Here is a 1,153,433-nt window from a genome sequence, read left to right on the forward strand (position 1 = left end):
GACCCCCCCATCTCTAAAATAATGAATAAATAAATAAATAAATAATTTTGATTATTTCTAGTATTAAAAGGCTCTGCCTTACAGTATTAAAGTACTGTTTATAAAGAAGTTAAGGGAATGACTTATACTTTTTTTGAATACTTTCCCATATTGTGTATGCAGGAATTTTCGCATTTCACAACTAAAAGTATTTTACCTTCCTGTTTGCCTTTCTTAATGTTAGCTTTTAAAAATACTGTTTTATTGTTTGCTCTTAAGCCTTTGTTCTTAAAATTTTACTCTCAGACATTTATTTTAAGGGGAATTGCAAGGGATATAGTATAGTGCTAAAACTTGTTATTTTGGAGTTAGAAAGACAGAGTTGAAATTCTTACTTTACCATTTTCGAGCTGTGTAGTCTCAGACAAGTTACCTAATGTCTTTGTGCCTTAGCTTCCCTGGTGTACAGTAGAGAAAATGATGCCCAACTCATAAAGCTGGTGGATTTACTAAATGAGGCAAAATATCTAAAGTATTTAGTAAAGTGTGTAACATGGAAAGCTCAAATATGTGATGGCAGATATAGGTATTATCCTTTTTCTCACCCTTTTGAACCAAAATAGTCTGTAAGACAATAACATTATGAGTAGTTTTGAAGATCAATTATTTTTATTATTTTTAATAGATAAATAATAATTATATGTATATTTGTGGTATAAAATGGGATGTTTTGATACATGTATACAATGCAAAATGATTAAGTTAAGCTAATTAACATAGTCATCACCTCACTTATTTTTTATGGTAAGACATTTGAAATTTACTCTCTTAGCAATTTAAAAATACACAGTATGTTATTCATAGCTATAGTCACAATGCTGTGAAATGGATCTCAAAAACTTTTACCTCTTGGGAACACTTATTCTATTTGATGGAAGAAAGTACTGTTCATTAAAAAAAAATCAAACTTATTCCTCCTAATCGAAACTTTGTATCCTTTGAATACATCTTCCCATTCCCTTCTCTTCAAGCACCAGCCTCTGGTAACCACCCTTCTACTCTCTATGGCTATGAGTTTGACTTTTTCAGATTCTACATATAAATAAGATCATGTGGTATTTGAAGACAAACTCCTCTTGAAATATCAAGGAACAGCCTCATTGAACTTTCCTCTTACAGGAGATTGTCTCCTTGTATTTGCTGAAGAATCACTAGAGCTGGGATGAGAGAGTGAGGAATGACCTTGATATGGTTTGGCTGTGTGCCCACCCAAATCTCATCTTGAATTGTAGCTCCCAGAATTCCCATGTTGTGAGAGGGACCTGGTGTGAGATAATTGAATCATACAAATCATCATTGTAGATAATCCCATATTGTTCTTGTGGTAGTGAAAAAGTCTCACGAGATCTGGTTGTTTTAGAGGGGTTTCCCTTTTCACTTGACTCTCATATTCTCTCTTGTTTGCCACCATGTAAGATGTGCCTTTCACCTTCTGCCATGATTGTGAGGCCTCCCCAGCCAAGTGGAATTGTGAATCCATTAAACCTCTTTTCTTTATAAGTTGCCCAGTCTTGGGTATGTCTTTATCGGCAGCTTGAAAATGGATGAATATGACCTACACCCAAGCCTTCCCTTCTACTTTCCTTCTCCAGTGGCTGCTGTCTCCTCTCCCAGGATTAAGGAATGGAGTTGCCAGCTCATCCTAGGGGAAGCCCTGCTACTGCAGGATATCCAGTAGCCTGAGCTGACTCATCCATTTCTGAAGCTGCCCATGGTTCCTTTCCAGAGCCACCTGGTGTGCAAAATCCACCTATGCACCATGGCATCCAGGCTGAGAGAAGGGCACTTCTCTATCACCGCACATGTGAGTAGAATTTGGTAGCATTCGTACAGAGCCGGTGAAAAACTCAGGACTATTGCAAAAAATTTGAGGGTATTAAAATATGCATCTGACAGTCCCCCCTGACTTTTCACTCCATCTCCCCCTCATGTACCCTAATAATTGTGAGACAGAAAACAGTCTCTGAAGTCATGGAACTAGAAATCTGACTGGGGGTTAGGAGAGATAAGGCGTATACCCATGAAAAGGGAAATAGCTTAACAAGCATTAAATAACAGTACTCTCTTTATTTAACAAGAAGAGCTTATAGTCTAGAAGGGAAGACAGGAAGAAAACAGGAGTTAAAGTAGAAAGGTTAAGTCTTTGGTAACAATTATGTAGGTATTTAGGTGATGACAATATCAGGGAAGTGACGTGACAGTACAGAATATGAGCTCAATAGGAAAGAGATCTATCATTACCTGTACTTCAGGAGAGAGCGCGACTGCTGTGGCTGTACTAGGCAGGGAAGGCTTGAGATAGGCCTTGCAGGATAAACACAGCTTATGTAGACCAAGGGGAGGATATCCCTCTGCTCACTGCTGATTCTCCAGCCTGACGTGTGAGGCAGAGCAGGCGCCAGCAGATGGAGGTAAGATGGTTTTCAGAGGAAGCCTGGAATGGAACTGAGGGAGCTGTTGGTAGAGCTGCACGCTAGGTCAGGAGGCCTGGTTTCAGTCTTGGACCTGATATTAACTACTCTGATGGTTTGTGTTAAGTCTCCTCACTTCTTTGGGTCTCTCTTTCTCATTTTAAAAATGAGCAGGTTGGGCTAAGTGATCCACAAATCCCTTTTCCGGGTCATATCTATGATTTTATTATTTCCTCACCTGGAGCATACAGATAATTCAATGAAGATTTAAAAGGCTTGTCAAAATTTGGAAAATATTATTTCTTTTCACTTCAGAGCAAGCAATGTGGGAGAATATAAAATAGCCTCTGAATTTTATTGTATTAGGTATTTCTTTGCACTAGGAAATTTGTATTTTAATGAATTGGAAATGTTTCACTGGCATTTCTTCCTACTCATTATGTATTTCAGAAGGGACATTTCTCCCCGACATATCACTTGGTCTTTTGTGGTTGTTTTTGTGTTCTAAGGAGCCAGTCATTAATTATGCTTCTCCACAGACTTGGAGAAATACCTCCAAGGATCTGCCACTTGGGTGGAATTTTCTCAATCTGGTCTACACCATGACAGAAACACTGTTCTTTAGACTTCTCAACTCAAGGACTTTCTTTCAGTTTTGAAAAGGTTATGTGTCATATGCCAGAGACTACTAAGGGCTGGAGATTGTCTTGGCTACTCATATGAAAATATATTGTAGTTGCAGTGGTGGAACTGAAATTATAGTTTTTGAATAAGAATAAATGCAGGAAGGAATTCTATCCTTTTATCAGAGCATTTTCCTTCAGGAGTATAAAAGACTATATCTACACAGAATCAAATAAAGTGAAGATTTGTCCATTATACAACTATTCTGATCTTTGTAGATAACCAGAATGCTGGAAGCCAAAATGTTGAAAATCTTTCATATGGTTTTATTACTGGAATATCCAGATGGGTTGCTTGCATTGATTAGATTCCATAGGAAATGAATAAAACTCTACTTCCTGTTTTGTATGATAATTATAAAGTGAGTGACGTGACTTCCTTCTCCAGTTCAGATGAACGTAGGATAACATTTTCTTTAAGTGTTAGTAAAAAGGCCATTTTTCCTTCTACCCAGGCTGTCTTTCACTTTCTCTTTTCCTGCAGTTCTGCAGGCTTGAGAATGGTGGTGCTACTGTCCCATTCTTGTTTTCCTGTTGAAAAAAGATTTAGGGCTTTCACTTCTCTGGATCATTAATAGCATTTACAGCAAGGTAAAGGAAGAAGAAAGCACCATTCAATACCATGAATCACGGAACAAGCTGATGACTTACGAAGGTCAGGGAAGGACCTGCCAGCATCTTTTCAATTCATGTGTGCAGGCATTCCACAGATTACTAAGTGCACTGTCACTTTTACAGGGAAGTGTCAGATATTAGCCTCAGCTAAGGAGGCAGAAGCTCATTGTAGCAGATTGATCTTTGGAGACAAATCTGTGCTTATCTAATTCATTTCAGAAAGCTCTCCAATATTCCAAAAAGCACAAATCAGGTCAAGGAAAATGTGAATTGACTCTGAAGGAAAAGCACAAAGAGAGTAGAGCTTTACAAGTGAAAGGAGTGGTGAGGTTTCTGTATCCCCAAAACATAGGAGTAAAGGAGCTTATGGGTGTTTTGTAGGCATAAGTGTAGAAGCATTACAGAGAGAGACTAAGAGCCCGTACCTATGCCTGCACAGGCCAAATGTGCCTCGGGTGGCCCTAAGCAGAAAACAAAGTTACCATTTCTCCCTTTTAAGGGCTTGCCATTGCATCATCAGTTGGGCCTGGCTCTCTTTCCTCCTCCTTTCTGAGGCTTGAGGGAGAGGAAAGTCCTTCCTGCCTGGGGCGCCCAGAGCTGTCACTTTGGCTCTGGTTCAGTGAAACCTGGCCATTGACAGGACAGATGGCTATGGCAGCAGCCCATCCCATCAGCCCTAGAAGCCCTGTTTCTATTCAGATCATGTTCTCAAGTGATCTTTAGCGGATCCATGCTTAAGCATAGAAACAGAAAGCTTTGGCCAGCTTCTAGTTCCCATTAGCTTGTCTCTGAGACACCATGCTTAGTTGTGTGTGTATCTGAATTGAGGCAGTCAGTGATGTACTAGGGCTGAAATAGTAATAATAATAACAATTCTGACAGCTTTGAAGGTAGACCCTCCTGCTCATTTTAAATCACAGGCGCTGTTCTCTGCTTAGCTCTATGGAGCAATAAAAAGAAAAAAATACAAAAAGGCAGGCTGGGGAGAAGTGTGTTGCTCCTGTGTGGGGGCGGGATCATCTGAGGAGTGTTTCCAGGGAACTCTGGCAGGAGGGTTCTTGTTCATGAAGGATTTCCCCGGCACTGCGCTGTGGCAGGATAACAGATGGGCTTCTCTGTATTACAGAAGGGAAAATACCTTTTGTCTTCGCCAATGCCCTTCACTGCAGGCAAGCAAATAGGAGGGCCTTGTAAGCACCACTTCTGCTCCTCGATGCAGCCTCTGTCATGAGCCATCAGATTTTTCTCTGTAAGAATAGAAAGTCTTTTCACAGTATTCTCCTCCTGAAAGCTGTCAGCCATGAAGAGTGCCATGTCCTTGTTTAGAGACGCAGCTTCTGGAATGCTTGAGTGAAAAGCCAAAGGCATTTCATTTCTGAGGTTGTCAAAAATATTCACAGTCTTCCTGCTTGTGCCGAGGATGCTGACCTCATTCTCTCCAGATTTGTACCATATGTGGAGACTGGAGACTCCAGGACATAGGATTACAGTTTGGAAAGGTCTCCCTTGTTGGAATGGACTCAGCACACTTAGGATAAAGCTTAAGGAAAACTCAGCCACTCATGCAATTTTGTAAAGGAGTCTGTACCTTTGCTTGCAATTTTATAATTGTCTTGATTTCTTTTATTTGTAACCTTACACACCATTTGCCAGAAAAATTCAATAAAACGGAACAACGAGGAATTCTTACTATGACTTGGTGAGTTTAGTTTCCCAATTTTAGAGGGGAGAAACTGAGACGCAGAAAAGCTTAAGTTCTCTGAAGAGGCCAAACCAAGAGCAATTGATTAGTCTATTTCAGAAAATGCAGAAGCTGCTTTGTTTTCCAGCACATTATGAACTTATGGGGAGCATGGGCCTGCCTTTGCCTTCATTTCCAGTGTACCTCTAGCTTGGTGGCAGGGTGGTGCCTTTCTCCCCACTTGTTGATGGCTCTTGATCTGTTCTCCTGAGTAGACTAGGGAGGAATTCAAGCTGAACCTGGTTATTTATAGTGCAGAATTTAGGCTTAGAAGTGTATAATATATACACAACTTCTGTAGCTGCTCTCTTTCTCTATGAGTTGATTATCCTTTTATACCTACCAGCCTTTCCTCCTCTGGATCTTTCTCCCCTTCCTGTTCTTTTTCTTCCTCTCCCTCCTGCTCTTTCTTTTATTGTCTTATTGTGGGAACAGGGGACTATTTACAATTCACCTATGGGCTTATAAACCGACAAATGACCTACTGCTGTTGTTATTTCTGAGATAGATGTTTTGGGGAATCTGGCCAAAAGATGCTAGGCTGGATACTTAAACTACCTAATCATGAGTCTTCAAACGTATGTGGAAAGTATTTGGTCTTGAAACAGGTGATAAAACAGTTTCCCAGTGTAATCCTTTGTTACTCATGATTTTATGTGTTTGTGCTTTTGTCAACATTGGGCAAAACATCTAATTATCTGTACTCTCCTATCCTGAATGCCACTTGGTGGCAAGGGTGCTCTCATTTTTGAATCCTCTCTGGTGTCTGGTAGACATATTGGTATTTCAGCTAATTTAATTTAATTCTTATAAAACATGTGTATGTATCAGAGAGCTGAGGGAAATGACTCATGTACAATTGGGAAGGGCAAAACCTTTCATTTATGGATTTCTAGCTGCTAAACTGTTGATTTAATATATTAATCTTTCCAGATACTTATAAACCAGATATAGAACTGAATCCAGGGAATAATTCCAAGATTCTGTTATTTCCAAAAAGCTGCCAGGAATATTTGGAGAACTTTTAAAAACACTTGGAAATTCATTAGCTTATGAAAGAAAATGTCCAGAAAAAATGTTTTATAAGGTTTTCGTTTAAATTTTATTGATTTTCATAAAGCTTAGATAGAAAAATAAATGTGTTTACTGCACAGATTTTTGCTGGGGACTGTGATAACAAAAAAAATGTTAGTTTTTTAAGAGGAACAAAACTAAGAATTAGTTTTCGTGAAATGTTGTCATTTGTTTGGAGTCTTTTGATGAAGTGGTGGACTTCTTTCTTTTTCCTAACCTCTCTAGTAGTCAAGATATTGAAGACTTTGAAGAGAGGCACAAACAATGATTCATAGCTGTTGTGATTTTATTATTATAATTTTTGTTTACTTAGCAGGAGATTTCTTTCTAGGAAGAGTTGTGTTGGTTGAGTGAATATGCTGATAAACTACTCTGACAAGAGTGTAAGACATCAAAAGCATGCTGAAGGACTGGCAGCTTTTTGTCAAATTAATGTTGAGAAGACAGGAGGTTTGGGTAACTACAGGGATTTGCTTTTGCTGACTAAAATTTGCAGACTTGGTGCCAGAACTGAGTTGCTTATGACAAAAGAGAGAATTTCGGAATAAAGGAGGGAAGGGTGATGAAGTGTTGAGTAACTACAGCAGAACTGAAGGAGGAGGAAAGCATTGTCTCATGGGGAGCTATTTTAAATAAAACTTGCTGCATGTTGTAAATTCTCTTTTTCCACCCCTCGTCTTCCCCTTCACCTCCTCTGTCTTCAATACAGTTTATATTACTCATAAATAAAATCAGTTTGTTTGGTTAGGGATGTGACAAAAGGCTGTGTGGCCTCAAGATGGGCTCATGAGCCCAGACTGCTTATGGGAGATGCGATGTATCTGAATATTGAAGGACATGAGTCTCCTCAATCCTCTCCCATCTGTTGAAGATCAGGAGAAAACACAAGTTTGATCTATTTAACGGACACATTGTTAGCTTGGACTCTCCAGAATACTCTTAATTTACTTAAACTTCTGCAGAGAAGATGTGGTAGGCTGGATAATGTCCGGCAAAGATATCAGATTCTAGCCCTTGGAGCCTAGAACTGTGGCCTTACATGAAAAAAGTGTCTTTGCAGCTGTGATTAACTTAAGGATCTTGGGGTGGGGGATTATCTTGGATTAACCAGGTGGGTCCTAAATGCTGTTGAATGTGTCCTTATAAAACAGAGCCAGAGAGAGAGATTACAGAGCCATAGAGAGAGACACAGATGAGAAGGTGATGTGAAGACAAGGCAGGGAGAGAGGCGAAGATGCTAGCCTTGAAGACTGAGGTGATGTAGCCATAAACCAAGCCTGCCAGCAGCCACCATAAGCTGGGAGAGGCAAGGACTGGATTCTCCCCTAGCGCCTCCGGAAGGAGCACAGATTTGCTGTTATTTTAATTTTGGCCCAGTGGTATTGATTTTGGACTTCTGGTCTCCAGAGCTGTGAGAGAATAAATATCTGCTGCTTAAAGCCACTGCATTTGTGGTAATTTGTTACCACAGCCAGACTTTTGTATTTTGATGGTTGGCTGGAGATTAGTGATTTTTGCAATTTTTAAAATATCTAAATGTTACACAACTCAGAATGGTGTCAATAATATTAATTACAAAGATTCAAACCTATACTATCTCACCAATTTGGTCTCTAAATTGATTGCAGATGGCTCTGTTCAGTTCAAATTTTTAGAAGAATAGATGTTAGTTGGAAGTGGCCCCCTTAGGGAAATGAAATGTGTGAAGGAAGTGGCAGGAGAAAAAGAATAAAGATTAACTGAAGGAGAATTTGAACTATACTACCTAGCTGTTTGATACTGAAAAACGGTAGTGGAAACCTGTTAACTCCATTGAAAATTAATCAATACTTGTTTCACTTGGGGTAAAGGTTCTCAGAATTCTTGGTGGGAAGAGCCATAACTACCAACCAGAACCTGCACTAGAGTGAATGCGTAGGCTGTAGTTCTCTTCCGTTCAGCTCAATATCACACTCACTGATTAAATACCTATGACATACTAGACGTTCTTCCAGGCACAGAGGATAAAAGATGGGTAACACAAGGTTCTATTTTTCAGAAATTCAAAAAAGAGTCACGTATTATGTCAATGTTAAGTTCTAAGTTTAGTGATTAAGGTGAAATAATATGAGGTAAAAATTACTCTTGAGAATTCCTGAGAGAGGTCTTATATTCAAAGTCAATACATCTTTCAATCCAATAGCATACCTTTTTCTTCCAGCATTGAATCAGGCAACTATTTCATTAGTTAAGCACGTGAATAAGTATTTGGTTTACATTTAGGGACCATGTTATAAACTGATGCTTTTTAACATTAAGGTCATCCCTGCTGAGATTTGCAGAAATGGAGACAGACTGAAAAAATAGAACAACCATGTATCTCATGTTCTGTTCACTTCTAGGGATCTACTCTGTGTGAATGATGGGTGGGACCTCCCTGCCACGTCTCTTATGATCTGTCTCTCCACTTTTTGTCAAGTATGTTGGGTGAATTTGAGTTAAGTGCTTTGTGATGAGACTACATTTATTGCCATTTTATTTGTGTATTCACTCAACATCTATAGACAGTTAGTAAGGTAGAACAGTAGGTATTGTTGAGAAAGTGGAAATGGATAGGATGTGAGTTCTGCTTTTAAGGAGATTACTGTTTAGTGGGGAGATAAGACATGTATGTATTTTAGTATATGACACATTGGAAGTTAAACATTGTCAACAGAATTCAGAAAAGGGAGATTATTTCTGGTGGGGGATGCAGGAAAGACTTCATAGGGGAAGTGGTATTCTAGTTGGATTTTATATAAAGGGTAGGAGTTGAAGTTGTAAATAATGATAGGAAATAACTTTCTATACAGAGATGAAGAGTAAGTAAAGCACCAATCACAGGTAATCTTCAGGTTTGTTTGGGTAATAACAGTTTAGAAAGAGAATAAGAAATGTCCACTTGTAGTCAAGGTAGATATCTTGGTTTGTTTGGACTGCTATAACAAAATACCATAGACTGAGTGGTTTATAAACAACAGCAATTATTTTTCTCACAGTGCTGGAGGCTAGGAAGTTCAAGATCAAGGCACTAGCAGATCAAGGTGCTAGCAGATTCAGTGTCTGGTGAGGGCTCACTTCCTGGTTCCTAGATGGTGACTTCCTACTGTGTCCTGGAACAAATCCCATTGACCAGGGCTCCACTCTCCTGAACTAATCACCTCCCTGTGGCCCTACTTCCTAATACCATCACCTTGGGAGTTAATATTTCAACATATAAGTTTTAGGGGACACAAATATTCAGTCTGTAGCAGTAAAGGACAAGGTTCACATTTCTGCCTGAAACAACAAATAAACATGACAAAATATCTAAAACAGTGATTATCAAGACAATGAACATCAGGCAGTGATGGAGAGTGATCCTTGAAGGACGAGAAACAAATGAGATTGTCTTCACAATTGTCTCAGCTCACTGCCTAGGAGAGTTTCTAGGCTGTAGTACGAAGAAATATACCCATGCTGAGCCTCACAGTCTCCCTAAGTTTAGGAGACAGAGCTGTGAGTTCAGGGAGGTTAAGAGGGGTAGAGTTCCCAGGGAAGTGCACTGGAATAGAGAGAATTGCACAGAGAAAAAACTGGAGCTCTGTAGAAATTATCCTAGGGTATACAACATAGTGCTGATCAGCACATGGTTGTGAGGAAAGAACCATCCTAAAGGACCAAAGGGAACAATAGTAAGGGCTCATGCTAGGCAGGCAATAGTGCCTATTTCCAACTGCCATGCTGGAAAACCTCATAAATCATGGAGCTTTGGGTCATTTTGCCCATAATAGGGCAAAATGAACTTCAGATCACATGTTGCTCTGGTTTGCCAAACAAAGTTTAATTTAGGAAAAGAATAAAAATGCTATGAGGAAACTTAACTACATCCCAGAATAAAGCTCAATAATATTTACAGAAATCCAAAAATGTTCAGCATCCAACAAAGTGAAGTTGACTCCTTGTCCTTTGTATTATCAGATGTGTCTCCTTCTTTCCTCTCCTCTGTCCAACTCAGAAAGGTTCTAGCTTAAAGGATCTGTGGGCACCTGCTCCAAGGAAGCCCCAGACTGATGTAAATAGCTTACTTTTAGAAATGGTGACATAGATGATTTCTGTTGTAGACACATTTCCTAGTTCATAAAACGGATTAACAGTCTCTTTATTTGTTCTTGGCTTCTACCACCATGCAGAATTTTATAAGAACTTGGCTCATGGAGGTGGTGTACTCTGATAATGATCCAGAAAGGAACATTTAATTTAGTAATTTATTGGTACTGGGGAAGAAAGATGCTCTGGTATAGCATTCTCATTTCCTTTTATTATTCCAATTTTACAAGCATGCAGACCATCTGTCTTCACAAGAAAAACTTAATGTAGAAGGCTGAACAATTATGAAGTAATGAAGATCTTGTAAAACAGCTATCAGTAAAGCACAAGAGAGGCAGCACTTGTAAAACTGGAATGAATATGAATCAGCAAAGCCTGCAGATGTGTGCTCTTCAATCCTAAGAATGCTGCTTAGCTAATTTATAGACTTCTTGGCAAAGTATTTTGAAAATATTATGGAAGAGAGAGCAGTTTGAGATATTTTTATATAGAATAGTTCTTGGCAGGTAGGCTCTGGTAAATCCAATTCCATTGATTGCGAAGACACTGGCAATTGACTATGAAGATGTTGAGATTAAAAAAAAGAGATAAGGAAGTATAGAACAGTGGTTAGAGCACAGATAACAAATAAATCCAAGCTGGTTTGAGTACTTGTACTGTTATTTGCTGTGTGATCTAGGCCAATTTATTTAATTTTGCTGAGCCTCAGTCTTCTCATCTGAAAAATGGAGACAATAGTCAGAATATTGTTGTTGTGAAGATTCAATGAGATATACTACACATAAAGCACTTATCCTGAGCCCTTTAATAAATGTTATCTAAGAATAATTATGAAAGGAAAAATCTTCAAGTCCACATTAATTGGTATTTTTGGATGGAATTAAAATAATAAAACATAAAGGGCTTCAATAGTGTCTCATGTAATTTCACTGACACTGCACAATCCAAATTTTCTTGGAACCTGTTACATGCACCATCATAAACAAACCAGAAGGGGTACGCTTGGAGAAAATGCTTTTCTTAAATCTTTTTTGCTTTGCTTTAAAATTTTTTCTTAAATTACATCCTAATGCTGGGTAGAGCAGGTGTATGGCCCATGCTGATAGCCTACTAGAGGTTTAGAAACTCTCAATGTTTCTTAGGGCTTTTCATCTAAGAGAAACATTTGGTTAAGACAGTGGTTCATCATGGGTGATGGACTGATTTTACAATTGTGATTCTAAGTCGGATCAAAACGATGAAAAAGTGATAACATGAAATTTAAACTGGACAAACAAACCTGGACTACTGCCACTACAAAGATTCATAATCTATGCTTTCATCAGAGATTACCGAAAAAAACAAATGGATTCAAGACTGGACATAAGGAGTAGCAGCCAGAGTATCAGATTTAAATGCCATGTGGCATGGAGGCATGTATGTTTTGCTTGGTTGGATCTCAATATGATTTTTGGAAGCTAGTGTAAAAACCCCTAAAAATAAGGCCAATTAAGTAATTGATGTGCCTGGTCATACTTTCTTTCCTGTGTAATATGAAATGACATAGGTGGAAGTTGAAGGAAGAAGATCCTTCCACATTTCCATATTTGTGATTTAAAAAAAAGTTCCAATGTGCTCACCTTAGAATGGAACTAAAAGTGACTACTTGGCACTTTGCTTCCAAAACTTTGCCTTGGCTGCAAAATGCTTCTGAGAAAAGCAATGAGACTATCTGGGGAATTAGAAAGGTTGCTTGAGAGAACCAATGAAAAGGATGATATATTTATAAGTTGCTAACAAAAGATTTATAACTTCTCAAAGTGAGGGGAAGACACAATTTATCACGCCAAGAACCAGAATGTAAGTATAGCATCCAAGAAGGAGTGTGGCTGAGGACAAGAGCCCTGGGAATGTATGAATTAGAGTAAGATGTGAACTTTTAGGTAACAGGACAGGTTTGGCCAGATGGGGTTTGTCAGCTATTTAGTGATCCAGAGATATTAGTTTTGTCAGAGAGAAGCAGGCAAAAGAGGAAGCTTGAGTTAACGTTCAGAGGCTGGGGTCAGAGAGATTTCAGGAGGGGAGGGCTGGGCGGTAGGTGATGCTGAGATAAAGAGCTACTCTGAAAGCAGAGGCGATTCATTCTCTGGGCCTGTTTATTACTTCCATCGATTGTGGAGGCTCTGAGCCCACTGATGTTAACTGGCTTATTTTTCTCTGCACCTAATAAGCCATCTGTGGTGAGATACTTTTAAGATCATGCAAATATTCTGCTCTTCATCAAAGTTTACTCCCCAAATGCAAATTAAGACTACCGTGAAATGTACTACTATGCACCCGTTAGAATGGCTAAAATTAAAAATACTAACAGTACCAAGAATGTAGAGCAACTAGAATTTCCATACATTACTGGGGAAATGTAAAATGGCATAGCCTCTTTGGAAAATATCTGGTGGTTTCTTATAAAGTTAAATATGCACTTCCCATATGACCTAGGAATTTACTCTTAGTTATTTACCCAAGATAAATGAGAGCGGACGACTTTCATTTCTGATACGAAGACTTGTGCACAAATGTACCTGGCAGCTTTAGTCATAATAGATTCAGACTGGAAACAACCCAAATGTCCATCAACAGGTGAGGATTTATGGTATACCCACGTCATGGAATATGACTCAGTAATAAAAAGGAACAATGTTCTGATACAACAGAATGGATGAGTATCAAATATGTTCTGCTCTGTTAGAGAAGCCAGACACAAAAGAATATATACTGTATGATTCCACTGATGTGAAATTCTAGAAAAAATAAAGCTAATATCTGGAGACAGAAAGCAGATCAGTGGCTGCCTGAGACTCAAGGTGGGGCTGGGGATTGGGGGAGTTGTTGACTGCAAAGCGGCAGGTGGGAATTTTTAGAGTAATGGAAATGTTTTAGGCCTTGATTTTAGTGATGGCTGCACAGGTGTATAAATTTGTCAAAACTCATCAAACTGTACACATTATGGTTCCATTTTATCATTTTTTGCCTCTATAAAGTTGGTAATTTCCTCCCTTTAGTTAGCATCCATTTATGATTCTTCCCTGAATGGCTATTTATAATTCCACAAGCTTCTACATAGGATTAGCAAGGCAGTTTGGCCAAGGGTATTTGAATACTACAATGTGTTTCTCAGAGATTTTCTTTTTGTTATTAAAAACAAACATCAGAGCTGGATGGGGGGGCTCATGCCTGTAATTGCAGCACTTTGGGAGGCTAAGGCAGTAGGATTGCTTGAGTCCAGGAGTTTGAGGTTACAGTTAGCTATGATTGCACCATTGCACTCCAGCCTGGGCAACAGATTTAGACCCTTTCTCAAAAGGAAAGGAAAGGGAAGTGAAGGGGAGGAGAGGGGAGGGGAGGGGAGGAGAGGGGAGGGGAGGGGAGGGGAGGTAAGGAACAAACATCAATGAGTTAAATTTATGGTATTACAGATGTTTAATCAGAATCCAGTGAATTGTGGCTTGGCTGGAAGATCTTCAGGCAAGACCCTATCAGAACTCAATAATGAGACAAAGATGAATTTTCCTAACATTTTAGTGCATTTATTACCCTATAGAGGCAAGAGGATGGCTGGTTTCTACAACAGAAAATAGATGAACCCCAACACATGGGGAGTCATTTAATACTAAACTAAAAGAATCCTGCAGAATATACTACAGGAAACATTGCTGGGAGATGAGGAGGGCTTCTCCAGCTCTACTTTTTATTATTGAATAAGAGGAAGACAGGGATGCCCATTAAATAATTGGAATGGCTGTCTCAGCTTGCATTTCCATTGTGAAATCAAATTTACAGAATGGAAACTTCATATAGTATTTTCTATGACTCATGCAACAACCACACTGAACACATTTTAATAGAAACTCATCATGATAATACTATTTTTTCTCTTTTTCTTTGCATTTCCCCAATTCTTATTTTTAATTTTGCAAGACAATGGATTTTACTGGTTTTGTAAAAAGGATATAAACTTTATAAGAAGTTTAAATAGTAAAGAAAAGGAAAGGAAATGGAATCACTCAAAGACTGTTCAGTTGCAAATAATGTTCTTAATATTTGGTGAACTTTATTCTAGAAGTATTTTAACAGGTATATTTAGAAAGGATAGATATACATTATTTATTTATTTATTATTTTTCTTTTTGAGACAAGATCTCACTCTGTCACCCAGGCTGGTGCAGTGGCGTGATCACGGCTCACTGCAGCCTCAACTTCCTGGGCTCAAGCAATCCTCCCACCTTAGCCTTCTGAGTAGCTGGGACTACAGGTGTGCACCACCATGCCTGGCTGATTTTTGTAATTTTTCTAGAGATAGGGTTTTACCATGTTGCCCAGACTGGTCTTGAACTCCTGACCTCAAGCAATCTGCCCATCTCGGCCTCCCAAAGTGCTGGGATTACAGGTATGAGCCACTGCGCCCTGCAGTTAGATAGAAATAATTTAGAAAATTGAGATCACGTGATACATGCTAGTTTATTTTTTATTTTTTTGCATGAAATCTAAATACTGTACAAGATACATGTCAGTTTAGGTCAAATATACCAAATAAAAGTTTTCTTGAGTTCACTTGACTTTACAAAAGAGATACTAAATTTAAACTGAAGGAATTGCAGAAATCCAGTAAATATTTTTTATACTGTAAGAGATCTTTTTTCCTGAGAGATCAGCTACAGTTAAGAAAAAAGATATAGAAAAATTACGATGTGAATGCGTGTGCCTGCCTATGTGTGTGTGTACATGCCTGTGGTGTGTATGACGTTGTTTGCATGTGTGTCCATTTTGCATGTGTGTTTATGTGCCAGTGCACATCTGTTTTCCTTTGTGTGCATGTGCATGTGTGTATGCAGGCGTGTGTGCAGGTGTGATTATTTGTAAAAATGACTCTTTGGAGCTGGAATTTTAAAAAATTTACATAAATTGCCAATGTCTATCTTGCTAGAGGAAGTCTTGAGTCAAAGTTTATTTCCCTTGGAAATCTGTAGACATCATTAGAATTTCTTTCTGATGATTGCTTTGAAGAAATCTGGGAGTAATCTGATTTTTTTCACTTTATATGACTTTATTGATGTAAATGTCTGTATGGTTTTGAAGTATATTTTGTGCTTAGTAACTTCATCGATATATATTTCAATGTTGATCATTTAGTCTTTTCTACAGCATATGACATAAACTTTTGAGTTGCAGATTCTAATCTTTTTTGATTTTAGGAAAAATACTAACATATATTTGATGTGTCAGTATTGACTTTGGTAGATAGTCTTGGTTATATTACAGGAGTTTTCTCCTATACTGTTTTACATGAAATTTTTATTTAAAATGACTATAGGGTTTAATAAATTTTTTTCTTTAATTTCATAGTGTCTTATATTGATAAATTTCCTAAAGAAACTGTCTTTGCATTCCTCTAAGAAAATACTAGTTGGTCATACTGTATTATTATTTCTATATACTGGTGGATTTAATTTGTTAATACCTTGTTTTAAGTTTTTGTAACTATATTAATAAGTGAAATTTGCATATGTTAATCAATACTGGTAGTGACATTGTAATAACTTTAAAAATAACTGTCCCTTCTTGAAATAGAGACACAAAAAACCCCTCAAAAAATCAATGAATCCGGGAGCTGGTTTTATGAAACGATCAACAAAATTGATAGACCGCTAGCAAGACTAATAAAGAAGAAAAGAGAGAAGAATCAAATAGATGCAATAAAAAAATGACAAAGGGGATGTCACCACCGATCCCACAGAAATACAAACTACCATCAGAGAATACTATAAACACCTCTACGCAAATAAAGTAGAAAATCTAGAAAAAATGGATAAATTCCTTGACACATACACCCTCCCAAGACTGAACCAGGAAGAAGTTGAATCTCTGAATAGACCAATAACAGGCTCTGAAATTAAGGCAATAATTAAAAGCTTACCAACCAAAAAAAGTCCAGGACCAGATGGATTCACAGCCGAATTCTACCAGAGGTACAAGGAGGAACTGGTACCATTACTTCAGAAACTATCCCAATCAATAGAAAAAGAGGGAATCCTTCCTAACTCATTTTATGAGGCCAGCATCATCCTGATACCAAAGCCTGGCACAGACACAACAAAAAAGGAGAATTTTAAAGCAATATCCTTGATGAACATTGACGCAAAAATCCTCAATAAAATACTGGCAAACCGATTCTAGCAGCACATCAAAAGGCGTATCCACCATGACCAAGTGGACTTCATCCCTGGGATGCAAGTCTGGTTCAATATATGCAAATCAATAAATGTAATCCAACATATAAACAGAACCAAAGACAAAAACCACATGATTATCTCAATAGATGTAGAAAAAGCCTTTGACAAAATTCAACAACCCTTCATGCTAAAAACTCTCAATAAATTAGGCATTGATGAGATGTATCTCAAAATAATAAGAGCTATCTATGACAAACCCACAGCCAATATCATACTGAATGGGCAAAAACTGGAAGCATTCCCTTAGAAAACGGGCACAAGACAGGGATGCCCTCTCTCACCACTCCTATTCAACATAGTGTTGGAAGTTCTGGCCAGGGCAATCAGGCAGGAGAAGGAAATAAAGGGTATTCAATTAGGAAAAGAGGAAGTCAAATTGTCCCTATTTGCAGATGACATGATTGTATACCTAGAAAACCCCATCGTCTCAGCCCAAAATTTTCTCAAGCTGATAAGCAACTTCAGCAAAGTCTCAGGATACAAAATCAATGTGCAAAAATCACAAGCGTTCTTATACACCAATAACAGACAAACAGAGAGCCAAATCATGAGTGAAATCCCATTCACAATTGCTTCAAAGAGAATAAAATACCTAGGAATCCAACTTACAAGGGATGTGAAGGACCTCTTCAAGGAGAAATACAAACCACTGCTCAATGAATTAAAAGAGGATACAAACAAATGGAAGAACATTCCATGCTCATGGGTAGGAAGAATCAATATCGTGAAAATGGCCATACTGCCCAAAGTAATTTATAGATTCAATGCCATCCCCATCAAGCTACCAATGACTTTCTTCACAGAATTGGAAAGAACTACTTTAAAGTTCATATGGAACCAAAAAAGAGCCCACATCACCAACTCAATCCTAAGCCAAAAGAACAAAGCTGGAGGCATCACGCTACCTGACTTCAAACTATACTACAAGGCTACAGTAACCAAAACAGCATGGTACTGGTACCAACACAGAGATATAGACCAATGGAACAGAACAGAATCCTCAGAAATAATGCCGCATATCTACAACTATCTGATCTTTGACAAACCTGACAAAAATAAGCAATGGGGAAAAGATTCCCTATTTAATAAATGGTGCTGGGAAAACTGGCTAGCCATATGTAGAAAGCTGAAACTTGATCCCTTCCTTACATGTTATACAAAAATTAATTCACGATGGATTAAAGACTTAAATATTAGACCTAAAACCATAAAAACCCTAGAAGAAAACCTAGGCAATACCATTCAGGGCATAGGCATGGGCAAGGACTTCATGTCTAAAACACCAAAAGCAATGGCAACAAAAGCCAAAATTGACAAATGGGATCTCATTAAACTAAAGAGCTTCTGCACAGCAAAAGAAACTACCATCAGAGTGAACAGGCAACCTACAGAATGGGAGAAAATTTTTGCAACCTACTCATCTGACAAAGGGTTAATATCCAGAATCCACAATGAACTCAAACAAATTTACAAGAAAAAAACAAACAACCCCATCAAAAAGTGGGCAAAGGATATGAACAGACACTTCTTAAAAGAAGACATTTATGCAGCCAAAAAACACATGAAAAAATGCTCATCTTCACTGGCCATCAGACAAATGCAAATCAAAACCACAATGAGATACCATCTCACACCAGTTAGAATGGCAATCATTAAAAAGTCAGGAAACAATAGGTGCTGGAGAGGATGTGGAGAAATAGGAACACTTTTACACTGTTGGTGGGACTGTAAACTAGTTCAACCATTGTGGAAGTTGGTGTGGCGATTCCTCAGGGATCTAGAACTAGAAATACCATTTGACCCAGCCATCCCATTACTGGGTATATACCCAAAGGATTATAAATCATGCTGCTATAAAGACACATACACACGTATGTTTATTGTGGCACTATTCACAATAGCAAAGACTTGGAACCAACCTAAATGTCTAACAACGATAGACTGGATTAAGAAAATGTGGCACATATACACCATGGAATACTATGCAGCCATAAAAAATGATGAGTTCATGTCCTTTGTAGGGACATGGATGAAACTGGAAACCATCATTCTCAGCAAACTATCGCAAGGACAAAAAACCAAACACCATGTGTTCTCACTCATAGGTGGGAGTTGAACAATGAGAACACATGGACATAGGAAGGGGAACATCACACACCGGGGACTGTTGTGGGGTGGGGGGAGGGGGAAAGGATAGCATTAGGAGATATACCTAATGCTAAATGATGAGTTAATGGGTGCAGCACACCAACATGGCACATGTATACATATGTAACAAACCTGCACATTGTGCACATGTACCCTAAAACTTAAAGTATAATAATAATAAAATTTAAAAAAAAGAAACTATAAATACATGAAAAAAAATAACTGTCCCTTCTTTACTGTGGTCTGAAATTATTATACTAAAAGCTTAATTATTATAGAAATGATCTGTTTTGTAAAGTTTTAACATACCTACAAAGCCCATCCAGAAACCTATGTAGGACAAGTGTCTTTTTAATATTGTAGATTTTAAAAATTGCTTTTAAAATACCTAGTATGTTTATTGGTCCTTTCAGATTTTCCACCTTTTCTTGAACCAATATTGGCCCCTTATATTGTGCTAGAAATTCATCTATTTCTTCCAGCTTTCCAAAAAATATTGATATAGAATTGCAGATGATATTCTCTTAGAAGTCTTTTAATCTCTTCTATACTTTATGTCACCCTTTTCATACCTAATATTGCTACCTTTTGTTTTTCCCTTTTTGTTAATCAGGATTCCCAGGGTTGATCTATTTTACCTTCCTTTTTAGGAGCATGTTTTATTTATTTATCATTTCTATTTGTATTTTCTCTTTCATTAAGTTTAGATTTTGGCTTAATTTCCTCCTACTTCTTTGCTTTCTTTTTGCTTATGTTATTTCTCTAACTTCAATGTATTATTTTACATATTAAAATTATACCTATTTTTAATACATTTTTTCTTATCTATTCTAGTCTCTCACTTGAATAATAAACAGAAGTTATGATTATGTTAGATATGGTTTATGTGTAGCTTTTCTTTGTAATATTTTTACTTTTGTCTTTTTTTTTCAAATTCTACAGGCTAAATTTTCATCCACTCATCATAACTCATAATTTCTCATTTGAACACCTGAATAATCTCTTTTGTGAGCTTTTAAAAAAGAATTAGTAAGCTTTCTGTATTTTTTAAGGCTATACATAACTATTTGGATTCTTTTAGCATTTCTTTTTCCTCTTTCAGTACCCCTTCCCCTATTTCCCTTTTTCTATGGTGTTGAAATGGGTCTCTATAGGAACATTCTTCATTTCTCCAGGATGTTGTTCATATCCTTAGATCTCAGCAATTAATGACACATTCAGTAGCAGGGTGCTTGATGGCTGTAAACTTATCTTTGAGGAAATCTGTATCCCATTCTAGGGATGGATGGGAGAGGGGTTTGCCCACTCCCTTGTCTCACTCAAGACTGCATAGGATTTTGCTGGTAAATGTTGGAGTTTTTAGTGAGTGAGTCTGTGGTCTTTCCCACTGAACCTCTAGAGAGCAATGGAAAAAGCAATTGAATGAGCTTTCACTGTTTCCTTTCTAGTGGAAATGCTGAAAAGAAAGTATTTGTGGGGAGAAGGGAGAGAAGCTTGAGATCTGCCAACCAGTTCATCAGTCCTTGAATTACTGAGAAATCTGGATTCACTGCAGAATAAAAAGACAGACCATTTATACTGGAAGAAAATAACTTATTGGGATAGATTTTGTTATACTTTGAAGTCTCTGAAAGCTATGGCCCAATTTATATTTATATTTTTGTCAGTTAAATATTTCTTCATATGATCAAGGTTGTGTTTATTCATCTTTGGCATCTGGCTCATTGCTTCTGCTAGTGGAGATTTAGTGGGTGACTTGCGTGATCTGTTTCAACATAAATAACTAAAAGTCCATATTTGTTTCCAGAGGTAAACAAGTTGAATTCTTCAACTGAGTAGCCTTGAGTAGCCACCGAGCTGCAGCAAAGTGAACACATAGCTGATCCCTGAGACCAAGTGGGAGGGGGGTGGGTGTGCTATTGTCACTCGGCTCCAAATCCACTTGTCTATACTCTGCTTCCTAATGCTGGGGCTGTGATTCTGCAAAAACATGTTTCTCTTTTGCCTGCTAGTTTTCTGTTAGGTCTGCTGATAGGAGGTGCTAGAGAAAAGACTAGAAGGCTGGAGGAGGGCTGTTCAGTTTGTTTCCTGTTGCTAACAGCATGGTCCTAGCAATGCCCCTTCATCTTAGCAGTGCGGTTGGTTCAAGTCTCCAGCTTTTATTTTCACATTCTCAGAACCAGCCTCATTGCATCCCCTCAGATGTAGCAGCACCAGCCAGGGAGCACTGAGGTCTGAGTTGTAAGAAGTAAACTTGGCGTTATTCATACACACATGACATGTATTTTAAGTAAAGTTTATCACAGTTTGAGTTCAATAATTTATCTTACATGGAAGTAAGTAGAAAACTCTAAAACAAGAATTACTTTAGTAAATATTAACGGAAAAGGGGGAAAGAGGGTTGTGGGTTTCTGATATTAACATTCCTCTCTTTGGAAGTTGTTCAGCTGGTTGTGGAACACACACAATCAACCCAAGCTTTTAATACATTTGTTTGCTGATAGCTGCTAACAACTGTACTGTTAGATTTCTTGGGTGATATTTTATTATACTATGAAACAAATGCAACATTATAGCTGAAAATGAGTACAACATACAGAGTGAGAGGAAGAGGTGGATCTAGATTCAGAAACAAAATGCTCATACAGCTAAAAAAATGAACAGCATCAGTAATTCCACAGGCCAACCTCTAGGTGGGAAATACCTGAATGAGGCACTAAGGTCCTTTAGGACCGCAAATCCTTCCCAGGAAGCATCTGGATAGCAGGGCCTTGCCTTTGAAGATAAAGCACTGGCCATCCTGTAACCCACATCCACGATGCCAGTGAGAGATCAGCAGAGGCACATAAACCTCAGTCCCTCATGTGCTTGGGAATTTACATTATTACTGTTATTTAAAAAATAGTTTAAGCATTATTCTTTACAAATCAATTCTTTTTTACATCTTTCTTTATGTGTGAATACGGCAAGTCCACAAACTTGGACTTTGCCTAGTGCTTTTCCCTAATGACTGGGTACAGCTTATAATCACAGTGACGTTTGTCAGATGACAGCTTAAGGTTTTTATGTAACTGGTGCATCTTGTTCTTCAGTATCTAGACTACTGTTGTGTTGAAGTGTTGCAACTTCAAAATTCTTCAGTTTTGTACATCAACAAACATAAGTATACATATATGTTTATTTAATAACCATTTGATGACTTTTCCAATTACCTTCCTTTCTTAATACATTACTATAATCTCACTTTCCCATAGGACATGGTATTTGCAGGATTCTTTAGAATAATTTCAATTTTATTTCTTTGTAAATTAAACGTGGTGAAATTGACTATAAAATGTTCACTTTAACAAAAAACATCCAAATTCAATCTATGCCATCATAGAAAGGACCATTCTGTGTTAGTTTCTTGGATCAACTTGAAGAGTACAAACTGACTGCCATCATTTGGCTAACTGGGTTATTTGTGTGGCTTATTCAGTGGTGTCAGTATATCAGCTTATCTCTAGGTCTTGCTCCATTTCAGAGCCTGGGGAGTGATACCTCTGTTTCTGCATACTGACTCATCTAAGTAGCTCAGGCCATGTGATTACACTTGACATTTTTGGAAGATATATTTTGACTAATCCCTGCTTGTGGAGAATGTCTTGCTTATATGGATTTATTTGTCAACTAATGCAACAAATATGGTCAATTACTGCCATGTGCCAGGCACTAGGTGTGGTTCTGAACAGCAGTCAACACTATAGATAGAACTCCTGTGCCCATGGAGCTAATATTCTAGTGGAGAGGGATAAACGAGAAAGTAGTAAAAAGCATACTAAAAAGATGAATGATAATTGTAATACGTGCTTGGAAGGAAAATAGGGTCATGTGATAAAAACTGTGTGAGGGCAAGAAGTGGTCTGGGACATCTCTTTGAAGAGGTGTCATTTGAGCTGATGCCTGAAAATAAGGAATCAGTCATGCTGAAAACCCTGAAGGAAGAATGCTCTCATGTAGGCTGAAGAAAGAGCAAGCACTAAGGCACGGAGGCAGGATAGGAGCTTGGGATGCTCTGACAACAGGAAGTAGGATAGGAAGGTGGAGTAGAGGGAGAACAGTAAATCACAGTAAATAATAAATGTGAAGATTGTTTAGAAAGATATTGAATGTTATCTGTGGTAACCGTGAGGTGAGAGCAAAGATACCGTCGAGCGAATGAGGCAGGGAACAATCCTTTTCATCTTATGATATAGAGCTAATATTTCGTTATATAATTCCTTATGTAATTTCTCAGGGTGAATAGGATCAAAATTTTATTTTCTTAGACTTCAGTTCTATCAAATGAGAGAAGGTGAGAATAACTTGAAATGTGGTAATTTAATGTTCCAAAATAATGTTGGTAAAACTGACTTTATCTTCTTAATTTCAAAACAACAAAAATTGTTCTATGAATACATTGAGAAATAAATGCCATTGAATTGATGATATTAAATGATATTTGGGGATATTCTGGAATGGTGAAATGGTGAAAACTTGACGTGGCACTTACTTAGTAGCTGGGTGACCTTGGACTTTAATTCTTCAATTTAGGGGAAAAAGTCACTCATTCGTATAAATATGCACAATACCTTCTATGTGGATAACCATTTTTTAAAGGCCCTTAGTGGAAGTTATATATGTCACCTTATTTCATAACTCATGAATATATATATATATATAAGATGGAGAGAAATAGTCTCTCTGTATTTCAGGAGGAGGAATTAAAGGATTTAGTGTCTTATTGACTTAACCAAGTTAAAGACACTATGGTAGACATAGATCTTATTGTATCAGCCCAATCTTATCAAACTTCAGTTTTATCACTAAATTTTAACTTACTTAATTATTTTAATGTGTGCAGAGATTTAGCTGATAAAAAATCCAGGTGAGAAATTAAAATTTTTGCTTTGTTTTAACCTTGATAACAAAGTTTAAATAATGACACTAGATGATTGCTATTTCTGAGGTACTTACTTTACTCAAAAACTTAATATTTTCTTTCTTAACAGGATAATTAGATTTGTAGATATAAAATATGAGATATCCTTTAGTCTACTCAAGTTCAAGTTTTTCCGTTTCTAGTTGTTGTCTTATGGGAAACTTGGTTTCCCAGTATGGCAACACCTCTTTCTGAAGTCAATGAAATCAAATGGTAACTTGACCTCCTGTTGGCTTGTCCATTCTGCTGTTGGCCTTTAAGAAACATCCCCACTGGCACTGCATAGCCTTCAGTGCCAGAGCCTTGCCTTACTCTGCGTAGATCTCTCTCTGTCTATGCTATTCCTCTCAACTCCTTTGGCTTCCCAACTGTGGCTTGTTTTATGAATGCATTCATAGTTATTCAGTGCCCTGTTACCTTGACAGATGCTCCAGTCTGCCACGCAGCTATGACTTGGCTTTGCTTCTACCATACTGTTACCACCTGCCCCAGCTCTCATCCTTTTCTTTCCTCAGATCTAATGGTAATCTCATGGCGGCTTCCAGTGATTGGGTAAAGGGAGCAGGAATTCTCAGTACAGTAGCAAAGCTAGTCATTCATTCATTAAGTACTTATATGTTCTTACCATATATTAAACATTCTGGGTCATTTAATGGCACATAAAACAAATATAGTCTTTGCTCTCCGAGAGCCTGTAGATAATTGGGAAACCATAAATTGAACAAGCACACAAGTAACATATATCATTACAAAGTACATGGGTGGGTAGAGGAGAGGATTACTCCAGAAGGCATAGCACAGATAACAGCCCTGAAGTGGGGTAGAATAAGACTTGGCCTACAACAAGGACAGAGGCCAAGAAAGTGTGCAATGGTGAGCAGGGGAGAGAGAGCTGTGTTGTGCTATAGATTGTCCCCTGTATCCATTTCACCTCACTGTCAGTGAAGAAAACATGGAGTCTGTAAGCAAGGAGGTAGTGAAGAAGGGCCAAGTACCCTGTCCAATATAGTGTGGCATTCTTGGTGAGCCCTTACCTGTGGCCCTACCATGCTTTTGTTTTTTTCTGTGTGTATGTGAGGCTTAACACAAATCTCCTCCATGGGTATGTCTGGTTTGTTTTGTACCTCAAGCACCAGTTCCGTCTCTCCACTGCCTTGTTTACCAGCTTGATAGCCCATTCTCCAAGTGTTGCTCTATCAGCGCAACCCACTTTCTAGAATTTCTTGGCTATGGCCTTGTTTTTCTAGACTCCTCCCACATATTTGTGTCTTTCTTCTCTAGCTTGGCACCCTCATGAGCTGCCCTCAGAAGAGTATCACTCTCCCTCTAGATTGCTTCAAATGGCATTTTGATTTGTCAGGAGAACCCTGACACTAACCTGACTCCAACTTTCCTGACATGTTACAAAGATAAACTCTATCTATCTATCTATGTATCATCTATCTATCTATCTTTTTTTCTATACATCCAGCTATCTGTCTCCTACTGAGAACTTAGGCAGGTTACTTAACCTGTCTGGGCCTCAATTCTGCCATCTATAAAAAAGTGATAATTGTCATACCTCACAAAGCTTTTAGAAGTCAGAAAAAAACATGTTATCTATTTAGTATATTGAAGGTACATGATAGGCATTTATTAAGGTATTTTTTTAAGGACTGGTCATTTTATAGGTTGTGTTTTGATTCCTACTTTCTTTGCTCAACCTATTTTTTTAAATAAGATTTAGTTAAAATAAGATTTTTATTTGTATTTTTTAAACTTTTATTTTAGGCTCGGGATAAATGTGCAGATTTGTTATATAGGTAAATTGAGTGTCATGAGGGTTTAGTGTACAGATTATTTCATCATCCAAGTGATAAGCATACCACCTGATAGGTAGTTTTTAAATCCTCACTATCTTCCTTCCCTCCATCTTCGAGTAGGCCACAGTGTCTATTGTTCCCTTCTTTGTGTCCATGTGTGCCCAATGTTTAGCTCCCACTTATAGGTAAGAATATGTGGTATTTGGTTTTCTATTTCTGTGTTTGCTTGCTTAGGACAATGGCCTCTAACTCCATACATGTTGGAGTTTCAAAGGACATTATCTCATTCTTTTTTATGGCTGTGTAGTATTCCCTGGTGTATATGTACCATATTTTCTTTATCTAGTCTACCACTGATGGGCATTTAGATTGATTCCATGTCTTTGCTATTGTGAATAGTGCTGCAGTGAACATTTGTGTGCATGTGTCCTTATGGTAGAGTAATTTATATTCCTTTGGGTATATGCCCAATAATGGGATTGTTGGGTTGAATGGCAGTTCTGTTTCTCAAGTTTCTTGAGAAATTGCCAAACTGCTTTCCAGGATGGCTGAAGTAATTTACATTCTCACCAGCAGTGTATAAGTGTTACCTTTTTCTCTGCAACCTTACCAGCATCTGTTTTTTTTTTTTTGACTTTTTAATACTAGCCATTCTGACTGGTATGAGATGGCATCTCATTGTGATTTTTATTTGCATTTCTCTGATTAGTGATGTTGAGTATTCTTTCACGGTTTTTTGGCCACTTGTACATCTTCTTTTGAATAGTGTCTGTTCAGGTCCTTTGCTCACTTTTTAATGTGGTTGTTTTTTGCTTGTTAATTTGTTTAAGTTCCTTATAGATTCTTAGTATTAGACCTTTGATGAATACATAGTTTGCAAATATTTTCTTCCATTCTGTAGGTTGTTTGTTCACTCTGTTAATAGTTTCTTTTGCTGTGCAGAAGCTCTTTAGTTTAATTAGGTTCCATTTGTCAATTTTTTGTTTTGTTGTATTTGCTTTTGGTGTCTTTATCATGAAATCTTTGTCAGGTCCTATGTCTAGAATGGTATTTTCTAGGTTATCTTCCAGGGTTTTTATAGTTTAGGTTTACATTTAAGTCTTCAATCCATCTGGAGTTGAATTTTGTATATAGTGTAAGGAAAGGGTCTAGTTTCAATCTTCTGCATGTGGTTATCAGTTATCCCAGCACCATGGGGAGTCCTTTCCCCATTGCTTCTTTATGTCAACCTTGTCAAAGGTCAGATGTCAACCAGCTATTTTAAAAGCCATATTTCCTTACTATAATTTGTATGACTGCCTTATACATTCCTTGACGTAATCTGTTTGTATATAGACAATAATTTGTATTATTGTTTCATTCTTTTAAAGGACAATTTTATATGATATTGATTTAGACCTATTCTGGAAAGTATTTTGTGACAGCAAGTTGTAGTTCACTAAGCACTCCAGCATTAAAATTGAACTGTTGTTCTCTATAGTATTACCTAGAAGAATTACAGGATGTGGTCCAAAATAACTAAACAAAATATGATTTACATTATATGTAGGTATAATTGAGGACTTATGGTTTATTCTTCAACACATAAATAGTTTGCAAGTCATCAGTTCTACCTTCACAGCAAGAAAAAAGCTACACACTGAAAATCAAAACATCATGAGAAAATTGAGGTCTCAGGATAAACTGCTACTGGATAAATTGGAGAGACAGGCAAGTGAAGATTGCGATTGGTTTTGCTAAAGCATAAGTCGCTGGAGCCAGTAGCTGGTAGGAACACTTAAACAGCAGCTTCAAGGAACTGCTAGAGGCTGTGTGTAGAATAGCCTGAGAATTTAAAACTGCAGCTTGTGTGGGTTTGTACCTTAAGCAGTCCTACCAGGTTCTCATGGCGAAAATCAGAGAAAAAAACCCCTGTGTTTGGGCAGGGGGTGAGGAAAAATAATTATTTGGGGATAAACCCAGAGCATTCTCTATTAACAAAGGCCTATCCAGAAGGAGAATACGTTCAGCAGAGTCTTATTTGATGTGGGGGAAGAAAAATTACCCAAAGTAAAAGCACCAGAACACAGGCTCACCAAAGCCTGAGACCTAACCACAGGAGAATAGAACGCTTTTCCTCCCTACATACTTTACTATCACATCAACAGGGCTCCTGGATAATAATGAGATTACAGCTGAATGTACTGCAAAGCTCAGACTCTAGTTAAGAAGAAGTTTTTAGAGAAAGCCAAAGACAACAGTAACATCAAAAACAAGGACACTAGAGAAAATTTTAGCCTCTGACACCTACAGCTATAGCAAACATGAAACAGCCTAACTCCTAGCCTGATAAACATAACACCTCACACTGAAGATCTACCCACCTTAGCTCCTATTACCAGATACCTTATGTACAACTTTCAACAGAAAAACTACAAATTATACTAAAAGGCCAGAAAAATCACAACCTGAAGAGAAAAAGCAAGTACTGGAACTAGACTCAGCTATGGCAGAACTTTTGGAATCATCAGATCATAAATTTAAAATAACTGTAATTAATATGCTAAAGAATTTAATGGAAAAAATAAACAACATGCAAGAACAGATGAACAATAAACTAAGAATCAAAAGGAAATGCCAAAATAAAAAACACTGTGACAAAAATGAAGAATGCTTTTGATGGGCTCATGAGCAGACTGGACATTCTGAGGAAAGAATAAATGAGATTGAAAATAATTCAGTAGAAACTTCCCAAACTGAAAAACAAACAGAAAAAAGAATGAAAAAATATGCAGGCTATCCAAGAACTATGGGACAATTACAAAAGGTTTAGCATAGGCATCATAGGAACACCAGAGGAAAAGAAAATGAGAAAGGAACAGAAAAAATATTTGAAGTAGTAGTAGCTGCGGATTTTCTAAAATTAATGACAGAAACCAAACCATACAGTCAGGAAGCTCAAGGAACAAGAAGAAGGACAAATCCTTAAAAAATGAAATCTATATCTGGACATTTTATATTTAGGTTGCAGAAAACCAAAGACAAAGAGAAAATTTTGAATGAGCCCTAGCGTATATGCAGAGGAACCTTATCTTTAGAGGAGCAAAGATATGAATTACATCAGATTTCTCCTCAGAAACTATGCAATGAAAATCAGGGAATGAAATATTTAAAGTGTTGAAAGAAAAAGCTATCAACCTAGAATTTTGTATCTAGTGAAATTATTCTTCACATGTGAAGGAGAAATCGAGGCTTTCTTGGACAAAAACTGAGGAAATGTGTCAGTAGTATACATGCCTTGCAAGAAATATCTAAATAAATTTTTTTGAAAAAAAGAAAATGATATAAGTCAGAAATGTGGATCTCTATAAAGAAATGAAGAGTTTTAGAGAGGGAATAAATGAAGGTAAAATAAAATCTTTATTTTTCTTAATCATATCTGAGCTAGTAGATAACTGTCCAAAATAATTATAGCAATAATGTATTGGGTAGGTATAGCTGATGGGTAAGGGAAAGAATGACAGCCATGTTACAAGGGATTGGAGGATGGAATTGTGAATACTCTGTTATAAGGTACCACCCATGCAGTAATATTTGAAAGTGAACTTAGGTTAGTTGCAAAAAAAAAAGTGTATAATGCAAACTCTTGGGCAACCACTAGAACCAAACCAAGCCAAACAAAAAAGAAAGAAAAAGCAGTAAACATAATTCAGATGATTTAATTTTATTTGATACTCATACATGAAAAGTAGTTTTAAATTTAAGCTTGAGCCCTTATAAGAGTGAGTCTACATTGGGCTGTGGGAATATGAGGCACCCAGCTTTGGAGGGCTGGGGTCTTGTCTGCACAATTCTCTTAGTGTGCTGTGCTGATGTCACTTAACCCAGCTGGGCTGTGTTTCCTCATTCACCCATACGGACACAGCATTACCTGCTTCACAGTGCTGTTGTCTGGCTTAAGTGAAATAACAGATATTTAAGGGTTTTGGAATTCTAGTACTCATTTCAATTCCCTTTTTCATTTTATAACCTTTTTTTAAAAAAAACCATTTTTTCAGGCAATGGAAAAACCTTAATAAATAAGCACTAAACTTTATAAGTGTGCTAAGCAAATGTTAGTTTTTACCCTTAGAAAGCTAAATATGGAAGCAATTTTAATGGAAGAAATGGAATATTTTGTCTGGAGGGTTTTTGCCATCCTTTACTCCCTGAGTTTTAGGTTATAAATATTAAGGGTCCTGTGGTCTAATATGCTACTTGTTGGCTTTACTTTAAAAGTGTTGCTTCTCATTTCCTCATGAAATACGTGATGAGAGTTCAAATGGGATCTAAAATATGTATTCACTGAGATTTCAAAGGTAAATTCTTCACTTCTCAAAGTGAATCGGTAATAACTATACTAGTTGTTTGGTTTGGTTTTGTTTCAACTGTTAATGGAAATAAAATCTTCCAAAGAGTACGTGTTAGTCATAAACACATAGTCATCCTACCCCGTTAGAAATGTACTTTGTTTCTTGATTATGGTGATGATATCACAAAGACATTTGGCTCCTTGCAGAGGATTCAAATTTGCATTTCCAAGCACTGACTATAAGCAGAAGGGACATTCATTGAGAAGTTCACAGACTACACCTAGAAGGCAGTGCATTGAGAGGGTGAAGGAGGACATGGTATGGTAGGTAGGTTAAACTTGCTGCTTATCTAGTCAGTTTTAAAGTCAGAGCTCATGCTGCCCGAAGCCATTACATTACTTTCATCTCTGTCTTTTCAGTGAAGAAAATTAGGTAGGGAATGACCTGGAGCAGGGCAGAGCTGCTCTGCTGTTGCTATCAGATGTGAGCACACAGAGAACTGCCAAAGGAGGAAAGTCTAGAGATACCAGGAGATGATGCCAGGTACTTTAGTCATAGTGTCAATGAAGGAATTTGATATTATATAAAGGAAATGTGTATATAAAGCTGGCCCCACTCAACACCAGGGGGTATTAAGGTATACTGAGCGAAATATTGTGAAGAATTGGGGAAAGTCTATGGCCAATCTCATGGCTTTGAACTCTCACAGAGTTCAAAATGAGCACAGATATGGAGTTTGTGAGAGTGAAAAGAGAGGGAAGATTTTAAATAATTCTATTTTGTAATTTTAAAGTTAAGAAGCTGTTGATGTTATTTTTAACTACACAGACACCTCATTTTATAAAATGCTAGTGTGACTGAATTAAGTCCATGGTTTTTCATATGGTTTTGTTTTGTTTTGAGATGGAGTCTCACTCTGTCACCCAGGCTGGAGTACACTGGCATGATTTTGGCTCACTGCAAGCTCCACCTCCTGGGTTCACACCATTCTCCTGCCTCAGCCTCCCACGTAGCTGGGACTACAGGCACCTGCCACCACACCTGGCTAATATTTTGTATTTTTAGTAGAGACAGGGTTCCACTGTGTTAGCTAGGGTGGCCTCCATATCCTGACCTCGTGATCCACCCGCCTCGGCCTCCCAAAGTGCTGGGATTACAGGTGTGAGCCACCGTGCCCAGCCAAGTCCATGGTTTTTAATGTTCAATGACTTAAAGTTATAGGCATTGATTATAGGATAAACTAACAGCCAGAGTCAGGTACTTAGGAAATAATTATAAAGCCCTTTTTAGGATAGTTTCTAAAATCAGTGCATGGAAACATGGTGTTCATGGGATGCACTCAACTTTTTGTTAACAGAGAAAGCATCCCATGTCATAAATGCAGATCTAAATGCTGGAGCATGGTGTAGTTAAAACTCTGCCCAAGGGCTGCAGGTCTGTAACGATTACAAAATCCTCTGGATCCACACCATGATCCTACATGCTAGCTTCCTGATAAGATAATCTCCACAGTTTTTAAAGCAGCCTCCCACACAACAGGAGAATTATCTGGACACAAGACGTAATCAGACTCAAGACATAGTCTCCTCTATTGACAATACATCAACTTCCAAGGTGCAGAGTTCTTCTCTAGGCTTCAATGACAAGATTCCTTTCTAGGGGCAAAGAGGAGTTCAAGGTCAGCTTATGTAGTTAGGCTCTTGTTGCTTCTTTACATCTGGATACTTGAAATATAAAATGGATTCAAGCAGCCAGTGGTGGGCAGCTGGTGCCTGTCCTCTTCCATGTGGTTTTCTCTTGGTGTGCTCTGATTCCGTGGGGAGGAGGGGGCAGCTTGCGCAGTGGCTTCTCTGGGGCTTTCCTTCTCACTCCTCCCAGGAAATCATAATACTTCTGTCAATTAAAGGTAGTTTCAAAACCTCCTTAAAACCTATTCTGCTATTTTTTTTTTTTTCACCAAGACCCGAATAACCTCAAGTTGTCAAGCTGGCCAATGATTTGTCATCCTCCTCTCATAATGTCTTCTTGCTTTCCTGTTTCTCCTCTTATTTTAATCTCTTGTCAAAACTCAGGTCTGCCAATCAATTCCTCTTGAACTTATTCTGTCAGTCAGCTTTCTTCTTTAGTCTGGATGAAATCTAATTTGTGTTTGAATGTACATCTTGTAGAACTTGTATTTTTATACCCTCCTCACTATTCTATTATAAACCAGATCTTGGAAAAGCCAATTATCTATACCTACTCAGTTTTCTATATACAGCCTAAATTAATATGAACCAATATGCTGAATCATAATTGTTTTAAAAAAAATGATGTATCAGTAGTTTGATGGAATATTTTCTTCCATCATGCCAGTTCAGGCTTCTAATGAAGGTTTGGATTTATTTTTCCTGAACTGTAGTCTACAGCCTTAATTACAAGTGATTGCTGTATCATTTTCTTTCGCCTTGCTTGTGGCAGAGTGATGTTTGCTGTCTGCAGCAGTAAAATCACAGGGGAATTTTTCTCTGCTTTGAACAGCAGCAAGATTAGGAAAGGAACCCACATGCTTCCCATATTTCAGGAAAAAGGAAGAGGGACATTTTACCAGACCAAGTTTTTATATCAACATTGGTACAGTGTTCATTATAAAGAATTTTTGTAGTATTTTAAAGTTATTTTCTTTCTCAAATAATGTTAGAGAATATATCACGCACTCAGGAAGCTGCCCTCTGTCTTCTCTGGCTTTATGAGCTGTGTTGGTTGCTCAGCTGTTCCCAACAACAGGTGATCACTCTCAGGTGATTTTAACAACATTCCCTTGCATATAAAGTCTTCGGTGGCATGGGAAATTGGCAACTAAGAGACTATTTGTGGCTTAACCTTTCTGGTCATAGAGTGGAAAGAGCAAAAGACTGAGAAGGTAGGAAATGGAGTCTTTTATTACACCTGTCACTAAAAAACTGTGTGACCTTGGGCAAGGCATTCAGCTTTTTTTGAGCCACGGGTTTCATATCTGTAAGAGATTCAGAATTCTCTAGAATTCCAAAATTGTTATGACATTCATTAGAAAGGGTTGATTTTGTTCTTCAGATCGTGTACGGAGGATCTGTTGTTGAGTAGAGAACTTTAAAATGGCCTCATCTACTTTCCAATAGAAATGGCTTTCTAAATATATACTGCCCAAATTTTGGTGAACTCTTTCTCTGTGTCAGACTGCTCCATTCTTTAAATCTTATTGAGAATGAAATTTATTTCTTAATAAGTGCAATGTCTAAACAGTATTTAAATATTACCACATTGCTTTCAGCCTCTATCTCAAGTGGAGGGTTTCAATGCTCCCAGCCTGTAGCTCGGCCTCTACAGGCGATTTTCTGATTATGGATCCTGGTGGTCTCTTTTTATGATCTTTTCTGGGCATGAGAAGGCAGAATTGGTAGTTTAAAGTAGAAGTCTGTTTCCCTTCCCCTGCACTTAAACCCTTTAGGCAAACACCATCCAAGACAGCCTTTATTGACAAGCAAGGGAATTCACCTCTCTCAAAATAGAGTAAGGGGAAAAATACTCACTAGGGCAATAATTTCAAAATTTTTTTTCTCACATATTCAGTAAAAGAATTATAAACATTTATGTAACTCCTTTCCCACCAACATTTTTAAGTTGGTAACTCTTTTCTTTGATCTATTTATATAGTTGAAAAGAATTAGAATTTCTGGTGCACTGTAAATGTTACATTGCTCTCTTAAATCTTTTTAGTGAAATCTAAATGCCTTGGAGATTTGATACTCTTCTTACAAGATATATAAGAATTTTTCTTGTAAAGAAATTTTATATCACTCCATTTTTTTTCTCAGACTTGTGTTTTTATTTCATTTCCTTCAGAAAACTTTATCCCAATGTAATGTATTTTATGCTTTTATTGGTCACTCAACTACACGTCTCTGCAATAAAAATATTTATATAATATTAAATTGTTATTATAGTTTGCTCTTGCCATGATATTGTTTTTAAATGATTAAAAATACACTCTTCTGGACTGAGTTACTGTGATATTTGTCTCTACATAATTAATCAAAATAGAATATATGTTTAACAATTTTGATGAGTGACTTTAAACATAAAAGGTAAAATATTTTTAAGAAAATTTATCTCCTAATAAAATGAATGGGACCTTTTTGTTCAGTTAGTTTATGAATCCATAGACAAATACTGCTCATTACTAGAATAAAATAGGGCTATCACTTTTATTTATATTTTTATTTTCTCTATATAAGCCTCAAAATCCATGTTTTCATAAATAACTATGTAGGAATGAAAAGAGTTTTGTTATAGCAATGACACTGAATTTTTGAACTCCTAAATTATGAATCCAAATTACATAGTTATATATTATCAATAATCATTTTTAATAACATATCAGCTGATAACCTGGTTAGGTCCTCCTTCCACTTCGTTGAATTAAGGGAATGGAAAACCACCTAATTTCCCAGTGTTTTTGTTATTGAGCCTTTAGAGCTTTCCTCTCGGAGCTTCTGTTTCAGAGCTCTGGGGTCTCCAGGACTAAGTGATTATGATGCATTCTTTTAAATGTAAATTTGATCATATCACACACTTGACATCCTTAAGCTTCTCAGTGTCCCTTTAAAGTGTGTGCTCAGACCAACAGTTCTAGCTTCACCTGGGAACTTGTTAGAAATGCAAGTTATCAGCCAGGCGAGGTGGCTCACGCCTGTAATCCCAGCACTTTGGGAGGCTGAGCCGGGTGGATCACGAGGTCAGGAGTTTGAGACCACCCTGGCTAACATGGTGAAACCCCGTCTCATCTAAAAATACAAAAAATTAGCCGTGCATGGTGGCAGGCGCCTGTAGTCCCAGCTACTCGGGAGGCTGAGGCAGGAGAATGGCGCGAACCCGGGAGGCGGAGCTTGCAGGGAGCCGAAATCGCGCCACTGCACTCCAGCCCTGGCAACAGAGCGAGACTCCGTCTCAAAAAAAAAAAAAAAAAAAAAGAAATGCAAGTTATCATAAACAATGCTACAGTGAACATGGGAGTGCAGCTATCTCTTTGACATACCTATTTCAACTTCTTTAGATATATACCCAGAAGTGGGATTGCTGAATCACATAGTAGTTCTATTTTCAAATTTTTGAATAACTTCTGTACTGTTTTCCGTGGTAGCTGTACTAATTTGCATGCCCACCAACAGTGTACCAGAGTTTTTTTCTCTACATCCTTACCAACATTTGTTATCTTTTGTTTTTCTGATAAAAGCCATACTTACAGGTGGGAGGTAATATCTCATTATGATTTTAATTTGCATTTCCCTGATGACTAGTGATGATGATCATCTTTTCATATACCTGCTGGCCATTTGTTTGTCTTCTTTTGAGAAATGTCTATTCAAGTCCTTTACCTATTTTTAAATTGAATTATTTGTTTTCTTGCTATTGAGTTATTTGAGCTTCTTATATATTTTGGACATTAACTGTCTGTGGGATGTATGATTTGCAAATATTTTCTCCCATTCCATAGGTTGTCTCTTCATTCTGTTGATTATTTCCCTAGCTGTGCAGAAGCTTTGTAGTTTGATAAAATCTAATTTATCTATTTTTGATTCTGTTGCCTGTGCTTTTGGGGTCATATCCAAGAAATATTTGCCCAGCCCCATATCAAGAAGTTTTTCCACTATATTTTCTTCTAGTAGTTTTATAGTTTGAAGTTTAGATTTAAGTCTTTAATCCATCCATTTTGAGTTGATTATGGTATATGAGGTGAGATAAAGGCCCAATTTCATTTTTATGCATGCAGATACTTAGTTTTCCCAGTGCTATTTATTAAAGAGACTGTCCTTTTCCTATTGTGTGATCTTGGCACACTTGTTGAAGAACAGCTGACTATAAATGTGTAGATTCATTTCTGGGCCCTCTATTTTGTTCCATTGATCTATGTGTCTGTTTTTGTGCCAGTATCATGCTGTTTTTGTTACTATAGCTTTGTAGTATAGTTTGTAGTCAGGTTGTGTGATACATCCAGATTTGTTCTTTTTGCTCAAAATTGTTTTGGCTATTTGGGATGTTTTGTGGTTCCATAAGAATTTTAGGATTGTTTTTTCTATTTCTGTAAAAAATGTCATTGGAATTTTGATAGCAGTTACATTGAAGCTATAGATCACTTTGAGTAGTATTCACAATAGCCAAGATACGAAACCAAACTAAGTGTCCATTAACGAATGAACAAATAAAGAAAAAGTAGTATCTGTACATAATGGAATGTTATTCAGCCTTATAAAATAAGGAAATCCTGTCATTTGTGGCAACACAGATGAACCTGGAGGACTTACTAAAATAATCCAAACACAGAAAAACAAATACTGCATGATCTCACTTGTATGTAGAATGTAAAATAATTAAACTGATAGAAACCCAGAGTAGAATAGCAGTTACCAGCGGCTGGGGTGGGGAATGGGAAGATGTTGATCAAGGGCACAAAGTTTCAGTTAGAAAGACTAAGCTCTGGAGATCTAGTGTACAACATGGTGACTATAATTAATAATAATATATAGTATAATAGAATATTGCTAAGGGACTTGATTTTAAAAGTTCTCTTTACAAAAATGGTAAGTATGTGAGGTGTAGAATGTTAATTAGTTTGATTTAATCATTGCATAATGTATACATACATCAAAACATCACATTATACACCATAAATATATGAAATTTATTATTTAATCAATTAAAAAATAAATAACTAGAGATGAAAATTATTTAGCTCAACCCCAGGTTTATTAAATCAGAATGTCTGGGAGTGGGACCCAGCAATTTGTGTTTAATAAGCCCTCGAGGTGATTCTAATGCACAGGTATGCCTGAGAACCACTGACTTTCAAGATAGAGTTCAAACTTGGGAACCGGATATATAAGAATTTTCCCTGTCTGAATGTTGCCAGTCTCCCTATGAATGAATTCATTACTTTAGTCATACCAATAGAGTATCCACTCTCCAGTCTCTCTTTTACAACAATAAGATTTTAGGTTTGTTACAAAATTATGCAAAGTCAGACTTTTTCCATGTTATTACAGTTTATTATACCCACTCTTCTAGTGGTTTTCAAACTATATTAAGAGTCTTTTGGAAAAACTGATTTTAAATGCAAATTCCTGAAGCCAGCTCCCGAGATTCTGATTAAGTCTGGGTGAAGCTCAGAAATGTATTTTAAAAACAACCACAGCTGGTTTCTGACTGAAGGCAAAACCACCACTCAGAATCACCACTTAAAACCAATGAAGGGTGGAGAAAATTTAGCTCCTCTTTCTTGATGACCACGTTGGCACCTCTGTGAGTTAGTTTAAGAGACAACATCTGTGTATCACTCTCTCCTTACGTAGACAAAATACTAAGCCTAAAAAGACATCCTTCAGTATTCTAACAATCTGTGAAAATGCATGGTTATTCAAGAATATTGTCTGAACTTTATTTTATATGCATTATCTTAAAGCAACAGGGGAAAACATGAAAAATACATTAAATGTCAAGTAAGGTAACGTCTAGTTTAAATTTTTTTTAAAGGTAAAAAAGGTCTTTCTATTAAACTGTGTGAGAATTAAGTTTAGGTAATTAGAATTGGTTCTTAAAGTCAACACTGGCTTGTTTTGGAAAGAAATCAATGAGGTTGTGGTAAGGATTAAAGCTCTTTATTTTTATTTTTGGCATATACACTTGTCCCAGCATGCCTTCTCCACTGAATTACCCTCTAATCTCAGTCAAAACGAATTATTCATGTAGGTCTATTTCTGAACTCTGTTCAATTGATCTATGTGCCAAATGTTTCCCAATGCCAAACTATCTTGATTAATGTAGCTTTTTCACAATTCAGATAGTGTAAGTCCTTCAACTGTGTGTGTTTGTGTGTTTTATTTTTCCAAAATTGTTTTGGCTATTCTAAGTCCTTTACATTTTACATACATTTTGGAATCAACTTTTAAATATTCACAAAAACAGCTTCCTGGGACCTGGATTGAAACTTTGAATCCACAGATCCATTTGTGGAGAATTGACCACTACGCTGAATCTTTCAATTCATGAACATAATATCTCTCTCCATTTATTTAGGTCTTTAAAATTTCTTACAAAAATCTTTGCTTTTTGGTATAAAGTTTTCATATATTTTGTTAAATTGAATCTCAACTATTTCTTGTTTAGTTTTTAAAAATGATCTTGCTTGTATTATAACCAGTATTTAAAAATTTTCCATTTTAAATCAATTTTTGCTCATGTATAGAAATACTATTGATTTTTTGTATTGGTTTAGCATCTTGTGACTTTGCTAAACTCCCATAATAGATGGACGGAAAGTTTTTATAGACTTGTTGGTATTTTCTATATGTCTTTATTTTTTCTTGCCTTATTACATTGACTGGAACCTCTAATACAATGTTAAATAGAAATAGTAAAAGCAGACATCATCTTCTTCCTGCTCTTAGGGAAAGCATGTTCAGTCTTTCACCATTAATTATGTTATTAACTGTAGTTTTTAAAAGTCAGTCTTTATGAAATAGAGGCAGTTCCTTTCTATTCCTAGTTTGCTGAGAGATTTTTTTACCACAATGGGTATAAAATTTTGCCAAATACTTTTTCTGCATCTATTGAGAGGTTTCCATTGGTTTTACATTGCATATATATTTTATATTGGTGTTGATGATCTAGCAGCTTTGTTCTGGTAGGAGAAATCACTTTCTGATATGAAGGGAAATTTTAAAAACTGAGCTATCATTTATGATCTAAAAAAAGACCTTTGTGTTACATAGTATTTCTCTCTGATATGCTTCATGGCTTTGAATTATTATAATAAACAGGTCAATTCTTGAGTTTTTTCTTTTATTTATGCTAATGCTTCGCATTAGGAATCAATGAGATTGGCTTATCTAAATTTAGTACTGGCATTCTTCTAGGCAAAGTAATGAACGGTAGTCTTTCTTTGCAGGAAAGGAAAAGAGAATTTATCTTGATTGAGAATTCGCTGTTCTCAGGTAGTCTCTTTGCATACAGTGTATCATTTAAATTTGTTCATACAACATACCTGGTATCTAAGAGACATCATTCAGTTTTCAAATGAGGAGGCACACTAAGAAATGTACTTACTCATACAATGAATCAAATTTATGCATTTTTTTAATTTTAAAAACAATGTTAAAACATGACACATTATTTGACAAATGAAGAATTGAATCCCTTGTCATCTCAGCACTCTTATGCAGTCACTATTTTTAGAAACTGATGTTGATTTTTCTGTCTAAACATCTACAGTACCAATATGCAGAGCCATTTTTAAGTGCTTATATATAATTTTTTAATACTTACCATTTAATTAAGTGTGTGTAGGGAAGAAGTGTAGGTAAAACATCTGGTACAATATGCACCAATAAATGACAGCTATCATTATCATTATTATTGCCATTTTGTGTCTTGATCATAATATGGTCTTCTCAAGGATGTAGACAATGTTCTCTACATCTTTTGTAATCTCCAATAGTAGTCATTGCAATGCTGAACACAAGGAGGTAAGGGTTGTTTTTTTGTTTTTTGAGACAGAGTCTTGCTCTGTCTCCCAGGCTGGAGTGCAGTGGCACAATCTTGGCTCACTGTAACCTCAGCCTCCCAGGTTCAAGCGATTCTCCTGCTTCAGCCTCCCACCACAACCGGCTAATATTTTGTATTTTTTTTTAGTAGAGACGGGGTTTTACCATGTTGGCCAGGCTGGTCTTGAACTCCTGACCTCAAATGATCCTCCTGCCTCGGCCTCCTAAAGTGCTGGGATTACAGGCGTGAGCCACTGCTCCCAGCCTGAGGTAAGGGTTTTAAGAAATACTTTTTGGCTCATTGGCTGGTTGATGAACTAGCCCAGGACCTTTGTTTGGCAGAGCAGGAGCACTATCTGTCCAGGCTTGGCATGAAGGAGAAATGAGAAAGACTGAAATACTCTGGTGATGGCAACAAACAGAATTTTGGAGCACATAATATTGCCTCTTGCTTAGAATATTTAGTTGCAGGACAGAGGAAATGCCCAGTTACTTGTAGGAACAGAGCATTATAGTTTGTGGCTTAGTGCAGAATATTGGGTGCATAATATATTCTAAAGGTTTAATTGACAATTTAAAAACATTCTCCATTTTAAAAACATCATTTAGAGATAAAAGAGAAAAGTACTTGTTAAAAAATCAGTTATTCTAGATTGTTATATTCTTCTTTCCTTACCTTTTCCAAAGTATTGATTCATTTATTAGCACTTTTGCAAATAAATTTAAAATACATTTAGTTCTTCCATGATTTTAATGGCTCTGTAAAATTTCCATTAAGATCAATGATAAACTACATGATGGATATTAGGATCAGTAGTCCAAAAAACGATTAGGTTCAGGGTCTAAGTATATCATATTATATGTTATGCAACCTCTTTAACATTTTGATTTTGGTAAAACCGTGGTTAATGATAAATATTATAAACATTTTTACTGGATACCTTGCACTGGAGGGAAAATGAGCTTATATGGGTAATGCAGCAGGCTGCAGAATGTATGCAGACAGAGTCGTGGAAATTATTCTGTTTCTTGTTTTCAGAAAATTTATGACCTTATCTCTTGAGCTTTTTATATCAGCTGAAAGAGACACCTCTCTTCCCTATCCTCTAAATTATTGTTCTAGTCCAGGCTAACTACCCCATTTCACATTTTCTCAGCTCTGGATCCTTTAAAAATATGTAAATTATTCTTAGCCTGGTGTTATATTTAATTTTGTGGCTATTTCATAGTACTTCCTAAGTTACTAGGCACAGGTAATAATAACTACAACCATACTTAATTGAGCACCTATGCCAGGTTTGATGTTCAATGTTTAATTCATCTTAAAACGGTTTTCAAGTGAACTTATTCCCATTTTATAAATGAGGACACTGAGGCTGAGAGACTTTAAATAACTTCCTCAAGCCAAGTGGTAGATGAAGAATTTGAACCCAGGCTTTAATGTGGCTACTCTCATTCAAGTATATTCATTTGAGTATATTTCAGATGAGATCTTGATGGTTCTCTGTGTTCTTGTATGTTAAATTAAAGTTGAACAATATAATTTCCAAGATTTTTCCATGTCTTGATAATTTATAAATTTTATGAATTCTAAGATTAATCACAATCTTGCAAAGAAATATGATTTTTGGCATCCATACTCTTGATTTAGATACACTCCATCCAGGTGGGTTATCTTTAAAACAAAAAGGGCTTTACTCACATGTGAATATGTATATATGTGTACATACAAACATAGGTAGTTGTGATATCTTCTTTAGTGTTCAGTATTTACAAGCTTAATGAAGATTTTAGAAATTGTGAGGTATAAAAACCCCTAGAAATATGCCACTAACAGGTTTCTTTGAAAATATAGAAAATGTTTTGATTATTGTTTGGTAATTGACATTACAGAGATTAGGTATTTTTCCCAAGTGGTTGAACAAATAGATGTACTGTCATTAATGATTAGTTCTATTAACTGGATTGATAGTCTTTTCTAAGGGCCCACATTTAAATACTCTAATTAAAAAAAACTAATTTATTTCAACAAATCACTATTAAGTGAATCTCAAGTTGTCTAGAATTTGTGTTAAATAGAATCACGAACTGTTGAGTTTACTTTGGTGGAGGAAGGCAGTGTATCCTGGGAACTGAAGACCTTATTAATTTTGAGAAGTAGGTTGGTGAGCAAAGCCACATTTAATCTGGAATAACTTCTGTAGTCAATGAAACAGAAAATACAAATCCTGTTTCTGAGGAAAGTATATTCAGTGATGACTCAGACGAATGCTGGGGCCTGATAAGAGGGCTCCTTCAGGTTTTTAATTGAAATGTGACTACAACAAGGAGTTGACAGAAATCATCTCTGATTTCCAGATAAATGCACAAATCCAATGTCATTGAAAGGCGATAAGACAGATTTCCAGAATAGGGATTTGAAAAGTTCCTCCCATCCTGCTTATTCTGAAATAGGGCACCTCCAATGCAACCTCATTTATCTGACAACCGAATTTGTAATGGGTATCCGGGTGTCTTTGGCAGTAAAGTGGGATTATTTCCATTTCCTCAGACTTTTTAAAGCCCCTTTTCTCCCTGTAGCTATATAAATGCAAAGTAATAAGATAATAATATCAATAGCTAGTATAAGGGCTTTCATGTTAGTTACTAGAGCAGAACACTCACCTCTAAGGTTGTTTGGTTTCCTGATGTGCTAAGCAATGTGTCTTTCTAAGCAAGATCGTAATATTGACAATCATCTCATATTTACCCATAACGCCTCAGGGCAGATGTTGCACAGCATGATATGTGCATGGGGAAGGAAGTAGAATGGGTGTCCCTACTACTTCATTCCCCAGAAATCAAGCTTCTTAAATTTGATGCAAATCAGAACTAAATGTTTGTGTAGTATAATGTCACCTCCTCTCTTCAGTGTGGCTTAAACATTTGTTCCTCTTCTGATCAGTCATTGTATGCAGGCTGCCCCAGAAAGGAGCCCCAGGTGAGGAGCTCTTTCCAGCTGAAGCAATTTCTGGAGAGAGTTGATAGTTGGGAGTTGTGAGCTACAGTGCTTCCTCAGAGGTTCCCATCCTTCAGCCCTGTGCCTTTGAGGATCTGGGGAGCACACCCTAGCGTTCAGTTCCCCATGTGATGGTGGTGCTCCAGAGCCATTATTTGGGCTGAGCCTCGAGATGGGAGCAGTAGGTGACAAGGATTTATTTTTTTTCCTGCAATTTTACAAGAAAAATCTGGAGGGACTTATATATACTAATGTGTTTCAGTCCTATCTTGAGGTAAAATGGTAGAGCTGCTTTTCTATGTTTCCTGAATGTCTGATTGCATATTGTCCTTTTATGACTTATAAGTCTAACACTGATGTTTGTTTTAACCTAGGTTTACCTGTATGAATACCTTGAGAAAATACAGACATTTGTCTTGGACATCCCTCCATCCCCAGGGATATTCTGAGGCCTTTATGAAGATACTTGGAAGATCCTAGAACAATTTCTCATAGATTTATCATTAAGCCATCTGCAGCAGAAACTCCTAAAGGAGTTTGTTGATTCTCAGGACCACTTCATCACTAAAATATAATGAGTGGCGGACCAATAGATACAGTTTCTAGGCCAGAGAATTGGCATTTAACAGATTTTCTGGGTGAATCCTATATGCAATAAAGTTTAAAAATATCAGGCCTAGAGAGATAATTATGTTCTTCAGGTATTCCTGGCTGGGCACAGTGACTCATGCCTATAATCCCAGGACTGTGGAAGGCTGAGATGGGAGCATCACTTGAGCCCAGGAGTGCAAGCCTGCAGTGAGCAGTGATTGCCACTGCATTCCAGCCTGGATGACAACAACAAAAAAAGATATTCATGAAATATGCACAATTAATACTGATGAAAGTGTTTTAGTCTACCCTTTCCAAGGGCCTAGACAATTTTTCATAGATCATGCAAACTTGGCTTTTTATCACTGACTTCTTTTTAAGGGTTTAGTAAGTAATTGTTTAAGTAAGTGAAGATATTAATTAGATGGTTTTATCTAAAGCATTTTTGAAACTTTGCTATCTTGAGCAAACTTGTAGTAAAATCTCCATCTTTAATTATTGAAATATTTGTGGAGGTGAACTGGGAAAATATCAAAGAAAACACACAGCAAAAATAATTCTACACCCTCCATTAAAATTTTCCCACTTATAGGGTTTCAAATTTTGTAACTGTAGACTAGTGACATGTGTCTCATCAAGAGTATAATGGTATAATATTTTTTAAATTACTTATTGTAAATATGCCAGATTGCACATTAGAATTGCATTTAGACAGCTGATTCCTTAAGTCATAGTCTCTAGAGGATGAATATTGGAGATCACTGCTTTTATCCTTGTGGAAGTCAAAATAAAATGTAGAGATGAATTTATAAATGTAACATTTTATTTGGGAAGAAAAAAATTGCCATTTGGGGCATACACTCAGGCTGGGTGGTCTTTAGTATGTCTGAAAAACAAAGAGGAGTTTGGAAGTTTTATAAAAAAGAGAAATATTACCTACTGTTTTTCCAGAAAGTTCATTGGCCTTAGTGAAGTGTTGAGGAGGTGGCAAGCTCTGATTGATGAGTGATAGCAGTGGGTAAAACTAGTCTTACAGGTAACTGCAGGTAGTTTCAGAAGCCATTAGATGGACACAACTGGTTTCAGGTTACAGCAAACAGTTTTTTTTTTTTTTGCAAGGAGGCTTGCAGAGGATTACATTCTTGGAGCAATGTTACCTGCCTTGAGTGCTCTTCCCCCGGCTTCTCGACTGTGTTTCAGTTGGGTATGACAAGAGTGACCCGATTTCTATCATCAACTTTCACAGCCTCGTTCTACCTGATTTACAAGATTTTGTCACGGTTGAGGAGCCATTTTAGTTAATTCTACCAATATACAAAGTTCATATGAGAACCTTTTCTAACAATGCTGAAAAATGTATCAGGGAGTTGGGTTCAAGCACAAAGATGGAAAAGTGCATTTATATTAGCCCTTCCATCTCTGTCAGTTTAAAATATTTCCATTTGGCAAAGAGATGATACAGGAGATAGAATTAAATTATTTAGGCAGATAGTGAGGGCAAAAGAGTCCTTGGCAGAACTTCCCTTCTAATAAAAAGCAGCCCAAGAAATCACTTTTTTTCTAACAAAGAACAGCCTGGAAGATCAGGCTTCAAACATAGATGAAGAAGCTGGAAGCTTGCACGCAGGGGTATGCCGGCAGCTGCACAGATATAAAGGGCTACCCGGGGGCTACCCGGGGCTAGGCATGTTCACCATGGAGGCTCCACCTTCCCTTTTTTGTTAGCACATGCACAGTAGGAAAGAGATAAGCAACATGGAGTAGTTCAGGCAGAGGACCCACCTGCATAATAAAAGACTGGGGGGGGCGCTGTCAGAGATTCAGATCCTCTGCAGATGTCACATCTGGTTCTAACCGGTTTTTCGTGCCCTATGTAGATCAGGTTCCGCCTTCCCACTAGCTGTCTATAAAAACCCTTACATGTCACCGCAGATTGGCAACCCATTTTTCCGGGACCTCTCTCTGTGGCACAGAGCTATTCTCTTTCTTTCGCCTATTACATTTCTGCTCTAAACTTCACCCTTTGTGTGTGTCCACGTCCTTGACCTCCATGACTGTGAGACCCAGAACCTCGGCTGTCACCCCTGACAACGAGGCTGCTTCATAGATGACTTTAATTCATTGTAAGCTTCAAAAATGGAGCATTTTCTACAGTTGTCACCATGATTTATACCATATAAAATTATTATTATTGTTTATTGTGACCAGACCTTCATGTATGGTAGGTTTGTCTTCGTTAACGGTTAAGGAACACATTTTAGATGAGTATTTGTCAAAGTTGGGCCAGAAAGGCTTTCTTTTTAAGAAAGTAATATAGTGCTTCTGAACCTTGCATTCCCATGAATTACAGAATTCATACAAATCCACGATTAGGTGCCTTTCTTGAATGCCACCATTCATTTGCTAACCTCTTATCCTTTGTCTCTATTTGCCAATATAATATCTACTCTTGGAGTCACAGAGTCTTAACTGTCCAGCTAGTTGATTATGTTTTCACTGTATAGTTTGTAGGGAGTATAGGATTACATAGCACAATTTTTTCTTGTAGGGTTTTGGAAACCCACTCTATATTTGGAGCTGCTCTGGGAAAAATTAAATCAATTTCACAGCACTTATTAATGAAATTATCAAGATTTTATAAGCTTCATGATTTTGGTTGCTATACTTTTGCCATTTTATTGCTTGGCATTACTTAGTTACAAGGGAAGATAAAAATGTTGAAATTTAAACCAATTATGAATGCTGGTTTAAAAAAACATGAAAAGCACTTACAAGGGTGGATTTAACATCATGACAAATTTTCTGTATATTAAAACTTTTGTGTTATCTCTGCCATTGATTATTGTGGGTGGAGTGCTGGCTACAGTAACTATTCAAAATCTTTAAAATATTGTGGGATCTATAGATCCTACAACTTCTCAAGTTCCACAGTTTTAACTTTATGTGATTTCTCACCTTACAATAAATTATGAGGGAGCCCTTTGGAAATGCTTTTTACTTTATTTAAATATTTAATCGACAAATAAAAATTGTATATGTTTATGGAGTATAGCATGATTTTTGATACATGTGTACATTGTGGAATGGCTAAATCAATCTAATTAACATAGCCACTACCTCATATACTTTTTTGTGTGTATGAGAACATTTAAAATCTACTCTCTTGGCAATTTTCAAGTATATAACACATTGTTTTTTTAAAACCGCTGTTAAGTGTATATTTCAGCAGCATTCAGTACATTCCCATCATTGTTTAACCATCATCACTATCCAGACATTTTTCACCATACCATACTGAAACTCTACCCATTAAACAATAACTCCCCATTTCGATCTCCCCTGCAACCCCTAGTAATCTCTTCTATTTTGTTCTATGAATTTGACCGTCTAGGCATTTCAGATAAGTGAAATCATATAGTATTTGTTTTTTTGCTTCTTGCTATTTCACTTAGCATAAGTTTTCAAGGTTGATCCACATCGTAGCACAATAGGTGTACAATACGTTATTAACTGTAGTCACTATTGTATACTGTAGATCTCAACTTATTCCTCATAACTGAAATTTGACCAATACCTCCCCAATTCTTGCCACTTCCCCCAAGTCCCAGGTGCCCACTGTCCTACTCTCAGCTGCTAGAAGTTCAACTTTTTAAATTCCCCATATAAGAAAGATTATGTAGCCTTTGTCTTTCTGTGCATTTGATTTTGAGAATTCAATGAATATTCACTGTTATTTCCTTTGCCCTTTGCTGCTGTTGAATATGTTTACTGGCCTCCATTATTAAAATAGAATTTATAGTGCTTAAAAATTAATATGACTATTATGATTTTTCTTTCTTTGATATTTTCTGCATGTAGAATATGACTTAAATTTGAATGTTGAAGCATGCTGAATTGGTTAATCACTATGAACCTATTAACCCACTGATTCAACAAATACTTGTTGAGCACTTAATATTGTATGCTTTGGGTACTTTAGGTATGCAAAGATGAAATATTAAAGGATGCAATACAGTGTGCAAAGGCAGAATAATAATCCATGTTGGGAGAAGTTATACCCCAGGGAAAAGAAGAATTTCCATGGAGAATGCCTCCTGCAAAGGCACAAAAGATAATGTAAATCTAAAAAGCAAAAGATCAAATGTAATGTAACAGGTAACGGAAAGAGAGGAAAGGGGAGATGATGGTGCCAGAGAAACAAATTGAGGATAATAGCTACATCACTTACAAACTAAACAATTAATTAAGAATGTGGGCAGGGTGCAGTGGCTCACACCTGTAATCCCAACACTTTGGGAGGCTAAGGCAGGTGGATCAGCTGAGGTCAGGGGTTCAAGGCCAGCCTGGCCAACATGGTGAAACCTTCTCTACAAAAAATGCAAAAGTTAGCCAGGCATGATGGCAAGTGCCTGTAATCCCAGCTACTCGGGAGGCTGAGGTGGGAGAATTGCTTTAACACAGGAGGCGGAGGTTGCAGTGAGCCGAGATTGTACCACTGCACTCCAGTCTGGGCAACAGAGCAAAACTCCATTGCCAAAAAAAAAAATAAATAAAAAACAAAAACAAAACAAACAACAACAACAACAACAACAAAAAACAAACAGAAAACAGTATGCAAAAGAAGAGAACTGATGTAGCAGAAAACAGTCATTATCAGGGAGGCCAGCTTTGAAAAATTGTGTAGTATTATATTAGTCCATTTTCACATCGCTACAAAGAAATATCAGAGATGGGATTTTTATTTGTAAAAATAAGTTTAATTGTCTCATGGTTCTGCAGGCTGTACAGGAAATATGATGCTGGCATCTGCTAGGCTTCTGTGGAGGCCTCAGGAAACTTACAGTCATGGCAAAGAGGGAGCAGGCACGTATGTCACATAGCAAGAGCAAGAGAGTGAGGGGAGAGGTGCTACACACTTTAAAATGATCAGATATCACAAGAACTCATTCATTTTCGTGAAGACCAAGAAAAGATAGTGCTAAACCATTGATGAAAAATCTGCCCCCGTGATTGAGTCACCGTCCACCAGTCCCACCTCCAACATTTGGGACTACATTTCAATATGAGATTTGGGTGGGGATACACATCCTAACTATATCAAGTATTGAAAATGAAAAGAAACAAAAAAAAAAGTTGCGGAATGCTGCAATAACAATCTCACATACGAAAAACTGTTCCTGAATCAAATAACAGACCAAATGGAAAAACAAACACTCAAAGATGTATTTGAATAAATCTTTTCTGAAATGAAGGAAGACTTGTATTATTGTATTGAGGTTTTTAATTTAATTTAAAATTTATCAGCATAGACAATATGGAGTTATTTATGTACCTGTTGCCTGTCAGTGCCCCAATGAATGATGTATATAGTCCAGACGTTATGTCAGAAGGATCTCACTCCAGAGGCATCTATTGCCAGTGCTTCAGCTAATCACAACTTGATTAACACCTGGAACTTTTCTAATTAGCATATTGAATGTCAGAAAAAGGTTTTCATGGAGCACTTAGTAGTTAATTAGTTAACATGTGGAAGGTTAAAAATGGGCTCTCATTAGTGAAATTAAAAATATTCAAGGTATGTGGGATGGTTAAAATATTTTAAAACACTCTACACTTAGGTGAACAGCATATAAGACTCTAGCAAGTCCTGTATTCTCTACCTTTGAGGATAACACACAAAGCTTTATCTGTAAACATTCCGGTGTTCAGGTATTGAAAGAAGATTCCTCATTGCCTGATGATAACCATATGGATAAAAGGATCCCATCTCTCAAATATTGTACTATCTTCTTTAAGTAAATTGTCTATGTGTGATTGGGTCACCTAAAAGTACAGAGCACTGGGACTTCATGTACTTCAAAAGACTGAAATGCTGACTGAAATGTTTTATGCTGGCTTGTTATTTAAACACTGTAAGTGTGGCCTGAACCTTACCTTTGTTAAAATCTGGTAGTGAGGTTGTAGGGGAATAGCTAATTATTGCTCACTCCAAATATGTGGGAGGCTACTGTTATATATCAAAATAGGCTAAAAATTGTCATGACAAACTTGACTTAGACCAACACACAACAATTTAAAACTATAAATTAAAAAGTTATATTCTATTCCAGAAAAAAATGATCCAGGATGATCAGCTTCTGAATGTGTCCTAATGAAATTGCTGAGCTACAAGAATAAATAATTCCTTGGGAATCTTGGAAAAAAAATCCAGAAGGCAATATATGAGAATGGCAATAGTCATGAGAAGAAAAAATGAAAGCAATGTCTGCAGAATTAAAAAAAAAAATAGAAAGATACAATACTTTTATACATGGTATAATACTTTTTAGTACAATATTTTTTATACTCAGCCAAGTTGTCATTTATGTAGAAATGAAACAGAAAGACATTCTTGTATATGCTAAGAATTCAGGGAGTAGTTACCGTAAGACTGGGGGGCAAAAAGCTTTATGATTTTTCTGGTGATCTAGAGAGGTATCAAAATAAGAATTATCTCAGAAAATGGAAAACCATTGTAGAAAAGGGTTGGTATTGGATATCAAATTTATTTAAATTTATACCTAGTACTAAACATCAGTTATAATGGTAGCAGAAATTAGTTTAAGTGTCATAAATATTGAAAGAAAGACTGCACAATGGGTTCGGACAAATATACCTGAAGTTTTTAATAAAAGTAACGTGCAAAGGACAAATTAAGAGATAATTATATTAAATAGAAAGAAAAAATTATATGATGAATACTTCTTACATATGTATAAATTAAATATTACAGAAAAAGCTATAAAAACAAAGCAGGCAGAAGTAGTAGACAGGAAATTGATGGGCACTGAAGTTGATTCCATATTTTACCTGTTGTGAATAGTACTGCAGTAAAAACAAGAATGCAGGTGTCTCGTTGGTACATTGATTGCCTTTCTTTTGGGTATATAGCCAATAGTAGAATTGCAGGATCATATGGTAATTCTATTTTTAGTTTTCTGAGGAACTACCATTCTGTTTTCCATAGTAGCTGTACTAATTTTCTTTTTCTTAAGATTTTTTTTTTTTTGGCCACAATCTCAAAATAACTACATTGTGTTTTTCTGTGTGCCAACTCCTGTCTAAGAGCTTTGCAATTATTAACTTACTTATTTCTTGCTATAATTATTTGAGTTAGGTTGTTCTTATTTTCTTTTTTTTTTGGTTTGCTTTTAATGTTGAACTTTTTTTTATTATACTTTAAGTTTTAGGGTACATGTGCACAATGTGCAGGTTTGTTACATATGTATACCTGTGCCATGTTGGTGTGCTGCACCCATTAACTCGTCATTTAGCATTAGGTATATCTCCTAATATTATCCCTCCCCACTCCCCCCACCCCACAACAGGCCCCAGTGTGTGATGTTCCCCTTCCTGTGTCCATGTGTTCTCATTGTTCAATTCCCACCTATGAGTGAGAACATGCAGTGTTTGGTTTTTTGTCCTTGCGATAGTTTGCTGAGAATGATGGTTTCCAGCTTCATCCATGTCCCTACAAAGGACATGAACTCATCGTTTTTTGTGGCTGCATAGTATTCCATGGTGTATATGTGCCACATTTTCTTAATCCAGTCTATCATTGTTGGACATTTGGGTTGGTTCCAAGTCTTTGCTATTGTGAATAGTGCCACAATAAACATACGTGTGCATGTGTCTTTATAGCAGCATGATTTATAATCCTTTGGGTATATACCCAGTAATGGGATGACTGGGTCAAATGGTATTTCTAGTTCTAGATCCCTGAGGAATCACCACACCGACTTCCACAATGGTTGAACTAGTTTACAGTCCCACCAAAAGTGTAAAAGTGTTCCTGTTTCTCCACATCCTCTCCAGCACTTGTTGTTTCCTGACTTTTTAATGATCGCCATTCTAACTGGTGTGAGATGGTATCTCATTGTGGTTTTGATTTGCATTTCTCTGATGGCCAGTGATGATGAGCATTTTTTCATGTGTTTTTTGGCTGCATAAATGTCTTCTTTTGAGAAGTGTCTGTTCATATCCTTTGCCCACTTTTTGATGGGGTTGTTTGTTTTTTTCTTGTAAATTTGTTTGAGTTCATTGTAGATTCTGGATATTAGCCCTTTGTCAGATGAGTAGGTTGCAAAAATTTTCTCCCATTCTGTAGGTTGCCTGTTCACTCTGATGGTAGTTTCTTTTGCTGTGCAGAAGCTCTTTAGTTTAATTAGATTCCATTTGTGAATTTTGGCTTTTGTTGCCATTGCTTTTGGTGTTTTAGACATGAAGCCCTTGCCCATGCCTATGTCCTGAATGGTATTGCCTAGGTTTTCTTCTAGGGTTTTTATGGGTTTAGGTCTTATGTTTAAGTCTTTAAGCCATCTTGAATTAATTTTTGTATAAAGTGTAAGGAAGGGGTGCTTTCCTTGTATAAGGTGTAAGGAAGTTTCAGCTTTCTGCATATGGCTCCATGCGGAGTCTCACTCTTTCACCCAGGCTGGAGTGCAGTGGCACGATCTCGGCTCACTGCAACCCTACCTCCTGGGTTCAAGTGATTCTCCTGCCTCAGCCTCCCGAGTAGTTGGGATTACAGGCACCCACCACCATGCTGGCTAATTTTTTGTGTTTTTAGTAGAGATGGGGCTTCACCATGTTAGCCAGGATGGTCTTGATCTCCTGACCTCGTGATCTGCCCACCTTGGTCTCCCAAAGTGCTAAGATTACAGGCGTGAGCCACCACACCCGGCCTTAGCTGTACTAATTTCCATTCCCACCGTGTATGAGGGTTCCCCTGATGGGAGCAAGCCCCCCCGGAAATCTGGCCATAAACTGGCCCCAAAACTGGCCATAAAGAAAATCTCTGCAGCACTGTAACATGTTCATAATGGCCCTAACGCCCAAGCTGGAAGGTTGTGGGTTTACGGGAATGAGGGCAAGGAACACTTGGCCCGCCAAGGGCGGAAAACTGCTTAAAGGCATTCTTAAGCCACAAACAATAGCGTGAGCAATCTGTGCCTTAAGGACATGCTCCTGCTGCAGTTAACTAGCCCAACCTTTTCCTTTAATTTGGTCCATCCCTTTGTTTCCCATAAGGGATACTTTTAGTTAATCGAATATCTATAGAAACAGTGCTAATGACTGGTTTGCTGTTAATAAATATGTGGGTAAATCTCTGTTCGGGACTCTCAGCTCTGAAGGCTGTGAGACCCCTGATTTCCCACTTCACACCTCTATATTTCTGTGTGTGTGTCTTTAATTCCTCTAGTGCCGCTAGGTTAGGGTCTGCCCTACCAAGCTGGTCTCGGCATTACCCTTTCTCTACATCCTTACAGCAACCATTTTCTCTTTTCAATAAAAGCCATTTTAACAGGAGTAAAATGGTACCTCATTGTAGTTTTGATTTACATTTTTCCGATGATTCATGCTATTGAGCTTTTTTTCAAATACCTGTTGGCCATTTGTATGTCTTCTTTGGAGAAATGTTTATTCAGATATTTGTTCATTTTTCAATGGGATTAAAATTTTTTTTTTGCTATTGAGTTGTTTGAGCTCCTTATATATTCTGGTTATTAATCCCTTGTCACCTGAGTTGTTTGGAAATATTTTCTTCCATTCTGTGGGTTGTCTCTTCACTTTATTGATTGTTTCCTTTGCTGTGCAGAAGTTTTTTTAGTTTCATATTATCCAATTTGCCCATTTTTACTTTGGTTGTTTGTGCTTTTGAGGTCTTACTCAAGAAATCTTTGCCCAGGCCAATGTCCTGGAATATTTTTCCAATGTTTCCTTTTAGTAGTTTCATGGTTTCAGGGCTTACATTTAAGTCCATAATCTTTTTTGATTTGATTGTTGTATATGATGAGAGATGAAGTCTAGTTTCATCCTTCTGCATATGATTATCCAATTTTTCCAGCACCATTAATTGAAAAGACTACCCTTTACCCTATTGTATGTTCTTGGCAACTTTGCCAAAAATGACACTTGCACTGCAAATGCCTGGATTTATATCTGAGTTCTCTTTGCTGTTCCATTGGTCTATATGTCTGTTTATATGCCAGTACCATGCTGATTTGGTTACTATAATTTTGTGGTATGTTTTGAAGTCAGGTAATGTAATGCCTCCAGCTTTGTTCCTTTTGCTTAGGATCACTTTGACTGTCCAAGGTCTTTTGTGATTCCATTTAAATTTTAGAATTTTTTTTCTATTTCTGTGAAGTATGTCATTGGTATTTTGATAGAGATTGCGTGGAATCTATACTATAGATTGCTTTGGGTAGTATAGACAGTATAAAAATATTCTTACAATTCATGGGCATGGAGTACCCTCTCATTTTTTGTGTCTTCTTCAGGTTCTTTCATCAGTGTTACGCAAATAAACTAGAAAATCTAGAAGAAATGGATAAATTCCTTGACACATACACCCTCCCAAGACTAAACCAGGAAGAAGTTGAATCTCTGAATAGACCAATAACAGGCTCTGAAATTGTGGCAATAATCAGTAGCTTACCAACCAAAAAGAGTCCAGGACCAAACCAAACACCGTATATTCTCACTCATAGGTGGGAATTGAACAATGAGGATACATGGACACAGGAAGGGGAACATCACACTCTGGGGACTGTTGTGGGGTGGGCGGAGAGGGGAGGGATAGCTTTAGGAGATATACCTAATGCTAATTGACGAGTAATGGGTGCAGCACACCAACATGGCACATGTATACGTACGTAACTAACCTGCACATTGTGCACATGTACCCAAAAACTTAAAGTATAATAATAATAAAAACATTTCACTTCTTTAAATGTATTCCTAGGTATTTTATATTCTTTATAGCTATTGCAAATGAGATAGCTTTCTTGACTTCTTTTTCGGATTGTTTGCTGTTGGCATATATAAATTCTACTAATGTATATTGATCTTGTATCCTGCAAATTTACTGAATTTGGTTATCAGTTCTAACAGTTTTTTTGGTGGAATCTTTTGTTTTTTCTAAATATAAAATCACATCATCCGTGAATAACGCCAGTCTGACTTCTTCCTTTCTAATGTGAGGAACTGTTATTTATTGCTCCTCCTTAATTGCTCTGTCCAGGACTTGCAGCATTATGTTGATTAAAAGTGGTGAAAGTGGGCATCCTTGTCTTGTTCCATATCTTACGGGAAAGGATTTCGATTTTTCCCCATTCAGTTCATTATTGGCTGTGGATTTGGCATATATGGTATTTATTATTTTGAGGTATCTTCTCTGTATACATAGTTTGTTCAGGGGTTTTTAAAATCATAAATGGATGGTAAATTTTGTCAGATGTTTTTCACCATCTATTGAGATCATCATATGGTTTCTGTTCTTGGTTCTGTTAATGTAATGTATCATGTTTATTGATTTGCATGTGTTGAACTATCCTTGCATCTCTGGAATCAATCCCATTTAATCATGGTGAATTATCTTTTTTATGTGTTATTGAATTTGGTTTGCTAGTATTTTGTTGAGGATTTTTGCATTTGTGTCCATCAGTGTTATGACCTGTAGTATTCTTTTTCTGTTGTGTCCTTGTCCGGTTTTGGAATCAGAATAATGCTGGACTTGTAGAATAAGTCTGGAAATATTCCCTCCTCTTCAATTTTTTTTGACAAGTTTGAGTAGAATTGGTGTTAGTTCCTCTAAATGTTACTAATGTTACTATTTGTCACTATCAATTCAGCAGTGAATTCCTCAGGTCCTGGGCTTTTCTTTGGTGGGAGAATTTTTATTATGGCTTTGATCTTGTTACTTGTTCAGGTTTTCTATTTATTCATGGTTCAATCTTGGTAGATTTTAAGTGTCCAAGAATTTATTTATTCTAGGTTTTCCAATTTGTTTGCACACAGTCTCTAGTTATTTTTTTGTATATCTAACAATTCTTAGTTGTCTTAGTTGTTATGTCTCCTTTTTTGTTTCTGAGTTTCTTTATTTGGGTCTTCTCCCATTTTTTTTAACTTAGTCTAGCTAAAGATTTGTTGATTTTATTTTTTCAAAAAATCATTTTTTGTTTCATCATTTGTATTTTTATGTAATTAAATTAATTAATTAATTAATTTATTATGTTTTGTAGAGATGGACTCCCACTTTCTTGCTCAGCCTGTTCTTGATCTCCTGGACTCAAGTGATCCTCCTGTCTCAGCCTCCCAAAGTGCTGGGATTACAGGCATGAGCCATTGCATGTGGCCCCTGTATTTTTTGTAGTCTCAATTTTATTATTTTTGCTCCAATCTTTATTATTTCTTTCCTTCTACTAATTTTGAATTTGGTTGTTCTTGTTTTTCTATTTCCTGAGAAGCATCATCGGGTTGCTTATTTGAGGTCTTCCTACTTTTCTGATGTAGGCATTTGTTTCTATAAACTTCCCTCTTTGGCTTGTATCCTATTGATTTTGGTGTGTTATATTTCCATTTTCATTTGTTTCAAGAAATTTTTAAATTTCCTTCTTAATTTTTTCAATGACCTATTGGTCATTCAGGAGCAAGTTGTTTAATTTCCATGTGTTTGTGTAGTTTCCAAGGTTCCTCTTGTTATTGATTTCTAGTTTTATTATATTGTGGTTAGAAAAGATACTTGATATAATTTCTAATTTTTAAAATTTGTTGATACTTGTTTTGTGGCCTAACATATAGTCTATGCTGGACAATGTCTCATGTGCTGATGAAAAGAATGTGTATTTTCAGGCCTGTATCGTTTTCATTGAAAAGTCTGATGCCAGACAAATTAGAGCTTCTTTATATGCTATTTGCTTCTTTTCTCTTGTTGCTTTTAGGATCCTCTCTTTGTCCTTCACTTTTAAGAGTTTAATTATTATGTACCTTGGGGTAGCCTTATTTGGATCAAATCTGTTTGGTTTTCTCTGACCTCCCTGTACCTGCATATTCATATGTTTTTCAAGTTTATAAAAGTTTTCTGTTATTTGAATAAGCTTCCTACCCTTGTTCTTGCTCAATTATCTCTTGCATACTAAGAATACTTAGGTTTGGTGTTTTGAAGTAATTTTCTATAAATTGTGGGTGATTTTCATTTCTTTTCCTTTTTTTCTTCTCCCCTGACTCTGCATTTTCAAATAGCCTGTCTTATAGCTCACTGATTCTGTTTTCTGCTTGATTTATTATGCTGTTGAGAGCCTCTAATGTATTTTCAGGTCAGCAAATGTATTTCTCAGTTCTAAGATTTCTGTTTGATTTTTAAAAATTATTTCAATTTCTTTGTTGAATTTCTCTGATAAGTTCCTGAATTGGCTTTCTGTGTTATCTTGGAGATCACCAAGTTTCCTTAAAACTACTATTTTAAATTACTGGTCAGAGAGCTTATATATTGCTGTGTCATTAGGATCAGTCACTAGTTCCTGGCTTTGTCTGTTTGGGAAGGTCATAGTTCTCAGTTTGTTGGTGTTTCTTGTGGATGTACATCTATGTCTTTATTTTGAAGGATTATTTATTCCAGTCTTTTGCTTCTGGCTTCTTTTGGTTTTCGTTAAGTATCTTCACTTAGAGATTCTTTGTGATTTATTTGCTGAATTTCTTTCTTTTCCCCCTGCTGCTTCTTTTCTTTTCTTTTTTTTCTTTTTTTCTTTTTTTTTTTTTTTTTGACAAAGTCTCCCTCTGTTGCCCAGGCTGGAGTGCAATGGTGTGATCTCAGATCACTGCAACCTCCACCTCCCGGGTTCAAGCAATTCTCCTGCCTCAGCCTCACAAATGGCTGGGATTACAGGCACCCGCCACCACAGCTAGCTAATTTTTTGTATTTTTAGTAGAGACGGGGTTTCACCATTTTGGCCAGGCTGGTCTTGAACTCCTGACCTCAGGTAATCCACCCACCTCGGCCCCCCAGAATGCTGGGATTACCAGCATGAGCTACTGTACCCAGTTCCTGCTGCTTCCTTTTGGGCACTAGATGGTGCCTTATGCCCAGGTTTGCCTCAACTCTATTAAAAGATCAGAGTGCTACCTGTCCCAAATGAGGGAGGTCCCAAAGGGGATATCTGGGCAGTGTGGGAAGGCTGGCTAGGGGTTTGTGCCCAGCGGACCCGTGGGACATACCTCCTATAGCACGGTGGTACTGAGCAGGTACTTTGATTTGGCAACTCCTTTGGTTGAGCTACAGTGCAGAGTTTCCAGGGCAGGGGAATGATATTCCAGCATCCCTCCATTGTCTCTGGCTGTTCTCAGAGATATTTCTCCTTTCAGGTACTCATGATGCTTCCAGTGGGTTGATGCAGGGACAGGTCTCCTGCTAGGGAACCCTAGATGGTCAGAAAGCTGGTTGTCCACCTCGACCTTATTTTTTCTAGTGTAGAAACCATGAGTTGAGGGAAATTTTCTGTGTGTTTCGTCCTGGGAAGATTGGGAGGAGGGGTGTCACATATATGGAAGTCGAATTTTTTTAGTATCTTCTCAGAGTTTTTTTCATTTTTCTGTGCCCACCAGGAACTGTCTCATCCTTATATTTGAGTTCCAGGATATTGCTAGTGGTAATCTTGGTGCTGTGTATTTGTTTCTGGTTTTCTGGGGTTGGGGGAGAGGAGGGAAGCCAGCTTGTTTCTTGGCCACCATTTTGGAAACAGAAACAATTTTTAAAACAAGGTGGAGAACTTGACCTACCATTTGTCAACACTGAAAGTAGAACATAGTGATTAAGGCAGTGTAATAAGATAAATAGGGCACTGAAAAGAATATAGAGTATAGAAACAGCTATATGCAAATATGAAAACTTGGTAGTCTATATGGCATTGCCGAATGATTCAAGAGATAATATTCAGACAATTGGCTACTTATGGGAAGAAAAGACCTATATCTTTATCTTACATGCTACCAATAAATAGATATATTTCAGATAGATTGAAGCCTAAATGAGTAAAAGAAAACAATACACATTTGTAAGAATATACAGGAGGATAATTTTATATCAAGTCAATTACTTTTTAACAAGATGCTAATATCATAAATTATGAAGAAAAAGATTAACATTTTTGGCTGTACTAAGAGTCAAATTTCTTACAACAAAGAAAATCACGAAGTGAAATTTTAAATTATTTGCTAAGGCTTATCATCCACAATATGTAAATAACTATTTTAAATGAAGAAAAAGACAATTCAGTAACGAAAGGGCAGTATAAGAAAGAGCAAATCCCCAAAAGACTGACTCAATGAATCATAAACCTATCAAAAATGCTTAACCTCACTACACTACTCTAGGGAATAGAAATTAAAACAACTAACAAATGTAATTTCACACATATTGAGTTGGCAAAAAATATGAAAATCATGACAAAACCTAATGTGAGTGATAGTATGAAGAAATAATTTGCTGACACTGCTGGTGGAAATGTAAATTGTTAAAATTGTTTTGATGAGGAATTTGTCGAAATCCAATGAAGTTAATATCTATACATCCTATAATGCAGCCATTCTTTGTTTAACTAAATGCCTCAAGAAAGATGGGTACATGTAACTACTGGATATTATAAGAATGTTTATTGCTATATTATTTGTAACAGCAAAAGAATTAGAAACTACTTAAATGTTTGTCAGTAGGATAAATAAATGGTCATATATTACAAGAGTGGAGCACTGAAATAAACAAACCACAGCTACTTGTATCGACATGGGTAAAACTCTAAAAATGTAGTACGGTATAAAAAGCAAGTTATTGGAGAATTATATTACTGTACTATTTACTTAAAGTTAAAAACCCCACATATAAAGGGTGTATAAATAATACTACATGTTTATGGATATACATATAAAGCAAAAATATAGAAACATGGACTGGAGGGATACATACAAACTTCAGTATAGTGATTAATTTTAGAAAGAGAAGAAATGGAATAGGGTAAGGGAGGGTTAATAGGCTTTAGATATGGCTTTTTTTCCAGCCAATTTTTTAAAAAGCTTTAAAAATCCCTAGCACTTTTGTCCCTTTACTAGAATTTGGGTGGTGGGTGTATGAATGTTTATTCTATTTTTTGTTTATGATGAAATACTTTTTTATCAGCTATTAAAACACATAAAAAAGAATAAATACTCTTGCAAATGTTGATATTACAGAATAATTACATGCTGAAGGAAATGTCCAAAGCATCTTTTTCTCCCAAAAAATATCAAACTGCCTCAACATTGTATATTAATGCTTTTCCTACTGAGTTGACGTGCCACCTATTTTGCATATTTTATTCTTATCTATATTCTCTATTTGTTTTATTGTTATCTTTGTTGCTATGCCAACATCACAATTTCAATGACTATAGGCTAATAGTATAGGTCGATTTTTGGTAGAAGAAGTCATGCCCTGTTCCCATCACTTTTCTTTTCAAAAATCTAACATTTCTTGCATACTTGCTTTGCCAGTTGACCTTTTAAAATAACTTCCCTATATTATCACCAATATACATGTACTGGAAGGAAGATTTTGATGGCAGACTTGAGTTTTTATATATAATTTTGGGAATTTTTTATTTTTACAATAATGAATTTTGTCACTTAGCAATCTTGTTCAGGCATGCTTAGATACATGTCTATTTAGGTTATGAGAGTTCAACTTTATGAGGTATTTTAATAACCCAATTTTGGCTTGTGAGATGTTTCTTCACATTTATGAAGAATAATTTGGATTTTGTGCATATAGAAAGTGCTTATCTTCCCTAAGTGGGAACTTCCCTCTGGTGATCTTCACAGATGTATTATTGGCACCTGTTGCGTTAACTTTTTCTCCCAAAGTGTTGGTGGCTTATTTTCGCCATGTGCATTTTTTTTTTATTGATCTCTTCTGTTTTTATTTTTATGCTTGAAGGTGGCAGGAAAGTACAAAAGGTAAACATTGAGTATCTTATGTATGCTTTGGTAACTACTGAAATAATTTTGTGCAGTTAATTTCAGTGTTAATTATACCTATTGGTTTATGAGAGTTTGCCTACAATAGATTTTTCAGAAATGAATAATTCTCCTAAGGTAGAGGAGGACTGTATATCTCTGCATTTTTGCATTTTTCATTACATATCATTCATTACATTTTATGAATATTCTTGCATAGATTTGTGCTGCATTTATTATTAGTTTATTTTTATCCCTTTTCATTTAAAACGTTTCTAGGGGCACCACAGTACAGCAGTTATGAATTTGGGCTTGAGTAAGATGGACCTGGGCCCAAATCAGCCTTGCCACTTTCTAACCATTGATAAGCACATTGTTTAATCTTTCCAAACCTTCTTTATCACATATGTAAGAAAAACCAACTTCCTACAGTTGTTGTGAGATTCATTGATTAAAATGGATATAAGACAGCAGAATGTCTGAAGAATAGTAACTATTTTACTCTCTTTGGCTGCTATAATAATATTATTATTTTGTTGATATTATTCCAGATTTAATTAAGAGGGAAAGACTGAAAATACAACCGAGGGGTAGGCAAATATTTGATAAAACAATTTTTTTAGGCTCTTTCAGGGAATAATGGGGTGAAAGAGTTATCCTTGAAAATAAAGAGGCATATATTTTCTTTTGAGGATGAAAGGAGGAGAACAAGATATGAGAAATAGGAAAAGGAAGAAGTCTAAATGTAAAGATAGTCATATCAGATAATGTTGATGTTCTTTCATTTTTCATCATGAAAGAAACAAGTAATCCACTAACAAAGAATGTGTAAGTGTGGAATTTGGGGAGCAAGTAGGTTCCTTTATTCATCCATCTGTCCATCCATCTATCCATCCATCCATCCATCCATCCATCCATCCATCCATTTGTTTACTCAATTTCTTATTCTTTGTAGCAACATGTTTTATATGTTTGTGTGGTAGATAAAGTATGAAGTGCTTTATATTATTGTATAATTAATATTTTGAAGCTTCAAACTATCCTTATGAAGTAGTTTTTTTTTTAAGGCTAGCTCAAATCAGGGATAACCCCTTTCTTTGTGCCATGACTACATTTTCGTTCTTATAAAATTATCAATGAAATGGAAGTTGCAGGACATCACATCCTAGGGAGAAATTTAAGAATTGTTCTATCACACCGTGTTAAATGTTATCACATCAGTTTCATCCCTCTGTTTGTAAAATGTCTTATTTTTTGTCTCTATTTCTGAAGAGATGAAAACTTTTCAGATTTTGGGAGGTTGAACACAGAAGCTTTTAATGGAAATTAGATATTGTGATTTAAAAGGGGGAAATGTTCTGACCCCACTTTATAATATCTCTTAAAGCAAAAATAATAGACAGTTGTTTGTTCAATTATTAATATTTTCTTATTTGAGCTAGATTCAATGGGCTGGTCACTCTTTGTTCTTTAGAAACTATGTAAAATAAGGATATAATACAGATTTGGCACATATGTTTCTCATTGAAACTTTGTATAATTACATGTTCTTTTTGTTTCAATAATGTGGAATTTATCTTTTAAGAAAGTTGTACCTAGGTCTTGGAGGTGACTTAAGGAAAATATCTCACTGTTGAAAACTTTAGATTTCATATTTTTCCAAAAGAGAATGGAAGCCATAGAAACAGGGGCTTTAGTCCTAGAAAGAGAATTTGATGAAGTGTCTTCCAGACCTGGCAGGAACTATTATCACCCACATTTAACAGGTGCTTGTAAATATTGCTTATTAATCATTTTTTCCTGCCCTGCCATCCTTTCTTCCTTTACCAGAAAAACAATAGCTTTAAATCAATTGTTCTTTCCTAAAGTGCCATCTTTCTATAACACCCATAAAATCCATATCAGCTCCACTTTACTGTTGTTGGCCTTATCCTCAGAGTCACAACACTCAGTGCAATGAATGGCAAGAAAGCCCAACTTCCTAAGTTAGCACTAGTACTATGGGTAGAAATGTCATCAAACAGCTACTGGGTCAACCAGCAGGGGAACTCTGGGTTCTACCAGTTCCTCTAACTGAGGTATAGAGATGTAGTAAAAGCTCATATGGTTAGCAATTTAGGTGCAGCTATGTAACTCCTGTTACTCTGCTCTTAAGCTTTCTCCTAAACTGCCAAGAGTTAATTTTTAATTAGTCCGGTCTTTGAAATTTTTATTTTGTGCCTACTCTGCGCTAGCTTCTTCAGGTAGGAAAATGGGGAAAGTAAATAATATTGAGTGTTTAACTTGGACTAGGGACTTTTTCTAAGTGTGGCAGCTGGGAAGTTGTCAACTAATCAGCAGTAAAACAATGTGGGTGACAGGAGAGAGTTACAAGATTCATGGGGATATAATGCAGGGTGTTTTCAGAGTGACCTTCGAAGAAAAGATGCCTCTAAAGAGCATATTGGAAAAATGTTACTGAGAAGCAGTCAAGCCTTTTGATAACATGAATTGGTGATGGACTGAGTAGAGTAATTTACTGACTTTCTTCATCAGTATTCCAAATCTGCAGAGGGAGAAAATAGAGGTTTCAACAGAGGCAAGGATAGGGCAGTTCTTGGCACCAAAGAAGAAGTAGTTGACTTACGAGGTTGCTATTCCTGCACACATGCCTACAGAAATGCAAGCAGACCATCTACAAAGCAAGTGGTCTGTGAAACTAACAGAATAAATGGATATTTTGTCTAAAATTTGTCGAGTCTTCCTGAGTTCTTACAATAGCTGACTATCCTTAAGTATTGGACTCTCAAGCAGACCATTTTGAAAGAGACCCCTTACCTTTTGTCAATTGGGAAAAAGATGTTCATTGGGCTATCAGCAAGGGTTTCAAGTTGGAATAGATGGTACGTTAATATTAGCATAATTAAGGAGGGTTTTAAAAAGAGGTATATTTACAAGATATGGCCAAGGGTAGGTAAATCACAAGGGATTTGCAATACTCTGAAGCTAGTTCCCACCTCTATGACTAAAAGAACAAGAGAAAGGAGTTGCCACCGGAATCACAAAAAGAGACTCATAGAGACAGGTCTACCTGGAGAAGAGTTATGACTTTCAGTTCTATCCCACAGAGAAGAACAAAAATGATTATCCCAACCTCACCTTCCTCTTTATATATTATCTTCTGCTGGGACTCTCTAAACCAAACCTGACTAGGAGCAAAGAGTAAGGGAGACCATTAACTCAGCCTTCTAGAGCAGAAAATGGGATGGAGAAGGGTGGAGAAAGGATATGAAGGGGCAAACAAAAGATATACAGTGCAAAAGCAGGACCTCTGGAATATTGCTTGAATAGTCTTTATGTTTTTGTTTGCCACCTCAGGCAGTTTACTTGAAAGGAAGTGCTCAAGCAGACAGATTGAAATCAAAGACCCAAGAAACCTCCTTGGTTGGGTCACCTTTTTAGAGCTTCTTTTGGAAGGCTGGAACAATCCTGACTCAACTCAGCTGGTGAAGAGAGATGGTCAGTGTGCTGACCTGTATGGGGCCAAAAGGGATGAAATCAAGTCAACCTTTTTGAAGAAAAAACAGTTAACATTATTGTTATGCGAAAACCCTTTGTTCAAATGAAATCTCACCTCAAGCTTCAGGTCTTCACACATGAAGGTGCAGCTGCTCTGGATGAAGTGTCTGTGGAATGAAGGGGAAGGGGAATATGGAAGCCTCCAAGAACTCTTGAACTCTTGGGCTAGAGCTCTGATGGCACAGTTTTGGAATAGCTGGTCTTTTTTAAAGGCTCTTTTCATGTACCGAGGGAAACCAAGACCTGGTGAGCAGAAGTGTATTGTCCACAGTCACCCAGGAAGCTAGTGGCCACTCTACTGCCAAAGCCAGGTCTCTTCACTCTTAGTCTCATTGTTCTTTCCATCTTCTCCTGGTGGGTATCATAGCCTGGACATTTTTTTCCTTAAATTGCAAATATTCTGTGTGCACAGGCTGTTTCCTCCAGAATATTCTTATGGTGCTGAGGCAGGAGAGCTGCCCATGCTATTTGCTCATAGACATCAAGGGTGCAAAAATCCCCTGCTTTCTTGAAGTTGTGGCACTCTATGTGGGTGGTTAATGTGGGCATGGCAGCCTTTGATGTGGTATCCTTTCAGTCTGATGTGGCTTATACTTGCCACATTTTTCCTCATAGTAATTCTCTTAATTGTGTTTTCCAAGTCCTGACTATGACATTAGCTATCATTTTGTCATCTTAATTTTTCAGATTTTGTCTTTCAGGAAGCTGCTTCTGCAATTTTCTGATGCTACTCCAGAGGGCTGGATGGAGCCCTGATAATGTAGGTGCACAGCCAGGCTCTGCCCACCCTAAGATTTAGTGGGTGGCCTCCTAAATGTAGTGGAGGTGGCTTCTCTGTATCCTCACACTTAGAAATAATTCTTTCAAAAATAAAACCTCTAAAGTTCAAACAAACCAAACTTTAAACAAACTGAGATATTTTTAGAGTGACACTTTTGTAGTAAATTCTTATAATTTTATATTGCATCGGCATCCATTTTGAATATAAGTTGAACTTCATACCAGAAGCAGGGCCTAGTGACTTTTGACAGTTTCCATTTCACCACCTTCTCCCAGTTTCTCCAGATGTCTGTTTTAGACAACTGCCTCCTTGTGACCACCCTCCATGGGACAGCTAGCTGCAACCTACTTGACTCGCTCCACTAACCCCTGTAACGCACATGGACTGTGCAGGTATGCCACAGTGGGCATCTCTGAGACACAGCGAGACCTCACAGAACTTGTGCCTGCTTGCTTTAAACCCACCAATTAGTGCTCCCCTTGGGAAACCTGCTTGGGTAGCACTCTGAACCTCAATAAAGACTTTGGTCCACAGACTTCTCTTACTCTGTCTCTCTGACTGTCCACCCACTGGTGGAGTGTGCATGTCCCAGATAGCTTCCACTTCCTGCTGGCTCTTCTCTCTGGGATCTGTAAGTAATAAACTGCTCCCGCTATTTCATGTGTTTTGTTGAATTGCTTCTTCTGTGTCTCAGCTGACTGACACACCAAACCCAACTTCTTTCCCCGTCAGGGCTCTCCTAGAGGATGGCTATCTTAGTAGAAGTAAACTAGACACAGATCAAATAACAGCCTCAGGGTGTCTGCCAGTATAATCAAGTTTCTTGTAAGAGAAACCTCAAGACCAAATTAGAGAAAAGAAATATAACAACTTTATAAAAACTAAATTCTATGATACAATTATTTATACTTTGTACCATCTTCAAGCCTCAAAAAGATTTTTATTGTTTAAAAAATATTTTATTTTTAAGATATACTTTATTGAGATAATAACTTAATAAGTAAAATATTTAAAAAGATAATTTCTTTGATTCAAAGTCTTTTATATTTTTGTGTCTGTAGTTGAAAAATAAAGCTAATAGGTTTCTTTCTTACCCATAGAATCTCTCTCAGCATTGTATTAATCCAGCCAGGTCTCTGTGCAAAGATGACATAAAAAAGTCATTCCTGTGATGCCCTCCTTCTCTAACTTCTAAAAAGGGAATCCTCCAGTGAATTTTAACTTCTTACTTTTTTTGTATTTCATCCTCTCTTCCCTAGGAAGAGAAATAAAGTGGCTAAGGTCATATTGCAGGTCATATTTCTAACGTTCTGCAATTCTGATGGTTCTTTGAAGAAAAGATCAGAGTGCTACTGAATATATAGCAGGAAGTCCTAACCTTCTTCAGAGGAAGCAAATTTTCAGGTGTGTCTTCAAAGACAAATAGGAGTTCTGTGGAAGATTGAAGAAGAGAGATGTATAGATGTGTAAAGAACAGTCCAGGTAGGGATCAGTATTTGTGAAGACACTTGTAAATCATCATAGAAAACAGTCACACATTCTCTCTGGTGCGGAACCAATTCCCTGGTTCTCAACATACTTTCTTCCTTTGGCCTCCCCCTTTCTTGCTTCCTTTATTCCTCTCTCTTCCTATTCCCATTTCTTCTGCAAGTTCCCGTTTCTCTGCTCACTTCTTAATGGCTGCTTATTCTCAGGGCTTTGTCCTTGGACCTATTTGTTCCTCAATTTAACTTGTAGATTTTGCTCTCCACTCCATGGATTTAATCACTATTTGCTAACTGTATATAGAGAGTTGGTTTTTTTTAGTATATAGATAATAATAATAATTAAATCCATAGTCTTATTTATTTATTTATTTATTTATTTATTTATTTATTTATTTGAGACGGAGTCTCGCTTAGTCGCCCAGGCTGGAGTGCAGTGACGCGATCTTGGCTCACTGTAAGCTCTGCCTCCCGGGTTCATGCCATTCTTCTGCCTCAGCCTCCTGAGTAGCTGGGACTACAGGCACCTGCCACCACGCCTGGCTAATTTTTTTTGTATTTTTAGTAGAGACGGGGTTTCACCATGTTAGCCAGGATGGTCTCGATCTCCTGACCTTGTGATCCACCCATCTCAGCCTCCCAGAGTGCTGGAATTACAGGCGTGAGCCACCACACCCAGCCAAATCCATAGTCTTCTAAGAATCATATCAAAGAAGTTTACTTTGTTGTCTGAAATCTTTTTTATCTTTTTGAAATGATATTATTGTAAATTTGTACACTGTGGTATTTTACCCATTTATTTACTTTTTCAACAAATATTTTTTGAGTGCTAGATGTCCAACACTGTGGTAGGTGCCAAGGATATAATAGTACAAGGGGACAGGAGGTTGAATAGCAAAGGGCATCTGACAGGCAATTAGTCAAGATGAACTAAATTGTGTTCTGGTGAAAAGTACAAATCCCGAAGTTTCAGTGACTTAATGCAACAAGGGTTGATTTCTCATTCACGCTATAGTCTTACAACTCCACCATCATAATCATAAAATCATTTGCTTTCAGCCACAAGAACAAGAGAGAGACCATGGAGAATTCCCACCTAGTTGTCACTACTTCAGATAAGGGTGATGTCATCGCTGCCAGGCAGCAGAGCACAGCTAGTCACAAAGCCCTATCCTTCAGCAAGAGAGGCTGGAAAAATGTGGAGGAGACATGGGGTGGCACCACTGTCTAGCCCACATCCAGTGCAGGGATCAGGAGCTACTTCTCTGAGAAAGAGGTATTTATTTTAAGCTAAGACATTAAGTAAGAGTGAGGCTAGCTGACTAAGGAACATGTGGAAAAGCATTTCAGGCAGAGGGAACTGCATGGGGAGACTGTGAGGGGAGAGAGACTGGCACATTTGAGGGATTGCAAGATGACCAGTGTGGCTTAATGGGTGGGGAAAACTCAGGTTAGAATATGGGCAGAAGCCAGATTGTTCAGGACCAGGTCAGGCAGGGAATGTTAAAGATTTTTGGTTGTCTATACTAAATGTATAGAAATTCACTTAGAAATTTTAAGCAAGGGCATGACATTGAGCCCTTTGTGTTTTAAATGATTACTCTGACTATAAAGTGAAGAATTTATTGGAGAAGATATAAATAGGTCTGGGAGACCAGTTAGGAGGTTTTTGGAAATCCAGGAGAGAGGTGATGGCAGCTGGGATAAACAAAGGAACAATGAAAGTGGAGAGAAATAGATGTGTTTGAATAATTTAGGAAATAGAACTAACAGACAAGGGAGGGATTGGATATGGAGGGTGTAGGAATCAGGGTATTGATAACACGATTTTTCCTGGAAGAGCAACTCCTGAGCTAGGAAATAGGAAGCACAACAAGTAGGTTTGTTCAGCGTAGGGGTGAGCAGTGGGGGAGTGAGCAATCATGTATTTAGTCTTAGAGCAAGAACTGGGGTTGCTTGTTCGATATCTAAATGGAGATGTTGATGAGTGAGTTAGATATATTTTATGGAGCTTCAAATAAAAGCCTGGACTGGAATGATACATTGTAACTCCTTGATTTATAGATAGTAATTGAAACCATAGAAGGGACTGGGAGTGCCTCAAGTAGAAGAAAAGACAGCTCACCACAGATCCTGAGAAAAAGAGGGAGAGGTTAGGAAGAGTTGGAGAAGTGAGCAAAAGATTGGGAGAAATAACTAGAGAGGGAAAAGGAAAACCCAAAGAGTGTAAGGTCATGCTGGAGAAGGGTCTTCCCTTATGCTTCGAATAAAGATTTTTTTGGTGAAGTTTGATGAGGCATCAAGTAAGATGAGGGCAGAAAATGTCATTAGATCAGGCCCATGAAGGTTTTCAATGACCTGAACAGAACAAGAGTAGCTTTGGTAGACAACTCTGTTATCGACTTTGAAGTTAACTTTCAGCTGTGTTTGGTTTAATTGCTCTGAGTAACTTCTCTAACAACTGGATTTTGTTAAAAAAAAAAAAACAAACTAAATGTTTTAAAAAGTTTTCTATAGAGCAGAACACTGACTAACAGAATGGAAATTTAACTGTTTCAGCACACAGCAGACTGGTACAACTGATATAGGTTTTCAAAGTTGAATTTGGTGAACAACATTTTTTTTTAAAGTTTAAAGATCAGTATGCCATTGGAACAACTGTGATATAAAAGTGGAACTGTGTATCTTCTTAGTATGTTTTCATTGGTGCTAAACAATTATTTCCAGTTTGCTTTTTATTCAAAATTAGAAAGTACAGAAAACCAGAGAGGCTAGAGCTATAGAAATTATCCAGGGGATGATTTAGAGAAATGGTTCTGTGAGGGAAAATTAATGATGCTGTCTAGCCTGTGAGAGAAAATGAGAAGGAGCACCCCATAATCTTTTAGTCAGGACTATAAGGAGGTACAGAGATAATGCTGACTAGTGGCTCTTCATATCATGGAGGGCCAAAGGGAAAGAATTGGGCTAGAATTTCTGTAAGAGATCAATGATTTGATAATAAGAGCCTTTTGAATGTAAATGATTAAAAAGCTGTAGAAGGTTATGAAGAGAAGTGGGAGATTTCCTATCTTACAACATACGTAGCAAAAGAGTTGGCAGTCATTTGGGATTCTGTCATTCTTAATGGGGTTTTCTGGGAATGGGAAGCCATCACACATCTTTCAGGGACCTCGCTGATAAGAGAAATAAGCCAGTGAGGCCCCTGAAAAGGGCAGCTGAGTGTTCCCCACCTTTTCCTCATAGTATTCCTCAGCCATGCCCTTATGATGTTTAAAGAACCAGAAGGACTTCCTGGTCTACTCTAAAACCTTTGGGAGGTCTGGGATTTGGCTGCTTTTGAGGCTTTACTTGTGTCCTATTTAGTGAAGTTAGTTAAAGATACACTGAATTGTATTAGGACCTTATCTTAAAAACCAACATATTTCCTTCTGTAAGAACCTCCCTAGTATACCCTGCTAATATACCTACCCTCCTTAATATCTTCAACTTTTCAAGCACTTTTGAGTGACCACTTCCCTTTACTATGCAAATAACAGTAATTTGAGCCTGCAGCTCATGTAAGCCTGGGAAATCTACTCCTGTTTCAATGATTTCTGAAGATCCCAGGGAATGCTCACATGTCTTCGTGCTTTGCTGGTTGCACCTCCCTTTGAACGACTGTGCTGAATGGGGCTCCGCTTGCCGTTTCTTTGGCTGCCTCCAGAAACCACCTCCATGTTATTGAGCTGCTTCCCTGCTGCCCTTCATGCTATGTATGGATACAGACCTTCCTTTAAATGTTACCCACTCAATGGACACAAAGTATTTTAAGCAGACTTTAGTAAGTTTTAGTGCAGCAAGGAGGAGAGGGACAGGTGACTTACACTGCAGAAAAAGAAAACAAACCTGGTTATAAACATTGCTTCTGAAGTCTATACATGCACAACATATGGGCCTCCTACTGACTCTTTCCTTCTTGACTCTGGCCTGCCACCATATTGCTGGAGGTCATTGATCTTCCCAGAATCCCCTTTCTCATTTCCACTTTCCTGAGTCAGGGCCCCAACCCTTTTCCTCACCACTTTTATGAGAACCAATAAACTTTTCACATTATTTTTGCAGAGTAATTTAAGTTTAGGCACTTGTTGACTTGACTCAATGCATAGCATGTGCTTTCTTTGCACAATGGCAAACAATTTTCTTTGCAAAGTTGAAGCACATTCAAGTTCTTTGTTTCGTATTTTTCATCAATAGGGCTCTGGCCTTTAAAATGACCTTATAATTTTGAGATGATAAGTCATTCTTACAGGCTTCTAAGGTCCCAAACAAAATTATTAAGCATATGCATGGTCAAAGTACTTGAACTTTCCTTTCCCAGAGTCTGTTGCTGCCAATTTCAGATAGTGGAAAATTTGTCTCTAAGAAAATATATGTGTGTGTGTGAACTCCCAGGGTTTAAATAAAGTCTATCCCCTTTACATTGATATTCTCAATATTGCATAATTTACCTTATAGTGGTACTTAGCAGAGGAGAATATGCAGACAGAAGCAAATTCATAGAAAGAATTTCTAGCAGAACTTGGGGAGAGGTTAAAGGGAGTGAACTTCACTCCCAATCTGCAACATCCATCAATCCTGAAGTCCTGTTAATGTTGCCTCTTTAATGTCTATCTGTTCTGCAGTTACCTGCTTAAAGTCAGTATGTGCTAGTTTTGTATTCCTAGCTCCTAACAAAGACTGATAAATAGAAGGTACTCCTCCAAAGGTTGTTGCATGACTGCATGGATGGAGGAATAAATGAGAAGGAACTAGTGATGCTGGAAATGTGAAGGTAGAATCCTAGGCAGGCAGGACCAGAGGAGTTGCCTTTTCCTCAGCAGAAAGCTGGAAGAGAGAAAGGAAAGTAAGTGTAGGGTCAAAAGAACATGATAAGATTGAAAAAGGTAAAATACAAAGCCTGTAATAGATTTTTACAGATCAGTTAGGCAGAGAAGGGGAAGTGTGACTTAAGTTGCTGTGTAAAGATAGAAGGTTTTTATTTATTTACAAGCTAATTTGAGCCATTGGCAGGGTGAGGGAATAAATAATAATCAGCACCATTGTTTATTAGACACTCACTTGTACCTAATTTAATACTAAGTGTGTCATGACCATGTTATTTAGTTTTTATATCAACTCTATATAGGTAGATTTATTTATCTTCATTTTATAATCAGAGAAATTGAGTCTTGGAGAAATTAATTAACTTGCCCAGGATTGCATGTAAAGTAAGGAGTCGGGATTTGAACTCAGATCTGTCTGACTCTAGATACTGACTCTTAGCCTCTGTGCTACTGTTGCATATAAATACTGATAATACATTGTATCTCCTTCATCTTAGTGTGGCTTGATTCTCATGTTTAGAAGGAGGAAACAGCAGGAAGGCAGGAGTGTAAGTTTAAAGAAAAATAAAAAATGCAGGAAGGACGGACTCTAGGCAGCCTCCACTTACTTCACAACTTTACCTAGAGTTGCTTTAATTATTCTGAGGAATAAGCTAAGTTTTAAAATGCTAACTGACACTAGGTAAACATTTAATTTTCTCCCAAATCTGTTTTGTAGTTGAAGGAGCTCTGGCTCTGAGAACAAACTAGTACTTTGTATAGATTTACAAAGCTAATACCTTAAAACTGGAGTCAACCCCAGACCTGTCAATCTCAAGACCATACTCTTGCCATAACTCCATAGCAACCCTTTGTGCAATAGCAAGCATTCATCATAGGTAGATTAATAATATTTTATAGTAAAAGAATCACATAGAGCTCAGGTAACTCAAATACTTCACTTGGTATTAAGAAAATGGGGTTTTAAAGAAGCAAATTGATGTGGCAGTGATCATACCAGTGGTCAGTGAAAACACTGCTTTTTGCTCAGCTTTCCTGGCTTTCATAATCTTTTTGCCACTAGAATTAACTGTCTTTTTAAATCTTAGATGCATTCTTTGACCAAGGTTAGATCCATATGTGTATACCAACAGAGCATGAGGGTGAGTCTGCTGTTTTCTTTGGGCAGCTCTCTTTTAGGGAAAGCGCTTCACAAATGTCTGTGCCTCGGGCTCTGATCCATTTTCTTTGGTGGTGCCCAGGTATGTAGAATTAGATATTAGTACTTGCTTGTTGGCTCTCTGTTAAAGCTTTTGAATGAAGTCTGCCTGTTAATTGTTTAAAAATGGGGCTAATTATTCTTCTTTCTGCAGCCACAGACTTCACAATGATGGTGTAATTGCATTCAAATATTGGACATGCACTATGTACTAAATATTTGAATTCACCGAAGCAAAGTGTGTGTCCCTGGGATAACGAATATCTTCTGAATTGTAAAATTCAGGGGTTTTATAAAGCAAAAGGAACACTGATGAAATTAAACTAACTTGGGAACAATAGGCTGCTTTTCAAGGTTAGTCTTCTGTGTCTAAATTATATATGTATTATTGTTCCTCACTTGCATGACCAATTATAGGGAAGTTCCTTATTGTGAGATGCGATAATTTTATATAATTGCAGCAGCTTCAGCAGTTTTGAAGGAGGTTTCCCTGGCAAAACATAGTCTCAGGGAAAACAAATTATGTTGATTTACTAGCAATTCTGCAAATGGGTTGTCTGGGGGAATCGGGGGAGTCTTTTTATGAAGCACAAAGAAACTGCTCACTATTTGACATTTTAAATTGCTTGCTCAGAATATGCAAAACTGCAGACATCTAATTGCATGTTGTCTCCTCTGAGGAGCCACTATTTTTATTTGGAGACTGTGTGATGATTAAGGGGGAGAAATGATATTCATTTTCCCAAGTCACAGAGGTCAGGGCAGGGGCTATAACATCCAGGAAAAAGCAAAGCACAGCAAATCGGTAGTGAATTCCTATTTAAAACTGCTCTAGTAGCTCCACGTTTTACTGAAATTAGATTATTTGAATGTTGTCACCACATGAGCAGCATGAGAAGGGAAGGCACTTGCCAACCTAAAAATGACAATGGCATTTCTCAGATGGCCAGTTGTGATGAGTCCCTGAAGCAGACCAGGGAGCTGCTCTCTTGACAAGTCACCTACATACTGTAGATGCCCACAGGAAGATGCAGAATGGCTAGGTCTTGTGGCTCCCAAGCATAAGAATGCTGTTTGTGCTAAAAATAAAAACGGAGGTATAAGGATGCGGGGCCATTGCGCGCGCTCTCTCTCTCTCTAACTAAATCTTTGAGAAAACTTGACTTTCTTCTGGGAATTTCTGAGCTGGGATTGTGGAGTACTTGTCATAAATTTGTGCTTTCTTTATTTCTTTAAACATAAACATGGCCAGGCTTTTTTTTTCTTTCTCTTTGCACTAAATGTTTTAAACTCTTTATGTGTGTCACTTATGTGGAACTTATGATACTTGCTGTTTTATCATACTTTTGTTTTATGCCAGGTTGCCAGGTGAGAAAATTATAGAAAGTAGAGTCATCATTTGAAATATCTTACATCTCCTGTCTTGCCTAGCATGGTGGTGCTTTTCATGCAGAAAGTTCGCAATAAACGTTGCTAAATGAATAAACAGATACATCTTGGACAACCTCTGGACTTTTTCTCCCCAGATGTTTCCCAGTGCCTATAGCATGTGTCGGGGGCATAAGCTCACAATTTCACTTCCTCCTAGATGTATTGGGTGATGGGCATGGAGACCTCTGCTTTGTTCCTTCCATCTCCTTACTGGTTTCTTCTCCCAGGACTTACAAAGTGAAGAGAAATGTCAAGGCTGTCTTCCAGACCTGGGGCTGTGTGCACAAAATTTTCTTATTTTTAAGTTCAGAAACTCAGTAAGAATTTTTTTTTTTCACTGCTCAGACAGTATAAACTATGTGTATTATATCTTTGGTGAGTTTTCTTAATGGGAAATGTAACTGCCCTCAGTTTCAAAGAATTAGGCCCCTTTTTCATGACCCTTTATTTATTTATTTTTTTCAGAAGAGTCTTGCTAGAACAATGAACTGTCTTTAGTTTTTCTGGAACTAATATTACTCTTTACCCCTAAAATTTTAAATATAGTGTGGCCATCATTGTTTTTGGCAATCTCTCCATGAGATAGATTTAAGGCTAATATTCAGAATGCCAATTTTCATTCATTTTTATTCTTAAGAAAATAGTCTTATATTTATAAATGAATCTTGTAATGAAATCACAACACTCTCAAATTCTACATGCAATCTGTGTGTACTCCTATTTGAGATCAGAGTCATTTTTACTTTAAATTCTAAAACAGAATTTTACTAAGTTTATGATAGTGCAGAAAGATCTCAATAAACATTGCTAAATGAATAAATGGATGTATTTATTGATTTCGATGTAGGAATAACTTGAACAATAGGCTATAGAGGTAGAGCTGAAGATCAGGCTGGGTAAACCTGCCACCAAAAAGAGGGAAATGAAGATAAAAGCTTAGGAAAGAAGAGAACTGAGGACTGAATAGAGAACAGGAGGTAGGATGATTATTTGTGGTAACTGATTCAGGCTGTGTGCTTAGGACAAATCAGGAATTTGCAGCAAGCGTAGGGTGTGTGATCTGAGAAAGGGGAGAAATTAGTTTGCCTATGTTAGATAACTCCTGAAGCATGCAGTTCCAATGGAACCTGGCATCCTGTCAGGTACATGGGTGTTAAAAATGGTCCAGAGTCATTGAAACTCTTCATTTTCCAAACATAAGCAACGGCTGAACACACTCTATTCTAATAATTTTATAAACTAAAGCACATAGAACTCCCCGAAAATAAATATTCATCCTTGAAGATGAGCTCATGTTTAAAAATTACAAATTACATAAGTGAGATCTAGCAGATGCAACAAATGGAATAATTAGTATTTTAAGATCTAAACATTTTTCCAATTTTTTTATTGTGTTAACATACACATAACATAAAATTTACATCTTAACTATATTTAAGTGTACAGTTCAGTGGTATTAAATACATTTATAATGTTTGTTGTGTAACCATCAACACCATCCGTCTCTATAACTTTCCATCTGATAAAATGAAACACTGTATTACCCTTTAAACAGTAACTCCCCATTTCCTCCTTGCCCCAACCTCTGGCCACCATCTTTCTACTGATTTTTGCTATGATTTTGATTACTATAAGTACCTCATGTGAGTGGAATCATACAGTATTTGTTTTTTGTGACTGACCTATTTCACTTGGCACAATGTCCTTAAGGCTTATCCATGTTGTAGCATATGTAAGAATTTCCTTCCTTTTTAAGATTAAATAAAATTCCATTGTGTGTAGATACTGCATTTTGCTTATCCATACATCTGTTGATGGACACTTATGTTGTTTCCACACTTTAGTATTGTGAATAATGGTATTTAAACATGGTTATACACATATTCCTTTGAGAGTCTGTTTTAAATATGGGGAGTATATACGCAGAAGAGGAACTACTGGATTATATGGTAACTCTGTTTTTAATTTTTTGAGGAACTTCCATACTGTTTTCTACAGCAGGTGTACCATTTTACATTCCCACCAAGAGTGTGCATGGGATTCAATTTCTCCACATCCTTGCCAACACTTGTTATTTTCTGTTTTCTTGATAGCAGCCATCCAGATAGGTGTCAGGTGGTATCTCATTGTAGTTTTGATTTGCATTTTCCTGATGATTAGTGATGTTGAGCAACTTTTCATGTGCTAATTGGCCATTTGTATACCTTCTTTAAAGAAATGTCTATTCAAGTCCTTTGCCCATTTTTGAATGGGGTTGCTATTGTTCTTTTTATAAATGTTTGATAGAATTCACCAGTGAAGCCATCTAATTCAGGGCTTTTCTTTGTTGGGAGATTTGTGATGAAGGAATCAATTACCTTACTAGTTATAGGTCTATCCAGATTTTCGATTTTTGTGATTTAGTCTTGGTAGGTTTTGCGTTTCTAGAAATTTACCCATTGTATTTAGGTTATACAATTTGTTGGTGTACAATTATTTATAGTACTCTTTGTAAATCCTTTATATTTCTGTAGACTTAGTAGTAATGTTTCCATTTCCCCATTTTCATTTTCTAATTTTAGTAATTTGAGTCTTTTCTCTTTTTTCTTGGTTAAACTAGCTAAAAATTTGTCAATTTTGTTGATCTTTATACAAAACCAACTTTTGATTGATTTTTCTGTGTTTTTTTAATTCCGTGTTTCATTTGTCTTTTGTCTAAATCTTTATTATTATTATGATTATTTAAATTTGTTTTGCTCTCCTTTTTCTAGTTTCTTCAGTTCTAAAGTAAGATTATTGATATGGTTTGGCTGTGTCCCCACCCAAATCTCATTTTGAATTGTAGTTTCCATAATCCTCATGTGTCATTGGAGTGACCCAGTAGGAGGTAATGTAACCATGGGGGTGGTTACTCTCATGCTGTTCTCAGGATAGTGAGTTCTCATGAGATCTGATGGTTTTATTATATAAGGGGTTTTCCCCCTTTTGCTCAGCACTTCTCCTTCCTGCTGCCATGTGAAGAAGGAGAGGTTTGCTTCCCCTTCCTCCATGATCGTAAGTCTCCTGAGGCTTCCCCAGTCCTGTGGAACTGTGAGCCAATTAAATCTCTTTCCAATATTAATTACCCAATAAATTGGTACCACAAAGAGTGGGGCGCTGCTGTAGAGGCCCAGAAATGTGGAGGTGACTTTGGAACCAGGTAACAGGCAGAGATTGGAGCCATTTCGAGGGCTCAGAAGAAGCAGGAAAATGTGGGAAAGTTTGCAACTTCCTAAAGACTTGTTAAATGGCTTTGACCAAAATGCTGATGGTGATATGGACAACAAAGTCCAGGTTGAGGTAGGCTCAGATGGAGATGAGGAACTTGTTGGGAACTGGAGTAAAGGTCACTCTTGCTATACAAAGTGACTGGTAGCATTTTACATCTGCCCTAGCGATCTGTGGAACTTTGAACTTGAGAGAGATGATTTAGGGTATCTGGTGGAAGAAATTTCTAAGCAGCAAAGTGTTCAAGAGTAAGCAGAGCATAAAAGTTTTGAAAATTTGCAGCCTGACAATGTGATAGAAAAGAAAACCCCATTTTCTGGGGAGAAATTCAAACTGGCTACAGAAATTTTCATATGTAATGAGGAGCCAAATGTTAATCACCAAGACAATGAAGAAACGTCTCCAGCGCATGTCAGAGACCTTCACAGCAGCCACTTCCATCACAGATCAGGAAGCCTAGGGGTTGAAAAGTGGTTTCCTGTGCCAGACTGAGAACCCCCTTGCTCTATGCAGCCTCGGGACATGGGGCCCTGCATTCTGGCTGCTTCAGCTCCAGCGTGGCTAAAAGGGGCCAACATACAGCTCAGACTGTTGCTTCAGAGTGTGCAAGCCCCAAGCCTTGGTAGCTTGCACCTGATGTTGAACTTGTGGATGCACAGAAGTTAAGAATTGAGGTTTGGGAGCCCCCGTCTAGATTACAGAGGATGTATGAAAACACCTGGATATCTAGGCAGAAGTTTGCTGCAGGGGTAGAGCCCTCATGGAAATCCTCTTCTAGGACAGTGCAGAAGGAAAATATGGTCAGAGCCCCCACACGGAGTACTCACTGAGACACTGCCTGGTAGAGCTCTGAGAAGAAGGCCACCATCCTTTGGATACCAGAATGGTAGATCCACTGACAGCTTGCACTGTGCACCTGGAAATCCACAGACACTCAATGCCAGTCCAAGAAATCAGCCAGGAGTGAGGCTGTACCCTGCAAAGCCACAGAGATGAAGCTGCCCAAGGCCATGGGATCCCACCTCTGGCATCAGCATGAGCTGTATGTGAGACATAGAGTTAAAAGAGATTATTTCGGAGATTTTAGATTTAAATACTGCCTCATTGGATTTTGGACTTGCATGGGACCTGTAGCCTCTTGTTTTGGCCAATTTCTCCTATTTGGAGTGGGTGTATTTACCCAATGCCTGAGCCCCCATTGTATCTAGGAAATAACTAACTCACTTTTGATTTTACAGGCTCATAGGTGGAAAGGACTTGACTTGTCTCAGATGAGACTTTGAACTTGGACTTTTGAGTTAATGCTGGAATGAGTTAAGACTTTGGGGGACTGTTGGAAGGGCATGATTGTGTTTTGAAATGTGAGGACATGAGATTTGTGGGGGGCCAGGGGAAGAATGGTATGGTTTGGCTGTGTCCCCATGCAAATCTCATCTCGAATTATGGTTCCCATAATCCCCACATATTGTGTGAGGGACCCAGTGGGAGGTAATTTCATCATTGGGGTGGTTACCCTCATGCTGTTCTTGTGTTAGTGTGTGAGTTGTGATGACATCTGATGGTGTTATTATACAAGGGGCTTTACCCCCTTTGCTCAGCACTTCTTCCGGCCGCCATATGAAGGACATGTTTGATTCCCCTTCTGCCATGATTGTAAGTTTCTTGATGCCTCCTCAGCCCTGCTGAACTGAGTCAATTAAACCTCTTTTATTTATAAATTACCCAGTCTCAGGCAGTTCTTTATAGCAGTATGACAACAGACTAATACAACTATTGATTTGAGATTGTTCTCATTTTATAAGTGTTCATAGCTATAAATTTCCCCCTTAGCACTACTTTTACTGTGTTTCATATTTGGTATGTTGTGTTTTCATTTTCATTTGTCTCTAACTACTTTCTAACTTCCATTGTGATATCCTGTTTGATCCATTGGTTCTTTAAGAGTGTGTTGTTTGATAGCCATAAATTTGTAAATTTTCCATTTTTTTTTCTGTCATTGATTTTGAACGTCATCCTGTTGTGGCTGAAGAATATACTTTGTATGATATCTATCTTTTCAAATCTATTGAGACTTAATTTGTGGCCTGACACATGATCCATCCTGGGACATGTCCCATGTACACTTGAGAAAAGTGTGTATTCTGTCATTATTGAATAGGTTGTTCTGTATATATCTGTCAGATCTAGTTAGTTTGTCATGTTATTTAAGTCCAATATGTCCTTATCTTCTGTCTGGTTATCTATTAAGAATGGGGTGATATGATTTGGCTCTGTGTCCCCACCCAAATCTCATCTCAAATTAGAATCCCCATGTGTTGAGGGAGGGACCTGTAATCCACATATGTCGAGGGAGGGAGGTGATTGAATCACAGGGGAAGTTTCCAACATGCAGTTCTAATAATAGTGAGTGAGTTCTCATGAGATCTGATGGTTTTATAAGTGTTTGGAAGTTCCTCCTTCTATCTCTTCCTCCTTCTATCTCTCTCTCCTGCTGCCTTATGAAGGTGCTTGCTTCCCCTTCATCTTCCACCATGACTGGAATTTTTCTGAGGCCTCCCCAGCCATGTGGAACTGTGAGTCAATTAAACAAAACTCTTTCCTATGTAAATAATCCTGTCTTGGGTATTTCTTCATAGCAGTATGAAAATGGACTAATACAGTAAATTGGTACCAGGAGTGGGGCAATAGTATAAAGATACTTGAAAATGTGGAAGCAGCTTTGGAACTGGGTAATGGGCAGAGGTTGGAATAGTTTGGAGGGCTCAGAAGAAGACAAGAAGATGTAGGAAAGTTTGGAGCTTCCTAGAGACTTGTTGAAATGGTTTTGTCCAAAGTGCTGATAGTGACATGGACAATGAATATCCTTCTTTGCCTCTTGTAATCTTTTTAAATTTAAAGTCTATTTTGTCTGATATTAGTATAGCTACCCTGCTTTCTTTCTTTCTTTCTTTCTTTCTTTCTTTCTTTCTTTCTTTCTTTCTTTCTTTCTTTCTTTCTTCCTTTCTTCCTTTCTTTCTTTCGACAGAGTCTTGCTCTGTCACCCAGGCTGAGGTGCAGTGGCATAATCTTGGCTCGCTGCAACCTCTGTTTCTCACATTCAGGCAATTCTCATGTCTCAGCCTCTCGAGTAGCTGGAATTACAAGCAAGTGCCAACATACCTGGCTAATTTTTGTATTTTTGGTAGAGATGGGGTTTGGCCAGGCTGGTCTCAAACTCCTGGCCTCAAGTAGGCCAGCCACCTTGGCCTCCCAAAGTGCTGGGATTACAGGTGTGAGCAACCATGCCCGGCCTTGCTTTCTTTTAAATATTATTAGCATGTGCTTTTTTTTAATCTTTGCATTTTCAACTTGTTTGCATCTTTGGATATAAAGTGAATCTTTTGTAGACAGCATGTAGTTGGATCCTCTATTTTTATCCATTCTGCTATTTGTCTTTTATTTATCTTTTGATTGCAGAGGTTAAGCCATTTACATTTTAAATAATTACTGATAAAATACTTACTTCTGTCATTCTGTTGTTTTTAATATGCTTTATAGTTTTTGTCCTTAATTTCCTGCATTGCTATCGTCTTTTGTGTTAAGTTGATTTTGTTTTTGTATTAAAATGTTTAAATTCTTTCTTATTTCCCTTTTTACATAATCTCTCACCATCTTTCTTTGCAGTTACCATGGATATTACATTTAACATCCTAAAGTTATAACACTCCAATTTAAATTTATCAGTTTAACTTCAATAACATACAGACTCTACTTCTTAATAGCTATGTTTCTACCCCTTTTAGTTGTTGATGTTACAAAATTAAATCCTTATACATATATATCCAAAGGCATAAACTAATAATTTTTTTAAGAGCATTAGTCTCTTAAATTACATGGAAAACAAAATGTGCATTACAAGCCAAAATTAAAATAACACTAGCTTTTAGACTAATAACTATTTTTAAAAAATGTATTAGTTTCTTAAATTATGGAGAAAACAAAAAATAGAGTTACAAACCATTGTTAAAATAATACTCACTTTTATAGTTGCTGGTGTATTTTTCTTTATTTCTTCATATGGCTTTGAATTGCTGTCTAGTGTCCTTTCATTTTGCCCTGCAAAATACCATTGAGCATTTATTGCAGAGCAGGTCTAGTGGTAATGAACTCCTTCAGCTTTTGTTTTTCTGGGGCAGTTTTAATTTCTCCCTGGCTTTTGAAGGACAGTGTTGCTGGATATAGGATTTTTGGTTGACAGGTTTTTGTTTGTTTTTGTTTTTTTTTCCTTTTAACACTGTGAACATATTGGCTCACTGCCTTCTGGTCTCCCAAGTTTCTGGTAAGAAATCTGCTAATTATCTTGTTAAGGATCCCTTGTATGTGATGAGTCACTTCTGTCTAGCTGCTTTCAGGACTCTCTGTCTTTGTCTTTCAAAAGTTTGATTATAATATATCTCAGTATGGCTCTCTTTGCATTCATCTTATTTAGAGTTTGTTAAGCTTCTTAAATGTTTATATGCATGCCTTCCATCAAACTTGGAAAGTTTTCAGCCATTATTTCTTCAAATAATAAGAAATATTATTTTTTCCCCATTTTCCCATTTCTCTCTTCTCCTTCTGGAATACCCAAAATGCATATGTTGTTTGGCTTGATGGTTTCCCACATGTTCTTTAGGTTTGTTCCCTTCCATTGTCCTATCTTCAGGTTTGCTGATTATTTCTTCTGACTGCTCAAATCTGCCTTTGAATCCCTCTAGTAAAATTTTTATTTGTTATTGTACTTTTCATCTTAGAATTTCTTTTTGGTTTCTTTTCAGATTTTTTATCTCTTTGTTGATATTTCCATTTTGTTTATACATAATTTTCTTGGCTTTCCCTGCATCTATCTTTAGTTACTGGAGCATCTTTAAGACAGTTATTTTAAAATCTTTGTCTAGTAGATCTACTATCATTTCTTTTTCAGGGACAATTTCTATCAATTTGCTTTTTCCCTTAAATGTGCCATACTTTCCTGTTTTTTTCTGTGCCTTGTAATGTTTGTTGAAACTGAGCAGTTAAATCTAATAATATAAAGTCATATTTTCCCCTCCTGTAAGGATTACTTTTCTCACTGTAGTTTTTGTTTATTTTTTGTTATTGTAGGCTATCCATATGCCAAAAATCAGCATGAGGTATAAATTAAGGTCTTCTTCGGTCTTTAATGAGTTTTCATCTTTCCCTGAGCATATACAGTTTTTAAATCTATAAATGCAAGTATTTTTGAATGTTCTAGTCTTTAATGTCTGGCTATGAAAAGTGGGAAAAGAGAAAAATAAAAGGAGGAAGGAAAAGGGCACTGGCCCTTTGTACCTCCTGGAAGTCACTTCAGCCAGAGTGGGAGGGGCTTACAACAATGTGAAAGGGAAGAAGCAGCAACAATGGCTGCCTACTTCTTTCTTTTTTTTCCCTCTGGTCAGAAGTAGCAATCAATGATGAGAACACAGATTCCCGATATTTATAGGACAGGATGCTTTTTGCCCACCGTGGCTCCCATAGGCTGTGTGCAAGCTGCTCCAAGAACATGTGCACAGCTGCCTGCTAAGGAACTAGGGATGGAGTTGCTACTGTGTAAAGAGCTGTAATTGATCTTAAAAATTTACTTTGGGTGGGCATGGTGACTCACGCCTGTAATCCCAGCATTTTGGGAGACTGAGGTTGGCAGATCATTTGAGGTCAGGAATTCGAGACTAGCCTGACCAACATGGTGAAACCCCATCTCTACTAAAAATAAAAAAATTAGTTGGCATGGTGGCACATCCCTGTAATCCCAGCTATTCAGGAGGCTGAGGCAGGACAATCACTTGAAAACAGGAGACAGAGGTTGCAGTGAGCCGAGATGGCGCCATTGCACTCCAGCCTGGGCAACAAGAGTGAAACTCCTTCTCAAAAAAAAAAAAAAATTGCTTTACTGTCTAAGCCTTCCCCTGAAAGTTTCAAGCGTTCAGTAGACTCCAGATTCCAAGATGGTTACACTAGACAGATTCTGACAGTGAAATTGTTGTTTTGCTGGGAAGACAGATCCCTGGTGCATTCTATCCTACCATTTTCCTAGAATACTCTCCTGAAACCAAACATTTTAAATTAGAAAGAATCTGTAATATGAGAATATTTAAAATTATTATAGAGATAAAAGAATAAGTAGAAAATAAAATGTAACAACAAAATAATGTGAAAAAGAGCAGAGCAGATTAGAAAAAAAGAACCAAATAGTCTTCTAGGAATGAAAAATGCAGTACTTCAAATTAACAGCATAAGAGATGGGTTAAATAGATGACTAGGTAGAGAAGAAGAGAGAATTTGTTGAACTCAATTATTGATTTAAGGAAAATTCCTAGGGTATCTGACAGATAAGATGGAAAGATTAAAGATCAGTTAATGGATAAAAGTGTTAGGATAAGCAGTATAACATATGCCATAAAGAGAATGGAGAAGAGGTAATATTTGAAGAAGTAATAATTTGTTATAAATGAAGATATATGTGGGTTTGCAGATTAAAGAAGCATCCCAATGTATTCCACATAGAATTTAAAAATCCAAAAAACCACTCCCTACTTGTTATCTAGTATTATCCTCTTTATCAGAAACCTCATATTTCTAACATATCCCTGGTATTATAAGTAATGTACTATGAATAAAATATGAACTAAAACAGACCCTATACTTGGGTAGTTCAGATTCATCATTATCATATTCACAATCTTCCTTAATGTTATCAGCAATAACATCTATCAAGGACAAGAAACTGAGCTAAGCATTTTGAGTGCATTACTTCATTTTCTATTGAACTCCTATTTTATAGTTTTGCTAGACCAAGTGGAAGACAGCATCCTATGTCTTCTTTTGAATAAAATAAGGGAACCAAAATTAATTTTTCCATAAAATTTTCTGTGTTTTCTGACATCCTAGGAGAATATCTTTTTTACAAATATGTTTATTGCAAGTCAAATAATAATTTGTAATGGATTATTTGTAATGGATGTACATTACATCTGTTTATTGCAAGTCAAATAATAATTTGTAATGGATTATTTGTAATAGGTGTACATTACATCCAATCTAGTAATGGATGATTATTACTAGATTAATTTGTTAATTCAGTAGACATTTATTGGTTGCCTACTCTATACTCTAAGGTATGTAAGCACTGTAATGTTTGAAGGCTGTACCACTTGTAGTTTGTGTGTACCAATACAACCTGACGTTTCGTGGCTCAAAATAATGTCTATCTACTCCTAATTCTGTGAGTTGGCAAGATATGTAATCTTGTAAATTGTCAAGATATATAATATGTAAATTGTCCCAACTTGGGACAGTTAATTCCTGCTCCACATTGTGATGGCTGGACTCACATATGAATTTGGACTTCAGGTGGGCTGTCTGGGATGGCTGGAACAGCAGAGACCTTATACTACATGCTCTTGTGTTCTTCACGAAGCCATCTGAACTTTTTCACATAGTGGTGGGAAAGTTCCCAGCAGCAAGAAAAGGTAAGCCCGAATGGGCAAGCACATTTCAAGCCTCTGTTGCATCACATTTGCTGATGTTATACTGGCCAAAGTGAGTCACATGGTCAAGCTCATAGTCTATGTGTATGTGGTTAGGGGGAGTAGCAGCTACCCAATGGTCATGGATGCAGGAAAACATGATTCACTGGGGTGTTTACTATAATGATTTACCTCAAGTATGATTAGAATTTTAACTGAAGTTCATGTCTTAATCAAAAATTATATGACAAAGAACATTTATGTCTCACTATCCCTTTAAAATTATAAGCCTCAGTCATTTTTTTAGATCATGATAGCCCATGTGATGTATTTACTAGGTAGATTTAGTTTCAATGGGTAGCCAACCTGAACTCTTCAGGTAAAAGCAGTCTTCCATGAAAATGACTTCTAAGAATCTGCCCATTTTATCTGGGTGAATGGGTCTCCTCCAGTCCCTCAATGTGCTCCTTTGGAGAGCTCGCCTGAGAGGCAGTGAATTATTACTTCTGCAGAAGGATCAAGTGATGAACCTTCCATTCATATCTCACTGCCACGGGCAAAGAATTTCTTGACCTCTTTAGAAGCTGGAAGAAAGATGATGCCCCCTAGTACTTTGGACAGTTCAGCCTGCAAAAATAGAATTAATCATTACTTTTAGGTCAACTCCTGAAACCGCTCCTTTATCATCATCCATCTTTTCCTAGAAGAGATTTTAAATTCCACTTTGTTAAAGAAAGAATACTGTTGCTCCTTTTTGTAAGGAGAGGGATAAGAGTTTTGAGAGGGCATTTTTTGAGGGGGAGGGTGGAGAGATTTTTAAACACCCACAGGTATAGTCGTGAAGGTCCTAAGGTTGTGAGGATTCTCGTGTCTTCAGAAAATTATCACTTGTACAGACTGTAGTGGACATTTGTTACCAACAATTATTGTTCCTTTACTTCTTCCCTACAATTCCAGATTTACATGTGGGAATTTATGTATTTTCTGGAAAGCTGGTTCTATCCCTGGCTTCAGAGCAAGAGCCTGAGACTGCAATCAGACAATCAGTGAATTTTTTTCTTCTTGCCTTAGTTCAGATGTGGGCAGGTAACCTAATCTAGTATAATTGAATTGAATTTGTAGGAATACAGGGGAAATTTTATTTCCCTTCCTGCAAGATGAGGAGGAAAAAGCCATCTTTCTCAGGACCACAAAAGGGGCCAGCCCTAGGTGAAGAAACCAAACCACAGGCGGAGCAGCAAGATGGGAAGAGATCAGGTCCAAGGTGACATCAGTGAGCTGCTGAATCAAACTTTACCTGAAGCAACTTTTCAGTTATATGAACCAATGAATTCCCTTTAAAAAAATCTAGTTAGACTATATTATGTGTAATCTAAAGCATCACTTTACATTTGCAAGGTCCAGAAAAGTTATAAACAGAACTAATAAACTCTTAAATAAATCTTGGGTTGACAAATATACTTTCATAGTGAAAAGTTAAAAGCTATGTGCAAAACAGCAGTTCATAAGAAATAACTATGGATAGTACAAATTCAAATTAATTTCTCATTTGCCAAAGACCATGATTTTTTCCAGGAAGGCTCATTGATCATGGCCACTGGCCTTGGACAGGAGGAAAGGAGGGGAAGGAATTTCTCTTTGCTTGTAGACTAGCCCATGCTCACTCCCAGACCCTCCTGGCTTTCTCTTCCTCCTTATGGGGGTAAAGACCCCTTTAACCCTCTCAAGGATTGACTGCATGCTCATCTATCCTCCTTTGATCCACCACCTGACTACCTTGTAAAGGTCCCTGTTGCAGCTTCAGGATTTTTTTTTCACCTTCCCAGTGCTACTCAGGTTACCACTTACCATAAATTGCCATCACCATTGCTACTCCCACTGGTATTAATCTTTTAAGTTCCTCAAAGAAACCTGAAGCTGGAAGGTCAGGCTTTCACATCCCCTCCAATCTATTGTCCATAGCCTGTCCTCCTTATCTTTCCATATTTTCTCTGTCCTAAGGCAGAGTCTCGTGTGAAAGCATGCAGACACTCCAGCATGTAGGTCCCAGCTTTATTCACACATGTTGCAGCAGCTGCCCTTTCCTGTTCCTTAGGCCAAAGAGTATACAGAGTGGTGGTTTCACAGAAAGCTGGATCGAAGGAGAGGTCCAAGCAGGACCTGGAATTGGAATTAGGATCATTTGAGCAGGAGTTTCAGAGACCCTGTACCCACAGGCATTATATAGAAGAGGAAGCACAGACTCCCCTTGGCTCCTGTCTCTGTGGGAAGGCATGTGGTTGAGGAAGATGAGTGGCCCTCTAAAGCACAGGGGCAAGCACAGGGGAGCTTCTTTTCTCTTCTCTTTTCTCTCCTCTTTTCTCTCCTCTCTCCTCCCTTCTCCTCCCCTCTCCTCCCCTCTCCTCTTCTTCCCTCCCCTCCCCTCTCCTCCCCTCTCCTCTTCTCCCCTCCCCTCCCCTCCCCTCCCCTCCCCTCCCCTCCCCTCCCCTCCCCTCCCCTCCCCTCCCCTCCTCTTCTCTTCTCTTCTCTTCTCTTCTCTTCTCTTCTCTTCTCTTCTCTTCTCTTCTCTTCTCTTCTCTTCTCTTCCTTTTTTAAAGTTCCAGGGTACATGTACAGGATGTGCAGGTCTGTTACATAGGTAAAGGTGTGCCATGGTGGTTTGCTGCACCTATCAACCCGTCACCTAGGTATTAAGTCCAGCATGCATTAGCTCTTTTCCCTAATGTTCTCACTGCCCCCACCTCCACCACCCTCCTGGACAAGCCCCAGTGAGTGCTGTTCCCCTCCCTGTGTCCATATGTTCACATTGCTCAGCTCCCACTTATGAGAACCTGCAGAGTTTTGTTCTCAGGTCTTAGAGGAATGCTAGTTTTAAGGTAAAATTTTGTGCACTACTCTTTTCCCTGTTACTCCAGTTTCCTTTTCGTTGCCCCCAGTTGTCTTTTTCCTCTTTGTTTTACCTTAGCAGTGTTTTTTCCTTTCTCCATGTCCCCTTGTCATTACTCTACTTTCCCTGCTTTTTTATACACCACAGATGGCTGGCTGCATATTCTCTTCCTTTTGGCCTTGCCAATGTGGGATTTCTAAAACAATTGATCATGTTTCATAGCATGTTCATAATAATCATTAAAATATCACTTTCCTTTACTCTCCATTCTACATGTAGCTGAGATAAATGCTATTTAACCTATGCCCCAGGAATTCAATCTAATTGCAATGCAGAGGGAGACATATAGCAGGTGTTCATTGCTGTGTTGTGTGCAATGGTGGGGAGGTGGAAGCAGTTTGAAAGTCTCTTACTGGCAGAATAGACAGCCAAATTGTGGTGGGTACACACCAGGGGATGCTATGCATTGTTTAAAAGTCATAGAATAGGCTGGATGTGGTGGCTCACACCTGTAATCCCAGCACTTTGGGAGGCCGAGGTGGGTGGATCACCTGAGGTCAGTGTTGGAGACCCGCCTGGCCAACACAGAGAAACCCCATCTCTACTAAAAAAATACAGAAATTAGCTGGATGTGGTGCATGCCTATAATCCTAGCTACTTGGGAGGCTGAAACATGAGAATCACTTGAACCCAGGAGGTGGAGGTTGCAGTGAGCTGACATTGTGCCACTGCACTCCAGCCTGGGTGACAGAGTGAGACTCTGTCTCAAAAAAAAAAAAAATTCATAGAATAGGTATACATATATCAACATGTATGGTTGTATAAAAGCATGTTGATGCATGACAAAAATTGCAAATGCATTAATACTGCTTATGTAAATAAAATCTCATTATAAAAACAATTTATGTTTTATAAAAACAAGAACAATAGAGAAACCTCATATGGATTTATGATAATATGCAATAGACTATAGCCATAATTAATTGAACTCTCAGCACTTGAAATACAAAAAAGAACATATTCTGTGGATGAGAATCTTCATGAGGTCATTGAATTCTTATGGCCTCAGCCTACCAGCCAGGGATGATAACTACAGTTTCTTGCTGAGTTCTCCTGAGGACTCCTGTGCCCTTGATCCTTCTCTACACCCTGGGTAAAGTCATAAGGGAAATGGGCAGGATTATACCCTGCTGACCAATCAACTAGCTCTTTCTTGAGGGCTCTGGGATGGCTTTGCCATCCTTGCCTAAAATACAAAGTCAACTTGTAGATCTCATTTCTGCAAAGTGTCGGGGCCTCAGGTCATTGGCCCAGAGAGTTCCTTTTCTCACTTACTGGTTTGAAAATGAAAATACAAGTTGCTTTGGGCTTCCTTTCTTCCTCTCTCTTTTTCACTTTAGCAGTTCCCACACTAAAATTAAATTAAAATGGAATGACAAATGGAACTAAAGTAGCAGACAACTGACATAGACCAGAGCTGAATTATGGTTTTGGTCAATAATTACCAAGGTTGGGTGGGTGAGAGTGTCCATTGAATTGTCAAGATAAAGACATTTCTATTTACTTCTTATCCTTAATTTTTAAATTTTCTGAATGTTTTATACTAAGGGTACAAGCTAAGGGATAGTTGGAGACTACTACTTTGAGATGACATTTGTTTTACTGAAACTTAGGATTTTGAAATAGTCATCAAGCACTGGTCTAGCATAGAAGAAAAACTCATAGTTTTCCACAAGCCGTTTGGGCATGATTTATACTTTTTTGGGAGGTTCGTGGGAAAGAGTTACCTACTTGCTCAAAAACATTTAATGATTTTGTTATTGTCTGACATGTCAACTCTTAGTCCCAGAACATTTTCCCTTGATTCTGTAACATTTCTCAACAAGGGTAGGGGGTGCTGTTGGAGCTTTGGGATGGATAATTCTCCCTAACATGGGACTTCCTAGGTATGGTAGGAGATTTCGCATCCCTGACCTTCACCCACAAAAAGTCAAGGGTGGTTACCCATTCACAGCCGTAACTCCAAATTCCCTTAAGCATTTCCTTAGGCCCCTGGAGAGGTCATTACCTTCCCCTTTAATAACAATTTATCCTGATGCTTTGCCTGCCTTTTCACAATCATCCATTCTTCCTGCACCTCTACTGTGATACCTTCCCTGACTGTACCAACCCACAAAGAGCTCTCCCTCCTATGAATGTCCAATATCATTTTCTTGGCACTAATATATTATCTTGTGGTATCTATCATATTGTTATTATATAATAAAATATGCACTATGATATAATGTGTATGTATTATATTCACATATTATGTTGTTATATGTTATCTATTAAGTTATTATTTAGTATATATATACTTTTTAAACTTTTATGTTTCTATATGTTTCTACTTTCCCAATTAATTTATAAGCTAGAATAACTGAGAGTTGGGGGAGGGGAAACAGAAGGCTTCCATGGTGTTTCCTGATCAATGCCTCCCTCTTAATGGCCTTCTAAAAAAGCTTAGATTCTAGGAAAGCTTGGAATAATTGGCCCCAAGCAATTTAGGAAGGACAGTCAAAATTTCACTGTGGATTGAAAACTTTACATTTAGGAACTTGAGTTTAGTTTTGAACAATTTTGATAGAGTGAACTTCAATAAATAATTGTTGGATAAATGAATTAAAAGTTGTAGCAACCAGCTAGTTTGGAATTTGATAAAAACAGCTTCCCTTCCTTGCTATGGTAATGGGAAAATTTCCATTTCTCCATGACAAGTAAATAAGAGTATTCTCTGCTATAATGTCTATTTTTTAACACTGAAAATCACCCAGGACTTTGGCAGCATTTTTACTAATACCAAAAGCTCTTTTTCCTAATTTGATAACTGAGGAAAAAGAAAGAGATAATTTAAATAAGTGTGGTTTCTTTTTTTTTCTTTCAGGAGCATCCTGGAGGAACTTGGCCTTGCTTTAAATGATCTTTCTACCACTTTATCCTTGTTACTTTGATTCTAACAGCCAATTAAATTTGTATGTGGAAAAAGTCTATGGAGAGCTTCTCCATAGAACAGAAATGCTAGGGAACATTTAATAAGTTGTCAGCACATAAATCATCAGAGATCAGGCCATGGCAGCTTGTTAAGCTTAAAGAAGAATCAGCAAGATTTACCGAGTAAAGAGACCCTCACACCTGTATTTGAGTTGATAAAAGTACGGCAACACAGGCCTAGGGTTCTGGTTCCAATTCCACCAGCCTCTGGGGTTGAGGTGACAGGCCAATGAGAGGGAGAAAGTGCCAGGTTGCTAGGAGGACCCAGTAATTTTCTGGGTTAGTTCCAAACAGTGAAGACATATCAAAAGTCATGTATTTTAAGAAGCTGGCCCTTGATACAGATAAAGTCTCTTTGTAGTGAACTCCACAATGCATTTAATTTGTTCTGTAAAAATAGATGCATCAATAGTAGAAATCATGCTAACAACCTGGGCCAACTGAGCTGAAACTGAACTGGCAGCAAAATTCTCTGCAGTGTGTGTATGGGTGCAAAATGGTTTGAATTCAGGAAGCAAGGTGGTGTCAGGTATGCTCCATTCCCAGTTCTGTCCTTTTCCAATCTGTCGCAGCCACACTGACTGCTTTGCTGTTTCTCAGTGTCCCAGCTATGCCTTTGCACTTTATATTTTCTCTGCCTTGATGTCATTTCCCCGGATAATCACATGGCTCACCCACTCGCTTCCTTCTGGTCTTTACTCAACACTTTTTCAGTGAGGCCATCCTGGGACACTCCATCTAAAATTGCCATTCTCTCTCCCATTACTCCCTATCCTTCTTCCCTGCTTTACTTGTCTCTTAAGCTCTTATGATTATTTAACAGATTATGTAATGTACTCATTAATCTTTTTTCTCCATCCTAGGTTCTAAAACACAGAATATTAGTTCTGTTAAGGGATGTTTTATCTGCTTTGTTCATTGCTATGTCCTCAGTACCTGGAGTTGGGCATGTAGTAAGTTCTTAATAAATACTAGTTGAAAGAGTTGAATGACTGGCCTCCTTAGGCCCGGGCAGCTTGACCGTGGCCCAGTTTTTGCTCCACAGGTCTGGAGCTCAGCCCCCACTCTCCAGTGACATCCCTTCACCAAGTCCATCTCCTGGGCTTTCTGCTCACCAGCCTTTCCTCTTTGAAGTAAGATGCATGCTCTTCGAGTCTTCAGCCTCTCTCACCTCTGTCTCAAGTCAGCACACAGCCTTTCAAAGAATTTTTGCTGCCAGTAACTATGTAGAAACAGATAGAGTTAGCTAAAATAACAAACAGTGGGGAAATTACCAGTTACAATGAATCTCACAAAGTACAATATTTTGTTTTCAGCAAAATTTAAAGGATCTAGGGTTGCATCTGGTTTTCTGTCTTCCTATATTTCCTAATTAAAAGAGTCTACAAAGGATCTTTGTCTTTTTAGCTGTATTGTCTTTCTACTTTCTTCTTGCCTGAAGTCCTCCAAAGTCAGCTTCCCATTATTCTCCATTCTGCACAGTCCCTGGAAAAGTCCTGATCATCTTGTTAGGTGAGAACACTAGGGGGAATCATCTCTGGGAAAACTCCAGCTGATGGTCTCCAGAGTGAAACCCACCTCCTCACCCCGCCCTTCTGCCTCATCTTGTCTGAGCCAGTGATTTGATTTTGAAGAATTTAGTTTACAAATGCACTCAAACTTATGGATGTGGCTGATTTCACAAGGATTTTTATGGCAGAGTTACTTGCAGTAGGAAAAATCTAGAAATAATCTAAATGTCCATCAGGAGGAACTTAATAAATTATGGTACATTACAGAATTCAGCAGGCCTGTTTAAAATGATTGGATACATTTTCAAGAAATATTTAAATATCTACTCTTGTATAGGTAGGGAATAGCTCTGGAAAGACAGCATGCTGGTTGGAGGGTGCTGAGGGGCTGTTAGTTCACTGTATACTTCTTTTATTCAGGTTTTCTTTTGTGTGCTTCAAGATCCTTTTGTAAATTTCTTAATAGTGGTTTGTACATGCTTTGTTGGGTTTACTTTTAAGTGCCTGACTTTTTTCTTCTATTGTGATTATTATTTTTTTCCTTTATCTTTTTGTATTGACACATTAGTATGTAAGAATGCATTGCATAAATTCGGTTGATCTTGAATTCAGTACCTTTGCTAAGCCCCATTCTTAGTTCCAATAGATTAATTCTAATGGAATACATGATTTTCTTATATCCAGATTCTCTTGAATTTTCTACATAGCCGATCATATTGTTTGTAAATGACAATTTAGTCTCTTGTTGTTCAATCGTTCTTTTTCTTTGCTACATATTTATTTTCTTTTCCATTCTTTGGTTGAATTAATCAAGTGTTCTATGTCCCCATTCCCATTCCCCTTTTTTTCCTTTGCTGGCTTGAAAATAGTTATCTCTAAGTTATTAACATGCATGCTTCATTATATAATTTCTAATATAATCTAAAGTTATTCTGCCACAAACAGTAGGAATTCAGAGGCAGTAGCAGAAGGAAGGGAACCTCCATCAAAGAGATAGGCTTTATAGAATAAAAGTAATTTGGCTTTTCCACATAGGTTCTTCAGCAGCATTTAGGAGAATCAAAGTCTCTACTCTGGGGGGAAGATATTGCTAAAAAGAGAACTGGTCAGTGTAAAAGTGCATCTGGACATACAGAAGGAAGCCAGAAAAACAAATAAAGCAACTAAGAGCTCAAATTCCATTTCCTCCAACTCTTCCAGCCACACTGGAATCCCCTTATTTCAATTCCTATTTCACTCAGGCTTACAGTTAAGCCCTTAATTGACTTCTCATTGTTTTTAATATATACATTTTTCTCTGGAGCTTCTTGAAATTAGGAAACCTGTTCTGAACCTCTGTAATGTTCAGGATACAAAATCAGAATCCGTGGAATCAGGCAGTGTATATCTTTCCTTTGAGAAGAGAACTGTGAAATGAAATCGTATGAGTCTTTTCTTATTTAGCTCCAGGTGGAAGCCAATTACAGATATTGAGGTTTGCAAGAAAAGCAATCACCTTGAGCCAAAATCACTGTGTATTCAGGTACTGTGCTTTAAGTTATCTTCATGTACTCTGATAAGAATGGTGAAGGTTAAAGGGTGTTTTTGACTTGGTGAGCTCAACTTGAATTGTATTAATTGATTAATTAGGCTGAAGAGGTCCTAGATAAGATTAAATTTGTCACTTATCAGAAGTTTGAGACTTTCTCCGTGGTGTTTTCCTGACATTCAATGCAAAGAACACTCTTAAGGTCAAACTGTTTTATTACAGCAACAAGGCTCTCTTAACTAGAGAATTGTAGCCCCTTAACCCCAAAGGTTGTCTTAAACCCAAAAGTTTGTAGAACATATTATAGAGCTTTACTTGAAATAATAAAATTTGTTTATTAGAAGGACTAGTATCATTTCATAAAACATAGATGTCATATTACACTTAAGCGGCAAATGAGCTCCCTCACTAGTTTTTTTTCTCTTTCCTTTCTTTATTCTCCTAATATATAAATATGTTCCATGAAAATCCGGGAGGAGAGAAATTAGTTCTGTTTGTTCTTCTCTCCTGCAGCTGCTAGTATTGAAATAAAGATGCCCCTGGCTGTTTCTGATCCAAATCCAACTCCAAGCTTTGTTTCTTCCAAATCCTCATGGTAGGCACATGGCAGGTGTTCAATTCATACCTGTTGATTGACTGAATTGAAATTGATTAACTCTCTTTAATACGGAACCTGGATACCGGCAGACATTTTCCTCTGGTGTTTTACATGAAAATGTGCCTGCCCCCTGCATTTGGAGTAATCATCACTGCTGGACACAAATTCTGAAGCATGTGGTGAGGATACAGTTTCTTGCTCCAGAATGTACACTGGGTAAGGTTCCATGGTTCTAATTAAACTCTCTTTCTTAAGTTTAAATTAAAGTGAATTAAATGCAAGGTAGTGACAAGCATTGAGGAGTTAATACCTTACGGGCTTTTTTTGTTGTTTTTAACGTGAAGTTTTAGACAATGATCTTATGAAAAAGAATGTCACTGAAACAGAGGCGGTTGCCACCTCTGCTCTTCAGATTCTTGTTTGTTTCCTTCGGGGTGACATTTGGTGTGGCTCAGAGTCATTGCTGTCAGCAGGATCCTCCAGGCAGCAGGGTATTGTTTGACTTGTTTGTCCACAAGCTATCCTATGCCCCCCTCAGACTGACAGCAAATATACTTCTAGCTGAATAACAAGTGGGGGGCAGGTGACAGGCTGACATTCTTCAGAATTTCTACAGTAACCAGTCAAGCTGCTGTGCCTTGGGCTCTGTTCAACCTGGAGCAAAACATTTAAGAAGACTACAGAAGCCCAGATCCTGGTCCAAATGTATCAGAAAAGCTTGATTTTAGGGCAGGCAGGCAGTTTAAAGATTCTGCCCCAAAGAAGTTGCTTTTGTGAATTGTGTATACAACAGTAGCCAATGTCCACTACCGAAATGGAAATGTGAAGAAATCAATTTGTTTCTGTTTAGAAAATCTCGTCTTTAGATTTTTAAAATTAAGCTGGGAAATAAAAGGTATACTTATTTTTTCAAGCACTAGATTGAATTAGAGGGTTAGGTTATAAACCTAAGGAAAGATAATTCATTGATTTGGAGGGAATTAAATAGAATTTATCAATTCCTTAAAATCATCTATGAAATCATTATATGAATCATAGATATGATTACTCATATATATGGTTTTGATGGAAGAGGGATGGATAAAGAAGGCACCAGGTGAAGGGAGTGTGCCACTGGTTAAGGGAGGAGCAGCTGGTGATTAACGACACCTGCCTTACGCTGCAGCCTGGGAATGCATTTGACCCTCAAGCAACATGGGTTTGAATGGCATGGGTCCACTTATACATGGATCTTTTTCAATAAATACAGTTGGCTGATGTGGAATACTGGCAGATTTTACATCTGCAAACAAACATGTATTGAAAATACAGTATTTCTCGTATGCAAATCCTGTGTATATGGAAGGCCAAATTTTTTATTCACAGTTTCTTTAGGGCCGACTGCCAGGACTTGAATATGCATCGGTTGCGGTATCTGCAGAGGGGAGAGCGTGTCCTGGAACCAACCCCTGGCAGATACTGAGGGATGACTGTGCTATCCATCACATGGGAGGTGACTAGCCTGTGTCTCTTCCATTTCTTGGTGTTCTTTGTAAATTTTGGGTGGAGAGACTATGCAGCAAGAAGGCTCTGAGAGGTTCTTGGCAGGCTGATGGAGGATCAGAGGGGCCCCAGGAGAGGCCCCACAAGAGAAAGAAAGGGAAAATCATTGGCAACATCATGTATCCAGCAGAACTTCTTTGGAGTGAACAATAGTTTTTGTTTTGTTTTGTTTTGTTTCAGTTTTCTTTTTGTAAAATGGGTTTGTTTAAACAATACAGCCAGGCACACTGGCTTGCACCTGTAATCCCAGCTACTTGGGAGGCTGAGGTAGGAAGACAGCTTGAACCCAGGGATTTGAGACCTGACTGGGTGACATAGTGAGAGTCCACCTCTACTAATAAAAAAAAAAAAAAAAGAAAAAAAGAAAAAAAATTTTAAGCAATCCAGAAAAGAGAAAAACTTTTTAAAAAAACTCTTTTAAAAGTCTTATCCAGATAAAAGCCCTGTTTATCATTTTAAAGGATGGGAGATATTAAAGCATGTTTATCTGCTGGGACTTATCCAGTTGAGGAGAAGAAATTGATGATTCAAGAAAGGGGCAATCTTTAGAACTTTGCCCTTGAGTAGGATGTGATCTAGTGTACAGCTGGAAGAGCTTGCTTGAGATAGGAGTGTGGCCAGTTTATCTGTAGAGGCAGGAAGTGTACTAGTCAGGGTCATGCTTATTAGATGCTGTAAAATAATCAATAGTTTATGTTTTGCCCATTTCACAGCCCAGTGGTCTTCAGGCAGCTCTCCTGGGCAGCACCCCTCCAAGTGGTGATTCCAGAACTAGGGCTTCTTCCATGGTATGCAGCTTCCATCCTGGAATCTTTGACTTCCAACCAAGGGAAGGGATAGAGAAACTCAAGAATCTCGAGGGAGATTTTAGGGGCCAGTTGTAAAAACCCTTGTGTTACTTTCCCTCACCTTCCTTTGGTTAATTTTAATGCCCTAACCCAAAGACAAGAAAGGCTGACAAATGCAGTTTTCCTGGGTGCTCAGAGAGGAAAGAGATAATTAATGGCCTTTAGCCAGCTTCTGTCACAGGAAGGAAGGCAGAACACATGGACGCAAATAATCTTTCATTAGTAGATATAGTTGTGGGAACATGTGGAAGTTCCCTTTATTTCTTAGATAAATGGGAAGCAAGGAGTGGAGAGGCAGGAGAGGTAAAGGTCTGAGAAAAGAAGGAATGGTGTAAAATGGTTACCTAAGAGGATGGAGAATAAACAGCTCAGGGAAGTGTAGTAGAATATCTCTGAGGGAACGGTAGTCAGGCACTGGGGGATTGGCTTATGGTTGCTGTTGATCAGTGGGGCCAATGGTGGAGAGACAGATGAAAACTGAAGCCTCCCAAGTACATATACACCTGTCTGTCACTCTGTCTGACAGATATGACCTTCAGAAAGTACTGCTCACTGCTGAATTTCTGCTTCCTAATTATCACACAAGTTCCTTTTTTGACCAACTCTAACCCAAAGCCCATGGGAGAGGAATTCTGGGAAATGTACTTCCTGGCCTTAGTCAAGGTAACAACAAAGCACAATCCAATATACTTGACTCTGTTTTTCACCAAAGCACCTTTCACTACCTGAAATATTATACATTTACTTTCTTTTTTAAAAAATGTTTATTATAGAATTTAACTTTATGAAGATAGCAATTTGCTTTGTCTTCTGCTGTTATCCCAAGCACTAAGAACAATGTCTGGCATATAAAGTATTTGTTGAATGAATGAATGAATGAGGTTTTTGGATATCCTTCTAGATGCCTTTCTATGTATATATACGCACATAACACATACACATAGATATAGGAATAAAATTTTACAAAATAAAATTATACTCTATACTTACAGCTCTGTAATATTTTTGTTTTTTCACTTATTGTAAAGTCATAGACATCTTAGTATTAACAATAACCACTGATCACTGTCACATTTAAAAATTGTTATAAAGAATTCCTTCATTTATGTAGCAAGCTAATTAGTTAATTACTAATGCAACTGTTAATAATCACATTACTGCAATTAATTGTTCCCTGACTGGTAAACATTGTGCTAGTCTGGCTGTAGATTAATAAGGCAGGCATGATGAAAATGATAGAATGGTCTTGATTGAATTGTTTAAAATAAAACCAACACAGTATGACTTTTTCTTCAACATGATCTCAGATTCATTAATCTATGTGAACATGGCTTGGGCTTTTCCCTAGCCATCTAGGGAGAGTGCTCCTCTAGGGGTAACTTTGAGTTAGGGATGAGGGTGGATAGAATATGAGATATATGCCCCATAAGGTCTTTATTAAATGCTAGACTAGACAGATAAGATGGGATGACTTGTACTTACTGAGTGATATGGTCTAAGCCTCATGAGACTGAAAACTTGATGTGCTCAAACCCATAAAACCTCAGATTCCTATGTGCTTTATTCCTACAAATTTTCTTCATTCCCCCACTAAAAGGATATGAGAGGAATGAAACAATAAGAGATGGAGCTTATGTATGGTCTAAGTGTTTTAGAATAATCACTTGGAGCCCAGTTATACACAGGCTTAAATTGAGGAATTGATTATATAAGTGAGCTTACGGAGGAAACAGGCACAGTGCTCTGAATTTGAGAAGAGAAAGGGCAGAATCTCTATATTTATTATCAATACATCATGGACATCCCTCAAAATCGAGAATTTACAACCTCTACAGTGCATCCAAACCACCTATACCTCACCATAGACCAATTAAATCCAATGTCTGGGAAGGGAGCCCAGACACTGGCCTTTGCAAAATCTAAATAGAGAGAGCATGAAATTCACAAGTGGATGCATTTCTTCAATCTCAATCTGTGCTTTGAGTCAGAGAGTCTAGGGGCTGTGACTGCATGAGACAGGGGAGAGTTGGTTTTGAAATACGCAGTCAGATGGTGTCAGTGGCAGCTATAGCAGAAACCTGGCCAGAGCCTCATCATCAGTCACTAGTCAGGACCGGGGGTTGTTCTCACCTGACAAAGCTGAAGCCTGGAGGTTGAATTATGGAGAACAGGTTCCCACAGTGTGGTGTGCCTCTGGGCTGATTTTGGCCACCACTCACCTTGGCTTCGGTGATTCAGTCTCAGCTTACATGCTCTGCTTTCTGCACAGATGGCATCTGAGGCTTCAATTTGCAAACATTTCTAGCATATAATACATTATGTGGAGAGTACTTATTCCCTAGATGGAAGCCACTGACAGATCTTGTAATGAATTTACAGAAATATTAATATTTGCATGTTCTTCATATAAATATTGCCCTAAGGGTTTGTTTCATTTTGTTTTCCCTATTTGGGAAAAATATAGTGATATACAGTTTGAACCCATTTTAATAAAAAACTGAGATTATGAAAGTTAAAAACAATACTTAGTATGTTCATGAAAAAGACATGGAATGAAACATGCCAGTTGTTAACATTTGGCATCTTTGGGTGGGAAGTAAGGGTGAGATGGGAGAGGAGTAATTAGTTAAATTTTTTTGAATTGTGTTAATAGTCATGAAGAACAGATTCATTCTGTAATTTTATATTGTGAAAAAGGTTTTAACAATATAAAATTAAAGAGATTTCAATCTCTTGTGTTCAGTGCAAAACCTAAGTGAAAGGAGGGCTTCTTAAAGAAATTATGGAATCTTGCCACCTAAGTCACTCCAAAACCAGTGTTTGTTCATTCATTCCTTCATTCATTCAGCATCTATTAACTGAGTCACTCTCAGGTCCAGGTACTGTCCTGGCCTTGTTCTAGGTGCTGGTACAGCAGCACAAAGTGCAAAGTCTCTGCTTTCTTTTGTGGATGAGACAGATATTAAATAAATAATACTGGCTGGTAGTAAGTAGTAGCAATGAAGAAAGCTAAAGCAGAGTATAGGGACAGGGAAGGGGAATGTTGGTCAGTGCTGACGTCACTGAGAAGGCAACATTTCACTAGGTATTTTAATCAGGCAAAAGACCCAACCATGAAAGACTAGGGAAATGAAGTTCCAGGCAAAGGGAACAACATGTTCAAAGACTAGCAAGAAGGCAGGGTGGCTCAAAAGGAGAGGAGGGAGAGAAGGTCAGGAACTAGTCATGGTCCAGATGATAGAGGTCTGATTGTCTGGTGGTGAAAACTTGGGGTTTTATTCTGAAGGTAATGAGGGTCAGTTGTTGAGGCTTATAAGCAGAGAAGCAACATCATATGATTTACATTTTAAAGGGATTACTCCATATGTTGTGTGAATAGACCAGTTTGGGAAAAAAAGTAGAAGTCGGGTCAAATAGTAGTCTATTTTATTAGTCCAGACAAAAGACTCTAGGAGAACATTGACCTCTTAACTTTTTCTCCAATACTGCTGTTGCTTTTGTACTATTCTTTGTTGCCCTTGGACAAGAGGAAGACAAATCCAAAGGGAAGCCCCTCTGAGACCATAGGGGTGGACTGAATTGAAGGTATTGCAACTGAAATAGGTTGCCTAAAAGTCTGAGCCACTTGATCATGTAATTTATTCTTGCCTTTTGGACCTGCTCACGCCGGCTCACAATTAACTGTGTTACTTGTACCATGGAATGCTGCTGACCTTTTGACTCACTACCTCAGATAACATGAAGCTTACAATGGGAAGCTCAAGTTGTACAGCTAATGGTGTCCAGTGCTCTGTCACTGAGTCTCTGTTGGGGTCTGTTAGCTTTTCAGATGCTCTTTTTTGAATGGTGAATAGATCTCTGCTGTAAGGGCATGTCTGTGCTCTACAGTCCCAAGGTTTTATACTGCAACTATGCTACTGGGGCTTACCAGAGAGTATATAGTAACTCCATCAACCATAGGTATCTCTAAGACATTCATTTCTGTTGGATTATACAGTCCAAGAGTATAGAGCTGCTGTGTCGCAGCTTAGATCTGTTGCAGAATGTTCTTTTGATTTGGACTCTATAAGAAACTGATAGCCTATAGTCACCTGATCAATAAGTGGGAGCAGTTTTTCCAAGTTCAGCATATATTACCTCCCAAACCGTGAGCCTCAGTGCCATGCCTTTTTTTTTAATGGTAGGAGGCATAAGGTATGAAAATTTGTATTTTACTTTGTAGAGAATTCCCCAGGCCATGGAACCCTGAAAACTTTGCTGATGTGACAGTTTTCTGATGTAAGGTTTGTTGCCACTTCTCTGGCACGCATCTGTCTTAGAAGAGCATCTTGGGTACTTGTTACTTTCTGCTGTCAAGTCCAATTAGCATGATGTTGTCCATATAGTAAGCCAGCATGATGTATTGCCATGGATGGCTGTCAGGATGATTGAATTCCTTAAGGACTATACTTTGGAGGAGAATGGGAGAGTAAATATAGCCTTGAGCTAAGAAAGGGATTGTGGAGTGCTTTTCTGGCAGTATAGAGTTGATCTTCATACTTTTGGGGGATTAGATATGGACATCTTTAGGGGCAACATTATTCTACCTTTCACAACCTTAATCCAGAGGCTTCCTGCTAAGAGCATTCCATAGATAAGGACTCATTTACTCCCAGCAAATATTATTAGTCTGTCTACCAGGGAGAGGGTCAGCAACATGATTCTAAGCAGATTAGTCTGAGCCACTTGCCCTCTTTCCCTTTGGTGACTGGGAGAGAAATAGAGAATAGGGCAGGTCCCTTAACTCCTTCTTCCCTAGATCAATTAGCTTTACTTCATAGCAACCAGAAACTGTGGCTTAGTCATCATTTGTGGCATCTAACATCTTTTTATTACTTTCATTACTTCCATTCTATATGTGTCTGTTATATTTATTAACCTATCTGTCAGCTCTCCATTTATCCAGCCATCCCTTCATCCATTCATACATCTACATGAATTTACTCCTGTAAATTGTTTAGGACAAAAACCTTAGCTCAAATACTAAGCATAAATTATTCGTAAACCTGAGGAAATATCAACTGTAAAGACAGTGAGGACATAGTGCAGAGAAGATGAACAGGGAGAAGAGAGAGGTCAAGAACTCCTCCTGGGAGGAACTATGAAAGCTGGGACTGACAGCTTCTTGGCCATTACTTTGTAAGTCAAAATGCGCCTCAGGGAGGGGATGAAAGTGAGCCACCCAAGAAGGAGAGGTGCTCACCTCAGAATTCTCTGAGGAGCACACCCACTCCTCTACCACATTCCTATGGGCATGGAGAATCACTATTTGTAAGTCTCTAACTGATCATTTAAGAACCACTGAAACTGCGCTTTGCATTCTCTTTTTCTTTGTCTTTTTTTTTATTATTGCTGTTTTTTTTCAAGTTAAATATAGACGTCAGTGAGATGAAACAATCAACCTTTCTAGAAGCCTTTTCTCTACATTTTATTTTTGTTCTTTTGCCAATTTTCTTTGAGAAAAAACACTGTTTATTACCAAATAAATAATTTAAAAATTCAGTAAGGAATTTTGAAACAAAAACACTACATATTGGTTCCAATCTCCTTTAAAAGTTAATTTTAATTATGGAATATTTCAGACATACTGAAAAGTCAAAAAAAGTACATACCATATATCCATCACTAAGATTAAACAGATGTCAGACTGTTTCTGTATTTACTTCGTTTCTCTCTTTTATTTTTACTTTTTTGGAAATAAAGCATTACAGATGGATTGAAAACCTAATCTTATTTCCCTTTCTTCTCTTACTCTAGAAGTTTGTTTTTTTCTTTCTCACGCATGTGTTAATAATTTTATCATACATGTATGTATTCATGAATACTATCCTTTGGTTGCTTGCTTGCTTTCTGTATCTCATATCATGTTTTTGAAGTCTGTTCATGTTAACTCCTGCATCTGGCTTTTAAATTTTTATAGCTATATATTATAGAGTTTCAGTGTACACCTGAATTAGTTCCTTTGTTCTCTGGTTGACAGATGTTTAGATTTTTTCAGTTTTTTCTCCTATAAACAGTAGTGTGATGAACATAAATAGCCTCTTTCTTTGTGAATATTTGTGAAAAATTTCCTAATATAGACAATAGAAGTAGAATTTCTGGTTATTGTGGATCATTATACATACATTCGACTTTGCTCGATATTCTCCAATTCCTCTTCAAGGGGTTTCACCAATTTACACTCCATCCACAGAATAAAAGCATTCTTCTTATGAATCTGGTTATGGTGTAGTTTGTACTAATCCAGGTACAATGGTGAAATTGGCCAGATTTGTTAGCAGTCGCCACTTTTTGGGGAATTCTCGTTTCCTAGGCATCTCTACTTTTAAAGTGCCCAAAACATTCTGGGGATGATCTTTAAAAATTTCCTACTTTTAAAATATCAATCACTGGGTTTGCTTGACATTTCAATATTTTACTACTCTGATGGATGCAAATTGTATTTCATTTTGCTATTTTCATTCATTTTAATAGTTGCATAGGGCTTTTAATGCATAGAATTTCTCTATTAGTGAGGTTATTCTCTTTTAATACATTCGTTAGCCTTTTGGATTTTGTCTTCTGTGATTTCTCAGTTCTTATCCATTATACATTTTTCTCTTGGATCGTATTTATTATTAATGCCTTCTTACAGTCTGTGACTTGCCTTTTTGCTTTGTTTATTGTATTAACGTTTTAAATTTTAATGTTGTCAAATTAATAATTTTCTCTTATAGTTTTGACTTGTCTTTTATTTAAGAAATTAATTTTTACCCCGAAGTCATAAATATATTCTCCAGAATCTTAAAGATTAGCTTTTTATGTTTAGAACATTATGTGGAGTTAATTTTTATGCATAAGCTGGAGATCTACTTTTGTCTTTTGCTACATGGATTGCCAAAATCTTCAGCAACATTTATTGAATAGTGTATTTTTTTGCCATTTGATTTATAAATACCTACTCTCTCATGTACCATCTCCCATATGTATGTGGGCTCTCTGAGCCAATATCACATTGCTTAAATTAGTATATAGTCTCATAGTAAGTTGATATCTATAAAAAAATCCTCCTTTATTCTTTTTCTTAAAAATAGTCTGGGCATTCTTGGCCTACTGAGTGAGTTTGAGGATCTATTTGTCAAGTCTCCTTAAAAACTTTATTGCGATTTTGATTGAAATCATATTGAATATGTTAATAGATTTCCTAATTTTAGGTGACCCTTAAATTCTTGGGACAATCTTTGTTTCATCACATTGTATTATTATTTTTAGGTATTGCTGTATTCAATTCGCTAATGTTTCAGGTAGAATTTTTACTTGTGTCTTCACAAATAACGTTGCCTTTCTTTTTCTTTATTGTTCTTGCCTGATTTCTGTATTAAAGTAATAGCAGTCTCATTAAATGGGTTACAGAGATCATCCTCTTATTCTATTGTCTAGAACAGGGGTTGGCAAATTATGGCCAGCTCACCAAATCTGGTGTATTGACTATTTTGGTAAATAAAATTTTGTTGGAGGACAGTAATACCCATTTGTCTGTATACTGTCTATGGCTGCGTTTGTGCTACCACACAGAATTGCATGAACAATTGTATGTCCTATATGTGAAAACAAAGAAAATGGAGTAAACCCCAAATAAGTAGAAGGAACACAATAAAGTTGGCTTAAACTTTCAACAGCTTTCAACTGTTTCTGTAACTTAGTAGATTTTGCTTATAAAATTATCTGGTCCTAGTGTATGTATGTGTGTTGAGTAGATTTTTAACTGCAGTTTCAATTTGTTATGGTTTTATATCTGTTAGATATTCCATTTATCCTTGAAAGTATGGCTTTCAAAGTTGAAAGCCAAATAAAGCTAAATGATGTTGAAAGCCAAAGTTGATAAAATGCCAAAGAAAGAAAAAATAGCGAAAAGTAACAGAGTCAAATGCTACTGCTTGGAAAATATTAATTAAAAAAATTAACCCCTAGCAAGATCAAACACAAAAATTGGGGAAAAAGTAACATCACTAAAAATGGAAAATGGAACATAATTAATCCTACAGTCCAGGGATACGAAAATCACAATAGAATATAAATGATCGTATCCCAATCAAATTTTAAAACTTGGATAAAATAGACATTTTACTAAGAAAGTGAAGGTTACTGAAAGTATGTTTTGACTAAAGAATAAATAGAATATCTAATATCTAGTAGGTATAAAGTCATAACAAAATTGAAACTGTAGTTAAAAATCTACTCAACACTACATACATACACTAGGAACAGGTAATTTTGTGAGCAAGATCTCCCAAGTTTCAGAACAATTTTTTTTTTTTTTTAATGAGTTGGAGTCTCACTCTGTCACCCAGGCTGGAGTGCAGTGGCATGATCTCGGCTCACTGCAACCTCAGTATCCCAGGTTCAAGTGACTCTCCTGCCTCAGCCTCCCAAATAGCTGGGATTACAGGCACACGCCACCACACCTGACTGATTTTTTGTATTTTTAAAAATAGAGACAAGGTTTCACCGTGTTAGCCAGGATGGTGTTGATCTCCTGACCTCATGATCCTCCTGCCTTGGCCTCCCAAAGTGCTGGGATTACAGGTGTGAGCCACTGCACCTGGCCCCAGAAATAGTCTTATATAAAGCGTTATCATCTAGAGGTTGGTAAGCTGAGGCTATCATTGTCCTTTTTAAGATTATTAAATTCTAAGCTCAAAGCTTCTTGGACAGTATTGCTTGTATCAAATCAACTCCAAGCCTATGTGGGGCACAGCCTCAGGACTTCAACTTCTTATGGAGCCTTCCTCTTCTGTGCCCTACCAAAATTCAGGTTGAGATAGACTTATTGTCACTGCTCTGTGAGGGTGAGTAGATTCTTTCTAGTCCATCTTTTCACTGGGATTACAGGCCTTTCAAGAGGTGAATTCTAACACTCCACCTTGCTTAGGCTCAACGCTTATCTCTTGTCTCCCTTTTCTCTTGTTTCTGAGATATTCACCTTTCACCTCACTCAGAGCATCTGCTACATCACCTCAAACATATATTCTTTCTTTAGTTTTGGAAACTAGGAAATCACCACCATGAGTTGAATTGTGCCTCCCCAAACTCCGCAGTACATATGGTGAAGTCCTAATCCCCATTACCTCAGAATGGGATTGTATTTGGAGACAATGTCTTTAAAGAGATAACTATATAAAAGTGAGGTCATTAGGGTGGGCCCTGATTCAATGTGACTGGTGTCTTTATAAGAACAGGAAGTTTGGGCTGGGGGCAGTGGCTCATGCCTGTAATCCCAACACTTTGGGAGGCCGAGGCGGGCAGATCATGAGGTCAGATGGAGACCATCTTGGCCAACATGGTGAAACCCCGTCTCAACTAAAAATACAAAAATTAGCCAGTCGTGATGGTGCACACCTGTAATCTCAGCTACTCAGGAAGCTGAGGCAGGAGAATCGCTTGAACCTGGGAGGTGGAGGTTGCAGTGAGCAAAGATCGCACCACTGCACTCTAGCCTGGTGACAGAGTGAGACTCTGTCTCAAAAACAAAAACAAACAAACAAACCAAAAACAGGAAGTTTGGACACAGACATGTATAGAGGGAAGATGATGTGAAGACAGGGAGAAGATGGCCATCTACAAAATAAGGAGAGACCTCAGAAGAAACCATCCCTGCTGACACCTAGATCTTGGACTTCTAGACTCCAGAACTCTGACAGAGTAAATTTCTGTTGTTTAAGCCACTTGGTTGGTGGTATTTTGTTATAACAGCTCTAGCAAACTAATACAGCCACATTTTTTTTTCTTGTGAGGTCCATTTTATATTTAAAACCATATTTGATATATTCTACACAACATTTCTAACTGTTTGCAGCTAGAGGGTTTTCTGGTTAGCTGGAAAACATATTGTGGAAACCTAAGACTCAGACATATTTCAGACAGCCACATTGTGCCTTCTGGACTCTGCCAATCTTCATTAAAGGTATCACCTGGTGTTTAACCATGACTGCTAGACCAGAGATCAAGAGTCCCAGGTTTTTGTCACAACTTTTCATTAACTAGCTGAAAACTAATTAATTACTTCTTCTCAGCTTCAGGGATCTCATCTATAAAAGAGTGGCTTTCAGCTGGGCACGGTGGCTCATGCCTGTAATCCTAGCACTTTGGGAGGCCAAGGCGGGGGGGCGGGGGCAAATCACCTGAGGTCAGGAGTTCGAGACCAGCCTGGCCAACATGGCGAAACCCTGTCTCTACTAAAAATACAAAAATTAGCCAGGCATGGTGGCACATGCCTGTAATCCCAGCTACTTGGGAGGCTGAGTTGGACCTGGGAGGCAGAGGTTGCAGTGAGCCGAGATTGCATCACTGCCCTCCAGCCTGGGTGACAGAGAGACTCTGCCTCTTCAGGGCCCCCTCAGGAGCTGCAGAGATGTGAATGAGGTGAAGGCCATGCTGGTGGGTTCTGCACCCCCTGCCCACTTCAAGAAGCAGCCCCTTTTGTGTCTTTGCAATCTGAAAAATCTCTCATGTGGATGAAGCCTTGTGGGACTAAAACAACCTTAAACACACTTTTTAAAGACAATGTCTCAAGTTTCTGTACCATTGTCGTAGCTTGTTATTTTCCATCAGTGGCCTAAGGCCCCACCTTGCTCAGCTACCCCTCCTAGTGTGTTCCACCGTCTCTAGATAAAACAGAGAGAACCACACCCCTGCAGCCAAGGGATCTGGGGGTCTTTTCAGGAGTTGGTGGCAGAGCCTGACCCAGGACAGGAGCCTCCTGGTCTTCCACCCTGTCTTCTCAAGACAGGGCTTTGTCACAGCAGGGCATACACATGTGTGGGGCCATTATCTGTATGACATTTGTGAGCATAATACCCTGAACTTGCACAGAGCTTTTTTGTAAACTGTGGAAAGAATTACACTTACACTGATTCATTTAAAACACTGTCTGCCGTTTTGTCCTGTTACTTTCCTCCCATTTTCCTGCACTTGTGTCAGCTGACAGGACACCTGTCAACTGTTTAAGGGGTTGCTGTGAGAAAAATGCTGTCTGAGTACACTCAGGGAAGGGAGACTGCATAATAACACGTGATGGGCAGTCACCGTAGTCCGTATGTTTCTCATCACATCTGCAGCCATGACGTCTGCAAAGGACACTCATCACGCACCAAGGCCCAATCTGTAGCCCTTCTGTGTCCCTGAGCCCTGGGAGGCCCCTGTGGATCAGTATCTGACAGAGGTACAGGTGCAGACAGCCTGAAAGAAGCAAATTCTTATTTTACTGGATTTCCTCAGAACAAAGCCTTTTGGTATTTGCACAGTATCAAAAAAAAAAAAAAATCTCATGGGCCTCTTTTCAGTTTTGAACATAAAAAAAAAAAAAAAAAAAAAACCTAGTCTCTTTCCTTTAATACCAGCCTCAATCTCCTTTTAATTACCCTAATTTCTTCTTCAATAAATGCTCAGCACCTAATCGCCTTTGGCAATTTTCTCCTGGAGAGTTTCCTGTAATTTTTGCTTTCCTGCAGTTGTTTCACAATAGTTAGGGGGAAATGGTCCCTTATTTCTTTGTAGTGACATGGAGTTTGCCTCTCTCTATCAGAATACCAGGACCTGGTAAGAGTTTTGTCTAGGCCAGGCACAGTGGCTCACGCCTGTAATCCCAGCACTTTGGGAGCCTGAGGCGGGTGGATCAGGAGGTTGAGACCATCCTGGCTAACACAGTGAAACCCTGTCTCTACTAAAAATAAACAAAAATTAGCCAGCCATGGTGGTGGGTGCCTGTAGTCCCAGCTACTTGGGAGGCTGAGGCAGGAGAATGGCGTGAACCTGGGAGGCGGGGCTTGCAGTAAGCTGAGATCGTGCCACTGCACTCTAGCCTGGGCAACAAAGCGAGACAACATCTCAAAAAAAAAAAAGAGTTTTGTCTAATATTTTATATATATATAGCCTGATACATTTATGCCATGAGTTTACCTGGAGTCAGACTGCTGGATAACCATTACTTCATGCCTTATATCTACTCACCATTCATAGACATCACTTTTAAATGATTTTCCCCTTATTAAGAATCTGAATTAACTCAATAAGGTTCAGGAGTATCAAATAAAAATGTTTTGCATTTATTTCTAAATGTTTTTTAAATAATCTTTTCTGGAGTCTATGAAAACACAAGTAACATTAGCAATCATAGTCTTTATGGCATATTTCTTACGCTTTTTGGTAAAAGCACCTGAATTTTCATTTTGGGACCCATCTCTCCCCTATTCTCAATTCAGGTGGTTTAGGTGGAGTTGACTCTATCCTTGGCTGCAGAGGTGGAGAGAGAGCTCAGAAAAGGCCAGTGAGTGTGTTCTTTCTCCCTGGCCTCACCAGTTAGCTCAAAGATAGCTGCAAGATTCTTGCTCTAATTAAGAGAGAAATTTCTTCTCATACCTGAGTGTGAACCTGCGAGAATATAGCATCGAAGCTGCTAGCAGCCATCTTGCCACAAGTTCGAGCCTGCCAATGAAGCCAATGTAGAGTAGAGCTGAGCCAAGAAATGGGAAGAGACCAGGTCCTTGTGATAGATCAAACTCTGCCAGTTGTACTCCTGGACTTTTTAGTTACACAAGACAAGAAACAACTCTCCTCCTTCCCTCCCCGACACACACACACACACACACACACACACACACACACACACACTCTCTCACTGTATTGCTTTGTTAAGCCATTTCAATTTGAGTTTTCCCCGCCTGCAACTGCAAGATTCTAACCTCATCATTTGATAGACAAGGAAAGTCAAACTCAGAGAGAAGAAGTGACTTGGTCAAGAACATTGAGTGTGTAGATTGGTGAAAGAACCAGGACTAGAATCCAGGTCCTGACTCCGACCATAGTTTTTACCATGGTCTTAGCTGAGTGCACGTGTAAGTGGTTTTGGAAGCCAAAATAGATTGGAGACACTGGTAGAGGAATGGTGATAATTTAGTATATGGTTGGGGAACATTAAAAACGAGTTGTGAAAGTAACTATCAACTTATTAGGATGCTGAAGTCAAAATAGTGTTTTAGAAATAGATAAATAATCATCTAGATAAATCAGACTTGCACTAAAAATAGAACTGTAAGTACAAAGATAGTGGAAAAATACACAGGTTAGTTAATTCCAGCAGGTGTAGATATAAGTAAGAGAGTGTGATGATTAATACTGAGGTACAACTTGATTGGATTGAAGGATGCAAAGTATTGATCCCCTGGGTGTGTCTGTGAGGTTGCTGCCAAAGGAGATTAACATTTGAGTAAGTGTGCTGGGGAAGGCAGACCCACAGTTAATCTGGTGGGCACAGTCTAATCAGCTGCCAGCAAATGTAAAGGAGGCAGAATAAGCCTGAAGGAGCTAGACAGGCCTAATCTCCCAGCCTACATCTTTCTCCCCTGCTGGATGCTTCCTGCCATCAGACATCAGACTCCAAGTTCTTCAGTTTTTAGACTGAGACTGGCTTTCCTTGCTCCTCAGGCTTGCAGACAGCCTATTGTGGGTCTTTGTGATCATGTAAGGTAATACTTAATAAACTCCCCTTTATCTATCTATCTATCTATCTATCTATCTATCTATCTATCTATCTATCTATCTACCTATCCTATTAGTTCTGTTCCTCTAGAGAACCCTGACTAATACAGAGAGTAAGCATCTTGTTCTTTGCAACATATAAAACACAGGAAGCATAACATTTGCACATTTGGAAGTAGACTAGCTAGCATTATGATTGTCACCAAAGAAGTACTGCTGAATGCCAAATATGATCACAGAATTAGAAACACTGAAGAACCATCCCTCCCTAACAACCCTCCTCTCCCCAGTCTAACACACACACACACACACATACACCTGTACTAACACACATACAAGGAAGAAGAGATTATTTTTCAAGGGTACTCACTGGAAACCTGAATAGACTAAAAAGAGAAAACAAAGAAAGGAGATGGGGTTAATTCTATTTAAACATATAAACACCAACTATATAGAATTTATAAATTAAGCTAATTCTAAAAGTATAAAATATGTTTTATTATTCTACCTTGCTATGCAGGTAGAGTTAGGTTCAGAGTTAGAATTCTCACACTTTTAGGAGTTCCATGTCAGAATATAGCACCATAGGCCCCTAATCCCTGGGCCCTGGCTCCCTGGCTCCAGCATCCCTCACCTTGCCGCTCAGCCTGTGGCACATGCACCTTGCTATCTCATCCCCAGCTCTGTCTTACCTCAGGAGGGTCCTCTCACACACATGTGAACACCCAGCCTGTGTATCTAAGCTCTGTTTTCTAAACCCCTAGAAAGAGCCACCCTTGAACTGCCACTTGGACCTAGGGGAGTGCATCTGAAGGCATGGTTTCTCCTTAAAGTGACAGACCTGAGGAAGAAGTCTATGTAGTCCCTGGAAGCAGGTTGGGGGAGAAGTATTTCTGGATCTAGTACAAGAGGAATGTGGTCTAGAAGGAAGGAGGGCTCAGGCCTGGGGGTACCTCCCCTTGGCCCACAGTGTCTTAGTTCAGAGGAGAGGGACTTGACCAGAGTGTGGAGTCCCTCTTGCCTAAGCCTTAGGGTGGTGATGGCTTTGCCTCCTCTACTCCTCCACTACCTGTTTTTGCAAGTATTTGGTTCTTAGGGCAATAGGGAGCATTTAGCACTTGCCAACTGAAATTGTGGCAGTACCGACAGCCTGCTGTTATAACTGAACCTCTCTCCTATTTTTAAGGGCAACAAAAGGATATACTGGGATTGCAAGGGAGAGTGATATCTCTGATGCTTTCTGCTGCTTTTTGTTTGCTACAATCTCTTCTCCTTCTAAAATAGATATTTGTGGTTAAATCACTGGACTGGACACATCCTTCCAAGGTCTCCTTACTCTAACAGTGCCTCACCTAACTACCCCGAACATTGACTTCTTTTGGCTGCTCATCCTCACCTTGGAACTATTTTCTCACCCTTCCCTCATGCTCACCTCTCTGGTCTGCATTTTCTGTGGCCTTTGACTTCCTTTTGGCTGCTTTTGGAATAACCTTTGGATTGCAGCGGTAGCTGTGTTTTTCTTTGGATTGCATGCACTTCTACACTGTTCCACCACCTTATCATGCTCAGAGAATGATACTGGATATCACCCTGCAGTCCCCTGACTCCCACCCATGTCTGCCCTGGAAACCCCTACCCAGGTCCACTTTTCTAATTAGCCTTTAGCTTGGTTCAGTCTTCTTACTGGAGCATAAAATATGGATTTACAGATACAGACACATATGCACATAGAAAAGACATTAGGAGTCTTCTCCAAGACTATGTAAGCATTCTTTGGCCCAAATCTTATATTTGATAGAAGAGGATGTGATCCCCATTGAGACTGTGGTCACACAGTCCACTGGTGACATGGCTGGGACTGGTACCCAGGCCTTCTGAACCTTACTTCATGGTTCTTCCCATTCTGCCACAGAGACTCCCATCGTCCTATAGCAGATTTTCCCTCCGCTGCCACCTATATCATTACTGGAACTAACAAGGTATAAGAAAGCCCCTTTTAAGCACAGTATTTCTCTTTTTATTTTCTCTTAGCTCAGGTTTCTCCTATTCTATGTTTATCCTCATAGTATCTTCTAGTCTATGCATACTAAAACAGATCTGTGATTTGCTTCATATTTGATTCTCTTTCTTCTCAATTCCAACCTTCTGAGAACAAAAATATATAACTTAAAAATTTTAAATTTCAGAAGCTAGTCTGTGAGTCTAGGATGGACAACTTGGAGGGAAACCTAAGGTTTTCACTTCTCGGCCTCAGAAATTGGAAACATGGTGAAAAAGGTGAATAGATGTTTATTCCTCTAGGTCATTCACTGACAATTAATGCTAAGATCATCTAAGGCTAAGAATATTATTTGTGTACCTTTACCCAACATTGCAACACATACCAACACATATGTCCACACGCACACACATGAACTCAATAGAAATGACTTATAATCTTTTATTGAACAATCAAATCCTCTTTGCAAAGTAACATGTGTTCCAGGACTAGGAGCAATTCATAGCACACAGATAATAGTTTCTAATGAAATTCAATTCCTCCATGTGTGTTTACATGTTACAGTATTGGAAAGAGCACATGAAAACATCCTTAGTATTCAATGATTTTAATATGTAACTTCTTCAGATCAACCAATCAGAAAATAATGTTATCTTTGCTTCCTACATGGCTCAATTATAGTTGTTCACATTCCATGGACTTTATGAGATTTTTTTTCTGACCTTATGGGACTTACAGCCTGGTTCACTCATATCTCTGTGTCCTTTTCAGATACATAATAAGTATTGAACAAATAAAACCAGTAAACAAACACATGATAAATTCAACTAATAAACCTAGTAAATGAATCAGATGAACTATTTACAGCCAACGTTGTATATCAGTTGCTAAACTCATTAGTGAAGCAGTCAATGTAAACAGAATTAACGTAGTTTCCAAATTTAGATAGAGTGAGAATGGAAGAATTAAGACAGGCTAATTTTTTCTTTTATATTGTATAATTCTGAGAAAATTGGTTGAAAAACTGATGATCCTTATTTCAAAGCTTCTTGGTTACATTTGTGTAACCAAGACATAATTTGTATCTTGGTAGAATTTGATTAACTATCAGAAACATGAATGGATATGAAATCTGTCCTTGATATGGCATCTGTTTACTAGTAAATCTTTATGTTCTGCTGCTCTTACCAAAAGGAATCCTGCTATTTACTGTGCACCTGTGTTTTACATATATGTTTAAATTTAATCATCACAATGGCCCTACTGGGGGTCAGGGTAATTACTATTTTCATCTTTGATATATGGAAACTTCACTTTGGGTGGTTCAATTAGGCTGTGTTGGGTCACAGAACTAAAAGGTGCTAAAGGTCAGACTTGGAACTTGATCTGTCTTACTGCCAAGTGCATGCTTCATGCCAGTGCTACCTCTCTAAAAGGATGAAGTGAGTGATACCTTTAGGCAATAGTCTTATAACACTTCATTTACTTAACTTCCCTGTCAATAATTCAATTTCACTATAGAATCCTCTGTTGAGCCTTCCTTTGAAAAGAGAAAAAAAACCTGGGTATAAATTAGGTGTAATATTTCCTCTTCAGATAGCGTTCAAGTTCCTGGAAATGTTCTTTATACCAAAAAGTTTTCAGTAAAACCCACCTTTTGGAATGCTGAAGCTTTCTGAAAGGTCCACAGTAAAAAAAGAGATATTTAATAAAAATTTAATAAAAAGAGTCTTTAATAAAGACTCTGTCCTGAATTATTGGTCAAACAGTGACGCTTACATGCCTAACAATAAATATAGCTAATAATATTAATGATAATTATACCAGGCATCATACTTGGCATTTTATATGATAATAGCCATAGCAGCATTGTTTGAATACTTATTAGGTGAAGGATGCTATATTTTGCATAAATTATCTCCCATTCTGTTTTTTTTATAACTTTCTATGAGGTAGAAATGTTGTCTTCATTTTACATATGAAAAACTGATCTTCAGAGAGGTTAACTTGTCTAAGATCACATAGCTAGTTAGTAGCAGAGCCTAGTATTGATTTTCTGACTAAGTAGGTGATTTTTCTGAACTTGAACATAACAACTAGTAGACTGTGATTGTCTCCCAAAAGGGAATAGTCTTGTTGAATATTCTTTACTAGAGTGAAAGCTCATGGAATTAGTTCCCTCCCATATAGTTTCTTGGTTTTTTGTTTGTTTGTTTGTTTTGAGATGGAGTCTCGCTCTGTCACCCACGCTGGAGTGCAGTGGCCCAATGTCAGCTCACTGCAACCTCTGCCTCCTGGGTTCAAGTGATTCTTTTGCCTTAGCCTCCTGTGTTGCTGGGATTACAGGCTCACAACACCATACCCAGCTATTTTTTGTATTTTTTTCAGTAGAGATGGGGTTTCACCATGTTGGCAAGGCTGGTCTCAAACTCCTGACCTCAAGTGATCTGCCCACCTCTGCCTCCCAAAGTGCAGGGATTACAGATGTGAGCCACTGTGCCCGGCCCCTCCCGTATGGTTTCTGAACATGCTTCCTATGTGAAAAGCTCTATGCCTGCAAAGGACTTTGGAGGATATAGTCAGACACTGACTTCACTTTGGAAGAGATTGCAGCCTGCACAGCAGAGAATGGACAAGCACACCAGAGCCATTTTTCAATGTAGACAGGACTGTGTAGGGGACTGAGACAGATGCAATGGGAGTCCAAAGAAGGGTCTTACTCAACTTTGTATCTCTGTATTGGTCTGTTTCCATACTGCTATAAGGAACTACCTGAGAGTAGGTAATTTATGAAGAAAAGAGTTTTAATTGAATCACAGTTCCACTGGTTTGTACAGGAAGCATAGCTGGGAGGCCTCAGGAAACTTACAATCATGGCAGAAGGTGAAGGAGAGGTGAGCGTGTTCTTCATATGGCACTAGGAGTGAGCAGGGAAGTGTCAAAAAAAATTTTTTTTTTTTGATGGAGTCTCGCTCTGTCGCCCAGGGTGGAGTGCAGTGGCGCGATCTCGGCTCACTGCAACCTCCGCCTTCTGGGTTCAAGCAGTTCTCTGCCTCAGCCTTCTGAGTAGCTGGGATTACAGGTGCCCACCACCACCCCTGGCTAATTTTTTGTATTTTTAGTAGAGATGGAGTTTCACCATCTTGGCCAGGCTGGTCTTGAACTCCTGACCTCATGATCCATCTGCCTCGGGATTACAGGCATGAGCCACCACGCCCGGTCAGAAGTGTCATACACTTTCATACCATCAGATCTCATGAGAACTCACTAACATGAGAACAGCATGGGGGAAATCCGCCCTCATGATACAATCACCTCCCGCTAGGTCCCTCCCCCAACATTGAGAATTCTAATTCAGCATGAGATATGGTGGGGGCACAAAGCCAAACTCTATCAATCTCTCACCAGTATTTAGCAAAAAGAGAATTTTAAATATTTTTTGATGAGTAAAACGAAGTGGCAAAAGCTGCAAAAACTAGTATAAGATTCTTATTTTTCTGGATAAATGAAAGAATGCCAAAAGCTATCCAAACCAGTTTTCTTAAAACTAAAAAAAAAAAAAAAAAAAAAAAAAAAAAAGAGTGATTCTAAAAAAAGAAGGACAGGAAAAATAACTTAAAAAAGGAAGGAGAGAGGGATATAGAATGGCGAGGAAGGGCAATGGAGATAACAGCAATTGACTGCAGTTTTAGAAGCAACAAAGATAACAGAAAACAGTTAATGCTTATTTGCTTTCTGAAGAAAATATCTCAGTTGCTCTCTGAATGGCCTACTTTTCTGTGAACAGTAGGTGGAAGCCTCGTGTTTCCTTAAGTTACTCTAAAGCTTGACTGTAGCCTTTGAGAAAAGGCCAGGCTGTTTGGGAACTGGAAACTGTAGATTTTCACAAATTGCCCTACAATAGCCATTACTACTTTCTTTTTCCATTCAAGTAACAAGTATCCACTTAATTATACATAATTTTGTTCTCAATCCCCTATATTTCTAACGATTTTAAGAATGGTGATAAAGAGAGAATGAAGTTGAGTCTTCAGCTCTCTGCCCTAAGTTCTGGGAGAGGTAGGTAAAGACCATGTTGTAGCAGGTAAAGTTATCTTTCCACTTGGAATTTGAATTGACACAATTAAACCCACACATATGTGCATACATGTGTGTAAAATATATCTAAAATCTCTGTATATTTAACTCTCTATATCTACTTTATATACCAGGAGTTCCCAAGGCTTATTGATTTCTAGTTCCATAACACCCAAGTTACTACTATAAATTGTTTTGTCTATTTTTTCATAAAAAATTTCCATTTCTAAAAGCTAGAATTTTACACACTTCTCTGTACAAAAACTGCTTGCTAGTGATGTTCAGAAGATGGAAGATGGCCAGTCCCTATAATAGTTTCAGTGATGGATGTTTGCTCTTTGACTATGTATTTTATTGTGTTCTGCCTTGATTTCACATTGAAAAAAATTATTTTGTTGTTTAACTCTTTGCTGATATTAGCAGCATTTTCATGATGTGGCATTATTATTTGTGTTCCAAGATCTCTATATTGTGGTTAGTTTGGATGAGGGTGAGTGAATTTTCAAGTCCTTACCAGTTAAATCCCATTTTACCCTTTAAATACAAGTAGGGCAGCATGAAGGCAAATCTATAACGGTGTGGGCCCTGGAGCTTATAAAGATTGGCTCCCATTTTTAAGCAAATGTGTACAGAAATACCTTAATTTTGTAATTTACTAGAGCATATAATCATAAGAACATATTACAAAGGGTCTTCACTCTCAGAAGGGCTGGTGGAAGTGAGAACATAAGCTTCCTTAGCTTCATGGTTAAATTTGCCTCTGGTTAGCACTTATCACACTATCTTCAAAATACTTCTTTATATTTCTGTTGTTCTCACTTAACTCCACATCCTCAGGGCCAGAGGTCACGTCTTTTTAATCGGTGTATATCTAAGATGCATTTAAAAATGCTCATTAAACCCTTCAGATTGGTTTAATGAGGATTTTTTAAAGGCATCTTAGATATACACCAGGAAGAGGCAGTCTTGATATTCTCACACCTTGGCCTGCAGAAATAGGTCAAAGATCTTCAGTAATGTGAAGGAATCCTCACTCGTTAATCTCATGGCATTTCTTTCCTGACAACTTGAGTCATGATCTTTCACTGTGAGGCTTCGGGAGTAAACTTAACAGTGATTATTGTCATAGCAATAGTTAACAATAATGCAGAAGTCAATTGTAAGGATGCTTTCAGAGTAATTGTTATACATATAAAGAATAACTATGTCACTGGGCTTTTAGTTGACCTATGCTGATGAAACGGTTAGGAGGAGTAGAAAAGAAAGAAAAGAAGGACATTGTGAAGCAGGATCACTGTGCACTGGTTACCAACTTGTCTAAGCCCAGTGAGACAGAAAATACCCATGCACACAACAAATTGCATGAAATAGGTTTATTGCTTACAGATAGGCAGCAAGGGATAATGGAATCCTGGGATTTATTGCAAGCAGGTCTCAGGAAAGCTGCCTGGAGTGGATGGAGTCCCGAATGTGCATGCCTCACTTGCACCACAGATGAGGGACCCAGAAAGCAGCTCCCTCTGCATTTCATAGCCCAGGGTGATGTGACACATTGTGCTAAAATGTTAAAGGATAGCCTGTTTGTTCTAGGAGGGAATGGAACAGAGCACAGGCTGTTCCAGCCAGTCCCCACCATCTCAGGATGCTACATTCCCAGCACATTCTACAGTTCTTCTTGAGAAGTGCAAACGCGAAGTCCAGTGGGAGAGCAGGATTTGACTAAGGCCACTTGGAGAATTTTCCTGCAGAAGTGATTTACAAAGAGCGAGGTTTGCTTACATATAGGCACCTTTAACTAAAGTGAAAAACCCAATGGATCGCTAAAGACAAGAGCAACCATGTAGGTCAAAGCAGGTGTGCTGCAGCAGCTGCATATAAAGGGCTTCATTTTCCAGCATCTTTGGTAAGTTCATCTTACTTTCTGGGGGGTTAACCTAGGTCAAAAATCTGCAAAGTAAAAGAAATTTTTAACTTCAGAAAAATCATACTGGCTATATCCTGAGATTATAAGTACCCTAACCTTACCAGGTATACACATTTCTGCTCATTAATTTATCAATAAGTTATTGAGGGAAGCAGATGTGAGGCAAATCAAGAGCACTTGTCAACATTACTGAGCTATTTAAAAGAACTCTGAGAATGAAACTTCCTGAGAACATTTGGCAACACCATAGAAGGTGATGGGGTTCACAGAGCTTCTAGGTTCATGAATAAAAACCTACCTACGTGCTAGAAAAATGGTCTATCTCAAATCCATAGGGACAGAAGCTCCTGCATCCAGAATCCTTCCCACTCTTGCCCTAACTATCTCCCCATCTGGCTGTTAGTTTGTATCCTCGGTTCTGTGAGCCACTCTAGCCAATTAATGAATATGAGAAGGGGCTCATGGGAATCTCCAATTTGTAGGCAAGTCACACAGAAGTTGTGGGTAATGTGGGAACTTATTGTGATTGGAGTCTGAAGCAAGGGGCAGTCTTGTGGGATTAAGCTCTTAATCTCTGGGGTCTGTGCTAACTCTTGTTAGTGTCAGAATTGAACTGCATTGTAGGATCCCAACTGGTGTTGGAGAAAACTTGGTGGGAGAAAACAGCCTCACACATTTGGTGTCAGAAGTGAAATACTGAGGTTGTGTGAGAGATGAGGAAGGGAAAATGTTTTTATTGCACAGTTTGTTTAATTTCTTCCTATATAACAGTTAGGATCTATAACAGACTTTACAACCAATTAAACTCTAAAACATATCAGAATATATTTTGTTTCAAACTTTAACTAAAACTCAATTTTGCTGAGGAGCTTTTACAACATTTCAATATAAATACTTAATGGGAATCTTGCTCTTTATCCTTTATTGCAGAGTTAAGAATTCTTCCCTGAAATAAGGCCTTTCTGTTTACGATGATCATGGGTCTTTAGTACACACAGTAAAGCTTTTCAGTGTTGACCATAGAATACTAGAAAGTCATAATGCCTTCTTCAATAATGGATTGAATAGGCTGAAAGAACATAAGATTGATTGATTCTTTTTTTTTTTTTTTTTTTTTGAGACAGAGTCTTGCTCTTTCATCCAGCCTGGAGTGCAATGATGTGATCTCAGCTAACTACAACCTCCACCTCCCGGGTTCAAGCAATTCTCCCACCTCAGCCTTCAGAGTAGCTGGGATTATAGGCAAGCGCCACCACGTCTGGCTAATTTTTGTATTTTTGTAGAGATAAGGTTTTACCATGTTGGCCAGGCTGGTCTTGATGCGCCCGGCCTAAGATTGATTGGTTGTTAGTAACTTTACTGATTCTGTTTTAAATTGTCACCAACTAGCCCCCACAAATGCACATTTGGCTTTTTTGGCTTCTTTTTTTTTTTTCTTTTATACTGAGTCTCACTCTTGTCACCAAGGCTAGAATGCAGTGGTGCGATCTCAGCTCGCTGCAACCTCCGCCTCCTGGGTTCAAGGGATTCTCCTGCCTCAGCTTCCTCAGTAGCTGGGATTGCAGGCATCTGCCATCACACCCAGCTAATTTTTGTGCTTTTAGTAGAGACAGGGTTTTACCATGTTGGCCAGGCTGGTCTCGAACTCCTGACCTTAGGTGATCCACTTGTCTTAGCCTCCCAAAGTGCTGGGATTACAGGCGTGAGCCACCACGCCCGGCCACATTTGGCTTTTAAAACTCTGCTTGATTTTCCCATTTAACATTTATGAGAGAAATGAAAAATATACTAGATGAAGTGATCTTAAACTGTAAATACTCCTAAAGGCACGGGGTTAATAACTCTGTTTACTTGGGTATTTCTAATAAAGAAGACACATGCTCTCCTTCCAAATATAATTGTTATCTAATTGTGAGAGGTAAAATGCTGGGAAGAGCTCTATGCAGGAAACTCCTAACTCAGCACGTCTGGGTTGCCCAAAATCTGCACAATCCAAAGGAATGCATATCATTAGGACTGGCTCTTGGCCAGTATCTGGGATATGACCTTTAAGCCCTTGGAATATTCTGCCTGATAAGCATGTTTCCGTGTGCTGAGTCCTGGGTCATGTGATACCAGTTTGATCAGGTGAGTTATGCTCACAACATGATTAATGGTGGACACATATTTTTGCTCTGAGAGGCTTGAGTCAGAATAGCTGAGGTCAATCATGCAGGTGCTGCATGTCTATATAACTCACTCCCAGTAAAAAACATGGTCACCACAGCTTTAGTAAGATTTCGTGGTTGATAACACTTCACAAGGGTTGTCACAGGTAAGGGAGGAAAGACTTTCATTATACCCTATTAGGGTCTGTGTCTGGGTCTGAGAATTAAACTTATAGAAGACACATTAACAAGAGAAGCTTACAATTTTTTTGATGTTAATATTTTTATGTGTACATAGAGGCCTTCATATAAAAGAAATGAAAATTCAAAGAAGCGGATAGGCCTGGGAGCTTATATGCCATTTTATCAAAGAGCAATAAATTGTGGAGATGTGTAAATGAGGTTGAGCAAGAGGTGATAAATTGTGGGAAGGTGGCTAGGAAAACTAATGGAAATTATGGGGAAAACTAATGGAAGTTAAGGGTTAATTTAGTAGGTTTGTTTGTATACATTCATATCGGTATTGATTCCCCATCTCTCGTGATAGGGAGGACACATTTCTCATGGAAAATTTATGCACCGCTTTCAGGTATAAAGGGTGAGGCCACAGAGTCCTTCCTGAAGGAAATTGTTTAGCTTCTTCAAAATAATCAATATGGCTAAATGGCATATTTTGAGATGGCATAGTCTGATCCTCTTTATACACATTGTTGCTCATAGAATTGTGTTCACGTCAGTCCTTGGGAGGTGGCTGGCAAGATGGCTGAATAGGGAGAGCTCTGATCTGCAGCTCCTGGCGAGATGAACGCAGAAGGAGGGTGATTTCTGCATTTCCAACTGAGGTACCCAGCTCATCTCATTGGGACTGATTAGACAGTGGGTGCAGCCTACGGAGGGCGAGCCAAAGCAGGGTGGGGCATCGCCTTACCCGGGAAGTGCAAGGGGTCAGGGAAATCCCTCCCCGAGCCAACGGAAGCCATGAGGGACCATGCCTTGAGGAATGGTGCATTCCGGCCCAGTTACTATGGTCTTCCCAAAGTCTTCACAATCCGCAGACCAGGAGATTCCCTCGGGTACCTATACCACCAGGGCCCTGGGTTTCAAGCACAAAACTGGGCAGCCATTTGGACAGACACCAAGTTAGCTGCATGAGTTTTTTCTCATACCCCAGTGGTGCCTGGAATGCCAGTGAGACAGAACCATTCACTCCTCTGAAAAGGGGCCTGAAGCCAGGAGGTCAAATGGTCTAGCTCAGTGAATCCCACCCCCATGGAGCCCAGCAAGCTAAGATCAATTGGCTTGAAATTCTTGCTGCCAGCACAGCAGTCTGAAGTCAACCTGGGATGCTTGAGCTTGGTTAGGGGAGGGGTGTCTGCCATTACTGGGGCTTGAGTACGTGGTTTTACCCTCACAGTGTAAACAAAGCCACTGGGAAGTTTGAACTGGGCAGAGCCCACCACAGCTCTGCAAAGCCACTGTGGCCAGACTACCTCTCCAGATTCCTCCTCTCTGGGCAGAGCATCTCTGAAAGAAAGGCTGCAGCCCCAATAAGGGGCTTATAGATAAAATTCCCATCTCCCTGGGACAGAGCACCTGGGGGAAGGGGCGGCTGTGAGTGCAGCTTCAGCAAACTTAAACTTTCTTGCCTGCCAGCTCTGCAGAGAGCAGCAAATCTCCCAGCAGAGTGCCTGAACTCTGCTAAGGGACAGACTGCCTCCTCAAGTGAGGCCCTGACTCCCGTGCCTCCTGACTGGGAGATAACTCGAAGCAGGGGTCGACAGACACCTCATACAGGAGAGCTCTGGCTGGCATCTGGTGGGTGCCCCTCTGGTTTGAAGCTTCCAGAGGAAGGAACAGGCAGCAATCTTTGTTGTTCTGCAGCCTCTGCTGGTGATACCCAGGCAAACAGGGTCTGGAGCGGACTTCCAGCAAACTCCAGCAGACCTGCAGTAGAGTGGCCTGACTGTTAGAAGGGAAACTAACGAACAGAAAGGAATAGCATTAACATAAACAAAAAAAAATGTCCACACAAACACCCAATCCGAAGGTCACCAACATCAAAGACTAAAGGTAGATAAATCAACAAAGATGAGGAAAAACCAGTGCAAAAAGGCTGAAAATTCCAAAAACCAGAAAGCCTCTTCTCCTCCAAAGGATTACAACTCCTCACCAGCAAGGGAACAAAACTGGAAGGGGAATGAGTTTGACGAATTGACAGGAGTAGGCTTCAGAAGGTGGGTAATAACAAATTCCTCCAAGCTAAAGGAGCATGTTCTAACCCAATGCAAGGAAGCTAAGAACCTTGAGAAAAGATTAGATGAATTGCTAACTAGAATAACCAGTTTAGAGAAGAATATAAATGACCTGATGGAGCTGAGAAACACAGCATGAGAACTTCATGAAGCATACAGAAGGATCAATAGCCAAATCGATCAAGTGGAAGAAAGGATATCAGAGATTGAAGATCAACTTAATGAAGTAAAGCACGAAGAAAAGATTAGAGAAAAAAGAATGAAAAGGAATGAACAAAGCCTCCAAGAATTATGGGACTATGTGAAAAGACCAAATCTACATTTTCCCTACGATTGCCTATTTAATGAATGGTGTTGGGAAAACTGGTAGCCATATGCAGAAAGCTGAACCTGCATCCCTTCCTTACACCTTATACAAAAATTAACTCAAGATGGATTAAAGACTTAAATGTAAGACCTGAAACCATAAAAACCCTAGAAGAAAACCTAGGCAATACCATTCAGGACATAGGCATGCACAAAGAATTCATGACTAAAACACCAAAAGCAATGGCAACAAAAGCCAAAATTGACAAATGGGATCTAATTAAACTAAAGAGCTACTGCACAGCAAAAGAAACTATCATCAGAGTGAACAGAGAACCTACAGAATGGGAGAAAATTTTTGCAATCTATGATCTGACAAAGAGCTAATATCCAGAATCTACAAGGAACTTAAACAAATTTACGAGAAAAAATCAAACAGCCCCATCAGAAAGTAGACGAAGGATATGAACAGACACTTCTGAAAAGAAGACATTTATGCAGCCAACAAACATATATAAAAAAAAAGCTCATCATCACTGGTCATTAGAGAAATACAAATCAAAACCACAATGAGATACCATCTCACACCAGTTAGAATGGTGATCATTAAAAAGTCAGGAAACAACAGATGCTGGAGAGGAGGTGGAGAAACAGGAATGCTTCTATACTGTTGGTGGGAGTGTAAATTAGTTCAAACATTGTGGAAGACAGTGTGGTGATTCCTCAAGGATCTAGAACTAGAAATACCATTTGACCCAGCAATCCCATTCTACGATAAAGACACATGCCCATGTATGTTTATTGTGTCACTATTCACAATAGCAAAGACTTGGAACCAATTCAAATGTCCACCAATCATAGACTGGATAAAGAAAATGTGGCACATATACACCATGGAATACTTTGCAGCCATAAAAAAGGATGAGTTTGGGCTAGGCGCGGTGGCTCATGGCTGTAATCCCAACACTCTGGTATGACAAGGCAGGCTGATCACGAGGTCAGGAGTTTGAGACCACCCTGACCAACATGGTGAAACCCCGTCTGTACTAAAAATACAAAAATTAGCTGGGTGTGGTGATGTGCACCTGTAATCCCAACTACTCAGTAGGCTGAGGGAGGAGAATCACTTGAACCTGGGAGGCAGAGGTTGCAGTGAGCTGAGGTTGTATCAGTGCTCTCCAGCCTGGATGACAGAGTGAGAGTCCATCTCAAAAACAACCAACCAACCAACCAACGAACCAACCACCAAACAAACAAACAAACAAAAAAGAGTGTGTCCTTTGCAGGGACATGGATGAAGCTGGAAACCATTATTTTCAGCAAACTAACACAGGAACAGAAAACCAAACACCGCATGTTCTCACTCATAAGTGGGAGTTGAACAATGAGAACACATGGACACAGGGAGGGGAACATCACACACTGGGGCCTGTCGGGGGGTGGGGGGCTAGAGGAGGGCTAGCATGAAATACCTAATATAGATGACAGGTTGATGGGTACAGCAAACCACCATGGCATGTGTAAACCTATGTTACAAACCTGCATGTCCTGCACATGTATCCCGAACTTAAAGTGCAATAAAGAAAAAGAGGAGCTCAAAAAAAATGACATTTTGATTAGTCTTTAAATAAAGAAACATTAAAAAATGAATTGTGTTCATGTAACTCTCTAGGAGTGAAGGAGAGTGTGTCACACATTGCTGTATGGAGAATTGAGGCTGTCCTTCTGGAAGAGGACATATGGAAAATTGTGCCTGGTTTCTTATGGACATTGCTGCTTGTTCCTTTCCCTTGGCTAACTTTCAATCTGTATCTGTTTGCTGTAATAACCCAAAACCATGAGTATAACAGCATTTCTGAGTCCTGTTGTCTTTATAGCTAGTCATTGAGTCGAGGGTAGTCTTGTGGATCCCTGATAAATGTTCTAAAATTTAAAACAACACTAGAGTTTTGATCACATGTTGGTTGTCAGAAAAAAAATGTCAAAAAATTTACCAGGGCTTTTTGAAATGCCTAGATTTTCCATTTCTCAATGAAACTTGTTTGATCATGACTATTCCAGCTAATGGAGCAGTGTGATGTAGAGGAAGGAGCCACTGAGGGTATGTGGGGTGTTAGACTGGATCATCATTCTTCAAGGCGTGTTCCTTGGAATGCCTGGGAGGAGAGCAATTTTCTATTAAAATTTAATTCGCCTCCTTCCAAATATGGTTCCCTGGACGATTTAGCAAATAGCATTCCTTTTTTGGAGATTCAAAAAGCACATTAGCATTGAGGATTGCTACAGTAAAGAAATCTGCCTAACTTTGTTTTATCCAGTATTGCCTAAAATTATTGGACCACTGAAAACTCTCCATTTTGCTATTATTAAAAGAAAAGCAAACCCCTAACAACTTTTAACTACTCCTAGAAATAGTGTTCCATAAAAAAAATACTTTGGGAAAACTTGAACTTGATTTCTAAGACACCCTGCTGCTCTCACCCTTTATAATTTTTGAATTAAATTAACTTTAGGAAATAATCTATTCATACATAGTAATGTGTTTGACTCTGTACAGAAGAGGTCAAATAAAAGTGCATTTACTTTTTTTAAGACTTAAAGATATTAACAGAAAAATAACTAATATATGTGACAGCATTTACAACTAATGGCTGGTAATTATAGGCAGAAAAATAAATTCAGGTAATAAGCAAGATATTTGCAACATGTGCACAATTAGCAGGCAATGGGTTATTCTAGATAAGAAAGAATGAGAGAGTTCTAGTTGGATGTGTGGGGTGTCAGAGGAAATATTGAAAGTTAAGTGGGAGAGCCAGTGTAAGTGAGGAAACTGTGAGGGGTGATTAGGAAGTATCTTAAAGCAAAAATTCAACATTTATATTTTGTACTTTAAGAAGATGGTATGGTAGCCTTTGAAGTGAGATGTGAGGGCATTGCATTGGGCAAGAAGTATTTGAATCTGAGTAAAAATGTGTAGTGCTTAAAGAGGTAACTCAAAGGGGAAAATGTAATATTTCATTTAGGACCATCCTGTCCTGAGCTGGAAAATTAATTGTGGTTATAGAGGAAGAGATGGATGTGCACACGATGGGACAGATTGTGTGCGAAAAATCATTGATGAGGAGGAGTCAGAGATGACCAGGAGAGATCCACTGGGAAAAGACCCCACATTTCCTGATGTCAGCCAAGAGCCACCCTTTGAAGCAGGCCCTTCTAAACGAGTGCCATGTGCTACTAGCCTAACTTTTCCTGCAGAGGGTGTATAGGAGGTTATTTTCAATGCAGCTATCTGAGAGGAGAAAGTATGATGGAGTAAAACTAGAGTGATTCAAAGGGATGGGAGAGAAAGAGAGAGAGAGAAGACAAAGAAGGCAATTTTCTATTAAAATTTAATGGGGTGGCTGATGCTATTTGGCTGATTTTTAAAACTAGCAGCCCTTGATAGTTATGGAAGTTTTTTCTTATACCTTTTATAGTACAAGCCATGCACAAAGAGAGAATAAAAATAAAATTAGGCACTCTGAACATAGGAAACTTTGATTTCCTAGGAGTTCTCTGCTTTTAGAAGTATTTTTGAGGGGGTCATTTCCCTAGTACTGAGTAATTTTGGACTGGTTATCTGCCAAAATCAATTTTCTAGCTACTGTACTTCCGTAGTTACCTTTGCCAGACAGAAATAATTACCAGTTGCATTATACTTCCCAGCTTTTTTCCCTCTCTACTGAACACGTATGCCCTGTTATTTTTTCATGTCTATTGCCTGCTAGATTTAAGTTCTCTTGGGGCAAGGATTATGTCTGTCATTTTCATATTTTTGCCAGCACTTTGTAGCACAGTGTCCAACAATCAAAGGTATATTTAAACAGTGAGTTGAATGAAATTAAGACTGTTATATTGTGTATATTTTATAAAAATTAAAAATTCAATTCTTTATTATTATAGCAACCCAAAAGTTATTCAGTTTTCAATTTTTCCTTATAAGCCATTAGTATGTTTAACATCTGACAGAATTTTATGCATGGACAGGAATAGTTGCTATCACTAAGTTTATTAAAAATATTTTTCTTAATATTTAAACAATATTTAAACTCTAATCCATTTACACTCCCTAACTTTATTTATTTTATTTGTTTATTTTTTATTATTATACTTTAAGTTTTAGGGTACATGTGCACAATGTGCAGGTTTGTTACATATGCATATATGTGCCATGTTGGTATGCTGCATCCATTAACTCGTCATTTAACATTAGGTATATCTCCTAATGTTATCCCTCCCCCCTCCCTCCACCCCCCAACATTCCCCGGTGTATGATGTTCCCCTTCCTGTGTCCATGTGTTCTCATTGTTCAATTCCCACCTATGAGTGAGAACATGCGGTGTTTGGTTTTTTGTCCTTGCAATAGTTTACTGAGAATGATAGTTTCCAGCTTCATCCATGTCCCTACAAAGGACATGAACTCATCATTTTTTATGGCTGCATAGTATTCCATGGTGTATATGTGCCACATTTTCTTAATCCAGTCTATCATTGTTGGACATTTGGGTTGGTTCCAAGTCTTTGCTATTGTGAATAGTGCCGCCATAAACATATGTGTGCATGTGTCTTTATAGCAGCATGATTTATAATCCTTTGGGTATATACCCAGTAATGGGATGGCTAGGTCAAATGGTATTTCTAGTCCTAGAACGCTGAGGAATCACCACACCGACTTCCACAATGGTTGAACTAGTTTACAGTCCCACCAAAAGTGTAAAAGTGTTCCTATTTCTCCACATCCTCTCCAGCACCTATTGTTTCCTGACTTTTTAATGATTGCCATTCTAACTGGTGTGAGATGGTATCTCATTGTGGTTTTGATTTGCATTTGTCTGATGGCCAGTGATGATGAGCATTTTTTCATGTGTTTTTTGGCTGCATAAATGTCTTTTGAGAAGTGTCTGTTCATATCCTTCACCCACTTTTTGATGGGGTTGTTTGTTTTTTTCTTGCAAATTTGTTTGAGTTCATTGTAGATTCTGGATATTAGCCCTTTGTCAGATGAGTAGGTTGCAAAAATTTTCTCCCATTCTGTAGGTTGCCTGTTCACTCTGATGGTAGTTTCTTTTGCTGTGCAGAAGCTCTTTAGTTTAATTAGATCCCATTTGTCAATTTTGGCTTTTGTTGCCATTGCTTTTGGTGTTTTAGACATGAAGCCCTTGCCCATGCCTATGTCCTGAATGGTATTGCCTAGGTTTTCTTCTAGGGTTTTTATGGTTTTAGGTCTAACATTTAAGTCTTTAATCCATCTTGAATTAAGTTTTGTATAAGGTGTAAGGAAGGGATCCAGTTTCAGCTTTCTACATATGGCTAGCCAGTTTTCCCAGCACCGTTTATTAAATAGGGAATCCTTTCCCCATTGCTTGTTTTTCTCAGGTTTCTCAAAGATCAGATAGTTGTAGATATGCGGCATTATTTCTGAGGGCTCTGTTCTGTTCCCTTGGTCTATATCTGTGTTTTGGTACCAGTACCATGCTGTTTTGGTTACTGTAGCCTTGTAGTATAGTTTGAAGTCAGGTAGCGTGATGCCTCCAGCTTTGTTCTTTTGGCTTAGGATTGAATTGGCAATGCAGGCTCTTTTTTGGTTCCATATGAAGTTTAAAGTAGTTTTTTCCAATTCTGTGAAGAAAGTCATTGGTAGCTTGATGGGGATGGCATTGAATCTATAAATTACCTTGGGCAGTATGGCCATTTTCACGATATTGATTCTTCCTACCCATGAGCATGGAATGTTCTTCCATTTGTTTGTATCCTCTTTTAATTCATTGAGCAGTGGTTTGTATTTCTCCTTGAAGAGGTCCTTCACATCCCTTGTAAGTTGGATTCCTAGGTATTTTATTCTCTTTGAAGCAACTGTGAATGGGAGTTCACTCATGATTTGGCTCTCTGTTTGTCTGTTATTGGTATATAAGAATGCTTGTGATTTTTGCACATTCATTTTGTATCCTGAGACTGCTGAAGTTGCTTATCAGCTTAAGGAGATTTTGGGCTGAGATGATGGGGTTTTCTAAATATACAATCATGTCATCTGCAAACAGGGACAATTTGACTTCCTCTTTTCCTAATTGAATACCCTTTATTTCCTTCTCCTGCCTGATTGCCCTGGCCAGAACTTCCAACACTATGTTGAAAAGGAGTGGTGAGAGAGGGCATCCCTGTCTTGTGCCAGTTTTCAAAGGGAATGCTTCCAGTTTTTGTCCATTCAGTATGATATTGGCTGTGGGTTTGTCATAGATAGCTCTTATTATTTTGAGATACATCCCATCAATACCTAGTTTATTGAGAGTTTTTAGCATGAAGGGTTGTTGAATTTTGTCAAAGGCCTTTTCTGCATCTATTGAGATAATCATGTGGTTTTTGTCTTTGGTTCTGTTTATATGCTGGATTACATTTATTGATTTTCGTATGTTGAATCAGCCTTGCATCCCAGAGATGAAGCCCACTTGGTCATGGTGGATAAGCTTTTTGATGTGTTGCTGGATTCGGTTTGCCAGTATTTTATTGAGGATTTTTGCATCAATGTTCATCAAGGATATTCGTCTAAAATTCTCTTTTTTTGTTGTGTCTCTGCCAGGCTTTGGTATCAGGATGATGCTGGCCTCATAAAATGCGTTAGGGAGGATTCCCTCTTTTTCTATTGATTGGAATAGTTTCGGAAGGAATGTTACCAGCTCCTCCTTGTACCTCTGGTAGAATTCGGCTATGAATCCATCTAGTCCTGGACTTTTTTTGGTTGGTAAGCTATTAATTATTGCCTCAGTTTTAGAGCCTGTTATTGGTCTATTCAGAGATTCAACTTCTTCCTGGTTTAGTCTTGGGAGTGTGTATATCTCAAGGAATTTGTCAATTTCTTCTAGATTTTCTAGTTTATTTGCGTAGAGGTGTTTATAGTATTCTCTGATGGTAGTTTGTATTTCTTCGGGATCGGTGATGATATCCCCTTTATCATTTTTTATTGCATCTATTTGATTCTTCTGTCTTCTTTATTAGTCTTGCTAGCAGTCTATCAATTTTGCTGATCTTTTCAAAAAACCAGCTCCTGGATTCATTGATTTTTTGAAGGGTTTTTTGTTTCTCTATTTCCTTCAGTTCTGCTCTGATGTTAGTTATATCTTCCCTTCTGCTAGCTTTTGAATGTGTTTGCTCTTGCTTCTTTAGTTCTTTTAATTGTGATGTTAGGGTGTCAATTTTAGATCTTTCCTGCTTTCTCTTGTGGGCATTTAGTGCTATAAATTTCCCTCTACACACTGCTTTGAATGTGTCCCAGAGATTCTGGTATGTTGTGTCTTTGTTCTCATTGGTTTCAAAGAACATCTTTATTTCTGCCTTCATTTCGTTATGTACCCAATAGTCATTCAGGAGCAGGTTGTTCAGTTTCCATGTAGTTGAGCGGTTTTGAGTGAGTTTCTTAATCCTGAGTTCTAGTTTGATTGCATTGTGGTCTGAGAGACAGTTTGTTATAATTTCTATTCTTTTACATTTGCTGAGGAGTGCTTTATTTCCAACTCTGTGGTCAATTTTGTAATAGGTGTACACTCACTAACTTTATAAATCATATTGCCTTAGACCTTGAATACTGATCATAAAATTAGTCAAAAATTGCCTAAACACTTCAATAAAATTACAAGTCCCAGAGGTCAATTTCTCTTAAATGTTTTTTCACTTTAGAATACATATAATTATGGAAATAATTATTGAGGGTACAACCAAACCTACTCTTACAACTATTTTAAAATATCAACACTAAGGCACTGTGGGTGACTGACTTCTTTATTATTTGTATATCTATTCTCATAGCTAACATTACTTACAGTTAACTTATGTCTGACCTTGAGGAAAGCAGTATACTCTATGAGAGCTGAAGTTGCATTTTCTAGGTTGATGCTTGGCGGGACACAGGACCTGGTCATTACAGTCATTATTTAATCAAAATTCATAGAGTGGAAACCAGGTGCTAGATATAGCACTAATAAAGCAACAAACTGTAATTGGATTTAAAACAAACTTATCTTACAAAGGTTTCTTCTATCAGCATAATAAATGTAATATATAAAATATATGCTAAATATATATATTTATATGAATTATAAGTAAAAAACTTAAATTTTAAATTATTAGCATACATTTTATAATTTATCTTTTTGTTGTGCAATGCAGTTTTAAATAGCCTTTAACTTGTATGTAGCATTACTAAAATTACACAGTTTGTATTTTGCAGCTCAAACATGCATCTGTATACAAATAATTCTGACATTTGGATGAGGTTTTACAGTTTATGGAGAAGTTTCATGTATATTGCCTTGTATAAAAGCTAAGATATTAGGTACTATCACCATTATATAGATGATCCAACAGGGACTCAGATAATATATCACATGCTTACTGAATCTATCAAGATTATCTTTTTTTTTTTTTTTTTTTGAGATGGAGTCTCTCTATGTTGCCCAGGCTGGAGTGCAGTGGCACAATCTCGGCTCACTACAAGCTCTGCCTCCTGGGTTCATGCCATTCTCCTGCCTCAGCCTCCCAAGTAGCTGGGACTACAGGCGCCCGTCACCACGCCCAGCTAATTTTTTGTATTTTTAGTGGAGACGTGGTTTCACCACGTTAGCCAGGATGGTCTCGATCTCCTGACCTCGTGATCCACCCGCCTCGGCCTCCCAAAGTGCTGGGATTATAGGCGTGAGCCACCGTGCCCAGCCCAAGATTATCTTAAGATAATCTTTTTTATTTGTCCTATATTTCTATCTATTAAATTATATTGCTATTATAAATACTTTGAAATCTATAAGACTGCAGTCAGTTTTCATATCATTCATCACTTAATCAAATGATCTTTTCCTATGTGGTATCAGAAGGCTTTGGACTTTCTCTGATAAGGAGCAGTAGTGTAGTTTGTAAGGGTGCTGTGCACCCCAGTTTACAGCTCTTCCCGCTCACTAACTATAAAACCTTAAGTCGCTTAACTTGGGGATAATAATAGCATATAACTTAGAGAGTTTTCATGAGGATTACCTGAGGTACTACAAGTCAAGGACCTAAATCAATGCTTGGCTATAGGATGTAATCAGTGGAGGAAACAAGCTATTGTAATTCTTCTTCTTTGGGGGGCTTATTTTGTTGCTTATTAGCACTTGTATGGCAGAAGAAAGATTAGGAAAAAGAAATAGATTCAGTATTTGTTAACTTTCTTACTTTTCAGAAGTTTGGCAAAAGATTTCATTTGAGGACTGATTAAAATAAAAGAATATGATAATTTTTCAACAGTTTAAAACTGCATTTTATTGGCTGAAACTCCAAAGGCCAGTCAGTTTCATACATCTCAAAGTTCCTCATTGTACCCCTAGTTCGTCTGGTAGCTAACTTATCTCTCAAAAGTAGAAGCATTACCTCCTTTGGACCCTGAGTGGTAGAAAGATTACAAAGGGTATGTTAGTGAAAATCTCTCATCCCTGGGAAAGAAGTCAGCCTTTGGGTCCCAGGTTTAGATTGAATGGTTAAGTTGTCTCTTTGTGATTTGGGGGATTTAGAAAGAAACACAAGCCAAAAAGACAAAATATTCCTGAACCTAGAGCCATAAATCCTAAAATCCACCCTGAGAGATAGATTATTGCCTCAAAGCCTTGACTTTTATAATGCCGATAACCTGGGGAGCTGTGCCACTTTTAAATGGCTAATTTACCCTATAGTGCAATTAGTTTCTGAGCTTCTTTGGAGTTTACAGTGGGGAATGAGTTTATAGTGGGTAAGGACCCATAATAGGAGATGGACAGTGGAAGGGGAGCAGAAGACAAATTTTTACCCTGAGGGAAGATAGTCAATGTGGGGGAATGCTCACAGGGCCAGGACTCAGCACAGCTGGGTTCTGCTCTCATGCTGCCACCAAATAGTTGAACAGATTTGGGAGGCTGAAGAGCCAAGTCTTTGAGGAGCTGCCCTGCTCTGATATTCTCTGATTCCCTGTCATCACTGTGTCTTTATATTTAGGCTGGTCATTGCTATCACTTGGTCTTTAAATGAAGAAGAGATAGATCTGTATAGAGCACCCCTGACATAAGTGACTCTGTCTTAGGAAAAGACTCCATCTTACATTTCAAAGGCATCAAGCCAGCAGAGTCCAGATGTTCACCTAATCAATAGAGAAAATACGTAACCAGGTAAGAGTGTAGCCCCTTACTATCTCTCCTTATCAGAGGATTCAAGGGCCATAAAGTGAACAGGTCTTCACCAGGTGGACGTGGCCATCTCCATAGAGACCATCTTACTGTCCCTCATGATTAGCACCTGGCATCTGCTGCCAAAGGCTCTGTCCAAATCAAGGACACTTCCTTGCAAGATGCTGATGACCTTCCAGCTTAGCCCGAGACTCTCTCCTTGTCCACATCACCCTCCTCGGACTGGTTTGTTAGCCCGTTTCCTCTTGATGTTAAATGTTACTTTGATATGGAATGTTTAAGCTAAATATTTATATGTTGCTTAGGTAAACTACTATATATGGTTTGCGGTATTGACTGACCTGTGGAGTGGCTTCAGCCTGTGTACCCACAGCTCTGACTGCAAATTGAATAGATAGTACAAAGGAGAATTGCCGTCTTGGGAACTCCATGTAGCTTTTGGCTATTATGATTGAAATAGCATAAGTAAAAGTCTGACCTTGTGGAAGGACACAAACGTGCACGGATCTAGTTTATGTCTGACCTTGTGCAGCTCACAACAAGATCTCAAGAGAATACCATTTCAAATTTTCCTAAATATTTAGGTAAGTTACTTTGACATACCTAGTTTCTATTGATCTTAAAGTATAATCCTAAATTATGGCTTTATATTTACAGGACGATCTCTGGGCTGATGTTGGCTAACCCACAATTTCTAGTTTTACACTACTTCAGATGATCTCCAGTTTTTTCAGAGTATGTGTCTCTCAAAAATTCTGAAAACAAATATGATAATATTCAGTTTGGTGTTTTAAAATTAGTGTTATGTTAGTGATAACTAACTCCAGTTTCAGATGGGTCTTCAACTTGTTTTCTTCAGTCTCTGAAGAGCAGATATTGGTTGTTCTTGGATGTTCTCTTTGGTCTCATAGCTGTTTGAGGGCATTTTAAGGATGTGCCATGATATTTAATAGATGAAGAACGGATCTAGGACTTGTGGGTGGGTGAGACATTGCTCCCTCTGAGTGGTAAGTTGCTGATGCACTAGTGCAGATGGGCACAAGTGCACAGTGGACAACCAATTGTCTTGAGGCCTGTGGGTGGTTCTAAGAAGGTGCTTGTGTGAAGGCTTTGTGGTTGAGTGCTCAGGATTGGATGGGACATGGCTTTTGGTGCTGCTCACCAGCACTTCCTAGACAGTGCCCACTGTTGTGCTCAATACCAGGCAGGGAGGAGTTGGTACAGATATAAGACCTTGTATTCATCAGGGTTCTCCAGAAAGACAGAATCAATTGGATGCGTGTGTGTGTGTGTGTGTGTGTGTGTATATGATGTATATTGATTCTGTCAGTTAGATTATATATATACACACACACACATATATACATATACACATTTATATATGTGAATGAGAGGGGATTACATATATATATATATATATATATATATGAATGAGAAGGGAATTTATATATATAATTTGAATGAGGGGGGATTACATATATGTATGAATGAGAGAGGATTTATTAAAAGAATTGGCTCACGCGATAAGGGAGTCTGAATTCTAAGTGCCACGACAGGCTATCTGCAAGCTTAAGAACCAGAGAAGCCAATAGCATAGCTCAGCCCAAGTCAGAAGTCTGGAGAACCAACGAACTCCATGAACTCCATGGTGTAACTCTCAGTTTAAGGCTGAAGGCCAAGAGCCCTGGGAGGCCACTAGTACAAATCCTGAAGTCCAAAGGCTGATGAAGAACATGGAGGTTTTATGTCCAAGGACAAGAGAAGGGCATCTCACTCCAGAAGAAAGAAGAGAGAGCTATAGACAGAGAAAGAGAAAGAGAGGGAATTTGCTTTTCTGCCTTTTTGTTCTATTGGGGCCCCCAGCTCATTGAATGGTGTTCACCCACATTGAAGGTGGATCTTCCTCACTCAGTTCACTGACTCACACACCAGTCTCCTCTAAAAACACCCTCACAGACACACAAAGAAACAATACTTCACCAGCCATCTAAGCATGCCTCTATGCAGTCAAGTTGACACCTAAAATTAACCATCACAGGTCTGACAACACCTTTGCTTGGCCTTATTTCCCTGTCTTCCCAGGATTCTCCCTTCCTTCCGCTCACACTAATACCCTCCCCCAAAGTCTTCTTTATTTTGTCTCTGAAAACCTTTTATCTTTTCTTTAGAGTAGACCTTCATGCTCCATTAAAACTAGAGCTGAGATCATTAGTAACCGAAAACCTATTCCCTTTCCCCCTTTCTTGGAGGCAGAAATGACAGAGCACTTATGTTTCAGGCTCTCTTTCCCTGGGTTCAGTGCTCCCAATAGGGAAGGAAAAAGTAAGTACTCATATTAAAGTGTTTGAAATTCAAAATTTTGTTACTCACTACCTTAAGGAGTCATAAAAGGTGGGGAGAACTAATGGTTGTTAAAATATTTTAAATGTTGAGAAGTATTGCTCAAAGATCTACTTTATTCTTTTTGTAGTTCTGATATTTCTCTATACAAGCTAGGAGTGATTTCTATCTCCTAAGAACTGTCAGAAGAAAAAAGAGGCTGCATTCCTCAACTATCCAAAATGTATTACCTATATTTAGTTCAATAAACATTTTTAAGCCACGCTAAAGCTAGACTGTGCTGGAGAAATGAAAAATTCAGAGGTAAATAGGACATATTTTTTTTGTCCTGAAGAAGCTTAGTCTAGAAGACAAATTAGATTCTAAAGATAGTTGCAGCATGAAGAATATGGAACACAGGTGGGAAACATTACATCTTTGTGAATGAGAAAGGACTCCATGAAAGGAGGTGGCATCTGAAAGATTGAAGCACACATAAGATTTTGATAACTGGAGATTTCTGTTTCTACTTAGGAGATGCTGTGATTGTCTCCTCTATATTCATCCCATACACCTTCTATTCGGGTGATAACAGTGGAGTTTGAAGGGGATTGATCCTATCCTTGATCTCTCAATATGCTCTTATTGGGCCAACTTAGTGTAACCCTGTTCCCTTTTTAATTAATTCAGGTAACCCAGACTAAAATCATTTTGCTGGACCACAGATATCAGTTGAATTTGCATAAATCTCAGACATTTTTTGGAATTTCAGGACATTTATCCTGCATTACCTTTAGATGCTAGTTACTCTAATGTACTGCTGTAAAGCAGGAAGATATAGATGCTACACCTAACTGGGAAGCAAGCCTAAGGACAAAGCTGATAGACAGTAGAAAGAAAGGCAGAAAAATGAACCTTAGTACTCATCTAATACACATATGAAACTTGAAATACTTTAACATCTTTTGGTTAAATAAGTAGATAAATTTACTTAACTATTTAGGCCCATTCAAACTGGGATTTCTGTACTTGGAACTAAAAATATTGTAAATGATACAAAACAGGGAAGAGGTTGGTATTTCATAGTTTAGGTTCAAGAAACATTATAATAAACAAAGGCTAGGAGATGAGTTGTATCACAATTTGGCAGTACCAGGGTCAGGAATGGCAGACTAAATTTGAGAATTAGAATTATACAACTGAATAGAAATGTAAAGATCATTCATTTAGCACCTTCCTTTGTCATATGAGGAAAGGGAGGGTCAGAGATCCTGAATGACTTTTCTTGTGTAGGCAAGGTTGATCATAGAAGTCACCAATCTGTTTCCTGGACCCCATCTGCCTCCTCACTTGTTTATCATCAGTGTGCCCACATCCAGACCAGTCTGTCTGGTAGACTGGTAGCTCCTCCTCAATCTCCCACATTCTTTTTCATACTCAATTAGGACAGAGCTCATCATTTTTGCCCAAACATTTGCCCCTCCTTCTATGTTCTTCTTCAGTTGCTTAAGATAGAAATGTGCTTTTTTTCTTCTCGTCTAAACATTCTTCTTGTGTGATCCAGGCACATATCTTCCACTAACACCTATATCCTCATAACTACCAAATATACAGTCTGAAACCCATGATTTTAGAAGCTTGTGTACAACTTCCATTTTTCACTGGAAGGCCCCAGAAATGTATAGAACTGAACATATTCTAAATGCATTAACTACCTCCCCATTTGTAAAGAGCAATTATAGCAGACAAGTGGATCCACTTGACAGATATCTGGGATTCATTCTTAGTACCTTTTCTTTCTTAACTAACCTCTCCATTCCCATTATCCTGTTGATCAAAACAATCGCCTTTAAATTTTTAGAATCCGTTCCTTTTTCCCCACCCACAGACTTTGCCTTTATTCGGATCATAAACATTTTTTCCCTAAATTAGAAATAGAAGCAGTTGGTCACCTTGCTTCCAGTCTTGTGTTGCTTACAGTCTGTCCCTTCCACAACCATCAGAGATTTTCCTAAAGGGATATTTTAGGTAACACTGTAGTGGCTCTGGATACTGATTTTCTCTTCCCATAAGGGTGTTGTTTGCTTGGTCATTTGTTTATTTGTTTATGACTTGGCTGAAGTCTATTTCCCCTACAGTGCTTGCCCTCTAATGTTCCCGATCAGATTTTTTTCCCCTTGTTTTTATCTTTTGTCTTTTAATTTAATTTAATTTAATTTAGTTTAATTTTATTTTATTTTATTTTATTTATTTTTATCTTTTATTGTACCCAGGGCCCAGCATGAGCCTTTTATTTGTCAAAGGTTGTGTGTAAGTCCCTTTGACTAGGTGAGTTTTTAACCTTTCCTGGTGTGTGTGTCTTGCTGGTATACAATTCAGGGGATTTATGTTGGTTTTGTTTGTTTGTTTTGCACCCGTGGCTAGCCTGGAGATAGTAGCTTGGAGATTCCCCTTCTGATTGCCTTGAGAGGGCACAACTTGGAAATGCACACAGTCTTCCAGACCTGCCAAGAATGACTGTGCTGTTATTTTTAAGCCTGGCTTCCTAAGAGTTGCCCCAGGCAAGGTAACTTATTGTTTGATCACTATTTAGTCAGAAGTTGTGCATAAGCTCCTTATGCCAAAGAGAATTCCACCCAGTGTTGGTGGGTCTATGTGTGGCTTGGGATGTCTTTCCGGTCTGTCCCACCTGCCGTGACTCCTCTTGAGTAGGAGCAGCCCAGCACATATGCACTGCCTTTCTGACACCAAGAGTTAGCACCCAGCAGTGCTCTCCTGGCTTTCTCTTCATCCAGCTCTCTCCATTAAACTGGCCACTCTGCCATTTTGTTTGTATCCTGGAGCTACCATAATTGCTCTTCACCAAGTTCTCCATTGCTTCTGACAGTGCCTTTAGGCATGGAGCTTTCCACTTTTTGTTATGAATAAGTCAGCCAAGTCAGGCAGAGCTGCAGAGGTTTTTATTCTTAGGGCATTCCTTTCCCCCTGGGAGCAGAGTTCTGCCTTCCCAGAGTGACACTCTGCTCTTTGACTGGGTACTGGGAAGGAGGGTAGCCCCTGCTCTTCACAGCTTGCACCACCCCCACATGGAAGCTCTGTTTTACAGATGAATGCGAGTGTGGGTGATGGGGCCCAGCATTCTCTGTGTGTCATGACTGGACTAGAGCATCTGTCCTACAAGCTGGGGCTGGATGAGGGAGGAGATACCCCATCCTGTTGGACTGGAATAAAACTACAACACGGGGATCACGGTGAAGAAAAACACTAGCAGCCTTCTCCTTCCAGGCTAAAATCATGGCCACAGACTACTGGGAGCTGAGGGAAAGAACTCTGTCCCCACCCCTGTTTCCCCCATCTTCTTGGCTACATAAACAAGGAGAAGCTCTTTTAGAACATGGAACTGCTTGTGAGTGGAAATGAAGTGAGTCTTGGCTCAAATGTCACAGACTCACTGTTCTTACTGAGATAAAGTAGATTTTCTTGTATGAATGTTTCTGCATTTACCGTATGCCCTTAGGACATTTTCTAGAACCTCTAAAAGATTGAACTATATATATTTTTCAACAGTTAAACTGTCTTGCTGAGAATGAGCCCCCTCATCTTTGTACTTTATCATTCTGGATGTCCCATTCTTCATTTTTTAATATCCCCAGAGTCCTCAAAAAATGAAAGTAATCCAAGTATCTCTCAACTTCTGAGAGGCCCTGGTTGGCATTCTATAGGCACTCAATCCTTCCTCAAATTAATGAACAAGTAAATGGATGGAACTGATGGATTGTGTAAGAAGGATTGAAGGACAGTGAACAACTTTAGGAAGATGTTGCCACAGTTGAGTATATTGTGGTCTCTTCTTATGCTCATTTCTCCTCCTCCCTATTTTTAACCAGAGAATTTAGAAATTCAGGCAATTTAGGAATATTGAGTTTTCATAATCATATCTAGTGATCATAATCTCTGATCACTAGAAAGAGAGGTTCCTCTTCCCAAGGGGCAAGGGTTAGAAGGATGGGAATTGTACTGGTACCTCTGCCTCCCAACTCTTACCTCAGTTCATTGTTCACACGTCTGTCTCCCTAAGCTTTTTGTGTGCGGCAGCAATGACATTATCCGTGTATTCACAGCATTCCACCCTGTGTTCCCCAGAAAGCAACAGAGTTGGAACCATCAATGTAACGAAAGCAAGCCAAAACGCCCTCCTATTCGGGGCCTGTTCTGGGGTGGTGGGAGGGGGGAGGGATAGCATTAGGAGATATACCTAATGTTAAATGATGAGTTAATAGGTGCATCACACCAACATGGCACATATATATATGTAACAAACCTGCACATTGTGCACGTGTACCCTAAAACTTAAAGTATAATTTAAAAAAAAAAGAAAAAAAAAGTGACCCCAAAACACCCTCCTAAATCTGAAAACTACAATTCTTTGGGGGAGCTTAGTGCCTTTGTGGTGATATATTAACTCTGCCCTGGCAGAGATGAAGGGAAGGATGGATGTCAAAAGGGGCCCATTGAAGTTTACAAAAACGCCCTTTCAGAAAAATATATGGCTGGTCTGTACCTCTATTTAATATGGCTTGTCCCATGTCATGAGTATCCTTGATTGATGCAATGGGGAAAATGTGTGATTTACGAATCATTTCCACTAACAAGAACCGCCAAATTATCCTATGGCAGTCTGTTATAAGGCATAGCGAACCATTCATTTCCTCTTGATACCAGTCTTTGAAGTCGAGGGACATCCACATAGGATAAAATTAGACTGAAGTTACTGCTGAAAAACATTCAATACTTTTATCACTCCCACCCTGTCCCCTGCTAATTGCTTGCCATTGTTGCTTATGAATATTGGAGATTAAGAGTAAGTGGACAAGAGCCACATGTGTAAGTTACCTTTTATTTTTAGAATTAAAATGTTCCTTTTTCAGGACTGGGATATTTCACACTCTGTTATTTATTTCAGTTATTTACCTGGAAACCTGAGCCTGTTAGTTGCCCCTTTATATCTGTTCTCCCTCTTTTTCTTAGTACTGGCATTTCAGCTGGCTGTATGGCCACCTAGGGTTAAGACAATATTTCTTAGCCTCCTTGCACTAGGTAAGGCCATATGACTCAGTTTGGGCTAATGAGATGTAGGTAAAAGTATCACGTGTGACTTCTGGGAAATGTCCTGAAAGAGAGAAGCAGGCTCATCTATGTTCTTTTCTCTTTCCTGCTGCTGGAATGCCTTTTTTTTTTTTTTTTTTTTTTTTTTTTTAGGTGGAGTCTTGCTCTGTCGCCCAGGCTGGAGTGCAGTGGCGCAATCTCGGCTCACTGCAAGCTCTGCCTCCTGGGTGCACGCCATTCTCCTGCCTCAGCCTCCCAAGTAGCTGGGACTACAGGGGCCCATCACTATGCCCGGCTAATTTTTGTATTTTTAGCAGAGATGGGGTTTCACCGCATTAGCCAAGATGGTCTTGATCTCCTGACCTTGTGATCCGCCCACCTCTGCCTTCCAAAGTGCTAGGATTACAGGCGTGAGCCACTGCGCCCAGCTGGAATGACTTTATGATGGCTGGTTCTTAAAAAGTTACCTTAACACATGGTGGAATAAAAGTTATAGAATCCTTGGTCCCTGACAACTTTGTGGAACTGCTATAGAGCCCTGTGCTGCCCACCTCTGGGCATTTTAAATTTGGGAATAAAATTATGTTTTTAAACCAATATTGAATGCCCTTTACTTTTTATGCAGCAAGGGTCTAACACTAAGTGAATCTAATCTATACATCACCAAATCAATTTTCAGTTAGAAAGTGATAAGCTTAGTGTTAAGCTATGTTTGAAAAAGTACTATGCCTTTCTCTGATGAGTGTGGATAATCAATACTCACAACGACATACTTCCTTTTTAAAAAAAATTTCAGGTACAATTGAGATACAATTTATAACTGTACATACTTACATTATAAAATTTGTTAAAGTTTGACTTATGTAAACACCTGTGAAACCATAATCTCAATTAAGATAATAAATATATCCACCACACCCAAAGTTTCCTCCTGTTTCTTTGTAATATCTTCCTTCTGCCTCTTTCTGCTTCCTTGTTTCCATTCATACCCCACAACTCCAGGCAGGCAGTGATCTGCTTTCTGTCACTATAGATTATTGCTGAGTTATTTTTATTGCTGAGTAGTATTACACTGTAATAAGATATCACAATTTGTTCATTAAGTTGCTGATATAGGTTGTTTTCAGTTTTGGGGGTATTACAAGTAACGCTGATATGAACACTTAAGTACAAGTGTTTGTGAAAGCATCTGACTTTACTGCTCTTCAGTAAATAACCAGGAGTGGAATTATCTGGCCATTTGGTAGGTATATGCTTAACATTTTAACAGGAAGGGTGACACAAACAAAATGGCAGAGTAAGAGTATTCAACCCTCATCTTCTTATAGAAACATTGATTGTAAAAACCACTCACAGATGAGAGTAACTTTTTGTGAGTCTGAGAGTCCAGTGAAGAAAATCCAGCACCTCTTTGAAGCAAAAACCCAAGAATAAATGCATTGAAGAAGGTTAGAAGAACAGTTTCACATTACCTGTATCACACTTCCCCCAACCTGGCACAGCTCATTGCCAAGAGAGACCCCTCAAGCCTGCAATTTCTTCTATGGAGGAGAGTGAAAGCACAGTGAATGCTGGATTTCTATGACCATGAGGGACACTGCCCAAGAGGCATCTTTCTCACCTCATCCTGAACATGGAGGAATTTGGCTTGGTTAAATAGTCTGGAGGCAGCTAGGAGCAGGGAAAATGGGGGTTTTCATAGCAACTGGGGCGAGAAACTCAACAAAGAGCCGTGGTTTCTAGTAACTACCTCATGAACACTACCAAGAGGCAAGCTCTCTAACTTCACAGGACACATCATCTGTAGACACTTTCAACTAGCTCACATGTTCCCTCAGCACTCCATGTGCCCGCACCCCCACCTTGCCCTCACTGTGACTGGGGCCCTACATCCATTCCTACAGATGATGTGTGCAGACTTCTGCAGATCATGCACAGGCACATGCTGACAGCTGGCTCAACTCTGCTAGTTTGAGAGAAAGCCCTTAACCTTAATGACTTCAAGGGACTTCTCTGGGGAAAATAAATGGGGGACCATTAGTGCCCAGCCTGGCATTTCAAGATCAAGAGAAGGCATACAATACTAAGATTCCCCTTTCCCCAACTAAGAAGCAATAAAAGAAATGGAGCGGGTGCATCCATAGATAAGGTCTGTGAGATTCCCAGAATTCCTAATCAGTCAGACTGGTGTTTCACTCCCAAAGCCAGCCAGTAAAGACTGGAGGTGATCGTTTCTTCAAAAGTGAAGATAGTAGTGCAAGAATTCAAAGAACATGAAAAATCAAAGATATATGACACCTTTATCAAAGGAACACAAGTTTTTAGTAACCAACCCCAAAGAAATGGAGACCTACAAATATCCTGAAAAAATTTCAACACAGTTGTTTTAAGTTAGTTTACTGAGCTACAAGGAAACATGGGCAGACAAATAAATAAAATTAGGAAAACAATAACTGAGCCAGACAAGAATTCAACAAAGAAGTAGAAGTCATAAAGAAGAACCAAATAAAAATTTTGGAGTTAAAGAATACAATGAATAAAATGCAAACTTCAGTAGATCTTCAACGGCAGACTTGACCAAACAGAAGAATCTCTGAACTGGATGACAGGTTATTTGAAAGTATCTAGTCAGATGAGAAGAAAGAAAAAAGAATTAAAAAGAATGAAGAAAACTACTATGGTTTTACTGCAGCCGCCAAAAATCATGTGTTGGAAACTTAATCCCTAATACAAAAATGTTGGGAGATGGGACCTAAGGAGAGGTATTTACTTCATGAGGTCATTAGATTCACCCTCATGAATAGATTAGTGCTGATAATAAAAAATATTGAGGCTGTAAATTAAGTATTTCACTCTCTCTTGCTCATGTGATGCCTTTTACTATGTTATGACACAGCAAGAAGGCCCTCACAAGATGTAGCCCCTCAATCTTGGACTTCCCAGCCTCCAGTACTGTGAGCCAAATAAACTTCTGTTCATTATAAATTATCCAGTCTCAGGAATTATGTTATAGCAATGCAAAATGAACAAAGACAAAATCCTATGAGATTCATAGGAAATCATCAAGCAAAATTATATATGTATATGAGAATCCTAGAAGAAGAAGGAAGGAAGGGACACAAAGCTTATTTAAAAAAAAAATGGCTGAAAACTTCCCAAATCCTGGGAAAGATATGAGCATCTAGGTTCATGAAGTTCAAAGGTCCTGAAGCAGAATCTACCCAAAAAGATTACACAGAGACATATTATATCAAACTACCAAAAGTCAAAGAAAAATCATTTTGAAAGCAGCAAGAAAAAAGCAACTTGTCATATAAGAAATGCCTACAAGGCTATCAGTAGATTTTTCAGCAGAAAGCAGGCCGGAAGAGAGTGGGATGGTATATAGGAAGTGCAGAAAGGAAAAAGACATCCATCCAAAAATACTGTACCTGGAAAAGCTGTCCATCAGAAATGAAGGAGAGATAAACACTTCTCCATACAAACAGAAACTGAGGGAATTCATCACCACTAGACCTGCCTTACAAAATATTGTTGTTTAAGTTCAAATAAAAGAATGCTAATTAGTAACATAAAAGCAAATGAAAGTATAAAATGCACTGGTAAAGTAAATATGTATCAGGTTGAGGAAATTCCCTGCTCTGCTAGTTGGTTGAAAATTTTTAATCAGAAATGCATATTGGATTTTGTCACATTCTTTTTTTTTTTTTTTTTTTTTTGAGACAGATTTTCGCTCTGCTGCCCAGGCTAGAATGCAGTGGCGCGATCTCGACTCACTGCAAGCTCCGCCTCCCGGGTTCATGCCATTCTCCCGCCTCAGCCTTCCGAGTAGCTGAGACTACAGGCGCCCGCTGAGCGGGACTACAGCCGAGCGTGGGCTCGGCTAATTTTTTGTAGTTTTTAGTAAAGGTGGGGTTTCACCGTGTTAGTCAGGATGTTCTCGATCTCCTGACCTCGTGATCCGCCCACCTCGGCCTCCCAAAGTGCTGGGATTACAGGCGTGAGCCACCGCACCCGGCCAGATTTTGTCACATTCTGTATCTGCCTCTATGAGATGATCATTTGGCCTTTCTCCTTTGGCTTCTCAATTTGGTGAAATGTGTTATTTCTAAATGTTAAACCAACTTTGCATTGCTGGGACAAAATTCACCTTACCATGTTATATTATCCTTCTTACTAGTGAATTCAATTTGCTAAAATTTAATAAGAAATTTTGTTTTTTCTTTCATGAGCAATATTGGTTTATAATTTTCTTGTTTTGTAATGCCTTTAAGTATCAGAATAATTTTTGCTTTACAGCATGAGTAAGAATATATTCCCTTTTCTTTAGTATTCTGGAATCATTTGTAGAATCATTGCTATTTCTTTGTTAAGTATTTAATAGAATTTGCCAGTGATGCCATCTAAATGTGAAGATTTTTGTGTGGTGGAAAAGATTTTAAATAAAAATTCAACTTCTTTGATAAGATATAGAGCTATTGAAATTATCTATTTCTTTTTGGGTGAGCTTTGATATTTTGGGTCTTTCAAGAAATGTATGCATTTCATTTAAATAGTTAAATTCATTGGCATAAAATAATTAACATATTCTTATTATTTTCATGTCAGTAAAATCATAGTGATGTCGCATGTCTTATTTCTGATATTGATAATTTCTATTTTCTTCCATTTGTTTCATTTATTTTCTCAGTTGTTTTCTGTTTTTTGTTCATTGATTTCTACTCTAATCTTTATTATTTCTTTTCTTCTGCTTATTTTGTGTTTAATTTTCTCCTCTTTTTCTAATTTCTTAAGGTAGAAGCTGTGGTAATTTATTTGGTAATTCTCTTTTTTCTAATATAGATGTTTAGTGATATAAATTTTAGTACTGCTTTTGTGACATTCATTATTTTTGAAATGTGTTATTTTCATTTTGTTCAAAGCAACTAATAACTTCTTTTTTGATTTTATCTTTAACTCATAGATTATTTAGAAATGTGTTAGTTAATTTCTAATTATTTAGGGATTTCCCAAATACCTTTCTGTTGTTGATTTGTAACTTAATTCCACTGTGGTTCAAGAACTTACTGTGTATAATTTTAATCCTTTTAACTATATTGAGGATTGTTTTATTGCCCAGAATATAGTCTGTTTTTTGAAACTGTTCCATGTGCACTTGAAAAGACAGTATATTTTGATGTTTTGGGTGTTGTGTTCCATAAATGTCAGTTAGATCTAGTTGGCCAATAGTGTTGCTCAAACTTTCTATATCTTTACTAATTTTCTGTCTATTCGTTAGATCAATTATTGCAAAATGAATGTTGAAACCTGTAACTGTAATTTTGGTTTAATGTGTTTCTCTTTGTAGTTTTATACACTTTCCTTCATGCATTTTCCAGCATGAATATATAGGTGCATGAATATATAGGATTATTATACCTTTTTAATGTATTAACCCTTTTGCTATTACGAAATGAGCCTCTTTTTTCCTGGTAATTTTTTTTCTTGAAGCCTATTTTGCCTGATATTAATATAGACTTTATTATTTTGATGAGTGTTAGCATGATATATCATTTTTCTTGCTTTCATTTTTAACAAATTAGTGTCTTTTTTTTTTTTTTTTCTGGCAGAGTCTCCCTCTGTCGCCCAGGCTGGAGTGCAGTGGTGCGACCTCGGCTCACTGTAACCTCTGCCTCCCAGGTTCACGCCATTCTTCTGCCTCAGCCTCCCGAGTAGCTGGGACTACAGGCGCCCATCACCACGCCTGGCTAATTTTTTGTATTTTTAGTACAGACAGGGTTTCACCATGTTAGCCAGGATGATCTCGATCTCCTGACCTTGTGATCTGCCTGCCTCAGCCTCCCAAAGTGCTGAGATTACAGGCGTGAGCCACTGTGCCTGGCCAACAAATTAATGTCTTGTTCATTCTTCCAGCTTCATAAACATATGCAATATAATTACTGTTTCATTATTCTTATCTATTAAGGTTATCATTCTATAATTTCTAAATCAGCTTTGTTTCACTCCTTATTATAAGTTATATTTTCCTGCCTCTTTGCATGCATCATAATTTTTAAGTGGATGCCATACATTCTGAATCTTACTTTGTTAGGTGTTTGATACTTCTTATATTCTTATAAATACCATTGAACTTTGCTCTGTGATGCAGTTTGTTTAGGTGGAAACAGTTTGATCATTTTAGGTATTGCATTAAAACTTTGTTAGGTAGTATAAAAGCCACATTTAGTTTAGGGCAAATTTTACCCTGCTGCTAAGGCAAAACCCTTATGGGGTTATTCTACCTAATGACCCATGTATTAAGAGATTTTTCACTCTGGCTGATAGGAGCGGGAATTGTATATGTTCCCATTTCAGCTGCAGGGATTATTTCTACTCATTCTTCTAGGTGCTTTCTTTTCTGAACTTGGGTTGGTTCCTTACACAGTGCTTATCTGATCAGTGCTTAACTGAATACTCAAGAAAGACTGCAAATTTCTGGAGTCATCTGGCTATGCAGCTCTCTCCTCTCTGGTACTCTCCCCTGCAAGTTTGAACCAACTTGTCTCCTTGAACTCCTAACTTCATGTGAACTCAGGGAGACTACTAGGCTCTGCCTCCTCTCTCTCAGCAGGGTCCTTTAGGAAGAAAATGTTGAGACAGAGCTAGGATTACAAGAGACTTATTAGTAGATATAAACTGTGAAAGATAATAATGGAGAAACAGGAGAATTATAGTAAAGGTTTCAGACTGCATGAAGATATGACATCTAAAAAGGAAAGTGGAGTGGAAGCAGGATTGGGCAGTGAGAGCTTTAAACCACAAGACAGGTCTAATAAGGTTTCAACCATTCAGTCATGATCTGTAAAGCAAAGACTGCCTGTTAGAGGAGTCTCACACTTGAAGAAGTGGCCAGACCCGTTCTTTCTTTGTCTGGGTGCTACTTGGGAAGAACATGGTCTGGCTGAAAAGTTGAAGTGGAACCTGAAGATACTTAGAACTGTAAACTTTGGAGATAAATAAGCAAATTATTTTTCTAAGGGAGATCAAAACAGCATACCTCCACAACCACCATAGTTGCATTTTATTGAAGTAATTTTAGCTTCTCTTGGTGGAAAATGATCATTAAAACTAAATATCTACTTTGTTGTGTCATACCACACATTCTGTATTGATTAAACCAACAATTATCCAATAAGAATATATTGGGTGCTTGCTACATCCTTAACACTGTTCTAGGCAGTGGGAATATAGTGTTGAATATACATTGTACCTCCTCTCATGGAGCTTACATTCCACTGGGAATGTACTCAGTTGAGCCATGAAGTTTTGGCTTTAGGTATTATTCACCTAGCAAGGCATACATACTAAGCTTGAGCTTTCTGGGGACTTAAACCTACTCAGCAGAAGAGGTCTCTAGGCAGACTCCTAGGGAGTGTTAACAGCAAGCACACACTACTTCTTCCTCCCTCATTCTGCTGCTCCCAGCCTCAACTGAAGAGCTGCCTCTGAAAAAATGTTTAAGCTCACCCAAAACCGGGGCTTACCTTCCTGGATAGTGAAGGAAAGCATTCTGGCATTTACTAATGTAAGCTTGGCTTCCTCTGAGAATCTGTACTTCTGGTCTTGGAACAAAGCCTAGGTCCTGTTCCACAGGCTGTGACCTGGCTTCATAACAGGGTTCAAATGCCAGTATGTTCAGAGCTCAACTTGGGCTGAGGCTGCTCACATTCCCTGATAGGTATTCATTTTGTAATGTCAAGCTGCCAATGCTTTTAATTCCATTCCAAAAGGTAAAAATTTATCAATTTTATTTCCCTGGCCCAATTACACACAAAATCTGCGATTTAACAGAACTGTTCTCATTTGTTTAAAAAAGGAATACTGTGGGACTAACGAGGAATTGTAGGCAAGAAAAACTTATTAAAATGTGTAGCATGAATAAGTGCTTTGTAATTCAATATTGCTTTTAGTTTTCCAATTCATTTGCTATAAAGTAAGGTGTAAATAGAACTGGCCATTTGAGAGGACATAGTTCTTTAAGAATTGGAATCTATTTTTGAAAGCTAAACATGTAAGTCATTATGATAAAAATCAGCTTTTGAGGGACAGAATATTTTGAGATTAATTTCCACCGATAATAGCCAATCAAGTCTAACAGGTTTGTTCCTCTCTTCATGCTTTAAAACTTTTCTCTCTCACTCAGCCACTAACCTAGCTGGAAAGAGATGTCAGTGAATGATCAAAGCTGTACTAATGCAATTTTCTACCAACATTTAGTTTCATATCATTTAGGGGCAGAGGGAATATGGTTTTACAACATATGGGAGCTACAGATAATCTGGGCTCTGTGGAGACGCAGTGCTCTAAGATCCTGATCTTTGGCAGAATCGGGAATTGATGAGGGCCTGGGATATTCAGCTGGAAAGACCTCCACCCTGATCAGGTTATTCGCCTTCCACTCCTCCTCAAGCCCCAAGCAACAATGCAAACATTGATTGGCTTCTTTTGTACACAGGTTTTGGGCAATGCTGCCGAGTTGCAGTTTGGTATATAGAAGAAGACTGAGCCCCCCTGAATCTCAAACCTATGAAGAAATTTCAGTCACCATTCAAATTGCTGAGACAGAGGAATATATTTTCTGTCATCCAGACCTCTCTTTGTAGTTTGACATGATGTGTATTATTTTAGTGTATTTATTTATGAGGAAAACAGATTTCAGGGTTTTTAATAGGTCTTCAGCAGGAAGACAGCCTTTTATTATATCAATACAATAAAATGTAGCAAATTTTGGCAGCTCTATGAATGCCATTAGCCAGAGCACATGATAGAGAAATCCCGTGTGGTGTGGATGGGGTGGGGTGAGCGTGGAAGGTTTTACTGAAGATGAGATATTTTAAATAAGAGTTAGGCCATTGTTGGTGGGTGGTGAGAGAGTTTCAGGTAGAGGGAACACTCTGCTATGTTAAGTGATAGAAAGCATGATGTTTTTGAGGAGCTAAAAAACAACACGGCTGTGAATGAAGAGAATAGTGCAAGGTGAAGAAGCAAGGCAAAGCCAGAGAGGTAGGAAGCAGATCATACAGGATTTTTCAATCCAGATTAAGATTTTGGCTTGAATCTTTTCTTCCTCCCCATCCACCCCCACCCTTTGCAAAATATTTTCTTTAAATGATTCACCACTCTGAGCACTTGATATTTATTAAGTTATTTATTTCCCACAACAATCTAATGAGATAGATATTATTATCTGTCCCATTTTACAGTTAAGAAAACAGGTCAGGAAGGTTGAATAACTTATTCGGAGTCACATGGCTACTGAGCGGTGGAGGTGGGCTTTCAGTTTAGGTAGTATGCTTCCAAGAACAACAGGATGCAGTAAAGGATTTTAAGTAGAGGAGAGATGCCATCAGTTCCATTCTTAAAGAGATTTCTCTAGCCAAAATGTGGAGAAGGGATCTGGTAAGAGTAGGTGGACCAGTCAGGTGTGTATTGTAGTATTCTAGATAAGAGATGATGGTGCCAAGAGTGTGGATGTGACAGAGGATATGGAGAGATGAGTAATTAAGAGATTTTTTTTTTTTTTTTTGAGACAGAGTCTCGCTCTGTCGCCTAGGCTGGAGTGCAGTGGCGCGACCTCAGCTCACTGCAAGCTCCGCCTCTCGGGTTCTCACCATTCTCCTGCCTCAGCCTCCCAACTAGCTGGGACTACAGGCGCCTGCCACCACACCTGACTAATTTTTTTTGCATTTTTAGTAGAGACGGGGTTTCACCATGTTAGCCAGGATGCTCTCGATCTCCTGACCTCGTGATCCACCTGCCTCGGCCTCCCAAAGTGCCGGGATTACAGGCGTAATCCTCCTGTAGATAATATAGATATTAACTAAAGCCATTGAAGGAAATGAAGTTACTTAAAGAGAGTGTAGACTGAGAAGAGAAAAAGGTCAAGGACACAAGAATTGAGTGGAAAAGAAAAACAAAATCTATTTATACATTGGATAAATCCATAGGGTTGCCTTTTATACCACAATCTATTTTCTGAATTATGAAATACTGACTGCGATTTGTGAGAACCAGATTTATAATGAGAATTTAAATCTTGGATGCATGGCACCTTAAAAAGCAAATAGGTCCCAATGGTCCTTGCTGCGGTCATGCAACTGAATGCCTTGCATGTTGGTCTTATCTATGATGTTTCTTGTCGTTGCAGAATAAGGATTAATTGTATTCACTATTCTGGAGTAGCTATGGCTGATAAAGATTAATGATTAATGCCCCATATCACAAAGGACAGATTTTTTATTTGTTTGTTTTCCTTTCTCTTACATCAAAGGCTCCCTATTCTCTGGAAAATGTCTTCCATTCAAAATGTGAAATTTTGTATGTTGTGAAATACTGTATTTACTACATTTTAAAAAGTTTACTGTGTAAATATGGGCAAAATGCTTATTGTGTGCACACATGTAAATGTGTAGGAGGTTTGGGAAGCAGATGACAACAGATGGGGACATGCCCTGGCATATTAATCAGCACCATTCTGTACGGGCACTCACAGAGACTCGATAAATACTTTCAGATTTGATTAATAGATCGGAAGATATGATTCTTGTGTGTTCTACAATCACATTCACCATCCGTTCATTACTTCATTGGCCACCATTCATTGCTCCATTTAGTAAAAAATCTACCATGTTATAGACATTTCTCTTTTGAGTTTGACCAATGATCAAATATGATGTATGTATGACACACTTAAGCAGAAATAAATCTTGAATATGTTTAAATATACACTCACTTGTGTTGCTAAAATGATAAAGATTAACAGTTGGTAAAGCTATGGTACAAATACTTTTAAAAATTGTCAATATCTACTAAAGTTATATGCATTCCTTATGATGTATCTTTTCTGTTAGGTGTCAAAGGAAATGCATGCATATGTTCATCAGAATGTGTTCATATTAGCACTATTCATTGTAGCCATTGAAATGGAAAACTACCCCAATGGCTATCAATACTTGAAAGGATAAATGAAATATGACAATGAGAATGAACAACCTACACATATATAGACAATTATTTTTTGACAAAGATACTGCAAGATATTTCAATGAGGAAAGAACTGTCTTTTCAACAAATAGAGACATATCAACTAGATATTAGAAATTGGGTACTGGAAAATAATCTTATACAATTCCCCCAAAATAATTTGAGACTGATCATAGACCTAAACATAGAAACCAAAACCACAAAGCTACTAGAAGAAAAGAATAGGAAGATATGTTCATGCCCTTAGGAAAATTTTTCTTACCTAAGACGTGAAAGCACTAACCATAAAATAAATGGTAAATTGGATTTAAAACTATAGTCTTCTATCAAAAAATACTATGAAGAAAATTAAAAAATGAGTCAGACTGGGAGAAAATGTTCTCTCTACATATCGACAGAGGATTTAGATTCCTAAAATATAAAAACTCCTACAAATTAGAAATTTTAAATGCAAATAACCTAATTAAAAATGGGCAAGAGACTTCAACATTTTACAAAAGAAAACAAGTTCGTGAAAACGTACCCAACATTAATAATCATATTGGAAATGCACATTAAAACTACAGTGGGGTGCCACTTCACACCCGTTAGAATGGATACAGATAAAAAGACTGCTAACACAAAGTGCGGGAGGAAGTGAAACAATAAGAACTCTCATGCATTGTTGGCGGGAGTGCAAAATATACAACCACTTTGGAATACAGTTTGGCCATTTCTAATAAAAATTAAAAGTGCATTTCACTTCTTTCTATTTTTTGTAGAATTGGTCAGGGTCTCCACAATTATGCTAGACTGAAGTAATGATTATCATCCTTCTTGCCATGTTCTGGATCTTAAAGGGAAGCATCCAGAACTAATCCATTAAGTATAATTTTGATTGCATGTTTTTTGGATACAACATTTATCAATTTATTATATTTTTCCAGCTAAACATTTATTTATTACTTTTTGTTAAAACTTTTATTTTAGGTTCAGGGGTACATATGCAATTTTGTTATATAGGTAAACTCGTTTCACAGGGTTTTGATGTACAGATTATTTTGTCACCCATGTACTAAGCCTAGTACCCAACAGTTATTTTTTTAATCCTCTCCTTCTTCTCAACCTTCACCCTCAAGTAGGCCCCAGTATCTGTTGTTCCCCTTTTGTGTCTATGACTTCTCATTATTTAGCTCTCATTTATAAGTGAGAACATGTGGTATTTGGTTTTCTGCTTCTGTGTTAGTTTGCTAAGGTTAATGGCCTCCAGTTCCATTCATGTTCCCACAAAAGACATGATCTTGTTCTTTTTTATGGCTGTATAGTATTTCATGGTATATATGTACCACATTTTCTTTATCCAATCTGTCATTGATGAGCATTTAGGTTGATTCTATGTCTTAGCTATTGTGAATAGTGCTGCAATGAACACATGCATGCATGTATCTTTGTAATAGGATGATTTATATTCCTTTGGGTATATACCCAATAATGAGATTGCTGGGTCAAATGGTATTTCTGCCTCTAAGTCTTTGAGGAATTGTCACAATGTCTTCTACAACGTTTGAACTAATTTACATACCTACCAATAGTGTAAAAGTGTTCCTTCTTCTCTGTAACCTCACCAGTATCTGTTTTTTTTTTTTTTTTTTTTTTTGATTCTTTCATAATAGCCATTCTGGCTAGTGTGAGATGTTATCTCACTATGGTTTTGATTTGCATTTCTCTGATTATCAGTGATACTGAGCTATTCTTCATATGTTTGCTGGCCACATATAAGTCTTCTTTTGAAAAGTTTCTCTTCACGTCCTTTGCCCACTTTCTAATGGGGTTGTTTATCTTTTATTGTAAATTTGTTTAATTTCCTTATAGATGCTCGATATTGGACCTTTGTTAGATCAACAACTTAGGCAATAACACTCTGGACGTAGGAACAGGCAAAGATTTTATGACAAAGACACAAAAGCAATTGCAACAAAATCAAAAATTGACAAAGGGGATCTAATTAAACTTAAGAGCTTTGCACAACTAGAGAAACTATCAACAGAGTGAACAGACAACCTTCAGAATAGGAGAAAATATATGCGAAGGTGTTCCCTTCTTACCTTACTTTGCTGAGACTTAAAAAATTTTAAATTATTATGAGTACATAATAGTTGTACATATCTATGGGGTACATGTGACGTTTTGATACAAGCATACTGTGTATAATGATCAAATCAGGGTAATTGGGGTATCTATCAACCCAAGCTTTTATTATTTCTTTGTGTTAGGAGTATTTCAATTCCACTATTTTACTTCTTTTAAAATATACAATAAATTGTTGGTAACTATAGTCACCCTATTATGCTATCAACTCCTAGTACTAACTCATTCTAACTAATTGTATTTTTATACCCACTAACTATCCCTTCTTTATCCCCTGACTACCCTTTCACCTCTGATAACCATCATTCTGCTCTGTATCTCCATGAGTTCAATTTTTAAAGCTCTCACATAAGAGTGAGAACATGAGATATTTGCCTTTGGGCCTAGGTTATTTCACCTAATATAATGTCCTCAAGTTCTTTCTAAGTTGTTGCAAATGACAAGGTTTCAGTATTTTTTATGGCTGAATAGTATTCCATTGTGTATATGTACCACATTTTCTTTTTCATTCATCCATGGATGGACAGTTAGGTTGATTCCATATCTTGGCTATTGTGAGTAGTGCTGCCATAGACACGGGGGTGCAGATACTGCTTCAGTATATAATTTTCCTTTCTTTTGGATATATACCCAGAAGTGGTATTGTGGATCATATGGTAGTTCTATTTTTAGTTTTTTGAGGAATCTCCATAGCGGCTGTGCTAATTTATATTCCCACCAACTGTGTATGAGGGTTCCCCTTTCTCCACATCTTCACTAACATTTATTATTGCTTGTCCTTTGGATAAAAGCCATTTTAATTGGGGTGAGATGATATCTTATTATAGTTTTGACTTGCATTTCTCTGACAATTAGTGATGTTGAACATTTTTGCATACTGGGCCATTTTGTATATCTTCTTTTGTGAAATGTCTATTCAAGTCTTTTTCCCATTTTAAATTTGTGTTGTTTTCTTCCTACTGAGTTGTTTGGGCTCCTTCTGTATTCTAATTATTAATCTTTTGTCAGATGAGTGGTTTGCAAATATTTTCTCCCATTCTGTCAGTTGTTTCTTTACTTTGTCAATTGTTTCCTTTGCTATACAGAATTTTTTAGCTTGATGTGATCCCACTTATTCATTTTTGCTTTGCTTGCCTGTGTTTTTGAGGTTTTTCTCAAAAAATCTTTGCTTAGACCAATGTCTTGAAGTGTTTCCCCAAAGTTTTCTTTTAGTAGTTTCAGATCCTAGTTTTAAGTCTTCAATCCATTTTGATTTTATGTATGTATATGGTGAGATACATATCACACATATGTATATGGTGAGAAATAGGGATGTAGTTTTGTTCTTGTACAAATGGACATCCAGTTTTCCCAGCATCATTTTTTGAAGACTGTCCTTTCCCCATTGTATGTTCTTGGTATTTTGTCAAAAATAGGTTCACTATAAATGCACGGATTTATTTTCTGGGTTCTCTATTCTGCTTGATTTTTTTATATGTCTGTTTTTATGCTAGTACTATGCTGCTTTGGTTACTATAGCTTTGTAGTGTAATTTGAAGTGAGGTGGAGTGATGCCTCTGGTTTTGTTCTTTTGTCTCAGGATGGCTTTGGCTATTCTGGATCTTTGAAACTTTTCATCTTTGTTAAGGATCGAACACATTTTATCTAATACATATTCTAAATCAATAAAGTAGTTATAGGATTTTCTCCTCTTATCTACCAAAGTGGTGAAGTACACATAAAACTTTTCCTGAGTTCAACTCTGTTTGCACTCTTTGAATAAACCCAACTTGATCAGAATATATCACTATTTTAATTAAAAGTAAAATTCCATTTAGGTGGTTAATATTTTATTTATGATATTTGTATGCATATTCATAAGTAAAATATGAAAGGATTTGAAGGAAATTTGAAGGAAAAAACTGTTATTTGCAAATGATATTATTGTATACTGAGAACAACTAAAAAAATCAACATGAATTAAGTAGAGAGTTTGGCAGAGTTGCTGAATATAAGATCCTCCTATAGGCAATGTTTAAAAATTTATCCCCAAAATAACCATCTAGAAAATATATTGTATGTTATTCTATTTATAATGGCATGAAAACTATAAGCATATTGGAATTAACTTTTAAAAAAGCAACATCTCTATGTAGAAATTTAAAAACTCTAATAAAGAAACTAAAGGATGAAGAGGTATTCTGATAAGACAAATTAATATAAATGTCAATTTTTACCCAATGACTCTATAAATTCAAAACAATCCACTAAAAGTCCAAGTGGAGCTATTGAGAAGTCTGATAAACTTATTCTAAAATTTATATGCAAATTACCAAGTTAATGATTAGAAAGAAGAAAAACTATAAGGAGAAACTAGATATTCTTGCTACAAAGCCATAGCAATAAAATATTATTGTTGGTAAAGAAGAAACAGACCAACAAAAGAGAATATAGAATTCAGATTCAGAATACAGTTCCCAGGGCTGAAATCTTCTGGCCTGAGTCTCCGCCTTTCTGATTCTTCTTCCAGGAGCTGCTATTTTTTTCTGCACATCCCTGCTGTTCTCATGTGGTTTCCTAGGCTAGACTTCCTTCCACAGTATCTTTATGTCTGTTTCTAACCTTCTTTGCCTATGAGCTCTTGTTTGGTGATATCCATTAAGGTTTTGCTTCCTTACAATGGGCCTTAGAAAATGTCTGCCATTCATGTTAGCCTGGAGCTGCAACTCTCTAACCTTAATGCTTATATGATCTAAGGATCTGTGAGAGCTAGGGTAGAACACACCTCAAATTGTTCTTCGTAAAGACAAAGAAAGTGGGAGCATTTATCTACCAACCCAATCCATGATTGGATGAGGTACAATCCCCTCCTCTCCTCACTACATTTTTTGATCTGCCCCTTCTGTACTCTGAGGCAAACTGCCTCTGCCAGAGAAAGCCCTTAGGCAGAGAGTCAGAGATGCTTGCTGTAAAATTCTGTTGGCTAATATGGAAAGCCTTGGCACCAAAACATCTGCTATGGTACATTAGTGCCATCTTTTTTTTTCTCTTGTATTTGTACTCTAGAGAGCCTGGTAGAATCCTAGGGGTGAAGAAGCTGAATGAAATAATTATAGCTATATTTGGAGGGTGGTGTTCTATTCCTATTCCTCAGAACTCTCGGGAAATGAGTGGTGTTTGGGCTAATTGCCTCTAAGCTTCAACAATTCATGTTAAAAGTAGAATCTAGTTTTTCCTCATGGAAATATCTTATAATTGAGGACCATATACTCTAGAGGAGTGATCTCTTCCCTATTCTGAGGCTGAACTATTTATAATACTAAACCGTTGAGAAAACTCTTGCTTGTCTCCGCCTTTTAGAGATAAATTTCCTACCCAGTTGCTAGTATCTTTGTCCCACATGGAGAAAAGAAAAAGCACACTATTCTGACTTCTGAGAGAACCACCAGCCTCTTAGTCGCTCCCTTTGATCAGGATGAGTCCCTGAGTTTTCTCTTGGGAACCACTACCCAAGACAACAGCCCCATTTTGCAAGCAAACAACTTGGTGATAAAGCCCCAGCAGTTGTATCCAGTTGAAGGCAGGGCAAATAGTGGAAAAAACATTAGAGCCGGAAGAGCAGGATTGAAGACTCCACTTGGTCTCTTATTAGTTGTGTGATATCAGACATATAATCCCTCCCAGAGCATCAGTTTCCCCTTATATTTAAAATGCAGGTTAACCTAATTCACAGGGCCATTTTGAAAATTAAATGGAATAAAAATTAATAATATCTGTGAAAATATCCTGTAGACTGTCAATGCCAATGCCATAGAAAATGTTATTGGTACAATCATAAGAAAAAAATCTCTTCTTATAGGAAATAGATTTTACTTGTTCAGGGAGTTTATCAGTCATTGGTTTTGACCCTTTACAGGGAAATTGTGAGACATGCTAAATTGAATTTGGATTCAATGCATTACATGAGATCTTAGGGCCAGTAGTAGTCCAATTTGTATTATAAATGTACATTGGATTTTCAGGATTTTTAAAAAAATTCCTTGTCTCTTTAATTGCAGCCTCCTGTACTCTTCGTAAAATCATCATACAATTTTACATATACTATTTTTTAAAGTATTATGCTATTAGACCAAAAATACATTTAAGTGACAGGAAATCCTTATCAAGCCATCAAAAGCTGGAAAGTGATGCTTCAGAAAGTCCTTCACATGCAGGTTAAGTAAGAAATGCATTTCCAACCTGCCAAAGAGATGGAAACAGGCTGCACAGGGAACTCAGTTCATTCTGTGAATGGGTGGGCATAGCCGGGTCAGCAAACACAAAGGAGTAGGAGCAACCAGGACTTAAAAAGAAAGGGCCGTTGACTCTGGGAGCAGCAGTGGTATATTCTGATGTTAAAGATCTTCCTATAACTATGACCAAGAGATTCAGAAAAAAACATTTAGGGAAATGCTGGTAGAGAAGAGGAAAGCTCATTGATTCTTTGAATACATATTTGAGTATAATATGAATCAGGTAGGAATACAGGTTTTAGGCAAGGCATTTGTAGAGGAGGTGGGCCTTGCGGTATGTCTTGAAGATGGTGGGAATTGAAAAGGTCAAGGAGAGAGATGAGGGATTTAGAGGGAAGGGGGACGATGCACTAAAACTAGATTCCTGAGTGAGCATAGTGTGAAGACAAGGGGAATGGCCTTGGCAGAAGTTCAGGATGTTTGTTGAGGGTGATGGGAGATTGGATTGGTGTTGCTGTTTGCTTTCCTGGAAAGTAGACCCTGAGACAGAGATATGCATGCAAGACATTTACAGGTGAGTGCTCTTGGAATCAACATCTGTAGGGAAGTGAAGGCAGGAGGACTGGACAGAGAGAGAAGCTGGGCTGTAGCGTAGCTGCAACCAATCACCTCAGGAAGCTCTGAATTTAGGATGGCCCTGCAGAATTGCTGCACATCAGTTTTTCATTGTGTGGCTTGCCATGGCTATTAACAAGGTGTCTCTCTTCAGGTAAAGGCAAGTGCCTGGAGTGCGTACTCAGATGCCAGGTGTCAGCCTTCAATAGTCTCAACAGTATGAGAATAAACCCCTTAAAGGGTTGGTGGTAGTCAGGTGGTGTACTACAGTGCTCACTCCATTGGATAATTAGGATAACTTCAGATGTTAAGGAGTCTGGGGGCAGGGTTATGTATGATTAAGGTGAGGGAAGTGAGGTATTTTCCTCAGGCACAAAATTTAAGGGGAACTCCAAAAAAATTCAGTCATAAAGATAACTAACATTTTAATGCAATATTTTAAAAAACCAAAGTCAATGCAAAAACACTCAACGATGAACAAGATCTTAAATAAAGACTAGATCAGTAGTACTAATTTTTCCTTTGCCTCAGGCTCCAATATGGCTTGGCAGAACAACACCTGAAGGTTATAACATTTATTCTGCAGGAAACAGGAAACCATTGGAAGTTTTCCTCTTTTCATTTTCCTATAATAGCTATACTATTATAACATTAAATTTGTTTTAATTGCCAAAAAGTTTTTTACTTGAAATCTTACAAATAGGACTCTTGTTTGCAAGAGACAGGAAAACTAGTTACAACGGGCTTGGCCAATAACTACAGGTAATGTACTGACCTACACAGAATTCAGGCTCAGTTTGATCCAGTGGCTTAAGCAATACCTTTAGTGATCAGTTTCTCTCCATCATAAAGGTATTCATTCTTCTACTGGCTTTCTTCATTAAAAAAGATATGGACAGCATTCCTGAGTCTCTCATTCTCAATCAACCAAGTCCAGAGGAAAAGAAATTGCATTTCTTTCTCCAAAACCTCAGCAAAATTATCTGATTGGAATATAAATTCAACCATGAGTCTATCCCTGTGACCAGGTGAATGGGATGTGATGATTGGCTTATGCTAACAATGCATACTTCCCTACCTGTGAGAGAGGTCATTCTATACAACTGGGGTACTTCTACCAAAAAAAAAAAAAAAAAGATGGAGTTCTTTCTAGGGAGCTTACTGCACATGAACATACATTTCTCTGTTTCTGTTCAATCCATGTCCATACAAATACATGTGTAATTAAAGTGTTGCAATCATTTATTTAATAATACCATATAACACCTTTATTTTTAAAAACATTTAAGTAATATAAGAATACTATTAAAAGCAAGTAGGAGGGAATATAAAATACCCATTCCACTCACTCCTACTTCTCCTGTTCTCCAGGAGAAAATATTTTACTCCTCGGAGGTACCCTGTTTTTAAATTTATTTATAATTTGCTTTTTTAAAAAAATATACATCGTGCATATATTTGTTATTTATGTGTTTTCAAAAAAAGGTGGTATAATACATGTATCACATTTTTCTTCAACTTGCTTTAAAATTACACTTATTGTATACTTACTTTTACTTTTTAGTGACCAAAACTTGTATTTTTCACTTAGCAATATTCTTGAATATCGGTCAATATTAGTACCTACATGAGTTTTTTTTTTAAAGCTACTGCATGGTGTTCCATGGTATGGTTGATGTTTTCAGAATATTTAAGAAAACTCATTTGATAGATATTTAGTTTGTTTTCAGTTTTTTATTACTATAAATCATGATTCAATGAACATCATTGTATGTGTTTTTCTACACACAGGAGAATAATATCAAGCAAAGACAAATCTAGAAATTAAGAATTTTTTAAATAAATGGATTTGGTTCAAAAAAGAATCTTAATTCTACTTTTTTTCTCAAATAGATTATTAAATGCATCAATATTGATTGTTACAGTATATGCTTTTCCTAATAGTTTGAAATGGTAACTTTTCCATAAGTTATTTTTTCATATAAAATTGTGGCTGTTTCTAGATAGTCAAGATCATTAATCTATTTGTTTAACCTAGGATTAGTATTACAATACTTTACTCTGTCTACCTTTTAATATAGTTTATATCTGGTATAAAGCACAGATATATTTGAGTATAAAACATGCAATCTGTTATTATGTTTTCAGAATAGCTTCACAACTCTAGCTCAGTTAGCATTCCTTACAAATGTTAGAATCAGCTTGTCAAACTTCATGTAAAATCCTTCTGAGATGGCATTGATTTTAAGACTAATTTGGAGAAAATTATCATTTATTCAAGTCTTTTATGTACCTCAAAAAAACCTTATTCTTTTCTCTATAAAGACCTTGCATGTTGTTTATGATGCTTAATTCTAATTACATTATGGTTGTTTTTATTTTAAACAGGATAGTTTTCTTCTTATACATTTTTAATTGATTTTGCTAATGTAATGGACATTGATTTTAATAAGTGACCTTGTAACCACCTACTCTGCTAAACTCTTTTCTGATATAACCTATCATGTGGTTCCTCATTGCCTCTTCTTTAAGAGCTGGTATTCTCCAGTCTTCCTGGATGTTTCTAACCCTGTCGAGACACAGACCTTCTCCAAAATAATCTCTCATAGTCACTCGTCCCACCTGATGGCAAACACTATTCACCTAGTCCAACTGGTAATGAGGGAGAAATGTGGGGTGGCTTCTCACCAGGATAATCCTGCTGCAGCGCGCCAACTAGGCATTGTCAGTTGCCCTTGATCAATTGTCTTTTATTTTTTTCTCCAACATTTCTTGTCCATCAAGAGTTCTACTTATTTGTATACAGAATAATGTACGTGGTATAATCTATGGTACATGGTACAATGTATAATCTAGAACATTTATAGGGTGAGGAAATTTATATATAGAAATATAAATATAGAAATATAAATATAGAGGAGTGAGACTGTAGCAAATGTTGAAATAGAAGACCATTTTTCCCAAGTGAAGTTCCTTGCCATTTATTAAATCCTCCATCTTTTCATAAAGTATATTTTCTTTTCATAAAGTATATTTTCAAGTCTTACTGGCATTATGACTGAAATTTTTATATATGTAGATTAATTTAGATCGAACTTACATATTTTATTATTGTATTCCTAACTATGGACATGATATAGCTCACCATTTATTCATGTATTCTTTTATTTTCTTTAGTAAATTTTTACATCTGTCTTCATAAATTTCTCATACATTTCTTTCCTGGCTTAATCCTAGGTACTTTATTATTCATGTTTCAATGTGAATGAATTTTTTAAGAAAGACAACATTTTCTAATTGATTATTGCTATTATGTAGAAAGGCCATTATTTTTTTCCCATTCTCTTTTCTTTCTGTGGTTCATTTTCGATCATTCTGTTAAACTATTTTCAAATTTGCTGATTCTTCTTATGTTAGATACAATCTATTGTTAAACCTATTTTGAATCCTTAATTTCAGTATTATATTTTTTAGTTCTAGAATGTCCATCTTATTCAGCTAACTCCAGTATCTGGATTATCTATGAATTTGCTTTTATTGGCTATTTTTTCTCTTCGTATTTGTCCTATGGATTCTGTGTCTTGGCATGCTTAGTAATTTGTTATTGAATGCAGGACTTTGTTTATTGAAGAAAAAATGGTAGAGACATCAGATGACACCATTTTCCATCAATGTTCACCTTTTCCTCTGCCTGGAAAAGAGGCTATGGAGATGACTCCCTTGAATCAACTAGGGACTAAATCTGGGTCAAGCCTGAGCTGCAGTTTAGGGAAGACCTGGTCTACCTGTCTTTCCCCTTTCCAAGGCTGTGGCTCTTCTTGGCTTTCATTTGAGAATGTGGCAGTTATTTGTCTCAGGAATGAGAGACTGATGGGATCTGTATTCTACTTTTTAAAGGTTTTAGGTCTATCTCTTTTTTCCCTTCCTCCATGAAACTGCAAAATTTGACAAATATTCTAAGACTGTAAGACTAACACTGTATTTGAGGCCTCTAAAGTCTCCAGTTTTGTCACTCGGGCCCCATATAACTCTGCTACGGGCTGAACTTGGATTCTCACCCTTTATGTTAACCCAGATTAGCATATTCTCCCTACCAAAAAACAGTTTCCGCTCATTAATGCCAATTACTCCCTGCAGGGATTTTTAACTCTCTAGGAGTCTTGTACTTGTCAGGTATTTTTTTAAAGCACCAAGAGAACGCATAAAATTTCATTTTGCCTTTCAGAAATTTCCTTTTTTTTAAAGTCCTCCTGATCAGCACAACTTTGGAATTCAAACATTGAGAGGAAAATCATCTATGTGTTTAAAGCTTCTTAAGTTTACAATTTCATCTCTACTTCCCTGCATGAGGACCAAAAGCTCTGCTGGTTTCTCTGTCCCACATCAGTGGCCCTATGCTTGGGACAAGCCCAGATTCTCACCTCTAGTCACATTCAGGATAGGTCGCTACTCCCATTTGATCTTCAGTTCATCTCTGAGAGGTTCTCTTCCCACTAGAATTTTAGTTTCCATAGTTCCAATTGCTTTCAAAGGTTTGGATATTCTAACTACTTATTGTATCTTACCCAGAAGTAGAAATGTCAGGCCATTTATTTTTATAAGTTAACCATGATTATAGCACAGTGGTTTTATTACTGTGCCATTATATTCTCACATTGCCAAGGTTTCCCAGGATTGCTGCAATCTCAGGTTTTATAGGGAAACCAGACCTGTAGGAGTAAACTTGGGCTGGGAAGCTGGTCAATGTCCCTAAGTGTATTTCTATGGTTGGGGCTTGGCCCGTTAGAATTCCCTTTTGGCAGTAGATAAACTACTGGTCTTTTTATATAGTCACATTTTAATTCGTGAGCTTTCAGAACTAATTCATTTAGTGATCGCCAAATGTAGGTATTCATGTTTTAAGTGTGGTTGGGTGGTATATTTTCTGAGCCCTTGTGCACTTGAATTTTCTTTCTGTTGCCTTTATATATGAATGATCACATTGTTTGGTATCAAACTCCTGAATAACAAGCTCTTTTTCTCCACTGAAGGACTCTGGAGATAATGTTTCAAACTTTTCAGGTGTTTAATATTTCAGACATCACACTTTAGTTGTTTCTTCCCAGGTGGGTAGTCTGTTCTTTTCTTCCTAGACATTTTCCAAATGTTCTAACTGTTTATATCTTTTGGGTTCAGAATTTTTTTTTCAATTTTGGTTTTTTGGGTTTGGAGTAATATCTTACTTTTTAAATTAAAAATGTCGAGTTTGGCTGGATGCGGTGGCTCACTGCCTACAATCCTAGAGCTTTGGGTGGCTGAAGAGGAGGACTGTTTAAGGCCAGGAGTTCAAGACCAACCTCGGCAACAAAGTGAGACCTTGTCTCTACAAAAAAAAAAAAAAAGTTTTTAAATAGCTGGGTATGTTGGTGCATGCCACTTGTAGTGAGCCATGATCACGCTATTGCGCTTCAGACTGGGTGATAGAGCAAGACCCTCTCTCTCTCTTAAAAAAATACATGTTTACCACAAAATTTTTTTAGCATAAATTAATATAAAAAATTATAAAAGTGACCCCAAATTCCACCACCCTGAAGTAACAGGTGTTAATATCTGCTGATCACCATTTCAGACAGACTTAAAAATATATACAAATATGTAGATTAACAAATAAATATATGTAAAAATTTCATAAGAATAACATCATAATAAATGTTTTAATCATTATTATTATTATTTTTATTATTTTTGTGACGGAGTCTTGCTCTGTCGCCAGGCTGGAGTGCAGTGGCATGATCTTGGTTTGCAACCTCTGCCTCCCAGGTTCAAGCAATTCCCCTGCTTCAGCCTCCAGAGTAGCTGGGACTACAGGCATACATCATCATGCACGGCTAATTTTTTGTATTTTAGTAGAGACGGGGTTTCACCATGTTGGCCAGGATGGTCTCCAATCTCCTGACCTCGTGATCCGCCCGCCTCAGCCTCCCAAAATTCTGGGATTACAGGCGTGAGCCACTGCGCCTGGCCAATTTTTGTTTTTTTGAGATGGAGTTTCATTCTTGTAGCCTAGGCTGGAGTGCAATGGTGTTATCTCAGCTCACTGCAATCTCCACCTCCTGGGTTTAAGCAATTCTCCTGCCTCAGCCTCCCAAGTAGCTGGGATTACAGGTGCCCACCACCACGCCAGCTAATTTTTGTATTTTAAGTAGAGTCAGAGTTTTACCATGTTGGCCAGGCTGGTCTCGAACTCCTGACCTCATATGATCCACCTGCCTTGGTCTCCCAAATTGCTAGGATTACAGGTGTGAGCCACCTCGACTGGCCTAATTAAAATGTTTTAATAAAAAATTTTCAATTTTATTTTACTTGAACAGAAGAAAACTAAAGCAAAATCAAATAAATTATTGAACTTCACAGAGAAGTTCACTTATTCACTATAAGAGATATTTAGTTTTAACACATTGCTCTAATGTTAAGAAAAGAACATAATAAACACGTTTCTATTTTGGAAACTATTTATTGACTCCCAGCTATGAGCAATGAATTGATGAGCACACTTACACTTTCTTTTTCTGCACTTTCTTACACTTGTTTTCCTCCTACTTCGGCATTTGCCATTATATAATTTTATTTATTTAGCATTTGTAACATTTACAGGGCTTAAAAATTGTATTTATTTATTGAGACAAGGTCTCATTCTGCTGCCCACCTAGAGTACAGTGGTGCGATTATAGCTCACTACAGCCTCCACCTCCTGTGCTCAAGCCATCCTCCCAGCTCAGCTTCCCAAGGAGCTGGGACTACAGGCATGCACCACCACACCTGATTAATTTCTTTTATTTTTTGTAGAGACAGGGTCTCACTATGTTGGCCAGACTGGTCTCAAACTCCTGGCTTCAAGTGATCTGCCCACCTCACCCTCCTAAAGTGCTGGGATTACAGGTGTGAGCCACCCTGCCTGGCCTATTTTTAGTTTTTTTCTCCCACCATAACTCTCTCGGTCTTGGTTATCTGTTTAAATGGATTCAACGCTTTCCACCAGGCCATTTGCCACTACTTCTTTCTTGCTCTATACTTTATTTCTATTCTTTTCCTATTTGGTTGGATTTCATTATGGGGTATTTTCTCAAAAAAAGTTCTGGTGGGTGTTAGAGTCCTCAGATGTTTTCAAATCTGAGTGTGCCTTCCTGCTGCCTTTTTATTTGAGCTACAACTTGTCTGAGTGTTATATCATTGGCTTTCACTTGTTCCCCCTTAGTGATGTAAACCTGCTTCTAATATTCTGACATTAATTATTTCTGGGCACTGTGGAGAAACTAAGGCTGCCGTGATTTCTTATCCTTGTGGATAATTTGCTTTCTGGATAACTGGATAACTTTTTTATCATTAAGAAATCTTGTTATTGATCTACTTTAATTAAAAAGATATACCATTTTTATCTGCAGGTCCAGTTCTTCTGCCATTTCTGCGAAATTTTCCTGAATATTTCGGAATATTCTTGGCATCGCTTTTGAGGTCCTTAATTTAAAAGACCTTGATTATTTTTATGTTGTATGGTACTTGTCTTCCCTATGCCTCATTTCTTCTCTAACTTCATTTGTCTGTTTTTTTCTTCTACGTGCATTGTGACTATCTCAATGACATTAATTTGCTTTTCATCTCTATTATACTTTCCCCTATTTAAAATGAATAATTACACATGTAATAAATGGCAATCGTTCTTTATCACAGTTCTCAATTTATTGCCTTATTTCTACAATGCTCTTTTAAGTTTCATTCTACTACTAGATAGGCTTGTCTTTGAGCTCTTGTTTATTAAATTAAAGTCTTCCACAACACATTGCAAAAATATGCAAGAAATCTGTTTCAGTTGCTTGGGTTATATTTTTGTAGTTGCTGGGCTATTTATCTCTCTTTTACATGCCGTTTCTTTTACATTATTATCTGTTACAGTATATGTTTCAGTCAAGGTCCTGGCAGGAAACAGATGATATATTCAAACTGGGATATCTGAGGATAATTTAATACAGGACCTGTTCAGAAAGGCATAAGCAGGATTTGGGGATTTCTAAACCAACAAAAACTAGTGTGGTACTTCTGAGCCAGCGACAGCAGGGGGCCATTACCACCCAGAGGCCATGGTTGCTGGAACCCATAGAAGGCAACTACAGAGAAGGCTGCCAGAGAGAAGCCGTGGCCTTCTATAGAGAGACAAGCTTATCCATTGTGATATGGAAGGGAGAGAGCTGGGGAACAAATAACCAACTCAACTCCTTTCCTCTCATCTTTTGCAGGTGTCTTTCAATAGGAGACCAAAAGACAAATGTGCATAAAGGACCACCTTCTAGGGCATGGGGAATGAAGGAGAAGGATGGGAGAGGGTGGAGAGAAGGGCAATTGGGAGATACCCTGTACAAGGTACTCGCAGAGATGCCATGCCATGGCTTTGCCTGTTTATGTTTGAGTGATTCTGGCCAGATCTCCTTTATATGCTAACATGATGTGGATTAATTCTTCCTAGCATCCATGACACCTACTCTGAGTCTGTTTTCTCTTTCCCTCCACATTATAGTTTGAAAGTAGAGTGTTGCTTCTATTTTATTTTTCTGATGCCTGAGGTTATGGAAATATGGGATGAGTCCAGATTAGATATGTGATCTGGATTTTTCTCTCTCTTCTCTGATTTCCGTTAAGTTTTCTATTTCAATGCCCTGTCTACCAAACAAAGGAGTATATCTATTCCTAGCCTTTGACGTATTTCCCCAAGAGTTTTTTCCGCATCTATGACAAAATTTTTCCTTTCCTTTCCTTCAGTGAGGATATGATCTAATGAAATTTCATTTGTTTGTATTTTCTTAAAGCACTGAGCTCCTTCTTTACCTCAATTTAGCATCTTTGCAACTCATCCTATTGTATTTTCTCCTTGCCTCTTTGCTTCTTATGATTTTTCTTTATACGAGCAATAGCTTCTTGGGTCCTTTGAGAACACGTTTTCTAAAATAGCTGTCTATTTCTTGTAATAAGTAAATTCACTTATCCACTATTACCCTGAATCTTTAGGAAAATACTCCTTTACCCTTATATCTGCACGTATTTTCATATATTCAAAGCTTTTTGTCTTTTATTCAAGCAAGGCAGGAAACATCTAGACTACATCTTTGTCAAAAGACAAGGTATGTGGGATTTCCCTGGCTTTACTCATTGTCAGCTTGAGTACTCATCAAATCTCCTTGTCAAATGTATGGTTTAGAGGAGATATTGATGTGGACAGCATCCAGCCAAATTCCTAATGTTGAGCAGGCATTTGTTTAATGCATCTTGGCTATATTGAGGTGGGAGTTTCCCTTGCTCCCAATTCTTGGCTGTCTGACACTCAGAACAGATGCAATACATGAGATGCTATAATTATAGGGACAAACCACTGCCAGGGCCTGTTCTGCCAGGGAATTTCCATGCCCAAGTAGAGTCCCTCACTGTAGGGTCTACTCATCTCAGCTTATACTGCCATTGTCAGTGCATGACAACTATCCCCCTCCTCTCTTCATTCTTCCTCTGATTATTTTTTGCCTCTCAATAGATATAGAAAGATAGCAAAGAGGGACAGACAATGATCTGCCCACTTGAGTAACACAACTGAGGACTGACAGACCGTTTTTAGAAATTGTTTTCTGTGCTCGAGTCTCTGTGCTAGGAGTCTGTTGGCAGAGTAGAAGCACATCTTTTTATCTTCTCTAAGACAGTTGGCAACTCAAAATGGCTTTGTGAGTCTGGTTCTGACAGGTTTTTTTTTTTTTGTCAGAGTCTTACTCGGTCGCCCAGGCTGGAGTGCAGTGGCACAATCTCGGCTCACTACAACCTCTGTGTCCCGGGTTCAAGCGATTCTCTTCCCTCAGCTTCCTGAGTGGCTGGGATTACAGGCATGCACCACCACGCCCAGCTAATTTTTGCATTTTTAGTAGAGATGGGGTTTCACCATGTTGGTCAGGCTGGTCTCGAACTCATGATCTCATCACCCACCCACCTCAGCCTCCCAAAGTGCTGGGATTACAGGCGTGAGACACTGCATCTGGCCTTTCTTTTCTTTTTGTAAAAATAAATGTTATTGTGTCTATTAGAGGTTTAAAACATGATGTGTTGGGATATATATAGATAGTAAAATGGTTACTATAGTGAAGCAAATTGACATATCTATCATCTCACAAAGTTACTTTTTTGTGACAAGAGCAGTTAAAATGTATTCAAGAAAATTCCCAAATACAGTACAATTTTATTAATTATGGTTCTCATATTGTACATTAAATGTCTAGTCTTGTTCATCTTACATTTCTGCTACTTTGTGTCTACCACGTTTTATAGTTAATGGAAATTCCTCCTGGCTTCTGCAGTTGTTTTTAGTGACAGAATTTTTACCTTTTGGGCTCTTCATTGTGAGACATTGTAAGTCTATATTAGTGTGGCCACAACAATGCTATGTTCAACTGGGAGCCACGCTCTACTGGCCCTTGAAAATAATTATCATGAAAGAATGTGGACATAAGTATTCAATCATCCTTTCTTCATCTGATGAAATCTAAGAAACTTCCTACCCATCAACACACACTTTTCTTTGATGAGTTTGCTATCTTTATCTGAAATGGAAATTCCACAGGTGGTATGTAATTTGATTTAAGTTTGCTTCATATGTGAGTATAGAGGCCTTATTTACTATGTGCATGAACATTTTGAGTAGATTAAGTTTAATAATAAATTACTGCTGAGTGGCTGAATAAATCAGTAAAGAGGTTTGTGTACTAGCTGTGAAATTTCTTGCTTGGTTATTTGTCATAATGAGACTGAACTCCAGGTCTAGCCTCTCTTTTGTGTGACTGGTGGAAGATTCTATTAATTAACTGTGGGACTTCTGTGACCTTTCAGCAACCTACTGCTAACATACTTAAAATATATTGAGACTAGAAATACCAGCATGACCCGTTTGACAACACAGGTAAACAAATTAATTCTTTTTATTGGATTTTTCTACAGTAAACATAGCTAAATGTCACCAATATCTTTTCCTTCAGTAGCTAATTTATCATTTTATTTTTCTGATACTAAAAATGCAAATTTTTACTCTCTTTTTCCACATATTTCCATGTGTATGCCCATTCTTTCCTCTTGCCCAACATATAAACACAGCTACTCCCTTCAATCCTTCAAGTCTTACCTTCTCAATAAGGTTTAACAAAGTTATTAAAAATTGCAACCCAACCCTCATCTTGACCCTCTCAATCCCCCTTACAATGCTCTATCCTTGTTTTATGGAAATTGTCACCTTCTAATAAAATGTGATTTATATATTTATTATATTCCTTTTTATTGCATGTTCTACCCCACTACCCAATCTTGCTAAAATATAAATATCATAAAGGTGGGTTTCCTTTTCTGTCTTCTTCATCGATTTATCCTAAGCACCTAGAATAGTGCCTGGCATACAATAGATGCTAAGTGAATGTTTGTTGATGGATGGACAGACGGAAGGAAGGAAGGAAGGAAAGAAGGAAAGAAGGAAGGAAGGAAGGATGGATTTGTCCTTTTTCCTTTTTGAGCTCTTTTCTCAGCCTATGCTTTAGAGAGCTTTGCCTCCTCTGGAATTTTATCAGTCGTTTCCATCCCCCAACCTCTATAATTTTAACCATTGTGTTTTTCTCTTCTTTGGACCTCAAAAACAAACTTGAGTCTGTCTCATTACAAAAATGTGTATATGGAGCCTGCCTCCATTTTTAATGCTCTCTCTCACCTTCCTGACCCCATAGTCTTCTGGAAAGAATGCATCTGTTTTAAACTCTCTCCCCATTTCAGTGATTTGCCATCTGGTTTTTCTCTTGACCACAGAATTGAAATGGCTAATACAAACTATCAATGGTCTCCTTTTTGTCCTCATCCTATTTTATGTCTTTGTGCCTTTTGGGGTCACAGCTAACCTTACATCTTGAAAGTTTATTCCCATTGGTTCCTGATTTTTTTTGGTTTCCTTCCTGACTCACTGAGTACACTCGTTCTATCTCTGCTGTCGCAACTTCCTTTACCTTCCCCCTAACTTGCTGTGTTCTCCAGAACTTAGGCCTGGACTTCCCTACCTTCTCACTTTATACACTCCCTAGCCAGTTTCATCCACCCCCAATATTAGTTACCATTGATTTCATCAATCACCGCATTCCCCCTCCTGCCCCACATCACACCTGTTTTGCCAATTTACTATTATTTTCAACTTAGTGCTTAAAAGTACTTCAATAAAACATACCTAAAATGGATATCATTAATTGTTTAAATCCCTCTACACCCCAAACCTCATCCTTCCACTTCTACCACCACAGCTAATGACAATTCCATCTACATGCTTTTCTAAGCCAGAAGCATCGGCATCCTTAGTGACTCTTTCCTTGCAACTAAATTACTTACCAATTCTTGTCACTTGTAACATAAATTTATCTACACAATTAGTTCCTTTATCTCCACTTCAATCTCCCTATAGCTTGGTTTCCTATCATCCCTCATCTGGATTATTGCAATATTCCTGTAACTGATCTTAGTTTAGTTTCTTATTATCAATACCCAGTTAAATATACTCCTTACCCAATCCAACTAAAACCCTTCAAAACAACTTTATTCCAGCAAATGCTTATGAAGCACCAACTGTAGTCCTATCAGAAAGAAATAGTGATCCCTCCCCTTAGAGGATATGTGTTAGGAAGAGACACAGGTATAAATGGATCGAATGCAATCCAATAAGTGAATAAATACAATGCTACAGATATGACCAAAGTGAAATGAAGTTGGTTGGCTGAGTCACGTGTATCTGTCAGAATGGAGACCTAGGTTCTCTGGATTTGTAGTATGGTGCTTCCTCCATTGTGGCTTTCTTATCAACATTTCTTGCATGCCAGCTACTCTGTAGAAGACATTGCCCCTATGTTTTGGTGATGATGGATGGTATTTATTGAAACTCTTGCTTATTTTGACCCAGTGTTTGCGGATAATGAAGTTCAGACTAGGGTGGTGGCAAGAAGTGGTCAGATTTTTGATATATTTTGCAGGTAGAGCTAACAGGTTTTTGGTGATTAATTGGATATTGAAGTGTGAGACAAAGAGTGAATTTTAAAATGATGCCAAGATGTTGAACCTGAGTATCAGGAGAAACAGAGTTGTTGCTGATGGAGATGGGGAAGATCACAGGAGGAGCAAGTTTGGCAGCAAGGTGGAGATATGGTTGGAATCAAGAATTCACTTTATGATATGTAAAGTTTGAGACATCCATTTGTCATCCAAGTTGGAGATGGTAAGTGGGAGATATTGAGTTGATTATAACAGACTGGAGTTTAGGGAAGAAATCAGGGCTAGAGACATAAATGCATGACTTAATTATGTTCATGATATTTTAAGCTTCAGTATTAAAATGAGATCCTCTGGGATGGAAATGTAGAAAGAGGACAATTCTTAGGAATGACTCTCAAGGATTACAATCATTAGAGGTCAAGAAGCTAAGGAGAATCCAGTAAAGAAGACAGAGAAGGGACAGCTATTGAGGACAATGGGAACTAAGAGAGTATGACATCCCAGAGGACAAGAGAATATGTTTTAAGGAGGAGCCAGTGATCAGATGTGACAAATGCTATTGTTAGTTCAAGTAGGAAGAAGTCAATGAAAGTACCATTAAATTGAGCAACTGGAAAGTAATTAGTGACCTAAACAAGCAGTTTCAGAAGTGGATAGGAGAGAAAAAGCATAATTTGTGTAGGTTCAAGGGAGACTGAAAGGGAAGACTATTACCAACTCTTTTGAAAACTTCTGGTATAAAGAATATCTAAGAACTGGAGCAGTAGCTGGAGGAATTACAGAGTTTGGAGTGAAAAAGAAATGAGGCAGACAGAAAGGGGCCAACCTTAGGAGTCAGGTTCTTGAACTGGAAGTGAAGATGAGATCCAGTACCCAAGACAAGGGGTTGGCCTTATACAGGAGACAAGAACCTTGGAAGAACTGGTGAATGAAAGGCCTATAAAGTTGTAAAGTCGGGCCTTGACATGAAGGGCTTTGAATAATATTTTAAAAGTTTTGAGTTTATTTGAGCATGAGAATAATATGATTGGAGAAAGACATGGTTCTGACTGTGAACTGCCCTCATGCTAAAACTTAAAATATGCATAACTCACACTGTGCTGTTCCCTTCTTCCAAGTGACTCTCTTGCAGATTCTGTCTTTTTCATTTATTCTACTGTAGGTAGGTCATTTTGGCTTGCTTTGTGTTGTTTTTGCATTTTGTCCACAGCTTACGGTTGCTGTCTACAGAAAGATCAGGTACAATATGTGCTACCTGGCCATGTTAGAAGTAAAAGTTGAGTGTTTTATGTTCTTGGCAAAACATGCCAGTTGCATAAACTATTCCACCTCAACAACACAGTTTGCAGATCCTTTGGCATCCACTGTGGCCTTCCTCCAGATGCCAGTTGTGGGTGGCCCTCCCAAGTTGGGTGCTTTAATTAGACCATATTATCATAGTGGTATATTACACTTTCCAACCAGATAGTTTATCAGAAATGTTATAGTGCTCTTACAAGCAGACTAGAAATTGGAAGAAAGGATCTAAGTACTGACAATAAAGTTTTTTTTCTGTTTTCTTATCTCTAAGGTTGGCCTTGACTGTGATGCTTGATTACATTACTTTCAAGTTCCACAGCACTTGATGTGTCCCTTGATAACTATGTCACTTTGTGCACACATATTACATGATCAGTGATTCTCTATTAAATATAACATTCCTTAAATTCTGTTTCCTGGTTTCTCTCCATAATGACTAATAGGAATAAGCCATATATAGACCTAAATAATCAAATATCATTCCCTAAAAATCAATTTATATTTTCTCAGCTTGCTAAATCAATGTTAAATTAACCAAGCCATGGCATAGAAAATGAAAGCTGGATAATACCAAGCCACTGATTCATTCAAGACAAAGCTATTTGAATTCCTCTTTAAATGGAGACATTTTTGATGTTAGATATTCACATGATGGCTTGAAAATCATCTTGGTCAGTAGAAAGTCTTCCAAGCCCCTACATATTTAGCATACCTTGAATGTAAAGCATCAAGTCTGCATGGGTTTTAGACTAGACTTTCTAGGATGTAATGAGTAAAGAATTGATTGACTATTAACTGAGAACTCAAGGGAAAGATAAAAAAAGTTAGGCTCCTTATTAGATAGGACATTATTAGACAATATTGGGAACTTAAGAGCATTATCTTAATCTGTTAGGAAGTCAGTAGCATGCCTGAAACACCAATCAGATCTCAGATTCACAGTTCAGGACAAATAGAACCATTATTACTGTTTTCAGCTGAGCTTGTTGTGATTCATAATAGGGAACAGAATGGGAAGTGTGTCCTTCTACAGATATTAGCTCATTAAGTTAGTAACTCATTCCAAAACATGTATGTGGTATACTAAAATCAGTAAGATATGATCTATGACATTAAACAATTGAGATTTGGTAGGAATTGACAAAATATTACCCGAGGGGTACCATCAGTTGTCATAAGTAGCTCCTTAGCAGGATGCACAGGCTATAGTGAGCTATATAAGAGAAGGGGTCAATGTGTCTGGAGTGGCCGCCAGATAGATAGAGGTTCAGGGAGGGAGAGAATCAGAAAGTCCTGTGGCAGTTGAGATAAGCAGCTGTTTATCAGGCATAAATGGCAAGTAGGGCATTACAGGCATAAGGAGCTGTTAGAGCAGAGCCAGGATGGTATGTTATACATGGGCTTCTTTGAGGGCATATCAGTAGTTTGGGATGGATAGATTACCAGGGCCAAGAGAAGTGAGACAGGAGGCCACAGTAAGGATCATAGCAGGTGGAGTTATTTGAAGTGGGGAGGGCACAATCAGATTCAGGCTTTCAAACATCACTCTGACAGTTGAGTAAGACTATTCAAAGGGAAATATACCACAGATAATGAGTTCAGCTAAGAATCTTTTTCAGTGGTCTAGGGTTGCCAATGTCAGTTTAGGATCCACAGAATAAAATTCTCTAAGAAAAGGTTAGAAATTATGTAATTTATTATTTTCTTATTTTGTGATGGGTTTATTTCTAAATTTCCTAAAGAGATAATCATCTATATCATATATAAAGATGCTAGAGAAAAAATACATGACAACATTTCTTTGACCTTTCAGCGAACTATTTAAGGAACAGTGATGAGATCTTTCTTATTTTCTGGATACAACACGTAGCAATATACTTGAAACAGAGTGGGTTTACAAAAAGTAAACCTTCAATGTGCAAGCCTGATGTAATGGCAAAATCACCGTCACTACAAAGAATTTTTTTCCTCTGAGCCAATCTGGATTTTTTTCAGTATAACACCATTTCTATGTGTTTCTGCTTTTAGGACAGATAGTAGACTATTGTTTCTGTCTTTCTATAATTACGCTTGACAAACCTATAGATCAGCACCAGATAAATTGTTGGGAGAATTAATACTCTTTCTTTATGTTTTTGATCAAAAGCTTTTTATTTTCTGTCCTGTTAAACATTGCCTTTCACATTGTCAGCTCCTTCAGGGCAGGGACTAAATTTTACTCTAATTAAGATATAAACAATTCTTACCTTTGTCTAACACATGAAAGTTTCACAAAGTGCTTGCATTTAAAATTGTTTATTTAATCATAGCCACCATGCTAATTAAAAAGGCAAACTTTTTTTATGTTTTTTTAAAATTTTTTATTTTTATCTTATTTTATTATTATTATACTTTAAGTTTTAGGGTACATGTGCACAATGTGCAGGTTAGTTACATATGTATACATGTGCCATGCTGGTGTGCTGCACCCATTGACTCGTCATTTAGCATTAGGTATATCTCCTAATGCTATCCCTCCCCACTCCCCCCACCCCACAACAGGCCCCAGTGTGTGATGTTCCCCTTCCTGTGTCCATGTGTTCTCATTGTTCAATTCCCACCTATGAGTGAGAATATGCGGTGTTTGGTTTTTTGTCCTTGCGGTAGTTTACTGAGAATGATGATTTCCAATTTCATCCATGTCCCTACAAAGGACATGAACTCATCATTTTTTATGGCTGCATAGTATTCCATGGTGTATATGTGCCACATTTTCTTAATCCAGTCTATCATTGTTGGACATTTGGGTTGGTTCCAAGTCTTTGCTATTGTGAATAGTGCCACAATAAACATACGTGCGCATGTGTCTTTATAGCAGCATGATTTATAATCCTTTGGGTATATACCCAGTAATGGGATGGCTGGGTCAAATGGTATTTCAAGTTCTAGAACCCTGAGGAATCGCCACACTGACTTCCACAATGGTTGAATGAGTTTACAGTCCCACCAACAGTGTAAAAGTGTTCCTATTTCTCCACATCCTCTCCAGCACCTGTTGTTTTCTGACTTTTTAATGATCGCCATTCTAACTGGTGTGAGATGGTATCTCATTGTGGTTTTGATTTGCATTTCTCTGATGGCCAGTGATGATGAGCATTTTTTCTTGTGTTTTTTGGCTACATAAATGTCTTCTTTTGAGAAGTGACTGTTCATGTCCTTTGCCCACTTTTTGATGGGGTTGTTTGTTTTTTTCTTGTAAATTTGTTTGAGTTCATTGTAGATTCTGGATATTCGCCCTTTGTCAGATGAGTAGGTTGCGAAAATTTTCTCTCATTTTGTAGGTTGCCTGTTCACTCTGATGGTAGTTTCTTTTGCTGTGCAGAAGCTCTTTAGTTTAATTAGATCCCATTTGTCAATTTTGGCTTTTGTTGCCATTGCTTTTGGTGTTTTAGATATGAAGTCCTTGCCCATGTCTATGTCCTGAATGGTAATACCTAGGTTTTCTTCTAGGGTTTTTATGGTTTTAGGTCTAACGTTTAAGTCTTTAATCCATCTTGAATTAATTTTTGTATAAGGTGTAAGGAAGGGATCCAGTTTCAGCTTTCTACATATGGCTAGCCAGTTTTCCCAGCACCATTTATTAAATAGGGAATCCTTTCTTCATTTCTTGTTTTTGTCAGGTTTGTCAAAGATCAGATAGTTGTAGATATGCGGCATTATTTCTGAGGGCTCTGTTCTGTTCCATTGATCTATATCTCTGTGTTGGTACCAGTACCATGCTGTTTTGGTTACTGTAGCCTTGTAGTATAGTTTGAAGTCAGGTAGCGTGATGCCTCCAGCTTTGTTCTTTTAGCTTAGGATTGACTTGATGATGCGGGCTCTGTTTTGGTTCCATATGAAGTTTAAAGTAGTTTTTTCCAATTCTGTGAAGAAAGTCATTGGTAGCTTGATGGGGATGGCATTGAATCTATAAATTACCTTGGGCAGTATGGCCATTTTCACGATATTGATTCTTCCTACTTTTTTTTTAAAAATTTGCACATGAGAAAATACTTGCCCAGGGTCGTCCAGTAAGTAACCATCAAGGTCAAAGCTTGAATCAAGTCTTTTAATTTTTAATATGTTTTGGAACTAAGATTTACTGAGCATTTAACTGTGTGCCAGATGTTGGGCAAAACCTTCTACATGGACATATCCCACTGTGGGGGGCTGCTACTGGTATTAAAAGATGAAGGAAAGAAAGGTTAAGCACCTAAGCACACTGTCAATTTGGTATTCTTTTCATTATATCTGGGCACCACCTCTTTGAATATACCACAGAATTTATTCAATGCCTTGTACATACTTAGCCCTCAATAAATATTTTTGGCTGGATTAATGAATCTTAATATCTTAACATTTTCATATCCTTCTTTATTAACACTCTCTAAAATTTGATGGGGAACTGGTTAGGGTCTTGCTGAGCTAATCATACTGTCCTGTGGAATCAGGACACCATAGGACAGGCACTTTAATGGTTGAGAGCAGGCGTGCCTCTGCCACTTCCAATCATGTTTGAACTTGGCTTGCTTGTTTAACTTATCTGAGTTGTAGTTTCACAATTTGTAAGCAATGCAATGTGGCCCCTGTGTGCTCTAACCTCATCTCATCTTACTTTTTCCTCACGCACGGGCCTGTACCCTCACCAGACATCTTTTCTGCCCTCCAAAGAGTAAAATTTATTCCTGCTTCTAAGTCCTTGCTCTTGTTGAAATGCTCTTTATCCAGCTGTCCACAGTGCTGGCTCTTGCTTATCTTTAAGCTTTCAGCTCAAATGTCCTCTTCCTAGAGTGGTCTCTGTCCTCTCTAAAGTCTCCCACCTTCCGTCCCCACAGTCAATCTCTGTCTCAGAACTCTGTCTCATTTCTTTCTTGACCCTTATTATCATCAGAAATTATCTTGTTTTATTATTTACTTGTTTATTGTTTATTTCATGCCAACAGGATATAAGCTTCAAAATTCTGTCTGTTCTCAATATGGTCATTTTTCTGGAGGTAGGTTTTACAATTTTCATTTGAATCTCGAGGTGGTCTGTGTGTTCCAAAGGTAACACAAAAATTTCTTATTTGAATTCTGATAAATTATTCCTTTTATTCAAATAAATTCCTGAAGACTCAAGCATTTAGATATCTTGAAAAATGAAACCATAAAGATTTTAGAATTGCACTGCTCAATATGGTAGTAACTAGCCCCAAGAAGCTATTTACATACAAATTAATTAAAATTAAATAAAACTGGAAATTCATTTCCTCAGTTTTACCAACTACATTTCCAGTGCTCAATAACCCCTTAGGACTAGTGGCTACCAATTGGATAGTGCAGATATAGAATATTTCTATCACTGCAGAAAGGTCTATTGATCAGTGCTATTTTACAAGATAGCCTGGATATTTCTTTATAACCATATAAGGGAAACCCTCAAAAACAGATTACAAAACCAAGAAAGGAAAAACTTTGATAAATTTAGTTGTATAAAAACTAGGAACTTCAGAATAGCCAATGGTATCTTCAACAAAGTAAAACTAAATATAGAAGAGGTAAATGATTTGCAATATTTATGACATAAAAAGCTAAGTTTCTTAGGCTTATTAAAATTCATATAATTCAATGAGAAAAAACTTGATTGAAAATGTTAAAGTAAACAAAGTCAAATGTTCAAAAGAATATGAAAATAAATATTATCTCACTCTTAATTAAAAATATATAAGCCCAAACAATAATGTCGTGCCAGTTTTAGTGTATTAAATTAGCAAAAGTGAGGAGATTTGGTACTAGTGAAGGTATGAGAAGTTGCCCTATTTATTAAATATAATAGTGTATTTTCCAGAATAAAATTAGAACAAAATTGTTAAAAAGCAAGGAATTAGAGTATACCAACATTGTTTGCTACCCTTTTACAAAATGCACCCAATAGGTATCATGTTATGTATGTACTTCTATATCTTGTTTTACACTTCATATTAGATTTTTGAAAAATTTTCATATCAGCCCACAAATATCTAGTTCATTTTTGAATGTCGCTGTGGTATATCCTCATGTGCATGTGCATTAACTTATTTAACTCTTGGTGGTAGATATTTATCTTCTTTTGAATCCCCTGGGGTAGATCATGATTGGGCTACATCAGTCATGGTGGTTCCACTCGTGCATACCTTCCCACCCACTAGCCCAACACTTGGGTTAGGAGTAGGGATATGACACTGACAATAAGACATGAGAGAAAGTTAGGAGGTGGGATCCTAGTAAATATTTGCCTCTTTGATTAAAAGAGATAATAACAAGGAATGGCCTCTACCACTGGATATGTTAACACTATTACTATTGATAAATAATATGTTATATATTTGTGGAGTACGTGGGATATTTTGTTACTTACACAGAATGTGTAATGTAGTCACCAAGTCTGGGTATTTGGGGTGTTCATCACTTTGGGCATTTGTCATTTTATGTATTGGGAAAAATTCAAGTCTTCTCTTCTAGTTACTTGTGAATAGTGTTGCAATAAATGCACTAGTGCAGTTATCTCTTGGATATACTCATTTATTTTCTTTAGGATAGATACCCAGTAGTGGGATTGCTGGATCATATGTTAGTTCTGTTTTTATATTTTTGAGAAATCTTTATATTATTTTCCATAGTGGCTGTATTTGCATTCCCATCAACAATGTATAAGAGTTCCCTTTTTTCCACATCCTCACTAGTGTCTGTTATTTTTTGTCTCTTTAGTAATAGCCATTCTAACTGGGGTAAGATGATGTATCATTGTGGTTTTGATTTGCATTTACCAGATTATGAGTGATGTTGAGCATTTTTTCATTTACCTGCTGCCCATTTGCACGTCTTCTTTTGAGAACTGTCTGTCCATGTCCTTTGCCCACCTTTTATTGGGATTATTTGTGGGGGTTTTTTTTCATTGTTTTATTTTGTTTTATTGTTGAGTTCTTTGAATTCCTTGTATATTCTGGATATTAGTTCCTTGTCAGATGAATAGTTTGCAAATGTTTTCTCCTATTTAACAGATTGTCTCTTCACTCTTTTGTTTCCTTTGCTGTGCAGAAGCCTTTTAGTTTAATATATTCCCATTTGTCGATTTTTGTTTTAGTTGTCTGTGCTTTTGAGGTATTAGCCATAAAATCTTTGCCTAGACCAATGTTCTGAAGTGTTTTCTCTGTTTGCTTTTAGTAGTTTTATAGTTTTGAGTTTTACATTTAAATCTTTAATCCAGCTTGAATTCATTTTTCTATATGGTGAGAGACGACGGTCTAGTTTCACTCTTATGCATATTGCTATCTAATTTTCCCAGCACCATTTATTGAAGAGGATGTCCTTTCTCTAGTGGATGTTCTAGGCACTTTTGTAGAAAATAAGTTGGTTGTAAATATGTTGATTTATTTTTGGGTTCTCTATTCTTTTCCATTGGACAGAATACCAATACCAATGCTGTTTTGGTTATATAGCCCAGTAACATATTTTAAAGCCAGGCACTTTCATGCCTCTAGCTTTGTTTTTTTGGTCAAGATTGCGTTAGTTATTCTGACTTTTTTTGGTTCTATGTGAACTTTAGTATTGTTTTTCTATTTCTGTGAAAAAGGACATTGGTATTTTAATACAGATTTCATTGAATCTGTAAATTGCTTTGGGCAGTATGGTTATTTTAACAATATTAATTCATGAATATAAGATGTCTTCCCATTTGTTTGTGTACTCTTGAATTTCTTTCATCAATGATAAAACTAATTTTGATAGTAATTTAGGGGCCATGATAAAAACTAGCTTAAGGGCCAAGCTTATGTGCCAATGATGACAGAGTACAAACACAGAAAAATCCAGAATCTTTGATGATGTTGTTGAACACTTAATTAATTAGTCTTTGACCTATGATATTTTCTGGTTTCTTGTTATAGGAGACAGTTATCTGTATTTTTTAAGGCAATTTAATTGGAATCTTCTGCTCCTGGTAGCCAAGAGCATACTAATTTTCACAGCTGTTATATATGTAACATTTAAAAAACTTTTTATTTTTAAATAATTATGGACTCCAGGAAGTTGAAAAAATAGCACAGAGAGTCCTGTGTGCTCTTCACCCAACAATGATTATCTTGTATAACGGTAGTACAATATTGAAATCACAAAATTGACTTTGGTGCAATACTGATAACTAAACTACATATCTCATTCAGTTTTCATGATTTTTTATACATTCCTCTGTGAGTGTGTGCGTGTGTGTGTGTGTGTGTAATTTTATACAACTTTACGTCATGTACAGGTTTGTGTAGCCACTACCATAATCAAGATACAGAACTGCTCCTTCACTACAAGGAACTCTTCATGTCATTTTTTTATACTCCACCCATCCACCCTGACAACAACTAATATGTTCTTAGCCTCTGTAATTTTGTCATTTTGAGAATATTATATGAATGGAATCATATAGTATGCAACTTTTTGAGACCGGTTGTTTTCATTAAGCATGATGCACTTGAATACCATTCAGTTTGCTGCACATATAGTTTGTTTCTTTTTATTGCTGAGCAGTGTTCCATTTTATGGATGTACCAGAATTTGTTTAACCATTTATCCAAGGACATTTGGATTATTTCTAGTTTTTGCTATTGTGAATAAAGCTGCTATGAATCTTTATGTACAGGTGTGTGTCTGTGTGTGTGTATGTGTGTGTAAGTTTTCACTTCTCTGGGGTAAATGCCCAAGGTTGTTATTGCTGGGTCATATAGTAAGTACATCTTTCATTTTGTAAGAAATGGTCAAACAGTTTTCCAGAGTGGCTGTACCATTTTACATTCTACAATGTATAAGAATTCCAGTGGCTCACGCCTATAATCCCAGCATGTTGGAAGGCTGAGGTGAGTAGATCATTTGAGGTCAGGAGTTCAAGACCAGCCTGGCTGACATGGTGAAACCCCATTTCTACTAAAAATACAAAAATTAGCCAGGCATGGTGGTGGGTGCCTGTAATCCCAGCTACTCAGGAGGCTGAGGCAGGAGAATCGCTTGAGCCTGGGAGGCAGAGGTTTTGGTGAGCTGAAATCATGCCACTGCATTCCAGCCTGGGTGACAGAGTGAGACTCTATCTCAAAAAAAAATTATAATAATAATAATTCCAGTTTCTCTGCATTGTCACCAGCATTTTGAATTACACTAACATTTTTAAGCCATTCTGAGTGTGTAGTCATAGCTCAATAAAGCATTTTTAATTTTTTCAAAGGATACATAAAATATTATTAACAATGGTTATATTGGGGAAACAGTTTGGAAACGAGGGAAGGGTAGATGTTTTATTTTGTAGTTTTGTATTTTGTTTGGATATCGTTATGTGTATATATTAGTTGCATATATTATGTCTACAGGACATATATATGGGCCTTTGTTTTTTGTTTTATTTTCTTATTTGTTTTTAAGTCCATAATAAAAGTTTAACAATTCTGTTATTATAGAGTAGAAGTAAATGTCTGTATAGCTTTTTCTGTGTTGGTAACAGAACTAATGTCAAGAAAAAGCCGCAGACATCTAACAATGTTGGCTGTCCCGGTTTTACATTTTACTGTTTTGACACTTATTTACCTAAACTGAATATAACGTTTCCCTTGTGTCTACAAATTTGCCAGATTACATCCTGTTCTACACATGACTACATTTATATTCTTCTGAAGCCACACAAACAAAATATATTTTCCTGTTAAATGCCATGCTTAATAGCATTTTGGAATTTAATTGCTTGTCTTTTATACAACTGAGAGAGAATGCAAGCCTTGCCTTCCTTGAAGTGTATTTATTTATGCTACAATACAATTTTTACTCTCAATTTGATCTTTTAAGAGGATTGTTTGTACTTCATTGGTTTTTGAGTAAGGTCACACAGAGTAAATGTGTAAACACTGGTTATCTGCTGTCTGAATAATGAATCTCAGAAAGCCCTGCAAAACCTCTGCATTTATCAAGGACAGAAAAATTGCCTAATCAAGCAACATGCAAGGAGCAGAAATAGAATGAGGTAAGCCCCAACTGTACGTGTCAGGGAAAGTGCTTTCCGCTGGGCATAGTCATGCCAGCCACCCTCAAGGTCATCACCTTTTGCCCTAAATGGATTGATTGTGTGGTAAACTATTCTGATTGTTCACACATGTGGATGACCTTCAGGAAAAGAACAGCAGGGACACCTCTGTGGTAAAACATGTTGGATTTATTGATCATTGTAACAAGGAAGAACAGACACCATGGAGAGATATGAGATGTCTCAGTGACAGAATGTTAGTGAGAACCTGTTACAAGATTTGATCTTTAGTTGGGTGACTTGGGGAAGGGTTTAAGAAAGGTGAGCTTTTCTCTAAATTGGCCGTCAGAAAGCAGGGTCAATTCTCAATAGATCTTATTTATAAAGAGGGGAGACTAGAGCAAGGCTAAAGCTCTAACTGGTAAAGAAGTAGCCATCATTCATTTTAGCCGAAAGAGAGTGCTTGGTATTTTGTGAGTGGCACAGTGACTTTGCTTTTATATTGGCTTAGAAAAAATTATGTAGTTGCTCCATATTGTCTCATTCTACCCATGATATCAGAGTAACCTTGTTTGAGGTTGGTACTCTGTGAGACTGTTAATGTTCGGGAAAAGAATAACATTATCCAGCTGTCGGTGCCACCCACATCAGTTTCTGAATGTCAGCAGCTGCTCCTTTTTCGCTTTCTCCTGTGAGTGGAAAAAGTTGAAGCCACAATATCATAGATTGCTATATGGACCACAGCTTGGCATTTACTCATGTAGCTTTTAAATGTATTTCATTTATTTGCCATAGCTCTTTGACCTGGTTTTCAAGTATGTTGTCATTATTCCAAGGTTAAATGCTAACATAAAAACGCATGACTTTCCCATCATCCTAAAAGTCAAGCCCGTCTGATTCAGCTTTCTGCCTCCAGGCTAAGCTGCCCATAATGATTGTAAAAAATTGATGTCTTTTCTGCTTTTAATGATCTAGCTGAAAGGAAGAAAATTCTACTGTTGCCCTCAGAACTCCACAGCCTTCACTCTGACTTTGAAAATGTTTTTCTACTCGGTCCTCTATGGAGATGCTCTCTCTCCTGTATAATTGAACTAATTTCCTGGAGCAGGCTTTAGAACCAAGGACCCCAAACCAGAAGGCTTTAGGCTGAATCTGGCCAGCTGACCTGTTTTATTTTGTATGCATGGTGTTTTAAAAACAGGTGAAATTTTGGATCCGGGCGTTGTGGCTCACGCCTGTAATTCCAGCACTTTGGGAGGCCGAGGCGGGCAGATCACGAGGTCAGGAGATCGAGACCATCCTGGCTAAAACGGTGAAACCCTGTCTCTATGAAAAATACAAAAAATTACCCCGATGTGGTGGTGGGCACCCGTAGTTGCAGCTAATCGGGAGGCTGAGGCAGGAGAATGGCGTGAACCTAGGAGGCGGAGCTTGCAGTGAGCAGAGATCGCATCACTGCACTCCAGCCTGGGCCACAGAGCGAGACTCCGTCTCAAAAAAAAAAAAACAAAAAAAAAACCTGAAAATTTCATATAAAATTCATCATTTTGTCTTCCCTGAAGAATCAGAATATTTGGCCATACTGAGCAACCGTTGGGTTGGAGTTGAGTAATGACTATTCCTTTAGGTCATCCAAAGATTGCTATAGTCCCCTCCACAGCCTACTGCAGCACCACCCTATGCTACTCATTTGTGTTTTTGCCTGGGGTTTTATAGCGTTTGAGTTTTCAACACTGGCATAGACTTCTTTTCTCTGCTACTTGTATACATTTCTCAAACTGGGCTTTGGAGTATAGGAGGGTCTACAGTGTATATTCAATGTCATTCAATAAACATAATGGATAATCCCAGAGTGCTAATTGTGCATAGAGGTTTACAAAACATATTATTGTTACAATAAATCTTACACAAATATATTATGGAATGTAATGGAAAATAGATTAAAAATAAATCTAGAAATAAAAATAAAACTTGTCACTTCAGGCTATACCACGGTGAAGCCCATGGAGTAGTGACTGAAGTCTTTGCCATTGGAGTTACTTTGGTGGAAAAGTTATTGAACAGTGGTACTAATACAATAATCCCAAGTTAATCTTTTCCTATTTTTGTAAACTTTCAAGGTGTCAGAATTTTTGAAATGGAAAGAAATTTAAATATTAACTAATCTGTTCATTTCATTTTTATTGGGAATTTAAAAGACTGATCAATGAATAGTCAGTCTGGGCAGTGAAAGAATCCAGATTTCCAGATTGCTAGTCTTTTCCTATTCAATGTGTGTGTTGCTTAACATAATGGCAGAAGACTTACATACATATTACTAATGTGTATTATTATCTTTTTGGTTTGATCATTCTATTTGTTAATTATAGAATTATGGAGAACTTCTCAAAGAAATTCAAGTTTTCTTTGATGTAGTATGATAGTTTATATTAATGTATTATATAATTTGTATCAAATAAGACTCAAATAGAAGTTACTGGTCACACTAAGAACAAATTATTTGATTTTATATGTTGGCATCTTTGGATAGTTTTGGCCATGAAAATGCAACTATCTGAAGCATTATAGTTGCAGCAGAGAAAGAGAAAATATTACAATTTGAAATGAATCTTATTTACCAAATGTGACTTGCAATATTTTCCCCATCCTAGACAATATAATAAATATGTTTGTAGATCAAACTTCATGCATCTGGTCTAATAGAGTCATACTTTGACTTTTATCTTTGTTTTTCCCATTTGTTAATAGCCTGTTGAAACCTATTCTTGTTCTGTGATTGGTGAATAGTAAGAATACTTTCAGTTTTCATACCTACAGCTGAATGGTAATTGGTAAAATTTTGAACAAAATGATATTACAACAGAAAGAATTTGATAGATTATTAGAATTTATGGAAGCTGGTGATTGACTTGTAGAAGGCAGTTAACTGATCTCAGAGGAGCAACAATGTGTCATACTTGAAGAATTTATTTACTGGCAAATCTCCAAAAATGAATTACTTCTTTTCCAAATTTCTTTAGTTATTTATATCAACCACTATGATGGATCCTAATTACTTTAATTTGTTTTGAGAAAAAATAATAACTACTGTCAAAAACACATCATGCATAAAGAAGAATTCATAACATGCAACCTTGAAACTTATATATTCTTTATGACTATAGTATGCAGTATGATTACAGGCATAATTTTGCTTAAGGAATATTCAATGCTTGCTTTTTTATAAAGGCACTCATATCATTTTGGGTGGACAGTAGCTCTACATATTTATTTAATCCAACTATACAAATCAAGTGGTTGAATATTAGTAATTTCATATGGCTTAACTTCTCCAACTCTCCAATTGCCTTACCTGTCTTATATTTGTAGCACCTTAGGGACTCTCATATTCATCACATCCACAGACAAACTCATGATCTTCTCCAGACCTGGGGTTCCTGCCTTAGGAGATGTTACCACTGTCCATTCATCTTGGTAAGCTGAAAACCTGTACTCCATCTTTTATACCTCCTTTTTCCCTAATCTATCAGTATCAAAACATCACTGTGATCTTTTGATTGTTTTTCTCCATAATATCTTGATTACATGTACTTCTCTCCACCTTCAGTGCCAGAATTCTTAGTCATCTTTCACTGGAAATATTGAGAGCACTCCTACTGATCTCCTTGTACCAAACATGTCCCTTTTTGAAGGTGTTGGCCAGATTGCAGCCTGAGTAATATTTTCAAGCTCCAAATCTGATCATGTTTCACCATGCTCCATAAGCCCTGCTTAGAAACCTTCAATGACTCTCCAGTGTTTCTACAGTGAACCAAAGTTCTTTACCTGGCTTATGTGGCTAAGGCCAAGACTGGTAGCTGTCCAGTTAAAATCCATAGTTTCCTTTTCCATTACTGAAAGAATCTGTAGTATTGGATGTGGCAGTATAACTCACTTGCAGATAGGAGTGGCCGATGAGAGAAAGTTGGGATTGTTGAATGGGACTTGGAGAGAGCACTTTTAAAGAGGTTTAATTAGGCTGGGTGTGGTGGCTCATGCCTGTAATCCCAGTTAACTCAGGAGGTTGAGGTGGGGGAGTTGCTTTGAGCCCAGGAGTTCAAGACTGCAGTAAGTTATTATTACACCACTGTGCTCCAGCCTGGGCAGTGGGGTGAGACCATATCTCTATTTGGTTTTGGGTTTTTTTTTTTTTTTTCATAAAGAGGCTTAATTGACTGTGAGGCACATAATTTTGCTCTCACTCTTTTCTCTTTTCTGTTGTCTGGAATGAGTATGTGATGTTAGAGCTGCAGTAGCATTGTTGTGACTATGAGGAGGCCTTCAGAATAGAAGCCATACAATAATATGTTAGAGAAAATAAGCAAAGTCTGGATCCCTTGTGACTTAAGTCTCCCCAGAGTGCCTCTCTTCAGACTTCTTTATGTCGGGAAACACATATTAACCTGTTTATCTTTAAGCCCCCATTATTTGGTTTTTCTATTTTTCTATGAAGCTGAACTTACTCCTAATTGTTAAAATGACCCTGTGAAATTTGATCCCTATCTATTCTCTATGCCTCTAGCATTGCTTTCTATATCCTGCCATCGCAGCTTACTTTCATTTTCCCAGATCGGCGCGCACTGTATTTCTTGCTACTGCCAATCCTTTGTGTGAGCTGCTCTTTTGTTTGGTATACTCTATGCATATAACTTCACTCCCCTCCTTTACCACGTAAATCTCTTTTAATTTTTCAGAGGTCTTCAGTTTTAATATACTGGGAAAGCCTTTACCTTTTCACTAGCATATGTCAAACTCCTTGGAATAGCTCTCCTGGAACTGTGTTCCTTTTCTTTCCAAGGTTTGCCTCAACTTTTCTTAAGTGTTTGGAGATATTCTTTACATACAATAAAAATCACCCTTTTTATGTGGATAATTGGGTGACTTGTGTCAAATGTGTAACCACCACTAAATTCAAGATACATATTTGCATTACCACAAAAAGTGACTCATGCTCCTTTACAGTCCTTCTCCTCAGCCTTCAGACCCTGACAACCATCAATTTCTTTTTTTACATTTCCATATTGGTTTATTATAAAAGTGGATTTTTTTTCCCCAGGCTTACAAATGTATAACTGACAGATATTACATATATATATATATAAAAAATTGTACACCATATATATAGTGTACAACATGATGTTTTGATATATATGTATACATGTTGAAATGATTAAATAAAGCTAATTAACATATCAGTTACCGTACCATTTTTTTCTGGTGAGAACATGTAAGATCTACTTTTAGCAATTTTCAAGTATACAATACATTCTTGTTAACTATAGTTACCATGCTGTACAACAGATCTCCATAACTTATTCATCTTGTCTTACTGAAACTTTATACCTTTTAACCAACATCTCTCCATTCTCCTCCAGCCTCTGCTACCCTCTGCCCCTGGTGACTTCCATTCTCTTCTCTGCTTCTGTGAGTTCTACTTTTTTAGATTCCACATATAAGTGAGACCATGCAGTATCTGTCTTATTTCACTTAGAATAACGTCCTCTAGATTCATCCATGTTGTCACAAATCATAAGATTTCCTTCTTTTGAAGGCTGACTGGTAATCCATTGTTTATATACACCACATGTTCTTTATCCTTTCGCCCACCAGTGGCCGCTAAGCTAATTCTGTATCTTGGCTATTGTGGATAATGAATATAGGAGTGGAGATATCTCTTCAACATATTTATTTCATTTCTTTTGAATATATGCCCAGAAGTAGGATTGCTGAATGATATGGCAGTTCTGTTTTAAAATTTTTGAGGAGCCACTGTACTGTTTTCCATGATGGCTGTACCAATTTACTTTCCCACCAAAATCATACAAAGTTTCCCTTTTCTCCACATCCTCGCCAGCACTTGCCATCATTTGTCTTTTGTATGCAACCATTCTAACAGTAATTAGGTGCTACCTCATTATGGTTTTGATTTGTATTTCCCTGATTACTGATATTGATAATTTTTTATATATCCTTTGGCTACTTCTATATCTTCTTTTGAGGAAATGTTTATTCATGTCCGTTGACCATTTTCCAACTTATTTATTTTCTTGCTGTTGAGTTATTTCAGCTCCTTACATATTGTAGATATTAACCTGTTATGAGAAGTATGGTTTGCAAATATTTTCTCCCATTATGTAGATCATCTCTTCACTCTGTTTGTTTCCTTTGCTGTATAGAAGCTTTTTAGTTTGATGCAATCCCATTTGTCTATTTTTGCTTTTGTTGCCTGTGATTTTGAAGTCATATTTAAAATAATTGGGCAGGCGTGGTAGCTCATGCCTGTAATCCCAGCACTTTGGGAGGCTGAGACAGGTGGATCACTTGAGGTCAGGCATTTGAGAAAAGCCTGGCCAACATGACGAAACCCTATCTCTATTAAAAATACAAAAATTAGCTAGGTGTGGTGGCATGCACCTGTAGTTTCAGCTACTTGGGAGGCTTAGGCAGGAGAATTGCTTGAACCCAGGAGGCAGCAGTTGCAGTGAGCCGAGATTGCATCACCGCACTCCAGCCTGGGCGATAGAGCAAGACTGTGTCTCAAAAATAAAATAAAATAATAGCCTGACCAATGTCAAGATTTCCCTCTACGGTTTCTTCTAGTAGTTTTACAATTTCAGAGCTTACACTTAAGTTTTTAATCTATTGTAACTTAATTTTTGCAGATGGTGTGGGATAAGGGTCAAATTTCATCCTTCAGCAGGAAGATATCCAGTTTTTTCAACACCATTTATTGAAAAGACTATCTTTTCCACATTGTGTGCTCTTGGCACCTTTGTTGAAGATCAATTGACCATAAAATGAAGACTTATTTCTAGAATTTCAATCCTGTTCCATTCGTTGATGAGTCTGTTTTCACACCAGTGCCATTCTATTTTGATTACTATAGATTTGTAGTATATTTTGAAATCAGATACTATGTGCCTCCAGCTTTGCTCTTTTTGCTCAAGATCACTTTGGCTGTTCAGGGTCTTTGGTTGTTCCACATGAGTTTTTTTTTTTTAACTTCTGTGAAAAATTGATAACCATTCATTACCAATGGATTTTATTTCTATTCCTATGGTTTTGCTTTTTCCAGAATGTCATATAAGCAAACTATATAATATATAGCTTTTATTGGTCAACTTCTTTCTGTTAGCAAAATGGTTTTGAAATTTATTCATATTATGCATGTATCAGTAGCTCCTTCCTTTTTGCTTTGTAATGTTCCACCGTATGAGTATACCAGACATTTGGGTTGTTTCCAGGTTCTGCTTTGTTTTATAATAAAGCCGCTATAAACATTCACATACACATTTTTGCATTTTTTATGAACATAGGTTTTCATTTCTGTTGAATAAATGACTAGACAAAGAATTGCTGAATCATATGGTAAAGGCATATTTAACTTCATGGGAATCTACAAAACTGCTTTCAAAATGGGTTATACTAATATACCATTTTGCATTTCCATCAACAATGAATGTATGAGAGTTCCAATTCCTCTGCTCCCTCTCCATTAATTTGTATTATCAGTCTTTAATTTTAGCCATTTAAGCAAAGTGGTGGTAATGTTATGGTTTTAATTTGTATTTTCCTAATAAGTAATGATGTTGAGTATCTTTTCATGAGCTTATTGGCATTTATATACCTTCTTCGGTAAAGTGTGTGTTCAAATTTTCTACTTATTTATAAGGGATTGTTTGTTTTCTTATTACTGAATTGTAAGAGTTTCTGTTTTTTTAATATATTCTGGCTATGTATTTTAAAATCACTGTTTTACAGAGTTATTGTACTATTCCACATCTGTGACAGCAGTATATGAGAGTGCTAATTCCACTACATCCTCATCAACATTTTATATAGTCAGTCTTCTCAGTTTTAGACATTCTAATAGGAATATGTGTGTGTATTTCATTCCTTTTTTAGAGTAGCTTTTACAGAAAACTATTACAGAAAAATTGATAAAATGATACAGAGATTTTCCACATGTCCAGTTTCTCCTATTATTAACATCTTGCATTAGGTATGGTAAATTTCTTACAATCAATGAGTCAATATTAATATATAACCATTAACTAAAGTCCATATTTTGTTTAGATTTACTTAGTTTTTTTCCACATATTCTTTTTCTGTTCTAGGATCCCATCTGGAATACCACATTAAATTCAGTTGTCATGAATCCTTAGGTTCCTCTTGACTGTGAGATTCTTTTAATTGTGTTTAAATTTGTATTTCCCTAATGATTAGTGATGTTGAACATCTTTTCATGTGCTTATTTGCCATCTGTGTGTCTTTTGTAGTAAAGTGGTTTTTCAAATTTTGAGTCATTTATTACTGAATTTTTTAATTATTGAGTTTTGAGAGGATGACTATTTCATATATATATGAAATAATATGTCTGATAAGAGGCTTGTATCCACATATGTATACATATGTGTGTATATATATGCGTATATATATGTGTGTTTATATATGCGTATATATATATATATCTGAGACTTCTGGATATAAGCGTCTTATCAGACATTCTTTGAAAAGCTTTTAAAGCTTTTCTCTAAGCCAGTAGCTTATCTTTTCATTTTCTTTTTTAAAATTCATTAATTTTTTTATTGTACTTTAAATTCTTGGATACATGTGCAGAACATGCAGGTTTGTTTCATAGGTATACATGTGCCATGGTGGTTTGCTGCACCTATCAACCCGTCATCTAGGTTTTAAGCCCTGCATGCATTAGGTATTTGTCCTAATGCTCTCCCTCCCCTTCCTCCCAACCCCCTGACAGGCCCCAGTATGTGATGTTCCCCTCTCTGTGTCCAAGTGTTCTCATTGTTCAACTCCCACTTATGAGTGAAAACATGCGGTGTTTGGTTTTCTGTTCCTGTGTTAGTTTGCTGAGGATGATGGCTTCCAGCTTCATCCATGTCCTTGCAAAGGACATGAACTTATTTTTTATGGCTGCATAGTATTCCATGGTATATATGTGCCACATTTTCTTTATCCAGTCTATCATTGATGGTCATTTGGGTTGGTTCCAAGTCTTTGATATTGTAATAGTGCTGCATGTGTCTTTATAGTAGAATGATTTATGATCCTTTAGGTATACACCCAGTAATAGGATTGCTGGGTCAAATGGTATTTCTGGTTCTAGATCTTTGAGGTTCTAGATCCTTGAAGAATCCACACTGTCTTCCAGAATGGTTGAACTAATTTACACTCCCACCAACAGTTAAAAGCAGTCCTATTTCTCCCATTCTTGCCAGCATCTGTTGTTTTCAGACGTTTTAATGATCACCATTCTAACTGGCATGAGATGGTATCTCATTGTGGTTTTGATTTGCATTTCTCTAATGACCAGTGATGATGAGCTTTTTTTCATATGTTTGTTGGCCGCATAAGTGTCTTCTTTTGAGAAGTGTCTGTTCATATCCTTCACACACTTTGTGATGGGGTTGTTTTTGTCTTGTAAATTTGTTTAAGTTCCTTGTAGATTCTGGATATTAGACCTTTGTCATATGGGTGGCTTGCAAATATTTTCTCCCATTCTGCAGGTTTCCTGTTCACTCTGATGATAGTTTCTTTTCCTGTGCAGAAGCTCTTTAGTTTGATTAGATCTCATTTGTCAATTTTGGTTTGTGTTGCCATTGCTTTTGGTGTTTTAGTTATGAAGTCTTTGCCCATGCCTATGTCCTGAATCATATTGACTAAGTTTTCTTCTAGGGTTTTTATGGTTTTGGGTCTTATATTTAAGTCTTTAATCCATCTTGAGTTAATTTTTGTATAAGGTGTAAGGAAGGGGTCCAGTTTCAGTTTTCTGCACATGGCTAGCCAGTTTTCCCAGCACAGTTTCTTTTAAAGAGCAAAAGTTTGTAATATGAATGAGATTCAATTTATCAATCTTTTTTTCCTATGGTTCATGCATTTTGTGCCTTTCAAAAAAATCCTTGCCTAACTCAAGGTTAAAAACAATTTTCTCTCATGATTTTTCTGGAAGTTTCATCATTTTAGTTTTTATATTTAAGTCTTTGGAAGTTTATTAACCATAATCTATATAACAGTTTGAATTTCATATTTAATTCTATAAATGTTTTTCAAACCACTTTTACACCCACACGAGTGGAAGTTATATATATTAAATTCCTAGTGCCTCAATACTCTTTCTCTTGGATTCTTCTGTTAATGGATTACCTATGATATTGAAGGTTTTTCCTATGCCAGCATTAGCATTCAATTTCTTTTTGAAATATATAAATATTGTGTGTCAATCACAGGTGTCTGATAGTGAGCAATAGAAAACAACTCCGCTTCTTTAAGTAATTTATTGGGAGAATATGAGGGAGCTGAAGAAACAGTTTTCACATAGAAGGAAACAGTTAGTTCCAAAGTGTCTTGGAAGTATGAACTGCTCCATTGTCTTGCCCAGTCAATTCCGTTGCAATAAGTGACCTGAAATCATCTTGCTCTCAGGATTGAAGCAGGTGGAGGAGCATACCTTTTGTCGCTTGCCTTAAGATTCAAATTGGAGGTTAGAAGAAAGCTAAAAAATAAAAACTGTCAACTGACGTGGCTTGGTCATATGCCCACTCTGGCTAGGAAGCATACCTGAATCAACAGCCTCATAAGACTATAGACTATATTCAATGAATAAAGATCATTCCCTGAAAGAAGTTTTGGACACTAATACCTAAAGGTGGGATGGGAACTGGGAAGCCCCAGACTACAAAGTTCTTGATATACAGCCTATTGCCTTAAAACTCTCCTTTTGGCTCCTGTGTGTGCATGCTCGCATGTGTGTTTGTGTTTTCACTTCGATTTTGTAAGTGAAAAGCAAAATGATTTGTAAATAGGTACATCTGTCTAAATGATCAGCCTGGTCCATATTTGTCATGAAAAACCAACTGGCAGTTCAGTTTTAAGACAGACAACACACACTAGAAAAGGAAAGAACTGGGATCCGGGAAACCTATGCCAGTTCCATCTCTGGATATTAGCTATTTGTGGGATCTTGACAAGTCTTTTAATCTGTTTGAATCTAAGTTTCCTTAAGTATAGAACAAATTATCCAGCTACATTATATCTAAGTCCCTTTTTGCTCTAAAATTCTGTAATTCTAAGGATGCCATCTGTATAAATGTTATCTGTTCTTTTGTTAAGAACAGTACTTGTAATAAGAAAACTGAATACACAGAGAAATACATAAACACGTTGCCAGACAAAATACAGGTAACTCAACTACATTTTAAATTTCAGATACACAATAAACAAATTTCAGACATTCTAAAAATATTAGTTGTGTACATGTGAAATTCAAATTTAACTGGCTGCTCTGTATTTTTACTTGCTCAACTTGGCTACCTTAAGGCAGTCCATCAGATATAGCTTATACGCAGCGCACAGGGAAGGAATTCATAAGCAGGAAAAATTACACACAGGTTCTTGAAATAGCATTTTTACATGCTTCTTTGTTAATTGTACCTATAGCAGTTTTAGTATAATTTCTCAATTGAATTTACTAAATGAAATAACATTCTATATCTTGATTATAAGACTGTCTTAATTTGGTCCCTTTTAACAATGAATTTTAATTCAAGAAACAATTTCTCATTGAACTACATGAATGAATTTCCTAATTGTACCCATCATAGACAAGCTCATATTAGGCCTTCACCTGGGGCATATAAGTATTTTTCTAGGGAGCTTAATGGCTTGCTGGTTGAATGAGTATTTTTTGCCTTGTTGAGAATTGAGGTTTACTTTATCACTAAAACCCACTGGCTTTCTTAATCTCCTTTTTTTGTCCTCCTGTACCTATTAATCACACAGAACTGCTTATTCTTCATCATCTTGGCTTTGATGGATACTTCATGTAATAAGTCCCAACCTTCAGCACTGAGTAATTACTTGGGGACTCCTACTTATAAAAGTTCAATAACTATACAACAGCGATACTGTTGATATATGAGCTCTTTTTCTTTCTTGCTTTCTCAACTACATGTACCGAAATGACAGAATGTCTTTATTTTGCCTCTGTAATTTGCAATTGCTTATGTTAACTTTGACATCTAATGCATGGGAGCTAAATCTGAGCAAGGACTTCTGATTTGTAAGTCATAATCTAGGTGTTTGAAGGCATGCATGCTTTTAAAGCCAAAATTTAATTTGTTGACAGGAGTAAATTCTCGTTTGTTAAGGCTCTGAAGTGGTAAGTACATATAGTAATCTCCCTTAACAATCTATGGCTTTGCTGTCAGAAAATGTACCAGTTCAGATCCAAAGCAGTAAAATGAAAATACTGATTGACTGGCTGCTTAGAAAAAAGAAGGGAAACAAAAGACCATCACTTGAGTGCATTAGAACTCAATCCAAATGTAAATGAATTTTGTGATGGTGATGTGGAGAGGATATGAATCTTATAAAATAGACCTTCCTAGTGGTTTGGTAAGCAAATTGAAAATTCCACAGTTCCTTCACTAAATATATTTTTGAAAATCACAGCCAGGAGAAAATGTTGGGGGTTGCCTATTCATATATTTCCTGCACATATTTAGTCAAATAGATGTTTTATTTATCTAAACTTCTCAGTCTATGAAGAGCTTTTTTTTTTACATATTCTCCAGAGTCTTATTTTTTTCTCATGTATATAATATAGTAATTAAGTCTATTTTAAAAATGTTAACATCAAACTTTAATAAGCTTCTGTTTCTACTCCTATAAATTTAGTTTATATATTATTTTTGTTATGTTGATTTTTCTGGACACTTTTTTCATGCAGGACTAAAAGAAGGGAATAAGAACCTTATTTTTCACCCTTATTAAAGGCATATTGTTTCACGCCCTCCAAAATGATGTCACACCCTGGGTTTCCCTCCTAAGATTTCCATGAGTTAGTAGAATTTTTTCATGAAGTTTCCTGTCTCTCACTGTATGCCTCATCAATCAAAACTTACCTGATACCACGAGTCCGAGTCACTCAAAGTCTCACTAAGTAGCTAGTTAAAAGTTTATTCTTGAGTTTTTCAATTTCTTTTATCTCCACAGACATCTCCTTTCTTCAACTGACCTCATCTCTTGCTTGGACCACTGAAGCAGAAGCAGGCTTCTAGCAGCCTCTCTGTTGCCACCATCTTTCCTTTCCATCCATTCTCCAAAAAGCAACCTAAGCGATCATCCCAAGGCCCACAAGGCCCTGTATGAGCAACTTTTGCCTGCCTCTTCAACTACAAAGGTATAATTCCTGAAATATTAAAAAAATTTACAGTGAGTATGTGTCAACCATTTATTTAACTCATTAATTAGAAAACCCATGGGGTAACAAAGTTGATTTAAAGAAATACGTAAGACACAAATACATTTAAGATGAATAGAAAACTAAAAGCAAAGAAAGCAGGAATAAGAATGAAAAGTTAGTTAACCAAATGAAAATGTTGGTTATGTACTACAGAGAAATTTAAAATGTAGCCTTTGGGATTATCTGCTCTACTAACCAAAAACCAGTTTATCCATTTTCTATAAATTAATATCTAACTCTACAAAGATGTAAAATGCCTGGGCTTTAATTGATGGATAATGGTAAGTGAGTAACAGTCCCCAAGAATCAGATGATTCTTGGGCAGCTTGCTAGATCACGTCCTAGAGGACTGAGAACATCACAGTCTTCTTTATGCCTTATATTCTTAATTATCAAAACTCATAGCACTCTACCCTTTGGTCACCAGGGCTCTCACTACATTGCTCTCTTTTCCACTTCTTTAGGCTTTTATACTTATTACTCCCTGTGCCTGAAATGTTTACCGAATTTCTCAGATCAAACCTCTCAGGTAGTCCTTCTTTCAATAGCTTCTTTCAAGAGAGAGGGATTTAGCTATCCCATAGCTTATTATTTAGCTACCTCACCCCTTACCCACGGCTCATTCACCCTGTAGATCATCATCCTTTTTCTTTATTCTTCAGCAGTGTTCAAAATCTGCATGTATGTATATATATGTATTTATTTATTTTCTTACTAACATGTAAGCTATATGAGGCCAGAGCATCATCTCTCTGGTCATTAATGTATTTCCCTTCCAAGAAAAATTACTACTCATGGTAAGTGCTTGATAATTACATGTTAAATGAATGAATGTCTAAAGATTGTCATAGTACACTTTTTAAGAGTTTGAGATTTTATTCAAATTGTATCTGAATAAGGGCTGCCAATATATTTGTTCAAAGAAGGCATACCAGCATTTGATTTACTGGAAATAGAGGAGTTTCAATGCCTGACACATTATACCTCGAATGTCAGGGCTTCCCTTCAGGTCAGCATGGTCGAAGCCTGAAATCCTTCCTGAAAATATATTTCCAAAGATCTGATCTTACAATCAAAATCCCCTGTCCTTGACTATTTATGAGATCCCGTGTGGTACTGTCAGTTATCACAATGGCTTGCAGCCCTTGTTAAAGATGTAGGTTTCTTCCTTCCACCACCCTCAGGAACGATCCCTAGGCAGAGTGCACCTAGAGCTCAGGAATTTTCATTTGAAATAACAACTAGGGATTCTGACAGTGGCAGTCTATGGACCACATGTTGGGAAACACTGGTCTAGAAAACCCAAATTTCAAGTTGTCTGCCTGGATATTTGTATGTCATTTCAAGATTTGCAAAACATAAATCTGGAAAAACCTTTTTTTGGGAGACTGATTCCTAAGCACAACGTGCTGTAGTGATCTATCACACATTCTGATCAGGATCAATAAAGAATGCATAATTACTTAGACTAGGATGAAAGGTTTGCATAGTCTGCAAAGCTTAGGTAAGAGCTGCACTAGCAATGAAAGACTTTTAAAGTTCAAGGCTGCTTAAGGGACTTTGTCAACATCCTACTGATTTTTTAAATGAATTTCAGTATCTAATTTGAAGATATCAAGGCACTTCTGTAATAAATTTTGGTAAAACATGATAAAACCTGAAGAGTCTGTTATAAAGTTTCCTCTGTTTGCTGTTCATAACCTTGCCTCACGCAAGTTCAGATGGATAGATAACATCTGAATAACTCACAAGCCTTAGTGAGAATCTAGTTGCTCCTTATGACATTGTTGCTGAGAAAGAACACACAGGAAAATACATCACATACTCATGTCCCTGCTCCCACATAGACTGTGGGGTGTCTGACCTAGTGTAAAAGATGGAAATAAATAACTGCATGATCTCACTCAAGGATACTTTATTTTCAATTAGCAGTACCTAACACAAAATAAGAGGATGCAAAAGAAAAAAAATTAGTTTTACCTCTTACAACTATTGGACTAGACTAACCTGGAGTTAACTCTAACCCTAAAGCTAAAAGAAGGCATGGGGTGCTCAGAAGCAGGTGAAGAATCCTAAAGGAAAGTCTATGAGCATCTTCTACCTGAGAGGTGTTGGCCAATGAAAGACCCAACTTTCACTGTCTGATTCTCAATTCTTCTAAAAACTGTTGTTGGGGTAGCTGTTTTGGTTAGCTGATTAGTTGATTCAGAAAAACGATCATTCTAGTTTCGCTGAATTGGCTCGATGTTTCACCAAATGGGTAAATCTGGTAGATATTTTGGTGCCTAGGGACAAACTTCAAATATAAAGAAAGTTGTATGGCATAGTTGAAATGGGGCTAGACTAAGGTTTGGGATACCTAGATTATTGTCCTAGTTTTGATACTGACTAGATCTATAATTATTTTACTGTCAATTCATGTCTCTGGCCCAGAGTTTTATCATCTGTGCAATAATGACAAATGATCCCTGTGGCACTATAAGTTCACAAGTTGTTTTCATATGCACTAATTTATTTGATATACATAAAAATCCCAGAAAGAAATATGACATGCATAATTATTATTCCCCATGTTATAGATAAGAAAACTAGGGGTTCTGCTTCTGATTATAACTGAGTAGTTCCTACTAAAGTAACTCTTCTGCAAATAGAAAGTATACACTCTAAGCAAAATATTAAAAAAAACCCAGCTATCCAAAGGCACTAGGCGTTATCTCATAGCAAGCTGATCCTGGAAGAAGATGAACACTTGCATGACAGAAACAGCATAAGAGGAGTTTCCCACCTTTTATGGCTTTCAGCCTGAGGTGAGACTTCAGATTAATCAGGGGCAACAACTAAGACTCAAATAGAAGCCTATCATCTTACTGGCTTAAAGACAGAGTACAGATCCAGTACAACCATAGAAGCTGAAAAGTGAAGGAGAAAATCCTGGAAAAAGAAAGTTAGACAGGGAGAGCTCCAAATTCTGTGTCTGCCCAAATGTCTGGTAAATTCCAGAGTTATGCATGCATGAGACAGACTCTAAGCATTACAGCTTAGGCTAAAAAAACGGAACTGAATTTTCAGTTGTTGACCATTGCAAGGGAGACAGAGTTTGAAGATCGAGATTTGCCTAATTAACTGCCTGGTTAAAAAAGCAATGAAACAAAAATTTATAATCTTCAGAGTAATATAAGAGAATCTGTAGTCTTTTCATTGGATAATTTGCAATGCCCAAGACATAATCCTAAATTACTTTACACATGAAAAAACAGAAAATGTTATCCACAGGAGAAAAAGATTTTATAAATAAGGAAAGTAACATAAAGTCATGTAATTTAGCTAAGGTTTGATAGCTAGTGAAAACCAGTGCCAAACCTTGAAATCTGGTCTTCTAACTCTAAATCCCACTTTCTTTTCACTTCTTTAAATCTGTTCCATCTCTAAAATTTTATGTCAGTGTGATATATTTCTTCCAATTCAATAAAAATATCTTGCTCTGATTAAAGCTGGTCAAAAAAGTACTAATCATTAATACTGTTACCGTAAAAGCATATTTCAAAATACTCATTTTATGTGTTCTCCCCAAATTCTGTCCATTGTGTAACCATTTATCTTCTTTGCCTTGCTAATTGCAGTCCAGTTTTGTTCAGTCTGGGATATCATTCAACTAAATGCTGTACTAACTTTCCTAGCCTCCTATGCAGTTATGGGGTGCCATGTAGCCCAGTTCTAGAAATAAAGACATAAATAGAAATCGGTTATTTATGAAACTTTTACTGACACTGTTCTCACTCACTTACTGCATTGAAAATAGACATTACATCTGGTCTACAAAAGGAACAGTCTTTTAACCATGATGTAAAACACCTGGGTAGAGCTAGAATATAAAAGATTCTTAGTCTCTAATATCAAATCTAAGCATGTGAATCAATGACAGCAAATGCCTTCCTCTAGACTGTTTGTTATGTGAGGTAAACAAAACCTAATTTGCTTCATTGACTGTAATGAAGAATTCTGTTGCTTGCAGCCAGATACATTCCAAATTGACAACTTCATAAGACAGATAAAACATGTATGGTCTCCTGCTTGAATCCTTGAAAGTCACTGGTGGTTCCTTTGTACTATATAAATCTAAGTATTATCTGCTTTAAGATGAGCTGTAGCATTTCATGGGCAAAACCAGAAACATTATATTAAATGTTCATATATTTTATAAGACCTAGGTTTATTTTAGCAATGTTAAAATGTGTGTGTGTGGGCTTGGCAGGTAGGGGGAGTATTGCTTAAAATGACAATGAGCTACCACCACACACTAATTAGAATGTCTAAAAATTTTTTAAAACTTGGTAATACAAATTGCTATCAATAATGAAGACAACAGAAACTGTGATTCATTCCTGGTGGGAATGCAAAATGGTAGCACCACTTTAGAACACAGTTTTATAGTTTTTTATGATGCTAACCATACAGTCTTACTATACAATCTTGCAGTTGCACTCTTAGGTATACATCCAACTGATTTGAAAGCTATGTCTGCCCAAAAACCTGCATGTGAATGTTTATAGCAGCTTTTTTCCTAATCACCAAAAAGTGGAAGCAGCCAAGATGACCTTCAATGGGTAAATAAACTGATACATCCATACAATGGGATATTATCCAGTGATAAAAAGGAATGAGCTATTAGGCCACATAAAAACATAAATGAATATTAAATGCATGTGGCAAAGCAAAAGAAGCCAATCTGAAAAGGCTGCATACTATGTGACCCCATTTACAGAACCTTTTATCACAAAGTCTTTTTTTTTTTTTTTTTTTTGAGACAGAGTTTCACTGTTGATGCCCAGGCTGGAGTACAATGGCGTGGTCTCGGCTCACTGCAACCTCCACCTCCTGGGTACAAGCCATTCTCCTGCCTGAGCCTCCTGAGTAGTTGGGATTACAGGTACCTGCCACCACACCCAGCTAATTTTTTTTGTGTTTTTAGTAAAGATGATGTTTCACCATGTTGGCCAGGCTGGTCTCGAACTCCTGACCTCAGGTGATCCACCTACCTCGGCCTCCCAAAGTGCTGAGATTACAGGCACGAGCCACCGTGCCTGGCCCACAAAGTCAATTTTAATTTATACAAATTTAAAAAATAAATTAGGAGGTTGATGGATCCAGGGCAGAATGCTGAATGTGACAAAAGAACATAACTTTATTACAAATGTATGAAACTACCAGAGTAAGGAAGGTAGTGGGGAAAAGTGCTGACCCAAGTAATTGGAAATGAGTGGAGACTGTAAGACTAAAAGCAAAATAGATTGTATGTAAGAGCTGTATTCTACTTGATAAAGTTTTAATCCATGGTAGTACAGGTTAACAATTCTGAAACTCTTATAATGTATATTGGAATTGAACAAATAAGTAAACAGATGGCAAAGAGAGAGAGAGAGAGAGAGAGAGAGAGAGAGAGCCAGATAAACAAAGAATAAGCTACAATGATTCATGTAGCAATGGATTCCAAATATAAATATATATGGATACGTAAAGAAATTCCTATAGATGTATGTATATATACAAGTTAATGTGCACAAATATATTTTCTTTCTCTACCAGCTGATAGGGTCTCATGGCAAGAGCAAATCCAGCACCCATTTTTAGTTTTTAATACCATCTTCCTATGAATAGAAACAGAGCTCCATGGAGAAATGGCTAATTCTAGGTCTGAAGCAGCCAATATGTGTGATGGGCCTGGAACGTATTGTGGTGGCAAGTCCTCAAAAAATAAAATAAATTGATGGGGACATATCAAAGGGACCTCAGAGCAACTGAAGGAGCTCCCAGTGACCAAAGCTGGAATAATTTAAGAAACAAAATCAATGGCTTCAAGTCAGATTATAACCCAAATATAAAATATCTATGAGTTCATATTGATATAAGTAAATGGCTGAATGAATGAACAGAGGACAATAGACATATCTTCTATGTAGCTATTCCCCTCTCAGGGAGGTAAAGCAAATGTCCCACACATTGAGTAGGGGTTGCACAGAGTGACTTTCTTCTAAAATCGTACAGTATGTAAACGGGGAAAAAGAAATAACTCTATAGTGGAGAAATCTGGCAGTCACTACTCAGCAGAGTCATCCAGGTTAATATCATCAGTGAGAAGTCATGTTGATAGCATGCACCTTGATCAGAATGATGATCAGAGGTGATCAGAATGGTGCTTCACCTCTGTGCTCTTTTTCCTGAGAACCCATAGCTCCATTTTAATCATGACAAAAACATCAGACAAACCCAAGTTGAGAGACATTCTGCATAATTCCTAGCCAGTACTATTCAAAATTGTCAAGATGATCAAAAAAGTCTGATAAAAAAAGAAAATCTGAGAAACTGTCACAATCTAGAGGAGGCTAAGGAGACTTGTCAACTAAATGTAATATTGTATTCTGGATAGGATCCTGAAACAGAAAAAAAAATTAGGTAAAAACTAAGGAAACCAAATAATGTATGGACTTTAATTTAAAAGATCTATATGTTGGCTTACTAGTGACAAATGTCTTATACCAGTGCAAGATGTGGACAATAGTAGAAACTAGGTGTGGGGTATAGAGGAACAGTCTGTACAATCTTTAGAACTCTTTTGTAAATTCAAAAATATTCTAAAAAACGTTTATTTAAAAATGCATGTGTGTGGAGAGGGGAAGCACTTCTTAAAATCTAGGTAATACAGTGTTTAGGGTTTTGTTAGGTCCTGTTGTTTTGCTAAAGAGAAGTAGTTGGTTCAGAACTTGTTAAATGATCATCAGTCAGCACTTTAATATCTTATATCTTCTCAGGAAACTGTTTTTGTATTTCTTCCAATTTGTCACGTCAATAATCCCAAGAGCAGGACTAATTTGCCTTGTGTTCAGGTAGACAGAATTAGAAACATGATCAATGTGGTGGTTACTGAAATAAAACTTGACCTTTTCTCACAATCACAGACTTTTCTCTTGACTTGTGAGGAGATATTTCCCCAAGAAATAAAAGAACTTTTATACTTCATAAAATAAAAAGAGGAAATAGGCCAGGCGCAGTGGCTCACTGCTATAATCCCAGCACTTTGGGAGGCCGAGGCGGGTGGATCACGAAGTTAGGAGTTCAAGACCAGCTTGGCTAAGATGGTGAAAACCTGTCTCTACTAAAAATACAAAAATTAGCCAGGTGTGGTGGCAGGCCCCTGTAATCCCAGCTACTCGGGAAGCTGAGGTAGGAGAAGTGCCTGAACCTGGAGGGCAGATGTTGCAATGAACGGAGATCACACCACTGCACTCCAGCCTGGGCAACAAAGACTCTGTCTCAAAAAAAAAAAAAAAAAAAAAGTGGAAATAAAACTTTTAAATCATTTTAATAAAAAAATAAGCTATTGAATGCAATTCAGCATTTTAAAATGTTTGGAATTCAAGTAATCTTTGTAGCAAAATTGATAAAAGCAAAAATAAGAACTGAAAAGCATGCCAAAAATTGGGGAGATATAAATACTATAGCACCAAGCAGGGAATCTGCTTAATATGACGATGAATGCTCCAAAAGCCTGTATTTCTTCTACTTCTTTCCTCTTCCTTATAATTTCTTTCTTTTTCACCTCATGGTTTCCATTAGGAAGTAGTCTAATTTGAAGTCTAATACCTTAGCATCTAGTAGCGGTTTGCAAAATACAAAGTTAAGGTGGTAGGACACAAAAATGAGCTGTTTTACTTTGTGTTCATGCTTTTGGTAAGAGCACTACTGTAGAACCAGAGAGTTATTATAGAAAGTCTCAACTATTCCATATCTATTTGCTATCAAGACAGTGTTGTGTGCATACACATGCACATGCATGCACTTACACATGCACATGCCATACTGCAAACACACACACACCACACTGCTCATGTGTGTCAACAGGCTAGCTGCAGGTACTCAGTATGCTGAGGGCACAAAAGGGAATGGACAGTTGCATTTCATTCAGAGTCAGCTAAGTGGCGTATATAGGATACATTTATCAGATTTCTGTGCCAATTGTTTGCTGAGACTTTGAGAGAATAGAGCACATGACAGTTAAGTTTTAGTGTAAGAAAGTGTGATTGTTGTAAGCAGGCTTAGGGACCATAAGGAATTGCCCAAGAGGGAAATTCGGGGTATGAAGTTAGCATGAGAATCCCTGAATATTCAGGGGGCAGCAGTACAAGGCTTTATAACAAATGTCAACAAGTGAAAAGCAGACACTTAGAATTAAACGCCACAAAGGCAAACATTCCATTTTCCATTTTTTTTAAGAAAAACTTGAGGGTGGTCTTGTAGACAGAGTAACTGATTTCAAGACAAGAATAGGATATTTTACCTTCCTTTGTCTCATATATGGCACAGAGAAAATGCCATTGCACCAGTAGTCAAGGAGCTGCTTCTAGTTTCAGTTCTGCCTCTAGTTTAACTTGTAACCTTGGAGAAAGCATCTTAATATTCTGACCTTAGTTTTCATTTTTTAAATAAAGACATTAGACTAGATGCTCTGTAAGTCCCTTCGAAATCTACTTTTCTGAGGCTAGGAGGTTGATGTAACCATGTGATCAGATTTTTCAGATAGTTTCCCCAGAAAATTGGCACATGAAGAAAATGACTTTAGATATTCAGAATTCTGAATCTGCAAATAAATAGATACATTTTAACATTTTGTCATTCCTATGCCCATTTTCCTCTATTTTCTTGTTGTAAATACAAAGATTATTTTCCACCAAACTGTTTCTCTTTTTCTCCAGTTAGTACATAGCTTCCCCTTTCCTTCATTCTTTGCTCCTAGCCCCAGAAAATGGAGTTGACGCCAGTTAAGATATTTGCAGGTTTTAGTCCAGACTCCAAGGCTTGAGGGCTCCAAGCAGTGGGGGACATTCCTATTTCTAGTGGCTTGGACTTACTCTGCTTCCTATTCATTGCACATATATTATCCTCAGAAGATTTTTGGAAGATCCCTTATTGGTCTCTAGGCCAGTTTGACCCCTTGGAAATATTCAGGATCATGCATTCCAACTTCTTGGAAGTATTTTTACAGCTAAATTGTGCTTTTGACTCTGTGACACTTTGAGTTTAGAATCTAAGACTGTTTAAGTGAGTAAGTTATGCATGGGACATGTTTTCCAGTTTCACACTTCTGTGCAGATCCATGACCATGTCAGCAGTAATGTCCTTCCTGACTGTGTTGGGGGCTTCTGAGGACAGTGAGCAGCCTGGCAAGCTGTTGGTCTTTCTCTGCCTGTTGTCTGTCAGCCTTGTCGCTGGAACATGGATAAGCATTGACAGAAATATTCTTTTTCACGAGAAACAGCTATTCAAAAGAAGAGGGAGAGCATTTCTACACATCAGCCATTTCAGGGATTTTTCGATGACAGTTTGTTGAGTAGGATGTGGGTGATGTATTATATGAAGCTCATAACCACCAAGTTTTCAACTGACAAATTAACTAGAGGATTTTCTCAGTCATTAACTGCTTGACAGGTTGAGAGTGCAAACTGCTTTAGACTGATTTTTGCTGACAGACTCGTTAAGCTGTGACACATCATGTCTCTAATGTCTTCATTCTCGTATAAAATGTTCATGTAAAATCCATACAAATGAAATGGCTTTATATGAAGAAATAGTAATATTTCAGCAGTCAACTTAAAAAGTACCTTTTTTTATTTTGTATTTTTTTTTTTTTGAGACAGAGTCTCGCTCTGTCGCACCGGCTGGAGTGCAGTGGCGCGATCTCGGCTCACTGCAAGCTCTGTCTCCTGGGGGTCATGCCATTCTCCTGCCTCAGCCTCCCGAGTAGCTGGGACTACAGGTGCCCACCACCGCACCCGGCTAATTTTTTCTATTTTTAGTAGAGATGGGGTTTCACCATGTTAGCCAGGATGGTCTCGATCTCCTGACCTCATGATCTGTCCACCTTGGCCTCCCAAAGTGCTGGGATTACAGGCGTGAGCCACCACACCCGGCCAAAAACTACCTTTGTATATTACATATGGAATTATTTTAAAAACAAGGACAAGGAAATCTACTAATTAAGCAAAATATATCCCTCATTTCCATAAGGGCAAGCATGGAATTTTAAATGATAAAATCATTGAGAGACCAAAACCTGGTGATTGATCTCTATCATTTATACCCCACATCTAATGATTAGTGATCAAAAACAAAATTAGATAGCCTTTTAGTTTTCTTATTGTTTTTAAATTCTCTACAGACAATGCAACCCTTAGTGCCTGTACCTGAGAAGTCTTCTCTTACCCTTCTTCCTACCATTGGTATACCATGAGTCATGGAAGAGGCATAATTTTGAGAAATAGCATAATTAAGGTATACCCTTCTATTATAGGTATAATGGTTCCTAACACATTGTTTAACAAAGAACTCAATTTTGCAAAAGAAATAGTTGGAGTACCTCCTCCATTTTCAAGGATATCTTAGAGAAATCCATCTGTGTCAGTGAAGCTGATTGAGCTCCTCATCCCTGAGCTGTTTCTTGCCTTCACTGGCACACACCTTGACTCTCCACTATTTAACACAAATTTTTTCTCTTTTATCTACTGTCTATTTCTCTGGGCTTCAGGATTTCTTTGTCTCATACTCCTACTGTTTCCTTTCTTTGCCTGCATTTCCTCTAAGATAAGATAAGGATATAAACTCCTGCATGGCTAGAGACTTTGATTATTCGTTTGTACCCTCACTGCCTTAATTAGTAACAGACCATTACTGGGTTCCTATCACGTGGCTGTTGTAATGTTAGGCCCTTTATATTTATTATCTGTTAATTTTTTCAGTCATCAGAAAGAGCAGGCTTAATTATCCCAATTAAAGATTGAAAACCAAGATTCAGAGATTAAGAAACATTCTCAAAGTCAACCAACCAGTAGGAGCTTGGATTAGAATGCAGGTGGATGTGACTCCAGTGATCAATTTTTTAAGTTCAAGGATTTTGGTATCAGTTTTCTATGTAGTCTGATAATATGTAACATTATATATTATCAAGCATTTACTATGCTCTAGTCATGGTCTTATGTGTCTATTACATGTATATTATTCTACTTAATTCTCATAGCAATTGCCTGCCATAGGTATGAATACTTTGTTGAAGAAGTTAAGTGACTTTCCTATGGTCACACAGGCAGAAAGTGGCAATGCTTCAGAGCATTGCTCTGCAATCATGTGCCACAGGATGCTAAGTCTTGGGCCAGTATTCCAGAGTAAATTTCATGTACAAAACTAGACATGCTCATGTACAACACTGACTGCTGTCATCAATAAGGAATAAGAGACAAATGACAACTGCAAATTCATAAATCATGGTTTTAAAGAAAATTTGTCCTTTCTATTTTAGTTTGTTTCCAAAATGGCCCTAGCTCTATCCACAATGTGTTTATCAGGTGACTGGCTAGGTCTGGTTCATGAAGGGGTGAAAAAACAGGATTTTGTAATAGCCAAGTGCACTTGAATACCAAATGTGGGTTCTTCCAAGTCAGTCATTAGTTAATTGGTCTTTCCCTACCTAGTAATCTGGTCTAGTGTTTCCATCTACATTTAAATAACGCTACTTGTCCTGATGCTTTCAGTAGATGCTGCTATCCTATGATTATAAGGAAGCATTTATACATTTTTAAATAAATTGTACATTTGTAAAATTTTGAGTAAGAGGCTATAACTGTAGACATTGCAGCAAGAACAAATGCTTTTGGAAGCTAAATCTCATTGATTTAATGTAAAAGTGTTAAGAGATAGGCATAAGGAAAATAACATTCCATTCTAAAACATTCCAAAATCAAACGTGTTGAGTATGTTATCTGTGGGTTTCTTTGAACAACAATGTATTTTACAAAATAGAATTAAAATCCAAATTGACACATGTATTTCTTCATGAAGAAAATGCTTGGCACTACTCCACATTTTGCCCCAAATGTTATTTTTTTTAACTTGGCAGCTGAATAGTTTAAAATCTTTCTAGTCAAATTGGGCTAGTATTAAATTATGCATGGGCTTAACCAAACACAGTTCATGTGTATGATACTTTCTGTTAGTGGAGATCTGAATGGTGGGAAGCCTTCCAAAATGCTTAATCAGAGAGTAATCACCCACACTAAAAGATGCTGGAGTTGCACATGGTGGTAATGTTTCACACAGAGCTGCACAGGGCTGAGCTGCAAGTCATCACCACCCACACAGCTCATTCCAGCTCTGTTCATTGCTGCCCAGTCCATTTATGGGCAAGCCCTTCTCACGGCTCTTGGGAAGTAGTCACACACCATTGATTCTCACTACTGGAGATTCTCCTGGAATCCATCTAGACACATCTGGGTTCGAATCCTGACTCTAGTAGTTAGCAATTCTCAGCCCTTGAGCAAGTCATTTAGCCTCTCTGATCCAGTATCTTCCCCCATTAAGGGAAGACAAGAATACTTACATGATTATCGTAAAGATTAACTATTTAGCACAGTGCTGGATGAGTAGCACATGCTCAATAACATAGATGATATTATTGCCAACAGCAGAATTCCTATTTAATCCAAGGAGTTGCAATATTGTTCTATTATTAAATATCATTTGAGAAGAAGATTCCACACATTTCTGGGTAACTCATCTTCATTTTTAATTTATGTATACATTTGTTTTCTCCTGCCATATTAAAGATCTAATATGAATTATCATCATACCATGAGGAAACCTCAAAGGCTAATTCCTTATTATAAGTAAAACATTAAGGCATGCTCCATAAAAAAATCTTCAGATAGTTCTTAAATACCCACAAGCAATTCACTGAAGAGTTGGACTAACAATGTTCTCAGGATCTGGATGGTATGCCTGTGACATATAGAGCTGAAGAGGCATGTCACAAATAAACACAGTTGCCTAAGTACTGACTGTGTGTCAGTCCGTGCACCCAATAAACTAGGCACAAAAATATACTCGGCACGATTATCAAGGCTGCTGGGCTGGCTGGGAAATGTGTAACTAATGTTTAGATTGTAACAAATTTATTATTTTAGGTAATACTCACATCTAATCTTTCTTCTCCCTCTGTTTTTGGTAGCCCCTTCTATTTCCTCCTAGAGATTCCATCAGCCTCCTACTCTCAAGCTACTCAGGGCCTTGGAGAAATTTCCTTTAGGCTGTTCTTGTCCCCATGTATTAGCCTGCTATCATGCTGCTAATAAAGACATACCTGAGACTGGGTAATTTGTAAAGGAAAGAGGTTTAATTGACTCACAGTTCTGCAGGGCTGGGGAGACCTCAGCAAACTTACAATCATGGCAGAAGGGGAAACAAACACGTCTTACATGGTGACAAACAACAGGGCTTGTATAGGGGAACTCCCCTTTGTAAAACTATCAGAATTTGTGAGACTTATTCACTATCACAAGAACAGCATGGGAAAGACCCGCCCCCATGATTCAATTACCTCCCACCGGGTTCCTTCCTTAAAGGCAGGGTGGGACACTTCCATGAAACTGGCTGACAAATGCCTATGGATCTAAAACATTAGATTTAATTTCCAATGGTGAATTTCTAACTCTTCAGGAGACCAGGCAAACAGCCATTTATACTCTGATCCTAAGGAGAATCCATTCCTCCTTATAGATCCCCATAGATGTGGTACCACAAAGACTGCTTTTCCTTAGATACAAATGAAGGCCTAGATAAAGCTGATTAAAATGGACAAAGTATTTAAGACTCTTCTTGTCGAAAACCAATCAATTATTAAAGTTATCTTTCTCTGAGAATATTATGATGCTAAAGACTACCCATTTAGTAAAAATGCCTTAAAATTTGATTATTATGGTTGTTTCCAGCTATAGCTATATATCTCTCTGTAGAGAAGATAGAGAAGACTAAAGAAGAGAAACACTTGTCATTCTGGCACTGTAATTGGAATTTGAAGGACTAGGACTCCTGTACTTGGAGCCAAGAATAGTCTTAGTGTGTGAACTTGTAATTTTTTGTCTTATCCTTAGCTGGTATACTTGAGTGAAAATCTTGTTCAAGTAATGGACTCAGAGTTCTTGCCCTGTGCAATAGGAACTTTCCAGTTGGCAGAGCTCTTTAAGGAGAGTTATTTACTTTCCAGATCCCCTGTCGTTATCATGTGTTTTTGCCTACAATGTTCATCAAAAAAGCAAAACAAACCCACAAAACACTTGCACTATTTTATAAAGCTATAAAGCTGACAGATAGGAAAAGAGAAAGGCAAGGTTTAGAAATGTTCTAACTTAGTGACAATCAAACTTTTATACTCATAAACCCCCTAAAAGAATTTTTGAAAATATTCACACATTTTTTAGACATGTGAATATTTTTGTCATAAATTTTTGTCATAAGTTTAAATAAATACAGAGTATAATTTCCTATATGTTGCAAATATTGACATTTAAAAATAAAATATCATTCTTTTTATGTATCCAGTAGCATTTAAATGCTACAGACATTTCATACCCAACAACATCCTTTAAAATATACACGAACAAACTTTTTAACAATCAGACATTTTGCAATATCTGTATGTATCTTTGAAATTGGATTTCCATTCCATTTCCCACCTAGAATTTTATTCTAATATAGTATGACTTTATGTTTTAAAATCTTTTATTGATCACCTTCTCATACATTTCTGTAATTATGCACATACACAGTTAATTTTTCAATTTGTCATCATGAGGTTATAAGAATTAAAATGTTTTGCTTGATGAATGATCATTACAATCATTAATATATAATCAAAACAATATAGATGATATTATTACTAAGCAGAAAAAGTAAAATTTTGTTTTAAATATATCTCTTGAAACAAATGGAGTATGCTGTTTGTAGTTGTTGATTTATCCCTTGGTTTGGTGCCCTGGAGATTTGTACCCTTCACATAAGGTGCCATGTAAGATTCCTGACTAGTGTGGGTAGGCCTATTTCTTACAAAGTGGAAAAAGAGCTGTTGTGAAAGGTGGTGGGGAAGAAGAGGGACGACGAGTAAATTTTAGGAAAGAAAATACATAAAACACATGATATGTATCTTTGTAAAACTCTTCATGACTGCCTGCTACTTGGAAGGTCTTCGAGAACACACAGGGCTACTCGTATCTGCCAGTTTGAAGACCACTGCTCCTGTTCACAAAGACCTGCTCATTTTATAAAGGAGAACTTGAGGCCCAGAGAAATGAGCTAGGAAATGTGTTCAAGTTTCAAACAGTGAATAAGCAGCATGTCTGGGGCTCAAGTTGAAAGTCTGTAAGCATGTATCTCAGCATCCTTTATTCTATTCCACAAGAATAACATGGTCATTCTGACAGCAAGAGACCACTTACTTTTATCTTTGTGCTCATGCCCAGGTCTAGAATCACATTTTCACATTACCCAGGCAGTATTACTTGGAAACAAGATGATCTGACCGCTAGTTCTCTGCCATGATGTTCCATTGATCGTGTTATGGGATTTAATTTGTCTTCTGTTTTAGACCTTTGATCCTTTAGTCTCCAAATATTCTGAAACTGATGTTTTCCCTGCAAGAGCTGGTATTTCCTACCATTCTTACTTTTTTTATTTTTTAAAGGGAGGAGCATTTTCATACTAAAAAGCTCAACTATACTACTGCAGGCTACATGAAACTCTCAACCGGCCTGGACAATCTATCCTTCTGAAAAACTGCTAAATTGTAACCACTATTATAAAAATAAACCCCAAAACTGCACAACAGACTGAAACTGATTTGTGATTTTCCTGAAACTGATTTGTAACCTATCTGATATATTGTAAAAGTCACTTCTTTCCATCAAGCTACTATACTTACATTAATGCAACTGAAAACATCAGCTTTTACAACAGTTATTACAAACATTAAGTTTGCAATCAATAAACTCAGTTGGACCTTTTCCATGAACTTTTATCAGGCCAGATCTCTATCGTTTCTGTTTATGTAGCTAATTAAAGAAAAAACCCCAAAATTGCAAAGACCTTATTTCACATTTTTTCCTATTAAATTTTATATTATCTTCAGGGCACTGTGATACATATTCTATGATTTGGAGCTATTTATTGCTCGTGTTAATTTTCAGATATTGCATTTTATTTTACTAGTTAGATACTTTGGTGAATTTTCTGTTTTAAGAATTGGCTAAAATTAATGATTTTCATGTGCACTGAAAGGATGTTGACATGGACGTTAGAGGTCTGAGAAACACAGCCCTGATGCCTGCCTGCCCTAAAATAACATAGAAGAATATCATTTACCATGGTATCTTTAGGATGCTGAGATTTTCCCTGTCTGGAGTTTCAGAATAGCTTGTAACTTCAGGCAAACAGAGTTTCTTCCCATTTTTCTCAATATCACTTTGACTCCCTTTTAACATGGACTTAAAATTCCCAGAAATAATAGCTCCCTTCTTGGCTTTACCCTTCGTTTACTCCTTTTTGAGGAAATTGGAAGTGTAGCTGAATGCAGTTTAAGATTTTCCACCATTCTCTCTGGTGCAGAAGTTCTCAAAGTCCCTGACACTTTCATAGGGGGCTTGTGAGGCCAAACCTACTTTTATTAATATATTATCATTAATAATATTAAGATATTATTTGCCATTTTCACCATGCTGACATTTGCTCTGATGGTACAAAGAACTGAAGTAGCACCTGTGGTTTCCGTCATGCCATTCACTCATAGACAACATACCAGCTTCATTTGAGGTTTTTGATAAAGCAATAAAAATTATAAAGTATATTAAATTACAAGAAGAACACACTTTTTAATGACATTCTGTGTGACAACAATGAGAAAAACTCATGATATCGTTTGGCTGTGTCCCCACCCAAATCTCATCTTGAATTGTAGTTCCCATAATCCCCATGTGTTGTCAGAGGGACCTCCTGGGAGGTAGCTGAGTCAAGGGGGTCATTACCCCCATGCAGTCCTCCTGATAATGAGTTCTCACGAGATCTGATGGTTTTTATAAGCATATGGCATTTCCCCTGCTGGCACTCACTGTCTCTCCTGCCACCCTGTGAAGAGGTGCCTTCTGCCGTGATTGTAATTTTCCTGAGGCCTCCCCAGCCATGTGGAACTGAGTCAATTAAACCTCTTTTCTTTATAAATTACCTAGTCTCAAGTATTTCTTCATAGCAGTGTGAGAATGGACTAATACAACTCATAAAGCACTTGTGAGCAGGATGGTTGTCTGAAGAAAAAGCACTTGTGTGATTGCAATGCAAGCTGAATGAACTGCATTTTGCAAGAAACAACATTTTTATTTTAAAAGACACTGATATGCTAACTATGGCTATTAAGACTGTGATATTTAACAGATATTTTCATGAAAATAATTGAAGTGAGCCTGTCATGTTAAAAAAAAAAAACTGACAGCATAGATTGACAATTAGAAAACTGGAAATTTCAAGTGAAATTTAGAATTTTGGAAAACTGTGGTGTCACTCTAAGTTTGACAGCTTCCCAGTTTGTAAAGACTTTTCCGATGAGATCAGAGGTGATGATAATTATGTGATTTTTTTATAACGCTGAATGAAATGTGTCAATATTTAAAAGATCCGTGTAATTATTAAACTGTTATATTTTCAATGACCAAAGCATAATTTTATGAATTCATGGCTGCATAAAAAATTCTTTCAAACTGTGAGATTCACTAAAGAATTTTAATGAAACAAAGTACAAAATGCTCATTGATATGGGTTTAGATTCCAATTGCAACTATTATTTGAGAAACTAGCACTTGTTGAATTCTAATGTAGTATCAAAGAAGAATATCCGGAGTTGTCTGAAAAGATAATTAAAATACTACTTTCTTTTCCAACTACATATGTGTGAGAGGCCAAGTTTACTTTAGCTACTTCAATAAAAGTAGCATATTAAAACAAACTGAATGCAGAAGCAGACATAAGCATCCCAGTGCCTCCTATGAAGTTAAACATTATGTAGATTTACAAAATTGTAAAACAATGCCACTCTTCTTGCTAAATTTTTGGTTTGGGAAGTTATAGTTATTTTTATAAACACATGTTACTATGTAATGGGTTTATTGTAATTTTTTACTGAGTAATTAATGTTTTAAAAAGTCTGGTTTTAATGTTTAATATAGAAAACATGAATAAATAGAAGCCACTTAAACAAAAACTCTCTGGAGTCCTCCAATAATTTTTAAGAATGTGAAGAGATTTTGAGACCAAAATGTTTCACCATTTCAGCACACTGGTGCTCAGCCGTGATTCTAATGTGAGTCCATCTGCATATTAGAATCAGCTGAGACCTTTAAACAAGTCTCAAGCATGGGGCCTACCATCAGAAATTCTGCTTAATTGGTCTGGATTGTAGCCTGGATACAACGGCTTTAAAACTTGTTCTGATGAAGCTACTGAGTAGCCAAGATTGAGAGACACTTGAAATCACCTTTGCAAAAATTATAACAGTGAGAAAATTATAACGGTGCAAGAGATCTGATCTAACAAAGTCCATCTTGCCTTTAATCTCCAAACTGCCATTGGGCATTACTGTAAGTGGGCCAAGCTGACTATGGGATAAATTTATTTTATAGTCTAAATGATAATAACACTTCCCAAAACTAAGCCACCTTTATAAAACTAATAAAAGTCCACAAGTTTAGGATTATGAGTGGGACCTGAATCTGCTTAGAGACAGACATAGTTAAATAATTACCAGCCATTGTTCCAGAGGTCACAAGATCTATAACTTCCTCAATTACTTCCGTAATTAACAACACTATTGTGGAACCTAAGATTGGCCTTTTGAGATGCCTTTTCAGACTTTTGCATTTCTGATGACTAGATGACTTCACCCAGACCCATGACTCAAGACTCCACTGGTCCTGTGACCCCTACCCAAAAGTGCACTAGGGTCATTTTCCACACCCCTATGGCTACATCCCCAAGCAATCAGCAGCATTCATTCTGTAATCCCCTGCTTGCCAAACTATCTTTAAAACACCCTGTCCTCTGAATTTTCAGGGAGGCTGATTTGAGTAATAATAAAACTCTGGTCTCTTGTTTAGCTGGATCTGCATGTATTAAGCTCTTTAATGCAATTTCCCTGTCTTGATAAATTGGCTGTATCTGGGTAGGGGGCAAGATGAATCTGTCAGATGGTTACACAGTGACAGGGCTTGCATGCCAAATAATCACCTTAGGCATAAATACCTACATATTCACTAGAACACATTCCCAGCATCTCTGTGTCAGAGTATATCAATGGATGATAGCCTCTTTCCTATATGTTGGAAACTCTTGTTTTCTATTGTTCCTGAATAGGTATGTATTTTGTTTTTCTCCATTCTCCTTTACTTGGGGTGGTGTTTTTATAGACCATTCCACTTGTTTGCACTTTTTCCATTTATTTATATGTGCATTTATTTCACAAATACTTTAAAATGGGCTCTTTCTTTGGTCTGTTAACTAATAAAAGATATCTAAGAAGGTGCTTACAGGAACTGGAAGTTAACTTGGTTGTGTTGAGAAGCCTTATAGGAGGAGCTTTGACTAGAATAAAGGTTATTTATCCTGGAAGAATGGTAAATTCAGAGTACAGGAAAAATGACCAAGTTCTGTGCAGTGGCTAAGAATGGTTCATTTAAAGTTCTTATTCATCATAGATTTTGCCTAGGCTCTTAATGGCTACCTGAATTAGCATTCTAGTGTCTATCCTTTTTTCTGAAATGTGCTTTGGACACACTAACTTCTGTTTATTCAAAACATCTGCCATATGATGTCACTTCTGATATTTAGCTACCAACCAGACCAAGAGTAATACTATTCCTGCAAACACAGGTCTTGTTTCTCGATGAACAGCGCAGTTTTCCTTTCATCTTCAAAATTCCCAGAGCAAGGCTGGAGGAAGAGTGTTGCCTATGGCTCAGTCCTTTGTGATGTCTTGTACTGGCCACCAAGTGTCACTCTTGTTCTTTTTGCTATTGAAAAAATGTTCTTATAGACAAAGGGACACTGGGTCTCTGTTCCGGTTCTGTTATATAGCTTCTAGTTCCAGCTGGAGGCTTTTGCATTTTAGCCAGCTTTCTTGTGTGACACCGCTTTAGCAGCTTATAGCTGGTTGCTTGGATCCTGCTGTTTGGGTTAATGACATGAAGAAGAAAGAGCAATAGCACACTGATATGATGGATTTGAGTCTTTGTGCCCCACTCACCTGGTTGAGCTGGGTTGCCCAGCTTACTTCTTGTCTTGAAGAAATCACTTTGACAACTCTGTCTGCAAGTGATCATTCAGAGTAAATCACTATGGATTCCTGTTGATAGAAACAGAATGCTGGTTATTTATAACAGCAGAACCATATAATTTCAAAGGGGTAAAAAATGATTGTGAACTCAATTTTCTTATCAGTATAAGGCCAATTACAAAGCAAAATATAGAACATACTATTGAGAAATGAATGTATTGTCATAAGGAAACACATTTTCCCAGAATCTCAATAACAAGACCCTGCAGTGTGTAGCATTTCAGTTCTTCTTTTAAGTTTTAGCTTACAGATTTTGTTTAGCGGAAGGGGAGGGGGCATTGAGGGGGGAGTCAATGAAATTTGATGTTAATAAAACAGTTAATGTCCATGCAAATGCTAACTTGATATTCATCTGGGCCTGTTGGTGGGAATATGCTGTTGATGAACATGTGTACCAATTTTTCTAGAATGTGCCTTCCTAGTTCCATGGTCAGTAGATAGAAAGTGATATTTTGAGCCCCCAGTAACAAGTTAATCACACTGTAGTTTTTCACATCTATTCTCTGACATTCTGAAATTCATAAAGCAGGGTTGGAAGCCTCAGTATTGGATCTAATTTAATTTAACTTAATATAATCCAGGGCTGAGACTCAGTGATTAGATTTTGTGCTTACAACAATTCTGGTTCCTTAAAAGTTTATCTTTAGTGGAACAGGCTGGGATGAGTAAATTGGAAACTAAGAGTCTAGATAAAAGTAGGAAACTGGACTTATTGATGTTGCTTCCCCCAAATCCTACTCAATGTGCATTAATTGTTGATATATACACAGGCTCTTCTGGGTGCCACATGTGTCATGAAATGAACTTGGACTTTTGATTTTGATGGCTTTGGGATTTAACTTCTGGTTCTGGCACATATTAACCATATGACCTGGAGCAAGTAACTTTACCATTCCAAGTCTTAGATTCTGTAGCTCTAAAATGAGGAATAATAGCATTAATTTTCCAGGGTTATAATTTTTAAAATAATATATAAAGGGTGTTGGGTGCATAATAGGCACTCAATAAAAAGTATAAACAACTGCATGATGAAAAATGCTCTTTAGATTCTCTTCCGAAGTTTCCAAGAGCTGTATCCCCACCAAATAATAGTGAAAACAAAAAATGTTAAACTGTCTTGTTGTATAACTATTCTGTAGTCATTCAGTGAAATGAAAAAAGGTGGCTGTCCCCAAACAATAGTTGTTAGTTGATATACTAGCTTTCTATTGCAGCTGTAACAAATTATCACAAACTTAGTGGCTTAAAACACAGATTTATAGAAATTATAAGAGGATTTAAATTAAGTGGTTCCAAGAAACAGGTTATCAAACTGGCCTTTCCAGATGAAATTTGTCATACATTCAAAGGGTATGGTATAATCTCCTCATGGGGGTAAGGAGGGAAGGAACATGCAAACCATGGCCTGCTCTGGAATCATGGTTACTCGGATTATTAATAGTAGAATTGAATTAAATGAGAAGTGAAAATTAGTCACCAAAGCAACAAAGTGATTATAAAGATGATATAATCATCAGGCTTTTTATTATGGTCCTGAAGAGGCATATGCAGGGAAAACATGACATTAAGGGCCATGAACATCCAATAAAGAACACACATGGAGGACCCAAAGTTCTTCAAGTAAGCTTTGAAGAAATGCTTTGAGTAGATTTGACTAAGGACAAATCCTAGGGCTGATTGTCAGAGTTACAGAATGGAAGAGATCACCAAGTGTCTATACTAAGGTAAAGGCACTGGTGGGGAAGTAGTGGAATGCTGAGAAATAGGATAGAAACATATGAGCTGACCCAGATGTCCTAAATGTCCCTTAAATTATCTTTGCCTATGGAGGGAGCACCATTTCCCTATCGGAGGAAATAGTCCCTGCTGTAAAAGCTTTTCACCGACTGTACTTGAAGCACTAACATCCGAACAGGACCCATCCCTACCACCTCTGATTGCCTCCAGAGAAGTTACAATATTATATAACCCTAAGAGTGTTCAATAGAAGGCTTGCTCAGAGCAGAGATAACCTATAGATTAAAAATGTGTAAGACCTCAGCAATACATAGGGGCAAACTAAAGGCATTTAGGAAGCTTGTGGGGGTGAATTCTAAAGATTTTTGAATAAGGGGGATAGGATATGAGTCTCAAATAGGCCAAATTCATTGGTATGATGGACAACCGAGGAGTCAGGATTTGGTGTGTTGGTTCAAACACCTAGAAGTGATATTCATCATCTGTAGGATTGGCAAATCTAAGTATATTGGTCTAGATTTTTAAAAGTAGAAAAATGGGGGCAGCTGGCCAGATGGCCGAATAGGAACAGCTCCGGTCTGCAGCTCCCAGCTAGATCAACACTGAAAGCAGGTGATTTCTGTGCTTTTGACTGAGGTACCTGGTTCATCTCATTGGGACTGGTTGGACAGTGGGTGCAGCCCATGGAGGGCAAGCCAAAGCAGGGTGGGGCATTACCTCACCCAGGAAGCACAAGGGGTCAGGGAATTCTCTCCCCTATTCAAGGGAAACCGTGAGGGACTGTGCCATGAGGAATAGTGCACTTTGGCCCAGATACTGCACTTTTCCCATGGTCTTCGCAACCCACAGACCAGGAGATTCCCTCTGGTGCCTATTCACCCAGGGCCCTGAGTTTCATGCACAAAACTGTGCGGCCATTTGGGCAGACACCGCACTAGCTGCAGGAGTTTTTTTTCCATACTCCAGTGGTGCCTGGAATACCAGTGAGACAGAACCATCCACTCCCCTGGAAAGGGAGCTGAAGCAAGGGAGCCAAGTGGTCTAGCTCAGCAGATCTCACCCCCACAGAGTCAGCAAGCTAAGATCCACTGGCTTGAAATTCTCACTGCCAGCACAGCAGTCTGAGGTCGACCTGGGATGCTTGAGCCTGATGCGGGGAAGGGCATCCACCATTGCTGAGGCTTGAGTAGGCAGTTTTACCCTCACAGTGTAAAAAAAGCCGCCAGGAAGTTCGAACTGGGCGAAGCCCACCGCAGCTCAGCAAGGCTGCTATGTCCAGACTGCCTCTCTAGATTCCTGTTCTCTGGGCAGTCCATCTCTGAAAAAAAGGCAGCTGTCCCAGTCAGGGGCTTATAGATAAAACCCCCATCTCCCTAGGACAGAACACCTGGGTGAAGGGGTGGCTGTGGCCGCAGCTTCAGCAGACTTAAACATCCTGCCTGACGGCTCTGAAGAGAGCAGCGGATCTCCCAGCAAAGTGAGCTCTCCTAAGGGTGAGACTGCCTCCTCAAGTGGGTCCCTGACCCCCGTGTATCCTAACTGGGAGACATCTCCCAGTAGGGGCCAACAGACACCTCATACAGGAGAGCTCTGGCTGGCATCTGGTGGGTGCCCCTTTGGGACAAAGCTTCCAGAGGAAGGAACAGGCAGCAATCTTTGCTGTTCCGCACCCTCTGCTGGTGATACCCAGGCAAACAGGGTCTGGAGTGGACCTCCAGCAAACTCCAGCAGACATGCAGCTAGGGGCCTGACTGTAAGATGGAAAAATAACGAACAGAAAGGAATAGCATCAAAGTCAACAAAAAGGACATCCACTCAGAGACCTCATCTGAAGGTCACCAACATCAAAGAACAAAGGTAGATAAATCCACGAAGATGGGGAGAAACCAGCACAAAAAGGCTGAAAATTCAAAAAACCAGAATGCCTCTTCTCCTCTAAAGGATCACAGCTCCTCACCAGCAAGGGAACAAAGCTGGATGGAGAATGAGTTGGATGAATTGACAGAAGTAGGCTTCAGAAGGTAGGTAATAAAAAATTCCTCCGAGCTAAAGGAGCATGTTCTAACCCAATGCAGGAAGCTAAGAGCCTTGAAAAAAGGTTAGAAGAATGGCTAACTAGAATAACCAGTTTAGAAAAGAACATAAATGACCTGATGGAACTGAAAAACACAGTATGAGAATTTTGTGAAGCATACACAAATATCAATAGGCTAATCGATCAAGCAGAAGAAAGGATATCAGAGATTAAAGATCAAACTAACGAAATAAAATGTGAAGACAAGATTAGAGAAAAAAGAATAAAAAGGAACAAACAAAGCCTCCAAGAAATATGGGAATATGTGAAAAGACCAAATCTACATTTGATTGGTGCACCTGAAAGTGACAGGGAGAATGGAACCAAGCTGGAAAACATTCTTCAGGATATTATCCAGGAGAACGTCCCCAGTCTAGCAAGACAGGCCAACATTCAAATTCAGGAAATACAGAGAACACCACAAAGATACTCCTTGAGAAGAGCAATCCCAAGACACATAATCATCAGATTCACCAAGATTGAAATGAAGGAAAAAAATGTGAAGGGCAGCCAGAGAGAAAGGTTGGGTTTTCCACAAAGGGAAGCCCATCAGACTAATAGTAGATCTCTCTGCAGAAACCCTAGAAGCCAGAAGAAAGTGGGAAACAATATTCAACATTCTTAAAGAAAAGAATTTTCAACCCAGATTTTCATATCCAACCAAACTAAGTTTCATAAGCGAAGGAGAAATAAAATTCTTTACAGACAAGCAAATGCTGAGAGATTATGTCACCACGAGGCCTGCCTTACAAGAGCTCCTGAAGGAAGCACTAAACATGGAAATGAACAACATGTACCAGCCCCTGCAAAAACATACCAAATTGTAAAGACCATCAACACTATGAAGAAACTGCATCAACTAATGGGCAACATAACCAGCTAGCATCATAATGACAGGATCAAATTCACACATAAAAATATTAACCTTAAATGTAAACAAGCTAAATGCCCCAATTAAAAGACACAGACTGGCAAATTGGATAAAGAGTCAAGACCCATCGGTGTGCTGCATTCAGAGACACATCTCACGTGCAAAGACACACATAGGCTCAAAATAAAGGGATGGAGGAATATTTACTAAGCAAATGGAAAGCAAAAAAAAGCAGTGGTTCCAATCCTAGTCTCTGATAGTACAGACTTTAAACCAACAAAGATAAAAAGAGACAAAGAAGGCCATTACATAATGGTAAAGGGATCAATGCAACAAGAAGATCTAACTATCCTAAATATATATGTACCCAATACAGGAGTACCCAGATGCATAAAGCAGGTTCTTAGAATCCTACAAAGAGACTTAGACTCCCACAAAATAATAGTGGGAGACTTTAACACCCCACTGTTAATATTAGACAGATCAATGAGACAGAAAATTAACAAGGATATTCAGGACTTGAACTCAGCTCTGGACCAAGTGGACCTAATAGACATCTACAGAACTCTCCACCCCAAATCATCAGAATATACATTCTTCTCAGCATCTCATCACACTTATTCTAAAATTGACCACATAATTGGAAGTAAAATACTCCTTAGCAAATTCAAAAGAATGGAAATCATAACAAACAGTCTTTAAGACCACAGTGCAATCAAATTAGAACTCAGAATTAAGAAACTCACTTAGAAACGCACAATTACATGGAAACTGAACAACCTGCTCCTGAATGACTACTGGGTAACGAAATTAAGGCAGAAATAAAGATGTTCTTTGAAATCAATGAGAACAAAGACACAATGTACCAGAACCTCTGGGACACATTTAAAACAGTTTTTAGAGGGAAATTTATAACACTAAATGCCCACAAGAGAAAGCAGGAAAGATCTAAAATCGACACCCTAATATCAAAATTAAAGAACTAGAGAAGCAAGAGCAAACACATTCAAAAGCTAGCAGAAGACAAGAAATAACTAAGATCAGAGGAGAACTGAAGGAGATAGAGACATGAAAAACTCTTCCAAAAAAAAATCATTGAAACCAGGAGCTGTTTTTTTTAAAAGATCAACAAAATAGATCGATAGCAAGACTAATAAGAAAAGAGAGAAGAATCAAATAGATGCAATAAAAAATGATAAAGGGGCTATCACCACTGATCCCACAGAAATACAAACCACCATCAGAGAATACTATAAACATCTCTATGCAAATAAACTAGAAAATCTAGAAGAAATGGATAAATTCCTGGACACATAAACTCTCCCAAGTCTAAACCAGGAAGAAGTCGAATCCCTGAATAGATCAATTGGAAGTTCTGAAATTGAGTCAGTAATTAATAGCCTACCAAGCAAAAAAAATCCAGGACCAGATGGATTCACAGCCAAATTCTCCCAGAGGTACAAAGAAGAGCTGGTACCATTCCTTCTGAAACTATTCCAAACAATAGAAAAAGGGGGAATCATCCCTAAATGACTTTATGAGTTCAGCATCATCCTGATACCAAAACCTGGCAGAGACACAACAAAAAAAGAAAATTTCAGACCAATATCCCTGATGAACCTAGATGCAAAAATCCTCAATAAAATACTGGCAAACCGAATCCAGCAGCACATCAAAAAGCTTATCCACCACAATCAATTTGGTTTCATCCCTGGGATACAAGGCTGGTTCAACATACACAAATTAATAGATGTAATCCATCACATTAACAGAACCAATGACAAAAACCACATGATTATCTCAATAGATGCAGAAAAGACCTTCAACAAAATTCAACACCCCTTCATGCTAAAGACTCTCAATAAACTAGGTATCAATGGAACATATCTCAAAATAATAAAAGCTATTTATTACAAACCCACAGCCAATATCATACTGAATGGGCAAAAGCTGTAAGCATTCCCTTTGAAAACCAGCACATGACAAGGATGCCCTCTCTCACCACTCCTATTCAACATAGTGTTGGAAGTTCTGGCCAGGGCAATCAGGCAAGAAAAAGAAATAAGTGGTATTCAAATAGGAATAGAGGAAGTCAAATTGTCCCTGTTTGCAGATGACATGATTGTATATTTAGAAAAACCAGTCACTTCAGCCCAAAATCTTCTTAAGCTGATAAGCAACTTCAGCAAAGTCTCAGGATACAAAATCAATGTATTGCAAAAATCCAAGCATTCCTATACATCAATAACAGACAGAGAGCCAAATCATGAGTGAACTTCCATTTGCAATTGCTACAAAGAGAATAAAATACATAGGAATGCAACTTATAAGGGATATGAAGGACCTCTTCACAGAGAACTACAAACCACTGCTCAAGGAAATGACAAGACACAAATAAATGGAAAAACATTCCATGCTCATGGATAGGAAGAATCAATATTGTGAAAATGGCCATACTGTCCAAAGTAATTTATAGATTAAATGCTATCCCCATCAAGCTACCCTTGAGTTTCTTCACAGAATTGGAAAAAACTACTCATATGGAACCAAATAAGAGCCTGCATACCCAAGACAATCCTAAGTAAAAAGAACAAAGCTGGAGGCATCACGCTACCTGACTTCAAACTATACTACAAGGCTACAGTAACTGAAACAGCATGGTACTTGTACCAAAACAGATATATAGACCAGTGGAACATAACAGAGACCTCAGAAATAACACCACACATCTACAACCATCTAATCTTTGACAAACCTGACAAAAACAAGCAATGGGGAAAGGATTCCCTATTTAATGAATTGTGTTGGGAAAACTGGCTAGCCATATGCAGAAAGCTGAAACTGCACCCCTTTCTTACACCTTATACAAAAATTAACTCAAGAGGGCTTAAAGACTTAAACATAAGACCTAAAACCATAAAAACCCTAGAAGAAAACCTAGGCAATACCATTCAGGACATAGGTATGGGCAAAGTCTTCATGACTAAAACACCAAAAGCAATGGCAACAAAAGCCAAAATAGACAAATGGGATCTAATTAAACTAAAGGGCTTCTGCACAGCAAAAGAAACTATCATCAGAGTAAACAGGCAACCTACAGAATAGGAGAAAATTTTTGCAATCTATCCATCTTACAAAGGGAAATACTCAGAATCTACAGGGAACTTAAACAAATTTACAAGGAAAAAACAAACAACCCCATCAAAAAGTGGGCAAAGGATATGAACAGACACTTCTCAAAAGAAGGCAGTTATGTGGCCAACAAATATATGAAAAAAAGCTCATCATCACTGGTCCTTAGAGAAGTGCAAACCAAAACCACTGTGAGATACTATCTCACGCCAGTTAGAATGGTGATCATTAAAATGTCAGGAAACAACAGATGCTGGAGAGGATGTGGAGAAATAGGAATGCTTTTACACTGTTGGTGGGAGTGTAAATTAGTTCAACCATTGTGGAAGACAGTGTGGCCATTCCTCAAGGATCAAGAACGAGAAATCCCATTTTACCCAGCAATCCCATTACTGGGTACATATCCAAAGGATTAGAAATCATTCTAGTATAAAGACACATGCACATGAATGTTTATTGCAGCACTATTCACAATAGCAAAGATGGACCCAACCCAAATGCTCATCAGTGATAGACTGGATAAAGAAAATGTGGCATATATACACCATGGAATACTATGCATCCATAAAAAAGAATGAGTCCATGTCCCTTGCAGGGACATGGATGAAGCTGGAAGCCATCATTCTCAGGAAAGTAACACAAGAACAGAAAACCAAACACCGCGTGTTCTCACTGATAAGTGGGAATTGAACAGTGAGAACACATGGACACAGGGAGGAGAACATCAGATACTGGGATCTGTTGGGGGTTGGGGGGCTAGGGGAGGCATAGCATTAGAAGAATACCTAATGTAGATGACAGGTTGATGGGCTCAGCAAACCACCATGGCACGTGTATACCTGTGTAACAAAACTACAGGTTCTGCACATGTACCCCAGAACTTAAAGTATAACAATAATAATAATAATAATAATAATAATAATAATAATAATAATAATAAATATATGTATATATATAGGCAAAATAGAAAGAAAAACTTTCTATATCTTTAACTTAATTTTTAAAGAAGTATTTATAACAACACTTAAAGGTGAATTATTTAATGTTTTACTTATGAGAATGGGAAACAAATAAAGATATCCACTACCTCTTCCATTAAACATTGTACTGAAGTCCTAGCCAGTGAAAGAAGATAAGAAAAATAAATAAAAGTCAGAATTGGAAATAAAAAATATTTTATTATTATTTACAGATATGCTATTTTATGCCTCTGAGGGCCTTAGTAAATGTTGTTACTCTTACTAGGATGCCTTGTTAATGAAACATTAACTTGCTTCATCTTTCAAAAAAGAAAGTAGAAATATGGAAACTTCCTTGGCATACCATGGAGATGGGAGTCTGAAGAATTGGGGAAATAGGAATGTTGTAATTATCTATTATTTGCTTTGCCAATCTCCCTAACTTTACTCCCTGGGAGAACCTAGAGATGTTTCTTTCACCAAGTGATTAAGAAATCCATTGATCTTTGGCAATAAAAGAAAATGTTTACTTATAATATTTATAACTATAAAACTTTCTTCCTTAATCCTCTTGTACATTTTCAAATAGCATTTGTTAGAATGTTTATAAAACAAACTGTGAAAATGCTATTACAATGCATGAAAATTATTTGGAATACCAGACAGAGGCGACATGGCAAAACCCCACCTCTACTAAAAATACAAAAGTTAGCTGGGTGTGGTGGTGCACTCCTATAGTCCCAGCTACTTGGGAAGCTGAGGTGGGAGGATCACTTTAGCCTGGGAGGTCAAGGCTGCAGTGAGCCATGATCATGCCACTGTACTCTAGCCTGGGCCACAGAGTAAGACCCCACCTCAAAAAAAAAAAAAAAAAAAAAAAGAATACCAGACAGAACTAGATTTTGAACTGATGGTCTTAAGTTATAACATAAGACGTCTGCCTTTTGTAAAAATAAAATACCTTTATTACAATGCTAGCAAAAGCCACTTTTATTTAGATTTGTCCTGTACAAATCAAAAGAATGCTATAAAAGCTCTATTATTTTTATTTTATATAATAATACTTAATACTTGTATAGAAGTTTTACTTTCCAAAAGTATTTTAATATGTTGTTCATAAATTATGTCATATCTGTATTTTTAAGTGCATAAACATATGGGTATAATTTAACAAATACTCAATAAAAGACATTTTTGTGCAGCTGTCACCCAGGCCAAGTAATAGCATACTGCCAGCGTCCCAAGGCTCCCTGTTTACACCTAACTGATTATAATCATGTCATTGTCGCCAAAATTAACCAGTGTCTAAATTTCTTTGTGTTTCTTTGAAGTTTTGTTATCCATGTATGCAATTTTACACAGTATAATTTTTGTCTGATTTGGCACTGTTTTCAAAGTTTCTATTTTAAAAATGTCAAGCCATGAGAAAAGTTGTAAATGTAGTAAGTTAAGTGAAAAGGACATTTCTGGAACAATAAATTTAAATATGGACTGAGTATTAATATAAAGGAATTTTAATTTTTAAGTGCAATGATGTTATTTTGGCTAAGCAGGAAAATATTTATTTATTTATTTATTTTATTTTTTGAGACAGAGTCTGACTCTGTCGGCCAGGCTGTAGTGCAATGGCATGATCTCGGTTCACTGCAACCTCCATCTCCCGGGCTCAAGCAATTCTCCTGCCTCAGCCTCCTGAGTAGCTGGGATTATAGGCATGTGCCACAATGCCCAGCTAATTTTTATATCTTTAGTAGAGACTAAGTTTCACTATGTTGGCCAGGCTGGTCACAAACTCCTGACCTCAGGTACTCCGCCCCGCCTCAGCCTCCCAGAGTACTGGGATTACAGGTGTGAGCCCACCATGCCTGGCCAATATTTTTATTTCTTAAAGATATATATACTAAGGAATTTAGAGGTGTAATATCAAGATGTTATTGATTCACTTTAAAATATTTCAGCATAAATAAATAGAGTTTTAAAAATGCATACTGCACAAACCATAGTAGGAGAATAGAAGACTCTAGGGTAAGACATTTTCATCCCTTGCCAACTACTATATTTTACTTAAGAAACAGCTCTTGGGTTGCTGCTGGACCCTGGTAGAGACTAAATCAATGACTCTGGTCATCAAGTTAGTATGCAACCTCAACTGCCAGTCATACACTGGTGTTATTGAATCCATTGGACCATAAAATTGGACATGTCTAGCAACATTCCATTATAAAATGGAAGTTGAATATAGAGACCAGGTCTGAGCAGATATAAAAGGAAAAGTAAACTGCATGATCAGGTGGCTCCGATTCTTGTGCTACCTGCCCCTGATGCTTTACCGTCTCCTCCTCAATTCACATCTATGACACCATAACTGATTCCCTCTGGCCAGCCAAGGGACAGGGAAAAGCATGGGCCTAATTATAGGTCTTTCTGCCCCACATGCTAGGAAAAAACCACTATACTACAGTCTCACTGTTTGTGCTGGGGAAGGTGGGTATTGATGAAGGGAAATTATCCCAGTGGGCAGAACTTAGAATGGTGGGTTGAATTGTCCATTTTGTGTTAAAAGAGAGATGGCCTAAGGTGCAAATCTACGCTGACTTCTGGGCAGGGGCTAACACACTGACCTACTGCTCAATGACTAAGAAAGACAAATTGGAAAATTATTGACAAAGAGTTCTGGGGGAAACAGATTTAAATAATCCTCTCAGTATGGGCATGGAGTATGAAGATATCCACTTAATCTGTAAATGTGCGCCAGAGGGCATCCACTTTGGAGGAGACCCTTAATAATCAGGCAGACAAGGCAACTCATCCTCTTGATGTCAGTTTCTTTTCCCAGACACCCTGGAACATACTTAATGGATCCATGTACAAAATAACCATAGCAACTGGGAAAGAGGCTATGCACAGGCTCAAAAACATAGTCTTTTTTCTTGCCTGGGCTGATGTGGCTACTGTTGTGCTCAATGCTTAACCTTCTAAAAGCATAGGCTGATGCTGAGCCACGTGATGTACCATTTATCAAGAGTCAAGCTGGTCACCTAGTGGCAGATTAATTATATTTTATCTCTCCCATCTTGCCAAGTGTATCACTTTGTCCTTATATGGAAGATGCATATTTCACAAGGGATTTGCATTTTTTGCTCACGGTGTTCCTGATAGCACTATCATTTGTGGACTAACAGAATACCTTCTTTATTCATTCCCAACCTATCCCGTGCAACATCACCTCTGACCAGGAAACATATTTCATGTGAAAGAAGGTGAGGCAATGGACTGCTTCTCATTACATTCACTGGTATTACCCTACCACCCTATAGAAGCTGACTTAATGGGATGGTAGAGTGCCTGGTAGAGGCTCAGTTATGGTGCCAGCTAGGGTAGACCACCCTGAAGAACTGAGATGCTGTTCTGAAGGATGAGAGTTTTACCTTAAACTAACAGCTGCTATTTGGTGGTGTCACTGTATTCAGAATGCATGGGTTCGGGAAAGAGGGGAAAGTGAGAGCAACCCCTTCCACTATTATCCATAATAATTCACTTAAATTTTGTTGCTTTCAACGCTATGACTGTTAAGTCTGGAAGTCTTCATGCCCAAGTGTAGTAGTCTGTTTTCACACTGCTATAAAGAAATACCCAAGCCTGGGTCATTGATAAACAAAAGAGGTTTAATTTGACTCTTAGTTCTGCATGGCTGGGGAGACCTCAGACAATTTACAATCATGGTGGAAAGTGGAGGAGAAGTGAGCACCTTCTTCATAAAGCGGCAGGAGGGAGAGTGGGCGAAGGGGAAGTGCCACATTTTAAAGCATCAGATCTCATGAGAATTCACTATCACTAGAACAGCATGGGGGAAACCGCCTCTGTAATCCAATCACCTCCTACCATCTCTCTCCCTCGACATGTGGGGATTTTAATTAGAGATGAGATTTAGGTGGTAACACAGAGCCAAACCATATCACCAAGGGAAGAATGCTTCCACAAGGAAACAGTCCTCATTCTGATTCACTGAAAAATGGGCTTGTCTCGTGGCCATTTGGCGTTTTTCATGCTGATGAACCAATAAAGAGATGTTTCACTGTATGAGCTAGGGTAACTGATCTTAATTTCCAGGGGAAAATCGCATTTCTGCTACATAATAGGAGCAAAGAAGACCCCTCTATTTTGAACCTAAGAAAACAATTAGATTGTCTCTTATATTCCCTTGTCCAGTAGCATAGGTCAATGGAAAACTTTGGCAGCCCAATAAAGATGTGACCATTGAGTATACAATTTTTACTGGAATGAAGTTTTATATCTTTCCCTATAGAGAACTGTATCCAGCCAAGGTGGATATGTTGAGGGAAACATGAAGTAAGTGACAGAGAAAGGGAGTCATAATTACCAAGTTAGGTGTTGGCACTAACTGCATAGGTAGGAATTATAATTACTTATTTTTCCCTACCTCCACACTCTTATTTTATACAATTGACACTTATAATACTGATATTTAAGGTTTGATTTGTGAGTATGGCCAAATTAACATCACTTTGCCCTAATATGAGAGCTGAAGAACATGTGTGTCCCTTGTATTGAGGGCATAAATTTTTCAACCATTTGAAGAATAAAAATGGACTAAGAGGGGAAAAGGGATGGACCCTGCGGCTACCTGCCATCTACCACTTCAGCACTTTCTCCTTCTCCACACTTTGCTGTATCACAGGAAGCTGACCTACATGGATTATATTAAACAAACCATCTTAACCTCTGAAGTTTGGAACCTTAACTGGAGACTGGAGGAAGAGAGGAAAAGGAAGTTTATAACATTTATTCTCCTATCCCCTTCCCTACAGGAGGCAGCCTCTGGCTTCCTGGTTCTCTTTACTACTCCCAATAGTCATTTTGCATGACTGACTCCTTTTGAGTGCCGGTAATCTCTTCCTTCACTAGGGACCTATGCTTGGTAACAACGTCACTATTACTAATCCTGTGGTACTCCATATCTTTCATGTTTTCTCTACACCCCGCCCTTGTCTTGTAAATGGTCTTTTTTATGAATCTTCCTCAAATTATCCTAATTTAGTGCCATCAACTTCCTGCTGGTACTCTGATAGATACAATGGGTGATATTATAGCATATTTGTATGTTGATCAGAATGACTCTAGCACAGAGGGAAAGCTTGATGATGAGAAGAGGAAATAATACTTGAAAGAAAGAAGATCTTAAGTGGGTGAGTGGATGGGAAGCAGTGGCAGTTTTGGCTGTAGTGAGGAGCAGGGAAAACCCATCCATTGTTAATAAGAGAGAAGAAAGAGTATGGGTAGAGGTACAGGTAGCTTGATGGATTTGTTGTTAGGCAGGATATGAACATCGTTTTTTGGTTGTTTCCACTTTTTTGGTGAATGAGAAAAGTAAGTTCATTAGCAAAGACTTAAAAAAGCACTAACTATAAAGGAAAATGATAACTTGGACATCATTTAAATTAAGAATGTCTATTTGCTGTAGTTTGAATATGTCCCTTCCAAAATTCAAATGTTGCCAATATTAAGAGGTGGGGCCATTAAAAAGGTGATCAGTCTATGGGGGCTCCTCCTTCATGAATGGGAATGAGGTGTTCTTATAAAAGAGGATTCACACAGCATTCACCCCTTGTTGGCCTTCTGCCTTCTGCTATGTGAGGACGCAGAATTCCTTCTCTTTGGATGAACCATCTGAGAAGCAGAAAGCAAGCCTCACCAGATAACTGAGACTGGTGGCACCTTGATCTTGAATTTCCCAGCCTCCGGAACTGTGAGAAAATAAATTTCAGTTGTTATAAATTACCCAGCTTCAGATATTCTGTTTTAGCAAAACAAACAGGCTAAGACGTTGTTCACCAAAAGACACCATTGAGAGGGTGAAAAGATGTGGTTTAAACTGGGAGAAGAGATTTAAAATACATATAAACATTAAAGGATACATATTCAGGATATGTGAAGAACTACAAACAAGAAGGGGGAAAAACAGTCAAAAATAGGCAGAATACTTAAACTGGCACTTGACAAAAAGTACCCAAATGGCTAAACACATAGGGGAAAGTGCTCAATATCATTACTCATCAGAAAAATTCAAATTAAAAATCACATTGAAATACCACTACATTCAAATAATAATGATTAAAATTTAAAAGACTGATATTATAATAACAAGTATTGATGGGGAGTTGGACTTAACCCTGTGGGGTTTAACCAATTGAGTCTTACAGAGGGATAGAGGCAGGGGGATTGAGGCTATGTACCAAGAAGTGGTTTTAACAATCGTGTGGAATCTAAATAAGGACAGTGGGAAGTGAGTACATGAGGAGGACGTTGGACAGCTGAAAAGATCAGTGATGGGAACTCATGTGGTCAAAGAATTTTTGGCCTTAACTCATTGCTTACACATAGTATTAAAGAAACCTCTGTTTCCTCATCTTCCCTCTATGAATTGTACCTCAGGGAGACAGGGATATTATACCCAAAATTTTTAGAGTATATAAGAAGAGATATCCCAAAATGCTTTCTTGTCCTTGAGGATACTTTTTTCCCCCTTGAGCAGATGTGTGCCTTTTCTATGTCTGTTAATCAATGTAAACACAGCCTGAATCTTATTGTACAATTTTGTGTTTATATAAGTTACGGCATTAATTTCACAGGAAAACAGCTGTGCAGTAACTTCTTTTCCTGATGAAGTTGTGACAAGTTAACAGGAGGTGACTTTTGAAATGGGAAAACCATCTTTAGTACTCATTTTATATAAACATAAACATTCACCTAGTGTTAAAAAGTGAATGAATAATTTATATAATAAAGAAAGAGCTACTTTAATTATTGTTCTGAGGAGAGTCTCATGGTTGTTAGACAAGCTGCAAGGTTAACATACTGCCTTTTAAATTATTTCACCATTCAGCCAGGAAAATGGTTTTATGTGATGTTTTTCTTCTCCAATTACAATAAAGAATGAAAGATAGCCAATCTGACTCATAAATACGTAATGAACACTGACTAGAAAAGATGAGTCCAGTAACACCTCAAAGAGTAAATCAACTATAAACTACCCCCTCATTAATTTTTTGCACAGTAATATGCCATTGCTGTGAATTTGGGACAACATATAAAGACTCTCACTTTTTGTTAAATTTTAGATTCAGGGGGTATATGTACTTGTTTGTTTCATGGGTATATTGCATGCTGGTGGGGATTGAGCTTCCAGTGTTCCCATAACCCAAATAGTAAACATTGTACCCAATAAGCAATTTCTCACTCCCCACCTTCCTCCCGCCCTCCACCCTTTTTAAGTCCCCAGTGTCTACTATTTCCATATTTATGTCTATGTGTACCCATTGTTTAGCTCCCAATTATAAGTAAGAACATGCAGTATTTGGTTTTCCATTTGTCAATTAGTTAACTTAGAATAATGACCTCCAGCTCCATCCATGTTCTGCAAAGAACATGATTTAATTCTGCTTTATAGCTGCATAGTATTCCATGATGTATATATACTACATTTTCTTTATACAGTCAACCATTGATGGACACTTAGTTTGGTTCCATGACTTTGCTACTGTGAATAGTTCTGCACTGAACATATGCATGCAGGTGTTTCTTTAATATAATGATTTCTTTTACATTGGGTAAATATCCAGTATTAGGATTACTGGGTCGAATGGTAGTTCTATTTTGAGTTCTTTAAGAAATCTCCATACAGTTTTCTATAGAGACTAAAAAAATTTACATTCCCACCAACAATGTATAAGCAGTCCCTTTTCTCTGCATCCATGCCAACATCTGTTGTTTATTGACTTTTTGATAATAGACATTCTGACTGGTGTAAGATGATATCTTAATCTCATTGTGATTTTAATTTGCATTTATCTGATGATTAGTGATGTTGAGCATTTTTTCATGTGTTTGTTGACTGCTTGTATTTCTTCTTTTGAGAAATGTCTGCCCATGTCCTTTGCTCACCTTTTAATGGGGTTTTTTTTTCTTGTTGAGTTGTGTTCCTTGTAGATTCTGTATATTAGTCCTTTGTCAGAGGCATAATTTGCAAATATTTTCTCTCATTCTTTAGGTGGTCTGTCTGTTGGTTATCTCTTTTGCCGTACAGAAGCTTTTTAGTTTAATTAAGTCCTGTTGGTCTAGTTTTTGTTTTTGTTGCATTTGCTTTTGGAGTCTTCATCACAAATTCTTTGCCTAGGCCAATGTCCAGAAGAGTTTTTCCTAGGTTTTCTTCTAGGACTTGTATAGTTTCAGTTATTACTTTTAAGTCTTTAATCCATCTTGAGTTAGATTAAGTCTTTAATCCATCTCGAGTTTTTGTATATGATGAGAGATAGGGGTCAAATTTCATTCTTCCCCATATGGCTGGCCAATTTTCCCAGCACCATTTATTGCATAGGGAGTCTGTCCCCCATTATTTATTTTTGTTGACTTTGTTGAAGATCAGTTGGCTGTAGGTATCTGCCTTTGTGTCTGGGTTCCCTGTTATGTTCCATTGATCTATGTGTCTGTTTTTGTACAACTACTATGTATGCTGTTTTTGTTGCTATAGCCTCAGAGTATAGTTTGAAGTAAGGCAGTATGATGCCTCTGGATTTGCTCTTTTTGCTTGGTGTTGCTTTGGCTGTTCAGAGTCTTTTTGGGTTTTATGTGAATTTTAGAATAGTTTTTATCTAATTCTGTGAGAAATGACACTGGTAGTTTGATAGGAATAGTATCACATCTGTAGATTGCTTTAGGGGCAGTATGGCAATTTTAATGATATTCTTCCAGTCCATAACTATTTAATGTTTTTCAATTTGTTTTTGCTATCCACAATTTATTTCATTAAGGTTTTGTAGTTTCCTTGTAGAGCTCTTTCACCTCCTGGGTTAAATGTATTCTTAGATATTTTTGGTGGTGTGTGTCTATTGTAAATGGCATTAAGTTCTTGATTTGGTTCTCAGCTTGAATGTTATTGGCATATTGAAACGCTACTGAATTTTTTACATTGATTTCGCATCCTGAGACTACTGAATTCATTGATCAGGTTTAGAAGTCTTGCAGAGAGGTCTTTAGGGTTTTCTAGGTATGCAATTGTGTCATCAGCAAACAGAATTAATTTGACTTTCTCTTTTCTAATTTTGATGCTTTTTATTTCTTTCTCTTGCCTGATTGCTCTGGCTAGTACTTCCAGTACTATGTTGAATATGAGTGGTGACAGTTCCAGTTCTTAGGGGAAATGCTTTCAACTTTTCCCCCTTCATTATAGTGTTCGATGTGGGTTTGTCATACATCGCTCTATTCTGAGGAATGTTCTTTTGATTCCTAGTTTGTTGAGTGTTTTTGTTACAAAACAATATTGGATTTTATCAAACGCATTTCCTGCATTTATTGAGATGATTATATGGTTTTCGTTTTTAGTTCTGTTTATGTGATGAATCATGTTTATTGATTTGTGGATGTTGAAACATACTTGCATCCCTGGAATAAAACCCACTTGATCGTATGCTGTTGGATTTGGTTTGCTAGTATTTGTTGAGAATTTTGTATCTATGTTCATCAGGGATATTGGCCTGTAGTTTTCTTTTTTTGTTGTGTCCTTGCCTGATTTTGTTATCAGAGTGGTACTAGTTTCATAGAATGAGTTAGAGAGTACTCTCTCCTACTTACTTTTTTTGAATAGTTGCCATAAAATCGATATCAGCTCTTTTTTGTATGTCTGGCAAAATTTGGCTCTGAATCTGTCTGATCCTGTTTTTTTTTGTTGTTGTTGTTGGAAGTTTTTTTTATTATTTATTTGATTTCATTACTTGTTATTGGTCTGTTCACAATTTCTATTTCTTTCTGGCTCAATCTTGGGCGGTTACGTGTTTCCAGGAATTTATCCAGTTCCTTTAGGGTTTGTAGTTTGTGTGGGTAGAGATATTCATAGTAATCTCTGATAATCTTTTGTATTTCTGTGGTATCGGTGGTGATATCTCATTTCTCATTGTGCTTATTTGAATCATCTCTCATTTTTTCTTGGTTAACCGAGCTAACATTCTGTCAATTTTGCTTATCCTTTCAAAAAAACAATTTTTGTTTCATTAATACATTGTATCATTTTTTGGTCTCAATTTCATTTAGTTCTGCTCTAATCTTTGTAATTTATTTTCTTTGGCTAGCTTTGGATTTGGATTGTTCTTGTTTTTCTAGTTCCCTGAGGCTTGATATTAGGTTGTTAATTTAAGCATCTTTTTAATGCTATAAACTTCCGCTTTTCCAATTGGGAAATCCAATGTGGCATTTAATGCTATAAACTTTCCTCTTAGCACTACTTTTGCTCTATCCCAGAGGTTTTGGTGTGTTATGTCTCTATTTCCATTTTTTTGGTTTTTTTTTTAATTTTTGCCTTAGTTTTGTTGTTTACCCAAAGATCGCTCAGTAGCAAGTTGTTTAGCTTCCATGTATTTGTATAGCTTTAAGAGTTCTTCTTGGTATTGATTTCTAATTTTATTATACTGTGGTCTGAGAAAATACCCAATATGATTTTGATGTTTTGGAAGTATTGATATTTGCTTTATGTCCAAGCATATGGTTTATTTTGGTTAATGTTTCATGTGGAGGTGAGAAGAATGTACATTCTGTGGTTGTTGGTTAGAATGTTTTGTGAAGGTCTATGAGGTCCATTTAGTCTATACTCCAGTCTAAGTCCAGATAAGTCCAGAGTTTCTTTGTTGATTTTCTGCCTTGATGGTCTGTCTAGGTATGTCAGTGGGGTGTTGAAGTCCCACACCATTATTGTATTTATAGTAATATGTTTTCGTACATCTAGTAGTATTTGTTTTATGAATCTGGGTGTTCTGATGTTGACTGCATATATACATATATATTTAGAATAGCTTTGTCTTCTTGTTGCATTGAACTCTTTATCATTGTATAATGCCCATCTTTGTTGTGGTTGGTTTTTTTTTTTTTTTTTTTTTTTGCTGTTGTTGGTTTAAAATCTGTTTTATCCAATATGAAGATGGCTACTGTTGCTTGCTTTTGTTTTCCATTTGTGGAGTATAACTATTTTTTCATACTTTCAGAGTTGTTTCTCTGGTTCTTTCTCAGAGGAAGGAGAGATAAGCTATCTCTCCTTATTTTTTAATTTTGCTTTTATTTGGATGGGATTTTTCCCCATTGAGGAGGTGTCTATAATATACAATGTTGTGTAGGGTCCTTTGGCTTTTGTTCTGGGTGTTTTCAGTCACTAAGAGTCTTTCTACATTCCTTGGTTATAGCTAGCCTTTGCACGGTGGCTTTTCCAAAAGCTGGATGTAGTAGTGATGTGCTGGGTGTGTGAGCAGGTTCACTGCCTTCTGTGGGGCCAGAGTAGTGGAGTCTCAGGAAACTTATTTCATTCCCCAGTGCTGTATGCTCACGGAGCAAATGTCCTGCTGTGTCATTCAACCTTCAGGATAGTAGGTGATGTTTATGGGTAATAGCTGGCTACTGGCAATGTGGATACTTGATCCTTGTTTACTAGGAGAAGCTCTCTGTTGCCTCAGGCAGTAGGCTGATCTGTGGAATGCAGAGTTCCCTGAGCTGCCTGCTCAGCCCCAGAATGGGGAGCCAAGATGGGCATGGCTACACTGGGCAGGCCTGCCTACAAGTCCCCCAATGGCAGGCATAAGCACAAGCTCAGAGGGGATGTCCAGTGGGCGGCCACTGAGTGCCCAGAGGTGTGCCTCAGCATGGAGTTGACAAACCTCTGCTGTCCCAAGTTTTCTTCATGAGAAATGGAGACAGCCTAAACTTCTAATCTAGAAGAATGGCTGTTCCAAATACCTGGAGTCTAGGCATAATGCAGAGAGTATGCCACTGCACCAAGGTCTCTGCAAGAGAAGGGAGGGGCAGCTCAGGCTCCTATTCAGGTGAGTATGTACACCAAATGCCTGGGAATATACCCTGGTGAGGAGTGAGAGAACAACCACTGCAGCAATGTCTTTGTAGGGGATGAGAGGGGCAGCTCAGACTACTAGTCCAGGTGAGTGGGTATTTCAATTGCCTGGAAGTATATCCCCCAGCAAGGAGTGGAGTGACCCATGGTGAAACAATGTCTTTGCAGGAAAGTTGGGGGCAGCTCAGGCAACAAATCCTGAAAGAGGGAAGTACTAAATGCCTAAGAATATGCCCAGGTGTGGAGTGGAGGCAACACCACTACACCAAGATCTTGGGACAGGAAGAGTAGGGTGGCTCAGGCTGCTAATCCAGGTAAGGGTGAGTGCTCTGCATGCCTGGAGTATTACTTGGTCATAGAGTAGAGAGGACCCCTCTGTAGCACAATCTCAGGGGAGAAGGCTGGACACCCGATAATGATTATGCAGACAAGTTCCAGGTTGCAGAGCTGTCCCTGGCTGCAAGTCTTGCCACCCAAGAGAAACCATGGCTTCAGCAATTCTCCTCCCACTCTAGTCTTGTGATGGAAGAGAGCCCAATTCCAGCACCTACTTCGGGGGCATTTTCCATACTTGTTACTCAATTCTGGCTGTGGTGGCCCTTTCCCTGATCTAGAGCAAGCGCTCCAATCTCTGGGCCAAGGTTTAAATGCCCGTGCAGCTGTGCTGCCGGATTGCCAAACAATGGCAGACTTTGTGTGTGCCCAGATTAAAAATGGCATACTGCTCTCAGTCCTAGGTCTGGGAAGATGCCCATAGCTTTTCCTGGTGTCTTTCCTTCTCAGTATCTCCCAGCCTCTCCCCACGTTAGCTCCAGGGCTTGAGAGACAAGGTGCTCTCCGTTGGAGTGGGTTGCATGGATCTCTAGTGGAAGGGTGAGTCAAAGAGGAACACTCTCTGCCCCTCTCATATACAGGGGCTTCACTCACTTTCCTCAGCTGAATGCTGTCCCGGGGACTGCTTGCTCACCTTCTTCTGTCTGGGATCTGGGGTGTCTTTCTCTATTCCAGTGAATTCTTCTTTTCCTTCTTGAATTCAAGCTCACAGAGTTTATTATTATGCATTATTTCACTATTTCCATGTGGCTGAGGCATGCTAAAGCCTCAAATTTTCTATCCTGGAAAATTTTTTTATCTTAATAAAGGTTGGGAGGAAAAAGACAAACCACAGACCAGAAAAAAATATTTACAAACCTGATAAAGGACTTGTATGTAGAATATATAAATAACTCTTAAAGTGAATATTAAGAATATAAGCAACTCAACAAAAAAATAGACAAAAGATTTGAACAGCTACTTCACAGAAGAAGATATATGCATGGCAAAACAGTACATGTTCAACGTCACTAATCATTAGGGAAATAAAAATTTAAGCCACAGTGACTTGCCACGACATACTTATTTGAGTGGCTAAAATCAAAACGACTGAGCATAGCAAGTGATTGTGAGGATGTGGAGCAAGTGGAACATTTGTACATTTCTGAAGAGAATGTTATATGTACAATTGATCGGGAGGACTGTTTGACAGTTTCTTAAACAATTAAACATATACCTACCGTATGGTCTAGCTATTATCTTCCTACGTATTTACCCAAGAAAACTAAAAGCGTATATTCATGCAAAAACATGAACTTGAATGTTCATAGAAGCTTTATTATAATGGCCAAAAACTGTAAAAAAGTCATATATCCATCAACAAATTACTAGATAAACAATCTGTAGTATATGCATACAGTGGAATACTACTCAGCAGTAAAAAAAAGGATAAACTATGAATGCACACAATAACTTTAATACATTTCAAAATCATTAGTCTGAGTGCAGTGACCCAGACACCCTGTCCCTGCAAAATGATAGTACATAATGTGTGATTCCATTTACATAAAATTCTAGAAAACTCTAACCTATAATGGCAGAAAGCAGATCTGTTGTTGCCTGGAGATAGCAGAATGAGAGGGATTACAAAATGATGTGAGAAAATTTTTGGAAGTGCTGGATATGCACACCATCTTGATTGTGATGATAGATTCATAGGTGTATACATGTCAAAACACATCAAATTGTATACTTTAAATGTGTGCAGATTATTGTATATCAATTATACTTTGATGAAGCTATACAAATAAAACTGAAAAGAAAAAAGATAACTACCGTAAATATATTGACCCACATCTGAAAATTTTTCTCTTTCTATTTCTGTGTGTGTGTATGTGTCCTGTTTTGAAGTATAGATTAGGTGCAGGGCATCAGCCCTGAACCAGAACAAGGGATGAGAAACTGGGGAGAAGGCTTGCCTCTCCTGAAGGCTTGCAGCAAAGTCTGTCTGCAGATGCTGCTGTCTCCATAGTCACCTACTGTCATCTGTCTGCAGTTTTTCCCAAAGGGAGTCTTAAAACTTATGATTTGCATCACAAAATTTTTAGTGAGGGAAACTTTCTCCTTTGCTGTTGATTTTTGCTTCTTTTCAGTGGCAAGAAAAATGTAGTCTCATCCAAGATCTCTCCTAAATGCACAGTAGAGTCAAAAAAGGAAGGTTTCAGACTCAGGTACCCGGAATGCCATCTTTTCAGAAACCTTGCTTAGGATAGAACATTTTCTCTGTTTATCATCAGTTGGGCTGAGACATTAGTACAGTAGTCCCCACCACCCCGCCCTCCACAGTTTCAATTATCCACAGTCAACCAAGATCTAAAAATGATAAATAAAAAAATCCATAAATAAACAATTCCTAAGTTCTCAATTTTTCATTATTCTGAGTAGTGTGATGAGATCGAGTGCCTTCACACTCAGTCCCACTCAGAATGTGAATCATCCTTTTTGTCCACAGTATTCATCCTGTATAAGCTACCTGCCTGATTTTATTAACATCATCTGCTCCTGACATCCAACCATCGACATCGTCATGGCTCCATGATCCAGGGTCACCAGAAGCAGGTGATCTTCCTTCTGACCTATGGTCAGAAGGTCAATAGTAGCCTAATTCTACATCACAATGCCCAAGTCATTCAGCTCACTTTATCTCCTCATGTGGGCATTGTATCATCACAAGAAGAAAAATGAATATAGTACAATAAGACATTGTGAGAGAGAGAGACCACATTCAAATAACTTTTATCATAATATAATTGTTATAATTGTTGTATTTTATTATTAATTATTGTTGTCAATATCTTACTGTGCCTAACTTATAATTTAAACTTTATTGTAGTATGTATTATAGGAAAGAACATAGTTTATATAGGGTTTGATACTATCCATGGTTCAGCATCCAGTGGGGATCTTGGAATGCCTACCATTCCAATAATGGGGGATGACTAATATATTTGTTAAAATGTTTTCACTGTACTGCTCTAATTTAAGCTAAAACAACAAACTTGCTCTAGATCCTGACAGCATTTCTTCTTGAAACTCTACTTGCATACTTGACTCGACTTGGGGCCTGGTGCAAAAGTGGTAGATTTGACAGTGCCTGGAGAGGTCATAGGCAGAGAAATCCTGCCTATGGATTTCTCTTATGGAGCTGAGATAACTGGCTAGCCATAGGCAGAAGATTGAAACTGGACCCCTTCCTTACACCATATAAAAAATCAACTCAAGATAGATTAAAAACAAATGTAAAACAGAAAACAACTACAACCCTAGATGACAACCTAGGCAATACCATTCTGGACATAGGAACTGGCAACGATTCATGACGAAGACACCAAAAGCAATCACAACAAAGCAAAAATTGACAAATGGGATCTAATTAAACCTAAGAGCTTCTGCACAGCAAAAGAAACTATCAACAGAGTGAATAGACAACCTCCAGAATGGGAGAAAATATTTGCAAATTATGCCTCTGACAAAGGTCTAATATCCAGTATCTATAAGGAACTTAAACAGATTTACAAGAAAAAAAACAACCCCATTATAAAGTGGGCAAAGGACATGAACAGACACTTTTCAAAAGAAGACTTACATGCCACCAAAATGGAATGAACAAAAGCTTAATATCACTGATTAGAGAAATTCAATCAAATTCAAATCAAAACCACGATGAGATACCATATCATACCAGTCAGGATGGCTTTTATTAGAAAGAAAAAAAAAAGATACTGGTGAGGTTGTAGAAAAAATGAATGCTTGTATACTGTTCGTGGGAGTGTAAATTAGTTCAACTACTGTGGAAGACAGTGTGGCAATTCCTCAAAGAGCTAAAAACAGAACTATCATTCAATCCAGCAGTCCCATTGCTGGATATATACCCAAAGGAATATAAATAATTCTACCGTAAAGACACCTGCATGTGTATGTTCATTGCAGCACTATTCACAATAGCAAAGACATGGAATCAATCTAAATGCCCATCAGTGGTAAACTGGATAAAGAAAATGTGATACATATGCAGGATGGCATACTATGCAGCCATAAAAGAATGAGATTATGTCCTTTGCAGGAACATGGAAGGAACTGGAGGCCATTATCCTTAGCAAACTCATGCAAGAACAGAAAACCAAATACCGTATGTCCTCACTTATAAGAGAAAGCCAAATAATGAGAACACATGGACATAAAGAGGGGAACAGTGTACACTGGGGCCTACTTGAGGGTGGAGGGTATGAGGAGGGAGAGGATCAGAAAAAATAACTATTGGGTACTAGGCCTCGTACCTGGGCGATGAAATAATCTGTACAACAAACCCCCATGACTCACGTTTACCTATGTAACGAACGGGCACATCCTGCACATGTATCCCTGAACTTAAAATAAAAGTTTTTAAAAAATAAGAATAAAATTTGCCTCAAAATCAGATAAAATATATAACAAGTATTCTTAAATTTCCGTGTACATTATTATATTGTATAAAATGTTAATTCAAAGTCAGCTTGGCTTACTCTTATACTACAGCATAATAGATCTAGGAATAGCTCCAACATTTGAATTCAATTATCAAAATACAAGTTGACCAACAAGCTAATAAAATGTAACCTTGTCAAAGCAAATTCACTAAGTATAAAGTAAATAGCTTCCTTCTCTCTATTTTAATCAATTTGCAAGGACTACATTTTAGATAAAGCCATCATTAAATTATAAGTTAATAATATTTCATGTGTTAGAACAGCATGTGTTAATTTTATTGTAACCCTAATACTTTTCAAAATCAATCACTGCTTTCTAGAAAGTAAAATTTTCATATGGGCTAGCATTTGACTTTTGCAGAATGTCATTCTTCTGTGTTGTATGTCTCACACTTGCTGTGGGGGAGTAGTTGTTTCTTTTGATAAGGGGTGGATTTTTGTTTGTTTTATTTCACTGTCTATAAACTTTTGAGAGGAGGAATTAAATTGTGTGTTTATGACATGTTTATTACCTATTTGCTGGATAGATTCAGTATTTAAAATGAAACATACTGGCATCATAACTGTTTTTTCTTCTAGAGGTATGAATGGGTTTGATCTGCAAAAGTAGTAATAATTTTTAAGTATAGGACTATGAAAACAGAAACATGTTATTATTCTGAGGTTATGAAATAGAGCATAATGGTATTTATCTATTATGCTCAGTCATGCACCTCATTTTTAAAATGAATATTGAGAGCCTACCTTATCTAAGGTACTTCATTAGGTACTGGGGAAACATAGCAGTAAATAAGATAAGGAATCCCTAACCTCATAAAGTTTCTATTCTGTGAAGGAAGACAGGTAATGAACAAGTATTAACTATTGCCTCATGTACTTATTTTTTTGTGGTGAGAACACTTAAAATCTATTATCTTAGCAATTTTCAAATATGACCTATTAACTATAAGTCACCATGATTAACAATAGGTTTCTTGAATTCATTCTTCCCATCTAACTGAAATTTTGTGTCTTTTGATCGACATCTCCAAAACCCCTCTACCCTCCAGGTTCTTATAACCACTGTTTTACTCTTTGTTTACATGAGTTTGATTTTTTTAACACTCCATATGTAGAATATATAAATAACTCTTACAAATCAATAATAAGACAAATGGCCCAATATGAGTCAAAAATTTGAAAAGACACTTCACAAAAGAAGACGTAGAAATGTTGTTTCATGCCAATAAGCACATGAAACAATACTCAACATCTTTAGTCATCAAAGAAATGTAAATTAAATTCATGAGCTACCACTACATGCTAACTTGAATAGCAGAAATTAGAAGTCTGACAGCACCAAATATGGGTGAGTATGTGGAGCAACTGATACACTCATGTATTACTGGCGGAAAGGTAAAATGTGCAATAACATTGGAAAACTATCTGGCATTTTCTTATTAAGATAAACATATACATATTACATGGCCGAGCAATTCTACATCTAGATATTTATACAAGGGAAACAAAAACGTATGTCTACACAGAGACTTGTATGTGATTATTCATAACAGTTTTATTCCTAATAGCAAAAAAACTAGGCACAATCCAAATTTTCATCAATGTGTGAATGGGAAAACAAATCGTAGTATGTCAATAATATAGAATACTACCAATTAGCAAAAGACAAGAGGGTTTCGTGATACACGTAACAATATGAATAAGTTTTTAAAATATTTTCATAAGCTGGGCATGGTAGCTCAGGCCTGTAATCCCAGCACTTTGGGAGGCTGAGGCAGGCGGATCACCTGAGGTCGGGAGTTCAAGATCAGCCTGACCAACATGAAGAAACCCCGTCTCTACTAAAAATACAGGAAAAAAAAAAAAAATTAGCCGGATGTGGTGGCACATGCCTGTAATCCCAGCTACTTGGGAGGCTGAGGCAGGAGAATCACTTAAATCCGGGAGATGGAGGTTGCAGTGAGCCGAGATTGCGCCACTGCACTCCAGCCTGGGCAACAAGAGCGAAACTCCTTCTCAAAAAAAAAAAAAAAAATATATATATATATATCTATATATGTGTGTATATATATATATATGTATATATATGTGTATATATAGATATATATATACACATACACACACATATGTGTGTATATATAGATATATATATACATACACACATATGTGTGTGTGTATATACACATACACACATATGTGTATATATACATACATATACATACACATATGTATATACACATATATACACGTGTGTGTATATATACATACATATACATACACATATGTATATACACATATATACACGTGTGTGTATATATACATACATATACATACACATATGTATATACACATATATACACGTGTGTGTATATATACATACATATACATACACATATGTATATACACATATATACACGTGTGTGTATATATACACATATATACACGTGTGTGTATATTTATATTTTGAAAAACAAAAGAAAACAAGACACAAAAGAGTATATACTGTGTGCTTTTATTATATGAAATTCTAAAGTAAACATATCTAATTCTATAGTGACAGAAAGCAGATCCATTGTTAATGGAGTCCAGGGGTCAAGAGAGGTTGGAAAGGAGAACAAAGGAAACCCTTTGGGTTGATCAAAATGTTCTATATTTTGATTGGCTCATAGTTATGCGACTGTATATAGTTTTCAAAACTCATCAAACTGTATACTTAAAATATGTTAATTTGGCCGGGTTTGGTGGCTGAATCCCAGCACTATGGGAGGCTGAGGTGGGAGGATTGCTTGAGGTCAGGAGTTTGAGCACAGCCTGGAAAACATAGGGAGACCCTGTCTCAAAAACAAAAAAACAAACAAAAAAAGAAATAAAAATTAGCTGGGCATGGTGGTGTGTGCCTGTAGTCCTAGCTACTCAGGAGGCTGAAGTGCTGATTGCTTAAGCCTGAAAGTTTTAGGTTACAGTGAGCTACGATCATACCACTGTACTCCAGCCTGGTGACACAATGAGACACTGTCTTAAAAAAAAAAAAAAGAAAAAAAAAAAAAGGGCTGGGCACGGTGGCTCACGCCTGTAATCCCAGCACTTTGGGAGGCCGAGACGGGCGGATCACGAGGCCAGGAGACCAAGACCATCCTGGCTAACACAGTGAAACCCCGTCTCTACTAAAAATACAACAAAATTAGCCAGACGTGGTGGGGGGCGCCTGCAGTCCCAGCTACTAGGGAGGCTGAGGCAGGAGAATGGCGTGAACCTGGGAGGCAGAGCTTGCAGTGCCGAGATCGCGCCACTGCACTCCAACCTGGGAGACAGAATGAGACTCCGTGTCAAAAAAAAAAAAAAAAAAAAAAAATCAAATGTTATTTTTTTAAATTACAACTTAATAAAGTTGATTTATAAAAATATGGTCATTTGTCTCTTAAAGGCATACTCAAGTTTGTCTTTTATTCTTCCAGGTCAGGAAAAAGTTGGCTTTTAACTCTGCAAAACCCTGAATATTTTGGGCTCTCTTTACTTTTACTTGCCAGCCAGCCAATGCTTTTGTGAGCTCAACTCTTTTATATTGTACCTTGTGAAATACAGCCAAACATATAAGTATACCTGCTGCTAACATTGCTACTTGTTTATTGGGATGTAATTTCCCCTCCAGCGGTTTCTACAGACAACAGTGTTACCACATTTTGCCATTAGGTAACACGGACATTACGTTCATAGCTTCCATGATCGGTTTCCTCCTCATCCACAGAACAACCACGTAGGCCAATGCCACATATTTTAAGATTATATCATGGCATCATCCTACAGCTCATACCAAATTCTGTATTAATCAGGTTAGTCTGCGAACAATCTCAGGGTCTTAAAGTAGAAAATATATGTGTCCCACATTACATGTCCAAAATGAATCCACAGTAGGGCTTTTCTCATCATTGTCACTCAGGGACTCAGGGTGATAGAGGCCCCAGACATAGCTTCAAGGTGAGGAAGGGTTGGAAAGCTTCACACTGGCAAGGAGTTAGAAAAGTATGAAGAGAAGAATTTGTACTCCAGATTAGAGGAGATCTGGATATTTGTGCACTTCGATATTATTTTCCTTAAGAGCACAAGGTTAGACATTAAAATTAATTACTTCCTCCTAATCACTCAAAACCTGTAGCAACGCTGTAACCAGAGTGCCAACAAGAGTAATAACAACCCTAACATAAATTCTTGCACAGTTAAAAGGCATGAACAAATTATAAATATAAGCGTTATCTTGAAAACTAAAAAGGTAAACATGGCTCAACTGAGTTGGTATAAGGGAAAAGGGTTGAAGCTACTGAGTTTGAGAGACAGGAGCAAAATGCACTAGAGAGTCATGCAGAAAGCCCTTCCGAGAGAGACAAGACAAAATGCACACAAGAGCAAGTTTGGGGAGAATCATGCAAAAAGCCCTTCCAATAGACAACACTTGGCTAAACTCAACCCAATAATAATGCGGTTGAATGGCTTCTGTGCAGAGACATATTCCTCTGTGGCTTGCTGTATTCTGCTGTATTTTTATTTTCAAAATACCTGTACTTTGTTGTTAGCTGTTATTATTTGTGTAAAAGGTTAATGTGTTGGACAGAAAAAAACTATATATGAACAAATGTGATCTATATGGTACATTACTATCTCCTATTTACCAAACATGTACTTATTTATATTACAGAAATATGCATTATAGTGGAAAATTATATTAAACAGGAGAGCACGATGGTGACATAGAATCTATGGTCCATCGTTACTCTACTTTGAAGGAATCAGGGAAGGCTTTCTGGAGGAAGCAACTGAAACTAAGATTTGAGGTATTTTTCAAGGCCAAGCTGTTGCAAAGGACAAGAAGAAAGTATTTCAAATGGGAAGAAAATTTTGGAGAAATGTTCAGAGGCAAAAAGACAAAAAAGCAAAAAAAAAAAAAAAAAAAAAAAATCCAGTACTTTTTTTGGAAAAGCTAAAAGAAGTTCAGCATTTTTGGATGTGAGAAAGTGAATGGTGTGAGGTGAAATTAGAGAATTGGAAAAGGGTTGAATCATGAGGGGCTGTAGGCTATGTGGATTTTTTTTTTTTGGTAAAAGTGGAAGGAAGTGACAAGATAAAAATGGACTAAGATTGGATTATTACAGAGGCAAGAATGAGAGCAAGGAGACCAGTGAGAAGGTTATTGCAGCTGTCTAACAAAAAGTTGATCATGGCGTGGACCAAACTAATTATAGTGGGGTCAGGAGCAAACGGATTGAAGAGTTATCAAAGAGGTCAAACATGTAACGGTACCGTATGTTTGTGTGGAGTGAGGTGGGAATAGGCTGGTTGAAAAGTCAAGAATATAAGGTTACTTTTGGACCTGTTATGTCTAGAACATCAGAGGTGTGGTCCAGTTGATAGATACATGAGCTTGGATTTCAGAAAACCAGTATGGGCTGAGGCATAAATTCACAGTTATTAAAACCATGCAGTGAATATGAGAATTTAGAAGAGGCTATGCTACAATTAGAAACAGGGCTGGATATTCAGGGATGTTTATCTATATTGGCTGCTCCGTGGTTGAGTGCCAGGAAGAATAGGAGGCAATCAGCACTTTTCCTTTTCAGCCCCCAGGGGACCCAGGTTGACTAAGCTGCTTTCAGTGGTGTCTGTTGGGACTGTTCAAGACGCTGGGCTGCCATAAGTCTCTGAAAATTATAAATATGTATTATTATAGTCAGGTGCATGGGCTTAGCTTTACCACTTATTCATCATGAGAACTTGGGCAATTTCTCTGAGCCTCAGTTTACTTACATCTAAAATGAGTATAAGTATTATAATTAACACATTGAGTTACTGTGAGGATTCAAGTATTTAATACTTGAAAATGGCTTAAGACACTGTTTAAATAAATACACACTACTCTTCTTATCTTTAGGTTCAGCATGCACATAGAGGTAGAGGGCACAGAAAGACTAGGAGATAAGAAATATTGGAGGATGGAGTCTGTGTGCTGCTCTCTATAAACACAGGCAGGAAATAATAAGAGGTGGTGGGTACAATTCAAGTGTGCCCATTCTCCTTTTAAAGATATACAGCCACCTGCAATATGGTTCATTACCTCCAGGGCCAGACACTGTGCTGTGTGTGACACCCACAGTAACTTACCGAGTGAGTGAGTGAGTGAGAAACTCCCCTAAAAGTGATGCTTTCTTGGCATTTTCTTTAACATCTCTATAGATTACCATTCAGATTGGGAAATTGCAGTCCATGAATCAGTTCTTTTGAGTTGAAAGTAAAACAAATGTTTAACGAGACAGAATTTACTGTGCTGGATGTTGGCAGGACTTGAATCTCTAAGGCTGATGTTGTCCCACATACATACATAGGTAAAATACCTGCATTCTTCATTCATTTATTCATTCAGTCAATAAATATTTACCGAGAGCTTCCATTGTGCAGAGTATCACTCTAGATTCTTGAGATGTATCAATGATCCAAACAGGCAAAAATGCCAGTCCTCATGCAACCTATATTCCACATAATAAGGAAGGCATAGAGAAGGTGTGGATAATTCATGTAAAATAATTTGCATAGGTTTTCTGGAAACAAAATTCTCAATCTGACTGGTGAAATTTTTCATGAGTCTGTCTCTACTTTCTGACAAACTTTATTCCCATCCTGGTAAGCACCTCTTCTATGTATGTATGTCTAGTATGTCCTACATTCCCAGTTCATATATGCTTCAGAATTTTAAGTATGCTAGAAACCATCTGATCTAAACTTCTCATTTTATAGATATGAAAATTAAGACCTCCTCAAATTAAAGGAACGTGGTTTAAGGCTTCAGAGTGAGTGGCTGTGTTTGGCAAATATGTGATTACCTGTAACAGACTTCCCCTGAAAATTAGGTAAAAGGAAATACAAAAAATAATTCAGCCACTTTTTGTCTCACTGTAATGCAGGATGCTCTCACTCTTGAGTCTTCTAATATCTATTTATAACGTAATTCTATGTAGAAGACATAGTACTTAGAAATGAATTTTGTACAAGCAACATTAAACACAAACATAGCAGTGGCTTAAATTAGACAGAAATAGATTTCTCTGTCATGTGAAATAAATATGGAGACCGGCAGCTCAGGGGTGGTGTGGTAGCTCTGCAATCTTTAAGACACAGATCCTGGCAGTTCACCTCTCCACCACCCCTGGAGTGTGGCTATTGTCCTCATGTCCACCTTGGCTCCTCTAGCCACCATATCTGTATTCTAGATAGTAGGGTAATGGGAAGGGAGAATGGGGCAAAGGATATGTGCCACTGTACTGGTATGAGTCAGGGTAGATCTGAGAAGCAGATCCACAAGGAGGAAAAGAGTAAGGGTTTAGGGACTTGATCTTCCACAGTGGTTATATTATTTATATTCTGCTCTGTTGGTTCTTTGTATGGTGCTAGGCCTGAAGAGAGCAGGACAGGCTCTCTTCGTGGCCAGTGTTATAAGTCAATGTGGCTAGGCTGTAGTCCCCAGTCATTCAGTCAAACTCTAATTTAGACGTTTCTGTGAAAATATTTTGCAGGTATAATTAAAGTCTCTAATCAGTTTAAGGAAGGCTATCCTAGATGACCTGGGTGGGCCTGATTCAATCAGTTGAAAGACCTTAGACGTAGAACTGAGACTTTCTAGAAGCAGAAGGAATTCTACTTGACAGCAGCTTCAGCTCATGCCTGAGAGTCCCAGTCTAGCTTTCCTGACAGCCTGCCCTACAGATACCAGACTCGCCTCACCAACCCCGACAAGCACATAAGCAGATATACAGATATATATACCCAGTTAGCCCTCTATATCTGAATTTTGGGAAAAAATGAATGGTTGTATCTACTGAACATATACAGACTTTTATTTCTTGTCATTATTCCCTAAACAACACAGTATAACAACTATTTACATAGCATTTGCATCGTATTAGGTATTATAAGTAATCTAGGTATTATTTAAAGTATACAGAAGAATGTGCATAGGTTATATGCAAATGTTACTCCATTTTTTATAAGGGACTTGAGCATCGGTGGACTTTGGTATCCTGGGGGCATCCTGGAACCAATCCCTCATGGGTACTGAGAGATAACTGTATGTGTGTGCCCCCTCCTCGTTGTTTCTCTGGTGAAACCCTAAGTGATATAGACATGATAAGAGAGAGAATAATGAAACCCTGGAACCCATGAGGACAAAGACAAAGTAGAACCTGCATCAATCTCTACCTCCAAGCCTCCAACTTTGGTGATGCTGGTGACCTGTATGGGAAGTTACTGCTGTTGGTCACGGAGCTAACATGTACCTTGTCCAGGATTTGGAGAAGCTAAAGGAGGAGATTCAGCAGGAGTTGCTGCAAACCTGGCCTCTATCTCAAACTGACAAGGTGAGCCAGTAGATCTGTGATAAGGTCCATGAGCTGTAACAGCACCTGACTCTACACCAGCCCTCCTAGCATAAACATGGCTGCTGCTTTGCCTCTACCATCCAAGATTGTGTAAATTTCTTTTGTGGCCCATGCTAGCTCAGAACCATATGGGGAACATAATTCTGGTATGTATCATTCTAATTTAGTCAAGTTGACACAGTAAAAACCCACCACAGCCAGTATCTTTGGAGAGGTTTCTTGGAATCTTCCACATGACACTTTTATAGCCCATTAGCCTGAACTTAGTAACATAACCACACCTGGGAGCAAGGCTAAACATCAAGGGTTTTCTTCTAAAGAAGGTGAATATGGATCTTGGAGAAGATAACCAGGCCTCTCTGCCAGAGTATTACTATTTATAGAACCCAGTTCCTACCTTCTGGAGCTTAATTTTTTAGGAGGAGAAATAAGACACTGCACAAATCTGTACTGAGCTTTGAGTTTTCAGCTAACTAGAAATACTTGCCCTTCATAGTCCCTTGGAAAACTTCATGGAGTGTTTTTATGTTTAAAGAACTTTTCATATATGAAAGTGTTTTCCTCAGGACAGCAGTGAACCAGTGTAGGCGTGTGATTCTTCACCCTGGGTGTCAGAGTGTGTTTTATATGGATTAGCAGCAAGACTTTTTAAAGGCCTTCCAGGAGCTGTGTTTTTTCACTGCAAGAAGAAAATGCAGGGTCGATGGCCAGGGCCCTCCCTTATATACATGGAATGACTTGGGGAATCTCCTTTAATACAATGAAAAGGAAACTAATTTATAGCATGGATTTACACAGATAGAACAGATTTTATTACATATCCCTTTGTACAAATTCAACCAAATCAAATGCTCATATTTGTGCAGTAATAACATTTAATATTTACTGAGCTTTACCACAGGCCAGGCACTACTCAAAGTGATTTATGTAGATTACTGCCTTTAATTTCACAAGAAAGCCATGTGGTACTTACTATTACTGTCACAGGCCCTTAAGGGGGGTCATTTGACACCAGTGAGTCCTTTTCCGTCCCGGTGCTGTTCACACCAATAGAACAAGACCGGTTTGCGTGAAGTAGAGCAAAAACTTTATTTGTTGATCAAGGAATGGAGAAGGGCAGCTCAAGCTCAAAGCACCTTCCTAGGGGATGTGGTGAAGGGGGACTTCTAAGATCTCTTAGGGTATGAAGGTGGAGACTGCGGGCGAGCATTTCCGGAAAGATGCGGGGCCTTCGAGGGAGAAGTGGAGTGTGTGTAGTCTTCTTTCTTTTGCACTGGACCCTGTGTGTGCCTAGCAAAGTGCATCTCTTCCTCCACCTCCATCCCCTGCAGAGATTTTATAATGGTAGTGAAGGGAATATTCAGGTAGGGGTAGCACTGATGAGCTCAGTTCTCATCTTTTCATTTGGCTCATTCGTGGTTACTGGCGGTCAGCCTGCCCTTGGTTTCTGTAAGCAAGCACAGCTGCCAGCACAGGTTTATTTCAAAGGTTCTGGGGCTATTTAAAAGAATTGAGGTCATGTTGTTGTGATGTTACTATTATTCACATTTGATAGATAAGGAATTGAAGCACAGACAGTAAAGTAAATTGAACAAGATCACATAAACAGCCGGGATGAACTCAGGACATGGGCATCTCCTTGATGCACTCCCAGCGCCTGGCTGGTCCCTGAAAAGGCATGTTCAGTACTCTCTCTTTACTAGAGCAGGAAAGTGAATACAAGGGCAAAGTGCTTCAACAGCAAGGAACTAAACCAGAAGGGGTTTCTACTTAGCTCATAGATTACGAGAAAGTTCCGTTAATTGGAAGTCCCATTCTAGGATCATTCCGATTAAACGCAGTTAAATAAATAACTTCTCACTATATTGGAATCAACCCTAAAAGGAAAACTTGGAGACTTGAAAGGAGAGGATAGGGAAGGAGGGGCAGAGGTGGGTGGCTTAGCACCACCATTCAGACCTCCCTGAGTGCTCCTTTGGTGCTGTGCAAGCTTCCTTCCACAGTTATTAGAGCAGTGTGTTAGCTAAATGCTGCCAGGGCAGATGCTGTTTGTTCCTCTGTAGCTCCCAGAGCGCCTATGGGGGCTTTGCAAATCACAGAGGCTCAATACTGTTTCAGGAAGGAGTAATTGGAAGAAGGGGCTTGGGAGCAAGTTATCAGTTTAGAACCTTCCAGACTGGTACAGTGTGTTCCATTTAACACTCCAGGCAACAGAATTTGCTTTTTTCCTGTGTCACCAGGATCTACAGGGGCCGGGAACCCATAAGTGGCACATAACTAGCCTGTTGTCTTTGGGGGTTGGTGGAGGGTTTGATGCAGAGACCACCCAACTATGCTTTTTAAGCAAACAGCCAGACCTGAGACCCCTCCGTAAGAAGGTAATCAGATGGCAGAGGATATGATTTTTCATGGATCTTAAATTTGCTTCGTACCTCTTTTTTGCCATATGGCTGACAGGCAAAACCTTGGACAGGTTGAGTGTTGCATAAAATATGAAATGAGCCTGAAGCCAGTGAATCCATGGAGGATTGTTTTTCTTCTTTCGGGCATGTGATAACAAGGGGTCCCCTGTATAACAAACAGCCGGCCGGCATTCACCTCTTGTCTCAAAATCTTCTTGGCGCCCGTTTTTGTTTTTTCAACTTGGAAATGGAATATATGAAAGACAGACTGAACAGTGGCAATCAAAATCCAGAAGGCTGGAGACATTTCTGCCATTCACAGAATTTATGAAAATCCCTTGTCTGGAAGGCTCTTGGAGAGCTCAAAATGCTCGGCGCGGCTGGTGAGTTCCCTGCAGCAGCTGGAAGTGGAGCTATAAATAGAGCGGGGAGGGAAGCGCCCTCCTGAGGGGAGCGGGCGGGAGATTCCCGGCTCTCCCCTCCGCCGCCGCGGCGCGTTCTACGCCGGGGGAAGCCGGCTGGCGGGCGCGCGGCCTTAACCCGTGCGACGCCGGGCAGCTCCTGCGGCAGCCGGGGAGGGCGTGATGGAGACCACGCTGGAAATGGGAATCAAGGCACGTTTCTAACCTTGTACTGGAACGATACATAGTCTGCGATTTCTCTCCCTCCCTGTCTTTCCTCTGCAGCTCCCCCCGGTTAACACCCGAAATTCGGCCTTAGAATACACACACACGATGGAATTTGTTCCATATCTTTTTTTTTAACCTTCGATAGGCATAAATCCAAACCTAAAATTAAAATCATCCCCAAATTTGGTTTTGGGAATCATGTTGGTTTTCACCCTTGAGCGGCGTTCCCTCCCCAGTGCCGCATGCTGCTTAAGGACTGTTACTTTCTTGGGGAGGGAAGTATCAAATGGAAACGGTGTGTGTGTGCGCGCGCGCGTTTATTTTTGGCGCATGCACACCCCTCGGTAGCCTCAAGGTCGGCGATACCCTGAGCATTCGGGCCCCCGCCTGCAGGACTCGCTCCTGCCAGCCAAGGACTCAAGAAGGAGGGAGTCCCCAGTCCCGGCGGGGCGCCTGGGATTCGGTTCAATATTTAGCACAGTCAGTACCGAAGCAGGGGCAGCCAGGTGGGAGCTGGGCGCCCAAAAGTTGGACCCCAATCAGCAGCGAGTGGGCAGCGGGGGCCTGGCTCGCCCGCGCCCGCGCCCCGGAGCTCTCCGGCTGGCTCTCTGCTCCCCGAAGCTGGGGAGCCGGGGGCGCTCTCCCGGGCCGCAAGCAGGCACGGAATTTGACGCCCGAGAGGCAGATGGTCCTGGCTAGGACTCCTGATTCTTCTCAGATGGAAACAGTTTCTCCCGGTGAACCTGCCGGAATTCTCAGTGGACTCGATCTTCAGCTTTGTCCACTGGCGCATTTCACCAAGGCCGCATTTACCGCTTTGAGGCAAATTTGAGCTTCAAATGGAGCGGGACTCCTGGTTGCAGAACGAGGTAAGGTCGCGACTAAGGTGACATTGACTAGGGCCACAGATTTAATGGGGACCAGCCTCCCCTAGGGAGGATACTAAAGTGAAGTTTGCCTGGGCTTTCACTCCTCCCCTCCCTCTTGCTTACTTTTCTCCAGCACCCACTCATACCTTAAAAAGAAACATTCTCCTGGGTGGGTGACTCCCTTAGGCTATATTCAGCATTTGAGAGTTCTGCACTAGAGGCCATGTCACAGCGCGACCTGAAGTTCCCTATCCTCCCTTCCGTCTTCCATCCTTCCCCCCTTGTCCTCTTTCTCGGCTCTCCTCTTTTCCTTATCCAATCTTTTATTTATTTTGCCATCCCTCTTTGGAACTTCTTTTTCCTGTCTATGAAAATATGAACCAAATGAAGGGAGAGAGGGCAGAAGGTTGTGATTTTTCTGTGTAATGCTGAGGTTATAGGGTATATGGATTGATGGTTTATGAGTTATTGATTTGGTTTTGTTGAGCACCTACTCTGTGCTGCTGTTCAACTTCTTCAAGCTGGGGGTGACCAGACTGTTTTCTAGAAAATAAATTGCCCCAAGAACTTTGTCCTACCTCCTCTTCTTCTTTCTCTAGGGTGTGGGAATGCGCATCTGCAAGACCAGAGGATGCAGAGCTTGCAGGAAGGAGGAAACTCACTAGGTTCAGGTTGGTTTGGTGCCTTTATGCCCTCAAGCCATGGGTAGTTAAAACAAAAATCACACATAAATAATACTAACAACACATTTATTGAACACCTGCTGTGTTTGTGGTATTGTTCTAAGAACTTTACAAATACTAACTCATTTAAACCTCATAACTACCCCACAGAGTAAGGAGTACTATTATGTCTTTTTTACAGATGGGGTAACTCAGAAACAGATGATTAAGTAATTTATTCATAATCATACAGTTAGTAAGTGGGGGAACCGAGATTGAAGCTCAGCATCTGAGTCTAGAACAGAGCTCTTCATACATTACATATCTCTGTCACTCACATATTCATCCATTCCCTCTGTGCCAGGTGCTGTGCTAGGAGATGCAACAGTGGACAAGGCAACCAAGATCCTTGGAGCTTGTATTTCAGTTGAGGGAGACAGACTATGTATCAATAAACAAACTATATAATTTCAGGTAGTGGTAGATACTATAAAGAAAAGAGAACAGAGTAATGTGCTAGACTGGTTACCTTCATATGGTGAGTGGACAGGGAAGTTCTCTTGGTGGTAGTGACATTCAGACTGAGACCCTGAAGAACTGAGAAGAAAGACAAATAGCCAATGAATGTATGAAGTGATGGTTGTTACCTTTAGTAATCATGGAAATGCAAATTAAGTCCACATTGAGATATTCTTTTATATGCATTTGGTTGGCCCCAAATTAAAAAGTTTGGCAATATCAAGTGGTTGAAGAAGATGTGGGTCCAAAGGATGTTCAAACATTGCTGATGGGAGTATGAATCGTACAATGACTTTGGAAAACAGTTTGATGTTATATCCTAATTTCAACATTTGAACATGTGTGAACCAACAGTTCAACTTGCTTTTAGGTTTATACCTGTGAGAAACTTTTTACATGTTCGACAGAAGACATGCATGTGAATATGCTTAACAGCCTGGTTTCAATAATGAAAACCTGGAGGGACCACCAAGGCCTGGCACCTTGAGCTAGTGATGAATACAAGCTCAATAATAGCATAATATTAAAAACTACTAAAATAAAAACCCAACTAGGTAGGGGTGTGTGTGTGTGTGTATGTGTGTATGTCTGCAATAACGTTATATAAATGGGAAAGCAAGAGAATGATGAATATGAAATTTGTGATTTTGTGATTATGGTTACCTCAGATGGAGGAGAAACAGAGGCACCATATGGTTAGTTAGAGGCAAGTCAGTGACTGTGTTTTGGCAGGTCACAATTGAGTTTTGGCTGGTAAGGCCAGGTATGCTTGTTACGTTATTAAAAATAACGAGTAAATAACAAAGTATGACAGGGCATGCTTGGGCTAATGATGAAAGTGTATGGTGGACCACGTATTAAGATGAACTCAGTTCTATGTACTGTGGTCCTAAGTGGAAACAGGAAAGAAAGGAATGCAGACACTTTTGTCAGGGGGAGGGCTCTACCAGGAGAAAGAAGTTTGATGTTTTTAAGGAAGAGAAAAGCAGCCTAGAGTGACGCAGTGGGTCAGCAGATTAGAGAGGTGGACTGGGACCAGATCCTGCAGGGCTTTGCAGGTCAAGGTAAAGGGTGGAAAAGTTTTAAGCAGTGAAGAGATGTGATTGGGTTTAAGATTTTAAAAGACCATTGTGGAGCTGCGTGGAGACTGGACTATCGGAGGGGCATTTGGGAGGCCTCTGCAATGGTAGAGGAGAGAAGCTGATGGCAGGACGTGACTGTGTTTCTGCAGGTTACTTACTGCGCAGGAGACCAGCTCGGGGGGTCAAGTTGCTGAAATTCAGCCCATGTTCCTCTTGCCAGGAAATGTCCCAGTGCCAGGCTGTGAAAGCCTGGAGGAAGGGCATATTTTTCAAATTGCACAGAGAGCTCTGCAGGCCAGCAATAGCCTGTTGGTGCATCTGGGTGGTGGGCATAGACTTGAGGAGAAGTGGATAGATTCAGGACACAATTGAGGGCAGAATGGACAAGGTTTGGGTGATGGATTAGATATAAGGGTTATTAAGGGAAAGAGAGGAAACAAAAGAAATTCCTGGATTTTTATTTAACTGCAAGGATAGTGGTGCTGTGTACAAAGAAGAGAAAGAGCAGGGAAGATTCACGTTCAAAGAAATCATATTTTGGACATATCATATTATTTTTAAAATGCTATCATACAGCCAAGTACAAATGTCAGATAGTGAGACATGAGTATGAAGCTTGAGGGAGATTTTAGGGCAAGAGTCATAAATGTGGGAAGTATGAGCATATAGGTGATATAGTTCAAGTTCTCTACTTAGTTGTCATTGTCAGATTGTGAATTCCTTTGGGGCAGAGAAATTATGTGTTTTTTCCCCTAGCAAAGTATAAGGAATAATAGGTTATCAGTAAATATTTGTTGAATAGATGACAGAAGGATGCATAAACAAAGGGAAGGTGGGTAACTAGCCCAGGTTTCTGATGCTGCTGGTGTCTGAAGGCTGAGGCTGTGTTGTTTTCAATCCCTCTTTGGGCTGAGGCAAGTCTAATGGTAGTGCGAGCCCTTTACGAGACCCCAGAGCTACTCTGAGAAGCCAGAAATGGCAGGGACTAGACAGTGAAGACACAGGATGGCCAGGAGAGCCCCTGAAGGTCAAACAAGGAAGAGGAAAGAGTGTTGAGCCAGAAACAGGGTCACAACTAAGAATATGGCTGACCTCATGGGTGATGGGAGACAGTGAAATCATTGAGAGAAGATAGGACTGAAGTGGGTGAATGAAAGGATCAGGCTGTTGGTACAAGTGGAGCCATGAGATTTGGTTTAAAGGCCAGTGTATTGCAGACATTTTTGACAGTCACCAGGTAATTAGCTCGGCACTGGCCGAAACAGTCCCTAACAGCCCTAGCCCCACAGTACCTCAGGCTGTGTGTTGTCCCTTGTGAAATCTCATTTAGAAAATGGTTGCTAAGGCATTCCCATACCAGATATCACATCCCATCATGCTGCTATGAGTATGCAGCACTTAGCCTGCATGTGGGTTTCCAATACCTCTGCAATGCCCTCTTGGTACTGGGATTGGGCAGCTGGCCCTGCCCTGCTACATTTGGGCTTGGCATGGTTCTCCCATGCCACCACATCCCATGCCCTTGGGGACATTTATTTTGTCAGCCTCCACCCTCTCGTTGCAGTTCACATCTCTTTACTTATCTCTGTTCTTTCCTCAAATGGATCCCTTATGTCCCTTATTTACTGGTGTACCTTAGTGCCTGGCACAGTGCCTGACATACGGTGTGTGAGCAGCAATTGTGAAAGGGTGCAAGGAAGGAAGGAAGGGAGTGAGGGAAAATGAAGAATTTTTTTTGCTTGGCTTTGAGGTGATCAAGATGAGACCATCCCATTCTCACTAATGATAAAGTCACAAGGACCTCCCTTTCCTCAGACAGCTGAGTATGGCATTGCTTAACAATGTAGGCTTTGGGATATAATAGACCTGCAGTTCCATTCTGGCTCTACCATATGTGGCTTGGTTAGGTCACAATCTCTTAGAGACTATTTATTTATCTGTAAAATGTGGATAATAACAAAACCTACTGTATAGTGTAGTTGTGAGTTTTAAATAAGATAAGGATGTGAAGTTTCTAGTGTAGTGCCTGGCATGTAAGAAGGGCACAGTGGAAATTCAGCTATTATTATTTTCCAAGCCATTTAATTGTCAATGCTGTCTTTGTTGACCAACTTCAAGTAATGCTTCTAATTCTGAGAATTCAGCCTCCTTACTCAGTAGGGCCAGTGCTCTGGCAGTGGAGTAGTAGCCATTTTAGGCAGATGGGGAACTATTCCTGGGCACTTGGGCATTTGCTGTTCCATTTCTCACATTATGCTACATAGTATTCCATTGCACATAATTCATGGGCAGCTGGGAGTCTGAATAATAGTGAGGATTCAGAATTTATTCATTCAACATTCCATAAACAGTGATTGAATGTCTTACTATGCAAATGGGGATGCAGTGATGACTAAGACACAGTCTCTGCTTTCAAGGAAATCACAGTCTAGTTATTGGCCAGGGGGACAGACAAATAAACAGACAATTGCAAATACACATTCATGGGATCACTCCTAGTACCCCAACTCCAAGACGCTACCTCCCCACCCCCACTACTGCTGAGAAGAATGGTGTGAATATAGTAATATGGTGGTCCCTTGTATTTGCACATATATTTACAGTTTACAAATAATGTTTACTTTTAATTATTTCATTTGATTTTCACAACTTTATGAGATAGGTAGAGATACTACACCCATTTTATAAATGAAATCTAAGACTCCATTGAGCAGATGCCTCTATAACGAAGGCAAAAGTGTCTCATGCAGGACACTGCCATGATTTGTCCTTCCAGCCCTTTTGTACACTGTTCCCATTCAGGGATCTAGTTTGCCACCTTTGTGGGCATGGGGTTTGATTCTGTGAGTTCATTGCTTGGGTTTGATGGCCAAGTTTAGCTTCCCTGTTGGGACCTTTGTTTTCTGTAGATACATGGACAACTCTTGCATTCAGGTGGGTTTGTGCAACCATTCTGATCTCTGGGACTCAATTTTAGCACTGGCCTGGAGGCAAAGCCCAGGTGAGGACCATGATGGTTTCCCTGGGAAGAGGGATTGGTGATAGACATTAGGTTGATTGTCTATGCTTGTGCAACTGGGAAGTGGAGGATCTGGTAGAAGAACCTTCAGATAGCACAGTTTTACGAAGCTTGTCCAGTCAACTGGATGTTTTTCTTGACTAGAGAAAAAATACAGGAATCACTTTATCCTCCTTAAAAACTGAATGACTTATTTACATTTCCCCAAAGATGACCAACTGTAATTGGTCATTTATCAAATATTTAGACATCTTCTCATACAGAATACATCATTGATTAAAATTTGCTTATGGTTATTTATTTAAGATATATGGGTTCTTTTTTTTTTTTTATAAAATTTAGTCAAGGAAAGTAAACTTCACAGACTTGTCACGTAGTTATAATGTGGGAAAATGAGTTTGTTGCCCAGAACAACATGTATTTACCTAATCTACTTCTGTGTTTTTATCTTTGTGTAAGATACTATTACAGTAAGTATTTCTGCTGCCCACAGAATATCTGGGCAGGGCAGCGCAAAGACCTCCTGCCAGACATGCAGTGCAGCAAGAGGATGATTTTGGCTGTAGTGGTTCAGAAGTACTGAAAGAGCACCCTACCTCCACAGACCTGTTACCACAATAACTTTGATTATATTGTCTTATGTAGGAGAAAAATAGGTTTACTGATCATTTTCTTCGACTTTAAATATGAGGTTTGTGAAACACATGAGAAATAAGAGCCAAAGTTTATGAAAAGTGAGTTTTGAAGAGGGCCTTTTAATTTTCATTTGCTTCAGTGTACTAGGGATCAAGTTACATGTTAATTGACTGGTGAAGAAATCCTAGTAAGAAATTTGTCCTATATGCAGGGAGAACAGTCTGAATTAGCAAAAAGTCTCAATTACGGTGTGTGTGTTTTAATAAATATCTTTGTTTTACTTCCAATTCATGCGTTATTATACTTAAAAAGTGTTTTGCATTAGTCTCTTCTTTCATGTATAAGACCTCACATGTAGTTATTAACATCCATTGAATATAAACAGGTAAGTCCTTAAAAAAACCCTGTTTTTCTTTTAAGGCAGTTAAAATGTTAGGATACTAATTTGCTAGACAGAACTCTTCATTGCACTTAGGTAAACTTCATTCCAAGCTAATTCAAAAGAGCATGATTTCCAAATTACTGAAACCTGAATGATTTTTGCTATAAATTCCCATTAAAAATCAAGCATCCAGTCAAAGATAAAGCTTGATTTTCTGCTTAACTTTAAGGAAGAGTTTTTTCTTTCCATGTCAGAGAAAAATTTGCTCACTTGTATTGACAGTTTTAGTGTGTCCTGAAAGAGACAGGCCTTAGCAACTGCAGGCAGCTGTGCTCAGCTCCTCCCTCATTCCACACTCTAGCCCCTACTGTGGATGTAAAAAAGTTTCATGCAGCCCCTCAGACAAATGACTGACAAAAACTAAGCCCCAGATGATGATTATCATGTATGTGTCTGCAGCTGAGGCTGCTCTTTGACAGGGCATCTCTGGCCAGTCAGCATTGATTGACTCATCCTGCTATGCTTTTTATATGCCTGTTGCAATACAGAAATATGATTTTGCCATATGTGGGATAGTAGAGACAGAGGAAGATGAAAGCATGGCAGCCCAGATCAGTGCTTCTTAAATTCATGGTTTTCAAAACACAGATTTCTGGGTCCCACTCCCAGAGATTCTGACTCAGTGTCTAGAGAACCACCCCCCCTCCAAATTTCCATTTCTAACAAAGGCTCCCAGGTGATGCTGATGCTGCAAGTCTGTGGAACATACTTCAGGCAGCACTGGCCTAGATAGCTAATTTTGAGAAGACTCAGGTGAGGATAATGGAACTGCATTTCAGAAATAAAATTCATCAGAACATGACTAGTCCACCAGAGGGAGATAAGGCAATGCTAGGCTGACCAGCTGCACCAGTTTGACCCAGACCATCCTGATTTTAGCACTGAAAGTCTTGTGTCCTAGGAAACCACTCAGTCCCAGACAAACTGGAAAGTTGGTCACCCTAAAAGGCATACTAAGCTAGTTTACTATGGCAGCTTTAATGTAATTTAAAGTGATTGGTGTGTAGTCTAACTTTTAAACTCCTGGTGTGTTTTAAGACAAGCCATTGAGCATACTGTGAAATGACAGGTAACCACATGTAACAGAGGCAATGCCAGCTAGAGCCTTCAGTTTTTCTAAATCTCTTTTCTCACAACTTATGGTGGATCAGGGATTCCCAGACTTGTCCGCAGATTGGAATCACCTGGAGAGCTTAACGAAATGCTTGTGTTCTACTCCCAGAGATTGTGAATTAATTGGCTTGGGGAGTGGCCTGGATGCTTATAGTTTTAAAAAGATCCCCAGATGATTCTAACATGTAGACACATTTAGGAACCCCCATGGTACATAGTCTCCAAAGATGGCAGCTACTAGTGCCTCTCACTTTGTGCAGACACACTGTTCATCTCATCAAGAGGTAGGGTTTATTTCCCATCCCTTTGGGTCCTGCTGCTTTTGTGACTTGCTTTGAACAATAAAACTCAGTGAAAGTGACATTCTGAGGCTTCTGAGCCCAGGCCTTAAGAGGATGGTGGTTTTTGTGTCCTCCTGGGAAGCCAGTCTCCATGCTAGAGGGAGAACCATTCAAAGTCCACAGTGCTGTGAGGAAGCTCCAGCTAGCCTTGTGGGGAGAGCCACCATGTGAGACAGCATTGAGACATCAGATGTGTGAGGGAAGCTCTCTTAGACCTTCTATCCCAGCCCAGTCAGTAGCTAAATCTAACCCGGCGAGTGACCCCAGCTAATGCTACCAAGAGCAGAACTATGCAGGAAAGGTCTTTCTCCATTATTGACTTAGGTCATTTAGCTTTGGGTAGCATGTTATGGAACAATATATCACTGAAACACAAGTGGATTCCTTGCACTTCCTGGGGTAATATAAAGGGGGCATTTTGAAAGTTCCTGTAAAAACAAGGAATGTTTTATCATCTTCAGCTCAAAGTGGAAAGCCAAACTAACCCTGTGTTACTGTATATTAGAAGGGAAACATTGTTATTAATTTCATTAATAAAATTATTAGTGATAGTGAACAAAGATGTGGTAGCTTCAACAGTCTTTCCCTTGTATCATCCAGAGATCAGAGCCCAAGGCACAATGCTTAGGGTGCTGTTAGTTTTTGTGGGGCTGTTCAACCCCAGAGAATCAGGATGAACAAGACAAGATAAAATTTGATGTGATGTGATACCATGTATTCCCACACTGGCTACTGTTAAATAACAAGCTGGGATGGATACACTATGTCACACTACAAGTGAGTGGTGTCACTTGTAGCGTCACCTCTACCAGTGTCACTTGTAGAGTGACATAGTGTATGCACTTGATATTTGGATTGCGAAGAGGAACTATCCCTTGGAGTAGTTCATAGGAGAGAAGACAAAAGAGGAACTTAGCTTTCTAGCTCTCTCCTGTTTCATTTCCTATTGATGAAGTTTTACCCCATGGGAAGCTAACTCCACATCTGGCTTCTCAGTGGCTACTTGGAAATCCAGGCACCATGCCACACAATATGTTGTTTTACCCAAGTCCAAAAGTGGAAGGGCACCTATGTGTACATGAGGTGCTTACCAAGAGACACAGAAAAGAAGTTGAGGAATTCTGAGGTGAATGATTTTTTTGTGTGCTTTAAATTTATTTATTGGTTTTTGCTGAAACACTGTAGGTGTGCCTTATTTTGATACTGCTTTTATAAGCTACATTCTAAGGCTGAGAGAATCTCAGCCATATGCTTAGTATCAACATAAATGCAATATTAGTCTTGACTGGTCTTTTCCCTTCTGATAATCACACCAAACTAAACACTTTCTGTGGACATTTGCAAAAGTGATAAGTAGTAGATGAAAGCTCTGCTTTCATCTGCAGCTCCAAGGATTTGGTTCTTATTTTACTATTTTACAGAGCCAAGTCTTTCCTGGTATAGAGTGGAGTGTGCATGCTTTATATCTTCCAAAAAGAAGCAAGATACCAGTGAGTTGTTGCTAAGAGCTTTTAGCTATTCTCCTATGCAGGTTTTTTTTTTTTTTTTTTTTTTTTTTTTTTTTTTTTGCAATGGGGAAAACAATTTTGGTTGTATAAACATTATGCCATGTTTAGTTATTTCATGAGACTGGGTGGTTCCTAAATATCAGTGGCTTTATATGACTATCATTACATTTTGCAATCCAGTCTGAACCTGACTGTAGGAGTCATAATTTAAGAGAATCAAAAGTCTATTTAACATATTGGAAGATTTCCTGTTCAGAGCTTAATCTTTCTGGAAAAAAGTTGTTTGCATTGGTTTCTCAGCAATCAACTTGGGTTAGCTCGTGTAGCACAAAGGCCATGGGATAGGACCAGATGTATTCAGGATTTAAGCAATGGTGTCATAAAGAACTTTCTCTCTTTCTCTGTCTCTAATTTTATCCCCATCTCTTTGTCTTTCTTTTGTTTATGATGGCTTTGTTCTTAGGCACATTTTGCTCTTGTGGCTCCATGATAAAAACCAACAGATACAAGCTTTACCTCTTGGCATAGTTTTACTTTAGGCAAAACCCTAGGGTTGAGTTTAAATGGACAGGCCTAGAGTAAGTTGTCATTTGCAGATTTGGGAGGAATCTGAGAGCAATTCCCTTGGGGAAATTAAAAATGCTGTATCAGAAAAACGTGAATGAATGCCGGGATGGCAGTAACAACGGATACACACTACTGTGGGAAAGGGGCTCACCAGCTTCCAGCTGAAAGATTCAAGTGTTTTTCTTTTTTTTCTTTTCTTTTTTGAGACGAAATCTCGCTCTGTCTCTGTTGCCAGGCTGGAGTGCAGTGGCGTGATCTCGGCTCACTGCAACCTCTGCCTCCTGGGTTCAAGCGATCCTGCTGCCTCAGCCTCCCAAGTAGCTGGGACTACAGGCGCACGCCACCACGCCCAGCTAATTTTTGTGTGTTTTAGTAGAGATGGGGTTTCATCATGTTGGCCAGGATGGTCTCAATCTCTTGACCTCGTGGTCTGCCCACTTTGGCCTCCCAAAGTGCTGGGATTACAGGCGTGAGCCACCGTGCCTGGCTATGATTCAAGTTTTGAGATCTCACATGACTATCTGTAAATGGACCCAAGTTTCAGGGAGTAGACTCACATAACTGAGCTCAGGGAGACTGATATATAAACTGAATATCAATTTATTATTTCACAGTAAGGACATTCAAACAACTTCAGCTGCCAGTGTTGACAGAACAATTCATTTTCCCCACTTAGGTAAACCACAGGGAAAACCAGTCATAAGAAATGTGCTAAATGAAGATGGATCAGAAAAAAGAGAAGACAGTGTCATGGTCCACAGTAGGATCTGCCACAGGGACCAGATAATTGGGAATTTTTGGGCCAGAGCAATATTGTTCCTAGATGGCATATGGAGAGTCTCTGAAGTGTGAATGCTTTGAGCTTCCCTTTTGACCAGAATTTATCTAAGTGTGGCTCCAACCAGCTGCATTGAAATCACCTGGCAACCTGATAAAATGCAGATTTCTGGTCTCACCCCAGACTGGCTCAGTTGAAACTGATGAAATGAAGCTACATTTTCAACAAGCTTTCCTGGTTTTGTCTCTGTAGTATGAGATAATTCCTTTAAGCAAACCAAATCCCTTTGTCTATGCATCTTTAATCTAATGGGATATAAGTGATTCAATTTCTGTTTAAATTATTAAATATTTTGTTTTTAAATACCTATCATAGCTAAATTTGGTATTTTTATTCCTTTTAAGATTCTAGTCAGAATTATAAAATTATAACTTTGTGATTAGAAATTAATATAAATATAGAAAATTTGGAAGGAATGGAAATATGTGAGGGATTAGGCAAAAGCATCCATAAATTTGTGATGATTTGTTTTATCTTTGGTGTGTGTGTATTCATACCCCACTCCTCCCACAGGGGTCTGTGTATACTGTCGATAGAATTTGATTTCTGTTTCATTTGCTCCAATTTAATTTGAGAACAACTCTCTATATTGTTAGCCTTCACTTGCATAATATTAATGACTATTCTAAAATTTCCCATTCATACATATATAGAGTTTTACCCCCTCAGATCATTAATCAGACATATTATATGAAGTTTTTTTAGCAGTTTGGAAGAATGAGATGTTTACTTTAAAATAAAATGGAAGGAATCACCTGTTTATTTTACTAACAACTAATTTTTCCAGGAGGGAGGCTTTTAGATATGTTCCCAATAAGGGAATATTATAACAAAGTCGCAGAAGTCATGGTTGATGATTAATTACCACAAGACTGGTAAGTGCATTTAACCTCCTATAACTAGAGTAGTTTACAAGTTTAAGTGAAAAAATTAATTTCTACACCAAATATTCTAACAAATACTTTTCTATAACAGATATTCTTAGCCTCAAGGTTAGAGGTCAATAGTCCTTGGAACATAATTATTAAATAAATTTCTGAATATTTCATAAACTCATTTGCCCTGTTTAGAAAACAGACTTGGGCAGAAATTCAACTTTGAGCTTCTAAGGTATGGAAGAAATTTGGAGTTAATTGAAAATGTATGGCCACATACAAATTTTATGGCCACACATGGTCTGTAGTTGTACCAGCCCCTGTTTATTCACTATTTCAGATCAGCTTAGCCCTGTCTACACCTTGGCCTCACATTCACAGCCACAGCTGCCCAAGTGACAGTTTATACTGTTTCCATGGGTAAAAAGCTCAGGCTGCTCTCATGTTCTGGGGCATACATTTCAGAGTCCTCACACATAGCACTCACTGATAAGGTGACTTCTGCACCTGCTCCTATCTCTGCTGCAGAAGCTCTGCCTCTCCCAGTGCTTCCCAGAGGGTCCAGGGAAAATAATTCACAGTGTAGTGAACTTAATGCATCATGGAGTAGACATTGACCAAGGAAAGATAGGAGAGGAAGAGACAGTGGTCAAATTGCTTGCTTTTCTTTGCTTTTGCTTTTCTCTTTTCTCTCTTTTCCTTTCTTTTTCTTTTTCTTTTTCTTTTCTTTTGATGGAGTCTTTTTCTGTTGCCCAGGCTGGAGTGCAGTGGTGGGATCTCAGCTCACTGGAACCTCCACCATCCAGATTCAACCGATTCTCCTGCTTCAGCCTTCTGAGTAGCTGGGATTACAAGTGCCTGCCAACCACGCCTGGCTAATTTTTGTATTTTTAGTAGAGACGGGGTTTCACTACGTTGTACAGGCTGGCCTCGAACTCCTGACCCCAAGTGATCTGCCAGCCTCGGCCTCCCAATGTGCTGGGATTACAGGCGTGAGCCACCGCACCCTGCCAATTGCTTGCTTTTCTTCTTCCAACTATAGATGATGCCAAGATGTAGGAGTTTGTACAGTGTACCTGGTGATGGCCTGAGAAGACTGAGCAGCCAGCCCTGGCTTTGGGGAAGCGTTTGCCAGCTCACTTACTTACTCCTTATGTTTGCTCTCCTTCCCTGCCTGACTTAGTCTTGCTTTACTGGGATTATGTTCACTACCACCCTCCATCAGAAAAAAAATAGCATGCATCCTTTTGCCTCTCATTTTTTATGGTAATGGAGAACTAATGATTTTTCCCTCTTAAAGGCACTTGTGCCAGCAACATCTCCAGTTTTTTTAGTAAATACTGTTGAAGGCTTTAAGCCTTCAACTATAGATTTCTAAGCCTTTTAAACCATTTGGGGCTCAGGATATTTTTTTTTCTTGCTAATAAGATTATAAGGTAACCTTATTTTCCTTTTCTCTAAATTACTGTGGGTTTCCAGACTGGCCACATCTATCACCAGCAATATCTTTTTCCAGGTATAGGACGAAAGTCTCAAAGTTAATAAAGCTTGTTCTGAAAGGCCCGTTGACTACCTATGATTTTCCAGTCCTGCCTCTACAGGTCTTAAAATGCCTTTGGCTGTGGACTACTCTCAGCATCAAGCATGGCCACCTAATTCTCCTCTGCCCACCACAATGATCCCAATCCCAACACAACTGTCATCTCTTCCTTAGTTAATCTCAGCTAAAGGTTAGAGATGGAACAAAGGGAGTGCCGGTGATAATGCATGTCCCAGCTGTTGATGGGAATGCAAGGATACAGGTAAGAGGACATTTTATTACAACTGCACTGACTATCTGTAGAATTATTGAAGGTATAATATATGAATATATCTCACTTTTCTTATATGCATTCATTTCTGGGAAGACAGCTCAAACATTTTACATCGCATCCAGATACCTTTTATTTTCACTATGTTACTGCTGAAATGTGTGGAAAAGCAATCTGATTCAATCTTTTATCTTAACAGTGTGCACGACCATTGCTTTTCCCCTATCTTGTCTTGCTCTGATAGTTGAGAGCAACTGTCTCGACTGTCTCATCCCTGGACTAAAGTAATTGTCTCTTAACTGGTTTCTCTGCCAGTCTTGCCAGTTCCTCCTCTCTGAGGCCTATGTCCCTGGCTTCAGTCCTAACTCCCCAGGAGGGGGCAGGACCCCTGCTGCTCCCCAGCATTCTTTCACTGCCCAACTAGCATGTTTTTGATGTTTCAGCTACACTCCATTACTTAATATTTTTTCAACGAGCCATGCCTTTACCTGAGCTATTCTTTATCTTTGTTTTCCTCCATTGCATTAATGCGCATTATTCCTTCAAGAGCTAGTCCACACATCTCCTCTGAAAAAGCTTCCCGGGCTGTCTCTTCCAGAGACTAGTTAGCTGTCAGGCAAGGCCCCCACCAGTGAAGTTGGTGAACCCCTCACAGAGCGGGAGCTGGTTCTTGTTTTGCAGGTCCAGAAACGTGTGTTGCCAGTGCCCTCAGTGATTATCAGTATTCTCAGGACTGACATGAACTAATCAAACACATGGAGACAAAGGTTTAAGCCCTAATATTTTATCAATTTTATTTGTGAATTATAATTAAAAGGGAGTGTGGTACTACACATATGTGACACTGACTGAGACAGGTCTGAATGCTTCCTAGTGTGTAAAGGTGGGCAGGTTACCAGACCTCTCTAAACTTCAGTGTATTTATATGTAGAATTGTGGAAATTATACTTTTTTCTTACTGAGGAGTTTGAGGAATTAATGCCATTTTTAAGATTCCAGTCATTCACTTACTTCTTCACAATTTTCAACATATTCGTATATTACCTGAATAGTATTCTTTAAATTGGCTACTTTTTAATATTAGCTTCATGCAAAGCATGATTTTTGTGAAATCATAGGGTTTGATATGCTAGCCATATACATATGTATGCATGTGAAATATATATTATCTAAATAAAGATAATTAGTTGCCAACAGTAGAATCTACTCTGGCTAATTAAAGAAGGAAGAATTTTTATTAAAGGATGTTATATAATGGCTGTAATTTCTGAAAGGTCCAGAGAATCAGGCTTGGGTGCAATAATGCCGGAGGTGTGGCAGGTGAGAAGCACACAGCCAGGAAAATTCCCTAAACTACAGAGCTTGAGTAGCAGCACCATGGTAGCCCCATCACAGCTGCCTCAGAAGGGCCTTCAACTCCTAACCCTTGTGAGAAAATCTGAACTCCCACTCTTGGCTGTCAGATTACATTGTTCATTTTCACTTTGAAATTTTGTGAAGACATGCCTGTTTGAAAAAACTTAGGTCACATGCTTGTACCATAGATGCAGGAGATTCCAGGGAGTCCTGTTTGCATTTCCAACTTCTATAGTAAAGGAAGGCAACTACAAGGGGACTGAAATAACAGTTGAGTTGATATACAATATCATCTGCCACATACATTAAAATCAAATAAAAGTTCATTGATATATCACCTAAAATCTTCATATGTACAGAATATATGTATCACATTTTAGGAAAAAAGTGAATGAATGTATACATGGTACTGGATATGGAAAGCTCTCTCAATAGGGGGTGATATTTACATTATTGCAATTCTCTTTTTTCATTACAGTATCTTTTATGGGCAGTACACAAGGGATACCACTAAGTTCTTCTCATATTCACACTGATAAGGGACCATGTGCTATGGTTTGAATGTGTCCCCCAAAGTTCACATGTTGCAAACTTAATTGCCAATGCAACAGTGTTGGGAGGTGGGGCCTCATAAAAGATGATTAGGTCATGTAGGTGCTGCTTTAATGCTTGGACTGATGTTATTGTTGTGGGAGTGGATTAGTTATTGTGAGCATGGGTTGGTTATAAAAGCAAGGTCAAGGCTGGGCGTGGTGCCTCATGCCTGAAATCCCAGCACTTTGGGAGGCCAAGGTGGGTGGATCACCTGAGGTCGGGAGTTCAAGACCAGCCTGACCAACATGGAGAAACCACGTCTATACTAAAAATATAAAATTAGCTGGGCATGGTGGCGCATGCCTGTAGTCCCAGCTATTTGGGAGGCTGAGGCAGAAGAATTGCTGGAACCCAGGAGGCAGAGGTTGCGGTGAGCCAAGATCACGCCATTGCACTCCAGCCTGGGCAACAAGAGTAAAACTCCATCTAAAAAAAAAAAAAAGTAATGTCGATCCCTTCTTGCTTGTTCACCCTCACCCTCTTTTGCCCTTCCACCTTGATGATGAAGTGCAAAGACCCCTGCCAGACCCTGGGAAGTCCAAGAGCATAGTAATCCATAGTCACTATGCATTAGCTATGCATAAAATGGCAGGTAAGAGATAAAAATAGACGTTATTAGCATATAATTAATTTAACATGTTTGTAGTACTTTTAAGCAAAGTAAAAGTATTACTTTTAATGCTCTTGAACTTCCCAGCTTCCAGAACTGTGAGCCAAATAAATTTCTGTCCATTATAAATTACCTAGTCTGTAGTATTCTGTTATAGCAACACAGAACAGACTAAGACAGCACGTGAGGTAGAATGCACAGTGATAAAGCACAGGGACTTTGCAACTAAACCGCTTGGGTTCCAATCCTGGATCTACCACTAACTGGCCTTTTGGACTTGGGAATTTCTGTGGATTTCTCTGTGCCTCAGTTTATTCATTTGTAACATGGAGGTAACAGTATCTACTTTATAAGGTAGCTATGAATATTAACAAGTGAATATTTTAAAGTTTTTAAAAGTAACACTTTTCTTTTGCTTAAAAGTACTATAAACATGTTAAATTAATTATATGCTAATAACATCTATTTTTATCTCTTACCTGCCATTTTATGCATAGGTAATACATAGTGACTGTGGATTACTCTAAGTGATTTTTCTCTGGTCATTCATGAACAGGAGACAACTTTTGTTGTAGTTTATATGGATTGGCTCTGATATGCCGTATTTGTTATGTGAAATCAAAGATTGTTGTAATAACTTCTCTTCTCCCTTAGTCAGTGTTATCATCTTTGTGTTCTTCTGTTTTGTGTCCTGGGTGACATTGGTCTCACTGGAATATTCCCATCAGATGTGCCCTAGAGATTTAGACTGAGGAGTATAGCATTCCCTCTGATGCCGACCCACAGATAATCCTGTGGGATGTCTTTAAATAGCTTGATTGCATTGTTCATAATTCATTTTTAAAATTTCTTTACTTTTGAGTAACTTCTTACATGGCTGGCCTATTGATGTATTCACTCTTTTCCTCTAAATCTGTATTCTAGACTTTATCCCAATGTTCAATTAGCATGGACTTTATTGATGGCTCCTTGTTCATATTTTTGCTATTATAGCTTATTGTTGTAATAATCTTTTTAGAACCTGGTTCAGTGTGAATTCAAAAGAGTCATATCATTTACAGTTCTTCAGGCCTGAATGATGCCTAAATCTATGGCTTCTGCCTATGCTTACCTCCTCCTCTCCTCATCCCCACAGTCTCTTCTCTAGAAAATAAATACACATGTCAGCTTAACATCACATTTAAGACCATTCACTACTTACATTTGTCCTTGAGACTTTGAGAGCTGGTCCTAAGCTCAGTTCATTGTTGTGTTCCCATTGCCTAGTATAGTGCCTGATCCACAGCAGATGTTCAATAATTTTTGAAGTAAATTGAATGCTACTTACAAATAAAGCAATTTCAGGACAGAAGAGAACAATATTGAATATCTACCTCAAGTAATGGAGAATAAACTACGCTTAAAACTTGCTTTAGTAAACAACTAAAAAATAGACAAAATATGGTTCCCTCAGTTTTGTACACAGTGACATAGGGTTTCATTTAATATGTCTGGGTGCTAGGTATTGTTTTTCCCTTCAAGTTTCTCAAGATGGAACAGCTCTAATATCTACAACTTTCAGATTTTTTTCCTGGCATGTTGACTTACTGCCCTGGTTTTATTCTCTCTTCTTATTATGAAAACACTATTTTTGTTTTCTGTGAGGATCTAAGAAAGGCACTTTAAACTGATTATTCAGACTAGGTAAAATTCTCTTGCTCTGGGCATCTATGTTGATGGGATCTATCTTGAGAGTAGGTATGCTCTACCAAAGTATCTCTCTTGTTACCCATCACCATCGGTAGAACTAATTTCTTATGAATTTTAAAGGCCATGTTTGCGTGTGTGTGTGTGTGTGTGTGTGTGTGTGTGTGTGTGCGCGCGCGCGCCAGAGAGAAAGAGGGAAGATCTTTAAGGTAGCTTGTTAAAATGAATTCTTCCACAAGGAGACAAATACCATGAGTTGTTATTAAACAACAACAAAATCCCCCTCACTTATGCAGGCAAAGTAGAGGAAAACACCAAGAAGAATGCTCGAAAGAACAGATTAATCACTGCCAATAGTGGACCTTGCTCATTTCAGATTTATTCAGGACCAGCTTTTGTGGATTTTTAAAGAAAAGCACTAGGGGCAATGAGACTGACCTGTGTTCAGCCCCTCCACTCTGCTCCAACCCTGTGTGGTGAAGCAAGCTTCCTTTGAAGTGTTATCTAAGTGAGAGGCTGGTTCTGGGTAAGAGGAAATTGACTTAGAATTTTTTCCAACTGCCCAGAGAGATTAATATCCTTAGAAAGAGCTTGAAGACATTGTCAGAATTAAAAATAACTTAGTGACAATTTAACAATAGAAAGAAGAAAGTCAGTCCCTTTAAACCTTCTTCAGAGGAGTCAGGCTCTATGAAAATTAAAAGTGATCCAAGGGAAGTTGTTTAAAAGTGCACAATTCACTTTAGTTTTGAAAGTGAGTTGAAGTTCTGGAACTGCATTTCTTGTAAAAGTTATGGGTGTACATCCTGCTGAGCCACCAGACACAAGAAGGCAGGTTCATTCCCTTCTTCCCTTCTTCCTTCCCATCCCTGTGATATCCATACCCCTTAGCACTATGCCCAGGAGCCAGTTAATTTGTAAGAAATGTGTATTATGTGAATGATTGGTGAATGAATCTGGCATAAAGCTCAGTTTAATTGCCAAACACAGATTGGAGACTGGAAGAAATGGTGTTTCAGAGATATAAACATTTTAGCTGGCTGTGATTACTCATGAATTTCTTTAAGGTGTCATTGAGTGACTTGGCTGAAGGCAGGAGGAACAGCACAGAAGGTTGGGTTTTGGCAGGGCAAGAATAATACAAAAGATGCAGAAGCAAATCATCTGAGGAATTCCCTAAATTAGCATTTCTATGTATAATTTTGGAAGGAATCCGAAAGGTTAAATGAGGCTGATAATTTGCTAAAAAATTTCCAATTTCTCTTTGATCTGAAGACTCACAAATTTCATTTCTCATTGAAATTTTACTGTAAAATATGCTGCTGTGTAAAATGCAGGACTAAATTCACCTTATTTACTTGGCAATTGAACCTGGAAATAAAAATGTCATATTGGCAAGCAAAAATATGTATTTCTCTATATAGTACATTGTAAAGTTGGCCACAAATCCTTCCCACCCTTCCATTTGTATACTCACAACTGGCCATTATAAATCCTATTATCAAGAGGTAGGGCCCATGTCCTTATTCCTTGAATCTGGTTTGACCAGGTGACTTGCTTTTTAGCTAAGGGGGCATTAACAAATATGTCTCAAACAGTCTGGAAAAGTGCTTGCACGCTGGGGCTTGTCTTTTGCTATGCTGCAGACCCATGCTGCTACTTCTATGTTGAGAAGCCTGGACCAGCCTATTGGATGATGAAAGAATACCTGGCCCACCCAGCAGCCAGAAGCAGAGCCACTTAGCTCATCACAGATGTGTGATTGAGCCCTTGTGAGACCAACAAAGAAACACCTAGTTGTTCCCAGGCTAAATTGTGAGCCAAATAGTTGTTTTAAGTGTGTGTTCACTAGATTTAGAATAGTTTGTTACGCACCACTACTAATAGTTTGTTAGGCAGCAATAACTAATATGCCCTGATACTGCTGTGCAGGAATTCCGCTCTTCTTTAAATTCCTCCTCAATATTTCTTGAAGTCCCAGTTGGATATTGTGGATACTCTCTGAGGTGTAATACTCTTGGCCTCCACGCCTCACCTACCCTCCTCCTCTTTGGCTCAGAATTCCTGTGCTAATGGCATCTTTGGTAGTTGATGCCCAAAGGGGCAGGTGTGCTGCTGCTGGTACTAGAGATGACAGCCTTCTTGGTATCTACCAGAGATCCCCACACTGTGATGTATAATCCAACTCATTTTGGGATCTCTGCTATGCCCTAAGGATGGAATGAGAGAGATGTGTGTGGAGTGAGTAGAAAGAGGAATAATAACAAAAAGAGAATAGATGTGATTTGAGAGCCAGAGGGGCCTTAAACATCATGTATTTCAACTCTTCATTTTATAAAAGGATCCTTACACAAAAAACTTATGTCACTGGCCAAATCCCATGACATGAGTGTCAGATCTGGGATCAGAACAGAATCTCCTCACTCCAAATATAGCTCTTATTTCCATTTCATTTAAATCAGTTTTGTTTTTCCTAAGTCACATAAGATTTTCCAAAAGAAGAAGGTAGGTTTTCAAAGAACTTTTTTATTTTTTATTTTTCTATTTTTTGAGAGATGGAGGCTCGCTGTGTCACCCAGGCTGGAGTGCAGTGGTGCGATCTCGGCTTACTGCAACCTCAGCCTCCCAGGTTCAAGCGATTCTCCTGCCTCAGCCTCCTAAGTAGCTGGGAGTGCAGGCACGTGCCAACATGCCCGGCTAATTTTTTGTATTTTTAGTAGAGACGGGGTTTCACCGTGTTAGCCAGGATGGTCTTGAACTCCCAACCTCAGGTGATCCACCCACCTCGGCCTCCCAAAGTGATGGGATTACAGGCATGAGCCACCGCGCCCGGCCAAGAACTTTTTAATAGTGATAAATGAAAAGCCTAAGGTATGTTGAATTACCCTTAGAAAATAATTTGAATGTAATGGTAAAAAGGTGCCCATTTTCCCTTTTACATTTGTATCCCTCTATTTCAATGGCTGTTTCATTTGAGAAGTGCTGTGGAGATGGAGTTATCACTTGGCAGGCTCTGCAACGTTTGGAGACCTAAGCATTCTCTTCTCCCAGGCAACAGAGTTGTAAGCAGTTGGAATGGGACTTTCAGTGGAAACTTACACCAGTATCAGTGGGGGTCTGCATTAGCTCACATACTGCATAGGGAGCACACTAGGGGGAACCCCAAAACCACTCCAGCGTTACGAAGACCACATGTGGAAGTGTGGGTCAGTGGGGTACAGAGATGCCTAGGGTCTCTGGATCCTGTATTGTGAGGCCCTCTAGTAGGGGCATAGTGTAGGGGCAGTGGGGTATACAGGATATGGGACACCTGACAACACTGGGTGCTCACATACTAGTTTCAAAAGGTAAAGGACACTGCCCTGGGTCTTGAGGGGCTGCAGCTCTTCTCTCTTCTGCACATTCTAATCAGGTGGTAGATGGCCCTTTTGAAGCATTCCCTTCCTCCTTTCACACTTCAGTATGATATTATAATTGTCACTAGCATCATTTGGGGAATTGTGGACAAGTAGGGAACTGGAACTGCCTGAGGGAGGAGTACAGAACTGTGCTTTGCAGAAGGCCCCAAGAGCATTAGAGCAGTTACACTGAGGCACAGATAAAGCAGGTGTTTGAAAATTGGAGAACATTTCTCTGTCCCGTCTAGGGGAAAGCCTCATTGTGGCAGAGGATCAGAGAAGGGGGGTGGTGAAGACTTGCTCTTCTCCTTCTCACCTGCCCTCTTTGTGCAATTGAAAACAGACCAGGAGAGACTTTATTTAGTTAGACAAATGTATTTGTCTTAGGTGTATTTTTGAAATATTCCCAAGCTTTTCTTTCTGGGCATAGTCTTTGATTATGTTATTGGTTTAATAATGCTGTAAAAATATTACTTGAGGAAAACGATCAGTACAGTTATGTTGCAGATCTGAGGAGACTATCCATTGTGCAAATGTAGTGCAGAAAAATCAGGGAGGTCTAGTCATAACATTTCAATTTCAAGCTTCTGATGGGTATTAAAATGATTAAAATGGATTTAAAAATAATGAAAAGTACCTCGAGGGTGTCGTTTTAATTTAGGAAATCCAAATTGAGACTTGCATCAGTGATTTAAGGCAAATTAGAATACAGAACACATATGACCAACAAAGCAATGACCTTGATGGAAAATTGAGAATGAGAGGCTGTCTCATTCTTGTCCTGCTGACACATAAACTAGGGAGCTTTGTTTCTTGGCTTGATTTCCTGTTTACATCACTAATTCAGGGATTTGGTGTTTATTCAGCGCCTGTCTTGTGTCATCATCGAGTATGGCACCAGGAATATCAGAAGGGAAGGTACCATCCAGGATCCTTCCCTCACGCTCTGAGCCCTGATGAAGACAGATGATCAGCAGGGCACCAGAAGTGGAACCTTCTCTGAAACTGGAGCAGAAGGATAAATCAGTTCCTATGGGGGTGGGATTTCATAGAAGAGAAAGTAGTTTGAGTTGTTACAGCTGCTAAAAGGTGGAGATGGCTGTATGTCTCATAGGGGACAGCCTGAAGAATAAGGCTTAGAGGAATATTTGGAGACTGGTTTTGTTTCTGTTATGGATAAGATGTAGGTAGGTAGAAGGAGGCAGAAAATGAGGCAAGAAAATATAGAATTAGATCATACTGCCAGAGGTTTAGTATTCCAAATCAGGAATCTAAACTTGATACATCATATTCAATTACCTCTGCCTGCAGAGCACCTGCTGATATCATGTGCAGATGGGGTATTTACAACAATTATTAGCAAGAAAGAATGTGTCATCATTTTTTTTGTATGTGTCTATCAACCATATTCAGTTGGAAATTGAGTTGGAAGTTCCCTTTGTGGTGCAGGAGATTTGGGTTAGGACTTGCTTTTAATGACCCAAGTATATTGATTCTTTCCACTACCCTGAGCCTCAAATATACCCTAATTCCTAACAATCTTTGTAAAAACCTATACAGAGGCATTGACTCACAAATTTCCTGGGTAAAATCAAGGAAATTTTCTATTAAAAATAAAGTTAAGTTTGTTTCTGCTTCATCAATCCAGAGAAAGAGACTTTTAATGATTTTTGCAATTCAGACAATCTAGCAGAATTTTGAATGTATTCTAATAAAAACTTTGAATCCAAAGTTAGTCATTCAAAAACATAAGCAGGCAAGCAACAAATATAATATAGCATTATACGTCATGAAAAAAATAGACATCAGTTATTCTACTAGTGAGATATAAAATATAATCAGGATCAAGTTAAACTCTTTCTTAATTAAGCAACATAGCAGAGTAGAAATAGCATGAGCTTAAGGGTAGGGCAGACCTAGGCTCAAATGCTAGCTCTTCTCCTTTCTAGCTCTATGAGCCTTAGCTGTCTATTCACTCTCTAAGTCTCAATTACTCTAGGATAGATATAATAATGCCTAGTGTATAGGGTCATTCAGGAAGTGTTATTGTTCTTTTTTAATACAGTAGAACGTAGAACAATACTGCATGAAGACAAATGTCAGATTTGATTCTGCTTGCCTTGGTGTCTGGCACATAGTAGGCACTTAGTAAGTGTTTAGGAAGTGGAGGGAGTCTTAAAGATCATCTACTGTAGCAGTTCCCAAATGTTTCTTGCTGCAGCCATCAGCTTTAAGAGGAAAATCAATAAACAGTAGATACTTAATATGTGTGTGTGTGTGTGTGTGTGAGAGAGAGAGAGAGAGAGAGAGACAGAGAGACAGAGAAGGTGGGGATGGGGGAAAGAATAATAGGAACTTCATATGTAACTTAGATTGTCCTAGTCCACTCTGTCTCCTGTATGATTTTTTTATTCACTTTCAGCTGGCTTCCCTCTTACTCTCCTGAGTTTCATTACTTTGAATTTACCTATATGGAAGGACCTCTGGTGGATTCACATACACTTGCTATTGCTTGGAGATGATGTTAGTCCCTTGGAGCTTCTTTCCTGAAGTCTTGGGCAGAAAATGACTGGTGTCTCCTCCACACTCTTCTTCACAGTGCCAGACTCTAAGCATGAATATTCTACCGAATGGTTGTGGATGAGACATTTGAAAACTAGAATGAGAAAGCAACTTGCTCAAGGTCATGCATTTAATTAGCAGTAGAACTTATTGCACATTCCTGTTCTGATTTTGCTATCCAGGGAATCCTAGCTTTACAAAATGAGTTGGGAATTTTTTCTCTCTCATCCATGTTCTGAAAGAATTTGTTTGAGATCTGCTATGTATGTTTGTTAGAGTTTACCAGTGAAGCCTTCCGGGCCTGGAGATGTCTGCGTGGAAAGGTTTTTATTTATACATTTAATTTATTTGGTAGATATAGGGCTATTCATGTTATCTGTTTCTTTCCTGTAAGTTTTGAATTTTTCAAGGAATTTGCTCATTTTTTCTATTTTGACAAACTCGTTGATATATAATTATTTGTAATCTGATCATCTCAATTGATTTAGAAAAAGCATTTAATAACATTCAAAACCATTCCATGATAAAAACACTAAACATAGTAAGAATAGTAGGAACTATCTCAACATAATAAAAACCATATCAGAAAAACCAATAGTGAACATGATACTCAATAATGAAAGACTAAAAGCTTTTCCCTTATGATCAGGAACAAGGCAAGGAACTTGTTTTGCCACTTCTATTCAACATAGTATTTAAAGTTCTAGGTGGAGCCATTAGGCAATAAGAAGAAATAAAAGACATCCAAATAGGAAAAGAAGAAGTAAAATTATCTCTGTTCAGAGATGGTATGATCTTATACTTAGAAAACCCTAAAGATTCCGCACAAAACACTGTTAGAACTAAAAGGTGAATTCAGCAAAGTAGCAGGATACAAATTTATATACAAAAACCAGTTGAATTTCTGTATACTAATAATGAATAACCTGAAATGTACAATAGCATCAAAAAGTATAAAAAAACTTAGGAATTAAGAAGTAAGGTGAAAGACCTATACAATGAAAGTTACAAATTATGGTTGAAGAAATTAGACATAAGTAAATAGAAACATCTTATGCTCATGGATTAGAAGATAATATTAAGATGTCAGGTCTACCCCCCAAAATCTACAGATTCAATGCACTCCCTATTAAAATCCCAATGATGTGTTTTGCAGAAACAGAAAAACCCATCCTAAAATTTATATGGAATCTCAAGGCATCCCTAATAGCCAGAACAAAATTGAAAAGGAAAAAAATGGGAAGACTCATATTTTCTCATTTCAAGACTTATTACAAAGCTGTAGTAATCAAAACAGTGTAGTACTGGCATACAGACATACAGACCAATGGAATAGAATAGAGCCCAGAAATAAACCCTCCTAAATATGTTCAAATGATTTTTGACAAGACTGCTGGGACAATTCAATGGAGAAAGTGCTTTCAGCAAAAGATGCCGGAAAAGTTGTATATCCATATGCAAAAGAATGACGGTGGACCTGTATCTAACACCATATACAAAAATTAACTCAAAATGAATCAAAGACCTAAATGTAAGACCTAAAACTCTTAGAAGAAAACATTGCAAAAGCTTCACAACACTAGAATTGGCAGTGACTGCTTAGGTATGACACAAAAGGCACGGGCAACAAAAGAAAAAGTAAACAAATCAGATTTCATGAACATTTTAAGTTTGTGCTTCATAAGACAGCATCAATGGAGTAAAAGGACAACCCATAAAGTGGGAACAATTATTTGCCAATCTATTTCTAATAAAGGATTGATATCTAGACTATGTAGGGAACTCTTAAAATTCAACAAAAGCAAACTAATTTTAAAATGGGCAAAGGATTGAATAGACATTTCTCCAAAGAAGATATAAAAATGTCCAATATATATTCCAAAGAAGATATAAAAATGTCCAATATATATTCCAAAGAAGATATAAAAATGTCCAGTAAGCACGTGAAAAGATGCTCAAGGCGGGATACCTATAATCCCAGTACTTTGGGAGGCCAAGGCGGGAGGATCACTTCAGCCCAAGAGTTTGATACCAATCCTAGCATCATAGCAAGACTTAGGCCGGGCATGGTGGCATGTACCTGTAGTCCTAGCTACTCAGAGGCTGAAATTGGAGGATTACTTGAGCCCAGGAGGTCAAGGCCACAGTGAGCTTTGATTGTGCCACTACACTCCAGCCTGGGTGATAGAGTGAGACCGTATCTTTAAAAAAAAAAAAAAGAAAAAGATGCTGAACATTACTAGTCACTAGGGAAATGTGAATCAAAGATACAAGGGTATATTACCTGAAACCCATTAGGATGGCTACAATAAAACAAAACAAGTGTTGACATAGATGTTGAGAAATAGGAACTCTTCTGCAGTGTTGGTGGTGATGTAAATTGGTATACCTACTGTGGAAAATAGTATGGAAGTTCCTAAAATAATTAAAAACAGAATTACCACATGACCCAGCAATTCTACTTCTGGATATACGTCCAAAAGAAAGCAAGGTCTTGAAAAGTATGTTTATAACAGCATTATTCACAATAGCTAAAATGAGGAAGCAACCTAAGTAACCATCAGCAGATGAATGGGTAAACAAAATGTGTTATGTGCACACAATGGACTTAAAAAGGAATGAAATTCTGATATATGCTATAGCATGGATGAACCTTGAAGACATTATGCTAAGTGAAATAAGACAATCACAAAGTTGAATCCTATATGATTTCACTTATACAAGACACTTAAGATCGTCAAAATCATAGCCACAGAAAGTAGAATGGTGGTTGCCAGGAACTGGTGGAGAGAGAAATGAGGAATTATTTTTTAACAGGTATAAAGTTTGTTTTACACCATGAAGAGAAGTTATAGAGATGGATAGTGGTGATGGTTGCACAATATTATATCCATATTTATAGCATTGAACTTTATACTTAGGAATGGTTAAGATGGCAAATTTTGTCATATGTATTTTACCACAATATAAATCTAAAAAAATATTTGTAATATAGCCTTTATTGTCCATTTGATTCTGTAGGATCTGTATATAGTAATATATTGTAATATCTTCCTTTTTGTTCTTAGTCTATCTAGAGGTTTATTCTTTGAAAATTTTGATTTCATTACTTTTTCACCATTTTTTATTTTGTTGATTTTTGTATCTTTATTATACCTCCTTTCTACTTAATTCATGTTTCATTTGCCCTTCTAGCTTTTTAAGATAGAAGCTTAGATAATTGATTTTAGATACATGTTTTTTTCTTTCTTGAATAAGGGTTCAAAGCTGTAAATTTCCCCTCTAAATATGCGTTAGTTGAATCTCAAAAGTTTTGAAATTTTATGTTTTTATTTTCATATAATTCAGAATATTTTCTAATTTTCCTTATCATTTCCTTGTTAACCTGATTTTGGAAGTGGGTTTTTTAAAATTAAGACTATTTTGGAAAAATTTTAGGTTTACAGGAAATTCAGCAGATAATATGGAGTTCCCATGTACCTCGTCTCTCTCTTATTTATGGATTTCTCTGTTATTAACATCTTGCATGAAGTGGTTTGTTACAATTTATGAACCAGTATTGATACATATTGTTAACTAAAATACCTATTTTAAATTAGGGTGCACTCTGTGTTGTACAGTTCTATGGGTTTTGACAAAAGCATAATGTCATTAATCCACCCTTACGTTATTACAAATGATAGTTTCACTGCCCTAAAAATCCTCTGTGCTGAACCTAGTCATCCCTCTCTTCCCACTCCAAACCTCTGGAAACCACTTATCTTTTTACCATCTCTGTAGTACTGCTGTTTTTGAATGTTGGAATCGTAGTATGTGGCCTTTTCAGTCTGGGTTCTTTCACTTAGCAATATGCATTTAAAATTCCTCCATGTCTTTTCATGGCTCCATAGCTCACTTATTTTTATTGTTGTGTGAAATTCATTGTATGGATGTACCACAGTCTGCTTCTCTAGTCACTTTTTGAAGGATATCTTAGTTGCTTCGTCTTTTTGGCAAATATGAATAAAGCTGCTATTAACATTCATGTGAAGATTTTTGTTCAGACATATGCTTTCAAGTCATTTGGGTAGACATGTAGAAGCATGATTACTGTATGGTATAGCATGACTATGTTTAGCTTTGGAAAAAAACTGCCAAACTGTCTTCCAAGGTGGCTGTAACATCTTGTATTTACACCAACAATGAAGTTCTCATTGCTACACAGTCCCGCCAAAGTTTGATATTGTCCATTTTCAATTTTAGTGATTTTGATACATACGTTATGGTATTTCACTGTTGCTTTAATATGCAATTTCTTAATGCCATGTTGAGCTTTCTTTCAAGTGCTTATTTGCCATCTGTATAACTTCTTTGGTGAGGTATCTGTTCAGATCTTTTTCTTATTTTTAAATTGGGTTGCTTGTTTTCTTACCATTGAGTTTTAAGAGTTCTTTGTATATTTTCGATACAGGTACTTTGTCAGATATATTTGTAAATATTTTTCCCAATGTCACCTGTCTTTTAGTACTCTTAACAATGTCATTCACAGAGCAGATAATTTTAATTTTAATGAAGTGCTACTTATCAAATTTTTTGATCATGGATCATACTTTTGGTGTTTATCTAAAAAGTCATCACAGAACACAAGGCCACCTAGATTTTCTTCTATGTTTTCTTTGAGAAATTTTACGGTTTTTGGTTTTACAACTAGGTCTATGATTCAATTTTGAGTTAATTTTTATGAAAGGTACAAAACCTGTGTCTAGATTTGCTTTTTTGCATGTCCATTTGTTCTAGCACCATTTTTTAAAAGATTGTCTTCTCCTTTGAATTGCCTTTACTCCTTTGTCAGCAATCAATTGACTCTACTTGTGTGAACCTATTTCTGAACTTTATATTCTCTTCCATTGAGATATATATATATATTTTCTGTTCCATTGATTATATATAGAGACATATATATATATATATGTGTGTGTCTATTCTTTAGCTAGTACCGTGCTGTCTTGATTACTGTAGCTTTAGAGTAAGTTTTGAAGTCAGATAGTGTGTGTTCTTACACTTTCTTCTTCGTTTTAGCTAGTATTGTGCTAGCTTTTCTGGGTCTTTTCCCTTTCCATATAAACTTTAGCATCAGTTTATTGATTTCTACAAAGCAGCTTACTGGGATTTTGATTTTAATTGTATTGAATCTATGGGGCAAGTTGGGAATAACTGACATCTTAATAATAATGAGTCTCTCAATTAATTTATATCTTTAATTGCTCTCACTAGTTTCTGTAGTTTTCTCCATATAGATCCTTTACATATTTTGTTAGATTGATAGTTAAGTATTTCATTTTTTGGTGTTATTGCAAATGATATTGTGTTTTTAACTTTAGTTTCCAATTGCTCATTGATGGTATATCAGGAAAAAATTCACTTTTGTATATAACCTTATATCTACAACCTTAGTATAATTTCAGATTTTAAAAATTGATTTCCAAATAAATTCTGTTGTATAAAAAACACACTGTTTAATTTTAACTTTTTAAAATTTATTGAGACATGTTGATGATCAGCATAAAATCTAAGTTGGTAAATGTTTCGAGTGCACTTGAAAATAATTTTGAGTTATTATTTTGTAAATATCAATTAAGTCAATTGGGTAATTTTGGTTTTTTAAAAGTCTCCTTTATATTTACTAACTTTTGTCTTTGATTCCATCAGTTACTAAAAAAGAATTGTTGAAACCTCTAGTAATAGTTATTATGTTATCCGTTCCTTTTTTAAGTTCTGTTCATTTTGCTTTATATATTTTGAAGCACTGTCATTTGGTACATACACACTGAGGATTCTTATGAATTTTTGATGAATGGACTCTTTTTTCAGCATAAAATATCAGTCTTTATCCCTGCTAATATGGTTAGTCCTAAAGTCTATTTTGTCTGATATTAGTATAGCAACTACAGCTTTTCTTTGATTAAAATTTGCATTGCATATTCTTTCTTCCTTTTCTTTCTTTGTCTTGTTTGCCATCTCTCCCTTCCTTCCTGTTTATTTTTTAACCTTTTGCTATGTTTACATTTAACAGGCATTTCTTATAGACAGTATATAGCTGTGTGTTTGCTCATTCTAAAAATCTTTACCTTTTAACTGGGATGATTAGTCCAATCTGTTTATTTATTTACTCATTTATTCTGTTTTTCAGGTTTTATTTTAGATTTGGGGGTATATGTGCAGGTTTGTTACCTAGGTTTACTGTGTGATGCTGGGGTTTGGGGTATGAATGATCCTGTCACCCAGGGACTGAGCATAGTACCCAATAGTTATTTTTAAGTCCCTGTCTCACACGTTTCCTTGCCCATCTAGTAGTCCTCAGTGTCTGTTGTTGCCATTTTTATGTCCATGAGTATCCAATGTTTAGCTCCCACTTGTAAGTAAGAACATGTGGTATTTGGTTTTCTATTCCTGCATTAATTTGCTTAGGATAATGGCCTCTAGCTGCATCTATGTCACTGCAAAGGACGTAATCTAATTCTTTTTTATGGCAGGTAGTATCCCACGATGTGTAAGAACCACATTTTCTTTATCTTATCCACCACTGATGGGCCCCTAGGTTGATTCCATGTCTTTGCTATTGTGAATAGTATTCTGATGAACACACAAGTGAATGTGTCTTTTTGATAGAATGATTTGTTTTCTTTTGGATATATACCCAGTAATGGGATTGCTGGGACAAATGGTAGTTCAGTTTTAAGTTCTTTGAGAAATCTCCATACTGCTTTCCACAGTGGCTGAACTAATTTACATTCCCACAAACAGTGTATAAGTGTTCCCTTTTCTGTGCAGCCTCACCAGTATCTTTTGTTTTTTGACTTTTTAGTAGTAGCCATTTCTGATTGGTGTGAGATGGTATCTCATCGTGGTTCTGTTTTGCATTTCTCGGATGCTTAGGGATGAGGAGCGTTTTTTCATTTTTGTTGCCAACTTGTATGTTTCTTTGAGAAGTGCCTGTCCCTTTGCCCATTTTTAAATGGATTTATTTGTTTGTTCCTTATTGAGTTGTTTAAGTTCCTTGTAGATTCTGGATATTAGACCTTTGTTGGATGCATAGCTCATGACTATTTTCTCTCCCATTCTGTAGTTTTGTGTTTACTCTGTTGATAGTTTCTTTTGTGGTGCAGAAGCTTTTTAATTTAATTAGATCCCACTTGTCAATTTTTGTTTTTGTTGCAGTTGCTTTTGATGACTTAATTATGAATTCTTTCCCAAGGCTCATGTTCAGAATGGTGTTTACTAGGTTTTCTTCTAGGATTCTTATAGTTTGATGTCTTACATTTAAGTCTTTAATCCATCATGAGTTAATTTTTGTATATGGTAAAAGGTAGGGGTCCAGTTTTATTCTTCTGCATGTGGCTAGCCAGCTATATCGGCACCATTTATTGAATTAGGTAGTCCTTTCCCCCCTCTTATTTTTGTCACCTTTGTCAAAGATCAGATGGCTGTAGGTGTCATAGTTCATTCTTATTTATGTAATCTTTGATATGGTTGTGTTTATATCTACCACTTTACTTTCTAAAATCCATCTTATTTATTTTCTTTTCCTCTTTTTCTTTTTTTCTTGACTTCATTTGGATTAATTGAGTAAATTTAGTATTCCATTGTGTCTTCTCTCTTGGCTTATCAACTGCTTTGTTTTATTTTTTAGTGTTTGTTATAGAGATTTTAATATTATCTTTAACTTCTCACTGTCTACCTTTAAATAATTTTATATTACTTTTCATGTAAGAACCATACAAGAATATATTTCATTTTCCTCTCTAATTCCTTATGCTATTCTCAACTGTATATTTTATTTCTATGTGGGTTATAAATCTCATGTTTCTTAACATTGTTATTATTTTTTATAGTTTGCAGATTCTATCTGATATTTTTCTTTAGTAAGATCTTCCTTTAAACCATCTTTAGTGCGAATCTGCTGGCAGTGGGTTCTCTCAGCTTTTATTTTTTTCAGGAAAAGAATCATATTTCACCTTCATTTTTGAAGGATATTTTCACTGGATATAAAATATAGATTTATAGTTTTTCTCTTTCAGAATTTTACAAACAGACATTTATTGTTTTATGGCTGGCATTGCTTCTGAAATGATGTAGGGCTGTGATTCTTATCTTTGGTCTCCTAAAAGTAATATGTCTTGTTTCTCTGGGTGATATTAAGTTTTTTTCATCATTTATTCTCAAAAATCTCATTAAGATTATGATGTGCTTTGATAGTATTTTTGTGTGTGTTTATCCTGCTGTTTTTTTTTTGAGCTCATTTTTCTGCCCTAACTTTTCAGTTCTGTTCTTCTGGGACTCCAGTTACAGCTGTGTTAGAAATCACTGAAGCTCTGTCCATTTTTTTTCCTGCTTTTTTGTTCCTTTGAAAACACTTGATTAGTATCTATTGTTTTTCTTCCAGTATTCTTATAATTTCTTCTTCAATATCTAATCTGTTAAGCTCATCGAGTGTATTTTTATTTTTGTTTTTTGTTGTTATTTGTTTTGTTTTGTTTTTGAGATGGAGTCTCGCTCTGTCGCCCAGGCTGGAGTGCAGTGGTATAGTCTCAGCTCACTGCAACCTCTGCCTCCTGGGTTAAGAGGATTCTCTTGCCTCAGCCTCCCAAGTAGCTGAGATTCTAGGCGTCTGCCACCATTATCAGCTAATTTTTTGTATTTTTAGTAGAGGCAGGGTTTTACCATGTTGGTCAGACTGGTCTCGAACTCCTGACCTCAAGTGATCCACCCACTTTGTCCTCCAAAAGCGCTGAGATTACAGGCGTGAGCCACTGCGCCCAGCCACATTTTTTATTTTAAATATTGTAATATCAGTTTTAAAAAATTATTCTCACCATACTGAGTTTTTTAAATGTAATTCCTTAAACATATTTATAATAGATGCTTTAAAGTTTTTGTCTGTTAATTCTATCACCTGTCGTTTTGGAGCCTGTTTTTATTGACTGAAATTTCTGTCAGTTATCAGTGTAGTTTTCAGCTTCTTTTTATATCTTGTAACTTTTTATTGAATGCTAGATACTATAAATGGTGTGCTACCAAGTGTTTGGATTTTGTTGTCTTCCTTTAAAAATAGTTGAATTTTGTTCTGGCAATTAACTGCTCATGAATGAGCTTGATACTTTTGAGACTTAAGCTTTGTTTGGGTAGATCTAGAATAGCCATTATCACAGGGCTAGTTTACCTGTGAGATTCCAGTCCCGGCTTAGTCCTATTCCTAAGATAAATGTTCCAGATGTTGAGTGTGACGTCTTCAATCTGGCTCACCAGCACTGGAATGTCTCCCAACGCAGTGGGAGCGCCAGTTGTTCAGTGTACAAAAGCCTGGGTATTTTTAAATTCATAATTGTTCTTTGGCAGGCCTTGTGGAATCTCATCCTACTCATGTGTAGTTGGGTAGTCAGGCAAAAATTCAGGAGGAATCTTAAGCAAATTTATAGAATGCTTTTCTTGTAAATTCCAAATTGCCAATTCCAGCTGCCTGTGCCCCCATGAACTTAAATCTCTGTTTTCTTGGTTTAGAGAAATTGCTGTTTTCCTTTTGTATTTCTTCTCCATAGAATGGGGTCTGAAAATTGCTTTAGACCAAAAGCTGAGGCAACAATAATTTCAATTTTTATTTTAATCTGTAGCTTTTGTTTATAATGGCACATAATGTGGGTTAAACCATTCCTGATAAGAGAGAAGTAGAAGAATTTAAGACTGAGAAAAACTTCCAGAATTTTCTGATCTCCCTTTTATATACTTCAAGTACAAATCGAGGATCTGAGTATTTTACTTTGCTTAAAGTATTTCTTAATACTTTTATTGTTTTAGTAGATGTTTTACAATGTATTCTATGTGATGTGGGTGGTCTGGATATTTATTCTCATAGTTATGCCTCAAGAAAAGCTGGCAAGCTTGAATCAATGGATATCCCTTAATTAAATAAGAAAATATGAATTTCAGTGTGTGAACTATACTATACTGTCATTCCAGATATCTTTTTATATATTTAGAGCAAAGGCAATCGTATGGATTTTTAATGACCTAAAATTTAAAAGGTGGTATTTCTTATAGTTCTGTACAAGTCAGTAAGTCAGGAAAATCTCCAAGTAAAGCTTTACAGTGGCAAGAAGCCTTAAGGATGAGGAAGAAATTAGGATATACTGATTCTTTTAAGGTATCTTCTGTGGCACACTCAAGATAACATAGCAATGAGCTAAAACGTCCAGAAGAAAGAATTATAAGTACATTTAAAACCTAGGAGGAAAAGTGGTTTATTTCTTTGCAGAGAACAGACATAAATAATCATCTTAAATTGGAAGGCTGGACAAAATATTCACAGGTTTATGTGTTCTACAGGAAAGACTGAATTCATAACCATTACTATCTGTTTCTCTCTCCCTCACTCTTCCTCTCTTTCTCTCTTCCTCTCTCTCTCTCTCTATATATATATGTATGTATATATATACATATATATACCACATATATATGTGTATATGTGTATACATCATTGAATATAGATATGCTATATTTAAATTGAAGAAAGAACATTTGAATAGAGCTTTATGGCTTAAAATGTATTTTTCACTTTATTATTTTAATCCTCATTATACTATCCTGAGAAAGATATTGTAGCAATCTTCTGTGGAGACTTAGTACTTTTCCCTATTCCTGTTCTTCCAATACCAGTAGCCACCTTACAGTTTTCCGTTGGAGAATCTCTGCCCCCCACCCTTTTTTTAAAATCGAGACAGGGTCTCACTCTGTTGCCCAGACTGGACAGCCTCAACTCACTGCAGCCTTGACTTCCAGGGTTCAAGTGATCTGCCCACCTCAGCCTTCTGAGTGGCTGGGACTACAGGCATGTACCATGCCCGGCTAATTTTATTTTATTTTATTTTGTAGAGATGGGTTTTTGCCATGTTGCTCAGACTGATCTCAAACTCCTGTGTTCAAGTGATCTACCTGCCTTGGCCTTCCAATGTGCTGGGATTACAGGTGTGAACCACTGTGCCCAGCTGTGTGCCCTAGAGTTCCAGGAAGGCTGTTAATCACAGTCTCCTGCTATCCCCTGGCTATTTTCCCCTGGTGGTCAGTCAAAATTAACCACCCTCCCCTTCCACTTCAGTGGCTGGTTGAAAACCTGAATGTAATTCTGTTTGGCTCTATGAGAGCTCTCCTTGGCACTTTCCTACTGAAATCAATATGGGGAACATGTCCTCTTGCCTTAGGGGTTCTGTTACTAGATATATATAAATTCGGAGCTACCTGAAATATCCAAATTGATTAGAGTAGGAGAGAATGAGGTTAAGATCCTGAGTTCAGATGAAATGAAGAGATAAAAAATATTTCCCAGTGGGCTGAAGTCTTAGATCCAGCCATATTTAAGCTGTTTCATGAACAGATAAATTCCTTTTCCCTTAAGCTAATGAAAGATGGGTATTTTTCACTTGCAACCTATATTAGTCCATTTTCATACTGCTGTAAAGAACTGTTCAAGACTGAGTAATTTATAAAGGAAAGAGGATTAATTGATTCACAGTTCATTGTGGCTGGGAAACTTATAATCATAGTTGAAGGTAAAGGGGAAGCAAGGCACCTTCTTCACGAGGTGGCAGGAAGGAGAATGAACACAGGATAAACAACCAAATGCTTATAAAACCACCAGATCTCATGAGAACTCACTATAATGAGAACAGCAATGTGGAAAACTGCTTCCGTGATTCACTTACCTCCACCTGGTCTCTCCCTTGGCACATGGGGATTTTGGGGATTATGGGGATTATGATTCAAGATGAGATTTAGGTGGGGACACAAAGCCTAACCATATCATTCTGCCCCTGGCCCCTTCCAAATCTCATGTTTCTTTCACATTTTAAAACCAATCATGCCTTCCTAACAGTTTCCTAAAGTCTTAATTCATTCCAGCGTTAACCCAAAAGTCCAAGTCTATCTGAGACAAGGCAAGTCTCTTCTACCTAAGAGCCTGTAAAATCAAAAGCCAGTTAGTTACTTACAAGATATAATTGAGCGGGGGTGGGTACAGGCATTGGGTAAATGCTCCTGTTTCAGATTGGAGAAATTAGCCTTAACAAAGGGGCTACAGGTCCCATGAAAGTCTAAAATCTGGCTGGGTAGTCATTAAATCTTAAAGTTCCAAAATGATGTCCTTTGACTCCATGTCTCACATCCAGGTCATGCTGATACAAGAGGTGGGCTCCCATGGCCTTGGGCAGCTCAGCCCCTGTGGCTCTGAAGGGTACAGTTCCACTCCCAGCTGCTTTCACGGCCAGGCTGTTGTTGATTTTCTGTGGCTTTTCCAGGTACATGGTGCAAGCTGTCAATGGATCTGTCATTCTGGGATCTGGAGGACAGTGGCCCTCTTCTTCTCACAGATCTACTAGGCAGTGCCCCTGTGGGGACTTTCTGTGGGGGCTCTGACCCCACATTTTCCTTCTGCACCACCCTAGCAGAGTTTCTCCATGAGGGCTCCATCCCTGCATCACACTTCTGCCTGGACATCAGGCATTTCCTTACATCCTCTGAAATCTCAGCAGATGTTCCCAAACCTCAATTCTTGAATCCTTTGCACCCACAGGCCCAACACCACTTGTAAGCCACCAAGGCTTAGGGCTTGCCTGCTCTGAAGCAATGGCCTGAGCAGTAAGTTGGCCCCCTTTAGCCATGGCTGGGTTGCAGGACACCAAATCTCGAGACCGCACAAAGCAGCAAGGCCTTGGGCCTGGCCCATGAAACTATTTTTTCTTCCTGGGCCTCCAGGCTTGTGATTGGAAGGGCTGCCGTGAAGACCTCTGACATGCCTTAGAGACATTTTCTCCATTGTCTTGGTGATTAACATTTGGCTCCTTGTTACTTATGCAAATTTCTGCAGCTGCTTGAATTTCTCCCTAGAAAATGGGTTTTTCTTTTCTGTCACATTGTCAGGATGCAGATTTTCCAAGCTTTTATGCTCTCCTTTCCTTTTAAACATAAGTTCCAATTTCAGATCATCTCTCTCAAGTTCAACGTTGAACTCTCTCAAGTTCAAGTTCTCTCTCTGCTCAAGATCTCTAGGGCAGAGGCAAACTGCCACCAGTCTCTTTACTAAAGCATAGCAAGAGTGACCTTTGATTCAGTTCCCAATGAGTTCCTCACCTCCATCTGAGACCACCTCAGCCTGGACTTCATTGTCCATCTCACTATCAGCATTTTGGTCAAAACCATTCAACAAGTCTCTAGGAAGCTCCAAACTTTCCCACATCTTCCTGTCTTCTTCTGAGCCCTCCAAACTGTTCCAGCCTCTGCCTGTTATCCAGTTCCAAAGTTGTTTTCACATTTTCACATTTTTGGGTATGTTTTTAACAGTGCCCCACTCCCAGTACCAATTTACTGTATTACTCCATTTCCATACTGCTATAAAAAACTGCCCAAGTCTGGGTAATTTATAAAAGAAAGAGGTTTAATTAACTGACAGTTCAGCATGGCAGGGGAAGTCTCAGGAAACTTACATTCCTGGCGGAAGGTGAGGGGGAAACAAGGCACCTTCTTCATAAGGTGACAGGAAGGAGAATGAATGCAGGAGGAAATACCAAACTCTTATATAACCATTGACTCTTGTGAGAACTCACTTATTATCACAAGAACAGCATGTGGAAAACCACCCCCATGATCCAATTACCTCCACCTGGTCTCTCCCTTGACAAGTGGGGATTATAGGGATTGTAATTCAAGATGAGATTTGGGTGGGGACATAAAGCCTAACCATAGTACAACCTAAAGAATTTTCCCTGTTACAGATATTCTCACCTCAGTTTATAGGTGAAAAACTGAGACTCTGTAAGGTTAAGGAACCAATCTATGTATATATAGTGTGGGAGACTTGATTAAAACCTGTTCTCATTTCAGCTAAACATTCCACCTGCCAAGTAACATGCTACTTAAGAATAAATATATTTGTTTGTTTGGGTTGTTTTTTGTTTGCTTTTTTTGTTTTGCCTTATTTATGGGTGACCTTGTTTTTGTTTCCAAAGAGAGTTTGCTGTCTGACTGTGTAACTTTCCTGCTTGCACCCTAGCAGATGGATATCTGTGTAGCTGTTTTGTGACACTCTTTACCTGCCCTGCTCCCTCAAGGCCAGATTCTGTTTTTTTCAGGTCTTCAGCACAGAATAGATTATCTGTAGAACCACACTTACCCCACCAGACCTGAGCATTTTAAATCTGAAAATTGTTGAGAAGGATCCAAGCTGAGCATCTCAGCTTATACCATTGCAGAATCTTTCGAAAGACTCTGTAGTTGTCTAGTCAGGGTAGAAGAAAGGATTCTTCTTCTTTGTTTAAACATGTGTTGGCTGGCCTTCATGTCCCTAGACAGTGTCCTGCCATTCTGGAAGACCAAATGGCAGATAATTGGGCTTAGGATTTAGGGGAAAAACTACTTCCATGCTTTGTGAACAATAAGAAAAGAAAAGGAACAAGTAAAGTGATTTTTCAAAGGTTAAATACAGTAACACCTCCTGAATTTAGCTTTGCTGGAGACAGCTGCTTCATAAGTGAATTCCGAAGAAACACTTTAAGTACCAAAACCGGTTTATAAAAACCTATTTTGACAATTATAAGATTGAAATCCTTCTAAGATCTGTTGCATACTTCCCTGCTTTGCTCTCTGAATCAGAACTCTCCTAATGTCATCTATTTGCTTGGAAACTTAGGGTCCTCATTATTGACTATTTTTTGATGACCATACAATGGAGTACTCAATGCTTTCTTATAATTCAATCCTGCTTTTATATAATATTGGTTTTCTATTATATATTTTTATATGATAATTTTCTCTATCAACTGCTTTATCTTATGGCTGTTGTTCTTTACTACTGCTTTAAATATTGTCTTATTTTATATGCAATATGCATGAGGCCTGATTCCAGCCTGTCTTCTAGAGTAGAGAGTGAAGAATATGAAGCAGCTTCTTTTCTCTAACCACATCTGTTGTTTTTGGGGTATCTTTATAACAGTGTTGTTTTAAACTACTATGTTTGTGGTAATTTCATTTACATCTGTTGTCTCTAGGTGGGCCTGGACACAGAACATCACTGTGTTTCAGGGAGAGAGAGGAAGCAGAATTTGGCTAAATAAATACCTGCTTAATAATAATAACTATCATTTTGCTGAGCACTTGTGAGGTTTCTGGCACTGTGCCTTATCTCTTTTAAACTTCCCAACAAGGCTTAGAGGAAGATTTGCCAGGCATTGTGCTAAATGTTTAATTCATATTATCTCATTTAATGCTCAGACATCCCTATGAGCCTCAGGAGAAGAAGGTAACTTGGACTTAAAACGAAGGCAGATTATAACCTCATCTCACTGGATCCTGGGAGAGATTTGGCATCACAGTGGAATTACAAATTATATCATAAAAGGTTCCATTTAACAAGGTTGCCTGGAGTCACAGAGCAAATGGCAGAACCAAGATTCAATTCTGATTGTTCCAGGGAGCATGTTTTTAAGCACCATTCAGTTGGCCTTAATTTTCTTATTTGCATTTTCTACCTTGTTTCTCTGCTTAGTACAGCAGGCTTCCTCTAGGGCTTGGCCTACCTAACTCCTTTTAGCTCGTCTTTCCTAGGATGGGACTCCTCTCCCTGCTGTAGTCTACTTGCCTTAGACATATCTCCTTGTGTCCCCCAATAATTTTTTTTGACTTCCAAATTGGACTCCATATATGCACCTGCTGTATCCTTTGTACACTGTGCTGAGAATAGTCCAGTTGTCCAGGATATTTAAGTTTACATTTATATATGCCAGTCTGTCTTTTTTCAAGCATATCAGTATTACATTTATTTAAAAACAGGCTATGTCATCTATCTGGCCTATAGAAAATGCACCTATGGATCTATAGATCCTTTGCCATACCTTGAAGTCCCCTGGGGACTGAGTCCACAGGTTGAGATCACTGTCCAGGAGCAGTGTAACTTAATGTCAGAGAGCCAGGCTCAGCAGCAGTCAAATAGATTTGTATTCAAACTGTGATTCTCCAGCTCTCTAGGTTCTGTGATATTGGCTATGAATCTCAACTACTACCCAGCATGAGTACCTTTTCCTAAGGATTATTTTAACGTTTCAGTGAGATCAGGCATTTAAACTGCTTAACACATAATATCAAGACAGCAATCTATTCGTATATGGAGGCCATGGTTTGGAGGTTAAAGACAGTTAAAACAACTATACACTAACTTTGACCATGCTACACTGGATCCCTGGCTTATTTGGTAATACAATCTCAATTTACAAGTTCTATTACATAATACAATTGAAATAAGGACTTGCACTATCTAGATAGTGAAGAGACTTGAAACCAAGCTATATACTCATGACCTGTACATCACAGAGTCATTCCATGTGGTATCATTCTCCTCTCCTGTCTCTGTCAGGCGCTATGGTGCAGAATCCAGGCCTGGATTTGAAGTTCTTACTCACCTCCCACAGATGTGGGAAATCTCACTGTAGCCCCAGGAAGGTCCCTCTCTCCCTCGTGGTACTCCTCCTGTGTTCCACTCTTTCCTGCAGACTTTCTCTTCCCTGCATAACTTCTCTTCCCCACAGGCTTCATTTCTCACTGGAAAGTCCTGGAGACTCTGCCACAGAAACCCTGGTGATCTACCATCCTAATTGACAACCATGCAAACAAAGGAAAGATGGCTCAAGGAGACAGAGTATTCATCTGTAATCTTTTAGAGGATGGCCAGAATAATAGCTACTGTAACTAAACCTACCATATCCCACTTAATCTTTCCATTACTCCAGTGGAGCAAGTTCTGCTATTACCTCCCTTATATAGATGAGACACTGAGACTCAGAGACACCAGGTAACTGGCCCAGGGTTACCTAGCTAGTAAGTAAAGGAGCAGAGATTTGAACCCAGATCTATTCAACTCTGAACTCTAGGCAATTACACCTCTTTCCATAAATGTATCCTGAAAGTATTAGATCCAAATAGTAGACCTACTTGAATGGTTAGATTTGATAGACATTGTTCGGGAAATATGCTTTTTATGAAAGTTCTTTTTCTTGTAGGTGACATTACAAATTAATTATAGGTCCAATCTTAGTTTTCACATGATGGAAAGTAATCATGGTTGGGGAGGTATTTCCCACAGGGTCCAGTCAATTTCATTTTGTTCGGATTACAAACCCTCTGATCTGCAAGTTAGTTCCAGCATTTAAAAGGATAAAGACTGTTGTAATACCTGTGCAAATCCATTAGCACTGCTGGAGAACTGTCTCTGTGTCCTGTAGTTGATGGTCACTAGTGTCATGGGTATATGTTTAGCATTCATTCCTACCTCATGGATTATGGTGGATCTGAAGTAGCCTGAAGACAGTAGTAGGTTTCATTCACTATAGCTTGTTCCCCTGGCTGAGTGTCAAAATATTAAAATGCTGTCTCTCGCCACTTCCTGCCCAGTCCTGCCGCTATTGAAGGTAGCAGACAATTAAACATGAACGTCTCTTGTTTTCTTTTGCTCTTATTTTCTTCAGAGGGCAAACAAAGCATATAAAGTTCCCCATCCACTTAAAGTATTAGAGCACAGACTCTTTGATTAGAACTTCTATTCCATCTTAAGCTCTGAGAGTGGCCACTAGCTCCCCCTAGATTTATCAAGTGAGCTGCCATTGGTAAGCACCTTGTCCACCTCCTCCCTGGTACCTCCTCTGAATATTCTGCTAATTTGTCTCCAGTGTCCTAAGCTTCCTTCAGTCTCCTTTATTTGTTTCCTTTTGCTGCTGTGACAAATTACCACAAACATAGTAGTTTAAAACAACATGTTTATTTTCCTACAGTTCTGGAAGTCAAAAGTCTGAAATGAATTTTGCATGGCCGAAATTAAGGTGTCGGAAAGGCTGGTTCACTTCTGGAGGCTCTAGGGGATAATCCCTTCCCTTCTCTTTTCTAGTTTCTAGAGGCTGTGCTCCTTCCGTAGCTCATCATCTTTCTTTCCGCTTCTGTCATCACATGGCCTTCTTCTCTGTCTGACTTTCCTACATCCCTCTTTTAAGGACCCTTGTGATTTCATTTGATCTACCTGGATAATCTCTCCATCTCAAGGTTCTTCACTTAATCATATCTGCAAAGTCCCTTTTACCATGTAAGGGAACATTCACAGCTTCTGAGAATTAGGACTTGGATTCTTTAGGGACCATTGTTTGGTCTACCACAGGGGTCCCCACTGCTGGGCCACAGACTGGTACCAGTCTGTGGCCTGTTAGGAACCAGGCTGCATGGCAAAAAGTAAGTGGCAGGCAAGTGAGCATTACTGCCTGAGTTCTGCCTCCTGTCAGATCAGTGGTAGTATTAGATTCTCACAGGAACATGAACCCTATTGTGAACTGTGCATGTGAGGGATCTGGGTTGCAAGCTCCAGCTAATGCCTGATGATCTGAGGTGGAACAGATTCATCCTGAAACCATCCCCACTCCCCCCTGCACAATTCCCCCAACCATGTCCGTGAAAAAATTGTCTCCCACGAAACTGGTCCCTGGTACCAAAAAGGTTGGGGACCGCTGGTCTACCACACTTCTCTTTTATGGAGGATTGCCCAAAGAAAAAGAAAGGTTCTGTGATGTCATAGAATTAACATGAAACCTGTGGCACAGAGATTTGGCTCCAATCTTTTTTTCCCTCTTTTATTTGTATAAATTTATGGGGGTACCAGTGGCATTTGGTTACATACATAGTTTCCACAGGGGTGAATCTAGGGCTTTGGCTCCAGTCTAGAATCTGACATTATACTCACTGTCAGACTGGGAACCAAGTACTCCACATCCTTGAGAGAAGGCTTAATCCACAAATATCCCTCCCAGCTATAAAATTTGTATAACACAAAACATTTATTTATATTAAAATATAAATGACTTGAAGCAATTTTACCACATATTAGGCTTTTCTCCAAAGGATTGACTTTATTCTGAAAATAAATAATTCATCAAATTTGATGTGATAAGTGTTTTCTTTTGACAAAAAACGTACCCTGAACTACTGGAACCACACCACATAGGCAGCCAGGTTCTTCCTCCAGTATTAAGACCAGTCCAATTTGGGGCCAGTCACATACATAAATATGTAGGCCAAGGTTTCTCAGCGTGATTATATATATAATACAGATTATAGCAAGATTATAGCATTATAAAAAATCACCAATTGCTAGAACTGAAAAGCGTTACTCCCACTTCCTCTTTCCACCTCCTTTTTCATTTTGCACATAAGAAAACAAAAACTTGGAGGAGAAAAATTGCTTGACCAAGTCCTAGCAACTACATTGAGGAAAAGTTAAGACTATTATTAGAGTCTTTTTTATTTTTCTTGAAAAGACAGGATCTCACTCTGTTGCCCAGGGTGGAATGCATTGCTTATTCACAGGTGCAATCATAGCATACTATAGCCTGAAACTCTTGAGATCACGGGATCCTCCCTCCTCAGCCTCCCAGGTAGCTGGGACTACAGGCACATGCCACCATACCTGACTTAGAGTCTTTTCACTTCATATTTAGAGTTCATTGGCAATTGTGCTATTTATGATTTTGTTCTTGGAAAAATTTTTGGACCAGATTGCTTTTCTTCAGATATAGTAGCCCTACTTTTCAAAAAGTTTTAGTCAAAAAGACTGTCTATATAATGACCATAGGTATTACGTTTGAATTGATTTATATTTTTGACATTAGAGAGGTCCTCACACAAAAAGGTGTCTTTTAAATAATATATATAAAGAAAAGTTTTTATTTATAAAATATTAAATACATTATTCAAGTAAGTCTTTTGTACTTTTGTATGAACTCCATAGGATATGAGATGCTCAATGTATTTCTTCACAAATTACAATCTATCATGTTATAATATCTTATTCCTAATTTAAACATCTCTATAAATCTCAATCTTATAGATCAGAAATGAGTGAAATTAATTACAAGCAGTGGATGAAAACAGTAGAAAGGAATGAGACCTGAGTGTAATTTTAATGTAGATTTTATTTTGAGCCATATTAATGTTTTACGTATTCCAATAGGAGAAATAAATTTAAAAGGGTGAAGGAAAACCCCCAAGATTAAATGACCCAAAATATACAGCAAATTTATAAAATAACTACAAAGAAGAAAAAAATAGTAGTCCAGGTAGATTTTATAGATGGAGCTCTAGCTTTCTTCCCTTAGTGGAATATATTTTAAAAGTAAAATGAATCCCAAAGAAATATTAATTTGTTAAGTTTCTTGTTGGAATAGTATTGCTGGGTATGGGTGTAGTATTGCTGGATTTTGAGTATTATAGGATTAATCAAGGAACTAAGTATATTGTTCATGGAAACCAGTGTTCTCACTGCAGAGAATGCAGAAACAAACTACGAATGAAAAGAAGAGAGGAAGTATCCTCTTCTTGGGTGTATCAGTATGAATATATGTATCCATGTGGGTATGTGTGTGTTTATGAGTGTGTGTATGTATGTGCTCTGCCCATCTTAAGGGCCAAGAGGCAATGAGTCCCCAGTGACAAGGAGATCCCTGGAGCCCAGACTTTGATTTCTAAATGAAAGGAACTAAGGCTTCTTGGAGAAATTATGGATTCCGGGTCAGAGGAGAAGTATAAGCCAAGCCTAAACTATTTTATTAGGCCAGAAAATAAGACGTATTCAAAACCCGATATGGAGATGTCCATTTTGGCCAAAATTAGAAGGTTTGAACAGGAAAAGAATAGTGAAATAGTGGATTATAAAACATTTAGTTAAGAAGAATATAAGTCCATAGTTACATTACATTTTATATATAATTATTAATATATCAATATTGTAGATCTCTTTTCAAAATATTTATATAATATCCTTATTTTATATACAGACCTATGGATATACTTACATTAAGTGCTTTAATAACTTTATATTTTTCACTATTATTATAACTTTTATTTCTTATGGTTGGATATTAAAGCTCTGTCCATAAATTCTAAACTGAATATTATTTGGTACATGTTTACATTTTTTGGATATAATTTGCTTGGTAGTTTTTGTTTATACCCAGCTGTGGTCCACTTTTAAATCTTTGTGAGTAGTCATAGAATTTTAGAATTAGGAAAAATTTTAGAGAATATTTGGCTCAATAGTCATCCATCCCATAAATATGATTCAAACTTTTACATTTTAGGCACTGTCCTGCACAGGATTATATTGGTCCTGGTGCAGTAGGTGTAATCACATCTCTAGGTGGCGCCATTTACATAGTGGTTTATGCCAGTGGCACCATCTATGGTTTTCTTTTTTTTTTTTTTCTTTTTTTAAAATTATTATTATTATACTTAAGTTCTGGGATACATGTGCAGAACGTGCAGGTTTGTTACATAGGTATACATGTGCCATGGTGGTTTGCTGCACCCATCAACCTGTCGTCTGCAATTAGGTATTTCTCCTAATGCTGTCCCTCCCCTTACCCCCACCCCCTAACAGGTCCCAATGTGTGACGTTCAGCTCCTTGTGCCCAAATGGTCTCATTGTTCAACCCCCACTTATGAGTGAGAACATGTGGTGTTTGGTTTTCTGTTTCTGTGTTAGTTTGCTGAGAATGATGGTTTCCAGCTTCATCTATGTCCCTGAAGAAAACATGAACTCATCCTTTTTATGGCTGCGTAGTTTTCCGTGGTGTATATGTGCCACATTTTCTTTAACCAGTCTATCATTGATGGGCATTTGGGTTGGTTCCAAGTCTTTGCTATTGTGAGTAGTGCTGCAATAAAGATACGTGTGCATGTGTCTTTATAGTAGAATGATTTATAATCCTTTGTGGATATACCCAGTAATGGGATTGCTGGGTCAAATGGTATTTCGAGTTCTAGACCTTGAGGAATTGCCACACTGTCTTCCACAGTGGTTGAACTAATTTACACTCCCACCAACAGTGAAAAAGCATTCTTATTTCTCCACGTCCTTTCCAGCATCTGTTGTTTCCTGACTTTTTAATAATTGCCATTGTAACTGGCATGAGATGATATCTCATTGTGATTTTGATTTGCATTTCTCTAATGAACAGTGATGATGAGCTTTTTTTCATGTGTCTGTTGGCCACATAAATGTCTTCTTTTGAAAAGTGTCTGTTCATATCCTTCATCCACATTTTGATGGAGTTGTTTGTTTTTTTTTTCTTGTGAATTTGTTGAAGTTCTTTGTAGATTCTGGATATTAGCCCTTTGTCAGATGGATAGATTGCAAAAATTTTCTCCCATTCTATAGATTGCCTGTTCACTCTAATGATAGTTTCTTTTGCTGTGCAGAAGCTCTTTAGTTTAATTAGATCCCTTTTGTCAATTTTGGCTTTTGTTGCCATTGCTTTTGGTGTTTTAGTCATGAAGGCCTTGCCCATTCCTATGTCCTGAATGGTATTCCCTAGGTTTTCTTCTACGATTTTTATGGTTTTAGGTATTATGTTTAAATCTTTAATCCACTGTGAGTTAATTTTTGTATAAGGTGTAAGGGAGGGGTCCAGTTTCAGTTTTCTGCATATGGCCATCCAGTTTTCCCAACACCACTTATTAAATAGGGAATCCTTTCCCCATTGCTTGTTTTTGTCAAGTTTGTCAAAGATCAGATGGTTGTAGATGTGTGTTGTTATTTCTGAGGCCTCTGTTCTGTTCCATTGCTCTATATATCTGTTTTGGTACCAGTACCAAGCTGCTTTGGTTACTGTAGCCTTGTAGTGTAGTTTGAAGTCAGGTAGCGTGATGCCTCCAGCTTTGTTCTTTTTGCTTATGATTGTCTTGGCTATATGGGCTCTTTTTTGGTTTCATAGGAAATTTAAAGTAGTTTTTTCTAATTCTGTGAAGAAAGTCAATGGTAGCTTGATGGGAATAGCATTGAATCTATAGATTACTTTGGGCAGTATGGCCATTTTCACGATATTGATTCTTTCTATCCATGAGCATGGAATATTTTTCCATTTGTTTGTGTCCTCTCTTATTTCCTTGAACAGTGGTTTGTGGTTCTCCTTGAAGAGATCCTCTACATCCTTTGTTAATTGTATTCCTAGGTATTTTACTTTCTTTGTAGCAATTGTGAATGGGAGTACACTCATGATTTGGTTCTCTGTCTGTTATTCGTATATAGGAATGCTTGTGATTTTTGCAAATTGTATCCTGAGACGGCTGAAGTTGCTTATCGGCTTAAGAAGTTTTTGGGCTGAGATGATGGGGTTTTCTAAATATACAATCATGTCATCTGCAAACAGAGATAATTTGACTTCTTGTCTTCCTATTTGAATACTCTTTATTTCTTTCTCTTGCCTGATTACCCTGGCCAGAACTTCCAATACTATGTTGAGTAGGAGTGGTGAGAGAGGGCATCCTTGCCTTGTGCCTGTTTTCAAAGGAATGCTTCCAGCTTTTGCTCATTCAGTGTGATATTGGCTGTGGGTCTGTCATAAATAGCTCTTATTATTTTGAGGTACATTTTATCAATGCCTAGTTTATTGAGTGTTTTTAGCATGAAGGGGTGTTGAATTTTGTTGAAGGCCTTTTCTGCATGTATTGAGATAATTGTGTGGTGTTTGTCATTGTTTCTGTTTATGTGATGGATTACGTTTATTGATTTGCATATGTTGAATCAGCCTTGCATCCCAGGGATGAAGCTGACTTGATGCTGGTGGAAGAGCTTTTTAATGTGCTGCTGGATTCGGTTTGCCAATATTTTATTGAGGATTTTCGCATCTATGTTCATCAGGGATATTGGCCTGAGATTTTCTTTTTTTGTTGTGTCTTTGCCGGGTTTTGGTGTCAGGATGATGCTGGCCTCATAAAAAGAGTTAGGGAGGAGTCCCTCTTTTTCTATTGCTTGGAATAGTTTCAGAAGGAATGGTACCAGCTCCTCTTTTTAGCTCTGGGAGAATTTGGCTGTGAATCCGTTTGGTCCTACGCTTTTTTTGGTTAGTAGGCTATTAATTACTGCCTCAATTTCAGAACTTGTTATTGGTCTATTCAGGGATTTGACTTCTTTCTGGTTTAGTTTTGGGAGGGTTTATGTGTCCAGGAACTTATCCATTTCTTCTAGATTTTCTGGTTTATTTTCTAAGAGGTGTTTATAGTATTCTCTGATGGTAGTTTGTATTTCTTTGGGATCAGTGGTGATATCCCCTTTATCATTTTTTATTGTGTCTATTTGATTTTTGTCTCTTTTCTTCTTTATTAGTCTGGCTAGTGTTCTATCTATTTTGTTAATCTTTTCAAAAAACCTCCTGGATTCGTTCATTTTTTGAAGGGTCTTTCATGTCTCTATCAGTTCTGCTTTGATCTTAGTTATTTCTTGTCTTCTGCTAGGTTTTGAATTTGTCTTTGCTTTGTTAGTTCTTTTGGTGATGTTAGGGTGTTGATTTTAGAAGTGTCCCATATATGCTTTTCAAAGAACCAAGTGTAGCATGTTTGTTTGCAATACCCTGGTTCCTGGATATAAACTAGTTGACAAGACAAGTTCTAGACCTATGGAAACTTCTCATTATAGAAAAGAAAAAATACATGCAAATCAGCAAATATACAAGAATGATAAAAGCAACATGACTGGATGCTGTGGGAGTGCATGAGAGGGCCGCCTACCTCAGAATGGGGAGATGGAGGCACACTTCCTGAGAAAATAAGTTATATCTCTGCTGAGGTCTGAATGAAAAAGGCAGGCTCGGGGGAGGAAAGGAGGGGAAGAGAGATGGAGGAAAAATGTTTAGGCAGGGTTCATTGCAAGCTCTTGAAGATAAAGAGAGAGGATTGTGCTCAGGGAGTAGAAATAGTTGTGTCGCAGGAGCAAAGAGGCACAATGAAAAGCTGGAGGCCACAAGAGGTTAAGTGACTTTCCCAGTGTCACCTATTCTGTCTTCTCTTCTGATTCATTAATGAACGTGTTAAATTGCAACAGGTTCATTCATCACGAGTACAATTATATACCCCAGGAAATGTTCTGTCAAAAACTCTATTACAGCGTATTCTCTGATAAATCCTTACCCTAGACTGGAGCTTGGCAGTTCTCAGATGGCTGCAACTATTCCTGTTCATCTTTGCACACCCCGCAGAGCCTATTTGTTGCCTTGCACACAGATCATCTTCAGAGGTGTTTTGGTTGTTGAGATCCCCATCAATATAAATAACTGAACCATAAACAGTGATTTCAGGAAGATATTTGATCCTGATTTGAGGGTATCTTTATATTCAGAAGCTAAATGCAAAAACATTTTTAAAAAGCCAAGAGCAAAAGCTACAGCTTCTTTGATAGCATCCTGTTTGCAAGTCTCATTTGCTTCTGGTATTCTTCCTGTTAGTAGTCAATACAAGTCATCTGTAAGTCAAACAAAATTGAATTGATAAAATGATAAATTGACATGAGTCGATCTTAAGGGAGTCCTAAAAACATTAAGATGTGCTTTGCTTCCATTTATAACAATGTGTATACAATACTGCATTCATGTAATCAAATTATCTTATAATTTTATTTTGAAAAATCAAATATATTTCACATTATTTTGATGCCAAAATACCAGGGTAATTTGTTGCTAATGGATTATCATATTTGCTTTCTTCTTTTATTAGGTTCATGAAATTTTCAGGAATTAAAGTTAGTCCTGAGGAAAGTTCATGAATGTCTAATGCTGGACTGTGGTAAGTCCTCAGTCTTCAGCCATTTTTGTTTGGCAATAATATATATTTAGTTTATTTGTCTGGGTTGGTTAAAAGCAGAATTTGTAATTTCCATCAATATTATCATTTCTTGTTATACTTATTCTGAGATATTTCATATTATTTCTATAAAAAGTTCATTTATTACAGTTTTCTAATTTGTTATAGTCATAGTGTATTTATTCACCTTATGTTTTTCTTTTGAATTGATCATATGTTAGTAGTAACAAGTATATTATTAGTTGTAATATTTTCTCCCAACATTTTACTAATGAAAAATTTTAAATATTTTGGTAAATTGAAAGCATTTTGAAGTGAACATTTATGTACCCAAAATCTGGTTTCTACCATTAGCAGTCTACTTGTTAATCTTTTTCAGCTATTTTTTTTTTTTACTTAATTCTCTTGCCAAATTCTGTGTTTGAATTTTGTACTTTACTCATTCTATAGTTTGTGAATGTTTGGGCTGTTTTCAGTTTTTGTCTATTATGAAGCATTCTGTAATAAACACTCTTGTATAATTTTTGCTGTATATTTACATTCATTGCTATGGTATATATATCTAGGAGTGGAATTGCTTGCTTATAGGATTTATGCATATACAGATCTAGTATATATTGCGAAGGGTTTTCCAAAGTGGTTATATTAATTCCAAAGTGGTTGTATTATTTTAAAATCACAACAGTATATAAGAGTTATAGTTGCTCCGCATTCTCACTAATACTTGGTATTGTTATTCTTGTTTGTTTTTTTTAAAGCTATTTTAATAGATGGATATCATGTTTTGTTGTTGCTCTAATTTGGATATTCCTGGTGACTAATGGCACTGAGGATTTTCCAGTTGTTTTTTTTTTTTTTTTGGTCATTTGGATGTCTTTTTGTGTGTGTGTGTGAAATGCCTGCTGCATACTTTTACTCATTTAAAAATTAGATTGTCTGCTTTTTCTTATTAATTTGCATAATAACTTCATATATTCTGGGAGTCTTCTATCAGCTATATGTATTGAAAACCTCTGCCACTCAGTGGTTTGACTTCTTACTGTCTTAATAACTTTTTATGAACAGTTTTAATTTTTAATGAGGTCCAAGTTATCAACCTTTTTGTTTATGCTTGATGCTATTTCTGTCTTGTTTAAGAAATCTTTGGCAGTTACAAGGTCATGAAGATATTCTCCTATTCAATCTTTTACAAGCTTTATAATTTTACCTTTCACATTTAAGTCTTTAAGTCACATTAAGTCAATCCATCTGGAACTTATTTTTATGCATGAAGTCTAAGGGTCAAGGTTTTTAAAAAATTTTTCCTCTCATATGATTATCCAATTAATCACCACCATTCATTGAGAAAACTATTATTTCTCACTGCACTGTAGTAGCATCTTTGTTGTAAAGTAGGTAATCATACATGTTTGAGGCTACTTTAGAGTTCTCTATTTTGTTCCAACAGTCTATTTGTCTATTTTTGAGCCAGTACCATAGTGTTTTTTTTACTATATTTTTACAATAAGCTTGGTATCTGATAGTGTAACTCCTCCAAGTTTGTTCTCCCTTAAGATTGTATTTCCTAGTGTCCACTCTTTGTGTTATAATGTGCATTCTTTTTGAGATGGGGTCTGACTCCATTGCCCAGGCTGGAGTGCAATGGCACAATCATGGCTCGCTGCAGCCTCAACATCCTAGGCTCAAGTGATCCTTCTACCTCAGCCTCCTGAATAGCTGGGACTACAGCCATGCACAACCATGCCTGGCTAATTTTTTTTTTTTAATTTTTAAGTTATTTTGTAGAGACGAAGGTCTGTGTTGCCATGCTGTTCTTGAAATCCTGAGCTGAAGTGATCTTCCCATCTGGGCCTCCCAAAGTGTTGGCATTATAGGCATGCACCACCTCACGCAGGCATCATTTGCATTTTACAATGAGCCCATCAATTTCCACCATAAATAAAACAGCTAGAATTTTTATAGGAATTACATCAATTTTATCTATCTATCTGTAAATTTGGAATCAATTGACAACTTTACAACATTGAGTTTTCCAATTCTCAAATATACCATAATATAAACCTTCACTTGTATATATTTTTAATTTCTCTTGGTGACGTTTTGCCGCGTTCTTGGTTGCATTACTTTCATTGGATCTACTATAAGGTGTTTGATCAAATCTATTAGAAATGGTATTGTTTTGAAGCTTTGTTTTTTAACTTTGGTAGATAGGATATCTAATGTCCTTGCTAAAGATTAATTTGTATTTTATGTTATCTAAAAATAATGGTGGCTCTCTGTCTCTATTTTCTATCTTTATTTTCTTTTTTTGAAAGCCTCTCTAGGACAGTGTTGCATAGAACTGGTTTTGGTAGACCTTCTTATTTCATGTGTAATGACAAGAAAAAAGTTCGAAGGGAAGGATTTCTACATTTCAGTATAAAATATTTACTGTAGGTTTAAAAATTCTTTATCTTCACTTTATTAGATTATTCATAGTTTGTTGAAAATCTGTTTCCTCGTCATAAAATGGAAGACATTGTTAATTTTATCTAAAGAGTTGAATTTATATTTATAAAATTGTTCACAGTGTCTCTAGTCTTTTTTTAATTGAGGCACAATTTATGCATAGTGAATTATACAGCTCTTAAGTTTATATAATTTGGTAAGTTTTGCCCACATATTAAAAAGCACTATAAAGATTTAGAATATTTTCATTACTAAGAAATTCCCTTATGCCCTGTTCCAGTAAACCTCTAACACACATTTGACTTCTTTCACAGATTACATTAGTTTTTCCTTTTCCTGAACTTCAACAAAAAAGGAATAATACATCTGTATTTATTGGGAGGGGGATTCTGACTCCTTTGTCTCAACATAATATCTCTTAGAGTCATGCATGCTGTTGCATGTATCAGTAGTTTCTTGTCTTCTTATTGTTGAGTAATATGCCATTGAGTGAATAGGACAACATTTGTTTATCAATTCTGCTATCAATTGACAGTGGATTGTTTTCAGTTTGGGGCTTTTGTGGTTAAAGCTGCAATAAGCAATTATATAAAAGCCATTTTGTGGGCATATGTATTACTTTCTCTTGGGTAAACAGAAGTGGAACCATTGGGTCATAAGATAGATGTACATTTGAAGTTATAAAAATTTGCCAAAGAGTTTTCCAGAGTGGTTTATTTATTTTATATTTCCAGTATCAGTTTATGAGAGTTGCTGTTGCTTTACATTCTCACCAATTTGGTGTTGTGCCAAGCTAATCTTGGCAGAGATTAGCTCAGGATCTCTCAGAAGTCTCAAGGTGTCACTCAAGCTTGGAGTCTCATCAGATGCTCAAATGGGGAAGGATGTGTTTCCAAGCTTGTAGTCATTAGCAGGATTCAGGTCCTCATGGATTGTTGGACAGAGGGCCTCAGCTACTTGCTGGCAACTGTCTGAAGGCTGCTTTGAGTTATTTGCCATGTAGCTTTCTCTATAGGGCAGCTTTCTTCACCAAAGCCAGCAATGAAGAGAATCAGTCATTAAGGTCTGGCAGCAGGGTACAAGTTACCATCTTATGTAACATACTCAAGGAAGTAACATCTTAACAACTTTGCCTTATGCTCTTGGTTAGAAGGAAGTTGCAGGTCCTGCCAACACTCCAGGGGAGGGGATTGTACAAGGGCATGAATAACAGGATGTAGGGATAATTGGGGCCATCTTAGAGTTTGTCCACCTCAACTAGTTTCAGGGATGATTAAAACCCTTCTCCAGAGATGCACACTTTTTTTTGTCTTAGCCATAACACCTTGGAGAGTAATGACACAACCGAATATGACCAAATAAATGTAATAGGGTGGGACAAATTGGGAGAACTCAGGTTTTGTAGTTACATGTGTTCCTTCATGTGGAGAAAGTCCAATTACAGTGCAACAAGAGGTTCCAAACTGTGGCTCCTTAATGTCTCAACAGAAACAGGGCACAGGTATGCCTCCTGGCAGATGAGGCAGATGTTCACCATCTGGGGATGTGTTCACAGGTAGCATGTCTGTCAAGGCGTGGGGATTTTCTGGTAGTGTTCCAGTTCCTGGGAGGGACTTGCAAGAGCATGGGTAGTACTATGATTTGAAAGCGGCCCCTCCAAATCTCAGATGTTGCCAATGTGATGGTAGTAAGAGGTGGGATTGTTAAGAGGTGATTAGTCCATGAGGGCTCCTCCCCTCATGAATGAGATTAAGGCTCTTATAAAAGAGGCTTCACAAAGCTTTTGTCTCTTGCCCTTCCTCCATGTGAGAGCATAATGTTACTCCCCTCTAATGGATGCAGCCCTCACTAAACAACTAAACCTGCTGTTGCCTTGATCTCAGACTTTCCAGCCTCAGGAACTTTGAGAGAAAAATATCTATCTTTTATAAATTACCCAGTCTGAGATATTTTGTTGTATCAGCACAAGACAGATTAAGACAGGTAACAAGCCAATACTGGGCATAATAGCAATATAAAGAAATGGGTCTAAGACATAACCATGGTGTGTAAATTATTAGAACTAAGGCAGAAGTTTTAGGAGTAGGCTTAGAAATAAGAAACATAGATCTCAGGACTAAGGTACCAGGTGAAGACCAGCTCAGGTGAATCCTGGAGAACGTGGGGCTCATAAATTCATAAATTTCTCTTGCTCTCAGACAGGATTGACTTTAGAAAACGGAATTAAATCTGAAGCTACAAGGGGAGAGAGACCCTAGAATCCAAAAATATTGTAGAATTGATTGTCAGGGTACTCCTCTAAGGCCTTGGATGCTGGCAATAAAAGTAACCTTACTTTCAGTTTCCTTTTTTTCCCATTCTCTTTTGGACACACCATCTCCAGTGCCTAAATATTCTAGCTCTCCAGGACATTTCTATTTTAAGCTTCTTTCTAATAGTAGAATAAAATGCCTCGTGCCTTAGTTTGGGATTTTGAATATTCTGGGATAGGTAGAAGAGTTGCATGGGAAAATGGCATGCTATGTCTATGTCTTTCTGAAATCATATCTACAGACAGCTACTTATCTTTCAATAAAAGGATCTCTGTCCATTCATTTGCTGAATGATGGTTGAGAAGCTACTGTTGCTATGAACTGTGTTAGTGCTGGAATAAAATTAGAATTTAAAAAATGCACATTATTCCTACCCTCAGAATTGGAAAAAACTACTTCACAGAATTGGAAACAATTACTCTAAAGTTCATATGGAACCAAAAAAGAGCCTGCATTGCCAAGACAATTCCTAAGCAAAAAGACCAAATCTGGAAGCCTCGTGCTACCTGACTTCAAACTATACTACGAGGCTCTAGTAACAAAAACAGCATGGTACTGTTACCAAAACAGATATATAGACCAATGGAACAGAACAGAGGCCTCAGAAATAACACCACACGTCTACAACCATCTGATCTTTGACAAACCTGGCAAAAACAAGCAATGGGGAAAGGATTCCCTCTTTAATAAATGGTGCTGGAAAAAACAGGCTAGCCATATGTAGAAAGCTGAATCAGGATCCTTTCCTTACACCTTATATAAAAATTAACTCAAGATAGATTAAAGACTTCAATGTAATACCTAAAACCATGAAAACCCTAGAAGAAAACCTAGGCAATCCCATTCAGGACACAGGCATGGGCAAAGACTTCATGACTAAAACACGAAAAGCAAGGGCAACAAAAGCCCAAATTGACAAATGGGATCTAATTAAACTAAAGAGCTTCTGCACAGCAAAATAAACTATCATCAGAGTGAACAGGCAACCTACAGAATTGGAGAAAATTTTTGCAATCTATCCATCTGACAAAGGGCTAATATCCAGAATCTACAAAGAACTCAAACAAATTTACAAGAAAAAAACAACCCCATCAAAAAGTGGGCAAAGGATATGAACAGACACTTTTCAAAAGAAGATATTTATGCAGCCAACAGACACATGAAAAAATGCTTATCATCACTGGTCATCAGACAAATGCAAATCAAAACCACAATGAGATACCATCTCATGCCAGTTAGAATGGTGATCATTGTAAAGTCAGGAAACAACAGGTGCTGGAGAGGATGTGGAGAAATGGGAACACTTTTACACTGTTGGTGGGAGTGTAAATTAGTTCAACCATTGTGGAAGACAGTGTGGTGATTCCTCAAGGATCTAGAACTCGAAATACCATTTGACCCAGCCATCCCATTACTGGGTATATACCTAAAGGATTATAAATGGTGCTGCTATAAAGACACATGTGCATGTATGTTTATTGCAGCACTATTCACAGTAGCAAAGAAGTGGAACCAACCTAAATGTCCATGAATGATAGACTAGATTAAGAAAATATGGCACATATACAACATGGAATACAATGCAGCCATAAAAAAGGATGAGTTCATGTCCTTTGTAGGGACATGGATGAAGCTGGAAACCATCATTTTCAGCAAACTATCACAACGGCAGAAAACCAAACACTGCATGTTCTCACTCATAGGTGGGAATTGAACAATGAGAACACATGGACACAGGGTGGGGAACATCACAGACTGGGGCCTGTTTGGAGGTGGGGGGCTGGGGAAGGGATGGCATTAAGAGAAATACCTAATGTAAATGATGAGTTGCTGGGTGCAGCAAACCAACATGGTGCATATATACCTATGTAACAAACCTGCACGTTGTGCACATGTACCATAGAACCAAAGTATAATAAAAAATACATAAATAAATAAAAAGGCTTCTGGGTCACATGAGCTTTTCCAAAAACACATTGATCCAATTTTATTTTTTTCACCAATCATTTATGGTGACTTTGGGCCTGAGATACTTTTTGGGCGATTCTCTAGTAAGTATATAAACTGAATAAAGCAGTTAATCTCAAAGGTCTGTAAATTTCAAGATTGTATTTGTATTACAAACCTCATTAAAAGCTGAAAATGCAAATAAGTATGTGGGTGGAGAAACAGGAAGTATCTATATTAAATTGTGTTTTATTTTCCAGACTGAATTAAAATAATTTCTGAAAAGATGAATAACACCGGTTATGCACATGAGAGTGAGGGCATATTACTTCAAAATGTGTTATGTTTCTACATGCTAATGGGATCTTTTTGCATCCTCTCAGTTCAGAGAATATAATTCCTCTTTTTGGGTAATTTTTATATCTGAAAACTTGAAAGGCAGAAATTAATTTAATCAAATAGCCAGAGTCTGAATTGCTTCATGTTTCAACTTCAAATACTGAGAGAGGAATGCACTTATTAAAGATGGGTAGTGATTCAGACAGGAACCTCATGGAACCATTGAGGGCCAGGCTCCTTAAAGGGTTTTTTAAAACTTCAAAAAATTTTTTATCTGCTTTAAAGATCTCTAAATAAAACCATTTTATCTCTCTTATTTGGGAAATGTTCAATGTCGAATGAGTCTGGAGTTCTTTCCCAGGATGAGTTAAAGTCTCTCTTGCTACTCTTTAAGGCTATTTCTTCTTACTCAGAATGACTGTCAGCTGCCTAGGATCTTTCATGAAATAATGTTTCATATAATTGAGGAGAGTCATGAAGTCAGATCTCGGTCTCATTATCCAAGTTAAAATCACCAAGCAAAAGAGCGGTATGTAATCACATACTTAATGTGGAGAAGAAAAAGTCAAAGGTAGCTTAGGGGAGGAGAAAAACTTTTTTCCTCTCCCTCTTAGGTTCATTGGCTGGGGCCCTGTAAAATAGACTGAGAAAAGACAGATTAACAGGAGAAAAGGCAAAAAAATTTTATCTGACGTTAGCTTTTCTTAACACAGGGGCCTTCCTAGAAAAGAAGTAAAGCTTCAAAGAAGTAGATAGGCCTGAGAATTTATGTACCATTTTTAACAAAGAGTGATAAATTATGGACATGTGACAAGGCAAAGGAAAGATTTTTTTAGCTTCTGGGAGTGGTAACCTGAGGAAGGCAGATATATGGGAGAATCTAATGGAAGATCCAGGTTATTTTAGTAAGGCTTGGTTGTGCAGGTTCATCTTGGTGCCAACTTTCTGTCTTCTTCATGGCCAAAAACTTCCTCGCAGGAGGGAGTCTATGGCAGTACTCATTGCTCAGGAGTTTCTGGTTTTAGTCAGGTAAAGGAAGTCCTGGCAGCTTCTGTGAAATCTCAGTTTCCTTCAGTTCAAAGTAATCCTTATGTCAAAATGACCTATTTTGGGGTAGCATATTTTGGGGTGACATTTGGATCACCTTCAGTATCATAGATAGTCTGTTAGTGATAACCCACTGGGTAAACAACTCTAGCCAACTGTCCCTTTTCTTGTAAGTCTCTTTTCCAAACTTACAATGTATGTTTTTATTCTTCTGGTTTTTCTATTAATCACTTAGATTAGAAGTGGTTATACAGAAGGACATTTCTGTGTGTGAAAAGTTAAATTGATGCAGACTCTTCTTCTTCTTCCTGGACTGCACTGGTGGAATTCACTTACTCATCAAAACATTTTTTTAGAGACAGGTCTCACTCTTTTTCCCAGGCTGTAATGCAGTGCTGCAATCATAGCTCACTGTAACCATGAACTCCTGGGCTCAAGTGATCCTCTTGCTTAGCCTCCTGATTAGCTAGGATGATAGTCATGCACCACTATGCCCAGCTAAATTTTTAAATTTATTTTTATTTTTTGTGGAGACAAGGTCTCGCTTTGTTGCCCAGGTTGGCTTTGAAACCCTGGGCTCAAGTGATCCTCCCACCTTAGCTTCCCAAAGTGCTGGAGTTATAGGCGTAAGCTTTTCCAGTCCTTAGTTTGTTCCAGGTACTGTTAAAGGTTCTAGGGATGCAGCTGAGAAAATGAAATAAACAATGAAAACATGGCTCCTCTCATGGACTATGAATAAAATGGAGTGATTGTACAGTTTATTCTGGAACTGGAAACTGGATTATTCCTTGCTAATCTATTTGTTTTCACTCATCACCTCATTGTTGGTGGTTTTCTAATCAATCATCTAATCAGCATTCACTGAGTGTCCACTCCTGCCAAGCATTAGGCTCTCGTGGAGCTGGTAATCTAGCTAGCAAGAAGAAATCAAAATGGATCATTGCACGACAATTTTAGGCAATCAAAATATTTCACACAGCAATACAGGATTAACAGCTTCGCCTAGACTATTAGCTCAATTCTATGACTTCTCAGGAGGTGTTTGCTAAACTATGTCATGGAATATTTCCTTTTCCCTTCACAATATTAGTTGGTGGGATATATATAATGTAAAAATAATTTGATGTCTGCCTGCATACCTATGAGTTAATAGAATTGCTGTGGTGACATGGTGAAGTTCTAATTCTCTTTCTTCATTCTGGGAATCTCTTTGCTCTGAATGAATTTAGTAAGATGTCAGGCTTTCATTGAGTTCACTAAGCCTAGTGATTATTCCATATGATTGATTTTATTAAAAATAAGCTTACAAGCAGCAAAATGTTGACAATAATTTGATGTTCCCGAAAATGTCTAACTTTTCTAATTTATGCAAATAATTTTTTCCTTATTAACTTGCTTTTTAAGCATTGTATTGAATACTAACCATTTGTCACCTATAAAATGCTTTTACTGCTCCTCAGACCATAGCTAGCATTGTGCAAGTTTTAAAGACAACAAATTAACATTCTATGCTGTGGGTTAACCACTGGAAACCTTGTATAATGGCATTTGATTATATAAGGCTGATGATTTAGTCTCATGAAAATCCTACCTAATCGCTTGGGTAACTTTCATCATCTTTCATAAAAGAAGATGACATGAATGCCAGTGATGATAGGGAAATGTCAGATTCTCTTTCTAGCAGCTGTTGGTACCCAGACTTCCAAAGATTTGACACTTTGTTTGAATCCTGGTAAGCTCTCTGCACTTGAGAAATTATCATTCTGGGTGATTTGGGAAATGTTGGCCCACTGAGGGAAAAAAAAAGGTAAGATTGAAAGGGAAGAAGGAAGTTGTAGTAGACATCTTTTAGGGTATCATCCAGCTAAAGAGCCTGCCCTTTCTTTTGGTGTTTGATACTAGATTTGCGAGGAATAAGCCACCCAGCTTTGTATTAATATAAGCCCCTGTACTCTTGGCGATAACTCCTTGGTTTCTTGTTACATACATATATGTTGGCAGGAATTTCTTTCTTGGGATTTTGGAATCAGGATGCAAAGACAGCTGGCATACATGTAGATGAGAATGGGACAGTAACAACAAAATTTAGGAGCTGAGAATAGAAACTTCTGCCCTGTGAATAAAGGAGGGAGAATGCAGATCTACATAGAATGAAAGGAAGGAAGCAGAGTTTAGCGAGCAGAAGAAATATGAGATGAGTCTGCTGGGTTCTTGTTCCTTCCAGGTGAAGTGGTAGTGGAATGCTTCCACTGGAGCCAAGTAGAAAGTGAGACCTCCCCAAGTCACAAAGAGAGAGAGAGCGAGGGAGAGGTGTATCCCCATGGGAAAACCAGAGGGTCATTGCCAGAGGATGGGAGAATGAATGTCAGGAAAACAAAACAAAGGAGGTTCTCTGCAGTCAGAGAGGCAAAGGGAGAATTTTTAAATAAAAGAAAGTTTTTCTGATTATCCGACTAAAGTTACAAGTCATTGTAGAATTGGAATTAAAATTGTTTGAAAAGATGTTTAAATGTAAGTGATAAGTACACTACTATTTTCTTGCTCCTTATTAACATTGATTTTGTGATCATTTGATCAGGATTAGGGTGATATTTTCCTCATGTATATAGTATATGTAGAAAGGATTCTTTCTAATGAACTGTGAAATTGTGACATAAGAGGGTTCCTGTTTACCCACTTAAGCAAATGCTTCAGGAGGCAGTTTAGTAATATCCATTACTTCGTGCATATATTGCTAATGATTACAAATGTGTTTTTCTGGCACACTTTGAAGGGTAAAACAATATTTAGTAATTTAAACCTTCAGGTGTCATTTCCTGCAGTTATTTTGATTTGGTAAATTTCTACTTGGCCATCATCCATTTTTGATTCTCTAGCAAGTTGTGGGAGACTTTGGTTTTGAACAACTGTCAAATAATTTATATACACTCTTTAAAGAATGATTGGATATTAGGGATGAGGATATGTCCTTATCTTTTGCTTCCCTGGACAGTTACCCATTTCTGTTCATCATAATATTGCCATCTGCTTCCATGAGTATAAAAAGTCATGCAAGGAGACAGTCAGACAGGTCTTGTTTGATAATGGTCATTTGTGGCCTTCTCTGCTTGTAAGAAGGCTCGGAGGGCTCTGTGACCTTCACAATGGTAGACATTTAACCACAGAAACAATGTGAGTAGAAAACATAAGCAGAGAGCCAAGAGGGAAATTTAATTTCTGGCTTACTTTTTACATGAGAGATCAAGACATGACTAAGCATATCGCCCAAGCTTGCTTATGAATAGCCAGATAGACACAGACCTAGGATCCAGCTGGGAGTTTTCTAACCTGGCCACTTTTATACCTGCATTGGGTGTGGCCACTCTGAGAACCGCAGTAGCTTTTTTCACCTCGTCTTACAGAGGGCAGCCTGGATCATGTTCAGTGTTCATTCTCCTGCCTAACCCACTCTGACCACTGTGGTAACCCTCTGAGTGCCTCACCCTTCCTTTTCCTAGTAAACATAGTGGATACCACAGCTTATTCCCTGACAGGGGTCCTGTCTGAGGGGCCACCTGGGAGTAGTCAGCACCAGTGCCTTGGGCCTCTGTTTCTTCAGCAACGGCAAAATGTACTTGGGTGACAACAGTCTGCCTTTGAAATAACTGGAGAGCAGTGAATTGCTTGAGCCGTGGATTGTCTGCATGCAGATATGGACCCAGGCATCCAGAAGAGAGATAGCTCAAGAGGCCTGGGGGAAATAAGATTTGACCTATTTAGAAAGGAGTAGAAGCATTGAGAGGGAGGTCTTTGAGGAGAGGTGGGAAAGCTTTCAGTGGGAAGAACTGCATGACCCAATACAGAACTGGAAATATTAACAATGTAAGTAGTCCTTGAGCCCTCATGTCATGCAGGGCACTGTGCCACATGTTTGACATGCACTATCTCATTTAATCCCTTGATCTTCAGTCCAGTGCTCTACCTCTGAGCTGTACCCTCTCCTTCATTTAATCCCTATAGGTAAGTGCCCTTATCATTCTCATTTCAGTGCAGAGGAAAGCTCAGGGAGGTGAACTGGTTTGCCACATATCACAAAGTTCATAAGGGGCAGAGGCTGGAGTACATCAAACAGATATAGCTACAAAGAGGTGGAAAGGCTGGCCTTGCCATCACCAAGAGTTTGTGTCATATAGAGCTGCCCTGCAGTAATAGCTAGCACAACTGTACAGCTACAGAAGTGTAAAGCTGTACAAAGAAGGGTTACCTTTACAGCATTTCCCTAGCTTAGTGAAAAGGCAAGTCTTGAACTCTCACGATTTCCAGGAGCTGCGGTGCTCTATTGTTGAGTCATTTGAAATTCATTTTCACCCCGTTCCCTAAAAAACCTCAGTAATATCAACACATCAGTGCACACACACAGGCACACACATACACACACTCTCTCACTCATTCATGAGAAAAAGAAAGATTTGTTCTGAGGAATTGGCTCATTCCAATTATGGAGGCCAAGACGTCCTGCAATCTACAGTCTGCAAGTTGGAGACCCGGGAAAGCCAGTTTGTGTAATTCAGTACAAGTCTGAAGGCCTGAGAACCAGAGGTGTAAATCCTAGCCCAAGGTTAGGAGAAGATGAGCTGAGTTGTCCCAGCTCACCAGTGAGGCAGAAAAAATAAGAGGAGGAAGACAGATGCCTTCTTCCTCTGGCTTTGGTTCAGGCCCTCTGTGACTGAATGATGCCCACCCACACTGGGGAAGGCAGGCTGTCTTATCAAGTATGCTGATTTGCATGTGAATCTCAGTCAGAAACACCCTCACAGATGCATCTAGAAATGTTTATTCTTGGCATCCTGTGGCCCAGTCAGGTTGACACATAAAGTTAATCATCAGACATATACCTACTGGATGCCTATGATTTGTTAAGCAAAACCAAAACCACATTCTGCAGGGCACAGCTGATGATGTCCTTCTCACTTTTCCTCACTCAGGAACAACTGAAACAGGTGGCACCTTCGGAGACAAGATGGAGGCAGGATAGGGGAGGGGATGAGGATATAGACCATGGAGACTGACAGACCTGGGCCTTGATCCCAGTGCCACAGTTTCTTCATATAGAAGAGGAGGAGGATAATGCCAATCTCATGGGGGTGGATATAACAAGGAACAAGCAAAACCCCCAAAGGTGTTGATGCCTAAACATGCAGTATATTAAGTGCCTAGTAAATATTACTAAAGCAGTATTGCCAGGAGAATCAGTTTATTCCTTTCTAAGTTTGGTTAGAGGTGTTTCCAGATTTAGTCAAAGCAATCCAGTGGGTCAGCCCAGGAGCGAGTTCTGGAGCTCACAGCTCTGATGTGCAGGCCACTGACTGTTCTCACTACCTCATGCTCCATTATTAAAGAGTCCCATAGAGGGAGAGCATGTTCAAACAACCAAATCGTACTTAGATACACAAAAGTCTGATAAATTAGGGAAGTATTGGGAATGGTCTCATTTATAAGTGTTTTCCATTGGCTTCTTTTAGATACGAAGCTTTTTTGTGCTTTAATTCTTTTTCAAATTAAAGAACATGAATTTATGCACACCAGTTTTCTAATCTGTCCTCAGCATATCTAGCCAGTGTTATTTTTAACCACCGTTATTTGGCACATCATCTAATAGAGGTGGGCTGCTCATATCGCAGGCCCCTTCTATTTTCTGTGAAGTTCTCTCCTCTATACCCTGAACATTCTAATTCCTCCCATTGGAAGCATCCCGTCTTCCTCCTGTCTGATCACACCCTCCCTTTTCTTCAAGACTCTGTTTAAGATCCACGTGTTCTAAGAAGCCCTCATTTTGGGCCAGAGTCCTCTCCACCTGCTCTGATATTTGAAAATCGCATATGATATTCTTGAAAGCTTTAGAGCTCCAAAAAGCCTTCATCACTAAGCAAAGTGACTATAGCCCAAAGGTTCTGACTATCTGCGTGGCTATGCTGATCGAGAAAGACTGAGGCAGACTTACTATGTCTTGGTGTCTCGCATAGGTTTTGAGGACAATTGAGATGCTGGAGATCATCAGCATCATGCCATTAGGAGATGGAAAGTCACCAAGAAGGAAAAGAAAAACACAGCATGTGCGCATGTGCAAACTTATTTATTTACTCAGTAAAGGGCATATAAGAAATCTATGCCAGGGAAGGTCAACAAGGGCAGTACCCTACTCTTTGATCATCATTTATCCAGGAAGCTCTTGATTTTTTTAAAAGAATAAAGCCCTAAACATTATGGAAATATACCTGTTTTCTGAGGTTTCATTAAATTATACTTAAGTTCATTTTTCATGTGAAAAATGTGCTTCAGGCTTCAATATGATGAATCGTTTCCTCCTGTGTGACAGTGGTGGAGGAAGTTAATTTAGCACTGCCGCAGTAGTCCTGGTTGTCTCCTATTTTATTCTGGGGCTGTTGATTAATAGGATTACACTGGAGTGATTACAGCTGCCAATTTGTTTATCCCATCACTGGGGTCAGCGCTGAGGATCTTATTTCAGGTTTCTCTGGTTTTGAAACCTGGTTTGTCATGTTTGTAATGTAATAAACTTCTGCTGTATCATCACCCTTTGGAGTGTTCAACTAAGCTAAATGAACTCTCGAGCCATCCATGTTATGGGAATTTGAGTCATTTGTTCACAAAGTATTGATTGAGCACCAGTGGTGAGCAATATCTTATACTGTGCTGAGAAAATCAAGGCCATTGCACTTGATGCAAAGGGGGAGGCCAATTTATACTTTGGGAACCTGAGTATTGGCAAAGTGTAAGCAGTGGGAGATGGGGAGGCAACATGGTAAGTGACTAATACCTATCTAGGCTTTAGTATCATCAATAATAAAGTAAATAATTAGACCAAATAATTTTTTTGTATTTATTCAGATTGTGGAACACTTTGCCATTTTGTGGAGTGTCAAGAAATACTGACACTTAGTTCCACTATGTAAACTAGGAGATATATTTTATAAGTATGTATCTGCTGTATGATCCTGAGCATGGCATACTTAAAAATATGAGCTGCTGTGTCTAGGGAGCAGTACTTCCCTTAGACCTGGGCAAATGGGGCCTCTGCCCCAGGCCTTATCAATTGGGGTGTCTTGTGCCTTGACTGTGTCTTCCTTGAAATTTTCTAAATTCCCCTATGATGTCTGGAATGGTCCAGGGTTGGTAGTGCCATCCAGTCAGGGTGTCCTGAACCTGGGTTGGAACATGCATGGGCCTCCGTCTCCTTTTTTCCTTTTGGAAGTATTTGGAGCTCTCCACCACACATGACAGATTAACCAGATATCCTGAGGACCTGTGGAATTTGCACCTATGGTATCATCCCAGGGTTCCATGGCTGGACTCAAATGCCAGGACTCTGGTTTCAAAGGGTATCTTGGTAAGTTGATCACTCCTGCAAGCCCATGTAGTATTTCCTTTGTGAGCTCACACAAGATTAGGCTACGAGCATGGTGCCCATGTGATTGATGTGATCATTCCAGGTAACTCTCACATATGTACACAGGATGAGCTCAGGGCCCTGCAGTACCCCTGGCACACTACCATCCCTTAGACCTGAGCCATGTATACGGACCTATATACTGGCTCTTGCTTACCCATGTTGTGACTGCAGGTTCATCTCCATTCGGCAGTACAGAAGGCAGCAAGATTGGAGACAAGCGTCCTTTACCCATAACCCCCCAGCTGCTGACAATAAGGAAAGTTGCCCCATCCTCTCCATACTACATGTTGGGCCATGCCTGGTAGTGGCTGCACCTATTTCCTCATAAGCATTTTTAGACTGTGGCTCTGCAGTGCCAATGGGTCCTCCCAGCTGATATCCTCTCTTGCCTCTGATCGATGTGGTGACATCATACTCTCCCAACTTGGTCTTAAGGTATGTTGGATAAGCGAGAGACATTTCTTGCCCCCATGGAAACACTCCTTTTACCCCCACCTGGGTGGCTGTGTGTGGAAGGCAACAGTGTGTTCAACACTGAAAAAGATCACACTTTAATAATGCCAGGATTATGTTCTTAAGAGTTCAAAGAAGACAAGGGATTGGAGGATGTTTGTTCTGTTTTACACCATACAATTTTGAAGAGTAAATTTAACACAATCAAAGAACAAATTATCATTTACATTTTTGTGCATCCTCTGAGTGAGACTTGCATGTGTAGGCATTGTCAGTAAAGCACAATAACAACTTTTGTGAGAGTCATTAGAAGCCAGTATTTATAGGCAGCACAATGAATGATGTGGTGTTAGGAGTAATAATGTAATCAGCATTAAATAAATGGAGTTAGGGAACTGAAGAGGCAAGCAGGCCTACATTTTTAAGAATCTGAATAGGTTTGAAGAGCCATGGCATTGTGAGTAATAACAGCATTGCTACCTTTTTCTCCCAGAAGGCAGTATGAAAGAGCCAGGAATTAGGCATATGACAATAAAGAATGTGAATTGATGATTCCTCTTCCTGGACAGGAAGAGATGGTGCTTTAACACTAAGAAGAATCTTCATATGCACTGATTGGAAAAGAAACCAATATATATCTCTTTTCTACTCATTATTCTGTCCTTTCATTGAAAAATCACTATACCTTATACGAGCCCATGAATTCCTATTACGTTTTAAAGATCAAACTGCTAGTATAAGACAAGGCCCTGCAAAATTATTTGCCAAGTGTCCTTCACTCCCTAGGGATGTCTTTGTTGGGTAGGATACTTAGTGGTACTCAGGAAATAAGATGCTCTCTGTGCTGCCCATTGGATAATTTGTTTTGAGCTTGGACTCAAAGCTGGAATTAATTCTCCCCAACAAAAAAGGAGAGGAATATGAAGCACCCTATTTCTCAACAGAAAGAGAAAACAAACGAGGAAGAGGGTGAGGGATAGAGAGAGCAGGAGACACCTGGAAGAGAAGGCTGCTTGGCTGCAGACATAGAAGAGAAATCACCCCTGGGATGGGAAGTTCTTGTTTATCTAAGAACACTGGAGGAAAGCAAATTCTTGTAAGTAGAAGAAGAACACGCTATATTTTAAAATATCTGCATTATGTAGTTAGGAACACAGAGATTTAGCATTTTCTGTAATGTAACCAGGAGGTTTTGGAGAATGACAAGTGGATCCATCCCAGAGCAGACTTAATGTGTGACAGATGACAGTGTGAGAGACAGTATATAAGGACGGTAGAAAATGAATGATGTGACACAAAGATAAATCCATGTTATCAGTGCACCAGGCACCACTCTTACTGAGGCAGTGTTTTTTTTGCCCAGATATCTTATATCTCTAATTCACTGTAATTTTTCAAATAATTATTGACAGATTCTTTACTCACATTTGCTGCTGTATTGTATCCACTTTTTTTCTGTGCTTGGAGGTTTGCATGTATTCAAAGCAAGCAGGTGCATCCTTAGTATAACATCACTTACTTTGAGTTCTAATACTGTAAGAGGTACATTTTCTTAATTTTTTTTTTTTTTTTTTTTTTTTTTTTTGAGACAGAGTCTCGCTCTGTTGCCCAGGCTGGAGTGCAGTGGCGCGATCTCGGCTCACTGCAAGCTCCGCCTCCCGGGTTCACGCCATTCTCCTGTCTCAGCCTCCCGCGTAGCTGGGACTACAGGCGCCCGCCACCACGCCCGGCTAATTTTTTGTGTTTTTTAGTAGAGACGGGGTTTCACTGTGTTAGCCAGAATGGTCTCGATCTCCTGACCTCGTGATCCGCCCGCCTCGGCCTCCCAAAGTGCTGGGATTACAGGCGTGAGCCACCGCGCCCGGCCTCATTTTCTTAATTTTTTTGTCAGATCAAATAAAAAGGTCCCTCTTGTCTTCAGCTTTTTTCATAAGCATCAGCAGATTTTTGACTTTGATATTCTAGATTCATGTCAGTCTGTTTTATTTCTCTTACACTGTATGCTCCTACTTCCTTTTTCAAATACATGCCTGTGAAACTTTGTCCCCTTGGGGACTCCCTGTGCAGCCACCTTGGTTTCTTGATGCTCTTACTAATTGCAATTGTGGGCTACACCAGGTCTTGTCAGTTACACAGCTGCTTTTTCAACTTGTCTGACCCTTACTGCCTTCTTTCCTTCCCAAATTTTTGCAACAAGAATGTTGTTTTACACAGAAAAAGCTAAATCTCAGTAATCAAGGTGTCATAAATACCTCATGCTTGTTACGGTTTATAACATATATATTTGGGTATAGTTTTCATTGAATTCTTCCATTTTCTGCTAGTTTGATCAGCCAAGTTGTTTGTCATCATAATGGCAGGTTTGAGGTCAGGATGATAAATGGATTGAAATTATCAAAGGGATAACTTCAAAAAGGTTTTGGACATTCAAATAAAAGGAAAGGAAAAGAACCTTTAGGGGACTCTTCATAAAACAAGTTCTTTCCCCAAATCACAAATAATTCTTGAACATTTGTTACTTTTCTTCAGAGATCTAGAAAGGAAAAATCACAGAACAAATGCCATGGATGTTTGCAAAACTGGAGTTCACTGTGGGCGGTGAGGTAAGGGACACCGTATGGAACTTGGAGAATCTTAATAAGTAGAAACTGCAGCCTCAAAAACCATGATCTGCCCCCCCTGGAATTTCCTGTGGGTGGTGAAGTAAGGGACATTGTGTGTGCCTTGGAGCATCAAAATTATTACAAGTAGAAGCTCTCACCTCTGTTAACTTCCCTTCCCACCACATTACCTGTCTGACCTCATCTCCCGTTACTCTCTCCCTTGTCTCTGCTCCAGTCCAGGCGGCATTTTCCCTGGTCTTTGGAAGACAGTTTGCCCTCAGGATGGCACAATTGCTGTCTCCTCTATTCTCAACATCTTTTCCAAGAAATTTACACTGTTTGCCTTCTCATTTCTTTCTGGTCTTCTATCAAATTGCTTCAGCTCAATGTAACCTTTTTTTCCTGTCCACATTATGTAAAATTGGTATACACCTCCAATACACACACTTTGTGTTATTCTTCTTGGCTTTATTTTTCTTCTCACTATTATCACATCTATCGTTAGAAATACTTTATTTATTTATCTTGTTAATTTTTCCTTCTCATTCACCAGAGGTAAGCTTTGGAGGAAGAAGATATTTTCTGTTCTGATCATTGCTGTGTCCTCAGTCAATACAGTAGTACCTGAGACACAGCCCTGAATAAATGTTTGTTGAATGAATAAATAAAACCTCAACTAAAAGGGGCAATTGGTTACCTAAAATTTTGCTCTAATTTGTATATATTGGAGAAATCGTGTTATAATAGAATATGTTAAACTTAGGGGTTTCTTCCCCCCAAATTTAACTTTTTGTACCCTCATGGTAGGTGTTAGACTAAAAGTTAAACAAATAAAAACTCCAGTGTTTACCCACCATCTTTAAAAGTCTTGATGAAACTGTGTAGCACTTTTCTTTGGAGGGTGGGACTACTTTCCCACTGTAGTTTTGGAGTCTCAGCTGAAATTAAGACAGGAAGTTTCATTTTATATCCTGTTGCATTAGTATTAACATATTTTTAAATTCATGCTAATCAGCATCATTGGTATAAAATGGAATAAAATGAATTTGTAGGGAGTGTTGCTCCCATGTATATTCTAAAGCAAGTAGGAAAGCTCTCCACTTTTATCACCTTGCTTTCTACTCTACAACTTCCTAAAAAAAATCTATTCTCCCACAGTTCTAGAGGCTGGAAGTCCAAGATCAAGGCGTCCACAGGGTCATACACCCTTTGAGACTTGTAGGGTGCATTAGTTTGCTAGGGCTACCATAAGTACCATGGATGTGGTGATTTACACAGAGATTTATTTTCTTACAGTTCTGGAGGTTAGAAGTGTGAGATCAATGATTGGTTTATTCTGAGGCCTCTCTCTTTGTCTTGTAGGTGGCTGTCTTCTCCCTGTGTCTTTACAGCATCTTCCCTCCATATGTGTCTGTGTCCAAATTTCCTCTTATAAGTACAGCAATCATAGTGGATTGGGGCCCATCCTAATGCTTCATTTTAACTTAATTACCTCTTAAAGGCCCTATCTCCAAACAGTCACAAAGGTACTGGAGGTTTGAACTTCAGCACATGAATTTTGGGAGGACACAATTCAGCCCATAACAAAGGGTATCCTTCCTATGTTCTGTTGGTTTTCTAGCAATCTTTGGCATTCCTTGGGTTATACATACATAACACCAATCTTCCATCTTTATGTGATATTCTCCTGGTGTCTCTTCACATCATTTTCCAGCTGTGAGCATCTGTTTCTCTGTTCAAGTCACCCCCTTTCATAAGGACACCAGTGATACTGGATTAGGTCCCATCCTAATGAACTCATTTTAACTTAATTAGCCCTGGAAAGACCCTATTGCTGAATAAGGTCACTATATTACTCTGTTCTCAGGCTGCTAATAAAGACACACTCAAGACTGGGTAATTTATAAAGGAAAAAGTTTAATTGACTCACAGTTCAGCATGGCTGGGGAGGCCTCAGGAAACTTACAGTCATGGCAGAAGGGGAAGCAAACATGGCCTTCTTCATATGGCAGCAGCAAGCAGAAGAATGAGTGCCCAGTATAGGGGGAAGCCCCTTATAAAATCATCAGATCTTGTGAGAACTAACTCATTCTCATGAGAACAGGATGTAGGAATCCTCCCGCATGATTCAATTATCTCCACCGTGTCCCTCCCATGGCACATGGGGATTATGGGAACTACAATTCAAGATGAATTATGGGTGGGGACACAGCCAAACCATATCATTCTACCTCTGGCTTCTCCCAAATCTCATGTCCTCACATTTCAAAACCAATTATGCCTTTCCAACAAAGCCTTAACTCATTCCCCCAAAGCCTTAACTCATTAAGGAATTAACTCAAAAGTCCACAGTCCAAAGTCTCATCTGAGACAAGGCAAGTCCCTTCCACCTATGAGCCTGTAAAATCAAAAGCAAGTTAGTTACTTCCTAGATACAATGGGGGTACAGGCATTGAGTGAACACACCCATTCCAAATGGGAGAAATTGGCCAAAACAAAGGGGTTATTGGCTCCACGCAAGTCCAGAATCCAAAAAGGCAGTCATTAAACCTTAAAGTTCCAAAATGATCTCCTTTGACTCCATGTCTGATATCCAGGTCGCGCTGATGCAAGAGATGGGCTCCCATAGCCTTGGGAAGCTTTGCTCCTGTGGCTTTGCAGGGTACAGCCTCCCTTCCGGTTGCTTTCATGAGCTGGCATTGAGCGTCTGAGACTTTTCCAGGTGCATGGTGCAAGCTGTCAGTGAATCTACCATTCTGGGGTCTAGAGGATGGTGGCCCTCTTCTCACAGCCCCACTAAGCATTGTAGTGGGAACTCTGTGTAGGGGCTGGGGGCTCCGGCTCCACATTTTCCTTCTGCACTGCCCTGGAAGAGGTTCTCTGTGAGGGCTCTACCCCTGAAACAGACTTCTGCCTGAACATGCAGGCGTTTCCGTACATCCTGAGAAATCTAAGTGGAGGTTCCCCAACGTCAGTGCTTGACTTTTGTATACCTGCAGGCTCAACAACACGTGGAAGCTTGCACCCTCTGAAGCCATGACTCGAGCTGCACCTTGGCGTCTTTTAGCCACAGCTGGAGTGTCTGGGATGCAGGGCACCAAGTCGCTAGGCTGCACACAGCAGGGGAGCCCTCGGCCTGGCCTACAAAACCATTTTTTCCTCCTAGGCCTCTGGCCATGTGATGGGAGGGGCTGCTGGGAAGGTTTCTGATGTGCCCTGGAGACATTTCCTCCATTGGCTTGGTGATTAACATTCAGCTCCTTGTTTTTTATGCAAATTTCTGCAGCTGATTTGAATTTCTCCCCAGAAAATGGGTTCTTGTTTTCTATTGCCTCATCAGGCTGCAATTTTTCCAAACTTTTATGCTCTGCTTTCTCTTGAATGCTTTGCTACTTAGAAATTTCTTCCACCAGATACTCTAAATCATCTCTCTCAAATTCAAAGTTCCACAGATCTTTAGGGCAGGGGCAAAAATGCCTCCAATCTCTTTGCTGAAACACAGCAAGAGTCACCTTTATTCCAGTTCCCAACAAGTTTCTTATCTCCATCTCAGACCACCTCAGCTTGGACTTTATTGTGTATATCACTATAAGCATTTTGGCCAAAGCCACTCAACAAATCTCTAGGAAGTTCCAAACTGTCCCACATCTTCCTGTCTTCTTCTGAGCCCTCCAAACTGTTCCAGCCTCTGCTTGTTACCCAGTTCTAAAGTTGCTTCCACATTTTTGAGTATCTTTATAACAGCACCCCACTACCTGGTACCAATTTACTGTATTATTCTGTTCTAGTTCTGCTAATAAAGACATACTCAGGACTGGGTAATTTATAAAGGAAAGAGGCTTAATTGACTCACAGTTCAGCGTGGCTGGGGAGGCCTCAGGAAATTTACAATCTTGATGAAAGGGGAAGTAAATATGGCCTTCTTCACATGGCAACAGCAAGGAGAAGAATGAGTGCCCAGTGGAAGGGGAAGCCCCTTACAAAATAATCAGATTTCATGGGAACTAACTCACTATCGTGAGAACAGGCTGGGAGAAACTGCCTCCATGATTTGATTATCTCCACCTAGTCTCTCGCATGACATGTGGGGATTATGGGAACTACAATTCAAGATGAAATTTGGGTGGGGACACAGCCAAACCATTTCAGTCACATTCTTAACTCTAGTGGTTAGGATTTCAACATATCATTTTCAAGACATAATTTAACTCATAACAGTAATTGTAATAATTCATGTTTTATTTGGAACTCATGTTAAGCTGAGACATTGAAGCTATGTTTAGGGTCTGCCTGCTTTCCCTCACAGGATCATTAACACTAAATTAGTCTGGATTCCATACTTGGGTTAATTTCTAACTGATACTTAAAATCAGAGAATGAAATTAAAAAAATCCTAAAGACAATTTCAGTAAATCTGCATGTTATTTGAGCTTAGATTCATTAATTCCCACAAGCCTACTCCAAATTCAGATTAATATTTAATTCTCTTATCTTGGAAAAGTAAAACTGTGTAATTTTCTAGGTAAATAAAAAGAATCATTGTGTTATGCTACATGTATTGGTCAAGGTCCTCCTTGAAAACAGATAGTACATTCAAATTAGGATAATTATAGGAGGATTTAATAAAGGATAATTTACAAAGATAAGGGTTTGATAGCCTGACTAACAACAGTGGAGTTGTTACCACCCCTAGATCTTAAGGAAGGTGAAATAATGGAGTCAGAAGGATAGAGTAGCAGTTGTCTTTGTTTGTGGGATACAGAAAGGAATGAGGAAGATAGGTTCCCCACCCCTTACTCTCCTTTTCTCCCTTAACTCCTGCTGTAGCTTTCCATTAGCCAAACCCAGCTGGTATCCAAAGTAACTGATGTAATCCATACACATGAGGCTTCTAAGACAGAGGGTGAGGAAAGTCTTCTGTTTGAAACCCAACAAAGAGAATACAAAAAATTTCTTCTGCTACCTTATCAGGATTGTTTCCAATATGGTCATATTTCCACGTAAAACCTAAAGATTAGCTGCCACTGACGCTCTTCATATAAGGTAACAAGAAGAAAAAGGGAAAGAGAGTTAGGAAAACATAGCTGCTAAATTCCCTAATTCTGTCTGTGGTCACAAAACCTTCTTCCATCCTAATCATAGAAGTCTTTTGAACCATCCATTCCATGTTCCCCTTAACTCTTCTGTAACTTCAGCTGGATGGTGTTCTGTGTACCCATCTGGTGACCCAGTCCTCCGGTATTGGGAACAGGATTGGACAAGGAAAGACAGAGGTGACGAAGTGAATACCTGAGTTTCACACGTGGTCCTCTATTGTGTGGCAGCAACCCAATTTCCTCCTTGTCAGGGTCAATAATCTTGGCCATTGTGGAGACCTGCATCATAGACTGTTGGCTCAGTGGCATGAAGAATCCAAAATGGATCTGAGGACATTTGTTTTCATTTGATTCTTCATAACTGTGTTTCCTGGTAGAATCCCTTCTTCTGTGGAGTCTAGGACCTCCAAACACATCAAGCCCAAAATTCTTCCATAGGGTTATTAGGTATAATTGCTAGAGGAGTCACTCCCATCTCTACTCTTGTTTCTAACCTCATTCATTCTGGCAGTGGGGGAGAGAGCACTGAATGTTGGCTATTGCTTTAAGACATAACCTCATCCTATGGAACATCACCTTCCTCCCTAGTATACCAGCTCCTGCTATCATTTAAGAATGCGAAGCACTTTCTTTCTATCATTTTCTGGTTTTCTGGCATAGAGTTTAATAAATATATTCTTTAATTGTTTTACAAGCTATTTATTTTTTTCTTTTACAGAGTAGTTCTATTTCTTTCTGCTTTTCAGTTTATATATCCTTGGTTAGATATAGATCTACTCAAACCTATATTTCTCTAAGAGTAGGATGGTATATTTTCCTTAGCTTGCTTTCCAGTTACTTAAGCACTAGTAGAACTTAAGTGGGTCCAAAATGTGGCTCATGCCATCATTTTATTCGTTCAAGAAGTTGAGGACATGGGAAGAAATATGGGCTTTGGATCTTTCCGTTGGAATTACTTCAATAGGATCCAGATTTCTCTTGCTTGTCTACCAAAATTTGGACCTATTGCCTAGCTCTGTGAATTCAGATTCTGTAATTCTGCTTGTTTGACTATATGCCTGGTTGTTTTGCCATCTCAGCTTCATATTTACTGCCACCTCTTACTTGCAGAGTTAGATGTAGAGTTAGTCTGTTTTTGTGCCTATAGTCCATCTGGATCTTTTTATCTAGCTCTGTCTCTTCATCGCTACTCACTACATAAGAAAGGTTATATACTTCATAATTTTTTTTCCTCTTATGTCCCAACACTAATATAATCCATGCAGGCATAAAACCAAGGATAAAGGCAGACAGCCTCAAAGCATGTATGTATACATCTATGTCAAACACTGTATGTCTATTGATGCACATGCTTTTATATAACGCCTTGCACAGCAGTCATTCAAAAAAGCTCGGTGCTTTCATCTTACTACTCTGTCTGCATCAGATAGCTCAGAGAATTTGGCCTGAGTCTGGGACAAACTTCAAACTATGGTAAATGAGCAAACACTTTTCTGGGTCAAAAATAAAATGTGAACATCCAAAAGTAAATAGAAAACCTTTATGGTTATCCTGACAGCGTTCTTTTTTTTTCTAAGCCATTGAAAGCACAATTTTATTTTCTCTGAAAGCTCTTATTTATTTTATTTTATTTTTAAATGTTATTTTAAGTTCTGGGGTACATGTGCAGGATGTGCAGGTTTGTTAAATAGGTAAACACATACCATGGTGGTTTGCTGCACGAATTAACCCATCACCTAGGTATTAAGCCCTGCAAGCATTAGCTGGTTTTCCTGATGCTCTTCACCCCTGCCACCAACGGGTCTCAGTGTGTGTTGTCCTCCTGACCCCCATGTGTCCATGTGTTCTCATTGTTCAGCTCCCACTTATAAGTGAGAACATGCAGTGTTTGGTTTTCTGTTCCTGTTAATTTGCTGAGGATAATGACTTCCAGCTCCTTCCATGTCTCTGCAAAGTACATAATCTAGTTCTTTTTTATGGCTGCATAGTATTCCATGGTGTATGTGTACCACATTTTATTTATCCAGTGTCTGTCACTGATGGTTATTTGGATTGATTCCATGTCTTTGCTATTGTGAATAGTGCTGCACTGAACACACGCATGCATATATCATCATAATAAAATGATTGAAATTCCTTTGGGTATATACCCAGTAATGGGATTGCTGGGTCAAATGGTATTTCTGGTTCTGTGTCTGAGGAATTGCCATACTGTCTTCTACAATGGTTGAACTAATTTACAAACCCACCAACAGTGTAAAAGTGTTCCTTTTTCTTCACAACCTCAACAACATCTGTTGTTTCTTGATTTTTTAATAATCACTATCTGACTGGCATAAGATGGTATCTCATTGTGGTTTTGATTTGCATTTCTCTAATGATCAGTGAAGCTGAACTTTTTTTCCTATTCTTGTTGGCCACATAAATGTCTTCTTTTAAAAGTATTTGTTCATGTCCTTTGCCCACTTTTTAATGGGGTTGTTTGTTTTTTTCTTGTAAATTTGTCTAAGTTCCTTGTAGATTCTGGATATTAGACGTTTTGTCAGACGGATAGATTGCAAAAAATTTTCTCCCATTCTGTAGTTTGTCTGTTCACTCTGATAATAGTTTCTTTTGCTGTGCAGAAGCTCTTTAGTTTAATTAGATCCCATTTGTCAATTTTGGCTTTTGTTGCAATTGCTTTTGACATTTGTGTCATGAAATCTTTGATCATGCCTATGTCCTGAATGGTAGTGCCTAGATTTTCTTCTAGGGCTTTTATGGTTTTGGGTTTTACATTTAAGTCTTTAATCCCTCTTGAGTTAATTTTTGTGCAAGGTGTAAGGAAGGGGTCCTGTTTCAATTGTCTGTATATGACTAGCCAGTTCTCCCAGCTCCATTTATGAAATAGGAACTCATTTCCCCATTGCTTGTTTTTGCTGGGTTTGTCGAAGATCAGATGGTTGTAGATGGGCTATCTTATTTCTGAGTTCTCTGTTCTGTTCCATTGCTGACAGGATTCTTAAAATCATAAGTTTAAATCCTGATAATACACTTTACTTTTCTTTTTATAAAATTAAGGAAGTAGTTTTGGATGAGAATACATATAATTTTTAACATCTAACATCTTGGTTTTTAAAGAAGCATAGACTCTAATGGTTCATTATTATTTCAAATTGTTTTAATGGAGCCTAGCAACATAAATTGAAATGATTGAGGGATAAAAGCATAATTATAAACAGTAAAAGCATCAAATTAAAAGCCATAAAAAGTAGTCTTAGGTAAGGTCTTGTTTAATTTCTTTCTGTATACTGTATTAGGCAGGAGAAATGGCTTGCTAATACACTTCATGCAAACTAGTACATTTTGCATCATGATTATACGAATCAAACATAACTGCAGAAGGTCAGACTTAGTTAATTTATGATCAAACTATTGTAAAAGATGCCTCCAGACATGAGCACTGATGATGTATTAACAGGGACCTTTTATACACCCTAATCAAGTGGGAATGGAGAGAGAAAGAGAGGGATTCTTCTACCCATATTCCCAAAGTATCTAATACTGATTAGAATTATTTTAAAACCTGAGAAACCAGTTATTTTTTGTGGTTTTACTGAGCCTAAATTTAGGAAACATAATTAATGAATGTCTATGTAATTAGGGCATTAGTTGGAGACTGATAATTATCAGATTCTATAATTTATAATGGTTTCTGATTCCCATCAGATTTTTTTTTTGTGGGTTCCTCTATTTTTATTTTAGAACCACTAGAAGTATAATATACACTAGAGAATAGGCTGATACAGTCCAAGGAATTTAATTTTTATGATTCTTTTCATACCATGTGATTTAGCTGTCCTTTTACTTTTAAAGTGCCTTCTTAAAATTATAATGATAATAGTAGTTGTAATTTTTCTTTGCATAGGCAGTGACTAGGCTTAGAGTATAATTGCTGATGTTCCTTGTAATTACTTTGTTTGGGGAACAAAAAGTCAGGGAGCTCAACTCTGTGTGTTACCTGGGCCATTAATCCACCCTGTACCACGGAGACAGGGAAATGAGTGCTGTGTTGGTCACTTCTCTGGGAGCATTGTTTTTTGGGATTCCAGAATCCCACAGCTTCCATCAGGGCTGGTAAAACCTCATCCTTTTGGTTACCTCTTGGCTGTCACTTTGTGATCTGTAAAAGCTGCTCTAGAGTTAGCTAAAAGCAATTCAGGTCTTTATATGGGGAATCAGATTATAAATAAGTGAAGATCCTAACAGTTACTGAAAACAAATGTTAACACTAATACTACATTCTTCAGATTATCAATGCTTACCCTTGTTGTATGTATCTTTACCAAGTAAGGAGTCCGATGGTATTTTACAAATCGTTAAAAATGCACAGATTCTGATTTCTGTATCATAAGAGATAGCCAATATATTTCTAGTTTGTTATTATACAGAGGCAGCTTGTTTAATTTGGTCTTTTGAACCCATTTAAGGGGCACATTTGCCTAATTATACAATTATATTGCTTCTTCTCTGTATTGGCTGGATGCAGTTCATCAGGAGGTCTCTTCTCCCATTTCCACATGGCAACTGGGCCACGGGTATCCCTGCTCCTAAATTTATCTTGAGATATTATTTTACCAGCCCCCACTTCCCACCTGGTGCTAGGGGAAGCTCAGGGCTAAGGCCGGCTTTTTTTTCTCTTCCCCTCTTTCTCCAGGCTAGTTACTCTCTCCTAGGAAGGATTTTTTAAATTACCATCTAGTATAGCAGGAATTTCACAGCTTATGGGAAAAGCCATACGCTTGGCCCTCTTAGCTTGGGTCCTTAATATTTATTGGGAAACTTTTTGAATTTAGAAAACTTTTTTTTTTCTGGTAAGTATAAGGGTCTAGCAATTGAAAGCTTGACTTATATGTTGTTTCTTCTGAAATAGGCTAAATTTAAGAACCTATTTTGCAATACTTTAACTTTGCAATCCAACCATGATTTATTTATTTATTTATTTATTTATTTATTTATTTATTTATTTATTTATTTTGTCTCCTAGGCTGGAGTGCAGTGGTGCGATCTCAGCTCACTGCAACCTCCGCCCTCCGAGTTCAAGCCATTCTCCTGCCTAAGCCTCCCGAATAGCTGGGATTACAGGCGCCTGCCACGGCTCCCGGCAAATTTTTTGTATTTTTGGTAGAGACGGAGTTTCACCATCTTGGCCAGGCTGGTCTTCAACTCCTGACCTCGTGATCCATCCGTCTTGGTCTCCCAAAGTGCTGGAATTACAGGCGTGAGCCACCGCACCCAGCCCAGCCGTGATAATTCTTATCTTCCTTACAGTAATGCGTTTCTCTTGCTGAACAGAAGGAGAGCCAAGAACAAGAAAATGTGAAAGAGCAAAGTACATTATTCAGGGTAGCTCTATTCCAAAATAATAGGAAAAGCATGGAATTTAAAGATTCTGTTTAAAGATAGGGCATGAACCCATGTATCCAGCATACATATGTAATACATACCTCCCAAATTACTTTCTAAAACTCTAGTAAAATAAAGAAATGTAGAAAGATTTTTAAAAGGCATAAGATGGAGATGAAAAGGAAAGGCAACAACGTCAGAAGCATTTTAAGAATAAGACAAGGAGTGTAGATCTGGGAGAGCTGAAGCTTAAGCCAATAGCGAAGAAACACGGCACCCTAATTTGCACAGAAGGTCCCCAGAATGCTCAGGAATTGTTAACCTTAGATGTCCAGAAAGTGAGGGTGAAGGTGGAGATAAAAACAAGAGAATTGGACGCAAGGCTCTTAAGGAAGCAGTTTCACTCTTTATTCAACACTGTCCCTACTCCAACCCGATAGTAAATTGAAGATTTTTCTCTGTAGATAATAAACTAGGTGTTGCTAAACTGGGCACATATGAAGGAAGAGAACCAAACTGAAACAGGATTATTTAGTGAAAGTTTGCATCTAAATATTAAGACCCCCCAACCCGACTCCAAACAGTCATCTTTTCCCACTGGATTCCCAGAATTTGAGTAATTAGAAATTATTTTCTGGGATTTCCAACAAGCCTAACATACAACATCTAAAAATACCAATATCAGGGTTTCTTAAATGAAACAGACTAGCTACATGCCCGTGTATAAAGCCCACGGTTGAGCATCCATCCCACAGAATTTCCAGTTAGTTTTTCTGATGTGAGCAGATAGGCAATAGTTAACAGACATCTGAGGAAATGTCGAATGTTAAATACAGAAATTAAACAAAAAGAAATCTACTGGAAACAGAGACTGTGAAAGTGAACACTTTGAAATATGGATTATTAATATTCTCAGAGATAAGAAAAAATACTGGATCTGTGAAACATGAACACAATGTGATCTTTAAAAGAATATTCAGAGAAAAGCTCTTGGAAATTAATATATACGTGTGGAAAATTGGAGATAAAAGAAATGTAAGTTTAGGAATTCAGAGGTGGAAAGATACTGTCTGAAAAATAAGAGCTACATAAAGAAGGAACAGAGAAAATGGAGGGGAGGAGAACATTGAAATTAATTCAAGAAAAATTTCCAGAATTAAAGAATTGAGTTACCAGATTGAAAGGGCCAATTGAGTTCCCACAAAAATAGATGAAAATAGACTCAAACCAAAGCATAGCATCATGGAACAGAATACTAGAGACAAATAAAAGGACCTTGCAATAGCCTCTAGTTTAAGAGGTGGGAACACTAAGAGGTGATTAGGCCATGAGGGCTCTGCCATCATGAAGACTAATGCTATTATCATGGGAGTGGGGTTGCTATATCTTGAGAGTGGGTGGTTAGAACTGTGAGTTCAGCCCTCACGTGCTCACTTGCTCTTGTCCTCTTTTGCCTGTCTGCCTTCTGCCATGGGATGATGCAACACAGAGGGCTTTGCCAGATGCTTGTGCTGTGCTCTTAGACTTCCCTGCCTTCACAGCCATGAACCAAATAAATTTCTATTCATTATAAACTACTGGTCAAATGGTGTTTTCTAAATAGGATTATTTAATGAAGTAAATACCAAAAGAAATGGCTCAAAGATGGATAGGCAGTTCATGCTGGACAGTGGAACCTGGTGGAGGGAGGATCTATAAGAAACTAATATTTTTCTTCATAAGCCTTTTAGAATAATTTAACACTTAAACTCTGTATATCATTAATTTAAAAAATTGAAAACAGAAATGGCATGAAATTGGGAATAAGACAAACTATATTTCAATCACAAGACTGTAGTTTCTTTCTAGTGTGGCTTAACCTCTCTGAGCCTCCCTTTCTTCACAAGAAAAAGCATGACTAAATGTGATAGTTTCCATAAAGCACTTAATTATATTAAGTGAGAACCTTAAATAAGCTCTAGCAAGTGGCAGGCATTCAAGTTTGCTTTATATGTTTTCTAAGCCTCTGATAAATAAAAGCTTAGGGTTAATGAGGTTCAATAATTTCTCAAAGTCACACAGCTAAAAAGCATAACAGCCGTGTTTGACTCAGGGAGCCTGAGCTCTGTGCCCACATTTAACCACCATATTGCCTTCTCTGTCCTACTATTCGTGGTAGATAGAAACTGCTTTCATCTTTATCTAAAATATCTAGTATAGTGCAATTAATCAATATTTGAATGAATATTCTTTCAGTATGATTTAAATAGTCCTCCCCCTACGCTCCCTGCTGCCACTGTAATCATTGGCTCTTTTGTTATGCACAGGTCATGAAGTCCCCTTGTTTTAATTTGCATATTAGAGATAAAAATGTCTTCAATGTGGGTTGCAGTACACTCTATTTTAAAAAATAATAGTCAACCCATTCCCATCCTTAAATATATGCAAAAAATATTTCTTAAAACTCGATGGGAATTCTGTTTTAGAAAGAAATGCAAAATGGTAGTCATCTTTATTCCTCTGATCCTTCCCTGCGTATATACTTAGTCCTTCATGCACACATCACAGGGGGAGGATATCATAGTCACTTGATATATAATCTTAAGTTGTGTTCACTTGAAATAATCACACAAACACTATCATTTGTGAGAAAGTTGCCAAAAAGGGCCTAAAAGTAAATTAAATAATAAAGTACTTCGCATAGCATTATGAAGCCTAGATATGTTGTTTTATATGCAGAAATGGCATGGCTTAGAGTGGCAATAATTCTTATATGAGACTTGGAGAAGTGCAGCATACTGAGTACTGTTAGGTTCTGACTGCCTCATTGGCTCTAGAAATCTAGAAGAAATCAAAAAGTAGCTCCAATAATGTTAAGGAGGTGGCAAATGATTTATGAAAAAAGATGAGAAGAATTAAACAAGAATAACTGGATAAATAGTGTAGAAAATAATATTTTATATGGGAAAAATGGAAACATTTGAGTAAATATTGGGGGAAACAATAGGAAGTGTAATTATGATGCCAGTAAAGTATTTGTTTTTAACTAGTTGCAATAAGTGGTATGTGGAAACATTAAAGAATATTTCAAACAGAGCTAAATTTTTCCAAAGATCAGAATTTTAGGAAAATAACATATTGCTTCAACCTGAGGTATTTACCAGGTGGTCAAAATTTGCAATAATCCTTCCAGTTTACTGTCGTTGATATTTTTCACCAAACATGGAGAAAATTTTAGACCAACCATTGAAAATCTGCTGTTTATTGTAAAAAACAAACAAACAAAAAAACCCACAACACATTGACAGTGAATCCAGTGAAAGTTCTGTTGTTAAATTTGTCTGAAGGAATCTTCTTAATGTACTTTAGGTACCAAGAGAGTATTCTGTAAGTATATTTGTTGTCTTTAGGCAGTTCATATTTTATGACAAAATACAACAAACAGCCTGAGCTCTAGGAGGGCAGGGCACATGTCTATTTTATTCATATCGTATCTCCAGCATTTAGCCCTGTGCTTGATACCTAGAGGGGTTTAATATTTTTGAATTAATTAATGAGTTGTATGATTCTGTACTTGACATTTCATCTGCACATTTTTATCAAAAGTCAGACAAAGTTTCCTTAAGGTCGTATATATTTCTCTATCAATTGGGTGGAGATCACAGATTTAGAAACCACTGTAGAACCCAAATCTCTGTTTCTCTTTGGAGCTACAAATTGGTTGTATATTTTTACTTGAATATCCAATAACACTGTTATTAACTTGATCTATTCATCTAAGCCACCTCCCTTTAGGGCAGGGGTTCTCTCATACCTGAATGAGAAACTTTAAGAAATGCAGATCCATTTCCACTGTATAGGTAGTAAAGCACATTCTCTGGGTGTGGGACCCAGATATCTGTAAGGATGGGAGGTAGAGGAGGAGGAAGAGGAGAGTTTCATAGTTGAGGCTAAAGACAAGGCAGAATGAGAAACATGGGTTAGAAGCTACCAATTTTCAGTTTCCTTTTAAGATTTTCTTTATGAACTGTAATGTGTTGGAAGTGTTGCTTATTTGATTTCTGGTCACACGTTATGGCAATTGCACTAGTGCTAAAGAGTATTCTAAAATAAAAGGAAATAAATACTATACCTTTTATAGTTTCTACATCAGAAGTTATACCTGCCCCAATATCTATTTTATATGCTTTTCTTGAGTAATTGGGCTGCCGTATTATTACTTGAAATATACAATGTCTCATAATGGAGGACAGCATATTTAGTAACTAATCCATTTACATGGCAACCTCTCTGTTATTTGATTCCTAATTTGGAGTTTTCTGTCTTACTTGGCTAGAATACATCTAAAAGTATTTTTGAAGAAGACATGTGGATAGTGTTTTTTGCATACTTGATAATTTTGTGGTGTTGTTTTCTCATAAGAATAAATGATTTGATATGAGATTTGGAGTGGAAAAATTTTTACTGAGGACTGTGTAAGTGCTCTAATGTCTTCTGACATTATATGATGCACAGAAGTCTGAAATTGGTCTGGCTTCCTCTCCACTTCTTCCTTCTTTATTTTAATTTGCAAAGCAAAGGAACACACACTCACACAACCACCCCCCCCACACACACACACCAGAAAGGAAAATATATCCATAATTCACATATCATTTCTTAAAACACAGCCTCCAGAGGTTATTATAGTGGCTGAATAGATATTATAATAATAATTTAATGAATAATATTTATATACTCTATATAATATATAAAAATATAGTTTTATAGAGGCTAAATAATATAGTATTTACTTTCATGAACAACTTCCCCTATGCTTGTAAGCCATGTCTAAATATTCACATATACACTTGTATATTTTTTTTTCAAAAATCAGAACTGGCTCTACATACTGATCAACCAGACATTTTTTAGTTAAAAATATATCATAGACTTTGTTTTATATTAGTTCATATAGATGTTTGTGTATAATATCCACAATTAAATGGAACGACAATTAAAATACTCCTGCTTTCCATCTGCATACCTGGGTAAGACTGAATTTTTTTTTCATAGACTTCAACCAAAATAACATATTTAAACAGATTGAATACAGAAATACATACTTCCTTTCTATTAAGAAAGATATTAGATTTGCAAAATATGTGAAACAATGACACTCTTCTCACCTACTGTTTTTGTTTTACAAGTCAATTATTTTTTATATAAATATGTAAGTTTTTTTCATATAGCTTAGTTTTCTTGTTATTGGAAGTTAATAAAAATATTTTAAAAGTTTTAATTTTCTACATGGTAAATAATAGTAGATATAACCTATATAAACAAAGGGTTTCTTGGAATTGTCAATAATTTTTAAAATTGTGAAGAGATCTTGATATTAATATCTTTGAGATTTTGCTGACATATAGTACGAGGTTTATTATCAAGTAGCTAAACCTCAGCTCAGTGCTCTTACTGGCCTGCCAGCCTCTGACACATTTCACTGAGTTATGGGCTGTGCTGCTTTGCCTTCTACACCCTGTCCCCACCTGCTGTCTCTGATCTGTTTACCTTAGAAGGATACTTTGACATAAAAGCAATGTTTGGAAGTAGAAGAATTAATCCCTAAAAGATGATATAAGTAATTTGATTCTAATATTTAAGTCATCATCTACGTAAATGCACTTAGCATTTTACCACCTGATATTAGATGGACATTTCTAGTTTGAGAAGGAAAATAACTGAAGAGAAAAATTTTTATACAAATAAATCAAATTCTGTAAATTGATATTGATTTATGAGCATTTTAGAATTAGGATTTGGTTTTTTTCTATGTATTTATCAATGGCTATCAAAATATAAAACCAAAAATGTTATCATTGATTCATATAGATTAGTCTATTGCAAAACATTACTGTCATCCTCATTATTATTATTATTATTATTATTATTATTATTATTATTATTTTGAGACCCAGTCTCACTCCGTCGCCTAGGCTGGAGTACAGTGGCATGATCTTGGCTCACTGCAACCTCCACCTCCCGGGTTGAATCAATTCTCCTGCCTCAGCCTCCTGAGTAGCTGGGATTGTAGGTGCGCACCACCACACCCATCTAATTTTTGTATTTTTAGTAGAGACGGGGTTTCACCATTTTGGTCAGGCTGGTCTCGAACTCTTGACCTAGTGATCCACCCTCCTCAGCCTCCCAAAGTGCTGGGATTACAGGCATAAGCCACCATGCCTGCTTCATTATTATTATTTTTAGTGTCTCAAAAACCAGTAAAGCTTTCTTTTTTTATTCTTTTTTATACTTTAAGTTCTAGGGTACATGTGCACAATGTGCAGGTTTGTTACATATGTATACATGTGCCATGTTGGTGTACTGCACCCATTAACTCATCATTTACATTAGGTATATCTCCTAATGCTATCCCTCTGTCTCCCCCAACCCCACGACAGGCCCCGGTGTGTGATGTTCCCCTTCCTGTGTCCATGTGTTCTCATTGTTCAATTCCCACCTATGAGTGAGAACACGCGGAGTTTGTTTTTTTTTGTCCTTGTGATAGTTTGCTGAGAATGATGGTTTCCAGCTTCATGCATGTCCCTACAAAGGACATGAACTCATCCTTTTTTATGACTGCATAGTATTCCATGGTGTATATGTGCCACAATTTCTTAGTCCAGTCTATCATTGATGGACATTTGGGTTGGTTCCAAGTCTTTGCTATTGTGAATAGTGCTGCAGTAAACATATGTGTGAATGTTTCTTTATAGCAGCATGATTTATAATGCTTTGGGTATATACCCAGTAATGGGATGGCTGGGTCAAATGGTATTTGAGTTCTAGATCCCTGAGGATTCGCCACACTGTCTTCCACAATGGTTGAACTAGTTTACACTCCCACCAGCAGTGTAAAAGTGTTCCTGTTTCTCCACATCCTCTCCAGCACCTGTAGTTTCCTGACTTTTTAATGATCGCCATTCTAACTGGTGTGAGATGGTATCTCATTGTGATTTTGATTTGCATTTCTCTGATGGCCAGTGATGATGAGCGTTTTTTCATGTGTCTGTTGGCTGCATAGATGTCTTCTTTTGAGAAGTGTCTGTTCATATCCTTTGCCCACTTTTTGATGGGGTTGTTTGTTTTTTTCTTGTAAGTTTGTTTGAGTTCTTTGTAGATTCTGGATATTAGCCCTTTGTCAGATGAGTAGATTGCAAAAAATTTCTCCCATTCTGTATGTTGCCAGTTCACTCTGATGGTAGTTTCTTTTGCCGTGCAGAAGCTGTTTAGTTTAATGAGATCCCATTTGTCAATTTTGGCTTTTGTTGCCATTGCTTTTGGTGTTTTAGACATGAAGTCCTTGTCCATGCCTATGTCCTGAATGGTATTACCTAGGTTTTCTTCTAGGGTTTTTATGGTTTTAGGTCTAACGTTTAAGTCTTTAATCCATCTTGAATTAATTTTTGTATAAGGTGTAAGGAAGGGATCCAGTTTCAGCTTTCTACATATGGCTAGCCAGTTTTCCCAGCACCATTTATTAAATAGGGAATCCTTTCCCCATTTCTTGTTTTTGTCAGGAAGTCAAATTGTCCCTGTTTGCAGATGACATGATTGTATATTTAGAATACGCCATCATCTCAGCCCAAAATCTCCTTAAGCTGATAATCAACTTCAGCAAAATCTCAGGATACAAAATCAATGGGCAAAGATCACAGGCATTCTTATACACCAATAACAGACAAACAGAGAGCCAAATCATGAGCTCCCATTCACAACTGCTTCAAAGAGAATAAAATACCTAGGAATCCAACTTACAAGGGATGTGAAGGACCTCTTCAAGGAGAACTACAAACCACTGCTCAACAAAATAAAAGAGGACACAAACAAATGGAAGAGCATTCCATGCTCATACATAGGAAGAATCAATATCGTGAAAATGGCCATACTGCCCAATGTAATTTATAGATTTAATGCCACCGCCATCAAGCTACCAATGACTTTCTTCACAGAATTGTAAAAAACTACTTTAAAGTTCATATGGAACCAAAAAAGAGCCCGCATTGACAAGACAATCCTAAGCCAAAAGAACAAAGCTGGAGGCATCACGCTACCTGTATTGCGGGATCTGGCCAGCAGCCTGCAATGCAACGGGGCTCTTTCCTTTTTCCCAGGTGGATTGACAGGTCAAGAAATAATAAACGCACACAAGATAGTGAAAGCTGGGTCCAGGGGGGTCACCGCCTTCTGGTCCCAAGATGCTGCCAATGCACTGGATATACCAGCATTTATTATTAATTTTAGTGAGGGTGGGGGTAGATTAGTAAGAAATTTAGGGTCATTTGATTATGAGGTGAGATGGTCACATGGGAATGAAGTAATTCTTTAACAGAACATCTGTATACAGAAGTACAGTATACAGAGATAAAAATTTACAATATAGTGTGTGCATCAGTAATTTCTAACAGAGCCTTAAAACAGAAACACAGTCTTTCCATAACCTATGATTGGGAAGATATTAATCAGTAGTAATAGTTGCAGCAAAAGCTGGTTACAAACAATCCATAGAAACAACGTGATGCTAGACAACCGGTTAGACCAAAAATTCTCAGAAGGGAGTATGCCTTAACCCTAAAGAGGCCTAAAAGAGCCATGGCAAAATGAGAGCGTTTATAGCCCTGTCTTATCCCTATGAACAGGTGCCCCTCGTGCGTCCATTTATAGGCTCTCCACAAGGGTCGCATTCCATACCCAGAGCTATGAACATCTGTTTTTCTGTGATAGGAATCTTGGTGATGTGAAACCTCCGTGACTGCACGTCCATTCATAGGCTTTTTGCAGTGGGAAGTACTTCATGTGCCGTTGGCTCATTCTGGCAGTCCAGCCTGGCATTGTCTTTACACAATCCTGCGTGCAACTTTGTATTTACAATAATCAGGAACATTTCATCTTTTATTCTGTAGTAGCAATAGTTTCAGGGGGTCTCCCTACATCTCCCCCTTTTCTCTGATTTAAATGAACCGTAGCAATCATAGCTTGGCACTGATCATGATTGGACTGAAGAATATTTTTTCTAGTTTTACACATGAATAATAAAGCAATAGCACAAATTATACACGAACAAAATTAACGATTGTGGATCCTCCCAAAAATTTTACCCATTGAATGGTGTTGAGATTAGATAACCCGTCAGATATACTGTCTAAAACTTCAGCACCAGGTAAAGCAGTTAAGTGTGCTTGAGAGGCCTCAAAAATCTGTTCTTTTAGCTTGCTTATGTCTAAACTTAAATTACCTTCAGTTCCTTGTCAATGGCGTTTTACTGATTCCCAATTGTGAACAGACTCATTATGTTGAAACGGAGTTATACAAAAATCAGAAGTATTCCAATCACATTGCATTTGTGATCTTTGTTCTAAACTCATAATTCTATCTCCCATCCATATAACAGTTTGTCTTAGATCATTAATTTGGCCAATTTTTGATCAATACCTGACTGAGAATTCCACATCCAAGTAGAATTTTTTTGCCATTTATCCACAAAATGGGCAGTTTGAATTGATTGATGTAATGGAACTCCAGCAGTAGCAGCAGTCACCGTAGCAGCAATCAAGCCCATCATTACTGCAATTAATGTAAAAATAAATAGTTTACTCCTTTTAAGAATTTTTTGTAGAATATTGTTAATAACATGGAGAGAGGGGAAAGATTCCCAAGGCCTATGTAAGGCTACGGGGAGCCAAATACCTTCTCTGGCTCTGACTATTAAAATGCTATGATACTGATTAAAGGATGAGTCAATACAAGTATACAAGTAACAATTAACACAGGTAATTATGTTGGTTTTTGAACTAGTATGCATCTTTCCTACTAATAACATATATGGTGGTTTAACACAACTTTTAAGTAGTATAGTTTTGTTGGATTCCATATAGACAGTGTATATATTTTGGGATGGTACTCTGTGAATGTGGGGTGGGGGGAATAGGTTGTATGAGAGGTGGTGGGGGGACATTAGTGATGGGGGGGTATAAGTCCTCATAATCTTTACTGTCCCATCTTTGAATTGACCTTTTGACGATTGCCATAGTGATATTTTTGGCTGTGTGGAAATAGTAGTGTAAATCAATCTGTTGTCTTAGTTTTTGAGGTGACAAGGTGGATTTACTTATAACACTTTCTCCAGCCCAAACTCTCATACCAGTCATAGCTATGGTTAATCTCCATAATTCTGAATGTTCAGGTCCTAAGTGGGGAACAATGAGCCTTGGCTTTGGAGGGGCAACCCCTGCCCCTTTCCACTTAAAAGGAAAAAAGGAGTTAAATCTACGATATAATAGGGGAGGGTTGTCACTACTTTTTTGTAAGTAATATTATAGAGAAAATGTTGACAATCTGTGACCCTGAGAGCAATCATTAGTAATATGACCTTTAGGAGCCCAATCAACAATGGTATAGTGAGAAGAATTAAATAACACAGTTCCTTCTGAACTAACACAATCCTTCCATATTAATTTGTTAGCATTTGAAGACACGTTGAGAGGACACACAGGTCCTAAAGGCTTATATTGGGATGTGTGAATATAATCAGCGAGCAATTCCTATTTTGATCTGCCTTAGAAGTTTTAATGAGAGCCCTGATACCAAGTGTCCTAAAGGAGGGACAGAGTGACCAGATGGTAGTGTGACTGCCCAAGTTTGAATATCTAATGAGAGATATCCATTAGTGGGTCCCAGGAACAAAAGTGGATACCTAAAACCTAAAGTGATATTGAAAGGGGTTCCGTCTTCTGAAGGTTGGGCAGGACAACGATCATCTACAGAACCAGGCATCCAAATACTATCATTAACATAGACCTGATAGGAGCGTCCATCCATATCATGGCTCAAATAAGAGGAGGAAAAGGAATATAGGCCCAATATGTATAGTTTTTAACAGTCTGTGGAGTGACACAGGGTAGAAGGATCAGTGTCATCAGGAGGGGGCAGAGGGTGAGCCGGACCTGGACCGCTGGAGACGAGTTGTTTAGGATGGCTGACTGGATTGTCTGTTGTAAAGGAGTTAGCGTGGTTATTTTTTTTCTTTTTGACGGTTGGATGTGCTAGTTGTTTCCTGCTGTGGCATTTTTTCAGCAAATTTCTCTGTCTCGTTGTTGCATGCATCTTCAGGACACAATTTCAGGTGTCTAGCAGGAATGCAAACAGGAGGTTGATGTTCACCTGGGGAAACACAAGCATAGCCTCTTCCCCACGTTAAAATAGAAGCTTTTGACCATATATTAGATTGAACATCTTTCCACCATACTTCCCTTACTTGGTTTATTGTCAGATGGTTACCAGAAAAAATGTTTTTCGGTGACAGTAACAGAACTAGATTTAGGAATATTAAGAAAATTTAACATGAGCAATGCCAAGTTTAGTTGTATGTGAGGGGTAGACAACTCCTTATCCCCCTCTTTTGTTTAAGTAATTATAATTTTAAAGTTCTGTTACTTCTTTCTACAATAGCTTGGCTTTGTGGGTTATAAGGAATACCAGTAATATGTTTAATATGCCACTGATCAAGAAAATTTTTAAAAGCTTTACTGCAATAGGCTGGACCGTTGTCTGTTTTGAGCTCACTAGGAATTCCCATAACTGCAAAACATGAAAACATATGTTTTTAACATGAGAAGTGGCTTCTCCGGTTTGACAGGTATCCCAGATGAAATTGGAAAAGGTGTCAACTGTGACATGCACGTAAGCTAATTTTCCAAAAGAAGGAACATGAGTAATATCAATTTGCCAAAGAGCATTAGGAGAAGGCCTCAGGGATTAACTCCAGTGTTGAGACAATCTCAACACTGATATTGAGAACAGTATTGTACAATTTGTTTAGCTTGTTTCCAACTCAGAGAATATTTATGTTTAAGACCTGAAGCATTAGTATGAATGAGTTGATGAAATTGTTCTGCATCTGTAATGGCTAGAGAAACTAGAATATCAACTTTATGATTACCACTGGATAAAGGTCCAGGCAAATTAGTATGAGATCAAATGTGAGTGATGAAAAAGGGGTGGTTTCAGTTTCTGACAGGTTTTTGTAACAAAGAGAACAAGGAAAACAGATTAGTGTCAGCAATATTTTTGATGGTAGCTGTTTCTATTGCCTTAGTGACAAGCACTATATAAGCTGAGTCAGAGACAATATTAAGAGGCTGATCAAAATCTTGTAATGCAGAGATAACAGCAAACAGCTCGGCTTTTTGAGCAGAAGTGTATGGAGTAGAAATGACTTTATCTTTTGGTCTTACGTACACTGCCTTTTCATTACTGGATCCATCAGTAAAAATGGTAACACCTGCCTCTAGTGGTGATGAACGAGTAAGTTTTGGTAGAATCCAGGAAGTGTTTCGTAGACATTGAAAGAATTTTGGCTTAGGCAGATGATTATCAATAGTGCCAGTGAAGTCAGCCAGATTAGTCTGTGCCAGCACAAGGATGTAGAAAAGGCATTTTTAACCTCATTTTTTGACAAAGGGACCACAATAATGTTTGGATCAAAGCCGGAAATTTTAGTGATACGTTGACGTCCTAACCCAATTGAAGTGACCATTTGATCAAGATATATTGAAAGAGTTTTAGAGGCTGAATTAGGAAGAAATACCCATTCAACAAGAGAATCATTTTGTACTATAAGTCCTGCAGGACAGTGGATGAAAGGAAAAACTAAATTTGTAAAGGCAAATTTGGGTCAATATGAGAGACTTGTCCCTCTTTCACTCATTGTTCTACAAAAGACAACTCTTTTTCTGCTGGTTCAGATAGACAGTGAGGACTGTTTAGATCTGTATCTCCTGATAAAGTAGCAAATAGATGAGATAATGCATAAGTAGGGATGCCTAGGATTGGTCTGAGATAATTGATGTCACCTAGTAATTTTTGAAAATCATTTAAGGTGTTTAAATTGTCAGTATGAAGTTGGACTTTTTGGGGCTTAATGGCGCGAGCTTCTAGGTGCGTTGGTGCATTCCTAAGTACAGAAAAGGAGTGGCTTGTTGAATTTTATTAGGAGCAATGTGGAGTCCTGCATTGGCAACAGCTAATTTTAAAGAGGTAAAACATTGAATTAATTCATCTTTAGTAGGAGCAGCAATCAGTATATCATCCACATAACGAAGAATGTAATTATTTTTAAAAATCTGTCGAATAGATTGTAACACAGTACTGACAAACAACTGGCAAATAGTAGGACTGTTAATCATTCCTTGAGGTAAAACTTTCCATTCATATCTAGCTGTAGGAGCTGAATTGTTAATGGAAGGTATAGTGAGAGCAAATTTTTCACAGTCTGACTTGTCTAAAGGAATATGAAAAAAGTAGTCCTTAAGGTCAATGATAATTAAAGGCCATTTCTTAGGAATCGTGGAGGGGGAGGGCATACCAGGTTGTAACACCCTGATAGGTTTAATAACTGCATTAACAGCTCTTAAGTCTGTTACCATCCTCCATTTTCCTGACTTTTTTTGTGCAACAAACACAGACGAGTTCCATGGAGACAAGGAGGGCTCAATAATGTTTGCTTGTAGTAAATCATTAACAATTTCAATTAAAGCCTCCAACTTGTGTTTGGAAATTGGCCACTGCTCTACCCAAACAGGTGACTCATACATCCATTGTGTAGAGGCAGAGGAAGAGAAGGAGAGTGAGGGCACTGGGACGTGGACTTGGGGGAGACAGGATTCTAAGCCTCTGAAAGAAGGGGTCCTGGAGTGTCGAAAGAAACAGTAGGCTTAGAAGAGGGGAGAGTTCTAAAAGGATGAGAGGAATGAGAAACAGGCCATTCAGATGAATGCCACATGTCCTCCTCTGGCAGAGGGGGCAATGGCTTAGTAGAAGAAGAGTTAACATATACAGGTTCCAAGATAGGAGGTGGAGGGAGGGGATCATCACCAGGTTCCTCCTCTTGGGGAGAAAACAAGGAGAGATCAAATTCCTCATCATGATCAGAAGGAGGACTAGTAGGGGGTCAGCTACTCGAGGTACAGGGAGCGGCTCACCATCCGTGTTAACTTGTGGCAGTTGAAGAGGATCACCAGACTGAAAAGGAAGTAAAGTGACCTGAATAAGAGCCCAGTCAGCCCAACCAGAAATAGGAAGTAAAACACCATCTCTCATGAGTTGGCAGAGGGTGGTGCCAACTCTATCCCAGTCTAACAGGTCCATAGAACCTTTGTCAGGGAACCAAGGACAATATTTTTCAATAGTCTGAAATAAGAGAATAAGGTTATAGGAATCAGCCTGGATTCCACCCTGTTTAAGAAGACGTTTAATAAAAGACAGATAAGCCTGGTGTTTAGAATGTGATTGTCCCATAATAACCCTGGAATAATACCAGTTGACAAACCTGAAAAGAGGGGAGAGTCAGAAAAGGTGTACCTGGAGACCTTATCGTCGAGACCGAAGACTAGTCATCATGAACCCACACTCAGAGTGCACTGAGCCGAGGAACAAAGAAGGCCATATTGGGTGCCAGATATTGCAGGATCTGGCCAGCAGCCCACAGTGCAGCGGGGCTCTTTCCTTATTCCTAGGCAGATCGACAGGTCGAGAAATAATAGACACACACAAGATAGTGAAAGCTGGGTCCAGGGGGGTCACTGCCTTCTGGTCCCGTGATGCCGCCAATGCACTGGATATACCAGCATTTATTATTAAGTTTAGTGAGGGCGGGGGTAGGTTAGTGAGGGATTTAGGGTCATTTGATTATGAGGTGAGATGGTCACATGGGAATGAAGTAATTCTTTAACATAACATCTGTATGCAGAAGTACAGTATACAGAGATTAGAATTTAAAATATAGTGTGTGCATCAGTAATTTCTAACAGAGCCTTAAAACAGAAACACAGTCTTTCCATAACCTATGATTAGCAAGATATTAATCAGTAGTAATAGTTGCAGCAAAAGCTGGTTACAAACAATCCATAGAAACAGGACGTGAAGCTAGACAACCGGTTAGACCAAAAATTCTCAGAAGGGAGTATGCCTTAACCCTAAAGAGGCCAAGAAGAGCTGTGGCAAGATGAGGGCATTTATAGCCCTGTCTTATCCCTATGAACAGGTGCCCCTCATGCGTCCGTTTATAGGCTCTCCACAAGGGTCGCATTCCATTCCCAGAGCTATGAACATCTGCTTTTCTGGGATAGGAATCTTGGTGATGTGAAACCTCCCTGACTGCATGTCCGTTCATAGGCTCTCTGCAGGGGGAAGCACATCACGTACTGTTGGCTCATTCTGGCAGTCCAACCTGGCATTGACTTTACATAGTCCTGCGTGCAACTTTGTATTTACAATAATCAGGAACATTTCGTCTTGTATTCCGTAGTAGCAAGAGTTTCAGGGGGTCTCCCTACATACCTGACTTCAAACTATACTACAAGGCTACAGTAACCAAAACAACATGGTACTGGTACCAAAACAGAGATATAGACCAATGGAACAGAACAGAGTCCTCAGAAATAATACCACACATCTACAACCATCTGATCTTTGACAAACCTGAAAAACCAGTAAAACTTTCTTCACTTCCATTCTTTTGCCTATAACAGAAAAGTAGAGAAAGTAAAAATGTTTGGTTTACAAAGATAAGTGGCCTCTTTAACCAAAGAAAATCAAAACGTCGACAGCATGAAAGACCAAAGATACCTCCCCACATTCCCTGAGCTGACCCTTGTCATCTTACACAAAGCCTTTGGTCCACTGGCCAGGGGTCCTATATCTGGCCAATTTAATATGAGGGCTCAGGAATCAGACCCGTCTTTTCCTGTGACAAGAAGTCAAATGGAAACTACACCAAGGGCCAAATACCTGTATCTTACAGGACTCAGAAACTAGGCAGCTTCTTATAAAAACCAAATAAGCAAGGCCGGGCACAGTGGCTTACACCTGGAATCCCAGAACTTTGGAAGGCTGAAGCAGGCAGATCACCTCGGGTTGGGAGTTCAAGACCAGCCTGACCAACATGGAGAAACCTCATCTCTACTAAAAATGCAAAATTAGCCATGCATGGTGGTGCATGCCTGTAATCCCAGCTACTCAGGAGGATGAGGCAGGAGAATTGCTTGAACCCGGGAGGCAGAGGTTGCGGTGAGCTGAGATGGCGCCATTGCACTCCAGCCTGGGCAACAAGAGTGAAACTGTGTCTCAAAACAAACAAACAAACAACAACAAAAAAACAAATAAAGCAAGATTCCTTTCAGGCACAACTTTTTAATTTGTTTTGTTTTTGAATTTTTTTTTTCTTTAAAATCAAATATCACTGAGAAACTTTCTAGTGTAAAACAGATCTGTTACATTTGGGTAGAGTTGAGAAAAAAATGATTCTTTTGGCTTTCTTTTTCTGGTAATAGAAATCACAGAGCTTAAGGGATCTTAGAGCTAACCCTCTCACTCATTTTTGATTTTTGAAACTATTAATAAGTTAAAACTTGATTAAATGGCAGTGGGTTGGGGACAGGGCTCAGGTACCCCCAGCCCCTTCTTTACTCCAGTGTGTTCTCATTCCACCGTCCTGCCACTCCAGCTCCCTTCCTTCCACTTGGTGGGACAGCAAAGGGGGTTGTAATGAGAAGAGTTGGGACAGTCAGCTTGGGTTAGGGTTGCTTATCAGCTCTTTCTTTCCATGGCAATTTCAGTTGCAACAAAGCACATGAAAGAGAGAGAGATGTCCCAGAAAAAAAAAAAATTGGTCAATTCAATGACCTGTTTTGATCAATCACATTGAGCATGTGATGGTATGTGGACACACTTTCCTTCAAATAAAAGGTTAGTGATTTTTTTTAAACTTCTGAACTAGTGAAAGAGCTTTTCTAGAGTCACCACCTCAGCTGCTACTGACACAGACTTCCAGTTTGAAGTAAGGTAGAGAGATGTATTTCCAAGGAGTTATCCTGATGTTTGACTTTGGAGTTGGTGGAACTGTCTAGAAAAAAAAAATCTCTCCATGGTACTATAGGGAAAGTGCTTTCTCTTTATCACATTTTTCAATGAAATAGGAAATGAAAATATGAATGCTTGTGTTCATGCAATGTTAACACTGTACCTTTATAGATAAAAATGAGGAAATTAAACTGTTCCTGTTCTTAGAGCAATAAGGCAGTGCCAGATATATTATATTGTGTTTTTATTCATGTGGAGCTAATACCTATTTTTCAGTTTATATATTTCTTCTTAAATATTAAAAATACGATGTTAAAACTAGGAATTTGAAGCTCAGATGTTATGGATGAGAATAAGTGCTTTGGCATAGCAATAAAAATGTCTCATTATAGTTCCAATTACCATTTTTTTTTGCTACATTAATTTAGATTCAAATTGCTATAGGGGAAATGGTGCCCCACCCACCCTTTAAAAAGTCATGTTTTGGGATTCAGAAAAATATTGATAATATCATGAAAATATTTGGATAGCAAATCTTCATTTTAGCACAATAAACACTTAAAATGTATTTTATCTAACGTCATACTATTCTTGAAAATACTTGTTTGGATATTTTCCTGTCTTGTTGAAAATCACCAAATAAACTCAAAAAAGATTCTCTAATCCAATGTTATGTTTAGTCAAGTTATTTGCAAATATAATTTTTTATTAGACTAGGAAGACTGTACAATAGGTGTGCTCTTCAATATTTGAAGGGTGTTTTATTTGACTGTGACTTAGCCCTATGTTTTATTGTACTCATTCTTCCAATACATTTTTATGGGAGCTTATTCTATAACAGGCATTGTTTTCCAAGCTGGGATTATCATGGTGAGCAAAAATAGTTTCTACCCTGATAGAGAACACAGTCTGGTGGGGAAACAAAGACATGACCACACTGGAATGGTCAGGGTAGCTATCTCTAAGGAGGAAATTTGATCAGAGATCTAAAGGATGAGTAGGAGTTACTCATAGGGAGAGGAGAGGAAAACACGTGTCTGGAAGAGATGCCAGCATGTAAAAAGGCATATGGTGGGCGGGAGCATGGCTAACATGAGGAACCATAAGACCAAGGTGGCTAAAGTACAGAGAGCGCTGAAAGGGAAATAGGATGAGGCAAAAAGCATGAGAAGCCTTGATGGAGTAATCTGAAAGGGAGATGGTGTTGGCTTGAACAAGGCTGGTGATAATAGTGATGAAGAGAAATAAACAGATCAGTAATGTCTTCATATTGACGAGATAAGATTTGGGGAGTGAGCAGTGAGACAAGACTAAAACACGTGTTGGCAGCTGGACAGAATGTGGTATCATTCCGTGAAACTGAAAACGTTGGGGCTTTGAGACATCCATGTGAAAGCCAGTGGGCAATTAGATATATGAGTCAGAAGTTCAGAATATATTCATGTTGTCAGGTCTGGAAGTACTGTTTTGACAGTGAGGGTGTAGCATTTAGATGATCTGACAAATATATTGCACTTGCCCCTTCAGATGCACTTCTCGCCCACCTCCACTTTGTTCTCACTCCAGTAGGCTGACCTCCATGGAATAATCAACATATTTTCCTGCCCTCTGACTTCAGGTTATGTTCTGCCAATAGGGACCCCTGTCAAGAACTGTGAAGGGCCTTAGAGTTTACCCTACTTATAAGCATATGAGTTAGTTTGCCACAGTATCACAGATACCTCCCTGGTCAGAGACAAAAAAAAACTGTATCACTTACAGCAATAGCAGTAGCTAGGGTTTATGTGTTTCTTGTGTCTGTTTCCCAAACCCTAATGTCCACAAGGCACTGTGAGAAAGGTCAGGTAACACCTGGTGCAGACAGGAGAAGCTTGAGCTTAGCAAACATGAATCTTACGGTGGATAGTAAGCAGCCATCCTTATCTCTGGAAGGAAATGCTATCATCTTCCCAGATTATTTGCCATACAAATATCCCTGAAAAGATGGAAAAAAGGCAGCATCGCCTTGGCTCTCAAGACATGCAGAAAGACAAAACACTCATGGAGAACTTCTCCAAACGATCTCCAGGAAGAGATCCACGGGAGTGAGGAGACTGTGGTCAAATGTATTTATTTCCCTCCCTTGGAGGTTTAGTTGGTCTTGTTTTCCTCAATTGAAGGTCACTGTTTCTCTCAAGGTGATTTTCTAGACAACCCTCTCCTAAGTTGCAGGCATTACTCTCTCCTAGTCCAGTGGGTCTAGAGATGGTGACAGCTCCTCCTGTGTTCTGGCCCCAGGTTCTTGCAGTATCACATGCCATCCCCTTGTATCATGTCTGCTTCTTTATAAATAGCTTCATTATAATAAACCCTTCATGTTTTACTCCAGTCTGAGGGTGCCACCTGTTTCCTGCTGGGATCTTGAATGATACCAAGGTCACTGAGTTATGGGAGTGGATGAGATGAAAACAAGAGACTGAACAGTGAGAATAAAAAGAGAGCAAAGGGAAAACCCTGAGAAATACCAGTGTTATGGCATGTGCAGAGAAACATGAGCCCATAAAGGAGCTTTTAGTGAGCACAAAAATTTTGCTTTTGGATTTTGTAGTATAGCCTCTCTTTTGATAATTTTATTATTGAAGCTGCTCTAGGGCTCTGTGTGAGATGGAAATTGTGCAGTGAAATGTGGGTGGCACTAGAGGAACATCAGCAGGATGGAAACCAGAGACCTCTGGATTGATTTTATTACCTACTCTACAGGCTCAGAAATTTGATTTTGGTAGCATACTGCAAGTACCTCTGTTTCCAGAAATGCTGTAAATACCCTTTTACTTATTTTCAGTGAGAAATAATACTGTCATCCAGATGGACTATATAAATCAGTATAGTCTACTTGTAGGCATGTCTCTGGGTCACCAAAACTTTCTAGTTTGGGTTGTTAAACAAGATGTTTCTGAAGCCAGGTTCCTTTGAGCTGGTCAACCATCTCTACTCTCTGGCCCTCATTTAAACATGGTATCTCTAGACCACCCCTCCTTCTGATTGTCATAGAATTTCTTTAGAATCATTACTAGGGTTGATCAGACAATGGCTATATTCTTACTTTTCCTACTTGTAGCAATAGAAATATTTTGCTCTAGGGAACATTCTTTTTTTTAACTTTTATTTTAAGTTAGTGGGTAGATGTACACGTTTGTTACATAGGCAAACTTTCATCATGGGGGTTTGTTGTATAGATTATTTCATCACCCAGGTATTAAGACTAGTATCTATTAGTTGTTTTTCCTGATCTGCTCCCTCCTCACACTCTCCACCCTCAAATAGGCCCCAGTCTGTGTTGTTCCCATCTAGGTGTCCGTGTGTTCTCATCATTTAGCTACTACTACTAAGTGAGAACATGTGGTATTTGGTTTTCTGTTCCTGTGTTATTTCGCTAAAGATAATGACCTCCAGCCCCATCCATGTCCCTGCAAAGGACATGATCTCTTTATTTTTTATGGTTGCATAGTATTCTATGGTGTATATGTACCACATTTTCTTTATCCAGTCTGTGATTGATGGGCATTTAGGTTGATTCTGTGTCATTGGTATTGTGAACAGTGCTGCAGTGAACATACATGTGCATCTGTCTTTATGATGGAACAATTTATATTTCTTTGGGTGTATACCCGGTAATGAGATTGCGGGTCAAATGTTATTTCTATTTTTAGGTCTTTGAGGAATTGCCACACTGTCTTCCATAATGGCTGAACTAATTTACACTCCCTTCAACAGTGTATAAACATTCCCTTTTCTCCACAACCTCACCAGCATCTGTTATTTTTTGATTTTTTAATAGTAGTCATTCTGACTGGTGTGAGACAGTATCTCATTGTGGTTTTGATTTGAATTTCTCTAATGAGCACCAATGTTGAGCTTTTATTATGATTGTTGGCCACATGTATATCTTCTTTTCAAAAACGTCGGTTCATGTCCTTTGCCCACTTTTTAATGGGGTTATTTGTTCTTGTAAATTTGTTTAAGTTCCTTTGAGATGCTGGATATTAGACCTTTGTCAGATGCATAGTTTGCAAAAATTTTCTCGCATCCTGTAGGTTGTCTGTTCACTCTGTTGGTAGTTTCTTTTGCTGTACAGAAGCTCTTTGGCTTAATTAGATCCTGTTTGTCAATTTTTGCTTTTGTTGTGATTGCTTTAGCTGTCTTCATCATTAAATCTTTGCCCATGCTTGTGTCCCTAATAGTATTACCTAGGTTGTCTTCCAGCATTTTTATAGTTTTGGGTTTTACATTTAAGTCTTTAATCTATCTTGACTTAATTTTTGTATATGATGTAAGGAAGGGGTCTAATGTTTCCATCTTCTGCATATGGCTAGCCAGTTATCCTAGCACCATTTATTGAATAGGGAATCTTTTGCCATTGTTTGTTTTTGTCAGGTTTGTCAAAGATCAGATAGTTGTAGGTATATGGTCTTATTTCTAGGTTCTCTATTCTGTTCCATTAATCTATGTGTCTGTTCTTGTACCAGTACCATGCTGTTTTGGTTACTGTAGCCCTGTAGTATAGTTTAAAGTCAGGTAGCATGATGCCTCTAGCTTTGTTCTTTTTACTTGGCCTTGCCTTGACTATATGGGCTCTTTTTTGGTTCCCTATGAATTTTAAAATAGTTTTTCCTAGTTCTGTGAAGAATGTCAATGGTAGTTTAATGGGAGTAGCACTGAATCTATAAACTGCTTTGGGAAATGTGACCATTTTAATGATATTTATTCTTCCTATCCATGAGGATGGAAGGTTTTTCCATTTGTTGGTGTCATTCCTGATTTCTTGGAGCAGTGGTTTGTAGTTCTCCTTGTAGAGCTCTTTCACCACCCTAGTTAGCTGTATTTCTAGATATTTTATTCTTTTTGTGGCAGTCATGGAAGGAATTCTTTCATGATTTGGCTCTTGGCTTGACTATTGGTGTATAGGAATGCTGGTGATTTGTGCACATTGATTTTGTATCCTAAGACTTTGTTAAAGTTGTTTCTCTTTTTTTTCCTAAATTCATGCCTTTTATTAATATGTTGTAAGATGATTTGAAATTAACAAAGGAATTATCAATGATGCAGTCCATGTTAGTTCCTTTTCTAAAGGTAAGACTTTGCCAGTAGACATAGCTTATAGTCTACTGATGTTCAAAATACTCAAGCAAGTATTTTTTCCAGGTTGTTTAGTTATGTAGTATACCTCTAAGGATTTTACTGGAAATGCACTTTGGGATTTCTTTTTTTTTTAAATTTTATTATTATTATACTTTAAGTTTTAGGGTACATGTGCACAATGTGCAGGTTTGTTACATATGTATACATGTGCCATGTTTGTGTGCTGCACCCATTGACTTGTCATTTAGCATTAGGTATATCTCCTAATGCTATCCCTCCCCCCTCCCCCTACCCTACAGCAGTCCCTGGTGTGTGATGTTTCCCTTCCTGTGTCCTTATGTTCTCATTGTTCATTTCCCACCTATGAGTGAGAACATGCGGTGTTTGGCCCTTTGTCCTTGCCATAGTTTGCTCAGAATGATGGTTTCCAGCTTCATCCATGTCCCTACAAAGGACATGAACTCATCATTTTTTATGGCTGCCTAGTATTCCCTGGTGTATATGTGCCACATTTTCTTAATCCAGTCTATCATTGTTGGACATTTGGGTTGGTTCCAAGTCTTTGCTATTGTGAATAGTGCCGCAATAAACATACATGTGCATGTGTCTTTATAGCAGCATGATTTATAATCCTTTGGGTATATACCCAGTAATGGGATGGCTGGGTCAAATGGTATTTCGAGTTCTAGATCCCTGAGGAATTGCCACACTGACTTCCACAATGGTTGAACTAGTTTACAGTCCTACTAACAGTATAAAAGCGTTCCTGTTTCTCCACATCCTCTCCAGCACCTGTTGTTTCCTGACTTTTTAGTGATCACCATTCTGACTGGTGTGAGATGGTATCTCATTATGGTTTTGATTTGCATTTGTCTGATGGCCAGTGATGATGAGCATTTTTTCATGTGTTTTTTGGCTGCATAAATGTCTTCTTTTGAGAAGTGTCTGTTCATTTCCTTTGCCCACTTTTTGATGGGGTTTTTTTTTTTCTTGTAAATTTGTTTGAGTTCATTGTAGATTCTGGATATTAGCCCTTTGTCAGATGAGTAGATTGCAAAAATTTTCTCCCATTCTGTAGGTTGCGTGTTCACTCTGATGGTAGTTTCTTTTGCTGTGCAGAAGCTCTTTAGTTTAATTAGATCCCATTTGTCAATTTTGGCTTTCGTTGCCTTTGCTTTTCGTGTTTTAGACATGAAGTCCTTGCCCATGCCTATGGCCTGAATGGTATTGCCTAGGTTTTCTTCTAGGGTTTTTATGGTTTTAGGTCTAACATGTAAGTCTTTAATCCATCTTGAATTAATTTTTGTATAAGGTGTAAGGAAGGGATCCAGTTTCAGCTTTCTACATATGACTAGCCAGTTTTCCCAGCAGCATTTGTTAAGTAGGGAATCCTTCCCCATTGCTTGTTTTTGCCAGGTTTGTCAAAGATCAGATAGTTGTAGTTATGCGGCATTATTTCTGAGGGCTCTGTTCTGTTCCATTGGTCTATATCTCTGTTTTGGTACCAGTACCATGCTCTTTTGGTTACTGTAGCCTTGTAGTATAGTTTGAAGTCAGGTAGCATGATGCTTCCAGGTTTGTTCTTTTGGCTTAGGATTGACTTGGCAATGCAGGCTCTTTTTTGGTTCCATATGAAGTTTAAAGTAGTTTTTTCCAATTCTGTGAAGAAAGTCATTGGTAGCTTGATGGGGATGGCATTGAATCTATAAATTACCTTGGGCAGTATGGCCATTTTCATGATATTGATTCTTCCTACCCATGAGCATGGAATGTTCTTCCATTTGTTTGTATCCTCTTTTATTTCATTGAGCAGTGGTTTGTATTTCTCCTTGAAGAGGTCCTTCACATCCCTTGTAAGTTGGATTCCTAGGTATTTTATTCTCTTTGAAGCAATTGTGAATGGGAGTTCACTCATGATTTGGCTCTCTGTTTGTCTGTTATTGGTGTATAAGAATGCTTGTGATTTTTGCACATTGGTTTTATATCCTGAGACTTTGCTGAAGTTGCTTATCAGTTTAAGGAGATTTTGGGCTGAGATGATGGGGTTTTCTAGATATACAATCATGTCATCTGCAAACAGGGACAATTTGACTTCCTCTTTTCCTAATTGAATACCCTTTATTTCTTTCTCCTGCCTGATTGCCCTGGCCAGAACCTCCAACACTATGTTGGAAAGGAGTGGTGAGAGAGGGCATCCTGTCTTGTGCCAGTTTTCAAAGGGAATGCTTTCGGTTTTTGTCCATTCAGTATGATATTGGCTGTGGTTTTGTCATAGATAGCGCTTATTATTTTGAGATACGTCCCATCAATACCTAATTTATTGAGAGTTTTTAGCATGAAGGGTTGTTGAATTTTGTCAAAGGCCTTTTCTGCATCTATTGAGATAATCATGTGGTTTTTACCTTTGGTTCTGTTTATATGCTGGATTACATTTATTGATTTTCATATATTGAACCAGCCTTGCATCCCAGGGATGAAGCCCACTTGATCATGGTGGATAAGCTTTTGGATGTGTTGCTGGATTCGGTTTGGCAGTATTTTATTGAGGATTTTTGCGTCAATGTTCATCAAGGATATTGGTTTAAAATTCTTTTTTTTGATTGTGTCTGTGCCAGGCTTTGGTATCAGGATGATGCTGGCCTCATAAAATGAGTTAGGAAGGATTCCCTCTTTTTCTATTGATTGGGATAGTTTCTGAAGGAATGGTACCAGTTCCTCCTTGTACCTCTGGTAGAATTCAGCTGTGAGTCCATCTGGTCCTGGACTTTTTTTGGTTGGTAAGCTTTTAATTATTGCCTTAATTTCAGAGCCTGTTATTGGTCTATTCAGAGATTCAACTTCTTCCTGGTTTAGTCTTGGGAGGGTGTATGTGTCGAGGAATTTATCCATTTCTTCTAGATTTTCTAGTTTATTTGCGTAGAGGTGTTTATAGTATTCTCTGATGGTAGTTTGTATTTCTGTGAGATCGGTGGTGACATCCCCTTTGTCATTTTTTATTGCGTCTATTTGATTCTTCTCTCTTTTCTTCTTTATTAGTCTTGCTAGTGGTCTATCAATTTTGTTGATCGTTTCAAAAAACCAGCTCCTGGATTCATTGATTTTTTGAGGGGTTTTTTGTGTCTCTGTTTCCTTCAGTTCTGCTCTGATGTTAGTTATTTCTTGCCTTCTGCTAGCTTTTGAATGTGTTTGCTCTTGCTTCTCTAGTTCTTTTAATTGTGATGTTAGGGTGTCAATTTTAGGTCTTTCCTGCTTTCTCTCGTGGGCATTTAGTGCTATAAATTTCCCTCTACATACTGCTTAGAATGTGTCCCAGAGATTCTGGTATGTTGTGTCTTTGTTCTCATTGGTTTCAAAGAACATCTTTATTTCTGCCTTCATTTCATTATGTACGCCATAGTCGTTCAGGAGCAGGTTGTTCAGTTTCCATGTAGTTGAGCGGCTTTGAGTGAGTTTCTTATTCCTGAGTTCTAGTTTGATTGCACTGTGGTCTGAGAGACAGTTTGTTATAATTTCTATTCTTTTACATTTGCTGAGGAGTGCTTTACTTCCAATTATGTGGTCAATTTTGGAATAGGTGTGGTCTGGTGCTGAAAAGAATGTATATTCTGTTGATTTGGGGTGGAGAGTTCTGTAGATGTCTATTAGGTCCACTTGGTGCAGAGCTGAGTTCAATTCCTGGATATCCTTTTTAACTTTCTGTCTCGTTGATCTGTCTAATGTTGACAGTGGGGTGTTAAAGTCTCCCATTATTATTGTGTGGGAGTCTAAGTCTCTTTGTAGGTCACTAAGGACTTGCTTTATGAATCTGGGTGCTCCTGTATTGGGTGCATATATATTTAGGATAGTTAGTTCTTCTTGCTGAATTGATCCCTTTACCATTATGTAATGGCCTTCTTTGTCTCTTTTGATCTTTGTTGGTTTAAAGTCTGTTTTATCAGAGACTAGGATTGCAACCCCTGCCTTTTTTTGTTTTCCATTTGCTTGGTGGATCTTCCTCCATCCCTTTATTTTGAGCCTATGTGTGTCTCTGCACGTGAGATGGGTTTCCTGAATACAGCACACTGATGGGTCTTGACTCTTTATCCAATTTGCCAGTCTGTGTCTTTTAATTGGAGCATTTAGTCCATTTACATTTAAGGTTTGTATTGTTATGTGTGAATTTGATCCTGTCATTATGATGTTAGCTGTTTATTTTGCTCGTTAGTTGATGCAGTTTCTTCCTAGCCTTGATGGTTTTCACAATTAGGCATGTTTTTGCAGTGGCTGGTACTGGTTTTTCCTTTCCATGTTTAGCGCTTCCTTCAGGAGCTCTTTTAGGGCAGGCCTGGTGGTGACAAAATCTCAGCATTTGTTTGTCTGTAAGTATTTTATTTCTGCTTCACTTATGAAGCTTAGTTTGGCTGGATATGAAATTCTGGGTTGAAAATTCTTTTCTTTAAGAATGTTGAATATTGGCCCCCACTCTCTCCTGGCTTGTAGAGTTTCTGCCAAGAGATCAGCTGTTAGTCTGATGGGCTTCCCTTTGTGGGTAACCCAACCTTTCTCTCTGGCTGTCCTTAACATTTTTTCCTTCATTTCAACTTTGGTGAATCTGACAATTATGTGTCTTGGAGTTGCTCTTCTCGAGGAGTATCTTTGTGGCGTTCTCTGTATTTCCTGAATTTGAATGTTGGCCTGCCTTGCTAGATTGGGGAAGTTTTTCTGGATAATATCCTGCAGAGTGTTTTCCAACTTGATTGCATTCTCCCCATCACGTTCAGGTACACCAATCAGACGTAGATTTGGTCTTTTCACATAGTCCCATATTTCTTGGAGGCTTTGTTAATTTCTCCATATTCTTTTTTCTCTAAACTTCTTTTCTCGCTTCATTTCATTCGTTTTGTCTTCCATCGCCTATACCCTTTCTTCCAGTTGATCACATCAGCTACTGAGGCTTGTGCATTCGTCACGTGGTTCTCATGCCATGGTTTTCAGCTCCATCAGGTCCTTTAAGGACTTCTCTGCATTGGTTATTCTAGTTAGCCATTCGTCTAGTTTTTGTTCAAGGTTTTTAACTTCGTTGCCATTGGTTCAAGCTTCCTCCTTTAGCTTGGAGTAGTTTGATCTTCTGAAGCCTTCTTCTCTCAGCTCATGAAAGTCATTCTCTGTCCAGCTTTGTTCCATTGCTGGTGAGGAGCTGCATTCCTTTGGAGGAGGAGGGGTGCTCTGATTTTTAGAGTTTCCGGTTTTTCTGCTCTGTTGTTTCCCCATCTTTGTGGTTTTATCTACCTTTGGTCTTTGATGATGGTGATGTACAGACGGGTTTTTGGTGTGGATGTCCTTTCTGTTTGTTAGTTTTCCTTCTGACAGTCAGGACCCTCAGCTGCAGGTCTGTTGGAGTTTGCTGGAGGTCCACTCCAGACCCTGTTTGCATGGGTATCAGCAGTGGTGGCTGCAGAACAGCGGATATCGGTGAACCGCAAATGCTGCTGCCAGATTGTTGCTTTGGAAGTTTTGTCTCAGAGGAGTACCCGGCCGTTTGAGGTGTCAGTCCGCCCCTACTGGGGGGTGCCTCCCAGTTAGGCTACTCAGGGGTCAGGGACCCACTTGAGGAGGCAGTCTGCCCTTTCTCAGATCTCAGGCTGTGTGCTGGGAGAACCACTACTCTCTTCAAAACTGTCAGACAGGGACATTTAAATCTGCAGAGGATATTGCTGCCTTTTGTTTGTCTGTGCCCTGCCGCCAGAGTTGGACCCTACAGAAGCAGGCAGGCCTCCTTGAGCTGTGGTGGGCTCCACCCAGTTTGAGCTTCCTGGTCACTTTGTTTACCTGCTGAAGCCTCAGCAATGGCAGGCACCCCTCCCCCAGCCTCGCTGCCACCTTGCAGTTTGATCTCAGTCTGCTGTGCTAGCAATGAGTGAGGCTCTTTGGGCACAGGACCCTCCGAGCCAGGTGTGGGATATAATCTCCTGGTGTGCCGTTTGTTAAGTCGGTTGGAAAAGCGCAGTATTAGGGTGGGAGCGACCTGATTTTCCAGGTGCCGTCTGTCACCCCTTTCCTTGACTAGGAAAGGGACTTCCCTGCCCCCTTGCACTTCCCGGGTGAGGCGATGCCTCTCCCTGCTTCGGCTCATGCACGGTGCACTGCACCCACTGTTCTGCACCCACTGTCTGGCAATCCCCAGTGAGATGAACCGGGTACCTCATTTGGAAATGCAGAAATCACCCGTCTTCTGCGTCGCTCAGGCTGGGAGCTGTAGACTGGAGCTGTTCCTATTTGGCCATCTTGGCTCCACCCCTGAAGTTGTTTCTTAAGCTGTTTGTTTAGGAATCTTTTGGGCTGAGATAATGGGGTTTTCTAGATGTAGGATCATGTCGTCTGCAAACAGGGATAGTTTGACTTCCTGTCTTCCAGTTTGAATGCCCTTTATTTATTTCTCTTGCCTGATTGCCCTGGCCGGAACTTCCAATACTATGTTGAATAGGAGTGGTGAGAAAGGGCATCCTTGTGGCAATTTTCACTGGGAGAATGATTCCAGCTTTTGTCTATTCAGTATGATATTGGCTGTGGGTTAGTTATATATGGCTGTTATTAATTTGAGGTATATTCCTTTAATACCTAGTTTATTGAGAATTTTTAATGTGAATGGATATTGAATTTTATCAAAAGCCTTTTCTGCATCTATTGAGATCATCATGTGGTTTTTGTCTTTAATTCTTTTATATTACCCTCAAGTCCATTTTGTATGGACTCTGATGTCTACTGCTTTCACTGTTGTTGCCCCTTTATGCAGGGCATTAGGTAGTCTGTTTCTTCTTGCCCTCTCTGGTGTTCCTGATGTGCATCTCCTGGTAATATGGGGAGGAAGGATGTGTGTCTTATTATACACACAGTTTAGCATGGCTTTGAGACAACCCATATGAAGGTCAAATGTGAAGAGGCATATGAAGTGCTTTACAAAATACTTAACATACATAAGTAGCCAGTAAATGGTTGCTATGGCTGTTATTAATGAAATGGTTAGAAGACATTCTGCTGCTGAGATATTGATGAGAAATTAGGAAATATTTTCTGCCTTTTTTTTAAGTATGCTTTATATTAGTCATGGGTGTAGAATATTGAGACCAGAAGATGTTTTCATTATTTAATGGGGGTGGGTGTCTTCTTTTGAAACTCATGGAATGAACCTGATTGTCAATATGAGTGAATTGGTAATTTCCAATGAATTGTGCTATGTCTTACAAGAAGGATTACAAAAGTATTCAAAAAGTATTACAAAAGTATTACTCTCTGGTGAAATGTAGTATAAGAAATCCAACTTGCAAGTAAGATATATTTAGAACAAATCCATAGTACAAGAATTACCATTAGTCAGGAAATCTATTTTTAATGTGCATTAGGATGAGGACAAATATTAAGGTAAGAAGTACTTGTACCAGGGAGTGTTAAGAGAAATATTAATATATCCTTTAACTGACCTAGGTTTATTTTTACTTTAGCCATAACCAGTTTTGATTTAGCTTTCCATTTTAAAATTAAAGTGAAGTGCTGTAGTCATTCCCATAAAAAATTTAAACTAAATTTACTATATTTTTTTCATGCAGTTGGTAATTTCAATAATCAAGAATATTGGAAACTAATTTTGGACAGCCTGTTGAGGTGACATGTGAGTGGAATGGAGTTAGAAAGTAGCCACCTTGGAAATTTACCAAATTCAAGTTATCCAACAATAATATAATTGTCTCCAAGAAAAATCAAATACAACACATCCTAAGGAAGGGCCAGAATGTGTCCATTAAAATTGGAATTCTATGACTGGAATTGAGTACCTGAGATTGCAAATGCGCATTTTGGATGTACATATTTAAATTTAGTAATGTGACGATCCTATAAGTTGTAGAACAACTTAGCTCCCTTTTTTATTAAGCAGTATAGCTAATTCATAATTGTAATTAAATAAATCATCTGATGAAGGCTTTTTATACTAAGATTTATTTGGACCGTTTCTATTACTAATCGTAGTTAGCACTTATTGAGTGCTTATATGCCAAGTACTGTTTTAAGTTTTTTGCACGTAATAATTAACTTAACGTTCCTAATGATCCTATAAGGAAGGCACTATTGTTTTACAGATGAGACGAGTAAGGCACAGAAAGTTTAAGTAACAGTAACTTGCCTAAAGCCACACAGCAAGCAAGTGTTAAAGGTCGGATACAAATCCAAGTAGTCTGGCTTCAGGCTCTGTGTTCTTAACCACTGTTATAAATAGTCAATCCCTGAACAAAATGGGTTTGAACTGTGAGGTCTACTTACATGTGGAGTTTTTTCAATAAAAGTTATGCCAAGTGTGCCTGTGCCTCTTGCTTCCCCTTTCACTTCCTCCACCTCCTCTGCCTCTGTCACCCCAGAGACTGAAAGACAGATCCCTCCTCTTCCTCTACCTCTTCAGCCTACTTAACACGAAGACGAGGATGAAGCCTTTGTGATGATGCATTTCCACTTGATGAATAGTAAACATATTTTCTCTTCCTTATGATTTTCGTTTTTTCAGATTAAAATTTATTTATGATCTTACGGCCACTTTGCAAAAACAGTTGTGAAACAATAAATTGGTTTATTACTTAATATGGGGTGTGAAATTGTAACAAGGCATAACATCCAAGTGACTAAAAGTTCTTTACTTAGTTTATTGATTAGGTTGATTGTGACTTCTACTTCTCTCTGTAAGATATTAAAACCATACTGCCTGTTTAGATTTGGTTCTTATCCATGGCCTTATTGGTCTTAATTGTCCTGTGTGTTGCAATTCCGGGTTTGCAATTTGGTTAAGTTTTTTTGGAAAAGTTATGATTTTCTTAATAACATTTACTTTTCTCTAGCTTACTTTAGTATAATAATATAATACATGTAACATACAAAATATGTATTATTTTACTGTTTATGGCATTGGTACGCCTTCTAGTCAACAGTAGGCGATTAGTAGTTAAGTTTTGGAGAAGCCAAAAGTTATACATGGGTTTTTAACTGTGTGGGGGTTGGCGTCCCTAACCCCACATTTTTCAAGGGTCAACTGTACTCATTCTTATTTTTGCCAATGTTTTTTTCTTACTGACTTTGCTAGTTGATAAGAATAAGCTGCCTATATGTCTTACCATCTATAAATCCTCATTTTAAAAACATTTCTTCTTATGAAACAATTCTTTTTTTTATTATTATTTTTAGTAGAAATGGGGTTTCACCGTGTTAGTTAGGATGGTCTCAATGTCCTGACCTCATGAACCACCCTCCTCGGCCTCCCAAAGTGCTGCTTATCAAACTTAATTCTATGATTCAAACACAACAGTCTTGCTAATACTCCAAATTCTCTTTCCCCTCTGTCTTTTGCATCTGGCAAAGCCTCATTCCTAATGAGCCCAAGTATTTGTTTCTTTGGTATTTACTCCATAACAACCAAGAACAGCTGGACAAAGTTACACAGTAGAGCAAATGTTTCTACTGTGTAGTAGATATCACCAACCTCAGGCGAGTGTTACATGCTGCCTTCGCGGTATGTCTCTGATCAACTTACTCTCTCATTTAGAGTGGCCTTTGCAAACTCTGGCCAATTGTGTTTTTCAAAAAACACATAGAACAATATCCTACTAACTGGTAAAACAATGTGAGTTTGCTGTTTCTTTTATTAGAGTGCTGAGGTCTATGTTACCTTGTTACTTAAGAAGTGGCATTCAAGGAAGTCATAAAAGGTGGTACGGTTTTCACCTGGTTCTCTTGGGAGGCTTTCTTCTACAACCCATGTACCATGCTATAACAAAGCCCAAGCAGCCTCCTGGAAAGCCTCCAGACACATGTAGATGTTTGCTATGGGCTGAATGTTTGCATTTCCTCCAAATTCATATGTTGAAATCCCAACCCGTAATATGATGGTATTAGGGGGGTAGGGCCTTTTGGAGGTGATTAGATCATGAAGGTGGAACCCTGATGAATGAGATCAGTGCCCTTTTAAGAGACATAGGAGCTTCTGCACATTCCATCTCTGTCTGCCCTCCACTATTTGAGGATACAAATAGAAGCTGGCTATCTGTAAACCAGGAATTGGTCCCTCATCAGACAGCGGATCTGCCAGCAGCTTAATCTTAGACTTTCCAGCCTCCAGAATTGTAAGAAATAAATTTCTGTTAAGCCATCTAGTCTATAGTATTTTGCGATAGCAGCCCAAACTAAGATATTTCATTCAATTGCCTCAGCTGAGATCCTAAACAATAGCCAGTACCACTCTCCAGATATGTGAGAGAGTGAACTTTCAGATGATTTCAGGCCCTAACCTACTACCAGCCTTCACATCTTCTCAGCTGAGGTCATAGACATTGTGGAGTAGAAATAAGCCATCCCTGGTGTGCCATATTCGTATTCTGACACATAGAATTTTAAATAATAGTAAAATGGTTATTATTTTATGCTACCAAGTTTGATTTGTTATACAGGATTAATAATAGTAACTGAAATACCTTCTCAATTGTTTTTTAAACTTCTCTCTCCTCACTTGGAGCATGTAATCTTACCATCAACTTCAGAGCAAATAGAAGTGATCAGATGAGAATGCCTTTTTATTTTCACTAACAAACATACTAACTTACCTGTATATACACTCATTCTGTTCTTCTTTTTGTCTGATATTTTAGAAGAGTAGTTTATCCTACTTAAGGCTAATAATCTCTACTTGTTCTATGTAACCTGTACCATCTTGCCAATAAACTAGAAAGAGTTACTATCTGTTTTGTTATATTTTGACCTCTTCCCTTTGAAGTGGACCTGCCCCATTTCAAAAAGTATTGAGGTATAATTGAAGTAGATAAACCCAGATATGAAAATGTACAAACTGATTGGTTTTGACTTATGCATTCACCTGAGAAACCATCACCACAATCAAGACAGTGAATATTTAACCCCAAAAGTTTCCTAATGCCCATTTGCAGCCCATCCCATACTTTTCAAGCAACCACTGAACTTCTTTCTGTCACTACAGATCAATGTGTAAGTTTTAGAAGTTTATATAAAGGGTATCATGCAGTAGGTACTCTTACCTGGGCTCTTTTATTTAGCATATTGATTTTCAGATTCATTCATGTGATTGCAAGTATCAGTTGCTGTTTACTTTTTATTGCGAGTAGCATGTGAGTAGTATACCATTGTATAGCTAGTTTCTGATTTATATTCACTTGTTGATGGGCTTTTGTGTTGTTTCTAGTTTTTTTAAGTTTTAAATATATGTAGCATTATATATGTGTGTATATAGATATATAATCATATATATGTGGATATATATACACACACACACACACACACACACACAACATCTAGGTAGTATGATAAATACACACACATATACAAGTCTGGTTATGGGTTTTCTATTTAGTTTCCATAGGATATTTATCATTCTCTGTGCTAATACCATGTTTTACTTTAATAAGACAAGTTCCCTGTCTTTAATTAAATACTTCAAAATAGAGCTATTTTTGCCTAAAAGACGCTACTTTATCTCCTCAATTTATAAATCTCCGGTTGGTTAAGCATTTCTTCCAATGACTAAGCCAACTTTGTCCTTGACAAATCATAAGCCTGTTTCTCAAGGCTAATATTCTTCATGAAGAATAGGCATTAGTTATGTCAGCTTGCTAGTATTAGAGTCATTTGCAGTAAATTTTGTTGAGAACAAGCTAAAAATATTTATAGTTTTTATTTATATTTTCTTTCTATTTTATTATATGGTCAGGATATTTTACTGGCTAAGCTCTCCGTTCTCAGTGTCAGTGGATTGGCACAATGACATGTTGTGGTCTGTTCTGCAGCGTGTAGCAAAACCATTTCTTGTCCTAACACTTGCTGAAATTATGCCAAATATTTTATCTTAATTATTAATGATATATGGCTAGTGGATCCAAGAATTCTGGCCTTCTAGACCTCCATTATCTCTCCTCATTCACAAAAAGATTCCCAAGGAAGGTGTTTCTCTATGTATAATATGGTTTGGCTCTGTGTCCCCACCCAAATCTCATGTTGAATTGTGATCCCACGTATTGGAGGTAGGGCCTGGTGGGAGGTGACTGGATCATGGGGACAGATTCTGCCCTTGCTGTTCTAATGATAGTGAGTGAGTTCTCACAAGATCTGGTTGTTTGAAAGTGTGTAGCATTTCCCCCTTTACTCTCTCTCCTTCTCTGTCATGGTAAGATATGCTTGCTTCTCCTTCACCTTCTGCCATGATTTTAAGTTTCCTGAGGCCTTCCAGCCCTGCTTCCTGTACAGCCTGCAGAACTGTGAGTCAATTAAACCTCTTTTCTTCATAAATTACCCAGTCTTAGATAGTTCTTTAGAGTAGTGTTGGAATGGACTAGTAAAAGATACAAGGAACAATGTCAATGTCAAATGGGAGCTTCTCATTGTAACCTAGTTCACTTGGCTTGGAAGACAAGGCCAACCCAAAGGCTATTGGAGGGAAGTCTGTAGCTCTATCAGACAAAATTCTAAGACAACATGGAAGAGTAAGAGTCAGAGTGGGAGAGAGTGGTACAGGACATATGAAAAAGAATGCTGAATTTCCCATAAGAAAAAAGACATTCTGGCTGCAAAGGATGAAGCAGAGACAAGTGGGAGAAATAAATAGACATATTCTGGGGATTAGTTCCTGGAACTTTTATCTCCTCTGCAGTTTAGATACCAGACAGGAAGAATGCGACAGAGCCGTTATTATGTGCTCCATCTTTTAATGTACTGTAACCTCTTGGTTGTAGTATGGCTCAGTATGAGTTTTGGAATCTGACAGGTCAGTTTCATGTGCACCCCTTTTGGTGAGAAGTGAGGTAGAAAGAGATGTTGAACAAGGACATAGATGTTTGTTTTTCCCCTATTCTGGAAACAGTTGGGATAAGTTACAGAAGCTTAATATAGATTCCAGGTTACTGATGTATTTAGAGAACTGAGTATTTAATATGTCAGAGAGGAGATAAGGACTGATGAAAATGTTTCAGAGAAGATGGTAATTTTGAGCAGTGTGAAATAGGAATATAATTTAGGCCCCCTTCTTATTATCCAGCACCTTAGTGAATTACTTGAATTATTTCTAGATTGGTTTGATGCACACCTTCCTGCTATTGTAAATGGAAAGATGATTCTTCTTCTTCCCTACTTAGTATGTTATATTGTCACTAGGAATAATCTCAATAGATAATTGATTGTCATTCAATAATTATCAAAAACTGTTGCTAGGAATAACCTCAACAGATAATTGATTGCTACTTAATAATTGTCAAAAATTTTGGCTTGAGCTCAACTGTCCTACTCCGAAAGCATCATTTTTGGCCATATTCTTCATTACATAATTAACTTATATGTAACACTCTTACAGAGCAGGTCCAATCATTCATTTACCTCACAATATATTTTACAACTAAATGATTTTTAAGGATTTGCTAAGAAGCTGTTGTGCATAAATAAGATCCTATATGGGTTTTATTGAGATTTTATTAAGGCAATAGTGGCATAATGTTAATGACTAGTAAAATTTTTTTCATAAAATTACTTTGGTTATGCTTTGTGGTGGGGAACACTGCACATCATTTAATCTATGTGCTGGAATAGACCAGAAATTTTTTCAAAGGAAAAGCTTTACCCTATCTGCACATACCTATGCATCACACCTCCACATGAAGTTGGGGCCGCCATGTTTTCCTGCACACAGTAAACACATTTTCCTAGGAGGATGACAGCAATATCCAACTTTCCATATGTTGAAAGTTGAAAATTATGGCTCGTCTCTCAATTGATAGCCTTAAATATTTGTACTCAGTTTCAGAGTATACAAATTTAAAATCTGTCTCTCAATTTTTTTCCAAAAACCTAGTCATTTACCTATGTTTGTATCTCCTTTTAAGCTTTATATATCTTTCAGTGCCCTAAACTACATTCTTGAATTCAGTCAGACCTTTAGAAACCAGCTTACCTGGACTACATCATTGTTCCCTTTTTAAGAAATCCACCAAAAACCAACACATTTCTCCATTATCTCAAGCTATGCTTTTCCTCAGAATTAATTCTTTTTTATCATATAGGTACTGTGAGTGTATTTCACTTTTGGCTTCAGTCTGGGAGGCTCAAAATTATATTTGTTAGCCAGCTTTAACAATTGAATAGGACTTGTGGTCTGACTTTTGAATACTGATCCTGACTCTCTATCTTTCCATTCTGATGTTCCACTGTTTTCTAATTTTTCATTTTTAAAATTTAATATTCTTATATTGTATGCATCAATGACCATGTCTAAAAGTACCAAAGTAAAAGCCATTTTTAGGAAGGAAGTATGCATTCTAGTAGCTTTGTCTTCAACTTGGAGGCCACATTAGATATTAAAAAATAATAACAACATAAAAGAAAACCTTTGCAGTTCTCTTAAATATGACACATACCTCATAGGTAACATGCCTTCTGAGTTGGAGGAGAAGCACTCAAATAGTTGATACTTCAGTTGTTTCTCATTGCCTTGCAAAATATCAATATTGTTCCTTTGGCTAAAACATTTTAGAAAATCAGTGGAGAAATTTAATGAGTTTTACTAATTATTCGATTAATATTTCTTTTCAATACAGCACTCCATTTCTCCTTCACCTCTCCTGCTCCTTGGGAGCAGAACACAGACCCACAGTATATGTTTAGGACTTATCGCTCTCCTTATAGCATGTATGGGCATACACTAGTCCCTCGTTAAGGACTTTCCTCTCTAAACTTTGAACTTATTTAAAATTGTGGAATTCCAGAGCCTCGCTTTTCTTATATGCTTTTTTTTTTTGAGAACTGTGTTCTCTCCACCTTCATATTTTTCCCTTGATGCCTAACCCTAATTTTGAATGAATACCCTGAGGGCTACTCACTAATGATTTTTCATGCTAACTATAAATGTGCTCTTTGACCTGTGGAATGTCATTTTATGGCTGCTTTACCATGTCTTTGTGACTTTGCACTCATGTAGCCTGAAAGTGAACTAAATTGTGTGTGTGAGGAAGGTGTGAACTTATCAGTATAATTATCCCAGTTTTCAGGGTGTATAGTATGGAGCCCTCTTGTTGTGATAAAGCAGTGAAGATGAAAAAGATGGAATGTGCTCTGGGTTTTAGGAACTCAGGAAACATTATTGATCCTATAATGCTTCTAAGCTTGACCAAGGGAAGGGAAGTTTCTACAAACCTATTGAAGATAAGCCTTTGGAGATGACCATATATAGTTTCTCCAGTTGATTCTCAATTTCGTACAACCCTCACTTTCATCCCAACCTACCAGTTTACACCACAAAGTGAACTACCAGCACCACTTGTTAATTCAACAAATATTTATTTGGTGCTTATTATGGGCAAAGTATCATGCAAAGCACTTAATAAATATTAACAAAGAAGGTAGGAAGATTGGTTTCATTTCTAGGGTTTTTACCTTATTTTTTGAAATTCTAAGAATTATACTATTACCTGTTAAGCCAATATCTCCATCCATTCCAGCCTTCTCATCCCTCACCAACTTACCAACTTACGTATTTTCTCACCTCTATTTTAGCTATCACTGGGATGTTCACAAGTTCTTAACAATTAGAGAATTACCTTGTCTTTCTGGAAATTAGAAAACATTTACTGTGTGTGGGAGAGTTATACTGCATCATGGAAGCTTTCAAGTGGGAAAATATAAGGAGATAACACATATTTAGTTATATATATATTATAGTTTATATAACATATATATCCCATATATTATAATATATAATATATATTATGTTGTTTTGATTTGCATTTCTCTGATGATCAGTGATGCTGAGCACCTTTTCATATGCCTGTTTGACACTTGTATGTCTTTTGAGAAATGTCTATTCAGATCTTTTGCCTGTTTTTTAATCAAATATTAGATTTTTTTCTGTAGAGTTGAGTTCTTTATATATTCTGGTTATTAATACCTTGTCAGATGGGCAGTTTGCAAATATTTTATCTTATTCTGTGGGTTGTCTCTTCACTTTGTTGATTGTTTCCTTTGATATGCAGAAGCTTTTTAACTTGATATGATCCCGTTTGTCCATTTCTGCTTTGGTTGCCAGTGCTTGTGGGGTATTACTCCAGAAATCTTTGCCCAGACCAATGTCCTGGAGATTTTCCTCAATATTTTCTTTCAGGAGTTTTGTAGTTTGAGGTCTTAGATGTACATCTTTAATTCATTTTTATTTAATTTTTGTATATGGCAAGAGATAGGGGCCTAGTTTCTTCTGCATAAGAATATCAAGTTTTCCCAGTGCTATTTATTGAAGAAACTGTCTTTTCCCCAACATATGTTGTTGGCACCTTTGTAAAAAATGAGTTCACGGTAGGTGTATGAATTTGTTTCAGGGTTCTCTATTCGGTTCCATTGATCTATGTGTCTGTTTTTATGACAGTGCCATGCTGTTTTGTTTACTGTAGCTCTGTAGTATAATTTGAAGTCAGGTAATGTGATTTCTCTGGTTTTGTTCTTTTTTGTTCAGGATAGCTTTGGCTATTCTGGTGGGTTTTTTGTTTTTGTTTTGTTTGTGTGTGTGTGTGTGTGTGTGTGTGTGTGTGTGTGTGTGTGTGATTCCCCATACAAATTGTAGAATTGTTTTTTCTATTCCTGTGAAGAATGTCATTGGTATTTTGATAGAGATTACATTGAATCTGTAGATTACTTTGGGTAGTAGGAGCATTTTAACAATATTGATTCTTCCAATTCATGAACATAGAATATCTTTCCATTTTTTGGTGTCCTCTTTAATTTTTTTCATCAGCGTTTTGTATTTTTCATTGTATAAATCCTTTAGTTCTTTTGTTAATTCCTACATATTTAATTTTATTTGTGGCTATTGTAACATTTGATGTTATAGAATATTTTTACTATATTATTTTTATTTTTCATCAATCATCATGTCTAAAAGTAACAAAGCAGAAAATGTCTAAGAAAATCATTAGTGATACTAGCACTGAGATGGCAGATTCACTAAAAATTTAGTTATAAAATAATGTTTTTTATTTTAATTTTTACTTTTTTTTGCACTCAACCTCCAAGCATGCTTTTTATTTTAACTTTTCTGAAATGTCACCATGACAAAGTATGATAATGAAAGAGCCTTTACATGTCTAATTTTCACAAATAAATTCTAAATGAGTATGTTTCCCCCAAAGTACCTTTTTAGTTAAATATTTCTTACAATGCAAACATTATTCTCAAACTCTTCAAGTGGCTCAGAATTATTTCAGTTGAAGTAAAACGATCAAAAACAAAATGAATTTAGAAAACCCAAGGACAGCTGTCAAATTTTGTCCCCCAGTATAACCAACTGGGTAGTTGTCATGGCTTCATAAGATACATGAACCCTGCTGGAGACAGTGATATCTTAGAAAACAACGCAGAAAGTGTTTCTGAAGAATTGCCTCCCATAGTAAGTTTGCTTTCTGACTAAGCAGTGACACAAACAGACCTACTGCAGATGGATAATGGTTGCCTTATAGAATTTGGCATTAGTCTAGACAAGAGCATTTAGAGTAGATTATGGAAACTGACCTGCCCATTATCTCATTTTATGTTTGGAAACCCTAAGTTTTCTTGTATTTCTTACTTCACTTCTGAACTGACCTTTGCCTGAAATGGAAGATCCTCTATCATGCAAGACTGGAAGAATTTATTCTGTGTTGCATGTCCTTTGATGTATATTTCAAAGATTTCAGCTATATCCAGTCATGCTGCGTTTGCTCAGGTGCAATGAAAAACCTCTGTGTTTGGCATACCCTTGTAGGTGAATTTGTATATTTCCCTTCTCGATAAAACAGGATGTCATGAAATTTAATTCCTGATTAATTCCAAAAGGCCTGCTTCCTCAGGTATGGATTAAAATATATTCTATCCTTGGGATAATTTTGGCTGCCCCAGCAGCTGCCAAATATAAATTAAATGAACTGGATTTTCTGTCCAAGACAAGGCAGGAAATAGGAAATTATCATTTGAGCCCTTAGTATATGTGAAACCAAAGCTGCCCCCAATGGGCTGTGTGAGTTGTGCTGTGTCCTCCCTTCAGGAAATAACTAAAATCCTCAAGAAATAATTAAAATCTTTAGTCCCTCCAACACTGCATCGCTTTTAACCACTGATACTATTTATTTGCTGGGCTGTTTTCTTTTTATTCTCAGCATGTTATGACAGTTTGGGCTTGTTTAGCAAGAGGTAGTTATAAGCTGTGGTTTCAGAAATGTTTTTCTAAAAAGATTAGAATGATTAATACTGTAATGTTAACAATTGCTATCTCTTTAGGCTAGGATTATGAGGAATTCTTAGATTTGGTATTATTCTCACACATAAAATGTTATAACTTGCCACGTATATGTATTACAAAGTTTCTTACTAAGGATTGGCATCTGTTGCTGCCAATAACTATATATAAAGACTTTGAATTTCTGCAACATTAAGTTGTGCTCTTTCTAGGCATAGGTAAATTTGATTCCGCCCTTTAAAATAATGTACTCATAAATTTCTGAATAGACTCTTGTGCATCAGGTGTACATGTCAAAGGTAAATAACATTTATAATCACATATGGTGGGATCTGCATCACTTTGAAAGGATGAAACTTTTGTTGATATACTCAAAGAGAAAGGCCTGATAGTATTATTTTTATGCTGAAGATCCTGAAAAAAACAGGTATAGTTCTGTAGGTGAAATAATTTCTGAAATTCTAATAGTGACTGAAGGAGGGAGATGTAAAGTATAGGCACACTCAAGGACACATTTTACAGGGAGAAAATAGACACTTTGCACAAAAATTCAGGTAATAAATGACCAAAAATGAAATTAAATCTATGAAATATTTTAATTCTTTTGTGACTTAATGTAGCCCATAAACTAGTTGCAATTGCACTTTAGTTGAATTGCTGTATAATTTGCCATTTTGCCAGAGTTATTGTAAAAAATGAAAAGAATTTGATATTCATAATGTTCTACATCAATTCTGAAATGACTTGCAAGCTTTATCTCCTGAAAACAGTAAATTTCAAAGGCAATTGCTATACAGTTATTTCTTAGGTTAATATAGTATTCACATACATATTTCTTATTGGAGATAATTACATTTCATGTGCAATTGTTTTCTTTTTTGTTGTTGCCTGATAATTTCTCAAATCACTTTTCTTTGCTACTGTAGACCAGTGTTTCTTGACCTCAGCACTGATGACATTTTCAGCTGGATAATTCTTTGTTGTTGGGCCTGTCATGTGTAATGCAGAATCTTTAGCAGCATCCATGTTCCTTAACCACACGATGCCAGTGCACCCTTTCCCAAGTGTGGCAACCAAAAATGTCTTCAAACTTTGCCAAATGTCCCCTGGAGGGAAAATTGATCCTGGTTGAGAATCACCTCAGACAAAGCTATAACAACGCTTATAATCATAAGTTTTTTTTTGGTATTTCATCCTTAGTTCTTTGTTTTTGGGGAAAATAATCTGTTATTCATGTCAAATTCAGTGATATATTAAGCCTGCTTTTCCCAGGGTTCAAAAGACTTTGGCTCTGTAAGGCTGAACATCTAAGTTTATAAAACATTTTATTCATGGGCTAGAGTTGCTCAAATACTTTACATTCTAATATCACTAAGAAAACATCACAAGAATGACTGAGAGGAATGGAGTTGTTTTTGATGATGCATTAATAAGGAATGCTATTATCATTATTACTAGAAGCCATTAGTCACTAGTCATGACTTTCATGCAGATATAAAATAAACACATGTCAAAGGTGTTCTTCTACACATTTATTAATGAGGGTACCAGTAAGATGTTAAACTAATCCAAAGAGCATTTGAGAAGCTAGGTATTCATAAGCAATTTAATAAAGGGATATTAGATACAGAACTGGTTAATGTTTTATGAGGGCGATGAATAATAACTTTTGGAGATTTATTTTTTCACCAAACAAATATTATTTGCATCTCTACAAGATAAAAATATGTAAGTTAATATAGAACTTTACCTAGTCTCTCTCTCTCTCTCCAGTGTGCAACCTCTTCTTTACTTCCTTTTTCTTTTTAAAGGAGGAACAGTTTTTTTTTAAACCATAACTCTCTTCTCATGTCTGAAAAACTCTTAGAGTAAATGGTCTACAATCACTTCATTCATTTTCCACACCCTAAAGTCAGGCATCCAACATTTTCAAATTATTAAATATAAGATATCAAGTGTTGGATAATAACAGCAACATTGCTAATATGCTGGTTTTTTTTTTTTTTGAAACGGAGTCTCGCTCTGTCGCCCAGGCTGGAGTGCAGTGGCGCGATCTCGGCTCACTGCAAGCTCCGCCTCCCGGGATCACGCCATTCTCCTGCCTCAGCCTCCTGAGTAGCTGGGACTACAGGAGCCCGCCACCGCGCCCGGCTAATGTTTTGTATTTTTAGTAGAGACGGGGTTTCACCGTGTTAGCCAGGATGGTCTCGATCTCCTGACCTCGTGATCCACCCGCCTTGGCCTCCCAAAGTGCTGGGATTACAGGAGTGGGCCACGGCACCCAGCTAATATGCTGTTTTGTATGTATGTCACACATCACAAGTAAATTTATATGTATTCTATATATCCATATATATATATATTTTTTCCATTAGCCTTGGGGGACTTGTGAAATTATTTCATACAGTTGTTGGTGACCTAAGGTAAAATTTGCTAAGTTAATTATGAAATACACCATACAAAACATTAACATAGTTCCTGAAACAGATATTTAATAAATATATTAACAATAATAATAATTACAGCATTTTTATAGAGTACTTTAATTAAAATTGTGCTAACTGTGAAAATCTAGAATAACTTTGAAAGTTAAAGTATGAGGTAATTAATCAAGGCATTGCAATCCTAGTATTCTGTTTTAAATTTAATTTAAGACATTATCTTCTCAGTTAAGGAAAAGAGGAAAGACAAGAAAAGGAAACAAACCATTTTGATCAATTAGACATCGGATTAAATCAAATAAAAATAAAAATAGATTTGAGGTCTTTGTAAAACAGCATATGTTAAGACCCAAATTCAGAAACCTGTGTTACGCCTGTCTTAAGTTTGAGTGCCTTGTAATTTTATCATATGACATTGTTTTTAATTTAGTCATGAAAGACAATGAACGTCTTCTTAAATGTGATATCTTTTTGTATTCTTCCTATTCACTGCCTATTCCTTTCCACCAAGGAAGAAAATGAAGATAATAAAACATGCTGAGATAAATCAGTAAAATGTTTTTTACATTTTCATCAGTAATTAAATAAGAAATGTATAGACTTCCCACTGCATGTGTATTCTGACTTCTATAAAGGCTCAGCTTTTCCCATAACTTAAAAAATATAATAAATAAATGGAAGGTGGCCAAATGAGAGTTCCATAAACTGCCATCTGGCAGTTCCTTTCCACTTTGATCTGATTTACTTCATCTGGTGGTAGAATGTGTCCATCTGAAGATAAATTCACACACAGCTCAGCTATGTAATTATATTACATTTCAGGAAAAACTGTATGTGGTCAAGCTTGTTAAAGATAGTCAGTTTCTATGGAAGTACACACATTTTCAAAGCTGTTGGAAGATTATCAGAAACTGTAGGTGACAAATTCCAGATAGAATTACCCATTCCCTCTCCAAAGCCTGATCTCTGTTTATTTCCCTTGCAATAGGAACCTCTACAATGCATAATTTTCCCACTTCAATTCATTTAGCCTTTTAGTGGGGCTCCTCTTCATTTTATGTAACACTATTCTTTTGATATTTTTAAGTGCTTCTGTTTAACACTTCCAAGAATAAAGCAGTTAATTTCCCATTGCATTTTATCTCACTCTAAAATTAAGGTTAGTCATAGAGTTAGGGTTTCATTTGTCATTTTGCTAAGGAGGCCGGATCATGTGAATGTATTCAGTTTAAATTGCACTTTGATGTCTGGGTTGACATATTTTCTCAGTTAAGAGCAGAAATACCTGGCAAGTAAATTAGCTTTCCTGTGACCTTCAGTCTTTTCTTAATCTGTTTGTAGTTTAAGAGGGAATATGAATATGGTCTAGCCCCTGGAGACTTTGAATGCAAAGACATTAGCATCTGTAGGCTTTTTGAGATCCCTCCAAGACAGAATTCATTTGGTGGAACATAAACTTGGGGAACTGTATTAGTTACCCATTGCTATGTGACAAATTGGGCCCAAACTCATCAGTTTAAAAACAAGTATTTATTTATTATCTCACAGTTCTTGATGGTCAGCAATATGGATATGGCTTAACTAAATGGTTCCAGCTCAGATTCTCTCCCAACGTTTAATTAAGCTGTAGGCTGGAGCTGCAGTCATCTCAAGGCTTACAGAGCTACAAAATTTATTTGTAAGCTCACTCAAGTGATTGTTGTCACACCTCTGTTCATGCTGGCTTTGGCTGGAGGCTTCAGTTCCTTTCCACATGTGCTTCTCCGTAGGGCTGATCACAGCCTGGGAGCTTGCTTTCCCCAGAGTGATATAAGAGAAAGAAAGGAGAGAACAAGAGTACCTCCACTTTTCCTCCTCATTGTGCTTTCAATCAAAGGTTATTATCTCCATTTAGAAAGTAGAGGCACAGGGTCAAGAACAAGCCTAAGGTCACTGAGCCAGTCAGTAGGTAAAGAGCCCATGCTCCTTTCATTATACTCTCCTTTTCTTATCTTGGGAAACTTCCCTGTCTACTTTTAGACAGTGTTTGGACTTCTGAAAGAAAATGTCAAACTTTTTTTTTTCTAAAGCTTTCTTTGGTTTATTTTTACCTCTCCAGGCACAATCATCACTCCCACAGCAACACTAGCCACCCATTTCCTCACAGTAGAGCGTTTAAAACCTTAAAATAAGACTCAGCCATATAGTAGTTTTTAAATTTTTCGTCTTAATTAAACACATTTTTGAAATCAAATACCGCATTCTCACACCGTGATAGAGACTATGCAAAGAATAGAAAGTATGGATATTATCTTCAAGAAGCTTAAAATATTTAGAGAAATAAAACACAAGAAACATTTACAGCCACTTATCTTTATTTTATTAATCCTAGATTTTTCCCCCTTTGCTTCAACCTATTAAATGTATTTTTAAAGAAAATTGAACATGACTTCTATAGGTCAAGGGATATTGGCCATATGTCTTTTCCCTGAAGCACGAGGGTGGGTGCACTCTGTGGACAAATATAACAAGACAAAACGGATTATAAGTTAAACGTTCAATAATGAGTGGTAAGACAGTTTGAGTTGACAAATTCTTCATACTTGGGCTATGGTTCCTACCTCCAAAATCCATATAGACATTTTTTTTTCTTTGAATCTCAATTTGAGCTCGTGATCTTCTCTACCCAGAACTTCAGTCACTACTACCGAGTCTCATTTTGTACACAACTGAAATTACTGTATTTAAGACTTGTTTTATACCCTTATTGTCACAATTACAGTTAGCAATACATTTCAGACAATATTTATAACCCTAACAATTATATTCTTCCTTAAATTTCTTGCCTCTGTGTTTATAGTTAACACTATAAAAGTGCTGAATTTTGAGGGCTTTGCTTTTAATCAACTTCTTGTGTTATTTTAATAATACTTTTAAAAGAAAAATATAAGAATTCTAATCTTTTAAATAAAAGCCATTCTATGCAAAAATACTTTTTATTATCTATTATTATATTAATGTCAAAGAATAATTTGGCTATCTATACATATATATGTATGTAGATACTGGCATACCTTGTTTAATTGCCACTTGCTTTATGAGCTTTGTAGATACTGCAACTGAGGGTTTGTGACAATTCTGTGTCAAACCACCCAAACCCCTAATACAATACAGACTATAGCCATCACTGCAAAAAGTTCCCTCAGCCCCCTTCCTAGTCAACTTTCTCACAAACTCCTCAGAGACAACCACTGATCTGATTTTGTCTTACTATTTCTGCCTGTTCTAGAACTTCATATCAAATGGGTCATACAATTATCTACTCTTTTGTATAATGCTTCTTTCATTCAGCATAATGTTTTTAAGATTCAGACATATGTTGTTACATGTATGAGTAGTTGGTTCTTTTTTATTCTTAAGTAGTATTTCATCATGTATATTTATGTTTATCTAATTTCTTATTAAGAGCTACCTTGGCTGTTTCCATTTTGGTTTTTGTGAATAAAGTTGTTATGAATACTCTCATGCAAGTATTTTTGTGGACATGTGCTTTCTTTTCTCTTAAGTACCTAGTACTGAAATTGCTTGGTCATAGGGTAGATGTAGGTTTAGTTTTCCAGAAAATGCCAACCATTTTTCCAAAGTGGTTGCATCATTTTTATGAGAGTTCAAGTGATCTACTTTCTTGCCAGTGTTTGTTCTCGTGAGTCTTTAATTTTAGCCATTCTGTTTTGTATGTGTAGTATCACCTTGTGGTTTTAATGTGCATTTCACTGATGGATAAATATATTGAATAGTTTTTAATGTGCTTATTGGCAATGCATATGTCTTACTTTGTGAAGTGTTTTCAAATACTTTGCTGTTATTTTTTGGATTGGTTATATTCTCATTACTGAATTATGAGTTCTTTCACATTCTGGACAGCAGATATTTGCCCATTAATTTCTCCTTGTATTGAATATGTGGGTATTCATTTTCCTAATGATATATTTTTTAGTCAAAGTTTTAAATTTTAATAAAGTCTAATTTATCAATTTTTTTATTTTGTGATTGTTGTTTTCTGTTTCCTGTGTTGCAAAGGTACTCTTTTATGTTTGCTTCGAAATATTTTTATAATTTTGGCTCTTATGTTTAGATCTATGTCCATGTCAAATTAATTTTTGTGGGCAGGGTGTGGTGTCTCACGCCTGTAATCCCAGCACTTTGGGAGGCTGAGGTGGGCAGATCACCTGAGGTCAGGAGTTCGAGACCAGCCTGGCCATGGTGAAACCCCGTCTCTACTAAAAATACAAAAATTAGCCCAGCGTTGTGGCGCACGCCTGTAGTCCCAACTACTAGGGAGGCCAAGGCAGGAGGGTCACTTGAACCCGGGAGGTGGAGATTGCAGTGAGCAGAGATCAAACCACTGCACTTCAGCCTGGGCAACAGAGGGAGAAGCTGTGTCAAAAAAAAAAATTAATTTTTGTGTATGTAAGGTGTGGGTTAGATTTGATATTTTTAAAAATATGGATATCCATTTATTTCAGGACTCTTTACTGAAAACTCTTTTCTTCCTGCATTAAATTACTTTGGATTCATTGCAGAAACTCAAATGACTTTAGAATTATCAATCTACTTCTGAGTTCTCTACTTTGATCTAGTAGAAACTTCTGAGTTTCTCTACTTCTTTGTTTCATTGATCTAGTTGTTGATCCTGCCTGCTGATATGTCTTTATTACTCTAGCTTTATAGTAAGCCTGAAAATTAGGTAGTGTAAGTCCTTGAACCTTATCTTTTAAAATGTGGATATGAGATGTATTTTTTTCATATTTCCATATAAAATTCAGAATCATGTCTTCAGTTTCACAAAAATAACTGAAAATTATCATGGGGATTTCATTGACTTCATAGAGAGGTAATTACATCTTAACAATATTGAGCCTTCCAACCACTAACATTATATATTTTTTCATGTATTTATGGTTACCTGAATTTCTTTCAGCCATCTTTGGTGGTTTTTAGTATAGAGGATTTTTGTGATCTCTCCTAAACCTATTTCTAAATATTGTATGTGTTTTTGCACAATTGTAAGTAGAACTATTTTTCTAATTTCATATTCCAACTGTTAGCTGCAAATATGTAACAATACAACTTATTTTTATATATTAGCCTTGTATCTTCCAAATTTGCTAAATTCATCAATTGGTTTCTAGTTTTTATATTCTATAGATTTTTCTATGTGAACAATTATATCATTTGCATATAGTGATAGTTTTACTTCTTTATTTCTGTTTGCTTGCATTTCATTATTTTTTCTTATTTTATTGCAATGGCTACAATTTCAGCACAATGTTGAATAGAAGTTTTGAGAGTGAATATCATTACCTTTTTTCACAACATAGGGGAAAGCATTAATATGTCATCATTAAATAAAATGTTAGCTGTAGATTTTTTATAGATGTCTTAATCAGATTGAGGAGAGGAACTTACTTTCTGTTCCTGGCTTGTCGAGAGGATTTTATTTTTAATCATGAACAGATGCTGAATTTGGTAAAATATTTTTATTCATCTATTGAAATGATCATGAAGCTTTTATTCTTTATAATCTTAATAGAGTGAATCACATTGATTTATTTTTAAGTGTTACATCCATCTGGCATTTCTGGAATAAACCTCACTTGGCATGAAATCTTATCATTTTTATGTATGCTAATATCTTAAAGACTTTTTCTTCCTAAGTTCATGACTGTCATTGGTCCATAGTTTTCTTTTTGGAATAAATTTGTCATTTTTTAATATTGGGATTATGCTGCCTTCATAAACTGTTTGGAAATTTTTCCCACTTTCCTGTTTTATGAGAATATGTGTAAGATTATTGTTGTTACTTTTAAAAATATTTGAGAAAATTCTTGAAAAACTATCTTAGCATAGAGTTTATTCTGTGGAAAAGTTTTAAACTCTGAATTCAATTTCTTGATAGATATACAAATAGATTCTCTGCTTCATCTTTTGTCACTGTTAGTAAGTTGTATATTTGAAGAATCTGTCCATTTCATGTAAGTGTTGAATTTGCAGTGTAAAATTATTCATAATATACTCTTATTATCTAGTTATTTTCTGTAGGATCTGTATTTATATAAGTCCTTTCAGTTCTGATGTTGGTAATTGTTGTACTCTCCTTTTTTTTTTTCTTTTTAACTTGATCAGACTAGTTAGGGATTCAGAATTTTGTTGATCTTTTCCAATAACCAACCTTTAGGGCTTTAAGCTTTTTCTGTTTGCTTGTTTTCTGTTTTATTATTTTTTTCTGATTGTTGCTGTTTTCTGTTTTCTATCTATTTTGAATTTGCTTTGCTCATCTTTTTATAGGTTCTAAAGGTGGAAAATCAGGACATTGAGTTTAATAATTAAATCCTAGAAAATTAAAATAAAATGCTGAAAGATATATGCCTTGATAATGCAAGAGTTAGAATGTGAACATAGGTCTAATAGCTTTTAGTCCAGTGTTCTTTGCACTGAATCATATTGCCCACTTCCTCTTCCCTATTCTTTTCTACAGCATTTTAAGTTACTTAGATGTTTAAGTTTGTTCCAAGTACTGTGAAAGGCGAAGAGCACACTTTACTAATTACAAAGGACTCAGTATCATAGTGTTCTCAAAACATGCCTAGCTGATAAATCAGTGCTGCAAGTGATTAGGACTGCCCTACAGCACTGGAAATGCTTTTACTGGTGGGGAATTCTAAAGTGATTCTATAACTTAAAATCTAAAAATATTATCAGATTGGCAGCAAGGTTGATAAATTCCTGGCAGTGTTGGGGAAATAAAGTGACTTAAATCAAAATATCATAAAAAGATATGTAGAAAGAAAAATGGAGCTAAAAGATGTTGAGATTGCAAATTCTGCAGTAATTAACAAGCATTATGCCATCTCTTCATAATTATTCAGAAAAGTTTGTCATGCTTATTATGAGTTATACTTTATAATTATAGGATGGCCTTTTGCTATGACATTTTCATCAAATTTGCCTGTGGCTTTAGTGTTAAGAATGCTGGATTATATTTAAAAATATATGCTGATATTTTAAAGATTAAGTCAGAATAACAAACTAGTGAGGTTATAGTGATTCTTTTTTATTTTAGGATTAAATGAGATAAACGATGCAAAATGCTTACCACTCTCCTGCCACAATGTAGGCACTCAAGGAATGTTAGTTAATTGCCCCCTTTCGCTTACCATGTAAACAATATTTCTGAGGTTTCAGATTATCCCTAATACAACTCCTTTTGGACTTAGTTTTATAATAGGTACAGTATCACTAAGTACAAATTTATTCTGTTTTTGTAACATGTCTGTGTATCATTTAAAGCGTAATCATTTTAGCTGTCTTGTTTACAACAAATAAGTTTTAATTATAAGTAGCCATAAATCTACACAATTCTAGCAAGGCTGTTTTTGGTGTTTAAATGAAGTGCTGCAATGTAAGCCTTTATTTCAGGTTTTAGAAAAATTCTTGGTTGTTGATGAATAGTGGAGCTTTTAACCCTTATGAGAAAGTTGCAATGTCCTCTAGGTGATTCTGAAGTTAAAAAAGGTTAAAAGGAAAGAGAGGAAAAGTGTAGAACTAGGAGTAAGTAGAACTCAGTTCAAGGCCTGCTCTGCCATTATCTAGATGTATATGTTTTACTGCAAATTATTTTACCTTTCCTGTATTTCCTCTTGCAAAATCAATTTAAGCATAATTATCAGATCTAAGAATATACCCATCCTTACATGTCAGTGTCATTATAGACAACATGAAAATCTTGAAACGTAAGACAGTAATGAGACAGCCAGATGGGAGGGGTTCCCTGGAGAAACTCCAACCAGCCTGCCCACTGAGGCGGAGCCTCAGGAAGTTCATGACATTTGCAGCAGGGAGGAGCCCGGCCTCTCCTTTTCCTGTGTGGAACGTGGGATTCAAATGGCTGGCAGGAAGCGCTCTAGCAGGGAACTCTGGCCTTGTGGAGGATCCCTGTTTTCCCTATCTTTTTCCTTCTCACCCAATAAAACCCTGCTGTACTCACCCTTTAAACCATCTGCGAGCCTAAATTTCCATGGCCGTGGGACAGACAAGAACCCCGTCTTTAGCTGAACTAAGGAAAATTCCTGTAACAGTAATTGATACGTAGAGAAATGAAAGTTGCATTTTATCTGCCAACAAAATTTGCATGATTGCTCAGAATTCAAGGAATTTGACTAATGACAAGGAGGAGCCTTGTCATTAGGACAATCTTATGAAATGCTCATCAGCTGGTTTGGTTAAAACGTTGGTTGTATCTGGTTGAAAACTATTGTTTTGGAAACAGGCTGAAATATAATGATCATTGGATTGAAGAGACAGTGGGAATTTTGGTTTGTGTGTGATAGTTTAGATGATCTCTGCAGCTGAGACCTTAATTTTTAAAGCAGAATATGTGTACTCTGATTTATGTTGTTCATTTCTCTGCATCTTTCATGTTTCATGTTATTGATTATTCAGTTCCTGGCAAATGTAAGTTTCTTTCCTCTTTCCTTAGAGGAATTGTGAAATGTGTGCAATCTTAAATGTTATTTCTCAGTGGAAAATTACACTTTATTTCTGTGACCAGTATACTAAATAAGTACATATTTGTAAACATTTTTTGGCTCAGAATTTGGTGTCATTAGATAGCCCTGTTAATTTGGGTATAGTATGGCAATCCCCGTAAATCTAGATGTAAAATTGTTGAATCATATTTGAAAGTACTTAGGTATTTTCTTATATTAGCTCATCAGAAATTGGAATAAAAAGCTGGGAAAAGGTCCCAAAACCCAGAGTAACTGATAGAAAAATGAGGTGCCATTTTCTGGTCAATTTGTGGAAGTAAGGTATTAAATAAATCATTGATATTCCACACATACCAGAGGCTGAATAAAACAGAACTAATAAATTATTTAATAAGGCTGAGCTCAAAAACAAAAGAATGAAATAATCCCAAATACAAGAATTAATTCAAAATGAGGAAGGTGCCTATGTGCTGAAGTTAGGAGTTTATAAGGATAATCATATTGGTCTTAACTGTTACTATAAACTTTATGATAACAGTTTTGACAGCATAAGTGAAATGGACCATTTATTTGGAAATTATACGTGATAAAAATGGACTTAAGAAGAAATAAACAATAACTTCCAAAGATTAGTAATCAGTTACCATTTTAGCTCCTTGATCATGACACCAGGCTCAGGTGGTATTCAGGAAGATGTTAAATACCCTTCAAAGGAGAGAGGATACATATTTTGTATAAACTGTTAGAAAGAAGATAAAGCTACCCAGCCATTTTTATAAGGCCAATATAACCTTAACACCAAATTTGATGGAATACAGAGATAAAAATCACGAGATAATCTCCCTATGAACATGGTAAAGAAGTCATAAATATAATGTTGGTACATCCACCCCATAAATGGTTCAAATTAAATATATTATCATTAATTAAGGTTTACTTTAGAAACGTAAGAGTGATATAACATTAGAAAAATCTATTAATTTGGTCAGTTTTTAATATTCATAGTTATTAATTTTATCCTAAATGACTGGTTAAGTATTCTAGGTGAGAGACAGATTTGTTATTTGTTACCTTATATTAAATAAGTGCATTGCACCACCCCCACCCCACTTTTGCTGCAGGCCTTACTCCTGGGATGACACAGTTAAAACTAGACGGAAAAAATCTCCTACATGAGTAAACTGACACACTATAGGCAAGAGGTGGAAAACAATAGATGTTCTCCTTTTATTGGTGGGAGAGAGATAATCATCCCTTTTCCTTCCTGAAAGGAGAGAAAAATATTTTTACTCATTTGATGGAAAGTATCCTAGATTCCTGGCCTAACCTTTTGGAATATAAATATCTTTCCAAGGGCTATTAATATGTAAATAGATGGTATCTCTGGCTTTTTTTTTTTTTTTTTGAGCGGAAGTCTTACTCTGTCACCTAGGCTGGAGTGCAGTGGTGCAATCTCAGCTCACTGCAAGCTCCGCCTCCCGGGTTCAAGGGATTCTCCTGCCTCAGCCTCCTGAGTAGCTGGGACTACAGGCACCCACCACTGCACCCGGCTAATTTTTTTATATTTTTAGGGGAGATGGGTTTTCACCATGTTAGCCAGGATGGTCTCAATCTCCTGACCTCGAGATCCACCCGCCTCGGCCTCCCAAAGTGCTAGGTTGACAGGCATGAGCCACCATGCCCGGCCCCCTTTTTTTTCTTTTTTTTTTTTTTTGAGATGGAGTTTGCTCTTGTTGCCCAGGCTGGAGTGCAGTGGCGCAATCTCGGCTCACTGCAACCTCCGCCTCCTGGGTTCAAGCAAGTCTCCTGCCTCAGCCTCCCCAGTAGCTGGGATTACAGGTACTCACCACCACACCCAGCTAATTTTGTATTTTTAGTAGAGATGGGTTTCTCCATGTTGGTCAGGCTGGTCTTGAACTCCCGGCCTCAGGTGGTCCACCCACCTCGGCCTACCAAAGTGCTGGGATTACAGGCGTGAGCCACTGAGCCCGGCCGTCTCTGGCTTTTAAGACCCAGAGATATCTTCAAGTTTTGGACTTCATACCATTTGAAATGTAAATACTTCAGGAGATAGCACTCCAACCTTCCTGGCACTTTAGGGTTTTAACCTAGCTACCTAATCCTGGCTGTAACTATTTGGGCCTCTTGAGGAGGTAAGAGAAATTTTATTACTCTTTCAGATCAAAACAATTCACTAGACACCTAGAGAGATGGCCACACATTCATTTCTCATTGCATAGTTCCAAGGGCAGTGAAGACAGATATTATCTGTATAATATATATGTTTCTGTGTCTCAAAAAGCTAGGGCATTGATAATAAGCCAGTATGAAAATATTAATAGAAGTCTTAGGCAATGCAAAAAAGATAAAAATTATGAAAATACGTAAGATATTTTTTAAAAAGAGGCAAACCTGCTATCATCAGGAGTCTAAACAAAGTGTACAGAACATTCCGAGTTCATACAAATAAATTGTTAAGACTAATAAAAAAATTCAGCAAGCTTTTTGAATGCAAGATTCATATATAAAACTTGGCAGAATTCTTATGCAATAACTAATTAAAAATGAAATGGTAAGATAAAATCTTTTTCATAATAGTGCCAAAACTATAAATTGGGGAAAAAATGTATAGAAATTGTACAAGTTCATCATGTTGAAAATTATTATATGAAAAAATATAAAGAAGACTAAAAAAGGAGGTGGTGGGGTATACAACCTGTTCCTGGAGGAGAAATCAGTACTGTAAAATCTGTTTTTCTCAAATCTATGAACTCAGTGCATTTCTGATTCAGATCCCTTGGGAGTTTTTGGCAATTTGAAAAGTTGATTCCAAACATTATATGAAAAATGAAGGTTCAAGGAATTGAGGAAAATTTTAAGGCAAGGAAAAACTTGCTCTATTAGAAATCAGGAAGTGATACAAAGTTGAATCTTTGGGACAGTGTAGTGTTGGTGATTAGAAAAACATATACTAATAACGGCTGTACTAGGTTCTTCAGAGAAATAGAACCAATAGTGTGTGTGTGTGTGTGTGTGTATGTGTGTGTGTGTGTAAAGATTTATTATAAGAAATTAGCTTACATGATTGTGGAGACTGAGAAGTCCCAGGATCTGCAGTCTGCCAGGCAGAGACCCAGGAGAGTCAATGGTACAAACCCAGTCTGTGTACAAAGGCCTGAGAACAAGGAGAGCTGATGGAGTAAGTTCCAGTTTGAGCACAGGAGGGGATTGATGTCCCAGTTAAAACAGGCAGAAGGAGTTCCCTCTTAGTAAGCCTGTTCTATTTAGATTTTTAATTGATTGGATTGAGGCCACCCACATTAGGGAGGACAATCTGCTTACCAATTAAATGTTGATCTTGTCCAAAAACAGCTTCACAGACATACCCTGTCAAACAGAATAATGTTTGACCAAATGCCTGGGCACCCTGTTGTCCAATCAAATTAACACATAAATACATAAAAGTAACCATCAGAAAAACTAACTCGTATGTTTTACTTACTATATATCAGGCACTATTCCAAGCACTTTGTGTATGTTAGTGTGTTTAATTCTCACAGCATCCTATGAAATAGGTATGATTTTATCTCCAATTTATAAATAAAATGAAGCCACAGTGAAATTAAGAACTTAAACGTCTATAGTAGTATAGAACAGAGAATCCAGAAAGATACGCACACATACATGGGATCTTGGAATGTGATAAAAATAGCATTGCCAGTCAGTAGGGGATAAAGTGGTGTTGGGACAATTGCTTATCCATATTAAAAGTCAGTGTTTTACCTCATAGCACACACCAAAATAAATTCCAGATGAATTAAAGATCTCAAAGTGAAAAGCAAAAGTTCAAAAGTTAACAAAAGAAAAATAAAATGTAGAAGAATATCTTTATAACATCACAGCATGGAAGGAATTCTTTAAAACAAGATGAAAAAATAAAAAATTGATAATTTGGCTTCATCAAAATATAAAATATTTGTAGCTACCACACCTTAAATGTTTATTAGGCTCCTGTTCCCTGCCAAGCATTGCTAATCACTTCGACATATCAAGTCAGTTAATCCTCACAAAACAAGCTGAAGATGTGCATACCTTGTTACCCAGCCATTCTGCTTCTAGGTAGATACGTTAGAGAAATGCTTGCATATCTGCACTGCTCTTGTGCTTACAATAACCAAAAATAGAAAGCAACCTAAATTTACCAACAGGAATCAAATTAATGAGTAGATAAATAAGGGGATCTGCATATAATGGAATATTATACATATTTAAAATTACTAAATAATCTACCTGACTCAGCGTAGATATAGCCCCCAAAATAATGAGTTAAAGAAAGCAAGTTGTAGAGCCATATATAGGGTGTAATGCCATTTATTTACATTCATAAGCACAAAAACTAGTATATTGTTTATGAATATGTACATTTTTAAAAGGGTAGGAATATGAAAGAACATTTTAAACAATATATAGTATCTACATAGAACCCACTGTATTCTGTATCTACAATATATGGTATCTATTGTATCTTTAGTATATTGTTTTCTAAATGAGACTAAACATTAAATTTTAATGTTTGTGAATTCTGGATTATGTGTGCATGGATTTAAAAAATATATCAGTATGTTATTTCACTTATAGTTTGAAGTGTTTAATAATAATTGAAATAAGAGAAAAACATTTGTACCGAAGACCAAGAGTGGAATAGCTATGGTACTTCTAAATGCTTGTAGTGATTTTTATTAGATATTGATTGGGGAACGGTTATAGGTTAAGAAGCTGTAATTCTTTATAGCTCCCTTCGACACTCTTGGAACCTAAGGTTATTGACTCTCAAAGTGGACTATTAGACTATTTTTAGGATGAGATTACAAAGCTGAGAACACAGTCCTTGTGAGATTACAGAATGGAGTAGAAATGCTCAAATACATCCATGGTGATGATCCTTGATTCTTTGAGTATGAATATGTCAAAACATAGATGTAAAGAACTTAGAATACCGGCCACACTATAAATTGTATGAATTATTTGTAAATGTGAACTTTATTTTTCACTGGTGTATATAAGGTATAAAGTTTTCATAAGCTTTTGAAGATCAAAAGTGAGAAGCATTTAGAAACTACTGTTAGAGATGTTTTACCTTTCTGCCTGCAGCAATCTGTTGTTTCAGAGGCATTTATTCTTTCACCCAGAGCATTCCCATATCTTATTTATGCTTCAGTGTCTGCCTGCAATAACTGAAGAACCTAAGCACCTAAAAATAAAAAATTATTTATGTAACTCTTCTCTGATGCCCTCCTGTTGCAACTCTGTAGTTTTTGACAAGAGCCATTCACAAGTAAGAGGTCTCCTTGCAACCAGAAGGAAGCTTGTATGTAGCATAAGGCATGTGGGAAGAAGTGGTTCGTTTAAGTAATAAAAAAATTATAATTTAAGTCATAAACATTTACAAATCAAACAGAGATGGGGCTATGGATGATCTGTGTTTAGCATTGGGCCAGTACAGCAGTCATAGCACTGGAATGTTAGTTCCAGATCCCAAGCTACAAGGTAAACCACACTGGACATGCTGCTAACTAAGAATGGTAAGGGATTAGGCATTGTGATAGAAAGACCATATTATGTGAATTTAGTGGGGATAATTTTGGCCTTGGAACCCTGCATTTCCATTTGAAAAAGGCAGACAATGTATTTCCCTGGAAAAGCTATCTGGATGGGTCACCAGAAGCTTCCTTTGAGCCATTCACCATGACCCAGAAGCTGGCCTTAGGAAGTCCAGGCTGAGAAACCAAATTGGTTTATTAATGTGGTAAGAATGGATCTCCCTTTCAGGAACAGACTCACATTTAACTAAGTTCACAGAGACTAATGAGTACAATCCAGAATGTAGGCTATTGATTGACCAGCATAGAGGCTCATGGAGAAAAGTTTACTAGCCAAACAAATCATAATGCTCTGTCTACTTAGCCAAGATGTGCATTTTTAGGACATTGTTCTAATGGACATTGCCAGCTTTTCTTTTTGAATTGATTTATTGAGGCTTCCATTTTTGACAAATTCTATTATATTGACATTACTAAATGATACTCACATTCCGTGTCTACCTCCTTGAGGGCTTACCCACATCACGTGACTTTTAATGTTTTGGCTGCTCTCTTATGCTTCAGTGACACATGATGAGCTGTCTCTTGTTTTACTTCTCCAAATGATAAATCACAGTGACTTAGAGTTTGCTAGTAGAACTCTGAGTACATCGAACCTTATTTCCAAGTACTTAGGGACTATTCACTCCCTATGTATGTATGGATAACATTAGCTTTTCCTTTCTTTTTTCTTGTTATTGTTTGAGAGCTTCAGCTGGCAATGGAAGTACTACTTCTCTTCTGTTTCTCTGAGGAAGATTTCTTGGGGTAGCTGGATTAAAGATGCCTCAGGGTCATCAAGAATATGAATGTAAGACCTTATGCTTCTGAGAGGTTCACCAAAAAGTATCATCTTCGGGAGTCCCTGAAAGGAGAAGGTTCTTGTAGCTACTGTGCACGGTCATATGTCGACCTGGAAATAATCTTTGTATGGCTCAGGGAGGTCCTTGAATGCTTATATCATGAGCCATGAAATGTAAAGAACTCAAATCCTATATTCTTCCCATAGTAGATATGTATTTTTAGTGGTTGTTTTATCTGAAGCTACGAACTGAGCTACAAAATCCTCTAAGCTTCTGCTGTGGGCTGTTCTACTCTTTGCCCCCAGCCTTCCTCTTCATGTCTTCTGTCTCAATCCCCATTTCTTAGAAAATCTCTCTTCACATCTCTTTTTATTGCCAACTGATTGTCCAGATGTTTTATTAACTAACTGTGCCCATTGGATTAGAGTTGCCATATTTAGCAAATATAAACACAAAAAGGCTACAAATTTAGCAAATAAAAATACGTCCCTGAAATATTTGGGACATACTTATACTAGTAAAATATGTTTGTTGTTTATCTGAAATTCAAATTTAGCTGCATATCTTGTCTTTATCTAGCGACCCTATTTTGGATCCTTCCCCCTTCATCCAGCTCTTCAAATGTCTCCCCTGCATGACTGAGTTTTCTGAGATTCTGTGCTTCAACTCAGCTCAGCGTCTGGCCTTTTGATTTCCTGGATGGGGAACTGGACTCGTTTTACTCCAGTCATGCTTTATGTTGTGCTCTAACATGAATTGTCTCTGGGCAAATAGAAACAGATTATACAGAACATATTCTGAGTACTGAGGCTGAAACACTCAGTGCCTGTGCTCAATCCTTACTGTTTCCTCTTGCTCCAAAGTCCTCAACGCACACCTCTCCTCAGAGTGAGAGCCCAAGCCTTCAGACAGATAATAGTGTTCCAACATAACAAGGCAATCCTTTAGTTAGTGCTATTCAGATTCTTCTCAACTCACTCTGGATGAATAAAGGAGTTACATAATGCAGGTTCAGATTCTTCTAAACCAAAGCTGTAACCAAGGAAGTTTCTTCAGAAATTTGTGTCATTGATTTTTGTTTTTGTCTACAGTGAAGGAAAATGAGCTTATTCTATTAAAGTTTGCACACATCAGTTCCTAAATGTTGAAAACCTAATTCCCTTTCTAGCATCAGAACTTTCTGTTTCAGATCTGCCCCTACCCTAGAATTCAAGCTCTAGAAACTTAGAAATAAGAGAAGAGATCTTGTTTTAAGGAGTGAGTGCAGCATGTAAGTGTGTGTTTTTATTTTCTTTTAAAAATTTTAAACAGCTCTATTGAGATATAATTCACATGCTGTACAATTTACCCATTTAATGTGAAAATTCAGTGTTTTTAATTATATCCATAAGATTGTGTAACCATCACCACAATATAATTTTAGAGCATTTTCATCTTGACTGAAATAAACCTGAATCCATTAGCAGTCACTCCTCATATCTCCCCTTCATCCTATTCATCACTTCATCTGTTGATAGTCACTTAGGTTTTTTCTACTTTTTAGTTTGTATGAATAATATTACATACAATATTATTCATAGTACAATAATACTATGAGGATTCATGCATGAGTTTTTGTGTAGACATATGTTTGCATTTCTCTTGGCTTGATATCTAGTGGTGAAATGGCTGAGTTTTATAGTAACTATTTGTTTAATCGTTTGAAGAAATGCTAAACTGTTGCCCAAAATGAATGCATCATTTTACATTCCCACCAGCAATGTATAAAGTTTCCAATTTCTCCACATTTTGCCTACCCTTAATGTTGTCTGTCTTTTTTATTATAGCCATCCTAGTGGAGTGAAGTGGTAACTCATTGAAATTTTGATTTGCATTTCTCTGATGGCTAATGATGTTGAACATCATTTTGTGTGCTTAATGCATATTTGTGTATCTTTTTTGGAGAAATGTCTATTCAGATTCTTTGCCTATTTTTAAATTGGATTATTTGTCTTTTTATTATTGAGTGGTAAGGGTTTGTTACGTATTCTGAATGTAAGTCCTTTAGCACAAATATTCTTTGAAAATGTTTTCTTCTATTCAGTAGATTGTCTTTTCAATTTATTGATGTTATTATTTGCAGCATAAACATTTTTAATTTTGATGTTTTTTTCTTGTCACTTGTGCTTTTAGTGTCACATCTAAGAAATCATTGCCTAAACAACTGTATTGTAGATTTACTCCTGTGAGTCTTCTAAGAGTTTTATAATTTTAGCTCTTACATTTAGGTCTAGGATCAATTTTGAATTAATTTGGGGGTATGGCATGAGAAAGGGCCTTGATTTAATTTTTTTTTTTTTTTTGCATGTGGCTCTCTGATTCTCCCAGTGCCATCTGTTGAGAAGACTATTGTTTCCCCATTCAATTGTCTTGGCACCATTGTGCAAAATTAATGGACTATAGTGTAAAGGTTTTGTTGTGGATTCTTAATTCTGTTTCATTGATCTATAAGTCTATCCTTGTGCCAGTGCCACACTGTATTAATTACTGTAGCTGAGTAGTAAATTTTGAAATAAAAAAGTGTGAGTCTTCCAACTTTGTTCTTGTTTTTAAAGATTGTTTTGGCTCTTCACAGTTGCATTTACGTATGAATTTTAAGATCAGTGTGATTTCTGCCGAAAAAAAAAAGCCAGCTAGAATTTTAATAGAGATTGATTGACTTTGTAAATCGATTTGAGTAGTATTGCCAACTGAACAATATTTTATTTTCTGAACCATGGATGTGAAATGTCTTTCAATTTATTTGGATTTTCTTTAATTTCTTTTAACAATATTTGTAGTTTTAAGGCTGTGTCTTAAACATTCTTTATAAGATGTGTATACCTAAATATTTTACTCCTTTTGATGTTATTGTAAATGAAATTTTCTTAATTTTCAGATTTTCCATTGCTAGTGTATAGAAATTCAATAGATTTTTGTATATTTATCTTTTATCCTTGAACTTTGCTGAACTTTTTAATTCATTCTAATAGTCTTTTATTTATATTACTTAGGATTTTCTATATACAAAATTATGTCACCTATGAAGAGAGATAGTTTTACTTTTTCATTTTCAATCTGGATGCCTTTTATATCTTTTTATTGGCTAATTACTATGTCTTGCACCTCCAGTAAAAGGATGAATTGTCACAGTGAGAGCAGACATCCTTGTCTTGTTCCTAATTTTAGAAGACAAGCAACCATTCATTAAATTTTTCACCATTAAATATGATATTAGCCGTAGGTTTTTTGTAGATGCCTTATATCAGATTAAGTTTCTTCCTGTTCCTGGTTTCTTGAGAGGTTTATCATGAGTGAGTATTGGATTTTATGAAATGCCTTTTGGCTCTTATATTTAGGTCTGTTGTCAATTTTGAATTAGTTTTTTGATATGGTGTGAGAGAGGTCCTTAATTTAATTTTTCTGCATGTGGGTATGGAGTTCTCTCAGTACCATTTGTTGAAAAGACTATTCTTTCCCAATTCAATTGTCTTGGCACCCTTGTGAAAAATCAGTTGAATATAAATATAAGCCTTTATTGTGATCATAGTTTTTGCCCTCTATTCTATTAATATAATATATTACATTAATTGACTTCCAGATGTTAAACCACTGTTGCATTCCTGAGATAATTCCCACTTGGAAATGGTGTATACTGGTTTTTTTAATGTGTGTTTCTGGATTCACTTTGTTAGTATTTTGTTTCAAATTTTAACATCTGTGTTCATAAGGGATATTGTTCTATACTTTTTATTTCTTGTGATATCTTTTATATCAGGATAATACCAACATCATAGAATAATTTGGGAAGTGTTCCCATCTTCTGTTTTTTGGAAGAGTTTGTAAAGGATTGGTATTAATTCTTTTTTGAATATTTAGTGAAATTCACCAACAGGCCAAATGGGCCTGGACTTTTCTTTGTGGGAAGTTTTAAATTTACTAATTCTTTTTATCCATTTTTGGCTTGTTGAGATTTTCTCTTTTTTCTTGAGTTAGATTGGGTAATTTGTTTCTTTCTAGGAATTTGTTCATTTCATCTAAGTTATCTAATTTGTTGGTATATAGTTATTCATAGTATTTCCTTATAATCCTTCCTGTTTCTATAAGGTTGTTAGCAATATTCTGATTTTAGCAACTTACATCTACTTTGTTTTTTTCTTTATCATTTCATCAAAATATTTGTCCAGTTTGTTGATCTTTTCAAAGTACTAACTTTTGGTTTTATTGGTGTTCTCTATTGCATTTTTATTTGCTATTTTATTTATTTCTGTTGTATTCTGTATTATTTCCTTCTTTCTGCTTGCTTTATGTTTATTTTGTTCTTGTTTTTCTAGTTTCTTAAGATAAAAGGTGAGGTTATTGATTGAGATCTTTCTCAATTTCTAATAGAAGCATTTACAGTTATAAATTTCACTTTAAGCACAGACTTAGCTGTACCCCATAGTTTTGTTTCATTGTGTTTTCATTTTCATTCATTCTGAAATATCTTCTAATATCCCTTATGATTCCTTCTTTGACCAGTTGGGTAAGTTTGCTTATTTTCAGGTATTTGTCTATTCCAAAATTTCCTTCAGTCGTTAATACCTAATTTAATTCTGATGTGGTTTGATAGCATACTTTCTATTATTCTAATTATTTTAAATTATTGAGGCTTGTTTTATGGCTTAGCATATTGGCTTTCCTGAGAATGTTCCTTGTGTGCTTGAGAAGAATGTGTATTCTGTTGTTTAATGGGATGTTCTAGACATATTTGTTAGTTCTAGTTGGTTTATAGAATTGTTCAAGTCTTCTCTCTCCTTGTTAGTTTTCTGTCAAGTTGTTCTTCCCATTTTTGCAAGTGGAGTATTGAAGTCTCCAATGATCATTGTTGAATTGCCCAGTTCTGCCTTCTTCAGTTTTGCTTCTTCTCACCTTGCACCTCTCATTGTGGAAATTGTGTCCAATGAGTTAGTGGGGACAGGGGTAATCAGGGCCCCAGTATTCTCAGCTTGCAGCTTCTGGGGTAGAGCTTCCTCCTTACAAATGGCAGTGGGTGACTACAAAGGCAGTCTTTTTGGTCTCACCTGCCTGGAATAAGAGTGGCTGCAACATGAGGCTGGGAGGCAGAATAGGGGTGGGAATGAGAAATGCCAGCAGCCTGCTCCTCCTAGGATGAAACCATAGTTTCAAACGGGCTGCTGAAGGAAAAAGGAGCTCCTACCTTCTTGACTGAACATGTTTCAGGAATAGCTTCCCAGGAACTGGGAAGTGGATGTAATGGGCCAGGTCATGGCTCAAATGCCACAGATTCTTACTTTTCTTACTGATATTTAATAGGTTTCCTTGAATGAATGTTGTTACATTTGCTGTATGCATTTAGGACAATTTCCAGGGAATATGAATGATTAATGATCTTTTAAGATAATTTTTGTGAATTAAATTGTTGTTTTGTTGGGGAGAGGCTGTGCCGAGCTCCTTATTTCTTCGTTCTCAAAGTCCTGCTCCTCCCCCCACTTTTTAAGATTCTAAAATACTATGAATTTTTTTAAATAAATAGTTTATTCTCTGTAGGATCTATATCTGCCATTTGTTAGTCCGTTAACACAGATGGTTTCATTCAGATTTATGTTGAGTCTGATAAATATCTTAGATAACACTTTAACCTGCTCTGGCTCCTATATAATATTTATGGCTGAGTAGTATTCCATTATATATATATATATGTTAAAAATAATGGCAAATACTAGAATTACTTTTGCACCAACCTCATATATATATATATATACGTGTATATATACATAGGTGTGTATATATACATATATACATATATATGTGTATGTGTATATATATCCATACATATACGTATATATGTGTATATATATATGTGTTTACATATATATACATATACACACACACACACACACACACATTTTCTTTATTCAGTCCTCCTTTGATACACATTTAAGTTAATTCTGTATCTTTGCTATTGTGAATAGTGCTGTGATACACATACGTGTATAGGTATCATTTAAATACATGATTTCTTTCCCTCTGGGTACATACCCAGTAGTTGGAATGCTGAATCGAGTAGTATTGCTTTTTTAAGATTTTTTTAATTTTAATTTTTGTTTTTAGTTTTTAAATACATGCTGTTTAATTTCCATGTATTTGTATAGTCTTGGGAGTTCCTCTTGGTATTTATTTCTAGCTTTTTTCCACTGTGGTCTGAGAAGATACTTGATATGATTTTGATTTATTAAAATGTGTTAAGACTTGTTTTGTAGCCTAACGTGTGGTCTGTCTTGAAAAATGTTCCATGTGCTTATGAAAACAGTGCATATTCTGTAATTATTGCATAGAATGTTCTGTAAATGTCTGTTAAGTCCATTTGGTCTAAAATCCAATGTAAGTTCAATGTTTCTTTGTTAATTTTTTGTCTTGATGATCTGTCTAGTGCTATGAGTGGGGTATTAAAGTCCCCTATTATTATTGTATTGCTGTCTATTTCTTTAGGTCTAGTAGTATTTGTTTCATGAATTTGGATGCTTTGATATTGGGTGCATATATATATAGGATTGTTATATTCACTTGCTGAATCTATCCTTTATCATTGCATAATGACCTTTGTCATTTTTACTATTTTTGACTTAAAGTTTGATTTGTCTGATATAACTAGAGTGACTCTTGATCACTTTGGTGTTCCATTTGAGTGTAATGTCTTTTTCTATCCATGTACTTTCCATCTATATGTGTCTTTATGGATAAGGTAAGTTTCTTGAAGCAGCATATAATTGATTGATGTTTTTATCCATGCTGCCAATCTGTATCTTTTAAGTGAAGCATTTAATCCATTTACCTTCAAGGTTAATATTGATATATGAGGCTTTGTTCCTGTCATATTATTGATTGTTTTCAAGTTGTTTCATAAATTATTTGTTTCCATCTTTTTCATTGTCTTTTTGTTTTGTGATTTGATGAAAATTCTGTCATGTCCCCATTTGATTTCTTTCTCATCCTCGTTGTGTGATTGTTTTATATGAATTTTGGGTTTTATATTTTTTTTTATGTGGCTTTTATTGTAAATATTGACCTTTCATTCCCATGTTTGAGACTCCTTTAGACATTTCCTGTAGGACCAGTTTTCTGGTGACAAAATCCCCCAGCATTTTCTTGTCTGGGAAGGACTTTATTTCTCCATTATTATGAAGTTTATTCTGGCAGTATACAAAATTCTTGGCAGATAATTTTTTTCTATTAGCACTTTGAAAGTGCCATCTCATTCTCTTTGAGACTGTAAAGTTTCTGCTGAAAGTTTCCTGTTAGTCTAACTAACAGGGTTTTCTTTATAGGTGACTAGATGTTTTTCTCTTGCTAATTTTCAAATTCTTTCTTTCACTTTGACTTTAGATATTCTGAACTCTATATGCTGTGGTGAGGACCTTTTTACAATGTGTTTGTCTGAAAATTGCTGTGCCTCCTCTATCTTGATGTCTAACTCTCTTGATAGACAGGGAATTTTCATTGATTATTTTTTTAGATATATATTCTAAACTATTTGATCTCTTTCTTTCTCCTTGGAATGTAAGTTTGGTCACTTTATGTAGTCCCAGATGTCACAAAGGATTTGTTCATTTTTTAAAATACTTTTTTTTTATTTTTGTCTTGCTGGATTGTGTCAAAAGACCTGTCTTCTTCAAGTTCTGAGATTGTTTCTTCCACTTGGTCTAGTATATTGTTGAAGCTGTCAAATGTATTTTGTATTTCCCTCAATGAATTTTTTACTTTCAGAATTTCTGCTTTTTTTTTTCTTTTCTCTAAGATATCTGTCTCTTTGGTAAGTTTCTCATTCGCATCCTGGATTGATTTTCCTAATTTCTTTATATCGTTTTTCTGATTTCTCTTGCATCTCACTGAGCTTCTTTAAAATCACTATTATGAGTTTTTTACCTGGCATTTTGTGGAATACTTTTTGACTGGAATCTGTTGCTGGACAATTGTTGTGGTCCTTTGATGGTATCATATTTCCTTGCTTTTTCATGTTTCTGTGAACTTATGTTGATATTTGTACATCTGGTATAGCTGTCACTCGTTCCATTTTTTTTTTCAAATTGCTTTAGTAGGGATAATTTTTTTCCTGAGGATGTATATATCTGTTGTTGAGTAAGACACTTTGGCCTTGATTTTGGATAGTTGCCGTAGTGTGATATTTGCGTGAGTTCTTTGGCAGTGGTCAGTGGTCTCTGTGATTTCCTTGGTGGTTTAGAAAATGGTTATTAGTTCAGGTTGTGGTGAAATTCAGCTGGGGACTTCGATGTCAAGTGAGCCAGTCTTTGGGCTCCAGTGGTGGCAGTAGTGGTGCGAGTATGCCTGTTTTTAGGCTCAGAGGAGCTTACACTGCCTCCCATGTTAGTGGGTACTAGATAGCTAATTCCTGACCCTCCAGGTGACTTGCTTAGGAGCTTGTAGTGGGAGTGGTGGACCCTGTGTGTGAGTGGGTTCTTAGGCTCCTGGACAGCTGATGTGGTGTGGGTGGGTGATGGCTGTAGCAGCTGTGGAGCAATGCACTGGGACCCAAGCAGTCTGGGTTGGTGGTGTTAGAAGCTGCAATGAATTCGTGGGCTAATCCTAAGTCCCACAGCTGCCCATAGTAGGTGGCAGGTATTGTTCTAAGTGTGCTTAGGAGGGCTTGGTCTCCTTTATCCCTCCACTAACCCACTAATAATATGTGGGTTATTAATAATAATAATAATAATGATAATAACTATAAGAGGGTAGTGGCTGCAGCTGCCTCATCTCAAACATGGTCCAAGAGTGGGGCATAGCCCAGTGTTAAGCTCTCAAAATGGTGACAGCTGTGGGTTTTGTAATCAGAATGGGTGAGGCCCATCTCAGGTGCACAGCATGAGGAAGAAGCTGTGGCAAGAAACTGTGGAGAGTGCAATCCACTCAAGTGTTGGTTTCCTAGCAACCTAGAGCAGGGAGGTGAATATTGTACTAGGTATGCTTAGGAGAATGTGGCTGCCCTGTCCCTCCTTGACCAAGCAATGGCTGTGGCCATGTCAAGTTGAATTCATCATGAGGGCACAGTGCAGCCCAGTGTTAAACTCTCAAAATGGCAACTTGGGCCTGGCACCAGAGAAGGCGGGGTCCCTCTCAGGCAAGCAGCATGGCCAAGAAGCTGTGGGGAGTGTGGTCTGGTTGCATCTCAGTCTCATGGCAGCCTGTTGCATGGCTGTGGGTCTTGTCCTAGATATGCATAGGATAGCCTGGTTTCCCTGTCTGTCCTTGGCTGTGTGACAGCTGCAGCCTTGTCAGCCCAATCTCAGACTGAGGTCAAGGCACCACTCAGCATTGAACTCTCAAAATTTTGCCTTGGGTATGTTACCAGAAAGGGCAGGTCCCTCCCAGGCAAGCAGCATGGGCAAGAAGCTGTGGGGAGTGTGATGCTCATGTCTCAGTCTCAACGACAGCCTGGAGCAGGGTGGCAGGGACCATCCGAGGGATGTGTGGGGGCACCTGTTCTCTTCCTGCCTCCGTGGAGGAATGCAGCAGCTGCAGCCCTGTCTGTAGACTCCCTAGTAGCTGGGCTGTCAAAGTGGTGCCCAGCTGCGGCTGCTCCAGGGTTGGATGCCTGTGGGATTCTGTGTGGGTTCCCTTTCTGGAGCAACATCTCTGTGCAATCTTTAGGCAGCTCTGTATGCCAGGCATAAGGATCTAGTGGGCTGAGGGTTTCTCTCACAGCCGAGATCATTAAAACCCATTTTTAATTTTAATCATTTTCAACATAAGACTTTACCTATATTTACTTTCCTTTTTATTGTGAGAGTTCTATAAAATTACCTTGTCTCTGTGAATTCTTGGTATTTCATGATATTCAGTTTTAACCCCAAAACACTGAAGAATCCTGGTTTTGTTAAATACCATAGCACTTCATGCCTAATATATATATATATATATATAGCCTAATGTATATATGCCTAGTATATACATGCCTAATATATATGTGTGTGTATATATATATATATATATTTTTTTTTTTTTTTTCCCGAGACAGAGTCTCGCTCTGTTGCCCAGGCTGGAGTGCAGTGGCGCGATCTCGGCTCACTGCAAGCTCCTCCTCCCGGGTTCACGCCATTCTCCTGCCTCAGCCTCCTGAGTAGCTGGGACTACAGGCGCCTGCCACCACGCCTGGCTAATTTTTTGTATTTTTAGTAGAGATGGGGTTTCACCGTGTTAGCCAGGATGGTCTCGGTCTCCTGACCTCGTGATCTGCCTGCCTTGGCCTTCCAAAGTTCTGGGATTACAGGCGTGAGCCACCGCACCCAGCTGCTTCATGCCTAATATTAAAGCACAAATATCAGATGTTGTATATCAAATAAGAAAGAGACATTATTTACCTTTCTTATTTATTTTCAGAGAGCTCTAATAGGGTCCAAACTCTAGAATCATCCTTATTTAACAAAGAAATTCCAATTTTGGCTGTGAAGGAAAGCCATTACACATTTGCCCTGCCATTCAAGGTTATTTTGCTAGTGAAAGATGCTGTGGAGCAGTGAATAGAGGATGGAGGAAAGTTTGAAAGGTTTTAATTTTTTGGCTCTTTTGGATTTAATTCTGTTTTATTATTAGGTCTCTAATATTAAATATCTAATTGTATTTTAATATTATGTCTCTTTTGCTGATTATGGTGATTCAATTCTTATAATACATTGAAAGTTACCATTTAAAGTCCACTGTGATAGGACAAGTCTAAAGTCTAAAGTTCTTATGTGACAGGACAAGATTCTAATGTCCTGATGTTCCTTGCGGGATGCTCACAATCTCATCTAAATTTCTCATTTTACTCAAAGAAAATCTTCATTTTTTTTAGATTTACTTAGGGAATTTGAATTTTCATCAGTGCAAATATAAATTTATCCTTCTCTGAGGCTAATTGGTACCATATTTTCCCTTTGTGTCTTGTCACTCTGCCACATCCCATCTCATCCTGACCTTTGAGTCAAGGACCTAGTGAACTGACTTTCTAGTTCTAGAAGTTCTGCTGCAAGGCCAGGAAAGCTTGAGAAAGATATTGTGGAAGAAGCAAAGGTGGACCTCATCCCTGGGCCTATGAATGATGACAGCATCTGACATTCTGCACCAGCTACATCTGCCTCAATGGCAGAGAAAAGGCCATAAGAACAGTGGAGGAAGAGCATGGACTCAGACTTCAAGGAAGAAGTGATTTTCCCAGTGCTTCCTTCTGTACCTCACCACACCCTAGTTACATATAACTCCATTGAACAGCATCTATTCAGAAACTATACCGAATAAAGACTGGTGGAACGGATCACATGGGTAGCAACTATGAAACATAAATAGGACACACAGTTACAAACATTATCTCCTTTAGTTCTGCAGAAAATGAATCCCTGATTTCATTCATTTCAAGCTTAAAAGCTCAGCCATATTACTCTAGTGCCTACCAAACTACTTTAGAAAGTCATTTCCATTTTGTGATATGTAGAAGTACAGACTTCAGGAAGTTCACCTTTAACTTTAGCATTCTAGATGAAGTTTCCGGACTCAGTGCTTTTGCATAAGGAACTAGAAAAAATAAAAGTGGTAAGGAAAATCAGAGATGCTAACATCCTCCCCCATCCCAACTGCACCTTAAAATATGCATGTCACCTTCAAGGTTTTAAAATTGCACTGTTTATGTCCACATTAAAATTAATGCTACATTTAAGGAAAATAAAATTGTTTGCTTCTATGTAATTCCTGTCATTCTGCAGGAAATTCACTTTTCCAGCTACTGAAGAGAATGTTTAACAACCTCAATAAAAAATAAAAAATAAAAAAATAAATTTCTCATTTTGCGTATTCAGACCCGGAAAAGCCAAGTGACTTGTCCAGAATCAGATCTCTTGCCTTGAAGTTTAGAGACCTTTTTAGCTCACAGTGCTGCCTCCTAGAAGTAACTTCTTCTGATGTAAACACAGTACTTGGTGGTTACCACTTCTTTTCCTCTTCCTGGATTTCCTAGACTCCCATGACAAACAAATAGAAGTGAAAATGAGTATGAAAGTTCTTCATGTTTCACCTTTCTTTACACAGCATACTCAGTAGCCACTTTTAGTTTTTGGAAATGGCCGTGTCACATTATGGTGACACCACCATTATGGTGGAGCCTCTAAAAGCCCATGTGGCTTTGTGGAGTAGAGATGTAAATTGGCCTGACTGATTTTAGACATGTAAGTTGGGAAAAATATACTTTGTTTTGTTAATCCACTGAGATTTGGGGTTCAATTTGTTACCATAGCATAATATAACATGTCCTTATTAATACAATTTCCAAAACGTAGTAAAGGTCACATCAAGACATTATAGCATAAGAGACTCACTTTTCAAACAATATGCTGAATATGTGAATAATGAGGAGAGCTAAGAGAACATAGCATCTATTCAGCCAGCTGAATGAAAAGCAAGAAGCAAGCTTAAATGAAGGCAAAAGCTTTGGGAGGAATCTTCAGTTTTTCTTTGTCTTTTTTTTTTTCTAATTCAATAAGTCACTCCTGTGTTTTGGTCAAACACTGTCTGTCTTTGTGTATAGGCAGAATTGACTAAATTCTAGTTGCTGTGCAACACAAACTGCTAATAGGACATACGTTTAAACTTGAGGTTCCATCTTATAAAAAATATTTTCAAACGCATTTGTGAATAGTCTGGTAAAATCACACAGTGTGAAAGACACTGAGGATATTAAGTTTACTGGGCTACTTTACAGTGGATTCTAATGGCACTAAAGTATTTATCAGTAATCTGATTTTTTAATATGCTGCCTAGTCATTTTTGTGTTACATTAAGTTTATTTTGTCTTTTTTGGATCATTCCCATGCCACTTAGAGTGCACTGGGTTGTGGCCTAATTGCCTTATTATGCAGTATTAAATAACCTATAAAACAGAATAGAAGTGCGAATTAAAAAGAATGAGCTTTCATCACTGTAGGTGGTATAGAAGAGCAAAACAATAGAATTAGGACAAATGTAAATGAAATATTAAGCAGAACATGTCACTAGTATAAAGAGCTTTCAGAAGACTTTTTTCTCCCCAGAAGGAAACCAAAAAATGGGCCTTCGGGAGCTTATTTAAACCCAAATGCAGTGAATAATTAAATATGTTTTCACCTAAGGCTACAACATCTTTATTTAGCAGACAATACTTCTTTCTCAGTATTTTACTGACTTAAAATGTTCAGACTCTGCTGTCTTTAGCATATTAAAAACCATAAGTGATGAAATCTTTTTTAAGATTACTTAAGTCATTTCTTTTCAAAGGAATAGAATAGATGGCAGACGGCATGAAAAGGACAGATTTATCCTGTTACTTTTTGAAAATAGGATAGTTATTGTGCTAAATGGTACCAAATAATAATTTTCTACTCTAGATGTTCTTTACATTCCATTCAAGGAAAGACTTCAAGTCCAAAGTTCATAAAAATTGATGTAGTTCTAAATGCTAGTTAGCAGGATTTTATTTTTCCCGTCTTTGATTGTGTGTGTGTTCTTTAATTTGGTTGTTAGTTTTTATTTTTGTTTTTACAAAGTAAAATATGTCTAAAAGACTACTTAAATTCAATATGAAATAGGAATATTCTTTATATATTTGCTAGCCTGGCTAACCAAGCTACCTGTTACTGTGACTTCAGCTATCATTTCCAAATACATTAAGTCCTACATAGTATCTAGAGCTCTTAAACATTTCCTTCTTCTTCTGGGATTACCTCCTAATCTCCAGCCCCATCTCAGAGTGTTTCCATTTGCTAGTTAAGACGCACCTAAATTCCACATATCCCAAATTCCTCCAGCAGAAGCTCCTGAATCCATGATTTCTGTTAGCGACATCATCTTCTCTATCTCAGCTCTGCATCTCCAAATCCTCCTTTTCCTTTATTTCTCTTTCTCCTCATATTTTTTTCAGCATGAAATCCAGGTCATTTTTTTTCCCCTGTGAATTTCTCTCAAATACCTCTTTTCTCTTCCCATGATCACTCTCGTTAGCCTTTCCAGACCCTCAGAATAGCTCACCAACACTGTGGTGGTGTCACCTTTACTGGTCTCCTTTTCTTTCTCCCCTGACTCCAGTTCATCATCCACACAGTCAGAGCAGCCTTCCTGAAATACCCATCTCGTCATGGTTTATGCCTGTGGAATACCCTGGTACTTCTTTTTTTTTTTGTCCAGGGAGTAGATTAAAATGGTCACAGTCTCAGACTCAAGTATTTACAAAGGTCTAGCCCCACTCTGTGTTTTCAGTTGCACCTGTGTTACTTCTCAACAAGTCATTCCTCCCCAGCCAAGCTAATCGATTGACTAGCCTGCAAAATCATATTTCCTCTTTCTCATGTTGAGCCTTTTCTCCGTATTTCTCAGACTTAGAATTCCCTATTCTGTGCCCCCTACAAAGGACTTAGTGTATATTTAGAACACTCTTTCTTTTTATAGACTCTTTATTCAACATGTATGTAGTGTGCATCTACAGTGGATCGTATCTCTGAAGCTGTTATCGATGGGAGCTGAGGGAAGTGTCTTTGTGATGAACTCCCTAATGACTAGTTCTTGTTTTGGGGTGTATTAGAACACTGGACCGTCAAACACCCTCTCACAATAACTGCTCTCTGAGCATATAGAAAACTTCATGTTGTTCATTTTATTCTCCCCTGACAGTGTCTCTAGAGAAAATAGGTTCCCAGTGCATTTTTGTTGATGAATAAACTGTACCTTGGACAAAATCTTATCCTTCTGAGATGCAGTCTCCTCATTTGTGAAAGGAAGAATAGAAAATGGTATATCGCTGAGCAAATGCCATTGTTCAGGTCATCGCACACATGTATTTTCTTTGTCCATACCTGGTTGGCTAACTTTTAATACCCATACCTAGTATATTACATGATCTTTGCAGAAAGACCTGTAAATTTTCAGTAGATGTGTGTAACTTGATTTTCAGCATCTTAAGCATTTTTATTATAGATCTTATTTGGGCAAATTATTGTCTTCCATTCTCCCTTTTAAATCATTGTAGGAATTTTTTTCTTGTCCTTGAAAGAAAGGCAATCGAGACCATTTCTAATACACTGCATCTGTCTCAGAATTACTTTCAGGAGCATTAAGTTAACTTACTTGCACCTCTTGAGGGCAGTTTTAGGAAAGAAAACATTAGACTCTTTCTTAAATGATATTCATCTCTCCAGTAATACCTAGTACACCAAAGTTGTCCAGCCCTTTACATGCCGAGAGACATGTTGGCACAGAGTAGGGTTGTCTTATCACAGAGAATTAAAGTGATAGCAAATACAGTCAATAAAGTAAAAGTCCCATCTCCGTCACAGTGACTTAAATATGTGTAAAACTCAGAAGAGGCTGTTGTGGCAGTGCACTTCAGAACTAAATGCCACAGTGGGAACACAGTAGGTAGGTTGTGACTGGCACTGGGTTCTAGGCATTTTTATGCCAGATATTGAGTCTCTGCATATTAGCATTACCATGAGCTCAGGAATTAAAACACAAGAATGAATTCACAATTATGTTGGTAAGCTAAAACATATTCATTTCTCTCATACATGACAGAAAGTCAAGCATATATACAAATCAGTGCCTCTACAAATTCAAGATTTCTAACTTCATTTGGATCCTGAAATTGAACGGAGTGTAATTGTGGCTACTTTATCTCCCACTCTTAGCGGTAATCAGTCCAGACTGTCATCCCTTGCCTGTTTCCCTCTATTTCTCACTCTCAGCAGATGATTTTATTTTTAACTTCACAGAGGGAATAGAGGCCACTATGTGGGGTGATTCTGTTAAATTCCAACTTTCCCTCCACTCTATGCTAATGCTGACATCTTTCATTCCTGTTTAAGGGGATGAGGGTGGTGCCCAATTCCAGGTTGGCTACTTGGCTCTGTAGTGTATCTATCAACCCATCTGTCTTTAGAACAGTAGATCTCAACTCAGGCTGTGCATTAGGATAACCTGGGATGCTTTTATACGAAGCTGACACTGAGACCCCACCTTTGGCTAATGAAATCAGAATCTCTGGGGTGAAGCTCAGGTATATGATTCTATGAAAAATGAGGCTTTACAAACCAGTCCTCAGCCTAAAAAATCCACTAGGGTAAGCATCTTGTTTGTGTGTTCAAAACCGTTCCACTTAATACGCTGCAGGGCACCTGACTCAGAGTCAATGCTTGATGTGTATTTTTATCTCACTCTATCACCAACCTCTTCTCATCCACTGGCTCCTTATCCTCAGGAGACTTACATGACCTCTCAACAACATCTTCTCTCAACTACTATGTTCTCTCTCTTTCCTTCACAGTCTCTCCCAGTCATTATTTCAGTTTTGAAAACTGGCTTCTACTCTCACTTCTCCACTAATACTGCTTTCATCTGAGGCCTCCATGATCACATTCACTCCTTATCTTTCTTAGCCTTTTGCTTCTCTTGATACACTGTTGGTGACTTCTGCCTTTTTTTTTTTTGAGACAGGGTCTCGCTCTGTTGCCCAGGCTGGAGTGCAGTGGCACAATCCTGGCTCACTGCAGCCTCACACTCCTGGCCTCAAGGGATCCTCCCGCCTCAGCCTCCTGAATAGCTGACTGCAGGCATGCACCACCACACCTGGCTAATTTTTAATTTTTGCCTTTTAAGACTCTCCTGCTCCCTTGTCTCCAGGGTCATCATTAGATTTGCTTCTTCCTCATGTCTCCCTTACTAGTTCCCCTTCCTCTGCTTGCTCCTTAAATGTCACTATTCCTTTAAATTCCATTTCCTTTTCTTCTTACTCTTCATCTCCTTTTTAAAGCATTTTCATTGGTTTTGGAGCTTCTTTGAAAATATTGTGAAATCCGTGGACCCTTTCTCCAGGAAAATAAAATTTGGATATAAACCAAAAAGTTGGCACCTGATTTCAGTAGGTTTGTGGACTGCTGTTGTATTTCATGTGTATCAACAGGACACATGTAATTAAACCTAAGAAAACTGGAAAAAATTATAGGATCAATGGCAAAAGTTCCTGAGGAATGAGGATGTGGGTTTATAAAAAGTCTTGACATCATAATTGTATGAAGACATTATACTTATCAAGTTAAATATAGAAACTTTATATCCAGGATTCCAAAAAAGCTAACTGCTAAAATCTCTGTTCAGCTTTCTTTCTCCTAAAATTATAAGATTTCCCTATAAACCCAGATGCGTATTGCTGAAATATGAAATGTCACATCTAATTTCTGATCTCATGTGGACTCATTCTCTAACTTAAATACATTCATTCCTCATTATTCACAGATTCCTTATTTGTGAATTCACCTACTCACTAAAATTTTTATTATCCTAAAATCATTTTATTTTCAGTGCTTTCATTATTGTTCATAGACAGGTGGAGAGCAGCAAAAAATTTGAGTTGCCTCATGTGCGTGTTCCTAGCTGGGGTCAAACAAGGTGAGGTTTTGCTTCTTTTTTCAGCTTTTATACTGTAAACAAGTAGTCTTTTCACAGGATGGTTAGTAGCATAGTTTTTGCATTTTTGTGCTTTTTGTTGGTGATTTTGCTGTCTAAACTGGCTCCCAAGCCTAGTGTTCCTAAGGGCTAGAAGGCTGTGATATGCCTTATGGAGAAAATATTTGTGTTGGATAAGCTTCATTCAGGCATGAGTTCTAGTGCTATTTTCTTGAGTTTAATGTTAATGAATCAATAATGTATATTACATAAAGATTCTTTAAGCAGAATCACACATAATACATGGTATGTATTGAGCTGTCAAGGAAAATGTTGCAACTGGAGGCTGGTAGGAACCTAACCCTGTATTTCCCCTAGAAGCAGTGCTTCAGTAGTCACAAATTCAGTATTCATGGAGAGTTTATGAAATATAGCTGCTGCAAATAATGAGAATTCACTGTGTATACAAGCTTGTAAAAGTAGTCTTTATGGCAAGCCAACCTTGACATAAGTAATAATCACAGAAAAATATTTCTTTTCATGTATATACCATTGTGATTATATGTGAGTGAATTTTGCTATATATAAAACCAAAGTGTGAAAATTAATCTATAAATGCTATAGTAATTTTTAAATTTAAATTTGAGAGGCATCTAAATACTCATCAAGCCAAATTGTAGTTATTAACGACGATAGGAAGCACAAAGAGGTGAATAGTTTATGCCTCAATTATTAGAAATGAAATGTTCACTGTTTTATTAGTATATACTTGACCTCAAGGGTTTAAACTATTTCTTATCTAGAAACGTAGCAGCTCATAGCTTTGTTCACTGAATGTGAGGGCCCTTCACTCTGGCAAAACTGGAATGTTTAAGGTGTTACAGAACAGACACTTTTCAAGAGACATATGTGTGGCCAACAAGCATATAAAAAAAGCTCAATATCACTGATCATTAGAGAAATGCAAATCAAAACAACAAGATACCATTTCACACCAGTCAGAATGGCATTATTAAAAAGTTAAAAAAAAACAGATGGTTGCAAGGTTGTGGAGAAAAGTGGACACTTATTCACTGTTGGTGGGAGTGTAAATTAGTTCAACCATTGTGGAAAGTAGTGTGGCGATTTCTCAGAGAGATAAAAACAGAAATACCATTTGATCCAGCAATCCCGTTACTGAGTATGTACCCAAAGGAATATAAATTGTTCTGTCATAAAAACACATGCACAAGTATGTTCACTGCAGCAATATTTACAATAGCAAAGACATGGAACCAACCTAAATGCCCATTAATGGTGGACTGGATAAAGAAAATATGGTACATATACACCATGAAACGCTATGCAGCCATAAAAAAGAATGAGATCATGACCTTTGCAGAAACATGGATGGAGCTGGAGGCCATTATTCTCAGCAAACTAACACAGAAACAGAAAACCAAATACCATATGTTCTCACTTAATAGTGGGAGCTAATTGGTGAGAATTCATGGACACAAAGAGGGGAACAACAGACTCTGGGACCTACCTGAGGGAGGAGGGTGGGAGAAGGAAGATCAAAAAGATAACTGTTGGGTAGTAGGCTTAGTACCTGGGTGATGAAATAATCTATATACCAAAACCGATGGCACGAGTTTACCTATATAACAAACCTGTGCATGTACCCTGTATCTAAAAGTTAAAAAGATGTTACAGTAATTGACACATTAAAAGATGACTTTAATGAGAGTGCTATTTTCTATATAGACAGAAAAAGGTTGCATATACCTTATTTCTATCCTTACTACTTGTAGAAATGTTCAGACTTTTATTTGGGCTCACTACTCCTCCATATTAGTAACTCCATTTGTGGTTGGTTTCATGAATTACCTATATTTTAATTCAATTAAAATTTATATTAAAATAAGTATTAAAATATTTCCTTTATATTAAAGTATAGCAACACTTTATACTATTAAAATATTATATATTTTATTATATGAGCATGTACTTATTACATTTATTAAATATATGTTAAGTGTATATCTTATACTTAATTCGATAACTATGTCAGTCATAATGCCAATGAAGAAGAAACATTTGGTGAAACCACTTAAAAATTTTTTGTCAGCTCTTATTTTCATTCAAATATTAATCTTGTTTTCTTTATTCTAAATCTATAGTGAAATATTATTTGGCCATAAAGGAAATCAGTTACTGATTGATACATACAGTAGTACTGCTAAACCTTGAAAACATTGTGTTAAGTGAAAGCACCTAGTCCAAAGGATTGCATGGTGCATAATTCCCTTGGTGTGGCATGCTGATGATAGGCAAATCTATAGAGATAAAGTAAATTAGTGGTTGCCTAGGGGTTGGGTGGAAATGTGTAGTGATGATAGTAGGGGTAGTTTCTTTCAGTGGTAATGAAAATGTTCTAAAATTGTGGCGATGGTTAAACAATCTTGTGAATGTACTAAAAACTAATTAATTGTGTAATTTAAATGAGTGAATGAATTATATATCAATAAAGCTGTTATAAAAAGTTTTTAATAAAAAGAAAATATGAATCACATTTTTCTTCACTCTGCCTAAACTTCAAGTCTAAAGTAAAAAAAAATGCTTTCATAAGCTCTTCGTGCAAAATCTACTAGACAATGGGCTTCTGAAGACCAAAATGACTGGAAGGACATCCGTGTAAGAACAGGTGATAAACATGAAATATATATTTACCTTTAGTAGTAAGACTGAGTGATTTTTATAAATAAGATGATCATATATCCAATTTGCCATTAGAGTCCAGATTATAGGTCTTGTCTTGGCCTAATTAGTAGTGGCCTCTTTCAGCCTCAAAACTTTTCTGATTTATACGATAAATTATGTGAATGTTTTTATAGTAGCATGCGTAAAGCTATATCTTCTTACAATGTAGATATAATGCAATTAATTAAGAGAGGGAGAATTGCCTTTGGAGTACTTCTGGGAATAAATGGATACCCCTGTAAATGAGATGCTGGGGGAAAGAAAAGGAGGGAGAAGAAGAGATTACAAACTAATTTGAGACCACGAAACCAATGGAAAATTGATCAAAGTTTTGGTCCTCTAGCTCTCAAGGCCATTAGAAATTCCTTTGTCTCCATAGTTGATAATATTCAGGTCTTGCTGTTCCAGTGGTTCTTTCCCTGAACTCATATTTCATGATGTTGGGGCATACACTGTCACAAAGTTTTGTTATAGATATTGCCCATGAGTTTTTGTTTAATTTATCCTATTTGCTGTTTCAATTTGGGGAATTCAAAGAGATTTAAAAATCTATAAAATCTACACTGCAATTCTCATCTTCTTCCCAGATCTCTCCAGATAACACATCTCCCTCTTCCTTGGTTTCTCTTTTTTTTTTTCTGTTTCAGTTTCTTCTTCTTCTTTTTTTAATTCAGTACATCCTCCAATAAATTGTCAAGAAAGAGTTTATGAGTGGTTTTTGTTTTGTTTTTGTGATTTTATAATTTGCATTCCTGAAATGTCTTTATGTTACCCTCACATTTAGTTGATAGTTTGGCTAAGTAGAGAATTCTGGTAAAAAATCTATTTCCTTCAAACTATTGAAAGCATTTTTTTTCTTTCTTTTTCATTCCCAGCAATGGCTAAGTCTGTTGTTATGATCTTCAGTCCATTGCATGCAATTTGTCTTATTATTGCCGTTGGTCTTGCTGTCTTTGAAAGTTTTAAGGATTTCTCTTTGTCTCCATGGTAGCTTTCATTATTCCTGTTATAGGGAGAAGAAAGGAAAAGTAGAACAGTTGCTTAAGACAGCACAAGTAGTAACCTCTACTATATGAATTGAACCCAAGTTCAAAGCTCTTGTTCTCTGTACTGAACTGCTTCACAAGAAAGAGTTCGAATAGATAGCTTCAAATGAGACATCAAGTCCCCACAACACTAACATTTATTGAGTGTTTACCCAGCCCTGAGCTAAGTGCTTCACATACATTACCTAATTTCATCCTCACAAGAATCCTAGGAGACAGGTTCTAGCCCCAATTTATAGATGAGAAAGCTTAGAGAAAGTCCTAAATACATAATGTCAGGATTCTAGACCAGGGGTCAGCAAACTTTTCCTTAAAAGGGTAATTAGTAAATAGTTTCATATGCCATAGCTTCATATGCCATTAGTAAATAGCTTCGTATGCCATACAGTCTCTGTTGAAATTACTCAGATATGTCATTGTAGCATGAAGACAGCTATAGACGATGTATAGAGAATGAGCATGGTTGTGATGCAATAAAACTTTGTTTACACAAGTAGATGACGGGCTTGATTTGGCCTGTGGGCTATCGTTTGTCCACCCATGACTTAGATGATGATAATTTTTTTATTTTTAAAAAAGCAGAAATAATGAACACCTGGTAATGAAGCTAAATTCTGCTCCAGCCAGATTGATTATTACATTCTTGGTACTAGGCAAACACTCAACTAAAGCATGGGCATTTCAAAGCCCCAGAGGAAATAGCTAGGTATCGAAAATTGACTAAGAGGAAAAAGTTGACAAAGGTAAGGGTAGATTCTAGTAGCACTGGTGCTTGAAGAAGAGGTGGAGGACTCCCCACAATTCCTGAGGTTTTTTCCTGTGTTCATTGCTGTGTTCTTTTGGGTTCCCCATATGGCTCAGATGCCTTCTTTCAAAGAATGAAATAATGAAAATGGATTAATGGGACCATAATCAATATTTATAATTTGGCCAAGATGAAACTACAACCTGAGTGCCTTTCAGTCATCCAAGACCTAAATAAAACAAACAACAAAAAACAACTTTCCCTGAGCGAAAATTTTAAAAGCAACCTCAATGTTAATCGAAAAGAGTAATTTAGTAAAGCCATCAATGAATAACTTTTAGGTTATACTCATGTGGTTTTGGTAAGAAGAAACAGGTAGTATCATTGGTTCCAAATGAGTAATATAGTCTGGTATTATTTATTTGGAACCAAGATCAGAGGAATTGTTTACTTGTTACCTCCACAAAACCACAGGCTTAGGAGGGAGGAGGAGTGTACTGATTTGGTGACAAGAATGTTTTGCTTTGTCAAGAATATAACTTGAATAGGCTTAATGAAATATTTTCATTTGTCAAAAGGACTTGGTTCACAGTTCGTATTTGTATTGTATAGGAAGCCAGCAAGATAGCAGTCATTTAAGATTTTATTCCTACTAGAATATAGAGTTGTCAGCTGTAACCAGGATCCAAAGCTCAGGATAGAAGCCATAATCACTTTTATCTTTTCTGCCACAGTGAATAATAAGAAAATTTCTAAATGGTGAATTTAAAGCAGAAAATTTGCTTTATAGTAAGCTGGGAGTAAGAAACCAGTAGCTAGATAAAGAATAACAAAGGAGAGTTACTTTTTTTCATTGTGAAACATATTCCTTATACTTGGTGACACAGAACCCTTTGAGCTTGTTTGTGGACTAACACTCTAAGGCAGGAAGGGATCATGCTTGACTCCAGGCTTTGAAAAACAGTTGTCTCCTTGCTATAGTTAAATCAATAAATCAGGGTAGAACCCAAGACATAAAATTATGCTACAAATCGGACACCCCTTTTGCATTCCCTCCTTGAGCCACTCTCTGCACATCGAAATTTTCACTGTGTGTTTCTGCATTGATTACTCCCTGGACACCTGCCTCTGGGAAGAGACAAGATGGCAATAATCGACTGTTTTCTTATAACTAAATGAACATCACCTGTAGCCTCCACATTATTTGGAAAATAGTTCTGTAAATAATTTTTTGAAGCTCCTTTTGCACCTTTATGTTAGAAAGTAGGTATAAATTTTCTGTCTGGGCCAAAATTTGTCAGCAGTTTTTAGTACCTAGAATAAGACTAAGAGATAAATACATTCTAGTTCTCTACCACATTGAATTAAAAGCATTTTAATGAACTAGCCGATTACCCAAAGTATCCTCAGGGACAAATGAGTATTTGGTTTCTTAAAAAATTATAATATAGAACTCAACATATTTTGTGTAAAAGAATGTTAGCTTTCATCTGGTAAATTTACTTCAACTGGAATTCTCCTTTCTATGGTTTCCAAAGGTTTTTAATTTAATAACTCACTTTTCTTAATCAGTGATTTTCTGTTTCTCTCATCAGTCCAACATTACTACACCAAGAAATGAAAACAGTTTGGAATTTCAACAACATGAGAAACAATGAAAAACAAAGTAAATTATTTCCTCATTTTTTTGTCTGAGAAACATATGTGTGGTATTTACATTGGACTAACGTAGAAGATAATTGACATTAACATATGGCTCTGCAATCAGTGACAGCTATGGATGCTTAATTGATTTGAATCAGTTGTTAACACTTTGGGAAAATGTAGGTTGGTGGGTCTCAAAAGTGTAATCCCTGAAACCATTATGTATACCCATGAATATTATGAGGCATCTCACAATGTTGTCATTGGACCATGTGAATCTGAAGTTCTTATGTAAAGGTAAATTTATGAGCTTCACTCAAGATATTTTTAAGTAAAATCATTAGAATTTATCAATAGATACAGAAAAAGCATTTGATAAAATCCAATATAAACACTCTCAGCAAACTGGTAATAGAGAGGAACATCCTTAAATTGGTAGAGAATATATACGAAAACCCACCAGCTACCAACATACTCAAAACTTCCCCACTAAGATCAGAAACAAAGCAAGAATGTCCCTTCTCACCACTTCTTTTCATTGTTGCACTGGATGTTCTAGCTAATGCAATAAGACAAGAAAGGCAGTAAAAAGTATAGAGATTGAGAAGACAGAAATAATACTGTCTTTGTTCACAGATGACGTGATTATCTATGCAGAAAAAAATTTTTAAAAACCTTCCTGGGACTAATAAGCAATTATAGCAAGGTTGCAGGATACAAGGTAAATACACAAAAGTCAATTGCTTTCCTATATACCAGCAATGAACATGTGGAATGTGAAATTTAAAATGCAGTACCATTTACATTAGCATCAAAAAATAAAATAATTAGGTATAAATCTATCAAAATATGTATAAGACTTGTATGAGGAAAGCTACAAAACTTTGATGAAAGAAATCAAATAACTAAATAAATGGAGAGATATTCCATGTTCATGAATGGGAAAACTCAATATCATCAATACATCATTCAACTTGATCTAGAGATTCAATGCAATCCCAATTAAAATCCTACTAAGTTATTTTGTGGATATCAATAAACTAATTCTAAAGTTTATATGAAAGAATCAAAAGACCCACAACAGCCAACACAATACCGAAGAAAAACAAAGTTGGAAGACTGACACCACCTAACTTCAAGACTTTAAATCTACAGTAATCAAGATAATCAAGTATTTGCAAAAAATAGACAAATACATCAATGGAACATACCAGAATGTCCAGGGGAAAAAAATCGCCACATAAATGTAGTCAACTAAGCAAATATAGTCAAGGAGGAAAGACAATAGAATGGAGTGAAGATAGCCTTTCAACAAGTGGTGCTGTAGCAACTGGACATTCACATACAAAAAAAAGGAATCTAGACACAGACTTTATATGGTTTACCTAAATTAACTTAAAATGAATCACCTGTCTAAATGTTAACACGAAAGTATAAAACTTGTAGGAGATGACATAGGACAAATCTTTTATGACCTTGGGTGTGGTCATGGCTTTTTAGGTACAACACTAAAGGCGTGATCCATGAAAGAAAGAATTGATAAGCTGGACTTCATTAAAATTAAAAATTTCTGCTCTGAAAATGACACTGTCAAAAGAAGAAAAAGAGAAGCCCAGACTGGAAAAAACATTTTTAAAAGACACATCTGATAAAGGCCTGTTATCCAAAACATACAAAGAACTTAAAATTCAACAATAAGAAAATGACCAAATTAAAAAAATGGGCAAAAGATCTGAACATTACTTCACCAATGAAGATACAGATGGCAAATTAGCATTTAAAAAGATTCTTCATATCATGTATCATAAGGGAAATGCAAATTAAAGCAACAATGACATACCACTACACAAGTACTGAAATTGTTAAAATCCAGAATGCTGACAATACCAAATGCTGACAAGGATATGGAGCAACATTCATTGCTAGTGGGAATACAAAATGGTACAGCTGCTTTGGAAGACAGTTTACTGGCTTCTTACAAAACTAAACATAGTCTTCCTATATTACATAGTAGTTGTGCTTCTTGATATTTACCCAAAGGAATAGAAAAGTTCTGTTCACACAAAAACCTGCACATGGATGTTTATAGCAGCTTTATTCGTTCATAATTGCCCAAACTTGGAAGCAACAAAGATATCCTTCAGCAGGTGAATGGATAAATAAACTATGGTATATCCAGACAATGGAATATTATTCAGTACCACAAAGAAATGAGCTATCAAGCCATGAAAGGAGGTGGAGAAAACTTAAAATGCATATTACTAAACTGAAGAATCCATCTTCAAAGGCTACATACTGTATGATTCTAGCTATGTGACATTATGGAAAAGGTAAAATTATGTAGACAGCAAAAAGGTCAGTGATTTTCAGGGTTGGCACAAGGGACAGATGAATAGTTAGAGCACAGGGGATTTTCAGGGCAGTGAATTACTCTGTTTAATGGTGGGCATATGTCATTATACGTTTGTTCAAAACCATAGAATGTACATACCAAGAGTAAATACTAATGTAAACTATGGACTTCGGGTGATAATGATGTTTCAGTGTGGGCTCATCAATTGTAACTAATATACCACTCTTGTGTGGGATGCTGAAATCGGGGAGGCTATGCACATGTGGGGCTAGGTGTACATGGGAAGTCTCAGTACCTTTGAAGCACGATATTTCTCTGACACCTTCATGGGACTTGTGGCATGGTACCTTGTTCACTCAGCCTACCACTCTCAACTCCTCATGGGAAGGAGCATGTGAGCAAAGAAGTGCAGGAACCAGAGCAAGCACTTTTGGGAACTGGCAGGAACAAACTCCATTTACTTGGCTCACCACACTCAACTCCTTGTGGGAGGGAGCAAGTAGGTAAGCGAGTATGGGATTCAGCCAGCTGCTTTTGGGCACCAGCGGGAGTGAACTCTTTGCAGGCCCTGCAGCAGCATCCAGGCAGGGGTGCCTGTGACTCTTGAAGCCCCAGAGGGCATGTGTTACAGTGCTATTTTAGCTCTGCCATCCATGGCTGACTTAAATGTTAAAAGCTTAGTAGGCTGTTTGCCTTTTTGTGTGAGGTGGCTGCCCTCCGCCAGCAAGGACAAAGGGTCAGTGTGACAGCCTTTTGTATCTGCACTCATGGCTCCCAAGCTCTTGTCTGGTATCCAGGAAAAATGAGGTCACCCAAACAAATTGAAGGACGGTAAATGTGGGGGATTTTATTGCCAATGAAAGTGGCTCTCCGCAGGAAGGGGAGCTGAAAAGGGTACGGGGTGGGTAGGTAATCCTCACCTGAAGTCCACCTGTCTCTGGCCAGATTCTTCTTTGAAGTTAAACTGTCAAGGTGTCCCTCTGAAGTCAGGTTGCTTCTCTCCAATGTCCAGCTGTAATCTCATCTACCAGCTGAGTCTGGGGTTTTTATAGGCACAGGATGGGGCAGGGAGGGGCCATATGTGCTTTAGGAAGATGTAACATTCAAGCAGGAAATCAGGGATATAAGTTCTCACTTCGGGCTGTGGTTGCAGGTTTTTTGGCTTGAGGGTGGGGTTTTGCCAGGGATCTGCCCTTTTCTGCCTAGAATTTCTCTGCCCTTGTCCCTATCACCTTCCTATCAGTTTTACTGCAAATCTAAAATTAATCTTTAAAGTCTATCAAAAATAATCAAAAAATAAAAATAATTGGGATAGCATCTATAGATAAACTGTATGTTAAGCATCAGCATACTTTTTCTGTGAGGGCCAGACAGTAAAAGTTTTAGGCTTTGTGGGTCAAAAATTGTCTTTGTTGCATATTATTCTATATTTCTTAAGCAATCATTAAAAAATTTAGAAATAATTTTTAGTTTACAGACCTTAAGAAAAAAACAGGTAGCAGGTTGGATTAGGCCTACAGGTCATATAGTTGGCTACTCTTCGGACTGTGTAATTAGAAAAACTGGCCGTGTAAAACAAAGTTCTGAATGCTAATGTTGCAAGCCAAACCTATAACATATCTTAGGACCTCTTCTTGGCTTAACAAATAATACATTAGAAATGTGTATTTCAAACTTCTAATTAAAATGGTATTGCCAATTGATATATTAATAAACACCTCCTTCAACACTTTCAAGATAGCAATGCTGGAAAAAATATTTAAAAACATATATTTAAAGTATCTAAATGCTACTTTACCATGGTAGTGGGCAGGAGAGAGGAAAAAATCTAACCCAAGAAGATTAAAGCCAAATTTTATGAAATAGGGCCAATAAACTCAATAATCAAGTAAATTATCCAAAGAAATACAAATACTAAAGCAGTTTTTCAAAAACTATTTGTAAAATAAGTATTTTTAAAATTCTGAAAGGGATACAGAAATGTTTTTTAAAAAAAGAGAAAGGAATTATGAAATACAAACAGACAAATGAGACTTAATACGAGGATTAGCAGAAAAGGAGCCAATTAGAAATCCTGGCATTGAAAATTATGGTCATTTTAAAATTAACAAGTGAACATGGCTAAAGAGATAATAAATAGCAAGACACAGAGCAAAACACTGAGGCTGAGGCAGGAGAATTGCTTGAACCCAGGAGGTGGAGGTTGCAGTCAGCTGAGATCGTGCCACTGCACTCTAGCCTGCCTGACAGAGCTAGACTCCATCTCAAAAAAAAAAAAAAAAAAAAGTTAAAGTCAAGTTAAAGACTCAGATCAGAAGATAGGTCGAAAAGTTCCAACATATTCCTGGTATATGTTCAAATAAGAAATGTAACAATGGAAAGAGGCAAGATTTGAAGAATTAATGAGAATTTCTTCTGAATTGAAGGAAGACAGTTCTCATACAGTGACCCAAGTAGTAAATATGCTAGTAAAAATAAATTCAACTCTGTATGCATTATAATATCACCACTATCCTATATGACACGTTTATGTGAGACAGAAAACAGTGCCCTCTGGCAGATGCTGTTCTTTAATTTCATGACTTGAGTGAGTGTCCCATGGCCTGGTTTTCAGCCCCCACTTGCTTGCTTAGCTGTATTCCTTTGTACAGGGCAAGAATTACACAAGTGCACATGGATAGGCCCTAGGTGCAAAGTGATAGAATCTAGGAATTGTTTTAAAGATTTTCTACAAAATAGCAATAATTAAGCTGACTGTAGATGTTTTTATTACTGACAATATATGCTAGGAGGTAATAGAATAAAATTTTTAAATGCCAAGGAAAAAACTCAACCTCAGATTATACAATACAAAGCTATTATTTAAAAGAGAGAATGAAACAAATTTTGAACAAAGACTAATAGAATTTACCTCTTACAGATTCTTGCTGAGAGAACTACAAAAGGATGGACTCCAGCAAGAGGAAAAATGAATCTAAGGAATGGAGTGGGATATAAGCAATAACAGTGAGTAAAAATAGTAGTAAAATATGTACATTTAGTTCTAATATAAATAAGTGATTTTATTGAAAACAAAAGTTAGGTCAGCTGAATTTATTTCAACTAAACTATCTGCCTATAGTTTAAACTATTTTCAATTTAGTGATTCATTCTTTTTTATGTATTACCTGCCTATTTCTCTCACTAGCCCACCACCACTGCATTAAGAAAACATAATAGGCACACAAAAATATTTCTCCAGTAAACAAATGTATTTTCATTTGAATTTTAAGAATAGTTTTTGATGAGAGATAGCATTTTGGTGAGATTAAGTATCAGAAAATATGCTGTAGTTTTAGCTCTACTTTTAATTAATCTTTGTTCTGGAACAAAATACTATAGCTTCTTTCGACCCTGTTTTCTCATTGAAACTGAGGATGATGAAATACACCTTACTAATTCACCAAGAAGTTGAGGTTAAAACAAGTTAAAGTGCATGGCTAGATAATATGTTTGAGATTTATTTTTCTTTTACTTATATGCCTCATTGTCTAGTTGCCAGATAAACATTTAATGCTTCAGTGAAAGTATATCCAAAGCAGAATGCAAAAATAGTTTGCAAGGTCTCCTGTAGTTCCTTTCAAAAAATTAAGCAAGGAATAAAAAGGGGAGTAAATGAGGGGGATCAGAGAAAATCTAAGAACGTAAGCAGGGTCCTCTCAGCAGGAAGCTGTAAGACCCTAGTAAACAATATTTGCATGGTATCGTTAGGCACACCATACCAAAGGCAGCCTCAAAGATATTTTTTTGATATGACTGTTGCCTAGAACTACCATACCAGAAAGGGCTACATGGACAGGCAATGAATATCAAAAAATTGAACTAAGTATTTGAGGGCCTTCCCCAAAATACTTTAGGGCTATATTTGATTCTGAGACCATGAAGTCATTAGGGGATTGATATGTGAATGACAGTGCTCAAGAATGGCAAACTGCATTTTTCATGTATCTCAGTGTGCAAATAAGTTGATTTGAAAATTTGCGAACTGTACTATATTATCGGATGGGAATGTCAATTCTTCCTCAATTAAGCTGTGGGTATGGCACAATTTCAGCGCAGGGAATCATATCCCTTGTTTGTTTTTACCATAAGACAGTGATTAAAAAAAAGAAGCTGAATGAGACATTAATGTTAAAAGTTAGACTTTTGGTGAAAGGTGATCTTGGTCTCAAAATAGGCCTTCACTTGGTACTTCCTAATAAGTCAGCTGTTTAAAAAGTCCAGGTTCTGTGTATGCTGTGTTACCTTTTCATCTGCAGTCTTTGATTATTGAAACTGGTGGTGTGACTACTTGCTGTGAGTGAGCTGCCACAGAATGTATTTGTTTATATTTAAACGCTTAATCTTAGGGCAGCAGATGAATGCCATCTCTCATAATCTCTATTGAGGTCTCTTCTGCTTTCATGCTGTCCATCTTTCTGACTACTAACAGTCAGTAGCATTCATTGATTTTCTACAAGACAAAATGTAAACCTAATAAATATTTTTTTGTGTTCTTGCACTACATGTTTAAAAGAAGATATATAATTTAGGTCAAGAGTTAAAGAAATATCAATACCTGGGCACAAATACATGTCAATTGATAGCATCCATCGTTTGACACTAACAGTTTTGAAGGTCTGCATGGAAAAGTAACCCATAATTAATTAGTCTACTGGAATGAAATGATTTCCAAAGACATACAGTGAGGATTCTGATTCTTCGCAGCTTCAGAAAAACTTGTTTGGAGAAAAATCTTTTGGAAATGCTTATTTTCCCTTTCAAAGTCATCTTGAACTGCTTTGAGATTATGACCAAGAAGGAGACCCATATCTGTTTTTCTTTAGCCATATTTGAAAACATTTCAGTAAAATATATAAATAATATATGATGATCATTTTCACATTTAATAAAATTAATGGTTTTGAAATTAAGACAGGAGTCTCCTTGGACATGCACAGACAGCCAAAATAGACAGGGAAGTGTATTTTTCAGAGTCCAGTTAGGCGATAGAAATCACAGCAATTGTTTTTACAAGAGAATTTAATACAAAGAATTGTCAGCCAGGAATTGACAACCTGAAAAAAGACAACACTACATTTTTCACAGAGCATCTATAAGGCTGGGGAATAAAAGGATGAGGCTAGGGTTGGTTTTTAAAGTTTAGAAGCTTGGATGAAGGACTCAATGAACTAAGACGAACTTCTGAGGAAGGGGTGTTGCTGAGTTGTGATGCTGCCTCAGGAATGCAACAGAAGGGCTGTGTGGGGCTAGGACCCAAACCTTTGAAGAAGGGGGCCCCATTTGGCAGCACCTGGGGCCTGTGAGGGGGCAGAACAATGTTGGTTCTATGGTTGTTGAAAAAAATGCAAACTAGAATCAGTTGTACTATTGGAACAACTAGCTACTACCAGGGTGAAACAGTGTTCAGTGATGCTGAGAACAGGAAACAAAACAGGAACAGGAAACAGCCTAGAGGGAAAGTATTCTTTCTCTCTCTTCTAGCATTTTAATATCTCTCTCTGGTGCCCCCTTTTGGTAGAGCCTAATAGTAATTCAGCTGACCACAGAACTGTGGTTTTCAGAGTCCCAGCCCAAAAGGTAAAATAAGGAAAAATGGATTTGAATCTAAGAGACGATAGCTTAACAATGAATATGGGGAAAAACAAAATAAAACTTACTTGTTTTGCTTGCCTTCTCTATTATTATTTCATCAGAGATATGTTCAATACTTTTGGTTTTCCATATTTTAGATAAAAGTAACCATTTTTTAGAAAATATTTTTTCTTGCTGAATTAATGGAGTGTGAAAAGAAAGTAGTTGAATAAAGGTTGATAGCTAAACATATGCATGTATTTTCCACAAGTCTTTTAAGATAGCTTAAATATATTTTTTAGATTCTAAATCTTAATTATGTAATGAAAACTAATTCATGACAGGAATAATTAGGGAAAAGAACATGGATTTGCTTCATGCAGAAGAACACTATAGAAAAGGCAGAGCACAAAAGAAAACAGAATCCCGCTGGAGGTGTGGGAGTGATCTCTGGAGAGCTCTAAGCCCAAAGTCAATGAATTCAAGGCAGGTGAGGTTTCTGGAACATTGGGCTCAGTAGTAGTGTAATTATTTTCTGAGCCTGAGAACCAGTCAGCCTCCCCTTTCTTCTCCGGTTGTGCTGAGCCATGGGCTGTTACAGCTTGCCATCAAGATAAAGTGAAGAGTGTAGGCTTTGAGTCCTGATGAGTTAGCTCCTTAGAATGCTGTGACATCCAGGGTGTCTGTTCATGTCTTTCGCCCATTTTTTGATGGGGTTGTTTTTTGCTTGTTCAATTGTTTGAGTTTCTTATAGATTCTAGATAGTAAAACTTTCTAATTCTAGATAGTAAAACAGTGATGCAGGAACAGAAAGATGACCAGACAAGCAAGAATTGCCTGAGAAAATCTATCCCTATAAGGAACAGTAATCAAATTCAACAAATAGAAGACTTTATACCTGAAAAGGTTATTTGACTAAATACAAAGTATTTTAAAAGCTTTAATTGATATCAAAGAAAGGATGTAGTATCTATAAAAAGTAAGGCATTATGTGAAGAATGTAGGTAACTTTGTAATTTAAATATGGTGGTAGAAATTTAAAGATCTCATTAATTAATTTAAAGATCTAATTAATTCTCTTAAATCCAAAAATAGACACAACTGATGAGTAGCAAGTCAAAGGTTTCTCCATTATGGAGACTAAGACAGATATTAAAAATGACGGAAAATTTATATTATATAGAAGAAGCATCAAGAAGGTGCAGTGTGTCTGTTTTCTAAGCATTCTAAGCACATAGAACAGAAAAGGTGGAATAGAAGAAATAATCACAGCAATTATTTATAAAATATTTTCAGAGTGAAACACCAATTACAAGTCACCAGTGGATTAAGTAACAAAAGACACATATATTTGTTTGTTGTGTTCAATGATATATCTCTAGCACACAGAACAGTGCTTGATACATAGTAGGTGCTCAATAAATATTTATCAAATGAATGAATGAGTCTAAGCATAAAAAGGCAAATTTTGAGAACACCAAGGATAAAGAAAAAAATCCAAGTTATCTACAAAGAAAAAAAAAGAAAATCAAATTTTTATAAGACTTACCAAAAAGAGATTCTAAAAGGGACAAAATTTCAGATTCTGAGGGAATTGATTTTGAACCTAAATCCTTATAGCCAGCTACATTAGCATTTAAGTATGAATATAGAGTAAGACTTAACAAACATGCCAAAATTCAGAAAGATAATCATCCACGTATTCTGTAAAATGAATATTTAAGCTTGTCCTTTGGCAAAACAAAATGAATTGAAGAGGGACATAGATTAGTGAGCAAATAAATCAATAAAGCATGTAGTGAAATTCATACAACTGTGGTTTATTGAAAACAAAGAACTATCCGGGACTAAAATCCCCAAAGATCTCACAGAAGAAACAGTGAGTCAGGGATTAGAAGAAGAGCAGAGTGGGAAATACCAGGTCGAAAGAAGAGAAAGCATTCCTGTTTTCTTGTAGGTTAGTATACAAATACATTTAATTAAAAAAAATACATTTTAACCTAAAGGAAACCTTAGATTAAATGTTCTTAAAATGCAGAGTACATATACTCCTTTAGAGTGTTTTATTTTTTTCAATATTGAATCACATTATATGAGCATTTTTAGAATTGATAGATACTGGCAAATTCTCTGCAGTACAGTATATCGATTTATATTCTAACAACAGTTCTTTAAAAGTGATTATTTCCTATACCTTCACAACATTTGATATAATTGTTTTTCCTCAATTCTATCATATTATGCATATGATTTTGCAACTTGCCATTTATTTTAACAATGTGTCATAACCATCACTTGAGGTCAGTAAAAAGAGAGATCTAATTCATTTTTTAAAATAGGTGCATAATGTTTTATAGTAGCTGTATTTATTCTGATTATGCCAATTTTATTGTTGCCACTATTGTTAATAATAAAAGTTATTAAGCAACTGTCATGTAAAGAAATATTGGCTGGATGCAGTAGCTCATGCCTGTAATCCCAGCAATTTGGGAGGATGAGGCAGGCGGATCACAAGGTCAGGAGATCGAGACCATCCTGGCTAACACGGTGAATCCCATCTCTACTAAAAATACAAAAAATCAACCGGGCATGGTGGCGGGCACCTGTAGTCCCAGCTACTTGGGAGGCTGAGGCAGGAGAATCCCTTGAACCCAGGAGGTGGAGCTTGCAGTGAGCTGAGATTGCGCCACTGCACTCCAGCCTGGGCAACACAGCGAGACTCCGTCTCAAAAAAAAAAAAAAAAAAAAAGAAATATTGATAGGTCAAATAACAAATGAGTATCTAATTTTTGTGGATTACCCTTTGATTTTTTTCATGTAGTGGATTAAATAGCAAAATACTTCTGTGTCTTTTGATTAAGCTGTTTATTTTCTTGACCACTCAGTCCAAAAGACTATTTTAATTCACTCGTAATTCTTATTACTGTCTGAAAAGTTTTAATCATTTATGTTTTTCTAGTATCTTACTTGGTTCACCTCTAAAATGTACACTCTTTTAGGCAGGGACTTTGACCAACTTGCTCTATGCCTGATATTTATAACAGTTAATGAGCGAATGAAAGAATGAAGGAATGAGTGAGTGCCAGTGTTTTCCTATCTACTTACTTTTGTTTTTGCTGTTCTCGCTACTAAAAATATAACCTGTCAAGTTGTATTTACTCTTCAACACCTAGTTCAAATTCCTTTTTATTCATAAAGCATCCCTAGATCCGCTTGCTTAAAGAAGTGACTTTCTCCTTTACTCATGCCCTAAAGTACCCCGTACTGTTGTACTCTTACTCTTACCCCCTTCTGGCTTCCACCTTAAAAACATCATTAGTTGCCCATACAACTTGTTTTCTCAGTAGATTATAAATTCCTTGAAGACAGAGCCTATGTCTGTTCATTTTTCTGTCCTCCAGAGCACCATCATTGTGCCTTGCACTTGACAGAATTTTTAATTGAATTGAGTAATTACCATAAGTACCTTAATGCTTTTCGTAGCAGGCTTAGTGGAAAAGTAATAAAATTTGAAATCAGAAAAAAAGTATGAAACCTAGTTCTTTCACTCTTAGCTGTATGATATTATTTCTGAATTAAGCCCATGTACCCTTTCCTTACCTGTAAAGAAGGATTATAATTCCTAAATAGCAAGGTTGCAGTGAAGAGTAAACATTAAACATATACATGTAAGGTAAACATGAAGAGTATATATGAGTGTATATATATATAGTAGGTGAATATATGTTGGAACATAGAAGGTGAATATATGTTGATTCATTCCTTCATTCAGTAAACATTTGAGTGCCTACTGTGTGCCAAACAATGATTGATGATGATGACGATGATGATGATGATGATGATGATGATGATGATGATGAAAGAAGAAGGAGATGATGATAAAGTTCCAAGCTTTAATTGAATTCCCATTGATGAATGCTTATAATTTGGTGAATTATGAAAAACAATGACATAGATTTGGTGTTCAGGTATTAAGGAACAATAAAATTTCAGTCTTGAGATGTCATTTCAATTATTAGAATCAAATTCTCTTTCAACTGAAAAAGTAGTAAATATAGACTCCCTTTTTAATATAAGTCTCAAAAGTGAAGAATATCTCATTTACTTTTGAGGTTCTGTTACATGAAGTAAACAATAGATTTATGTAACAGCATGTAGAGTAGAAAAGAAAGTCTTGAATATTACATTTATGAAAATAATAAAAGGAAACTAAGTTTCACAACTGCATTTCAAATTTAAAAATATTGTCAACCAAACAGATTTTAAAAGCAGACAGTTTAAAATGTATAACTTTTAACCATCTATCTAATTTTTTGAAATAAAATAGTTTTATTATGATGTAGTCTGCTTCTGGGAAAAATGCAGTAATATCAGTAACTGGGAAAAGTTGGAAAATTTTTATTGAAACACAGAACTAAAATTGTGCCTGAAATTGCAGTTACACTAATATGCTTTATGTTTCTCCATTTCTGATATATAAGTTGAGCTTTCTCACTCAGCCCCTTACTTGGAAAGTATGTATTCATGATTTTCAGATTATGACTTCTTCATAATTTTATTAGAAGTTGAGAAAGTTCAGAATGTTGTCAATCACATACATGATTTTTTAATAGTGGCTTTTGGATTCTTATGATGTAAGGTTTGTATCATGTTTTTCTTTTACACATAAAATTTGTCATTTATATTTTCTCTTTAAAAGCGTTTTGCTTTCAAAAATAAAAGACAATTATAGCAATAAATTATTACTTTCATGGCATATTATCTAATGATTCTACTATTTTAAAAACATTAGATTGTTTCTGAATTTAACAGTAAAATAGTTCAAAGAGAAATTAACTTAATTTGCTTATTTAAATAATTGTGTTGATTAATTAGTTAGGTTAAATTAAAGGATGGAAGCAGTAAAGCTATAAAATTTATGATTGTACTAAAAATTAAAACAAATTTGATTACTTTTCAGAACTTTAGGCAAAGATATTTTCCATTATGTTACTCAGTGTTCAGTTTCATAGAGAGTCATATGATAATGATTTCTTCTGGAATTTTAATTTCTGGAAAATGTGTCTATCTCCTGAATTACTAGCTTATTCTCTTTTATTATCTACTAAGATCCCTGCTTTTTTTTTTTAACATTTTCTTTTTTGCTTTTATTATCTAGGAGCTCTCAGTTTTTAACTTAGTATTCAGATACAATAATTATATCTCCCCTGGCCTGGTTATTTTCTCCTTATTCCTAAAAGACTCTTACTTTTATCTTTATATTAACTATCTTGCATGTTCTTGTTTTTCATACATAAGTTCCTGAAATTCTTTCAAATGTGTGAAAATTCTAAAAGTTTTTCCTTAAAAAATTCTGTTTGTGATTATTTGATTTAGGACATATCAGAGTACCAGGTTCATATGTATTTGCTTTGTTTAAAAAATTAGATGTAAATATTAGTATGTATTTAAAATATATGTGTATTATAGATGTTAATATATTTCAAATACATATTAAAATTTACGTACAATTTTTTAAAGAAAACAAAGGAAACCTTATTTTGTTCAGGTTTAATTATTGGGAAAAGTCTAATTACTGTTGTGGTACTAATAAGAAAAACAAGCAACTGGACCTTTGAAAATATGGCAATGTGGTGAAAATGGGACAAAGAGAAATAAGTCTCCAGTTTAGAGCCAGAAACAAGAGTATGGAAGGAGAGGCTGAAACAGAAACAAACCCTAGAAATGGACTTAAGCCTGCACTAGATGCATTGTACAGCTGGAACACACGTAACAGAAGCCTTTCTTTTTTTGCTTGGTTTGAATGCCAGGTCTATTAGATAAATACTCCAAACTGTTAAAACGAATAGACCTAAAGGTGAGAAATGGCTCAAACACACAATAGAAGTTAAGGAGCTTGACCTACAACTAAGAGATTGTATTATTTCTTTTGAGATATATTAGTAATTAATTTTGTCCTTTAAATGTATTTATTTATAACACAGGATTATAAAGGATAAGTTTAGATTAAGGATAAGTATTAGATTATAAAGGATAAGCAGGATTCTTCATTTCTGAGATACTGACAATGATAGACCCAAGGGGTAGTGATATTCTTTTTTTTTTTCTTTCTTTCTTTTTTTTATTATACTTTAAGTTTTAGGGTACATGTGCACATTGTGCAGGTTAGTTACATATGTATACATGTGCCATGCTGGTGCACTGCACCCACTAACTCGTCATCTAGCCTTAGGTATATCTCCCAATGCTATCCCTCCCCGCTCCCCCCACCCCACCACAGTCCCCAGAGTGTGATATTCCCCTTCATGTGTCCATGTGATCTCATTGTTCAATTCCCACCTATGAGTGAGAATATGCGGTGTTTGGTTTTTTGTTCTTGCGATAGTTTACTGAGAATGATGATTTCTAATTTCATCCATGTCCCTACAAAGGACATGAACTCATCATTTTTTATGGCTGCATAGTATTCCATGGTGTATATGTGCCACATTTTCTTAATCCAGTCTATCATTGTTGGACATTTGGGTTGGTTCCAAGTCTTTGCTATTGTGAATACTGCCGCAATAAACATACGTGTGCATGTGTCTTTATAGCAGCATGATTTATAGTCATTTGGGTATATACCCAGTAATGGGATGGCTGGGTCAAATGGTATTTCCAGTTCTAGATCCCTGAGGAATTGCCACACTGACTTCCACAATGGTTGAACTAGTTTACAGTCCCACCAACAGTGTAAAAGTGTTCCTATTTCTCCACGTCCTCTCCAGCACCTGTTGTTTCCTGACTTCTTAATGATTGCCATTCTAACTGGTGTGAGATGATATCTCATAGTGGTTTTGATTTGCATTTCTCTGATGGCCAGTGATGATGAGCATTTTTTCATGTGTTTTTTGGCTGCATAAATGTCTTCTTTTGAGAAGTGTCTGTTCATGTCCTTCGCCCACTTTTTGATGGGGTTGTTTGTTTTTTTCTTGTAAATTTGTTTGAGTTCATTGTAGATTCTGGATATTAGCCCTTTGTCAGATGAGTAGGTTGCGAAAATTTTCTCCCATGTTGTAGGTTGCCTGTTCACTCTGATGGTAGTTTCTTTTGCTGTGCAGAAGCTCTTTAGTTTAATTAGATCCCATTTGTCAATTTTGGCTTTTGTTGCCATTGCTTTTGGTGTTTTGGACATGAAGTCCTTGCCCATGCCTATGTCCTGAATGGTAATGCCTAGGTTTTCTTCTAGGGTTTTTATGGTTTTAGGTCTAACGTTTAAGTCTTTAATCCATCTTGAATTGATTTTTGTATAAGGTGTAAGGAAGGGATCCAGTTTCAGCTTTCTACATATGGCTAGCCAGTTTTCTTATTTTAAAGTTCCTGGGAAAAATTTTGTTCTTTGATTTTAAGTGTGTTTACATGATGGTAGATGATACTGTGATCATTTATGCTGATAGTGATCACCATGGCCACATTTACTTATCTTTTACTTCTAAGATTTTTCTAACCCAAGTGTAAATTAAGTTTGCCAGTGACAGTATGAAAACTATGACAGCCAATTAAGGGAAAATTTAGGCTGTGCTGGGTGGCTGAATTTTATGTAATTAGGAAAGGTAAATCCTCCAAAACTATGTCCATCACTAGATGACTTAATCACTTCTATCCTTTTCTTCAATTTCTGTCTTCCCATAAAATGCCTTGTTTTTTTTTTCTGTTAAAACCTTCTACTTGGCATTAGGCTGTTACAGGTAGACAGATCTGTGGGATAATTGGATTGGAGGCTATTAGCATCTGACTTGGCAAAAATCAGTTTAAATGAATTGAATTCAAAGCGTTGAATTCATTTTAAAAATATACTTTTAATCTACTGATTTTTTTAACTTTTGAGGCCAGTATTGATATTCTCAAGATAACTAATATTGCAAAAATTATGGGAATCCCAGTGTCCCTGTCCCACTGTTTGGGCCTGAGAATCTGTGACTTGGCTTCACTTTGATTGTTTCGAGTTGAAATAGAATGTGGCACATAGGAGTAAATTATTCAGGCAAGAGGCGTCATTGAATAGAGGATTAATGGTCTCGTCTGAATTAGAAATAGGATGAGAACAGGTCATGAGTCCTATTTACTCCACAATTTATAACATTAAATTTAATTCTAAATTAGTGTTATAAAATGTATAAAAATTAATGGTCCATCTTAAATCATATAGTACTTTCTTCTCTACCTTTCTAAATTATAAACATAACATTAAAAAATAAAAACTAAATAATCACTGGTAACCATCAGTAATATTTTAAGGTTTGCGTTTTGCCTTCCAGTCTGTCCACATGTACTCCAGGCTTATAACTTCCTCTTTACAAGCGGGTCTTTTTATGTATGTATGAGAACATATACCTGTGTCCACGATAATGAGTACTTCGCAATATATCAGGCTTAACCAAAAGTTTTTCCAAATCTTTCCTATTGTCATCTTTTGATGATCTCTTTTTTTAAACTTTTAAATAAATAATCCCCATTGAATTGTCTTCTCTAGCTTAAAAAGTATTGTTCTTTAACTTTGCGGTGTCAAAAAGTTTTATCTCAAAGTCCAATTCCAATTTATTGATAATGATGGCATGGAACACTATACTCAGAATTCTGGGTTTTCCTAAGATGTCAGCAGTAAAGAGGTCCGTGATTGATTAGTGGTGCTGATCATGGAAGCAGGAGGGTGGTTTTGAGAGAAATAATGCTTATTACTGATTTTCAGAGGTAATTTTTTATATTGTTTCTTGTTTTTTTTTTTTTGAGACGGAGTCTCGCTCTGTCGCCCAGGCTGGAGTGCAGTGGCGGGATCTCGGCTCACTGCAAGCTCCGCCTCCCGGGTTCACGCCATTCTCCTGCCTCAGCCTCCCAAGTAGCTGGGACTACAGGCGCCCGCCACTACGCCCGGCTAATTTTTTGTATTTTTAGTAGAGACGGGGTTTCACCGTTTTAGCCGGGATGGTCTCGATCTCCTGACCTCGTGATCCGCCCGCCTCGGCCTCCCAAAGTGCTGGGATTACAGGCGTGAGCCACCGCGCCCGGCCTATTGTTTCTTGTTTTAACAGATACAAAAATAATTTAGTCTCTTGGATTTTAAAACTGGTTTTACTGCTTGCAACACTCCTTTTATTAAGGTGATAGGCAACTTTGCGTATTTGATTATGTTTTACATCTTGGTCAACTGGATACCTCTTCAGGTATATTAACATACAAATAACATATTCTGATCACTCATATATATCTAAGGATGTATTTTGCCTTGATTCACAAAAAAGACAGCTTTTGTTTTTTGTTTTTCAATAGGACCATAACACTCTCTCCTGATCATTTACATGTTTCTCCCTTGACTCTGTTTTATAATATGGTGAAAAAAGTCTGAAGCCAACTTAGTTTTGGTCTTTTGTGGGAAACCGCTTTCTTTTTCCTGAACAGATATATACAGTATTGTTTTGCACTTTTATTCTTATAGTGAAAAAAAATCAGAATTTTCTCCATTGTTATAGTTTAAAATTTTACCAATGGGCATATTTTAATCAATTAAGATTAACCACAATGAGAACACAATGAGACTTTGCAATTTGCTCCAAAAATATTGAGTGTGCTTTATCTTTGATTGCTTTTGTTCTAATTCTTCTTATCTTTAAGAAAACTACTTGTTTCCATTTTTCTTCTCTGTTCCCTATCCTCTGTATCAGTCATCTTCTCTTGCATTATTTTAGTTTTGTCCCATTCTTTTGAGTTCTGAGATGACACTTGAGCTTTTCTTTTATATATACTTCATTCATTTACCATTCCTTAGAATCAACACTTCTTGCTGTAGCCTTCAACATGAATTTTAACTTGGCTCTAGCTTTTTTTTTTTGGTTAGCAATTCATCCTTATATCATTCATTTGATTTTTTCCTCACCTAGTTATTTATAACAGTCTCCTTTTATTTCATAGCAACCATATTGTTTGAACTTTATTGAGGATACCAAACTGTTCCTGGAAGTTTTCTTCTGAATCCTACTCTAGATTATTTTCAGACATATCATTTATCTTCTGAATCTTAACCTTATTTGACAATGTTTTTCATAAGTCATATGTATTTTTTTCTGTCTCTCATCCTCAAACCATGTAAGATCAGAATTTCCAATAAACAGAGAAGACTGACCTTGTGCGATGTGCGATGGTAAATTTTTCTTCTCAGATGCAGGTTGGACTGAGACAGACATGCACAGTTTCCTTTTAACTTTACGATTCTGTTAGGATTTCATGTAGTATATTCTTCTTTGCTCATGTGCCATTTTTCTTTGTTCTCAAGGGCCTTGTTATCCCATTATATTGAACTAATGCAGTATATCAAGCAAAACATATTCCAAATGAATTGGGGTATTTCTTTGTTCATAGATCCTTCACCCAATAAGACACTGTTTGGAAGGACATTGTTCCAAAAATACACTGTGCTGCTTCCTTCACGGTTGTTGAGAATCTGCATACTCAGGTATATGTGTGTAAACGGGAGGTGGAGAGTGGAGAAGAGGGGAGTGAGGCAGAGTAGCTAGTGACAGGATTCTGCTTACTCTCGGGGAAACATTTAGGGAGCAGAGCAGGATGGCTGCCAACTAGAGAGTTGTGGGCCTCCCTGGAACTGACTTAGGGAGCAAAACCTGATCAAAGGGAATGGCCTCTTTAAATCCTTTTGAAGATACTCTTCATTTGGTTAAGCAAGTTCAGTATGTGTTATGAGTTAGAGCTCAGAGAGGATTTTCTGTATCTATCTCCTTTAGTACTCAGTAAATTAAACATATTTATGTCCTGTTTTGGGGGCTATGGGAAACTGCTTTAACAGTTTCACAGTTATCCTTTCTGTGAACATGAATATTCTTTTGAAAGTTTTGTTTTCTCATCTCCCATATGAGAGCAAAGGAAGACATCTAGGAGGACATCATTTCAAAGTCACCTCTCTGAGCACCTCTGTGGCCTGAGGAAATTGTGCTTTCTCTTTCATAAACACATGATTAACCTAACTACCATTTGAGGCAAAGTAGCACAGTCACTGTCCTGAGCATGTTTATAAAATATGCAAATCCAACTTGTCCTTTGCTTCATTATTGCATCCATTATTTAGTTTCATTATAAAACATTTGAGGGTGAGAAAGGACAATTAATGCAATTAAGTTTCCATGGTTTAAAAATTCCCTAATTTTAGTAAATGTTTTAATGGAACTTTAGCGTTAAAAATGATGAAATTCATCACCTTAATTATAACAGTGTCAAATAAAACAAAACAATTATTCTGAAAACTCAGATATTCTATAAATGAACACTGATTCATAAATGGAAAGCCTACTGTATAGTTTATACATTGGAAACCTATTTGTATAGTTTAGAACTATACATTAGCATTTGTTTAGAAACTATCCATTTATATTACCAACGTGTATACATGTGCTTTTGCTATGTTTCTGGGTGAACAGGTTTAAGAAAGGAGATAGGAGTGAGGCTAAACTGTTCGTTTTTTAAAGGGCTTAAATCTCTAGTACACAATGTAGCTTGCTTAAAACATCACTGAAGATACATCACAAAAGTCTTCTTTTCCTTACTATCTACTTTGAGATTAAAATTTAATCAACATTTTCCAAGAAGCAATTAAGTCTCAGACCCTGTACTAATACTTTGATTTGTTTCCTAACACTCACAGCTGATGAGGAAACTGAGTATGAAAACGGCTGGATGATTTGCTGAAGATTACTCAGCTGGTTGGGGGAGAAAACTAATCAGTATAAGTGTGCTGTGCTAGTATTGAGGCTATGCAGCGATCAGTGAGAAGCATTTGAAGGCTGCCTACTTTAAACCATTCTGGTTCCATTTTATCTTCCTCCTTGGGTGAGGGGTATGTGAGTATATGTATTGTATATGTATATTTTAACAGCCATAATTGAGTGTGTCATATATACTTTTCTCCTCTTTAGGTTTTGGTAGTCCATTGTTATTCTTAAATTAGGCATCATTTACCATTTGCAGTCTTAGTTCTCCTAGAATAGTTCTTTGTCTTTCCAAAAGCTACCAATGGTGGCAGATAATGGCTAGATTTCTCTTCAATATCCAAACCAAACGTAGCTAAGTGTGTAGTTGGTGTACTTATAGAAGGAAAAGAAAATAAATTTTTCCTTCATTTTTTGTCCTAAAATTTGTTTGGGTTTTTAAAGATTATGTTTTTTTCTTTAGACTTTAGGCTTATAATTCAATTACAGTTAGAATTGTGTTACAATTCTAGGTTCAGATCATATGCTCATTGTTGATCCACATATAGCTACTAAAATAATGAGTACTCATGAATCCAGAATCTAAAGTAAAAGCTATACTCTGGTTTCTCTTCAGATCATATAAATCTTTTGCCTTTTACTAAAGTAAAAGCTGAGATCTTGGAAATAATGACTGACATTAGGCCATATGTATGCCCTTCATCTGATTTTGCTGCCCCCCTTCATCCAGGCCAATATCATCCCGACTCCTGTGTTTATCATTAATGTGTTTTTCTTTCTATTTGTGTAATATATATTCATTGCTTGGATATATGTGAAATGTGAAATATTTTTTCATTGCTTGTATAAGTATTATGTATATTACCTGTGTACATGTACACACATATATATACACATACTTGCTTTATTTGGTGTTTATGGAAAAGGATACTATGCTATACGTAATATTTTGGGACTTAATTTTTCATAGTACTTAGCTAAGATTCATCATATTTTGCATGTTACTAGTTTATTCAATGTAACTTTCGGTAAAATATACCACATCATAGTCATCAAGCCTCCCAAGGAAAAACACTGTTCACAATAGGTTCACTCTGTGGTGAACAGTGCTGCTAAAATAGTCTTGAACATAAGTCTTGCTATACATGTGCAAGGGATTCTCTTGGGGATATATTTCTAAGAATGGAATATCTGGATCACAGGAGCTATGTGATTGTTCAGCTCTTGAAAATAAGACCAAACTGATTTCCAGTACGACAAGCAATTGTTGCAACACTCTCTCTCAAAAACTTCACCATTCAAACTTCCATCTCCTGATGTGGGTTGTCAAAATTCACACACACACACACACACACACACACACACACACTCACACACACACTCACACACCCCACAGAAAAAAAAAATGCCCTGGTTTTGCTTTCTATGTGTGAAAAAGAACCTACCTAGGCAAGACATGTAAGCCCCTAGAACTTCCAGAAATTGAGGGAGCTGACCTAGATTAGTATCTTTCAAGCCATGTCCTGCAAGTGGCTTTGCTGTGTGTACCTATGCAGTTGTGGACATTGGAGACTATTTGGTACCTGAAGGTGGAGATAAGGTAGGAGGGAGAGAGAAGGCTGGGGCTTTAGTAGATCCCCCGCCATGACTAAGAAAGCAGCTTCACTTTTATCTCTAAATTTTTTTTTTATTTTACCTGATGAAAATCTTCCTTTGAAAAACACAATCTAAAGTTTGAAACACACTGGCACAGGCAATTTCTCAGGTCCCTTACTGCCCTAATGTTTTATGATTATGCATTGTATTATTTATGGTAATTAATGCTAGCTGCAAGTGATTAAAGCCCCAAATCTCAGTAACTTAGTCAACAGAAATTTATTTCTAACTCATATATAGCCTTCTACGGGTTGGGAGAGGCTTTACTCCACGAGGTGACTCAGGGAACTGAATCTTGTGATGCTCAGCTCTTGCCCCGTGGCCTTTTAGGTTGCAGCAGCATAGGAAGAGATGGATGGAGGAAGCATACCAGCTTCTGACTTACTTAGCTCAGAAGTGACACTTGAGCTCACAGCCCATTCATCAAACCAAGTCACGTGGCTTCAATTTCACCGCAAAGGAAGCTTAGTCATGTAGAGGAACACATTGAATATCTGGACTCAGTAAGTCTCTCTAGCATTTGTACCAAGTGCAGGAAACATAATTCACATGCAGAAGGGCAGAGTGATCACAGTAAAGGTGAGATATAGTTAAATACTAGAGACTTCTTGAGAAATACTTTGCTATCCTCTTGTAGGTTACTCTTTTCAAAAGATTTCCATTGTGGTCTTTTTGTTTATTTTCTAGAAAATATACACTATTTCCATGAAGACCTCTAATTCTCTTTTTTTAGACTTAAAGGATAAATTACAAAAATTGGATTATTGTTGGGTGCAGTGGCTCACGCCTGTAATCCTAGCACTTTGGGAGGCCGAGGCGGGTGGATTGTCTGAGCTCAGGAGTTCAAGACCAGCCTGGCCAACATGGTGAAACCCCGTCTCTACTAAAATACAAAAAATTAGCTGGGCGTGGCAGCAGGCACTTGTAGTCCCAGCTACTCGGGGGACTGAGGCAGGAGAATCGCTTGAACCCAGGAGGCAGAGGTTGCAGTGAGCCAAGATCGCGGCACTGCACTCCAGTCTGGGTGACAGAGTGAGACTCCGTCTCCAAAAAAAAAAAAAAGGATTATTGTTCTCTACTGTATTGAAATTTAATTTTCTAAAAAACAATTTATTGGATTCCACCATAGGGAGCTGGCATGGCAATTTATGTTAATTTAGAATGTAATTCCACTAACCTATGTCCTATCAGCCTGAGCAGTCTATCTCTTTTAACATAGATCAAAATGCAAAGGCCCTTTTCTCATGAAGCATGGACCTATTTTTTTTATGGTGTGCTGAGATGAAGGAGAACAGGGTACAGTGTTCCTGATAATCTTTGATGTGATTTAATTGTATTTTTGAGCTTGATGATAATGTCTTTATCATCTAGTTACTGTTCTACATCTCATCTCCTGGTGGTACAGCATGCTCAATGTGGTTTACTTTCTGAAACAACAACAGATTTAGTTTTTATGTTGATGAGGATAGGAAGAGGCCCAAAGATTGCATCAGAAGCAATTAAATCATTTTGGGAAGAGTTAGTATGCTCTTTGGAGGGTAATTCTGGTGACTCAAAGTAACTGTAAGTGCATAATGGAAAGAAGCCCATGCCTGGTGTGGGTGTGTAGCTTAATGGAGAATTGGGAAAATAGTCAGCTAGAGAAGCAAAGATAAAATTATAAACCCAGTGATGTGGGAAATAACTGACATCAGGGGATATATTTCAGCTGACTGATAAAAAAGCCACCAAAGACTTTGAGAAGGAAAAGAGGAAAAGTTAACCGGTGTGAGGAATAGAGGACAGAGAGGAGATGCTTATTGAAAAATTTACAGAAATATATTTAGGAGCTAAATACTGGCATGAGATATTTTTTAAAAATATTGCTCCTGCAAAGGAAAGTACTATTTTATTTCCTGACCTTGTTTTAAAATGAAGCCTAACTGGGGCAAAGCAGATTTAGGGACAAAAAAAATGGGATAGGACCATTTTGATTCACCCTATCTTTATCAGTTGGAGGAACACTTGAGAAGAGACAAATTAAGGTCGTTTTTTGTTTTCAACTATTTGGATCCTTTAGTATTTTTTGTCTTGTTGCTTCCAGTGGTTACTCACATTCATGTTTGAAAAGTGGTTCTTTGCAGTGTGAGCTAATGAAGTAACTCTCTAACAGTGGTTTCCCTGTGGGACTTAGCCCTTCCTTCTCCTTTATTTTACCAATTTTCTTGAGGAAACCTCCTGAGATCTTCATTTGATGTCATAGGTGTTAAAGCCTTTGAACTATCAGTTGAAAGCACCAAATAACAAATAACCAAAAGATATATTAGAAAGGCAATTAGAATCTAAAAATTTTGAAGTATTAGATTGAGATTATTTTGTAACTGCATTCTAAGCATTAAAAAGGTAATTCGTATATTATTGAAATAATCCAAGGAATAGAAAAAATTGAGACCTTCCCAGTTCATTTTAAGAAACCGCCATAAGTTTAACATGAAAACTGTCTACAGTATCCTCAAGAAAAGTAAGGATCATTTTCAAGTATGAATATAGATATTAAAATTAAATAAAATGTTGGCTAATCCATGTTTTAAAATGATAGTAACTTGTGATTAGGGGAAACTTACTCAGTTTACATGGTTTAACACTAGTAAATCACATATAAAATGTATTATACCAAAAAAATTTGAATTATAATTATTTAATTATATTGTAAGATGTTAGACAAGAATTGGTGAAATTCATTTATTCCTCATAAAAGCTTATAAAATAAGAATAGATGGAAATTGCTTAGACATGATAGAAAAACATATAAAAATCTACTGTTAATATTATATTTTAAAAAGAAAGCTCAAATTATATTTTTCTTTCTCTTTTTTTTTTTTTTTTTTTTTGAGACAAAGTCTCACTCTTTTACCCAGGCTGGAGTTCAGTGGCATGATCTCGACTCACTTCAACCTCCACTTTCCCAGTTTCAAACAATTCTTGTGTCTTAGCCTCCTGAGTAGCTGGGCTCACAGGTGCACGTCACCATGCCCGTCTAATTTTTGTATTTTTAGTAAAGACGGGTTTCGCCATGTTGCCCAGGCTGGTCTTGAACTCCTTGCCTCAAGCAATCCACTGCCTCATCCTCCCAAAGTGCTGGGATTACAGGCATGAGTCACTGTGCCCGGCCTCAAATTATTTTCAATAATGTAAGAAGTAATACAGAGATAGCTGCTTATCACTGCTATTACTCAAGTAGTATTTTGAAGATTTTAGTTAACATAATGAGGCAAAAATATTTTTATAGATCTTTGAAAAATTAGTATAAATATGTGAAAAGAATTTAAAAAATTATCTGCTAATAATGAAATTACACAAGAGGATTTATTAACTCTCAGGCAGATTAAGGAAATTGGTAAGATTGCTGAATTAAAAATATATAAAAATTAATAGCTTTTGTGCTAACTAGCAATATCTAGTTAGTAAAGATTATTTGGAGTAAAAAACATTTGTATATGTGTCTATATGTATCCTGATCCAAAGAAAAATAAATTATAAACCACTTAGATATAAGTACTTGATTATAAAAGGAAGTTATGAAATATAACAAACATATTTAAAGAAGACTCAAACAGTAAATGTCTGGATAAAATAACTCTAATGTCACAAAAATAGCAATAATTCTGAGAACATTATGTAATTTAATGTAATTCCACTCAGCATTTCAATAGATTTCAATAGATTTGGAATAGGTAAAATTCATTTTAGATAACGAATATAGTAGGATAAATTTTGGAGAAGAGCCAAAACATTTTGAATAAAATAGTGAAGATAGTTATGCCTTAACAAAAATTAAAATGTATACCAAGTTGCTATAATCAAAACATCATTCTGTCTTCAGGAGAATCTAAATAAATGGACTGGTGAAAACTAAAATATACCAAAATGGAGTCAGGTATTAATACGTATAGGAAGTTACTACATGGTAAGGATAAAATTTAATTCACCTTTTAAAGGACAATTTATTTAATAAAGATTGCTGTCATGTGGAAAAGAAAAAGCTAAGAACCTTGTCTTTCACAATAGGCAAAAACGTAATCTATGTTAAATATTTAAGTGTAAAAAATAAAAATGTTAGAATAAAATTTACGAGAATATATATGTGGATATATATATATATACGTATATATATACATATATACGTATATATATGTATATATATACGTATATATATACATATATACGTATATATATGTATATATATACGTATATATATATATGTGTGTATATATATATATATATATATGGAGTGTGAAGGACCACCAAAATTAGACAGATCCCTGGAAGATTTAAAGATATACATATTGGACTATTAATCTTTTAAAGCATGTACAGCTATATAGAACCATGAAGTATGGAGATTTTATTCATTTTTCAGGCTAAAGGGCCTCCCACAATTTCATGGATCAGTGTGTTCTTGTGCCTGTTTCTTGAGCCCCAGTTCCCACACGGTGAAATGGAGAGTGTCAGGTAACACATGCAAACACAGTGGGTTACAGAAGAGATATCCTGAGCTTAGGGACCCTAAAATTTTTATAATGGACAATAAGCATGCCTGCTTATTATTATTTAGAGGGAGGTATGATCTCTGCTTTCCATGGCTGCTCTCTATGCAAACATCCTTGTAAAGAGTGCAGAACAAAGGCAGTCAGTGCCTCTGCTCAGTAGACATATGAAAGCCAAGACCCATGGAGAGTTGTCTTCAACAATAGCATAAACAAAATAAAAGGTAAAATAATGAACCTCATAAAAATACTTGCAGCTCATATAATAGACAATGAGTTTGCATAGTTTTGACCCAGAAATCCTGTGTTGATAACATATCTAACAGGCATTAATCCAGTTCTCTATAACTATTTATTTACAAGGATATTTATATAAGCATTGTTTATAGTGACACCAGTTGAGACACAACCTGAATGTCTACCAAAAGAATGATTATATTAATTCAACTATTTCTCTACTTAGTCCTTGGGAAGACCAGTGTTCTATGTATTTATTTTGAACTCGCGAATAGGAAAAAAGCAACTTCAGAGTAAATGTTAGAAAGAGCAAGAAGGACAGAAGGAAGGAAGGAAGCAAATCGATCTCTAGGTATTGGTATACATTTTTGTGAACATAGAGAAAGGAATAGAAAAGTATATTACTATTGGATTCCTTAGGGAGAATGCAATATAGGGAAGATAGATTATTAACTTTCTAAAAATGTGGTTCATCTTTGTATTGCTTCCCCTATTACAAATTAATAAAACACAAAAAATAAAAATAAATTGGCCATTCTTTTGGCAGTAAATGAGGCCCAACATGCCTTGTTTGGGACTCATTCATTCATCTATTTATTAAACAAATATTACTGAGTGTTTTCTCAGTGTCAAATACTGATTAGACAGGGAAAACACCAGTGAGCAAAAGAAATATTCTCTGCCATTGTGGAACTTATATTCTAGTGGGGATGTCAGAAAATATAAAAATAAACATATAATATGTCTTCATACAAAATTATTGTTACATAGTATATTTTATACTGCATAAAAAGCCCTCTAAATCTAAGTTATTTAGATTGTGGCTTAGAAGAAAGCCATTTTAAGTTCTCAGAGTTAAGAGGAAAGAAAAAGATGAATAAGAACCTACAATGACATTTGATCTCAACTAACCTGTGTAACATAGCAACTCACACATATGTTTACGGTAGTCTCCCCTTTTCCTCAGTTTTGCTTTCTGTAGTTTCAGTTACTCGTGGCCAGCTGAGGTCTGAAAATGTGAAATGAAAATTTCCAGAAGTAAACAATTCATAAGTTTTAAATTGCATGTAATCCTGAGTAGCGTGATGAAATCTCGCAGTGTCTGGCCCCATCTTGCCCCGTACCTGAACCACCCCTTTGTCCAGCGTATCCACACATCTATGCTACTGGCCCATTAATCACTTAGTAGCTCAGTTATCAGATTAACTGTCATGGCTTGTGTTCAAGTCAACTTTATTTAAGTTAATAATGGCCCCAAAATGCAAGAGTAGTGTTGCTGGCATATTGTTATCATTCTTGTATTTCGTTATCAGTGATTGTTGTTAATGTCTTACTGTGCCTAATTTATAAGTTGAACTTTATCATAGGTATGTATAGGAAAAACATAGTATATACAAGGTTTGGTATGTGGTTTTAGTCATCCACTAGGGATTTTGGAATGTGTTTCCCCCAGGATAAAGGGTGACTACTGTACTTATGTTACAGAACACCAAAGCAGGTTTCACTTTGGGTAAGAATAAACAGGAGATGAGCAATCTTCCATCCAGAGTCCTTTTTTGGTATGAAAACATTCTTAAACCCTGTCTTAAACTACTGCGGATTGCAAGTACTGGATCCCAAAAGGAAGGATTCACTGAGGGTAACTGTAAGACAACTACAGTAAATGTTAACCCTAAGAGAAACCTGGCAGACCTAATCTCAGCAACTGGTTTACTGATATATGAATGCATGTGAGAATGCTTCTGAATGATGTGGTTCCTCAAATCCAGAACTGAAAGGCAGCTGTTAAATGAGCTTCACTCATATCTAGTTAGGGCAGTCTCTAAATTCTAGAACTTTCTGAAAATAAGAAGAGGAAGTTAGTGTAAATGTGGCTTTCCTGTTGGAGCACGCAGTAAACAGACTCCTAAGAGTAGCAAGAGTAGAATTTTTGGACCTAAGAGCAAGATGGAATTTTTTTGCTTGTTTATTTAAAAAAAAAGAGGCTGGGCATGGCGGCTCATTGCCACTTGGGGAGGCTGAGATGGGTGGATCACCTGAGGTCAGGAGTTCAAGACCAACCTGGCCAATATAGTGAAACCTTGTCTCTGCTAAAAATACAAAAAAATAGCCGGGCGTGGTGGCGGGCACCTGTGATCCCAGCTACTTGGGAGGCTGAGGCAGGAGAATTGCTTGAACCCGGGAGGCGGAGGTTACAGCGAGCCGAGATCGCGCCATTGCACTCCAGCCTGGGCAATAAGAGCAAAACTCTGGGGCGGGCATGGGGGGTTATTGGGGGGAGTGTGGAGGGGAGAGACAGAGAGAGAGAGAGAGAGAAAGAGAGAAAGAAAAAGGTCTGTGGGCTTCTTTAGACAGTAGTCCATCTGTGTTGTGTTGGTGAAGTTTGTGAGGACAGTAGCAGCTTCCTGGCTTGGTGTTTATGTCAATTAACGGTGGTATCTGAAGCTTTACTCATTGAAGCTAACATGCAGGTTATGGGGCTCTAAAGTCACAAATACAAATTCATTTTCTTAGTGGGTTTGCTTATCATTTAATAGGGTGCTTCTCTTTTGGAGCTTCTAGAACTGCTGGGTTATTCTGTAACTTAATGATAACAATGCAGGTGAAACTCTTCCACAAAATAAAGCAAAAAATATTAATGGCTGTCAAATTACTCAGCATAAAAGCCAAGAAATAATAGTTGTACAAGGCAGTGGCTGTTTAAAAAGAATTGTCAATTAAAGTGTTTAGCCATTTGCAAACAAATTCATCAGACAAAAGCAGGTACTGGTAAAATATTTAAATCCTTAAAATAATAAAAGAAGATTAAGGTGTCAAAGTTGATGAAAACAAATATCCCATAGTAAAAGCAGGAATATTTTCTTTCTAAATCAAAAACTCTAGTGCTGCTGTCACTGCAGTTGTATTCGTATGTGGGTGAGAGAGGTAGAGAGGTATTTGGGTGTCTGGTTAGACTTGAAGTGGTCTGAATGTTAGCAGGATTATTGATAAACGTGATATCTCTTCATGCACATAACAAATCACCTTGCATTTGTGTAGCATTTTATACTTCACCAAATGCTTTCACATATATTATTTCACTTAATCTTTTCAAGACTGTTGTTACTAACAAAGAAACTGAATTTCAAAGAGGGAAAGTGAATTGCCCAAATTCACACAGCATCTATATCAAAAGTAAAGTTTCTTATTTCTCACACAGCTCACTGCAGCCACACTATAGCTGCCTTTTGGTTTATAGTGTAGTGGATGAATTGCTTGCCTGTCTGTTCTAGAATGATTTATCTGACTGTGAAATAACAATATAAGTATTTTTTGGCAAATTCCAATATTCTTTGTCAAAAAACCCCTAAAAACAAAACAAAACAAAAAAACATAGAGCTGTCTTAGATTATCTAGCTCAAACTCTTCCTTTCACAGTTGAGGAAAGGAAGGCTGAAAAATTTACCCAAGGGCCTTTAGCAAGTTGGAGAACAGTCAGGAACAGGTGGACATATCTTATGTGCTAAGCCACTGAGGACTCTTTTCTGCTCTCCTGTGCTGCCTCTACCTTATCACCCAACTTGTTCTCAGCATATCTACTAAAACTCACAGAATTCACACAGAAGGCCAGATATATTGATGTGGCCTCAAACCCTCAGGGATATTAGACATATAAACAGATTTTCTAGGATAGAAGTTTTTTCTTGGAGGATCAGGGTGGTCTTCAAGCTTCAGTACAGTACCATGACTTTGATCTCTGATTTCCACTGATCTGTTAGGTGAATTGTCCCTGAGTTTATTTCCTATTTTCGTGAATGTAATTTTCTCTATAAAATTGCCTTGATAAATACATAAGTACTTGTTGTAGATATAAATATATATGATACTAAAGAGGCCAAGAAATACTGATTTGTGCTTCATTTTGTTTATTTGTACTCATAAAAATACCTAATAACTATAATGTGGGATGATTATGCATCTTATTGGGTAAAATTATTTGCGATGCTCTAGGCAGCAAGAGCAGTCTTCACTTTTATGTAGAGAAACCATTATGTTGTTGAAATTTTAGAAGATAAACAATGCGTAGGTCATTTTTCATGGTTATGAATACTTATCTACCTATTACAATGATATATTTGGTCTATGAACTTTATTGTTTATAGAGTAGAATTACTAAATCACTAAAACTCAGAAAGGCTATAAAATGATTAATAATTATACCAAGTTAAATTGACATTACCATTATATAAAAGTAAAAAAACTAACATTGGTATCGTACTTTTAGAGCTACTGTACCTTTATTTAAGGCCAACTAAACAGGTATTTGTGATAGTCATAATCCCAAGGATATGTCCATAGTTGGTTGGTTTTTAACTTTCAAATGAATAACACAATATTCAAATGAATAACACAATATTCAAATGAATAAGACAATATTATTCTTATTCAATTGTTACTAATATGGAATATTAGTTAATATATATTAGTTAATATTCTTATTCCATTTGTTAATAATGCCTTTATTAGCTAACATAATTTAATATTTCTAAAACCTAAGTTAATGAATTATTCGAATGTTTTTAATTGAGAAGGTAGAAGGAAACGAAGGAAACAACACTGTTGTTGTAATATAATTTCTCTGATTTGTTACCTGGAAATGGTTAGATTATATCACTTGCTGATGAGTAGGATCAAAGAGTGACCTGGGGCCGGGCACTCACGCCTGTAATCCCAGCACTTTGGGAGGCCGAGGCGGGCAGATCACTTGAGGTTGGGAGCTCGAGATCAGCGTGACCAACATGGTGAAACTCTGTCTCTACTAGAAAAATAATAATAATAATAATAATACAAAAATTAGCCAGGCATGGTACCATATGTCTCCAAAAAAAAAAAAAAAAAAAAAGAAAAGAAAAGAAAGAGTGACCTGGCTAAATGAATAAGAGATATCTGTGCTGACTCTTCTGTAACAGACAGTTTTCTACACATGCTGGCTCCTTATTTGTCACTTGAAGATGATTCTTGGTCACTGTCTGTCCATAAATGTTCATGAAGTTTCCTTTAGATTAAAATGTATCAACAATGCATTATTAAATTTTATTATTTAGATTTTGAACTCTTGTTTCATTACTGGCAAGTCCCCAAAGGTCAGCAAAGTGCTGAAAATGTGTCCCACTGTGTCATGTTGAATAATTTCTAAAGACTTTTTAAATGAAAGGACCAGGATTGAAAGTAGATTAAGTATCCACTTTCAACTTACTTATCAAATATTAGATCAACTATAAAGAATAGTTAACTTGCCTAATGTTTTTAGTAGCCTGAACTTGCTAAGAGCATGCTCACGTACCCCGTTCCATGATGGGATTTGTCAGACTACCTTAAGTAGTAGCTTAGATTTAATGAAACAAGAGTAAATGATTTAATCCATGGAAATTGCTGGCAACTATGTCTGACACACAGCAAGTACCCAAAAGGGTAGCCATTGTTGACATAGTAGTTTTTTTTTTCAGAGGAAGGATTATGTCTTAGGTGGGTTTCTGGATTTGCTAATATTATTTCTTTCAAGTTTAATTGGAAGCCCTCCTTGTGCATCTCAGTATAATTATCTTCAGAATTCTATCTTAATTGTTTTTGTGTTTTCCACCTGAGACTTTGGACTTCCCTTTTCTTTGCTTTCCGTCCTGACTTAGAACAGAACTCTAGACTCTTCTTACAGGTGGATGACTGCTGTGAGCAAGAATGTTCAACATGTTGCCTTCCTTATTCGAATCAGGTCATGTCGACCTACTTGAAGTCTCAGTCCAATGCCTTCTTGTATAGTAATGCTCCTTGTTTCCCCCAGATTTTTACATGGACAGGAAAGAGGGAAGTGTATATTAGGGGGTTAGGATGATTCAAATACGCATTATTTCAGCTTGAGAGTTGGTGTCATCCTCTTAATGATATTATGGAAATTCATCATGTTTGGAACATTAAATGGTACCTATAGTACATCTTTTAATTTGCCTCAATTAGAACTGACAAGGTTAATGAGAAGTTTAGTTATTTGGGGGGAAGTTACACAATGTAAAATGTATATTGACCAACATTGAAAAGAACATGTAGGTAGATGATAGTGAAAGGTAAGATATATATGGATCAAAGAGCACAGAACATATCTGAAAGAGGCAGAGAGGATAATAGATGTTTCCAGCTACTAAATACTTCTTTTTTTATAAGTTTGCATTACTTTTGCAAGAAGTTAGGCTTTATTTCCTGGCAGTCAAAGCAAAAAATAAGTGTACATGGTTTTGTAGTCTCATTTACCCACTAGAAAATTATTTCAAATTTATTTACAGAGAAGAAAACATAATCTTTGAAATTAAACTCAAGCAACTATTTATCATAGTGATTTCTGACCATAGAGAGACACAATGTACATTATTTAAAGCAAGCATTTCCAAGTACTTTTTCTGACTTCCATTATACTGAGCATAATATTAACAAATTTTTTTAAGTTGCCCCTATTAATCCATAAGTTATAGAGAGCTGTGAAGAAGAGGGTCACAGCATATAGTGTAGTAACCGTTTAATGAATCATTCAAACTGGAACTCTTGAGGGTGTGAAAGGGGCACTGTTGGCAATTATGCCATGACAGCAGGTGAAAACCAGATTGTCCTGGTAAAAACTGCAATGAATGATCACCCTAGTACAGGGTGTTACCATATTGTCCCTTTCAGATTTAAGTGTTAGGAAATTTTCAGGAGTAAATTTCTACAAAGACAAAGTTTCTGCATAAAATAAAACATGAGAAGAGAATAGACAATCAAAATAGCAAGACATTCTCTAAGTTCTGCTGATGATTCAATGGAGATTAACATTTCTTTTTTTTTAGACATGAACTTAAAGTTCTGTAGACCACATTTGTGAAGAACGTAAACATGGTATCACGAAAGTTCTCAGTATATTTCTTTTTCTTTCTTTCTTTCTTTCTTTTTTTTAATGAGAGGGAATCTGGCTCTGTCACCTAGGCTGGGTGGAGTGCAGTTGTGTGATTGTGGCTCACTACAACCTCCACCTCTCGGGTTCAAGCCATCTCCTGCCTCAGCCTCCCAAGTAGCTGGGATTACAGGTGCGTGCCACTACACCCAGCTAATTTTTGTATTTTTACTAGAGATGAGGTTTCACCATGTTGGCCAGGCTGATCTCGAATTCCTGACCCCAAGTGATCTGCCTGCCTCGGCCTCCCAAAGTGCTGGGGTTACAGGCATGAGCCACTGTGCCTGGCCCTCAGTACATTTCTAAAAAGAATTTTTTCTCTGACAATATTATGATAGATTCAAATATACAAAAATAAATCCAAACTATTAAAATTAGGCATAAATTGGAATTAGTCTGAATGAATAAGAACCTAAACAGTTCGGAATTAAAAAAAAACCCTAGCTTCAAAAAAAAAAAAAAAAAAGAATGGGCAGCATTTTATTTTGTTTTTCAACAAGAGGTATGCAAGGCTGATTTCTTGCAAAAATATCATCGATCTGAATATGAAGAGAAGAAGACTTGCAGGTAAGGATAAATATGCTGAAATTTAGTACCCCATGTTATGTTTAGTTACATGTTATGAGAGTGGCTTAGTATCTTGGCAACATATGATACGTATAACATTCTTTTTATGAGAGCTTTTAAAATTACTCACATATGCTTGCCTAGATTGTCTGGTTCCTTATGGTTTCCATTGTGCTATATAAACAAAGTTAAGGATGTGCATTCCTAGTAAGAGCCTGCTAAGAGCCTAGGAAAATGGGAAGAAATCTTTTAATGATAGTGTGTATTTTCATTTTTCTGTAGCCTTATAAAGAACCAGGAAATACCATGTCTAGCATGAGCAGTTTGGATAAGCCTTTTAAAAAAAGGAATGTTATATTATAAACAAGCTACATTGTTCCTTAACTGATGTGTATCCCCAAAGTCAGCATGATTCTCTGTTATCTTAACAGGTTTGGGTCTAGAACTGGGGAACTTGACAGAGCTTCTTCATTATAATGGGAATCTGAGTGAGTTTCTAAGCCCACTCAGATAGGGTCTCTGGAGAATTGGAAGTGTCCCTTTTATTGAGGAGTAGAGAGTGCTCGCCTAGTGTTGAGCTCATTTTCAAAGGTTCTCTGAGACCAGAGGTTTAGAAATGAAAGGCTGCTGTATCTGCTTTGATGTGTCAGAACAACATTAGAGACATTTCCAGTAGTTGGATGGAAATGTCAGCTGATAATATGAAAAGGTAGAGTGCACAGGGCACATCTCAGGAAGTTTGATAAAAATGGCATTCAGGAGATAGCTCGTAATTGGGTCCTATAAGTGATGTAATGAAGTCTATGGCCCCTGAAGGAATGCAGGCAAGAGTCTGTGAAATGCACAAGCAAGATTCAGAGTGAGCCGTCTATGGTCTATTTTGGGCCACACTTAGAGCCACATTGGTCTCACTGAGTTGTCTCTACTGCCTGATTCTGAGCCTCTTACTAATGGAAAGGAATTTAATATTTCTCTCCGGCCATCCATAGACCATTCATTGCCCACCCATAGTGATGAGTAGATTGTGCCTCCATAACCAGCAGGCTGACTCTGGTGTTTTAAGAACATATCTAGGACAGATGATGTTTAGGATGCTTATGTGGTTTGATTGGCAAGCTGTATTTATACCAATATATAAAAACAGAATATTTCCATGAAGATATGGATTTCTAATTTCTCCAAATAATGGAAAATTCCTCTAATAACAGATCCTGGTAATGCGGTACATTGCATCCTGGTAACAGTCAGGTGGAGCTGAGTATCATGGGCCCTTTGTAAAGGGGTGCAAGTGTTTTCCGGTTGGCCACAGGCCTTTTGCCAGTGCTGAATTGTGTTGCCTATTGCAATTACAACCAGCCTGCTTCTCCCATTGTTATCGCCTACATAGCCTTTCTAAACATTTACTTTTGTAATCCTGATCTGGACTAATGGAAAGTCACTTGTTTAATCAAAGATTCAAAGGCTTTCAAAGTAGAGCTTGGTTTGAATCCTCCTATGCTATCTATTAAATATATAACTTTGAACAAATTACTTAACTTTTCTGAGTCTCAGTTTACTTATTGATGAAATGAGAGTAGTACTACCTTCTTTGCAAAGTTGTTTTAAGGATTCAGGAAAATATATAGTATGGTCCCTGGCACAAAGCAGTACTAAATAAATGCTAGTTATTATTGTTGTTCTTATTTGGTTCTTTCCAAATGCTGTTCAATAGAATAAAGGACTTCATTTAGTCTTTTCTTTGTTACATTCAGTAAGTTCTTGACTTTGAAATAAAGGAACTATGCACTAGATGTGGTCACGTGTGCATTCCACCTGAACTGTTATATTTTGCATCTTCTCACAATTACATTGTACTTTGTTGGTTGCTTTCTTTTTATTTTCCTCAGATAGTGTAGATTCTTTTAATTCTTCTGGACCCTGAGTATATTTTTTATATTTAACTGGAAAAATAGAATAATATTGTAATATAGTTTGTTTGTGGTTTATATGGTTTTTCTGTTTTTTCTTTTTCTTTTTCTTTTTTTTTTTTTTTTGAGACAGGATCTCGCTCTGTCGCCCAGGCTGAAGTGTAGTGGTGTGATCTTGGCTCACTGCAACCTCTGCCTCCCAGGTTCAAGCAATTCTCCCACCTCAGCCTCCCGAGCAGCTGGGATTATAGGCATGCCCCACCAAGCCCGGCTAATTTTGTATTTTTAGTAGAGACGTGGTTTCACCATGTTGGCCAGGCTCGTCTTGAACTCCTGACCTCAAGTGATCCTCCTGCCTCAGCCTCCCAAAGTGCTGGGATTACAGGCATGAGCTACCATGGCCTGGCCTAGTTTTTCTGTTTCTTATGTAATTAAAAAATGTTTTTTCTATTAACCTTTATATCTTTCTGCCCTATGTACTTAAAGTTATCAAACAAATGTAACAAAAATCAATATAATAAAAATATAGTAAAGTAATAGAATACAGAGAAACTTATATGAAGAGACTCCCTCAGATGAGATAGAGCCTTGAGATGACAGTTTCCTTCTGCATTTTTCCACATCTGAGGCAATAGGGAACTTTACTGGGAGAGGGAATACCTACCACATTCCAGAAACCAGGATGCATAGTTCTGCATTTGTACAGATATGTTCCCTCTCTGTTTTCTCTCTCAACAGTAAATGTTATTATATAAGATGGAGCTTGCAGTGGAGGGGAAAGAGCAATGAGGCCCTTAGTTTTATCCCATTTGAGAATTTCTTTTCTATTTAGTTAGGAGAGCAGAACTAAACTGTGAAAATCAGTAGTTTATGGAAGTAAGAATCCTTCCCCCCAACCCCCACCCCCCAACCTCTGCCATTTTCTCTGTTTCTATAATAACTTGATAGCCAGGACAAGCTCATTCTGAGAAAGTTTGGTGTTTTCATGGCACTCTGTGTAGCATGTGTGTGTGTGTGTGAGAGAGAGAGAGAGAGAGAGAAAGGGTGACAAGATGACATGTGGATGGCCACACAAGGAGAGACGAGGACTGAAAAGAGAAATGGCAGTCAATGCTGTCATTTTTGCTAATATTTCCCTGACCCTCCCCACCATTTCAACAAGCAGCTTTGCTGTCACACCCATCTCTTTTATAAGCATGCTCTTTCCCCTGACTTGGTAAAACTGCTTTCATTTAAAGAGCTCTGCTCTGCTTCTCCTTGGGGGGTAGTACCTCTTGAACAGCCTTTCTGTACATCTAAAGTTGTCAAAAAGATCCTTTCCATTTTTGCTCTTAGTAGAGGTTTCTTTTTTTTCTTGCTTTCTTTTTTTTTTTTTCCTGCCCTGAGCAAAACCTGGTGACGGTCTTTCCATTCCATCTGGAATTATGGGGCAATGGACCTAGATATTTCTCCTAGTGCCTTCAACCCCTAAATAAAACAGAACTAGAATTAATAATCTGAAGGGAGAGGAGGCTACCTTATGGAAATGCAGGTCAAATGGGAGGAGCAGAGTACCTGGAGAAGTTCACAGTGAGACTGGAATTTAGCTTTCTACCTGGGTAGACAGAAGCAGAGAAAAGTAAAACAGGTAAGTGAAAGATTTTGTCTGGACTCACGTAAAGTTCCCAGAAATAAGTACTAACAATGCTATTTTCCTCATTTGTTAGGAAACTTTTGGAAATGATACTTTAAGGGAAGGAGGAGGACGTGAGAGTTATCTGGCTGCCGCTCCACTGAGTGCCAGGGTTGATTCAGCTGATCTGGCTGGCTAGGCGGGTGTCCCCTTCCTCTCTCACTGCTCCATGTGCATCTCTCCTGAAGCTGTGTGCTTGGTTGAAGAGGACGACCTTGTCCCCAGTCCAGGGTATATGAGTAGCTGCGTTCCCCTGCTGGAACCTCCAAATAAGCTCTCAAGGGCAGGAGGAGATCTTATTTACATTATTGTCTCTTCTCATTGTATTTGTTCCATTTCTACCTTTTTTACACCATAGGCTTTTTACAGATTATGAATCTTTTATAATTATTTTTCGAAATAGTTTCATGGTTGTATTAGATTGTTAGATGTATATTAAATCTTTATTGAGTCCTTATGATGCAATTAATCTGTGACTCTTGTTTGCATTCTGCATCAAGGACCTTTATTTCATAAACAATTGCATGCCAAGTATACTTTATCAACATGATCATTAAAGGAGGGCTAAATATGCTCAGCAAGATAAACTTGACAGCACAAGTATTTTTTTACTTAAAACAGCTTATAGGCCTTTTATTCTGAGATTCACTGACAAAAAACATTTTGATCTGATAAAAATATTTCTGGCAAAGAAATAACCCTTTGAAATATATTGCAATGTTTTGCTGTAGACTATTTAGAAGAGGCTCTGTATTAATGAAAAACAATACGAAAAGATAGAAAATATAAAAATACACTCAGCATTTCTATTTTTTTTAAAAAAATAAGCAAATGTATTATAAACACCTTTAAACATCTCCACAAGAAGAGGAAAAATCTTCCAAAGTACAATGTCTGAATCCTGTATATGCACAGATTAGAAATGTTTATTTTACTTATCTTGAGATTGTAGAGAGCAGATACCAGCTTTTCTGAAATGACAAATAGTTTTCATTTCTTTAAAACTGATATTCAGGCAGATACATTTAAAATACACCTGAGTATAGGTCATCTAATTTCTGCAGAAAGGTCTTCAAAAACTCTTTGGTAGAGCAGAATGGTTGAGCTGAAGCAGTCCCAGTATCTGCAGAATAGGACTTATAAAAAAGTTATCACAGTAAATATTTCAGAAAAAAAGTAATCCTAGTAAGTATATTTTAGCTTATAGTGTGCTTTTCTGTATTTTAATAGAGCTTTTGGATTAAGCCTTTTCTTTATCATATCTGTTCCTTAGAACAGTTTTTCTCTTTCTTATAAAAATATTGCCTATGCTTATTCTTATATTCCTTAATCTCCTGAAGCTGTAACTTAAAAACAAGCAAACAAATGTTTAAATGAAATCTGTTCATTCACTTAAAGAAAAATGATTGGTAATGTTTTCAATTAACTCTAGAAAACCTGTACATAATTACATTGAATGATCTGAGGCTTGTATTTACCAAAAAAACAATCTTAAGTAATCTGATTAATTTATAAAGTTGGATTTCTGCTAACTCAGTAAGAATTCATTGGCCTCATCATTTTTTGATGCACCAAAAATGGAATGGCTCTATTGAGAGGTACAGAGTTCACAGTCTGTAAAGGCATAGGTATTTATGCAGAGAAAAGATGACTGCTTGATGACAGTTACTATTTTGATCATTTAATATGTATAAGTTACGGTGAAAGGCACATGGGTATACAAAGAGAAAAATGCCAGATGTCTTCCCTCAAGGAGTTTATCACCCGAGACAGAGAGACATATGTGAACAAAATCTTACACGTGCATTGTAGTGTTGTAGTAGAGCTATATGTAAGTATATACAAGATACAGTGGCAACAAAAACTTAGCTGAAGGAGATAGGGTTTGGGGAAACTCATTTGACTCTTAGCAGAAAAAGGAGGAATTTTCCAGACGGATGAGGTGCTAAGGAGGGCATTCTAATTAAGATAGCAATGTAAACACAGCATGGGGTATTCTGGGAATTGTAAAGATCTTGCTAGGCCTTATCAAAGGATGTAGAGAGGTAGCGGTGAGAGAGAAACACATGATGAGAGATGAAAGCCTGGGAGGTAGGCAGGAGCCAGATAAGGCAGGGCCTTGTAGGCTGCTATAAGGATTTTGAATTTTATCTTATAGGTAGAGAGGAAGGAACCATCGTATACAAGGATCAGATTTTTGTTATGAAATGATGGCCACAATAGTAGGAGAAGAGTTGTAGAAGGGTGAGGTTGGAGGCAGTTTGGAGTAATTTTCACAGCCAGATCAGAGATGATAGAGGCATAAACTGGAGGATTTGTAGGGCATGGGAATACATAGAATTTAGGAGGTAGTAAAATCAGGTCTTAAGGTGGCCACTTCCTCTGTGATTCAACAGTTGTTCAAAGTTTTTTATTATTTGTATTTTTATCAATTTAGGGTACAATTACAGTTTTGTTACATGGATATATTCTCTAGTGGTGACGTCTGGGTTTTTAGGGGAACTATCCCCTATATAGTGTATATTGTACCCTAATTTCTCATCTCCCATCCCCCTCCTACTCTCTCACCTTTCTGAGTCTCCAGTGTCTATTATTCCACACTCTATGTTCATGGGTACACATTATTTAGCTCCCAGTTACAAGTGGAATGTGCAGTATTTGGCTTTCTGTTTCTGAGTATTTTACTTAAGATAATCATCTACAGTTCCATCCATGTTGTTAAAAAAGATGTGACTTCGTTATTTTTCATGGCTGAGTAGGATTCCATGGTATGGGTGTGTGTGTATATATATATATCTACACATATACATACACATTTTCTTTATCCAGTCATCCACTGATGGACACTTAGATTGATCCCATAGCTTGGCTATTAGGAAGAGTACTACAATCAACATATGAGTGCAAGTATATTTTTGGTATAATGATTGCTTTTTCTTTGTGTGGACACCCAGTAGTGGAATTGCTGGATTGAATGGTAGCTCTATTTTTAGTTCTTTGAGAAATCTCCATACTGTTGTCCATAGATGTTGTACTAATTTACATTTCCATCAGTGTTGTATGTGTTTCCTTTTCTCTGCATCCTTGCCAACATCTTTTGTTTTTTGACTTTGTAATCATAACCTTTCTGACTGGTACGAGATGGTATTTCTTGGTTTTCATTGCATTTCTGTAAGGATTAGTGATGTTGGGCATTTTTTCATATGATTTTTTACCATTTGTATGTCTTCCTTGAAAAGTGTCTGTTCATATACTTTGCCCACTTATTAATGGGATTATTTGTTGGTTTTTCTTGTTGAGTTGTTTCAGTTCTTTGGAGATTCTGGATATTAGTCCTTTGTCAGATGCATATTTTCACCCATTCTGTAAGTCATTTGTGCACTCTGTTTATTATTTCTTTTGCTGTGCAGAAGCTTTAGTTTAATTAAGTCCCATTTGTCTATTTTTGGTTTTGTTGCATTTGCTTTAGAAGTCTTAATAATGAATTCTTTTCCTAGGACAATGTCCCAAAGAGATTTTCCTAAGTTTTCTTCTAGGACTTTAATAGTTTTAGGTCATACATTTAAATCTAATCCATCTTGAGTTAATTTCTGTATATGGTGAGATAGAGGTCCACTTTCATTCTTCTGCATATAACTATTTAATATTCCCAGCACCATTTATTCAGTAGGGTGTCCTTTCCCTAGTGTATATTTTTATCAACTTTGTCAAAGATCAGTTAGCTGTAGGTATATGGCTTTATTTCTGGGTTCCCTTTTCTACTCCATTGAGCTATGTGTCTACTTTTATACCAGGACCATGCTGTTTTGGTTACTACACCCTGTAGTATAATTTGAAGTCAGGTAATATGATACCTCCAGCTTTGTTCTTTTTCTTAGGATTGCTTTGGCTATTTGGGCTCTTTTTTGGTTTCATATGAATTTTAGGATTTTTTTTTTATTCTGTGAAAAATGAAGTTGGTATTTTGGTAGGAATCACGTTGAATTTTACATTGCTTTGGGCAGTATGGTCATTCTAAATATATTTATTATTCTAATTCATGAGCATGGGATGTTTTCCCATTTGTTTGTATTATCTATATGTCTTTCCTCAGTGTTTTGTAGTTTTCCTTGTAGAGATCTTTCACCTCATTGGATAAGTGTATTCCTTGATTTTTTATTTTGTAGCTATTGTAAATGGGATTGACTTCTTGATTTGGTTCTCAGCTTGATTGTTATAGGTATACAGAAATGGAACTCATTTTTGTACATTGATTTCATATCTTGAAACTTTACTGAATTCATTTATCAGATATAGAAGTTTTTTGGAGGAGTCTTGAGGGTTTTCTAGGTATAAGCTTATATCATCAGCAGAGATAATTTTACTTATTTTCCAATTTGGATGCCTTTTATTTCTTTCTGCTGCCTGATTGCTCTGGCTAGAACTTCTAGTACTCTGTTGAATAGGAGTGGTGAGTGTGGGATCCTTGCTTTATTCCAATTCTTATGGGGAATGCTTCCAGCTTTTCTCCATTCAGTATGATGTTGGTGGTGGGTTTGCATATATTGTTTTTATTATTTTGAATTATGTTTCTTTTATGCCTAGTTTGTTGAGGGTTTTTTAATCATGAAAAGAAGCTAAATTTTATCAAATGCTTTTTTTGCATCTATTGAGATGATTGTATGGTTTTTGTTTTTCATTCTGTTTATGTGATGAATCATATTTACTGATTTGCATATGTTGAACCATCTTCGCATCCCTGGAATAAAATTTAGTTGATCATGATGTATTAGCTTTTTGATGTGCTGTTCATTTAGGTTTGCTAGCATTTTGTTGAGGATTTGTGCAGCTATGTTCTTCAGTGATATTACTCTGTAGTTTTTTACTTTTTAGTGTGTTCTTACCTGGCTCTGGTATTAGGGTGACATTGGCTTCTAGAATGAGTTAGAAAGGATTCTATCCTCCTCAATTTGGGGGAACGATTTTGGTAGGAATGGTACCAGTTCTTCGTATGTCTGGGAGAATTTGGCTGTGAATCCAACTGGTTCTGGGCTTTTTTTTTCTTGGGAGATTTTTTATTACTGATTCAGTCTCACTACTCATTGTTGGTTTGCTCGAGATTTCTATTTCTTCCTGGTTCAATCTTGGGAGGTTGTATTTTTCCAGGAATTTATACATTTCTTCTAGGTTTTCTGGTTTGTGAGCATACAGATGCGCATACTATTGAACTCCATGGCCTGATCGGGCAGGAATGTGATCCATTTCCCTGTCATGCCCTCATCGTGGTGCTTGGGACACTCACATTGGTCAGACAATATCTCCAGGCTGCAGTGTAGCTGAGAGCTGTAAAAGACACAGTTGCCTCACTTTGTCAAAATTTCCCCTGTGCAGAACCTCCTCCCTCAGCCTAAAACACACAGCTTTTCAGCTTTTCTGCTCTCCACTGCAAGAACACTGATGCTCCATGTGGAGGATGGGGGTCTCACTTTTCATGACAGCCCAGCCTGGTGGGCACACCACCAGTGGGGCTGCAGCTGCCCCTTAAAGCGCTAGAAAAGCCATCCTCCAGCATACCTGTGCCAATTTCCTGTGGTAGCCACTATGGTTGTGTCTATAGCTGTCAGGGGCCCAGCACAGAAGCCACTTGGCTTCTGTGATAGAACTATATTCCTCCCTTGCAGAGCTGAGTACAGTGCCTTTGTCTCAGCTGGAAGAGATGCAGCCACTCAGAGCCCATAGGCAGGGAGTTTTCAGGCTAGGAAAGCACGTGTTCTGGTTTCCTTTCTCCCAACAGGAGCTCTCTTGGTATGCTGCACTCTCCCTTCCCTTAGGAACATCACTCCCCAAGAGCTGGACCACTCAGAACCCTCAGGTCCCCTGGGTCCAGCCAGCCCTGTACAGCTTCCATAGCCTGAGCAGGCACTGATGAATGTCTGCAGGGGATCTGGCGATTTGGAGACAAAAGGGCTGAGCAGGACAGAGGACTTTGATGGCTGTGCCTCAGTAGGGTGCCCTGCCACTGCCACTCGGGTCCAGGGGTTGGTGAGTGATCTGGCAGGAGTTGGTGATCTGGTGTACTGCCCTCAAGAAGTCCTCAAATCGACCAGTTAATGGGTGCAGCACACCAACATGGCACATGTATACATATGTAACTAACCTGCACGTTGTGCACATGTACCGTAAAACTTAAAGTATAATAATAATAAAAAAAAAAGTCCTCAAATCACAGCTTACACCAGTGTTTGGGTTCTGACAGTTCAGATACTGGTGGTCTGCTGTAGGGGTGAGGGGAGCCGAAACACTCCCACTCACCCTTCCAATGAAGTAACAAGTCCCTCTGGATTTCTAGCCCGTCTCTACCAGCCTCTTGTTTCCTTCTTTTGCTGTGCCCCAGCTTCTTCCCTGAGGTCTTCACTAGGTTCCAGCACTCACCCCTTGATAGGCTATTCAACTTATGATTATTCACTGTAACTTTCGTTCTTCTTTCTGAGGAGAATTGGCATCTGACATCTCTAGTCAGCCATCTTGAATCCCATGAAACTCAAGGTTTTAGAAGAAACAGAATACCTCAATGTCATCCTTGCTTCATCTTTTTCCCTCCCAGCCCTCGTCTGATTCATCAGTGAGTCTTTTCTGTTCTACCTCAAAAATTATCTTTACACCATCTCCACTTCTACCACCCTACTCCAAGATAACACTATCTTTTGTCTAAACTATGGAACAGCTCCTGACTGTCCTTTCTTCTGCTCTAGTTCCTCAATCATTCATTCTTTGTGCAGCAGCTGGAGTGATCTTTCTGAAAAGTAAATCAGACCATATCACTCCCCTCCTTATATTACCAACTTCACATCACACTTTGAATTAAATATCAGTGCCATTCCCTGGCCTATAAAGCAGTCTTTGCTTACCTCTGTGACCTCATCTTTAAATTGCTCTATACCTCAGCCTCATTGTATGTATCTCATTTCTTTTGTCTGGGATAGTTTTCCTCTAGACTTTTTCATATTTTTACTTCTTCTTATCAATCAGGTCCAAGTCAGTATCTACAGTTATTTGTTTGCGTGTATGTAAATTTACATGTGTAAACATATATTGTCTTTCCTCACTGTTGTGTAAAATCTTTTAGAGCAATGATCTCGAATATCTTGTCCCTGCTGTATCCCTGTACCTAGCACAGTGCAAATAGTGCATAAAACAATATGAATAAGTACTTTTTAGAATGAATGAATAAATAGAAGGGAAGAAAAGAACTCTGTTTTGGTTCCTTTAGCTCTCTTTTTCTGAGAACAATTTAGGGATATCCCTTTGTATTCCTTGTCTGGTTTACCTTTGTCTTAATAGTCTAAAGTCTTCCCATATAGCTAGGTGTCCATTGGGTGCAGGTGGCTTTCATTTGCATATGTAAAATGGGCAGTGCTCCCACCTTTCTGTGTTTAGAATGTTTGTCTGGAGTGAGGCAAGTCAAAAATCTGCTCTAAGCCTTACCAGGTGAGATTGGGGAGCAGAAGGAAGAGGAAAAAAGAAGATTGTTTGTCTTTAGGAACATGTGGCATAAGTCTACAACCACTGCAGTTCCCTGGACCATTTATTTTTCTGGTGTGGTTATATTATTTGTGATTTATTTTTAAACACTTCCATATAAACATGTGATAAATATATACTGTGTAAATTAATAGCACACTCTCAGGTGTTTTGTTAACATTTGAAGTGCCCACTCAAAGATCCACCCTCCAGAGATTTCTAGGAAAATGATTTCAATATCACTAATTAGCAGCAGAGAAGTAATTTTTCACTGGTGAAATCAGTAGTGTCAAGACATTCAGCTGGTTAGAAAGATTGCACAGTATGTCCTTTCATGATGAGTGCAAGGACTCTGAGTTTCTGTCCTTCCTTGAGCAACACATCCAGCAAACCCACAGCCCAACACAGCACCCCAGGTGAAGACCTCAGCTTTGCCCTATTCCTACCGCCTACTCACCCCTTAGTTCAGGCACTGGGCACAGGATTCAGTGAGAAGGAAGGCTGATTTTGCCATCAGAATATTTTTTACTGGCTTCCAAGTGAACCTTTCACACAAAGTGCTAATCAGGGTGTCCAAAAAGGCAGAGGGCCAGAACCTTACCACACTTAAGGGAACAGGATATATGTTTTTGAAACTTCCACCTAAGAAATGTTTGTACCTATGGGTAGAATTTTCTCTGAGAATTATTTTCCCTACAGTATACTATTAATCATGAGGTTGTGGGGTGAGCAGGCAGATAACTCCACCTATGTATTGCCAAAGGCTGTCTACATTTATGAAAGAATCTGCTCATTGTACTTGGAAAACTGACTTGGGTTAGTTCGCAGAAAGTTCTCAGCTCTCTCACATCATCCAGAGACTGGCAGGCTAAGGCTGGTCAGCTTTCAGTGAGGACCCACTGGGCAGGGCAGTTACCAATCAAGAGAGAGCCCAGGGAGAGCTGGGCACATGGTGATGATTGCCTTGGTTGGTCAATAATAAACTGAACAATCTGAAAACCTTGCTTGGGAAAACTAGGGGAGGCTAGTTCAAAACAAGCAAAGTGTGCTTTGTTATATATTGAAATCCTCAGGGTGGCATGGCCTTTATTAAGAGAAATCTGAGAGTAGGGCTTTAGTGATATATACCCCAAACCTAAAGAGACTCATGTGTCAATTTATATTTATTAGCATCAACAACTTGCTTGTGCCGATCTATATTTTCGAATTTGGCTTCGTTTCTATGTTTATCTCTAGTTTTCCTGAGTCAGCCTTTTCTCATTGCAGCAATTTAAAAAGTTATCTTTTCAAGAAAGCAGTCTTCTTCCATTAATGGCTTAACTTGTTTTTTTCATAGTGGATCCTGAAAAAGTACACCTTTCAGTAGTCTCAGACTCTGAAAAGAAAGAATTCTATCTACAGACCAGCAACTTAGCAAATTAATGTTTTGGTTCATTAAAGCAAATCGCAGTTAAAACACAAGAAGTTATATGACTTCTAAAGTTTATGTAAGCCTTACGAACCTTTTTCAAGAGAGTCAATTAAGCAGAGTAGTCATGAATGTGGGTTCCTGGGCCAGATTGCCTGGGAGTGAATCCTGGCTCTGGTTTTGGCTAACTGAATGATATTGGGAAATTCATTCAGCTGTGCGGCAATTGCCCTCCCTGTAAAAGTGCAATAGTAGCAGTAACTACTTCATAGAGTAATTTTAAATTAAATTCTTCATGGCATGAGAAGTGCTTAGAATAGCAGGTGAAACTTATGTTTTTAAAATTTTACTATTGCCAATGTTTTCATGGTCATTCTTAATCATACCTTCAGTAGATAGGATGCTTGTTGAGATGGACAGCGTGCCTGGATTCTCCCTGCAACTTAACTATCAACCAGCTGTATGACCTGGAAAAAAAATGACTTGACCTTCCTGGGCTTCAGTCCTCTTATTTATCAAAAGAGGGATTGGCCTAGATAATATCTAAATGTCCCAATAATACTAAAATGCGATGATCCTATTATATCATTCGCCAATTGTGAGTTTAGAGAAAATACTTTAAAAGGGAATATCAAAAAGACCTAATAAAAATAAATGAAAAGGAGAGATTGTGTTTAAATTTCTCTTGACTTGGAATCAGGACAACTGGATCGAGGCCTGGCTGCTTACTATCCTTCTTAACCCACCCCACCTTTCACTCTTGTTTTTCTTTTTGGCTCAGTATGGCTCTTGGTGAGCATGTTGGCAGAAAGCTGAAAAAGGAAAAAAAAAGCTTTGATTGAAAACAAGCAGTTTACAGATGGGTTGGATGTGTGCATGGGGTAGGGGTGCATGTAGTCACCATCTCGTCTCAAGAAACCTGAGAGACATTCCATGTTGAGAGAAGTCACATGAAGTGAAGCCAGTGGTCACATCTAAAAGGAGACCAACTCCTGCACGTTATAAGATTTGAACTCAGAAAGTTGTTATTTATATTCTTGTTTATTTCAAAATATGCAACACGTGCTAGATAAGCAGGTAGACTTATCCAGTGAATGCTGGATAAGCAGGTAGACTTATCACTTATCCAGTGAATGCTGAAGAGCTCTCTCTCCTTGCCACCCTATGGATCGGATTGCCCCCTTCAGCCTGAGTTCTTCCCTTCACCCGTTTTGAATCTGGCTCTTGCTCAGTGGGCAGTATGATCTAAAAGTAAGCCTCTCTGTCTCCCAACAAGGTAACTCTATTTCTGTTTGTAAAAAAATTTTTTATAAAATATAGAAAATTTGGTCTTCAGTCTTTATCATATATGGAAAACCTTCCCTTTTCTGAAGAGTGATTCCATTAGCTAAAATATTAAGTGATCGAATACTAAAACAACCAACTTGACTAACACCTTTTAGACTATTCACTCACCCCTGCCTCTCATAAGGGAGTTTGAAAATTTAGGGAGTTCCCCTTCAGCAAAGAGGCTATTGTCCAAATAGTGCATCATATGCACAGCTCCATGCAGGATGCTTATTAAGACACCCTTATTCATCCTGAGCTGACCCAAATGCAAGCAAGGCTCTCTGAGCTTCTTTCTCAAGGGCATAGTGAGAACATTCCCTACCACCCAGCTGTGTAGTGCAGTTTAATGAGGAAATGGATGTGAACCTGACTTTTAGACTAGAAAACATACTTCCAATTAGGTGATTATTTTAAGCTTCTAGCTAAAGATGGCTTAATGATCAATTCTGTCTTGTAGTTGGAAACATGAACTGTTTCCAACTCCCAAGAGCTTCCAGTTTTTCCATCCTTTCCATCATTTCTATGACTCTGTATGCATGTTCTTCATACATGAGATGTGATCATTAACAAAATTCATTCTGGTACCCTTTCTGTATATGAATTATAATCTACACTTTTATTATCATCCTTTCATGTTCCATAATTCCAGTATTTCCTAGCTTTCCTTCCATGGCATTCTGCTTGTACAAGTGGAAAAATCAGGTAAATTACAGAAATCAACTAGTCTCTTTATATAAAACAGAAAGTCATGAAATATAAATTAAAAATATACAATGCTTTTGTCATAAAACTACAAAGTATTCAATAACAGCAAGACAGAAAACAGGGAGGTTGCTTCTTCCCTATTGAGAGCACAGAGGAAGCCCCTCTCATGGTGTTGAGTTGTCTGTCTCCATCATGGTCACAGCCCTCTTGCTAAAACCAGAAAGATGCCTCTAGGTGGTGATTTTAAAACATTAAAGATTTTAAGAGTTGCCAACTGCAAAGAGTTGGCATTCTAAGCAAACTGTAAAGAATCCTGTAGGCCTGGAATTGAGACCTGAGCTAACTTGTTGCTGGTAGTCTCACCATGCTTGAATCCTCACGAATGCCCCCCCAGGGCAGCATGCCACCAGAGGCCCCCATCTTCTGCTTTGCTCCGTAGGTTATATGACCTTGCCTTCCAGTCCCAGGAAGCCTGCTGTCCTCCTGATGACAAAAGGTTCAAGTGCCCTCAGGGATATAAGCATAGAAGGTAAATTTTACCTATTGCCTGAAAACCTAACTCAGCATATGAGTCCTTTTTGTGTCTACCATTTAATTTTTTTGTTATGTTATATGAAAAACAAAACAGGACAAAGTGACTTTTAAATAGAGATTGCAGAGGGCTTGATTGGGATAAAGCACTTTCTGAGGCATCATCTCCTTTAACTCTTACACATCTTGGTGAGGAGGTAGTATTTTTACAATGAGCAAATTGAGATTCAGGGTAAGTAACTTTTCTATATCCCCAAACTAGCCAATCATTTGTAGATATATTCAGAAAACTGACCTCTTCTTCACTAACTCTAAAAATTGTCATATGTAGAAAATCCTGTTATAAAATTAACCAATTTTATACATGTTGTATTAGGGTTCTCCAGGGAAACAGAACCATCAAGAGGAGGTGTGTGTGTGTGTGTGTGTGTGTGTGTGTGTGTGTGTGTGCATAAAGAGATTTATTATGAGAAATTGACTCATGTGATTATGGAGCTTGAGAAGTCCCAAAAGCTGCAGTCAGCAAGCTGGAGGCCCAGGAAAACTGATAGTGTAAGTTCCTATCTGAAAGGTGACAGATTCAAGACCCAGGAAGAGCCAGTGTTTCAGTCAGAATCAAAAAGCCAAGAAAGACCAGTGTCCTAGCTCAACAGTCAGGCAGGAGGAGTTCCCTCTTACTCAGCCTTTGTATTCTTTGGTCTTTGATTGTTGGATGAGGCCCACCCACATAAGGAAAGTTAATCTACTTTGCTCCATCCGTGGCTTCAAATGCTAATCTTATCCCAAGTCACCCGCACAGACACAACCAGAATAATGTTTGGCTGAATGTCTGGGCACCCCATGACCCAGTCATATTGACATGTAAAATTAACCATCACATGTGTTATATAGTTCTTAGGCAGGGAACACTGGTGTTTGTTGACTACTCACCCTGTGCTCTTTGCCAGGCACTGGAAAAGATTTAATCAAAGCAAACATTATTGTATTTGCTTTGGAGAGATTGGAGAAGACAGGGCTGATCTCACCATCAATAGCCTCTAGAGTATCACTGTCCATTAGAGATAGAGGGCAGTTTACATACACAAGCCACATGCATAATGTTAGTAGCCACATTTAAAAATGTATTTTTAATACATTTTTAATAAATTCTATTTTTATTTTTTAATAAATTTTAAGTTTATTTAACCTAGTATGCCAAAATAGCATTACAACATGTAACCAACATGAAAATTATTAATGAGATACTTTACATTCTATTTTGTTTTTACCAAGTCTTTGATCAGTGTGTATTTTTTAGCTACAACACATTTCAGTTCAGTCCAGCCACATTTCAGGTGCTCAGCAGCCTCTGACTAATGCCTGCTGTAGTGGACAGGGAAGCCACAAGTGTCTGTTGTAGAATGCTCTATCTTATGTATCTTATTCTGGTGTGGGTTTTAGACCCAAGTTACTGAGGGTTTGGGAGAAAGAGCAACTGTTTGGAGGATTTGATATAACACCAGGAAAGTCTGAGTGGTATTAGACTTTGTCAGGACAAGCTGCTTGGGAAAATCAGACCTAGATGCTGGGTAGTTACTCTCCATCTAGAGATTGCCAGGACTGCATTGTTAGAAGGTTATCTGTTACCTCTGGACCAGAATAGGCTGGTTCTTGGGCAGCCCTGCTCCTAGCTACTACTTCCTGCTCTGCATTACTCACTGCCACTTCTCTCCCAAGCCACAGTTACTGTTCCCTGCTACAAGAAATCCTGGGACTGGGAGTGGGGAGGCTGGTCTACAAAAGATTGAGCCAAAGCACACTTTATAGAAGTTTCTTCGTTGCACACCATTTGAGGGGAACATACTCTAGCATCACAAGGTTTAGCTAATGTCCCCATCAAAAGTACATAATATTATGTATTCTGCTCACAGTTCCCACCAGCATCTCCTTGTAAAGTTTTGCAGTTTTTCCTAAGATGTCTTATATATGCCCACACTGTATTCATAAGATGATGTGAGAAGTCCATTTTCTAACAACCCTCTCTTAGTCCCATCTGGATTACTGATATTAAGATGCTTCACGAACACCCCTTCCCTCCTTTTTTTTTTTTTTTTTTTTTTGAGACGAAGTCTCCCTCTCTCTCCAGGCTAGAGTGCAGTGGCACAATCTCAGCTCACTGCAACCTCCGCCTCCCAGGTTCAAGCGATTCTCCTGCCTCAGCCTCCTGAGTAGCTGGGACTAAAGGCGTATGCCACAATGCCCAGCTAATTTTTGTGTTTGTAGTGAGACGGGGTTTCACCATATTGGCCAGGATGGTCTCGATCTCTTGACCTCGTGATCCACCCACCCCTCGGCCTCCCAAAGTGTTGGGATTACAGGCGTGAGCCACTGCGCCCGGCCCCACCTCTTTCTTAATGAAGCTTTCCTAGGCAGGCTTTTTCGTGTGAGCATCTCTGGATCTATTTGCTACCCACCCCATTCTTCATTGCCTGGGAGTCTCCTTATGCTCACAGAACTGCCCTTTACGCCTTGCTGGGGGAACTTTTGAGTATCAGTTTGAGGGTGGGCAATATCACTGATATTCTATATCAAGGGAAAAATAATTTCAACTCTCAGGAGGCCAGAGCCAGAGAACAGTAGTGGTTGACCCCTGAATTTGGAGATAAAATATATTTAGAATCCAGTCTTTATTGTTCTATAGTGGCATTTCCCTTGGAACAGAATTTTGCTTAATGAAGCAGAGAACAAGTTCTGTTTTATTTTTGAGTCCCCTTTGTCCTATTAAATAAAAAGTATTTTATTTTCCCAGAGGAAAATATAATAATCCCTGAATGGTGATTAAAGGGTTTTTCCCTGGAAGAGGAAAAATAATTTCATACCCTGCTAATATTTACAATATAGTCAGACTTAATTAAGTTATCTAAATTGCAGTTAATTCAGGCATTTGTTTCTAGATGCAGAAGCTTTGAGTCAGACTACTAGTTAAATTATTTCCTCTGGATGAGGGAAACCAGTGTTTCTCTCTCTCCCCTCAGATGCTTTTATGGCCATTGTTCCTTTCTGGGAGAATGTTATGTCCTTTGCAGGGAGCTCCCTCCCTGGCCGTGCCAAAACACCTTAAATGCCACTTCCTTCTGATCCCACCCTAGCACTTCCCACTTGATGCTTCCTAAATCGCGTCATTTGCTGCCCAAATTGCACACAGGGCACACTTGTGTGCACACTCACCAAAGCTCATGCATTCTGGTAAACCATCTAAGCCAAATTAGAGGACAACACAAAGAACTGATGAATAGAGAAAGGTGTCCAGTCCAATGCACCAACTCATTTATCATACATCAGCTTCCCTTTCTATTTACATTTTCCTGATCTCAGTCATCAGCCTTTAATACTAATACACAATTTTATGATTATTATCCTTTCAACACAAAAGTTCTAGAATTGGGCTCAAGTTCGCCATTTCCATGATTATCAAATGTTTTATATAAAATTTAAAAAACACAGCTTGCAAAGCTGCAAAGCTAATTATAATCGTGTCTCTCATGTTCTGCCTCACTAGACTTTTATTTCTGCAGTTTGCACTTTCATGGCTAATATGAAGCCTTTTTTGTGCAAATACCAACTGACTCCTTTTACTTTTCCATAGGAGGGGTCAGGGCTTTTGCAGATGATGCCTGAACCAAAAAGAGCAGAGAAAGAAGGTCATGATCAGAGGTGCCTCCTGGGGAGATGGAGACTTAGAAGGCAAGAACCACTCTCTAGAATCTAGACTGAAGTTCTGACACAGGTCTCCGGGTCATTTCTCTGCCCAGATAGAGCCATTTGATCTAGTTCTTATGAGATGCACCTTGGTGATGGTGCTGCCAAGTGAGACAATACTGGTTTATTTTATTTCATTTTCACTATCTTAGAGCTCAAGGTGAGAACTTCTAACTCACAAATGTAATTGAGTACCACAAAAAGAGCTATTTTGGTTGTCAGGCAGCAGGAACAAAACAAGAGAGACAAGTCACTATGCCTCAGGTCTCCCAGCCATCTGTCTCGGGGGTGGGGGGGTTCTCTGAGGATCCTGAGAGAATGGAAGGTGCACGGGTCCCTCCAATTGATAAGGCTTTCTTTCAAATCATGAGCTCATCCATAAGCCTTGAAAAAGTCCTTCTCCAAGCTATCATTACATGATACCACTTCACACACAGGGCGCCCTGTCCTTCTTAGGAGTGTTCTCTCTCTTCTTGCATTTAGAAAAGTCAAGTTTTTCTAAGCAGTTAGATGCTGTATTCTATAAGTGTACCAACTAGGTTTCAAATACACAGTTTCCTACTCATTGATTATTATTATTTTGAATTGTCTTTGACTGTTGGACCTAAAGCTAAGGCCTGCACATAACCACATAAGCTACCCTAAAGGCACTTGGCTTGATATAAGTTTCACTTAACTTTCCTAGTCCCCTTTCCTAACTTCCAAACTGATTCTTTGTTAGCAGCCTGATGCATGGCCTTTCCTGAAATGAACATAGGTAAAGGGGTTTCTCTAAAGTTCTTAGCTCAAACTCTACTTCCTATCTGATTAAGTCACAGGTTTTCTCCCAGTGGTTCTCACCTTTTTTTTTTTTTTTGGTGCTGGGTTGGGGGAATATCATAGACCGACTCTAGAACTGCTGAACACTGTAGACCTTCCTTTCAGATAATTGCACATGCAAACAAACTCCAACTAGTTGCAGATTATTTTAATACCCCGTAATGTTCATTCAGGAGCCCCAGGTTCATCTATGAACTCCAGAGGTAGGATCCGGTTGACTGTAAGAATGTCTTTCCTTTCAATAAAAATGAAAATCTGCTCACCAGATGCTGAAATAGAGACAAAGTTCATATTGCAAACTAATTTGATTGTTTCAGGTCTTATTTTAATACAGTGAAAATAGTAGTTCTAAATATTTGATCAGTTTGGATTCAGTATCCAGAGGAATGTCTGCATATTAATTTAATCAAGGAAAGGAAAAGAATGAAATGGAGGGTCACCACTAGACCGTTTCAGAATAGCATTTGCAAACGTTATTGTCCTGATTAGTGTGTTTTCCCCTTTCTGGGTAATTATAAGCTGTTCATAAGAACATGCTGATCTCCTAGCATTTAAATGGCACTTCCTTGGTCTGATACTTGGAGAGTTTCTGCTGTTTTGACAAGCATCTGCTCCAGGCAGTTTAATCCTGCTGCCTACTTTTCATTTCTATTGAGACAGAAAGAATTTTATAGTAATTGTTGGTTATTTGAAGGGCTATAATAAATAATCATATGAGCTCTTATTCAAATTGTGAGGCGCTTTTACTCTCTAATAAGTTCAGGCAAATTAGCCAGTAAAGAACAGTTTGCTTTAGATAAATAATATATTGAAAATACGGGTAACAATCCTGACATTTATATCAAATTTCAGTCTTTAGGACAAGAATGCGCTAACATACTATAAAAGCTGATTTATCTAGCATCTTTTTAGAATTTTCTCTACATAGTAATACTTTTGAAACCACTAATACTGAAGATTGTGATATATATGGAGCTGAAATGCAAGAATATGGTAATATACTATAAAAGCTGAATTATCTGGCATCTTTTGGGATTCTCTGTGCATGTCAATACTCTTGAAACCACTACTACTAAAAATGTTGATATATTAACATATGAAGCTGAAACACAATGGGAATCATTAAGGACTAAATTATTATCTCAAACTGTTTATTTTCCTGTTTCATATTTTACTCCCATTATGGGCAAGTTGGTGATTTATGCTTGATAGACCTGAGAAATCTGTCACTCAGAACTCTTTGTAACAGTATTACTATGTCCGGAATTGGTTCCTTCTGGTGGGTTCTTGGTCTTGCTGACTTCAAGAATGAAGCCACGGACCCTCGTGGTGAGTGTTACAGTTCTTAAGGATGGTGTGTCCGCAGTTTGTTCTTTCAGATGTTCAGATGTGTCCACAGTTTCTTCCTTCGGGTGGGTTCGTGGTCTCACTGACTTCAGGAGTGAAGCTGCAGACCTTTGTGGTGAGTGTTACAGCTCATAAAGGTAGTGCGGACCCTTTATGAGTGAGCAGCCCATAAAGAGTGAGCAGCAGCAAGATTTATTGTGAAGAGTGAAAGAACAAAGCTTCCACAGCGTGGAAGGTGACCCGAGTGGGTTGCTGCTGCTGGCTCAGGTGGCCAGCTTTTATTCCCTTATTTGGCCCTGCCCATATCCTGCTGATTGGTCCGTTTTACAGAGTGCTGATTGGTCTGCTTTTACAGAGTGCTGATTCGTGCGTTTACAAACCTTTAGCTAGACACAGAGCACTGATTGGTGCATTTACAGTCCTTTACCTAGTCAGAAAAGTTCTCCAGGTCCCCACCCGATTAGCTAGACACAGAGTGCTGATTGGTGCATTTTTACAGAGTGCTGATTGGTGTGTTTACAAACTTTTAGCTAGATACAGTGCTGACTTGTGCATTTACAATCATTTAGCTAGACAGAAAAGTTCTCCAAGTTCCCACCCGACCCAGAAGCCGGCCAGCTTCACCTCTCATTACTACTAAATAAATAGTGTAAAAACTTGAAAAACACAGAAAAGCACAAAGAAGAAAGTAAAAAATACAATACTATCCTCAAGGTGTATAAATAATGAGAGTGATTTCACTCCACAGGGAAGTTTAACCTGTAATAGGATAGCAGGAAATTTAAGTTTTCAGTCATCTGTCATGTTTGTTTATGCTTTCTTCTTTTCATTTCAACAGGTTCTTCCTTTTACTCACTATATTCTTCCTCCCCCTACTCTGTATGGACTACTTTTGTAGTGTTTATATGGTATATAACATTTTTTAAAATTTTATAGTCAGTCCAACATAGTGGTTAGAAGCTTGGGCTTCTGAATCTGGCTGTGTCAATTCCAAACCATTTTCATTCTGTGTGAAATTGGACAGGTTGCATTTCCTCTTTGTCTCAACTTTATCACCTATAAAATATGGATGGTTATCATACTAAGGTCCTAGGGAGGAACTATTGTGCTAATGAGGAGTACATGAATTAATACCTGTAAAGCTCTTAGTGCAGTATCTGGCATTTAATAAAGATTAGCTGTTATATCAGCTATTACTGGGAATTTTGGTTGTGCTTTTGAATAAAAATAATTTTCTTTTTTTCTGATCATAAGTTTTATAATGCTTATGATAAACAACACTATAGAAAGTGGAAAAACACAATACCTTCCCTCAAAGAGTAGCATCCTCTCATTCTCTATCTGCCACCAATGGTTTAGTGTTAAGAGTTTTGCTATAGCTGCAACTACATATACACTTATCTATGTGTGTATATATGTGTGTACATATCATATACACACATATATGTATGTACATATCACACACACATATATGTATGTACATATCACACACACACATATATGTATGTACATATACACACATATATGTATGTACATACCATATACACACACATATGTATGTACATATATACACACATATATGTATGTACATATCTACACACATATGTACGTACATATCATATACACACATATGTATGTACATATCATACACACATATGTATGTACATATCATATACACATACATATGTATGTACACACACAAACTCACACAATTTGTATAGGTAATTTTGAAAGGGCTAATACTAAATGCTCTATAAACTCCAGCTTTTTTCATTTGATAAATTCTAGAGACCTTTTGTTGTCAATAAGTAAATATTTACTTCATAAAACTTTGTAGATTTTTTCTCTATGGCTTATTCATATATATTTTTAATTGTATTGCTGATATAAAGGAAAGCTGTTAATGTTGGCTTTTTTGCCTTATACCCAGTTCCCTTACTGAATATTCCAACTAGTTTTTAAAGTTGTATTTAGTTTATTATTTAGATTTTCTAGTTAGGCATCATATCAACTGCAAAAACTTGTCTCATTCTTTCCAACATTTATAGTTGTCATTTGTTCTTTTTTTTAAATTATACTTTAAGTTCTGTGTTACATGTACAGAATGTGCAGTTTCGTTACATAGGTATACACGTGCCATGAGTGTTTGCTGCACCCAAAAACCTGTCACCTACATTAGGCATTTCTCCTCATGATATCTCTCCCCTAGCCCAACACCCCCCACAGGCCCTGGTATGTGATGTTCCCCTCCCTGTGTCCATGTATTCTCATTGTTCAACTCCCACTTATGAGTGAGAACACATGGTGTTTGGTTTTCTGATCTTGTGATAGTTTGCTGAGACACATGATTTCCAGCTTCATCCATGTCCCTGCAAAGGACGTGAACTCATCCTTTTTTATGGCTGCATAGTATTCCATGGTATATATGTGCCACATTTCCTTAATCCAGTCTATCATTGATGGACATTTGGGTTGGTTCCAAGTCTTTGCTATCGTGACTAATGCTGCAATAAACATACGTGTGCATGTGTCTTTATTGTAGAATCTTTGGGTATATGCCCAGTAATGGGATTACTGGGTCAAATGGTAATTCTAGTTCTAAATCCTTGAGGAATTGCTGCACTCTCTACCACAATGGTTGAACTAATTTACACTCCTACCACGTTCCTATTTTTCCATATCCTCTCCAGCATCTATTGTTTCCTGACTTTTTAATGATTGCCATTCTAACTGGCATGAGATGGTACCTCACTGAGGTTTTGATGTGCATTTCTCTAATGACCAGTGATGATGAGCATTTTTTCATGTCTGTTGGCTGCACAGATGTTTTCTTTTGAGAAGTGTCTGTTCATATCCTTTGCCCATTTTTGGATGGGGTTGTTTTTTTCTTGTAAATTTGTTTTAGTTCTTTGTAGATTCTGGATATTAGTCCTTTGTCAGATGGATAGATTGCAAAAATTTTCTCCCATTCTGTAGGTTGCCTGTTCACTCTGGTGATAGTTTATTTTGCTGTGCAGAAGCTCTTTAGATTAATTAGATCCCATTTGTCAATTTTGGCTTTTGTTGCCATTGCTTTTGGTGTTTTAGACATGAAGTCTTTGCCCATGCCTATGTCCTGAATGGTATTGCCCAGGTTTTCTTCCAGGATTTTAGAACTTATGTTTAAGTCTTTAATCCATCTTGAGTTAATTTTTGTATAAGGTGTAAGGAAGGGGTCCAGTTTCAGTTTTCTGCATATGGCTAGCCAGTTTTCTCAACACCATTTATTAAATAGGGAATCATTCCCCCATTGCTTGTGTGTGTTAGGTTTGTCAAAGATCAGATGGTGGTAGATGTGTGCTATTATTTTGAAGGCCTGCGTTCTGTTCCATTGGTCTATATATCTGTTTTGGTACCAGTACCATGCTGTTTTGGTTACTGTAGCCTTGTATAGTTTGAAGTCAGGTAGCATGATGCCTCCAGCTTTGTTCTTCTTGCCCAGGATTGTGTTGGCTATGTGGACTCTTTCTGGCTTCATATGAAGTTTAAAGTAGTTTTTTCCAATTTTGTGAGTAAAGTCAGTGGTAGCTTGATGGGGATAGCATTGAATCTATAAATTACTTTGGGCAGTAAGGCCATTTTCATGATATTGATTTTTCCTATCCATGAGCATGGAATGTTTTTCGATTTGTTTGTGTCCTCCTTTATTTTGTTGGGCAGTGGTTTGTAGTTCTCTTTGAAGAGGTCCTTCACATCCCTTTAAGTTGTATTCCTAGGTATTTTATTCTCTTCGTAGCAATTGTGAATGGGAGTTCACTCCTGATTTGGCTCTCTGTTTGTCTGTTATTGGTATATAGGAGTGCTTGTGATTTTTGCACATTGATTTTGTATCCTGAGACTTTGCTGACTTTGCGTATCAGATTAAGGAGATTTTGGGATGAGACGATGGAGTTTTCTAAATATACTATCATGTCATCTGCAAACAGAGACAATTTGACTTCCTCTCTTCCTATTTGAATACCCTTTATTGCTTTCTCTTGCCTGATTGCCCTGGCCAGAACTTCCAACACTATGTTGAATAGGAGTGGTGAGAGAGGGCATCCTTGTCATATGCCGGTTTTCAAAGGGAATGCTTCCAGTTTTTGCCAATTCAGTGATATTGGCTGTTGGTTTGTCATAAATAGCTCTTATTATTTTGAGATGTGTTCCACTGATACCTAGTTTATTGTGAGTTTTTAGCATGAAAGGCTGTTGAATTTTGTCAAAGGCCTTATCTCCATCTATTGAGATAATTATGTGGTTTTTGTCATTCGATCTGTTTATGTGATGGATTACATTTATTAATTTGCATATGTTGAACCAGCCTTGCATCCCAGGGATGAAGCTGACTTGATCGTGGTGGATAAGCTTTTTGATGTGCTGCTGGATCCAGTTTGCCCGTATTTTATTGAGGATTTTTACGTCGATGTTCATCAGGGATATTGGCCTAAAATTCTCTTTTTTTGTTGTGTCTCTGCCAGGCTTTGGTGTCAGGATGATGCTAGCCTCATGAAATGAATTAGGGAGGATTCCCTCTTTTTCTATTGATTGGAATAGTTTCAGAAGGAATGGTGTCCATTCCTCTTTGTACCTCTGGTAGAATTCGGCTGTGAATCTGTCTGGTCCTGGACTCTTTTTGGTTGGTAGGCTATTAATTATTGCCTCAATTTCAGAACCTGTTATTTGTCTATTCAGAGATTCAACTTCTTCCTGGTTTAGTCTTGGGGGGTGTATGTGTCCAGGAATTTATCCATTTCTTCCAGATTTTCTAGTTTATTTGCGTAGAGGTACTTATAGTATTCTCTGATGGTAGTTTGTATTTTTGTGGGATCGGTGGTGATATCCCCTTTATTATTTTTTATTGCATTTATTTGAGTCTTCTCTTTTTCTTCTTTATTAGTCTTCCTAGCGATCTATTTTGTTGATCTTTTCAAAAAACCAGCTCCTGGATTCATTGATTTTTTGAAGGGTTTTTTGTGTCTCTATCTCTTTCAGTTCTGCTCTGATCTCATTCTTTTCCTGTCTTCTGCTAGCTTTTGAATTTGTTTGCTCTTGCTTCTCTAGGTCTTTTAATTGTGAGGTTAGGGTGTCGATTTTTGATCTCTCCTGCTTTCTCTTGTGGGCATTTAGTGCTATAAATTTTCCTCTACATAATGCTTTAAATGTGTCCCAGAGATTCTGGTACATTGTGTCTTTGTTCTCATTGGTTTCAAAGAACATCTTTATTTCTGCCTTCATTTCGTTATGTATCCAGTAGTCACTCAGGAGCAGGTTGTTCAGTTTCCATGTAGTTGTGCAGTTTTGAGTGAGTTTCTTAATTCTGAGTTCTAGTTTGATTGCACAGTGGTCTGAGAGACAGTTTATTGTGATTTCTGTTCTTTTACATTTGCTGAGGTGTGTTTTACTTCCAAATATGTGGTCAATTTTAGAATAAGTGCGATGTGGTGCTGAGAAGAATGTATATTCTGTTGATTTGGGGTGGAGAGTTCTGTATATGTCTATTAGGTCTGCTTGGTCCAGAGCTGAGTTCAAGTATTGGATATCCTTGTTAAGTTTCTGTCCCATTGGTGTGTCTAATATTGACAGTGGGGTGTTAAAGTCTCCCATTATTATTGTTTGGGAGTCTGGGTCTCTTTTTAGGTCTCTAAGAATTTGCTTTATGAATCTGGGTGCTCCTGTATTGGGTGCATATATATTTAGGATAGTTAGCTCTTTTTGTTGAATTGATCCCTTTACCATTATGTAATGACCCTCTTTGTCTCTTTCGATCTTTGTTGGTTTAAAGTCTGTTTTATCAGAGACCAGTATTGCAACCCCTGCATTTTTTTTTTTTTTGCTTTCCATTTGCTTGGTAGATCTTCCTCCATCCCTTTATTTTGAGCCTATGTGTGTCTTGCACATGAGATGGGTCTCCTGAATACAGCACACTGATGGGTCTTGACTCTTTATCCAATTTGCTTGTCAGTGTCTTTTGATTGGGACATTTAGTCCATTTACATTTAAGTTTAATATTGTTATATGTGAATTTGATCCTGTCATTATGGTGCTAGCTGGTTATTTCACCGATTAATTGATGCAAACAGTTTCTTCATAGTGTCGATGGTCTTTACAGTTTGGCATGTTTTTGCAGTGGCTACCGGTTGTTCCTTTCCATGTTTAGTGCTTCCTTCAGGAGCTCTTGTAGGGCAGGCCTGGTGGTGACAAAATCTCTCAGCATTTTCTTGTCTGTAAGGGATTTTATATCTTCTTCACTTATGAAGCTTATTTTGGCTGGATATGAAATTCTGGGTTGAAAATTCTTTTCTATGAGATTGTTGAATATTTGCCCCCAATCTCTTCTGGCTTGTAGGGTTTCTGCAGAGAGATCAGCTGTTAGTCTGATGGGCTTTCCTTTGTGGGTAACCCAGCCTTTCTCTCTGACTGCCCTTAACATTTTTTCCTTCATTTCAACCTTGGTGAATCTGACAATTATGTGTCTTGGGGTTTCTCTTCTTGAGAATTATCTTTGTGGTGTTCTCTGTGTTTCCTGAATTTGGATGTTGGCCTGCCTTGCTAGGTTGGGGAAGTTCTCTTGGATAATATCCTGAAGAGCGTTTTCTAAGTTGGGTCCATTCTCCCCGTCACTTTTAGGTACACCAATCAAACATAGATTTGGTCTTTTCACATAGTCCCATATTTCCTGGAGGCTTTGTTATTTGTTTTCACTGTGTTGTCTCTAATCTTGTCTTCTTGCTTTATTTCATTAATTTGATTTTCAATCACTGATATCCTTTCTTTTGCTTGATCAAATCAGCTACTGAAGCTTGTGCATGCTTCACAAAGTTCTCGTACTGTGGTTTTCAGCTCCATCAGGTAATTTAAGGTCTTCTCTACACTGTTTATTCTAGTTAGCCATTTGTCTAACCTTTTTTCAAGGTTTTTAGCTGCCTTGTGATGGGTTAGAACATGCTCCTTTAGCTTGGAGAAGTTTGTTATTACCGACCTTCTGAAGTCCAATTCTGTCAACATGTCAAACTCATTCTCCATCCAGTTTTGTTCCCTTGCTGTCGAGGAGTCGTTTTCCTTTGGAGGAGAAAAGGCATTCTGGTTTTTGGAATTTTCAGCCTTTTTGCTCTGGTTTCTTCCCATCTTTGTAGTTTTATCTACCTTTGGTCTTTGGTGTTGGTGACCTATGGATGGGCTTTTGGTGTGGATGTCCTTTTTGTTGATGTTGATGATATTACTTTCTGTTTGTTAGGTTTCTGTTTGTTAGGACAGACTGTCCCCTCAGCTGCATGTCTGTTGGAGTTTGCTGCAGGTCCACTCCAGACCCTGTTTTCCTGGGTATCACCAGTGGAGGCTGCAGAACAGCAAATATTGCTGCCTGATCCTTCCTCTAGAAGCTTCATCCCAGAGGGACACCTGCCTGTATGAGGTATCTGTTGGCCCCTACTGGTAGGTGTCTCCCAGTCAGGCTACATGGGGGTCAGGGACCCACTTGAGGAAGCAGTCTGTCCATTATCAGAGCTCGAATGCCATGCTGGGAGAACCACTGCTCTCTTCAGAGCTGACAGGCAGGGACATTTAAGTCTGGAGAAGCTGTCTGCTGTCTTTTGTTCAGATATGCCCTGCCGCCAGAGGTTGAAAATAGAGAGGCAATACGCCTTGCTGAGCTGCAGTGGGCTCCGCCCAGTTCAAGCTTCCCTGCTGCTTTGTTTACATTGTGAACATAGAACCACCTACTTAAGCCTCAGCAATGGCAGACGCCCCTTCCCCACCTTGCTCCAGCATCCCAGGTCCATCTCAGACTTCTGCACTAGCAGTGAGCAAGGCTCTGTGGGCATGGGACCTGCCAAGCCAGGCACAGGAGGGAATCTCCTGGTCTGCCGGTTGCGAAGACCATGGGGAAAGTGCAGTATTTGGGCAGGAGTGTACCGCTCCTCCAGGTACAGTCACTCACAGCTTCCTTTGACTAGGAAAGGGAAATCCTCTGATCCCTTGTGCTTCCCGGGTGAGGCAATGCCCCGCCCTACTTCAGCTCACCCTCTGTGGGCTACACCCACTGTCCAACCAGACTCAATGAGATGAACCAGGTAACTCAGTTGGAAATGCAGAAATCACCGATCTTCTGCATCAATCTCCCTGGGAGCTGCAGATCGGAGCTGTTCCTGTTTGGCCTTCTTGGAAGCAACCCCCTAGTTCTCATTTTTTTTTGTTTTATTGCATTGGCCCAAACTTTCATTATAATGTGGAATAATTATAAATTATTAATTTTATAATTAGTTTATAATTTTCTTAGTGACTGTAATAATAATGCCCTTGCCATTTGTTTGCTAATACCTTAGAGTCATCCTTTCTTCTCTTTCTCTTTATAATTCACATTCAGTCTATCAGCAAACCCAATTAGAAATACCTTCAAAATATATGCTGGCTCCAGTTACTTTGCAATGTCTTTATCACTACTCCTTAATCAAGTCACTGTAATTTCTTTTTTTTTTATTATACTTTAAGTTTTAGGGTACATGTGCACAGTGTGCAGGTTTGTTACATATGTATACATGTGCATTTTGGTGTGTTGCATCTGTTAACTCGTGATTTACATTAGGTATATCTCCTAATGCTATCCCTCCCTGCTCCCCCCACCCCACAACAGGCCCCAGTGTGTGGTGTTCCCCACCGTGTTTCCAAGTGTTCTTATTGTTCAGTTCCCACCTATGAGTGAGAACATGTGGTGTTTGGTTTTCTGTCCTTGCGATAGTTTGCTCAGAATGATGGTTTCTAGCTTCATCCATGTCCCTGCAAAGGACATGAACTCATCCTTTTTATGGCTGCATAGTATTGCATCGTATATATGTGCCACATTTTCTTAATCCAGTCTATCATTGATGGACATGTGGGTTGGTTCCAAGTCTTTGCTATTGTGAATAGTGCCGCAATAAACATATGTGTGCGTGTGTCTTTATAGCAGCATGATTTATAATCCTTTGGGTATATACCCAGTAATGGGATGGCTGGGCCAAATGGTATTTCTAGTTCTAGATCCTCGAGGAATTGCCATACTGTCTTCCACAATAGTTGAACTAGTTTACAGTCCCACCAACAGTGTAAAAGTGTTCCTATTTCTCCACATCCTCTCCAGCACCTGTTGTTTCCTGACTTTTTAATGATCACCATTCTAACTGGTGTAAGATGGTATCTCACTGTGGTTTTGATTTGCATTTCTCTGATGGCCAGTGATGATGAGCATTTTTTCATGTGTCTTTTGGCTGCATAAATGTCTTCTTTTGAGAAGTGTCTGTTCATATCCTTTGCCCACTTTTTGATGGGGGTGTTTGAATTATTCTTGTAAATTTGTTTGAGTTCATTGTAGATTCTGGATATTAGCCCTTTGTCAGATGGGTAGATTGTAAAAATTTTCTCCTATTCTGTAGGTTGCCTGTTCACTCTGATAGTAGTTCCTTTTGCTGTGCAGAAGCTCTTTAGCTTAATTAGACCCCATTTGTCAATTTTGGCTTTTGTTGCCATTGCATTTGGTGTTTTAGTCAAGAAGTCCTTGCCCATGCCTATGGCCTGAATGGTATTGCCTAGGTTTTCTTCTAGGATTTTTATGGTTTTAGGTCTAATATTTAAGTCTTTAATCCATCTTGAATTAATTTTTGTATAAGGTGTAAGGAAGGGATCCAGTTTCAGCTTTCTACATATGGCTAGCCAGTTTTCCCATCACCATTAATTAAATAGGTAATTCTTTCCCCATTTCTTGTTTTTGTCTGGTTTGTCAAAGATCAGATAGTTGTAGATGTGTGGTATCATTTCTGAGGGCTCTATTCTGTTCCATTAAGTCACCGTAATTTCTTACCTGACACTGCAGTAGCCTGGTAATGGTCTATCTACATTTACCCTTTCTTCTATACAATCTGTTGCCCCTAAACACTCAGAGTGACCCTTTTAAATGTTAAGTCAGATCTTATTAATTCCATGGTTCAAGCTTTCCAGGGGGTTATAATCACTTTTAAAATAAAATCTAAATTCTGTGAGGTTCTGTATGATCTGACTCTCCAGCCTTGTTTCCTAAAACTCTTGCCTGTCCTTGTTCTGTTCTCATTCTTGCCAACCTGACCTTTTTCTTTTTCCTTGAGCACACTAACCCTTCTTTTGCCGTTATATTTGATATTTTCCTCTTTAGAGAATACCCTACACCCCATATAGTCCTATGCCTCCTTCCTTATTTCATTCAGGTCAGTGCTCAAATACCTCCTTAGAGAAGTATTTTCTGACCACTTGTGTACCTCATCCATTGCTCTTTGTCCTTCTACTCAGGTTTTGCCTTCCTAACAAGGAAATATGCTTAACATTATATTGTATAATGCATTTATTTGTTTGCTGTGTGTTTCTGCCATTAAAATGTGAGCTCTTTGAGTGTTTGTTTGTATTTTGCAGGTTTCTTTATCCCTGATGAATATGTCAGCATCTAAAACATGGGATATTCAATATATACTATTTTTAGGATGAATAAATAAATGGCTATAGTACTTGCCAAATGTCCCTCATGGAAAGTTACACTTAAATTGGCATTTTAAAGACTGAGAAATCTGGCAATTATATTAAATTTTGTTGAAGGCCTTTGTGTTTCACATGATTATTTGAGTGTGGCAAACTTTTTTCCAAGACATTTATATTAAGACCTTGTAGAATCTTGTTATGGTTCTGTTTAACTGTTGAACCTAGGCTTGGTAGGAACTGCTTCCATTTTCTCCTTTCTCTCTTGTCAATCTCTGTCTCTCTCTCTCTCTCTCCCCGCCCCTCCATCTCTGTGTGTGTGTGTGTGTGTGTGTTTATGTGTGCATTTGTGTGTATGATATCCTAGTCAGATTTTGCAGCAAAGGTACTTCTAGCTTTAAGATTAAATAATTTTTAAGCATATACTATGACCTGAAGCAGGTAAAATTTTAAAATAAGATAATAAATTATGTCCTTGAAGGCTTGAGTCAAATTTAAAGTAACTGGATCTGGTGTCTATGGTCAAGGTTGTAATTCTGATAATTTTCTGTGTTTTTTTTCTAGGGTCTATTAATATTTCATATTTCTTTGTAAATACTTAAATTTAAATATTTTTCTGGAAAGTCACCCATTACTTTGGATTATCTAGTTAGGGTGCTATAGTTTTTATATAATTTTCATTCTCATTTTAAAACACTTGTATGTAAATGCTTTTGTGATGCCATTCTCATGACTAATATTTATGTATTTGTGTCTTCTTGTATATATCCATATTTTGGCCCTTTGGCAGACTTACCAGAGTTTTAGTACTGTATCAGTCTCTATCACTAGGTTTCATTTTTTATTTATTAATTCAACTATTTATTTCTTTTGGGGATAGATTTGTTTCTAATTTCTTTCTTTCTCGTTTCACATAATCTAATCATTCCTTTGTATGGGGAATTCATTTTTACTTTGGTTGAATTATAGCAAAAAACAAAGGAATCTAGGCATCTATGTTTTAGAATGTATTGAAATTTCCATGTGATGGAACATGACCTATTTTGTAAATATTGATTTTATAGATGTTGCAGAGAACTTAAAGATCACATTTTATTTCTATTTATAATCAAGCTAGACATTATGAATGTCTTTTTAAGTTTTTGCTATTACTTTAAATTAGTAATACAATCATATTTATTGTCTTTTATTTATAACAATTTTTTACTTATATATTTTTATGCAATGTGAACTAAAATGTAAAGATTTATGGCTGTTGCATCAACTTCGTGAGATTTATGTGCATCTGTGATCATGATTGAGGCTGGCCTACATTTGTGTCCTTTTTATACTGCTTTTGTTGGTTTTTGGTAACAAGGTTATGTTGGTATCATAAAATAAGGAAAGATCAGAGAGAGCTCTGTCTTCTTTTTCCTGTTCTCTAGAAGGCTTTGTGTAACATTGGATTTTTAAAAATATCTTTGATAGAACCTTCTGGAGAAGCTGTATGAAGTCATAGTTTTCTTTGTGGGAAAGGTTTTATTGCATTCAATTAATGAATTCAATTCCATTTCTAACTGTACTTTCTTAAATAAATGTTTATACTTGCTCTGGCTTCCAAAATCACTGTCAAGGTATCAGTTATAGTCTGTGCTACTCCTATGAATTTAATCTGCTCCTCTGCTGCATTTAAGATTTTGTTATTGTCTTTTCTTTTCTGCAGCTCCACTATCATGTGAATTTGTTTTTATTCATTCTGCAAGTGCTTTTTTAGAACTGTTGAATAGGTACTGGTTTCTTTCATCAATCTGAGTTCAAATATCAGTTCTCTTAAACATTGCTTCTGCCTCATTTTTCTTTCCTTTCCTTTCCTTCTGAAACTCAAATTTAATGTACATTGGGCTGTGTCTTTTGATGTCTGTTATCCTCTCCCATGTGTGTCCCATATTTTTGTTTCATCATGCTTCATTCCACATGGGTTCTTCTGATAAATCATCTAGTTTATTAATTTTCTCTTGACCGGTGTTAAACCCATCTATTGAGTGTTAAATTTTTATTATTCTATTTTTCAGTTCTATTATTTCTAGTTCATTAGTTTTTGAATCTTCAGTATCACATTTTACTTTTTCCACATTTGCTATAATCTTAAATTCAGCTTATATTTCATTGGTTGTAATAACTATAACTGCAGTAGTTTCTACATTTGATGGTTTGCAAATATAGATTTTCTGTGTTTCTGTTTCTATTGACAATTGTTGGTACTGATTTTGACTATTGTCATCTTTGTATGTCTCTTATTGTCCTTATAGTCTTTCGTTGTTGCCTAAACATTTTGAGAAATTATTTGTAGGAAATAATTTGGGACTTGGAATATACCTTCTTCCAGATATTTGGAAGAAGCTTGAATGACAGGTTAGATCATTTGAAAAAGAAATTTTATTTTTTGTATTCCAGGTACCTGGGAGTGAAAGCAGTCTCAAATTAAGGCTTGAGGACTTTCTGAGCTACCTAGATGATCTGCCAAAATACCTCAGTTTAAGAGTACAACTCCTGAGCGTCCCTACCACATTAGAGTATACATTACCTTAGGTTTTTACCTTTGTCACGCATTACATTCTGACTTGTCCTTCCAGCTCCTGAAATTTACCCAAGAGGTCAGCTTGCCTTCAAGCCATTTCCACAAGAATAGGCACTTTGGCCAGAGTAAGAATGACATCCAGGAAGAGGGGATATTCTTCAGGTTCTCTGTTTCTGGTGACTTCAGGACCTTGAACCTCACACCTTTTCACTTTAAAGAACTCCACCCCTCTCAGGTGCTTTTTCTACAAAGGCAATTATTCCCTGAACAGGAGGGCTCTAGTTCATCTCTTTTTGTTCTATTCTCTTAGCAAGAAATTCCCTAATATCTTAGGTCTTGGATGTTAAGTAAATCTTTTCTGACTTTTAATCGAGTTTTTTAGTCATCTTCAGCAAAAGGGTTAGTGCAAATCACCTAGTATGCCATTATCAGAGTGAAAGCCTGTGTGTATGAATATGCATGTTTGTGTGAATAATAATTGGATTTTTAAAAAATTTCTGTTTTAGTAGGAGCTGTTTCTTTGGTTATGCAACTTGCTATTCTCTTTCTAAATTGTGAGTTTTCATCTTATGTCTGTAATTTTTCATTGGCTACTCACATAACAAACTAATCCAGATAGTTGAGTACAGGTAAAAGATCATCTCCATTTTTTCTTTTTTTGTTTTTGAGATGGAGTCTTGCTCTGTTGCCAGGCTGGAGTGCAGTGGCACAGTCTTGGCTCACTGCAATCTTTGACTCCGTGGTTCAAGTGATTCTCCTGCCTCAGCCTCCCCAGTAGCTGGAATTAAAGGAATGCGCCACCATACCCAGCTAATTTTTGTCCTTTTTTAGTAGAGACGGGGTTTCACCATGTTGGCCAGGATGGTCTTGATCTCCTGACCTGGTGATCCACCCGCCTTAGCCTCCCAAAGTGCTAGGATTACAGGCGTCAGCCACCGCGCCTAGCCGATCATCTCCATTTCTGATCTTGTTGACCTTCACCACTGTACGGGTGAAATCTTCCTGTGTGTACCAGATGAAAACAGACAAACTTTCCAGCCTCTAGAGCTGTGAAAAAAATAAATTTCTGTTGTTTAAGCTACCCAGTCTGTAGGATTTTGTTATGGTACCTTGGGCAGAGTAAGTTGGCAGGCTGGGCGCGGTGGCTCATGCCTGTAATCCCAGGACTTTGGGAGGCTGAGGCGGGCGGATCACGAGGTCAGGAGATCGAGACCATCTTGGCTAACACAGTGAAACCCCGTCTCTACTAAAAAATGTAAAAAAATTAGCCGGGTGTGGTGGCGGGTGCCTGTAGTCCCAGCTACTGGGGAGGCTGAGGCAGGAAAATGGTGTGAACCCAGGAGACAGAGCTTGCAGTGAGCTGAGATCATGCCACTGCACTCCAGCCTGGTGACACAGCGAGACTCCATCTCCAAAAAAAAAAAAAAAAAAAAAAAGAGAGACAGTTGGCAAAAATATATCGGTAATTCCAAGTAGGGGAGAAAAATATGAAGAAACACATGGAGGAAAGAATGAGTGCAGTCTGTGAGGGTGTGTGCAAGTGGTTTAATAATGTTAGAACATAAAATCAAGACTGTGATAAATGAGGAAGAATGGCAGAAATGGGAAATAAGGATAAGTAAATCAAGCCATTTCTTGGAAATCCTTAAGTGCCATACCAAGGAACCTGGATTGTCTCCTAAAATTATAGATCAGAATTAAGTAGCAAATTCGCAAGGTGGTATTTGTAGAGCTTTTAAAATTTTATTTTTATTCAATAATTGCAGATTATATGAATAATTAATTTGATGTGAATATACATTGAGTGTGGGCAGATCAGTAGGAAGCTGTTTCAGTCCTCCAGGTAACAGATGATGATGCTTTAAACTGCTACTGTAGAGTTGAAGATGGAAAATGCTGAAATGGATCTAAAAATTCTTGTGTATGTAAAATAACTCAATATTCTCCTTGAGGTGAAATTGCAGATAAAGAGAGATATAAAGAATTAGCTGCAGACAGAAATGGATCCAGATTTTTAAGGTTCTGAGGCACCTACAATTTGGGAAGCTTTTTTTTTTTTTTTTTCTCTGACGGAGTTTCACCCTTGTTGCCCAGGCTGGAGTGCAATGGCATGATCTCGACTCACAGCAACCTCCTCGTCCTGGGTTCAAGCGATTATCCTGTCTCAGCCTCCTGAGTAGCTGGGATTACAGGCATGTGCCACCATGCCTGGCTAATTTTGTATTTTTAGTAGAGACAGGGTTTCTCCACATACAAAAGTATAAAATAAAAACGTCCTAGTCTCCTTCCTAATTTAGCTTCAGGAAGGAGAAGCCACCTCCACTGGCTGGATTTAAGTTTGAATGACAGGGTAGATCAGGAGCCACCAATGCAGCTAAAAATTATATGGGAAGGGCAGGATTAGAGAAGAAGGTGATGGGTTTAGTTTTGAACATGCCCTTGGTATCAGAGAAGCAGTTAGAGATGTTTGAAAGGATGCTCAACATGTTAGTCTGAAGCTTTTGAAATCTGAATTTCAAGAATAAATATGTTCATTTACGAGTCATCAAAGAAAAAGTAGAAGTTGAAACCAAGAAAAATAATTCGATCATCCAGAGAAGTTAAGAAGAATGTTAAAAAAAAGAGGGGCAAGTATGAAAATCTGAGGAAAACTAATGTTTTAGTGTAGGCTGGGACCAGTGCAAGAACAGTTAACCTTATAGTTCCACATTTTATGTATATCATAAAGGCCTAAACCACAGCAGTGGCAAAGAGAAGGGAGAAGAGGGGAGTTGTTTCTGAGATTTTAGTTGACTAACAAGACTAGGAGAACAATTTTCTATGAAGGGATGAATGAAAAGAGTGAAATAAAGATGACAATGAGTTTCTAGTACAGAGAGAAAAATGAGTGTTTAGATAAAATTGCTTGGACAAAATAGTGAATAGATAAAATTTCCATTTACTGATATAGAAAGTCAGACAGAAGAAGAGATTTAGGAAGAAATGGTTAATTTGAACTGCCTTTAGACTATCATGACGGAAGTGTCTATTAAGCAGTTAGAAATAGATCCAGCAATTATAGATTTTGAAGTAGATATTATCTTTCTCTTTATATTCCAATGTAAAGAAAAACATGAGTAGAAAAAATGTTATATCACTTGTCTAGAATTATACAGTAACTGATGCTCCTACAGTTAGTAAGCTCAGAATCGTCAGCCAGTCAGTATTATATGCAGAAGACGCCCATGGACAGAACCCTGGAGAATACCAAGGACCAAAAGAGTAGAGGGTGAAAAGCTAGTTTAAAAGCAATTGTTCCAACCATTGTGGAAGACAGTGTGGTAATTCCTCAAGGATCTAGAAACAGAAATACCATTTGACCCAGCAATCCCATTACTGGGTGAATACCCAAAGGATTGTAAATCATTCTACTATAAAGACACATGCACACATGTTTATTATAGCACTATTTACAATAGCAAAGACTTGGAACCAACCCAAATGCCCATCAATGATAGACTGGGTAAAGAAAATGTGGCACATATACACCAAGGAATACTATGCAGCCATAGAAAAGGATGAGTTCATGTCCTTTGCAGGGACATGGATGAAGCTGGAAACCGTCATCCTCAGCAAACTAACACAGGAACAGAAAACCAAACATCACATGTTCTCACTGGTAAGTGGGAGTTGAACAAGGAGAACACATGGACACATGGAGGGGAACAACACACATTGGGGCCTGTCGGGGGATGGGGGGCAAGGGGAGGGATAGCATTAGGACAAATACCTAATGCATGTGGGGCTTAAAACCTAGATGACGGGTTGATGGGTGCAGTAAACCGCCATGGCACATGTATACCTATGTAACCTGCACTTTCTGCACGTGTGTCTCAGAACTTAAATAAAAAAAAAAAAGAAGAAGAATACTCAGAGAGTAGGATGCTTTCTAACTAGATAGGGTTGATGGTAAACTACAAAACTTTTAGACATCATCAACAAGTTTTCCTATGCTGTGTTTTATTGTGTTTTAGTTTTTCTCATTTGATGTAGATGATTATTTTATTTCTAAATTGAAGTTTTCTTTTTCTCTAAGTAATGGTGCACAGAGATTAAAGGTAAAATCATACTATCAATACATAAATAAATAAATGCAATTGTTCTTCACTATCCTCTTCCACTACTCGCTGGCACCCAGTAACCTGCTTTCTGTCATTCTGGATATTTCATACAAATGATGTTATACAACGTGTGCTCTTTTGTGTCTGGCTTCCATTACTTAGCATAAGGTTTTCAAGGTTCATCCAAGTGAGAGCATATATCAGTACTTCATTCCTTTTTATGGAGTGAATAACATTTCCTTCTGTGTATATACCACAATTTGTTTAACATTTGGGTTGTTTCTACATTTTTGCTATTGCAGATAGTCCTGTTGTAAACAAGTGTTTACATGTAATTGTTTGAATACCACTTTTCAATTATTTTTAAGTATATACTCAGTAGTGGAATTGCTAGGTCATGTGGAAATTCTGTGTTAAACTTTTTGGGATTCACCAAACTGTTTTCCACAGACCAATTTTACATTCCCATCAGTAACATATGAGGGTTTCAATGTCTTGACATCTTTGCCATTACTTTATATATATATATACACACACACACACACACACACACACACACATACACATAGATAATATTTTTTGATAGCCACACTTGTTGGTGTAAGGTGGTATGTCATTGTGGTTTTGATTTGCATTTCTCTAGTGACTAATAATATTATGCATATTTTCATGTGCTTGTTGTCAATCGTATATTTTCTTTGGAGAAATGTCTACTCAAGCCCTTAGTTCATTTTTTAATTGCATTGTCTTTTTGTTATTGAGTTGTAAGTATCTTTATATTCTAGAGAATAAACCCTTGTTAGATATATGATTTGCAAATATTTTCACGCATCCTGTAGGTTGTCTTTTCACCTTCTTAATAATGTCCATTGACACACAAGACTTTTTAAATTTGATGAAGTTCAGCTTATTTTTTTTTCATTGCTTATGCTTTTGGTGTCCTATCTAAGAATGTATTGCCAAAACCCAGATTTAACCCTATATTTTTTTCTAAGAGTTTTATGCTTTTTGCCCCTTGCTTTGCTCATTGACCCATCTTGCGTTAATTTGTGCAGATGGCGTAGAGGCACAACTTCATTCCCTTGAACGTGGATATACAGTTTTACCAGCACCATTTGTTGGGAAGATTAATCTTTTCCCCCATCAAATGGTCTTAGCGCCCTTGTTGAAAATGTATTAGTAATAGAAGTATGGGTTTATTTCTGAACTCTTAGTTCTGTTTCACTGGTCTGTATGTTTATCCTTATGCCAGTACCACGCTGTTTGGATTGCCATAACTTTATGTTTTGAAATCACAAGTACAGGTCCTCCAATTTTGTTCTTTTTCAAGATCATTTTGGCTGTTTGACCAGTTTCAAGATTGTTTAGCTTGCAGTTCCATATGAATTTTAGAATCAACTTTTTTTTTTTTTTTTTTGAGACAGAGTCTCACTCACTTTGTGGCCCAAGCATGGAGTACAGTGGGGCAATCTCTCTGCTCACTGTTACCTCCACCTCGCAGATTCAAGTGATTCTCCTACCTTAGCCTCCCAAGTATCTGGGATTACAGGCGTGCACCACCATGCCTGGGTAACTTTTGTATTTTTAGTCTAAATGGGGTTTCACCATGTTGGCCAGGGTGGTCTCAAACTCCTGACCTCAAGTGATCTGCCCGCCTTGGCCTTTCAAAGTGCTGGGATTGCAGGAGTAAGCCACCGCACCTGGCCTGAATCAACTTTTCTATTTCTGAGAAAAGGACTGATGAAATTTTGATAGAATTGCATTGAATCTTTAAACTGCTTTGGCTAGTATTGCCATCTTAACAGAATTAATAGTAAATCATTAACATGGGAAGTTTTCCATTTATTTAGGTCTTTTAAAATTTCCTTCAGCAATGTCCTACAATTTTCAGTGTACAAGTCTTTCATTTTCTTGGTTAAATTCATTTCTAGGCATTTTATTCTTTTGGGTACTATTGTAAATAGAATTATTTTTCAGACTTCCTTTTTTGGATTATTTATTGCTGGCATAAAAAACACAACTGTACTGTGTTTTGCTCTTGTACCCTGCAACTTTGCTGAATTAGTTTATTATTCTTAAAGGATATTGGCCTGTAGTCTTCTCTTCTTGTGGTGTCTTTATCTGGCCTTGGTATTGGTGTGGCCTCATAGAATGAGTTAGAATATGTTCCCTCTTATTCTGTTAATTTGGAATAGTTTGAGAAAGATTGATGTTAAATCTTTTTTATATGTTTGGTGGAATTCACGTGAAATCTGGTGCTGGACTTTTCTTTATGAGGATGTTGGTTACTGATTAAATATCTAGTTGTTATAGGTGTTTTCAGATTCTCTATTTATTCTCAAATCAGTTTTAGTAATTTGTATATTTCCATGAATTTATATTCATATAGGTTAGTATATAGAATTTGTTGGCATATAATTACTTATAGTATTATAATCCTTTTTATTCCTATAAGGTCAGTAGTTATGTCCCCAGCTTTCATTTCTGAATTTAGTTATTTGCATCTTCCCTCTTTTTTTCTTAGTCTAGCTAAAGCTTTATCAATTTCATTGATTTTTTTAAAGGAACAACTTTTGTTTCATTTATTTTCTTCATTATTTTTCTTGTCACTATTCTCTAATTTTTATTATTACTTTCTTCCTGTTAGCTTTGTCTTCAGTCTGCTCTTCATTTTCTAGTTCCTTAAGGTGGTAAGTTAGATTATTGATTTGTGATGTTGAACCAGCCTTGCATAGAAATAGAGGCATTTATGAGCTATAAATTTACCTCTGAACACCGCTTTTACTGTATTCCCTAAGTTTCTTTAATGCTATGTTTTTGTTTACTTTTATCTCTAAATATCTTCTAATCCTCCTTGTGGTTTCTTTTCTAGCATATTGATTGTTTCAGAGTGTGTAGTTTAATTTCTACATATTTGTGAACTTTTCTATTTTCCTTGTTACTGATTTCTAGCTTCATGAAGCTAGAACCATGTTTTATATGGTTGCAATCCTTTTAACCTTAATAAAACTTGTTTGGCGGCCTGACATATGGTCTATCCAGGAGAATGTTTCATGTACACTTGTGTATGTATTCTGCTAGAATTGTGTTTTTGTGCATGAAATAATGTACATGGGATTATAAAGGAAGCTATAATAATAGAATAGGAAATCTATATGAAATATAGTTATTAAAATATTTTAAAATGTGTAATATAGTAATATATGAGCTTTTTTATTTTATTTTATTATTATTATACTTTAAGTTTTAGGGTACATGTGCACAATGTGCAGGTTTGTTAAATATATATACATGTGCCATGTTGGTGTGCTGCACCCATTAACTCATCATTTAGCATTAGGTTTATCTCCTAATGCTATCCCTCCCCCCTCTCCTCACCCCACAACAGTCCCTGGAGTGCGATGTTCCCCTTCCTATGTCCATGTGTTCTCATCGTTCAATTTCCACCTATGAGTGAGAACAGGCAGTGTTCGGTTTTTTGTCCTTGCAATAGTTTGCTGAGAATGATGGTTTCCAATTTCATCCATGTCCCTACAAAGGACATGAACTTGTCATTTTTTATGGCTGCATAGTATGCCATGGTGTATATGTGCCACATTTTCCTAATCCAGTCTATCATTGTTGGACATTTGGGTTGGTTCCAAGTCTTTTGCTATTGTGAATAGTGCTGCAATAAACATACATGTGCATGTGTCTTTATAGCAGCATGATTTATAATCCTTTGGGTATATACCCAGTAATGGGATGGCTAGGTCAAATGGTATTTCTAGTTCTAGATCCCTGAGGAATCACCACACCGACTTCCATAATGGTTGAACTAGTTTAGTGTCCCACCAACAGTGTAAAAGTGTTCCTATTTCTCCACATCCTCTCCAGCACCTATTGTTTCCTGACTTTTTAATGATTGCCATTCTAACTGGTGTGAGATGGTATCTCATTGTGGTTTTGATTTGCATTTGTCTGATGGCCAGTGATGATGAGCATTTTTTCATGTGTTTTTTGGCTGCATAAATGTCTTCTTTTGAGAAGTGTCTGTTCATATCCTTCACCCACTTTTTGATGGGGTTGTTTGTTTGTTTCTTGTAAATTTGTTGGAGTTCATTGTAGATTCTGGATATTAGCCCTTTGTCAGATGAGTAGATTGCAAAAATTTTCTCCCATTCTGTAGGTTGCCTGTTCACTCTGATGGCAGTTTCTTTTGCTGTGCAGAAGCTCTTTAGTTTAATTAGATCCCATTTGTCAATTTTGGCTTTCGTTGCCTTTGCTTTTCGTGTTTTAGACATGAAGTCCTTGTCCATGCCTATGGCCTGAATGGCATTGCCTAGGTTTTCTTCTAGGGTTTTTATGGGTTTAGGTCTAGCATGTAAGTCTTTAATCCATCTTGAATTAATTTTTGTATAAGGTGTAAGGAAGGGATCCAGTTTCAGCTTTCTACATATGGCTAGCCAGTTTTCCCAGCACCATTTGTTAAATAGGGAATCCTTTCCCCATTGCTTGTTTTTGCCAGGTTTGTCAAAGATCAGATAGTTGTAGATATGTGGCATTATTTCTGAGGGCTCTGTTCTGTTCCATTGGTCTATATCTCTGTTTTGGTACCAGTACCATGCTATTTTGGTTACTGTAGCCTTGTAGTATAGTTTGAAGTCAGGTAGCGTGATGCTTCCAGCTTTGTTCTTTTGGCTTAGGATTGACTTGGTGACGCGGGCTCTTTTTTGGTTCCATATGAAGTTTAAAGTAGTTTTTTCCAATTCTGGGAAGAAAGTCATTGATAGCTTGATGGGGATGGCATTGAATCTATAAATTACCTTGGCAGTATGGCCATTTTCACGATATTGATTCTTCCTACCCATGAGCATGGAATATTCTTACATTTGTTTGTATCCTCTTTTAATTCATTGAGCAGTGGTTTGTAGTTCTCCTTGAAGAGGTCCTTCACATCCCTTGTAAGTTGGATTCCTAGGTATTTTATTTTCTTTGAAGCAATTGTGAATGGGAGTTTACTCATGATTTGGCTCTCTGTTTGTCTGTTATTGGTGCATAAGAATGCTTGTAATTTTTGCACATTGATTTTGTATCCTGAGACTTTGCTGAAGTTGCTTATCAGCTTATGGAGATTTTGGGCTGAGACAATGGGGTTTTCTAGATATACAATCATGTCATCTGCAAACAGGGACAATTTGACTTCCTCTTTTCCTAATTGTATACCCTTTATTTCCTTCTCCTGCCTGACTGCCCTGGCCAGCACTTTCAACACTATGTTGAATAGGAGTGGTGAGAGAGGGCATCCCTGTCTTGTGCCAGTTTTCAAAGGGAATGCTTCCAGTTTTTGCCCATTCAGTATGATATTGGCTGTGGGTTTGTCATAGATAGCTCTTATTATTTTGAGATACGTCCCATCAGTACCTAATTTATTGAGAGTTTTTAGCATGAAGGGTTGTTGAATTTTGTCAAAGGCCATTTCTGCATCTATTGAGATAATCATGTGGTTTTTGTCTTTGGTTCTGTTTATATGCTGGATTACATTTATTGATTTTCATATGTTGAACCAGCCTTGCATCCCAGGGATGACGCCCACTTGATCATGGTGGATAAGGTTTTTGATGTGCTGCTGGATTCAGTTTGCCAGTATTTTATTGAGGATTTTTGCATCAATGTTCTTCAAGGATATCGGTCTAAAATTCTCTTTTTTTGTTGTGTCTCTGCGAGGCTTTGGTATCAGGATGATGCTGGCCTCATAAAATGCGTTAGGGAGGATTCCCTCTTTTTCTATTGATTGGGAGAGTTTCAGAAGGAATGGTACCAGTTCCTCCTTTTACCTCTGGTAGAATTCGGCTGTGAATCCATCTGGTCCTGGACTCTTTTTGGTTGGTAAGCTATTGATTATTGCCACAATTTCAGAGCCTGTTATTGGTCTATTCAGAGATTCAACTTCTTCCTGGTTCAGTCTTGGGAGGGTGTATGTGTGGAGGAATTTATCCATTTCTTCTAGATTTTCTAGTTTATTTGCGTAGAGTTGTTTGTAGTATTCTCCGATGGTAGTTTGTATTTCTGTGGGATCGGTGGTGATATCCCCTTTATCATTTTTCATTGCGTCTATTTGATTCTTCTCTCTTTTTTTCTTTATTAGTCTTGCTAGCGGTCTATCAATTTTGTTGATCTTTTCAAAAAAACAGCTCCTGGATGCATTAATTTTTTGAAGGGTTTTTTGTGTCTCTATTTCCTTCAGTTCTGCTCCGATTTTAGTTATTTCTTGCCTTCTGCTAGTTTTTGAATGTGTTTGCTCTTGCTTTTCTAGTTCTTTTAATTGTGATGTTAGGGTGTCAATTTTGGATCTTTCCTGCTTTCTCTTGTGGGCATTTAGTGCTAGAAATTTCCCTCTACACACTGCTTTGAATGTGTCCCAGAGATTCTGGTATGTTGTGTCTTTGTTCTCGTTGGTTTCAAAGAACATCTTTATTTCTGCCTTCATTTCCTTATGTACCCAGTAGTCATTCAGGAGCAGGTTGTTCAGTTTCCATGTAGTTGAGCGGTTTTGAGTGAGTTTCTTAATTCTGAGTTCTAGTTTGATTGCACTGTGGTCTGAGAGACAGTTTGTTATAATTTCTGTTCTTTTACATATGCTGAGGAGTGCTTTACTTCCAACTATGTGGTCAGTTTTGGAATAGGTGTGGTGTGGTGCTGAAAAGAATGTATATTCTATTGATTTGGGGTGGAGAGTTCTGTAGATGTCTATTAGGTCCGCTTGGTGCAGAGCCGAGTTCAATTCCTGGGTATCCTTGTTAAATTTCTGTGTCATTGATCTGTCTAATGTTGACAGTGGGGTGTTAAAGTCTCCCATTATTGTTGTGTGGGACTCTAAGGACTTGCTTTATGAATCTGGGTGCTCCTGTATTGGGTGCATATATATTTAGGATAGTTAGCTCTTCTTGTTGAATTGATCCCTTTACCATTATGTAATGGCCTTCTTTGTCTCTTTTGATCTTTGTTGATTTAAAGTCTGTTTTATCAGAGACTAGGATTGCAACCCCTGCCTTTTTTTGTTTTCCATTTGCTTGGTAGATCTTCCTCCATCCCTATGATTGTTCCTTTGGAAGTTTTGTCTCAGAGGAGTACCTGGCCGTGTGAGGTGTCAGTGTGCCCCTACTGAGGGGTGCCTCCCAGTTAGGCTGCTCAGGGCTCAGAGACCCACTTGAGGAGGCAGTCTGCCCATTCTCAGATCTCCAGCTGCGTGCTGGGAGAACCGCTACTCTCTTCAAAGCTGTCAGACAGGGACATTTAAGTCTGCAGAGGTTACTGCTGTCTTTTTGTTTGTCTGTGCCCTGCCCCCAGAGGTGGAGCCTACAGAGGCAGGAAGGCCTCCTTGAGCTGTGTTGGGCTCCACCCAGTTCGAGCTTCCAGGCTGCTTTGTTTACCTCATCGAGCCTGGGCAATGGCAGGCACCCCTCCCCCAGCCTCGCTGCCACCTTGCAGTTTGATCTCAGACTGCTGTGCTAGCAATCAGCAAAACTCCATGGGCATGGGACCCTCCGAGCCATGTGCGGGATATAATCTCCTGGTGTGCCATTTTTTAAGCCTATTGGAAAAGCGCAGTATTAGGGTGGGAGTGACCAGATTTTCCAGGTGCCATCTGTCACCCCTTTCTTTGACTAGGAAAGGGAACTCCCTGACCCCTTGCACTTCCCAAGTGAGGCAATGCCTCACCCTGCTTCAGCTCACGCACGATGCACTAAACCCACTTTCCTGCACCCACTGTCTGGCACTCCCTAGTGAGATGAACCCGGTACCTTAGATGGAAATGCAGAAATCACCCATCTTCTGTGTCGCTCACACTGGGAGCTGTAGACTGGAGCTGTTCCTATTTGGCCATCTTGGCTCCACCACAATATATGAGCATTTAAATTAAAATTTGAAATAAGCTACCATAATCCTAAAGTAGTAATATGGATAAATAATATTTCAAGATTCCTGCATAACCTAAGGTGCCATGAAAATATCTATAATTTCCGCTGGTAATAGTCATAAGTACTACTAATACTACTGTGGTATTATTGGTATTAACAAAAATAAAGATGTGATTGTTTTACCCACCTAAGCTCATAGATATACTGTACTCTATCCTCAGATTATCTGGTGGTCTAAAGAACCTAGATTAAGAGCTCTTGTTTAATGATTTGTCCTTCAGTTTGAAAAACATTGTTCTAAGCCATCAGATAAATAAATAGTTTTTCTAAGTTAAAGGAGGGAGAATGAGTAACCTCTTATAGCCTATCAGAAGTCATCTCCACCCTGGAAAAGAGACTGATTGTCCCCTCCTGGTGGCATCTTGGGCCCAAACTGGTATCAAACAATGTGAGTTCATCCTCATGTCTGAAGACCATCCTGATGGAAGGAAGAAGCTGGAATCTTGCCTCGGCTGCTGATGTCATTGTTTATGCTAAGAATATTGCTTTAGGGATAAACCCTTAGGCATTTTGTAAGACTAGAAGAGAAAGTCTCATTGCTGAGGCTTAATTAGTATTTGTGAAACACCAAGAGGTCTCTGTAGAAATGGCCTTGGGTAACAGCAAATTAGTATTTTTAATTATTATCATTAAAAATGAATATTTACAAGAAATTGGGCTGAAGGCCATCTGGCCCAAACACGTTCCTAAGGGAGGCCATAAGCACTAAAGGAGGGAGGCAGGAGCATGGTGCAGAATGGATGGAACTATTTATAGCTTTTCAAGGCTTTTGTTTAGGTCATCAACTAGAAAGGGCATTTAAAAGTTAAGCTAAGCACCAAGAGACCCAATGGAAAGAATAAGTAAATATTGTTTGTTTTTAATTTTTGAGAAACATCTTCATATTTTGACATTAAAATGTGACAATATATATTTCTTCCTTTTCCTCATGTATATATTCTTCACTGTTTCTCTTAATTGAAAGAAACAAAGCAAACATTTAGTCATAATTCTATTTATATGCAGCCTTGGCAGGTCATTTTATTTCAGGGGCTCTGTGTGAGTATTTCCTCCTTAGCTACTTGCTTGGTATTGTATTGATGAAAGAATTAATATTTGAAAGGTTTTGTAGTATTTGAATTCTTTTAAAGTATAACTAATTTGTCATTTCTGTAATTCAATATAATGTATTAAATATAGGATTGAATATTCAGGTATTAATTTTACTATTCAGATCATTTATTTTATCAAAATTTTAAAACTGTGGCTGAATGTGGTGGCGCCTGTAATCCTAACTACTAGGAGGCAGAGGTGGGAGGATCACTTAAGTCCAGGAGTTGGAGGTTACAGTGAGCTGTGATTGCACCACTGCACTGCAGCCTGGGTGATAGGGCAAGTCTCTGTCTCTAAAATAGAGAAATAATCTTTAAAAATAATTTATTAATTATAAAATATAAAAGCAAATCAAAGTTTTGTTGATTCAATATATTAATGAAATGATATATTGAATATTGCTCTTTATTCAGAGAAAAGAATATGTGCTACTTGATGACAGTGACAGTTCAGTGAAAGAGGCATCTCTCCTACTTTACATTAGGTATGTAAATTGGTACATCATCTTTGAAAAGTAATTTGCAATATAACTCAAGGGCTTTAAAATAGTCATACCACTAAACTTCATAATACTGCTTCTGAGAATGTATCCCTCCAAAAACTCTAAATACAGAAAAATCCTTCTTTGCAAATATATTTACTACAGCATTATTTATTAAATAAAAGAGTGAAACAATCTAAGTATTTCATAATAGAGGTCTGGTTATATAAAGGATATAATATTGATTTAGACATTAAAATAATATGTTATCAGAGTTTTAATAACATGAAAAATATTCAAGAAATTATGTATTACATAACAAGTTTACAGTATATAACAAGGCTTGTAACACAGTGGTAAAAGCGTAAGTTTCTTAGCTGTGTCCTTGGTCAGATTATTTCCCCTGTGTCTCAGTTTCCTTATACGTGAAATGGAAATGATATTCCATTCCCTGAAAGAAAATGGAAAAATAAATAAATATAAAATGGAAATGATGGACTGTAAAATGACAGTACTTACTTTGTATAATTACCATGAAAATTAGGAGTTAGTGTATGTCAATTGCTTAAAAGGTACCTGATACTAAGTAAGTGCTCCGTAGATGCTAGATGCTGTTATTATCATCATCTACTGCAGGGTTGTCACAACAGGCTCAGGAAAAGAAACCAGCAGACACTGGCAAAGAATACACGTTCTTTAATGTAGACAAAAGATGCCACTTACTGCACAGAGATGGTTCTGCTAGGAAAGGGACACAGAAGTACTCTCAGTTGGAGGACCAAGCTTCTAGTGCCTTCTCCCTCCACAGGGGAACCCTGCTCCGTAGATGCCACAGATAGTGTGAAGAACCACCAGGTCATTCAGCAGCCTGGTGAACCCTCCTGGCACCTCCCGGCTCTTCTCCTCACTCAGCCAGGGCCTGCTGGCTCACCAGTTGCAACACTGGTGGCAATCCCAGCATACCCTAAGTGATCACCAGGAGATGAAAAACCAAATTTAGGTCAGTTTTCCAGACTTTAGGGTTTTGGAGTTTATCCCTACAATTGCTTGTTAGGTGAAAAAAACAGGATCCAAAATTAGGATATAAAATATCATCACAAATATTCTATAAGAAATAATCCTGAATAGAAACCAAGAATCAAATTAAGGAAGCCAAAATATACCCAGATGTTGCTTTGGGGTAGTAAAACCATGGGTGATTAATTTTGTTCTTTTTCAAATTTTCTGTTTTCCAAAATTCTATAATTCAAATTCACTATTTTATAAACAAAAATGTAAACTAACAAGTAATAATGGTGGTGAGGATTTTCTACATCATGTGTGATCGCTCTCTTTTTTTGGCTTCACTTCAGATATAGTGTTTTTCATGGGGAATCTCTGTAACAGGCTGGTAAGATACAGCCAAGGCAAATTTGATCACTATCAGTATAAATTAGGAAATGCAGTTGAAACTATCAGAAACACCTGATTAAACCTGAATAACAAATAGAATTTATTAGTAATTAACCCAGTATTGGGGCTGTTTTCAGGGTGAAGGTTAATTCAACAGTATAATAATGTCAGTAAGAAACCCTTTCTCCCCCACCCTCCCTCCCTCCTTTTCTTTCTTCCTTCCTCTTATTCTTTCTTTCTTTCTTTGGTTTTCTTGTTCTTTCCATCTCTGCATCTGTAAGGTTGGTTTTATCCTAAGGCTGCCTCCTCTATGTTTGTCAGCAGCACCAAGGCTACAGGTCTTCTCATTCACACATACACAAATATCCTGTTGGGAGCAACTTAGGTCCGATGGTCATTCCTGAATCAATTACTTTGGCTCAGAGAATGCCATACACTAATGGCTTAGGCTTGAATTTCAGGCTCATTTCTGAATCCATTACTGTACTAAAAGAGGTAGGATTTTCCTTATCAGTGCTGAGTGTAGCCCCATTTCTAAATGTTTAAAAACAATAAACAAATATAAAAGGTAAAGAGCTTAAACACAATTCTCAGAGTTCTCTTTTTCCCTTTTCCTCCTTCTGCTCTTCCTTGGGATTCAGTTTCTTTCTGGGGGGATAGGTACTAATGTATACTGCTATCCTCTGGAAAGGATGTAACATCTGTGTCATCTGTGCTCACTGACCTCCATACAGACACAGCCTATCCCATCTAGTCCCATCTCTGGGCACTGGCAACCACTGCTTATAGCTCTAGTCTCACCCAGTGCCTCCAGCCATGTGGTCCTTGTAATCTGTTGCAACTTCAGGTCCTTTGAGTCTTCCAGTTTATCCTCAGCCACTTCTGTGCTCCTTTGAGGAGGCCATGGCAACCCAGTTAGGTTCTGTGGGACTTTGTGAAGATATCTCCAGGTCTATCTACCCAGTCATCTACCACCCTCAGTCATTACTCCCTACACACAGGGTCATGTTGAAAATAACTTCCAGTATCAGATGCTGGTTACCTGTTTATTCAGAAGTCATCTCCAACCTGGAAAAGAGACTTTCTGGGGCTATGCCCCAGAAAGCCTGGTGGTGATTCTTCCAAAAATGGTGTTTTTTTTTCCACTCCTCCCAGATACTCAGCCCTCCTACCCTCTTCATAGTCAGACGCTCCTTTCCCTTCTTACAAAACCATGAATTCTCTAATATTTTATTTTTGGGAAAACTGTATGACCTCTTCCTTCAGGTTTTGGCTCTTGGTTTCCAAGCCAAGTTTTGAAAATTCCCCAAATTCTCACCTCTTTCATAAAAGTGACTTTCAAGATTATTGCCTCTACTATATGTTTTTAAAAGTCTGCTTTGGAGTTAAAAGCATGGAAATCAACTCTTTGTTCTCAGTGAGTGCTTTTCTGTTTTTTTCTTTCCAGGGACAACAGTCTCAGCCTCCAGACCTTGTTTTAATTACAGAACGGCTTTAGAGTGAAATCATAATTAAAGCAATTACATTGGAGAATATTTCAAAACATTGTCTTGCTACCATAATAAATGTCAAGAATGATGCAGACATTAAACACTATAGAGATCTAAGGAAAAGATAGATTAAGTTATAGCAATGGAAGATCAGATATGATTCATAAATGTAGTGAGACCAGATAATTCTTAAAGAATAAGTAGAAGTTTGATAAGAAGAAGAAAAGGAAAAGAGAAATGGAGTTGTTCTCAGTTATTTGCTTTTGTTGTAATGGATTATATTGTAGAATATTTTCTCTGATGAGCTGCTCCTTTAGCAAAGCTCTGACAGGAGTGTATCCACATATTTTTAAAGAATAAATGTTGATTACAAATATCATTTCCCTTAAGAGGGTACTTCATGTAATTCTCATCAACTTCAGAAAATACTTTAAAAGCACATATTTTCTGCTCTAAGGTCAATGAACTGTCCTGAATTTTAGCGCTATCCCACATGACTGTGTTGGACTGGATCAGTGCCTCTCAAAATGGGGGATCACAAGAGTTTTATTTAATTTTCCTTTAGATCATGGTGTAAAAATACAAGCGAAAGCTGAAATTTATTATTTTTAGTAATAACTTTTTTGGAAAATCTTTTCCGAAAAGTAAAGTTTCCTTTATTAAATATTTTTTTTTTAATTTTACTTTGTTTTCTAACTGGGACCTATAGACTGTTCTTGAGAGTCCTTACATTACTATGTAAATAACGTCTCCAATAGCACTGTTTTCTTCCAGGAGTGATTCTTGCTGATTCCTAAAGTTTGAATTGCAGATTTACTGTTTATTAGCTCTGTAACCTTGGACTTTTATTTAATCTTTGTCTTTGTATCCTTTTCTGTAAAAGGGGAATGAAAAACTTTATCTCACTATGTCTTGTGAGGATTAAATAAAGAAAATTAATTAAAACCTGATAGCTACCTTCATTCTGGTTAGAATTATTATTTGATAACATAAATGTCCATATTGTCATTTCTGTCATCGCATGCCTCCCGAGCGCATGTTTCTTGGGTCTTTTCTCTGTATACAAAAAGCTCTCTTGTAATCTATTTCTGCCCTAATGCTGGTGCCATGAAACACCCTTTTAGTGTCTGTATCTGGGCTTGCCATTCTCCCCTTCTCCCTGGTAGTCACCTTTCCAGGAGGTGGGAACTGTTTCCAGCTACCCACTCATATCTGCACTGAGGCTCGGGGAACAAGCCAGCGTGGGAGCCAAACTAATATAACTTGCCCCATTGGCTCCAGACAGCACTTCTGCCAGACAGGAGTCTGAGTCCTGGGTAGCCTTTTGGCTGAGGAGTTATTCAATAAAAACTTACAGAAGACTGTAGGATTAGTCTACTCAGCACTGGACAGATTTGAGCCCATAGAGTAAGACAGGTTTTATGCTGTGGCAAAACTACATTTGCTTATTTGACTAAAGCAGTGTAACAGCTGAGGTTTGTTAAGTGACCAGGAAATGTAAAACACTTTACTTATGTTATCTCTAATACCCCTTCAAAAAAAATCCTTGCGAGATATGAATTACTATCCTTATTTTAGATTTGAAAATGCTGATGCTTGGCATTCAATGGCACCAAACAAAACTACTGTCCGTATCTGTCAAACTTGAGGAATAGTCTATTTCTACCATTTTGTTCTACCTTCCTAAAAACTGGAAAGTATCTATTAGAACTACTTCAGATAGAGGGTAGGCTGCTGATCAAAAGTACTCTTAGCTGGGTTGCTGATCTCACCTACCTTATCCTTCTTTTTGTACTGTTGAACTTAGAATCATGCTTGACTTTGCATAGTTACTAACAGTACATTTGTAAATAATTTATGTTTCCACCTACAAGATAAATTCCTTGGGGATTGAGGTCTTGTGTATATTTCTACCGTGGCTAGCACAATACAATGAACATTTATTTGTTCATTCCAAAGACATTTATTTAGGACCTACTATATTCAAGGTATTGTATTAGATAGATGCTACTGCAGACAAAATATAAAGGCACAAGGTATCTAATCATAAGGAAATTCTCCATCTAGTAGGAGAGCTACCTGGAATAACAGTTATAATGGAAGAAACTGAAGAAAATGATAGGTATTAGGGTTTTGGAAGTAATTAGAAAAATGACAATGGGTGGTTGGCAAAAGAAAGAAAGGCAAAATAAAGAGCAAAATTTTATTTTATTTAACACTGCATCCCTCTTAGAGAAATAAAAATTAAAGGAGATTTTTCCTAGGTCTTGTGATTCTACCCTTGAATTTGAGAGTTCTGAGGCAGTTAGAAGTAGAGCATTCTGGAGGGTTTGGTGCCTTCTGGCATGAGATCATTGCAAACAGTTTACAACCAGGCCTGGGTTTAGAACAAGGTTTCTCTGAAGTGCCTCAATCATATAGCTGCCATAAGACGGCTGAATAAAGTACCCAAGCAGGTGTTACTCTGCATTTCAGGGCCATACTGGTTGTACTTAGGAGAGAGATAACACAAGCCTCTATGGAATTTCAAATGTGAGAGAGAAAACTTCTGGTTGGAAAGGACCAGAAGAGGCTCCATAGACAGGAATATGCAGGCAGATAGAACAATCTTAGCAAAGCCCAGAGGCAGTAAACTTCGATATACGTCGATGTACTGAAAACATTTTGCCAGGAAGACAATTCAATTTGGCATTCTGGCCATTGAGCAAGTTGACTTTGGAAAATTGGCCTGCTTCTGAAAGCAGGGATAAATATACGTCTTGGGACAAATATAAAAAGGGAGAAGAAATCAGTATACCATATTTATTGCTTTCCTACTTGGTATCAGACACTCTACTTCGCGTTTTATATGTATTATTTCACCTTTTCAGCAAGGCTTTATGATAGGTATTCATTATACTAATTTTTAGATGAGAAATGCTGAACATCACAGTCAGTGTGTAAAGGTGTTGCCCAAGATCTCAGTTACTTAGCTGAAGGGCTGTGATTGGAACACAGATTTACTTGGCTTTAACTCTCTGTAGTTTCTGCTTTAATACACAGCCCAAGTTTGTGTTGAAGTAGGAAGACTTTATGAAGGGAAATTGGTGAAAATTGGTTTATAAAGGCACGCAGAGGCCAGAGCTTGCACGCCAAACCAAAGAGCTTGAACCTGACAGCTCGGAACCACTGATTCACTGGAAGAAAGAGAATGACAGTACATTATTTGGGCTTTTTGAAAATAAATCTTATAATCTTGTGCATAGGGTTAAGGAGACTACATAAAAACTCATTGCAGTAGGTCCAGTAGCAATAAAAATATACTTAATAACTTAAGTTGCAATGCAAATAGTAGAATAAAACAGATTTGAGAGAGGTAGAATGGCAAGACAATAGAAATTAGGGATTGATAGGTGGTAGGGCACTAGAAAAAGGAATGAGATTGTAATGAAAGCATAACTACTGAGGAAGTTTGGAAGTTATTATAGAGTAGATTCAGAAGGAAGGATGATATATTTCTGACATATAGAATTTCTGGAATCAATTCTATACACAGCAGAGATGTCCTCTTGGCAGGTGGAAATTTGTGACTTGCCCTTGGAAAAAGTTTGGGCTGGGATATAATTTAGGAGTCATTTACATAAAAAGAAATTAACTGTTATATACTTTATTTTGAATAAAATTACTTAGAGAGGGAAAGTGTAGTTAGAAAATAGAGTTAGACTAAGCTCTGCCCACTGGAAGAATTTCCCTTCATTACTGTTCTTTAGGGCTACTCCTGGTGGGAGGGATATAGACAGTAGCAACCTATTTTCAGCTAGAGCCAACATAGCGGGCCAACCCATCTGGGAAACAGGTTTGAGGTTTTTTTCCTCCATCAGCTGGCTATAAGACAGTTTTTACGAGGCCATAGTTGTAAATTATTGGAGGAGAGTTGGTGCAAAAAAGGTAGGTGTCATGGGAGTCTGGGCCATCTTATCATGCAACTTCTTTAGGCCTTTTGGCCCCACTCAGACTAAATGTGAATGTACCATTTTTGCAGTGCAGTTGATTGCTACTGAGCCTACCCACCCTTATGATTTGGCGAATCTTATAATATCCAGCTCATGATGGGAACTTGGATCACACAGTCACTTGATGGTCCATCATCAAGTGCTTCATCTTGACCAGGGCAGACTAGCGTGCTGGAAGCTGTTTATCAAATGGCAAGTAGTTCTCTGCCTCAAAAGGTGTGGCCTTACTCCAGAATCCTAAGGGTCTGTGCTGCAATTCTCTTCTGGGGCTGAGACTCCACATAGCATCCTTAGCCCTAATAGTAGAACTCTTGCCAGAATGGCAGACAGCTTGTACCATAACCTGAACCTGAAGCAGAACCCCTTCTTCCATGGAACCCCCTCAAAATTGAGAACTTTTCAAGTCTTCAGAAAGATAGGTCAGAGAGATTTTCCCAAGTAGTGTACATGTTACCTTCAAAATCCAATGATATCTACCAAGTGCTGTGCTTGCTTTTGAGTGTTAAGGGTTTTGAGTTGCAACACTTTGTCTTCTGCCTTGGAGAGGATGACTCTGCCTGCCATTTGACCACTGGGCCTCTAAAGTATTTGCCAAAATAACAGATTGCTGATTTTTTTTAAGATTATATCAGTCAGCGTCTAATCGCAAGATGGAAACCACACAATAATTTGAACAGGGAAAGTTTAATATTAGAAATTCTTAACTATAATAGGAGACTATAAAGATTTAAACAGAACTCTAGAGGATAGCCTAACGTTGAAGGAAAATATGCAAGGGAAAAATAATCGTGTTTGGTAGGGGCAGGGGGTAGTCTCCTCAGCAAGGCTGGGATTCAAATTCTCAGAAAAGGTGCAGTTAGTTGCAGCTTCCTGGATGGTAAAGAAATTCACTGGTTTGCCTAGGCCAGAGATGGCCTACGATCTCTGAACAAACAGGAGATACCTCTCTGGAATGCAGGCAGGCCAAGGCAGGCTGGTGGGTGGGCTCACATAGAGTGTTAGGCTCAGGAGCCTGCTTAACATGGAGTGGGGGTTCCTTCCTTGGGATGTATGTTATCTCTGTGTTGGGGTACCAAGAGAAATAAACCTCCAGGCTGTGGATGGGTCAAGGGAGTCAGGGCATCAGGAGCTTGCTCACCTTCAGGGTAGCACAGAGCCTGAGGATCTGTATATACATCCAGAGGGCCTCAGCCAGATGGTCTCTGGGCCACGGCTAGGGCTGAGGCTGCAAGTTCCCAAAGGGATTGTGGGTACTGGGGGTGCTGCTATGGCAAGGCACTGCTGGATGTCCACACATACATACACACACACTCTCTTCTGCTAGTTGCACAGTAGGAACAAAAAGAAGCAAAACAGCAGCACAACTGGACCAGGAAGAGAAACCCCTTTCTCCTGAAATGTCCCTCCAGTGCCCTCTATTGACAAAGATTAACATGCTCACTGCAAAGGAGAGATTCTTAAATGTTTCCAGTCCACTACCAGAAAATAGGTTTATAGGTCTAAAAGGGCAGATAAAGCAATATACTTGTAAGTGACAGAGGGATTAAACACTACCCTGTGGCATGCATATTTTTTATTAGGGTAATTTTTGTTTTCTGATCATCAGGTCTAATAACATGATGTCATCAACTGTAGTGAAACAGCATAATATTCTTTGGTATGTCAAGGTGATCAAGGTTTCTATAGATTGCATTATGACAGAGAGAAGTAGAGTTGTCATAGCCCTGGAGCAACACTGTGAATTTGAACTGGTATCTTTACTGCATAAAAGCAAACTGCTTTTGATTTCCTTTACTGATGGTGATTAAGAAAGACACATTTGCCAGCTATATAGCATTCACCAGATCTGCCTGCCAAGTGCCACAGTCTATGTTGATCTCTCCAATAAGGATAGCACATTCAGCACAGCAGCTGTGACTGGGGCTACTACTTGGTTAACTTTATAGGTGCCCACTATCATGTATCATGCTGTATCTGGTTTTGCAGAGGCCAAACAGATAAATTGAATTAAAGTCCCTGGTAGTGATACTAATCTCTGCAATTCTGGAACATGACATTGTTTCTAATTTGCTATGTAATTGGAGGTGGGGTGGTTATAAGGCTCTCATTTGGCTCTTTCTACAAAAATGATTCATGCTTTACTGGTCAGAGAACAAAAGTAAGAGTTCTGCTAGATACTAATGATATGTAGCTCAATTATACTTTTAGGGACCAGGAAAATAACCACAGGATGGGTCTGAGGACCTGATGGAAATGTATTTAGGGCAGAAGTACCTTTACTACCCACCTTTCATCAGTTCACACTTAAATTTTTTTTTTTTCTTTTTTTTTTTTTTTTTTGAGACCAAGTCTCGCTCTGTCACCCAGGCTGGAGTGCAGTGGCACGATCTCAGCTCACTGCAACTTCCGCCTCCCAGATTCAAGTGACTCTTCTGCCTCAGCCTCCTGAGAAGCTGGAACTACAGGCACACACCATCATTCCCAGCTAAGTTTTTGTATTTTTTTAGTAGAGACGAGGTGTTGCCATGTTAGCCAGGCTGGTCTTGAACTCCTGACCTCAGGTGATCCACCCACCTTGGCCTCCCAAAGTGCTGGGATTACAGGTATGAGCCACTTTAATAAAGGGGCTTTAATAAAGGGGCTGTGATCATGTTTTGGTTCCCCTAGTATCAGTGTTAGACCCTGTGTTCCATAGTCCTTGCAAAGTCTATATATTATCTTTGACCCAGTGCAGTTATCTGTAAGTGGCTTTAGGTGTTTTCAAGAAAGGATAATAAGAATATTTATTTACACATTTATGGTGTCATTGGGTTATCTCAAGTTCTCCCAGCCTCCTCATCAGTCAGTGGGTTCTCAGTCTGTGAACTAACTTAGATCTGGAGACTGAATGAGGAATCCTGATTTATTGCATTGCAGCAACTGACATTATCATTCTGCTCACCAACTCCTGGTTTAAAAGAAATAAGCAACACACTAATTATGTATGTTTATATATGTATTGCTCCTAGTAATGCTAGGTCCTGTGGGTCTGATTGCTACGCCGGTCTGGCCTTCTTGCCTGTTCTGATAATTTTGTCAACCTTTCCTCTGATGCTTAAATGCCACCCACCTTACTTTTGCCATTCTAGAATCATAGCCTCATTGATACTGTAAAACCCAGTGCCATGGTCACATCTCTTATAGTAAACTGTGTCCTATAGGAGACAACTCTCACTGTGGTCTCAAAGATGTCAGTATTCTCTTACCAGTGTATTCCTGATTACCTTAATGAAAGGACAATTATCTAGACCTTTCTGGAAATAGTCAGGGGTGAGTTCTCTGATCGTATATAATAAATTCATTCTAACATTTCTACCTCCTCAAGCCATCTACCCTCAGTAATCTGCCAAGACAGTTTTAGCATCTCCACCTTATTTAATATTGGCCATCATTGAGGCCAAGCTTCAATGAACCATCCAGCAGCATATTAGGACTGGATCCATGGGTGCCTGCCAGGACTTTGAACATCAGCTTAATTCCTCCTTATACTTCCTATTCAGCTTGATTCCTCCCCATACCCCAATCAAAAATCCTCATGATCCACTCCTATACATAATCTACTCATTCCTCCTGATACACACACACATACACATATATATGTATATGTGCATATGTCAGCCAGTCCCTTTGTTGTATAAATTATTTACTCCCGAGAAGAAACTATGTTTTTCCTATCAGGCTTTGCTGAAGTTTCTCCTATCTAGCTCATGTCAATTTATCACAGCTGAGAACAATTGTGATGCCACCACATGCTGGGGATTACCACCACCCACTGACCATCAACAATGGGATCTGCATTGCTATTTGACTGGTAGGGGATCTAGCTCCAAAAGCCCATTGTCATATCTTTGTACAGCCAATCCTGATACCTGCTGTTTTATCCTTGGTCTCCCTTAAAGTCAGCTTGAGATGAAGCCTTGTATAAGAGCAGTTTAATTTGGAAGTGATTCTAAAGAGTGGGAATGAAGGAGTTGGGAAGTGAAGCAGAGAAGAAGAGAGACTATACAATATTGCATTATCAAGTTGGCCATGTTGCAGGTGACTGATGCTTGATCCTGTATTTGTCAAAAGTAGCCTCACGGTCATTTATTCTCTTGAACTTCTAGGTTACATATGTGTATCAAGCATGTTACCACACCTCAGTATCAGAGAACCACTAGAACAGGAAGCAATAGCACACAGTTCAGGTTGAGATACTGTCATAGCATGTGTGAAGCTGGCCAAAGCCAGTATGGAATGGGTGGTAATGGTAATGAGTATAGTGAGAGTTGGAGCTGAAAGATGCTAAGTGTTGCATAATAGTTGTGCAACTCACCAAGAGAGCCCGCAGCTAATGGCTCACACCAGGATGGATGGACAGATGGATGGATTAGGACTAAATGAAAAATTTAAAAATCCCTATTTCTCTGTTTCAAGTCTTGATTTATAAAACCAAAATATTATGCTACATTATTCCTTTCTGAAGAGAAGAGTGAAATTTTGCTAATAATTATAATGTATAGAAAACTTATTTTCGTGTTCTAACAACTCTCTGTCAAAGGAATTGGTTATTGTACAGCTTTATTTACTCCGTGACTCAAAATTATTAAAGAAATTGGAATGTTTAATTCTAACACTTGATTTTGGCCTGAAGGAGCTGAAAATTAAATTAATCTTACTGTCTGATTTATATTCTTATCACTAGTGAACTAGCTGCAGATCTATTTAATTTGAAGACTGTTAGCAATTATATTTATTCACTTATGTCTATTTGAAAGCTTGCATATTACCTTTTAAATGCTTCATATGGGCCAACAGTTTTACCCAAGGCAGACAAAATTGGGACAGTATTTTTCAGAGGTAAATAGCGATTCAAAATTAGATTCAAGGTCCGTAACATAACTAGGCTCAATTATCAAGGCCAATTCCAGCATTCAGCTTTATTGCTCACGGGAAGCAGGCTCACACAACAGCAGGTTTTTTAGACTGGATTTTCCTCACAAATTATATATTACCCTGTAAGAAACCAGCATGTAAATTACAAAGCTCATGCCCTGAGTCCAAATTGCTTTGTGTATATGGTGAGTTTAATGTATTTTCCTCAAATATTAGGAGACATGAGGCAACAATTGTTTAGATCATTCCTCTATAGGAAAGGCAGGCAAGTGACACTACAGGCCTGTGGATGTAATGAAGACAAAGGCAGATAAAGTCATTAATTCATTTGTCAGAGAGACCCACTGGGGACCTATCATTCATGCCAGGCTAGGTGCTAACAGGGATATGGAAAGTGGGGAAGAACTAGCTATCTAGGAGAGTCAACCATAAAACACACAGACAGGTGTAATATGAGTATGATGAATGCCATAGTGGAGTGCAAAGTGACTCCTGGCTCAAAGAGTGAAAAGAAAATATGAACAGGTACAGGTGTGACATTGGGAATGGGTTTACAGATAGTCTAGAGTCCAAACTGAACCCTGAAGGGATAGGTTGGATTTTGAAAGACGAAAATAGAGGTGGAATGGCAACAGGTGGAGAGAACAACTCTGCTGTCCTTCAGGTTTCAACCCAAATGCAGTTTATTTCACAAAAGACTTTCCTTACTCCTCTCAAGTTGCAGGACCTAACCCTTCTTAAAACTTTTTGTGCCTCTTCTCTAGCACATACAATTTACTGTCATAGGTTATTGTTCCATGCATATCATAGTGCAAATTTTACAAATTCATATTCTCTTCACCTTGTGAGATTCTTTTTCACCAGTGAAATCCTTCTTTCCACCTCTTGCCAAAGTGCCCTTCTGTGTTTGCATACCAACACAAGAGAGAAAGAAGAGAGAGAGGGAGAGACCACGAGAGAGATGGAGCCACCATGATGCACAGAAACCACAGTGCTCCCGCCCCAGTACTCCACATGGTTAATGGAGTGACCAACACAAACACAAGGCTGCCTTTCAGAGATGCCTTTGTGAAAGAGCAGGTTAGCAGTGCAGAAGTAATACATTTAATTTCCTTTTCTCTATTGAAAAAAATTAAACACATTAAAGTGAGGACCAGATAAACTAAAAGTATCTGATACTTGAATAATAAACACAGGATAGCTCAATATTTGTAGAATGTGTCATTTTCTTAGAAACACAGTTCTGGGGGACTGTGCAGGATCCCCACTGAAGTACTCCAAAGGTTAATTTTTTTTCAAATGACCATTTTTAAAATATGTTCAGAGAAAACTGGGAACTTATGAACAGAGAGATAGGACATAGGAACTGTGACTGTATTAGACAGGAATATTTCGTAATTTATAAGTTCTTAGGAAGGTGACACTTGGTATGAAAATGGCCAGATAAAATTGCACTTTCCTGTGTATTAAGCACAGTTGGAAGCTGAGGGCAAAGTGGGCCATATGAAATGGGAGTCTGTTCAATTCTGTTCCATGTGTCTAGTAAAATGTTCTGTTTTTAAAAAGCAAAACTCATTTCCCTTTCTCTGGGAGCGAGTGTGTACCAGGAAATGAGGTACAGCACTATCTAAGGTACAATATATCATGATGATTTGAGTTTATTCATCAAAGTCTACCCTCTTTTGCTGCCTCTTGACAGTTTCCTGCCTCATACAAGCCTAGAAATGGACAATTTCTGGTGGGAGAATCTAGTTTTCTGCAAATTTGGGCAGTGACTTGGTGAGATAAGCTTATATTAACATGAAACCTAAGTGAACTTTGTTTAAGCTGACCTTGCGTCTCTTTGCATCAAGCATGTATATATATATTTTTAATATTAGGTGTTGGTAAATTTCCTCCTAAAAAGATAATGGCACTGGCTCAAAGTGACTTAGTCCAGACATATTTCTCATATTTGAAGAAAGAGGTAAAAATGTAAATAAAATAGTCTTTCATTTACTGTCTCATTTGTGTTGATGAAGCTACTCTTTAGATTCTGGAAATTAAAGTGATTCTACTAGCAATGACTACTTTATAAAATAAGAAGCTCAATAGTTTAGTAGCCACAACCATGGATGTGGAACCTATTCAGCAAACGGCTGCATTTGGCGACTTCCCCTTGGCAGAGTCTTTTTCCTTTATAGTTGGATGAAATTATAATTCTCCTTTTAAAAAATGTATTTTCACTGTTTTTGGCAGGCTCCCTCTCTCTCAGAAAATTATTCTCATGTCATCTCTTTCTACTTTGTGCCTTGCATTGATCTGAAGATTTCTCTTTTCAGTTGCTTTGGTTTTATCAAGCTTTTTGTGCAGGCTACCTAGCACAGAGCTAGGTGCCATTTACCTAGCCATTTACTAGATGCTCAGTTTATTACTGTTGTAACTAATAAGGTCTTTCTGCATAGATTAGAGATGAATCTTTGGTTTCAATTTCAGTACATTCAATTTGGGTTTTCAAGTTCTTGCTTTGCCACCTTCTGTATTTGAAAGATTGGACCAGTTACAATTTCTCTGAGCCTCAGTTCCTCATCTATAAATGAGAAAACTCATGCTATCTCATGTGGCGCCATGAGGCCTAATAAAATGAGGAATGCAATAATGCTTTGGATTCTGAAAGTGCAGTACACACAGTAGCTATTAATATGGAAAGAAAATCCAAACCTCACTATGAATTATTTACCTGTTATCCACTTCTTTTCATATCAGTGAATCAGGGATCTACCTCTAGTGAGTGGATAGAATGAATGGAAAGAAAGCTCTTAGAAGACATGGTAAGAGAAATCTCTCTGGCTTTCAGAGCCTCCTGGTGAGTAGGGCCATTGTAATGCTAATTCACAAGAGGGGTGCTGCCCCAGCTCTCTTCTTGCTTCTTGGCGTGAGTTTTTGGAACAATCTCTTTTCTTCCTGCTGCTGGCTTTTTGAACAGGCTGTCCAGGCATTTTCAATTTGGCAACCAATGCAATAAATTACTTCTTAAAATAACTCAAATCACTTGATTTGGCTTGCCCCTAAGACATTTCTCCTTTGATTCATCCTGTGAAATAAAAAAGGAGATACACACACACACACACACACACACACACACACACACACACACACACACATATATATATATATATATATATATATATATATATATATATATGGATCCAGCCTAGTCCATCTTCTCTTGTACAAACCCCCATATGGTCAAGAACCCAAGTGTTGCCCTTTTCCAGAACAGTTTACTCTGCCCAAAATTCTTAGCAGTAATGTCTAAGCCCTTCTAAGTGTTGAATGCAACCCCTGGAAAATTTGTATTTGCAGAGGTATGTAAGCTATCCTTGTGTAAATTCCTCTAGGGGTTAAGCCCTAATGATTGTGGAAGAAATAAAATGGAAAAATCAGATATAACTGGAGAGGATTGCACTTGACATAATTTCCTAGCAACCTCCCAGTTTTCAAGGCAATGTTTATTTTATGTGCTGCCTTTCAAAGTGATGCCTTTAATGTTATTGCTATGTAACATGGCTAATTTTCTCAGTAACATATGTAGCCCAAGGAAGATCTGTGATAAGACTGGAAAACACAAGTTGTCAGTAATTGCACAGTGCCTAGTTAATTACATTTTAAGCTAGAAACACGTTTTTCTCATTTGCTGTATTGCTGTTATATTTATAAGCTACCCTGCCTCTCTGGAACCTTGTTTTGATCTCTGTAGAAAAAGGAATATTAGTCTGAGTCTCTGTTATGTTTTCCCTTTGTTTTTGTTCATTTGGCTCCCACTTACATGGCTCCTGTACTGTACATTTAGCTTCATCATTCAGACATTTATTCTGAAAGCCATAGATTTTTCATTTTCCTGTTTCCATCTGCTGGAACATTGAAGATTGTCACCTCCTTCAAATTAAAGTAGACCTTCTCATTCACAAGGGAATCTTCCCAAGGTCTTCAAGAATCCTCAGTTATTAACTTCAAGGAACATTTAATTCCCCCCTCCACACAACAGTTAACTATAGCTGAAAATTTTAATTGAACTCTTCAGACCCTTAATAATTCTAGATGTACAAGCTTAAGTCATTTGTATGTATATAGCTACAGAAACAAAGCCAGCAACTAAAATAAGCTCAATCCTGTATTACATTATATTCTTTTGCTAGTAACTTAAATCAGCAAAACTGCTACAGTGATGATAAAAAGGTGCTGACGTGTGGACAAAGATGAAGATGAAGATGAAATGTACTCACAGAAGCACGAAGTTTGGTCACAGCAGTTCACTCAGGAAGGTGACCCTGAGATCTGGGCCAATCTACAAGATATCCAAGGAGATGTTCTGCCTTCAGCCTCTTTAGACTATAAATCATCTTTTTCCTTCTTGGATAAGCACATTTGCAAAAGGCATCTTCCCTTTAATATATGTCTGTTTCCTCTCTTTAACTCTGAAGACAGGCTTTTGCAGCTAAGTGGTTCTCTCCTATTAATTTCATAGCATGGAATACTTCCTAAAGTTTACTCATGGAAAAGGTCAGTGTAATTCATAAGAATCAGTCTCAAAGTCTCACTGGTTGCTTCATGAAATGTTTTTACGGGCTTTTTGCTTCTTCTAAAATCACTTTTTAGTTAAACAGTGTTTTTTTGTTGTTATTGACAAAACCAAATAACTACTTAATCAACTTCGATGAACGTTTCTTTTTCGGTTTGATCAACAGCTTTGGCACAGGGAGTAGCACTCACTAAAATGATTTCGTGGATCACTTTTCTTGTTTCTACAGTTTTTGTGTAGCTGTTCATGTTGTATAGGACATGAACAAAATGAGGTGGGAGCCGCCTCCTAACAACTTTTCAATAAAATTAATAGACTTTATTTTTAGAGCAATTTTAGGTTACTAAAAAGTTGAGCAGAAAATACACACAGAGTTCCTATATATCACTTCCCCCCTGCATAGTTTCGCTATTAACACCTTGCACTGGTGTGGAACATTTGTTTCAATTGATGAACTGATATTGATGCACTTTTGTTAACTAAAGTCCATATTGTGTGTTAGGGTTCTCTCTTTGTGTTGCACTGTTCTATGGCTTTTAACAAATATGTAATGTCATATATTTACCATTGCAGTGTCATACAGTTTTTCTACCCTAAAAATGTCCCATGTTTTACCTATTCCTCTTTTCCCCACCCTTAAACCCTGGCAACCTCTGATCTTTTTAATCCTCTCTATATTTTTGCCATTTCTCATATAACTTTTCACTTTAAAAATTTTTTACTTTCTGGCTGAGAAGCATGCCTTTTACTTATGTTATTTTCCCTTCATTTTCCTCACTGAACTAGCAGAAGATTTTCTTTTCAGAAAGAATATAAATTTTACCACCAAAAAGTTATTGTACAGGCAGCCAAAGTGTAGAATAATAATAGCCAGCCTGAAGTGTAGTTGTTTAGAGATAACCCAGGCCCACTCACTTGCCAAGTGACTCCTTCTTGCACATTACACTTTGAAGCATAAGATTCAAACTAATTCATTTACAAAACAATAAATTGCTACATGGCATGGACCTTAAGGTGCTCTTGAGGACCCTCTAAACATGAGGGTTAAATCCACAAATGCCAAAATGAACTAAAACCAGTATATTTGAGCATGTCACTGAGGCTAGTTCCTCTAACAAGAACACAGAGGTTTGATTGCTGCCTCCTCATCCACAGCTGAGCTTGATTCATAGGCTACTAAATCAACAGGATCTGATGGTAATGGTGACTCCAACCTAGGTTTCTTATATTGGGAGCAAACAGGAACCAGAATCTGTGCTTCACTGCTCTCAACCATCCTTGTCCCAGGAAGACTTGAGCACCTTCCATTCTTCTGTTCTTCTGTGGCCTTGTATGTTGTGTTGTGGGTTATGTTTCTCATAAACTATTATACCTGGTGAATTCAATTAATTCAAGCAACATTCTCACCAGTTACAGGTACTTAATAGTTTGGGTTCTTTGGATATATCTGGGCAAATATAGGGCTCGTATTTATTTTATAGAGATACCAAAGAGACAAGTGTAATGCCTAGCATGGAACACACTAAAATAAGCAGGTTTAGAGTGTACCACCCATGGAAGGCAGAAACTGTGTGTGTGTGTGTGTGTGTGTGTGTGTGTGTGTGTGTGTGTGTATATATATATAAAACTTCTGTTTTAAAAGTGGACTATTCTTATTATTTGTGATTCATGTTCATATTTTATTACTTATTTTAGTGGTTTTAAAATAAATTTACTATATTTTCACATTTCACAAAATCACTAACATTGATTACATATAGGCATAGTTGTCATCTCCCATTACAGAAAATTCAGAGAACTATCCAGATTTCTTTATTTTGTTGGATTTGTTGGATTTGGGTTAGTCAAATATTTTGCTTATTGAAATGATGTGTTTATTGAAATAGAGTAACCCTGTTAACATACTTTTTAAAGGTTATATCAAGAAATATGTAATAGAAACAGATAAAAAGCACTTTGGAGTTCTCTGGGTCCTTGATAGAGAAGCCTTTCTGTGGAGTGACCTTATTGGAACATTCAAATCCTAGAAGCAGAGTTACCTAAGATATGCTGAGATATAGAGTAGGGAAGCTGTTAGGAATCAGATATTGTCCTGAGGATGGGAGTTGGAAGGAGGCAAAAAAAACCATTTGGTCTGGGCCTTGTATTTACCAAGGAACCTCAAATTGAGAGACTATCTTGAAATAAGTTTACTCATGCAGCAATAAGAAACACAGCACTGAAAGATATTCATCACACACGCATATAGTGTGTGTGTTGTAACCTGTTTTAGCATATCTTCCATCTATCAGGAGCCCCTAAATTAAATTGCCAGGAGCTCTTCTGACTTATAGGAGATGCAGCATGGTACCTTATAAAATTAATAGGTGTGGATTGTTATAAATTTATTTTTAGTAATAATTTTTCCCATGACATCCTGTACAGAGTCCCAAAATATAAGACAAATAGAAGCAAAACTATTCTCTTAGAATCAAAGGTCACTGGAGCCCCCTCCTGGCCCCTGAGCTTGTAGCTAAGATACATCTGAGGAAACTTAAGACTTCAGAAAACAAGATTTTGAAACCGCTAGACTAGCTTAACGCCCTTGATTTACAGATACCAACGTGTAGGCTCAAAGAAGTTAGGTATTGTACTCAACATTGCCCAGCTGGGGAGAAGCAGACCCGCAGATACACAATTGTTGGGTACTTTTCCAGCAGTAGGAATTGCTGAATAATAGTTTCACTTTGATCCTGTGTTATTCTGGATTCAGAAACCCAGAGTTCTCAGGAATAATGGTGTATGAAAAGCTGTTAACATGGTCCCCAAAATAAATGCATATGAAAAATGTAACCCAATCAGTCATATTACAAAACCATATCTCTAAATCATTAATACATATCGCTATCTAGTCCAGCCATGATTTAAAACACGCTCTAATGCAGTTATAATATTAAGGCATATATGTGTGTGTATGGACTCAGGTCTGGCCATCTGTACTCATCTGTGAATATAAGTATAGTCAGTCATACCTGAGTCCACATGCACAAGAAAAAGGCAAGGAAAGGAACAGTCCAGGGTGTTCTTTGAAAACTGCAGTCATTTGGTAAATGATTATGGAATAAATTCCAAACCTTGAGCTCATGCTAAGGCCCTTTGAGATCAGCAAGTGCTTTCCAGAAGGGGCTTTTCAGCAGAGTGACATCCTTGCAGCTTTTTCCCAGATTTTTTTTTCACTTCCTTCAATTCCTTCATCTCTCTTCCTAGTGAACTTCTACTGGCCCTATGCTATTACTATAACTTTCTGCTTTTGAGCCATGGCCCCTTGAGATCTTGGAAAAATAAAAAGAAAATAGAGCCTTGTCTGGACTATAGAGATTTGGAAGCTTATTGATCCAATTTTTTTTTTTTTCAGGAAGCCAGCTTTGTAATGTCTCAAGCCTATCTTAAGGAAATACACTTTTTTACAAAGCTTATATCGTCGGACCTGCAGTGTCTTGTTGGCTTGCCTTTTCTAATTCACTTTTAGTTTAGGCAACCCCTCACAAGGTAACTTTGACTTCAGAGATCCCAGCTTCTTAATCAAAATATCTGAAATCGCTCATGCCAATTATATTATTCATTGTTTAAAGTGTGCAATGATAGCAAAAATCATCCATTCTTTCTTAGACTATACTTGTTGATCTCAAATCTGTTTTATCTGGAAATTAACCTCTTTCTGACTTACATTTTTTGGGGGACTTTCTGATCCCATTCCCTCCTCTGTTTTTGGCTGTAGCTTTCTCATGGTGGTGTTGACCATTCTGAAGAGTCCTGCACCTCCATGAGTTATGTGCTACAGAAAGTCTTAGAGTGAGGAGGAATTTTGGAAGTAGATCCTATGTCACAGGAGAACTCAGGTGACAATTCAGAGCAAAGAGATGAAATACCAGTAGAAATAAAAGTAGCTTACACATTAGCCATTATGCTAAATTCTACAATACTCACATATTTAGCAAAATGGGCATGTTTCTTAGCGACTGCCTGCCGCAGGCAACGTGCCTGCCCATCTTCACGGCAGCACAAGTATGACTATGAAATGAGTTGTAAAGCACTGAAGAGATAAGAGATAAGGGACTGGGAGGGGGCAGGGATAATGAGCAAACGAAAGCAACAGATCAACAGTACACGTGGATGTTTATTATGGTGTACTAGAAGGATAAGTCCATTCACATTCCCTGTGTTTTTTTGTTCCATCTCTGCACTATACTGATTGTCTGCTCTTTACCTGACACTGTCCTACTCATCTCCTGTCTGCTCTTCAGTTGGACTCATTATATTTCTACTTTCTGGAGATGCTTATTAGTTTAGTTTCCTTTTTGCTTAGGCAGGATAATGCTGTGTTTTAAGGAAAAGGCAATACAGTTTAAAGACAGGTTCTCTAAGTGCCCTACCTTCAGATTTTACCCATACTTTATTTTGGAATATTATCAAATCCTTATTACCATTGTCAAATCCTTATTACCACTCATTGTTGTTTGTTTGATGTTCTCATCAAAAATATTTTTTTCCTAGTAAAATCTGAAGGATGGCCACTTACATACGTATTAATAGAGTATATATCTTGTTTAAGGTATGTATTTATAACCCCAGATCTGAAAAAGTTGAAACTTCTGATAATGTATGAACTGTAGCTATATTGTACTATATTATACCACTATATATAATCATACACTTATCATAACAATGATAATATCATAATGTAATTTTGTATTATATAAGAATACATAATTGTATATGATAATTCATATATAATTATTATGTATAATTTATTATACCATATTATTGTTCACAGGCTGGCAGGCACTGTAATTACATTCTTTCTGTAATCTAGATTTACTCAGGGTTCACTGACTAAATTTATACACTGTGGGTATAAATCATAGTTACAGTTTAGATTCTCTTCCTTCATAAATGTTCTTCCATAATCCTTGGATTATGCTTCTGGGAAATCTTGTTTCCTATATAAGCATGTATTATGTTCATATTTTGATTGTGTTCCTTTTAATTATTCTCACTGAACTATTTCAGTATTACAGCTGAAAAAGACATTGGAGAGTGGTGATTGAACTGTGGGTAAACTGAGGCTCAAAGATACTGAGTGAGACATCAGCCATGCCACTCTGCGATTTTATCATTCATTCTTCTTTCTTCTGTGCCCCCAACGTACACAGACCTCTGTATAAATCCTGAGGCTAAGGGGTATATTCAGGAATATACTCATTCCCACCCAGAGACTGAGTGATTACCAAGAATAGGGGAGACAAAATAGATTAAGGATGGCCTTCATATTCTGAGCGGGAAAGCAGCTAAGTCCACTGGCCCCTTCTTACAGTCAGTTTCCCACCACTGGTCTTATCTGCACACTGAGGTTCTTCCAGCCCTCTCCATTGCTGTGTCTACCCTGAATCTCCCTGCAGGGAGGCTTCTTAAGGGGATGAGCTGTTTCCCTGAAGAGCCCTATGAAGACAGAGAAAGCAGAAGCTACACAGGTATATCTCCGTGCAGTTCATACCCAGCCTTTGGTACTGCCTTTCTGTCATCAGTTGGCTGTTTGCCTCAGCACAGTGGAAATTCATCATAGAAATGAACTCTGTCATATATAGCAATTTAGAATACAGCCTGAAGCTCAGAGTGATAAAGGAGGATGGTTTTATGCCCATAAATATATTTAAAGCTGAGGTGAGTTGCTACTAGAAAATCATTGTTTTATATGTAAATCTCTACTCCTTTGCCATGGTTATTATAAATAAATCTTTATATATTCAGGCAAAAGTCTGACTTAAGTTGCACATCCAGGTTAATCTGAATGTAATATAACACAATTGCTCCTCGCTTCTAAATCAAACACTGTAAGATATAATGCTTGATAATGTTTCATTATTATGCCAAAATGTCAAATTTTTCTCTTTTATTAAGGTAAGTTCAAATCAAAGATGCTTTGTCCCATCACATGCTGTCTCATTCTATAATATTTTTATGTGCTAATTGTGACTCATATAATCTGCTTACAGAAACTCTCCATTTTCTTCCTGGTTGTTAGTCAAAGGAAGGAATCCAGTGTTTCCTTTGATACAGAGCTCTGAGAAAGACTTCTATTTTCAGTTGTCTGTTTCACTTCCTTGAAGCTCATGGGAATTGTGGACAAAATGTTTACCCATTGTTACTCCACCATCTTTTTTTAAAATGGAAATTTTAACACATAAATAGAAACAGATCCCCTTCTTCATATCCCCAAACATGAATGAGTAATCATAAAACAGGAAAAGATTCGAGTACAGTCATATAACTGATGTATTAAATGGGTGAATTTCATAGAGTAAAATCAACATACCCTGTCCTTCCTTGGGTCTGGATGTTATCACAGCCATGTCCCAGACCTTTTTTTGGTTCTACAGGGTATTAGATTAGTGAGGGTTAAAAAAAAATTTTAGTCCAATTTAAAGAAAACATTCATCCAGGCCGGGTGCTGTGCCTCACGCCTGTAATCCCAGCACTTTGGGAGGCTGAGGCGGGCGGATCATGAGGTCAGGAGATCAAGACCATCCTGGCTAACATGGTGAAACACCGTCTCTACTAAAAAATACAAAAAATTAGCCAGGCCTGATGGTGGGTACCTGTAGTCCTAGCTACTCGGGAGGCTGAGGCAGGAGAATGGCGTGAACCCGGGAGGTGGAGCTGGCAGTGAGCCGAGATCGCGCCACTGCACTCCAGCCTGGGTGACACAGCGAGACTCTGTCTCAAAAAAAAAAAAAAAATGTTCATCCAATCCCAAGCCCCTCCCTCTCCACCAGATCTGGCCCAACTAGTGATCCCACAAGCAGGTTTGGAGGGGTAGGGTGCATGGTTTGTTCCTCTCCATCCTTCATGTATCTTCTTCTCCATTCATTCCAGAGAAAGCATAAGGATAGAGATAGTGACAGGTAAAAGAATAGTGTTGTTTGTTTGTTTGTTTTTAGTTGATGCTATCTTTTTCAGTTCTTTTAACTGTCAAGTATCCTGTCATGGAAATCATTGAAATGTTAGCTTTTTCATGAGGTTCAAGAGGAAATACCCCATCCACAGATCTCTGATGTCCCCACATTGCACAGATCTCTGATGGAATGCGAAAGGCTCCAGCTGAGCCCTTAGAATCCTCCCATGCTCCTGCTGTCCCTGTGGGTAGAAAGAAAAGTAGCTTACACATTAGCCATTTCACTCAATTCTACAATTGTTTCCCACGTCTTTGCATAGAGAGGTCCTTTTAGGATGCCTTTGAACCCAGGTACCTTCTTAGCATTGAGTTGATTGCTGGGGAAGTCTTGCTTTTCCAAACCATAGAAGTACAATTTACCCCCATTGTTCTTCTCTCTCCTTACCTTATATTGAGGGTTTGTTCTACTCAATTTTTCACCTTAATCTTCTCTATATAAGGAGTCTTGTGTTCATGTGTGCCCCCAAACTCCAAGACTCCCAAGCTCTGCTAAGAACTCTTTAGTGCCCTTCATCTTCTGGTAGCAGCATGGGGCAGGTCTACATGTTTCTAAAAGCTCAGGAACTGTGGTGCAGGTTGGGGGTTGAAGGATATACAGATCTCCTCATCTGGAATACAACTCTTTTGTCTATAAGTAGCTCTCTTGGAGCCCCCTCACTTGACTTGGTGGCAGGAAATGAAAGCACAGGGAAGGAAGGGTAAATTCCAATGTTCTCAACCATGAAAAATCCTTCATTGTTTCCTCTTTGTAATGGACCTCTTGCCATCTCTTACATCAGTTCTCAGGTATAATGTTCACTGGATTTGTTTTTTTTTTTTGTTGTTGTTTGTTTGTTTGTTTTGAGAGGGGGTCTTTGTTCTGTCCCCCAGGCTGGAGTGCAATGGCATGATCTCAGCTCACTGCATCCTCTGCCTCCTGGGCTCAAGTGATTCTCCTGCCTCAGCCTCCTGAGTAGCTGGGATTACAGGCACGTGCCACCATGCCCGGCTAATTTTTATATTTTTAGTAGAGACGGGGTTTCACCATGTTGGTGACCTCAGGTGATCTGCCTGCCTCGGCCTCCCAAAGTGCTGGGATTATAAGTATGAGTCACCACACCTGGCCGTCACTGGATATTTCACAGAAGCTGTGAAGATGTATTTAGCTTCTGTCTTCAGAATGTGGTAGAATTTATTACCCAGTTTCCTCAGCTTAGAAGTTTTCAATAACATTCTAAGACAACTGGAAGTTCTCTCCAATATTCTGTTACAATAAAACTCACAATTAAGCTGCAAATAACATGAAGACACCAGTTTAAATTTTCCATTTCTTGGGTGTATTTCAAAATTAGTTTATTTGTAGAATCTACTGTAGTAAGTTCCTCAACCAGAAAATGACAGAATGTTGGGGCTTAAAGAGACATTAAAATTCTTCTAGACCAACCATTTCATTTATTGGAAGACAAATAATGTCTAGTAAGTAGAGAAAGAAAGGCTTGTAATTGTTTGTAATGATCTTTGACTAAAAACTAGGATTTTTCTTAATGTATTCTCTGAAGTCTACTTAGAAGGTAAATTTTCAGAACCTGATGGAGACCCAAATCTCATATAGTCATATCTGTTTATTTTATGTGAAAACACTAATTACAGTTCAAAGATTATAAATAAAATATGTTCATTCCAAGTACTCTTTTCATTGAACTTCAGGACACACTGCATGCATACATGTGCACATATGCATACACTCCCCCATACACACACACACACACACACACACACACATACACACTTGATTCCAGGACAGCTGAGTAACAGAGTATTTTAATTGATGCTGCAGCTAAGCATGTGAAAGGTTTGAAAGCGACAGAAACTGATCTCAATGAACCTTTGTGATCTTGTACAGTCTCTCCCTTGTTATTTATTTGAGATGCTAAGTATAACTTTACATTTTGATGGTAATATATTTTAAAACATAAAATGCTTCTTTTTTAACTTTTATTATAGGTTTGAGGGTACATGTAAAGGTGTGTTACATAGGTAAACTCATGTCACAGAAGGTATTGTACAGATTATTTCATCACCCAGGTATTAAGCCCAATACCCAATAGTTATCTTTTCTGCTCCTGTCCTCTTCCCACTCTCCCCGTCAAGTAGACTCCAGTGTCTTTTGTTTCCTTCTTTGTGTTCATAAGTGCTTATCATTTAGCTCCTGCTAATAAGTGAGAGCATGCAGTATTTGGTTTTCTGTTTCTGCATTAGTTTGCTAAAAATAAAATGCCTATGCTTCTTTTAAGTGAATCCATGCTCCTCCTGGAAAAAGAGGAACCCCGGTTTACATTACAGGTACCTAATTTCAAAGCTACCATAAACAGTAAAGCTCCTCAGTAGGAAACTGCAAAGCACAGTGGTTAAGAGCATCGTCTCTGGAGTCACATTTCCGGAGTTTAAACCTGTGTTAGTTACTACCCAGCTGTGAAACTTCAATAAAGTTGCTTGATGTCTCTGTGCCAGTGTTTTCTCATCTATAAATTAGAAATAATAAGAGTGTACTCATTTCATTTTGGTACCATCATAAGCACCAAATACTGCACTTATCATGAGTTGACATTTCAAGTTCAGCCACTTAAGCTCTTAAATCTTTAAAGATAATAAAACTAAAAAAGTAATGAGAAAAATGTTTATTTTTTCATGTACAGTATAAATTGCATTAATTTAATAAAAATTCACATCTGTAAGATATGGTATGATTTGTTCTTTTCTCTTTGGAAAACATGACAGAAACCATGTTTAGTATAGAGAATAAGTATCATGATATAAACATATCAATTTTTTTTTTTTTTTTTTGCTGGTCGGGATGGAATCTCTCTCTGTTGCCAGCCTGGAATGCACGGCCTGATCTCAGCTCACTGCAACCTCCGTCTGCCCGGTTCAAGAGATTCTTCAGCCTCCCGAGTAGCTGGGACTACAGGCATGTGCCACCATGCCCAGCTAATTTTTGTAGTTTTAGTAGAGATGGGGTTTCACCATGTTGGCCAGGATGGTCTTAATCTCTTGACCTCATGATATGCCCGCCTTGGCCTCCCAAAGTGCTGGGAGCCACTGCACCCAGCCTGTCAAATATTTTAATATGTGAAACAGTGATATCTGAAAGCACATTGTGTTCTATAAGGTCCTATAAAATATTAAATGTTATTACTATAATTATAAACCAAATCTTCCTAGAATCTAACAGACTAACAGGTATTCACAGAGTATGAGCTAAAAAGCAATACATCAAAATAATTGTTAATTTGACCATTTTTTTGTCATCTTCATTAAAGAATAACTTTTATTAGGATGTATTCTTCATACGTTGTACCAACACCTATGAAATATAAATTAAATAGTATTGTGGTAAGCAGAATAATGGGCTCCCCCTTGTCCTAATCACGAGAACATGTGAGTATGTTACTTTATATGAAATAAAGGTCTTTGCAGATATGATTAAAATTAAGAACCTTGAGATATGGGGCTTATCCTAAATTACATGGGTAGGCCTAATTTAATTACACACATCCTTAAAAATAGAGAACCTTATTGGCCATGGTCAGAGTCAAAAGCAGATGTGACTATGGAAGAAGGGAAAAAATGATGTCATCTTGCAGGCTTTGAAGATGAAAGAAGGGAATCAGAGCCAAGGAAAATAGATGGCCTCTAGAAGGGTGGAAAACAGCAAGGAAACAGATTCTCCCTGTCAGCCCTGCTGACATCTTGATTTTAGCCCAGTGAAACCCATTTTGGACTTCTAATCTACAGACTTTTACTATAAGAAAGTAACGTTGTTTTAAGCCACTAAGTTTGTGATAATTTGTTACAGCAGCAATAGACAGGAATCCAGATTTTGGTACCTGGAAGTAGGATGCTGCTATAACAAATCCTTGAAATGTGAAAGTGGCTCTAGAATTGGGCAGTAGGCAGAAGCTGGAAGAATTTTCATGAGTGTTACAGAAAAAGCCTAGATTGCCTTTCACAGGCTGTTAGCAGAAATATGGATGTTAATGGCTCTGCTAGTGAGGACTCAGAAGTAAGTGAAGTACAGGGTAAAGAAAACATAAATGGCCTTAGAGAATACATAAGTCATCATGAACAGACTGTTAGTAAAAATATGGATGTTAAAAGCACTGTTGGTGATAGCTCAAAAAGAAATAAGGAACTTGTTATTGCAAGCTGAAGGAAAGAGGATTGTTCATATATAGTGTCAGAAAACTAAGCAGGATTGTGTCCTACAGTTATGTGGAAGGCAGATTTTTTAAATGACGAGGAGATTTCCAAATAAAGTGTTGAAGGTACAGCTTTTTTTGTTACTTATGGTAAAATGCAAGAAGAAACAGATAAATGAAGAAAGGAAGAGGAATCAGGACGTGATGATTTGGGAAATTCTGTGTTGAATATATAGCCTGGGTTATTCTTGCTGCTTATAGTAAAATGCAAGAAAAGAGATATAAATTGAGGGAATAAAAAAGAACCAGGATGTGATGATTTGGAAAATTCTCAACCTATCCAGATTGCAAAAGATGCTAAAATTAAATTATTTACTGTCAGAAAAGCATCCATTAGAGAAAAAGCTGAGAGTGTGGCTGCATAGCCTTTTGCTAATAGTTGAGAAACTATTCAGACTAAGAGTATTCAATCACACAAAAGGCACTTGAAAGAGATTAAGAGTGTGACTTACAGATACCCTCAATTAAACCAGGAGTGTTTAGGAAACTTAAAAGCCTTAATCGTCAGCCATCTCAGCAAAAGCCAAAAACAGAGATGGAATTATCTTGGAAAGACCTGTGGACAAGCTTCTTATCTAATGGAGTAAACTCCTATGACATACACCAACATAGTCACCATCTGGTGACTCCACAGTGCTTCAAAGGAGAGAAACAGGAAGCAGAGTTCATGTGAGTCTGGATCTGTGCCCTGGTCTGGGGTGCACTGGAATTCCCCACTGGAACTGCATCTCATCTGGTTCTGTGAACTCAAGGGAGGGGGAATAGAGTAAATTTCCAGGAGTACTTCTGGTTCCTCGTGTCCACGTGGGTCTTAGGGCAGTACTATATACATCAAATGTTGTCTAATACTTCCAGTGGGGTCTGGGCCTGTGGTCAAACACTTCAGGTTTTTGGTTTTTGCAGTTAAATGCATGAATTCTCATATTGGTGACATAAATCAAAATTACAAAGTAACTTCAGTTTGGGGTTTTCTGCCAAATGAATTATGAAAAATATTAACACTTTCAGCTTTCAGAATTTGGAAGATTTTGAAATTTGGGGATTGCAGGCACGTGTGTGTGATATTTGTGTGAAGGAGTGGGAGTTTGATACAGACTGAGGAAGAGGGTGAGAATATTTTAGAGGGATGGATTAATTCTGCCTAGGTACATGTGAGGTTAGACCTCAAGTAGCGGGTACATTTTCACAGAGGCCACGGGGATAGGGAACATTCCAGGTTGAGGAAACATGGACAATGGGGCAGAAGGCTGAAAGTGGGAGGTGCGATCTGAGGGCAGTAAGAAGGATGAAGTGGCTGGATATTGGGTGCTCAGGTGTGAGTAGTAAGTGATGGAGCTTCTGCTGGATTGGGAAGGCAAAAGAGTGTGGCTTTTGTTCTATACCAACATGAGCCATCAGAGGCTTCCAGATAGGGAGTGCCATGGCCAGTTCTGCCTGTGGGTCCATGTTCAAAGGTGAGTGCCTCTAGAAAACTGCTTCTGCACAATTCCTCTGAAAGCCCGTGAAAGACCAAACCTTGCCACACCATGGTTAGAATTTCCTTTATGGACCCGAATTTCAGTTCAGCTTTCTCCATACATCTGGTTGCCTTCATAGACTTCTGGACACACTGAAGCATTCCAGTAAAGGATTTTTATGAAGGAAGTTCCATTTTAAAAGAAATTTTAGATTTTTTTCCATCTATTGTATATTCCAAATCCTTGGTCCTGTTTTTGCTTTTCCATTTACTATAAGGGAATATAGCTATAGCAGCCATTTTTCAGGGATACACCACATTCTGTTCTGTTGCTGCTAATAGTGTATTCTGACTTGGAATAGAGAAGATACTGTTTAAAGGCTAAAGGAAAACACGCCAAAATGAGGTACTTTTCTATCTCCACCTGGCTCCTCCTATCAAATATTGTTCAAAAAGCAGACAGATTAAAGGTGCTGTGAACAAATCACTGTCTCTCACACACAGACGTAAATGAGAGGTGAAGTGTGATGAAAACAGGAAACAAAAACAATGTTTTACATCAATAAAATGTCACATTTTCCCTGATCCCAAATGAAAATGATTCTTAGTTTTGATACAGTGAGAAGTAGAGAAATGATCCCAGGACTTACCCTGCAAGACAAATTGTGAACAGTCAATTGAAACAAAGTCTTAGTGTGTATTAGAGCATCACTGGTTTTAATTTTCTCATCTGCCTCACTCAAAATCAATATTTAGGAATTGGTCTTCCTCAGATCAACCTATGCGGGAGCAGAGTGCCACCCACAGATTCCCTGAACCAAGCTGCCTTTCTAGAATGTCCTTCACTAGACAATGGGATTTGGATAAACACTTTTGGTGCAGTGCTTTTTGATCTGTTAACACAGATGTCATAATTACATCACTTCAAAGCACAGACAAAAGTCACATGTCTTTTCTGAAAAGATAAAAAACGCTGAGTTAATTTTAACTATATCATAAGAGCTGAGAAATAACTGGCCAGAAAAAAATTGAGTAGGACGCAGAAGGTTAGAATTAGATAAATTATTTAAATCCATATCAAGCTACATTTGTAGAATGAAAGGAGTAATTTTCTGATATTGGCAGTGAGTGAGTCATCGTTGCCATTCTAAGTGTTTCAGTCTGTGCTTTCTCCTTCTGTGTTATGTCCTCTTTGGGACCAAAGATGAGACATAACTTGGGCAAAGGTATTTTTGATATTCACTTTTAAATAGAGTGTTCAGGTAGTCCAATTTAGTAAATCAAACAGATATATGTCAATATACAATGAGGACATGACAAGCAGTTAGTACTGTTTTAATCCTCTTCTAGAAATACTGCTATCTAAATCAGCTAGTCTATTAGTATGTGCTTGACATATTTATGCTCACTCTACTTTCACCAGAAAACCTGTGGTTATTACTAATTGAAGAGGCAAGTGGTCTTTTATATAGAGGTCGATCCTGAGGGCTTTGGGCACATTAGTAAATGTTATGTACTTTATTAAGGCTTATACTGATTTCTGTGGTAACTCTTAGAACCTTTTATTCTACATCACTGTCATGTAAAAGTCAATTTATGCGTGGGTGGCTTTTGTTTTTTTGGTGAGTCTGTGGTATAACCAGAGTCCTAATTGTGTGGAGCATTATGACTACAATTTATAACTCCAGGTGTGCTAGCTGCTGCTGAATCATTCTTAGGACTCTACCCTAGGTCATGCTAGGTGGGTTCCTTAATGGATCTGAGGCAGATCTACAGCAGCACACATACCATGGGTTAAGGAATAGATTTAACTGAGGACAGAAGAAACTGATAAAGCCACGAAGTAGCAAGAGAAGAGAAGGCATAGCCATTGCCCTACTGCCCACCCCCATCCCCACTCATCTTCCTACCTTCCTAGGATGCTTTGCTAAATGTGCAGGAAAGCTCATATTTCCATCTCTCCACTCTCATTCTCCCTTGTTACAGTACACATGTGAGTGCAACATTGTCAGTGGAGGGGATAAAGATCTTAGTACCAAGCAGTCTGTTTGAGTGACGGTTGTTTATAGGTATGATCCGGGAAACCAGCTGCCCAGTGCCTGGTCACCTTGAGGCCCATGGGAAACTGCCTCACCCTTCGGCAGGGAAGAAGCCACCTTTCCTGTGGGAAGCTGAACTTTGGGGCAGTCCTTCCTTAGGGAACACCTTCCTCACTCCCACAACTCATCCCAGCTAGATTATTGTTTAGGCAACCCTGAATGAGAACCAGGGGTCACTTTCAGATCCTTCTGATCATTGCTCTTCACACTGCTGGCCCTAGGATAGCAAATGCCAAAAGACAATTACGAAAGGCCCCTTTAGCTGGCCAAAAAAGTGTGTATAGTGTGTATTTCTGCTTTCTACAATCCTTAATTATGTTCCCACATCCCTGTTCTCTGTTCATGACTGTCCTCCTTACTTATTGCCCTCCTTATTCCTTACATTGAATGTTCCAACAGCCTTGTAACCAATCTTTGTGTGTCTCCTTCTTTATATTCCTAGATACATGTTCTTTCTATAGCCTGAATTTCCCTGATAACTCTGTTCTTCATGGATACAAATGGTATTTATCCTTGAATGGCCTTGGTACATTACACTCATCAGCTGATGATGCACAGCTCCCAGCCCCTTGCCAAGTCCAGCGTGATGGTTAATATTGAGTGTCAACTTGATTGGATTGAAGGATGCAAAGCATTGTTCCTGGGTGTGTCTGTGAGGGTGTTGCCAAAGAAGATTAACATTTGAGTCAGTGGACTGGGAGAGGCAGACCCACCCTCAATCTGTGTGGGCATCATCTAATCAGCTGCCAGTGCGGCTAGAATAAAGTAGGCAGGAGAAGGTGGAAGGATTTGACTTGCTGAGTCTTACAGCCTTCATCTTTCTCCCATGCTGGTTGCTTCCTGCCCTCAAACATCAGACTCCAAATTCTTCAGCTTTTGGACTGTTGGACTTACACCAGTGGTTGGTCAGGGGCTTTCGGGCCTTCGGTCACAGACTGAAAGGTGCACTGTTGGCTTCCTTAGTTTTGAGGTTTGGGGACTCAGACTGGCTTCTCCACTCCTCAGCTTGCAGATGGCCTATTGTGGGACTTTACCTTGTGACTGTGTGAGTCAATACTCCTTAATAAACTCTCCTTTATATATACATATATCCTTTTAGTTCCGTCCCTTTGGAGATCCCTGACTAATACACCCAGCTCCCTCAAGAACTTGGAATTCCCAGAAATTCTCTTCAATCTGTTCTTCTTCCTCAGCCCCTACTTACTACTGCTTCTTTGCTGGGCCTGGTGGCCCTGATGCTGCTGTGTCATGCTCTTAGGGTGACATTATTCCTCCTGCTGCTCCACTGGGCACAGTCTTTCTCTGCAGGCCACAACCCTGAGCCCCCAGGAGAGCACCACCCTCTAATCTAGGTTTGCAACAGTGAAGGGGAAACTCCCTCTCTCTCCCCTTTGAGCCTGGCTCTCTTAGACACCAAAGCCCCTGTGTGTTACAGAATGTGTTGAAATAGCCCAATCAGCTGCTTCATACTACTCATTCTCCTGTTACAACCTTGACCTTTTTCTAGTTGCCTGAAATGGAGGTGAGTTCCAGTATAAGATATAATGCTGATGCTGTACTCAGATTCCCCTCCAGCTAAGAAGTGGCCATTGTGTCAAGCTTACTGAGCTTAGTTCAGGAAGTTCCTGGGATGAGATCTGTCCTCAGGTACTTCCTACCAACAACCTCCATAATTCACATGTACACACTCATTCCTAACGGAGTACTCCACATGTTTTCCATTTATGCCCCAGACCATTTTTGAATCCCTAGCAATACGCAGACTTAATTTACATACTTATTACATTTCTGAAAGTTAGACTGTAACTTTTCATTTTAAAGACATTCAATTGTATACAACATATCATTCAGAGCTTTTAAAATGGCTTCTATGATCATACATCATTTTTTGGGGGGGCTTATTTCCTGCCACCTTTAAACACTCCACCCTCTAGATAAAAGTCTAATGTGTGCCTTTGTCAACATGTTATGCTTCTCATACCTCCAAGCCTCCTGTCCTCTTCCTGGAGCACACTGCTCTCAATCTGTCTGACAAATTCCCACTCAACCTTTGGAGTGTAGTTCAAAAGCCAATTTTTGCAAAGAATTCTTCCACAGCTGTAGTTCCTTTCTCCTCTGGCTCCTGTGGGCACATACCATGCTGAAGGACTTGCTACTCATGTGGTAATTGCCTGGGAGCAGAATCTTTCTCATTAAACCATAGCTCCCTGCCAGATGGGATGACCTTGACTTACTCAATTCTATATCTCAACTGAATGCAAAAAAAATTAGCAGGGGTTCAATGTTTATTAAGTAGATGGCAAAGTATAAAGATAACAACTATACATGCATCTTTATTTACAAAGCAGATCCACCTTATCACTGTGAATGAACTCCTTGCTACATTTTCAGATACTCTAGTGGATCATTTGTTCTCCATCACCGGTTGAAGTGCTACAGAGCCAAGAGGAAGTCTGACAGCTCTGTTGCGATGGTTGAGGGAAGAGTCAAGTTTCTGAGTATAAGCGGATCATAAACAAGGCAGAATTTTGAGTCATAGATAAGAACAAAAGGTAGGGTTGGGAGGAAGAAAATGAAAAATGAATGAAAGGGAAGTTTGAGAGGAAATAATAACCAATAGAGCTCACAGTGTGGAGACGTGAGAAGAGAGAGCTGAAAGTAGAAGATGCGGTGGCCACGGGAAGGGGTTGCTGCTCTATGAAAGTTCTGTTTTCCCCTCTCAGTGTGAAGAAGGCAATGTGGCTTGGGGTAAGCTTCACACAGCAGTGAATCAGCTACATGCAGGCCATGGGGACATGTTGGCATTTTCTTAATATTAACAAAGCATCGGGAAACAAAGAAGCCTCATTAATTTGGATTTTGCTAACATAGAATTTGTAGTGTTAAGGGGATGTGATAAAATGTAGCTTTACACTCTATGCAGAATGCACTATGCAAATTCATAGCATAAATAATCTACCTAAGAAAATCAACTGCTTTCAAGTACCCTCAAGTACTTTTGAAGCACTGATTACATAAAAACAGTGATTAATTTTCTTCATTAACAAGTGACCAAGTATGTTCTCTATAAACATATCATCAGTCTATTGTTGGTTAACTTATTTCAAATTATAAATATATCTGTAAGTAACAGGACCAATTTTCTTCAAAAATATTCTTTTTTTTCTTCAAATGCAACATGATCTTCTACTCAGATAATGCCTATTGATGGATTTACCCTGTTCATTTTTAAATATATATTGAGCACTGCACCTGTAAGACTTGTGCAACCAGCTGGGGCTGTAAGAGAACCAAGCTCAGACCTTCCCTTAAGATGTGGAGAGTTTAGTTGGAAATTTTAATGTATCCAAAATATCTATAATACAAAAGATAAAAACCAAAAGGTTCCATGAGGGAGACTTAGATGTGAATTATTTGAGACTTCAGAAAAGACAAAGATTACAGTAATTTATTCATTTCATTTGTTTATTCTTTTAAGTCTAGAATTTTTAATTTCAAATGCCATGGAGATTAAAAGTATAGAATATTCTCTTCCCTCAGGGAATTTACAGTTAATATCAGGGTTGAGTAGAAAAGGATGTGTGACAGACACAGACTGATAATTAATTAGTGCAGAAAGCGGATGGCCCACTGCCTGCATGGGATGTGCCAATCCCCACACTAGCAACAAGCTGTGTCTTGAGAGACAGTTAGGAGTTTATTAGACAAAAGAGAACTCCCCTCCAATAACCCCAACCCTTGCAAGGTACTAGAACCAAGTGAAAGGAAGTAGCATAAAAGATTCTGGGAAAATTTAGTAATTGGTAAGGTTAAATGATAGGGAAATGTATAGAGTGGTGATTTGGTCAACAAAGCTGGGAATAGATTATGAACTGGCTTAACTATCACAGTAAAGCTTTGGTAGTTCAGTTGGGGTTGATATTTAACCAAATCTGAAAAAATTAAGATCTTGATGTGGTCCTGGGCTTCTGTCTGGCCACCCTGCAGTTACAGAACTGTCTGTATATGTACTCAGCAAGCCATGAGCACAAGTTGTTTATTACCACACTTGCTGAAGTAACTACTCAAACACTTTTTATTGGTTACAGGGTGAGGACATCAGCTGAAAGCCAGGGAGGGGAGCTAATACTTGTTTTAACTGCTTTAATACATTGAATTAAACATTCCCAGAGTTCAAAGAACCATTCTTTCCTAACTTTCCACCTGCTTATTCAAATGCTACTCATTTTTGCTTACTTTTGCTGGTGTTTAACCCAAAATATAACCTGGGAAGGAGTCCTCTCAATGTCAGATTCACCTAATTCCTCCTTGGAGAAATTCCATTTCTTCCTGCCTGGATTTATACAATACCTGGTCTCGCCTCACAATAATCTAGGCCTTGTTAACCTTAGTAGATGCATTTTTACCCATAAAAATCATGTTTATTTGGCAACATACAGTGATTCACACCCTCTAAAAGTTTACAGTCAGAAAGAATAAATGTTGATATAGAGCACATGAAAGAAGTGAAATAATTGTTTATTTTAAACTGAGTAACGAAAAAGGAAGAATGGAATGTGAAGATAAAACACGGGAGCCGGGAGGGCGGAAACATGGCAAACCTGCCACCAAATGAAAATTGGACAGGCAAAAACCTTACAAGACAATAAGGTTGATGTGAACACAAATGAGTTTTCTTTATCCTTTTGCTTGTTTATATCTGACTTATGTTCTGCATTTCATTCTGCCGTGTTCTCTCTTATTGTTTATATTGAAGGTTATTTTAAAAATAATGTTTATTGTAAAAGTTACAAACAGACATCCTTTGCTGTTTTGAGGAATTTATTATGTACAAGCAAAGTCTATTTGATTTATCTGCGGTGTCATAGGGACTGGCTTCCAATATTTTCTATGTAGGTGACTTTATGAAAAGTCACCAGCTAATGTAGTTCTACATTTCTGTAGATGGCAGTTACTGTTGTTGAGATGTTAGTAAAAAAAAAAAAATTGAATTTACCAAAAATCATTCAAAGAATTTCTTGAAGTGTTCTTATTTTAAATGGTTTTCTAGATTTAGAAATAAAATAAGAAATAAAATATTTATAAATTAAAGGGGTTAAGGAAAACTATATTTTAAAAGTTCTAAGTCAATAAATTCAACAAATTCAAGGAACTAAAATGTTTTTAATAGACAAAAGTTCCCCTTACACATAAAAATGCCATTGTGCTTAACTTTAGTTGTCTACTCGTAGCTGTCAACTATGTTCAACTGAAACTGAGCCCATTGTTTTTTTCTTCAACTTCTTTAAATTACCTTAATTTTATCCCAGTCATTTAGGGTGGATAACTTGGATTCCTAATTGATATCACTCTTCCTATCCAGTAATGCAGCAATCAAGATTTCTTCACATGTTTTGTGGGTTCAATTCTTTCTATTTCCAAAACTTCTGCCATATTTAAAGCACTTATTATTTCACACCTTAATTAAGAAATAATCTGCTGATTCTGGGCCAGTCTTTTTACCAACCCATAATGGATTAGTTATTATTTTATTATTTCCCTTCTCAAATTAAGAAAGCTAACCTCCTAGAGACCTCCCCAGAGAACTCTGACCCACGATGTGGAATCTACTCCATATGCCTGATGTGTGTGTGTGTGTGTGTGTGTGTGTGTGTGTGTGTGTGTGTGTGTGTATAAGGCTCTGGCTGTTGCCAACTGTGTAACTCTTGGTAGGTTACTTAACTTCTCTGAGCCTCAGGCTCTTTGTCTAAAAAATGGGGATAAGTCCAGTAGAAAGTGGGCAAAGAACGTGGATAGACAATTCATAGAATACAAATGAAAAGTGTATATATAGATATATATACACACATATATATACGCACATACATACACACATGCATATATATAATGCCCTTTATTACATGTTCATAATTTTAATAAACTTAATCATTTTATCATGACTTTCAACTTAAAGTCAGAAGTCTAAAATCACTTTTACATTTTAGACTCTATGGCTAAACTTAAATTTTCTAACATTACTAAAGTTTCTCATACATTCCAAACACTTAAAAAAATCAAATATAAAAATTTATTTTCCTGAACACTAAAGTACTAATACTATGTATTTAATTGTTTTCATTTCTGTATTTCTAAACTATCCCATGAGTAAAAACTACCTACCCATTAAGAGACAAAATTGACCCATGTTAATTATGTAAGATTGATTATTAACCAGTGATATTTGAAGGGACAAATGCCCTGAAATTCATGTGTTTCAAGGGTGATTCCACTTGTGCCACTTAAGGGCACATTGCAGTTTTTTTTTTAGACTGAGTCTCGCTCTGTCGCCCAGGCTGGAGTGCAGTGTCGCGATCTTGGCTCACTGCAAGCTCTGCCTTCTGGGTTCACGCCATTCTCCTGCCTCAGCCTCCCGAGTAGCTGGGACTACAGGCGCCCGCCTCCACGCCCGGCTAATTTTTTGTATTTTTAGTAGAGACGGGGTTTCACCGTGTTAGCCAGGATGGTGTTTATCTCCTGACCTCGTGATCCGCCAGTCTCAGCCTCCCAGAGTGCTGGGATTACAGGCACATTGCATATTTTTTAGGCCCAATATGACCACTGGGGACTCAGATTTCCTCCCCTTCAGCTGTCTGGTTTCTCCCAGATTCCAGTTCCCCTTATGTGCAGCTGTATTCCTACAAAAGTTGTAACAAACAACCTTTACTACTAGATAGGATTCTGCCTCTCTTTAGCTTTCAGGACACTTAAAGGACGTAAAATAATACTTACTCCTTTGCAGAGGGAAGCCTGCATTTCTTGCATGATGACAGCTAACTGCCTCACAAAACTCTTAAATGCTTTCTGAATTCCCTATTTTTATCTTACTTTCTTGCATCGTTTCTGTTGTGTTAGGCCCTAATTCTGAGAATATTAATGTCATCCATTGGGTGGTACATACTCCACATACCATCATCTGACTCAGCAATCTAAAAATACAGACCTACTACTGACAAATTTAGAGAGAGATTTGGGCTGGTTTTCATTAAATGTGGAGTTTTCATCTGTTAGAATGAATGCATGTGTAAATAAGCAGAACAAACAGTAGAGTCATGAGTGTTGCCAAAGTTTAGGGCTCAAGAAAAAGAAAGAAAAAAAGATATAGTAAGAGTGGTTAGAAATATGGGAAGAGGTTCAGAATCACACGGAGCCCTAAGAAGCAAGAATGAAAAGAGCTTCAAGAAATGGAGGATGGTGGATAGTTTCAGAAACTACGAGGTCATGTGAGATTAAGAATGAGAAAAAGTCTTTAGAATTGACTGGAAGAAACCTAGTTGAGCTCAGGTTTTGATTCAAGTTATATTCCTAATATTACTGTCAAGCTACTCCCTGAAAAACTAAATGATGAAAGTGATTGAAAATTGATCCCTTGAAGACATTCTAAAGCAACTAATTGATGTGGTTCAAAGCTAAAAGATGGTCATAACTGCCTTTAAGTACACGAATAAGGAGGATTAGTTGTTTACCTTGTTTTGCAAAGTGCTTAATGGAAACAAACATGTTTTAAACACAGGACTACAAGAAATAATCATTAAACAAAAAGAAGAACATGTTGGGATCTGATAGAGTATCTGGACTTGGACATCTTCAAGAAGAACATAGGAAATTATTATAAACATATGTATGTATGATTTGTTCAGGAAAGCAGAAAAGTGAAATGATATCTAGGTTTTTGAAAAAGCTTTGTTATGAATTCTCTTGTAAAGGAATTGAGTATTGTATTTGAAATGCCTACTAGAATAGCTAGAACATGAAGAGTGCTCAAATAATAGTCATCTTGTGACATGCTCTAGTTATTCATTCATTCATTTCTAAGTTCATGTGCATCACTGTACTAGAGATGCATCATTGGACGAGACACTATACCAACACTCACAAGCCTTGCATTCTAGTGGAAGAGGCAGGTGGAAAAGATAAACACATATGAATACAATAATTAAAACTTGTTTATCTTTATGAAGAATCCAAATAAGGGACAGCAGTGCAGAACACCTGAATGGGGTGCTGGGGATGGCTATTGAAGAAACAAATGCCTCTTTGAGAATGTAATATTAATCTGAGGGCTGAATCATGAGGATGTGGCAGCCATTCAGAGTGACAGAAAGCGCTTTCCATGAAAAGGAAATAGCTTGTCCAGTGATTCTGCTACTAGAATGAAGTTGGAGTTTTTAAGGGGCTCGCATAGTGAAGGTACACAGAGCAAGGGGAAGAGAGGCACAAGAAGAGACTCAGAGCCCAGACCATGGAGAACTTTCTGGGCCATGGTAAGAACTTTTGGATTTATTCTAAGTTTGATAGGAAGCCATGGAAAGATTTTAAACAATGTAGTAATATGATCTGATTTTTGATATTTTTTTAAAAACACCTCATCTTCTGTGTAGTGAATATATTAGAGGTTGGCAGGAGTGGAAGCAAGAAAACTAAGAAGTTGTTGCAGTCATCAAAGAAAAAGGGGATGATCACTGGAACAAAGATAGAGATATCTCAGATAGATTTTGTAGACAGTGTTGATAGGACCTATTGAAATATTGGATATGATGGGTGAGGAAATGAAATTTATCCCATAGGTAAGTGGGGGTTATAAATAGACATAGAAAATTTAGGAGGTGGGTCAGGTCTAAGAGGGGTATGGATGAGCAGCTGAGACAGTATTTGAACTCACTGAGGTTGAGGTTCCTAGAAGACATTCAAGTGGTGATACCAACATAGAAGAAAGATGTCCCATGTAGCTAGTGAAAAGAACATTTACATGCAACTTGCAGTTATTTACAGTACAACATTTTGACATATGAAAAACTGAATCCAACCTATTTAAATATCAAGAGTACAAAGTTTCTTTACTGGGCTTAATCAGGAAAGGTTTCTCATCTTGCATTCTCTATGGCAGTATAGCTAATGGTCACTTTGAATGAATATTCAAAGTTCAAGAATGTAGCCAAAGTTCTTCTTCTTTGTCTTGCCACAAGCTGGCTGATTTGTGATAATATCAAGTTGGTCTTGGTGAATGACCACAGACAATAGTGTTTTCATCCAAGAAAAAATTCCCACTCTTGGCTCATATTGAATTTTACCCTGAATTTTACCCTTATATTGAATTTTACCCTGTAGAGCTCAGCATGAACTCGTAACTTCGGTCCAACTAGTTTTGTCTTTCTGGGACAAATAATCTCACATATTAAAAGTTTTTAACGTTTTTGCCTTCTGTTAGTCATTAGGCAAAAAACCATAATGCTATATGTCTGGATTGTACCTTTAATAAAGCTAGTCATTGGGAATAAAATATTAAATACACTGAATTTGTCCCTGCTAGAGAGGCTGGTTATATTTTCATTTTTTGTCAAAAGCTTTAAAGTCATTTCCTTGAGCAAAATCAACCAGCTATGCACTTTGAGTACGTTTTGCAGGACATTTTATGAATAGCGTTTTTTAAGGTGCATTAAGCCAACATTGTGCTTTAACATCTATATTTTAAGTCATGCTTTCCTTTTTATTTTTCAAGCCCAATTTGGTAGGTGAATACAAATTATTCAAATGCTATTTCTATCTTAAATCTTAATACTGAAAACTGTTTGGAGCTAAGAGGACTTGAATTAGTAATAAGCACAGGGAGGTGATGATAAAGATCTAAGCTGCCACTGATTTCTTCTAAATATGTACACGTATGTAGGGACAAATAAATAGAATATTCTTATTGCACATGTAAAAGTTTTTGAATATTTGGGGGCAAGCTTGTGTTCCAAAGGTCCTTTCAATGTCCTTTAGTAAGTACCAAATATAGGTCATTCTCGTGACACTCCAGAGAAGCTATGCACCATCCTCACTTTATAGATAAAAATGTTGAAACTTAGAAAAAGTAAGTAATATATCAAGAAAATGGATAGATCAATATATAAATTCAGGTCTTCCTTCCTACGTAGCTCTTCCTATTATTCTACATCACCATATGGGGAGGTTAGATACCAGAATCAGCCCACAGAAATGGATATAATCCATGAGCAGGGTAAAGAATAGCACTGCAATGATAGCTTTGGAAAACTCAGCATTATTCGTGGGTTTAGGGTTTCCCTATGGGAATGGAAGCCTGTATTGTCCTGTCCCCATGCCCTGCAGCCTGAACTCAGCAGCCTGGGACAGCACCTATACTAAGGCTGAAGATGGGGTGGCTAATGAGGTAAGAGGTAGATATCTGTTGATTTTCAGTGCACCCTGTCTTAGAAGTTACTGAAGGATGTGTTCCAGCAAAATGAGAGAGAAAACCCAGAAAAAGAAAAATGTGAATTTCAGGAATCAAGGAGGGTCTCTTTGACCTTGGGCCATTAAAGAACTCTGAGAATTATGCGGTCAGTCATTGGTGGCAGCCTTCGCTGTTGCTCTGTGCTTAAGACCATTGGCCTACTAAGAGGTAGACAACTCCTTTGGTGGTTTTTCTCTTTCTTTGCCAAACGTACATAAGAGGAATCATCACAAAGGTTCCCTAAGAAACAATACTTGATAGGGTTTCTCAGGGTCACCTCAACAGCCAGCTCAAGCTGAGGAGTTGTGGCCCTCTACTACCATGTTCGTGAAGGCTGAGGTCTTGTCCACACAGAAAACCCCGGCCCCCTTTCCAGGCTTCATTTCTGGTTACTGTCAACCTTTACACCCTTGCTAGATAATGCAGTTTCAGTTTCTCATGGTTCTGGCCAGAAGATGCAAACTGGTATTATTAGATGAGCTCTGAGCAGCAGACATGGCCTACTCACACTTCCTTGTATTACAAAGGAAAAAACTACAAATATTTAACAACTGGCAGAGTTTAACATAAAATGTTGGATTTTTTCATGATTCTCTTTAAAATGCAGGAGATGGGCTGGGTGATGTGGCTCATGTTTGTAATCCCAGCACTTTGGGAGGCTGAGGTGGGCGGATTGCTTTAGCTCACAAGTTCGAGACCACCTTGGGCAACATGGAGAAACCCCATCTCTACAAAAAATACAAAAATTAGCCAGGCATGGTGGTGTATGCCTATAGTCCCAGCTACTTGAAAGGCTGAGGTGGGAGGATTGCTTGAGCCCAGGAGGTGGAAGTTGCTGTGAGCCAAGACCATGCTACTGCACTTCAGCCTGGGCAATAGAGCCAGACCTTATCACAAACAAACAAACAAATAAATAAATAAATAAATAAATAAATAAATAAAAATGCATGATATATGGCAATATTGGGCCCACAGACCTCCATGACAACAGAAGGATGGTGCTGAATTGGGCCAGTTTCTTTTAGGAAGAGTAAAAACAACAGGCAAGTTAATTTCTCACTCATCCTGCCACATATAGCAGAACTTTAGCTTGGAAAAATGAAAAACTTGCCTATGGATATATGACTCAAGTCAGGATTTGAATTCAGGACTTTCTATCTCTAAAGTCTGAATGCTTTCTATTACACAATGAAAGACTGTTTAAAAATAAAGTAGGAGTCAATTTTTTTTGCCAAAAAGATTAAAAATTTTAATTGAGTCTATCAATTTTGTTGATTGAATCTCCCAACATTTTTCACCTACGAAGAGAGAAATCCAAATGGTCACTTGCGTAAACATGAAGCAGATTGTCATTGTTTAATTGTGTTCTATTTAAGTTGCCCCAATCTTCCACTTGACAACCAAATTACAATGTATTGTACAAATATTTTCATAATTTTTAGCCCACTGATTATGTGCCAAATGGCTGTGATCTAAAAATTGTTTAAAGTATATGTGTATATATATTATAGTTTATATATATACATTCACACACACATAGACACACACATTTCCTTTGGTTAATTTACTTTTTCAAGTAGCCATCTTCCATTAAAATTATCAACAGCCAGAATATAATCTACATTTCTAGAAATAAAAATGGTATATATTTAAGGTATAGAACATGATATTTTGACATATGTATACATTGTGAAATAGTTACAACAGTAAAGCTAATTAACATATCCATCACCTCACACCATTATGGTGTGTGTGTGTGCATGTGTGTGTGTGTGTGTGTGTGTGATGGGAGCACTTAATATCTACTCTCTTAGCAAACTTCAAGTACACTATACAGTATTAATCACTATATCAGTAGTCACTGTACTATAGTCTCCAGAAATTATTCATCCTGCAAACTGAACCTTTGCACCCTTTGACCAATATCTCCCCATTTTCCCTTGCCTCAGCCCCTGGCAACTACCATTCTACTCTTCTGTTTATGAGTTTGACATTTTTATATTCCACATATAAGTAAGGTCATGCATTGTTTGTTTTTCTATGTCTGGATTATTTAACTTGGCATAATGTTTCCCAGATTCATCCTTGTCAAAAAGGGCAATATTTCCTTCTTTTTAAAGGGTGAATATAATATTTCATCGTCTATATGTATATACCACATTTTCTTTATCCGGTCATCCATTGGCAGACACTTAGGTTGTTTCTGTATTGTGGCTGTTATGAATAATGCCTTCATAAAGCTGGAAAAATATTTACAATTAAAAAGACTGACTCTATATGTTAGTTTAATCAAAGATAGCTAAATGTAAATCTCCAGCATTTGAATTGCTGTCCATATGAATGTAAAAGTTGTTCAGTGTGCTGTAAAGAAGGGAAATTGGTACATAGATACTAAATTCATGGAAGAAGGATGTGGATCAGGAGTTCAGTTCTGGAAGTAAAGGTGCATCTGTAAAAAGGATAGCATAGAAAGTTTGTAGGAGCTAGAAATGAAATGAAGATAAAAGGAGATGAATGCTAGAAATGAAATTATAAATTCATTTAGGAGAAGGGGAAAATTAGGGGTTTTCAGATCCTGGACAACTTGCTTAGCATATCACAACCAGATTATCACTAACTCCTGTTTGATGTCATTATAATTTATGTTGATGTCTGCTATGATTGAGAAAGACACTCCCTCAAAATAAAAAAAAAGTCAGGATATGGTTCCTTTATCTTCGAAGCCAGAGATAGTAAAAGAAAATATTTCTGATTATAAAATACTATGAAAAATAAAAAAGACATTTCTATAAAAATATTTCATTAGTCAAAAACATTTTACCCATAACATACTAATGATGAAGGTTTCTGGACTTTTCTATCCTTAGGTTTTGGTTTTATGGCCAAATTATGAAGTGTAAAGAACTTTTGGTCTTTCCAGTTTTACTTGATAATGACACAGCCTACTGTTGGTTAAAATAGAGCATAAAACAGACACTAGAAAGTTTTCATAATGTGTTTTTTTTTTTTTTTGAGACGGAATCTCGCTCTGTCACCCAGGCTGTAGTGCAGTGGCATGATCTCGGCTCACTGCAAGCTCAGCCTCCTGGGTTCACGCCATTCTCCTGCCTCAGCCTCCCAAGTAGCTGGGACTACAGGCACCCGCCACCATGCCTGGCTAATTTTTTGTATTTTTAGTAGAGACGGGGTTTCGCCGTGTTAGCCAGGATGGTCTCGATCTCCTGACCTCGTGATCCACCCGCCTTGGCCTCCCAAAGTGCTGGGATTACAGGCGTGAACCACTGTGCCCGGCCCATAATTTTTTTTTTAAATTATATCTCCAGAATTGTATTTTGCCAATTCTCTTATGCACTTACTCAAATAGCATATTAAAATACCTCCTTAGGCAAGGAGCTGTGAGGATAATCATGAAAAGCAAATTAAACTGACATATTCCCTGAGAGCTTACATTTTATAGGCATCAGTGAATTGATGCAGATACACAGAATGACAAGAATTATAAAAATTCTCTAATGTCATGCAAGCCATATGGTGTGTGCGTATTGGAGGTAGGGTTGATGATTATTTGTGGAATGTACAGGAAAGATTCCCTCCAGAAAGATTTCATAGACTTTAGATCACCAACATTTGTGATCTGAAAGTAGGCTTTCCAGAGTAAAGCCTTAACAAAATAAATTCTTAGAAATCTAGAATTGTTCATAGAAAACCAACATTCTAAGATAAAGGTTATGGCCCAAGAATTTTTTAAAAATAATTTTGAAGGTAATTCTTCTTAAATGTCATATTATAAGTATATTCTTTCTTAACAGACTGTGGTATACATAATTTAGTTTTCTTGATCACTTAGGATCACCATCAAAACACATATTAGCCTCATCTTGAATTCAAGGATGGCACTGGGGCTTCTTCAAGTATAAATGACCACTTGCCCTGATGTGTTTTTGTCCCCTAACTTTTAAGTTTAGGGGTACATGTGCAGGATGTGTAGGCTTGTTACATAGGTAAACGCATGCCATGGTGGTTTGCCGTACAGATCACCCCGTCAGCCAGGTCTTAAGCCCAGCATCCATTAGCTATTCTTCCTGATCCTCTCCTGATATGTTTTTTTGAGCTCTTATGCTGTGTTAAGTTCTGTTTATAAATACACTGTTAGTTTCTCAAGGAATCAGTTGTCACATCTTCATTTCTTGCTACATTTAATTTATCAAATTCAATAAGCCTTTATTCTTAGTCTTAAACTTTTGATATGTAGTGGGTCAGGAAATCAATCAGGATTACTGAAAGTCTGAAGGCTTGCTAATGAATAGCCAACAGAGGCTTCTTGACATTGATTTTGTCTCCAAAGGGCTGTGGTTTGTTCTGTCTTTGGTTAAATTATGGAAAGATGGGATGCTTGGTGAGAGAGTGCTATATAACTGAGTTCTTGTCTATATCTCATTATTGAGATATACTATTTTCCAAGTTCTAATAAATATTAAAGCATAAATGAGCATAGGTAGAAATGAATGAAAGGTAGCTTGTGGCCTGAATACATCTTTCAACTGTGACTTAACTAAAATAAGAGGTAGGATTTAGAGGGAATTTTAGGTGCAGGTAAGATCCTCAAATTTTCCATAAAAAATAATACATACAGTATTTTAGGGTCTGCTTTACTAGGGGTTAGATGCAGAAAGGAGAGAGGGGCAAAAGAATGAAGTCAGAGTGGCAGAAAGAATGCTCATCTCTCCAAGTGGGCTTTGGACAAAGACTTGAATACCATGGCTACTTGGAGGACAAAGATGCATGGTGTGGGGGGAACAACATGGTGTGGGGGGAACAGCAGGGTGTGGTGAGGGAATGAGTGGTACAATCCTAAAGACAACAGTGAATCCCTATGGTGGATAGAGTATTTATACCCATCTGCTTTTTGTATAAAGTGCTTTGAGAAGCTGTCTAATCCCTCTGATGTCTGATGGGCAGGGATGCCTGATAGTCTGAGTTTCTCCTATTTATGTGGTCCTAGGGGATTTTCTCTTCCTCGCCTATACCTGGAGACATCTGAGAACAGAGCACCTTTCTCTTCACACTTTGGTAAAGGATTCTAGTTTATATTTAATTCTTTAAACATGCACTGGAACTGAAACTAACATTGTCTTCCAGTTTTCTCTTGGTTAACCCAGAGATCTCGAGTTTAGCCTGCAGAAGTGCTGAACCACCCAGAGTTGTTAGCCAAAATGTGAGGTTGAGGGCATGGTCTTCAAGACTGCCAGGTTGGCCCAAACTTCTGACACCAACTGCAAGGAGTTTGGGTCTTACTACAAAGTAAGGAGCCCAGTCACCAAGACTTCCCTCACTTCTGACATCAACTGCAAATATGAGGGGTTCCCAAAACCATCCTTAGGTTCAATAATTTGCTAGAAGGACTGACAGAACTCCCTGAAGACTGTATACTCACAGCAAAGAATGCAGATGGAAAGGAAGAGTGTAGGGTAAGGTCTGGGAGGGCTGCAAGTGTAAAGCTTCTATGTCCTCTGGATGTGTTACCCTTTAAAGCATCCATGTGTGACAATATGCATGGAGTATTAACAACCTGGGAAGCTCTTTCAAGCTTCAGTGTCCAGAGTTGTATTGGGGCATCATTACATAGACATGATTGATGGATTTATTTTCCATGTGACTGAACTCAGTCTCTGCTGCCCCCTTCCCAGGAGTCAGCTGATATGTGACCCAAGGGACTGACCATGAGTCACCTCTTTAGCCCAAACTATAAGGTATGGTCTGAGGAGTCCATCATGAATAACAAAAACACTCCTATCACTTGGGAGAGTCTAAGCGTTTAGAGGTTACCTCCCTGGAGCCAAGGACAAAGGCCAGACCTTTCTTGGCCAAGGCTAAATTCTTTACAACACATGAAGAAACTCAGATTATAAACTGCCACGGAAAAATTACAGCCCATTTAATTTTGATTAATTGAAAAGGAAAGTCAAGATAATCTATTAGACTAGGTGCTGCTTATTTAGGCAGAACTTAATCAAGAGACAATACATATGCACTTATATTTTGACCTAGAAATACCCCTGCTAGGATTTTGCCCTGAAGATACACCTTCATCAATTTGAAAATACATATGCACAAGGTTACTCATTTCAGCATTTTTTGTTCTGCAAAACACTGGAAACAACTTGAATGTCCCAAAATAAGAGAGTGTTTGAATGAACAATGCTACATCCACACAGTGAAATACTGTGTAACTGTAAGAGTGAGAAAGATCTCTATGGATTCATATAGATACATTTCCAAAATATCTTGTTAAGTGAAAAAAGTAAAGGGTAAAAGAATACACTACTCTTTGTGGAAAAAAAAATATACATGTGTCAACTTCCTGGTACAAAAGAAATACAAGCAGGACAAAGCAGAATCTAATAAAATTGGTTTTCTACAAGGCATGGATGGGAAAAGGGCAAAAAGGATAACAGAATGGCAATGGAGTAGGGACCTTCCTGAATTCAGATTTCTCTGAGTATACCTGTTGCATAGCTCTGACACTTAGAATCATTGCACTATTTCACAAACCCCAAAAGACAAATGAATGCTAATTAAAATCAACCAGGATGTAGGTGAAATAAAAATCGAAATCAAATAGCAGTGAAAGAAGCTAGCTGCATTACAGATAAGAACAACACTGAAAGAGTTGGGGGGCAGAAAGAACCGATCTAACTAACTTTGGAAAACATTAATTATGATGTGTGTTAGTCTGTTCTTGCATTGTTATAAAGAAATAACTGAGACTGTGTAATTTCTAAAGAAAAGAGGTTTAATTGGCTCACAGTTCTGCAGGCTATACAAGCATGGCAGTAGCATCTGCTTGGCTTCTGGGGAGGCCTCTGGGAGCTTTTATTTTTTATTTTTTTTGAGATGGAGTTTCGCTCTGTCACCCAGGCTGGACTGCAGTGGCACAAGCTTGGCTCACTGCAACCTCCGCCTCCCAGGTTCAAGTGATTCTTCTGCCTCGGCATCCCGAGTAGCTGAGACTACAGGCATGCGCTGCTGTGCCTGGCTAATTTTTGTATTTTTTTAGTAGAGACAGGGTCTCACCATGTTGGCTGGGCTTGTCTCCAACTCCCGACCTTAAGTGATCCCCTGCCACAGCCTCCCAAAATGTTGGGATTACAGGCATGAGCCACAGTGCTCAGCCCTCAGGGAGCTTTTAATCATTGCAGAAGGCAAAGACAAGAGCAGGCACATCACATGGCCAAAGCAGGAATTGGGGTTGGGGAGCATAAACTTAAATAATCACAGATCTTATTAACACTCACTCACTATTGTGAAGACAGAATCAAGCCATGCGACGACAACACCAAGCCATGAGAAATTTGCCTTCATGACGCAAACACCTCCCACCAGGCCCCACCTCCAACATCTCAGCATAAGATTTGGCAGGGACATAGATACAAACTCTGTCAACATGTACTATAAGGTTAAGGACAAACAGAACTGGACACAAACATCATTTGCTAGTGAGTAAATTTGTTTTCTGTCTGGGAATTACTAGCTATTCTGTAACTAAGATTGAGCAAATAAATAAATATATTGTGAGTAATGAGGGCCAGATGTTTCGTTGTTAAAGGAAAGAGTAACAAGGAAAATAATACAGCAAAACTGAACTCTGGTATTGCATTAGAATTGGGTGTATGAATATGAATTTACTTCTAAATATATATACACAGAGATAGACATAGATATTAAATATAGTTCTGTGTGTATGGGTTCATATACATGGATATATTTGTATCTCTGATAGCTGAAAGGGCCTGTAAAAAATGACATGGCAGTAACAATGAGTTACCTTTGTATGCATATGTTGGTTTTTAAATTCATTCTCCAAAAAAAAAAAAAAAAGAACCAGGCATACCTGGAAAAATAGTTCACTCCAGGGGCTGGGACAGAAAAATACCAAGTTAAGCCTCGAACATCTTGTGATGCCAGAGGATGATGAACTGTTCAAAAAATAATGGGGGAATGCCAAAAGGACACAGGGGCCAACCTGAAGGAGCTTTTAATGGCCAAGGCTGGAATCATTTGAGAACAAAATAAATAATGATAATGGATTATCACTCATAGAATAAAACACCCATTACCTTTATATGGTTACAATAATATTTCATTGAATAAATAAGTACATTAGGAAGTAGGGACATGTCTTTCTTAAAATATAATTTAGCTAATCAATATAGAAGGTATTATTAAAGGAGGATATCACCATTAGGTAAACACCACATTTATAATTGCTACAGAAAATAATCCTTGATTGGTGCTAAAATTACTGGGTGAAATTATGATAATTAATGCTATGTTTGCATAGTCTCAAAGAATCTTATAAGATACTTACTAACTGTGGAGGGAGAAACAGTAACTTTACAGTGGAGAAATCTGGAAGACACCATTGTCACCAAGTGATCAAAGTTAACATCACCAGTATTAAGAAAACCCTAGAATGGTACTCATCAATTACATCAGATTCCACCACTTATGGGTAAAGCCCACTTACTAGGCTGCGTGCTTTATGTGTTCTCCAAAGTCCTGATCTTGGGATAATCAAAATACTGAAATGTTTACAAGGAAATATGAGTTCTTCATCACAGAACTACGTTTAATAACCTAGACAAAACTTTCTGATCAATCTTATTTCAGTGGTTTGGTATATTTCACATAATTTATCTTTGGGAACAAAGTGTTTTGTTTTCTACACCTTTTTCCATTGTCTATGTGACCACTAAAAACAGTTTTCTTTTGACTCTTGATAAAATATGTAATATATTTAAATAAAAACATGACCTTTACCTTGGCTAAAAACACAAACCAAAAGAAAAACCCCATGAGTAAATTAGTTTTTCGTAATAATGGGAAATAGTCAGGGATTATATGTACTGCTTCAAAGCTATCCTCACCTCTAAGTGACCCTAGGTAACCATCCATGAGACAATGTTGAACTATTGGCTCAGCTTTCCCAAGAGAGCCTCTCACTCCCTTAGTCTCTCTTTTGAAGTGAGCACTCAGGTAAGTCTGATCCTAGTATTACAGCCACCTGTTAATATCAAGTGAGACCCTTGCTAACTACACAGTGCCTGCCCATGTATGTCTTCTTGACCACTGAGTCCTTTAAGATGTGTGCTTCAAACAGCCAAACCACATGCAGCAGGCTGCATGTTGAGTGCACTTTTGCTGCCAACTCTCAAAACTGAGAACATATATTTTCTAAATTGCCACCAAAAACCTCTACAAAAGGCTCGGTCTCATGATGCTGTATGTATATGTTTGAGATACCAAAGGGTGATAGGAGAGCTAAAAGGTTACAAAGAAAATTAATTAATGGCCACAAGAAGCCATTACGAGGGGGAGGGGGGAGGGAGAGCATTAGGAGATATACCTAATGCTAAATGACGAGTTAATGGGTGCAGCACACCAGCATGGCACATGTATACATATGTAACTAACCTGCACATTGTGCACATGTACCCTAAAACTTAAAGTATAATAATAATAATAATAAAAAGAAGCCATTACCAGTCATCTTCAGAGAATGCTTTAGTCCCACTTTTTTCTTGCTGTTAGGATCATTTCATGACAGTGATTTTTAACTGTAGAATTCAGTACAAAATATACTTGATCTGGTACTTACATATCATTAAGAGAAATCTAATTTCCACAATTAAAATAAAATGCCACACCTTATTTATATACTAAAATTCCTATTAGGACATTCACTGAGCCATGATACTATTTGGATTTACAAACTCTGTGGATAGAGACTGACAAGAAAAAATCTTGAATCCTCAATTATCTTAAAATGCATAGATGATAGTCACTTATGCCACCTCGGAAAACTGTTTCTTGTTCTTCCTAATCTTATAGATCAAAGGTTGCCTAACCAATATTCATTTTAAATTGATACTTTCATTTTAGCATTCAGTTTTATTTGGGAATTGCTCTCATCACTTTTTAACAATTTTCTTAAGATAGAATTTACATACACCATACAATCTACCCATTTAAAGTGTATAAATCAATAGTTTTTAGTATATTCCCAGAGTTACATAACCATCACCACACTCCAGTTTAAAAATGTTTTTGATCATACCAAGAAGAAACACTGTACCTATTATCACTTACTCTAATTTGCTGCTCTCCTTCCCCCCAGCCCAAGACAACCAATTTTGTAACATTTTATCTTTAGCTTTGCCTATTCTGGACATTTCCTATATATGGAATCATGTAACGTGTTCTGCGACTGGCTTTCCTTTATGTCTTTTCAAGGTTCATCCGTGTTGTATCATGTATCAAGACTTCATTGGTTTTTACTGGTGAATAATATTCTATTGTAAGGATATACAGGTTGAGAATCCCTAATCTGAAAATATAAACTTTGGAATGCTCCACAGTTTGAAAATTTTTGAGCACCAACATGACACCATAAGGAAAATTCCACACCTGATACCTTTGTTTTCTGATGGATCAAGGTACACAAACTTTGTTCCATGCACAAAATTACTTATTGTATAAAATTACCTTCAGGCTATGTGTATAAGGTGTATATGAAACAAAAATGAATTATGTGTTTAGACTTGGGTCTCATCCCCAAGATCTCTCATTAGGTATATGAAAATATTCCAAAATTCAAAAAAATAAAAAATCAGAAACACTCTGATCCCAAGCATTCTGGATAAGGGATACTCAACCTGTACCACATTTTATTTATATACTTATCAGTTGATGGGCTTTTGAATTGTTTCTACTTTTTGGTTATTATGGATTATGCTGCAGGGAACATTCATGTAAAAGTTTTTGTATGGATGTACATTTTCATTTCTCTTGAGTACATACCTAGAAGTGAAATGTTGAGTAAAATGGTATGTTTACATTTAATATTTTGAGGAATTGCTAAACTTTTCCAAAGCACCTGTCCCATTTTACATTCCCACGAGCAGTGTGTGAAGGTTCAAATTTCATCACATCCTTGACAACACTTGCTATTATCTGTCTTTTTAAATATAGGCATCCTAGTGGGTGTGAAGTATCAAATTGTGGTTTCGATTTGCATTTCTTTAGTGGCCAATGATGTAGTGCCTATGCTTTTCATGTGCCCATTGACCATTTTTATGTCTTCTTTGGATAAATGTCTATTCAGAGATTTTGCCTTTGGCTTATTTATTCTTTTAAATTTTTTTAAATTATTTTTATTTGCAATTGACACAGAATTGTACATATTTATAGGATACAGTATGATGTTTCGATGCATGTATACACTATATAATGATCACATCAGGATAATTACCATATCTATCACTTTAACATTTATTATTTGTTTGTGGTGATAACATTCAAAATCTTACCTTTTAGTTATCTTGAAATACACATTACATATTTATTATTTTTATAATTGAGTTATAAGAGTTCTTTATATACTATGGATTCAAGTCCCTTTTCACATCTATGATTTGTAAATATTTTCTCCCATTCTGTAGGTAGTCTTTTCACTTTCCTGATGGTATCCTTTGAAGCACAAGTTTTTTATTTTGATTAAGCCCAATTTGTCTATGTTTTTCCTTTGTAGCTTATGCTTTTAGTATTATATCTAAAATACCACTGCTGAGGTCACAAGCTCACAATGATTCACTCAAATGCTTTGAGTTTTACAGTTTATTCCATACATTTAGGTCTTTGATCTATTTTGAGTTAATTTGTTTGCATTGTGTAAAGAAAGGGTCCAGGTTCATGTTTTTGCATGTGAATATCCAGTTTTCCTAGCACTTTTTGTGGAAAAGATTGTTCTATCCCCCAATGAATTATCTAGGCACCCTTATTAAAGGTCAATCAGTCATAAATGTAAAGGTTTATTTCTGGACTCTCAATTCTGTTTCATTGGTCCTACATATCTATGTTATGCCATTACCACACTATCTTGATTACTATACCTTTGCAGTAAGTTTCCACTCAACAAGTGTGCATCCTCCAACTTTATTCTATTTAAAGATTGCTTTGTCTATTCTTGGCTATTTGCATTTCTATATGAATGTTAGGGTCAGTTTGCCAATTTCTCCCAAACCCTATCAGCTAGGATTTTGATAGGGATTTGATTGTATCTGTGGGTCAGTTTAGAGACTCTTGCCATTTTAACAATATTAAGTATTTTGCCTTGGGAGCATAGATTGTATCTTCATTAATTTGTGCATTCTTTAATTTATTTAAATATTTTTTACTTTCAGAGTATCAGTTTTGTACTTTTGTTGTTACATTTCTAATTATTGTATTCTTTTTGATGACTTTACAAATGCAATCATTTTGAAATTTCATTTTTAGGTTGTTCATTACTAGTGTATTGTAGTACAATTGATTTGTATTGATGTTGACCTTGTATGTAGAAACCTGCTGATCCTGTTTATTAGTTCTAAGAGCATTTTAGTGAATTCCTTAAGATTTTCTAGATCCACAGTCATGTCCTGTATAAAGAGATAGGTTGATTACTTCTTATCTATCTGAATACCTTTTGTTTCTTTTTATTACCTAACTGTACTGGCTAGAATTTCTAATACAATGTTTAATAAAAGTGGGAAGAACAAATATTGTTCTCTCATATCGATCTTAAGGGAAAAGCCATTTAGTCTCTCACCAGTAAGTATGATATTAGTAGTAGATTTTTTTCATGGATGTCGTCTATCAAGCTGAGGAAGTCCTGTTCAACCTCTTCCTGGTATTCCTACTTTGTTGAGTGTGTTTATCATGAAAGAGTTTTGGATTTTGTCAAATATTTTTTCTGTGTCCATTGAGATGATTATATGGTTATTTTGCTTTATTGTATTGATAGTTTGTATTACACTAATTAATTTTATAACACTAAACTATGTATTCTTATGATAATTCCAACTTGGTCATGTATATAACTTTGTATGTTGCTGTATTTGGATTGGTTGTATTCTGTTGAAGATTTTTGCATCTATATACATAAATGTAGTTTTCTTATGATGTCTTTCATTTTGATATCAGGGTAATACTGGCCTTTTAAAATGGGTTCGGAAGTGTTTTTCCTCCTCTATTTTTTGGGAAAGGTTTGTGAAAAATTGCTATTAATTGTGTTAAGTATACTACAGATTCACCAGCGAAGCCAACAGGGCCTGGCCATTTCTTCATAGAAAGTTAAAAAATTTCTAATACAATTACTTTACTTTGTACAGGCCCATTCAAATTTTCTACTTAATCACGGTCAGTTTTTGTATTTTCTAGCAATTTTCTCATTTTATTTAAGTCATCAATTTGTTGGCATATACTTGTTTATCTCATTCTCTTATAATCCTTTTCATTTCTGTAAGGTTAGTAGTGATGCCCTCTATTTATTACCAGATTTTAGTAATATGCTCTTCTCTCTCTTTCTCTTTCTTTTTTTTTCCTGGTCAGTCTACTAAAGGTTCATCAATTTTATTGATCTTTTCAAAAACTAATTTTTATTTTCAATGATATGTTCTGTTTTTTATTGCCATTGTTAACTTCCACTCTAGTCTTCATGATTCCTTCTGCCTTGTTCTCTTCTTTTCTCATAAAGTAATATGTTACTTTTTTCTTAAAGTAATATGTTAGCTTATTGATTTGAAATATTTCATCTTTTTCCAATTTACATATTTATGGCTAAGAATTTCCCTCTATGCATGGCTTTAGGTGCATCCTGTAGGTTTTTGCATGTTGTGATTTTGTTTTCATTTATCTTTAAATATTTTCTAATTCCCATTGTGATTTCTTCTTTGATTCTTATTTAGGAGTGTGCTGTTTAATATTTACGTATTTCTGAATTTCCCAAAATTTTAAAGAATTTGTATAAATATACGAGGTACAAGTGCAATTTTGTTACAAGCATAGATTACATAATGGTCAAGTCAGGCTATTTTGGACAATGTTCCTTGTGCACGTGAGAAAAATGTGTGTTCTGCTGTTGCTGAGGAGAATGTTCTGTAAATGTCTGTGAGGTACAGTTGGTTTATACTGCTGTTAACATTTTCTGTATTCTTGTTAATCCTCTGCATAGCTGTTCTAACCATTATTAAAAGTAGACTATTAAAGTCTCTATTATTATTGAATTGGCTAATTGTACTTTCAATTCTGGCAGTTTGCTTCATGTATCTTGGGATTCTGTTTTTATGCACATATATGTATTTAAAATTGTTGTATTTTCCTGATGGACTGGCATTTTGTCCTTATAAAATTGTCTTCTTTGTCTCCAGTTACATTTTTTTTTTCTTAAAGTCCATTTTGGCTGTACTAATGTAGCCACTCCAATACTTATATGGTTGTTGTTTGCATGGTATAACAGACAGTAGATATGTATTTATAGAACTTGTTATACTAACCTATTTATTTACCTTTTCTGGTCCTCTTCATTTCTTCCTGTGAATTCAAATTACCATCTGGTGTCATTTCTGTACTTCGATATGTCTTTCTTCTACCTCAATCCTTTGTGCTGTTATTGTCAAATGTGTTAAATTTCTATATTATAGACCAAGCAGTATAATTATATATTCATTATTTTAAGGTATTTTATTTAATCAGGAGAAATTTAAAAATATGAAATTATATTGTTTTTTATAGTTACCCACATAATTACCACTGGCGCTCTTTTTCTGTGTGTGTGTAGATTCAAATTACTGTTTGATGTTATCTGCTTTCAGCCTGAAAGCTTTCTTTAGCATTTCTGGAAAGGCAAGTCTGTTAGCATTACATTCTCTCAGTTTTTATTTCTCTGGGAAACTATTTGTCTTCATGTTTGTTAACGTTACTAAATATTTTCTTAATTTACAGATTTGTTTTTCTTTCAGTGCTTTGAATATACCATCCCACTGCCTTCTGGTCACTATTGTTTAGTGATGAGAAGTCAGTGGTTGATCTTATTGGTGCTCTCCTGTACTTGGCATGTTATTTTTCTTTACCTATTCCAAAATTTTCCCTTTTTGACTATGCTGTTTCTGGGTATGGATTGCTTTAGTTTATCCTAAAGTTTGTTGAATTTCTTGGAGGTGTAGATGAATGTTTTTATCAAATTTGGAAAGTTTTCAGCTATTATTTCTTTGAATATTTTTTCTGTCTTTTTTCTCTTTTTTCTTTTGGTCTTCCATTTCATGTCTCTTGGTGCATGTAGTGGTGTCTCACATTTCTCTGAGGTGCTGGGGGTTTTCTTATTATTATGCTTTCTTTTCTCTGTTCTTCAGATTGCATAATCTTCATCAGTGTATTTTCAGTTTATTGATTCTTTTTCTGCTGGCTCAAATTTATCATTGAATTTTTCATATGGTTACTCTACTTTTCAACTCCAAAATTTCAATTAGATTCTTTTAAATAATTTCTGTTTATTTATCAATATTCTCTGTTTGATGAGTCATTCCCATCATACCTCCCTTTAACCATTCTTTATAGTTCAGAGTTGGGCATGTGAAGGAAGCTGGTTCAATTAGATATACTAGAAAATTGTTTGGAAAGTTGGGGCAGAGGATGACCTTCTTCCCTCTGAATGATTTGGGTATGAATATGAGGGCTAAAACTGCTACAGCTCTTTTTGCTACCATGAGGTAAGTTAACCTGAGGATTAAGCCAATACATATGAAGGAGGAGAATAATAAAATATCTAAGGAAACTGAAACACTGGTTGAAACACTGATGATGTCTTAACCTCTGAATCAAATAGCATTGAAGTTTTACCTAATAATACTTTCAGTTATATGAGCTAGGAAGTACTCCTTGTTAAGAAAATTTAACTTGTGAAAGTATCCAATAGTTTCAACTAATTAAAACAGGTTTTAGGAAGGACTCATCCTAAGTAGTGAGAAAAAAATGTTGTATTTATTAAATAGTAAGTTTTGTCATTAAATTTGTCTAGCATATATCTGTTGTGTTTTTCCCCTGATATTTTACATAATGTATATTGTTTTGTATGACCTAATTATTGTACATTAATAATTAAAACAGAACAAAAGTGCTAATGGATTTACAGCCATAAGACAAAACAGCAGTAATCCAGAATTAAACTCATTTTTAAGACAACCCTTGCTTAGAAGATAAATATGAATATGCAAACCTTGGTAATTTATTTACATCTGGAGTGTTTTGTTGCTGGTGACATTGTTACATTTAATTTAACTTAGCAAATTGTGGTTCTTTCCCTTTGTATGAGTAGGCACCAACTCTCTCCTGGCACTGAAACAATTATTAGGGGACTGGGATTTACAAATATTCCCAGAAAGAGAGAGAATAACATAAAGTTAGACGAAGAGTAGTAGATTTTCTGAGCCTGTTTGGCAAGAGGTAGATAAGAATAAGGCAAACATAGTAATAGGGAGTTCATGAATAACACACGGAAAGAGAACTTACAGGGCTGTGATCAGGAAACGAGAAAAATGAGTCAATATATCTTGTGCCCTAACACTGTATGGAAGAAGAAAATAATTATGAAAATATACACTGGATTTCAAAGGGAAAATAAACCTTCAGTTTTTAGCCTCCCTATGTTTTAGCACTGAGCAACCAGAGAACTTTTGAGATTTCCAAGTGTAAGCTTTCACCTCAGTATTTAGGGCTAGTTTTAATATATTTGGTTCCACTTTTGCTAACTCTTTAAGCCAACTGTGGGACACACTGGTTTTTCTCTCCTTGTGGCGTGCAGCCTGGCTTCCTTTCTCCGGTTCTCTCACTCTTTGGCATAAAAGGAGAAGCAGTGAGAGGACAAGTCTGCCAGAGTAGGAGCCAAGGAACCAAACTGGATGCCTGCAAGACTGCAGACAAGTTCCTCTGAGCTGCAGGGTGAAGAATTTGAGCCTGCTCCTCCTCCCTTATTATTTGAAAAAACTAAATAGCATTTGCCAGTGTCAATATTACCAAAAATTAGGAATCTACAGGCTGGCAGCAAAGTAGATAGAAGAGTGTGTCTGAATACATCAGTATCTGTATTTTTAAAATACATTTTAATTAGGTACCTTGGACCTGCAGGCATATAGCACTGCTATTTCATCTACATTTGTATTATATCCTCACAAATTATTCTGTTGATCAAATGAAGTCAACAAGAGGACAATAGTTAAGGATCAGAGAAACGAAAAAGCCAGTGAGGAAATGTCTGTGAGGCCCTTCACAGGTAGTTTCTACTAATGAGAGGCGACTATATTCTTCAGCTGTGAAGAAGAGCTAGCAGAGTGTAAAACAGACCCACAGAAAAATTCAGAAGATTGTATTTGAAGTCTGGCTTCTCTTTGCTGCTCACTAGCTAGCTATGTCACCTTGGGTAGGGTAGGCACTGCATTTCAGATATTTTCGTTACTTGTAAAACGGAGTTGATGATAAAACCTTTTCCTGCCTTCCATATGGCTTGTTGTGAGATGCAAATAAAATAAACACATAAGAAACTACTTTATAAACTAGAATGTGCTGTCTGCTAAGTTTTATGACTTTCTAGATTTGGGTGTTGTGTTTCTAGCTGCCAAAGGATATTTGTTCATGAAATCCAGATTATTTTAATAAGACTTAGCATACACAATGATTTCTACCTGTTCACCCATTTAATTAACACAAGTTCTACTAGCAAACTCAGTATGAGTTTTACTTTTGTCTTTTTTTGCTGGCATTGCAGAGACTTTTATAGATATGCTAACTAGCTGAGAAACGGTAGGAGACAAGGGTGAGAACAGGAAAAACTGAAAAGTTAGGAAGTGAATGGATAGGCCCTAACACAATAATTAGCCCCTAAAAAAATAGAGGTATTGCTAAAAATTTATAAGACCATCACCAATATGCTCATTCATGTCTTGATACTTTATAATCATAAGGCAGAAGTATGAAGAACACATATAATAATTATGATTTTTATGTTTTCTTCAAATTAGTAGATTTCTTATAAAGTGGGGCAATGTGTGATTTAAAAATAATGGTGTTTTTAGGGCCTTTTAATTGTTATGTTTCCAGAAACATGGAATTATTACTGTGCTAAGGAAATAAATGATACTATCCTGATTCCCCACTGGCATTTATTGCTAAGGACAGTAAGTTCAGAGTGGCGGTGTCTCATCACAACCTCTGCGTTTGGCACCACCAAATATTGTAGTTGACTCACCCAGGCAAAGAAAAAAATAATTCTCAGAAAAACATTTACTTTGTAGGTCAAAATTTTCCTTCAGACCACCCCAATATGGGAAACAGATGCCAGGGACCCCTGGTCTGATTGAATTTGGAAATATACCAAAAACACCCAAAGTCAAGAGAACCCTGCTTTTTAAGGTACAACAAAAAGACATAGCATAGACAATACTATAAAGAAGAGAATTATGAACAATGGCATAATAGAAATTTGAATAAAATAAGGGATTGGAGTGCAAACAACATGAAATTTTTTTTTTTTTTTAATTATACTTTAACTTTTAGGGTACATGTGCACATTGTGCAGCTTAGTTACATATGTATACATGTGCCATGCTGGTGCGCTGCACCCACTAACTCGTCATCTAGCATTAGGTATATCTCCCGATGCTATCCCTCCCCCCTCCCCCCACCCCACAACAGTCCCCAGAGTGTGATATTCCCCTTCCTGTGTCCATGTGATCTCATTGTTCAGTTCCCACCTATGAGTGAGAATATGCGGTGTTTGGTTTTTTGTTCTTGCGATAGTTTACTGAGAATGATGATTTCCAATTTCATCCATGTCCCTACAAAGGACATGAACTCATCATTTTTTATGGCTGCATAGTATTCCATGGTGTATATGTGCCACATTTTCTTAATCCAGTCTATCATTGTTGGACATTTGGGTTGGTTCCAAGTCTTTGCTATTGTGAATAATGCCGCAATAAACATACGTGTGCATGTGTCTTTATAGCAGCATGATTTATAGTCCTTTGGGTATATACCCAGTAATGGGGTGGCTGGGTCAAATGGTGTTTCCAGTTCTAGATCCCTGAGGAATCGCCACACTGACTTCCACAATGGTTGAACTAGTTTACAGTCCCACCAACAGTGTAAAAGTGTTCCTATTTCTCCACATCCTCTCCAGCACCTGTTGTTTCCTGACTTTTTAATGATCACCATTCTAACTGGTGTGAGATGGTATCTCATTGTGGTTTTGATTTGCATTTCTCTGATGGCCAGTGATGATGAGCATTTTTTCATGTGTTTTTTGGCTGCATAAATGTCTTCCTTTATGCAGCCAAAAAACACATGACTAAAGAGCTTCTGCACAGCAAAAGAAACTACCATCAGAGTGAACAGGCAACCTACGAAATGGGAGAAAATTTTCGCAACCTACTCATCTGACAAAGGGCTAATATCCAGAATCTACAATGAACTCAAACAAATTTACAAGAAAAAAACAAACAACCCCATCAAAAAGTGGGCGAAGGAGATGAAGTTTTTTTCCCAAGCTCCTGTGGTCTGAAAAAAGACATGCTTCTAAGAAAATGTGTTTGTGTGTGGGATGGGTGTTTGTGTGCGTGTTCACAAGCTTGAAATTCAACAAACATGGGAAAGCAATTGTTGTAGGCCATAAGAAAAAAATAGGCAATTTTTATTAAAAAGTGATGCTGGAAATAGATTTAATTGATTAGATTTGAAATACATTTTGTGGCTGAGTATGACCTCTGGTGTTAATCTAGGGAAATTCTCTCACTTATATGCTTTAATGGAACAAAAAGAAGGAAATTTAATTTTCTGAAAGCTTATCACTGGAAGTCATAGCCCTTGATCTGCGTCTTTTTTTTTCCCCCAATGTTTCTTCATTTCCTTCCTCTCTCCTTCTCTCTGTACTCACAAATATAAATAAGTATCTACTATGTGCAAACTACTATCCACGTGGAAGAATATTGCCTTTGTTGCTTCATTTAACTTTACATGTTACATGTATCTCTACAGTCCTGTGTAGAAAAAAAAGAAATCATGTTATGCACATTTTAAATGTCTACATATAAACTTAAAATTTGTTGACTTTATTAAAAGAGGAATGATGAAAATAAGAACTTCTTAAATGTGCCTGTTATAACCTAATAGTGTAAAATGCCTTAAATAATGAAGTTATGATTCAGACTAAAAATGAAACAAAATTATCTTGTGTTTTTTCATCATCATAGTAATACAGGTTTACCACACTCTCAATATACAGATATTTATTAGCAAGACGGCTGAGTGTGTGTAATCAGTTGATTTCTTAACAGAAAGCCGATAAATGTCTGATTGATTTGCTCTCTGTCCAATCACAGTGAGTTTTACATTATTAAATTATTTTATGAGCTTTTTCAAAATAGTGCTAGCCGGAAGTAGTATTAGTCTGAGTTTTGGTGTTCCGACAGTCCCTCATGTTGTGAATCAAATTTCCATTTTCTTCTGAATTTTGTGCATTCTATCCTCCTGTGTACCCCCTTGAAGAGAAGTGAGAACTCCATGCAACATTGCCATAAATCTCAGTAGGCAATTTCTGAGATGATTATTTCTACATGATTTCTACATGATTAATAGCACTGCAACTAATCCCATATTACAGCATAGAGATATACATGGCAAAAGATACATTTTTGCCTATTATTTTGGTTTTGGAGCCTCTGTTGAAGCCGTGAATTTGCTATTTGACAAAGTCAGTTTGACACAAGGGATGCAGCCATTATTTTTCTTATGACAGTTTAGTAACTGTAGAACCTTATATCTAATTTAATGCTGGCAACAACTATTATGATATTTCAGGGGTGGAGGCTATGTAATCTTTTATCTAAATTTATGAACGGCTAATAAAAATATTTATTAATTTACCATAATGTTCCTTTGAAGTATTTAGATTTGTAAGGATGAATCAAACATTTTCACTCAATCGCTACGTATAGCAACTGGAAAGCTACATAATTTGTTGAAAAGCGTCCTAATACATGTTTGATGGATTTTCCGCATGAGTTGAATTTCTTTTTCAGACCAGGTTAGTAACTTTTCATAGGGAAACTTTCATTTTAATTCAAATTACTTCGCAGGATTGTTTTGAATACTCATGCTTTCCACACAATTTATGCAGTATCTACTCAGCTGCCCCGAAGACTCAATTAGCTTCGTGATTCTAAAGAAGTTTTATTGAATTGCTATTTTGAAGATACAGAACAAAAATAGTAATAGATGATAAAAACAAAATGCTGTCTCTGATTGTTAGCCACTAAATTATATTCTTGACCAAGACCATTGAGAAATTCAATTCCGGACAGTATTAATTAGCTCAAGTCCAGGGCTACGGGACTAAAAGCAGCTGTGCACCCCCCACCCCTTTTTTTCTGCTGAATGTTTATTTGCACACACAAAAAATTAAAATTAACATGTGTCCAAAGAACATCATAAAATGAATTATTCATTCCATGGCATTGAAAGCGCACACACGCACACTCTGAAAAGCAGATACCAGGTAAGCAACTTTAGGGCAGCTGCCGAGTAGAATATCAAGAAATTGGATCCAGCTGAGAATTCCAATTACCTAATGACCTAATGAGGGTGATCCGCTTTCACTCTAATTGCTAGGTCTAACTCGTTGTAATAGTCTTTATCATGAAAAGCAGGCTTTAAAATAATTTAAAATGGAAACAAATATTCAACGGGCCAATTTCTTTCACCTTCTTTAGGGGGAGACGGGAATTTGAATTCACAAAGAAATGCAAATGTAAAGACTTAAGATGGAGCAGAAACAAAGAACATAAGGATCACCTAGTGCATTGTGTTGGTACATCTCTTAGAAGAAGACAGCACAGGGAATTTGTGAGACACCAAATGCAATTTTTGTTAGTTTATTAGAGAGTAAATAAATAAATAATGATACCGAACTCCAACAAAACTCCAGCACTGTCCGTGGGCAGCGACTATTCAGCCCAAGCTATCATTCTTAATTTCCCTGCCAGGCTGCGACTACCGGGGTGAATCAGCCCGCGCCAGGCCCCTTTCCCACCCGCCGCTGCAGTTAGGACTTGGCAAAGATGCTCGATATTTGCGTATTTGTGACCGGTCTTTGCTTTGTGTCTGCGCTGCAGGTGAGGAGGAGGAAGAGAAGCAGAAGAGCAGCTGGAGGCCGGCGGTGGCTGAGCAGCCCCCACACCTTTGAGCGAGCCGCCTGCCTCTCCACCGGCAAGGAAGCCCTGGGACCTCCGGATTCGGGCTGCCGGAGGGCCTGAGCGCCAGAGCCCAGGACCCGGCGGCCGGGGGCGCCATCCCCTCATGTTCTGGAGAAGGCGCAAATGTGAGCTGGCGGTAGCGGGGAAAGCCCTCCGCCCCCGCCAGGGGGGACCCGGGAAGCCCGGCCGGCTCTGTCGGCAGACTGCGGGGATCCCCTCCTCCGGCCCCGCCCCCACCCACCCCCGGCCGGGGTGCCGAGGCGGTTAACCCTACCCGCGCCGCAGCGCACTTGGGCTAGAGCGCCGCGCACCCAATCCAGATTCCAGAGCCTGCCGGCTGGGAAAGATCCGGTCTCGGGGTCGGCTATGATCCCGCAGCGGCCAAGGCAGGGCTCAGGCCCCGGGATTCTCCCCACACGCTGCTGCACTGGCGCAGCCGGTCGCCAAACTTTTTCTCCCCAAAGCCAGTGCCCCCGCAGTTACTTGGCGGGCAGCCGGCAGCCCACTCTCGGCGGGATGATCTGGGAGAAGCGGGCGTGGGACGAGGGGGCTGCTGTTTTGCAGCCCTGCGAGGCGTGCAGTCGGAGAAGTGGTCGGGGTTCCACACCGTCCCTGAGCCTGCCCCCGGCCAAGGTGGCCCGACGTGCTGCAGTGGCTGGCGCAGGTGATCCGGGCAGCGCGTCCGGCACTAGTCAAGGGGGCAGCGGCACGGGAGGGAGGGGCGCCTTTCTCTTTTCTCCTCCCCCTGCAGCCCAGCTGCACTGCGTGGGGGCTCTCCATCTCCACGCAATCAGCAGGCGGAATCCCTGCCCTGGAGCGCCCTGGCTCTGGACTGCACCCCCCTAGGGTTTGTCCTGCAGATTCCCCTCCCCATCTTTCTCTGCCACACACGCTTCCCTAAGCCGCGCGCGCCGCAAACTCAGTCTCGGTCCCCGCAGGTGATGTCATGCCCATTGTTTTGGTGCGCCCAACCAATCGGACTCGCCGCCTGGATTCTACCGGAGCCGGCATGGGCCCTTCCTCGCACCAGCAGCAGGAGTCCCCGCTCCCGACCATAACGCATTGCGCAGGGTGCACCACCGCTTGGTCTCCCTGCAGCTTTAACAGCCCTGACATGGAAACCCCATTGCAGTTCCAGCGCGGCTTCTTCCCAGAGCAGCCGCCGCCGCCGCCGCGCTCCTCACACCTGCATTGCCAGCAGCAGCAACAGAGCCAGGACAAGCCGTGCCCGCCCTTCGCGCCCCTCCCGCACCCTCACCACCACCCGCACCTCGCGCACCAGCAGCCGGCCAGCGGCGGCAGCAGCCCATGCCTCCGGTGCAACAGCTGCGCCTCCTCCGGTGCCCCGGCGGCGGGGGCGGGAGATAACCTGTCCCTGCTGCTCCGCACCTCCTCGCCCGGCGGCGCCTTCCGGACCCGCACCTCCTCGCCGCTGTCGGGCTCGTCCTGCTGCTGCTGCTGCTGCTCGTCGCGCCGGGGCAGCCAGCTCAATGTGAGCGAGCTGACGCCGTCCAGCCATGCCAGTGCGCTCCGGCAGCAGTACGCGCAGCAGTCCGCGCAGCAGTCGGCGTCCGCCTCCCAGTACCACCAGTGCCACAGCCTGCAGCCCGCCGCCAGCCCCACGGGCAGCCTCGGCAGTCTGGGCTCCGGGCCCCCGCTCTCGCACCACCACCACCACCCGCACCCGGCGCACCACCAGCACCACCAGCCCCAGGCGCGCCGCGAGAGCAACCCCTTCACCGAAATAGCCATGAGCAGCTGCAGGTACAACGGGGGCGTCATGCGGCCGCTCAGCAACTTGAGCGCGTCCCGCCGGAACCTGCACGAGATGGACTCAGAGGCGCAGCCCCTGCAGCCCCCCGCGTCTGTCGGAGGAGGTGGCGGCGCGTCCTCCCCGTCTGCAGCCGCTGCCGCCGCCGCCGCTGTTTCGTCCTCAGCCCCCGAGATCGTGGTGTCTAAGCCCGAGCACAACAACTCCAACAACCTGGCGCTCTATGGAACCGGCGGCGGAGGCAGCACTGGAGGAGGCGGCGGCGGTGGCGGGAGCGGGCACGGCAGCAGCAGTGGCACCAAGTCCAGCAAAAAGAAAAACCAGAACATCGGCTACAAGCTGGGCCACCGGCGCGCCCTGTTCGAAAAGCGCAAGCGGCTCAGCGACTACGCGCTCATCTTCGGCATGTTCGGCATCGTGGTCATGGTCATCGAGACCGAGCTGTCGTGGGGCGCCTACGACAAGGTACAGGCTTGAACCCCAGCCCACGCTACCGGAGTCGGGCACTGGGTGGTTGGGATGGGCACTGGCGGGGACCCTTTGCGTGCGGATCCCTAGCCTCTCCGGGACGATCAAGGGAGCCCGCCAGGACAGCGGGCGCGTCTAGGACGCGCATCCGTAGTCAGCTAAACAACTCGGAGATGAACCCTTTCCGCGTGCAGCCAAAGTTCTCGAGGCAGTTAAGAGTGCTCAGCGCATTCGGGCACCTTAAGTAAGTGGTTCTGGAAGTCGGTGGGGAAACCATCTGTAATTCATCCCCTCGTGAATTATGTTTAGAAGGGCCCTTTCAACCCGCTCTCTTGAACTCAGAAGTAAGTTCCTCTGGTTTTGCTAGCCTGGAACAGCGGCGCTCGCTTCGGTCCTCTATGGCGTGGACCCAGCAGCCCAGCCACGCGTCTTCCCAGTCTTTCCAGGTCTACTCTCGTCTCTTTTGGTTTTGAGGCCGAGTGATCTGACAGATCACAGAGCCAAGACAGGTGCACCCCTCTCCCCTTATCTTCCTTCTGTGAGTTCAGGTCCACCTGTGGGGGACTGACTGACTCTGGGGACGTGGAAGGCGGTTAAAAGTGCTTCTTTCTTAAAAGTGCTTCTGTCTGACTGTGTTGCAGGCGTCGCTGTATTCCTTAGCTCTGAAATGCCTTATCAGTCTCTCCACGATCATCCTGCTCGGTCTGATCATCGTGTACCACGCCAGGGAAATACAGGTAACTTAGGTCCTGCTGTTTATGAATGACCCAAAGCCCTACAGTCAGCCTAGAGAAACGCAAGGCAGCAGAGGCTTTTTTCAAGCCATCATGTCCTTGCTTGAGGTTACAGAAGACACATGCTGTATTGTTACCGTTAGCACCTGACCTGTTCTTTCAGGAAGTGGAAAACAACACAAGGCAGGGTAGCATATAAACATGCAGCATTTTCTGAGGTGTATTTGTTGGACCCTTAAGATTTTTACTTCTCTTCAGTAGGTGGATCCTTTTCTCCAGATCAGTCACATTTTGTTCCTTAAGGCCAGTTATGCTCTAGTTTTAATCTGGAATGAACTTGTGTTCTTGTTTGAGACACCTCTTCCTAGTGGGTGCGTCATTATGGGAGATTGTATCTATCTATATAATCTTCTGTAATTTAGCATAGAGAAGAAAACTGGGTGATGAGTTGCCAGCTAATTTATATAAATGAGATATGGGAAAAGATCTAACCCCTTCCTAAATCCCCCACCATTAAAAAAAACTGTTGTAAGTTTAGAATGCAAATTCTGTGTATCCAGTCATGAAGTATTTTTTAAAATGTAATTTAAGAGTTAAGGCCACTGTCCTTGTGAGTTCTTTTTTTTTTTTTTGAAAATATTTCTTTTGTTTAAATGCAGCCAGGAGCTCTATATTTGACTGTTAGTATCCATATCAGAATGCTCTATAAAACTTACGGGTCATCTTGTCAGTTGTTAGCCTACACAGGAATATTAAGGCTTTTAAATTAAAATAAGTATAGAGTTTTCAAAAATTAGATTGGGACTTTTTTCAGCTTAGAATTTGCACTGTGTGGGAGGCGCGGTGGCTCAGTCCTGTGGTCCTGGTGCATGAGAATTTGCACTATGTATTTTCTGAGTTTTTTTTTTTCTTTTTTGAGCAGTTGTTAGACATTTGGTGGTACTTTGAGACCCTTAATTTAGGCCATCTTCCTTTAGACTGCCTCAGATTTAAGCTGCCTTTCAATTTAAAATCTTATATAGGATTTGCCTTTGAAGTAATTTAGTATTAATTTAAATTAAATTAATTTTAAATTAGTAATTAGCAAACACAAAGTAAATATGGAAGAAATCGTTTTTAATGATGCCCAGACAAAATAGTGATGCACATTACTCCAAGTGCAGAGGGAGAAATTACTTCACGTTGCCTTTATACTTGTAAAACTTTGAAAAATGTGTTTTTGAAGGGATGAGGTTGGAGAATGATAATTAGAAAGAGTGAGACTACTCAGAAATAAATTACAAAACTGCACTGACAAAATGAGATGAACACACATTTGAATTTTTTAAAGTTTTAACAGTTTACATAGATTCATCTTTAATTCAATACTAGTGATGGTTGGGCTTTTGAGATTATTTTGAACATTTTAAAGTGATACTAAAATATAACTTAAACATTAGAAATTTATCTTTTCATTTTGACTTGAAGAGTAGACAATTAGAGCTGGAAGGAACAAAATAGGTTTAATGGTCCTTTGACTCAGTTTACAGATAAGGAATCTGAAATCAGCAGAGGTAGCTTGCCGGGCCACACAGCTAGACAGTGCACAGTGAGAACCAGCCCTATCCTAGCTTCCAGGCCATAATGCTTCCTCTGCGAGCTGCTGCTACATGCCAAAAACTGTGAAACGTGAATATTTCTTTTTCTGCAGTTTCCCTCTAAATCCAAAAGTTTGGTATATAAATTCAGTTAAACTTAAAAGATCATTCCAAAATGTTCTTACATATTTTTAAAAATCAAGTTAACTTGAAAAATGTTTTGTTTGGAGGACAGAGTCGTTTTGCTTAATGATTCTGAAATGAGAGATCTTGCTGGGTTTTATTAAATATCAGCTTTGTGTTATTGCCTGTTCCTTGTGAAAATCACACAGCTAAAGAAACATTCATGGGGGAGGACATTTGCTGGTATTAACATCAAAAACAAAGTGTCTTGAAAACATTGACTCTTTAAGAATTATTGGGAGATTTTTTGAAGTAATTCATAGGAGTCTAAGAGCTACCAAATGTTAACTATTTGAAAAAATTGATGTCATATTAGAACGCTTAAAATTTACAGAAGTTTATAAAAAATCATATTTTTATAGATTAATGCTTGAAAGCATTCCACTCATTGGCTAATTTTGAGGACCATTTCAATTATGCATATGCACATATATTTTGATTAGGGTATGTATTGCATGGGTGAGAAAAATGACATGGAATGACTCTCCACGGCAAATATGCACAGTGAACTTCCTTACTGTTGGTCAACATAAACGTTATAGAATGATATATGTTTTAAAATTCGGTTTATTTTATATGATATGTGGTTTCTGTTAAACCCACTATACTTAAGATAATTTCAAAATAGATGCTTGGGTCATGTCATTTAATTAATTTGGATGTAGCTTTTTTACTCGGTGTATTATCTAGAGGGATTTCTCCTTTAAGCTGAAGCTCCAAATTCTTATCTGAGATGCTTTTATTAAAAAATAAATAAATAAAATGGAGAAGGGCCAAACAAATGTGAAGACCCTGAACTGGAAGTCAAGAACCAGAAAAAGGTAAAGATGTTCTAATTTGTCCAGAGAAGAGCGTCAGCAGGGCTGTCAAATACCTTATTCTGAAACACAATGAAACCAACTGCTCAGGCTTATGTATATGCATGGAAAATGATGAATTGCCCCCCGCCCTCCTTTTTTACTTATTGATGTCACTGCTGTGGGTATATATGTTTTTTCATAAAAAGTTTTAAGCTAATGAGCACTTCTCAGCTCACGCTAAATAATTCCAAATATATCAATTAGCTTTGAGTTAAGAAACTAAATGCAAGGTTATGCTGCCATTCATAGCGTGTCCTTGGATGTAGCATATAATCTAAAAGGACAGTTTAGCTTTTTCTTTTTAGCATATCAGTATGATAATCAGATAGTAAAAGCTCGCCAGTGCAGATTTCTGGTGCATGATATGATTTCTCACTGCATTCAGGAAAAGTAAGTGTTATAGCTGACTTTCTGGCTCTATGTCCTCTGGAATTGCTTAATGAAGCAAGAGGAGGCCCTGACATTTTCATGGAGAACCTTGGAAAGCAGATCCGTGTGACCTTTTATAAAATGTTTATACACACTCTGGCAAAACAAGATGGTTCAGGTGAGTCATGGATGGAAGTGCTTGTATTAAAACAGTATGATGGGGAGGCTTTGTAAGATACCAGCTCAGTAGATTTCAGCTTTGGTGTCATTTTTCAGTACCACAGACAGCTCAGTGCACCAGGCAACAATTTTGTTCATTTTACTAATTACTTTTATACCTCACTACCAAAAATGAAATCACATTTTGGTCGTAATACTTATAAAACATCAGATTTAGTAGGAGTAATTTTTAGCTAAGGAGATGTTAGACTTTTTCAGGTGATATTGAACTTGTTTTCTATATCTATCAGTAAAGCTAAAAAATAAATGAACACATAAATTTTAATAAATGCCTATGTATCATGACCTTATGACAAAAGAAAACATAATAGCGATTATTTTTGTACAGTTTGGAAAGGTCCCTTGATATTAAGTAAGTAGCCTTCCTACCTCAAGTCTCAAGGTCAAATTATAGGTAAAACAGAAGCATGCTTTTCAGTGACATTTTTTTTTTTTTTACCCCACCCCACAGTGGGGTTGGAGATGCATCTCTGATGGATAAAGTACAAAACGGAGTTCAACTATCCTTTAAGATCTTCAGCATCTGAAATTTTCAGTGTAGCTTCCACTGCATCTTTTCAGCTTTAGTATACTATTATTTTTCTTATAGAGGTAATTTTAGATGAAAGAGTTGTTTAGTACTTTGAGGTAGGCAAACATAAGATTCTAAGCAGGGACAGAAAACCCCTTGGACTAGTGCCTGATCTTTCTGGTTCTCATGGGTCCTGGAAGAATGGCAGATGATATACTTTGAATTGGAAAACATTTTCGTTTGTTTGTTTTTGTAATGTACAGCTGACTTTTGAACAACATGGGTGAACTGTGTGGATCCACTTATACACAGATTTTTTTTTTCCAGTAAATATAGTGGGCCCTCCATATCCATGGGTTCTGCATCAGCAAAAATACAGTATTCACTAGCTGTAAAACCCTCATACAGACGGTTGACTTTTCATTTATGTGGGTTGCAAAGTGCTGAAAATCTTAAGTATACATGGATTTTGGTGTCTGTGGGATTCCTGGAACTAATCCCCTGTGGTTACCAAGGGACAACTGTAATTATATAATAAATAGCATTAGGAGAAGCAACAATGTTTATTTGTCATCTTTTATGATGGAATAACTCTTTTCATCATCTTTAGAGTTGGCTTTTCAGAGATGGCTCTATAGCTCTATAATCGGAAGAACAGTAATGAAAATTTCTCTTCATTCGTGCACCAAGGCCACAGAAAACAGGAAAGAGTGAGTGAGGGTGGGGGCCTCACCTGGACTAGTTGGGGAGGGGTGGTCCCTGTCTACTAGTAGGCTCTGTGGTTTGCTATGTGAAGGCTCAAGTCTGAAGAAGAAAGACAGAGTGTTCCCTTTGCTACTTCTACAGAGAGCAAACAGGTGTTTGCAGACCATGCAGAAAATACTGCATATAGTTTACTATTTTTATTAATAAAATAACCAATACACATAATAAAAACAGTACAGCAGACTTTAGAATAAAAAGTGAAAGTCGCATTCTCTCAGTCATGTTTCTCAGAGGTAACCACTTTTAAGTTTTATATATATACCTTCAGAATTTCAATACGGAATATTTAGGAATACACCCATACCTTGCTTATATTCTGTATTATATCTTGGAGGTTTATCCTCAGCAGCAGTAGGGACCTATTTCATTTTTTTTTAGCAGGTACATGAGATCCTATTCTATGGATGTACTGTGGTTTACTTCACCAGCCCTGATCTGAGAGCCGATAGGCAAATTGGAGTTTTCTAAGTTTTTGCTGTTACAAGTAATATTAAAATGAACATCCTTATATATTTATTTTAATCTATTTAGAGTATATACATATGGTAAATTTTCAGCAGTGAGACTGCTGAATCAAAGGGAGTTTGCATTTTAAATGGAAAGGTATTGCCCACTAGTCTTCTAGAAAGGCCGTCAGAGTTTATGTCTCTGCTTTCTCACACGTTATTCCTCCACAGCATTGTGAACACTGGATGCTATAAAAATATTTATTAAAGAAATCTAAAAAGTTTACCATTTTCTTGCAAAACATTTTTTGGTGACAAATTGTTTAAAGACAAAGCTCAAGGCCTCAGGCTTCTTTGCATCTATTTTGTAATATCAGTGCGTTATCTAATCTGCCAGCAAATGGAGTTATCAGAAGCAAATGTTTCCCAAGTTTTATTATCTCAGTTAAAAAATTTTGGAGGAGGTTGTTGAAGATGAAGGAAGCTAAAAAAGTAGAAGAAATTATCTTGGATTGGTCTTAAGTTTTCTGCTATGGTAGTTTCATGTACCTATGAGGTGGATAAAAATTATAGCAACAGGTTGAAGGTAAGACTCCAAAAGATAGTGAGGTAGAAAACTTGCCTGAATTCCTTTGTTGAGTGGTGTTCAGCTCAGTGACTGATGTCTATATTGCCAGCATCCTCTATATCAGAAGTAATGAGATGCTCAGTCCCTTTGACTTTGTGTATACACTGTAGTAACGAAATCACTCAGGACTAATTTTCTCCGCCTGCTTGTGTAAAGATCTCTGCATTATTAATGGGTGTAACGCTAAATAAAGCTATCCTGGTGTGTTTACAGAGCAGCATCACAAATGAATGAAGAGTGGAACTTTAGGTTTACCACAAATGGGTTTTCTAGAGTATCCAACCTGTTTCTGGGCCATGTTTTGTACAGTTGAGAGATAAGGGCACTGTGGGCTGTCATCCCAAACCACGTTTGGCAGGGAGCACCAAGGCAGCCTGCGTTGATTTAACTTCAGAGAAGTTATATTCAGTTAGGATAGGAAGTGGTTTTGTGGGGTTGTTTTAGAGAGAATTTCTACTCATTAAGAAATAATATAATATTTGCTACTTTGGGAGTACATTTTCAACCTGAAACTCCTTAATAATTCTATTTATAAAACTAGAAAACACATGGAGGGATCTTAATTATTATTGGGCCCAGTATCCCACCCAGCATGAGAATGTCCTTTATGTCATTGTTAATAAAAGTGAGTCACCCAGTTCCTGCTTAAACTCTTTTCCCAAGATTGGCAGTTCATACACGTACAAGGCTGTTTCATTCTTAGCTCTTATTTTTAGTAAGATTTTACGTTCAGGTGAAGTCTCATTTTATTTATTCCATATTCAGCATTTTAAAAGTTTTTGAGGTCTGCAAATGCAATGAGGAATAAGACAGGAGGGGCCCTTTCCTCTTGGAGCTGATATTCCAAGGAGGAGGGGTTAAAGAGAGACAAAAAATTAATAATAAACAAAATTTTTGGAAGTTGTGATAAATTCCCTAGAGGAGAGACAAAGGGCTGAGATAGAAAGTTGGGAGGCAACAGTTGCATACATCAGACAGGACCATCAAGGGAGGACTTTCTGAGAAAGTGACATTTAAACTGAGACATAAAGGGAAAGAAGTATCCAGTATTGCCAGAGTCTGGGAACTACCTGTGTGAAGGCCTTATGACCAGGAATTTACTGTGCTTAAGCAAATGAGAGCAAACCAGCATAGCATAGCATAGGCCAAGCAGGAGCAGAATGGTACCAAACAGAATGGGAGGGGATAAAGGGGCCTGATTTTCAAGGACTTGAGACCATTGTAAGGATTTATGGATTCCGCCCCCCACCCCTCCCACATGCAGTGGGAAAGTCAGTAAAGAGTTTAAAGCAGGCAAGGCTCATGATCCAGCTGAATGTTTAAGCAGGCCTTGTTTTGATGCTGTGAGAATTGGTCTGGATACTATTAGGTAGTTGTTGGCAAGCTGATTCATAGAGATGATGCTCACCTGGCTTAATAGCATTCTTGCTTGTAGCAGCCATAGAGATGAGGAGAAGTGGGCTGATTGGAGGTAGAACAGACTTACCAGTGGATAGAATGTGGCAGGTAAGGGCAAGGGCCAATACAAAGATGATTGATGGGGTTCTGGTTGGAGCAACTGAGTGTGTTGTACTGAGAAGGGAAGACTCAAATTGAGGAGCAGGGTGTAGAATCAGGAATTTCTTTTAGCATAATATATTTGAAATTATGCTGATTGTATATGAGAGTCTGGAGTACAGAGGAAGTCTGTACCGGATATTTAAATTTGGGAGTTATCAGCACAGAGACTATTTAAACCCACAGGAATTGATGAAATCACTGAGAGAGAATAGAAAAATGAGAAGGTTGAGAGTTGATCATTCTCTGACATCTAGAGGTTGAGTAAAGTAAGAAGTAGAAAAAAGAGACAAGAATGAATTGTCCCTGAGGTGAAGGAGTCTAAGAGATAGGAGTGTTTTAAGGAGGGCATAGCACTCTATATTGAATGCTACCAAGGTCTCTTAACATGGGGTAGGGAAGTGCTTTTTGCATTTGGAAAATTGAAGGTCATTGCTGACCTTGATGAGCCGTTTCTGTGGAGTGGTTGAGACAGAAACAGACTGTAAGTTTTAGCATAAAAGAATAAGTTCATTTCCCTTTTCACAGGATCACAGAACAAACATTTTAACATTAGATCCATTTAAATGCCCTCCTAGTTAAATAGTCCAATTTCTTTGAATATTCCTTCTCAGACATTGAATGTCCCTGATCACATCCTTCTGGACTTACTCAGTTATGTTGAATTTCCTCTTCAAATGAGAAAGTCAGAAACATACCCAGCACTTTCAGATAGGATCTTCCAGTGGGGCTGTTACCTCTCTTCATCAAAAATGCTATATTATGCCGACTCTTATTAGTCTAAAATGGTCATTGCTTCACAGAAATTTGCCCAGTGACACGTAAAATTGTTATTGAACTAAATGCTCAGCTTTACGTTTACTAACCCTTTTAAATAGCATCTTGATTTCAGACCAGCATATCAGCCTGTCAGAATTGTTTGAATCATAATGCTAATGTTTATTTGACAAAACTTGTTTAGGTTTGGAAAATCCTGTGTGTGGATGATCTATGGAATTGGCAAGACTCCAGCGTTTAAATTGGTGCTAGATTCTGTTCCAGAAACGTGGTCGATATTGGTGGTTCTTACTTGGTTTGGATACCTGTCGTTGACACATTTGACTCTTCTTTCCTAGTTTTGTGCTAGCTGTGAGTTTGAAAAGTGAATCTTTGGACAAGCCAAGGTCAGAGTTTAGAAGTAGGCCCTTTTTGTTGTTGAGCCATCTGCTCATCCATGATGTTTGAACTCTATGAACTCTATTAGCCACCTCACATTTCTCTAGTTTGTGTACAAGAATTTTATGAGGACTTATTAAAACCTTATTAAAATCCACATTTTCTGTGTTTACTGCAGTGTCAGGATCTTTCAGTCTATTAGTGATATCCAAGAAGGAAATAAGACTGATTTGCTTGTAATTTTAGTATATAATATAAGCTTTATGACCTAATCCCTTTACTCTTAAAAATTTTATTTTTTCCCTTCAGATTATAAAATTAATAACTATTCATGTTAGAAAATTTGTGAAACATAGGAAAATATGAAAAGTAGTATAAATTAGTCTAATCTTACCACCCAGTGATGACTATTATTTATGTTACCATGTATTTATATAAAGTATATGGACATGCTATTTGATACGTTATTGTATAAGGAAATTTTATATTCTCTTCATGTAACTTTTTATTGTTTTTCCTCATGTTTAAACATTCTTAATATTGTAGATGCAAGTTTTCTTTCATTATGTAGATATAATCAATTTTATTATTTTCCCTATTTTGGACACTTAAAAATTAGAAATAACATATTTTAAACATTTTTTATAACAAATACCCTTGCACATTAACTTTTGTGAGCATCTCTTGTGATTTCCTAAGGATAAACTGCCAAGAGAGAAATTACTGAATTAAAGGGTATTATTTAAGACAACTGATAGCTTGTAAAATTATTCTTCCAAAAGTTTTTATCAGTCCTTTTATTTTTTAAATGCTTTCAAACCACTTTATTAAATGTGGTTTATTGAACTATGTGGCGAATTCTGCAGTATCTAGGTCCAGTGTGCCAGGTTCATTGAGTACTGTGCTGTGTAAATCTGGCAATTTGCTTCCCTGTGGACTCCTCTACCTTCCTAATTCTACATGATCTTGGTTTTGAAGTATTGGCTAAAAAGGCTTCTAAAAGGGTATCCCTTTTGAATAGTTAAAAACAATTATATAGAAACAATGGGAAAGCAATATTGGAAGATAACTGTCTCCAAATACTCCCAATTGTTTTCATTATAGGAAGCTTTAAAAGTGTGATTTCTGACAATTTTCTCTAAACTTTCCTGCTGAGCAGAGCAATAGGACTCTCCTTTGTGTTGACTGTTTTTACAACATAGTCTTGTGGCTTTGTGCATTCATTCCCAGCTCTGCCACTAATCAGCTGTGTGACCTTGGACAGGTTACTTAATCTCTCTGAACTTCAATTTTCTTGTCTGTAAAATGGGGAATATAGAGTACCTCTCTCATGGTGTTGTTATGAAGATTTTATATATATATATATATAAAATTACTTGGAACACTGCCTGGCATGTGGTAAGGGCTATTTACATGTCAGCTCTTGGTTATTGTTCACTATTTTGGAGTTTGTTGGGGTGGAAGGGGAGGAATTGGAGCTCAGCTTCTCTGGGCTTTAGAAAACTGTGATTTTTTTTTTTCCTTATGAAACTTATGAGAGAGAACAGGAAAAAAAAAGTGGCCATTCAAGCAGTCTTTATTAGTTTATTAACACTTAATCTAGGGTGTGTGTGCAAGCACATGCATATTTTTAAGTGAAAGCATTTGCTGTCTATTAAGGACAGCCATTTGTTTTTTTAAACAGATTTAGTTCTGAATCTTCCTGTGAGCAGGTTTGACTATCTTAGGAGAGAAGTAATAATTTTGTCTGTTAGGTTTTGGATCTGTAGTGATTGTTCAGGTACTATGATGTTAGGCTGACAGTTTGCACCAAAATGGCCATTTTCCACATAAACTTAACATGGATGTGGCTTCATCCTGGAATCAAGGCCCTTTCTATGTTACATTAACTCCTTCAGGCATCACAGCTGACTGCCTCTCCTCACCACTAATTAGGACCCTGGTGACTTAAAAGAGTTAAGTGAAGCACTCCTAAAAGTAAGCAAGGGGAATAATTTGGATGATGGAAAATTCTGGTATTAAACTCCTGCTGAAAGGATAAGAGGTAGTAAACAGCCTAAGGCATACATGTAAATGACTGTAGTTGGCAGTATTTCTGTCTGTATTCTTTGTAGGTCTACAGGATATTTAAATAAAAGGTGCTTTTTTCTTTTTCTGGACTGGGTTTATTTCTGGTGAGAGTTTTGTTTTCTTTGCTACACTCAACCACAGTGCTTGGAGTACAGTGGTCTGAAAGAACTGGGAAGAATTTCTGTGTGTAAATATGACAAGTAACATCTCGAAATATTCTGGGTACAGTGATTGTTTTGCTTTTTTATCAGGGAGCTTGTATCTTTTCTGTTTTATTTCAAATAATCATTAATTGAATCTACATTCTGTCCGTCCTTTGTTTAGAATAAGGTGTTATTGTTGAGTGAGTTTTGGACTTTGCTTTTCGAATTTATAGGACACATTGGGATTATACATTGTAAACTTGGAATTAATTATGTAGACCATTCTAACAACTGATATTCTACATCAATAATGTGTCCTTTGCTTTCTTTAATATTCTGGGCATTTTTGCCTGATTATGTAGCTATCCGTAGTGATTATCTGGTTTTAAGATGGGATTGTTTCCAGGTAGTTTGACCACTGTGACTTTATTGTCTAGTTACTGAGTTAGTCGTCTTCTGTCAGGAGGCTTTCGTTTTCCAGGGGAAATTCTGTGCAATATTTGCATATTAGTTTTGACAAAGACATACTGATTTTTCAGGAGAAAGCATAAAATACTATAGTATGCTTATCATGCTTTTCACCTTGGACAGTACTTTTCTTAGAATAGTGTCTCCAGTCACAAGGTTAAAAATTGCATGGGTGCTATTTCATGAACTGTTTAATTTTTTACTGTGTGGCTAAGGGAAACTATGCCCTAGCTTTGGATAGTAGAGTATTTAAGAAATTGATAGTAGAGTGTTTAAGAAATTAAAACATAATAATGAGGCTGAGTATTGAAGTTGTATGCATATAATGTGACATAAAAGTGATGGCTGTGGGATGTATAATAGTAATCTGATGCTTTTTCAAAGATACATCTAATACTTTTAGGTAGGTACCCAAGCAAAGGTATTGACTGAAAACTTTGTTTTATTTATGTGGAATTAGCTATGAAGTTTTAAGACTTAAAGGTCTTAGCTTTTAGAAACTTGCTGTAAGTCAATTTTCATAAAGGTAAATCATCTGTCACTTGGAAAAAGTCATGTCAGTTTGTCTCTTGAGGTGAGAATACCTGAAGATATATTTATTTAGTTATACATGTCATTGGTTTAAAACCTTTAGCTTACTGCTTGAACCTCTTGGTAATGTTGCAAATTTTAATACTGTTGTTGAAAAATATTTTGAGTTAGAATTTTACTTCATCAGTAGGATTTTAGTCAAGAATTTACTAGTTGTTCTTATTTGTCAGCATCAAAGAGGATATTTGATGGAAACGAGTTTGAGCAGGCTTCTACAATTTAAGCATGGGTGATACAAAGAGAAATCTCCAATATGCTTATTATTATTATTTTGCAAAAAGAAAGCAACAACACAATTCAGGGATGAAAACTATTTTTTAAAACTATTTTTGATTTTGTATTCACTGGCTCTTGTGGAGTTTTTAAATCATTTAAAAAAAGACTCACAGTGTATATATATATATATATATATATATGTATTTTTTTCCTTTAGCATATCTATTTCACACAATCTCTTTTAACCTTTTTGACAACTATACCTATTTTTCAGTTGTTAAGTTTTGACCACGTTCTGCGTCTCATCTCCCAATGTGTCCTTTGGATGTTTCTTACACTGGGGAATGAAGATCCAGCCCACTCACTGTCATGTTCACTGTCTCAGTCTGATGCTGTGTGTACAGATTGCTTCAGTGGCAGCTATTTAGGAATAATGTATCCATCAAATGTGTCTTATACAAGTAGCCACAGAAGGAAAGGGGACATGTGTTTAGGACTTAGTCCCTCAAGCCCATGTCAGAACATCCTTCCTGCACAGAGACCACACGGAACACTCAGTGGGCCTGCATCTGCTCTGCAGCATTTACCCAGCAGCAAGAGGTCTCCTCTGCACTAGTGTGCAAGAACACAGGTGGCTGCAGCAAGGTGATCAGTGTGATGGAGGGTGAGCAGAAGCCTCACCTTCAAAACTCTAATTATGACATGCTGCCATATGGGAACACAATTCAGCAAATGAAAAGCAATAGGATAGGGAGGCTGATGGTGAGAAACGATAGGCTCAGATGCCCTTGTGACATATGCTGTAGCTGCATTTGCAGGCTGAATGTAAATTTTCATTAATTTGCTCACATTTCCTCTCTCCTCTTTTGTGTGAATGATGACCTGTACATTCAGTGGGGTCCAAGCTATTGATGATTTTTAATCTTTTTCTTAAACACAATGGGGGAAATTACAATGAAGTGTTACAAGTGTACTTTTCCTTACCGAGGAGATAAAGTGAACAGGTTTTAAAATCATCTCATTGGCCAGCCATGGTGACTTATACCTGTAATCTCAATGCTTTGGGAGGCTGAGGAGAGAGGATTGCTTGAAGGAAGCCGGGAATTGGAGACCAGCCTGGGCAACATAGCAAGACCCCATCTGTGCAAAAGTAAATAAATGAAACACTTAGCTGGGCGTGGTGGTGCATGCCTGTAGTCCTAGCTACTTGGGAAGATGGCTTGAGCCCAGGAGTGAAGACTGCAGTGAATTATGATTGTACTACCGCCCTCTAGCCTGGGCAGCAGAGTGAGCCCGTCTCTTAAAAAAATAAAATAAAAATAAATTATCTCATTGACTTTATTTTAAATTTGCCTAATGGATCCTTTTGAGGAGCAGCTCTTCCTACCCAGTGCTCACTGAGTCCACCACTGGCTGTGTGTACATAACCTCTCCCTTTTTTGGCCTCCCCAGACTTGTTTTCATTTAGGAATATTCCTGGGAACATCTGCTGTGTTTTGAGAATACCAGCCACGTCAGGATTCCCACTCTGCCTCTGATCCTAAGGGACATATTGAGGATCCCTGATGCTCTCTAATCCCCCTATGTGCATCATTATGATTGGAGGGTGGAAAAATAAGCATAAGCGTAACATTTTCCAGTCATGTTGGATGGTGTCTGTTGCTTGTACTCGTGTTTATGTTGAATGATAAAAGCTTGTGAAAAGCAGAAGAGCTGCTGCTTGAATGAAGGTGATAGATGCCACCTGGCTGGGCCTGTCACTGTCCAGCAGGGTGTGGGTGGCAGCACAGAGTGTAGACCCCAAGAGGACAGTGTAAGGGAAGAAGCCCGAGGGACGCCTTCTATCTAGACAGACATTTGTGCCTCTGGAAAGCAGCCCAGATGTCAGTGAAGAACTTTGGCTCTGGATCCAGACAGATTTGAGTTAGAACTCAGTTTTACTCTGTGTGACCGTAAGAAGACAGTATTACCCCTCCCAGGCTCATTTTTTCATCTGTAAAATGGAAATGATCATTGTACCTATCTCATTAGATTGTTTTTGGGATTCAGTAAGACAGTGTTTATGAAGAATCTAGCGTGATACCTGGCACATCATAAATGCTCAATAAGTCTTAACTTCTATTATTATTATTCTGTCATTGTTACTACTCTTCTGTCATTATTATTAAGTAAATACTGTAGCCTTCACAAGGAAGCAGAGCCTAGAATCTAGGAGTATCTCAAGGTGGGAAGGGGGAAAGGCAATAATGCACCCATGTGTCAAGGTAGCTGAAAGTTCTCGTAAGAGGGACATTGGGCAGAGAAGGCAAATATTTGCTTAGTTAGAACAGGGACTGGCAAACTGCAGCCCATGGGCCAAGTCCGCCCCCTGAACAAATCTGGCGTATGTGTTTATATATAAAAAAAACTTTTATTGGAACACAGCCACGCCCACTTGTTCAGGTATTGTATATTGCCGCTTTTGTGCTACGATGGCAGAGTTGAGTAGTTGCAACAGAGGCCATGTGGCTGGCAAAATGAAAAATATTTGCTTTCTGGTCCTTTACAGAAAAAGTTTGCCAGCCCCTGAGTTAGAGAAGTGGATGGTCAGCAAAGGCAAGAAGAAACATGGCTGAAAGTGTTTGTTCTATCTTTGCATCAAAAGCTGTTTTATTCGCTCTGATTTTTACTAAGGAAAGTGTGTGGTGGGCAGAGATTCAGGTAGATGCCGATTGGGAAGTGCAGATTTTTGTAGGTGCAAGGCTTTCTGCTATGGCCCCTATCTCGGGCTTCTGTGTAGGAGTTTGTACCCCTGGGATTGATGTGGAATTGTGTGTTGAATTAGGTTTACATCATCACATGCAAGTGAAATGGCTGTAGTTGAAACTTCTGGTGCCTCGGGGTTGGGAGTCATTTTTGGGAGGGGCAGTATGGGCAGTATGTTTGACCCATGGTGCTGCATAACTTAGTGTCAGCATCTCATTGAGCTAGGCATCTCATTGTGGCTTATAATGTTCTGTGACACTGTCGGTGTGGCTTGCCTCAATCATGAAGTGAGACTCATTTGTTTTATGTTGTGAAGAAAGTATTTTATAGCTGACTGTTCTCTAACTCTGTATTTTGCCCTAAGAAAGCCACAAATTAAGGTGGGAAGCAGTAAAGAGTGTTTGTTATTTTCTTTTGGTCTGAAGTTCTGGCAGCATGTATAATTTATTAATTTGCTTATTGCTGTTTCTAGTGATTAAAGTTATATTTCATGCAAATAATCTTCTCCATTCTGAGCTGCCTACTGGCAACTCCCCTTAGAAGCCCCTCAGGGCCGCAGCTCAGCACCTCCCAGCCTTGTCATTCCTCTTAGACCTCCTAGTGCTTGTCATTCCTCTTAGACCTCCTAGTGGTAGCTGACATTTGCTGTCTTAGAGAAGGGCACCACTGTCCACCTGGGGCCCCAGGGAAGACCCTCGCCATCCGTTTTCTTCTGCCCATCTCCCCACACACTTGCAAGAGTCCTCAGGAAACTATGGCCACTCCCTCCTTAGTGTCCTTGGCATTACCTTTGCTCTCTGCTGACATTCTTGTGCCTTCATTCTGATTTCCAAACTTATTGACTCTTCCCGGGTCCTCCTACAATCTCATTTATGAATATACTTACTGAATATTTGATAAATATTATATAACATATTATATATTTATAGAATATATTATATAACATATTATATATTTATAGAATATATTATATAACATATTATATATTTATAGAATATATTATATAACATATTATATATTATAGAATATATTATATAACATATTATATATTATAGAATATATTATATAACATATTATATATTTTAGAATATATTATATAACATATTATATATTTGTAGAATATATTATATAACATATATATTTATAGAATATATTATATAACATATTATATATTTATAGAATATATTATATAACATATTATATATTTATAGAATATATTATATAACATATTATATATTTATAGAATATATTATATAACATATATATTTATAGAATATATTATATAACATATTATATATTTATAGAATATATTATATAGCTTATATATTATATAGCATATTAATATTTTATAAATATATAGCATAATTATATTGTGACAGTATAATGAATAACATAATATATACCATCTATATTATATGTAAAGTGTAAAAATATATAAGTATAGAAAATTAATGTGTTATACATGTCATTTACATAATTTATTTTTTAATTTATATCATTTTATTTTTAGTTTAGACTTAGTATTTTTTTTAACTCACTTATTTTAGTCCCATCTTAAGCAACAGTTTCCATGAGATTATGGGTTGTAGTACAAATTACCTGTGTTTTCTAATACACAATACAGTAAAAGTGTCAATAAACAACATGCAGCCTGGACTCATCCCAAGGAACATGGAAAACTCCTTTTGGGAATTTCTGTGTCAATTGTTGCCGTTTTCTTCTAACGTGGATTAATGTAGTCTCCTGCCTCCCTCCCCCTGCTTCTTTCTGGTGGTCCATCTCTGCTGTTGCAGGAATGTCTGCCCCAAACACAAACATGGTGCTGTCACAACAATTCTAAAATAATGCCCTGGCTCTCTCTCATTTCATGGTGACAGTCTGTAATGTAGATTCCTGCAGTTCAATACAGAGCTACAGAGCATCAAAGAGAAAGGGATCGTGATTCAATTCCAGGTTTTCCTAACTTCTTATCAGTGATTTCCCACAACCTTTTAATAGGTGTGAGCTTCAGTTTGTCATCTGGAAAATGGGGTAATAAGGCCCATCTCATGAGCTACTGTGAGAATTCTACTATACTTAGTCCAGTGCTAGACACATAATAATCACACAAACGGTAACATTAGTATTTTCATTATTGTATTCATCATTAATCATGACCTCTGTGATCCTTTGTTTCTCATATGTAACTGAGGATGAGGCATGATGAGGTTTTTGTTAGGATTGCATGACCGGTTTGGGGGGCAGTTAGGGTGGGAGAGAGTAGTGAAATGCCTGGTAGGACATGTGGCCTTTGGGGTTCACTAATGCAGGCCGTTATTACAGTAGCACTTATCAGACTCTGTCTCTCAGTTGAGAGGGCAGCTCCCTGGGGGCAGGCATCATGTTTGATTCTGCTGGACATTCTCAGGGCTGAGCAGCCTCGTGAACAGACCTGAAGTGGATAAATCCAGGGTTCTCACATCTTGTGCGTCATGGCCATTTAAATAGTCACTGTGTTTTCATCTGTGGTGTGGGGGCAGCCCTCCTTGTTCCTTCTCCTTGGTTCACGAAAAGCTAATTAAGAATGTGGATAAAATAACCTATCTTAGAGGAGGTGGTATGGCAATCTAATAAGCTAATAATAGTCTAATTAATGTGCTTTTTCTTAGCATAAAGTTTTTCTGCTCTTTTTCTGCCATAATGTTCTGTATCACTAAAGAAATTTAGCTTTTAACACTAGTTGTGTTGTCTGACTTTAAATTATTAAAGTAGATAATGAAATGGCTGGCAGTACAGTCAGAGATCATTGGTTGAAATCATTGCAGGGCATTTGTTTCTATTTTTTTTAGCTGTATTGAAAGAGACAGATTTTGTAGTCTGGTTGTAAGACTTGGTTGAAAGAAATACAAAAACAAATGTGTCTAGATGCAGTGGTGCTATGCTTACAATGCAGTGGTAATTTTAGGAGAGCCATGAGAATCTAAGGGCTCTAATAAGTGACAGATTAGCTTTAGCTATCTCACTGGTATAATAAGACACAGAGACTCTTCTCTGGGCCCGCTTGTGTCCCTCCAAGAGGATCACAGCATGTCCTACTGTGATCGTCCTCTTCTAATTCTTGATTTTACAAAATACCCTTGGATTTTTCAGCTCATCTCTAACATCACCTCCTCTGTGAAGCCTTCTCATTATTTCAGACGTTTTATTCTCTTCCTTTCCTGAGCAACATTTGCGTTTGTTACTGGTTTTTAAGCCTCCTCAAGTGGTTTTCTGTGGCTATGCTTTACCTTCTCAAGGACAGTTACAGATCTTTTTGCTTGTAAGCAACATAAGCTATGCCAGTGTATGCTGCCATCCAGTGTTGCTGTGGGACTGAACTAGGAGAGGGGCAGGACAGGAGCCAGTCCTCATGATAGTGCTGGGTGATGCAGGGATGGGAGTTGGATACCTGTCTGTTGATGGTTCAGATTCTTTTTTAACCTGGAATAATATGATAGTATTCATGGATCTGGACAATTGTACTTGCATGAAAATGACAGATTGTTATCCTGTTAATGGATTAACCATGAGGTTAATGTTCTCTCCTGTATATGTTTCCTATATTTTAATCATGGATCAGAAATAGGCTTTGAAAATGGTTGCACAGAGGATAGCAACATAGAAGACCTGGCATATATTTTCTTTTTGTTTACCGTTACTATTCTGCAGTGCAATCCTTGCCTTCAAGAGCTGTTAAAATGGGATTTCCAGCTTTATCAGTTAGTCTTAAAAGTGACCATCCCTGGCATCCATCGTCTCTAACTCCCGTCAGTGTCACCTCTTTCCTTTCTGTGATATACAGCCATTGGAGAGGTTTACTAAATAAAGTAAATTTTTGTCTGTAGTGGATATTCCCCAGCCTGAACTTGAGTCCTAATTGTTCGATGTGTATATATCTTTGTGAGGTTATTTCTTCTCTTGGGAAAATAGTTACTCTCTAGTCTCGTGTTTACTCATATATTGGCATTTATGTTTTGTGTGCCATGTGATTACATTAGGAGATGCAAGTAACTCTGCTTTGAAGCACTAGACATAGATGGTCTCTTTCTGTGGGTGTTGGAGACAGAGAAAGAATGCTAATGGAGAAAAGCCACCCAAGACAATACTACTTTTCCTTTTAGGAGTCAGTAGTCCTCTTGTCTTAGGAGAGACTTTTATTCCATTTTCCCATTTGTGCCACAAAATAAACTTTCTACCAAAAAACAAATGGATGGATGGCGTCTGCTCTCACAACTCCAGTCATATGCCCAACCCTGGAAACTGGCCACTCCAAGGATTAGCAGCTTGCTTCAGTTAAATCCGAGTGATTGGGCCTGTCTGCTCATGTTCAGAATTTCTGTCTGGGTTGTTGGTGTTTAATATCACGCCTAGTTTACAAAATTGTTTCAGTGAACTTTTTATCAATGTGTGAACCGTCCTGAGTATAGCAGATGAAGTTAATAGAACAAATTAGTATCTTAGTTAATATGTGTCAATTAAAAATCAATCAATCTAAAGCCTCAAGGGAGGGGGGTGCAAATGAGGAGCTAAAAAAGGTGTTTTCTAGTTTGCCCAGGTACTAAGCTATGATAACTTAACCATTCTGTGACCTTTAGTAGAAGAACTGTTTAGCTGGGTTTTGTGCAGTTACCTGAAGGGTTTGCATAAGTTTTTCTTAGTTTAAGTCCCCTGTTTCCAAATTTTACCTTCCTCCCAACAGTGTAGTCTGTGTGTGTAGACCCTGTACTTTCTTATTGCTCTCTCATTCATGTAGTATTTGGTGATTCTCTCAAATATTAGATGTGGCTGTAAAGGTAACAAGAGGAAAGTGATATTCCTCAAGGAATATGCTAAAAGATTGATTGCCTGGGTGTGAATATGGTCTTAGAGGGGAAGGTGAGGCAAAGGGAAGATGCTAGAAGACATACTAAGCCCCACTAAATGCTTTTTTTTTTTTTTTTTTTTTTTTGAGGCAGTCTTGCTTTGTCACCCAGGCTGGAGTGCAGTGGTATGATCTCGGCCCACTGCAACCTCCGCCTTCTGGATTTAAGCAATTCTCCTGCCTCCGCTTCCCAAGTAGCTGGGATTACAGGCGGGCGCAGCCATGCTGGCTAATTTTTGTATTTTTAGTAGGGACAGGGTTTTGCCATGTTGGCCAGGCTGGTCTTGAACTCCTGACCTCAAGTGATCTGCCCACCTCAGCCTCCCAAAGTGCTGGGATTACAGGCATGAGCCACCATGCCTGGCCCACTTAATGCTTTTAAATGCATGTGGCACAGGAACAAAGGCCACCAACATGACTAATGAGGAAAATTGTGATGCAGTATAAGAGAAGTCAGGATGTGTTTGCCTCATGCTTTATGGCTATTTTTTAGAAAGCTAAAATAACTAATATGTATCACAGTAACTAATGTGTATCATGTGCCTACTGAGAACAAGCACTATGCTAGGTACATTATACACATTGTCTCATTTCATCTACATTGTAGTTCTTATTCAGCCAGTGAGTAGCGAAGTTGAGAATCAAATTCAAATCTGTGACTTCAAAGGTTCTTTTGTTTTCTTTTTGCAGTAGGGCCTTTACTGTTAGGTGTGATTTTATCTGGAATGTATGAGAAAAGTTGTACCACTTTTTTCTGTCAGTTGTAATCATAAAACAAATAAATACCTCTTAAAAACTTATGATATTCAAACACTTGGTTTACTTTAATATAGATGAGGAACATAGTTTCCTCCGAATTTTACATTATGTTACCTTCAATTCACCACAGTTGATTTAAGGAGACTTGTAGAACAATCTTTATCCATAATTAGTTGTTCCATGAAATATGTATTATTTATTCTTTTTGTCTCTAGGGGTTGTTCAGAAAGAGCTACAGTGGTAGAATAGAAGCCAATACTCAATTACCCATGAAAGTGAAGTAGAGGATGGGAAAGAATGCTGATGACTGTAATAAAATCTCGATGTTATCTTAGTCTGTGCCGTAAGTGTGCTTCACTCTGGGATTCCCATCTTAACCTTCTAATTCAAGACTGAGAGCATTTTCTTTGACATACTTCTCTAGAGTAGACAGATATTCGACCAAATTAAGTGGCATGGTGCTCCAGGGAAAGATCTCTGGTAATCTTTATAAGAATATGAGGTACATTCTTCTAATTGCATACGACCAGTAGGTTTTTTCTCAGATGCCAGCCCCTATTAATTGGTTGTGACTGGCTGGAGCATACACAGTCTGAGAGTGATTCTTTAGGCCACAGAAGGGCTGCACTGGAAGGGACCGGATTGATTCATCCAGTCTGCCATGACTGGAGAGGGAAGGGAGTGGGAGCCTACGTGACACACATTTGCCATCACTTTCTGCCACTTCTCTATGCAAATAAATTATGAGTCCTTAAGTAAAAAAGTTATTCAGTTTCAAAAATAATCATTAAGGAACTGGTCTTAATTATGTTTTTTTCTACATGTACAGATCTGTCCCTGTCTAAGAAAGTTTATTTTAATAAATGTGGGATGAATGTGGTGAGTTGAAATGCTCTATCTTATTAACATTAAAGGTATGCAGATGTGTTGCCCTATTTTGTTTCTGTTAAAATTAGTGAGTCTGAAGTGTTAATAAACTGTCAGGCCACCAATTTCTCTCTTTGCTGCCTGTATTTACTTCCTTCCTTCATTTCCTTCCATCTTCCTCTTTTTTCTCTTGCTTTCTTCCTTCCCTCCCTTTTGTTCTCTTTCTCTCCCTTTCTCTCTTCCTTCATAACATCACAGAAGTTAGTCCCCAGCCACCAAACCTTAAATTTTTGTTGTACTGTTGCATGTTTGAAATTTACAAATACTTAATTTACATAACTGACATCAACCGTAGGCATCATCAATGCCTATAGTGTTGTGCCCTGTGAAAGAAAAGCCAGAATCTTTCTTGTGGCGTATAATGTTCTTTGTGATCTTACCTCTCCCATTCCTTCAGCCTCATTGTTTATTGACAGCATACACACATGCGCGCACACACACACACACACACACACACACACACACACACATTATTGGAATCATGTTGATTTGTTTGGAGAGCTAGAGCCAAAACTATGCCATTCTTTCTGCTTTCTGTGCCTTTTACCTAGAATATACCACTTTCACCCAGGTGCCTTTGGGCTCAGCACAGGTCTCCCTCTTCTGGCAAGCTTTTCATGACCCCAAAGGCTGACGTAGTTGTCCTTCTTCTGTATTAGTATCCCGTCATAATAGTAATACTAATGTAATGTATGATAAATAATGATGATGATGCACAACAGTGGGTAATTGTTCAGGTTTTTTTTTTGCTAAGAGCCATACCTGGATTATCTTGTAATTATACAACTGTTTCTTAAAGTAGGTATTAAGGCCGGGCGCAGTGGTTCACACCTGTAATCCCAACACTTTGGGAGGCCGAGGCGGGCGGATCGTGAGGTCAGGAAATCGAGACCAGCCTGGCTAACATGGTGAAACCCTGTCTCTATTAAAAAAAAATACAAAAAATTAGCCGGGCATGGTGGCAGGCACTTGTAGTCCCAGCTACTCGGGAGGCTGAGGCAGAAGAATGGCGTGAACCGAGGAGACAGAGCTTGCGGTGAGCCGAGGTCGTGCCACTGCACTGCAGCCTGGGGTGACAGAGCGAGACTCTGTCTAAAAAAAAAAAAAAAAAAAAAGTGAAGTATAGAGTGGTTAAATGACTTGCTCAAAATCACACTGCTTGAGAGCAGTGGAATCTTTTCAAATGGAATAGTGATTGTGGATTTACACAGATTTTTCTCCCCTTGTATTTTGAGTTCTTAGACATCATGGACCATTTTATTGATTACTGTATCTCCACCAGGGGCTGGTATATGATATAAGCAGAAAAAACAATTGTTCAATTAAATTTGATTGAGTTCTTATTTATAATGGATATAACCAGTCTTTCTATCACTTCCCCAAAATTTGTTATGTAGAAATATATAGTAAAATGGCTTTCTTTTTAAAAATTTCCTTCAGATTTTTTATCTTATTTGCCAATTTAAAAATCATGCAGCCTCAAATACCACCTTTTTAGTAGTATCCTTAGGTTTGAATTTAATGTGATACAAAAATACAGAATTTAAAAATTCCCACCATCTGAAAGGTTGAGCCAAGATTTATTTCTCTCATTCTTACTCTATGTATTTGTAATATAAGCACCTATGGAGGAATATAAGGAGGGGCAAGGGATGCTGTAAGTTAAGGGAGTAGTTGACTAACATGTCAGCGAATACATTCTGTCTGCCTCTCAGAATTCTGAGAGATTTCAGTCTCTATTTACTATCCCGCATTTATCAACAAGGTTGGTGATTCTTCTTTTTGATGGAGAACGCTCCTTAAGACGTATGTAGATTTTTGCTTTCTACTGTCCTTACTTTCTTCATCCTACCTTTAGGATGCTGTACTTTTGTGTTAGGCCAGTTAGCAATCTTGAAATACTTCCTGGTTATGTGTCATTCCCTACAGCATTTAGGGTAGAAAAAAATGGAGCCTAACTTGTGTTGTAAAGAAAACCTAACTTCATTGTGGCCACTTGATTATTTTTTCTTTAATCAAGATACAGCATTGAAAAAGAATATTTGTCTGGTTCTGAATCCAAGTAATACAAATGGATAATCTTTATTAAAAATCATCAAAACCAGCTGTGACCAACAGGTCTTACCATGTGGGTATTCAGAGCTAGTCCCATGATTTGTGCTTAATCACTGGCATGGCTGCTTGTGACAAACTTGCCACTTAATGTCTATTTTGTCATGGTATTTTAAAATCAGGGAAGTAACTATTAATGTAACAACATATGGCAGCCATTACATGGTAAACTAGAATGTTTTAAAAAGGAAGTTTTTGGAATTAAACACTGAGCTACAGCTTAGTGCATTTTTGCTTAACCTTGACTGTTATCAAACTGGGTTTAATGTGTTTCATAATACTGTATTCTAACTAAGTTTGAGAGCTTCAGTTAGAAAAAAATTTAAAAACTGCTAAAAAAAAATATTCCCTGTGGTTTTTGTTCTTAGACTTTGGGCTCATGTATCACATGCTTCTGGCATGTGTTCCCAGTTGCTAAGGCTCTGAGCAGTTCAGCCCGAAGAATCATTCTGGTCACTTTGTTCTTTTGTAGCTTCTTCATTGGTTTCAGCTCCAATAGAGCCTCTTTGTTGTACATAAGAAAGAACAGAAGAAAGGCTCTATCTACATCCTGTAGCTCTGAGGGAGACTCAGAGACTAGACTCTCTGACATTTCAGAGATGTTCATTCTCAGAGGCTTTCTAGCTTTTTGCCAGTTGGCAGTAGAGGGCTTTGCTCTCCCCCTCTGCTCCCACTCAGATATTATTTATCATAGGAGAAAAAGAATATTACAGTTGAAATAGGCTTCATTTTCTTCCTAGTCTCTTTACCCGCCTTCTGTCTGTAGAGGCAGCTGCCATTCAGAAACTCATGCATATCCTTCCGTTCCATGCTCTTATGTGTTCACTAAATAGAATCGTATTTCTAAACAATATAGTATTTGCATTCTTTCAATTTCATAGATGCTATGCTGTACCTATTATTTTACAACTTGCTTTTTTGTACTCAACATAATGTTTTGGATGTATAGTTTGGTTCATTTACATTTTTATGGCAACTGTTATTTTTGTACTTATTTCTGACATTATTTTGGGTTCGTAATGTTTTCACTGCTTCTATCTTTCTCCTTTCTTTCCTTATTTTGGGTGATGTGAAATATTTAAACATTCATTTCTTTCTCTGGCATTTTAGATGTTATGCAATTTATATCCCATCTTCTAGTGGTTACTCTTAAATTTTTAGCAAATATGTATATTTAACAGTGTTTAAGGTTGATCAGAATTTCTGTTTTTCTGTACAGTGTAACAATCTTTGGAGGCCTTCATTCTGATCTCCCTTCCTCCTTCCATCATACTATTGATGTCCCGCATTTTATTCATACCTTGCTTTTTTGACTTTCTCCAAATTAATCATATGGTTATGTTGATAACTATAATTATATATAGTCAATTTGTGTTTAGACTTACTAGCATGGTTACTTGTTTCTTTCTTTAGCTCCTTCTTTCTGGTTTATGTTTACTTCTTGCTGCATGCAGAGCACTCCTTAGCAGTCACTTCTGTTCTCAATCTGTGTATGTCTCAAAATGTCTTTCACCCTTTCCCCCTGAGAAATAGTTAGTTCTGTATAGTCTTCTAGGCTGACCATCATTTTGTTTTAGTACTTTGAAGTTTACAGTGACTTATTCTATATCAGTTTTTTTTATTTTAACAATCTGGATAGGAATATTTCTAAAATTTAGACATAATTTAAATAATGATTTTACAGCCCTTCTGCATTTGAAAAGAGGATCAATTAAGTCCCAGAGAGTCTTTGTTGAGGTCAACACTGTTATTTGGAACATGAGGCTTTGCATTGTGTTGTAATACAGTGATGTTCTCTGGTAATTGAGGTGTGCAAGAATGTTTGATTTTTCATTAGATGAGTTAAGACTGTTGGATTTTTTGAGACCTTGTATCTGCTTTTTAGTGGTGTGTGTATGTGTGTGCGTGTGTGAGTGTGTATGTGTCTTTCCTCTCTGTCAATACTTGCTGCTGTACCTGATTTACTTAATGTAATAATTGTTTTCCTTTAAGCACCTGTTTTTTCCCCATTGTATATGTTCGTTTCTCCTTTGCTGAAAACAAGGGCCTTAGATAACCAAACTGGTCAAGAATATATGGGTTCATTTGATGTTGTCATTGGCATTGTCTCTGTGTCCTTCCTGAAAAGATTTTATACCGGCTAAGTATGTGACAAGTCGCAGTATGCTTATTATGGACACAGGCTCTGAAGCCAGATTGCTTGGGTTCATATGCTAGCCCTGTATCATGTAACCCTGGCAAGTTCCTTAACCTCTAAGCCTCAGTTTTCTCTTCTCCAAGATGGAGATAATTGTAGTATACACCTTCTAGAATTGCTTCATGTTTTATATGAGTTAATACACACAACAGGCTAGAACAGTACCTGGTCCTGTTAACATGTGGTTAGTTAAGCATACTTTAAAACAGCTTTCAAGTTTCATCCCAAATACCGTGTGAACTGTGAGGTTCTATACAACTGAAGTTAAAAAAGTTTTCAGAATGAAAAATATCTAACTTGGAAAAAGACTAAACTAGGACGTAGTCTATTTCTGTTACCATGGGGCATTGAATGTAATGTCCAAGTTTATTTAAATATTTGCTTCTGCTGGAAAGCAGGAGGTCATCTAAGACCAGGGATGAAGATGTGACATTGGAGAAATCATAATGTAAATTAGTGGGTAAGCATTTTTTTGCTTTATAAATATTGATTTGCTTCCAACTTTTCAGTACAGCCTGATGCCCCCATCAAATGATGTGAATGCTGGAAGACCTGAACTTTAGCTTCAGGTTTTTCAATAACTCACACTGTGACCATGACCAAATTCTTTCAATTGCCTGTGCTTTAACTGGACTCTTCTAAGGGCAAATGAGATAATAACTATGACCTAGCTTTTAGCCAGCTTTTTAAGTGCTTAAAATAACTAAGGTGATGCTAATACATTTTAGCAATGTAGCAATATTATTACTATAATGCTTCAAATGAAAATGTAGAGTTTTTATCATTTCAGATTAAACTTTTAGAATCAAACACGTTGGCTTATATTTAATTATTTCATGGTTTGAGGCCTTACCAGGCTTATTTTATTTATGATTGGTTCCCCATCTACTTGCAGAAATGATTTAATGATACATACCAAAATTTATAAACCATTAAAATAAGTAAAAGACTGACCATGGAGGAACTTTGAATTTCTCATTTCATCTAACCTTTATTTTCATCATTTCCAGTAGCTACAATCAGTGATGTCAGTCTTTGTGTTCATCCCTTCTTATTCTACCTGAAGTTAGTTAAGGTTACATTTATTGGAGGCCAGATTTTGACACAGTGCTGAAGTGAACTATTATGAAAGAAAATAACATTTGTTGACACTATCCTTGTAGTCCTATGACCAGGCATCCTTAACAAATGATGAAACTGGAGCTCAAAAAGTTTAAGTAACTTTTCTGCAGTTACAGAGCTCATCAATTGTGGCATGTCGAAATCAACCCTAGATCTGCTTGACTCAATTCCAGAGTGCAAACACATAATCCATACACCACAGTGCTTTCTGTGATGTCAGTTCTGTTGAGAGAACCAAAAAGGGTAAAATGGTTACCTTAACAGAGAAGTTCAAAAGTGATTTTTAGAGGCAACTTGCATAAATTCCAAAGTAATGTGAATGTGAACATAATTGCATGATAATCTATCAACATGCATGCATTGCCTTTTTTGGGACCACAGAAGGTGCGGGCCTGGTGGTAAGAAACATGTGAAAGGGGAGTAAGATTCTAATTAAGTCTTAAGAGCAGCATAACATGGATTTATTATACGTAACCTTAACTATCACTGCATCCTGGTGGATAATTCTAGGATTTTTGACCTGTAGATAAAGCTCTTGCCTAAGTCAGGAGAAGACAATTTCAGAAACTCATTATTTTAGGAAATGACGAGAATACTTCTTTCAAAAATAGGTATAGCTGGAGTTTCTAGAGCTTTTCCCAATACTGACATTGCTCTAGATCTGTCTTTCCTTACCAATTTCCCTTCCTCCTCTTCCATGGCTAATTTTCCCATCTTTATATCGCAAGTTATTATTTAATTCATCTACTTGTCCCTCTCTGAAGGTCCATGGAATGCTAATACTTATTCATTTGGTCACTTTTACTAGGGACAGCAGAGTGGGTGTTAATGCATACTAATCATGTAAGGTTGATATTATTTTTATTTTTTTTTGTAGCTGAAGAAACTGAAGTTTACATAGATTAAATATATTGCCCCAAACCACTCAGCTAGTAAGTGGTCAAGCCAGAAATTAAATCCAAGCTTTTCCGGCTCCAAAATGTTGTGTGTGTGTGTTTCCTGTGAGTCACACTACCAGATATTCAGAGCAGTTGGTTGATATTTAAAAGGCATGAACAAAAGCCACCCACCCCAGAAATAACTCTACCACTCAATGGTTATTGTACTTTAAATTTCAATATTTGAGATGCATTTCTTCTGCATTGTTGGCTGCTCTCTCCATAAAGTGTTTTAAGTTAATAAATGTTATTTTTCTTTTATAAATCTTTACATAGCACATTAATGAATATTAAATTAAATGCAGGCATACTTTCAGCTGCTCAAGTAACAGAAAATCCACCTGATGGTGACTTTAACAAATGGGGTAGGTGGCTGCTGGTTCAGTGGCTTAAGATATCAGGGCTGGAATTACTGTGACTCTTTTGGTCTGTTTTTCATGGTCAGAGGGTGGTTGCTGCAGATCCAAGTATCACCTCTATTTAGGGCTGGAGGAAGGGAAAGAAGAGGTCTATGTCAGCCATGTCTGTCTTTTTTTAATCTAAAAAAGCAAAGATATTCTACTAAGTTCTCAAGCAACCGTTTGCTTATGATTTCAGATTGGAACTGCATCATATGGCTACACATAACTGCAAAGGAGTCTGGGGAAATTGATATTTCTGTAGTGCAGATAGGCAAGAGAGAAGGATGGGAATACTATTGGGTTAGCCACTTGATAGTGTTGCCTACAACATATGATATGTGTTCATTTTATTATTAAAATGACTTTCTGAAACAGCAAATAACATTATCTCCATTTTTACAGAGAGCAGAAATAAGGTTAACAAAGTTTGAAGGACTTCTCAAGGTCATGTAACAAGTTAGTAGCATATCTAGGATCTAAGCCTTAGTTTTCTTCGTTCTAGCAAGTTTTTTTCTTCATACTTTTCTCCTAGAGAGGAGTTGGCAATTCAGTGATTAATACTTAATTAGTTTCACATTCCTCCTCCTGGGTGGCCAGAGTGAACAGGGTTGCTGGAATGGGCATGAGACTTCAAGACAGAGGAAGGTTCCAGGATGGATGGTGAGGGAATGACAAGCATCAGCTTTGCTCGTTTCTTCTGAGTTTTGCTCAGGATTGGTGAATTCTGAACATAGCTTTTCAATTTTTTCCCTCCTGCAGTTCTGGGCTGAGGATCTTGGAGGAGATCTCAACGAGACCATTGAAAAGTCATCTCTCCCTTTCTGTTTGTCTTTTGACCTAGTCTGTGATGGGCACCTGTAGTCTCATTTCTTTGTTGACTGAATCCTAACAACACATTAATAAAGAAAACCTCATTATTTGGCTTTCTTCTGTAGTGTTTTTTGTGGGGTTTTTTTTTTTTTCCTTCACTTTGTTACATCCAAATGCTAGTTTCTAAGGAAGGAGGCTTTTTTTTTGTTTTTTGTTTTTTTTAATTAATACATTTCTGTGCATTTTTGTTTGGGGCCATGATCCCAAAAATGTCCTAAAAATGATATTGGAAGTTCCTTGTCATGGGTTATGTGAAGCTTCTGGTGGGAAAAGCACCATATACTGTTCCATGATGGAGCCTCCTCTGATCTCCTCTGTATTTCCTCAGCATTTTCTTTGTTTCTCTGTTGTAGTACTTATCACAAGGAAACATTAAGATGTAAATTTAAATATAAATCTTTCATGTATATTGCTCTTCCACATCAAACACTGAGAGGCTTTTTAATCCTTGTATCCACAGAACCTTACAAATAGAAGCATTCAGTAAGTGAATGAAAAAAAGAGAGCTTGGTTTTATTGAATATTTGGTTTAAAGGTTAACCAAGACATCTTATTTATTTTTGTTCATGCTGTTGAAAACAGTTATGTAATGTAATGGCTCAAGGATTTGTCTTAGTAAGCAGAATATTTTAGATGTAAATTGGATTCAGTGTGTTTGGCTGTGTACACTGTCATTCAGAACGTCAGTGATTACTTTCTAGTTTTGAAGTTTTGTACATGTAGACTGTTTGTTAGGATTTATTTGGATGTCTGACAACCTCATTTATTCTCATTCTTCCCTCCTCTGTTTTTTAACCATAAAAACTGCTTTTATTATTAACTAACTTATATTCATTTACTCACATCTCCAAAGTAAAAAAAAAGCATTAAATATTATATAATTAAAAGTCTCCCATCCATTTCTAGTGCCCAGCCACTCAGTTCACCTTCCCTAAGTGACTTTTATCATTAATTTCTGGAGTATTCTTTCAGAGATACTTTATGCACATACAAATACAAATATACCATCTCCCCTTTAACAAATCTGCACAAATAATAGCATGTACTTTGCTTTTAAAAAAAAAACCCTCAGTACTTACTTGATATCTCTTTTTAATAGCATATAACACGTTTCTTCATCTTTTATTTAATGGCATACTATTCATTTTATGGCCATTCATAATTCATTTAACCCGTTTCCCTACTAGATTATTCATATTATTTCCAGTTTTTTGCTAATATACAAGCAATGCTGCAACAAATAATCATGTACATTCACTATTTTTCACTCTTGCAAATATATTGATATGACAGATTTTATTCTAAGGAAATTGAATTACATTATCAAAGAGAATGTATGCTTATAACCTGATAAATTGCTCTCCTCCGATTGTACCAATTTACACTTCTGCCTGAGATATGCGTGAGTACTGTTTCCTCATACATTCAATGGTATTAACATGTAATAAAACTTTTACTGCCTATTCAATCTGACAGGTCAAAAAGTGATATCTCATTTTCTTCTTATGATTGAGGTTGGGCATTTGTTTCTATAAGTTTAAGAGCCATTTTCATCTCATTTTCCATGACCTAAGGCTTGTATCCTGCATTCATTTTTCTACTGTGCTGCTTGTCTCTTTCTTAATGTTTAAGAACTTTTATGTATTAGGGAGGTTAGTCCTTTGTGATAGGTGTTGTGAACGTTTTCCCATGGTTTGGTCCTTGTCTTTTTACTCTCTTTATTGTAGTTTTAGTTAATTGCAGAAAGCAAAAGTTTAATGAAGTCAAGTGCATTAAATGCATTAAAAGATAAGATGCAGTATTTTATCTTGAGACTCTGGAGTTTGTGTCAAAAAGGCCTTCCTTTCTCCAAGGTTATGGCCAGGTTCTTACCTGATTTCTTTTAATATGCTAGTATTTTCATTTTCACATCTATGTCTTTCAAACACTTGTATGGGTATGAGGCATGGGTTTAACTCTGCTTTTCTCCAGGTGGTTACTTAGTTGTCTCCAAATCATTTTTCCATAAGCTGTATTTTCCCCACTGATTGAGAGTCTACCTTTGTATTATTATGAAATTCTCAGTATATTGGGTCTATTTTAGACTTTCTGTTCTGTTCCATCAGGCTTTCAGTTATATTAAGTGCCAGTACCACCTGATTTTAATGATTAACTTATGTTTTAAAATTTATGTGGCTGCTTCTCCCTTGTTACTCTTCCTTTTCAGAATTTTCCTGGCTATTCTACTTACTTTCCTAACAAATATATGACTAAAATTATGTTTTTCAGTGTGTAATTTTTAAGCCCCAGTTTTTTGCTGAGCAATGCCCTGGATTATTTTCTAGAAGGTAAACCCAAGATGTTTAATGAATTGTCCCCGACTGCAAGAGCTTGCAGTTACCTTGCAGAGGAAAAGCACATGCAGAAGGTAGATAGGAGAAGGGTTCTGCAGCCGAGCTCCTTCTGGTGTACACAGGTTACCTCTTTGTGGGCAGGCCCCTCCTGCTAAACTCCAGCCCCTCTTCACTGATGGCTGGTCAGTGCTAACTAATCTATGATGATGAGCTTGAAGTATATTACATTTGGTTATCTGAGCAAATACAAAACAGTCGCACTGGAAAGTTCATGCTCATGGTGGGACATATTCTGAGGGCACATTCAGCATTATGCCTACAAGTTACTTTAGACCTCTGGCCAAGACTGTTAACCATCACCCTAGAATTAAGGTAGATTAAACTGTTCTTCTGACCTAAAATCTTTCATCTCTTAACAACCTCAGAATTGAAAATGAATATAGAAGAACTAAATAATATTAGTTCTTCTCATTACTTTAACTCACCTACAAGTGAGCTTAAAACAGATCATATATATTGTTAAGATTATATGGACTGTAATGAGAATAGTTCTACGGTTAGATTTTCATACTTGACAATGAATGAGTGTTGAATACCTGTGATGTTGAGAATGTTTTCATTTTCTTTATAGAATTGAGTGCATTAACATATCTCTCAACCTGGCAAATACCACTGGACAGTTTTTAATTGACGGCACCTAGCCTTGTCTCCTAGGACAGTTCTTTCCTTCCTGCTTCACTGCCTGCTGCTTTCCAGATCCTCTTACGTCCTGACCTTCCAAATGCCCTCCGCATTTGGGCTTCCTCTGGACTTGGCCTTGAGTACTGTTTTGTTCTCTTCACTTTGTCTAATTTTTCCTTTGATCTCATACGATTACCCAAATAACAGTTTTCTGAAATTTACTTCAGTAGTCCAGACTTCTCTTCTGAGTGACCTGCACTTGGCATATATACTCAGATGTAAATGGCCAAAATGAAACCTTTTATTTCTTACATTCCTTGCCTCCCTCCAGCCCTTGGCCCTTTGTACCCAGGAAATGGCACCACCATCCGCTGTGTTTCTCAGGGTAGAAACACAATAGCCATGTTTGCATCTTCTCTTTCTTTTATTGCTCCCACATCCAGCCCATCAGCAAGTTCTGACAAGATTTCTACTTTTGTTGTTGCTGTTGTTGTTTAGATGGTAGTCAGTATTTTATTATTTGGTGAATCAGGAGAAAGGGCTTTTGTTTTCTTAAGGGAGACTAGGAAAACTAATTAAGAGGGAGAAACCGGAAACATTACATAGGTGTTTTTCTGTGCCATACAGCATTTTTCTTTGTGGAAGAATTGAAAACTTTATGTGTGCCTCTATTAAATGGATATTTTTAAACTTTTATTTTGGTTCAAGGGTACATGTGCAGGTTTGTTATACAGATAAATTGTGTGTCGGGGGGTTTGGATTATATCATGTATGTAATAAGCATATAAGCATAGTACCCAATAGGTAGTCTTTTTTTTTTTTTTTGAGATGGAGTCTTGCTCTGTTGCCCAGGCTGGAGTGCACTGGCGCGATCTCGACTCACTGCAACCTCTGCCTCCCAGGTTCAGGTGATTCTCCTGCCTCAGCCTCCCGAGTAGCTGGGACTATAGGCACGCATCACCACACCTGGCTAATTTTTGTATTTTTTAGAGATGGGGTTTCATCATGTTGGCCAGGATGGTCTCGAACTCCTGACCTTGTGATCTGCCCGCCTTGGCCTCCAAAAGTGCTGGGGTTACAGGCGTGAGCCACCACGGTCAGCCTAGGTAGTCTTTTGATCTTCACCTTCCTCCCACCCTCTACCCTCAGGTAGGCCCTGGTGTCTATCATTTCCTTCTTTGCGTCCATGTGTACTCAGTGATTAGCTCCCACTTATAAGTAAGAATATGTGGTATTTGATTTTCTATTCCTGCATTGGTTCACTTAGGATAATGGCCTCCAGTCCCATCCACGCTGCTGCAAATGATATGATCTCATTCTTTTTATGGCTGTGCAGTATTCCATAGTGTACACATACCATATTTTCTTTATCCCTCTACCAATGAAGGGCATTTAGGTTGATTTCATGTCTTTGCTATTGTGAATACTGCTGCAGTGAACATACGCGTACGTGTATCTTTATGGCGAAATGATTTATAATCCTTTGGGTATGTACTCAATAATGGGATTGCTGGGTCTACTGGTAATTCTGTTTTAAGTTCTTTGAGAAATCATCAAATTGCTTTCCACAATGGCTGAACTCATTTACATTCCTACCAGAAGTGTGTAAGTATTCCCTTTTCTCTGCAACCTCACCAGCATCTGTTAGTTTTTTATTTTTTTGAGACGGAGTTTTGCTCTTGTTGCCCAGGCTGGAGTGCAATGGTGCTGTCTTGGCTCACTGCAACCTCTGCTTCCTGGGTTCAAGTGATTCTTCTGTCTCAGCCTCCTGAGTAGCTGAGATTACAAGCACGCAACACAATGCCCGGCTAATTTTTGTATTTTTAGTAGAGATGGGGTTTCACCATATTGGCCAGGCTGGTCTTGAACTCTTGACCTCAAGTGATCTGCCCCGCCTCGGCCACCCAAAGTGCTGGGATTACAGGCGTGAGCTACCATGCCTGGCCACATCTATTATTTTTTGACTTTGTAATAATAGCCATTCTAACTGGTGTCAGATAGTATCTCATTGTGGTTTCGATTTGCCTTTCTCTGATGATTAGTGATGATGAACATTTTTTCATATGCTTGTTGGCTGCATGTATGCCTTATTTTTGAATAAAGTCTGTTCATGTCCTTTGCCTACTTTTTAATGGGGTTGTTTGTTTCTTGTAAATTTGTTTGTTTCTTATAGATGCTGGATATTAGACCTTTGTCAGAGGCATAGTTTGCATATGTTTTCTTTCTTTTTATAGGTTGTCTGTTTACTGTGTTCATAGTTTCCTTTGCTCTGCAGAAACTCTTTAGTTTAATTAGGTCCCATTTGTCAATTTTTGTTTTTGTTGCAATTGCTTTTGGTGTCTTCATCATGAAATCTTTTCTAGGTCGTATGTCCAGAATGATATTTCCTAGGTTATAGTACAGGGTTTTTATTGTTTGGGGTTTTACATTTAAGTCTATAACCCATTTAGAATTGATTTTTGTATATTGTATAAAGAAGGAATCCAGTTTCAATCTTCTGCATGTGGCTAGCCGGTTTTCCCAGTACCATGTATCAAATAGGGCGTCCTTTCTTCATTGCTAGGTTTTGTCAATTTTGTTGAAGGTTGTAGATGTGTCGCATTATGTCTGCACTCTGTAGAACTCTGTATTTCTGCTCCATTGAACTATGTGTCTGTTTTTGTACCAGTGCCATGCTGTTTGGGTTACTGTAGCCTTGTAGTATAGTTTGAAGTCAGGTAATGTGATGCTTCCAGTATTGTTGTTTTTTTTTTTTTGTAGTTGTTGTTTAGGATTGCTTTGGCTATTCAGGCTTTTTTTGGTTCCATGTGAATTTTAAAATAGTTTTTTCTATTTCTGTGAAGAATGTCATTGACAGTTTGATAGGAATAACACTGATTCTGTAAATTGCTTTGGGCAGTATGGCCATTTTAACATTACTGATTCTTGCTATCCGTGGAATGCTTTTCCGTTTGTTTATGTAATTTCTGATTTCTTTGGGCAGTGTTTTGTAATTTTCCTCACAGAGATCTTTCATCTTCTTGTTTGGTTGTATTCCTAGGTATTTTATTCTTTTTGTAGTTATTATGAATGGGATTGTGTTCTTGATTTGTCTCTCAACTTGAATGCTATTGGTGTATAGGAATGCTACTGGTTTTTATAGAGTGATTTTGTTTTCTGAAACTTTGCTGAGGTTGTTTATTAAATCATTGAACTTTTGTGCAGAGACTATGGAGTTTTCTAAGTATAAAATCATGTCACCTGCAAACAGGGATAGTTTGAATTCCTCTCTTCCTATTCGGATTCATTTTATTTCTTTCTCTTACATGATCGCTCTAGCTAAGACTTCCAGTACTGTGTTGAATAGGAGTGGTAAGAGAGGACATCTTTGTTTTGTGCCAGTTTTCTAAGGGAATGCTTCCAGCTTTAGCCTTTTCAGCATGATGTTGGCTGTGGGTTTGTCATAGATTGCTCTTATTATTTTAAAGTATGTTCCTTCAATGTCTAGTTTGTTGAGGGGTTTTAACATGATGGCCTGTTGAGTTTTACCAAAAGCCTTTTCTGCACGTATTGGTGAGATTGTGTGTGTTCAGGGTAGTATGGCCATAGACCTTTTCTGCATCTATTGAGATGATCATGTGATTTCTGTTTTTACTTCTGTTTATGTGATGAATCATGTTTAATGATTTACATGTGTTGAACCAACCTTGCGTCCCAGAGATAAAGCGTATTTGATTGTGTTAGATTAGCTTTTTGATGTGCTGCTGGATTCTGGTTGCTAGTATTTTGTTGAGATTTTTTGCATCAACGTTCATCAAGGATATTTACCTGAAGTTTTATTTTTTTGTTGTGTCTCTGCCAGGTTTTGGTATCAGGTTGATGCTAGCCTCCTGGAATGTGATAGGGAGAAGTGCCTTCTTCTCAATCTTTTGGAATAGCTTCAGTAGGAATGGTATCAGCTCTTACTTATATTAATATATCTGATAGAATTCGGCTATGAATTCCTCTGGTTCTGTGCTTTTTCTGATTGATAGGCTTTTTATTACTGATTCCATTTTGGAACTTGTTATTGGTCTGTTGAGGTATTTCATTTCTTCTGGGTTCGATCTTGGGAGATTGTATGTTTCCAGGAATTTTTCTATTTCCTCTAAGTTTTCTAGCCTGTGTGCATAGAGATGTACATAGTAGCCTTTGAGGGTTTTTTTTTTTGTTTTTTTTTTTTGTATTTCTATGTGGTTGGTGGTAATGTCCCCTTTGTCATTTCTGATTGTGATTATTTGGATCTTCTCTATTTTCTTTATTAGTCTAGCTAGTGGTCTATCTATTTATTCTTGCAAATAGCCAACTCCTTGATTGTTGATCTTTTATATGGTTTTCTGCTTCTCAATTTCCTTCAGTTCAGCCTGGATTTTGGTTATTTCTTGTCTTCTATTAGCTTTTGGGTTGGTTTGCTCTTGTTTCTGTAGTTTCCCTAGGTTGATGTTAGGTTTTAAATTTGAGATCTTTCTAACTTTTTCACATGGGCATTTAGTGCTATAAACTTTTCTCTTAACACTGCTTTAGCTGTGAGCCAGACAATTTGGTATGCTATAAGATCTTTATGTCCAGTGCACTCATTGTCTCCATTTCCATGACAGTCCCCCAATTTAGGTGACGAGGTACAACAACCAATCAAATGCAGTAGAGCTTCCTAACTTTTATCCTTCCTTCCACAACTGCCCCTCTTCACCCTGTTTTCCCCAGAGCAGTATGGGTGAGCCCTTCAGGCTATAAATCAGATCACATCATTCCTCTGCCTAATACCCTTCAATGGGTTCCCACTTGGCTTAGATTGAAATCCTGTTTGGATACCATGGGTCAACAAAGGCCTGCTTATCTGGTCCCAGTTAGTCTCTTCAAACTTATTTCCAGACTGATCTCCTTTCATGCTGCCCCTTGATCATTAAGTTTCAGCCACTCTGATGTTCCTTCATTTCTTTATGTATGCTAAGCTTTTATGAAGCCCAGGGCCTTTACATGTGCTGTTTCCTGTGCCTAGAATATTATTCCTCTGGTTGTTTACATGACTGGCTTTTCTCTTAATCCAGATCTTGCATCAAATGGTACTTATCCAGAGGTTTTTCCTGATGACCACATCTACTGTCATCTCTAATGCATTATTCTCTATTTCATCTCTTGTTTCTTTCCTTCATAACAATGTCCAAAAGCGTAATTACTTTATTCGATTTCTTTACGTCTGCTTTCTTGACTATGTTTTTTTTTTTCTTTCTTTTTTTTTTTTCCTAGCAAAAGTTAGTTTCAATGGGCAGATTCTCTGTTCATCATAAATGCTGCTGTATGGCTGGTATGTAGACCAATACCTGGCACATAGTATTTAGTACACTGGATAAGTAAATGAATAAACAAGCAACATTGAGGGTCAGGATTATGTGGAGAATACAAGTAAATATTTTTCCTCAATTTCAGCATTAAAATATATGCTATGATAAAAAAAAATTTCAGGTATTAAGACCTTTGATAGTAAAAAAACAACTATGTAATAGAACATTTTAGTGAGGAAGTTACCAAAGAGGAAAGTTATCTGGACTCTATGGAACTGCAAAATTATGCTGCTGCAATGACTTATTATTTAGGTGAATGTGTCTTACATTCACTTGCATTATGCTTCGGTATTCTCAGCTTCCACAAGCACATTTAATTGATATTAGGACCTATCCAGTGATTAGGATAGTCACTGTTAACTGAGAAATAACAAGGAAGTTTATTTATCAAGCATTTCTTATCCTCCACTAGGTAGACACGGAGTCTCACTAACAAGTAGGGGAGACAGTCTTATTAAGAAGTCTTTTATTGTCCTTTATGTGACAGCATCAATAAGAAGCACATATGAGGATCATGGTGGAACAAAGGAGGGAGTTTCCAGATTTTTACAGGGCATCTACTACATGCTAGAGGAGCTGACGTGGAGTTTGGTCTTGAAGGAATACAAATTTGCTAGATGGAGACTTTCCAGGCCATGGGACAGAATGTACGAAGACCCAGAAGCATGATTAGGTTGGTGTGTTCTGGAATCTCCAACTATAGGGAGATGTAAGTAGAATAGTAGGCAATGAAGTTGGAGAGATAGGCAAAACCAGATTGCAGAATGGCTTGTGTGCTATGGGTATAGATTAGATTTTACCCATCAGGCCATGGTGGGCCTTTGAATGGTGTTAATCTTGAATTAAATTTTAAAAAGGTCATTAGACAATGGAAGATAGGAGGAATATGGTAATGGAGAGTGAAGGATCAGACTACCCAGGGAAGTATAGAGTGAGAGAAAAGTCAGAGATGGACTCTGGTAGTGTGTTGGTTAATATTGTGGGGACACATCCAGACCATACCAAGTAGGGACACAGAATGGAGAGAAAGACAGTGAGATCCTTAAGAGTGGCAGCAGATGGAAAAAGCAACATGTCACAGAAGCCAAGGAAAGAGATCCTTCTTAGGGAAGCAGGAATGACAGGACAAATGAGATAAAAATTAAGATGGGAGGATCAGATTTCATAATGAAGGTATCTTTAGTGACCTTAGCAAGGGTAGTCTTGGTAGGTTAATGGGAGCAAGATCTGCCTGGAAGTTGTTTGAGAATGAATAAGTGAGAAAACAAACACAACCTAGAGTAGGCATGGAGCCAGCCCTGGTTCTCTTTGTTTGGGTGTTTTGTTTTTAGTCAACAGTAGAAGTTTGACTTTGTAGACTCTACTGAGAGAAAAGAGGCACAGGAACTAGACTATAGGCTATTGATGCAAGAGAACTGGATTTTGGTGAAACATTGCTTTAGACACATGAAGCAAAAGGGACGGGAAATAAGGAGGAAAGGGTGTGGCTGTAGGTAAGATTGTGGCTAATGTATCAAATAGAGGGTATTTCCTCTGATACTGTGGGGAAAGTGCATGCTGAGAGAAAGGGGAACAATGGCGGCCCTCGAGGAAAACAACCCATGGTGGATGTGGGAATGATCACAAGGTGACTCTGAGGGGTCAGCTGAGCTTGAAGGCACAGGTGGGTGGTGGCCATAGGCCACCTGCAGCAGCCTGGATATCAGGTTCCAGATTGAGAGTTTACCTGGACAGGATCACCTAAAGGTAAAGGATGATGCTGCTGAGAATGGCAGTAGGATTATGGTTGAAGGAGTGAGACTCAATAGAGAGAACCAGCCTAGTTAGGGAAGTGAGCAGAGGAGTAGTGAAAAGGGCCTGAAAAAAAGAGAGTAGAGTGAGGTGCGAGGAGCAAGTGCATTGGGGAGAATGGAAGGAGGGCCAGTCCTAGAAGGAGGAGGCTTATTTGTAAGCAGTATATCGGAGTGATACATTGAGACTTGACATTTCTTTACCAGATAAATACCTTGGAAAGTATTTATCCTGAGTTTGTATTGTTGTCCAAAACATTATGGGGAATAACTTTATTGGAACTCAGCTGGGACTTTGCCACACAGCTTTTGACTATTTGGAGTCTTGGTGATTCTTAGCCCGTTTGGAAGTGGATTTGATTTTTGCACACTGCCGGGTCATTCAGGGTCAAGTTTGGTAAATAAAGTAGACAATCAAGCTGGATAATAACATTTTTGGTAAGAATGGAAATGTGGATTTAAAGAACAGTGCTATTTTATTTATGTGACTTGTAATAGTCCCTGATAGTAATTTCCAAAGGCAGCAATGACAGTATCTTTGGAATATATATAGCTTCTCAAAACAAAGGTCTTCCTAATACGTGGGACTCTCAGCATTGAAGCATGGCTGGCATCCCTGGCTTCTGGGCCCTAAGTGTCAGTATCCCTTGCAAGTCCTTGTGGCAGTCAGAAAAGCCATCACACATTTCCAAATGCTTCTGGTTGTCTCTAGACTGCCAGGGCCTGGAGGACTTGTTTACAGAGAGCCAGGGAAGAGAGGAAGATACTCTTTTCTGTCCCTTTTACTCTTTATCTATATATCTATTTATTTACTTTGCTTTCTCGCTGGTTTTTTCTTCTTAAAAAATTTTGTTTGTTTTCATTGATTGTGGTGTAAGGAATGACAGAAACAGGAGGAAAAAGGGAACTTTATTAAATAAAGATTGAAAGTAAATGAATAATCCAAGGGAAGGCTATGGACGAATAGAAGAAAAGAGACAGAAAATAGAGTAGTCGTGGGGAAACTGGAAGAAATGTTTCTGCCACATTTGTCTGTGGTCTCTTGTGATTTTCTCTGAAGCCAAGAATAAGATTTCCTGTAAGAACGCTCATGTGTTGTTGCATTATAGGGTATAACTGATTGCAGAGGCACCCTAAATAGATTTCACTGAGAATATAGTTAGAATTGTGTAAGGCTTTAAATCCAGACTGAAAGAGGAAAACAACTTGTTATAAGGCGAGTCCATTTCGACTTCATCTGAGGGGGTTTTCATGACTGATAGGCTCAAGCCCCTGTTTTAAAATGATGATGTTTACGTGATTGTCCAGGAACTTTGAACTTCAAAACAGTTTTAGCTCCTGAGTACCAAGTTTTTAATTTAATTTGTACAAAATGAATACCAATACCCTTTACTAAAAATAGTATACCTGGCTAGCATTTAAAAGTTATAACCTTTAGCTTGCCATGATTGCTAAAAGTCATCTGTTGTGTGTTTTTAAAATCTGCACTAACACTTGTGGACCATTCATGCCATACTGAAGCTGATTTTCTACTTTATTTTTTCAGTTGTTCATGGTGGACAATGGAGCAGATGACTGGAGAATAGCCATGACTTATGAGCGTATTTTCTTCATCTGCTTGGAAATACTGGTGTGTGCTATTCATCCCATACCTGGGAATTATACATTCACATGGACGGCCCGGCTTGCCTTCTCCTATGCCCCATCCACAACCACCGCTGATGTGGATATTATTTTATCTATACCAATGTTCTTAAGACTCTATCTGATTGCCAGAGTCATGCTTTTACATAGCAAACTTTTCACTGATGCCTCCTCTAGAAGCATTGGAGCACTTAATAAGATAAACTTCAATACACGTTTTGTTATGAAGACTTTAATGACTATATGCCCAGGAACTGTACTCTTGGTTTTTAGTATCTCATTATGGATAATTGCCGCATGGACTGTCCGAGCTTGTGAAAGGTAAGTTTGTTTCTTTTCCTGAGAACATAATTTACCATGTGGTATCTTCACAAGTAAGAAAAAAAAAATTTTAGACTTGAGACGTGTAGTGTCTCACTCTTAAAAATTTTGGATTTTCTGACAGGCTTCTTTGAAATGACTGTGACAAAGCTTTTCTGAAGATTTTTTCGTAGAGCAAATGCCTTCATGCTTGTGTGTTTTCTTTCTAATTTGATCAGTTTTCAGTAGAGGGCTGCCTTTATAATTTTGTGCCAAAATTTGGAGACCTAGAAATTGTACAGGACACTTTTATTGGAAATGTGAGTTTAATGGTAATATTGAGTCATTTCTGTGCCTGATTGCTTATGAGCGTTGTTTGTTGTTGAGACAGAAATCCTGTCAAACAGTGTTGATGCAAAATGCCTGGGCTTTAGGGAATATCTTAAAGCGGTTTGTTGGTTTTAGTGCCTGTATATAATAGTTTTCAAATGATTACTTGATAAGGAGGTTATGGGTATGCGTATTAGTTTGTACTGAACTTTCAACAATTAGTAAGAACAGGCAATGTGTATTTGTTTTAATGTCTGCAGCGCTCTGGTGGTCTAGACCTAGGCATATATTCTCAGATTTCAGGAGTGGCTCAGTGATCTTAATCAGTTATACGTTAATAATGTTAACTTTGCCATTTAAGAAAAATAGACTTATGACATAAGCAGGAATAGTTGTCTCATAGTGGGCTACAGAGTACCCTCACATGACCTTGGTTAAGAAAATTCAAGTTGAAATTAACAGTAGAGACATAGGAATGATTTAGACATTTCTAGGAGTGTTGAAAGTTCAGATGTTAGTCTTTGTAGTTTTTTTTGTTTTGTTTTGTTTTGTTTTTTTTTTTTGAGACGGAGTCTCGCTCTGTCGCCCAGGCTAGAATGCAGTGGCCCGATCTCGGCTCACTGCAAGCTCTGCCTCCCAGGTTCACACCATTCTCCTGCCTCAGCCTCCCGAGTAGCTGGGACTACAGGTGCCTGCCACCATACCTGGCTAATTTTTTGTATTTTTAGTAGAGACGGGGTTTCACCGTGTTAGCTGGGATGGTCTCAATCTCCTGACCTCGTGATCTGCCTGCCTCAGCCTCCCAAAGTGCTGGGATTACAGGCGTGAGCCACCGCACCAGGCCGAATATTTTTTTTTTAAATTTGGCTTTTGAAAGTCAAGGTTATACACTCAGATAGTTCAAGGAAGAAAAACAGCTATATGAGAGTTGCTGGAAAAAAAAAAAAAAAAAGGGTAGTGAACCCTGACCACCCCCCAGCCCATTCCAGCTTTCCAGAAGCATTCACTTTAAATCTGTTTAGCCATTCTCTTGGTAACTGCTTTTTATAGTTTTGTATTTTAAATACAAAAATAAATTGTATTTTAAATACAATTGCTTATGTTGCTGCATCTAGATTTTTTGTTGTTGTTTTGGAGCTATCTATTAACTTTCTTCTGTGGAAGTCAGTTTTTTTTTTTTCCCCGTATATAAACATACCCCTTTCACAACTTCACTCCTCCCCAAAAAAGTGATTTTTATCTCCCTATCTCCCAGTAAGATATATAAACCCTAAAATCTATATTCTATGTTTACATTGTTATTACTGTATAAACTGCATTTGTAGCTGAACAAGATAATATATCGTAATCATTTTTCCTTTCCTGCACAATTTTTTTTTTTTTCTGGAAGAAATAGTTGCCTCATTTTTTATTTGCTTAGTTTTCTGTATACTTGTCACTAAATCATCTCTAAATTCTCTCACATTATATAAATACCTTTTACTCTTTTCAAATATATTAAGCAATTCATCAACTTCACCTTGAAGAAATGACTCTTGGAACATTCTGACTTGCATCTCTATCATGTTGGGGACTTTCTTTGCCTTTTTTGTATGCTCAGTAGCCCCTTTCTTGAACCCCATTTCACCCTCTTTCTTCGTTCTTTATTTTGGTGGAATCTGTCTTCCAGTAGTTTTGAAGCAAAGGTAGTATATAAGAGAGATATTTTTGAGATCTTGCAGATATGGGAGTCTTTAGTCTTCTCTCATGCTTAACTGGTAATCAGCTGGATATAAAACTCTAGATTGGAAATCACTTTACTTCAGAATATTGAAGTATCCATTTTCTTCTGGTATTCAGGGTCTAGCAGTCTGATGCCATGCTCCTTTTTTATTTATTTTGTTTCTGGAGGCTTCTAGTATTGGTATTCTAAAATTACACAAGGATGTAATTTAATGCATCCTTGTAAAATACAAGGATGTATTTTAATCCATGGTACTGGGAACTTGGTGGACCTGTTCAATCTCGAAATTCATGTCCTTCAATTTTTGGAGATTTTTCTGAATTCTTTAATGATTTTTGTTCCTATTTTCTGTTGTGTAGATAATGGCCCTCCTATATTATTCCCTAATTTTCTTATTCTTTGTTTATAGTTTTCCATTTGTTTTTGCTCTATATATGGAAGATAACCTCAAATTTATCTTTCACACTTTCTATTGGGATTTTACTTCTTCTGTATTGTGTATTAATTTCCAGTGTCTAATTTTTGATCCCTGAATGCCTTTTTTTTAATAGCATCATGCTTTTCTTTCATAGAAACTTTTCTCTGGAGATGTTAATTATGGCTTTTTGAAATTTTTCTCTTTGCATTTTGTTTCCCCAAAGATGCATTTTTCTTTTGTTTTGGCTTCTGTTTTAGGAGCTTTGCATACATACTTCAAATTTGTCAGCTGCAGGCTTTATTAAAGGGTGATTTGAGTGGGGGACATAGAACAGCAATTTCAATACCTTTACATATTTTGTGTCTTCTCTGACCATCTGACCAGTGCATCGGAAGTCTTTTCTGCTCTTCTGCCATGAAAGCAGAAGCCTGAGGTGACAGCGTCTTGGGAATTGAAACACAGGGCAAAGAAGAGGTCTCAACAGTTACTATGCAAGCATTTGCTTGTTCTCCTGGTATCAGTACAGTAGCTTGCTCTCTCCAGTGTCTGATGCCCTGCAGTAGGTCCACAGACCTTGTGTTGTACTGTCTCCAGATAATAGATTTTCAGACTTCTGCCAGGTTGCGAAAGAACAGTTAGTGTTTCTACAAAGCAGAAGAGGACATCTGTGTGTCTAACTGCCTCTATGCCTTTTTTGAACCTGTCCTCCCTTTCGAAACTCTATGGTTATCCCCACATGCAGAAGTACTGGTGCCAACAGTGCCTAAGTCATGGGTGAGGGGTTTGGTTCTCAGTGCATGTGCGGTTGCCTCTTGGTTTTTCACCACTGTTGCCACAGAATTCTGCATTCTCATGTCAGGTAAGTCAGTGGCCACCTGTCGACTGGCTTTCTAGCTTTTTTTTTTTTTTTAACTACTCTTCTGTCATTCATTCTTGTTGTCCTTATGGGTTTACATGCTTTTTTGCTGTCTGCTTGTTTTAGTATTATTTATAATCATTTTAAGGTTGTTAAGGGAAGGAGCTGAGGCCAGCATGTTTGTTGAGCCCACCTGTTTATACCAGAAATTTGGTAGTGACTAGTTTTTAATATCATGTCTCTGAACGTTTTTTTAGAACTTCTCTGCGTAAATATGCCATTTGAGGGATTAACGTTTTCTTTTTAAGGAAAGGTAGACTCCTTATGGTAATGCTTTGTTTCCTAGCAATCATGGTATTTACAGGCTTATGATATTTTCTGGAGCAGATGTACCTTATGATGGTTGAAGAATAAATATGGAAAACTCTAGTTGACATACCTATTTACTGTATAAAGATAAGCCCTAATTAAAAATTATGCATAACAATGTAACAATGAGGGAAATAGCCAGGTCTGACAATATATACATCTCCATGGGTGGTCTCTAGTGCATCTGCTTCCAAAGGCCAATTAAGAGAGCCTCAAAATTGTGTACATGCCATATATTTTCTTTTCAAAAATAGTTCATCTTAGCTGTTTTAACCCATTATCACTAAATACAGAATGCCAAGGCAAGCTGTGCCACATTCGCTTAGCAGCCCCAAGTCTGTGTGTTTTTTAACATGCTCAGATTGTGAGGTGATGACCATTGCTGTTTTCATGTAAAGAGGCAATAAAAGGTGAAAACTGTTCATTTCATAGCAAGAATGAGAGTGTGTAGCCAGCAGGTACATAAAGGAAACAAATCTGTGACAGTGTGGTGGGGAAGGGACAGAGGCCAAAACTCTGGATTGGGACACTGGGATTTAGTCTCAGTTGTGTAATTTAGGGGCTGAGTGACCTCAGGCCAAACATCTCATGTCTTTTTGCCTTAGTTTATTCATTTGCCAACTAAATGGCTTGTTAAGACTTCTTCCCAACGTAACGTTTTATCATTACACAAATGTGTAAAAGAAAAAAAAATTATTAACCAGCATTGTGTTAATAGAAGATTTTCCACATTTGGTTTTTATTAAACTTCCCATTTTGCTGCACAAATTCTCCAGATTGTGGTTTGTAAGATACAAAGATAAAAAAAAATTGTTTTTCCGTAAATTTGCAATTTGGAACATGATGTCACCAGTATCTTACGCTTCCTTGATAATTATTTTCTGACCCTTTTTTTTCCCCTCTTATATGAAGTTTACAATACTAAATATAACACACAGCTTTTCTATTTATTTGGTTTAGGATTTGGATTTGAATGAATCCTACCAGTTCCATCTTTGGTCCATCCAAGCATCCTCTCCATGTAAAAAGGGGAGATTCACATCTGATAGAAATTTTTATTTTTAGTTAATTAGATATCTAAAAAGAGACTTAGATTTTTGGACTTTTTTAAAAGGAAAGAGCTAGAGAAAAAGAGAAACAGCTTTCTAGAGAAGTTTGCATTAAAAACCTATTCCTGTCCTTCTAGGAGCACAAGATTCAGGATTTCTATAAGTTTCTAGAAATTGTTCTGTATTAATGGGGAGAGCATCCTATGGGAGGCATTTATTCCTTGTGGTATTATTTTCCCTGGCATATCATGTGCCTCTGAAATTTTTTACCTGTAGGTAATAAAAATTCTCTCTCTCTCTCTCTCTCTTTTTGGTGAATGATAGGAGGAAGCAGAGAAGGAAGAATCTAGCATTATTTCTGTGGCCTACATTTGTTAATAAGCAGCTTCCCCAGACCAGACCACAGTAATCTACTCTTTCTCTGGTTATGGTTTGGCTTTGTGTTAAGGTAGGCATCAGTTCTAGGAAGAACACTGTCCTCTTAAGCAGCTGAGAAGTGTGGCCTAGTGCTGCTAAGCGATCTCATGTTCATGGGGTCCCAGGCCAAGGCATTTAATCACAATGTATTAGGAGAAATTTCAGGAACATTTATGTTTTAGAAGAAACCTGAAACTCAGAGCTTGGGGTCCTGAAGATTGGGAATTATCCAATCCTGACTTGTACCTTTTGAGACTTCTCTAGTTTTGTAAAGATAGCGTACGTAGGCAGCTATTCACCCCAAAGTGTGTTTTACTGGGCACCGTTTCTGAGCAAGAATAGTAGCTATTTTGCAACAGGTAGAACTGGATATTGTGGGTCAGTGCTGTGTTACACAAAGAAAGGAGTTTTGTTTCTTTTTCACTGTAAGAGTTCTCAGAGCATTTAGTATATGTATATGCATTAGAAATCCTCAAGAGGGAAAAAGAGTATTTATTTGGCCATGCTTTCTGGGAAACATACTTGACATATGACAATACTGAAGTTTTGGAGATAGAAAGAAATTGAACTTTTCTGCACAGTTTGGATTCAAAATAATGTTTCTGTGTTCAATGAAATCTTTTCCTTTTTGACATAGGTTTGTAATGCTGTGTTAGGGGGCAAATTGGGGATGGAAAGGAAAAGAGAGAGCAAAGGTGAGTTAGGTATTTAGGTGGTAGTGTTCCCAAGCAGAAAAGCAAACATTGTGATAATATATAATAAATTGGAGATTCCAGGTAATGTTTGGAATGGAAAAGGGTCATTTGGTTAAAAAAGTGGCCAACTATTGTCCTTTCTTTTCCCATTATTTTATCTCTCAGGGCACTTAAATATGTATTAACTAGGTATCATTTGTTAAGGAACATTTTCTAAAAATGACTTAACAATAATTTGCTCTTTTTGAAAGCAGACAAACTGGAGAAGCATAATGCAACTTTTGAATACCTTTGGATAATCTAAACTGCATTTTAGATGAATAAAGAATAAATTCTTGTGATCACTGAAAACTGATAGATGAAAATAAATTAGGTATTTATTCTCAAATTAGCATAGAGAACCTGAGGAATAGAGACTTCAATTTCAGTTGTGTTTAGAGTCTACTATTCAGTGTCTTAAAAGTATATTTTGTTCTTTCATTAGAATAATCCAGGTAGATTTCACTCTATTTTTTGTCACCCTGTCACTAATACTCTTCTATGTTGTATTATTTTGTTTTCGTTTTTAATTTCCTGGAAGATGATTTCTGAAATGCAGTTGAAACATAATTTATTATTATATAGTCTGTTAGAGAAGCACAACCAAGAGGATATAGATATAAATATATGAGAGGAGATTTATTAGAGGAATTGGCTCACAGGATTATGGAGACTGAGAAGTCCCAAGGAGAGGCCATCTGCAAGCTGGAGACAGGGTATGCTGGTATATGTGGCTCAGTCCAAGTCTAAAAGCCTCAGATCCAAGGAAGCCAGTGGTGCAACTCTCAGTCCAAAGCTGAAGGCCTGTGAATCCAAAGAGATGCAGGTGCAAGTCCTAGAGTCCAAAGGCTGGAATGCCTGAAGTTCTGAGGCACAGGACAGGAGTCTGAAGTCTAAGGACAGGAGAGGAAGAATGTCCCAGCTCCAGGAGAGAGAGAGAGGGGGCGGGAGAGAGAGGAACTCACCTTTTCTCTACCTTTTTTGTCCTGTCCTAGCCCCCAGCCAGGATGGTGCTCACCCACGTTGAGGGTGGATCTTCCTCACTCAGTTCGCTGACTCACACACCAGTCTCCTTTGGAAACACCCTCACAGACACTCAGAAATAATGCTTTACCAGTTCTCTAGGTATTCCTTAATCTAGTTAAGTTGACACCTAAAATTAACCATCACATATGGTATATTGTGGAATATTACAGTCAAATCATGCCCCATAATAAAACTATATACAACATAAGTTTTATATAAAATAGCTGCTTTTAGCACAAGGATCAGTTATGTCTTCTGACATCAGTAGTATGAAGGAGTTGCTAAGGGAAAGCTCCTGTAGGATGAGAGAATATCTCATTTTGTAACTAGACAGATTTCTAGTCTCTTAGCACTAATTTATAGAGGATATGAGATTTGGGGTCCCACTTTCTCTGTATCCCTATAGAGAATATGTAATTTGGGGTCCCACTTGCATATGGAATATGGGCATTGAATATAATCTTGTACATACTGATTTAAAATGAATACCCTTGTTCCTGAGCACCAATAAAACAAAAAATAGGATGGTAGTTGTTTACATCTAGTAAATTAATTTAGCATTGCAGTGGATGTCTTTTAATAACTTAATCTGTTCCTCTAACACCACATGTATTCATTACTTCTCTTTGTAGAACATGCTTTTAAATGAACTTTAAGATTCAATATGTGATCAACTCTGTATCTTAAATGATCTGGGTTCTAATTTTCAAGTTTTCCATTTCAAAACAGTTTCAGTGTTTTTTATCTGTTTATATAACATAAGCCAGTTGTCATGGAGGAAGGGATGAATGGCATCTGAAAGTTTCACTTGTTCTATTTGTGTTTTTTTATTATTTACATAAGATGAATGTGAAATAGGGAGCCACATATTAGAGTGCTAGCTCATTTTCCTGGTCTGCCAGCCATGATTTTATTTTGTATTTTCAGGAGAGTCACCCAGAGGCCTAGCCTACTCCTTTCCCAGCACTAGCCATTAGAGGTGCCTATTTCCTGATGATTTACTTAAATTTGAAACATGTTACTTGGGATCAAGTTTCTTTAATAGTTGTAAAAGTAGTCATAAAATATGCATTGCAGTGCTGGGAAAACATATCCACCTTGATTTATTACAGAATACTGGATAGTTATTGGATAATGAGATTATTTCCTACCACTTGAAGATTCAGCTGTTGCCAAGTAAACTCTAAGTATTTCATCAATGGATTTGTAATTTGTGGTTGATGGCAATGTAATACTTTGTAAACTTGTACTTCCAAGTTGGTCTGATTCATACATACAGATATAGCATTTTCAGGCTCATAAATGAGTCACAACTTTAAAATGGGCCCTTTCAAGTTATAAAAGTCGGCAGTTTGAAAGCATTCATCCTGCATCTGTGACTTGCAAAACATCAATGCTAAGTATAATGTTTGCCAAATAAATTGGTCATTAAAGTCTTTTATGGAAAGAAAAACCAGTACTCCCTCAAATTCAATTTTCTCTTCTTTCTTATGTAGATATGCTTCTTGTTTTGTTTTGTTTTGTTTTTTGTAGTTTTATTTTTTGAGTTGGAGTCTTGCTCTTGTCACTCAGGCTGGAGTGCAGTGGCACAATCTTGGCTCACTGCAACCTCTGCCTCCTGCGTTCAAGCGATTCTCCTGCCTCAGCCTCCCAAGTAGCTGGGACTACAGGTGCCCGCCACCATGCCTGGCTAATTTTTTATGTATTTTTAGTAGAAATGGGGTTTCACCATGTTGGCCAGGCTGGTCTTGAATTCTTGACCTCAGGTGATTTGCCCACTAGGCCTCTCAAAGTGCTGGGATTACAGGCGTGAGCCACCACACCTGGCCTTGTTTTTATTTTTTAACTCTTTTTGGTCTACCTCCTGAGAGAATAATGAGGAATAGTATTTGTTGGCAAGGGGCTTTGAGATCCTGGTTTAAAGAATGCAGATTGAAAATACCAGCACTGTTAAATTCACGTAGAAAAAACATGAAAAGCTCAGCAGCTCAGGAATCCAACCTCAATGATCTCATAGCCAGTTCATTATGGTCCTCCTCATCCTGTCATCCATGCTGATGTACAGATTTCATGGAATAGAGGTCCTAAGTGTTTTCTGACTTTGAAAATCCCTGTAATTATCCATATATACATCAGCAGCATGCATGTGTGCACTCCTGGGTAGCATTCTCATGTAATTCAGCTTCAGAACCACTGTGCCAGATAAAAAGAAGGAACATAAAGTCTAAATGTAAACATGCTGACATTCAAGCCATTTTGTCTTTAAGGAAATTAATACATTTCTTAGACATAAATAGGGCTTGGTTGGAGAAAATGCAAGTGCTTCCTACTTCCTGCTGGATTTTCTGCATTGTATTTTTTTTAATTTTATACTCTTTATTTTAAAATGTTTCCTTAATGTAAGATTGTATTAATACAATCATAGAAATGCAAGACAAAAGTGCCTTTACATGCCATAAAAAAAGACATTTTATATCTTGCTGAGCTTCGATGGATCTGCCTTCTATTATAATGTTAAGCTTTTATAACCTTAGTCCATGTTAATGGACTTGCTTACTATTATGAGAATTAAATGGGGAATGAGGTAGATTTTAGTATTGTATCCCCAAGCTGGTGTCAGGTAATAAAGCACCTACTGTCTTTCAAGGGAGCCTCTTGGCTTGAGTCTCTTAGGAGGGACTATGTGAACTGTTTCTCCGCTGCTTGCTGACTGGTAGAGCAATGTCTAGTCTATGGATGGTTCCTGAGGCTCTGCGGAGAGGGGCATCAGTCTGTCCCACCCTGATAGTTCCAATGCTGTTTTGTCTCTCATTCAAAATCCCATGAGTCAATAAATAGTCTGATCACTGTCAAATAATTAAGGATACTAAAAAAGGCCCAGGCATCAGATATTTAAACCATAGTGTGGTGGTAAAGTCAAAGCCATTTTGGGTTTGTGGCCATTATTCAGTGACTGTTTGGTGAATAAATATTAGAATTTAAAAACTTTGTGTAGAATTTTACCATGATTTTTGGTTACAGTGTAAAAAGACAAAAGGATCTTTGTCATTTTTTAAAACAACTTTATTGAGGTATAATTTACGCACCGTAAACTCCATCTATTTAAAGTGTACAAGCCAAGAATTTTAGGGGCTATGCAACCATCACTACAATCCAGTTTTAGAACAGTTCCATCACCCTCCAAAACTTTCATCATCTCCGTGCCCATTTGCAATAAATCCCTGCTCCCTCTTGCAGTCTTCCAGGTGACCACTAATATACTATCTGTCTCCATAGATTTGCCTTTCTGAGGCTGTCATATAAATTGAATCAAATAATATATAGTCTTTTACATCCAGTCTTTTTTACTTAAAGATTTTGATGTTTGCCTATGTTGTAGTATGTATTGAAGTTTGTTCCTTTTTATTGATGAATACTATTCTGTTGTAAGAATATGCCACAATTTGGTCACTCATTCACCAGTTGATCTACATTTAGTTTGTTTTCTGTTTTTGGCTACTAAGAATAGGGTTGCTTTGAACTTGTGCACACAATTCTCTGGATGAACTTGTTTTTCTCCTCTTAGGTAGCCATCTAAGAGTATATAATTTTACAAACCCACCAGCAATCGGCAATGTATGAAGGTTCCAGTTTTATCACATCCTTGACAACATTGTCAGTTGTGTGCGTGTGTGTGTGTATTATATATATTGTCATATCTGGATATGGGTATATAGCATTGCCAGTATGTCTGAATATACACATATGTGTATGTCTTAATGTGTGTATATAAACATACAGAAATATATGGTCTTAATATACGTTTATTTATAGTCTTATAACCATTCTAGTGAGTATAAAGTGGTATCTTATTGTGGTTGTAATTTGCAATCCTCTAATGACTAATAATGGTGAATATCTTTTAAGTGATCATTAGTTCTTTGTGTATCTTCTTTGGCAAAATGGCAATTCAAATTGCCCATTTTTAAACTGGGGCATTTGTCTTATTAAATTTTAAGAGTTCTTTGTATATTCTGGTTACTAGTATGTTATCAAATATATGATTTGCAAATATTTTCCATGGCTTGTGTTGTAATTTTCATTTTCATTGTTTTTGAATGTGCTGAGGCTGTGTACCCTTGGCTTTCTCTAAGTCAGTCTTGCCTTGCCTCCCAAAGCCATGCAGGAAAAAAGCCAGCTACACACACACAGCTGACTGTGAGCTCTTTGAAGAGGCTTAACTCCCTTGTTCAGTTCTGTGCTTCACATGCCTCTTCTTGCTGCCCTTTTCCTACCCTGAAGTCTTTCTTTTCTAGTAACCACTATTTTCTAGTAACAGCAAAGAGAGGAAAGAGCAAAAAAAGACTGTTTTTCAATCCTGCTTAAAAAGTCTTTCCAGTTCTTGCGTTGCTTTGATGGTTGTAGTAGCTGCGAAAAATGAAGCCCAGAGAATATCCGTCATTTTTTCACTTAGGATTAAGTGTTCCTGACTTGCCTCCAATGGGAATTTTAAGATTCTTTTTGTTTTCTCTCCTAGTTGAGGTAGTAATTTGTTTTGATTGATCCACAGCTTTCTTCATGACCAAAAGCAAACATTTGCAATGTGTCTGACCCCGTTTTAGGGATGTAGCTAGACATTGTGAAAAACCAAGCTCCTCCGTCCCTTTTAGGTGACCTTGCTGGTTTTTATGACCGTCCACAGTCATGACTTTGGAAGGATGATGCTCTAGCCATGGGCTGCTTGACCAAATGATCACTGTGTGACTGTTCTTTATACTGTGCTTTGTATCACAGTGACAGGATATTATAGTACAGGTCATAGGGATGTGGCAATTGATTTTGACATACGATATTCTCAGTGCCACAGGAGCAAAAGATGTTTGAGTGACTACTGTCTAATATCTTTGCTTTCATGTCTCTGCTCATGATTTAGTCTTCTAAAAGCTTTCTGTGTCATATAAAATATACTGTTTCAGTTTATTAAATTGTATTTAATATTCTAACAGAAGATATAATTTAAAAATAAGATTTTACGGACTTTTGTATTTAATGTTGTGGTTTTAGAACTTCATATAAAACCTCATGTAGGAATCATGGTTTGTAAATATGAAAGCCACAAAGTAAGGCACATATTATTCAGAACCAATTTATTAGCAGAAAATATCTTTTATATCAGTGATCATGGGGAAAATTAAATTTAGTGACTTTCTTGCGTTAAAGAAATGGTTGTGATTGAGCATATTAGTAATTATAAACTCCTGTTTTTGAACAAAACTGGGTTATACTAGGCATATGTGGAGAATCATCCTAAATGCCCATTTGGTATTATTTGGAATAATACCTTTTATGCCAGAGGGCATCTTACGAAATGAAACATCCAGTAGACAAAAATCAGTAATTTTAATCTGGTTTAAATATTAATCTGTTTTTGTCCCAGAGGACATAATGTTATCAAATGAAATACCCAATATAAAAAGATCAGCTTTAGTCATTAGTTTTTATCTAATTTAATGGTGACCAGCCCTTAGAATTTCTGGCTTACTACATGTCTGGAAGGGAATGAGTATTCTTATATTTATTGTTGTTATGATAATCTGCCTACTGTGCTTTCTACTATTTAGTAAGGTGTTTTTATTGTTTTATTTTGTTTTGCTTTTAAGATGGGTTCTGAGAAGTTTGGAGGTGTCGGTGTGAAGTGAGAAGCCACTCTGCTAGGTTTTTTATCCCTGTTTAAAGATTCCATTTTTGAAATATCACACTGATACCTTTTGTTCCTCCTCTTAACCATCATTCACCGACTATATCATCTAGATCTCTGTTCTTTCAGCCCTACCAAGGTCACTGGCATTTATTGTGACGTAGGTGCCTGATAGATAGTTGGGTGGTAAAAGGGATGAAGGTGCCACATTAGGCAGGTTTGATGTGGTCAGGAAAAGAACCAGGGGGACTGTTGTAGTCAGTAATCAGTGGTGTAGTTGCCTAAAACTTTTGTCTGGCTCTGATTAGGTTAGGAGATGAGTTCCCTCTGCAGGTTAAAGGTGTTCATTAAGTGCTTATGGTATTCTATACCATGTAAAAATGGGGGTACAAAAGCCTTATCTGAATCAAGCTCCTCAATGGTAAAAGGTGTATTTGATACCATCTGAATAGCCACAGAGCCCAGAGCCCTTTAATATCTGGGTCAGATAAAACCTTACAAGTCATCTAATCCTATCAGGCCAAGAGGAACACCAACTGCTGTCATTACATGAGGACTTGTGGGGTAAATGTTTCTGCACAGATGTGTACCTATCAGTTATAACAATAGAAGAATGATAATTAACACTTAATGAGTGACTTAAAGTGTTGAAATTTAACCCTACAAAGGGTCGTTATGAAGAAGATTACTAATGGGAATATTATACATTAAGTGTGAAAAAAATTCTTACACCTTTATTTTATCTGGTTCATTTGCAAGTAATTAGGGTTTTACCATTTAGTAAGTTAACAAAGGTTAATAAGGAAATCTGCATTAATTTAAAATTTCTGTGATTCAGGAGCAAAAATAGCACTTACTGAATATCTGAAAGACTGCAGACAAATTGGTCTTGGAAAACTGAAGCCTTCCTTATGTGCTGGACTGACAGGAGGAGGGCTTCACAGAAACGTGACAGGCATGGTTCAGCACTGCTTGAAACCCTTCTGTGTGTTCAGCCTGGAAGTATTTCCATTTACTCTGCTGGAGCACACAGACTTCAGACAGAGTTTTCTTCGTCTTTTATCTTGGATGTTGCCTTACGGGCTCTCAGCAACTGTGCAGCTGCCATCATTGTCTGGGATTTGCAATGGGGCAAGTGGGGCTGGCGGGGAGTTGGGGGGCAGTGGCAAGCAAGGGAACCCCATTCTGAGGCAGCAGTAGTGACAGAGCTCCAAAGTTTTTGTGACTATTTTGAGTAACCCTAAAGCAGCATTTCAACTTTCCTTTCATGAAACTGTCCATGTGCTAAGATCACTGCCACTCAACTTAGGTCCTGCTGTGCATTTAATTTCTTGGGTATTTCCTGAAAGCCCCACTAATAGGAACAGCGATCTAGAATTGCTCCTTTTGGAAATGCACTCTGCAGATGCTGCTCACTAAGGTCTGCAGAACTTCTGCTAATTCCCACCAACTGCCTCTGGGGAAAAAAAGGATCATGAGTTTTAAACCCCCACGTTTCACTTCCTCATACAAGCATATCTTCAAGTAATCACATAACTGAATGTGCCTGAGTAGACTAAATTTGAAAGAGAACGTAATAATTTTTTTCGTAGCTCTTTATCCAGTTTTAGTTTGTATTAGAGATTTTACCTGGTTTAGACTTTGTCTTAATTTGTGCTTCTTATTGATAATGTTTTGAAGGGAAAAATAGCAGCAAGGATTAAGAAAATGAAAATATTCTTTATTAGTGTGGTACACTAGTTAAAGCAGGGGTTGGTAAACCATGGCCCTTGGGCCAAATCTGGCCCACCACTTGTTTTTGTAAAGCCTATGAGCTAAGAATAGTTTTCACATTTTTTAATTGTTTGGCGAAAAAGAGATTATGTGATAGAGACTATATGTAGTCTACAAAGCCTAAAATATTTATTACCTAGCCTTATGCTGAACAAGTTTGCCAACCTCTTATCTAAAGTAGCATCATTTTGTCAAATTTGTTTTAAGCACAATGTGATATTTTCAATTACAAAGCATTTAAAAATTTTTACTTTGGGGTCAGACAATGGATTTCTATTTGTTATAGCTTAAATCTGGAGGCACCACCCCCTACCAAATAATCACTATAATATCTTTAGGACTAAATATAAACTACTTTTGGTACCAATGATCAAACATTGACATTAGTTCCAGTGATGATAGGTGCAAGTACCATACTCAGTAACCTAAGTCTTTCTGACTAGTACTAGCTAGATGCATAAGTAATTTATTTTTACATATACTAAATAAAAACTACCTTATTGGCCTGTGCAGTGGCTCATGCCTGTTATCCCAGCAATTGGGAGGCCAAGGTGGGAGGATTGCTTTAGGCAAGGAATTCAAGACCAGCCTGGGCAACATAGTGAGACTCCCGTCTCTGCAAAAGTAAAAAAAAATAAGAATTAGCCAGATGTGGTGGCATGTGCCTTCAGGCCCAAATACTTAAGAGGCTGAGGCAGCAGGATCACTTGAGCCCAGGAGTTTGAGGCTGCAATGAGCTATGATCACGAGGCTATACTCCAGCCTGGGAAACATAGTGAGACCCTGTCTCAAAACAAAGCTACCTTCTCCATTCATCTACAGAGAATGCAGTAAGATATGAAAGAATTGCTCTGATCTCTTGAGGAATCTGGTCTCCTAGATTTTAACTTCATTGACCTTGGGTAACATCAGTACAACACTGAGTCATTAAGAAATCTAATCTGAAAGCTGTGGAGGAGCAGGTCTTGGGATGGACTTGGAACAGTAGCCTCTAAAACATAGTCATTGGACATTGGCAGAATGCCTTTCCTTTGACTAGGGAAATAATGTAAAGTCTTTTTGCAATATCTCTCTCTGCAAGCATGTAAACTGAGCTATGCAAAAAGCAGTAGCTCCAGGCTAGTTATTCCTAGGGCAGTTATAAGGATAAAATAACCTTTATTGCTACTGTTTAGTGGAGTACTGTAATGAAATACTGTGATTGTCTTTGTCCCCTGGTCTCTGCTTCCAAATGCAGGACTGCTTCTACCAAGTATAGCCTATGTTACTTAACATGGGAGAAATTGACCAGCAAAAGATTAAAATAATTCCTGTTTGATTTTCTTATAGGAGTCTCTACTAAGACCTCTTATGAAGTTTGCCTGCTATCTCTCTTAAGCAATACTACCTTTTCCATAAACAACGTTCATTCCTTAGAAGAGTATAAAAGAAGACGCTATAATTTGTCTAAGATACCAGATATCAGAGACAATGCCATGGTTGTGATAACATTTTTACTTTAAATTAAGAAAGCATTCACAGAACATGTTTTATAGGCAATCTAGAACTTTAATGGCATGATAAGAATTCCATATTATGTTCAGATGGTAGCTTTCCTCTCCCCACTTCTTCATGCTATTTGATCCTTCAGACAGGCTGTAGGTCTGGCTCATTTTGGCTGGGCCTGCTGTGGGCCAAAGGACTATCATTTTATGGCAATTTTCAAGTTAGGTAAAAATAATATTCCCCTTCCACATTATTTTTGATGGCCATATTTTTCATATTTAAGACAGTTTGGGATATGACTAAAAATTGTGGTGGTGATTCTTTGGCAAAACAAGTTGATTTCTTGAATGCTGCAGATTTTTGTACCTTTCCAATACAGCCTAATTTGTCTTAGCTACTTTTCGATCTATTTTGCGCATAGCCTTGGATATTCTTGATTTTAGTATATGTTTCCTTTTTATAGAATGGTCTTTGCTAGGAAGGAATAAATCCTGACATATGGTTTTTAGTGAACCAACATACATGAAATTTTACAAAAAAAAAAGCCAACATGTTGGTTAGGTGTTAAGACAAATTTAATTAATTAATTAATTAATTTTATTTTTTAAACATTTTTGAGACAGAGTCTCGCTCTGTGGCCCAAGCTGGAGTGCAGTGGCACGATCCCAGCTCACTGCAACCACCACCTCTTGGGTTCAAGTGATTCTCCTGCCTCAGCCTCCCGAGTAGCTGGGATTACAGGCACCTGCCACCATGCCCGGCTAATTTTTGTATTTTTAGTAGAGATGCAGTTTCACCATGTCGGCCACGCTGGTCTCGAACTCCTGACCTCAGGTGATCTACCTGCCTAATTTATATTCCTACCAGAAGTGTATAAGTATTCTCTTTTCTCTACAACCTCCCCAGCATCTGTTTTTGTTTTGTTTTGTTTTTTGAGACGGAATTTCACTCTTGTTACCCAGGCTGGAGTGCAATGGCATGTTCTCGGCTCACTGCAACCTCTGCTTCCCAGGTTCAAGTGATTCTGTTGCCTCAGCCTCCTGAGTAGCTGGGATTACAGGCACCCGCCACCATGCCCAGCTAATTTTTGTATTTTTAGTAGAGACAGGGTTTCACCATGTTGTCCAGGTGGGTCTCGAACTCCTGACCTCAGGTTATCCACCCGCCTCGGCCTCCCAAAGTGTTTACAGGTGTGATTACAGGCGTGAGCCACCACACGTGGCCATAAATTAAAAAGAATGTATCTGTAATTTGGCCACCTTGATTCACATTCAAATTAATCTTTTTGGTCTTTTTTGTAAGAAGCCAAGGTATTTGAACCACCCTTATGTTTCCCAGCTTTTTATATCAGTAGTCACTGGTATTCTACCAAAACCATTCTGCTAATTAGTTTTTTCCAACATCAGTGCTAGGCACAAAGAGAGAATGTGAGTTAATCAGAAAGCGAACTTGTGCTGCTACAGGAGATGTCTCAAATCAAGGGGGCTATTTTAGACACGTCTTACTGCTATAGATTAAATTTTTATGTTCCCCCAAAATTCATGTTGAAACCTAATTTCCAGTGTGATAATATTTAAAACTGGGGTCTTTCATAGATGATTGGGTCATGAGGGTGGAGCCCTCATGAATGGGATTAGTGTTCTTATAAAAAGAGACCCCAGAGAGCTCCCTAGCCCCTTGCTCTGTGAGGACACAGAGAGAAGGTGATTGTCTGTGAACCATGAAATGGGCCCTCACCCGACACTGAATCTTCCTGTGAATTGATCTTGGACTTCTCAGCCTTGAGAACTGTGAGAAATAAATGTCTGTTTTATATAAGCCAGTCAGCTTATGGTATTCTGATATAGCAGCTCAAACAGACTAAGACAATTACTCTTCCCTAAAAAGAGAAAAAAGACTGAATGTACAAGTCTGTTATGGATTACAAATGGCTAGGCATTCCAAAACAAAGCAAAATAAAAAAAACGAGGATCATATATTATTTAAGTGTCGTCTTTTAAATACCCTTCAGTAAGTCTGACCATGTGGTCTCCTGGATTTGCTTTGTGTACAGCTGTGGGCTGTTTTTTTTGAGCAAATGTGGGCAGACCATCGTCAGAGACTCATAGATGACTGACACTAATCTGACTGGAACTTCTCAGAAAGCACATTCTGTTAAAGTTGGTTGTCCTATTGCCAGACAAATGATTAGCACTTTTATAATAAGTTTTATCAGCCTTGGGGCTATTCTTTGGCCAGATACAGTCTTAGAAGGTAAAAGTTACAATTCATGTTATGTGGCAAATAAAGTTAAAACATAGAAGTATCCACATCTCCCAGCACATAAGCTGGCACAAAGCTGGTGTTCAATTAATGCATTGTCTGTTAAGCATTACCTGAAGTAAAACAAGGGATATTTTCCCAAATTTTCATGGAGTACTATACCACTGATTCACAGCTTGACTCCTTGAGGGCAGGGATGATAGCTCTTATTTTCTCTGTGCCTGGCACCAAGCACTAAACCTGGAACAGAACCAGTGATCAGAAAATAGTTGTTGGATAAGAGAATCGGGCTAATTTTTGATATTTTGCTGATTTTTAAGGTTCATTTCTCATGGTGTCCTCAGATTTAATTAAATGGGAATATGGGTTCCTACTCACCCCCACAGCCCCCAAAAAAGACACAAGAAGAAAAACAGAATGGTACGATATGAGCCTAAATAAAGAGGCTAATCAAAAGCTAACTTCTCCAGGGACTTAGGAAGTGTTTCATAAGTTGCATTGCAATCAGTAAGTTAGATTTGCCCTTACTTATATTAAGACCTATTTCTAAAGGTATTCATTTATTAGGAGAGGAAAAAAAACCCTGCAAACAGGTCCAGGGGCAGCAATGAAAAGAGATATAAAATTTCTTACCCATTATCTTATTTACAAATATATATATTGGCATTTCTTCTTGGTTGTGGGGACCATGAATAAAAAAATGGCATAGTGTTTGCCCTGTAGGAGCTTACAATATAATAGGTATATGCATGTGTAAACAAACTGTCATTTGAGAGAGAAGCAGTCACTATAATCAAGGGACAAGCAAACAGGTCATTAAGTCATAATTTCAAAACTCAGGGGAAGACTTTCTAGAAAGAAAACTTGATTTGAGGCTTCAGAATAAATCCAATTTCAAAAGGCCAAAAAGTGAGGCAGGATATCCCAGACAGAAGGAACAGCATAAATACAGGCATGGAGAAAGGGAAGGTGCAGGGCAGTTTCGAGGGTCAGAGAAGTATCTGTGTCCAAGTGAAGAATTTATGAAGAAGGGTTGCAGTTGGAAATTAAGCTAAATTGGAACTGATGCATGGGAAAATACGGAGTCTGGATTTTAGTCCATAGGTATGTTCCCAAATTCTTTCTTGGTGATGTTTATGCCAAAGGCATTATTATTTATTAGAACTTTTATTACATTGACATTTTTCTTAAATACTTTGACTTACCATAACTATGGATAATAATCCTGTATTACTTGCCCTGAATAAATTCAAAAAACCAAACACTTATAACATTTTAATTTGACACTGTTCTTTCACTAATGCTCTGAACTGAACCTGCAGGCTTGTTAAAAAGGGAGATGAGCACACATCAGAAGCATGATCCTGACCTATGAGCACTAAACTGACACCTTTTCTTAGCTATACTGAAAGAATCAGAAGAGGATCAAAACGAAAATAAATCACTAAGAGATACTATATTTTTAAATCTTGAGGTTCTATGCTACTGAAATTCATCTCAAATACCTCCTAAAAATTTAGCCTGTGCCACTGCCTACATCTTATGCCTTCAGAAACTCAGCTAGAGACACTGGAGCAGGCCTAAAGTGTTTTAGGTATCTGAGTAATATAAATGCTGCTCATATTTTAGAAGGAAAACCCTGGCAGCATTGTAAAGGGCAGTTCGGAGAGGCCAGGCACTGGAAACAGGAAAGCCAGCTGAGAGGCTATCATGTAGCCTAGGCTAGTGGGGAGGGGTCTCCATTAAAGGGTGCATCCTTTAATATTCAGTACTGAGAGAGTAGGACCAAGTGACCCAGACAGAGGCCAGAGAGAAAGTTTGAAGAGGAGTCTAAGGTTTCTAACATATGTGAAGTAGCAAATGTAGTAGGTACTTACAATATACACTGAACACAGGAGGAGAGAGTTGAAGAAGGGGCAATGATGGATTTTATCTTGTAGATGCCCAGATGTTGAAAGGTAGAAGGGAAGAAGGTGGTCAAGACAAGCCTGAGTATACCTCCATCTAAAGACGTTGTTTATATAATGGGGGAAGAAGAAAGGACAAATACGTCAAGGCTCAAGTCACAGAAAGGGAAGTTAAGGGAATTCACATCAAATGGCCCTTGGCATCTGTGAAATGAAAGATAAAGTTATGTATGAAAGGCAAGCCTGGTGAAGAAATGATGAAAATTCTAAATTCAGTAAATGAAAGATACTACAATTTGTTCTACCCAAGGCCATGGTGTGAAGAAGGGGCTTAACTATCATGCTTTTAAATATTACAGATTCTGCATAAATCCCAAAATACTGCAACTTCCAATTCACATGGCAGTTACTAGGGAAATTCAGCTAGGAGCTAATATATCATGCATGTCTGAAGGGTCCCACATTGCTAATTCCATAGGACCTACACCAACAGTCAGAAATTTCTGGACTGTGCTAATTTCTGGACACCTCCTACTACTTTACAAAATATTTACACCCCTGTGTCAAATGCCAATCTGTTGACCTTCCCAGCTTAGTTTACATGGTCCATAGTGATTGACAATCCCTCCTTTGCACACATCCTCAATAACCTTGCACCCTCTCCCTTCATCATACCTACCTGGAAAAACCAGCCTTGGTTAAATCAAATGCTCCACCTGCTCTGCCTGGACCCAACCTCAGATCAGAGCTGCAGGAAAAACACACAAACATGCTGACAGGCTCACTTTAAATTTTTGTCTATCTGCAAATCCTGTTGGCTCTCCCTTCAAAATTATGCCCTGAATTCAACCACTTCTTAGTACCTCCTCAGCTGCCATTGTAGTCCAAGTCACCACCATTCTCATTATTAAGGGAAAATAGATTGTCAAGCATTTCTCCTGTAATTGCCTTCCACCTTGGCTCCCTGTGGCCATCCCTGTTCCCATGGTCAGGTCCCCACCAGCAGCCAAAGATCCTTTTAAAAAACGTGAAAAAAGGCTGGGTGCAGTGGCTCACACCTGCAATCCTAGCACTTTGTGAGGCCGAGGTGGGTGAATGACTTGAGCTTAGGAGTTTGAGACCAGCCTGGGCAACATTACAAAACCCCATCTCTACCAAAAAAAAAAAAAAATTAGCTGGGCATGGTGGCACATACCTGTAGTCCCAGCTACTTGGGGAGCTGAGGCAGGAGGGTTGCTTGGCCCAGGACATTGAGATTGCAGTAAGCCAAGATCATGCCACTGCCCTCCACCCTGTCTCAAAAAAAAAATGTGAAAAAGATCATATAACCTTCCTAATCACAAGCCTCCAGTGACTTCCCAATTATATTTTGAACAAATCCAAAGGGTGGTAGATTTTGTCAAATACTTTTCTTGTGTCTATCAAGATGCTTATATGTTTTTCAGATGTTAATCCAAGCTTGCATTCCTGTCATAAATCCTACTTGGTCATTTTGTATAATTCTTTTTACCTGTATGTGTTGCTGAATTTGGTTTGCTAGTATTTTGTTGAGTTTTTTAAAATCCATATTCATAAAAGATACTGGTCTATAGTTTTTTTCTGATGATGTCTTTGATTTAATCTCAGGTTAATATTGACTCAGAGAATTAATTAAATGAAGTGTTCCTTCCATTTTTTTAAAGTATTTGTGAAGAGTGAGTATAATTCTTCTTTAAACATAAGGTAGAATTCATTGATGATTTTATAGGCCTCTCATTTTTAAAATTTATGCTGAATATGAATATTTAGAACATTTGTGGTCATTGGAACTAAGTTTTTAAACTGTAGTCATTTTTACTGCTGTTAGAGAATGAAGAATAACAGCCAAATGAGAGTTCTTTTTAGATGTTTGTATTGAATGGTATCATATAGGGGAGGGGAAAGAATCACCCGGACTGCTCATAGTATATTATGTCTTACAGGATTCCCTTTGCGATTGTAGTTTTATCTTCCCAATCATTTCCCTCAGCTTTTAGTTAGATTCTCTAACGGAAGCATATAAAATTAACTTTCTGAATTGTTCCATGGGATGAAGCATTACACACTCACAGCGGAAAGGAAAGTTTCACATTTTGTAGACTACAAGAAAAGTTTGCTTATTGTGGAATGGGGAACTTTTTAATGATGCCATCTAAATTGAACCAAGTGGGAACATGACCACCAGCCACCCACCTGCACCTGGAGTCATCTCCATCCTGCCACAGCACTCACCATGTTTCCTTTACTTGTTCTCTTCTCCCCCTGCACCTTCTCCTCTTTCAAGAGCAAACTTGTCCTGGGACTTCCCTGACTTCTAGCTCACCAAGTTCCCAATTTTCTACTCACCTGGTACTTTAAGAATCTTGCCATTTCTTTGAAATATTTTCCAATTAACAATAATAAAAAAATTTTGACATGTGGGTTTGATGGGAGTATTCAGACTGCAGGGGAGAAAGAAGACAAGGGAGGAACATTCACTAGGACCTTGGACCAACTGAGGGGAGTGGGACTGGCCCCTGTGGGGACAATCCCATAGGTGGAGCTAAAGGGTGATAGATGACGCAGACAGCCCAAGTGGCTGTTTGGGTATTTGGCTGGCTTCTAAATTCCCATCAAACCAATCCCACTCTTGTTTATTAGAGTCCTATTATGTTAATATTGGTCCCAGTGTTTATAGAATTTGTACTCTGGAGCAGTTTACACCATTTGGTGATAAAAGCACTATACAAGAATATTCTTCATGTATGTGCTCATTTCTCCTGGAACATTTCCTTGCAGCTGTCAGTAAATGGGGCCTTCCCCAGATAAAGGAAATCTCTTTCTTGGAAAATCTTTGAAAATAAGTATGGAATGCTAAGGGATAGCCTTATTAATAAGGTGGGGAATAAATTAAATGACCCATAGACCTTTGGAAGCTAAGTGTTTTATTCTGCTTAATATTTTAATGATGGCTTTGGGCCTTCTTAGCACTGCATTATAACAGAGTCATTCCATTATACATAAATTGGTACTATTAATCTAAAAGTGCTAATTCAGACTTATATTTACTGTGCTTCTATTTCTTGTGAGATCAAAACACATCATAATGGGCATTTGCTCCTAGGAAAGGGCGTTATATGTATGAGAAGGTAAAGGAGAAAAGCTGTAATACCTCGGGCCTGTTCTGTCTGAAGTTAAGAGTAAGCTGTACTCATTTCATTTCATTTAAGAGCGGGTCAAGGATTCTTCTCTCTTCCTCTGTTTATATCTTTCATATTTATTCAATGAAAAGTTTATAGCTCTTTAATCTGTATTATGTCTCAATTTTACAAAGTAATTTTGTTAGACCATAATTTTTCATTTCACTCTCTGTTTTATGAAGAGTTTCTCATTAGAATAATGAATGTATGTGTTTTAATAACAAATAGAAAGAATAAAAATCCCTTAAAGGGAAAAGTATTAAATGAATCTGCTCCATCATTTAATGGGAATTTCTAGTTATTCAGATATATTTGCAGTACCTTATTATGCTAATGGAATAGTTGATATCTCCTAAAGTATAATCCTATTCCTTATATCTAGAAAATAGTAGTTTTGAACTCTTTAGAAAAACATGTTTTAAGCCTTAGTTTTTTATCTATAAAAGTATGCATATTTATTATAAAAGCATTTTGAAAACACAGGTAAAGATCAAATAAAATAATTTCATTGATATATTCTATTTTAATACTAATGTCTTTGTGAAAATTATGTAAAAATGTATTTCTGTTTGTTGGTTTTTAATTTCTCAAGAAATAATCTTTTCATACAGTGAATATATCCACTGCCCTAAAAAGTCTCATCAGTCTACCTATTAATCCCTTTCTTCTCTATTCTGCCCCCATAATCCCCTGGCAATCACTGATCTTTTCATTGTCTTCATATTTTTATCTGTTTTAACATGTCATATAGTTGAATTCATAGAGTATGTACCCCTTTCAGATTGGCTTCTTTCACTTAGCAATATGCATTTAAGATTCTTCCATATCTTTTTGTGGCTTGATAGCTCATTTCTTTTTAATGCTAAATAATCCATTGTCTGAATGTACTACAGTTTATTCATGTACTCATTAGAGGGCATCTTGGTGGCTTCCAAGTTTGGGCAATTATAAATATAACTGTTATAGACATTTCATGTGTAGGTTTTTGAGTGGACATAAGTTTTCAAGTCATTTGGATTAATACCTGGGAGCATGATTGATGGATCATATGGAAAGAATATGTTTAGTTTTGTAAGGAACTGAAAAACTGTCTTCCAAAGTGACATACCATTTTGTAATTCCACCAGCAATGAATGAGAGTTCCTTTTCTCCACATCCTTGTCAGCATTTGTTTTTGCAACAACAAATACTGGTAAATACAAATCAAAATACAATGAGATACCACTATGTATCTATTAGAATGGCCAAAATCTAAAAAGAATAGAAAGGATCAATTTTGGCTTTTCTAGTATGTATGTAGTGGTATTTCATTGTTGTTTGGATTTCTGTTTCCCTAATGACAGATGATGTGGCGCATCTTTTCATTTGCTCATTTGCCATCTGTATATCTTCTTTAATGTGGTGCCGTTCAGATCTTTTGCCCATTTTCTAAATCGGGTTGTTCATTTTCTTATTGTAGAGTTTTAAGTGTTCTTTGTATCTCTTGGATACTCCCAGTCTGTGGCTTGTACTTTGTGTCCTCAGCAGAGAAGCTTTTAAGTTTAATGAAGGCCAGCACAATCAATGTTTTCTTCCGTGGATTGTGCCTTTGGAGTTGTATCTAAAAAGTTCTTGGCAAACCCAAGTTTACCTAGATTTTCTCCTAATATATTTTCCAGGATTTTTATAGTTTTGCATTTTACATTTGAGTCTATGATCCATTTTGAAGGTTTTGGGGGTTTTTTTGTGGGTAGAAAGGTGTAAGGTCTGTATATAGATGCTTTTTTTTTTTTTTTTTTTTTTTAACATGTGGATGCCCTGTTGTTCTAGCATCATTTGTGGAAAAGATTGTCCTTTCCCTCTGTTGATTTGCCTGTATCAATGATCAGTTGATTATACTTGTATGAGTGTATTTTCTACCTCGCCTATTCTGTTACATTGGTCTATTTGTATATTTTTTCACTATTAACACACTGTCTTGATTAATGGCACATTATACTAAGTCTCGAAGTCAAATAGTGTTATTCCTCTAAACTTATTCTTCTCCTTCAAAATTATGTTGGTTATTCTGGCTCCTTTGTTTCTCCATAGAAACTTTAGAATCAATTTGTTGATATCCACAAAATAACTTGCTGTAATTTTGGTTGGGATTGCACTGAATCTTTAGATCAAGTTAGAAGAACTGAAATCTCAACAATTGTTAGCTTTTCTGTCTATGAACATAGAGTATTTATTTAGCTCTTCTTGGATTTCTTTCCTCAGTGTTTTGTAGTGTTCATCATAGAACTTGTACATACTTTGTTAGATGTACAACTATTATTCATTTATTTGCTGCTAATGTAAATGGTGTTGTGTTTTTTATTTTAAATTCTATTTCATTGCTGATACATAGAAAAGTAATAGACTTGGATATTATCTTTGTATCCTGCAACCTTGCAATACTTACTTATTAGTTCCAGTGTTCTTGTCCCTTCCTTGGGATTTACAGAGAAAATTGTTTATCTGTGAAAAAGATGGTTTTATTTCTCCCTTCTCAATCTGTGTACTATTTTTTCTTGTCTTTATTAGCTAGAACTTTCAGTACAAAGTTGAATAGGAATGATGAGAACAGACATCCTTGCCTTGTTCCTGATCTTACCAGGAAAGCACCTAGTTTCTTAAGTGTGATATTAACTGTAATTATAGCTGTAGGTTTTTGTGGATGTTTTTTACCAAGTTGAGGAAATTCCCCTCTATTCTTAGTTTCCTGGTAGATTTTACCATGAATGGGTGTTAGATTTTTGTCAAGTGCCTTTTCTGCATCTATTGATATGATTATGTAATTTTTCTTTTTTAACCTGTTATGTGGTTGATGGATTACATTGATTTTCAAATGTTGAACTAGCCTTGTATGCTCAGAATAAATTCCGTTTAATTGTGATATAAAAGTGTTTTGTACTTTAAGTAAACTTGCTAACATTTTTTGAGGATTTTTGCATCTACATTCATGAGAGATATTGGTTGATAGTCTTACGTCCTTATAATCTCTTTGGTTTTGGTATTAGGGTAATCCTGGCTTTATACAATGAGTTAGAAACTTACCCCCCCATCCCGGCTTCTGTCTCTAGAAGACGTTGTAGAGAATTAGTATAATTTCTTCTTTAAATGTTTGGGAGAATTCACCAGTGAACCCATGTGGTCCTGGGGCTTTCTGTTTTGGAAGGTTATTAGTAGTTTTCTGGATTTCTTTAATAGATATGGGCCTCTTTAGTTACTTTTTTTTTCTTGTGTGATTTTTGGCAGATTGTGTTGTTCAAGGAATTTTTCCATTTTATCTAGGTTGTCAAATGTGTGGGCAGAATGTTGTTCATAATATTACTTTGCTATCCTTTAAACCTTATGGAATCAGCAGTGATGCCCCCTCTTTCATTTCTGATGTTTGTAATTTTTGTCTTTTTTCCTTCATTTGCTTGTCATGAAATTTATCAATTTTATTAATCTTTTCAAAGAACTAGCTTTTGATTTTTCTGATTTTCTCCATTGACTTACTGTTTTCCACTTCATTGATATCTGCTCTAATTTTTTAATTCTTTTCCTTTTGCTTATCTTGGGGTTAAACTTCTCTTTTTCTCATTTTCTAAGGTGGAAGCTTGAATGACTGATTTTAAAACTTCCTTCTTTTCTAATATATGTGTTCAGTGCTATAAATTTCCTTCCAAGTACTGCTTTTGGTGTATCTCACAAATTTTGATACATTGTATTTTCAATTTCATTTACTTTAAAATATTTTTAAATTTCTCTTGAGAATTGTTCTGGGACCCATGTACTATTTCAGAGTTTATTGTTTAGTGTCCAGGTATTTGAGATTTTCCAGTTATCTTTGTGTTTTTGATTTCTAGTTTAATTCCATTTTGGTCTGAGAGCACATATTGTATGATTTCTATTCCTTAAAAAATTTTAAGTTATCTTTCAGGGCCCAGAATATGTCTATTTTAGTGAATATGTGTGCTTAAGAAAGTGTATTCTGCTGTTGTTGTGTAAAGTATTCTATAAATGTCAGCTAGATCCAGTTGATTGATGGTGGTCCTCAATTCAACTACGTTGTTACTGATTTTCTGCCTGTTGGATCTATGAATTACTAACAGAGAGATGTTGAAATCTCCAACTATGATAGTGGATTTGTTCTTTTCTCCTTGCAGTTCTATCAGCTTTTGCTTTATATATTTTGATGCTCTGTTGTTAGGCCCACACCCAATAAGGATTGTTATGTCTCCTTGGAAGATTGACCTTTTAACATTATGTAATGCCCCTCTTTATCTCTAATCGGCTCTTTTGCTTTGAAGTTTGCTTTGTCTGAAATTAATATAGCTACTCCAACTTTCTTTTGATTAGTATTACCATGGTATATCATTCTCTGTTGCCTTACTTTTAATTCATATGTGTCTTTATTATTAAAGTGGGTTTCTTGTGGACAACACATGGTTGAGAGGTGACAGCGTGCTGGCAGTCCTCACAGCCCTCGCTCGCTCTCGGCGCCTCCTCTGCCTGGGCTCCCACTTTGGTGGCACTTGAGGAGCCCTTCAGCCCACCGCTGCACTGTGGGAGCCCCTTTCTGGGCTGGCCAAGGCCAGAGCCGGCTCCCTCAGCTTGCAGGGAGGTGTAGAGGGAGAGGCGCGAGCGGGAACCGGGGCTGTGCGCGGCACTTGTGGGCCAGCTGGAGTTCCGGGTGGGCGTGGGCTTGGCAGGCCGCGCACGCCGAGCAGCCGGCCAGCCCTGCCGGCCCGGGCAATGAGGGGCTTAGCACCTGGGCCAGCGGCTGCGGTGGTTGTACTGGGTCCCCCAGCAGTGCCAGCTCACCAGCGCTGCGCTTGATTTCTCACTGGGCCTTAGCTGCCTTCCCGCGGGGCATGGCTGGGGACCTGCAGCCCGCCATGCCTGAACCTCCCACCCCCTCCATGGGCTCCTGTGCGGCCGGAGCCTCCCTGATGAGCGCCACCCCCTGCTCCACGGTGCCCAGTCCCATCGACCACCCAAGGGCTGAGTAGTGCGGGCGCACAGCACGGGACTGGCAGGCAGCTCCACCTGCAGCCCCTGTGCAGGATCCACTGGGTGAAGCCAGCTGGGCTCCTGAGTCTGGTGGGGCCTTGGAGAACCTTTATGTCTAGCCCAGGGATTGTAAATACACCAATTGGCATTCTGTATCTAGCTCAAGGTTTGTAAATACACCAATCAGCACCCTGTGTCTAGCTCAGGGTTTGTGAATGCACCAATCGACACTGTATCTAGCTACTCTGGTGGGGCCTTGGAGAACCTTTGTGTGGACACTCTGTATCTGTCTAATCTGGTGGGGACGTGGAGAACCTTTGTGTCTAGCTCAGGGATTGTAAACACACCAATCAGTGCCCTGTCAAAACAGACCACTCGGCTCTACCAATCAGCAGGATGTGGGTGGGGCCAGATAAGAGAATAAAAGCAGGCTACTGGAGCCAGCAGTGGCAACCCGCTCGGGTCCTCTTCAACACTGTGGAAGCTTTGTTCTTTCGCTCTTTTGCAATAAATCTTGCTACTGCTCACTCTTTGGGTCCACACTGCCTTTATGAGCTGTAACACTCACCGCGAAAGGTCTGCAGCTTCACTCCTGAAGCCAGCGAGCCCACGAGCCCACAGGGAGGAATGAACAACTCCAGATGCACCGCCTTAAGAGCTGTAACACTCACGGCGAAGGTCTGCAGCTTCACTCCTGAGCCAGCGAGACCAGGAACCCACCAGAAGGAAGAAACTCCGAACACATCCGAACATCAGAAGGAACAAACTCCAGACGGCGCCACCTTAAGAGCTGTAACACTCACCGCCAGGGTCCGGGGCTTCGTTCTTGAAGTCAGTGAGACCAAGAACCCACCAATTCCGGACGCAGTTGGGTCTTGCTTTTATTCACTCTGACAGCCTCTTTTTACTAATGTATTCAGACCATTGATGTTTAAAGTGATTATTAGTATAGTTGTATTATTATTTATCATATTTTTCTTTATTTTCTGTTCATTGCCCTTGTTCTGTTTTTTGTTAATTTTTTTGTCTTCTGCCCTTCTTCTGATTTCTGCAGTATTAATTGAGCATAATATATGATTTCACTTTTTATCCTTTTTAGCATATCAGTTATACTACTATTTTTTTTCTGTTTGGGAGGTTTCTATTGAAATATCTTCAAGCTCAGAGATTTTTTTTTCCTTCGCTATAAACAGTCTACTACTCATAAGCCCATCAAGACATTCTTTATTTTTGATAGTGTTTTGATCTCTAGCATTTCTTTTTGGTTTTTTCTTACAATTTCTATCTCTCTGCTTACCTTACCCATTTATTCTTGCGTGCTGCCTCTTTTTCCTTTAGATCCCTTAACATACTAATCATAGTTATTTTAAATCCCAGTCTGATAACCCCAACATTCCTACCATATCTGAGTCAGGTTGATGCTTGCTCTGTCTTCACACTTTTTTATTTGGAATGCCTTGTAATTTTGTGTTGAAAGCCAGATATAAGATACTGGGTAAAAGGAGCTGGGATAAACCGGTCTGTTGTAATCCCCTGGTATTATACAAGAGCCCTATTGATATCAGTAGTGGTTAGCTGTGAGAAGAAAGGAGCCATTCTGTAGTCCGGTGATTAGTTCTCAGTCGTTTAATAAGTACAGGTCCCTGGGCTGTGACTTTCATCAGTGCTTCTCAGGTTTTTTTCCTCTCCCATTTAGATGCAACAGTAAGGCTAGAAGGGGCTGAAGTGGGGGTGTTTTCCTTCCCTCAAATGCCAGATCACTCCGGGGGGAGATGGGGAATGGGGTGCCTGTAATTGGGTATTTCCCTTTTCCCAAGTGTTTTAGGCTCTGGTGAAACCCAAGGTGGTTACAGTCTGGTAAAATAATTTCCTATGAGGGCAAGCTATTGTTAAGAACAAAATGTTCTGGGCTTATAAAATGGTTACTTTTCCATTTTCTCTGCTGGAAGCAGGAGGGGATTTTTCTGTGATCTTTATCCTAAGATCCTATTGGAGCTCCTGGAAATTAAACTTAGAAAAATGTGATGCCACTCTCTACCCGTCACTCCCCACCCCTCACCCCTCACCCCTTACCCCTCACCCCAGGACCAGGCCTTCCTGAGTTTGTTTTCTCTCTCAAGCTAGTGAGTGCACAGTCTCTAGCAATTAGTCAATTACCTTTTAAGTATCATTACCTGAGGCTGGCTTCAGAGGTGGTTTTTGGGTGGTTTTTGTTCCAAGTAAGCTGTGGGTTTTCCTTATCTACCTGTGTCCCTAGTTTTGAGGGTGGTGGTTTGTCTTGTGACCTTAATTCTCTGCTAGATCTAAGAAAATTTGTTGGTTTTTAGTTTGTCACCTTTTTTTATTTTCTTGTTGTGAGGATAGGAACGATGAGTCTCAAACTCCTTTGGGCCAGAAACTGGTAGTAATGAAAAATAATGTTTCTAGACTTCATAGTATTCTATCAGGTGGATTGTGTCTCACTCTAAACAAAACTCCTTTTGAAAGCAGGAGAAAATCCTTTAGTTTGATCAAAGAGCCAAATATAGGCATCACAGAATTTGCTTTATTTTTACTCTAAAAAAAAAAGATGATTTAGATAGTATTTAGATCATTATAATGTTATTTGGGTGATTATAATTTTATATATTAAGTTATACATTTTACATTCTTTTCATTTAAGCATTCTACATCATGAGTAAATGTGAAATGTTAAGTGATAATCATTTTAAATTAAAGTCTTTTAATTTTATGTTTTTACATGAATATGAAAACAAACTTTAGTCACTGCTTCTAAAGTGAAACTATATTTTGGGTTATCTTCAAGAAGGCACAATTCCTTAAGTAGATAAGTTAATGAGCATTTGGACTTTTACTTTTGGTCATTATGCTTCTTTGTAAGGGTGCCTTAAATTTGGCTAGTTTCTGTTTTCTCTGAAGTAGGGGTTTTTATCTCTGACCACCTTGAACTGATTTGCATTGTAACTTGTTTGTCGTAATCTTTTTGCATTTGCTCTGCAAAGCTGCATTTCACACCTCTGACTGTAATGGGTCAGTCAGGGTCACCTCATTATACTTGAAATATGAAATGACACCCTGTAGGTCATCATCACCCTGCATGTCTACCAGAAATGAGAAATTGTCCTTAAGAATACACTTTGTCAGCTTGGTGTTACAAGTACCAAAGTGGTTACAGTATTTTACATTGGGTTTTGAAGTATTTTTTAAGTTTTAGGTGTTTAATCAGTGTAACAGATTTAGGAATGGTTTCCTATCAACTATGAGATAGTCTGTAACACAGTTTTTTGGATTTTAGTGTATAATCAGTTCAACTGATTCTTTTTGTTCCCCTTATGGAATCATTAAATGATCGTAAAATTAGAGCAACAAATGCCTCAGATTAAACAATCTTGATTTACTTGTATGTCATTTGATCAGATGAATAAGGCCTTAGAAAATCAACTAAATAAAGTCAGCATTCAGAGTCCTGACTTTGGCCTTGCTATTTATTATGAAATTCCACCTAGGCATACATACTTGGACGGTTGTTTGGTTTTTTCCTCACGATACTTTGTTTCTTCATCTTTTGGACTATGTGTATAACATTGACATTTAATGAAACGTATCTGTACATTTTTCATTTGGCTAAATAAAGGCATACAAGTATGAAAGGGAAAAAATCGATGAATGAATCATGCAGTTCAGCTTCCTACCATTTTTTCTAAAATCTATAGAAGCTTTGAAACAGTGCTATCCAATAGAACTTTCTGCAGTGATGGCAGTGCTCTTTGACACTATCCAATGTGATATCCACTAGCCAAATGAGGTTATTGAGCCTCTGAAATGTGGCTGGCATTATTGAGGAATTGTATTTTTTATTTTATTTAATTTTACTTAAATGTAAGTAGCACTTTGAGCTAGAGGCTACCATATTGGACAGCACAGATTTAGGTTTTATTTGTGGGTTGTTTTTTTCTTATCTATAAAATGTGTGTGTGTTTGTGTGTGTGTGTTTGTGTGTGTGTATGCGTGCATGCATGCATGTGTTGCAAGAAAAACTGAGCTTTAAGTACAAGTCTTTCATTCAAGGAAAGGTATCAAGAAGAGAAATTGGCACCAAAACAGTAGAATTGGATATATATATAGAATCTGTCCAAGAAATCATTTAAAACATAGTAAATTTGGTACACAGAATTAAATGGACTTCTTCCCAGAACAATGGAACAGCAGTCGAGGAATTGAAAACAGTGCCTGCTGGAGAAAAACAGGAAGAGAAAGAGACAGTGGGAACAGAGAGAAGGGGAGGAAGAGAGGACGTGAATGAATGCAAGTGTTATTTATTGACATTTTAGAAATTTTAATTGAGGTGATATTACTGTACTGGCTTTGTAATCTAGTAGGGGAAAAAGCTAATTTAGTCTAGCTTCTTTTTGTAGTGAAGACTCAATAGTTAAATAAACAGTGCTCTGCAGAATCTGTTTATTCCTTCAAAACAGTTAACCTTTCAGATTAAAGATGGCAAGAGCTAAAAGTAGAAAATAAAAAAGTGTTATATTGACAGGTTTGGGGACTATTGAAAGTGTTACATAGTTCAAATCCTTCTGATTAACTTGAGTTTTCCAACTACATGTGATCACATAACATACTATAGTTTGAAATTAAAGAACCAACATTTTTGTAGGACTCTCTGGTGTAAAAGGATCTTCATTCTGGGAAGGTAGAAAATCATGAGTCTGGGGAAGAGGACATTGAGAAGCAGTCACGTGTCTATTTGCCTGGGTGATATTTGAGTAAGATTTTTTCTGGATCGTCAGTAAATTTGTTTTTGGCTTTTCTAAACTTTCTTTCTTAGTTCATTTTCTTAAATATTTCTTTTTCTCTTGGTTTTTGCCTATCCCAGAAAATTATCATCCAGTTCTAGGAGCATAATAACATGTTTAAATGTTGTGACCAGTTAAAACACAAAGCCCCACTTTATCTACACCAATCTGTTAATATAATTCCTTTCACCTTTATCTCCTTCTCAGTCTTTCTAAAGCAACTGTACAGCTTTTCCTTCCTTGGAGAAAGAAAACAGATTGCCAGCAATCTGCCACATTTGAGTGTTGTGGTCTGGGTGTGACATTTCTGAGCGTAGTGATTCCAGTAGAACACACTTACTATATTTACAGTTTGAAATGTAGGAGTGCCAGATAGTAACATAAAGGGAGGTTGAAAGTTTTACATAATGAGATGCTTAGCATCAGCTCGGTTTGGATGAACTGCTCTATGGACACTAATTCCCATCACTCCATGTGACTAGATGGAATTTTGGCTGGGTCATTGGCATTTGGGAGGATTATGATAGGGGAAAGTGTGGAATTCCAGAGATGGGACATAGTGGTATTAGAAAAAATATATTTCTGTTGCAACTTTTGATCTTTTGGGGACAGGATAGAAAAGGGGCTTAGCAGCTAGAATCTCTAATTTCACGCCTCACTTAAAATAATTTATCTAGAAGATCTTTGGGAAGGTGCCATAATGTTCCCAGGGGTAGTTTAGCCATGCCAACAACAGCAACAACAACAACAACAAACAGTCTCTATGATGCTTCCTCCTGTCCCCATTTGTTGGGGAAAATGGTGATGTCACCATGCTTCAGACATTCCCCGAGCATGTTGTCACTATGCCTACCAGCCATCTTACCTTAGCACTTGGTCAAAAATAAATTCTGCCCTGGTGCCTCTTTAAGTTCTATTTTCCCCTATTTGCCTGTCTGAAAACTCCCGTTGCTCTTACGAACTGGACAACTAAAGCTGCAAAACCCTATGTTAGAGAATCTCTTTCTACAGATAAATGTGACAGCCTTGGTACAGCAATGAGTGCGTTGGAAAGCACATTTAATAACTTTCTGTGGTGTCATTATAAAATATGTTAATAGAGTGTAATTACAACATATTTTAACTGTAAATTTAACTTAGACATTATAGTGCATGCATTCAAATAAAATTCAAAGGAAAAATGTACAGTACATAAAAAAATCTGAAATTTCATATTCAGTAAAATGATAGACTTGATATTCTCATAACCTTTTGCGTAACATCTAGAGGAGCTGGACAAATGGACGCCCATAGCTAAATGGGAAGGGAAATCTCCACATGCCTACATATATGTATGAAAACATATCAGCAGAAATGCAAGTAATAAGCTGGCTCTCACGCTTCAGCTACTCTGAGGACCACTTCTAATCTTGGTAATTAAGAGCCTTAACTTTTTTAGGTTCTTTTTTTAAAGAGAAAACTGCAGTAAGAATATAATTTATATTAGAACATGGTATATAATCTCACACCCCACTGAATAGCAGATTTTGTAGCAATGTGCACAGTTCTTACTAAGGATCAGTGTTAACTACTCTTTTTTACGATTGTACTCCATTCTGTTTTATTACAAAATGCTGGTCATAATGGTGGTTCTCAGTCTTGACACCTAGGAGCCATAAAAATATATATGCCAGGGTCCCACCCTCAGTGATTCTGATTTCACTGGTCTTGGGTTGTGGCCCAGGAATCAGGGTTTTAAAAGCTCCCTGGGTGATTCTAATGCACCGCCAAGGTTAAGAACCATAGCACCAAATTGATTTCACTATGTACTAATAGAACTTGACAGCATATTTCAAAACCATTGCTCTAAAGGGATATACCTATAATAAAAGAATAGACTAAATATAAAATCTCCCACCACAGAAAGAAAGCAAACCAACAAACAAAAAAACACCCTTGATTCCCAGGCTGGGTGGGGTGTGTGCTTGGTGAGGTTATAGGGGTAGAAAGTGGTCTACCCTAAAGAATATGTAACCAAAGGCCTACTCACATATGCTTTTGAAATTATACTATGACAAGTTCAGAAATCAGCATTTAAATCCCTGGTGGGTAACACCTTGAATTGCATGGTGGAAGCAAACACTAATCTCTATGAAGGGACATACCTTGACTCAGGTTCAGCTGGGTTTTTTTTCTGACATAAGACATAAGCCTCCCTCCACCCAACCACCCAAGGCTGCAAGCTGCAACCACCATGAATTCTCTGTTTCTGGAAGTGTAACAGATCCAAAGCCAAGTAAAGAAAAAAGAAACCTACATGTAGACACATGAACGTAAAAGGAGTCAGAAAAAGAAAAGAAAAAACTTGCCACAATGATTGCTGATCCTAGAACATCCTAACATAAAAAACTAGAGCTGGAATATACTGCCTATTTCTAAACTGCTGAAAGAAGTTAACTCCTAACCTAGACTTCTATGCCTTCCTAAATTTAATTTAAAAACAAAGGCAAAATAAAGGCATTAGGTAATTAAAAAGTGAGAGTATGTACCACCAGGTCCTCACTAAAATAACTTCTAAAGGATTTCCCTCAAAAAGAGGGATGAGATCCCAGAAAGGATTTTTGACATCTTAAATGTGAGAAGGAATAGGGAGGAAAGAAAAAATAGCCCTCTGGATAAATGTAAACAAACAGGGTCTACAAATAACAAAACAACACCAAAAATGAGTACTTGGGAGGGTAAAGAAGGTTGAACTGAGGAGTTGGGTGACATGGTACAGGTGTGATTAGATTTAAAGCCTTCTAAGGGTCATGTACCTGCACTACTCAGGGGAAGTGGGGTGGGGGTGGGGGGGGCTTTGAATTCTAAGTCTACAATCAAGTATGTCTTGTTAAAAGTTATAAGTATAACCTGTAAAGTAATAAAAATAGAATGTATAACATCTAAGCAAATAGAATAGAAAAATGTGTAGTATGAAGGGAGCATATAACAAACAGGGAATTATTAATAGAAATTTGAACACAATGTGATAGCTAAAACCCACAGATGTTAGTGATCACAATAAATGATATTCTTTTTTTTATTCTAACTATATAAAGCTTACAAGAGTTATAGCTAAAACAAGTATGTCAGTGGGTTGAAAATAAAAGATTGGAAAAGATACAACAGGCAACTACTTACCAAAATGAGTTTAGTGTCACTATGTTAATATCTGATAAAGATAGTGTTAAAAGCAAAAACTAGTAGGAATAAAAAAAGATCACTACATAATGTAAACTGCAATTCACTGCAAAGTTGTAATAATTCTAAACTTGTTTGTATATATTTAATTATATAGCCTCAAAATATATAAAATAAAACAGTGAGCAAACTAGAGAAATTAATACATTTACTATTATAGTGCAAGGTTAATACAACTCAGTATTTAATGAGTCATGCAGATGAAAAAGATTATAGATGATTTGAATAACACAGTTAACAAGCTTAATCTAGCATACATATATTAAACCCTGTAGCCAATAACTAGTAAAGATACATTCCCTTCCAGCACGCATAGACTGTTTCAGTAATTGACCATATGTGATGCCATAAAATACATCTCAGTAGATTTCATAGAATTAGCATCAATGTGTAATTCATGTTCTCAGAGAACAATGCAGAAAAATTAGAAATCAAAACTCCAGAAGTAACTAAACTAAAAACATACTGTTAGTCTTCCCTCCTCCCTAGCAATAAACACTATATTCCTAGGAAAAATGTCATGATAATATGAGGGTGGCATCCTTTCAAACTGTATATAAATGTATAATTTTTTTTTCAAAACAGGGACATGTTTGTGTGATCATGTAATTTGGTTTCTGTTTGTTTTTAACTCAGCAGGCTATTACAGATATGCTGCCATGGCAGTACACACAGGTATCCCACTAGACTAGATCACTAATATATGTCTCTAAAACAAGAGCTTAGTAAACGAGGCACTTGACTTTGGGTCACCTCACTTTGCTCCTAAAGATCTATTATCCCACAGCCTGTCCCTCCAGAATTCACACTGAGAAAGAAACAAGACTGCCAGTGAGTAGCCAAAAATGCATGTTTTAAAACTTAACTGCTGTATTCATAGAAAAAATAATTGGTGGACTCAGGGATAGCTTTCTGCCTTTCATTGCATACTATTTTAGTATAGCTCAGAATCCCATTTCTCAAACACAAATTAAAAAGAGAAAAAAGCCACTGGAGTGAGGATAACAGAAGTTAGTGACAACCTGGTTGGTTCCTGGTTAGGAACAGGATAAACAAAACAGTACAAAAGTGACATTATTAGAAACCACAATCTAGAGAGATTTCACGTGGGGAAGAGACATCCCTCTCAGTGCATCACCATTACAGCAGAACGAATTATATATATACATATATATATATAATTTTCATATATTTACTGTATATATAGAGAGAGAGAGTCAATATTTGTAAATATAAGAAAAGAGTAACTTCTGTTCATTGAAGTTTGGAGGACAGGGACATTTATGTAGTGATTTTAAGGAAAAACAATGCATTTAAAAATGGAGTTGATGCAGAAAGTTACCTGGTTATAGGGGCTGAAATCATCAGGAATTTACCTATGTGGGGTGAACTTTGGCAAGTCCCTTCACCAGGCTGAACCTCAGTTTCCTCAGTGATATGACAAGCTGCTCCCATGCTTCTGTCCTGGGATACAGTTGTCTCTTTCCTGCCCTCATGCAATACATCTCTATGAATACCTCCTTTTTGAAGTATGCCTCGCCAGATGCTATTGGGGCTTATGAATGGCAAACGACGGAAGACTCAGACCATAAACCTGCCCCTCGGGTTTACAGTCTAGGAGGAAAGATGAGAGATGTGCACCAGTAACAGCAGTGCAGGGACTAAAGGATATGTAAGAGAGGGATGGAAAATACTGTGGTGTATAAAATTAAGTCTCATCGGAACAGGACCTTCAGAATATGAAACACTTGTGAACTCGGAGAGATGTGGGCAGGGGGAAAAGAGGACACACAGTAGTTCTGTTTAAGAACATAGTGCATGAGCATGGTCAGAAGGGTAAATTGGAACGTCATTTAGAGGGACCTCATGCCAGCACAAGAGATTTTTAAAGGTGTTTTTTTCACAAAGGAGTGACTATTTAAATGCTTAAGGCCGGGTGCAGTGGCTCAAGTCTGTAATCCCAGCACTGTGGGAGGCTGAGGGGGTCAGATCACGAGGTCAGGAGTTTGAGACCAGCCTGACCAACATGGTGAAACCCTGTCTTTGCTAAAAATACAAAAATTAACTGGGCGTGGTGGCGCGTGCCTGTAATCCCAGCTACTGAGGAGGCTGAGGCAGAAGAATTGCTTGAACGCAGGAGGGGGAGGTTGCAGTGAGCCGAGATCATGCCACTGACTCCAGCCTGGCGACAGAGAGAGACTCCGTCTCAAAAAAAAAGAAACAAAGAAAAAAGAAAAAAAAAAAAGAGGCTTAAGAACATGGGGGTCATTAATACAGTACTAACAGTTGATTTAAAATTTTTCTGCTTCAGTGGAAGACTTGTAGGTTATTTTCAGCATTTGGTCACATAATGTTCATTGTTCTCATGTAGAAAGAACTTTAGAATCATTAGGCTAAATGCTTCGTTGGGATTATGTAAGGAATGCCTTGCTTCCACAGTCTAAATCAGATTGAAGAGTTAAAAGGGAACAAGAACACAAGGATCTCAAATTATCCATTGCATAAAATATTTAATTTCCTATGAATAAGTGGATTTTACTAAAATTATTTTTCTGCCCTCAGGGGCTCTCAGGAAAGCAGTTTAATGAAGGGTACTGATTTTAGAAGCTCTTAAAATTTTTATAGTAGAAGTAATCTGTGAAGGCACGTGAAATAGATGCACGGGTGGCAAGTATTGAAATCTATATTGTAGTGGGTGAACCTCAGATTTACTAAGAAGCAGCCTGAACGTGTGTTTGGAAGTAAAGAGATCTGGGTTATCACTCTTCTCTGCTCCTAATTTGTCATGTGGCTGGTGATAAGAAGAAGTGTCAGGAAAGGTGGGTTGGGACCCAATTATTAATGGCTTGGGGTATATGCTAAAGCAATTGGACTTTTCATTCTAAGCAGTGGGGAATCACCTTGTTTTAGAAAGATAACTCACAGAACAATGAGAAGGATGATATAGAGAGATAGGCTGGAGACAAGGAAAGAGGTAGACTGGTAAGATGTCTGTTACAATGGACTAAGCCTCTGTCTTCTCATCACTAGAATAAGGCAGTGGAAATGGGAGTTCTCCCACTTATTCATTCACCAAGACTCTCCTTTTTGAGTACCATGTAACAGGCATGGTTCTAACCAGCACAGGGCATATTGCTTTGAGCAAGACAGAGACCACTCCTTAGCACAAGTAGTGGTAATTCCAGGTGCCATGGACCATACAGCAAGGGATACATAACCCCTTCTCAGGAGGAGGAGGGGTTAGAGTATTAAGAAATCACTGACTTCGGAATGTGAAGGACCAAAATACAGGCCAAAGTGGGGATTAAGATACAAGAAAAAAAAGACAGCATATGAGAATCCTGGAGGGGTAAGAGCAATATATGCCCCATGAATTGAAACTACTTCAGCTGGAGCTTAGGGTGCAAGTTCAGGACAGCAAAAATTAAGATTGGAGTGGCAAGCAGAGGCCAGGCCAAAAAGAATGCTCAATTTGAGAATGTTTGAAAGTGGATGCCCCAGAACGTCAGGGTTCCTTGATTTGAGGGATGAGACATAGGTAAAGGTGACTTCAACTTGTGTGATTTGATTTCAGGCACCTTGGTATTTGGAAATACCATCTTAACAGACGAAAGGAATATGGAGGGAGGACAGCTGTGTGCTGTGTAATGGCACTGATGAGAGAGCACCATTTGGGTGTCTGGGTACTATGCTGACCTGAAGCTTCACAAAAACACCTTCTTGTCTCACCAAATGAGTCTGGGGATTGGACAAAGCTGAAGAAAGCCTGCTGCTCTTCCTAGAACCTCCCCTCACTCAAATACCCCCTGAAAAAATTTTTCTCCTTGCACCCCACATTGCATCAAGTACAGTGATTTGCACAGTGTGGGTCTTCATTGTATTATTTTTCTAAACCAGCAGGTTGTTTATTTAGAACACAAAGTTTAGATGGGTTCATGATTTGTATATGATGGGAGGTCACAATTCTGAATACAGTAGTAACATAACATATGTGCTTGCATGTATATGTGTGTGTCTTTACATGTATATGTATACATGCAATGTGGGGTGCAAAGAGAAAAAGTATTTCAGGGACTATTTGGGGGATTTCTAGGAAGGGCAGCTGGCCTTCTTTAGCTGTGCCCAAGTGATTTCAGGATAAGCACCTTTTATGATAAAGTGTATGTAAATTGGATCAAATAAATCTTTAATATGATAAAAGCAAAAATGCCCTACAACATGCCTTACCTCCGTTTACTAAGAAAAAAGGGGTTATCATGAGATCCCTTTTCAATTGTAGATGTCAACATTTTAATAAAGTGTTCAGCTACCTTTGCATCCATGAGACACTTTATAAAAATATTACTTATCAGTAAAATACACAAGTTAAGAAACAAACACTTTAATTAAATTGCACAGAGCAAAAGAAAGCTTTAGTTGGCTGCATTATTCTTCACACTGTGTTTTAAAACTATTTCTATGTAAGCTAAGTAGCTACACAAATAGTCACACCATTGGAAGCATCTGTTTAAAAATGTTTGACATGCATCAAAATACACAAAGTAATAAAAAGATCATCTCTATATGTATTCCATTACTTTTTTCCTGTAGTTTGCTAGTATTGCTATCAATATGCATATCACTAAACAATATATAAAATTATCTTGTAAATGTATAAATTAAGCCTTGCTTCTGTTATTTCTTCAGTAGCATGCCAGGTGAGCAGAACCTCAGTACTGGGTAATGAGAGACACTCTCTTTTATTCTAGTTGTTTGATTTGGAAAGCAATGCATCCCAAAAGCATCTACCCTGCAGTAACCTTTTTGTGGATCCCACCTTGGGCACCAGCTGTTTCCCACAGTATGGGCAGGATCACGGGAAGTGACCAGCATAGGCTTAATAGGAAGAACAAGGGTGCTTTGCAAGCCTGTGAAGCCTAGGATAATTCTTCACTTCTTGTGGATGTCAGAATTTCTGGATAGACGTTACTGGCCTCCTCCCCTGGCCCCAGTACTTGGTACAGTCTTCCTATGAACTAGGGGAGTACTACCTGTCTGAGTAAACTAATATACAAAAATGAGTCTAAACTCATTTCTTTAAAGTATTCGACTTATTTTCCTTGTCCAAGAAGCATCACAACAAAATAACCAAATGACAGAAGCGCATAGAATACTGTGTCAAATATGTATATATAAAGTCTTGGAAATTGGGGAAGGTATTATATCTTCTGTGTCCTATTTTACTTTGGCAAAGAGGAAGTTCTTAGTGAATCTTAATGGCTAAATTGAAATAGCCCTGTTATGAAAGCATTTATATATGTGTTCTGTGGATCTCACAACTTGGCTCTCTGGTCCTTGCTGTCCAACATGGCAGCCAATAACATCATACGGCTATTTAATTTATATTTTATTTTTTGAGACAGAGTCTCGCCTTGTTGCCCAGGCTGGAGTGCAGCGGTGTGATCTCAGCTCCCTGCCACCTCCGTCTCCCAGGTTCAAGCTATTCTCCTGCCTCAGCCTCCCAAGCAGCTGGAATTACAGGCATGCACCTCTGTGCCCGGCTAATTTTTGTAATTTTTTTGGTAGAGACAGGGTTTCACCATGTCGGCCAGGCTGGTCTCGAACTCCTGACCTCAAGTGATCCAGCTGCCTCAGCCTCCCAAATTTCTGAGATTACAGGCATGAGTCACTACACCTGGCCTTTAAATTTAATTTTAATTGCCTGCAATCTACTTGGAAGGCTGAAGCAGGATAATTGCTTGAATCAGGGAGGTCGAAGTTGCAGTGAGCCGAGATCACACCACTGCGCTCCAGACTGGGTGACAGAGCAAGACTCTGTCTCAGTCGATCAATCAATCAAAATTTTAATTTATTAAAATGACATAAACTTAAAAATCTAGTTCCTCATTTGACACTATTCATCTTCAGGTGCTCAGTAGACACATGTGGCTAGTGGCCACTGTGTTGCACAGCACAGATATTGAATATTTTCATTATTTTTGCAGAAAGTTATTTTGAACAGTGCTGTAGTGCAGCTCCTATTTCCTTTTCTAATATGCTTCCAGGTCAGATATTTCCTATAAGCTTCCTCAAAGCCTATGTAGAACACATGCAAATACTTATTTATATCCTCTAGAGCACCCCTGTGGCTACCAAGCTGGGCACATAGTAATTCTTAGCCTGATTGGTAGAATGGAGGAGAAAGCTGGTTTTGATCCTTTTGACTTTCACCTGCCTAGTGGCCATTTAAGTTCACTGCACTGAGAACTGAATGGTTTTAGATCCAGCTATTGTATTTGGCTAAGAGTTTGACTGTCATCAGCCTAATTTTGTTATTTTAATAGAAGGAAATGTCTCTGGGTTTGATAGGTTCTTGTTTGGGAAGTATAGTTTAACAGAGGTAGAATTTAAGAAGATGTCCTGTGTTTGTTTTGAAGAGAGATGACTGACAAACATTTTGCACAACTGAGCTCAAGCTCATGGGTCTGTTTGATTTTTGTAATTCTGATCCTCGATGGCCTTTGGTTAACTGCAAAACAGTCAAAGTGCAGAGGCTATTCTCTCTCCAAGCTTCCCTTTGCAGTATTCCATCCTATTGATTCCTGCATTACCTATGGGGAAAAAAAAAGTTTGTTAGACCAATTTAGTGAGCCAGAATTGTGATTCTGTTCAGGAAAATGTCTGCTGTATTTGTCATTGCTAGTCATTTTACAAGTGTATTTTGATGAGCTGAGTATGTACCACACTTTACGAAGGGTGCGCTTTTTCCTTTTTGCTTCTACAGGTGAAAACCTTCAACCAGGAAGCATTTTTATCATTTTAAATTCCAAAAATACTAATATTTAAGAATAATGAAATATTGAATTGCCTTTTTCTTTTCACCTTTTTTTCTGGATTAGTTGGAAACTTTATAGGAACTAGTGAAAGCTACATGATCTATTTGTGGATAGTGCTGGAAAACAAGGCTGGCTTTTTAAGTAATTAGTAGGCTGGCTGGCATTGAAAGTTTTGGGGTTTTCGTGATTTATGTAGTGATTTTTCTCCAACCATTATATGTTTACAAAATTTTACTTGCAGTTATTTTCACTCTTTTATTCACTTTCTCACTTTCAGCTCCCCTATCTCATCCTTTCTTGTTACCCAACTCTTCTTTTCTTCCCTTCATTTCTTATTTTCTGCCTGTATAAAAATATTTTTCCGGCTTTAACACAACATATTGTGTCAGTTCCAGATCTCTACAAGGGTGTTCTGAAGCCTTTATGGAGTAGGGGACTGGTGGGTCTTAGCGGTGATGGTTTGAGTTTGAGACAGCTTCGTTCACTACACTGTGCTCCTCCTGCATGAACCTAGACCTGTGTTTTAATTCAGTTCCTGACATTTTGGCATTGAAGTCTATATTTTAGCTGCCCATGCTGAATCAAGCAAGGTGCAATTAGGAGGCATTCTAAGACTAATTTTTAGAATTGAAGTGGGAAAATTTAACTGGTAAACCTTGAAAATGACCTTCCCAGAAAATCTGTGCTCATTCTCCTCAGCCTGTCTGGAATCATCTTCATCTGAGAACTCTCTCAGCTCGCTGGGTTTGGTGGCTCAGTTTTCTGACTCTGCTTCTTATCTCTCCCCGAGGAATAATGCAATGACATTCAGGAATGTTCTGCTTCCCTAGAAACATAGCTTGAAACTGTGAAGTGCTGGAGGCTAAGACTTCTTGTCATTGTTTGTTCTACGTAGGAATTTTCATTTGCTGTATTTTGAAAATTAAAAATTTAGAATCAATTTGTGATAACTGCGTACTGTAGATGGGGCACCTTAAGCTGGTTGATTTGGATCAGTGGCGCATATTTTTTTCTCAGTTGACTGAGAGCCCTAAACAGAAGCCCTGTCAAAAAATTCTCAGGAATACGTGACTGATACTAGACATAGAGATGTACGTCCTCCCTCGGCCTGCCACCCTGGAGATTGAAGTGCTAGTGTTGGTAGGAGAGGCAGCTGAGGGGGCCCAAAAATGAAATGGCACAGAACGATCGTGAGCTTTCTTTTTTCATTTGGACTTCTTGTCACTGAACTTCCCACTTTCTTCCTGGTTTCATTTTGTGGCCTGCTGTACCCTCACCCTATGTTGCTCCTGCCTTTCCAAGGGACCTCTGACTAACCTTTTCCTCTCCCTCCTCTCCTTCTCCAGCCCTCTTTTCAGTCTTTGTCATACTAGTTACTGTGCTCATTGGCAGTGGCAGCAAAACGTAGTGTAGGGTAGAAGGGAGCAAAACCAAAGCTGCGCATACTCTGAGCAGCCCTCAGGTATGTCACCTTGCTTCTGTGCAAGAAGGCCCACTTCCAAAAGTAATGACTTTTCTTTGTATCTACTTTTACGTAAATAGAGTACTTGCTGAATATAGAGCACACAGTCTGTACACTGATGAGGACTTGGGTAGCGTTTTGTTATCTCCGTGCTCACAGCCACCTGGTGAGGTAGACAGTCTGTTCTCTTAGAGAAAAGCGAGGCTCAGACATTAGGATGCACTGCTGTGGGTCATGCAGAACAAGAGGTGGGGCAGCACCTCTGAACCCAGCTCAGTTCCTCCTTGCCTCTTGTCTCAGAGCAAGTGAACAAGACCCTGACTTTTATATCTTCAAATGCAGGTTCATTTCCAACATTGCCTAGTTAAAAATATCCACAGGGATTTTTTTTTTCCTTACAGATTTAAGAGATAAGATCTGGTCTTTGATCTTGAGAATCTCAGAGGGGTGAAATGTACAGATGCTGCCTCCTCAGATCTGCTACCTTAGATTGGATTTAGAATAGAGTAAGCATCCAAACATACACACACACACACACACACACACACACACGCGCGCGCTCGCGTGCGCGCACTCTTCCCTTAGAAGAGCCCTTAACCCAGAATGGGGGCTTTCCCTGCAGGGTATTCCCACAACATCACCTCACAGCCCTCCTCTAGCACTGATCTGGCTGAACTCTGCAGAGCAGCTGTGGGGATAAACTGGTGTGGCACTGCCACCTAGTGACTGCCCGCCACACCGTTCTTTGCCTCTGAGGTGCCGTGCATCCGTCAGCTGGCCGCTACCCATCATGGAAAATCATAGTGGGGGCTTCTAAAAATAGAGTCTGCCAGGCCAGTGTCAACATGCTTTCTCTGCTATCAGCAGAGCCTGGCACACATCAGACATGGATTAGATTAAGTGTTTTTGAAAAAGTGGTTTTTTGGGTAAGGGAATCTTTGGGCCTGGTCGAGCATGGCTCCATCTGTCTGCTGGGGTTCCAGTTTCCTCTTGGAGGAGCTCACAGTGTGCACAGGATGCCTGGCACGCAGCAGGAGCTGAATGAATAGAGGTTGCCCCGCAATGTTTAAATATCCACTGGTCTGGAAGTTAGAAAAGGAACAGGAGGAAAGAGAAACTTGGTCAGAAATGCTAGTCCTGGTTAAAACATTGTTCTGGATTTTGATATTTTTTGATTTCCCAGAAAGTATCAGGGGCTTGAGAATATAATTCTCTTCAGGCGTTTTTGCCAAATTCCAAGATTTTCCAGTTTCACTACTTTCCAGATGTGTTGATATGAAGCCAGCTCCAGATTGTCTGATGGCCATTACTAGAGTCCCAGCTGCCCTGAAACTCTAGGCCAGTGGTTCAGAACAGGAGTAATACCGCCCCCAGGGGAATTATGGAAATTAGTGGAGAATTTTTTTTCTTGTTGCTGCCTTGGGCCAGGGATGCTGTGTATCTGTTACGCATTTAACAAAACACTGTTCTACATCCCACTTGACTTCAGATTGACCTACTGGATATTACATATAACAAAAACCTGTTTATAATTTTCTTAGCTTAGACCTAAATTCATTTTAAATAAGGACATAAAATAGTTTTGCTCAGTAGTAATCAACATTTAATTTTCAAATAATGTAATTTTCTAATAATATATAAATTGGGGGAAATTATTAGTGATACCGTCTGTGTTCTTATAGGTTTTTAACATAGTAGTGAAAGTTATATAGGTGTAAGATTTGAGACTTTTAACTTATTGACAGATAAGTCATTGCTGAAGTCACTTATTCCAATATGACATGTAAATGCATAGTGAATAATAGAGTTAGAAAACAAAACCTCTTTGTCCTCTCAGGGAAACACGATAAATGTAATTCTTCAAGTTTGAAAATTTGTGGATGTTCTATCATTCCCTTTTCCATTGGGACATCGAACTTTATTTTAAAGTAAGCTTATGCTCTTAGAACATAGCCGCTGATGGTCTGGAGACAAAAAAGTAAGTTGTCTATATCCCAAGTGTGAATGAAACTGTCATTAGCCAAGGTTAATGCATGAAAAGAAACCGGACATTTTACAGAACCATGCCCCGCCAAACATACGCACACACACACAGGGAGAGAGAAAAGGGGTTAGCTTTGACATTTTTCTCAATGAAAAGAAGAGAGGAAGACATTCCAAATGTGCAAAATTAAAGGAGCAAAAGAAAATCAAGGTGAAAATACTCACTTTGGCATTTTAGAGTCAATAAAGAATTATATAATTTATAAAAATTCAAGGCTGGAGGCGGTGGCTCAAGCCTGTAATCCCAGCACTTTGGGAGGCCAAGGCGGGCGGATTATGAGGTCAGGAGATCAAGACCATCCTGCCTAACATGGTGAAACCCCATCTCTACTAAAAATACAAAAAAATTAGCCAGGCATGGTAGCGGGTGCCTGTAGTCTCAGCTACTTGGGAGGCTGAGGCAGCAGAATGGCGTGAACCCGGGTGGCGGAGCTTGCAGTGAGCCAAGATCACGCCACTACACTCCAGCCTGGGTGACAGAGCAAGACACTGTCTCAAAAAAAAAAAAAAAAGAATCAAATGGAATCCTGCCTAAATTAAAGCTGGGCTTTAGATGTAGCAGCATTATACTGCCTGTTGCCACTGCTGCTTCTCTTTGTTTACTTACTAATATTAAAGGAAGTCTGTATTGAAATCCTCAAGATCCTAAAGCCATGTTTATGTTTTCATAACTCAGTTATAGGGAAAAAATAGGAGTGCAAGGAGGGGACTATGAGAACGTCAAATAGATTGGGGCAGTTTACATTCTCATACGTTCTATAAATTAGTTCCAGAGAGAGTAGTTTCATACATAAAACTACAGCATTTATACTTTAGAGCACCCTCACTTAGGGAGGTTTTTATTAAAGTGTTTGGACTTACTGGATTTTACATTTTATTTGAATTTAGAACTGTAATTTTAGGTGTCAGTGATGGAACATTATTAGACACTCATGTCATCATTTTCAATCTGTTGCATATATTTTTCTTTGATAGGTCTTTACATCTGGTGTTCACATTTATTACAGCTTGCATATTACCTTACTCCTTGCAACCAGTTTTCTGCCTTACCACATTTTAAGCTTCTCATGAATGCTTACTATTTTTACTCATCTACATATTCTCAGTGCCTCCAAAAGTTTCTTTACATGTAGATGTTCACCATGTTATTGAATGAGAAACTCCTGAAATAAAGCTAATTGATGGTTCTCAGACTAGATAGCACATTAAAATCATCTGGGGAGCTTTTAAAAAATCCCTGTGCCATGGCTTCACCCCCGGAGACCTCAGCTTCATTGTTTACGGATGGGGCTTTGCACAGGATTCCTTTTAACACTTCCCAGGTGGCTCCAATATGCAGCTACAGGTGAATATGCCGCTACAGTGAATAGCTACGTGTGAATATCAGCAACAAGTAAGAGACACGTTAGCTCTTTCTTCTGAGCCATTGGCAGTAAGCTCTTTTCCTTTTGAACTTAGATATGTACCTTCTTTGAATTTCTTTTTATGCTTATATGTTCTAATTAATTGAAGCAGTTATTTTATTTGCCTTTACTTCAAATGAAAACTACATGCACATAGTTGCAATTTGGAAGGAGACCATTTATCAGACTCCTTGCATCTCTCTGAGCCTGCAGCTGGTGGACACGGCAATATCAGCTTTGTTACTGAAATTAAACGGATTTGGACACCACCACTTGCCCTACAGCCACATGGGCTTTCTAATGTTCTGCTGATTTACCACTGAATTTGAAAAAAGTCGTAGGTGTACCCTCACACTGAGGGAGTCACTCTGTGTCCCAGGTGAGCTTACCACATAGAAAACCCCATACACCTGCTTTGTGGGCAAGCCAAGGAAAGAGAGGGCCTGATCTATGCCTGCTCAGTTCCTACTGCCAGATTTTTCATCCCTCCCCTGTACAAAACAAGAGATGCATTGCCTACCTCTTTTCCTCCCAACACACATACACACTACTTAAAACAAATAATGTTAGAGGCAAGCATTTGAATATTTAGCTCGGTCTATTTTTCTCCTCTTAGAAACTTTTTAAGATCTTTTCTTTATTCCTGGTATTTAAAAATTTACAGTCATCTGCCATGACTTAGGTCATTTCTTATTTCGTATACATATTCTCAGTAGAATCTTCCCTTTAGAGATAGATGTGTGCCTTCCAGTTTTCCAGTCAAAGAAATAGAAGAACACTATTTCTTTTCTTCCACTGTCCATATTATCCTTCTGGAAAGATAGTTGTTGGAACCTCTATTTTAATTGTCTGAGAATGTATCTTTTTTGTTCTCCTCTTCTCTTTTTGCTTTTTTCTACTTTCTGGGAAATTTCTGTCAACTTACATTCTAACTGCATTACGGTTACTTTTTCATCATAAGTTGGTGTTGTATAGTTGTATTCCACTTTTCCTCTTCCTATTAATGCAATTTTTTTTTAACTTTCAGTTCCTGTGATACATGTGCTGAATGTGTAGGTTTGTTACATTGATATACATGTGTCATGGTGGTTTGCTGCACCTGTCAACCCGTCATCTAGGTTTTAAGCCCCACACGCATTAGGTATTTGTCCTAATGCTGTCCCTGTCCTGTCTCACCACACCCCAGTAGGCCCCGGTATGTGATGTTCCCTGCCCTGTGTCCACGCATTCTCATTGTTGAACTCCCACTTACGAGTGAGAACATGCGGTGTTTGGTTTTCTGTTCCCGTGTTAGTTTGCTGAGAATGATGGTTTCCAGCTTCATCCATGTCCCTGCAAAGGACATGAACTCATTCTTTTTATGGCTGCATAGTAAAGTTTTTATTTAGCCTTTTTGTAGTATAATTTACATAGTTCAGGAGTCCTGTCCCCTCATCACTCTACATCATCTCAGGTTTGTTCTGTTTCCTCCCTTCCCTTCCTTTCTTTCTTCCTCCCTCCTTTTTGTGTCTTTTCGATAGAAATCAGATTCAAGTGTGTGCTGATCATTTGCCATTCTCTCGTATTAAGAGTGGCAATTGGAAGCCAGTTGGAAGCTCGGTAAGGGTAAGGGTTTACTGTTTGATGACAATCACTGTGGGGTGATAGTTGAGTTTTTCATTAGGGAATTCTTGATATTATTAATACATGAATGTCTTTCCTGAGAAGTTGTCCTGTTTCTCCAGGGAAAAATATTCTTTCTCTGTATTATCAAATTCTAATATTAGGGTCAGGTATGGGAAGTGAAGGAAAGAGACTAGAAATGCTACTGTTCAGCTTAGAAACTTGAACTTAAGGCCCCAAACATTTCTTCTGCCCTTGGCTGGGCCCTAAGTCTCTGAGTATCCAGTGTATCCCCAGAGAATGAACCTATCTCCTGTGAGTTGTCTGTTGATACCAGGCAGGGCAGGTACGTGCGTATCCATCATTCTGTATACTTACAGTTAATCAGTTCCCCTGGTTTTAGCTTTGGACTTTATCCACACATTTTGTGGTACTTGGTTTCTCCAAGTTGTGACACTTCCACGGGTTCTATGACAATTTGTGCCTTCGAATTGGGGGTACACAGACCATTTATATTTAATGTGGTTACAGATACGCTTATGTAAATCTCTCCTGTTGCTATTTGTTTACTATTTGCTCCATCTCTTTTTTTCCTTTATTTCTGGCTCTCTTGGGATTTTTTTTAATATTCAATTTTCTATCCTTTATTGAGTTATCAGCTATTCTTTTTCAATGTGTTACTTCAGTGGTTCCTTTGGGGTTTATGGCACACAGGCTTACCTCATTTTATTGTGCTTCACTTTATTGTGTTTCACAGATACTGCATTTTTTACAAACTGAAGGACTGTGTCAGTGCTGCATCGAGCTAGGCGATCAGCATCATTTTTTCCATAGCACATGCTCAGTTGGTGTCTTTGTGTCACATTTTGGTAATTCTTGTAGCTTCTCAAACTTTTTCATTATTGTACCTCTTATGGTGATTTATGATCAGGGATCTTTGATATTACAATTCTATTTATCTTGGGGTTCCATGAATCAAGCCCATAAGAGAAGGCAAACTTAAATGATAAATGTTGTGTGTGTTGACTGCTTCACCAACTAGCTGTTCCCCCATCTCTCTCACTTTTATCTGGCTTTCCTATTCCCTGAAACGCAGTGATACTTAAATGAGGCCAACTAATGACCTACAATGGCTTCCAAGTGTTCACGTGACAAGAAGGATTGCGTATCTCTCACTTTCAATCAAAAACTAGACATGATTAAGCTTAATGAGGAAGGCATTTCAAAAGCTGGGATAAGCTGAAAGCTAGGCTTCTTATACCAAACATTTATCCAAGTTGTGAATGCAAAGGAAAAGTTGAAGGAAATTAAAAGTGCTACTCCAGTGAACACATGAATAATAGGAAACAAAACAGCCTTAATGCGGTTATGGAGAAAGTTTGAGTAGTCTGGATAGAAGATAAAACAAGCTGCAACATTTCCTCAAGCCAAAGCCTAATCCATACAAGGTCCTAACTCTCTTCAGTTCTTTGAAGGCTGAGAGAGGTGAGGAAGCTGCAGAAGAAAAGCTTGAAGCCAGCAGAGGTTGGTTCATTAGATTTAAGGAAAGAAACCATCTTTATAACATAAAAGCAAGGTGAAGCAGGAAGTGCTGATGTGGCGACAGCAAGGTGTCCACATGTGATCTAGCTAAGATCGTTGAAGGTGGCTACAATAAACAATAGATTTTCAATGTAGATGAAACAGGCTTCTATTGGAAAAATATGTCATCTAGGAATTCCATAGCTAGAGTGGAGAAGTTAATGCCTGGCTTCAAAGTTTCAAAGGACACATGAACTGTCTTGTTAGGTACTAATGCTGCTGGTGACTCTGAGTTGAAGGCAATCCTGATTTACCATGCTGAAAAACCTAGGGCCGTTAAGAATTATACTAAATCTACTTTGCCTGTGCCCTGTAAATGGAACAACAAAGCCTGGATGACAGCACATCTGTTTATAGCATCATTTACTGAATATTTTAAGCCACTTTTGAGTTCTGTTGCTCAAAACAAACAAACAAAAAAAGACTTCTCTGAAATTATTACTGATCACTGACAATGCACTTGGTCACCCAAGATCTCCGATGGAGATGGACAAGATTAGTGTTGTTTTCATGCCTGCTAACAAAACATCTATTCTGCAGCACACAGATCAAGGAGTAATTATGACTCTCAAGTCATATTATTTCAAAAATACATTTTGTAAGGCTATAGCTGATGGAGCTAGGCAAAGTAAATTGAAAACCTTCTGGAAAGGATTAATTTATTCTACATGCCATTAAGAACATCTGTGATTCAGGGAAGGAGGTCAAAATAGCAACATTAACAGGAGTTTGGAAGAAGTTGATTCTAAACCTCATGGATAACTTGAAAGGATTCAAATTTCAACAGAAGAAGTAGCTGCAGGTATAATGGAAATAGCAAGATAACTAGAAATATTAATAGAAGTAGAGCCTGAATAAGTGATTGAATTGCTGCAATCTCATGATCAAATTTGAATGTATGGGGCGTTTGCTTTGCTTCCTATGGATCAGCAAATAAACTGTTTCTTGAGATGGAATCTACTCCTGGAGAAGATGCTGTGAACATTGTTGAAATGACAACAAAGACTTTAGAAAATACATAAACTTAGTTGATAAAGCTGTGTCACGGTTTGGGAGGATTGATTCCAATTTTGAAAGAAGTTCTATGGGTAAAATGCTATCATATAGCATCATATGCTATAGATAAATCTTTCCTGAAAGAAAGAGTCCATTGATGTGGCAAACTTCATTGCTGTGTTATTTTAAGAAATTGCCACAGCCATCTCAACCTTCAGCAAGCACCACCCTGATCAGTCAGCAGCCATCAACACTGAGGCAAGACCCTCCACCAGAAAAAAGATTATGACTCATTGAAGACTTAAATCCATAGAATTTTTGAGCAATACAGCACTCTTCAATTAAGGTATATACATTTTTTAAGACATCATGCTATAGCACACTTAATAGAACTACAGTATAGTATACACATAACAACATTTTTAGAAACTGGGAAACAAATTTGTGTGACTTGCTTTGTTGAAATATTTGCATGATTGCAGTGATCTGCATCTGAACCTGCAATATCCCCCAGGTATGACTGCACTTACACACTTAGGCATACTATACCTATGTTATCACAGTCTTTCTTCACCTGATAGTATATACTATCTTTTACTGCAGTCTATCTTCAAGCGGTACTGTATCACTTCACATAGATGAGTTTTCAGCTTAATAATCAAGCAGAACCCTATGAAGTTCTCTGCATGTGTCTCTGTACAGGTCTCTCCTTTTTGATTTTTGCCCTTTTGAATTCTTAACCTCCCTGGATTTCCAGCTCTGTCCTTCAACAGAGGGAGACCTCCAGGCAGTGCCAGGTTTCCTTCCCTGAGCTGCACCTGAGAGATTCTCTTTAGTCATTAAAGTGGGGGCCATTGTATTGCTCAGTTGTTTTCCATCTCTCAAGAATCACTGTCCTTTGTTGCTAGATAACCAATGTCTTGATAACCATTGTATCAAATATTTTATCTGCTTTTTTAGTTGTTTCAGGAGAGAGTATAAATCTAGTTCTCTGTTGCTCCATCTTGGCTGAAAGCAAATTACACAGTAATTGACATAAGAATGTGTTGTTTCTTCTTCTCTGATGTCTCCTTTCATTTCCCTTTGTTCTTGTTGGTTTACACCTTTTAAAAAAAATGCATTGCTGTCACTTTAATGGTATTTCAGGAGAGAGGTGGATTCCAGAAAGAGAACTGATGGTGGATTGATCACATGCATTTACATCTCCATAATACTTCTCACTAACTATGGCTGACATTTGAGACCAGAGCTGACATTTGAGATGAGATTTTTTTTCCATTTTTAGTATTACTGGTAAATTTAATAGAAAAGGATTAATGAACACAATTTGTTAGCTGTTAACCTCCACGACTGAATTATTTTTACAGATATAAAAATACCTTCTAAGTTGCACACAGATCTTGGAACATAACACGACAAATCCAATTTATGTTCACTGATGAGCAAGAATTATTTTTATCCACTTTTTATATGTCTATGTGTATAATCCTAAAAATCTAGCATGTGGCCCAAGGCAAGTCAACTTGAGGACATGTTTCCCTTTGTCACATTAATTACTTCAAATATTACTTCCCTGCTATGTTTTTGTAAGCATCTGTGACTATACAACAATGAATAAGGCATAGTCGTTATCTTCAAATTCTTTATAATTTCGATTCTAAGGGTATGTTAGATGAGTGAATTCCACATTACCTGTCTTATGACCCAAAGTAACGTTTATCAAATGGTGCTAGAGATATCTACAAGATGTTCCTGGGATACAGAGAGGGAACCAGGCTTGGAGTATCATGCTGACCAAAAGCTACAGGGAATCTGGAGAAGGGGACCCACAAACAGATCCTCAGAGTACAAACGAGGGTTAGAGAGAAGGGGGGACGTGTTTCCCAGCAGAAGGAAATACATCTGCAGAGAAAGAGAGCTGTGAAGGATAACAGCATACCTCCCAGCCATTAGTGTGCGGGTGCTGAGGGAGGCAGGAGCGCAGGCCAGAGGCCATCACTCTCTTGGGGAAGAAGGCACTGATTCCTTGGGAAAGATAACTTCTGTGAACTTTGACACACGTTATAGAAAGCTGTCATATTTGTAATCTAAGAAAGAGTGTGAGACCCTTAGTCAGCAATGAATTAAGAAATGAATTAGGAATAGAAACTAAGAAAAGGAACAGTTTGCTTCTTTTAAAACATTAAAGTTGATCTTACAGTCTTTGTCTCTGAAGCATGCAGTTCATGCCAAAACTCCAAAGTCCTCATTTTAAAAGCTTGAGATTATTGGGCATTCCTTGCACTAATTTTAATCTTATTGAATGTGTTTTTATTAAATCAGCATTCATGTTGATCAAAACTTGAAATTTGTACAAATCATTTCTTCATGCCTTTCTCAGAATAGTTCTCCTTGTAGAGAAGGTTGGAATTGTCTAAGTATGTGAAGCGAACTTCTATAAAAAATGTTTTGAAAATTTTTAAACATTGTATTAATCATTCACAGTGATGTGAATCTGTCATAGATTAAAAACCTGGGGATGTTCAAAATGATAATATCATCCTGTGAAAAGTCTAATTTTGTTTCTGAGTTGCTGAAAAACAAAATAGGGGATTATTCTAATAGTATCTAATTTGGTTCCTGATTACCTCATCTTGAATATTCACAATCATGTATGTCTGAGTGCAACATAAACATTAGTATGAGATGTCATTTTTCTATTCTGAGCTATTTTTAGGGCAGGTTTATTATTTTGTAAGCAAAAAGGATAATTTATCATTGAATCCCAAGCCCTAAAATGCCAACTCCTAGAAAGATGCATGTTTCTATTTAAAGCTCTTCAATACAGGATGACAATCTCTGATGCAATGTAATGCGAACAGCATATAGTAAATATTAATTGAGTGATTTAATGATGTATTTCCTGAGAGTATTTGGCAAATAAGGATGGAAGAAATTTGTCTATCTAAGATTTGAGCATTTGTTAAAGGTAAGCGTCTAATGAGTTAGCTTGCCTAAATGTTCCAGTGTATGCTTTTCATTGCAGTTTTCAGTCATTTACTGCCCCCAACTCTGAAAAACATTTTTAATAAAAAGTGCTGCAGGAGCAGGAGATTAGAAAGACCTTCACACCCATGCCAAAGTTGAAATTTCCCTGCAGGCAACGGCCATGAAGGTACCCCCTAGAAATCTTTGTTTATCGTATGAAATCTCTTACTTCTCTTCGTAGTTACCTGCTCTGTGAAAACCACATGCCTAGGAAGGTTGTTTTTTTGTTTGTTTGTTTGTTGTTTTTTGACAAGGAGTCTCACTCTGTCATCCAGGCTGGAGTGCAGTGGCAGTGCAGTCTTGGCTCACTGCAACCTCTGCCTCCCAGGTTCAAGTGATTCCCCTCCCTCAGCCTCCCAAGTAGGTGGGACTATCGGCTTACACTACCATACCTGGCTAACTTTTGCATTTTTAGTAGAGATGGGGTTTCACTGTGTTGGCCCAAGCTGGTCCCGAACTCCTGACCTCAGGAGATCCACCTACTTTGGTCTCCCAAAGTGGTAGGATTCCAGGTGTGAGCCACCACACCTGGCTGGCCTAGCTAGTTATTAATAATAGTGTTCTGGTCACTCACTGTGGCAGTGAAAAAACAACTTGAAGATTTCACTGGGACCCAGGCACATTTTCTAAGTGTCTAGAAACTAAGTATCTAAGGACACTTTGCTGATATAGAGACAGTCAAGAATATAACTGTTTCAGCCAAAGATTGTCCATGCATTACAACATACGTCAAATTAGAAAATGCAAGTTAAGTTCTCTGAGTACATAGTGAACACTCAGTAAGTATGGTATGTACATACATATGCATCATGGAACCAGAGCCATTAGCTCTTAAGTGTATCACATCAGTGTATGAATTGTGCTAAGAAGCAGCTTTGTCTCACAATTAAAAACTGAATAGGAAATGAACTCTTTTGCCTCCCCTCTCTTTACAGACCATTCTTACGATAGGGTAATGTATTTCCTGTTTTAGGAAATTGCTTGGTGAGGAATACTTACTAGAGAGCCCCAATATTATTAATAGATTATAATCCAGAGTTTATTTCTAGGGGTTTTATTTTGAAAGGAAAACCACGTCCTCCCATTGAAGCTCTGTTACATACGCATAGCAGGCTCCCAGAGCAGTCCACAGAATCCTGCTTAGCTCATATTGTGGCTGAGCATAGCACTGATCACATAGCATCTTCCTAGGTATATATTAGGTAACAAAGATTCTCAGGGGAAATGCACTCAGCTGCCTTCCTGGAATGCTAGGAATACATATGACTTTCCTTTTGACAATGACAGCCTCTACACCAAGACCTTCTGGGGAGAGGGGACTTTACAGCTAGGTCATGGAGGTTGTTTAGGGGTGAGGAACGGTGGTGATTTCTGCACCTCTGCCACAGAAACTTGCAGGATGCTCCTAATCAGGCTGGCTGCCTGTTCACATGCCCTTCCCTTTGATTCCAGGAGATCAGTGATTGCCCTTTCTCTGGGGTTCCACTCACTCCAGCCCGGAGCCTGTTTCCTTAGTCCACAGTAGCAGGAAACAGAATTTCTTAGCTTCTCTATTCTTTGGAAGAAGGCAAAGGGACAAATGTGATAAGAATGGGTCTCTTGTATGTCCAAAGATAGAGTGTAAGATCTGCTGATATTGTGGAGAAAAGCTTATACCCTGTAAGATAAATCTGCATTTTTTATTTTTGAAGCAGGAAGCTTGGCATGGGATGAGGGACAGGAAAAAAAAAAAAAGCATAGCGAATGCCATGGTCCAGTGTAGGTTGCATATAGGGCTAATCCTGGGGCTCTGGCTAGGAGCAGCCTCCTTGCCACCACAGCCCTGGCAGCACAGACACAGATGGGGAATTGAGTTGAAAGGCAGGACTGAGTGAGCGAAGCAGGAGATGATGAGTACCGCGCAATTATCAGTATATTTTGCAGAGCAAGAAATGAGGAAAGGAAAGCCCTCTGAGTGGTATCTGAGAGATGGGAAGGAGTGATGGTCCTTTCCAATGGTGGGTGAAAAGTAAGGAAGTCTTCTAGTGACCAGAGTCTGGGGCCTGACTGTCATAGAAACCAGAGCAGGGCCTCTCTGCCCCATGACCACACAGAATGTGCATCTAGAGCAAATTCTTCTAGGGTGACAACTCTGATGGCCTTGCTGTTGTATGCATACATGCTGTTGTATAAAACCAGTGTCCACATCACGGGCACAGAGGGTTACTGTTTCGTACTGTTAATTCAACCGAAGTGTGATAGGATACCTGTTTCTGATATAAAAGCTTTCTTCCTTACCAGTAAAATTTGACACCTCAAAGAATGATTAGGATACTTTGTATCCCTCTCCCTCTTTTCGACTGTAAGTTCTTTGTGTATAACTGGTAAGACAACTTCTATTAAGCTCTGGTTATGGGCAGGGACTCTGTGATCAGAGGTACAGTTTCTGTGTTCAAGGATGAAGGACATCCAGGTAGATTGACCTATTATAATATGGTCCCATGATCTAGGGATGTGCCCGATACTCAGGGAGCACAGGGGAAGCACTGAGGGGAAGAGAAGACAGAAAAGGCTCCCACTTGAACTTACTTTGAAGGATGAAGAGGTGTTAGCCCATCGTCAGGAAATCGAGGTAGCAAAGGCCAGTCCAAGCAAAGGGAACATCATAATTCATTTTGGTTACAAAGGTGTGGAGTGAGATTGGGCAGCTGCATATTGTCTCTTAAGTCTGGCACATCAGCTAGGCAAGGAGTGACGAGACACGGGCAGGGGCCGGAGGAGTCTACAAAGATAAATGTGCCTGTATCATCTTACACCAGTGAGGAAATCTGTTTTATATTTTACAGTCTCTTTCAGATGATATATAAAGTTGAGGCACTTTCTGATGTCGTGGATTGCTTAGATGGAACCTCAATTTTGTTTATATTCACAAGCTTTGAAAACTTCTAAATATAGCAGTTTATAGAAGATACAGTAAATTCGTTGAATTGAACCAAACCACACTTAACTATCATATTGGAGATTAATTATAAAGGACTGGTTTTGTTTGCTGTTTTTCAGGTACCATGATCAACAGGATGTTACTAGCAACTTCCTTGGAGCGATGTGGTTGATATCAATAACTTTTCTCTCCATTGGTTATGGTGACATGGTACCTAACACATACTGTGGAAAAGGAGTCTGCTTACTTACTGGAATTATGGTAAGTGTCTTTATACTTCACATCTCTTTTATTTACGCTCAAGAAGGCACTTAAACCACTCAGTCCACGTGCATAAGTAATTGTGAGCTACTTCTTTTCCCATCAGCAGGAAATCAGTATAAATAAATCAATTTTGTGTTGAGAGAGAATGTCAACAGTTTTCCTCTTAATTCTTCTCATCATGAAATTCTGTTGAAGAGGTAGAGCTGTTTGATTGCCCCTTGTGGGGCATGCACTAATTTGATAAACTAATTTGATCTTGGAGCTTTGGCTTCAGAATCAGGAAGTCCTTTAAGACTGTGTCCTCCCATCTCCTACTAGCTGTGCAAATTTGAGTAAATTGTAAAATATAGCCCATAATAACTATCTTGAAATGTGTTGAAGGGTAGAAGATATATTAATTATAATATTTATTTTTCTTTCTTTTAACAAATGTTTGTTGAGTGCTAGGCACTGGCCTAGGTACTAGGAATACATCAAAAGAAGATAGAAACTTACTGCCCTGCCTTCATGGAGCTTACAAGGGAAGACTTGCATTTTAAAAATAATAAATAATGGTTCATTACATTTGTGAACTAGTAAAGCTTCTGACCTGTTTTGGGCCTGGGGGAGAGGGATGGGATCTACTCAGAGAAATCATCACTAGAAAATTGATTTTTACGCTGAAGTGAGAAGGGTCCATACCCAGGAAGGGAAGTAGGGAGAGCATTCCAGGAAGAGGAAATGGTGTATTTGAAGGCAATGAGGCAAGAAGGAGCTCAGTACAGTGGAGCCAGGTCATTGGGCCAGGAGTACACAGAGCAAAAGGGGAGAGCGGCCTGGCATGAGGCAGGGACAGGAGGCCACGTCTTGTGGAGCACTTGGGAAAGGTCTGCTACTGACATGCCATCGTTCTTCTGGCATGCCTCATAGGCTCAGACATCTTTTTTGCCCCTCCACACATGACTAGCCAGGACCACTTTTTTGCTCCATTTGTTTTTTAGGTATAGGAAATGGGAGGCTAGCAAGCTGTGATTATAATGTGGTATGAACTTCTAAATATTTAAGCCAGAGGTAGTTTCAAATTGTTGATGCACAGTTTTCAATGACCTAGGCTTGTCTGCATTCTTTATCTACTTTTTAAAGTTTGCTTACAGCAAAGAGTGTCATCTTGATCCTTGTGTGGTTTCTGTCTACATGAGGATGTGAACGAGTACTGCAGGTTCCAAATTGTCAGAATTTCTGAAATCAGGTACCCTGTTCAACACCTCTAACTGTATTCACCCACAGGCTGGTAGGAGAGAGCAGAGGGTTGTCATTTGAGGGCCTCTGAGTGGTGGCCAGTGGAGGGTGCACACCTTTGCAGAAGCTGCCTGGGAAGACTGCTCCAAGAGTCACAGCTAAGTGGAAGGAGAGCGTGCCCTTGGCATAGACAGGCAACATCCTTCTCCCCCCTCGGTAGTGTTCAACTGGGATAAGGCAGCTAACTTTGAAAATAAGAATCCAGGGTCAATTTTAATGTCCCAGTAGTAACAAGATGGCCATTTCAAGTCCCAATTGTAGAAAATATAGTTTGGGGGCATAATTTAACATTATTTGCCTTTAAAAGAAAAATAATAGTTTTAATTATAGTGAACTTTAAAAAAAAAAACGGTATGCTGCATTATCTGTTTGTTTACTATTGGATCACTTCCCCTTTTTTCCTCAAATAATAGCATTTTATTATGTGGTATAATGCTTTGGGAAATGTAATTTGCATAGATTATTTTTAGGAGGCCCATAACAAGTCCACAAGGGATATAAATGATGCTATTTATAAAAACTAGTAATTGCAGAGTCTTTCCCCTAGTGCTTCTTAGAAACAACTTCCTTAGTGTTACTTTTTGTCAAGATGGTACCCTCTTTTATTCTCCAATCAGGTGTGACTCAAGGGTCATGTGCACAGGCTTATTTGCCATGGAATCTGAGCCAAATTTGAGGTTAACCTTGCCTGGGTTTTACAAAATGTTTATCGTTCCTTGATATTTTCTTGTTCCTCGTGTCTCAAAAACTGTTCCTTCAAAGTCTCATCAGATAGTACAAATCTTTTATTTACCTTCTTGAACTGCCTCTTGCTCAGGTTTCACTACTGATCTTACTTTGCTTAAAAAAGAGAGGTTATGGCCTGGCACTGTGTCCCACGCCTGTAATCCCAACACTTTGGGAGGCCGAGGCAGGTGGATCACCTGAGGTTGGGAGTTCGAGACCAACCTGACCAACATGGAGAAACCCCCTCTCTACTAAAAATACAGAATTAGCCAGGTGTGGTGGCACATGCCTATAATCCCAGCTATTCAGGAGGCTGAGGCAGGAGAATCTCTTGAACGTGGGAGGCGGAGGTTGCAGTGAGCCGAGATTGCGCCATGGCACTCTAGCCTGGGCAACAAGAGTGAAACTCCATCATCTCAAAAAAAAAAAAAGAGAGAGGTTATAGTACCATTAAATATATGTGGACACAAAAATGTTATATGTAATGGAATTTATGGTGACTTCGTTCCAGCCCTTAAGCTTATGGTAAAAGAGTCCCTCTATTCTTAGGCTGAGGAGCTCCATTCCCTCTCCTTCATAAGGATCAGACTTATTTCCTAATTAATTGACTTGATCAAAATTGGTTTACTTGCATACAGAGAAATTCACTAATATTTGAGTAACATATTTGAGATGCTCTGTAGAGTTGGATTATCTCTTCTTCTAGACTAAGCAGATTCCCATGGAGTCAGGCTACGGGGCAGTCTTCCTGGGATTCACTTCTGGCAGTTGATTACATCTTACATCAGCTCCTTAGGGATCAAGAGCATATGGATGAAAGTGACCTAGACACTCCTATGGAGAATGTAGAAATTTCTTCATTACCAAGACCAATATGGGAATTAAAGCTTAAGAGACCAAGATCTCTTATTATTATTTTTATAAAATAAGTCATGAGATTGCCTAATAGAAGAAATAAAAGAAAACCACTCACTACCCTTCAAGAGAAAACCATTATGGTTGTAATTACTTATTTTCTCTTTTTATTCTTCTACCCTTCTGCTATTTGAGGAAGTACTGAAGACCTGAGGGTTTACTATTGTAAAGGTCATGATAAACAATGGGATGATTTCTGAGTAGCTTTGTACTTTTGGTTGAAGATGGTAGGCAAGTAATATGGTTAGATCACAGTGTCTATCAGCTTTTGGACAGCACCAGCTAGTTTCTCAATGTCTCCAATTTTCCAATAAAGTAATTGTTTTACTTAGCATTTACAAAGTTATTTTATCTTCCTAGAAATATATATATATATATATAAAACACATCCTGAAAGCTATGAATTCTCCCACAACTATGAATATATATGATTGTTTCAAGAGTGAAAAATAGCCTTGTGGGTAAGGGTATCTTTCATCTTATACTGGAATTAAGGTTGCTCATTTGTTCTTTTTGCTTCTCTATTTCTGTAAAATTACAGTGACTCTTGGTGGCCTTTTGACTAGAGTATGGATGACTGGATTTTTTGGTTTAATTATCTTTAAATATCGAGTAATATCTGTTCATTCCTAGGGATGCAGGTTGTTATTCAATAAATGGTTCTCTAATAGTGATTTATAAACCACTAGACTTTGACAACATCTAGCATGACTCCCTCAACAAAACTGAGGACACTTCAGATATCAGTGATTTAGGTTTCTTCCATCCCACTAGTAGTTCTATGTAAACAAAAGCAATGCGTAAAGCTTTCGCAGTTCATAGCAATTTGAAAATCACTACGCTAATTAAATTTTAAAATTTTCTTCAAGGAGCAAAAAAACAAGTCAGTTCAGGACAGAAGCCTTTACACAGCCTTGCCTTTTCCTTAAGATTTGATAATAATCCTTTCCACGTTAAATTTGCCCTGTGCCGAGGAAATCTTAATTTAACATCACATGGTGACTCCATTAGTTGTCAGTTAAACAAACAGTTTGCATCCTGAAGAGCAAAAACACTACCCTGTTAAGTCGCTAAGAGGGTGTTCCAAAACAGCACGAATTAGCTAGAGCTCATAAAAAAGAAGTGATTGGTATGAAAGAATGCGAAACCTAAGGTCTGATTATACTCCTCTTCCTGTAACACTCTCTGTTTCCATTTGAGGATTTGTTTTCCCCCGCCAGTGTACATAGAAATCCTGCAAAACTGATCTGAAGCCATTCCTTAGTGTTGAATGTTTGAGAATGTGCAAAACACTCAAGGATTTTTAAAAATGTCTTACACAATTTGACATTGGGTGTTTAATTTTGAAGAGGTTTTAACTTTTGTATTGCTTGCTTTTTGGTTCTTTCTGGTGCGTTCACTGAATCTCATCAGATAAAGCCCCAGTGAAGAGAGTATATCTTTAAGTTCTTACATACAATAGTTTCTATTTTGTGCAGAGCAGCTGGAGGAGATGGGCCTTTTCAGTCATAAGGCTAAATTCCCCACCAATGTCCTTTCTTGAGGACCTTCACTTCCCACCAAGAAATTTCATAAGTGGATCGCAAAAAAATGTCTTAAATATGACAGCTGCCGTCTTCCGGGTACAGGAAAGTATAGGTGGAAGTTGTTGTGACCTTTTAGCACACAGCTCATGGACTCCACAATTTCACCCAATTTTTCTAAACTATCAGCACTTTTAATTGGCAGAGCTGCCCTTCCTATCTCTGAAGTACCTGCACTCACACTGGCACTGTTGCTAATCAGGAGATTTAAACCGAGGGATGATTCATTGTTGATGACCAGTTTTATGAGGTACTTCCTTCTTTCTGACCCTAAAAGTAGAAGAATGACCTGAACAAGCAAATCACTATAAAGGAGGCTCGGGTTGCCCAGGCCCAGGCTTAATAACTGGGCTCAAACACCACACACTCTCCCCTCTTTTCTTACAATGAGGACATTTGAAATTGACCTCCACCCTTAGTAGCAAATATCAACTTGTATTTGAAGACACTTAGAGGGCATTTTTGATAGAATTTGTCATCAAAACTTCCTTGAAACTTATTTATTTTCATGACCTGAGGAAACCTTGTAAAACTCCAATGGGATATAATATTAAAGCAGAGTGCTTTATAAAATGTTACTTGCCAGAATTGATTGTTTCACATGTTTTTATGAAAGAATAATTATTTATGTCAGTCAAGTATAGTAAAAATGTTTTTATGGTTCTGGCACATTGAGTCAGTCAGCCCCAGGGACAGAAAAACAGGCAATGTGTTCAAGTATTTGTTTTACCTTCCTTTTGGAGGGCAAGCTGATTTGTGAAAGATCTTAAAGCTGTTTTATTTTTACATAAAAGCGTGATTTTTTTTCAAGTTAACTATTTTGGATAAATTTTAATTATAGGCTAATAGTCTATTTAGTCTAATAAACTGGCTGTCAAACTGAATTTTGAACTTTGAGGAGCAGGAGCTATTATAAATCCCACAGGAGGATACTTTAAGCCTAGAATATTTTGAACATTAGTGTTTTTTATCAGAGCCATTCTCTGTAGCAGTAAAAATTCTGGAATTTGTTTAAAAAGTATAAATTTCATTATTATGTTGAATCTTTTGAAGATGTCTTTTTCACAGTTGAAATAATCAAAACCTTTCCACAGTGTGTTATGTGAAGGAATTTCTCTTTTTCATAGGCTTGTATCCTTGTTATTAAAGCTTGATCCCAAAATGGTTTTTCAAAATGATTCTTGGAAGTATTTGCAGGATCAGCATAAGTAGATGATTTAGGGCAAAAATGTGTCACATTTTAATTTTTCAAATATTATGTGATACATGCTTTTGAGGGAAATGGGATACCTGAACTTCTTTTACATCCAAGGGCTCAACATGGCTTACAGTTTCTGCGCTATAATGGAGAAGAATACAGTGGAGAAAAACACTACATTTTAATTTTAACTTGGCAGCATCTAAGACTATCCACGTGTTGGGATTTCCCTAGAGGTACATAGGTAATAGTAACTAATTGTCATTTGTCTGTTCAGTTTAATCTGGCTTGGCTTAGGGTAGTAAACGTTAACAACACTTGTCATTACTTACCTTTTCTAAAGCAAAGTCCTTCTCCCTCTGCCCCCCTTAACTTATCCCTTTTTCTCTCTTTCACCATCTTCTCTGTTAGAAGGAAAGATGATAAACAAGCCAAGCGAAACCTGAACCTTTGCTTTTAATATATTGACTTCCTAAATACACTGTATTTTCTTCATTTTGTTTTTAAATGCCCAAGCATCTTGAAGTGACAGGTTAGTGATTTTGCTTAAGTTTTTTCTAAGAAGATAAATGAAATGAGAGAAAAGTAACCAGGATACATTTTCTGACTTTGGTGAAAGGAATATGACTCATCTTGTTAAATGCATACAGGGATCTTAATTTCAGAGAGTAACATATGTTAGTCCCAACTGTTTCTACATCGATTGTGGTGGTGACAAGCTTTGGAGAAAATGTTGTAAAATCGTACTTATTTCCATTCTTATTCACTTTATGAAACGGAATCGTCCTGGAAATAGACACTGGGTGGACAATAATATTATGCCATTACTTAAATTACTATAACCATGAATATGTTGGCAGGAATTTACCTTGAACCTAGAAAGCTTTCGGAAGTGAGCCAGCTTCATCTTGCATAACTCTAAAAATTAAAAAATAAAGGTTACTTTCATCAGATTCTCTTACGATTTATTAATCTAGGGAAGTATAAGTTTATGGTTTTCTTCACTAAAATAAACAGTTAAGGGGTTTGTATTTGAACAAAAAGGTTTCTAAGTGGCTCTGGAGGTATAACTTAAAGGAGTAGTGTTAGGATAATGGAGTGAGGTATATAGATAATAGTTTTGATAATTACTAAATGATTGGATTAATTTCTTTTCCACTTTGCAACAGAGGTACTCATTTTTAATGCATGTCTTAGATGACACCCGGTGAGAAATGGGCCAGTAGCAGAAAAGAATGGAGCCTGAGAATAAACACAAATAAAAATCCACTTTCCAAGGCTCTTGATTCCAGTGATTTTCCACTCCTGTTAGGATTTTGATTTCTTTCCAGAAAGATCTCAGCAGAGGCCACCTGCCAGGGGAGAACAATATTCAACTTTTTATGCCAACTACCCTCTCATAGCTGTCTCTGCAGTAGTTAGGAACCCCTCAGGTTTTTATGACCTCTGCTTATTAAAGAATCATTGCTGCCCTGAACCACCAAGTTCCTGTAGAACCCAGTGATTGAGGAGTAGTACCTAGGAGCATATCTACAAAAGGCTAGCCTGTGTTTGTCGAGCATACGCTATACCATACAGCAGGTAGCTTTATGGTGGTTATCATAGGTGGTCACTGATTTGGTTTCATCAGCCTGCTAGAACTCTTTCTTTAGACTTCATGGTAGATGTTTGAAAGTCAGTAAAATGGGTAGAGATGCTTCCAAAGGCCATTCTTTTCTTTCATTAGTACCCAGATCTAAAATACCTCGCTTTCATTGTCTGCATATGGCACAAAATATCAAAATAACATCACACCCTCTGCCTTTACTTTCCTTGTTTATCGTGTCTTCATAAGTCAGTCAAATGACTCTTATAAGAATTTTGACCCTCTTGTTTTAATAGGTTTATGGAGTTTGTCATAGTCACTGCATATCCTCCTTTATCTAAAGCAGTGACTATACCTTGGGATCACCTGGAGAGCTTTTAAAAAATTTCAGACACCTGGGTTTTATCCCTGGAGATGAAGATTTGCTGTGAGGCACACAGCTCTCAGCACTAGGATTTTTACAAACTCTCCAAGTGATTCTATAGTCAAGGTTAAAAACTACCAATTTAAAAGTTATACCAGTTACACAATAGGGACAATGTTGATTATTTTGATAATCATATTGCTTGATTTTTAGACATTCATACTTTATCATATAAAATAGGTGAATTTGAATTTCCTGTCTTGCTTTGAAATACAGTGCTTCATAATGCATTATGGCTATGGAATAATCACAAATAAGAATATACAGTCATCCCTTAGTATCCATGGGGGTTCAGTTCCAGAACCCCACTTCCTGCCATGAATACCAAAATTCACGGATGCTCAAGTCCTTTATAAAATAGTGTATTACTTGCATGTAACCTAGGTACATCCTCCTGTGTACTTTAATCTCTAGATTACTTATAATACTTTTAATACAATATAAATGCTCTGCAAATAGTTGCTAAACAGTATTGTTATTGTTTAAAGAATAATTACAAAAGAAAACGGTCTATAATGTTCAGTACAGGTGCAGCCATCCATTTTTTTACTGAAATATTTTCAATCCAGTTGAATTCATGTATACGGAACCCATGGATATAGAGATTCAAGTGTATGTGATCCTAAATATAGATATAGATATTATGAGATGAAGTAAAGAGTAGGAAAAATATCAATGCTAATCAAAGTTTATAACTGAATAATCATTTACTCTGCTTTAGTTGTCTCATCTCTAAAATCAGAAGGCTAAATCAGAATGTCTAAATACTTGGCAACCTCTTTCTCTGATCATGTGATCAGTAGCACTTTCTTTCTGAGGATACTGATTTCTTCATAGAACTAGATGGAACAGGCTATTTAAGCCCTCTGGAAATATATTAAAGCAGTATTGGCTCATCATTGTGGCAATGTTTCCATGATCATAATGATCAGGTCGTGTATTTATTTTCTCCTTTTCTCCTCAATCGTGTCCCTCCTGCCAGATTTGTTGCAGCAACTCATTGAGTAAGCCCAAAGATGGATTCTTTGGTCTATAACTGAATAGCTAAATCACATCTACTTTCTGTGCCTCTGTCTAGCGGACTCTGCCTGTGCCCTGCCATTTACATTGTTATCTGTTTGTTGAGACTAGCTGGGCAATGTCTATGGTTCTGTGGTCCTCTCAGGGTTGAGATTCTATCTGGAGGTGTGACTTCCCTTTCACAGACCCCTGAGGTAGTTCCTCACATGCCCCCTTCCCTGCTGGGAGGTTGGCTGTGCCCAGGACTGATGAATTGGCTGCAGCACCTTGACCTTGCCTGGACCCTCCAATCGGTGCCCCAGCAAGTAGTTGCTCGTCTTTCAGCACAGAAGACTCTCACAACTTGGAATGAGCACACCTTGATCACGGAGCGGGAGGACTGTAATTCTTAGAGTACCACACAGAGTCTCTTTTTCAAGAGATCAGAACAATGGTCTGTAATTCAAAAAGGAACACTGTTGGTTTTTTCAAAATGAAGATGACCCGTGCCTTTCCTAGTGTCATGTTAGTAAACCTGTAAAATGGTATAATGGTTACCCCTTACCTTCAGTACTTCATCTATCTCTGTTGCCCAGGTTAAGATCACTGTGATCTTCCTGTTACGCTTCCTCTTGTGTGTGTGGAACACTGAAGCAGTGTATATGCTGAGATAATTTATTGTTTTTATTCCTGGTGCATTGCAGTTGATCACCTTGAAGGCCTGCTGATCTCATCTTAAGATTAGAGGTTTATTCTGTATGGAAAAATCCTTATTTCTACCCCATATACATTTATGCTAATCTACTCATTTGTTATTTGTTCCTATTATAATTATAGGTATATAACTGACTTGCTCTGTTTTTTAAAAAGTCTCCAAAAATTCACCAAGTTGCTTTTAGGCCATTTATTTCTTAGAATGGAAATGTTTTTTCCAAATATGCTTTTGTTCTTAAAATATGTAAACTAAATTTTTAATCCCAGTTTAAGGCACATTGCTTACATGTGTTGATCACACATTTTCTGTAATACTTATTGAAGACAATGTTTTTAATCCTGAGAAACTTTTGCATTTGATGCAAAACATTTTCTAATGTGTCTGAGACAGAAAGTAGTTAGTAATGCTTTGGGTTTCTCTTCTCTCCTTGTTTTCAGGGTGCTGGTTGCACAGCCCTGGTGGTAGCTGTAGTGGCAAGGAAGCTAGAACTTACCAAAGCAGAAAAACACGTGCACAATTTCATGATGGATACTCAGCTGACTAAAAGAGTAAGTTACTATCCATATATCTTCAAAGAGAATATTATTGTGATTTTTTCAGTGTTAGGAAATATGGTTTTTATTTTGACATCCGAAGCTGAAATGACATGGTTTGAAAGTATAGGCATTCTTGGAATCACTTCCATTTTATCACATTTTGAGAATAGACTATTTCTACCTTGAGGTCAGTTAGGAAGTAATTGGGCAGTCTTGGTATTTGGATAAAGACGAGTCACATAAATGTTAGGTATGCCTACTTGTTTAGATTTCAGTATAGTATATGAGGCCAATTCTTGGATTGAGTAGGAAGGAAAATACTATTAATGTAAAATAGTAATTTGATGGAAACGTGATTGAAAATGTTTTACTGAACTTCTAAGATCAAGTCACTGTTCTCAAGACAGGGTTGCAAAGACAAAAGAAACCACCACTAACTTTTAGAAGCCCAAGATAGGGCCAGAAACAGGCTCTTTCCTTGACTTACAGGCCATAAAAGAGATGTTAAAAATAGTATACCATCCAGTTGGGCAATCGCTGTCCAAATATTAGCAGAAGAAAACAGTAATCACAATGTTTAAGAGCACTTTCTGTGCCAGGCACTGTTCCAAGTGTGCCATGTGTATAAACTCACTTCATCCTCATAACAGCGTTATGAGGGAAGTGCTATTATTCTGGCCATTTTATAAATGTGGAAACTAAGACACAAAGGGGTTAGGTAACTTGCTCAAAGTCACCAGATCCAGGTAGAAAACTGCAAGAAGAGAAAGGTTTTTATTAGACTAAATTTTTAGCCTTTCTTGATAGTCACTTGAGACAAATACCAAAGTCAAAAAATTATTTTATAGTAGAGTCATCTTGCTGTGTAACTACTGCTCAATGTGGAATGCAATCAGGCTGTCAGTGAAATAACAAAATACATTGTCAACTTGGTAACTTTACCCATAAATGAATCAATAGATATTTCAAGCATAGTTCCAACTTCCAGTAGTGTTTTCACTCACTCTTGATTTTGGTTGTATATTTAAAAGTAATCTTGTTTAATTTGGTTGATACTTCCTAACAGGCCAGTCATTTTAATGCAAATATATATTTATATAGATTATACTTAGGAAATGAAAACATGAATTGCTATTGCCTGCTCATGCTAAGTCTTACCTATCAGACAGTCCTGTGATACTTCATTGCAGTTAGTAGGTCCACGTTTATAGTAGATGGTCAGAGCCTCCCAGGTTCAGATGCTACATTTTCAGCCTACATTTACCACTTTGGAATGTCTTCTACTCTCCATGACTTACTCTCATTTTCTTCAAACTCCTAAATTTGTTCTCAAAACTTGTGAACATCCCTGTATGAGAGTGTGCAGGGAAAAAGGTCAATGAGGAGCTGAATAAAGGCTTGGGTTTCTTTTACTTTTTAAAGATCTACTAGAGATAAAAATATGTGCATATGAGATTAGACTACATCTAATCCATAAATTGGAGCAGATGTTTTGTGTATTTCATCATGTGCATGTTTGGTCCTTTCAGGGCTCTATGCTGGGACAATTTGTGTTTAAGAGTCACAAGTTTTATAATATTCAAAAGAACACTTGCATTAAGACCCTTGTAATCCATATTATTTTACCATGAAGATTATACATTTCCTCAGGAATTAAGTTAATGCCACACTTAAGATATTAGGGAGAAAAATACCTTAAAATACCATGTCGCCCATATGTTTGCCTGTAAATCTTAACAGAAAAAAAAAAAGTGACAGAATCACAAATAAGAAAGCCAAGTTAGCATGTTTGGGCAGACTTCTCCATGTTTCATAAGCAGATTTTAATTTCATCTTAAGAAGGAAGCATATAGTTTCTCTAAATATTACTTTGGAATATTGATATTCCATATCTTAATTATTAAAACATTTTAAGAGTTAGAAAAGACAAAGAGTTAGAAAAGACAAAGACTTTGAGTACAAAATTTACAGTATCACACTGCCATCTACCACCTTTGATAAAAATTTTTTTATGAAGTTCACCGAGGTCAACCAGTTTCATTTGGGAGACATTCCAAGTTGGTTTTATAGTGTAGTTGCTGTATTCCAGGGCCTCTCAACCTTGGCACTCGTGACTTTTTTGGCTGAATAATTCTTTTTCATGTGGGACTGTCCTGTGTGTTCTGGATGTTTCTCACCATACTTGACTTCTACACACTAGATGCCAGTAGCACTACCCCCAACTTGTGACAACCAGAAATCCCTCAAGAGACAAAATCACCTGCAGGAGAGAACCACCTTTTAATGTGCTGTTCCACAAGGATTTGACATCTTAGAAAGGACAGTCTCTCTTAAAAGATACTGAGTCTACTGAATATATTGTAATTTCCTTTTTTGGAATAACATATAAAAAATATACTGTATACTAAATATGGTTGTCATGCTATGTTAACTGTTAAGGATCAAGAGCTAAAGAATCACATTCGAGTATTCCAAAGATTTTAAGCTTTTCCAGTACTGACCACTCAGAAAATCAGACGAAATCTCAGATGCTTCCTGCTTGGCAGAAAAATGCACGTGTGCTTGTGCTCATGGGTCCCCTAAAGTCCGGTCAGAGGCCCCTTTAGAGAACTATGGATCCAGGATCTAGATCTATGGATTTTGGTGACCCTCCTTCAGTTTTTATGAATGAAAAGCATCTTCCCAAACTGACAAAGTTTTCTGATGATGCTACAGCTTTTTTGTTGTAAGTTCTTGTATACTTTAAACTTCCTTTGGATAATGTTGCCTGAATTGTCAACTTATTGCCTGTTGAAAGCTTTTTCATTAAGTACTGTTCTGGTTTCAAATTTTACATTTTATATAATACTTACCATGCTTTAATAATTCTGTTATTTCATTACTACTTTTTTTTTTAAATTATACTTTAAGTTTTAGGGTACATGTGCACATTGTGCAGGTTAGTTACATATGTATACATGTGCCATGCTGGTGCGCTGCACCCACTAACTCGTCATCTAGCATTAGGTATATCTCCCAATGCTATCCCTCCCCCCACCCCACCACAGTCCCCAGAGTGTGATATTCCCCTTCCTGTGTCCATGTCCAACAATGATAGACTGGATTAAGAAAATGTGGCACATATACACCATGGAATACTATGCAGCCATAAAAAATGATGAGTTCATTACTACTTTTTAAAAGTAGAACTACTTTGCAGTATTTCTTGAGACTGGAGTCTCTTGAGACCGGAGTCTCTTATAGGTCTGAGAAATATACTCTAGTAGGCTTGCTGACAGATCCATTTTTTTTTTTTTTTGGAGATGGAGTTTTGCTCTTGTTGCCCAGGCTGCAGTACAGTGGCGCAACCTCCACCTCCTGGATTCAAGTGATTCTCCTGCCTCAGCCCCCCAAATAGCTGGGATTACAGGCATGCACCACCATGCCCAGCTAATTTTTTGTATTTTTAGTGGAGATGGGGGTTTCTCCATGTTGGTCAGGCTGGTCTGGAACTCCCGACCTCAGGTGATCCGCCTGCCTTAGCCTCCCAAAGTGCTGGGATTACAGGCGTGAGCCACCGCACCTGGCCGACAGATCCATTTAGTGACATCCAAGATGTCACTAAATAAAGATATTAATGTTAAAATGACACTAGAAGAAAACAGATTGCTGGTTTATAATACCCATTCCTGTATTATATATACTCAACAAGGTATAGGCAAATAATAGCCATTTTATAGTCCTCTCATTATTTTATACAAAGTCATCAACTTAATGAGTATCATTTACTTGGAATTTGATTCCATTTGCTTATTTATGGAAATTCCAAATGGACTCATATAAATGAGTATAAACTTTAAACTTTTAAAATAATTCTAAAATGCTGAATGATTTGTGAATAATTAAAAGTAAATAGAGATCTAAAAACCATACCTAGTAACTAAGATACAAACTCAAGGTTACTACATATTGTTAGAGAAAAATACAACTATTCCCTGAAACATTATCTAGAAAGAAATCATTTTTTCTGATGGTTAACAGGAGTAATAGTCACAGATGTTCTGAAATCTGAATATGACTCTAAAGAAAAAAGCAATATGAATGTTAAAAGATAGTCTGTTCTCCCAGGAACAGATGTAACATTCCAAGTCTTCCAGTTTGTATCTTTAGTGAACTGAACAATTTCTGTGAAAAATTATTCACTATGTACAGATTTTCAGGGGAACAATTTTATATAAAAGTTGTTTCTCTGTATGACTACATTAACCAAGTAAAATACTGTATTTGAAAGTAGAATACTATTTATTGTACATCAGCACTGAGAAGATTGTTTTGTCTAATCCTAAATATTTACATGACATTCTGCAATTCAAAAATGGCCGACAGGTACATGTGTCCAGAACAAACTAATGATTTTGAAGTGAAAACATAATACCATTACCTTGTCTCCTAGTTTAGTAAGACAGGACCAGCTATTTAATAGATTTACAGTTTATCACCTTACAGGGGCAATATATTTACCATGCAATATCTTTTGGAAATATATTATTATTACTGCTCATTCCATTCTGAGCAAACAGGAAATCTTGTAGTTTGATCCCCAGAATACCTTTTTGGAAAAGAAACTTGAAAACAAGCAATTCCAAAACCCAGACATAATTTTTAAAGTTGCTAGATACCCCACAAAGGATAATTATACATATTAATGTCCACTGTGGGTGTTGTTAATCTGTTAAGAATTCTCAATCAGATCCATAATAAGAACACTATTATGCAGTTATATAATTTTGTTTCCTGTATGTCTCTTAACAAGGGAACAGAAATTCTAAAGGATTTATTTCACATTGTCCTTGGCTCACAGCCCAGGGGGTTAACACATTAAAATGAATCACTTGGCTATGCCCTGTTCCACAGCTACAACATTCACCCAGGCCTCATACACCTGACCTAAAGGAAAACTGGAGAGAGAGGTTGGAGCATGAACAAATCTATCCCTGCTGCTGCAAGGGTGGTTGAGAGCATATGGCACCCTGGTGCATTCCCCTTGAATTGGCGAGGAGTGGAAGTGTTATGCTAAAAAAGCCTCTGAGAAAGCAGCAGGAGAAAAAAACAACAACAAAGAAATGGAAGTTGAAAATGAAGATCCAAAATAGCCTTTTAAACTATGTTGTCATTACCTATATGCTATAGGTTTGAACAAAGCAAAGTTTTAATGAAAAGAATGAATGAAAAAGAGTGAACAAAACCTCCGAGAATATGGGATTATGTAAAGAGATCAAACATACAACTGATTGGGGTACCTGAAAGAGATGGGGAGTATGGTACTAAGTTGGAAAACATACTTCCGGATATCATCCAGGAGAATTTCCTCAGCCTAGCAAGACAGGCCAACATTCAAATTCAGGAAATGCAGAGATCTCCAGTAAGGTACTCCACAAGAAGGTCAACCCCCAAGACACAAAATCATCAGATTCTCCAAGGTCAAAATGCAAGAAAAAAAAGTTAAGGGAAGCCAGAGAGAAAGGCCAGATCACTTATGAAATAAAACCCGTCTGACTAACAGTAGACCCCTCAGCAGAAATCCTACAAGGCAGAAGAGACTGGGGGCCCATATTCAACATTCTTAAAGAATTTCCAACCTAGAATTTCGTTATCTGGCCAAACTAAGCTTCGTAAGTGAAGGAGAATATAAGATCCTTTCCAGACAAGCAAATGCTGAGGGAATTCATCACCACCAGGCCTGCCTTTCAAGATCTCCTGAAGGAAGCACTAAATATGGAAAGGAAAAGCCGTTACCACCCACTACAAAAACATACCAAAGTACATAGACCACTGACACTATGAAGCAACCAAATAAGCAACTCTTCAAAATAACCAGCTAGCATCATGATGACAGGATCAAATTCACACAGAGCAATAGTAACCTTAAATTTAAATAGGCTGAATGCCACAATTAAAAGACACAGAATGGCAAGCTGGATAAAGAGCCAAGACCCATCAGTGTGCTGTCTTCAAGAGACCCTCTCATGTGCAGACACACACATAGGCTCAAAATAAAGGGATGGAGGAAAATTTACCAACCAAATGAAAACTATAAAAAAAAAAAAAGAAAAACAAAACAGGGGTGGAAATCCTAGTTCCTGACAAAAGAGACTTCAAACCAACAAAGATTAAAAAAAGATGAAGAGCATTACATAATGGTAAAGGGTTCAATTCAACAAAAGAGTTAACTATTCTAAATATATATGCACCCAATACAGGAACACCCAGATTCATAAAGCAAGTACTTAGGGACCTACAAAGAGACATTGACTTCCACACAATAATAGGAGACTTTAATACCTCACTGTCAGTATTAGATAATTGAGACAGAAAATTGTAACAGAGATATTCAGAACCTGAACTCAGCTTTGGATCGAGTGGACCTGATAGCAACAGAATACACATTGTTCTGATCGCTATGTGGCACTTAATGTAAAATTGGTGACATAATCAGAAGTATAACACTCCTCAGCAAATGCAAAAGAACTGAAATCATAACAAACAGTCTCAGACCACAGTGCAATCAAATTAGAACACAAGATCAAGAATTTCACTCAAAACCACACCACAACTACATGGAAATTGAACAGCCGGCTCCTGAATGACTCTTGGGTAGATAATGAAATTAAGGCAGAAATCAAGAAGTTCTTTGAAACTAATGAGAACAAAGAGGCAACGTAGCAGAATCTCTGGGATGCAGCTAAAGCAGTGTTAAGAAGGAAATTTATAGCACTAAATCCCCACACCAAAAGCCAGAAAGATTTCAAGTTACAACAGAACATCTGGAGAACCAAGAACAAACAAACCCCAAAGATAGCAGAAGACAAGAAATAACCAAGATCAGAGCTGAACTGAAGAAGACAGAGACACAAATAACCCTTCAAAAAAAAATCAACAAATCCAGGAGCTGGTTCTTTGAAAAAATTAAAATAAATAGATAGACCACTAGATAGACAAAGAAGAAAAGAGCAAAGAGTCAAATAAACACTATGATAAGGGGGATATTACCACTGACCCTACAGAAATACAGACGACCATCAGAGAATGCTATTAAACACCTCTATGCATATAAACTAGAAAATCTAGAAGAAATGGATAAATTCCCGGACACATAATACCCTCCTACGACCGAACCAAGAAGAAATTGAATTCCTGAATAGACCAATAATGAGTTCTGAAATTGAGGCAGGAATAAATTGCCTACCAACCAAAAACCCAGGAACAGATACATTCACAACTGAATTTTACCAGAGGCACGAAGAAGAGCTGGTGCCATTTCTACAGAAACTATCCCAAAAAATCACAAAGGAGGGACTGCTCCCTAACTCATTCTATGAGGCAAGCATCATCCTGATACCAAAATCCGGCAGAGATACAACAAAAAAAGAAAACTTCTAGTCAATATCTCAATATCCTTGGTGAACATTGATGAAAAAATCCTCAATAAAATACTGGCAAACTAAATTCAGCAGCACATCAAAAGCCTTATCCACCATGATCAAGTTGGCTTCATCCCTGGGATGCAAGATTGGTTCAACATATGCAAATCAATAAATGTGATTCATCACAATAACAGAACTAAGGACAAAAACCACACAGTTCTCTCAATAGATGCAGAAAAGGCCATCAAAAAAATTCAACATCCCTGCATGTTAAATGCTCTCAATAAACTAGGTACTGAAGGAACATACCTCAAAATAATAAGAGCCGTCTATGACAAATCCACAGCCAGTATCATAATGGGCAAAAGCCAGAAGCATTCCCCTTGAAAACCAGCACAAGATAAGGATGCCCTCTCTCACCACTCCTATTCAACATAGTATGGGAAGTTCTGGGTAATCAGGCAAGAGAAAGAAAGAGTATTCAAATAGGAAGAGAGGAAGTCAAATTACCTTTGCAGATGACATGATCCTTTATCTAGAAAACCCCAACATCTCAGCCCAAAGCTTCTTAAGCTGATAAGCAACTTCAGCAAAGCCTCAGGATACAAAATCAGTGTGCAAAAATTGCTAGCATTCCTATACACCACCAACAGGCAAGCAGAGAGCCAAATCATGAATGAACTGCCATCCACAATTGCTACCAAAGAATAAAATACTTAGGAATACAGCTAACAAGGGAAATGAAGGACCTCTTCAAGGAGAACTACAAACCACTACTCAAAGAAATCAGAAAGGACACAAACAAATTGGGAAACATTCCCTGCTCATAGATAAGAATCAATATCATGAAAATAGCCATACTGCCCATGCTCATAGATAACAATCAATATCATGAAAATAGCCATACTGCCCAAAGTAATTTAATAGTTTCAGTGCTATTCCCATTAAACTACCATTGCCATTCTTCACAGAATTAGAAAAAAAACTATTTTAAAATTTACATGGAACCAAAAAAGAGTTGGAGTTGCCAAGACAATCCTAAGCAAAAAGAACAAAGCTGGAGGCATCATGGTACCCAACTTCAAACTATATTATAGGGCTACAGTAACTAAAACACCGTGGTAAACTGGTACAAAAACAGACACATAGACCAATGGAACAGAAATGAAGTCCACACACCTACAACCATCATGATCTTCAACAAACCTGACAAAAACAAGCAATGCAGAAAGGAGTCCCTATTTAATAAATGATGCTGGGAGATCTGGCTAGCTATATGCAGAAAATTGAAACTGGACCCCTTCCTTACAGCTTATACAAAATTAACCAAGGTGTATTAAAGACTTAAATGTAAAACCCAAAACTATAAAAACCCTAGGAGAAAATCTAGGCAGTACCATTCAGGACATAGTCACGGGCAAAGATTTTATGACAGAAATGCCAAAAGCAATTGCAACAAGCAAAAATTGACAAATGGGATCTAATTAAACTAAAGAGTTTCTGCACAGCAAAAGAAACTATTGACAAAGTGAACAGACAACCTACAGAATGAGAGAAAATGTTTGCAATCTGTCCATCTGACAAAGGTGTAATATCCAGAGTCTACAAGAACTTAAACAAATTTACAAGAAAAAAATACCCATTAAAAAGTGGGCAAAGGACATGAACAGACACGTCTTAAAAGAAAACATCCATGCAGCCAACAAACTTATGAAAAAATGCTCACCATCACTGGTCATTAGAGAAATGCAAATCGGAAACCACAATGAGATACCATCTCACACCCATCAGAATGGCCATTATTAAAAAGTCAAAAAACAACAGATGCTGGCCAGGTTGCGGAGAAAGAGGAATGCTTTTACACTGTTGGTGGGAGTATAAATTAATTCAACCATTGTGAAAGACATTAAGGATGACAATTAAGGACCTAGATGCAGGAATACCATTTGACCCAGCAATCTCATTACTGGGTACATACCCAAAGGAATATAAATCATTCTATTATAAACATATATGCATGTGTATGTTCATTGCTGCACTATTCACTATAGCAAAGACATGGAATCAACCTAAATGCCCATCAGTAATAGACTGGATAAAGAAAATGTGGTACATATATACCACAGAATAGTATACAGCCATAAAAAGGAACAAGATCATCTCCTTTGCAGGGACATGGATAGAGCTGGAATCCATTATCCTCATCAAACTAATGCAGGAACAGAAAATCAAACACTACATGTTCTGACTTATAAGTGACAGCTGAATGATGAGAATACATGGACACATGGTGGGAGGGAACAGCACACACTGAAACCTTCTGGAGGAGGGGGTAGGGGGAGTGAGAGCATCAGGAAGAATAGCTAATGGACGCTGGGTTTAATAGCTGGGTGATGGAATGATCTGTGCAGCAAACCACCATGGCATGTGTTTACCTATATAACATATCTGCACATCCTGCAAATGTACCCCAGAATTTAAAATAAAATTTGAAGGAAAAAAAAAAAGTCTAGCAGCCTCAAGTGCTTTGGTGATCTGTAAAGTACTATTATACTTAAAAATATTTTGTATCTTACTACCCATGGTTTTATTATTTTATAATTAACCGTGAGTCGCAATATAATATCTCCTGGCCTGTATACTTGTGAAAGTTGTTTTTAAGGAATCTGGGTAAGTACTACCACTAACAATAATGTAGTAGTAGTGTTTCTTTCTTTCTTTTTTTTTTTTTTTTTTTGAGAGACGGAGTCGCTTTGTCACCCAGGCTGGAGCACAGCAGCGTGATCTCGGCTCACTGCAACCTCCACCTCCTGGGTTCAAGCGATTCTCCTGCCTCAGCTTCCCAAGTAGCTGGGACTACAGGCATGCTCAACCACGCCCATCTAATTTTGTATTTTTAGTAGAGATGGGGTTCCACTAGATGTTGGCCACGCTGGTCAAAAACTCCTGACCTCAAGTGAGCCACTCATCTCGGCCTCCCAAAGTGCTGGGATTACAAACATGAGCCACAGCACCCAGCCAGTAGTAGTATATATTTTAGAGCCTTTGCTGTTTCAAATTATTATAAAAATTATTGATATGTCTTCTAACATTTTTCTGACAGACTTTGATTACGGTTGATTACTAGTGAGGCAGAGCAAATGTTCTTATTTTTCAACTGTGTGTGTGTGTGTGTGTGTGTGTGTGTGTAAAGATGTTCCTGTTAACAAAGATCCTTCCCCCCACTTTACTTATTTTTTGATAAACAGAAAATGACTTTTATTTCATAGGTCTTTTGGCCTGTTTATTGGCCATAGAATTATTATACCTACTAAATGTTTGATGGACATCGGTAAATCCTCTCATACCACTTATCACAGTATCTAGCATGTAGTAGAGATTCAGTACGTAGGTTGAATTTGTAAGTGGAAATGCATTGATCCATTTAGAGCTTAGATGAAGCAATAATTCATCCATTATATGAATCTGTATACCCTTGTTATCAAGAGGGTCCTTTGGTTGATAAATACGTGTTAGTGTGGTTCATGAGAAGAAGTTTTTATGTATAAATTATATGTGCTGTGGTGCCCAGTTAACACCATAGACATTTATTTAGTACGAGCTGTGCCTAAAGCACTGAGGTAGAGAGACACAAAGATTAGTGATATGACCCCTGAGAGTTTCTGAAAGCCCTGGAAAGGGGACAAAAGGGCATTCAAGTGTTACATAACTAGATGGTTATATGGCAGGGTTCTTGACTGAGGATACAAAGGAAACTTTCCCTCCAAAGATGGGAGGGAGGTTAGGGATAGGAAATTACTTAACGGGTACAATGTATACTATTTGGGTGATTATTACACTAAAAGCCCAGGCTTCATTACTACACAATGTATTCATGCAGCAAAATTGCACTTACACTGCCTAAATTTATATAAATAAAAAAAATGAATGCATAGACCTATTTCTCCCCATTTTTCCTGGAAGTTTACATATCACTTTCTTTTGCCAACTCCCCATTGTTCAAATGTGGAAAACAATGAGGTGCCTTTGACCCTGTCTTCTCACTGTCCTCTGTTCCTTTTCAACCCTAGATGGAAAGGAAGACCCTACTATTAGAAACACATCTCAGTAATAGGCAGAGAGTGGGATTTTTATTCTGGGACATATTGTTTTGTGGCTGCCATGTTGAAAAGTAGCAGTTAAATATGATGCCTTAGGAGGTTTGTTCCTGTATTTGACAACCTATTAGGGAATTAGAAAGGGGATGGGATGTTTCAAAATAAATTCCTGTATTTAGAAGTTTTTAAAAGCAGCTGCAGGGATTTCATTTTCAGATGAGGAATCATTTTCATTTAAGCCCATCAGCTAAAATGAGTGCTTAGTGAATAGAAAGCCTGTAACATAAGGCCTCGAGGGCATTACCCCCACTCCACTGAACTCTGAGATTAAGATTCTGTATTCCCCTTCAACCACTTTCTTCATATACCCAAGAGAAGGAATCATTTAAAATGCATCGGTCACCTTTTTAAAAGCGTATTGACTTTAGAAATAATTTGGCATTTGCTGTTTGTAGATGGGAATACAAATTGAAATCAAGTGCTATGTTCTACATTGAGGATTGCTATGTTCCATTGCTGTGTTTCTGACCCATTGGTTTTTACCTAGGGTTTTTAACTGGTTTTCCAGCTTCCTCACCAGGCAGGGATCTAGGCTTCTCCTCTATGCCTTCGACTGGTAAAATCAGAGAGAGAGCCTCCATCAGGGCCCCTTGCCAATCTTCCAGGTATCTACAGTTGCTTAGAGATCTGAGACTCTCTCTTTCCTCACAGGGAAAGGCTATTCCAACCCCAGGGACTGCTGGCCAGTCACTTCCCACTCCTCTCTCCTTAAAAGCAAGGTCCTCAAATAACAACTACTCATGCTGCACTCATTTCCTTACCTTTGAAAGGACATGAGGATCAGATGAAAAAAGCTTCTGAAAGGTGGCTCTCCCGGCTGTCTGAGGAAGTGGAAGTATGAAGATGGATCTAAGAATTTACTCGAACTCCTTTTAACTTCACTGTGGATGGTGGTAGTGTTACTTATACGCAGTGCTGGCACTTGGCTTCTGTGTCAATCATTTTTCTGTTGGTTTGAGGATTCTCTCCATGCACAGAGTCTAATAGATATCCAAAGGCAGTGCATTACAAACCAGAGTCACTCCTAAAAGAAGCTTTACTGTAAAAAGACCATTTTCTTAAAATGAGTTGTAGCAATATAATGTTGCTCAAAAAGAAAACTTTTTCACTCCATGAGAAAGATTCACTATCAGTTACCAAACCTGATGTTTTCTTTGCTAAAGTGAAAAATATAAATACAAACTTGGGCCCATAGTTTAGTGTAATTCTAAAGCTCATCCTTATTGTAAATCTAATGATTGAGAGAACTTTAACATTCATTATCTCTAACTTTCTGATGTTCCAGAAAACTGCAGTCCTATGAGGTTAGCTAATCACTTCAACCTGACTTGGTTAGTGCAAAGTCAAGTACGTAGAACCCGGTTATCAATCTCAGCTCATTGTTTTGTCTTCCGCACTACACTGCCTTTCTTAAAAAGTTATCTTCCTCCACCTAGCACCCCAGTAACCTGTGGCTCTCTTTGTGAAATATCCTTTTTCCATCACTTAAAAGAATTAAATGGAACAACTTCTTATAGTAAGTAATCCAAAAGCCCAAGTGAAAGCTGTGGGTCATCAGATCCCATAGTGTGAGCAAGGAAGAAGACAGAATCTGCCCTTGCTGGCCCTTTATCAGCTCCCAGGATTTGTTGAAGACTTTCATCAAGAAAGCAAGTGACTAGATTAAGTATCCATGCCTTTCATCAGCTGCTGTAGGTCTTGGCAGTGTTACTGCAGTGCTTTCACCCTTCTCATTTGTCCCATCCATTTGAAATACAGTGTACTTAAATTTCCAACAAAATCATAACGTAGACTCCGTCAGTTAATTAAAGTATACTAACAAGCATACAAATTGCTAAGTCATTCTGGGAGGCTATCAGTGCTGGATGTACTTATACATTCAGCACTGGAAACATGCCCTTCCAGTAGTGCACAGCCAGAAATACCAAGCAGGCTTGCAAAGGACAAGATTAACCTTGGCCTCATGGTATTTTGTCTTTCTGCAGGGAAAGGAAGATCATGGAGACAACAATTGCAATACACGGTGGAGAACTCAACACCCCTTGATTAAAAAAAAAAAATAGTTGAATAAAAAAGAAGTTTCCTGAAGGAGTAAGATAGAATTTACCACAGAAAGAAAGTGGTAGTATCTCCCTATTTCAATTTAAGTGTTGTTCCCAGGCAGGTACAAGTACTTCTAAAAAGGCATAGATTAAAGAAAAATGGTATTTGGAGTCATGGTTACTAAATGAAGCTACAGCTCACCATGATCCTTGGGATGAAGACTATGACCCCCAGCAAAGTTACAAAGGATTCTGCTCTGGAATTTATCAACTGCTTTGTTTGTTCTCTTAACAGGTAAAAAATGCAGCTGCCAATGTACTCAGGGAAACATGGCTAATTTACAAAAATACAAAGCTAGTGAAAAAGATAGATCATGCAAAAGTAAGAAAACATCAACGAAAATTCCTGCAAGCTATTCATCAGTAAGTATCATTTTTCATTTTTATCCTGTTGTTGTGTCCTTGGCTTTCAATTTTTGCACTTGTTTATTCTTGTTTCATAAGGAAGGAAAAAAGAAAACATTGTCATGTTTATTCCCAGAAGATGTTATCTGGCAATCTAATCATTCCACAATAAGATCCTGAGAATAACCTCAGTTCCTTTAATGATTAAAAATCACTTATTAGTACTAGAATATTTATTAAAATATCTTCTCAGTTTCTTTTTAGAATAACTTCTGCTGAAATTGTATTTCTTAATTTGACCTATTTATTCAGATAGTTTGCTCTAGGATTTTTTCAGCTTTATTTTCTAAACATAGCTTCAAACATATTTATATGAAAGTAGTGCATATAACTGATTTAGTACTTGAATTTTAAGTTAGTTTTTAATCAGAATTTTGGCTGTGTTCATTTTAAATTTTCCAGTTTGTGTAGACCTTTTACTCTCTTATCATTATTTTAACTTTATCCAGACCACTATTATGGTTTAAGTCCTTCGTTCTGTTCCATTGTTATATAATTAGCATACGCTTTTAAAGTAACAATCTATATCTAGTAAGATGCACTGATAATTTGAAAGCACAGGATCTTTCTCCTCCGGGCTGGCATAATCCTTACTGTAAGTATTATTCATGTGGGTATCGATTGTGATGCCATGCAGACTTGCTCTTAATTCTATATGGAGAAGAGCAGATATGGTCACATCTGTGGCTCAGAAAAGTAGCTTTCCTTATGAAACCTACGAGGGTAGTAATGGAAAGGTGGGTAAATACAAGATGCTTTGGCTATCCAATGAGATTTGTCTCTCAGAGCCAACTAGTATAACAGGCAAGAAAACTCAGAGGCTGCAATTTTTATTTTGCATGTTCAGGTAATTCATATGTAATATGGTACCACTAACATTCTATAGGAAATTACTAAGCATTCATCTTCTACCCTAGAATACAAAACCTGTCCATTGAACTGCCCTGCTTAAATAGATATCACTGAAAATGTAGAATATGTAATTCTGGACAGATTCATTCTTCCATAGAAATTAAAACTCAAGTATCCTGAGATTTATAGTAGAGGCAGGCTCTGCACGTATGGTAGAGTATCTGGCCTTCATTGCTACTCATGGTCTTTCCCCAGCTTTACTAACACACTTTCCTAAGATAGTGATGCTATTTCCTCTGTAGCTCAGTGACTTGACACATCACTATGCTTTTTCTCCCTTTGTAAGGAAAACACAAGGTTAGAGTTTTCAAATAATACTCTTAAAATAAGGAAAAACACAGAAAGGAACATTATATTCCATCTGGCTCACAAGAGGGAACTTGCTCCCTAGACTTACAGTTACCCTTATAACCCAGAACCACCATCCAGGAGCCCTTGCCTAGAAATCTTGATTCCTTGAAGTTTAGATTGAAGAGAATGAGAACCCTCCCTTTCTCCCAACCCAGAGATGCTGAGCTTTCGCCTCTGTGTTCCTTAACCTATTTTCCTGTGGAACAGGCATCTTCCTCAAGGCACTCACCTCACACAACTCTCCTATTAGAGTGGTCTTCCCCTGCTAAAACCATACTACACAGTAACCCCAACACATTCATACAGGAGGTCCAGAGGCCATACCATGCATGGCAAAATCATTTTTTCTACCTTTAATATTTTGGTATTAACCTATATTTAGTATGTTAAAAAGAAACCTTACCTTGGTGCATGTGAGAAGGTATGTATGTCCAGGGTGGAAGGGTATGAGATGACACGGCAGTGAGCAAGTGTGGTCGGTCTGTGTTGAGCAGCCACACATCCCATTGCCTCCAGGATCTTATCTGGGTCCTTTCCTGTCAGTCAGACCTATCAAATGGGTAATTACATGTGATTTACCTTTAATCAATTTTCATATAATAACAAATCCAAGAAAATGCTGTGATAGTTTTTATAGTACGGTTCTGTAGCCATGTGCAGTGGGGATTTGTATTACATCTTGTAATATAAGACTCTTCTGGACTATTATGTTCAGAATACATTCACATTCAAAAGCCTGGGGGAGAATTTAGGGGTTTTTACCGTAAAATGCTTTCAACTTTGCCGTTAGGTTATTACGTTTTTACATTAAAACATTAGAAAAAAAGTATTTGGGGAAGTTTAAAAACTGTCCCTAAGCAAGTTGCAAATGCACCCTACAAGGCATGTCGGCCCTTTCTTAAGGGTGGGTACTGTGGAGTCGCTTGCACGGGGTCTCTTAGCATATTGTGTTTGGATAGAGTGACAGAGGAAGCTACTTGTGATTTTTCTGCTTCTGTCAGATATTTCTTATTCTGTTTCTTCTGTAGCAATGTGTACTTCTAAAGTAGATAAGCTTCAGGCAACTCAGAAATGCTCTGAATTGCTTTATAAATTCATCTAGGGGTTACCGGGTTTCCATTACAGTGGGGGACATTTATACTTCTAAAAGTGTAACTGAGTACGTTTATTCATGCAAGCTTTGTTTGGCTAGATCATTCTAATCATGCATACTTACCTTTCATTTTAGCTTAGTGTTGGAAGTTAGGGAGTGAAGTCATAGGGGAAGCACACAGGGCTCGATTCCTAAGGGCAAGGCTTCCATTGCCCACTGTGCAGATCCAGTGAGACCCTCGGCCTTATCTGTCGGCACTGGGTACAATCAGACCTTACTAGCTGAAGAAAAATGTTAAAATTCATTCGATAGATCACTCCTGGCCTCTCCTACTCTCTGATTTATCCTGAGCACTTTTTCAGCAGCTCTCTGCTTCTACCAGTCCATGCTATCTCAACTCTGTTTCTCTTTTCCAAACTTCATAGCCTCTCTACTCTGTTGGATGCTGAACTGTCCAGGCCTGTGCCCTCTTTTCAGTAATTGTCTTTTTAGATTGTCACTTAGTGTCGTGAAGTGTTCTCTTTCTCTAACTTTTAACGCTTTTTCTGGTAGCAACTTTCCCTTTAAAGTTTATCATTCTTTTATCTCAACTATGGACCAACATGAATTTGTTTCAGAACCAAGAAATCCAATCTACTTGATTTGTATATCATGAGAGTTGGATTACCTGCCTTTCAGAAACCCCAGGCTTCTGAGTTGTCCTAATTTGGAAAAGATGTACCCCCCCAAAAAAATTACAATGCCTTTGTTTCAAATATTGTTCTTTTAACCATATCACATTCATATTAGGCAAAAATATTTCTTGTTGTTTACTTGAACATCAAATATCAAGAGGCCATGATGACTTTATGCATGCTCTTCCTTCTGAACTCTTATTCAGGAGGAAGCTGAGTGCTTACAGATGGGAAAGTATAGTAGCAATGAAGAAGGATAATTGGATAGTGTTTCTCTTTGGCCAATATTTCAAAATCCTGCAGAACCATAACAGGATCTTCCAGCTAATGAATCGAGCCCCTTGTGCACAACTGAACACCACATTGTGTTATTTTGTTCCAGAATATTTTACAGTTTCTTTTCTTTTGTTTTGTCTTTTTATTTCAACAAAATGAAAATAGAGCTCGGAAGTAAGTTGTGTGAGCCGCTCCTTTCAACATTTGCAGAATTTTCTACTGGCTGCATGCACCCAGCAGATCCTTTATTTGTGAATTTTAGTAGTCTGATTGCTGCTATGGAAATGTGATCCAAAATCATGATATTTTCCTGTGATAAGTGAAGTTCACAAGGAAGAAATCAACATATGTTTCTTTTTCTTTTTTGGGGGGAAAAGTGTAATACACATCTGCATGTTACCTTTTATTCTGGCAGCTGCAGCTTAAGCAGGCTTTTTCTATCAGCTCTCCTACATTACAGGCAGTATAAGAAACAAACAACAAGACAAGATGATTCAAGTTCCGATAGCTAAAGGAATTCCAATCAAATAAGGCTACTGTATGTCAGCTTTCCAGATTAGTAGAAAATAAAATGGGCAAAATTCTACTGTCAGACATAGTATAGTAATCCAAGAGAAGTAAATTAGGCCCCGTTGTTTATAAGATGAAGTACCCACTTAAGCTAAGAAACTGCCACTGGCCCTTCTAGCCTGACTTACAGAATTCAGGACTTTCTCTGTACTCATTACTTGCTGGAGGCATCTGGTCCAGAGCCCAAACTTCAGTCATTTCTGTGCCACTAATACTATAACTTACTTAAATTTGAACATGAAACTTTATACAAATTCCTTTATACAAATGTTAATCCATTTTTATACAAATGGATTAAAAAATATTACGAAGAAAGGTAAAGGTAATCGTCAATTGATAGTTGAAACACCGATATTGAATTCTAGCCATAGGCTGTTGCCTGCAGAAAGCTCTGAGCTGAGATTCTGCTTTTTCTTTTTTTTTTTTTTTTAAAAAAAGAAAAAAAAAAAAAAAGCAGGTGTTAGGAGATAAAGACAGAGTAGGACCAGACTATGATGTTTTTCTTGCAGTAATGAAGAATTAGAAGAGAACTAAAAGGATTAACTGTTTTCCATCTTAAGTATCACTTAAAGGCATCTAGAATACCTCTGTTGGTATGAATCCAGCAGTGCAGAAACATTTCTCTAATCTAACACACTTCATTTCATATGTGAGGAAACTAAAGGTCCAGTTAGAGTAAGGATGGAATCCACTGTTGTACACTGCTCTTTCTTTAGTACACTTCTGCGTAATGACCCACGGATGTCTAAGTGTTCTTTTTAGGGGGTGTAGGGTGGGGGCAGTTGCCTGTTTTTCAAAGGCACACATCAAAAATTGTAACCCTATTAATTACTGAGAGAAATCTTTCTCAACAATATATTGGATCTAAATACATGCTTGTAAATTTTAGACTAGGACATATTCCATCTCTGTAATAGCATAAAAAGGAGCCAATTAACTTCGTTCCAGCATTCTAATAAATACATAGTCACAATGAGAAGTTATAACCTTAAACTGTTGTAGATTGTTAAAGATCGTGTTGTAGGTATGTGTCAGCTAAACTTACTGGCAGAAGGCACTACATCTTCACTGTAGAGCAGATTTGGTGACATATTGGATATCCTAGTTTCGGAACAAAATCACTGAACATTATGAACGTATTACAAAATCTCCCTGGCAGTAAAATCTTGCCCTGTGAGTTTTTATTCCTTCTACATAATTACCTTTCATTTCAATTGAAAAATAATAAAAAATTCTCTCTCTAGCATTAAAACTATACTTTGTAAAATGACTTGTCATCAAAGCAAAATAAGATTGGCATGACTTTTTGTTTGTTTTCATTAAATAGTTTAGAAGAACCTACTTCTCTTTTGGGAAAAAGCTTTTAATTGTTAGCTTAAGGAACAATAAACCACACTTCTCTTATTGGAAAATCTTTCTTGGTACATAGTAAACACTGAATAAATATTTGTTGAAAAATAATATAGTAAATAAAGTTAAAGAATAGCAGAGTTCTTACCTACAAGTGTTTTTTTAATACCGTTTTTTGACTCTTAATTGACTCTTCATCAGGTATATACAATGATATTTAACAGTAGCTAAACATAATCTTACAAGTAGAGATTCCATCTGCCAGATACTATAATTGTCCTCTGACTTTTATCTACACTGAAAATGGGAATTTTTCCTAGGAAATGGTCTGGCCTCCCTACAAATTTAATGGCAGTTCAAGATAAAAGTTAAATGAAATACAATGAAGAATAAGATAATAATTATGTGTTTTGTGTTATATTGCTGCTGGTTGAATAAAAGTTTTTTTTTTTGTTAATAAGAATCTCACTTATCACTGTGTTTTCATCAGGTTCAAATACCTAACCCAATCCATTTCGGACTAAACAGGGCTAATACCTGTATCTAATCATGTAGGCATAGGAAGGTGCTCATTGCTCCAACATCAATGAAATTCCAGTTGCTTTGCATATTTCTTCCTATGTCTATGTGTCATGATACTGGGGCTTTAAGGAATGTTTTGGCTTTTTCTCATATGGTTAAATCCTTATGAGTCTTTCTGAATTCAACTTTACCTGGTAAATAGTTGTCCTAAGGACATCTCATCTCTTGCTCTCACTCTCTCCTTTCTTTTTTGCGGTGTTGGGGAAGCATGCTTCTCATTGTACCAGACACATAACCAGTTTGGACTTACCCCAAATGTTCAAGGCATTATCCATGCAGTTATTTGCTCTTGTCAATTTTGTGCATGCTCTTTGGAAGGCATAAGATTGCCATAGGAAGAAGGGAACCTTTCTGATACCAGATTCTATCTTTTAGATTAAGAAGTGTAAAAATGGAGCAGAGGAAACTGAATGACCAAGCAAACACTTTGGTGGACTTGGCAAAGGTAAGCCTGAGGTGCTTAGCCCTCCTAGTTGCATCTGTTGAAATCAACCACTTCACAGTCACTAATCATGAATGTTTCAAGAGGATCCCAACCCAAATCTAATTAATAAATCAAACCAGCAAAGCACCCTAAAATGATGGTCCAACTTAAAAGAATGTTTCTGTAACTCTCATTTAATGTACTCTTTCCCTATTACGTTATTCAGCCCCATTCTGAAAACATTCCTAGTTACAGTGATTTGGAAGTACCATAAGAAGCTTAAGTGGAATAGGAGACAATACATGCGGGATTTTTATTTGCATGTAAATCTCATCTCAATGAGAGCAGAACTGCATCCTAGGTGTGACTGTGATATTCAGGAATGAATAGGACTCATCAATTAAATTTTGTCCTATGTATTTTAAGCAAACTCAAAAGAATGTAAAGTTGAAATAAAAATAAAAGATACCAGAAATTACATCCTAGAATGAAAGTTATCACCCTAAAGTGATCACTTTTTTATGGTTCTTTCTCCATTTCATTATTTCAAAATCATACCACTTTTTAAAAAGTACATTAACAGTCTCCAAATTATTCTACCTTATTTATAATATTTATCTGATCAATGTTTAGTTGTTTCTCCCCACATAAAACCCATTCTTAAAACATAAATATTTGTCAATAATCAAAACATTGCATTTTCCTGGGTGAATTCTAAAGGTGGTATTAGAATAGCATTTATATAATTGTTCAGCCTTTTACCCAAATGCTTTGAAAGAGGCAACTCTCAGTTGCATCTTACAAACTGTTTTTTTTTGTTTGATAAATCAGACATGACTTTGCTAAAGCCTCAAGTATAATCCATAAAAATTACAAGTATTTGTCCTAGTCTCATTAAATAATGCATCTAAATTACATTCATTTTAATGTATAGCAGTAACACATACTAGATGTTGAAGACAGTAAGTATTTAATGACTTACCCTAGGAGAGCATATATCATGCATATAAACTGGACAGCACACATATAAAAAGTATGAGGACATCCTCGATTAACGTGTATAAATGTGGCTGTTACTTGGACATATGAAAAAAAGATAGGGCAAGCTCCATCACTCCTAGGTTAAATGATTTTTAATGGGTATTTTTATGAAAAAATGAACAGACCACATTGAAATATGATGTGGAGATGTAATTTTACTTCAAGAGTACCACTGTGAGGCAAGATGCTGTTTCTTTATTAATGTACTTATTATGACCACGGGACTGTACATACCATAAAGGCTCAGTATTTTCTTAAATGAATGGATGCTGTTCACATATTCTCAAGACTATGTAGTAAAATTAAGTGTATGCACTCTGTCTCTGGTCAAACTGAAACAAGGTGCCTATATTCTGAATAATAACTCCCTTATCAGTTCATTTACCATCTTTAAAAGATTGTTAAGCAGAAGAAGAGCATATGATAGAAGGGAAATGCAGTAGGAGGGACGGCTTAAATAAAGGGATCTCAGACTTGGGAAAGTCTGCACTAAACTAAGATTAAAACCTTTTCCTCCCTCTTTGCCAGCCTTTTCCCTGTCTAGCTCTGAGCTGATCAGTCCTCTCTCTTTGTCTCTTGGCTACTCAGGAAATATACCTAGAAATCAGAGTTATGGATACCCTGTGATCAAGACAATCAATTTCAAGGTTCACTAGGAATCCAGAAACATTTTCCTGTTTTAACCACTTAGCTTTGATTAAGCCATAGCCAGGAGGTCAGAGCCATGGCCAACAAGGTAGACTGGTAACTTCAGTATCTCCCTTAACTAATATTCTCTCAATGGGTTATCTGTAAAAATTCCATTTGACCCAATGGAGAGAGGCCTGTAATTTGGAACAAAGGATAACAAACAATCTTTAGGAATTTATTGCTTTAAATTACAAAATTATCAAACCAGTTAATCCTAAACTTCATTTATATTCTACCCTCAACATTTCTGCTACATCCCAATGCCATCTGTATTATTATTTATCCCTCTGTATTATTTATTGTTCTTTGCCTCTGCCCATTTTTTAAAAATTACCCTTGCCCTAATTAACAAACATGTTGCAAAATGAATTTGATGTACTAACCTTTGTGACAACCTTTAAAATACATATATAAATATTCAATTGAAATGTTTTTGTCTATCCTGATACCACCTAAAATCAATGGGCATGCCACCAGTAGCAGTACCTGCTCCACATTTTCTGCAACTGAACCAAAGATCTTATATTTCGATTATAAATCCTGGCATTGAACACATACAATGAGTTGGCTTTGCAAGATGAGCTGTTCAGTTAGCTGACACCCCTGTTACACTGAATGCCACCAGCAAGAGACCAGAGCTAAACCTCTGAGAGGTGGACAGTTTGTGTTCAGGGCAAGTATAATTAACCTTCTTCTCAATCCTGTTTTTCAGACCCAGAACATCATGTATGATATGATTTCTGACTTAAACGAAAGGAGTGAAGACTTCGAGAAGAGGATTGTTACCCTGGAAACAAAACTAGAGACTTTGATTGGTAGCATCCACGCCCTCCCTGGGCTCATAAGCCAGACCATCAGGCAGCAGCAGAGAGATTTCATTGAGGCTCAGATGGAGAGCTACGACAAGCACGTCACTTACAATGCTGAGCGGTCCCGGTCCTCGTCCAGGAGGCGGCGGTCCTCTTCCACAGCACCACCAACTTCATCAGAGAGTAGCTAGAAGAGAATAAGTTAACCACAAAATAAGACTTTTTGCCATCATATGGTCAATATTTTAGCTTTTATTGTAAAGCCCCTATGGTTCTAATCAGCGTTATCCGGGTTCTGATGTCAGAATCCTGGGAACCTGAACACTAAGTTTTAGGCCAAAATGAGTGAAAACTCTTTTTTTTTCTTTCAGATGCACAGGGAATGCACCTATTATTGCTATATAGATTGTTCCTCCTGTAATTTCACTAACTTTTTATTCATGCACTTCAAACAAACTTTACTACTACATTATATGATATATAATAAAAAAAGTTAATTTCTGCACATACTCGTTTGGTCACTTGACATTTCTAAAGCTTCACTTCTCATATTATTTTCAAGGTAAAATAGCGGATTATCATCTGATGCACACTGATAATTTTGATAGCCAAAAGTTTGGCTGGTTGGAAAAAAAGACTTTCAATTCCTCTATACCCTACTCCTAAGATTTTTCTCTTGTTATGAATTATTTGCATCAATCATTTGAACCAGCATAGCTTATTATTTTTTTGTTTGCAGTGTCTCATTTTTAATTCAATTTTTTTCAAAATGTAGAAAGTCTTTTATCAGAACATATACAAATAAGGAGGAGAGATGCTTTCAAGAATTTTTTAATTCCCAGTTTACACCACTGGGTACACCCAGTGGTACACCACTGTCTGTAAACAGATGGTGCAGAATTTTAGTTCTAAACTAGTTATTTCATATCTTTCCCTTTATTTATTATGAAAGGCCAAGCATGCACTTTTTGAATGTTTGGGGCCTACCTGTGTATATTCATAGATACATGTTGGCATACAACAGCATAGTGAATATACATAAGCCTAACTCCTAACATATCCTCTAGTAAGTGATCTCCTCTTGGTCTGTACGTACATATTTAACACATGTCAATAGCATCTAGTAAATTTCACGTGTTTTAGGACACTTGTTTCATGGATGGTTAAGGTCAGTTTGTGTGAAAGAGAACTGAGTGGTTATTGCTACAAACCTATCTGTTTGCAAATTTGCTCTAAGAATCCACTGGGTTTAGAAGAACCGTGTGTGAGATGATAGCAATACGGAATTTCCTCATGTGGTGTTATTCCCAAGAGTGTACAAGAAAGCTGATGGTGGTAGGGATAATGCGTCTTAAAAATAAGGCTTCGTTTGGACAGCTCTGAAAGCAATCTGCTTGTATCAGCCTAAACCTAAAAATACTCCATTTTCAGGGCAATCTGTTTCAGAAGCTTTTGTCCCCCCCCCCTCCACTTCATTTGATACCATACCCTTTGGTGTCAGCCTTACAACATTGCAAGTTGCTAGTATAATATGTTTTTCCTTCTTTAGCACAAACTGGAGTGATATATTTGATCCACCCTACATAGTCCAATGGATAAAATAACATTCATAACATTCTTCATAATTAATTAAAAAACCAAACAGTTCCTTTCAATATCAAGGATATAAAACTGATGGCTTTAGATTGCATGAGAACCACTTGCCATTTACTATCTATCCAAAATGGCTGAAACTGAAGCCCATTCATGTGGCTTATATATGCCTGTGTTGGATAGAATGAGGCCTGGAATTTTTTTTTATTTATTTATTTATTTTGATAATAAGTGGAAGAAAAACAGAACACTGGTTATAGAAACATACTGCCAGGTTAAATGAACATCAAGATCCTACTTTATCAAGATTTCTACTTCATGGATGAAATTAAAATCTCATTTTATGTATTTTGGGTTACATGCAAGAATATATCAAGCATTTGTTATAAACACTGGATGTAAGGAGAAATTTTGGAAAAAAATATTAATTTGTTCTTACAATTTATGTAGTTAATTCTTGTATCTTCTACCTTTGTTGTGACTAAAAGGCAGAGTAGCAGCTGAAGTTTATCATCTTACAGATCAATGAACACTATCACCCCAGAACACTAGGGGACTAGGGAAAAAATAATGTATTGCTTCTCTGTCAAAGATGAGAGAAGACAAAGATTTTAATTTATATTTCTTTGCCTTGCATTTATTCTCTTCTTTTTAACTGTAGCTCTTCTAGAATAAGTTACTCTGTTATCCTTCAAAATCAATTTTACATTTCCTATTCTATGCAGAGTATATGAAAACTGGTAAATATTAAATCTTTTATTTCTATTTTTTAAATGCTAAATAACCACAGTTTTAAAAGGAGGAGGGGACCCCTCGGTTACATAGACATTCTGGCCTGTGACTTGCTGAATCAACCCCACTTTAGGCAGAGCTACCAAGTCTCCTCCCAAATGGCTTTGAACATTAGGCAGAGTCCTCTGAGGGCTGCTTAGAGGACTGCTCTTGTGGTGATAAATGCCCTTACTTGCATTTTGCTTTTCAGAATTCCTAATAATGATTGAGTTCTGTTTGTCTCATCTCAGCCTGCCACACCCTGGTCTGTTTCTCTACAGCCAGCACAAGCCATTTGGCTTCTGCAAATCATTTTAAATTACAATGGCACCACCTTCCTCAATAATTTTCTTCATTTCCTCCACTTATACTCAGTGTCGAGGTTAGTCACTAGAAAGAAGACCCTGTGCTCTTACAGAAATGAGGATGAGCCAAATGCATAACAGGTACTAAATTTTGGAAATTTCATGTGCTTTCTCCCTAGTTTCTCCTCCCTTTCTGTTTGTTTTCCAAGAGTCTCTGCATCAAAACATCTACAGTAATCAAGTAATTATGCTCCAAAACAGAATTTGTGAATTCTGATAAAAAGCTAGGGGTTAGGGTTAATATGAGCATCGAGCAATGGATTAAATAATACAGTCCTCCTATTTTTGAGCTTTGCTCAGTTTTGAGAAATAGCATGGCAAAGTGGAAGGAGTCAGACTTGGGTGTGGAACTTAGCCCTGCCGCTCACTAGCTCTGTGCACCTGAACACCATTGATTCTCGGAGACTTTTGTTTTCTCATTTGTAAAATGAGCCTAAAAAGACACAGATATTGGAGGGGCAGGGCGGTCTGCAAATCCTGGCATCTATTTCATTAAATGATTGTAGTTACTTGTATTACTACTTACAGCAAAAGGCAGCAAATATTAAACACCTCCATTATCTGCTTATCTTCTAACTTTTAGCACCCGACTGTATATATATATATATATTCTCCCCCCTCACTTGTCTAGTTCATTCTTGAAGCAAGTTACTGGAATCCGGATTAGCATATCCATTTCCTTATCCTATCACTGTTTAATATAACCTAGAAAATCAATATGTATGTATCCTTTTTGTGATTCTGACATACTCCCTCTCTGCTTCTTGGAATTCCACAAAATCTGTTCATAAATATGATCCAGGAAAGTAGAGGGCGTTTGTTTAGGGAGTGCTGGGAAGGTCACCTGAGAGTTGGACCAAAGGGCTCATTTACTTTTTCAAACCCATCCCTGTAGGTCCTGAGCCTCCACCCACTGCTCCTAGTCTGTGTAACACACCCTGATGCCATTTATGTGTTTTAACTTGGGGACCCCAACCCTGGGGGCCTGGCCAGTTAGGAACTGGGCTGCACAGCAGGAGGTGAGCGATGGTACAGCAAGTGAAGCTTAATCTGTATTTACAGCCACTCTGCATGGCTCTCATTACCACCTGAGCTCTGCCTCCTGTCAGATCAGTGGCAGCATTAGATTCTCATAGAAGCACGAACCCTATTGCGATTGCGCATGTGAAGGATCTAGGTTGCGAGCTCCTTATGAGAACTTAATGCCTGATGATCTGTCACTGTCTTCCATCAGCCTCAGATGGGCCCTTCTCATTGCAGAAAACAAGCTCAGGGCTCCTACTGATTCTACATTATGGTGAGTTATTTCATTATATATTACAATGTAATAATAGAAATAAAGTGCACAATAAATGTAATGCACTTGAATCATCCCAAAACTATCGCCCCACAACCCCCAGTCCAAGGAAGAACTGCCTTCCACGAAACTGGTCCCTGGTGCCAAAGAGGTTGGGAACCACTATTTTAACTGAATTTTCAAGCAATCCACTAAGAAAAAATTTATCAAACTGGTTGTTTGATAAATAAAATCCTAGGAGATGTTGAGAGACCTGGAAGACCCTGCCATAAGCGGTATGATACAAAGGACTTCTCTCCATCTCACTGTCACTACTGCTACAGCCCTGATGAACATGATCTTTTTCAGTTTGTTAGATTAGGGAAGGAAAAAAATGCCCTGTCAATGCTGCTCTCTAGTTCTTCTGTTAAATATGTCACGAGTCAGCGAACCCAGAAATAGAAAACATAGATTATAGTTTCCCAGGTATTTTTAGAAATACTTAGAATTTGTTCCCCCGAGAAAATGCCTTTTTCTCCAGTTATGGTTTCCTCAGCCCCAAGGCCCGTGCTCCCTAAGTGGTAGTATGGAGTGGAGGCTGCTACTCAATTGATGAGAAATTACTATGGCTGGGCTCAGTGGTATGTAGCCTATAGTCCCAGCTACTCAGGAGGGTGAGGCAAGAGGATAGCTTGAGGCCACAAGTTTGAGACCAGCCTAAGAAATACAGCACCCCATCGCAGAAAGCAAGAGCAAGAGAGTGAGTGAGAGAGAGGAAAGAAAGGAGAGGAGGAGGAAAAGAAAAGGAGGAAGAGGAAGAAGGAAAGGACGGAAGGAAGGAAGGAAGGGAGGGAGGAGGAAGACTTACTAGGGCTACAGTGTCAGGAGTACTATATTAGACACTTACGTAACCTTAGGTCCAGCTAAAAGTTGTGTCTAAGGGAGGCTGTGGTCAGCAGATTGTGGCCAAGCAGAGCAGAACAGAGAGACACTTTGTTCGAGTTTTTCTACTCTGTTAATAACTTGCTTTCCCTGCGCCTCTTAGGAAAGCAGTCTCTCTCCATAACCCAACTCTTTTCATCTCTGTTGGAGACAGGTCTCATTTAATCCTTTAATTCCTGCATCAGCCCTATGTTTATTTCCATTTTACAGATGAAAATACTGGAGGGAGTATCTATTTCTAAAATGAGTTAAAGGAAATAAGTTCCTTTCTCAAAAACTTAAATTATCAATTTCCCTGGGGTTTCCTTCCCTGCCCCCCACTCCCAAATAAAGAAGCCTATAAACAAGATAATATTTCTCATTTGTCCATCCTGTCACTTATAAAAATATTTGAGGACAGTGAATATGCAGTGTCCTCTCCTAAGGTAAAAAATATATATATATTTGCAGACTCTGAACTGGTTCAGCTGAAAGGAAAAGTACACCTGCCCAGTGGGAGATTATGTGGGTCTGAGTCATAAAAGAAAGAATCCAACAGATCACAGAACGCACTCAGTGTTGCGCCCACATTTGGAGGTGATGCCACCTGTTACCTCTGCTGAAGCTGGGTCAGGCAATGAACCCTCAGCCATCCAGGCCCATCACCTCCCCTGCTGAAGAGACTGTGGCCACCAGACCTCCTTAGGTGGTTGGATGAGGGATGATACAAGATACTAAGATGAAGTCCAAACTATATCTTCACTGTAGAGGAAAAATCAAAATGGCTTTGGTAAGAAAATATTTGGCATAATGTGTACCAAAATCCTTCTGGCCATAATATGCTAAGTCTACATTATTTTGCCTAATAATACCTGTACCATCTACCATCCCTTCAGAGTGGGCTGGAGTGAACCCACATGCTCAAGCACATTTTATATGTAGAACCTGAAGAGACAGGCCTATTCTGGGTAGGCCTTCAGGTTCTACATATAAAATGTGCACAATTCCATGTTGTACATGAACCTAATTCTTCCTCTATCTCATTTCCTCCCACTTTTGTCTTATTGCTTAAATGGAATTGTTAGGTTGAACATTCATATTTTTGTGGGCTTTGGGAATGCAAGGCTAAAATTAGCCTGTCTTTCTGTTGGATAAGATCACACAGCCTCAGAGAGGAAACTAACAATGAATAGATAAAAGCACTTTAAATTAACCAACAGTTTTATTTTTGAGTTTATAGGAGGAAGTTATATACTATGAAGAAATACTGGCATCACTTAAATATGATTGCGTAAGGAGCTTTTCCCTTTATTTTTCTAAAAACCTATTTATACGTGTTCTGAAACATTTTAAGGGAGTTTGAAAATTATAAGTGTCTTTGACAGGGATCGCTGATAGCAAAGGTCTTAAAACAGGTTGCTGTGGGGAATAAAAATATTAGGTGGACATTTCCTAGTAAATGTGAAGCAGCCCAAGTGGGGAATCCTTTGTATCTTCATGAGATTCCTATCCCCTCTCTCTTTTAGAAAAAGCCACAGTAAGAGAATATTTCTTCTGTATAAATAATAGAGAGGACTTGAAAATTAGCAAAAAGCGGAATATTGCTAAATAACTTAAATGATTAAATATTTAGAGGGAAAAAACCCCTTTGCAAAGGCATTTAATGAAAACTTATTTACATACATAGGAGAATAAAGGTAATGACACGCTCTTATTCTTGACTTTGATAATTTAAAAACTGTAAGTAAAAACTATTTTGGAAAGACAAAAAAGGCAAGAAAGCATAAAAAATAAAAAAGTGAGAAAGCACAAAGCAAGAAGATGAAACCTAGTAGCCTAACAACAAGTACCAATAGTTTAACTCACCCATTTAAAGGATAGAAAATACAAGCTTGGGTTAAAAATAAAATAAATATATATGCTTTTTATGAAAGAAATGTAAAATAAAATGGCAGGTCAAACTAAAACCCAAGTTCCAGGGGAGAATTCAGGCTGGTCCAAACAAAAAAGTGGTAGCAATGTTCATTCAGACTAAAGCAAATCAAATGAAAAGTATGAAATCACAAAAAGATGCCATGTTACACTGATAAACATTCAACTGATACTGAAGAGAAAGCTGCACGAAGTGTATGCACTAAATAACACATATAAGTTAAAACTCTCAGAAATAAAAGGAAAAGCATAATTGTGTGGGAGACTTGAAGATCTCTGCAGCCTATACAGATCAAAAGGTAATAGACCAAAAATATAGTTTTTCAAAAACCATTACCAAAATTGGCCCAAGAACTAGTAGAAATATGAATAGAAAAATAACCATAAAAGAAATAGAAATGTAGTCAAAAATATAACAAGTCAAAAAGCACTCATACCAGTTGCTTTGAAAGAATACTTTGCATTTTATATAAAATCTCCCTGAGAATTAAATAACATAAAGTTAGCCAACTTATTTTACTAAGTATATGACCCTAAAGTCATAACTAGGCAAGGAAAACGTAAGATAAAGCTACAAACCAATCGACATCGAAAGTTGCGTGTAAGAATCCTCAATATAATATTAGAAAACCATATCCAGTGCTATATTAAGACAATAATACAGCATGACCAAGAAAGTTCAATCAGCCTTTCAAAAATATTAAACCCTAATAATATAATCACAGCATGTAACAGAGTAAAGACAATCATATAATTACTTCAGTCAATACTAAAGCTACATCTGATAAGATTCAACACTCATTCAAAAAATATTTGTAGTAAACTAATAAGATAGAGGAACTTATTTAATTTGATAAAGCATATCTGCAAGATACGAAGTAACAGCAAAACTCTAGACATAGCCTCCTTACTGACAAGAAGGAGGATGCCCAGCATCATCACTACTGTTCAACACTGTGCCAGAGCCCCAGCCAGTGCCCCTTCACACTGCTAAACTTCACACTGTTACTCTACACCCAGATGATCAAGATCCAAGCCTGACACACACACATGCACGCACACACACAGTTCAGGAGGATTTTTTTTATGACTTTACAGTATGTGAGACCTTCTCACACAAGACAGAAAAAGCAAAAGTCATAAAGGAAAAAATTTAAACATTTGCTTTTGGCAAAATTAGAAAGTTTCTGATATAAGGTAAAATTATAGGAGAAAAATGTTTACAATACTATATGACAAAAAGGCATTTTTATTCAGAATATACACATGTAGATGGATATGGATATAATAGTATTAGATAGATAGATAGATAGATAGATAGATAGATAGATAGACAGATAGATAGATAAAGATAGATCTCTATCTCTCTGTATGGACTATCCATCTATCCATAAGTAAAAGACAAAAATCTGGTAGGAAAACAGCAAAGTAAAGGATTTCTACAGCCTACTCACAAAAGAGGCAATAAACATGTGAAGAATACCAAACCTACTGATAATAAGAGAAATGTGCAGTAAGACACCAATAAGGCATTATTTTTTCCCAGTAGACAAAGTGTTAACAGTATAACACACATTAGTACGGAATAGGTAAGGGGAACTAGGTTTCTCATATACTACTAGTCTGAATATTCGTAAACTGGTTCAAAGCTATTTAAGACCACCTATTAAAATTTAAAATGCATATACCTGCTTTGGAAAATTCTCAAATTTCCTTTTTAAGACTGAAAAATAAATAAGTAATAGATGGTGTTTCCCTTTCCTGAGAGAAAGACAAAACTCACAAACTTTGTTAGCAAGTGAGACAAGGTCTGTGTCTACTGCTCCCAGAAGATCAGTCTCTATTTGCCAGCAAATGAAGCTACCAGGACACTCATTATCGGAGGAGAGAGAAACATCAAAACACTTCCCTATTTGGTGTCACTTGCAGAGAGAGAGAGAGAGACACTGCGTGAGATAGAGAGAGAGAGAGAGCGAGCGCGCGCGAGCGAGCGCCAAGACACTTGGACCAAGTGCAAAGTGTTTTTCTATTGCCATATTACTTCATAATCAGAATACTATTAAATAGCACTCTCATATTTCTCACAGTCTTTTCAGACCTCTAGTGAAGATTCCTCTCAAGGCTCCAGGCAAGAGGAACCTGTGCTTTCAGCCTAGCGTTTGCAAGGATCTTGCATATCACACACAGTGAAACTTAGGAACATGTATCTTGATGTTATTCTCTTCAAACATTTTAAATAAAGCGTAGTAAAACACCCCTCAAATGGGAATTTCAGGAGAGGAATTATTGTGCCAAATTATCCCTGCAATCCCAGGCCAGACTATAAAGACCTGGGGACATAAACATGTATTTTGAGCTGGGAGGAGGGAGGAAGTAGATAGTTTTTTGTCCCTGGTAAACATTCGCACAATCCCACCACTCAGTCTCTTGTTTAGAGTAACACCAGCACCTATAGCCATGCTGGAAGGTCTGTGAACTTTTAACTGCAACTGTGCTTTTAATATCTTTTTAATTCCAAATGTCTTTAAATAGAGAAACTGCTGAATAAATTGTTATAAATACACAAATTAACAACTTTAAAGTATTTGGAAGATCTAAAGTTACTCCCCTAGAAAGATCCTTAAGATATATTAATATTTGTTAGCAATAAATACAAACTTCAGAACATTACTAAGAGTAGTAATAAGGCACTATACTGGAAGACTTAGATAATGCATTTAGGCAAATGTCATTAGAGCTGTAAGAAAACTATCAAAGCTTTATTTTCAAATATTATAAAACAATTTGACAACTCCACAGAATCAATAATAACAATAATTCAAATGATACCAAAATTCAGCAAGTTAATGGGCATAAAAATAGCATGCAGAGATTGAAACTGAACCCATTCCTTACACTATATACAAAAATTAACTCAACATGGATTAAAGACTTAAATGTAAAACCAAAAACTATAAAAAACTCTGGAAGGCAACCTAGGCAGTACCATTCTGGACACCGAAATGAGCAAATATTTTGAGAAGACACCAAAAGCAACTGAAAGAAAAGCAAAAATTGATAAATGGGATCTAATTAAACCAAAGAGCTTCCGCACAGCAAAGGAAACTATCAACCGAGTAAACAGACAACCTATAGAATGGGGGAAAATTTCTGCAAGCTATGCATCTGAGGCCTGCTGTCCAACATCTATAAGGTTTGCTGTCCAGCATCTATAAAGAACTTAAACACATTTATAAGAAAAAACAAACAATCCCATTAAAAATTGGGCAAAGTTCATGAACAGACACTTTACCAAAAGAAGACGTACATGCAGCCAACAATCGTGATAAAAAGCTCAACATCACTGATCATTAGAGAAATGCAAATCAAAACCGCAATGAGATGCCACCTCTCACCAGTCAGAATGGCTATTAATAAAAAGTCAAAAAATAACAGATGCTGGTGAGGTTGTGGAGAAAAAGGAACATTTACACGCTGTCAGTGGGAGTGTAAATTAGTTCAACCATTGTGGACTACAGTTTGGAAATTCCTCAAAGACCTAAAGATGGAAATACCATTCAACCCAGCAATCCTGTTACTGGCTATATACCCAAATAAATATACATCATTCCACTATAAAGACACATGCATGTGTATGTTCATTGCAGCACCATTCACAATAGCAAAGACATGGAATCAGCCTAAATTCCCCATCAGTGGTAAACTAGATAAAGAAAATGTGGTACATATATACTATGGACTACTATGCAGTCATAATAAAGAACAAGATCATGTCCTTTGCAAGAATAAGGATGGAGCTGGAGGTCATTATCCTTATCAAACTAGCACAGGAACAGAAAACCAAATATTGCATGTTCTCACCTATAAGTGGGAGCTAAATTATGAGAACACATGGACACAAAGAGTGGAACAACACATGCTGGGGCCTATTTGAGGGTGGAAGGTGGGAGGGAGGCAGAGGATCAGGAAAAGTAGCTAATGAGTTTCTAGGCTTAATACCTAAATGACAAAATGGTCTGTACAACAAACCCCTAAGACCCAAGTTTATCTATATAACAGACAAGTTTACCTATATGACACAAGTTTACCTATATACCTGCACATGTATCCCTGAACTTAAAAGTTAAATTTAAAAAATAGCATGCCGAGGCCGGGTGTGGTGGCTCACACCTGTAATCCCAACACTTTGGGAGGCCGAGGCAGGCAGATCACCTGAGGTCAGGAGTTCGAGACCAGCCTGACCAACATGGAGAAACCCTGTCGCTGCTAAAAATACAAAATTAGCTGGGCGTGGGGATGCATGCCTATAATCCCAGCTAGGGGCTGAGGCAGGAAAATCACTTGAACCCGGGAGGTGGAGAGGTTGTGGTGGGCCAAGATCGCGCCATTGCACTCCAGCCTGGGCAACATGAGCGAAACTCTGTCTCAGAAAAAAAAAAAAAAAAAAAGCATGCAGAAATCAATAGCTTTGATGCACACACCACTAATCAATTGGAATATATAATGGTAGTGAGAAACATCCAATTTATAATTACAAAAAAAATACTTAGGAATAAACTTAACAAGAAATGAGCAAAATCCTCATGACAAAACTTTAAAACATCCCTGAACGACATAAAAATAGACTTGCACAGATTAGAAAACACCTCTTTTACTTGTATTGAATAGCTCAACATCAGAAAGATGTAAGTTCTCCTTAGTTTTACAATTTAATGCAATCCCAATTTAAAATATATTAAGAAGCTTTTTAAAATGGAGTTACACAGGTTGATACTGAAGTTCACATAGACAGAATAAGAATAAAAATACTTATCTTTTTAAAAGCTATGTCTGGTGGTCTTTTCGCCAGAAAAAAATATAACATGGTATAAAACATCTATATTTAAAATATTGTGATACTAGCGCAATAATAGACAGAAAGATCAGTGAAATAGAACAGAAATTCTAGAAACAGAGCCAAGTATGTCTGGAAAGTTATTATATAATAAAGGTGGTATTTCAAGTAATTGGGACACAGATGTACTTTATAATAAATGGGCTGAAACAAGTGAATAGCAATGTGGAAAACATTGGTAAAACTAGAGCCATACTTCACATCATATGAAGATTAAACTCCAACTGGATCCAAGAGTTACACATAAAAACTGAAACCACACAAGTAATAGAAGACAGCATGGGTGAATTTTTCTAAAACCCAGGTAGAGTGAAGGGCTTTCTGGAATGCAGGGGCAATAAAAGACACGACTGATAAATTTAACTACATCAAAACAAAAGAATTTTGAATAACAAAGAAGAACACCTCAACCAACCTCTTTGGATAGAGTCAAAAGCAGATGATACACTGGGAAAAATATTTGTAACACAACACAGATAAAGAACTGAAATCCCTAATATTGTAAAAGATTCTTATAATTGAGAGGAAAAAATTCTAAAACTCTGATAGAAAATAGGACGATGGGCAAAAGACAGATGATTTACAATATATATATATAATTCTAAACATTTAAAATATATTCATTATATTCATAATATAAGAGATGCAAATTAAAACTATACAAATATATTAATGTCATTTTTCTCAGATTGGTAACAACTGAAAGCTTGACAACGTATTTTGTTGTGAACAAAATGAACAGACACTTTCATACTTTTCTTATGGGAATGTAAAAAGGCACACTCCTCCGGGGGGAAATTTGACAGCATCTAACAACTTATTTTTCACCCAGAAACCTGTCTTCTAGGTTTATACCATGAAGACACAACTTCAACATTACAAAGGTATATACCCGTGAGATTGTTAATTACATTACTGTAATTGCAAAACATTGGATGCAACGTGAATGCCTCCATTTTTAAAATTTGTTCAAAATGAAGAACTTTGCAGCTGCACAAAAGAATGGGGATGATATCTATGAACAGATAGGGAATGACTTCCAGGATTTATTGATAAATGTAAAGAAAGCAAAAGTACAAAAAAAGTGCAAAAGTGTATAAATAGTGTATTTGTGTAAAAAAACTTTTTGCAGAAAAGAGACACACTGGAAGGATGAGGCAGAAAGGAACGAAATGGTATCTACAGAAGGTAGGTGGGAAGAGGCTGGAAGGGAAGGGGGAGTAACTGACACTTGTCTAAGTATATTTTTAAGAAAATTTTTTACTTTCTGAACTATGTTAATATTTTATATACTCAAAGCATTCTATCAGTGAGAATAGGGGGAAAACCCTAAAACAAAATAATAAACCAAACTAAATGAACCAAATTGTATTCCAAATGAAAAAATAACCATATTAAGTGAGTGTACTGTGGGAGAAACAACATTAGTAATTCCTTTTTTTATAGAAAAGTTTCAAAAAACAATATGGAGAATTTCCTTATATCCCCTGTTCAGTTTTCTTAATGTTAATTTCATCAAGAATAAGAAATTAACACTGGTACAATATGAATTAATTTACCTTACTTTAACTAAATAACCTCAATCTAAATAACCTCAGTTGTCACTAAATAACCTAAGTTTAATAAATGTCAAGACATTTTTTAGGCTTCTTTTTCCCAGTAGTGTTGGTTAGCAATTCTGAAATGACTTTCTCTGTACTGAGCAAATGAATAAATATACCGACAGTGGGAACAAGTTTCTCTTGAAGAAGGGACTTAGAATGTGGAATGCTGGCAGATAGGCTAGGAAAAATCTTGTGGTGTTGGATGGGAATTAGAGGCATCAGTATGAATTTATGGACATATAAATAGTTATAAAAATATGTTTGTATAATACTGCATGTTCTCACTTATAAGTGGGAGCTAAATGATGAGAACACATGGACACATAGAGGGGAGCAACACACACAGGGGCCTACTGGGGGTGGAAAGTGGGAAGAGGAAGATGATCAGGAAAAATAACTCATGGGTACTAGGCTTAATACTTGGGTGATGAAATAATCTGTACAACAAACCCCCAAGACATAAGTTTACCTGTAAAACAAACCTGCACGTGTACTTCTGAGCTTAAAAGTTAAGAGAGAGAGAGAGAGCAAGAGAAAGGAAAGAAAGGGAAGAAAGGAAGATAGAAAGAAGAGAGAGAGAACAAGAGAGAGGGACAGAAAAAGAAAAAGAAAGACGGAAAGACAGAATGACAAAAGAAAGAAAAAGGAAACAAAAAGAAAGGAAAGAAAAGAAAGAGAGAAAGAGAGAGAAGGCAAGAAAGCTAGATAGATTGATTTTGAGGACAAAGCTCTGATTTTTTATCTTGCCCAAATTCCTATGTAAGGGGTCTGGGGAGTCATGCCCTCCAAACCATAAATTCTCCTCAGATGGGTTTTATTTGACCATGTATATCATGACTTACTTTCCAATATGACTGTGGCATAACAAGGAAGAAAATCAAAATGTTTTACCCCAAAATATATTTTGTTGCCATACCTTGAAATTGCCCTGCAAAGTCTCTTGTGGGAAAAACCCACATTCTATAGGAATCCCCTTTCCCCTTTGTTTTCCTTCCTTCCTTCCCAGATCCAGGAGATAATCAGCTAAGAGCCAGGTATCCTTTTAGGTCTGATAAGGAACATTTTACAACCTGCTCTTTCTCTCCGAAGTTTGCTGTCTGAGAGATTCCTCTGCACAATAAAACTTGATTTCCACAATCCTTTACCTTAACCTGAACATTCCTTTTCATTCATCCCAGGTCTTCAGATAAACTCAACCAACTGTCAACCAGAAAATGTTTAAAATTACCTATAGCCTGGAAACCCCTCTGGCCTGCTGCTTTGAGTTGCCCCGCCCTTCTGAACCAAACCAATATATTTCTTAAATGTATTTGATTGATGTCTCATGCCTCCCTAAAATATATAAAACCAAGCGGTACCCCAACCATCTTAGGCACATGGTCTCAGGGTCTCCTAAGGGCTGTGTCACAGGCCATGGTCACTTATATTTGGCTCAGAATAAATCTCTGCAAATATTTTACAGAGTTTGACTCTTTTCATCAACAATTTGTATGAACATATATTGGTGTTCATTTCCTAATTCTGTCTGCTAAAAAGTACTGAGAACAATAAAATCTGAAACCTAGTGAGCAGATCTTGGATTCTTCAGACCATTATTCTTGGAGAAATAGCTCAGTCCAGGACAAGAACCAGAAAGTTCAACATTAGCGTGGAACATCTTCCTAAAGCAGAAGGTAAGAAATGTTCAAAAATGATGAGGACATATCAAAAGGACATGAAGGCCAGCCTGAAGAAGCTTTCGCTGGCCAAATCTGGAACAGTTTGGGCATCAAAAAATAGTAATATTAATAGTTTGTTATCCACTGAATAAAATAAGAATCCATACTTCCATGTTTAAATAAAAAAGGAAAACTCTTCTTACAGTGGGTGAAAGATTATAGGGAAGAGGATAGATATTTACATCATCTTGAAAGATCTCACAATACATTTTTCACTAATTGTACAGGGTTAATGGTAATTTTACTGTTAAGAAAAATAAAAGAAAAACCTAGTGAGAACTACCTTAACCAAAGAAATGAAGTAATACTGCCAATAATGGTACCAGCCAATATCATATGCCTCCTGATACAATGCAACAAGGAGGCTCATCACTGAGGTGATATTCCTGCCAAAAAGCATAATATGAATCTAATAATGAGAAAATATTGGACAATCCGATTGATAGAGCAAAACAAGTAAACTGATTGAAAAATAAACTAGCCTATGTTCTTTAAAAAGGTTAGAAAAGAAAGCCTTAAGAAATAGTCTACATTACAGGAGACAAAGTAACAACTAAATGCAAGTCATCTTTCTAGATTAGACTCTGGACCAGGAGAAAAACAACTCTAGGGGACATTACAGGGACAATTGGCAAAATTTGAATTTGTAGATTAGGCAATAGTTTTGTATCAATCTTAAATTTTCTTATTCTGCTAACTATATTGCGATTAAAAAAGACAAGTCTTTGTTCTTATGCAATACACATTCAAGAATTTGTCATAAAGGAGCATAATGTCTTCAACTTATCCTCAAATGGTTCAGGAAATGGAGGGGTGGGGGACATAGAGAGGGAACAAGAGAAACTGATAAAGGAATATGGAAAAATGTTAACCATCAGTGAATTTAGGTGAAAGGTATACAAAAATTCTTTATATTTTTCCTACCACTTTCCTGCAAGTTTGAAATTATATCAAAAGTTACAAAGAAACTAAAGGACCATCAATAGGGGACAGATTTTTAAAAAGCAGTTCTTATCAAAAGTACAAAGAATGAAATAGATCTATACACAGTCATGGAAAGCTCTCCAACGAATACTATTAAAGTTTTCTTTTATAAATAGTTGGAAAATAAATAATTAGCCCACATATCTAAAGCATAAACCTGTACATGTCTTTGCATGCATATTCATATGCACAAATTCATGGAAAACTTATGACAGAGGATATTAAAAAATATAATGTCAGTTACCTCTGGAAAGAAGTGAAAATGTCAGACTGGTCAAAGAAGATCTTTACTTTCATTTGAGTTTTCAGAGAACATTTGTTCAGATATTACTGACATTAATGAAAACAAAGTAAACAGAAAAACTTTTTAAAGCACACTAGAAGGTAAATAACTTAGGCAACAGTAGAAAATAGGAAGGAAGGGATTCAAAAACACTAAGGAAGGAATTAGCCTTGAATAAAGAGATTATGTTTTTTTGCAACATCCAGGAAAGGAAGGTTGTAAAGCTAGATGCAGGTATAGATTTATTTGGAGGTGCAGGTGGGAGAAGGTGTTTCACATCTGATGGTCTCTGTTTTCCATGAGATAGGATGCAAGGTTAACCACTAAGTTAAAGAGGAAGTTTTCAGAGTGAGTTTAGCCTGAGGAATGAAAACTAATGGGAGACATGATAGTTGTCTTCATATACTTGCAAGACTCTTATGCAGGGAAGAATAGATTCATTCTATGTAGACAAGAACCATCAGGAGTAAGACCTAAAAAGGTAGATTTTTAATTCAAAATCATGGTTTTCCAACATGGAATGGGCTGCCTTTACATATAATAAGCCTGCTGACATTAGAATTGTTTAGACAGAGGTTGAAAATATTAACAATTGTATTCTTTGCATATCAACACATGTCAGGCCAGGCACGGGGGCTCACACTTGTGATCCCAGCACTTTGGAACCCTGAGGCAGGAGCATCACTTGAGGCCAGGAGTTCGAGACCAGCCTGGCCAACATGGTGAAACCCTGTGACTACTAAAAATAAAAAAAAATTAGCCAGGCATGGTGGTGCACACAAGGTTGAGGCACAAGAATCGCTTGAACCTGGGAGATGGAGGTTGCAGTGAGCCGATTTCATGCCACTGCACTCCAGCCTGGGCGATAGAGCAAGACCGTACCTTAAAAAAAAAAAAAAAAAAAAAAGACATCTCAAGTCTCTGCCTCTTGCCTAGGCTCCAACCACTCTGAATCATTCTGTGATGGAGTTTCTGTAGAACTCTCCTGTTGCCAAATTGTTTGACTCTACAACATCTCTTAAAAATTATTATAAACTATTTCTCATAATACTGATATATCTAAACATAATACACTCACCCACCTACCACCCAGCTTGATAAATAAAACTTTATAACTACATAAGAAATCCCTTGTAATCCTAGGATATTGCATTTCCTTTTCACTCCATTCCCTCTCCTCCCTATCATTATCCTGAACTTAGTATTTCTCTTTCTCATGCTTTTCTTTATACTTTTTATAACATGTATCCTCTGTTTTTATATACGTCTAAATTTTATGTAATGTTTCACTATATGTATTTTCTGATAATTCCCTTTTGGGCGCAAAATTATGAGATTCATTTGGGTGTGTGTGTGTGTGTGTGTGTAGCTGGATAGTTTATTGTAGTATATTCATTTTGCTGATGGGCATTTAAGTCAGTTTTGATATTTCCATGGTTATACACAGTACTGATATGAAAGTTCTTGCACACATCTTCTTGTGCATCTTCTTGTGTTGAGTGTTGCTAGGGCAGAGCTCACCAAACAACAGTATACAGGTTCCTTTTTGCCATGATTGGCTTATTGTTGAGCTGAGGCGGTAACACCTCTTCAGCTTTAAGTTGGCCAACTGGAGTCTAGGAGTTCATAGAGTTATCTACAGACACAAAGAGTATCTTCCATTAACTCTAGTATGTCATAAACTATTAACATTCCCTCTCTCTCTCAAGTCACACAAGAATGTTGAGAACAGTTCTAGAACTATGCTTCTAAAACTATCAGGAAGATCAGATTTTTATTTCCAATTGATCCTAGACTGATATTTTTGTATAATACAAAATAGATGACATAGCAATATCAAATTATTATCAAAGTTTTAGCCTACTCTCAATATTGCGGCTCATTTCCTCATGGACTGGTCACAGCAGTTCATAGAATGAAGCTTGCCTGAGGACCACACTTTGAGTAGCACTATTCTATATACCTGGGAGTGGAGTTGCTGTGCAGTTAAATTTGCACATCTTGAAATTTACTAAATTGGTCGAATTGTTCTTCAAAACAATAGAACCTATTTACAACCTACCAACTAGGGAAAATTGTTTATACTGTGTCATATAGTTGTCAACTATTAGTATGAACACAATTTTTAACTTTCGCTGTCTCATAGCTGTGAAGTTGTATCACCTAGTGATTTTGAGTTGTAAAAACTTCTCATGTTTATTGGACATGTGGGTTTCTTCTTCAGTTAATTATCTATTCATTTCTTTGCCCATTTTGTCCCTACTGGGTGGCATTTTATTTACTAATTTTTTAGGCTTTCTTCACATGTTATGAAACATTATTTGTATAAATTTGGTTATGATATTGTAAATATTTATTGATAATTTTAATTTGTTAATAGTTTATTTAGGAGTTTTGCTTTGGTGTTCATACATGACAATGGCCTAAAATTTTAATTTGTTATATTGTACTAGCATCATAAAAGTACCTATTGAGTGCTACAGTGGTCCTTTTTATCATAATTTAGGATTTTCTCTTTCTAGATTTACAAAATTGGAATTAACTATCACTTGAGAGTTTGCTTGAACTTGTCTGGAAAATCACCTGGCCTATAGTTTTCCATGGAAAGCTATTTAACCACTCACTCACTCACTGATTTAAAACAATTATGAGTTTATTGAAGAGGTCACTTTGCTGAGTCACTTAAAATCTTTTATTTTCTAAGAACAATTCTATTCTGTTTTCAGTTCTATTGGAGTAAAGTTACTCAGGTTATCTTTTATTATAGTTTTAAAAACCTACTACACCCATTGTTATGACTTTCATTTAAATTTCTACAATTACTTATTTGTACTTTCTCTGTATTTTTTACGTTGGTAACAATTCCCAAAAGTTTATCTGTATTATTAGTCTTTCAAAGACCCAACTTTTTGCCTTACTCATCTTCTTTGTTCCTGTTTAAAATTTTACTAAATAATCCTCTTAGCTATTTCATTTTTTCCCTTAAACTTTATTTGGGCTTATTCTTTTCTAATATATATACTTCTTCTTTTATTCATATTTCCTTTCATTCTCAGTTTTCGGTGTTTAACAGTATTCGTTTTCAAACTTTTTAAATTGGGCACTTAGCTCAATTTTTAACTTAAACTTTCCCTTTTGTGAACTAAGTAAATACCTGTAAGCATTTTAAACATGCTTTCTGAAGTTCCATATGTTTGTATATGAACTATATATATATACATATATATATATATATGCATCATTGTGCACAAATTATTATACAGCCCAACACACTTTACCAGGACCCCAGATGCTCCTATCATGACCTCTTCAGACATTTACCTCCCCTCCCCAAAGACAACCATTATTCTGACTGCTAACAACAAATACAGAGATTACTTAAGCTTATTTTGAACTTTATATATGTAAGATTATATTCTATGTGTTTGTGTATTGCATTTTGCATACCACATTATGTCTGTGAGATTCATCTATGTTAAACTAGTTACAGTGACTTTTTTCATTTCTATTACTGTATTTTCACTGTATACTTACAACACATTACTTATATTTTCTACCATTAATATTCATTTTTGTTGTTTTTAATTTTGACTAACAAGAATAATATTACCATGAATATGCTTATACATATATTTTAGGAGATATATTTATGCCTATTAGATATATACACAGGAGTGAAATTGATGAGGCATAGGGCATGTGAGTATACTCAACTTTGGTAGTTAATTATTGCCAGTTTTCCAAAGTGGTTGTACTTATTTGTATTCCTACATCCAATATCTGAGAGTTTCAATTGCTCTGCATCATCAGCAATACTTAATGTTGTTGGTCTTTTTAATATTAGCCATCCTGGTCAATGTTTAGTAGTATCTCAATGTAGTTTTAATTTACATTTATCTGATCAATAGTGAAGTGAAACACCTTTTCATATACATATTGCTCATTTTCTTTATGATTTGTAAGAGTCCTTTTATACATACTGGATAAGAGTCTGTGCCTTTTGGCTTATATTGTTATAATTGGAATGGAACTTTTTATTGGTTTTCTTAAAATATATACATTTTTTCCTTTCTTATTGTGAATTCTGATTGTATGATGATCTGTAACTTCATTATGATTTGTCCAGATATTTATCTTTCTTGAGACTTACCATGCTTCCTGAATTTAAGAAATTATACATTTCATAATTGTGAAAAATTATGTTTTATTTTTGAATATAGTTTTTCCTACATCTCTCCAGTCTCTTTTACTGGAATTATAATTATTTCTACATTAGAAATCCTCATTCTATACTCCATGTCCCCTACCCTCACTTTATTACTGTGCATAGCATTCTGGGCATTCTCTTTGGATCCATAGTCTAGTTCATTAATTTTCTCAGCTTCTACTCTATGTTTTAGATAACATCTTTCTCTTTTCTTCATTAATATTAATCTTCCTGCACTTCTTGAACCTCACTGACCCTTTTTTGACCTCAGAGTCTTTACATAAGTTGTTGCTTTTTGCTTGAAAGCTCTGTCTACCGGACATAGAACACAGGTCTGGGTACGGCTAACTCCTTATCATTTAGGCCTCGATTTAAGTGCAACCTCCTTAGAATTGACCAACAATGATAATACAACATCAAAACTGTGGTATGCAGTGAACGCCATGCTTAGAGGGAAACGTATAACTTTAAATACATATATAAGAAAGGCTGCATATCATAAAAAATGAAAAAGAAAACAAAGTATAGAGGATCATCAGGGAGAAAAGTTGGTTCTTTGAACAGATTTATAAAATTAATAAACATTTGGCAGGTGTGCTGAAGATCAAAACCAAACCATACCAAACGGACAATGTAAAGAATGATAAAAGAGACATCACACGTGATACCACAGACATTAAAAGATACTAAGGGAATATTATGAACAATTTATAAGCAATCAATTTGAAAATTTAGATAAAACAGATAATTTCCTAGAAAAATATAGCTTACTAAGACAGACAAAAGTAGAAAGAAAAGATGAAGAGTTCTATATTACTAAATGAATTTATAATCAGAAACCTCACCATAGAAACTTCCTACATCAGATATACTTATCAATAAATTCCACCAAACATTTAAATAGGTAGTAACAAAAACAGAAATAGAAAAAAGCTTCTCAATTCATTCTATGAGGATGCCAAAATCTCCATAAAAAAACCTGAAAAGCATTATCATAAGGAAAAAATATTATGAGCCGTTCTTCCTACATTTTGCAAATGTAAAATTAAGGAACAATACATTGGTACAAAAAAATCTGTGTATATATGTATGTACATATGTATGCATGTATGTATCCATACATTTATCTGGGTTTATTCAAGAACTGCAACACTGGTTTATCATTCAACATTCAATCAAAATAATTTGAAATTCAATCAAAGTAATTAACCAGATTAATAGAATAAAAAATATATAACTTCAACAGACTCATAAAAAACATTTGATAAATTAAATACCAATTCATTAGAGTAACTTTGGCAAACTAGAAAGAAAAAGGTACCTTCTTAATCCAATAAAAGAAATGTACAGAAAACCTACAGTAGAAATCTTATTTAACAGTAAAATATTGAAAGTTCACCCTAAGATCTTGAGGAGAACAACATTTTTCTAGAAGTTCTAGATCGAACAATAGAGAAAAATGAAATTAATTATAAGGAATAAAAAGGAAGAAATAATATTGTCAACACAGTATTTCTGTAATAACATAATTGTAATACAATTTAATCATGTACACAGATATTTCAAAACAGTTTACAAATCAATCATAAAATTAAGAGAGGTGCAAGTTTGAGGGGTAAAAGATAATACAGAAAAATCAATTGTATTCTATATATCAGCAAAAATAATTATAAATTAAAAATGTTTAAAAGATATAATTTACAATAGCATAAAAAATCAAATATCTAGGAGTAAATTTAATAGAAGATATAAAAGACTCTTACAGAGAAATTTATTATAAAGATATTTTAAAAGACCAAAACAAAGGGATATATTATATTCATAGATCAGATGATTCCATAATGTAAAGATGTCATTTCTCATCTATTTGATCTATAAAGTCAGTATAATCCCTTTCAATCTTCCAGCAGATCTTTCGGGGACATTGAAAAGATAGCTTAAACATTTTTAAAGAACTGCAAAAGGCCAAGAATGCCAAGACGATTTTAAAGGAAAAAATGTTAAGATATTTCACTTTCTGATCTCAAAACTTATTACAAAGGTAGAATGAGTAACAACAGCGTGACACTGCCAAAGGTATAGAAACCAAAGGAACAGAAGAGAGAGGCCTGAAGCAGATACTTATTTTTGGACATTTGCTTTATAACACATGTAGCCTTGAGGAGAAGTAGGGAAAATGAATACTTTTTCAATAGATGGTATTGTATCAACAGTCAGCTGGACTTCCATACGAAGTGGGGAACGGGCAAAAAGGAAAAAAACACTGGTCCTAGTTTTATTGAACTCTATTTATGTCCTCTGTTCTGCACGTTTACTTGGACCAATTACAATAAGATTTTGTTCAAGTCCCCTGCAAGATCTGTGGGAGAAAAACTAGATGGAAACCAAGAAAGGTTAGACATAAAGGTTACTGCAGAGGGCCATAGAGGGACTTGTAATCTGTGTTACTGCAGACTAAGACGCAGGGAGAAGGTAATGGTACCCTTAGATAGACTTGGAGTTAGAACAGAATACACTTGTGTCCCAATCCTCAGGAAGAACTCAGGGAGATGGCTCACATCTGTCATAGTGCAGAAGCAGACACAATGTTTGCATGTTATGTCTAAGCAGATGGAAAGACACAACCTTACAGTGTTCTTCACACCATCATTTGGCAATGAAGTTGCATGATGATCTATGTGCCAGACACAAGCAAAACTTTCCAAAGCCAAATTCATGAAGAAGCAGTAGAATGTTTCCCATGTGAAGGAGATAATGACATGGTACAGAAAGTTTGGAGGCCTGAGGTCCTGAGGCTATAAACTATGGAGGACGCAAGTACCTGATATGGAAAAATGAAAAGCCAGACAGGCCGGACTCAGTGGCTCATGCCTGTAATCCCAGCACTTTGGGAGGCCGAGGAGGGTGAATCACCAGAGGTCAGGAGTTCGAGACCTGCCGAGTCTGTCCTGCAGACTCTGGCTGAGCAACAGATGAAAGAAGTATGCAGACACAGGTATTTTACCTGACAGCATGGCTAGGGAACTGCACCACTTAGCACCAACAACAAGAGTGCAGCCCCGATAAGCCGGAGACACTCATATTTATTTTGGTACTGATTTAATGGCAAAGGCTCAGAGCAAACACAATTTGTGGGTAATTAACACTGTCAACCCCACCCACCCTCCCCCAGTAGAGAGCAGTCCTGCACACAAATGATTGAAGGTAGGTTTCTGGAGACTTAAGTAAACAAATTTATCTACATAAGTTCCTTTACATTCCCTTGTTATCTACCCTTTGCTCTGAAGAGAATTTAGCTGAAGGCAGCTAAATTAGCTGGTCCTTCCCAGAAGGTTTGCATCTTTCCCTATAATTTTTCCCACCATCCTGACCAATCTCCTACAGAGACCAGCCTGGCCAACCTGGTGAAATCCCATCTCTACTAAAAATACAAAAAATTAGCCAGGAGAGGTGGTAGATGCCTGTAATCCCAGCTACTTGGGAGGCTGAGGCAGGAGAACTGTTTGATCCCGGGAAGTGGAGTGGGCTGAGATCACACCATTGTACTCCAGCCTGGCAACAAAAGCGAAACTCCATCTCAAAAAAAAAAAGAAAAGAAAAGAAAAGAAAAGAAAAGAAAACCCAGACAAAAATGTGGCCAGTTCAACAGGTTCCAGTTTAGATCATTACTCCAAGAAGCAAACGCACATGCCGGAGGACTTATCCCTGAAGGCCCCTGAAACTAAAACATGACTCTGGTTGAATCCTAAGATACGTCAAACTGACTGAGATTATATTTCTGCAGGCTGAATTTTGTACTCACCACATGAGTTTGTCCGAATCTGGAAAACAACCCTAAAAATGGGAACTGCCAAATAATTTCAGGGCCCACTTTTACATTTGAGTTTGCAACTATATTGTGTCCGAAAAGTGCAAAAGATGCTGTATAAAAGAATGTTTGTAATAGTTAGAGCAGAATAGAATTTACATGGTCAGCAAAAGCATAAATACAGCAAAAACAATTTTAAAAGATATTAAGTGCAGTTATTATTTGCAAATTATCTTTCCTGAGGACTAGTTCATTAGCAGTAATAATAGTAAATTAGTAATGAGGAATTTTGTTTTTTTTTCTTATTCCAGAAATGATTGGATTAGAAATAAAAGTCAATTTCAATATCACTGCAATATTAATCTGATGTTCAATGAACGAAATAGTTCTGCAGTTATTCAGAACACTAATAAAACTGATACATCATGTTTTCTTATTGCCAGAGTATGTTATAGTGTGTTATAATTTTCCTGAACTGCCAACTAGTTGAAAATTTTAATATCTTAGTAACATAATTTTATGAATAGGCTAAAGTATAACTGAATTATTACATCTGTGTGAGTTTTTCCAAAGTAAAAACAAAAAGCCAAATAAACAGACACAAATGTGTGGCCACAAAATTTTGCTATTAAATCTAACACCATTGTTGCAATTTCAGTATCATTTGTCATGTTTCCTTAATGCTTATAATTTGAGTTTTCCTGGCTTTATAGTTTTACTTATTTTGCAAATTTGCCCTAGATTTATATTTGTCAAAGAACTATAAAGAACTTATCTCTAGTTTTATGTTCATACACATTTAGGTAACATTAAAAGGATAATAATTACTTCAATACTGATGGTAATTTAAAAATTCAGTCCTTACTCAAATTTGAGAAATACTGCAGTAAACCATTAGCATCTCACAAATCTTATCCTAGAGCACTTCTGGCTTGGATCATAAAGAGACATCACTATTGTAACACAAAAATAATTTATTATTTAAATCAAATGCTTCAGTTTTATTTACAAACTGGTCCATCTTCATGGCAAATGTTCATTTAACTCTGTGACATAACATATATCATTTAATCCAAGAGCTAAGCCTAAGATATAGACATTCTCTCCCTCTTACAGATTAGAAAAGACATTTAGGAGGGCTAATGCCCATGGTCCTTTTTTGGTAAGTGACCCAGGCACGATCAAATCCAGTCAATTCTAAAGCCCATTCATTCAATAGCCATGCTGTATTTTCTCGACTCTTAAACTTTCATATAAATTATTTACTCATTCTTGCTTCTTCTCTCACCCGTGCCGAATTGACCAACCAAACAAGCAACTGTTATCTAACTTTGATATTTCTTCAGTGAGATGGTTCCTATTAGTGCCTGCTTCATTTTCCCATAGCCTCCAACCTGCCTAACTCAGGCCATGACATTTTCCCAGCCTACTGTAAGTCTCCTCAATATTCTGCATATCCCAGTATCTTCTCATCTGAGACACCTTGGTTCAAGCCCCAGACTCTGCAGGTTGAGTGTGTTGCAGGATGCACCTTGAAAACCTGCCCATAGAATCAACCACAAATTTTTGGCATAGCTCAAAATGTTCCTGGTACTTTACCACTTGGTGTGTCCTAGTGTTAAACCTATAGTTTTCCAGTTTGATGCATTTTCCCATTGGGTAACTTCAGGTCCTAAACCATTTCCTTCAGGGATCCTTCCCCAGCTTCCTAGTCCTCTCTGGAGGATCTGTATATGTGAGAGTCTTGTGCCAACTGCTGTTTGCCTTGATGCCACCACTACTTTGCTTTCCTCTTCAACCACATAAAGTATGACTGATATTTTTCTTAGATTATTGTGGGTTGTTTTATAACAGTTGCCCTCTTTACCACTAACAGGAGCTATTGAAGTGACTAGGAAATACCAACCTCTACACTATTATTCTCCTAGAGGAGTCACTTTTTAGGGTTTTGTAGGTTAAAAGTTTGGCAATCCTCTCCTTTCCACAGATACAAAGCTTTGAGGTCTCAGATGTGTCACTCCAATCTGACTCTTAGGCCCTTATACTGAGTCTAATGCCTCATGCCTAATTTCTTACTGTTTGGAAGTTTTTCTTCCAGAGGCTCTGCAGTTTATTTTTACAATTTAGTTTCTTTATGGCCTCTCCAACCCCTTTACTAGGCACATTTACATAGGTCAACCCTCGGTATACACAGTACACTTTCCCACAAAATTCCTTTCCCACAAAGCTCTTAAATCCTCAGGCAAATCAGCAGATTCTGGGGTGTGTATTGGCTAACAAAACACACCCTAAATGCATCTAAGTCTCCACTCCAGTCCAGATAGGACCATGCTTATATGCTAGTTAAGGCCTGCCATGACTTCACCCCAAATATTGTCCTTCATGTTGTTTCCTTTGCTTTCACTTAACGTATTCCCTGGGATTCCCTTTTTCTTCCCTAATCACGTTGTTAGAATCCTACCTGTCCTCTGGGGCTCAGCTCAAATGCAAATTCCGACGTAGCCTTCCCCACTAATCTCAGCTGAAAATGAAGGCTTCTTTCTCTGGGCTCTCGGACTGCTTCCATGGCTCTCACCTTGGGGCTTAACATACCTTGCCTTCTGCTTCAGGTGACAATGGACAAGACCTCTTCTTCATAAACAGAGAAGAGTGTTGTGTTTTTCTGGGCATTGCTCAAAAATTCAAAGCATATTGAATTATACATGTTATATGCCCATTAGTATTTATTAATTGAACAGAAATTTATTGGCCTTGAAGTTAGTATCCTAGCAAGGATCGTTGGTCCCAATTAGAAGAAAAATCTCATTGTCTCCTGTCAGTCTCTCGAGTTCTTAGTGTTCTCCTGATGGCATCTTGAGCAGTTAGTTGATCCTCACTTAGAAAGCTTGATCCGGAGCTCCTGCTGCTTGGAGCCTACCAGCAGCCTGAACCACACTGCGGCTGAGCTCCAGAGATATTTGCTTTCAAACACTTAACATTTGCTTTGTGTTACCCTTTTATTAGGAAGATTAAAATTGAAAGGGAAGCAAGTGAGGCAGGGTTTTCTTCTTTTCTTTCTGCAAGAACAGCTTGTTTCCATGACATTTATACAGTGAGCTTTTTCTAAATGACAAGCAGATTGTTAGATGTTATTTTCTATTTCTTTGCTTTGGGTCTTCACTTTGTGGGTGTAATGTAAGAGAGACAGCCTCACTAGGAGGGTGACTGTCAGGTATTCTGATTCCAGGGGGGGATTAGGTAGGGGTTTGTTGAATACTTTCTTTTAGGGTTGCTATAGCAGCAGCCTAACATATTCTGGCTAGAAGTTGTAAGATGTATCAGTGTTATTTTTTTTACATGGAGTAACATTTCTACAGATATAAGTGTCTGCTCTTTTTAGTTCTCATAGTGAAGAAAGCTGAATGCTCACAGAAGCCATCTATGGTGGCAGAAGGAAGTTGTGAGTACCAAGACTGAGATGAAATGGCTGAATTTAGGCTTGCATCAGGGCTTGTCATCTGCAGAAGAGAAGTCAGCCTCTGAGGGATCTAATCATAAATCTGCTTACCCAGGCTGCTGATCATGACGCTGTGACTAATGAAAGAAGAAAGCATCAGGCCCTCCAACACTGAACCCAGCCATGCTCCATCTAAAAAGTCAGTATCACCTCATAGCCGCTCACTTTGTACAGGATACAAATTGCTTTAACCCATATTATCTCTCAAAAAGAACTCCAAGGAGACAGGCTTCATTCTGTATCAGAAGTCTTTCCTTTAACCAGGTCTCACCCTTTACCATGCTCTCTCGTCATACTCATTGTTACTTTCTTGATTTAGGCCTCATGGGTGCCTACATGGATTTTTGCAACATGTCTCTGAGCTCTAGGCATCAAATCTTCTCTCCTTGCTCTCCCAAGGGTAATAAATTACCCTAAAAACCAAACCTTATTATGTCACTCCATCTAATAGAAGAACTCATTTCTTCCCTACTGCCTACAAGATAAACACCAAACTTGTAAGATCAATATAGAAAGCTCTTCACATTTAATTCCAAAAGTGCTCTCTCCTTTCGCTTCCCACTGACTCTGCTAGCTGCCTCTGCACTACACCCCCAAGCATCCTAGCCTGGATTTCTCTATCTTCCTCAAACACACTAAGCATGAAATTATCACTGTCAGAGGTTGAGAGGCAGAAAAGGCTCTTGATAAAATCCAATATCCACTCATGTTAAAAACTCTCAATAAACTAGGTATTGAAGGAACATACCTCAAAATAACAAGAGCCACCTATGACAAACCCACAGCCAACATCATACTGAATGGTCAAAAGCTGAAAGCATTCCCTTTGAAAACCAGCACAAGACAAAGATTCCCTCCCTCACCACTCCTATTCAACATAGTGTTTGAAGTTCTGGCCAAGGTAATCAGGCAAGAGGAAGAAATAAAGAGCATTCAAATAGGAAGAGAGGAAGTCAAACTATCCCTACTTGTAGATAACTTTCCTAGAAAACCTAGAAAACCCCATAGCCTCAACCCAAAAGCTTCTTAGGCTAATAAATAACTTCAGTAAAGTCTCAGCATATAAAATCAATGTAGAAAAATCAGTAGCATTCCTGTAAACCAATGATAGTCAAGATGAGAGCCAAATCACGAACAAACTCCCATTCACAATTGCCACAAAAAAGAAAAGAATAAAATGTTTAGGAACACAGCTAACTAGGGAGGTGAAAGATCTCTCCAAGGATAATTACAAAACACTGTTCAAGTAAATCAGACATGGCACAAACAAATGGAAAAACATTCCATGCTCATGGATAAGAAGAATCAATATAATTAAAATAGCCATACGGCCCAAAGCAATTTATAGATTCAATGTCATTCCTATTAAACTACCACTGACATTTCTTAAAGGACTAGAGAAAAGTATTTTAAAATTCATGAGGAACCAAAAATGGGCCCCAATAGCCAAGGCAATCCTAAGAAAAAAGAACAAAGCTGGAGGCATCATGCTACCTGACTTCAAAACATACTATAGGGCTATATTAACCAAAACAGCATGGTACTGGTACAAAAGCAGACACAGAGAGTAATGGAACAGAATAGAGAACCCAGAAACAAGACTGTATACCTACAACCATCAGATTTCTGACAAACCAGATGAAAACAAGCAATGGTGAAATAATTCCCTATTTATGATTATTCATAATAATAAATGGTGCTGGAATAACTGATTATAGGCAAAAGATTGAAACTGGACACCTTCCTTATACCATATACAAAAATTAACTCAAGAGGGATTAAAGACTTAAATGTAAAACCCCAAACTATAAAAACCCTGGAAGAACAACCTAGGCAATACCATCCTGGACAGAGGAACTGGAAAAGATTTAATGATTAAGACACCAAAAGCAATTGCAACAAAAGCAAAAAGTGACAAATGGGATATAATTAAGGTAAAGAGCTTCTGCAAAGCAAAAGAAAGTATCAACAGAGTGAACAGACAACCTACAGAATGGGTGAAAATTTTTGCAAATTACGCATCTAACAAAGATCTAATATCCAGTATCTATAAGGAACTTAAACAAATTTACAAGAAAAAAAAGAAAACTAACCCAATTTGGGCAAAGGACATGAACAGACACTTTTCAAAAGAAGACTCACATGTGACCAACAATCATCTGAAAAAAAAGCCAACATCACTGATCATTAAAGAAATGCAAATCAAACCACAATGAGATACGCCAGTCAGAATGGCTATTATTAAAAATCCAAAAAAATAACAGATGCCAGTGAGGTTGTGGAGAAAAAGGAACACTTACACACTGTCAGTGGGTGTGTAAATTAGTTCAACAATTGTGAAAGACAGTGTGGCTGTTCCTCAAAGAGCTATAAACAGAAATAACCATTCAGCCCAGCAATCCCATTACTGGATATATACGCAAAGGAACAAAAATTGTGCTATCATAAAGACACATGCACACATAAATTCACTGCAGCACTATTCACAATAACAAAGACATGGAATCAACCTAAATGCCCATCAATAGTAGACTGGATAAAGAAAATGTGGTACATATACACTATAGAATACTATGCAGCCATAAAAAAGAATGAGATCATGTCCTATGCAAGAATGGAGCCATTATGCTTAGCAAATTAAAGTAGGAACAGAAAACCAAATACTGCATGTTCTCACTTATAAGTGGGAGCTAAATAATGAGAACACATGGATGCATAGAGAGGAACAACACACACTGGGGCCTTTTTGAGGGTGCAGGATGGGAGGAGGGAGAGGATCAGGACAGATAACTAATGAGTACTAGGCTTAATACCTGGGTGATGAAATAAATTGTACAAACAAATCCCCATGGTACAAGTTTACCTATACAGCAAACCTGTACATGTATCACTGAACTTAAAAGTCAAGAAAAAGACAGTAGAATCTTATTTTACCTCAAAATATTTGTTTGTTTGATCAGAATAGTTTTAAATAATTTAAATAGCTTTAAACAGGCACATGTTCTCCAACTTGCCACAGGGCCCTTTAATATTCCTCCTACCCCCTTTCACTTTGCATATTTATATCACTTGTCTACCCCTAAAGGCATTTGAATTTATGCTTCTTGAACAAAAACTACACTTCCTTTCTGGTAATAACATCTGCATCTTGTGTTATCTAGAACAAATATCACTACTAATTCAAAACACATTATGGTTTACCCAGAAAGAGTGTTGCTCCATTTTCTCTCCCACAATCTGTTCTTTCATCTACAATAACATTAATGAGACACTGATAATTATGTTTATAATATGTCTCTTTACCCAATCATATTGCCGGATTCCTCAGGAGAAGTCAGTCTACAAATTTCTATAAGCATACTGTCTATCAGGGAGCTGAGCTGGGTAAAAATTTGTTGCAAAAATGATCACTGTTTTACAGGTGACAAAGCAGTTTCGAGTTGGTTAAGCATATTCAATGGCATAGATTTTGTAAGAAGCAACACCACAAGTTGAGTCCTGGTGTTGTAAGACCAGTATTTTCACAGATCCCCACACTACCAGGGTTTCAGAAGCAAAAGGCCCATCATTCCTTTGTTCCAGTAACCTTATTCACTGCATGTAGCTGAGTCCTTGTATCACAGAGCTACTGGAGCTGAACATCAGTTAACTCCACGTGACCTTTGTGGTGGAGACAACAGCAATGAAATATAAACATACTCTCCCTCACCTTCTAAGTAGGATCGTGTAAACAATTTGGCCTGGGTTCATTGTTGTACTTCCAAGGGCAATGGAGAGAAATGAAGAGGCAAGCCCCAAGAATGGGTAGATGGTTCTAAGAAAAGAACTAGGGGCATCTGGAGAAGAAAATATTCGGGCGTGAAGAAATAAAAGGTTGGGAGGGGAAAAGGGGAAACAGAATCCACTGTGTCACATGGGACTTGGTGAGGAGCATGGCTCAAGAGAATTTTTAAGAAATTTTGCTGTATGTGGAGCTGTTTAATTTTCTGCCTCATTCTTCCCCTGGAGAAGACCTTCTTGTAGAAAACTCCATGAATCTTCCAAGCCGTGGGAGTCAGGTCTGTGTTTGTTTATGTTGTATTCATGTATTGCAGTGTTATGTTATGTAAAGGAACAGCAGAAAGGCTCAGGATCATTTGGTAGCATATTTACTTATTTTCATTTTCAATCAAACTTAAGAATTATTGTATCATATTAAAGCAGAGGCCCAGAGAAACCACTTGATTTGTTAAGTTGCTTTCAAACCAGAGAAGTCACACTTTTTTTTTCAGGGGTTAAACTAGAGCCCCATGAAAATAAAGAGAAAGGAGTAAGATCCTCCAAGATGTAAGAAATACATTATAAACAAGGTGATTTAAAGAAAAAAGTCTTTGAGTGGAAGCTGAAAATTTCAGCCATGAAGAAGTTGCTCTTCTGTATTGTGGAATTTATAACCCATATTTCATCATCGCCTTACATCCATTCCCCTCAATCAAAAGGAAAAGCAAAATATGCAGATAATAAAACTCTTCACTGATACACTGAACTATTTGTTCTACCAGCTTTCTCCAGTCCATCCATTTTTGAATCAAGTTAAGCTCATAGCAGAGACATATTGATACCAATGTTTTTTTAAACCTTTCATTTGTTAAGTGATTTTCTTCCTTTTTTCTTTTTTGAGACAGAATCTCACTCTGTTGCCCAGGCTGGAGTGCAGTGGCAGAACAGTGGCTCATTGCAACCTGTGTCTCCTGGGTTCAAGCAATTGTCCTGCTTCAGCCTCCCGAGTAGCTGGGATTACAGGCATGCCCTACCATGCCCAGTTACTTTTCGTGTTTTTAGTAGAGATGGGGTTTCATCATGTTGGCCGGGCTTGTCTCTAACTCCCGACCTCAAGTGATCTGCCCACCTAGGCCTCCCAAAGTGTTCGGATTACAGGCATGAGCAACCACACCTGGCTAATTTTCTTCTTTTAAACATTAGAGACCATAGCATGGCTGTGTAAAGAAGAAATATTTTCCCACTGTAACTGAAACAATGTGTTCAAAGAGGTAAGGAGAAATACTCTAAGGAAGACAAGTACCCTCTGAAAGGTAGGAAATGACCAAACATTTGAATCAGTCATGAACTAGTTGAAGGTATATTATGGTATGTATACATTTAAGGATAGTGGTCTAAAGTATTCAGCAGTGTGTTCATTGTTATCTGTGTCTGACTTCCTCCATCTCTGCCATCAACTGTGTGACTGCTCAGGGCATTCAATCTTTTTGAGTCCCTAACTTTGCCAATATACTATGTTCATGCCTTGGAAGAGTCAATATTGTGTTGAGATATTAATTCTTTCTAAATTGTACTATAGATGTAATGCTATCCTATTAAAATCCCAGCAAATATTTCTATAGAAATTGACCCGTTGATTAAAAAATGTGAATGGAAATGCAAAGGACCTAGTATAACCAAAATGACCTTGAAAACAAAGAACAGAGCTAGAGGAATCAAACTACCTGATTTCAAGGATTAATTGTAATTGGGATATTGGCATAATTATATATTAAACAAAGAACAGAACATAGCTTACAAATATATATCAATAAAATATATAAATACTCAGTGAGAACATTTATACTGTATATGTGTACATGTACATCCATGAACATGCACCATGATAAATAAGAAAAGAATAATTTCTCAAAAACTGGGGCTGAACAATATCTATATTTAAAAAGTAAAACTGACCCTTCCCTAATGCCATATATAATAATTAACTAGATATTGATTATATGCCAAAACATAAGAAATAGAACTTCATAGTTCTATTTCTAGAAGAAAATATAGTGTAAAATCTTTCTGACCTTGTGGTAGGCAAAGATTTCACAGACAGGACATGAAAGGCTTGAATCACACAATTAAAAAATTGATAGAGTGGGTTTTATCAGTTTCTGGCACTCCAAAGACACTATTAATAAAATGAAAAGACAAGTCACAGATTAGGTGGGATTATATCATATATACATATACATTATATATAATACTAAATAAAATATATAAAGTAATAGAATTATTTTGAAAAACATATTGATATTAAAACATTAGACATGGACTTATCAAATAACCCAGAAGTTCCATTGTTAAATGTTTACCCAAGAAAGGTGAAAGCAATACATTGATATTTGGTATATTAACAACATATTACTTAGCAAGAAAAAGAAATGAACTATACACATGTGGATGAATCTAAAAATTATTAGGCTTAGCAATAGAAGCCAGCCACAAGAGAGTTCATATTGTAACTCCATTTATATAAGGCAAAATTAATCCATAGTGATAAAATTAAACAGTGGCTGCCTGGGGCGAGGGGAAAGGAGAGGAACTGGCTGCAAAGGGGTAAGAAAGAAACTTCTTGGGTGACAGAAATTTTCTATGTTTTGATTGAGATGGTGGTTACATGGGTATATTTATGTATCAACTTATAGAACTATACACTTAAAATTGGTGTATTTTACTGCATACAAATTTGAATTTATTAAATTTTATGTTTAAAAATGTAGCCACACTGAATTTCAATCCAGTGAAACACAGGAAATAAACTTACCACTCCTAGCCTTTCAGTCTTAAAAGTGAGTGGACTGTGTCTTACACATCCTTGAATTCACTGTTAGTACCACTCAATGGATATTTGAGCCAGACTCATTCTTAAAGGTATTTCAGAGCAGCTGCCCTTTACTTTTATGGTGTTAAATGATGCTGGAGGGACTAGGGTACTAGTTTTTAGTTTTCCTAAATGCCATGGAGATTTGTAGGTCAAAGATGTTTTTTTTCTTTTCTTTTTAATATATATATCTTTTTATTATACTTTAAGTTCTAGGGTACATGTGCACAACATGCAGGTTAGTTACATATGTATACATGCACCATGTTGGTGTGCTGCACCCATTAACTCGTCATTTACAATGGATATGTCTCCTAATGCTATCCCTCCCCCCACCCCCAACAGGCCCTGGTGTGTGATGTTCCCCACCCTGTGTCCAAGTATTCTCATTGTTCAATTCCCACCTATGAGTGAGAACATGCAGTGTTCGGTTTTTTGTCCTTGCAATAGTTTGCTGAGAATGACGGTTTCCAGCTTCATCCATGTCCCTACAAAGGACATGAACTTATCATTTTTTATGGCTGCATAGTATTCCATGGTGTATATGTGCCACATTTTCTTAATCCAGTCTATCATTGTTGGACATTTGGGTTGGTTCCAAGTCTTTGCTATTGTGAATAGTGCCGCAATAAACATACGTGTGCATGTGTTTTTATAGTAGCATGATTTATATTCCTTCAGGTATATACCCAGTAATAGGATGGCTGGGTCAAATGGTATTTCTAGTTCTAGCTCCCTGAGGAATCGCCACACTGTTTCCACAACGGTTGAACTAGCTTACAGTCCCACCAACAGTGTAAAAGTGTTCCTATTACTCCACATCCTCTCCAGCACCTGTTGTTTCCTGACTTTTTAATGATTGCCATTCTAACTGGTGTGAGATGGTATCTCATTGTGGTTTTGATTTGCATTTCTCTGATGGCCAGTGATGATGAGCATTTTTTCATGTGTCTGTTGGCTGCATAAATATCTTCTTTTGAGAAGTGTCTGCTCATATCCTTTGCCCACTTTTTGATGGGGTTGTTTGTTTTTTTCTTGTAAATTTGTTTGTGTTCTTTGTAGATTCTGGATATTAGCCCTTTGTCAGATGAGTAGCTTGCAAAAATTTTCTCCCATTCTGTAGGTTGCCTGTTCACTCTGATGGTAGTTTCTTTTGCTGTGCAGAAGCTCTTGAGCTTAATTAGATCCCATTTGTCAATTTTAGCTTTTGTTGCCATTGCTTTTGGTGTTATAGACATGAAGACCTTGCCCATGCCTATGTCCTGAATGGTATTGCCTAGGTTTTCTTCTAGGGATTTTATGGTTTTAGGTCTAACATTTAAGTCTTTGATCCATCTTGAATTAATTTTTGTATAAGGTGTAAGGAAGGGATCCAGTTTCAGCTTTCTACATATGGCTAGTCAGTTTTCCCAGCACCATTTTTTAAATAGGGAATCTTTTCCCCATTTCTTGTTTTTGTCAGGTTTGTCAAAGATCAGATAGTTGTAGACGTGTGGTATTATTTCTGAGGGCTCTGTTCTTTTGCATTGGTCTATATCTCTGCTTTGGTACCAGTACCATGCTGTTTTGGTTACTGTAGCCTTGTAGTATAGTTTGAAGTCAGGAAGTGTGATGCCTCCAGGTTTGTTCTTTTGGCTTAGGATTGACTTGGCAATGTGGGCTCTTTTTTGGTTCCATAAGAACTCTAAAGTAGTTTTTTCCAATTCTGTGAAGAAAGTCATTGGTAGCTTGATGGGGATGCCATTGAATCTGTAAATTACCTTGGGCAGTATGGCCATTTTCACGATATTGATTCTTCCTATCCATGAGCATGGAATGTTCTTCCATTTGTTTGTGTCGTCTTTTATTTCGTTGAGCAGTGGTTTGTAGTTCTCCTTGAAGAGGTCCTTCACATACCTTGTAAGTTGGATTCCTAGGTATTTTATTGTCTTTGAAGCAATTCTGAATGGGAGTTCACTCATGATTTGGCTCTCTGTTTGTCTGTTATTGGTGTATAAGAACACTTGTGATTTTTGCACACTGATTTTGCATCCTGAGACTTTGCTGAAGTTGCTTATCAGCTCACGGAGATTTTGGGCTAAGACGATGGGGTTTTCTAGATATAAAATCATGTCGTCTGCAAACAGGGACAATTTGACTTCCTCTTTTCCTAACTGAATATCCTTTATTTCCTTCTCCTGCCTGATTGCCCTGGCCAGAACTTCCAACACTGTGTTGAATAGGAGTGGTGAGAGAGGGCATCCCTGTCTTATGCTAGTTTTCAAAGGGAATGCTTCCAGTTTTTGCCCATTCAGTATGATATTGGCTGTGGGTGTGTCATAAATAGCTCTTATTATTTTGAGATACCTCCCATCAATACCTAATTTATTGAGAGTTTTTAGCATGAAGGGTTGTTGAATTTTGTCAAAGGCCTTTTCTGGATCTGTTGAGATAATCATGTGGTTTTTGTCTTTGGTTCTGTCTATATGCTGGATTACGTTTATTGATTTGTGTATGTTGAACCAGACTTTCATCCCAGGGATGAAGCCCACATTATCATGGTGGATGAGCTTTTTGATGTGCTGCTGAATTCGGGTTTGCCAGTATTTTATTGAGGATTTTTGCATCAGTGTTCATCAGGGATATGGGTCTAAAATTCCCTTTTTTGTGTGTGTCTCTGTGCCAGGCTTTGGTATCAGGATGATGCTGGCCTCATAAAATGAGTTAGGGAGGATTCCCTCTTTTTCTATTGATTGGAATAGTTTCAGAAGGAATGGTACCAGCTCCTCCTTGTACCTCTGGTAGAATTCGGCTGTGAATCTGTCTGTTCCCTGGACTTTTTTTGGTTGGTAACCTATTAATTATTGCCTCAATTTCAGAGTCTGTTATTGGTCTATTCAGAGATTCAGCTTCTTCCTGGTTTAGTCTTGGGAAGGTGTATGTGTCGAGGAATTTATCCATTTCTTCTAGATTTTCTAGTTTATTTGTGTAGAGGTGTTTATATTATTCTCTGATGGTAGTTTGTATTTGTGTGGGATCAGTGGTGATATCCCCTTTATCATTTTTATTGCGTCTATTTGATTCTTCTGTCTTTTCTTGTTTATTAGTCTCGCTAGCAGTCTATCAATTTTGTTGATCCTTTCAAAAAACCAGCTCCTAGATTCATGGATTTTTTGAAGGGTTTTTTGTGTCTCTATTTCCTTCAGTTCTGCTCTGATCTTAGTTATTTCTTGCCTTCTGCTAGCTTTTGAATGTGTTTGCTCTTGCTTCTCTAGTTCTTTAATTGTGATGTTACTGTGTCAATTTTAGATCTTTCCTGCTTTCTCTTGTGGGCATTTAGTGCTAGAAATTTCCCTCTACACACTGCTTTAAATGTGTCCCAGAGATTCTGGTATGTTGTGTCTTTGTTCTCATTGGTTTCACATAACATCTTTATTTCTGCCTTCATTTCATTATGTACCCAGTAGTCATTCAGGAGCAGGTTGTTCAGTTTCCATGTAGTTGAGAGGTTTTGAGTGAATTTCTCAATCCTGAGTTCTAGTTTGATTGCACTGTGGTATGAGAGACTGTTTGTTATAATTTCTGTTCTTCTACATTTGCTGAGGAGTGCTTTACTTCCAACTATGTGGTCAATTTTGGAATAAGTGTAGTGTGGTGCTGAGAAGAATGTATATTCTGTTGATTTGGGGTAGAGAGTTCTGTAGATTTCTATTAGGTCCACTTGGTGCAGAGATGAATTCAATTCCTGGATATCCTTGTTAACTTTCTGTCTCATTGATCTGTCTAATGTTGACAGTGGGGCGTTAAAGTCTCCCATTATTGTTGTGTGGGAGTTTAAGTCTCTTTGTAAGTCTCTAAGGACTTGCTTTATGAATCTGGGTGCTCCTGTATTGGGTGCACATTTATTTAGGATAGTTAGCTCTTCTTGTTGAATTGATCCCTTTACCATTATGTAATGGCCTTCTTTGTCTCTTTTGATTTTTGTTGGTTTAAAGTCTGTTTTATCCGAGACTAGGATTGCAACCCCTGCCTTTTTTGTTTCCCATTTGCTTGGTAGATCTTCCTCCATCCTTTATTTTGAGCCTATGTGTGTCTCTGCATGTGAGATGGGTTTCCCGAATACAGCACACTGATGGGTCTTGACTCTTTATCCAATTTGCCAGTCTGTGTCTTTTAATTGGAGCACTTAGCCCATTTACATTTAAGGTTAATATTGTTATGTGTGAATTTGTTCCTGTCGTTATGATGTTAACTGGTTATTTTGCTTGTTAGTTGATGCAGTTTCTTCCTAGCATCAATGGTCTTTACAATTTGGAATGTTTTTGCAGTGGCTAGTACCAATTGTTCCTTTCCATGTTGAGTGCTTCCTTCAGGAGCTCTTGTAGGGAAGGCCTGGTGGTGACAAAATCTCTCAGCATTTGTTTGTCTGTAAAGTATTTTATTTCTTCTTCATTTATGAAGCTTAGTTTGGCTGGGTATGAAATTCTGGGTTGAAAATTATTTTCTTTAAGAATGTTAAATATTGGTCCCCACTGTCTTCTTGCTTATAGAGTTTCTGCAGAGAGATCAGCTGTTAGTCTGATGGGCTTCCCTTTGTTGGTATCCCGACCTTTCTCTCTGGCTGCACTTAACATTTTTTCCTTCATTTCAACTTTGGTGAATCTGACAATCATGTGTCTCGGAGTTGGTCTTCTCAAGGAGTATCTTTGTGGTGTTCTCTGTATTTCCTGAATTTGAATGTTGGCCTGTCTTGCTAGGCTGGGGATGTTCTCCTGAACAATATCCTGAAGAATGTTTTCCAACTTGGTTCCATTCTCCCTGTCACTTTCAGGTACACCAATCAGATGTAGATTTGGTCTTTTCCCATAGTCCCATATTTCTTGGAGGCTTTGTTCCTTGATTTTTATTCTTTTTTCTCTAAACTTCTCTTCTTGCTTCATTTCATTGATTTTATCTTCAATCACTGATACCCCTTCTTCCAGTTGATCGAATTGATTACTGAAGCATGTGCATTTGTCACATAGTTCTCGTGCCATGGTTTTCAGCTCCATCAGGTCCTTTAAGGACTTCTCTGCATTGGTTATTCTAGTTAGCCATTTGTCTAGTCTTTTTTCAAGGTTTTTAACTTCTTTGTGATGGGTTTGAACTTCCTCCTTTAGCTTGGAGAAGTTTGATTATCTGAAGCCTTCTTCTCTCAACTTGTCAAAGTCATTCTCTATCCAGCTTTGTTCCATTGCAGGTGAGGAGCTGCATTCCTTTGGAAGAGAAGAGGTGCTCTGATTTTTAGAATTTTCAGTTTTTCTGTTCTTTTATTCCCCCCATCTTTGTGGTTTTATCTACCTTTGGTCTTTGATGATGGTGACATACAGATGGGGTTTTGGTGTGGATGTCCTTTCTGTTTGTTAGTTTTCCTTTTAACAGTCAGGACCCTCAGCTGCAGGTCTGTTGGAGTTTGCTGGAGGTCCACTCCAGACGCTGTTTGCCTGGGTATCAGCAGCGGAGGCTGGAGAACAGTGAATATTGCTGAACAGTAAATGTTGCTGTCCAATCGTTCCTCTGGAGGTTTCGTCTCAGAAGGGTACCTGGCCGTGTGAGGTGTGAGTCTGCCCCTACTGGGGGTGCCTCCCAGATAGGCTACTCAGGGGTCAGGGACCCACTTGAGGAGGCAGTCTGTCCATTCTCAGATCTCAAACTGTGCTGGGAGAACCACTACTCTCTTCAAAGCTGTCAGACAGGGACATTTAAGTCTGCAGAGGTTTCTGCTGCCTTTTCTTTGGCTATGTCCTGCCCCCAGAGGTGTAGTCTACAGAGGCAGGCAGGCCTTCTTGAGCTGCAGTGGGCTCCACCCAGTTCGAGCTTCCCAGCCACTTTGTTTACCTACTCAAGCCTCAGCAATGGCAGGCGCCCCTCCTCCAGCCTCGCTGCCACCTTGCAGTTCGATCTCAGACTGCTGTGCTAGCAATGAGCAAGGCTCAGTGGGAAGGGGACCCTCTGAGGCCAGCTGTGGGATATAATCTCCTGGTGTGCCGTTTGCTAAGACAATTGGAAAAGCTCAGTATTAGGGTGGGAGTGATCCGATTTTCCAGGTGCTGTCTGTCACTGCTTTGCTTGGCTATGAAAGGGAATTCCCTGATCCCTTGCATTTCCTGGGTGAGGCGATGCCTCGCCCTGCTTTGGCTCATGCTCACTGTGCTGCACCCACTGTCCTGCACCCACTGTCTGGCAAGCCCCAGTGAGATGAATCTGGTACCTCAGTTGGAAATGCAGAAATCACCTGTTCTGCATCACTCACACTGGGAGCTGTAGACTGGAGCTGTTCCTATTTGGCCATCTTGGAACCGCCTCAGATGTTTTTTTTCATCGTATGTTATGCACATTCTCTGATGGAGTCTCCAGGCTAGACTGTTCTGTTTGAGGTAAACTAACACCATCATGAGTCTACTGCAATTCTTGGAGAAGCTATTTTCACTAGAAGCATCAGTGGAGGTTTTACCTTTTATGCTATGTACTTTTTACCCTTAAGCATAAAGGAAAATGTCACTTTTATTCAGAAAATATCCTTTGCAATTTCACAGACTCTGATTATTAAATTCACATTTGCTATCTATATATTCCATCATTGTATTTTTTAGCAAGAGTGAAGAGCCTTAGAAGTGTTTCATTATTTTTGTTACCTTCACATAACTAGCAATTTAGGATACTTTGCCACCCAAACAAACTGACAGCTACTGGCATTGTGGACTTGATTTAAGAAATGTTGTACTTGATGTAGTTAAAAATTTTCCAAACAAGTTATTTTTGGTGAATGGCCATTCTAATGTTGTGATTAACTATTCAAGCTATCAGCTTCTTTATTGCTATAGTCCACCTGGAGAAAAAAAAAATCTCTTCACTTATCCCTAGAGAAAAGTAACTGACTTGCTAATTTTTATGTAAGGCAGTAAGATGTACCCTATAAATATATATACCTACTATGTAGGTACAAAATTTAAAAAATTACAAAAAGAAAGAAAATATTGACAAAAGTTAACAACTTTTTATTGGGAACCCCTTCTATGTCTGACATTCTACTGGATGTCAGATCAAAAAATGGGTAAGACATGGCCCCATATGTAGAAACTAGATCTGGGTCTCTGCAGCGTTTAGGTAAAATATGTTTGGATAATGTTGGATATACCCACATCAGTTGAAGTCTGTATAGAAATCTTAAAATTAGATTAATTCTATAATTACTCCAATTTTCTATTCAGGCTATCACAATGATATTGATCTGATATACAAATAACTGAACTGGGAATGAGATAATCCAAATAGTAGTTTGTATCACTTACTTGTCACATCACATACCTATCTCCAAAGCTAGAATGTAAGGTCCTTCATGGCGGAAACTGCATCATTTATTTCTATATGCACAGCCTTTAACAAAGTTTCTGGCAAGCAGATAGCATTAAACTAACATTGCTGAATCAATGACTGCTAGATTTTAATTCTAATCTAAAAAGTTATATATTGTAGTTCTTAATCTTTTCTAATTCATGGACTCCTTTGAGAACTGGAAGAAAACCGTATCTTTACCAGAGACAAATGCACAGAACATAGTATTATACAGGTTATTTTAGGGGGTACCCTGAATTCCATCTTTGATCTATATGCTTAGAATTTTATACAGAAATTTTAAAATTTGGTATTTTCCTGTCTCAGAACTAACAATCTATTTAACTTTCTAGTTTATGTATTCATAGTTACCCTTAACCTGTTAAATCTTCAAAAATTTATTTTGCAATAAAAAATGCTCTTGAAGACTACTATCCAAATTACACTAGTTCCATTGCCAGTTCTGCTACTAGCCACCTGTATGACTTTCGATACGTCCCATAAGTAATCTGGGCTTTAGTTCTAGACCTGTAAATTTAGGAATTTGAGCTAAAATGATTTCTAATGCTCCTTATGGCTCTGATATTCTCAGTTCCAAAGCACTGGAGTTCCTCCGATGAAGAAAGGAATATGTGTAATGTAAATAATGACTTTACAATCTGCCATGAGGGGGAGGCATGAAGCATCAGATTTAATGATTTAAAAATGACTTAAATAAACTCTTTGCAGATATCTGCAGGAATCTAAGCATCAGATCTACAGCTTAGACATATACCAATTTTGAGGGCCACCTAGATTTTCAGTTCTTAAGGAAGAAAATGGTCTTTCTCCCCATTGACTACTGGCTTTTAACATAATCTAAATATTCAGAATATCCCATCACCCAAAATTACTTCTGATATCCAAGTGTACAATAAATTAGCTGTTCCTAGGCATGAACAGTTGAGCCAAGCTTTTGACATTCACAGCAAAAGAGAATTATGAATTTGAGTTTGGAGCAAGGCATGCAACAGAGAGAGGGAGACACCTTTCCAAAAAGGGAGACTAGAAATCTACCCTGTTTTAGAGTTTCTATAAAATAAAACTTGGGCAAGAAAAGACACCAGAACCAAGAATGATATATTCTTTCTGTGAGACTATATTCTCTTCTTGACCTCAGATATAATATGCTATGACATCAGTGCATGCAGGGCAGTATTCTGTTAGATTCATCTTTTAAAAATGCCTCTTAAATAATTTCATTCCCTGCTCCAAAATCCCAAGTACTTTACCACTCACCAAAAGAATAAAGTCTAAGCTTCTGTCTGTGAACATAAGGCCAACCAACCATCTGATCTCAATGGACATTAATTTTTCCTGTTATCCCCATACTGAGTGACCTATTTTAGACAAGTTAGTCATCCATGTCCTGCCAACATATCCAAACTTGACTTCTTCCATGTCATGCTCAGATCACTGTCCTTTCCAGCAATATCCTATTAAACACAGAGTTCCAGTTCCAGTAATGGGAGACAAGGAATTATCATCAACGTTCTTGATGAAAATATAGCTAGATAAAAGTTTAAGGGAACATCCATTCGAAGGTATCACTGAGCTTAAGTTGGGAACAGGCCCCCCAGAATCTGGCCATAAACTGGCCCCAAAACTGGCCATAAACAAATTCTCTGCAGCACTGTGACATGCTCATGATGGTCATGATGCCCAGGCTGGAAGGTTGTGGGTTTACCAGAATGAGGGCAAGGAACAGCTGGCCCGCCCAGGGCAGAAAACCACTTAAAGGTGTTCTTAAACCACGAACAATAGCATGAGTGATCTGTGCCTTAAGTACGTGCTCCTACTGCAGATAACTAGCCAAATCCATCCCTTTATTTCATCCCATCCCTTTGTTTCCCATCAGGAATACTTTTAGTTAATCTATAATCTGTAGAAACAATGCTTATCACCAGCTTGCTGCTAATAAATATGTGGGTAAATCTCTGTTTGAGGCTGTCAGCTCTGAAGGTTGTGAGATCCCTGATTTCCCACTTCACACCTCTATATTTCTGTGTGTATGTCTATAATTCCTCTAGCACCACTGGATTAGGGTCTCCCTGACCGAGCTGGTCTTGGCAGCTTATAAAGAAAGAGTGAAGAATTACAGGCCAATATCTGGGAGACAAAGAAAAACCAGATAACTGAGCTTGCTTTTACCCAGGTTATCTACCAGTTCTGCAAGTGCCTGCTTAGACACTGAGAAGCTGTTCAGAGCTCTTGACAGTCAAAGCAAAAGAGAAATATGAATGTGATTTCAGAGCAACAAAGGAAGAAGAGGGAGACTTACCAAAAGGGGTGGACTAGAAATCAACCCTGAAATCAACCACCTTGCAAAAAGGGGTGGACTAGAAATCAACCCTGTTTACGAGCCTAAAGCCCAGGCATATCAATTCCAATCCTAATTGGGTAAGATGATCTGATGACTGTGAGAAATAAAAATGAATCTTCTGCAAAGGATAAGACAGAAAACAAAATTTTATGCTCACGTCATCTCTAAGTCTTTCATATACTGTACCCTGAACCCAATTTAAAAAATTACCAGCTACTGAGGAGAACATTTTATAAAGCCAAGAAAAACAACATACGATAGAAATAAACCCATAAGAGACCTTCATAATAGACTCATAAGACATAGATTTTAAGTTAACTACATAAGTTCAAAAAATAGATTGGGATTTTCTCCAAAAATAGGAAAGGAGAACTCATTAAAATCCTAAAAATGAAAAATAAAATAACTGATATTAAAGAGATAAAATTAAAAGCAGATTAGACAGAGCAAAAGGGCAATTTAATGAATTTCAAGAAAGGTCAGAGAAAATATCAATAATGAAGGATCAATATTTAAAAAGGCCAAAAGCACAGAAAAAGATATAACAGACAAAAGGAACAGGAGGGAAAGGAGTGTAAGAAGAATGCAGTGGGAAAAAAATGTAACATATCTGTAATTACAACCCCAGGAAAAAAGAGATACAAGAAAATGTAATGGAAGCAGTATTTTAAAATTTAATGGCTGAGAATTCTACAAAACTGAGGAAATACATCACTACAATTTTTAAGAAAGTATGAACTCTAAACATGATTAATGCAATGAAAACCCACTAAAACACATAAAGTTGTCAAAATAAAAAACTAAGTGATTTTTTTTTTACTTTAAGTTTAGGGGTACATGTGCAGGATGTGCAGGTTTGTTATATAGGTAAATGTGTGTCATGGGGGTTTGTTGTACCAATTATTTCATCACTGAGGTACTATGCTCTGTACCCAATAGCTATTTTTTCCTAATCCTTTCCCTCCTCCTATCCACCACCCTCCAATAGGCCCCAGTGTCTGTTGTTCCCCTCGTTGAATCCATGTGTTCTAATCATTAGCTTCCACTTATAAGAACACATGGCATTTGGTTTTCTGTTCCTGCATTAGTTTGCTGAGGATACTGGCCTCCAGCTGCATCCACAACCCTGCAAAGGACATGTTCTCATTCTTTTTTATGGCTGCATAGCATTCCATGGTGTATATGTACTACATTTTCTTTATCCAATCCGCCAGTGATGGGCATTTAGGTTGATTCCATATCTTTGCTATTGTGAATAGTGCTGCAATGAATGTACATATGCATGTGTCTTTACGGCAGAATGATTTATCTTCCTTTGGGTATATACCCAGTAATGGTTGGATTGATGGGTCTAATGGTAGTCCTGTTTGTTGCTCTTTGAGGAATCACCACACTGCTTCTACAATGGTTGAACTGATTTATACTCCCATCAACAGTATATAAGAGTTTGCTTTTCTCTGCAACCTTGCCAGCAACTTTTATTTTTTTTAACTTTTTAATAGTAGCCATTCTGACTGGTGTGACATGGTATTTCATTGTGGTTTTGCTTTGCATTTTTCTAATGATTAGGGATGTTGAGCTTTTCTGTTTATATGGGTTTTGGCTGCCTGTATGTCTTCTTTTGATAAGTGTCTGTTCACTTCCAAAGTGATTATTTTTAAAAGCTGGAGGAATAAAAGACAACTCGCTTTCAAACAATCGAAAATAGAATTGGAGCTAAGTTCAACAAAATTAATCACAGAAGCTATAACTGCCAATCTAATATTCCAAAACCAGCAAATATTTTCCCAGAAAAATAAATGTAAAAGAAAATACTTTTTAGAAAAATAAAAGCAGGAACTTTATTATCAAAGAAATAGTACAGGAATTTCCTTAGGCAGAAGAAAAAAATTATCCCAGGGAGAAGCTCAGAGATACAATAAATGAAGAGCAACCTAAAGAATAAACGTGTAGGAAATTGAAATAAATATTCGAAGTCAAAAACATTAGCAATAATGGACTGTGAGGCTTAAACATATATTTAATATACACTCCTAAACAACAGTGTAAGTGAGAAAGGAGGTAAAAAGACTTAAAGAATTTTAGAATTCTTACAGTCTCAGGGAAGAGAGAAAAACAAACTTATAGCAAACATTAAGTCAAGGATGAATACTATGACAACTATTAAAAAAAGTAAAATTATATACAAATAATAAGCTAATAGAGGATGAAAGCATGTAACGAAAAATTAATCCAGGCAAAGAAAAGAGGAAAAATGCTGAACATCATCAAATATAGAGTGAGGATGTAGAATTAAAACCACACATATCAGTATTTAGGGTAAATTTCAAGATGTTATATTTCCAAATGCTAACACAATCATAATGTTTAAAATATTAAACTCAACTCTGTGCAGTTTCAAGAGACATCTCAAAGATATAAAGATACAGAACTTATGAAGATAGAAGGGTTAAAAAATATCATGAAGAAAACTAAACAAAAGGAAACAAAAGGAAGCTTGTATAGTTATAGTAAACAGGCATACTGTTAGACAAAAAGCCTTAATAGAAATAAAGAAGACCATGTTATACAATACCTAACAATCTAAATATACATGCATCTAATGCATGAACACCCAGATTCAGAAAGCAAGTTCTTAGAGACCTTCAAAGAGATTTAGACCCCCATGCAATAATAGTGGGAGACTTTAACATTCCATTGACAATATTAGACAAATCATCAAGACAGGAAATTAACAAATATAATCAGGTCCTGAACTCAACACTTGGTCAAATAGACCTGACAGACATCTACAGAACTCTCCACCCAGAAACAACAGATATACAATTTTTCTCATCACCATACAGCACATACTCTAAAATCGATCACATAATCAGAAATAAAACTCTCTTCAGCTAGGCCAGGTGTGGTGGCTCATGCCTGTAATCCCAGTACTTTGGGAGGCTGAGGCCGGTGGATCACGAGGTGAGGAGATCAAGACCATCCTGGCTAACACGGTGAAACTCCATCTCTACTAAAAATACAAAAAAAATTAGTCGGGCATAGTGGTGGGTGCCTGTAGTCCCAGCTACTCTGGAGGCTGAGGCAGGAGAATGGCATTAACCCAGGAGGCAGAGCTTGCAATGAGCCGAGACAGCACCACTGCACTCCAGCCTGGGTGACAGAGCGAGACTCTGTCTCCAAAAAAAAAAAAAAAAAAAAAAAACTATTCAGCTAAATGGAAAAAACTGAAATCCTAACAATCTATTTCGTAGATCACAGCATAATCAAATTAGAAATCAGGACTAAGAAATTTACTCAAAACCATACAATTACTTGGAAACGAAATAATCTACTCTTGAATTACTTTTGGGTAAACAATGAAATTAAGGCAGAAATCAAGACATTATTTGAAAGTAACTATAACAAAGATACAACATACCAGAATCTGGGGACACAGCTAAGGCAATGTTGAGAGGGAAATTTATAGCACTAAATGCCCACATCAAAGTTAGAGAATCTCAATTTAACAACCTAGGGTCACAATGAAAAGAAATAGAGAAACAAGAGCAAACTAACCCCAAGGCTAGAAGAAGACAAGAAATAACCAAAATCAGAGGTGAACTGAAGGAGACTGAGACATGCAAAATCATTCAAAAGATCAATGAATCCAGGAGCTAGTTTTTTTTAATTAAGAAAATAGATAGACCACTAGCTAGACTAATAAGAAAAAAAAGAAGATTCAAATAAACACAATCAGAAGTGACAAGGGGGATAATACCACTGATCACACAGAAATACAAACACCAGAGAACATTATGAACACCTTTATGCACGTAAACTAGAAAATCTAGAAGCAGTGGATAAATTCCTAGACACATAGACCCTCTTACAACTGAAGAAGGAAGAAACTGAATCACGGAATAGACCAATGACAAGTTCTGAAATTGAGGCAGTAATAAATAGCCTACTAACCAAAAAAACTTCATAATCAGAAGACCTCACAGCTATGTTCTACCTGATGTACAATGACGACATGATACAATTCCTGTTGAAACTATTCCATAAATGTTAAGGAGAAGGGGCAGGGCCAAGATGGCCGACTACAAACAGCAGTTGTCAGAGGCTCCTATGGAAAAGAACCATAATTAGCATGTGAATCCTTCACCAGCAACCAGGGTATCCAGGTTCTCTCATCAGAACTGACTAGGTGGCTGGCATGATGCATGGAGAGGAAGCAAGGGCAGTGTGGTACAGTGGCCCATCTGAGAGCCACACAGGGCAGGGGAGATCCCACCCCACGGCCCCCAGCCAAGGGAGGCAGTGAGGTAGTGTGCTAACCAGCCAGGGAAACCATGCTTTTTCCACAGAACTTTACAACCCACTCACAAACCCATGTCAGCAGGTCCTAGGATCCCAAACTTGGAGCCCTGCAGATCCTCAAAAGCCTCTTAGCTGGAACCTGCCTAAGCCTCCTGAGCTCCTGAGAGGAGAGGAGACCAGCACCACAGTTGCAGCTGCCTGCTAAGCCCTTTGAGCTCCTGGGGGAGGGGCAGCAGCCAGCACTGGGGCTCATAAATGCCTAACATGCTAAGCTCCCTGGAATGGGGAAGGGTAGCATTCATCTCTATAGCTCCAGGCCATGCATTTCCCCTGCTGGAGCCAGGGAAGCTGGATGGCTTGGTCCCAAGAGGTGTCCCCCACAGTCCAAAACACTGGCTGTGGCAGACTGCGGCCAGACTGCCTCTACAGGCCTGACCCTGACCCATCCTTCTTCACTGGGTGGGGCTTCCCAGCAGGAACTCCAACTCCAGCCAGAGGCTTATGGACAGAACCTTGATCTCCAAGGGCCTGAGCCCTAGAGGGAGGGGTGGCCACACACTCTGGACCAGCAGACTTAGACTTTCCTCCTGGCAGCTCCAGACAAGTAGGTTTCACACCAGTGAAGCACACCCCCTCCACCAAGAGACAGTCAAGTGCTTCATTAAATGGGTCCTGTTCCCCATGCCACCCAGCTGGGTGAGACCGACTGACAAGGGTTGTCAGACAGCCTATAGAGGAATGATCCTACTGGCATCAGGTTGGTGTTACTTGAGGTCAGAGATCCCAGAAGGAGGAGGCACCCATCTTTGCTGTTCTCCAGCTTCCTTGAGTGACATCTCCAGGCACAGTAGCGAACCAGATGAACAGGGCCTGAAGTGAACCCCCAGCAAACCATAGCAGTCCTACAGAACAGAGACCTGACCCTTGAAAGAAAAACAAAGCATAACAGCATCAACAAAAAAAAGTCCCCACAAAAAGCCCATCCAAAGCAGCAGCCTCAAAGATCAAAACTAGACAAACTCATGAAGCTGAGAAAGAATCAATGATTAAATGCTGAAAACCCAAAAGGCCAGACTGCCTCTTCTCCTCCAAATGATTGCAGTGCCTCTCTAGCAAGGATGCAGAACTGGAAGGAGCATGAGATGGATGAATTGATAGAAGTAAGTTTCAGAAGATGGGTAATAAAAAACTCTGCTGAGGTAAAGGAGCATGTTGTAACCCAATGCAAAGAACTTAAGAAACTTGATAAAAAGTTAGAGGAGCTGCTAACTATAATAATCAGTTTAGAGAGGAACATAAATAATCTGATAGAGCTGAAAAACACAGCATGAGAACTTCGTGAAGCATACACAAGTATCAGTAGCTGAATTGATTAAGCAGAAGAAAGGATATCAGAGATTGAAGATCAACTTAATGAAATAAGACATGCAGACAAGAATAGAGAAAAAAGAATAAAAAGGAACGAACAAAGCTTCCACTAAATATGGGACTTCACAAAAAGAACAAACCTATGATTGATTAGAGTACGTGGAGGAGATGGGGATAATGGAAAGAAGGTAGAAAACACACTTCAGGATATTATCCAGGAGAACTTCCCCAACCTAGCAAGACAGGCCAACATGCAAATTCAGAAAATACAGAGAATACCACTAAGATACTCCAGGAGAAGATCAACCCATAATCATCACATAATCAACACATAATCATCAGATTCTCCAAGGTCAAAATGAAGGAAAAACTGTTAAGGGCAGCCAGAAAGAAAGGCCAGGTAACCTACAAAGGGAAGCCCATCAGGCTAACAGCAGACCTCTCAGCAGAAACTCTACAAGCCAGAAGAGATTGGGGGCCAGTATTCAACATTCTTAAAGAAAATCATTTTCAACCCAGAATTTCATATCCAGCCAAACTACGTTTCATTCACAAGCAAAGGAGAAACAAAATCCTTTCCAGACAAACAAATGTTGAGGGATTTTGTTACCACCAGGCCTGCCTTGCAAGAGCTCCTGAATGAAGCACTAAATATGGAAAGGAAAAACCGGTACCAACCACTGCAAAAACACACCCAAATACAAAGACCAATGACCCTCTGAAGAAACCACATCAACTAGTGTGCAAAATAACCAGACAGCATCATGATGACAGGATCAAATTCAAACATAACAATACTAACCTTATTGTTAGTTAAATTAAAAGACACAGATTGGCAAATTGGATAAAGAGTCAAGACCCGTCAGTGTGCTGTATTCAGGAGACCCACCTCATGTGCAAAGACACACATGGGCTCAAAATAAAGAGATGGAGGAAAATTTGCCAACAAAATGGAAACCAAAAGAAAGCAGGGGTTGCAATACTAGTCTCTGACAAAACAGACTTTAAACAACAAAGATCAAAAAAGACAAAGAAAGGCATTACATAATGGTAAAGGGAACAATTCAACAAGAAGAGCTAACTATTCTGAATATATATGCATACAATACAGGAGCACCCAGATTCATAAAACCAGTTCTTGGAAACATACAAAGAGACTTAGACTCCCACACAATAATAGTGGGAGACTTTAACACCCCACTGTCAATACTAGACAGTTCAGAGAAAAAGAAAATTAAGAAGGTTATTCAGGAATTGAACTCAGCTCTTGATCAAGTAGACCTAATAGATATCTACAGAACTCTCCACCCCAAGCCAACAGACTATACATTCTTCTCAGTGTCACATGGCACTTATTTTAAAATTGACTACATAATGGGAAATAAAACACTCCTCAGCAAATGCAAAAGAGCTGAAATCCTAACAAACAGTCTCTCACACCACAATGCAATCAAATTAGAACTCAGGATTAAGAAATTCACTCAAAACCACACAATTACACGGAAATTGAACAACCTGCACCTCAATGACTCCTGGGTAAATAATGAATTTAATGTAGAATCAAGAATTTCTTTGAAACCCATGAGAACAAAGAGACAATGTACCGGAATCTCTGGGACACCACTAAAGCAGTGTTAAGTGGGAAATTTACACCACTAAATGCCCACATTAGAAAGCTAAAAGATTACAAATCTACACCATAACATCACCTATTAAAAGAGCTAGAGAGGAAAGAGCAAACTAATCCAAAAACACCAGAAATAACTAAGATCAAAGCTGAACAGTAGAAGATAGAGACATGAAAAACCCTTCAAAAAAATCAACGAATCCAGGAGCTTTTAAAAAAAAATTAATAAAATGGATGGCTAGCTAGACTAATAAAGAAGAATCAAATAGACACAATAAATAAAAGATGATAAGGGGATATCACCACTGACCCCACAAAAATACAAACTACCATCAGAGAATACTCTAAACACCTCTACACAAATAAACTAGAAAATCTAGAAATGGATAAATTCCTGGACACATACACCCTCCCAAGACTAAACCAGCAAGAAGTTGAATACCTGAATAGAGAGTAACAAGTTCTGAAATTGAGGCAGTAATTAATAGCCTACCAATAAAAAAAACACAGATCCAGATGGATTCACAGCCTAATTTTACCAGAAATACAAAGAGTAGCTGGTATCATTTTTTCTAAAACTATTCCAAACAACTGAAAAAGAGGGACTCATTTTAAGAAGCCAGCATCATCCTGATACCAAAACTGGGCAAAGATAACAAAAAAAGAAAACTCCAGGCCAATATCCCTGATGAACATTGATGCCAAAATCCTCAGTAAAGTACTGGCAGACTGAATCCAGCAGCACAAAAATCTTCTCCACCACAATCAAGTCAGCTTCATCCCTGGGATGCAAAGCTGGTTCAACATATGCAAATCAATAAATGTTATCCATCACATAAACAGAACCAAAGACAAGAACCACATGATTATCTCAATAGATGCAGAAAAGGCCTTTGATGAAATTCAATATCGCTTCATGTTAAAAACTCTCAATAAACTAGGTACTGATGGAACATATTTCACAATAATAAGAGCTATTTATGAAAAATCCACAGCCAATATCATATTGAATGGGTAAAAGCTAGAAGTGTTCCCTTTGAAAACCAGCACAAGACAAGGATGCCCTCTTGCACCACTCTTATTCAACATATTATTGGAAGTTTTGCCCAGGGCAATCAGGCAAGAGAAAGAAATAAAGCGTATTCAAGTAGGAAGAGAGGAATGTGAATTGTCTCTGTTTGTAGATGACATGATTTTATATTTAGAAAATCCCATCATCTCAGCCTAAAGCTCCTTACACTTATAAGCAACTTCAGCAAAGTCTCAGGATACAAAATTAATGTGCAAAAATCACAAGCCTTGCTTTACACCAACAATAGACATGCAGACGGCCAAATCATGAATGAACTCCCATTCACAATCACTACAAAGAGAATAAAATGTCTAGGAATACAGCTAACAAGAGATATGAAGGACCTCTTCAAGGAGAACTACAAACCACTGCTCAAGGAAATCAGAGAGGACACAAACGAATGGAAAAACACTCCATCCTCATGGATAGGAAAAATCAATATTGTGAAAATGGCCATCCTGCCCAAAGTAATTTACAGATTCAATACTATTCCCATCACACTACCATTGACTTTCTTCAAATAATTAGAAAAAGCACTTTAAATTTCATTTAGAATCAAAGAAGACCCCATATAGCCAAGACAATCCTAAGCAAAAAGAACGAAGCTGGAGGTATCACACTACCTGACTTCAAACTATATTACAAGGCACCAGTAAACAAAACAGCATGATTCTGGTACCAAAATAGACATATAGACCAATGGAACAGAAAAGAGACCTCAGAAATAACACCATACATCTACAACCATCTGATCTTCAACAAGCCTGACAAAAGCAATGTGGAAAGAATCTCCTCTTCATAAATGATGCTGGGAAAACTGGCTAGCCATATGCAGAAAACTGAAACTGGATTTCTTCCTTATACCTTATACAAAAATTAACTCAAGATGGAATAAAGACTTAAACGTAAAACCCAAAACTATAAAAACCCTAGAAGAAAACCCAGGCAATGCCATTCAGGACATAGGCATGGGCAAAGACTTCATGACGAAAATGCCTAAAGCAATTGCGACAAATGCCAAAAGTGACAAATGAGATCTAGTTAAACTAAAGAGCTTCTGCACAGCAAAAGAAACTACCATCAGAGTAAACAGGAAGCATACAGAATGGGAGAAAATTTTTGCAATCTACCCATCTGACAAAGGGCTAATGTCCAGAATCTACAAACAACTTAAACAAATTTACAAGAAATAAATAAACAACCCCATCAAAAAATGAGCAGAAGATATGAAGAGACACTTCTCAAAAGAAGACATTTACATGGCTAACAAACATATGAAAAAGAGCTCAATATCATTGATCATTAGAGAAATGCAAATAAAAACCATAATGAGATACCATCTCATTACAGTCAGAATGGCTATTATTAAAAAGTCAGTAAATAACAGATACTGGTGTGGCTGTGGAGAAATAGGAATGCTTTTACACTGTTGATGGGAACGTAAATTAGTTCAACCACTGTGGAAGACAGTATGGGATTCCTCAAGGATCTAGAAACAGAAATACCATTTGACCTAGCAATCTCATTACTGGGTATATACCCAAAGGAATATAAATCATTCTACTATAAAGACACATGCACATGTTTGTTGACTGCAACACTATTAACAATAGGAAAGTCATGGAGCCAACCCAAATGCCCGTCAATGATAGACTGGAGAAAGAAAATGTGGTACAGATACATCACGAAATACTACAAAGCCATAAAAAGGAGTGAGATCATGTCCTTTGCAGGGACATGGATGAAGCTGGAAGCCATCATCCTCAGCAAACTAACACAGGAACAGAAAACCAACCACCACATGTTATCACTCATAAGTGGGAGTTGAACAATGAGAACACATGGACACAGGAAAGTGAACAACACACAAGGGCCTGTTGGGGGTTGGGGAGCAAGGGGAGGGAACTTAGAGGATGGGTCAATAGGTGCAGCAAACCACTATGGCACACATATACCTATGTAACAAACCTGCATGTTCTGCACAGGTATCCCAGAACTTAAAGTCAAAAAAAAAATTGAAGAGGAGGAAGTCCTCCCTAATGCATTCTGTGTGGCCAGCATCATCCTGATACCAAAACCTGGCAAGCACACACACACACACACATACACACGTGCATGTGCATACACACACACACACACACACACACACACACACACACACACACACACACACAACTTCAGGTCAATATCCTCAATGAACATCAATGCAAAAATCATCAAGGAAATACTGGCAAACCAAACCTAACAGCATATCAAAAACTTGTCTACCATGATCAAATAGGCTTTATCCCTGGGATTTAAGGTTGGTTCAACATGCACAAATCAATAAATGTGATTTATCGCATAAACAGAACTAAAGACAATAAGCACATAATTATCTTAATAGTTGCAGAAAAGACTTTACATTAAATTGAACACTTCTTCATGTTAAAAACTCTTTAAAACTCATGACGAACTAGATATTGAAGGAACATGCCTCAAAATAATAAGAGCCATACATGGAAAACCCACAGCTGATATCATACTGAATGGGCAAAACCTGGAAGCATTCCCCTTGGAAACTGGCACAAGACAAGAATGCCCTCTCTCACCACTACTATTAACATAGTATTAGAACCTAGAGAGAGCCATAAGGCAAGAGAAAAAAAATAATGGGCATCCAAACAGGAAGAGAGGAGGTCAAACTATTCCTCTTTGTAGTTGACATGATCCTATATCTAGAAAATCCCATAGTCTTGGCTCAAAAGATCCTTAACCTAATACGCAACTTCTCCAAAGTCTCAGGATATAAAATCAATGTAAAAATCACTAGCACTCCTATACCCCAAAAAACAGTAAAGCCAAGAGCCAAATCAGAAATGCAATCCCATTTGCAATTGCCAGCAACAAAACAAAAAGAACAGCAGCAACAACAACAACAAGAAACACAAAAACCTTAGGAACACGTCTAAGTATGGAGATGAAAGATCTCCACAAGGAAAGCTACAAAACACTGCTAAAAGAAATCAGAGATGGTCCAAACAAATGGAAAAACATTCCATGCTCATGGATAGAAAGAATCAATATTGTGAAAATGGCTATACTGCCCAAAACTATTTATAGATTTAATGATATGCCTTTTAAACTATGAATGACATTTTTAAAGGACTAGGCAAAACTATTTTAAGATTCATATGGAACCAAAAAAGAGCCCAAGGTAACGAAGGCAATCCTAAGCAACAAGAACAAAGCTGGAGGCATCATGCTAACCAACTTAAAACTATACTACAGGGCTATAGTAACCAAAACAGCATGACACTGGTACAAGAACAGAGACATAGACTAATGGAACACAATAGAAAAACCAGACATAAGATCACACACCTAAAACTATCAGATATCTGACAAAGGAGACAAAAAATAAGCAATGGGGAAAGGATACACTATTTAATAAATGGTGCTTGGAAAACTGGCTAGCCATATGCAGAAAAATGAAACTGGCCTCCTTCTTTAGACCTTATAAAAATTTACTCAAGATGGATTAAAGACTTCACAGAACTTGGAAAAACTCTTTTAAAATTCTGATGGAACCAAAAAAGATCCCAAGTAGCCAAGGCAATCCTAAGCAGAAAGAACGAAGCTAGAGGCAGCATGCTACTCAACAACAAACTATACTACAGAGCTATGGTAATCAAAACAGCATGGTACGGGTACCAGAACAGACACATAGACCAATGTAATGGAACTGATAACCCAGGAAAAGACCACACATTGACAACTACCCAATTTTTGACGAACCTTACAAAAACAAGCAGTGAAAAAAGGATTCCCCATTCAATAAATGGTGCTGGGATAACTGGCTAGCCATATACAGAAGACTGAAACACTAGACTGCCAAGACCTGCTTGGTCTGGGAGACCCTAACCCAGCGCTGCTAGAGGAATTAAAGACACACACCCAGAAATATAGAAGTGTGAAGTGGGAAATCAGGGGTCTCACAGCCTTCAGAGCTGAGAGCCCCGAACAGAGATTTACCCACATATTTATTAACAGCAAGCCAGTCATTAGCATTGTTTCTATAGATATTAAATTAACTAAAAGTATCCCTTATGGGAAATGAAGGGATGGGCTGAATTAAAGGAATAGGTTGGGCTAGTTAACTGCAGCAGGAGCATGTCCTTAAGGCACAGATCGCTCATGCTATTGTTTGTGGCTTAAGAACACCTTTAAGCTGTTTTCCACCCTGGGCAGGCCAGGTGTTCCTTGCCCTCATTCTGGTAAACCCACAACCTTCCAGAGTGGGTGTTATGGCCATCATGAACATGTCACAGTGCTGCAGAGATTTTGTTTATGGCCAGTTTTAGGGCCAGTTTATGACCATATTTTGGGGGACCTGTTCCCAACACTAGACCTCTTCCTCACACAATATACAAAAATTAAGTCAAGATAAAGACTAAAATGCAAACCCCAAAACTATAAAAACCCTGGAAAACAACCTAGGCAATACCATTAGGGACATAGGCATGAGCAAATATTTCATGATGAAGATGCCAAGAGCAATTGTAACAATCAAAAATTGACAAATGGGATCTAATTAAAGAGCTTCTGTACAGCAAAAGAAACTATTATCAGAGTGAACAGAGAACCTACAGAACGGGAGAAAAATTTTGCAAATTATGCATCTGACAAAGGTCTAATATCCAGCATCTATAAGTAGCTTAAACAAATGCACAAGAAAAAACAACCCCATTAAAAATTAGGCAAAAGACATAAACAGCCACTTTTCAAAAAATGACATACATGCAGGTAACAATCACAGAAAAGAAAGCTCAGCATCACTGATCATTAGTGAAATGCAAATCAAAACCACAATGAGATACCAACAGTCAGAATGGCTACTATTAAGTCTAAAAGTAACAGATCCTGGTGAGGCTGTAGAAAAAGAGAAATGCTTACACACTGTTGGTGGGAGTGTAAATTAATTCAGCCATTATGTAAGATAGTGTGGTGATTACTCAAAGACCTGAAAAAAGAAATACCATTCGACCCACAATCTTATTACTGGGTATACACCCAAAGGAATATAAATTTTTCTGTCATAAAGACACATGCACATGTATGTTCATTGCAGCACTATTCACAATAGCAATGACATGGAATCAACCTAAATGCCCATCAATGATAGACTGGATAAATAAAATGTGGTACATATACATCACAGAATACTATGCAGCTATAAAAAAGAAAGAGATCATGTCCATTGCAGGAACATGGATGGAGCTGGAGTCCATTATCCTTAGCAAACCAACACAAGAACAGAAAATCAAATACTGCATATTCTCACTTACAAATGGAAGCTAAATGATGAGAACACATGAACACATAGAGGTGAGCAACACATGCTGGGGCCAATTTAAGGGTTGGTGGTGGGTGGGAAGAGGGAGATGATCAGGAAAAATAGCAAATGGGTACTAGGATTAATACCTAGGTGACAAAATAATCTGTACAACAAACCCCCATGATTAAAGTTTAACTATATAACAAACCTGCTGTATTAGTCTGTTATCACACACTTATAGAGATGCTACACAAGACTTGATAATTTACAAAGGAAAAATGTTGACTCCCAGTTACACATACCTGGGGAGGCCTCAGGAAACTTACAACCATGGCAGAAGGGAAAGCAGGCACCTTCTTCATAAGGCAGCAAGAGAGAGAAGTGCCAGCAGGAGAAATGCCAGATACTTATAAAACGATCAGATCTTGTGAGAACTCACTCACTATCACGAGAACAGTAGGGGGGAAACTGCCCCCATGATCCGATCACCTCTCTCCACCAACACGTGGGGGATTACAGGTCCCTCCCTTACACATGGGGATTAAAATTCAAGATGAGATTTGTCTGGGGACACAGAGCCAAACCATATCATTCTGCCCCTGGCCCCTCCCAAATCTCATGTATTTTATACATTTCAAAATGAATTATGCCTTCTCAACATACACCAAAGTCTTAACTCATTCCAACAATAACTGAAAAGTCCAAGGCAAAGTCTCATCCAAGACAAGGCAAGTTTTCAAAACCAATCATTCCTTCCCAACAATTCCTCAAGTCTTAACTCATTCCAGCATTAACCCAAAAGTCCAAGTCCAAAGTCTCATCTGAGACAAGGCAGCCCCTTCCATCTATGACCCTGTAAAATAAAAAACAAGTTAGTTACTTCCAAGATACAATGGGAGTACAGCCATGGGATAAATGTTCCCATTCCAAAGGGAGAAAGTGGCCAAAAAAGGGGGACAGGCCCCATGCAAGTCTGAAATCCAGTGGAACAGTCATTAAATATTAAAGCTCTAAAATGCCCTCCTTTGCCTCTCACATCCAGGACATGCTGATGTAAAGGGGTGGGCTCCCATGACCTTGGGCATCTCCTTCAAGGGCTGGCATTGAGTGCTTGCAGCTTTTCTAGGTGCACAGCGCAAGCTGTTCATGGATCTACCATTCTGGGGGCTGGAGGATGGTGGCCCTCTTCTCACAACTCCACTAGGCAGTACCCCAGGGGGCTTCTATGTTGGGGTTCCAACCCCACATTTCCCTTCTGCACTTCCCTACCAGAGGTGCTCCATGAGGGCTCCATTCCTGCAGCAAACTTTTGCCTGGACATCCAACTGTTTCCATACATCCTCTGAAATCTAGGTGGAGGTTCCCAAACCTCAATTTTTCATTTCTGTGCAACCACAGGCTCAACACCACATGGAAACCACCAAAGCTTGGGGCTTGCACCCTCTGAAGCAATGGCTGAGCTGTACCTTGGCCCATTTTAGCCATGGCTGGAGCTGAAGCAGCTGGGACACAGGGCACCACGTTCTGAGGCTACACAGAGCAGGGAGCGGGGCCCTAAGCCCAGGCCATGAAACCATTTTTCCTTCCTAGGCCTCCAGACCTCTGATAGGAGGGTTTACCACCAAGATCTCTGACGTGCCCTAGAGACATTTTCCCCCTTTGACTTGGCTACTAACATTCAGGTCATCATTACTTTTGCAAATTTCTGCAGCAGGCTTCAATTTCTCCCCAGAAAATCAGTTTTTCATTTCTATCACATCGTCATGCTGCAAATTTTCCACAATATTTTGCTCTACTTCTCTTTTGAACATAAGTTTCAATTTCAGATCATCTCTCTCAAGTTCAAAGTTCCACAGATCTCTAGGGCAAAGGAAAATCCTTCCAGTCTCTTTGCTAAAGCATAGCAAGAGTGACCTTTACTCCAGCTCCCAAGAAGTTCCTCATCTCCATTTGAGACCTCCTCAGCCTAGACTTCATTGTTTATACCACTATCAGAATTTTGGTCAAAACCATTCAACGAGTCTTCACCAGAGATTCTAACACACTTCTCTCAGTAGTTTCTAAGATCAAGCAGACCAAAAAATAATAATTCAACAATGTTTTAAAAGATTTAACCAACAAAATGAATAAGCTAGACACAATTGAGTGTATTAATCACTGAAAAATATGTATTATTTGTAAGTAAAAACAGAACATTTACAAAAATTGACCTTATGCTGTCTACAAAGAGTGTCTCTAAAATTGGTAAAGGATATGAATCAGACAGACTTTGCTCTGACCATAGTGGAATAAAGCTAGAAATAGCTCTTTAAAATGTAACTGAAAAAAATCTCTAAATCTTTGGAGGTTAACCAGAACACTGTTAAACAAACCAGGAATCAAAAAAGAAATAATAGAAACCAAACATATGTGAAATGAATTAAGATTAGAAAAAGAGCAAAATTTGTAGGAGGCAGCTAAAGTTTCTTAGAAATGGAATCATAAGTTATCATTTATTGCCTTACATTGTTTTCATATATTAATAGCTATTATTTAAAATAAGGCCATAAAATGAACACTACCAGCAGCTATCCTATTAAATTAGACAAAGGAATGCAAAACAAACTTAAGGATTAATGATAAACAAAGGCAAGAAGTAATATAGATAGGAGTAGAGAGAAATAGGAAAGAAAATTACAAAGAAGAGAGTCAAAGTTAAAAGATTTTTTAGAAACTAATCAAATCAATAAACCCATGGTGAAAATGATTTAAGGAATATGAGCAAAAGAAAAGATAAGCAATATCTAGAATGATAAAGGAGGTTCTAGGACAGATATTACAAACATCACAAAGATAATAAGATAATACTATGAGGATTTTCCTGTGAAAAATACACATCAGTGTTCAGTCGAAATAAAAAAGTTACTTGAAAAAATATTTTATCAAAACTGATATAAGATGTAAAAAACACTAAATGCCCTATAACTATTAGAAAATTAGATCTAAAATTAACAGCATATCAATGAAAAAAATCCAGATCAAGATGGCTTTATCAGTTAGTTCACCAAATATTCAAGAAAAAAATTATCACCAGGCTTAAATTTTTCTACACACTAGAATAAAAGGAAAAATGTCCTTGTTCATCTTATGAGGTTTGCATAACCTTGATACCAAAACCTGTCAAGCATATTAAAGGAAACCATAGGCTGATATAATAATCATAGGTGAAAAATATTTTAATGTCGAATTCAGCTATATATAAAAAGATTAACATATCATGAAGAGTTTGGGCTTATTCTAGGAAAAAGAATGGTTCAAGGTTTGAAAACAGTCACTGTAATTCACACCTCATTAACAGAATAAAGGAGAAAAACCATGATCATCTCAACTAATAAAAAGCATTTAATAAAATTAAACACTCATTCACACTAGTTTTAAAAATAACTAATAGAAAGCTGAGAACAAAAGTAGATTTCTTCATTTGTCAAAGAAGAAAGCATGCACACACAGAAACCTACAGCAAAATTATACTTGATAGAAAATGTTAAAAGTTTTCCTTGAAACATCAGGAATGTTATAGTAATACCCACTAATGCTACTTGTATTAAATACTACACTGGAGGTTATGATCAGTGTAATAAGGGAAGAAAAAAGGAAAAAAAGGTAAAAGAATAAGAGTGGAGGAAACAATACTGTTATTTGTAAATGACATAATTACATATATAAAAATATGTTGAACATTTCTGCTTTCAAGGTCAATATATCAAAAATTAGGACAGGCGCAGTGGCTCAAGCATGCATTCCCAGCACTTTGAAAGGCCAAGGTGGGAGGATCACTTGAGCCTCAGAATTTGAGACCAGCCTGGACAACATAGCAAGATCCTGTCTGTAAAAAAAAGAATTGCTTTCCTATGCCAGCAATCATTAGAAAATGAAATTTAAAAACAGATGTAAATTACAGTTGTACCAAAAATATCAAATACCTAAGATTAATCTATAAAAACATATATAAGATCTCTAATCAAAAAATAAAAACATTATTGAGAGTATTTTTTTTTTTTTTTGAGACAGAGCCTCACTCTGTTGCCCAGGCTGGAGTGCAGTGGCGTGATCTTGGCTCACTGCAGCATCTGCCTCCTGGGTTCAAGCGATTCTTCTGCCTCAGCCTCCCGAGTAGCTGCGACTACAGGCATGTGCCACCATGCCCAGCTAATTTTTATATTTTTAGTAGAGACAGGGTTTCACCATATTGGCCAGGCTGGTCTCGAACTCCTGACCTCATGATCTGCCCGCCTTGGCCTCCCAAAGTGCTGGGGTTACAGGCATGAGCCACCGCACCCAGCCAAGAGTAATTTTTAAAGGACTTCCACAAATGGAGAGTTACTCATGTTCATCAATTAGATAAATCATTATTGTGAAGATTATGTCAGTCATTTCTCCTTAAAATGATCTATAGTTTGAATGCAATCTCAATTAGAATTTAAACAGTCATTTTGGGAGAAAAATAACAAGCTTATCTAAAGTTTACATGAAAATTACAGAGGCCAAGAATATTGAAGGTGTTCCTGAAGAACAATAAGGAATTATTTGTTCTATCAGTTTTCAATTTTTTTAAATAACAAAACAATGGAGTACATAGATTATATTAAAGAATATTCTCATAATCTGAATTACAAAATCAATAATAAAAAGAATACTTAAAATGCAACCCATAAAGGGAAAGATAGCTAAATTAAACTATTCAAGAAAAATTGTATTCATTAAAACACACCACTGAAATGAAAAGACAAGAGAGGGTGGAGAATGAACATTTTCTGTAACTATAAACAACAAAGAATTTTTGAATTTGTGGATTTCTTACCAATGAATAATAAAGACCAACATTGCAATACAAAAAAATAAAGAAGACCTACACATAGACACTCCACAAAAGAGAATATTCAAATGAACAATACATACTTGGAAAGCTCCTAAACCTTATGATTCAACATGGAACTAGAATTTCAAAATGCAATAATATTACCACTACATACCAACAATAGTGGCAATAGTAAAAATTATTGACAACACCCAATGTTTTAGAACATGTACATCAATAGAACATTTATTCTTGGGAGTATAAACTGGTACAACCACCTCAGAAAAGACATCATTATCTATGTAAGTTAAACATGATTGTCGCTTCAGGACCAAGTAATTTCCTTCCTAAGCCTATATGCAACAAAAATACATGCACGTATGTACCAAAAAACGTTTGCAAGAATATGCATAGCAAAATTATTTATTCTACTTTTAAGTTAGAAACAATCCAAATATCAACAGTAGAATGGATAAATTGTGGTATAACCATGCAATGAAATGCTATCAAATAAAACCCCATAGGTACATGCAATGACACTGATGAAGCTCCAAAACTTGATGCTGAGCAAAAGATGGCAACCAAAACACAGTATGCAGTATATTACTGTTTTACATAAACTTCAAAAATAACCTATGGAAGTCATGACACTGCTTACCAGGAGGAGCTGTGTTTTAATGAGAAGGGGCATGAGGAGGGCTTCTGGGGTCAATATTCTATTCTTTATAACATCAACTCTGAAGATAGAAAAGGTTTCTCAGGGCCTGCTATATATTGAACACTGGTGTATGAATGGCCATTAGACTGTTCACTGTATAACTTATAATTTAAAGGCAAAAGAATGGGGATACACAACAAGGTATTTAAGTTCAAGGTCCCAGGCTTGGTTGCTTTCTTATGCTGATATAATCCATTTGTGTCAGCCTTTCATCAAATTTGTAACCAAACTGCAACTATGTATGGTGATTTGGGGCATCAGAAGCTGCATCTGAACACCTGAAGTCTCTGTGATGATGCTGCAGTTAGTCCTTGATCTGCATCTTTTTTTTAAGCTAAATAAATTTGGTGCTGCATAAGCCTAATTGTGTTTTGAGAGTTTGGTCGGGGATTCAAACTGACACACCCCCTCCAGAAGCCTTGTAGATTGGGAAGTTGCATGCTTATGTCTCCTTTGTGGTAATTAGCTGATTTGTGTACTTTTCTATGTGTGTTTTCACTTCAGTGTAAAAGTGTATGAAAATTAAATAGCCTTCAGGTCCCAGGCTGAACCTTCCCATTTCCATGTAGTGCTGTCTGATTACCACAAGAAAACCAGGGTAGAGGAGTAAGAGTTTATGATGCAAGATACATAGATACACACCCACTCAATATATACAGACATGTATGTCTGTGTATCGCCACTGCTTAGAATAGTAGTTATTCCCAAGAGATTAACCTCAAAATGTGTAACTAAAGATTTCCACAGTTTCTGCCTTTTTCTTTTGAGAGTTTTATATCTCCTTTGTCTATAACGATACTACAAGTTAGCCATTTTTTCAGATTTTCATTATGGAACTTTTGTCAGTTGGTGGACACTGTTTCATTGCAATGAAGCATTTTCCCAATTCACAGGAGTTAGAAATTAAAAAAGAAAAGATCAAGGAGGGTGAGTTGATTAGGAGATGCAAGACAGTTGGCAAGTCCCCCTCACTAAGTTATTATTTAAGGCAGACCAGACTTAAGACATAAGAAAGTCCAAGCCACGCCCCTACAGATTTTTAAATTTCTACCTGACACAGACATGGTTGCCATAAAAAGTAATAACACTGATTACAAAATCTACAAATGTCAATAAGTCTAGACAATGATGACAGTTTTATCCATTTCTTGTCTTGCCTAAGCAAGTACAAGTCACCTAAGGTCAGCTTTGTTCCTAGCAAGCATTGAATAAATTGTAACAAAATAAGTAAAATGAATGAAAATGGGCTATGTTTATTTATTTTTAACTTATTTAATTCTGGAACATCAAGAATTCTGTCAGGATGAACAAATGCTTAAGATAACACTTGTAAACTGGGACTGTCCTGTCTAGCCAGAATGTATGGTCAGTCTACACCCGACCCATGTAATTTTTATATAGTATCTCTTTTACTTCCAAAGTGTTCCAGAGTGAACAGAAGTTTAGCTGGTTATTCTATTCAAAGAAATGCTTTCCCATCACTTAGCTGTAACTAGAATAATATCATGTAAAAAGCAACCATAATTTGTCAGTGGCATAGAATAAATGTTTAGCTCACAAGCATGTGTATTGGTTTGTAGGTAGCTAATTTAAGCTGGAGTGACTCAACTGCATCTCTTTCTCATCCTCCTTCTTAGACTCAGTGGTCTAACATGGGCTGTTTCTTATGCTGATGGCAGAGAGCAAGACCAAATGCACAACACTCCCCAAGCTTTTGATCACATCTCACCCACTAATGTTCTGTTGACTAAAGCAAACCACATGGGACATTCAAGTTAAGAGGCAGAAAAATACAGCACACATTTTTGTGGAAGGAACCTGCAGTCATATGGAAAAGAACCTGAACCCAGGGAAGATGCAATCTACCACTGCACTTCATAATTGCAAACAATTACCACCGTGTCTGAGAGGTCTATGAATGAGACCATCCTCACTGCAAGCTGGTAAGATGATTTCACTTGTCACTTCATACTCCAGTGTCTTTTGTAGATCCACGTGAGAGGAATTTTATCACAAGCTGAAGCTATCTGGCTCTTAAAAAGCAGTTAAGCCCAATAGATAACAAGTGGATTCCCAACAGATAAATAATGGAACATTGTGTGATGTTTTCCTCTTGAGAACCCTGTCTCAAATGCTGTCCACTGACGACTCACGAGTGCACCTGAGACGTCCTTGAACTAAGTGCAAGCCAATTTTTCATCTGATGACTGTTACAGAACACTCACTCTCCACCCTGCCCCTCAGTGGACAGAAACAAAGGCAGAAGCCACAGAGCACAGCCTGGGGTACAGAAAGAAACACTCTGTCTTATAAACTCAACTAAACAGAACTGGAAAGTTAGCAAACTTCTCTCAAGCTTTATGAATTATGCTCCTTTGATAACTCTGAGCAAAACCCAATATTCACCTAACTGACATGTACCAGAGATCAGCAACATGCCATCAGGACCCTGTACTCTTCACTCCCGATGTAAGGAGCTGGATTTATATGGTATTCCTATGCTCACACGCTGGATGATTCTTCCTTTGCCTTTCAAGGTAGAAACCGCCTGGCAGAGAGGAGCCTCTCTAGAAATGACTATCATCTTTTGCTCCTCTTCTTATTTCTTTTCCATGGGAAAGGTGAAAAGATGTATGTTTACATCTAAGAAGGTATCACTTTTCAAGGCTCTGGTACATTAGACAAGTACATACTGGGCCTCATAGCTGATCACTGTACTTTAACAGGCAGAAATAACTATCCAGAAATCACCAGGTCAAATCAGATGGAATAATTGGAGCAAGCAGATGAGTAATCAAGTTAAGTTCTACCATCAGGTTGAATGAGACATGAGCCCACGGGGTTGTGTGTCCGTTTCCTCATCTGTCCTAGATTATATTAGACTCTTCATGACTCCTTTCAATAATTTCTGAATTTATGAAGTCAGTAATAATAAATTCACAATGCACTGTCAAATATGAATGCCCTAGTTTCACTGGGAAATAAATACTCAGTTTCCATGCAATCTTGGACAAGAAGAATGGTACTAATACTTCTTAGAATATTTTCTTCCTTCTTAGCATCTTCCTATTAATTTCCTAAAGCACACTTACCACTCCCTGATTATGAACTTCTTTTCTGTCACTAAGGTGAAAATAGTAGCTCATCTTACATAACTCCTTTTTGGAGCATGGAGAATGTAAAAGAATGAATGAATAAAAGAACAACATTATCTCAGTGCCATGGCAGAAACAAGAATGTTGCACCAGACATCCTCCATCCTCTACTTTAACATTAATTTATTCAAACATTTATGGAGCTAGGCATTCAGTACAAGTTTCAGAGACTGCAAAGATGAATACAGAAAAAGAGAAATACTTGTTTCAAACAGTTCTGAATCTAATAGGCAGATAAATTCACAAAAAAGACCATTCAGCTATAGTAGTGTCATACATGTTGTAGTAAAGATTCATTCAAAGGTCACAAAGACCCAAAGAATGGAAGACCTAACTGTAAATAACTTTTCGAACAATAATTAACACTCCTATATTGGGTAATGCTTTACAAAATCATTGATGTCAATTATTTGATTTTCCAAAGTCTTGTGATGAAGATATGCGTGCTTTCATTACCATCCTCCTTTTGTAGAAAAACAAAGGCTGAGAGATATTTAATATCTCACTTTTAGATGTTATTGGAATTATACAGATGATATACTATAAAAAATCCATAGAGACCGTCTTAACCTTTAACCCAGCAATTCCACTCCTAGGAATTCAGCCTACCTGGCCTCCTGAGTATATAGTATAATATCCTGGGTCAAGGGTATCAAATATTAGAATGAAATTTCTAATGATCAGACTGATGACATATAAGCATGGAAATATTCTTGATTGCCTAAAAACTACAATCAGTTATCTCAATTCTGTTAACATATTAAACTTCCTGTAGACCAAAACAAGGTAGATTATGTGTAATACAAATATTTTCTAACAAAGATAAACATAGGAATGACTCCTTGTCATTAAATGATTGTGCTACTAAAAATAATGAACATAAAATGTATTTATAAAAATATGTATTCCCTAACAGCCATTTTAATCACTTATTATACTCAATTACAAACAAAAATTAATATTTTAGATAACACTGTTTCCCAACCTGCATATATATTTTTCCCAACTTGTATTTATGTATGTTATTTTTCAGATCCTTAGAAACTCATCTTCCACATTATTCACGAGGAGCAATCACTTTGATTATTGATCTTTTCCCATAAAATCATATTTATTTCCTTCTACATTATACTCTTCACTTTCTTACTCCAGATTTTAATCATAGTTTCTAAAATCTTTGAGAGAAAAATCACAACATTTGAAGGGAAGAAAGAAAAATATTATCTCCCTCACCTAAATTATATCATGCTAAGAAAACTACAAAAATTTTAAACACATTCATGTTCAATGCCACTGCTTTAATCATAACTTACAATAAAAGAAACATTGTGATATGCAGTGCTGTGCTCTGCTTTAAGTAAATCTGGCAGGTATAAATTAATAGTTTGCATTACAATAAAATTCTCTACTCTCAGTGAAAACTTCCTTATTTCACTGAAACGTTGGTACTCTGGATAATTAAGCACCAGACAAAAAAGGGGAGGAATGGGAAGATAAAAGCCATATTTTAATTAATTAGTAAAAAAGACAAATATTCTTTAAAATTACACTGTAAGTCAATAATACCAAATTTACACATGCACACAGAAAAAACGTGCTTTACCTCAAATTTTCAAACCTTTATCTATTACATAAAATAAATTATAACTTTGTAAATATGTTAGTATTATTTTTCAGCAATTTCACAGTATTATTAATAATTTTAATTGAGTGCTTATTTTCTGCCATCTATAGTGCCAAGTATTTTACGTATCATCTACTTTTCACAATTCTTACTATAACAGAAGAGGAAATAATCACAAGTTAGTTGATATGTCCAAGATTACATAGCCAACAAGAAAAGAAGTGAGGATTTCAAGCCAGCTTTAACTAATTCCAAGTAGTGTGTCATTTTCACCACAATGAACAACTCCTATGTATGCGGGTACTGTATACAAATGTCTGTGTGTGTTTTATGTGTTTTTCCTTTATTTCTTTTATCAGAGGCTACAATTTTAGACTTGTGATTACTTAATTAACATTTGTTATGTTTCTATTAGATTACAGGGGCAGGAATATTTTGCTTACTATTGTTTCCATCATCTAGGAAATGAGCACATAGCACATAGTAAGTGCTCAATAAGTATTCTTTCATGATTTGTTCAAAAGATGCAGGCTGGTAATCTTTTTTTTTTTTTTTTTTTTAACACACTCTCACACTGTCTTCCAGGCTAGAGTGCAGTGGTGTGATCAGGGCTCATTGCAGTTTCAGCCTCAACTTCCCAAGACTCAGGTGATCCTCTCACCTGAGCATCCACGTCCCCTTGGTGAGCCACCTCGCCCAGCCATAGGCCAGTATTCTATGAACTATATTATGATCCTGCTGTTGGAATACCACTAAGGATTTAAGACCTTACAAAACTGCTAATTCACCTTCAAAAGGACCCAAAAGATGCAAGAACAATGACAAAATAAATTACCACCATCATGCATTAGAGAGAGAATTTGACTGGTTTCAGAGGAACTGCATGAGAAAACACAATTCCAGTACTTGTGTCATTTTAAGAAATAATATATTGATTTCAGAGTAAGCAAATTACTCCTCAAATTTCTAGACTGGAGAATTACATTCACTAGACATATTAAAAGCTGGAAAATTGGAGTTTACAAGTTCAATGTGTCAGTTTCCCTGATGCATGTCCCCCTTTGGCATAACACAGCATTAGCTTCATACTTTTCTCTTTTCTAGTCAGATTGGAAAGAAAAACGATCTTTTATTTAGCCATTAAATATAATGTCCACTGTCAGAGCAAGGGAAGCAACAAATGGGCACATGATTAAGTACTGGCAGCCCTTTTAACTTTGAAAGCCTCTTTCCAGGGGCTCACGTGGCCATAACTCTCCCAGTCTGGAACCACTTTGGCAATGATGATTTTTAAAGAAGGGTTATTAATAATTCCTCAACTTTTGATAATTTACCTCTTTGAAAAACCATGTGTAAACTTACTGGCCCAGACATAGTGAATAGCATTTTCGAAACTATCTGGCAATGCTCTCTGGCAAGCACAAATGAACATCTCTAGGAAAGTGATTTGCATTCTGCTTACAGAGGTAGTGGCTGATGGCGATAATTCTGTAGAAAACTTATTTTCACTAAGATATGACTATATTATATTCAATAATACTGTATTTATTACTTTAATTCCTCCAACCATCCTGGCAGACAGATAGAATAGGATCCTCTTTTACAGGTGAGGAAACAATGATTCAGAGAAGTGAAATAAATTTTCCAGGACACAGAGCTATGTAGTAGGAGAACCCATATTCAAACCAGAAAGCCTAGTTCTTTCCATGATTCTGCCTACTCACTCTTCTGAATTGGGTTTGCAAACAGTATTATCCTCCCATCACACAGTGCCCTTTGCTGTTGTCACTTTTGTAGAAAGTTATATTTTCTCAGACTCCAGTCTGCCAGGCTGGAAGAATGTAAACTGCTTTTACAGGGCACTTGTCAGGGCCATTTTTCCATAAAAATCTTTATAGGGAGCATGAAGCTCAGCAAACACGTTTACCACATACTGTAGACACACGTGGTCCAATTGTGATTCTTTGGAAAGCTCTAACAGGATGCGTTAGTCCGTTTTCACATTGCTCTAAAGAAATACCCGAGATTGGGTAATTTATAAGGGAAAGAAGCTTAACTGGCTCATAGTTCCACATGGCTCAGGAGGCCACAGGAAACTTACAATCATGGTGGAAAATGAAGCAGGCACATCTTACATGGCGGCAGGTGAGAGAGAGAGCATGTGAAAGTGCAGGAAAAACTACACTTTATAAAACCGTCAGATCTGGTGAGAATTCACTATCACTTGAAAAGCATGGAGATGGCCCCCATGTTCCAGTCACTTCCCTCCCTCAACATGTGGGGATTACAATTCAAGATGAGATTTGGGTGAGGACACAGAGCCAAACCATATCGCAGGAATAACTGCAGTCTTAATTAGAAAAGAGGATCAGTTTGGGTCAATTGTGACAGTATTGTTCATAATTGTAAAAAAAATAAATAAAACCAAACAGATGTCCATCAAAAGTAGAATGAACAAATTATTTCAAATGCTTCATTTAATTGAATATAATAGAGGAATTTATATGAAATACAACTATTGCACTAAAATATACCAATGGCCTTAATGTGTGATAATGCTAGGAAATAGACCAAAATGCCACTGGGGTACCCAGATATTTGGTTAAACGTTATTTTGTATCTGTCTGTAAGGGTGTTTTTGGATGAAATTAACATTTGAATAGTGTCTGTGTTGCCACGAAGAAGTACCCAAGGGGCTGGGTATTTTGTAAAGAAAAGAGGTTTATTTGGGTCACAGTTCTGAAGGCTGTACAAGAAGCATAGTGCCAGCATCTGCATCTGGTGAGGGCCTGGGAAGATTACACTCATGGCAGAAGAAGAAGGGGAGCCAACGCATTACATGATGAGAGAAAGAGCAAAACACAGAGGGAGGAGGTGCCAGGCTTCTCTAAACAACCAGATCTCATGTGAACTCAGAGTGAGAATTCACTCATTACCACAAGGACAGCACCAAGCCATTCATGAGGTATCTGCCCCCATGACCCAAACACCTCCTATTAGGCCCACTTCCAACAGTGGAAGTCACATTTCAACATGAAATTTGGAGAATACAAAACATCCAAACCATATTAAATAGGTATACTGACTAAAGCAGACTACCCTCCCTAGTGGAGTCGCCACACTGTCTTCCACAATGGTTGAACTAATTTACATTCCCGCCAACAGTGTAAAAGTGTTCCTATTTCTCCACATCCTCTCCAGCATCTGTTGTTTCTGGACTTTTTAATTATTGCCATTCTAACTGGCATGAGATTGTATCTCATTGTGGTTTTGATTTGCATTTCTCTAATGACCAGTGATGTATGAGCTTTTTTTCATGTTTGTTGGTTGCATAAATGTCTTCTTTTGAGAAGTGTCTGTTCATATCATTCACCCACTTTTTGATGGGGTTGTTTATTTTTTTCTTGTAAATTTGTTTAAGTTCTTTGTAGATTCTGGATATTAGCCCTTTGTCAGATGGATAGAATGCAAAAATTTTCTCCCACTCTCTAGGTTGCCTGCCCAGGACCAGATGGACTCATAGCCGAATTTTATCAGAGGTACGAGGTGGAGCTGATGCCATTCCTTCTGAAACTATTCCAAACAATAGAAAAAGAGGAACTGCTCCCTAACTCATTTTATGAGGCCAGCATCATGCTGATATCAAAACCTGGCAGAGACACAACAATAAAAGAAAATTTCAGGCCAATAACCCTGATGAACATTGATGCGAAAATCCTAAATAAAATACTGGCAAACCGAATCCAGCAGCACAGCAAAAAGCTTATCCACCATGATCAAGTGGGCTTCATCCCTGGGATGCAAGGCTGGTTCAACATACGCAAATCAATAAACGTAATCCATCACATAAACAGAACCAATGACCGTTGGTTATCAATAATTATCTCAATAGATGCAGAAAAGGAATTCAATAAAATTCAACACCTCTTCATGCTAAAAACTCTCAATAAACTAGGTATTGATGGAATGTATATCAAAATAATAAGAACTATTTATGACAAACCCAAAGCCAATATCATACTGAATGGGCAAAAGCTGGAAGCATTCCCTTTGAAAACCAGCATAAGACAAGGATGCCCTCTTCCACCACTCCTATTCAACCTAGTATTGGAAGTTCTGGCCAGGGCAATCAGGCAAGAGAAAGCAATAAAAGGTATTCAAATAGGAAGAAAGTAAGTCATATTGTCTCTGTTTGCAGACGGCATGATTGTATATTTAGAAAACCCCATGGTCTCACACCAAAACCTCCTTAAGCTGATAAGCAACTTCAGCAGAGTCTCAGGATGCAAAATCAATGTGCAAAAATCACAATCATTCCTGTACACCAATAATAGACAAACAGTCAAATCATGAGTGAACTCCCATTCACAGTTGCCACAAAGAAGATAAAATACCTAGGAATACAACTTACAAGGGATGTGAAGGACCTCTTCAAGGAGAACTACAAACCACTGCTCAAGGCAATAAGAGACGACACAAACAAATGGAAAAACATTCCATGCTCATGGATTGGAAAAATCAATATCATGAAAATGGCGGTACTGCCCAAAGTAATGTATAGATTCAATGCTATCCCCCTCAAGCTACCATTGTCTTTCTTCACAAACTAGAAAAAACTACTTTAAATTTCATATGGAATCAAAAAAGAGCCCACATTGCTAAGTCAATCCTAAGCCAAAAGAACAAAGCTGGATGCATGACACTACCTGACTTCAAACTATACTACAAGGCTACAGTAACCAAAACAGCATGGTACTGGTACCAAAACAGATATATAGACCAATGGAACAGAACAGAGGCCTCAGAAATAATGCCACACATATACCGCTATCTGATCTTTGACAAACCTGACAAAAACAAGTAATGGGGAAAGGATTCCCTAGTTAATAAATGGTGTTGGGAAAACTGGCTAGCCACATGCAGAAAACTGAAACTGGACCACTTCCTTACACCTCATACAAAAATTAACTCAAGATGGATTAAAGACTAAAACCATAAAAACCCTAGAAGAAAACCTAGGCAATACCATTCAGGACAGAGGCATGGGCAAAGACTTCATGACTAAAACACCATAAGCAATGGCAATAAAAGCCAAATTGACAAATGGGATCTAATTAAACTAAAGAACTTCTGCACAGCAAAAGATTATGGCCATTCTTGCAGTCGTGAGGGAGTACTGCATTGTGGTTTTGATTTGCATTTCCCTGATCATTAGCGATGTTGAGCATTTTTTCACATGTTTGTTGGCCATTTGTATATCTTCTTTGGAGAATTGTCTATTCATGTCCTTAGCCCACTTTTTGAAGGGATTGTTTGCTTTTTTTCTTACTGCCTTGTTTGAGTTCATTGTAGTTTCCGGATATTAGTCCTTTGTCAGGTGTATAGAGTGTGAAGATTTCTCCCAATCTTGTGGGTTGTCTGTTTACTCTGCTGAGTCTGTTCCTTTTTCTATGCAAAAGCTCTTTAGATTAATTAAGTCCCAACTAGTTATCTTTGTTTTTATTGCATTTGCGTTCACACGACAAAATTGTCCAATGATGCATTTATCTGAATATATCCCTGTCACTAAGCAGTGAATGACTGAATATATAAAATGGCTTTGATACTGATTTTCCCTAGTTCATATGAAAATAAAATTCTAGTATAATTAAAACTAAGAATTTCTTCACACCCAGTGTTGTGATAGAGTTCACTTCCAGAGGATTAACCACCAGAAATATACCCAGTGAATTCCTTAGCATGAGACCACCTACTTGCTAATAATGTATTTAGATGTCATACAAAATATTTTGGAATCAGGTGCAACATTTACTATTTTGTAATTAATTTACTAAATTTTATGAAGCTGAATTTTATTTTTGTATAAATTTATGGAGTAGAAGTGGAATTTTATTACATGCATAGATTTCCTAGTGGTGAAGTCAGGGGTTTTAGTGTATCCATCACCTAAATAACGTACATAGTACCCTTTAAGTAAATTCTCATCATCCAGCCCCCTCCCACACTTTCACCCTTCCAAGTCTCCATAGTCTATCATTCCAGACTCTATGTATTTGCATACGCATTTAGCTTCCACTTATGAGTGAGAACATACAATATTTGTCTTTCTGTATCTGGCTTGCTTCACTGAAGATAATAGCCTCCAGTTCCATCCATGTTGCTGTGAAAGACTTAATTTCATTCTTTTTTATGGCTGAATAGTATCCTGTTGTGTATATATACCACATTTTCTTTATTCAAGCATCCAGTGATAGACACATGTTGATTTCGTATCTTTGCTATTGTGAAAAGTGCTGTGATAACATATAAGTGCAGATATCTATGTAAAATAATAATTTATTTTCCTTAGAGTAGATACCCAGTAGGGAAATTGCTGGATCAAATGGTAGTTCTATTTTTAGTTCTTTGAGGAATCTCCATACTGTGTTCCACAGAAGTTGGACTAATTTACATTCTCACCAACAGTGTATGAGTACCCTTATCTCTGCATCCTCGCCAACATCTGTTATTTATGTTTTTATAATAGCCATTCTCACTGGGATGATACTCAATGTGGTTTTAATTTGCCTCAGAGGATTAGTGATGTTAAGCAATTTTTTTCATATAACTGTTAGTCATTTGTATGTCTTCTTTTGAAAACTGTCTATTCATATATTTTGCCCACTTTTTAATGGTGTTATTTGGGGTTATTTTGTTGAGTTCTTTGAATTATTTGTATATTCTGGATATTAGACCCTTGCCAGGGGCATAGTTTGCAAATATCTTCTCCCATTCTGCAGGCTGTCTGTTCGCTCTGTTATTTCCTTTGCTGTACAGGAGCTTTTTAGTTTAATTAAGTCCCATTTGTCTATTTTTGTTTTTGTTACTTGTGCTTTTGAGGTCTTAGCCATGAATTATTTGCCTAGCCCAATGTCCAGAAGAGTTCTTTCCCTAGGTTTTCTCCCAGTAATTTTATAGTTTCAGGTCTTACATTTAAGTCTTTAATCCATCTTGAGATGATTTTCATATATGATGAAGGATGGCAGTTCAATTTTATTCTTCTGTATATGGCAATCCAATTTTCCCAGCACCACCATTTATTAAAGAAACTTTCCTTTCCTCAGTTTATGTTCTTGTCAATTTTGTCAAAGATCAGTTTGCTGTAGATAGGTGGATTTATTTTGGGGTTTGCTATTCTTCCATTGTTCTATGTCTATTTTTATATCAGTACCATGCTGTTTGGGTTATTACAGCTTTCTAGTATAATTTGACATCAGCTAACGTGATACCTCTGGCTTTGTTCTTTTTGCTTAGGATTCCTTTGGCTAATCGGGTTCTTTTATGGTTCCATATGAATTTTAGAATAGTTGTTTCTAATTCTGTGAAAAATGACATTAGTATTTTAATAGAGATAGCACTCAATCTTTACATTGCTTTGGGTAGTATTATCCTTTTTACGATATTAATTCTTCTAATCCATGGGCATGGGATTTTTTTTTACATTTGTGCCCTGTTCAATTTCTTTCATCAGTGTTTTGCAGTTTTCCTTGTAGGCAATGTTCACCTTGTTGGTTAAATATATTCCTAGATATTTTTTGTAGCTATTGTAAATAAGATTGCCTCCCTGATTTCGTTCTCAGCTAGACTGTTATTGGTCTATGGAAATGCTACTGATTTTTATACATTGATTTGTATCCTGAAACTTTACTGAATTCATTTATCAAATTTAAGAGTTTTTTGGTGGAGTCTTTAGGTTTTATAGATATAAGATCATATCCTCAGTGAACAGGGATGTATGTTTTTCCCAGATATTCAACTTCAGAGCTTCTTACAGGCTAAAAACTGTAAGCATATAAAGAAAGGATATTTATTGAATCACTATTCATAGTGGTGAACAATCTGAATAGTCAATAACAAGTAAATGGTTACATAAATTATGATGTATTTATTCTGCAGAATATAATGCAGACAGAAAAAGAACAAATTAGATGTATATTCACTCTCTAGAGGGCTATTTTATATGAATAAATGAAGAATGCAGCTGCAGAAAAACATATACATTAAAAATCTTTTTTTATAAACAATCCTATATCTGCATTTAAGCTTAAATGAGTAAAATTAGTAGTACAAAGTACACACTGGATTACCTTGAGGAGGTCAAACAGAAGTTTATTTAATTCTTTATACATTTTTTCTATCATTTTATATTATAAATAACCATGTGTTTTTTTGTACTTAAAAAAATTGTCATGAAACATAATTATCTTTCCAAGAACAAGAAATAGCATAGTTATTACTTCAGGGTATGTCATTTTACCTTTTTATTTGCTTAAAATTTTTTTTTAATGAATAAAGTTTTTATACTAATCATATGCACACACCTATTTAGTATTTAATGTGTAATTTTTAACCACATTGATTTTATTAAATGCCACTGTTTATAGGTGTACAACAAAAGGTGATAGAACTTTTGAACAAATGTAGGTTTATACTCAAATTCACGAACCATTTTAGAAACACAGCCAACATACTGCCCATGAGTTCACTTCATCAAAGCTTCTGTTGTTAACTCTTAATCAATCTTGTTGAAACTAATTAAAACAGCACTAGCTTTAATTGGTCTAAGCGGACCATAATTGATGTTCTAACAACCAAGCATTTTAAGACAGAAACTCAAGGCCAACCTGGATCAGTTTTTAACAGAAGCCAGTTCAAGTTATGGCGTTTGTTGTAGATGGGTTGTTGCTCTGGGAATGTGATAAATATGAAGAAAAAAGGCAAAGCTTGAGATGATGTAACATTATTAGCCACACTCAGAAGTGCAGAAAACTATAAATGGATCTGTGCCCTTATAGCCACTTGGAGAAATAAGTATTCAGAAGGAGAACATGTTTGATGGATTTGGAATGCTACAGAAAAAAGCATACCTTCATTTGATTTGAAAACCACACATTCTACTTTAAAGTTCATATGGAACCACAAAAGAGCCCACATTGCCAAGTCAATCCTAAGCCAAAAGAACAAAGCTGGAGGCATCAAGCTACCTGACTTAAAACTATACTACAAGGCTACAGTAACCAAAACAGCATGGTACTGGTACCAAAACAGAGATATAGACCAATGGAACAGAGCAGAGGCCTCAGAAATAATGCCACATATCTACAACCATCTGATCTTTCACAAAGCTGACAAAAACAAGAAATGGGGAAAAGATTCACTATTTAATAAATGGTGTTGGGAAAACTGGCTAGCCATATGTAGAAAGCTGAAACTGGATCCCTTCCTTACACCTTATACAAAAATTAATTCAAGATGGATCAAAGACTTAAATGTTAGATCTAAAACCATAAAAACCCTAGAAGAAAACCTAGGCAATACCATTCAGGACATGGGCACGGGCAAGGACTTCATGTCTAAAACACCAAAAGCAATGGCAACAGAAGCCAAAATTGACAAATGGGATCTAATTAAACTAAAGAGCTTCTGCACAGCAAAACAAACTGCCATCAGTGAACAGGCAACCTACAGAATGGGAGAAAATTTTTGCAATCTACTCATCTGACAAAGGGCAAATATCCGGAATCTACAATGAACTCCAACAAATTTACAAGAAAAAAACAAACGACCCCATCAACAAGTGGGCGAAGGATATGAACAGACACTTCTCAAAAGAAGACATTTATGCAGCCAAAAGACACATGAAAAAATGCTCATCATCACTGGCCATCAGAGAAATGCAAATCAAAACCACAATGACATACCATCTCACACCAGTTAGAATGGCAATCATTAAAAAGTCAGGAAACAAGTGCTGGAGGGATGTGGAGAAATAAGAACACTTTTACACTGTTGGTGGAACTGTAAACTAGTTCAACCATCGTAGAAGTCAATGTGGCAATTCCTTAGGGATCTAGAACTAGAAATACCATTTGACCCAGCAATCCCATTACTGGGTATATACCCAAAGGATCATAAAACATGCTGCTATAAAGACACATGCACACGTTATGTTTATTGCGGCACTATTCACAATAGCAAAGACTTGGAACCAACCCAAATGTCCAACAATGACAGACTGGATTAAGAAAATGTGGCACATATACACCATGGAATACTATGCAGCCATAAAAAAGGGTGAGTTCATGTCCTTTGTAGGGACATGGATGAAGCTGGAAACCATCATTCTCAGCAAACTATTGCAAGGACAAAATACCAAACACTGCATGTTCTCACTCATAGGTGGGAACTGAACAATGAGAACACATGGACACAGGAAGGGGAACATCACACACCGGGGCCTGTTGCAGGGTGGCAGGAGGGGGAGGGATAGCATTAGGAGACATACTTAATGATAAATGATGAGTTAATGGGTGCAGCACACCAACATGGCACATGTATACATATGTAACTAACCTGCATGTTGTGCACATGTACCCTAAAACTTAAAGTATAGTAATAAAAAAAAGAAAACCTCATATTGAGAGCACAATATGTTCATTCATCTATTTATCCTACAAACATTTTTTAGAATTTAATTTTCATTGCCAAGCTCTGTACTGTCTCTAAGGACAAAGCAATAAAGAAGATTAACCCTGTCACCAGCCCTAATGCTGACATTTTAAGAAACACAAATTACCTCCCCTCCCTCAAGCTGTTTTACTGCCACCCACCTGAAAAGTGTTGTGAAAAATACACAAATCTAAGATAACTACAAATGTGAATGGTTACCCTGGAGTTCTGCAGTGCCTAAAGATCACAAAATCCTAGGGACCACGATGTAATTTTGCCGTGTCTCCGCTCAAATCTCATCTTAAATTGTAGTTCCCAGAATCCCAATGTGTTGTGTGAGGGACCTGGTGGGAGGTCCCTCATGTGGGCGGTTACCTACATGCTGTTCCCATGATAATGAGTGAGTGCTCACAAGATCTGCAAGATCTGATGGTTTATAAGGGGCTTTTCCCCAGCCTCGCTCTGCACTTCTCCTTGCTGCCACCATGTGAAGAAGGTCACGTTTGCTTCCCCTTCCACCATGGTTATAAGTTGCCTGAGGCCTCCCTAGCCCTGTAGAACTGTGAGTCAATTAAAGCTCTTTCCTTTATAAATTACCCAGTCTTGGGTATGTCCTTATAGCAGCATGAGAACAAACTAATACAGACTGGGAATACAGAGATAGTAAACATATCGGATCATTTCAATATCACTATATTATCTAAGTCAGAGGTATGTATCAGGGACTAGGGTGACCAAAGGAGGGCCTGGTTAGAAAGTTTGACAAATGTTTTCTTGAAGAGATGATGGCCAAACCATGTCTGGGCCAAATTTTTCAGGTGTGATATGCTTTTATCTGAATGTGAAGAAAAGGTGGATCTTTGATAGATCCTGACCAAGGCAGTGAAAGATCCTTGTAGTGGGTCTTTAGGTAGATAAATGAGAGAGAGAGTTACCATCAAATCACCAAGATGTTATTTTCTCCAGTTTAAAGAAAAAGACTCAGCCACTTCTTCCTCTCTGTTCTCTTTCATAGCGATTCTCAGCTCTTTGGAGGCTACCTTGTGAAGACTCCCCTGATCTAAATTATTAAGACCATCTTCTTTGGGAATGACGAGAGAAGAGGAAGAAGAAAGCAGTGTGCAAAGAATGAGAATTCTATGTGCCTCCAAAGAGAAAAAACTGCAACTACACATCAGCGTTATGCAAATGACCTCTATTCTTAAAAGTTGGCTGAAAATGAGGAAATCCATTGCATTCACAGAGATATTCTGTGGGAGCAAAAAGGGAGAGAACAACAGTACTACTTTAAAAAGAAATGTACTATGTAATTTTCCCTAGCATTATCCAAATCAAACATTTTTGAAGCAACAAGCCTCTATCCAGAGCTCAGAAACTGAAAAAAATATATTACATTTTTCTTATACAGGCATACCTTGGATATATTGGAAGGTAAGTTGCAGATTATGGCAGTTATGCAAAATACCCTATTAAGCAAGTCATACCATAATTTTTGGTTTACCAGTGCATATAAAAGTTATGTTTATATTGTAGTCTTTTCAGTGTGCAATAGAATTATGTCTCAAAAAATGCACACAACTTAAAAATTCCTTGTTGCTAAAAAATTCTAACAATCATCTGAGCCTTCAAAGAGTCATCATCTTTCTGCTGGTAGAGGGCCTTGCCTCAGTGTCAATGGCTACTGCCTAATCAGGGTGATGTTTGCTAAAGTTTGGGATGGCTGTGGCAATTTAGTAAAGTAAGACAATAAAGTCAGCATCTTCAGTTACTCTTCCTTTTACAAAAAAATTTCTCTGTAGCATGTGATGCTGTTTGATAGCATTTACTCACAACAAAACCTCTTTCAAAATTGGAGTCCTCTTAAAAATTGTCCTTGCTTTATTAACTAAACTTATGTAATATTCTAAGTCCTTTGTTGTCATTTTGACAATGTTCACAGTATCTTCAGCAAGAGTGGAGTCCACCTCGTGAAACCGTTTTCTATTTTCATGCATAAGAAACAACTGTTCATCAGTTCAAGTTTTACCATGAGATTGCAGCAATTCAATCACGTCTTCAGAACCCACTTTTAATTCTAGTTCTCTTGCTATTTCTATCACATCTGCAGTTACTTCCTTAACTCAAGTTGCTAGAAAATAATGCAGCTAGTGACTTTACATTGAACCCTTCAAAGTAAGGGGTTGGAATCCATTTCTTCCACACTCCTGTTAAGGTTGCTATTTTGACCTCCTCCCATGAGTTATGAATATTCTTAATGTCATTTAGAATGATGAATCCTTTCCAGGAGGTTTTTAATTTCCATTAAAGGAATTGTTCTCTATATCTATGGCAACTATAGTCTTACAAAATGTGTTTTTCAAATAATAAGACTTGAAAATCAAAATTACTCCTTGATCCATGGGCTGCAGAATGGATATTGTGTTATTAGCCATGAAAACAACATTAATCTCCTTGTGCACCTCCATCAGAGCTCTTGGGTGAACAGGTGCATTGTCAATGCACAGTAATATTTTGAAAGGAATCTCTTTCTCTGAGCAGTAGGTCTCAACAGTGGACTTAAAATGTTCAATAACCATACTATAAACAGATGAGTTGTCATCTAGGCTTTGTAGTTCCACTTATAAAGCACAGGCAGAGTCCATATAGCATTATTCTTAAGGGCGCTAGGATTTTTGGTCAATGAGCATTGGCTTCAACTTAAAGTCATCAGCTGCATTAGACACTAACAAGAGAGTCAGCCTGTCCTTTGAAGCTTCTAAGTCAGGCATTGACTTCCCCTTTCTAGCTGTGAAAGTCTTAGATGATCATCTTCCAATATAAGGTTGTTTCTTCTCCAGTGAAAATCTACTATTTAGCATGGCCACCTTCATCAATAATTTTAGCTAGATCTTCTACATAACTTGCTACAGCTTCTATATTAGAACTTCCTGCATCACCTTGCACTTTTATTTTATGTATATGGCTTCTTACCTTAAGTCTCATGAATCAATCTCTGCTAGATTCCCACTTTTCTTCTTCAGCTTCCCCACCTGTCTCAGCCTTCATAGAATTAAAGAGAGTTAGGGCTTTCTCTGAATTTAACTTGGCTTAAGGAAACATTGTGGCTGGCTTGATCTTCTATCCAGACCACTCAAAATTTCTCTACTTCAGCAATAAAGCTGCTGCTTTCTTATCATTTGGGTGTTCAGTGTGGTAGCAATTTAATTTTTTTCAAGAATTTTCCTTTGTATTTACACATTGATTAACTCTTTGGTATAATATGTCTAGGTTTTCTACATGCCTTCCTTGCTAAACAATCATTTCTAGCTTTTGATTTAAAGTGAGAGACATATGACTCTTCCTTTTACTTAAACACTTAGAGGCCATTGTAGGACTATTACATGACCTACTTTCAATATTATTCTGTTTCATGTAAAAGGGAGGCTTGAGGAGAGAGAGAGAGAGACAGACAGACAGGAGAATAGCCAGTTGGTAGAGTAGTCAGAACACATGTATTTGTCCTTTAAACACTGTCATCTTATAAGGGCAAAGCTAGTGGCATCCCTCCAAAATTACAATCATTACATCAAAGATCATTGATCACAGATCACCATAGCAAATATAATAATGATGGAAACATTGTAAATATTGCGAGAATTACCAAAATGTGACCCAGACACGTGAAGTGAGCACATGCTGTTGGAAAAATGGCTCCAATACACTTGTTCAGCATAGGGCTGCTACCATTTTTCAATCCATAAAAATACAATATCTATGAATTCCAATGAAGCCAAGCATAATGAAATAATATATGATATATATGTTCTAACTCAGGAGCATTTAAAATAATATGGTCCTCATTTTAATTACATCATTTATTTCTACTACTCAGCAGCACACATATAAACAAGGGGAAGAAAGGGGAGCAACTGCCCTGAGTGGGCTCAACCATACACAAATTGGTCAATGGCAAACACATTTAAGCAGAATGTTGGGGGAGGGGGCCGGTGGTATTTCCTTGGATTTTAGGCACTTTGGGCAAGAATCTAACCAGGAACCAAGATAAAAATATTAAGAGTTGGAAAAGGAGCTAAGTTTATGTTTCTACATCACTTTTCTTCAAGTTACTCAAAGTGTTTGGTTCAAAATACCAGAAGATTTGGTGACATGGGTGAAAGGATATTTCAGATGCTAAAAATGAAATACTTGAAAATAATGTAGTTTATTCATAGAGTGAAGAACTAACAAGAATATGTCTTTTTCACCAAAAAAACCCCTCACATTCCTCCTCCCTCTTCTAGTCCCTGGATGATTCTATTTAAACATTTGTAAATTTTAAACATTTTATAAACAGTTTTAAATACTGGTGCAGGATTGAGTTGCTAGTTACTTTGTAACTAGTAAACATTTGGCCACATTTTCCTCTTGTGAGCTAGGTAAACATTTCCATGTATTTTTCTAGCTCTTACCTATTCCATGGATGATCATCAGCAATTGTATATAACAAGTCATAGACGAACAAAGATACTCAACATACTAAGGAAGTAATTTACCCAAGATTTTGTGTAGTTATTTTGATGAGCAGATTTTGGCCATAACATTACTAATTGCAAAATCTTGTATCATTCCAGGGAGAGGCTAAAAATCTCTCATGAAAGCACCAGTATCTGAGTGCTGACCACGGTAGGCTTCTGCGCTTACAGAGGAGCTGCATCACAGATGAGAGAAATACAACCAAGACTTCAACTACAATTGAGCAGAAAGCCTCCCATAAACATGAAGACAATTCGTAACCAGAGTTTAAGTTTTATAAAGGTGTCTAAAAATATCTTATTTTGAATCATGCAAAAGTGATCCAGTCTGGAAGCATTGTAAAAATAATGCTTCCTTCCCAGGCTGGGTAGTTTGTAAAACCCTAGAGACTAGAATTTCCTCAAGCCTATTTTATCCTCTTTATTCTGGAGAAGAAAACAAATCAAGAAATCGAAACACTTGACCTTGGAAAGGATCTCATCCTTTGTTACAGACTGGCTGACTCTGAATATATCAGGAATGTACTTCCTAGACCCCAGGACTCAAATATAACCAGAGTGACAGATAGGGCAGGTCTGAGAGAAGTAGCAAACGTACTTCATCTTAGGGTCAGAAAGAAACATGCTGGTATAATTCTAACTTAGAAAATAACCAGGTAAGGGGTCTTGTAAACTTCATACAATGCTGCTGCCTCTGAGTTATTAAAAAAATTACTAACAGGCTTCTGATCAACTAAAGGAATAAAATTAGGTGTTCAAAGGAGATTTTTTAATGTCCTCATCTAGAATTATTTCCCCATTGTGATAACACTGAATTATAACCAGAAGCTGGACATATTTTAAAACACCTTTTAAATAGGCAGGTCTAAACCTTGAAAACATCAGTGATATAGAGAACCCACCATTGAGTGTGAAGTTTGAGAAATTGATCCTAAAGCTTTAATTAATTGTCCCACGTCAGGCTACCAATAGATTAACGCTTTTGTTCTTGTCACCACTACCTTTATAAAAAAATACATGGATGGAAAATGTGAAGAAATAAAAGAGAATGATGAATGCCTTCACATTTAAAGATGGAAAGAAAAGAGGAACCGTTTCAAATACCACATGGGAGAAGAAATTTGTATCTTTACCATTCAGAATATACTCATAATTCCTGCCCATTTGCTCAACTATGTTTACTATTTTACTTTTCACTGAACCTTAACACAGATCAATTTGGGACAAAGATACAAATAAGTTTTTTGATAATTTTTGCAATCTTGATAATTTTCTTTAAAAAATTAACATAACAACATGGCCTAGTGCTACATATCAAGCTTTTTTTTAATAGGCTTTTAAGAAGAGTTTTAAGTCCACAGCAAAATTGAGCAGAAAGTACAGAGTTTCCATATACCTCCGACCTATCCCCTTCCCAGAGCCTCATGACTATCAATATCCCCCACCAGAATGGTACATTCATTATAGCTGATGAGCCTATACTGACATCATTATCACCCAAAGTTCATTGTTTACATTAGGGTTCACTCTCGGTGTTGTACATTGTATGGATTTGAACAAATTTATAATGACATGTATCTACAGTAGTAACATACACACTAGTTTCGCTGCCCTAAAAATCTTCTGTCCTCTGCCTATTCGTTCCTCCCTCCCTTTAAACCCTGGATCTTTTTAATGTCGCCATAGTTTTGCCTTTTCTAGAAGTCATGTAGTTGGAATTACACAATATGTAGTCTTTTTGGATTGCCTTCTTTCACTTAGTAATATATATTTAAGATTACTCTATGCCTTTCCATGCCTTGATAGCTCATTTCTTTTTAATACTGAATAATATTCAATTGCCTGGATGTGCCACAGTTTATTTATCAATTCACCCAGTAAGAGACATCTTGGTTGCTTCTAAGTTTTGGCAAATATGAACAAATCTGCTATACACAATCATGTGCAAAACTTTTGTAGGAATTTTCAACTCCTTTGGATATATATCAAGAAGTACAATGGCTGAATTGTACGTTAAGAGCGTAGCTAGTTTTGTTTTAAGAGACTGCCAAACTGTGAGACTGCCAAACTGTCTTCCAAAGTACCACTTTACATTCCTACCAGCAATGAATGAGCTTTCCTGTTAGGTACTTCCAAGGCATCATTTTGCATTCCTAGCAGCAATGAATGAGAGTTCCTGTTATTCCACATTCTTACTAGCACTGGGTGATGTCAGTTCCAGATTTTGGCCATCCTAATAGGCATGTAGTAGTATCTCACTGTTGTTTTAATTTGCAATTCCCTAATGATATAGGATGTTGTGCATATTTTAATAAGCTTATATACCATCTGTATATTTTCTTTGGTGAGTTTTCTGTTCAGATCTTTTGTGCAGTTTAAAATGAGGTTGTTCGTGTTTTTCTTGTTGAGTTTTAAGAGTTCTCTGTATATTTTGGATAATAGTTCTTTATCAAATGTGCCATTTGCAAATATTTTCTCCCAGTCTGTGGTTTGTCTTCTTACTCACTTGACACATTGAGTTTTCTCATAGAAAATAGTGCTTATTTGGAAGAATAAGATATTTCTTTGTCAGTCTGTATCTTTCAGATACCCAATTTATAATTCCAGAAGTTAGAACATTTTCTAGCTCCTCTCATGTTCAGAAAGGCAGATATTTTATCTAATCTATAATTATCCCGTTCACAAATTAAATAGATATTTTTGTTCCTCAAACTCGCTTTTTTATTCCTCGAACATTTCATTTTCTCTTTTCCTACCAATTTCAAAATCAATAGATATTAACATCCAACTGATCTTTGCCAGTGAGTACTAGGAGAGAAGAACTAAGTTGAAAAATAAATTTCTATCTGCTTTTAGAATGGGTGCATATTGTGCCACACTGCCAAGCTATATTTAACTTTCTGGCAATATATTTTCTTAGGGTTTAATTCTGGGCCAGCCAGAGAGAAATATTACTTTAGCATTAAAGCTATACATTCTGGAGAGAAAAGCATAACTTTCTGATGAAGAAAAGAACTGGGAGTAATTTCCATTTTATAATGCCTTATTAGAGCATTAGAGAAGGTTTGACAAAAAACAATGGTACAGACCACAGGAAGGAAAAACAATTAAAAAAGATTAATGCACAAGGATTCCCTACCATAGGCAAGGTAGGCTAGACATAACCTCATGTAACTTTGCCTAGCATGAAAAAAAAATTGACAGTTTATCTTTACAGAATACTTACAAAGTTTCAGCGCAAATTGCCACATTTTTGAGTTAGGCAAACAAAGCACAAAGTTTCTCATACTCTACAATGAGCAAATGAGAGGGGCCTAGAAAACATTTCTGTCAGGTTTGAGATGGTTTAAATGCTGAAAACAAAAAAAAAAAAAAGAAAAGAAAGAAAGAAAAATCTGATCCTCCCTGCTAATTGTATTTTGCAACAGAGATGGGCCTTGGTTATGGCTGCAGTTGAACAATGAATATTTCCAAAAGGAGACCTTTGCCTGAAAATGGCAGAGAACTACAAAAAACTCATACTCAAGACCTCTTCAGAATCAGATCAACTTCTCCCATTTGCTAACCCCTTCCAGATTTATATCCTGTAAAATTTTGGTTGATGAAGACATACAGAATCTTGCCCAGGACCGCACATCCAAATAGTATTGAGAGACTGGAGACAGAAGTGGGGAAGAGGAAGTTATCTAGAAGCAATTCATGCCTCCTGTCAGAAAGCTCCAGAAGGATAGATTGCTTCTTATTCAAAATGAGCTAGAAACAAAAATGCTATTATGAGGCTTATAACAGAGCTTCCTCACATTACAAAAGAAGACAGCTATCATGAAGAAAATCATGTGACTTACTATTTTCTATAGAAAACAAAAAAAAATTCAGAGACAATGTCCAGTATGTATTATCACCAACTTTCAATAAGGGATACAATACCAAGGACCTGCTGGTGAAGCTCAGCCCACGGGAGTGTGCTATTTTGCCTCACCAATGCAGAAAAATTGCCCACATTTTCTTTCTATAAAAATCTAGATTTCTTTTGACAAATTGTAAAATCTGGCAGTATTTGGTCCCTGTTTCCAAATGGAGACTAGTGGGCTAGACCTGAGGAGGCGACATTCCCCAAAATGGGCCCATGGTACCCACTAGCACATCCTAGATCCTTACCAAAGGCCCAGTTTTCTCGTTTGTGTCACCCACTTGACTTGTTGAAATTCAGATTCACAATTTCTGATATATAAGAAATATGGAGGCAATGAAGTCACAGACATCTTGAGGAGTGATTTACATAGGTTAGACAAAAATGCAACAGCTGGGACTTCTGGAGTGGTGGAATGAGGGCTTTCATAAACCCTGTCTCAATAATTACAAATAATAATAATATAACAGTATGATTTAGGGAATGAGCTGTCCACAGATGGTTTTGAGAAGCTCTGACATATTCCTAAGGATCTTGAAGACCACACAAATGTGCAGAGCCATGCACATGACCAGAAAACACCTGAGAGATTGCTCAGCTCTCTCTTTTGGCTGACCCTGAGGGCCTGCGCAAGCAGGAAATAAAGGCTAAGGCCAACTTGCAGGCTGTCTTAATGTTGAAGATATGCCCCAGCAAACACACAAAACCCTACACCACAAAGACTACTACAAATACTTCATCCATTCATCTATTGACAGATACTTAGGTTGACTGTGAATAGTGTTAAAATAAACACGGGACTGCAGATATCTGTATGACATAATGATTTCCTTTCTTTTGGATAAATACCCGGCAGTGGGATTACTGAATCATATGGTAGTTGTATTTTCACTTTTTTTGAGAAACCTCCATACTGTTTTCTTTAAGGGCTATACTCATTTACATTTCCACCAACAGTGTATGAGTGTTCTCATTTTCTGGCATCCTTGCTAACTTTTGTCACTTCTTTGCCTTTTCGACAACAGCCATTCTAAATTGGGTGAGATGGTATCTCAATGGGATTTTGATTTGCATTTCCTTGATTACTAACGATGTTTGGCATTTTTTTATATACCTCTTGGCCATTTGTATGCCTTATTTTGAGAAATGTGCATTCAGGTCTTTTGCCCATTTTAAATTAGATTATTGCTATTATTTGCTATTGCTTGAGTTCCATATATATTCTGGGTATTAATCCTTTGTAAGATGTATAGTTTGCAAATATTCTCCCACATTCTGTACATTCTTTCTTCACTTTGTTGATTTTTTCCTTTGCTGCAAAGAAGAGTGAAAAAGGATTGTTTCTTTTGGTGTGCAGAAGAGTAAGCAAACAATTTCATTCTTTCACAATATTGGTCATGCTCTTGTTTTGAGTTTGATGTAATCCTATGTGCCTACTTTTGATTTTGTTGCCTGTACTTTTGAGGTGTTACCCAAAAAATCTCTTAGTCCAGCAAATGTCCTGTAGTAATTCCCCAATGCTTTTTTCTAGTAGTTTAACAGCTCAGGGCTTAAATTTAAGTCTTTAATCTATTTTGAGTTGATTTTTTAATATAGTGAAAGATGGGGATCTAGTTTCATTCGTGGGCATATGGATATCCAGTTTTATTTATTAAATGTTTATAATTTATTAAAATTTATTAAAGAGACTGCCTTTCCTTTAATATATGATCTTGAAACTTTGTTGCAAATGAGTTAGCTATAAGTGTGTGGATGTATTTCTGGATTCTCTGTTCTGATCCACTGGTCTATATGTCTGTTTTTATGCCAGCACCACGATGTTTTGATTACTGTATCTTTGTAGTATAATTTGAAGACAATTACTGTGATTCCTCCAGATTTATTCTTTTTGCTCAGGATTGCTTTAGCTATTGAGGTCTTTTGTCATTCCATACACATTTTAGAATCTTTTTCTATTTCTGTAAAGAATGTTATTGGTATTTTAATAGAGAATGCATTGACTCTTTAGGTTATTTTGGGTAGTATAGACATTCTAACAGTAATTCTTTTAACCCATGAGCATGGGATATCTTTCTTTTTGTTTGTGTGTGTAGGTCCTCTTTGATATCTTTCTTCATTGTTATATAGTTTTGTTCATAAAGATCTTTAACTATTTTGGTTAAATTTGTTCCTAGGTACTTCATTTTTTTGAAGCTATTGTAAATGGGACTCCTTTCTTGATTTCTTTTTCAGATTGATTACTATTAATTTATAGAGATGCTACTAATTTTTGTTTGTTGATTTTATATCCTGCAACTTTACTGAATTTATTGGTTCTACAGTTTTTTTTTTTTGGTGGGGTCTGTAGATTTTTCTAAATGTAAGATTATGTTGTCTTCAAACAGATAATTTGACTTCTTCCTTTCTAATTTGGATGCCCTTTCTTTCTTTCTCTAGCCCAATTGCTCTGACTAGGAATTACAATACAGTGTTGAACAGAAGTGGTGAAATTAGGTATTTTTGTTTTATTTCAGATCTTAGTCATATGGCTTTCAATTTTTTTCAGTATATTAGCTCAGTATATTAGCTGTGAGTTTGTCATATATGGCCTTTGAGGCATTTTCCTTCTATACTCAATTTGTTGAGAGTTTTTAGCACGAAGGGATGTTAAATTTTACGGAACGTTTGTCACATCTTTTAAAAATGATCATATGGATTTTGTCCATGATTCTGTAATGTATCACATTTGTTGATTTGCATAAGTTGAACTATCCTTGCATCTATGGGATGAATCCCACTTCATCATGGTGAATGATCTTTTTAATACACTGTTGAACTTGGTTTGCTAGTATGTTGTTGAAAACTTTTGCTTCCACATACATAAATGATATTAGCCTGTAGTTTTCTTTTTTTCATTTTGTTTTTATCTGGTTTTGGTATCAGGGTAATGCAAGCCTTGTGGAATGAATTCAGAAGCATTCTCTCCTCTTCAATTTTAATAGTTTGAGTAGGATTGATATTAATTCTTTACATGTTTGGTAGAATTCAGCAATGAAGCCATTGGGTCCTGGGCTTTTCTTCACTGAGAGACTTTAAAAAATTTTTTTGAGACAGGTCTTGCTCTGACACCCATGCTGGTGTGCAGTGGTGCAATCTCACTGCAACTTCTGTCTCCTGGGCTCAACTAAACCTCCCAATTCAGCCTTCCAAGTACCTGGGGCCACAGACATGCACTACCATACCCAGCTATTATTTTGTAATTTTAGTAGAGACAGAGTCTCACCATGTTGCCCAGGCTGGTCTCAAACTCCTGAGCTCAAGTGATCCACCTGCCTCAGCCTCCCAAAGTGCTGGGATTACAGGTATGAGGCAGCACACCCAACTGATCCTTTTTATTACAGCTTCAATCTTGTTGCTCATTATTGGTCCATTCGGGTTTTCTATTTCTTCCTGACTCTATCTTGGTACGTTCTATGTGTCCAGAAATTTACCCACTTTTTCTAGGAATTCCAACTTTTAAGTTAGAGGCACAGCAGAACTATCTTTCAAAGAGTAATAGGTTCAGTAAATTAAGATGAAGTTAGTAGGTTAGGCTGAAGTAGCAGACAAGCTAAGCTGGTGTCTAGGAGAAGGGAAAACTTTAATAAATAGAAAGTTTAGATTCATGTAGTCTCCACAGACTATAGACAAAAGAAAAGGTCAGGATTTGAGAATCTTCAGAAGTGATTGATTAGAGTGGACAATTTGGGCCAAAGTACAGATTGCTGGCTATAAGTCATACAGAATAAACCAACCACCTTGGTACAGAGTAGATTAGAGCCGATAAAAAGCCAAAACAAACAAACAAACAAAGAAACAAACAAACAAAAAAACACTTTCTAAGTACATATTAGGTACTGAGCACCACTGTAACTGATGTTTTCCAAAAGTCAGAGCTTCGTTTGATATTTTCTCACAACTATATATAGATGTTTTATCCTTGAGGAAGACTTTATTTCCTTGTAGTTAGCAAAATTACCACAGCCTACTAACAGTTCCATGCATATATTAGATACTCAGTTGGTGCTGTTTGAGTTCTGGAATAAATTTATTACATTTTACTAAATTAAAATTTCTCAGCTAAATACTGAATATGTTTCCTAGGCCAAGGCCTCTTTAAGCAACATTTAAGAGTGGACCCAGTTACTCTTTATATCTCCAAACCATCATCAGAGACTTTTTAGAGCAGCAGAAACAGAAAGTATTTCTCACATAAAAATAGAAATTCCAAATTCTATGTTTGCTTTATCCCCATTCTTTATTCTGCCTAGATATTTTACAGTTGCATCACCAAGCTATAGCATGCAATCGTAATCTGATGTGTGTTGGTGAGTATAAACACATTTCTGAATAATGCTATTATTTTAGAAAATAGCTGCTCAATACATTTGTGAGATGAAGCAATTACGCTCTCTGAACTAATTAAAAACACGTTACATATGTGTATGTACATGTGTGTATATACACACACACTCACACATACATAAAGAGACAGAGAGAAAAATTGTATACACCTATTCTAGGTGTAACCATGAGCTTAATGAAATGAACCCTAAAAAAAAACTTGCAACATCTACATTTAGGCCTTGAATAAAATGAGAAGTATGAGCGTGGGCAACACCCAACCATACTAAGAGGCAAGTTTGTCTAGCTGGGTATCATTAAGGTGACAGGAATAGCCTTTATTTCACAAATTGTGGCAATGATGTGGAAGGACGGACATAAGGAAAGAAAGAAATAAGAAAGGAAGCTACTTCCGTGAAAATGGCCTACCTCATCCGCAGTAATATCAATTCTAAACCATCTTCCCACTGCCAGCTGTTTTCCTGGTTCTCTGTCATATACTTATGCTAGCTTAACTTAAATTATATTAGCTTACAAAAGATAGTAGAGTAGAAAGTATAGACAGAGAAACTAGGTTCTAATCTTTGCTTTATATAAGAGACCCAGGTCACTGTCTTTTGGGGCCTGAGTTTCTTTATCAGTGAAGTGAGGCAGTTATCCTGCATAATCATCTCTCAAGTTCCCTGTGGCTCCAAGATTCTTTGTTTTAGTTAACAGAAATTCTGGGATGATGAGAACATTCTTAAAAAGTATTTCATTAGAATTTCTGGAATTGATTTTATAGATGTCAGTGAATATTGATGGTAGAAAAGAGGACAGTAAAACAAATTCCTGTACGCATGGATTAAATGCATTCATAGTGGTTTGGTCTGAATAAGAGAATAACAAATCAAAAATTCCTTTAAAAACACAAGTAGTAGGAGGGGGACAAGTTGTTCTTAGATAATTAGGATATTGAAGTCTAGCCTCTTGTGTGTTTCTCATTTAAATAAATTTATTTTTTTCAAAAACAAACTTTTAGGCTTCTAAGCAAAGATATGAAGGCCTCCCTGATGGCTTCCACTTGAAGAGTCCTTTCCATCCTCCCACTTTCTGTTGGCCTTCACACCTCTCCCATGGCCCATATCACGTTCCACACAACATTGTAATTATAAATACAAATGTTATTTTTCTAAGTAGACCATGGGCTTCTTGAGATTATTTATCTTTGATGTTGCAGATCCTGGTACCTTACAAATAGGAGACACTCGGTAAAAACGAATGAGGAATGAAGGAATGGGGAGGAAGGAAGAAAAGGGAAGGATGAAGGGAAAGAAGAGGGAGGAACAAGAAACACACATATGTAGCAATATATTCAATGGCATCTAGTTCATTAAAAGAGTTAATGACCCCTAACTATAGGAATGATATACAAAGTAAGGAGAAATGCATCCAACAGGATACTCGGCTTGATCAAGCTAAGGCTTGATTCTCTTTGGAGAAGAGATGATCAGGCACATCATCAAAGAGAATAAAAAACCTGTTGAGCCCGACCAGGTTCATTTAAGGTGCTAGACACGCCATGACACTTCCCACAGACCCTGGTTATGAATATCACAGATAAATATTTCCTATTCCTTCCTCTCAACTCACAATCATTTTCCATAAATCTTCTTTAAAGATAGTGTTTAATCAGAACAGGGCAAGATTTGGACTAGATACAAGCTGAACACTTCCGCTCCCACCATATCCCTTGGTATCAGAAGCTGCAAAAGGAAACTAAAATACAAACAAAGCAAGTTTTTTAAAATTTGTATATTCCTCTAAATAAGTATTAGCACAACTACAGAAAATCAGTAGCTTATCATCCACAAGAAAGAAAAAAATTAAGATTTAATTCTTAAAGACAAACCTACTCAACTCATTGTCATTTATAGCTACAACCAAATAACTGCAATCTTCATCTCAGGCAACAGGAAAGAAACAATACAATGTGACACTTTCTTCTCTTCCTCTGTCCTACAAATGTCTTGACCACATGACTACAAAAGAAAGAGGAAAACACTATCAGCAATCAAAGCCAAAGGGCATTTTTTTTTTACCTTACATCAAAATAAACTCAAATTATTACAGTCTACTTTGACCAAATAACACATGGTGATGTGTTTCATTACAAACTATTGAAAGATTATTTTGTGGAGGAAAATTGCAATTCTAGACAATAAACACTTCAAATGGGGCAACATTTCAGAGGCCAGAACCGCTACTTCGTACTCCAACTCCCCCTCCAATATTCCACATTCATTAGTTTTGGTCATCAAGCTGTCACAACAGTTGGCAAGATGGGATTCAACATAGACAATGGGATTCAACAATTTCATCTAGAGAGACGACGAAATTGAACCTCTGGTGAAATTCAAAGAACCTCTTGAAACTTAATGAACACCCTATCCATTTGAACAAATGAAAGCTTAAATTAGATTGCTCTAGGATCTCAATGTTAAATATGTGTACAACTTAATTAACTGATACTTACATTGTCCCCCATCACCTTTTTTTTTTTTACTTCACTCCTTTTTAAGAAAACTGAATCCTAGGCAAATGAGGTAATGATGGAATGTTACATGGATTTTAGATGGAGCAACTCATCAGTAGATCAGATGAAGAGATCACAGAAGGTCAGAAGTAAACCTCTCTTTTCGGAGTGCAGCAGCTGCTTCTAAGAGCTGACTGGGACCTCCATGAAACCCAAACGGGTGGAGAATCAAACTGAAACTGAATAGCCCAAGCTCAAGAGTCATGCCTGGAGCTCAGGAATCACATGGCTGGACCCTGTTTCCTGTTCCATACACTAAGCCTAACGTGGCTAATGTCATCAGACTTTTGCTCTATTTCAAAAGGACCCCACAAATGGTTTTTCCAGGGAGATTTGAGCACACCCCTAAATTCAGGACTTCATTAACACGTGACACTGAAGGTGAAAACAAAAACTCTAGGTCTCTGATATCAAAAGCCTGAAACCCAGATAAATTTTTTGGCTTAAATTTATCTGGATATTTGCCTAGGTTTGCTACTTCACTTACAAGCATGAACTAGGCAAAACTAAATGCAGCAATCTTCTTGAACTCTGTGGTGTTAGTACTTGTCCTTCACTCAGAGTAATTCAGCTGTCACTTTTCAAAAATCCAAAAGGCCTTGCATAAGGTCAAATACATTTACATGTCTGCATTCTTAGTGTCATGGAGACTGACACTGGCCATCTGCAGGTACTTAAGGAAAAGCAGAACGAGTGGACCCTCTCCGATTTAAAACACAGTTACTCTTAGGATGACTTAATATTTAAAGGAATGAGTGAAACAAAGTGGATATGAAAGTAGAGAATGAAGAAGAAATTTGGGTATTTGACCCTAGGTTTACTACTGTGGTGAGATCCTTAGCAAGTCACCTAAACGGGGCTCTTTGGGCCCTGTTACCTAATGTGCAAAAATAAAGAAGTTGATCTGATGGTAATGTGTTTTATGCCTCAAAGATTCTTAGAAAAAAGTTGATATTGTTAGAGATAGGACATCTAAATTTAGTTTTAGCCCCTACGTTCTCTATGATTTTTATCTTTTAAAAAAATCAAACGGAATGAGAAAAATACTTGTTAACATAGTCTTCTATGATGAGAAGTGAGAGTCTCAGTCACTGAGAAAATGTCATAATAGCAAAGTATCTTGGGATATTAGTTAATATGAGTTTTGCCTCAAAAAACATTCTCAACTCAATTGAATTAAATAAGATGGAATTTCTGTGTATGTGTGTTTGTGTGTGTGTGTCTGTCTGTCTCTATCTCTCTCTCATTACAAGATTTTTAGAAGTAGAGCAACTAAAAAATGTTATCCAAGACCCAGGTTTTTAATATTTTTTCAACACTGTTACTTCTAGAAAATGTGCCTTTTCTTATAACCAGCTCTTCTCATGCTTACAAGACAGCTGCAGCAGCTCCAGGAATCATATCTTCATAACACTGTCCAGCAGATAAACAGGAGCTATGTCATCCCTTTTCTGTTTGTCTCATTGTATCAGAAAAATAAAACATTTCCCAGAAGTTTCTAGCATATTTCTAGTCATGTCTCAGACCAAATTTTGACTTCTGCTTGTTTCTGTATCAATCTTTAAAATGAAAAGGATGACCAGAATTGGATTAGCTCAATTGTAGATTCATGCCCTGGCCCTGGCAACATGGATGACTTTTCCTGAAGTACGTGGCTGTGTGGAAAATCAGTGCTATTAGGAAAGCACCCACTTATGGGAATATGCTTGGAGAGGAAACCAGATTTGCTACACAGGCAAAACCTTCATAATAAATATACTATTGTGAAGGAATTAGCCAGATCAATAATCACAATAAAATTGGACCCTGCTCAAATTTTCCACTTAAGGGCATACTGAGCAAATTAAATACAATACCAAGGGAAATTGCTACCTCTTTACAGTTTCTGATGGATTTGTAGGAAAAGTTAAAAAAAATCATATAGTAGATGTCAACCTGACCTTTCCTATATAACCCTCTTGCATCTTACTGGAAGAGTAGCATGAAGAGAACAAGAGAAGTTCTAAAGTCTCAAACCCCTCACAGTCATCTATGAGGGTTAGAATAAACTTCTTCCAAACTCCTGTTAAGGCTGCTATTTTGGCCTCCTCCCATGAATGATGAATGTTCTTAATGGCATCTAGAATGGTGAATCCTTTCCAGAAGGTTTCAATTTACTTTGTTCAGATGTATCAGAAGAATCATTATTTATAGTAGCTATGGCATTAGAAAATGTATATCTTTAATATTAAAACTTGAACATAAAAGTTACTCCTTGATCCATGGGCTATAGAAAGAATGTGATGTTAGCAGGCATGAAAACAACATTAATATCCTTGAACACATCCATCAGCGTTCTTGGGTTAACAGGTGCATTGTCAATGAACAGTAATATTTTGAAAAGAATCTTTTTTCCTGAGAAGTAGGTCTCAACAGTAGGCTTAAAATATTTACTAAACCATGCTGTAAACATATGTGCTGTCCTCCAGGCTTTGTTGTCCCATTTATAGAGCAGAGTTCGTGTTGATTTAGCATTATTCTTAATGGTGCTAAGGTTTTCAGAATGGTCAATGAGTATTGGCTTCAACTTAGAGTCTTCACTTGCATTAGCCCCTAACGAGAGAGTCAGCCTGTCTTTTGAAGTCAGTTATTGACTTCTCTCTAGTTATAAATGTTCTCAATGACATATTTTCCCAGTAGAAAGCTGTTTTATCTCCACTGAAAATCTACTGCTTAGTGTAGCCACCTTCATCAATGATCTTATCTTGATCTTCTGGATAACTTGCTACAGCTTCTACATCATTACTTCCTGCCTCACTTTGCATTTTTATGCTATAGAGGCAGCTTCTTAAACCTTGTAAACCAACCTCTGCCAGTTTCCTCCTTTTCTTCTGCAGCTTCCTATCTCTCTCAGCCTTCATGGAATTGAAGAGAGTTAAGGCCTTGCTATGGATCAGGCTTTGGCTTAAGGAAATGTTGTGGATGATTTGATCTTCTCTCCAGGCCCCTGAAACTTTCTCCAGATCTGCAATAAGGCTGTATAATTTTCTTGTCATTTATGCATTCACTGGAGTAGCAATTTTAATCTCCTTCAATAACATTTCCTTTGCATTAACAACTTGACTTTTGTTTCTGGTGCAACAAGTCTAGCTTTCAGCCTATCTTGGCTTTCAACATGCCTTCCTCTTTAAGCTTAATCATTTCTAGCTTTTGATTTAAACTGAGACACTTACAACTCTTCCTTAGAGACCACTGTACCATTATTAATTGTCCTAATTTTAATATTGTTATGTCTCAGAGAATAGGGTGGTCCAAGGAGAGAGGGAAAGAGGGGAAAACAGCTCATCATTGGAATTGTCAGAACACCCACAGAACTAATCAGTTAAATTTGCTATCTTATATGGGTGTGCTTCATGGCACCACAAAACAATTACAATTGTAACATCAAAGATCACTCATCACAGATCACCATAGCAGATATAAAGGAGCTGGAACTATTATGAGAATTACTAAAATGTGACACAAAGATATAAAGTGAATATATGCTGTTGGAAAAATAGTGCTGATGGAAGTGCCCAATATGGGGTTGTCATAATCCTTCAATTTGTTTTTAAAAAAACCCCACAGTATCTGCAAATCACAATAACGTGAAGTGCAAGAAAATGATGTATCCTAATCCCTTTTTCACAGCACAGTTCCCTGAGGCCAGAGCATCCTTCCTGGTCTTTTTCCTGGGAGCAATAGAATGCTGGGTACTGTTAGTGGAAGCAGAGGGGCTTCTTTAAGATTGAGAAATCAGAATATGACTGGATAGAGAAGCTTAGGTAAATCTGACCCACTCATGTTTACTCTATTTGTTTCAGAAAAGTAGAGAAGACAGCTCACGATAGCAATTATAAAGGCACTGGTAAAAAAAGAACGCATAATGGTCAGGTCTCCAAGTCCCCTAAGCCTCACCTCACATGACTAACAACTTCACACCAGGAAACCTCAAGGAGGCTTGCCACTGTCTCCCACCCAACTTCTGTAGGTCATCCTAAATGCAGCAAGGTGAGCCCCTCTGAAAATCTATACTCCTTCACTCTTAGCCTTTACTGTTCTGATAATCTTCACCTTCCCTATCCCCAAGAAGTTGTCACCCTCTGCCTCTTGCCTGAAGAATCTATCTTCTATCCTGGTCCTTGCAGGGCGGTGAGTCTCCCATCAGGTTACTTAACTGTTTATGTCTGCTGCTGGAATTCTGAAGGCCCCATGATGAGCCAATGCCATGGTGCCCAGCAGAGGAGCAGATAGATGCCTTTGAGAACCCCCAAATTCTGGATCATAACTGGGAACATACCAAGGAAAACAGTCTCATTGTATACACACAGTAGGGAAAGAGGTAGAAAACTAGCTTAAGAAAAGTTTAGAGAAGGAAGGTAGGGTGCATCTCTGGAGTTGCCCTGCTGCCACCCAGGAATGCCTGTGTGAAAGTCCCAAAAAACTATTCTACTCATCAAGCTGGATTTTTCCAAGTCATTCTTCAGTCTCTCAGCTCCTTCACAGTTTAGGGATACCTTCTTCTATATAGTCCCAGTTGTTTTCCCCTAACAGTCCTCGAGCTCCACATTTGCCACTTGCCTAGAGCCACAATTATTCATTCCTCTACACTCACCCAGGCCTTTGCGCTTATCATTACTTATGTTTGCAACACTCTGCCCTAGAAAGACATAAGGCTCACTTCCTCACTTCATTCAGGTCTCTGCTCTAGTGTTTCTTTCTCAGGGAGGAGACAGATGATCTTCCTAAAGAAACACCACCCTGTCAGTCTCCATCACCTGCCAGGTTATTTTCTTTATAGCACTTTTCACTACCTGTCAAATTTGTTTGTCTTCCATTCCCCATCCAATTCCAACACCAAAATATAAATTCCATGAAAGCAGGGATTTTTTTTCGTTTACTGAGATATCTTTAGGGCCTATAACAGAGCCTGGCACATACCAGTTGCCCTGTAATTACTGACTGGATGATTCTTCCACCTCCTGGTGCACTACCAACATTTCCAGAAGACTCATTTCTGTTCTTCTTTAACATTTCTTCCACGATGCTTCTCTTGACCTTTTCAATTTTTGCTGAAGTTGCTTTAACATTAGCTCATTCAGATTCATGTATTATGAGATAAGACCCCCCAAAAAACTGATTTAAAAGTGTTTCTGAGAGAAACACTTTCAAAATGGAAATCCATCCTTAAAAAATCTTCTCTGGCATAAAAGCAATGAGAAAACTGACAAAAATGGTCACAATCAACTGCTTCAAAAATCTGGAAATTAACCAGTTGCAAAACCTCCAAGGAGCATTTAATCAAGAAAAATGGCTGAATCTCAGTAAGTACAGCAAGCTTATGGCTCACTTCCCCGGCTCAGCTCTGTGGTAGCATAGTAAATCCACAGCCTCTGAAGCATGATGGCTGTGAAGACTATCAGCCTAGCAGATGGTGCCTGATCATCCTCCCTATGCATGGTCTCAAGATCATATCACTCAATGTTTCAGCAACTTACCTAGTTTACAAATTTTGACCAATCTCTCATCTCACCAGATCTCTCTAATCTCTGCCCTAAAACCACCTTAAGATAAAGCTAAGGCCTCCAGCACCCTCCAGTCCCGTCATGTTTCCCTAACTTTCTCTTTTAGAGATGCCGTGAGATGCTGTTGTCAAGATGGTAATCTTCCTTGGCAGTAAGCTTAATAAACCCAGCTTTCTATGATCAATGGTCATTTCTACTGGCCTTTTCCAGGGTCTTGGACATCATCCAACTTGACACTTGTTTTCTTGCCTCTGACTCTTACTAACCTGTGAATCAGGAGCTACTTCTTTTTTTCTCTGTCACCAAGTTAAGCACAATCTTGGAATAAAGTAGACACTAAGTCAATGTTTATTGAATGATTGAGTTTATGCAAGATAGAAACTTGGTAGATTTAAATCTGGAGTTTAGTTTGCATTTTGTTTCAATTGGAAGTTAAATACCTGGGTCCATATTTCTTTGCCTACTCAGTGAAAGAATAGAAGCAAAGGCAAAGAACACAGGAACAGAACAAAATGCCAAGAATGTTTGCTTTAAAGTATATACAGCAGCACAACAGGAAAGACCTTGAGCCATGCTGCGTGGTAATGGGCAGAGACTGTCACCTCAAATTCTTTCATAAACATTGAGTCATGGCCTACAATGCACAAATCTATCATGCAGTAAATAGCAAATGATAAATTTGACATAACGTTTGTTTCTTTTGAGGAAAACATTATATAAGTGATCAAGTTAGTGGCGAAGAGAGCCAACTTGAGTGGATTTCAAACAGTAAGAAAATTAAATGCTCTGTTACTGCTCCCCAACTTTTAAATGCAGACTTTATAGTCTTTTATTTTAACTCTGTTTGTGGAGACACAGGTAAAGAATATTTCTCTATTCAAGATAAACAACAATGCAGTGATAAACAAAAGCCAACCCTAGGTGTTAGTGTTAGGAGTTAGTGGGGAGTGATAGAGACTACACAGAAATGGGAGTGCCCTTTCTAAATGAGAGGAGCCGCCACATAGAAAACAAACCTGGCACTACCATCCCCCTCTTCATTTCCTAAAAAAAAGAACATTAATTTTTATGTGAGATATCCCAATATTTAAATTTTGATTTACATTTAATAAGGGAAAAGGAAAAAAATAAGAAAGAGAAGGGAAAAAAGAAAACAAAGAAGGCCAGGTGCAATGGCTCATGTCTACAATCCTAGCAGTTTTGGGAGGTTGAGGCAGGAGGATTGCTTGAGCCCAGGAGTTCGAGACCAGCCTGGGAAACATAGTGAGACCCCTGCCTCTACAAAAAAATAATTTAAAAATAATCAGCCAGGCATGGTGACACGTACCTGTGGTCTCAGCTATTTGGGAGGCTGAGAGGGGAGGATTGCTTGAGCTACAGAGTCTGAGGCTGCAGTGAGCTGTGATCATGCCATTGAAATCCAGCCTATATGACAGAGCGAGACCTTGTCTTAAAAAAAAAGGAAAGAAAAGAAAGGGAAGAGAAGAAAGAAGCACTGTGAAAGCCAAATAAAATGTGTCTGAGGACCACCAATTTCCACACCTGCTCTAGTCTACCTGCCACTTGCACCGATGTAGAAATTTACATGAAGAGAGGAAATGTGACTGGTCAGGATCAAGGAACCAGATAGAATCCAGGTGGTTTTATTTCTATGGCTCTCTTCTTCTTAGTACATCTTCATAGCCTCGCTAGTCATATAACCACAATCTCATCCACACAAGCATTTTCTTATGGCTCTTTAAAATCTGTCTCCTGGAAACGTAGTGCACTGACAGAGTAGCAGCACTCTCATTGCTTAGGAAAAGAAGAGCACGAGGGAGCACACACTTCTCTTCCCCACAAAGTACTCAGTGAGCCTTTGCCTTCTAGGAGGCCCACTTCCTGAATCCTTTACAACATGGCCCAAGGGGCCAGAGAGTGCTCAAAGGAAATAATTGTTATTTTTACATCTTGCCATCAAGCTTAGCCTGGTACAGTAATTTTCCTCTCAGGCTCTCACAGCATTTTAGAAATATCCATCTCATCTCATATGCTCCCTAAATAAGGTTGCACAGGAAAATATTAGTCATATTGATGAGGATGAGGTATGGACAGTAGAAAACTTTAGACCTGGTAAATAGAAATAAAAGCTAAGAGAGAAACAACAACAAGAGCAAATCCTGATGTGTTAGGCCCTCTCTTCTTTTATTTCCTAAAAAAGTTATTATTCGTAAAGCTACTTCTGAGACCTGTTTACTGAGCTGTCTTTAAACAGAGATTATGACACTGCCGTGAGTTTAATTTCAGAAACTCTTTCTAAAATTTTATAATTTCTTAATTTCATAGCTCTTTCTAATGACACTCTGATTTACTAACTGCTTGCCCATTTTAATAGCTGCGGTCCTTTTTTGATTCCAGTGTGAGTTAAAAGAATCTTAAGAAAGGTTGTGATTTTTTTGGTTCCAAGATGGCCAAATAGGAACACCTCCGGTCTCCAGCTCCCAGTGTGATCGATGCAGAAGATGGGTGATTTCTGCATTTCCAACTGAGGTACCTGGTTTATCTCATTGGGACTGGTTGGACAGTGCGTACAGCCCATGGAGGGTGAGCCAAAGCGGGGGGGGGGGAGGGGCGTCGCCTCACCTGGGAAGTGCAAGGGGTCAGGAAATTTCCCTTTCCTAGCCAAGGGAAGCCGTGACAGACTATCTGGAAAAACGGGGCACTCCTGCCCAAATACTGTGCTTTTCCCAAGGTCTTAGGAACCAGCAGACAAGGTGATTCTCTCCTTTGCCTGATTCGGTGGGTCCCATGCCAATGGAGACTTGTTCACTGCTAGCGCAGCAGTCTGAGATTGATATGCAAGGTGGCAGCCTGGCTGGGGGAGGGGTGTCTGCCATTGCTGAGGCTTGAGTAGGTAAACAAAGTGGCTGGGAAGCTCAAACTCAGCTCAACAAGGCCTACAGCATCTAGACTCCACCTCTGTGGGCAGGGCATAGCTGAACAAAAGGCAGCAGACAACTTTTGCAGACTTAAACGTCCCTGTCTGACAGTTCTGAAGAGAGGAGTGGTTCTCCCTGCATGGTGTTCGAACTCTGAGAACGGACAGACTGCCTCCTAAAGTGGGTCCCTGACCCCCGTGTAGCTGAAGTGGGAGACACCTCTCAGTAGGGGCCGACTGACACCTCATATAGGCAGCTGCCCATCTCGGACGAAGCTTCCAGAGGAAGGATCAGGCAGCAATATTTGCTGTTCTGTAATATTTGCTCCTCTGCAGCCTCTGCTGGTGATACCCAGGCAAACAGGGTCTGGAATGGAACTCCAGCAAACTCCAATAGACATGCAGCTGAGGGGACTGTTAGAAGGAAAACTAACAAACAGAAAGGAATAGCATCAACATCAACAAAAAGGTCATCTACACTGAAACCCCATCTGTAGGTCACCAACATCAAATACCAAAGGTAGATAAAACCACAAAGATGGGGAGAAACCAGAGCAGAAAAGCTGAAAATTCTAAAAAATGAGAGCACCTCTTCTCCTCCAAAGATTGCAGCTCCTTGTCAGGAACGAACAAAGCTGGATGGAGAATGACTTTGATGAGTTGACAGAAGTAGGCTTCAGAAGGTTGGTAATAACAAACTTCTCTGAGCTAAAGAGGATGTTCAAACCCATCGCAAGGAAGCTAAAAACCTTGGAAAAAGATTAGACGAATGGCTAATTAGAATAAACAGTGTAAGGAAGACCTTAAGTGACCTGATGGAGCTGAAAACTATGGCATGAGAACTTCGTGACACGTGCACAAGCTTCAATAGCCAATTCAATCAAGTGGAAGAAAGGGTATCAGCGATTGAAGATCAAATTAATGAAATAAAGCAAGAATACAAGGTTAGAGAAAAAAGAGTAAAAAGAAATGAACAAAGCCTCTAGGAAATATGGGACTATGTGAAAAATCCAAATCTACATTTTATTGGTGTACCTGAAAGTGATGGGGAGAATGAAACCAAGATGGAAAACACTCTGCAGGATATTACCCAGGAGAACTTCCCCAACCTAGCAAGGCAGGCCAACATTCAAATTCAGGAAATACAGAGAACACCACAAAGATACTCCTCGAGAAGAGCAACCCCAAGACACATAATTTTCAGAATCACCAAGGTTGAAATGAAGGAAAAAGTGTTAAGGGCAGCCAGAGAGAAAGGTTGGGTTACCCACAAAGGGAAGCCCATCAGACTAACAGTGGATCTCTCAGCAGAAACCCTACAAGCCAGAAGAGAGTGGGGGCCAATATTCAACATTCTTAAAGAAAAGAATTTTCAGCCCAGAATTTCATACCCAGCCAAACTAAGCTTCATAAGTGAAGAAGAAATAAAATCCTTTACAGACAAGTAAATGCTGAGAGATTTTGTCACCACCAGGCCTGCCTTACAAGAGCTCCTGAAGGAAGCATTAAACATGGAAAGAAACAACCGGTACCAGCCACTGCAAAAACATGCCAAATTGTAAAGGCCATTGATGCTATGAAGAAACTGCATCAATTAATGGGCAAAATAACCAGCAGACATCATAATTACAGGATCAAATTCACACATAACAATATTAACCTTAAATGTAAATGGCCTAATGCCCCAATTAAAAGACACAGACTGGCAATTTGGATAAAGAGTTAAGACCCATCGCTGTGCTGTATTCAGGAGACCCATCTCACATGCAAAGATGCACATAGGCTCAAAATAAAGGTATGGAGGAATATCTACCAAGCAAATGGAAAGAAAAAAAAAAGCAGAGGTTGCGTCCTAGTCTCTGATAAAACAGACTTTAAACCAACAAAGATCAAAAGAGACAAAGAAGGCCATTACATAATGGCAAAGGGATCAAGTCAATTCAACAAGAAGAGCTAACTATTCTAAATATATATGAACCCAATAAAGGAGCACCCAGATTCATAAAGCAAGTCCTTAGAGACCTACAAAGAGAATTAGACTCCCACACAATAATAATGGGAGATTTTAACACCCCACTGTCAATATTAGACAGATCAATGAGACAGAAGGTTAACAAGGATATCCAGGACTTGAACTCAGCTCTGCAACAAGCAGGCCTAATAGACATCTACAGAACTCTCCACCCCAAATCAACACAATATACATTCTTCTCAGCACCACATCACACTTATTCTAAAATTGACCACATAATTGGAAGTATAGCACTCCTCAGCAAATGTAAAAGAACAAAAATCACAACAAACTCTCTCTCATACCACAGTGCAATCAAATTAGAACTCAGGATTAAGAAACTTACTCAAAACTGCACAACTACATGGAAACTGAACAACTTACTCCTGAATGACTACTAGGTAGATAACGAAATGAAGGCAGAAATAAAGATGTTCTTCGAAACCAGTGAGAACAAAGACACAACATACCAGAATCTCTGGGACACATTTAAAGCGGTATGTAGAGGGAAATTTATAGCACTAAATGCCCACAGGAGAAAGCAGAAAAGATCTAAAATGGCAAACACATTCAAAAGCTAGCAGAAGGCAAGAAAAAACTAAGACCATAGCAGAACTGAAGAAGATAGAGACACAGAAACCCTTCAAAAAAATCAATGAATCCAGGAGCTGGTTTTTTCAAAAGATCAACAAAATTGATAGGCCACTAGCAAGACTAATAAAGAAGAAAAGAGAGAAGAATCAAATAGATACAATAAAAAATGATAAAGTGGATATTACCACCGATCCCACAGAAATACAAACGACCATCAGAGAATACTATAAACACCTCTATGCAAATAAACTAGAAAATCTAGAAGAAATGGATAAAATTTTGGACACACCCTTGCAAGACTAAACCAGGGAAGAAGTTGAATCTCTGAATAGACCAATGACAGCTTCTGAAATTCAGGCAATAATTAATAGCCCACCAACCAAAAATAGTCCAGGACCAGACGGATTCACAGGCAAATTCTACCAGAGGTACAAAGAGGAGCTGGTACCATTCCTTCTGAAACTATTCCAATCAATAGAAAAAGAAGTAACACTCCATAACTCATTTTATGAGGCCAACATCATCCTGATGCCAAACACTGGCAGAGACACAACAACAACAAACAAGAGAATTTTAGACCAATATCCCTGATGAACATCGATGCAAAAATCCTCAATATAATACTGGCAAACCGAATCCAGCAGCACATCAAAAAGCTTATCCACCGTGATCAAGTCAGCTTTATTCCTGGGATGCAAGGCTGGTTCAACATATGCAAATCAATAAATGTAATTCATCACATAAACAGATCTAACAACAAAAACCACATGATTATCTCAACATATGCAAAAGGCTTTCAACAAAATTCAACAGCCCTTCATGCTAAAAACTCTCAATAAACTAGGTATTGATGGAACGTATATCAAAATAATTAGAGCTATTTATGACAAACCCACAGCCAATATCATACTGAATGGGCAAAAACTGGAAGCATTCCCTTTGAAAACCCACACAAGACAAGGATGCCCTCTCTCACCGCTACTATTCAACATACATATGTAACAAACCTGCACGTTGTGCACATGTAAACTAAAACTTAAAGTATTATAATAATAATAAAAAAGCAAAAACAAAAAGAAAAACAAAAAACGTAGTGTTGGAAGTTCTGGCCAGGGCAATCAGGCAAGAGAAAGAAATAAAGGGTATTCAATTAGGAAATGAGGAAGTCAAATTGTTCCTGTTTGCAGATAACATGATTGCATATTTAGAAAACCCCATCATCTCAGCCCAAAATCTCCTTAAACTGATAAGCAACTTCAGCAAAGTCTCAGGATATAAAATCAGTGTGCAAAAATCACAAGCATTCCTATACACCATTAACAGACAAACAGAGAGCCAAGTCATGAGTGAACTCCCATTCACAATTGCTACAAAAAGAATAAAATACCTAGGAATCCAACTTACAAGGGATGTGAAGGACCCCTTCAAGGACAACTACAAACCACTGCTCAAAGAAATAAAAGAGGACACAAACAAATGGAAGAATATTCCATGCTCATGGATAGGAAGAGTCAATATCGTGAAAATGGCCATACTGCCCAAAGTAATTTATAGATTCAATGCCATCCCTATGAAGCTACCAATGACTTTCTTCACAGAATTGGAAAAAAACTACTTTAGAGTTCATCTGGAACAACAAAAGAGCTTGCATTGCCAAGACAATCCTACGCCAAAAGAACAAAGCTGGAGGCATCACACTACCTGACTTCAAACTATACTACAAGGCTACAGTAACAAAAACAGCATGGTACTGGTACTGAAACAGCATGGTACTGGTACTGAAACATGCAACTGGTATTGAAACAGCATGGTACTGGTACTGGTACTGGTACTGGTACTGGTACTGAAACAGATATGTAGACCAATGGAACAGAACAGAGGCCTCAAAAATAGCACCACACATCTACAATCATCTGATCTTTGACAAACCTGACACGAACAAGAAATGGGGAAAGGATTCCCTATTTAATAAATGGTGCTCGGAAAACTGGCTAGTCATATGTAGAAAGCTGAAACTGGATCCCTTCCTTATACTTTATACAAAAATTAATTCAAGATGGAGAAAAGACTTAAATGTTAGACCTAAAACCATGAAAACCCTAGAAGAAAACCTAAGCAATACCATTCAGGACATAGGCATGGGCAAGGACTTCATGACTAAAACACCAAAAGCAATGGCAACAAAAGTCAAAATAGACAAATGGAATCTAATTAAACTAAAGAGCTTCTGCACGGCAAAAGAAACTACCATCAGAGTGAAAAGGCAACCTACAGAATGGGAGAAAATTTTTACAATCTACTCATCTGATAAAGGGCTAATATCCAGAATCTACAAAGAACTCAAACAAATTTACAAGAAGCAATCAAACAACCCCATGAAAAAGTGGGCAAAGGATATAAACAGACACTTCTCAAAAGAAGACATCTATGCAGCCAACAGACACATGAAAAAATGCTCATCACTGGTCATCAGAGAACAGCAAATCAAAACCACAATGAGATACCATCTCACACCAGTTAGAATGGCAATCATTAAAAAGTCAGGAAACAACAGATGCTGGAGAGGATGTGGAGAAATAGGAATGCTTTTACACTGTTGGTGGGAGTGTAAATTAGTTCAACCATTGTGAAAGACAGTGTGGCGATTCCTCAAATATCTACAATTAGAATTACCATTAGACCCAGAAATCCCATTACTGGGTATATACCCAAAGGATTATAAATCATGCTGTTATAAAGATACATGCACGTGTATGTTTACTGTGGCACTATTCACAATACTAAAGACTTGGAACCAACCCAAATGTCCATCAGTGATGGACTGGATTAAGAAAATGTGGCACATATACACGATGGAATACTATGCAGCCATAAAAAAGGATGAGTTCATGTCCTTTGCAGGGACACGGATGAAGCTGGAAACCATCATTCACAGCAAACTAACACAAGGAGAGAAAACCAAACACCACATGTTCTCACTCATAGGTGGGAATTGAACAATGAGATCACTTGGATGCAGGGCGTGGAACATCATACACTGGGGCCTGTTGGAGGGTGGGGACCTGGGGGAGGGATAGCATTAGGAGAAATACCTAATGTGAATAATGAGTTGATGGCTGCAACAAACCAACATGGCACATGTATATCTATGTATCAAACCTGCACGTTGGGCGCATATACCCTAGAACTTAAAGTATCATAAAAAAAATTGAACAAATTTAAAAAGTAAAACTCGGAACAACAACAAAAAGCCCTGTCATCCCCAATTCAAGGTACCTAAGATAATAATCTACATGAAATACACTATTATTGGTTAAAAAAAAAAGAGGTTGTGATTATATGGCTGACATGAAAACAGGTGAATTAGAACACGGCAGGTACCTATCTGGAGCCAAAATGTTCTCAACAGGACTTATATAAATTAAAAGGTAAGTTTTTATTTCCAATACATTTCTTATTTCTCTCTTATTAGATCAACAACCATCAGTGTATCGTGATTAACACCTAAATATTTCTCAATACTATAAAAATCATCTGGGGGTATGTTAAGAATATACATTTGTGGATTTTACTTCAGACACTGTGAATTGGAATTCTCCCTAGATGATTCTGATATACACAGAGATTGAGAACAATGAAACTGGGGGAAAAAAAGCTTCACATGCTAAGAAAAAGTAGGGTCAGGGTTTTTACAGGGTGACTCAGTTTAATACATCAGAAAGTGCTGCACTCTGAGGGAACAATAGGGAAATACATTATCTACAGCAACTTGGACTCCAGCTCCTAATTATCAAGAGTAGAACCCCAAATACTTCATGAATTTCAACTGAAGCCACACGAACAAGGTGACCACCCATGGATCTGCCTTTCAGGTCTGCTGAATGACTCTGAGCAAGTCATCTAACCTCTTTGCACACTTCTAGAGTGATCATGAAGAAAGGTATTGCCTCTACGCAAAAGCATGGGGTCAGGCCGAGCATGAATACCACAGCGCCACTTATGTATCAGTATGCACAATTATATTTACATGTGTCTTTCCACTGTTTCTATTTGAGCAATAAGCTTTGATAACTAACCACAAGATTATCAAGATAGATCAAATCTAATATTGTAGACCACTTGATTAATTATGCAGAGTTCAAAACAAGAATTGGAAAAGAATTGACTGAAGACAAGTAAATTAAAGTCAGAAAAAATATTGTTGCTTATAATTTAAAAGTCCAATTACATGACAAAACTATATTTAATTTTAAGAGTAGACTTACCTTGAGTGATGTATGAGCAGAGACAAAACTATATTTACCCTATCTTAAAATTTCTATCTTGCCTTATCTAGGCTTTCTTTAGCATAACAGTGTCTCATCATAACCAAAAATTGATAGCCTGAACCAAGTTCTATTGCCCAGCCTTTAACATATTGTAGTTTTATGGATTTCTCAGTAGAGGTTTCTTCTGTATCACAAAGTTACTTATTCTGGGAGATCATTATGTTGCTGCTTCTTGATAATATTAAATCTGGTATATCTATTTCAAGGATTAAAGGATACTATCATTAAAAGATAAAATGGTACTTGAGAAGAATTTGGCATGTGATATCCATGGATAACATCTATCAGTTCATTCATTTGGTAACACATATATGTTAATTACCTAATGTGCTTTGGTCATTACCCTGGGAAATAAAATATAGTCAATAACAAGAATATCAAGTTCTCTACTCACATAGACGTTCCGTTTTACTGGAGGTGGATGATATATGAACAAACTGAATATCAATTAGTAAAAAGCACTTTGGAGAGAATTAGAATAAAGAAAAAGTAAGAGTAATTGGAAGCTTCTGTCCGGTGATCGGGGAGATCCCTCTAAAGAGGGAACATGTAAACCAAGACTAAAACCGCTGTAAGGAGACAACTCCATTACACTGAGAAAAAGAAAACTTCAGGTAAAAAAACAGCCAGTGCAAAGCCTCTAAGGCCAGAAGGAGCATGGCATGCTAGAAGGAAGGCAAGTGTGGCTAGAGCAAGATATGGTCAAAGAAGTAGGCTGCTTTGGAAACCAGAGTAAAGATTTTGGATATAAGGAGCAATTGTGTGACAATTCATGAAATCTGAATAGTGTGTATAGATAACAATACTGTATAAATGTTAATGTTTTGAGTTGTCATCACTATACTATGGTTATGTAAATGAAAGTCTTTGTTTTTAGGAAATAAACACTGATATACATATGTGAATTTATATAAGTATATATAAATGTATATGTAAAGTGACAATAATTGTATATATTCATGGGATACATAGTAATGTTTTGATATATGTCATGTATAGTGATCCAGTCAGGATTAGCATATCCATCATGTCAAACAATGATCATTTCTTAGTCTTGGGAACATTCAATACCCTCCTTCTGGCTATTTGAAATAATATATTAGTGTGAATTATAGTCACCTTATAATGCAAGAGAACACTAGAACTTACTCCTCCCATCTAGCTGTAATTTTGTATCCTTTAACAAATCTGTCCCTATCCTCTCCCTCCCCTATCCTTTACAGATTCTAGTATCCTGTATTCTATTTTTTACTTCTATGAGATCAACTTAGCTTCCACATATAAGAACATGTGGAGTTTAACTTCATTTTCTTGGCTTATTGCACTTAAAATAATGTCCTCCAGTTCCATCTATGCTGCTGTGAATTACAGGATTCCATTTTTCTATGGCTAAATAGTATTCCTTGGTATAGATATATTATCCTTTTATCTGCTGTTGCACACCTAGATTGGTTCCATATCTTGGCTACTGTGAATAGTGCTGCAATAAACATGGGGGTGCAGATTTCTCTTCAACATAATGATTTACTTTCCTTTGGATAAATTCTCAGTAGTGAGATTGCTGGATCATATGGCAGTTCTATTTTTAATTTTTTGAGTAACCTCCATACTGTTTTCTATTATGGCTGTCCTACTCTACATTCCTACCAACAGTGGACAAGCATTCCTCTTTCTCTACGTCCTCACCAGAATTTATTTTCTGTCTTTTTAACAACAAGCATCCTAACTAGGGTGAGATGATACTACATGGCGGTTTTGATTTGTATTTCTCTGATAATTAGTGATGTTAGCATTTTTCATATACCTTTTGGCCATTTGTATGTATTTTTTACTCATTTCTATTCAGGTCTTTTATTTTTAAATTGGATTTGTTTTCTTGCTGTTGAGTTCCTTATATATTCTAGCTATTAACCACTTGTCACATGAACAGGATGCAAACATTTTCTCCCTTTCTGTAGGTTGTCTCTTCGCTCTATTGATTGTTTTGCTTGCTATGCAGAGGCTTCTTCATTACATGTAACCCTATTTGTCTATTTTTGCTTTTGTTACCTGTGCTTTTGAGGTCTTATCCAAAAAAACGATTTGCACAGACCAGTTATGAAGCACTTCCCCTATTTTCTTCTGGTAGTTTCATAGTTTCAGGTCTTAGATTTAAGTCCTTAATCCATTTTGAGTTGATGTTTGGAGAGGTAGGGGTCTAATCTCATTCTTCTCCATGTGGATATCTAATTTTTCCAGCACCAGTTATTAAAGAAACTGTCCTTTCTCAGTATGTGCTCCTGGTAGCTTTGTCAAAAATGAGTTGACTTTAGATATGTGAATTTATTTCTGGGTTCTCTATTCTGAGTCTCTTCCACTGGTCTATGTGTCTGTTTTTATGTCAGTACCATGCTGCTTTGATTGCTATGACTTTGTGGTATATTATGAGGTTAGGTAGTGTGATGCCTCTAGTTTTCTTATTTTTACTCAAAATTGCCTTGAATCTTCAGGATCTTTCGTGGTTCCATATGAACTGTAGGATTTTTTTTTCTATTTCTGTGAAAAATATCACTGATATTTTGATAGGGATTGCATTTAATTTATAAATCACTTGATTAAGATGGACATTTTAACAATATTAATTCTTCCAATCCATGAACACAGACTATATTTCCATTAATTTGTGTTATTTTTAATTTTTTCATAAGTCTTATAGTATCAGTATAGAGATCTTTTACTTCCTTGGTTAAATTTATTCCTGAGTCTCTCATTTTTGTACTATCATAAATGGCATTGTTTTCTTGATATCTTTTCTAGATATTCTACTATTAGTATATAGAAACACTACTGATTTTTGAATGTTGGTTTTGTATCCTACAAGTTTACTAACGTTATCAGTTCTAACAGTTTTTTGTGGAATCTGTAGGATTATCTATATAGAAGATCATATTGTCTCTTAACAGGGGTAGTTTTACTTCCTTCTTTCTGATTTGGATGCTTTTATTTGTTTCTCTTGCCTAACTGCCCAGGGTAAGACTTCTAGCATTATCTTGAATAGAATTAGTGAAAGTGGGAATTCTCGTCTTGTTCCAGATCTAGGGGAAAAGCTCAAAGCTTTTAGTGTGGATTTCTCATGTACTGCTGTTATTATATCGAGGTACTTATCTTCTATGCCTTATTTGTTCAGAGTTATTTTCATCAAGCAGGATGTTGAATTTTGTCAAATGCTTCTTCTGTACCTACTAAAATAATCATATAGGTTTTGTCCTTCATTTTATTAACGTGATTAAAGAATGCTATTGATTTGTGTATGTTGAATCACACTTCCATCCTGGAATGAATGGCACTTGACTATGGTCAATTATCTTTTTAATGTGCTGTTAAATTGGGTTTGATAGTATTTTGTTGATGATTTCTGCATCTCCACTTATTAGGGATACTGACCTGTAGTTTTCTTTTGTTGTGTCCTTGTCTGTTTAGGGTATCAGGATAACGCTAGCCTAGCAAATAAGTTTGGAAGAATTCATTGTTTTCCTGATTTTCTTTAATTGTCCATCTTAATTCTTTTGTATCTCACTGAAGTTCCCTAAAAATTTTTATTCTTAATTCCTTTTCAATTTATAGAGTTCATTTACTTTGGGGTCAGCTACTAAAGAGTAATTATTTTCCCTTGGTGATGTAGTATTTCCCTGCTCTTTCATGTTTCCTGTATCCCTGCATTAATGTCTGCACGTCTATTGGAACAATCACCTATTCAAAGCTTTCTAGAGTGGCTTTTGTAGAGAAAGACTTTCACCTGCAGATGGATCTTAGTGTCCTGGTTTTGAAGAATATGGTAGTTCTAAGTCTGAGTGATGTAACGATGCAACTTATCCACATCTTCTTCAGCTACTGTGATCAATATTAGCAATCGCTGTGGGTGCCACAGTGTCCTAGGCTGTAGGCGTTTTTGGCAGCAGGAGTGGCAGAATCCATTGTTAGGATCCTCAGAAGCAAGGGTTTTTAAGGTCCTCTTTTTCTTGTTTTCTTCACAATGGGGAGACTTAGCTGAGGGGATCCCTCCTCGTGTTGGGTATGACATGCCCTACGAGCAGCTGCAACAGTGCTGGGTTCCAGAGTACAGTTGCCTAGAGCAGCTGTGAAGCCACAGTCCTAGGCTCAAGGTCTCAATAATGTATTATAGCATCTGGGTCTTGAAATGTAGGTTCACTCTCTGAGGAGGGTTGGATGCAGATTGCGCACAGAGCCAGGTTATCTAAGGCACCTTGTAGTAGCTTAAACCCAGAGGGCCAGGTTAGAGCTATGACTCTTACCATGGGGAGCAGGGTAAAGCACTGGCCTGGCTCTGGGGAAGAAAGAGCACTCTGGAGGTTTGGGCTTAGGGAGCCAAGTACAGCTGCAAATTTGGAACCAGAGCCAGTTAGGCTCAGGGGCAATTCAGGTCCCAGGGGATGAGGGACCCTGGACCCTGTCATGATGGGACTCAGTACTATCCCAGACTCTTTGAGGTCAGGTATGGCAGAAGCAAGAACCCTGGAGTGGAAGGGTGCAGCTGTTGTTTGGGCCCTGTGGACAGGGAGCAGCAAAATCATAATTCTACTCCCTAGGAAGAGGGATGTCTCAGCAGCTCAGAATGTAGGGGCTAGTCCAGTTCCAGAAAAGTAGAGTATTAGAGGTTGTTTGGCTTGTAGTTTAGATGTCTCAGCTTGGCCAATGATCTGTTTCCCTAGGACATGGGGTACCATGTCAACTCAGCCCTGGGATATTTGGTTGCTTGATTCCCTAGGAGGTAGGTAGTTATATTAGCTCGGACACAAGCCATATGACTGCTTTGGGTGGCAAAGGTAGTATTTTCCCAATAGACAGGACACCACTTTAGCTTAAGAACTGGGGGGGCATGACTGCTCTGGGCGGCCAAGATACCATTTCCCCAGAATGCAGGGTGCCACTTCAGCTCTGGCATAGGGGTGCAGGGTGGAGCAGTAACTGTGAAGGGTAAATGCAATGGTTCCCCCAAGGCACCATTTCCTTGAGAGGGAGTTTGTAGCTTCAGCTTGGGCCCTCTGGGACATCAGATGTCTAATAGATGAATGCTTAAACAAATGGTGGTATATCCATACCATAGACTACTACTTAAAAACAAATAAATTATTGATATATGCAACAACTTGGATGGCTCTCAAGGGAATTATGCTGAGTGAATGGAAAAAAAGGTAATCTTAAAAATGTACATACTATATGATTCAATTCATATAGCCTTCTTAAAATGAAAAAATAATAGAAATAGAAAACAAATTAGTGGTTACCAATGGTTAAAGAAAAACCCTAAAGCTTCTAGTGTAGTTAAAAAAAATGTCTCTTTTGAAAAGAAATTTCAAAACAGATTAACAGAATCCCCATAAGTTATACTGAAAGTATATGTCTAGTTCTGAAGAATAATGGTTTTTGTCCTAAAATATCATACCAATAAAGAATTATACAGTAGTGAGGAAAAATAGACTTTCAAATATACAAAGAAGCAAAAGAAAAATTACTAGCAGAATCTTCTCAAGGACTAGGATCTAAGACTTTTGTATATATGACAAAGATTTTGTCAACACAGTTAATTTGCACTCTAGTAATTGTCTAGTCAGTAGTACAATTAGTAGAAGAGAAAAATACAATGAGTTTAAAAGGTTAAACTTAGTTTAAAAAAAGATAGTATTATAGTATAAAGAGTTTATTTGTAAACAAGAATAACCACACTCTAAAACAAAAATTCCAAAGTATATGAACATAAGTGATTACCTGGAGGTGAGGGGAAAAGATGAAGAGGGATCTGTAGGTAAGGGGACAAGAAGAAGAGGAAGTGGAGGGACATTAAAAATGCTCAAGTGTTGACTTGGAGAAGAAAAATATTCGAGATGTTGTTAAAAATATATGTTTATTAATGTGTACTTTAATAACAATAGAATGTACTTTTCATGAGAGTACAATCACGTCTATCTTATTTTCTATAGAGTCTCACGGTCCAGGGTAACTAGCCCTTAGTATTTTTTGAATAAATAAGTGAATAAATGAGTATATGAATGAATTAATGAATGAGTGAATTAGCTGATTAATTTATAGTAATTCTTAACCGATTGAAAATTTTCCAAACATCAGTAACCAGAATAAATGTTAATGGGTTAAAATGTCTACTATGTAGCTATATCTAACATTCATATGAATTGTGAATGTATTACTGCTTTATAAGACATTATCTAATTTAATCCTTATATCAACCTTATGAAGCACATTATAAGAATACTTTATAATATATTAGTACTTTACACATGAAGAAACTGAGGTTCCCATTAAGTAATTTGAACACTATCTAAAGAGTGAAAATACAAATCTAGGAAATATAACACTAGAGCTCGTTGTATTAGTCTGTTTTCATGCTGCTGATAAAGACATACCTGAGAATGGGAAATATAATAGAAAAGAGTTTATTAAACTTACAGTTCCTCATGGCTGGGGAGGCCTAACAATCATGGTGAAAGGCAAGGAGGAGCAAGTCACATTTCACGTGGATGGCAGCAGGCAAAGAGAGAGCTTGTGCAGGGGAACTCCACCTTATAAAGCCATTAGATCTCATGACGCTTATTGACTATTGTAAGAACAGCATGAGAAAGACTTGCCCCCATGATTTCAATTACCTGCCCCTGGGTTCCTCCCACTACACGTGGGAATTCAAGATGAGATTCTGGTGGGGACACAGCCAAACCATATCTCACATATTCTATAAAAAGAGATATTTTGATTAATGAGATTGGATTTAAAATATTAAAAGATATAACAATTATGAATCTTCCATGCCTAACAACCTATGTGAAATAGACTAAACAGTGTAATATAAACATGCTGGCAGAAATCCATCATCATGATCATCACAAAAAAAAGACAACGATAATTTAAAAGTCTGACACTTTAAAGATTTGGCAAAATGTGTCCTTGAAACTATCTGAAGCTGTATATTTTCAGGGGGTTAAAAAGTTTACCATCTTTTTCACTTATTTTATGGTTGTGGGTTGTATGATTCACAAGTAGTACAATATTCAGTGATTCACTAGTAGGACTCAGCATGTAGTTGTTTTCAGAGCTACGGCTTATTACAGCAAAAGGATATCAGCAGGGAAAATGGCATGGTTGGAGTCTGGAAAAATTCATACGCAGACTTCCTTATGCTCTCTTCTTCCTGTGAAGGCACTCATGGGAATTGAGCACGTTCCTTTCTCAGCAATGAAAAATGCAGTAACAAATGTGCAATGTTTCTGCCCAGTGAAGCCCATTAGAGACTCAACACCCAAAGTTTTAACTGGGGTCTTGTCACATTGACAACCTTTCCCTTGCCCAAAATTTCAGATTCCATGAAGGAAAGCAAGTGTTCAGCATAAATCAAAGTGATTCCACAAACAACCTAAAGCAAAGTGAACCACCCTGATCAGTAGGGAAAGTCTCATGTCAGTTCATGGAATGGGTCAAGTGCTAAGATCCCAGACATGTGCCAAGGACCAGTTTGTAAGCAGGTCCTTATAAAGACAAAAGCTTCAGGCCTGCTATGTTAACTGTTTTCTGCACATTGATCTATTTAGTTTTCTACTTTTTGATCTGGTTTCTATATACCTAGAAAACACTCACTTGCTTAGGATTTCAAATTAAATGTTGTATTGTTGATCATCAAATTGTGTCTTTGTTCCCAATGTTGTGTGTCATTTAAAAAAAAAATCAGTCCTGTGTAAAATTTACCTTACTATTAATTTTTCCGAAAAAAAGATCTAACTTTTATTGATCAATTTAATTTTTCCTTTCTTTTCAAAAAATTATGCTTTTGTTTGTACTTATTTCTTTCAAATTTTTTTGCTCTTTTTAATCTACTACAGTTAAAAACTTAATTCAAATAAATATGAAAATATAAAACTGATTAACAACTTTTACAACAAGCTAAATAAGTAGCAGTGTATCCCCGGGAATCCCCAAATACAAATGGTTGGGAACAAATTACTAATAGACACAGACTTCCATGAAATCACCAACTGTGTGAGAGAAGATACAGGGGGAAAAACAAACACACATGAAGAGAAGCCCCAAATAAATTTCAGGATAGGAAACAGAAAAAAGACATAACAAACACAATAGCATACTTATAACCAAAGTACATCCAAAAGACACACTTGCAAAAATAAAACTGTGGCATACTATCGTTAAATGAGATTTAAAAAATTAAGAAAATGAATCAAGATTTGAAACAGAGTGTGAATCTTAATTAGTAACATTTAGAAATGAGATGACAGAATACGGAAAAAATATTACATATAAGCAAAAATCGTTTTAGAAATGTATAAACTAGAAGGAACAGAAGAACAAATAAAGACAATAGATAGGTTTAAGATATGTAAAAGAGGAAGAATTTTTTTAAAATCAAAAATAAAGAAATAGAGATATTAAGGAATTTGAGAGAAAGTGAAAATATCAAAAATAGGTAAATAAGATCCAATATCTGGGTAACAGGAATCCCTAAAGAAAAAAAAAAACTCAATGCACTGGAACAGAATACTAAAAAGTGTAATTCAAGAAAATCTTCTTGAATGTGTATATTCACACACACAAACACACACACACACAAACATACATTTTCATACTCAAAAGAGCGTACTATATAGTAGAAAACAGACTCAAAATAATTAATAATATTTCATCTTGGTAAAACTAAAGAAAAAATTTAAAAATCCTTTTGTTAACTGGGCTAAAAAAGCAAGATACTTATAGGAAAATAAAAATGATAGTTTACAATCAGACTTCAATAGCAATTCTTTATCAACATTATAAACACAGGTAATATTATAGCCATGAAGATGATTTTATTCCCACAAACCATTCCTGAGTAATCAACCAGAGAAAGAGCTTCAGACAGCCAATCTAGCAACACACTAACGTAAAGACTTGTGATGAGCATTAAATGTATTACTAATTCTAAGTGAAAGTTAAAAATGATAGTATAAATCTAATAAAATATGTACATAATTGACATGAGGAAAACTACAAAACTTTGATGAACAACATCAAATGAACTAAATAAATGGAGCGATAGTCCATGTTCATGGATATGAAGATTCAATATTGTCAAGATGTCAGTTCTTCCCAACGTGATCTATAGATTCCATGCACTCTCAGTCAAAATCCCAGCAAATTACTTTGTGGACATCAACAAACTGATTCTGAAGTTTATATGGTGAGGCACAAAACCAAGAAGAGCCAACACAATACTGAGTTTAAAAAAGTTGGAGGATTGACACTATTCAATGTCAAGACTTACTATGAAACTATAATAATCAAGACAACATGGTATTGGTGAAACAATAAGTAAGTAGATCAATGGAATAAAATAGAAAGCCCAGAAATAGGCTCTCTGTAAATTTGGTCAACTAATCTATGAGAAAAGAGCAAATACAATACACTGGAGAAAATATTGTCTTTTCAACAAATGGTGGCAGAACAATGGGACAACCATTCAAAAAATAAATCTAGATGCAGACCCTATATCTATTACACAAATTAACTCATAATAGATTATAGATCTAAATGTAAAGTGCTAGAATATTAAACTCCTAGAAGATAACATAAGAGAAAACTGATGGGGGAGGGCAAGATGGCTGACAAGAAGGAGCCAGGTGGAATAGCTCCTACTGAGGGACTGAGACAACTGACATGTTTCTAATAGATCTTCAGAGGGAAGGCACTGAGAGTGGAGAGAGGAAAGACCCAGAAGCTGGAGGTATGAGGGGGAAGGCTGGGAATCCTATACAGGACTATAGCACACCCAGACTTGTTCCTGGCCCTCAGTGGCTCTGGGGGAACAGGTGAGCTGAATTATATAATTATGTTGGTTTAGACCAACAAAGATAAAAAATACAAAGAAGGGCATTACACAATGGTAAAACATTCAATTCAACTAGAAGATTTGACTATCCCAGATGCACATGCAACCAACAAAGGAGCACTCAGATTCATAAAGCAAGTTCTTAGAGACCTTCATAAAGACAGACTCCTACATAATAATACTGGGAGACTTTAACACCTCACTGACAATATTAGATCATCAAAACAGAAACCTAACAAAGATATTCAGGACCCAAACCCAGCACTGCATCAAATGTACCTCATAGACATCTACAGAACTCTCCACCCCAAAACAGAATATACATTCTTCTCATTGCCACATGGCACACACTCTAAAATCAATTATGTAATTACAAGTAAAAATGTCCTCAGCGAATGCAAAGAAACTGAAATCCTAACAATCTGTCAGACCACAGGACAATCAAATTAGAAATCAAGACTAAGAAATTCACTCAAAACTGTAAAATTACATGGAAATTGAATAACCTGCTCCTGAATGACTTTTGACTAAATAATGAAATTAAAGTAGAAATCAAGAAGTTATTTGAAACAAATGAGAATAAAGATACAAAATACAAGAATCTCTGGGACCCAGCTAAGGCAGTGTTAAGAGGGAAACTTATAGCACTAAATGGCCACATTAAATGGTTAGAAAGACAGCAATTTAAGAAACTAACATCCCAAGTAAAAGAACTAGAGAACCAACAGCAAAACAATCCCAAAGCTAGCAGAAGACAAGAAATAACCAAAACCAGAGGTGAACTGAAGGATACTGAGATACGTAAAACCATTCAAAAGATCAAGGAATCCAGGAGCTGGCTTTTTGAAAAAAAAAAAAAAAAAAAATAGATCACTAGCTACAATAAAAAAGAAAAAAGTGAAGAGCCAAATAAACACAATCAGAAACAAGGAGGATATTACCACTGACCCCACAGAAATACAAATAACCATCAGATAATATTACAAATACCTCTATACACATAAACTAAAACACCTAGAAGAAATGGACAAATTCCTGGACACATACACCCAAGAGTGAACCACGAAGAAACTGAATCCCTGAACAGACCAATAATGAGCTCTAAAAATGAGTAATAAATAGCCTACCAACCAAAATAAAAAAAAACAAAAACCAGGACCAAGAAGATTCACAGCTGAATTCTACCAGATGTACAAAAAAGAGCTGCTACTATTCCTACTGAAACGATTCCAAAAAATTGAGGAGAAGGGAATCCTCCCTAAATCATTCTATGAGACCAGCATTTTACCAAAACCTGGCAGAAACACAACAGAAAAAGAAAACCTCAGACCAACATCCTTGACAAACATCATGACAAAAATCCTCAACCAAATACCAAACCTCAACCAAATACCTCAAACCAAATCCAGCAGTACATAAAAAAAGCGAATCCACCAGAATCAAGTAGGCCTCATCCCCAGGATGCATGGTTGGTTCAACATGTGCATTCCTTTGGGTATATACTCAAAAGAATATAAATCATTCTAGTATAAAGACACATTAATGCCTATGTTCATCACAGCACTATTCACAATAGCTTGGCCAAGACATGGAATCAACCTAAATGCCCATCAAAGGTAGACTGCATAAAGAAAATGCGGTATACACCATGGAATACTATGCACCCATAAAAAAGAATGAGATCATGTCCTTTGTAGGAACATGGATGAAAAAGTCATTACCTTCAGCAGACTAACACAGGAACAGAAAACCAAATACTGCATGTTCTCACTTATAAGTGGTAAGTAAATAATGAGAACACATGGACATGTAGAGGGGAACATAACTAGATAACAAACCTGCACACGTACTCCTGCATTTAAAATAAAAGTTAAATGAAAAAAAAAAAAAAGGGAAAACCTAGATGATCTTGGGTATGATGATGACCATTTGGATATAACACCAAAGGCATGATCCATGACAAAAATAATTGATAAACTGGACTTCATCAAAATTAAAAACTTCTATTTGTGAAAGACAATGTAAGGAGAATGACAAGACGAGCCATAGTCTGGGATAAAATATTTGCAAAAACCACATCTGATAAAGATTGCTATCCAAAATATACAAAGAACTCTTAAAAATCAACAACAAATAACTCAATTAAAAAATTAGCCATAGTCCTTAACAGATACCTCACCTAAGATGCACAGGTAGAAAATAAGTATAGAAAAAGATTCTTCATGTCATGTGTCATCAGGGAATTGCAGATTAAGGCAACAATGAGATATTACTGCATATCTATTAGAATAGTTAAAATCTGGGACACTGATAACATCAAACTTTGGCAAAGATTTAAAGAAACAGAAATTCTCATTTATTGCTGATGTGAATGCAAATGGGATAGGTACTTTGGAAGGCAGTTTGGTAATTTGTTACAAAATCTAAATATACTGTTACCCTACAGTCCAGCGATTGATATTTACCCAAAGGAAATGAAAACTTCTACTATCCACATAAAAACCTGCACACAGATGTTTATAGCAGTTTTAATCATATTTGCCAAAACTTGGAAGCAACCAAGGTGTCCTTCAGTAGGTAAATTAATAAAGTGTAGTATATTCAGAAAACAAATGATTATTTAGTACTAAAAAGGAATGAGTTATGAAGCCATGAGAAGACATAGAGGAACATTAAATACATATTACTAAATAAAAGAAGCCAAGAATAAAAGGTTACATACTGTATGCTTATATATATATATTGTTATATATATATAACAATATACATATATAATAATATATATATATAACAAAATATATGTTATATTTTGGAATGTCATATATATATGGATATATTTTTTGGAATATATCCATATATATGGATATATCCAAATATATATATATTCCAAATATATCTAAATATATATATATTCCAAATATATCCAAATATATATATATTCCAAATATATTCCAAATATATATTCCAAATATATCCATATATATTTGGAACGTCATATATATATGACATATATATATGACATATATATATATGACATATATATATGACATATATATATATGACATATATATATGACATATATATATGACATATATGACATATATATATGACATATATATATGACATATATGTCATATATATGACATATATATGACATATATGACATATATATGACATATATGTGTGTGTGTGTGTGTATATATATGTATATATATATATGTGTATATATATATGTGTGTATATATATATATGTATATATATATATATATATGTATATATATATATATATATGTGTATATATATATATATATATATATATGTATATATATATATATGACCTTCCAAAATATAACAGATTCTAGCGAGGTTGTGGAGAAAAACAAATACTTATACACTGTTGTTGCGAGTGTAAATTAGTTCAACCATTGTAGAAAGCAGTGTGGCAATTCCTCAAAGAGCTGAAAACAGAACTATCATTTGACTTGGCAATCCATTAGTGGATATGTACCCAAAGGAATATAAATTATTCTACCATAAAGACACAGGCATTCATATGTTTATTGCAACAATATTCACAATAGCAAAGATATGGCATCAATCAAAATGCCCATCAATGGTAGACAAGATAAAGGAAATATGGTACATATATATACCATGGAATACAATGCAGCCATGAAAAAGAATGAGATCATGTCATTTGCAGGAACATGGATGGAGCTGGAGTCCATTATCCTTAGCAAACTAACACAGGAACAGAAAACCAAATACTACATGTTCTCACTTATAAGTGGGAGCTAAATGATGAGAACACACAGACACATAGAGGAAAACAACAGACACTGGGGCCTATATGAGGATGGAGGGTGGGAGGATGGAGAAAATCAGAAAAAATAACTACTGGGTACTAGGCTTAGTACCCGGGTGATGAAATAATCTGTACAACCAACCTCTGTGACACAAGTTTACCTATAAAACAAACCTGCACGTGTACTCCTGAACCTAAAAAAAAAGTTAAAAAAAATACGGAAACCAAATATACGACATGCTAGAAAAGGTAAAACTATGGAGACAGTAAAAAGGTCAGTGATTGTCAAGGGATCAGGTTGTGGAAGGGGTGAATAGGCAAAGCACAGATAACTTTCTAGGGCAGTGAAAATACTCTGTGTGATACTCTAATGATGGATACACTTTATTACATATTTGTTCAAACTTATAGAATATACAACACTAAGAGTGAACCCTAAAGTAAACTATGGAATTTGGATGATTATGATGTGTCAATACAGGTTCATCAATTGCAACAACTGTATCACTCTGGAGGGGCATACTAATAATCAGGAGAGACTAGGCATGTGTGGGACTAGGGGATAAATGGGAAATATCTTTACCTTCCTCTCATTTTACTGTGAGCCTAAAACTGCTCTAAAAAATAGTCTTAAAAATTTGAAAGTATAATATGTAATGGTTATATTCTCAGAGAGTGTATATATAGTACAACTATATAAAACAGAGGGTCAATAAGGAGAGCATATGCATATGTTTTTATTAATCATATTGATTGTTGTAACATTTGTATTGTTATTCTGAGACTATTGTGTATGTAATATGAAATAAAACAACTGAGCATTTCTGGAATATTTTTAAGAGATACATCTGTAACATAGAAAAGAATAGATAAAAATCCTGTAGTCTAAAATTTGAGTTAGAAGGATCAGCATGATTTCATGAGCTATTTTATACAGGTAGACACAGATACAAATACACTGTAGTTCTGACCACTGGAAAAGCCTAGAAAAAAATGACCAACTCAGTAGCATTGAACATCTCTAGTAGTGCACATATTAGTATTGATATCCTAGTTTCTAAAAAACCAGAGCATCTTGGAGAATTGCTGACTCCAGGTCTAGGGCAGGAAATGAACAAGACGATCCTGTAACATCTTGCCATATCAGATAGTCACAAAGCTCTCAAAGACAATTTGAGCCATGTCAAAAGACTCAGGAACCAACTTGAAAAAGTTACTACTGGTCAAATATAGGTAAATTTGAATTTCAATAAGGATAATAAATGTGATGGGTTAAAACCCGTGAAATATGTTTAAATCTATGAGTTCAAATTAACATTAAAATAAACCAATTTGTCACTTTCAGATGATGCTAAAAAAATCAACTCATTATTTTAAACATTAGTACATAGAAGGAGAGGATCAAATATTTATCTTGGTTAACCACATAGTAGTAAGCACCACTTATTGATTCAGTTTTCAGCTCTCTCCACCCTGATAATTATTCCATGTATCCATGTATTGTGCTCTTTATTTCAGCTATCATGTATCCCATACCAAATATTTCCAATTGTTTTAAAATATAACTCACTGTTCTTATCCATATTTATTATAGCTTACCCAGTGTCTTAAACATGTTTATTACAGTTATTTTTAAGTTTGTGTTCTATATGTTCCAATAATTCTGCTTCAGGTTGTATGTGTTTTTCAATTAATTGTCTTTCCCTTAGAGCTAAGATCAGAAGACTTATTTTCAGTAAAGGGTCAGATAGTATTTTTGGTTTTGTGCACCAGACAGTCTCAATCACAATCATTCAACTCTGCCATTGTAGTGCGAAAGCAGCCATGAACGATAGGTCAATGAAAGTGTGGGTATGTTCCAATAAATCTTTATTTGTGGGCATAAAATTTGAATTTTCATATAACTTTAATGTGTCACAAAATAGTATACTTCTGTTTCCTTCAACCATTTAAAATGTAAAAATTCCTCTTATTCAGGAGCCATATAGCAGCAATGAAGGGCTGGATTTTGTCCGCAGGCTGTAGTTCACTAACCACAGTATTGAGCAGTTGCACTCCTCAGGTATCTGGCTATTTAGACCTGTAAGCTTATGTTTCCCTGAGTATTTTGTCTGCTCCAAATCCCTATATTTCCTGTACATAGGGAATGCTAGTACATGTTTAAATAAATACTTGTTTGGTTAGGAATTAACAATGGGCTTAGAGTCTAACTTTCTGTTAATCCTTCTGTAGAGATCGTAAAAGGACCCAAAGCACTGAGATGGGAGCTATTTGCTCATTGTCCCTCACACTATTATAGCAAATCCCAAGGACCTGGTTTATTCAGTTGAACCTATATCTCTGATAATTATTTGATCTTCAAGTCTAGTATCTTCAAGTCTCTCTCTGCTCCATCTTCACATGGCCTTTTTCTCTGTACGTTTTCAATCTCCGTCTCCCTCTGCCTCTCACTCAAAAGGACATTTGCAACAGCATTCAGTCCTCATACAGATAATCTAGGAAAATCTCCCCATTTTAATATTCTTAGCTTAATCACATCTGCAAAATCCTTTTCCAAATAAGGTAACATTTACAGATTCCATGGAGTAGGACCTGACATTTTTAGGGTGTTCTTTTTCAGTCTACCTCATGGCCTGTCCACAGGTTTCTATTTAAGGTCATATAGACAGATATCAAGCTTGCCTAGTTTTTGAACCAAACTGTATTAGCAACGTAAAACTCACACTTAAGGGGAGAAAGCAGAGCCAATACCCAGGTGTCTCTGAAGAATATGTGCCTTCACTTTCTAACAAGCCAATGGCCCACTTCCCTGAACCTTCCTGACAGATTTTCAGTGCATTAGAATAAATTTTAAAAGCCTTACCATGACCTACAAACCCAGCAAGACCTGGCTGCTCCTTGCTTCTGTGGCTTCATCTCATGCTGCATTCCCCTGTGCTCAGGAGCTCTTTTGAAACAAGAACTTAGGAAGTACTTAGCACTCAATGGGGCTCTGTACTTGCAGCCCCCTCTACCCCAAAGTCTCTTGTCCCAGATTTGTTCTGTCATCTCCTGCTTTTCATTCATGTCTCAGTGTGAATGTTATCTCCTCAGAGACACTGTTCTGTATTATTTTCTTTTATGTCTTACAAGCATCTAAAATTATTTTGTTTATTAATTTGCTTATTTCTCATGAATCTTAATAGAATATAAGCTCTCTGGCAGTGGTAACCTTACTTGTCTTTGTTTCCTAACATATCCCGATGCTTAGCACAGAATTCATTCTCTCTCACACTAGGCTCTTAATAGAAGTATGATGAATAAATCAATAAAGTATATATACTATACAAAGGAAATAATTCGAGATTTTACTATAGAAAACCTCACAAAAACCTCTCTAAATGAAACCCTATGAGAGGGAATGCCATTTGTGTAAAAGCACAGAGGTGGCCTTAGTCGGCATCAGCATTAGGTGGGATTGTTATCTCAGAGGAAGTGAAAGCTAGGAGTGAAAAGATATTTCTAGTTTATAGCCACATCTCAACATTGGTAAACTTTTTACAAAGAACAAATATCCTTAATATAGATATGAGCTTATGCTCTTAAGAGAAAAATCTGAATGTATTCTAAAGATAATGTAATTACTTTATCCATAAGCATATTTGACTTAGGACAAATGATAGGAGAATAGTGCTCATGATGCTTTATGATTTTAAAATGCTATCTATAAAAAGGAACTCTCTTCCAAATTACTTTCTTAAAAGTTCCCTTAAGATGCACATTGCAAAACTGGGACAGGTGCTACTTCTGAACATAGAATCACAAAATCATTACGTTGCTGGTAATATTCCGAGGGATAAAGTTCTTCAAAGACAAAATCATTAGCTACTCGATAGCTCTTCTTGCTTGATAGATGATAGTATAATCAGTCAAAAATACCATTTCAGAACAGCCTTAAAATCCAATCCTGTATCCTTCTTTAAATTAATAACAAATAATCTTCTTTTTATAAATCAATTACAGGTAGAAAGTGACATTAAATAGTTTAAGATTTATATAGAATGAAATGGCAAAGAAGTCTATAAATACCTACCCCAAGTTACCAATTTATCACTTACTATTATGTGACTTTGGACATGTCATTTTCCCTCCCTGGCTCTCAAATCTCTCATCCTCACAAAGACGGCAATATTACAAATTATTCCTAAGGATATGTCCAGCTGTTGGATTTGGTAATTTACTTACATTAAAAATCCAAGACCATGCTGTGATGTATAATGACTCAAGCAAAATCTGTGAGACAGAATCTTGAGCCATTGTCATGGTTTCAAAAAGTCTTCTCTACTGACATAGGCATAAATTTGGGTGAGGAGTGATTATCAGAAAGCACTATGATGGTTTTCCAAAGACAGACATGGAATCACGAAAGTTGACCCCTTAGTCCTACCAGCCTTGGTCTTGTTAAAATTGAGCATTGTTACCCCAGTTTGAATTCTGGTTAGTGACACACAAATTGTGGTAGCCATACATGTAGCTATTTGCTCAAATGTTATCATGTACAACCAAAATGCATTCCAATCCATTTCTGTATGACTCTTCAGAAGTAGAGGCTAGGAAATTCTGATTTGACTGCTCACAAGACCACTGCCCATATGGACCGAATCATTCCTCATATCTGTAGAAGGCTCTCAAATACCATCAATACGAGTAAATGACAAAACATATCCTTTTATCTAAAAATCCCCGCTTTTGATCACAGAAGTCCTAACGGTACCTGGTATTCTCATACATATCATAAAAGTAATCACGTTTTCTGCTTCTTCAAAGACTTTCCATTTGGGGAGATGCTTGGGCTTATTTCTTGGAAGGGCTCTATAAAATGTTCGTGACTGTATCTTTAAGTACAAACCTGTTCTCTTTTTTATAAGAATGTTTCCACTGAGCATAATGCAGTCTTTATGAATTTTTAAACTGGTATTCTTCTCCTTTTCTCACTAAAATGGAAAATGGGCTTCTCAGGAAGCTTTTCTGAACCTTAAAAATTTTAAAGAATATGTTTCCTTTTTCCGCTTCTAAGTTTAGCACCAGTCTAATCATTTCACGATCTAATCACTGTAAGATGGATGTTTCTGAAAACCATCAATAAAACACTGGTCGCCCTTTGTAGTCTTTTATTATAAAAGAAATGTAACCCTTTTGTGGCCCATTATCCTTATGCAAGGATAATGATTAAAAAAAAAAAAAAAAACTTTCACAGGACTGATTCTGATTCTTTGAGGGGGGCCTCTGAGCCTTCCTACCACCATGTTCCCTTACCTCCAGATGCTCAGGGACCTCACACTGCCACTACATGCTCCAGATTCCAAAAATTCTCATCTCTGAGCCCTCATCCATGATGCCTGATTCTCAGAGATCCATGAAGAATAACAACCTGACACACTTTCACAGTGAAATTCAATGTTGATGAGCGCTGCCATGTCTCCTTTGGTGTATTGGTGTCCTTGGAGCTCCCCAGGAGACCTGAAGACAGACAGGCTGAAGCCCAGAGCACTGAAGGCACAGTGTTAGGCCTATACTGGTGGCTGGTCCTGCTTGTATGCATATAAATAAAAATAAAATATTTCTAAGACCAAATAAAAGTTATGATAAGGTAGAAGCCTGCTTATAACTTTCAGTAGCATGCCATGTCCTGCACAGAGTAACAGAGTAACAAGAGAATTCTCCCTACTCCAACCTTTCCCAGGGATTTTTCCTCCTAACCACTTTTATCTTAGTGGAAAGAAGAATGCACAGTAAGAAATGCATCCCAAATTAAACTAGTCTTACCTGCTCCCATCTTAAGGTTCATCGTAGTAGAGAAAAACCTTCAAAAGAAAAATATATCTCACTCCTCAAACCCTGAAAAGCAAGGACTTCTTTATTGAAAGCTTCTTGAGAAGGCAATACAGGGCAAGTCACGAAGCCAGTCTGTAAAAACTTCTTAGACATACACCTCTCTCCCAGTGTCCCACTTCACTTCTTGTACTCTTTCTCTCCCTCTCTCTCCTGCCCTTGGTTTTCTTGTCTCCTTTTTCTCTCCCTTTTCATTCCTTTTATGTGGTGTAACTTGGCCTAATCTAAGGTTCTATCAGTCTCTCCATTTTACCCTCCCATCAGTTTTGTGAAGATACCATATTTTCCCCATCTCTCTCTCTCATGTGAGATAGGTGAGACTTGGTGATAAAAGGATGAGAGACTGGGAGGCAGGAAGGGCCAAAGGACAAGGGGCAGAGTAAATATGGATTTATCACCTCAGAGGCAGAGAGCACGTGCAGACAAGCCCTGTGCATTCCAGTTATGGGGTCTAGCAGATATGCTTAGCTGTGGTTCAGGTAGGAAAGAACAATGCAGGGGATGGGGAGGGAGGCTTTCCACTTGGCAAAAAAGAATATGTGTGAAGTTCATATAAAAAGTACAAAGTCAGATGAATAGCTGTGTTGTTGGGAAAAGCGGGAAATGGAAAGAAGCTGAATCCAGCCCCTAGGGAGAAGGGCTGTCACAAACCAGAGAAGCTACCCGGACTCCAGGCAAGAGACCATCTTGATCAAAAAGGGAGTTTACTCAGAGGTTACAGAATAGTTTGCAGAAATGAAGAAAAGCTCCTACAAAGGACAGAAACCAGATCAACTCCATGGAACTGTCAGGCAGGAATGAACGGTCAGTGCATTTAGGATGCCACCATCAGGATGAATTCGTCTCCATATTTTTTTCTGTTTTAATATAATTTCACTCATGTAGGAATTAGGATTGAAATGATAGTGAAGACAGTAATAAGAACAAGCAGGAGATGTAGGAAACACTGTGACTTGGAGGCTTTAGGGGCACCCAGGACCCAGCCCTAGAACACTGGATAGGTCCCCTGGGACAAAACTTACTGCTCTGATAAAGAATTGCTGAGTTCATGGAAGGAGGCTAGCAGTTCTTGATATCTCCAACTTTACACTCTCTGAAACCCAGGGGAGCAGGTGCTGATACTTCCAGAGTGAGCCCCTGTAGTGTTCTGAGTGCCGGGTGGAAGCACCAAGGAACAGAGAGCAGACTGCTTCTTTTCTTTTTAACAAACAGGACTGTAATATAAGAGCCTAAAGACTAACTGTGGTCATGATTTCCAGGAGGCACCTATGAAAATGTTGGACAGTCATATAACCTGATTCAAACTAGAGCTCTTCATTTCTTCCCATTTGACAGTGCTACTGGTATTAACTAGAATTGTAATATGACAAAGACTACCAAAGATCACATGTGAATGTAACATGGTCTGGTTCCTAGCAAATTTTAAACATTTTCAGAGTTTTTTTTTTTTTTTTTTTTTGCTCCTAGTCTTCCTTACCTAGAAAACTAATGTTTTCTAATTTTCTGTGATTCCACCAACAGAGGCAGATAGTAACATAAAATCCTTTGTACTATGATACTATGGCTAAATACCTTGTCTTCTCCCATAGGCATTTACATTGAAAATACAATACACCAGGCTTGAGAATGTGGATTTAACAGAGAATTTTCTGATCCTGTAGGGCAATGGGAAGGAGAGCTATTTGGGGGTAGAAATAATTCTAATATTCTTCAAAACTGAAAATAAAGGAGTCTGTTCATTCCACCTCTAAGTAAAGCTGATATTAACTTTCAATTCACAAAAATAATTCTGTTGTACCTAGGGGTACAGTAATATATCTGTAGAAAATTTCTGACTATTCAGTATCACTGTCAAATGAGAGACCATAAGCCCTTTGCAACAATTAATCAAACAAACATTTTTTTTCTCATGGAGGAACAAACCGTGCAGCAGTACTGGATCCTAAGCTGACCTGTAATAAGTTGCTTGGAAGTTATCAGGGAACCAGTAAAATTCCAACAACAGAACTACTGTCAAAGGTTCATTTTGACAATCAATGTGGCACAAGTAAAGGATAGTGACCCCACAGCAAGCCATACTAAAGACAGGTCATGGCAGTTCTGAAAGAAAAATAAATGACCAGGAAATTGAGTTCTCATCAAGCAAGCAATGGCATGCAGAACTCAAAAGAAACTCACCTCTAACATTCAATATAATACTTATATTACTAAAGGGACATAACACATGGGTCTCATCTTTGTTCCTACAACTGTCACAGTTCATTGTCAGAAAATATAGTGGTACAGATATAATGAATGGAAAATATTCTGCAAAGGGTACTTTTTGGGAGGAACTCTGTAATTGATTGCCATTTCAAAATAGTGCATCAATGGCTAATGATAAGTTTAATAATTTAGAAGAAAAATACCAATAATAGTGAGAATGATGTATCATACTCAAGGTATTAAAAGGTACCCTCGATCACAAATAAAACATAATATAGAAAAATGTATTATTCTGCTATTACCCACAGCATTGACAACATTGCCTCAAACAATGTTCTCTAGCATTAAGCTAATGTTGTTCATTTGAATTTTACTGGTTTTAAAGTTGTTTTAAAAATTTACTTTGTATTCAGCTTTATAACTAAAAATACTGCAAGTTAGAGTTCTAGTTTTATGTTTGTACATGTTTTATCATAGTCTGAAAATAATTTAAGCCCACCTTGGGAGTTTAGGTTTTTTTTCTTTTAAAAGGGGTCCATGAATAACTTAAGGTGGAGAAACACTACATTTTACTAGAATGAGAGGCAATAAAACATGCTTGGTAAGGTCTAGGGCAATGGGGTCAGACTAAGTCTAAAATCCTGGATCCAATTATTTTCGACTATGTCATTTTCTGCAAATGCCTTTGTCTTCCTTAGCCTCAGTTTCTATCTGTCAAGAGACTGTAATTATAGCATCTCCCTCATATGGTTGTGGTGAAATGAGATAAAACACAATGTACTTAAAAAAATAATGCCTAGCTGGTGGTAATTGGTAAAAAAAAATGCTATCAATTAAAAGTAACAATTTCAAGGTCTAACAGCTAATCTAACAGACATCAAGAAAAAGCAGAGAGGAGCTGGGTTTTCTATGTGCTCTTTGATGAATGACAAACCATCTAGGGGTAGTATTATGGTTTGTGAACCACTGAACTATGAGACCTAGATGGATCTCATTGCCTAGAAATGATGCTATAAATAAACAAAGAACAAGGACATAAAAAAATTGTGTTTATAGATTCAAGCCCTATCACCTCTGAAGCTAATACAAAATCTTCTTAGCTCAACACCCACATGCCCAAGTAAGATGAGAAAGTTAGATAACTTGGTTAATTTCAAGGCTGGCCAACTAATTCTGCAGACCACAAGTCCTAGTTTTATAGGAAGTACCCATAATGTGAAGATGTTTTGAGAATACACAGCATCCTAGGTTTTTTATTTGTTCGGTTTTCTTAATCTTGTCAATGCATTTCTGTGGCACCGTGGAGCATCTTTTGTATGACCCTTGATACAGCATTGACTTAGCATGCTACTAGCTATATTCTCCATATCATCTTTTTAAAAAGGATAAATGATTTCTCATATAGCAGTGATTCTCAAGTACAGTCTATTTTCCTTCTGATGGGTTCAAAATTGGGAAAAAGTCACTCTCTTAAATAAACAGTGGTGGGAAAATTGGATATCCACAAGAAAAAAAAAAAGAAACTAGACTCCTAACTTTCACCTTATACAAAAATTAATTCAAAGTGGATCAAAGACTTAAATCTAAGACCTCAAGCTATGAAACTACTAGAAGAAAACAAAGGAAATGCTTCACAACACTGGGCTGAGCAAGGATTTTTTTAAATGAGACCTCAAAAGCACAGGTAACAAAAACAAAAATAGACAAGTGCAATTACATCAAATTTAAAAGCTTTTGCACAACAAAAGAAACAACAGAGTAAAAAGACAACCTGCAAACTATACACCTGGCAAAGGTTATTACTCAGAACACACAGAGTACTTAGCAGAAAAACAATTTTAAAAATTGATTGAAGAAATGGGCAAAAGACCTGAATAAACATTTCTCAATAGAGGAAACACAAATGGCAAACAGGCATATGAAAAAATGCTCAACATCACTAAACATTAGAGAACTGCAAATCAAAATCACAGTGAGACACCTCTTGACTCTAGTTAGAATGGCTATTATCAAAAGGACAAAACAAGTCTTGGTAAGGATGTGGAGAAAAGGAAACACTTGCACACTGTTTGTGGGATTGTAAAGTAGCATGGCCATTATGAAAAACAGTATGAAATTTCCTGAAAAAATTAAAATAGAACTACCCTATGATCTAATAATTCTACTCTTGGGTATATATCTGAAGGAAATGAAATCAGTACGTTGAAAAGATATCTGCACCCCCATGTTTCTGCAACTCTATTTTCAATAGTGAAGATATGGAAGCAAACTAAGTGTCCAACAACAGATGAATACAGAAAATGTGGTACATATACAGAATGAAGTATGATTCACCCATAAAAAGAGTAGAATCCTGTCATTTGTGATGACATAGATGGACCTGGAGTATATCATGTTAAGTGAAATAAGCAAGACAAAGAAAGAAAAATATCCTATGATCTCATTCATACTTAGAATCCTAAAAGAAAAAACAAATTGATATCATAGAAGTAGAAAATAGAACAGTGTGCACCAGAGACAGGAGAGGGAGGGAGAAGAGAAAGATGCGGACAGGTTGGTCAATGGGTACAAATTTACAACTGGATAGTAGTAATAAATTCCAGTGTTTTATTGCATAGTACAGCGACTATGGTTAACAGTAAGGTATTGCATATTACAAAATAGAAGAGAGGCTTTTGAAATGATAAATGCATCAGGTGATGCTAACTACAGTGATTTGATCATTATATAACGTATATGTATTAAAGCATCACATTGAATCCCATAAATATGTACAATTAAATGTGCCAATTAAAAATAAAAAGTAAAATAAATAAATTGAACAAAAATGAATGCAAAACCTTTTAGCCATCTGCATAGATCACATATAGCATGACACAACCATAAAGGAATTAGCCAGAAATAGACAATTATTAGAACAAATACGTGTCTTAAAAAACAAAATATATATAAATGGCTTATATAGAATATTTGTAATTTCAGAATATAACTGACAAAATTGAAAAATAAATTCAATGATGAAAGTGCAAGTTTTTCACACTGTTCTTAACAATAGCTTTTCCTAAAAGTTTATTTTTAGAATGCCCAAAATGAAAACGAACTGAACATCTGGTTCTTTCAGTGTCTATTTTGTGCCATAATTTACAGCAAACAATTCATATCCAGTTCAGAAATGTGTGCCCTTGCCTTACTCCAAGAATATTCCTGCACCAAAATACACAAATAAATCGTTATTGGAATGTACAGCATCTTTATCATTTAGAACTGTTTCCATCAGTTTTCTAGAATTAAATTTTATTGTGACTCCCCAAAAAGGAGACATGTTTGCTATAGTTAATGGTAACTGATTGGTAAATTATTACAGTTAATAGGAAATGATCTGTAAATATTACACAACAAACTTAAATGTCCAAAGAGCTAAAGTAATCTACTTTGGAATGAACATCTAATTCAGTTAACTCTCAGTCATTTAGTGTCTCAATATCTTGGTTGAGAAAACATATTCCCCAGATGAGTTGAGAGAGGGAAAGGTGGAAGCTAAGTGTATGTGAGGGCCTATCTGTGCCTAGTGTACCAGCAGGGCCCTGTGCCTTCCTTCTGAATTTGGAGAATGTGCAATCTAGCCATAATTGGAAATTATTTAACTCTGTATCCATTTAGTCTTGAAATTTTCATTTTAATTTGGTAAGACAAACAAATCCTTATTCTCTAACAAAACCATGTTTCAGACCCAGTGGGGAAGGATGAGGAGCCATAGTTAAGTTCCTTGCATAACAACAACAACAACAACATCAGCAACAACAAATCCTGGATAGGTTTCATTGGCTTCTACTTCCTAGATTCAGAGGGACAATTATTTACAGAGGCTGACAAAAATGTTCTTCTATTTTCTCTTCAAACATATCTTGGTATTATTTCTAAATTTTCAATGTGAGTTTCACAATGGGACCCATCATATTAGTTTCATTAATCAGCCAGTCATCTTTGGAGACCAAGCTCTAAGATCTGCCCACTTAATAAAACAGAATATGCAACAGCTGAATGTGTAGAACAACTATGCCACCAAACACATAAAAAATTATCGTAATCTACTTTACAGATAAATATTTGATAGAAATGCTGAATGGGGTCATGAAAACAGAAATTAAATCTAGTATGTTAGGAGTTACAGTCAACTGGAGATCAATCTCATAAAATGTATTAAGAGGTTATAATGTATAATAAGAAAGGGAGATTCAACGCAAAATTCCAGTTCACTCATACATTTTTCTTTAATAATGAAGAGCTCTTTCACCAGAATATAATCAAGCAAAGAAAGTATCTAAATTGCAATTTAGGTCAGCTAACATCCTCTAGCAAAATAGAATAGTCACATACTGCATTTTATTTATCTCAAAAACAAACATATCATAACTGTTAACCAAAATATCTTGCAAATGTTTGCTTTCTCCAAGATTCCTGATGATTCCTAAAACTTACCTCACACTTAGATGATCTGATCATACATTTCACTGAGAAAACAGAGCTTATTCGCCTTTTTCTCCTGTATCTCACTACTGGCCTCCAATTATTTGCTTTTGAAACAAATGCCCTATCATTTGGCCCCTCCAACCTCACCAGAGCAGATCCTTGTACTCATATACCAGCTCATATCCCATCTTGCCTCTTCCTGGGTACTACTTTAAAAATTATCTGCCCTTCCCTCCCCTTCTTTTTACAGGGAAGTACATATTAAAATGGCTATGTGAGCAAATATAAAAGTAAATGGAATTTTAGAAAGCACTATTCTGCGAGCGCTATGAGATTTGTAATATATCCAACAGTAGGCAAAAGCAAATGACAACAAAAAACAAAAACCATTAAAATGATGCTGACTCCAATGACTGCTGGATAGGAATGGAAAAGCAAAAAGACACAGAAGTACATCCCCAGCACACTTCTGTCTTACATAGGACCTGAGTACTTGGTTTTACCTTTCTCCATTTTGAGATCTTTTTCTAGCAACCTGAGAGGTGCTGAGAGTTAGAACATCCAAAGGGCTAGAACACGTCAAAGGCAGAGCAAGCAGTTTCCTTTATCTATTTTGAGGGGTTTTAGAAGCACTCCTTCAAATCCAAGTAGGAGTTAACCATATTGCTAGGCCCAACATTTTAGTGTTTTCCAATTGGTTCAATGGTCTCTCTTGACATAATTGTTTGGCTTGAACAAATAAATGAAGCTAAGGTCAGTGTCTCTTCTCCAGTGCAAGGTTTTAATCCATGTTCTATTTTTTAAAAATGTAAATTCTTAAAATAAGGATCAGAGCCTAACCTGTTGTGTTGAAACAAACATTTCTGTGTCTGAAAACCAATAGAAATGGTATGGTGTGGGTTTCAGAATAAATGACTACCCAAAAGGCCTATTTTGAAATGACATCTCATCCCTGGCTGTTTAAGGTGAATACTTAGCCATGCCAGGAAGCATGTTAGGAATCTGTCAGGTCACTTTCTTACTAGAAGCTAGTGTCAGGCCAAGGCTGTATCGACCAAAGGCATCAACTCCTAGTTTGTCTACCCAAGGGAGTCCCTATCTCACCCTCAGCAAAAAGTAACCTTAAAAGTTAACAACACTAACAAACAGCATGTCTTGGAAAATAATGCAGAATTGAAATCTGTTATTTTCTATGTTTAGTGAAGCAAAGCACATGCTTACTTCAAATAATAGTTTCCATGGCTACACCAAACATACCCCTTCCCCCAGCACAACCAGTTCCAGAAAGTCTCCGTTGGCTATTACTAATGTTCATAGTGATACGTCTAATGACACAGACATGACTTGACCCTGAAAATCCTCCCAAATCATCTTGTGTCACCGTCTTTCCCTTACCCCATCATACACATACTGTTGTCTTTCAGCTTCTTCAATATTCCAAGCGTATTTCTACCCTTTGTCCTTCCCTCATGCTGTTTTGGCCTGAAACATTCTTGCCTTTTTCAACAAAACTAACTTTTTTAAAAAATTTAATTTTTTTACTTTTGTGGATACATAGTAGGTATGTATATTTATGGGGTACCTGAGATATTTTGATTCAGGCATGCAATGGGAAATAATCACATCATGGGGAATGGGGTATCCATTCCCTCAAGAATTTATCCTTTGAGTTACAAAAATCCAATTACACTATTTATTTTAAAATATACAGTTATTATTGACTATAGTCACCCTGTTGTGCTATCAAATACTAGGTCTTATTCATTCTTTCTAACTACTTTTTGTACCCATTAACCATCCCCACCTCCCCCTGGGTCCCTCACTTCCCTTCCCAGCCTCTGGTAACCATCCATCTATTCTCTACGTGTATGAGTTGAACTGTTTTGATTTTTAGATCCCACAAATAAGTGAGAACATGCAATATCACCAAACTAACTTGTAATATCCTTCAGTCATTGAGTAATTTTCTTTTCCCCAATGAGACAGAGGAATTTGTTTCATGCTTTCAAAGTTTCCTATGCTCTTTTAAAATCTTATCAAAATTATAATTAAATGTAGAATTCTTTGTGTGATGTCTCTATCCCCCATACACTGGAAACATCATGAATTCTGAGATTATTATGGTCTTGTTTACTGCTCTGCCCTCAACTTGGCCCATTGTCAGGCACATAGTAGATGTTATTGATACAGCCAGATTCATAATTGCTGAGAATTTCTTGGGCAGAAAGTCTCAGCAAATCTCTCACTGGAAAAATACATTAGGTCTATTTACGCACTTGCTATTTCCTAATGTTATAGACTACTTTGGAAATAAAAGACACAATCTTAGTCACAGTAGCTAACTGAGTTATCATTTTTGTTCTTACTGCTCAACAACTCACTTCTACCTACCCAAATCAGTGATACTTATAGATTTGAAAAAGAATATTTGTCGAGTAAAAATTTTGTCTGGTTAATCTCAGAAGTCTACAGCTCTGTATCAATGCTGTGGCATTCTCTGCTGGAGAATTAATAGATGTAATTAGCAACAACTCTTGGATTACTCAAGGGGCTCTTAGGCTGTACCTTAGCCATAGATCTTACTGATTAGGCCTTGGAAGAGACCACAAAAAAGAAATACTGGTAAAAGGTTGACAGTGTAAACAAAATTGGGTTTTGTATTAAACTTATACCATAAAAGTGGAAACTCAGGATCCTTGAACTAATTGAAGGGTCAGTACACTTAGAAGAATAAAGGAGAAATAACTTATCCTTCGAAGTTCAAAGGCACTTTTTGCAGAACTTTAATGACAGGAAAAATCACACTGAAAAGGGTCATGGCTTCACTGCCACTGGGTCCACAAGTGAGGGTAGGCTGTGTTACTTTTACTGCCAAATCCTTTATTTCATATAGATGCACACATAAATACACAACCATGAGAGGTACTGGAATGGTTTCTTTGTGAAATATGGGTTAAAAGTACAGAAGAACACATGTCAGACCTAGATAGGAGTGGTGACAGAAAAGGAGAGGCTATGGAGCCAGGACAGGCATTGCGTAATAATCAGAGGGATCAAGTTCAGGTCAGCAAAGTCAGACAGAACAGGTAGTTATCACAGGCCATGAGGAAGGGATGTCCCAAGCTAGAAAGGCCACAAAGCCAACAAAGATAGCTACACTGAGCAGTAGTAGAAAACCTCTACTTAGGAAGGGTTTTCTTCTCTCTGGTAATTTTTCCTTTGTTCCGAGTATGCACAGACACCTGAGCTTCTGTCACATATTGACCATGGCCAGAAAAGACATGGAAGCCTGCACTGCTGGAAACATCTAACTTGAAAAATGTTTTGTGTAGTAACGTTTGATCTTTTGGCTTGGTTGGTGGACTGGCTGACATACTGATACAGGGTCAGAAATTTATTCTCAATATCTGGCTTTATCATGATGACCCACCAATGACTCTACAAGCAAACCTTCCATGACTAACACCAACTCCGACCAACCTAATGTAGTGGCCCTCCCCTGTGATCTCATACAACATTACACAGTCCTCTGTTATTTTCTATGATTTCTGAGTAACCTGCCAATATCAGTAGATTTGTGAGGTTGGTTTCACATGGCACAAAACAGTTTCCCTGATGTACCATTCACACTAAATTCTTCCAAGAGTGGAATTTCCACATTCAGGACTAGAATATTTTGTGCGGTTTATGTCCAGGATGACAGATTTGGCTCTGGAGGAGGAGATAATTACAGCATTATATTTTCCAAGTAATATTTCATGTTAACTTTTTTATGGACTGAGAAAAGACAGGCCTGAGGAAGAAGCCACATCTGAGCAAAGAACTCTTAATAAGAGCAACTACTTCATGTTACTTAGACGTTATATTTGCACTAAAAGGATGCTGGGCCAATAACTCTGAGAAAATATGTGATTAGGATTTTTATCCCAAGAGAAATATGCATTTGGCAACTTGCATCATGCACCAATAATGTGTATCCAGCAAAATATTTTGCTCAGATCCCACAGAAAAGGGCCAGGCCTTTGCCGAAGTGCTTTTTCAATAATGGCATATATATGTTTACTTTATCTGGAATGTGCATAGCAGACTAAACCAATAGCAACCACAGTAAGTCACAGAAGAAAGAAAACAGAACATCTCCCTCAGATTTTAAACTTTTGCTGTCATTAGAAAAACACTAGACACTTTTAAGAAAAACAATAGACACTTTTAAGCCTTCACATACATTGACCCCAATAACTCACAGCAATAATTTTGAAGTAGAAATTATTACCCTTCCTTCACAGATGAGAAAACTGAGGATCAGAGAGGTTAAGGAACATGCCCAAGCACACAGTGCAGGTAAGTGATGGAGCTGAAATTTGAAGTCATGTCTATATGACTCGAAATTTTATATATTTCATGTGTCATTAAGCTGATCACCATTCAGAGCCTCATATTTGGTCTGGAGAATAATAAAGTTCAATGAGAAGACGAAAAGCTTAAGCAGAAGGCAGAGAATAACCCAGCATAAATAAAGCCTAAAGACTTAAGGGCCAGGAAAGAATGATGACACCCGTCACCAGAACACCAGCTGAGGGAGATTTCAGTCTTAAAATTTTAAGATTTTGTTCATTTGGAAGACAATTTGGAAATCAAGAGCCACAAAAAAAATTCATATCTTGTGTATTAGTCCATTCTTACACTGCTACAAAGAACTACCTGACACTGGGTAATTTATGAACAAAAGAGTTTTAATTGACTCACAGTTCCACAGGCATAACAGGAAGCATGACTGGAAGGGCTCAGGAAACTTACAATCATAGTGGAGAGCGAAGGGGAAGTAAGCACCTTCCTCACATGGTGGTGAGAGAGAGAGAAGAGGGAAGGGAGAAGTGCCATACACTTTTAAGCCATGAGATCTTGTGAGAACTCACTGTAATGAGAATAGCAAAGGGGAAATCCGCCCCCATGATTCAATCACCTCCCAACAGGCCCCTCACCCAATACGGGGGATTATAATTCAATGTGATATTTGGGTGGGGACACAGAGCCAAACCATATCATCTTTTAACTCAGATATTATACTTCTGGAAATCTATCCTAAAAATATAAACCAAAATATGAAAAAGCTATATGCAAAACATTCTCATCCAATTGATGTTTAGAATAACAAAGAAAGGTGGTGGGGGGAGAACATAGAACATAAATGCCAAAACTGGGTAAATTATACTCTAATCAAATAATGACATGTTGTACAGCCAGCATGTCTATAAAATATCTATATATATTTGAGTTATCATGAAAAATTCATATGTTTTAAGTATAACAAATCAAAACATATAATTACATGTATAACTATAGTAATATAAAAGGCAGCTATCAGGTTATTTCTGTTTTGCCTTAGTCTATCAAGGAAGTGAGATGGTAGACACATTTACCAGAGTTCATTAGATTACTGGACACAAGATCGAGTAAGACAAAAATACAAAAATAAACTTAATGAAAAATTGCAATTAGAAAAAAATGATATATAAGAAAATAACACATTGATAATCCTACCAAAATATTCAAAGTATCTGAGAATTAGATGAATAAAGAACATGCAAGATTATGGAGAAAATTGTAAAAATATTAGAGAAGTACATAAAACCCCCATAGATGATGGAGTTCAGTATCTTTTAAATGCCAATGCTTTCAAAATAATCTATAAATTCAACACAAGTTCAGTCCAAATCCCAGAAATATTTTTTTCAAGAAACTTCAATTTCACTAAGATTATTCTCCAGAAAAAAAATTTGCAAGTTTTTACAAGATACTCATTGTAACACTGTTTGTAATTGAATGATAAAACATTTAGAAATGAGGTTTAAAGATGAATAATAAAAACAGAATAACTTAATGGCATAACTGATTCTTAAAAATATATTTCTTTGTAATACAAAAGAACTAATGTGACAAATAGAAAAAACTAAGATAAGTAAATCCAAATATATGTAATTACATTAAGTATAGACAAATCAAATGCTCCAATTAACAGATAAAAATTATCAACTTGTATAAAAAGCCAAACCAACTATGTGTCGCTTCTAAGGACACACCTTAAAGACAAGGACAATCAAAAATAAAAAACTTTGAAAAGTTGTAAAAGACTGAAAAGCTATATAATGAAGACACTAACAAAAAGAAGGCCAATGGAGTGATGCAAATGCCAAAGTAGGCTTAAAAGCAAGAAGTTTTAGTTGAGATTGAAAGGGATATTTCATAATTATAAAAGGATCACTGCAAAAGGAAGGAATAATTCTAATCATAGAGATTTTAACACATTTCTCCAATAACATGTAAAAATAAATAAAATCAGTAGATATATAGAAGACTTTTAAAATATAAATAGCAAACGTGGCCTAATTGAAGCACATAAAATTTTATGCCTAACTTCTATATAATATATACACATTGCTTTAAGGGATATGTAGGACTTTTACTAAAATAGACCATATGTGGGGCCATAAAGAAATTCTCAGCAAATTTCAAAGCACTGAAATTATCTTGAGCATGTTCTCTGACAAATGAGCAAGGAATCAGTAACAGAAAGATAACTAAAAAATTCTAAATATTTAAAGTAATTCATTTCACTTCTAAATAACCAATCAATTAAAAATTAAATGACAATAAAATAATAAAATATTTAAACTGAATTATAATAAAAATAAAACACCAGAATTTGTGGGTCTGCTTGAGGGAAATATGAAGCCTCAAATGCATATATCAGAGAAGAAGGGCTGAAAATCAGTAATATCAAGAATCTAGAAAAGAACGGCAAATTAAACCCAAACATAATAGAAAAGAAATAATAAATACTGGAAATCAATTAATTGAAAACAAACAAACTGGAAAAGTTTAAGTTAAAAGTTGGGTTTTTGAAAGTAAGATTACTACTTCTTCCAATAAAATTGATAAAACCCTGAGAGAGTAATTTAGAAAAAAGACAAACAACACAAATTACTAACATGAGAAGTAAAAAGTGAAGCATCACTACAGATCCTGCATAGATATTATAAATGTAATGCAAAATGGCAATAAGCAACTTTAGCCTAAAACCAGAACATTCAGGTAAAATAGGTAAACCCTAAGGAAAAATTACTTACAACTGAGATAAGAAAAAAACCCAGAAAATTTGAATACCTCTGATATATTAAATATTAAAACCTATAATAAAAACTTTTCCACAGAGAAACTTCAAGCCCAGTTGGCCTCAAGCATGACCTCCTCAAAATATTTATTATCCTGGGTTGAATACTGTCCCTTGAAAATTCATGTCCACCTAGTACTTCAGAATGTGACCTTATTTGGAAACAGGGTGTTTAGAAATGTAATAATTTAAGATGAAATCACACTGGATTAGGGTAGGCTCTAAATTAAATATGACTGATGTGTTCATAAGAACAGGAGAGGATACCTGGACACACAGGGAGAATGTCTTGTGACAACTGAGGCAGAGACTGAAGTGATGTGTACACAAGGCAAGGAAAGCCAAGGATGGCCAGTATTCATCAGAGGACAGGAAGAAGCTAAAAAAGGTCCTCTCCTAGAGCCTTCAGAGAGAACACAGTTCTGCCAACACCTTGATTTTGGATTTTTAGCCTCCAGCATTGTTAGAGAATAAATTTATATTATTTTAAGACAATCACTTTGTGCTAATTTGTTACAGTAGCCCTAGGAAACTAACATACTTGACCTTTGTACAACATGGGGGTTAGGAGCACTGACCACTTGCGCAGTCAGAAACACACGAATAGTTTTTGACTCTTCTAAACACATGTATAGTTTTTGACTCTTCTAACACTTAACTGCTAATAGCCTACTTTTGACCAAAAGCTTTACCAGTAACAAACAGTTAACACATATTTCTTATGTTCTATGTATTATATACCGTATTCTTACAATAAAGTAAGCTAGAGGAAAGAAAATGTTCTTAAGAAAATCACAAGGAAGGAAAAATATATTTACAATTCATTAAGCCGAAGTAGATCATCATAAGATCTTCACCCCAACATCTTCACATTGAATTGGCTGAGGAGGGGTGGTCTTGCTATCTCAGGATGGCAAAGGTAGAAGAAAATCTACATATAAGTGGAACCAAGCAGTTCAAACCTAAGTTGTTCAAGGGTCAGCTGTGTATTTCTGAAAGAGTAACAATCTTAGTCAAACTCAGGGTACAGAAAAAAAAAAAACCTTTTTCAATTCATTCTATCAGGCTATTGTAAATGTGATACAAAGCCTAACAGAGACACTTAAAGAAAGGATAGTTAAAAGCCAGTATTCCTTGTAAACATAGGCACAAAAATTCTAAGCAAAATGTTAAAAAATGAAATACGTACGCAACAATCAATATGTTACATTAACAAAATAAGAAAAAAATAGGATTTAAAAAAAAAATGCTTAAAAGACATTTGATAAAATTCACCAGCCACTCATCAAAAGTTTTACCAAGCTAGAAATAGAAGGGAACTTTCTTAGTTGACAGGAAGGAAGGAAAAAAAACATGATAGACAAGCATGCAGAGAGGCTTGGAGGCTGGCTCACAGCAAACATTATATTTATGTTGAAGTAATGAAAGCTTTCTCCCTGAAATTAGAAAAGTTCTACAATGACAAGTGAACATTACATCGAAGTTTCTGACAAGTGCAACAAGGGGAAAAAAATGTAAAAGGGTTGAAGTGGAAGAAATAAAGTCATTATTTTCAGATAAAATGATTACATTCATAGAAAATTCAAAAGAATCTATAGATGAGTTATTGGACAACAAGTATAATTAACATTATGCTTTAAAAAATCTAAATCAACAAACCACTTTATTTTCACAGCCTAGAAACAATTAGAAAATAAAATTAATAAAAGAAAATTTACATAATAGAGAAAAATTATTATTTTTTTATTTTTTTATTTTATTTTATTTTATTTATTATTATACTTTAAGTTTTAGGGTACATGTGCACAATGTGCAGGTTAGTTACATATGTATACATGTGCCATGCTGGTGTGCTGCACCCATTAACTCGTCATTTAGCATTAGGTATACCTCCTAATGCTATCCCTCACACCTCCCCCCACCCCACAACAGTCCCCAGAGTGTGATGTTTCCCTTCCTGTGTCCATGTGTTCTCATTGTTCAATTCCCACCTATGAGTGAGAACATGCAGTGTTTGGTTTTCAAAAAAGAGCCCGCATCGCCAAGTCAATCCTAAGCCAAAAGGACAAAGCTGGAGGCATCACACTACCTGACTTCAAACTATACTACAAGGCTACAGTAACCAAAACAGCATGGTACTAGGACCAAAACAGAGACATAGATCAATGGAAGAGAACAGAGCCCTCAGAAATAATGCCGCATATCTACAACTATCTGATCTTTCACAAACCTGAGAAAAACAAGCAATGGGGAAAGGATTCCCTATTTAAGAAATGGTGCTGGGAAAACTGGCTAGCCATATATAGAAAGCTGAAACTGGATCCCTTCCTTACACCTTATACAAAAATTAATTCCAGATGGATTAAAGACTTAAACCTTAGACCTAAAACCATAAAAACCCTAGAAGAAAACCTAGGCATTACCATTCAGGACATAGGCATGGGCAAGGACTTCATGTCTAAAACACCAAAAGCAATGGCAAAAAAAGCCAACATTGACAAATGGGATCTAATTAAACTAGAGAGCTTCTGCACAGCAAAAGAAACTACCATCAGAGTGAACAGGCAACCTACAAAATGGGAGAAAATTTTCGCAACCTACTCATCTGACAAAGGGCTAATATCCAGAATCTACAATGAACTCCAACAAATTTACAAGAAAAAAACAAACAACCCCATCAACAAGTGGGCAAAGGACATGAACAGTCACTTCTCAAAAGAAGACATTTATACAGCCAAAAGACACATGAAAAAATGCTCACAATCACTGGCCATCAGAGAAATGCAAATCAAAACCACAATGAGATACCATCTCACACCAGTTAGAATGGCAATCATTAAAAAGTCAGGAAACAACAGGTGCTGGAGAGGATGTGGAGAAATAGGAACACTTTTACACTGTTGGTGGGACTGTAAACTAGTTCAACCGTTGTGGAAGTCAGTGTGGCGATTCCTCAGGGATCTAGAACTAGAAATACCATTTGACCCAGCCATCCCATTACTGGGTATATACCCAAAGGACTATAAATCATGCTGCTATAAAGACACATGCACACGTATGTTTATTGCAGCATTATTCACAATAGCAAAGACTTGGAACCAACCCAAATGTCCAACAATGATAGACTGGATTAAGAAAATGTGGCACATATACACCATGGAATACTATGCAGCCATAAAAAATGATGAGTTCATGTCCTTTGTAGGGACATGGATGAAATTGGAAATCATCATTCTCAGTAAACTATTGCAAGGACAATAGAGAAAAATTATAAAATATTCTAGGTATAAATGTAATGAAATAGAACTACAAAACATTACTGAAGCTTTTATTATGTTTAGGAGGCAGAAAATAGAGAAATTAAATTGGATCCTGGAGTATCTTCAGGTTTTCTTTCCGGTCAAGAGTAACTCAACAAACCTTAGTTGCTCAAACTTGCATATTCCCAAGAGGGGTTTGTTTCCATGATTGGCTCTTGGCTGGCTACTGGGAATTGAGATCTTGGAATGTTCTAAGTGATAAAAGTATTTTGCATGCTCAGGGCTTGAACTAATTTGAGTATTTTGAGCACACAATGTGATTTATAGTAAACACGTGCTTTTCTTCTGCAGGGACTTGGAGCTTCAGTAACTGCAAATAGTCATGAAGACACTATGTGTCTATCTGACTGACATCTGATTTTTAAAAATCCTGGACTTCTACACTTAGATAAACTTTCCTGGTAGACAACATTTTGCATGTATTGTCATTATTTGTTGCTAGAGGAATTAAGTATGTCCTGAGCTGTTCCTCTGGGGGAAGACTCTTGGAAGCTAACATCTGCTTTCCTCCAGATTTCTCCCCATTCTCCCTTTGCTGATTTTGCTTTGTATCATTTTGCTGTGGTTAACGGTAATCATTAGTACAATAACTTCTCTCTATTGAATCAGCAAACCTGGGGTGGCTGTCAGGACCTCTGATGCAGACCCAAACAATGAGAATAAGCTATGCATCCTATAAAATCAGTTTTTTAAAAAATTCATTAAAAAGGTGAGGCCACAAAGAAACCTATGACTTAAAATTTAAGAAAGATTGTCCTTCTTTTTAGGGGAAGGAATAGACTAATAGCTTCTTTTATCTTTGCCAGAGAGCAACACAAAAATAGAAGAAAGCTATCATTGGCATGATTTTTTTTTAAAGGCAGCCAAAATTTTAGCACACTTGAAAAAAAATTATGCCTTGGCATGGTAATTTAATCTGTATCTATTTGCCAACCTTTGTCCATAGTTCTTCATCAATTGCATACGGTAATAATCTGGGGCACATAAGGAACACTGAGATATACTTTTCCTGAGGCACAGACATGAGGTACTTACTGACATATGAGGGCAGAGGAGAAGTGAGAGAAACCCCACAGGCACTCCAGACTTTATCTAATAATGAATACCAAACAAGAATAGTCTATTGTTGTGGGAAGTCAGGGACCCCAAACGGAGGGACCGGCTGAAGCCATGGCAGAAGAACGTGGATTGTGAAGATTTCATGGACATTTATTAGTTCCGCAAATTAACACTTTTATAATTTCCTATGCCTGTCTTTACTGCAATCTCTAAACACAAATTGTGAAGATTTCATGGACACTTATCACTTCCCCAATCAATGCCCTTGTGATTTCCTATGCCTGTCTTTACTTTAATCTCTTAATCCTGTCATCTCGTAAGCTGAGGAGGATGTATGTCACCTCAGGACCCTGTGATAATTGCGTTAACTGCATAAATTGTAGAGCATGTGTGTTTAAACATTATGAAATCTGGGCACCTTGAAAAAAGAACAGGATAACAGCAATGTTTAGGAAACAAGAGAGATAACCTTAAACTCTGACCACTGGTGAGTGGGGTGGAACAGAGCCATATTTCTCTTCTTTCAAAAGTAAATGGGAGAAATATCACTGAATTCTTTTTCTCAGCAAGGAACATCCCTGGGAAAGAGAATACGCGCCTGGGGATGGGTCTATAGATGGCCCCCTTGGGTGTGGCCATCTTCTATGGTTGAAACCGTAGAGGTGAAATAAATCCCAGTCTCCCATAGCACCCCCAGGCTTATTAGGAAGAGGAAATTCCCATCTAATAAATTTTGGTCAGACCAGTTGCTCTCAAACCCTGTCTCCTGATAAGATGTTATCAATGACAATGGTGCCTGAAACTTCATTAGCAATTTTAATTTCGCCCTGGTCCTGTGGTCCTGTGATCTCACCCTGCCTCCATTTGCCTTGTGATATTCTATTACCTTGTGAAGTACATGATCTCTGTGACCCACACCTATTTGCACACTCCCTCCCCTTTTGAAAGTCCCTAATAAAAACTTGCTGGTTTTGCGGCTTGTGGGGTGTCACAGAACCTACCGACATGTGATGTCTCCCCCAGACTCTCAGCTTTAAAATTTCTCTCTTTTGTACTCTGTCCCCTTATTTCTCAAACCGGTTGACACTTAAGGAAAATAGAAAAGAACCTACGTGACTATCGGGGCAGGTTCCCCAATAGTCTATGACTGAGAGAAAGGCAGGAAGATAAACCTCTAGGTACTCAGATCCCAAGTACTGCTAAAAGGAAGGATCTGATGACACACTCAATTAATTTAAATCACGTGGTTGATTTGAATCCAATTAAAACAAAAAAACCTAGCAAACTGGGTCAACTAGACCCAGTTTAACTATAGGCTAAATTGGCTTAATACTATACAACAGACTCAAAGAAGAGGCAAGCCCTTTTATGGTCATGTATTAGTTTGCTAGGGCTGCTATTAAAAATTACCACAAACTGGGTGATTTAATCAATGGGAATGTATTCTCTCAGAGTTCTAGAGGCTAAAAGTATGAAATCAAAGTGTCAATAGGGCTACAAGACCCTTGAAGTCTCCAGTGAAGATTCCTGCCTTGCCTCTTTTTGATTCTGGTGGTTGCCAGCAGTCCTTGGCATTCCTTAGCTTGTGACCATATAACAGCATTCTCTGCCTCTGTCTTCACAGAGCCTTCCTCCATGTGAGTGTCTGTCTGTCTCTGAATCACTTTCTCTCCTTATAAGCACACCAGTCATTAGAAATAAAGCCTGCCTTAATTCAGTGTGACCACATCTTAACTTGAATACATCTGCAAAATACCTATTTTCAATTAAGGTCACATTTACAGGCACCAGAAGTTAGGACTTCAACGTATCTTTTTTTTGTGAGGGGGAGGTTAGGGTGGGAGGAGGGACAAAGGACACAATTCAACCAACAGAATACAGATGTTATTCATTTAAGTCTTCACTGTTCTTTTACTAACAATGTTTTGCATTCATTCAAAAATCAGGAGATCTGAGAAAACAGGAAAATGTAATCAGTCATCAAGAGTGAAGATATTCAATAGAACTAGATCTAGAATGGCCCATGTGCTAGAATTATCGAGCAGACTTTAAAATAACTGTAAATTTGTTAACGAATCTAATGAACAATGTAGAGAACATGCATAAATATAAGGGCAATTTCAGTAGAAACATCAAAACTCTAAAAAAGAGCCAAGTAGAAATTCTAAAATAAAGAATTATTTTGATGGGCTTACATGCAGAGGTGATATAGCACAGGGAAGAATCAGTAAACTTGAAGATAGATGAATATAAATTTTTCAATCTGAAAAATAGAAAAAGTATATTTTCTTAAAAAAAAGAATGGAGTCAAACATGAGAAAAAGTTGAAAAAATTACTCTCCTGCAGATCTGTACTACAAGAAACACTAAAAGATCTTTAGTCTGAGAGGAAGTGATGCTGGAGAGAAACTTCATTGCAGGAGAATGAATAAAGAACACCAGAAAAAGTTAGAATATTCAGAAATACATATGACCTTGCATGTTAAAGTGATTCTTACTGTATGCTTATGAGTATATATAAACATGTATTATGTAGACATCCATATATTTAAATTCCATTAAAAGTTTGTTTAAAAAATGAGAAAGAACTGTGATGTATAAAATATGTAGGAGTAAAATATATGGGAACAAGAGCACAAAGAACAAGAAACTGTTAATTATAGCATACTGTTCAAAGGCTCTTATGTTGTCCATGAAGCCGGAAAATATTTGTTGAAGACAGTTTATGATAAAGTAGAGGTGCATTTGAGATCTCAAGCACTATACAATCCAATATGAGAGCTGACATGCAGGTATGGAGCCCCCGAAATGTGCCTAGTCAGAAATTATGTGCTGTAAGTGTAAAACACAACCAGATTTCAAAGACTTGGTAGAAAAAAGTTAGAATGTTTATATTTATTAGAATATTTATATTACATTAGAATATTTATATTATATTAGAATATATAAATATTAGAATATATTTATTACATTTGAAATGATAATATTTTGGACATATTATGTTCCATTAAACAGTAAGATTATTTATACCTGTTTATTATTTTTTTTTAGCATGGCTATTAGAATTTTTTAAATTATGTATGACCCACATTTATGACTCATTGTATTTTGATTGGACAGTACAACTCTGGCAACAATTAAAAATAACATAGAATAGACAAAGATAAAAATTAATAATAGTGGGGGACTTCAACACCCCATTGATAGTGTTAGACATATCATCAAGGCAGAAAACTAAGAAAGAAATTCTAAACTTAAATTTGACACTTGACCAATTGTTCCTAATAGACATCTACAGAATTCTCCACGCAATAACCACAAAATATACATTCTTCTCATCTGCACACAGAATACTCTACAATCAACCACATGCCCATCCATAAAACAAATCTCAATAAATTTTAAAAAACAGAAATCGTACCAATCATAATTTCAGAACACAGTGCAATAAAACTAGAAATGAATACCAAGAAATAAGATGTCTCTCAAAACCACACAATTGCATAGACATTAAACAACTTACTCCTGAATCACTTTTGGGTAAACAATGGAATAAAGGCAGAAATCAAAAAGTTCTTTAAACTTAATGCAAACAGAGACAAAACATACCAAAACTCTCTGGGATACAGTCAAAATAGTGAAAAGAGGAAAGTTTATAATGCTAAATGCCTGTAACAAGAAGTTAGACCTCAAATTAATAATACAATATTGCACCTCGAGTAACTATGAAAACAAGAACCAACCAACCCCAAAGCTATCAGAAGACAAGAAATAACTAAAATAAAAGCAGAACTAAATGAAACTAAGATGCAAAAATCCACACAAAAGATCAACGAAATCAAAGTTGGTTTTTTGAAAGGATAGACAAGATCAATAGACTTCTAGCTAGATTAACAAATAAAAAAGGAAATAAGATCCAAATAAGCACAATCAGAATGGCAAAGACGACATTAAAAGTCAGTTCCTAGAAATACAAAAGATCCCCAGAAACTATTATGAACACCTTTATGTACCTAAACTAGAAAATCTAGAGGAAATGTGTAAATTCCTGGAAAGACACAACCTCCCGTGACTGAACCAGGAAGAAGCTGAAACCATGAACAGACCAATAATGAGTTCCAAAATTGAATCAGTAATGAAAACCCTACCAAACACAAAAAGCCCTGGACCAGATGGATTCACAGCCAAATTCTACCAGATGTACAAAGAAGAGCTGGTACAAATTCTACTTAAAGTATTCCAAAATTTCAAAAAAAAAATGGACCCCTCCCCAAATATTCTGCAGAGCCAGCATCCTCCTGATATCAAAATCTGGCAGACACACAAAAAAACAAAACTACAAGTCAATATCCCTGATAAACACCGACACAAATATCCTCAACAAAACACTAGCAAACTGAATCCAGCAGCAGATCAAAATGTTAATTCACCACGATGAAGTAGGCTTCATTCCTGGGATGCAAGATTGGTTCAACACACACAAATCAATAAACGTGATTTACCACATAAACAGAATTAAAAACAAAAACCATGTGATTATCTCCCTAAGTGCAGAAAAAGATTGTGATGAAATCAAACATTTTTCATGATTAAAAAAACCTCAACAGACTAGGCATCAAAGGAAAATAACTCAAAATATTAAAAGTCATGTATGACAAACCAACAGCCAATATCATAATGAACAGGCAAAAGCTTGAACCATTCCTCTTCCGTGCTGGAACAAGTCAAGGATGCTCACTCTAACCACTCCTATTCAACATAGTATTGGAAGGCCTAGCCAGAGCAATCAGGTAAGAGAAAGATAGGATAGGTGAGGCCAAGATGGTTGGCTAGAAGTAATATCTAAGGAGGTACTACTCACTCTCGGGGTCCCACACGTGCTGTTATCATCCTGAGAGTGAGCGCTTTCTTGTTGCATCTCAGGCACCTCTCTTGACTCAACATAGTTTCAGTCCTGCTCCTGGCAGCAATACTCATATAATAGCCATAACACCCAAATATCCATCATTTGTAGAATAGATATGTAAACTACATAATATTTATAAAGTTCACTATACAGCAATAAAAAGAATAAACCGGTAATAAGCAACTACATGCATCAATCTCATAAATAGAATGTTGAATGTAAGAAGCTTGCAACAAAATAGTATAATTCCATTCATATAAAGTTCAAAAACAGGTAAAACTAATCAATTGTAGCAGAGATCAGAATAGAATACTCACTAGTTTTAGAAGGGATAATGATTATTAGGGTGCCCAAGGGAGGCTTCTGGAGTCCTGGCAAAAGTCTATATATTAATCAAGGTAGCAGTTACATCCATCAAAGTGACAGTATATATACTTGGTAAACATCCATTGGGAGGAATATGATCATTATATATAAAATAATATGTAACTTATGATTTGCTCGCTTCTCTATGTGTCATTCTAATAACAAATATATATTTTAAAAACCAAGCACAGGAACACGAACACCAAATTCTGGATACCGATACATGGAGAAAAAGGAAGGTGGAGACCATAATGGGTGAGGGGTAACAGGGGAATTTACCTGTATCTGTAATGTTTCTTTTATTTTAAATAATACTGAAACATATGGCAAAATTGTAGAATTTCATAGAGGTAGGTAATGCATACTGAGTTCATTGTTTTTCTCTGTACATTTCGTTTTCAATGTTTCATACCTTTAGAAAACCACCATGAGTTATCTGGAGCTGGGATGTGATCCACCAAGGGGCCAGTACAACCCACAAAATTATTAAAACCTGTTGCAAAATGCTATAAAACTTTGCTTTCTCAAGTAGGCTTCTCATTGTGCCCAACACCGAGGTAAAACATGATATTTGCAGTAAGTGCTCCTATTTCACCGGAGAAAATAATGCAAATAGAGGAGAGCTCATTTTCACTTTCCTTTAACATTACAAGATTTGAAAGTGAAGCTTCAGAGAGAATATCCTGCCCATTGTGTCTGTCAAAGTCTGATGTTCTTTGAAAAACAAATGACAAGTGGTTCTGTTCCAAACAAAATTGATTTGGGATCAGTGAGAAAAGTTAAAATTGTTAACTTTACCCTTGGGAGGGCTTATGTGTGACAAACCTACAACCACACATACTCGCACTTTTCCTTTCACCTTTTAAGCACAAATTTAAAAGAAACTAGTAGAAACTGGACTTTTCACTGTGTTTCAGTTAGCCTACTGCTTACCTCCATTTCAAAAGTGGCTTCATGTATTAGAAATAAAGTAGCTAAAAATATTTCACCACCCCATATGTATGCCACTGTTGAGAGTACAAGACCCCCTGTGTCATTCTTATGGTCAAGACAGAACCAACTGGACAGCTTTCATATGTATGCACATTAACGTGAGGTTCCACATCCAATCTGTGACAGGCTCACTATAAACTGGTTTTCTCTCCTTGTTCTGGGCTCAGTTAAAAGGGGGAAGAGCAGCAAGGATGTCAGGGATGAATACAAGGGGACACGGTAACAAATCGACCATATGGAAAGACCAAGGTAGGTCTCATCTAGTGGAAAAAGCAATGGGCTTAAGACTCAGAAGCTCTACATTAGAATTTTGACTCATTGGGCTGATCAATCATGAGCAAGCCATTTTAACCTCTCAGAGTCTCCTTTCTGCAAAACGAACAAGGTAATACCTCTCTCTGGAGTTTTGTGTGGTTTACATGCTGAGAAATGTTGAGAATATTACATGGGCATAAGGCATTAAGAGAAAATGCCTATCATTGGCTCACCTACCGTTAAAAGCCTTGAACATACTATCCAATCTAACTTTGTCAAGTTTCATTCTTTTCCCCACACACCCATGAGTCACTATATATTGGTTTCATTTCTTCCACCTCCTCTACAACTTCTCAACAGGCCATTAGTTATCTTCATAACAGACTATGAGGTGACAAGGTATTTGAGCTTTTGCACTTCTTGGCTTCTCTTTTCAGTTTTGATGTGTCTGAAATGCTATCTTTTGGTTAAAATGAATAATGTGTCATTCACAAGCAGATCACTAAATGACAGGCACTTCTCAAAAGACAAGTTAACCAGACTTGTTAACTAACTCATGCTGTTTATCAGGATGGGGTCAAGAAGGGTCAACATTTTGAATAGAAGTGATTATGAGCCACGACTAAGGAAATCTTTCCTAGCTCCAAGCAGCCCTATAGATTTGTCAGACTGCATGCTTTGGAACAAATTGCAACAAAATTGCTAAACTTTGTATTAGTTTTACCTTACATGGCAAAAGCATTTGCAAGTAACAGGCTGGTGTTTTATATTTCATCCAGGTTGAAGGGATATTTTTTTATTTTTATGTTTTTAGTTATTATAGATACATATTAGCTGTGCAAATTTATGGGGTGTATGTGATATTTTGATACAAGCATGCAATATGTAAAAATCAAATCCGAGTAATTGGGATGTATATCACCACAAGCATTTATCTTTTTTTGCATTAAGAACATTCCAATTCCACTCTTTTAGTTATTTTGAAATACACAGTAAGTTATTGTTAACTATAGTCTCCCATTGTGCTACCAAACACCAGATCTTATTTCTTGTATTTAACTGTATTTTTGTACCCATTAAAAATATATTTGTGCTAAAAATGAGATATTTATTTTCCCCCAGCTCATATTTCTACTGACTTTGAGCTTGAGATTCTTCTCTTCACAAAGTAGGAATGATGAGGTACTCACTCTTCTTCTCTTATTCAATCCTTACAAAGGGAAGAGGAATCACTGATCTGATTTTTCACATTTCACTGGTGGGCATGGTCACTAATTTGGTTACTTCATCTTCCATCCTCCTTTAAGAAACGGGGTCATGGTCAATATAGTTGGAGGAATAATTCACTTTAGACCAACATTGCAGGCCTGGTTTACTTCAATTCAGAGGAGAAGAAAACAGTACGCTCCAATTCAACCTCAGTCCTTAGCCTTGTCTCCCAATCAAGTTTTACCAAACATCCTTGCATTTGAGTTATAGGGCAACTGTTTTCTTTTCTTTCTTTTTTTTATTTTCTATTTTTTTTTCAGACAGAGTTTCACTCTTGTCTGCCAGGCTGGAGTGCAATGGCGCAATCTCGGCTCACTGCAACCTCTGCCTCCTGGGTTCCAGTGATTCTCCTGCCTCAGCCTCCTGAGTAGCTGCGATTACAGGCAGCCCGCCACCATGCCCAGCTAATTCTTGTATTTTTAGTAGAGATGGGGTTTCACCATGTTGGCCAGGCTAGTCTCGAACTCCTGACCTCAGGTGATCCACCCACCTCCGTCTCCCAAAGTGCTGGGATTACAGGCATGAGCCACCCCACCCGGCTGGGGCAATTCTTTGCTATTAGTTTAGAAATCTTGCATATGTGCTTCATCAGAGAGACCTCTAGGAGGAGAATGGCTAGAAGAGTCAGATTCTGCTTCCTTGGAGGCCTAACGAAGTTCATATCTTACAGCCTCAAGTTAGGATAATGAGCTTGAAACCATGCCTTATAATTATGGAAAAAAAAAAAAAAGAGGAAGGTTCATGCATCCCGAACTGTCAGACCAATCCCACTTTGTACTGGGAAATGTCCTTGGATAATGCAGTATTAACATTTCATCAAATTTAGTTGTCCTCAAGAAGTACCTCTTGCTGAAAAGGTTAATGCCAGCTTTCAGTTAGCATGAATACACTCTTCTGCCAGGTGCTATAGCCTGTAACTGGGTATAATCAGTCTTCCCTAGCAGCCCCAATATCCCATTCTGATGAAATCGGGGAATGTAACGAGATTGCTATTAGTTTGGGCCAGAGCCCAGAGTCACAAGACAGAATTCAGTATCAGGTTACAGTTAAGGGTCAGAAATGAGGCAGCAGACATAATCAACCAGCTAGGGAATAACCTCTGACCCACCATCAGAAAGTCATAAGGTTTTGGTCAATGTAAAACATTTAAGGGTAAAAGGAACCTGCACTCAGTAAGCTTTGGGATAAAAATGGAGACCGCTGGAAATTTTTCTTCCTCTTGCACTGGAAAGACATCTGAAAGGAGTATCCGGGGCCTGAGGTCAGTGTGATTACTATTGTCAAGTTACACTCAAATATTCTAGGTGGGAAGACAGACTGTGAAGACATTTTCTTGACATTTTGTTATGCAGCAGGATATTCAAAAAAGAGAATGAGGAATAATCATGTGTTTAAGCATCCTTTACTCTCCCCCTCTCCATATGGAAAAAAGAACTGATCTCCATAAAAGGTGTTCCTCTGATATTCTGGCAAGACGTCAATTATACTGCTGTCTTAGTTCAAGAGATAGTTGATCATAACATCTGCTCTTCCTTCATGCAGATTTTTGAGTTTCCAACAGTGTCTTCACACTCCGTCAACATTCTCTTGCTACAAATGGGTAGTGCCTAAACAATCTCCTATGAAATTCTAGTTGCTGGAGATGTTTTTTCTCTTTTAGAGAAGGTGAGAATTTGAAATAGTCAAACATAATTTTTAAAAGTAAAATAACAACCCTTTCCTGGAGATTCACAAGGCATATTAATATATCAAAGGCAAAAAAAAATTCACAAAACGCCTCTGATTAACATTTTCATAAACATAGCATTTTCTGAAACATGAGTGCCTATAAATCTTTCTTGTCCATTTAACAGCTATTAGCATCCCGCATTACAGAACTCACATTCAGAGGGGCATATATTAGAAAACTCTGTACTGTAACTTTATGGGCACAAAGAGATTGGAAGTATGTAAAGATGACTTGACTCTCACTTCCTATTCAAATCCTAATGACAGGGAAAACTGAAAAAGAAAAAAAGAAGCGTCTCTTCTACAGGCACACCTGAATAGTTCAATTTATTGTCAACATGTATGAATTACTATATTTATAAGTGGGTTACCAGAACATACCAGAAATTAGTAGGCTGCAGCACTATTATATCTAGCTGAAGCAGACTGCACTGATTATAGTCAAACCGTTGTCTGAATCCCACACATGCAAGCAAACAAATCCTTTTTTGCATCACTCAGGCCTACTAGAAAGACCCCACTGTGTCGTGCTTGAAGGTTATCCCAGTGGTAGCCCTTCCTGAAGCTTCACTGGCCTACCTTTTCACTACCTTTCAAGTTATCCTTCAGCTGGGCCATTCCAGCCGCTGGGCCTGAGGTCTCTGGGATTAACCGCAAGCGAAGTGAAAACTACATGCATTCAGGGAAAAGAAAGACCTGTTGAAGTTAGACATTACTGTATTAAAAATCAACCCAGTACTTAAAGGTATACAACAATGATTTAGTATTGCCCATGGTGTTGAGGGTCGTTGGACTCAGCTCTGTGATTCTTCTGCTTCACATTGTGTAGCTGAAGACATTCGTGTGGATGTATTCAACTAGGGGCTCAACTGGGACTGGAACACTTAAGGTAACCACTTATCATTATCCATATAATATCCATTAACCACTTAACCATTAACCACATCACATGGCCTCTCATCATTCGACAGTCTAGTCTGGACTTCATCACAGCACTGCAACTGGGCACCAACAGAAGGTAAGTGGGATCTTCTAGTTGTTGCAAGGCCTCTGCTCAGAAATCCCAAAATATCACCTGTGATGCATTCCATTGGTCAAGACAAGTTACCATGCCAGCCCTGATTTCACTCTTGGTGGGAGAAGCAGTGTGCACCTAGAGGCAGGAGGGTTGTGGGTAGCTGTATTTGGAGACCAACTACCACAATACCCAACACTTCACATTCTACAGCTTTGGTTGGTGGGAAACAGACAAAACTCAATACCATTCCTGGCAAAGAGGGCCCTATCTGAGGCACATTCAAAACTTGACCCTTTTTATCTAGACCAATGCAATCCTTTACACACATGAAGGAAAATCATTACAAACCTCTCCTGGGTCCAGTTGAAACAAGCAAAATGAGCACCTAAATCATTCTAAACTCATTTTTTTAGGAGATAACTATTATAATTTATCCTGGATTAATATTAAGTCCCTTTATGGAAAAATTGGGCTCCCTGACTACTCAGTAAATTATAAATTAAACTTTTAATTCTGTTCATGCTTTAATTCCTCACTAATACTCTTCATAGGAAGTAAGCAAGCATCCTCCTTACCAACAGCCCAACTGACCTCTGAGGCTGGATTTACCATATCCAGAGAACAAAACCTAAATATGTATTTAACATTGTTATCACCTTCTCTTAAAGGAGCCAGCTCATATTTTTTCTGCATTCACCATTTGAAGCATAAGAGAGAGATGAGTGGGCTAGGCAGCTGCCTACGTAGTACACTTTGTGGGATGCTAAAAGGAGACCCTGCCCAAAAATAATCTTCACAGCTGCCACGACATGAGGCCTGAAATTCCACCACTCTTTTTATTCACTTATGATCCTGACTCTTCTGGGATTCAAGGACAGAATGCAAAGATCCCAAGATATGGGAACACATGGGGTTGTCATCATCCATTAGCTTCCTGGCTCAGGGTAAAGAGCTAAGCCAGGGATTTTGGACAATGAGGCACAATCAGGCAGGGTTGGGGGCCTGTGGCTTGGCATATTCCTGAAGGCCAGAAAGGCAGATGTGTGTCCCATAGTCTTCTGTATGTGTTTGGAGATGGGAGCACTCCAAGAGAGGGACACAGAAACAAGGCATGCCCCTCCAATTTCACAGTGCCCTGAAGGGTGTTTGTTGGGGTGGAGGAAAGAGAAGGGGCAGTATAGGAGAGGGAGTGAGCGAAGGGCCAAAGGATACATTCTGAGTACATTCTCCAAAACTTGGGATTTAAAAACGCTTCAAAAGCGAACATTGTGTCATCACAATGGTTAAGACCAGGATGAAAAGGCATAAAAGAAGCAGGTGCATAAAGAGAGTTAAAAGGGAAATTTTCAAATTAAGCCTTACCCACCCATGAAAGGTGCTGAAAAGATTGTAAACCAAAATAGCTAATGTTTATATTACACTTCCTATGAGTCAGGTTATGTTTTAAGAACTTTTTAATATATTAGTTTATCACATAGTCTGTGATACAGGTGCTCTTACTCCCATTTTAGAGATAGGGAAACTGGGGTTAGGAAAGTAGACTGAGTTGTTTATGGTCCCACAGCAGACATGTGGTAAAGCCAGGACTTGAACTCAGGCAATCTGACAGCTGGAATTCAGAGCCTTTTACTCTTTATCATTACACTGTGATGCTTTCCAGGGACCACTGCTTACACAAATGCTTATGAATGCAGAGAACATGCTAAAAGAATAAGAAACTGCTTTGCAGTACTGGCTTCTTGGAAGGGAAATTTTGAGTCCAGAGTTAGTTAGTGTATATTGAATACTACTGGTATTGTTAGAATTTTTATTGTGTGTGCCTTACATTTATAAAACAAGAAGTGGGATTTAAATAATATATTTCCTTCAAAACCAACATATGGAGATTATTTTTCTAATGTTTATTCAAAGTGACCCAAACTGTACAGTTAATCAGGCAATAATGAGAAACTTCCCCAAAAACAGATCTCCATCTCTGAGAAGCACTGTTTCTTCTCTCATTTTCTGAAACCAAAGCCTCAGTCAAGCTGCCTGAAGCCTGGACATACTTACAGCACCCCAGAGCACCTCAGGAGGTGGGGTTCTGACCACTCTTACCATACCCACAAGATCAGCTGGCCTTGCTGCAAAAGCCAGAATGATGTACCACTACAGAATCCAAGGGCCAGCTCTGAAAATACCTCTATTTCTTTGTTAGATATTTGCTTAATGTCAGAGATAATTATTAATGACAAATAATGATAAATGCCAGAGATAATGATTAATCTTCATCTATCTATGCTCTCTAGTACTCCTTTCCCTTTCCTCCCCCAGCCAACCTCATCAGCATACACATTTTCCTCCTTGAATGGCAAGGAGTTAAGGGCAGCATTTTGCTCAGGTTAGAGAAGAATTCAACACTGTAAGTAAAATCACTTTCACAGATTGCCACCATACAATCTTGCCACTTAGACTAATTTAATAGAAATTGGAATTAGGTTGTAACCAGAAAGCCAAGTAAGACAAACATGCTATCATAAATCTCTATCAGTAAATGGTTAATACTTGCAAGCACTAAGTCAGAAGATTAGGAGGCTTGTTTACTGAGAGGAAACTGATATCCAGTATTTAAATCCAGTGAGAGAATTACCTGCCCTATATTATGGCTTTGAGTAAATGGAAGTGAGTCATAGATTAGGGATGAGAAAAGTACAGTTTTCAAAAGGTAACACTAAAGATGTAAATTATAGAGAAGTAAAAGCATCTCCATCTCCTGTGTATTCTAGTCCCCCTACTGGTTCTCAACCCTGCACAGTACCATGCTTCTCCCACTAACAGCCAATTGGAAATACATGATAAAATTTATTTAATGGTCATGATGACTGAGAGGCACTACTGGCATTTAATGAACCAGTGATTTTAAATGTCCTGTAATGTGCCATAGAAGAGTCCTGCACAATGGAGAATTTTCCTGATATATCACGAAGACCATCCCTATCGCATAATATGATATTAGGCATCTGTAACACCTTAACTCAGAGCCTCTAGTCTCCAAAACTGCGGATCTATTTACCTAGAATGACCAAATTAACTCTCTTTGTTGGAAAATCATGGTTTCCTCCTCATTTTTTAATTAAGAGGAAAGACTATAATTCAACTATAGTTTGTCCAATTGAAAGGGATGAAAGAGATTTCTTAAGTGATAAGCATATCTGATGGACAGAGAATAATAGAAGAAAAATTCTCCTTAAACACCGGTAAGTCCCTGTGGAATTCTGTGACACAAGGGGACATCAAGTGACTGGATTTGGAAAAGAGGTAGTGGAGGAAAGGAAACAAAGACATCAACCAAAGTAGGTATCATATGTCCTTTCTTCCCTTCTTGATTTTCTCTGCCAATAGTTATTCTGTGACCACTATCTGCAGGCATTGTGTGAGGCACTGTGAAACAAAGATGAGCAGTAAGTGACATAGTTCCTACTCTCATGGTGTATGTATCCTATTGAGGGAGACTAAGAATAAAATCACACAAATTTTAAGCAGATGGATGAGGACCATTGATTCATCCATGGTTGCCAGTCACATTACCCCTAGATACAAGCAGCACCAAGTAATTATTTCTCATACCATATAATTCCTGAGTTTCATTATCAACAAGTTAGTTAGACCAGTTACAAAACTTTTACAGACTCATTTTTTCCTAAGCATGCAAATCAAATGTACATTGCTTTGGATAGCATTGTAGATTCTTAAGTGGTTGGGGCAAAACCTTGTAGATTTTTCAGAACAGTAAGGGCACTTGAACATGACTCGTTGCAGCTCAGTATGAGTCACCAGGGAGGAGTAACCCTATTTCCAAATACAGTCTGAACGACCCTCTCCCACAATAGGCCACAGAGCTGTGAACCACACAGGTGGTCTTGAGATTCCTTGTGGGGCTTTTAAGAGCACTCCTTGTCATTAATTCCGCAAGTGCTTAGAGAATGCAAATTCTAGCCCTTGTTCCATGTAAAAGCCCAAGAATATAAAGATGAGCAACAAACAGCCCCTTCCTTCAGGGGGCTCAGGCTGGAGAAGAAAGTATAATCATACAATATGATAAGTGCATAGGCACGTGATGTCCAGGTCTCATGGAACCCCAGAGGAAGGGATTAGTTACTCTTGCATCATGTTCTGAGATAACTATCTGGTTCCTAAGGAGAATGACTGGAGATGGAGAGCTTCATTTTCAGCCTTTGCTGATATACACGTTTCACGTGATTTGCTTTGGATAGCTATCTCTACACCAAAAGGTCTGGCTTTTTGTTGAGTCTGGATTCTCCAGAAGGTTTCTTGTCCAAGCCTGAGGATGAAGTGCTATTTTAATAGTAAGATTTAACTCAATTCACTCAATGAGGAGTCTGGAGAGTTCTGTGCACATACATGAAGATGACGGTGACCTCTCTCCATAACTTATGAACACTGCCTCCACTCCCAGAATCCTCCACCCCAGCTAACACACACTCATCCATTGCTCAGTGTAGCTGCTGCTACACAAAAGTGAGAAGGGGAGTAAGAACACAGTCCACTCCCTCCACCCTTGAGTTTGCCCAGAAACAACTTAGTGTGTATATCCAGGCAACCAGTACTCAATCTACCAGTTCTCTTGAGGTCAAACTAAAGAACGCTTACTGTCTCCCAAGCCTAGAGAGGCTGCTTTGTTTACTTTTCAGGATTAGTCTCTATCTGGAAGCAGTATGAAGTCATAGCAAAGGCATCCTTTGGTTGTAGGAGGAAAAATCTGAAGAGCTACAGGTTCCACTGGGGATAGAGCAGGAAGAATCCAAAAGACTAAGCTCCATTCCCAGAAATCATATATCTAAGTGGTGAAAACAAGAAACAGTAAGAGATCTGACTTTTTTTTTTTTTTTGAGACAGAGTCTCGCTCTGTCGCCCAGGCTGGAGTGCAGTGGCGCAATCTCGGCTCACTGCAAGCTCCACCTCCCAGGTTCATGCCATTCTTCTGCCTCAGCCTCCCAAGTAGCTGAGACTACAAGCACCCACCACCAGGCCCGGCTAATTTTTTTTTTGTATTTTTAGTAGAGACGGGGTTTCACTGTGTTAGCCAGGATGATCTCCATCTCCTGACCTCGTGATCCGCCCGCCTCAGCCTTCCAAAGTGCTGGGATTACAGGCGTGAGCCACCGCACCCGGCGGAGATCTGACTTTTCTTTAGAGACTCAGGCTTTGTTCCTCACTTCTCCCACTGTCAGCTCCTTGTTTAAATATCTGACAGTTGCTGCTTGGGGAGGCAAATGTAGGTTGGTTCCACCTGGAAGAAGAGCCACATAAGGCAGCAGTGGGCATCACTCAGGCAAAGTGCAGTATTTCACTACCACCCCATGCTGAAACAGCTCATCTGTTTCTGCCAAAATTTTCCAAAATAATTTCCTCTGAAGCTGAAAATGCCTCTGTCTTATTTCAGCCCATTTATCCCAACTGTTACGAAAGGCGTCAAGCAGGGGAGTTAGAATAATGTAAGTGTTTTCTTTAAAAAATTAATACTTTTTCTTTATCCATTCTATCATTGATGGGCATTTGGGTGGGTTCCAAGTCTTTGCTATTGTGAACAGTGCCGCAATAAACATACATGTGCATGTGTCTTTATAGCAGCATGATTTATGACCCTTTGGGTATATACCCAGAAATGGGATTGCTGGGTCAAATGGTATTTCTGGTTCTTGATCCTTGAGGAATCACCACACTGTCTTCCACAATGGTTGAACTAATTTACACTCACCAACACTGTAAAAAATGTTCCTATTTCTCCACATCCTCTCCAGGATCTGTTGTTTTCTGACTTTTTAATGATTGCCATTCTAACTGGCATGAGATGGTATCTCATTACACATGGACACAGGGAGGGGAACATCACACAACAGGACCTGTTGGGGGCTGGGGGGCTGGGGAGCTGTGGCGCTGTGGGGGGATAGCACTAGGAGAAATACCTAATGTAGGTGAGTTGACGGGTGTAGCAAACCACCATGGCACGTTTATATCTATGTAACAAACCTGCAAGTTCTGCACATGTATCCCAGAATGTAAAGTATAATAAAAAAATTTAATACAGCATGTCATCCCAAAGGATTTAGTGACATTAACACACAATATACATGAAGACTATCATGAGGAAGATATTTATATATAAAGTACACCCCCACAAACTTCTGAACAGAGAATTATGCAGCTTTTAACAAAGGGTACCTACAAAATAAGGCAGCTGAAGCAGGGAATCGAAAGGTGGTGATAATGTATCTTGGAAAGTAGGGCTCCAGGTGGCATTATTAGAAATCAAGAATGCAACATTCAGTGTTGAATGATTTCCTTTCTGTCCTGGCTTCCTCCCGGTCCGCCTTTCTGTATGATATCCTGGCTCTTATCTTCTTGCTCAATGTCAGCGCAGCCACTGCTGGTTGGTGAAAGTCATCCCCAGCTCTCATGGAGCAGCACAGAAAAACTGACCCAGCAGAAATGAGATGTGTGGGGAAAAGGACAACTTCCCCCTAATCAGGGAGGTATAAGGTTAGTATTAATGGTGTTAGTATTATGACTTAGGGGGGCTTAAGAAAGGTATATGTTAAGAACTCACTCTATACTCTGGTGGAGCTAATATTACCATGGTCAGAGACCTGGAGCAATAAAGCAGAAGCTCACCCTGCTGTCATCCCAGGGGATAGAAATTCAGTGTGGCCCCTCCTCATGCTCAGATCAAAGACTTGGGAACTTTATCCCAGAGTTTCTGCCCTCTAAACTCCATCCAGCCACCCCTGTCCATCCCATGGCCTCTCAGACACTCATGAAGTAGACTGTTCCAAGAACCTCCCACCTTGACCCCTTTAATCTCATCTCCACATCTCCATCAGTGGTCTTCGACAAAATCAAATCTAATCTCGTCATTCTGTTGCTAAAACTTACTTAATGACTTTCTATCACTAGATAGAAAATAATGACTTTCTATCTAGAGATGGTAAAATCTAAACTCATTCGTTTGGCATCCAAGGACTCTGACAACTCACATAGTCTACTTTTCATCATTATCCCCACATTCCAATATCATAGCCCTTTTCCCATCCCAGCAAACTTCATGCTGCAAGCACTCCAAACTACTCACCCTTGCCCAGAGAAGATCTGTGCTTCTGCGCTTTTATATACACCAGTGCCTTCCCCTAAGACACTCTTTTGCACCATCTGCATCTAGAATTCTTTTTCAAATGTCAGTTTGTCTGAAATCCTTGGGCAGAAATTTTAATTCCCTTTGTAGTTGACTAATTCTTTGTGCATGCCTGTCTTCTTTACACAATGAATAGGGAATTTAGAGCATTCCTCATATCCCAGTACTGTACTAGATGCTGAGAACACAATAATGACTAGAAAAATAAGAATCCCAGCTCCCACTCTCATGGAGCCTACATGGAAGATGCACAGGTCTTGAGTGTAAGCATTATTAAAAGTACTACAGTGGACAGGCACATGGGATTTGAGAAAAAGTAGTAGGTGTAACTGACTTAGGGAGGTCAGCAAAGGCTTTTCTAAATTAGAGATTTTTAAGTTGAGATCTGATGAGAAAACTAGGCAAAAGGGGACAGGAGTTCTATTCTGGGGTCTTTACACCCATTTTATTCCTTGGACTATGTGTTATTCTTCAGCAACAGACATACAATAATTCAGAGTAAGCATTTAGAAGTTTCAAAAGTAATTTGACAGAGTAATTTTATATCTCTTGAATCTAATAAAAAGTAAGGCTTATATTTTGTGTGTCTTTTACTCATTTTATTTTTTTAGTATTTCACTTTTATCGTACTTATAAAAGTATCAGTCTGTGATAGATTAGACATTTAAAAAACCAGCTGGTCTTTTATTTATTTTGAGACAGAGTTTCACTCTGTCGCCCAGGCTAGAGAGCAGTGGCGCGTTCTTGCCTCACTGCAACTTCCTCCTCCCAGGTTCAAGAAATTCTCCTGCCTCAGCCTCCTGAGTAGTTGGGATTACAGGCACACACCACCTCGCCCAGCTAATTTTTTGTATTTTTAGTAGAGATGGGGTTTTGCCATGTTGGTCAGGCTGGTCTCGAACTCCTGACTTCAGATGATCCACACGCCTTGGCCTCCCAAAATGCTGGGATTACAGGCATGAGCCACCACGCCTGGCCTTACAAATGGTCTTTTATCACAGATAGTCTGAGAAGCAATGGCCCAGTCACGAAGAAAACGTGTAAAGAGCTTGCATTGGGACAAACCACAGTTGTGCCAGAAGGAGACATAGTGGAAATGAGCTAAGGCAGGCATGTGGATTCTGAGAATAGTTGCTTACAGATAACGACCAAGGTGGTGATTATTTTTGTAACCAAGTAGGGAGACAGGATGGAAACTGACCAGAAAAGAAGATGAACAAGGACCCAGCACTGACGACCATCAGTATGTAATGGCCTTTAGAGTAAGATGAGCCTCTAAGAGCAAAAAAAGGAGTAGAAGCCAGAGGTTGGGTGACAAGAGGAAGTGTTGAGCCTGAGAAGCCAAAAGAAGAAAGGGTGTCAAGGGGGTGGAGTGGCCTGCAGTGATGCATGAAAGCATGGAGACAAGCTGATTGCAAGTGTCACCTGGATAAAAAGACATAGAGGTCTTTGCTTTGGTACAAGCAATTTGGTGGAGAGGTGGTGGCAATGTGAAAGAGTTAATGAGTGAGGAAGTTGAGAAAAAGAAGACAATAGCAGTAAAAAGAGATGTGTTCGCTGGAGGTGGGTGTGTGTGGACGCAAGAGTTTTTTGGTGATGATCATTGTATTTTTATTTTAATGAGAGAAATATGAACATTTTAAGAAAATACAATAACCCCTGTTGAGAAGGAAAGGTTGAATACAGAAGACAGAGAAAAATACAATAGTTTTTTTTATGAGAAAGTGAGTGGGGTTGTTATCCGAAGTACAAATACATAAGATGGGCTTAATCCCCAATAGTTTTCTTGAAACAATGGACTATAAAATCTAAGCCAGCTAAGGAGGAAGGAAAGAAAGGAGAGATGGATGGGAAGACTAGATGCGTCAAAAGACTGAGATTGTTGTGAGTCTAAAGAACAGTCACTGTGAAAAAGGATGAAGGAGTTAGCTAAGAGGAGAGGGCATTACAGTCAAAGAGGCAAATCTTTGGTTTAATGATTTTTGTTTAAAGAAAATATATACCACTTTATCTTTCTTTTTTTTTAGATATTCTATATTTCTTCAATCTTCATTTTGAAGACCTTCATTTCTTCAAGACTAGAGAGAGGAATCTCTCTGAATTCTTTCTTACTTTCTAGAAGGATTCCCAGTCTAAGCTATGTCAGTCTTTTCCTTTGCTTCTATTCCTTTGTTGACATAGTCGTAAGTGTGGCGTGGTTCACTTGCTCTTATTTGCTATGTCTGTGCATAGATGCTGTGCTGCTTCCCTCTGGATAGCTTCCTCCAGCCAGCTACTGCTCAAGAAGAGGGAGAGGAAGAGTGAGGAGGATGACCTGGGGCCATTCCAGCTTCAGTTTGAGTTTGTTTCCAACACTCAGCTAAACTGGATGTGTCTTGTATCACAAGCCACACACCACCTCAGTGTTCAGACTTTGTGGTGTCAGGAAGACTCACACTGAAGCCCTTTAAGGCCCAGAAACTCTGTCAATCAATGCTGCTGCGCCTTCTCACCCTGCTCACCTAACGCAATCCCCTTGCCTAGAAGGCCAGCCATAAACAATTCTACCTACCCCGCCTTGTTGTAATGTGGAATGAAGCATCTCTGGGGACACTTCTCTTTGGACTCCTAGATCTCATCCATCTAATCAAAGCATCATTAGATGGGCCTTTAAGAATTATGACACTTATGGCTGGGCGTGGTGGCTCACGCCTGTGATCCCAGCACTTTGCAAGCCAAGGCGGATGGATCACAAGGTCAAGACATTGAGACCATCCTGGCCAATATGGTGAACTCCGTCTCTACTAAAAATACAAAAATTAGCTGGGCGTGGTGGTGCACGCCTGTAGTCCCAGCTACTCAGGAGGCTGAGGCAGGAGAATCGCTTGAACCCGGGAGGCAGAGGTTGCAGTGAGCCCAGATGGTGCCTCTGCACTCCAGCCTGGTGACAGAGCCAGATTCCATCTCCAAAAAAAAAGAATTATGACACTTTCTGAGCAGGGATCATAAACCAGCAATCCACAGATATAATCCATCTGGCAGACATTATTTTGTTTGGCCCACACAGTTTTTGAAAGATAGCAACACTTCATATAAAAATCCACCTTTTGAGTCCAGACGCGATGGTTCACACCTGTAATCCCAGCACTTTGGGAGGCCAAGGAGGGCGGATCACCTGAGGTTAGGAGTTTGAGACCAGCCTGACCAACGTGGAGAAACCCCGTCTCTACTAAAAATGCAAAATTAGCCGGATGTGGTGGCACGTGCCTGTAATCCCAGCCACTCAGGAGGTGGAGGCAGGAAAATTGCTTGAACCTGGGAGGCAGAGGTTGCAGTGAGCCAAGATTGCGCCATTGCACTCCAGCCTGGGCAATAAGAGCGAAACTCTGTCTCAAAAAAAAAAAAAAAAAACCGTTTCAACTTCTTTTTAAAAAATCAGATGATCTGGCAATCCTCAGTGGCAATTTTTCTGCATGGCAAAAATTACCTGGATGTGAGCTATGGCTGTCCTCTTTAGATGGGCTTACCATTTACTTGCCACTCCCTATTCCAAATTGCCTTAAATTCTGGCCCTGTGAGCATGTCCTGGTCACCCGGCCCCAGTGTTAGAGGAGCTATGTAGTATTGCCCTGCTAACCTTTCCCTGAGTTCATGTTTCACTCTGTTTGAGAGATAATTTTTACAGTTTTTGTTTTGGGTTTGTGACTGTGCTTTTCACTTTACTTTTCTATTGAGGTGGATTTTTTCTCTATTTTTTGTTATTTTAATTTTTAGGGTTAGCTTTTTTTTTTCTTTTTTTTTTTTTGAGACAGAGCCTTGCTCTGTCACCCAGGCTGGAATGAAGTGGCGCCATCTTGGCTCACTGCAACCTTCACCTTAGGGTCATCTTTTCTATTTGTTATTCCTCTTATTTAGGGTATTTAAAGGGAGAGTAATAAAATATAGTATATATAATAACAATTACATATATTATAATATATAATTCCTTATAAAAGCCTGAAGTCTTTATCTTTTTGCTATTTTCTATTTCAAAGAAAGAATTATCAAAACAGATAGCAAGATGTTTGCATATCAAAAATAATGAAATTGTTGATAAAGTGCTATAAGCCCTCCAAATAATGTTAGCATAATATCACAAACAAGAAATAAGTAGTGGTCTATGTATTAACAGAAGAATCAAGTAACAGACCAAAAGGAACTTTCAGCAAACTTTTCGTTCATTTTTCTTCGATTTCCATGGAAATCTAGATATGCAAAGAAAATGTAAATAGATTCCTTTCAGAAAACATTTAAACATAGCATCAAAGGTGAAGGAATTTATAGAGAGTTCACTCTGAGCTGCAGATAATCCATGGATAGACTTCAAGATGTATGACAATCCCCTGAGCATTTGTAATGCTATGCAAGTGGATTTAAACATTTTGGGTGGGATAGAATCTGTATTTTCTCAGAGTTCAACTCTATCCCTTTCCCCTAGCATCAGGGTGCAAGTCCCCTCAGTAGTGGCCCTGCCTCCATTCTGTCTCCTTTACAGACTCTTTGTTAAATAGAATCAGCTAATGTTCATCCATTCAAAACCTTCCAATGGCTTCCCATTGCACTTAGAATCAAATGCAAACCCCTATCATTACCTTCAAGGTCCTAAAGAGGCAACCACTGCCCTCTCTCCTTTTTCTGAGTCTTCTCCCATTTTCGCTCCCTTCCTCACTATGCACCATCTGCACTAACCTCTCCTTTCTGTTCCTGAACAAGCCTTGTTTGCTCTGGCCCTAAGGCCTTCTCACTTGTTGTTTGTAATGCCTCTCCCCCAGCTCTTCGCAGGCTGGCTCCTCCTGTCATTTGGCTCTCAGCTCAAGTGTCACTGTGCCACAGAAGCCTTCCCTGTTCACCTGATATAAAGTGCCCTCTGCACTATCCAGTGCAGTATTCTTTCTTATGTTTTTCATGTCACTCATTACCATCTGATACCTTCTTGCTCATTTACTTGTCTGTCTCTCTCTAGCAATATTGTTTCCTTGAAAACAGAGACCATGTGTTTCATTTTCACTATCATATCCCCAGCTCACTGACTGAAGGACTGAATTTTATAGGTGACTTAGGTGGGACTTAGAGAAAATGTTCCATGCAAAGTCCCAAACTACCTTGTCAGAGGCAGATATTATCATGTAATCCACACCTCCTGAAATCACTTCGGAAACTTCTTCATAATCCTTTAGTTCAGTAAAAGAGAAATTCAACTAAGAATAGTTAGACTGTAATGGAAAGGTAAAGATAGATACTGTGGGCCAAATTTAATGTTGTTGATCTTAATGAGATTTTTATTGTGTAAGACCGTACCACATCATAATATATGTTCATATTTGGCAATGACGTCTTTTCAAAGCAAAAGCACTTGGATTTTAAAGGCTGCCCACTGATTGAATTAAATTTAATAAGAATTATTTAGGAGTAGTCTAATCAACAGATAGTCATTCAATTTTAGTACATTTACCATTATAACTGAATGCAGTATTTGTTAGCAGCATTTGTAGAAGCAGTATTTTTAATTAAAGAAATGGCATGCAGTCCTGTTATTTAGCATCCACATGGTTCTTCAATTACTTAAGTAAATTCATGATATAGCAATATGAATGCTATTAAAGTTAAATATATATGATTTATTTGACTTCCTAAGAAGTTAAATTGCTAGAGTTCAGATTTCCTTTCTCAGACTCCAACAAATAACCAATTAACTGCCAGGGTTGCTAATTGAGAAAATTACTCCTGAATGACTCCAAGGCCAGATGAACCCCTGTGAGCTGCTGATATGAATCTTCCCTTAGACAAAAACTCAGAGCAGTCTTCAAAGCTGAGAACTATGGTGTGGTAACTCACACAAGTGTACAGGGGGAAAAACAACCAAATAAAGTAAATGTTTGAAATAAACATCCTCTCCAAATCCTTTACATCAGATTAATCCTCTCTTTTCCGGGTAATCCCAGCCTTGCCGATGCTTCTGTAACAGAATCCCTTTCAGATTAGGTACTACATTATTTGGTTTACACTTCACATCTTCTCCACAACTGAAATGAAAACTCTGTGAACATCGAATCCAATATCCTGTATTATTTCATAATGAAAAAGTCTAGGCATAATAGTGAGCACTTACTATGTTGCTAATTCTGGCAATTTATTGTCTTGGTTCCTAACCATTATTGCATAGGCCACATCTCATATGAAGATAAAATTTCAATGCAAATGCTTTTGACAGACTTGCCAAAGCTTGATTAATGATTGCTTACTCATAGTATTCAGGTAAAATGTTAAAAAATGCTAGTTTATGAACTATGTTTATAACAACTATCATTCTTATAATAATGATTCTTATACTCCTTTACTGCCATGGAATTGGAATTTAAACTCTTCTGCTTGCCATGATGTTAGTTAACATATCATATATAAGTACAAGAAAGCCTGGGAAGTCACATAAGAAAAGCCTAAAAGAAATCTCTTCTGCAAATTATAAGTCAGCCAGCAGGATTCCCCAGCCAGAAAGCAAGAACGGAAGTATATTTTATATATATCTCAGAACCTGAGAGTCTGTTCTTTTTCTTCTTTTACTCTCTAGTCAAATTCAACATTTCAAAGCAGTTGGGTATAACAAAGAGAATCCAGAAGAATTGCGTATCCACTTCCCTACCTCTTTCTTCAGCGAGTCCAGTGTGGAGGAGAGTGAAATGAGAATTTCTTTATTCGTTTAAAAAAAAAAAAAGTCTTTCAGAGCTCCTAGCAGGTGCAGTTAACTGTGGCTGGTACCTGCTGCTGGTTGATCACTTTCCCTGCAGCACAAGAGAGGGGGGAGAAGGGGATACCTGATCAGATAGTTTTCCTCTGACTTCTGAAGTATCTGTCCTGGGAAGGCAGAGGTTCAAGGTCACACCATTTGAGGCAACCCAGGAAGAGGCTGTCTCAGCAGGTTTCTTGTAAAGTATAGAGATAATATTACCAAAAGACACAAAATCCCCCAGGAGCAAAGTTAACCTGAAGGAGCAGTTCAAGTATTTTGCTTTGGGTTGGATTTAATGTATGGAAGTGTTCAGGCCACATTTTGAACTGAAGAGTTTTGAAAGGCCCGGTTGCTTCCCTCCCCCAACACATCTCCTTAGACAATAAACTTAAATTGTCTATGCTATAGTTACCTTTTGTTTGATATGTTACTTCCTAGGAAGTCCATGTTAACATACAACTGCAACCCAGATGTTAGATGAGAATCCTCTCCATTCCAGCTCTCCTTAAGCCTGGCTGGGACTGGCTTTAATGCGGCTGGAAGAAAGGTAATAATTTATTAAAGATTTCTGCTAATACTCAAAGTGTTTGGGGGTCCTTTTGGGCTCATCTGCTCCATGGTGACTGGCTGAACCTCCTCCCCTCTACCTTTGGCTTTTGTATGACTCTCGACCTTGTAAAGTTTTACTCTCACGCCCATACACAATCCATTCACCAAGCACTTTGGGGGTTCAGCCAACTTTCATGTGAAGATTTGGGTGACATCATAGAGCACAGAGCCTTCTGTTAGATTCTCTCCAATCCTGTTCTTTCCTCCCACCACCTTCACTTCTTTCTGTCTCTTTCAGAACAAAAAAAGTGGTTTCTCTTTGCTTAGTCATAGCTATCTTCTGAGCATTCCATGTTTCAGCACGCCCTAGTGGATATATTCCTTTTCTCCAAGCAGGTTATCAAAATATTTCTCCTGAAGTCAGACCTTTCTCTAGCAGGAATTCTGTTCAATATTTTGTTCACCTCTTCAGTTTTGTACCCCAATGTGATAAAGGTAACCATTAATACTGATACACTGGTTGATAAAAATCAGTAAAGAGAGTTTAAGGGAATGGGAATGTGAACTTTCATGAAAGATACAGACAAGTGAAGCCACCAACCCAGAGCCTCAGAAAGATAGAATAAGATACTGAGAACACTGGTGGGAAGCCAAATCTCACCTGCTTCTCAGATTTACCACTGGATGATCCAAACCATGATTCTTGAACTTTCTACATGACATCATTTCTGCATCCTGGCTTTTTAGAAGAGAAAACTCTAACATGCAATAGCAAGCCAATACATCTAAAATCATCTAAATATGAAAAGCCAATACATCTGAAGTCATCCTTATCATCCTACATGAAACAATAGGAGAGTTTTTTTTTATTTTTTTTCTAATTTTTTTCCAGTTTTCTAATGAAGATTAGGGCAAGCTGCAAAGCCATTTACAACCTATCCCCTATTCCAGCTTTGAGCCACAAATGTTATAGTGCTTCATGACCAGCAGCCCTGTGCTAATATTGGTCCCCCAAACACTGTGCTGCCTCAGGTCTTCCTGCTTTCTCTGGGATGCTGCTCTGCCTGGACTGTCCTTTCCTACTGCCCAGACCCCAAAACTCAAATCAATTGTCTCCTTTCCTGAAAAGGCTTTTCTGGCCCAACCTCCTTCTGTAATGCTTATGGCTCCTTTAACTACCTACATAAGTTTTTTTCTAGCTTTGCACTTTCGAATTATGGTATGGTAATTCTTTGCTCACATGTCTGCTCCTGTGCTACAGGGTGATGTTTTTGAAAGTACAGGTAGCATCTTACTCATCGCCACATGCCCAATTCCTAACACAGGTTCATTCACAGAAAGTGTCTGATAAATGTTAACTGAATATATTTCTCCCATCTTCATAAACTGTTTAAGGAAGAACAGCATTTTCAATCTTTTGCAGCTCCCCACCCACCCAGTTATAATATTTGCAAATCACTTTTAAATTATGATAGTGTTATACAAGATGTATGAGAGTTAAAGCCACACTCCAGGGACACACAGTTGCCCTAATCACAAATGCACACTCCTACAAGGACAGCTACCTTTAATCTGAGAGGCCCTGTTCTAGAGGAAGAACAAGTCATGCAGCTTTCCATTCATAGTTTGGTCAACAGCAGAGGTTTTCCTAATTAGCATAAACAATCTCAAAATTACACTTATATAGTGGAAAGGAATGATATTAGGACTTGTGGATTGGGTATGTATTTTTGAGATACTCCTTAATTGTGAAAAATAGACTATAAGAATCTAGTGTCTCTCTAACCTATATCCTTAGGAATGGAGAATACCCAAACTTTGATTCCAAAATTGTTTGGTGTGCAGCCACTGGTATTGAAAAAAAAATCTGTTTCCTAAAAATTAACTACAAGAGAAATAGATTGCTGTCTCTAGAATATTATGACTTCTTCATCTGGTGAAACTTTTATAGTGGTGGTCAAATACCTTACAGGACAGAGACTTTGAACATTATCAAGTATATAAAATATTGTTCGGAATATTTTGTCTGCTTGCGTGTAAATGCTTATTGAATAAGTGTTTATATGTAATATAATTTGATCTGACATTTTTCTTCTTTCTAAGCTGGTAGCCAAGTTGTTGGTAAATAACTAGCCCTTACTCACCTCAAATTTGTCTTCATTGGGAGACTATCAAACTTCTGGGAGACTATCATTATCTGCCAAAAATAATATATTTTTATTTCGTTGCACGTGCTTTAGATGCCATATATAAGAAGTCACTGTCTAACCCTAGATTATGAAGATTTATACCTATGTTTTATTCTAAGAGTTTTAGAGTTTTACCTCTTATATTTAGGTAGTTAATTTCTATGTATGGTGTCCAACTTCATTCTTTTGCATGTGAATATTGAAGTTGTCTCAACACTAGTTGTTGAAAAGATTTTTTTCAAATATCCTGGCACTTTGTCAAAAATCAGTTAACTATAACAAGTGTGAAGATTCATTTCTGGACTCTCAATTCTATTCCTCTATCTGTATGTCTGCCCTTGTGCCTATACCACACTGTCTTGATTACTATAGCTTTGTAGTACGTTTTGAAATCAGGAAGTATGAGTCCTCCAACTTTGTCATTTTCAAGACTGTTTTGGTGGAGGAGCCAAGATGGCCAAACAGGGACAGCTCCGGTCTACAGCTCCCAGCGTGAGCGACGCAGAAGACGGGTGATTTTTGCATTTCCCTCTGAGGTACTGGGTTCATCTCACTAGGGAGTGCCAGACAGTGGGTGCAGGTCAGTGTTGCGTGCACCGTGCGCGAGCCAAAGCAGGGCGAGGCATTGCCTCACTTGGGAAGCACAAGGGGTCAGGGAGTTCCCTTTCCTAGTCAAAGAAAAGGGTGACAGATGGCACGTGGAAAATCCGGTCACTCCCACTCGAATACTGAGCTTTTCTGACAGGCTTAAAAAATGCCATACCAGGAGATTATATCCCGCACCTGGCTCGGAGGGTCCTACGCCCACGGAGTCTTGCTGATTGCTAGCACAGCAGTCTGAGATCAAACTGCAAGGCAGCAGCCAGGCTGGGGGAGGGGTGCCCACCATTGCCCAGGCTTGCTTAGGTAAACAAAGCAGTGGGGAAGCTCCAACTCGGTGGAGCCCACCACAGCTCAAGGAGGCCTGCCTGCCTCTGTAGGCTCCACCTCTGGGGGCAGGGCACAGACAAACAAAAAGACAGCAGTAACCTCTGCAGACTTAAATGTCCCTGTCTGACAGCTTTGAAGAGAGCAGTGGTTCTCCCAGCACGCAGCTGGAGATCTGAGAACCAGCAGACTGCCTCCTCAAGTGGGTCCCTGACCCCTGACCCCTGAGCAGCCTAACTGGGAGGCACCCCCCAGCAGGGGCAGACTGACACCTCACACGGCCGGGTGTTCCAACAGACCTGGAGCTGAGGGTCCTGTCTGTTAGAACGAAAACTAACAAACAGAAAGGACATCCACACCAAAAACCCATCTGTACGTCACCATCATCAAAGACCAAAAGTAGATAAAACCACAAAGATGGGGAAAAAACAGAGCAGAAAAACTGGAAACTCTAAAAGTAAGAGGGCCTCTCCTCCTCCAAAGGAACGCAGTTCCTCACCAGCAACAGAACAAAGCTGGATGGAGAATGACTTTGACGAGCTGAGAGAAGGCTTCAGATGATCAAATTACTCCGAGCTACTGGAGGAAATTCAAAGCAAAGTCAAAGAAGTTGAAAACTTTGAAAAAAGTTTAGAAGAATGTATAACTAGAATAACCAATACAGAGAAGTGCTTAAAGGAGCTGATGGAGCTGAAAACCAAGGCTTGAGAACTATGTGAGAAATGCAGAAGCCTCAGGAGCTGATGCGATCAACTGGAAGAAAGGCTATCAGTGATAGAAGATGAAGTGAATGAAATGAAGTGAGAAGGGAAGTTTAGAGAAAAAAGAATAAAAAGAAACAAGCAAAGCCTCCAAGAAATATGGGACTATGTGAAAAGACCAAATCTACGTCTGATTGGCGTACCTGAAAGTGACGGGGAGAATGGAACCAAGTTGGAAAACACTCTGCAGGATATCATCCAGGAGAACTTCCCCAATCTAGCAAGACAGGCCAACATTCAGATTCAGGAAATACAGAGAACGCCACAAAGATACTCCTCGAGAAGAGCAACTCCAAGACACATAATTGTCAGATTCACCAAAGTTGAAATGAAGGAAAAAATGTTAAGGGCAGCCAGAGAGAAAGGTTGGGTTACCCTCAAAGGGAAGCCCATCAGACTAACAGCAGATCTCTTGGCAGAAACTGTACAAGCCAGAAGAGAGTGGGGGCCAATATTCAACATTCTTAAAGAAAAGAATTTTCAACCCAGAATTTCATATCCAGCCAAACTAAGCTTCATAAGTGAAGAAGAAATGAAATACTTTACAGACAAGCAAATGCTGAGAGATTTTGTCACCACCAGGCCTGCCCTAAAACAGCTCCTAAAGGAAGCACTAAACATGGAAAGGAACAACCAGTACCAGCCGCTGCAAAATCATGCCAAAATGTAAAGACCATCGAGAAAAGGAAGAAACTGCATCAACTAACGAGCAAAATAACCAGCTAACATCATAATGACAGGATCAAATTCACACATAACAATATTAACTTTAAATGTAAATGGACTAAATGCTCCAATTAAAAGACACAGACTGGCAAATTGGATAAAGAGTCAAGACCCATCAGTGTGCTGTATTCAGGAAACCTATCTCATGGGCAGAGACACACATAGGCTCCAAATAAAAGGATGGAGGAAGATCTACCAAGCCAATGGAAAACAAAAAAAGGCAGGGGTTGCAATCCTAGTCTCTGATAAAACAGACTTTAAACCAACAAAGATCAAAAGAGACAAAGAAGGCCATTACATAATGGTAAAGGGATCAATTCAACAAGAAGAGCTAACTATCCTAAATATATATGCACCCAATACAGGAGCACCCAGATTCATAAAGCAAGTCCTGAGCGACCTACAAAGAGACTTAGACTCCCACACAATAATAATGGGAGACTTTAACGCCCCACTGTCAAAATTAGACAGATCAACGAGACAGAAAGTCAACAAGGATACCCAGGAATTGAACTCAGCTCTGCACCAAGCAGACCTAATAGACATCTACAGAACTCTCCACCCCAAATCAACAGAATATACATTTTTTTTCAGCACCACACCATACCTATTCCAAAATTGACCACACACTTGGAAGTAAAGCTCTCCTCAGCAAATGTAAAAGAACAGAAATTATAACAAACTATCTCTCAGACCACAGTGCAATCAAACTAGAACTCAGGATTAAGAAACTCACTCAAAACCGCTCAACTACATGGAAACTGAACAACCTGCTCCTGAATGACTACTGGGTACATAACGAAATGAAGGCAGAAATAAAGATGTTCTTTGAAACCAACAAGAACAAAGACACAACATACCAAAATCCCTGGGATGGATTCAAAGCAGTGTGTAGAGGGAAATTTATAGCACTAAATTCCCACAAGAGAAAGCAGGAAAGATTCAAAATTGACACCCTAACATCACAATTAAAAGAACTAGAAAAGCAAGAGCAAACACATTCAAAAGCTAGCAGAAGGCAAGAAATAACTAAAATCAGAGCAGAACTGAAGGAAATAGAGATACAAAAAACCCTTCAGAAAATTAATGAATCCAGGTGCTGGTTTTTTCAAACGATCAAGAAAATTGATAGACCGCTACAAAGACTAATAAAGAAAAAAACAGAGAAGAATCAAATAGATGCAATAAAAAATGATAAAGGGGATATCACCACCAATCCCACAGAAATACAAACTACCGTCAGAGAATACTACAAACACCTCTACGCAAATAAACTAGAAAATCTAGAAGAAATGGATAAATTCCTTGACACATACACTCTCCCAAGACTAAACTAGGAAGAAGTTGAATCTCTTAATAGACCAATAACAGGATCTGAAATTGTGGCAATAATCAATAGCTTACCAACCAAAAAGAGTCCAGGACCAGATAGATTCACGGCCAAATTCTACTAGAGGTACAAGGAGGAACTGGTACCATTCCTTCTGAAACTATTCCAATCACTAGAAAAAGAAGGAATCCTCCCTAACTCATTTTATGAGGCCAGCATCATCCTGATACCAAAGCCAGGCAGAGACACAACCAAAAAAGAGAATTTTAGACCAATATCCTTGATGAACATTGATGCAAAAATCCTCAATAAAATACTGGCAAACCGAATCCAGCAGCACATCAAAAAGCTTATCCACCATGATCAAGTGGGCTTCATCCCTGGGATGCAAGGCTGGTTCAATATACGCAAATCAATAAATGTAATCCAGCATATAAACAGAACCAAAGACAAAAACCACATGATTATCTCAATAGATGCAGAAAAGTCCTTTGACAAAATTCAACAACTCTTCATGCTAAAAATGCTCAATAAATTAGGTATTGATGGGATGTATCTCAAAATAATAAGAGCTATCTATGACAAACCCACAGCCAATATCATACTGAATGGGCAAAAACTGGAAGCATTCCCTTTGAAAACTGGCACAAGACAGGAATGCCCTCTCTCACCACTCCTATTCAACATAGTGTTGTAAGTTCTGGCCAGGGCAATTAGGCAGGAGAAGGAAATAAAGGGTATTCAATTAGGAAAAGAGGAAGTCAAATTGTCCCTGTTTGCAGACGACATGATTGTATACCTAGAAAACCCCATTGTCTCAGCCCAAAATCTCCTTAAGCTGATAAGCAACTTCAGCAAAGTCTCAGGATACAAAATCAATGTACAAAAATCACAAGCATTCTTATACACCAATAACAGACAAACAGAGAGCCAAATCATGAGGTAACTCCCATTCATAATTGCTTCAAAGAGAATAAAATACCTAGGAATCCAACTTACAAGGTATGTGAAGGACCTCTTCAAGGAGAACTACAAACCACTGCTCAAGGAAATAAAAGAGGATACAAACAAATGGAAGAACAGTCCATGCTCATGGGTAGGAAGAATCAATATCGTGAAAATGGCCATACTGCCCAAGGTAATTTACAGATTCAATGCCATCCCCATCAAGCTACCAATGACTTTCTTCACAGAATTGGAAAAAACTACTTTAAAGTTCATATGGAACCAAAAAAGAGCCCGCATCGCCAAGTCAATCCTAAGCCAAAAGAACAAAGCTGGAGGCATCACACTACCTGACTTCAAACTATACTACAAGGCTACAGTAACCAAAACAGCATGGTACTGGTACCAAAACAGAGATATAGATCAATGGAACAGAACAGAGCCCTCAGAAATAACACCGCATATCTACAACTATCTGATCTTTCACAAACCTGAGAAAAACAAGCAATGGGGAAAGGATTCCCTATTTAAGAAATGGTGCTGGGAAAACTGGCTAGCCATATGTAGAAAGCTGAAACTGGATCCCTTCCTTACACCTTATGCAAAAATCAATTCAAGATGGATTAAAGACTTAAAGGTTAGACCTAAAACCATAAAAACCCTAGAAGAAAACCTAGGCATTACCATTCAGGACATAGGCATGGGCAAGGACATCATGTCTAAAACACCAAAAGCAATGCAAACAAAAGCCAAAATTGACAAATGGGATCTAATTAAACTAAGGAGCTTCTGCACAGCAAAAGAAACTACTATCAGAGTGAACAGGCAACCTACAAAACAGGAGAAAATTTTCGCAACCTACTCATCTGACAAAGGGCTAATATCCAGAATCTACAATGAACTCCAACAAATTTACAAGAAAAAAACAAACAACCCCATCAACAAGTGGGCAAAGGACATGAACAGACACTTTTCAAAAGAAGACATTTATACAGCCAAAAGACACATGAAAAAATGCTCACAATCACTGGCCATCAGAGAAATGCAAATCAAAACCACAATGAGATACCATCTCACACCAGTTAGAATGGCAATCATTAAAAAGTCAGGAAGCAACAGGTGCTGGAGAGGATGTGGAGAAATAGGAACACTTTTACACTGTTGGTGGGACTGTAAACTAGTTCAACCATTGTGGAAGTTAGTGTGGCCATTCCTCAGGGATCTAGAACTAGAAATACCATTTGACCCAGCCATCCCATTACTGGGTATATACCCAAAGGACTATAAATCATGCTGCTATAAAGACACATGCACACGTATGTTTATTGCAGCATTATTCACAATAGCAAAGACTTGGAACCAACCCAAATGTCCAACAATGATAGACTGGATTAAGAAAATGTGGCACATATACACCATGGAATACCATGCAGCCATAAAAAATGATGAGTTCACTTCCTTTGTAGGGACATGGATGAAATTGGAAATCATCGTTCTCAGTAAACTATCGCAAGAACAAAAAACCAAACACCGCATATTCTCACTCATAGGTGGGAATTGAACAATGAGAACACACGGACACAGGAAGGGGAACATCACACTCTGGGGACTGTTGCGGGGTTGGGGGAGGGGGGAGGGATAGCATTGGGAGATATACCTAATGCTAGATGACGAGTTAGTGGGTGCAGCGCACCAGAATGGCACATGTATACATATGTAACTAACCTTCACATTGTGCACATGTGCCCTAAAACTTAAAGAATAATAGTAATAATAAATTTTCAAAAAAAGATTGTTTTGGCTATCCTGGGTCCTTTGAATTTCTATGTGAATTTTAGGTTCAGCATGTCAATTTCTGAATAAAGGCCAAACTGGGATTTTGGTAAGGATGGCACTGAGGCTGTAGATAAATCAATTCAAGGAGTATTGACATGTTAACATTAAGTCTTCCAACCCATGAATGAAAGTCTTCCAACCCATATTTTTCCATTTGTTTAGTTGTTCTTTAATTTCTTTCAACAATTTTTTTTTGTATTTCAGAGTATAAGTTTTACATTTCTTGTGTTAAATTTACTTCTGTGTATTTAATTCTTTTTGATGCTATTTGCAAATTGAACATTGTTAATTTTGAGTTATTCATTGCTAGTGTCTAGAAATACAATTGTTATTTGTATATTGATCTTGTACTCTGCGAATGTACTGAGCTTTTTTATTGGTTCTAATAATTTTTAGTAGTTTCCTTAGGATTTTTTATATGTAAATTCATGTCATCTGCAAATAGATATAGTTTATTTTTTCAAATACGGATGACTTTAATTTCATTTTCTTGCCTAATTGGTTTGGTGAGAACCTCTAGTGCATCTTGCTCTTTTCTTGACATTTTAAATCCTGTATCAGTGGTCAGTCTATCCCCCCTTCAATCTACCTGCTTTGGATACTCTTAGCCAGATTGACACTTGGGAATTATGAAAACAACTGACTTAAAAGTTGGGGAATCAGCTACTGGGCAATAGTGTTAGAGGATATTGTTCTATGCCTGTGTTGTCCTTCTCAGACTCACTGGATTTTTAATCTTCTCATCTATAGAATTGGAGGATCCAGCTAGATAGTCTCTAATGTGGCAAATGAGTGGATGACCTCAGTCTAGCTTGGTAGGGAGCCCTGTAGTGTGCTCACAAGGGCAGCTAGAGAAGGCTGTAGGAAGAGAATGTTCTAGGGCTTCTACTTGTTGAGGATACTGGTATGGCCTCTACTGTGTTCATTCTGTGGTGCTCAGCACACTTAACATATTTAATAGTTGTTAATATTCATAACAACTCTCCTATAAATGACACCTGGAGGAGGATGAAGATCAGGGAAATTAGGATGTCGCCCCAAGAATGCACTGATTTTAATCAATTATTTAGGGAGTAACTTCATCTCATATACCTCTTATGCTTACATAAAACAAAAAAATCTTTGACTCGTTGGACTCACTTGAAAACTTCTGTTGTGATTTGTTCAAGCCAAGTAACTTTTGATTAATGAGAAGGCTGGGTTACCTAGGACCTTTTTAGGTTAAGCCTTAGGCTGTGATTGGCATTTTATTTCTTGCAGTTTTTGCTCATCTGCATATGTAGAAGGGACTGTGGGAGTTTGTGCAGGGAATACAGCAATGTGGTCTATGTAATTACTATGAGTACTACTTAGTGACTTGGTGGCAACCGACGAAGTAATCCGGAAGTTCTGAATTTTCATTTCCTTTTAAAATCATATCGTTGATTTCATCTGGATCCCGTTTCAATTTATCCTATTTGTTAAGCTTCTATCCCATGGTTCAAATACGTGTTTCAATGACCTTAAAAAATTTGATCAATCGTAACTTTTAGATTATTTTTGGCATATAATGGTAACTTCTCAGAAGGCTGAGGTGTGTGAAAGTTAGCTATTTCCCAATAACTTTACTATCAGGTTGTAAAAAAATTATAGGACTAAATCTTCTAATCTTGGGTGAGTTAAGCCTTCTTAGATATAAAACCAAAAGCACAAGCAAAAACAAGGAAAAAGATAAATAATGCTTCATCAAATTAGAAATGTTTGTGCTTCAGAAGATACCATTAAGAAAGTAAAAAGACAGAATAGGAGAAAATGTTTGGAAATCATGTATCTGACAGGGGACTTGTATCTAGAATATACAAAGAACCCTCACAACTCAATAATAAAAAGACAAATAATCTAGATTTTTTTAATGCAGCAATGATCTGAACAGACATTTCTCCAAAGAAAATATATGAATGGCCAATAAGCATATGAAAAGATGCTGACATCATTAGCCATCAGGGAACTGCAAAGCAATATGCAATGAAATACCACTTCACACCCACTAGGAGCCAGTAACAGGGTTGAGAAAATTATTTAGAAGGAATTACACCTGATAGAGGTAGCTTCTTTATCCAAAGTGAAGCATTGAGAATTCTCTGGCCATTGTTTCTTAGAATATTACATGTTTTAAAGTCCTTAGATGCAACAGAAATTTTTCTACTTGAGCGTTTTTGAAAACATTCTTAAATCAACAAGTGTTACATTATGTGTAAAGGGATTTTAAAATTATATAAATGTTCACTGTCAATCACATTTCTTCCTAATAATGAAAGTAAAATATACAGTGCTAACTGATCACCCCTTTACTTTGGATGGATTTCCTCTCTCTGATAGCCGTCGATGCAGCCGCTGCTTGTTATCTCAGTGTGATACTTGCTGTCACTTTACGGCCTTGTTGACATAGCTGGTCCCTCTCAGAACTTGGTTTGCAGTCAGGATAAACTGACAGTAGGTGCATCGGTGGATCTTTAATTGTCACATCCTGAAGGTCTAACATCTAGGTTTCCTGTCATATTATCTAAAGGCAGGGAATATGTTGTATTTTCTTCTAAATTATAACTGATTTTCTATAAAATGTAAAGATCCATATGAACATGATTTAAATAAATATAAACTCATGGGATATTTAGGATGGCTTTCTGCTAATTTTCAACTACAAATATTTACTGCAAAGTATACTCCCAAATTTCAAAACCAGAACTGAACTACATGTGACATTCTACATACCTAAACTATTATGCTTTTCATTATGTATCCTTTACTGGATAATACCCATGGTTCATTTATGACTTGACCTCTGACAATTCAGACTTACAAGATAGTTTGTATCAAAAGTTGGTACACTTTTTCATTCTGACAACGGCTGTAATTATGCAATGGCTTTATTAAGATGTTAGCTGTTAACATACACACAGATAGCCTTTTATATTTGGCCTTTCTTGCTTTCCTACTATATTTATTTTATTCACCTTGCACCTAGATTTTCCCTCATCTCATCATTTAAAAGCAATACATAAGCCATGCCTCACCTGTATTTTTTCTAGAACATATTTTCCTAACTATTGTTTTCTTGCTAATAATTTCCTCATACCTTGTTTCTAAATTTTTAAAAATTATTTTCACCTTGATCTGCAAGGTCTTTCATCCCCACATCACTCCTATTGGTCTGTGCCTTACATCTATTTATAATTGAGCCTTTTTCGCTATATAGTAACTCTTAACATTAGACTTAATCACTTTTATGTTGAGGCTAAATATTACAAATAAATGTAAGCTTTACTAAAATATACATTTTGAAAATACATTTAGCCTAAATATGATAAAGTTTTAAGAAAAACTACAAGCTATAGGAGACCATGTTCTTAGCTAAGGGAATACTATACTTTCAAATACAGAAGCAAGGAATAAATCTAATTGTCTTGGGATGAGAGAGAATTACACAGAGGTCATAAGTGCCCAATAAAGACCAACTAGAAACCATTCAAGTTCTGACTTTTAAAAATAGCATAAGTAAATAATACCATAAACAACAAAAGACAACAACAAAATATTTGGAACATATAACAGAAATAAAGTTATTATCCTTGATATATAAAGAATTCTTATAAAACCAAAAGGAAAATGTCTATTAAAAATAGAAAAGGATACTGATGAGCTAAAATACATATAATTGGTTAATAGTCACATAAAAAGGGTTTAGCCTTACTAATTATCAAATACAAGTTAAAATGATAGATTTTTATTCTCAGACTGGGAAAGGTAAGAAAAATTGAAAATCAGAATGTTGATTTTTTTTTTCAGTTATCAATGCATAACAAATTACCCCGAAATTTGACAACCTAAAATAACAACTGTATTCTGCTAACAGATTATATGGGTCAAGAATTCTGAAAAAGCACAGGGAAATAGCATGTTTCTGCTCCACAATTTCTGGAGCTTCCTGCAAGACTCCAAAGATGGAGGTGACTCAGCAACTGGGGCAGGTATCACCTGGAGGTGTCACCACTCACAGGAGTGGTGGTTGCCACCGCTGGCTGGGAGCTCATCCCAAACACCCTCCTGTATCCTTTCCATGTGGCCTGGCATGGAGGCCTCCCCCTTTTCACATGGTGGTCTGGGCCTCCAAAACTATCCTTTTCTTATTTTTCATAGATTTTTTTCCTTTTGGTTTTGTAAGACTTCTTTATGTATCAAGGATAGCAAAGTTTTATTTTCTGTTATATGTTCTAATGAAAGTAGATGGAAATTGCATCACCTTTTATAGCCTAACCTTGGGAGTCACGTAACATAAAGTCTGCTGAAGTCGCAAATCTGCCCAGACTCAAGGAGAGGGAACAGACTCTGTCTCTGGATGGGAGGAATGCTAGAGTCACATTGTATGAAGACCATGGGGGATGGGAAATATTTCTGTGGCCATACTTAGAAGATTAACTTGGAGGAAGATTCCTGGTAGCCTCAATTCACTTCCTGAATGTTCTACATCATCCAGAATTCCCTGATGGAGCCTGGCGGAATATTTGGAATGGCAAAAACAAACAACCCCAATCAAAAAGTAGGCTAAAGATATGAACAGCCACTTCTCAGAGAAGACATTTATGCGGCCAACAAACGTATGAAAAAAAGCTCATCATCACTGATAGTTAGGGAAATGCAAATCAATACCACAATGAGATACCATCTCATGCCAGTTAGAATAGCAATCATTAAAAAGCCAGGAAACAACAGATGCTGGAAAGGATGCAGAGAAATAGAAACGCTTTTACACTGTGGTGGGAGTGTAAATTAGTTCAACCATTGTGGAAGACAGTGTGGCGATTCCTCAAGGATCTAGAACTAGAGATACCATTTGACCCAGCAATCCCATTACTGGGTATATGCCCAAAGGATTAGAAATCATTCTACCATAAAGACACATGCACACGTATATTTACTGCGGCACTATTTACAATAGCAAAGACTTGGAACCAACCCAAATGCTCATCAATGATAGACTGGATTAAGAAAATGTGGCTCATATACTATGCAGCCATAAATACTATGCAGCCATAAATAAAGATGAGTTCATGTACCTTTGCAGGGACACGGATGAAACTGGAAACCATCATTCTCAGCAAACTAACACAGGAACAGAAAACCAAACATCATATGTTCTCACTCATAAGCGGGAGTTGAACAATGAGAACACATGGACACAGGGAGGGGAACATCACACACTGGGGCCTGTTGGGGATTAGAGGCCAACGGGAGGGACAGGATTAGGAGAAATACCTAATGTAGGTGACAGGTTGATGGGTGCAGCAAACCACCATGGCACGTGTATACCTACGTAACAAACCTGCACATTCTGCACATGTATCCCAGAACTTAAAGTACATAAAAAAAAAAAAAAAAATCCTTCTTCCTCTAAATTTTACACCACCAAATCCATCATGGTCTAAATCCTTTCTTTCCCCAGTGAATCTGAGTTAATAGACCAAAGTTTATGTAAGATGAACACTCAAAATACTGATTTCTACGGGACTGCCAGCCATTAGAATAGGTAGCTTTCACTATAATTCACTTAGATACACAGTAACAGGATATTAAAGCTGTTAGAAGATGCCATGAAATGAGAAAAGTCCTTACAAATTAAGAAATATTAATAACAAAAAAAGTAGGACAGAAGATCGTTATTTTTAGTTGAGCAGTAAAGCAGCAGGGTTTTGGCGAGAGGATCTAGACATAAAGCAAACGTGCTAACTCTCTGGGGCTGTGTGGGATTTTCTCAGGTACTCTGATTCCAGCTCCACCTTTCTACATACTTCAGAAGGTGGTCTCATCTCTGGGTTAGATTACAGCCTTGCTGACATTTAATTTATCTTTTAAAATATAAAATAGAACTGGAAATCTTGAATTTTTCCATACTCCAAAGAGTATTTTTATTTATTTTTTCAAAGGCTTTCTGAAAAATTCACCTATGAATCTGCACTAAGGGGAGGAGGAAGAGAAGAGAGTTCAAAGCACATATAAACTGAGAGGCAATCCAAGTATCATTATGTCAAAAAGTATGGAACAACCAGACTTCACAGTTTGTTCCTTAAACATTGTTTCTCATTGTTGTTCGTTGTGCACTGAGGCATCATCTACCCTAACTCTTGTCATCATCACAAACTCATCTCTCTCTCCACACTTCTTAGTATATTTGGACATAACATAGCACACCTCTACCCTCACTCTTGACTCTAAATTTTAACCTGACCCTTCAGGTCACCTTTCTCTGAAGGAATATTTCCTTAACAAGAGAACTGGTAACATTTCAGGTTGATATGGTGAAGGTACTTAAACGTGTATGAGCCTTGACACCAACGATCAGATTCTAACATCATGCTTGATACCTGATCCATTTATTCACACAGAAGTAAAATTTCAATAGAACACAGATTCAACTTTTAACACTGCCAAACATAGCTGCAGAAAGATGAAATTCCTGAGTGTATTTGTTCCTAGATACTAACACCTTACCTATGAAAACAGTGCATTCAGTTGTTAACTAGAGCTGTGTGTACACTGAGATATGTTGTTTTTTTCCATTTGGTAGAAATTTGAAAAATTCAAACTGTGGGGTTGGATTCCAAACACATTGGGTCCTCTCTATACTTTAGTTCCAAGATATTTCATATTGCTGAAAAGTTCAATTTTGAAATTTTCCAGACTCACCCAAAATAAGAATTGTGCAGGTAATCAATTGTTAGCAACAAAGTAAGGGCTGGTATAACTGCAGGCATGATGGTGACCAATTTTTAGAGAAAAAAATAATTTCTTCATTGCCCCAAGTATTTCCCAACTAACTTTCATCATGGGCATATGCTTTTTCCATCTCCTGGGTCTGAGATCCCCAGTTGTAATTACTTCTTTGAGTTGGGTCTTAAAGAAGTCACTAAAAAGACATAGCATAGAATTTTAGAAATGGCAGATATGCTAGAGAGTATCTAGCCCATTATTTATTTTGACAGACACAGAAGCTGAAGTCCAGAGAGGCCATGTGACCTGTGCAAGGTCACCCAGAGAAGCAGCAGTGTCATCCTTACACCCTGATATAGAGTTTCTGAGTTCCAGTATTCTTGATGTATGTGCAAGGGCCAAACAGAGCTTCTGGCACAAAGGGGCCTCAACACAGATTGCTCACATCACTATATGTTAGTGGTTCTCAAGTGTGTTTCACCCTTCCAAACAGAAGGATCAGCATCACCTGGAAACTTGTTACAAATGGGAATTATCTGGCTCCACCCAGACCTAGTAAATCAGAAATTCTAAGGGTGGAGCCCAACAATCTAAGTTTTAATAAGCTTTCCAGATGATGTTCATGCACACTGAATTTGGAGAGTCATTGCTCCAAGTGAGGCTTTTCATACCCTTCCCTATGTCAGGGTGCTTTATCCCTATTCTCACCAGAAGCCTGACACAGTAAAGAATTTACTTTTACTGAAACTTCGTATGAAATGTGTTAATATCTCTCAAACTTTAATATGAATAATAATTATTTGGGAGTCTGTTAAAAAGCAGATTTGGATTCAGTAGGTCTGGGTAGGACCCGAGATTCTGCATTTCTAACACACTCAGGTGTGACGTTAATATTACTGGCAAGGACCATACTTAGAGCAGCAAGGTGGTATAGTTCATTAGCCTCAACTCATATCAAAATTTGGGGCCAAGTATCTTGGATTGAGGATGAGTGAATACTGTTATCCCACCATTTATGTGCTCTTTCATTGTGTCAGTATCACTGACGTCCCAGAGTCCTCCATAAAGAAACCTTTATCTTGAACACGTTAGTAGTTATGAGGTAGCTGTCTAGTCACAGTTGTTGTGCTTTTAGAACAAGGAATAGGACTGAGGAGGACCTGGGGGAGTTTAGGGCTTCAGTCAAAGCAGCAGCCTGAAAGAACAATGTTCTCAGGAGTCTCTGAGTCCCTGCGAGAGAGTTCGGGAGAAGAGACATGGTGCCAAAAAAGGAAAGTTGGGAGGCACCTATAACAAGCACAACTGACTTCACCATTTTGCCAAGGGCCAGCTCAGGGCAGTGGTGACAAAGAATGTCATTTAACTCTACATAATTTTATTTGAGGCAGGGACAAAACCGAGCATGACAGAATGCCTTCATCCAGGCTGTTTCAATTTTTATCTTAAAACCACCCTGTGTTGTGATACACAGTGACCTCAGCTCCGCCTTATTTTCCTTTTTCTTATTTATATTGGTAACTTTCATGAGAAAAATATTTTCTCCACAGTTCTTAATAAAGAAGCAGCCCAAGTGCCCAAAGTCCAAAAATGCTGTTGGATTATATGCAAGGCAGCATATGACACCGTGAATTATTGATTGATGTCCCAGTGATGGATAAATGTGTACTGTGTTAGAAGGCTCAGCACCAGCATGACAACAGGGCAAGAAAGGCTTCCACTATCTAAGAGTTGTAGGCACTAACAAAGGGACTTATCCTCTCTGGTTCACAGGCCTCCATTTTATCCTGAGTTTGCACACTGCTTCTTGCTCCTGACTTGCACATCTGGACATTTCCTGGCATTTGTATAGCACAAAGGTCAGATGGACATCATGATTAAAACCTCATTCATGGGAGAGAATGCGAGGGCAGGTCCCTGACTCCCATTCATGGACAAATTGAAAGCTAGACACACTGTGGTTCACTCAGAGAAGATTCAGTGTCACAGGCCAAATTACTACTGCTCTCCTGGCTGACCCCACGTAATAGGTCTCAATACAATGATATCCCAGAGCATATTAATGAGGATGGCCCCCATCTTCCAACAGAGTAAGACTTCTAATGCCAGGTGGTCTCTGTGTCAAGAACAAAGTAGGAAAATATCACCTGTCTTACCTTCCAAGTGAATTGGATAACAATGAATTTGTTGGCACATTAAATTTAGTTGAATTTCACTATTTCTGTTGCTACAAAATAAATAAATGAGATGGTCAAGACCAGAATATCCCCTTATTGGTTGCTCTCTCTATATATATTTTGTTTCTTTTGAGACAGAATCTCGCCCTGTCGCCTAGGCTAGAGTGCAGTGGTGTGATCTTGGCTCACTGCAACCTCTGCCTCCCAGGTTCAAGTGATTCCCCTGCCTCAGCCTCCCAAGTAGCTGGGATTAAAGGTGCATACCACCAGGCCCGGCAAATTTTTTGTAGCTTTAGTAGAGACAGGGATTCACCACATTGGCCAGGCTGGTCTTGAACTCCCAACCTCGTGATACACTCGCCTCAGCCTCCCAAAGTGCTGGAATTACAGGCGTGAGCCACTGTCTCCAGCCTGGTTGCTCTGTATTATGTTAGTTGGTGACTTGAATTTCTTATGAGCCTAGAACCCTGAATTTATTCTCCTTGGTGGTGGTTCAGCAGCTGACATTTATGTCAATTCTTTCCCAGGCCAAAAGAGTCTCTTTGCCTTTCCAAATATTCTGCCAGGCTCCATCAGGGAATTCTGGATGATGCAGAAGATTCAGGAAGTGAATTGAGGCTGCCAGGAATCTTCCTCCAGGTTAATCATCCCTGTAGACTAAAGAAGCAGGCAGGCTGGCTGAGTAATGCAGATAAGCAGATGGCATGGGCACAAGTTAAATGAGCTGCATATTGGCTTCCAAGTTCTCTTGCAACCAATGCCATCAAAACAACGTGATATTGCTGCAGATTTCATTATCAACTTTATGAACACCATCATGAGAGAGAAGGGGAGGATGAATTCAACACTTCATTATCTTTTAAATGTGAAATTCCTTTTGACAACACACATCAAAAATAGTTAAGAAAATAAAATCTTAAAGATATTTTCCAGTATGTTCTTAAATTTCATAATTTTTAAAATATTTTTTATGGAGATGATTAGGATTCCAAGTAATGTCTTAAAATTGAAGACGGTTATTCAAGGCAAATAGGGCCAAACACTATATAAAATTTTTTACTATGCAGTTACTAATAGACAAAAAAGATTTTATCTGGTTGTAGATAGATGAGCTTAGGAAATGAAAGAAAAAAAATTACACATTTCAGCATAATGGAAAACACTGTTTCTTCCTAGGGAGTCCCATGATTTTAGCCTATCTCAATAAGTTCACAAATACAAAATAACTTTAGGGGCTGGGCGTGGTGGCTCACACATGTAATCGCAGCACTTTGGGAGGTTTAGGCGGGTGGATCACCTGAGGTCAGGAGTTCAAGACAAGCCTGACCAATATGGTGAAACCCTGTCTCTATCAAAAATACAAAAATTAGCTAGGCCTGGTGGCATGCAACTGTAGTCCCAGCTACTCAGGAGGCTGAGACAGGAGAATTGCTTGAACCCGGGAGGTGTATGTTGTAGTGAGCTGAGATCGCACCACTGCACTCCAGCCTGGGTGACAGAGCGAGACTCCCTCTAAAAAATAAACAAGCAAACAAAAACAAAATAACTTTAGGGTCACCATTTATCATTAGATAACTTAGATCAAACCTGAAGCAGGGAGTTATAATTATCAGTCTATATTGAGTTATATATAGGCTTGGAAAACAACGATGATGGAAACTTTGTGTACTGGTTAGTGTATTGCCCCAGGAAAAAAAAAATCTATTAGTTTGAGTTTTTTTTTAATCACTTTATGAAAAGAGTTGAAAAGAAAAATGTTTTGTTTGTCTTCATGTATGTTGTTTCTCACTCTGAAGCACCAAAAGCGGCCAAGTACCATAACCAATAGGAAAGGATCCAGCCCTTTAATACACAATGAGATACACTGAGATTTATAGGTCCTGATACTGAACATTCTTACTTAGTACTAGAGAAATTATCTATGTCATTATAAAGGCTTTACTATTACCTTGAAAATCTGTAAAGTCTAGAGCAAAGTGGAATTTTTGCAAAAAAAAAAAACAACAACACAGCAATCACAAGTAGGATGTTTCAAGAACTAGGGAATCCATATAGCAAGCAAAAGTCGGCATGACTTTAGGGAGTATGTTCTGCCAAAATACAATCTTTCTACAAACCAAATGTATTACATAAAAGCAAGCAGTATTCATTGATTCCATTGATTTGTCCACAAAATTTTGTCGAGCATCTGCTATATGCGAATATTCTGTTGGATGCTGGAGATACAAATGTATACAAATGATACATCTATTATTTTTGCCTATGCAGCAAACATTTTTCTTTCTTTGGATAACAGCACTCTGTTTCCATGAGGAATTACTTCATACCTATGCTTATCAGAACAATGAAAGCCCATCACCGTCCTCCCCCATCATCATCATCACAGAAGTGGACACTTGGCCCATGGTAGGCCAGCCAGAGTACCCACTTTCCCTGGAGACAGTAATAATTGGCCTACAGATGGGAATATGTCTTAGGCCAGGCCAGTTAAAGCCTTGATGTTGAAAGGACACAATCCCTAAACTGCTGTTTACCATAGCTGCCAAAACATGAAAGTGTTTATGAGAACAAAACTGTTAGTGAGAGGTGAGAAAGATAGAGACAGAGGGTGCTGATGACATTCAAGTCCCTGAAGTCATCAGAATTTCTAGAGCAGCTAAATATTCTGTAACTTTTCCTTCAGTTCTGTGAGCTACACCTGTGGCTTTGCAAATAATTTTCCTTTGTGTTACATTTAGTTTGATTTGGGTTTCTGTCTCTTAAAACCAGAAAAGCTCTGGTTACTTAAACCGGGATGCCAAACAGTTTATTTTCTTCTGATATTATAATCTAGTGGGAAAAATTACAATTAAATAATAAGTAAACCTGTAGTTCAAGGTGTGGTAGCACAGGCATACCTCTGAGATAGTGCAGGTTTAGTTGTAGACCACCACAATAAGGCAAGTATTACAATAAAGCAACTCCACACCACTTTTGGTTTCCCAGTGGATACAAAAGTTTTGTTTACACTAGACTGGAGTCTATTAAGTGTGCAACAGCATTTTGTCTAGAAAAACAATTTACATACCTTAATTTAAAAATACCATATTGCTAAAAATAAAAAAGCTAACAATCCGAGCCTTCAGTAAGTCATAATCTTTTTGCTGGTGGAGGGTCTTGCCTTGATGTTGATGGCTGCTGGCTGGTAAGTGTGGCTGCTGGCAATTTCTGAAAATAAGACAATGATGAAGTTTGCCACACTGACAGACTCTTTGATTCATGAAAGATTTCTCTGTAGGAAGCAATGCTATTTGATAGCATTGTATCCACATTAGAACTTCTTTCAAAATTGGAGTCAATCCTCTGAAACCCTGATGCTGCTTTATCAAGTTTATGTAATATTCCTAATCCTTTGTTGTCATTTCAACAATGTTCACAGCATCTTGACCAGGAATGGATTCCATCTCAAGAAACCACTTTCTTTGGTCATCCATAAGAAGCAACTCTTCATCCATTCAAGTTTCATCAACGATTGTAGCAATTCAGTCACATCTTCAGGCTCTACTTCTAATTCTAGTTCTCTTGCTATTTCTACTACATCTGCAGTGACTTCCTCCACTGATGTCTTGAACATCTATAAGGTTTAGAATCAACTTCTTCCAGACTCCTGTTAATGTTGCTATTTTGACCTCTTCCCCTGAATCAGGAATGTCTTAATGGCATCCAGAATGGTGATTCCTTTCCAGGATGTTTTCAATTTACTTTACTCACATTCATCAGAGGAATCACTATGCCAACTATAGCCTCAAAAAATGTATTCCTTACATAGCACGACTTAAAAGTCAAAATTACTCCTTGAGTCATGGGCTCCAGAATGAATACTGTGTTAGCAGGCATGAAAAATACATTAATCTCCTTGTATATTTGCATCAGAGGTCTTGGGTGATCAGGTGATTTGTCAATTAGCAGTAATATTTTAAGAGTTTTTTTTTTTCCTGAGCAGGTCTCAACAACAGGCTTAAAATATTCACTAAACCATGCTGTAAATAAATGTGCTATCAACCAGGCTTCATTGTTCCATTTATAAAGCACAGGCAGAGTGAATGTGGCATAATTCTTAAGGGTTCTAGGATTCTAGGAATAATAAAAGAGCATTAGCTTCAACTTAAAGTCAGCAGCTGTATTAGTCCCTAACAAGAGGGGTGGCCCATCCTTTGAAGCTTTCATGTCAGGCACTGTCTTCTCTCTAGCTAAAAATGTCCCAAATAGTATCTTCTTCCAATAGAAGGCTGTTTTGTTACATTGAAAATCTGCTGCTTAGTGCAATCACCTTCAACAATTATCTTAGTTAGATCTTCTAGATAGTATGCTGCAAATTCCACAACAGAACTTGCCACTTCAACCTTGGACTTTTATGTTGGAGTGATGGTTTATTTCCTTAAACCTCATGATCCAACCTGTGCTAGTTTCCTGTTTTTCTTCTGAAGCATTCTCATCTTTCTCAGCCTTCATAGAACTAAAGAGAATTAGGGCCTCTTGCTCTGGATTAGCCTTTGACTGCAGGGTATATTGTTGCTGGTTTGGTCTTCTTTCTAGACCACACGGCCTTTTTCCGTATCATCAATAAGGTTGTTTTGCTTTCTTATAGTTTGTGCCTTCACTGTCCTAGCACTTTGAATTTCCTTCAATTTCCCTCTACATTCATAACTTGGCTAATTGATTAGTGCAAAGACATCTAACTTTCGGTTTTGACATGCCTTCCTCATAAGTGTAATCATTTTTAGCTTTTGATTTAAAGTGAGAAATGTGTAACTCTTCCTTTCCCTTGAACACTTTGAGGCCACTGTGGAGTTATTAATTGGCCTAATTTCAATATTATTTTGTCTCAGGAAATAGGGAGGCCTGAGAAGGGAGAGATAGGGAAATTTCCAGTCTGTGGAGCAGTGAATTAAGTTTGCAGTCTCACATGGGTATGGTTTATGGCACTTCAAAGAAATTGCAATTGCAATATCAAAGATCACTGATCACAGATCAGTATAACAGATACCATAATAATTAAAAAGTTGGAAATGTTTCAAGAATTACCAAAATGTGACACAGAGGCATAAAGTGAGCCCATGCTGTTGGAAAAATGGTGCCAATAGACTTGCTCAACACAGGGTTGCTACAAACCTCAATTTGAAAAAAGCACAATACAACAAATATGCCTGTATTGTGAAGGGACGTGACACAGATTCTAACACTCCACATAGCACAGTCATTAGAAACCTAGAAAACAAACTTGAAATTAGTGCTAAGCGACCCGCAAACTCTACCAGTCTTACAACATGACCTGAAGTTTAATTTCAGAAGTCTTTTTAGAGATGACTGGTTTCAATCTGTTAGGCTCAGGAGCCCCATGGTAACTCTGGCAGACAAAGGGTAATGGTCAGTTAATTTGCCTGACAGGCAACTGTGCTTTCTCCAGGGAATGTGTTAGTGGCAAACTGGCCATCAGCCTGAAAGAGTTATTGTTGGCAATTAAAATAAAGAATTAAACATTTATTCCACCTTCCCTTGAAGAAATATATTTGGAGGTAACCATATAGTCTAGTTAACCAGAGGAAAAACTTTCCTTACAGAATAATTCAAGCTAACTGATGCAAAAAGATAAGCAGTATTAGAAAAGTACCCATTTTACAACCTCTGCAACAGTAGCCAATGAATAAAGGTATTAGATAAAAGGAGGATGGATGATTGCAATGGATAGACCAGCTGTTACCACCTGAACCAATGATCTATTTTAGCATGCTTAAAAATGAGAAAACCAGACACTGTGCATCAGGATGGGATGCAGCATGAAGCACAGACCAATCTGGGAGGTGTTCTTCCCTAAACAGGTGAACCAACATCTAATCAAGCCTGTAGGCACCTCCCATTCACTGAAAGGGAGGATACAGAGGGTCAAGTTGAACATCAAAAAGTAGCAGACAGACAAATCCAGAGGGAAAAAATTCTAAAGAACTAAATCAGTTTCTTTAAGTCACTTGCAGAAGGTAAATAGGAGGGAGGAGGAAGAGTAAGATCACTTCCAATTACAGAAATTTAAGGGAAAGAACCACCAAACTAATGTGTGAACCTTGTTTTTCTCATTATTCAACAAAACCAACATAAAATGACCCACAGTGACAACAGGAGGAATATGACTGGGAAATAGGTATTCTGTGAAACCAAGGAACTTTGACAGGTATAGTAACAAGATTGTGGTTATGTTGTGGTCCATATTTTTCAGACAGGGATACTGATGTGGGAATTAAATGAGATGATACGTGAGGTTTGCTTTAAAGTACTTCGGCAAAAAAAAAAAAAAGGAGAGATAAGTATGGCAAACTGGGAAAAATCTTGATAAATGATGAAACCGAGTGACTGAAAAGTAGAAATTCCTTGTACTATTCTCTCTTCTTTTCTTTTTTCTTTTTTTTTTTTTTTTTTTTTTTCAGACAGAGTCTCGCTCTGTTGCCCAGGCTGGAGTGCAGTGGTGTGATCTCGGCTCATCGCAAGCTCCGCCTCCTGGGTTCACGCCATTCTCCTGCCTCAGCCTCCCGAGTAGCTGGGACTACAGGCGACTGCCACCACGCCCGGCTAATTTTTGTATTTTTATTAGAGACAGGGTTTCACCGTGTTAGCCAGGATGGCCTCTATCTCCTGACCTTGTGATCCACCTGCCTTGGCTTCTCAAAGTGCTGGGATTACAGGCATGAGCCACCGTGCCTAGCCTGTACTATTCTCTTTAATATACATTTGAAATTTCCAAACACGTTTTTAAACTTTTGTTTTGTACAGAAAAAGCATCTCTAATTTAACAAGCGTAATATTGAGAATCACTGTGAGATAAAACATATATTGCAATTAAGCAACTTAAAAGTCAGTCAAGAGAAAACAAGAGAAGCCAGCTTTCCAAAATATCTTACTCAATAACAAAAAATAACCAGAGCACTGCACCAAGATACTGCACTGTGTGACAATTTTTAGCTTTTGAAATTTCATCCAGGAAAAATACCCTTTAGTCGCACATAAATAATAAAAGATTTAAAACACATGCAGATAACATCTTTCCCAATTAAAAAATATTTTTCATAAAAAGAAAACTTTATAAACTGATCTTTATATACAATCTTATTCACAAAAAGAAATGAATATAAACAAAGTCATTATCAGTGAAGACATATAGAGCAATTTGATCAAGAAAGAAACCATAATCTTTGTACATCAAAAAACATCAGGTTTGCAGTAAGAGATGTGGCAATTTTAAAGGAAACTGAGATAAGCTCCTTGTTAGCAATGTCGTAGTTACAAAAGCAAAGACAACAGCCAGCAGATCTGCCCAGCATTTTTCCTTGAAATAAAATTTGAAATTCATAAGGACATATTTATTTAGCCCATCAGAAGAATGTTATTTCTACAATGTTACATAAGACTTTATAAAACACGTAACACTGCTCTCTTCTTCAAAGAAAAGGTGGATGACTGTTCTCCATGACTTAAACACTACCTCCCTACTGGTCAAACAGTGACCTAAAACTCTCTGGGTGTCCCACCCATCCTGCACTCTGTAACCTCTACCTTGGAACAGTGGGTATCACATACATAGCTGTCCAACACTCAAAAATAATAAAAAAGCTTCTTCTTAAATTCCTCTCTTCTTTGAGGTAGACAAGAAATACTCAAAAAGGTTTCAAGTATTCAGGCAGTATTTCATTAAATGACAACAAAACAGACTAAAAACAAATTTGGCCAGAATTTTATCACTATTACAAAAACAAATAAACAAAAAAATAATGTTGCAGGCAGACATCTAAAGAAAATGCAAACAATTCTACAATTTGGCCCCAAATATTCTCTTCTTCTAAGAGAAGGGCTTTTAGTTTGGCACTAAATTGCTTATATAATGAAAATAACAAATTATTCCACAAGTCTAATGTGTGACAATGCTTGTTCCAATGGATAATGTATTTCTTTTGAGAAAGAAAAAAAACTTGTCTTGAAAAAGTAAAAAACAAAACAAAAGAAAACCCCAATCATTTACTAAAGCTAAGCATTAGAATAACATCTGTCATGTTTTTTCTAGTCTATTATGACTACAACTATTAGAAATATTGAATTTCACTAGGACAGGAATTTTTCACATACCTTAATGTTTCCTATCTCCAGGAGTGTGTCGAATTGGAAAATCTCCTAACCTTTCTCTCCTCCTCTTCTCATTTGTTTCACTCCATGAGAAGAAGAGACGCTAATTTTTGAGACAGTGATAACAAGATCCCCGTAACAGGGAGAAGGAGTGAATTATATCAAACATTTGGGGAAGATATAATGCCAGTTTTAAACAAACTATTTAAGAACATTGAAAAGGATGAAATTCTTCATAAATATTTCCGTGAGGCCAGTGTTAGCCTGACCAAAATAAAACCCCCAAAATGAATAAATAAAAAGATAGAAGAAAACTAAAGACCAAACATGCCTCATAAACTTACATGTAAAAAACATGAAGTTTAATAAATCAAATCCAAAATTGTATTTTAAAAGAACATATTATAACCAGTGGAGTTTATTCTAAAGCCTCAAGTCTGGTTATACATTCAAAATCAATATAATTCACCATATTAACAGACTGAAAAAGAAAAATCAAATGATCATCTCAAGAGATGCAGAGAAAGCATTCAACAAAATACAAAATCTTTTTTGATAAAAACTTTCAGCAAACTAAGAATAAAAGGGAACCTCCTCAACCAGTAAAAAGAATCTATGAAAACCCTATAGCTAAACTCCCAGTTATTATTTAAAGACTGAATGCTTTTTCTTTAAGATCAGGAAAAAGAAACAATGCCTACTCTTACCACTTCTATTCAAAATCATATTGGGGGTTCTGGTCAATGCAATAAGACAAAAAAATGAAACTTATCCAGGCTGGAAAATAATATATAAAATAGTAGTTTTTCAAAGATAACCTGATTGGATTCTGTAAAAAATCCCAAGAAATCTATATTTTTAATGTCTTAGAACTAATGAGTTTAACAAGGTGGGAGGATACAAGATCAATATACAAAAATCAGCAATCAGAAATTGAAACTTAAAAATACTATTTACATAGCATCCAAAACTATGAAATCATTAAAGATAAATATGACAAGAGATGTGCCAGATTCCTACACTGACAACTGCAAAGCATTGCTGAGAGAAATGATTTAGGTCTTCAATTTCTAATCTACCATGAAAATTTCAGAACCTTTCCACTTTGATCCACAGCTCTCACCCTATATACAAATTAACTAAAAATTAATTTGACCTATTATAAACCCAAAGACAAAAACTGTGGAAGGAAACCAAGCAGCAGAAAATCTTTGTAAATGTGAGTTAGAGAAAGATTTCTTAGATACAAAATGAAAAGCGTTGAGAGGTGACAACATGCTAGCAGCCCTTGCTCACTCTCAGTGCCTCCTCAGCCTTGGTGTCCAATCTTGCCATGCTTGAGGAGCCCTTCAGCCCGCTGCTGCACTGTGGGAGCCCCTCTCTGGGCTGGCCGAGGCCAGAGCCAGCTCCCTTTGCTTGCAGGGAGGTGTGGAGGGAGAAGCGCGGGCGGGAACCAGGGCGTGCATGGTGCTCGTGGGCCAGCCTGAGTTGAGCTCCTGGTGGGCGCAGGCTTGGTGGGCCCCGCACTTGGAGCGGCCAGCCGGTGCCACTGGCCCTGGGCAGTGAGGGGCTTAGCACCCAAGCCAGCAGCTGCGGAGGGTGCTCCAGGTCCCCCAGCACTGCCGGCCCACCCACGCCGCAATCAAATTCTCACCGGGCCTCAGCCACCTCTCTGAGGCGGGACCTACAGCCCGCCATGCCCCTCCCCTGCCGTGGGCTCCTGCAATGCCCGAGTCTCCCTGACAGGCTCCCGGTCCCATCGACTGCCCAAGGGCTAAGGAGTGCAGGCGCACAGAGGGGGACTGACAGGCAGTTCTGCCCGCGGCCCTGGCACGGGATCCACTAGGCGAAGCCAGCTGGGCTCCTGAGTTGGGTGGGGTCTTGGAGAACTTTTATGTCTAGCTGGAGGATTGTATATGCACCAATCAGCACTCTGTATCTAGCTCAGGGTTTGTGGATGCACTAATTAGCACTCCGTATCTAGCTAATCTGGCAGGGACTTGGAGAACTTTTATGTGTAGCTAGAGGATTGTAAATGCACCAATCAGCACTCTGTCTAGCTAAAGGTTTGTGAATACACCAATCAGTGCTCTGTGTCTAGCTAATCTAGTGGTGACTTGGAGAACTTTTATGTCTAGCTAGAGGATTGTAAATGCACCAATCAGCACTCTGTGTCTAGCTCAGGGATTGTAAACACACCAATCAGCACCCTGTCAAAATAGACCAATCAGCTCTCTGTAAAATGGGCCAATCAGCTCTCTGTAAAATGGACCAATCCGCAGGATATGGGTGGAGTCAGATAAGGGAATAAAAGCAGGCTGCCCCACCCAGCAGCAGCAACAGGCTTGGGTCCCCTTCCGTGCTGTGGAAGCTTTGTTCTTTCACTTTTTGCAATAAATGTTGCTGCTGCTCACTCTTTGAGTTCACGCTGACTTTATGAGCTGTAACACTCACCGCAAAGGTCTGCAGCTTCACTCCTGAAGCCAGCGAGACCATGAATGCACCGGGAGGGATAAACAACTCTGGACGGGAGGAACGAACAACTCCAGATGCGCCACCTTTAAGAGCTGTAACTCTCACCGAGAAGGTCTGCAGCTTCACTCCTGAGGCCAGCAAGACCATGAACCCACCAGAAGGAAGAAACTCCAGACACATCTGAAGGAACAAACCCTGAACACACCATCTTTAAGAACTGTAACGCTCACCACGAGCGTCCGCGGCTTCATTCTTGAAGTCAGTGAGACCAAGAACCCACTAATTCTGGACACAGCGTGATGCATAAAAGAAAGTGTGAATAAATTTGTCTTTATCAAAATGAAAAACTTCTGTTCTCTGAAAAATGCTCTTAAGAGAGGGAAAAGACATGCCACGAACTGGAAGAAAATATTTGCAAATCACATATTTGGTAGAAGTCTTATAAATAGAAATAAAGAACTTTCAAAACACAAGAAAATGAACAACCCAGGTTATAAAAAGGCGAACAAGTAAGCTCGATGTCATCAGTCATTGGAGAAATGCAACTTAAACTCATGAAACACCACTGCACGCCTATTTAGAATGCCGCAAACCCAAAATACTGACCAAACAAAGTTTTGGAGAGGATGTGGAACCACTGGAACCTGCCTACACTGCTGGTGGAAATGTAAAATGGAGCAACCACCTTGGAAAACAAGTTGCCAGTTCCTTATAAAGTGAAGCATATACCTATTATCTGACACTGCTGTTTCACTCTTTCAGGATGTGTTTTAAGCAAGGTTCCTGCCAATAATAAAGACACAAACTGGAATATATGTTTTTCTTCCACTGTGGAGATTGTCATCTGGCACATGAACCTTGGAATTGTTGCAGATGTGGTATGACCATGAGTGATGATGTAACCACCAAGCCAAGGATGGCAGAACTCAGAGATGGAAAGCTTCAGGTGCTCAATGGCTTAGCTGAGTCCTCAACTCACAAAGGTTTGTTTCTTGTTTTGTTTCTCCACATTTCTTGTCACATATGAAAATAATCCCTTTTTAAAATTATCTCCCTATTACTTTGGTTAGGCCTCTGATTATTTGTAGTTTAACACTTTTTTTTTTTTTTTTTGGAGACTGGGTCTTGCTTTGTTGCCCAAGATGAAGTACAGTGGTACAATCAGGGCTCACTGCAGCCTCGACCTCCCAGGCCCAAGTGATCCTCCAACTTCAGCCTTCTGAGTAGCTGTATTACAGGCATATGCCACCGCATTTAGCTAATTGTTTTTTAACTTTTTTTGTAGAAATGAGGCCTCACTATGTTGCCCAGGCTGGTCAAAAACTCCTGGGCTCAAGTGATGCTGCTGCCTAGGACTCCCAAAGTACTGAGATTACAGGTGCAAGCCACCACACCTGGCCAACTAACACACATTTAATTGGCACCCAGTTACTACACAAGTGAGCTAGAAAGAAGCCTCTATCCAATATATAACACTATAGGGTATTACTATTTCCCACATTTTTCCTTTTCCTTCACCACTTGACTACTCACCTATCTTTTCTTTTTAAACGCACACTCACACAACTATAGACAGCAATGCTGGGGCTATTTTTTTTCTTTTGTTTTAATCTTCCCTTGTACTCTCTCATCTGAAAGTAATTTGGGAGCTCTTTTTCCTCACTGTATTCAAAAAGTTTCTAGGTCATTTCTAAGGAAATGATTTCTCCAAGTATGTTAACTTGATCCTCACTACTAGGTAGGCAGAATGACCAGGTGTGCTCTCTGAAATAGTAAAACAATGATTAAGGTTAAAACACTTTGGAGTCAGTTTGCCTAAATTCAAATCCTGTTTGGCCATGAACTAGCTGCATGGCCTTGGGAATAAGCAACAACCATCTATCCCTGCCTTACTTTCCTCATCTGTGACAGTTAATGATAATAATACCCGTCTCATAGAGTTGTGAAAATTAAATGGATTAATACATATAAGGTGCTAAGTCTATCTATTATTAGTGATAGTATTATCATTATATTCCCACTATAGAGATGAGAAACTACACCTCAAGAAATTATATAACTTATAAGCTTATGTGAGAACTAAAGGAAAAATTCAGATCCCTCATTTCTAGTTCAGTGTTCTTTCCCATACAACCCAGATTTCCTGAAGACAAAATATACTGGTAATCTGCAGGATTTCAAATCCTTATAAAATAAAAGCAGATGAGACTATTCACTTACCAAGTTGGCAAACCAAAACCCAGAAAATTTAGTCTCTGTGCTTATGTGGGAAGATCCTGCACCCAGCTAATAGAGACCTTGTCTAAGAATGATTGGAAACCCTAAGTAGATTGAAAGGGAGAGTTGGGAATTGGTGATTACAGACTACTAAAGTGAGCCCCAAGTGAGGCACAGCTCATCCTTGACAGGTCATAAAAAGGCAGAGAGGTCACAAGTTAATTTAAGTGTTTTGTCTTTCCTGGAAAGCAGAAGAGCCTTCCCTTCAACTTAGTTACTGTTTCAGATAATATAACTCACAGGCCACCTCCCTCCATTCTGAGCCTTCCCATACACTATTTCACCAGAGTACACAATGTGACCTGCCCAAGTCATTGCTGGAAAAATCAATTAAATTCAACCTGCTGTTACCCCTCAAGTTTATTTTGTCTTCACATATTTAAGAACTCCAAATTGAAACAATCCAAGTATCTTACCTGAATTCTAACTTCCTGTATGTCTATCAGCCTTTCCACAGAAACTCAACCTGCCATTTGGAGTTCTAATGCTCTTCCAGGTGCAAGAAAGGAGACTGAAAATGCATAAAAGATGTAAGATGTAACTCATTTCTCTCACTGTATTTTCTTTGAGGGGATTAGAGATCTCACATCACCTTATTCAGCTTTCGTGGATCAAGTCCTGCAGAGAAAAAATCAAAAGCTCTGAAATACTTAGATTTTGAAGAACACTTCCTGGCCTCCTCTGCACACTGAGGCCAAAAATCACTTTCTTCATTCTTGCCTCGAGTAACCAGTGTGTGCCATCCTTGCCCAGTAAGTCTCCCACTGGACATTCACAAGTACCACCTCTCCTGTATCCACGGTCTGTGCTCTCAATTTCCTTCTCTTCAATTCCTCTGTATTGGTTTGTTTTCACACTGCTGATAAAGACATACCCAAGACTGGATAATTTATAAAGAAAAAGAGGTTTAATGGACTCACAGATCCACACGGCTGGGAAGGCTTCACAATCATGGCGGAAGGTGAAAGGCACGTCTTACATGGTGCAGGCAAGAGAGAATTGAGAGAGAGTCAAGTGAAAAGCGAAATCCCTTATAAAACCATTAGATCTCATGAGACTTATTCACTACCACGAGAACAGCACACGGGAGAAACCACCTCCTTGATTCAATTATCTCCCCCTGGGTCCCTCCCACAACATGTGGGAATTATGGGAGCTACAATTCAAGATGAGACTTGGTTGGGGACACAGCCAAACCATATCATACTCTCAGAGAAAAAAATAATCATCATCAAAAGGGATTTGCTTGGGTAATCCTAGGCACACCTTCCCATATGCACTCTCACAAAAATGCTAATTAAAGCAAAGGTCCCCAAGCCCTGGGCCATGGACCAGTGCCTGTCCATGGTAGGACAGGTACCTGTCCATAAGGAGGTTGCATGCTCCTTATGAGAATTTAATGCCTGATGATCTGTCACTGTCTCCCATCACCCCCAAATAGGACCATCTAGTTGGAGGAAATAAAGCTCAGGGTTCCCACTGATTCTACATTACGGTGAGTTAATTATTTCATTATATATTACAATGTAATAATAATAGAAATAAAGTGCACAATAAATGTCATGTACTTGAATCATCCCAAAACCATTAGTCCACCCTGGTCTGTGGAAAAATTGTCTTCCATGAAACCGGTCCCTGCTTTCAAAAAGGTTGGGGACCGCTGAATTAAAGAATTCCCACATGTCAGGAAAAATGATGGTGAGTACCAAATACTTCTGAGAACTTCTTAATGAAAAACTTCTGGAATCTAGAATGTAATCATTTGGCCAAGGGCTTGTATCTAATTTGAATAAGGACAATCATTCACTGGAAATATTCAAGACTTCTTGAATGTTGAGTTTGAGAATACACTGTTTTTTCCTCCAAATTTTGAGGTAGTTTGAGAATTCATCTGATAGTAAGTTCAGAACTCTGCTTTGCAGGTTTATTAGCCACGTCCAATTAGCAAATACTATAAAACATGCATCTAAAAATAAAAGGATCACAAATGTGCACAGAAAGGAGATGGAGAAGTCAGCCCACCAGGTATGATTCCCATGAAAGGAGGGGGTAGCTCCTCTTGACAAAGAAATGACACCCAGAGCATGAATTCATATGGAATACCACTTGATAGTGGCAAAGATCTTTTAAAAGCATTTTCACAAATACCTCACTTCTTCTCATAAAGCATATAGAACAACACTGTTAACTCATTTGTCAGATGAAAAACAAAGAACCACAGAGGTTCATTCACCTGCCGGAGCTCACACAGAAACAAAACTGAAACCCAGGGTCTCAGCTCACAGGACAATGACCTAAACTCAGACATATTTTCCTCTTAAATTCTCACTAGATGCTGCACTTCGAAAGACTTAAATTTTGCCTGTCTCTAGCTTGAATTTTATCCCCACATGAGTTTCTAGCCTGTGCTCTTCCAAGGGTCATTTAGTCAAAGGGTCAAAGGCTCCGCCTCCAGAGTCCTTTGTGGGTGAAGAAAAAACTCCTTGGGGTAGGGTAGGGTAGGGGGGGAACCATCTTCATTTGGAATTCGTCTCAAAGCTTCTTCTCATTTAAATTATAGAACTGATGAATACAAAAGTGTATTAATGACCCATATTAAAGCATATTAAAGTCCATATAATGGACTTTTGGTAAGTACATTAGCAGAAGCCAACACTTCTTTCTCTTTCATTCGGAAGTGGTTAGAACAAATACATCATTTTTTCCTTATCACAAACTAAGACAAAGCCCACCTTCCCTCTTCTACCCCATTAGCTGCTTTTTAAAAAAATTAAGAAATTAGTAATTAAAGACATTTATATCAGGATTAGAGGCTTTAACATCTGTCCTAATGAAGCCAAGAGTCTATGGTGATTTTTCAATCCAAAAATGCAAATAATAATCTTAGAGAAATCCAAATAATGAAATAGGAGCTTTAAATCAGTACATGTATTTGTTTTCTGCCAACTTCCAAAAATAATTTAAAGAATATTGATAAAATATTTATAATAGGCTAAGATAAGAGGTGGAAGATCCAATTAATGGCTAAAACTACTGGATTGCTTAAAACAAAAATTGAAATTTGCAATGTCAAAAACTAGACCATGGTTCTCTTAATAAAGGTGCTACAAGAAGGTTAGGGTTAAATTATTCTTTAACAAATCCTCTAGACACTTAATCAGAAATAAGAAAGAGACTTTAAAACCCGAGGTGAGAACAGAGATTCTTTTTCTTGCCTTTCATTTCTACTCCTAAAATCTCCATGGAAGAAATTCTCTTTCTCTTAACTTTCTGCTCAGTTATTTTCCCAAAAAATGTAGTAATATTCAAGACAATTTTTGTTACCTTTCCTCACAGGGATCTTCCCAGCAAAAACAAAGTGTGGTAAAATGGAAGGGCACTGGACTAGAAAAAGTAGTGTGGGTTTGGCCCAAAATGTGCCCTTAAGCTCACATTTGATCTTGGGGAGGACACTTCACCTGCCAGGGTTCCAGTTTCCTCATTTGTAAAATAAAGGGAAAGAACCAGATGAACTGTCAGATCCTTTCCAGCACCAGCCTTCTATATTTACTGAAGCAAATGTCTGCCACTGTTATTTTCCAGATGGCTACTGCCAGTGTTTGCTAAGTGTAATCAGCAAAAAGTCTAGTCAATATCCTGGGATTTGCAACAACGTTTCTGAGGGACACTACACGGCTTAGGTTACTACTTACATATATGACCATTATACTGAGCAAACCACTCTTGGGTAATTAAGTAGTCTCGATATTATTGGATTATCATCTTTTCTACCAACTATTACAGACCCTGGTTCCAGACAAATCAGGAATACAGAAGCAGCACCCACATCACTGTGGAAATAGATAACAGAAGGGGCAGGGGAGACATGGGTGGTGGAGTGAGCAGAAAGATCGTAAGAGTCACTCAAGATCTTTGCAAGGCAACTAATTGTCTCTATGTCATACTTTCTAGAAAGGTGTCACATAGCATCTGGCAATGCTTACAGTTTTCCAAATTTACAGCATCTCCTGATTATGTCCTATGCGATATACTTACATGGATTAACAATAGATATCACCATTTATTTCTTCAGACAACACCAGTAAGTTTTTTACAAGCCAAATTCTCATTGCATGCTGTCCTATGTGGTGTACTTATGTGGATTAACAATAGATATCACCATTTATTTCTTCAGACAACATCAGTAAAAGATTTTTTACAAGCCAAATTCTCATTGTATGCCATTAAGATCCATTTCTGATCCATGAAGATAATTTTTACATCCCTTGTTCTTTTTGGCAAGAAAAAAAATTATCTCCAAAACAAACAATCTAAACTTAATTGCTTTGAATCATTGCCTACTGGAGAGTTTCATGGATTTTTGCTTGATATTCCACATGTGACATGTGTAATGGTGTAATGGTGTGTTATGTGACAAATCCCTGAATAAGATGTCCACTGCCTTTATATGCTTCTGTGTCCGGAATTCGTGGGTTCTTGGTCTCACTGACTTCAAGAATGAAGCTGCGGACCCTCGCGGTGAGTGTTACAGCTCTTAAGGTGGCGCATCTGGAGTCTGCCCCTTCTGATGTTCAGATGTGTTCAGAGTTTCTTCCTTCTGGTGGGTTCGTGGTCTCGCTGGCTCAGGAGTGAAGCTGCAGACCTTCGTGGTGAGTGTTACAGCTCTTAAGGTAGCGCGTCTGGAGTTGTTCCTTCCTCCCGGTGGGCTCGTGGTCTCGCTGGGCTCAGGAGTGAAGCTGCAGATCTTCGCAGTGAGTGTTACAGCTCATAAAAGCAGCATGGACCCAAAGAGTGAGCAGTAGCAAGATTTATTGCAAAGAGCGAAAGAACAAAGCTTCCACAGTGTTGAAGGGCACCCGCGGGTTGCCAATGCTAGCTTGGGCAGCCTGCTTTTATTCTCTTATCTGGCCCCACCCACATCCTGCTCATTGGTAGAGCCAAGTGGCCTGTTTTGTCAGGGCGCTGATTGGTGCGTTTACAATCCCTGAGCTAGATACAAAGGTTCTCCATGTCCCCATCAGATTAGTTAGATACAGAGTTTCGACACACAGGTTCTTCAAGGCCCCACCAGAGCAGCTAGATACAGAGTGTCGATTGGTGCATTCACAAACCTTGAGCTAAACACACGGTGCTGATTGGTGTGTTTACAAACCTTGAGCTAGATATAAAGGTTCTCCACGTCCTCACCAGAGCAGCTAGATACAGAGTGTCGATTGGTGCACTCACAAACCTTGAGCTAAACACAGGGTGCTGATTGGTGTGTTTACAATCCCTGAGCTAGATATAAAGACTCTCCACGTCCTCACCAGAGCAGCTAGATACAGAGTGTCCATTGGTGCACTCACAAACCTTGAGCTAAACACAGGGTGCTGATTGGTATATTTACAATCCCTGAGCTAGATATAAAGGTTCTCCACGTCTCCACCAGACTCAGGAGCCCAGCTGGCTTCACCTAGTGGATCCCGCACTGGGGCTGCAGGTGGAGCTCCCTGCCAGTCCTGCGCCATGCACCTGCACTCCTCAGCCCTTGGGCGGTGGATGGGACTGGGCGCCGTGGAGTAGGGGGTGGTGCTCGTCGGGGAGGCTCGGGCTGCACAGGAGCCCATGGAGTGGATGGGAGGCTCAGGCATGGCGGGCTGCAGGTTCTGAGCCCTGCCCAGCGGGAAGGCAGCTAAGGCTCGGTGAGAAATCAAGTGCAGCGCCGGTGGGCCGGCACTGCTGGGGGACCCAGTACACCCTCCGCAGCCACTGGCCCGGGTGCTAAGTCCCTCATTGCCCGGGGCCAGCAGGGCTGGCCGGCTGCTCCCAGTGCGGGGCCCGCCAAGCCCATGCCCACCCGGAACTCCAGCTGGCCCGCAAGCGCCGCACGCAGCCCCGGTTCCTGCTCACGCTTCTCCCTCCACACCTCCGTGCAAGCTGAAGGAGTGGGCTCCAGCCTTGGCCAGCCCAGAAAAGGGCTCCCACAGTGCAGTGTGGGGGGCTGAAGGGCTCCTCAAATGCCGCCAAAGTGGGAGCCTAGGCAGGGGAGGTGCCGAGAGCAAGCGAGGGCTCTGAGGACTGCCAGCATGCTGTCACCTCTCACTTCCAAAGGCTTCACTTGGCTCTGGTTGGATTTACTGACTTGTCATGTGGTGTCAAGGTCAATATCAGACAACCAGTTACTGGTGAGCCAGTAACTTTCTAACACAGTCAGGCGTCTTGATTTAAAAAGCAGACAGCAGACTGGGTACAGTGGCCCACGCCTGTAATCCCAGCACTTTGGGAGGCCAAGACGGGCGGATCACGAGGTCACGAGATTGAGACCATCCTGGCTAACACGGTGAAACCCCGTCTCTACTAAAAATACAAAAAATTAGCCGGGCGTGTTGGCGGGTGCCTGTAGTCCCAGCTACTCGGGAGGCTGAGGCAGGAGAATGGCGTGAACCCAGGAGGCAGAGCTTGCAGTGAGCTGAGATCGCACCACTGCACTCCAGCCTGGGAGACAGAGCGAGACTCCGTCTTAAAAAAAAAAAAAAAAAAAAGGCAGATAGCAAAAGAAACCTGTTTTTCTTTCCTTCATCCATTTATTAAAACATTCATAAAAGGCCAAGAAATACAAAGTAGAGCAGCACAGGTAACATTAAATAGCTATTTGCAATATACCTAGAGGAATTATGACTAAGAAAAAGGAGAAAATGTTTCTGAAATAGAAGAGCCAGAACCAAAAGACATGAGGAAATTGCCACCCAACAGCATTGCAGATGCAAACTTCAGAGACAGGACTTCTCAGACCATAAAATCAGGAGTTACACCCCTCTTGCACAAAATGGCTTTTTGAGTAAGACAAAGGCATTTCTTGTCCCTACTACCATCAGCAGTGACTCTCTTGTTGCATCTATTTGCTTAATCTGACTCCTAGGAACGTGACATATTTGACTGTAGAAGTGGGCAGGCAGAACACCACATCCTGAGTAAGAGCTTGGTAATAAGAAAGTAGGGAAGGCGAGAGAGCCTGTACCACCATTGCTTTCTTGGAGGCTTGCGTGCGCTGATACAAGGAGAAAACAACACACCGAGTTCTCATATGAATAGCCTAATGCGAATAGACGACGAGGGTGCAGGAGTAAGAGAGAATCCCTTCACAGTCTAGCAGAATCACACCAGGAAAAATACCACAAGCTTGGCATGGGAGAGTAAACATCTCTCTGTCCTGTAGGAAAGGAGGCCTGCATTAATTCACAGATGAAAAGGCAGGAGGGAACAAGGTAAAACTAACAATCTAGTCTATTAACAAATACTACCTCTGTATATAGGTCTATTCTTTTTTTAGAAATAACCAACATGGATTATGTAAAGATTCTATGATGTAAAAAGAGAATACAGCACTCAATAAAGAGAATAAAAGCTTTCATATAAAAATATACGCTATAAAAGATGAAAAATTTCAAGAGAATTCATGTTACAAAAAAAGCTAACTAGAACCAGGATAGAAGCAGAAATGAAAATTAAGCTGGATAGGGCTAGAAATGACTGTAACAGTTAAAGGCAACATTAGAATTGACAGTGAATTGGGGGATGATATGTAGGATAAACTTTAAAACTCTCAGAATGTAGACAAAATGACAAAATGAAATTGTGAAAAAATATATAAATGAAGAGAGATGATGAGTCAGCCTAGACATTACCAGTATTTCTGAAAATGTGTAACTACAAAGCATTACATGTCTCATATTCTGTTTAATAATCTTACTTTGACCTCTCATTTATTCTAAGTTTTTAGCTCCTTGGATATCTTTTCCTCCCAGTGTTAATGGAATTTCAGCACTTCGTCTTAAAATCCATGGGTTCAACTAACTATGCTGAACAAGATATCTGCATAAGTAGAAAATTTATCCCTCTCTTTTGCAGCTGCAGGAAAAATGTTATTCCAGATCATAAACCCTCCTTGCAAGAAAAAAGTATTTTGCAACATCTAGAATTTAGATATAATTGCCATCTAGAGTGAGCAAATCTCAAACTCTGAAATATCTATCATTTTGATTGATTGTATTATTTACCAATGTGTTATGCCCAGGTAATAACATCTCTGTTGTCAAACGAAAGCTAGAAAGATATTACACAAAGGTAAAATATAATAAATCAACTCTGGTAGATGTCTTAAAGTGTTTTGTTTTTTGCATTTCCAATGGCAGATGAAATCAGGGCAAGAAACCGAAGTAATGATTACTCACAAGTAAGAATACTTGCTTGCTGAACACTTGCTGAAGACACACTTAATAATTTGAAATTGTTCAATCAGCATCATACAATATTATTAAAATTAACTAATATATCCACATGCACTATCTAAATGCCAAACACCAAGAAAAAAATGCAGCAGAGCACGAAAAATAATTTTTCATTGGAAACAATTTCTCAGCATTTTCTTACGTACAATGAAAGACAGAAGACAACAAAGAGAAACCCCTTTAAAGGTAAGTCTGAAACCTAATAATTCTATGCATAGGTAAGCTATAATTAATGTGTGAAAGCAATAAAATGTCTCTTACAGATAATCAAATATGCAAAGTATTACCTCAATATATACTTCCTTAAACCCACATGCACACACACAGATATCAAAGTACATTAAATGAGAATAAAAATTTAAAACAACCTTGAATAAATGTTGCAAATACCGTTTTATAAACAGCACTTAACACAAATGGTTATTAGTCTATCAGCTTAGTAAAACATGTGGAAGATAATAAATTACAGGTATTGAGAGATACCTAGAATAAAATAATTTGGTAACAATAATCTAAGCGTAAAAGTGTGGACTATAATAAGAAAAGGGCATTAACTCAGAATGAAGAAAAGTTGCTCCGCCCTATCATAGAAAATAGTTTCATGGTTTTAATAGCTAGTATTCCATTCTCAAAATTTAAAAAATTGAGACATTAGATTATAGTGTATTTTTTAAAACAAAAGTCTAGATTTTAGGATAGCTCTCAAATCAGTAGAGAAAGAAGAACAAAAGAAAATATTGATTCAACAAATTTTTTAGAGGATTACATAAAAAAGACCTAGTATTAGTCATGACAATAAGTTTAATGATTTGAACTACTATGGGAAGGGAAATATTTTTATACTGTCTTAAAAAATAAGATTCAATTTTATTAAGTTTCTAAAATATATAAAGCATGAATGTTAAAAACAATGCCAATCAAACAATAGAAACTGAATATTTGTTATAAGAATAATAAAATGATAACAACAGGGTTTTCTTATGCTAATAAAGGTATGGTTCACTGCTGAGATATATGGTTCATAAACATGTGAATCACAAACATTTTATATTTACATGGTGTGTAAATATAAAAAGCAGAAATACAAATATGAGATGAAAAGGTAAGCCACACAATAGGAGAAAATATTCATAATTCATATATCTAACAACAATCTTCTGCCTTATACACATAAGTTTTGTGACAATCGTAAGAAGCAAAAAACCAATAAACATGGGCAAAAGATTTGAGCAGACATGTCCTAATACACACAAAGACGCTCAACAAAAAGATGCCACAAAAGATGCTCAACATCATTTGTCAGGGAAATTAAAACCACAATGAGATATGACTATATCCTAGAGGGTGGCTAAAATTGTAAACACAGTATCAACTGCTGGTGAGAATAGGGAGCATGTGTGACTCTCATATGCTGTTATGAGAATGTAAAAGCATACAACCACTTTGAATAATTGTCAGTTTCTGAAAAAGTTAAACATATACCTACAATAAACCCAGCCATTCTACTCCTAGGTAGTTACCCAAAAGAAATAAAAGCAGATGTTCACACAGAAACTTGGACATGAATGTTCATAATAACTTCATTTGTAATATATTTTAAAATGGGAATAATATTGTATAACTGAGGATAAAATCATTTTTATATGTCCAAGAAATTGAATAATTCTCAGCGATAAAAAGAAAAACATTATTGATACAAGAAAAAATGTGCCTGGATCTCAAAATCAATATCTTGCATGAAAAAAGCTAGGCCCCAAAAGAGTGCATCATATACAGTCTTATTTATTCGAAATTTTTAAAACTGAAAATTAATCTATAGTGACAAAAAATAGGTGGGTAATTGTCTGGGGTGAAGGAAGGGGAAGAGACAGACTGCAGAAAGGCACCAGGAAACCTTGGGTACTATTGAAAATGTTCTGTATCTTGAATGAGACCTTATTTTCACAGATTTATACAGCACAGGTGGTTTTAGGTGTATCTATCAGCAAATTGTACACTTTACATGGATCCATTAACTTATACTTCAATAAAGTGGATTTAAAATATAAGAAACTGACAGATATTGTTACAGGAATTACAAATTTATTTTCCTACGGTGGCCAAACACATAATGTAAATGAATAAAGAATGATTAATTCAAGATTTTAAATTTTTTCCCTTAAATGCAATGTCTTTTCGAGCCTATCTTTCAACTTGATACTCCCAGGGGTTAATTATTTTTTCAGTTTCCTCTATTCTATCACAAGTAGTACAAGAGAGCAAGAACAAAGATAAATGGCAACTCACATTCAAGGCCAGAGTCCTCAGTCACAGGCAATAGGATAAGCCCATGTCAAATGGGGAGTGAATGTATCATCACAAGAGGCCAAACACTTAGCTCTAGTCAAACATTTCTGTGTGGCAATGAAGACACAGATTTAGTAGATTTTCTAATTTTTCAAAGGAAGTTAGAAATCAGGATGTTATATAAAATCCCCTGGCTTTTAAATGCTGGTGATTAATTTTAAAAATAACATTGCATGCATAGCTAACTGCAAGGGCAAACAAGAAACATCTATATGTGAATGATTATTTGTAACTTGTGCTTTAATATTTCACCCTCTTTAGTCCTTCAGAGAACAAGTGAACAAAATACAAATAAGGATGGAGAGCATCTGAATAACATAATTTTGATCCAACATATATGATATTTGTATTCTGCCAGAGAATAAACATTTTAAACATCCATGAAACATTTATAGCAGTTATTAATTGAAAACATCAAACTCTAGGAGGTAGAATTATACAAGTTGCAATCACTGGCCAAAATGCAGTTAAAACTAGAAATTAGTATGAAAGGTGTCTTAAAACAAACAAAAAAATTGGAAAGTGAAAATACTAACCTACACAATGCTGAAAACAAACAGGATATAAAGTGGTAATCCTGTTTTATATGTGTGAAATGCTAGTTTATTTTCTTCAATTGAAATCAGACTAGAAAGGCCAATATAGTGTATAAGACAGACAAAATTGGTGGTGTTCTCCAAGCCAGTTCTATACCTATCACCAGCAGTGGTCATAGGAGAACCTACCGTTTCAGGGAACAAACTTCCAAAACCACTATTTTAGAGTTATTTTTGTAAACTAAATATTTTAAAGTTTTCATTTGCTAAAATATGTGTATAATTCAGATGTCAAACAGACTGTATTTCTTCTCCTCAGTGAGGTGAAGTTATGCTATTAAAGTTATGCTGAAAATGTTAAAATACAACTGCCATTTCTTCATACCAATTTGATGTTTGATGAAAAAGAAAATCAAATATTTTGATTCTTTAAGTCTCCTGAATGTGTTCTATTGCTGGAGAATGATATTTGAAGATGTAAAAATTATGTGTTTTTTCCTCTGCAGTGCCACAACTAAAATCAATTTACTAATATGTATTAGGCTGGTGAAAAAGTAACTGTGGTTTTTGCAACTACTTTTAAATAATAGCTGTTAAATATAGTAGATGAAGTACTGACATTTGATTGTTTATTGATGACAAAGGACATCCAAGCCCCAGATTAATATCTTCAGAAATGTACATCATGCAATGCTTATATTTTCCCCAGGAAACTGAAGCTTTAAACAGATTTTATTTAACCTCTCCAATTAGCTATAACGAGGTTATTGTTATTCCCCTTTTATAGATGAAAATACTGTGGCTTAGAGATACTCAGTATATTTTCCCTTGTCATAAAGACAATAATTAATAGAGCAATCCCAGCCCTCTCTGACTAAAAAAACTCATTCTTTTCAACCACATTTACTTCATTGTCAAATTCCCCAAAAAGTATTTACAAGGAACCTAAATAACTACCACATATTTCATCAGAAAAGCAAACTCTATCTAGTGGATCAAAAAGTAAATTAGCACACATATAAAATGCTACAAGGCAGTTAGAACACATGTTTTATTAACATTATTACCAAACGTTTCTAAGATAGAACCAAGAAACTGTGCTTGGGAATCTTAAACTTAAAGAGAGAAATTTATTTCAACTAAAGTTTTTCAGCTGCTGTTGAGTTAATTGATCTAACAATCCTAAAATGTGCAGGATCCTGTGATGATTCATAGTGCTGACCCACCCTGTTAGAATCGGCAAATTCCCGGCTTCCACTGGCAATATCTTCTTGGATCTAAACAGTAAAGCATGCCATGCTTTTGCTTTTCATATAGGAATAATGTTGTTTTCATAATTGTGTACCTAAACAAGGATGAGGCACAAAATATATCAGAAATAACCAGCGCTAGGTCACAAAAGCAAAATTAACATACCTGTTAATTTAACTGTAGTGTGAACTCTTACAATGTTGCTCTAATTTTATGATATTTATATGAACACAATATGTTCTTCAAAAGAGATGTCTCAGTGTATATTTGGCATAGAATCCCTCTTTATTCTCATAAATTTTATTTAAGAATATGCTGGTTTTAATGAATACTAAACAAATGTAATCTAGGCAAATGAAATTAAGCTTCTATGTTTCATACCACACCTAGAAAAAGTAGTAGATTTTGTAACAAGTTTGGAGTTAGTGTTTTATCTAGATTAGAACCTAGATTATGTGACATATAAAACTCCACTTCAAGGACCCTAGCAGATGCCTCAGTCCATGAGACAGCTATCAGCGAGGGCTGGGAGAAGGTGTACCACCTAGTTAGGTGAGGCTTCCTCTATTTCTGTCTTTTCCACAAGCTTCCCTTGTTCTCCTTTCTGTAAATAGTGTTGCCCAGTGCTTAGTTCTCAGATTTCTACTGGCTGCTCTCCATCCCTTCACACTACAGATTAGCCATCCAGACAGTTTTAACTTCACTTCCATTCAAAGAACACCCAAGCGCATCTGCAGGTCTGACCTTTCATCCTAGTTAGAGACAGTATTTCCAAATAAGTGCTGGACATTTCCACAGCTGCTCAAAATATAATTGTGGCAAAATTAAGTTCATCTCCATCCTCTTCTCTCTCTTCTCTCTCCAAGGAAAGAGCTGCATTTCCAATAGCCAATTACTATCAATGATACCACTATTTTTCAAGCCATTATTTTAAAAATGTTGAGATAGTTTATGATTCAACCCTGTATCTGATAAGACACAAAAGCATGTGAACTTTTCCTGAGAAGCAGCTTTTGAATACGTCTTTATCATTCTTATTACTCCACCTATGATCAATATTACTACATTTATCATCCTGTTTGATTCTAAACTTCCATTTCATTGTACTTATTGGATAACTCTCTAAATTTCTGCTTCAATCAGATTACATCCCTGCTGAAGAACTCATAATGTCAAACACATTCTACTTCATCACAACAGACTGCCTTACTGGCCCTAAATGTCACTTAAAGAAAATGATATCCACCCAACAGGTATATATGCTATTTATTTTGCCAAGCATGCCTCCTCACCTACCCCTTCCAATGACCACGTTTATCTTTTGCCATGACTTACTTAGATACTAACCCCTTCATGAATTCTCCTCCATTCAATCCAGTACATATCTTTGAATTTATATAGGACTTATACCATCTCTACTGGTTACTGACATTTTCACTGTAGTGTCTTGAATGCTTTTTACCTCTTAAAGCACTTGCATCTCTATTTACTTACAAGCAGGATTAGAAAGTCCTTGCTAACTAGAATATTGAGACATATTTCTATTTTCTAGCGTTTTCACATAGTGATTTCTCAGCAAATGGTGTTGAACTGATGTAACAATAGAGAATGAAAACATTATCTAAGCCTACTGCATTATGCTTATTTTTCCAAGGCATGGGGATTCTCAACATAGTGTGAACTCTTGAAATCTTTGAGTTGCAATTTGGAATTTAATATAGGATTTATGTGTCTAGACTTGTGGTTCCCAACTATTCTGATTTTCTGATTGCTTTGAAAATTAAAACCCAACTAACCATAGCCTAGATAAGAAAGGGGATTACCACTACTATGCAAGACATCCAGAAATTGTCCATCGGGGCTAACATAATGACTCAGTGACCTCACCAGGAACTCGTGCTCTTTATGAGTCTCTGCCCCTTCATCTTCAGCTTGAGGCTTTCCTTGCAGGTACAATGTAGATCCCTGAAATTTTCCCAGAAATCTTACTTGGAAATTTCTACTTTATCTTGTGGGGAAAAGAATTGGGCAATGATAAAGGTATTTTATTACACAGTTTTCTAAAAGAATCAAATTATTTTTGGAAGAAAGGGAGAAATTGACGTTGGGTAGACAGCTTAGAGTATCTGATCAAGATACAGGCCCAAGTGCTGATAAAGAAAACAGTCATTAGTAATCTCATTCTCCGTATTTCTAAGTATATATTTTATTTTGATGTTATTTCAGACTTAGAAAAAACTTACAAGACTTGTAAAAGGAATACACAGATACCTTCACCCAGATTCCCTATGTACTAGTCCGTTTTTATGCTGCTGATAAAGACATACCTGCGACTGGGAAGAAAAGGAGGTTTAATTTGACTTCCAGTTCCACATGGCTGGGGAAGTCTCATAATCATGGCAGAGGGCGAAAGGCACTTCTTACATGGTGGCAGCAAGAGAGAATGAGGAAGAAGCAAAAGTGGAAACCTCTGATAAACCCATTAGATCTTGTGAGACTTACTATCATGAGAACAGCACAGGAAAGACCGGCCCCCATGATTCAATTACCTCCCCCTGGGTCCCTCCCACAACATGTGGGAATTCCGGGAGATACAATTCAAGTTGAGATTTTGGTGGAGACACAGTCAAACCGTATCACCTTACTACAGTTGTCTTTCTCCGATATTAATAGGAACGTTTCTATTGTTTCCCCATTAAGGAAGACGCTAGCTTCAGTAATAGGGCATACATGTTTTATCATGGAAAAAAATATTCATCAATTGCTATTTGCTTGACTGCATTTTTTCAGGAATGCAGTGAATTGTGTTGGAAGCTTTTTCAGTTTCTATAGAGACAATCCTTTGATTTTTTTCTTAGATATTATTTATATTATATTGATGGATTTTTAAATATTGAACCATCCACACATTCCTAAAATAAATCTCATGGGGTCTTTATGTATTATTTTCTTATAGTAATGCCAGATTCTATCAATATTTCACTTGGAACTTTTGCATCAATATTCATTGGTGATAGTGGTCTATAAATTTCTTTTTCAGGTACTGTCTTATTAACTTTATAATATCAATGTTACATTCACTTCATAAAAGCATCAGCTAATTTTCCTGTTTTCAGTACTCCAGGATAATTCATGGAGCACTGGGATCATCTGCTCTTTGAAGTTTGCTAAAATTCCCCTGTGAATTTCCACCTGGACATGTTAACCTTTTGTAGAGTAGTTCTTGGATAACTTTCTCAGTTTCTGCTCTAATTGAGTCAATTTGGTAAATTATAACTTCCCAGGAAATTACCCATTTCGTCAACATTTTCAAATTCATTTTCTTAGACTCTCCAAAATAGTCTCATGACATTTTAAAATTATGTCTGACTCAATTTTTTTCCATGTCATTTATTATTTTGTATATTTGTGATTTTTTCCTTTTGTTTCTTGATTATCTTATCTACAGGTTTGTCTATATTAATGTTTCAAATAAGTTTTATTAATTAGATCTACTCTTATTAATTTCTGCTTTCATCATTTTAATTTCTTTGAGCTTTCTTCTGATTTACATTGGGGTTTTCTCTAACTTTTTGTGCTTTGAATTTATTTTCATTCTTTCATTTTTATCAAGTAGAGTGTTTTGTGCTACAAATTTCACTCTAATACACTCTGAATGTATTCTGCCAGTTTAAATATGTCGTGTTTTCATTAGCATTGTTAGAAATTATATAATTTTATATTGTATTTGCTCTTTTAATCAAGAGTGGATAACAGAAGGTTATGAAGTAAGTGTCCAGGTACAAGAAGCATGATTTTTTTTTTTTTTTTTGAGACAGAGTCTGTCTTTGTCCCCCAGGCTGGAGTGCAGTGGCATGATCATGGCTCACTGCAGCATAGATCTCCTGGGCTCAAGTGATCCTCCCACCTAAGCACCCTCACCCTTCCCAAGTAGCTGGGACTACAGGTGCGTGCCACCATGTCTGGCTAATTTTTGTATTTTTTGTAGAGATGGGTTTCACCATGTTGTCCAGGCTGGTCTCCAACTCCTGGACTCAAGGAATCCACCTGCCTCAGCCTCCAAAAGCGCTGAGATTAGAGACATGAGCCACTGTACCGGGCCTATGATTTTTTTTTAATTTAATAATAATGTGTAGTTTTATTCTTTTTGAATCCAACAGTGATGTTTGTAATATTTCTACTGACATTTTCTTATCTGTTTTTTTTTAAGTCTTTCACATGTGTTTGAGAGAAATGTGTGTCATCTAGATCAGGGTATAAAGTTTAACATATCCTAACATTTACCTTATTGGTTATGAGGTTAAAATTTTCTATAGCCTTTTTTTTTTTTTTTTTTGGTCAACAAAATCTGTCTTGTGTCTTAACATTTCAAATTACTAACATGTTTTCTCTGTCTCCATGCCTTATGTGTGGTTTTTGTTTTATAAAGGTAGTTGCTGTGTTATTTTGTTGCATATTCATAATTGTTATGTATTAATTATAAATTGTAGTTTTTAACATTAAAAGGCATCTTTCAATTTTTATGCTTAGTACTTTTTGGATTGAATTATACTTTGTATGATATTTGTTTGCTAACCTTGCTTTCTTATTGTTTTCATTTGCCAAATTTAGTTATGCCTACCTCTTACTCTTTTCGAACTATTTTGATATGTCTCTTGTATACAGAACATATGAGAGCCTTCGTTTATAAAACAAATTGAGAATCTTTTTTTTCTCTTAATAGGTAAGTCCATCAACATTTTTTGGTAAGACTGCTACTTTTGATCTCAACTATGTAATACAACTTCTTTTAAAGATTTTTTAATTTTAAAGTTCTTTAGCGACAGAGTCTTGCTTTGTCACCAAAGCTGGAGTACAGCGGTGTGATCTTAGCTTATGGCAGCCTTTAAATCATGGGCTCAAGCAGTACCCTCATCTCAGCCTCCTGAGAAGCTAGGACTAACAGGCAAATGCCATCACACCCAGTTAATTTTTAAAATTTTTTTTGTAGAGATGATGTCTCGCTATGTTGTCCAAGCTGGTCTCAAACTCCTGTGACCTGAAGCAATCCTCCCACCTCGGCCTCCCAAAGTGCTGGGATTACAGGCATGAGCCACTGTACCCAGCCTATATAACTTTCTACAATTTTTTTCTCTATATGATTTTTTTCACTGTTCCTTTTGTTTTCAGTGTTTAAGAAGGTTTGTATTTTTGTTCCAGTGGTTACTTTTTTATTCATATTGTTTTCAATGCCCTTGTTTTTCTGTTTTCAGAAACTAATACTATCATTTGAGTTTTTAATGTTATCTTTTAATCCTGATTTTGTCTATACAATAATTAATGAACTTATTCTACTCTCCTCTTTCTAGTCATATTATTTCTACTTTATCAGAATATGGAACACATATCATTGATACATGTCATACAACATTTTATTCTGTACTCTTCCTTCTGTCTTTGTTTTAGTCTTAGATCTATAATCAAGTTATTAAATGCTAACCAGCACTCTTTTGCTGAAGTTCCCTAGTTGTTTCGTGGTAGCTGAAGTACATTTTCTAGTAGATTCCTCAAAAAGGGTACATGGACACAGAATTTCCTGAGCTCTTCTGTGTTTAAAATCATTTTTCTAGAGCCTTGACCCTTGAAAGACAGTTTGACAGGATGGAAAGTCTTTGGTTCACACTTTATTTTTTCGTGTTTCCTAAAAACGCTGCTCCAATGTTGGCTTGATTTGTCTTTGGTTTTTGAGAAGTCTCATGACAATCTAGTCATCTTTCCATATAAGTTATTTAATCTTTTTCCCTGAAGGCCCTAAAGATTCTTTGTCTACTAGTCTTATGAGGATATAATATTAAGGTGATCATTAAGAGTTAGTTTTCAATGATACCAGCGAGCACTTTAAATGTGTAGATTTAAGTATTTACACCCAGAAAGGTTTTTTCCATAATTACAAATATTAGTTCTATTCTAGTTTCTGTTGTTTTTCTTTGGAACTCCAATTATATAGATGTTACTCCTTCTTTGGTTATCTTCCAAACCAATTACTATCTCTGATTTTTTTACATTTTCCTTTATCCCATTTTCATTCCCTTAGTTTTTCTCCTACCTTTTTCCAATGTCTCTTATTATGTTGTTAACTTTTTTCTTTGTAGACAACTATTTTTATTTTTTTCTATTCTTCCCCCAAATTTAATTATTATTTCATTTCTTCCAGTTATTCATCCACTATGTTCTGAGTTTTTGAACTTTCGTTTCAAGGTATTCTCTAATATCCCCAAATGCTTGTTTGAGAATACTCAACCTAGTTTGGAGTGTTGCATGACAGTATCATTCTGTTTTATCAAAGGCTTCTGATGAGAGTGAATTTTTATCAATGGAATGTTTGGATTATTTTGATTTTCTTTCTTTTTTGTAGGTTTTTAAAAATAGATTAAATGAAAACTTTGCTTCTGCATTTCTGTGGCCATGACCCACAGTTTTAGATAAGATTTCCAGTTCAAGAGCATCCTCTTCTGGCCGGGCGCGGTGGCTCACGCCTGTAATCCCCGCACTTTGGGAGGCTGAGGTGGGTGGATCGCGAGGTCAGGAGATCGAGACCATCCTGGCTGACAGGGTGAAACCTCGTCTGTGGTAAAAATACCAAAAAAAAGTAGCTGGGCCTGGTGGTGGACGCCTGTAGTCCCAGCTACTGGGGAGGCTGAGGCAGGAGAATGGCGTGAATCCCGGACGCAGAGCTTGCAGTGAGCCGAGATCGCGCCACTGTACTCCAGCCTGGGCGACAGAGCGAGACTCCGTCTCAAAAAAAAAAAAAAAAGAGCACCCTCTCTGTCAGCATATCGAGAAGTAGTTTGCTTACCAGGTTTGTGTGTGTGTGTGTGTGTGTGTGTGTGTGTGTGTGTCTGTGTGTTTTTAAGGGAAAGTGGAAGATGGGAGAAGGTTTGTGTGTCCTTTGATATTTTGATTTTCTTCTATCTAACTTTCCCCATCTTGTTTCTTATTCCTGTCACTAGACACTTCCCAAAGCATGGCTGCCCATTGCGTTAACCCTCATCTTTGCCTGGGTGTTACCTTTCCAAGACTGTTTACTTGTGTCCCACATATACTTTTAATTCCCCTCCATATAGTCAGTGCTCTGGCATACCACTACACTTTTTCTGTATCTTCATATAGAATTTTTTTTCTGCTTATAGTTTCTGTTGGATTTTTTTCCCTAGTGCTATCGCCCCATTTCTCTCTGCCATGCAGTTTTTTGTTTTGTTTTGTTTCTGAACTGCCCATGCAGTTCCCAAAGGATTATATCCAGAGCATGGGAGATAGCATGCTGGGATTTGGTGTCTATTTTTCCACTGTTAGTTTGAAGTTTGGACAATTTTTTTTTTTTTTTTTGAGATAGAGTCTTGCTCCGTCACCCAGGATGGAGTGCAGTGGCACAATCTCGGCTCACTGCAACCTCAGCCTCCCGGGTTCAAGCAATTCTCCTACCTCAGCCTCCCGGGTTCAAGCAATTCTCCTACCTCAGCCTACTGAGTAGCTGGGACTACAGGCATGTGCCATCACGCCCGGCTAATTTTTGCATTTTTAGTAGAGACGGGGTTTCCCCGACTTGGCCAGGCTGGTCTCGAACTCCTGACCTTGTGATCTGCCCGCCTAGGCCTCCCAAAGTGCTGCGATTACAGGAATGAGCCACCACGCCCGGCCGACAATTTCTTAATTCTAGTTATGCTAACATAACGGGGTTTGTGCAGTTTTGTTCTTCTTCTTGTTCTTTACCATTTCTTGGAGAAGCTGGGAAAGTCAAATTTACGTACTCACCCTCACCTCATCTGTCTCTCCATTTTTTGAGATACACAAACATGAGAAACCTATATGATAAACATGACCACACAAAATATCTGATTAGAGCAGTCATAGAAAAGTAAGTATAATAAAATATTGTTTAGGGAGTTGAGCCTCTTGGAATCTACCACTATCACATTTTAGCAACTTTCCCATGACTTCCAGGGCATAGGCCTTGGAATGGGCAGAGTGAGAAAGTATTAAAAGATAGTGATAAACTAATCTAAAGGGTACCATTTAAGACATTAGATATTTAAAGGTGCTGTCCACCTGTGGCACTGTATCAGTATAATATGGATAATAACAAATACAGATGAGGGGTATTTAGAGTCTTCAGAATCACTTTGGTTTCCACCACAGACAGGAACACTAAAATTGTCAACATGCTTCACAAACAGTTACCAACTGCCACATTCAAGATGGATGGCTTATTTTACTTTCATGGCAAATTATGCCATTTCATCACATTATGTTACAATAGAATATCCTGAACCACCTCCTCAGTGTGAAAAATTGAACATCTGCTCATATCAGACACTGTTTAATGATGTGTGCCAAACTTAATGTAATTTCCACCTGACACTTCATCACTTATGCTTTAAAGCACCATCTTATATCACCAGCATTCCTTAGTGTTCCAACATTGTTTTCATCAACTGAACACTGAAAAAATTAATTCAGTCATTAAATGTTCTCCATTCTGTGATATATGTGAAAAAGTAATTAGAGACACTTCATTTCCATTTTCATGTGAATCAAGATAACAGAATATTGCTTTCGTATGATTACAACTACCTTAATCTTTACTTCTTTTTTTCATGGATCAAATATTACTAAAGAAGGGAAAATGTTTCTTCCTGCAAAATTTTTTTATAATGAGTTAGTGGTGTGCTTTGGAAAATCAAATATCTTGGAGTAGGCAGCAAATAATTTCATTGTCAAATTTTTATAAGAACTTCCAGGGTCTCTGCAAAGAGCAAAAAAATAATGGGCTTATTTCATTTTTTCTCAAGAATTTCTAAAAAAGCTATAAAAAAAGAGCATATTTTACTTCCCATTCATAATACTCATTATGTTTATAATTTCTTGATGATTAGTCTCCCCTCATATTTTTTGGTCCATAAAAACAAAAATTATTTTTAGAAGGTTATACATATATATATATATATATTTTTGAAGTTCTGTACTTTTTCTCTTTTTTTATTATTATACTTTAAGTTTTAGGGTACATGTGCACAATGTGCATGTTAGTTACATTTGTATACATGTGCCATGCTGGTGTGCTGCACCCATTAACTCGTCATTTAGCATTAGGTATATCTCCTAATGCTATCCCTCCCCACTCCCCCCACCCCACAACAGTCCCCAGAGTGTGATGTTCCCCTTCCTGTGTCCATGTGTTCTCATTGTTCAATTCCCATCAGTGAGTGAGAACATGTGGTGTTTGGTTTTTTGTCCTTGCGATAGTTTACTGAGAATGATGATTTCCAATTTCATCCATGTCCCTACAAAGGACATGAACTCATCATTTTTTGTGGCTGCATAGTATTCCATGGTGTATATGTGCCACATTTTCTTAATCCAGTCCATCATTGTTGGACATTTGGGTTGGTTCCAAGTCTTTGCTATTGTGAATAGTGCCGCAATAAACATACATGTGCATGTGTGTTTATAGCAGCATGATTTTTGGTTATATATATTATTATTGGTATTTTTACTTTTCTGCTTATTGCTCTATATAGATATTTTCCTTTTTTGTGTCTATATTGGTCTTTTTGCTTTAGAAATCTATCCATTTCTTCTAGTTTCTCTAGTTTATTAGTAAGATGCTATATTTGCTCTTTATTTAAATTTTTCTAAAATTGGTAATTCTATTCCCTTTATAATTATTGAAAGCTTCTGGCTGTTCATCATATTTATCAGGTTTGTTCAGAATTTTTCTATTTTCTAGTTAAAGAAAAAGATGTTATATTTTACTTGATAAAGTCTACACTTTATTTTTGACTAATTTATGGTATTATCTTTATATATTTCTTTTCCTTTTAAAATTATTTGTTTTCTCCAGAGTTTTTCTAGTTGTTTAATAAATGCATTAAAAAGTATAAATTTCCATCAGAGTTATTCTAATGCTAATTAATTAATAACTTCACATTTTAGATTTTTTCCCCAAACTTTTCTGTGAATATGACATGCATATCTGTACTCTGTAGGTTACAAGTTTGTATATCTAGTTATTAGACTAAATTTGTGGACATAACTGTATATTCTAATTCACTTTATCTACTAGAGGTATATATTTCTGAGTAAAATTTTTGGGATTTTCAATGTCTTCCAACTTGGAAGACACTGGATTATGAATTTGTCCATTTCTCCCTTCTTTTTGATTAAATTTGCTTTATACAACATACATTTATGTTACTGGGTTTATAAAGGTTCATCATTCACCTTTTCTTAATAAATTCATCTGATCAGTATGTGTCTTTCAATGCCGCTCACCTTGATTTCTATTTTTGCTTGCTATTTTTCTCTACATGCTAGGCAGAGAAAGACAAACCTAGATAGAATGCTATGCTGTTTTATAAGATAAACCTAAATAAAATGCTAGGTTATCTCTTTTCATTACTTGATTCCCAAACTTCTAGTTTTCTTTCATTTAAAAGTTTCCCAAAATAGCCTGGAGTTTGATTTCTTTAACTCAATAGCAGAATTTCTATCCAGAATTGGGGGATTTTATGTATTCACATTTACAGGGGCAACAAGTATGTTTAAAAATTATGCTAGCTCCCTTTTTTTATTCACTGTATTTTCTTGTTTCTTTTCCTGTCTTGTATTTTGTTTGACTGATCTGGTTTGGATTTTTTTCCCATTTCAATAGTCTGAAATCCAAACATCCTATTTGAAAACTAATATTTGTACTTATTTTCCTACCACATAGTTAATATCACATTATCTCATTGAAAAAGGAATGAATGTTAGTTCATACCTCTAATTCTACATGAAGTTTATGCAGATTTTTTTTCTAATAATGAACATTTAGGTCTAACTGCAATATTATTTTCTTGGATTCTTCCTTTCCCAATTTCTTGTAAATCATGGCTTTTTCTTTACGCTTATGTTTACTTTGCTACAATACATACCGTTTGCTTCTTCACTGGGATTTGTAGTTAGAAGAATTTATTTTTAAAAAAATATATCTGAAAAATTTTAATTTTGTCCTCACAGAGGTATGAGAGTTTGGCTAAGCACAAAAACATGGGTTCAAAACATTTGTCTTTCTGTATCTAATGTTGCTGGGAGGTTGGATGTAAATCCAGTTCTTTTTCCTATATATGTTTGTCTGTTTCTCCCTTTGGAAGTGTCTGTCTATATACTTGGTGCTCTGAAAGCTCTCTCTGGTGTGTCTAGGGGAGGATCCTTTATCTCTTCCATCTGGCAGGCCTCAGTGTACTCATTCAACTGCAAAATCCGTATTTCTAAGTTGTGGGAAATTTTCATTTGTTATTCCCTTAAGTATCTTCTCTCTTCCATTTTTTTCCTTTGGGAGCTCCTATTTGATAGATTTTGAAACTTTGGGGTCTTTTGTTTCACTTTCTTTCATGTTTTTTGCCTCTGTACCTTTTTGTGCTAATTCTGAAAAAATTTTCCTGCTCAATATTTTTGTTGCCACCACCTTGGACAAACCATTTTAAAGTTCCCCTTGATCAAAAACCACCTAAATCCAACCTAATGGCTAACATCAGCCTGACCATAAACCATAAATGACATCTCCAAACAGAAAAACACTCCAACCCTAAGATAAAACCCTCCTCAATCAGAGACATGCCAGCCCTGAGATAACCTCCCCTCTGGCCAGAGAGATGTCTGCCCCAAGATAACCTCCAGAGACATTCCATCCCCACAATAAACTCCTCATCCACACAGAAACATTCCAAGCCTGTATGTAAGCTCCCTCACCTTGAAACCCTTAAATACTCTTAGTCCATAAGAGAGGACACTCCTGACCGAAATCAGCCAGAAGCCCCTCTCAGGTTAATTCTCCAAAATAAACCTGTCTTTGACTGTTGAGCCACTTTTTGTGTTTCTTTCCACTTTCTTTAACTCATATATTTGGTACCAAAACCCAGGAGGGGTGTTGTGGGTAGGGGCTCTCCTGCAACCCAGGAAGCAGTGGGCAGCAGCAGCTCATCCTGCTGAATACCGAGAGTCTCTGGCCACCCACCCCATCTTATCTCTCACTTCACTTTTCAAGCGATTTGTGTGAGAGGGACCTTGCAATTCACGTGACTTTAGTCTTTAAAACTTACTGGTACAGTAAAATTAGAAATGCCTTAAGAGTTTCCAGCATACATTTTTTTTTGTATTTATTGATCAAGCAATTTCATACTTATCTCTGCCAAATACTATAAGGTGTCAAAATTTGGCATAGAGCTTACGAAACTATACTCAGCCCAAACAGAATAATCTTTGCTTGTGTAATTTTTAAATAAATGAAACATTAATATTTGTTTAATAAAGATAGCTACATCTTGAACTATTTAATGAAATACCATAACTTCTAATCTTGTGGCCTTAGGCAGTCTAGTTCGCAGACATGAAGGAAGTTCATTTTGGGAAAGGACTGTTATCTTTGATACTAAAGAAAACAGAATTTACATAAAAAAGAATCTTGCATGGTAAATTCTTATCCTAAAGTAAATTAACTGGTTGTTTAAAGAGGTTAAACTGGTTGTTTAGAACAAGTCAGAAAGTCAAAGCATGTCAGAGATTGTGTAAGTCATGAAAAATTTTATAAAAGGGAATTTATGCAAGAAATATTGTACAATGTAAAAGTGATTAGGCCTCCTGAGGTTTATAAAATGCCACTATAACTCTTAGCTGTACAATTTGCTTGCTTTGTAGCTAGGTAAGACCTAGAATACATGGAGTTAAATGCTGGAATAAGTCAGACCTTATCTGCATTTCTGTCTAGGTCCTAAGCTCTACACCTAGTACATAATTAAAATCCCAAACTTACCAACAAAAGTAAAGGTTGCTAAAAGTTGACAGTGTAGCATGTATTTAAGACTATTGAAAAAAACAATTTATATATACTTTTAGTAAAGAGATTATAAGGAGGCATGAGAATGTGGATTTTTACCTAGATTGAAAGGTTAAAGAATTCTTTTAAGTTAAATAAAGTAAAAATGAAAGTTTAAGCAAGTTTTGGAAGGTTAATTGTAAAGGAAATTCTGTGTGTAAACATATTGACTAAAGATGAAGGGTTATCGTCTAGTTTTTCTGTAAATTGATCATTAAAATAAAAGCACAACTGGTTTCTCTTAAAGCACTAACCTGTTCTTTAACAAAAATTATAAAGGGTTAAAAGGGTCTATAAAAAATCTTAACTTACAGTGAAACATTAAAATTCGGTAACTTTGTCTACAAGGTTTCATTAAAAATTGAGTTTAACATTAAAAGCACACTAATATAAAGGTAAAATTTGGCTTATTTGGTATGAAATCATACAGGAAGTATTGTCAAATATAAAATGGTGTTTGGCTTTCTTTGGGCTATATTTGTATAAATATGTTATTGGTATGTGTTCCAAAGTTATGGGAGACTCCTATAATTCTGATATATCTTGGCGTACATTAACATCAATAATTATAATTATTATGTTAAAATTATTGTGTGTCACAAAGGTAACAGATATCCTTGTCAATTGTGTCTTTAACTATGGCTACCCTAAAACTTTTTGTCATCCATAAACAATTGTCTTCTTTTGGTCCTCTTTAGAAGGCGGTTTTATAATCACCTATAAAGCTCTAGCAGGTGCTCTTGAATGCAGATTTCTGATAACTTTGGAGATTGTGACATCAGAATAGAGGAAAAATGTTCAGGACTCTTGAAGAGCTAAAAATGTTCATTAATATCAAGCAGGACAGGAATTAACTGCATGAACTGAATTAATAGGAGACTGGAGTGATCTTTTGAATGTTTTGCTTAAAATATTGCTAATTCTTTGTTTTGCTTTTCAAAGTCAAAGAAACTTTTCTTTTAAGCTACAGACTGCTTTTAGCAATTTAGTACACTCCTGTGAACAAAATTTGGAGCATACTTGTTTCTCTCTACCTGATTTTCTCCAGAATTTGGAAACTATCTGTGAGTATTCTTAGATTATGGCAATGTAGTTATTTGCATAAGTACAATTAGCATCTGTTTTCTTTTGTAACAGGACACAATTGGAAAATCTAGTTATATTTACCAAGGCTTTGGCTGGAATGGTGTGCTCTCCTTTAAGGAATCAAACATGACTTATGAAGCCAATAAAGCCCTTGGAAAACTGGCCTCATATTTTGTGTACACAGTCCCTGTACAGGGTTTCTGATCTGTGGTAGGTAAAAAATGTCATTTTCTGACAGGCCGGGAACCCTAAGTTATCTTGGAACCTCAAGAGGAGAGCAATTTACCCAACTCATAGGTATTTGATGGTACAAATCCATGGCTGGGCTGGGCTTTAAAAAGGTCTTATCTCAGATTCCTTCTCTGGAACAAAGTTCCATCAAAGCCAATTTAAAAGGCCTATGTAACTATTATTCTTGCTGCACTCTATGCAAATAATTAAACCAAGTATAATAAAGCAAACCAGTCCTACCATGATTTGCCTTTAAATAACGGTTACTAACAGAACATAATACATGGGCCTTTCCAAACATGTGCCTCTGCCTCTCATTAGGTAAGGAATGTTGTTTCTATCTCAACCAATCAGGCCTCGTAAGAAGCATTGCTAAATACCTTAAAGAAAGGGCTAAAAAGCTAAGGGAATACCAAAACAACCAAATAGATTATTGGTTTGGGAACAAAATCATAGTATGGGTCATCTCATTCCTGGGCCCTCTACGCATATTATTAATATGCGTAAGACTAATGTTCTTACCCTGCCTGATTAACATTTTTCAAAGATTTTTAACTGACAGAATCATGGCCATTTCACAGACAACTACCCAAAAACATCTACAGACAGCATTACCCCTACAGTCAATCCAAGACCAGAAAACTCTCTGTTCCCCCATCAGCAGGAAGTAGCCAGAAAGAACACGTTGCCCCTCATCCTTTTTATAACTATAGGGTCTGGATTGACAGAATAGAAGCATCACCATCTTGGAAAAGCACCACCATTTTAAAGTTCTGATTGATCAAAAATCACCTAAATCCAACCCAAAGGACATCAGTCTAATGGCTAATGTTAGCATGACCATAAACCACAAACAACATCTCTGACCAGAAACATTCCAACCCTAAGATAAACCCCTCCCTGACCAGAGGCATGCCAACCCCGAGATAACTTCCCTTCCGGCTGGAGAGATGTCAGCCCCAAGATAACTTCCCCTCCCATCAGAGACATTCCAACCCTGCAATAAACTTCTCCTCTACACAGAAACATTCCAAGCCTGTAATGAATTCTCTCACCCTAAAACCCTTAAATATTCTTAGTCTGGAAGAGAGTGTGCTCCTGACCAAAATCAGCCAGAAGCCCCTCTCAGGTTTATTCTCCAAAATTTCTGCTTTTTATGTTTCTTTCCTCTTTAACTATTAAAATTTTGACCACAGCCTTTCTCAGTTACTGGGGGAAGGTGTGCAGTGTGCCAGTGGCTAATCTTCTAGATGAAATAGCCCCCATCTGCCCCACTGGCTAAGGTGATAGGAGGATGTTGGTCTACCTACTGGTACAAAAACCAGTATTCTAATGATTCTCTTAGGACCTCCTTCTGTGCCTGATACCCAAAACTGATTTTTAGAGAATCTCAAAATCTGTCTCCACATGCAGCAGCCATCTTCTGTATGTATTTTGAGCTTAGTTTTCCTATTAAATTTCATCTGCCTTTTTTCAAGTATTCTACAAATTCTGTTCCATTAATAATCTTTTTTTTAGTGTTGTTATACTTTTATTCATTTTATATATGTGATTTGACTCATAACCTGAGAATTCAACAAAATGAAGAAACCAACTGCCTAGAAAAGCTCATATGCACTGAGGCTTTAGGGCCCCCCGACTGTTCCCAAACCTCCTGGGAAAAATGGGTCCAAAGTGATGTCACTGATTGACTTGTCTTCTTTCATTACAGCTTTTAAAAAAAAAAATTTAAAATCCCCACCTCACCACTTCACCCTGACCTTCTACTCACCTTTTAAGATCCTTCCTAGACTCTCCTTTAGAGACTCATTCCTTACCTGGTTAAACCACCAAGACCTCTACATGGCTGTTTGATGCTAACATAAAAGTACTTTGCATTTGCTTTGCTTCTACAGCCACAGGACTGTACTGGAAAAGAAGAAAATGTTTGGAAGAAAGAGATCAATAAGACAACAAAGCAGACACAATATGACTGAGAACAGAGAAGCCGGGTGGGAGAGGACCCCCAGGCCAATAGCCTCAGCTGCAAACAATCACAGGCAGTGATGAATGGTGTTACAAAGGGTCGTCATTACCCTCAGGGATGGGGACAGCATGAGATGATAATGAATATGTTTGAGGAAGAATAATATAACCTCATCTGGTATGGATGGGTGGCATCAGCATTTAGGCTGCTGGATAGGAGAATGTGTTGACATTATTTATAGCTACAATGCAGAGCTGTGACAGAGATCCATTGTAAACAATGCCTTCCAAGGCAGCTGCTTTCCATTGAAAATATAACAGAAGAGTTTGTAAAGGGTGGCTTAGGATGACAGCATTAAAGAGGGCTGTCATCTCCACTAAATCTGGGACTCATTTTCGTTCCTATTTTTATTTCCATTTACATTTTTTTTATATCTCAGCAAGCTTTCTAACTTTTTTTAAACCAGCAAGTTTTTTTAAGTGTCATTCTATTTAGAGTTCTCATTACTTGAAAATGGGCCAAATTATAAATTTTTCCAAATAAAAGGGAATTTTGTATAATTTCTTCCTAACCCCATCCCCACAATGTTTTTCTCCATAAACAGCTTTAATACATAAGTCTTTTCAGGAATTGCCATTCCCAGAGGAGAGGTTTTACTTTATATAAAAATAGGTTAAAAGGTCGTTAACAGTAATATAAAAAATGAGATAAGTGAAAAGAAGCTACTAATGTCCTGAGGGTAGAATACATTAATCATGAAACATGACCTAGATAAATCCCAATGTATCTAGGGCCAATCTTTAGTTGTAAAACCACAGGATCTTGACATTAGAGGAAATTCAAGCCCTTGAAATGAATAATATTGAAAAGTTCTGGTAGAGAAAGAATTTCAGGACTATAATTCTACTTCAAAATGTTTTTTGCGTGATTGACTTTAGAAGCCAAAGAAACACACATTTTATAAAAAAATACATAAATATCTCTTCTAAAATCTCCCTTTCCTACACATTTTGAACTCCTTTTCTGTCCTGTGTGCTGGGACAAACCAGTACTGTTGATGGAAGGTCACAGGTCACCACAGGGACTCATTTGTCCTAATTTCATGTCCCAGGAATTCTCAATCTCCCTGAATTCAGTTACAGGCTTTTCTAATTTCTATACCACTCAGCCAGACAATTTGACCTTTAACAACTATTCCTTGTCTCCCTTTGCTTTTCCTCTGGTCTGGATTTCTAATCCCTTCCCCATCACAAGTCAGTTAATGACATCACCTTGCATCCATTCTCCCCAAGAGGTTTGGGGAGAGTCAGGGGTTCTAAAGCCTTGGTGCATATGGGTTCATCTTGTTGTCCTCCTTGATACAGAACACTGGGTGGGATGATGGCTCCAGGATCACTGCTGTGTGTACAGTTTCATTCTAGTCTTCTACCTGCCCACATTCCAGTTTTCACTCTTATCCAAAACAGCCAAAGGCCTGGATTCCCATTACCTGCCACTTCCCTGTCTCGATGGCATCTTCTATTTCTGAACCAAGTCCAGCCAGAGCTCATTTTTGTTCACCTCACCTCTCAGACCAGATAGCTCAGCAGGCAATCCTTAAGCATAGGCTCAAGTTGTAGTCTTAGAATAGCAAAAAGTGCAGCTTCTGAATTGAAGCTTCCACAGTCAATGCTGAGCTCTGACACCTACTGTCTAAATGACTTGCACAGCCACTACTCTTCTCTCAGCCTCAGTTTATTTGCCAATGAGATGGAGATAATAATGTGGCCTGCTTCACAGGGTGAGAAGCATCTTCACAGTGTGAGAAAAATGAGTTAATCCACATGGTATTGTTAGATGATAAATTCTTAATCACTGTTGGGGTATTACTCCTTCTAAATGATTTTCCTTTTTACTTAATGGTGAAATCAAAGGACAAAGAAAAAGAGAAAAGACATTTATGCCTGCTCAAGAAGGCTTAACAAAAACCAATGAGGAACTCTTCTTTAACTCCTTACACAGAACTTTCCATAGTAATTTGGCCTCCCTTCTTCTCAGACGACACTGTGCAATGTACAGTCATTCTCTTGCTCAGGGGTCTCTTCACAGGGACTTTTGGTTTTCCTTGTTGATTTTAGTTTTCCTTCACAGGGGCTTGGTTTTGCTTATTGAGCCATTGGTGATCATGGCCATTAACATTACATATATACTGGTAAGTACTAGCGAAGCCCCATTGCCTCTTGGGATTCATCTCATAGCAACAGGTCTTAATTTTATTTCCAAGCCATATCCTTAGAACACTCTCCAAAGAGTTTTCAACAGGACAAATGGGTTGATATGGTTTGGGTAATTACCATTATCTCAGAAACTTGTGGAACCACACCAGCTGAAAACGATATGTTATCATTTACCCTCTTGCAGAAAAAAATATATTTTTGAGATATCCCAAACTGATTCTCTCAAAGACACAAAATCATTATCCCTATTTTTGTGTTGTGTGTATCCATGACTAATTATGATAGAAAATGAGAGTTTGAGAAAAAAACACAACCATTAAAATTGCCTATGTCAATTTTCCCCTCACAGTAGGATCAGACCAGCCTCCACGAGGAATCTAGTTATTTATTTGGCAATCTGGCTCTTCAGGTTTGGGAGGGGAAGAGTTTCCGCCTGAGACAAAGGAAGAGAACAAGTAGTGTGAGGTATTGCAGAGCCAATGAGAAAATGAAAAGATTCCAGCTGAGTGGGATTAAGAGCAAATTCTAAGTCACTTGGGCTAAGGTGGGACTGTGGTTGAGATGTGATACACCATGTGATATGAAATTTAGAGAAGAGAGAATTGGAGCAAGAGTTCAGGGCCAAGTGAGTGAGTCAATTCAGAGTGGCACTAGACTCTGGTGGTTAAAGCTCACCTTTGGCCCAGCAGATGGGTGTATCTGGGTGTTTTCTATACCCCAGGGACAGGCAGACACACTGTGACCCAAAATATCTCATCTGCTTGTGTCACCTTTCACTTCTACTGATTATCCAACCTGAAATTCTCACCAAATGCCATTCTGATTAGAGGGTCACCTATTCATTTATCCAACATTCCACCCAATATACGGCAGGACTGATCCAAGAACCAGAGGCACAGAAGTGAATTTCTACCTGCAGAGGCTGTTCTTTAAGTACATTTGATTAATAAGAAAACAGATTTTTGATGAGTGATCAGTGAACACACTATGAGTCAACAAAGAAGAGCACTGTTAACCCTGCATTGGAAGCTCTGGAGAATTCCTCAGAGGAGGTAGCATTTAGGCTGGTCTGGAAGGAAGATGAGCCTGATACTAAAAATATGGGGTAAGTGGTACTCCAAGCAGAGGAGCAATATACAGTAACCAATGTGTGAAACTCAACTGAGTCATGAGACAAAGTGTTCAGAGAATAAAATAGCTCATTGTCACTGGCCCTGGGATATATATTTATGGGTCAGGGCAAAGATAGTGGTGTGAAAGTTAAACATGAAAGGAGGAAGTAGGAAGAGACAACCATGAAGAACACTACCAGTCATTCCAAAGAGTTTGAAGGACTTTTTTCTGGATTTGGTTGGACACGTTCCACGGGCAGAAAGGAAAACTAGAGCTATTGCAATAATTACATGTGAAACTAAGTATCGATATCTGACATAAGGCAAAGGCTGTCACAGACAAAGAGGTAAGAAAGTATTTGGGATACTTAAACCCAAAATTACTAGGATTTGGTGATCAACTGATGAAGGGGGCCAGGAGCAAGCAGGAATCTTGATACTTTCATTTGTTTCTAGGTGAGGAAGCTGGATAAACAAAAGGACCATTTAGCAAGACAGAAGAACATGAGAAGAGAGATTTTGTTGGAAAGGTAACAAGTTCCATTCTGGATATATAGAGTGTGCAAAGCCTATAAGACACCCAGTGTGAAATAGTCAGTGTGCATTTCAACACGTGAAGCAGGGGCTCAGGGGAGAGTAAGCAGGTATGTGTTGCTCAGAGCACCAGGAATGGAGAAGGCCACAGGGGAGGATATGGAGACAGAAGAAGGCAGATGAAAGCTTTCAGCTTGAAGCACACCAGTACCAAGGGGTGAAAGATAAGAAGGGCTGGTGTGGGGCGTGAAACAGGTGAGGATGGCCAGAGAGCAACAAAGAGAGAAGTGGTAGGCATGTGTCAAAGAAAACAGGACAAGGTTGCAAGAACAGAATGGTGGAAAACAGTGTCTAGCAGAGGCTAAATAAGGACTGGAAAACAATTCCTGGATTTAGGAAACTAGAAAATCATTGGTAACCTTAGTGAGGATAATTCCACAAAGTGGTTTTTATCTCCCTGGCTGTGGTGAGTGTTGGAGGAGCTGGGGAGTACTGACAGTGGAAGACATGCCTGGAAGAAGAGGTGACAGTGCAGGAGATGCCAAGTCCAGCCAGCAAGGGTGATCCACTCTGTGAAATGCTGGGCTGTGGGGGAACAGGAGGAGGATGCTAAAGAGGACAAGACGTTTGAGGAAGGGGTTTTGTTTAAAGAAGAGACACCCGAGCTTATGTACAGCTTGGGAAGCAGAGACATCAAAAATACAGGAGGGAGTGGCTTGATGCTGCCAGGCTCCCTGGAAGTGGGAGGGGACTACTGGAGTCAAGGTGGAGAATTTTCCTTCCACTTTTGCAGCCCTCCTCTCCTGGAGAGACCAGGGCTAAAGGCATATAACTCTGCAAGCAGGAGCAGCCAGGGAGACTTTCAGATGCTAAAAGGAGGAGGTCAAACTTCCGGACCTTCCCACCTCTGCCCTTAAACTTTTAATGTGATACCCAAGTTATCAGAACACCGTGAGAAACAGGGACCCCAGCATCTATGGTTTTTAAATCTCCCCTAAAATGACTTCAGTGTCCAGCCATGCTTGGGAATGACCACTTTCAACTTTTTGCCACTTTCCACACATAGCCATCCTCTCTCTGACAATTTGGTAAAATGTGCCTTTTATCTTAGAAACAAGTATTTATTATCTCAGGTGGCCTTTAAATACCTCTTCCTGATACTGTTAGTTGGGACGTTTGTTGCCTTGTGATTTAAATTCAAAATCTTCTAATGAAATGGGTTATTTGTTTTCCATAAGGATTTTAAAAGGCAGCTCTCTTTATATTCATATACCTCAATTCTTCAAATTTCCCCCCAAATAATAAATCTAATAATTTAAGAAGAAAAAAAAGTCTGTATCTTAGAAATTCAAGTTCATGATTACCTACAGGGTAAACATAAGTTTCATTGATTCCAAAAAACATACGAAGTATATTATAATTAATGGCATATATGAAATTATAGCTAATGACCACAAAAATTAAGTGCACAGTAGAGACACTTAGAAATCAGAGACATGTTTCTGATTTCCTCCTTTGGCAACACGTAAAGCGATATATTATACTTTACTATTTTTCCTATTTGTTTTTATTTTGTGAGTTTTTTTCTCTTCTGGTAATCCAGTATGAAGTGGAGAAGTAGAAGTCTGAGTGATTTACTAGTCAAAGGATAAGCAGGGGTCAAAACCAAAAAACCCATAATATGCCTCAGTCTCAAGAAAACTCCATGCAAATTCTTCCATCATTTATGGACTTCACATACTTAGTGTTTCCCTATTATGTGCCAGGCAATGGAGATAAATGGATGATACCAAAAGGCACGTAGATACCCATAAGCTTCCTGGCCCTGGAATTCCTCACCATGACCCACAAAGCTCTGGATGTGGCTGCTTCCTGATCTATCCAGTGCTGCTCTTGTTCCTGCTCCATGCACTCCAACAACACTGGCCTTCTGAAAATTTTGTAGTCATAGAACCATTACTGCCTTTCCCTTTTTAGTTACTGTTCTATATGCCTCGAGTACTATACACACCCTGCAGTTGGCATGGCCCACCCCTTCTCTTGATGGCTCTGCTGGATGGTTCCTCAGCCCCAAACAGCAGGGTCCCTGGTGCTCTCAATTGGGCAGGCCATGAAGCCAGCGTTTCCTCTGCCCGGTGTGTTTGCCCATACCTACTACACAAAGTCATTAACCAGCATTTATGTCACTGTCCTAAGCTTGGCTGAGGGATGAGGGTCGGGTGGCAGGTAAAGTGGGAAATAAAAGTAAAAATTGCTGAAAATGAACATGGAATGAAGAGTGCTCTACACCCTTTTATGTCTGTGAAGTCCAGCTTGCTGAGAGGTTGACTCACCACTAAAGCCAAAAAGCCTCTGGTTAGGAGAAAGGTGGTAGCTCTTTAAAACCAAATCCATTTCCCCTGCTAAGTGCATTCATTTCTCCTAATCTGCACTGTGAGGCTGATGATCTTACCTTGCTTTTCTATTCTCTCCCTCATCTAGAAAACAAAGCTATTTTTAAAACCACGAATCTCTGACAAGAACAAAGTCAACATTTTGGAAAAATAGTGATTTTTTTTAAAAAGTACCTTTTGAAAAAATATTAAAATGTACAAATAAAAAACTGTATAGTAATGTTTCTCAAATGAGTAGACTTTTGAGATTAAATCTAAGGCTAAAATTGGTTTGGGATGGAGGAGGGCAATAGAACAAACAAATTTAGAAGCTTGGGAAAAAGGAGAAGTGAAGCTCAGAGAAAAGTAGATACATGCCAATATGAAGTAGAAAAAAAAACTAAATGCAATGCTTTGTAAAAACCTATGCATAAATGTGAAAACCAAGAAGAAACAGAGAGAAGATTATACATCACTTAAAACTGACCCTAGAAATGAAAAGCAGTAGAAAAAAAATGTTATCAAAAAACTTCCTCACAAAAAGCACATGCACTGATGGTATCACAGGTGAGTTCTGTAAAACCTTCAAGGAACAAACTCAGTTGTTTAAAATTTTCCAAGAGACAGAGGGAACAAAAACTGCCAGTTTTTAAAAAAGCTTGCATGATAGTGATACAGAAATTTGATAAATATAGCAATAAAACTATAGTCTAATCTGACTTATAAATATTAATGTGAAATTTCTATATAAAAATATAAGCAAATAGAAGCCAGAATCACAGTAAAAGAATGATATATCACATACCACACCAGGATGATTCAACTGTAAGACATTTATTAATGTAATTCACTCTGTCAACAAGTCAAAAGAGAAAAGCACTCCATATGTTCAGCTATACAGATGCTGAAATGGCATTTGATTTTAGAAATCTGGAAAGGATAAAGAATTTTAATTTTTAACAAAGTATAAGTATGTGGAATCTCCAGTGCATGGTAAAATAAATATATTTCAGGTCAAATGTCAGCCACTCTTTTTTTTTTTTTAACGTTTAAGTTCAGGGATACATGTGCAGGTTTGTTACATAGGGAAACTTGAATCATGGGGGTTTGTTGTACAGATTAGTTTATCACCCAGGTATTAAGCCTAGTACCCATTTGTTATTTTTCTTGATCCTCCCCTTCCTCTCACTCTCCACCCTCTGACAGGCCCCAGTGTATGCTGTTCCCCTCTTTGTGTCCATGTGGTATCACAATTTAGCTCCCACTTATAAGTGAGAACATGCGGTATTTGGTTTTCTGTTCCTGCATTAATTTGCTAAGAATAACGCCCTCCAGCTTCATCCATGTCCCTGCAAAGAACATGATCCTGTTCTTTCTATAGGTGCATAGAATTCCATGGTGTATATGTACCATATATTCTTTATCCAGTCTATCATTGATGGGCATTTATGTTGATTCCATGTATTTGCTATGGCGAATACTGCTGCAGTGAACATACACATGCATGTGTCTCGATAACCATGATTTATATTCCTTTAGGGACATACCCAGTAATGAGATTGCGGGGTTGAATGGTGGTTCTGTTTTTAGGTCTTTGAGAAACGGCCACACTCTCTCCCACAATGGTTGAAGTAATTTACACTCCCACCAACAGTGTAAAAGCTTTCCATTTTCTCCACAACTTTGCTAGCATTTCTTATTTTTTGACTTTTTAATAATAATCATTCTAACTTGTGTGAGATGGTATCTCACTGTGGTTTTCATTTGCATTTCCCAGATGTTGAGCTTTTTTCATATGATTGTTGGACTCATGTATGTCTCCTTTTGAGAAGTGTCTGTTCATGTCCTTTGCCCATTTTTAATGAGGTCTTTTTCTTGTAAGTATGTTAAAGTTTCTTACAGATGCTGGATATTAGACCTTTGTCAGATGCATAGTTTGCAAAAATTTTTCTCCCATTCTGTAGGTTGTCTGTTTACTCTGTTGACAGTTTGTTTTGCTGTGCAGAAGCTTTTTTAGTTTAATGAGATCCCATTTGTCAATTTTTGCTTTTGTTACAACTGCTTTTGGCATCTTCATCACTAAATCTTTGCCCGTACTTCTATATCCTGAATAGTATTGCCCAAGTTGTCTCCCAGAGTTTTTACAGTTTTGGGTTTTACATTTACATCTTTAATCCATCTTAATTTTTGTATGTGGTGTAAGGAACAGGTCCAGTTTCAATCTTCTGCATATGGCTAGCCACTTATCCCAGCGCCATTTAATAGGGAATCCTTTCCTCGTTGTTTGTTTTTATCAGGTTTGTTGAAGATCAGAGTTGTAGGTGTGTGGTCTTATTACTGGGTTCTCTATTCTGTTCCATTGGTCTAAGTGTCTGTTTTTTGTACTAGTAGCATACTGTTTTGGTTACTGTAGCCATGTAGTATAGTCTGAAGTTGGGCAATGTGAGGCCTCCAGCTTTGTTCTGTTTGCCTAGGATTGCCTTGGCTATTCAGGTCAGCCACTCTTAATAAGTTAACAAGTAAAACGCTTAGAAGAGTTTTTGAACATGATTAGTACCACATGCCTATGTAGTTTTATCATCATAATCATTATGAGAAAAATTTCCATAGTATTATTTTTCAAAAGGATTCACATTATCATAATATTTGCACTGTTTTAGAAGTTCTCATTTGTTAAGTTACCCAAGAGAAAGATATCAGACATCAAAACTGGAATAAAGTTATTGATCATTTTAGAATATATGACTTCACATCTGCAAGCTCCAAGAAAATCAGGTGAAAATTAATAGGAAACGGTAACAGAATTTAGTAATATAACTGGTTATTATATTATTAATACCAATGGGTTTCTTATATAAAGGTAACAAACAATTTCAAAATACAAGAAAAAAGCTCACTTACAACACCTACAAAAAGATAAAATACATTTATATAAAATTTTCAAGAGATGTCCTGGTTCTAGATGAAGAAAATTTGAAACACAGAAAATATATTGGGTGGTGGAAAAATAGAAAGAGATACCTTATTCTTGAATATGAAGACTCAGAGTTATAAAGACATCAATTTTCTCATTAGTTTTTAAGATGGACAAGTTGACTCTTAAAATCATGTATAAAATAATCAAAAACTGCCACAAAAATAGAAAAAGAAGAGCACTGAAAGGTAACCAGCCCCACCAGGTAATAAAACTTATAAATGCATTACAAATAGAATGGCTGGTACTAGTACCTATGTAAAGAGACTAATAGAACAGAGTAGAAACAGGCCTAAACACATAAGGAACTTACGATATGATAAATCTGGCATTTTGAATCAATGAATAATGTTGCGATAACCACTCACCAGTCTGGAAAAAAAAATACTACCTCACTCCTTACACTAGGGAAAATTTCAAATGGATCAAAGATTTAAATCTAATTTTACTAAAATTTCAGTAAAAGTGCAAAACATTAGACCCATTGTGTCGTATGGAAGCAAGAAATTTTTGTCCAATGTAGTGGCCCAAGGTCTTAGTAACTAGCTGCTGCTGAGTGATTTCTGCCCCAGACATTTATTCTGATTGATTTGAAATGGCCTAACTCTGCTTCCACTACTCAGAATTATGGGTTCAAATACCATTTGCTTAATTTTTTTTCCTGAGTTATATTTCACTCAAAAGAAAGAGGAAATCATAAGTTTCCTAAGAGCAGAGGCAGTGACTCATCTAGCTCTTAAAGGACACTGATGTTCACTTTTGGTGGGACTGAGCCTGAAATCTCACCCTCATGGAAGGGTATCTCTGGCTTCAGGACCCTCTCTTTGCCCATCCCATCTCCCTTCCACCTTCCTGTGCACTACCCTCATCTTACATCTATTGGAAAAGTTGGCTTCACCGATTCCTATCTCTGTTCTCTTCCTAAGCCACCCCCTGGAAGTACGTCTGAACTGACATTGTTCTATGTAATGGGCTCTTTCTTTAAAAAATAAATTTCAGGCTGGGTGTGGTGGTTCATGCCTGTAATCCCAGCACTTTGGGAGGCCGAGGTGGGCAGATCACGAGGGCAGGAGGTCGAGACCAGCCTGGCCAACATGGCAAAACTTCGTTTCTACTAAAAATGCAAAAATTAGCCGGGCATGGAGGCAGGCACCTGTAATCCCAGCTACTCGGGAGGCTGAGGCAGGAGAATTGCTTGAACCCGGGAGGCGGAAGTTATTGTGCCATTGCACTCCAGCCTGGGCAACAAGAGCAAGACTCTGTCTCAAAAAATAAATAAATAAATTACAGAGTATTAAATGTTCTGCAGCTGTTCTAACTATACCAAGAAATCTGCAACCCTTAAACATCAGTTTGAGAAAGAAAATACTAGTAATACAGTTTCCAGTCTCCTTTTTTTGGGGGCATTTATAAATGCTAAAATTTGCTTGATCAACCCAATCATATTTTAAAATGCATACATATGAACTAAAACGAGAAGAAAATATAAATATAATTGTTATCACTGTAGAATGGTTAAGTTTTTCCCTTCAATTTTTTAGTGTTTTATAACATGTTATATTCTGATTTTAAAATCTATTAATTGTAAACAAATGAAAAATTCAAAGAAAAATTAAGGAAATCAGCAGTCTATTACATCATCCAAGAAAGGAGTTATGATGATGATGTGTTTCCTGTCTCTTTTCTATTTACACATGTGTGTAAATAAAATGGTATAGAAAAGTTGTCCTTGTGAACTGCTTTGTTCAGTTAGCTTTAGATAAACATTCCATGTCACCTAAAATTATTTAAAATTTTATTGCCTATATAATAATCCAAAGAATGGCTATATCATAATTTTGTTTACTTATTTCACTATAGTTGAACATTTAGAGATCATAATTGCAAAAGATTTAAGGCAAATGCTGTAACAGCAATAATAGCATTTCTGGCCATTTATTATACTCTATGCAAGTGGTATTACTGGTTCAAAAAAAAAACCATTTTCATGTCTGGATATTATAAAGTTGGTTTCAACGATTTTATTGCTCAACAGTAAGCACTATCAAATACAATTCTCACCTTTAGAATTTCTTTCTTCAGAGAAATGACAGGAGGGTCCAATCATATCAATTAAGTCTTCAAAGACTGACAGATGAGGATTTCAAGAGCCTACCTCACTGGCTTATTTCTATAACTTGTAGTCTCATCTTCACTAACCCACTCTATAAAGCCTTGGGTGAAAAAGCTAAATGAGAAGATCCACATTTGAGAAAAGCATACAAAAATCCCCCAGAACACCGTCAACTCTCCTAACTTAAGGACTCATTAAACCCATGCTTCTCAAACATTAACGTGGATCCCAGTCACCTGAAAGGCCTGTTAAAACCCAGACAGATAGGTCTCATGCCAGGTTTCCAATTCAGTAGGTCACGTTGGGGCTCAGAATGGGTGTTACTAACAAGTCTCCCATGCTACTAACAAGGCTAATATTGCTGATCTGGAGACCCTACTTTGAGGATCGCTGCACTGCGCAATCATATCATATACTTAATGTATGTTCCAAGTACTGTTCCAGGTTCAGGTGATGGCAGTAAACAAAACAGGCAAGGTTCCTGCACTCATGGAGCTTACAGTCTAACAATAGAACATCTAATAACAGACATCAGACAATAAGCAAATAACCAATGAGCAGAATTAGGGGGCAGTGACACCTGTTACATTCTCTCAGAAATTCCCTAGGATGGGAGATGATTTGGAACTGGCATCTCCAACTAGAGTGCTGGTATCCGTTGTGCTTCTGGTCCTTTCTCGGGCTAGTATGGGGTTGGAGCCAGCAAGGCAGAACAAAGTAAGTATTAAGTTTTAGCAATTCCCTTCTCAAGCTGGACAAAAAGGCCAACTAAAAGCAGAAAACCCAGCAGTTAGCGAATGAAAGGAAGAGTGTTTCTTCCATTAAGAAAGCACACTGTTATACTTTTTAGAACCAGGAGGGAAATAGGTTTTTGATCAGAAAATTAAATTATCACTGCCACTCTTATAAAAGGCCTAATTATATATAAGCAGAATGTATTGATCAATACAATGAAATTACATATTCAAGTTATATATATATATACACCACGTGACTTAGCAAAAATCAATGGAAATGGGACAAGCATCTCTTGTGCTAAAAGTGCATCAAACAAAATGGAAATAAGGTACTCAAATGTAACTGAATACCACATACCTCTTTCATATTTATAAGATGCCTTCTTCACAAATGCATTTACCATTAGGTACTAAAGAACATTAGATGACAGCAATTATCCTGATTATCCACCCCACCTATTCTACCCCTGTACACCGCTACGTGATTTCCTTAAAGATGTTCCTCTTCATAAAGCAAAATGCCCTGTTCCCTTTTGTTTCTATAAGCAGCTTGCAGGTGAGATCTAATAAATTGTCTTTGGCATTAATAACTAAAAGAGCTTCTAAACTTTCACTTGCTGCTTGCTATTTGCTGCAGGATTCAAGACACTTCATTTCAGTTTTTCAACTTCAGAGTTAGCTTTCAAATATATTTTAAACATGATTCAGATACACAATTTACACACTGAACCAATATATCCAAACATATACATATCTGAAACAAAATTTTACCAAATATTATTTACCCTCACTACACAAGAAGCATGCTGATATTTTCACTCTATTTCTTTTGTTTTAATGCCTGTACAACCCACTAACTTATAACCTAATGGGTCACAATCCACAGCCTGAAATAATCTCTTTATAATATAAAATCCTACCAATCCATGCAGAACCACTCCACACATACACACAAAAGTTACCCTTCCCCTAAGGTTTCAGAGATAGAAGGAAAAAACAAAACAAAGGAAAAAATCCTGTGCACTCACTTGGTTATGCTGCTCAGACTCCGACAACCCTCCAGAGCCAGGAAGTGCATGTAAGTGCCTAATCCGTGTTACATGTTGTAATTTCCACCTGTGTCTGTCCTTTCCTTAGTGGAAACAGGAAAAGCTGTGTCCAGCTTCATTATCTAGATCAGCTGTGACCAATAGAACTTTTTGTGATGAGGGAAATGTTTTAGATCTGTGCTGCCCAATACAATAGCCATGGACCTTGTGTGGCTATTGATCATTTAAAATGTGGCTGGTGTGGCTACGAAACTGAATTTTAAATTTTAATTCATTTAACTTAGATTTAAGTAGACACCAGAGTCCATTTCTGTCAAATTGGACAGAGCAGACCCAGGTTATCCCTAAAAAGCTTCTCTACAGCGAAGCCTCATCTCTGTTATGAACATTTTAGCCAAACTAACATTTTGTAAGGCCTTTCATATCAAATTTTGTATCCTCCTTGTCACCTGAAATGTTGTTTTCCTAGGATTTTAATTCATTCAATTTAGGACTGCCCAAGTAAGCAGGGATTTTAGAGATGTCTTCAGAGACCAGAAGAATCAACTATCCCTACCATCACCAATTAGCTTTACACTGAGAAGATTTAGGTAAAGGGTAAGATGGACTCGTTCCTCCCTCTCATGTATTTCTACCCCAGTCCAAGGAGGTTTCCATTCTTTCCCTGGCTCTCACGCTAGCTGATTGCTCTGGGACACTCTTCTCTTCGCCTGTGTTCCTCCTCCCTGCAAGAGAACTAAGACATCACACACATGCCCAAGACTGCTGTGAAGACTGGTCCACAAGCAATTACTATTCACCTTGTTTGCTCCTTTTAGCAACTTGGTAAATAGCATACACAAGCTAGAGAATGATAATGTTGAATGGAAACATCTTCCTTCGATTTTTTACCAAGGAAATTTGATTGCTTAGTGGGACAAATGCTTTTGTGGTGGCTTTTATAAATGAACAGCTGGAGCCCTCATCTCAAAGTGACCAGGCATGTCTATTTCCTGACTTATCCCTCTCCCAGTTGGCTCAGGATTGCATGCCATGTGCACCTTTGCAATTCATTGCAAAATCCAGAAACCATATTTTGCTATCGAATGTCACAACCTTTTCTATTCCCTAGGTTTTCACTGGCAACCATCATCTGAAAGGACTAGCCAAGGTATTTTATTTTCTTCTAAGGCAAGCCATGTTTGTTGATCAAGGCTGCTTTAAAGCAAACATTAAGCAAATGAAGCTCATCCTCCACTATATTCATTTCATCTGCAGGAACCCCCAGTCCCATTAAATATCAATCTCCAAGACCCCAGATGCTTCCTACTGTCCAATCTCATTCTGAGACACACCTGACCAGACACATCACCCAACTTTAAATAGGTAGCTCACCATTTAGAAACCCTCACCAGTCTCTTGTTATCAAAACTGACCATTCCAGCCGGTAAGATCTTGCTAGATCAAGTAATCTAATAAAATATCATGCCCTGAGGTGTAAATCTAATATAATAAGAATGCACTCAGGTATAATAACCTTACAGAAATGATGCCTCAACTCATTTTATGGTTTAAATTTCACACCTTATATCAGAAAAGCAAATGCAGAATTATCCAATTCACCTTTCGAGAAATTGTTGACAGCCCATTTAAAAGTGGAGAGAGTAAACAGTAATACCAGATAGAAACCAAAGATCTTCTCAACCTGTGCAATAGGAATAATAGAATATGACTGATTTGAACTTTCAAATGATGAAAATCAAAAAGGTTCGCTCAAGTGTATTAACTAATTGCAAGCTTCAGAAGGTTTACTGGTATCACAGAAAAAAGAGAAGAAAGTCTGTCCAAGCATATCACACTGACATTTCCTTTCTGAGAGCTATGAGCCCTAGACATTGCTTTTCAAAAGCATTTTTCTCCAGGGACACCACACTTGCCACTCTGCTTAGGGATTTACCCTGCCAGGGGCCTTCCCCTCTATGAATTCATTTAACCAAAATTTGTGGACAACATCAGTGACATGAATTTGCTTTGACTCTCTGTCACTTCTAAGAATTTTCAATATTTTTTTACTTTATTTGATTCAATTAATCCAAAGAGTATTCTTCAGTCTCAGCAAGTCTTGGACAAAAATGAGCATACATGAACATTTGGATATTTAATAGGTGTCCCAAATTAACATATGCAAGCCTGAGCTTGTGATCCTTATACGCCACAAACGTACTCTTCCTAGTCTTTTCCATTGCAGAAATATGTCAAGTCCATTCTTTCATATGCGCAGATCAAAAACACAGGAATCATTCTGGACTTGTCTCTTCATCTCATACTCTACATTCAAGCCATAAGCAAAACCAGATTATTTGCAGAATCTGACTCCTGCCACCAATTCCACTGCTATCAACCTGGTCTAAGCCACCATCATCTCTCACCTGGATTATTGCATAGCCCCCAAACTAACCTACCTGCCTTCTCCCTTGACCCTATTTGCAAAGAAAAAGCCGGAGTGATCATGTTTAAATGTTGACCAGCTGATACTACCTCAAGGTCTTTCATCGGCTTTCCATCTCAGAACAAAAGTAAAGGTTCTTATAGTAACCTGCCTTCTGCCCCAACTTCTCCAACCTCATCCTCTAGTACCCTGCCCCTCATTTACTCTGATTCAGACACCAAAATGGCCCACTTGCCATTCCTTGAACAAGCCAGGAATTCTCTGGCCTCTGAGCCTTTGAACTTGCTGTCTTCATTGTTCTACCATTCTCTCCCCGACCCCCGTATGTGTGATTCATCTTTTATCTCCTTCACCTTAGAATTTCATTAAGTATTACGTTCATAGTAAAGACTTCCCTGTATTTCCAATCTAAAATTGCAAGTCCCCCACCCCAGTCCCACACTTCCTATCCTTTTCCCTGCTTTATCTGTAGCATTTATCACTATGTGTCATGCCATGTGTTGCATTTTACATACCTTCTTTGTTGTATTTCTTCTCTGATTAAGCTCTATGAATGAAGGGGGTTTTGTCTGCTCTATTCTATTGCTGAAATTTCAGCCCCTAGAACAATGCTTGACGCATAGGTGCTTAACAAATATCAATTGAACTAGAAAAACATTAACGTATATACAAATTTTGTGAGCTTGCAATTTCCTCCTGCATTATTTTAGGACCTCAGTTTACAGTTTGAGGTTCCCTCTTCCCTCTCCAGCAGTTCCTGCAGACATCTAACATGAATAGGTACATTCTTGCCACAGCTGCCCTGTCTCCCCCGCTCTGCTCTAGCTTCTCCTCCATCACCATGACTGGACCTACCCTGTGCCTCCACTGCTCACCTTGATGTTCTTGATGCTCCCACTCCCATGGACCCTCCTGACAGTCCACAGTCTCTGGTCACCACCACAGGCCTGGGCTGCTGCTGCTAAGGCCACCCTGGTGTTAAGGCCCTTCTCTACCCTTAACACTTATAGCCCCAGTATGGCCACAGCATTTTTCTTAATTTTTTGGGCAACTTCTTCACTGGTATGGTTTAGATTTGTGTCCCCATCAAATCTCATGTTGAATTTTAATCCCTAATGTTGGACGTGGGGCCTGGTGGGAGGTGACTGGATCATGGGGGCGAATTTCTCATGAACAGTTTAGCACCAAAACCTTGGTACTGTCCTCATGATCATGAGTGAGTTCTCAAGAGATCTGGTAATTTAAAAGTGTGTGGCACCTCCCCCACCTCTTGCTCCCCCCTGATCTTATCATGTAAGCTTTCTTCTCCCACCTTGCCTTCTGCCATGGATAAAATCTCCCTGAGGCCTCCCTAGAAGCAGATGCCACCATACTTTCTGTAAGGCCTGCAGAACTATGAGCCAATTAAACCTCTTTTCTTTATAAATGCACCATCTGTAGTATTTTTTAATAGTTATGCAAGAGCGACCTAATACAGAATATTTAGTGAGGTATATGGTGATACCAGGAGTGGAGTATCACTATAAAGACACCTGAAAATGTAGAAGCAGCTTTGAAATTGGGTAGCAGGCAGAGGTTGGTAGAGCGTGGAGGGCTTAGAAGAACACAGGACGATGAGGGAAAGTTTGGAATTTCCTAGTGACTGGTTAAATGGTTGTGACCAAAATGCTAATAGTAATATGGACAGTGAAGCCCAGGATGAGGAGGTCTCAGACGGAAATGAGTAACTTATTAGAAATTGTAACAAAGGTCACTCTTGTTATGCCTTAGCAAAGAATTTGGCTGCATTGTACCCCTGCCCAAGAGATATGTGAAACTTTGAACTTGAGAGTGATGATTTAGAGTATCTGGCAGAAGAAATTTCTAAGCAGCAAAGCTTTCAAGATGTGGCCCTGGCAGCTTCTAACAGCCTATGCTCATATGTGTGAGCAAAGACATGACCTAAAATTGCAACTTATTTAAAGGGGAAGCAGAGTGTTTTAAAGTTTGAAAAATTTGCAGCCTGGCAATGTAGAAGAAAAGAAAACCCCATTTGCAGGGGAAGAATTCAAGCAAGCTTCAGAAATTTGCATAATTAAAAAGAAGCCAAGTGCTGACAGCCAAGACAGTGGGAAAAAGGCCTTGAAGGCATTTCAGAAACCTTTGCAGCAGCCCTACCCATCACAGGGCCCAAGGCCTAGAAGGACTGAATGGTTTCATGGGCCAGGGCCAGGGCCAGGGTCCCTCTGCCCTGCACAGCGTCAAGACAGTTCTCCCTGCATCCCAGTGACTCTAGCTCTACCCCTGACTCAAATGGGCCTAGGTACAACTTCAGCTGCTGCTTCAGAATGGACAAGCTGTAAGCCTTGGCAGCTTCCACACAGTTTTTTTTTTTTTTTTTTTTTTTTTTTGAGACAGAGTCTCACTCTGTCGCCCAGGCTGGAGTGCAGTGGTGCAATCTCGGCTTACTGCAAGCTCCACCTCCTGGGTTCACGCCATTCTCCTGCCTCAGTCTCCCGAGTAGCTGGGACTACAGGCGCCCACCGCCACGCCCAGCTAATTTTTTGTATTTTTAGTAGAGACAGGGTTTCACTGTGTTAGCCAGGATGGTCTCGATCTCCTGACCTTGTGATCCACCCGCCTCAGCCTCCCAAAGTGCTGGGATTACAGGCGTGAGCCACTGCGCCCGGCCAGCAGCTACCACATGGTTTTAAGCCTGCAGGTGCACAGAGTGAAGAGTTGAAATTCGGGAACCTCCACCTAGATTTCAGAGGATTATGGAAAAGACTAGAGGTCCAGGAAGAAGCCTACTGCAGGGGCAGAGCCATCAGCAGAACCTCTACTAGGGCAGTGTAAAGAGTAAATGTGGAGTGGGACCCCTACACAGAATCACCACTGGGGCACTGTTTAGTGGAGTTGTGAGAAAGGGGCCACCATCCTCCAGACCCCAGAATGGTAGATCCACTGACAGCTTTTACTCTGCATCTGAAAAAGCTGCAGGCACTTAATACCAGCCTGTGAGAGCAGCTGCAGGGGCTGAACCCTGCAAAGCCACAAGGCTGAGCTGCCCAAGGCCTTGGAGCCCACGCCTTCCACCAGTGTGCCCTGGATGTGGGACATGGAGTCAAAGGAAATTATTTTGAAAATTTAAGATTTAATGACTGCCCTGTTGAGTCTGACTTGCATGGGGCCTGTAGCCCCTTTCTTTTGGCCAATTTATTCCTTTTGGAAAGAGAATGTTTAGCCAATGCCTGTACTCCCATTGTATCTTGGATGTAACTAACTGGTTTTTTATTTTACAGGCTCATAGTGGGAAGGGACTAGCCTTGCCTCAGATGAGACTTTGGACTTTGGACTTTTAATTATGCTGGAATGAGTTAAGACTGGGGATTCTTGGGAAGGCATGATTGTATTTTGCAATGTGAGGTGGACATGAGATTTGGGGGTGCCAGGGGTGACATGATATGGTTTGGATCTGTGTCCCCACAAAGTCACATGTCGAATTGTAATCCCTAATGTTGGAGATGAGGACTACTGGGAGGTGATTGGATCATGGGGGCAGATTTCTTATGAATGGTTTAGCATTATCCCCTTGGTACTGCCCTCATGAGTGAGCTCTCATGAGATCTGGTTGTTTAAAAGTGTGTGGTACCTCTCCTACTCTCTTGCTCCTGCTTTTAACGTGAACTTTCTGCTCTTGCTTTGCCTTCTTCCATGAGTATAAGCTCCCTAAGGCCTCCCAGAAGCAGATGCCACTATGCCTCCTGTACAGTCTGCAGAACTGTAAGCCAATTAAACCTCTTTTCACTATAAATTACCCAGTCTCATGTATTTCTTTATAGCAATGTGAGAATGGCCTAATACATTCACTTACTAGTATAATCAGAAACAAATTATTTAAACTCTCTATCCTTCATTAGTCTCATCAGTTAAATGCATATAGTATATATCTCATTGCATTGTTAGACAATTATAACTAATATATTCAAAGCACTGAATACTGTCTGCTAGAGAAGTGCTCAATAAATACCAACTATACTCACAATCATCATTATTACTATTATTATCCCTTGGAACAACTCTCCTGGGAACCCACAGTCTCAGGCTGTCCTGTGACAAAGGAACATAGCATATCTACAATGCAGGAGCACCCCGAGTCACATCTGGGCACTTATGGGTCCAAGCTCAGAAGAGTGAGGCTCATGGGAAGGCAAGATCTTCCAGATCTAAGGTCCACCTTCCTCTCCAGGCCCTGACTCCTCCCCAGAGGAGCAGCAGTGTACCACTCCCTTTAAGGGCAGCCCTGTGCCTAAACCACACAATGGAATCATCTATCTAATCACAACACATTAACCAACACCAGCAGCGGAAAGTCGTTTCCTTCAGCTCACCTTTCCTTACAAGAAAAAGAGAAAAGCATCAGCTCTGTGACAATGGGCATGTTTCTTAAACACTCAGTGCCTAATTTTCTCAACTATAAAAGTAGATAACATTGTATCTACATCATAAGGTTATGTGGATTTAATGGGTTAGTACATTCCACATGCTTAGAACAGTGCCTGGCACACAGGTAACAATTTTTTTAAAAAAACAGCTATTACTACTCTCCCATAGCAATAGTACAGAGATAGTCCTTTCTTCAAGTATATAGTTCATTGTAAGCACTGCCTGGTTTATCTGATCATGGATCTCCAAGACTGGAAATCCTGAGGGCTAGAACGAATTTATATTCACATTTCTATTTTCAGTACATTATATAGTGGGACTAGCGCAAAGTGACTCTCAATGCATTTTTATTGACTAAATGAATGAATGGATAAATGCATCCATGAACAAATGATTTTCTTATTCAGTCATGTAAAGCCCAGATTACTGAAGAAAAATAATCCATACAAACGAGAAACAGTAATGAAAATAAGGAGAGAATTAAGCATCTCAATGAACCAGGAGCTTCCTTGGGGAGGGGGCTGCGTATTCATCTGATGATGGATCGGGGCCCCTGGAAAGCATCCATCATTTCCAATCCTGGGCTTTGCTGGAGGAAATGAACCTCACATGGATAAATTAGTGATGGGCATGATAGTCAGTGACTCGTGTTCCTTTTGCAATTTCCTGTTCTACACAGCAGCTTATGCAGATTGAACAAAATGCCAGTGATACATCAGAAGCAAACTAAGGCATGGAAATTTATAAAAATAAAGCCCTATTTTGCATTTGGTTAACTTTTAACTAAAGATACTCCTTCAACAAAAATGGTCTGTGAAACAGGCGACCTGCTATTTTAATTCTGATATTTAATGATATTGCAAAAGCCATCCTGATGTTCTGATCATAAGAAAGCAAAAAAAAATTACAATTGTAAAACCAGATAAAGAAAGGAGAGTACAGAGACAGAGAGAATCTGACTAAGAACAATTCCTAAACTTTAAATTAGTATCTGAGCATTGACTGAGAAATTAGAGTCCACAGGCGTGGGGGCAGAAAATCCAAGTCCATAGGAAAACATTGCTTTTTCTACGTTGTGAGGAAGATTAAGTAATAGATGCTTTGGGTTACCATGTAGCTCACTGGGAATGATCACTAGGACATTGAGGCCAATGTAGCTAGACAAATACTTACAACAAGTATTACATAAAAGTTTTAAGTTGATCCTCTTAACTAATTTGCCATCTGCATGTCAAAATTATTCTCATTTTACAAACAAAACTGAGAGTCACAAAGTGACTGTCTCAAGATTAGATCATCAGTAAACTGTGGGGTTTGGCTTTAACACTCAGGCATTTTACCCTAAAGATTCATTCTCACCTCTCTGTCAGGTCTCCTGCATGTCGCTCTCCTATTTAAGCTATGTGTACACTGATAGACATTCGTACATGAAATTCACTTCAGTATTCAATCAGTAACCATAAAAATAAAGGAACTATAGGTAACTTATGGAATATGACATGGAGAATATCTGTTGGCATCAGGAACTACACTAAATTCCTCAATTAATATTCTTTTCTAGAAGGACAAGTGTGATGGTTTAAATATATGTGCCCCTCCAAAATTCATATGTTGAAACCCAATAATCCATGTGATAATATTAAGACATAGGGTCTTTTAGGAAGTGATTAAGTCATGAGCACTCCACCATCATGAATGGGAAGCACTTCCCCATCATGAATGTGATTAGTGCCTTTATAAAAGAGGTCGAAGGGAGTGCCCTAGCCCCCTTTTGCCCTACCACATTTTGCTATGTGAGGATGTAGCAACAAGATATAATCTTGGAAGAAGACATCTATTCCTCACCAGACACTGAATCTGCCAATGCCTTGATCTTGGACTTCCCAGCAACCAGAACTGTGAGAAATAAATTTCTATTATTTATAAATTACCCAGTTGTGGAAGCTTGTTACAACAGCAGGAAGGGACTCAGATAAGATAACAAAGCACAACAATATCTCAGCAGCTTTGGTAACAGTGAATCCACCCACTGTTGCCACTCTGTACTGAAGAGCTGTGAGGGCAAAATTTTAGAAGGAAAACCACGTTACAGCCTTATAGCATGGGTTACGATAAATATTAATATATCAATCTAATGTAGGGAAAAGTAACCAAAATAGCCACACTGGCCTGAAGAAAATCATGTATGTAGAAAGCTAACTAGATATTTATTTAAATATCTGAGTAGATATGTTAGAATTAAAAGACAGTAAAGTAGAATATGAATACTTATTATTTATCATATTCATAGGATTTAATGTTCTATAAAATATTTCACAATCGTGTTTTTACTATTCTTCTGAATTTCTCCCAGAGTGGCTCATATTTCCTATCATTGTCTGAGAAAAACACAATGTTTACACTAGGTTAAAACAGATTCAGGAATATCTGCTTTTCCCGAGCTGATGCAACTTTGAGAAGACAGAATGGAAAAATAAACAAAATCTTTTACAGCCTAACACAAAGAGCCTCAGCTGAGATGGCCAGAAGTGGGAGCCTACCTTTGCTATCCTTGGAATCCTAGTTCAATTGACCTCATCAAGAAGTGGGCCAAATGGAGGCAAGTGGCTCATACCATTGTTTATTTTCTGAGCTAGGCTTCCCAGGAAATACTCTCCTGTATTTTTTTCTCTGTATAGATAATGCCATGTCCCCTGGAAGCCAACTAAGAGTCGGGGTGGGGTGGGTGCAGAACAAGAAGAAGATATAACCACTAGAGCACCATTTCTGGCTTTCCATACCCCTATTACAAAAGAATGAGGGTCCCATATCTCTTTCTAGCATTTCAATCACTGCCCTATCCTTTTCAATGATGAATGATCTATGTTAAGCATTTTATATAGACAGATTTTTTTAATCCTAGCAATTCTAAGAGGCTATTATCATGCCCATTTTAAAAATAAACAGAGGCTTAGAGAGTTTAATCAACCCGACCAAGGTCATTCAGCTAGTCAATAAGAGTCAAGATTTGAACCCCGAGACGATCTGAGCCAAGAGGCCACTGTGTTCCCCACTTCTTAACTGCATCTTTCTACAAATATCTTTACACTGAGGGTAAAGTGGCATAGAGCTGGACTCTGCATCTTCGACGTTTGAAAACTCTCATTCTCTGTTTCTGCTAAAAGTAAAGGCAACACTCCTAAAAAGCCTTACTTGTACAACAATTTTTACAATCAACCCTGAGGTTTCCTTTCCTAGAATTCATCCTAGTAAAATTACTTGAAAACTAATGATTTGTCATTTCTTGAGAAAGGTATCCTTCTGCCTCAGGATTTCCTAGGATCCTGGCTGGTTGAACAAAAAAGGGGTCATGAATATGATAACTCCTGGCTCACTGCAGTAAGGGGTGCCCTGAACCTGTAATGTGGTGATATGATTCCCCCAATTGCTGGGTACTTTTAGGAAATGAATCATCCTAGTTGGTGTACCCACATATTTCCACAGCATGTACACATACAGTTCAGAAAGAAGGCATTTGCAGAAATAACAGAACTGTATTCACTAACCAAGGTAAGAAGAAATATAACTCAAAGATTAAAAGGAGGGGGCACTTCCCTTTCTCTTTCTTCCTAAGATCATAATTCAGCCTTTCAGCCATGTAGTTCCATGCTTGATCTTTTCCCTTTTAATGTATTATTTGTGTTGCTGCTGCTGCTGGGAAACTTTGATGTAAGAGACCAGAGGGAGGCAAGGATGTCATCCTGGGGAAGCAGGGGTGTCCCTTTGGCACTGTGAGCTCTCTCCCTCACTTACTTCCTTTTAAGCTTACCCATGTTGTATCCTGCAAGACCTTGGAGAATAAATCTTATCTCAAGGGTTTGCAAGGCCCTAAGGCAAAAAGTCAAGAACTAGTAAAAACAATTCCCTGAGCTTCAAACTACCAAAGCTTAGGGCTGTCTTGCAAAGGTGCTAATTCACCATATAACTGCATATGTCATTCACCATACCTTCAACCAATATTTAATAACTGCTAGGTACTGTGGGAGATACAGAGAAACAGTATGTGACAGATACTACTGGTTGCTTACCCAACAGCCATTCCTTTCAACCTCCTTGCTTAGAGCATTCAAATTTTGTTTAAGTGTCTGTACAACCCTCAGGGAAGGTGGCCCTGTCTCCACTTCAGCTGATAAGTCTGAGTCATGCGTCAGCAAATGATGGTTCACACACCAAATCCAGTCCATGTCTATTTTTGTAAATAAAAAAATTCATTTATGTACTATTTATGTATGTTTTTGTGCAACGATCCCAAAATCGAGTATAGGACATCCTCACTAAACGTTGTTGTTGACTTCAAGCAAAACAACATACTGCAAGCCACAGGAACTTACCTCTTGTTTATATCAATTAGCCCAAGGTAAAATTGGCTTCTTTATACTTTGTTTTAAAGTTGCAGTTTCCAAGATCTCATCAATGACATGAAGTGAGGACTTACTGTGGTTACACCAGAGACCATCTGGACCTTCACAGAAAATGTTTGATGACTGCTGCTCTATGCCAGTCATAACAATACAATTCCCATTGCCAGTGTTTGCTTTCTTTACAGGTGGACAAGTAACCCAGTATTAATAAATGATATTTAAAGAAAAGTCTGCTGGGGAACAACTGGGGAAAAAAAAGAGATTCCTTTTCTTCCACTGTAGTTGTGGATGTGATTCCATCTTGTATTCATGAGGGAGGCCAGTTTGAAGACCAGGTTGACATCCTGGCTATGGCAGAGCAGAAATGTGGAAATAACCTGTGTCCCTGATGACATCTTTGAGCTGTTGAGCTAGCTAACCCTGGAGCCAGAGACTTCTGCATTTTCTGTCATGTAAGATAATGTGTCCTCATTGTTTAAACCAGGTAAGTTAGGATAATTATCTCTTCTTGATAAATTGACCTCTTTATCCTTAAAAAAGGACTTTCTTTTACCCTGGTATTAGTCTTTAAATAATATCATATTGAACTTTAAGAAATAACCTTATTTGACCATGGTAATATTCTTTGCTCTAAAATCTACTTTGTCTGATATTAGCATAACCACTCCAGCTTTCTTTTGATTATTGTTAGCATGAAAAGCTTTCTCCATCCTTTACTTTTAACCTGTTGGTTTCTTTTCATTTCAAATGTGTTTCTTACAGGCAAGATATAGTTTGGGTCTTGATTTTTGTCCAGTCTGGCAATAATTGCCTTTTCATTGGGTTATTTAGATCATTTACACTTAATGTGATTATTGATACAGTTTAAATCCATAATTTTGCTATTTGATTTTCATTTGTTCAATTTTTGCTTTGTTTCCTTTTTCCACTTTTCTGTTTATTTTAAATTAATTGAGTAGTTTTATAATCCTATAGTTATTCCTTTCTTGGCTAACTTCAGGGTTGCTTTAGGGTTTATAGAATACAACTACAAGTTATCTTATACTGCTTCCTATTTAGTATAGGAAGTTTACATCAGTATACTTCTATTTTTCCCCTCACATTTTGCTATTTTTATTATAAATTTTACTTTATATATGTTAAAAATTCCATAGTCTACTATCATTTTAAAAGATTTAAGTAGTTAAAAAAAGATCTTATATATTTACCATGTGGTCACCATTTCTGGGCTCTTTATTTCTTTGTGTAGAGTCTTATTTCCAAGCAGCGTTATTTTCCTTCTGTTTAAAGACTGCATTCACTTTACAAGTCTGCTGGATAAATTCTATGAGCTTCTGCATATTTTAAAAACTATTTTGCCTTCAGTTTTGAAAGATATTTTCACTGGATATAGAATTCTTCATCACTGGCTTTCTCTGTGAACTTTAAAAAAAAAAAAAAAAAGCCTTCATGTCTTCTTGCTTGCATTGCTCCCTGTAAGAAATTTGCTGTAATTTTATCTTTGTCCCTCTGTATGTAATGTCTTTTTTCTTCCGGATAGTATTAAGATTTTCTCTTTATCGCTGGTTTTGAGCAATTTGTGTAATAATAGGATAATTATCTCTTCTTGATAAATTGACCTCTTTAAGAATGGTAAAGGTAAAATAAGGTTTTATTTTACTCTGGTATTACTCTTTAGGAAATATAATCTTAAAGTTTGTGCTTTCTCTTGTTTTTTTCTTTATGTTTATTGGCTTGAGTTTTATTGAGCTTCTTAGAACTCAATTGTCATAAAATTTGGGAAAGTGTTGGCCAATATTTCTTCAAATATTTTTTATACAGCCATCCCTTTCTTCTCTCCTTTGGAGACTTTATTTATATTAAGCAGCTTGAAGTTGTCATTATCTCACTATTTATTGACATTCTGTTCAGTTTTGTTTATTCTCTTTTCCCTTTGTGTTCCATTTTAGATCGTTTCTTTTTTCATATCTTCAAGTTCATTAATCTTTTCTTCTGCAATGTCTATTCTGAAATTATTCCCAGGCAAAGTATTTTTTATTCCTCATTGTAGTTTTCACCTTTGGAAGTTCAGTTTGAGTCTTTATTATGCTTTCCATGTCTCTACCTAATGTTTTAAGCAAAAACTATTTTAATGTCCTTGTCTGATATTTCTAACATCTCTATCAGTTTGGGGACAATTTCAAATATGAGTTCATCTTCTCATTATGGGTTGTATTTCCTAATTGTTTGCAATGACTCAACTTTTATTTGATTCAAGATATTGTAAATTTTACCCTATTAGATGCTGGATATTTTTGTATTTTTATAAATGTGCTTGAACTGAACGCAGCTAAGCTACAAGGATACAGTTTGATGCTTTCAGATTTTGCTTTTAGGATTTATTAGGCAGAAACAGAGCAATGCTAACTATAAGGGCTAATTCATTCCTACAGTGTGGCAAGACCTTTCTCTATACTTTATCCAATGGTACTATCCCCATCCCATGTGAACACTGTACACTGATAGATCTAACGGGTAGTATTTCCCCTCAACCTCTGGAAATTTCTTTACATTTATTTAATAATTACTACTGAGCTGAATACTCTTTGTTACCATCACTTCCTCAGATCTTATCAATCTAACAGCCTCAACAACAACAAAACCTCTAAGAAGATTATGCCTAAAGTATTTATTTCTCTGGTTTGGAACTTTCTCCTGAGTTACAGTCCAGTATTTTCCAGTGGTCTGCCGGATATCTCTACCTGGATTGACTACCAACACGCTAAATACAATATATCCAAAACAGAAATTATCATCTTTTTCTTCCTCCAGCAACTTTTTATTCTAATCTTTATAACCCAGTGGCTCCTTCTAATGCATTTAATGTTAGTATAATTTCAATCAGTTTCCAAAACCCATGGTGATCTTTCACACTACCTCCTTTCTCAAACTGCAAATGTCTCACATATCCATCATTTATTTTCTATCTTTAGAAAATGTTCTATTCTCTGCCATTACTGAAGTTTGACCTCCCAAATGGTCTTTCTGACAATATCACTTTACATGTTTAAAGAATAATGTCTTGAAAGATGTATTTTAATCCTGTCACTATTTTCTTCTAAAACTTCAGTGATTATCAATTGCCTGCTGAAAAAAGTTTTAAAAAGTCCAACTTTGTCAGTCTAGCCTTCAGCAAACTTCCCTTTTATGTCCCCTGCCACTGTGCAGAATGTGCTCCAGCCAATCTTCCTGGACTCTTTTTTCAATCCATTTCTCATACCACTCTCTGTGGCTGGAATGTCTTCCCTCCCCACTATCAAAATTATATAAATCCTTAATGAAAATGTAACTGGTACAGTTTTTTAGAAAGCAATAATCAACCAGCACTAAAATTTTACATGCCCTTTTATTCTAATATTTTACATTTAGAATTTTACACTAAGGAAATAATAATGGATGTGAACAAAAAGTTGGCTTAAAGGATGTTTATATTACCACATTCTATAATGGGAAACTGGAAATAGTCTAAATGTTCAGTAATGGGATATTTAATAATAAAATATGCAATTACTAAAAAATGTTATAGAGGGATATTTAGTAATGGAGAAATATGTTCTTTATATTAAAAACTAATAGAATATGTGTTATGTAATCTCTGTTTTATTTTTTAAATGTGATAGATTGATAATATCTAGATAACCAGACATATAGAGATTAAAAGAATATACACTAATCTTTTAACAATGGTTATTTCTGTGTGGTGAAATAATAAATTTTCTTCTATGTATTTACTTGTATTAGTTTAATTTTCTATAGTAAATGTGTATTATCTTCACAACTTGGAAAACTCTTAGCTAGTATTTAAAAAACAGCTCTTAAGCAGTCTCTTCTTTGGCTACTTAAGTGTTCATTTGTCACTTGTATTACCTAGGAGCTTGTATCATAGATATTTATGTGTCTCTATTTCTTCTACAAACCCCTTGATAGCAGAGTATATTTCAAAGGGCTTTGGGCCCTCCAGTATCTCACACAGCTGAATACTCACTATTTTGTCACTAAAAGAGTGACATTTAGGCTGTAGATAGGAGCACAAAGGCTGCAGATTAAAAAGGAGACAATGGCCATTGGTCAATGCAAGAGGTATATTTAGTTTACTCTTGAGTTTTCAATTCCACTTCTTCAGTTTTCCCATTAACTCTAGATAAACTTTTTATATTTATTCCACAAATCTACCATAGGAAAATATAATACCCAACATTTTGGTTTTCTTTTTCCAAAGAAAAAAATCATAGAATATTTAAGGATTGTTTGATATTTTAAAACCTTGGTAACTTACAATATCAACAATATATTCCTTGGTTGATATCACTATAAACTCTCTCACTGGAAGATTGCTTCTATTCCTTCAAAAACACACTTAGAACCCTGCTTCCTGGCAGATAGTAGGGACATAAAAAGCTGAGTCAGCCCGGTAGACTTTCTACCAGGAGAATAATTACTAACTGGCATGCAGCCTGCAGAAAAAAAATCTATGAGGGTGGAAACTATCATTTACAGGGAACCTAATCTCAGGAGTAACAGAGTTAAACATGGTGTTCTACATTTCTATTCTTGAAGCGACCCAGGGCTAACACCTGCCAAGGTTTTAAAACATTATAAAAGGATATTTAGTAATGGAGAAATATGCTCTTTACTTTAAAAAATAATAGAATATGTATAATGTCATCCCCATTTTATTTTTTAAATGTGATAGAGATTGATAATATCTAGATAACTAGACAAACTAATGGCTAAAAGAAGCATACAAACTCAAATGCCAAGAAGCATGCAAACACAAATCAAAATTTGAGGATGAACTCACCCCTTGTGAAGTTTTCTTCCTGAAAGACCTGGGGTCCAGAATTGTTTTTTCCACAACACTTAAAAATGTGGCTAAAGCTTCCCTATTTATTTCCGGGGCAAAGCTGCATCCTGTCCCATGCTATATCTCAAAAATGAGAAGCAGAATCCGTACTTCCCATGTTTGGTGGTCACAGTCCACCTCTAACAAGATTGTTTATAATGATGAGAGGTGTTCCACCAACAAGGCTCTTTTGTACTTCCTTGCCATGCTTGGAACCCTATCTACATAACTAGTAAAATGAGAATTACCTGGAGAGCTATATATTAGTTGTGAAATGCTGTGAAATAAGTCATCTCAAAATTTAGTTACTTCAGGGAAAATAATTTAGAAGAGGCATGTCTGGCAGGTCTGGCTCAGTCTCTCAAAGAGTTGTAGTGAGACATCCACTGGGGCTGTAGTCGTTAGAAGACCAGTTTTGGGGAGAGGACCTACTTCCAATGTGGCTCATTCACATGGCTGGCAAGGTAGTGCTGATTGTCATCAGCAAGCCTCAGTTCCTCTCCATGTGGGCCTCTCCTCAGAGCCATTGTGTATCCTCATGACGTGGTAGCTAGGTTCCCCCAGAGCAAGCAACAAGAGACCTAGCAGAAGCTGCAATGCCTTTTATAGCCTGCCATTAGAAGTCACACACTGTCAGTTCTGCTGTGCTCTTTTGGTCAAATGGGTCAGCCCGGATTTAATGTGGGAGATGACACAAAGGCAAAAACACCAGAAAGTGAAGCTCATTGGGGAAGGCAATCTTGAGTCTGGCTACCACCGCCCACCCTCTAGCCCCCAGTTCTGAGCCTGCTGTTGTGAGACTTGAGGGCCCAGGGGATGGGATTAGTATATTCTACATGTGGAAGGAATGTGAATTGTTGTGGCCATGGAGTGGACTGAGACAGTATTTTCCACAGACAGCCACATCTATGTGTTTATCCCACATACTCTTCTTGCAATGTGACTGACACTCCTCCCACAAATTGGTGGGATTTATGTTTTCTTCGCTTAAATTGGGGAGAGGGTGGGTTACTACCCCAACAAATGGAGTACGGCAGAAGTGATGTTCTGTAAACCCTCTGAGGCTAGAACATAATAAGGACACACTAATTTGAGGTAATGGATAACTAACAGAATAATTTTAAATATACTTGTTACAACTACAAATCTCCAGGCCACACTTCAGACTCATTCAGTGAGATTCCCTAGGCAGGGAAAAGCCTGGGAAACTTAATTTCCCAAGTACCCCAGATGATTCTTATCATCAATGATGTTTGGGAAATTTTGATGGAATAACCTGCTATTTCACAAGTCTCGATGGAATAAATCCACTTGGTTTTTATGTTTGATTGCCTATGCATTTCATCTACTTTGTGAAAACTACAATTGAACTGGAAATTGAACCTAAAAATGGTTCTAAATGAGATGAACTTGTATGTTTAACTCTTAAATTTTATATTAGATCATCAAAAGGCAGTACTTGAAAAATAAATTTTAAAAATGCAATAGCAAAGTTTCATAGGTTTTTTCAAGAAAGACTGTGGAATCTTCTTTTTTATATCTTTACATACAGGTCAGCTTTGAACTATCAGGAGAAGTACAGAACAGAAGGCAAAAAATATCATTTTCTATATAAACTCTAAACATACCGATACAGTATGGGATAACCTCCAAGTAATACTAAGTTTAAAATTAAAGGATCTAACAATGCTAGGTATTATTTAAGTGGTAAATACATAAAACTGCCTCTGTACAGACACACAAAACTGGAATGGTGGTTGTCTCTAGAAATGAGAATTGTATGGCTGGGGTAAAAGTTATTTTTAAATGAGTAAATTTTCTTATTTTAAAATAAGAAAAGATGACTTATTTTTCACTGAGCACCTTTATTAGTCCATTCTTGCACTGTTATAGAAACATATCTAAGACTGGGTAATTTATAAAGGAAAGAGATTTAATGGACTCACAGTTCCACATGGCTAGGGAAGCCTCAGGAAACTTACAATCATGGTGACAGGCGAGAGACAGCATATGTGTTGGTGTAGGAAAAATTACCATTTAGAAAACCATCAGATCTTATGAGAATTCACTCAGTATCACAAGAACAGCATGAGGAAATCTTCCCCCATAATCCAATCACTTCCCACCAGGTATCTCCCTACACACCTGGGGATTACAATTCAAGATGAGATTTGGCCTAACCATATCAGCATCTTTTATATCCTTTGAATTTTGTACTGGGATCACATAATCCTTCAAAAAGGTGATAAATAAAATGTTTTAAAAATATCTTTCACTTTAAAGACCTCTTGGAAATCATTCTAAAACATGAATTATATCATTATTGGTTACAGTTAATTATTTTTTCTTCTTAGGTTTAGCAGTAAAATGAAACTTGATATTCTTCAGGACTAGCGATCTTGATAGATTAAACTTTAGCCAATATAGAGTTGATAGCTCCATCCGCATTTCCTACTGGCTCTCTCAGTTGTCCCTGTCCATCCTCCACCTCTGACAGAGCACAGCCCTTAAACCCTGTACAACTGGGACTCTTGCCAGGGGCCCATGCTTAGAGATTCCTGCTCTGACCCTTCTCTGGCCCTGCCTATCACACTCACTAAAGAACCTACAGCCAAGGAGATGTGTCCACTCCCAGCCCACAGGCCCTTTCTAGATCACACTCAGGATATACCTGGGAGAATTTCCTACCCCATGACTTCAACCCACTTGTGCACAGGCCACTATCTTAGGTCTATCCTCTTGAGAGGTGGCCAAGGGGCAGCTGTTTGATGGAGAAGGAACTGAACAGAGCCTGACAAGTAGTCTGAGCAGTCCACACACATACACATGAAACCCTTCGCAGTGCAGAAAGGAGAGGAGGATGGGAAGAAAAGGGTATGGGTTGCAGCCTCCATTTGTGCTCTTGTCCCCGTGTTTATGGGAGAAGCCCCCAAAATATTAGGAATAGGCCTGCTCAACACCCCTCACTTCTGACATCCATTCTCCATCTTCTGTCTACCCCAAATAGACCAGACAGTCGTCAAGATGAAGGTCTGCCTTGACTTTTTGTCCTTGGCAGAGCAAGGAAGCAGTTGCACATAGCATTTAAGAGCAATTTTAGAAAATCCCTGAATCTTAATATATTATTGCTCTGTCTTTATTGACTTAGAATAAATGCATTTCCAACAATATGGCACATTCAACAATGTGAGAATTTTTAAAAAGCTGGAACCATCATATCTCAGCTCTTAAACAAAGTTAAGACTTTACTTCACAAAATACCACAGACTTTGGATTTAAAAGTTCCATGACCTGTTTTTTTCACTCTAGGCTCTCCATAACCCTGGGGAAGTTCCTCCCTTGCCTGTATCCCAGTCCCCCCTTTACCATGTTCTATTTTTAACACCCTCACCTTTTAAACATAATATAAATATACAATTATCATGTTTATTCTTTGCTGTTCTCTCACTATCCCCCCCATACACATACGCACTAGAACATAAGTCTCATGAGAGTAAGAACTGTAGTGTATTTTGTTCACTGATGTATCCCAAGTACCTAGAATAATGTCTGTCACAAGGTAATTACTCAATGAATATTTATTGCATAAATGAAACCCATAAACCTAACATAACTTATAATAACAATCTAATGACAAAAAGAAACTTATTCTAAACTCTAAGCATCACCTTGTTGACAAAAGATCAGGTGCCAGCATTATCCATTTCCTCATTACAGAAGATAACTAAATCACAATGTAAATATGTATCTACCTTTCAAGTTTAGAAGGGTTTAATTTCTGTTTTTGTATAAAAGTATGCTAGGAGATATATATACTTTTTAAAAGACAGCCACCCTGTCCTCTAAAGACACAACAAAAACAATGACTTTTGTATGGTTCGCCTACATTTCAGCTTAAACCTAGAAAAAAAGTTAATATTGTGTAATTTTAAGATTTTAATAACTTCTCCAAAATTATATGAACATATTATATAAGAAGGAAATTAAAAATAATTTTTACCTTCTATGCCATTTATTGTCACAGTCATTGTAAAAGTCTCTAATATCCTTTGATATTGATGAGACAATAAGTTTTTTATTTACTCTTAAAAAAAAAAGGGATACATGTGCAGAACGTGCCGGTTTGTGCCATGGTGGTTTGCTGCACCTATTGACCCATCCTCTAAGTTCCCTCCCCTCACCCCCACCCCACAACAGGCCCTGATTGTGTGTTGTTCCTCTTTCTGTGACCGTGAGTTCTGATTGTTCAACTCTCATTTATGAGTGAAAACATGTGGTATTTGGTTTTGGTTTCTGTGTTAGTTTGCTGAGGATTATGGCTTCCAGCTTCATCCATGTCCCTGCAAAGGACATGATCTCATTTTTTTTATGGCTGCATAGTAGTCCATGGTGTATATATATACCACATTTTCTTTATCCAGTCTATCATTGATGGGCACTTGGGTTGGTTCCATGTCTTTGCTATTGTAAATAGTGCTGCAGTAAACATACGTGTGCATGTGTATTTATAGTAGAATGATTTATATGCTTTTGGTATATACCCAGTAATGGGATTGCTGGGTCAAATGGCATTTCTAGTTCTAGATCCTTGAGGAATAGCCATACTGTCTTCCACAATGGTTGAACCAATTTACATTCCCACCAACAGTGTAAACCAGGCTGTTTCTCCACAGCCTAGTCAGCATCGTTACCTGACTTTTTAATAATCACGATTCTGACTGCCATGAGATGGTATCTCATTGCGGTTTTGCATTGCGGATTTTCATTTCTTTGATGATCAGTGATGTTGAGCTATTTTTCATATGTTTGTTGGTTGCATACATGTATTTTTTTGAGAGGTGTCTGTTCATATACTTTGCTAAATTTTTGATGGGGTTGTTTTGTTTTTTTCTTGTAAACTTGTTTAAGTTCCTTGCAATTTCTGGATATTAGACCTTTGTCAGATGGGTAGATTGCAAAAATTTTCTTCCATTCTGTAGGTTGCCTGTTCATTCTGATGACAGTTTATTTTTCTGTGCAGAAGCTCTTTAATTAGATTCCATTTGTCAACTTTGGCTTTTGTTGCAATTGCTTTTGGCATTTTGTCATGAAGTCTTTGCCCATGCCTATCCTGAATGGTACTGCCTAGGTTTTCTTCTAGAGTTTATATGGTTTTGGGTTTTACATTTAAGTCTTTAATCCATCTTGAGTTAATTTTCATAGAAGGTGTAAGGAAGGTGTCCAGTTTCTGTTTTCTGTATATGACTAGCCAGTTTTCCCAGCACCATTTACTGAATAGGAGAACATTTCCTCATTGCTTGTTTCTGTCAGGTTTGTTGAAGATCAGATAGTTGCATATGTGTGGTGTTATTTCTGAGGTCTCTGTTCTGCTCCATTGGTCTATATGTCTGTTTTGGTACCAGTACCATGCTGTTTTGGTTACTATAGCCTTACACTATAGTTTGAAGTCAGGTAGCATGATGCCTTCAGCTTTGTTCTTTTTGCTTAGGATTGTCTTGGTTATACGGGGTCTTCTTTGATTCCATATGAAATTTAAAATAGTTTTTTTCTAAGTCAGTGAAGAATGTCAATGGTGGTGTGATGGGAATAGCATTGAATCTATAAATGACTTTGGGCAGTATGGCCATTTTCACGATATTGATTCTTCCTATCCATAAGGATGGAAAGTTTTTCCATATGTTTGTGTCCTCTATTTCCTTGAGCAGTGGTTTGTAGTTCTTCTTGAAGAGGTCCTTCACATCCCTTGTTAGCCACAGTGCTAGGTATTTTATTCTCTTTGTAGCAATTGTGAATGGGAGTTCATTCATGATTTGGATCTCTGCTGGCCTATTGTTGGTGTAAAGGAATGTTTGTGATTTTTCCACGTTGATTTTGTACCCAGAGACTTGGCTGAGGTTATCAGTTTAAGGAGTTTTGGAGCTGAGATGATGGGGTTTTCTAACTATAAAATCATGTTGTCAGCAAACAGAGACAACTTGACTTCCTCTCTTCCTATTTGAATACCCTTTCTTTCTTTCTCTTGCATGATTGCCCTGGCCAGAACTTCCCATACTATGTTGAATAGGAGTAGTGAGAGAGGGCATCCTTTTCTTGTACCAGTTTTCAAAGGGAATGCTCTCAGCGTTTGCCCATTCTATATGATATTGGCTGTGGGTTTGTATAAATAGCTCTCATTATTTTGAGATATGTTTCATCAATACTTAGTTTATTGTGAGTTTTTAACATGAAGGGATGTTGAATTTTATCAAAGGCCTTTTCTGTATTTATTGAGATAGTCATGTGGTTTTTGTCTTTGGTTCTTTTTATGTGATGGATTACATTTATTGATTTGCATATGTTGAACCAGACTTGCATCCCAGGAATGAAGCTGACTTGATCATGGTGGATATGTTTTTTGTTGTGCTGCTGGATTCAGTTTCCCAGTATTTTATTGAGGATGTTTGCATTGATGTTCATCAGAGATATTGGCCTGAAGTTTTCTTTTTTTGCTGTGTCTCTTCCTGGTTTTGGTATCAGGATGTTGCTGGCTTCATAAAATGAGTTAGGGAGGATTCCCTCCTTTTCAATTGTTTGGAATAGTTTCAGAAGGAATGGTATCAGCTCCTCTTTGTATTTCTTGTTGACTTCAGCTGTGAATCCGTCTGGTCCTGTAATTTTTTTGGTTGGTAGGGTACTTATTACTGCCTCAATTTCAGAACTTGTTATTGGTCTATTCAGGGATTTGACTTCTTCCTGGTTTAGTCTTGGGAGGGTGTATGTTTCCAGGAATTTATGCATTTCTTCTAGATTTGCTAGTTTATTTGCGTAGAGGTGTTTATAGTATTCTCTGATGGTGGTTTGTATTTCTGTGGGATCAGTGATGATATCTCCATTATCATTATTTATTGTCTACTTGATTCCTCTCTTTTCTTCTTTATTAGTCTAGCTAGCCATCTATCTATTTTGTTAATTTTTTTCAGAAAACCAGCTCCTGGCTTCATTGATTTTTTGGAGAGTTTTTGGTGTCTCCATCTCCTTCAATTCTGCTCTGATCTTAGTTATTTCTTGCCTTCGGCTAGCTTTTGGATTAGTTCTTTCTTGCCTCTCTAGCTCTTTTAATTGTGATGTTAGGGTTTTGATTTGAGATCTTTCTGATGTGGGCATTTAGTGCTATAAATTTCCCTCTTAACACACTGCTTTAGCTATGTCCCAGAGATTCTGGTATATTGTCTCTTAGTTCTCATTGGTTTTGAAGAACTTCTTGATTTTTTGCCTTAATTTCATTATTTACCCAGGAGTCATTCAGAAGCAGGTTGTTCCATTTCCACGTAATTGTGTTGTTTTGAGTGAGTTTCTTAAACTTGAGTTCTAATTTGATTGCACTGTGGTCTGAGAGACTATTATGATTTCAGTTTTTTGCATTTGCTGCAGAGTGTTTTACTTCCCATTATGTGGTTGATTTTATAATAAGTGCCATGTGGCACTGAGAAGAATGTATATTCTGTTCATTTGGGGTGGAGAGTTCTGTAGACGTCTACTAGGTCCATTTGATCCAGAGCTGAGTTTAAGTCCTAAATATCCTCATTAATTTTCTGTCTCATTGATCTGTCTAATACTGACAGTGGGGTGTTAAAATCTCCCAATATTATTGTGTGGGAGTCTAAGTCTCCTTGTAGGTCTCTAAGAACTTGTTTGATGAATCTGGGTGCTCCTGTATTGGGTACATATACATTTAGAATAGGGAGCTCTTCTGTTGAATTGTTTCCTTTACCAGTATGTAATGCCATTCTTTGTCTCTTTTGATCTTTGTTGGTTTAAACTCTGTTTTGTCTGAGACTAGGATTGCAAACCCTGCTTTTCTCTGCTTTCCCTTTGCTTGGTAAATTTTCCTTCTTCCCTTTGAGTCTGTGTGTGTCTTCACACATGAGGTGGGTCACCTGAATACAGCACACCGATGGGTCTTGACTCTTTATCCAATTTGCCAGTCTGTGTCTTTTAATTGGGGCAGTTAGCCCATTTGTATTTAAAGTTAGTATTGTTTTATGTGAATTCGATCCTGTCATTATGATCCTATTTGGTTATTTTGCATACTAGTTGATGCAGTATCTTCATAATGCCATTGGTCTGTATATTTTGATGTGTTTTTGCAGTGGCTGGTACTGGTTTTTCCTTTCCATATTTAGTGCTTCTTTTAGGAGGTCTGGGAGGGCAGGCCTGGTGGTAATGAAATCCCTTATCATTTGCTTGTCTGGAAAGGATTTTATTTCTCCTTCGCTTATGAAGCTTAGTTTGGCTGGATATGAAATTCGGGTTGAAAATTTTTTTCTTTAAGAATGTTGAATATTAACCCCCAATCTCTTGTGGCTTGTAGAGTTTCTGCTGAGGGGTCCACTCTTCGTCTGATGGGCTTCCCTTTGTAGGTGACCTGACCTTTCTCTCTGGCTGACTTTAACAGTTTTTCCTTCATTTCAACTTTGGAGAATCTGATGCTTGTGTCTTGGGGTTGATCTTCTCATGGAATATCTTAATGGTGTTCTCTGTATTTCCTGAATTTGCATGTTGGCCTGTCTTGCTAGGTTGGGGAAGTTCTCCTGGATAATATTCTGAAGTGTGTTTTCCAGCTTGTTTCCATTCTCCCTGTCTCCTTCTGGCACTCCAATCAATCATAGGCTCAGTCTTTTTATGAAGTCCCATATTTCTTGGAGGCTTTGTTCATTCCTTTTCATTCTTTTTTCTCTATTCTTGTCTGAATGTCTTATTTCAGTGAGGTTGTCTTCAAACTCTGATATCCTTTCTTCTGCTTGGTCAATTTGGCTATTAATACTTGTGTATGATTCAAGAAGTTCTCGCACTGTTTTTCAGTTCCATCAGGTCATCTATGTTCCTCTCTAAACTGGTTATTCTAGTTAGCAATTGCTCTAATCTTTTATCAAGGTTCTTTGCTTCTTTACATTGGGTTAGAATTTGCTCCTTTAGCTCAGCATAGTTTTTTATTACCCATCTTTTGGAGCCTACTTCTATTAATTCATCCATCTCATCCTCTGTCCAGTTCTGTGTCCTCGATGGAGAGACGTTGTGATCATTTGGAAGAGAAAAGGCACCCTGGCCTTTTTGGTTTTCAGCATTTTTTCATTGATTCTTTCTCATCTTCGTGAGTTTGTCTAGTTTTGGTCTTTGAGGCTGCTCACCCTTGGATGGGGTTTTTGTGGGGGGTTTTTGTTGTTGTTGTTGATGCTGTGGTTGTTGCTTTCTGCTTGTCTGCTTTTCTTTAAATGATCAGGTCTCTCTTCTGTAGTGCTGCTGCAGTTTTCTGGGGCTTTACTTCAGGGCTTATTCATCTGATTCACTCCTGCACCTGGAGATGTCACTCATGGAGGCTGGAGAACAGCAAAGATGGGTGCCTGCTCCTTCTTCTGGGACCTCTGACCTCAAAAGACACCAACCTGAAGCCAGTAGGATTGCTTCTATATAGGGTGTCTACAAGCCCTGTTGGAGGGTCTCACCCAGTTGGGTGGCATGGGGAACAGACCCATTTAATGAAGCACTTTGTCCCTTGGTGGAAGGGGTGTGCCCCACTGGGGGGAAACCCATTCATCTGGGCTGCCCATATTCCTCAGAACTATCAGGAGGAAAGGCTAAGTCTGCTGGTCCACAGAGACTGCGGCCACCTCTTTCGCTAGGACCTCAGGCCCAGGGGTATCCGGGTTCTGTCCCTCAGCCTTTGGCTGGAGGTATTGGAGTTCCTGTAGGGAAGCCCTGTCTGGTGAGGAAGGATGGGTCAGGATCAGGCCTGAAGACACACTCTGGCTGCAGACTGCCACAGCTAGTGTGTTGGGCCATGGAGGACAAGTCTTGGGACCAAGCCTTGTTCAACCTTCCTGGCTCCAGCAAGGGAAAACAAAGCCTGTAGCTTTAGAGATGAGTGCTGCCCTCCCCCAACCCAGGGAGCTTAGTGTGTTAGGTAGTCCCAGTGTTGGCTGCTGCCCTTCCTTCAAGGAGCTCAAACAACTTAAACAGCAGGTCACAGCTACTGTAGTGCTGGTCCCCCCTCCCCTTGGGAGTTTGGTGGGCTTAAGCAGATTCCAGCTGAGAGACTGTGAAGAGTCTGCACATTCCGGGGTTGGGAGGATAGGCCCTGGTGGCATGAGTTTGCAAGTGGGATCTTCCAATTCATGGGTTGCATCATTCCGTTGAGAAAGCACGGTTTCCCTGGCTGAGTAGCACACTCACCACTTCCCTTGGCTGGGGATGGGGGCGGGGATCTCCTTCCCCATGTGACTCTCAGGTAGGTCACCACACCACACTGTTCTTCCTTCTCTCCGTGGGTCACATTAGCCTCCTAGCAGTTCTGATGAGCGAACCTGGGTACCTTGGTTGCCAGTGAAGGATTCACATGTGTATTATGCTTTTTTCCAATGGGAGCCTCCAGACATGACTGTTTCTAGTCGGCCATCTTGGCTTTGCCCCAAAAATATTTTTAAGGAAGCAAATTTATTAGTGAGAGTTGCTTTGACTGTCTCTTATATTCAAAGATCATTAATATTAAAAGCTAAATAGTTTGATATCACTGAAAATTGTCAGAATTTTAATGAAAAGAAAATTAGAACAAAGAGATCTAAAGAAAAGGACACCTAATAATTTATGGGCACATTGTTCTTCAAGCATTGTATTTGGAATTTGGTGTTTAAGAAATAAAAATATAAGTAGCCAGTGAAAGAAAAATGTGTTATAGCTACAAATGAAAGAAGATTAAAAAGGAAATTATATACTCAAACTTTATATAGTTTAGATTTTTAAGGTAAATGTATTTGTCTGCTAGCATGAAAAGCTTTTTTAACTGGAAAAATATATATAAGGATGCATGAGCTGATGTGGAAGCTCTCACTATTTTTCATAGCAGCAGTGGTGTAAATATCATTAACAATCTCATTAAAGTGGAAAACAGGAGTGGATCACAAATGGAGTACAAATGAGGAGGAAGGGAAGGCTTTGTTTGACCACACAGAGATTTGGAAAGGCTGGCATGTGAAAGTGGTACCTGGAACTCAAGGAAGGTTAAGACAATATGCACTGGAAGATATAAGGAAATGATTAATGTGGAAAGCCAAGCTTCCCCTACCCCTGCAAAAAAAATAAAATAAAGTAAAAAGATCTGAAACCATTTTACTGATGATTTGGTACCACTTTGTATAACAATCCCTGGGGAATTAAAGATGTAAAATAATTTGCTTCTGGACTATATAAATGATAATAGCATGTGGGTAATTGTGATCTCTGGGCAGAGACTGTTAATGAGCTCTCAGATGCCCAACAGTAGACACAGATGTCAGCCTGTCCCATCTATTGACAGTGATTGCTGAAGGTCTCCCTCAATTGAGTTTCTGTTTTATAATAGGAAACCATAATTAAGTATCTGAGAAAACTGGCCGTTGTAAAAAATTCTGTAAAATAAATTTGTATTGAAAGAAATGTTAAACATTTTTAAAATACTTTTTTTTCCTACCTTAACTTGGTGAACAAATGAAATATCTAAGAGGCAAACCATTCTGAGCTCCTTTTCTCTTCCCCCTACTCATTCTCCAGACAGTACACAAAGCTGGCTGAAAGGGTTTTGTCACCACATAACCCAGCCACATGACTCAGATCATGCCCCCCACGAACTTGCACATACACTCGGTCACATTCACCAAGGCCATTGAGTGATTAGCAAACTTTATTAAAAGTTTAAAGAAAATAATAGATATTACAACACACACAAAAAAATTTAAGGCTGAATATTAGGTACCATACTATGACATTTTCTGGGCCATATTTACCAAGGCAGGCATTAGGCTCCTACAATACGGTGTTTAACCTTATTGCTGTCCTCTCTCCCCAGTACAGCTAGCTCATCATTCATCTTTCCCACCACCCAAAATCTATGTCGGTTGATATAAAATAGCTCGGTTCTTTGTTGTCTCTTTAAAACTAATACATTTGAGGCCTGGTCTTCCGCTCCTCAAGCCATTAGCAAAGCATTTAATACACTACAATTCCTTTTAGGGGGAAAAAACCCAACTCTGGTGCTCTAAGGTAAAGTAATCATATATTTTTTAATCCTCAAAATAAAGCAGCAAAGTTCCAGGCAAATGGAAGACACTGTTGTGGATCACTGTTGCTATTGCTTTTTTTAAAAAAAGTTTTAATTTTGTGTAATTACATAGTAGGTGTATATATTTATGGGGTACATGAGATACTTTGATACAGGCACGCAATGTGTAATAATCACTTCATGGAAAATGGGGTATCTATTCCCTCAAGCATTTATCTTTTGTGTTACAAAAAAATCCAATTATACCACTTTAGTAAATGTTATATGTACAATTAAATTATTATAGATTTTAGTCACCCTGTTGTGCTATGAAATACTAGGTCTTACTCATTTTTCCTATTTTTGTACCCACTAACCACCCCCTTTTCTCCCTACCAACCCCCTCACTACCCTTCCCAGCCTCTGGTAACCATCTTTCTACTCTCCATCTCCATGAGTTCTATTGTTTAATTTTTAGCTCCCACAAGTAAGTGAGAACATGTGGAGTTTGTCTTTCTGTGTCTGGCTTATTTCACTTATCATAATGACCTCCACTTCCATCCATGTTGTATCAAATGACAGGATCTCATTCTTTTTATGGCTGAATAGTACCTCATTGTGCATATGTACCACATTTTCTTTATCCATTCATCTGTTGATGAACACTTAGGTTGCTTCCAAATCTTGTCTATTGTGAATGGTACTGCAATAAACATGGGAGGGCAGATATCTCTTCAATAACCTGATTTCCTTTCTTTTGGGTACATACCTAGCAGTGGGATTGCTGAATCGCATGGTAGCTCAATTTTTTTTTGAGGAATCTCCAAACTGTTCTCCATAGTGGTTGTACTAGTTTATATTCCCTCCAACAGTGTATGAGGATTCACTTTTCTCCATACCCTTGCCAGCATTTTTTATTGCCTGTCTTTTGGATATAAGCCATTTTAGCTGGGGTGAGATGATATCTCCTTGTAGTTTTGATTTGCATTTCTCTGATGATCAGTGATGCTGAGCGCCTTTTCATTATGCCTGTTTGCCATTTGTATTTGTTCTTTTGAGAAATGTCTATTCAGATACTTTGCTAATTTTTAATTAGCAATCTAATCAGATTATTAGATTTTTTGCTATAGATTTGTTTGAGCTCCTTATATATTCTGGTATTAATCCCTTGTCAGACAGGTAGTATGCAAATATTTTCTCCCATTCTGTATGTTGTCTTTTCATTTTGTTGATTTTGTGTGTGTGTGTGTGTGTGCAGAAGCTTTTTAACTTGATGTGATCCTGTTTGTCCATGTTTGATTTGGTTGCCTGTGCTTGTGTGGTATTACTCCAGAAATCTTTGCCCAGGCAAAAGTCCTGGAGATTTTCCTCAATATTCTCTTTTAGAAGTTTCATAGTTTGAGGTCTCAGATGTATGTCTTTAATCCACTTTGATTTTTGTAGATGGCAAGAAATAGGGGTCTAGTTTCTTCCGCATAATATCCATTTTTCCCAGCACACTTTATTGAAGACACTGTCTTTTTCCCAATGTATGTTCTTGTCACCTTTGTTGAAAATGAGTTCACTGTTGATGCATGCATTTGTTTGTGGGTTCTCTTCTCCATTCCATTGGTCTATGTGTCTTTTATTACGCCAGTGCCATGCTGTTTTGGTTACTGTAGCTCTATGGTATAATTTGAAGTCAGGTAATGTGATTCCTCTGGGTTTGTTCTTTTTGCTCAGGATAGCTTTGACCATTCTGGATATTTCTGTGGTTCCATATAAATTTTTGAATTGTTTTTCTATTTCTGTAAAGAATTTCATTGGTATTTTGGTAGGGATCACATTGATTCTGTAGATTGCTTTGGGTGGCATAGACATTTTAACGATAGACATTTTAACAATATTGATTCTTCCAAACCATGAACATGGAATATGCTTCCATTTTTTGTATCCTCTTGAATTTCTTTCATCAGTGTTTTATAGTTTTCTTTGTAGAGATCTTTGACTTCTTTGATTAGGTTAAATCCTAGGCGTTTAATTTTATTTGTGGCTATTGTAAATGGGACTTTTAAATTTCTTTTTCACATTGTTCAGTGTTGGCATATAGAAATGCTACTGATTATTGTATGTTGATTTTGTATCCTGCAACTTTCCTGAATGTGTTGATCAGTCCTAATAGCTTTTTGGTGGAGTCTTTAGGTTTTTCCAAATATAAGATTACATCATCTGAAAGCCAGGATAATTGATTTCTTTATTTCCAATTTGGATGCCCTTTATAACTTTCTCTTGTCTGATTGCTCTAGCTAGGATTTCCAGTACTATTTTGATTAGCAATGGTGAAAGTGCCCTCCTTGTCTTGTTCCAGGTTTTAGAGAAAAGGATTTCAGGTTTTCCCAACTTGGTATGGCACTAGCTGTGAGTCTGTTGTATATACCTTTTGCGTTGTGGAGGTTTGTTCCTTCTATATCCAGTTCTTTGAGGGTTTTTATCATGAAGCAATGTTGAATTTCATTAAATGTTTTTTCAGAACCAATTGAAATGATCGTACGGTTTTTGTCCTTCATTCTGTTGATATGATGTATCACATTGATTGATTTGTATATGTTGAGCCATCCTTGCATCCTTGGGATAAATCTTACTTGGTCATAATGAATGATCTTTTAATGTATTGTTGAATTCAGTTTGCTAGTATTTTGTTGAGGACACTGTTGTTATTCTTAACACGTCCATGGTCAGCAAGAACGCTCTCTGTGTTCAGAATCTCCGAGAACTTTCAGGTCTTCCCCTGTGCTGCATCACCAGTCCCACCAACCAGGCCTGGCAGTTTGGAATAATACCCCAGCCTTTATCCCACAGTGGTCCATGTCTCCAGAAACACTACCCAGACTATATCAGGAATTGGCTTTCAGTGATTTCTTAAAATGTCAGGGCCCTGGCTCCTGGGTTTCCCCAATAAGCAAAGCTTCCTCTTCCTATCCTTTATTGAAGCCCACTATCTTCACTGCCTAAGAACACTTGGCATTGTCCCTTCCTCTTATCTCTGGGCCACTTAAGCTTGACTATTTTCTAAACTTCTCTCTCCCCTAGACATCCAAATACTTTTGTTCCTATTAGTGCCCAGACCCAAAGATCTCGTCCTTGAGATTCCTGGTAATGCAATGTTTGGGACCAGTTAATTCCAGGGTTTAGAGCCTCACAGCGACTCACAGACCCTATTTCTTTGGAACTGGTGCTAAGTTCACCTCTTGCTTTCCTGTTCTTTCTTCCTTCTGAATTCATGGAGACTTGAATCAGTGGGTTTCCTTTAGGCCTGGGGATATTTTTCCTGCTACGTTTTAAGAGCTTCATCTCAGGCTACCTGTGGTCTCATGACATTTTAACCAGGTTGCTGGTCAAAGATGCACAGCACTCCAGGACTGAAAATTTTGAGGGATTCTTCAAATGCAGCCCAGGCCCTTAACTTACCAGAAGTTAGAAAAATAATAACATTTAATTTAGTGAATTCTTAATAAATTCTTCCCAGTGAGTTTATCCAGTGTTAAGCACCTCATATACATGATCACAATTATCCTCAAATCTCAATGAGATAAATATTTTTATTATGTCCATTTTACAGGTGAAGAAATTGAAATTCAAAAGGGCTAAACAATTTGCCCAAGATCACAAAACTAGTAGGGCCAAAGTCAAGTCTGAGTGCACTTACCTACTAGGCATACTGCCACTGAAATTATTTTTTTAACAAGCCCTCTGAAACCAACCCTAATATGTTACTAATCTGTGCATTTATAAGCCAGTTTCAGATGACTTCTCTAGTTAAGAGGCTGGCAAATGACATGATGGTCCAGCCCAGAAAAGCTTGTTGAGAACTGCTAAGCAGAGCTGGAAGCTCCCCGTCAAACATAGCTCACAAAGAAGGTTTTCTATGAGGCCCTAGGAGATTGTATTAGTCTGTTTTCCTACTGCTGATAGACTGCGCAATTTACAAAAGAAAGAGGTTTAATGTACTTACAGTTCCACGTGGCTGAGCAGGGCCTTACAATCATGGCAGAAGGTGAAAAGCACATCTTACATGGTGGCAGACAAGAGAATAATGACAGCCAAGTGAAAGGGGCTTCCCCTTATTAAACCATCAGATCTTGTGAGGCTTATTCACTGCTACAAGAACAGCATGGGGGAAACTGCCCCCATGATGCAATTATCTCCCACTGGGTTCCTCCCACAACACAAGGGAATTATAGGAGCTACAATTCGAGATTAGATTTGCATGGAGACACAGCTGAACCAAATCAGAGATGTTCTGAAACTCAGGGAAACTCAGAATAGGGAAAGATTGTCCAATATAGTCCTAAAGAGTCAAGATCAACCCTTGGAGTCATTGACTATTAATGACAGTCATCATCCCTACTTCTTCTCCCTGAGAGGCCATCAAACTCTCAAAATAGCCAAGCTTGGCTTCTGACCAGCTGACAGAACTAAGGCCCCAGAGACTTCTCTATTATTATGTGAGGGTTCACTGGAAGTTGCCAAGTTAACCAAGCTAATTTCTAAATTTCTAGTCAGGATGACAAAGGCAACTGAAACATCTGGCCCAATCATAAGTATGGCCCATATTAGCCATACTTGGGCTTCCCAGAGGATCACTTTAAAATTTTTAGGTATATTACAACTACATGAAACACCCTCAAGATTAGCCCCAGAACTTGTGCATCCCACCTCTGGCTTGAGCTCCCCAGGAACTCCCACACATCTAACATCCTGCAGTTGCACAATACTGCTGTTGGAACTTTTGGCTAAGTGGTCTTTCCTGAATGTCCTTTCCATTATGTCTCCATAGTTATACACCAGGTTACAAAGGAGAAGTTCCAGAACTCCGCTTCATACTCAAACCTTGGTTCTCCACCCTGTAAGTATAATCCTGAATCCTGACTTCTAGCTCCAGGGGTACCCACAACACTAGTATATCCCTTCTGTTTCATTCATTGTCTATAAGGCATTGACAAGGCAACTTGGTATAAAACACAACCCAAGAGATATAGATAGTAGTTCCAGAAGTGTCACTGACTAGGCAATTCATTGAAATGTATGTGCTCCAGTCTCCTCATCTCTGGGATGAGCAGTCTGAATGATTACGAGGCTTCTTGCCAGCTCCAGCTGTCCAGGTTTTCCGCTCCAATGTTTTGCTGCCATTTAAAGTGAGAAATAGCTTATTCCCTAATTATTCCTTTTCTTTTCTTCCCTATAGTGGCTGGTATTTCCACTTTGTTCCCTAATGTCTTAACCTTGGAGACATCTTTGATTTTGTTTTTGTTTTGTCTGGATAACTAGCCTAACAATGCCAAGTTCTAACATATCCCTCTACCTCCATTGTTTCAGCCTCCATCCATGTCGTTTTTACTTGTATACAAACTTCTCCAATTTTCTTGCTAATTTAGCCCTCTTACCTTTTTTCTTCCCAACACTTTATACAGTTATACAACAACAATCAACTCCTTCATGTGTTATTTGATGTTTTCCTTCTGATGAGAGGCTCCCAAGTACCTCTTGCATTGGTTAAACTTTTAATAAAGGGTTTCAACCAGTATCCTAAGCATATTCATCTCAGGCTACCTGTGGTCTCATGACATTTTAAATTTGTAGAGAGAACACAATAGTAAGGAACTCTTGAAATAATATTTGTGGTTTCTTTCAGACCCCTAAACTTAGAAAAGGTTATAGAAAGTTAGTTGCTGCTTATTAACATCTAATAGCTTGCGTTATTCCCATAGGGAGAAACAAAAAAAATTAGCAATTGCAATTTGACAGTGACACAAACACCTGTCTGGCTAACGAATTCGTTGCCAAGTGCATGTTCCAAAAGAGAAAGCAATGTCACCTTTAACATAAGTGGCTTTTCTTAGAATGCCGGAGTTACACCAAGGGAAAGTAAAATCTGTGAATAACAAAATAAAAATTATTGGAGTTATGTCTCTGTGAACATTAAAATGGGAGTACTATGTCATTTGAGTTCACTATACTGCATTTCCCATCTTTTTCATGAACAATCATGGTGCCAACCCCCATTAAATTTTCACAAGAAACTTCAGATTCATTAATTCATGTAATTTTGTAAAAGCAAAATAAAATGCTCTTTTTTCTAATCCTAGGAGAAAAACTACCCAAATTATACAAAAGTAAATTCTCAAAACTAAAATTGCCAGGCTCTCAAAGTTGCTAAATATAACCACTAAGAAAACAGACTTCCCAAAAGCCGATATATGCCAAGTGTCTTGTAGGTTGAGACTCTTCCGTGCTATAACACATGATGAATCACAGGAAACATTTTAAAATGCAATATTCAACCGAAACCCCACTCTTTATTAATTGGAGTTCTGGAATTAGGACACAATATCCTTGGTTTATTTTTTTCCAGTTGTATTGAAGTATAATTGACAAATAAAAATTGTATACATACATTTTTAAACTGTATATATTTAAGGTATACAATGTGATATTTTGATATATATTATATATGTACTTTATAAAATAATTACCCCTATCGAGCTAATTAAGATATCTAGCACCTCACAGAGTTACCATGTTTTCTGTGGAGAGAATGAGAGCATTTAATGTCTACTCCTTTTGCAAATGTCAAATATACAATGTAGTATCATTAACTATAGTCACCACACTATACATTAGACCTCCAGAACTTATTCATCTTATTCAACTGAAACATGATATCTTTTGGCCAACATTTCCCCATTTCCCCCAGTCCTCAGGCCCTGGTAGCCACCATTCTACTTTCTGCTTCTATGAGTTTAACGTTTCTAGATTCCTCATGTAAGAATTTAATGTTTCTGCTTATTTCACTTAGCATAATGTCCTTTGGTTCATCCACGTTGTAGCATCTGTCAGAATTCCCTTGCTTTTTAAGGAAGAATAATATTCCATAGTATGTCAGTGGGTGTGTGTATCTCACATTTTCTTTACACATTTGTCCATCAATGGAAACTTAACTTGACTCCATATCTTAGCTATTGTGAATAATGCTGCAGTGAACATGGGAATGCAGATACCTCTTAGAGATACCAATTTCCCTTGGGATGTATACCCTTGGGATATATACCCATAAGTGGGATTGATGAATTATATGACAGTTCTATTTTTAACTTTTTTGAAACCTCCATGCTGTTTTCCGTAACAGCTATACCAATTCACATCCCCACCAACAGTGTACAAGGATTCCCTTTTCTTTACATCCTCCCCCAAATATTTATCTTTTGTCTTTTTAATAATGACCATTGTAACAGGTATAAGGTGATATTTCACTGTGGTTTTAATTTGCTGACTAGTGATGTTTAACATTAATTATATAAGATCATGCCATCTGAAAACAGACAGTTTTATTTCTTCTTTTTTAATTTAGATGCATTTTTGCTACTTTTCTTGCCTAATTGCCAAATTTCTGTGGCTAGGATTTCCAGCATTATATCAAATAGTAGTAGCAAGAGGAGGCACCCTCGTTTTGTTTTTGATCTTAGATGAAAAGCTTTCCCACCAATGGTGACATTTAGTGTGATGTTAGCTGTGGGCTTGTCATATATGGCCTTTATTACATTGAGGCCCTATTCTCAGAGTTCCACTAGGCACTGCCCTAGTAGAGGCAATCTGCAATGGCTCCACCCTGCACCAGACCTCTGCCTGGGCACCCAGGCTTTCTGATACATTCTCTAAAATACTAGGTGAAAGCTGCCAAACTTCCATTACTCTTGCATTCTAAGAGCCTGCGGACTTAACAGCATGTGGAAGTTTGTAATACCTATGGCTTGTGCCCTCCAAAGTGGTGGCCAGAAAAGTACCTGTGAACCATTGAGCTGTGTCTGGAGGCAGAGCAGTGAGGATAAAAGAAGCGGCATCTTGAGTTGGCACAGGATAGCAGCACCTCGGCCTGTCCCCTGAAACCATTCTATTTTCTCAGGTCTCTGGGCCTGTGATGGGACAGGCAGCATTAAATATTTCTAAAATGGCTTCAGGGCCTTATCACTGTTGTCTTGACTATTAGCACCTGGCTCCCCTTTGCCATGCTAATCTCCCTAGCAAGTGGTTGCTCCAAGCACCCTTGTATTTCTCTCTCAAAAATGCTCTTCCTTTGTCTACCACATGGTCAGGCTGCAAATTTTCCAAATTTTTATGCTCTGCTTCCTTTTTAATTAAAAAGCCCACCTTTAGGTAATTCCCTTGCTGTCATATCTGATCATAAGCTATTAAAAGCAGTCATGTCAGGTCTTGAAAGCTATGCTGCTGCGAAATATCTTCTGGCAGATACCCTACATCATCACTCTTAAGTTCAGCCTTCCACAAAGCCCTAGGGCATGGGCATAATGCAGACAAGTCTTGTTAGAGCATAACAAGGGTGACTTTTGCTCCAGTTCCCGATAACTTCCTCACTTTTATATGAGACCTTGTCAGCATGGCCTTCACCGTCTACATTTTTATCAGCATTTTAATCATAACCACTTAACCAATATATAATAAATTTTAAACTTTTCCTCATCTTCCTGTCTTCCTCTGAACCCTCTAAATTCTCCCTCTGCTCATTACCCACAGTTCCAAAGCCACTTCCACATTTTCAGGTATTTTTATAACAACAATCAACTCCTTGGTGCCAATTTTTTGTCTTAGTTCACTCAGTGTAGCTTTAAAGGAATACCGGAGACTGGGTAATTTATAAGGAAAACAGTTTATTTGGCTCACAGTTCTGCAGGCTGTACAATGTGCAAAGTGCCAGCATCTGCTTCTGGTCAGGGCCTCAGTTTGCTTCCACTCATAGCAGAAGGTGAAATGGAGTTGGCATGTGCAGAGATCACATAGCAAGAGAGGAAGCAACTTGGGGGAGGTGGCAGGCTCCTTTTAACAACCAGCTCTCTCATGGGAACTGACAGAGCAAGCACTCACTCATTACCACAAGGACAGCACCAAGACATTCATGATGGGTCCACCACCATGACCCGTACACCTCCCACTCGGCTCCACCTCCAACATGGAAATCAAATTTCAACATGAGGTTTGAGGGGACAAACATCCAAACTATAGCAGTCAAAAACTACTAGGTTAGAATAAAGAGCAACTCCAGTGCTTCCACCCTCTTCAATTACCAAAACCTAATGTGTGAACGAAACTTAATTGGTTCTATATTTGTCTTAGAGAAGGACCTAGGAATTAGGGCAGAGAGTTTATGTGTGCAGTATCCTTCTGCTTTCTACTTTCCCTTACCATAATCTTTCCCAAATACACATAGATGAATAGTCATGTACAGGCACACACAAAGTATGATTTAAGAAAATAATGATTGTCTGCCCTTCTCCCTCTTCCAAACTTTCTATGTGGAAAAATCTGCAGATATAGGTAGCTGCTGGAGGTTTCAATCAGAACCTTGACTCTTACCAAATAACTGAATTCTGAATGACCTTTGGCCATGTAAAAACAGCCTTCATGTTAGATTCAACTCTGAAAGGAATGCTATGTAACAGTAGAGACTATATATAGACTCTCTGTCTCTCTCTCTATCAATCTATCTATCTATCTATATATATATATATAGATAGATATCTATATATATATATAAAAAACAGTAGGGTCTATGTATAGGCTCACTCTGTATATAGGGTCTCTACTGTTATATATAATATATAATGTTATATATAACATACATGAATATATGATATAAATATATTGATATGTATTTACATTATATGTATATATTCCTTCTGAAAATAAAACCTCTGTAGGTAAAGCCAAAATGGTACCACTCAAATGCCAGATTCTGCCCTCTAGAAGCCTATTTTAGAGCAAAGCTTCAGAAATTTGAGATGTCTGACCTCCCTCTAGGTTGTTGCATTTTGAAGAGCTGCTATTTTCCCAAACGTGCAGATGGACAAGCCATTATAATGTTGTGGCATATTTATACAGATGGAATTACTGATAATCTCTGGAGAAGATTTCAATTTCTTTTCACTTTGTAAAAATGTTATGACCTAACTCTAAATGTTCCTCTGCTCAGTAAGCAGCACCTCACCTTCATACTCCCTGTGAATGTGTTATTAATGGGAAAGAACAGAACCACTGAAAGATTTCTCTAATCATCCAGCCTAATTACAAGAGGAGTAAATTACTAAATGTTGTGCCTTAAATATAATAGAAAGAATAATTTAGTAACCCAACAGGAAGCTGCTCTCTCAGTCAGATAATAACATATTATGTTAGGTCCAGGAAATGTACCTCAGTGTTTATTATCATCACAATCACATTATTTATTATTTATAAATCATGTTACTTACTGGTGGGGAGTTGCACAGGACACACACACTGTTCAAGTGCATGTATGGTCATTACTTAGGTAGTACTGGCCAAAGAAACATGGGACTTAAGAAAAATGACTATTGAATTCAGTCAGTCCAGGTATGTTTGTCATTTTCAAAATTAGGATGCTGTTCAGAACCCAAAAATCCTTTTCAAACAAGACTGACTTCTCCCCTTCAGAAATTCAAAAGTAAAGTTTTGTGGCTTCACATTCCCTATTACTTCCAAACAAAGCCCTGCTATTTACACAATGCTGATCAATGGCCCCTTCCATACCCTGTGCTCAATTCCCTTCCTAAGCAATCCCCTTCCCCAATTATGATAGTACTCTCGTGCACACTGTTTCTGTCTCCTCAAAGCATCAGCAGCTATCAAAACTACCTCCCACCAAGGGGAGAGAGTTAGGCTCAACTGACTGGTGGCTGAAGTTAATGAGGTTAAGGCCAAAAGTCCCATTTGAACCCATTAGCTTTTCTATATGCCGTGTTAAGTGACTACTCTTGAGTCCAGCCACCTACTTAGCAAACCCATGAAAATGATCATAGGTGGGTTGGGTGAAAAGGTAAAGTTCTCTCAGAGCCAATCCATATCCCCTCTTCATCTAAGGCAGTGTTAAAAGTATTAGAGATGATTCCAAAGAGGAAACTTCCTCTGCTTTATAACTCCGTCCTTGAATAACAGCAAATAATATTTAAGGGAGTCATATTATCCGCAAAGCTCAGCCTCTGTCTTCTCCAAGTCCCGGTACGGGCATCTCTCTCTCTCTCCTTTTTTTTTTTTTCTTTTTCTTTTTCTTTTTTCTGAGATGGAGTTTTGCTCTTATTGCCCAGGCTGGAGTGTAATGGTGTGATCTCGGCTCACCACAACTTCCACCTCCAGGGTTCAAGCCATTCTCCCGCCTCAGCCTCCCAAGTAGCTGGGAATACAGGTGCCTGCCACCACTCCCAGCTAATTTTTGTATTTTTAGTAGAGACGAGGTTTTGCCGTGTTGGCCAGGCTGGTCTCGAACTCCCGCCCTCAGGTGATCCACCGGCCTCGGCCTCCCAAAGTGCTGGGATTACAGGGGTGAGCCACCACACCCAGCCAAGGAAGCATCTCCTCAAGTCACCATCCTTCAGATTCAGGTGGCCCCAATTCCTAATCCAATCAGTAAATAGCGCCAGCCAATAGGGGTTTGAACTATTACTAGTAGCCCCAGCAAGATAGCTGGTATTTGTTTTGTCTGCCAAGTGGACCCCACTCCCCCAATGCCAGCCTAATCTCAGTAGGGCCAAGCCAAAGCTTGTATGTGGCCCCTAAGCCAAGTGCTGCTTTAGTGTCTGGATTCCAGAAGGCCACGGGCATCAGCTGTCTTTTTTGTGCAGCCTGCTGCCCTAATACCCAAGTCCAACCCAGGACCCAGTACTTTTGATTGGGTTTAGATACTCTGCCTCTGTATTGTCTTCCAGAATCCTCTTCTAGGATAAAATCCCACCTTCCAAACTGAAGACAGGGTGATCCCCCTGCGAGGGACAGCAATCACAGCCAGCCTAGTCAGCAGATTTTCAAGGATTTCCCTATATTCCTCACTGCTATGCCCATTCCCCATTGAGGATCTGGTATTGATGGTTTCCAGATTCTGTAACTGGCTTCTCCTTCCCCTCTTTCTCCTGTACACCCTCTCAAGTCTTGAGTTGTCAAAGATCCAGTATGCCTTGCACCTGAACTAGGACATAGGGGCTAATACTTTATTATCAACTTTATTTTCCAAGTTGCAGAAACAGAGAGCAGTTGAATAAGCACATGTTTTAAAATGGTAATGAGGGGATGTTTGAAAGAAAAGTATATGGGAACAGTTGGCAGAGTATTTCTTTCCATGAGGGTAAACCGTTTTCATCCTGATGCATGATTTTAATTTCTAATCCACCCCACTTTTCTGTACTGTGTGTTCTAGGGCCTAATTATTTCTTTTCAAGTTACCTTAAAGCAAATGGCACTGTGAACCACTTAACTTAGAGCTGATGAAACACATATGCATGAGAAACCTTCCTTGGGGGATATAGGGTGAAAAGCAGTCCTGACAACTCCTGATTGGTTAAACGGAAATCAAGATCTATGAAATGATGTTCTGCCACCCTGAGCCTGGGTCATGCCATGACCCTACAGCTGATTGGAACTCACCTCTTGCCACAGATTCTCTGTGCATCTTCTTTACATTTCTTCAGCCTGGACCTTTCCCTCTGTTCTCATTGGGACCACTGGGTAAGTCAGCAAATGTTTCATTTCCCACTTTCCATTCCGGATGCAGGCAAGATAACCAAACACTTGTTATATAGCACTCCTTCAGTAAGCCCTGAATTTGCGTACTTCTTGTGCCTTGGAGATGGTTATAAGGGGCTTTTTGTCCCAAAGAATAACTTTTGGTCTCAGCATGCTTTGCCTACGGTATGCCAGAGCTAATCCAGATTTCTTTCAGGAAAAAAATTTAATAGATAATCAATAAAGATAATTTTTCACAGGCAAGAAAAAATGGCTCTATTCATGACCAAATAATAACCACTCCACTTTTGCATGACACTTTAACACCATAAAAACACTTTGGCAGATATTGTTTTCTCATTTTGCTTTTACCAAACCTCAACAACTGGATCAATATGGCGCCATCTACTCAACAGATAAGGAAACTGAGTCACAGGAATGGTAAACAGTTTGATCATGTTCACACAGCTGATGAATGGTAGAGCCATGTATAGAAACCAGGTCTCCACTCAAGGAGAGAAAGAGAGAAGTCTCAGAAGCAAAACATAAGACATCAAAGAAGCAAAGTTGACGCTTACATGGACATTTGAAGGTAGCCCCAGGCAGGGATGCTGGGAGGTCTAGTGAGGCCTCAGCATATAGATATACATACTTGTATTTTAATGGTCTGGTTGCTTTACACACACACACACACACACACACACACACACTTTTTAATACACTTACAAAATACAAATGAACCTAAAACCTCATTGGATCAGAAATTCGAAGGGTACATGAAAGTTGAAAGTGACATAGGCAAGTTGCCCACCTCCCCACTCTATCACCATGCCTCTCCTCCTGCTTCTTGACCAGCCCTGACCTTGGGAATTTCCTTAAGCCATCTTCATTAAGGGTAATACAATAGGTTCTATCCACTCTCTCTTTTAAAAGGTGGTCAATTTTAGTCTTTCCCATTAGTGAAAGAAGGAGAGCTACTTTACCTTAATCATTAGCTTCACTGCCAAAGGAGAGCAGGCACATGGGGTCTACAGGGCCTTGTGCAGACTCTGAGCTCAGGCAGGATCATCAATCATGGAGCTGCCTGGCCTGGGATGCTCCCTCACTGGGACATGTGACTTGGGCACAGCTGGACCCTTCGAAACTGGCTGGGCACTGCTGGGCCCGAGCCCGGAGATGCCCGCCCACCCACAGGCTCCTGGCCGGCCCTTGCAACTGTTTCATTTACTGCTTGGGACAATTCTCCACAGGGCTCAGGAAAGCGCATGCTGCTGCCACACTCGGCTCCGCTTCCCCTTCCAAACCCTAATGAGGTGAGATAATGGATGCAGGAAAGTGTGCAAATGCAAATCAATATGGAACATATGCTCCAGGTTCCTCTGTTACCTCAGAGCCAGGCAGAGAGAGAAGAGGAAAGACTTTGAAAATATTTTGAGACCAGGACTTTTTACTCTGCCCTAAAGAATACCAAAAACTGTGAAACTGTAGCTTCCTTGCTCTTTTGCAGCCCTGGACCAGGAGACAAATTGCTAATTTTGATGGTGTCTCAGGAATGGCTTTACTGCTCACCTGTCTTTATACTACAACACAAAATTAAATCATCCAGGAAGAATGAGGAACAAATATTTGGCACCAATTCTCCTATTTCACTTCTGCGAAAGTCTCAGTATCCCTTTGAGCATGGAGACGGAGGCCTTGAACTGAAGAGGAGAGCCGGCCATAGGCCTCTGGATCTCCCCAGCCAGGCCTCCTGCCCCCTGCATTTTGACTCAAGTAGCCCAGGCAAAAGGCCAGGCAGAGCTGGGCCTTCTGCCCGAGCCATTGCGTCAGTGGGCTCAGCAGGCCACACTGCTGGCCAAGGAGGTCTCCGCTTTCCGGAGTCCAGGGGATGGAGAAGCTGGCATGGCCCTCTCCGCACTAGCCAAATATCCTGCAGGGGGAGCTTTTGACCGGACCTTTCAGGGCTTACATCAGATGCTGAACAAGCAAGGGAAAGGAAGCTAGCATTTGTCTGGGCTGCCTGCTCTGTGCCCCATCCTCTGCATCCCAGTATGGTCAGTGTTCTCATCTCTGTTGACAACATGAGGAAACAGCAAGACTCCAGGTATTCAAGTAAACAGTGGAGACGGAAAGAAAACCCAGGTCTGCCAGTCTCCAAACATGTACTCTTTCTGCTTTACAAGAAGGCATTTCCTTTGTTTCCTATACCCTGCTTATGGTCATGACATACGTCAACTGAGCACTCAAGAACCAGAAGTCCCCAAAATCATTAGTCAACAAGGATGAATCAGTTCCCTGCAAAGGCCCATCTTTTCTCCTCACAGACCTCATATGTTTTGATAACGGATCACAGGCCCTCTGTCATTCCATCTATAGGCCCTTACCTTAACCCAAATCACTCTTTAGCAAGAACAGAAATGACAACAGTGACAAGACTGACCTCACAAGTATCAAAGCCTTTCAACATGTAGCAAACTCCTATTTATCCAGAACTCTCAGAAAAGGAGTAGAGGGTGCTGTGCAGACCAGCTGATTTCGTAGACAGCCTTCAAGCCCTAATACCTCTTACTGGCTGTCTGACCTTAACCAAGTTACTTTCCTAGAGGAGCTGGAGAACCTAGAGGACTTGGCTTCACATCCTTCATGACAATGGGATAATAGTGACTGTCCTAAAGGGTTGTCAGGAGGATTAACAAAATATGAGCCGGACCCTGAAGATAGACCATCTCAGCTCCTGCCCCTTATCCACTGCCTGGTAGTCATACAACCTTGGGCACAACACTTAACCACTCTGTGCCTCAGTTTCCTCAACTATAAGATGGCTTAGAACAGTGCTGGTTCAGGGTAGTGCTGTGAATTGAAATTAAAATAAGTAAATGATGGACATGAAGTGCTTAGTGGTACATAGGAAGTACTCTACAATGGCAACCATATTCATGAGTCACTTGCAAAGATTTCAAATATCTTATCTTTAACTCTCCACATAGCCACTCTTCTCATTTTTAATCAAGACATCTGCCTTTAGGATGGTGAGTCAACAGGCATTTCTCCATCATGCCATGTGCCTAGACACTACGATGATGGAGGATCTCTGGTTCCCTGTGCCGCACCTTTGGGTCTGATACTGAATTAGCAGGTCTTGCTTTCCCACAAGCTGCAGATTAAGTCAGGGACCCTGTCCTGGGGCAACCATCTCTCTGGACTGATATATGGGGAAGATTCCAGCAATAAAAGCAGGCAAACACTCTAGATACCCAAGAGGGTGTCCACTGTGTGCCCACTGGCTCTGAACACAGTCCATTGGCTGTGCTTAAAGCAAAGTTGATGCCCCCTCAAGGAGAAGCTAACTGAACCCCTAACAACTTTAATGACTTGTAAAATTCTCGGAGATAATGCCTCCACACAAACATGTTTATTTTGCTAAGAATTCACAATGCATGAATAGGTCATGATCTTGCAGTTTGAGTTTCTGGATAAGAAATGATTAGGGATAGAGGCCATGGCTCACCCAAAACATTCCAGTGCTAAAGGTCAGCCAGCGTGTCTGCAAACAAGGTTTAGAAGAGATTTGCCCCTAACATTTCTGGGACCCCAGACAAGAGTACAGATGGAATCCCACTGTGAAATAAAAACGTTCTGTCCTCCTACCCTGACAAAATGAGGTCGTAAACTAGAGAAGGGCAGATTCATGTGTAGAATTTGTAGACTCCTCAGAGTTTTGTGCGAGCATAAGGTGGCACGAGGAGAGCTACTCTGTGACCCTTGGTTCATCTGTAGCACCAGGGACCTCATGGGTCTGAGCATGGACACCACAGACCATGTGTCCGGCTCCATCCACACTCCCTTCAGATAGCCACCCCTCAGACTTAGAGGCCACACTTTAGTGCCTGGACCATCCTCAAAGGATGGACCCCGCCTTGATACAGGATGGGGGTTGTTTATGTAGAGAATTCCAGGAACCCTGAACCCAGAGTATGGTCTAGAAGTGGGCAGTGTGAGCTGGAGTGAGGGAGAATACTCTCAGCCCTGCAGACCCTTTGCTGTGATGAGGATATGCGGCTGCCAGAAGCTAGATTGGGTGTTTCTCAGGTGCAAGACCCCTTTTGCCCAGGACTGTGCCTAAGACTTCAATCATTGTCACTTTAAATGTTCAGTGGATCTGGGTGAAGAGTAGACTGCACAATCATACTGTCTACCAGAAACCTACCTCGCTGTCTTCTATACCACTTCCTCAGACCCTGAGCTTTTCTGCAATAACCGCAATACTTCATTACTTGAAATTCAGCATCACGGGTCCTTAACAGATTTTTGTTGGCTGAGTCTTCTTCTGTCTCTGACACTGATATCACCTGAAGGGAAGACATTTCAAGGAATGCTATGTCCCCCACCGTCACATCTCTCCCAGCAGGATATTGTTGCAGAAGGTCATATCTCTATCCTGTTTCCTGTGGTCACTTGGGCTGATAAACAGGACCCTGGACTTCTGTCCCCAGGTTAGAAACTCACCCGCTCTAATTAGCATAAGTTGCCCATTTTTTATTACTATTGCTCCTTTCTTTGTTTTTTCTATTGTACTTTTCCAAAAAGATAAGTTATTGGAATCCATACTGAAGGTTTTAAAATTTAGAATAATAAAGTAAATCACTTTTTTTGGTAAGTTACACCATGCAATATATCATTCAAGCTTAGAATCTCCATTGATGGCAAGTGCATTTACAGGTCATAAAAACACTCAACAGAGACACTTCTAGGAAGGAGTTGTTTGTTTTCTGTCTGAAAATACTTTCTTCTGCACAAGAAACAATATCACTTCGATTTTGACAACTTATTCCACTGGTGTTTAATACCTCACCTCTTTAGTATATACCTCAGTTTCCCCATCAGAACAATGAGGTAATGAACTAGAGCAACTGTTCTCAGGGTTTTTTGATCTCAGGACCCCTTTACACTCTTCAGAATCATCGAGAAACGTAAAAAGCTTTTGTTTATGTGGGCTGCATCTATCTTAACATGGATGCATGTTTTCTAAAATTCTAATTTCTGCTTGAAAGCTCAAATTTTATCATTACCAGCAAATACTTTCAGATGTTTTTCAGTTAGCAGGCTTACTTCTTTTATTCTCAAAAAAATGTATGCCTGCTTCCCAAGTCTGAATAACTCTAGTTTTTCAATTATTTGGTCAAGTAAGAATACTATACTCTGAAAAAAGTAGGTAGTTCAGTTAGCAACTCAAATAACCACAGAAGTGCTTTTCAGAGAGGCTACCGTTGTACTTCAGTATGCAGCAGATACAGAATAGCAAATGCCATGTACTCAATGGTCAATATTTAATAAAATTAACAATTTGCGCCATTTTATGAAGAATATTCTTAAGTAAACTGGCTTTTTTTCGCCTGTGAATGTGTGGCCGTTAAGAGTATGATCAATGGCTACTGGTACAGTTTAGTGCCACTGCCTTGACACGTGCTAAAGTGCCAGCAGTTTTACCCATCATTGCTTTCCTGCCATTGATGCCAATGTCAACCCAACTAAAATGGTAAATAATATGTGGTATTATTATGAAAACAGTTTTGATCTCAGAGACTCCCTGAAAGAGTCTTAAGGATTCCCAGGGGTCCACAGACAACACTTTGGGAATCACTGGACTAGATCACTATTTGAGTCCCTTTCAATTCTAATGTAAGATTTGGATATTTGTTTACTATTATATCATTCATGATTCTAATGATGTTGTGGGTTTTACTTTTCTCTCCTGTACATTCTTTTCCTTCAAGACAAATTTACCAGAAGCTGCCTTGCTTTACTTCCTTTGAATTAGCTGTTTTTTCATTTCTCCTTGCACCTAGTTCTCCTCTCTGGAAAAAATGCTCTGCATCATAATTTCCATATAATCTCTGCAATGATGAGTTCATTCACTGGTTCATTCACCAGTAGTATGAATTATACACTTCAATTAATACAAGCTTACTACATGTCTAACCCTGTTGCAGTCAGCGGGTCACCAGGACAGGACGTAGAGCTCTTCTTCTCAGGAGGGATCTTCGTCTCCTGGCAGAAACATACATGTAAATAGAGAATTGCTATAGAGTTTGAAGATTGTGTGCCAGTGTGGCCTAGAAAGAAATAAATCTCATTAAAAGGTGTTCCGTAATGGCAGCTGGAGGGTGAGAGGCTGTATACTAGATTTTACCACATGCCAGAATCTTAACTGATAACCAGCTAGCCTTTTCCTGCCCAGTATCTGTACAGTACAAACGAAACAATATCTAAAGAGGTTTTTCAGCTCAGCACTTTAGGAAAATGAAAAAGGGAGTCCCTAAGAAGAGCTGAACTCACAGTTGATTACAGTAGTTCTCAACCCTGCCAACATGTTAGAATTACATGTTGTGCTCTCTGTAAATATCACCACATTGAAATGCTCTGATTTAATTGGTCCAGGGAAAAGCCCAGGCATCAGTCTTTTTAAAAACATCTCATGATATTTGTAAGTGTAGTCAGGGTTGAGAGCCAGTGCTCTATAATGAAACTTACAGAAAATTGTATTTAAGGAAATGCTAGCAGATGCTACAAATAAACCAAAAATTTCAGTAACAAAGCAGAAGGTGCTCTGGAGTGGCTAGGAGCCACCTCCTAAGTGCTGATTCAGGAATGCAGGATCCTTGCATCTTGTGGCTCCACCATGTTTAATAAGTAGTTTCCAAGTTTAACTAGGAAAGAGGAACAATAATGAGAACGGCACATGGGAGGTGTTTATGGGCCAGGCATGAGTGACACCCATCTCTTCTGCCCATATTCCATTGGCCAAAACTCAGTCACTTGGCCATACCTAACGAGAAAGAAGGTTGGGAAATTTGGTTTAGCTGTGTGTCTAGGAGGAAAAGGAAATAGGTTTGGTGAATGTCTAAACAGTTTCTGCCGCAGAGATGCTTACATTCAGATAATTTAGAGAATATAATTGTCTTCTCCAAGTTCACTGCAAGGAATAAACAAAAAAAAGATAGTGTAGGGATCTATAGACTTTAAGACATGTAAACCAATAATAATGGATGTATCTTATTTAGATCCTGGTTTAAACAAAATAAGATTTTTAAAAATGTGACATTTATGACACATTTAGAAGATTGAATGCTAACTTGATGTTTCATAGATATGTATTAAAATATTTACAGATAAAATAATATGATATCTGGGATATGCTTTAGAAATACTTTGGGAACAAAGGAGGATGGATGAAATAAATTGGCCACAAGGTGATAGCTGTTGAATTGTGGGTATACTATACTAGTCTGTCTACTTTTATAGATGATTGGAATTTTCCTTACTATGTCTTTCTAAAAAATCAGATAATTGTGAGTTCCAGTTATAGTGTTCAGCCCCCTTTTCCTGTGGAATTGCTGCCAGGCCTACCTTTGACCCAAGGGAATAGTCCTTCTGCCAGTCTGTCTGGATCTTTTCTGCAAAGAAACATAATATCTCCGGGGAAATCCCTTAATGTTTCAAAGCCTTTTAACTAAGTCTTGGACTTTACTTGTATTTGCCCAACATACAGTCACTAAGTCACTGATTTCTCCTGTGGGTGTTTTTGATTCCACACTGTCTGCAAAATACCAGCTGTGGCCAGGGGTTGCTGCAGCCCTCTGCCTCTCCTGTGAGCACCCACGGGCAAGCATTCCTCAAGGAAGGACATTTACCAAAAGCTCCCTTTGGTAAAAAGAATAATTTCCTGCTTGAAAATAGAAACAAAAACTGAACACACCAGCATTTTCTTTGCGCTGTACGTAAACGCACCTCAAGAGGCAGAGCTTGAAGGAAATTCTGTGCATTACCTATAGGATAATGTTGGAGGGAAGAGTATAAGGCTTTATGTGTGCGGTGATAAAATCTAAGAACTGGTTTTCCTTATTCATGTTTCTCTTTCCCTTCTTACCAAAAATCACTCAATAGTCAATACGTTCTTCAGCCCCAGATTCCCTCAGTTCTCCGGATTCCCGGGATGCTCCTTTAACAACGTTTTTAGGGGGCTCTTTCCCCAAAAAAGTCTTCCTCTGCCTGGGCATATTCACCTCTACCTATCTCCCATCTCCTCCTCTGTATGTACAGTCAGACTCAAAACTAGAAGTCACGCTTAGTGCTTCACATCCATTTATTCTGTGAAACTGGATTCTCATGGAACCCCAGCTTTCTTCTCTATCCCAACATCTTTCCTTTCTTCTACATCTTCACAGCCACATCTTTCTGATCCCAGCCTTTGCTTGTTTCTATTGCAAGAACCTCCCACTCAGTCATCTGCCACCTATCACCTATTGTTGCTCTTTCTTTAATTCTCTGAGGTTTATTATTTTAAATAATGAATTTGCTTTATTGCCTTTTAGTTCCCCACATACCCCACACTCTAAACATGATTCCTTCTGGATGCCTTCAACATACGCATGTCTTCTCTACTTTTATCCAAAGGGATAGATATACTTCACCATCTCTGTTTTTCTAATTTAGCAACTCCCAGGTTCTGGAGCCCCTTGACATGTGGCAACTAGACAAAAACCAGGGTAGATTGGGTCTGTAGGTTGCAGATAACAAGCCAGTGTCATAACTTAGAAAATACATAACTAAATTATACAGGCTATATAATAGATTTTCCTTGTTATTATTCCGCTAGCTTTGAGTGAAGATTTAAGTACAATTTTCACTTACCTCCATTGTACTACGAGGTATTACAATAAAAGTGTGTGTGCTTACTCAGAGCAGTGTTAAGAGAGGAAACAGTGCCACCTAGAGATAGTGGCAGAAATAATTAACTTAAGATCCTTAGAAGAATGCAAATCTTAGGGGGTAGGTTTTCTATGAGTCCCTGTGCTCATTGCTAATTCTGGAGGATCTCTGATTATTTTTAAATGAATGACTGTCTGCAGTCATTACCTCCTTTACAAACTTCTCACACTGAATTATCATGAAGAGAGCACCCTTTGAAGGCAGAGGGAGGTGACAAACAAATTCCAAGAAAGAAAGAAAAATACCGGTGGCCTAGAATGGTGAAATTCAGTTCCAGTGCTACCTCTGTGACTAACGGGTTATGTGGTATCACCTGACCCTTTGAAATTGTTTCCTCTAAAAAGATGGTCTCTGCACTCCTTACAAACATATACACACAAAAATAGAATACCTTCCTAATTTTTTTGCCATCTTTCTCTCTCTGGGGAATATGCATAAGACCATACATTAATATCATAACCCAGAGAAACAGAGATTAACCAACGCTTACATCTGAAGAAATTCAGTGTGGTGTTATTAAAGCAACTTCTAAGCATTCACATGAAAAGACTATCTTAATTCTATCATATTTTCCTTCGTGCTGCTTAACACAACAATTGAAAGCACTCATTCTGAAACCAGTCTGCTAGAGTTCAAGCCTCTTAACTTTTCCACTTACTAGTGCATGATCTTAGAAGAGTAGTTAGCTTCCTAATATCACAGTTTCCTTATTTGTAAAATAGGAGAGTAAAAGAACTTATGTGATGTGGTTGCTGCAAGGACTAAATAGGTAATAGAACAGTGACTGGCACATAGTGAGCACTACATGACTGTTAGCTGTAATTCTTATCATGACAATTATTAAGTAGAAAATTCCATGGGGTATAAGACTTTACAATACACCTCTTTCACTTTTGCATGGCTTTCATGCCTGAATGGAATCACACATTTTTTAGAGATAAAAATCTTCGAGAATCTAACCCACATATTCAACCAGGAGGGCTTTGCAGAAGATAATGCATATTATCTTCTGCAGACAAATTTTTTACATGGTGGTCCCAGAATTTTTTCTTTCCCTATATACATAAATACAAACTTTCCCCCTGCCCAGTACACCTCTATTCCTGTTTCCCTGATTCAATAAGGGCTGAAATGAGAACCCAGAAGCCAGCCTTGATTATTCCCTTTTCCTCATCCTCCCCATCCAGTTATTCAATAACTGCAGTCATTTCAACTTCCAGAGTATATTTGGACCCTGTCCTCCTCTCTCCATCTCCACAGCCTGATCTAAACCACCACCATCAATCACTTTCCAGTGATTGATCCACTCCACAACACCCTCTGCCGGGCCCTCAACTTCTCTTGTTCTTCTACAATTCATTCAACATAGTAGTCATAGACCCTCAAGAAATGTAAATCAGATCATCAGCTGCTTTATATTTGTCATCTTCTATAATTCTCACAACGGTATAAAGAGTCTGGTATTTGGCCAATATTAATTTTTTGCCCTGCCCTGTTCTGATTCTATTTCTGATGAGGCCTCATTTTCTCCACGTTCAGATCTTGAAGTCACATATCCTTCTCCAACTCCTTTCTTTGCTCCAGAATTTACCGGCTTGTGTGGGCTGGGGGAGTGAGGTGAAGTGAGTGTTGGATCAGCTAAAGTTGGTTCGCTAGAAAAAGTTTGCTACTCTTTGAAGGACTACTTGACAGATATCAGAGAATAATTAATAGCAGCAGGAGATCCAGGTAGAGGATGGCTGTGTTTCCTTCCCTTAACAATTCTGAACCAGAGTTCCTAGCAGGGTACCTGGCAAAGCATTTTTTTTAATAAAAATGAGCTAGATTCATGCATGAACTAATGAATGATTGAACAAATGATTGAACGAACCTACCTGCTGGCTGTCCTACTTAGAGGTAGAGACAGAAAAATAGACTGCTTATAGCTTATGAGTCTATGGATCCTTGTTAGTTTTAGCCACACATACACACACACACACAAATGTGTTGGAGATATTGAATGTCTCCAGGTACAGACAAAGTCATGTAGCAGGTTTACATCTTCCAGGAGTGTCACCAGTGACAAATGTCTTCCCCAAATTCCCTAGACCCCAGAGAACTGAGTTATCGCAGTAGTTCACCATAGCTACGTGAACTACCCCTGCATGTAAGTCTCAAAATAAGAAGCAGCCTATTTAAAAACTAACAAAACTATAACTCAGTTCTTTGGAGAACTGGATTCATCTGAGAAGAGAATTACAATATAATAATTTATTTCATACAGAGTAATTAATAGTCTCAAAGTATTATACACGTGGCAAAATGCCCATCTCAAAGGGAGAAGAGCATATGGTAACACTAAACACATTCATAACAAAGAAGCAAAGAATAGTTAAACAGAAGGCTTTGGTTCCTAAAGCTTGTATATTTGGACTGTCCCCTATGGTAGTGTAATTATAAATTAGAACAGGTTTTGTAAGGTGGGCCCATATTTGAGCAAGGTCAACCACGGCCAATGACTATTGTTAGCCATAAGCTCTCCCTTCTTCCGTCTGTTCCTTCCTTCCTTCCGTCTGTTCCTTCCTTCCTTCCTTTCTTCGTTCCTCTAACCCTCCCTTCTATCCTGCCCTTGCCCAGAATGTGACCAATAAACTCAGTATTCCCTGAATTAATATTCACTCATATAAAGAAACATTTTAAAATGATACAAATAGCAAATAAATGTATTTTAAATATATTACCTTCACAGTTGTGAAAGAAATGCAAATTTAAAATAATAGGCATCACTTTATATCTATTAAAGTTGTAAATAAATTAAATAGTAACATCAAATTCTGGCAACATCACAGGTGAAACTGGACTCACTCACTGGAATATGTTTGACAAACTATCTCAAGAGCTATAAAAGTACACATGCCCTTTGACCCAATAATCTCACTCCTGGGAATGTCTCCTGATAAAATAATGCAGAAATAGGAAAAAACATCACCTACATAAAAAAAGAATTTTAAATATTTAGCTCTGAGAAATGGTTAAAAGGAGTGGATACATCAGTTAGATGGACTTTGGCATAGCTGTTAAAACTTGGAAAGTATTTTTACACGGAAAAGATTACAAAATAGTAAAGTGTCAAAGAAAAACCTAATCATTTAATGGTCACTTATGTTCAGGCATTATAACTCCAGGACACTTAACCATAACTAGATAGCTTGGGGTCACTACATTAAAAGAATAATCTGTTAGAAGCAGGGGAAAAAAACTCTTTCTCAACAGCCTTAGCAATAAATATATCTACAGTTAACTATGTCTACAGTTCTCAGATATAAAAGAGAATTCGATTCAAGACTACTAGGGCATTTGGGAAGCCAGGGTTCTTCTGAGTGATACTAGGATCTACTTTGGTTTTCATTCTGTGAAAGGGCACTGCAAAGAAGTGACCAAAATGAGGTAGAGAGAAAACATTAGCATGAAAAAACAATTTAAATAAAATAAGTTTCAAAGGCAGCCACACACACCTCCCAAAATAGCAGACTATAAAAGAAGATGCATTAATTAACCCTTTTTTCTCCTTTTGGAGAGAGAAAAGTACCACCAGAAACAGAATGGAACAACTCAAGAGAAAGGAAGGAGGAGGGGCTAAAGTGGGGTGGGAGACAGGGAGACGGAAAGCCAGGGTAGAGCACGGCCCCCCTCACAACTTTCTCAAGTATCTTCTCCCACTCCCAAGCAACATGGGATGGGCTGCTTGAAAAATCAGATCTTTTCTGTGCTCCAAATGTGCTTTTTTAAATAATAAATTTTGCAAATAAACTTCATAAAATTCACCAAAGTGTTCATCAAGTTTAACCATGAAAGCTGTCAAGAGGCCTTTTTATGCGGCTTATTTCATTTCAACAATTAAAAATACACATTTTGGGTTCTCCTTTTTCTGTTTCACTGAATGCATTCCTTCCCTTTAAGTTTTCAGTGAAAGAAATAAATCACGAATCAGCATGGACAATTATCTCTGGAGGTGTAGGGAAAACAACATACTGCTTCCTTCCCCTCAATGGTTTTTATGCTGTAAATATTTGGCAGTGCTCCTGCCAATTAAATCAAGGAGAGGTTGCAGATTAAAAGGTGATTCCTCACTTCAGTGTTTGGTTCCTTCAACCAATTAGTCATTCTTTTTTCTTAGTTATGCTGCCAGGATTATACACCTTCTAGTCAGTGAACAGTCACTGAAAAGGGGAATGAATCCATTTAAAAATAATTCTGCTTGTGACTTTTAGTCCTCCTAGAACTAAGGGAGAGAAAGAGATCAAGGAGACTGAGATCACTAGTGAGGATTCATGCTTATAACTGAACCTACTGTGAAGGACACAGCAGTCCACAAAAAACAATGGAAATGTCGTAGATGCTCATGTTTGGGTAAAAACAGTAACATCCACTGCATAAAATAATTTGTTATTGTTAAGTATTACTCTTCTGTGCAGGTGTCATATTTCAGAAGACTTGATTTCACCATCATATATCTAAATTGTGCTTAATAACAAATTGTAGAATCTACATTTGTCGTTTACAATGAAAAATAAATTGTCAAGAGATGCGCTAACTGGTAGAAATCCTTAATATTTTCTTGATAATTACGTTCTGCTAATCCTCAGATTGCTTTCGGTGAGTGCATTAATGCATGCTCACTCCTTGAGTTCTGATTTGCCAACAGGCATCATCAGCAACTCCCAAGGGCTTATGAAAAATGGATTCTCAGCCCAGATCTTCTGAATCAGAATCTTTGGAGGTGGGGTCCAGGAATCTCAGTATTGACAGGCCCTCCAGGTTGAAAAGCACCAGCAAACAAAGCATCATTCACAAACAAAACCCCACTCTCACAAAAGTGGAATTCTATCCAGTTGTGCAAAACATCTCAATCTCTGCAAATGCAGCCTAAGCTTCTTCCTTAGGGTGTATGTATCCACAGCTTTGAAAGTCATCTTAGCTCTGCACCTGAGGCTAGGGAAGAGCCACATTTTGCCTAGATTTTGGAGGCACACTCCTAAGCCCCAGAATGATACAGGAGTTCCTAGAGACTTTAACTCTCCATCACTTATTCCCTTACCATTTTTAGAGAAAACGGAAGCTCCAGGCATCAGCCTGTTCAGCACAAGTGATCATCCAGAATTGGGTTCTCAAAGGTGAGATGTGGAAGAGCAGGAGAAGGAAAGTTGTCTGAGCTCTGGCACCAGAGCCCAAGGCCTGGGGGCCAGTAGTTGCTTCACCACTTCTCAGCCAGAGGGCCTCAAGCCGAGCCCAGCTTCTCTGAACCTCTATGTCTTCACTCATAAAATAAGCAAGGTTAGCTTCATGCCCTCAAATGTCTTTTTCAGATCTCAAATTCCGTAACTGAGCCTTGAGTAAGTGACTTTCTGGGTCTCAGGTTCTTCCCACATGAGACAAGAAGGGTAATTGATATGCTACGATGGTGAGTGTGGTTATCAAGCCAAGTAGATCTGGGTTCAACTCATTTCTACATCATCTATGAGGTCTGAAAATTTGAGAAAAATTATTTCATTTCTCTGAGAATCATTAATTCATCTATAATACAAATCAAAATAAAATACCTCTTAAGTAGGGCTGCTGGACAGATTAAATGAAGTCATATCTATCATCTTTCTAGACTGGGTCTAGTGGGTAAAAAATAAATGTTAGGCCCAACCCATCACAAGAGATGTACACAAAGCATTACATAAACATGATGTGAAGTCCTCTCAACAGGAAAATGAGCCGGATGGCCTCTGAGGCTTCACCCATCCTCTAATTCTATGATCAGGACACCTCAGCAGCTTTTTGACTTGATGCTTTAATTGCAACCTGTGTTAGTGCTTGCTTTTACATCTGCACACATTGTAATTAAATAGATTGCAATTAACAGCGGGCAAAATTACCTTCACACTGTTTAAAAGAAGAAAACAAAACTGAGAAACTGATTGATCTCTGTAAGCTACCAATTTGGTTATTTCCAGGTGACATTCCTTAAAATAATATTGTTAAATTTTGATGTAGTGAGGAAATAACTGAAAATCCCCAGGATGAGTGAGGGGACAGTCTTTCAAGGAAAATATATGGAAATGGTGAAGAATCTTCCTGCTCTGTTAGGAAGAAGATAGTTCAGGTGTGTCCTGAGGAGTCCCAGATCTGCACAGGGTTCTGATAGACATTTAATAAATATTTGTTGATGTTGCTTAGTTCTTTTTTTTTTTAATTATACTTTAACTTTTAGGGTACATGTGCACAACGTGCAGGTTTGTTACATATGTATACATGTGCCATGTTGGTGTGCTGCACCCATTAACTCGTCATTTAACATTAGGTATATCTCCTAATGCTATCCCTTCCCCCAACCCTTACCGCACAACAGGCCCCGGTGTGTGATGTTCCCCTTCCTGCGTCCATATGTTCTCATTGTTCAATTCCCACCTATGAGTGAGAACATGCAGTGTTTGGTTTTTTGTCCTTGCAATAGTTTGCTGAGAATGATGGTTTCCAGCTTCATCCATGTCCCTACAAAGGACATGAACTCATCCTTTTTTATGGCTGCTTAGTATTCCATGGTGTATATGTGCCACATTTGCTTAATCCAGTCTATCATTGTTGGACATTTGGCTTGGTTCCAAGTCTTTGCTATTGTGAATAGTGCCGCAATAAATATACATGTGCATGTGTCTTTATAGCAGCATGATTTATAATCCTTTGGGTATATACCCAGTAATGGGATGGCTGGGTCAAATGGTATTTCTAGTTCTAGAGCCTTGAGGAATAGCCACACTGACTTCCACAGTGGTTGAACCACTGTGCAAAAGTATTCCTATTTCTCCACATCCTCTCCAGCACCTGTTGTTTCCTGACTTTTTAATGATCACCATTCTAACTGGTGTGAGATGGTATCTCATTGTGGTTTTGATTTGCATTTCTCTGATGGCCAGTGATGATGGGCATTTTTTCATGTGTCTTTTGGCTGCATAAATGTCTTCTTTTGAGAAGTGTCTGTTTATAACCTTTGCCCACTTGTTGATGGGGTTGTTTGGTTTTTTCTTGTAAATTTGTTTGAGTTCATTGTAGAGTCTGGATATTAGCCCTTTGTCAGATGAGTAGATTGCAAAAATTTTCTCCCATTCTGTGGGTTGCGTGTTCACTCTGATGGTAGTTTCTTTTGCTGTGCAGAAGCTGTTTAGTTTAATTAGATCCCATTTGTCAATTTTGGCTTTTGTTGCCATTGCTTTTGGTGTTTTAGACATGAAGTCCTTGCCCATGCCTATGTCCTAAATGGTATTGCCTAGGTTTTCTTCTAGGGTTTTTATGGTTTTAGGTCTAACATGTAAGTCTTTAATCCATCTTGAATTAATTTTTGTATATAAGGTAGTTCTTACTACTTTGCCATGACCTCTGACTGATGTACCCAGAATAGGCTGCTTCTTTTTGGTAGTACTACCAGGTAGAGTGGTTCTCCTTTGATATGGAAAAATCAAGAAATTCAGATTTTATTTCTTTTACTCTAGAATCAATGTACATGGAAAGCAGCAGTCCTAATCTGAGTCTATGCTGCATGTACTGCTGGTGCTCAGAAACTGCTCAAACTGCTCAATTTGCTCTTACTAAGCACCCACATCTATAGGAAACCCGTCGGGAGGGAACTCAGTCTAAGAGAGCTGTTAGGATTATCAACTGTCCTGATTTGCCTGGGACTGCCCAGATTTTAGCACTAAGTTTCTCATTCTTGGGATCTTCTCAGTCCAGGAGACTGGAGAAAGTTGATCATCACTTTGGGTACAACCTGCATGATGCAGAACAAAGCCTCAATGTGGTCTGAGTATATCGAGGTGTTTCTCACTCAGCTTTACCATCTCCTGGCCCAGCCACCTCACTTTCTCCCCAACCCATAGAGTCAGAATCTATATGGGAACAAGAAAAACAATGAAGAAAAATTAAGTGCACTGTTTCATTATCAAGGTACAAGCAGCACCATTTAGGGGTTCTCTGGAAGTGTAACATTAGAAGGAGCGAAAGAATTCTGCCGTATATTGTCGGAGGGCAGGGAATCGGGACCAGAGACTGCAGAACCACAGCAGCAATGCCCACAAGGGCTGCGGCACCTCTCAACAGAGCAACATCCATCTAAGAGGGAGTGGTGCCCAGCAGACAGTGCCTGCCCAGTGAAGGTGGCAGTGCCCAGCAGCAGGCAGATGGCGTAAGAGGAGACACAAACCCTGACTCACAAGAAACTGCCTACTGAGGCTTTGCAGGCACTTGGAACTCTGCATTAATATGTTTCAAGCAAGAACCAATAAGTTTATTTAAAAAAAACTATTTTAGTTCACTTCTAGTTATAAATACCATGCAATGAAATATAGAGCAAGAAAAGGAGGAGGAGAAATTGCCTCTTAAGTACAAAGGTATGTTATCATTTTTCACCTCAGAGTGATGAAATCCTGGTTTCAGCCAGTTGTTTTGTTTAATCCTTGGGTGGGTTATGTAATGCCTCAGGCTTTTTCACAGTTTTGACCATGTCTGCCCAAGGTTACTTTTCAGTAATAATATCAAATATTATAGCATAAAGCCCAGAGGAGCCTCAAAGTTTCAGTCTCCTTGCCCTAAGGCAGATTCTATATTATTACTATTATTGTTGTTATTATTGATATTTAACAGATCATTATTTTATAAGCAACTTGGGCCAAAAAAAGCTTGGTGAGGTCATTTGCTCAAAGTCACCCAGCTAGGGTTTGGAGGAGAGATTGAAATGTAGGATTGAGTGATAGAGGTGGTTGCTGTTTCTCAGTAAAGATGGTTGCCTTTACTCATTAAATCCTGGCTATTAAAACACTTCACTCACACTCCTGTATCTTATGGGAGCAGATGTTTCTAGCATGCTCTTAAGTTGCTCAAGCCTGATCCTTCTCTGTTTCCCAGGGTGAAAAGCCTGCAGCCCAATTCTCACTGTCAATCCCTCCCTTGCTCCCTTCCTATGTCCAGAATAAAAGTAGTCTGATGTACTTAATTTGTACTTAACTTTTGTTTTGGAGGGCTTCAACCATTTAGAAAAAGAATCCCAGGACAAAGCAATGGAGAATTTATTAACACATGCTGTGACAGAGCACAATCCTAAACACACATTTGCTCTTACTAAGCCACTAACTTTGCAAACTTAGGAAAATCACTTAACGCTCTGATCCTCTCTCTCCCTACTGTAAAATAATGGCCCCTAAGAAGTAGAGAAATATAATAAAGGTAAAGATGGATGCCTGGAGAAAAGGAAGAAAAGGAGGAATAGAGGGAAGGAGGAGGGACAGAAGGAAGAGACAGAAGAAAGAAAGAAAAGTGGTTGAAATTAGGAAATCCAAGAAGATCCATTTCAACCAATACAAAGAATGACAGTTTCTTGGTGGTGTGGCAAGCCAGGTTTCACTAACGCAGGCCTCCATCACAACTGTTTCAGTACTGAGTAGTTAAGTTAAATATTAAAAGCTAAAAAAGCCAGTGCCCTTATACAAAGCATGGAATGTAACAAAAGCCATGAAGAGTTTTGCCTAGGCTTTCCCTGGGCCTTAAAGCATGACAAAATAATGAAGGAATTCTTAACAGGACCAATTTAGAATTAAACAAGTTTATTGGGGGTCTGAAGAAACTCACCAGGCCTCCACAAACAAGTTTATTGGAGGTTTGAAGGAACTCCTCAAACCTCTGTGATTTAGCAGGAGGCAAGATAAGGGTATTCACCCCAGAACCTAGACCCATTGAGATTAAGTCAACTTACTGAGGCTCCACAAGAAGGTCTTCAGGACTCAGACCTTACTTATAGATTAAAAGAAGTTAATCCCTTCTGTCTTTAAATGAATGCACACTTACACCTAGATATATAGCTTAGAAACTATATAAGCTCTGAAAAACTTTGCAATTTTGAGTTGGTCTGGTGATAATTTCCAGGCCTCCCTGTAAGTGGTTACAAAAATAAAAACTCTCTTCCTCCCCAGTTCATCTGCATCTCCTTATTGGGTGGTGAGAAATAGCAGCCCAATCCTCAGTTTGGTCAGGGAACATCAGGAATGGGAGAGAAAACACAGCTTCTTTAAATCCAGGGTTCTTATGCCCTAGGTCAGAAAGCTCAGGCCCAGAGGGGCCATGTAAATTGTCCCAGGCTCACATAGTGGCTGTCCACAGAAGGACAGCTGAGAACCAGCCCCTTCTCCAGGCTCCCAGCCCAGCATGATTTCTACTGCACAGCTCCTCCTTCTCCCACTGAAGACTTGGTGTTAGAACTAATTTTGAGCAATATCCAATACAAATAATATTTCCTCAAAAAGTAGTCCTTTCTGCTAGGCTAGGAATTTGTACTTAGGGAATGTATCGCCATAAAAAATTTTGACCTATAATACACAAACTTTAAATAGCCAGTTGGTGTTTTTTCCTATTTGAAAAAAGAAACAACAGAAAGGAAGGGAAGGAGGGAGAAAGGGAGAGAAGGAGGGAGGGAGGAAAGAAGAAAAGAAAGAAAAAAAGGAAGGAAGGAAGGAAGTCAGGTAGGGAGGGAAAAAGGGAAGATGAAAGCCCTAACACTTAATGATTAATGATTATATTCACCACCTTTTCAGCTGCAAAAATGGGCCAGGGGGCAAGCCCTGCAGGATCCAATGACTTACAGAAAATAGATGTTGACTATTGTAGTGACTGAAGAGTCTCACTTCAGCTCAGAGTATGAGGAGCAGAGGAGAAACATAAAGGAGCAGAGCCATAGACCAGAGTTGCAAAATTCATTAAGCAATGAGAAAACACTGTTCTTCATGGTTAAAAAAGACAGAGTTGGAACTTCATGCCTGGGACTGACTTGACTCAAAGGTAATCTTTCAGTTGTCTAGGAATGCAATGAAGGTGGCCTGTACTGGTTAAAAATAAAGTAACAGTGAACAATATCTGTATTAGTCCATTCTCACACTGCTGTAAAGAACTATCTGAGACTGGGTAATTTATGAAGAAAAGAGGTTGAATTGACTCACAGTTCTGAGGACTGTTCAGGAGGCATGGGTGAGGAGGCCTCAGGAAACTCACAATCTGGTGGAAGCGTGAAGGGAAAGCAAGCACCTTCTTCACATGGCACAGTGGACTGGGTGGTGGGGGAGGGAGAGAGACAGAGAGACAGAGAGAGAGAGAAAGCATTAAGGTGGAAGTGCTACATACTTTTGTGTTTTTTTGTTTTGTTTTGTTTTGTTTTGTTTTTGAGACGGAGTCTCGCTCTGTCGCCCAGGCTGGAGTGCAGTTGCGCCATCTCTGCTTACTGCAAGCTCCGCCTCCCGGGTTCACGCCATTCTCCTGCCTCAGCCTCCGGAGTAGCTGGGACTACAGGCGCCCGCCACCATGCCGGGCTAATTTTTTGTATTTTTAGTAGAGACTGGGTTTCACCATGTTAGCCAGGATGGTCTCTATCTCCTGACCTCGTGATGCGCCTGCCTCAGCCTCCCAAAGTGCTGGGATTACAGGCGTGAGCCACCGCGCCCGGCCGGAAGTGCTACATACTTTTAAACAACCAGATCTTGTGAGAACTCACTCACTATCATGAGACCAGCAAGGGGGAAATCTGCCTTCATAATCCAATCACCTCCCACCAGGTCCCTCTCCGAACACTGGGAATTATAATTCGACATGAGATTTGGGTGGGGGACACAGAGCCAAATCATATCAATATCTAAAACCTTATGTAGTGCAGCAAAGTAATTTATGTCCCAGATTTTTAGAATGATCCCTTAGTGTCTTGGTATTTATGTGAAAAATTTGTTTTTGTTTTTTTTTTTTTAATCAGAACTTCTTATAGGACTATTTCCTGCAATACTTACTAATGGGAAGTATTTTCATTGAGCATTCATGAACTTTTTTGCACAAAATAGAAGATCAAGAAATGTTAATTCAATTTAGTTTGACAGAATAAAGGGTACAATCACATAGTTCTCAACCCCCTGAATATGAAGAGATTAGAAATGATAGCCTCTTAAAAGTCAAATAATGTGTCCATAATGAAACCAGAAAAATTACTTGCCTACTAGCATTTAAATAACTCTCAAGAGTTACATAATATTTTTCCACTTAAAAAAATTAGAAAGCATAATGAGTAAAGCATCTGTCAGATTTCTTATGTCCCAGCTGATACCTCAATCTTCCAAGGGGCTAGTTTCTCATTCCTATATAATTCTTTACTCATAATTCTATCTTTTGTCTTTCTTTGAAAGATGTTTTTTTTTTCTGAAACAATCCCACCATGGTTAACAGATGCCACTGTGTACACAAACATCTCAGTCCTCAAAGTTATAGGAAGATCAGTATTCTGTCTTCTTGAGAAATGCTTTCCCCTCAGCCCAACAGTATATTTCTGTTGTCATGCAAAACCCAGTCTAATCAACCTAAGACAAACATATGGAAAAATACATCATAGATTTCCAGATGAATTCTTGCATTTTATCTGGAATCAATCTATGTAACAAATATAAGTGTTGATATTTTTATAAAGACTATGTTCACCATGAACTACAAAGAAAAAGGAGTTCTAAAAGGCATGAATCCATGCATTCATATCCAGGAATTATTTCCACATTTAGCAACTACTTCTCCCATGCAAAGATTTTACCAAATCATTGTCTAAAATTGTCTCTTTTTGTTCTACAAAGAAAAGTGGATTCCCACCTTAAAGTTGCTTGGTGGGAATTTGCCTCAATTCAGTTCCTATTCTCCATTTCCTTTAATATTCTCCTCACCTCTCTAACAGGACACTGGAAAAGGAAAACAATACTGTTTGGGCCAATAGCATTGAAAAAAAGAGTTGTAAAATGATTACTTAATATGGACAGTTCAAGTGAAAGAAGTGGAGACTCTTGCATTTTTGAACTGCTTTTCATTTCTCATTATACATGACCTACTTCAATCAGCTTCGACCTTTGAAATTTTGTTCCCTAACACAGCTAAAATAAGGTCTCTTCCTTTTTCTCTCTCCTTCTCTGCAGCCCTGTTAGATAAAGTCTCACTTTGGGTTGCTGTCCAAGAAGTTCTTAGTTAATTGCATGTAATTATGCTGCATCCTACTTTCAAATGCTAGAGCAATTTCTTGTATCCTTGTAATACAATATGACTGAAAGCTCCAATAGTTGTAGCGTCCCAGTGAGTGGCTCCCTTCCCTTCTGAGGGTTTTATAATGCCAGAGGACTTTGCTGAGTGGCAGTGATCTTTAAGTATAAGGCAAGACATTGAGATAAATTAGTAATAGCAGCTACTGACAGTGTTCCCTTGGGCCCTGCTCAGGTCTTTGCCAAGGGGCCACATCACTAAGCCAGTGACACTCCTCCTTCAGACGTTAAAGATAAATAAATGATCAGGTCAGTCAGCTGGCAGCTGGCATGTTCATCCTATCTGGTAGGAAGATTTTTATTGTAATGCAAACTTCAAAATTAAAAAAACAAAATGTCATCTGGGGCCAGAGTCGATTTTTTGGAATTTCTTGCGTTCATTGTGTTGTATTGTCTTTAGAGTAAGTCTACTTTTATTTTAAGAGGTATAGTGCCTTCTAGCGGACTGGAAATTCTCTTCAGCTAGTTCAAACCTTACATAGCTGGAGACTCAAGCATATCCTGATACTCATCACACTAAGCAAAGCAATCTCAGGTCATTTAGAAGAATTTTGATTTGTATCTGTATTTTGGCTGAGAGGCAAAGGGAAATCTATTGATGTTTGGGCACTTTAATTTTTTTAAAAACCTAAGCAAGAACTTAATAATCAAAAATCATTCTGTCTCGCTTGTAGAATCCTGAGTTCAGGAAAGAGACATTATATCATACTCATCCCAAAAACTCAGTAGTTTGTTGCTGAGACATTGTTATCCCTTTGGAAGTCAGGATTGCCAGTTCAGCGCTTGGGAAGTCATTTAATTTCTCCAGGTAAGTTCCTCTAGCCTGCAATTAGAGGACACTGACAGTAGGTGGAGATTTTTTTTTTTTTTTTTTTTGTGGAGACAAGAGTCTCGCTCTGTCACCCAGGCTGGAGTGCAGTGGCGCAATCTTGGCTCACTGCAACCTCCTCCTTCCGGGTTCAAGCAATTCTCTTGCCTCAGCCTCCTGGGTAGCTGGGATTACAGGTGCCCACCACCACACTCGGCTAATTTTTATATTTTTAGTAGAGACAGGATTTCACCATCTTGGCCAGGCTGGTCTGGAACTCCTGACCTCGTGATCCACCCGCCTCAGGCTCCCTAAGTGCTGGGATTACAGGCGTGAGCCACTGCACCCGGCCAAAATCCTCCCTTTCAATTGGAGTCCCTCCTCCAAATTCCTCCTATGTAGACATTCTGGAGCCTCTTACAAAATATCTGCATTTTCTGTTGATTGGTATTTTATTAATAGAGATGCTCCCTAGCATTAGATAAAATATTTTTCCTCACAGAGTCTTATTTTGCTAATTTGTAAAACAGGAATAATTCATTCATGTGTTCAACAAATTAATGGAGTAGCACCACATGCCAGGTACCAGGCAAGTCACTGAGGAATGAAAGCCAAGTCACCTGCAGTAAGAGCTTTCCTAGGAACTCACAATTGGGGATGACAATACCAGCCTTATAGAAGTGTCTTTAAAACTAAATAGAGAAAACTGTGTGAAAAATGTTACACACTCAGCCCACAGTAGCAGCTTTTAAACAACAAAAATGTATTTTGTTTTACTTTTCGAAAACCAAATCTCTTTCAGAAGAACCTGTTGCACTGGTATATACACCACAAACTCAGTGTTTCTTCAAACAGATATTTGAAATGGTTTTAACCAGAACTGTAACATAAATTTCAAATCTCCAAACCCTGGCCACACATTTCTAAAACGTCTGCCTCAGTATTTTAAGATTCAAACACCCCTACAAAAGGCCAGTGACTCTTACAAAACCTAGAAAACAAAATTCTGAAATGAAGAAAGTGAAAAAATGTATATATTCTAGAGGTATTTATTTCTAAAGGCAAGTCAGCATCTACACAGATCAGTACTGACAACTGGCTTTCAAAGACTCTGTGAATGTTCTAAGTTATTATTGTTTCCCTTCTGCCCCATTGTCATAGGGCCATTAGACAAATCAGGCTTCTGCCCCATTGTCATGGGCCATTGGAGAAATCAGGCCATTGGAGAAATCAGACTCATTGGCTCCAAGTTATCTGGAACAATCACAGGCCTAGTATGGGGCTGAAGGACAGGTGAAGAAAGGAAGAACAAGGTTCCCTCTCCTCTTTGCAGACTTGCTGGGGCTTGGCAGTCAGTTGTGTGACATTGAGTCAACTATTTAACTTTCTAATCATCACTTTCCCCATCTCTGATGTGAGAGCAGTCATTGTATGTTCCTCATGGCATTGACAGGAGGACAGAGTGGGACTCAACACCTATCTGCCATACACCTGCTTATTTAGGGCTCTCATAAAGACCTCACAGGCATATTTGTCTTCTTTGCAGGGATGTTCTCTATAATAGTCCCCTAGCAACAACAACAACATCACCATCACCATCACTGTCATTTACATGCTGCATAATGGAGATTCACTGAGCATCTTCTGAGCAGAGAGGAGACCCAAGCAAAAAAAGAAAGAGAACTAAGCCTGAGACTTTCTGAAGCTTGTTAAAAAGTACAATAAAAAAAAACAAAAGTGATCATTAGTAGGGCATTTATTATGTGATAGTCAAGGAACTAAACACTTTTTATCCACTGTGTCTTCTTCAGTTCTCCCACCAGCCATCCTATGAGGAAGATGCTATTACTACCTCACATTTTAGAAATCAGATAACTAAGGATTAGAAAATAAAATTACTTGTTTAATGTCACGCTGCTAGAAGTGGCAGAGCTCTCAGTGCCAAGCCTGCAACCTCCACAAAGAGGAGAAGAAATAGTGTACCTCTTTCATTCACCCAAATCCCAGCCCTCAGGTGTAAGAGAGGCCAGAAAACTTGCCAAGTCTGATAACTCAAGGAAGTCTCATTTTCTGATTTTTTGTAATGTAGAGTCTACGCTTCTTTCCTTTCCCTCACAAAGCATCCTCACCATCTACTCAGAAGGTAAAGACAGTTAACTACTAAGCAAAACAGAAGTCAGGTAAATAAATTTTTAAAGATGATATAGCCTTATTTTTAGTAAGTATTTTTCTTGGGGTTAATGGGCACAATCTTGGTCTGGGAATAAAGCCACGTAATTAAAAGATTCCCTTGCCTCTTTAATTTTTTTTCTTTTTTCATTGTATCAAAGACAGTAGATACAAAAGAAAGACACTTAGAAGGAGCCAGCGGTGTGTCTGTCATCAGCCTGAAAGCTGGGATTGTAGACCCCAAGTTGCAGACAGAGTACGGCGTGTGATTAAGGGAATGTCCTGCCTCTTTGATGTGAGTCCAAGGCAGAGGAGTTCCACCAGAGAAAAAGGTGGGAGCTCAGGGGCTTGCCTTGAATAGGCAACAAAATCAGATGAATAGCTGAAAGTAGCTAACTTTGGCAGAAGACATGGTACAAAAAGGCCTTCATCACAGCACGGCAAAATGCACCACATAGAAGGCCTACCTCTTTATAAAGACACAAGCTCAGCTGATGTGCATGATTCTGGCAACTGACACAGAAAGAATGTTTGTCCTTAAGCTGAAATTTGAAACAAATGTTCACTCTTTTCTCCAAGGCACACTCAGGAAAGATATTGTGATCTTTCTTTCCATGTATAAGGAAAAGGAAGCATACAAACAGAATGATGTTTGTCCCAAGCCCACATAACAGTCAGTATCAGGAAGACAATAAAAATATATGTGCCTCTGGCTCCCAGAATACTGGAATATTTGGAAAATAACAAGGTGAAGCTTGCCACCTATTTCCTTTCTGTGAGTCAAAAATAGAAAATGCAAAATTATGACATAGACTCCATTCTAATAATACAAACACCAACTCTATATTTTATGCTTATATAAAAATTAAACATTAAATTTAAATATTTAAATTCCCTCTATGGATTGCCATGTGAATAATATATTTAAAGGTGCTAATGCATGATATAAGCATAATAATTACCTAATAATTAATATCACAAATTCTTGTTTATTTTATGATCAGATCCTTCTAGTGGCCATTTTGGCTATTGTGTGAATATCTTTAATATAACAAATAGTTTTAATAAGCCATTTATTGTCATATAATTATTCATAATAAAGAATCACTGAGTATTTAACTATGTATCAGAAAATGTAATGAATACAAATCTACCCTCACTTGGCCCTGAAATTTCTTGAAATCGAAATGTCTTCAAAGTTACTCTTAAATTGTACAATAGAAGAATCTAAAAATTTTACAATTTCTATGGAGCTCAAAATGGCTAGTCACTGATTTTCAAAGGTGATGTGGCTTGGCTTTGAGATGAGAAAGAATCCCACAGTCATGGCCATTAGAGAGAGTGAAGAACCTAAAACACTCTTCAAAGGTTTAGAATTTTGACTGCAGCAACTGGTAGCCTCAAGCATTACAAAGGGAGATCAAGTGGCAGTGTCTTCAACTAACAAAACACAGAAGAGGAGAAGTCCAGCATTTTAAGAATTATCTAAGAGCTGATTTAATCCTAAAGGAAAACACATGTCCTCTCTTTGGCTCGAAATCAATGTACTTGTCATATCTTTGTGATCCCTGATGACAACCAAGAAGTTCCAAAGGATGATTCCACACAATCATGAAGTCAATGCATCGAAAAGGCACTTTACTTCTTAGGCACTGAGTCTACTCAAAGACATCGTGAAGTTTTTTTAAAAAAAAGGCTGAAAGATCATAAAAATAGAAAATAGAATGGTTATCTCCAGAGGTTGGGGAGAGGGAGAAATGGGGAGTTTAAGGGATATAGATTTTTCATTTTGCAAGATGAAAAAGTTCTGGAGTTTGTTAATTGCATGACAATGTGAATATATTTAACATTATTGAACTGTACACTTAAAAATGTTACAATGGTAAATTTTATGTTCTATGTATTATGAATCTTTTTAATTGGCTAAATGAGAAAGTCTTAATTCAGTGTGAAGTTCAGGAACTACATTCAAAAGTTTGTTTATATCTTTTTCAGAAAAGCTTTAGAGATGCTCAATTGGGCAAAAGTTTTCAGTATTTTTCTAGAAACAAATTCTATAAGCTTGCGGGCAAATGATATATTTGTTATAATACCTTGAACCTTCATGCTATTGAGTATATTATGCTAGAATAACACAAGATCTGTCTTTCATTTGGTGGACCAGAACATTCGTAAACATTTTCCTGCTAACCAGTTTCTCCTCTAGCATTCTTATATCCTCCAGACAAAGTCACCTGGCCTAGAGAATTACCCATAAATCTTTTTTAAGATTGCATCTCCTTTTACAATGCAACTCTGTGTAAAATTTCTCATCTTTACCTTCATAACTCCTCTGTGACAGGAAGACAGAGGATGAATTGTTTTAAGCTCTCTATACATATTAATTTATTCTCATAAGAAGCCTATGAAATAGATACTAGTAAAGGTGATTAAAACTGAGGCACATTGGGGTTAAAAAAAACTTACTAAAGTCTTTCAGTTAGAAAGATGTGGCACCAGAATTCAAACCCGCAAGTCTGACCCACATATACTCTATGCCTGTTACACTACACCTCTGCTGATGAAAGTAAATGGGAAACCTACACAGAAAATAATTTCAGAGACGTCACAATTGTACTAGTCCATACTTTTCAGAAAATAAAACAGAAAATGAAAAGCAACCTTAACTTCTGGAAGTGATTAAAAATGGAACTGATGAAGCTCTCATCCTAAAAGCAGGAACGTCATCTCTTACATTCTCTTGCTGCTTTCATGTGCTTACATATTGTCTCACACCATAGTTTAATTTCAGGAATCTTTTAAATCTATATATCCATTTTGTGGGGGTTAACTTAGACCAGATAATATGAACCATAAGTATATATAACTGTATGCACATAAACCTCCATGCTCCACAATACACCAAAAGCAACAAAATAAATGGTAACACCATTGTCAAATCCCCCCACACCCATGTAGTTAAACTCCCACTTATCCCTTGCAATACTTTATGATTATATGACATCCGGCCATCTGATATATAATCAGGGTAAGCATTCCAGTGTCAATTTGGATACTAAATAGGAAAAAAACTAATTTCTTTTTAATTTGTTCAATATATAACATATGCTGAATGCCATAAAAAGTGATACAAAACAACACAAAATCAAAATGCACAGTAATGCTGAATAAAATATAATTGGCAGCAATTCAAATGCAGAGTGAGCTTGAAAGAAAATAAGAAAATTTCAGGAGCAAAAGGGAAGGGAATGCTGGAAACCAGGAATGGCAGCTACAGCTGACTTGGGCGTATTTGCCAGTCTTGGTAAAACAAGAGCCTTGCCTTCTGACAGCCACACAGGAGCTAGGAGACATGGTAGGAGGTGAAACCAAGGCTCCTGTAAAAAGCCCAAGTGGTATAAAGCCTGCAAACTCAGTGGTAGAATACAATCCAACAAATAATTAAAAATCTGCCTGTTGAAAATGAAGGTGTCTGTCCTAGTCTGGGTTCAGGAAGGAAAAGAAGATTCCCCTAGGCATTCTTAATCCCATGCCTAACCTTGCATGGGTTTAGAATTTAAATTGCTACAGCCAAAGTGGTTGAAGCAAAAACCAAAAACAAACACAAAACAGACATGGTATTAACTTAAAATACTCTCAGACTAGTAGTCCCCCAGAGTGCCACTTACAAGTAAACCCAAGTCAACTATGGAGAGAAATGTCATTAATCCAGGCTCAAAAGATTCCCAAAGATAAAGCACCACAAAACATGGGTTCAAAATCCAAAAGCATAAAATTACTCAAGCTATTAAGAGTGACAACCAACAGAAACAACCACCAACAGAATTAGATCCCCAGGAATTATCATATATGTAATACAAAAAAATAGTAAAAATATTTAAATAAATTTAAGTGGAATAAACAATATGAGCAAGGAAAAGTAACCATCAAAAGTTTCTAGGAAAAAACTAAAGAAGCACTAAGAAGAAATTCAGTGAGTGGGTTAAACCACAGAATACACACAGCTAAGATGAGCATTATTGAGCTAAAAGTTACACCTGAAGAAATTACCTATCATGCAGCATAGCAAGACAAGCTGAGAAAATATATGAGAGAGATTAAGAAACTCAGAATTGAACGAGGCAACACCACACACAGCATATTTTTGGGAATGGATAAGACTGATTATTTAGCCTTGTTTCAAGGTTACCTTAATATCAGTTTTCTCCTGAAGTGGTAAATAAAGAAATAAAACTAAGGTGGTAAAAGTGAAATGAAGATTATTCCCATTGCTGCCCCTTTTGCAACATTCAGAAGCACATCCAGGATGTTTTGCTCCTGAAAGTAATGCGGCATGAGACATCCTGGTTACAGAGCCTAGACTTGATCTTTAAAGATCAAACTATCGGCCAGGAACAGTGGCTCACACCTGTAATCCCAGCACTTTGAGAGGCTGAGGCAGGTAGATTGCTTGAGCCCAGGAGTTCAAGACCATCCTGGGAAACATGGCAAAACAATGTCTCTACAAAAAAATACAGATTAGCAGGGCATGGTGGTGTATGCCTATAGTCCCACCTACTCAGGAGGCTGAGGTCAGAGGATCACTTGAGTCCAGGAGGCAGAGGTTGCAGTGAGCTGAGATCACACTACTACACTCCAGCCTGGGCAATAGAGTAAGACTTTATCTCAAAAAACAAACAAAAAAAACTATTATCAAGTAACTTAACTGTTCCAGAACAAACCTCAAGAGTAGTTGATGAGGATATAAATATGCAGGACTCAACAAGGTAATATTCAAAATGCCCAGCATCATATTAAAAATTTACCAGACATACAAAAAAGCAGAAAAATATGATCCATAATAAGAAAAACATCACTCCATCAAAACCAACACAGGAGAGAAACAGATAGAATTATGAGTACATTAGAAGTTATATTCACATGTTCAACAAGTTAGGAGAAAAAATAAACATATTAAATACATGAAACAAACAAAAAATACCTAAATCAAACTTTTAGAGAAGAAAACTACAATGGTGGAGATTTAAATATACAATGGATGATATTAACATCAAATTAGACATTGCAGAAGGAAAGATTAGTGAATTAGAAAATATAGCAATTGAAACTATCCAAAATAAAACATAAAGAGAAAAAAAGACTGAGAAAAAATAAAGCATTTGTGAGTTTTGAAACATCTTTAAGCAGTATGTGCATATACATATAGTCTCTCAAGTATATATACGTATGTGTGTGTGTATATATATGTGTATATATATATGAATAAATATATATGTATATATATTTCTCTCAGGAGAAAGAGAGACATCTTAAAGAAGGCAAGTTGCATGGGAAAACAACAGAAAAAATCATGGCTGCATATTTCCAAAATTTGATAAAAATCATAAATACAAAAACTCAATAAACTCAAAGAATGTCAAGAACAAGAAACATCAATAAAACTCAGCAAAACACACTATAATGAAATTGCTTTGAACCAATAATAAAAAACTTAAAAGCATCCAGGAACTAAAACACATTACATACAGAGGAAAAAATGATAAAGATGATGGCAGACATCAACAACAGTGCAAGTGAGAAGACAGTAGGGTAATCTTTTTAAAGTATTGAATGATTTTTTTAAAAACTGTCAACTTACAATTCTTAACTCAGTGAAAATATACTTTGACAAAGTGGCAAAATAATAGCTTTTTCAGAAGTACCAAAGCTGAAAAAAAATCATCACACATCTGCACTAGGAGAAATGTTAAAGGAAGTTTTCAAAGCAGAAGGGAAATTTTTTTTGAGTGGAAAATCTATTTTTATGTGTTTATAACAGAAGGGAAATGGTTATCAAGTGGAAATCTTGATCTATACAAAGAAATGAAAAGCACCATAAGTGGTAACTACATTGTTAAATATAAAAGCTTTTAAGAAAATTATTTAAATCTCTTTAAAAGAAAATCAGCTGTTTCAAGCAAAAATAAAAACACTATATTTTCAGGGTTTATTACATGTAGAGATGTAAAAATGGATAATGACAATAGCATAAAGTCTGGGAGGGGACAAATGAAATGATTCTGTTGTAAGATTCATATACTATACATAAAGTACAGGAATAACATTTGAAGATCAACTATGATAAGTTACAGATAAATACAACTCACTGAGAAAAATGGAAAATGAAAATCACACACAAAAATAAAAATACAATAAATATTCAATAAATATATTTTTATTTTTATTTATTTATTTTTGAGACAGAGTCTCACTATGTTGTCCAGGCTGGAGTGCAGTGGCATGATCCCAGCTCACTGTAACCTCTGCCTCCTGGGTTCAAGTGATTCTCCTGCCTCAGCCTCCCAAGTAGCTGGGATTACAGGCATGCACCATCACACCCAGATAATTTTTGTATTTTTAGTAGAGATGGGATTTCCCTGTATTGGCCAGACTGGTCTTGAACTCCTGAACTCAGGTGATCTACCCACCTTGGCCTCCAAAACTGTTGGGATTACAAGTGTGAGCCACCGTGGCTGGCCAGTTCTATAAATTTAAAGCAACTTCTGAAATAACAAAACACAGTTATAGTTATTAAGCCAACAAAATAGATAAAATAGATGGAAAAAATAATATTAAAATAATCCTAGAGAAGGCAGAAAAAGAGGGAAAAGGGAATAACAAACACCTGGGTAAAATAGAAAACAAATATGAAAATAGTAAATATAAAATTAACCATATCAATTATTACATTAAATGTAAATGTCTAATGACCTCAAATAAAAGGTAAAGATTTTCATATTTGATTTTTAAAAAGCAAGGCCCAGTTACATGCTGCCTTCAAGAAACATACTTAAAATATGACAACACAGATAGGTTAAAAGCAGAAGCACAGAAAAAATGCAACTTGCCAACACTCAAAAAGAAAGCTTTATGCATTTACCGTGATGTGATTATTACACATTTGTATACCTGTATAAAAATATCTCATATGCCTTATAAATATATCTACCTACTATGTACCCAAAAAATTTAAAATAAAAAAAAATTTAAACAAAAAAGAAAAGCTGCAATGGCTTTGTATTATTTTATTTTTATTTTATTTTTAAATTATACTTTAAGTTATAGGGTGCATGTGCACAACGTGCAGCTTTGTTACATATGCATACGTGTGCCATGTTGGTGTGCTGCACCCATTGACTCGACATTTACATAAGTTATGTCTCCGAATGCTATGCCTCCCCCAGCCCACCACCAGATGATACGGCCCAGTGTGTGATGTTCCCCACCCTGTGTCCAAGTGTACTCATTGTTCAATTCCCACCTATGAGTGACAACATGTGGTGCTTGGTTTTCTGTCCTTGCAACGGATTGGTCAGAATGATGGTTGGTTTCCAGCTGCATCCATGTCCCTACAAAGGACATGAACTCATCTTTTTATGGCTGCATAGAATTCCATGGTGTATATGTGCCACATTTTCTTCATCCAGTCTATCACTGATGGACATTTGGGTTGCTTCCAAGTCTTTGCTATTGTGAATAGTGCCTCAATAAACATACCTGTGCATGTGTCTTTATAGCAGCATGATTTATATTCCTTTGGGTATATACGCAGTAATGGGATGGCTGGGTCAAATGGTAATTCTAGTTCTAAATCCTTGAGGAATCACCACAGTGTCTTCCACAATGGTTGAACCAGTTTACAGTCCCATCAACAGTGTAAAACCATTCCTATTTCTCCAAATTCTCTCCAGCACCTGTTGTTTCCTGAATGTTTAATCATCACCATGCTAACTAGTATGAGAGAGTATCTCATTGTGGTTTTGATTTGCATTTGTCTGATAGCCAGTGATGATGAGCATTTTTTCATGTGTCTGTTGGCTGCATAAATATCTTCTTTTGAGAAGTGTCTGTTCGTATATTTCACCCACTTTTTGATGGGGTTGTTTGATTTTTTCTTGTAAATTTGTGTAAGTTCTTTGTAGATTCTGGATGGTAGAATCTACATCTTTGTAGATTCTGGGTGGTAGAATCTACCCTTTGTCAGATGAGTAGATTGTAAAAATGTTCTCCCATTCTATAGGTTGCCTGTTCACTCTGATAGTAGTTTCTTTTGCTGTGCAGAAGCTCTTTAGTTTAATTAGATCCCATTTGTCAATTTTGGCTTTTGTTGCCATTGCTTTTGGTGTTTTAGTCATGAAGTCCTTGCCCATGCCTATGTCCTGAATGGTATTGTCTAGGTTTTCTTCTCAGGTTTTTATGGTTTTAGGTCTAACATTTGAGTCTTTAATCCATCTTGAATTAATCTTTGTATAAGGTGTAAGGAAGGGATGTAGTTTCAGCTTTCTACATATGGCTAGCCAGTTTTCCCAACACCATTTGTTAAATAGGGAATCCTTTCCCCATTTCTTGTTTTTGTCACGTTTGTCAAAGATCAGAGGGTTGTAGATGTGTGGTATTATTTCTGAGGGTTCTGTTCTGTTCCATTGGTCTATATGTCTCTTTTGGTACCAGTACCATGCTGTTTTGGTTACTGTAGCCTTGTAGTATAGTTTGAAGTCAGATAGCATGATGCCTTCAGCTTTGTTCTTTTTGCTTAGGATTGTCTTGGCAATGCAGGCTCTTTTTTGGTTGCATATGGACTTGTAAGTAGTTTTTTCCAATTCTGTGAAAAAAATCATTGGTAGCTTGATGGGGATGGCGTTGAATCTATAAATTACCTTGGGCAGTATGGCCATTTTCACGATATTGATTCTTCCTATCCATGAGCATGAAATATTCTTCCATTTGTTTGTGTCCTCTCTTTCATTGAGCAGTGGTTTGTAGTTCTTCTTGAAGAGGTCCTTCACATCCCTTGTAAGTTGGATTCCTAGGTATTTTATTCTCGTTAGAGCAATTGTGAATGGGAGTTCACTCATGATTTGGCTCTCTGTTTGTCTGTTATTGGTGTATACGAATGCTTGTGATTTTTGCACATTGATTTTTATCCTGAGACTTCGCCAAAGTTGCTTATCAGCTTAAGGAGATTTTGGGTTGAGACAACAGGGTTTTCTAAATATACAATCATGTCCTCTGCAAACAGGGACAATTTGACTTCCTTTTTTCCTAATTGAATACCATTTATTTCTTTCTCCTGCCTGATTGCCCTGGCTAGAACTTCCAACACTAGGTTGAATAGGAGTGGTGAGAGAGGGCATCCCTGTCTTGTGCCAGTTTTCAAAGGGAATGCTTCCAGTTTTTTCCCATTCAGTATGATATTGGCTGTGGGTTTGTCATAAATAGCTCTTCTTATTTTAAGATACATCCCATCAATACCTAGTTCATTGAGAGTTTTTAGCATGAAGGGCTGTTGAATTTTGAAAAAGGCCTTTCCTGCATCTATTGAGATAATCATGTGGTTTTTGTCTTTGGTTCTGTTGATATGATGGATTATGTTTATTGATTTGAGTATGTTAATCCAGCCTTGCATCCCAGGGATGAAGTCAACTTGATCATGGTGGATAAGCTTTTGATGTGCTGCTGGATTCGGTTTGCCAGTATTTTATTGAGGATTTTTGCATTGATGTTCATCAGGAATATTGGTCTAAAATTCTCTTTTTTTGTTTTGTCTCTGCCAGACTTTGGTATCAGAAAGACGCTGGCCTCATAAAATGAGTTAGGGAGAATTCCCTCTTTTTCTATTGATCGGAATAGCTTCAGAAGGGATGGTACCAGCTCCTGTTTGTACCTTTGGTAGAATTCAGCTGTGAATCTGTCTGGTTCTGGACTTTTTTTGGTTGGCAGGCTATTAATTATTGCCCCAATTTCAGAGCCTGTTATTGGTCTATTCAGGGATTCAACTTCTTCCTGGTTTAGCCTGGGATGGTGTATGTGTCCAAGAATTTATCCATTTCTTCTAGATTTTCTAGTTTATTCGTGTAAAGGAGTTTATAGTATTCTCTGATGGTAGTGTGTATTTCTGTGGGATTGGTGGTGATATCTTCTGTATCATTTTTTATTGTATCTATTTGATTTTTCTCTCTTTTCTTCTTTATTAGTCTTGCTAGCAGTCTCTCAATTTTGTTGATCTTTTCAACAAACCAGCTCCTGGATTCATTGATTTTTTGAAGGGTTTTTTATGTCTCTATCTCCTTCCGTTCTGCTCTGATCTTAGTTATTTTTTGCCTTCTGCTAGCTTTTGAATGTGTTTACTCTAGCTTCTTTTTTTTAAAAACATATATATATATATGTTATACTTTAAGTTCTAGGGTACATGTGCACAATGTGCAGATTTTTTACATATGTATGCATATACCACGTTGGTGTGATGCACCCATTAACTCATCATTTACATTAGGTATATCTCCTAATGCTTTTCTAGGGTGTCAATTTTAGATCGTTCCTGCTTTCTCTTGTGGGCATTTAGTGCTATAAATTTCCCTCTACACACCACTTTAAATGTGTCCCAGAGATTCTCGTATATTGTGTCTTTGTTCCCATTGGTTTCAAAGAACATCTTTATTTCTGCCTTCATTTCATTATGAACTCAGTAGTCATTCAGAAGCAGATTGTTCAGTTTCCATGTAGTTGAGTGGTTTGAGGGAGTTTCTTAATCCTGAGTTCTAATTTGATTGCAGTGTGGTCTGAGAGACAGCATGTTATCATTTCTGTTCTTTTACATTTGCTGAGGAGTGCTTTACTTCAGACTATTTGGTCAATTTTGGAGTAAGTGTGATGTGTGCTGAGAAGAATGTATACTCTGTTGATTTGGGGTGGAGAGTTCTGTAGATGTCCTTTAGGTCCTCTTGGTGCAGAGCTGAGTTAAATTCCTGGATATTCTTGTTAACTGCCTGTCTCATTGATCTGTCTAATGTTGACTGTGGGGTGTTAAAGTCTCCCATTATTTTTGTGTGGGAGTCTAAGTCTCTTTGTAGGTCTCTAAGGACTTGCTTTATGAATCTGGGTGCTCCTGTATTGGATGCATATATATTTAGGATAGTTAGCTCTTCTTGTTGAATTAATTTCCTTTAGCATTATGTAATGGCCTTGTCTCTTTTGATCTTTGCTGGTTTAAGTCTGTTTTATCAGAGACTAGGATTGCAACCCCTGCCTTTTTTTGTTTTCCATTTGCTTGGTAGATCTTCCTCCATCCCTTTATTTTGAACGTATGTGTGTCCTCCATGTGAGATGGGTCTCCTGAATACAGCACACTGATGGGTCTTGACTCTTTATCAGTTTGCCAGTCTGTGTCTTTTCATTGGTGCATTTAGCCCATTTACATTTAAGGTTAATATCATTATGTGTGAATTTGATCCTGTCATTATGATGTTAGCTGGTTATTTTGCTCATTAATTGATGCAATTTCTTCCTAGCATCGATGGTCTTTACAATTTGTCATGTTTTTGCAGTGGCTGCTACCACTTGTTCCTTTCCATGTTTAGTGCTTCCTTCAGGAGCTCTTGTAAGGCAGGCCTGGTGGTGACAAAACCTCTCAGCATTTGCTTGTCTGTAAAGGATTTTATTTCTCCTTCACTTATGAAGCTTATTTTTGCTGGATGTGAAATTCTGGGTTGAAAATTCTTTTCTTTAAGAATGTTGAATATTGGCCCCCACTCTCTTCTGGCTTGTAGAGTTTCTGCCAAGAGATCCACTGTTAGTCTGATGGATTTCCCTTTGTGGGTAACCTGACCTTTCTCTCTGGCTGCCCTTAACATTTTTTCCTTCATTCCAACTTTGGTGAATCTGACAATTATGTGTCTTGGAGTTGCTTTTCTCAGGGAGTATCTTTGTGGCATTCTCTGTATTTCCTGAATTTGAATGTTGGCCTGCCTTGCTAGGTTGGGGAAGTTCTCCTGGATAATATCCTGGAGAGTGTTTTCCAACTTGGTTCCATTATCCCCATCACTTTCAGGTACACCAATCACGTGTAGATTTGGTCTTTTCACATAGTCCCATATTTCTTGGAGGCTTTGTTCATTTTTTTTTTTTTTACTCTTTTTTCTCTAAACTTCTCTTCTCGCTTCATTTCATTCATTTGATCTTCAAGCACTGATACCCTTTCTTCCACTTGGTCGAATCAGCCACTGAAGCTTGTGTATGCATCACGTAGTTCTCGTGCCATGGTTTTCAGCTCCATCAGGTCATTTAAGGTCTTCTGTACACGTTTATTCTAGTTAGCCATTCATCTAATCTTTTTTCAAGGTTTTTAGCTTCTTTGAGATGGGTTCAAATATCCTCCTTTAGCTTGGAAAAGTTTTTTATTACCGATCATCTGAAGCCTTCTTTTCTCAACTCGTCAAAGTCATTCTCTGTCCAACTTGGTTCTGTTGCTGGCGTGGAGCTGTGTTCCTTTGAAGGAGAAGAGGTGCTCTGATTTTTAGAATTGTCAGCTTTTCTGCTCTGGTTTCTCCCCATCTTTGTGGTTTCATCTAACTTTGGTCTTTGATAATGGGGTTTTGGTGTAGATTTCCTTTCTGTTTCTTACTTTTCCTTCTAACAGTCAGGACCCTCAGCTGCAGGTCTGTTGCAGTTTGCTGGAGGTCCACTCCAGCCTAAGTATCACCAGCAGAGGCTGCAGAACAGCAAATAATGCAGAACGACAGATGTTGCTTCCTGATCCTTCCTCTGGAAGCTTCATCTCAGAGGCGCACCTGGCTGTATGAGTAGTCAGTAGGCCCCTACTGGGAGGTTTCTCCCAGTTAGGCTACTTGGGGTTCAGGGACCCACTTGAGGAGGCAGTCTGTCCATTCTCAGATCTCAAACTCCATGCTGGGAGAACCACTAATCTCTTCAAAGCTGTCAGACAGGGACGTTTATGTCTTCAGAAGTTTCTGCTGCCTTTTGTTCAGCTATGCCCTGCCCCCAGAGGTGGAGTCTACAGAGGCAGGCAGGCCTCCTTGAGCTGCGGTAGGCTCCACCCAGTTCGAGCTTCCCAGCTACTTTATTTACCTACTCAAGCCTCAGCAATGGAGGACGCCCCTCCCCCAGCCTCACTGCCAACTTGCAGTTCGATCTCGGACTGCTGTGCTAGAAGTGAGTGAGGCTCTGTGGGTGTAGGACCCTCCAAGCCAGGCATGGGATATAATCTCCTGGTATGCCATTTGCTAAGACCATTGGAAAAGCACAGTATCAGGGTGGGAGAGTCCCAATTTTCCAGGTACCATCTGTCATGGCTTCCCTTGGCTAGGAAAGGGAATTCCCCGACCCCTTGCACTTCCCGGGTGAGGCAATGCCCTGCCCTGCTCCATGGGCCGCACCCACTGTCTGACAAACCCCAGTGAGAGGAAGCCGGTACCTCAGTTGGTCATGCAGAAATCACCTGTCTTCTGTGTCACTTACACTGGGAGCTGTAGACTGGAGTGAACCTATTCACCATCTTGGAACCTCAAAAACGCAATGACTTTGTTAATATCAGACAAAGCAGATTTAAGAACAAAGAATACTAACAAGCATAAAGAGGATCATTTCATAATGATAAAGAAGTCAATTCATAAAGACAACATAACAATCCTTAATGTTTATGTACTTAATAATATAGCTTCAAAATACATGAAGCAAAACCTGATAGAACTGCAAGGAGAAATAGAGAAATTCACAATTATAATTTAATATTTCAACAACACTCCTTCAATAATTGATAGAACCAATAGACAGAAAATCAGTAAGGATCCAGGGAATTTGAACAACTCTCTAATCACCTTCACCTAAATGACATGTAGAGAACACTCAATCTACAAGTATTATATACATTCTTTCCAAGTGCCTATGAAACATTTTTCCAGACAGATAAGCCAAAAGAAAGTCTCCATAAATTTTAAAGGATTAAGATCATATAAAGTATTTTATCCAATTACAATGAAATTAAATTGGTAATAAATAACAGAAAATAGTTGAAAGATCCCCAAATATTTGGGAACTGAATAACCCACTTCTAAAATAATCCAGGAATCAAAGAAGAAATAAAAAGAAACTGGCTTAAAATTGAAAACACAACATACACAATGAAAAGGAAGAAGTAAATTTGTCTTTATTCACAAAACATGGTTGCTTATGTAGAGAATCTAATGAAATCTATAAAATAATTTAGTAGAACTAGTGAGTTTAGCATGGTTCAAAGATACAAAGTTAATATACAAAAATCAGATGTATTTCAAAATACTATAAATGAACAACTGGAAATTGAAATTTTAGAAAATACCATTTAAAATAACATCAAACATATAAAATTCTTAGGAAACATCTAATAAAATATGTACAAGACCTATACATTGCAAACTACAAAACATTGCCAAGGAAAATTAAAGGAGTCCTAAGTAAATGGAGAAATATAATGTGTTCATGATCCAAAGACTCAATAATGTTAAGATGTCAATTTTACCCCAAATTAATTAATAAATTCAACACAATCCCAATGAAAAACCCAGAAGGCACTTTTTTTTAAATTGAAAAGTGGATTTTAAAATTTATACAGAAATTAAAAGGAATTATAATAGAACGCCTTTAAAAAAGGACCAAAACTGAGGACTTACACTACCTATTTCAAGACTTATTATTAGACAACAGAAACCAAAAAAGTATAGTATTGTTGCCAAGATAAACAATCTATAGAACAGAATAAGAATTTCAGAAATAGAACCATATATAAATGGCCAATTGATTTTAGAAAATGATGCAAAAGTAATTCAATGGGGATATGATACTCTTTTTAGAAAATGGTGCTTGAATAATTTTATATCCATATGCAAAAATATTGAACTTTAATCCATACTCTCTATCATATATAAAAATTAAGTCCAAATAGATGAAAAACCCCAATGTAAACCAGAAAATAACAATACTTATAGGAGAAAACATAGAAGAAAGTCATTGTGACCTTGAATTGGTAAGGACTTCTTAGAAACAATACCGAAAGCACATTCTATTTGAAAAAAAAATGACAAACTGGACTCCATCAAATTAATAACTTTGCTTTTTGAATAACACTATTAAGAGAACAAAAAGATAAGTATAAACTGAGAAAATATTGGGAAATTGTATATCAGATAAAGCATTTACATTCAAAACACAAAAAAAACCCACAAAACTCAATAACAAGAAAACAAATAACTTAATTTTTTAAATAAGCAAAGAATTTGAACAAGCATACCACCAAATAAAATATACAGATGACAAATAATCACCTGAGAATAGGCTTACCATCATTAGTAATTAGAAAAATGTCAATTAAAGCTACAATTTGGTATTACAATATATATATTAGAATTTCTAAAATTAAAAAGACTGACCATACCAAGTGCTGATGAGGACGCAGAGCAACTGAACTCTCATACACTGCTAGTGGGGATATTAGATGATGCAATTACTTTCAACAACAGTTTGACAGTTTCTTAAAAAGTTAAACATACAGCTATCATATGATCTTCTCACTCTACCACTGGGTATTTACCCACGAGAAATGGAAGAAGTGTATGTCCATATGAAGACTTGTACATAAATGTTTATAGTTATAGTTTCATTTGTGATAGCCAAAAATGGCAAATCCACAAAAGTCTGTCAAGAGGTGAATGCCCAAGCAAACTGCAGTATAACCATACAAGAGAATGAATGAACTATTGACATACAAAACATGGATAAGTCTCAGAATAATTATGCTGATGAAAGAAGTCAGACAAAAAGAGTTCATACTGTAGCATTCCATGTATATAAAAATCTAGAACATGAAAATTAATCTATAGTGACAGAAATGGATCAGTGATGGTCTTGTGCAGTGAGAGGTTAGAAGAAAGGATCACAATGTGGAAACTTTTGGAGGTGAATATTATCTTTATAAATGGAATTTTTAACATGATAGCAAGACTCCACATTCTCTTGCCTTAAACCCTTGCTTCTTTTTTTGTTTGTCTCCTTTCCTCCCTCTTTTTTTTTCTACTTCTCTGCCTTCCTTCCAAATGTTGACTAACCAACATACCACAAGGATTTCAAAAGTAGCTTTCATGAGAACTGTGCTGACAATTGCCTGGATAAAACTAAACCAATCATCCTGAGCAAGAAGGATAAAATAGAACAATCTTCAATCATTCCAACTGTGAGATTCACGCAGTTAAAGACTAAAACATTACCCTGAGCCATAGCACAAGGATATGTATTCCTTTTATTCTAATCCTATAAAACTGCAGTCCTGCTTCATCTGGGTTACCTCGTCTTCAGATTAATGGATGTAAAACCTATGTACATAAAACATAAAAGCTACCTCAATTTAAGTCACTTAAACATTTAATATCATGATTGTGGTGATGGTATAAACATATGTCAAAACATACCAAATTATATAGATTACATATGTGTAATTCATTGTATGTCAAATGTACTTTAATAAAGCTTAAAAAAAAAGTAGCCCTACCTAAAAGAGGAAAATTAGACAGAAGCATCCAAATCTGAGAGTGGCAAGCTGACAAATTCTGGAAGCCACCAGAAAATTCCACAAAACTTTTCCTGGGTTCACAGCCTGTTCTTTCCTCCAGATTGTCAGCTCTACAACAGAAACATTTGCATTCCCTCTTGAATAGTTTTTACCAAAGTGAAAACACATCTACATGTGTGACTTAGAGCTGGAGTGTTCGTCATTTTTGGCTTCATTAGCCTTTATTTAGTCAGATTTGTTTAGTCTCCTCAAGGTTTGTAAGAACTGCCATCTTGTCACCAGACTGACAAAACAAGACTTTATTATCAGAATTTCTATATAAAATCATGTTATTTTTTAAAAAAGCAAATTTACCACAGACCTCTAAAAATAAGGTAAGCAAAGGCATGGGCATATACTCTAAGCCTTGTCTTGATGGTTTGAGCTATAGTTTCTCATTTGACAAATACAAACACTAAAGTGCACTGCTTTGCCTTTGGGGAAAAACAAAACAAACAAGTCTCCAGCTGTCTGTAACACATGAGTTCCTGTGTAACATTGAGACCAAGAGAAACAGAAAAAAAGGCAGGGGCAGGATTTGCCTTCCTTCCCCTGATTCAATGCTTTTTTATACTTTTCCCAATGATAAGAAGAGTAATTAACTGGCAACCAGCCAAGTAGTTTATAAATTAGGTTAACACTGTTTTCTATGGGATAGAGGGAGGTCCCAACAGTGTGCTTTCAAGATACCTTATTGAATTACCAGGAAAAAATGATCAGACACAGAGGGGGTCCTAGTCTTTTTTAGACTGGCCACTTGAGGTTGTTCCCAGCTGTGTTAGTCAGTTTTTGCACTGCTATAAAGGAGTATCTGAGGCTGGATAATTTATAAAGAAAAAAGGTTTAACTGGTTCACAGTTCTGTAGGTTGTAAAAGAAGCATGGTCCCAGCATCTGCTTGGCTTCTGGTGGAACCTCAAGGAGCTTTTGCTCATGGCAAAGGGGGAACATACATGTCACATGGCAAGAACAAGCAAGAAAAAGAGAGAGGGGAGATGCCACACATTTTTAAACAACCAAATCTTAAATAAACTCAGAGCAAGAACTCACTCCTTACCATTAGAATAGCACTAAGCAATTCGGGAGGGATCCCCACCTTCATGATCCAATACTTCCCACTAGGCCCCACCTTTAACATTGAAGGTCACATTTCAACATGAGATTTGGAGGGGACAAACATCCAAATCATATCACCAGCCATAACACTGGAAAAGCTTGTGTGGTACATGTTACCTCTGCTGACTTGGAGAAATAAGTGGATGGAACCCAGAGGAAGGATTTGCCATTTAAGATAGGGCTAACACACACAGGAGTCACAAATATATGTTTGTAGAATGACTCAGGCCTTAATATCCACCTAAACAATCTACCTGTTCTTTGATGTGTTTGCCATATCCTTGTCCTATGAGGATGGTATAGTCACAACATTAGCCTGTGGAAATTGCATTTACAATAAGACTAAATAAAGTTCAGTGGCTTCAGTGTTGCAAAAACGAACAACCATCCTATTCTGTACAATGCCTTCTGATGAATTCCATCCTTGGGCAATGAGCTCTAAGTCTTCCCAGGAAAGAAAAAAGATTAAATAGAATATAACCACAAATTGAATTCACTGCTTCTAAACTAAGCCACCTGATTTCATAATATGAAGGGGCAAATGTAAGTTGAAACACAAGTTTTCTGAAAACCTCTGGAGACAACATCAGGCTATAATTATAATTATAATGGGTCCCTGTGTCCTTTTATCCACAGGAGGGGTGAGAATATCGTTTTATTCCATTCTCACACTGCTATAAAGAACGAGACTGGGTAATTTAAAAAGGAAAAAGGTTTAATTGACTCACAGTCCCACATGGCTAGGGAGGCCTCACGAAACTTACAATTATGGCAGAAGGGGAAGCAAACATGTCCTTCTTCAGATGATGGCAGGAAGGAGAAGCACTGAGCAAAGAGGGAAAAGCCCCTAATAAAACCATCAGATCCCATGAGCACTCACTCGGTATCACAAGAACAACACATTGGGGTAACTGCCCCCATGATTCAATTACCTCCCACTGGATCCCTACCACAGCATGTGAGGATTATGGGAAACACAATTTAAGATGAGATTTGGCTGAGGACATAGCCAAATCATATCATTCTGCCCATGGCCCCTCCCAAATCTTATGTCCTCACATTTCAAAACACAATCATGCCTTCCCAACAGTCCCCCAAAGTCTTAACTCATTTCAGCATTAACCCAAAAGCCCAAGTCCAAAGTCTCATCTGAGACAAGGCAAGTTTCTTCCACCTATAAGCCTGTAAAATCAAAAGCAAGTTAGTTACTTCCAAAATACAATGAAGGTATAGGCATTGGGTAAATACACCCATTCCAAATGGGATAAATTGGTCAAAACAAAGAGGCTACAGGCCCCAAGCCACTCCCAAATCCAGCAAGGCAGTCAAATTTTAAAGCCCCAAAATGAACTCCTTTGACTCCATGTCTTACATCCAGGACAGACTAATGCAAGAGGTGGGCTCCCATGGCATTGGGCAGCTCCATCCCTGTGGCTTCTCAGGGTATAGCTCCCTCCTGGCTGCTTTCCTGGGCTGCTGTTCCATGTCTGTGGCTTTTCCAGGTGCACAGTACAAGCTGTCAGTGGATCTTCCATTCTGGGATCTGGAGGATGGTGGCCCTCTTCTCACAGTTCCGCTAGGCAGTGCCCCAGTGGAGACTCTGTGTGGGACTCTGACCCCACATTTCCCTTCCACAATGCCCTAACAGAGGTTCTCTGAGGGCTTCACCCCTGCAGCAAACTTCTGTCTGGATACCCAGGCTTTTCCATATATCCTCTGAAATCTAGGTGGAGGTTCCCAACCTCCATTTTTGACTTCTGTGCACCCACAGGACCAATACCATGTGTTAGCCACCAAGGCTTTGGGCTTGCACCCTCTGAAGCAATGGCCCAAGCCCTGCTTTGGCTACAGCTGAAGCATCTGGGACTCAGGGCACCATGACCTGAGGCCACATATATCAGGGTGTACCTGGGTCCAGCTCATAAAACCACTTTCCTCTCCTAGGCCTTTGGGGCTGTGATGGGAGGGGCTGCCATGAAAGTCTCTAACATGCCCTGGAGACATTTTCCCCATTGTCTTGGTGATTAACATTTGGCTTCTCATTACTTATGCAAATTTCTGTAGCAGGCTTGAATTTCTCCCCAGAAAAATGTGTTTTTTTCTTTTCCATCACATCCTCAGGCTGCAAATTTTCTGAATTTTTATGCTCTGCTTACCTTTTAAACATAAGTTCCAATTCCAAACCATATATTTGTGAATACATAAAGCTGAATGCTTTGAACAGCACCCAAGTTAAATCTTGAATACTTTGCTGTTTGGAAATTTCTTCCACCAGTTACCCTAAATCATCTCTCTCAAGTTCAAAGTTTTACAAATCTCTAGGGTAGGGGCAAAATGCTGCCAGTCTCTTTGCTAAAACATAGGATGAGTCACCTTTATTCCAGTTCCCAACAAGTTCCTCATCTCCATCTGAGATCACCTCAGCCAGAAATTCATTGTCCATATCACTATCAGCATTTTGGTCAAAGCCATTCAACAAGTCTCTATGAAGTTCCAAACTTTCCCACATCTTCCTTTCTTCTTCTGAGCCCTCCAAACTATTCCAACCTCTGCCAGTTACTCAGTTTCAAAGTCATTTCTACATTTTCAGGCACCTTTACAGTAGTGCACCCACCCCATTCCTGGTACCAATTTACTGAACTACTCCATTCTCTTGCTTCTATAAAGAACTGCCCAAGACTGGGTAATTTATAAAGGAAAGAGGTTTACTTGACTCACAGTTCTGCATGACTAGGGAGGTCTCAGGAAACTTACAATCATGGCAGAAAGGGAAGAAAACACTTCCTTCTTCACATGATGGCAGGAAGGAGAAGGACCAAGCAAAGAGAGAAAAGCTCTTTATAAAACCAGATCTCATGAGAACTCACTCATTATCATGAGAGCAGCAGCATAAGGGTAACCACTTCTACTATTCAACCTCCTCCCACTGGGTTCTTCCCATGACGTGTGAGGATTATGGGAACTACAATTCAAGATGAAATTTGGGTGGGAACACAGCCAAACCATACCAGATACTACCTGTTAGATGTAAGTTCTGGTCTGGAGGTCCATCACACCTGGACACACTGAAATTAGTTTACTTGTGAGAAATAAAATCTCACAGACACACTACTTCCTGTTCATACCTTTTAATTTGTATACAAGATGTTAAGGTCTGAGTTTGTCTTGGAGATGTTAATAAAATGTTCCTTATAATTGCTAAAAATGATTTTTATGCAGTAAGCCCCTTTTGATTTCAGAAAGAAATCAGAACAAGATAGTAGTAAATTGAGAAGAAATCAGTATTTTCAATACCATTTTATACTCAATTTCAACAAAACTCACAAAACAGTCAAGTGATTGAAAGAAAGTATAACTTAGAAGGATTTTAAAAACATTCCTCAGAGTCCCATATTTAATTATATACTTTAGTCAATGTCTATGGAGACCATACAGAGAATACAAAAAGGGAATATACAAAGGTCAAGGCCTGCCATCCTTAAGGATCCTGCAAGCTCTGATCATTTAAGAAATTTTAGGCCCTCTTTACATTGATAATTACCTAACAAAAAGGAAATCAAGAAAATGATCCCATTTATAATAGCATTTAAAATAATAAGATACCTAAGAATAAATTTAACAAAGGAGGTAAAAGATCTACACATTATAAAAATTGATGAAAGAAAATGAAGACACAAATAAAAGATAGCCCATGTTTATGGATTAAAATACTGTTAAAATGTCCACAATACTCAAAGTGATATGCAGATTCAATGCAATCTTTATTAAAATTAAAGATCTTTTTCACAGAAATAAAAAATATATAAAATTTGTATAGAACTGCAAAAAACTCTAAATAGCTAAGGCATTCCTAAGGGGGAAAAAAGAACAAAGTTGGAGGAATCACACTGCTTGATTTCAGATTATATCACAAAGCTGTAGTAATCAAAACAGTTTGGTACTGGCATTAAAATTAGACACATAGACCAATGGAACAGAATAGAGAGTCCAGAAATAAATCCACACACTTGGAGTAAACTGATATTTGACAAAGTTGTCAAAAACACACAATGAGGAAAAAATAGTCTCTTCAATGAATGATGTCAGAAAAAAACTGTATGTCCACATGCAAAGGACAAAATTGGAGACTTATTTCACACCAAACACAAAAGTCAACTCAGAATGGATAAAATGTTTAACATAAGACCTGAGATCATAAAACTCCTAAAAGAAAACAAAGGAGAAAATCTCCATTCCCTTGTTCTTGGCAATGATTTTTGGTTTAGGACCCCAAAAGCACAGGCAACAGAAACAAAAATAAATGGAATTACATCAAACTAAAATCTTCAGCACATCAAAGGAAACAATCAACAAAATAAAAAGGCAACCTGTAGAATGGGAAAAATATTTGCAAACCATACGTATGATAAAGGGTTAATATCCAAAATATGTCAGGAACTCACAGAGCTCAATGACAAAAAAAAAAAAAAAAGGAATAACCTAATTTAAAAATGGACAAAGGATCTGAATAGATATTTATCCAAAGAAGACACAAAAATGGCTAATGGGCATTTGGAAATGTATTCAACCTTACTAATCATCAGAAAAATCCAAATCAAAACAACAACGTGGTACCACCTCACTCCAGTTAGAATGGCTATATGCCATCAAAAACACAAGAAACAACAAGTGATGAGGGTATGGATAAAGGGGAATCCTTGTACATCTTTGTTGGAAATGTAGATTGGTGTAGCCATTATAGAAAACAGTGTGGAAGTTCCTCAGAAATAGAACTACCATATATAACTCAGCAATCCCTCCTTATATACCCAAAGGAAATGCAATCAGCACCTCATAGAGATATCTGTATATCCATGCTCATTGCAAAATTACTCACAATAGCCAAGATACGAAAACAACCTAAATGGCCATTAAGAGATGAATAGATAAAGAAATTGTGAGATAGATACAGATAGATAGATAGATAGATGGTAGATAGATAGATAGATAGATAGATAGATAGTGTACGTATGTGTGTGTATATATATATATGTATATATATACACACAACTTGTATTTGCCCCTTCTATATCTATCAACATACATACACACACAATGAAATATTATTCAGCCTTTAAAAAGAAGGATGTCTGGTCATTTGTAAAAACAAAGATAAACCTGAAGGACCTTATGCTAATTGAAATAAGCCAAACACAGAAAGAAAAATACTTCATGACCTCACTTATATGTGGCATCTTAAAAAAAAAAAAAAAGTCCAATACATAGAAACAGAAAGTAAGAACGTGGTTACCAGGGGTTTTGTGCCCTTTCATCTATGTCTCCTGTTAACAGAAGAATGGGTGCAAAGTTGCAATTATGTAGGATAAATAAGTATAGAGATCTAATGTATACCATGAGAGCTATAGTTAGTTAATAATATAACATTTTATACTAGGAATGTGCTAAGAAAGGAGATGTTATGTGCTCTCACAATAAAAAAGTAACTATGTGAGATGATGGATATGTTAATTAGCTGGACTGTGACATTTAACTATGTACATGTACATCAAAATATTTTGTACACCTTAATATATATATAAACAAAAATAAAATGCTAAAAGTAATAAAAGGTCTGAGAGGGCAAGATGGCCAAGTAGACAGAGACAAGTAGAATAGCTCTCATGGGGGGACCAGGATGACTGGCAGATCTTCAGAGTGAAGGTGCTGAGAATGGGTGGAGGGAAGACACAGAAGCTAGCCAAAAGGGAGAGAAAGCTAGGAACCCTGCACAGGCTACTACACACTGGGACTCATCTTCGAACCACAACAGCACTGGGGGCATGAGTGAGTTGAACTGGCAAGGAGCAATCCATTCTAGGATGGGCATCTGGAACCCCAGCAGAAGGGAATCCCTTGACCACTATGGAAACCTGAGGTGACAGGAAGAGCTGCTTAGAGAAGCAATGGAGCAGCAAGCCAGCTGATGTGGTGCCCAGAGGGTTTGGTACAGGAGCATCTGTTGTGGAGCATAGCTAGGGACAGCCATCCCCCTAGGCTCGACTTGCTCCCATACAAGAGTTTGTCCCTAGGGAAACTGCTGAACCTGATCTCTGCACGGTGGTCTTGCACATCAGATGGTGTTGGCCTGACATAGAACCCCTTGGTCTGCTGGCCTCTCCCAGGGATACAGTCTGGCCATGCCTGCTTACAGGTCAGTCTTGGGTGTGCTGGGGCCCACACCATAGTCTCTGTGCCAGCAGACAGTGCCTGACAGATGGAGAGCTCCAGCCAGCCCCTATGGTCATGCACTAACTTGCATGCTTCTTCCCCATACTGCAGCCTCCCCCAAGCCCACAGAAACTCCTCACATCACTCTGCTGGTGCATGTCTGCATGGACGCATTTTGCTTTACTTGCCCCACCAGCATGTGGGAGTGCAGTTCACCTCTCTTCCCCCTACCAACCACTATTGCAAATGGAGCATTAGAGGGCACAAAGCCAGCAAGCCCTGGCCCCACCAGTGCCCCACCCTTGCACTAACACTGTCAGAAAATAGTGGATCCTCCCACACCATGAGTGATCACTCCTCCTTGTGGGGCACAGAGAAGGCACCAAGAGTTGCACTGACCAGCAAACTGCCCCAAACCAACACCAGCTCCAGTGCAACTGCTCACACAGTCTCCCCTAATCACCAGCTGTGTTGCCTCTGTTACTGTGGTGAATGCCCACAGGAAGGCAGGCAACCCTGCATCTGCTAGCACTCTGCTGCAGCTGCTGCAGCTGCTGCACTTTGCCCTCCGCCCCATTGTAGTGGAATCCAAACCTCAAAGAGGCAGAGAAAAAAGTCGTGCCCTATACAAGCTCTCCAGAGTTACAGCATGCAGTCCAGGAGTTGGGAGCTAAGCACTGGCCCCCTAAAATCTCCCAGAAACAAATCCAGTCAGCCAAATCCATTTGTACCACAATCAAACCCTCAAGATCATCAAATGGGATTAAAAAAGTCCAAAGGTCAGCAACTTCAAAAATTGAAGGTAAATAAGCCCACAAAGATGAGAAAGAATCAGCACAAGAATGCTGAAAACTCAAAAATCCACAGTGCCTTCTTTCCTCCAATGACTACATCACCTCCAGCAAGGGTTTGGAAAAAGACTTAGATGGCTGAAATGACAGAAATAGAATTCAGAATATGGATAGAAATGAAAATCATTGAGCCACAGGAGTTCATTAAAATCCAATGCAAGGAAGCTAAAAATCATGATACAACAATGCAGGAGCTGACAGACAAAATAACCAGGATGGAGACTACACTGTATCTGACCTGATAGAGCTGAAAAACACACTACAAGAATTTCACAATGCAATCACAAATGTTAATAGCAGAATAAACCAACAAGTAAAAGAATCTCAGAGCTTGAAAACTGGCTTTCTGAAATAAGACAGACAGGCAAGAATAGAGAAAAAAGAATGAAAAAGGAATGAACAAAACCTCCAATAAATATGAGATTATGTAACAAGACCAAATCTACAACTCAGGGGTGTCCCTGAAGGACATGAGGGGAACAAAACCAACATGAAAGACATATTTCAGAATATCATCCATGGGAACTTCTCCAACCTAGCTAGACAGGCAAACATTCCATTTCAGGAAATGCAGAGAGCCCCAGTAAAATAATTCACAAGAAAATCATCCCCAAGACACATATTCATCAGATTCCCCAAGGTCGAAATAAAAGAAAAATGTTAAAGGCAGCTAGAGAGAAAGGTGAGGTCACCTATAAAGGAAAGCTCATCAGACTAACAGATGACCTCTCAGCTGAAAGCCTACAAGCCAGAAGAAACTAGGGGCCAATATTTAACATTCTTAAAGATAGGAAATTCCAACCTAGAATGTAGTATCTGGCAAAACTAAGTTTCATAGGCAAAGGAAAAATAGGATCCTTCTCAGAAAAGCAAATGCTGAGGGAATTTGTTACCACCAGATCTGCCTTACAAGAGCTCCTGAAGGGAGCACTAAATATGGAAAGGAAAAACCATTACCAGCCACTACCAAAACACACTGAAGTACACAGACCAGTGATACTATAAAGCAACCATATAAACAAATCTACAAAATAAGCTAACATCATAATGACAGGAACAAATTCACATATATCAATATTAACCATAAATATAAATAACTAAATGTTTCAATTAGAAGGCACAAAGTGGCAAGTTGAATAAATAACCAAGACCCATTGGTATGCTATCTTCAAGACACCCATCTCACATGCAATGACACAGATAGGCTCAAAATAAAGGGATAGAGAAAAACCTACCAAGCAAATGGAAAACAGAGAAAAAGCATGGGTTGCAATCCTAGTTTCTGACAAAGCAGACTTTAAATTAACACAGATCAAAAAAGACAAAGAAGGATATTACATAATGGTAAAGGGTTCAATTCAACAAGAAGATCTAACTATCTCAAATATATATGTACCCAACACAGGAGCACCCAAATTCATAAAGCAAGTTCTTAGAGACCTTTGAAGACACTTAGACTCCCACGCAATAATAGTGGGACTTTAACATGCCACTGACAATATTAGACAGATCACCAAGATAGAAAATTAACAAAGATATTCAGGACCAGAACTCAGCTCTGGATCATATATCCACAGAACTCTCCACCAAAAAACAACAGAATATACATTCTTCTCATCGTCACATGGCATATACTCTAAAATCAATCACATGATCAGAAGTAAAATAATCATCAGCAAATGCAAAGACTGAAATCATAACAATCTCTCAGACCACAGTGTAATCAAATTAGAAATCGAGACCAAGAAATTCACTCAAAACCGCACAATTACATGGAAATTGAATAACCTGTTCCTGAATGACTCATGGGTAAATCATAAATTAAAGCAGAAATCAAGAAATTCTTTGAAACTAATGAGAACACAAAGACAACATACCAAAATCTCTGCAACACAGCTAAGGCAGCGTTAAGCGGGAAATTTATAGCACTAAATGCCCATATAAAAAGTTAGAAAGTAATATCACAACTAAAAAAATTAAAGAACCAAAAGCAAACAAATCCCAAAGCTAGTGGAAGACAAGAATTAACCAAAACAAGAGCTGAGCTGAAAGAGATAGATACAAAAAAAGACTCAAAAGATCAACAAATCCAGCAGCTGGTTTTTCGAGAAAAAATTAATAAAATAGACTGCTCAACTGATAAAGAAGTAGAGAGAAGTTTCAAATAAACACAATCTGAAAGGAAAATCTAGAAGAAACTGATAAATTTCTGGTCACATACACCCTCTCAAGACTGAACCAGGAATAAATTGGATCCCTGAAGAGACTAATAAAGAGCTCTGAAATTGAGGCAGCAAAAAACAGGTTACCAACCAAAAAAAGCCCAGGATCAGACATATTCACAGCTGAATGCTACGAGAGGTACAAAGAAGAGCTGGTACTATTCTGACTGAAAGTATTCAAAAAAATTGAGGAGGAGGAACTCCTCCCTAAATCATTCTATGAAGCCAGCATCATCGTGATACCAAAACCTGGCAGAGATAATAACAACAACAAAAACTTCAAGTCAATATTCTCGATGAACATCAGTGCAAAAATCCTCAAAATGGTGGCATAAAAGCCAGTGGCACATCAAAAAGCTTATCCACCTTGATAAATTAAGCTTTATCTTTGGGATGCAAGGTTAGTTCAACATTCAGGTATCAGTAAACGTGATTCAACACATAAACAGAACTTAAGACAAAAACTACATGATTATCTCCATAGATGCAGAAAAGGATTTTGATAAATTCAACATCCCTTCAGGTTAAAAACTCTCAACAAACTAGATATTGAAGGAACGTACCTCAAAATAATAAGAGCTATCTATCTATGACAAATTCACAGCTGACATAATACTGAATGGCCAAAAGCTGGAAACATTCCCCTTGAAAACCAGCACAAGACAAGGATGCCCTCTTTCACCTTTCCTATTTAACATAGTACTGGAAGTCCTGACCAGAGCAATCAGGGAAGACAGAAAAATAAAATGCATCCAGAGAGGAAGAGAAGAAGTCAAAATATCCCTGTTTGTAGATGACATAGTCCTATATCTAGCAAACCCCATAATCCTACCCCGAATGCTTCTTAAGCTGATAAACAACTTCAGCAAAGTCTCAGAATATAAAATCGACATGCAAAAATCACTAGTATCCCCATACACCAACAAAAGTCAAGCCGAGAGCCAAATCAGGAATGTACTCACATTCACAAATGCCACAAAAAGAATACAATACCTAGGAATACAGCTAAGTAGGGAGATGAAAGATCTCTGCAAGGAGAACTACAAAACACTTCTCAAAGAATTCAGAGAAGACACACACAAACAGAAAAACACTTCATGCTCATGGATAGGAAGATTCATAACATTAAAATGGACAAACTGCTCAAAGCAGTTTATAGATTCACTGCTATCATTATTAAACCACCGTTGAGATTTTTCACCGAATTGGATAAACTATTTTAAAATTCATATGGAATAAAGGCAGAGCCTGAATAGCAAAGACCATCCCAAGCAAAAGGAAAAAAGCTGGAGGCAACATGTTACCTGACTTCAAAACCTAATTCAGGGCTACAGTAACCAGAAAAACCATGATGCTGATATCAAAACAAATACATAGACCAATAGAACAGAACAGACAACTCAGAAATAAGGCCACAGACTTAGGACCATCAGATCTTTGACAAACCTGACAAAAAACAAACAATGAGGAAAGGGTTCACTATTCAATAAGTGGCATGGAATAACTGGCTAGCCATATGCAGAGGATTGAAACTGGACTGCTTCCTTACACCATATATAAAAATTAACTCAAGATGGATTAAAGACTTAAATGTAAAACCCAAAAGTATAAAAACCCTGGAAGACAACCTAGGCAATACCATTCAGGACACAGAGGCATGGGCAAAGATTTAATGATGAAGACACCAAAAGCAGCTACAACAAAAGCAAAAATCAGCACATGGGATCTAATTAAACTAAAAAGCTTCTGCACAGCAAAATAAACTATCATTAGACTGAACAGACAACCTACAGAATGGGGAAAAATTTTGCAAATTATGTATTTAACCAAGGTCTAATATCCAGCATCTATAAGAAACTTAAACAAATTAACAAGAAAAAATCATAAAAAGTGGGCAAAGGACATGAACAGACACTTTTCAAAAGAAGGCATACATATGGCTAACAATTATATGAAAGAACGCTCAGCATCACTGAATATTAGAGAAATGCAAATCAAAACAACAAGAGATACCATCTCACACAAGTCAGAATGGCTACTATGAAAGAGTCAAAAAATAACAGATGCTGGTGAGGTTGTGGAGAAAAAGGAACGCTTATACACTATTGATGGAAATGTAAATTAGTTCAACCTGTGTGGAAGATAGTGTGACAATTCCTCAAAGGCCTAAAAGCAGAACCACCATTCAACCCAGCAGTCCCATTACTGGATATATACCCAAATGAATATAAATCATTCTGTTATAAACACACATGCAAGCCTATGTTCATGGTACCACTATTCACAATAGCAAAGACATGGAATCAACCTAAATTCCCATCAATGATAGACTGGATAATGAAAATGTGGTACATAGAATGCTATACAGCCATAAAAAAAAATGAGATCATGTCATTTGCAGGGACATGGATGAAGCTGGAGGCCATTATCCTTAGCATGCTAATGCAGGAATAAAAAAAACAAATACCACATATTCTCACTTATAAGTGAGGGCTGAATGATAAGAACACATGGAGGAGAACAACACACACTGGGGCTTATTGGAGGGTGGACGGTAGGAGGGAGGAAATCATGAGGAAAAATAACTATTGAGTACTAGGCTTAATACCTGGATGATAAAATAATGTATACAACAAACCCCATGACACAAGTTTACCCATGTAACAAACCTGCATATGTACCCCTGAACTTAAAATAAAAGTTAGAAAGAATAAACTATTCACAAAACAACAATAACAACAAAATAGTTTAACATATTTCTATCTTCATGATGTCTTCATTGACATTGCATACCTGTATCAAAATATCTCATGTACCCCATAAATATATACACCTATTATGTACCCACAAAAATTTTTTAAAATAATTTTTAAAATTTTTAAAAAACAAGTAAATAAAAAAAATAAAGACACATGTGTACAGAAGATAAAAGTAACAGGCTCACTCCAGTTAGTCTATTCAAATGACCATGATATGTTTGCATTTGACACCTAATAAGAACACAGGTGTGAACTGGACCAACGTGTAATGAATCACTTTTTCTTTTGCTTTCTTGTCCCTGAAATCACTAAAGAATATATACTACATAAGGATGGCCATCAAGAATGGGACTAGTGCATATGTGTTGAGTACAGAATTTTCCATTAAATACCCAAGCTATAGAGGAAGTTCTACTTTTTCCTCTATATTACTTATAGCAGAACTTCTCTCTTTCTCTCTCTCTCTCTTTTTTTTCTTTTTTTTTGGTCTCAAGACTTATATCAAGAAGTGCCCAAAGGGAACCATTTCTTTAAGGCATTTTGTTCTTGAGTGGCCTCACAAATATTTTACTCCATTACTATATTCTACCCCGTCATAATTTATAAATGCTTCAATCTTCTCCTTTCTACTTCAAAACTCCCTTTTGTTAGTTTCATAATGGTTCCGAAGAATGAGAAAACATTATTGGCATCCTTTTTTTCTGGATCTTCTAATCCTTCAGGAAATCTATACAACATGGATGTTGTATTAAAAAAAAAGCTTCAGATTCATCTAAATCATTAAGTCATAAGAAGTTATAAAAGTACAAAACGTCAGTGGGGCTTCAAGATGGATGACTAGAGGCACCCAGTACTTACCTCCTCCACAAAGAAGGACAAAAATAGCAAGTAGATAATCATACATCAAAAAGAGAACACTGATCAACAGAATGAAGGATAAAAACTATGTGATTATTTCAATTGGTGCTGAGAGAGCATTTGATAAAATTTAACATCCCTTCATAATAAAAACCCTCACAAAACTGGGAATGGAAGAAACATACCTCAGCATAAAAAAGCCATAAATGGCAGACAACGCTAGTATCATACTGAATAGGGAAAGAAGAAACACCTTTCTTCTAAGATGACGAGCATGCCCACTGTCACCACTGTTATTCAACATAGTACTGGAAGTCTTACCTAGAGTAATCAGACAGGAGAAAGATATAAAGGGTATCCAAGTTGGAAAGAAAGAAGTCAAATTATCCTTGTTTGCAGATGATATAATCTCGTATTTGGAAAAACCTTAAAGACTCCACAAATAAACTATTAAAACTAATAAACAAATTCAGTAAACTGGCGGGATACAAAATCAACATAAAAAATTAATAGTATTTCTATATGTCAACAGTGAACAATGTGAAAAAGAAATTAAAAGGAAAGTCCCATTTAAAATGGTCACATATATAAAATTAAACACCTAGGAATTAACCAAAGAAGTGGAAGATGAAAGCTGTAAAACACTGATGAAAGAAATTGAAGAGAACAGCAAAAAATAAAACAATACTCTATGTTCATGGATTGGAAGAATCAATAATGTTAAAATGTTCACACTTCCAAAAGCAATCTATAGATTCAATGCAATCTTTATCAAAATACCAATGACAATCTACATAGAAATAGAAAAAAAATACAAAAGTTTATATGGAACCAAAAAAGACCCAGGATAGCTATCCTAAACAAAAAGAACAAAACCAGAGAACTCGCATTACCTGACTTCAAATTTTACTACAGAGCTAACCAAAACAGCATGTTACTGGCATAAAAACAGACACATGGACCAATGGAACAGAATAGATAACCTAGAGACAAATCCACACACCTAAAGTTAATTCATTTTTGACAAAGGTGCATACATTGGGGAAATGTGTGTTCCCCAAGAACACACATTGGGGAAAAGACAGTCTTTTCAATAAATGGTGCTTGGAAATTGGACATTCTTAGGCAGAATGTCTTAGAAGAATGAAACTAGACCCCTCTCTCTCATCAAATACAAAATTTAAATCAAAATGGATTAAAGACTTAAATCTAAGACCTCAAACTATAAAAGTACTACAAGAAATCATTGAGGAAAATCTCCAAGACATTGGTCTGAGCAAAAATTTTGATCAATATTCCACAAGGACAGGCAACCAAAGCAAACATGAGCAAATGATATCACATCAAATTAAAAAGTTCTGCAAAGCAAAGGATAAAATCAACTGTGAAGAGACAACCTACAGAATGGGAGGAAATATCTGCAAACTAACCATCTGACAAGGGATTAATAACCAGAATATATAATAAACTCAAACAACTTTTAGTAAAAACTTTAGTAATCTGATCAAAAATGGGCAAAAGATTTGAATAGATATTTTTCAAAAGAAGACATACAAATGGCAAACAGGCATTTGAAAAGATGCTCAACATCACTGATCATCAGAGAAATGCAAATAAAAACTACAATGCGATATCATCTCACCCCAGTTAAAATGGCTTTTATCCAAAAGACAGGCAATAACAAATGCTGGCAAGGATCTAAAGGAAAGGTAACCCTCGTTCACCGTTGGTGGGAATGTAAATTAGTATAACCACTATGGAGAACAGTTTGGAGGTTCCTCAAAAAGCTGAAAATTAAGCTACCATATGATTCAGCCATCCCATTGTTGGGCATATACCCAACAGAAAGGAAATCAGTATATCGAAGTGATATCTGCACTCCTATGTTTGTTGCAGCATTGTTTACAATAGCTAAGATTTGGAAGTAACCTAAGTGTCCATCAATAGATTAATGGATAAAGAAAATGTGATGTATATACACAATGGAGTACTATTCAGTCATTAAAAGAATGAGATCCAGTCATTTGCCACAACATGAATAAAACTAGAGATCATTATGTTAAGTGAAATAAGCCAGGCACAGAAAGACAAACATCGCATGTTCTCCCCTTATTTGTGGGATCTATAAGTAAAAAGAATTGAACTCATGGAGATAGAGAGTAGAAGGATGGTTACCAGAGGCTGGGAGGGTAGTAGGAGGATTAGGGGGAGGTGGGGATCGTCAATGGGTACAAAAAAAAAAAACATGAAAAAAATGAGTAAGACCTACTATTTGATAGCACAAGAGGGTGGCTATAGTCAATAATAACTATTTTAAAATAAATAGTGTAATTGGATTGTTTGTAACTCAAAGCATAAATGTTTTGAGGGGATGGATATTCCATTCTCCATTTGGTGACTATTTCACATTGCATGCCTGTATAAAAACATCTAACGTACCCCATAAATATATATATCTACTATTTACTCACAACTAATACAACATTTTTTAAAAGAACACTGGAATTCAACAGGGAAGTGACAGAGAACCTCTGAAGCTCAGGAAGAGATAGCAGAGCAACCCAGCCCAGCTGAAATTGGCTCAGAACCAGGAAAAACTCTCCAGTGCAGAGAAAAGGTAAGCAAGATACTCTCAATGGTTTACATTCTCACTAAAGACTCCTGCAGTTCTGGCCATGGGAGAGCCGCCAGGCACTTGCTGTCCCTGAAAGTAGGACAGGGAGTTTCTGGAGTCTTGGCAAAAGCACTGTTCTACAAAGGGAGTTCATCCTGAGTCCCACACACCTTCCAAGACCTAAGCAGTTGCAGCATGACACAATTTGAGAGCTTAACCCCAACCACGGTATATACTGCCCTGGGTTCTAACAGACCTCAAATCTCCATGTTGCTGGGGTTCCACTGACATTCCCTCTACATTCATCTAGCGGGCTTCGACGTTGCAATGTAAGCTTGACCCAGCAGTGACGCCAGATCCCCAGCAACCTAGCCCATGCAGTGGCCTACACCCTGGGGTAACTGCTCTCAGGACAAAGGGAGTTGAAAAGCATGCTCTCCAGAGCCTGAGAGCCACCTGCCTGGGACTGATGCCACTGAAAGCAACCCTGCCCCCTAGCAGCAGACCTGCCATGCACTTGCATGTGTCTTCAGAGGTCTCATGGCCTGAGAACAAGCCTACAATGCCCACTACCAACAACAAAAATCAAATCGAAATGGCAGGAATAAGACCTCACATATCAATAAATAGCCTTGAATGTAAACTAATTAAATCCTTCCCTTAAAAGAGATAGACTGGTTGAATGACTTTAATAAAAACATGACCCAACTGTATGCTGACTAAAAGAAATTCACTTGACCTGTAAAGACACACATTGACTGAAAATGAAGGGATAAAAAAAGATATGCCATGGAAAGAGAAACGAAAAGTGAGCAGGAGTAGCTATACTTAGATAAAACAGGCTTTAAGTCAAACTGTAAAACGAATCAAAAAAGGTCATTATATAATGATAAAGGAGTCAATTCAGAAAAAGAACATAACAATTCTAAATATAGTGCACTTAACACTAGAGCACCCAGATATATAAAGCAAATATTAGATCTAAAAGAAGAGATACACTTAAATAAAATAACAGTTGGGGGCTTCAACACCCTATCCAGCATCAGATATATCATCTAGACAGAACAACAAAAAACAAACATCTGATTTAAATTGTACTTTAGGCTAAATGGACCTAACAGATATTTACAGAACATTTTATCTAACAGCTACAGAATATACATTCTTCTTATCAGCACATAAAACATTCTCCGAGATATACCATATGTCAGACCACAAAACAAGTCTCAACAAATTTTTAAATAGTGAAGTCATATAAAGTATCATCTAAGGTTACAATGGAATAAAACTAGAAATCCAAAACAAAAGGAAAACTGGAATACATGGAAACTAAAAATTATGCCCCTGAACAATCATAGGGCCAATGAGGAAATTAAGAAGAAAATCAAAAAATTTCACCAAACAAATAAAAATAAAAACACTCTGATAAAACCTGAGTGATATAGCAAAAGCAGTGATAAGAGGGAAGTTTGTAGCAGTAAATGCCTATATCAAAAAAGTAGAAAAATTTCTAATAAACAACTAAGTGGGGTACCTCAAGGAAATGGAAAAGCAAGAACAAACCAAACCCAAAATTAGCAGGGGGAAATAAATAAAAAAGAAGAGAGTAAAACTAAAGAAAATAGAGACTAAAAAAAGTAATACAGAGACTCAATGTAAGAAAAAGTTGGTTTTTTGAAAAGATAAACAAAGTCAACAAATTGCTAGCTAAGCTTACTAACATAGGAAGAGAGAAGACCCAAATAAACGAATCAGAAATGAAAAAGGAGAGATTACTAACCGATATCACAGAACTACAAAGACCGTCAGAAACTGATGTGAACAACTATACACTAACAAACTGGAAAACTTAGAAGAAATGGATAAATTCCTGGAAACACATAACCTACCAAGATTAAATCAGAAAAAGAAATAGAAAATCTGAATAAACCAATTACAAATGGCAAGACTTAAGCAGCAATAAAGAATCTCCTAAAGATAAAAACAAAACAAAACAAAAAAACCAGGGCCAGACTGATTCATAGCAGAATTCTACCAAATGTATAATAAAGAACTGGTACCAATTTTCCTGAAACTGTCTGAAAACTTGAGGAGGGAAACCTCCCTAACTCATTCCACAAGGACAGCATTAACCTGATACAAGATGAGTTCACAACAGTTAAAGAAAACTACAGGCCAATATATTTGATGAACATACATACAAAATCCCTCAACAAAATCTAGCAAGATTGATACAACAGCACATGAAAACAATAATATCCTATAACTATTTGGGATTTATAACAGAGATGCAAGGAAGATGGTTCAATGTGTGCAAGTGAATAAATGTGATATATAACATCAGCAGAATGAAGAATAAAAACCGTATGATCCCTGGCACAGATGTAACAAAACAAGAGAATTTTAGACCAATAACCCTGATGACCATCGATGCAAAAATCCTCAATAAAATACTGGCAAACCAAATCCAGCACCAAATTGATCAAAAAGCTTATCCACCAAGAACAATTTGGCTTCATCCCTGGGATGCAAGGCTGGTTCAACATATGCAAATCAATAAAAGTAATCCATCAGAACTAAAGACAAAAACCACATGATTATCTCAATAGATGCAGGAAAGGCCTTTGACAAAATTCAACAGTCCTTCATGCTAAGAACTCTCAATAAACTAGGTATTGATGGAATGTATCTCAAAATAATAAGAGTTATTTATGACAAGCCCACAGCCAATATCATGCTGAATGGGCAAAAACTGGAAGCATTCCCTTTGAAAACTGGCACAAGACAGGGATGCCCTCTCTCACCATTCCTATTCAACATAGTGTTGGAAGTTCTGGCCAGGGGAATCAGGCAAGAGAAAGAAATAAAGGGCGCTTCAATTAGGAAAAGAGGAAGTCAAATTGTCCCTGTTTGCAGAGGACATGATTGTATATTCAGAAAACCCCATCGTCTCAACCCAAAATCTCCTTAAGCTGACAAGCAACTTCAGCAAACTCGCAGGATACAAAATCAATGTGCAAAAATCACAAGCATTCCTATACACCAATAACAGACAAACAGAGAGCCAAATCATGAGTGAACTCCCATTCACAATTGCTTCAAAGAGAATAAAATACCTAGGAATCCAACTTACAAGGGATGGGAAGGACTTCCTCAAGGAGAACTAGAAACCACTGCTCAATGAAATAAAAGAGGACACAAACAAAAGGAAGAACATTCCATGCTCACGGATAGAAAGAATCAATATTGTGGAAATGGCCATACTGTCCAAGGTAATTTATAGATTCAACGCCATCCCCATCAAGCTACCAGTGACTTTCTTCACAGAATTGGAAAAAACTACTTTCAAGTTCATGTGGAATCAAAAAAGAGCCTGCATTGCCAAGACAATCCTAAGCAAAAAGAACAAAGCTGAAGGCATCATGCTACCTGACTTCAAACTGTACTACAAGGCTACAGTAACCAACACAGCATAGTACTGGTATCAAAACAGATATGTAGACCAATGGAACAGAACAGAGGCCTCAGAAATAACACCACACATCTACAACCATCTGATCTTTGATGAACCTGACAAAAACAAGAAATGGGGAAAGGAATCCCTATTTAATAAATGGTGCTGGGAAAACTGGCTAGCCATATGTAGAAAGCTGAAACTACATTCCTTCCTTACACCTTATACAAAAATTAATTCAAGATGGATTAAAGACTTAAACGTCAGACCCAAAACCATAAAAACCTGAGAAGAAAACTTAGGCAATACCATTCAGGACATAGGCATGGGCAAGGACTTCATGTCTAAAACACCAAAAGCAATGGCAACAAAAGCCAAAATTGACAAATGGGATCTAATTAAACTAAAGAGCTTCTGCACAGCAAAAGAAACTACCATCAGAGTGAACAGGCAACCTACCAATTGGGAGAAAATTTTTGCAATCTACTCATCTGACAAAAGGCTAATATCCAGAATCTACAAAGAACTTACACAAATTTACAAGAAAAAATCAAACAACCCCATCAAAAAGTGGGCAAAGGATATGAATAGACAATTCTGAAAAGAAGACATTTATGCAGCCAAAAGACATATGAAAAAATGCTCATCATCACTGGCTATCAGAGAAATGCAAATCAAAACCACAGTGAGATACCATCTCACACCTGTTAGAATGGTGATCATTAAAAAGTCAGGAAACAACAGGTGCTGGAGAGGATTTGGAGAAACAGGAATGCTTTTACACTGTTGGTGGGACTGTAAACTAGGTCAACCATTGTGGAAGACAGTGTGGAAATTCCTCAAGAATCCAGAACTAGAAGTAACATTTGACCCAGCCATCCCATTACTGGATATATACCTAAAGGATTATAAATCATGCTACTATAAAGACACATGCACACGTATGTTTATTGCAGCACTATTCACAATAGCAAAGACTTGGAACCAAGCCAAATGTCCATCAATGATAGACTGGATTAAGAAAATGTGGCACATGTACACCAAGGAATACTATTCGGCCATAAAAATAGATGAGTTCATGTCCTTTGTAGGGACATGGATGAAGCTGGAAACCATCATTCTGAGCAAACTATCTAAAGGACAGAAAACTAAACACTGCATCTTCTCACTCATAGGTGGGAATTGAACAATGAGAACACAGGGCGGGGAACATCACTCACCAGGGCCTGTCATGAGGTGGGGGCTGGGGGAGGGATAGCATTAGGAGACATGCCTAATGTAAATGATGAGTTAATTGGTGCAGCAAACCAATGTGGCACATGTATACATATGTAACAAGCCTCCACGTTGTGCACATTTAACCTAGAACTTAAAGTATAATAATACAAAAGTATGATCATCTCAATAGATGCAGAAAAAGCATTTAATAAAATTAAAATTCAACATCCCTTCATGATTAAAAACTCTCAACAAACTAGATATGGGAGGAACATACCTCAAAATAAAAAAGGCCATATATGACAAACCCACCACTAACATCATGCAGAAAGCCCTTCCTCTAAGATCTGGAATAAGACAAGGATGCCTGTTTCCACCACTCCTATTCAACAGAGTACTGGAAGTCCTAGCTAGAGCAATAAGGCAAAAGAAAGAAAGAAAATCATCCAAACTGGAAGAGGAAGTCAAACTGTCCCTTTTTACTGATAATTTGATCTTATGTCTAGAAAAACCTAATGACTCCAGCAAAAAACTCTTAGATTTAATAAATTCAGTAAAGCTGCAGGATAAAATACCAATGTACAAAAATCACTGGTGTTTCTATACATCAACAATGATCTAGCTGAGAAATAAATTTGTAAAACCCCATTTGTGAAGACGGCCGAATAGGAACAGCTCCAGTCTACAGCATCCAGCATGAGCGATGCAGAAGACAGGTGAATTCTGCATTTCCAACTGAGGTACCAGGTTCATCTCACTGGGGAGTGTCAGAAAGTGGGTGCAGGACAGTGGGTGCAGTGCACTGAGCCTGAGCCGAAGCAGGGTGAGGCATTGCCTCACCCAGGAAGCAGAAGGGGTCAGGGAATTCCATTTCCTAGTCAAAGAAAGGGGTGACAGACAGCACCTGGAAAATCAGGTCACTCCTACGCTAACACTGCACCTTTCCAACTGTCTTAGCAAACGGCACACCAGGAGATTATATCCAGTGCCTGGCTTGGAGTGTCCTATGCCCACCCATGGAGCCTCGCTCATTGCTAGCACAGCAGTCTGAGATCAAACTGCCAGGCGGCAGCGAGGTTGGGGGAGGGGCACCTGCCATTGCTGAATCTTAAGTAGGTAAACAAAGCGGCCAGGAAGCTCGAACTGGGTGGAGTACACCACAGCTCAAGGAGGCCTGCCTGCCTCTGTAGACTCCACCTCTGGGGGCAGGGCACAGCCAAACAAAAGACAGCAGAATCCTCTGCAGACTTAAATGTCCCTGTCTGACGGCCTTGAAGAGAGTAGTGGTTCTCCCAGCACGCAGCTCGACATCTGAGCACAGACAGACTGCCTCCTCAAGTGGGTCCCTGACTCCTGAGTAGCCTAACTGGGAGGCACCCCCCAGTCGGGGCAGATTTACACCTCACACAGCCGGGTACTCCTCTGAGACAAAATTTCCAGAGGAAAGATCAGGCAGCAACATTTGCTGTTCACCAATATCTGCTGTTCTACAGCCTCCGCTGCTGATACCCAGGCAAAGAGGGTCTGGAGTGGACCTCCAGCAAACTCCAACAGACCTGCAGCTGAGGGTCCTGACTGTTAGAAGGAAAACTAACAAACAGAAAGGATATCTACACCAAAACCCCATCTGTATGTCACCACCATCAAAGACCAAAGGTAGATAAAACCACAAAGATGGAGAAAAAACAGAGCAGAAAAACTGGAAACTCTAAAAATCAAAGCACCTCTCCTCCTCCAAAGGAATGCAGCTCCTCACCAACAATGGAACAAAGCTGGATGGAGAATGACTTTGATGAGTTGAGAGAAGAAGGCTTCAGATGATCAAACTACGCCAAGCTAAAGGAAGCAGTTCAAACCCATGGCCAAGAAGTTAAAAACCTTGAAAAAAAATTAGATGAATAGCTAACTAGAGTAACCATGCAGAGAAGTCCTTAAAGGACCTGATGGAGCTGAAAACCAAGGAACGAGAACTACGTGATGAATGCACAAGCCTCAGTAGTCGATTCAATCAAATGGAAGAAAGGGTATCAGTGATGGAAGATGAAATGAACAAAATGAAGTGAGAAGTTTAGAGAAAAAAGAATAAAAAGAAATGAACAAAGCCTCCAAGAAATATGGGACTATGTGAAAAGACCAAACCTATGTCTGATTGGTGTACCTGAAAGTGATGGGGGGAATGGAACCAAGTTGGAAAACACTCTGCAGTATATTATCCAGGAGAACTTCCCCAACCTAGCAAAGGCAGGCCAATCAAGGACATACAGACAAAGCCACAAAGATATTCCTCAAGAAGACCAACTCCAAGACACATAATTGTCAGATTCATCAAAGTTGAAATGAAGGAAAAAATGTTAAGGGCAGCCAGAGAGAAAGGTGTGGTTACCCACAAAGGGAAGCCCATCAGACTAACAGCGCATCTCCCAGCAGAAACTTTAAAAGCCAGAAGACAGCGGGGGCCAATATTCAATATTCTTAAAGAAAAGAATTTTCAACCCAGAATTTCATATCCAGCAAAAATAAGCTTCATAAGTGAAGGAGAAATAAAATCCTTTACAGACAAGCAAATGCTGAGAGATTTTGTCACCACCAGGCCTGCATTACAAGAGCTCCTGAAGGAAGCACTAGACATGGAAAGGAACAACCAGTACCAGCCACTGCAAAAACATGACAAACTGTAAAGACCATTGAGGCTAGGAAGAATCTGCATCAACTAACGAACAAAATAACCAGCTAACATCATAATGACAGGATCAAATTCACACATAACAATATTAACCTTAATTGTAAATGGGCTAAATGCTCCAATTAAAAGACACAGACTGGCAAGTTGGATAAAGAGTCAAGACCCATCTGTGTGCTGCATTCAGGAAACCCATCTCACGTGCAGAGACACACATAGGCTCAAAATAAAGGGATGGAGGAAGCTCTATCAAGTAAATGGAAAAAAAAAAGGCAGGGGTTGCAATCCTAGTCTCTGATAAAACAGACTTTAAACCAACAAAGATCAAGAGACAAAGAAGGCCATTACATAATGGTAAAGGGATCAATTCAACAAGAAGAGCTAACTATCTTAAATATATATGCACCCAATACAGGAACACCCAGATTCATAAAGCAATTCGTTAGAGACCTACAAAGAGACTTAGACTCCCACACAATAATAATGGGAGACTTTAACAACCCACTGTCAACATTAGACAGATCAACGAGACAGAAAGTTAACAAGGATATCCAGGAATTGAACCCATCTCTGCACCAAGTGGACCTAATAGACATCTACAGAACTCTCCACCCCAAACAACAGAGTATACATTCTTCTCAGCACCACACCACACTTATTCCAAAATTGACCACTTAGTTGGAAGTAAAGCACTCCTCAGCAAATGTAAAAGAACAGAAATCATAAAAAACTGTCTCTCAGACCACAGTGCAATCAAACTAGAATGCAGGATTAAGAGACTCACTCAAAACCACTCAACTACATGGAAACTGAACAACCTGCTCCTGAATGACTACTGGGTACATAATGAAATGAAGGCAGAAATAAAGATGTTTTTTGAAACCAATGAGGACAAAGACACAACATACCGGAATCTCTGGGACACATTCAAAGCAGTGTGTAGAGGGAAATTTATAGCACTAAATGCCCACAAGAGAAAGCAGGAAAGATCCAAAATTGACAGCCTAAAATCACAATTAAAAGAACTAGAGAAGCAAGAGCAAACACATTCAAAAGCTAACAGAATGCAAGAAATAACTAAGATCAGAGCAGAACTGAAGGAAATAGAGACACAAAAAACCCTTCAAAAAATCAATGAATCCAGGAGCTGGTTTTTTGAAAGGATCAACAAAATTGATAGACCACTAGCAAGACTAATAAGAAAGAAAAGAGAGAAGAATCAAATAGACACAATAAAAAATGATAAAGGGGATATCACCACCGATCCCACAGAAATACAAATTACCATCAGAGAACACTATAATCACCTCTATGCAAATAAGCTAGAAAATCTAGAAGAAATGGATAACTTCCTGGACACAAACACCCTCCCAAGACTAAACCAGGAAGAAGTTGAATCTCTGAATAGACCAGTAACAGGTTCTGAAATTGAGGCAATAATTAATAGCTTACCAACGAAAAAAAGTCCAGGACCAGATGGACTCACAGCCGAATTTCACCAGAGGCAACAAGGAGGAGCCAGTACAATTCCTTCTGAAACTACTCCAATCAATAGAAAAGAGGGAATCCTCCCTAACTCATTTTATGAGGCCAGCATCATCCTGATACCAAAGCCTGACAGAGACACAACAAAACAACAGAGTTTTAGACCAATATCCCTGATGAACATTGACGCAAAAATCCTCAGTAAAATACTGGCAAACTGAATCCAGCAGCACATCAAGAAGCTTATCCACCATGATCAAGTGGGCTTCATCCCTGGGATGCAAGGCTGGATCAACATATGCAAATCAATATATGTAATCTAGCATATAAACAGAACCAATGACAAAAACCACATGATTATCTCAATAGATGCAGAAAAGGCCTTTGACAAAATTCAACAACCCTTCATGCTAAAAACTCTCAATAAATTAGGTATTGATTGGACGTATCTCAAAATAATAAGAGCTATGTATTGCAAACCCACAGCCAATATCATACTGAATGGGAAAAAACTGGAAGCATTCCCTTTGAAAACTGGCACAAGACAGGGATGCCCTCTCTCACCACTCCTATTCAACATAGTGTTGGAAGTTCTGGCCAGGGGAATCAGGCAAGAGAAAGAAATAAAGGGCGCTTCAATTAGGAAAAGAGGAAGTCAAATTGTCCCTGTTTGCAGATGACATGATTGCATATCTAGAAAACCCCATCGTCTCAGCCCAAAATCTCCTTAAGCTGATAGGCAACTTCAGCAAAGTCTCAGTATACAAAATCAATGTGCAAAAATCACAAGCATTCTTATACACCAATAACAGACAAACAGAGAGCCAAATCATGAGTGCACTCCCATTCACAATTGCTTCAAAGAGAATAAAATACCTAGGAATCCAACTTACAAGGGATGTGAAGGACCTCTTCAAGGAGAATTACAAACCACTGCTCAATGAAATAAAAGAGGATACAAACAAATGGAAGAACATTCTATGCTCATGGGTAGGAAGAATCAATATCGTGAAATAGGCCATAATGCCCAAGGTAATTTACAGATTCAATGCCATCCCCAACAAGCTGCCAATGAATTTCTTCACAGAATTGGAAAAAAACTACTTTAAAGTTCATATGGAACCAAAAAAAAAAGCCAGAATTGCCAAGTCAATCCTAACCCAAAAGAACAAAGTTGGAGGCATCACACTACCTGATTTCAAACTACACTACAAGGCTACAGTAACCAAAACAACATGGTACTGGTACCAAAACAGAGATATAGATCAATGGAACAGAACAGAGCCCTCAGAAATAATGCCACATATCTACAACTATCTGATCTTTGACAAACCTGACAAAAACAGGAAATGGGGAAAGGATTCCCTATTTAAGAAATGGTGCTGGGAAAACTGGCTAGCCAAATGTAGAAAGCTGAAACTGGATCCCGTCCTTATACCTTATACAAAAATGAATTCAAGATGGATTAAAGACATACATGTTAGACCTAAAACCATAAAAACCCTAGAAGAAAACCTAGGCATTACCATTCAGGACATAGGCATGGGCAAGGACTTCATGTCTAAAACACCAAAAGCAATGGCAACAAAAGCCAAAATTCACAAATGGGATCTAATTAAACTAAACAGCTTCTGCACAGCAAAAGAAACTACCATCAGAGTGAACAGGCAACCTACCAATTGGGAGAAAATTTTTGCAATCTACCCATCTGACAAAGGGCTAATACCCAGAATCTACAATTAACTCAAACAAATTTACAAGAAAAAAACAAACAGCCCCATCAAAAAGTGGGCGAAGGATATGAACAGACACTGCTCAAAAGAAGACATTTATGCAGCCAAAAGACACATGAAAAAATGCTCATCATCACTGGCAATCAGAGAAATGCAAACCAAAACCACAATGAGATACCACCTCACACCAGTTAGAATGGCCATCATTAAAAAGTCAGGAAACAACAGTTGCTGGAGAGGATGTGGAGAAATAGGAACACTTTTACACTGTTGGTGGGACTGTAAACTAGTTCAACCATTGTGGAAGTCAGTGTGGTGATTCCTCAGGGATCTTGAACTAGAAATACCATTTGACCCAGCAATCCCTTTACTGGGTATATACCCAAAGGATTATAAATCATGCTGTTATAAAAACACTTGCACATGTATGTTTATTCCGGTAATATTCACAATAGCAAAGACTTGGAAACAGGGCAAATGTCCAACACTGATAGACTGGATTAAGCAAATGTGGCACATATACACCATGGAATACTATGCAGCCATAAAATAGGATGAGTTCATGTCCTTTGTAGGGACATGGATGAAGCTGGAAACCATCATTCTCAGCAAACTATCACAAGGACAAAAAACCAAACACCGCATGTTCTCACTCATAGGTGGGAATTGAACAATGAGAACACATAGACACGTGAAGGGGAATATCACACACCGGGGCCTGTTGTGGGGTTTGGGGAGTGGGGAGGGATAGCATTAGGAGATATACCTAACGTTACATGTATGCAGCTAATGGGTGCAGCACACCAACATGGCACATGTATAAATATGTAACAAACCTGCACATTGTGCACATGTACCCTAAAACTTAAAGTATAAAAAAAAGGAAAAAATCCCATTTGCAATAGCTAACAAAATAAATAAATAAATAAAATATCTAGGAATAAATTTAACCAAGGAGGTGAAGGAGCTCTACAAGGAAAACTACAAAACATTGATGAAAGAAATTGAAGAGGACACAAACAAGTGGAAAGACATCTCGTCCTCATGAATCAATAGGATTAATATCATTAAAATGACCATACTGCCCAAAGCAATCTACAGATTCAATGCAATCTCTGTCAAAATACCAACATCATTCTTCACAGAATTAGGAAAAAAAAAAATTGCTAAAAAGTATACAGAATCAAAAAAGAGCCAGAATACCAAAAGATTCCTGATCAAAAAGAACAAACTGGAGGCATCACATTGCCTGACTTCAAAATATACTACAAGGCTAGAGTAATCAAAACAATATGGTATCCATATAAAAGCAGACATACAAACCAATTGAACAGAAGAGAATTCAGAAATAAGTCCACACATCTATGCCAACTAATTTTTGGTAAAGGCACCAAGAACATACACTAGGGAAAGGACATCCTCTTTAATAAATGGTACTAGGAAAATTGGATATCCACATGCAGAAGAATAAAACTGGCCCCCATCTGTCCCCATATACAAATATCAACTCAAAATGGAGTTGAGAAAAATGTAAGACTCAAAACTATAAAACTGTCAGAAAAGATAGGAAAATCACTTCAAGACATCAGTCTAGGCAAAGATTACACAGCTAAGATCTCAATAGCACAGACAGCTATACACAAACAGACAAATGGGACTATATTAAACTAAAAAGCTTCTACATGGCAAAGGAAACAATCAACAGAATGAAAAGACAACCTGTTAAATGGGAGAAAATATGTGCAAACTACTTATCCAATAAGGGCTTAATATTCCAAATGTATAAGAAACTCAAATAACTCAAGACTAAAAAAAATCCATTAAAAATTGGACTTACGACATGAATAGATATTTCTCAAAAGGTGACATAAAAAATCGCCAACAGACATATTTTTAAAAGAAGCTCAACATCACTCATCATCATGGAAATGCAGATAAAAAACACAAGGAGATATCACCTTTTTCTTCCATAGGTTATTGGGGTACAGGTGGTATTTAGTTACATGAGTAAGTTCTTTAGTGGTGATTTGTGAGATTTCAGTGTACCTGTCACCTGAGCAGTACACACTGCACACTATTTGTAGTCTTTTATCCCTCGCCTCTCTCCCATCCTTCCCCGCAAGTCCCCAAAGTCCATTGTATCATTCTTATGCCTTTGCGTCCTCATAGCTTAGCTCCCACATGTGAGTGAGAACATATGATGTTTGGTTTTCCATTCCTGAGTTACTTCAGTTAGAATAAGAGTCTCCAGTCTCATCCAAGTTGCTGTAAATGCCATTAATTCATTCTTTTTTATGGCTGAGTAGTATTCCATTGTACATATATACCACAGTTTCTTTATACACTCATTGATTAATGGACATTTGGATTGGTTCCACGATTTTGTAATTCCAAACTGTGCTGCTATAAACATGCCTGTGCAAGAACATTTTTCATATAATGACTACTTTTCCTCTAGGTACATACCCAGTAGTGGGATTGCTGGATCAAATGGTACTTCTATTTTTAGTTCTTTAAGGAATTTCCACACTGTTTTCCATAATGGCTGTGCTAGTTTACATTCCCATCAGCAGTATAGAAGTGTTCCCTGTTCAACGCATCCACACAAACAACTACTGTTTTTGATTTTTTGATTATAGCCATTCTTTCAGGAGTAAGGTGGTATCGCATTGTGGTTTTGACTTGCATTTCCCTGATCATTATAGATGTTGAGGATTTTTTCATGTTTGTTGGCCATTTGTATATCTTCTTTTGAGAATTGTCTGTTCATGTCCTTAGCCCACTTTTTGATGGGATTCTTTGTTTTTTCTTGCTAATTTGTTTGAGTTTGTTGTAGATTCTGGACATTAGTCATTTGTCAGATGTATAGATTGTGAGCACTTTTGCCCATTCTGTGGGTTGTCTGCTTACTCTTCTGACTGCTCCTTTGGCTGTGCAAAAACTCTTTAGTTTAATGAAGTCCCAGCTATTTATCTTCGTTTTTATTGCATTTGCTTTTGGGTTCTTGGTCATGAAATCATAGCCTAAGCCAGTGTCTAGAAGGGTTTTTCAATGTTGTCTTCTAGAATTTTTATAGTGTCAGGTCTTAGATTTAAGTCTTTAATCTATCTTGAGTTGATTTTTATATAAGGTGACAGATGAGGATCCAGTTTCATTCCCCTACAGGTGGCTAGCCAATTATCCCAGCACCATTTATTGAAAAGGGTGTTTTTTTCCCCACTTTATGTTTTTGCTTCTTTTGTCAAAGATGAGTTCCCTGTAAGTATTTGGGTTTATTTGTGGGTTCTCTATTCTGTTCCATTAGTCTATGTGCCTATTTTTATACCAGTACCATGCTGTTTTGGTGACTATGGCCTTATAACATAGTTTGAAATCAGATAGTGGGATGTCTCCTGATTTGTTCTTTTTGCTGAGTTTTGCTTTGGCTATGTGGGCTCCTTTTTGGCTCCAAATGAATTTTAGAATAGTTTTTTCTAATTCTGTGAAGAACAATGGTGGTATTTTGATGGGGATTGCATTGAATTTGTAGATTGCTTGTGGCAGTATGGTCATTTTCACAATATGGATTCTACCTATTCATGAGCATGGGATGTTTCCATTTGTTTGTGTCATCTATGATTTCTTTCAGCAGTGTTTTGTAGTTTTCCTTGTAGAGATCTTTTGTCTCCTTGGTTAGGTATATTTGTATTTTTTTTTATTCTTTTGCTGCTATTGTGAAAGGGATTGAGTTCTTGATTTGGTTCTCTGCTTCATCACCATTGGTGTACAGAAGAGCTACTGATGTGTGTACATTAATCTTGTATCCGGAAACTTTGCTGAATTCTTTTTTCAGTTCTAGGAGCTTATGGAGGAGTGTTTAGGGTTTTTGTGGTAAACAATCATATTGTCAGCACATAGTGACAGTTTAACCTCCTCTTTACAATTTGGATGCCTTTTCTTTCTTTCTCTTGTCTGATTGCTCTGCCTAGGACTTCCAGTAGTATGTTGAAGAGGAGTAGTGAGAGTGGGCATCCCACAGTGGAATAAAACTGGAAATCAACTCCAAAAGGAACCTACAAAACCATGCAAACACATATAAATTAAATAACCTGCTCCTGAATGATCACTGGGTCAAAAATGAAATCAAGATGGAAATTTAAAAATTATTTGAACTGAATGACCACAATGACACAACCTATCAAAACCTCTGAGATACAGCAAAGATGGTGCTAAGAGGAAAGTTCATAGCCCTAAACACCTACCTCAAAAAGTCTGAAAGAGCACAAACTGACATTCTAAGGTCACACCTCAAGGAACTAGAGAAACAAGAACAAACCAAACCCAAACCCAGCAAATAAAAGGAAATAATCAAGATCAGAGTGGAACTAAACGAAACTGAAACAAAGAAAATATAAAAGATAAATGAAACAAATGCTAGTTCTTTGAGAATATAAATAAAATTGATAGACCATTAGCAAGATTAACCAAGAAAAAAAGAGAGAAAATCCAAATAACCTCAATAAGAAATGAAACAGGAGATATTACAACTGACACCACTGAAATACAAATGATTATTCAAGGCTACTAGGAATACCTTTACACACATACGTTAGAAAATCTAGAAGAGATGGGTAAATTCCTGGAAAAATACAACCCTCCTAACTTAAATTAGAAAGCATAAGATATCCTGAACAGATCAATAACAAGCAGAGAGATTGAAATGGTATTTAAAAAATTACCAACAACAAAAAAAAAGTCCAGGACCAGATGGATTCACAGCAGAATTCTACCAGACATTCAAAGAAGATTTGGTACCAATCCTTTTGACATTATTCCACAAGACAGAGAAAGAGGGAACCCTCCCTAATTCATTCTATGAAGCCAGCATCACCCTAATACCAAAATCAATAAAGGACATAACCAAAAAGAAAACTACAGACCGATATTTTTGATGGACATAGACACTAAAATCCTTAACAAAATATTAGGTACTGGAATCCAACAGCATATCAAAATGATAATCTAACATGATAAAGTGGGTTTCATACCAGGGATACAGGGATGGTTTAACATATAAAAGTCAATAAATGTGATACACCATATAAACAGAATTAAAAATAAAAATCACCTGATCATCTCAGTAGGTGCAGAAAAAGTATTCAACGAAATCCAGCATCCCTTTATGATTAAAACTCTCAGCAAAATTGGCATACAAGGGACATACCATAACATAATAAAAGCCATCTATGACAAACCCACAACCAACATAATAATGAATGTGGAAAAGTTGAAAGCATTCCCTCTGAGAACTGGAGATATCATCTTAACCCTGATAAAATAACTATTATCAAAAAGAAAAATAATAGATGCTGGCAAGGATGTGGAGAAAAGAGAACTCTTATACACTTTTTGTAGGAATTTAAATTAGTACAGCCATTATGAAAAACACTATGGAAATTTCTAAATGAACTAAAAATAGAACTACCATATGATCCAGCAATCCTACTACTGACTATTTATCTAAAGGAAAGGAAATCAATATACTAAAGGGATAACTGCACTTGCATGTTTATCACAGTACTATTCACAATAGCAAATATATGGAATCAACCTAAGTGTCCATCAGTAGATGAGTATATTTTTAAAAGGTGATATATAAACATAATGGAATACTATTTAGTCATAAAGAAAGAATGAAATCCTATCAATTGGAAATGGAGGACATTATGTTAAGTGAAATAAGCCAGGTATATCAATAAATATTGCATGTTCTCATTCACATGTGAAAACTAAAAATGTTAAGCTCATGGAGATAGACAGTAGGATGATAGCAGAGGTTAAAACGGGTCGGTGGCGCGGGGAGATGAAGAAAGGTTGGTTAATGGGTAAGAAAATACATTTATAAAAATAAATTCTAGTGTTTAATAGCACAGGGGGTGACTATAGTTAACAATATATTGTATATTTCAAATCTGCTAGAAGAGATCATTGGAAATGTTCCCAACACAAAGAAATGATAAATGTTCAAGATCATGGATATCCTAAATACTCTGATATGATCATTATACATTGTATGCAGCACAACAGAATAGTAGACCATTCACAACCTGATCCCAAGTTATCTCAGTCTCTTGGTCTCTCTATAATTCTTTCTCCTTGACACTTTCCGTTTACCCAAAGCCTGTCCATACAACCTCTGTCTTAGGAATTCTGCAATATCCTCCAAACTCTACCACCATACTATGTACTGTAAGGGATATGTAAATGGGACTTCCTCAAGTTGTGCAGTATACAGCCTACCCAACTATATAATGACCCAGTACATCACCCCACACATTCTATAGGAGAACTCCTCACTTTACATGTCAGTCATCTCCACTAGACTCTAGGTTACCTGATGACAAGGTCTAAGGAAGATTGCAGAACAAAGCAGTTAAAGGCAGATGCTCTATAGACAAATTGCTGGGTTTATATTGTGGTCATAACACATAATGCCTGTGATCTGGAAATGGGGGAAATTGAACTGTCTTCATAAGATAGATTATAAGGTTTAGCAGAGAAATAAGGGAAATGTTCAGTGTTGTGCTGAAATGGAGTACATGCTTGGTAAGTGTTTCCATAATGTTTATCTGTGTATTCCCAGGATTTTAAAGAGTGACTACAACCTAGTAGCTGCTCTGACAATTTCTAATGAGTGAACTCATGTCTATTAGTAAACAAATAAGCTTTGCCTCTAGGATAAAAGAGAAATATTGTTGTAGAAAGTTGATTTATATCCCAATAGTTTGAAAGTCTATAGCTCTAGAAGTCATTTTTCTATATCCTCCTTATATTCAATGATAGCTAGAGAAGGTGGGAGAAAAGATAAAGCCTAGAAAGTGATAATAAACTTAGTAAATAGAAATAACAGAAGAAACAGAGGACTATTGAGAAAGAAAACAGTAACCAAATATGGGAAATAAAAACCAAAGCAGGAAATGTTTAAAAAAAAGGAAAAGGAAAAGATGTGGGGATAAACTGAAGAATAGAAAGAAAAATTTAAATACAGAGAAGTAGTTAAGGAAAAGGGAACACATTTACATGTAAACCATTCTGGGACTTTTTCATAATCCCAAAGAACACTCCATTGCTCTTTCCATTTATCATCTGAACCTGGAGTTGTTTTAGGCCTCATTTTGCTCCTTCTCTTTCTCCTATTTTTCTTCCCTGTTTCTCCTGCTCACTTAGGACACTGTGAATTCAGCTCTGCACCATCCTGAGATGAGGTTTATCCCTCTTTCTTAGCCACTGACCAATGAAGTGAATTGGGGAGCTTTCCTTTTGCTCATGGGCTTACTTTGCAAAGGTCAGTTCTAAGGTTTGCTTTGTTTTCTTTTGCTAGAAAAAATAGGGAGGAAAAAAAATCTCTATTGTGAGAAGCCTGCACAGGAAGGGGTTACCTACACTGGGGAAATTCTCTGTTTCAAAATGAAATTGGGTTAATTGAGAAGGGCATGGAGAAATACCGAGGCCCAATTAACAAAGTCTAAAGTCTCCCAATTAACAAGATAATTGTTAAATGGATTTGGGGCAGCACTAAGAGTTTTAGTAAGGAAACCACTTGTTCCAGGTGTTTAGTCAGAGAGTGGTTTCAGGTCTTTTCCACTCTCAACCACACATAAAAGGAGCCTAGAAGTGCAGAAAGAGATTTCAAGAAGTTTGGATAGAATACACGCGTGGGAGGCCCTGAATGGAAATGGTGTGTCCTGAGAAGCAGAGCAGAAATATTTCCCATATGTTGAACTTTATTTCAATTACGACATGTAGTGTCAAAACCTAAACCTAAAAGTGGGCCTTGCATATGTAGAGGGCATTCTTAGGCACCCCTCCTGGGTGGATTTCTGTCCATTCAATGCGATCCTTAGCTGCTCTCCAATTATTATCCCTTTATTATGAAGCTATTCCCTCTTGGCTCTCTACAGATTTGGTAGCATTTGCTACTGGTACTTCTCTGATGATTTAAAAATCAAGATATAATCTCCATCAAATACCAATAAAAGGAGAGAAGAGAAAAGAGAATGCTTCTCTGAGCTTGATTTCCCAGTACGAGGGAGGCCCTGTCTCCCACTGGACACCTGTGGCTCAGCCCCTGGAACTCCCATCTCTGAGATCTGGAGGCTCTGTGGGGAAAAACTACCAACAGTTGAGAGGAACAGCGCAGTCCCCTCGAGCATAACCCCCGCCATCACGAAGTAGACATTTTTGCTTATAAGGAGGCTCAATCCTTGCCATAACGGAACAAACTGCCTTCTGCATTCTCCCAAATCCCCGCACAGTCTGTACTCTCTCTGCTTCCAGACGGCCAGCCGGGTGGGTGGAGGAGCCCAGCTGTTCTTGCTCTGTGAAGACGGCAGGCAATGGGGACTCCAGTGTGCGAAGCGGAGCGTCGTACTGGCCACAAGGGTGCACCTGGCTCTGTTCTGGGCACGCCTCCCCCGGGCACCCAGGCCTGGCCAGTACGACTCACGCAACATCGCGCTTTTCCTGTAGTGCCTCACGTTCTGCCATGGAATTTTCTTTTGCTTGCATGATGTTATTTGATCCTCACATCAGGTTTGTGGTTTTGTTTTCAATGCTGTTTTGTCAGGAGGGAAGTGAAGAAATAAGCTGTGGGTGCTGAGGCTTCCCGTCAGCAACGTTAGGATCCACCCTTTACAGAAGAGCATTTTCTCTCGCCTGCATTTAAAATACCGCTACCCACATCCGAAATTTGTCCTTCTGGTGCATTCTAAATTTCTTCAACACAGAGTTGAGAGGTGATTGGGCATGAAACCAAGTCTGTCGTCATCCTTTTCCCTTTGAATTATAGGGAAAGTTTTTAGAATGCAGAAGACAATGTCGCCTATTTGGCCTGAAAAGCCCTTAACCAAATGTGAACCCTCCACTGTTAATTGTACTTTGTTTTTTACCCTGCTATGTGAGAAAACTAAGATTTCTTTTCTCAAACAAGTGAGAGAGTTGGTGATCAGCCAAGATCAAAAAAACAAAAAACAAACAAAACAAAAAACAAAAAAAGTCCTAGTACTTTTGAACTTAGGACTATGTCTTTGTTTCCGTTTTATCCTCTTCCCTGATGTTTTACTCCTATGGAACTGGGAATTATAAACAGTTGCTGAGTGTTCATATATTTGCTGTTAAAATCCCAAGGGTAGTACTCTTAAGTTCCCATGCACAATAGGAAAAGCTCAGAGCTGAAATTCATCAAAATGCTGGTAGTTAATTTGCCTTGAAAATCACGGCTCCCTGGAAGATGACAGCTCGGTATTTTCTATAGATGTCTACATGAACACTTTAGTCTGTCTTTTAAGTAGGGAATTTCCTAGAGCTGAAGTTAGCAGAGCCAAAAGTCTGATCATGATCCTTGACTGTATTTGAATTGGTGGCTTTTTCCCATGAAACACAAAAGAAGCTTGAACCAGGGCTTTGGTCCTTGTGTCACCTCTATATCAAAGGCAGCCTGCAGCAAAGCGCAGCTCAGCTGCTCAAGTGCAGGGACTGGCATGGCTGATGGAAAGTAATAGGAGAAGTGTCAGGGAAGACTGTAGGTAGCAGAAGTGATAATGAGATGGAGTGCGACAGAGCCCCCAGCATGATTAAATGTGGAAGTGTCTTTCTTCTCTAATTAGACATTTATATCATTCATTTTCCAACCTTAAACATCCAAGGAGAGTGCTACGCTTGCCAATTTTTCTATTGACCTTTCACAGCTTCGCAAAGCAAAAACTCCTCTGCTGGGGGGAAAGGGGTGCAGATTCAGCATTCCTTCCCCAAATCAAGCACCAGTCAGCCAGTCCTTGAGCAAGGCCCACTGCTTATGTGCAGAGACTGGGAGGGAAAGATAGTCTGTTGAATGTTTGCATATTAAATCCAAAGAATGTGTTCCATATGCTACAGGCAGCTCCAGATCACAGAAGCATTTTTCTGTGGTTTCTGAATGGAACAGCTTGTATCTTCCTGCTGCTTTACAGCCATAAAGAAGAAATAAATGCTCAAGTTTTTGTGCTAGGTTATAGGCAAATGCTTAGTGTTTCCCATCTTGTGACTGTAAACATTCATTCTGCCTTCCCTTTCTCTCTATCTGGCTTTTGTAAAATTTCAAATATTTCTGAAGACACAATGATTTTTAAGAATGTGTATATTTCTATTCAACCTTTTTCTAATCCTTGCTCTTCAAGAAATGCCAGTTGCTGTAATTAGATGTGACATTGGAGACTTAGCGTCATATTGCAGAAGAGACACAGGCCAAAGGAAACAGACGTCTTTGTTCCAGGGCTGCCTCTATACTCACTAGTTGTTTGGCCTCAAACAAACCACCTCAAGTCTCTGGGCTTTGGTTTTCTAGTATCTAAAATGAGGTGGGGAGAAGGGAGAGTGGGCCATCTCAGGTAGCAAACATGTCAAAAGTAGGCTTCTTCTAGCAATTATTGACTTATTCACGTCCTCCAGCCATTTACGTACACTCCATAACACACACACACACACACACACACAAACACTCTTTAAGAAATTTTAAAATTTTGACACAGAGTCTTGCTTTATCACCCAGACTGGAGTGCAGTGGTGCGATCATAGCTTACTTCAGCCTTGAACTCCTGGGCTCAAGTGATCCTCTTCCTTCAGCTTCCCTAATAGCTAGGACTATAGGTATACATCCTAGCTAATGCACAGCTAATTTGTTTTAAATATTTTTATGGAGATGAGGTCTCACTACGTTTCCCATGCTGGTTTAAAACTCCTGGGCTCAAGTGATCCTCCCACCTCAGCTTCACAAAGTGCTGGGATTATAGGCATGAGCCACCATACCCATCCTAAAATTAAGAATTATTATTTTTGTTCACATTTGAAAATAGTTGAATTTTATTAAGAATATTTTAATATTTTTTAGGTACTTTTGATTTTTTCTAATTTTACTTATTTACATTTTATAATATTTATCACTTAAAAACACAAACTTTAAGAAAAAAGAAACAACATAATCTGCTGTTAGATGCTTTAGTACCATGTATGCTGAAATATCTTCCTTCCCCAAAACAGTTTTAAATATTTGAATCAGGTGCTATAATTTAAGAACTAGTCTAATTGAATCCCTAAAAAGTTAGAGTCTTCATAACGCCGGGCGCGGTGGCTCATGCCTGTAATCCCAGCACTTTGGGAGGCCAAGGCGGGCGGATCGCCTGAGGTCGGGAGTTCAAGACCAGCCTGGCCAGCATGGTGAAACACAGTCTCTAATAAAAATACAAAAATTAGCCGGGCGTGGTGGCAGGCGCCTGTAATCCCAGCTACTCAGGAAGCTGAGGCAGGAGAATCGCTTGAAGCCGGGAGGCGGAGATTGCAGTGAGCTGAGATCATGCCATTGTACTTCAGCCTGGGCAACAGAGTGAGACTCTGTCTCAAAAAAAAAAAAAAAAAGAGTCTTCATGAAACAAAGCAGGAACCATAAAACAGCATAAGAAAATGGATACAATAACCGTCAGAGTAGGAGAAAATATGGAGTTTATGTATTTTATGATACAATTAAAAAATAAATTATGCAAAGACAACGAGTCTTTCTGAATAAAACTGTAAGGTAATAAAATATGCCTATGGTTTTCAAACTGTTTTTTTTTTAATTTTTTAATTCCATAGGTTATTGGGGAACAGGTGTTGTTTAGTTACATGTGTAAGTTCTTTGGTGGTGGTTTGTGAGATTTTGGTGCACCCATCACCCGAGCAGTATACACTGCACCCAATTTGTGGTGTTCTTATCCCTCGCCCCCTTTCCCCCTTAGTCCCCAAAGACCACTGTGTCTTTCTTATGCCTTTGCATCCTCATAGCTTAGCTCCCACATGTGAGTGACAACATACAATGTTTGGTTTTCCATTCCTGAGTTACTTCATTTAGCATAATAGCTTCCAATCTCATTCAGGTCGCTGCAAATGCCATTAAGTCATTCCTTTTTATGGCTGAGTAGTATTCCATCATATATATATATCTGTATATCGCAGTTTCCTTATCCACTCATTAATTGATGGGCACTTGGGTTGGTTCCACGTTTTTGCAATTGCAAATTGTGCTGCTATAAACATGCCTGTGCACGTATCTTTTTCATATAGTGACTTCTTTTTGTCTGGGTAGATACCCAGTAGTGGGATTGCTAGATCAAATGGTAGTTCTGCTTTTAGTTTTTTGAGGAATCTCCACACTGTTTTCCATAGTGGTTGTACTAGTTTACGTTCCCAGCAGCAGTGTAGAAGTGTTCCCTCTTCATCGCATCCACACCAACATCTATTGTTTTTGATTTTTTTTATTATGGCCATTCTTGCAGGAGTAAGCTGGTATTGCATTGTGGTTTTGACTTGCATTTCCCTGATCATTATAGATGTTGAGGATTTTTTCATATATTTGTTGGCCATTTGTATATCTTCTTTTGAGAATTGTCTATCCATGTCCTTAGCCCACTTTTTGATGGGATTCTTTGTTTTTTTTTCCTTGCTAATTCATTTGAGCTCGTTGTAGATTCTGGACATTACTCCTTTGTCAGAGGTATAGATTGTGAAGATATTCTCCCACTCTGTGGGTTGTCTGTTTACTCTTCTGACTGCTCCTTTAGCTGTGCAAAAGCTTTTTAGTTTAATGAAGTCTCAGCTATTTATCTTTGTTCTTATTGCATTTGCTTTTGGGTTCTTGGTCATGAAATCCTTGCCCAAGCCAGTGTCTAGAAGGGGTTTTTCAATGTTGTCTTCTAGAATTTTTATAGATTCAGGTCTTAGACTTAAGTCCTTGATACCAATTCTTCTTTGAAAGTCTGGTAGAATTCTACTGTGAATCTATCTTGTCTTGGATTTTTTTTGTTGGTAATTTTTTAATCACCATTTCAATCTCACTGCTTGTTATTGGTCTGTTCAGAATATCTAACTCATCCTGATTTAAGCTAGGAAGCTTGTATCTTTCTAAGAATTTAACTATCTCCTCTAGGTTTTCTAGTTTATGTGCATAAAAGTGTTCATAGTAGCCTTGGATAATCTTTGTATTTCTGTGGTGTCCGCTGTAATGTCTCCCATTTTGTTTCTAATTGAGCTTATTTGGATTTTGTCTCTATTCTTGGTTAATCTTGCTAATGGTCTATCAATTTCATTTACTTTTCAAAGAACTAGCTTTTTGTTTCACTTATCTTTTGTATTGTTTTTGTTTCCATTTCATTTATTTCTGCTCTGATCTTTGTTATTTCCTTTCTTCTGCTGGGTTTGGGTTTGGTTTGTTCTTGTTTCTGTAGTTCCTTGAGGTGTGACCTTAGATTGTTTGTGCTCCTTCAGACTTTTTGATGTAGGCATTTAGGGCCATGAACTTTCCTCTTAAGAATTCCTTATTAAGAATTCCTCTTGGAGAATTTTTAAATTTCCATTTTGATTTTGTTTTTGACCCACTGATCATTCAGGAGCAGGTTATTTAATTTCCATATATTTACATGGTTGTGAATGTTCCGTTTGGAGTTGATTTCCAGCTTTATTCCACTGTTGTCTGACACAGTGCTTGATATAATTTCAATATTCTTGAATTTACTGAGGCTGGTTTTGTGGTCTATCATATGGTTTGTCTTGGAGAAAGTTCCATGTGCTGTTTAATAGAAGGTATATTCTGCAGTTGTTGGATAGAATGTTCTGTAAATATCTGTTAAGTCCATTTGTTCCAGGGTATACTTTAAATCCATTTTCTTTGTTGACTTTCTGTCTTGATGACCTGTCTAGTGCTTTCAGTGGAGTACTGAAGTCCCCCGCTAGTATTGTGTTGCTGTCTATCTCATTTCTTAGGTCTATTAGTAATTGTTTGATAAATTTGAGAGCTCCAGTATTAAGTGCATATATATTTAGGATTGTGATATTTTGCTGTTGGACAAGTCCTTTTATCATTGTATAATGACCTTCTTTGTCCTTTTTAACTGTTGTTGCTTTAAAGTTTGTTTTGTCTGATATAAGAATAACTACTTCTGCTCTCCTGGCTAACATGGTGAAACCCCATCTCTACTAAAAATACAAAAAATTAGCTGGGCGTGGTGGCGGGCACCTGTAGTCCCAGCTACTCAGGAGACTGAGGCAGGAGAATGGCGTGGACCCGGGAAGTGGAGCTTGCAGTGAGCCGAGATGGCACCACTGCACTCCAGCCTGAGGGACAGAGCGAGACTACATCTCAAAAAAAAAAAAAAAAAAAAAAAAGAATAACTACCCCTGCTCAATTTTGGTGTTCCTTTGCATGGAATATCTTTTTCCATCCCTTTACCTTAAGTTTATGTGAGTCCTTATGTGTTAGTTGTGTCTCTTGAAGGCAACAGATAAATGGTTGGTGAATTCTTATCCATTTAGTAATTAGGTATCTTTTATGTGGAGCAGTTGACTCATTTACATTCAATGTTAGTATTGATTTGTGAAGTACCATTTCATTCATAATGCTATTTTTGCCTGTATACCTTGTTTTTTTTAAAATTGTATTTGTGTTTTCTAGGTCCTGTGAGATTTATGCTTTAAAGAAGTTCTGTTTTGATGTGTTTCTGGGATTTAGAGTTTCTTTGTTTGTTTTGTTTTGTTTTGTTTTGAGACGGAGTCTCGCTCTGTCACTGAGGCTGGAGTGCAGTGGCGTGATATTGGCTCACTACAAGCTCCGCCTTCCGGGTTCATGCCATTCTCCTGCCTCAGCCTCCCAAGTAGCTGGGACTGCAGGCGCCTGCCACCATGCCCGGCTAGTTTTTTGTCTTTTTAGTAGAGATGGGGTTTCACCATGTTAGCCAGGATGGTCCCAATCTCCTGACCTTGTGATCCGCCCACCTCAGCCTCCGAAAGTGCTGGAATTGCAGGTGTGAGCCATCGTGCCTGGCCTTAGAGTTTCTTTTAGCAGTTCTTGTAGTGCTGGCATGATAGTGGCAAATTCTTTCAGTGTTTGTTTGTCTGAAAAATACTATCTTTCCTTCACTTCTGAAGCTTAGTTTTTTTGGGTACAAAATTCTGGACGGATAATTGTTGTTTTGGAGGAGGCTAAAGATAGGACCCCAATCCCTTCTAGCTTATAGGGATTCATTCAATATTCATTGAATATTTCTCCCTTCACTTCTTGTGTCCTTTTCTGGGTTTCTTTACATTGGGCTTCGCCTTTCCCTGGTGCCTCCCTAATTAGCTTGATAACTAACCTTCTGAATTCTTTTTCAGGTAGATCAGGGATTTATTCTCAGTTTGGGTTGACTGCTGAAAACCTAATGTAATTTTTGGGAGCTGTCAAAGAACCTAGTTTTGTCATATTACCAGAGCTGGTTTTCTGGTTTCTTCTCATTTGGGTAGGCTCTGTCAGAGGAAGGGTCTAGGGCTCAAGGCTGCTGTTCAGTTCCTTCTGTCACACAGGGTGTTTCCTTGATGTAGTATTCTCCCCCTTTTCCTAGGCATGTGGCTTCCTGAAAGCCAAGCTGTAGTAATTGTTCTCTCTCTTCTGGGTCTAGCCAACAAGCAAATCATCCAGGCTCTGAGCTGGTACTGGGGTTGTCTGCACAGAGTCCTTTGATGTAAACCATCTGTGGGTCTCTCAGCCATGGATACTAGCATCTGCTCCAGTGGAGTTGGCAGGGGAGTGAAATGGACTCTGTGAGGGTCCTTAGCTTTGGTTGATTAACACACTATTTTTGTGCTGGTTGGCCTCCTGCTGGGAGATGGCACTTTCAAGAAAGCATCAGCTGTGGTAGTATGGGGAGGAACAGGTGGTGGGTGGGGCCCTAGAACTCCTAAGAGTATATGCCCTTTGAGTTACCAGGGTGAGTAGAGGATGACCATTAGGTGGGGGCAGGGCTAGGCATGTCTGAGCTTACACTCTACTTGGGCGGGCCTTGCTGTGGCTGCTGTGGGGGATGGGGGTGTGGGTCTCAGGTCAATGGAGTTATGTTCCTAGGAGGCTTATGGCTGCCTTTGCTGTGTCATGCAGGTTGTAAGGGAAATGGGGGAAAGCCAGCAGTCACCATCCTCACCCAGCTTTCACACAACCCAAAGGGCCGGTCTCCCTTCCACCTTGCTCCCCTCAACAGCACCCTGTTTCCAGGCAGTGGGTGAACAGGGCTGAGAACCTGCCCCAGGCTACCCACCTCCCAGCTTCAAAAATAAGTAGGGCTTTCCTTCTTCCCCGACGTGTGGAGTCTGCACACCAGATTCATGCCGTTTCCCAAGTTCTGCCCAAGAGACTTCTCAATCAGTTCAAATTGCTACAAATTTCAATTGGAGGTTTTCTTCTCCCTGTGGCATTTTCTCAGTGCCTCCAGCAGCCCTCCTCAAGGATGCCTGTGATGGGAGGCAGAAATGTCTTAGTAGGGAATCCAGTGAGCCCACAGGGATTTTCCTGCTGCTTCCTCTACTGCTGTATTTCACTTGGCTCTCTAAATTGACTCAGCTTCAGGTAAGGTCAGAATCTTCTCCTTTAATTTAGACCTTCAGGTTCCCCAGTGGGGGTGTATGTTTTGGTGAAGATAATCTACTCTTCCCACTTCCACAGTTTGGACACTCACAGTATTTGGGGTGTCTCCTGGGACCTCCAGGAGCAATCTGCTTCCTTCAGAGAATGTGTGGGTTCTCTTGAGGAATAATTTTCAAATAAAGACAGGGAGATGCTCAATAGAAGGTCCTCCTAAAGGTCTAGAATTGATCATCTTGAAAATAATGATCCATTATTAATTAAAGCCTATCAATTAAATAACCTTAAAATGTTGTCATTTAAAAAACAAAAACTACTGTCCATCCATCCAAGGTGGCTGATGAGAAGCAGCTGCATTTCTCAGCACTCACGGAGAGAAATGGAAAGGGGTAAGGGAATTTAACACCCTCAACTGAAATATGCAGGTTTTCACATTGAGACTGACTAGGCAAACAACTCAATGCACGGAGAATGAAGCAAAGTTAGCAGTGGTGATGGCCCACCTGGGAGCAGCACAGAGCCAAAGAAACCCCCACCCCCAAACAAGGGAAGCAGTGAGTGATAGTGCAAACCCTACCTTGGGCAACCACACTTCTCCCATGGATCTTTGCAACCTATGGATCAGGAGATCCCCTTGTGAGTCCATGCCACCAGGGCCTTGGGTCAGATACATAAAGCTGTGTGGAGTCTTGTCAAAGCAGCCACTCAGGCACACACAGAGACCCAGGAGGTTTACATACTCTGGTCCCATGATCTCTGGCAAGGCAAGAAACCCATCCATTCATATCCTGAGGAAGGGACCTGAATCCAGGGAGCAAAACAGCATCCTTCTGCAGCCCCCATTTTCATGGCATCTCACAAGTTAAGATCCACTGGCTTGTAATTCCAGCCAGCAAATGGCAACAGGCTGGAATCTGTCTGAGATGGATCCAAGTTCCCAGGCAGTGGGGCTGCTGCCATCTCTGCAGCTCAGTAGACTCAGCTGTTCCAGTCTGCTGGCTTTAAAGAATACAAACAATTCAGATGAGGAAGGGTCTCCCACTAGACTGCTTCTTTAAGCAGGACCCTGATCCATTCCTCCTCATTGGGCAGGACCTCCTTGTGGGGACTTCAGCCACTCCAGCAAGGGTTCTATAGACAGAGCTCTGAACTATTCCTGGGACAGAGCTCCTGAAGGGAAGGTCAGCCACCATCTCTGTGGCTCAGTAGAGTCAGCTGTTACAGCCTTCTGGCTTTGGAGAATACAAACAGTCTAGATGAAGAAAGGTTGTCCCCCAACATAGCACACCTGCTCTACCAAAAAGCAACCAGACTACTTATTTAAGCAGGTCTCTGATACCATTCCTCCTGACTGGATGAGACCTCTGAACAGCAGTCTCCAGCCACCTTGTACAGGTATGTTTAGGCCAGCAACTTGTCAGTACACCCCTGGGATGGAGCTTCCAGAGGAATAAGCTGGCTGCCATCTTTGCTGTTTCACAGTATTTACTAGTGATACCTCAAGGTATGGGAAAAACTGAGGCAACTACTTTGGGGGTCTGGAGCAGACCCCCAATAATCACAGCAACCCTACAGTAGAATAGGCTGAAAGTTAAAAGAAAAACAAACAAAAAGAAAACAAGAACAACACCAACAAAACAGACACCACAAAGACCTCATTCAAAGGTCAGCAATCTCAAAGATCAAAGGTAGATAAGCCCGCAAATATGAGAAAAAGTCAACCCCAAAATACTGAAAACTGAAAAAGCCAGAGTGCTTCTTCTCCTCCAAATGACCACAACACCTCTCCAGCAAGGGCACAGAACTGGACTGAGGCTGAGATGGCTGAATTGATAGAAGTAGGCTTCAGAAGGTGGCGATAAAGAACTTTGCTGAGCTAAAGGAACATGTTGTAACCCAATGCAAATAAGAGTTATGGTAAAACAATACAGAAGCTGATAGCCAGAACAGCCAGCTTAGAGTGGAACATAACTAATCCAATGGAGCTGAAAAACACAACATGATAACTTCACAATGCAATCACAAGTATCAATAGCAGAACAGACCAAGCAGATGAAAGAATCTCAGAGCTTAAAGACTATCTTTCTGAAATAAGACAGGAAGACAAGAATGGAGAAAAAAGAATGAAAAGAAAATGAACAAAACCTCCAAGAAATATGGTATTATGTAAAAAGACCAAATTTACAACTAATTAGAGTACCTGAAAAAGATGAGGAGAATGGAACCAAGTTGGAAAACATACTTTAGGACATCATTCAGGAGAACTTCCCCAACCTAGCAAGAGAGGCCAACATTCAAATTCAGGGAACGCAGAGAATGCCAGTAAGATACCCCATGAGAAGATGAACCCCAAGACACATAATCATCAGACTGTCCAATGTCAAAATGGAAAAAAAAAAATGGTAAGGGCAGCCAGAGAAAGGCCAGGTTACCTACAAAGGGAAATACATCAGACTAACAGCAGAACTCTCAGTGGAAACCCTACAAGTCAGAAAAGATTGAGGGCCAATATTAAGCATTCTTAATTTCCAACCCAGAATTTCATATCTGGTGAAACTAAGCTACAAGAGTAATATAGAAATAAGATCCTTTTCAGACAAGCAATTGCGAAGGGAATTCATCACCACCAGGCCAGCCTTGCAAGAGCTCCTGAAGGAAGCATTAAATATGGAAAGGAAAAACAATTACCGGCCACAGCAAAAATACACTGAAGTACACAGACTAGTGACACCATGAAACAACCACATAAACAAGTCTGCAAAATAACCAGCTAGCATCATGATGACAGGATCAAACATACACATAACAATACTAACCTTAAGTGCAAATGGGCTAAATGCCCCAATTAAAAGACACAGAATGGCAAACTGGATAAAAAGCCAAGACCTGTCAGTATGCTGTGTTCAAGAGACCCATCTCACATGGAAAGACACAAAAAGGCTCAAAATAAAGGGATGGATAAAAATTTACCAAGCAAATGGAAAAAGAAAGCAGGGGTTACAACCCTAGTTACTAACAAAACAGACTTTAAACCAACAAGGATCAAAAATGAAAAAAGGGCATTACGTAATGGTAAAGAGTTCAGTTCAACATGAAGAGCTAACTATCCTAAATATATATGTATCCAATACAGGAGCACCCAGATTCATAAAGCAAGTACTTAGAGACCAAAAAAGAGACACAGACTTCCACACAATAATAGTGGGAGATTTTAACACCCCACTGACAATATTAGACAGATTATTGGGACAGAAAATTAACAAAGATATTCAGGACTGGAACTCAGCACTGGATCAAGCAGACCTGATAGACATTTACAGAACTCTCCACCCAAAAGCAACAGAATATACATTCTTCCTATTGCTACACAGCATTTACTCCAACATTGGTCACATGATTGAAAGTAAAACACTCAGCAAATGCAAAAAACTGAAATTATAGCAAACAGTCTCTCAGACCACAACATCATCAAATTAGAACTCAAGATTAAGAAATTTGCTCAAAACCACACAACTACATGGAAATTGAACAACCTACTCCTGAATGACTCTTGGGTAAATAATGAAATTAATGCAGAAATCAAGAAGTCATTTGAAACTAATGAGAACAAAGAGACAACGTAGCAGAATCTCTGGGATGCAGCTAAAGCAGTGTTAAGAGGTAAATTTATAGCACTAAATGCCCACATCAAAAAGCTAAGAAGATCTCAAGTTAACAAACCTAACATCCCAACTGAAAGAAGTAAAGAAACAAGAGCAAAAAAATCTCAAACCTAGAGGAAGACAAGAAATAAGTAAAATCAGAGTTGAACTGAAGGAGATTGAGATACAAAATACCACTCAAAAGATCCACGAATCCAGAGTCTGGTTTTTTGAATAAAATAAAATAGACCACTAGCTAAACTTATAAAGAAGAAAAGAGAGAGAAGAATCAATAAACAGAATCAGAAATGATAAGGGTGATATCACCACTGACCCCACAGAAATATAAACAACCATCAGAGAATATTATTAAACATCTCTATGTGCATAAACAAGAAAATCTAGCAGAAATTGATAAATCCCTGAACACATACACCCTTCCAAGACTGAACAAGGAAGAAATTGAATCCCTGAATTGACCAATAACAAGTTCTGAAATTGAGGCAATAATAAATAGCCCATCAACCAAAAAAGCCCAGGACCCAATGGATTCACAGTTGAACTCTAACAGAGCTACAAAGAAGAACTGGTACCATTTCTATTGAAACTATCACAAAAAATCACAAAGGACAGATTCCTCCCTAACTCATTCTATGAGGCTAGCATCATCCTGATACCAAAATCTGGCAGAAATGCAACAACAACAAAAAAACTTCAGGTCAGTATACTTGATGAACATTGATGAAAATAATCCTCAATGAAACACTAGCAAACCAAATGCAGCAGCACATCAAAAGGCTTATCCACTATGATCAAGTTGGCTTCATCCCTGGGTTGCAAGGTTGGTTCAACATATGGAAATCAATAAATGTGGTTAATCACAGTAACAGAACTAGAGATAAAAACTACATGTTTATCTCAATAGATGCAGAAAAGGCCTTCAATAAAATATAATATCCCTTCATGTTCACTCTCAATAAACTAGGTATTGTAGAAACATACCTCAAAATTATAAGAGCCATATATTAAAAACCTACAGCCAATATCATACTGAATGGGCGAAAGCTTCAAGCATTCCCCTTGAAAACCAGCACAAGACAACCATGTCCTCTCTTATCACTCCTATTCAACGTAGTATTAAAACTTCTGGCCAGGGCAATCAGGCAAGAGAAAGAAATAAAGGATATTCAAATAGGAAGAGAGGAAGACAAATTATCTTTGTTTGTAGATGACATGTTGACGTGATCCTATAACTAGAAAACTTCATCATCTCAGCCCAAAAGCTTCTTAAGCTGATAAGTAACTTCAGCGAAGTCTCAGGATACAAAATTAATGGGCAAAAATCACTGGCATTCCTATACACCAACAACAGACAAGCAGAGAGCCAAATCATCAATGAACTCCCATTCACGATTGCTACAAAAAGAATAAAATACTTAGGAATATGGCTAACAAGAAAAGTGAAAGACCTCTTCAAGTAGAACTACAAACCACTGCTCAAAGAAATCAGAGAGGACACAGAGAAACACTTCATGCTCATGGATAGGAAGAATCAATATCATGAAAATGGCCATACTGCCCAAAGTAATTTCAATGCTATTCCCGTTAAACTACCATTGACATTCTCCACAGAATTATCAAAAACTATTTTAAAATTCATATGAAACCAAAAAAAAGAGCCCAAATAGCCAAACAATTCTAAGCAAAAAGAACAATGCTAGAGGCATTACGCTCCCCAACTTCAAACGGTACTACAGGACTACAGTAACGAAAACAGCATGGCACTGGTACAAGAACAGACACATAGACCAATGGAACAGAACAGAGAGTTCAGAAATAAAACTGTACATGTACAACCATCTGATCTTCCACAAACCTTACCAAAAAAAGCAATGGGGAAAGGACTCCTTTTTTAATAAATGGTGCTGGAAGAGCTGGCTAGCCATATACAGAAAATTGAAATGTACCCATTCCTTACACCATATACAAAAATTAACCCAAGATAGATTAAAGACTTAAATGTAAAACCCAAAACTATAAAAACCCTAGAAGAAAATCTAGGCAATACCATTCAGGAAATAGGCATGGGAAAATATTTCATGATGGGAGATGACAAAAACAACTGCAACAAAAGCAAAAATTGACAAATGGGATCTAATTAAACTAAAGAGTTTCTGTACAGTGAAAGAAACTCCATTATAGTGAATGGACAGCCTACAGAATGGAAGAAAACTTTTGCAGTGTATCCATCTGACAAAGTTCTAGCATCCAGAGTACAAGGAACTTAAACAAATTTACAGGAAAAAAAAACAAACAAACAACCCCATAAAAAAGGGTGCAAAAGACATGAACAGACACTTCTTAAAAGAGGATATGCATTTGCCAACAAACACCAAAAAAAGAAGCTCAACATCATTGATCCTTAAAGCAATGCAAATCAAAACCACAATGAGGTATCATCTCACACCAGTCAGAATGCCTGTTACTAAAAAGTCAAAAACAGATGCTGGCATGATGTGGAGAATAAAAAATGCTTTTTGTGGGAGTGAAAATTCATCTAACCATTGAGACAATGAATGTCTCCTCAAAGACTTAGACCCAGCAATTCCATTACTGGGTATATACCCAAAGGAATATACACCATTCTATTATAAAGATACAGCCATGCATATGTTCATTACAGCACTATTCACAACAGCAAAGACATGCAATCAACCTAAATGCTCATCAATGATAGACAGAATAAGAAAATATGGTACATATACACCATGGAATACTATGCAGCCATAAAAGGAATGAGATCATGTCCTTTGCAGGGACATGGCTGGAGTTAGAAGCCATTACCCTCAGCAATCTAACACAGGAACAGAAAACCAAACACCACATGTTCTCACTTATAAATGGGAGCTGAATGATGAGAACACATGGACACATAGAGGGGAACAACACACACTGTGGCCTGTCACTGGGAGGAGAAAGAGCATCAATAGTAATAGCAAATGGATGCTGGACTTAGTATCTAGATGATGGGGTGGTCTGTGCAGCAAAGCACCATGGCACACATTTACCTATGTAACAAACCCCCACATGTACCCCTGAACTAATAATAAAAGTTGAAGGGGAAAAAAGAGAGATAAAAACATACTGTCTGATCTCCCCTGCTCTCTGACTTGCTCTTCCCATAGCCTTTCTCCCTCTCAGTAAATGGCAACTCCATTCTACTAACTGCTCATACCAAAACCTGGGAATCACCTTTGATTCCTGTCTCCCACTTCATGTTTCATTCATCAGCAAGTCCTGTTCACTTTACCTTGAAATATGCGTTGACACAGAACACCTCTACCTTGGTCTCCTAAGTATTTCATTTTCACCACCACCTCCCCAGGTCTGTTATTAATGACCAGAATAACTCTTTTGGGAAGTAAGACAGATTACATTTCACTTATGGTTCAAAGATTTTCTTCTGGCTCCATATTAAACTTTGTTAAACCTAAGCCCTCACATGGCCTAACAGAGCTTGCTTGATCTGAATTGACCCCCACCTCTCTGACTTCTACTACTACTTTCCCCCATTCCTTCTGCTTCAGCTGTACCAGCCTCTTTTCTATTCCTGCAACATACCCGCTGCACACTCAACTAAGGGCCTTTGCCCAGAACACTGTTTCAGGGGTTGCTTTCTTACTCTCTTCAAGTGTCTCATCAAATAGTGAGTGAGAATTTCCTTGACCTTGACACTCCTCCTTCCCTTGACACTCCAAACCTCTTTATTCTGTCTTATCTCACTTCATAGCTTTTAGTGCCACATGACATACATTTACTTGTTTATTTATTTATACTTTCTGATTTCTTCCCTAAATTGACCCCCATAGAATGTAAGATCCATGGTGGCAGGTGCTTTATCTTTGTTTTCTGATGATCCTTATGGCTAGGACAGCACCTACTGCATAGTAAGAGCTCAATAAACATGGTAAAATGAACAAAAGCCTTCAGCACATCATTAATGAACATCTATTCTGGATGACTAGTGGCTGGAATAGATAGAGTAGTGAAGGAGGCCAACATGGGCCATGTCTGATATAGCTTGCATTTTAGGGGAAGAAAAATCTACTGAATGTATTATCATTTATTTATTTTTAAATTTATGTCAGATAATCTCAGATAATGATAAAGGATAATGAAATAAAAAAGGGCTAAAGATACAGATGAAAGACTACTTTTAATAGGGCAGTCAGAAAAGACCTCTCAGGGGAAATAATTTAAGCTGAGACCTGAATGATAAGAATCAGGCAGCCAGGAATGGAAAAGAATTCCAGGCAGAGAAAACAGCAATGCAAAGGCCTTGAGACAGTGACACAGGTTGGTGTGTTGCAAGAACAAACAGAACCTCAGTGTGGATGGCAGGAAAAGCAGGGCAGGACCTGCTCACAGAGGTCCTAACAAACACCACATTTTATTTTAAATCTATGTGAAGCTATTGTAGGGATTTAAGCAGGAGGGTGATGGAGTCCAATTTACATTTTTAAGAGATTACTTGCACTTCTCCATGGAGAATAGACTTCTTGTGAGGCAAGAGTAGAACCAGTTAGAAGGTTGTCTTGCAGTTGTCTAGGGAGAGATGACTGTGCCTTAAAACAGAGAGAGTGATAAACTGTCAAGAAGCTAAAAATAAAAGCTTTTTAAGAAAATATTTATTTTCCTATTTTTGGGAAATAAAGGTGAAGTGAGGCCACATGTCTATAGTCCAATCAGAAACATAGAGTGTAGAGATGAAAAGAAACCTTAGAATAATTTTTTGGATTTTCTCACCTCATATAGAAAGTCCCTCTGCTACATCTTTGAGATATGGCCATTGAACCCTGCTGAAAATCCTCAGTCTTGAACAACTGACCACACTCCACCTCCTCTACCACTATGAGAAAGGAGGCTTATTGACAGGGATATGAGTTTCCATACATGAAAAGAATATGGGCATTATTATCCCAGTTTATAAAATAAGGAAACCCCTGCAGAAGTTAAAATGGTTCTCAAGACAGTATTGTAAATGAGTAGCAGAGGAAGGACTAGAACTAGTTCTTTGAATTCCCAGTCCAATAGTAGGCAAAGGCTAGTGATAATCCATCTCTTGAATTAATTTTTCCTAATAACTAAGGGCATTCCTGCCTAATAAAATGTATTTTATAAAATTACTCTGCACACTCCACTCCTGCTGAGCTTCAAATCTTCTCTTCTCAGGAAAATCCAATGCAGATGAACCTGAAAGTGACAAGCAGGAGGTCACTGGCAGGTGTCCCTTTCTTCTGACCATATATGCCATTTGGGACTCAGCAGTCTGGTATGCCTAGTCCACCAAGAACTACTGGAAGAGGGAAAAACAATCAAAGTTGAACTGATAGAACTTTGTACAGTCCCCTGAAAGAAGGGTGGCAGCCCAAGGTTGGATGTCTGAGGAATCTCTAAAAAGCAAATGAGGCTGAGAGACCTGCATGCAGTAAATTCACTCAACAAGGAAGTACAAACATTTTGGTAGAAATGATGCCTGCTAATAATCAGCACTACAAACTTCACAATGACTTATAAAAGCTAAGAAACTTTTTAAAGAGGAATGTTGTAAAACTGGAAAGAGCCTGCTATTTAAAGTCTGGAGATCCAGATTCTTTTCCAGGCTTGAATTCTACTAGGCTTCTGTTGGAGCAGGGAGGGGTGAATGTGCAGGGGTTGGTATTGTGGGGCGGGGGGCAGTTCAGATTAATGGTTTACTCCCTGGGGTTTCTGGAAGAATTCTCTAAAGATGGCTTTACCACTGACTTCTCTCTTTTAAACAGTTAAGTAAAAACCACATATTTATCTGCAATTTATATGACTAAAAGGGTAAATATACATCAGCAATTCTGATGGAAATTGTATATGTTTTTAGTTAAATGGAAAAAAATAATTATTTCTTAATAAAACAAGAAGAAATCTTTCTAAAAGATATCAGACTGAATTAGGATTGCCTTCGCAAACAAAGCAAAGGGAAAAATAAAAATGTTTATGCTTAACCACATTCAAACATCAATGACTGGAGCAGCCTTTTTGGGGCAATGTAGTAGAGAGTGACATTGGTTTCCATTGTCACCTATTTGTGGTAAATCTGCGATGTGAAAATTTAGGCCCTGGCTGGCAAGATGGCCGAATAGGAACAGCTCCAGTCTGCAAATCCCAGCGAGATCAACATAAAAGGCAGGTGATTTCTGCATTTCCAGCTGAGGTACCCAGTTCATCTCACTGGGACTGGTTGGACAGTGGGTGCAGCCCAGAGAAAGTGAGCCAAAGCAGGGTGGGGCACAATCTCACCCAGGAAGCCCAAGGGGTTGAGGGATTGCCCTCCCCTAGCCAAAGGAAGCCGTGAGAGACTGTGTACCACTGTACTGGGAAGAATAGTGCACTCCAGCCCAGATACTGCACTTTTTCTGTGGTCTTTGCAACCAGCAGACCAGGAGATTCCCTCTGGTGCCTATGCCACCAGGGCCCTGGATTTCAAGCACAAAACTGGGTGGCCATTTGGGCAGACACCAAACTAGCTGCAGGAGTTTTCTTTTTTCTTTTTTTTCCCCTTACCCCAGTGGCACCTGGAATGCCAGCAAGACAGAACCATTCACTGCCATAGAAAGGGGGCTGAAGCCAGGGAGCCAAGTGGTCTGGCTTGGTAGGTCCCACCCCCATGGAACCCAGCAAGCTAAGATCACTGGCTTGAAATTCTCACTGCCAGCACAGTAGTCTGAGCTCAACCTGGGATGCTCAAGCTTGGTGAGGGGAGGGGCATCTGCCATTGCTGAGGATTGACTAGGCAGTTTACCCATCACAGTGTAAACAAAGCCCCCAGGAAGTCTGAACTGGGTGAAGCCCACTGCAGCTCAACAAGGCCACTGCAGCCAGACTGCGTTTCTAGAGTTCTCCTCTCTGGGCAGGGCATCTATGAAAAAAAGGCAGCAACCCCAGTAAGGGACTTATAGATAAAACTCCCATCTCCCTGGGACAGAGCACCTGGGGGAAGGGGTGGCTGTGGGCGCAGCATCAGCAGACTTAAGCATCCCTGCCTGACACTCTGAAAACAGCAGTGGATCTCCCAGCACAGTGTTCAAGCTCTGATAAGGGAGAGACTGCCTCCTCAAGTGGCTCCCTGACCCATATGTGTCCTGACTGGGAGACACCTCCCAGTAGGGGCTGACAGACACTTCAAATGTGCCTGTCAGCTCTGGCTGGGATCTGGCAGGTGCCCCTCTGGGACAAAGCTTCCAGGGGAAGGAACAGACAGCAATCTTGGCTGTTCTGCAGCCTCTGCTGGTGAAACTCAGGCAAACAGCGTCTGGAGTGGACCTCCAGCAAACCCCAGAAGACCTGCAGCAGAGGGGCCTCACTGTTAGAAACAAAACTAACAAACAGAAAGGAATAGTGTCAACATCAACAAAAAGGACATCCACTCAGAGACCCCATCCGAAGGTCATCAACAGCAAAGAACAAAGATAGATAAATCCACAGAGATGGGGAGAAGCCAGCAAAAAAATTTGAAAATTACAAAAACCGGAATGCCTCTTCTCCTCCAAAGGATCGCAACTCCTCACCAGCAAGAGAACAAAACTGGACAGAGAATGAGTTTGACGAATTGACAGAAGTAGGCTTCAGAAGGTGGATAATAACAAACTCCTCCAATCTAAAGGAGCATGTTCTAACCCAATCCAAGGAAGCTAAGAGCCTTGAAAAAAGGTTAGATGAATTGCCAATGGGAATAACCAGTTTCAAGAAGAAAATAAATGACCTGATGGAGCTGACAAACACAGCACGAGAACTTCAAGAAGCATACACAAGTATCAATAGCCATATCAATCCAGTGGAAGAAAGGATATCAGAGACTGAAGATCAACTCAGTGAAATAAAGCAAGAAGACAAGATTAGAGAAAAAAGGTGAAAAGAACAAACAAAGCCTCCAAGAAACATGGGACTACGTGAAAAAAAAAAACAAATTTACATTTGATTGGTGTACCTGAAAGTGATAGGGAGAATGGAACCAAGTTAGAAAACACTCTTCAGGATATTATCCAGGAGAACTTCCCCAACCTAGCAAGGCAGACCAACATTCAAATTCAGAAAATACAGAGAATACCACAAAGATACTCCTCAAGAAGAGCAACCCCAATACACATAATTGTCAGATTCACCAAGGTTGAAATTAAGAAAAAAATATTAAGGGCAGCCAGACAGAAAGGTCAGGTTACCCACCAAGGGAAACCCATCAGACTAACAGCAGATCTCTCAGCAGAAACCCTACAAGCCAGAAGAGAGTGGGGGCCAATATTTGACATACTTCAAGAAAAGAATTTTCAACCCAGAATTTCATATCCAGTGAAACTAAGTTTCATAAGCAAAAGAGAAATAAAATCCTTTACAGACAAGCAAATACTGAGAGATTTTGCCACTACAAGGGCTGCCTTACAAGAGCTCCTAAACAGAGCACAAAACATGGAAAGGAACAACAGGTACCAGGCACTGCAAAAACATACCAAATAGTAAAGACAATCAACACTATGAAGAAATTGCATCAACTAATGAGCAAAATAACCAGCTACCATCAGAATGACAGGATCAATTTCACACATAACAAAATTAACCTTAAATGTAAATGGGCTAAATGCCCCAATTAAAAGACACAGACTGGCAACTTGGATAAAGAGTCAAGACCCATTGGTGTGCTGTATTCAGGACACCCATCTCATGTGCAAAGACACACACAGGCTCAAAATAAAGGGATGGAGGAAGATTTACCAAACAAATGGAAAGCAAAAAAAGGAGGGGTTGCAATCCTAGTCTCTGATAAAACAGAGTTTAAGCCAACAAAGGTCAAAAGAGACAAAGAAGGCCATTAAATAATGGTAAAGGGATCACAGCAACAAGAGAGTTAACTATCCTAAATATATATGCACCCAATAAAGGAGCACCCAGATTCATAAAGCAAGATCTTAGGGACCAACAAAGAGACTTAGACTCCCACACAATAATGGTGGGAGACTTAAACACCCCACTGTACCCACTGTCAATATTAAACAGATCAATGAGACAGAAAATTAACAAAGATATCCAGGACTTGAACTCAGCTCTGGACCAAGTGGACCTATTAGACATATACAGAACTCTCCACCCCCCAAAAAACAGAATATACATTCTTCCCAGCACCACATTGCACTATTCCTAAAATTGACCACATAATTGAAAGTAAAACACTCCTCAGCAAATGCAAAAGAATGGAAATCATAAAAAACAGTCTCTCTGACCACAGTGCAAACAAATTAAAATTCAGGACTAAGAAACTCACTCAAAACCACACAACTACATGGAAACTGAACAACCTGCTCCTGAATGACTACTGGGTAAATAGTGAAATTAAGGCAGAAATAAAAATGTTCTTTGAAATCAATGAGAACAAACAACATACCAGAATCTCCGGGACACATTTAAAGCAGCGTGTAGAGGAAAATTTATAGCACTAAATGCCCACAAGAGAAAGCAGAAAATATCTAAAATCAACACCCTAACATCACAATTAAAAGAACTAGAGAAGCAAGAGCAAACAAACTCAAAAGCAAGCAAAAGGCAAGGAATAACTAAGATCAGAGCAGAACTGAAGGAGATAGAGACCCAAAAAACCCTTCAAAAAATCAATGAATTCAGGAACTCGTTTTTTGAAAAGACCAACAAAATAGATAGATGCTAGCCAGACTAATAAAGAAAAAAAGAGAGAAGAATCAAATAGACACAATAACAAACAATAAAGAGGATATCAACACTGATCCCACAGAAATACAAACTACCGTAAGAATATATAAACATCTCTACACAAATAAACTAGAAAATCTAGAAAAATGGATAAATTCCTGGACATACACAGCCTCCCAACTCTAAACAAGGAAGAAGCTGAATCTCTGAATAGACCAATAAAAAGTTCTCAAATCGAGGCAGCAATTAATAGCCTACCAACCAAAAAAAGTCCAGGAACAGATGGATTCACAGCCAAATTCTACCAGAGGTACTAAGAGGAACTGGTACCATTCCTTCTGAAACTACTCCAAATGACAAAAACAGAGGGAATCCTCCCTAACTCATTTTATGAGGCCAGCATCATCCTGATAGCAAAATCTGGCAGAAACACACACACACACAAATTTCATGCCAATATCCCTGATGAACATCGATGTGAAAATCCTCAATAAAATGCTGGCAAACTGAATCCAGCCGCACATCAAAAAGCTTATCCACCATAATCAAATGGGCTTCATCCCTGGGATGCAAGGATGGTTCAAATATGCAAGTCAATAAACATAATCCATCACATAAACAGAACCATGACAAAAACCATATAATTATCTCAATAGATGCAGAAAAGGCCTTCAACAAAATTCAACAGCCCTTCATTCTAAAAACTCTCAATAAACTAGGTATTGATGGAACATATATCAAAACAATAAAAGCTATCTATGACAAACACACAGCCAATATCATACTGAATGGGCAAAAACTGGAAGCATTCCCTTTGAAAATGGGCAAAAGTCAAGGATGCCCTCTCTTACCACTCCTATTCAACATAGTGTTGGAAGTTCTGGCCAGGGCAATCAGGAAAGAGAAAGAAATAAAGGTATTCAAATAGGAAAAGAGGAAGTCAAATTGTCTCTGTTGACAGATGACACGATTGTATATTTAGAAAACACCACTGTCTCAGTCCAAAATCTCCTTAAGCTGATAAGCAACTTCAGCAAAATCTCAGGATACAAAGTCAATGTGCAAATATCACAAGCATTCCAATACACCAATAACAGACAAACAGAGAGCCAAATCAGGAGTGAACTCCCATTCACAATTGCTACTAACAGAATAAAATAACTAGGAATACAACTTACAAGGGATGCGAAAGACCTCTTCAAGGAGAACTACAAACCACTGCTCAAGGAAATAAGAGAGGACACAAACAAATGGAAGAATATTCCATGCTCATGGATGGGAAGAATCAGTATCGTGAAAATGGCCATACTGACCAAAGGAATTTATAGATTCAATGCTATCCCCATCAAGCTACCACTGACTTTCTTCACAGAATGGGAAAAAACAACTTAAAATTTCATATGGAACCAAAAAAGAGCCCACATAGCCAAGACAATCTCAGCAAAAAGAACAAAGCTGGAGGCATCATGCTACCTGACTTCAAACTATACTACAAGGGTACTGTAACCAAAACAGCATGGTACAGGTACCAAAACACATATATAGACCAAACAGAGGAACAAAACAGAGGCCCAGAAATAACACCACACATCTAGAACCATCTGATCTTTGACAAACCTGACACAAACAAGCAACGGGGAAAGGATTCCCTACTTAATAGTGTTGGGAAAACTGGCTAGCCATATGCATAAAGCTGAAACTGGATCCCTTCCTTACACCTTATACAAAAATTAACTCAAGATGGATTAAAGACTTAAACATAAGACCTAAAACCATAAAAACCCTAGAAGAAAACCTAGGCAATACCATTCAGGACATAGGCGTGGGCAAAGACTTCATGATCAAAACACCAAAAACAACGGGAACAAAAGCCAAAATTGACAAATGGGATCTAATTAAACTAAACAGCTTCTGCACAGCAAAAGAAACTATCATCAGAGTGAAAAGGAAACCTACAGAATGGGAGAAAATTTTTGCAATCTACCCGTCTGATAAAGGGCTAATATCCAGAATCTACAAAGAACTTAAACAGATTTACAAGAAGAAAACAAACAACCCCATCAAAAAGTTGGTGAAGGATACGAACAGACACTTCTCAAAAGAAGACATTTATGTGGCCAACAAGCATATGAAAAAAAAATCACTGGTCATTAGAGAAATTTGCATTAGAGAAATGCAAATCAAAATCACATTGAGATACCATCTCATGCCAGTTAGAACAGCAATCATTAAAAAGTCAGGAAGCAACAGATGCTGAAGAGGATGTGGAGAAATAGGAACACTTTTACACTATTGGTGGGAGTCTAAATTAGTTCAACCATTGTGGAAGACAGTGTGGCAATTCCTCAAGAATCTAAAACTAGAAATATCATTTGACCCAGCAATCCCATTACTGGGTAAATAACCAAAGGATTATAAATCACTCTACTCTAAAGACTCATGCACACGTATGTTTATTGCAGGACTTTTCACAATAGTAAAGACTTGGAACCAACCCAAATGCCCATCAATGATAGACTGGATTAAGAAAATGTGGCACATATATACCATGGAATACTATGCAGCCATAAAAAAGGATGACTTCATGTCCTTTGCAGAAACATGGATGAAGCTGGAAACCACCATTCTCAGCAAACCAACACAAGAACAGAAAACCAAATACCACGTGTTCTCACTCAGAAGTGGGGGCTGAACAATGAGAACATATGGACACAAGGAGGGGAATATCACACACACTGGGGCCTGTATGGGGGTGGGGGGCTAGGGGAGGGATAGCATTAGGAGAAATACCTAATGTAGATGACGGCTTTATGGGTGCATTAAACCACCATGGCATGTGTACACCTATACAATAAACCTGCACGTTCTGCGCATGTACTCCAGAAGTTTAATTTAAAAAAAAATGTGATGTGTAATTTTAAAAGGGTAGCACTCACTCATGTGACTCTTTGTCTGTCAAAACCTACTGTTTGCCTGGCATTGCTCAAGATGAAAGAAATACAGTGGTGGAGAGCTAGGAAACAATTTTCTTTTAAAGTTTGGCAGTAGAGATTAAGAGAAATTACAGAAAGAATCCTTAATGGTAAATAGGCTAGAAACCACAGGGTTGATAATCTTCCTGTTTCCTATCAGCTTTAACAGTCTAGGGGCTCTATACCATTAAAAATTTCAGAGAAGGATTCATATGAGGTGACATAAAAAGATCAAACCCTTTTGCATCCAGGATGTGCCCCAGCTCCTCTATGTTTCAGGTATAACCAACCCCATCACAGAGGCGATCTTCTGGGTTAGAGTCACTTTCAAGTGGTTTACTGTAGATAAGATGTGACCGAGAAGGAAGAGCAGGGGACTGGGAGTCAGGAAGACTATGCTTTGGGTCTGGGCTGCTCATCAAAAACTGAACCATTTTGAGTTGCAGTTTCCTGACCTATAAAAGGGGAAGGATTAGACTAAATGATTTTTAAGTCCCCTTTTAACTCCTAAACCTTGTAATTCTAGAGATCCCAACAAAGTCATTTGGTCTTATCCTGGGTTTTCTAAAAAACAGAGACTATGGAAAAAGCAACTCTATCAGTCAGGGTTCTCTAGAGAAATAGAACCAATGGGAGGGAGGGAGACATATAGATAGATAGATAGATAGATAGATAGATAGATAGATAGATAGATAGATAGATGAATGATAGACATAGAGATATATACTGGCTCACATGATTGTGGGAGCTATAAAGCCTAAAATTCATAGCCTAGGAGGGAGGCCTGGAAATTTAGACTTAAAAAATTCCTTCTTCTCCAGAAAACCTCTTTTTACTCTGTAGGCCTTCAACTGATTAGAAAAGATCTACCTAATTATCCAGAGTAATCTCCTTTACTTAAAGTCAAGTGATTGTAAATGTTAATTACATCTACAAAATATCCTCCTAGGAACATCTAAACTAGTGTTTGACCAAGCAGCTAACCACGATAGCCTAACCAAGTTGGCACATAAAATTATCCATCACAGCTACCATGCTAATACTTTACTGGGAAAATAAATTCTCAGGGAAACAAAAGTGAGGGGGGGGGGGGGGAAGGGAAATGAAATAGAGAAAGAGAGAGATCACACACAAGAGGGTGTGCTACCAAGCACACCACACTTTTGCAACAAATACAGCTCACTGCTCGGTTTCATGAATTGCATCTTAGAGCAATCCATAGATGGCAGGAAAGGAGAGCAACTGGTCCACTTGTGCCCTCCCATCTACCATCATCTCTCAAAATCCTCTCCACAGAGTATTATCTCCCCAGTACCACCCGGACCCACTAGGCAGCCAGGAGGCAGCCAGAACCTGTAGTGGGTGTGCATGCACTGCCCAGGATCCGATCAGTACTCCCAAACCAGCACTCATTGGCCAGCTGCTGGGAGTATGGTCATTTGACAGCTCTCAGCTGAGGCCTCCTGTGGGAACTTCAGACAGAGGGAGAGAGCCACCTCACCTAAGGCTGCACTCACCCTCCCCAATAGCAACCTGTGTCCAGAGACTGGTTGATGAGGGACACAAAGTCCAGTCCCATTGCCTCAATTTGGGACAACTCTGAAGGGCCATCCTAACACATGACCACATTCTGCCATCGGTTGTGGCCTTTGCCACAAAGTCATCATGATTCATCTCCTCCCTCACTCCAACCCTGCTTTGCTATGTAGAAATAGCCTGACCCTAAATCTCAGGGTTACACAAAAGAATTTAAAATAAAGGAAAGGAAAAAATTAAAAGGTCTACTATTCCTCTGTTCCCTACCATTGTTATTTGATGTGATCAAATGCTTTATGTCATTCTGCTTTAAATTCAAATCACTCTAGTAAGGACAAAGAGAACCATTGCTATTTCCTGATTACTCACCCCCAAAAAAATGACTACATATGAGCATGTATATCAAGTGGCTAAGTTAAACTTCTAAGTATTGAAATGAAACAGCAATAGTAGTCATTTAAAAAGAAAAACTATTAATCTTCCAGGGCACCTCCACCTTATCAGACTTACTCTGACTCTCCCAGAATGAGAGGGCCTAACAAGAGTCCATAAGTAAATGTCTTATCCACATTTAAGCAGAATCCCAGGAGAGCCTTTTGTTTTTTCTATTTTTCAAACTTCTAACACTCCCTGTGCATATGATGATAGCTCTAAGTTCTTAGTATTCTGTCATTCCTTCCCCTTTACACAAAGCCAGCTCTGAGCACACGCTGTTCAAAAATATACTTGTTTTCTGCCTTCACCGGTCAATTTCCCTGCTTGCTTATCAGCAGATGTAAGAGATGCCTGATGTACCATTGAAAGTAATGGCAAAAACTGCACTTACTTTTGCACCATCCTAATATCTGGTCTATATAACATAAAAGAGAAACCACATCTAAATAATCATTCAGTAGAAAAGATCCACTTTGAGACCTGGATTGCCAATATTCATTGTTGACACTAATCCAATAGATTTATTATATAATCGTCTATTTTTCCTTTCTCATATTGCTTTTCCCAATCTCTTTCTGCTGTAGGTGGCTGTCTGCCCACAACAAGGTTATTAAACCTCCTTCTTCTCTGCAGTCTGGATCATGCTATATTGAATTGGTGAAGTATTGGATTTCCTTCTGTCCACCACATTTTAACCCGAATGGAGAAAACCAGTACATCACCAAAAGAGGACACAGTAATGGGAAGACTTTTTATAAAGTGCCCTAAAAAAAGAACAATGAAAGAACTAGAAGCACTTGATCCAGAGAAGAAATGAGTCAAAGTTGTCTTTCAATATATAGAAGAGTGTGTTAGGTCAAGAGAGCAGGTATATTCTTTGTGGATATATATCCATTTAGGTTTTTGGTGGCAAAAAGTAGAAACCAACTGGTTAATATAAAAAGACAAGGAATAAAAGGAGGATAAAAAAGAGAAGGAAAAACTGAAGTGGAACAAAAATCATCACTCATTGGAAGTGTATGAAGTAATTCAAAGAATGAAAGGAAAACTGACTATTAGGCTCCAAAACAATGGGAAATATGGCAGGTCCAGGAACCTAGGTCATAGCTGTGGTTAACAAGATTATGTAGCTACTGTTTTTCCTCCCTTTATTTCAAATTCTTGATAACAAGCTTCCATTTGATCTACCTTGTGTCACACGCCTACCACTGGAGTCGTAAACGGTGAAGAGGCTTGGCTGGCAGCTTCAACCAGCCCACCTCCAGTAGAAGACAAGTTAGTCATCCAAGGAAAAATCAGGTATTGTGCCCAAAGGAAGAGGGGAGGAATCTTGAGTAATCCAAGTCAAAACTACTCAAAGGTAATCTGCAGCCCAGCAGCAGCAGCAGCAGCAGCAGAGACATAACCTGGAAGCTTGTTAGAAATGAAAATTATCTGGCAGAACTTCAGACCCATTGATCAGAATGTTTGGGGATGGGCCCCATGAATCTGTACTGTAACAAGTTTTCAAGCATGCTAAAGTTTGAGAAGCTCGAATCCAATCATACCTATTCCAAGTTCCAAAGCATAAGATTAGAACAAACAGGTTAAAACTTAAAAGATGCTCTTCTTGATTTGACTCTCAGCTTGTTATTTGTGTTATTGCTGATAGAAATGTACTGATTTCTGTATAGAAATGTACTGATTTTAGTACATTGCTTTTGTATCCTGAAACTTTAGAATTGCTAAAGTTGTTCAGCAATTCTAGGAGCCTTTTTGTGGAATCTTTAAGGTTTTCTCAGTATAGAATCATACTGTCAGTGAAATGCTATCTGAATAGAGATAGTTTGACTTCTTTATTTCCTGTTTTAATGCTTTTTATCTCTTTCTCTTGTCTGATTGCCCTGGCTAGGATTTCCAGTACTATATTGAATAGCAGTGTTAAGAGTGGTCATCCTTGTCTTGTTCTAGTTCCCAAGGGGAATGGTTCCATCTTTTGCCCATTCAGTCTCATATTAGCTGTGAGTTTGTCATAGATGATTCTTCTTATTTTGAGGTATGTTCCTTCAGTGCTTAGTCTCCTGAGGGTATTTATCATGAAAGGATGTTGAATTTTATTGAAATCTTTTTCTGCATCCATTGAGATGATCATATGGGTTTTAATTTTAATTCTGTTTATGTGGCAAATCACATGTATTGATTTCTGTATGTTAAACCAACCTTGCATCCCAGGAAGAATGCCTATTTTGCTGTTGTGAATTAACTTTTTATATGCTACTGAATGTGGTTTGCTAGTATTTTGACAATGGTTTTTATGTCTACATTGATCAGGAATATTGGCCTGAAGTTTTCCTGTTTTCTTGTGTCTTTGTCAGATTCTGGTATCAGGCTGTTGCTGGCTTCATAGAGTGGGCTAGGGAGGAAGCTCTCCTCATCAATTTTTTGGAATAATTTCAAAAAATAGCTGTTCTTTTTACAGCTGGTAGAATTTGGCTATGAATCCATATGGTCCAGGGCTTTTTTTTTTTTTTGGTTGGTAGATTTTTTTAATTACTGATTCAATTTTAAAATTCAATATTGGACTATTCAATATTTCAATATCTTCCTGATTCAATCTTGGAAGATTCTGTGTTTCCAAGAATTTACACATTTTCTGCAGACTTTCTAATTTGTTTATACAGAGCTGTTCATAGTAGTCTCTGAGGATATTTTGTATTTTTGTGGGATCAGTTGTAATATCATTTTTATTATTTCTGATTTAACAATCCCATTTACAAAAGCCACAAATAAAATGAAATACATAGGAATACAGCTAACCAAAGAGGTGAAAGATCTCTACAAGGAGAACTATAAAACACTGCTGAAAGAAATCAGATATGACACAAATAAATGGAAAAATATTCCATGCTTGTTGATTGGAAGAATCAATGTCATTAAAATGACCATACTGCTCACAACTATTTACAGATTCAATGCTATTTCTGTCAAATTACAAAAGTCATTTTTCATAGAATTAGAAAAATTTATCATAAAATTTATATGGAACCAAAAAAGAGCCTGAATAACTAAATCACTCATAAGAAAAATAAAACAACAGAGATATCACATTATCAAAAGGCTAGAGTAATCAAAACAGCATGATACCAGTATAAAAGCAGACACACAGATCAATGGAACAGAAAAGAAAACTGAAAAATAAAGTTGCACACCTACAACCATCTGATACTCAACAAGGCTGACAAAAATAAGCAATGAAGAAAGGCCTTCCTATTTGATAAATGTGCTGGGATAACTGGCTATCCATATACAGAAGAATGAACCTGATCCCCTGCATTTTACCATATACAAAAATTAATTCAAAATGGATTACAGATTTAAATTTAAGACCTCACATTTTCATATAAGCAAATCAACACAAGAACAGAAAACCAAATACCACATTTTCTTATTTATAAGTTAGAATGTAAGACCTCAAACGATAAAAATCCGAGAAGAGAGCCTAGGAAATACCCTTGTCAACAGGAGCCTTAGTGAAGAATCTTTGAAAAAAATCCTCAAAAGCAATTGCAACAAAAACAAAAATTGACAAGTGGGACATAATTAAACCAAAGAGCTTCTGCATACCAAAAGAAACTATCAAAAGAGTAAACAGACAACCTACATAATGGGAGAAAATAGTCACAAACTATGTACCCAACAAAGGTCTAATATCCAGCATCTATAAGAAACTGAAATCAACAAAGAAAAAACAAGTACCCCACTAAAAATGGGCAAAGGATGTGAACAGTTGCTTCTCGAAAGATGACATAGAAGCAGCCAAGAAACATGAAAAAAAAATGCTCATTATCACTAATGATCAGAAGAATACTAATCAAAACCATAATGGGATACCGCCTCGCATCAGTGAGAATAGCTACTATTAAAAAGGCAAAAAGCAATAGATGCCAGTGAGGCTGTAGAAAAAAAGGAAACACTCATACACTGTTGATAAAAGTGTAAATTAGTTCAGCCACTGTGGAAAGCAGTTTAGAGATTTCTCAAACATAAAACAGAGCTACCATTCAACCCAGCAATCGCAGTACTAGGTATGTACTCAAACAAAAATAAAGCATTCTATCAAAAACACACATACACTCATATATTTATCACCATGCTTATTCATAATAGCAAAGACATGGAATCAACCTAGGTGCCCATCAACAGTAGATGGGATAAAGAAAGTGTGGTACACATACAACATGAAATACTATTCAGCCATAGAAAAAAATAAAATCTTGTCCTTTGCAGCTACATGGAAGGAACTGAAGATTTTCATATTTGTTTGCCATTTGTATGTGTTCTTTTGAGAAATGCTTATTCAGATCTTTTGCCGATTTTAAAATCAGATTATTAGATTTTTTTTCTGTTCAGTTGTTTGAGCTCCTTATATACTATGGTTATGTATTAGTCCATTCTCATACTGCTATGAAGAAATACCTGAGACTGGGTAATTTATAAAGGAAAGAAGTTTAATTGACTCACAGTTCTGCATTGCCCGGGAGGCCTCAGGAAACTTACAATCATGGTGGAAGGCAAAGGAAAAGCAGGCACCTTCTTCACAGGGCAGCAGGATGGAGTGAGTGCAAGCAAAGGAAATGCCAGGTGCTTAGAAAAACATCAGATTTCATGAGACTCACTCATTTTCAAGAGAATAGCATGGAGGAAACCACCCCCATGATTCAATTACCTCCACCTGGTCCCACCCTTGACATGTGCAGATTATGGGGATTACAACTCAAGGTGAGATTTGTGTGGGGACACAGAGCCAAAACCTTATTAATCCCTTGTCAGACAGATAGTTTGAAAATATTATCTTCCATTTTGTGGGTTATTTCTTCACGTTGTTAATTGTTTCCTTTGCTGTGCAGAAGCTCTTTAATTTGATGTGATCCCATTTGTCTATGTTTCCTTTTGTTGCCTATGCTTACAGGGTACTACTCAAGAAATGTTTTCCCCGACCAATGTTCTGGAGAGTTCCTCCTAGTTTTCTTTTAAAAGTTTCATAGTTTGAGATCTTAGATGTAAGTATTTAATCCATTTTGATTTGATGTTTGTATATTGTGAGAAATCTAGTTTCATTCTTCTGCATATGATATCCAGTTTCCCCAGCACCATTTATTAGAGAGACTGAGCTTTCCCTAATGGATATTTTTGGCACCTTTTATCAAAAATGAGTTCACTGTAGATGTGTAGATTTCTTTCTGGGCTCTCTATTCAGTTTTATTGGTCTATGTGTCTGTTTTCATGACAGTACCATGCTGCTTTGGTTACTATAGTTCTGTAGTAACCAATCCAGTTAATGTAATTCCTTCAGTTTTGTTCTTTTTGCTCAGGAGATCTTCAAATATTCTAGGTCTTTTGTGGTTCCATATAAATTTCAGGATTGCTTTTTCTATTTCTGTGCACAATGTCATTAGTATTTTGATAGAGATTTTATTGAATCTGTAGATTGCTGTGGGTAGTGTGGACATTTCAATAATATTGATTCTTCCAATTCAAAAGCATGGACTATCTTTACATTTTTATGTCCTCTTCAATTTCTTTCATCAGTGTTTTACAGTTTTCATTGTGGAGATCTTTTGCTTCTTTGGTTAAATTTATTCCTAAGCATATTATATTATTTATAGCTATTGTAAATGGGGTTATTTTATTAGTTTTTCATATTGTTCAGTATTAACATATAGAAATGCTACAGATATTTGTGTGCTGACCTTCTAGCCTGTCATTTTACAGAATTTTTTTATAACTTCTAATAGCCTTTAGGTTTTCCCGAATACAACGATTGTATAATTTTCAAACAAAGATTATTTGAATTCTTCCTTTCCAATTTGAACGCTGTGTATTTCTTTCCAGTACTACATTGAATAAATGTGATAAAAGAGGGCATCCTTGATCTACATCTTAGAGGAAAGGCTTTCAGTTTTTCCCCATCCAGTGTGACACTAGCTGTGAATTTGTCGTATCTCTTTTATTTTGTTGAGGTATGTTTCTTCTACAGCCAGTTTTTGAAGGATTTTATCATGAAGGGATGTTGAATGTTATCAAATGCATTTCCAGCATCAGTTTAAATGACTGGCCTGTAATTTCCTTCTTTTGATGTGACTTTTTCTGGTTTTGGTATCAGGGTAATACTGGCCTCAGAATTAGTTGGAAGTATTTCCTTCTCTATTTTTTGGAATAGTTTGAAGATGGTTGTTATTAGTTCTTTTTTAAGTGCTCAGTAAAATTCTACAATGAAGACATTGGGTGCTGGACTTCTCTTCACTGGGAGACTTTTTATTACGGCTCCAATCTTTTTGTTAGTATGTTGAGGTTTTATATTTCTTCATGGTTCAATTTTGCTGGGTTATATGTGCCTAGGAATTAATCTATTTATTCTAGGCTTTTCAATTTACTGGCATATAGTTGTTCATAGTAACCTCTAATAATTTTTTTAATTTCTTCGTATCAATAGTAATGTCTTCTTTTCCATCTGTGATTTTATTTTTGTCTTCTCTTTTTTCTTAACTTAGCTAAACATTTCCTAATTTTGTTTGTTTTCAAAACACAAACTTTTTGCTTTGTTAATGTTTGAATTTTGTTTTAAATTTATGTATTTATTCTGTCATCTTTATTGTTCTCTTCTTCTAAATTTGGATTGGGTTTGCTCTTGCATTTCTAGTTTTTAACTCATTTCCCATTTGTCCTGAGACTACTCTTATCTGTAATCCTAATGTAACTTCATTTCTGTTACGTTACAATTAGAGACAAGTTCTGTTGAGAAAAAACTCCAAGAATAAGCTTTTTTTCCCCTGTTTTATTTCTAAATTTTATTACTATTATACTTTTAAGTTTTAGGGTAAATGTGCACAATGTGCAGGTTTGTTACATATATATACATGTGCCATGTTGGTGTGCTGCATGTATTAACTCGTCATTTAGCATTAGGTATATCTCCTAATGCTATCCCTTCAACCTCCCCCACCCCACAACAGTCCCCGGTGTGTGATGTTCCCCTTCCTCTGTTCATGTGTTCTCATTGTTCAATTCCCACCTATAAGTAAGAACATGTGGTGTTTGGTTTTTTGTCCTTGCGATAGTTTACTGAGAATGATGGTTTCCAGCTTCATCCATGTCCCTACAAAGGACATAAACTCATCCTTTTTTATGACTACATAGTACTCCATGGTGTATCTGTGCCACATTTTCTTAATCCAGTCTATCATTGTTGGACATTTGGGTTGGTTCAAAGTCTTTGCTATTGTGAATAGTGCCATAATAAACATACGTGTTCATGTGTCTTTATAGCAGCATGATTTATAATCCTTTGGGTATATATCCAGTAATGGGATGGCTGGGTCAAATGGTATTTCTAGTTCTAGATCCCTGAGGAATCCCCACACTGACTTCCACAATGGTTGAAATAGTTTACAGTCCCACCAACAGTGTAAAAGTGTTCCTATTTCTCCACATCCTCTCCAGCACCTGTTGTTTCCTGACTTTTTAATGATCGCCATTCTAACTGGTGTGAGATGGTATCTCATTGTGGTTTTGATTTGCATTTCTCTGATGGCCAGTGATGATGAGCATTTTTTCATGTGTTTTTTGGCTGCATAAATGTCTTCTTTTGAGAAGTGTCTGTTCATATCCTTCGCCCACTTTGCCACTTTTTTTTTCTTGTAAATTTGTTTGAGTTCATTGTAGATTCTGCATATTAGCCCTTTGTCAGATGAGTAGGTTGTAAACATTTTCTCCCATTTTGTAGGTTGCCTGTTCACTCTGATGGTAGTTTCTTTTGCTGTGCAGAAGCTCTTTAGTTTAATTAGATCCCATTTGTCAATTTTGGCTTTTGTTGCCATTGCTTTTGGTGTTTTAGACATGAAGTCCTTGCCCCATGCCTATGTCCTAAATGTTATTGCCTAGGTTTTCTTCTAGGGTTTTTATGGTTTTAGGTCTAACGTTTAAGTCTTTAATCCATCTTGAATTAATTTTTGTATAAGGTGTAAGGAAGGGATCCAGTTTCAGCTTTCTACATATGGCTAGCCAGTTTTCCCAGCACCATTTCTTAAATAGGGAATCCTTTCCCCATTGCTTGTTTTTGTCAGGTTTGTCAAAGATCAGAAAGTTGTAGATATGTGGCATTATTTCTGAGGGCTCCGTTCTGTTCCATTGGTCTATATCTCTGTTTTGGTACAAGTACCATGCTGTTTTGGTTACTGTAGCCTGGTAGTATAGTTTGAAGTGAGGTAGCATGATGCCTCCAGCTTTGTTCTTTTGGCTTAGGACTGACTTGGCATTGTGGGCTTTTTTTTGGCTCCATATGAAGTTTAAAGTAGTTCTTTCCAATTCTGTGAAGAAAGTCATTGGTAGCTTGATGGGGATGGCATTGAATCTATAAATTACCTTGGGCAGTATGGCCATTTTCACAATATTGATTCTTCCTACCCATGAGCATGGAATGTTCTTCCATTTCTTTGTATCCTCTTTTATTTCATTGAGCAGTGGTTTATAGTTCTCCCTGAAGAGGTCCTTCACATCCCTTGTAAGTTGGATTCCCAGGTATTTGATTCTCTTTGAAGCAATTGTGAATGGGAGTTCACTCATGATTTGGCTCTCTGTATGTCTGTTATTGGTGTATAAGAATGCTTGTGATTTTTGTACATTGATTTTGTATCCTGAGCCTTTGCTGAAGTTGCTTATCAGTTTAAGGAGATTTTGGGCTGAGATGATGGGGTTTTCTAGATATGCAATCATGTCATCTGCAAACAGGGACAATTTGACTTCCTCTTTTCCTAGTTGAATGCCCTTTATTTCCTTCTCCTGCCTGATTGCCCTGCCCAGAACTTCCAACACTATGTTGAATAGGAGTGGTGAGAGAGGGCATCCCTGTCTTGTGCCAGTTTTCAAAGGGAATGCTTTCAGTTTTTGTCCATTGAGCCATATTGGCTGTGGGTTTGTCATAGATAGCTCTTATTATTTTGAGATACGTCCCATCAATACCTAATTTATTGAGAGTTTTTAGCACGAAGGTTGTTGAATTTTGTCAAAGGCCTTTTCTGCATCTATTGAGATAATCATGTGGTTTTTCTCTTTGGTTCTGTTTATATGCTGGATTACTTTTATTGATTTTTGTATGTTGAACCAGCCTTGCATCCCAGGGATGAAGCCCTCTTGATCATGGTGGATAAGCTTCTTGATGTGCTACTGGATTCAGTTTGCCAGTATTTTATTGAGGATTTTTACATCAATGTTCATCAAGGATATTGGTCTAAAATTCTCTTTTTTTGTTGTGTCTCTGCCAGGCTTTGGTATCAGGATGATGCTGGCCTCATAAAATGAGTTAGGGAGGATTCCCTCTTTTTCTATTGATTGGAATAGTTTCAGAAGGAATGGTACTAGATCCTCCTTTTACCTCTGGTAGAATTCGGCTGTGAATCCATCTGGTCCTGGACTTTTTTTGGTCAGTAAGCTATTAATTATTGCCTCAACTTCAGAGCCTGTTATCGGTCTATTCAGAGATTCAACTTCTTCCTGGTTTAGTCTTGGGAGGGTGTATGTGTCGAGGAATTTATCCATTTCTTCTAGATTTTCTAGTTTATTTGCATAGAGGTGTTTATATTATTCTCTGATGGTAGTTTGTATTTCTGTGGGATCAGTGTTGATATCCCCTTTGTCATTTTTTATTGTGTCTATTTGATTCTTCTCTCTTTTCTTCTTTATTAGTCTTGCTAGCGGCCTATCAATTTTGTTGACCTTTTCAAAAAACAAGCTCCTGAATTCATTGATTTTTTGAAGGTTTTTTTGTGTCTTTATCTCCTTCAGTTCTGCTCTGATTTTAGTTATTTCTTGCCTTCTGTTAGCTTTTGAATGTGTTTGCTCTTGCTTTACTAGTTATTTTTATTGTGATGTTAGGGTGTCAATTTTAGATCTTTCCTGCTTTCTCTTGTGGGCATTTAGTGCTATAAATTTCCCTCTACACACTGCTTTGAATGTGTCCCAGAGATTCTGGTATGTTGTGTCTTTGTCCTCATTGGTTTCAAAAAACATCTTTATTTCTGCCTTCATTTCATTATGTACCCAGTAGTCATTCAGGAGCAGGTTGTTCAGTTTCCATGTAGTTGAGTGGTTTTGAGTGAGTTTCTTAATCCTGAGTCCTAATTTGATTGCACTGTGGTCTGAGAGACAGTTTGTTATGATTTCTGTTCTTTTACATTTGTTGAGGAGTGCTTTACTTCCAACTAGGTGGTCAATTTTGGAATAGGTGTGGTGTGGTGCTGAAAAGAATGTATATTCTGTTGATTTGGGGTGGAGAGTTCTGTTGATGTCTATTAGGTCCACTTGGTGCAGAGTTGAGTTCAATTCCTTGATATCCTTTTTAACTTTCTGTCTTGTTGATCTGTCTAGTGTTGACAGCGGGGTGTTAAAGTCTCCCATTATTATTGTATGGGAGTCTAAGTCTCTTTGTAGGTCACTAAGGACTTGCTTTATGAATTTGGGTGCTCCTGTATTGGGTGAATATATATTTAGGATAGTTAGCTCTTCTTGTTGAATTGATCCCTTTACCATTATGTAATGGCCTTCTTTGTCTCTTTTGATCTTTGTTGGTTTAAAGTCTGTTTTATCAGAGACTAGGATTGCAACCCCTGCCTTTTCTTGTTTTCCATTTGCTTGGTAGATCTTCCTCCATCCCTTTATTTTGAGCGTATGTGTGTCTCTGCACATGAGATGGGTTTCCTGAATGCAGCACACTGATGGGTCTTGACTCTTTATCCATTTTGCCAGTCTGTGTCTTTTAAGTGGAGCATGTAGCCCATTTACAATTAAGGTTAATATTGTTATGTGTGAATTTGATCCTGTCATTATGATGTTAGCTGGTTATTTTGCTCTTTAGTTGATGCCGTTTCTTCCTAGCCTTGATGGTCTTTACAATTTGGCATGTTTTTGCAGTGGCTGGTACCGGTTGTTGCTTTCCATGTTTAGTGTTTCCTTCAGGAGCTCTTTTAGGGCAGGCCTGGTGGTGACAAAATCTCTCAGCATTTGCTTGTCTGTAAAGTATTTTATTTCTCCTTCACTTATGAAGCTTAGTTTGGCTGGATATGAAATTCAGTGTTGAAAATTCTTTTCTTTAAGAATGTTGAATTTTGGCCCCCACTCTTTTCTGGCTTGTAGAGTTTCTGTGGAGAGATCAGATGTTAGTCTGATGGGCTTCCCCTTGTGGGTAACCACACCTTTCTCTCTGGCTGCCCTTAACATTTTTTCCTTCATTTCAACTTTGATGAATCTGACAATTATGTGTCTTGGAGTTGCTGTTCTCAAGGAGTATCTTTGTGGCATTCTCTGTATTTCCTGAATTTGAATGTTGGCCTGCCTATAAGCTTTTATATTTTATTTTCACATTGAAAATCAGTCATATTTGCTTCAGCCCCAAAGACCACGTTTATGTAAAATTAAATGAGCACTGGCAACAAGCTGCACTTTTTTCCCTAAATGGGAAATGGGTTAAGATGCATCACTAGGTTTTTTATTTGAAGTTTTTCTACTTTTTTGATATACATGCTTATTGCTATAAACTTTCTTCTTACTACTGCTTTCACTGTATATCATAGGTTTTGGTAGGTTGCGTTTCCATTTTGTTTCAATAATTTTTAAAATTTTCTTAATTTCTTCACTGACCCACTGGTCATTCAGGAGCATATTAATTTCCATTTGTCTGCACAGTTTTCAAAGTTCCAATGGTTGTTCATTGATAGTTTTATTCCTTTGCAGTCAAAGAAGATACTTGATATAATTTTAATTTTTTTGAATTTTTAATACTTGTTTTGTGCCCTAACACATGGTTTATCCTTGAGAAAGTCCGTGTACTAAGAAGAAGAATATGTATTCTGCAGCCATTAGATGAAATGTTCTTCAAATATATATTAGAAACATTTGGTATATAGTGCAGATTAAGTTCAATGTTTCTTTGCTGATTTTCTGTCTGGAGATCTGTTCAATGCTGAAAGTAGGGTGTTGAAGTCTCCAACTTTTATTGTACTGAGGTCTATGTCTCTTTAGCTTTAAGAATATTTACTTTATATATCTGGGTGCTCCTCTGTTTGGTGCATATATATTTAATATTATGATATCCTCTTGCTAAATTGACTTATCCTTATATAATGTCTTTCTTTTTATAACATAAGGCACTTAAATATGTTTCTCTTTAAATCTATTTTGTCTGATATAAGCATAGCTACTCCTGCTCTTTTTTGGTTTCAATTTACATGCACTGGAATTTTCCGTTCTTTATATTCAGTATATGTGTGTATTTATAAGTGTGTTACTTACAGGCAATAGATCATTTGGTATTATTTTCTTATTCATTCAGCCACTCTACATCTCGAATGGACAATTCAGTCTATTTACATTAATGTTATTATTAATAAGAACTTATTCCTGCCAGTTTATGTTTTCTGGATTTTTCTTTTTGGTCTTCTCTTTCTTCTTCTTTTCCTTCCTGTTTTCATTTTAATAAAGATTATTTTCTCTGGTGGTGTGTTTTAACTTCTTGCTTTTTACTTTTTGTGTATCTGATCTATTTTTTTATTTGAGGTTACCATGAGGCTCACAAATAATATCTTATAACCCATTATTTTACACTAAAAATAACATCAATTGCTTGAACAAACTAACAAGCAAGAGAAAACGAACAAAACTCTGCACATTAACTTCATTCTTCTGCCTTTTAACTTTTTGTTGTTTCTATTTGTATCTTATTATATTGTGTATGTCTTGAAGAGTTGTTGTATTTACCTTTAGTTTTTCTACTCAATATATGAGTAGTTTCCACATCACAATTACAGTGTTATAATATTCTGTGTTTTTGTGTGTACTATTAGCAGTGAGTTTTATGCCTTTTTTTATTACTCATTAACATCCTTTGCTTTCAGACTGAAGAACGCCTTTAGCATTTCTTGTAGGACAGGTCGGGTGTTGATGAAATCCCTCAGCTTTTATTTGTCTGGGAAAGTCTTTAGTTCTCTTTCATATTAGAAGGATATTTTTGCTGGATATACTATTCTAGGATAAAAGTGTCTTTTTTCCTTCAGCACTTAAATATGTCACGCCACTCTCCTAGCCTATAAGATATCTACTGAGAACTCTGCTGCCAGATGCCTTGGAGTTCCTTTTAATGTTGCTACTTTTATCTGGCTGCTTTTAGAATTGATTTTAGGGTTGCTTTTAGGATGCCATCCTTCCTTTCTTCCTTCCTTTCTTCCTTCTTTTCTTTCTTCTTTTCTTCCTTCCTTTTTCCCTCCCTCTTTCTTTCAGGCACAGAATCTTGCTCTGTCACCCCAGCTGTATTGCAGTAATGCAATCATACCTGGTGCCTGGGTTCAAGTGATCCTCCGACTTCATACTTCTGAGAAGATGGGGCCACAGGCATAAACCACTATGCCTGCCTAAATTTTTTACAGACAGGATCTCTCTATGTTGCCCAGGCTTGTCTCAAACTCCTGGGCTCAAGCAATCCTCTCAACTTAGCCTCCCAAGTTGCTGCAATTACAGGCGTGAGCCACCTGGCTCCTTTCTTTATTTTTCACCTTGGAGTGTTTGATTATTAAATATCTTAAGGCAGTCTTATTTGAGTTAAATGTGCTTGGTGTTCTAAAAATTTTTTTGTACTTGAATAGTGATATCTTTTTTCAGGTTTGGGAAGTTCTCCGTTATTATCTATTTGAATAAATTTTCTGCTTCCATCTCTCTCTACCTCCTCCTTAAGGCCAATAACACTTAGATTTGCCCTTTTGAGGCTCTTTTATAGATCTTGATGGCATGCTTAAATTTTTAAAATTGATATTTGTTTTGTCACTCTGACTGTGTATTTTCAAATAGCGTGTCTTCAAGCTCACCAATTCTTTCCTCTGCTTGATCAATTCTGCTTTTAAAAGACTTTGGTGCATGCTTCAGTATGACAATTGCATTTTTCACCTGCAAAATTTTTGCTTGATTCTTTCTAATTATTTCAATATTTTTATTAAATTTCTCTCATAGGATTCTAAATTCCTTCTCTGCATATTCTTTAATTTCATTGAGCTTCCTCAAAACAGTTATTTCAAATTCTCTGTCTGAAAGGTCACCTATCTCTGCCACTCCAGTATTGGTCCCTGGTGCCTTATTTAGTTCATTTGGTAAGGTCATATTTTCCTGGATGGTCCTGATGCTTGTGGATGTTTGTGAGTGTCTGGGCATTGACGTTAAATATATATTGTAGTCTTCATAGTCCAGGCTTCATTGTACCCATCCTTCTTGGGAAGGCTTTCTAAATGTTTCAAGAGACTTGGGCATTATGATTTAAGTCTTTGGTCACTGGAGCCATATATGCATTAGGGGGCACCCTAAGCCCAGTAAAGTCATGGCTCTTGCAGACTCATAGATGTACTGACTTGGTGGTCTTGGGTAAGATCTGGGAAAATTCCCTGGATTATCGGTCAGAGACTCCTATTCTCTTATTTTCCCCCAAACAAACAAGAGTCTATCTCTCTGTGCTGAGCTGCCTGAAGCTGTCAGAGGGGTGACATAAGCACCCCTGTGGCCAACACCACTAGGACTGCTCTGGGTTAGATCTGATGCCAACTTAGCAATGGGTCTCACCCAAGCCCCAAAGTGACAAATGGCTGGCTACTACCTATGTTCACTCACGGCCCAAGGACCCTATAATCAGAAGGTAGTGCATCCCTTCAAGCTTGTCTCCTTCCCTTCAGGGTGGAGTTTCCCCCTGACCCCAGACATGTCAGAAATGCTGTCTATGAGCCAGGCCCTGGGGTAAGCAACATTAAGAATTTACCTGGTGCTGTATTCTACTGCAACTGAGCTGGCACTGAAGTCACATGACAAAATTCCCCACCTTTTCTCAAGCAGAGGAGTTTCTTTCCATGGCCACCACCATCCCAGGCCTGTGGCAAGTACTACCTGGCTGCTGTCAATGTTCACTCAAGGACCAAAGGCCCAAAGGCTCTTCAGTCAGCTGAAGTGAATTCTGCCAGGCCTGAGTCTCTCCCTTAAGGGCAGTGGGCTCCCCTCTGGCCCAGGCAGAGCAAGTCCAGAAATGCCACAGAGGAACCAAGGCCTGAAATCAGAGACCCCAGAAGCCTACTTGGTGCTCTACCCCACTGTGGCTGAGTTGATACCTAAGCTACAGGACAAAGTCCCCTTTAGTCTTCCCTCTCTTTCCTCAAGCAGGAGGAGTCTCTTCCCTTAGCCACAGCTGAGAATGTGCTGGGTGACACCTGAAACCACAATGGCTCTGAGTCTTGCCCATGGCCTACAGCAAGTACTGCCTGGCTACCACTGCAGATTATTCAGAGCCGAAAAGCTCTTTAGTTAGCAGGTAATGGATCCTGCCAGGACTAATTCCTTCCCTTCAAGGCAATGGGTTACCTTCTGGCCCAGGGCATGTTCAGAAATGTCTTCCAAAAAGTAGGGCCTGAAATGGGGGCCTCTAGACTCTGCCTGATGCCCTATTCTACTGTGGCTGAGCTGGTATCTAAATTCCAACAAAAAGTCCTCTTTACTCTCTTCTCTCCTCAAGCAGAGAAAAGAAGTCTCTCCCAGAGCTGTGAGGTGTACTACCTAGGTTTAGGGGAGCAGTGATGCAAACACTCCCTTTGCCTCCCCAGCTGGTGGCTCACTGGGTTGTGTGCACCCCAAGTTCACTGGCTCTGATCCCAGCACAGCACCAGGACTTTTCCAGGAATTGCCCAGGAATTGCAGTCCCTGTGGCTTACAATGTCTTTCAAGTTTATTTAGAACCCCAGAGCTAAAGCCTGTGGTGACAGGACTTTCCAGAGCTCAGGTTTCATTCATTGGATGAACAATTTACCTCTGGCTAGGTCTAATGTCAATGTTCCCTCTGTGGGTTCTGGCTGAGTTCTGTCGTGTGACACTCTTTGCCGTGACAGAACAACAGTGACTCCAATGAGTCCCACAATCACAACACTCTTCCTCCCCCAAGCACACAGATTCTCTCCATGTCACACTGCCAGGGGAAGGGAGAGGGGTGGTGCAAGCAATTTAAGACTTTCTGTCTTACCCTCTTCTGTACCTCTTTCCTTAATATAATATTAACACCAGGTACTGTGATCACACACTTGATTTTTGGTTCTTATAAAGTGTTGGACAGTTGTTCAATTTAGTGTTTCTGCAGGGGGCATGATTGCTGGAGGCTTCTACTTGACTGTTTTGCTCCACTTCTACATTCAGGCATAAAAATATTATAATTTCAACTTCTATTTTAGATTAAGGGGGTGCATATACAGGTTTGTTAACGTAGGAATATTGCATGATGCTAAGGAGTGGAGTGTGTCCGATTCCATCACTTAGGAAGTGAACATAGTACACAGTAGGTAATTTTTCAGCCCTTTTCCCCTTCTGTGCCTCCTTGCTCTAGTAGGCCCCAGTGTCTATTGTTCCTGTCTTTGTTTCCATGTGTGCTCAATGTTTAGCTCCTACTTATAAGTTAGAAAATATGGCATTTGGTTTCCTGTTCTTCTGTCAATTCACTTAGGATAATGGCCTCCAGCTGCATCGATGTTGTCTAAATGACAAGATTTTATTCTTTTTTATGGCTGCATAGTATCCCATGGTGTAGATGTACCATATTTTCTTTATCCAATCCACCAGTTATAGGCACTCAGGGTGATTCCATGTCTTTGCTATTGAAAATAGTGTGCTGATGAACATGCAAGTGAATGTGTCTTTTTGATCGAATAATCAATATGTTTTTTTTTGAGATGGAGTCTTGCTCTGTCACCCAGGCTGGAGTGCAGTGGTGCAATCTCGACTCACTGCAAGCTCCACCTCCTGGGTTCACGCCATTCTCCTACCTCAGCCTCCCGAGTAGCTGGGACTACAGGCGCCCGCCACCACGCCCGGCTAATTTTTTGTATTTTTAGTAGAGACGGGGTTTCACCATGTTAGCCAGGATGGTCTCGATCTCCTGACCTTGTGATCCACCCGCCTCGGCCTCCCAAAGTGCTGGGATTACAGGCTTGAGCCACCATGCCCAGCCTCGAATAATCTATTTTTTGATACATACCTAGTAATGGGATTGCTGGGTTGAATGGTCACTCTGTTTCAAGTTGTTTGAGATCTCATGAGATCTGATGGTTTTATAAGCATCTGGCATTTCTTCTGCTTGCACTCGCTCCATCCTGCCACGCTGTGAAGCAGGTGCATGCTTCTCCTTTGCCTTCCACCATGATTGTAAGTTTCCTGAGGCCTCCCTGGCAATGCAGAACTGTCAGTCAATTAAGCTTCTTTCTTTTATAAATTACACACTCCTGGGTATTTCTTCATAGCAGCATGAGAACAGACTAATACATAACCAGAATACATAAGGAGTTCAAAGAACTTAGTAGAAAAAAAGTAATAATCTGATTTTAAAAAGGGCAAAAGATCTGAATAGAAATTTCTCAAATGGCAAACAGGTTTATGAAAACCTTCAGTTTCACCGATATAGCTGCAAAGAACAAGATTTTATTCTTTTCTATGGCTGCACATTATTCCATGGTGTATATTTACCACATTTTCTTTATTCAATCTACTGTTGATGGGCACCTAAGTTGATTCTATGTCTTCGCTATTATGAAAAAGTATGGTGATAAATATGTGAGTGCATGTGTCTTTTTGATAGAATAATTTATTTTCCTTTGAGTACATACCTAGTACTGGGAATGCTGGGTTGAATGGTAGCCCTGTTCTACGTTCTTTGAGAAATGACTAAACTGCTTTCCACAGTGGCTGAACTAATTTACATTCCCAACAGCAGTATATAAGTGTTCCCTTTTCTCTACAGCCTCACCAGCATCTGTTACTTTTTGACTTTTCATAGTAGCCATTCTGACTGATATGAGATTGTATCTCATTGTGGTTTTGATTGGTATTTTTCTGATGACTAGTGACCATGAGCATTTTTTATATGTTTCTTGGCTGTTTATGTTATCATTTGGGAAGTTTCTGTTCATGTTCTTTGTTCATTTTTAATGGGGTTATTTGTTTTTTGCTTGTTGATTTAAGTTTCTTATAGATTCTGGATATTAGACCTTTGTTGGATGCATAGTTTGTGAATATTTTCTCCCATCCTATAGGTTATCTGTTTACTCTGTTGATAGTTTCTTTTGGTGTGCAGAAGCTTTTTATTTTAATTAGGTCTCACTTATAAATTTTTGTTTTTGCTGCAATAGTTTTTGCGAACTTAGCCACAAATTCTTTCCCAAGGCCAATGTTGGGAAGGGGGAAGGGTATTTCCTAGGTTTTCTTCTAGGATTTTTATTATTATTATTATCATTATTATTATTATTATTATTATTATTATTTTCATACTTTAATTTCTAGGGTACATGTGCCAACATGCAGGCTTGTTACATATGTATACATGTGTCATGTTGGTGTGCTGCACCCATTAACTCATCATTTACATTAGGCATATCTCCTAATGCTGTCCCTTCCCACTCCCCCCACCCCATAACAGTCCCCGGTGTGTGATGTTCCCCTTCCTGTGTCCATGTGTTCTCATTGTTCAATTCCCACCTATGAGTGAGAATATGCGGTGTTTGGTTTTTTGTCCTTGCGATAGTTTGCTGAGAATGATGGTTTCCAGGTTCATCCATGTCCCTACAAAGGACATGAACTCATAATTTTCTATGGCTGCATAGTATTCCATGGTGTATATGTGCCACATTTTCTTAATCCAGTCTATCATTGATGGACATTTGGGTTGGTTCCAAGTCTTTGCTATAGTGAATACTGCCGCAATAAACATACGTGTGCATGTGTCTTTATAGCAGCATGATTTATAATCCTTTGGGTATATACCCAGTAATGGGATTGCTGGGTCAAATGGTATTTCTAGTTCTAGATCCTTGAGGAATCGCCACACTGTCTTCCACAATGGTTGAACCAGTTTGCAGTCCCACCAACAGTGTATCTTCTAGGATTTTTATAGTTTGAAGGCTTATATTTAAATATATAATCCATCTTGAGTTAATTTTGCATATGATGAAAGTAGGGGGCAATTTCACTATTCTGCATATGGACAGCCAGTTATTCCAGCACCAGAAAAATAATCCTGGATAATTTAGAAAGCAATAGACTTTTCTCTTTTATCACTTTATATTCGGCCATGAGAATGATTTGCAGCATATTTTCCAAGCACTCGATTGAGAAATGCTCTTTCACAGAAATAACATGTTACTTTAAAATAAATAAACTTTAAACATTTTAATGAGAATGACATTTTCTAAAAAGTAAAACCAATTCTAATGTTTCCCATTCTCTCAAAATGATTGACATTGCTTCCAAGTACCAATACAATTTGTTTCCCCTTGTTTCTACTTAGATCACTTATATAGAAAAAGCAATAGACTGCTGCTGACATAACAGCTGTACAACTTCTGAGTCTTACGGAAAGACAATTTTAACTCATGAAGTAGTTTCACTCTCCTTTAGACACATAAATGTACACACTGAATGACAGGAGTGACTGTGAATCTCCCAAGTTTATCCATAAATGCTCTGAATGGAGACGTGTGAAGAGTGAGTGATGAAGCTTAACAGGTCTTTGCCAAAGCCTGTCTCTTTTAGCTTTTTTATTATTGACAGATGCATTATGTTGTAAGCCCATAAGTGGCTACATCTATTTCTCCTCTGTCAGAAAGAAGTCCTGAATCTTGGCACATTTAAAATCTTCATGGTAAGCATAAAATCATTCAATGTCATAAGGAATAGGTCTTTAAAAGACCTATTAGATTTTTAGATCATTTAGTGTTATATGGAGAAGATCTTATAAATGCCTCTTAGGTAATAAGACTCCATAAGTTTTATGGTAGAAGACAAAAAATATGCCTTAATAATATAAACAAATTCGATGAAAATAAATCATTCCAGTTATTGTGCTTTGGTTGTTCAGAGGCGTTAATTGCCATGATTTTATGCTTTGGCTGTTTCATTGTCATTTAGCTTCCTTTTCCATAAAAAGGGGAAGATAAATATGTTTAAGTGACAACAAAAGATTGTATACATTCACCCCCTGAAAAAGTAAACAAGGTAATTTCAGAATTATGTCTCTAATCACAGGTTTAATTTGGCCACTGCCACTGACATTTTGCCAAGTCCATAAGAAAATTCAAATGCAGTAGATCAACATTTAAGAGACTGCTTTGTAATCTGGCCCTGTATTAGTCCATTTTCACACTGCTGTAAGAAAATACCCAAGACTGGGTAATTTATTAAAAAAGAGGTTTATTGGATGCATAGTTCTGCATGGCTGGGGAGGCCTCCGTAAACCTACAATCATGGCAGAAAGGGAAGCGAACATGTCCTTCTTCACATGGTGTCAAGAGAGAAAAGTGCAGAGAAAGCCCCTTATAAAACCATCAGATCTCATGAGAACTCACTCACTATCATGAGAATAGCATGGAGGAAACCACCTCCATAATCCAATCACCTCCCATGAGGTCCCCCACAAGACATCAGTATTACAAATCCAAATACAATTCAAGATGAGATCTGAATGGGAAAACAGAGCCAGATCATATCATTCCACCCCTGACCCTTCCCAAATCTCATCTTTCTCACATTTCAAAATACAATCATGTCTTCACAACAGTCCCCCAAAGTCTTAACTCATTCAGCATTAACTCAAAAGTGCAAGTCCAAAGTCTCACCTGAGACAAGGCAGGGACCTTCTGCCTAGAAGCTTAATTAAAAGGAAGTTAGTTACTTCTTAGATACAATGGGGGTACAGGTATTGGATAAATGTTCCCATTCCAAATGGGAGAAATTGGCCAAAACAAAGGGACTACAGGACCCATGCAAATCCAAAATCTAGCAGGGCAGTCATTAAATCTTAAAGCTCCAACATAACCTCCTTTGACTCCATGTCTTACATCTGCGACACACTCATGCAAGAGGTGGGCTCTCATGGTCTAGGGCAGCTGTGCCCCTGTTGCTTTGCAGGGTACAGCCCCCCTCCTGGCTGCTTTCATAGTCTGGGATTGAGTCTGTGGCTTTTCCAGGTGCATGGCATGAGCTGTCAGTATATCTACGATTCTGGCGTGTGGAGAATAGCAGCCCTTTTCTCACAGATCCACTAGGCAATATCCCAGGTGGGACTCTATATGGGGGCTCCAATCCCACATTTCCCTTCCATACCACCCTAGCAGAACTTCTCCATGGGGGCTCCACCCTTGCAGAAAACGTCTGCCTGGGCATCTAGTTGTTTCGATACATCCTCTGAAATCTAGGTGGAGGCTCCCTCCACCTAGATTCTTCACTTCTAGAATTGAGGTGAAGAAACCTCAATTCTTCACTTCTGTGCACCCACAGGTCCAGCACCATGTGTAAGCCACGAAGGCTTGGGGCATGCACCCTCTGAAGCAACAGCCTGAGATGTACATTGGCCCCTTTTAGCCACAGCTAGGATGCAGAGCACCAAGTCCCAAGACTGCACAAAGGAGCAAGGCCTTGAACCCAGTCCAGGAAACAGTTTTTTCCTCCTAGGCCTCTGGGCCTGTGATGGGAGGGGTTTCTGTGAAGGTCTCTGACATGCCTTGGAAACATTTTCCCCATTGTCTTGGTGATTACCATTTGGATTACTCCAATGTATCTCCATTATGTATGCAAATTTCTGCAGCTGGCTTGAATTTCTCCCCAGAAAATGGGGTTTTTCTTGTCTATCACATTGTCTGGCTGCAAATTTTCCAAACTTTTATGCTCTGTTTATCTTTTAAATAAAAGCTCCAATTTCAGATCATCTCTCTCAAGTTCAAAGCTCCACAGATCTCCAGGGCAGGAACAAAATGCTGCCAGTTTCTTTTCTAAAGAATAGCAAGAGTCACCTTTGCTCTAGTTCCCCCCAATAAGCTCCTCATCTCCACCCAAGACCACCTCAACCTGGACTTCATTGTCCATATCACTATCAGCATTTTGGTCAAAACCATTTAACAAGTCTCTAGAAACTTTCAAAGTTTCCACATCTTCCTGTCTTCTTCTGAGCCCTCCAAACTGTTCCAAACTCTTCTCATTACTCAGTTCCAAAGTCACTTCCACATTTTGGGGTATTTATTATTTATTTATTTATTTGTTTGTTTATTTATTTTGAGACAGAGTCTCACTCTGTCACCAGGCTGGAGTGTAGTGGTGTGATCTCAGCTCACTGCAACCTCTGCCTCCTGGGTTCAAGTGATTCTCCTGCCTCAGTCTCCTGAGTAGCTGGGATTAGAGGCACCTGCCACCACTCCTGGCTAATTTTTGTATTTTTAGTAGAGATGCAGTTTCACCATGTTGGCCAGAATGGTCTCAATCTCTTGATCTCATGATCCACCCACCTCGGACTCACAAAGTGTTGGTATTACAGGCGTGAGCTACCGCGCCCAGCCCTCGGTTATTCTTATAGCAGCACCTCACTACCTCAGTACCAATTTACTGTATTAGTCCATTTTCACATTGCTATGAAGAATTACTCAAGACTGGGTAATTTATAAGAAAAGAGGTTTAATTGTCTCACAGTTCTGTATGGCTGGGGAGACCTCAGGAAACCTAGTCATGGCAGGATGGGAAGCAAACACATCCTTTCTTCACAAGGCAGAAAGAAAGAGAAGTGCAGAGCAAGCTCCTTATAAAACCATCAGATCTCATGAGAACTCACTTACTATTATGAGAACAGCATCAGGGAAACTGCCTGCATGATCCAATCACCCCCAAGAGGTACTTCCCTCAATACATGGAGATTGCAACTTGGATTACAATTCAAGATGAGCTTGGGTGAGGACACAGAGCCAGACCATATTAAGCCCCATTGCATGTTCTTGCTTCATTCTTTGCCATTCTCCTCCCCATGTACAATTTATACTCCAGTCACATTAAACCATTCTCAGTTCTTCAAACATGCATATTATTTCTATATCCTTTTCCCCAGTTCATACTACTAACTATGCCAGACCTGCACTTCTCCCTGGAGAAAAATTTTCAGAATTTATCTCTTTAGTGAAGGCTGATTAACATTCTTTCCTTGTTTTCATACTGAATACCACAATGTCTGGCCACCAAAATATAGTGCTCTCTTCAAAAATCTCCCAAAAATCTTTTTCTTACCAAACCAAGTTCTATAAACAGAGGCAATGCTATTCTTCTTTGGAATTTTAACATCATCTGTCATGTCAAGACCTCAATAAATGTGTGTTTAATTAATGAATAATTGAATGAATACATGAATGAAGATGTCATAAATGTATTGCTAGAAGTCCAAAAAATACAGAAATACAGTTAACCAGTCTAGAAATTAGAGTACTAAACAGCAAACTTTCTTTTAATGCAACAGAAATGCTTAGAAATCAACCTACCTATATATATATATAATATATATATATTTATAACCATCACAGTATTAATGGCAAATGCCTACAAATTATTGAAATAAATATTTATTGCCATGATAAACACACAAGAACTAAATAACAATCTCTTTTCTTCAAGTCTTTTCAGAACACTATCTGACATACTTTACTCTCTGCAGATATATCTTTCAAAATTGCAGTTAATGTCTACTTTCTGCCAGTAAGTTTTCCATGGTAAATTATTAAGATTTACGTCTTCCTAGGATTTTGTAGAAAAATCATAAAAAGTAGACCAGAGTCTGAGCTAAAGAGCCTATACCTGTCAACTTTCTGTTTTGCCTCTTCCTCCAGAAGTAAATGTATGCTAAGCTGTACTGTAGATTATGTACTTCAGACTCCAAGAATCTAAATGGAGTTGAAGGAGGAGACAGGTCAAGAGGAGGGGAAACAGCAGAAATGAAGTCCTTAAGACTGGAAAGGACTTAGTATGCTTGAGGCCCGGGGAAAGAGTGTTAAATGGTGTAGAGTAAGATGGGGTCCAATGGCCTGAAATAAGGTTGGAAAGACATAGGGGACCAAACATGGAAATCCCCTGTAGGCCATGATTTCAGGATTTAGATTGTATTCCAACTACAATGAGAAACCACTAAAAGATTCTAAGGAGAAAGTAGCACAATCTTCACTTGTATTTGTATAAATATTTATTATAATCATTATACTATCAAACAGTTACAAGAAGTGAAGAGATGAGTTCTGTAACAGAAAATTACAGCTTTCCAAATTTTCCATTTGTTCTCCTACATTTCCCAGCCTGGTTAACCAGTGGGCTCTTAGGGAAATAATGTGTATTTCCTCACCAAGCCAGTTAATTTATAGTGTGCTTCTTCTATCTCTCCTTCTTGAGTCATAGAGACCTGGAACACCATATCCTACAGATGATGCACCATCAGCACGGGTTCCTGGACAACTGTGTGGACTCTGTTGCCATTCCATGATAGGCATGTAACATAACCAGGAAATAAACTTTTAATATATAAATCTATTGAGATTCAGGAGTTTGTCTCTTATCATGCAGTAAAGGCCAGAATAAATTCCAAATGGAATAGACTAAAATGCCAGAAAAATCAAGCATAATAATTTTTAAAAGGCCATGCATAGTGACTCACATGTGCAATCCCAGTTCTTTGGAGGCCAAGGTGGGCAGATCACCTGAGGCCAAGTGTTTAAGACCAGCCTGGCCAACATGGTGAAACCACGTCTCAACTAAAAATACAAAAAATTGCCAGGCATGGTGGCAGGGGCCTGTAATCTCAGCTACTCAGGAGGCTGAGGCAGGAGAGTCACTTGAACCCAGGAAGTGAGGGTTGCAGTGAGCTGAGATGGCACTATTGTACTCCAGCCCAGGCAACAAGAGTGAAACTCTGTCTCAAACAAAAAAATTTTAAAAATATTATGTTGACAAATCTGTAGTTTGAAGTGTTTTCCAAACCAAAAACAATGTAAGAAATGAAAACAGGAAAACACTGATATTTGACTTGATAAAACTTTAAACAACAAAACTAAAAGGGAATATTAAGATTAAATGGAAATGAGCTAAACATCATTAATTCATAATAAAATCTAAGAAAAAACATTAATCATGCTAATAAAATAAGTAATTTATAAAATCAGAAACTAATTTTTACATATCAACTTAACTATATTTCTTTAAACAAGAACTCTATGTGGAGTGACGATGTAGTATGCTGTGCAATATAGGTATGTAACTGACATCGCCTTTCTTAAAGACAAGGTGGCAATAGTATAAAGACTCAAAAACTTATTTACAGCTTTGGATTCAGTTCCTCTTTCTCACAAAAGAATGTGAAAAGGAGATCAATCTTTATTTTAAAAATTGACATCAGACTTCCAGTTTCCAGTCCAGCATATAAGGATATTACAAGTTGCCACTGCATCCTAACAACAAGTACAAAGATATGGAAGCTGAAAAATCAACAACTCTTCTTAGATCCAACAGAGAAGTGAGGTCACAAGGAAAATCACTGTTGCAGAAATTAGAGAGGAAAACAACTTGACACAGAAATGTACAACCTATCTAAGCAGAAACTGCTGCAGGGACCATTGCCAGGATAGGCAAACCTAAACTATAATTGAAAAATCGCTGGAAGCTCAGGGCAGACAACTCTGAGAGTTAAAAACTCCAGGAATACTCAGTCATGGGGGGTCTCCAAACTTTTTTTTTACTTCTGGGAACTCTATCAGGTTTTCACAGTGCATATCAGAAAAATATCCCCTAGTATTACTGACAGGGAGAAAAGAAAAGGAGCCATGCTATAACACATCAGAGAATTCTGATTTTCTTAAGAAGGCCTGCCCTCAGGAGAATCTGTTCAACTAGTACCTAGTCTTCTGGGGCTTTATCAGAACCAAAATGACCTAGCAGAAGGGAAATACCTAACTCCAGCCCCTACTAACAATCCCGTGCCACCTAAATGGGGAATAAACCTGAAAAATACTAGTGAAGTTCACAGTTCAAAAGCCTGGACTCACTAAAAGATTGAGACTAATCATACAACTATAGAATGTTTTCCCTGCTCCTCACCTGTCACACTACTAAAGGATTATTTTCAACAGTTCGTTTTACCCAGTACATTGTATCCACTTTTCAAGAAAAAATTACAAGACATGCTAAAAGGTAAAAAACACAGTTTCAAGAGACTAAACAAACACCAGAACTATAGTCAGATACAGCAGAAACTTTGGAATTACGAGACTAGGAGTTTATAAAAATTATGATTAACATGCCAAAAGCTGCAATGTAAAAAGTAAATAATGTGCAAGAACAGAGAGATATAAATTCTAAAAAAGAATCAAAAGAAATGCTAGACATCAAAAACACTGTAACAGAAATGAAAAAACACCTGTGATAGGCTCCTCAGTAGACTGGACATGACTGAGGAAGAAATCCTTGAGAACATAAGAACAACAACAACAACAACAACAACAACAAAAACAGAGCAGAACATCCAAGGACAGTGGGATAATTACAAAACTTGTAAATACAAAAATGAGAATTCCAGGACAGAAAAAAAGAACAGGAGCAATGTTTGAAATAATGATGACTCAGAACTTCCCAAAATTCATTTTGGTCATCAAACTGCAGATACAGAAATTTCAGACAATACCAATAAATGTCAGTATAAATGCCAAAACAGGATATATATTGTCATATTCAAATTTCAGAAAATGAAACATAAAGTAAAAATATTGAAAAATGGCAGAGGATAAAAACACTTTACCTATAGAGGAAAACATATTAAGAATTACTTTGACTTTTCCTCAGAAACCATGCAAGCAAGAAAAAAGTTAAGTGAAATATTTAAAGTGTTGAAGGAAATAAAAACCCTACCAACCCAGAATTCTCTATCCTGCAAAGTCATTCTTTATAAATGAAGGAGAAATAAAGAAACAAAATTGAGGATGTTGGTGTTGTAGAACAATCTTGCAAGAAACATTAAAATAATTTCTTCAGACAGAAACTCATATCTACAAAAAAAAGAGCATCAAAGAATGAATAAGTGAAGGTAAAAAAACACACCTATTTTTTATTCTCAAATGAGTTAATAATTAAGTTTATTCAAGATAATAATGGCAATAATGTATGTGATTATGTATACACATGTGTACGTATGTGTGTGTATATATATATATATGCATATATATATATATATGCATATATATATATATATATATATCCTTACATATAAGTAAAATGAATGACAGCAATAATACAGGGGATAAGGTGAAAGAAATATTTTGTTATTATAAGGTACTTTTACTATAAATTAAGAGGTATAGTGTTATTTGAAAATGGACTTGGATTGGTTGTAAATATATTTTTGCAAACTCTAAGGCACCCCTAAAAAAGGGTTTAAAAATGTATAATCAATATGCTAAGAAAAGAGAGAAAATGGAATCATATAAAATGTTCAATTAAAACCACAAAAGCCAGAAAAAAATTGGAAGACAAAGATAGAAGAAAAGAACAAGAGTGATACATAGAAAGCATTAACAAATATGTTAGATATTAGTCAAAATATATAAATAACCACTTTAAATATTAATGGTCTAAATATAGCAGTCATAAGACAGAGATTGCCAGAGTGGGTCAAAAAATAAGACCCAACAGTGTTTTGTTTTCAAGAAACCAATTTTAAATAAAAGATATATATAGATAGATTAAAAGTAAAGAGGGGGAGAAAGATATACAATGTTAACACTAATCAAAAGAAAACAGAAGCAGCTATATTAATTTCTGAAACAGAAGACTTCAAAGTAAAAAGAGTTACCAGATAATCTGGGGAGAAATGGCAGATAAGAAGCAGAATTAACTTGCAGCTCCCACTTGGACAGACAGAGCAGCACGTGGAGACTCACGTCATAAAACTTTGCTTCTAGAACTACCATAAGAACATACCAGAAAAGCTGAGAGAATCCAGAGACCATATGAAGGAAACAGATTGCTGTTGCAGGCTCTCAGAGACAGCTGAAAACCTCAGCTGCAGGAAGCCCCACCCAAGGAGAGTCTGAGCTCAGACATGTCTAACACGATCCCCACTGGATGATCTTCCTCTGCCCACCCTAGTAGCCTAAGACAAATGACATAATCTCCTGGGAGCTGTATGTCCACATCCATCACCTGATCCTCCCTATACTACCATAGCTGATGCTCTCTTGAAAGCACCACCTCCTGGCTGGAGGCCAGCCAATACAAAACTAGTCCAATAAACAAAACTAAAACCAAGGACCTTCAAAAAGTCCACTTCGCTCTCCTGCCACCTCTTCACCAAAGCATGTGCTCATATCCACAGCTGAGAGACTTGAATACAGTTCACATCACAGGACTCTGTGCAGACACTCCCCAGTACAAGCTGGGAACCTGCTAGCTCCTCTGAGTGGCTAGATCCAGAAGAGAAATTACAATCACTGCAGTTTGGCTCTCAGGAAGCCACATCCCTAGGGGAAGAGGGAGAGCACCACATCAAGGCAGCACCCCATGGAACAAAAGAATCTGAACAGTAGTGCTTGATCCCCAGACCTTCCCTCAAAGACAGTCTACACAAATGAGAATCAAACAAACAAACAAACAAAAACATAGAAAACAGAAAAACAATTCTGGTGATATGACAAAACATGGTTCTTTAGCACCCCCAAAAGATCACACTAGCTCATCAGGAATGAATTCAAACCAAGAAGAAATCTCTGAATTGCCAGAAAAAGAATTCAGAAGGTCAATTATTAAGCTAATCAAGGAGGCACCAAAGAAAGGTAAAGTCCAAATTAATGAAATAAAAAAAATGACACAAGATGTGAAGGGAAACCCCTTCAATGAAATAAATAGCATAAATAAAAAACAATCACAACTTCTGAAAATGAAGGACACAGAGAAATGCAAAATACACTGGAAACTCTCAGCAATAGAATAGAACAAGTAGAAGAAAGAACTTCAGAACTAGAAGACAAGGCTTTTGAATTAACTCAATCCAACAAAGACAAAGAAACAAGAATTTTAAAAAATGACAAAGCCTCCAAAAAGCTTGGGATCATGTTAAATGACCATGCCTAAGAATAACTGGCTTTCCCAAAGAAAAAAAAATCTAACAGTTTGGAAAACATATTTGAAGGAATAATCGAGTAAAACTTCCGCAGTCTTGCTAAAAATATACATACAAACACAAGAAGCTCAGAGAAAACCTGGGAAATTAATCAGAAAAAGATCATCACCTAAGCACATAGTCATCAGGTTATCTAAACTCAAGATGAAGAAAAGGATCCTAAGAGCTGTGAGGTAAAAAGCATTAGGTAACGTATAAAGGAAAACCTCTCAGATTAACAGCAGATTTCTTGGCAGGAACCCTACAAGCTAGGAGGGACTGAGGCCCTATCTTTAGCCTCCTTAAAGAAAATAATTATCATCCAAGAATTTTTGCTTCATAAATGAAGGAAACTAAGCTTCATAAATGAAGAAATGATACAGTCTTTTTCAGACAAACAAAGGATGAGAGAATTTGCCACCACCAAGCCAGCACTTCAAGAACTGCTAAAAGGAGCTCTAAATATTGAAACAAATCCTTAAAATTCACCAAAATTTTGAACCTCCTTAAAGTATAAATCACACAGGACCTAAAAAATAAAAACACAATGAAAAACAATAACAACAAGGTATTAAGGCAACAAATAGCTCAATGGATAAAATAGTACCTCATATCTCAATACAGACATTGACTGTAAATGGCCTAAATGCATCACTTAAAAGACAAAGAATGGTAGAATGGATAAAAATTCACCAACCAAGTATCTGCTGTCTTCAAGAGACTCACCTAACACATAAGGACTCATGTACACTTAAGGTAAAGGGATGGAAAAAGATATTCTATGCAAATGGACATCAAAAGCAAGCAGGAGTTGCTATTCTTATATTAGATGACACAGACTTTAAAGCAACAACAGTTAAAAAGGACAGTGATGGACATTATAAAATGATAAAAAGGACTTGCCCAACAGGAAAATATCACAATTCTAAATATATATGCACCTAATACTGGAGCTCTCAAATTTGTAAAACAATTACAACTAGACCTAAGAAATGAGAAAGATAGCAACACAATAACAGTGGGGGACATGAATATTCCACTGACAGCACTAGACAGGTCATCAACACAGAAAGTCAACAAAAAAACAATGAATATAAACTACATCCTGGAATAAACAGTTATTACAGAACATTCTGCTCAATGACTGCAGAATATAAATTCTTTTTATTAGCACATGGAACATTCTTCAAAATAGACAATATGATAGACCACAAAATAAATTTTTTTATTTTATTTTATTATTATTATATTTAAGTTTTAAGGTACATGTACACAATGTGCAGGTTAGTTACATATGTATACATGTGCCATGCTGCTCTGCTGCACCCATTAACTCACCATTTAGCATTAGGTGTATCTCCTAAAGCTATCCCTCCCCACTCCCGCCACCCCACAACAGTCCCCAGAGTGTGATGTTCCCTTCCTGTGTCCATGTGTTCTCATTGTTCAATTCCCATCTATGAGTGAGAATATGCGGTGTTTGGTTTTTTGTTCTTGCAATAGTTTACTGAGAATGATGATTTCCAATTTCATCCATGTCCCTACAAAGGACATGAACTCATCATTTTTTATGGCTGGTGTATATGTGCCACATTTTCTTAATCCAGTCTATCATTGTTGGACATTTGGCTTGGTTCCAAGTCTTTGCTATTGTGAATAGTGCCACAATAAACATACCTGTGCATGTGTCTTTATACCAGCATGATTTATAATCCTTTGGGTATATACCCAGTAATGGGATAGCTGGGTCAAATGGTATTTCTAGTTCTAGATCCCTGAGGAATCACCACACTGACTTCCACAATGGTTGAACCAGTTTACAGTCCCACCAACGGTGTAAAAGTGTTCCTATTTCTCCACATCCTCTCCAGCACCTGTTGTTTCCTTTTTAATGATTGCCATTCTAACTGCTGTGAGATGGTATCTCATTGTGGTTTTGATTTGCATTTCTCTGATGGCCAGTGATGATGAGCATTTTTTCATGTGTTTTTTGGTTGCATAAACGTCTTCTTTTGAGAAGTGTCTGTTCATGTCCTTCGCCCACTTTTTGATGGGGTTGTTTGATTTTTTCTTGTAAATTTGTTTGAGCTCAATGTAGATTCTGGATATTAGCCCATTGTCAGATGAGTAGGTTGCAAACATTTTCTCGCATTCTGTAGGTTGCCTGTTCACTCTGATGGTAGTTTCTTTTGCTGTGCAGAAGCTCTTTAGTTTAATTAGATCCCATTTATCAATTTTGGCTTTTGTTGCCATTGCTTTTGGTGTTTTAGACATGAAGTCCTTGCCCATGCCTATGTCCTGAATGGTAATGCCTAGGTTTTCTTCTAGGGTTTTTATGGTTTTAGGTCTAACATGTACATCTTTAATCCACCTTGAATTAATTTTTGTATAAGGTGTAAGGAAGAGATCCAGTTACAGCTTTCTACATATGGCTAGCCAGTTTTCCCAGCACCATTTATTGAATAGGGAATCTTTTCCTCATTGCTTGTTTTTGTCAGGTTTGTCAAAGATCAGATGGTTGTAGATAAGCGGCATTATTTCTGAGGGCTCTGTTCTGTTCCATTGATCTATATCTCTGTTTTGGTACCAGTACCCTGCTGTTTTGGTTACTGTAGCCTTGTAGTATAGTTTGAAATCAGGTAGCGTGATGCCTCCAGCTTTGTTCTTTTGGCTTAGGATTGACTTGGCGATGTGGGCTCTTTTTTGGTTCCATATGAACTTTAAAGTAGTTTTTTCCAATTATGTGAAGAAATTCATTGGTAGCTTGATGGGGATGTCATTGAATCTATAAATTACCTTGGGCAGTATGGCCATTTTCATGATATTGATTCTTCCTACCAATGAGCATGGAATGTTCTTCCATTTGTTTGTATCCTCTTTTATTTCATTGAGCAGTGGTTTGTAGTTCTCCTTGAAGAGGTCCTTCATGTCCCTTGTAAGTTGGATTCCTAGGTATTTTATTGTGTTTGAAGCAATTATGAATGGGAGTTCACTCATGATTTGGCTCTCTTTCTGTTATTGGTGTATAAGAATGCTTGTGATTTTTGCACACTGATTTTGTATCCTGAGACTTTGCTGAAGTTGCTTATCAGCATAAGGAGATTTTGGACTGAGACAATGGGGTTTTCTAGATATGCAATCATGTCATCTGCAAACAGGGACATGATTCAACTTCCTCTTTTCCTAATTGAATGCCCTTTATTTCCTTCTCCTGCTGAATTGCCCTGGCCAGAACTTCCAACACTATGTTGAAAAGGAGTGGTGAGACAGGGCATCCCTGTCTTGTGCCAGTTTTCAAAGGGAATGCTTCCAGTTTTTGCCCATTCAGTATGATATTGGCTGTGGGTTTGTCATAGATAGCTCTTATTATTTTGAGATACGTCCCATCAATACCTAATTTATTGAGTGTTTTTAGCATGAAGAGTTGTTGAATTTTGTCAAAGACCTTTTCTGCATCTATTGAGATAATCATGTGGTTTTTGTCTTTGGTTCTGTTTACATGCTGGATTACAATTATTGATTTGCATATATTGAACCAACCTTGCATCCCAGGGATGAAGCCCACTTGATCATGGTGGATAAGCTTTTTGATATGCTGCTGGATTCGGTTTGCCAGTATTTTATTGAGGATTTTTGCATCAATATTCATCAAGGATATTGGTCTAAAATTCTCTTTTTTTGTTGTATCTCTGCCTGGCTTTGGTATCAGGATGATGCTGGCCTCATAAAATGAGATAGGGAGGATTCCCTCTTTTTCTATCGATTGGAATAGTTTCAGAAGGAATGGTACCAGCTCCTCCTTGTACCTCTGGTAGAATTTGGCTGTGAATCCATCTGGTCCAGGACTCTTTTTGGTTGGTAAGCTATTGATTATTGCCACAATTTCAGAGCCTGTTATTGGTCTATTCAGAGATTCAACTTCTTCCTGGTTTAGTCTTGGGAGGGTGTATGTGTCCAGGAATTTATCCATTTCTTCTAGGTTTTCTAGTTTATTTGCATAGAGGTGTTTGTAGTATTCTCTGGTGGTAGTTTGTATTTCTGTGGGATCGGTGGTGATATCCCCTTTATCATTTTTTATTGTGTCTATTTGATTCTTCTCTCTTTTCTTTCTTATTAGTCTTGCTAGTGGTCTATCAATTTTGTTGATCCTTTCAAAAAACCAGCTCCTGGATTCATTAATTTTTTGAAGGGTTTTTTGTGTCTGTATTTCCTTCAGTTCTGCTCTGATTTTAGTTATTTCTTGCCTTCTGCTAGCTTTTGGATGTGTTTGCTCTTGCTTCTCTAGTTCTTTTAATTGTGACATTATGGTGTCAATTTTAGATCTTTCCTGCTTTCTCTTGTGGGCATTTAGTGCTATAAATTTCCCTCTACACACTGCTTTGAATGTGTCCCAGAGATTCTGGTATGTTGTGTCGTTGTTCTCGTTGGTTTCCAAGAACATCTTTATTTCTGCCTTCATTTCGTTATGTACCCAGTAGTCATTCAGGAGCAGGTTGTTCAGTTTCCATGTAGTTGAGTGGTTTTGAGTGAGTTTCTTAATCCTGAGTTCTAGTTTGATTGCACTGTGGTCTGAGAGACAGTTTGTTATAATTTTTGATCTTTTACATTTGCTGAGGAGAGCTTTACTTCCAACTATGCGGTCAATTTTGGAATAGGTGTGGTGCTGAAAAGAATGTATATTCTGTTGATTTGGGGTGGAGAGTTCTGTAGATGTCTATTAGGTCCGCTTGGTGCAGAGCTGAGTTCTATTCCTGGGTATCCTTTTTAACTTTCTGTCTTGTTGATCTGTCTAATGTTGACAGTGGGGTGTTTTAGTCTCCCATTATTATTGTGTGGGAGTCTAAGACTCTTTGTAGGTCACCCAGGACTTGCTTTATCAATCTGGGTGCTCCTGTATTGGGTGCATATATATTAAGGATAGTTAGCTCTTCTTGTTGAATTGATCCCTTTACCATTATGTAATGGCCTTCTTTGTCTCTTTTGATCTTTGTTGGTTTAAAGTCTGTTTTATCAGAGATTAGGATTGCAACCCCTGCCTTTTTTTGTTTTCCATTTGCTTGGTAGATCTTCCTCCATCCTTTTATTTTGAGCCTATGCGTGTCTCTGCATGTGAGATGGGTTTCCTGAATACAGCACACTGATGGGTCCTGACTTTTTATCCAATTTGCCAGTCTGTGTCTTTTAATTGGAGCATTTAGTCCATTGACATTTAAAGTTAATATTGTTATGTGTGAATTTGATCCTGTCATTATGATGTTAGCTGGTTATTTTGCTCGTTAGTTGATGCAGTTTCTTCCTAGCCTCGATGGTCTTTACAATTTGGCATGATTTTGCTGTGGTTGGTACTGGTTGTTCCTTTCCATGTTTAGTGCTTCCTTCAGGAGCTCTTTTGGGGCAGGCCTGGTGGTGACAAAATCTCTCAGCATTTGCTTGTTTGTAAAGGATTTTATTTCTCCTTCACTTATGAAGCTTAGTTTGGCTGGATATGAAATTCTGGGTTGAAAATTCTTTTCTTTAAGAATGTTGAATATTGGCCCCCACTCTCTTCTGGCTTGTAGGGTTTCTGCCGAGAGATCCGCTGTTAGTCTGATGGGCTTCCCTTTGTGGGTAACCCGACCTTTCTCTCTGGCTGCCCTTAACATTTTTTCCTTCATTTCAACTTTGATGAATCTGACAATTATGTGTCTTGGAGTTGCTCTTCTCGAGGAGTATCTTTGTGGCATTCTCTGTATTTCCTGAATCTGAATGTTGGCCTGCCTTGCTAGATTGGGGAAGTTCTCCTGGATAATATCCTGCAGAGTGTTTTCCAACTTGGTTCCATTCTCCCCGTCACTTTCAGGTACACCAGTCAGACGTAGATTTGGTCTTTTCACATAGTCCCATATTTCTTGGAGGCTTTGTTCATTTCTTTTCATTCTTTTTTCTCTAAACTTCCCTTCTCGCTTCATTTCATTCATTTCATCTTCCATCACTGATATCCTTTCTTCCAGTTGATCGCATCGGCTCCTGAGGCTTCTGCATTCTTCACGTAGTTCTCGAGCCTTGGCTTTCACCTCCATCAGCTTCTTTAAGCACTTCTCTGTATTAGTTATTCTAGTTATACATTTTTTCTACAGCCACCGCGGCTGGTACCCAGGAAAACAGCATCTGGAGTGGACCTCTAGCAAACTCCAACAGACCTGCAGCTGAGGGTCCTGTCTGTTAGAAGGAAAACCAACAAACAGAAAGGACATCCACACCAAAAACCCATCTGTACATCACCATCATCAAAGACCAAAAGTAGATAAAACCACAAAGATGGGGAAAAAACAAAGCAGAAAAACTGGAAACTCTAAAAAGCAGAGTGCCTCTCCTCCTCCAAAGGAACGCAGCTCCTCACCAGCAACAGAACAAAGCTGGATAGAGAATGACTTTGACGAGTTGAGAGAAGAAGGCTTCAGACGATCAAACTACTCCGAGCTACAGGGGGAAATTCAAACCAAAGGCAAAGAAGTTGAAAACTTCGAAAAAATTTACACAAAGTAAATTTAGAAAACTGAAATTATATTAAGTATTATCTCAGATCACAGTGGAATAAAACTGGAAATCAACTCCAAAAGGAACCCTCAAAATCATGCAAATACATGGAAATTAAATAACCTGCATTGGGTCAAAAATTAAAGCAAGATGGAAATTTAAAAATTCCTTGAACTGAATGATAATGGTGACACAACCTATTGAAACCTCTGGGATACAGCAAAGGCAGTGCTAATAGGAAAGTTCATAGCCCTAAATGCCTATATCAAAAAGTCTGAAAGAGCACAGATAGAAATCTAAGATCCCACCTCAAGGAACTAGAGAAACAAGAACAAACCAAACCCAAACTCAGCAGAAAAAAATGAAATAACAAAGATCAGAGCAGAACTAAAGGAAATTGAAACAAAAACACAAAATACAAAAGTTAAATGAAACAAAAAGCTGGTTCTTTGAAAAGACAAATAAAATTGATAGATCATTAGCAAGATTAACCAAGAAAAAAGAGAGAAGATCCAAATAAGCTCAATTAGAAACAAAACAGGAGATATTACAACCGATATCACAGAAATACAAAAGATCACTCAAGGCTACTGTGAACATCTTTATTCACATAAACCAGAAAACCTAGAGGAGGCGAATAAATTCTTGGAAATATACAACTCTCCTAGATTAAACCAGGAAGAAATAGAAACTCTGAACAGACCAATAACAAGCAGAGAGATTGAAATGGTGATAAAATAATTGCCAACAAAAAATAGTTCAGGACCAGACTGATTCACACCTGAATTCTATCAGATATTCAAAGAAGAAATGGTACCAATCCTATTGACACTATTCCACAAGATAAACAGGGAATCTTCCCTGGATCATTCTAAGTCAGTATCACCCTAATACCAAAAGCAGTAAAGAGGATAACAATAAAAAAAGAAAACTACAGATTAATATCACTGGTGAACATAGACACAAAAGTCCTTAACAAAATACTAGCTAACCAAATCCAACAGCATATGAGAAAGATAATCCATCATGATCAAGTGGGTTTCACACCAGGGATGCAGGGATGCTTTAACATATACAAGTAAATAAATGTGAGACACCACATAAACAGAATTTAAAACACAAATCACATGATCATCTCAATAGACACAGAAAAAGCATTTAACAAAATCCAGCATCCCTGTATGATTGAAACCCTCAACAAAATCAGCATAGAAGGGACATACCTTAATGTAATAAAAGCCATCTATGACAAACTGACAGCCAACATTATACTGAACAGGGAAAAGTTTGAAAGTATTCCCCTGAGAACTGGAACAAGACAAGGATGCCCTCTCCCACCACTTCTATTCAACATAGTACTGGAAGTCCTAGCCAGAGCAATCAGAAAAGAGAAAGAAATAAAGGGCATCCAAATTGGCAAACATGAAGTCACACTGTCACTGTTTGCTGATGATATGATGGTGTACCTAGAAAACCCTAAAGATTCCTCCTGAAAGCTCCTAGAACTGATAAATGAATTCAACAAAGTTTCCGTATACAAAATTAATGTACACAAATCAATAGCTCTGATTTGTGGTATACAATAACAGTGACCAAGCTGAGAATCAAATTAAGAACTCGACCCCTTTACAATACCTCCAAAAAAATTAAATACTTAGCAATATGATTACCCAAAGAGGTGAAAGACCTCTACAAGAAAACCTTCAAATCACTGCTGAAAGAAATCATAGATGACACAAACAAATAAAATCACATCCCATGATCATGGATGGGTAGAATCAACATTGTGAAAATTCTAGCAAATGTAATAAAAAAAGGAAACAAAAGTTACATAGATGGGGGAAAAATAAAATTGTCTTTGTTCACAGATGATCATCTATGTACAAAATCCAAAATAGTTGACAAATACAAGTAACTGGAACTAATCAGTGATTATAATAAGGTTGCAGGATACCAGGCTAATATGTAGAAGTCGATTGCTTTTCTATATATGAGCAATGAAAAAGTGGAATTGAAAATTAAAAATACATTACCATTTACATTAGCACATCCAAAATTAAGATTTAGGTATTAATTTAACAAAATCTCTACAAGAGCTAGATGAGCAAAATTGCAAAATCTGATAAAGAAATTGAAGAACTAAATAAATGGAGAGATATTCCATGTTCATTAATAGGTAGACTCCATATGGTTGAGATGTCAGTTATTTTCAGCTTCATCTATAAATTCAGTACCATTCCAGTCAAAATCCTATCTACTTATTTTACAGATATTGACAAGCTGATTCTAAAGTTTATATAGGGAGGCAAAAGACATAAAATAGTCAAGTCAATATTGAAAAAGAAGAACAAAATTGTAGGACTGACAAGACCTGACTTCAAGAATCACTATAAAGCTACCGTAATCACAGTGTGATATTGGTTAAAGAATAGACAGATAGATCAATGGAACAGAATAGAGAGCCCCAAAATAGACTAAGATAAATATAATCAGGTGATCTTTGACAAAGGGGCAAAGGCAATGTCATGGAACAAAAACAATCTTTTAAACAAATGATGGTGGAAAAACTGGAGATTCACATGAAAGAAAAGAGAAGATGAAAAGATAAACAAATCTAGACACAGACCTTGCACTTTTCACAAAGATTAACTCAAAATAGATCACATGACTAGATGTAAAATGCAAAACTCTAAAACCCCTAGAAGATAACTTAAGAGAAAATTGAGATGATCTTGAGTTTGATAACTTTTTTGATACTACACCAAAAGTACAGTTCATGAAAGATAAATTAATAAATTGCAACGCATTAAAATTTAAAGTTCCTGCTCCATGGAAGACATTGCCAAGATAATGAGAAGACAGGCCACGCACTGGGAGAAAATGTTTGCAAAAGATAAATCCGCTAAAGAGCTATTATCCAAAATATACAAAGACCTCCTAATACTTAGCAATATAAAAATGAACAATCAATGAACATATAAGCAAAAGACCTGAATATCCATCTCTCCAAAGAAGACATAAAGACGGCAAGTAAGCATATGAAAGATGTTCAACATCTGCAGTAGTTGGAATGTGTCCCCAGAATTTCAGGTATTGGAAACTTAATCCCCAAATTCATATGTTAATCATTTGGAGGTGAGGCCTTTGGGAGGCAATTAGGGTTAGATAAGTTCATTAGGGTGGGGCCCTATGATGGGGCAGTGGCTTTATAAGAGGTAAAAAAGAGACCTGAGCTAGCACACTTGCTCTGTCTTGCCATGGATGATATCCTCTGCCATGTTATGATGCAGCAAGAAGGAGTTCACCAGATGCCAGTACCATAATTCTGACTTCCCAACCTCCATAATCATGAGATAATTGAACCTTTATTTTTTATAAATTACATAGTGTGCAGTATTCAGGTATATCAACAGAAAACAGACTAGGACAACAACATATATCATTAGAGAATTACAAATTAAAACAATAAGCTATCACTACACATCTATTGAAATGGCCAAAAATCAAAATGCTGTCAATACCAAATGCTGCTGAAAATGTGGAACAACAGAAATTCTCAATCATTGCTGGTGAGAATGCAAAAATGATACAGCCACTTTGGAAGACAATTTGGCAGTTTCCTACAAAACTAAATATACTCTTGCCATACACTCCAACAATAGTGCCCTTTGGTATTTGACCAAATGAACTGGAAACATATCCACACAAAAACCTGCACATTAACATTTACTGTATCTTTATTCATTATTGTCAAAGCTTGGAAGCAACTGAGATGTCCTTCAGTAGGTGAATGGATAAACTGTGGTATATCCAGACAATGGAATATTATTCAACACAGAGAAGAAATGAGCTATCAAGCCATGAAAGGACATCGAGGAAATTTAAATGCATATTACTAAGTGATGAAGCCATTCTTAATAGAGTACAAACTGTTTGATTTCAACAATACGAAATTCTAGGAAAGTTAAACCATAGAGACAAAAAATTAGTGGTCTCCAGGGGCCAGAGGGAGGAGGATGAATAGGTAGAGCACAGGTAAGTTTTAGGGCACTGAATACATGTCATTATATATTTTTCCAAACCCATAGAATATACACCAAGAATGAACCCTAATGTAAACTACGGACTTTGGGTGATAATATGTCAGTGTACATTCATCAATTGTAACAAATGTATCTGCACTCTGGTGGAGGATGTTAGTGGGAGAGGTTGTGTGGGTGGGGGAATGAGTGTATGGGGACTCTGTACTTTTCACTCGATTTTACTGTGAACCTAAAACTTCTCTAAGGAATTTATTAATTTGAAAAAATGGACATCATAGCATAATTTATTCTAAGAATGCTTTTAAGTTTTAGATTCCAAATATAGCTTTGTGGTTAAATCAATCATGATTCACCCGATTATAAAATGTTATATAGCCATTAAAAATGATATGAAGTATCTCTGTTCATCGATAACATGAAGCTATATGTAGAAAATACTAACAATTACACACAAATGCAATAACTAATAAATAAATTAAGTAGAGTTGCAGAATACAAATGTACTGAAATGATACAAAAGATACAAAATTCAATTGCATTTCTATACAATAACAATGAAAAACCTGAAAGGGAAATTAAGAAAACTATTCAATTTACAATAGCATCAAAAAGAATAAAATACTTACAAATAAACTTAACCAAGGAGTTAAAAGATTTGCACACTGAAAACTACAAAAACGTTGCTGAGAGACATTAAAGAAGACACATACAAATTGAATGATATCTCATGTTCATGGACTGGAAGACTTAATATTGTTAAAATGTCAATACTCAGTGTGACCTACAGATTCAATGCAATCTGCATCAAAATACCAATTGATAGATGCTGGAGGCAGATAAGGGAGGATCCCTGGAGAATCTCTGACCCAACCCACAAGTGTTTACATCAGATGCTTTTGTGCAGATGAAGGAACCTGCCTAGGGCCCTGTCTGGGCATGCCCACAACTGACTGGGGGGGCCAGCTGTGCACTGGGGGAATGGGGTGGAGCTACTGGGGGTTTGTTTGCAGTGGGGAGGAGCTGGGCCTCCAGTTGGTGTGTGCGTGCGTACGCGTGTGTGGTGGCCTGTATTTAATCTGTGAGGTGGGAGCCTGTTAGGAGGACCCCCCATTTTTTTTCCACTGAAAGCTTTCCTTTAATAAATCCCACTCTCCTCACCTTTCAGTGTGTCCACATGCCTAATTAATCCTGGTTGTATGATAAGAAGCTGGATTTTAGCTGAACTAAGGAGCAAAAAAATCCTACATCAAATTGACTATTTTTTTGAAGAAATAGAAAAGTCCATTCTAAAATTCTCATGGACTCTGAAGAGACCATAAATTGCCAAAACAATCTTGAAAAGGAAGAACAAAGTTAGAAGACTTACACTTCCTGATTTCAAAGCTTACTACAGTGTTACAGTAATCAAAATAGTTTGGTACTACCATAAAGACAGAAACATAGACCAATGGAATGAAATACAGAGCCCAAAAATAATTCCTTACAAGTATGGTCAAATGATTTTTAACAAATGTGTCAAGACCATTGTATGTGGAAAGAACAGTCTTTTCAACAAATGGTGCTGAGAAAATTGGATATCCATATGCAAAATAATGAAGTTGGAACTTTACCATACATCATATGTAAAAATTAACTCAAAACGGGTCAAAGACCTAAATTTAAAAGATAAAACTATATAAAACTCTGAGAAGAAAACATAAGAAAAAATCTTTATGACATTGGATTTGGCAATGATTTCCTGAATATGACACTAAAAGCACAAGCAACAAAAGGAAAAATAGATAAATTGGTCCACAACATAATTTTTAAATTATTTACGTCAGATGACACAGTCAACAGAATAAAAAGGCAACCCATGGAATGGGAGAAAATATTTTCAAACTATTTATCTGATGGGGGTTAATATCGAGATATATAAGACATATAAAGAAATTCTATAACACAACAACAAAAACAAACAACAGAATAACAAAGAACCCAATTTAAAAATGGCCAAAAACTTTAATTAGGCATTTCTCCAAAGAAGATATACAAATAATCAATAAGCACATAAAAAGAAGCTCAACATCCCTCACAATTAGGTAAAGGCAAATCAAAATCACAATGAGATACCACCTCAAATTCATTGGGATAGCTACTAAAAAAACAAAAGAGAAACACATGTGGGTAAGGATGTAGAGAAATTGAAACCTTATATACAGATGCAAATGTAAAATGGTACACCCTTTATGGAAAATAGTGTGGCAGTTCCTAAAAAATGTAAATATAGAATTACCATATAATCCAGCAATTCCACTTCTGGGTATATGCCCAAAATAATTAAAATGTGGGATGTAAAAGGATGTTTGTACTTCATATTCACAAGTGCCAGAAAGTGGGAGCAAACCAAATGTCCATTGACAGAGGAATGGCTAAACAAAATGTGATATATATACATACAATGGAATATTACTCAGCCTTAAAAAGGAAGGAAATTCTAACATATGTTACAACATGGATGAACTTTGATGATATTACGCTAAGTAAAATAAGTCAGGCACAAAATGAAAAATACTGTATTATTTCATTTATATGAGGTACCTAGAATAATCAAACTCATGGCGATAATGAGCAGAATGTTAGTTGCCAGGTTCTGGGGGAGAGGGAAATGGGAAATTATTGTCTTTAATAGGTACAGAGTTTCAGTTTTGCAAAATGAAAAAATTTCTATGGCTAGACGGTAATAATGGCTGCACAACAATGTGAATATACATAATGCTACTGAACTGTACTTTTTAAAATATTGTGAAGAGTACTTTTTATGTTACGTATATCTTACAATTAAAAGTGAAAAAAAGACATGAACTAAATATATAAAGATAAAAATTGTGTGCACATGATGACTTAAAATGTGTAGAATAAAAAAATTAAAATCCTAGGAAAAAAATACACATATTAAGTCTATTTTTTTTGAGGAGTAGAGTTGTGGTTACTTTTTAAAATTTTTCATTTATATACTTTCTAAGTAGTTCACAATAAAGGTACTACTTTTATAGTAACATAAACTTAAGGCCAGGCACGATGACTCACGCCTGTAATCCCAGCACTTTGGGAGGCCAAGGTGGGTGGATCACAAGGTCAGGAGTTCGAGACCAGCCTGACTAACATGGTGAAACCCCATTTTTACTAAAAATACAAAAATTAGCTAGGCATGGTGGTCCACACCTGTAATCCCAGCTACTCAGGAGGCTGAGGCAGGAGAATTGGTTGAACCCGGAAGGCAGAGGTTGCAGTGAGCCAAGATCGTGCCATTGCACTCCAGCCTGGGCGACAGAGCAAGACGCCCCATCCAAAAAAAAAAAACTTAAAAAAATGCACAACTAAAGGAATATACAGTTAGCAGACACATATTCAGTGTAAGGCAGAAACCAAGGAATTAGTAACACAGAGAGCTAAAGGTCAGTGAGAAAAACAATACAGACATTAACGTGAAATTGATGAGGTAACTAAAAACCAGTTTCTTTGCTTCAGCTACATATACAGAAGCAACATATCATTCTGGTTTTAACAAGAATGTCAGGCCTGTTAAAACCAGGTCCAGGGGGAACAAACCAAAGTCACTGACTTCACTAGGGTAGTTGTAGATAAGAAGACCTAAAACAGACTTCACAAAAAAGGTAACATTGTTTTCTTTCCCTTCATTTTATAAAAGGTCCATTCTTTCTTTTGTCATAATGGAATTTCTAAGAAGTCACTAAAGCTGGTAAAAGTAGAACTATAAATAGTAGTCTAGGAGTTCCAGCAGTAAGTCAGCAAAGTCATACTTATTATGGAATATGAGAGAAGCAATAAGAGAAAAATGATTCAATAAAAAAGAGGGAGCTGCAGCTGACCAATAGGAAGGTTAGCTATGAGACTTAGACAATCTTCAGGGATGTAAAGATGACACCATTTAAATTGGGCTAGGGAAACCGATCAAATTACTTTTTTAATATTTGGGAAGCAATTTTACAACAGCTTGAATAATAATAAATGTAACATTCCCCTCTGGATTTAAATTTAAATTCAAAATCTTGTACCAAGCAGCAGAACTGACTGGCTCCTTTATATAGCAGTTTATCCTCAGAAACCCTACCTCTAGAACAGGGCTCTGGTCAATTATGATGAATACATTCCTTTTTGTAGGGAGAGAAGAGTGAAGGAAGCACTTCCACATCTCTCAAGTTCTATCTTTACCATCTATCAAGATTTTTTAAATGCTGAACATTTGACCCAGCAATTCTACTTCTAGGAATGCATACTAAAGAAATTCTGACATAAGTATGCAAAAGTAAAGGGACAAGAAATGTTCATTGTAGTATTTTTTAGTAAAGACAAAAATATGAAGTAAGTGAATGTCCATTAACTTACTAGCAATACTATATAATCACTAAACAGAATCAATTATATGGGTATAGGTCCAAAGTATGTTGTCAAGACGAAAAAAATCAAAATTTTCAAAATATATAATGTAATCACCTGGCTTAAAAATGTATGTATATGTGTGTGTAAAGGTGTGTATAAACATCTATATATCTGTGTATGACTGTATAGAAAGATAGTAATAACAATAGCTAACACTCATATAGTCTTAGTAATTATTAGCAATAACAAATTATTAGCAATAACACACAAGTGACAGATGACAGTGTGCTGGCAGCCCTCGCAGCCCTTGCTCGCTCTCGGCACCCCCTCGGCCTTGGCACCCAGTCTTGCTGCGCTTGAGGGGCCCATCAGCCCACCACTGCACTGTGGGAGCCCCTCTCTGGGCTACCGAGGCCAGAGCTTGCTGGGAGGTGTGGAGGGAGAGGCATGGGCAGGAACTGGGGCTGCGCGTGCGCGCTTGTAGCCCAGCGTGAGTTCCAGGTGGACGTGGGCTCGGTGGGCCCCACACTTGGAGCAGCCAGCTGGCACCACCAGCCCTGAGCAGTGAGGGGCTTAGCACTGGGGCCAGCAGCTGCGGAGGGTGCGCCGGGTCCCCCAGCAGTGCTGGCCCGCCAGTGCTGCACTCGAATTCGTGGAGCCTCAGCTGCCTCCCCTCAGGGCAGGGCTCGGGACCTGCAGCCCGCCATGCCTGAGCCTCCCCGTAACCCCCGACAACCCCCACCCCCCGAACCCCTACCCCCACCCCACTCCCCCCAGCCCACCCCCCCATCCCCCCCGGCTGTGGGCTCCTGCGTAGCCCGAGCCTCCCCTAGGAGCGCTGCCCCCTGCTCTAAGGAGGCCCCATCCCATCAACTGCCTGAGGGCTGAGGAGTGCAGGCGCATGGCACGGCACTGGCAGGCAGCTCCACCTGCAGCCCCGGTGTGGGATCCTCTAGGTGAAGCGAGCTGGGCTCCTGAGTCTACTGGGGACTTGGAGAATCTTTATGTCTAGCTAAGGGATTGTAAATACACCAATCAGCACTCTGTGTCTAGCTCAAGGTTTGTAAATGCACCAATCAGCACCCTGTGTCTAGCTAATCTGGTGGTGACTTGGAGAACCTTTATGTCTAGCTAGGGGATTGTAAATACACCAATCAGCACTCTATGTCTAGCTCAAGGTTTGTAAACACTCTAATCAGCACCCTGTGTCTAGCTCAAGGTTTGTAAATGCACCATTCAGTGCTCTGTGGGGACTTAGAGAACTTTTGTGTCTAGCTCAGGGATTGTAAACACACAAATCAGCACCCTGTCAAAACAGACCAATCAGCTCTCTGTAAAACAGACCAATTAGCTCTCCATAAAATGGACCAATCAGCAGGATGTGGGTGGGGCTAGATAAAGGACTAAAAGCAGGCTGCCTGAGCCAGCAGTGGCAACCGACTCCGGTCCCCTTCCACACTGTGGAAGCTTTGTTCTTTTGCGCTTTGCAATATATCTTGCTGCTGCTCACTCTTTGGGTCCACACTGCCTTTATGATCTGTAACACTCACCACGAAGGTCTGCAGCTTCTCTCCTGAGGCCAGTGAGACCACGAACCCACTGGGGGGAATGAACAACTCCGGATGGGAGGAAGGAACAACTCCAGATGTGCCGCCTTAACAGCTGTAACAGTCACGGGGAAGGGCTGCAGCTTCACTCATGAAGCCAGTAAGACCACGAACCCACCAGAAGGAAGAAACTCCTAACACATCTGAACATCAGAAGGAACAAACTCCAGACACGCCACCTTTAAGAACTGTAACACTCACCACGAGGGTCTGTGGCTTCATTCTTGAAGTCAGTGAGACCAAGAACCCACCAAGTCCAGACACACAAGGATGTAGATAGGGGCAAGAACAGATGAGGAGAGACTATCCTTTTTAAATTTACAATCTTATACATTGATTTAAAAACTCTTTACAATTCTAAATATTAAGTTAAAAAATTTTTAAACTTATTTTAAATTCTGCTTTTCTTCTAAAATGTCCTAATGTACAGAAGTAAAGCTTAGAAGCCAAGCCAATTACAAAATTAAGAAGCCACAAAGATCCATGTCATTCTAAAATATGCAATGTATAGGAATACATTAGACTCTCTTCTCCTTGTGAAAAAAAGTCTCCTGATACGACAATGCTTATTTTTGTCAAACCTTATTTAAAACAATGCAGAATCTTCACCTAAAAGCCAATCATAAATTAAACAGTACTTCCATGTTTCTGTACCAGAACCATCCCGAAAAGCAGGTCCTGGCCTGAGCTTGCTCACTAGTGCTCTAAAGAAAGGATGCAACATAACTTACATTTTCCTTATGCTGACTATAGCTATCATAAGCGAAGTATAATCTGCAAAGAATTCCAATTTTCCAGTCTTTGCCTTTGACTAGACTTACACCTTTCTTAGTACCTTTCTTCTATGTGCGTGAATTTGGTATTTTACCCAAATTTCCTGAGTCTACATGTATTCCTCAGGCTGCTGTCACCCAGTATTTCATATTATTACATCAATGTTTTTGTCACTTTAATAAAAGTTGAAATCATCATTGAGGCTGGAGCAACAGGAAGATAGATCAAACCCATTTTCCTGTTAGGCCACTGTGCTTGCAGTTGGCATTTTACCCAGTCTGTGCCCCTCTACTCCCTTCTAGGTACTGGCTTCACAGGACACCAGAATCAAGGATCCAGGCAGACCTGTGGTCTCAGGAAGACCCAGGATGAGAATATGGAAATAAAAACAAGACAGGTTTCTGAGAAGTTGGTTGCACTATTCAAGTACTATTAAGTCTGTCCTATGCCTTAGCATCTCACAGAAGAGATATGTGCCAATAACTTTTGATGATGGTGCATTAACACAAAGAAATGTAAAGAATCATGAGAGGTCACCTCATCAGTCACCAAGAGTCTCAGCATTCCCATTGCTGGGAATATCAGGTTCCAAAGACAACAGAGAAAACCTTAAGTATCTCTGAGACAAAAACAGAGCTAGAAAGATCATCTTCTCTTGTTTACCTAACAAAGAGCATTTATTCCTGTTCTTCCTTGTCTCTGTTTTCTAGTTAACATGATTCAGCCTTCATACTCAGATCAGGTTTGACATCTCCAGCCAAGCTTTCCCTGAACTAGTCAATGTCCCAATTACAAGCTCTCAGAAAATTATGTACTGTCTTATCACAGCATATGCCAACATTACAATTACTCCCTTGTTTATGTGATTATTTTATTATGATTATGACTGCCTCCTCACTAACCTCTAACTTCCACAAGGTCAAGAACTATGCTTGTAATGTGGTGGGCCCTCAAAAAATATTCATTGAATGGAGGAGTGAATGAATGAATAAATAAATGAGTGAATAGAGCGTGCTAGTTCATCTCAGAGGCTGCTGGCCTTCCTCATGCTCAACCACAGCATGCTTAGCTTTGACTGGTTTGTCAGTACATGGTCCAGTCATCACTGCCAAGGTAGAAAGTTTGTTTTTATCAATAATTTATGAAGTACAAATCATTGCAGTTTATGCAAGAAAGAAGGTAAGGTCTTACGGGTTCCTGCTTCAGCTTCTCTAGTTAATCAGATATTCTGAGGTGTGAGTCTGAAGAGTAAAACAGGAAATTTCCTTGTTGGATAAATAACAGGTGATAGAGAAGACTATTTGATAAAGCAGGAAAGGCCATTCTTGGTGACAGTCTAGCAGTAATCCTAGCAGTTCAGTCCCAGGAACTGTGTTTTGGCTGAGCTTCAGTGCCAGGAAATTTGATTCTTTGAAGGCCTTGGTACTAGACATAAGCTCAACATAGAGGGAGTATATTCTTTCAAATGAGATGTCCTTCATTAGTCATTGTCCCTAACATTGCCAGAAAAGCATAAAGGTGATAAGGACCAATTTAACTTGTAATAACTTGGGAGATTTTATTGCCCCTATAAAGCAAATAGGCAATTCAATGAATCAAACCTATTTTTAAAAAGCACACTTTGACAAATTATGTATCACTTTAAAACAAACTTATCCATTATCAACATACTACCTCTCGTTACAATTTCAGCCACCTTCCCTTTACCATAACAACTTGCATCCCATGAAAAGTAGAGCTACTAACAGCAGAAAGATGAGCAGTCCCAATTCAGATATGTCTACCTTCTTTTTGAAAGCTCTCTCAGCCTACCTAAGTGTTTTAAAATAATTTTATCTTTTATTTTAGATGCAGGGGTACATGTGCAGTTTTGTTACATGAGTATATTTTATGATGCTGAGGTTTGGAGTACAGATCCCAACACCCAGGTAGTGAGCATAATACCCAATTGGTAGTTTTTCAACCCATGCTCCTCTCTTTCCCTCCCCCATCTAGAAGTCCACAGTGTCTATGAAATGCATTTTCAAAACGTATATGACCCAGTTATCACTACGAAGGTAGCACAGTTCCCATCTTTATGTCCATGAGTATCCAATGTTTAGCTCCCACTTACAAGTGAGAACGTGCAATATTTGGTTTTCTGTTCCTATGCAACATTTTAAATTCTTGTGCACTTAAACTAACCATGGATGGCTTTAAAATGGGAAAAATAAAGACTCCAAAGGAAATGTTTGTCAGCATGCAAATAAAATTGGAATATATTAAAAAGTAATAAATATATCAGTTAATTCATGTACTAGATAAAATAAATCAATAGTGCAAAGGAAAAGGCATTTCTAAATAAAAAAACTTCTTTCTTAATTTTACTATAATAATAGCTTTGGGCTTCTGTATTTCAACAATTTCGATTTATCAAAATCCACATATTTTGAATTTTAGATAGATTTTGTATTATGACTATTAATTGCCTCTAATTACTATTTTCCATTCTTTTTTTTTTTTTTTTTTGAGGTGGAGTCTCACTCTGTCACCCAGGCTGGAGTGCAACAGCTCACTGCAACCTCCAACTCCCGGGTTCAAGCAACTCTCCTGCCTCAGCCTTCCAAACAGCTGGGACTACAGGCACCCACCACCATGCCCAGCTAATTTTTGTGTTTTTAGTAGAGACGGGGTTTCACCATGTTGGCCAGGCTGGTCTCGATCTCCTGACCTTGTGATCCACCCGCCTCGGCCTCCCTAAGTGCTGGGATTACAGGTGTGAGCCATCACGCCTGGCCTACTGTTTAATTTTCTAACAAAGTTTTAAATTTATTTAATCTGATTCTGCCTTACTTCCCAAAGCAATCTTTTTGCTATGTTGTTTTCAATATACAGAAGCTGCTTTTTTTTTCTAGAATGCCCAAACATATTTCTATCCTTAAGCTTTCTCCCTTAGATAAATGCCTCTCAGTGGGCTTTAGACTTTAACAGGAGTGCGGCTTTCTCCAGCTGCAACTAACTAAACCCTTTTAGATGAATGACTCAGAAACTTTTCTTACCTTGAGCTGTTTCCATTACAGGTATAGTAATTTAACACGGCCATTTTAAAATAAAGCACATCCGTATTTAAATAAGCATAGCCCATGAGAATATTCTTGTGTACTGTTTATAAATCTAGAAATAAAGTAGCAGGGGCTACATTTCCGTTTAAAACAATGGCAGTGCACTGAAAGGAATGGGAGTGCCAGACGGTGGGTGGGAGGCTGGAGAGGAGATCAGATCAGTTCGCATCTGTCTTGAAGGACTTTAGCAGCTGATACCAAGGAACATGCTCTCCCTCCAGACAAACCTGTTTTGTTTTGTTTTAAATTTTGGGAGTTCCTGATTTGCAAAACAGATGGTATCAGACTTTTTCAAGTTCTTTCTTTTTATCCAGAGCAGACATTCTCTGGGTACATGTGTCAGGGAAACATGTAAGGGTGGTGGTGTGTGTCGGGAAGATGGGATGAGGATAATGTGCAGCTTGAAAAAGTGTATGATATACCTTCTTGAGGAGGAATGAAGCTGGCACAGCTTTAGGGAATGACTCATAACTTAAGGTGCATTTGATCTAAGGAACAGGCTTTTTTGTGCAGAGGAGCAAAAAAAGGTAAGGAACACTGCTGTTGATAATTACGATTGTCTAATCAAGGTGTTCACATAGGGAGATATTGTAAACATGCTATCCCCAAGCAGACTCCTTTTTCTGAGTTATCAGCACCATGAGATCATCCAGGCAAGAGCTCTGGGCAAAGTTGTAAAGAACGGCTTTGGTATAGTCACATCTCTTCTAATGGTGGTCATTTCAACCTCCTGGGCATCTTTTCCTCTCCTGCTTGGATTTCCAAAGGCCCAGTGCTCCTGTATTGTACCCCTGAATGACTAGACTCTTAACCACATCTCCTACCTAGGCTTATCTTTCCCAAGACAGCACCTCATGTATTGACTTTATCTTACTCCTCCGTCACAGAGACACTTACCTTCTCAATGTCTCGCATTCATTGGTTGCCTCAAGAGATAATAAATAATTTGGTGTAAATGTAAATGACTGGTTATGGCTTAAGGTTTTATATCTGCACAGTAATAATTTTGTTTATGCTTATGTATTCTATGTGAGTGAGCTGAAATAGATTGATGTTCTAAGATAAAATTGATTTGAACTATGATAGTTAGCAATGATGAGGTGAGTGAATTCTTTAGCAGATATATGTTGATGTGGGGTGTAAAATTTTAAGTTGGAGTTATAGCAATAATATTTAGGGAAACAAAAAGGATATAAAGAGGTTTTCTAAGCAAGAGAAGCATAGATGATTATCTGCTGCAGAGCTGAACCAGATGTTCCAATAGCCCAAAGTGAGCCCAATATTGATTTCTGGTACATTTGTACCAACATACACCCCCAGTAGCCACTTGTGGCAGTATTTATCCACCTAAGAGATCACAAACCAGTGTAGTGTGTATAGTGTTTATTGTGTCAAGTCCTCTGGGCTCATCTCTTTCTAGCTATATGTCCTTGGGCAATTATTCATCATCATTCTGCTTTAGTTTCTTCATCTGTAAAATTAGAGTTGACATTATCTACCACAAATGTTTTTTATTATTATTAAGTGCATTAGTAAAGATAAAACACCAAGTACTGTATCTAGCACATAGTAAGCACTCAATAAATGTTAGCCATTATTATTGTAGCACTGACAATTATTTTCAGTTTGTATAGCTTTATATCTCCTTAATCTTTTCAAATTCAATTCTATTGTTATCTTAATTTTTATTTATACCCTAAGTATAAATGAACATTTTTCACATGCTGCATTAGACATTTATTATTTTTATATTGGAAATTATTGTTTTCCCTTGCTCATTTTTCCTATGTGATTTTTTTTTCTTGCTGACTTGCAGATATTTCCCCAAGGTTGATATTGGCCTTTGAGATTTTTGAAATTATTTTAAAAAGGATATTCCCCTTTAAAAATTCAAATAATACATTTTTCAGACATGAAAGTTATATGAAGTATATTTCAAGACACCAAGATCTTATGGTTATTTTAAATATGAACAAACTGAAGGCTGAAATCTTATAGACATAAAATAAAATCTGGAAAACATATATACATATAGATACATACATACACTTCATGAGGCTTTTGTTAGCAACGCTTCCATATACTTTTTGTAGCACTCCTATAAACAAGGTCTTTGAAGTACTTTTCAATTATGAGATGTTAGAAGTGTATTAATATAACATCACACTGCCCTTTCTTACCCACCTTATTGCAGCTAGGTCTTCTTCAACAAGACTCCTCTACACATGAAATGCACCAAGTCCAGCTACTTTTACAGAGCAAGAGCATCCAGAGAAGTTACACGTTCTATAAAGAACAGAGACAAGGCATTTCCGTTTGTTTCACAGGACATATTTCTTTTTTAAAATTAGAACAGAAATGTTGACAGCTTCAATGTATACAATGCTGAGAGGACTTTATCTTAAGTCAAAGAACATCAATTAAGCTAATGTACCCATTAAAGCTAAGTCTCAAGTGAGGTTTAAGTAAGGTTTTGAAGATTCTGGTTAGATGTTCATTAAAGCCTTGTCATTATTTTTACTGTTTCTCAACAAAATGTAAGACATTTTGATATCACACACATAAAAAGCAAGCTCCAACAGAATAGTTTATGTCCAACTGCTAGTAGTCATCTGTCAGCATAAAGATACTTAGATGTCCTTAATTTTTTTTATAACTTCATTCAATAACAGTCCTTGCTGTTGAATCAAATATTTAATGATTGTCTACTATGTGCCAGGGCTGGAAACACACAATAAACACAATACCTCTATCTTATCAATCATGGAATTTAGGGACCAGTGGGGATGACAGCACAGTAAGAGAAGTTATGGGGAGCTCCTAAACAGCTTCCTGGAAGAAGTGACCTCCAAGTTAAGATCTTAAAAATAATGAACACACTTAAGAGAAATAAATTCCAAGCATAGAAAAATGCAATTGCAAATGTGTAGAAAAGAAATAGTAAAGCTTTAGAGGGACAGAAAATATTATACCATTGGTGGGTAGCAAGAGGTAAGTAATGAATTATATTAAAGGGCTCAGGTAAAAGATCTAGCTTTAGATGTTCATTGAAGCTGCAGGATAAATTGAGATTTACCAAAAAAAATTTAAAATTTTTTTTAAAAGTATAAAGTAAGAAGAGACAAGGGCCTAGGACAGTACTCATGGAGAGCAGATTTTAAGTAACCAACAGATGAAAATATATTCACAAAGAAGGCTGAGAAAAGGGAAGAAGGCAGGGAGGAAGGGATCCAGAGGAGGACAGAGACAGAGGAAAACTAGAAGAGCGTGATGTCCCCAAATACAAGGAAAGATGGGGACCTATTCTTCAATGGGTGCAGTTTTCATTTGGGATGATAAAAAACTTTGAAAATAGATAATGGTGTTGGTTGAACAATATTGTGAACATAATTACTGACATGGAAGTGTACATTAAAAATTGTTAAAATGGCAAATGTTATGTTATATATGTTACTTATAATTAAAAATAGCAACATAAAATAAAAGAAACAAGTACTCCAAGAAGGAGGATGTGATCAAATACTGTTTGCTCTTAAAAGTTCTAGGATTTAATTTGTGGTACTAGTAAGTGCTTCAGAGAAGAGAAGAGGAGAGAAGAGGGGTCAGGATGCAGTGGGCTGAAAAGTGTTATAGATAGGGAAGTGGGATTGGCAAATGTAGACACATCTTTAAAGAGCCTTGTCTGGTAAGAGCAGTAGACAGATAAGGTGGCAGCTGGAGGGAACCCTGGAGTTGAAAGACATACTACCTTTTTAAGATGGCAGTAATTGAGCATGTTAATATGCTAATGGGAAAAAGCCAATAGAAAAAGAGAGGTTAAAGCTACTGAGAAATAACATCTGACAAGGAGAAGCAAGGAGTCTAAAGAGAAAATGGATGTCTGGAGAAGACAACATTTTGGGCAAGCAGCCCTACTCAAGCACAGCAGAGATCTAAGGAACAGGGTAGTCCCAGGCAAAGTGGTGAAAGGGGAGGGGGTGGCACTGAGTGGGAAAGAATTAAGCCTGTTAACATCAGCCTCTTACAGTGGAGGGATTAGTCAACTCAGTTTACTCGAGTGAGTCAGTTATGCAATCTTACACCATACACATTAATACAGTTTGGCTCTGTGTCCCCACCCAAATCTCATCTCAAATTGAAATCCCCATGTGTAGGGGGAGGAACCTGGTAAGAGGTGACTGGATCATGTAGTTTCCCCCATACTGTTCTCATGATAGTGAGTGAGTTCTTATGAGATCCAATGGTTTAAAAGTATGGGGCAGTTCCCCTCACCTCCTGCCGCCATGTAAGACATTCCTGCTTCCCCGTTTGCCTTCCACCATGACAGTAAGTTTCTTGAGGCCTCCCCAGACATATGGAACTGTGAGTCAATTGAACCATGTTTCTTTATAAATTACCCAGTCACAGATAGTTTTTATAGCCATGTGAAAGTAGACTAATACAGAAAATTGGTAATGCAGAAAGTGGGGCATTGCTATAAAGATAACCTGGAAGTGTTGAAGTGACTTTGGAATGGGTAATGAGCAGAGATTGGAACAGTTTGGAAGTCACAGAAGAAGACAGGGAGATTTGGGAAAGTTTGGAACTTTCTATAGATTTGTTAAATGGTTTTGACCAAAATGCTGATACAAACAATGAATTCAAGGCTGAAGTGGTCTCAGGTGGAAATGAGGAACTTATTGGGAATAGAGCAAAGGTCACTCTTGCTATGCTTTAGCAAAGAGGCTCCTAGTTATACAACCAATAAGCTAGTTGGCTGGCTGTGTCCTAGAGATTTTTCCCATTCCCTGGAGATCTGTGGAACTTTGAACATGAGAAAGATTATTTAGGGTATATGGAAGAAGAAACTTCTAAGTGGCAAAGCATTCTGAGTGCTTTTTCTGAAAGCGTACAGTCATATGTGTTCACAAAGAGATGTTCTGAAGTTGGAACTTCTGTTTGAAAGGGAAGCAAAGCATAAAAGTTTGGAAAATTTGCAGCCTGACCATGTGGTAGAAAAGAAAAATCCATTTTCTGGAGAGACATTCAAGCCAGCTGCAGAAATTTGCGTAAGTAACAAGGAGCCAAATGTTAGGGAGAAATGTCTCCAGGGCATTTCAGAGATCTTCAAGGCAGCCCCTCTCATTACAGGCCCAGAGGCCTAGGAGGGAAAAATGGTTTTGTGTGCCAGGCCTAGGGCCCTGCTGTTTGGTGCAGCCTTGGGACATGGAGCCCTGAATCCCAGCTGCTCCAGTTCCAGCCATGGCTAAAAGGGGCCAAGGCACAGCTTGGGCCATTGCTTTGAAAAGTGGAAGCCCCATGCCTTTGTGGTTTCCACGTGGTGTTGGGACTGCAGGTTTGCAGAAGACAAGAGTTGAGCTTTGGAAACCCCCACGACATTTCAGAGGATGTACGGAAATGGCTGGATGTCCAGGCAGAAGTCTGCTGCAGGGGTGGAGCCCTCATGGAGAACCTCTACTAGGGCAATGCAGAGGGGAAACATGGAATTGGAGCCCCGACATGGAGTCCCCACTGGGAAACCACATGGTGGAGCTGTGAGAAAAGGGCCACCATCCTCCACATCCCAGGATGGTAGATCCACCAACAGCTTGCACTGTGTACATGGAAAAGCCACAGGCACTCAACAGCAGCCTGTGAAGGCAGCCATGAGGGCTATACCCTGAAGAGCCACAGGAATGGAGCTTCCCAAGGCCCTGGGAGCCCACTCTTTGGATCACTGTGCCCTTGATATAAGACCTGAAGTCAGAGGAGATCATTTTGGAACTTTAAGATTTGATGACTGCCTTGTTGGGTTTCAGATTTCCAGGGGGGCTGTAACCCTTTTGTTTTGGCCAATCTCCCATTTGGAACAGAAACATTTACTCATTGTATCTTGGAAGTAACTAACTTGTTTTTCTATTTTACAGGATCATAGGCAGAAGGGTCTTGCCTTGTCTCAGATGAGACTTTGAACTTTGACTTTTAAGTTAATGCTGGAATGATTTAAGACTTTGGGGGACTTCTGGGAAGGCATGATTGGTTTGGAAATGTGAAAAGGACATGAGATTTGGGAAGGGACAGGGGTGGAATGGTATGGTTTGACTCTGTGTCTCCAACAAAATGTCATCTCAAATTGTAATCCCCACATGTTGAGGGAAGGACCTGGTGGAAGGTAAGTGGATCATATAGGTGTTTTCTCCTGTACTGTTCTCATGATAGTGAGTAAGTTCTCACAAGATCTGATGGTTTAAAAGTACATGGTGCTCCCCCCTTTCCTGCTGCCACATAAAAAGTGCCTGCTTCCCATTCACCTTCCATCATGCTGGTAAGTTTCCTGAGGCCTCCCCAGCCATATGGAACAGCAAGTCAATTAAACCACTTTTCTTTATAAGTTACCCAGTCTCAGGTGGTTCTATATAGCAGTGTGAAAATGGACTAATACACACATTGACATGTCTCTGGAACTTTCCTTTACTACAGTATATTCTTAGGTAAAACTCTTGCTTCTCTGACTTAAGATTTGAGAAGGAATAGCAGATAAAAATTCTTCAGAAAGAAAACCACTGATTCTAAAACATGAACTAGCTAACAGCCTAGTTTATCACCTACCTTTATCTCAGATAAATGGTTGCCTTATCCATTTTTAAAGGATCTTAAAATAAGATTCATCAGGCCTATTAGTCTATCCCATGGTTTAATCATCCATAAAGACAAGACCCTTCTTTATCAAACAGAACTCTGTAGGTGAAATTTTATTCTCTATTTTCTCTTACTCTGGTCTGTACAGTGGGATAGTGGGATATTGAGGGCAATGGCTAAATGCACCTCAGTCACTGATTTATTAAATAAACCCATAGTCTCAGCTCTTACTCCCAGACTCTACCTCTAACTTATTTTTCAACTCTTTTCCCAGGCTTGTTCCAATTTCTCAACATTACTCTTGCTGATCAATATCTGTCTCTTTATTTCTGTTTTTCTTCCTATTTTCCTTAAACATCTGTCAATGTCAATGTTTGACGCTGTTTTAATCAATCTTTAAAGAATTGCTGACTATTGTGAATAATGTTGCAGTAAACAGGAGTACAGATAACACTTCAACATACTTATTTCATTTCCTTTGGATATGTACTTAGCAGTGGGATTGCTGGATCATATGATAGTTCTACTTTTAATTATTTGAGAAACCTCCATACTGTTTTCCATAACAGATGTATTAATTTACATGCCTACCAGCAGTGTGTAAGGGTTCTCTTTTCTTCACGTCCTCACCAACACTTGTTATCTTTTGATTTTTTTTACAGTAGCTACTCTGAATTGAATGAGGTGATGTTCCATTTTAGTTTTGATTTGCATTTCCCTGATGATTAATGATGTTGAGTACCTTTTATACATTTGTTGGTCATTTATATGTCTTCTTCTGAGAAATTTCTATTCAGATCATTTGCCCATTTTTAAATTGGGTTTTTCTGTTGTTGTTGAGTTGTTTGATCTCCTTACATATTTGAATACTAACCCTTTATCAGATGTATAGTTTGCAAACATATTCTGCCATTCTGTAGATTGTCTCTTCACTCTGTTAATTGCTTCTTTTGCTATGCAGAAGCTTTTTTAGTTTGATATAATTCTGTTTTTCTATATTTTGTCTATATGTAGCTCATGCTTTTGAGGTCTTATCCAAAAAAATCCTTGCCTAGACCAACATTATAAGCTTTTCCTTTATGTTTTCTTCTAGCAATATTCATAATAACCAAGACATAGAATCAACCTAAATGTCCATCAATGGTTGAATGGATAAAGAAAATGTGGTATTATGCACAATGGAATACTATTCAGCCATTAAAAACATGAAATCCTGTTGTTTGTAGCAACACAGATAAACCTAGAGGACAATGTGTTAAGTGAACTTAACGTAAAATTTTTAAGTGAAATAGGCCAGGCACATAATGAGAAATGCCACATGATCTCACTCATACATGGAATCTAAAACGTTGTTCAGAGAAACAGAGAGTAGAATAGTGGTTACCAGAGAATGGAAAAGGTAAGGGATGGCAGTATGGTGACAGTTGGTCAACAGGTACAAAGCTACAGTTAAGAGGAATAAGTTTTGGTATTCTGTTGCATAGTAGAATGAAGAGCGTTAACAATAACATATTGCATATTTCAAAATAGCTAGAAGACAGGTTTTTGAATGTTCTCACCACAAAGAAATGATCAATGTTCAAGGCAATGGATATGTCAGTTACCCTGATTTGAACATTACATAATGCTTACATGTATCAAAACATCATAGTGTACCCCATAAATATGTACCATTTTTATATGTTAATCATACACTTTCAAATTAAAATATTTATCATAAAAAAGAGCTGCTAGGGAAGATTCCCAACTAGTTCCTTGCTTCTGTAATTTAAAACTGATTTCTCACTGAATTTCTTCTCTTCATTAGTCCTGTAGCCTATGTCTGTTTCTCAGGTTCCAGCTTTATAACCTATTATGAATCCTATCATTTATTCAAAAAATATTTATGGAGACCATTCTATGTTCCACAAACCATGACAGGCATTGGCTTTACAAAAGAAAGAAATACAGATATAGATCCTGCCCTACAGTTTAGGGAAGTAGTCAAACCAAATAATCATATAAATACATGTAAAATTGTAACTTTAGTAAGTGGGGTGAAGTAGAGTGTTGGTAGTATGAGAACAGAAAATAAGTGAATTTGACCTAGTTATTGATGTAAAAAAAAGAGGTAGTAACTGTGCTGAGGCCTAAAAGAGAAGTAGGAAGTAACAAGATAAATGAGTCCATAGAAGGGAGAAAGGGCTTGATGGGGCAGGAGTCAGCATCTGAAGATGCCTTTGGAGAAACAGAGTGTGAGGCAAGAGGGATTGAGAGGGGCCAGTAGGTGGGAAAAGGGAGACTGAGTAAGAATGCTGCATGGAATTAGGATAAACGTGTAGAAGGGTTTTGTTAAGGATCGTGGTCTTTGAAATGAGCACTATGGTCACAGTGTTTAGTGCCAGTTGGAGGGTGACTGAAACGTTATTGACTACTGGTCAGGAAGCAATTGTAGTGGCCTAGGATCACTTAGTGGGCTTAGTATTTTAAACTAAGATGGGTTCAAGAGGTAAAAAATACTTGTCCTTTTGTCACTGGCTTATTTCACTTAGCACACTTTTATGAGGTACCTAAAGTATTCAAATTAATAGTGACAGAAAGTGGAATGGTGGTTTTCTAGGGTCAAGAGGAGGGGGAATGGAAAGTTAGTATTTAATGGGTAGAGTTTCAGCTGGGGAAGATGAAAAAGTTCTGGAGATGGAGGGTAGTGGTATTTGCAAAACACTGTGAATGTATTTAATGCCATGGAACTGTAGACTTAAAAATAGCTAAGTGGTAAATTTTATGTCATATATATTTGACTACAATTTGAAGAAAACATAACCAAATTTTGGGAAAAAAGTTTTTTACACCAAAATAGAACATATTTAATTCAAATTCAAACATGACAATTTTGTGCCAACATCATTTAAAGTGGAAAGATTAGTTCACAATAGCCAAAAAGAGGAAACAACCTAAGTGTTAATCAAACTTCTAAATAATAAAGATAAAATAACATTTTAAAAGACACTGGAGTTGGCTTGGCACAGTGCTCATCCCTGTAATCCCAACACTTTGGGAGACTGAAGCAGAAGGATCACTTGAGCCAAAGAGTTTGAGACTAGCCAGGGCAACATAGTGAGACCTCATCTCTACAAAAACATGAAAAATTAGCCAGGTGTGGTGGCATGTGCCTGTGGTCCCAGCTACTCAGGAGGCTAATATGAGGGGAATGCTTGAGCCTGGGAAGTTAAGCCTGCAGTAGTAACCCGTGATCACACCACTGCAACAGAGCAAGACCCTGTCTCCATTAAAGAAAAAAAAGGAGAAGAAAAGAAGCTGCCAGATAAATAAAAGAAATATGTAAGGTCTAAAATACAGTTACCATAAGAAATTAAGCTGACTTCTTAGCTGAAATTATAGAAGTCAGAAGACAATGGAATGAGGTATTTTTAGCTTGTTTATATTAACCTTCATTTATTTTGAATTTTAAAGATAATATACATACATGGTGGAAAATTTATTGTTTGATTTTTTTTTTTTAGCAACCTCAGGATTTTATGGTAGTAAAATGAAGCATGGATCCTGGACAGTCAGTGTTAATTGTATTCGTCACTACTAACCTTTCCTCTTCAGCTGTTATTATCATTTTGTTATTATTAAAGTGCCTCTGTGATCTGACAAACTTGTTTCCCAACCCCTGCAGAATGTGGGTAGAGGTAGAATTTCTTACTGCAATACTAAAAATAATGAATCTTTCCACACTTACTAATACAAAATATTAACTTTCATAGAATTTTAGAGACTGGAAGGCCTTTAGCAATCATCTATTTCCCCCTTTCATTTTATAAATTATTAAATCAACTTTAAATACTGTAAAGTACATTTTGGACATTTTTAAACTATGTAAACTTACAACCTACTTTCATTGTCTGTTCTAGTCTTTCAGCACATTTGTAATTACAGTATATATACACACTATATATAGTGTGTATATATACTGTAATTACAGTATATATAGTGTGTATATATACTGTAATTACAGTATATATAGTGTGTATATATACTGTAATTACAGTATATATAGTGTGTATATATACTGTAATTACAGTATATATAGTGTGTATATATACTGTAATTACAGTATATATAGTGTGTATATACTGTAATTACAGTATATATAGTGTGTATATACTGTAATTACAGTATATATAGTGTATGTATATAAATAAATATATATAAATATAGTGTATGTATAAATGTATATATAGTGTATATATACTGTAATTACAGTATATATAGTGTGTATATACACTGTAATTACAGTATATATAGTGTGTATATACACTGTAATTACAGTATATATATAGTGTGTATATACACTGTAATTACAGTGTATATATTGTGTGTATATATACTGTAATTACAGTGTATATATATTGTGTATATATATACACTGTGATTATATATGTAATTACAGTATATATATACACTGATTATATATATATAATTTATATATATACATGTATAAAGTTTTTTTTTTGAGATGAAGTCTTGCTCTGTTACCCAGGCTGGAAGATCAGTGGTGCCATCTTGGCTCACTGCAACCTCTGCCCCCTGGGTTCAAGCAATTCTCTGCCTCAGCCTCCTGAGTACCTGGGATTACAGGTGCTTGCCACCATGCCTGGCTAATTTTTTTGTATTTTTTGTAGAGACAGGGTTTCACCATCTTGGCAAGGCTGGTCTTGAACTCCTGACCTTGTGATCTGCCCGCCTCAGCCTCCCAAAGTGCTGGGATTACAGGCATGAGCCACCGTGCCCAGCCGAATATATATATATATTTGGGTACATGTGCAGGTTTGTTACATAGGTAAATTACCTGTCATGGGGTTTTGGTACAGATTATTTTGTCACCCACGTAATAAGCATAGTACTCAATAGGTAGATTTTCAATTCTTTCCCTCCTCCTACTCTCTACCCTCAGGTAGGCCCCAGTGTGTCTTATTCCTTTCTTTGTGTCCATGTGTACTCAATGTTTAGCTCCCACTTATAAGTGAGAACATGCGGTATTTGGTTTTCTGTTCCTGCATTAGTTTGCTAAGGATAACAGCCTCCAGCTCCATCCATGTTGCTGCAAAAGACATAATCTCATTCTTTTTTATGGATGCATAGTATTGCATGGTTTATATGTACACAGTTTTTTATCCAGTCTACCACTGATGGGCATTTAGTTTGACTCCATGTCTTCCCTATTGTGAATATTGCTGTGATGAACATACACATACATATGTCTCTATGGTAGAATGATTTACATAACTTTGGGTATATACCCATGGAATTAAGTTTTAAACTGCTAAAAGAAAATGTCTAACAATCTAGAATTCTATACCCAGAGAAAATGCCCCTCACATAAAGATGGCAAAAATGTTTCAGACAGACAAAAACCAGAAGAATTTATTGTCCTCATACCCACTCCAAAAGGAATACTAAAAGAAATTCTTTAGATGTAAGGAAGATAACCCCAGACAGAAACACTGAAATGCAGGAACAAATAAAAAGCACAGGAAAGGTAAATGTGTGGAAAAATACCAGTAACTTTACAATGCAATAACTGTGAGGTACTAAATATATGTGGACTAATATGTCTAAAAATAACACAAAAGCAGTCCTAAGGAAACCCCTATCTGAACCCCACAGTAAGTCATCCTCAATCACGTTCCTTTTGGTATTTTCTTAATTGCTTTTACCAATATCAGGAATCATTTTATATGTTTACTCTCTCTAAACTATACATAAATTCAATAAAAGCAGACACAGTAATTTATCTGGGTTGAGGGAAATTATTTTAGCAAGTGTGTTAATATGTGCTCTGCTCTTTTTCATATGCAAACTCTCCTCCATTAATTTTGAGGCAGAGAATACTTGGGAAATGATTTGAATTGCTATAGCAGAAATGCAATGAAAGGAAAAAAATCTGAACATTTTTTTCCTCCAAAATAAGTTTCTGAGGCCAGAGTGACACAATAATTTTTAAAGCCAGCCTTTATTCAGGGTGAAAAAAAGTTTTCTAATTTTCAGAAGCAAATTCTTATATACCAAGAATAAAACTTTGAGATCTAACAGAATTTTATCTCAAGCCATAGCTGAAGAGAATACAGGATATGACATGAAGAAGGTTCCCATTTGAAATGGGAGAAGTAGAGAGCACTTCTTATTGGAGGAAGGAGCCAGTTTGAAAGAGACAAACCTAGATGAAGATGATGTCTGGCACTCTCAGTCAAAGGAAGTGGATCAAGAAGATAGAAATCTCAGATTGAGAAAGAATCCAGAATCAGAGGAAGTCTCAGCCCCACTTGTCACTGGTAACCACAGAAAGATAGCACAGTAGAGGAGAAAGGAAAATGGTGCCCTCAAGTCTCTATTGGCTTCCATGTTAAGTAGAAGGAACTTAGACATTCCAGAATATTCCAAGGGGAAGAAACGGAGGAGCACAAAGGAAGTGGCTGAGACTGAAGGCGAGTAAGGGCTGAGAGCTTGCTAAGGTTGAAATGTCCATATAACAGGGGTGCAGAAGTCACAGTTCAAAGGGGTCATGCTCTAAGAGTCATTATTAGGCCTCAGAGGATGCCAAGCCCCAGTGAGAACTGAAATAATGCCTCTTCAGCAAGAAGAGATACTTGAGTTCCTAAACCAAGATCATCACACTCTCCCTATGCCAAGACAAAATACTACATATTGCATCCACAACACATGAATTGAGGACAGAAGTCAATTCCCAGAAACCAGGCAAGAAAAGCTGAGGTCAACAGAAGCCAACAAAGAACATCCGTTTAGACCAGACTCATTCCCCAGTCCACTTCAGGAGGTTAAATAGACTCTTCCTGTGCCCAGATGCTTCGTAGCAAGAAATAAAAGAGAAGGGATGGGGATCGAGAAAAGCTTTGAAAAGCTGATCAAGTATCCAAGAGACTGAACTGAAAGCAGTGGCAACTTTAAAATGGCAAATTCATTCCCACCTTCCACCCCTGCCAGTAGAGAGCAGGATGTTTCAGAGCAAGAATAAGCTTATTTTAGAATTTAAACAAATCACCTTTTTATATGTTTACTTGTTGACATGTCTGGGTGGGCCCCACTATATCTGTTCTTGTTTATTGATATTTCCCCAGCAATGAGCCAAAGTCCAGGTGTTTGTGTTAAATAGGTATTTGATAAATGAGTGAATAGTATGCCCCTGTCCCACTATCCATCAGAACTCACTTCATGTGTCACTCCCTCCAGAAAGCCACTCTGACCCTTTTGTCTCCTCTCCTGGCTGGGGTTAGCCCCACTTCTCCAGGTCATTATGGCATACTGTGCACACCTTGAACATGCCATGTGTTTCCCTACAGGATAATTATGCTCTTGCTCCCCTAGACTGTGAACTTTTTATTATCTCATTTGTCTTTGTCTCCCCCAACATGTCAGAAAAATAATCTTTGTTGAATTAATTCATTAAATCATGAATGAACTTATTGTTCTTGAAGCAATAGGCTCAGGAGATGAACAAGCATAGCCAAAATAAAAGCAGAATGAAGAACTGAGCAGTAACCAAGACTGGAGAGAGTACTATTTATTGTATGGTCCTAACGCACTAAGTTTATCATAGCCTTATCCAGCCCTGGGAAATGAACCATCTCCAGAGCATTGTTAAGTCTTTTGGAATTCTGGGGAACTGGGAGTTTCACATTTTACAATATGGAAAAGAGGCCAAACACAGTCTCAGAACCCAGGAAACTAAAGCACCTAAAAAACTGCGTGATTCCTACCCATGTACACACATCTAAAAGGGCAAGGTCAGCTCACAAAATAATAATCATTCTACAGCCACCTCATACTTAGCAGCCTTCCTCCTTCCTTGGTAAGGGTGCAGTAAACAGACATTGCTTTGAAAAGGAAAAAAAAATGTGTCAAAATCTACTTTCTCTTCTACATTTCTTGCCTTTCACTCATTATTTTAAAATCCTGACATTTATTATTAATCAGTTTTATCCAGTATAAGATCCACATGACTAAGCTCTTATCCAAGCCAACTTGAATTAATTTGGCAAGTATTACTTCACCAAGCATGTGCTGAGCAAAATCTAAATATATCAGCCAAGAAGATAAGTATCCATGGCTCTTTATCTATAAAAGACGTGCAACTATGATTTCATTTGGGAGTGAGGAGACTCTTAATAAAGCTGTATTCAGGTTTCTATTGCTGTTTGAAGACTGAAGCATTTTGGATTGTCATTTTTTTCCAAAGCCCGACACTGCCATGTTTTTCAGATGAGCAGTTCCCAAAAGCTCCTTCTTACTTGCTTATAAATGTAATACTGTCTTTATTTTACCCTCCATCTGCTGCCTTCCTGAGTTTCTTTCTGCTGCATTCGTTCTCTGTGAGTTCCTGAGAATAACATACATGATTTATATACTTACCATTCAGTGTCTGGACAAGGTATATGATGATGGATGTTTCTATGACTTCCTTAACTCTCCTTAATAGTTCTTACTTTACACCAGATTTTATGCAGTCTTGTGGCATTTGCACTGTGGGGATGGTGAGAATATACATATTTGCTATGGAAAGCTCCTCCCACAGATGTCCTCTGAGAATCCACTAAGTAGAAGCTCATGTTCTCTCTCAGAAAAACCATCTCATATGCCAGGGAGGCACTGTGAAATATTTGTCATTGCCTCCCAAGTTCTTCCTGTTCAACTAAGAAATGCATGCGTGTACAATGCTTTGCATTTGCTGGAGTGTCACAAAAGCTGGAGAACAGAAGGGAAGCTCTTAAACTACATATTCCCTTGGCTCATTTGCTAAGAAGGGAAACACAGACAGAAACAACGGCCCTTCATGTTTCTCACACTCCCTTGTGCAGACTGATCTTATAAGTCTTCGGATTCTCCCTGCTGTTGCTTTGGCTCTCATCAAGCCCAACATTCTCCCTTGTGGAGGCATCTTTAATGACTCATCAGCAGTACAAGCATGCTCTCCATTTCCTTATATTCTAGTGCATTTGAAATTTACAAGAAGTTTCTCAGCCTGGTGGTTTTATTGTGACACAAGTTATAAAAAAATAGAAGGTCAAATCTGTCCTACAGAACCTTGTATGCCAGCAGTTAATTCCACTCTAAAAATGGGCCCAGTTATCAATCTGACCAGTTGATAATTAATCAACAGGTCTACCAGGCACTATCATAAATACAAAAAGAACATAAAACACAGTTCCATCTTCCAAGAATACACAGTTTATCTGAAGAGGTAAATAAGAAATAAGAGAAGGTACATCATCCAGTACTCAGTGATATGGACTGAAATTACAATGAGTGATAAGAGATTGGCAAAACCTGAGCCTGTGGGTATGTTGAAGCTGGGGCTGTTTTCATAGTCAGTTTTCTTATACTGGGCCTTAAGGACATATGGGATTTTGCTGGGCAGAGAAGAGAAAGAACATCTGAGGTGTGAGAACTACAGGAACAGAGGCCAAGAAACAGGCATAAGCATCACTCTGACAAGATCAAGGGATCAGCTGCTCTAAACACTGTAACATTTACATGCAGCCATGTGGTCTTCACTTAACAGCATCTTCCTTCATTTATGAGCTCATGCCTTAGTTAGTGCATATTTACCTTTTAGAAAAATTGAAAACTATGGGTTTTAAAGTCAGAAAAGCCCTGGTCTCAGATCCCAGCTCAATTATTTACTAACTGTGTGACCTTGTTCAAGTTTCCGTTTTCTAAACAGTTGAATGAAGATAATAATGGCACATTTTTCATAAGCTTATTGTGAAAATTAAACAACATTAATATAAACAACAGAGCCTACCACATAGTAAACACTCAAAAAACGTTAAGGAAAGTTAATTAATCAATTTTCAATAATGAGTGTTGCTGATTTTCAGATTAAGAACCCCTACATTAGCTCATTCGCTGTCACTCCATCTTCTTGAATGAAAGACACTACTTCTGTGACACTTTCACTGATCCTCTGAGGTGAAAATGATGTCTTTCTTCCAAATTATCATAGCATGCTTGCTATATGTTCAAAATTATGATTATTATGTCTTATATTTTTTATATTTATGTAATAAATACTAGTAAGTATCCAAAATTTCTAACCAGAGGTGCCTTGTATGTCCTTATAGAACTTGCCAATATATGACCAAACAGGATTAGCAGCTGCTACTCCTTCCATGCATATAGGAGGCTAGAGATGCTTTAAGAAGGGAAGAGAGGCCAGGCGCAGTGGCTCACGCCTCTAATCCCAGCACTTTAGGAGGCCGAGGTGTGCAGATCATGAGGTCGGGAGATCGAGACCATCCTGGCTAACACGTTGAAACACTGTCTCTACTAAAAATACAAAAAAAATTAGCCGGGCATGGTGGCGGGCGCCTGTAATCCCAGCTACTTGGGAGGCTGAGACAGGAGAATGGCGTGAACCCAGGAGGTGGAGCTTGCAGTGAGCCTAGATCACACCACTGCACGATGAGAAAGGGAAGAGATTGTTTTCACAGGAATTCCAAAGAACAAATGATAATGTGCATTTTCTCCTCTTTTCACTTTTCCACTGCAGTGAGGGGCTTTGTTGGCTTTTATGTTGCCATGTGGCCACAGAGGGTGAGGTTACAAAGTTCCTGGGAAAACTTGACATCGTTTCCCTGGATTTGGAGAGGGGCATAATGAAGACTGGTGCCTGGCTATTACATAAGAAATTTGCAGGCAAGCTTGGCTGTGTTGCAGCTCAAAGATGCCAGTGTAGCTCTCATATACTAAGTGAAACCCCAGGACTGGGATTGAGTTTTCTTGAGAGGACATCACCCATAACTGCATGCTGGGGAGTGTTGTCACCAGACGAAAAAAGGCTAGAAGTAGAGTAGAATAGAGATATTTAAAATACTTAAAACTAGTGAGAAAGCAGAACTAAATAATCAAACAATCATTATATATTCCAGTAAACAATGAAACATCCACCATAGATCCATATTAACTGAATGTGAGTCTGTCCAAAGTGTTACTTAGGGAGCAAGAGCCAGGAGTAGCAGATGGGGAGTTTTGGGAGGACAGGTTGTTAGCTACTAGGAAAAGGCCCAGTGTAGAAGTCCACAATGGGAAAGTGTCAAAATAATCAACCAAAGTGCCTGTAAGAGACAGCACCGGCATTTGGGTGATACAATTAAGACTTTGTATTTTTCCTTCTAATCTGTTTTCCCTCTGCACCTACCAACCACAATGGGAAGAAAAAGTGGAGAGTAAATGAACAGACCACCTGTGCTCCTTCCCTTGTGCTGCTTGGTAAAAGCCTGAGTAGGGCCTGTGCTAGAGAGAGGCAAGAAGCTTTTAATTACATGAGGTGAAGCTGTAATGTACATTTAATATGAGACAACTCCAAAATTCCAAAGTGACTGAAAAACTACAGAATCCACCCAAGATAATTTCTAGGAACAAGAAAGAGAGATGGACTTGAAGACAGGAATCAGAGAAGAATTATTTCTTGAGGGCAGTCTTCCATGCCCAACCTTTTCAAAAATCTGATTACAAAGCATTGAGACCTTCAGAAATTGTCATGTAAGAATTCTGGCATTTAAAAAAAATCATCTATTTTTCCACCTCTGTTAATACTTTGGCCACAGTCAAATAGCACTATAAAAGTATATCTCTAACATGGGCCATTTACTGCAGGACAGATGAAAGGAGTTTATTTACTGATTCTACAGAGACCAGGTTGTAATGTGCATGAAGTGGGAAGAATAATTATACTCTTCACAGTGATTGAGCTAGAGAAGCATATTGACATCAGTCCTTGGACAGAATTAACTACCCTTTCTGATGTATAGTCTTGTGTTGCAGATGGGGATACATTCTGCAAAATACATCATTAGGAGATTTTGTACTTGTGTGAACATCACAGAATATACTTATACAAACCTAGATGGCATAGCTTACTACACACCTATATAGAGGGTAGGGCTTATTGCTCCTAGGCTACAGCATGTTACTGTAATGAATACTGTAGGCAACTATAACACAATGCTAAGCATCTGTGTATCTAAATATAGAAGAGGTACAGTAAAAATGTGGCATTTTAATCTTAAGGGACCACAGTCGTATGTGCCACCCATCATTGACTGAAATGTCATTATATGACACATGACTGTATCTAATTTTCATGTGTCAAACAGAATACTGTTGGTGGGTACTGAGATAGAGACAGGAAGGCAAAGTCAAACAATATCCCAGAGTTTTAATAGAAAGAACTGGCATCCCTATAGCAGTCAGCCTGGGTTCTCCAGATGTATTAGTCCGTTTTCATGCTGCTGATAAAGACATACCTGAGACTGGGAAGAAAAATAGGTTTAATGGACTCACAGTTCCACATGGCTAGGGAGGCCTCACAGTCATGGCAGAAGGCGAAAGATGCTTCTCACATGGTGGCAGCGAGAGAGAAGGAAAGCCAAGGGAAAAGCGTTTCCCCTCAGAAACCATCAGCTCTCAAGAAACTTATTCACTATCACAAGAACAGTATGGTGGAAACTGCCCCCATGACTCAGTTATCTCCCACTGCGACTGTACCACAACATGAGGGAATTATGGGAGTCAAAATTCAAGATGACATTTGTCGGGGGCACAGAGCCAAACCACAATACCAGGGTAGGGATGAATGTGATGTAGGAGAAGAAAATAGAAAAAGAGACAAATGGCAAGGTAATTTCCACTTTTATGTTTAGTATGACTGGGGCCAAAAACATTAAAAATCCCAAGTAAATTCTGAACCAGAGATAATGTCAACAAAATCACTAATATTAACAGTTTTATGTGGAAAGATTAGGTTATATTCAAATGATAACAGTGAGTTCTTTAAAAAAATTTTTTCTCTCAACAGAGTGACACACACTGTATAATCAGGAGCTCAAAGTCAGAAATTTAGATTAAATCTATCTCCTCATAATTGATATTCCCTCTTCCTGCCTCTGTCTAAACACTGAGAGAGGCTAACTCCAAAAATAATTAGATAACAAACACTAAAAAACACTTAACAAAATAAGATATGCATCATATTTACTATGTCTCAAGTAGACCAAAAATTTAAGAATAATTTTTAAAAACATGTAGGGAATTTTGGCTGGGAGAAATGAGTTCTCCATAAAATAATAGTCAATCGCTTTTAAGGCTGGAATGTCCTCATTCAATGTACCTCATAGACATATCCTTGTAGGCACAGCAGATGTTCTGAGACCAAAAGGGGAAATTATCTAATTATTTTAAGAAAAGGGAAGTTGTGGTAGGCATAATAATGGCCTACCCATAATAACAGCTCTGCTGAAAAGTCCACATCCTAATTCCTGGAACCTATGAATGTATTATGTTGCATGGCAATGGAACTAAAGTTACAAAAGCAATTAATGTTGCTAACCAGCTGGCTTTGAGATGGAGAGACTCACCCGGATTATTCAAGTAAACCCAATCTAATCACATGAGCCCTGAAAAGCAGAGGACCTCTCCTTGCTCTGGTAAGAGAGAGATAAGCCTATGAAAAAAGGGTCAGAGGGATAAGATTTGTATGGTTTGGCTGCATCTCCACCCAAATCTCATCATGAATTGTAGTTCTCATAATCCCTACATATCATGGGAGGGACCTGGTGGGAGGTAACTGAATCATGGGGTGGATACCTCCATGCTGTTCTCATGATAGTGAGTGAGTTCTCAGGAGATCTGATGATTTTATAAGGCCCTTCCAACCCTGCCTTTGCTCTGCACTTCTACTTGCAGCCACCATCTGAAGAAGGACATTTTTGCTTCCTGAGGCCTCCCCAGCCATGCTGAACTGTGAGTCAGTTCAAACTCCTTTCTTTATAAATTACCCAGTTTCAGGTATGTCTTTATTAGCAGCATGAGAACAGATTAATAGAAAATTGGTACCAGGTAGGGGTACTGCTGTAAAGATACCTGAAAATGTGGAAGCAACTTTGGAACTGGGTAACAGGCAGAGGTTAGAATAGTTTGGAGGGCTCAAAAGAAGACAGAATAATGTGGGAAAGTTGGAAACTTCCTAGAGATTTAGAGGGCTCAGAAGAAAACAGAAAAATGTGGGAAAGTTTGGAACTTCCCAGAGACTTGTTGAATGGCTTTGACCTAAATGTTGATAGCGATATGGACAATAAAGTCAAGGCAGAGGTGGTCTCAGATGGAGATGAGGAAATTGTTGGGAACTGGAGCAAAGGCGACCCTTGTTATGCTTTAACAAAGTGACTGGTGGCATTTTGCCTATGCCCTAGAGATCTGTGGAACTTTGAACTTGAGAGAGATGATTTAGGGTATCTGGCAGAAGAAATTTCTAAGTGGCAAAGCATTCAAGAGTAAGCAGAGCATAAAAGTTTGGAAAATTTGCAGCCTAACAATATGATAGAAGAGAAAACCCCATTTTCTGGAGACAAATTCAAGCAGGCTGCAGAAATTTGCATAAGTAATGAGGAGCCATATATAAATCACCAAGACAAGGGGGAAAATGTCTCCAGGGCATCTTAGAGATTCTTTGTGACAGCCTGTCGTATCACAGGCCCAGAGGCTTAGGGGGAAAAACAGTTTCATAGGCCAGGCCTAGGGTCCCCCTGCTGTATGCAGCCTAGGGACTTTGTGCCCTGCATCCCAGCTACTCCATCCATGACTAAAAGGGGCCAAGGTACAATTTAGGTCATGGCTTCAAAGGGTGCAAGCCCCAAACCTTGGCAGCTTTCATGTAGCATTGAGCTGGTGGGTAAACAGAAGTCAAGAAATGAGGTTTGGGAACCTCCACCTTGATTTGAAAGGGTGTATGCAAATGCCTGGATGTCCACGCAGAAGTTTGCTGCAGGGGTAGAACCCTCATGGAGAACCTCTGCTAAGGCAACGTGGAAAAGGAATGTAGGGGTCAGAGCCCCCACAGAGTCCCCACTGGGGCACTGCCTAGTGGAGCTGTGAGAAGAGGGTTACCATCCTCCAGAGCCCAGAAGGATAGATCCACAGACAGCTTGCACTGTGCACCTAGAAAAGCCAGAGACACTCAATGCCAGCCCATGAAAGCAGCCAGAAGGGGACTCTACCCTGCAAAGCCACAGAAGCAGAGCTGTCCAAGGCCATGGGGGCCCACCTCTTGCATCAGCATGACATGGATGTCAGACGTGGAGTCACAGGAGATCATTTTAGAGCTTTAAGGTTTAATGACTTCTATATTGAATTTTAGACTTGTATGGGGCCTGTAGCCCCTTTGTTTTGGCCAATTTCTCCCATTTCAAATGGGTATATTTACCCAATGCCTGTACTCCCATTGTATCTATGAAGTAACTAACTTGCTTTTGATCTTACAGACTCATAGGCAGAAGGGTCTTGCCTGGTCTCAGATGAGACTTTGGACTGTGGACTTTTGAGTTAATGCTGGAATGACTTAAGACTTTGGGGGACTGTTGAAAGGGCATGATTGTGTTTTGAAATGTGAGGACATGAGATTTGGAAGGGGCCAGGGGCAGTATGATATGGTTTGGCTATTTCCCCACCCAAATCTCATCCTGAACTCTAGTTACCATAATCTCCATGTGTTTGGGAGGGTCCTGATGGGAGGTAATTGAATCATGGGGGCTGTTACCTCCATGCCATTCTCATGATAGTGAGTGAGTTCTCAGGAGATCTGATGGTTTTATAAGG

At 37.8% G+C, this 1,153,433-nt stretch overlaps 1 protein-coding gene, 3 long non-coding RNA genes and 1 pseudogene across 11 annotated transcripts, besides 16 other annotated features; 4 read left to right on the plus strand and 1 right to left on the minus strand.

The window, feature by feature from the left end:
• Positions 1-3,362: 3,362 nt before the first annotated feature.
• Positions 3,363-195,678, plus strand: LOC124901047 (uncharacterized). Its single transcript, XR_007058906.1, has 2 exons — positions 3,363-5,447; positions 195,456-195,678. It is a non-coding gene; the product is annotated as an uncharacterized LOC124901047 (long non-coding RNA).
• Positions 44,090-44,591: an enhancer, noted in NCBI's record as "NANOG hESC enhancer chr5:113182507-113183008 (GRCh37/hg19 assembly coordinates)". NCBI's record gives its function as "activates a minimal SCP1, AML or CMV promoter by ChIP-STARR-seq in naive and primed H9 embryonic stem cells {active_cell/tissue: H9 hESC(naive and primed)}" and the evidence as "EXISTENCE:reporter gene assay evidence [ECO:0000049][PMID:30033119]".
• Positions 132,192-132,424: a silencer, noted in NCBI's record as "fragment chr5:113270609-113270841 (GRCh37/hg19 assembly coordinates)". NCBI's record gives its function as "represses an EF-1alpha promoter that drives an FKBP-Casp9 reporter gene in an ReSE screen in K562 erythroleukemia cells {active_cell/tissue: K562}" and the evidence as "EXISTENCE:reporter gene assay evidence [ECO:0000049][PMID:32094911]".
• Positions 235,862-236,363: an enhancer, noted in NCBI's record as "NANOG-H3K4me1 hESC enhancer chr5:113374279-113374780 (GRCh37/hg19 assembly coordinates)". NCBI's record gives its function as "activates a minimal SCP1, AML or CMV promoter by ChIP-STARR-seq in naive H9 embryonic stem cells {active_cell/tissue: H9 hESC(naive)}" and the evidence as "EXISTENCE:reporter gene assay evidence [ECO:0000049][PMID:30033119]".
• Positions 236,364-236,863: an enhancer, noted in NCBI's record as "NANOG-H3K4me1 hESC enhancer chr5:113374781-113375280 (GRCh37/hg19 assembly coordinates)". NCBI's record gives its function as "activates a minimal SCP1, AML or CMV promoter by ChIP-STARR-seq in naive H9 embryonic stem cells {active_cell/tissue: H9 hESC(naive)}" and the evidence as "EXISTENCE:reporter gene assay evidence [ECO:0000049][PMID:30033119]".
• KCNN2 (potassium calcium-activated channel subfamily N member 2) lies at positions 253,258-693,776 on the plus strand. 8 transcript variants are annotated; one of them, NM_001372233.1, is made up of 13 exons: positions 253,258-253,780; positions 254,380-254,451; positions 302,993-303,061; positions 418,760-418,845; positions 558,225-558,430; positions 559,244-560,541; positions 561,186-561,281; positions 601,718-602,136; positions 660,329-660,470; positions 670,334-670,444; positions 684,330-684,457; positions 690,683-690,752; positions 693,175-693,776. In NM_001372233.1, the coding sequence occupies exons 5-13, from the start codon at positions 558,409-558,411 to the stop codon at positions 693,460-693,462; spliced, it is 2,574 nt and encodes an 857-aa protein (NP_001359162.1). In that variant the 5' UTR covers positions 253,258-253,780; positions 254,380-254,451; positions 302,993-303,061; positions 418,760-418,845; positions 558,225-558,408; the 3' UTR covers positions 693,463-693,776. The 8 variants fall into 8 exon arrangements, 6 of the variants coding, with proteins under 6 accessions (NP_001359162.1, XP_047273122.1, XP_011541691.1 ...); XM_047417166.1 differs by having other exon boundaries at positions 558,225-560,541; XM_011543389.2 differs by lacking the exon at positions 302,993-303,061.
• Positions 320,781-320,991: a silencer, noted in NCBI's record as "fragment chr5:113459198-113459408 (GRCh37/hg19 assembly coordinates)". NCBI's record gives its function as "represses an EF-1alpha promoter that drives an FKBP-Casp9 reporter gene in an ReSE screen in K562 erythroleukemia cells {active_cell/tissue: K562}" and the evidence as "EXISTENCE:reporter gene assay evidence [ECO:0000049][PMID:32094911]".
• On the plus strand, positions 450,793-451,034 carry RN7SKP89 (RN7SK pseudogene 89; annotated as a pseudogene).
• Positions 452,458-452,969: an enhancer, noted in NCBI's record as "NANOG hESC enhancer chr5:113590875-113591386 (GRCh37/hg19 assembly coordinates)". NCBI's record gives its function as "activates a minimal SCP1, AML or CMV promoter by ChIP-STARR-seq in naive and primed H9 embryonic stem cells {active_cell/tissue: H9 hESC(naive and primed)}" and the evidence as "EXISTENCE:reporter gene assay evidence [ECO:0000049][PMID:30033119]".
• Positions 475,372-475,873: an enhancer, noted in NCBI's record as "H3K4me1 hESC enhancer chr5:113613789-113614290 (GRCh37/hg19 assembly coordinates)". NCBI's record gives its function as "activates a minimal SCP1, AML or CMV promoter by ChIP-STARR-seq in naive H9 embryonic stem cells {active_cell/tissue: H9 hESC(naive)}" and the evidence as "EXISTENCE:reporter gene assay evidence [ECO:0000049][PMID:30033119]".
• Positions 475,874-476,373: an enhancer, noted in NCBI's record as "H3K4me1 hESC enhancer chr5:113614291-113614790 (GRCh37/hg19 assembly coordinates)". NCBI's record gives its function as "activates a minimal SCP1, AML or CMV promoter by ChIP-STARR-seq in naive and primed H9 embryonic stem cells {active_cell/tissue: H9 hESC(naive and primed)}" and the evidence as "EXISTENCE:reporter gene assay evidence [ECO:0000049][PMID:30033119]".
• Positions 505,070-505,898: an enhancer, noted in NCBI's record as "OCT4-NANOG hESC enhancer chr5:113643487-113644315 (GRCh37/hg19 assembly coordinates)". NCBI's record gives its function as "activates a minimal SCP1, AML or CMV promoter by ChIP-STARR-seq in primed H9 embryonic stem cells {active_cell/tissue: H9 hESC(primed)}" and the evidence as "EXISTENCE:reporter gene assay evidence [ECO:0000049][PMID:30033119]".
• Positions 557,463-558,379: an enhancer, noted in NCBI's record as "OCT4-NANOG-H3K27ac-H3K4me1 hESC enhancer chr5:113695880-113696796 (GRCh37/hg19 assembly coordinates)". NCBI's record gives its function as "activates a minimal SCP1, AML or CMV promoter by ChIP-STARR-seq in primed H9 embryonic stem cells {active_cell/tissue: H9 hESC(primed)}" and the evidence as "EXISTENCE:reporter gene assay evidence [ECO:0000049][PMID:30033119]".
• Positions 558,418-558,627: a silencer, noted in NCBI's record as "silent region_16244". NCBI's record gives its function as "represses an Ori minimal core promoter by ATAC-STARR-seq in GM12878 lymphoblastoid cells {active_cell/tissue: GM12878}" and the evidence as "EXISTENCE:reporter gene assay evidence [ECO:0000049][PMID:35858748]".
• Positions 585,995-586,496: an enhancer, noted in NCBI's record as "NANOG hESC enhancer chr5:113724412-113724913 (GRCh37/hg19 assembly coordinates)". NCBI's record gives its function as "activates a minimal SCP1, AML or CMV promoter by ChIP-STARR-seq in naive H9 embryonic stem cells {active_cell/tissue: H9 hESC(naive)}" and the evidence as "EXISTENCE:reporter gene assay evidence [ECO:0000049][PMID:30033119]".
• Positions 644,698-970,693, minus strand: LOC101927078 (uncharacterized). Its single transcript, NR_130785.1, has 13 exons — positions 970,615-970,693; positions 865,388-865,511; positions 864,889-865,027; positions 693,382-693,458; positions 686,166-686,311; positions 682,754-682,972; positions 672,425-672,692; positions 671,591-671,780; positions 669,469-669,637; positions 667,448-667,525; positions 667,042-667,091; positions 645,843-646,083; positions 644,698-644,950 (listed from the first exon to the last, which is right to left on the minus strand). It is a non-coding gene; the product is annotated as an uncharacterized LOC101927078 (long non-coding RNA).
• Positions 647,099-647,168: an enhancer, noted in NCBI's record as "active region_22922". NCBI's record gives its function as "activates an Ori minimal core promoter by ATAC-STARR-seq in GM12878 lymphoblastoid cells {active_cell/tissue: GM12878}" and the evidence as "EXISTENCE:reporter gene assay evidence [ECO:0000049][PMID:35858748]".
• Positions 741,956-742,455: an enhancer, noted in NCBI's record as "H3K4me1 hESC enhancer chr5:113880373-113880872 (GRCh37/hg19 assembly coordinates)". NCBI's record gives its function as "activates a minimal SCP1, AML or CMV promoter by ChIP-STARR-seq in primed H9 embryonic stem cells {active_cell/tissue: H9 hESC(primed)}" and the evidence as "EXISTENCE:reporter gene assay evidence [ECO:0000049][PMID:30033119]".
• LINC01957 (long intergenic non-protein coding RNA 1957) lies at positions 773,321-777,250 on the plus strand. Its single transcript, NR_134282.1, has 2 exons — positions 773,321-773,405; positions 776,585-777,250. It is a non-coding gene; the product is annotated as a long intergenic non-protein coding RNA 1957 (long non-coding RNA).
• Positions 979,134-979,957: an enhancer, noted in NCBI's record as "H3K4me1 hESC enhancer chr5:114117551-114118374 (GRCh37/hg19 assembly coordinates)". NCBI's record gives its function as "activates a minimal SCP1, AML or CMV promoter by ChIP-STARR-seq in naive H9 embryonic stem cells {active_cell/tissue: H9 hESC(naive)}" and the evidence as "EXISTENCE:reporter gene assay evidence [ECO:0000049][PMID:30033119]".
• Positions 979,958-980,779: an enhancer, noted in NCBI's record as "H3K4me1 hESC enhancer chr5:114118375-114119196 (GRCh37/hg19 assembly coordinates)". NCBI's record gives its function as "activates a minimal SCP1, AML or CMV promoter by ChIP-STARR-seq in naive H9 embryonic stem cells {active_cell/tissue: H9 hESC(naive)}" and the evidence as "EXISTENCE:reporter gene assay evidence [ECO:0000049][PMID:30033119]".

Source organism: Homo sapiens, chromosome 5, assembly GCF_000001405.40.
Source record: "Homo sapiens chromosome 5, GRCh38.p14 Primary Assembly".
Lineage (NCBI taxonomy): Eukaryota > Metazoa > Chordata > Mammalia > Primates > Hominidae > Homo > Homo sapiens.

Bases quoted from the DNA above. Each gene is read 5' to 3' on its own strand.
- KCNN2 (NM_001372233.1), top strand. From the start codon at position 558,409: ATGTTCTGGAGAAGGCGCAAAT. The intron at 560,542-561,185 runs GTACAGGCTTGA...ACTGTGTTGCAG, and splicing joins CGTGGGGCGCCTACGACAAG to GCGTCGCTGTATTCCTTAGC. The intron at 602,137-660,328 runs GTAAGTTTGTTT...GCTGTTTTTCAG, and splicing joins ACTGTCCGAGCTTGTGAAAG to GTACCATGATCAACAGGATG.